The sequence below is a fragment of the Xylocopa sonorina genome, chromosome 5, assembly GCF_050948175.1.
Source record: "Xylocopa sonorina isolate GNS202 chromosome 5, iyXylSono1_principal, whole genome shotgun sequence".
In the NCBI taxonomy this organism is placed as follows: Eukaryota; Metazoa; Arthropoda; class Insecta; order Hymenoptera; family Apidae; genus Xylocopa; species Xylocopa sonorina.
In genome coordinates this window covers 3,193,740-4,230,063 of record NC_135197.1, presented here as the reverse complement: position 1 = coordinate 4,230,063, position 1,036,324 = coordinate 3,193,740, and the positions used below count along the sequence as shown (strand labels likewise).

General features: G+C 42.7%; 15 protein-coding genes and 1 long non-coding RNA gene across 31 annotated transcripts; 10 read left to right on the top strand and 6 right to left on the bottom strand.

The window, feature by feature from the left end:
- Nucleotides 1-11,688: 11,688 nt before the first annotated feature.
- On the bottom strand, nt 11,689-82,047 carry LOC143423536 (putative G-protein coupled receptor No18). Of its 3 annotated transcripts, none has more exons than XM_076894924.1 (7): nt 81,938-82,047; nt 20,045-20,274; nt 19,186-19,323; nt 15,388-15,500; nt 13,672-14,005; nt 12,657-12,957; nt 11,689-11,934 (listed from the first exon to the last, which is right to left on the bottom strand). In XM_076894924.1, the coding sequence occupies exons 2-7, from the start codon at nt 20,198-20,200 to the stop codon at nt 11,759-11,761; spliced, it is 1,218 nt and encodes a 405-aa protein (XP_076751039.1). In that variant the 5' UTR covers nt 20,201-20,274; nt 81,938-82,047; the 3' UTR covers nt 11,689-11,758. The 3 variants fall into 3 exon arrangements, with proteins under 3 accessions (XP_076751039.1, XP_076751041.1, XP_076751040.1); XM_076894926.1 differs by having other exon boundaries at nt 81,930-81,947; XM_076894925.1 differs by lacking the exon at nt 81,938-82,047 and adding an exon at nt 67,336-67,412.
- A 3,400-nt stretch (nt 82,048-85,447) lies between these two features.
- Nucleotides 85,448-86,268, bottom strand: LOC143423807 (peritrophin-1). Its single transcript, XM_076895389.1, has 2 exons — nt 86,142-86,268; nt 85,448-85,782 (listed from the first exon to the last, which is right to left on the bottom strand). Exons 1-2 carry the CDS (start codon nt 86,146-86,148, stop codon nt 85,448-85,450), a joined length of 342 nt encoding a protein of 113 aa, XP_076751504.1. The 5' UTR covers nt 86,149-86,268.
- Nucleotides 86,269-92,110: 5,842 nt separating this feature from the next.
- Gen (XPG-like endonuclease) lies at nt 92,111-94,885 on the bottom strand. Of its 2 annotated transcripts, none has more exons than XM_076895455.1 (6): nt 94,672-94,885; nt 94,318-94,594; nt 93,818-94,104; nt 93,571-93,732; nt 93,315-93,480; nt 92,111-93,234 (listed from the first exon to the last, which is right to left on the bottom strand). In XM_076895455.1, the coding sequence occupies exons 1-6, from the start codon at nt 94,827-94,829 to the stop codon at nt 92,128-92,130; spliced, it is 2,157 nt and encodes a 718-aa protein (XP_076751570.1). In that variant the 5' UTR covers nt 94,830-94,885; the 3' UTR covers nt 92,111-92,127. The 2 variants fall into 2 exon arrangements, with proteins under 2 accessions (XP_076751570.1, XP_076751571.1); XM_076895456.1 differs by having other exon boundaries at nt 94,318-94,574; nt 94,672-94,768.
- A 1,554-nt stretch (nt 94,886-96,439) lies between these two features.
- On the top strand, nt 96,440-99,462 carry LOC143423806 (chitin-binding domain protein cbd-1). Its single transcript, XM_076895388.1, has 2 exons — nt 96,440-96,491; nt 96,809-99,462. Exons 1-2 carry the CDS (start codon nt 96,485-96,487, stop codon nt 99,460-99,462), a joined length of 2,661 nt encoding a protein of 886 aa, XP_076751503.1. The 5' UTR covers nt 96,440-96,484.
- An 848-nt stretch (nt 99,463-100,310) lies between these two features.
- Nucleotides 100,311-119,385, top strand: LOC143424080 (SEC23-interacting protein). Of its 2 annotated transcripts, none has more exons than XM_076895888.1 (9): nt 100,311-100,514; nt 112,737-113,198; nt 113,445-115,114; nt 115,379-115,864; nt 116,159-116,309; nt 116,532-116,968; nt 117,200-117,557; nt 117,677-118,001; nt 118,401-119,385. In XM_076895888.1, exons 1-9 carry the CDS (start codon nt 100,382-100,384, stop codon nt 118,651-118,653), a joined length of 4,275 nt encoding a protein of 1,424 aa, XP_076752003.1. In that variant the 5' UTR covers nt 100,311-100,381; the 3' UTR covers nt 118,654-119,385. The 2 variants fall into 2 exon arrangements, with proteins under 2 accessions (XP_076752003.1, XP_076752002.1); XM_076895887.1 differs by having other exon boundaries at nt 116,132-116,309.
- Nucleotides 101,128-111,739, bottom strand: LOC143423805 (uncharacterized). Its single transcript, XM_076895387.1, has 13 exons — nt 111,471-111,739; nt 111,243-111,331; nt 111,078-111,166; nt 110,865-111,008; nt 110,648-110,777; nt 108,926-109,135; nt 105,050-105,147; nt 104,631-104,921; nt 102,970-103,307; nt 102,303-102,462; nt 101,941-102,067; nt 101,640-101,813; nt 101,128-101,565 (listed from the first exon to the last, which is right to left on the bottom strand). The coding sequence occupies exons 1-13, from the start codon at nt 111,737-111,739 to the stop codon at nt 101,378-101,380; spliced, it is 2,307 nt and encodes a 768-aa protein (XP_076751502.1). The 3' UTR covers nt 101,128-101,377.
- Nucleotides 119,386-156,786: 37,401 nt separating the features above from the next.
- Nucleotides 156,787-166,253, top strand: LOC143423803 (uncharacterized). The gene is made up of 3 exons (XM_076895384.1): nt 156,787-156,870; nt 163,074-164,214; nt 165,166-166,253. The coding sequence occupies exons 1-3, from the start codon at nt 156,856-156,858 to the stop codon at nt 166,251-166,253; spliced, it is 2,244 nt and encodes a 747-aa protein (XP_076751499.1). The 5' UTR covers nt 156,787-156,855.
- Nucleotides 166,254-199,556: 33,303 nt separating this feature from the next.
- On the top strand, nt 199,557-204,255 carry LOC143423459 (peritrophin-1). Its single transcript, XM_076894817.1, has 5 exons — nt 199,557-199,563; nt 200,033-200,281; nt 201,152-201,323; nt 203,288-203,310; nt 203,993-204,255. The coding sequence occupies exons 1-5, from the start codon at nt 199,557-199,559 to the stop codon at nt 204,253-204,255; spliced, it is 714 nt and encodes a 237-aa protein (XP_076750932.1).
- A 68,206-nt stretch (nt 204,256-272,461) lies between these two features.
- On the top strand, nt 272,462-768,893 carry LOC143424087 (uncharacterized). 8 transcript variants are annotated; one of them, XR_013101878.1, is made up of 11 exons: nt 272,462-272,728; nt 479,059-479,116; nt 657,981-658,068; nt 715,321-715,396; nt 721,602-721,704; nt 751,825-752,005; nt 758,393-758,522; nt 760,974-761,215; nt 764,880-765,060; nt 766,411-766,526; nt 768,172-768,893. XR_013101878.1 is itself a non-coding variant. In XM_076895902.1 (10 exons), the coding sequence occupies exons 1-10, from the start codon at nt 272,477-272,479 to the stop codon at nt 768,211-768,213; spliced, it is 1,353 nt and encodes a 450-aa protein (XP_076752017.1). In that variant the 5' UTR covers nt 272,462-272,476; the 3' UTR covers nt 768,214-768,893. The 8 variants fall into 8 exon arrangements, 4 of the variants coding, with proteins under 4 accessions (XP_076752017.1, XP_076752018.1, XP_076752020.1 ...); XR_013101877.1 differs by having other exon boundaries at nt 767,324-768,893; XM_076895902.1 differs by lacking the exon at nt 766,411-766,526.
- A 15,869-nt stretch (nt 768,894-784,762) lies between these two features.
- On the top strand, nt 784,763-787,644 carry Prp3 (pre-mRNA processing factor 3). Its single transcript, XM_076895167.1, has 5 exons — nt 784,763-785,219; nt 785,330-785,541; nt 785,620-786,406; nt 786,503-786,860; nt 787,063-787,644. The coding sequence occupies exons 1-5, from the start codon at nt 785,072-785,074 to the stop codon at nt 787,460-787,462; spliced, it is 1,905 nt and encodes a 634-aa protein (XP_076751282.1). The 5' UTR covers nt 784,763-785,071; the 3' UTR covers nt 787,463-787,644.
- A 329-nt stretch (nt 787,645-787,973) lies between these two features.
- Nucleotides 787,974-796,380, top strand: LOC143423543 (peroxidasin). Of its 3 annotated transcripts, XM_076894934.1 has the most exons (9): nt 787,975-788,618; nt 788,701-789,309; nt 791,891-792,662; nt 792,929-793,356; nt 793,918-794,165; nt 795,351-795,600; nt 795,692-795,810; nt 795,930-796,089; nt 796,174-796,380. In XM_076894934.1, exons 2-9 carry the CDS (start codon nt 789,254-789,256, stop codon nt 796,250-796,252), a joined length of 2,112 nt encoding a protein of 703 aa, XP_076751049.1. In that variant the 5' UTR covers nt 787,975-788,618; nt 788,701-789,253; the 3' UTR covers nt 796,253-796,380. The 3 variants fall into 3 exon arrangements, with proteins under 3 accessions (XP_076751050.1, XP_076751049.1, XP_076751051.1); XM_076894935.1 differs by having other exon boundaries at nt 787,974-788,977; XM_076894936.1 differs by having other exon boundaries at nt 787,975-789,309; nt 791,877-792,662.
- Nucleotides 796,381-808,706: 12,326 nt separating this feature from the next.
- On the top strand, nt 808,707-813,010 carry Hsc70-5 (Heat shock protein 70 cognate 5). Its single transcript, XM_076895891.1, has 11 exons — nt 808,707-808,911; nt 809,344-809,405; nt 809,528-809,673; nt 809,992-810,115; nt 810,263-810,571; nt 810,779-810,941; nt 811,034-811,490; nt 811,681-811,977; nt 812,089-812,276; nt 812,361-812,501; nt 812,582-813,010. Exons 1-11 carry the CDS (start codon nt 808,819-808,821, stop codon nt 812,666-812,668), a joined length of 2,067 nt encoding a protein of 688 aa, XP_076752006.1. The 5' UTR covers nt 808,707-808,818; the 3' UTR covers nt 812,669-813,010.
- An 812-nt stretch (nt 813,011-813,822) lies between these two features.
- On the top strand, nt 813,823-815,968 carry Fnta (farnesyl transferase alpha). Of its 2 annotated transcripts, none has more exons than XM_076895383.1 (5): nt 813,823-814,105; nt 814,371-814,725; nt 814,802-815,002; nt 815,088-815,271; nt 815,534-815,968. In XM_076895383.1, the coding sequence occupies exons 1-5, from the start codon at nt 813,949-813,951 to the stop codon at nt 815,639-815,641; spliced, it is 1,005 nt and encodes a 334-aa protein (XP_076751498.1). In that variant the 5' UTR covers nt 813,823-813,948; the 3' UTR covers nt 815,642-815,968. The 2 variants fall into 2 exon arrangements, with proteins under 2 accessions (XP_076751498.1, XP_076751497.1); XM_076895382.1 differs by having other exon boundaries at nt 814,802-815,011.
- A 9,970-nt stretch (nt 815,969-825,938) lies between these two features.
- Nucleotides 825,939-967,144, bottom strand: LOC143424090 (A-type potassium channel modulatory protein KCNIP1). Of its 2 annotated transcripts, XM_076895911.1 has the most exons (9): nt 967,018-967,144; nt 966,400-966,478; nt 964,585-964,685; nt 964,435-964,506; nt 856,307-856,633; nt 850,387-850,575; nt 843,760-843,833; nt 834,507-834,719; nt 825,939-826,730 (listed from the first exon to the last, which is right to left on the bottom strand). In XM_076895911.1, the coding sequence occupies exons 3-9, from the start codon at nt 964,682-964,684 to the stop codon at nt 826,620-826,622; spliced, it is 1,086 nt and encodes a 361-aa protein (XP_076752026.1). In that variant the 5' UTR covers nt 964,685; nt 966,400-966,478; nt 967,018-967,144; the 3' UTR covers nt 825,939-826,619. The 2 variants fall into 2 exon arrangements, with proteins under 2 accessions (XP_076752026.1, XP_076752027.1); XM_076895912.1 differs by lacking the exons at nt 856,307-856,633; nt 967,018-967,144 and having other exon boundaries at nt 966,400-966,713.
- Nucleotides 860,764-933,153, bottom strand: LOC143424097 (uncharacterized). Its single transcript, XR_013101881.1, has 3 exons — nt 932,899-933,153; nt 861,877-862,173; nt 860,764-860,903 (listed from the first exon to the last, which is right to left on the bottom strand). It is a non-coding gene; the product is annotated as an uncharacterized LOC143424097 (long non-coding RNA).
- Nucleotides 967,145-1,018,087: 50,943 nt separating the features above from the next.
- LOC143423850 (uncharacterized) lies at nt 1,018,088-1,033,907 on the top strand. The gene is made up of 5 exons (XM_076895457.1): nt 1,018,088-1,018,536; nt 1,024,161-1,024,399; nt 1,031,806-1,031,946; nt 1,032,331-1,032,468; nt 1,033,355-1,033,907. Exons 1-5 carry the CDS (start codon nt 1,018,179-1,018,181, stop codon nt 1,033,565-1,033,567), a joined length of 1,089 nt encoding a protein of 362 aa, XP_076751572.1. The 5' UTR covers nt 1,018,088-1,018,178; the 3' UTR covers nt 1,033,568-1,033,907.
- The last annotated feature ends 2,417 nt before the right edge of the window (nt 1,033,908-1,036,324 follow it).

Below are 1,036,324 nucleotides of genomic sequence, written 5' to 3'. Positions count from 1 at the left end.
TGTCTGTTGTTCGATGAAATCCTGGAACTTTGTGATAGGCGTGATTAGATCTCGATTTATCGGACGCGTTGTATAATTGAGTTTACTTTGGTACTGATCTTAGGACACGGATGTTCGTTATTCATACGTGTGACGGATGTCGTGGCAACAGTGAAGTTTAATGTAATTTGTAATTTCGCGAACGTTTACGTTAAAAGAATATCGAATAACGTTCGTGATCCTGGGTTAATCTCTTAACCGAGGTAGAGCAGTTTAACTCGTTACCTAAATGACCAATACCAATTCGATTACCTTAATCTTACCTTAATTTACATGGGATTCCCCAGCGCTTTTTCAACGCTGGTTAGATCCCCATTTTTTATTTCTAATCGACAGACTTCATTTAATCAACAAGTTAATTCTCGGAAGCCCAGTAGTTTCATCCTAGAAACAAAACGAAGAATATTCACGTCACACGTCTGAGAATCGTCAAAGAGATTAATCCTTCCACTGTTAATCAATTCAATACTTATTCACCACACAAAAACCAATCTACGATTCCATAGTACAACCTATTAACTCTATGACGTGTAATAATTCGACAGATGAAACCACTGCGATCCAAAGGAATTAAATAAAACCTACCCCATCTAATCCTCCCCCAAAAACTTGCGCAGGACGAAAATCGATGTCTTATCTTCCCATTTCTCGACGTAACAAATGTTCCCGTCACGAAACAGACCAACAAGATCCGTCGCCAGCAATTGATCAACGTCGATTCCGGAAAGGGGGCGAAACCCACCCCTGCGGCCGCGTCTCCCGTCTGCGACCGCGAATTGACGCGGGCCGCGTGCAAAGGGTGAATTTACATCGGTAATATTGATCGTGCCGAAAGCCGGAGAGGAAGGTTCCACGGGAAATCGTTACCGGCGGGACCCGCGCGCGTCTTCGAGCGGGCTGCGTCTGCGGCGAGCACCCGCGTCCGCGAGTTCCGCGCGGCGAAGAGGAGTCGCGGACGCGGATCGTCGCGACGAGTCACGGACACGTAGGGGGAAGATTGATGGGACGATGTTCTGTACGCTGGCGTTTCACTCCGCTCGAATAGGGAAGAGTGGGACGAGGGAAATGGGCGACGTAAACGGGGAAAAGTGAATAAGAAACTGACGACCGGGAAGGTAATTATCGCTTAAGATTTATCGTTTTTTTGCCGCGTTTGCTCTCGAACGTCGTTATTCATATTCTCAACGTCGTCATTAGTAGGTCTTTTCTGCTGCTTTTGTTCTGCTTCTTTTTTTTTCGCGATATGTCCGTTTATCGAACAACGTTGGTTCCTATGATATTTTCTGTTGATTCATATGACGAATGATAGCGTAGGAGTCGAGGTGGATTTTACGGATGAACGATCGCGACATGACCACCCTCTCGGCATTCTCGCGCGGTGTGAATCGCAGAGGAATTGTAGTGAACGATAAAGGCAGATGCGACACGCGAATTGATAAACGACACAGATAGCAGAGGGTGTGTGGAGGAGTATCGCGACACTTTTTAAAGGGCTTCTAGGGAATCTGTAGTGTGAAACTGGAATGTAGAAAATCGAGTCAATCGTTAAATATATTATATCAAGTAACGATATAGATTATCGTCTCTTTGTAACGTGATTTCTCGACGAATAATAACTTTACTTCATTAACGAGGATAACAGAATTTTAAAAATTATATTCTCTTGAATAGAGAGGGTTTGAGGAGAACAGTTAAAATTGCATTTGTTCTTCGTTGAAATGAATGGAGCGCTTTTCTGGGAAGCAGCATGCTTCATCTGATAACCATCCCCTATAGAATTAGCTGAATCATTATGGTGAAAAATTGCAAAGTGAAACTTTTAAATCGATTATCTAGTTACAATTTTTATTTCACCACGTCGAAGCTTCATTGCAATAAGTCGCTAGATTCATCTGATCTAATACTACTTTTTGCAACGCCCATCACATAATTATTAATTTAAAAGAGAGAGTAGATCTCCGTACGCGAATGATTGAAGTAACTATCGCTATACTATTCATTTGACACAATTTTTTTCTGAAAATACTTAAAAAAAGGGACTATCGCGAAGGTTTTAAGCATAGCAGTTATTCGTAGATGAAGATACACGATATCATCGATCGAACCTCTGTTTCATATCACGATAACGACGACAATTTCTCCAAATTCCTCAAGTTATTGCACAAATGTAAATTAACCGCACAAAATTTTTGTACAACGATCCAACAACCACAGAATTGGAAAAGGATACGCCAAAGACTATTAAAAGAAGTATTCTCTAATTTCTACTCTTCTGGGTGTAAATTGTGTACACAGAAATTGCATTCTGACGTTCCGCCAGCATTGCAATTAACTTTTTCAGGGGTGAAATTCCCAGCTGACGCGACTTACACCCGGAATCCTCGAGTAGTAAAAACTGTACAGTACACTCGGTCCATGAAGAGCTGCAAAAATTCTTAATTCCATACGGTTCGATGCCGACAGCCAAACACCTGCTTGTGCGGTATACAATTTCGTTGAGCGTATTTCTTCAGTTACTTTTACGTTGTACGAGTCAAATAGAGATTTTTTCACTGCCTTTTACAGGGACAATAAATAACGTGTCTACCGCGTCACATTTCGTGGCTGGTTCAGTTAACTCTGGAGAACAGTGGAACGGAGTGAAACGCAAGCGTCGAAGATCGAGTACTCGCGTACGTGTAACATACTTGTATCTACTACTAGCCGTTCAGCTTTGTGCCGTCTCCATAGATTACAAATATAAAGAATACGTATTATAGCTATAGAAGTTCTAGTCGCGTGAGGGACAAGTGGTAGCCGGATGAACGCGAGAGAGCGTGTAGAGAAAGGGGTGGATGTGCACGGATGCGTCTGTACGTGTGCCTCTGTGTGGACGCGAGAAAGTGACTATACATATAAATAATACCAGAGAGATTTTAACTATCGACATTATCATGAAAATCCATATCACGGAAGAGTAAATAGATCACCGATCAATGGGATCGTCGATTTGCGCGTTGACGCGATCAGCAGCGTCGATCAGAAATGAATTGAACTTGGTCGAACGAGGTGCCCTCGCAGGCTGTTCGTCGCGGTGAAACTTGTCGAGTTATCGTTCGAGTGTATTTAAGTAATTGAATCGTTTAGACTTTTCCTTTTCACTAAACATATCAACTGCAGTCTGGTGTAATCAGTGACTCGAAAATCAGAACGAATCGAAACGTTCCAATATTTTTCTATGTAATTTGACGAATAAATATTCGCGACGAGTTTCGTTTTACCAGTTGAGAGCTCGACACGATCGCGATGGACAGCGTCGACGAGGCAGAGGCGACGAAGAAGAGGCATTCGCACTGTTTCTCGTAAATTGATCCTCGCGGACCTAATCTTAGCTACTTTCTCACTTGTACGCTTAAAACGGGATGCACGCCGGTGGCTGGAGCGCGCGAAACGCTGCCGATCGCCAGGAAACGGGAGGGAATTGACCACGAAACGATACCAAAGATAAAGCGCGACGATGAGGCGGTGCGTGCAGCGGGGGTGAGAGTTGCGAAATTGTAAGAGAGCGAGGGAAAAAGTGACAGAGAATGAGAGAATGAATGTCGAGCAGGGAGACGTGGGCGGATGAAGCCGGAAGCCGTTCGCGGCGGGCTGACGGCCGCCATTAGGCTAAACGAGTAGGTAAGAAGTTCCGATTAGTTTGGATTCGGACACACGGAAGCTAGCTAAAACTGCCATGAAGGAAATTACGTTGAGGAATGGACGCGAGTGATACTTGGTCGAAAGTCGACCACTTCCCTGGTGCATTACTTGCATCGAGCAATTAAGAAGAGTATATCATGCGATATTTTCACCGCTCTGTCATCCGTAACTATCAGTTCTCCAAGATGGACGAACGATTCATGGAAACCCTTTTCCTTTTTATATTCATAACTGTATCAGAAGCAAGCAATAAGGTCTTATTTATGTAGTCGATCGAAGAACACATATCTGAGACGAACATATCAGAAATTGACGGTAGTTTGTACTGCGATTGATCAGACTTAAGGAACCTTGTGCGACACGAACATCCAGTTTGCGTTACAGTTATCGATTGTCGAAATGTATTCTGATAATTGAAGAAAAAATTTGTTATTTGATGTGCAAGCTAAATTCTAAGGCAAATTTAGTTATTGTATGGAAATTGGAAAACTGATTGAAATTCTTTTAAGAAACAAATTTCATAGTAGATGGTATTGAGCTATTGAAATGTGACAGGGAAGTGATCCAGTTCCGCATATAAACATGTCATTTTAAGTCCGTGCTTAAAGCAGAAGGATCTGTACTTCGAAATCTTTTTTAAGCATTTCCTCTTGACGGGAGATGCCCGATTAACGCGTCGATCGAGTTTATCGTCGTTTTATCAATTCGAGATGATAAGCAAGACATTTCGTCGCGGGGTTAACGAAAGAAGTAATATTTAAATGAATTGAAAGACTTCGAGTTTCTTAACAGAGTGTCAATCATTCGGATATTCCCAACGAAGGGCTATATTTTCACAAAAATTCCTAAATAGAGAATTCACAGCAAATCTACTCATTCCTTGTAGTATACTTAACAGTCTCGCAAATTCAGAGAAAAATTCGTTACTACGAATTTCGTAATAATTATGTCGTAAAGAGTTTCAGAGCCTCAGACTATTATTCAATGTGATTACTATCGTCTATTACCCAATAGAATCATTTCCTGTACTAGGATCGTGTACCATCTTGTATCACAAGGCATTAAGTATGACTTATCCTGGAATAAATGAATGGCTGTTAAATCAAACATGTTTAAGAATAATATCCGCTTTGTAATAAAAACGTACAGAAATTGCCATAATTTTATTGTACAGGAAGAGTTCGAGAATGATTTAAATACTTTATCGTGAAATATCTCGCATTCTTAATTTTAATAGAGGCTGTTAAAAATACTGGAATGCTACCAGTTGCTTCAATTATAAATGTATCGACAGTTGCTGTGAATTCGAGGTTTGAGAATTTTTCTAACATTCATCCGAATGTACCCTTCGACTTAGATTAGACCAATTTTCTCACGTATTCTGTCCTTGCTATTTATTCGCTATGCGATTGCTTTCGTTTTGAATATTTATCTAGGGTCGAGTTAGGCGAATGCATCGCTGAAAAAATGTTCATTTTAACATTTTTAATACACAAATTTTCAATCGTTATAAGTTCAATTAACAATGCGATTTAAAAATGATTATAATTTAATAACTGATTGAAAAGAAATTTACTGAGACACGTGCATTCGCTTAACCAGATGTATGCGTAGAAAAGACTGTGCGTCTGTAACGAATATTCAATACTAGAGAAATTTCTAAACTATAAAAAGTAAGGAGAACGTTAAAAGTCTTTAGGATAAATTGGTTGCCGCGAATCTAGATAACTTGTTATCGTATGATAATCTAACATGTCTTAGACGATTTAAGAAGGGCAAGAGGCATAAACGTCGATCCGTGAAATCTATCGACGGCCCTTGTAGCGAATCACTTATTAATTGCTGCGGGTGCGACCCTGGTAAAGAGTTTCTTTAAAGTTCCGGATGAACGTGTAGTCGTAGGAAACCGTGGGCAAATTTTGGGCCAGAAAGTACGCGACGCTGATATCGTTTCGTTTGATCGAGTATCAATCGTAATTAGATAATATTAGACAAATTGATGTGAAAATTTCAACAAATTTAAATCGCGCGCTATAAACTCGCGGTGTATGACGGGAATCGATTGGTAATTTATCGACAGGACCAAACGTCGTGTTGATTCGAGAGTTCGCGTCTTTTTATCGATCTTGGTACGCGAACAGAATGAAGATCTGTTCGCGTACGGTGAAATATCTTCTAGGTAAAGAGTAAAATTGTTCCGATCGATCGGAATCGAGTGAATGGTGTCCGAAGCTTGCCGGTAAAAGTGGTTTCTGTAAATTTCGCTTAGTGAGCTGGTGACGAATCCTAATATGTCGGTTGTTGGTTAAGCAACAAAAGTCTGTAAATTGAAATTCATCTTTTATTCATGGAAAAGTGCCGCGCGTGCTGTTTTAAATAGTTGCTTTCTTGCGGACGAAGAAGAATCGTTTAACGACGAACCCTGCTGCACTCGACTATCAATACACACCGTTTCAATTAACATTCATCTAACGATAAACAATTGGAAGTTCTTGTCTCGAATTCATAAAACGAATTAAGCGCGTGCTTTGAAGAATGTCGCGTATTGAAAACGAGCTTGCGAGACGAATTGCAGAAACCTTTTTCCATGTGTTTGATCCTCGAGTGACATGATGCAAAGGCGTTCGTGAAAATGTTTGTATTTGCGTCAACTTGGTGTGAAGTATATGCGTTAACGAAAATTTCTCTTGCGTTTCACGTAACGATAGTACCTCGTGCTATGGATTATCGTTTCTTAACGATTCTTCGCGTCCCCTTTCGTGGTTTCTCGTGGAGGAACGAACGATTATCGATTAACCCTTCGACTACAACAAGCAGACTTTGAGACGCAACAGTCGCACTATATGCTAGGAATTTTCGTTAGGCGTGCATTTCCGTGGAACTGTATTCAAATAATCAAAACGCTGAAATGATATTTTTTAATTTCATTGTATTCTACATTGTTGCATGGCAATCTTTCTAAGCGCCTTTAGCACCTTCAGTGTCGCGAGCATAAGTTTTCCAAGCGCTTAGAGTATCGCAACCGCAAGTTTTCCAAGCGCTTAGAGTATCGCAAGCGTAAGTTTTCCAAGCGTCCATAATACTTCAAGCGCAAGTTTTCGAACAGTAGTAGTCCAAGGGTTAAACAAGAGGAATGATTTGCCGCCATTTTTGTCGCGAAAAGATATTGTTCGTCGGATCCTCGAACAAGATGGAAGATTGTTGTTAATGAGAAACTGGTATGCGTGATTGAAACGAATAACGGTATTGCACTCAGAGTGGAGTAAAAGGGAGCACTTTGACGAGTTGGGGTAACGTCTAACATTCATTTCTTTAAGGGGAAAATATAAGCGGACAATAATGATCCATCGTTTACGAGCGATTATATTTATGCGGAAAAGAATCTTCATCAGGAATCAAGATCATCCACGGTTTACAAAACGTTTCACTCGTGCCATCATTGTATTTATAACACTATCGAATTTACAAAACGATTCCTATCGAAAGGATCGTCACTTTCACTCATTCTCACGGTTCATTTGCGAGCTGAATCCATATAGTCGAAGGGAAGAGAGCCGACACGAACATACTTGTTGAAAATATATTAGGATACTAGCGAGAACAGAATTTTACGTTCGCGAAACTCAATTGCAACGGCGGACCCGATCAATGTACGTCTTTCTAGTTATAAATGTTCCACGATGTCTAACACGAAATCCTCGCGACGCTACCATTTTTAAATGTAATCGAGCGAAACTATCTCGTGTTTGTGAGCGTTTACCCTTTTATCGTAAAAATCACTCATTAACAACGAGCAGACTTTCGGCTGCTGTTACAGTACCGATCATCCCGACTCCGGAAGTGGCGGCGCGGAGTCTGCGTTTCGAATAAAAAAACCATCACTTCGTCGACCATCTAGAGAACTATTCACCGCCATCCGCGTCACTGTTCGCGATTCATTCAACATTTGTACTTAATAACCGGTTGTTCCATGTTCGAACGCTGACCGAACGCGATGTATCGAGTTACGTATATACAGTCACGCGGGCGTAGCAGACCAGATCGTCTCGTTTCGACGACGCTGTTCAAAAGATCGACCGCGAACGAGACGGGAGACGAATGCGAAGGAACGTTACCGATCTTCCTCGATGAACGATAGCCGTCGACGATCGCGCGTACGAGACGGGAACGGTGTTCGCGTTCACAGCATCTTGTGGAGCACGACCTAAATACTATAAGTAACGGGAAACAATACAATAATTTTTCATACTGTTTTTACTTTTTACTACTATGATTACGTGCGACTGTATAATGTTACTCCTACCAATTGTACTATATATCGATCTGCCAGTGGGTGTACGATTCCAGCGCACCTCGAGAAAGAGAGCGTCCATGGGGTGTCGAAAACGGTTTCTGCATCCGTGCGCGGTTGCAGACGATTCGCTAACGTTACGATGCACCATTGCACGCGAGGGGTGGTGGATCGCGAACTGCCCCGTGCGCACGTGGCGTCTGTTGTGTGCCTGCCGATGTAAAGTTCAAAGCGGAACGGTGTAGAGAGAACGAGCCATTGAGAACGAGACTGCGTGCGTGCGAACGTTCAAAGCGATTCGCGATGGACGTGGAACGACTGAGAGAAGCGATCAAGCGTGTATCAGTTGTCGATCGAGCGAGGAACGGAGTCGATCGTGTTCTAGCACGGACGTCCGTTTCCGGCTCGATCGTAGGTCAGTTTCGAACAGGAAATATTCGAGAGAGGAGGAGAGGAAGACGTTTTCGTCTCGCAGCAGCGTTCGACGGACGTTTATCCTTAGAAAATGCGAACCTCGATTCTGTTCACGATTTTCGAACGTCCACCCTGCTGGCTGAGACGAGAGAGATCGCTTCCGCGCGAAGAAAAATGGATTCCTCTCGAGGGAACCAAAAGTCGCCACCCTGCAACGCGTAAAAAGCTTTCAGTGTATAAAATCGTTTGATAAGTTAGACACGGGAGATCCGTTGGCGCGAGAAAAACCGAGGATTCTCCTCGCTGCAATTTGTCCACGTTTTACGAGCCTCGAGTCGTGCGCGACAACGATCGATCGCGAGAGCTCGCGGAACGGGTAGCTGTAATTCAATTGAGTCGTCTTCTAGAAACCTTCGGTCGTTCATTGAAATCGATTTACATATCTCCCTCCCCGAACACACTGCGTACATATCAAAAAATGACGTTTTCATCGAGATGTGCCGCGTTCGTACAAATTAGAAATAGCGCCGCCGTGAACACGTCCGAGCGTAACGTCGAGAGAGAGAGAGAGAGAGAGAAAGAGAGAGAGAAACTCGATGGTTAACACGAGGAAAGCGAGAATCTTGAGAGATACGGAACCGCCAAACGACACGCGAGAGTTCAACCATCGAACGTTTCATCCGACGTCGGCGACGTCACTGCCGAACGAAAGCGTCTGCACGCGAACGTAGATCCCGAGTACAACTCAACGGAAACGCAGAACGTCGTATCGATCGATCGTAATGTTCCACGCGCTGTTCGAGACGCTCCGTCGTAGATCGTAAGCGCGCGCGTGTTGCAACGATTAATATCCAAACGCCATATCAATACATACTTGTCTACGCGTAATCACGTGTAACGAGGACTTAAAGAACGATCAGACCACGGGATGAGAGTGACGCGACGCTCGCGTTTTGAGATTATTTTGTCGATCGCCGATCGCGTATCCTCGACGAGGAGCGGGGCGCCTCTTCGCTCTTCACTCGACGAGACGGACGCGACAACGGTTTCGCTCGTCGCTCCCTCAACGAGATGTAAGAGGAGGATCGAGCGTGAATACGGTGTAACGTTTGCTGCAAGAGGGAGAGAGACTTGGGGTGGGCGCATCGTATGTTTAAACGTTAAACAGGAAGCAATAGACGGCTCCTTGATACGCGTGATCACGGTCGGGATTTGTCAAGGCGATTCGATAGTCATAGCAATTATTGTATAACGATAGTAATACTATATGTCAGATCGATCACGCGATCGAGCAGCCAAGGCGATTAAGAGCGAACTGGGTACTTTGAACCGCTTGGTAATTTCAGTGCTAAAGGAAAAAAAAATGAAAAAACAACAAAGATCACTAATTATATCCATAAATATCCTATATACCTAAAACCAAAAAAAAAAAGATAACCAAAGCATTGTAACCTTCTAGAGGCAAAGAAGAAATAGAGAAATACCTAATCTTGTATGGTTTAGTTCGACCACTGATTTGTCCGTGTGTGTTCGTTATTGAAATATGTTTCTTTAATAAAAAAATGCTTAAAAATCTAAATGCAACTATTCATTGTTCATCTGTGCCATTATGATTGTCACAGAAGAATTACATTTAATGCGATCACTGAGAGTGACGCTCTTTTTGCATGTGTAGTGAAATTAGATCTTCGAACGGTGAAAAGAGCTTGTAATAATTAAGTACATTGAAGATAACTTAAATTGTGATGCGTACCCCTTAGCATGATATCGTCGGAAAGACCGATCCCTTGAAAGCGTAACGCGTGGTTATACCCGACGCTAAAGTTACATGAACGTCTCTGAGTGATTACTTCCGGGAGTAACTTTCCTTCATCAAAATTCTTGAAAAGGTTTCATCTCGTAGATGATATTTGAACTTCTCCGCCTACGACTCGATGTTACCACCAGAACAGCGAGACCGCGTGCTCGCGAAAAGCACGGAGTTTTGATTGCGTTTTTGGACTGCAGTTTCCAACTTCGAATTGGTCTACGCGAAATTCCACATTTGCATGACTAACTTCTAAGTTCCAGATATAAGTTCGCTACTTGAAGGATAATTTATATTTTCATTGCACGCGTACGGCAATCAGACTTCAGTTCAAATTGCTTATTACCATCGAATAATAATTTTAACGATTCATCTGGAAACTCATAGTAAAAGTTTAACGAGACTTCGCACTCGATCGAATCTTTCTTGGCCACTAATACGTACTGCTCGACAGTTACTCGCTCAAACGATGATCCCCGTCCATTGTCATTGCGATTTAAATTTTTTAGAACCGCGTAATATGCTCCCAGTCGTGGCGCGCGCGCGATGATGGAGCGCATCTCTTGCGGCGAGTCGAGTACGAGCTGCTTTTGTGCCAGGTTGGCTAATTAATTCCACGTTGTGCTAATTTGCGACGATAACGGTACGCGCGGCCAGTATCGCGTAATTAGCACCGGAAGACAAAGAAACAGACGGAGGGATGCCGGGGTAAGTGAAACACAGCGGGACGTTATAAAATCCGTATACTTGCGTACTTCCTACATTTACAGATATCTATGCGTCGATAAATACAGACAAGATACTGTTGTGATAAAAGGAAGACTATTTTCTACGGTCGGTTATTATTTTTTATTGTTGGTGGGTTCTACAACGTGGATGAGGATTTTCACCTGCGTATCCAGGTACGCTCTCGTACAACTCAACACGATAGATTCGTGGTATCGCGGTTATTTAGATAAATAAATGTGTTTCTTTCATCTATTACTCGAATAAATAGTCTTCACACTGTTGTATGTATTAAGTGCAACTCGAGCGGTCAGTCATAAATTTGCGAATAAATATATTATTCGGTAGGTTTGTTTATTAAAATATTAGTTTTTCTCTTCTCTCTTACACGACACTCTTTAGGAGGAAAATATGATAGAAATTGAAATCATAGTATTCTTAGAATTAATGAAATAGTTTCTATAATGTGGTATGTAAGGTATGTGAAGCTTTGGTTTAAATTTCAGTTAACTATGTATATATATAGGTTTTCACTACACATATTATAAAACAATAGCTGTAGTTTCACGTAGTGTATTCCGAATAATACAAACATTCACATATTTTATGCATATCGCGAGCGTATATCGTTACTCGTCTCTAAACCGTCAGATACGATTCGTGAGGATGATGTCGCACACTTGGAATAAATTAAGTAGATATGATATCGATGCGAGTCGCGTTTTTTTTAAATAAATCACAGTGATCCTGGTGTTGATCACAACCGAAGGGTATTCGTTTTAATGTTCGTTCCCGGATATTCACGTCCTCGATGTGTCTTTCTTCCAATTACCCGGAGCTGGCAACTTCCGATTGCTACGGTCCATGGTGGTTCTACTTTTGAAGCATTTTCGACACGTCAGTCGCCAGAACGCAAGCCTGAAGTCGGCTGAGTAGAAGGCGTAGATGAATGGATTTATAGCCGAGTTGATCCATCCTAAAATTTAAAAAATTAAATTAACTTAAAGCAAGATTAAGAGATATGATAACGAGAAGTAAGAATGGCAACAATAGAACATTCGCAGTTCAATAATAAAACGTTTACAGTAAGAATAGAATTAATTCTGGACTTTATTATTGAGCATTACTACTGATGCGTGAATATAATCGCTTGATAAATGACAGACATCTTTTTTTTATTGCATAAAAATATTTATACGTCTTCTAGTACACCAATATTTTTAGAAAATCTGTAAAAACATACTAAAAAAAAAAAATATATATTGTTTAACAAAGTATTTCGTAGGTACCAGTAGATTTCAGTAGTAATGGTCAACCATTTCGTCGACTTTCACTGAATCGTACCAGAATTAATCTTTCACTGCAAATAACTCAGCAAATAATCACATCGGGTCAAAAGATGTCTCAACATTACCTAATTCACTCGCTTATCGATGCTCAATCGTTAAAAACGCACATCCTCTTTCATACACGATATTATAATTATATAATCCAATTAGCTCGATAACCGTTCTCCCTTTAGTTCCAATCAATCATGCGATAACGCGATTATCGCGAGTCACGATAATTACGCGATTATTCCACATCGTTTGATCGGTTCGTTGACGAAAATCGATGAATTATAAAACGACAGTCCGTGACACGGGCCAACGCCAAGAGCAGCTTTGATTATCGCGGCGAAGCACCGACGACGCTTACCCAGCCAAGTTAACGCTGGCATCAGGATATCTGGCGGGTCCACAGGCACGAAAGGGGTGGCCAAGTAGAGGATGAAAAACGGTAACCAACACGCTACGAACCCGCCTACGACCACCGCCAAAGTGCCAGCGGTTTTTGTCTCCCTAGCCACTCTGTTGATGCTGCTCTGCTGATGGCTGCGGACGATCCCGGACTTTTTCCTCGAGCTTGGGGGCTCCGCGTCGTCCGAGGCCCTGTCGCAGGTCACAGTGCTGGTCACGCATTCTGTTCTTCGTACCCTGATGCTTTTTGCTCGTTCGATCTGCGGGCAATTCGTGTCGGATAGAATGGGAGTTCGTAAGCTGAGAAAAGAGCGAGCGATTCGTTGAACTGAGAACATGTCGTAGTTTGTTTTATTATTATTATTTTTTTTTTTTTTGATTGATGGCCATTTCTTGACCATTGTAATTTCTAATTTAATTAGTTGAAATATCGAATTTGAAATGATTTATAAATATTTATATACAGGTTTTATGAAAGTAAATAAGACGTAAGAGTTTTGATACTCCTCTCAGGGGTAATGTCGAGTACGTCTGTACTCCTCTGTATTCACGAGTTTCGCATTACCCAGTGGAAAATCTGTCGAACGCCGTCGCTCTAACAGGTTTGTAAGCATTAGTATCAATAGATTCAAATTGCGAATCGATATCTCATTTACACGCGCCCGTCGGTCTTCTCGAGAGAGCTGAACCGCCGCGTTTGCTCCGTTCCTCTAACCAGAGCGTTTTTCGACGTGCTCTAACACTTTTCGAGACCCAACATTCTATCTTAAATGGCACTAATTACATTCCTTCGGACAGAGAAATTACTTAAACCATTCTTCCTCTTAAAATTACATAATCGATACAGTTATCAATAAATTGAATAATAAAACAAACGTGACGACAGATCATAGAATAAGAAAGAAGACTAAGATCGTCAACTTCGAATCCAATCGAGAAACGTAAAGGAATCGCGGTTTGAAAGACGCGCTTACCAAGACGTTCCGACGCGGTTGAACGTTCTCGCTCTCGGTCGCTTCGAGGTTTCTGTGCCGACTGGCAATCACGCAGGATATCCTCCCGTAAACGTAAAGCATCACCAGCAGCGGCAGAAAGAAGGAGCCCATTGCTGAGAATATCACGTACGAGGAGTCCATGTTGTACGAGCATTTTTTACTGTCGCGATTCGTTGCACGTGGAAAGCATCCGAGGAGCGGCGGGCTGGTGATAGCGCCAGCCAATACCCATACAGCGACGATCATCAGGCCGGCCAATCTTTTGCTCCGCCGTCGACGGCTGTATATCAGTGGTTGAGTTACGGCTAGGTATCTTGAATGAAAATTAACATCATTTGCGAGGCACTAAGGAACATCGTTTCTTCGGCTCTCGACCGATCTGATATTTTTAAAGCAGCTAAACATACATTTGTAGGTATTTTGTTCAAAGCAAGGGGAATTAGTGGTTTGATGGTGACTAGGTTTATGATGCGAATGTGACCCATAAAGGGGCTGAAAAACTGAGTCTGAGTGAAACGGTCATAAACCTGGTCACCGCAGTGAAAGCAAGAAAATTCCTATCGCGAGGTGAAGACCCTGATGAGGAAGGGGAGGATATGAGATAAGAAAAGGAATGTAGACTGAAGGTAGAATCAAATTTGAACAGGGATTTGAAAAGTAAGAAGTCATGTAATGATTGAGGCTGAGACTGTGTCTTCTTTTAAACTGTTCAACCCAAATTATACATTTCTTCCAAATATTCTAACACTTGTCTCTTTTAGGAATCCACGCGACTGTCCATCGTGAGTAGCATCGATGCATATATTGGTTCATCAAACAATTAAGAAGAAACAAGAATCATAGTTTCGAGCAAGCAGGAATTTTAAAAATCGCTATAGATTTTATTCAATTCTTATGTAAAATTTCTTTCAATTGTTCTAATTTCTATTTCTCCCTTGTAGGTCTGCAGGAGTGGTCATCAGGAGTGGCATCGATGCACATGCCACTACGCCAAGAAACAAAAATCACAGCTCCAAGCAATCAACAATACTTAAATTTGCTAAACATTTTATTCGACTCTTATCTAAAATTCTTTTAAATTATTCTAATCTCTATTTCTCCCTTGTAGTTGTCCGCAGGAGTGGTCATCAGGAGTGGCATCGATGCATATGCCACTACGCCAAGAAACAAAAATCACAGCTCCAAGCAATCAGCAATTTTTAAATCTGCTAAACATACTATCTGACTCTTATCTAAGGTTTCTTTCAAATGGTCCAGTGGCCTGGGCTCTTATCTAAAATTTCTATTCCTACCCCATAGGTAGGTCATACGATTAGGTCATCAGTGGCATCGATGCGTACTCGCACGCTGATTCGTCGAAGAATTTCTAATTTGCATCGACGCGACTACGTCTAAACGGGTTAAGTATGGATCGATACGAAACGACGGCAACGTGATCGGCCAGTCAATTTGTACCGCGCGGTCGTGTTTCCGGGAAAGTCCTGTGGAAACTTTGAACGACTCCCGTTCGACGACGAACGTGGATCTCCGCGTCGCCGTTAAACCGGGTTAGTAGCCCACCCCTGAATATCGCCGACAGCCTCTGCCGTCGGTGACGGCCACTCTATTCGCGTGCGGTAAAAAAATGTTCGCGGCGGTAATCTCGTTTTCGCCGTTTTACGTGCGACGTGTCGCTGAACGCGTCGAGTTACTCACCTGTCTATGGATATGGCGCATAACGATAGAATGCTGGCAGTACAGAGAAGAACGTCGAGGGAGACCCACGAGTCGCAGAGTACCTCGCCCAACTCCCAGGTACCACCTGTGAGCTTCGTCAAATTCGTTTTATTAGACAGACTCGTTTGAAGTTTCGCGCCCCGCGCGTGGCTGCGGGAAAAAGGGTGGCGTTTTCAGAGCGTGCCATCGCGAAACAGGGTGAAGACTTTCGTTAGCGTTGCGTCCAAACGCGTGCACAGATATCGAAGCTTGGTCTCGTTTTTTAATTTCTAAATGGATGGAGGTGTTCCACGACTGATACAATTGAGCTTAACGGATTGAGGGTAGGTAGGTGAGGGAGTTAGACGGTTTTTAATTTTTCATTATTAAAGGTGTCGAATGTAGTGTTGAGGGGTGGAAAGAATTTCTGCTATTTATCGACGAGGAGGAATTTTTACTCTATATTGTCTCTATATATTTATTATAAAATCTTGCATATTTAATTGTTTGCAAGTGTCCACGCGTAGAGATTTAAGATAAACAGTAAACGATATAATAATATTTATTACTTTGATTCTTCGCGTTTCTTAATAAGTTATTTGACACGAAGAAGCCGTGGAACGTTCCTAATGCTTACATTTTAATTTTCAACGAGATGAACTATTATGCAATATTATGCTAATTCATTTTTTGCTAATTATCAAGTTTAATAACGAACCGTTTCAAGCAGTCTTGTACGAATTTCGTATTCATGGAACGTAATTTACTGCTCATCGAATTTGCTCATTAAGTAACAGAGATTAATGATTAAGCGATTATTAATTACACGGGAGGGAATTTACGATGCAAGAAGGCAGATTAGCGAGATTGTTTTCTGGGAAACACGGAACTGTCCTCTTCTCTTCTCCGATAGTCGACCACGAATTGATATTATTGAAGATTTTCCGACAGCTTATACGCAATTTATCGAGGCAATTTCTCTTTCGATAGATAACTGGAAGTGTACCCAAACATCAGTGCCCGTGAGAAAGATTAACGACCGGCTGTTAAACACTCGTTATCGCGTTCAATTTTTTTTTCTCATTCAACGTGCCTATCTGTTTTCTCCTTTTATCCCCGATATTCTTGCCAATACACTTTCATTATCTAGAAATCGATTTTACTTAAAATATTCTTTTCCTTTTTTTCATTCATTTGCGATCTTTTCATATTTACTTCGCTAATAAAAGACTGTATCGCGCTCGCGTTCGTCTATAGCACTCAGATTAATGCTTTATGTCACGCACCACTATTCAAATCGTAGTACTTTTCATCTTACTTATCCTTTGTAACGCGCAACGCAAAGAAAACGGGAGAAAAGGGAAATGTGGAGCATCGTGTCTACCTGTATTCCTTTTCTGTACGCGGGCTACGTATGTGCGAGTGCATTATGCGCGGATGGCTTGTCTTTTGCCGCGTTCAACCTACTCCGTGTTCTCTAATGCTTTATCCTATTATACGCGAGAATTTACGATGCCTCGAAACGGTGGGCTGACTTTAATTCCCTGACAACCTTTCAATCATCGTTTCGAGAGCTTTTGGCGACAAGAGTTATTGAAACGTGTAATGTTTTTGTGTGTTGCCAATTTGCATTTGAAAAGCTATGCGCGTCCATGTGTTTGAGAAATTAAATGAAGGTTGTATGTATTGAATTTTTTAATGACAATATGTGGCATCTGTAAAGAAGAGCTTTCATACCATGTCGATTCTGGCACTGTATCTGCAAAATAATTTCCCAAATGAATCTTGTAATCACAGAACTAAAGGAATCGACACAACTACCGCGTTCTTTTGTATTTGAATTCACTTGAAAGAAGCAGAGCCAGCTTTTGAAGATGAAGATGGTTTTTCTTTTACTTTGTTCGCGCATTCCACGTTCTGTTTACCTCGACTCACAAAAGCTCAGAAATGTGAAGCATGTTACAAGGAAAAGGATCGAGAGTTGGCACGGAACAGAATTTATCATAAAACGAAAATAATTATTCTATTAAAGTAAAATTTAGCGAATCTTTTTCACAGTTCTCTATAAATATCACAAACGTTACACTGATTATCTTTAATGACTGTATCGTGTTTAATCTACTTCGAAGTCGACAATGTTCAATTACTATTTAAGAACCTTCGTTCATTAATTTAATAATGAAAAATAATAAAGATTCTCTGTTATTTTTTTTTTAGTTCAATTCCGGATAATTGCGCAAGACTTTAATTCGTTTGACGAAGGGTAGGTTGCATATAAATTACTGTTAGCTCAGAAGGGTACTTTCGCGTTTGTCGGCGACGCTTGTTATTTCCAGTGCTATTTCTTATTACGACTGCTACGGTTTAGATTCAGAGAGCAACTTGTGACCAACTCACGCGTTCCTCCAAGGTGTCGTGTCACTTTGTTATTTGAGTTCGCTGAGTAACCGTGAAACCGGGAATTAAATTATTCCACGCTCTCTTCGAGACCAACATGCCTCGAATACTAACCACAGATTCGCCGTGGTGTACATTTCGATGCTGTAAATTAGATACGCCAGCATTTACACGGGTACATTATTTGTTCAGCAAAGTTCATACTGAGATCAATCATCGCATCACGAATATTATTTTTCATGGAATTAATTAACATTTATAAAAGTTACGTTTCTATCGTATCATTCTATTCTCTAATACTGTACGTCTTTTAACTTTAAATTATTGAATGAGAAATATAATTCGTACTATTCGAATTTATTGGTAGATGTCAATTGTACGAACAAGATTGAGGAGAAGAGGCCATTGAGAGAAATATTCCATTCTCTCATAATCCCTCGGATATTTTCTATTATCCCTTACTATCAAAGCACTCCAGCATGTAATCATCGTGAAGTAAGAAAAAGTAATCGTTCCTATTGAAAAGCGTCGGTATTAAGAATCGTCTCCGCAGGATTTGGTTGATCGGATATTTGATTGATTCACCGTATCGAGGAGCGTTCATTATGAACCAACTCAGCTTCAATCTATATGCAAAATTCTTCCTCGCTGCTCGAGGAGAACGAAGGATCAATGTTGGCATTTGTCGCGCAAACTTTAAAGCTGAATAGCCAATATGTCTAGAAATTAAATTGTACATTCGCATGTCGAATACGCGGACTGTAAACCTTTAGAATTATCGAAACAGCTGCTTAATCATTCGAAGACATGGTCCTGTTCGCTTAAAATTTCAAAATGTATTATGTAAATGTAACGTGTAACGTGTTCTGTGCGTCGAATTATTTTTCACGGTACCGCCTTATCACTGAGAAAGAGAGAGGAACTATAACGTGTGTGATCACGTACGAGGCATTGACCATATATAACTGCAATTTTTTCGACTTTTATAGCTAATATCTTCCCCTAATGTTCCCGCTGGCACGATCTCGTGAAATCTTAAATTGTCGATTTATGTAACGATAAAAGGATCCCTGCACGCGAACAGCTTGAACTTTTCTGTGGGAACAGTCGCGAAATGTTGGACGTCCGACGTTCATTGCCCTATCGTTGACTCGTACTACTTAATCTCGCGAGTTCTTCGATTTCTGTCACTGTGCTTTAGACAAATTTATTTCTCCATCGATACTAATCAACTGTAGACTTCACTGATTAATATTACTTCACGCAAATTTATATTTGTATTGTTTATTATAAATATATTTTTTAATTTATGTTTACGCAAAGTTTTTCCATTTCTCTGGGCACACTTGTAATTATCATTTATTTCGTTATTTCTACATATTTTGAAATACTCTTGTATACCTGCAATAATACTGCTGGTGGCATCACGGCCAGGCCAACTAACAAATCCGCTGCGGCCAAACTGGACACGAAACAATTAGTAACGGATCGTAGACGTCTAGTTGTTATCACAGCGGCAATTACTAGAGTGTTGCCCACCTGCAATGCAATAGAAAACGGACACTTTATTGGGTGGGATCTACTAAAGAATGTTTGATTAACATTTGGCTAGCACTTAATTGCCCCATAAGTGCGCAATGGACATGCAAGCGCTACAACTTTGCACGATTTCGCTAAATTGTTAAAAATTATTCCAACAAAAATGTTCCACGCAAAACTTTCGAGTATCTCAGCGACCCTAGGAACCCTTCTGGAATTTAAAATACCAACAGAAAGAAGGCATGGAAGGTTAAATTCCGGGTAAATCACATTCTTTCCAGAATCTTAGTCTCTCCTATTAACCTTAACAATCTGAAGCATTATAAAACTGTGAAACTCCTTTAAAATCTGTGCAACCAAGAAAAAACTTGTTAAATAATATTCACTCGCGTTTCGTGCAATATTTTTTACTCATCAGAGAAGAAATCGACACGACAGTTAATCACCAGTAACTCAACACAGCTAAGAAGTACATAAGCCTCCAAATTTACACTTCTGGCATTAATAAATCAGAAAAGAAATTATTTCAATCGACTAAGACATCAGAGAGAAAGAAGCAACACTCGAAACTCTTCTGGCCGCAGGGAAGATTACTCTGAACTATTCCCACCGACAACACAGATCGCAGAACCAATCCATCTGATCAACCCCGTCGTCTATCACTGAACGGCCTCGAGCGATGCTTCCTTCGTCGAAACCAGCCCTGCTGATTGTTGCTTACGATAGTGACGATGATCAACGTGGTGAACAGCCCCGCCAAAACGAGATCGGTCCAATTGGGCAGGTAGTATTCCGTCTGCGTATCTCGACCGTCCGTCGACACCGTGCGGTTCCATTGATAAACGTCCCCATAGTAATTGCCCGTTTGATTCGCCATGGCGCTTTACCGCCGGTCCATTGACGATGCGTTCTGCTTAGCAATTGGCGCATTTCCGTGCATCATACGGCCACCTGCAAGACAACATTTCCGGGTTGATAAGAAGACCATCAAAACGGAGACCACGAGTAGAGGCACGATACTTTCTTCACGAAAGAATACCAAAAACCGCTTCCGTCAGATTTCATCGACGAAACGATTCGTCCTTTGTCGAGATTGCGGTTGGGGATGAAAAGAACAGTACACGTTCGACGGAAACGTCTGAGAAGCTGCACTTAGACGTTTTACCGATCCTTTTGTATCGAGGGTGAGATTGTATCGATGGACATCGCGATAGGAAGAAATGCGTGTGATTAATCTTCTACGTTTTATTTATTTATTTTTTTCTTCTTTTTGCTTTAGAAGTGAAATAGTTTTACGTTGGTCTTCTGCCATTTCATGGTACCTTTCTCGACTGAGCTATTCTATAGATAGACGAACGAATTGACATTTTAACTGTGAAAGTACAGCGATTTGACTTCTGTCGGTCCCAATGCGGCTGGATAATGCCTCATGTATTCAAAGAACGAAATCTATAAATCGATATCAATTAACCAGCTCGCTACAAAAGCGTTCAACAAGTGGATCTCCATTGTTCGAAAAACTAATGATTACTCTGGTGCCATTCGCAGTTGTCACGGTACGAACGCTGTATGTATTTCAAAGACGAGAAGCATTCAGTTTCGACCGTCGAGCAACCGCGTAACGTGCACATCGGTTAAATCGCACGTACTTTACGCCTTCGTCTAGCCGCGTTACACGAACGCGAGATTCGTCTCTCTGTATCTTCATTCATATTCATGCAGCGTGGCGAGCGTAGACGGGCGAACGAATTTTAGCGACAACAAATTTGAGTCTATAAGCCCTTGACTCTGATCTGCGAGTCAATATCCGGATGTCATACGCGAAATTAATACGATGGATCGGTGGAATAAAATTAAATTAAGCCAACAGGATGTCATTTTATCCTTTTCACTGGCGAACATAGTGCTCTTGAACCAGGCTAACTTATTTGAACAGTTTCTATTTAGTCGTCCAGGTAGAATCGAATGATTTAAAGGAACAGATATGAAGCAATTCGTTAGAAATAAGAGTAGCATGTTATACACAAGTTAAACGACTCTCGAGATAAAGCTTTGGATAGCGTTTCGAGTAATTCGCTCGAAGGAATCATCTCGCGCTCGTGTTGCACGTTTCAATCCCACTGGCACGGAATTAATCGCGAGAGCGGTACGTTCATATTAATTCCTCAGCGTGTTCGATGATTTATTCGAATTTTAATTACGTTCTACGATGCTGTACCCTCGTATGATATTTATGCAGCCAGCCTTACTTGTAACCAAGTATTCGAGTTATTAAAGGCTAGATTTGTGTTCAATTGGAGTATCGTTGATTCGTTATCGGATTTTGAGTCACTCGCGCGTAATGTGATCGGCGTTAAATTATTTTATCGGAAGGGAGGCGATCGAATGATTTTCATCCGCCAGTTCGAGAACGTTACTTCCTTGCGAAACGGTAGAAATTAATGCGTTAATTATACGAAAATCCATTCACGTTTTCCACACGTGGAAGTTTTTATATTTCACGAAGGATTCAAATCAACCGGGATCTAATGGAATTGGCACGTTCGAAACGTGCGCGACATTAATTGTATTTTACATCAATTCACGTTCCATGAAAATATCGAACGTTTACGTTTGATATGTGGAATATAAATGGCTACGCGTATCTATGGGAATAAATTTCCCATCGTTACCGCCGAGGACGAAATAAAATTTCCATCGCGATTGTTATTGACGCGCGCATCGACTGTTAAACGCGATTCGTGACGTTTATGCAAATCTATCTTTTCTTAATGGTAACGCTGATTGTCGTCAATCAGTTATGTAAATAGAGGAAAGGGAACGGAGTAGAAATTAATTCGAAACATCCGTGCTCCTTCTTCTTAATGTATTCTTATTTCGCTTAATTAAATCTCTGATGGGCATCGTTATTCCGATTTTCCAGCGGAGAAATACCATTTCGTTTATTCGTGATGGTTCATTGGAATCAGTTTATTTCAAACGTGCTCATGCGAATCCATTCGAATAATTCACTAAAAATGTAGAAACAAGTTTGACTTAGAGGCGTTACAAAAATTAATCTATCTTCGAAAAATGTGAAACATAATTACATTATTTCTTACATATTGGAATCTTAGGATCGTCTGTAGCAGAGATTCCCAAAACTTTTATCCTGTGACTATCCTATCGATCTTTTCTGTTGTGAGTAGACCTCCTCCTTTCTTAATTTTAATTTTTCAACTACATAAATTTTGTATGTGTTTGGTAGAATTTACTGTAGTGTGAAAAATTTAAAAATAGAAAGATATGTCGAGTTTATATATTGACACTTACTAATTAAAATGACGGAAAATGCAAATCTAGTAATATGTTCACATAAAGTACAATAAATAAACAACAAAATCCATGCTTTTAATGAGAGGAATGAGCTTGATGCTTTGATAACAAAATTTCAATATTTGGCTTCAATTTACTCGTGTTTAACCATAAATCTCTTCCACAAATACTAATGGCTTGTTTATTAACAATTTCTAATTTGGATTATTAATTAACAAAATAATAGGATTCAATAATTAGTATTCAAATTACATATGAAGATGTAAATAATATACGTAAATAAGCTCCACTTTCGTAGGCCATCGCTACATTTCAGACACCCCAAATTCTTTTTTTTCATTGACAATAGACCACTTGTAGGTCGATGTAAACCACTTTGGGATCGACTGGTCTATAACAACACTTTCAATCTCCTTCAAGATCGCGAAAATGCGATAGAAAATTATTACTGACCTGCTTGAAAGCATTTTCTGGAGTTTGATGAAAGAATTGCGCTAAATTCTCTGCCTGAGGCTATTAAAAGTCGCATCGCGGAGACAAAGTGGCAATTAACGCGACTGGAGAGCGTTACTTTGCTCGCGATTAATAACACCTGCGGAAAACATCGAGGTACCAAGAATGCAGCAAGATTTCCGCTCAGCGTGGATCTCGATGGTGTTGCGATAACTTCGGCAAAAAGTCACGCGAACTCGACAGGGTGAAATAGTTTTCGCGTGGTTTCCTTAGATTAGGGCAAAATTCGGCGACACTGAGTGGATCTCGCGGGTCGAACGGGTGGCGAATGTTGGTCGTGGCTTGCAATTAAAATTACCACCCCATGGGCGAGCATAGTTCCACGAAGTGGAGTATATTGGTAACTTCGACACTCTTAAGAACGAAACTTAGCTGATCTTATAAGCGAGACACGACTCGAGGTATGCAGACCAAATAATTGCACTACAAACTTTCCAACAGTGCGCCGTGAAAGCAATAAAGATACGGAAAAAAGATCATCACGAGTTTAATCGTGGGCGGTCATCAACGCTTGGCCACGAAAACACGAGTTAACTCGTGATCGGTCAGCAATGTGTTAACACTGTTAGCACACGAATGAACTTACTGATTCTTATTAGATCGTTCACCTCGCGATGTAAATCGAAGTAGGGGGTAGTTTTTCTGTGAGGATCAGTGCACGTGTGAAATGTGCAATCCTTTAGTTGGTTTCGAGATTGCTAATGAAAGAAGCGAATTTGTCGTTTGCCAAGTAGAGCTCCGTTTATCTGAGTTTGCACGAGAACAAACTGCTCGCGTAACTGCTTAAGTTCATGTAACAGCAGTTGAGTGATTCTATCCACTATGACTTCTCACGAAGTAACGATCCAGAGTAGATTAGGTAAGAGGAGTTTAGTTAACTGAACGTGTACTAAAATCTCGCTTCGTTGAATGGAATTCCACTTGTGTTATTTAATGAATTAATCGGTGATAAAGATATTTCAAGTTCACTGGTTTTTTGTACCGTAAATCCGGGTTTGCAGATGAAGTTGGTAAATCAATTTCCAGTAATTGCGAAGTACAGCGTGATCAGTGATCTGAAAACTTTCGAGTCGATTGCGTTTAGAGATAGACACGCGTTTAATGAATATATGAATATTTCCTTGTTATTTGTTCTTCAGCGTTCCATAGACAAACTATTTTCTACGCTCGAACGCTAATGCAGTCGAAGTAACGCGTTATTCTCTACGACAAGGGTTCTCAACCTTGTACCCACTGGCGCACATGTGCCATTTGTGCCATTTACATACGCGAAATGTTGAAATAATGAAAAAAATTAAATTTTTAAAGTAAAAAAAAAGAGAGAAGTTATGTTATTTTTTAAAATCTAGCTAATGAGAAATTCGCTAAACTGACTACATTGACTATGCTTATTATAATCAAGCCTCCATCGTCGTCTTTGATGCATTAGTAGAGTATGGTATTAATTCTCACCGCGTGCTGTTGCAATCCGATTGCGCCCTCCACTATTTTTTGCAATCTCGACTGCACTCGCGCCACAAAAAATTGAGAACCCCTGCTCTACGACATGGATACATTATCGTATGCAATGGAACTTGCACATTATTCGAGACCCACATATATCCTCGCGCCACGTTCAAGAAAGATACTCTTCGCGATGCGAAGTATCCGCAAATCATTTCGTAACTCATAGATCACGCATTTTTTTACGAGACAATGCTTACACCGACCAATCTCGTCGATGAAAATTATGCGTTTGATATTTTCAGCGCTGACGAAAATATTTTTTGGTATACGATCGATCGTGGAAAGCTTCTTTTCACTTTTTAAGAGTGTTTGATGCAATTTGGACTGGAGCAGACGGGTACACGAGGTGTTAAGCATCGTATCGAAATGTCTGTATGAGCTGGCCAATCGATAGGTGGCAATAAATAAATCTCAACGATACAGTGAATAAAGACAACGATTTCACTCGACGAGTGACCCATTTTCTAGAGTCTGAGGGCGTGAGCTGTCCGTGTGACGCGTTCAAGGGTTGAAGCGATCGTATACGTAATTTTCGTAGTGTAATAGTGTCTTTTACGTGGTCCAATTATTGCATCGATTGCCAACGGTTCCGCACTTCGCGCGAAGCCAGCTTATTGATTTTCGATAATACGTCTTACTCTTTGTCGAAGATATTAGCAGGACTTTGAGTTATATCTTTCCATTCTTACACGTGGACGCGAATAAAATGTGTCCTCGAACACTTCAGAGATGTTGATTCAATGCTGCCAATGAACAACGAACTTAAAATTGTTGCGCTAACGATGTATTTTAAATAAATTGCTAGTTAAATAAGGGAGCCAGTTAAGTAATTCGAACAAAAACCTATCCGTGTTCCGGTGCCATTTTATACCGGGAAACAGGGTTACGAAAAAGATAAATGGTATTTACATCCTTTCTCTTTTGCTCGTAACTTATCCTCCAGAATGCGTTTAAGTCGGGACGAAAACAACATAAATCTAACGCGGTAGATTTAGGTGCCGTTTGTTACGTGTTTCCGATGCATTAAGATCTGTATTTCTCATCAGCGTGAAACAATCTGGGTCACCACAAGTATCGGTATCGATAAAAATGTAAACGTAATCATCTACAACCGTTTCATTTAATAACTAATTGCATTTGACCTAATTTAAATTAAATTTACGGATTAAAATTGATAAAATGATTGAATTAGAAATGCATCGCAACAAGCTACGTATACGTGTCACGAGGCGTACCAAAATTAGGGGACTCGCAGTACTAATGTGTAATATCTAAGAGATAACTGCGAGGGATCTTCCTGCTGCTGATGGTGGGACTTTAAGCCTGCAACGGCATAAATTTCTGCTCGTAATAAAGCTGGAGACATCTGCGGAGAATAATTTGTAGCCTAGCGCGAGACCATCCTGCATTCATCTTCATTTTAACCCTTTTCCTATTTCGATGTGAATAATTTACATCGAAACGAAGGATAAAAGAATATCAGACACGAAAAAGAGAATTATTCTGAAGCTATTACTCAAAAGCGTTTTCCGCGTTGTTAATTTTATATGAAAGATCGTCTAGTTTAATTTCGAAACCATTTTATTTGTCGTTAATCATCGGAACCGGTCAATTCGAAGCTGATATTGTTTCGTCGATGGTTCGCGTTTCGCTGAAACACTTTCAGGATTTTATTTCCTCCTTCTTCAACAGCGACGATTGTGCTCGAATTTATTTAACAAGCAATTCAGATCGTTCCCCTTTTTAGACGGCCGCGCAGATATTCGGTCCCGTTCGCGTACACAAAACGGCGCTCACTTCAATGTAAATAACGTAGATTTGCGATGCGAAGCCGTGATTTGAATTCAACCACTCACGGTGTAGCCGCCGAGTGGTCTAGGAAACGGTGCTCTAACGAAACGGTTTAATTAATTTCACTCGACGACACGAATATGTGGAGAAAAATCAAGCCGATCCGGCTCGTGATCTCTGCTGAATAATGTAAAACAAACAACAAACAAGCGAAATACAGGCGAGATTATTATTAAAAATACATTACTGCGAGCAATAAAAATTCCAATCTACATAAAGGATTTGCTGTTAAAAAATAATCGCTACTAGCGTCACATGTACGTGACGCCTTGATGTTCTTTTCTAAACCCAACGCCAAAAATAAGTAACAGCTGTTCGTTACTAGCTTATGATAATTGTTAATACCAAATCGTGTCATAAAAAATGTTATAAAATAATAAAATAGATACAGGATGTAATTGGTCTACCAGTTTATGGCTTTTCTCTCGATACTCTGATAGTAAAAGGGTTAAAGTAAGTAAATATAAGACGGTAGAAATTAAGAGATGCATCATTTGCATCCACATTGGAACGTTCGTACAGAATATACGCGTGTGAAAAATAAAAGCGAGGGTTACACAATGTTACGCGAGAGGAGCAAATTATTGCCCGTCATATTTTCCCGTCAACTAAAACAAATCGAACGGAGCACTTACGTTCGGCCTTTACATCAACCAGAATGCCTCGAACGTGTCGTTTTCCAATCTTTACGAGCCTTTTCCCGTCCGGCGCGCCGCTGGAAAAGGACAGGGGACGCGGGACCGAAATGGCGGCGCGGTAAAAAGCGTGAACCACTGCGGCGTGAACGCGTTTCCGTGTCATTATGCAGCGAGCGGCGTTATCACGGCGAGTTTTACGCTCGCGATACCGCGTTCGACGAAATTTACCTAGCCTGGGTAGTGTGCGTCTTAAAGACGAAAACGCTTTCCTCGACGTCACTTAATTTCACGCGGCGGCATTACGAGAGACGATTCCGCGGGCCGCGTTATATCGCAATACAGCGTTACGAGCGTGTTCGACAATGGAGAAACCGAGAGGGAAGCGTCGAGGGGTAGCGTAATCCCTCGAAACAATTTATGGCCGCACTCGAGGCTGAAAGTTTCCAGCTATTGAAAGACTGGTTTATCAGCGAGGCTAACGTAATCTATTCGGTTCATGTATCCCCATTGTCTTTCAGAGAATTGCTGAAATCCTGGACAAATACGTAACCCTGAAACACCGCATTGGGTTATGTCAAATCAGTTTATTCGATAGATTTCTTATTTTTTTTTTTTTGTACATTGTATCCGAAGCATTGAGAATTCTGCGGTAATCTTATCTACATAATTACTCAGTCTATCGATTAGAAGTGTGGTATTTAAAAATTAGAGGTATAAGCGAATGGAGGCTTTAGATTAGATTAATGCGTGATAGAGTCGAATGTCTGGTTTAGTGTTAGTCTTAGAGGAGTAATGTGAGTAATGGGAGGAATGATAATTTAGTTATAAAAAAGAAACCGTGCAAAATGTAGGTGAAAGAAAAGAGGATTAGTACTTTTAGGGCCCATCTGTTCGCAGCTGCGACGATTGGGACGATGACTAAGTTTATGATGCGGACGTGACCTATAAAGGGACTGCAAAAACTGAATCCGAGTGAAGCAGTCACCATAAACCTGACCACTGTAGCGAAAACAGGGAAATTTCCGTCGCTGCGGTGAAAATACTGGGAAAGGAGAATAAGAGGCGACTATTTTCGAAAAGTACTCAATTGGCGGAGGAAAAAAACGCCTACAGACTTGAAAAAGAATATAAACTAAAGGCGCGAAAAGGTAAAATCAAATTAGAACAGAGATTTGAAAAGTAAGAAGTCGTGCAACGATCGAGAGGACATTAGAATAGAGCACCTTTTAATTAGCAACTATGCCTTCTTTAAAACTACCATTTTGGTCACCCTGTATGATACATTACTGAACTGAATTGAGAACACCCAACGAGGGCACCCTTTAGCGGGCGTTTCTTTATAATACAAGAGTTAATCGAGCAAATGAATGCTTTTTTGGATCTCAGTTCTCGCGTCCAGAATTTTGCATTTAAATCATTAAACGTGTAATTCTGCGTGATCTCAGAGATGATGACTTTCTGTTGACGATCACTTTTGCTGTAAAAGAGGAGGAAAGAGGGAGAGAGAGAGAGTCCTGACGCGGCGTTGCACCATTAAAGGGGAAACAGTCTCGAAAGAATACATGGCATGGTCGAATTCATCTCCGAGAAGTTTCCCTTTGACTTTATGGTTCCAAGTCAAGTGGTTGTTGAGAGTTTCTGGCTCGGAGCTATCGTAGGTTCGTTTCGGCGTTGTATCGTCGAGGCGAAGCCACAGAAACGGAAGGAATGAAAGAGAGGCGGATTTAACGGAGGTAACCAATTGTTAGGTCGCGATTTCATTCAAAGATTTTATTCAAAGTATCTGAAGTGTCTATACAGAGTGGACCACATCAAACTGGTTTTTTTTTCGATGAGTTCCCCCGCCGGAAATTGTTGAAAGCGTGCACGGATAAATTCTTTTTCAACGATTCACGCGAGGATTAAGCAGAGAAGCTTTTATCTCAAGAGTACGATGACTTTCGTCAGCAAACTCAGATAAGTCTTTTAAAATTGAATAACGTACGTCCAAATAATTTTTTCAAACACTTTTTTTTAAGAAAGAAATTTACGAATAGCTATTTAAGAAGCAGGTACATTTACTACAGTAACACGAAACTGTTTTCAGGCCTGGGAAATCTACATCGCCGCAAACGTCAGAAAATTCGTAGTCGCAAAAAAGGAGTAACACGCCACGAATCTTTTTCCAAGCCAGCTTCGTCCTGGCGACCTACAGAATCGGCCAGCGCGACGCGACCTTCGCTCTCTTTCTTTCTTTTTTATCCCACGATCGATCTTCGGACGTTAATTGTACAGCACGGCTATCTTGCAAAGTATCACTGTTCCTCTGTATCGATGAACGAGAGCCGATACATTCACGCCTACTTCAACCAAAAAATGTTTCTAAGGTAAAGTATCCTTTCCATCAAAGATTTAGAAAAATCTTCTTCTAAGTAATACAAATAATGTGTGCAGCATACGAAAATGCAAATTTTGTAACGAAGCAAGCCTTTCAGATTCCTTTACGTACATTTGCACGAGGCAAATCGATAGGACGTTAATTTTTCGCTGTCATTAATACCATAACGAAGAAGACAAACATCTGTCGTTGGTTCATCGCACAGAAAATCGACTGAATACATCCCTTGGGACTGTAAAGTCCACATACGCTCTCGTGCTTCGTTATCGTGTCGCTGAACGAATTAATATCGAACGATAAATTAATCATTGTTCCTTTGAAATTCATCAAACGAGGTTTTATAATCAAGATGTCTTCTCGTGTTTGCTTAACTAATTTTTCATTGGACACTCAATTGGAAAAATGATGATTTGCATTTAGAAACACTAATAAACGTCTACACAGATGATTGATATTTTAACGAGATGATTACGTTTATCCTAATAGCGTTTCGCAAGTAGCGATGGTTTACGACTATGCAGTTCTGCGAGTTAGTAGCTAGATAACGACGCAATCAATTATCTCGCGAATTCGAAACAAGCCCCATTCTAATTAGGAAGTTAACGTCCCTTTTCTGTGTTCGTGCGAAACTAGTGCACGATAATTAACTTGTCGATAGTAAAAGACGTGGCTAATTCATTCATTGATATTGAAAAGATTTATATTAATTTAATACCACGAATATTATTTAAAAGTTTAATATCTTTTTCAATATATCACACGAACAATTTCTACCTTAAAATTATGTAAAAATAAATCTGCATTTTATTCGCGGCGCCCCCATTACGCATAAAAGCTGACGGGGCGCGAAAAATGCAGAAGTTCATAACAACTACGACGGTTTCTATTCAAGGGTTAATGGTAAAGTTTTGTTCGAGCTGTAATCAAACCGCAACAAGTTCAAAATTCGCAAGTTACAAGAATTCCAGCTCGACTGTGTGAGTTAGAAGAATATTCTTTTCTTTCGCGGCTAATGTATCGCAACACAGAAATTCTATTCCCCCTCGCAGTTTTCTTCCAGGGGAACCTGGCACATAAGTGAAAGCTTCGCAGAAAAAAAAAAGAAATAAATACTTATCGAACGCGTTCTTATTTTACCAGTGTCAATTTTCGAAATATATTTTAACTAATTATTTAAATCGATAATAACATTAACTGTAAAACCAGACGTACGAAATTAATTTCGTGGCGCCATAATCCTTCTCGATTTAATCATTGAACGTAGCAACGAATCGGATAATACTTTCGAGATCGCGGATATTCACCGGAAGTTCGTTTTGAAATGTTTCAGCGCGAAGAAAAATATGTATTTTATGAAAATAGTTAATGGAATAGCTAAAATTCCAGTCGAACTGTTTGAGAACGGTTAATGGAACGTTAAATCTCACTGGGATGAAATAGTGCCGGAAATTTAAGGTTCCATTTACGAGCTGGGAAAAAGGACGCGAACTTTCCAGACTACCTAATATATGCGACACGTAGACGTATTGCGAGCCCTTAATTTAGAAATCAGCGAATCACGAACCCTACTCCTGGCCTAATTTTCGGCTTTCCCACGAGTTTATAATACATCGATCGCCATTAAGAGGGAACTCCGTTCGCTTCAGCTTCCAATTAGACTTCGCGATCTTTCCGCCTCTGGCTAATCGCTATTAATTACGACGCTTTTCATAAAGATAACACTTGCATCGTCCAACTAATCCGAGCGATAAACTTTCATAAATACAGCAACGTTCGTGAAAGGGCCCGGATTACACGTCTGCTTTACTTTGGTAATTACAATCCCTTTCATTAGAGTGTTTATTAGAGTGTTTCGAAAATATGTTTCACACGAACCGCTCACGAATTAATGGATTAAATCGTTTTCCTCAAAAGAAGCCACATTTATAAGAAACACCCTTGAAATTTATACCGCAGGAATTTCTTCATATTTTTCACAAAAATTCTGTACGAATAATTCTTCTCCCTCGGATTAGAAATCACCCAGATTTATGATATAATTTCCTACAAACATTTTCCAAATTTATACCACCGAATTTTCTCGTGTTTCCCACGAAAATCTCGTACGAATAATTCTTATCTCTACCTAGAAATTCCTCTTCTTTCGTTTCACAAAACCGCCACTTTGCTGGTGTTTTGCTTTGGTTCACCCACCCGTAGGTTAATTCTTAGCTGTTGCAGCGTCGAAACGATACGTAACAAGGGGTTGCAGAGAATCCCTCTCGAACGCGCGGAGAAAACAAGCAATCGATGGACAGTAGCCGTTCGAAAATGTATAATTGTCGTGTATAATTCGAACAAGACGATTTCTACCGATGATCTCCAAAGTCGTACGAGCGTAAACACGCGTTCGAACCAAAACAGGGGCGAGTAAGTAGTCGCTCGCGGGCGGTCTTGAGAAACGGTCGTGTTGTTCGGTGCTTTCGATCGACCACGAGCAGTGATAGAGATATTCCTGTCCGCGGTCGTAAATAATCACTGGCCTGTACCAGGGAATGGTTTACGACGTATAAAACACGGCTCGCGGAACTGCGCTGGATGAACGCGCTTCTGTGGCGTAAGACGAACGAGCGTGGGTGAAACTTTCGCCCTGCCTGGGGAAAAAGCCAGGGAAACACGGGAAAGGATACTCGTGTCGCGCAATCGAATAGATTGCAAGCCGATCATACGACGTAAGTTTGGAAATTCTTTTGACATTCTTCCCTGGCGAGTTAGCTTCATCAAATGTGACGAGAAGTTGCAAAAATTGTTGGAGAATTGCTTAACAATCGTGTTTACGGTTTTCGTGTGTTCATTTTCGTTGCGGATATTGCGTTCTGTTTGTTTTATAATTGTTTTATGTGTTCTGGAACTATCATCGGACCGTGAATAGTTTTGTACACAGAAAAATATCCTCTCGAATGCGTGAGCCGAGCTTTTAATCTTTCAAGTCCATTGTACGCTAGGAAATATTGATTTTTGCCTGGTGTGTTTCGCGTGCCTCTGTGGAGTCTGTGAAGTACACCAAAACACACAGCTGAAGAATGACCGGGACTGCGAAATATTGAAATGAACAACAATTAGTTTTACTTGTTTCATCTGAAAGTACTAACTTTATTTCACTGGCGTGAACCGTAGACTTTGAACATTTTGCATGGGAACGAACGCAAACGAGAAGTTACTTCCCCCGCGTAAACGGTTGTACAACTTCTCTGTTCGTTGGGAATTTGTTTGTCGAGCTCCTGCCAATCTGTGTCTTTGAGCGCCGTTGAGATTGCCATCTGAAAGTACACACCTTTGAGTGTTTTCATAAACCTTCCGTAGACTTTGTTAGTTAAGGATAAACTGGGGATGTAAAATGAGACCGTAAATTGATTCCTCCTGCGAGTGATCCGTCGCGTCTTAAACGCGTTCCTTTAACGGCATCGCGAATTCAGAACGCGATGGTACACGTAATCTGACTTAAAATGATAGAAACCGAACGAAACTGCGAACAATTTCCTTCGTGCGACCCGTTAGGAAATGGTAAACGTATCGAACGTTAAAATTGCCCACTCACTGAAGAAACTGCCGTAATTCTTAGGTCTCGAATTCAGCATTACATCGATTGAATCGCAGACTTCGAACGGCGCTGAATTCTCGAAGGAAATCGGTAAGCAGGAATTTACCGCCGCCATTATGAAAATTGTTACGTAAATTCGGGATAAGAAAAAGAACTTTGGACGTCGTCGATAGGCGCGTTCGATCAACCGTCGGTTTATTGGGTTTCCAGATTTTGCTTTCTACGTAAAATGAATTATTCAAGTTGTCGCGCGTAAAAGTTTTGACGATCAACGTGGCAACTCGGTATGGTTCTTTGCTGCGACTCAATTGTGAGGAAAGATTTATTTAAAATTAATCTCTACGGTCAATCATTTTTGGCTATAAATATAATTTACGAGTAATTGAAAGTGTCTCTAAGAAACGATATTAAAAATGTTTACATCCTCGTTAACTGTTCATATATCGATCTGCAAGAATGTCATGATTGCTGCACCCCACATTCAATCTTAAATAAATCAAATATCCATCGTTAATTCTTGAATTAACGTAAAATTAAATATTATCCAATTTTCGTTCCATGTTCTCGTCTTATCAGCGTGTTACGTGCTTCAGTCTTTACATTCAATTTTCTGGAAAACCTTCTGAAACGTTCATCTCGCAACGAAATACGTCAGCTCATAGGGGTGTATATATGCGCCTAGTTCATGGACGAAGTTATACCATTTCATTTTTACACGATGCTTCCTCTACAATGGTACTTTGGGTAGTAAAAATTAGCTGGATAGGATCCAGCGGCAGTTGTTTCCCCGTCGTAAGATATTATTCCTCCACTCTGCGTCACGATACATGTTTCTTATTCGCAACGAGTTATACGTACCTACTATGCTCCACATCATAGTTTCTGGAGCTACGTTAAATTGCTTCCGACAGAGAAACACGGATATATTAATATACCACCACATTTCGCAAGTTCTAAATGAAACTCTCGATCTCCCGCGTCTTTTTCCGTGAAACGTATCAACGAATCAGTGTCGCGGGAACCGATTTGTTCGACGCTCGCTGCTCCTCTCGTTGCCCATTGTCTAATAACGAATGACAATTCACTAAAGTTTCAACGGCAAGCGCTATTGACGTTCAAGTTGTTAGTCCAGTAACGAACAGAGTACAGTTAACGTTTAGCGCCAGAGTTGGGGTTAATTAGTCAGAGAAGCCGTGCAATCTGTTTCGAATGCGCGCGAATTTACATAAAGCAACAATTGTAGCTCGTCGTTCCTCGAAAGCGTCGAAAGCACTCGCGCCTTTTAAATAGATCTATAATTAATTGCGCGCTGAACACGTTGAACGATCGATGCCAATCGTTGCTGCGAAATTGATAAGCTCGCGGGACCAAGAGTCAGTTTGGCTCATAAAATAACGATCGTTCGTTCTTCTTTCGCACTTCGTATTTATTATACGAACGGAAAGCTGACAATGACGCGAGGCTAGTGGAAGTTCCGGAATATTTTCACAGTGGAATGTGTCGTTGTCTGGCGTAACCAGTCGCAACGATCGTCCCTCCATTTGTAACACGGTTGTACGTGGAGACGCGAATGCAATGTCTCATCCGGCGATACTTGCGCTACGCGCTGACTCGAGTCGTTCGTGGCGATTGTTAACAAGTTGACAGCCTTAGAAGCGTTAAATTTGCCAGAGGCGTTACAGAACGTAGTTGCTGCGTGCGCGCGTTTCGATTTCGAACGGCCGTTTCGAATCACAAGCCGGGAAACACTTGGGGGGTTTCTGCTCACTTTCTACGGCTCTCCAAGCCGCTTAGCCGGAAGTTCGTGCGGGGGCGGCGGTTGGTATCGACTCGTTCAACCATTTTGGATTTCGGAACCAGTGTAACGTTGTTCGACGAATTTTCACTCGCGATTTTCAGAGAATTCTGTGCAACGTAAGCGTGAGATTGTTTCGTGCGTTACTGGAAACAGAAGAGTGGTGAAGAGATCATTTTTTAGTGGTGATGGTAGCGGATGAATTGAAAAGTTAAATTTATTATCAAAGACAGCACACCGTTGATCTTTTTAAATTAAACTCGATTTTTAACCGAACTCTAAATTTTATGATAGATATCTGTTTTACATAATAAATGTGAAATGTTCGTCACGATTTTTTTCTAAGTTAAAACTAAATATAGATTTATTTTGCATCCATGTAAAGTAACGTGGGATTCTACTACAGTTACTTAAGGAATATGTATCTGCTTAAAATACAAGATGTCATTATTTTTCTCCAGTCCAAAGAAATCTGGGAACCCCTTCCTCGTTAAGAAAATTAAAGAAGTTGAGACTATTTTCTTTTCTTAATAACGAGGCCCCTATCTTATCTTCAAGAGTATTCTTCATTCTACTAATTGTCTTTAGAGTCACCAGGGATCACAGCCACGCATAATGCCTCTTAAGAAACGTTGAAAATCATTAGACCGTGCACAATGAAGTCAAGAAACCGCGGAGAGTCACTCCAAAAATTGTAAACGCGTCGATCGTGCGGAAAATCCTTGGAATATTTTAATTTTCAGAACTTTTTGCTATAATTTAAATATTTTATTGAAAAATATTAACAATCACTAAAATACAATCAAATTTGTTCGTCAAAGGTCCTTGATTTAAAAGTTCAAACGTAGAACTTATGCAAAATAGTGTCCGCACGAGTCTTCCTGATGTCCGTGCACAGTTAATTTATTCTTATAGCGATAAACCACGAAAGTGAAGCATTTTAAGCTTCCGACGACGTCGTTACGTGCCTCGATTAAGTCAAGGATGCAATAATCTTCTCCGGAAACAATTTGGTAGTAGTCGTGCCAAGGGTCGGCCATTTTGGAGGCCTCCGGCACGTGTGTATGCACGTTCGAGCATTCGATTTTCAGTGAACTCCAACCGTAGCAAATTCTAATACGATCTCCCGGCTTCGTTTGAATATTGTCCCCATCTATAAAGAATATTTGATAGCCTAGAAGGAAATAAACTCACCGGGTGCTAAATTCGGTCGAAGAACTCCCCGCAAAGGTAACGCGGATATTTTTATCGCTGAAATCGAATTTCCCTCGCGCTCGACTCCCTCGATCGAATTGTTCCGTCAATTTCAACTCCGATCCATAAATGCAATTTTCTGGGGTGAAAATATTTTACGCGTAAATGAAAACCATTCGACTTCGAAACGCCAGCTAACGTTTAATTAGCCGGGAAGAGAAACGAAACGCTGTCCCTCTCGATTCGCTTTGTGATTCACGCGGAACAATAAAAGAAATCACTCCCTTTCAGTCGCAAACAAAAGAGGCGCTGTACATTGTCGCGAAAAAGTAATGCGAGGCGGGAAACTCGCTTCTTCGAAAACGGGTCTTTGTCCCGGGTTGATACGTCGCGGAGATATCGCTGTTTAAAGCTAAGCGTAATTTCCAACAGTTTGCCCCTCCTTTTCTTCTCGTTGACATCGCGCAGCTCCCTAAACTCTCAGATACATCGATGCTACGTGCGCCACGTGCGTATTTTCCAGGACGAACGTGGACATATGGGTCGCCATTCTCTTGGGCATTTCAGGACCATCCGCCATACGACGCATCCGGAATCATCGCGCTTTCAAGTGGCACATCTCGAGGATCGGTCGGGCCATCTTCGAACGAAAGATATTCTCCCCTTTGCTCTCTTCCTTTGATTTTCCCGGAGCATCCTTTGCCCTATTTCACCAGTGAAATCCACTTTTGACGTATCGCGATTCTCCTTGCGGATAAACCCGAGAGTTCGTACGCTTTCAAACAAGTTTACGTAGCATTCGGGACGAGAAAGACGCGACTCGATGCGTGTTTAAAGTCCTGATTGTGTTACTCGTTTCGTACGGAACGCTGCCCTCCGCCTGTCGTACACGATTGTACACGCGTTCGCTTCTAAAAAGATTTCATTGCTCGCGTTCTCTACAACCCGCCGCAATGATTTCAGTGGATCTTTCAATTTTTGTTACGCTTAAATTCATTTGGTAAATCTGGCGAAAATTCTGTCTCGAACGAAGTTCACTCTGATACGTACGTCGCATGTAGGAGACAGTGGCTGGCAAGACTAAAGAAAGCGTGGATTTGACATCGAAATATTTCAGAAATATCTCGAAGAATGTACTTGACATTTCGAGCGTTCTATTCGCGCGTGTGAAGACCGTTAAAATAGAGGATTATTTAAACATTCGTGCGCCGCGAAGGAAATCGGTTCTCCGCGATCGATGCGCCGCTAAATCGGGTTCATTTGTGACATTGTATTCGGCGGTTGCTCGAAAATAGGATGACTCAATTATCAACTTTTTGTTCAACCCAGTACGTTTTCTTGACGCGGCACCTTTCACATCGCACCATTCATTTCCAGAGAAAATATTCTTCTTCGTGATCGAATTGATTCTTCTGCGATAACGAGAACGTTTCCAGTTTATTTCTGTGTGAAATAGAAAACGCGACATTGGGATCATGCATAAAGATTTTTTTTGCGCACACATGGTGGGTTTTAATAAAAATCGAGCAACGCATCTGTGTATTATTAAAACGTAGATTTGCTGGCTTTTCTTTCTCCAAAATGTAACTGGTGTGAGAGTATATTAAATATGAGACCATATTTTTCGGCAAAGTAGACACGTTTGATCATAATTCACGGTTTTCTTAGCTTTTTCGCTCACCTGCAGGCAGGATGCCAGTTAAAATGCCAGAAAAATGGAGTTACTCGCGTATGCATGGAGGAATTAAACAACTGAACATCTGTCATCCAACGGGAACGTAGTTCCTTTACTGCGTACGATTTTGAATCGTAGAATGATATCATCCTCCTACTTTATGGCGTCGTAACTGTTCGTTCCCTTATTTCTTCCTAATTTGAATTTAATTATCCATCTCTGTGCATCGCGTCTTAATCGAGACTAATTTTGATTAAGATCCTTATGATATTAATTTCTGCAAAATGATTATTGCTGAAAACATGAAAGTTTTATATTTCTCATTAAATTATCTTATTTTCGTCCACGCAAAAGTAATACATAGCAAATAAATTAGATACACGTTACAAAAATATTGTAAAGTTGCATTTTATTTAAGGAGTACCACAGAAAAATAAATAAATGGATATATTTAAAAGTAACAACTATGGAGATAGAACGTCCTATAAATTTACGTTACAAATCGCAATTTTGAAAGCTTCAAGTGCAAAAGAAGCTTTAAACGGAAATTCTTTTACTAGAATTCGACTCCACCACTTAAATCGTTCATTATCGTGACAAAAAATGGCCACACGGGGCATCTATCCACGTAATATACCAACTTCTAATCAGTCGAAAGGCTAAGGTTCAATTAAATCAGAGCTGGAAACGTTATCTGACTTCGTGCAAGTGTAATCCGATTTTCTATTTTCATCGCGGACCTCGGGATTACTTATGCAAGCTCTGGACCGATGTTGCTACGATGAAATCGATCGCGTACGACTGAGAACAATAGGGACCGGGTTACAATACTGGTATTCCAAGAACATAGGTATTTTTTACCTAAGAACCTACGAACTCTTCTGAAAATATCAATTTCCCAACGAGAAACGGCTAAAGGTACATCTTTAATCCCGAATGCATCTTATTCACGATGTACAGTTTACCGCGCAGACGGAGGGTTGATCGAAACGATATTATTACCCAGGGGAGCATCGCGAGCACGCAACATTATGCTGACGAAGGGAAAGTTAGAGGATCGCAATTTTCATTCGCATTTATTAGACCGAGCGATATGAAAATGCAAATGGACACGCGAGAACGTCCCTCACAGCTGATTCCCCAAGGATTCCCTTGGAATTTACCTTTCCGCGGGACATTTATAGGATGCAATTTCCGGCAAAGCCTGCAATTTTTCCGCGACTCAGACTGTGCCCCCGTTGCCGGTAGCTTAATACGCGTGGAAGATTATTACCAAATGAATTTAGCATTCCTCGTTAAACGGTTTAGCCCGGTCGACACCCGGCACCGGGTCTGAAGGGTGGCGGATATCACCCTCGCTCGTTATTAGTTTTCGAACGTTCGATCTGGCCTATATAACGGAAGGATAGGGACGTCGGTTCAGAAAGTACCGAGCAGGTTAATAAATCGAACATTTAACGATCGCTGGTATTTTAAGGGCCGTGAAATTCTATCTACGTGGGAGTCCAAGATGGTCCTGGCGATCCTGCCTGTCGGTGGACGATGGCGGCGGGACCTGTCTTTATTCTTGAAATGCGATTTCTTCCCTCGAATTCTTTCCTCCTGTCCTCGCGTTTCCTCGTTCGTCTCGTCTTCTTTAATTAAATCGCTCACAGTGACGCGATGGGTTAAAAACGCGCATTGGTCCCCGATGGAACGAAACAGCGAAAGAGGTATAAATCACAGGAGGCAGGGGAAACGAATGAACTCGATCCTGGAAATTGATAAATACGCGTTCGTACACGTCGCTGGCTGTTACACTGGATAATCGAACCGGTCGCTGTGTAACAGCCACGCTCGCATATTGGAACCAGAGGGCTGTTTTCGTGCAAATCGCGTCGTTCGTGCGCGGATTTTGTTCATTTTTCAGAGAATTTTTCAGAGAACTGCGAACAATTCGTGAATATTTCTTAGTAATTTTATTTATGCATAAATACGTCTTATGTTTGGGGATTCTAGAACCATTGATAGAGATATCGAGGTATTTGTAATATAGTTTCAAGGGTGACGCGCGATAAACTGCGAACCCAAGCGTACACGACACAGCCGCGAACACTTTTTACCCAGTAGATATCTCGTGTTACGTTTTTTCGTTTTTATGTCGAAAATAACACCGGCTTCTTTTTTACAACAACCTCCACAGGTTTTCCTACCCCTACACTCGACTTCACGCGTCCATATTTTATCGTGATCGTACAGCAGCTGCGCGAAATGTTCGATGCAGCTAAACAATTTGATCTACATTTTTCTGCACCCATACATTCTCACGTCGTCGCGTGTTCACTTTTTTTAGATAGAATTTAATAATTCCTCGAAAGAAATACGTACCGTATACCGAAAAAAAGCGTCGATGAATACTGCGAAATAAAACAGCGAGATCGAGCGAACCCATACGTAGTCGAGAAGTCGTTCGACAGTCGTACCGCACCGGGTGTGTCATAAATCGCAAATGCAACGAACGAGATGGCGAACGATAAGAAATTCGCCAGCACCGCGTGCACTAGACGCCAGTTTCGAAATTGTCCTCGATGCATAGTTAAACACTTGAAGGGATAACCCGCCCCCGGTGGATTCTCGTTCCGACGAAACGAGGAGCTGTCGCTTCTCGACGTGTCATGCACACTCCCCACATACGGGGGGGACAAAAGGACGAAAAAAGCGGGAACGATGCACGGGGTTCGCCGCAGATTCCCCGATCTCATCCGCGCGACGCCCACGGTGGCTGGTGAAACAACGGAATCGATAAACGATGCATAAAATTCGACAGAAACGACGAGGCGAACGCGGAGATACCGAATACGGTCGCGCTCTGCGATCCTCCCCCGCACGAGGGATCTGAAATCGCAAATCCTCCAGTTCTGGAGCAGCGGCAGGGAGATCGAGGATCATCGATCGCGGCGATGGACGAGAACGGAGCAACCCTATGTGTTGGGCTAAATAGATTTATTTGAAATCTATTTGAAGCGAAACGGATAGCGTGTGCACGTACACGAGCGCTCTGCTGTCTAATAGTTCGGATACATTCGTCGAAGGGAAATATTTTTCAATTTTTACTATCGCTGGAACGGAAATTCTTCGTTTTATGAATATAAAAATGTTGAAGTAACGTTCGTAATAATTGAAATATCTTCTTTTTGGGAAACAGATGCTGACCAAGAACGATAAAGTAATCGTGTTTCAGATGCTTTCGTGCCTTCTGTTTGGATACAATTGATCGTTACGTACTATATTCAAATTTGCGTTTAATAACATATTTTCTCATACATTCTCTCCAACAATTTCGATATACCGCTAGATAACTCGCGGATTAAATATACTGTGGAACGTCGACGTTTCGTTCTCAAGGGACGGTACCAAGATTGTAAACTAAGCTCGCACACTTTCGCGGCCATCAGCCATAAATCTACGACGCCCCCGACTGGGGATGATTGAAATATTGCTGCGAAAATATCGGCTTCAGGGGGAAGTTAAAGCCGTCAAACGCGCGAACGCGGTAAATTTCATCCCTCTGCGCTGCGAGGTTGTTCTGCACGAGCAACAGTACTGTCCGGATGGCAGCGTTTCATTAGAATATCGTTGAACCGGGCACGAGCGTTAGTTATTGCACCCCAAAGGACCCAACAATCTCGGAATGGGTAACATTAACCGGACAGGACAAGGGACTGGGAATGTTCCACGGCAGGAGACGGTTACATAATTCAATGAACCGTGATTAGATGTAAAATTTCTCGCTTGCAAACCCTATTTAATTAACCTATATAATCATTCAATTTATATATTAAGTCTGATTAAATATTAATATTTTCTTTATTTATAAGTCTTCTGAAATTTTTCTTCTTCTTTTTCTCTATGAGGGTGGAATCATAAAATAGTAAAACAGATCTGGAATTTGGACCAGGATACTGAGAGAAACGTATGGAGAGCTTATAGGAAATTTTATTCGAAGATAAACTCCAGGTGAACAGGGATGTGCTTATAAGTTCGAATGGTATTCTAGTTAAGTGACCTCTCTTTCGTTTTTGGGGAGAAATATTGACGGGAACACCTTAGGACGGAAGTAACTTACTGGGCACTTCCCTAATTGCAATCGCTAAAACTTAATTCCCTGAAGATAAGGGAAGATAAGCAAATGTTACAGCCCTTATCGAAGTGTCTTCGAACAATATCGATTCTTGATAAAATAGTCGACATTCTAAGAATATCCACTCTAAACTTAGCGTTCTCCATTATTGTTCTGTTTGAGAAACATTACAAAAATACTAGCAATTTGTACATAAAATACTATAAAAAACTTTGAGGCTTAATCCATTTAATTGTCAATACTATGAAAGTTTAAAGATAAATAAAAAGATATCTCTTATGGGATTAGCAATATTTACCACTAATTGAATACTTTCTCTGTTAACACATACCCTGATAAAAGTATAGCTTCGTAAACTAACAATAAGAGACTGTACTTTTATCAGCATTTTCTGTTTCCCGATATCAGCGGATGAAAAGATTCGATAATCTTTTCTCCGTACGACAAATCGATAAATCTGGAGGGAAATCTTATCGCGTTCATCCAGTCTTATTGTTATTAAACGTATCGTAGGTAATACTGTATACTCGTTACGCAGCTGACTAATCCTGAACACGTTAAACATCCGATTCCCAGTCGTGGTATGGCATTAGACGTAGCCTTTGTTGGCTGCTATCTGTACTTGTAGCGAAACTTCCGACAACCAACTTTGTCGTTGCGTCGTATCGAAGTAGGTATCATTATTGAACCCTGCCGCTAATAACCTCCAACTTCTGACCACGAAACTGCAATTCATACTTTCCGCGACTACCGTGTGCGAATTAACACTTTCTGCATTCGAGGAAGAGCGAATATTTTAGCGCATAGATATCCTTACGCGTCTTAATTTTCCAAATATTGCACCCTATTTGAAACACAAACATCGCATAGATCCAAAAAGCTATCGATGTTCACATTTAAATCATTTTAGTAGAGATGTTTCTGAATGTCTGTTTTTATTAAAGAAGATAATGATTTTATACGCTTCGCTAACACAAATACGAGATACGATGGTCCAATAAGAAAGGATGACAGCAAATCGAGACACTTGGAATTCAATGGCTCCGCGACGCATACGTATTAGTGAGGCGAGTAGATCCATAATCATTGCTCGCGTTTGAATAACGTCCAATAGCATGGGACAATGAATATATTACCACGTGTGTGATATTAGTTAATCAATTGTAACTCGTAGTAGTATAGAATTGTAATCGGCGAATGCACGTATTTTTTCATTACTGGGACGCCAAACGCAGAAGGGTACAATTTCGTTCTTTGTTAACGAAATCCAATTGGTTTGCCGATCGCGTATTTAATTACGACGAGGTATAATTAAAATCGAACGTTTCATTGTTCCAAATTGTACGGAGATGACGAATAATTCTAACGATTGGGGATGCGATAGTTTAAATGAAAGACGAGACGCTAATCGCTATCGATTTCGTTCATCGAGTTGCATCCAGCGGTAAAAAACAGAAGAAGACTGATCTGGAAAATTGGTTATAATGCGATTAACGCGGTGTACGTCGCCAGGAATTAGGTTAAAATGTAAATCACCCATCCGTTGCATTGCTATTCGATGTTTTATCCCGACGGTGTGCAACGTTCCGCCGGCGAATTGAATCTAGAATTAAACTGATGCGTATATTACTTCGTATGTTAATTATACATGCAGCTGTAAGCCGAAAATGTAGATTGGAACTCCGCGCACACCGCGATCGCAAATAATTATTTATTGCCACGTTGAAGCATTAATCGTTCGTCTAAAATCTACGTGCGGGAATGTGTTGAAACATCCATTTTTAAATGTCTTGCGAACGTCTACTATTGAATCTCATCGTAGAACTCTATCAAAACACATCTATCGAACTGCTTATCGATTAATATCAATCTCTAGTTGCACTAAATTAAATGGCTAAGCTCTGAACCATTAATTAGGTAATTAAGTGATTGAACTGAGTCCATTCGGAATATTAAATGGAAAATACTTTTTCGAGTAGGAACAAGATAGCGTTCGAACGTTATAGTTATCAATTTGATTACAGATTAATGTTAATATAAATTAGTACAACTTTAGAATAACGTAAAAATTTTTCATCTCCATTAGATTTCAGGAAGGAGCCTCGGACAATTTTTACCGCTGACAATGGAAGTAATTGTTTCGCAAGGAAATGGAACCTTTTGTATTCTACTTTATACTGCGGTCCGATACACATTTCCCATCCGGCAGGAAGCATAAAAGGATAAATAGAAATATAACTAGTACTACAAATTGCTCGGGGGGCTCCGGATAAAAATGTCCACCGTGTGCTATAAAACGAGAAGTATTGGCACATATTCCGATCCGTTACTCCGGGTTCCTCCTTTTATAACACGGATAACACGAGAATCCGACGTGACCGATAGGGAACCCTTTTAAATAGAAAGTAAATCGATTACTTCCTCGAACAATATTTTTCTGTATCACGAATAAATTTGCACGAAGATGCTCGACGTATCTTTCTGCATCCTCAACCATTTGGGACGACGTTAATTATCTGTTGGCGCAATATCTGGGCACGTGCGTTTAGTACATTGAATTTGGCAGGGATTCGAGAGGAGATGTGGATTTCGCGTATGAAAAAACCACAAGTCTACCTCGTGAGAAAGATTTTGCAATTATTGAATTGAATCTCGACGCGAAAGAAATAGATCGTATGTTAACATTTTGATGAGGCGCCCAGGTCACGCGCCAGCTTCGATTTCCCTGCTAGGAATTTGATAAAAATTCAAACCGTCGCGCGCGCAAAGTAAAATTACCATATTCTGAAAATTATATACCGCGTGAAAAAAAAAAAGAGAACGAACGATACGGTTCGCCGATGCATTTTTATGCGAGGGTAAATAAAAGCGGACGATCGAGGCTTGTGATACGCAAACGTGACTACCGGCGATATCTTGGATTAGAAATCTGCGCGCACTTTTCGGTTCCCCCCGCGTGTGTATTTATGGACGATGGAACTTCCAATTCTGGTTGGGATTTACGGAACCGAAGTCACTTCCTGCTTCTTAATAGAAATCGATGCATCGTAAATCCGCGCGAGCACCGAAGTTAGTTCGAAATTTGAAGCTACGAGTTGATTTCGCAACCGAATTATGCTTCCGTAATGTATGTCGGTGGCGCAGCGTGTGATCGTAGTCATTACACGAAAGAATAATGTATCTCCATTTCAAGTAAAGCAGATATTCGAGCAATTGTCGATATTATACACTGCCAGACTATTGTTTCGTTCTTAGATTTTTAAAGCAATCGTTACAGAAACTTGCGAGAATGGACTAAAAAAATGTATAACTTTAAATGTAACTATTAAATACATTTACATGGATCGGTTAGAACGACACTGCACGTGGTTCCAAAGAAGCGTATCACACGAAAACAACAGCAATCGCGATGGTAAACTTTATCCAACAAGAATCAAGCGAAGGAAACGGAAAGCATCGATCTTGGTCCTGTGTAGTTGGCAAGGGAGCAGTAATCGCCAACGTAATTGGTCACACTGCATGAAGCTGCGTTTACATGCATCGTTGGCAAATGACGTCGCGCTAGACATCACGGATACGCGCGAAACACCAAGGAAATACCAGAGAAATTACAAGCCTCTGAATTGTCTGACGCTTCCACCCTCTGGTCCTCTTCCACTGTGTTATACTATTGTAAATGCAGCACTATATAACTCGACAATCTATTAAAACGAAATTTTAGCGACTCTTCGACTGTCTGAATTTAAAATGTCAGACTTTGATCAACTTAACTGCAGGGATGCATCGTTACAACGCGAAGAACTGTGGATGTTTGCTGTCCAATAGCGAAAATCTAATAGCGTACGGTGGACTTCTATTGTTCAAACGGTTATGCAAACTTGTGCTAACTAAACTGAGACAAACTATTGTAGAGTAAAACTTCAGTGCCCGTTCCTGGCCCCATGTTATCTGAATCTGGCCCGTGCGGCGCACGGCTAACGCGTACGAGTTTGTATCTCGATTGTCGTGCCGAACGTCGAAACTAAATTCACATCCTGTGTGAAAGTGAAAAATTACTATTGCTCGAAGCGCGAGTTTGAACGTTACGAATTATCATGTTCTGTGGGGACTATCGTATACAAATGATAAATAAAGTAGATATCTACGGTGAAAAAAAAAGAACAATACGTTTCCTCTCTACGATCGCTATGCATCAACTGCCATTATTCAACTGCGATCATGATGACGCGGTCACACCTCCATTAATTTACCAAAAACTCTTACAATATCAATCTGTCACGAAAGTAGAATATCGTCGTCCTGTATCACGAACGATCGAAACTCGTGCATTTTATATGAAAAGCTCACGACAAGCTTTGTGTTGTGTGATCAGCCCAACAAATGAGCGGTACGAGGACGTTCGATATGTACAGCACGTGTGTACAAGTGGAGAAAAAGCCAGGTATATGTACTGCTCTTATTATACGAACGAATGAACATTAATAGAAGAGAGAGATAAACCACTGATATTATCGGAAGGATCCAGTTATCCGAATCGAGATTGATTCATCAATACGTGAATGGGGTGTTCCACCCTGCGGCTCGCAATGGCGCACAAACGAGCAACAACGAAGCAAGAATAAGCCACGCTCCACAATTAGAAGCCTCGTTCTAATGGGAACGAAATTTATTTCACTCTGTCCTGGAACATCTTCTGCGAAACATTTGGTACGTACGCGTTAGGGAAGAATCTCGACGAGGAAACGAGGCTAGTCGCTGGCTCGCGAGGGGGAGCTAATGGCGGAGATGCATCTTCCGCTCTGCGGGGGATTACGCGTGAGCCAGGGAAATGTTGCGTTCCGGTCTGGTGGATGCGTGAAGAACAAATTGGAATTGTAAACAGTGGCTGGTCGTGATGCGGAGCAACTGGTTATTGTGATTCATGGAACGTCCAGCGTCAACTGCGCGGCGCAGGTGGATTTAATCTTCGTTTTAATGCGACCCGTGTCCTGCTACGTAAAAAGAGCGCATCCAGGAATTCAACTTCGTGCATCGCGCTCACTAACGATATTCCAGACAATTGCGGTTAGTGAATAGGACCTCCGCGATGAAAACTCTTTTCTGTTTTGACACACGGTGGTTACTGAAAAATTCAAGTGGTGGAGAGTGATATCATAACACGTATATCGAGGCAAATTGTATATTAATTCACAAGATCGGAGAAGTTGGTCGTGTTTAAGTCAAAACCACGCCAGGACAATTATTAACTCGAGCAATTTCATCTTGAATCGATCATAATATGATTAAAACTCGTGAGCGAATAAAGTAATTCTTTCAGTGGCATTTGCAAGCAATTATCAACAGTAAACAGAAACATTCGAATTGTGTGCCGTTGGAATTGTGCTGCATCTTTCAGGTAATCCGAAACAGCTGATTAAACCAGTCCCTTATCAACCAGTGGATGTTAAAGCAAACGCGAGTACATTGCGATAGAGCTTGCATAATTTCCGTTAATGCGCTGTTTGGTTTGGGCCACGCATTACCCCCAGACGTCTATGGCTGTGGTTACGAGTGGGAAAACGAGTTCCAGCGATTTCCCACTACGGAGTCAGCGTTTTCCAGCGACTCGAATTAATTTCTGAATTTTTAACCTCTCCTGGGGGCAAGGAAGTAGGTCTGATTGCTAACGGGGTAGTTGCAAACGCTGAACTTGTATTGTTGTATCGCTGTACGGGACGGTCGAAAGTTTTTAACGCGAGATTCAAAAGCTATCCTTCGTTCTTACGACGATAAGAGAGAATAACAGCGTGAATATTTTTAAATAAAATATATAGAATATTTTTGAGAAAAGCAGTACCAGTGACGGCAATTTGATATGTTCGTAATTAGTTATCATAAGTTTTCGTCGAGCTCTCGAGATCCATTGATGAGATTTTCCATGACCCAAAGTCGATGTAATTTAATTATATTTTGCAGAAGTTTTTCTAAGTTTGATTACAGCCATTGGATAAAATAGCATACAAAACTTGAAATTTGGAAAATATTAGTTCTGATATATATACCAATATTTTTGATCGCGTTGGCAAGTATTTAACGCGTTCAGTTTCTGTTTTCATCACGAAGTACAGCATATTTGTGAGCCCGTTTTTGGCACTTTGAAAATTATGCTGTTTGCACGTATCGACGCATTTCAATGCGTCGAAGGGGAACGATTAATTGTTCCGATCCTGTCGAAAGCTGTCGTTTAAATAATACAGCTACGTTTAATGGGGAACAATCGATGAGAACGTGATATCCGATGTTTTTTGCGTTATTTAAATTTTCATTCGCGCCGTGGCTAAGCATCTGTGATACAATTTCGAGCTTTCCATTATGTACGCTCTCATGAATTTTAATAAACACTATTTTTGGTTGGACGCGCGTCCAGATAGATTTGTGGCGGTTATTGGAAAATTTGAATGTGATCCTAGATAAAGAGGATCTCTATCAAAATTTCATTTATATCATCGTGGCGGACTTTCTCGCGGGCGAGTATTAAATTCTCCTGAAATAGTGAAATTTCAGTGTTGTTATAGTGGAAGTGAAATAAATCGATACAAAATTGGCGAAAATCGGGTCACGGATGAAACTATACCGTAGCAACTCTGCGTTTTGCATGCATGCATCCATTATTTGAAGGGCATAGATCAGTACGAGGAAAACGAAAGGATTCCCGCTGCGATTATCAGCTGATTTTTCGAGCATCAGTCGGCTATTAAAATCAGCATACTTCTGCTAAATATTTTTTGAAATGAACAATGGAAATTAATTAATCCAAAAGTAATGCCCAATTTAGTTTAGGTTGATTATTCGCTTTAAAATAAAATTAATAAAACTTGTGTTTATCAATAAACTCTAACGGGATCCGCTAATTCTATAAAAGCACGCGTGCCTTAATGTGACCGTATAAATTTGCATTTCTAAAAGCTGGGAAACGAGGTGTGCACTTGAGGAAAAAGTCATTTAAGAGTGATCCTTTCAAGCCAAAACGTACAAAAAAGTTCATTTTAGTAGTACACGAAACAATTATACTTGTCATTGTAGTTTCCAATGCGAATTTCAAGATTCAAGGCGAATATGAAATTTCATTCGAACAAACTATTATTCTCGAAGCTGATGAAGAAAAATACGGTGACGAGAAAAAGTAACGCGAAGAAACGAGCTGGAAGTTTTTCAAATTAGTGAGCGATAACGTGACTATTATTCCTTCAATTTTATCGAAGAAAACCAATGACGGAAAACGTGACATATTTTCCTGAAATAGAAAGAAAATACCAGTAACTACGGCTAACTAATGACAGAACAGATGACATGCTTCCTCGAGCGAAAAATTCTACGGTTAGCATACGACGGAAAAAGTGACGTACTTTCCTCAAGAAAGAAACCTAATAAGATGACACGTCCTCCTCAGAAAAAGCCAGCCATTCTTCTTCATTTTTTTGAATCACGTGAAAAATTTCTATATCCTAGTACTTTTATCTTTTCATTAATCAGCAGGACAAAATTCCTACGGTGTGCTATTTTCGAAATCGGCGAGGACTCTTTATCTATTACCTATGCGTAGTATTCGGTCGGTTTGGAATCGCATTCAGCTCGATTGCATTGTGAACTGACATCCACATGCTTGTGCGCTGATGGCTGCATTCAAGGGAGTTATGTGGATAACGCAATCATGATTTGAAGATGTATATAGACTGATTTTCGACCGCCGCGTGGGCATAACTGGCCCAGGGGTTACAGTCGAATTACGATCGTTCTCCCATCGACCGTTTTATTTAAAAATAAAAAAAAGTTCCGATTTTATTTACCCGTCGCTCTATCAAACTATAAAGCGTAAACCGTGTAAAACGGCTGTTCATCCCTCGAACACGTTTTATCCTGTCCTCATAAAAGTTAAATTGAATTCGCTGTTTGAGAAGCATGATTTTTGATCGACGCGTAAAATTAAAATATAAACTCCGTCGCGTCGTTTTTCTTCGCACGCGTTTTATAACCCCGCTTTTACGAAAGTTAAATCGCGTTCGAAATCGTTAACCGTTATCGCGCTGAATAAACGCGGAAAATTGTGGGAAGCATTTTAGGAGAAGTGATTGTGATGTAATTAAATACACAGACTGCGAGAAGTGGATAATATCGTTCTGGTTACCTCGTTGTATACTGTTGAACTTTAATTTAGTTTTTTATACACTACAAGCATAGGTAAACACGTTCTAAAAATTTTAAGCACCAGCTTCTTTAAGGATTCTACGAGCTCGCGGGTGTTCGCGAATCTCATCAGTTTTCAAGGAGAAACACGATGTTATGATGTAAATTAATTTCGTTCTGAGGTCAGTTCACGCACAAATTAACGTTTAAGTCTGACCAAAGCCCGTGTGAAGTTTCCAGTGGCTTTATTTTATCTTTCCCTTCCTGTTTCCCCTTCATCCCTTTTTATTTTCTTTTTATTCATTTCTAATATTATATTTTCCAGCTTACACTCTTTTAATTCACAGTGACTTTAATTACATAAATATAAGAAACACGAAAAAGATAGTTTAAACAGTGAAAATTAAGAGATACCGAATTTAAATGACTGCTGCTATAGTTTGTTCATAATTCATCGCTCTTTTTAACGTCTTGTTTTAACGTGCAACTGTAATAAATCATTTTAAATGTATAGAATGATAGTATAGGTATATGTTTATTTCCACAAAGGTGTGTAAAATACAAAATAATAGTGTACTGAAATTTATGAACACTTTACTCGGTTCTACAAAGAATGTTATTTAATATTCTGCTATTCTGCCATGACAAAACATTCGTAAAACTTTTTACGACCCTCTCCACATTTTTATGGCACAATATTGCAAATTTCTCGCATGGCTAAAACTTTATTGACAAACCACAACCATCGAAAAGTTACCAGCCGTAAAATTGACGAGTTTTTGCATTCCAGTAAACTACTCGAGAGAACACGAGGAAATAAGCACACCTGAATTTCAGACGAAATTTTGGACGAACTCCTGTATTTTTCATGGATTCGCACAAACCTGCTGCATAAAGAGCACAGAATTACAATCGTCATAGCGTCTACGCTCTGGTGAATTCATAGTCGATTAAAAGTTTCCCCTAATGAAACATTTAAAACCTTTTAACGGGATAAATAAATAAATCATTGGGACAGTACAACATGTCGATCTGAAATCCGTAATGCAACGAAAGAATCACGTTTGCAGCATAAAATCCGCTTGCTGTGGTAACCTTAACCGCTTCACGGGGCGATTATACATAATTTACGTGCGATAAATATTTTATAGTCGCGTGGTTACGCTCATTCTCCAAGTTCTCAATATATATACCCCCACGAGATACTCTCACGAGAAGATTCTTCTGTCTCTTCTAATTACCACTGCTCGCAGGACCGAAAAATGAAACCGAAAATCGAGTTTCACGCGTGTCCAACCCATCCAAAAATTAGTTTTTCGTGTCGTTGCCTTTCTCTCCCTTTTTTTTTTAAATTGGTTGCGCAACTTAACGCCCAGTGAACATTTGCATGTAACGTTTTCGCGTCTCGCTGGAATGGACTTGTAACTCCGTTAGCGATTTGATCTCGATGGACTGATAACCGAATACAAACCACGATTTGAACGATAACTTCGAAGCGTTCCATGGATTCGCGGACTGTAGACGAATTTTCAGATTCTAGAAACATGTTAAGAAGTCTGTCAAATGAACAATCTTTCGCAACGTTTAATATCGTAGTTAAGTCCTCCATCAATTGAAAGAAGTTCGCTGGAAAAGCATTCCTGGCTCGTAGCACGCTGTTAATACCGCACCCCTTATACCTCGCTTTACTATGCAGCATAAAACAGGAACTTACCATTCTGGATTATCACCCTCTCGTCCTAAAGTGTCTTCTGCTCTGCAAGCATTACCCCAAATCCGAAGAGAAATGCAAACCGTTCCCTGAAAGCTTCTCCTCAAGACGGTGCATCTGTACACGTAAACATTCGTCAAATTGTACTTGCAGTTAAGTGCGTTTAATCAAGTGTCGATCGCGAACAGACTCTACGTGGCTCCTTCTAAAAGTTCTAATTAATACCACCGTTAAAACGAATCGCTCGAACGGTGAGATTACGATAAAGGTTACGTTCAACGACAACTACAATGGCCGTACGATGGATGCGCTAACAATGCGCCCTCGGGAAACGGTAATATTCCCAGATTAAAACGATAGCAACGAGGTTCCGCATACGAACTGATCAATTTCCATAAAGCGATTCTTCTCTCTCTCCAACTGAGGACACGACGTATGGCACACGCAAAGAGGTCAAGTGGAGACTCGAGCATACGGTAATATCGATACAGGCATTACTCAAAAGGATAAACCGTGCTCGTTACAACAAAAAGTAGAACTGCGCGATCGAAATGACACTCGAGAATGATTAGCGTTGTTTACCTTAAGTGAAAGACATTTTCCAATCGAATGATCAACATCGTCGCCGCTTTCACGATCTGCGTATGAAAGCTCTAAACTTACCCTGGAGAATGCAAGTATCGACGGAACGTCGATCCGTACACCAGCGTCATAACCAGAAGAGAACTGGAGAAAGTGCAGTATCAACACATGGTAGAGGCATTGTATGTAGGTCAGTGTATTCTAGTATACGAGCATGATAAATCAGCCATATGTGGCACAGTAACAAGAAATTGAACAACCACGTTCCATTTTGTGTAACAGAAAAAAATAGATTTAAAAAAAATGCAGTTCTTCTGTTACAACGTCCACGTGTCGATAAACTCATCAATTTCTTCAACACGAGAGATGGTAATTACGTTCAATAAAAAGTATCCATCTCTATGATGCTCTATGAAGGTTTTACACTTTTATGCATCGCCACTGCTCGACCATTATTTGCGATTTAAAAAACGCGCCACGTGAAATGACCGAAAGTTTGCAGATCTTGCCATAACCATGAGTTACGTACTCGATGAAGATCGCTGGAAGCTTAATGGACACGCGATGCTGCCACGAAACATAAATTAAGATCGTATTCTTTGCAGCAACTGTAGGTATGCTGAATTGAGGGTCGTAATTTCAAATAATCGAATTGGATTCGTCATCCTGCAGCAAACGAGATCGAAATAGGAAATATAATATTTGTAAGACCCAAGAACATACTTTCTATCGATCCCTAATTTATGCGACGCGTGCGTGCGTACAAGTTTCGATCCTGATTGCAAACAACGTTGGACGGCTGAACCGTTTTAAAACCGAGGAGTCGAGGAGTGAATTTAATTGGAAAACGCGTCGGGGGAATTTTCCACATCCGAGACCACGCGTTCCTGTTACATCGATTCGAGGCACGTTGCACCAGCGCGCAGCAAACGGAAAAGTTTCCGCGAGGCAGGGCTCGCACAGTCGAACGTGGAATTACACGTCAATAAACCGAGAGCATTCCCGACTAAACAGCGTCAATCGCTCGGATGGAAGAGAATCGCGGTTCAACCTTTAGTCGCCGTCGGACAACATGGAAATCGTTTTGCATCTTTCGTCTCGAGAACGGTGGGGTTGGAACGCAAAGGACGTCTAACCGGTGAGGATTCGCAACAGCCTCGGGGCTCCGCACACGTGGAACAGACGGTATCTACCGTGCGTGTACGAGCATTTACTTTAGAAATGCCTCCAGTGCATACTTGGGAACGTTTTGCTTCGGAACGACTTATTTTTACATTTTCAGTCACGTTTTTTCCGCATTTCAGGGGAATTCGTTCCGTTCGGAAATTCTTTCAGGAATATTTCGAAGTACGATGGTATCTCGGTGTACGAGCTTAATTCCTTCCTGATGTTTGAACTTATACCGAATAGGATGTATACCAAATCAACTTTTTGCCAAAGAATTTAGAAGATTAATTTGTTCTCGTGCAAAAAAAAACTTCTGTTAATAATATACCTACATTAATAACGTATTTAATACGTCAAATATAAATGTAACCTAATGATTGATTCTAAATTAACAAACCAAGTGGAATAAACTTCACTGTTTCCTGTTTTGCGGTTACATATTGTTATATATCCTTGTTTATACGATCAATCAGTTAATAATACATCAACTCCGAATGTAATTGATTATTAATCGAATTTCTTCTCTGGGATAATTATTTAAAAATAACGCAAATAGACGCGAAAAATTTATGTCGCACACTGGACAGAAGTCGTACCGAGTATTTGTCACGTCCAAAGAGGACCTATTGCGAATTGGACGTATTCCAAAGTACATGTATACCGAGGTACCACTGTATATTGCATCCCTTAACGTTACTTTTTTATGTAATGGGAGCCGCTGTCTCCTTCGTTAAATTAATAACGATAGAGATATGATGTAGACCGGACTGTATGTACATGTCGTACATCATTTGATTCCAACTTCATTCTGCAAATCTCCTTTTTGCTCTCGATTTTTTTTTTCTCTTGGCTATTGACGCTCCAAAGGACGTCAATTGGCCCTTTTGCCAACCTATCTTTATACTTGCAATGGTGTTATCTGAATAAAGCAGAAGGATTAGATTTTCGTTCGATAGAAAGTTGACAATTATACTAGCTAATTGCACCAAGACGAAGTCTCGAGTTGTCGTGTGTAAACGTCGAACTCAGTTAACTTTATGTTAGGATTGAGTAACAGAGTATCTTATTTGAGACATTCGAAATAATTTCTATATCGACGTCGGATTTAACGATTGTTTTTCCACAAATTTTCAAGTGGAATTCCGAGGGTGCACGGGACGGGAAAATAGCAGCCATGGCTCGCATTACTGCGGAAATCCGTGGCCTCGGGAATACGCGACTTTAAAGGACAGGCGCGGTTCGAACAAGCGGGCGCACCGTGAACGCTCGAATCATCCGCGAATATCTGTCGGCCATGAGATTTACCGTTCGAGGCTGTCTCGTTTTTCGCGTCGCAGGGCTGCCTGAAATTGCACGGAGGCGTGTTGGAAACAATGCCAGGAAAATTCGCCGCGTTATCCGGATTCCTGGTTAACGGGCGAGTCATACTTTCGCGTTTGAATAATCAATCAAATCGAGAATGAGTAATCAGCCGCATAATGGTAAGAACGGCGTCGCGTGATTGAAAGAGTTCGTATTTGAGCAGGGAGCACACGCCTATCCCTAGTTATGTCGGATCGATGGAGATTGGTCTATTGATTGGTGCCATTCGTGGTAATGATTCGTAATATCACAACGCAGTCGTGAATTTAAATGAAACGAAATATTCCTTGCCTTGATACGAGCAATTTTAATCCTACACTACTTTGGGAATGTAACGTGGTGAATTAAATAATAGATCGTGGTTTAACAATAACGAAATAATTTATTTTAATTGCAAGATATAACAGGAAGAACAACTAGCTGTTATAATCGTGGACGTGTGTAATTCTGGTGCGCTAAATGTAAAAGCTATCTGAAAACACAGAGAGGAATTTTCTCTTTCCCTTCCGTTCTTAACGTCATCCCCTAAATTCGACGAGAAAAGAGGAAAATTCCTAGGAAACGTCTTTCTTAATCTTCGAGGATAAAGAGAAAATTGGCAGCACGAAACGTTTGTTTATTGTCTCCAGTCTCATCGCTTCGAGGGTTAATTGCATACTTCCGCTCTGCGCCAGAGGGTGTAACGCGACTACAGTCGTCGCCATACTACTTGTACTATCTTTAATAAATTACAGCGTTTTGGCCTCGATGCATATGCTATCTTGGCGTTATTTATTAGAAGTTGTTGCCAATTTGTAAATACTCCTTAGTATTTAGTTTAGTTCGAAGCAGCAATAACTTTTTGACACCATGTTACTTGTAGTTTTTCCGGTTGTTAGAGCTTTAACTTCCTCCCTTTGTCGAACTAGCTGATTTCTCAGTTTTTCGGAGCAAAGTGCAGAGTTGACTTGAAACTTCAAGCGTCAAGTGTACAATAAATAGTTACAAAGATTCGGGACATAGTCCTGTTCTTTCTATATAAGAAATGTGATTCTTCGTCTTGGAACGTTTAGTTCAGTCGACACATTGCTGTGCAAAATCAGCCATCTCGAACCATCGATTTTACAAGCTGATAGCTATGAATAAAACCTAACATATAGATTCGAAATTTGTAAGGAAAAATCTGTGCTTTTCGTTTCTTAAGAGTTTCTAAATTTTATTAACTTCTCGTGTAAACATTTACGAGCGCAATGAATTTACTTTTACGCTTTGCTCTTTATTTTCCATTCTCTCGATCGAAGTAATGAAAAATAAAGAGTAAAGCGTAAAAGTAAATTCATTGCACTCGTGCGTGTGTACGAACAACCCCACGGCGGTTTGATTCGTTTCACTTATGCGTGCAAGGCGAATCGGTTGCGTAATTAAGCTCGTAACCCACAGGAATCGTAGTTTTCGTGTAAAGCACTTGAGTTTCGACAAAAATTCCACTCGAACGAGGAGGGAGAAGTAATTTGGCGGTGAATCGGAAAAGCATTTGGCATGAAGAAGCGTAAATTGAGGACACATCATTAATTTCCCCCCGTATGCGGGCAATTTTCTGTGGCCTCTTTTTCTTATTACAGCAACTTTCCTGATAAACCTTAAATTATTACAAAAGATGATTGTCACACTCTATCGAGGCTATGTTTTACAAATTACCCGAGGAGAGTCGTGAAGCTTTTAAAAAAGGATCGCGCGACCGCATTATCACGTTATAAAATTCTATGAATGATGCAGAGGCCAGAGAATTAAAAGGAGTCCCTAAAAATATGAACGTTCCCATTCTCTCAATGGACGTTTGAAAAGTTTAGTGGGGTCAGCTTCGGCTATTTAAAGTATTTAACACTTTATCGATTAAACTTTGGTAACATACTTTGTCCGAAGTAAGCGGAATTTGCTAAGCGAGAATAATTTTCCTTCTGTTAAAATAGTAAACGGTCGAAACGAAGTTAATTGAACCAGTAATCGGCAGAATAAATGTTTAAAGAAATTCCACTTGGTGGAGCGAAACTTGAAAGGTTTCAGACACAAATGCTTTCAGAGCCGTTTTAATACCTTCCGTTCTTTATACAACTGTGCCATTGTCTTTTTTTCCCTCTCTCTCTCTCTCTCTCGTTCTCACGATACCTATTTTCCAGCCTATTAAAATTAAATCAATAACGCAAGGATTCACGTGAAATTCGACTTGATATGCACCCCAAAACATAAAGTTTTCTGGTAATACATGCATAATTAAATATTAATCGTTAATCATTTATTTGATTAAAGCATCGAGAGCAAAATTGTCGAATATCAATCGAAGTACTCGGCCATTAATCCGCAGAATACGATTTAATACCGACATCTCGTTGAATAAGTATAGAATCCATCACACATCTGCGCGTACAACCGTATCGCGATGAATTATCGTCATCGCGGCATCGACGCATTTAACCCCCCAACAGTAACCCTGGTCCCCGTCGACAAACGATCCGGGTGGAATCAGGACGTTAAAATTAGTTATTTCCTTGCCCCGGCTAAATTATACAACGATTTCTTCGTTCAGGCCTTAAATAGAATAATATCCGATGAAAGGATTCTATTTGTACTTTCCAAGTGGCTATGTTTCGCTCTGACGTCCCTGGTCCGTGATCAAGCATTCATGCGCTTTCAATTGAAACGATGCGACTATAAAATTGGCCGGGACCACTGTTGGTCGTAGCTCTGATCGCAGCAGAATTTGAAGCAGGAATACGTTCCCTTAAAATAGGGACAATTTCGAACTGTCGAATGAAATGTTTGCAGTTTTTCTTAAATTATCGATCGGTGCGATCATCGTTTTTGTCCCGATAATCGGTTTGTCGACGGTATCGTGTACCTACGCGGTTGTAAATCACGTTTCTAATGACGAGGCGCGTGCATCACCCTTTTAAAGCTTCCACGCGGCGTAACTAGGAACCGCGATTTATCACCATCGTCGCGATCGTTACGTTTTAAGTTCACGGACGCGCCAACGTGCCGCGATAACTCCCCTCGAATACTTGGGGAATTTATGCTTGGCAAAGCACCGCGCGGCTTGTGTGAAGGGTGGAATATTAATTCCAATCTGGAATGCAAAGTATTGCAATTCGTGTCGAATTGCGAATCAGGTCGCGGGTCGTTATTGTGCATTTATTCGCGATGTCTTCAAGATAAATCTCCGAAATCTGCTCTTTTCAACGCGCGATCGAATGAATTGTAAATATTGTAACACAATAGCAAATTTCAGGTAAAACATTTTAAACAATAGAGGGCTGTTGGCAACGAGATTGAAAAATGTGTCGAAGTGCAAAGTGTTAGAGATATACGCTCAACACTCTTGTAAATTTAAACACATATGTTATATAAAACTATGATAGCAAATGTATTCATTCCAAGTTCAATATTTCTTCACATCTAACACAATCATCCCTCTAAACAATTGCAAAGAGCGAGCGATAAATCGTTCCACGTTAAACAGGAATCCAGTCGATCGGCGAAGCAATCAGTTAAGAAGTCGCCGCGTCTCCAAGCTGCGATGGAACTCAGACCAAGAATTTCGATACGAACAGCAGGGAGCCTCGTTAATTACGGGCGATTAGTCGACGTTAATTGGATTGTCGTTTATTTACGGCTACCTGAACGCGGACGAGGAACGCGTCCAGGAATCGAACGTCGTCGTTTAGTGGAAAACCGTGGTGGAGGGACGCTGACCGCGCTGAGCGATATTAACGAGCCGTGTATTTCCACAAGACGCCAATGCACGATATGCAAACGTCACTGTTGCAACGAAACGAAGAGAAAATTTCAAAATCTAAACAGTTTGGTTAGCTTTTTGCATGTTGACCAAGCTGACACAGCTATGGAATAACCACGTACGCTACGGTTAGTTTTTAAGGTTGATACTGCGTTTAGTTTGGCAAACGCGTCGTCTTCGAATGGTTCTACTCCCCGATGACGAGGACTCTGTACAATTTTTAAAAAGCCTTTTTGCATGTTAGAATTCGAAAACTGAATGGGAACACGCGTAATTATTGGAGTGTATCTCGATCATGAATTATTAAGTTAATCGTTTGAACTCGACGCGTTCTTGGATATTAGCAATAAAAATTATTACTCACATCTGCCGGCAATAGAAAATTTCCATTTTAATAATAAACTTGAGGGAAGGCAATTTTCTGATAAAGTTGCGGTGGAATAAGTTTAATCTGTAATCGCTAATCAATTCCAATGTCCCCTCGAAGGGGACATCCGAGTGATACTAGACTTGCGATGCCTCCTCAGAGGGAGCATCCAAGTAATGTGCTAGACTTGCGATGTCCTCTCAGAGGGAACATCCGAGTGCAAAGAGTTGAACATTGTCAGAGTTGCTACTTTTTCTATAGCGAATGTAGATTTCAAGAGCACCGTGGTTTTTACGGCTAATACAACTGCAAGTGAAACGCTGTTTCGTTTTAAACAGCTCAATGAACGGTACTTACGTTTCTGCGTCTCTCTGCTAAGGGATGTACCATCTTTATCTCAGGAAGCGTGGAGTAGCACAAGAGAAAATCGTATTACGATTTACTCGACTCGGAAGAACGCTTAAATATTTTCTCAGATAACAGCGAAGGAAGTCACCGCCTTACGCGTGAAAATTCGTTGCAATGGAATAGCCATTTTTCTGAAAGCTGAACAGAATCGTTTCTTATTCATCCTGGGAACCATTATTCGTGATAACATTCGCGGAATACGCTTTAGAGATAACTGAAGGATGCATTCCTCTCGTGCAAACATCTTTGTCGGTCGTCTTTCAAAAATGCTTGTACGAAGCGTTTATATCGAATCATTCCAAAATTTGTTGCGAAACTGGACAACCTGTTCCTCCTTTTTACTTCCTCGATCTAACACACAGAGAAACTGCTTAACAATTTATTTAATTATGCAGAGGAAAGGCACCCGAAGTAATGAAGATATATAGTTGCGCGAAATAAAAACAGGGGCGCGTAATTTTATGCGAGGGCGGATTATGTTAAACTAATCCGTCGCCGTGTAATCAGAGGGCAGGGAGATAAAAGAACGGGGTAATTCGTCTGGTTCTAGTTAATGCCGTTCACTAATTTCACGCAACGAGTAGCACACACGCTTCGTACACGTCCTGTGTAATAAATTGAAGGCTTTCGGGGCAGTATGTCACAAATTAGAATGGACGTGAGAACCAACTAAAGAGACCTGGAGTCATCACTTAACTCCTCCTCTCGCTCCTTCAGGACTGTTGATATAGAGTAGCAATTCTTATATTAAAGATAAGGACAAAAGGGTAACTATAAACCTACACTGAAGATCGATGATATACAGTAACAATATGCGTTGCCATCAAACTAGAAAAATTTACAGAGGTGGAGTTAATCTAGCTTTTGAGCGACGCGTATAAATTTTAAAGAGATTTGAAGTATATTATCCTTTAATTTACCGTTTTGGATTTTGCAAATCCCCATCGAATTTGCCTACGAGAGAACAAAAACAAATCGTATATTAAAGTGACTGTAATGTATTTAAAAACAATTCATAATTCATAGGGGAGAATGCAAATACTGTGCATACTGCAAGTGAAACATAAATATGAAGCGAGTCATTTAATGGAAGACAGTGAAAATCTGAATTCAATCGTAAAACGTCTAAAACTTTCCTCTCTCTTCATTTCTCATGGAATATCCACGCGTTTCTGGATTCCTACATAAAATTTCTACATTTAACTAAAATATCAAAACCTCTGGAAGCTAAATAATCAGCGGAGCTTATATTTATTCATACCGCGCTGGCAGCTCTCCTGTAAAAGTACCTGGATCCGGGCATAAGGACACGGCATAAAAATCTAAATCGTATCGCGCTACATGTTGCATTCATTTTGCTTATGTATAAAACATTTTACGCGGATATGAAAAACGCCTCCCTTTTAATTGAAATTTATCAAACACGAAGTGAAATTAAACCGTGTACAAAAAAAGAAGGAAATATTTTGAAACGTAAATAACTTTATTGATTATTAAAATACTTATTAATTCGTTCGTTACCAGCTCTCACATATGTGTGACACATCGATTTGTCATCATATGTGACAGATATTTTTAGTTAATTTGTACAGACAAATTGAAACGCGTTGTATTTTCAATAGAATTAAGTTTTAAAAAAGTACTTGATTTGCAATAATATTAGATTATTTGGACAACCAATTGGACTGTGTTGACAAATGTTTTAAAATTTATCATACAAGATAATATATACATAATATATAAATATACTTAGCTTTGAAAAATTGTATTTATTTAGTTTTTGTATTCGAATCCTATACAGTTCCTTCTAGTGTAATATTAGATTATTATTTACTAAAAGGGCTGTGGTGGACATTTTTCCAATGAGACCTTGGTAACGAACGAGTAAACCAAAGTGGAAGCATTATACAAAATTGTTTTCAAGCACGATACATTCCAAACGAAATGTTTCCAGATGCGCACAATATGGACGCTACAAAATTGTACTCGCGATTAAGTAAACATCGAACGCGCGCGTATAAACAGAGAGTACATAAACTTTAATTACCAGAGACAATATAAAATGTCAGATGGCTATTTTCCATTAGCTCAGCGAAATAAAAGAACAGATTGCATTTGTTCGAGTGGATGGTTGGCCAGCTGCCGATACAATCTTCATTCGTAGAATATCGAGAGCGCAGGGCGGTCAAAGGAAAAGGAACGGCCCACGGTGGAGGTTTCAAAGAGACCGGTATATTCGGCTATTTTCCTTTTCCTTCGTCCATTCGAGTAGTTGGGAAGAAATGGACGAGGCACGGAAAGTGGTCAGCGAGTGTTCCATTCGCGTGGACGTTTCGCGAGGCTACCTGGCAACCGTTTCGCAGACGATATCGATGGGTTATTTCCTGGGAGCCTTTTGTGCCATTTTCTACCGGAGGTAACGCGGTTAACGGATCCGTATCTTCAACGTGGTACAATAAATACCGGCGTAATGCATTTCTGATAGCGACCAGCGAAGCGTCCCAAAGCGTCCTCTGATCAAACACCTTCGCTCTGGAACGCTTTGAATCGGTCGAGGTGTAATTACTGTCATCAAATTTGACAGGATCTGACGAACAATGCCAGCGATAATTAGAAAATTGTAGCAATTCCGCTTTTTATTACGTTTTATACGGATAATGCCACGTGTGACATATATATTTTGAAAAGAATTAATATTAATTCGTGGTGATAAAATTGACTTGGCAGATTTAAGCGAAGAACAGAAATACACAGTGGAATAAATTTACAAGAGAATAGCTAATTACACGGTGACTTGCAATTAGCATCATTCACTTCATGTCGTTCTCTGACATTCCTAACATCTTGTAATATATACAACACACGTTCATAAACTACAAAGTTCCATTGCGCGTCGTCTTAATTGATCAGGACAACTGCTGATTGCTCAGCCTTCGAATTTCACCCTCGCGTCCACGAATCTTGAATTCATACGACGTATACTACGAACGGAGTATAATATATCGCGGTAGTAAATATCCCACCCTTCCCCACTTGACATCGCCCATCGTGCCACGAAAGGGTGGCTGCCACTTCCACTTCAGGAATTTATGCTAATTTTTTTCGAAAATTTATTGCGGGTGACGTAATGAAATCGTACAGGTTGGCACAAGGGTGGTGTGTTCGAAGATGAATAATCTCGAAATAAAAAAAAAAGGGAAGGCAAAATAATTCTTTTCCACTGAAAGCTTGTAATCGAAAGAACGACGTTAAACGCAAGCATTGTATATCTTCGGAATTGTTTAACGAGTCTTTTGTACCATTTGCAGGGATGATTAAACGCTTGCCAATTCTTCCAGTTGAATTACGATCAATTACCTCCGACAACCACCCGCGAGCGGAAGTTTCAACGCGACGCGAGCGCAGTTTTTCCGATCTGGCCGCAAAATATTTACCCACCCCAAAACAGTGACGACTTCGGTTCCATATGGCCTGAGTGAGACATTACCGACAAAACCGGTGCATAGAAAATATATACGGTTTCTGCGGGAGCATTAGACCTGGTAAATTACCCGCAACGAGCAATAACTTCCGGCGACCACGCGTAACAGCCATAAAAACGACCGGGGGTGGAACGGTGGTTTCCGCCGCGAATGAGATTTGTGAAATAACACGCAGAGACCTTCGCTGTCGATCGTTCCCCTCTACGTGATCTAAAATATTGCTTTAACGAATTTTAAGTAATTGTTTTCAGTGATCATTAATAAAAGAACGTGCACGAGTTAAGAATTGTCATAGAATCGATGAACGATAGAAAGAGCAGATATTATGAAGAAGAATTTCGCGTCACATTAGTTGAAAATACTTTTGTAATTATAGTATTAGTGGAATTTAGCTTTTTAACCGTATTTAACAATTAAAAAACAATTTTTTTTCTATATTTGCACTTGAAGGGATATTATTATTTATTGTAACAAATTTTTTGTAATTACTCTACTCAAGAAAGAGTTAAATCTGTGAAAGTAATTTCTGCTGACAAAGGAAATACGAACACATGATTTAAGCGAATTTTACTACAGAACTTTTGGACCCTTTCATTTTAATGTAAATTTACTTCATTTTAAAGTCGTTAAAATTGAAATATTGACGGAAAAGTAATTACTGGCTATGATGCACTCGATAATCGTGCAGTGTAAATTGTGGAAAGGAACAGTAGCTCGCGTAAATTATCATTGCAATATTGTCCACGCTTGCGGGTATCGAAAATTACTATTCGCTACATTAAGTAGTATTAATAGCCCCTCATTTATCTCCACATTAACACGACCATCCCTGATAAATTAGACACGCACAAGTAACCAAATATATATGAACATTACAAAAAGTAAACTGTCTGAACATTTGAGAATTTGACGGGTAGTTGCTATTTTTTCGATTCGAACTATTCTTGCTGGAAAATTTCCTCGTAAAAAATATCCTAGTTTTCCTCGAAACTGCGCTCCGCTCGTTCCTCGTTTAGCATACCCTACAGGAGAATCTCATTCTTGTTTCTTGTTGCATCCCGCTTCCTGTCCCCTAGCAGTCACTCTAGTTTTTTACCTCATTTTTATTGCTAATTACAAACGAGCTGTTTCAGGATTTGGGTCATCCACTTAGCTTCTGCTTGTTAGGACAGAGACGAAGATGCACCATCAGATTCTCGCGGAATTCATCCATTTCCTTCCGCCCCCTCACATTCGTGCATTCCGTTGCGCTGTTTCTAATTACAATTATTCGATCAAAAATACAACTTATAGATTTTTTCAAAATTCTTTGAACGATTCTCCGAACGATTCGTTATTCATTTATTTTTAATTGATATAATATTCGATTGTGCGTTATTTTCAAAGCCATAAGACTTTTTAACGTGCTTCTCCAAATAGAAAAATAATAAATGGAAACTCAAAATCCAAAATTTCAAGCCCAAAAGATATACTTTACTCAGAGGAATATCTTTAATCGTGAAATCAGCGTGATCCAATTTCGACGCGTCGGTTCCATTGTTTTATTTCCAATCACACACGCCTCTCCATTCTTCTCGTTTGATCAAAATTATTCTGGATTCTTAGAAACAGTATATAATCCGTCGATGAAAGGATTTTCAGAGGGAGACTCACAATATACGAGCTCACGAAGAACAGACCGGTGGTATCGTAAGGGTTGAATTAGTCGCGTTTCGAGTGTGGTTCAGAGGGCACAGTGGCGCAGATGTCCGTTCCAGAGACGCGGACGCACCTTCCCGTGCTATCTGGGATTCCGTGGGCGAGCAATTCAACTTTACGACCACCTGGTGCGAATTTCGAAGATACGCGATATAACTGGACTATATACTTTTCGATAAAACGCAGGGGAGTCAAACAACTCTCTGAGCCTTTGTGTAACCTGTTATAAAGAGTGCTGTTGGACACGAAACATTTATCTGTTTCATCTCTCTATGACTGTATTTTGTTTACTTATGATAGGAAGATCGTAATTTGCCATAGTTTTTTATTTTAGATTTTAGGTGAATAAAATTGAGAAATAATGTAGTATGAATGATCTTTAAAATAGTACGATGATACGTGGAGGATAAATTTAGAGGACTTAAACGTGAAGTATAATTTAAAAGTGACAGGATGAAACGAAATGTTGGTAAATGTAGAAGTCCTTTGACTCTGTCTGTATATATGGATGTTACATTTGTGCCAATGCGACTCTTTGGTTAGTTTCCGCTGAAAATAATTCGTGCTGGATGTAATCTTGCATCTCGCAGAGAGAATCCTTTTTTAATCCGGATAAATTTAAAAAGTTAGATTATGTTTGCAGAAAGTTAAATAAAAATAGAGCCTGCTTAATTCTGCTTGTACACGAAAATATTATAATTAAAGCACTGGGACTGCTTGATTAGTTTGCAGGAAATACGTTGTCCCCAATTAGTTTGCGCTTTGTAAGAGAGAAGTCTTTTCGTTTTTTAATCTAAATAAATCTGTTGTTTATACATCGCAGTGTGACGTTTTTTAATTTCGAAATAATAACGAGGCAGAGGCTCGTTTAAACGAATAGAACGAATTTGTTTGCGACTCCGCTCCGGAATTTACTTTATTACTCGGTTACCGTGTGCCAGCAGCTAAATCATAAATGTAGATAAACCTAATGGCTGAGCGCGTGTCTCGTAAAATATATTTTTAATGATGCACGAGGATATTAACAGCGGTTTCATGGTCACCAGTTTTCCATAATAATTTCCTTCACTTTTTACCAACTAATCTTTTTGATCATATTAAAAAACTCTTTGACATCGTACCAACATAATTATACTCCCGTTTCTTTCGGCAAAGTCTCGCAATTTTTTATAAAAACTAACTTTCAACATGAAATTGAGATAGGAAACTGTGATTACAATAACAACTCTTCCATATTCATGAAAAATATTTAAGACGTTCCATTCGCAAAAGAGGGAACTTAATTGAGTCTCGAAGAAATTATTATTAGCATTTTCTTACGTCTCATGCTTCCATTAGTCACAAACAGCGTTAATATAATATTCACAACTTCCGAACTACGGTGCGTTGTACGTCGAAAGTTCGTTTATATTTAGAAAAGCTTCAAAATGTAGGCCACGACCTATCTAGTCTCTCTGTTTGGATATAATCGAAAGAACACGAAGTGCAAACGCGGTTCTCCCATTTTTTGCGCGATCTCGAATCGAATCTGCTATTGCCCCCTTCTCTTTTTCGGCGAGAAAAGAATATTTTTCGTACAGCTTTAAAACGTTTTATTCGGTATTCGCGGAGATACCGTGCTCCTTCGACGCGAACAGATATTTCCAATCAAAACCAGCACTTTTGGAGCAGATATAATTCTACCGTGGAAGTCGGATCGATTTTCTGTGTACGTTGCATTCACTTACCACTGGCGGAACAGACGTACGGCCAGTCGTAAACCCGATGTAAAACGTTAGTCAGTTCCAATATCCCAGTGCTACTTGAGACGAGGGAAACTTATTGCCATATGGGACACCAGTTTTAGGGTCAAGATCCCAAAAATATATCTCGATGCGGTGAGATTGATTATTTTCACAATCTCGAATAAAATTTATTTCATCTTCTGGCAGATAGCATGTTTGAATACTTGAGAGCGTATGTGTTTGTTTGATAATTGAATTTATGAGCCGCATTACATATCTTTTAGTTCAGTGATACCCAACATTTTTCTCTAGCACGGAATATCTACACGAGTTAATATGAAACGCGTAAGCTCGTCATCGGTTATTTTATTAGAAACGAGCAAGATTAATTTTTACTTTTACGTTGCAATATATGAAATAACCCAACATCGTGTTTATAAAAATTGTACGACTTTAATTCCTTTTATATTCGAACGTTTGAACACAGCTGTACGATTTCCAACTAAATCTATGAAACGCTTATGAAGTACTTAAGGAACACCAGTTGGGAACCACTGTTTCAGTGGCTATTGAAAATCTTGTAGAGACTCAGGAAAGTTTGAAGCTTCAGAAAATCAAGAACCAGTAGCAGCTAATAATTCACTGGCACGTAAAGTGAATACTTTAGTCATTACCGCTTGTTTCACGGATGTTCGTTTACTAATTTACATTACAAAATAACGCTATAATTATTCCACTGAAAAATAGCATTTATAATTAAACAAGAATCAATAGCAAGTATACAAGGATGAATAAAAAAAGTTCATAGTCCAGAGCTCTCCCACAGCTTGTCTGACCATGATCTCGCGCGGTTTAATCTACTTACACGGTCGTCGCGAAGCAACGAGACCGTTCAGCGATCCTTCATGCCTGGCCCGCGAACTTTTCAATTCACCCTCGTATAAATATTCACGAGCGATGGTGCGCCTAAATAAGTGCGGCGATAAATAACACTCGTGAAACAGAACGTTACCTTTCATCGCGAAAACCTCCACGCTGCCGTGCTCTTCCACGAGCTCGCAAAATTCTCAGCACACCGTTCGACTTTCATCTCCTTCCCTGGCACGTTCGCGTGCGTCGTTCGTCTCCATCGTTTCTTTTTTTTTTTTCACTGTACCGAATCGAAACGGCAGCTGTGAGAAAATCGCGCGCGTACGAGCATATTATTCGCGATTCGAACGCGAATTTAAGAGCGATCGTATTGCTGGCCGGTTAAACAGAGGCGAAAGAAGCTGGTCTCGTATCCTGACCGTAGTTACGAAGCGACTAGACGCGAAGGCTGCGCGAGAGCACGTAACGGACATTATCGCTTTGCCAAATCCTCGCTAGTCACGTATCCTCTACGAGGCGACAGATAATGCAGCGGACTAAGAATCCTAGCGGGAGTCCCGGTTTCAATGACGCCTCCAATCCGCGTTGGTAACGCTGCGCGGTGCTGCGAGCCGACGATCTACGATTCCGCGACTGAACGTTCATCTGCCACGCGATTTTTTCCCCAGACTGAAGTCGAGCTTTGTGGAAACAGATGCGCCGCTGCGTCGAGCGAATCCGTTGTTTATTTTTAGGAAGTCTGAATGTGAAATTGGCGAACGAATAGCTTCCTGTGATTACGCAAGCGTTGCATAGATCGAAGTTGAGACTGTGAGTATGAGTGAGTATGTGTGTGCGAAAGAGTACGTTCGAATGGCTATTGAGAGTTTGGCGAAACAGACGTACTCATTTTTTTGCATTGGTACTGGAGGAAGCGAGATCTCGTTGTGAAAACAGTAAGAATTTGTTTATTCTTTACATTGGCATGGACTATGTTCAAATTAATATATTTGTTCTCAGAATTACCGACATTTGCTGCGCTCTAATTTTAAATTGATTTATTATAGAAATTTTGAGATTTATTTGAAGTTAGTACGAGTTATACGCGCACTGATTTGTCTTAAATCTTCTGTTAAGAGTAATTCATTATTAGTTTTTCCTTAAGCTGTGACATATATATGTTTGTTAATAGGAGTATCTGAACACGTAACACGTGCTATCACCCGCGAAATGGTCGAAAGTCACGTATTTTCTGGAAAGAATAGATAATACGGTAGATAAACAGAGAATTACCGAGAATTTAATTCTGATAACTTTTACAGCGGTACTAAAATGCATTAGCAATGAGATTTTTAACGTATGATTCTACCACATCTAAAAATACCAGAGAAGCTAAATAAATTTATCTACGTTTCCCAGATTACATTTTTTAATTTCATATCTATTTCTTTCGAAAATAATTGCAGTCCTTCGGTGGAATATTTCACCCTTAACGCTATCCAGTTGCATCGTGGCATAATAATGCAGATTAAAGGTTAAACCAATCCCAGTTTCTGAATGAAGTAACTGGTATTGGTACCAGGGGTGTAATTCCCTAACATGTTTAATTCGGGGCATTATACATGTCCGAGAAAATTTATCAGCGAAACAAACTTATCCTCCAGATGAGAACTCCGATGTACATGTAGATTAAATTTGAAATTAAATGGAATTTCGAAACAACAATTTCGAACGTAACTACGGGAAATGCTAATCGCGGACAGAGCGGAGAAGACGATCGTTACATTCTTCGATTTTCTAAATACGAAACGTTTTATGCGATTCGCGCAAACGATCTCGAGAATTATCGTCGAGAAAGCAGCGCGGATGATACATCTTTTGAATTGACCTGTAAATACCTGACCTTCTCGGAAAGTTGCTTTCAATGTGCTAAGGCAGCTTTTCAAGACATCAAACTGACTCTTAACTTAGCACTCTCCCCCGCGTCTTACCAGTTCCAGCTAGATCGAAGCGTTCTTATGAATGTAGGATCCTTGGCATTCTACGGAACAATAGAAAAATGCTGATTGGAAGCTATAATTTGAGCATTCTGTATGCTTGTTACATTATTGAAACAGACGAAGCAATATTTAAATTGCATTCAGCTAATGATCTACAATGTTTAATCAAATTTCAATACAGGAGTTAACATATAAAGTAACATAAAAGATGCTGTATGAAACTTGATTATCTTCTTAGAAACAGAGATTCAAGTAAAAGTAAGATACGTATGTTTTAACATAAGTTCGCATTATTTAATTCTCTTCTTGATAACGCTACGTAAATTTGATAGCAGTTGATACGTTATTCGAAAGCCAGCTAGACTTAGTATCCCGATTAAAAGCAGCAAGTAGTATAGGTAAGCAACTGTACTGACATTAGTGCTCGTTTCGAGTTTAAGCAGCATTAAATAACAAGCAGTATTAAGTAACACGGTTTGAAGTTCTTTTAATTAGCGTGCAGTTTTCAATGAATTACTCTGCATCGTTCGTATAACACAGCCCCGTATAAGTAGTATAGGTAAGTGGCTGCGCAGACGTTAATACCCACTTCGACTTTACGCGGTATTAGCTAGAACATATGAAGATTAAAATACCTTGAATTAGCACGAAGCTCTCGAGAATTAATTAAATCACAACGTTGCATAAATGTTATACATTCACGTACAAATTTATACATAAAACAGTGTAATGAATACAAAATGTATAAGCTTGCTTAACCCATTGCAGCAAACAACGGCTATAACCGTCCAGTTTTTGGCCATACGCAGTGGAATTACGATTATGGTCACTTTCATTAAACTCTCAACTGTTGTAATCCTCTTTTGTTTATAGCAACAATTTTCTGGCCAACTCGTAAAGCAAATGCCGACTATAGCCTTCGCGATGGCCATAGCCATCGTTTGTTTTGATTGAAAAAAAGAAAAGTATGCAATGAGTTGATCCAATGAATTTGACAAACAAGCAGATGAAAATTTACAAAGAATGAGGACAAGATTTTGGTTTCGTAAGATCTCTGGTACAACGTGAGAGTATTTGCAAAACGTGAATAGGATTTTGTTGCGAATACGAAATGCGATTCGAGTCAAATTTCTTCTGATCCGCGATAATGTTATTGAAGTTACAGTATTTATGTATTATATGTAAAATGACTGATCTTTGTCAAGTAGTACAAATATACGTAGATACATGCATAGTGAACGATTCTGGTGGAAGTATCCAACAGCGTTATCTAAGCACACTGGTGTAGCTTTCGTATCGTGGTATGTTTCCAGAACGGAGCTTCTTATTTCAAACGTATACGATATCCTCTGTAGAACTGCATCCAGTGTACTACACTTCTAACATAAAATCGTTTGAAATATTATGCGTGCTGTTCCCATCTGTACGTGGAATTTTCAAAACTGAACGAGCGAGCAAAACGTAACGGAAAAATATAGAACGAAACGTGCTTATCGTTAGCTCCATCGATGTTCAACGTCATCCGAAACTTTCAGAACATTAAATGTAACTGGGAAAAAAGGAATGCCGCGAAATGAAAGGGCTAAAGCGGAAGTGGTCTTAGAGAATCGGGATATCGGAAAACCAGAAATATACATTATTGAAAAATGGTAATACGTGGGAATTGGAATGCTAGAAAATGAAAATGCTGGTGAACGCTGGCGCGATGAAAGGTATGAAAGTTTAAAAACATTGGGGACCAAGAAAATTGGAACCCCATGGAAAGATGGAGCATAGAATTGTTGAAATAATGAAAACTCGTAGACTACTGTTGCGCAAATATTCAATTAATATATCGGACCATAATTTGTTACTCTTCATACTTAAAGAAGTTACTACGAACCAACGATTTTTAGACGCAAGAGTATGGTTGCTGTTACTAAATTAATCATCAGTGAATAGTCGTACATTTAATAAAGTATGCAGCTGTTAAAGTAGTATTATCCTTTTCAAATCAGACACGAAAGAAGCAAGGTTTTACGAGGGATTTACACTGCTAAGGAAACCTCCGCGAACCACGTTCTGGCAATGCCGAAAAACCGTGCCGGTAGTATCCTCGTAAGCGATAAAAAGTAGAGTAGGATTTGCGCGTCAATCAAACAGGCTTCCGCCGCTATCGTGGCCAGCAATCGCGTAGAATTGTGAGCGTTTCGATCTAGCCAGGAAATCCAAAAGACGCGTTAAAATTTCCGATATCCACGGAACCACATTCCGAACGATATTTTCCCTTTTTTTACACGCGAAGAATTTATTTACACTGCGTGCATTTTACCGATAAAAATCGTGCTTGAAAAAATTGGAACAAATTATTCTTTCCCGACGTTTCAAGTACAAACGAAGAATTTACTCAGCCTTTACAGAAAAAATGTTTATCGCTATATAAACACAAATTTGTGCAGTCATAATTGGCATCGCAATGAGACGTCAAATGGCAATTTCAAGCAATACAACGAAAGTGGTATTGCAATATCGTTACATAAAACGATACCTTTCAATAAAACTGCAATGATATTCGAGACTTCCTCCGCGATGTGCAATAACGTCGCATATTTGATTACGCAGCACACGTTTGAAAGGAACTTAGGGGATCGCGTCGGAAGTTGTGTCTTCGAAACTTCCATGCGGAAATAGCCGCGGCGAGGGATTGGAAGGATCGAGAATTGGTAGAAACGGTAAGAAGTATGCCAATAGAAATATTTCTGACGTTTCATCGTTATCATTCCGTCGATTCCCGGATGGCCTTTGATTTCTCCTTGACCTGAACGGTCGAGTCGGTCAACGTCGCAAAAATTTCTACCCTTCGAATCCGCTACGGTTTCCTGCAAGCGCGTCGAACGAGCTGCGCGTATTTCGCGCTGTGTACCAATCCTCAACTTGCCGACCTCACGTCTCAAATAAAGAAGTCTGATCAACTTTTCTCGCAGAGCGTAGCCTATAGTTCGAAGGCAATATCAATATCGCGATGTTTGATCGGCTTCTCCTGTTTCCTTAACGCAGTTTGTCCCGACGTCCTGAATATTTCCTCGCTATTTAACTTCGATTTGGCGAGGCTTCGCGACGCTCTCATGGCGGACCAATAGCGTACGATGGAATCGTGCGACGAATAAAAATTGTATGAATTTTAACGAATAATGAGATATTATTTTAATGAAATTATATGTATGAAAAGTGCAGGGAAAATGTACAATAATTATAAAATGAATCTGGCAATTTTCTCTGTACGCTTGATTCTTTCTGTATTTTTTGAGGCTGATGAAGATCCTCGTTGCTAAGGAGCAACGGAAATAACGTGTACGTTCGCTCGAAGCGATTAATTATGAGGAATTTCTGCAGTTCGCGAAATAAACGAGCCCAGTCGAGAGGGGATCCAACGGGGGCACGAGGGGCGCTTTAAACCGCGCTTTGTTCGACATCAGAAGACAAAGCTGAATCAAATTTCAAGCGTAACTGGTCGAAATCGTTTCCGAACGACGCGCTGTCTGTTCCTTTGTACAGGCACGATGGAATTTTATGCAGTGCGGACCGCAAACTTTTATCCAGCCGATCGACGCCTGTCCATTTACGGTGCAGTTCATTAGAAGAATGACAATTTCGAGCCAATCGAACATATTCTCGATCGTGTGGAACGTTCGTGCCAACGCGAGACGGACAAATGTTCTGTAAATAAGCTTCTCGCGATTACAATTTCTAGCGAAGGCGTTGCGTTCACTGCAGGATCAATCGGGTATAATTTCAATTGCTCGACCCCCTTATTTCCCTCGTGATATGAATTTCTCAGGATCGTCAGGGATGATATCAAAATAATATCATCACTTTCTCGGCAGAAATTATTCCTGGAACATCGCCAAATTAAACTTGGCGGACGTCCACGAGTCGCGGGGATCGTAATGTTCTAACCGAGACCAATCGCGAAAAATATTAATGTTTAGTCCGCGAGCCTGAAACAGTGCATAAAAATAAGAAAGGATGATGTAAAGTTTCTCGTGTTCCCCTTCGAATACTTAATTAAACACACTGCTTTAAAAAAATCGGAAAGGAATTCATCGTAAAACGAAATCGTATAACGTGGTGAATTGTTAAAAGCGATGGAATGCTTTTATAACAATCTCGCCGCAATGAATTCGAAATCTACACGTACGGTTCCGTGACATGTTTTCTGTTCATTCTTGGGAACGTATCAGCTTTAACGAGCACCATTATGCGTACGGGAAATGAGAACAGCACGGATTAAACGCGAAATACTAGTAAGAATCAAAACATGCTCGTAGGCGAGTATACCACCCTAAATAATCGACCTTTCGACGGGAACAAAAGTGGGTTCGGTGAATCAGTAGTGCAGTGATGGAACAATATACATCTTCTCCATTGCTTATTGTTGGAACAATGTCTCGTTAACCGCGACACGACAACGGGTTCGCAATACGTATTGTGTCGTACTTAGGTTTCCTTCGAGTCGTTAAACGTATTACCGTTCTACGTGTTTCAGCATTGTTTTCCTCGTAATCTCCCACACGTTGCAACCTGATTATTGCAAGACGGAAACGTGGTCGGGGCGATTCGAATCTCAGTCGCCAGCTCGATGCAACCGATAAGAGAATTCTGAAACCGTTCGCGTAACAATCGCGACAGAAATGAAACAAACAATTTACGAGCATGCGCACACGGATCGATGATATCAGAGAGTGATAAACTACCGCTGAACTGCATCCAACTTGTTCGAACCACCTTCGCAGCTTAATAACGCGCGAGGAAAGGCGCAAACGAATCTCTATGCCTTCGAACACGGTGTGAAGCTAAAGTAAAAGCACTTGTTCGGTTTAAAGCTAATCAGATTCTGCGAAGAAACTTGTCGAACGTAATTTAAAGTTTAGATGTAAGTCAGGGACGTAAAAGTGCAATCGCATTATCTACTGCTTCGACTTCCTATGAAAGTTCTCCAGACGTTTTTTAAATCATGAACGCGTCTTCGACAAAAATTTGTATCGATTCGTAGCTGTTCAGAGTATCGATAGGAAATTAAATGTAAATTCATCTTTCTTTATCTCACGTGCATTCGCTCGGAGATGATATCAGAAACACGTCGATATTTTCTTTGAAACTAAACTACACTCGACGAGCACCTGGTTCGCGAATGATATCGAAAAACTTCCGCGTACTAAGAACGTTATCTCAACTATCTTACGTGTTCGATTTATACCTTAAGGTTATTATTTCTTCGACTATACGTGGACGGTACTTCAAAGGAATAAAACCCTCTTAAACCAAGATCGAACGGGAACCGCGTTATCCTCCGTAATATTTCATCGACACGCGATTAATATATTTCCTTCTGCACAGCCATCGTTCGACTGCGCGTGACAACCGTTGTCGCCGGATTTCCTCCAATATTCACATTCGTAACGACGTCTCGCGCGTTCAAAACAGAACTATCAATCAACTGCGCGAAAGTGCATAACAGAAAGTTCGATCGATTCCATAAAAGTCGGATAGCCACGCGGCAGGGAAAACATCCGATAAACACTCGCGGATTGCAACTTGCTCGCCATAATGCGGGACACTTGACATTTCCTTGGAACTGGGACGAAATCAAAGTAAGAGACCGCGGCTCAGTCAAATAAAAGGACAGCCGGAAGTGGCCAAGTCACGGCGGGGCAATATTTCACGGGCTAGACAGCCAGCATTCGGCTCTGTCACGCCCGTTTAATTATTTCTTACCAGACTATTTCGCTGGATGGCTCGCACCGTGACAACCGGGGTGTTATTATATCCTCTATAAAACCCTCGTGTCTCTTTCTGAACTCTGTCGTTGGATCGAGGCGGATGAATCGCACTTTTGGATGACTCGCTAGGAAATATTGATACACCCTGTGCCATGACTTCTTATCTTCTTGGTTCGCTAATAATTGATTTGATTTATTTACTATTCAGTGAAACATGGTAGGATTCTGCAATTGGCCTTAAAAATAAATTTTTTATTATAACGTGTACCTTGAAAAATATTAAGCGCTTCTGGTACGATTTAATCGTGAAACATTGTACACGAAATAATCATAAAAAGAAAACATATTTCATTTTATAATTCGTACATATTGTTAATAGAAATTATATTTTTGATTTGGATAGAACTGTAATTCATTGTGGGATATCTGGCTGGTTAACAAAATTTGGCTACGAGTTGTAGCTAGTAGTTTTAAGATAAGCAATAGATGATAATGATCTGTGATAGATACACAAATAATATTGACAGATTCAATACACTAGAAATATTGAAATAAGTTAATCATTATGCACATTCAACGATAACTTTAGTCTCGTGACGAGTGTGCCTCGTCATTACGCGGTAAGGCACGAAAAACCAATGACAAAGTATGCTCATCATTTTAACGCAAAAGCTTGAACGAAAATACGGAATGTGGTTAAATGACAAATGAAAGTACAAACAAGGAAGGCAGAAGAGATTTAGTGGAACGAACAGTAAAATTTTTGCAAAGTTCGAGAAGCATCGATAAAAGCCGCATGACGGAGAGCGGATACTGCATTAAACGTAAAGTGTAATCAGGTATTACGAATTCCGTACTCGAAAGGAGTTCCCAAGATTGAGACACGTCCCTGAAGTGGGAAAGGATGTTAGCGGATTAGAAAAAGTGGGACAGACGAACCGCTACTTGAACCGGCTCACACGGGGAACGGAGAAAACGATGATAATTGCGTTAGATAGTTGGTGGTTGCTGGCGTGCCAAGCATTACTTTGACCAGCACCTCGCAAGCAGTAGTAAAATTGTTATCCCGGAGTTTCCACACGATTAGGCCACGATTAGAGAAATTACTTTCCCACGGTCCTCCCTTTTATTTGTTGCGAATTTTAGCAGCGCCAGGCTTAATCTTCTTCTGGACGCAACATAATTACCTACAATTATTCTCAATTAACGCTATTCACATAATTTGTTACGTAAATTCAGCCCTCGTGACGCTATCTTGTTCTAACCCTTTTGTGCTATTCGAACGAAACGTGTACAGAAATTGCTAAGGACGGTGCGAGCGAAGCGACTATCGTTTGTCACGATTTAAGTAGTACAATCTACGCTTGGGCAGACGAAGTATCTTTTTCGCGTAGCACTGACAAAATTTAGTCAATTCTGTACTCATTGGATGTTTCGCTAAGAAACTGTTCAATCAACGTTAACTGCAAGTCAAATCGAGGTGTATATCATGTGTACAGGTAGTAATCGATGGTACATAAAGACGGATGGTCCTCCTCGCAAACAGAACTAAATAGACTGCAACGTCCACTGTACGATCGTAACGATATACCGTTCATATATTACATTTACGTCCATGACGTCTTTTCATCTGATCGATATCATTAAAAAGTGTTTGTGGAGCAGCGGTACGATCCAATTTATACCATTCCAGTTCCCAATTCAAGCAGAAACTGGAGAGCCTGAATAAACAGTAGTCCACATTAAATTCGGACCGCTGAATTCATTATTTCACTGTCACTTTTCGCTAATTTCCGCTCGGTTTCCCGTCTCCTTTAGATGTAATCTTGAATAATTTGAAAGTATATTACCCGCAGACGGTGCGATCGCTGGGAAGACTGTGGAAGAGACAAAGGGAGATAAATCGATTCATCCCTCAATCCCAAGTACAAATGATAAAGCCGCGCCACGGTTTCCTTTGTATCCGTGGGCTTAAAGCAACTACCAACGCCTACCGGTTCGACTAGCTATAATTTGTTTAGTTGCCAATCGTGTCTGACAATACCGCCCGCGATCTCATTCGATGGGTTCAGTCGGTTCGACTTGCCAAGGTGTTTGCGACGCTCTCTTACAATCACTGCTGCGTATCATTCGACGAATTTAAACAGAATTTCATTCTCCCGTTCCAAAACTTAATTTTCAAGAACATCTGTTACATTCGTTCGCTCTTAAAGCCATCATTACATGACCAAATGGAATGGAATGAAATTTTCTCAAATTAATAGATTAAGAGAATAGATTTGTCAACTGTACAATTTTATTTGCGTTAATGCTTGTCAAGTTTACGTATATTTTAGAGTGGAACATTTGATTCCATTCGATTTGGTCAAGTAGCGATGGATTTAAGGGCGAACGAATGTAATGAATTGAACTGAGTAAAATTTGACTCTGTCGCCCTAATTCTCCGATCCCGGTTTTCTGGCAACACGATTTATCGCTGGAGTAGAAAGACGCGATTCTTTAATCGTCGACGAAACAGCCACTCGAGAGGGAGCTTTGCCGGCAAGGTCTCAGCCGGACCTACAGGAATAAAGGTGGCTCGGAGGTGAGTAACGACGATGGGATTAAATTGCGAGGAAACAAAGCGAAACGGTGGAATACGCCGTTAAAGGTGGAGTTCGGACGAGTTGGTGCATTCACGGGGTTTACTGAAAACGGGCCGGTTGAATTTTGCACGATTCGGCGAATGGTAATAAATTCTCGCTGATTCTTCCGCTGTCACGGACGAATATCATGCCCAGCCACATTTTGATCCCATTCGTCGCAATTTGTCGATTCCATTCTAACCGAGATGTTTATTACGCCCACCTTGGCGAAGTGACGCGCACTCGTTGAAATTGATTAAGGAATTATCAAGTGTTTCACCAAAGTAACGAAATTTGACGAAGTGAAGAAAATTTCGAGCAAATTGAAACACAGTATCGTTTACATACTTAGCATTCGCGATGTTCAATAATATCATTTATTGAAAGATGGATGTACTTAAACGTGTTTCATGTAATATACGAGAAGTAAAAATTGATTGTGGCACTTGCAGCAATTAAAATATGTTTTCTTAAAAGATTTCAATGAAGATGGAAACTGCACACCTGTACAGAATCGTTCTCACATGTAGGATTGATAGAATATTATCGGAATTCAGTCACGTACTATTCGTCCTAGCATTTAAATGAGATTAACGGTTTACACGTCCCTCGTGTTTTTTCTCTCGTAAGAATTCAGTGTTACAACACTCTAATTAACGCTATAATTAAATGATGCATTCCGACGAAACATTAATTTAATAATGTTACGTAAAATTCGTAAACTATTATTTGTACAAATATTAATTCCTGTCAAGTAGCGTCTATATCCTTTTTACATTTCTCAACGAATGGACGAAGCCATTTGACCAAATTAATATCGAAATAGCAGTGCATTTTCCGACTGGAATTCCAGGTCAATAATCAACAAAAATTACGAACACACTCGTAGCATCCGAGAGTATTATTCCACGTTCGATACTCTGGTTCTGTATCATTGGAGCGCGTAATTAAAGATTCTCGTATGCGAGATCGATGCAAGATTTTGCTCGAATAATCGCGCAACGATACCGCATTAACGCGCTAAATTGCTCTTCATGCGTTCTACCTAATCGACATTGGAACTTATCGGACCGTTTCATGAAACATTCAAGCATTGCTTTCGAAATTTACAATCATGAACGCAATCGTACAGGATATCGATCACAAGGACCTTCTAACGTTATCGATACTCAGCATTGCAATTACTCGAGGGTTTATCAACTGTTCGATACGGACTCATTGTCATTCGTAACGTACATCTAACAATCCCCAATGAAACATTTATTTCCTGAACTAAATTTTCCGTAACTTACAACAGAGATAGATAGAAAAGTTAAATGACAGCTTGATCGATATAAATTATCTCGATTTATAATAAGTCTACGTCGAAACTTTCCAATCTAGTACCAATGCTGTATCAAAACCGTTCGTCGCGAGAACATACTTTCATATCAGCCCGCAATCTCCGCGAGTTCGCGATTGCGTTAAGTGAAATAAGATTGCGATTGGAAAAGTTCAGCAAACGAAGTTAAACGAGCAGCTAATTTGTCCCGATAAAGGACAGCGCTAAATCGCGTCCTAATAAAAAAACGCAGAGAGAAAAGCAGGAGCAGCGAGAAGCAGAGGGAAGCTACTCAGTCCCAATAATTGTTAGTTAAACAGCTTTTCCTGGGAGCAGATTCGAGGCGCAACTTCCGTGTCACGTCGCCCGCGGAGTTACGGTTGTTTCGCGGAAACTTCCAAGAAAATAGGGAGGAAGTTGTTCGCACGCGTGCACATCGGCCGCGTTGAATGTCTCAGCGAAACGTGATTATCACACGCTCTTTTTAAAACGCGGTTAATATCACTCGCGGAAAGTTCCGCGTCGCTGTTAACGCGACTTATAATCATTTCTGTCGACGAACCGCGAGATTTCTGCGCGTTACAGCAAAGGAAAATACAGACGAGAGCAAAGGAGGAGGGACGAAGAAAAAGATAGGAAAAGTATAACCGAGGATCCTTTAATCTTTCGTGAATCTCCTTCCTGGTCCCCAGCAATAAGTATTCATGGCGGATTTAACGAGGCAATTCGAAGTGTCGTTCTCTGGCGCCACGCCAGTGGCACTTGCGTGGAATCGCGTTGATAAAGGAAATCCAGCCGTTATCAAGACGTAGTAATGTCATCGAACGGCGAACACTTTCTCCTAGCGCGATCGCGCCATCGACGTTGAGGACCGTTTCCGGTGCACGGCGTTCGCCTCTGCTGGCGAACCGTTTTTCGACGAATAAGACGAGCGATCCTCGTCGTTACTAACGATACGCGGTAATAGGCGAAATCCTGCGACATCGCGAGTTTTTTCTCGTCTGGTATTGTACCTAGGAAACGTAATCCTTTGGGTCGCTGTTGAACCTCGATGCATTCGCGTTCCGATCGTGCGTTTCCGTTCGCGGGAAATTCCACGTTTTGAAGTCGAAAGGAACGATTTATCTGCGCGTTTATTTAAAAGGACTTTTAATTATCGATTCGTACGTCTTTGTTTGAGACCTGTTAACAATGCGCATATTATTTGATGGAATTAACTCGCCGTTCCAATGTTTCATCGATTCTATCGACATGTTTGAAATATTTCGGCGAGACCTCGCGGATTTGTGCAAATGAGCATCGAATACGAACTGCACGCGAGATATTAATGCTAATTATGCGCGATACGACTCATTTGTAATATAAATCTTATGCACGTTTCAAATATCGGAATACTTGGCATTGCTGAAACATGTATCGTAATAAAAATAATGTAAAGCAGGTATTCTGTACACAAATTATTGACCAGTTTTATAATATCTCTCTATGGTTGTTTTAACGCAATCACCATGAGATCGCGATTATTCTTTTCTTGTAAGAAATAATTTTTCTGGCTCGTCTTCGTCGTTCAAATTCATTTCGCAAGCGAAAAGTAATATTCTAGGATCGATATGATAAAGAAAATCTCGTTTATCACAGAGCGATACGCGCTTCCATTTGCCCATTTGTCGAGCAATAAAGTGGCTACCATTAATTTCATCGGGAACAGAATGATCCGTCGATAGCGTGACGTATCAAAGCCAAACACGAAGCTTGAAACAGACATCTGACTAAATACGGAAACAGCGAAGAATAGCCTGACGCGTCACGCAACTCCCACGTTATTTTCCAGACGTAAATCAGAAAGTTTCATCAATTAACTGTGTAAGTGATTTCGTTATGCCAGCTGCTGTTCCACGCTGGAGAACCGAAGCGAACATCTGCAGAACATCCAGGCGAAACGAACGCGCTCAAAATTATATCGCACCTGGAAGAGCAGAAATGAACGCTTTCTGAGCTACGATTTCGTTACTGGAATGCGTTCAAATGTCGTCGTTGCTTATTAAAATTTCTACGAGAATCGCGCGGACCGAATAGAAACCTTAAACAACAAAAAGCTATTAAAAAAGATCGAAATTATTAACCATTGTTCGAGCATAAATTTCTTATAAGATGTTTTCGCAAACGTGATATAATTGAACGAAACATAATTTTTACGTAAAATTAAATAAAACACCGAGTAACACTTCCTCGTACAAAATATTTTCAGGAGTACCCAGTTTATAAATATGTCATAATTTGGTTCGTGAATTTATCGGACGCTTCGCTACGTACAGATTTAATGCGATCTACAGTGATGCAACAAGTTTCAACATATTTATTTTATTAACTCGGGAATTATTCAAAACATCCATCGCGCGTTGTCTCGCACGTTTTACGTAATGAACTGAAGAGCTGTAAACGAACGATAGTGTATTCAGATCGTTCACCATTCATTATTTGAAGCATTCGTTTGTAGTATTTGTTAGAACTCTCTTAAAAACGATTCTACGTATCGTTTGCACGCCTGACAAACAAATACTTTTACGAATTTAATTTTCTCGAAGGCAGCATTTCGTTTCAAAAGAATTTACTTCTACGTTTTCTCATTTTTTCACTCTGTAAGATCGCGACACGATGTCAGAAGCTGCCTGTGCGACCAAATCCGACAGCACCGCGATGAGCGTCCTCTCACACTTCCTGATACATTCGTCAATGGCTCGCAAGGGGTTAAAACGTATCGATCGCGGATTTACTAGAGCTCGCTCGAGGTGACTGTTGTCGAGCTGTGTACCGCGGACTCCCGACAAAGGTGCCGACATAATACACCATCAGGGGCCGACTTTTTATCCCCAAAGTGGCAGCGGCCCTGTACAAACGGGCCGTGTGCCATGCAACGAAATCCGCGTTCTTGAACATTCATTCTCCCCGAAGTGGAGCGCACATCCATCTCCGTGCTTGGCGTGAGAAAGTAAAAAAGCCAGCCTCCCTTTGATCTTATTCACGAATTCCTTCGTTCGACCGTAGCCTCGCACCTACGTACCTAATTTGCGCCCCTCCGTCTCACCGCGTTCCCAAACCTCGTCGACGGCTCTGTGATTCCTCGCGCGTACACCTGAGCATCGTAGACGCCTCGTTTCCCAGACGAACCTTTCAATCTCGGGGGGCCCTCGGTCACACGCGAACAGCTTGCGACTGGGAACTTCCGTTCGCCAATCCCTTAACGGATCTACGCGTCCGATATCGTCCAAGCGATTACATCGCTCACCATTTCTCTTCTCTCAATCTCCTCTTTCACGATCGACAATTTTATACTCCTCGTACAATCAAAATCGTGTTCACGCGAATCGAAAACTTTCGCTACATTCTCACGTTCGCGACGCTTCCTGCGAGCGTCCTCTCGAAACGTATCGATTTTAATTACCGCATCGTTCGACGTGTCACAATTTTTAAAAAAACCGAACGATCACACACTGGACAAGGAATTTCAGTTTTACTTCACCGTGAATGGACGCGATATTTCAGTGTTACAGGATCCGTGGTAGTCCTTTTTCTTCAGGACCACGGTCACATCGGAGTACATCAACAAGTCCGAATGGTCGCACGCAGGGGGTAGGTTTACCATCCCCTTCGAGGGAGGCGAGCGGTCACGCTGCAGCCGTGTTCTCGGCACGGCGATCGCGCGCGTACTGAAAATCCCAGTAACCACCCCCATCGACCCTCTCCCTCGAACCGCCCCCTGAGTCCTAATACAGACCTCGAACGTGGACGTGTTCGCGCGCTACCGCCCGCCTGTGCGAGCTACGCGGCAGGAACAGTTGCGCGTCCGCGTTCGAGCGGCTTCAAGTCGCGCGGAATTGTCCGCTTATCGTGCGACGAGTCGCCGTTCCGAGGGATAATAGCCGACGGGTGCCGGACGCGTGATTATTATATACGTCCAATTCGATGGATCCCGACCTGGACACCTTTTGAAACGACGCGGAGGGGCCGCGAGGGTGGCTCGTGGCACAGCCATTTTCTATGGCTCGCGGTTACTGGCTGCTGGCTCCACGTCTCGCATATAGATGCGCTTCCGTGAATTAAATACTGCGAGCGTCGCGGAAAGCAATTGTTATTGAGATGTACAATAGACGCGGAATGGCACGCGGCCGATTGTTTCCGAGGACGAGGGCTTTTTTTTATGGGCACAGCGGAGAATCTCGGTTATTCGAATTTATACGTGGCACGTGGCGTTGTTCGGGTAATTCGATGTTTTAGATAATTGAATAACTGTGTCCTCGTGTGACGGAAAATTGTTCCCCTCCGTTTCGAGATGTATCCCCAGCCATTGAATTATAGTACAACTTTTTTAATTTAATTTCATCGAATCGATCGCGCTGCTACTTTGAAAACGTTTCCTCGCTTTTTAGAAAGTGTACCATCAGTTTATTTATATTCGCATGCAAATTGAAGATGCAATCGGTTGAAGAGAAATAAACGAGGGGCTATACGGACCGATTACATTTTTACACGTATCGTTTATTAAGGATGTGTATGCGATATGAATATTTAATGTTTGTACTTATGGTCGTTCGATATGAGCAATTAAACGTACAGATATTACGTGCAGGTATGTATAATTACACCTCCAAAGATTCGAGCTTGAAAATTTGACAGCCAAGTAACGAACGCAAGTTAACCGAACGAAAGCGGTCTAATCATGAACAGCTTCCAGTAACCTCTTCCGGTTTCGAGTGTAATAACACTGCAAAAATGACAGTAAAATTCACTGATATATATTCAGTTTGCATGTTATCGTAAAAAGTCGAAGGGTTCGATCTTCTCGAAATTTCATACATTTGAAGACTGTTGGGAAACGGAGAAAAGTTTCGTGGATGTTTCCAGCTCCTCGAGGAAGTTTCAAACGTCTTCGATTCGGTGGAACTTAAGCGAAACTTTCGAGACGCTTTTAATGGATCGAGGGATCCTTTCCTCATTGCTTCGCCGATGATTAGTCTTTCGATCGGAATGATCTTCTGCAGCGCGAAACTACCCCAAACGAGAATCGATGAGATTCCGTTCGATTTGTATTGATGAGAAAACTGTCGTTCCTTTGATTTTTCCCTGATTTCTCTTCTGTCGAGCTCGTTTCAGGGATTCGGGTTAATTCGACGATGGTTCTCGATCGTATAATTTATTTTCGATACGTTCCGCGATATCACTTCGTTATGCAATTGTGCATGAATTTTCATGGAGACATGCATTGTGATCTCATTCCATTCGCCGTTTTATTAATTTATTTTATTAATCATAGAATTTCGTGCCCTTTTGTACTGGTTTTTTTCTGGAGGAATTCGTTTAAAATTCTCTCGGTTAATTGACGTGGAACGTGGAATTAAAAAAAATTATATTCGTGTAGTGGATATAATCAGAAATAAAAAACGACCACTGTCAAAGTGCATTGTTCTGCAGTGGGCTCGACAATCGATGTGCGATTTCATTTATTTGCTGATGGATCGAATATTCATGCACGAATATTCGAAGCTCAATTTCACACTCGATCTCTACAAACTCAATTCCATTGCCATCAACAATGCCTTGATAATCATATATGTTTCGATCATTTCTTTCTCTGGTTTCCGTTGACTTTTTGCATGATATTTTCATTCTTAGAAATTAAATCTCCACAATGTTTGAGTGTACATTTCGTTCCATTAGATCAAAGAAAATAGACAATCTAATAAATTATTATCAGTAGAAGAGATATAACGTTAAATTATCGTGGTTTAACTGATATCTGACAAAACTCATTCATTAAATTATTAGAAAATGACTAACGTATCTAATAAGAAGTGTTCGCATGCTAGGTCCCTTCTGTGGTCTTATTGTATTATCTAATCTTATTTTCACAGTGAGACTGACAGTGTGAAGAGGTAAAGAGGCTCACAGATAGCAACGTGTCACATAAATGCAATGGATGTTATATCAATCTTTTTAAAGGTGTGGCAATGACATTATTTACTTGAAATACCTCCGTTATCTTGAAAGATATGGAACAATTCTATTTCCAAAAGTAGTACAATACCGAACAAATTACAACAGGATGGGAATAAGTAGTTTGTAAGTGGACTGTCACCTTTGCTTCATTAAATAAACTTCTATGTAATTTTTATTTCTAATTTAACTCAATGGAAATTAAAATACTGCACGAAGAATTATCGCGACACACGATGAGGAAAAGGAATAAAACAAGAGCATGCTACATTTTTCTAGCCCAACACATTCATTGTATACTTAAAATAAATTGTAAAAACACTACAAAAGAAAGATAAGAAACGAAACTCTTGGTGACAGCAAAGCGCAAACCATAAAATTTTCATTTTGTAAACTGTAGGAACAAGTAGAGATGTATTAACGATAGTAGATTTCTAATAAAAGTTACAAATTACTGAACACAGAAAACGAACAGAGTGAAAGGTAAACTGAGAAATGCTTAAATTCAATATAATATAATTATATTACATACGTTAACAATGAAATATCGTATAAACAGTGGATCGTAAGAATTCATTCGCTACGTTGAAGGACTTTCTGACGATTGTCCAGTAACCAATATTTCTTCAGTAGTCAATATTTCTTCAGTAGCCGGTGTTTCTTCTTGTGCCACAGTCGTGGCCACTTCGCAATTAACATTTTCAGGCCAATCGCAGACGTTCAGTTCGGGGTTGAAGTGAAGTCCCTCGCTGCAGTTCAACAGCCACGCTTTGCCCTCGTTGCACGAATAATAAGATCCGCAGTCATCGGGATTTGGAAGTAGGATGACATCTACGCTGTTATGTGGCGGGCATTTAGGTTCGCTGGCGAGGACGAAGGCGACCGAAATTACGGCGAATGCAACCACCAATAGTCCTGAACAAATGATCGTACGATCTTAATTAATATTCACTTCGAAACCTGCTATATGCTACATCACTTTTGCACGAAACAACAAATCTTGCGAAGACTGTTCTCATGTATTTTTAACGTGTTCATGATATTTCCAGAGAAGCTAAAAATAGGCAATTAAATTCTATTGTTAAGTGGCAAGTTCTTTAATATTTAGTTGTATTCATTGACAAGATGTTCCTGTAAAACCGTTTTATTTTCTAATTCGAAACAAAAGAGTGGACAAAATTTATAGAAATATAAATAAATTATGTAAATGAAGTTTAAACGAGAGAAGGTAACGTGACAATTGTAGCTGTACGTTGATATAGATATGAGTTTACCTTTCATGTTGGTTGTGTGAAAGAAAAATACTGAGGTTCACGAAGCACTGTTTACCACGATCCTCTGACTGTGACTTCTTTTTAACTGACCGACTTCTTTCTTTATATATTCTCTGTCTACTTTTTAACGGCTATCACGATGCAGTCGCTTATCCAGCTTAGTAACTCACGATAAGTCTTATTTCGACGAACGGTATCGAACGTTGTTATTACAGTTTATTTTCCTGGCAGTGTGAAAATTGCCAGATTAACATCGTTTTAGTGTAATACCAACGCAAATAGAGAAGTAAAACCTATCATTCTGTGAAATCTAATAATCTAATAGTAAACGTTAGACACGGGAATTCTTTTCTCCGATATCGATGCATTTAACGTGATAAACTTCTCGGAAAATAATTTAATTGTTCTCAGGTGATAGAACATTGTAGGAAACTCTATGTACAGAAAGTAAATATCCTATTCCACATTTTCATAAAGTAGGAACGTTGTCATTACCCTCAAATAGTAATCCATTATTGGGGACGGGTGTGTGAAATAAAAGCTCGATGGTATTCTATTTTTGTAAAAGTCTTTATTGTTAAGACTTCGAAGGATGTTCATACGTTTCGAGAATTCTATGAACAATGAGAACATTGGACGGAAAATCTGGAGTCCTCTGGTTTGAAAAATGACGACGCAAAGTCTGCACGTGTCTTTCTATCAAGTCCTGTGGTATAAACTATTGGAGGATCACTCGAAACGATAGGTTTCCTTCACTGTTTATATCCAGAATTCTCTTTTTAACTCGAGATTCGTTTTTGTTTCTACGTCGACGTGTCGAAAATAGCCTAACATCCATCGCAAAGAAATGTCCCAGTAAAAGATGCAACAGCAATATAAACATCATTCAGCAACATGTCATTTATTTAGATGTACTTGTAAGAAATCGTTTCACGACACATTTCATTCGACATCTAACGAGGATTTCGTGTATAAATTTAATTAGCGTTTCCCCTTTACGGCACCGCAAGCTATCTGGCCAATTACCCTAACACAAACGCATGACGCGACCGTCCGCTGACATATAATCTACTCAGTCAAGTAGATGTAACCACTTCCTATCAGACGGCTGCGCGACGCGTTCGTGTCCGTAAGGCCAGCGCTAAGAGCTCGTTTCTGTCTATATTGCGGCTTGTAAATCCACTCCAATGTGTGTTCAAAGCAAGAATTGTCTATAATTACATAGTCGTTCGTACATACTGTCATTATCCGACTACAATCTGAAGTAAAAAAGTTTCAACGGTGTCAACAAGATTTCGAAACAAGTTTCTTCCTTCATTTACTGTTTTAGTGGAGTCATCTGTAATTATTTAGTAATTATAACAAATTTCACGGTTATGTAACTGTATTTGTAAGGAATATATGTATAGCGATCGAAGTGTGTCATATACATCTTTTTACGCCCTCTCTCTTTTGGGGCCTTGCCTAATCTTTTCGTTGCGGGGCAATCTTAACGTAGATGCATTTAGATTAAACAAGTATCAGATATATTCTGCTCTACCAACGTTACGATAAATGCAAAATTTATTAAGTGACTAAAGTCACCATCAGTGCACAGCGAGCGACTTAAGAAGGCATTATGGTACGAACCTTCGAGTTGAGCGCAAGTCAAATAAAGTATTCTAGCACGTCCATTGCTTACCCATCAATTCAATTTAAATCTATTCTGCCAATTTCTTTTATATTTGTCAACAGTTAGAACAAATTTCTTTTCGTCGCAATTAATTTATTAGAATACAAACTTTTTTTTTGCATAATTTCTGTGCGACGCAGAAACCATCAGACTCACCCTCTGTACAGTAGAGGAAGTAGAGGAAGAGTTAAAATTAAAAGGGGATTAAATCACAACCGGTTGATTAAAATTGGGGAGCGACCTCGATCCGACATTTTTACGTTACGCGATTTTCGGCACTCTTTCCCGTTTTTTTTTTTTTGCTACGAACAGAAGTTTCACTTCTAGTTGCAATTTTGTTGCAATCGTTGAACGTAATCTACCCTTCAAAGAGCCAACGGATAAAGCGGCAGTTCGAATGAAACGCAAGTCGATTGCGATAGGTAATGCTATTAACAATCGCAGCTGCGTATATAACGAACAACCTTTATTTTTTAACAGCGTCGGAAAAATGAGCAATCAGTCCCCTTCTGTTCCCTCGTCCTTTGTTCCTTTACGCGTTGTTCTTAATTAATAAACGCGCGTAGAAACAATCTGATCAGCATCTGTGAAGACGTTTGGGTAGAGATTGTTTTTTACTGATTACTTACTTTGCCCAATCGGGACTTTTAACGTGTATGCAATTCGAAACAATAGGTGTAAGAAAATTTTGTAGTTATTGTCTTGAAAAATACTTTAGAAATTTTATTTTTTTTCTGTACGATTTTTGTTGCAAAACATTTACCGCGTAAAGCAATACCTCTTTGTTAATCTTGAGTAAAGGAGAACAAAATGCAGTCGTTTTACATTCGCTCTTAAAAATGTCCAAAGCAGTTTTCAGTCTCCATGGACGCTTTTACGCGTCCCTGCAAAAATGTATGCATCTATATACGTGTACACACGTTGCATACTCTTGAATACTATCACACTTTGCGAACACAACAGCGAAACGTACTTACAATTAGAGATTTCTTTGAAGATTTGCTAAAAGGTCTGTTAATGAAATTTAACTTTTCCTACGGAAACATTCGTTATTTTTATGTAACCGTGAAATTTCTATATGTTTTAGTCAATCAGTTTTCAGTCTGTTAAATATTCGTCATACATTTAGTACCTTGGTAAAATGAAAGCTAATCAACTTGTTGTGAAACGTATTGTAATCATTTCTGAATCACACTCGTACGTAATATTTTCATTACGAAATGTATTGAGATATCTCGAACGTTTCTAGAAAACATTTCAAATAATGATAAAGATAGAGTTCAACGATAAATTTTACCGAGGAAAGTAAGCATACGACTAGAACGGTTCATTAATTCGTTTATTAATTCTAAAAAATGGAACAGAAATACTTGCTACCCGATATAACTGAGTGAGTGAAGTCATTTCACAGGTAGCTGCAATCACAATGATAAATTAGCAACATTTATCAATACTTCACGAACCGCGTAAAGAAAGCGTTCAGAATTTCCTTTAAAAGATTCTCCTGAAACGTACTTAAATCACAATTATCAACAATTACATATTAATTTGAGATTTTCCAGTTATACGTTTCATTCATCCACACTACTGGCTTTAATGCAAACATTCGTAAGATGTGGAAAGTACTGTCATAAGTACTGTCTTATCAAGTTTCATATTTATGTAACCACGAAAACAGAAAGTTGATTTCATCCGGAAAAGCTACTTCGTTCTCGTTTCTTTCTCAGATAATACAATTCAAAGTCAGAGGTGCATTTTTTTTTTACAACTGATTTTACTTGCAAGCGTCTACCTCAACTTCTCCTCGCGTTATTTTTCAGGACTTCAGAATAACTTATTCTAACTAACGTAAGCCAAAGAGGATACCTTGTTACCAAACCTTGTTTCGTGTCCGTTTTCCTCAGCATCCCCTTTCCTTGCGCGCACTCTCCTCTTGCTCTTCGGTAATTTTGTCCTTTCACTATCCTTTTATTCGGACCCCATCTTCGCTTCAACGCTATTCTGTTCAAGTTTTATCATCTCTTCCGCTTCGTCGCCTTTTGTGATTAAACGCACGATGTGTCTTTCAATGTAATTCACAATCTGATATTGAACTACTTGTATTAATGATTCGCTCAGAAGTTACTTTGACTTCAATTTGTAGGGGATAATATGAAAAAGGAAAGGATATTGTCAGGTGAGTTGGTTGGGCTCAGGGATTCGGAGAAAGGCACTTCAAAGGTAGTACACAGTGTTCTTCTATAAATTCTATATACCTAAGGCTACAGTTATACTCTACTTTCTTCAATATCCTTTTTGAATCTGAATCTCTTCTCCTTTCGCCTACGCTTTTAACTAGATAGTAGGCGTTGACCTTCCTGGCCAATTAGGTGCTTCCAGAAAACGCCTACTCCCTTATCCTCTTATGCTCTCACCCCTTGACGAGAATTTCCCGGCTCTCTGACGATAACCAGGTTTTATGAAGTACTTGCTTCATCCGGACCCCGTCTGGGTCCTTTTCCATCCCAATCGACGCGGCTGCAGAACATGTGGGCCCTAAAACCCCTCATTTCTCTCTTTTTGTTTACAAATTTATACTTTACATATTTGTAAAAGCTGAATGGAGATTGAAGCGAAGAAACGATAAAATCGCGTATCGCGTGTTAACTAGTCAGAAATGAGGAGTATTTATTGATCGGCCGATGCGATGTTTAAGCGAATTCGAATCTATGAAGCGGCTTTAGGATGATTTACAACCATCGGCTAAACCATTGCCGAAGGTTTGCGATACACCAGGCTAATTACATTTGCGTCAAACAGAAACGCGCGTGGGCTAGCACAAACTGCAACATTTCTCATCGCACGCCATGTATGTTTACGTATGAACCGTGGTATCATCACTGTATAGCTCAACAGTACTATATTTTTAATTTGTCATTGTCGGTGTAATCGAAAGACCAAAGATGGTGGTGGGGATGGGCAATTGTTTTGGCTCGGGAGCCAATTCGTGGAACACTTTTTATTGAAGTTGGAAATTTATATATTTACTGTTGCAAAGACAAATTTGAAATTTTTCTGACTGTCTTGGCGAGCAACAAAAAGTTTTTGGTGTCTCGCTATTTGCCTATTCCTGAAATAGGGGAAATTACAAAGAACAATTTGTTCATAATTCCTCCTACATAATTTTACAGAGGTAGAAGTATTAAGGGATGTTTACGAGTGCGAGCCTGACTGTAGTTGATTGACTGGTTGTTATAACTGATGTATTTGGGCGATCGGAAAAACTATAATCGATTTACTGCAAGCGGAGTTCTTTGGCACGGTGAGGGTTAAGGTCGTGTAAAGAAAGTAACACCAAGAGTAACACCCGCTCTCCCGGCTTGTATGCTGCTGCAACACAATCCTGGTATGTGGTGGGTTTTCAGGGGTTATATGCCATTGCAAAAAAATCAAAGTGAAAGAGCCCGACTCCTGGAGAACACGTACCTCCTCGACTATATTTCTCTCGATTGGTTTTGATATCTGAAGGAGTGCGTTTGTAGGAATGTGATAATGTATCTGTTCTGCTGTGAACGTTCGCGTTTGAAGCTGAAGTTCAACTGATTTCTGTGTCACGGAAAAGAAGAGGACCCGAGATTCGGAGAGTGTCTCTTCACCCAATTGGTCCGTGCGCAAACCAATTAGGGGATAGACACAACAACATCGACCTATTCCGTGCATCTCGAATGCATTCCGTATAGGGTAGAATGCATCGGTGAAAGGAGAAAGTGAGGGAGCCATGAGGTATAATCTTTGCTAGTTGTAAGTCCTAAGACCCGACATGGTTAATGTTGCAACTTGCAATCCTAGGGGACTCCTTTTAAGGATTCAGTTTTGGGAATAGAAAGAGGTAATAGGGAATCGAGGTTGCGTGATTGAGGTTTTATGATCTTAGTCATTGGCAGTGAAGAAATAAAATATACTAAAGAATATAACTGTATGAAAGGAAAACAGGGAGACTCAAGGAATACTCCAAGTCCCGTGGTGTGCCACGGAACAATAATTGCCTTTTAATCGAATTTGCACGTATTTTAACTTAGTTTATCTATAAATATTTCATTGAATTTGAAATACATTATATTTATTTGAAGTACACATAACGAAATATAATATTTTGTACATACTATTTGTTTTATATATTTCATATTAGTAACGTTCAATTTTCCTATAAAAATTTATACATAAAAAGTTACAAAATATAAAATATTCTTTATACCTATACGTGATATTTTATGTACATAAATAGTATATTATAGTATTTTAGTGCAATTATAAATTTATTTAATAGTATATACACTACGCAACAAACGAGTTCTTCGTATCGGTGTCGTTCATAAGGGCATCAACCCCAAAAGTAAATCTGTCGCTCGCTTTTGCAGAACTCTTTTTTGATCCTTCCTTTTCTTTACGATTTAATAGTCTTTGAGTAAGAGGAACATAAGATTCGTTTATATTGGCAAATTCGTCAACGGTTTCGTCGCGAACTGAATGATTTATTTCACTTTCGTTCGACTCTATTTGATCAACTGTTACCAAATTTTCGACAACATTTTGACGCAAATTTTCTTTATCTTCGGATGTTTTTATATCTTCTTCGACATTAAGTTGAAAACTTTTTTTACCACAAATGCCGTCGATTATTAATGACATATTTAAGTCGCTGTTATCGCAATCGCTAATAAAATCATCCGGTGAAAGTTCGTGAAACATTCTGTCCAATGTATTGTTCAATTTCGAATCGATATTTTCCAATCGTAACACTTTATCGAACTGAGGACCCTGTTTCATTTTATTTTTGCCCCTTTGACCTTCTCGTGGGCCATTTAACATTTTCGATCTTTTCGGTGTGATACTCATTCTCTCGAAAGATTCCTCCAATGATATAGGATGATTTTTAGAAACAAACTCGTCGATCTTTCTATTGTTCAACGGTACCTTGTCATTCTTCTTTTGACGTCTCTTCTCTGTTTTACGTTTCTCAGTATCTTCAGCACCCGCGTCGTTTGTTGCTTTCTTTTTGGGCTTTCGCTTCTTCGCATTCTTTGCATCTTCAAATGCCTCAATCAACTCTGGATAACATTTACTTACGGCGTCTTGCGATTCGATACTCGTCAACTCGGACAGAATATCTGCATCGTTATCATTATCTTCATTCTCTAACGCTAAATATTCTTTCAGCCTTTCCACTGTAGGATGATCAGTTTCCCAAATAACTTCGTAACTCGCAACAGATCTAATATTTCGAACCTTTTTTATTGCTTTCGGCACGAATAAATCAGGTATCGTTAACCGAGTATCGATAGAAATATTTGGTAAATGTTCGAGTTGCCAACGTGTTACTACGGGAAATATCTTTTCGAATGCATACTGCGGTTCCCAAGATAAATGTCGCTCCATGAATTCCTACCCAATTAATTGATCATTTATAAGTACGAGTGCGACTTAGAGTGACTCAAAAGGGGCAGCATAACACAAAAACTTACTATAAATTTATTCATTTGCGGTTGCCTCCACTGAATATCTAATTTCGTAGGCACTGGATCTTTTCTAATGAGAAATTCATCTATTAATTCTTGACTCGGAAAATCTTCTACGAGAAGCGCCTTCTTTCGTAACGCAATTTCATTTAATATTAATGCTCTCTCTTCTCTGAGAAAATGTACCACAACAGATATTACTATAATTGCTATTAATATTATATACTTATGTATGTTAATTGCGTAATATTGTAAAATGTACCTAAAAGAATCATTACATTTGGTCACTGTACCACAATCTATGCATCCAGATTTTGAATGCTTTTGTACTTTTCCACTATGACCGCAAGATGAACACAAATTAGGATTCGTTAATTCTGTTTCCTTTAGATTCAATGTATTGTCTGTTTTCCAATTTATGATACTGATATAAGAACATAATATATAAATCACACTCCTACATGATGACTACAAAACAAAAGCCTAATAATATAGTTTATACTTTGTACCGGTCAAGGATATCTTCATCTGTAGCAATTTTGAAAAGTTTCATAGCTGCTTCCTTGCCAACCCCATTTAGCCCTTCGTCATAATCACAGCCACATAGTAAAGCTAATGCTATCATTTTATTTCTACCCAGATTCAGTATCCTCTCTATCTTTTCTAAACTGTATTCATCCACAGCGCCACCTGTACCCCCCCGATTTCCTTGAGCGCTTGCACAAAAATTTCTATAAACTACTTTTGCTCCGTACAGAAAGCAATCACTATCTTGGCTTATGCATCCATCAACTAGCTACAAAAATATTTTTTTATTTATATACTGTTTTTACTGTTGTAGTCAAACATACAAGAGGAAACGAAAGAGAGGATCCCAAATTAGACCCACTTATTCATATTGGCATGTGCAACTTAAAGATAAATAATTATATCTTTTAAAAGAATATAGTACCACGTCATCGGCTTCCAAGTGATAAATCAAAAGATATCTGTAAAAGTATGATATTACCCCATCTTCATTTAAATAGGCACACATTGCTTCTGCTTCTCCGTGTCCTTGCACGCATGCTAAGCCCATGTAGAGAAGCATTTCCTTGCATTCGTTCAGAATTCTATTAAACTGTGATCTTCCCCCTTTACGAGCAGTTTTTCTCTCCCGAAATCTGCTACGAATATTGTTCCTTTTCGCTATCGTATTGTGCTTGAGCGTGGGTGCTTTTCCTTCCAGCACGAACACCGGTGATATGCCTTGCATCAGGAGGAATGCTGTACGAAAATACAGATTCCTATAAGAATTATTCAATTTTTATTTACTCGACTCGAAAGAACAGCCAACAAATACAAACGTCGAAATGGTACGAACCTGAGATACATTTTCGGCTGAACGGAATGATCAGCAACCGTTTGGCTATCCACGACCCAACAACTTAAATCGATAGCTATAGTCTTTCCTTGGAGCTCAAACATAGGTCTCCTCTCGCACAGGGGCGATAAAATGTTCCAAAGATCTTTCACACCCATTCTTAACGCTTCAAATTGAAGCTCGTAAACAGTATTCTTCCGTTTCAAGCGTTATCCGTTAAGTTCTGCATCGTGCCACACATGGAAACCATAAGTCCCTATACATCGGAAGTGGACACGTGAAACTATGAATGGGAAGTTCGCGGTCATTGGATAATTTTTACGCGCATTCATACATACTTACGTACTAGAGTACGAAACACGTACGTTTTTACTACATTATGAATGGGAGCTTTCATTGATAAATCGGCATACGTTGTATTTAATAAAAATATCGCAGATATTATAATGTGGAATTGTTTTTAACTCGATACAAGTGATTGACAGTTATGAAATTAATTTTATGTTATAAAATTTTAAAATAATTAAGAAATTATATATATGCATATATATTATTTATCATAAAATATTAAAAATATATGAAATACTTTTGTGAAGTAATATAAAATGATAATGACTATATTAATATTTTGTAAAGCAATAGATCATTAATTATGAATGGAATCCAGTAGAAATCAAAATTGGAATTTGAGGATTTAGATAACAATAATAATAAATTTAATGCCATGATTTTCTTTGAACGAGTTTCGCATTTCTCATGGATGTACGTGTACATATATGCTTATAATATTTTAAATCACACAACCGCACTTCGACTGCTAGGAAATAAATCGATATCATCCACAACAGATTTTTGTTACTTCATAAAAAATTGATAAAAGCAATTATCTCTGATCAATGTACGTGTTATAACAAAACGCTTCAGATTGGAAGATTCCTGTATTATTTTCAATAAATTTTTGATAAGAAAAGATAAATGTGTCATTTACCGTTTTAGTACACGGTCATGCTAAAATAATTACTGTCCAAGGGAAAATAATTATATTTACATGCACCGCAATAATTCAATACTCTTACTAAGAGCATTGAATTATTACCAATTTGTAAATTTATTTTATTTCTCTCACTTTTATTTCTTTTCATAATTATCTCATTTCCATCGCGTTTACAATTATAATCTGGTAATGATTTCTTCCGCATATAATAAGTATTAGTTTAATTGATACTACCTCTCACTCATTCCATCGTTTCTCTTGCTAGAAGTCATAAATTCTTTTTAACTATTTTTTTTTTTTAATATATTGATATTTGCTTCTTCTAAAATGAAAACTGCTTTTCACGGAGCTTGAATACTTTCGTTGTATTACAAGTATTGTTCGTCGATATAGGAAAAAGAAGGAAACAGAGGAGTATATCAAGCAACAAAGTAATGCAAGATAAATATCTCGCACGTCATTCATTTTTTATTGTATAGTGTACGACTAACTTTATACTATTCCATTGACAAATATATTATGGACATGCGCGCACCTTGCATCAAAATCATATTGCTGATAATAATCAACAATTAGTACTATTGCGCTTCCTAGCGCATAAAACATTTTATCGTTAGATTTATCACAACATACTAAGATTGATAACCGTTAGCATTGATAGTTTATTAAAAAATTTATAACAAGTACATATATAAGGCACAGAACTACCGCAAAGGATACAAACGAGTGATAGATATTCAGGAGGGAATAAAGTAATAGACAGTTACATTGACACATTTGGGAATTCAATCCATAGAACTTCTGATTTCCTTGACGAGGATGAAGCGTAAGTCAACATTTGTAATCATTTGGAAACGTTTCAGATGGTTTTCTTAATAATATTTAAGAGCTTTCAAAATGATAAACAGATACAACTTTTATTTCTTATAATTCGGATATATACGTATCGCTTTAAGCTAAGCTATTTTTACGATCGATTTCATGTATATACATTAAAGAATATCCATAATTATTCGAAAATGCGGATCAAATCACTCCATAACATTAGTCGCAGTGAGCTAAAAGAAATTTGCGTACTTCAAATTTAACGCAACTTAACAGGATATATATTGTAACACCAATGAAGATCGAATGATTTTTCAGCATCAATTGTGGTGGCACTTGCCGCTGTACTGGTGGTCTCCGTTTCCGCCAGTGATCCACCTCGATGTCCGGACTTCGATGGAGACGATTTGGTTCTACTTCCAAATCCAGATGACTGCACAAAGTATTATGTTTGCAACGATGGTCATCCAATTGCAATGAATTGCAGCGAAGGACTTATCTTTGATACCAAAAGAAAAGTGTGCACCTGGGGGAATGTAAAAACATGTACAGTTCGACCAGACAACAAACCTTCCACCGCAGGAAGTCCTACGTCCACAGAAGCAACTATTGAGTTGTCCACACCAGACATACCCCGTGTTGCATCCGAGGCCGGAGTCCAGTGTCCACCCCATAACGGAGTAGATGTTACGCTGCTTCCAAATCCGAACGACTGTACGACATTCTACTACTGCGAGGAAGGCGTACCGATCTTAACGAAATGCAGTGCAGGACTTACCTTCAATCCTGTTCGCAAAGTATGCGAGTGGGGAAATTCGCAATGTGCAAATCGTCCTGCAGACTCATCTGCTTCACCACCAACAACTCGTTCACCATCCACATCTCTGCAAACAGAACCATCAAATACTCCAAGACCGGCCCAAAATCAAGTCCACTGCCCGGCACATAACAGAGGTCAAGTCATTCTACTGCCAAACGAGAACGACTGCACGTCGTTCTACTCTTGCAACGAGGGTACGCCAATTTTGATGAAGTGCGGTGAAGGACTCGTCTTCAATCCTCAAGAACAAGCGTGCGATTGGGGAGATGTGCAATGCAGAAATCGCCCTACAGCAGCACCTCGTCCTCCACCACCACCCTCACCTTCGCAACCAGAATCATCAAGTACTCCAAGATCAGCCCAAGGTCAAGTCCACTGCCCGGAACATAACAGAGGTCAAGTCATTCTACTGCCAAACGAGAACGACTGCACGTCGTTCTACTCTTGCAACGAGGGTACGCCAATTTTGATGAAATGCGGTGAAGGACTCGTCTTCAATCCTCAAGAACAAGCGTGCGATTGGGGAGATGTGCAATGCAGAAATCGCCCTACAGCAGCACCTCGTCCACCACCACCACCCTCAGCTTCGCAACCAGAATCATCAAGTGCTCTAAGACCGGCCCAAAATCAAGTCCACTGCCCGGCACATAACAGAGGTCAAGTCATTCTACTGCCAAACGAGAACGACTGCACGTCGTTCTACTCTTGCAACGAGGGTACGCCAATTTTGATGAAGTGCGGTGAAGGACTCGTCTTCAATCCTCAAGAACAAGCGTGCGATTGGGGAGATGTGCAATGCAGAAATCGCCCTACAGCAGCACCTCGTCCTCCACCACCACCCTCACCTTCGAAACCAGAATCATCAAGTACTCCAAGATCAGCCCAAGGTCAAGTCCACTGCCCGGCACATAACAGAGGTCAAGTCATTCTACTGCCAAACGAGAACGACTGCACGTCGTTCTACTCTTGCAACGAGGGTACGCCAATTTTGATGAAATGCGGTGAAGGACTCGTCTTCAATCCTCAAGAACAAGCGTGCGATTGGGGAGATGTGCAATGCAGAAATCGCCCTACAGCAGCACCTCGTCCTCCACCACCACCCTCACCTTCGAAACCAGAATCATCGAGTACTCCAAGATCAGCCCAAGGTCAAGTCCACTGTCCGGAACATAACAGAGGTCAAGTCATTCTACTGCCAAACGAGAACGACTGCACGTCGTTCTACTCTTGCAACGAGGGTACGCCAATTTTGATGAAATGCGGTGAAGGACTCGTCTTCAATCCCCAAGAACAAGTGTGCGATTGGGGAGATGTGCAATGCAGAAATCGCCCTACAGCAGCACCTCGTCCTCCACCACCACCCTCATCTCTACCAACATCCACTCCTCTACCACCCTCATCTCTACCAACATCCACTCCTCTACCAACATCCACTCCTCTACCAACATCCTCTCTACCAACATCCACTCCTCTACCAACATCACCTTCGTTACCTCCACTAACAGAACCATCAAGTACTCCAAGACCGGCCCAAGATCAAGTCAAATGTCCGGCACATAACAGAGGTCGAATCATTCTCCTGCCAAACGAGAACGATTGCAGGTCGTTCTACTTTTGCGTCGAGGGTAGGCCCATTTTGTTAAAATGCATTGCAGGACTCACCTTCGATCCTGACAGAAAAGTGTGCACTTTGAGAAATGTGCGATGCAGAAATCGCTTTGCAGCAGCAATTCCTTCTGCATTACCTTCCACCACACCACCTCCCTCCGCAGGACCTTCAACACCGCAACCAGAAACTACTCCAGGACCATCTGAAGTTCTACCTAAATGTCCACCTCATAATGGACCTGATGTCACTCTCCTTCCAAATCCAGATGACCCAACAACATTCTACTCCTGCGATGAAGGAGTACCAATTTTAATGCACTGCGGTGATGGACTTATCTTTGATCCCACACATAGAGTATGCGAGTACAGCGCAGTAGGAGGGTATAAACATGATGCAGAATCATCTCGACCTACAAGACCACCTCACTCTACTCCTTCACACGATCACGATCATCATCATCATCATCATAATCATACAAGAACTTCCACGGCGGCATCAACCACTTCTACAGCAGCCAGTTCTATAGGAACTGCAGGGCTATAGAGATCCAGGAATTTCAACGAAACTATCGCCTTGTATATAAACGAAATTAATACTTCGAGAACCATTAAGCCTGAAATTTACAAGGTACAAGATTATAAAAACTAATAAAAACAAATGTAATCTAATTCGATACAGCGATTGTTGGTTGCAAGTGAAAATGTAAAGTAACGTATGTAAATATAAATAATAAATACTACATATTCTGCAATTTTAATAAAGGAAAAGCTTTTAAACCTCTATTGTATATCATCATATTATATATCATTTTTATATTTCCCGCTTTAGAGGTAAGCGAGAGAAAGATATATAAGAAAGCTATAAGAAAGAGTGAGACAGATGATATCGTCACTACTCCAGAACCCGTAACGCCGTCTCTGTGAGAAGTGCTCAAACTGGTCGCATATCATTATCGACAGCGAAGTAAATTACTGAAGAACTACTGGCGCCTATTATCTTAATGTATTTATTATAAGAAGCATTATAACAAATGTTAGTAAATCTAGTATCACGTTAAATGGATAAAGCACTATTTCAACTATTCCGTGCAGAATCGGTAATATCGGTAGCGGCACTAAAATGGTACAGGGATTCTAGAGCATCGAATTTTGGTGACACGTTTCTTGCATTTACTAGAATGAAACCAAAAGTGTAGATCCCTACTCTTATTAGATATAACCGCTTAGCGCAGCATTTTGTCTGCGGACTACGAAGTTCCGGTACAAGCATGTTGCCGTGTCTAGTGATATAATTCCACTAGCTTGTAGAAGACTGCGCGCGACCTCTACTTTTATCGCAGACGTGGCGATTCAAGTCCAATGTTCGTAGTCTATGGTAGATTGGCAGTGTTTTGCAATTCGTAGTTTAGTAATCTTTGGATGGCAGTGTTTTCGAGCCGCGTGGTGCCAACGTCACTGTAAACATGAGCGGTGCATCACGTAAAGTGAAAAATCCATTGTTATCAGCGGCTGGTGAAGGGTTTCCGTTCGAAAATTACGCCGAGAATGCACTTTTGGTGCCTATTACGCCTGCCACACCTGCGGTACTCCGCGATGGTGAGTCTGTTAACGAAACACCTGGGTGGGGCTTTCGCAGGCTCATATTTTCACAATCTTGTTGACACGTGACAATGTGTATGGATGACATTTATCGCGAAACTAATCGATATCGCATACGTTTCCATGTTCGTTTTATTTATTTACACTCGCACTGTTATACGAGTCATACATAACCATCATTCTGGCAAACATCTGTGCATGCGTATATTGTTTCTGTCGAATGCGAATCACTGATCTTCCACTTGTGCTCCAGTCTAATTATTTTATTATTGTACTTAATCCACCTGTGTATGTTACAAAATAAATGTAACCGCTTATCAAACCCTTGGCACTTCCTACAAAACATAAGTCTGTGTTGTGTTTAATCTTGTGTGCCGCTATATACAGTGCAGCATATAATTGTAAAATAAAAAGACATCTTTGTTCTCTTGATTCTATCAAGTTAAAAGTCTGTGCACTATTAAAAAATACGTATCGAACGAAACGTAGGCAACTTATAATTATACATATTGTTTTACAATCTGTTTCAATTACTCGTTTCCTCTTTAAGCATTTTAAATAAAATTACTGCAATTGTACGTAGGAACATAACACGAAAAATGATCAACAGTAATTTGTGTGTACTAGGTATTTAGGAGAACGATTTCGCCATAGAAATATAAATGTGTAGAGGCAGTTGTTCCACGAGAACTGGCTCCATTTATAACTCTAGATGGCACTAGATAGAGCGACTTTCTATTGGACGCCCACTGTCGCGCGTTTATTCAAAATGTATTCCATATAAATGCAACTAAATTGTGACCATTAATGGATACAACAAAAATTGGACGTACATCATACATTATGTTTACAATAAAGCGTTAAAAATTAGTCCTTTCTGATTGCGCAGGGGGTCTAGATCCATATCGTTGCGTATAAGGTAAATCGTGACTCTTTCTTCGTCGTACGCAGTATGCGATTAAAATAACGACCAAAACAATTAATAACAATACGAACAACGTTCCCACAGTGATAGTCGCGATTTCTGCTTCTGATAAATTGTTCCATGCTAAAACAAATCACATTTATTAAAGAAAAGAAAAGTAGGAAGAGCATCAAATGATCTAATCACGTAACAATTACCTGTGACATCTATTGTTACGCTGTTGTAATTATCCAGTAAATCAATTGCCGTAATTTTGACCGTCTTATCGCAACAGGTAGCAGAGTAATAAAATGTTAGAGGACTTCGTGTGCCACTAATAAACTCCGTGCGCGGGTAAATATTGTTCGTCGATGTAATGACACGTTTTAAACCTGCAAAATTTGATCACGATACCATATGGATGTACTTTGGGGCGCAAATGAACGCGGTTTCATTGCTACCAGAATGGCAGCAAACTTATTGGGGATTGTAGCCTTTTAAAAATCTCAACTCGAATACCTGAATCGTAGTCCTGAATCTTAATGTCGACGCTCCAACTGGACTTATAGCATTGATCTTTAGCCAACTTCCCAGCGCAATTGTTGTTGAACGAATATTCGACCGTTGGTTTCACATCGTCGGTTAACTGAGCATCGAAACCATTAACAAAAGTTATAACAAAATTGAACGCGAGTAATATGAAAAGGTATATATATATTTATTTATTTGTATTGGTAAAGATATTTGTATCGACACAAATGATATTCAGCGACGAAAGACTTCGATTATTGATTAATAAACTTGAAGATCAATGAAATTACATCGCGATTGTTAGAATCTGGTTAGTCGTCTTCCTAATTTGGATATCTCGCTGCGATTACCTTCGAAAGTGATCCTTGTACGTACAGGTAGACAGATTTTTCCTTAATTTCCGTACCCAAAATGAATAACGTGACTGTGTTAGCCGTGTCTGGTGCAGCATTTTTGGGTACAATCAAATCGATCGCCACGTTGCTCATTTGTCCGGGATAGATCCATGCGCTGCACGTGGTGCATAAATAATGAGTAAATTATGAATAAATTGTTATTGGATCATAAGTATTCGACTACAGTAATTTCGTGACTTACGACGAGAAAATAATTCAGAATAATGTTTATATACATTCTCGTCCGTAAGTATCCGTAGATACTGTACTTATGGATTACAATCATTTATCTGTTTCTAAATAAAAGTAATTTTTATTGAATATGTAGTTATAGTAGGGGATATACAGAGCATATTAAATATGATAAAATCTTGTGATAGTCTCGCGACAACATTTTGTAACGTTTATTTCTTAATTACTCCCCAAATTGATTTTAACATCATCCATAATTGTTTTCTCATACGTAGCTAACAATGAAAAATCAGCAATACAAGCTATTAATTTTGATTTATACATGTCTGCCGTAATTATACTGTTTATTTTGATAAATAAAGCCGTAAGTCGACGAGTGACTGTAATCGAATAAAATATGAACACTTTTGTGATCGCATCAGCAGCTCACTATTGCGGTTGAACATTGTACACACTGAAAGGTGTACTCTTTACTCTGAACGCGTATCTGACTGGCAGAACGCAATTGTTCAATACATCGAACACTACTCTGTGGATCGTTCCCGGTGTGACCAGCAAATTGCTGTCCCTGTTCACTTCAATTAACATCTTTTTCTCCTCGACGTTCTGATTCACGTAGCTTAGCATCTCTTCGGAGAATTGTCGATCGTCCAGAGTTTCGATCATTCTCGTCGATATATTAATGGTCTTATGCGTCGACGCGTCGATCTCAACATCGAAATTCTCGATCGATCCTGTCGGCGATTTCGTGCGATGCCTTCCTTGCTCCTGAATACAGAAAATTGGGCGACGAATGGAGCATCTTCGATGTTCGATTCGTTATACAACGCGTAATCTTTCTCTATGCAAACGTATCATTTTATACAAGCAGAATTGTTCAGAAGTGTTCAGAATTTGTATAAAAGAATCAGTGGTGTTACGCATGATTGTCATTATCATCGATTCGTTGTTAATTGACGTTATAGCGCGCACGAGATATAACGATTATAGCATGCATTAAAACGGAGTAATAACTTTGATCAACACGTGCAAATATACTCGATTAGTATTTGCTTTTGATTAGTTGTAGTATAGTCTATGATCCATGACCCATGAAGGACTTTGTACACGTGGTATTCGTGCGAGAAGGATATTTTCAAAGGCTAAAATGGAAGGAACGAATTAAGAGCAATAAAATCGTGCTAATCTTGCAGGAGAACTGGTTGAAAAATCTGTCTGGTATCTGTGCACCAATGGCAATTAATTAATTCTAGTAGCTAAAGTCCATGTGACTCATGGACTTCTCTCGATTCACATGGTACTTTTTATACGTTCTCTTTTCAATTTAAATAAAATGCTAATTCTTTTAAAATTTTTTTTAAAACGATCTTTGATACAACAACTACTACTATTCTACTGTTCTATTTTATGCATACTCATAGTAAGTGAAATAATATGGAATTTGAACGTTGGATTTTAAAATGTATGCGCAAACGTGAAAAATAGTTTCCGCAAAATTTGTGCTACAAGTCATTGATATTAATTTTCGAACTGTGCTTTATGCCCTGGGAAATGTCGATATTCACGAAAACAAAGATTTTTCAGACATTCTGTTTTCTTCACAAACGAAGAGAAGAATAGAAGAGATGAAAGTACTCTGTTTAAACGTTTGAAGGTTCGGTTGGCGATCAAGAGTAACAAATAAGCGTAATTTCAGACAAGTATTGTGCAATTAAAAGTTATTACGTACAGTACAGTATGCGTTTTCTACGTCTTACGTCTGATGTCAGACTTAAGTATGTTTTAATGTTTCATTGTAATCATTGACTCATGCTTGTCTCACTTACGAGTTAAAGGAACGTAATATCGTTTCGCATATAATTAGTTGCATTAAATCTTTATTTTCGAAGGGCTGAAAGTGAAGCACACGCGTTCATTTCCGAGGTATCTCTATCTTTTCAGTAAACTCCTGTTCACGTTTTTATGTGAATTCATTTCCAATTGGCGAGTGTGAAATTAATTTGTATAGATAGCGCAGCTTTTATGTTAATGACTTTTATAAGGATCGCAGTACTAATTTGATTAATATTGTCAGAAATTTCATTTTCTTACCTCTGCCAATGACACCTTTCCAAACGATTTTTCATTGGAAACGTTCGTTGAAATTGATACAGTTTTATTGGCAGTAGTGAAGGTAATATATTCAACGAAGTTGACAGGCACAACTTCAGTATTAGACGAGACGATTGATGACTTTTCTTCTTTCACTCGGTTATCTCCCTCTGTGTCTTTCGAGTGACGTTTGAATGGCTTTTCACGAATTAACTCGATGTTCTCCGCTAACTCAGCAGTGGCTGGTGCATCCAAATTTTGTTGCTCAATTGCAATTACCTCAGAATCGTTCTGAAAAGATTCGTACATCATTATGTGCCCGTGTAAATCTATTGTTTATTATTTATTATTTAACGTTTTATTTAACGAAGATGCGTTATATAGAAGAATCGAGTCTGAATATTCGATTTTTGCATTACCTTTGCGTCATCGTTATACATTTTGTCACCTAATGCCACATTGTCCTTTATTTGAATGTTCGAATAGTATTTTGCAATTGCCTCGTCGTTGGAGTTTTCTGGAAGAAAACATTTTCTAGCGAGCATGAATATATTCTTCACTCGATATTTTGAAACGGTTATTTAATTATCTCTTTTATCTGATAAACTTTTATTATTAATTATCTCTTATCTAATAAACTCTGTGGGAGTTCAATCATTTGTATTGGCAATCAATCAAGCATAAAATTCATTTGTCAGAGGTAAGTATGTATGTTGAAATTTGTGTTATTGTAAAGTAAACATTCACTATGACGAACTCGTAACTATTATATATACTATATCTGTGTAGTAAACGATTTGAACAACGTAGTAAAATTGAATAATAAAAATTGTGATATCGTGATTTTTACGGCAGCGTTGCAAGCTGCGACCGTTCTAATTTTTTCAAACAATTATCGCGTTGATTTGGAGAGTATGCATTTTTAGTTGCCTATCTAATCGCGCAAACAGTTCGGCCAGTGTAAATATTTTCTTCACATTATTGTCATTGACCTTTTTCGTCATTGGGAATGTTAAACAATCACGTCAATGATTGTAATATGTGTCGACTAAAATTATACTAGAGATAACATATAGAGATACATGGCGAATATAGTGCGTAAAGAAGCAGAAATGTCTAATGAACGGTTTTCAACCGCGCAACAATGTGAGCACGTCTAGAGTTGAACATTTAAAATACACTGCCAATTAGGACATTAAAAGTGACGCGCTATTTTTACACCATTTCTTTCTCAGTTGCACTATGCACGAATTGGAACTATCGAATTGCCAATTGTAAATCTCGTTTCTGTAATGATTAATTAATTGATAGTCACTCGCACCTCAGCTAGATGCTTATTCGTACACGATTATATTGGTATACAAAAACCAGTTGATTCCCTTCAACGACTGAAGGAAATGAGATATATCTTGGACAGCAGAATTAATGTTGTTAATGCACCGTTAATGCCATGAATCTTAGCCAACGAGCATAAGCTGAACGGTATAATATGCTCGACGCCAACAGGTTGACACGTTGATCACGTAGACGAGCACAAAATCGGATGCAAAATGCACGGTCAAGATACATGTCTCGTTAATAATAGAGCACTGCATGTACGGTCCGCCTTATGAACAACGAGCGTGGATTCGTCTTTGCCAGAAAGTGTGTAGTTTCGCATGTGCATCTAAAAGTGAACGCGCGCTGCTCGTTTTAGTTGAGTTAATGTGATTGAACATATGTAATTGAGATGAAAGGTGTACGAATGACATACAAGCTTTAATTTTCTTGCTATACCCCATTTACGCGTCGTTTAGCAAAATTCAATACTGATTCTCAGTAAAATGCACAATTTGCTTTACCCTCGATTCTGTTAGACAAATCGTATTGTTCAAGTAAATCGAACAACGTGAATTCGCCTTGAAGTGTCCGCTAGGCAAAATTAAAAGTCGATGTACATCGTTCGCTTTTAAGCTTGAATTGTATCAATTTCCCTTAAAACTAATCAGAGTCGAGGCAAAGTGTTCGAGCGCGTTTCTACCGTTTAATTCTGTGTCGAATCGTCGAAATCAACCCCCTCGCTCGATCAGAGCGAACAACCGTGCGGTCTCGCCTCGACTCTTCCTAGTTCCGTATCATTTTCGCTCTTGATTGTGCGAGATTCGCAGAAACGATGCAAAAGCAGCGCGAAGAAAAACTCGCGAATCTCTCTCTGCTCTCTTCCGGTATTCCGCGTGCGTCAGCCAAACGCACGAGCCGCCGACCAAAGGGCAGTTAGCTCGTCGGCGTCTATTGCACAACCGTTCGTATCTGCGAGCCAGAAAGCCAGCGGCTCGCTTGGCAGTTGTCAGATGGACGAGGCGTCGCGAGCAACTCTCGGACGTGACAGAACCGTGGAAACGTGCGCGACCTCGCTGTTGCTCGTTGACAGCTCGCGATCCAGTTCTAATCCCCGTCGAACGATGTCACACGTCGTGGTCTACTATCGCCAACCCGTGGCGTAGGCCCCAGAAGTTCCTCTTTAGGTAAGCCCTCGACGATCGTCTCTAATCACCGCACGTTTTATGTAATTGCAGATAGGTCGTTGCGTTTTCGATGATTGATGAGATTTATCTCGTTTAAATATTGACAGTGTACTCGCACAGCGATCTAGATAAGGATTTACATACGAATCTCTGAATTTTAGTGCCAATTCTTTTCTTGTACGATGATACATCAAGATCTTTGTTACGTTGGAAAAATTGAGAATTGTTCTTCTGTAGATTAGCACGGAATTTTTTTTGTACTTAGTAATCAGATGGATAAGCTGTGTAATCAGGCTTCGATTATATTTTGCACAATTTTTTTCTTGTACAAAGATATTGCAACGGAAGTTCGCCAGCATTGAAGTCCACTTGTAAATATGCATATAACTTCGGAAAGAATATTTTCAATGAAAGTTCAGAGATCGCTGTGCATAAGTAGTTTTTTTTTTGAACCACTGTATTTGCTAGTTGATTTTTAATCATTCGTAACGACGAGTTCACTCGTTTCCTCGTCCTCGTAATTCATCTTCAAGGCTAGCTTTACACTAGTTGTACAGCAGTTGGTTCAGTGTAACACCTTTGAAGATGGTTTTGACGTCTCAACCGATTTGTTATTGACTTTGTTTATTACACAAGGGCGTGTGTTGGTGGTAGATACATTCGATTCTCTATAAACGATTGTCGATACACGTCGGATGCATGAATTGTTCCGTATTGTAAACAGCCTCGTTATTATTCGCTCGTCGATGATGACGTTACGCCTACTGTTCGTGGAAAGTATTGCATAATTCACGTTCCGCTTTTTTAGTTTAATATCTATCGAAGAGATACGTTTTTATGCACCGCCCGCTGGGTGTGTGTATTTATATATATTTATTCTTTCATAATCGAAAATTTTCCGTTTAGAACACGCGATACGGTTACATTGATCATTTGTTATTGCGCTGATCGTAATTTATTAACCTTTCTCGAGCAATGAGTGGTTCATTATCTAAATGACGGAGCAGATTTTTCATGGTTTTTATGGCAATTTATAACGAATTTAATTGATCGATTGCGTCCTCTCCTTTCTACATTTATCGGAAGAAGCCGGAAGTTTTCTTTACGGATAACTCTGAGTCTACAGCGTCTTCGTTATTGACAATCTGCAATTGTAAACGTGTTATTGTTACACTTTCGAAACACTTGTTGTTCACGGTTTAGTACGCTGTTATCTAACTTTAATTGCTGCCTTTTCCGTAACGTTACATGAACTTCTTACTTTAAATTCTGTTCATCTTTCTCTTCGCATGTAATTCCATTTTTCCAGCTAAGAAAAGTATTACATTTCTCTTTCGTAAAACAGAAAACATTCACAATTTTATAATAAGACTCCACTCGACACTATTGACAAACTCCTCTGTTTTCATCGAGACGATATCTCCGTTCTCTCCGTCATATCTTTTTATAGGGAAGGAAAAAAGCTGTGTCACGAGTCACGAAATATTTTTCATTAATTTGTTCGCTTCCACGAACATTGAAGAGCGATAAAAGAAATATCATTAAAGAATCAAAATATGCAAATGTACATCGCAACGATGAAACAAAATTAGCATTGACGCATCTTCGTATGGTCCTAAACAGGATCCTCCTGTTACAAGCCACTAAATCCATCAAGTCTTTCGTTCGGTCGATCGCAACAATTTTTCATTAAAAAAAATCACAGGTAAAGAAACAAATACGATTATATAATCCACAGCAAGGAAAAGCAGTTCTTTTATAACATAAATTGTAAATAGGAATTGTACTCACCCTTCAGCCATGGATCAGGAAAGAACAACTTCCTCGCATCGTTCACCCCAACGAAAGCCTCCACGAAGAGGCGATATTTCGAATCGTCCTCCCCTAAGAGCTTCATCCTCCACTCGCCAGATGGAGCGTTTCGCGTGTCGATTCTCACCCCGTCCGCGGCACCCTTGCGCACCCAAGACATCGCAGTTCCGTGGCTGGGCGCTGTTGCGTCTGTTAAGTAGAATAAGCCGATCTACATCGCGCTGTCCTCGCGAGCACCTCGCACGTCCAGACTCGATCATCGTGTGAAAAAAATTCGCGAAACATGCGAGGAACACGACTTCGTCCAACGATTTCGTTCACGAGCATTCTCGTCGCGTTGGAACGTGTGCGCGCGTGATACAGCCAACGGATTGGCGCACCAGAGGGGTGGCTCGGCTCCTCGTTTGATGTAAGACGGCCGTTTGGGGTTGGTGCAATGCAACGAAAGCGGACGGAATCCTCCGAGACGACGAGGCGGTCGATAGACCATGAATGGTAGGGTGTTACGAAGGTTGATCGCGAACTCGCGAGAAATAAGGGGATGAAACGTTGGTCCGTAGATTTCGAGACCAGTTCTTCATGCGGTGAACGGGTGGATTGGTCTCATTTTCTTTTTGTGGAGACTTTTTGCGTTACTTTTGTGTTTCTGGGTAACGAAATGATTTAGGGTAAGTATATTTGGAGATTTGACAGAGTAGGACTTTTGATGATAGACCTTTAATATTGTAGATTTTTCTATATAACTTTCGCTTGTAAAATTTCATTGTTGTTACATTTTTCTCGAAATGAATTGCAATATCGTTTCCATTTGATCGAAGGAATTCCGCGAAGTTATTAATTATTTATATCGTCGTGTCAATGTTTCTGATGGTTTAGGTCGATCAAATGTTTTATTCTCGTCACGACTGTTTTTTTCTCGCTTCGCGTTTGTATGAAACGTTTCATGTACATACAAATGATGATTAGTTATGAATAAGTGCAATCAATCGTGCAATTAATTAAGGAACTCATGTAAAAGTTCATGGTTTTATAACGACAGGGTATACTATTCAGTCTATACATAATTGCAAGCAGAGTATAATAATTACAAAGTTAAAGTTGTTCGTTACTGTTCATAGATGCATAGGGTATAGTAAAGTGGATTAACTAACTTGTTTATTAATTTACACAGTGAACTCGATAAAAAACTGACTATTTAGTTAAATTTTTACGAAATTGTTCAGAAATATTCTATTATTCTGAAAGTACATAGAACATTTTCTTTATGAAAAAGTTGACAAGTATTTTCAAGCTCATCTCTCTGCTCGCAGACTTACTATTCATGGACAAGCATATTAATTCATTGAGACAGCAACGATACAAGTTTCCCTTACAATTATAGCTCGCGCATCACATTTCATTGCCGCAACCGATATTAATTATGTTTCACGCGAAATGGATGCGCTTGTAACCGGACAATGAACACGGACGTGAAATTTGTCAAGTGCTATTAATTCATGCACAAGCCTACGTATCGGGCGTCGGAAATTATTTTTAGCTTAGAACACACGTAGTATTAAAACACGTGGCTCGAGGTGTAATATTCGTACGTAAACCAATTTACTTCCCGTCGATCAATTAATTTAATATTATTTCGACCCACGAATCGCTTTCAGCCAAACGATTTTAAAAGATTCGATCAAATTTTAAAGGGAAACTTACCTACGGGCATCTGAAGTAACACGCTCGAGACGTTCCCATCGATGTCTATGATGATTCGATGGACAGTGTTGTTCACTGTGAATTTCGTTTGCGTTTGTTTGCTCAAGTTGTATTTCTCTGCTATTTTTATCTGCAGAAAGAGAAATACGTCAAGCTTGTCGAATTCAACCAGTTCGCACATGGTTTAGTTGTAAAAAAGGATATTTGTTATAGTTACAGGAATTTTTAGATCAGAGTTGGTGGATTTGTTGAACACGTTCTCATTCTCTTTGCTGTTCTCCATGTTTGAGTGGAATCTTTTTCTCGCGTAGCCAGTGGTGGTTTCTACATCAACGATGTTACAATCCAGGTCAAGGTAAATCTAAAAGTGTACGAAGATCAAGAATGTGTAATGCTCAGACGATAATGCAGGTCGCGTTCAATTCTGTACCTGACAGTTTTGGGGGTTGATATTCGTAGTTCGTGGATTCGACGGTTCTGCGTCTCCTAGTAATTGGGGATGATTTTTTTCTGGATGACCTGACATGTACAATTAATTGTTATACCAATTAGTAGCTACTAATAAACATAAAGTATCATATACACAATCTTTTACCCGTGACATCGACGCCATTAGCTGTCCAAAAGAGATTAATGTACTGAAAGTTATCCCCGTTTTGGTCGACGCTCTTCTCGATGCAGTACCTTTATAACAAATTGCAAGTTTCACTGTAATTTTCTCCGTTGCAGATCTTGACAAATTATAAGCATAACCAATTTTTCAGACAGTCCATATATATCATTCAAGAAAACTTGATCACGTTAACATTCCCAACTATCTCACCTAGAACATTTGTCCGTAGAAAAGAGCACGATTCCCTCATCACTGAGGTCACTAAATTTCCTAAAGAAATTCGCGTTCACTGGACGCTGGTAATCACCCCATTCTTCTCTGAGTTCCACATTCACGGGTTGCCTCAACAGCTTCCAGCTTTCCCTCCAATCATCGCTCGTAGGACTCCCGTCTGACGCAGCCACGAAAACGATCGTACACTTAATCCACGCGAGGCAACGAATCAAGCAAACGAACCAAAAGCACAGCAGTCCTTTCATGATGCCCTCGCGTACGCTTTGAGACACTTCTCGTTCGAAGACTGGTCGTAAAAATGAGGCAGCCGCTTATAAGGTTCCGGGGCGTAGCCGTTTACAAAAGGGTGAGGTGTCCGTCAATTACGGCGGACGATAACGGCGAATGGAAAAGTAAATCTAGGTGGAAACACGCGGGCCGCGTTGCACAATCGCAGGTGTTTGATGAACAGGATGCGAGACGGTGGTATAGAAATCGGTAACGCGAGAGCTGACAGGATGTCGGCGCCAATAGCCAGCCGGTAAGAAAAGATACAGACCACCCACTTGCCTTCGTCGTCGGGGCTTACACTTCATTGTATCCTGTTCAATATTTACTGTTTTGTGAATAATCCAGCCGAGGTTCCGGGCTATTCAGCCGTCGCGGGATCGTGGATAGTTTCGCGCCTAGAGGTGTTGTAACCGCTAAGTTGGGATTCACCTTGCTCTGCTCTTTTACGTGTTTCAGATAGCAGATTTTCAGGAACTTCGGTCGTTTGCTTCGTTGTTCGAGTTATTTTAAGAAATGAGGCACCATAGTGAGTAATGAAAGTATTGGGATGTATGGCTCGATTAATTTCTTCCTTTATTTCTTGTGGATTTATTTCAAATTATTATTTACGTTGGTACACGTGCAGTTTATGTTCAATAAATTGTAAGGTGTCGGATTTCTGTACGATGGATTGTTTAATATCGCTGAGGAGTTTATCGAACGTTAAATGTAGAGGAGAGCCTCTTCTGATGCGTTATTATTCGATATAATTTTAGTACAAGGACGTTTGTGTAAAGTAACATTTTTTCTTCACTGTAAATAATAGAGATTAGGTAGCTTTTATAATATTTTTTTTTTAAATAGTTGATTTAATATCAAAGCTTCCTTCGACTCGTATTCGTTACGTTCCCATTTACAAATAAATTCTTCAAGAAGAATTCCATAACATCATTGCATTTCAACGAACCGTACGAAATTTTCCATTGTTTTCAGATGCTGAATTGGACAACTTCGTAGGACAGGTACCACCTGCCAATTCGCATAACCCAGCTGGACCAGCGACTGCGTCTGACAGTGAATTCACGCCCATATCTCTGATCTCCGAGGAAGCCAAGGCTTCAACGAGCCATTTGACAAAGCAACAAGGCTATCTCACCTCGATTCTATCCTCATTGCCGAATTTGTCTTTGTCGTCGATCACTGGCGACTCCTCGGGTTTCCAGACAAATCAAGGCTTTGAGAAAGTAGCCAGCGTACAAAGTACGAATCCTTATGTGCCTTCACACGACGGTCGCGATTCATTGAGGGACACCTCGCCACCTGTAGTCGCCAATTTCCACGATCCTCGACGCGCGAATTTCTCAGCACCCTCCGAGGTTAACCCCGGAAGTGCCGCGGGTTTGACGGCTCCGCCTCAGTCGGCTGCGCCGCCAGCACCACCCTCGTCTAACAACGGTAAATTATACAAGATTTCTATAAAGATGAAACCACTTCATTGAAATATTTTTTAATCGAAATTGATGTAGTTTTTTTTAATTTTATTATATATCGAGTTCGAATGCAACTTTGCATCTTGAATAATATTTATGTTAGTTGTCGCAGAGAATGACATATTTAGACGATCTTTTTTGTCCTTGTACAACCTTCTACTTTGACAAGTAGATCCTATCAAGTAATGCGTACTTTTTCATTTCCTTTCAGGACACGTTTCATATCGCCTCGGCAACCAGAGACGCCTGAAGTACGCGCCGCCGCCTGACATAACATCCAACACGTCCAAGCCATATTCAACCCCCGTAACTCAACCGCTGTTAACACCGCAAACTGTCATCGCACCACCGACTATATTCAATCCGAACGAATCTGTTACCTCGACTCCAAGTTTCCAGCCTGTCGAGGCGTTGATCTCTACGAATTCACCATCGGTGCAACGTTCCACGCCGGAGTACTTATCCCAGACGAATTCTCTGCAAGAATCCTTCAGGTCTAGTCCAACGGGAGTGGCGACAGGAGTTCCTTACGGTTCCACCGGCACTTCGCGAAGCGTCACACCGCAGAGTCAAAATCCAAGTAACGAGGGGGGTATCCCTATACCTGAGAGGCCAAACATCTCTCTGTCCTGTCGACCGATTTCTTCGCAGCTGCAGGAACCGATCACCCCGCAGAACACTCCTGCTGTCGGTTCTTACTTCGGTTTCGACGCGTACGCGGGTCAACGTGATTTCCCACCTAAGACGATCAATCTAGAAAAAGAAGTAGTTGTAGCAAAGACTTACCCGAATCAGACGAATTCGCTGTCGCCGATTTTAAAAAGCGCGGTGAAAGACAACGCCGAAACGAAACCCACTGTGACCTTCGCCCCGGTTTCCGCGGTTCAAGTCTCGGAGAAGTTGGAGCATCTGCTCGCGGAGCGAAAGGAGGAGTCTCCGGATCTGTCCAGCGACACACCACCGAAAGCTGATGAAATCGCAACAGATAGCCAAACCGTTGCAACTTCCGACGATGTAACATTGAATAGTACTGTGGAAAAGAACGTTTCGTTGGAGCCTGACGTGTTAAACGCGTTTGTTAAACAAGAACCATCAGAGTCAACGCAATCGACGATCGTTTCTGAGGAAGTGGGCGCAACGCGTGATAAGCTCGAGGCATCGCAAAGTCATGGTGTTACAAGCAACGTGCAAGCATCACAATATTATCCAACGCAGTCCTTTGCTTCGAGCGTCAACTTCTTCGCGGCGAAACCGACAGAGCAGAGATCGAGTCTGAACTACCCTCTCGCAACCGCGCCCTCGATGCCCAGCGCCTTGCTTGATCCTCCTCAAAGTTTCCCTCAGCCTGTAAGCGCGTTCTTCGACGTCTCGTCGAGCACTAGTTCGTTCCCGCAGTTTCAGTACAAAGAGAGCACCGCGAAGGCGTCCGTGGACGTAGTCTCGTCGAAGAACGAATTGCAGCAAGTGCCGTTGGGCAGCACGATCAGTGCAAGTTTCGCTGGTCCCGCGTCCAATTCACCGTGGGACGATAGTCGAACCCAGGAGGCTGTGAACGCAGAATGTAACCCGCCGCCACCACCGCTGTTCTTCGATCCCGCGCAATTTCAAAACGAGGTGCCCAAACAGCCGAGCCATCCGCTGTACCAGCCGTACGTTCCCCCCGCGGCGAACACCGCCACGAGTCAGCATTATTTCGCTGGTACCACGCAAACGCACGATCTAACGAGTGGACTCGGCATCGAGTTTCTTAATACGACGCCTGTGATGACAACAGTCCCCGAACCGACTGGTTCGGCTACTTTAAGTCCTGTTCAGATGTCTGTTAATCCGCCGGTTGGACGCGCCAACGCGGACACCGTGCCTCCTAGTTTGCAGAATTTGGTAAGACGCGCTGCTGACATTTCTGTACGATGCTTCGAGAGTTTCTATTCCTTTACTTCTCCAGGCAAATTTAGAGTGTTTTGCCCTGAATGCCAAGCTTTCGTTTTAAGTTTACATTCAATCTGTGACGAATCTCAAACAATTTAAACTTATAACGCGAAGTACGAGATATCTCGTAGTTGACGGTTTTAGTGTGAACTTTAACAATTTATCTCAAACTCAAAATAATCTTCTATACGTAGATCATTTCGTAATCAATTTCAGGCCGCTGGTCCCACAGACAAACGCATGCAGTACAGAGAGGTGTACCACCATTGGTTCTATCGCAAGAAAGTGGAGCACAAAGTGTTATGGCTACCGTTCTCTATGCAAGACAGCTTACAGCTGGAGGAGGTTCACAATTCGACTGAAATCACTCCTGAAACGACGGTCGCGACCGATGGCGGTCGTTACGACGTCGACATTCTACGACGCGAAAGGTCGCCCGTTTATTGGAGCGGCGAACCGACGGAAGTGAGACGGTGCTCGTGGTTCTTCAAGGGACCCACCGAGTCGAGATACGTCCCTTACGACGAAAGCACTGCCGCTAAACTCGAGGAAGAGTACAAACAAGCGTGTCTCGTGAACAACTGGAATCGCAGGATCGACCTGAGCAATGGCGAATACATTATCTTTCACAGTGCCACGGTTCAACACCATTACTTGCCACCGGTTTTGCCGGAAATGGGAACGGCCTGGGGCAACAGCTCGGTAAATCATCCCTTTAATTTAATCATCGGAAGAGATGTTAAACAAAATGATTGTTAACTTGCATGAAATCACGAGGACGGTTTAATTTCTACTGAATTTATTTTTTATCAGATCCGAATGCACTGTCAAATTTTTTGTTCCGCAGAATATGCATTTCTGTATGCAATGTGAATTTCGTGTACTTACGTTGCGTATGTAGGTTATTTTTTTTGTTGGATTGTTTTAAATTATAGTTTTGCTAGAAGCATTAAATCGCAATTTGTACAGGGTTCAGAGGACAGTGCATATTTACAGGGTGCTGGTAGCAAGCCCAGGTTGATTAAAAGGGGCCTTGATGAGTTCCATATCGAAGACGGCGAGCCTGAGAAAGTGGATCATCTGCTATTCGTTGTTCATGGCATTGGGAGCGTTTGCGACCTGAAATTCCGCTCCGTGGAAGAAGTTGGTACGTGATAAAGTATTTTTATGCATATAAACTGTATGCTAATGCTCTTATCTTAAAACGAGCTTTAAGTGACACGAAGCATTATGACACGATGTTCGATCTTATATAAATCGTAACTCCTAATCTTAATCTCATTTGTTCAATTAAATAAGCTCAAACGAGATAGTCTAGAATATGATAGATAAATATGATTTGCGTTAACTCGTAGTTATTTATTTACAGTTGATGAGTTCCGAAGTATATCGTTGCAATTAGTCCAATCGCATTATCGAACAGCCAGCGAGCAAAGGATCGTGAACAGGATAGAAGTATTGCCGATTTCGTGGCACGCGTCGCTTCACTCGGAGGACACTGGGATCGATAAGAAGTTACAGGCAATTACGCTGGAGAGTATACCGAAATTACGACATATCATAAACGGCACGCTGCTCGACATACTTTTCTATACTAGTCCCGTGTATTGCCAAACGATCATGGCAGCGGTTGGAAACGAATTGAACAGGCTGTACTCTCTGTTCAAAGAGAGGAATCCAGATTTCAACGGTGGAATTTATCTGGGCGGCCATTCGTTGGGTAGCTTGATTTTGTTTGACCTTCTATGCCATCAGAAGCCGGAGAACAAGCCGAATGGAGATCAGGCTGATTCCAACGAGGAACAAGTAAGTGGAAGAGTAATATTTTCATAGGAATTATTATGTACGTATTATATATCGCAATGAATCAGTAATTGTGTTATTTATCGTTAATTAATATTCTTGTATCTAGAAACAAGAAATAATAAGTACCATATTAAATACTACGCACTAAATTTTCATTAGAATAATGCTCATAAAATTCTCAATTAACATTAATTTAGCTGGTAACACGTATCCGTTTCTGCTCGAAAACAGGAAGAAACCAGCCCTTCAAAACCGACTGAACGCATACTGAAGCGTCGCCACAGTAAAAAAATTAGCTACGTAATAGGCGCTGCCGGGACAGGCCAGCCTTATATACACTATCCGCAGATACAGTTTCACCCACGTGCCTTTTTCGCTTTCGGTAGCCCTATCGGTATGTTCGTGACAATTCGAGGCATCGATATGCTCGGCGAAGACTTTGAACTGCCGACGTGCCCCGCTTTCTTCAACATATTCCATCCGTTCGACCCTGTGGCGTACAGAGTCGAGGCGCTTATAAACCCAGACGCCCCTAAATATCGACCAAAGTTGATACCACACCACAAAGGACGTAAACGAATGCATTTGGGTAAGCGTTTATTCGTTACCTTCTTTTTTTCTACTATCACAAGCTCTCGTTTAAGTATTCGTATCGCGCTGTTCATTAAAATCGAAACGAATTTCGCAACTTTATCGTGCGCGTTACAGAATTGAAAGATACAATGGCGCGCGTGGGCGCGGATCTGAAGCAGAGGTTGCTCGATTCGGTAAAGAACACGTGGAACTCCGTCTACCAATTGGCAGTGTTCCACAGACCGGATAGTAACACTCTCGAGCGCGAAATTGATAAAGTAGTGGAAGAGCAATTGCAACAAACACCGGTTCCGGAGCCGCAAGCCAACGACGACGGCGGGGCAGAGTTGAAAGTCGGCAAATTGAACGGCGGACGGAGGATAGATTACGTTCTCCAGGAGGCTCCGTTCGAATACATCAACGAGTACATTTTCGCGCTGACGAGCCACGTCTGTTACTGGTTAGTGCAATTTTTATTCTACTTACAATTTGTTACGTCCACCATACTGTCACGAGTGAATTGGTACTTCCATTGTATAAGAAGCATGGATGATCTCTTCAATTAAACAATTAAACAAATAACTATACTTCCTATATATATAATATACATAAATAACGCACGGATCAAATTGAATTGCGAAATTTCAAATCCAGAAGTGCTTCACTTGAGATTTCAAAACAACTTTTGAATTTTTTTGGATACTTTACGGACGATCACGTCCATAAACCTAGTCATGGTCCCAATCGACGTGACAAAATCAAATACGCGGGCCTTAAAACCCCTAAGTCTTTTTTCTTCGCCTACATTATATATTACAATCACATCAAAAGATCTATGAAATTTGTTATTTCTATTTAGGGAGTCCGAAGATACAATACTGTTGGTCTTGAAGGAGATATACAGTTCCGCTGGCATCCAAACGGACGCCCAACATCCACAACAAACGTTAACGATAGAACGAGCGCCACCCTCGCCGTCTATAATCCCACTGTCCACTAGATGCGACGACAAAGCATCCTCGGTGCCTGTTTTAGGAATGGACCCAACCGTTCCCATATCGGAGAAGCTAGTCGGTCCACCGCCCAAGACTGGGTTCGTTAAGAAGTCATGATCGAAAATGAATCGATCAAGCTTCCTCGAAAAGTGTCACAATGTCGGGCGAGACGGTTACGAGGTTCAGAATCTTATTATCGCTACCGATCAGGTTGATGCGGGCGTTGTACCTGACGAGAACGCGAGTTACACACTCTACGAACACTGAGAATCAAATTTTCCCTGTTCCCCAAGAGAGTCACTCTAGATTATCATCGAATTCGCTGTTAGCGTTCGGAAGTATCGCTCGAATTGATTGTTCCTCCGCGTGTTCTCGATTCGTTCAAGGTTCTTGCGGTATTTCGGCCTACGCGGCGAATGTTCAAGCACCCAATCGCCGACAAATCGCATCGCATCTCGCAAAAAAAGGAACGATAACATATATGATCAAAGGATTTAGTTGTTAAGTGGGACGTGGAAGTGATACGTACAAGGTTCAGTCTCTGATTTAATTAAATTAGTATTCACGTCACCTGTTTTCGGTAAGTTTAATGCCTATTACGACGTTTATTTAAAATTTAAGATATATTAAGGTGTGCGGCAAACGGGCAAGCGAACGAACCTGAGAGTTTGTAATACGAAAGGTAGTTAAGCAGATTAATGGTATTGTTTATTGTAAATATATGGTTTATAAATGAATAGAAATTAAATATAGGATATATAAATTTTTTCAAAGCACACTTGCATCGTGAGAGTCGAACTCCGCGTTCTCATTCGTGCAAGAATTTTAATAAAATAACGTATTCTTTTACTCGGCGGAGGTTTCGCAGTCTTTGAACCTTCCCTCTTCCCGATTTTAATTTTCTTACATTCCGCATAACATACATACCTTAGTCCACATTTCAAGTCGACTCCACAGGAGGGAAAATATAAATTTTTAAAAATCGTTACGCTTAGACACGTTTAGTCCGTTTCAGCGAACGCAAACCTGGTAAATGCGAACCTGAAACCCTCGTGCAACGAGAACGACCCTCGCCCCTTTCGCGAAAATCTTGTCACAGCGCTTCTAATCGTCGCACGAATCTTCCATGTTCCCTGGAAACTTCGTCCCGCGGGATCATCGAATGGCGTCAGCTTATCGCGCGAGCAGTCCTCGGTTCGGCTGACATAAAAAAAAAGAAAAAAAATAAAAGAAAAGGGTGGTTTGGCACATGCACGGGTATCACGAAACGCTAATTAATTGCGGCGCAAGTTCGCCGGGGCTCCGTCGCGGGGGCTGCTTTGCATTTTGCGTGCAGGCCCTCGTAAAACTACATGCCTGTCAGCCCGGGCGAATTTCAAGATGATTTATCGCCCCGGCAGAAGCAAGTTTTTCACGATATTTCGTGGCTTTCGCGGAGGCTCTGAAAGACGCGGGGCCAATGCCTTCGCGCATGCAACTGCTTACTTACACGGGGTACCGCTGTTCCTTTTACGCGGCTCGACGCCGCTAATCGGCTCGCGTTCCGTGTCTCTCCCATCTCGGCTCAGCCCGTGGCACAAATGCACACACCCTTTTCTCACCTCCAGGCTCTCGTCCGCTGAATTTTCCTCGCGGACTTCGCGTGAAACCCTTCCAAGCCGGTGAAACCTTAATTACTCGCGCGGCTATGCGCATACGTACGTACCTGCGCTGACAAAAGTGTACGTTGCTGGATTCTCAGTAAGAGCGACTAGATTTAATTTTTATTACTGCGACTTGCGTAATTATCGTTTTGGATTTTGACCATTTGCAGTCAGCTTCTTTCTTAGCAACAGAAAATTTCCATTTCAATGGAAAACTTCTTTTTAGATTTACTGAAGCAGTTTAACCTTCTTAATTACTGAGCAATGCTCATGTCCCTTTGGAAAGGACATCCGAGCGCAAGGGTTTCATTTTTCTAGTACATATGGAGGGTAATTGAATTAAGATTTATTCCCTGGTCGTGCACGCTTCTTTACGACTTTACAACATAAAATTTTAACGCACCAGCCAGTATAACTTTCCTCTTCGGCATGCAGAAGCGAACGTATCGGAAGACAGACGTTTATGCCCCCAGCTGTTGTAGCAGAAACTGAAGTAGGGGTAAGATTTTACAACTAGGCTCAGCGAGAATGATTTATACGTTGGAAAAATACAATGACGTTTACGATATCTAGTCGAGAATTATTTATGGCAGCCTCTTATGTCGAGGTGTGCTTCATCCCCCGCTCCTATTCTTACTTCCTCTTCCTTGGAGATTTCTAGCTATCAGTATCGTGCTTGAAATGGAGTCTCAATTTGTATTGTTGCACGAAGCAAATTTAATTAGCCTGAATTTTTGTACTGTTCTTTCTATCAGTTTATTCTTTTTCTCAGTTACATATGTTATGGAAGAAGGCAAATAGTAAGATAAGAGCCGGACGATTTTAGTTCTTGTCCGTACACGTTGTTGACCCACTTGTATTTGCCGTTATAAAGAGTTACAGATAGCATTATTACACAGATAAAAAGATTATTTCATTGCGTGTCCTATCTGGCAAAGTGGAGAGTAACTTTATCTTTAACGTCAATGACATTCACCACCTACCGCTCTCTATTCTTGCCACGGACATTCTAGAGCAACTAAATACTGTCTTCCTCACCTCAATCGTCTTCAGTAACATTCCTGTAACGTCTGACAAAAATAAACCGAATCTATTATCGATTAGGGAATTTTCTCAATTACACCAGATCCGCGTATACTCAAAAAAGAGTTCAGACAAAGTAACAGCACGTTTTTCGATGGTAATGGTCCATATCTCGAAAGCTCATCTGCTCCTGGTGCATCGATATTAATAATTCTTGGTGCACTCTGAAATTTTGGATTTTTGCCTGCGTCCATTTTCTGACCCACCGCGCCGGATCAGGCACGCGTCTTTCCTGGCACCGGTCCATTTGTCGCTATTTTCTGGAATCGTACACCGCTCCCGGCTTTTCTTTATCAACATTTGGCGATCAAATTCGAGTTTCGAATTAATCTTCGGCTTTTGGCCACCGCGGCCATTTATGACCGCCTTAACGTGGAACAGTATTTGCTGGAATAACGTGCTGACACTGATAACAGGCCCATGAAATTGCCCCTCCTCTTGTATTTCCCGATATAGTTCTCTGCGTTCGGGTTTTTTTTTATTGCTGCTCGTGTTCCATTCGCTCTATCAACGCACAAGTAGAAATTCAATGAGTTTCTTTGGTGCCTTTTTTGTTCAATGATCACTCATTTCATTAGAATACGTACTAACGATAAAATAATTAAATATACAGTTTTCTAGGACGTTTTGCGATGCAATAGGCATGACTCTGTGAATTTTTCACGTAACTGGATTACGTTCTACAGACTGTGAGGTAACATGATAATAATTTACTGGAACGACCATTTTGTAAGTGAGTAATTGACCTCTTCCCTATTCATGTCGCTTCTTTTTATATTAAAGGAACCTAACATGGCGCAACTAATGCGCTACAATTATATGACAACCACAGGTATTACATTTACGTAAATTCCACCACGCGATACTCGAATACTACCATGCAAGTCAAATAATAAGCGTTTTATCCAAATTGCATTGAAATGATCAATTTGAAATGTCTCGATACGAACAAATACTCATCGAGTTCTGCACTTTTAGTACTTAATTTGTTTCATCGTGTTGCACAAAGAATGGAATAAAAGTACTCGCAAAATTGCGACAAACTTTCCACTAAATCCTCCTATTTTTAACGCGCGTCGATCTCTCGCTGAAAGAAGTTGCCATCGAGGGAAACGCGAGGCAACGAGCCGTGGCAACGCGAATCGTTTCGTTCCGCGAGTCCCGTTCTGTCTTAATCCCGCGAAAATCTTCTGGGACCACGGTTTTCCTCGCCGTAACGTTCTCAGAACCGCGGCCACGAAGCGCGTGCGAGCATCGCGCGCGAATGAAAGAGGGACAGGTCGTCTTGAGGGGTAGCCGCGAGAAACAGCGGCCGCCCCAGGAACCTCGACGGGGGTGGTTTCCGCGCTTGTTCTCCTTGATTCTCGTCGCATTTCGCGCGTACGCTTTTATTTCCTCCACCACCGCCATTTTTCATCTCCTCGCCCTCGTTATATATTATTTCCTTTCCATACCGGTGGATTTGCATGAGATGTGCGCGCTTCTTCTCAAGCGCGACTTAACGCATGTGACATCATCCACCTTCGCGTGCGCATCGCGAGTACCTCCTCCTCCACCGTCGCCCTACCGTTTTCACTTCCTTTCTAGTCCGCCACATCGTTCGAATGCGTCGAATACAACGTTGAACCACTTTCCCGCTGATGCAACCCTTGCTTTTACCTTAAACGAAGAATTCAGCGTGGTTGCGCGGAATTCCTCGATGGAGATACATCGTGGCTGCCAGCGGAAAAGTTCTGTCCGATGTTTTCAGTTTATTTTAATCCGTAAAAATCACCCTCTCTCGGATCGTACAATGTTGGAAACGGGTGCGTGAAATAAAAGTCTCTTTGTATTCTTCAAAGCAAATTATTCTTTAATCTAGACACGGAAGGATGTCTGTACGCTTCGAGGGGTATACGAACAGCGAGGACACTCGATGGAAAATCTAGGGTCCTTCTTGTTCGTGTTTCTCTTGCAGGCTCTTAGATATAAACAGTTGGAGGTTCGCTCGAATCAATTTCTTTCACCGTTCATTTCCAGGATTCTATTTTTTAATACAATATTCATTTTTGCTTTTATGTTGACGTGTTAAAATAATTCAACATACCATACAACTACTGTGGGGTTTGAAACTAGTGTCCTGGCCGTTAAGGGGATGCCGGTCATGGCGTTGTCGAGTGACACAATGCAGGCCTATTTGCCTGCATTTTTCCAAAAAAGGCCAAAGTAGTCTTGCTGCTAGTTTTTAAGACATGAATGGGAGGGAGAGAGAGAGAGAGAGAAAGAAGGAAGACGAAGATGATGGTGAATGGTTTGACAAGTAGTATAAAATAGGAGACGTAGCGTAAAGTATAGAATAAAAAATCGCAACGAATTGTGCGTTTAAGGGTAGTAAAAAACAGCGTGTATCTGAATATACACAAGTTAGTCAGCTTAGTTATAGGTTCTATAATAAATATAAAACTTCCAATCCCAATCTACCACCGTATTCTTTATTGGGATAATTTGACTGATGCAATCATGGCGTCGGTGGTAGTATTAAAATAAATGGAACAAGGGCGGCGCGGAATCTGGCGAGCCGTTAAATCCAACCCTTACCACGACCATTCATACGGCATCGTTTACAAACTCTCATGCACATATATGGGTTATTAAAATCGTTATTCAGTAGGGTACTTGCGACACAGTTTCCGCCGCATTGTCGTCGCCCGTGTCGCTATCGCTCTCGACGGTTAATGCGTATCAATATTTTATGCATTTCGCATAAGCAGCGCAGCAGGTATTTGCGTTTATTAGCTATAAACGGGCCGCAGGTGGGGCCCACCCCCTGGCAGGATTTACGGGCTCGCGTTCTTCGGATGAAGATGCGCCTCTAGATGGAACGTAGTTTTGTGCATCGTGGTCGCGATCTTACGGAAAATCGTCGAGGACGTGGACCGTCCCTGTGTTGGTTTCGATACGACCGTACGAGACGGAACGAGCACCCTTCTTTCCGTTCCTCTTGAGATATAAAAACAAAAGTGTATTTCCTTTACGTTCGTACCGCGGTATAACAAGTAGACTGAGAATATTTATTTATAGAAATTGATATTTTAACCTTTTCGCTCTCTTGGCTATATATATGGAGATTCAGCTTTTTTATTAGTATTAACGCTCAGCGACACAAATGTGGACGTTATAGCTTTTTGTGTATTTGTATTGCTTTCCTCATTATTTTTTGCTGCTTCAATTCCTATCGATATAAAATGGATAAATCGTAATAGAACAAAAAATTAAGTAATTTTTTCTTTCAGTATAAAAACTCATCCCTAAAGAAGTTCACACGATACGTTTGTTATAGTAATTTAAACAGGTTTGCGGATTAATCAATATTTTCTTGCGATAGGATAATGTATCGGGAGTAATTGTAAAAAGTTTGCGAAAAAGCTGCTCCGTTGCAATGCGTCGTTACGATATACATACGCTGGGAAGAATAAAGAATTCCGCTTTCGGGAAATCGTAACACAATATACACGCGATACACCGTTCGAGCGCGAACAGTTCCATCAAAAATGCTTGTCATAAAGAATCATGGCTCGCGATAAATCGCTATACCTATAAACGAGTACAATGAATTTTCGTTGATTTATACAAGGAGTTTTTCAGCTCGTAACAATAGAGTGGGTCTTGCAACTACAGGAAGACGCATCGCGTTCCTGTGTTATTCACCTTTCATCTTGTCCGCGTAGCATATATCTTTTGTGCAACGCAAGGCGCAACGATGCGTTCGTAGACATTGTGACGTTACTTTTTTGTTTCGGGTATGAACAGTGCAATTAAAAATATGTAGCGTTTCCGTACAGATACTCTTGTTTTACGGTTTTTACGCTGTAAAATTCTGAAAATCCTTTTCCCAATCGTCGCAGCACTTATTGAAGACAGTCATCGCATATTTACTTTTACCATTTCTTGCACTAACATGTATTATTATATCGTTTCAGTTACTATAGTCTGCATTATACCTGCTATTTTATTACGCGCACAATTTCTTGTTAAATGCAGGATTTGCAAAAGGGGCTCGTGACTGATAATAATCGAAAATACATGGCGCGCGGTCGAATGATGGAGCGCACGCGATATGAAAGATAGGGCAGAAAATTTCGAGAATGCCTTTCGGCGTGTTAACATCACGGCTGGTGAAATTGAAATATTTAACGAAATTTTCGAATATTCCCGTACTTCCGGGTACTCGGCTACGTCGTATTACATGCTGGATTCAAGGATGGCATCCGTGACACGCTAAATACGCGGGATTGCAATTAAACAGACGTCGCACGTATTCGCGTCGTGGCGCAAAGTCCGTTCGTGATTCAAATTAATAGAATATCGTGTCGGTGCTTCAAAGCGCACACCTTGCCCTGCTTAAAGCTATGCAGCGTTTCGGCGGAACGATTTCACGGATAATTGAAGAATAATTAAGAATTCTTTGATCACCTGTAATAGCAATTTTGCGCGCGACTTGATTTTATTAAAATTCTGAATAATTGATAAGATCAAGGTGAACAAGGGGATATCAGTAAAATTGTACGGGATAAATATTTGACAACGTTTCACGCAGTACATCAACAAATATTTTTGATCCTACCAATATAAATTAGTAAAGTATTCTTTCGAGAATAGAAAATCCAGGCGTATTTCTTTAAATTAATTGCCCAAATTCTTTCTTCAAACTTTTTCTTGTCCAATATATATACGCACACGTATTGTTTCGTTTCTGTATTATATTTTTATTCGTTTTATTTTTGCTCCCTGTTTCTTTTCACTTTTTATCTGTTCCTCCCCCCTTTGTATTTTATTATTTCAATTTCGGTATTTCAATTTTCTCTAATTGTGTATTTCCCCTGCCCACCTCTTTCCATTTCTTTCCTCCCCTACACTCCTTTTATTTCCATTGCACTTTCATATTTCTCGGCAACCAGTAAACGCTGTAACAGCGCAACACCAGAAAACATTTCTATTGCACGGGCTGAATTACATTATGGTTATAATTTCATCAGCGATTAAACGAAAGGAACGTGTTGTTCGATCCTCCTGCGTTTAATAACTTCGAAACATGTGTCGAAACATTTGATGCCTCTGAAGTTTATTGGACTTATAATTTCCCAATTGGACGAGATAGACTCGCTCTTGTACAGCTGTTCGATTTTAGCACGCACTAATGTAAGCATTTTCTATTTAAAGACAGAGTTTCTACGGATATCTCTAGTCACATCGCAATGGATACGAATGGCAAATGTTTAAATTATCCTTTTAAAGAAACTGGCAACTGTTCTTGCGTTCTGCTATGACCCACAGGCTGAGTCATGGATCAACCGAGTGGTGCAATGCATTACTCATGCCTTGGATCATCGATCTCGAACGTGTTTAATATATAACAGATGTGGTTCTATTTTAAATACTGGCATACAAACGGCAAAATTCTATTTTCATTTAAAATTTAAATCACGACGAAAGAAGTATTTATCGTTCTAATGTTGCTGGCAAAGATTTGAACGGGGCCAAGTGGAGGGGACGAATTTATGATTTTTATTGTTGAAATAAAAAAATGTTAACAGGGGCAGAACGGCCATAACATTGGTCGTTGCTCGGAATTTCACTCGTCGTGAATTCTCGGCGTATAATTGTGTTTATTTCGCGATGGTTACGCGGTGCTCACGATAGAACGCGTGGCATACAAACGACGTTGAATCGTCGTTAAACAGACGTCGCACGTATCCGTGTCGCGGTGCAAAGTCCGACCGTAATTCGAATTAATAGAAACGGCAGCCGCCTTAAAATTAAAAGCGCCGAGCGCGGCTGGAAAAACATGGCACGTTCGAGCCCGTGATTCTGTAGCCGTGCGACGGAACGAAATTTCGTCAGGTTAATAAGACGTGAATTAATGCGCCGTTCTTGAATTGGAAAAGCTTGGAACAGCCAACCTTTGCCTCTTAACCGATGAATAATACAAAGTTACGCATTACTTCTTGCCTTCAAATACGTCCTTCACGTTTTTGCATTTGCAATCGCAGAATATTGAAAATCATTGCTTAAATTTTTGCTACAATAATTCAATCTGGTGTGTCATATTATTTCATAATAATTATTACAAATAAATGTTGCAAAATATTATAACAGCATCGATTTGCAATGCAACAAACAGTTTCTCTACCTCGCTCTCAAATTTCCCTCTTCGTTCTTCCCTCTTTCCCCGACAATTCTCTGTTCTCGCCTTTCTGCTCTGGAATTCCAAGTAAGAATTTGCTTTCGTAATTCTCCGAGTAACATCTTGTCGAAACATTTATCCCGTTGCGAAACACCCGCCGGCGGAAGTACCGCGCGCCAAGCTACGTAACGTTCGCCCCGCCATTTTTCGAGCTGCGAACGCAACCAGGATCCATCCGTTGGTCCACGGCACTTGTATCGAGAGATCGAACGGAGATAGACGAGATACGCGGGTGGAACCGAAAGAGGAACACGGAAATCTAACCGCGGAATGCAAAGCAGGTGAAAGCGGTCCGCGGTTCATTGTTAATTCTGATTTAAGAGAATACGTCCCGATGTTCCTGCGAATGTCTGCTGAACGAAGTACAGGAGCACTCTCCTCCGATCGGACGTTCTCACGGGATGGTTCTCAGCGACGTTCGCCTATTCACCGCGCGATATCGCGGGGTTAGAACCGAGCAATCAGATTTCTGGATTTCGACGAGTCGGTTGAGAATCAGCGGCGTGATTTTGGCAAATCTCCAACAAGATGAGGCCCGTCCCTTGGTTGCACGCGTTGCTCGAAGGGCGACGACAACCGTGGATCCGCCGTGATTTGACAGCGCGAAAGAAGCAACTGGAAACTGCCGCGAGATAGTACTTCCACCAGGGGAAGTTTCTTTTCCCTTTCTGTCACTAGAGAGTTCGAACTTCGCGTAACGCGATCGAAGATCTTTGCTTTCTTGCTCCTCTTGTTTTTATCGTACGCTCATTGACTGGTAGAAACTAAGCTTTTTCCTTACACTTAACTTCATTACTTTGCATATCTATTTGGTTTGCATGATACACTATTTCTAGACGAAACAAATTACGATTAGAGCACGTATTCTGCGCCTGCTCATCAATTCCTCAAGAGCGCGCATATTATCAGAAAATTCCAAGGTGTCACGATATCATTGGTCCCTACTTAACGCCGCGGATTCTGTTCGTTCTTCTCGACTCGGATGCTGCGAAATATCCCTTGGGAACACTGGAAGCATCCACGCAGCGAGATTAGGGTCGCGCAAGCCGGTCGATCTAATCGACGGCAAGGTGTATCCGCGGAATGCACGGATTTTCAGCTGTACAATTATTCCGGTAATTAACGTTACCCGGTCGTAAGTGTAGCGCGGGGCTTGAAAGGGTCGGGCCCAGCGGAGTTTATTACAAAGATATACGAGCCCCACACCAGCCGCCCCTCGGACGCGTTTTCCGCGCACGGACACGCCATCGGTGCCCGCCTCGAGCATTCGAGCTATTCCCACGGATGATACATGCCCCGAAAACTATATCGGCCGCTTGTAAAACGCGATAAGTTATCGGGGAAACGGCACGATTAACGCGCGCGTCACGGCTTTATTCTGGACGGAAAAATCCATCCTCCCCAGCCGGACGGAGAGTTATTCGACGCGTTTAATTGATCAAAATTTAGTCGCCCCCGCTAGTTCGTTTCATTCCCTTGGCGCGCTCTTTGTTTTCGCAATTACAATCGATCGTATCCGAAGAATATCGCAATTATTACAGCGGCAAATTAATAATTACAGTTTACTCTATAGTAGAATTCGTTAACACGGTCAACAGCCATTTTCAACGCCCTTTACCTTACTACACCTAACAAAGCAATTTCAAATACAAGTTTAACCGTAGCAATAGTAACAAATAACAAGCTGTTACTTTCCTACAATTCCTGTTTCTTTTTTATTCCCATATTCGTGTTTCGTAACAACAGTTAATAACTCGAAAGGCCTCTCTCGCACAGAACGTTCATTCGCTCGCGTCTGAACAGCAATAAAAGATCGAAGGGAGGGAAAGCGGAAAGTGGCTCGTCACCGTAGGCTCGTTACCTAGCAAAGAAGTCGTGGCCGACATCCAGAGGCGCGGTTGAAACGTTTTGTATCGGTATTCCCGTGCCAAAGACTCGCGGATCCGTCGTAGACGACGGGTTGGTTGGCTCGGGACGGGGCGTCGTTACGAGTCGATCAGAGGTGAGACCGCGTTGGGACGGGCTGGCGCGGTATATAAAAAGGATCGAAGAGCTGTTAGTGGGATAGGGCGCGGGGGATGAGCGAGTCAGGTTTAGCGGTCGTCGGAGCGGCTGCTGAACAATAAAACGATAAATCAGAGGAACGGAAAAATAAGGGGCTAAAATAGAAAAAGCTTGTAGAGTAGATTTGGAGACCGGCCAGGGGAACAGTGGCAGTCACTGGGTGACTCTGTGGCCTCTGCGGCTCCCCCTTTCCTGCCCTCCAGCCACCCTGGTTTCTTCCACTTCCTTTGCTCTTCTTACACCTACCTAATGCCGTTCCGCGCGCTACTTTCGCCTCTGTTCCTTTCTTTCTGCTTCCACGGCCCACCCACCCCCGACCCCTTTTATACGTTGACGCTCGTCCCTGCTTTTTTTCCTTGTCGCTGTCCCAACAACCCTTTCCTCGTGCCTGCCGCCAACTTGGTCTACGTGCACAATGCGGCGGTTTGAATTTCAATCCTGGCATTTTTTAATGCTGCGAAAATTTGAAAGCGACTCGAGGACGATTCGACGCTCGAAACTCTGGTCGTACTTGGGTTTTTAGAGTCGAGTGGATTTTGTTGCGTGTTATTCAATCGAACGACACGTGGAATCTCTTCTGCAATCATTTCTATGTGAGAAGCAGGTTCTAGTATGACTGCGCGTGTTTGTTTTTATATACTCGAGGCGATTCCGAGTGTCTCGGAGGCTGTTAATATTAGTAGCGTTTGCGACTGAAGATTGCGAAGCATCAAAGTGACTCCTTTTTTTTTCTGTATGTGTCGTATTTTATTACTTCGTACCCCTTTTTTTCATTCGTCCGTTTTTTATTGTTCCCCGTCTACCAACGGAACTGCCCTCCCTCCGTTTGAAACGGTTATGAGACGAGACGCTCGGAAGCGCGGTCGCACTTTGAGGATTCTTTCTCTTTGCACGGTCCTCGTCCGTTTAATCGTTTCGTTTATGCCATCCGAGGATCTCTTTTGTTTGGATACCTTTGAAAACGACGGATACATATTCTAACGTGTTCGTAACTGGAGGAAGCTTAATTAAATGCTCGGGATAATTATGTTTATCCGCGGCGAATTTTGGAAGCGGCAATTGTGAATAATAAGGACGACGGATTTGAAGCAATTAAATGCTCGGTCGTTAAACGTCACCCGAATTGTGGCGAGGATGCTAAGAAACATTATTTCGAAGCAATAATAACTTGCACGTCCACATTTCTATATTTTTTAAATATCACTGCATATGAAATGACAATTTTTAATTAAGAGCTGAATATTCAGTAATTACCATTTCTGTTTAATACCGGAATGATCGATATAATTATCCATTTCTGTTACTAATTCGACGATCCAAGCTGCGAAAAAATTTCATAAAATATTCACATGCAGGCTCTTTCAATTAGCTCGAGGCACTGGCAGAAATGAAAAAAAATGATCGAACGCCAAGCTGAAACGTAAGAATGGATTCGAATGAATTAAACTGGTTTCGGATCGTTACTCGCCCTCGTCTCGTTCGACCTTTAATGAAATCTCCATATTCGACTAGCATAAAACAGAATGGCGCCTGTACACATACACTCATTATCCCCCTCTCGTGCACACACGTTATTATAACGCATTATCGCCAACTCTAAATCGGTGGAACTCTGTCAAGTTAATTACCGATGAAATTCTTTTGTTACCGAAATCACGTTAAACAAGAGGTTCATTTGAAATTCTATCGCGGCCGGCTACAACGCGGATAATAAAATACAATAATGAGAAGTTTGTTAAACGAATTCGGAGCGCGTGCGGCGATCGGCTGAAATCAGAGCGTCCCCTTTTTTTCCCCCGCGCTCAAACGCAACCCCGCGGGTTAAATTGCAAAGGTCCACCGTTATATTTTTCATTTAATCCGCCTGCTAATGTAACAACGAAGTTAATAACGATGTTCCATTCCATTACAGGGACCGAATACAATTTTCGTCGCTGCCCGTTTCCCGTTAGTAATTAGTAGATTAATTAGAGCGATCGCCAAATAGTGGCGTTCGGGATACGATATAAATTCGGAAGTATAACACGCAATTATATTCCGCTGGTAGAGGGTTAATCAAGCATACAACGGTGGAAACGTGTCAATTACGCGGACGCTCTGTCACCGCGTGTGCCATTCGAGTTTCGTTAATTAACTGGAAAAAATGTCCATTCCTATCGAAATGCGAAGTGCGCTGGCGAACCGACTGTTTCAATTTCATTTCCTCGGAGGAATGCAGATTCGTTCGTTTCATTCGACGAACGTTATTTCTTCGTTTAAAGGTCTGGTAATTACGAAACTTTGTTCCCTTACATTCGTTTCTCCGCGATGTTTTTATATACGATTAGATGCAATTAAATTATTGTCGTATCGTTAATATTAAAGCTATTCGTGTTTTTTTTTTAACTGTTAAGCTCCCGTTCCTCGTATTTTCTCCGTCATTGTGAACGATTAATGCAAATTTTATCGCCAGATACCGCGAGCACGTATCTCGATGCAATAACTCGGCGTGTCGCTGTCGCCTGCAAGCTGCGCGTCCTGACGCGATTAGAATTAATTAATTGCCCACCGTTGATTTTTAATAACATTTGTCAAGAAAGCGTACATGAAGGAGTTTGTTGGATCGTTTCAAACATAGCAGTAACAAAAGTGAACAGTAAAAGAAATCGATTCGAGCGGGTCTCCAACTGTTTACGTCTAAAGACCTGAAAAAAAATATACGCGGACTTTGCATCTTCATTCTTCTTAAGCGCGAGTATCCCAGATTTTCTGTCTGTTTGTATAGCGTCGAGACATTCTTAGAAGCCTAAATATTAAAGACTCTCGTTGCAACAGGATACCATCGAGGTTTTATTCCAACAGGAATAACTATCGCATAATAAAGCACACGTATAATTGATAATTAATAAATTTGCGATAAATAAGTATAATCTACGATCGAAATAAATTTATAATGAACTTCTTTTAACTAGAATACAGTCTTAATAGTTTAACTCTGCATTGTTTCATTTATCTGCGTAATAATAAATGCAAAATGATAATTAAAATACCAGTGTTCTATGTTTCACACGTTCGATCAGAATGTAATAAAAAAAACAAGCGTAGCAGTGTAACCTGCTATACTAAATAATGCCGGAGTAAGCGAGCAGGAAATCGAATGAGACGCGAAAAAGGAGGCCAGAAAGAAAGTTGTGAGGCTAACGTTCGAGAGTCAAGTTTGGGACATCGACTTTCTTCTTCACCAAACAGGTTCCGCTTCTGTCCAAGTACGTTCGAGCCTCGAGGAGTCGATGTTACAAGGAAATCGATGCGCTGTTCACTGCTCTTGAATTTGAAAATGAAATTTTCTTTATAAAGTATTCCGCAGGAACGAATGAAAAAAATTGAAACGATCAAAGAAAGTTGGCAAATAAATCATTATTTTATAATCACTTGATACTCGACGCGGTACACACGTTCCAATTACACATTTTACAATTAGATTTTGCTTCGCGATTCGATAGGAGCGTGAAGAAAGTATTTTCCCTGGACCATTAATATTTAACAGCAATCTTCTATTCATAACGCGATTCGGAGAAACGATTCGGAAATCATTAATTATGTACCTCAGATAACGTTCAGATCGTGTCGCATTGTTTTCTTGGGTAATGCGTGTGAAATACTCCAGTTAATTTGCTGCGAGGAGAAGCAATTAATCGAATGTTCCTGACGTACGTGTAGTGCGATTACATTTTTTAACGCGCATTAGAAAGTGTTGCTTTCATTGAGGTGGCAATTAAGAGTTATCATTGCGACACATAATTGTAGAAACGGTGCAAGAAGTGGTTAATTAAATCGAGCGATTGATGTAAGAATCTGGTGGAGTTTCACGGTTGTATATTTCGCTAAAATCTTGAAAAACCATCGTCGAAATTTGCTCCACTTTCTGGACTTTCACTCGGCGTTGACACTCGACTTTTTGGCTAAGTTTTTCGCGACGAATGACTTTCTCCGCGAAACCGTGCCCGTTTAAAATGTTAATCGGCAGAAGTCTCAGATGAATTTCGTTAAATACGTTCGAAGTTACAGTTAATTATACGCAAACGTTCGCAAAAGGTTATTATTGAAAAATTACCATTTCACGCGGTCTCCCCATTTTACGCGTAGGCGTGTAATCCAACGGGTACCCATCGCACACTCAGAAATTAATGAAAAATATTAATTAGATTTTTAATGAGAAATTAATATGCAACGAAACAACGTCAAAGTTGTTAAATACGGGGGACGCCCAACACTATACTTTAATCTGCCGTAGAAGGCATCAAAGTGTAACAACTTTCGATCTCGTTACTATTGAATGCGGCTCTTGATCGCGTCCGTGAAATTACATTCTGCATGGCATGCCATTAAGGTGTAACGTTCCGCGGAAGTACAACTTATTTACCTGATCGTTCTCCATTTTTAGACCCTATGCGATTCCAATCTCCTTTATAAGGAGAGATATATAAGGGAGATAAAAAAGACGAAGAAACTTATAAAAAATTGTAAGAAACGACAGATTGAACGTACGTACGACAAGTGTATCGCATGGTTCGTTTCAAACTTTTCAAGCAACGTTCGGACACAACTTTGTTACGTGTGTTTCGACTTCTGGACGCGGAGTAATATGAAAAATTGTAACCAGTTGAATTTCCAAACAATCGACGTTCATCGTTATTGAATGAAAGCACCGTGGAAAGTAACGCGTACGTAAAGAAAAAAAAAAGAAAGAAAGACAACAATGGAAATGGAAACATACCCGATTCCGACCACGAAATCCAAACTGACCGAAACGGTCGCCGAGCAAAAATTGTATGAAACTTTTATTAACGAAAACTCGCCGGGCCAACCGGCACTCAAATTCGTTTCGCGTGTAAAAATATATCCGCGACTTGGATAAAATTCGATTTAACTTCACCGACGCGCGGCGGTCGAATGAAAACTTTTTGCAGAAATTGAACCGCTTTGCTCACCGAGCTGATGAAAATACGCACGCGAAACTAATTTACAAATAAAGGAACAATAAATTTCCACATTAAATCCAACTGTCTGTTCGATTATGCTTAGATATTTCAACTAACACGAGGCTCTGCTTAAAATAATCACAACAAACTCTTTGATTAAATTATTAATCACCTACACTCCGCCTCGACATATGAGCCGTAATACATCCTATTGCAAGCTATTACTCCATCTTAGCATAAGAACCGTAATACGCCCTATTGCAAGCTATTATACATTACTGAAACTAAATCGTACGCAAAAATTGCGAATCGATTCGCAAGGACAGGGGACGCGTGCTCGAAAATCGGGACGCGTTAAGGGTGGATCCATCTAAACGGGGATCTTTCGATTTAAAGTCGTTCGCAAAGGTCGAGGCGCGCGAAATGGGTGCATGGGTCCTGATAGGATACACGATACGGGCGCGTAGTTTCGCCTGGTGCGACGCGAGGCCGGGCTTCAGGTTCCCAGAGGAAAGGGGGGACACGAGTCGACATCGAGGAGGGCCTTTTCGCTTTTCCTGGAATTTTATCTGTCTACCAGAAGGGCTGCGCCTGTGCTCGCCGTGTTTCGAAGGGCTTTGGTAGGGGTTGCTGTAATACCTCGCCAGGACCAAGATAAGACAAGACGCGGGGCGGGGGAACGGGTGGAGAGCAGGGAGAGGAGAGTTCGTCCGTCACTGCAGCGAAATTCCGTCCGCAATCTCTGAAGGAATCTTTGGTATCCCAGCAGCCGGCGGGTTCGCGCAACCCTCGTGGGTGGTGCAGGTTTATTCCTCTCTTAGCTGGCAGCCCTCGTGAACTTGGTGAAAGAGGCGCGCGGGCGCGCGAACAAGCGGCGAGCGCGAAAAGGCCAGCTCCGCCGTGTTTGGCGGATGGACAGGAAAGTAAGAAGAGAACGAACGAATGAACGAACGAACGGGCCTCGATGTGTTTCTGGTTGCCACCAAAGTAGAAACGGTGGAGGGAAGACGGAGGTAGGGAATGCCGATTGATAGAGCAATAGTTTCATTTTACGACGAGAAAACGAAGCAGACGAAGCTGGGAACAGCAGAGGGAATTCTTTTCCTCGGTTGTTGCTTATGTCCTCCTTTTTTCTTTGTTACCTTCTTCTCGGTTTCACCATTTCTCTCTGTTTCTCTCTGTCCCTCTCGCACGCTCGTCAGGCTCTCGCGTTCCTCCGTTCATCCTCGCGTTCACCAGATACACCTCTCTCTCCGTTTCGTCGGGTGGTATCCGTCCGCGATCCGACCAGTTGCCTTCCGCGGGACATCTCCTCGTTCTTGACTGACGCGGAAATTAAACGAGCGACCTACATTGCCGAAAATCTGACGTTTAATAAAGAACGATACGATACCCTTCAGGAAGGTACTGGCGCTGGTTGGATTTGAATTAATTCGCCAGGGCTATCGCCCTCCCCGTTACGACCGCGATAAGGGGTGCATACGATACGGACGAGGTTGTGTTCAAGAAAATTAGTTGCGCCTGGTTCGTGACTGTTCGCACTGCGAACTTGTGGCTGTTCCTTTGTTTCCATTTAATGGATTGAAACTCTGCCCGTTGCGAGGAGAGAAGCACTTTTTTCTTGCTTTTTTTTCTTTAAGCGCCCAGCGTGTTTTGTTTTTCGAGGAGGGGATGATAAGGGAGGCACGCGAAGAGGTTGCTGAGATTCTAGATTAGAGGATTTGTGGGAGATTGACGGAGAATAGATACATCTCTGTGTCGCAGGCTTCTCTTGTTTCTTGTTTGCGTTTCACGCGAGAAATCGCGGACTCTTCGCCAGAGTACATTTCTTTGGCAATTCTCAGTTTTGGTTTATTGTCGCAAGAAGTTCATCGTTTGCGAAGTCATGAAAATATCAGGTATTGATTTAATGGCCGAAGTTAAAGTGTTTATGACCGCGATAATCGTTGGTCGTAGTTTTTTTTAGGTATGCAGTTTTTCTGTTACTTTGGAAAATTAAAAAAAATTATTACGATTATAAATGGAAAGAACGAATGTTTCTTCTAATCCTAGGTTTGTTTATAAAATGCATCCACTTAACGGAGTGAAAAGGTAACAATCTCTGGTTTGAGTACTTGTAAAACAGAAATTAGAAAAAGAACAATCTGCTATTAGCGTTTCATTTATCTCCGAATATTCAAATTATTGATCCGGAAATAAGCATCAAAATGTATATGATCGTTCTAAATCTGCAATTCAAATTGATCTATACACTTCAGATTCCGTTTATACGTTTCCATGATTCAACAATTTCATCGCGTATCATAAATTTCGAATTAACGCGCAGAAAATATTAATTACTTTCCGATTTCTTTTCTGTAATCCGTTTACGAATGAAATATTCATCTCCAGTTAAATCGAACTCTTTATCACCTCAATTTCCAAGTACCGCGTCGATTAAATATTGCAATCAAACGAACCACACCGTCGCTGTTAATTCGAACGAATAAAAGTCATTAATCCACAGACCGAATACTACGCGATAAACAATGCAAGGTTGCAATTAACATGCGTGAATTATTTTCACGCAAACTCGCCGGATTTATCGCATAATTTTCTCGTTTTGAACAAACATCAATCCCATGCGTCGTTACATTCATGACTCGATGAAACGTGAAACACGGGTTGCATATTTAAATCAAGATATTATTCCTTTCAGTGGGATTGTCAGTAACTGTGAAACAAAAAAAAAAAAAATATAAAAAGAGAAAGGAAAATGGTAACTTCCGCGCTTTTGAAACGGCGCGATATAAATTAATGGACCTTACGCGGTAACGAGCAAACTTCCGCGACTGGGGGCTCGTTTTATTTGATTAAATAACTTTAAAAGTCGGTATTGCAAGACGACACAGTTTACAATGCTCTCTTCTGAAATATTCATCAGAAAAAAGAAAGGTGGTCCGCGTGCGCGCGCGCGCAACATCAGCAACACCAGCTTTAGAACTTTCTCACTTGTAGCGTCACTGGACGACCAGTACTCTTTTTTTTATACTTCGAGGGTGCTCACCTGTGACATTCAGATTAATGTGTAATGAACTCTGCTTTCTAAAATTGCACCCTTTCGATTGTGAAACAAGTTTTTGGCTGTGCTACGAGAAAAGGAAATGTACGTTTCATGCAAAAAACAATGAAATAATTTCTGCTGTTTAGTACGCACAACTCGATAACTTTCGCCTCAAAGTTATCGTCAATATTCTACTTTAATCACAAGCAGTTTACTTGTTAAATTTATGGCGACGAATAAATTCCAGGTACAAGAGAGAGTATACAGTTGGTGATTCTTAACTTTCCTTTTCAATTCTAAGGTTAGTCATCTGTTTCAGAGAATTCTGCCTGGGCCAATTCAGTCTGGGCAGAACCATATAGGATTTCGCCAGGCATCGCATTTGTCTTATGAGCTTTTGCCATTAGTGCACGCGTAACTTAATGCATTTCCAAAGTAGTTCTTCTCGGAAACGAAGCTTCGAATGCGATTTCTGTTATTCCAGATTCTAATGTCATTTTAGCTTCCAGAGCCGCTTTTTAAAATTTTCCTCAGAGAAAAGCGTTGTATCGTGTATAAAGTTAAACTTATTATCTCGTTGATCATGAACCATGACGTCACTTGAATTACACCAGCGGCGGAGTTCGCGTAATGGGAAAATTAACTCGTCGTTCATTTTCTCCAGGAATCCGATGGGTCGAAGTGTCTGGTCGTATCCCTAACTCCGCAGACACTTTGCATATCTACCATCTCGGAACTAACAATAAGTCACGCTTGACCCCGATACACACGCTAGAAGAGGGAAGAAAACTGGATCGCTTGGCCACGCGAATATAATTATTGGTTCCCTTCACGGGAGTACATCGTTAATTTCTGTAATTTGAATGCAACATAAACTAGAAATAGCTGTTTTACGTTGGATAACGGTAACTGTTTTACGTCTTCATTTTACAACCCTCCAGCTGGCAGGTGTTTCTCAGATGGCTGTTTCGAATTACCTTTGCGTACTGTTCGTAACTATCAAAGTTACTTCTATCAATAACTTCGCGTCATCGAGAGGGAATAGTTCACTCACCAGATATAAATTTTACCAAATATTTTACAACCAGAATTATTCTATTTTATTAACTATTTTTACTAGTAATTGGAAATCATGACTCCAGAATATTTATAAATATGCTTTGTGGAAATAACATCGAAAAAATATAGAAAGTTAACACAAATTCTTCTTTATTACAACCGTTAACTTTTATTGTATTTGAAAACTAGTTATCATTCACTGATTTCCCATTTTGGACGCATACACCTCCAGACCCCGTTTTCACACGAATTTCACGCGTGTCCCACTTTGCGAAACCGATTCGTTCGTACGTACGAATACCGAAAAGTCGCTTACCATTGTAGAACGAGCCTAAATCAGGGAAACTCTCGATAGCATCGTTTCCAATGGCTGACACTATGCTCGTCTCGTGCAAGTGCGATGCACCGTGGCACGGTTACGAACTACACAGCCGATTATTTTATTTATTTTCACGATGAAGTCTGTTCTTCGCGATAAGATGATTGAATTAGACAGATACTTTGGTCGAACGAGAGATCGAACTCTGTGAGAGAGATCACTTTCTCCGAACGTCGCGTCGACTCTTCGTCATCGTGAAATGCCTTCGACTCCTCTCATCGAGCATCGACACGAAGCAATCAACTCTGTGGTTTGGGAATATCGACTTCGTTGTCTCGCCTTTCTTCGATCCTCCTTTGACGAGGCCGTTTAGAAACGCTGGCTTCATTTTTCTTACACTGCTCCTTTGGTTGCGAATCTGGCGATTCGACAAGAAACTGATGATTGTGTATATCACTCTAACATGCCTGTCTAATAATTTGAAAATGAGAAAGGCAGTGGCAGTATATTACAATAAAGGCTTAAACGTGACGCGTGAAACGCACGTTATACGGAAAAATCGTGTGCTAAGCAATGTGAAACCTGACACAGAAACATAGACTTAAATTATACGATAAGAGAATCGAGTCCAAGAAAGAAAATATTTCCAACTATTGACGTCGAAGGCAGTGTTCTTTTAATCAGAGAATTTATGTGACGTTCCAGGATATCGAAGTGAAATTTCTCGAAGCGAGAAGAACTCGTAGAAAATAAATTCTCCCATTGAGTCGTACGTAAAATTTGTAAGCTGAATCTGCCATCCCATTCCATAATCCATGAAAATAAGCGCGAGACGCGCAGCGAACGGACGCGAAGCGCTTACTCCACTTTCGATGGCCGATTGCTTCAGACCACTCTTGATCACTGTTATCATACCGCTGGCGAACGGCGAATAAGCATAAATAAAATGTCGTTACGTAAACACGGATCGTTGAACCGTGTAGAGCACGGACGTGGCCGCGCATTGGCCTCGTCGTTACGGAAACGCGGACCTGATTTCACGCTTCGTGTCGTCTAAGGGAGGGCAGAGAGGAATCTGGACTGTCTGGTTACGATCGGTTAGGCCTTCGACCACGTGCGACAGCTCGACACCTTGGCCTTTCGCCCTTCCATCTCGTTGCGTAGCCGTGACACTGGCAGATCCCATTCGAATTGAATTGCGGAACTTTGATGAGGACCTGTTCGGTTCCTGATCGATCGAGCCTGATCGTGTGACCGTGGGGATTTGTTGGGGGTTATGATACAACAGAGCAATCAGGCAAATGGCAGAAATAATTGCACGAATTTTAAATAAATGTCTTTATCTGTCGTGAAGGCACGTCTTCTTTTAGCTGTATTGTAAATTTCTACTTAGATTAGGTAATAGAAGTGGTAAAGAAATTTGATAAGATTTGATTTCGAATGATGACGAAGAATGAGCAATCCATTAGTTGATGTGAAATATTTGTGAATGTTTTAAAATGACGAATCAGCTGTTCATCATACCTTCAGATCAATATCTCAGTTGCAAAGAACTATCTATCGATTTCCTAGTTTCTTCTAATTGTCTTTAACTAATAAATATCCTACACGTGTACTAGAAAATGGTGCACGAAACAGCCTTTAACACTTTCGTGGAGCCCATTTCAGTTTACGTTAAACGAAAACTGATTTACATGTCTTGGTATTTTTACGATCTCACGACTTTCACCACCGCGTCGGATTTTCGGTGTATCTTGATGTCCTTGAGCTTTTACTCAAGCGTGACCGAGGTTAAAGTAATTCAGTTGCTTAGCTGGTCGGAGAAAACGAAATAGAGTTGAAAAGTCTCTCTTCGACGGTTGTTTTTGCTAATTTTATTTGTTTTGCTTCAAGATTTTGAATTGAAAAATTTCTCGACAATCTTCCGTACAATCAACGCAGCACTGAATTAAAGAACAAAGGAAAGTTGAATTTTTTCAAATAAGAAACCAAAGTTCCAAGAAAATAGATTCTCTCGACTCGCAATTGCGAGGCTACGCAATTCCCTCGAACGACGAAACTTCTCAATCCCGCTTTTCGCAAGCAATATGTCCAAATTTCATCGACGTCCACCGGAATTGTCTCGCGAAATAACATTTCGTATGATTTTGACAGTGGCGAACGCGAGAAGCGTGGGCGTAGAAATTACAGGAAAGAAGTAGGTGACCTCCGTTCGCAAATCTTGCAAAAATGTCCGGAAATCATATTCAAAAGATATTCGAATGTGGGCCACGAGCGAGCCCCAGGGAGTGTGTCAGAATTCTCGTTTCGTAAGTGAATGGCGTCCTTTCCAATAAGAAAGTGGTCCCGATACGAGGTTCTCGTAGTAACGATTCGATTTTTTGGAAATTGATCGTTACTAAACGAGCCTTGATCGAGTCTACTGTATCGTGGTAAATATTGATCGTACCAATAGAAACGAGACCCACGGCGTTTCGCAAGAAGAACAATGCTATATTTTCCTTGGTTGCATAAATCGTTCGCTAATATTTGCTTCCGGAGTTATCTCTCCTCGTTTGGTGAAATGTCGTAACAGGCAAGCGACAAATGGAAACGAATACCCGTTTAACTCGTAACTTTTCGCAGTGAAACTTTAAAGGTTTCATTCAATTCCCGATTAAATTGCAATTTAATTTTCTGATTCAAGAATAACAGACGTAATTCGTATCTTGCCGACAGGGTCGCCATTGAAATTATTCCAACGCAGAAAATTGCTTGAATACCCTAGAAAAATCATCCCTTAAACGCTGTTTGATTCGTACGAAGACAACCCTTGCAGTGCTATCAGGAAATTAATTCTTCCGGCTGCAGAAACAGCGCGAACATTGAATACTGTTGTTGCAATAATGAACTACAGTTAATTTGTATCACCAGCTGTACTATGTTTATTATTATAGTTATAATTAATCTGGCGAAACGGTTAAATACGTTTGGTTTTCGCAGAATTGGCTACCATAGGTACTTAATTGATTACATACAACCATATTGACTCTATGCCTCTATAATCCGAGAGATTTTGGTGAAACAATGCACATTATCTTCGTAATCCAATGATCCTTAATTACTATTACGAATGGCTGCATAATATCGCATTTCTTCGCCGATAATACGCGAATCGAACGTTTAACTTGAACACTTTGTATTTAATAATATATTCTAATACTTTCAATATACGTTACGCGTGTTTAATATACCTAATGCAAAATTTCTATTTCTCTTTTCGAAACTTCTCTAACGAGATCGAAATTTCATTGGACGTTACTAATTCATTTGGCTCACAGTGGCATACTTACATAATAACGTGGGTACGCTGTGAAACGTAGAGCTGTTAAGGAAATTCCGGTCCTACGTACAAGTTGTTTCTTTATATTATCAAATGTTGACTGTAGACACAGTTATCTCAAATATTTGCAGTGAAAGTGGTATAAACGAAGAGGTTCCTAATTTCTAAACGCCTAATGTCGAAAAGAAGTCTTTTTACTAACAAATTCTTCCCCATCAAACTGATATTTCCTTAATTAGTATTATATTTTTAGGAAACGATATTTACGATATACTTTTTTTAAATGTTAATCGTTGTATTCGATTGAAAAAGTATCGGACAGCTGATACCCCGTCTAAGTGTCTGATCATTTTGTACAATTTACTAACAGTAGAAAAGTACACGGAATGTAATATGAAAAATGGTGATGTTTTCCAACACGGACACTTTCTAATGCCATTTTAAATGATTCCACCTTTCACTGCGGTACATCATAACTTAGTTATCATCTAAACACAGCTGTTCAATAAATTTACTGGTTTCGAATGTCAGTAATCCGCGTTCCTATCTAATTATAGACAAGACATCGAAAAATATAAAAGAGATTTTAAATCAACATCTTCATACGTAATCTAACAATATTTCATTTCTACTTTGTTCAATTTTTTTTACTCTCTTTCTCTCTCTCTCTCTCTCTCTCGAAACATACGAGGCGCGAATAAGTTTCGTAATTGGAAGTAACGAAAGGTTCTCAGGTATTTTCGCGACTTACGTCGTCGCGTGGTGACACGTTTGACGCCTGTGCGTCAGAAAATTCAGGAAGTTGTTGCTCATTCGGAAAGAGAATATCTGAATCGAAAGTCGTGGCCCTGTGCGTCATGCAACAGGGAAATTTCTCTTGACACGTGATTCCACGAATGTACTCTCCGATCAATTGTCCGCGACATTGGTATACAGGCGAGCACGTGCGTCACTTGTTAGCAATTTGTTCCGTTCTCATCCGTAGCACGATCAACGTTTACGCGAAAAGAATGCTAATACCTGCTTCGTGTGCGATTATAGATATCTATGTTGCATGAAGCAAGCATCGAAATAAAATGCGCACGAAGGGGTAAGCGCGTCGAAAATGAGCAAAATGGCGAAAGAGTCATCGTTGGTCTGTCAGTGTGTGCGCGACTGATGAACTTAAATTTAAATTCGACTCGATAAGGAATCTTATATAATTTAGTTTCTCACGAAATTACATCTGCGTTTTATTAATGAAATTAAGTAACTTCTGTTCTACCACCTACTATTTGTCCATCGTAATGTGCTCTTATTAATGGTATTTACAAATAGACGTTCGTTTATGTAACGAACGGAAAGAATTTCTTGCAAACAGTTTCACATGCTTGTGTAACTTCCACTGCTTTTTAGATCTTCGAAATGGCGCGACGATTAGCCACTGAATTGTTAAGTCGTTCTCCGACAAAGTATGCGGTTCTTTCTTCAGATCTTTTCTTGCGAGCTGTTACTGTAGTCGAAAGTTACCGTGTAATATATAAAGTGGATAATACGTGAGATCGATCCTTTCACAATTATATAATTACTTATCTCGTAAATTGTTATCTGTCGTGTAAAATGCATGAGAATCGTTTAGGTGACGCCTTTTAACAAATATCATATAGTAAGGACGTCTAAGTGTTAGCTGAACGTCTTTGAAACGCGTTAATCTGACGATCGAACAGCTGATTCATTCGGCTAAGATGGAAATTTAATTGTCCAGCACGGCTCTAAGATATATAGAGCGCCATTTGTCTCACTTTACGTACGCCTCGCGACAAATTGTAAATTGTATACGGAACGAATTCATTTGGACACATCCGCAGTGGCGTGAATGGAGGTAAAGGTTCCTCGTCCCGAGATAACTGCTCGCCGGTTTCTCGTTTTCCTCTTTTTTCGTTCGTCTATTTTCACTTTATCCTTTTACAGTTTTCCGTTCCTCCGCGACGGGACAATTTCATTTAACACCAATCACAGAGCAACTTGTTAGCTTGATTACTGCTAAGCCTCCTTATTTCACGCCTGCCCTCCTTCCTTCCGCGATATTAGCAACCAATTAAATTGCACTTAAACAAAACACTAAAATACGCTTACACAATATTATCCATATTCAAATATTAAATGTAAGTATTTGTCAATTATATTAACTCTTTATCTTCTATTCAATTCCTTACTTCTTTCACTTGATCAAAATTAAAAAATTCTGTAACTCGATAAAAATTACAAACTTTTCCACTCCTGAAATACGTAAATCTTTATCATCTCTGCGCTAGATCCATGGAATACATTATACTTAACAAAGAAACACTTGAAATCGCAAAGTAGATTCGATGCAACGTGAACATCGCGCAAAGACCAGCTTCCGACACCCAATCTCCACCGAAATCTGTTCCCGTTTGGCGCATTTGTCGCGGGGGGTTAGTCAGATCTGGGGATTAGAATCGGGTTTGGATCTCGGTCAGATCTCGAACTTGGCGCAATCCCCGGGGCTTTATGCGTAACGCGTACACGCAGCCGGGTGGGAAATCGTTTCAATTAATCGCGAACAACGCCGGTCGAAACTGGTGGATCGATCGGCGTCGGTTCTGTACGTGACAGTTTGTTCAGCCGAACCTGGCGCACACGGGGCATTCTTATTCAGAGTGCACGTGGCCCGCGCGCGAGGCTTGAACTTAATTACACCGCGATGAGCATTTAGAGCGCAACAGCGAGAGCATTTGTCTCGCGGCTCGCGGGCGTTGACGACAAATTGCGAATTGCATTCGGAACGAATTCATTTGGCCACGTCCGGAATGGCGAGGGACGGAGGTGAAGGTTTCCCATGCCAAGGCAACGCGACTATCTCTACCTTTCTCTCTCTCTCTCTCTATCTCCATCTCTCTGCCTCCTCGTAACCCTGTTTCCCTTCCTCTCTTCTCTCAGAGCCCTCGTTCGTCGTGTTAACGGCCACGCTGACCATCCACCTTCTCTTTCTTCGCCGTTTCCTTCTCGCGCGACGACCCACGCTCGCAATTGCCAGGCGACCGGATTTTCCGGAGAAAGGAACTACTACTGCCGACGACTGGCTTCGTCCACGAACCGGAACGAATCGTCTCGCGCACGCAGAGACCCAGGCCTCGAGCCTCCTCGCCGCGTAATCGCTCGACGATTTACCGATGCGATATTTACCTTAGGCTATACGCGGACCGGTTGAATATACGGTATTAAGTAACGACGAAAAGCTCGGCTCGTCGAGTGCTGACGCACATGACGCATCAGGATGAGGAGGAAAAAGAAAACGGCTTTGAGGAAATTGCACGGGCGCTCTTTAACGCGTGAGACAAGACGAAACTGTCTCAAGACTGACTTTCACGGTATCACAACAGTCGAGACGAAACAGCCTCGGGACAGATTTGTCCGCGCTGCGACGGCATACCTTACACCCAGTTTAGAAAGTGCACGCTCGATCACGCGCTCGAGCCTCTGATCCCCTTCACCCTGGCTCCTCAACTCGCATCATTTTCTTTTCCTATCTTTCACCAGCCGGATCCTGAGGACTGCGCCTCCTCTCCGGGTCGTTCCTACGGGTCGTTGATCACGCGACACAACGTTGATAGGACGACATATTAATGGGTAAGCACTGGCCACGAGGCTACTGGCGAACGAGGCTTCGAGTGTTCTGAGCGATGGAAGAACGAAGGTACCAGCTGGGAGATCAGATCGACTCTGAACTTGATCTTGACTGATGCCAGGGTTCATCGAGCATTGGTTTTTGACTGTCATTATTCGCAGCGCTCTCATTATTTTTCTGATCAGCTTCTCGCGTTGCGAGTACCTCTGTGTATTTTCGAAACACACGTGTTCGCCAGGAACTGAAGAATTTGCGAGCCTCTCGTGCTACTGTCGAGGATTTATTTCGCTTTTGAATGACGTTCTTTAACGACTTCGATGATTCGTAGAACTGTTAGCTTATTACCAGGTGAATATTAATTTATTGACGATTTTTTGTGAGAATGATTAATGGATGATTGTCCAACATTGGCAAAGTAGGAAGTAATATATGGATTTTTTTCCTGTTTTTTGGATCTTTTTAGCTTGATAGCCGTGACCTTTTCCGATTTGATGCGCAATTTGGATAAATATATATGGAATTAATTGAATTTGTAATGAATTATACAGTTTTGAGTGGCTATCGAATACATGTAATTTATTCAGGGAAGGCGGACATTCAGATTCAAAAATATAAGAACTTTATTTAAATATTTAATATTTTGATTAATTATTATAATTTAACCAGCTGCAAAGACGAGAGATTCAGGCCGGCATTTAATGGTAATTTTAGAAGATGTTTAGTACAGCGGTAGTTGATCCGGTTTTACGTGTCATTACCATCGTGTTCGCATTAATGTCAGGACACGGAAATTATTATTTAGCGAACCATATAAGACTGCATCCTCTTTTTTTTCTACGATATTAGCCACAAATGGGCACGTAACGTCAGCTGGTTCACAATAGCCGGCTATAAAGCATAAGAAGCGCGAAGCAAGTTCATGCGACAAGGACGCTTTCACAAGCCTTTAACGGCTGTTTAATGGGCATTCGGAAGTGCCAGAAGAGTTTAACGTCCTCCTTAATTAATCCGAACAAAATTAGACTATTATTTCAACAACGTCAACGTAAATATCCGTTTCGCTTTAAATGGTCCAACGACAAACTTATAATTAATCGCTAATCGATGGACTTCACGAGAAGTGGAACATTCCATGACAAACATTTTTCGCAATAGAATAATCGTAATTAACAATTATTTCGAGGATTATACGGCTGTTAACTTAGTTGTAGAATAAAAAAGTCATTTTATATTCATTCTTACATAATGATTGTCAACACTTTTATGACCAGCCATTAATATCTCGCAACAGGCAACTATCGCGCGAATACAAGCCATTCAGTGTCCTTACAAATACCCAGAATAATAGCCAGCACGACTTCGATTTTACATTCGAAGAGCCACGACCAATTGTGAACGAGAAGTACACGCTCGCGCGCGTGTCTGCTCAGGATGTAAAGGAATGATACATATGTAGAAACGCTCGAACCAGTCGATGAATCCCACGCTTGGAATTCATTTTCCAGAGAAAGTGCAGGTCGCTCGAGCTGAACTTTGAGGTTCAGGTTGCCCACTAAAATGTTGCTTATTAACAATCATGCATTATGAATGATCACCAGAAGAAACGGAAGAAACGAGATAAAGAAAAGTGCATCTATCTTTTATCTTTTATTTATCCTTTCTGGTACTTGCTGTTAGAGATTTAGTCAGACGGTTTCGCAAAACGCGCGAACAGCTATATGGACAACTTCAATATCAGTTATCCTGTGAACGAGGCGATGTTGACTGTCGAAGAAAGTTTTAAGAGCATTGTTAGAAATGTGAGGGATTTTTAAACGGAACGACCAGCTTTCTTTCAGTTTCCTCGACAAAGGCATTTACTGAAACGTTAAAACGTTCATTGTCGCAATAGTCACCGATAAGTATTGGTACCTGTAGGAAACAGAGGCTCTTTGTGTTCCCAAGTAAGGAGTGATTGCGTTCCGTGTGTTTTTAGCGATAAAGCGCCGGATTGATGGAATGGCCGCTTCCCAGAACATCACTTTCGCTTGCGGAAAGTTCCTTGTTCGGGACAGGGGTAAATATTTCCATACGAAAAACCGCGTGTCTATATAATGTCTTTAAACCATTGTCTAACACGCCTATAAAAAAAGGGTAATTACTCTAAAGTATGTAAACCGTGAACGTTCGTCAAGTTTGCTTGAAAGTTCCGGGAAAATATAGCAAGTTAAATATTTGGAAAACATATAAATTTCTTTAATTTTAACGATTTTTGCACGACGAATAATTTATTATATTATTAATTATATTATTTGAATGACAGTCAAGCGTCAGTACTTTTCGTATTGAAGAACATTTTTCTTTTATTGGAGAAAAACGAAAGAAATTTACGAAATATTGCACGTTGTCGATAAATTCCTTTACGATGACACTTTTTTCATATTTCTATAATGCAAACCATTCGAAACTCTAATTTATCCTCCACTAATAAAAATATTAATCGACTTCCGTCGCTGTTCTCCACATCCTGCTCGCGCATCCGGTGACACCCGGATTTCACCAGGTGACTCACCCGGCCGGTATCGTCTCGGTGAAAACTCGGAGGTTCCGCGTTTAAATTGTAAATTTCGATCCACGCCCGGCTTGGCGCGAGCTCGATCGAGGATTCGACCCAAAACCGCGCAAGAATTCGACGATGTAGCCACTTCCTGACCACTGCCGTGGCGGCTGACGTAGCCCGCTTTCGTTTCGCGAACTGCGTAAGAGTCGTCCACTCAGAGGTGAACACACACGTGAACAGGATGTTGCACTGACGTTAATAATTACTTTTTACGCTGGACAAAATATCGTTAAGCGACATTAACATGTCCCTCAAGGTCATGTTCCTCGAAGTTTCCAGGTCACCGAGATTTCATTCAATTTTTCATTTCGTTCAACGCGAATCCGGCTTCGAATCCTTTTTCTCTTAAGTAGCTTGCTCGCGATGCGGAACGGCAACGAAAGTTTCCCAGTCCAGACTCGTAAACGGAGCAGCAATTTACGGCGTTACGTTTTCATTGCCAGCATCAAGATATTACAGGATGCGTGTATTACGTCCGTGAAATCGTTAAGCTGTTCACGCGTCGAGTGATACCGCGAGATCTGTGACGTTAACCGCTTCCGGTGATCGCTGGACGCGTACTAAAACGGTGGCTTCGAAACGGACGTGTCTTAGATTTCTTCTTTCAGATTGGAACTGTTTCGCTCGACGATCGCTCGTTGAGGTAACGTGGAAGCGAAACCGTGGTAACTGACTTTCTTCGACTACTAAATATTAACGAGCGCGAGCGAATGAATGATAACTTGTGCAAGGGATCGGGAGCTTCTTTTAGAAATCGTTGCGGATCGTGGTTGGCATTTATTTATACTTACTTGTCGATCAGTAATTCAATTTTAGCGACGTTCGACTAAATTCCAGGAAGCCAGCGACTTTACATATTCGACAACAAATAATCGCGTTATTCGAGGCCATTCTAAAAAAAGAACGATGGTTGAGAACTTCCATTGGATGCTAATTTTTTACAAGCGGTTCGAACCTTCTTAAAAAAACCTCTGACATCACAGCGAGGACCGTAAGAAGCGATCATTATTCCAATCAAGCCAGATGTGCCGAGCCACGTCGAAACTCGTAGGCAATAAACGCTAATCGCGGCGGGGAAAGCAGAAAATCAGTAGAACGTCGAATTTAAGTGGTACGAGTCAATGGTACGCGGGGCGGTCATTCGCGCGCGAATCAAATTCGTACCGTCTGAGAAGCTTTCGTTGAATAAAAGTGCCTTAACTGGCGGCTACCTGTGAGTAGAACGAAGTAGACGATGGGCAGAGGGGGCAAACCGAGATGATAAACTCCGGTAAAACACGAACGCTGTAAACTTTCTCCGATAATGGCCGACATCAAACCAATTTCGCGCCCGCGTCATTACCCGATATATTGTTGACGACGATGGGGAGAAAAACGTTGGTACCGCGACGTGGAGTTCAATTTTCACCTGTCGATCTGTCGCATTTCGAAAGAGCGAACAATTTTGTTAAATACGCGGAACATTTTATGTTTCAACGCACAAATTAAAAAGAAGAAAAGAAACGGATATAGCAGGGTGCAGACTATCGTTTGCTTATATCTGTTTGGTGTTCGAAATGAATAAAGAAATGGAGAAATAAAAGTAATATCAATATTTTTTAATTATTTACAAGTTTCGTTTATTCGAAGCGTTCATATTTCATCTCTGTCGCGTGCCGTGGGACATGTCTCACCTGCGAATTGTTAAAGCAGAATGGTCGCGTACACGGCATGCAAGATTCTTTTATATTTGTTTCATTTATGACACGAGCGTAAACGGAAGTGAACTACGAGGCTCGGGGGGGGGGGCACTTGGCGCACCGAATTCTCATTGTTGCATTGTGATGCTTTCGAGTGTCTCGTTACATCGCCCGATTATGGAAGCAGCGATGTTACGAAAACTCCCCTCGTTCCTTTTTACGAGGACGAATTTATGGGAGGGAAATACCTCCAGCGACGTATTTCCTTTTCCCAACGTCACAGTAGGTGCCTCTTGCACTTTACTCGTGGCACGTTGCTCGCGTGCGTGCATCTTCCTGAACATGTCAATTCGTATTCCATTTCGCCATTGCATATTCATTGTGCTTTCTTACCTAAGTCGTTTAATGGCACAATTTCGTACACTTATATCCGAATGCCACGATATCCATCCAACGCTATTTATTAGATTTTCAAGTGAACGAAATTTATTAAACTTGTTCTTGGAAAAAGATAACACAAATTGTTTTAAACTTTTGCAGACGCGAGTAGAACACGTTTACCAGACCATTAAGTATTCAACGCGCAAACTGTACAGTAGCTACAACAATAATTGTTTCGCGGAAACTACCCTTCGATGCAAGATGGTGGCCACAATATAAACACCATTCCCGAGCTTTTACGATTCGAAAATATTCGAGTGGAACGTAGATCGATGATTCAGCGAAATAAAAGGAGGGGACGAAAAAAAATAAAAAAAACCAGCGCAACACAAGTCAACAAGACTTGAACGTCCCAGCTGCCCAGGGGTGGTTCTATGTAAAAATTTCCAGCCGACGAATTTTTCCCCCGTGACAATGGTACTCGAGGTTATTTATCGGGCTTTAAAAGCGGTGACAGTTTACAGATACATTTAACGGAAGCCGCATGTAAAGTTTCATCGTCGGCGGGTCTACTTTTAGAGCGACGTAAACCAAACATTAATTCGGTCCAGCCACTCCTGGGCTAGGTGGATGCGAATTGGACCAGCTGTGCTCATACACCTCTAGCCAGATATTTAGCTCATTTAGCAGTGAGATCAGGTGCGATAAGCCAACAGCTTCTGATAAATGACTCGCCTCGATCGGTATTTACCAGATTTTCCGATATTATAATAATTTCCTCCTAATTAATCTGACTGCACTGCGACCCCCTGTGTATTGATTTAGTAAATTACCTGAGACTGCTAATGAGCGATCGCGCCGGTGTCCCTCCTTGATTGAGCATTGTTCAGCGATTACGTCGGACGATATTTAGTGCGACGCAAAATAGAAATTGGAAAGTTTCAGATGGAATACACGAGGAAAAAATTATACATTTAAAATTGAAAAGATTTATAAAAATATCTTCTACCAACGGAATAAATCTGTATCGTACAAAAATATCTGCTACTCGTTCGAATCCTTGAAATAAAATGAAATTAATGCACGGAGATTATAATTAAAAGGACCATTTAAATTTCAAATTTGAAATATTGAAATTACCATCTTATCTTCGATCTGTGGGATAATTCATTTACGATATACCACTCCAAATTCAGAGATATGGCAAACTGATCAATCCTACCAATTTTCAAGCTAATTTCAACTCGACTTTATTTTACTCCGACTCATTACACGCCATGTTGCGTAATGAAAGAAAATCAGAAGAACAGAACCACGATACCGCTTCAGATCATTATTTATTTGCTCGATATACCTAATAATACCCATCACCAACACCCAATACTGTACTCGCACCGTACACGCAACGTACAGGGAGAAAAAAAGGAATATAGGGTGCGTAACTTTCCAACGTTTTTTCGATCTAACCAGTGCACGGTTCACTGATTTCTCCGGCAGCGTGTCACATGGCCGACCTCGAGGAGACGAAAGAAGAAAGTTCCAGCTGGGCGTGCGAGAGATGCTGCCGCACCTGCGCGCATTCCATTCGACGTGACCCTAAAAATTTTTAACGTCCAACCGTACACGTTCAACTTGACCGTGGAGTTGTCCCCATGCGTTCACCTTGGCCCGATCTCTGCGCGACATAGACGTGGAACGTGTGATTGAACGCGTCTCTGCTTACGAGGGCCTTGAACGTGAAAGGGAACGACGCCGTTGATAATCCTGCGTACGTTCGATGGAAATTTCACGGACGAACCGCGATACTTTTTGCGGCCATCGTCCGCTGATGGTCATCTCCCGAGAAAGTGTTCACCAGTTCACGCTTGACGCTCGATTTGGTTTTAATCGCGCGGATGATTTTCGCGGACGTCCTCGCGAGCCCGTCTAATGGCTTATTCGAATTCTCTGGAGCGATACGCGTGCTACGTATCTGGCGGGAGTAAGGGGCACAGTGAAAGTTTGTAACACGTGTTTTCTGATTCATGGCGGAATACTTACCTCTTTGTAAGTACTCGACGGGCTCGATAATAGGTTTTGGACGATCGTAATGCGGGTTGTGGGATGCGCTGCGTTAATTGTATCGTTCGTTGGCGGTCGATTCGTAGGAAACACGGGCAGCCTGGGGGAAATGTAGTTTATCGAGACGAGAACTTCGAAAACTGATCGGTATTTCGCTGGACGAGTAACGAGAACCAAGGAGGCTGGAATTGTGCAATATTTAATATATCGTCAGCTGATCCTTTAAGTATGTACTTGATTTGGCACCATTTTTTTCAGGGCCCATTAACCATCAGCTTCCTGTTCACGTGTAATTATTATGTGACAACGTAGCGAGCGTCGTGAAATTACATACAGGGTTGCGAGAGGGTTTCGAAATCTAGCTGGAGTTATCGATATTTCGTTAACTACCGAGAAACTTACGTAATACGTCTTGAAGAACATTTGTACTGTCGTTTGCGCCTCGGTCGATGACCCCTTTGGTAGGAAAAAGACGAAACTGGGTACAAACCTGTTACAGTCAACTTTTCTTTCCACTGGTGTGTAGGTAGAAATTCATCAAGTTCAGGATACATTCTACTGGTCGTGTTCTAAATGCTCGTTCAATTTATATAAAATTCAGGAAGCCTGAAAACGAACTAAGTAAATATTTTTCTAGAGCTTTCAACACCTCAGAACATTATAAATACTTCAAACAACAATTTATTGCGTTTATTATCGTTTAAAATTTATCACTAATTGATCGTACCTAATATTCATATTATACTAACGTTATCTTTAACCTTATCATTATTTTATAAGTTCCCCGTTCGTCCATTCTTTTTCTCTTACCTGTGAACATACGTTTGAGCCAAAGTGAATAAATAAACACATAAATTCTACGAAACATTCCGCAAATAAAAATATTAAATCCCGTCCCTTATGTTTCACCTCCACATAGGTGTACATCTATATCTATATACATCTCATCCATAATGTATAACGTCCAATAGTACCCGCCGCTATTCGCAAACAGCGCGCCAACAATTACGCATCAATTTCCGGCGGAATCTTCGTTTCATTTCGAATCCGCGAATCGTTGCCATCCAAATAACACCGGAAACAGAAGAGACGCGGTGGGTTTGGTAAATAAAACTAAAGGGTGAGAGAGAGAGAGAAAGAGAGAGAGAGAGAGGGAGAGAGAGAGGGGGAGGCAGATCGCGATTGGGGAAAAATGGCGAGCTCCTGTCTGTCGTTGGACAATTAATTTCAGCGCGTGTCGCGAACCAGTCGCCCCCGATTGGCTTTTTTTTCCCGCGATGCCACGCAGACTTCCGGGTGAAACAATTTTGTTTCGCGGCTCTTTCGTTATTTCGGGTTTCCGCGCGGCCAGAACACGGCCAGCGGATGCATCGTCGACGGCCCGAGCAAAGGGAGACTCGCGAGGGGCGGCACTTTTGCGCTGAATTATTGATGCCAACGTAATGGACCTCAATAGGGCTGCGCAGATATACACACGCCGCTTCATCCAGCATGCAAGCACCCCCGGAAGCTACGCGTCTCTCTTCCCCTTTTTCTGCACACGTACACGCGCCGTCTTTGGGACGTGCGCGGGATATATCGGGGCTGGATTAATTCGACTCTGCTCCTTGATGCTGAAGATCTCTGTCTAAAGAACCGCGAACAAAAGACCGTGAAAAACTATCGAGGAAGTTGAATAGAATCTTAGCAATTTTTTTATACACGGAGAAGTTGGTATTTAATTAAGTAGATTCTAAATATATTTTTAGAGAATAAAGAGTTACGCATTTTTATTACTTTAAAAGTATTTCCAGTACGGGAAAGGAATTTGAATTTTTGAAAAATTCCAGGCAAAATGTTTCAAGTACAGAAGATATAATATTAATATTATACATTCAAAAAGTATAACATTAATGAAAAATAGTTCTATTTACTTTGCGTAGCGCGGTGATGGTATTACAAATAGATTTATCTAATACTTAGTAAATTTTTGTCTCGCGGACAAGTTCGAAGTACTTGTCGTCCACGTTGTTGAACGCAACTCGACAACGAAGCAGAATTGCTCGAATCGCGTGGAAGTACACCAGCGAGGGAAGTTCGACAAATCCACGGATATATACGTACATTCGGAATTCCGTCGGAGGACCTTCGAAACAGAGCCTTCGAGGAGATGCAGTTGCTCGACTAAGGCAGCATCCATACGGCATTTCCGGGACGTTTATACGTATACACGCGTTTCGTTAATTAAGGAAAGCTACGTTACACCCGACTCGCACAAGCTTTGCACAAGCGGAGAGGAAAGCGAGGAAGACCGCGTTACTCGCGGAGCGTTGTCTGTGTACGTACTTTAAGACGGGACCGGAAGCGGAGTCTCCGTACGCGTAACCGAGCGCGTCTCTTACACCAGTTGAATTTCGCTGGTAGCCAAGGTTCGAAGGTCGGCTGCGAGCATTCGGCTGGGACATCGTAAATCGTTCGTAGCAAGGGACTACACGGTGTTCGGTTTGATTTTGACGCACGAAATACCGGCTACCGTTTGTTCGGATTCAGGCTGTGAAACAGGTCGCGTTTCTATTCCATTGTGCAGTTCGTTGATGTGAGAATTACACTGCCATTGTACCATAATTAACTGCTCCAGCGAGACTTCGGCTGGCTAAGATGTTTCTTAGTTGGTGGCTCGTTGTTAACGTGACACTTGCAACGGATCGTTAAACACCCGGGTATTCAAGCGTTAACCTTTCATGAGTTGAATTCTTATGCGAGTTGAAAGTTGCACACTGATACATATATGTATATATAGATACATCTACGTTTTCGAAGCCTTGGCTTTACATACTTATCACAGCGGAGCACTGTACTTTAGTATACGGGTAACGTCGCCACTTCCGGGAGTGACCCGTTGTTTACTTTTTCGATGAAATTGAAAAACTGTGGTTAACTGTAGTTTTGCGTCTGCATAAATAGATTAGATACTGGTAGAAAGTTTGGGAGATCTCTTTTTCATTTGTTACTTCCTTCTTCCGGTGTCGACTATCAAATGTTTCGTCCTCGTTATATATCGACAAATATTTAATACCTGAAATAGGTCTTTTTTAAATAAACGAACCACTGTAAAGTCTATTCTGACTTACAGTGGAATTCCAAAGAATTACGACAATAATAATACGATACAACAGGGATTGCTGCAATCCATATTTTTTACGTCATAGAACGTATTCATACGCGCATGAATGATTCCTCGGTTTTACGCGACAGCGACGAATAAATACTTTTAGTTGCATTTGATTTATCACGCGTGCAACCTCGCGCGTTGCTCTTACGTAAGAAAGTTGCAACCGAAACGTTTTCCCTGACAAACTGTCAAATTCCAACGCCATCGAGAGATGCTAATCGCGATTCGAATCGACCGGCTCTCGCGTCGAAGGATACCAAAAACGAAACGGTAACCGGAAATCCACGTTTGGTCTCTGTTACGCGACGCCGGTCCAGCAGGAAGCGCAGGGCGCGGGAAAGGTCGTCGATATGATTTTACGCGCTCGCGCGAGATCGAGCATGCATCACCTGGTCCAATACTTCCGAGCGCATCTTTCCTCGCCAAGTCGGAGACAGGGTTAGCCTACTTTCTCTAGAAAGAGAATTTTTAAGCGATGTACGAGGGTCTCCCTCTCCCTGCGTCCTCTCATCCCGAACATCGTCATGACTCTCTTCCTCCCACCCTCCTCCCTTTCTCTCATTCTCATCCTCCCCCTTGGCCCCGCTTTCCCGCCCCCCCTCGAGTTTCACCTTGTCTCTGTTCGTTACCTCTCGACTGTGTTCCCGCTCTCTTTCCCCCTTATCGGCCTGTCGTTTCCTCGATTTACTCGACAAGCACGGCAGAGAATTCCTCGGACTAGTACCCCTCTCGGAGTCTATATAAGCGGAGTGCTCGTACGGGACCCAGCATTTTTTGTGTTAGTAGTGACGGAGTCGCGGGTCCTCCTCCGTCAAAGTGGTTGGCTGTCGGGTTGAAGAGTGTTCAGGATGGTGTGCAAGTCGCGACAGGGTAGATCCGCGTCCGATTGAAGCCGAGGAAACGTCTGTTACCTCTACCGCCACCCCCTACATACCCTTCGCTCTTCCTCATTTTAATTCGCTTTCGCTGGTGCGTCGACAAACGAGGGGCAGAGGAGAAGGAGCACGGGGAACGAGAGACGAGACGCGTGTCGAAAACGTCCTGGGAGTGTCGTTTAATTTGTGTGCAGTGCGACCGGAGTATTGCGCGCGCGTCCAACCATGCTTCGAGGCAAGGTAGGTGTTCGTGTAACCCCGCGTTCGTATCATGGCTCACGCTCGAATGTCGCAGGAGGTGCCGTTTTCGTTTGGTCCTTGTGTTCAGTGCTACGACGGCTCGAGCGATTTTTAGTTAAGTCTCTTTAAGAGACGGCACGACGACTTTTTCGACGGTTGACAAACAGTTCCAAGGTGGTCAAGGTGCTCGCCGGTCCGTGGTCGCGGCACGAACTCGCGGCGTTGTTGCAACTGACCGGAAGGACTCGTCCTGAAAACGGTAGCTCTGTCGTGGCTGCAATTTTCTCTGCGGGCGAACTCTGGAAAAGTCGCTGTTTGCTAATCGTTACTATTCGAGGAATTTCTTGACGATTTGTCGCGGTTGTCAGTTCGATGTTCGTCTTCCAATCGATCGAAATGAACGATAGTTAAAAAGAAAAAAACACGAAATTAATTGCATTCCTTGTTTCTGGTATCGATACACTCGAGACTTGTAAGCGTCCTTCCAGTATTTGGCAGCAACACCAGTTTAACCGAAGTGAGAAAGCGTTTTAGAGGTTGGAACGTTATCGCGTGGATCTTGGTATTTAAATCCCGCGCGGGAAAGGGTCGCGCAAACTACGAAAAATGCTCTACAGTGGCAGGGTCGTATCCATTATCGGTAATTGCACAGCGGCGATATTGGGGCAGAGATTAAATAATTGTAGGTCTCTTATCGGTACTTGACAACCGTCCATCCAGCGTTCTAAGGTGGCCGTTGCGGTGCTATTAATCTTCAGGAGTTACTCTCGCTCTCGACAGATGCCAAGCGTGTCGTATAAATATCCGTCATTAACCGCACATATCATTAGCTAATCGCGTTAAAACGAGCGCGGTGCTTGCACGTTTATTCATTTTTATTGACACGTACAATGAAGAAAAAATGGAAGAAAAAATTAACTGCCTCACTTGGAATTCATTGAACGAGGGAACAGCGGCGAATAAAAGTGAAAATACTGAAAGCATAAATCATCATGAACGCGTAAAACGTGAAAGTAAAAAGAAAATTGTCTTGCCACTGAATTAATCGCGGACAATGTTACAGTTCTTTGGCACGCTGTTGCATCAACGTTCTAAGAATAAGCAAACGCGATGAAAGTGATTATAGCCGTTGCTGTTCAATTAAGTCTGAAAATATAGGAAGCAGCGATTGTGGCACGGCGATGCTGTAATCAGCGAATAATTGCGGGCACGAGGACGATAGCAAACTATTAATGTGTAATCAGTACAAAAAATGTCTACGGAAGTGATGAATTTCAAATTTCAATGTTCCATCGTGTACGATGAGATTCGATGCATTTTGATTAATCTTAACGTTCGAATTATTCGTTGATTTAAAATGTTATCCGATAAAATTCATATTTTTCTACGAAGATGCGCGACTAAATCGGTAGAAAACACACGAAAGTATCGAAGGAAAATACAACATATATATAGCAAACGAATAAAATCAATTAAAACAATAATTACTTGAAACGTAGAAGTTTGATAGAATTAAAGACCTTTTGTACGAACTCAATAGCCGGCGGCTGAAAGGTCCAACCATTTACATTCCCTGCCCTCTTAGTTCCACGTCGTACTCGATTAGCATTTCAAGCAGAACCTTGGACCCGATATTTACATACCAAATAACAATAAAAATTTCGTCACCGTGGAGTCGTGGTGCGAATGGGTTTCGAGATAACTCAACTTCGCCGCTACGTAACTTTATTTTACCGAAGTCTGCAAACACGGGACACCGGCAAACTACTTGTTCTGGCCTGCTTAGCTTAATCACCCTAACTCGCGTTTTGAACGTTCGCTAAAAGCGACGCAATACATAGACCAGCGGGACCTCCCGCAAAGCGATCCAGGTAAACGAATTAGGCCATTTCTGCAGTCCCGTGAAGTATGTAAAACATTCAAACTGAATCACGGATGGAGCTTAAAACGTCATTCAAGATGTCGTGGAGAAATACGTGGTAAATTGCTCGCACACTTGATCCCATTCATGCTCGTTCGTATCGTCGAACGTAGGCTAAGGTAATCGCACGCTTTTGCAATCGGTTGGCTCACCACGCGGCAGCTACAAAACAAAAAAGGCGATACAGCCGCGTGTTCCTCGGAGCGGAAATTGAAGCGTGCAACGATCGCACCGCACTTTCGCGATGCCCGCAATTCTTGGTCGTCGTTCTAAGTTCTCGCTTCGATTGTCACCTTTTTCGCTGCCTAAAAGTCGATCGACTCGCCGCGAAATCGAAAGCGTGCGCGCGTGTACCGTGGATGTAGGAAATGGGGTGCAGAACTGCGCGGGAGCGCGCGTTCAGGGAAACGTCAGTGTCCGCGCGTGGGAGCGATCGAAATAAACATCGAATTTTCCGATACGTGGAATCGTATCGCTGGATAAGAAGTGATGCCTTCCACCGCATTACGTGCACTCTGCCTACGTGGTCGGAATATATGACTATGCATGAAGGAGGTGTTTGACCTAGTCACAATCTGCCTACATCGATGCACTCGCCCGGCTGCCTGTCCTGGCTACAGCCTACGTGTAAACTATTGCACACGCGAGTGCATACAGGTCGCGCCTCAATAAGCGGGCGTATCTTTAGGATCGAATCTGTACCAGGCGAAAATAGCGCGGACAGAAGAGTTACAGTGGATTAGTGGGTACACAAAATTTGTACGCATCAAAACGATTGAAATTCCTAATAATAGTTATATAAAAAATTGGATAATGTGTGATAAGATCAAGCAGAGAAATTAAATAAACGATGAGACCTTTATATATGTAAAGATAAAAAGGATTAGTATAATAGTTGGACAAGTAAAAAATCATTGAAGTAAATAAACAAATGTTGATAAATAATTGAATAATTTCAAAATGAGCTGAAGAATGTTTGTGAAATAAATAGAGTAACTGCAGTAAATAGGACGACGTGGATGTAGTATGAGAGGCGAGCCAGTAGAGCAGGGGGGTTATAGTCAGACAGTGCGTAAGTAAATTCTATTGACGGTTTTTTGTGTTATTTTTGTAATTGTTATGGCAGAGTTTGCAATGCAATTTTCGATCGGAGAGGTGTAACAGGCATTCGCTTTTGATTTCGTTACGTGTTTCGTGTTTTCGCGTTTTCCTCGCAGTTGTAACGTAAACTCGTTTTTTTCCTCCACTTGACCTCGTTTTCTAGCATTTAACCGAGTTTTCGCTGCACACGAATTATGCGTTCGTGTTCATAGCGAATGTTCGAAGTGATTATCTCGTATTTATGTGTAATGTCTTCCATGTTCAATTCTTTATCTTCATAATATATTCTACATGAGTATTATTGCAATAAGAATTAGAGTGACATTAGAAATTATAAAAAATTAAGAAAATGATCTTGCTTGATCCGACATTGAAATTATTACGGTTGCTATAAATTATTTGAAGGATGACTTGGTCCAAATTGTAACAGTTCTTAGAATTTCGCCAGCTACACCACGTGGTTTTGAAAGAAACCATTTAGCATAAATACACATACTCATAACGCGAAAAGAAAGTTACAAGCCCAAACGTTTGTGTGACCTTCTTTCATTATTTATGCGCGCCAAATTCGACTCTGGGGCTAGGTCCACATATTGAGATACACCCTGTATGTGCACGAGACACGCAACCCACTAATCTTGTCCCGAAGTATCCTGACTGCGCTCATCAAGCCAACTGTCGGATTAGAGCCATTTCCTGTTGAACATTAACGACTTTTTGCTGAAACATGCTAACACAGATCTGCCGTCATACTGATAATTTGCACGACGACAATTATGCCGCTGCTTGGCGATGTTACGACGATACGATCAACGAATCGTTATCCTATATGTTTTAAATGGATTTATACTGATACTTTCTCGAAATTTGAAAGCAGACATTTTTACATGAATTCTGTTCGTGAAATTTAAGTGGACTATTCTCTCTGCGAGCTAGATGGCAATAGTAATGGACGATAACACGTACGCTAATACTTGCATAGATTCTGAGTACTAAAATTTATCCTCGCATTAAGATCTAGTGTTATGTAGTAGATGTACATAGAAGATGAATGTTTAGCATAGAAGAGAATAGAGAGATATAAAAGTACCCTCGGAGCTCGTCAATCAATACTATTTTTTTTGACAAATGCCCCCAACTCACGCTATCTGTCGTAACAGCGTAACTTATTACCTGTCGCATAGCTAGATATAAATGGATGTAATTCTTTTTTTTTTACGAAGGACAAGCGGAGAAATACAAGTTTTTTTTCATCCAATTCGTACTATTGTTGGTATAAAAAATACATTCAATCGAAAAAGTAAACACGTCAGGATCAATATTTCTGTAAAAATAATATTTGCGTTAGAAGTTGCTGACTGAAAAAGTTATTCTTTCCTGTTTTATTTTTATTATTATGGTCAACAATTTTAATTCTATTTCCGCAATTACCATTCGAATAGTCAGTGATTTTTATTCAATTTTCCTCAATGTTTGTGATGTTTACCCAGTACCTTCACACAATCAATTAAGCAATGAATTCTTGTAGTTTTATACGTCCCTCTATTTGTTTGCAGAGAAAAAAGCAAATAAATCAAACATTCGCAACAATTTTATAGGTGAAAAAGTCTTGTGACGTAAAGGAACGTATAAAAACAGAAATTTATGAAATGAAAAAGAAAACAGTGTCTACCAGAAACGATTATAAAGTTCGACGATAATTTAAAGAATTATGATTGACGCACGTTGCCTGATAAAGAAAATATACGTTTTGCATAAAACAACTGTTGGGAAGATAAAAATGAAGACACTCGAGACAAGGTTCGCGTTCGAATGCCCCTTCACTGATCACTGTGTATTCTTGCGTTGCGCATTTCTCGGATGCACTTGAGAGAAAGTGCGGCATATTATGTTAACCTTGCGACTCGGTCATTGTGCCACTTAAGAATTCCAAGGATGGCTTCTTGATGACATTTACTGCTTCATACTCGTACGCCGCTTCTTGTACCCTATCTAATATCTTTTATGGAAAACAAACTGGTTGTTACGGTAGAAATAGGATGGAGTGAATAGCTGGAATCGTAAAAGAAGCGTGAAACTTCTTTCAGTCGCTTCTGTCCTCGGCTCGAGGGCGTTACGCTGGGCGAAATGTTCTTATGACGTTCTCACGGGAAAAAGTGTCAGTAATTTTTACTTTCACGCAATAAACATAATAGATTATATAGTTACAGTGGCTAGGCTGGTTCAGCTACTTACGAATATTGCTACCACTATGAATAATGATATTAAACGCGAAATGAATTTTTTTGTATAGAAACGAATTAATTCGTATGTTTGATACTGAAATTTTGACTTTCCATTAATTCTGTGCACTAGTTTGGAATTATTTGGTTCCATTGGCAATCGAGAGAGATACAACCGTAGCTTAAGGTGAAAAAGCAATTTCTTCGAGCACAGTATCTGAGGGCACCTTTATAATTAATACTCTTATTCGCAACCGCATGCGTTTATTAATATCTACGGTGAGTAAGTGCAGGTTCACACAATTTTCCCATGCATCGAGATGACTGGCGCGTTCCGTGCCAACCGAGGTTGTAAACTAGCGTAAAGTCTCCCACGGCCTTCAATACGACGCAGACAATGTGCAAGTCGCGAGTAAAATGCGCACATTACGGTATGAGCTACACTTATGCGCCTTGCGAGCTAATTAGAACACGAGAAGGTGCCGGACTAGTTAGCTAAGTCGTAAATTTAGAGATTTCTGTAATTTTGTGTTCGCTTTCGAGCACGATGGGAAGAGACACAAGCAAGTAGAATAAGACGATATCCAGGTGAATATTGTTTAGCTACCGCTGAAATGTTTAATGAATTGGTCGAACGTGTTCTCTAATAGAGTATAGAACAACGTGTCTGATGATTAATAAAATTCATCATCGACTCGGATACTTATTACAATTACTTACGTGTATTCTCTCCATCTTTATTTCTCAGCCACTTTGCACAGAAGATTAAACGGATCAGTTATATTTACGCTCTAGATAAGCCTTGTTATTTAAACGAAGAACGATACTATTATCATTTAATAATCGATTACTGACTTTTCTAACTCAGTTACGCCACATTAAAGAAACGACAATTACTACTACTAATAATAAAAATACGATAAGAGGCAAGCTAAAGACAAGTTCCATTGCGATTTCAGATGACGGTCATACTGCTCTGTGTCCTACTGATCGGGCATCAGGCTCAGGCAGTGGTTAACAAGTCGCAGTCCCAAGGGAACAAGGAAGAAGGGAAACAGAACGAAGTTAAAGCCGACGAAAGGATAAGTAATTCGTACGGCCCCCCTTCGGACGACTATGGACCCCCAATCGGATCAAATATCAAAGGACCAGCACCAGTTTACGGTCCACCGGAACTAGTAGGTGATCACGGACCCACCCCCGTATACCCACCACCGCCGCCAGACGTCCCGCCGCCACCGCCACCCATCTACGGGCAACCATTGCCTGCATATGGACCGCCGCGTAATATTAAACCGCTCCATGGGCCACCAAAACAAAGTTTCGGCCCGCCCTTGTCTCCTCTGCCCGCGAAGCTCAACTTCGGATCGCTGAAGCCTCATTATGGCCCGCCGAAGCAACAGTTCGCGCCACCTTATTCGTTCCCCTCGTTCAGGCCACCGAAACCGCAGTACGGTCCACCGTTCAAGTTCACCACCTCTCTGTCTAATCAGTACATAAGCGTAGGAGCAGCGAACCACGGGCCAGTTAAACCAGCGCACGGGCCAGCCATACCAGTGTCTCTCGATACCTACGGATTGCCGCCGCAAAAACTGGCCGTTCAGTTTACGTCTCAGTCGAGCGACAATTACGGGCCACCGCCGCCCCCGGTGCTCGCGATAACGCCTGAATCCCAATACGGACCACCGGCTGGCGAGCTCTACAGACCACCGCAGCCAATTCCTCCGCCAGGGGTGCCAGCACCCCCGACGCCGCCGGATATTAAGTACGACGGCTGGCAGCCAATCGCGGGACTGTCCAATCAACACGGACAACTTTCGAGCAATTACGAGCCGCCGTTGGAGGAGCATAAGATTCTGCAGAACTCCCACGCGACTTTGCACATCGGCCAATCCGCGAGCACAGCCGCGGACAATTCGAACGTGCCGAACGACTCGTACGGAGTTCCGATTCATAACCCTGAAGCGCAGGACCTGAAGAGCTCGGTGAATTCCGGTTCGAACGAGAACAAGGGACTGCCGCCGCCACCGCTGCCGGAATACGAACCGTTCCACAACGACAGCCCGCCGAAGAAAGCGGAGACTGGCAAAATTGCACAAGGTCAGGTCAGCTTTCAGTACGAAGTGCCGAAAGTAGAGCCGCTTTCCGTCGTGAAAACAGTCGGATTCGAGTTATTGCCCACCGCTCCGCCGTTGGTCTCGGATCTTACCCTGGGATCGTTGCCCGCCTTGAAACTGCCCGTGCTCGATGCAGGGTCCCACTTGCATTTCGGTAACGGGGACTCGCACGCGTTCCACAATTTTGGTAACGACCTGTCGCTGTCGCAGATATCGGTGAACGCGCTGTCGAGTAGCTACGGGGCACCAGCGAGCGGTTCTTTCGGGAAATTGAATTCCATCGAGACGGGAATACCTTTGCCACCGCCTCCTATACTCGACTCGTACAGCGCGCCACCCCTCTCCTCTTACTCGCCTAATGGTCCGTATCCGGCCGCGGACTCCGGTCGGGCGTCGTCGTTCGCTTCTTTCGGATTGCACGGCAATTCGCTTTTTAAGCAAAACATCCATCACCACCGTCCCCACGGCTCGTTCAGACCGCCGCCGCCCCCAACGGGCTCTTTGATCCCGCCTAGAAATCGCGAGCCGATCAAATTCAAGGAGCTGATTCCCAACGGGCTACTGACTAATCTTAACCGCTATCTGCCACCGGCGAGGCACGTCGAGTTAATTAAATCGGCCAAGAATTTCCCGCCGCCCCTGTCGTTCGAGCAGCAATTACCCACTCTTAACGGTCCGATTGCTTTCAACAAACTACCCACCGCCAGCTTGAACTCGCCGATAGCCGCGCCGAACGCGCACTACGGGACGCCGCTCTCCTTTGGCGACTTTAACACCCCGGCGCCGGTCCTGACGTACGGAGCGCCTAACTTCGGACCCGCTTCCTCCTTCGTCTCCACCTCCACTGGGTTCGGGAACAATTTATACGACAGCATCAGTAACACCATAACCACCACGTACGGCACCCCGGTAGTGAATTTACCGCTGTCGACAGGTGGCGGTCACGACTGCGGTTTCCACCAGTCGGACGGCGGCCTGCAGTACAGCTTCGAGGACACCAGAAGCCACGCGGCGAACGCTGGTTCCCACGGGCCGAGTTTTGGCGCCGCGCTCTCCAGCGATCTGAATCACGACTCGATTCTGAAGCTCGAGTCGCTGTCGAACACGCTCGCCGAGCTGGACGTTACACCGTCTGTGAGTCAGTTGAGCCTGCAGCAGTACGAGCAGCCAAAGGCGAACTTGAAAGACAGCTACGGTAGCCCGATTGGTATCACCTATAGCGCGTCAGAGCACACGGATAACGTCTTGTCCAGTAGCGATCAAAGTCACTCGGCGGAATCGACGAACGTGCTCGCAACTGCTCATGCGGTTCAATCTCAACGAGACGCGTTCTCGTCGAGCGCTCGTTACCAACAAGGAAGTAACGCGGCTAGAGCCGAGGCGTTAACTGCGACCTTGACTGAACAAGGATACGGGCAGGCGAAGAACCTTGCCGCGAACGAGGTGGACGCGAGTCAATTCCTGAATAGCCACGAGGGCAGCGAGGCTCTGTCCCTGGCGAAAGGAGTGACCGCGAACGGTGGTGACGGTTTCGAGATTCAGGGCTCGAAGGGGACGTACACGCTGCAAATTCAGCCTGCTGACGGTGGATTAGGCACGGAGAACTCGGACGGCAGCATCAGACACGATCAGGTACTGTCCAACGGGCTGCTGCAGGATATCCTCGCGGCTATCGAGCAGCCAGACCGTGGACAGATCGAGCTTCAGGGCCAGCCTGAGGCGCAGCAGTTGCAGCACGTCTACAGCGATCTGCCGCAGAACGTGGACGTCCCCAAAGGGCACTACATCACCGTGGAGCAGGGGGCGCGAAGTAAGACCATCGACGAATTAGTCGGCGAGAGTAGCGAGAGGAGCGAAGCTGAGGTGAACAACAACGCGAGAAAGGAGGCGATCGCTCTTTTCTACAACAATCAATACGGGGACTCCTCGAGGAAGGAGATAAGGTCGGTGGGGAAAAACGAGAACTCGCAGGCCGTTTCTTCGTCGGATGGAAAGAACGCTGGCAAGCCGAAGTCCCCTTAAATCATCTCGCTTGTCTAGCAAGTACTTTCGTTGATACGTTTGTTGGTAATGTATGATAATTTATGCAACGAACGGACTTTCGTTCTCCTTTCCATTACCGAGTTCAGGTTGACCGTAACGATGCTCGGCTACGGAACGATCTACGTTTTGAATAACGAACATCGTTTCCCACGGAATTTATTGTTTAAAGTCATTATACGGTAAGGATGTACTCTCTAACTACGATATATTTAACGTCCCATTAGCGGTAGTGTGGTTCAGACGAATTTGGCCCTCTGTAACGCTACGTAACTTTAAAGTTACATACTTTATTTATTTTATTTAATATTAGCATCGATGCTATTTTATTCCATTGGCATACCATGACACTGATTACGACAAACATCAAATTATTTCTAACAATCACTGCGTAGTTCCTAGCATTCGGATTAAAAACTGAGAAACCATATCCAATCGATTATACCTAAATTGTTCGATCGTAAGAACCAAACAAATTTGTTATAGAGGGTTGAATCGCTAAAGTTCGATTGCTCCCATGAAATCAGCATATTTAGATCATTCTCGCGACCTCCGCTGATCATCAACCCTTTGCAAGCGGGTCCTCGGGTCACGTCCCAATTCGAGACGCGTCTGGATCAAGGGGACGTGGTCGTGATTTGCGTAACGTCTTCCCCGAAGCTGGGATGGCGAAAGCGTTAATCGTTTCTCGGCTAATATATTGGCGACTGGTTATCAAGCGGAACGGTCGTTTACTCAAGAAATTCTCAATTCCCGTCCCACGAGGAGGCAGGAATCACGTAACGCCAGGCGTCACCTTTTTCCGTGTACCGGCGGACTTCACGTTCACGGAAGCGGATCTTATCGGTGTTTAATTGCGACACAAGCCGAGGACCCAGAGTGTATACACTCGAGGGTTCTGCTGTTCGGGGGAACGGAGTGTCCCGCGCCCTTTCCACTTGAAAACTCTCCACGCGATGGAGAGGTTTCGTGTGAACGAAAGCAAGTAAAAGCGCCGGAGCGATCCTTTCTCAAGATCGACGGGCAATCGTGTCACGGCCATTCCCGCGAGCCAGCGGATCTTAGATCCGACGCTTTCGGAGTTCTCGATGGACGCCTAAGGTGTATCATTTCTTGTTTCGATCAGTCGAGTCGCTTGAATTCATTTGGTACCACTTCCTCACTGTACACTTATTTCAACATTTCTAAACATTCCTCTACTCTTACATTCTAGTATTTCCTTCGATCGCAGAACATAAAATCGCAGTCAGAAAAAGTCGCTGCGAACTGTTACCATTTTAAGCGTTCGCTATTTCAAGTCGTTAATTACGTGGACTCGAACTAACTTCCAGTGACTTGTACGTCCGCGAACTTCAGCTTCCTCGAATCTGATTCAAGCGACTGGACTAATCTCAAGGAGGTGTAACCTTCGACTCGGATCCTTTCATTAGAAATAGCTGGCCATTGAAGGCGAGAGACGCGAGCATCGAGCAACTTTCATCGTTGTCGTCCAACCGCGTGATCGAACGGCCGCCATTCTCCAGCGCGCTTCCGTGTTCTTTTAACCTTCGCCTAGGTGAAAGTTCAGAACCTCGCTGAACGGCGCCAGCGGTAATGATACCCGGCTCTCGCGGGGACCTTGTCCCGAGTGAAACCCATTGCTCGACTCTGCGGGCGTTCAAACGCGATACACACGGTTTTGCATACCTTTGTCACAATAATAGGTAGATATATGCATACATCTAGTCCGTTGTCTCTCGATGAGATACACCGCTACACCGGTTGTACCCGCGCCACGAGGGGTGGCTGAGTTTTTAGGCGACCCGTCTCGCCCGAGCCGTGCTAATCGCATTGAAAATAGAAACACCGTCGCGTCTGCACCGCGTTTTCGAACCTTACCTGAGATGCTATTAACTCGCACCGGAGACACGTCGTTATTACATACCCCGAATTAGAAACGCGACGCGTCGCTTTGAGATTCGACGCGGTGTTCATTTTTGGATGCTCGTCCGACAAAACATTATATGCAAATGTCGAACTTCGGGTTATCCGTGGTGCACAGTTTTGGTACGTATCGCGAACGCGAGGGGAAAATTCGTTTCTCGACCACAATCGGAAAGTTTGGCGAATTTAAAATTTGTATCTCCGTTAATCGTGGAATGGAACTTTGGCAAATTCAGTTCCACAGTTCAAATGGTCCTTTGTGTATACAAAATTTATCAATTTACAAATTCATTTTCCTTGAATAGTTATCCAGATATTCGACGCGTTACGATTTGCATCCCCTAATCTTGAGAACTATTTTCATACCTCGAAAATCAGTGACCGATATTAGCATTCTCTGAACGATTTTCCTCGTATCGTTCGTAATATCCGTAATACGTGCGACTTAATGTTGCTCGGTAGTCTCATTGGACAGAACCAGCTGCAGACCGTCACCATAAGCGGAACCATTTAGAAGCGCAAGCACCCAAAGACTCCGCGAGTCATCGTTCACGTACAGAGGCAGTAAAACTCGGTATCGCCTGACACGATGACAACCGACGCGATCGCGAAACATAAGCTGACGCATAACCGGCCAGATATGTAGGTAATAAAATGTTAACGCGGGTTCGCATGTGCGGTCATCGGCGCTGGTTAAAACCCCGCCGCGTATCGCGCGCGCGCGCGCGCGCGCGCTTTCGCGCGTCTCGCATTCGGAAGTAATCTTAAACTTCCACTTTTATAGTGCTGCCTGGCGAATGGTTATGCATAACTTGGTGTATTGCGGATACGTAAAATAAGTAGAGCGTATATAAGCTTAAGAGAGATGCTCATTGTTAAGAAATACGCAGTGACGACGCTGCCAAGCCATAAAACACGTCAACTCGCTCCTAACTCGTGTTCACCCCTATGTTCTTCATTCCTCTATCTTTTTTTTTCCTTTCTCTTCATTGATTAATTTATTCCTTCGTACTCGCCGCGTCTCTTGCGCACGGTGCAAAACGTTCGCACGAGACACGCGATCGATGTTGTTGGTTGAACATAGCGCGCGTACGACTGTACTATTTTTATATATACACGTAATTATGTATTATGTATGCGTTTCTGATGCGTTAAGTATGTAAATATACGACTTATTTGTAAACCAGCGGAATTACTTTATTAGCAACCCCCTCAGGTCCTCCTTCTGAGGCGACGCAGAATTTCCTGTGCAATTGCGCGTACGACTACGTTCTGAGGTAATTGACGAGATAGTTATCGGTAATATCCAAACAATCCTATACCTATGTGCTCAGTGGGGATCAATAGATATCGAAATCTCGGATTCTCAGTATCAATTTTCAACATCAGCACCTCGTGAATGGATATCAATCCATGTAGTTTCGTATCGGTAGCTGCAGCAATCAAGGAGTTATCGATACCATGAATGCCAGAATACAGTATCCGGCTATTTACAATACACTTGTAACATCATTCATCCCAGTAGTACCCGTTTAACTGCTGCATCCATTACTTCATACTCGTTTCGCGTAAACTGTTACTTTTCAATCTACTTATATCTCTATCCAGGTGAATGATAAAAACACCCACCAAACGAGGGCTCTAAGAATGGCACCATTCCCTATTAGACCTAACGTAAATCGAGCTGCAGCAATCAAGGAGTTATCGATACCATGAATGTCAGAATACAGTATCCGGCTATTTACAATACACTTGTAACATCATTCATCCCATAGTACCTGTCCAACTGCTGCATCCATTACTTCATACTCGTTTCGCGCTAACTATTACTTTTCAATCTTCTTAAATCTCCATTCAGGTGAGATACAAAAATATCCACCAAACGAGGGCTCTAAGAATGGCACCATTCCCTATTAGACCCAACGTAGATCGAGCTGCGAAGTCTCGAAAGCGTTCGTACTAGGAAAACTAGTGGGTACAGTGTATAAGTACGTCGCGGCTCGCCAGTGGGACGTGCAAACGAAGACGTACGAGAGGAATTAGGCATCCGCCGCTAAGTAGGATTACGGTTATGTAAATGAAGCGCTATCGCGGCGGTGTTAGGATAGCGTGGACAGTTAGCGTGTACCCGTGGCGCAGTTCGAAATCGCTTTCCACCGTCCGTCACCTGGCTCCCTTTCGCTTTTCCACCCGTTTCTTTCCCTCCGCGCACCGGTCCCAGCTCGCACGGTTCTCCTCGTTTCCTCCATTATTCCGTTCTCCGCGTAGCCAGCGGACAATGCGATCATAAGGCTTCCACTGCGAACCGAGACCCGGCTAAACTATGGGAATGTTCGCACGTTTTCGGTTATAAAACCGGGCGCGCACGGGCGACGCGAAGATTTCCGCTCGGTTAATTTGCCCCGGAGACGCGTTAATTGTTCGTTCCGCTGATTTCCAGCGTCTTTCGACGCCGCTCGCTTTTGTTCCGCCGTTTCCAGAGGAGCGCGAGCTTAATGGGGAGTCGTGGACCTTCGTTTCGGATTATTGGATACTATTTTGCATCGGTGCATCGGTTTGCTTAACACTAAATTCGCTAAGAAATTAATATATCTCCTGTGTGACTCGTTTTATAATAATTCTTATTCCTTACTGTTACAGAGTGCAATTAATAATCATAGTCTTGTCTGTATTAGAATTCTACAAACTCTACAAATTGCAAATTTTACAACGAGACATCCGTAGAGAGGCACTAAATTAGATCAGCTCATGCATGAAGTTTTCAAATCATTTATACGCGTCTACGTTGCCTAACTGTACGTACGTAAGTACGCTAACGAATGAATCACGTACTTCATCCCTGCCTTCCGAGTCCTGCCAAACGAACTTCGCTCGTTACCAAGTCGAAACGCTTCTGCCAGTCCGCGGATATTCAAGAATTCGAGTAAGTCGTGCGTCATTCCGTGTCGTTTGCAAGGTAAATCCAGTCCTCCCCCCGTTCCGGAGGCTATGATTGCGCGCCTTAATCCAGCCGCTCGTACGTGTCGTACCCGTCGTTCGTTCTTTCCGTAACATTTCTCGAGCCACGGCTTCCTGTCGCCTCGTTACGCAACAAGGATGCACGCGTGTACCGCGTTCCTAGAAAAGAAACCTCGTAACCTCGTAACCTCGGACAAAGGCTCGCGTGTTTAGTCCTCGCGAAGAATTATAAGCCCCTGCGAGCTGGCCAACCGCCTTGTCGAACGAGGTTAACCCCTGAGAAACGGCAAAACGCCGTGAAGACGTCGAAATGAATTCCACCAGCGAACGAGACGACCCGCGAACCTTGCCGATGGGACCGTAACGACTTCCTTCTCGCGTAGCTTTAATCGAGAGCCGTATCAGCGGGTTGTTCGCCAAGGAACGCCGTTGACGAGACAGGATTGCCAGAGATCTCGAAGGAGGGTTTTCACGGCTAGCCAGGGGGGACGCATGCATTTCTCGCGGAGCATGGAAGTGCTTTATTTCCATAGCGCGTCGGTATTCGTGGCGCACAGACGGGCCATACCGATCTCGCGAGGCGCGTCGTTGCCTCCTGGGTGGTATATACGGGATATAAGACGACTCGACGCGCTGCGAACCAGGAGAAGAGAGGGAGAGTCCCGGGCGTATCGTTCGACTGGGTACGGTTCGCGCAGCCCTGCTCGCCCAAGGCGAAATTGTCTTTCTTTTCGGAACGGCGAATAGTCGCTAAAAGTAAAATCTAAGGAAATAAAATAGCCCCACGGGCTGCCTCCGTTCTCCTAAAACCGCTTCGCCGCTATTTCGCCGCGGGTTCCTTCACGCGCGTACGTGTACGTAGCTTCTGAACGCTCGACGTTAACGCGCGCGTACGCTTCCGAGCGGCGAGCGTCCCTTTCAACGCGTTCGACGCTGAGACGTTTCCGAGAGATGTCTGCCAGCATTTGCATATCCGCGTTAAAAACTCTCTGGTGATTTAATATTGCTAAAGAAATAGCGGAAATCATTTTGTGGTACTTGCTATTCTCGCTACCTGAAGTCGCATATTTTCAGAACGTTAGCAAACCTATTTTTTCTCGACGTTCAAACACGATGTATCTGTTATCCGTGTGCGATGTGTTAAAAGGGGAGTAATTTCTGCCCTCTGAAATTTACCACGTGCCGTTAGCGACTCGGTCGACGCGTTGTTCGATCACCCGGAACGGAATCGTCTCGAGTGTTTCAGTTCAGAGCAAGAAATTGTTCCCGCGGGATCGCGCGAACGGTTTGTAATGCATACCTCTTAAGGCATCTCGAACGTTCCGTTTGTCGAGTTTCTTTTATCTTGTCCTCTCGTTTATGCGCGATTCGTTTCTATTACCATTGCGGGAGACGTCATTGAATTTCTTTTTAATGCCAGCAGAACGTCTGACGATCAGACGTTCACGCGGTATAATCGTATTTCGGGATGGCTAGTTGGCTGATTTAGCGTCTCGATTAGATTCGAGATACACCTGAGCTACTCTGTATTGTGAAATTCACTTAAATTTAAATATCTAATTTAATTAGGCCATGAAGGTGATCGCGACTCGAAATGTATATGTTACATCGCGTAGGAAATGTTGCGATAAGAAGACATTGAATTGTAACTGGTGGATTTAGATCGAAACTGGATGTTTTATTGCATCATTGAAGAAGAACCTACTTTGCTTCACGCTAAGAGGAGAAAGGTAAATGAAGACGTTTACCAAGAAGATCTCCACGACCTCGCAGAGAACGCGTGATCCTCGCGAGAAGATTTTTCAAACGAAAAGATAACTGTCTACATAATTCTCTAATTTCTCTCTATCTAAGCGAGGAGAAACAGTGCCACTACCTCTGACCACGATAACGGAATATGAAATGCGTGCCATTAAATGTAGCCTTATCAAGTTAATTATTATTTTCTGCTAATAAAATGATAGGTTTCGTATATCTAATAATATTCGCGGCATGAGCGTGTATAATCTAGTCTAATATATGTTATACTAATTACACTCTGAAAATGTATAAATGTATGATGATTAAGTGACCTGGTTTAGGTTCTATCTGTACGCTATCATTGTCTGCAATACATAATTTGGGCATCCATTCGCATAATTCTGCCACGTTACTGCATCTCTATCAGAGCTATAACAGTTAGACCAGCTGTAAATGTCACTTGCTAGATGATACCGTAATTAACTGTATAATTGAGAAATATTGGAAATTTAAGGATATGACAACTTTAAATGGACACGTACACAATTTCTCATTAAGTTGGCCGAATTAGCGATACACCATTTCATTTGCATAATTAATTTATCGCCGGACGAGCCGTCACCAATGACAGTCGGGAACGATAATATATCGCTGCTTCGCTCGCGAAAACGAGATCCCATTTATAAGTCTCGTATTTTCGCAGCAATTCTGCAATTTCATTCACGTTTATATTTCAAATTAAACAGGTCCTATTAAACGAAGTAAGAATTCTTTTTAACCATCGATCCGTATTTCCTTTCTAACCAAAGAAGCTTCCATAAACTTGCATCTCACGTGTTGCAATTCAAATTATGTCGAATTATTTCTCATATTGTCTTCTTCAGTTATCTTCCCAGTTTTCGATCCAGAAATATCTTATGAAATATACTACAATATTTACATAATTGTTCTGTTCAAAAAGATCGACAGAACAAGCGCCCAACTTTTCAAGTAAAAAACGCGAGCGCACGAATGGCGTCGATAGAAAAATAGTACCCTCGGAAGCCGCGTCTTGGGAGCAGTGAATAATTTCCAGGGCGAGTAAAAAACCGTGGCAGCCACGGTGGTGCTGCGGCTTTGCGCGGCTTTTCAATACCACGCGGAATCTTTCGTTCCATTTCCGCGCGTTTAGCGGCGCGCGCCACCCTTTGCCGGGGTGCGTACACAATCGTTCCCGGAAGATCGCGGGGATTCATGGACGTCGGCCGGAATATTGTTCCGCTTGATCGATCGACGGTTCAACGGGGTTAATCGGAAAATCTTGGTACAAAATCCGGCCCCAAGGGGGAGAACGACTGCCGCGGGACGGCTGGAGTACACGCTGCGTAACAACCGAAGGGAAAAGATGACAGACGACAACGGCGAACGGAGAGGGAAATAGCCGTGGCGAGGCAGAGAAAGTGACGGTACGAAAAAGGGGGTTGACGTTCGAAATGAAAGCAAAGAGGAGAGAAGAGAGGAGGAAACAAAGAGAGGGAAACGGCGAGAGAGAGAGAGAGGGAGAGAGAGGAGGATAGAACGAGTCTAGAAGGAATTCCATAAAAATCGGTGAAATATGCATAGTACCGCGGAACGTGGAGGAGCGTCGCGACGTCGTCGAGTGTCCCAGGGGAAACGGGAATCCCAGCACGAAGAGGAGAACGAATTGCGAGGAGAAGAAAAAGAACGCGTCGGGAGGAAGAACCTCGGGGTGGCGGCGCGGAAGGGGTGTCGGTGAACGGTGAAGGAAGAAGATGCAGTGCGAGCGACTGAAACGAGGCTGAGAGGTGGAGGATTTCGACGGGCGTGGAGGGGGTTGTGGTAGCGTGCAGATAAAGGAAAGAAGGTCGGAGAGCGAACATTTGGAACGTCTTCTCGAACGAAATCTAATTTCGGTCCCACGGCGAAACTAAGCTATTTTCTCCGCAATATGCACGCGCGCGAACGCCTCGCGCGCGAGTCCTCCGCGCCGGTGTTTTCCACCCTTCGCTGTCTTGTCGGGCCTCTTAGCGCGTGGAAAGCTCCAAGCTTTCGCGCTTTTCGTTCCGCGTGGAACCGGATGCTCGATAATGTTTTCGCTGTCATAATCTGTCGTTTGCTAAACAAGCCATCCGGAAATTGTTCGTTCGAGTACGAAGCGACAGAGGAAAGAATTAGTATCGCTTCTTCGATTCGAAAGGGGTTGAAAGAGATTTTGAAGTGAATCGTTCTATTCTGTTTTAAGGGATGCTTTTCCACTGAACGAAGTTAATTCTTCATTGTATGATTTTTAAATCTCATTTTGTAAAATAGTTTTCCTTGTCACTTCATATTTTTCAGAATTAACTTCCTCGCTCTTTAACGATACAGAAGAACGTAGATAATATGTCTTGTAAATTGTTGTCTCGTACGACAACATTTACGTGTCGTTGAAATATAATTAATTAAATTATGTGATCTTACCTTGCAAGTGTTCTCCATTACTGACGAGCTGATTTACATTTGCTTGAATTGCTGAATCGTAGAAGAACCGTTCCGTTTGTAAGACTCTTGTGTAAGTGGTGCAGGAAACCCAACTTGCGTCCAACCTGTTGTACAGTGCTTACGTAGATAACTCTTAGACAAATATACGAGGCAAACTTTGAACGCGTTTGCATTGCCACACGGTGGCAAGTGCTTAGACGAAACTTCGCGCGAGTTGCAATCACCGATGTTTATCGTTCGAATCAATAGAAAGTGTGACGTGAAACGCAGAACTGTTAAAACTCGAGGATAACTTTGTTTCGTTAGGGTGTATAAAATAAGTCCACTTTAAAAGAAATTTAATGCTGCCAAACGGAGCAGAGGTTGGATACGTTTGAAATATGTCCAATATTTAAAATACACACCTTGAATATTCACGTTTCTATATTTGGCTTGGAGAAAACAGTACCTCGAAGCTCGTAATAAACCAGAAAGAAAGAATTACTTTGGAATACTTTAATTCAATGGAACACGCTCTATATACGTCTACGAACCACCTCGGTCGAAATTCTCCTTGAGACTGACTGCTGTAAGCGATCGTCGAGCTACTGCGTCTCGTTCGAAACATCGTTTTCAAACATTCTAGAAGCATTGCTCGAGGATATGAACATAAACATGAACGTTCGTCAATCTATGGTATCGCGTTCCCTACAGTATTTCGTAGACTAATACTATTAGTATTTCCTTATGTACATTTCTCGGTATCACCAAAGCTGAGACTAGAAAATGTATTTATATTAAGATAATTACTTGCGACATTAAAAGCGTGCATTCATTTACAAGTTCCTTTGGCAGTCACAGAAAAACGCTGTATTATTAATATTTAATATTACCTTAGCGACTTAAGTACTTTGAATCCTGTGTATAAAAACAGGCAAAAGCTCTCTCACGCGACGTAGTAATTATAATAATTATGCGTATCTTTAAAAAAAACACAGCATTCCACGACGCATCATTTTTTAAAATTTATACAGATCGCGCAAACGTAATAAAGTTGCGTATCGAACAACTGCGCCCGCCATTCCATTCCGTTTCAATCCAACCGTCACGATTTGCCTACTTCTGGAGCACGGAGACAAAAGTACGAGGAGATGTCACTCCTGTTACCAGCGACTTTCGAGAAGATCCACCATTGTTTGTTTCCAACGTTGTACCGGTTTCCTATCCCGCTTTTCAGTCAGCAGAGAAAGACAAAAATGGGGGCGCGGGGGAGAACAGAGAGGGGGAGGGAGGAAAAAAAAGGAACAAGCGACAAAAGGTTTCTCGAGGCGTTCGTACGGCAGAGTTTCGAAAGTGCCATCGAGAATCGAGGAAAACGACGGAGGAGCCGCGCCGAAATGGGTAAACCAACCGCCGGCTTCATGCGCTGCTGGCCAGCCAGCTAGCACGAGGATTTCTGCTTCTGCCCTCATAATTAAGCCGGCCTCGGTTTTTGATGGCCACTAAAAATGTCGCAGAGGGTCGAATGGTTAAGGAGTCTCGCCAAGGGATGTCGGCTTTGAGCGGTTTTCCACTGTGGATGGAGGAGGGGACGGGGTGGAAGGGTGGTCCCAGTGGCTCACCCTTCGCCTCGACACAGGCAAGAGAAACGGAGAAGGAGAGAGAGAGAGAGAGAAAGAGAGGCAGAGCGATCGAGGCGAAACGGAGAAGGGGGTGCGAACGATAAAGAAGGAGGAAGAGAAACAGAGAACGACGACGGGAGACACCGGGGAGTCATGGGCGATAAAGAGCGAGAAAGATAGGGAGAAAGAGAGTGGAGGATGGAGAGTGGGAGCGATAAAGGGAGCGAGAGAAGAGAGAAGCCCTTATGTTCTGATATTAGCAATAACTAGTCTCGTAAAGTCGACTGTGCGGCAATCCGAGTCACTTTGCGAACCCTTTATACACTCGCAGGCCTCCTCTGGTTCTCGCGAACCGTGAAGAATGCAACACGCCGCGGCGAGGGGGGAACGGTGGAGGGGGGTATATTACGGACGGGGGGTGGTTTGAAATACTGGCGGAGGCAGTGATTTTAATGCGGGCGGTTCCTTAAATTTCGCGTCGCCTTCCCGTCGACGGTCCCGGGGCCTCGGTTCTCCGCCGTGGAGAGCCAGCATCGCCATCCTTGTGGACGCGGCACGGAGCGCAGGATTAAACTGTACCGAGGTAAACCTGTACCAAGGTTCTCTCCCCGGTGTTAATTCGGTTATGCGGGTTAGAACGTCGAGGGTACCGCCGCCGCTGCAGCCCTTTCCGCCGTGAAACGTTTCGAGCGTTTCAGTTAGCTCCACTGGAAAAGTTGTTCTATACCGTGCTCCGCGAGATACCGCTTAAGGGAGACGCGATAATACGCTGGTCCGAGAGAGCCGTAGTTCAAATGAAAGTATAAAATGATTCGGTTTCACTGGGATAAAAGAACCAACTGCGAACCTTTTACAGATGTCCAGTATTAAATGTAATCTGGACATTGAAAGACAGAAAAGTTTTTTATATCATTCCTATCCGCGAATCAAATTTTTATGGTAAAAATACATTGAACCGTGTAAGCTACGTATTAACTACGATTATTCGTATCGTAAGCTGGAGGTGTAACGGTATATTCGTTAAAATAATGGCACTTGAGTCACAGACACGCGATAATTGTAAGCAAACAGAACAGTTGTAAGTGGTCAACGCGGCATTTAACGAAAACGCGGGTTTTAAATTTACAGGAGTAACGAGCGCGCCGGGTATTTACGTTCCGCAAATTTCGTCCAGTACTTAATCGCGATTACTCGAAAGATTTAGTCGAACTCTCGACCGTTTCCAATAACATTTAATCCTTTCGGTTAGGTAATTAAACAAAAGGTAGAGGGAGGCCGGCGAACAGATCGAAGGTCGCCAGGATGGGAACTTTTTGCCGCGCCGCGCCTCTCTGATTTAATAAGTTCATTACCTAATGAACAGGTGTACGAAGCAGAGCCGCCCACCTTTATCCCCGGCTAGCTTGCTCGCATCGGTCACCCTTCGATAATCAATACTTTTAATTACCGCATTTTTATGAATTCGGCTGTAGTTTAGTTTTAATTGGTTATGAAATCGATGATACCGTCGCCCGTATCCAGACCAATTTTCGCGCCTCTAATTAATACACCGGGAACTAATTTATCGGACGTTATTCGCGAACGCCTCTGCGATGCCGTTTATTGCCTTTGTGCTTCCGACACTCGATTTATCGCTAAGATTTTACGCGCTGAAAACGCTCCCAGCCCGCGGAGCAATTGTTCTTTTCAAGTTTTGCGTCCAACTTGAAAACACAGCCCGCGCCGACAATTTCGTGTAATATCGTCCGTAAACTATTTCCAAGGCATCGCTTTGGGAAGAATTTATTATTACATTCGTCACTGCGTTATGCGATTGCGCGAAAGGAGATCAAGCGGACGTAAAACTATTTTAATAAAACAACTGTTCGTTTTTTCCTTTGAAATTGAATGACTTTCCAAAAAATAACCGTACAAATCATTTCGAAAAGCGTACCAATTTGGTGCGACGTTCTTACAAGCTTATAGCGATTCGAAACACTAAAATTCATTTCCCCTAAAATCGTAATACCGAAGTAACGTCGCTGTTGCGGCGAACGAGCGGGACACGGTGCACACCATCGACCGAACACCCTATCGATCCGCCACTTGGCTCGATTTTCAAAACATTATTCATAAAATAGTTCGACTCGTCGCTAGAGAAGCCCGACCCCGGTTAGGGATGAAATATGTGGGATGGGCGCGAACAATTTAAGCCTTTAATCTCTCGAGACAAAGGAGACGAGAAACGCCGGCCGTGGCTTTAGCTTCCTTCTTTCTGGGTCTTTTTCATTCCTTGCCCGTCCACCCTCCCGTGAATTAGTGGAAAGAGATAACAAAGAAAGAATTAAGATTCGTACACACCGGCGTGGCCGTTCGTAGTCGTCGTCGGCTTAATGTATGCACCGCGGAAACGTTTCTCTCTTTTCTTTCTTTTCTTTTTTTAAGTCGCCGGCTTAGTCCTCATCCCTGCTAATGGCCGCTGAAACTCCCTGGGAATTCCTTACCAGCAGCTCGGGTCAGTCATCCGCGCGGATAACGGCGCGAGCGCGTAGTATACACCGCTTCAATTTATCGGAATAGTTCCTGGAGAGGTTTTCCGCCAACTTTTTGCCGACGTCCTCCAACTCTGTCCCGTCGTTTATGATCGATACGTTTGACGGAACAAGCATGTAGCAATCAAAGGTACGAGGCAGAGACACGGCCACCGGATTTTAATTAAACGAGCCTTTACCGATCGAACCGGGCGGACAAACGCTGGGTAAAGTATGTATTACGAATAGTTTACGGGAGCTATGTGATTATGCGCGCTTCCATTATCAATTTCGTTAAAAAGTTGTTGGATATATTATTACGCGGACAGTTTAATTTGCAATACTGCTACTAGCCAGTTTAATGGAAATCTTTATTCGACCTCTGAAGTGTGGAATTTCTAAATATCAAGCTATCCATAAAGTAATGGAAAAATAAACGAATCGAACGAACTGTCTCCGCTTACGACGCTATGGAAATTAATCTAGTAAACAATATTTCCGAGTGATTTCCATGACTGAATACAGCGAACGTGTCGAAATATTTCGTACTCGCCGCAGAAGCAGCAACGATCTCGCAGCCGCTTTGACGCGTAGCGCGGCGCGCTGTCGTGTCGACGGCCGATCATGCACGGGGATATACTACTAGCCGGAGCGTTAATCGCGCTACAGAGAACGCGAGGATTTTGATTGCTTCGCTTTCGCGTCATGCTCTGGCGAAACGGTTTCTCTCTTCTCCGCGTCGATCTAATCTCGAAGGTGCCATTCCTCCCTCTCTCTCACCCTCTCTCACTCTCACTCGCGCCCTCCATCCTTTCGGTTACCATTCCGTCGTCTCGCTTCCTCTTGCTCGACGCGCGCGGCTGTTCACTCCTTTCTCATTCTACCGCCTCGCGTGTCCCTCTTTCCGGGAAGCGTTAATTAACCCGCGCGAGCCGGCATCAAATAAATTTCGGTTAGAACGTGAGAAGCAACAAATCTGAGTCAGGTGGTGTCAACTACGGCGAATGCAAGCCACCTCTTACTTGAGTTACTTCAGCGCCAGGCTTTTGTGGCTGGTACCGGGTATTATGGCGTGACACCCACACACGCGCGCCCTCGTAGACGCGTACAACCGCGCGGCGAAGGCGTACAGAGCTATACTCGTATACACCCGCGTGTACGCGCGTATATAGTTATGTGTATATAGAAAATGAGAGAGGAACGGAAAGGGTGGTAGGGGCAGGCGAGAAAGAAAGTATTATGCGAGAGAATGAGGGAGTTGATGCGGGAGAGGCTGGGAGACAGGGGCGGAAGAAAAGGGCCTGAAGGGGGTCGTAGCTACCAACAGCGTCACCGCATCTCCCGCGCGTCCTAATTAGAGAAATTTAAATTCATAGCCACCCCATGGCGCTGAACTTACCCCTGGCTCACTCTCCCTCTCTCTTGTTCTTCCGTCAACCCCCTTCACTTTTCGTCTCCTCGCTGGTTTCACCTTCTTTCTCTCTCTCTCCATCGTTACCCCGCGTCCATCGCCCTCTCTCTTTTCACTTCGCCCCTGCCAGTCCTTTCAACCCGCCACCCGCCACCTTCCCTTTCGTACGACCGTCTTTCCGGCTTTTATCCTGCGTCCAAGCCCGAAGCGCGACGCACATTCCTTAACTAAAGCAATTACGAATCGCCTCCCTCGTGACTCGGCCGACTTACGCCGAAAGATAACGTCATTTTCCATCAGCCTTCTTTAGCAGCTCACTGCCTTCTTAGAGGCCCTTTCGTTCCCCGTTTGTCGATCTAACCGCGCGTTTAAGCCTGCGAGAACGTAAACGACCAGACGCCTCTCACGTTGGATAACGATTCGTCGCGTCTCTATGCGATGGAAAATCGAACGAATTAATGATTAGTCTTGATCAGAATCTTTATGTTTTTTTTTTTCTATGTCTTCCCTAAGAGCATAAAGCTTCGCGAGAATGCAGCAGTTTAAGATTCGGTACAATTGTTCGCGACGTTTTAATTATGAAAGGCCAAATCGCATTAGCACCCCCGTGTCGTCTGTATTCCTCATGCATATCTGCAGTGAGTACGTTGAACTGCGCGTAGACTCGCGCGATGTTGAGCGATAGAAGACGATACGATACGTGTACACGGGCACGAGGCTGGGAAAGGAACGTTTAAGTTGGCGAGGCAATAATTCAGACAGCTCCTGATTCTACTTTCCATTACATTTACCTTACGGTTCTACGCTTTAGCGAATTTTATTCTTTATTCCTGGCCGTCACAAGTTGCTAGAACGCGCAGACAAGATATATAGTGAAGAAGACAAATAGTTCGACTTTTAAAGTCAAATACATATTTCATCGTATATGAAATCCGCTTCCAGGAGAGGAGAATATTACAGTATACTGATTTCTCATACACCGGCTACAACAGCTTCGACGAAATAGATACGCGATTGCCGTAATAAACGATAATTTACTGACGAATTGATATCACGATCATTTTTTTTCTGGTCTAATTTCAAAACAACCACCAACGAATAACATCCGTGCAGTTGAGAAAAATGGTCGTGATTTATCTCGCGCCGTTTCGTACGGCTGAGAGACACGATATGTACATTAGCAGCGATATGTAGAGCTCCTATACAATGAGAGCGGCGAGTACACAGAGCAACCTTCCTTTAAGCAGTCGTACAAGGGCTTAAGTTGTCGAATTCCCTGTATCCTTAGTCAATCTACCAGCGATGAATTAACGACGAGAGGTGGGAATAGGGCGAATGAACTGGGTAGTTCGGGACGGAAATTCGTAGGGTAAGCCCCTGGGTGATCTCTAGAGTGGTCACTAATACTCCCTAAGAACGCCTAGTGGAAGCTGTGGAACGTTGTTCCCCATCGGTTCGTACTCTGCCTACCAACACTGAATGCATTCCTTCTTGATTAGGATCCCTTCCAAGGGCCGATTTGCTCGCATTTAGAGACCCGGCTGATTCTATTGGCCAGGCGGTATCAATTGACTACGATCTAAGAACCTCTATTTAATGCCAGCTATTTAAACTTCGCGTCACTTCATCGCGCGAAATAATCAGGATGTCGTTGACGTTGAGCTTTTTTTTTATAATTTTTTGTAGATTTAGTTAAATTACTTTGGTTGAATAAGATTGAATAGTTTTTCGTGATATCTCGATCGAGTGAAAGTAATTAAGGGCGTACGAAGAAATTGAACAGTTAATCTTAACGAAGAGAAAAGTAGGTGACCGTTTATTGTAAGCGAACGCTGACGAAAAGTATTATCGCTCGTCGCTGTTCCATTGAACGTCGCGCGCGGAAAGTCACATGCAATCCAACCATTTCCTGACGAAAGCGAGTCATTTGTATGTCCAAGTTTTTAACTGGAAAGCTCTTTTCGCGGACTGAAATTTTTCAATTTAGTATTCTCTTTCACGGCGTTTCAACGTATCGTGAAAAGTTTGCCTCTGTCCAGGGACATATTTCTGCCCGAGGGTAGCTTTTTGCGAGCGCACCAACTAAAAGCTGGTATAAATCATAGGGTAACTGGACGGTCATTTACAAAGGAGACCTTCGAAGTCTCAGAATTGCCTTGGACCATATAAAGCGAGCAACTTTTGCTGAATTAGCCGAAATCTGATAAACAAAATCTTTTAGATTTCGCACAACGTCGTATGGCATGAAAGTATTCTATTATACGTAATATCAGCACAAATAATCTAGCTTCAAATGCTTTCGCTTATCTCACTTTCATTATCTAAATCAAGAAGTATCATACTGCCTCTTATCGATATATAAAAACTTATATCAATTATGTACGTGATTTGTTTACACGTTTATCCTTTCATTTCAACGTATTAAATACATAATCTCTTAATCCCCGAACGACAAGATATTTACATAACAAATGAAAACGTTGCACGAGATCAAATAAATCTTTCCATATCATACATGCGCGTTAAAAAATGTACACTTTCATAACCAGCTGGAAATTCAACAGATCTGCATCGCACCCAATATTAACCAAGCGTATTAATCCAGGCTCGTTAACGCTGTATCCAATCGCATTCACCCGTCTAGCCAATCAACCATAGTGCCCTTCGATCTCCGCCTTCGTGATCAGTTATCAGTCTGATCAAAGCGCGGCGCGATCTCCTCGCGAATCTCGCTCAAAGGCGAGCATCATACACACGGAAGCATCCACCGCATAGTTCTTCTTCTCCTCGATTATGTAAATCCGTGAGTCTAAGCGAGCACGTACAGTTCAACAGCCGGGGTATTCTTTGTCCAAGCTCGTAAATAGACGCAGCGCACGACACATACTCGAACGGCGTCAGAGGCGCGTGGCACTTCCGGCGAACCGCGACTAGCTGGTACCGGTGTCTGTCTAGGGTTCTCAGGGACGAAGTTTCGAGGGAGCTAGGCGCCAGCATCGTTGCCGCTGGTTAATTTGCATCCCTTAATGAGTCGCTCACGTAACGCCCTTATCTTTACACCCTGCCCCGTGCCCCCTTCCGTAACTCGCCGCCATCCTGCCACCGGGCCACCCTCCTTTCGGATGAAACCAGTCGATCGTCTTTCCTTCTTCCACTGTTTTCTTGTCATTCTGCCTTGTTATTTCTAAGTTGCGCCGCCTCTCCGTCGTTCGTTTCTTTCGGTGGATCGCCCGACTGCGTGACGTCTCTCACCCCTTCGCCGTGGCTGAACCCTCGATCGTTCTTCTCCCCGGAGGGTGGAACAGTTTCTCACCGCGTAAGAACACAGAGCGCTGGCCACGGGCAATAGGCATCCGGTATTCATTCGAGATCGTGCGACGAGGGTGGCTTCGCGTGTCGCTGACTTTTCTTACGTACTCGAGGCGGTTCATTGAATTATTTTTGTCGAGCAAGAGGTCGTTTTGGGTGGTTGTTGGTGGACATCGAGTGGGGTTACTGGGAAACGGAGTTTTTCTTTAGTGTTTGATATATTTATGTTGCCTCTCGCCTTTTCCATGTACGATGCTATTAATTTTAATTCTATTCGTGTTCGTTTTAGACGAGTTTCACGGTTTTACAATAAGCGGAGAAAGTCGAGGTTAAAATGTATATGCGAATCGAAGTGTCTATGAAACGTGTATCTTTAGAGAACAGTCTCAACATTTCAAATAACGTGGAGTTACAAACGGTTCCTGATTTTTATCGCCCTAACAGTGTCGTAGGGAAAACGATCCCTCTCTTTATCGAGCGCCCTTCTCCTCCGCGCAAGAAACAATTTTCTTCTCCCTGATCCCCCTTTCGGCTCACCCTATCTCGACGAATTGGAATCTTGTCGATAGTCAAGACGATTGTCGCGCGTTATAAACGTCAACCCCCGTCGACGAGTTACAGTACAGCGTAAAGGTGTTATGTAAAGCTGATTAATTTGACTTTTTAATTTTGCATGAACCTTTCTCATTCGTTATTTTCTTGAAACCTATCGAAGCAACGCTTTATTATATTATCACGATCACCAGCAGCTCTTTAAATCTCTTTCAACACAGCTCTCCAAAACTCTTACGTCGAAAGATCGCTGGCTACTAGTAAATATCGTCTCCTCGAACTTCTCTCGCAAGGAATGAAAATTCTCAGGGCTAATCAGCGTCGAGTAACTTCTGAAACACGCGGTACGCGGCACCGCGTTGTGCCCAGGTCCTGCTGTAGCAAACAGGCTGCCGCCCTTTTCCTGCCCAGTTATCCTTGGTCGGGTGGCTCGGAAAACGCGACCCGACGCGACGCGACGCATCTGTTGCCAAATTATTTTGCCCACGGGCCCGTGAAAAATTCCCCGCCGCCCCACCCTGACAGCCGCCCACACCCTCACGACTGCTATTATTGTTCCGTTGCGCGTGAGAATCTAGTTATTTGCTCATTTCATTGTTCCTCCGCCGCGGTCCGGCTGGAAAATAGGCGGGCGACGACGGTCTCTCTGCTAACCTGCGCCCCGGGAATGGTCCCTCGAAAGTATCCCGCTGATCGGTCGACATTAAACGGAGGGGCGGCGGGAACTCGCGTATTTCGACGAGCGCCAGGTTAAATGGCCGCGGGATCAAAAGAATATCGAGCGTTGATCGCTTTTCATCGACTTTCATAACGTTCGTCCGTTGGGACGTTGTATGATTGCCTGTTCGCCGCGCGTAGAAATATTTCTGCGCGCGGACGGGGATGCGTTGCGTGTTTCAAACAAAAGGCTTTCAGAGTTCAACCCTTCGTATTCGTTACGTGACTCGAAAGCTGCGCACCTGTCCGTTATTAGTATTTCTTTTCAATCTTATTCGGATCGTTCGTCATTAGATCGCGTTATCGATGTATCGTTTCATCGTGGCAGAATAAAATGGTCCATCTCGCAGCACGCGCTGATACATTTTCATCTTTCGCAAACGAATACTCGTACCATTTCCCTCGAATCGTATCCCAAACAAATGTAAATCATCGGAGAAATCGTCGGATTACCAGACGCTCGTGCAAGACACACTTTGCGCGGTGGAACGAGAGCATAAATCACGGACACTTATTAGCGGAACGACATCGGACCCCGTGCTCGCCTGGCAGTGCTCGCCGTAAACGCGAACGCTCTCCTTACAGGTAAACGCGCGGTGCGAAGCGGCGGGGGCAAAGGTCGTCGAGGCTGGCACAATAAAAAGGAACGGGGTCTGAAATTTTGAGGCTCGAAAAGACACTCACGCGTAATCTCTGCCTAATATGTAAAACGTACGACGGTAATTTCGCGAATTCAGTGAAACATCGGCGATGGCATGGCTCGCGCGGCCATAATCGGCCCGGGGAACGCTTACGTGCCACGGCTACCGAGGCAACATTATGGAAATAGGTCATCCGCGATGCAAATGGAGAAACTCGATGAGCGCGCCTCAGGTTTGCGGAAGCGGGTCGGTTAGGTGCGGCCCCGTGACGTTGCCAGGCGTCGCGTGCAAGGGGGTTAAGCGATTTCAGTAGATCGTTTCATAAGGTTCTCCTGGGCTAAGGACGGATGCTGTTGTCCGATTATTGGGAATTAATGTAAATAGAAGCCTGGCTGGATCGCGTAAGCCCGATTAAGCGACGCACGCGGCAACTCGACGGCCGGAAACTTGACTCACCTCCTGGGCGAAGGTGGAGAGGGTGCACCCGTTCGCAGGCATCCTGCTTAGGAACGCTCGCAAACTCGCCTCTGTGTACCCCTTGTCTCCGTTTCTGCCTGGCGTTCTCTCCGACCTAACCCACGCCATTACGAGCGATCGTGCATCGCATGTAGACGCCCTTCGAACAGTTCTAGTTACACGGTGTATCGGCGGAACATGCCTCGAAGGATCGGAAATGACCCTTCCTTAATGCTTTCTTAGCCTCGTACCACGAACTCGAGTAAATTCCTATTGCGTTGTCCCCGGGATCAGAGCGGTCGTTAACTGCAACGTTCCAAGCGAGCCTCGTGAACGGGATGCTGTTAAAAAGTTTACCGAATGGTGATTTCGTGTGCTGTGTACGAGCGTCCCGTGGCGTTAAACGGGCCATCGTCGAAACGGATGTCGGTTACGTTTAAGGCTTGATATTGCGCGTTGAATTTGTCCTCGAGTACAGTTTCTCATTGATTTTCCAGGATGCCTACGTTCCAAGGGACGCGGACTAATGTTTCGTTGAACGCTGATAGGTCGAATCAGGAACACCAGTGATTCGTTTATCGAATTCGTTGACCAAGTAACTTTCTACGATTCGACCTTGTTCCACGGCTGATGTTACGCTCAAAGAACGCCGTGGCTGCACTGTTGCTAACTGTTGCACGACATGCAGTGCGTCAAAGCGCTTTTCAAGGTAGCACGTACGTTTTCATTTGACGACCTACAATGGAACGAACCTGCATTCGAGGTAACGTTAAATGGCACATTCAATTTTCGGCACAACCGTGTTTCGAGCCGATGATTCGCCTGGAAGTACGCGTTTCTGTTTAAACGGAAATGCGTTGCCCGCGACACAATGACTGGTAGCGAAAATTCTAAATAAAGGCATTCTATTCGTACTAATGTGGAATGTAACTGGAAGTATGCTGTATTACGAAGAAGAACGTATTCGACGTTCCTCAGATGGAGTTCTTTGCCGCGATAATCGAAGCTACGAAATGTATTTCAACTTTGTATGTACCACGGATATTAGACGCTGACGTTATGTTACGAAAATTGATTTCGCGCAATATATCCCAAGAATCTGGTTCATTAATCTGTGTAGTATCTGGTTAGTAATCTGGTCCATTTATTAGGAAGCCGAAACGTCTTTACCACTGCGTCCATATTGTAGCGCGCGTGGAACGAAGAAACGAGCGTTTGAATTGAATAAGGTGTGGGCGGTTTGTAATAGCGAAGATGTAATTGTGAAAATGGGATGCGATTGTGGAGAGCGGTTTGCTAAATATTCTCGAATATTCAATAAACTTTATACGCTAGAAAGTGCGAGCGTGTATGCGAATATCTGGGAAAACAATGGAATACATGGAAATCTAGATGATAAAATCGAGAATGGCCGATGAGTGTATGTATAAAACGATATGCTTGCAAAGCGCTGAGTTAGTTTAAGAAGCGAAACGAACAATGTAATATCTTTAAATAAAATTAGCTTCAAAATCAATTTCAACCATTCTTCGGCAATAAATAATTTCAATTCTGACTGACAAGCACCAAACAATAGTCAGCGACGACAGAAATGACAGCCACCTCCGACAGTTTCCCGCGTCGTTCGCCAGAGCGTTCGCAGGCGGAGGACTAACGAAGGGGATAGATCACGCGTTTAACATACTCCCAGTGAAAGAGCCCCGGTAGAGGCGCGCCGCAGCCAGAAGGTTCTGACCCGTGAAAGTTTCTGAATAGTCGAGCGAAGAGTGAAAGGGTTCGAGCGCGCGATGAAGAGCGTCGGGCGAAGGAGTCCAGGTTTCGGATGTCGGCGGCCCCTGGAGGACGCGGTGCTCTTTGGAACGACTTGGAAAGCGTGATAAATAATATCCCGTGCCCATTGCGCCGAGCCGTGCACGGGAGCAAAGGGGCCCAGTAATTAAATGGAATTATTTAGTGTTATGAAAGGATGCGGTAATAGGAGTAACAGCCGCGATACCGGCCAACCAGGCTACGACGACCCCTCCTTCGGTGTTCTCGAGGATATGGAAAGGGTCTCGCGGTAGGGAAAGGGCGAAACGACGGAATTAACCGGCGTGGGATAAAGAGGGAAAGCGACAAAGGTCGAGCGAGCTTCTCGAGCGGGAAGAAAGGGGTTGGACGGGGGCTGGAACGGTGTGCATGCCGTAAGGGTCGACCGCAATGAATAGTTCATTTCTCTTTGAAACTTTGTTGGAGTACACGCCGGTGATGATTAGCGGAGACGACGGTGAAATTTGCCAAGTGACCGAGAAGGGCGAGGCGCGAGAGTAATTCGCAAACTGGCCTTGAAAATCGGGTAAATACCGCCGAGTTGACGACCTCGGCTGAGACCTCCTTAATATTCCGGATCCCGAGGAGCCGAAGAAATTCCGCTGCTCGTGTTTGCGTGCGTTAAATCCCATTTCACGTGGTTCCTTCGGATTTCCAGTGCTCTGCCTTTCTTTTGTTAGAGTGGAAGACCGATGAAATGGTTTAATCCATCGAAATATTACATTTTTTTTTTTTTCTTATTCGGAGACGTTCCCTTCTATATTCGTTGGGGTGGAAAGTTTGTTTGAAAACGCAGTGTCGACACGTGGAACACGTGTGGTAAACGTCACATCGGCGATGTGCCGCTTTATCAAGTCCCTACTTTATATCGTCCGCGCCAGCGCAGCGGTACATCGCTAGTAGTATCTTCTGCACTGGTCAGCCAATATCTGACATATTGGTAACGGTACTGGTATTCCTTATTTTCTCTTGTTCATTTCAGTCCTTTCCTTTCTGGATGTTACAATACACGTATATATATTATTCTTAATGTTAATAACAAAAAATTTCTTTAAATTTATATTAATTCTATAAGCGTATTTTAATTATCGTTTTAATTCTTTGTGCAAAAGTGATTAATTATAAAGGCACAAAGATATTTGGTACACAAAGTTACACCAAAAAGAAGTCGAAGCAAACTATACTTTGGCAGTTTCTATTATTCTCTTACGCTTACTGCTCGACCTCTGTTCTGCTCGCACGTTTAACGGGCTGAAGTAGCTCGAAAATAATAAAACCCCATATTTCAACGAAACTCCCATCGCTGAAGCAGCTATGCAAATTTCAAGAGGGACCTCTCCCCCACTCAGGATCGTAAGAGCGCACAGATCTGCTACTGACGTTTTTAATTATTCAGTAAAAACCTGAACGTCGATATAGATAGTTCGAGGTACTCGTACCTACATTATGTCACCTTTCAACATTCAGCTCATTAATCACCGCGATTTCTAGCATCGATGGAGAAAAATTTCCATCGCAGAGTTTTTATAAACTGGCTTCTTTTCGAGGTAAGAATTTTCAACATGTATTTTCTATTCGTTCATTTATTTTCTCGCAGATTGTCGGTGCATAGTGTACCGTGCACTTGTGGATGCGACTTCGTGACACACGATCCTTTATAAATATAAGATGACCTGTTAGAGATCTTATGGTACCGCGGTCAGACATTTTTACCACCGTCCGGACTTTTTGCTCGCCAAGGATTGTTCCAGACCAGACGGGTCAATCCAAATTTCCGTGAGGCCTGGTCGTGCTTGGAATGAAGGAAGGTTCTTCTACAATTTTCAAGCAATAACACTGTAGAAACATGTGTGCACTACTACATGATGAATCTACAATTCGGAGGATACTGAAAAATGTTCGGTCGTTAAATGAAAACGTCGATCGAATTGATATGTAATTCCCTATAAGCTATAGTAATTTATAACATATAAGAAAATACAGTTGAAAAATACAAAGCTTTCAAACAATGTGTCGTTTCAAATTTCTCGAAATTACGAAAATTAATGCACAGGAGAATTTGTTTCGATTCTAGATTTTCCACCGACGAGCGTAAAAAATAACGAATAGGAAAAAAGCGAGAAGCGCGCAGTCTGAGCAATGTGTCTCAAGAGGAAAATTAGGGTTCGACTTGTTGTTCGATTAACCATTTTCTCCGACTTCCTGGATCGCCATTCTCTATTTGGTTCCTCGCCCTGTATTGTGGCAATTACCGGCGTGCTGGGAAGCAATGCAGTTAACCAAACAAAAGGCCGTTATAGCCACCCTCGATATCTACACCTCTGCTTCCTGTTCTCGTTTATTTCGTCCCACCCTTTCGTCTCTCCTTTCACCACCGTCAGATATTTCGGTTGATTCTTGTTTTGTACTCTTCAAGAGAATGGTATCAGCGGCCATTGTCTGTGATTACGGCGATTTACTGTAAAAGCCATAAAAGGACAATAAAATCATCCTCTGCATATTCGATGCGGCGTATCTAGATAGCTGTACGTTTGTTCGAGTTTATGGCACGCTCTTTCGACGGTTGATAAGCATGGAACGGAATAACACGAGAGGATTCCAGTCAAAGAGATTGTGTTAAATACGATAAAGGATTTTTTCAAATTATTCCTCGGACATTTATATAGCCGCTTATCAATTAATTACCCCACATGCTCTCTCCCTTGTTCTTCAAGTTACAAGAAATTGAAATCTCACATAGCATTAAAAACTACACGTATATCACAACTGACTTTCTTTCGCAGCAGACGTCTACCAATTCTCGTAAGCCATTGTACCCGCTCGCAGCACCAGCAGGTAACTAATCCGCGTTACATCCCTCAACCGTAACCGGGCGAACTCACAAGGGCCGGCCAATTTCAGTCGGTCGATGGCCTGTTAGCTGACAGGAAATCGGCATCCAGGTTCAAAGAAAAAAGTAAAGAGGAACAAAAAGCGGCATGCGTCGATACGCTATCTCGAAGAACAAAAGCGTGTACGTATACACGACGACGCTAATCTCGTTGCGAACTCTTCAACTATCCCCGAATCGCTCGCGGCGCTCACGAAGATACGCTCGTTAACGGAGCCGAACTCGATCAGCGGAGCGTGGGATCATTCTGAAAAAAGAGCGAGCTAGAGAGAAAGAGAGAAAGAGAGAGAGAGAGAGAGAGAGAGAGAGGGAGAGGCAGCTGGTTGGAGGGAGTTTGGGTAGGAAGAAAACAAAGGAGAGGATCGGTCGAGGCAACGGGGCAGGAAAAACGTTGCAAATTGATTAACCGGCTGATCCGCGGAAATGAAAGCGAACACAGGGCCAGGGAATACAATGGCCGCGGAGGTGGGCACGGATCGCGTATCAAGTGGACTCGAGACACTCGAGGGTTAAATGGATCGGCCCGTATGAAGCCGTGCCGGGGTTACCGCGGCGAGTTGTACGAAGGGAGAGCTCCAGACGCGGCGGTCAAAGCGACGCGACGCCCGCTTATCTCGCTGGTTATTCAATTATGACAATTCGCTGGTAGGAGGGAGTACCTGTACGTTCCATGCACACAGCTCACTTTGTGCCGGTTGCGGAGGCCGTTTCGGAATAAATTCAGCACTCAAGAAGGTCTGCGATTGCCGTATGTGCTGCGCGTGAATCGGTGTGGAAAAGGTGAATGGGGCCTAGTGCGGTGGTTTCGTCCCCGCTGCTTGAGAAAGGACAACACGACGGTGAGCGTCCTTTTTGCGCCACCGTTCTCGCTCTCGCGCGCCCACTCTGACCTCGTCCGTTTCTCCCTCTGTCCAACCCCGCTCCCTCTATCTCTCAATTATTCTCTATTTCGCTCCTCGCCCCCATTTTTCCCTCCGCGCCTTCTCTATTTCCCTGCCTCGCTCTATTTCCCTTGTCTTCCCGTCTTCATCCTCCCCTCTGTTTCTCTCTCTTCCTCCTGGCTTTTCTGCAATCCACGCACATACACGTGGCGCACACAGAGCCGGGCCCTCGATATGCAAAATCGCTGAATACGGCCGTAAAACGCAGGCGGCGTGTACGCCAATATGGCGAGAGCGTGGCCGCCACGCTTTTCTCCCGTTCCTTTTACTACGCGTATCGCCGAGCACAGGGGCTGAATCGAGATATTAACGTTAACGTGCGAGCCTATAATGTTCTGCGAAGCCCTCGCCGCCGCCTCTGTCGCGTTACGGGCCACCAGCGCCCGGTGACCACTTCCGTTTCGTCGACGGCTGCCACTGCCACGACGATCCTACCTAAATTAGAGCAAGCTGCGTATCACTTTTTCTGTTCGATATCCTTCGCTTGACAAATTGTCGTTCGATCGTTCAGGTGTCGCGAGTGGCAGATGAAATTATGCTTGAAAGAAAGAAAAAGTGAATTTCTTTCTGGAGAACAGATCAACCCTGTCAATTTGGACGATTGGGTGGAAGATCGGTGATGATAGTTGAAATCGAAGATTAATTACTTGCAATCGTTTTTTGAGTAGAATCGATTCAAATCAAAAGCTATTAGAATTCTATTGCCTACGAATTAGAGGGGACTCGATTTCGATCAGTGCTAACTTACTTTATCTGTGCCGTTGATAGATCTTCAACGAGATTAAATTCCACTCTTCCAATAATTATGTTCAAATTTATAACAGATTCAGCGCGAAATGTAGATACATTCGATTGTTATAAAATTGGTATCGCGCGTTCTTGGAAGATTCGTTAATAGTACTTGAGCAAGTTCGAACGGTGCGAGTGATCGGAGTTATAAATATTGTTGTAGGTTCGTAAGTGGCGTAATACAATTTAAGAACGATCGAACGTGCAATTGCTCGTCGAAGAAATGCTGTTTGCATTCAACGAGTACGAATAACGAATAGCGTAAACTTTTTCCCCCGAACGACCGAGCCACCCTCGCTCGAGAACGACTCGCGTTGTCTCCAGGAGAGTTTCCAGCCATCGATTCGCATCGCGGACGAATAATTCAAGTGGGAGAGTAGGGACGACTCATTTCTCGAGGTGAACTTAATTTCCGCGTCGTTGCGAACGATCTGCCCTAAAACTCGAAAGAGATCGGCGTTCGCGAATGATCGAATTCAAATTATGGACATCTCGATGAAAGGGGGTTGAGACTGGTTAGGGACCAGATTCTGCTCTTCGATCACCGCTCTTTCCGTCTTACCAATTTCATTTAGATCAATTGAATAACTTCAATTCTCAAACGTTTCGAATGAAGTTACACTTGATTCTTTCAACTCTTCATTAATTCAAAATACATTTGCAACCGTGCGAACTCTTTCTGTTCTTTTGAAGTCGATAAAAGTATCCACTGTGCGCGATAACTGACGTTAAGACCAGAAAAATGATTAGAAATTGGCGTTGATTTAGTTTATCTACTATTCGAAGTCAGGTTCCTCAAGTATAATCGATTGAAAATCACGTAACTTGATTTGCAGAGACCAGGAACCTCGAATTTAAGTTACCCGCGCAAAACGACTCGCAGCCATGAACGTAAAGTAAAGTCACTTGAATTCGAGCAGCGATCTAAACTGAGACTCGAAAGTCGAAAGAGACGATCGAGGATCGTAGAACGATCGAATTGAGATTATGGGCGTCGTGAAGGAAAGCAAATGGGCGGGGGTTGGCGGCTGGTTAGGGGTCAGATTCGGTTCCCTCGATCGGCGCTACCAGACGCGTAACGAAGCGAATTCTTTTCTCGTTACTCGGTACATCTCGTTACGGGCGGCGGGACGCGCGGATGCGCCGTGATTTCCCGCGATCAAGAATTCCTCGCGTGCTTGCGAACAATAAAGTGTGATTAAATTCGAATTTCAAATGCCACGGAGATCTGCCGGGGCGCTTGAAGAAGTTGCCACTCTCTTCTCTCTCTCTCTTCCGCCTTACGCCCGGTTCTTCCATCCGTTCGGATCCCCGTTTGACCGCCGTGCCCGTCGATTCCTTCCCGTTGTAATCGCATTACTCGCCGGCGAATAATTCCGATTAAAACACGGCACGCTGGATTCCGCGCCACGCTCCGGCGAGCCCCGCGTATAATTTCAGATTACGCGTAAATAGTCGATGAGCCTCTAAATTTATCCCCGTTAATTGTTCGAACGAATTGAAAGATCGATAGGTGTCGTTTTAATCGTAAAACCTAAATACATTCCAATATCGGCGTAAACCATTTGTTCGTGCGATTCGTTAAAATTGTTCGCTTCAATTAATCATCTTAATCGGGTATATGTATTTTCAATAAAGCTTGCAATCTGCGATTTCATTTAGGTCCCATTAGGTAATAATATATAAATAAATCGCACTTTATAGACGGTTCGGATAACCACAAGGAAATAATTGCTCGGTAAACAGGTCAATGTCGGATACCATGGCGAATTTAACCGTGACCAAGATAAAGAACCGTTGATAAGACAATGACAGATTAAATTTCCTACACGTGTATTTTACTATCGCTAGATCATTCTGTTTGAAATATACATCTACGTCGCTCATGACCGCACATATTTCCACCACTTAATCACCCGAGGTCATCGAATTATTGAAAACTGAAGGCACGTGGTAATTCCATTAGAGCAGCAATTTATCGCAAACGATCTTAATCGAGGTCGATGGAATAAGGACAACACCTTGCTGAAATTACGTAAATATTTGTGTTATCTTGTGAATACTTCAACTAATATCAGCTAAGTACCGTACGAACTACGGTGTGGGTATTATATAAAAACAGAATTGTGGGGGGGGGGGGGGGGGAATAATTTGGAATTGTATTACGTGATGTAACTCTGGTAAAGTGAAATTCCTTATACAAGAGAAGCATTCACCTTTTACAATTACTTTTTTATATAACTGATACAAAAGAATGCGTTGTTGATTTATTCGCCTCTTATGGCTGTTTCATTACGCATCCTGCATTTGTTAATTCCTCCACAAATATTCGTCGATTTTAGATAAAACAAAATTCATGTTTCACCCAAAATACGATGCCATCTTCTCTTTCAGCTGGAAGCAGCAACCATCTTGTCTGACACTCACTGGGACGCTCCACCAGAAGAATCGAATGGAAGTCGCATCACGGAACCAAAATAGCGCGCCGTTATTCATTAATACCATTTTATTTCTATTTCAAAGATCGCGAGAAATTCAACGAAATCGTTCAGAGTGTACGCGGGTGGTAAAAATATCCGGCGCGCGCGATGGTCGATGGAAAACGCGTGTTAAACTCGCGTTTTATGACATCGAAAAGGATTTCCAGGTCGCGTACAGACCATGAAATCTCAGCTCGCGCCTACGTTCCATCGGGTCCAGGATTGAACGCATTCTATCGCGTCGTTTCATCCGCGAGGCTCTCGCTTCCCACCGACTTTCCTTGAAGCCCGTTCGAAAAAGGGAATCGATATCGTTGCGCGTTGGATCTTATTGCCGTTGCCAAAAGCCACGAGTCACGCGGGCTGCCCGCGGTGCGTCGCGAGAGGGTGCGCGGAAAAGCGAAGGGTGCGTGCCCCCGTTCAGGAGAAACAGAGAGGCGAAACGGGGAACCTGAGGCGAGTCCGTTGTGTGGAAGCGTTGGCACACACGTTTGTACGGTGGGTTTCTCGACAATAGGCATTGTGCACCCGCCATAACCAGGAGCCGAACGCGACAGCACCACGCCAGCATTGTCCGAATGTCAGCCAAAGTTCCTTCTCTCTCTCTCTTGCTCTCGCTCTTTCTCTTTCTCTCTCCTATTAACCCCCATGCCCTCGACCGTTCTCTTTGCTTCACGCATATGTGTACAGTTTCTTAAAAGCTCGCCGTTTCCACTTTCTTTCATTTTTCAGATATTTATATTTATATAGGCGCCCGTAAGTTATGAGTACGAGGACACTCGTAACAGCAGGTCGGCTGGTTATGATGAATATGTACGAATGTATATAATAAATTGAATAAATTAAAGGAAAATGTTTAAGAAATTTTCAGCGACTCTGGATCTGTTCGATATGTCTATCTTGTTCCTCCTCTTCTTCGTTTCTATTTTTTGGGGAGCTCGAATAGATACGGTTTTGTCGAACTTGATAGTGAATTGAGATGAATGATAATTAAATCAACTAATTTAATACTAGAAGCACTCTTTAGTATGCAACCATTGAAATGTCGCGTTAGAAGCTATTGTTAGAACGAGTTGGACTGTCTGCAGCCAATCAATCTGTCCATGTTATAAATATTTAATGTTAATAATATATTAAAAGTGAATGTGTGATTCATCGATGTATTTGTATGAATACTAGCGATACCTTTTTCAATTACGTGGAAACGTCGAATAAAAACATCGTAAACCTATAATTTTATAAATATTTCCGCAAGTAAATCACCGCGTAAGGCCTTGCGAGCAATATCCGGTATTAATTTATCGAGCCGACAGAATTCGTAAGAGATTGAATCGCGAATGTACCGAACAACATTTTATCTGGCAGTAGAGCACAGTGCTAGTAACGCTAATGGAGTTTATCATAGTTTGGTCGATAAGAAAACAGGGCGCGATGTAAGGCCGTACATCGCCGATCTACGCAGACAACGACAATTAATCGGTCGATCGAGTATGTAAAGCGAATCTGAAATTTGGTCAGATAAGTTGAATCCACGGTAATACTCAGATTAGATACTTGGTGCGTTATTTCCTTTAACGAAGACAATATGAACTGTAAGGCAACTGCTTTAATTGGTACAACTACTTAGCTAGAAATTACTATAGCTCATTTAAATTGTTCCGTGCGAAACTAAGGAGTATAGGTCAATCATTAATCGTACCATCCTTTCTTACTTCGTAATGTGTAAAACATTATTCGTTTGCATCGATGAAGTAGTAACACAATTTATATGTTAGCCGTCTCTTGAAAGATTGAAGTGAAGTAAACGTTTCTTGAGAATCGATAACCAGAGACGTGAGTTATGTCATTATTATCGTATCGAACATTGTTACTTCACAATTCACTCTTCGAATTTATTTAATCATTCTGAACCTATAATATATATATACACTCTTTCACCACTGCAATACCTTCTTGAAAGTAATTGTTTACTAATCAATTGTTGCTCTAATCAAATATTAGCTGCACTAATTGGATCGGTCAGGACTTTTCCAGCCTTCTTTTCCACAGCATTTGCAATCCCGTGATCTACATGCACTCCGAAAACCCGCAGTTCCCACACTACTCAGACGATATAGACAAGAACAACTCAAAGGTCAGACACCCGTGCAACTGCAGTACTTCGACTGCAACTTTGAGCTACCTGCGTCTATGGCATGTCCTGATGGCCTCCAGTTCAACGAGGAGAAACAAGTCTGCGACTACAAGTGGCGAGTGAAATGCCATCCTCATCCTAAGTGTCCAAAGAAACGTGGCTACTGAACGGATTTTTAATCATTTTTCCTTAATTTTGAGACAATCGATATAATGATTAGGTTTAATGTTAACAATACTGTACGAATAACTCTGTATATAAACATTCTGACTTGTCACCATTTATGTATATGTTAAGTGATACGCAGAAATTGAGGAAACGAATGTTCTCTAACAATAAAGCTATTTGAAGAGAGAAATGGAAATAAATTACCCTATTTTATATCGCATATGCTTTCCTTTACTATTCCAGCTTTTCTTTCCTTATCCGTTGTTAGGTTCGAGAATGATATTGAATTTGTGATCGAAATCTCTATCAAGATTAAATTGAAGTCTTGTCGGACAGTGGTTGAAAACGTAAAAATAAACTTTTACATTTAGAATATAAATAAAGTTAAATCTATTTTTAATCGATCGATTAATAAGAAGTATGAAACGATTATATAGTATTGCTGTTCTTTCTATACGAGCAATCAAATTTTCTGTGGCGATAATTGTACTGCCGACAATTATGCTTTACACGATGTAACAAAGTAATACAAATTGTCCTGTGGAATTAAATCGTTTTTATTACTTATTTTATTTAATTAAAAATTAAAAACTTAGTTTTTGAGAAACCATTTATATCAACTTATCGAATCTTGTTGATATATCGACGTTATACTTTTGTCTGTTCTAAGAAAAATGAAATGTTTCCGTTGCGTCACGATTTCTCCAATTTTTTCGCTATACTTTGACAATACGAAATAACTGAATGTTCGAACAAATAAGTGGAGGACATTGGATCACCGTTGCATGTCCATAAAAATCTGAAGAACATTCTGCAATGTTCAGTTGTTGATCACTCTGTCGTAATCCTAAAAAAATCAGCTAGTTTATCACGTTAATCAGGTCTTTAAACTCGAAGGACACTTTGTAGAAAAATCGAAGTTCCGCTATCGAAAAGCAATTATATCCATAAATGTTCACCAATTCATTGTACTAATTAGTTGATACAAATATTTCTTTTTATTTTACTCTTCTGCCTTCGTTTGTCCAGCTGTCACCAGCTGTATAAAATTAATTAATGTTAGGTACATACATTCCCTTTTTATTTATTTCAATTAAGGGAGCATAAGGCACACCTCAATTTCATATGAAATGAATCTTCGCACTTTGACTTGTCGCTAGCGCGTGCACAAAGCGAATCATTTGAACAAAAAATTATAAGAATAGAAAAGACAATGGGAATGTATTGCATAAACACCTCCCATGCGAGTAGAATAATATGCAAATCGATGGAATAAAGTTGTATGGAAATTACAATTAAATCTATGACACCCTGCAAGTGACTCTCTTTATTTTCTCTAATAGATGCTCACGTACAGCGTCATTAATATCTCAAGCTCGGTGCGGCGCTCTGAACGAACTGCGCGTTCATGCTGACAAATGCTCTTAAAAGATTTCGCAACATACAAAATTATGAAACTATTTCCGGGAACCGGTTACAAACTGTACGATGGCTCGTGTTCAGTGTCTCGGATTATTTTCTTGAAATAATCGAATTCCAGATTGTATCGATCTCGTAACAAAGGTAACACGTTCCTACACTAATGGCGTATATCGTAGTTCGGTTGATAAGGATATTCGGCGCAAAGTTATTTGGTATGTCACAGATGTACGCCGATAATGGAAATTAATCAGTCGAATGAGTATATAAAGCCATCGAATTGGCGGAGACAAATTAAATTTACAGTATATTACGTAGTGAGAACACTTGGTGTGTATTACCTTCATAAAGTCAAAATGAAAGGTAAGCTAATTGCCTTGGTTGGCGAGAACTACTTCGCGGTTTGAAAGTGGAGGTAGCAACTGATCGAAACTCGTATTACTTGTTTAATTAAACAATGACAAAATTCATAGTTAATCGTTCATTGAACTACTGACGAGTAAAGGGGTTGATTCTTAAGAACTGCTAGGGCAAAGTTGTATCGCTTTCCTTTTTATTTTACTGTCAATATCTAACATGTACTCTGAACGCAAAGAACGTAGAACCGTTCGTTTTCGTTATTAATTATAGAAACATGACACAAACCTTTTAAAATTACTCGAGACAGTGTAAAATTGAAACAATTGCTTCATTCGAAAATAGCCTTCCTTTCTTGATATCACTATTTCTCTCGAAGTTGAGATTGATCTCGTTGAAATATTTATCAAAGAAAAAAAATAAGGATCGAACAGCATACACGAAATTAATTGGTCTGTTATAATATTTTCACCAGCCTTGTTTTTCATCGTATTCGCGGCCTTCGTGGTCTACGTGTACTCCGACAACATATTGAAGCCACAGTGTCCAGACGAAATAAATGACAAAAACATGATGGTTAGACATCCGTGCAACTGCAGTACCTACTTCGTTTGCACCGTGGATCCGCCAATTCCTATGGAGTGCCCTTCAGGCCTCCAGTTCAACCAGGAGAAGCAGGTCTGCGACTTCAAGTGGCGAGTGAAATGCCATCCTCGTCCCGAGTGTCCCCCATACCAAATTTGAGCAGCGAATTTGAGACGAAGCAACACCTCGGGTCAACGTTTGTAACATCGTTCCGATAATTGTGAATTGCAAATCTGTCATTCTTGTCACATTGCACCCTTTAGTTCGATATAAGAGAAATCTATAGGAACTTCAGAACAAAATTTGTTGAAGCAACAGGAAAATCGTATGTTTCGAACCATCGGCACCTGCCAACGAGCACAACGGAGTTTTATCCAACTATTTAACGCTTTTATAATTACACAGAATATTATGTACATGCACAAATAAATACGTTATATTTAAAGATTTACTTCGTATTTACTCTCCTGTGTTTATTCCATGGAAATTTGAATATAGACGTTGATTTCGAGGTGGAGAGAATTCTCTTCGTGTTAAGACGAAGTTCCCTTTATTGTACAAGTGTAAAAAGTGCAAACGAAATAAACATTAAGATTTAGTATATATCCTTTCTTACTTCGTAATGTATACACACTATTCGTTTACATCGATGAAACAGTAACGCAATTTATGTAGCCGTATCATGAAAGAATGAAGTGAAATAAACGTTTTTTGAGTATCGATAACCTGATAAGTGAATTATGCCATTATTATCGTATCTAACATTGTTACTTCACAACTAGCACTTTGAATTTATTTAACCATACTAAAGCTATATCACATGTACATTCTCTCACCACTGCAATACATTTTTAAAAGTAATCGTTTATTAATCAATTGTTGCTTTAATCAAATATTACATGGACTAGTTGGATCGGTTACGACTTTTCCAACTCCCTTTTTCGCTGCATTCGCGATCCTAGTGATCTATAACTTGTGATCGATAACCCTCTGTCGCCACACTGGCCAGACGATGTAGACGAGAACAACTCAAAGGTCAGACACCCGTGCAACTGCAGCACTTACTTCGACTGCAACTTCGAGCCACCTGCGCCTATGGCATGTCCTGGTGGCCTCCAGTTCAATGAGCAGAAACAAGTCTGCAACTACAAGTGGCGAGTGAAATGCGAACCTCATCCTGAGTATCCAAAAAAGCCTGGCTACTGAACGGCTTTTTAATCATTTTTCTCTAAATCTGGGACAATCGATATAATGATTAAGTTTAATCTTAACAATACCACTCGAATAACTCTGTACGTAAATATTCTAACCTGTCGCTATTTATGTATATGTTAAGTGATACGCAGAAATTGAGGTAACGAATGTTCTCTAACAATAAAGCTATTTGAAGAGAGAAATGGAAATAAATTACTCTATTTTACATCGCATATGCCTTCTTTTACTATTTCAGTTTTCCTTTCCTCATCCGTTGTTAGGTTCGAGAATGATATTGAATTTGCGATCGAAATTTCTATCAATATTAAATTGAAGTCTTGTCGGGCAGTGGTAGAGAACGTAAAAATAAACATTTACATTTAGAATATAAATAAAATTAAGTCTGTTCTTAATCGATCGATTAATAAGAAGTATGAAACGATTATTTAGTATTACTGTTCTTTTTATACGAGCAATCAAATTTTCTGTAGCGATAATTGTACTACCAATAACACGTTGTAACAAAGCAATAAAATTTTTCCTGTTGAATTAAATTGTTTGGCAGCGTCTTTTATGCAATCGAATAAAAATTAAAAACTTGGTTTCTGAGAAACCATTTATATCAACTTATCGAATCTTAATCACGTATCGACGTTATATTTCTGTCCGTTTTAAGAAAAATTAAATGTTTTTGTTTCGTCACGGTTTCTCCAACTTTTTCACAATAATTTGACAATACGAAATAACTGAAAGTTCGAACACATAAGAGGAACATTGGATCACCGTTGCATGTTCATAAAAATCTGAAGAACATTCTGCGATCTTCTGTTGTTGCCCACTCTATCTTAATCCTAAGGAAATCAGCTACCAGTTGTAGGCAGAGAAGTGAAAAGGGCGATGAGGAGGTTAGGGCCCACATGTTCGACAGCCGCGTCGAGTGAGACGATGACGGGTTTTATGGTTGGGACTCGACCTGCAGAAAAGTGACCCAGACGGGGTCCGGATAGAATATGAGTACCGTAAAACCTGGTCATCGTCGAAAAGCCGGGAAAGTCTCACCAAGTGGGGAGCACCTTGACGGAAATGTAGGAGTAGGCGTTTTGAGAAGACCTAATTGGTGGAAAACGTCAACGCCTACTGCCTAGAATAACCTTAAAAGCCTAGACACGAGAGGCAATCAAACCAGAGTTTTTGTAATAGAGCTAGAGAAGGTTAAGCGAGCCAAAGCGTTAGAAATTATCTTTTTTGAATTGTCTATCTCCGAATCCCAATGCCCAAGATAGTTCCTCCTACACAGTCTGATTTTAAACTCGATGGACACTTCGTAGAAAAATTGAAGTTTCGTTGTCGAAAAGCAATTACAGCCATAAATGTTCACCAATTCATTATACTAATTAAATGATACAAATATTTCTTTTTATTTTACTTTTCTGCCTTCGTTTGTCCAGCTGTCACCAGCTATATAAAATTAATTAATGTTAGGTATATACATTCCCTTTTTATTTATTTCAATTAAGGGAGCGCACCACAATTTTATATGAAATAGATCTTCGCATTTCAACTTGTCGCTAACGCATGCACAGAGCGAATCACTTAAACAAAAAATTATAAGGATAGAAAAGATAGTGGAAATGCATTGCATAAATATATGGCATGCAAGTAGAATAATATGCAAATTGATGAAATAAAGCTATATGGAAATTACAATTAAATCTATGACACCCTGCAAATGACTCTCTTCATTTTCTCTAATAGATGCTCACGTAAAGCGTTATTAATATCTCAAGCTCGGTGCGGTGCTCTAAACGAACTACAGGTTCATGCTGCCAATGTTCTTAAAAGATTTCGCAACATTCAAAATTATGAAACTATTTCTGAGAACGGGTTATAAACTGTACGAAAGCTCTTGTTTAGTGTCTCGGATTATTTTCTTGAAATAATCGAATTTCAGATTGTATCGATCTCGGAACAAAGGTAACACGCTCCTACATTAATGGCGTATATCGTGGTTGATAAGGATATTCGGCGCAAAGTTATTTTGTATGTCACAGATGTATGCAGATAATGGCAATTAATCAGTCGAATGAGTATATAAAGCCGTCGAATTGGCGCAGACAAATTAAATTTGCAGTATATTACGTAGTGTGAACACTTAGTGTGTACTATATTTGTAAAGACAAAATGAAAGGTAAGCTAATTGTCTTGGTCAGCGAGAAATACTTCGCGGTTTGAAAGTGGAGGTAGCAACAGATCGAAACTCGTATTACTCGTTTAATTAAGCAATGACAAAATTCATAGTTAATCGTTCCTTGTACTACTGACGCGTAGAGAGACGCTGATTCTTAAGAATTGGTAGCGCAGAGTTGCATCGCTATTGGAGCAAATGGAGTAGTTGGATTTTTCTTTCTGTTCTTTTCTTTTTATTTTACTGTCAATATCTATCTTGTACTCTCAACGCAAGGAGCACAGCATCGTACGTTTTCGTTATTAATTATAGAAACATTGCTACCTTTCAAAATGACTCGAGACTTGATTCTTGATATCACTGTTTCTCTCTAACTTGAGATTGATTTCGTTGCAATATTTATCAAAGAAAAAATATAAGGACCGAACATCATACACGAAATTAATTGGTATGTTATAATATTTTCATCAGCCTTGTGTTTCATCATATTCGCGGCCCTCGTGGTCTACGTGTACTCCGACAACGTACTGAGGCCACGGTGTCCAGACGACTTAAACGAGACCAATATGATGGTTAGACATCCATGCAACTGCAGTACCTACTTCGTTTGCACCGTGGATCCGCCAATCCCTATGGAGTGCCCTGCAGGCCTCCAGTTTAACCAGGAGAAGCAGGTCTGCGACTACAAGTGGCGAGTGAAATGCCACCCTCGTCCCGAATGTCCCCTGTCCTAAATTTGAGGAACGAATTTGAGAAGAAGTATCACCCCGGGTCAACGTTTGTAACATCGTTTCGATAATTGTGAATTGGGAATTGCAAATCTGTCATTCTTGCCGTGTAAAGTACAGAATTCGTTAAAACAACAGGAAAATCGTTTCTTTCGGACCATCGGCACATGCCAATGTGTGCAACGTTGATTTAGCCAATTATTTAATGCTTTTATAATTACACGGGATACTATGTACATGCACAAATAAATACATTACATTTAAATATTTACTTCGTATTTACTCTCCTGTGTTTATTCCATGGAAATTTGAACATAGGCGGTAATTTCGAGGTGGAGAGAATTCTCTTCATGTTAAGACGAAGTTCCGTTTATTGTACAAGTGTAAAGAGTGCAGACAAAATAAACATTAAAGTTTAGAATATATCTGGAGCTTACATTGTTCGTAACCGATCACCCGAAAAGAATCCCCAGTCAAATTCTAATCAGCACATCTTCAAATACGCAGTTTCGTTTGTAGCGATAAGAATGGGCGAAAATTTTCCACGGAATAACAAAACATTTATCTTTTATGACGCATACTCTGGATTATAACGTAACAGGTAGAACAAAAGACTATCTACAAATTAATCGCAGGTAAATTCGATCTTAATGGTTAATGTTAATGAGTCATCCAGCCTAAGTGACCATTTTTATAACAGTTCGAAAATGTTTAATGTATACACACATTACAAGTGGCTGCCATAACAACTCCTGTTCCCTGCCGCGTCTCGCGTAAAATCTGAACGAAAATGCCGATCTCGGAACAACGAAATAAAAATATTCGAATCCTTTCTTGCTCGTTCGAACGACACGTTCCTATACACTAGCTTCTGTCCCGGTTTTTCGTCGGATTCGCCGGTACCGTTCGCATAAATCAATTTCGCAGCAGGCGCGTCGCAACTCTCTCTCTCTCTCTTTCCCTCCGTCGCGCAGTCACAGCTATTAATCATAACGAATCGTCCAGAGGGTCGCAACCCGTTTCCAAGCTGAAACTGCACCGGGTCACACCGCGGCACTCATTTATTCGCGCCTGCGAGAGAGTGTAGCCGAGGACTTTACAATTCAATCTGTTTCGCCTGCTCGTCTATATCGGGCCCGTTCGCCTTTTCATGAATAAGTCGGGGCTGTTTCTCCGCGGGCGAGCAGAGGAACGGTTCCCCGATCCGACATTATCGCCGGGCGATCGATGGGAAAACTGGGCGAAACTGGGCTGAGCCAGGTAGAGAAGATGAAGACGCGATCGGGGCGGCTGCGAGACGATGAGGAGCAGATGAAAAGGGGGCTTACAAGAGGACCTTCGAATTCTCCGAGGGATTGGCCGTGTATCGTGTGCAAAACAGGAGGACGACGGTGCGCCAGTCGAGAGGGCGAACGCCGCTGAAGGCGGGCAACGGTGAAAGGGAGACGAGGCGAGAGAGAAAAAGAGATTTCATCAGCAGCAGCGACACTTAAATTCCCTATTTCGTTTCGCGTTCAATGCCGGCTACGGAGTTTGTCGCGTTCCTTGTGTGTACACCAGGCCGAGCTTCCCGTCCGTCAGTTAATGTCGTATTCTCGATGTAAAAAGGAGAACGAGAAAGGCCAGAGGGAGAGACGGGGAAGGAGAACGACGGAAGGAACGACGATGGCGGCCGAACGGATCGAGACTTCTTATCGGTGCGAGTCAGCTACCGGTTACCAGCTTCGTGTACACTCCTTTTCCTTCGAACCGCTCCTTCTCTCGCTCTTTCTCGTCCTTTCTCTCTCCTTCGCGATTTCCCGCGGTCCTTTCGCCGCTCTTCGCCATTACTCGACGAAATGTATCCGGCCTTGAAGCACGGCACGGGAAATGTTAATGGAATCTATTCTGTGTCGAATTGGAAACCGATTGGACACCCCCGTTGTCATAAGCTGTGGAATAACCGTGCTGCGCCTGGGTGTCTCAAACATCCACGGAATTTTCTACTCTAATTCGTTGTTGGTTGACGATCGTCGATCTTCATCGAAACATCTTGTCCAGCATTGGGCGCTTAAACGTTCACGCGAGTTTTGGATCAACAGTATCGTTCTTCGTGTAATTTCCAATAGAGCTACTCGTTGATCAGACTCTTCTGCAGCTGATCGAGAATAGAAAGCGGGGCGCAAAGATGTTCCCTGCGAATCACGCTGACCGCAAACTCCATTCGTCCCGAAAGCCAAACGCGCGCTCGTTCCTTCCATTAAACACCGTCGCTCGCGACGCAACGTGGCGGCACGCCACCTCGTGACGCAGCTTCCCCGTTATTCCGCCTCGCATTTGCATCGCAACGACATGAAAAATGCCTCGCGAGGCGGCCAGGCTCGTTTAATCCCGTTGCTCGTTTCGCCACGCGCTCCAAGTTGTTGCGCCCCCGGTTGTTACCTGCAAATCCTTCCAAGTTCCTCCTCCCCGTTCGCCAGCACCCTCTTTCAACCTCCTCGCGGCCGCTGCTCGCTTTGTTCGCGGTAATACGAACGAGGCTCGAAATGCACGATCGGATGGTTAATTTATGCTGTCTGTCTTGCAGGTACGTTCCGTCAAGCCGGTGGCCGCGACAGGAGGCGAGATCGAATTAATAGCCGGGCATTTTTCCAACGGAGAAACTGCACGAGTAAACGCGTCGAGGAGGAGAAGAAGAAATTGAGGGGGTGAGAAGTAGGGGCGGGTTCGCCGATTATTAAAACGCTGAAATGGCGTGCGAAGGAACAGCGAAGGCCTCAGTTTGCACGAGACAAGCTCACGCTTGACTCGGACTGTACGTGATTGCAGTTTCGTTGCGTGTCTCCTTTGGACTCGAATATTTATTACACGGCTAGTGCGATTCGCATACTGGTAAATTATTGGTTTCTAATCTCTTGGCCACCTCGTTTCTTCTATTCGCCCCATTAATCTATTCGTTAAAGGGATGTTTTTGTCCTGCGTTTTGTGACCGATATGTTACCACGATTCTATGACGCGATGATTATTGGAGTTTTAAATATTATATTAAAAGTGATTCAAATTTTACTGTTTATAACGTGGTTTATCGTAGGTGCTACTGATGAGGTAGATATTTCCACGCGAGTTTAATGTTTAATAAATTAGTGAGCAAATACACGCAAACGAGTAAATAATTGATGATAACTGTTATTATTAGTCTTATGATGTTATGAGTTCATCGAGTTGACACGCATTGCTTGTCCAATTGCACAGTGTAAACGTGCCCAAAATTCTGCTTCGAGTTTCCATTAACACTCGATTATTATTCGATACAATCAACCTGAATACTTCTAAACAATCACGACGCAAGCGTGTATCATTATCGTCTAATTTTACAGCTCGCACAATTCGAAAGCTCGCACTTCTTTCCTGCGAAACTGTGCTCGCCGTAAGAATTCGAATCCGTTGCTTCGAATTCCGCACGCCGCGGTGATTCGCGTGATTCGATCGCGAAATCGTTTCAACGAAACTCTGTCCCCGGAAATCGTATTCATTCTCTAGAGTCCCTCAAACGTAAATCCCTACGTTTGGATTCATCCTAAAAAGTTTGCGGGGAATCGGGTTGTACTTCGCCGCGTAGCGCGGATATTTTTCAAAGAGCGACGAGTGGGGGCGCAGAAGAATGGTCGCGACGACGACGAATCGACGAAAATCTTTCCATCGCCCGGCGAAATTGGGGATGAGGGCGAAGAGGCTGCGATGTAGTCGCTGGTTATTCTCTGGCGTCCCCGAGGAAATCAAATTATCAGCAGAACCGTGGCCAACCGGCGCACGTACTCGTACGATGTAACGAAGAGAGCAGGTGGTTCGCTGATATTGATATCGCTGGTCCCGCTTCTGAGTCCAACGGACACCCCGTAGACGTACCGGACAGTCGTCCACGAAGGGCAATTACTCTACTAAATATTCACCAGTTCATTACGGGCCGAGTTGGACGTTTTACTCCTCCTCTATGCCTACCCGCGTTCTCTTCTCGTCCACTGTTTCTCTGTCCCGTCTTCCTTTCTCCGTCATTCGTCTTTGTTACCTTACTTGGTTATTTCCAAACGCTGAATTCTGCTGATTTTCTATGTTAAATTCATTGAGTCTGCAGGTGTTTATTAGTGATTCTCGGATAGAGAGATTTTATCGTGTTCGATTTTTTGGATACTTGATTACTGATAGAACTCGAGGTCTCGCGGTTCTACGCTGAATGCGTAGAGCGATGGGATTCTGCGAAGTCGTAGTCGAGTAAGCTCTGAGATTGCTGGGATTAAATGTAGACTTACGAAACTACGATATCGGGGATTAGTGTACAACGATGTTCGAAGGAAGGAAATTGTCGAAAATTTGATGCATTGAGTAGCTAGTGGCATGAGTTCTTGCATGGAAATGTCCTCTTTGTTGTGCACTTCTCTATTCTGAATATCGTCAACCGTTTAAGTCTTTCTGGATAAATACAAATTTTCGTCGCTTAGAATCTTTATCAAATGAATTCCAAATTTACATTTAAATCCATGAGCAAGTCGAAAACGTAGTGCGTCCGGTTTTGGTCAAAACTGAAATGCGTATTCTAGCTGTGATCTGAAAGTTGGTGAAACATGACGTATTCGTACCATGTAGCTCCGACATAAAATACGCGAGATAGCAATTTAGATAGTAGGTCATTTGCTTCATCATTTTTCGCAACAGAACAAACTTTCAAATTAGAACCACCACACGTGCTTATTACATTTCCTACGTGATCACAAACGTAGCCTTAACAATTAAGAATGAGCGAACGATTCAATTAAATCGGACATTCCTCGTGTCCCTTCGCGAGATCAAAACGAATACAAACTTTCGAAACACTCGCAATCGAAACGAGCGTGGGAGTACGTTCGATTTCTGATACACATTATCCTTTTTTCTGTGGCGATTGGAGCGTGCAAAGTTCAAACGTGGTCGAACGACAGCGGTTTGTGACAGCGGTTTTTCATTAATTTTTTTATTTTTTCCCTCCCTCATTTTACGGCTTATAAATGCTCCGCTTGACCGAAAACAATTTTCGTCGCGGTGGAGCGAGCTCGAAACCGGCCAGTTTAGAAATGCTCTCAGCGGCGCGGCCACTTCTAGCCGAGCAGCCGGGCAACGCGAGTTTTAATTACTCGCCATTGGACCACCCTCTGGTTTCGGTCACCTAACGCGATGAACTTCGCAAATAACTGAATCCGCGTAATTCTGGACCGTGTTTCGCGCTGCATTACGCTCCTCGACGATCTGCCGGATTTCGAGGATAACCAGTCGATTTGTTTATCCGTTTTCACCGACAAATTCCTCCCGTGAAATCTCAAATTCGACAAGTTCGGCTAATATTCGCGTTTTTCTGTAAATCGCTGCAACGAATCTCTGCTATGCAGTGTCACAGTGCGTTGTTTAATCGTGTTCAGTGTAAGTAGACACAGGTACACTTGATACGTTTGTTCGTTCTGATGTAGAATTCCAGAGCTTGTACATTCTAGCGGCTAATTGCTTCCAGTTGAACGTGACTTTCGAAAACTTTTGCTGTAATTGTTTCAGCTCTGATTATTAGAATTGTTTTCATATGTAACGTAACTACGTTCTGTTTCTTGGTGCTTAGGGAGCTCTGCTGCACCTTGTACCGCTAAATGAATTTCGTCTGCCAAAAAAGTGAACGCTCTTCTGGTTTATCAAGAAACTGCTTCAATTATCTCGAGGAATAAAGCTGCCAACAATACGCGTTATTTGATCGATGAAAAATGTATTTTCTCGGTGCGGAGAAAATTTTGATAACGCCACTTCTTATCCCCAATTGTCGTCAAAGTAAAGATTTATGTAACGTTCCTTATCGTTACTGTCACAACGTTGGTAACGCGTGTAGGAACGTGTGTAAGAATGATCGATCAAGATAAACTCAGGAACGTTCCTCATTCATTCTTAATTCGATTGATATGTACCTGTAAACGAGTACGATATGTACATTGTTTTTTCCTCGAAACTCTAAAATCGTTAACAAGCAATTTTATCAAATACGTATTTTTCATTAACGATTTAAAAGTATTATTAAAAACGCGTCATTTTTATGTATCTGTAGGCGTCACTTTACTCTCGATCAGATTTATTGTCAGACACCATTGTAACGTCAAGTACTTCCTGTGAAACGAAACAAAAAAAGTCCATCAATACGTAAATTTCCTAGTATTCGATATCTACAGTCTAAAACCGACACTTGACGTTCAGATTAGAATGTCTCAGGCTACGCAATTTTTCATAATTGCAATTAATAATCGTGGCGACGCGAGGACTATGCACCGTCATCAGAAATCGTTCACGAGTACGCCACAGCTGACACAGTGCGCGCGCGAGCGTGCGTTGCAAAGGTGAAAAAAGGAGTCGTCCCAGTGATTTTGCCAAACGACGGGAGAAACAAACAAACAAACGAACCGAAACGGAACTCTGACACGTTGCATTTCGCTGAAAGTTCTCGATTTCGGTACAGAGGGAACGACGGCGCAACGGTTATGTATTACTACGCGCAAGGCCAAAGTCGACGATGACACATCGGGGATTGATTTCTGGCATATCGCGTTTTACGTGGATTTTCGAGAGGATCACACGTCAGCTATCCAATTCGACGAGGTCCCCGATTAAAATTCGATCGGTTATCATCGGTATGTCGCGCGATATCCCCGGCAGAGTTTTATGTACGGCGGCGATAACAATCCTCTGGATTATTGAAACCCACGCATCGATTGATCGACAGCCACGATATCAGGAATTGCTCTGTCCTACACTTGCAACCGGGCCTCGACACCGCGTTCGCCGTTTCCCTGCGAGTCCCTCGAAGCCTCCGCCTCGTAGTCATTTGGCTGGCTGAGAATCAATTCGATGAATATGCTGCTTTTTTGTCCACCAGTCGACATTACAATTAGCAACGAATCTCGATGGACTCGTGTCATTTTTCACTTGGACTTTGTCCATAGTTCTCCATCATAATTAAAAAAAAGGAACATTTCTATTTCATTGAAACATGAATTATTTAGATTTGATATCTTACATAATATGTACGTGTTGTTGAGTCATTCGGTGATATCGTAATACTTATTGGAACTAATCAGTTCTTATCGCGACAACCGATAAAGTTTGTCACTAAATCATGTAAAAACAACGGAGATATTGTTCATTCGGAATACAGAAGTGTTTAATATCATTCGAAAGTTGAACATTCTGGAAATGTCAGCATAACCAGTAGTAAATTAAATCTGTACGCGTCATAATCCGTACGACGCGTAAGCTTCGATAATACCTTTTGTCACAGCGTGCGATGACCAAACGGTACCATTTGATAATTTTTATTTCACCGATAAGATTCGATTACGAGCAGAAGGCTGTGCTTCATTATTTTCATGATAAACATCTTAAAAGCATACAGAGCCGATACGTAGAAAATAATTTCAGCATGAAAATGAAAATTGTGAAATATTATTGAGTTTATACGCTCGAGACGGTGACACACTGGTCTTGCTACTGTTTAAGTAAATAGAGACTCTTCAGTCAGACGTCATCAGTCACGCGATTGTATCAGAAAAGTAGCGTAAGTACAAATACCTTTAAATAAACAATCATATTATGCATTAAAAGAAGAAACGTATTCTCATTTTCAAAGGAACACAGATGCATGTACGAGGAAAAAATATTGTCCACTTGAAACTTATATAAAACTTGTTACGTTATTTCCGAGACGAAGCTATCGCCATTTCTGTGCACGACTACAAAGAAGTCAACCGAATAAACAAGGAAGAAGTGCGCGATATATCAAAGAGTATTCCGCAGCTGAGTTACCATTTATCGGAGCGAATTTCACCGGGATCAGAATCGAATGCTCCGGCATCTTCACGTAGCCATTCGTAGAATTCACGTAGAATCCGTGCCTCATAATCCTATCGACGACTTTATGAAGATATCGCGCAGATGCAAAAGAAGAAGGCAGCAGCGTAGCCGGTTGTAAAGGGTAGCTGGGTGAAAAACCGAGTCCTCTCTTTCCGCCTCTATCTCCCCCCCGCGCGAAGTCGATCTGGATTTACGATATTGGTTGCAACACCACCTGAACCCGGAGCCCCGGTCCGACCCTGCTCTAAACCATCTCCAACCGGTTACCTTGCCCCGTAAGCACGTTAGATCGGCTTCCTTTATTTATTTCCACGTCTTGTACTTTCCCTCTCCGCGTCTCGCGCCGCGTCTCACCGACCCCGCGAGTGGACTTGTCGGAATAAGTTACGAGTGTCCTTTATAACATCGTTGCATTACTCATAGACGGAAAATGGTATCCACCGAGCCACGCTAGCGTCAATAAATTCCGAGGATTGCTAGAGCCCCCGTTTTGCCCGCGAAACGGTTAGCCATCCCGTCTCGCGGTTATCGATCGCAACGATTGGACGAGGAGTCTCGCTCGTCAATACTTGCCCGTTCCAATGACGCTGCACGAGCAAATGAACGAGGATAGACAAGTTGCGTGGCAATTGAGGACAGGTGCGTGTTTTATCGATACGACGCGCGAGATTCTCAGGTACAGATGCCAACGCCACGGGCAAGCGTGCGCGCTTCCGCGTCGGCGTACCTCCTCGCAGTGGCTCGCTCGTATTTCTATAACGGGGAAAATTTTCAATGGGTGAATTTATGTACCAGCAGATAGGGAGGACAATATAAATGAGATTTTAAGTATACGTATCGCGGGCTTGTTGTCGTCGGGCGCGTGCGCGACGGCAGGCGCCGCGCTCTCCCTTTTAAGCATATTTTCTATTTTCCACGACGAAAGGGACGCGATAAATAATCGACGCATAAATCTCGTCGCGTGGCACGGACGTATTCGATCGTTTAAAATGAGAGGAGGGCAGCCGCGCTATTATTTTCACAGCGCACACTCAGGCGACGGATTTCCTCGGGAAAATTCACGGCGTGCCTTTCTTTCCGAAACTCGAAAACTTCCACCCCCTCCACCCCCACCCCTGGTCGTTATGAATATTTAACGGTGGAAACGACTTTCCGTTCGCCGATAATCGACTATCAACCACGCGACCGAACTTCCCGCGTCTTCCTTCCTCCTGCCTTATTATTCAGCCGATTTCAATTCGACGCGATCCAATTAATGCTCGATAGAAACGGACTCGAGCGATTTCTGTTCGAGAGATGGTTCCAGACGTTGTATCCTTCGAGAGCTAACCTTTTGTTGCCGATGAGCACGATACAATCTGGAAATTTATGCGAGCAAATATTTTGGGAGCTCAAATAAATGATCGAAGAGCAGGAAATAGAGAGAGGGAAGCGTTGAAACGCGAAAAAGTGCTCGAAAGGGCAAACATTCGCGGCCGCGAAATCGCGAACGACGAACGCCGCGAGCGTACGCGTCGACGCCGGAGAAATGAATAAGTGCGAGCAATTTTTAAATTAAACTCTCTCATTCCGCGTAAAAAAGGGCGGTCGCTGTGGAGAGGGGGATGGGAAATCGGGCGACGGTCGAGAGGCGAGCCGGTGTGAATTTCATTAAAAGTGGTGAACGGCGAACGTGGCCGCCCGCTGCCTCGGTCCACGCTGCGGAATGAATGAATTTATAGTTTTTAATATTTGTTCATTGCCCTGTCCTGTCGACGAGAGGAGCTGCGCACGTGGGAACACCTCCAAGAACCGACGGTGGACGTGAACGCGTTGTTTGCTAAAAGCTATTATCCGACTTGTCGGTTAAGGGTGTGACGCTTCTTAAGGGTGTACGTTGGACCAGCTCCTCGACGTATTCAGAGGATTCTGTGGACGTAAAAAAATGCAATTTGTCGTGCAATATAACTACCGTGTCACGTATGTAACGTGGCGACACATTTGTTGCACATGGAAATATTTTTTGACAATCAAATATAAATTTTAATGATTTTCTTCACTTCATAGCTACGTATGTCTTTTCGTTAAATTATTTACTTGTTCAACGGTGTACTTCGAGCGCTGTGTAGTTTCATTTTTAAGTTTTACATGCGTTCCATGTTTCCTTCTTATCGACGATAGTTTTTCATCCATTTTTCACCCATATTAAATAACCATGCATTCCGCTGGATTAGATCTTGGAACATGTATTATACGTATCGTTTCGGACATCTACTCCATCAGACTATAATATTCTACGTCGTCCTACATCGAAGCCACACACTCGCGTCATATTTTTTCTTAAAAAGCATCGAGTATTCGAAGGATAGAATTTTATACGGTATTGTCGTTACGATTGATTGCTATAAATTTGAACGGTCGATTTCAATGCCTCTCGATCGTTAGAATTATCGAGCACGCGCGAGTATCAGCAACGATCCTGGATCACGGCACGCATTAACGATGATTCCGCGATCAGGCGGCCGAAAGATTTATCTTACGACGTACAATATTGATGGCACTTGAATACGAAAAATATAAAGGCCATTTGCGAGCGTGCTAATACGTTAAATTGTACTCCCGTTAAAAGCGGCCCGAGCCGCGAAAACGTAATGGTTGCTTTCAGTAGCTGCATTTCATATGCGATGTTCAATTGCCAAAAATAATACATAATGTACACGCGTTGCTTCAACACACGACGGTCATAATAAATTAAGAGGCTTTCAGCAGCCGCGCCTATTAGCAGCAACGGGAAAACAAAATGATACGCGAATATAATTCAATACGTATGCAAACCGGGCATATTCCCTGTATTACAGTGCGCGGCCTGGACGTGAAAACATGGAAAATCGCGGGAATGTATCGCATAACACATGCAAACATATTTATGTCACTGTCGCGTTGCAATTTGTTATCCGACACAATGCGCCGTTGGGAGCAAATTGCAGCCACGGCGAGACTCGTGTACCTAAAAATACAGACTCGAATAGATCTAATATCGATGCTTAGTTCGATGATACACTGTACGTAAAAGTAAGATCCGGCAGACTTAATATTCCTTCTACTTTTTCCAGAAACTCTCGATCAAGAAACGTTAAACAAAGGTACAAGTATGTTCGGTTAAAAAATGTTATCAGCAGCGAAATAATATCTCGAACCATTTCGTTAAAACTTTCTTACCCTCTCGTGAAAGCCACAAATACATGGTCGACACTTCACCCGTTCAACGACCGGCCATCGTCAGGAGCGGACGCTGGAACAAGGCTATCGTTCCAGCGATGTCAGGGGTAGCTGATGCAAGGCCAAGTGTTAAAGGACGTTGAGGAGCGACGAAGGGACGGCGGGCTGGAGGGCGCGGAGTGGGTGATTTTCGAGGGCCCAGCAGAGAACGTAGCGTTGGTAATGTCGATGAATAGAGAGGTAATGAATCGTAGTGGACACCAACACGGAAGAGGCGAGGCAATTCTAGGCGTTTGGCTGGCCCTCTTTCCTGAAAAATATATATGTGTACGTATATATACACGTACACATATTAAATGCGCATATATAGACGCCTGTTCCTCTCTTTCTCTTTCCTCGTTCACTGTCCCTTTCTTCCCAACGGAGGACCTCAACCCAGCTAATATCCGTACCACGCGCGATAGCCGCGGTAAGTGAAAATTGAGTACATAGCTATTCATATTAAATCCTCTGAAATCTACCCTCTTATTCAGGCCTATGTTGGCATTCATGTTGGTACCAGACACCGGTAACTGACCACCCATACGACTCTGCGTTCCACGTTCCCAGTATTCTTCTTGTTTCTCTTTATTTATGCCGCCCCTATACTCGGTTACCTGGCGAGCTCCGCGTGTCCGTAAGATATCGCGCCCCGTCCTGCCAGAACCACCACCGGGCAAAATTAAGACTTTGCGCCCCGGATATGGTTAGATATAAAGAACGTATTGCCTTTGGAAGGGGAGTTCGAGGGATTCTCGACTGTATTCTTTAAGGAAAATTTTCTATACCAGACAGTGGTATTCTATCGTTACTCCATCCTAAGAAGAGAGCAAGTCAAATTCTCACTGATGAATTCTCGTCATTGTACAATAGAAACAGTCGCATGGAGCATGGTTCGACAAACTTTCATTTTTATTAATCAAGAAGCCTGAACTTGGTACGCGAATGGATCGCGAGGATCCCATAATCGCGTGAGCGGCTCTCGATCTCTTAGCCTCTCAATTTCTACCGATGTTTGCTTATCCCCGTGCGGATATATTAAAATTTTTCCTTCGTGCGAGCTGGCTACGCGAGGCTGTGTCGTCGGGTGCCGCGCGATCGATCGAATTCGGGATTACGAGTACGAGGGAAATCACTTTGCAACGAGGCGGTCGGAAGAGAAACGCCTCGAGCAACCTTCCAGAAATAACCGAATCATTTAGATTTCGTGGATCCAGGCAATGGCCCGGGGGGTGGCGAGCGCTGGGCGAGGCTGTTGCAAGGGTGGAGGACGGAATGTGGCGTGGATCGAGGAACGAGGGACGATGGTGGTCGCACAGTGGAAAAGGCGGCGACACTTTTATCGATACTGGCGGCCCTGAAGCGGCTACGAACCGGCCTCTTTCGCCGTCTTTACCCTGCCAAGATATACAAACAGCTATGTACATACGTACACAGTTACTGCGGGTGATCGCGACTCTTTGGTGAAGCCGATAGAGAGGATACAAGCAGCCAGCGATCCGCTTTTGAATAATGAAACGCTGGATCGGAATTAAAGCGCAGCATAAAGTGTGTAATAGGTAGACAAGCGCAAGAAATTATGGGGCAGACGCAATGTGTCCAGTGACTCGCAAATGATTTTCTTTTTCTCTTAAGAAAAATTCTATCGTTGATTTGCAATAATTATACGTTTGGTTAACTTCAGATGCATAGATACGAACATTTTATAAACGCGTGTCTGGTTTTTGGGAACTGTAACGAAACGTGACACGTTTACCATGAAACAGAATCAATAAATTTATCACATCTGACCAGTCGTAATTTATGGATCTGATAGTGCTTTCCGTAACAAGCACTACACCGTTTGTGTGTCAAAACGTAGCGAGTTGACAAGCCTGAAACGGAATATCCTTCAGATTAGCGTGGCCATAAAACGGTGAAGTCTGTTTAGCATCAATCATACAGTCGCGTACAACGATAAAAGTAGTAAGCAATAAATCGTGACAGTTGATCGAAGAGATAGAGGGGGTGAAACTCTAAACTAGTTTACGCTCGAAACGGGGAACGAAGCACGCTGTTACGCCACGAGTCAAGGCCTCGCGTTCGTTTCAGCCCCCAATATTTGCGTGTCCTCGAAAGGAAACGAAACCGTCGCCTTCTTTGGAATCAATCGAATTGTTAATTGAAAGCGGGACTCCGATTCATCGACCGCGCGAAAACGAGAGTAAGCGTGCGAGTATCCAGAGGTTCGCAAAGACCAGCGCGCGGCCGCCGCGGACAACGCGCCCCTATTTGCATACTTCAATGGCGGTGGGTTGAATGGCAGACTCGCAAGAGACCCATTTTAGATACAGTCCATAACGCAGCATTCAAACGGCACCGTCGCCGTTTTTCATTACTCCCCTTTGCGCGTTGCATCGGCCTGGCCGTAGCCTGGCGAAAGGTTATGCAGGGCGCGCCGCGCGGAGCATCCGCGGGAGTAACACGCCGTTGTAAAAACCCCATAAAAGCCCGTTTCCTGAGGGGCAATACCGGCCAGGCTCGAGGCTCATATCCGTGGCTTAACCATCATCAGATATTACGTATTTTCATAATATTTTACACCCCGCTGGCGCGCATCGCACAGTCACCGGATACATTGTCGTTCGGGTATCGCCGCGCGGAGATTTTTCATGGGACCCCAGCGATGAATGAGGCGGTGCACACCGGCGGACGACACACTGAATATTCAGATAGTCACCGTTCCCTCCGCCCACCCTCTCGCTACCTGACGCCATCTTTTTTCAGTTTTTTTTTTCATTTTTTCTCTCGAACGATTTTTAAGAATTACACCGGCGCATTGTGTCGACGACGAATGGCGATGAAGAAGCGCGACAGGCGGCTCTCACGCGTGCGTTTAGGCGAATATTTTTGTTTCGTTTAGAGAGAGACTTCAATTTCGCTGTGCCTGTTCTCATTTTCATCAAGCTTCGAGCTACTATCGGCGCTAACGAGCGTCGCAACGCGGCGCGGTATAAAATGGCCGAGTTTACTTTAAAATATGAGACGTTTTGTGCTACCAGCGAGGTTTTTCCTCGAGTTCCGCGTCCGCGGCGGAGGGACGCGCGGTTTTGCATTGAGAGAAATGAAAACAGAGGGGGTTTCATTTATTTATTCGGTTTGTCACTCTTGACGAGACGCTCGCCTCCGCGTCTGTGGCTTTTATTGACACTTGTAGGATGTCCATGCAAAGTGATCTCTGTTTGAGAATCTCTCAATACCGTATTTCCATATAAGCATCCCCAGTCTAACCGCCATCGTTTGTAATATAAAACTCTGGATTCTAAAGAGCTACTAGTCAGATAAAATTTCTATGCGGAACAGATAGCTGTTGCTGCTCTTCATAATACGCGAATGCTATTGAATTATGCAATGATCTGTCTACGGTTACATTTACATTCGCATGTTTAAATATTACAGAGATACTGTTGTTGATACGTGAAATGCAACATTCGTCATGTTTCAGGAGTCGCTTATACTTTCTACTATTTTTTATTAATCATACGATGCACCGCACTTGCTGCGCAAAATGCTACGTGAAAATTCAGGCTTAGTGCTCGAAGCACTTTTCTCTATTTTCTTTGAAACATTAAATGTTTTATATCATAAATAGCAGTCAGTACTCGAACGGAAGTATAATACGTGGAAATGTATTGAAACATTATAGATAGCAAAGTCAAAGTATTTTATCACGATTTAATGGAATCGTACGAATCTCGTGCTGGCGTTATGTTGTAAAATTCGAATTGACTGCGCTCACTGTGTTGCTACACGTTTGTATCCGTACGCTATTTACCTTTGAGGTTCACATTTCAGAACGTAAATAAGTTTACGCGCGGGGGAATTTATTAACTTTACGTCACACATCGGAGCGGCTACATAAAAGCTTACACGATCACCTGCTACACTTTTATCGTTTGCATTAAGGACAGCGTAGAAGCTCTTAACGGCGGCCCGCTTTATGTTATCATGGACGCGTTCAGGCTGCGAGGAAATATTTAATATATAAAAACGCGCACGAAGGCGTATGCAAATTTAATGGAAACACACCTTTCGACCGATTTATAATGGATTAATTCTGTAAATTAATCGACGTCCTTTGGTGGCGGCGTTTAAACGCCGCCGCCAAAGGACGAACAATTTTTCTCGCTGAAATCTATGATAAAAGGTATAATGAATATTAAGGATAACTTAGGAGTAACTAAAGTGGGTACTTGGAGAAAATAAGTCGGGAATAAACTCTCGAGTACTCTGGTTCGGTAGGGATCTTTAACCGTTAATCTTTTGTGCTTTTACGCAACAGAAGTTGAACGTTTACATCTGGTTTGTCAGAGAATTTGAATTTGAACGCAATGCTAGAGGCGACGAAAGTGGAGAAAATGAAACAATTGAACTCGATTTCAAATTAACGTATTCCTTGACAAAGAATTAAAATGATAAATTTTGGACTCATTTTTTTACAGTTAAAGAGGAAGACGATAAGACACATATCGTGGGATCATCTGGTACTCTACACTGTTTTCCATTTGTCCCCTGGGAATAATAACATGGACGCAAAACTAAGTGGCTAGTCGTCTATTTGAATATTCATTGACAACATTAACAACAGCAATACGTCTGCTTTCGTACAAACTGTTATTCATCATAATAATAAACCGGCGCCAGGAATAACGCAACAGAAAATATGACCGCGATCATTTGGCCGGGTTTAATCAGTGCGCTTAATTAGATAACCAATTCGGTTGATTAATCAATTTAATCCGTTGACCTGTTTAGTTCATTAACCGGTTTCGCGAGTTAACCGGTTGAGCCGATTAACCACGTTGGCTAACTTGGACGATACGTTTTAATTAACAAAGTTTTGTGACAGTTTTAGTACAGATAATCCAGCATCGATCCTCCCAGCGATACCAGACCATATTTCACGATATAAACGCTCGCCCCTACGCTGCTTATGCACAACTGACAGACATTAAATTTTGATTGAAGACAGCGCGCATCTTATATTCTACAAGAAACAAACCGCAAGAATCTACCATGGAACCCATCGTTTCACAAATCCTTGCGATTCTCTGATCCTTGAACAAACCGTTCCGCTTTAAACTGTCACGCTCGTCTGCGACTGTTTTACTTACCCTGGCAATGTCAAGCGTGAGATAAAAACCGAACCAGAGGAACCGTGAGAGATCGACGTCGATTCATCGACTTGAAACGAGCTATATAAGGCGCGAGATAGTTCGAGGCGATGGTGGATGGAGATCAAGCCGGCTGGTAGTCATAAACGACGTGAATCGGAAGAAAAACTGCTAAACGAAAATGCCCGCGCCGGAAGATCGGCCTGGCCGATCTAATGGGGAAAAATAATGGATTCTCGGCAGTAAAGATCGGCTGGCCAGATCGGTCGAGTCCGCTCCCACCCTCTTGGCGATCTTACCACCCGCCAGACCAGCGACTCTCGCTCGTCTGGGGAAAATGGTACGTTTCACACCGGCGGAATGAAATCGGGACCTACATTTTGCTAACGCGTGCCACCGTGATAAAACTTCCCGCTCGAGCCCCTCTGATTGGAGATATATTTTTAACCTACGCGATCTCTCTCGCGGGGGTGGCGAACGTGCACGCCGAACTTTCGTCCGGAGAGTTTCCGATTCAATTTACCGCCGCCGTCCTGACGATTCGATTGAGTTGTTTCGCAACGGCCAACGACGGTTGATTGAAACAAATACGAAGAAGTCCCCGTGGGAAGGTGGATATTTTTTTCGAGCCAAGTCGCGGGGTATGACTATTTCATGTTGTTCAAGCTAAACTGTTAACTATCGTGGAACGTAAACGCGAGTATCTTTCGCACGCACTGCGTAACGAATTATAAAAGTACTTCTGAAGTCACTCTTATTGCAAGTCCAAAAAAGTTCACCCTCGAAAGGACGTATTATTAAAACATCAAAGAGAAGCCTTCGCTGCTATGCATCCTCGTGCACGTCGCTGTAATTCAATCCTATCAGCGATTAGCAAATCGCTAAGTGCAGAATAATTTCAGCCTCGCATGATGGTAAAACTGCCGAAAATTGAAAACACGATGAAGATTACCGCGGCGCGGGGCCCGGGTTCCTGTTCCGTTCCGTGAGGGGAAGTACCGAAAATTTCCAAGGCACCGTTCAAATTGTCCGTACGGGATTATCGAGGCTTCCTGCCGGCTAATTGATTGTTCGTAAAATTTTATGCAAAACCCGGCCCGGTGGCGGGCGCATACGGCGAAAATTTACCGTCCCCGAGCACGCCAAGTTTCTTTCTGCGAGCTGCGTGAATTTCTCCAGGGTGCACGTACCGCGCCTTTTAATGACGAACAGTGGACTGTTCGCAGGTACCGCTGCATGTTGTTATCTCGGCAGGGAGGGCTGGAAAGAGAGGGGGTGATGGAAGGACCGGGTTAGACGGGAATAAAAAATCGGGGAAAAATATATACGTATTTAACTGCGGTACACCGGGCGCGCGAAACTTTCTTCTCTGTTCTCGAACCTCCGTGGAATGTTGCATCGCGTGACGCAGTCCGGGACGGAATTTTATTCTGAAATTTTCGTGTCCTCTGAGGTTGCTTTTAAAGCTTGCGGCTTGTGCCCGTATGAAACTCGAACGGGTTTCGCCCGGCCGCGCGCCGCCAACCCCTGTTACGGCTCTATATTTAAAAGCGTTTCCCTTGTGTTATGCATTTCGTATGCTTCGCCGCTCTCTTGTTCCCTACGTTCCGTGTGATTTCGCCGCTGTTTAACTGTTGATCGCAGTTTAAATTCCTGGCGAAGGTATTCGCCGCGTCGTTACCCGCGAACGGGGGGTGGCCCCTGAAGAATTTATGCGAACGGCGATTAATTGTACGCGGTTACCGTTACGGCTCGAATTGGTACACACGGGCGATGTTCGAAACTCTTGGAGATCCGTTTACCATTGCTGTTCGTTTATCCGCGTGTAATTAATATTTTCGAACTTCCGGAAACACAGCCGCGAGCGGCGAACCGCGCGCACGCTGCCCATCCAAGTTGTAAAACGAGCGAGCTCGTAACGGTTTCACCTTTTCTTTTCATTTCGATGTCTACGGGCAACGCTCCTTCGAGCTTCAACTCCCGTACGAATATTTTTCACATCGCGTGGTACCATTCCCGGTCGAGCGAGCGCTAATGTCTCGTACCCGCGACCCTCCTGAAATCACGCTAACGTCGTGCATTCCGGGACGGTACTTTAGCTTATGACACCCCTCTCCCCGTTACCGCGGCGGTAATAACCCGAAACCGGGTTCTCCGTGCGCGTGGAAGAAAAAAGAGGCAGCCGTCCTGTTAAAATGGAATAACACTGAAAATCCCAGGAGGCGGTTGGCAACCGCGAACCGGCAACAAAAGGCACGAACACCGGTCGGAGGGTAGAATTAACGGTGCAACACATGCGTGCATGTTCAATCCCAGCTGGTGCTGGAACCAGCGGCAGCGGCAGTACCATAAGTACACAGGAGGCCGCGATCCGAAGAGGAAGGAGGGTCGTAGAGAAGCGAGGAAATCTAGGCAGGAGAGGATGCCTATAGAGAGTCGAGGCTGGTAGGAGGAGAAGGATGTCAGGGGTTGGAGGGAAACGGTAGTAGCGTGCAGTCTATCAGAGATTAGCGGGTCGATCCATTAGGGAGTGATTTAGCTCGACGGTCCCCGAACGCAACGGTGCCGCACACTATTCACGCAGGGCATCCAGCCCGTGTCGCGTCGGTGCACACACTCGCGAGTTCCTGCCTGGACGCATGTGGGGCATCCGTATCGAAGTAGTCGAGCGCAACAACTATCTCGATCCTTATCGGTGGGCAGCGCTCGTGCGCGGCCAGGAGAAAGGAGAGTCAGCTGAGAAGCGTGGCCAGCGGTTGGCCAGCGGTTACCAGCGAGCATAATCAACCGAAATGAAGTACGCGCGCCCTGGGGCCGCGTTCCTCGAGGACGTACGTGCGTAGCTGCAGCCCCGTTCTCTCGACCACCCTTAACAGCGTTCTCCCAGGATGAATTCCGTGTAGGAGGCGCGTCCGCCCTTTCCTCCCGATCGTTGTACGAGCTGCTCTGGCTGGGACTTAACGGCCAACCGGGAGCGCGAACAGAACGGTGGATGATCGAGGGTGAACGGGTGGAGCGGAGAAGGTTCCCGGCGAAGGTCCCAGGGGCGCGATGCGTCGTGCCTAATTACAATGTCCAGCGCTTCCCTCTGTCCAAATACAAACAGCGGGGCTAATGCGCTGCCGCCGTCAGTGAAATGCAGGCAGCACTGGATCGCACCTTGCAACGCTCTGTCAATATCTGTCGATGTTGTCTCGATCGTCGTTCCACCCCTCGTCGCGTTGACGAAGGACTCGCGGAATATAAAATTGAAAATGTATTTAGCATGCATCGGTTGGGTTACTGATCAGCGAGTAGGATGACACGGGTCATCGATTAACGACGCTGGTCTCGGTTGCTACGAGATTTGTTTCGAGGATGCTGGGGTACTATCGATTAAGTAACAGCTTGACGAATTGTTCGCGAGGAAAGTCGGGTAAATTAGTCGGTGAAGCGGGAAAATTTGATTTCGAGTAGAAGGTGGAGTGTATACGATGACTGGGTGAATCAGTTGGGATTCAGAGGCGGATGATTAGTTATTAAATTGATTTTGGTTAAAACATTGTGGTGGAAATTGAGTGGTATTGTTCTTGTTATTTAAGGAAGAAGAAGTATAGATGTACTAAACGCGTTACTTCATCTGGTTTACGAATTCCTTTACGTTTTATCAAATTAAAAAGGAAATTAAATACGGTTTATTTTAACTTATTAATATCGTGGAAATTTGATACCGTGGAAACGTATATAGCATTGTGCGTACATATTTTTTAACACTATCGCGAATAAATTATAAGTTTCGCTGATTTTATTCTCGTGCAATTATTTTCGCGATAAAGAACAAGCTCATAAACAATTAAACATTTATGATTACTGTTTCGCGTTGTCAAACCGTCTCGCATAGTTGCAGGATGCCAAACGAGCATTTCAAATAGCGATTAAACATGTATACACGCCGTTAGGAAATGCCATTTTCATATTTTGACGAATTTATCTAACGTATGGCGTCAAAGCGACAACCTGTTATATAATTAATGATTTAAAAGCATCCGGCTTTGTATGTGTCGTGCAATTATAGTAATAGCAACAAACAATATTGTTACCAACTAGATACTTGTAACATATTATTTTCTACATTAATCTGGATCATAACGAAATTAATTTATCTCAATTTGTAGGAAAGAGGTCTTTCATATTATGATTTCTAGTAGGCATTCATCCTTATTAACCCTTTGCGATCGACGACTTTTTCGGTTGGACAGCGCTGCAACTCGAGACAACTTCGCGTGTAAATGAATTTATAGAAGAATTAACATACGAAAATGTTATATTTTTAAATATTATCTGTGTTTACATTCTGAAAAAGATAATTATCGAAGATCAAGTTCTATAGTGGTATTTGGTGCGATATTATACAAAACACTCACCAGGGCATTCTGAATTGCCAGGATCTTGTGGGTCCTCGCTGCTACTTCCGGATTCACTGTCTATTACACTAATTTTTCTATTTCTCACACCCGATACACTTGCTCTACCGCCAATTCAATCATGATTAATTCAAAATCAAATTTACCTTAAAATTTGAAAACGAGTGGTGTAAAATTGCGCGACAAATGTGCTCGCTACGATCGTCGAAATTGTACTAACGCTAGACACATCGTATTCAGGACTACAGTCGTAGAGGAATTTGACGTCACAATGTCACTTTCCAACCGAAAACATAAACAGCCTAAGGGACCTATTCACGAACCAATACTTCGCATCTATCAACTGGAGATAACGAAATTCAGTATAAATACAGCTGCTCGAGTTGTCACACGAAACATCGTAGCGAGTGAGAGTCGCCATTCGAGCGCAAAGAGTTAGGTAAGAATCGTAATATTAGATAAGGCTGTAACATCGATGATATATAAAATTTTATTACGTAACCCATTGCACTCTTTAGTCGAATGTAACTCAGTATTAGCAAAGAGAAAAAATGAATTGTTTACAAGTAGTAATCAAGAAACAGTCCTTTGAAATCAACTTTAAATAAAACACTTAGAATAGCAGAGAGTTGTTGGGAAGAAGATTGCAAAATAATTCACAGTGCAAAGGGTTGATCATTGAAACGAAAAGTCTCAATGTTTTAAGAATGCCTGAACGAAGGAAACGATCTAGGGAAGATGGCAAGGGGCGTAATAAAAGAAGGGGATGTAATTTTCTATCGTGTTTTAGCCACGCGCGATAAAGCTGAGCCACGGCATCGCAGCGGGTGGGCCGCGTTTTCGAAATGCAAACCAATTTTCGCCAGCGAGATTAATGGACGGTACGAACGAGCGGCGCTAAATATCACATATTTTCCGGATAATGTGCAACGCTCATAAATAATAACGGGGTTGCCGAGTAGTTTTCACGTAAAAACCGACCACCGTCGAAAGGGATGCTAAATAGCGTTCATTTAAAAATCCCTACCGTCCGCTAAGCGTATCCCAATTTCGCTGGTCGATTTCCAATCTCGCGCGTTTAGAGCTCATAGAAAATCGCCGTGTTTTCAAATCGGCTGGCGTACTTGTTCGACGGGAAACAAGCGAACGACGGACAAAACGCTGATAATTCGCGGTGTGACGACGAGTGGAGCTAGGGCTGGTTGTTTAAAACGAAAACACGACGATATTCAAACAAAAGTTGAAGCACGATAACCGAAACGGGATTGATGGAATGGCATGTAACGTTTACTCGTGCAACGGAAAACTGTTTTTACGGCGTGTTTGTTAATTAACGTCGCGCGACGAGTGAAAAATGCCGGACACTGTGAAACGCGTTGCCTCGGTATGCTGTAAGTGGGAGAGAGGAAAGATAGGGAGAAAATAGAGGGAAAAACGTTGCGTTCTGGGCCTGCTGTAGACTTTTCAGCAAGGCTACCTAGCAGATCCTTCTTTAACCAATTAACTGTGGCGCCTTCGTTTGAGAGTGCGCACTGTTTTATGTCGCCAGAATCGAACCAATGGTCACTAACATATAGCCATGACGAGTATACTCGTCAAATACATTTAACTGGTTAAACATAGAGGATGTTAGAGATAGGTTTGGAAATCGTATATAAGGAAACGGAGAAGGAATTGTGCACTTGTCGGAAACCGTGGGTGTTGCTGTCGCTCTAGTGGCGGGGGTTGGAGGACTGCCACAAATGCAATGAGTTGAAAAAAAAAGTATAAAAGTGCATTAGCGATTACATTCGAAATATTTGTGTCTTGAACGACTCGTTATGATTAATAGCTGTGTCTGTGCGAGGGAGGGAGAGAGAGAGTTGCGACGCGTCTGCTGCGAAATTGATTTACGCGAACGGTACCAGCGAACCCGACGAAAAACCGGGACAGAAGCTAGTGCATAGGAATGTGTCGTTCGAACGAGCAAGAAAGGATTCCAATTCTTTTATTTCGTTGTTCCGAGATCGGCATTTTCGTTCGTATTTTACACGAGAAGTGGCAGAGAGCAGAGCTGTTACAGCAGCCACTTGTGATCTGTGTACATTAATTTAAGTATCGACAATCTTGCATCACAGAAATCGCAAAGTAAAAGAGCACAATTCCACGTGACTCAGCATTTTTGATCGAACACTGAATTTCGCGCACTCGAAAAGTGGAACAATAAAATAACTGGAATCCCTCGCTAAGCTACGCCCAAACATTCAGCTCTCGCTCGAGTTAGAATACATTTCTACATCGCTTGCGACCAGTAAATCAATAAGAGCCCCGGGATTAGATTAAAGGAATTGAAAACTGAGTGGAGCTCATTAGGAAAGTTAGCAGTAATTCTCGATCTCGCGCTAACTCCTCAAATTGGACGTCCGGGCTTCGTCCCGGTGTTCGTTCGACCTGTCGCTGCCCTCTGCGCTACCGTTTCGCGCTAACTGCTTCCAAGACGAGTCACTGAAGCGAAGTACCGACCGCGCGATTCAGACAGTACTCCAAATCGATCGTTCTTCCCCTTTCATTGAATTTTTCACCCATCCAAATTGTACGCACGATTTTCTACAACAGTTTTCATTTTATTTAGACAGGACACCGTGCAAATGCGTTTGGGAGCTACGTGCGACTCCTTCTATGATCACGAGTCGTTCGTCCCTAGCTGAAACAGACATTTTAGTATTTCTACTGTCCACGCGCAGCGGCTATTGAGATTACATAGCTAACGAGGCGAGGAGATGGCCAATTACCGAAAGCAATTACCAGGGAGCAATTAACGTGGAAGTTACAATAAGTAATTAACGCCCTTGCGACTGGCTACTTGTAATTAACTTACGCCCAGCTGCGTTTTTTCATTATTACGTATTTTTCGACGCAAATCTATGGCCGGTTCCTGGCACGGGGCTGCGACTGCGCTCCGCGCTCCTGGCAAATGGAGCCACGGGTTTCAAATTCTTCCCTCTTTCCGACAGCTTCGCCAAACGCATTAGATGTCGTAATGCTTCGATGGCAGGAAGAAACGAACGATTTGAATAATGGTAGTTCGATTTTAATCGAACCTTTGCGAATTATCAAATCGTTTAAGTTTCAAACCAAACAATAGCAACGGCAAAATTTATCGTTATCGCACCGCGTTCCCTTTCTTCTTTCGTCGGTTCTAAAAGACATCCTTTAACATTTCATAGCAGTTTTATCGTTTCTAAAAACAAAGGAAACCTGCAACGATGGGAAATATATCTGCATCTTGTAACAATGGTCCTCGGGCCGTGAATGTTAATAAAATTTACAGCATCCCTTTACCGCTTTTCTCTTGACGCTCACCAAGAGCGATAAAGCGTTATATTACGTTGCTCCGTGATAGACGCAGGGCTGCGGCATTGTTAAAGGGTTGCGGATGAACGTCACATATCATGGACTGCACACGCGTGTCCATATTTATATGAACGCGATATGCATCCCTCCGGTGAATAAGCTTCGCGTGATAAGCTTTACGATGTTCATTCTGGGGGAGCAGTCGCCTTGCCTCGGTAACGATGGAAGACGTTTCATATCGCTAGTTTCATGTTCTAGGCCTTGAAAGGAATCTCTGTTGTTCCCATCGAATTTAAGTCCAAATGAATTATTCAAATTTCTTTTTGTTCCATAATGTATTCGTGAAACGGAACGTGAAATTCCACTTATGAAAACGAACTGTTTAAATTAATAGGAATTTGCAATTGAATTTAAGTTTCAACATCTACAGCGATAATCAATTGAAGGTATAGAGAAAGAAGAACGAGCAGGAAGTACTCGGTACAACCTAGAAACAACAGGATCTCGAATTGTTACAGTCGAGAAGTGATTGCTACGCATTCGTCGAGTTCGCCGACCACGTAGCCGCATCCGTGGCTTTAACAGCCCTCGACCAAAGACTTTTCTTGGGCAAGGTAAGTCCGGAGTTATCTCTCACTTTCCGCGAACGCCTCCTCATCCACCGCAACCGTTTATCTTGATCTCTTATCGAGTTTACAGCTGCTTTATCGTTGCTTCTCGACAGTAGCGTCCCTCCCAATCCACTCGTCGTCGTTTTCCTCTTTTTTTTCCCCGTTTCCCCATCGCTGAGCTGTTTGTTTCAATTCCTTCCCGATACCGGAACGGCGACGCGACACGGCGAGGCGACGGCGCGCAACCGTGCCGTTTCCACATGGTTGGTTAATACCACCGTGGCACGTCATAAGCCGTATGGCGCGACAGAAACCGCGTCGACGCGGGATAGGATAAGTTTGCCCGGATTTCGAGACCTTACCCAGTCCCGCGGCAAAACCCCGCGCGTTCCTTCGGTCCTAGCGCCATCCCAATTCCTCGCGTACGGTTAAAGTTCGCTCGTTGACGGTCACAAGCCGTGTTCGCGGTGCACGTCGTGGGGTTGCGGGTGAATCAGCAGTGGCAACCAGGCAACGGGCGTAGCAGGGTGTATAGTTTAGAAGAGAAGGACAGATCGGATGCCGCGGAGAGAAGTGGCACGGTTCAGGGGGGTGGCGAATACCGTGGTGGTACTCAAGGGGTCTTGGCAGAGGTTGAGAGAAGGTATTGGGATCCAGCTGGAATAGCTAATGCCCGAATATGTCATAGTTTGGTGGGATGCGGTCAGAATTATACATGCTTCGAGATATACGCGCGAGTTACTCCATTCTCCTTCATTGCTCTACTCCGCGCGTACCCACCAGCTGCTTCCTTTCTTCTCTGATTCTTGCCCCGTCCCATTCGCGCAACCCCCGTCGAGTCTACCTGCCCCCGGCACCTATCCTACACGGCCAACACCATCCATCTCCTCCGTCGCTCTCCGCCCGCGCCACCCATCTCGCCCTCTATCGCCATCTCGTTTTGGTTCACGTTGCGAGGCCTCAATTTCGTGTACCACCACCATCAGCCAGCCACCAATTCACCATCCTGCCGCGACGTATATCGCGGACCCGTAACGCGTAGAGTTACTCGGTTAGTTTAGATTCGCTCAAGCAAGTTTTGATGTCGTGCTCGCCTACTCCCCTCAGCCCCTGCCAGCCAACCCTTCTTCTTGAGGGCCCCCACGGTCGAATCTCTGTCAGCCGTGCCTCGTCTACTTCTAGCCACCGAATCTCCTTCGGGAACCTGGCTGCTACCCTCCGCGGCAACCATCCCGCACCGACTACCTCGCAGCCGCCCGCCTTCCGACCGTCTCGCCCCGTTTCGTCTCGCTTCCCGCGTTTCAGACAGCCCCCCTACGCCGGAATATCCGAGTTCGCTACTACCGTCGACACATTACTAATGCCGAACTGGTCGTAATAGATTGGACGCCTGGAACTTGGATACGCCAACTAATGTGCCGGGCCAACCCCTTTCACTCGTCACCTCATCCACCGCATTCGCACCCCGTTCCCGCTCGGATCTCCCGCCCCGGTATTTTAGACGGCGGTGCATTCAGATTGAGCGCATTGTGATTTCATCGTGCGTTTTAAGTAGTTCCATGGATAATTGCGAACATTCAGCGTTGAACAAACGTGATGCAGGGGATAGTATAAATTTGTACAGATATAAAAGCGTTGTTTACATTTTTATACCATGGTTTGAGAAATTCACCGTCCAGTCATATGCCATTGTTAACACTAGAAACGTCATAATCAATTCTCGCGAGTCACTCGAGAAGAGTAGAGGCACAGTGTCGAGTCCAGAAATCGAAGAGGAAAGAAAAGGGATTTGTTACGCGCGAGGTGATGCCTATTCCGCAATGCGGTTCTAAGCGTGCAGCTGAACGGCGCGATCGCTAAGGAAAATGCGCTGGCATTTCGCTATGTAACGAGGGGAATTAACCCCAAGTTTAAGCGCGATACAGCCGCCGACTTTACTTTACTTACCTAGCCGTGTCCCATACCACCGGACCATCTCGGTTCCGACCACCGAGGAAGTGGTTCGCTCACCCCTTTCTGCGCGTTTTCCTCCATTTCTCTCTCTTTCTCTCTCTCTCTCCTTCTTCTCTGTCACTCTCCGTAGTCTCGCCACGACGCGTCGCTCGTTAGTTCGTGGAATTACGCGGAGCGATCGTGCGTCGCGGGTAGCTACAGGGTGAAAGATTATTAATAGGAACAAGAAACAACCCGATCGCGTCGTTTCTCGATTTGCATTCACCACTGTCGTCGTTCCATCGGGACGCGCTTGCCCCCGCCCCTGTTCCGGACATCGTGACAAAGTCAATGGAGGAACAATGCCCAGGGACCGCTGTTGCTTCGTGACAACGTTGTTATCTTGTTACCCTTTATAGGATGCGTCACTTGCCGCGCTGTTTCCGCGTTATTGTCGATGATGACTGATAGCGGGGCCATGAATTACGCGGCGAGCAACCGGGCGTTTGTCTTCCCCCGCTAAGGAGATCGCCTGATACGGGAATCGATCCCTGTTGCATACGAAACAGCCTACGGATTTATCGCCCCGTGATGCGTGCGTGCACCTACGCGTACGTTAGGGTGAAACGCGTGGCCTGCGCGCGCCAATTAGCCTCGTTGTCGGTGGTGCGATCTGGATGTCGTTTTGCGTTCGATCATGTGGCTTAAAGGAACTCTGGCAAGTGATTCGTTTCACTATGATTTCTGCCGCTTCTCGATTTACATTTCCATTGATTATCGAGTTGTTCGTCGAATTTTCATCCCCCTTGAATTTACTTTAATCCCTCTTTTCGAATCCCCCTGAAAATTCGTATTGAATACATGTTTTATTAAATAATTAAATATAGATACGATAACGGGTTCAATAGTTAAAAGGGGGAACAAATATTTGCGATAGTTATTCTACTTGAACGGTGGTGAATGTTAAAAAAAAGGAACATAGTCTAACAGCAATATGTCGGGAGCGTTTATACGTTATTTGCGGAAGAGTACAAATCCACTTAAGATGATTGTACCCGTGTTGTGTACCGTACAAGCACCAGTCTGGAAACGCATATTACTTAACGTAACAGTTCTATTAACCGAATGCTGCGCGAGATGCATCGATAGCTATTCGGCACACTGATAGTACAATGCTACTATTGAAATTAAATGACGGACAGATGGATTGGCAATTCCATTTCCAGGCATTGTGGCGATGGATGCGTTTGATAAGGAAAGCGGAACGTCGACGTGCTCGCAACATTGTGTTTTATGACGTATAAAAATGTTTTTATGCTAAATAAAAGCGGGGGTTACTCCGGCAGGAAAAAGAGCCTGTTTCCAGGCGTAATAAAGAATACAAGCGGACAGAGAAACGAAACATAAAAGGAGAGGTATCCTTAAAATATAAAAAAAAAGTAATATCGCCGTTTCGCAGATCGCAGCAGCTGTGCCTTTTTGCTATTAATCCGTCTCGAATTATAATCAGTTCCAGTTCATCATTCTTCTTCGATTGAAACGAAGTCGTATCTTCGATCCGCAGAGACGAATTGTATTGTAGTTCGCTTTCGAATGTAAACAACGATGAAACAGCAAAGGTAAACAAATACTAACGTTATTTTATTACACAACTGTCGCAAACGATTGGGATACCGTAAGCAAACAACCAACGTGGGTGAGCAACTAATCGGTTAGTCAAATTGCCAGTCGCACGGATAAACACGACCGTGTTGGCGGTTGCTCGTCTGAATTTCTAAACGCCAGCAGATTTGACTGGTACAATTTCTTTGAATAAATCAATGCATCCCAAGCAGATGGTACGCAATCTTTTCAAACGCAGTTTGAAAAACATAACCATTCAAGTAGAAATAATTTCGTGGATGAAAAATTTTCGATTCCACCGTCTTTCAGTGGTTACGCGAAACGTCCAAGTATTCGCCAACTGCAAGGACGAGCGAATCCTCTCGGTGCCCTTTCTCCTCGACTCGCTACGCCGCGAAAGGGTTAAGACACGGGCGACACACTCGTTCGAACTTACTTTCGCATTAATGCGGGGCAACACCGTGAAATTACCTACATCCGAGAGGTATCTCGCGTGGTACCCTCCTTTGTCCGTGTAGCCGCCACAGCCGCGGTCCTCCACGATTTTCAAACCGCCCCGCTGGATCGAATTAACAAACTGCATCCGCCGCTCGAGACGCGTCCCGCCGCTCACTGCTACAGATTGATCGCGCCGAGTTTCCGCCGAGTTTCGAGCGTTAATGCGACTCATCGTTCTTCTTCGTGTCCCGTTCTTAGGAAGAAATTTGTTCTACTCCGCGGCGTCTGCCTCGGATTCCCTCGCCGGGTGATATCCTCCTTTGGTCACGGCGGACGGCTCGCGGCGTCGGCTGCGAAGAACCCTGCTCCTGGTGATGAATTAGTCGTTAATAGAGGTCTTGATTAAAATCGCTCCCGACGTGAGTTTGTTCTGTGTCTTCCCTCGCTCGTTTCGCGCTCTCGTTACGTGTAATGCATTCCTTTTTCGATTGAATCGAGGTAAGACGGACTGTTTTCCATGGGTTTCGTTCTTCAAGCGATTTTTAATTCGATTTTATGCGTGGAAAGAGTAATATTGTGCTTGACGAAGGTGGTAGATTTTTTTGTTTTTTGTGTTATTCGCTCTGTCTACGATTGACGATGTATAATATGAATGCAATTATTTGTAGTAAAATGTAAGGTGTGACTGATTTTATTGCGACTGGGTATGTGTGGAAACGTAAGATGTAATTGTGAATAGTTGAGAATATTGCAAATTGTACGTATAAGAATATGTGTGTGCGTGTATACGAGTGCCTGGAGGAATAAAAGAATGAATGGTAATCCGTACAAAAGAGACGAGAATTTTGACGAAATTTGACGATTATTGTGACTACTATGAAGAGTAATTTAAGAAAAGTAACTGAGTAGAACCTTTGCTACTACTCAGCGATACGATTCTCATTTCCACTTCATTGAACCCTATGATCTCCGTCCTGGCATGATGTAATAAACTTCACGAATCGAAGGCGAAGACAATCCCTCGATCGAGAAACGCGAGACAGGACGTCAGCCTAAACACACGGAACCGTGACGCGTTCGAGACGGGAGGCGCGCGGATCAGAGGGCGGACGCGCCCTGTAACCGCGCGGAAGATACGTCAACGTATGAATATCGGAAAGCAGAAGATACGATTCGCAGAAACGGAAATCAGTTGGGAGCAGCAAGTTACGATTGAGATTTAAGTTATTGACAAGCTACTTTGGCGAACCTCCGGCGAGATCTGCTTGGTTTATCCCGGAGGCCCACTGCCTTTTGATTTCCCCGAGGACCGAACCCTTGAGAAACCATTCTTCTGCCCACAATGACTCCCTGGCCCCGCGGCACTTCATCTCCATTGCGAGGGCACTCGCGTTCGCCACCGCCGGCTACGTGTCACGGCCACCGTGCGACCACTTTCCGCGTTCCTCCAAATTCTCCACACTTTTCGAATAATCGCGGGAACCCATTCAACGCTTGACGCTCCGTTGCTTAACTCTTGTCGCTTCCTGATACGTTGAAGCGTATTCACAGATTCGCATTTCGTATATTTTTTTCTGTTACCTCTTTAATAGCGTCCATCGAATATTGAGACGCGATAATAACTTTTGTCTTAATTGTTCGATTACGTTCACGAAGAAACGTGCCTTCAGTGAGAGACGTCAATGGAAGTTGTACATTTCCGACACGACTATCGCCGATTTCTCGACCCAATCGATACTTGATTCGCTTATGACAGTATAGGAGTGTTTAGCATAATTTGAACACCGTGTTTTTAACTTTAATGTGCAGTATAACTATATTTCTAGCTATTAACACGATTTGAGGTTTACAAGGGTGTAGACTTGTGTAATGTATGGTGTTACTTGTGTTAAGAGCGGAAGACTTGCGAAGGATTACTGATAGATGAGGAAAAACGAAAACTTGAGGTAGCTGTGCGCAGTATTTGGAACAAGCGGATTCATCGATTGATAACTTATAGTGAAGGTGTAAGGGCTGTCGCTATTAATTGTTTGAAAAACTAAAACCGTCTTCAAACTGAACAATAATTTATTTTAATTTTGCTCAAAATAAAACTTAAAGTCATCGTTTTTAGGCTCTCACAGTTAAGAGACATAGAAAATGTCTAGTAATACTCGCGGTAGCATTGATTTCGCGAAATTCACCCCGCACACGAGGCAGCTCGAAGAACTATGCCACCCGCGTCACATCGAGACAACCCATTAAAATACTTGCAACGTGACGATCGTCCGAATCGAACTCGTACGATTCAGCCACGATAGCAATAATAACGACAGTAATAAGATCACGAACCGCAATTGCCGCAATAATGACATTGGGATTGGTACGCCGCTGGACTTGCCTCCCTAATAAAACAGAAGTTGTTGCAATCCCGCCGTTTATGGCCGGATAGCACGCGAGCACTTCGCTTCCTATTGTAAATATTAGCTGGTACTTGTCCCGCGGAGAGATCGGAAAGGTCCTTCCAGCGTTGATCTAGTTACGCGATTATTCGTTACACCGCCGTGCATGCCGTACAGAGCCCGATCGTTTGCTTCTTACTTTCAATCAACTTTTCCACGGCGGTAATTGCAGACGGCGACTGTACGGCACGAAACAGATTCGCGAACAAACGTATGCCAACCTGTTTTCATGGCAGACGTAGACGTCAATGGATTGATCTTGATCGCTGCTTTCGTTTTTTAATTGGACACTGCGTTCTGTATGAATATTTATTGGACTTTGGGAACAATGGCAATTTAATATCATGACGAAACTAGAATATATCTTAGAATATGTGAAGGAATGTTAAGGATACGATTGGTGAAATGTCCTGATAGTTTTTTTTAGAAATTGCAATTACTAAATACGAAGTGAGCATTAGTTTCTTTAATTAAAACGATTGGAACTGTGCAGATCAGTACGCTAAAGGTCTTTCTTGTAGAAGAAAGTTACTAAAAATGCAGTTTTAAGCGGGAAATGGACGCGATCGGTATCCGTGGAGCCTATTTCCTCCTCCTGTTTCCTGTTCTTCCAAACAAGTTCTCTTAACTGTCTCCAAACAGGCAGAAGAAAAAAAAGGAATGAGCAGAAGGAGAAGCAAAAAAAAAAAAGAAAGAGGCCAGGAAAAGGTAGGAAAATGCAAATGAACGGCGTTAAAGTCTTTTCTAACGTGACCGATTTAATTAAAATGCAAACACGCGCGCCAGTCGTCAGTTGGGCCGTTTCGCCGTCGCGAAACTGCTACTCCGTAAGCGAAATAAAAGGACGATCGTTTCTAACGATCGCAAACGATAGCGACCGACACTTTATATTCCATTCGATCCCTATTCGACGAGCGCCCGCCCCGAACCTACGCGTTTGTAAACCTTGCCCCGCGATTCGTCCAATTACTTGACTTCGACTTCAATTACTCGAATTCAGCCGTACCGAAAGCACTTCATTTCAATCGATTTCAAGTATCCTTTCGAGTTTCAAGTCGAAGTTCCCTCAACTGTCCACCATCTTCGAGTACAGTCCAAATTCTGCCTTATCATCCGAGCAGTTGAAACTTTCGAGCGCGTAGCGAACTTCGAATCCGTACGAACTCGAAGAGCCAAACAGCGTCACTCGAGATACTCCCTCCTGGTTGTCCCATAAAAATCGCCACTGTAAAAATCAGAATGCCAACGAGAGTGCACGCGTAGCGCGTCCTCGTTCGCGGTATTCATTTGTAAGTCCGCATCGAACTTGATCCCATTCGCAACCGGCGATGGAACGACCGTGAGATCCAGGCAGGAGAGACGCGAACGAATCGACGGAACGAAACGACGGGCGGCAACGCGAACGGTGGACATTTCGCCCATTTTCCTCGTACCTCCCTCCATCGCTCGACACGTAGTATATTTTATCGCATTACTGGCATTGTTGCATCAGTTCCCCGGCTATACCCCCGGTGGTGACCACTCTCCGCGTGTATCCCACCCCCGTCGGGCAACGCTTTCGCCCGTTCGCTCGTCCGTTCCCCTTTCCCGCTCCGCTCGAACACCATTCCACGAGGATTAAATATTGACTGCGATTCTGATTTATAGTAATTGCCGGAGGGAACAGGGACAGCGAGAAAGAGAGAGAGAGAGAAAGCGTGAGAGAGAGAGAGGTAGAGAGAGGGAGAGAGAAAGAGGGATGGAACGATCGAACCGACGCGCGAGCGGGAAAAGGGGTGGGTGGGTTGGTGGGTAAAAGAGGGCGAACGGACGGGTGTGAGGGACACTGGACTGGTTTTCGGTGGTGGGCGACGAGGGCTGAAGGGGGGCGTCGGAGGTGGAGGAAAGCCATTCCCGTGCCGCTTTCCCTCGCTGACAGATGCATTTGCCAAAGCGTTGCGGACGTTTCTGGCTCGTTCTACGTCGTCACGCGGCTTGTCGTTATTATAGCGCATTTTTATTTAGCGACTGTTACCCGTCCGCCGCCGCGCGAAATTCCTCTGCGATGCTATCGGTCGGAATGATCGAGGAATTTATCTCCGGGCACCTTCGTCCGTGAATAACAGTAAATCAGGCGTCGTACGGTTTTTTTTTCCGGGGGCGCAATCGAGCTTCCTGTTTCGCTGCAACTTTTTACGCCGGACCGACTTTCGTTGTTCTCCGATTTGTCGATCCGCGATTCGGAAATTGTAAATTAATTCTGTAGCTAAATGGGTCGTCAGTTATTATCTTTAATTTCAACCCTTCAACTAGTATCGGAGCCCAAAGGCGCTTAGAAAACTGGCGCTTGTGATACTAAGCACCTAAATTGCAATGTAACAGTGTAGAATACAAAGAAATTAATAATATTCTTGCAATCTTTTGATTATCTGGATATAATTTTTAAAATAGTGCACATCTAACGCAAAGTATTATATGACTGGTGCGTCTCAAAGTGTGCGCGCAGTCAAAGGGTCGAAACGTTACTAGCAGGTATAATATAAACTGTTATTAATACCATTAACAAAGCATTCGCTTACTAAACGAGTCAATGAATTGTACACGAAACGAATAGTAACATCGATTCGCAATCTCACACCGCCGAAAAATGTCCAGCACCCAAACGAACGCTCGTCCCAGAACAGTTTCGTTCAGATTTTCGAGCGATTATTTTTCTGCATATCCGCTCGCGTGCGACTGCAGCGATTAATTATCTGTTAATTGCTACTAATTAAGGGAAATAATGAGATACCGGTATGGTGGAGGCTGGAAGTCGAGTGACCCGACGGGTGGCGTAAAAGGGTAAGCAAACCCAGGTGGAGAAGTATGGGGGGGGGGGGGGGGTGGAGGCAGGAGGAGAAACGGAAACTGGTCACCGGCTACCAGTTGAGGAGGGTGATTTAGTGAGGGAACAGCAGGCGGCGCCCGATTATTTTTGGTTTTAGCCGTGGTGGCCATTATTTTTGGTCTGGCCGCCCGCCGCAACTTGGACTCTGCTCGGCCAGAAATTTAGTGTGACCGAGTTGAAAATCGCGCAAAAAGCACGGCTGCACGGGGCGAAAACTGCGACGTGGACGTGTGACGGACGAACCGTGGATTCACGCGTGACACCGTTCAAAGACGCACTCGACGCGGCACGATTGGCACCCTGCGATTCGTCGAATGGCGTCGGCGCATTTGCTGCCACGTTAGGGATGAAACGCGTGCTATTAAGAACGGTGAATCGTCGCGAACAGGGTTTGAATTATAAGTTGTCTTTGGAAATTCAGTACTTTGGAAATTTGTGCAATTTTATGTTACATTTTTATATTACATATGAAATTAGGAAGGCACTCGGATGTGATTTAGTTTCGAGATTTCAATGTTCGGCTCTATACAGTGGTCAAGAGATATAAATATCGCAATAATTCTCTCTCTCAACGTCCATTCGTGTTTCCCGACCGAACAAGATCCATCATAATTACCATTCTCGCCTAAAGCGTATCTCTTCCGCTTTTTCAGGGTGCGCACCCCGTCAGAAGAAAGGAGATACCCCGAGTAGGGGCGAGCAGGATTACGTTTCGAAGCTGATAACTTATGAAGCTGAATGACAGACGGATATCAGTGCTGTAGAGTAGAAGAGGAGACTTACCGGCAGTTTGAGAAAAATGAAATAAATGATGGAGGTGCTGCCCCTCTGCCTGCTACCCGTTCGGCCCGTCAGACGTTTTTATTAATTCCTCTCAGATACAATTAGTTGGTCTATTCGTCAGACGCGTTTCATTAAGTTCCCCGTCCCACCTTCCTTTTACCAACTCTTTACCCCTTTTCTCGCCTGTCGTCCGCCTTATCCTCCCTTCAGCGGGGCGGAAACGGAACGGGCAACTGCTGCGAAAGAAATTCGCCCCGTTTTCGTAACTTCTGGAGACGATACGAACATGCACCGCGCTCAACGATTAATTTCGTAATGGTTCGAGCCGTCGAAAACGATATTTCTGGTATTATATTATGCAGTTTTGTTTCAGAGACGCGTGAGACGCATGTGCAGAAAATTTTGCGTTGACTCTAAAATTTAATTCTAAAACTCTAACTCTAAACTTTAATTAAGGTTCTGATTAACTTATATCTATTGTTGGAGTATTTTATCATTGCCTTCGAATATATCTTCCATCTATCTCGTATTCTTCTCTTACGCATCGTACATGCTATTATTATTAAACATTTATCACTGTCAAGCCATATTCATTCATAGACTTCTACAAATACACTCTCACCGTTATCGTATAATTAATTGCTTCCAAGATAGTTAAAATTAGACATAACATTTATGGTACTCCATTTGTTAGTAATATTTCAAAACCTCTACCGTACATTCAAAATGTTATTTTTGAAGTTTTACAGTACCCTGTACGAAGTACATAAATTACGACGTAACGTGCAAACAATTACACTTTTCATATGGATCATTAATATCAATTTAACATTGTCGCACGTTTACTACTTTTCCATACGAACAAACATTCAGTACCAACGTGGAACTGGAAAAGTCGTTACTTCTTTTCGTCTCGTTAAGGCACGACGCGGCTATATGAATGGAAATCTATTACGGAAATAATGGACGATTTTCACGATGGGGAACGGTTACGTTTTCGCGAACTTCGGAGATTGCCAGGCATTGGCAAGTGACCGTTTAGCTCGCGGCGCCGGGAATTACATGCACCTCGATTCGTTCGATTTAAATTATCAGGTGCTTCGCGGCTCGGCGAGCAAATTCTATACTACCCGCGCCGGGGGAGTGAGAAGGAAAATATTGAGGCATGGACTAATCGAGGGAAAGAGTAAAAACACGTCTAGTGGAGAGGAGGATAGAGCTAAAACACGGCGAAGGACGGTGCGAGGAGGAGAGCGAAGGGAAAAAAGAGACGAGAAATCGAAGAACAGGGGGAGAGGGAATTTGCGTTGGCTGAAGGGAAAAATTGAGAGCAAAGTAAAGCGAAATAAGAGAAATTCGAAGCTGTCGGCTTTAGAATTTCGATGATTGGAAAATTCAGTGTTTTCCGCTGATCATGGTATCCTGGAGCGTTAACACGTCCTTCTTCTAAATTTGAAAATTTCTATTTCAATCGTTTCAGTGTTTACTATTTTCGCCAATTTTAAAATATTTGAAATTAAATTCGAGCAACAACTGATTACAGAAACTATTGGATAATCATTAAAAAGTTACGTTAAAAAAAACACGATCGTATAGATCGTCTAATCGTGAGCGCAAAATCTACTTCCCTTAAAAAAGAAATAAGCATACGGCCAGATATTTGTCTAGCTCCCACTTATAGTCGAATCGAGTAAAACAATTTCGCAAGTGTATGAATCGTTTTTCCGTTTTCTGAATTCACTTTTGAAAGCGTTCAGTGCCCTCGCCAGAGCGGCCCTCGCGTAGAATCGCGTTGCAGTGGCCAAGTAGTCGACGAGCGTACAGGTCAGACGCGTCGCGCTCCTGAGGAGTGGTAATCCAGCCGTTTGTTCAGCCGTGGACAAAGAGCGGTGCGCAGCGAGCAGTGGAGAACGGAACAAACGGAGAATCGGAGGACGAACGAAACACAGAGACAGTTAGCGAATGAAAGAAAAAAAAGGGGGGAAAAAGCGGGATGCTCGATGGATAAAAAACGAGGAGAGAGAGGATAAAGAACGAGTGCGTCGGGTGAAGTTGGAAACGGAACAGAACCGTGCATCAACACGGTGGAGGAAGAGCAGATGGCCGGCGCGCGTTGTGGAAATGTCTCTAGCGGAAATTAAATAAAAGAGAATCGAATGAACTGTAACCAAAATTGTATTCGCCTGATGGAAAACAAAGAGCTGACTACGGCTGGAGAATGGCCGATGGCGCGAGGAGCAGGATAAAAAGGGACGTGGACTGGCGAAAAGGACGAGAAGAGGAGACGCGTAGTCGCACGAAGGACAAGGTAAAGCGAGGTATCGGCAACGGAACGGAAGATAAAGATACGAAGCCCAGAAAATTGCAGCAAGAGCGAGGGAAAGAAAGTTAAACAGTCGCGGGAAAACGAGAGCAAAGAGAAGTACCGCATGAAAAAGAGTTAAAAGAATAGCGTAGAGGTAAACAAAAAATAAGACGAAGAGTTAGGCGAGACGGAGGGAAAAAAGTGGGCTGCAAAGTCACGCGAAAAGGTTTGCGGAATAGAAGGTAGGTCCGCGAGCAGTGGACCGGAAGTTCGAACGTAGGAAGGACAAAGTGCGATGTACGTCGCGGACGGAGAGGCGAAGGGAGAGGGTTTAAAGAGAGGGAGTTTGAGTCTCGTTTCACGGCCGGCGGGAGGGTGCGGGAAGAAAGTGGCGGGACGCCGGGGGAAATGGAGGAATTGCAGGAGAGGAAGTCGACTGTGGGCCGGGGTGGCGACCGGAGAAATACGTATCCAGTTAGTTTTACACTGTGGCTCCAATTGATTCGAAATCGATTGTCGTTCGAACGATTCTCAATTGATCGATTACGGAGGGTGGCCCGCAAAGAGGGCTAGAGCTCTAGCCCCACGGCACCCTTCGCGCCGTCGAGCCGCGCGCCCGCCGTAGAGAAAGAGACGGAGCGAGAGCGAGAGAGAAAGTTCCGCCTCGAGGAGGACTTACTCTAAGCCAACGCCAATTGCATCCCGTTTTTTACGCTCGCTTGTTTCGACATGCCTTTACGGTCGCCCAATTGTACGGCCCTTCGCCCTTCCAGCCCCGCGATGTTACCTTAATTTTTTCGCCGTCTTGCTCGAATTTCTCCTACCCGATTTTACGCTACCCCTGCCCGTACCTTTCCCCAATTTACGCTGCCGCCCCCGGCTTGTTTGCTCGACGCATTGCGATCACGGTGCATCGATCGGTTATCCTGTACCCTTCGCGATTTTATCGACGTGGTTACGGATTGCTCGATCAAAGGACGCTCGAACAGTGTCGATTGCGAATGCGGGAAAAACGTTTATTTCTTCATCCAGTCTATATTACATTTGCTTATGGTACGATATGAACGTATACTTATTTCCTACAGCGGTAGAAAATATCTTAAGTCGAGTTGAATGAAATTTAATTGCCTTAAATAGCGTTACATTTCCGTTTCACAGTTAATACCTCTGGTTATCAATCAAACGCTCAAACTCATTTCTTTAATGCACCTAGAACGCGCGACGTTTCTCGTATCATTTCCTCCTAACCGGAACATTAATTTTTTTACTCGCGACAGTAACATCGTGCTACATTTTCACATTCACTTACTCCTTCATTCTCTCGCGAAACGTATTACATTTCAGAATTAAATTGCTACGAATGCCTCGTCTGTTCTTCCTCCCGAGAGAAGCGTTGCTAAAATTTTTGCGACATCGCGATGTTAATAAATTGTAACGGCGTCGATACAATTTTTTCGCTCTCTCTCTCTCTCTCTCAATTATGCGCGTGCACTTGTACTTTCGCAAGAGAGGCTTTGAATAATTTTAATTACCATTCCGACGGAATTAAGTATCTCGAAAACATATTTAATCCCCTCTCGGTAGGTTTAGCTGGCAATAAGTCAAGTGAAATCTGAAACCAGAAAATCAATCACTTCCAGTTTACCCCGGTCAATCTACGCCAATCCGCTGTCAACCTTAATCAATTCAATCTTCCTTAGTTTCAACTGATGACAAATAACACTTTCATCGAGTTACAACTTCAATTCGAGCACTACATACCCAAACAGACAGCACATTCATACATTTATCCTTTTTGGACCACGTCTGAAAATTACCAGCATATAAAACGTTAAAATTAGAAAACTGTAATTTTTTTAACTTGTCGACTTCACAACGATTTGATTGTAATTAACACCAGGCGACGACTGGTTGGCTTGAATTTCAGTCGATGCGCTATTATCGGATGTTTATTACAGAGATCGCAACAGGAAGCACAGGTTGGAGCCGCAAGCCGTCCTCGTCATTAAACGCGCACGGCCTGCCCCGTTGCGATCCATGTTAATTAAATCAGTTGACGTGCACATCGGCAGTCGAACGGTGCACGCGGACCAAGCTTCGTGCCCATCGCTGCGTACCGCAAGTTCAAACCTGCCGAAACTTTGTCGCGTCTAGAGATCGACGATTAATTCGTCCTTTGTGACGGTCAAACTGAACCTCTGAACGCTTGAAAACATTTCGCTAACCGGTTATTAATTCGGAATTGTTTGCCAGTGGAATGTTTCCCTCGGATATTTCTGCTTCGACGAAAAAAGGCTGCGCGCGATGATGATTAAAGGCAAACGAGATTCAAAGCTATTTAAACGATTTTTTTAAATATTCGTATACGAATTGATATTCGATAATTGCAAATACTTGAACTGCTCCGATGAACGAGTACGATATCTCGTTGATCTCATTTCGGTAAGGATACTTTGACTACCTCCCTGCGAAATTCAAACACTTTTTTACAGGAAGATTTCATTTCGCGATATCCAAATACCGTAAGAGAAACTGGTCGAGTACGTGGGCATGGCAAATCCTTTCCTTCGGCGTGTAACGTATCGATAATCCTCCACGGTTCAATAATTCAATCGTCCCGAGGAGCGGCCGACACAAATCATTTCCCTTTCCCTTTCGATCCCCCCGATAACTCTGTCAATAATAATCACATTCACGCTCCTCCTCCATTCACCGCGAACAATCTCTCTGGCTGGGTTGAAATCGAGGCTCGTAAAACTGCTCCGCGACGAATCAATTAAGCAGGGGCCGAGGTAGGAGAGTAGGGGCTGCTTAAGGACACCCGTTGGTGGGCCTGGGCGTGGAACACAGTAGTTGAGCAAGGTTTTTCGTTACCATAGTACTACAACTATAGTAAGGAGTAAAATAGTGTAGCTCCTTCAAGATCCAGAACAATATTAATCGGATCTGTGTAGTCTTATTTCAGTTCCTCTATCCTCAAGCAGAGCAGCAGGACTTAAACAATTCGCATGCCTGAACTCTTTACTTTTATTCAAACAACGCATTTAATTAAAATTCGATATGGCGAACTGTAGTTATTGGGCTTAGGATTGGGATGTAGTCTGCAAATAAAATGTTGTTCAAGAGCTGGTCCATGGAATGTATAAGTTTAAGAATCCTCAAGAAGCAGAGTATTGACCAGTCCAGTAGATCGCGTCTTGGAAGCGCGATAGGACGAGGTGGCCTTGAGCAAAGTGAACCGGTGCCGTGCGCTATAGCCCCGCAGTCTTGCAAGACAACACGTAGAGAACAAAGGATAAAAGCGCGGAAAGGGCGCCGGTGGAGTTGGAAGGGGCTCGCTCCGGCCCGGAAATAATGAAAGGGTGTTTATCCAGAATTACGTCCAACCCCCGGTGGTACCCCCATAGTCCATCGTTCGTTCATTCAGACAAATTAGCCCGGCGGCGGCCCTTTGTAGTTTCGCGATTCAAAGCGCGTGTTACTCTTACCAGCGCGTATTCGTGTTGGCAGAGCTCTTCAACACTTCATTTAGACGGGACGCGCTGGTTCACCGAAAGAATATAAAAGGTCTCCCCGCCCTTTCTTTTTTTTCTCTTCTTTTTTCGACAGCCCTCGCTCATCGACGCGGCTCGTGGCTCTCCAGATTTTTGGATTCTTCCTTCTTTATTGTCGCTCCTCTTTTCGTTGACGACTCCACGACATTTCGAAGATCTGTGTCCTAAAAGTAATCGAGAGCTTGATAAGAAAGGAGGTGTGTATATATGTACAACGAAGGGAGGTACTTCCGTTTCGAACATCGTAGGCATGTTGATGATCGTGATGAGATATTTATCGAAGCGTTTGGTCCGATTTAATTAGCATTCGAAAACAGAATGCTTAATATCTATTGCGACGTGAGGTGGAATCGAATTCGACGCACAGTCGGGAACTGCGTTTACCGCTATTAATAATTACTTCTAATCAGTCAAACCAATCACTGTCAAACGGAATCAATAAACTACTTGATTTAATACATAGATAATTATATGATCAGAGTGTTAGCGAGTGTTATCGCGCGTACTACATAAGCATCGAGTTTACTAGGCAATAGTAAATAACTAAATGAATTAACAAACTCGTAAACTAATTTCCAAATGTAGGTAAATAATTGATACCTTTCTCTGCATTTGATTAGCAAAATATGTCATCCGTTTTAAATATTAAACAGGTCACAAAAGCCTCTAAGTTTCATAAAGTTCGACACATAGTGCGAAGTTATAAAAATTATAGTGAATGACTATTCAAAGGATATTGTTAAGGACCGTTGTTGGTCGTAAGCGATGGTCCCAAGCGCGAACGAACCTTCTCCGATCGTCCATCGCGGAAAGTAAAGGATGAACCGTATATTTTCACGTCTGAATTCGGTGTAAAGTGAACTGTAGGGCATTTAGCGGATAATATGAACGCGACAGCTGGAATAAAGTTACTTTATAGCGTCATTTAGTAACAGCTGGCAGCAGTGACAATAGTATTATTTCTGCGCATCTGAAATATGACGCGTATTTAAGGTAATCTCGATAAAGGGAAAAAAGGAACTCCCGACTGCGATGATGTTACTTAAGCACGACGAGTAACTGCTCCGTATAAATTTCTATTCGGGAATTTCACAAGCGTTGCCTTCCTGGCTGATATCTCGCGAAGTTGTTCAGTGATATTCCAGTAAACATCATAAAGCCGCGCATTCAATAAAGCGTTACACGTCGATCCATTAATCACGAGGATTAAAAGGAAATTAATTATATTTGATGCACCTCGAATGGATCGTGATGATAAACGATGGGCAAGAAAGAAGGAGTATAACTCGAAAAATGCGTGAGAACCGAAGAAAAATCAAAGTCAACGCGAAGACGCGATTTAGTTCCTAAAAAGCATTTAAAAGTGTATTATGTAGCTGATAGATATCGTTAAACGTAACGGTGAACGAGTAGAACTCAACAGAAATAAGATCCTCTTTTTGGCGAAACGAATACTTCTGACGGAGGAAGCGGAGAATTAAACATGACCGGAGGAAAGTTCTCTCCAGAACTGTGCAGTTTAAAATTACGACAGGATGAAGTTACAGGTACTCAGGGAAACGTTGAAAAAATTTTCGCTCGACTTTTGACGCAGCTCGACGAGCACCCTGCGCGCACACCTATTCTCAAGAGTGGATTTCTCCTCTAAATAATTCTTTAGAACGAAAACCCTCCTGTTATCGATTTCTGGTATTAATTCAACTTAAGAGCTACTTTGCCAAGAGCGAAAAAGGTTAGAGTATCCTTTTGGCGAGCCACTTCGTCCCCAATAATTTTCGTGGATAATAATAATTCGCGGTTTGACTCGAAAGAAGGTAAAAATCGCTCGCTTCTCGCAACTGCATCTATAGACGCGGATCCTTGAAATTTAGAGCCCTGACATTATCAAAGTTTAAAGAACCTGGAAACCTAAAGAGCTTAAGAAAAGTTAAAAGAATGGCAACTTGGACGAACTTAATTCCAACACAAAAAATTAACATCTTCGATAAAAATGAACTTCATCAGTGGCATATTAAACATATATTCTTCGGAAATGCGAAAAAATTTAAACAGTGATAATCCACTGCTGAGTATCTTAACTCTCGCCACGTCGAGATTCGTTCGGGAAAATAGTCACGGCGGCCTCCGCGGATTCGTCAAGATTAACCTGCGAGGGCTGATTGGAATTCTGTTAGACGCGAATCGACAGCTCGTTTAAAACGAACACGAACCCATCCGGCTGAGACGAGGTGTCTCTCCTCGGCTCGTCTCCATCCACCGTTCGTTGCCACGGCGTGCTCACGACGAGACAGGTTAAATATTCAGTTCCGGCAGGTTAAAGATTCGAGGAGGGTGCGCGCCGATGTCGCCCGCCTCGCGTTACGTCACGTATAAAGGAACACGAAAATCCGTCCTCCGTGAATTACACCGACATCCTGCCCCATCCGTTATCCGAGCCACCCCCGCGTTTCCCGGTAATTAACTATCAATTCGTTGGATCGTTGCTCGGGAGGACCGGTTATATTTTCGACCTGCTTCCGGACGTCTTCCAGCCGCGTCCGCTTTGACCATTTGTTTTAGCGCAGAGTATAGCGCGGTCCTGCATCGTCCACTAACTTATTTCCCCGTGCATCGACAGATATTGGTTGGAATGTCCCTTAAAGCGAGGTGTATTATTTTCGTTCGTCGTACTCGATGCGTGGCGTCGATGAACGTTGCGCTCGTAGACGCGCGGTGTTTTTTAGTATTCCTTTTTTTATACCAAATTTAATATAAACATTATTGCGTTGCGTTCTATTATTCTCACGGAACAACGTCGCATTCCACCGTTCGTCGATGGCAAAATTGAATGTTCGCGAAAATGACGTGTAATCCTTTCATCTTCTAAAGCTTTCAATTCATACGTCGATTTGTCAGCGTGAAAATCAATTCCACCGCCTCTCTCATTTTTCAGGGGCGGGAGGGAGATAAAATAATTTTTTTCTGTTTTCCCTTTGCTAAAAGGAAAAAAGGAACGGGGGATTGTGTAAATATTCGTGGAAATAAAAATCGCATATTTATCTTGGCGAATGGAGAGACGGTTTTTATTATCGACGCGGCGTGATGACGAATTCCATTAAAATGTCGTACACATGTACGCCCCGCCAAAACAAACGATTATTGAATTAATCAGTTAAACGAGGATCATCGATGCCCGCGTTGTGATTCCCGATGATTCGCAGCGGAGCCACGTTTTTTTTTTTCATCGACGCCCGTCTTTATGCGTACACCAGCGACAATTGGCACGCCGGACAGGGCTCGAGCGTTTTAATTTTTAATCTCCATTTAAGGTAATTCCATTAACGGGCTGATTGTATTGGCGCGCTTAGGATTCGAACATTTTCGTTCTCGTGACCCATTACCGGATTCGCATTTAAAACGGCCGGCACGTCGGCACCGTTAAATAAAACAAACGCACACGCGACACGATCCGATTACATTCGGGGTCATAATGGTTTGCAAACCCGAAACGAGCGCGCACTCGTCTGCAATTTTTCATAATATATGCATAAAGATAATTTCAAATTTTATTTCCATTTTGAACCTATGCAAATACGATTTTCCATTAACGTCTCGTCAACTCGATTTAGTTTGTAAATACAATAAGCTAGTAATGATGCAAGAATCTGAAATAACAGTTGAGACAGACATTACGTACTTTATGTATAATTGAATAGAACACGAAATAAATAAATTTTGCAAGCCAGTGAACTGTGGATATTATAATTATTACTGTCGAGAATAAAATGGCCAGCGTTCGTGAAACGTTCGAAGTACCTACGTTCTTTGCAAAGACACGAACAAAGTGAAGATCCAGAAGACGGCAGCCCCCCTTGAACGCACCGAAAAATCTGGATGATTTGTGCGAGGCATCTGCATTTTAATTACTCTGAATAATTCCCCGCATAATCTTAATCCCGCGAACCCGGCGAAGTTGCAGCCAGTTCTTCGCCTGGTCCCCGATCCCCCTTTTCGCTCTCTATTCCGAATTCATGGCGGTCAATTTGACTAATCGTGATTACCGCGGAATTATTATGAGCCGGATGTTAGAATTCAGACGAATCCCGAATTTCCGCCCGAAGTTTCGTCGAGCGTCACCGTAATGAGATTGTAATCGCATTTATGATTTGCGGCTGTGCTCGCGCGCCGCCTTATGGGCGAATGTTCAAAATATCATGTCGTAAATATTAATGCGGGACCGGTCTATGAATATACAGGCCGGTTCACTTAACCGCGTTACCGAAAGTTTTCGGGAGTGTGGGTATTCATGCAGCGACGAAAATGTTTTTCGTAATCATTTTACGACATTGTAACTTTTACAGTAAACGCAGCGAGATGAATTCGCGCGTAAAATTGTATTTGTACGTGCAAGCGTACGCGTAAGTGTGTAAAAGCAATAGAGCGTGCGATGAGAGAGTCGAGTAAGTAGTAACGGATTGTCTTTGCTCAGACGCGCTGTCCGATCGATTCTGCAGAAACTGTGACTTTATATAATCGTTTGCATCGATAGCATTTTGGGTAATAGTTTAGAGCTTGTTTCAAGATTATTAGAATTAATTTTGGTTAATTAAAATTATTATGAGATACGTATAAAATGTTATTATAGTGTAAGAGAATTAAATAGATTTGCGTAAAGTAAAATGATCCTGAAATTCTAACACGTTTAGCAATCTAAGAAAAATTTGATTGTAAAGTTAGTTACTATACAATACAAATTTCGAATATCTGTACACGGTTAGAGGAACGAAACGAGAAATTCGAGCACTGTTTAAATCAACAATATAAATCTGCCTTCACCTTTTTCCTTACGGTTCAACTCTCACGGGCGGCATAACGTTTCTTTCTCCTCCGTTTTTTTCTTTTTTTCTTTTTGTTTATCAACCAGCTGCATTTATCATAGTCGAGAGGATGGATGAGCCCTGAGGGCAGAACCCTAGGCGGCGTCACGTTATTTTTACCCTTGGCTGAATATTTGTCTCTATCCAACGAAGAAAGGGTTGGTAAGCGTATCGCGCGGTAGAAGGGTGTCAGAGCCGCTTATTAAAAAAATCCCCTTTGGTCTTGAACACAGCCCGGGCTTTTGTCCCGTTCGCCTTCTTTCCGTGACAATGCGCAATCATTAAGGCTCTGCCGCGGAAACACCGTTAAGAAAACGATCAAATTGCAAACCCATAAAACTGCAAGGCGCCCAGGCCACGCGGTCGGACGTGCTCGAATCGCTGATGAGGCGATAGAAATAATTCTAACGCCCGGCCGGATGTGTATTACCAGTTACACTAATGTGTTTTTACATCCACGCGGGAATAGCGGCCCGCCGGGAAACGGAATTTATGCTAATCGCAGTGATTTTAAGTTGCGATTTCTATAACTTCCGCGATCCATATGCACGAATTATCATTAAGCCCCGTTTAATAGTTACTGTAATGTATACGATCGTTAAACAGCGGCTGCGGATTTCGGTTTAATTTTCCGTTGCCGGCCTGCTAAATACTGAAACGCGAATTTACAATTAGTTGTTAATGCCCGCTTTGTTCCATAAGAAACGTCCACCACCGTCCGCGACACGCAGATACGGGAAATTGAAACAATGATTAATTTATTGGAATGCCGAAAATCACGGGACACATTTTGCTATCGCAATTAGGCCAGAATTTAAGCCCCGTTCTGCGAATTAAGTGGACACGTTTAACGTATCGATTGAATATTTTTCGAAGGTATAATATATTGGAAATAATTAAGGACACTGAGTTGATATGTATTAGAAATTTTTAAAATTGCAATTAGATATATCAGTAATATTTAAAACAAACAGTACGCTCGTAATTAATTTCACCAGCTTATTATTTTTCTTCAACCTCCTAGGCCTTTATAAATTCCAACTGCACCCAGTAATCCAACGTGCGCTTAATTCTCTCGGGGGAAACTTAAGCCGAAAGATAAACTTAAATAAAGATGTCAGCCTCAAAATTCTTCTTACCAAATGAAACTACTTATCACCTACTCCGCAGAAAAGGGAACTTGGCCCGTAACTTCGCAGACACGGGAAACGTACAACCTTCCACCACGCGCGAGGAATCTCGAACGCCGGTATGCGACTCATTTGCACTGCTATAACACGAGACACAGCTTTACGAAGAACGATCTCTTTTCCCGATCCGACATCATTTGCGAACCCCCTTGGAATCCCCTAAAACTTTAACCTACCCCTTGCCAGTTTCACAATTCTGACGTTTACTGCCACGAAACGTTCACCGCGAATGGTCTCCTCTTTTAAATCGAAGCCAAACCCCGGACAGAGAATTACTCGGACTAACCCTCGTTCGATCGTGCACGAGGATCGGGGGCAAAAGCGAGGGGTCGAGCAGCAACCCATAAGAACAGCCGCACGGTGGCCAACTGGCTCTCTCGATGCACGGCCAAGTCCAAGAAAGCCATTACTCGAAAGACGACGGGGCTTGCTTAGCCTCGGCTGGTGCTCGCCTCGGTGACCTCGATGGCTTCTCCTCTCGAAGCTTAATCCCGGGAGACCCGGCTGGGCCGTAGCACCGAAAGAAGGGTATGGGGAGACAGGTATAATAGTTGACGGTAGGTGTGTCCCGCGAAGTGGGACCTACCTATTAAGGAACGCGGCGGCGGTGGCGGCGGTGCGGGCGAGGACGCTGTTCGGTCTAAAACTTGTACCCACCTAGACGGCGGAACTTTGTGTGAAATGCGCCTGGAGCACATCCTGCCGCGTCTCCTTCATCCTGTCTTCCATATTAACGCCCGTACCACCCACCGCTGTGTCTTCTATACAGATTCCCTTTCTTCCCACCCCGCGGTGGCACCCGACGAGCTGCCTGTGCACGCGGCGAGAGCTCGCTGCTCGCTAAGAGTCTTGCTCGCGTTTACCTTGCTTCTCGTCGGGACGAGACGCTCGATTTATCGGGTATTTCTAACCAGCTACGTCTGTTAAGTATACGGTGTAGATGGAACGGTTGAAATTTTAGCTGGTTTCTATTTGTTCTTTTTTAAAATTTGTTTGACTTTTGTTTTGGTCTTTCTTTAGAAGTGTTTCTTTGGAAGTGAGTCTGGTATTAAAAGAGGTAAGGTAGATTTGGTGAAGATCTGACGAGGAAAGAGAGGCCTCGTATCGCTGCTTCTGGCAGATGTTCCTTTCCCTGTGAGGCTAACGAGAACAGCGGATACAACGACGCGGAAAACGGCACTTGACGTCGCAACGTCACTCGTGCTCGCCTCGTACGTACCGTGGCAAAGCACCATGACCACGGTTAATTGGATTAAGAAACTGGGAATTCCGAGTGTATTTGGTATGCCGACCGCGGAGGACAGTCGGTTGGACGGCAGCCTAATTTCCGTAGACCGAATACTCGGCGATAGCGGCGGCCGTATCCGGTTGGGCGAGTGATGTTTGCCGAAATCAAGCAATCAGCCCTAGCTCACGCTGGCCCGTGCAAGAGATTATTTCTGGCAAGCGTCCGCAAAAATTAAACTGTCCACTCTTTCTCCACGACAGCTGGTATCCCGTTTCCTCCTCTCTGTCGCGCGTCCCGCACCTGATCCACTCGGTCACTCTATCCCTCTCTCTGCTCAATTGGAGGTAGAGACCAAAGGAGAGTCCACGAGCCACTTTGCTCGACCGAGTTACCCAACAGTTTGTGTCGCTGATGGAATAATGGTCCATTTGGGATGCACGTGCTGTTTCAGTATCCGCCTAAACCCGTCGCGCCGCAGTTCTACCCGCGCGTATTTACATGTTTCGAACAATTAATATTTATGCCCGCCGCATTGCTTCCTCTGCCTCTACGGTGCTCTTTCAACGTCCGCCTCTTCTGACCTACGCGACGGACTTTCACACCGCGGTGAATTCGTTTCGGTTTCACCAGGGTGTTCAAACTTTTGCCAATTTTAAAGCGTTTCGCTAATTCTTTTTGCACCAAATTTGTTCAATAAAAGTATCGGTTAATTTGAACATTATCTGCATTTTGGGGGAACGCTTGCTAGAAAGTTTTGCTAATCTTTTGAAATACTAAAATTGAGAAATAACAGAGCAGTTTCGATTATATCGCAGAGGATCTGGCTGTAACTTTAGATGTCACTAGAATGCAGATGTAGAGAATAGAAAAATACGCTTTGTAGCTCAAAGTAGAGCAACATAGGGTAAAGCACGCTTTACGACGCCGTGTAGCATGTAACACGGTTCCACCGAAACTAAATGCTTCGGGAGAACGAAGTTACCTAGTGTCACGTCATTATGTCATTACACTGTGCTCTGTACACGAATGCTTGTACGAAAATGAACAACGAGTACGCGTTTACCGATTCATCAAGAACAACGAAGAAATACAAGACTGATAGATTAACAGAAATTCGTCAACTCTATCACGGGACAAATCGAACAAGTTGTGTAATGATTAGTATAAAAAAAATCTCCTGTACTTTATAATAATTTTGATGTACAATTAAAATGCGAATAGTAGGGGATGTTTACGAAACTCTCGCGTTGAATGCATGCAACTTCAAGGCGAGGAAAAAGTTCTCAATCTAAAGAGCTCTTCGAGACGAGGGTCGAAGGGTAACTGGCGAATGCTTTGACGCGACTCGCAACATTTCAATGCAAATAAAGGGATCACTCGAGAGCGAAACAACTTGAAAAACGTACATATTCCAACGAGCAGTTTAATTTTCAACGAATTTGGAGAAAAGTGAGAACTAGTCACGAACCACGTGAAACAAGCGCGTCACAGAATTCTCATCCACCTAAATGGCGACTACAAGTAAAACACAGCGTCGCGAGCTTACGCAAGGGAGGCTCGAGCTTGGTTGAATGGGCAACGCTATAAAACAAGGGGCTGGTACCCGCGAGAGGGGGCGAAATTTTCATATTGAAAAAGAGCAGCGTAAGATAGAATCCAGGAGCGTGGCGCGAGCACGGCGGGGCGGCGTTCTTATACGATCCGGTGGCCGTAAATACTTCAGCCCTGACGCGAGCAATATTAGAGGTGCAAAAGCTATACGTACCGGCATCATCCGTCCACTCGACGAGCGCACGCGCCCCTGCAACAACCCGGCTGGATCCACGCCGTCGAGATTTATGTCGCTTACCTCCGCGGGCGTACGGCGCGGAAGGGCGCGAACGTTCGCCGGTGAAAATCATTTACCCGAGCATCGATTTCCTCCGGCGGCGTCCTACGGCGCGCACCTGCCATACGGACTTTAACGATTCATTTGCAACACTCGCCACGGTCATCTCGACGCCGTTCCACCGACGAGGACGGGTCGAACGAAACGGCCGAGACGAGAGCGGGATTCGCGGAACTCCGTAGGTGGCCGTCGTTCCCCTCGAATACGACCGTGCCCGGTTATTAGAGGAACGGGCAACGGGTTTTTACTTCTTCCCGTCCCTTGATTCCTCCTGCTCGACTTCCGTGACCCAAGCGCCATGCAGAAACGGACTCTACGGAGATTTACGGACGGGACTACGGAGACAAGCTGCAGAGATTACTCCGTTCTCTTCCTTCCTTTTTTCTCCCCCCTACTTTCCTCTCGTTTCCTTTTTTCTTCTCCTTTCTTTCTTTTTTTTCTTTTTTTTTTTATTCAGACGGCCACTTTCCACCGTGAATTATCGTCCTTCCAGGCGCGTACCGATTGCGTTTTAAATTCCTCGACAAGGCACACCGGGGCGATCGGAAAGTTCGAGCTACGGAATGACTCGCCCGTTCCCGCGCCGCGTTTCTTCGGGACTTCGTTTTTATGGGACGCGGTCTTTGCGCTGGTTTTACCGCCACTGATTGGAAGTCGTATCGATGCTGTTTAACTGCTCCGGGCTGTGCAAATAAAGACCAGAAACGTTCGTCGATATTTAGACCTCCCGTTTCCGTTTTTCTCTTCCTTTTTTTTAATATGACTGCTGCAGGTGGCGTTATTCGATAGTTTCGATTCGTTGAGGCTTTTAGTTGTTGTCTTAAATCTATTGTTGCATCGAGTGATACATTATCCTGCATTAAATCGACCACAGATATTCACGTCTGAGGGTCTCTATCGTCGCGATTACTAAAAAAGAAATTAAAAAATTATCGTAACGCGTGTAATCACCGCTGCGACACACTCTCGACGAATGTCGGCGCGTTTCGTCGCGCAAAACCGACGCGACGCAGCGTCTCTCCCTCGCGAACATGTTCCACCGTCTGCACCCTTGGCCGTTCGCTTCATTAATTCGCGCTAACGATTTAGTTCGCCTCCTCGGTTAGACGCGAAGAGGCTCGCTGCCCGCTGCCATTAATTATTCATTCGTTAACGGCGTATCCTTCAGCCGGCGGAAATAAATTATGAACAAATAGCGGTACATTTCCACCGTGGCCCTCCGTCTGCGTGACGTCGATAAAGCCTCTTTATCCCGCCGCGCGGGTCCTGTTTTTCCCTGGCTTACGCGCCGCCACTCGACCGTGCGCACCGGTTACCACGGTTAAAACGACAAATCGTATTTACCTTCTACACGGCAAACATCACCGCAGCGGTAAATATCCATTAATTGAAACGCGCTGCGCAAACAGCACGCAAATTGATTCTACAATGGCGAACAATATATTAATATCGACTGGGCTGGGTTGGGGAAGGAAGCTCCGGGCGAACGGTTGTCCTTGTATCGTTCGATTCGTACATTTCAATAGCCAGGAAAGAGTTCGCCCGTCCTTTGGAAGAGTTTTTATAAATAATATACGAAGTCGACGATGGACAGAAGAATCGTTCGTCAGTGTGCGTTAATTGTACTGTACGAAGCTGCAGCGGAGAATCTGTAGCATTTTCTTTGAGTTCTTTTCTGTAGATTCAATTAGTTCGGCGAAGAAAGCGGGTTGGATGTAGTTTCGGAGACAAAATATTTTATTCGATAGAGAATTTAATTGTTGGTTTCTCCGACAACTGTTTTTCTACGTTGTACACGCGGAGGTGCAACGCTGGTGTATTCTTAAATAGAAAAACTTTGTTCGTCGTTTCGCTGTAAAAGCAGACTTTTCTACGGTTTTTGTGAGAAAATTAGTGAATTTTACGTTCTAATCTGCTGAACTGTAGAAGCGAATTGGTACGTTCAAGTCATAGTTTAATTTTCTACGAACAAATTTGATAATGTTCTACGCAGCACTCGAAGATGTTTCGAACAGCGACAATATGAGATTGAAATTGTTCGTTTTATCGAGTACAATTAACTGGTAGCTGGTTTGCAGATACACGATTAATCAGAAAACGAATTGTTACGCAACATTAATTGATATAACGCTATAGATGAGTAACGATACGTCGATAGGCAATTTTGGTCTGACTTTATAGTCCGGAGTAATTTAGAATTCCGCAGTAATATTTTAAATGGTATCTATGACTATGCTTGACGGTACGCGGTTAGTCCACATGGGACATCCCAATACAGGAAGAATAATCAGTTTGTGCTGCGCCATTCGAGCCCGAAGTTATATATTATTGCCAAGATAACGTAGCAATGGAGTGTTTATTTAACCCGTATCGCAATTTAGATCCTGATCAGCCGATAAATCTTATATTGCATATCAATATACGGGGATATCGATATCACTTTCGCGGCTCGACCTACTTTTTTACTATCTCGCAACCGATTTGAGCGCGAAATCCGCAGCGTTCGACCCTGACTCCCCATTGGTATTAACATTGATTTGTTATTTCCACGTCTAACGCAAACATTAACAAACTAAAGCTCTAAATTATTCCAAATAGAAATTATCAATCCGAATTTTCATTCTTTACGCTACGATTCTATCTTGCGAACGATTAAATGCAACTCAGCCACCGCCATTGCGTCGCAGTAATCCTAAAACAGTTCCTTTCGGTCAGCTATCCGAATCCTAAGCTACTCGACCCGTTACACGTGTGTACCGTTAACGAGTGAATTCACGATCCGTGTAACGGCTAGCTATGAATTACAATATCTGGGCGTCGATCAAACGATCGCCGTGGAATCGGTGCCGGTACGGTGCGGTTCGTTTCACGAGTCATTTGTTCGAGGACGAGCGCTTTGTACACCGCAGGATTCGCATAATGCGCGTGGCAGGATGTCGTTTAGGCGAATGGCTCTATTTACCCATCTGCCGTGACAGTGGCAGGGGCCATCATCGTCTCGGTGAAAAACAGAGGAAGCGCGCTCGCCTGCGGAGAACCGAAGGGAAAGCGTCATCGTCGAGGAAAAGAGAGAGAGAGAGAGAGGAGAAACGGAAAGAAGCGGGGAAAATGGAAGAAGAAACGGAATGGATCAACGAGAGATAGGTAGGGTTGGAGGAGAAAAAAATAGACACCCACGAAGAGGTAGTTAACTTGATTAATCGCATATTTATATATCAGCCCACTTAACCGAGCCGGTAGCTTTCTTCTTAAGCCCCGTACCCGCTTCCTCTTAGAGGCCAACCCTTGCGCGCTACTCCGACGTAGAGCTCCGCCTTGTCTTAACGTTGAAATAATGCAGGCGAAATAAGGTCGGCTAAAATGTTTAGAGAACTAAGCGCGGCACCGAGCCTTAAATCACCGTCCGACGACGTCGACTGTCTCCCCTGCTCTTCTTTTTCCCTCCGACCCTATCCTCCTCTCCTCTTCCGTTCTTCTGTCGTTTTTTTCCTCTTCTCCTCCGCAGTTCTTCCCGCATTTTTTCCCTCGCTTTTCTCGTCTCTCACTTTTCGCCTCGTTCCACCATTTTTCCCTTTCGAGCTGCTCGCACTCTCCCCTCCTTTTATTTCCTCGCCCGCCCCGTTTCGCTTCTTTCTCTCTTCACTTTGCATCCCCGCCGCACTTGCCCCCCTTTTTATCTCTCTCCGAGCCTCTTTCAACTCGGACATCCGCCTCATACCACTTTCTGGCTTCTTCCGTGACGAAAGCTCTGAAGTTTTAAAAAGCACGCCGAGCGTGGACCGCCCTGTGGCTGGTTCGTGAGGTATTAGCGGCTGGATACGAAAATTAATTAAGGTCCTTTAGGGGTGGTTCCGCGACGCGGCCATCGCCGACACGGAGCTTCTCGTCTTCCTTGATCGTCTGCCAACGCGTTCGCTGATCGTCGTCTTCGAATTTTAACGGGGTAAAGCTGATAAGCGATCGTCGTTGATTTGGGAAATTATCTTTTCATTCGCAGAGGAACAATTTTATTGTTGCGATTCTAGCAGGTTTTAGTAGGTTTCGTAGACGTTCCGTCATCCGTTTCAACTGACGAATAGTTATTACTGCGACGGGTTGGTCAAAAGCGGGGAGCTGTATGTTAGTGAGAGTGAATTTTGAACGGAATTAGCTTTTATTATAATCCACCCTCGGTGTCATCAATTTTGAATGCATGAAATTGAAACAACAAAGCAGGCACAATATACAAAACTCATGAATCGATATAGGAGCGTCTGTGATTACGGTACGCAATTTTGTTGGCAGGTGAAGTTGGGTAAGAAATATTCAAATAGGCTGTTTAATATTCAACGATAATTTACAAGTAAATTGTAGATTTATTTTACAGTCTTTCATAAGCATTTTTTTTTACACATATATCAATGCATTTAAATTAGTCATTTTTAGTTTGGACCGCTGCCACGGTCATGCATGAATCGGCTAACAAAGGGCAAGGGTGGAGTGCATAATAATTAGAAATTAAATAAATAATTTCTTTGATTGCTACTCATCTAGTACTGAATACATCGCACTGGAAACAAACCAATTTCTACGTATTCCTTGAAACGTCACCGAAGGAAAGTAACAATTGTGATGCACACGCGTGTCGTCCTTCTGACAAACTGTTGCGGTTCGTTGGACAAATTAGTGCGGTTTCGCTGCTAAACCACCTACGGTGCAAGCATGCGCGTAAATTATATCGCAGCGGATGCGACGCGTCACGCACAGGTATCACTGTTATTAATCTATCGAATGTGGAAATTGAAAGTGTTACTGCCAGAAAGTCAAATGATCGCAAATCTAAAGAAATTTCGAAAACATCTGTTTCAGTTAAACACGCTTCAACTAATCTCAGAATTCTGCAAATTACACGATTACAGTAATAACATTTATCAATCCACGCTCTATCTTTTTTAAAAATGTTTTAAACCCTTTCACAGATCACGTGTCAGTATTATTCTATGCCAACACTGTAGCGAAAGTATTTAAAATGAATGCAAAAGAATCACCTGCCACGAAACATTAGAGTAACCTTTCCTCGCCATCTGAGCGACGTACAAGTCGGCGCAACAAAACCGCAACAAAACCGGTCGCAAGCAAGAAAAGTGAGGAGCAGGGTCAGCGGAAGGGGCACGGCGAAAGGGTGAGGAGTTGCGCGACGACAAGGTCGAAGGATACCGCGTGGAATCCTAAACGATTCGTTTGCCATCCGATTCTCCAACCCCGGCCCTTCGTCTGTTCTAGAATCCACGCTAAGCGACGCGTGCCGTGCCGCAATCCGGTCTACCTTCGTCCCCGCGCCTCGCCTCGTGGAATCCCTTTCCCTCGGATATCCCCCAGAGCTCCAAGAAGCACGATGATTCCGTTCGTCTTGAAACGGTCTTCCTAATCTTCTCTGGAATCTCCTTTTCCAGCGCAGTTCCCGCCTTCGCCTCGACACAGAACGGCGAGCCCTGAAAAGGCGGCGCTGCTCCAACCTTCGCCCACCCTCTTCGTTTGTCCGTCACCTCCGTCGTTCGCGGTTTCGTCCCGACGTGTATCGTCCGATTTTGAGGCGCGTCGATAATGTAATCTGTTCGAAAGAGACCCGATGTCCGTTCGACTGGCGAGACCCTCGAAGCGGTGACACTGGCTGGGGCATTGTCGAGGGGATGAAACGCGTGTTTGATCCTCGAAATGCTTCTACGTGTGAGGAATGTGTGGATTTCTGGGCGAATGAATGCCCATTTCGCGAGCTTAGAATGAGCGGGTACTTTTTTTCCGTGATTTACGATTCGTAATGTTGTGTAACGTTTAAAAAGAGTTTCTCAGGCTTTGGTAGTGCGGCTGAATAGTCGAGCATCTCTTTTGCAACGCCCTGTTCTCGAGAGTTACGAAACACAATGATTTCTTTGATGTAGAAATCTTGCCTCGCAATATCGCGGCGGCTCTGCGTGCCTGAAGGTGTAAGAATCTCGTTTCATTCATCTTGGAAACGAGCTTCTTATTCGACAAAGAATTCTACACTGTTCGACGTACGAAGAAATAAAAAAAAAGACAGTATTTTATTTATGAATATTTTGATTCGTGCATTTTTAATTCAGTCGTAAGATGCGTAACAGTATAAAAAATTGATCTTCCAAGTGACACGATTGTTTGAAGTAGCTCGAAGGCAATAAATCGTTTATCAGAAGCTACTTCTCGTATTTTTTTCTCGCAAAGTTTCCGATGCGTATTCTTTCAAAATCGCGCGCTGTAATACACGGAAAACGCATTGTTTGCACGCCGACGTAATATCGACGTTCTATAAATTTTCCGCGAAACGGAACGGTTTTCGAACGGGCGAAAAGTTAGCACGAAGCAAAAGAGTGCCAGGCGGCGCTATGGATTATCGATATTCAGCCGTGGAATGGCCACAATTTCGAATTATTAATTACGCTTCTGTCTCCGTGCCCGGTTAATGGTAATGAATCCCCCGTTCGTGAATTTTGTATATAAATTATGAACGAGCTGGCAATATTCGACGTTGAACGCGGCCGTGTAGCACGTACACACGGGCGTAAAGACTCCGACAAATGCTGTTCAAACAAACGCGCGGTGGCGGCGGGCGCGAACCCCGCTGGGGGCCTGCCGTATAATTTTTGCCCACAAAGAGGATTTCGGTGCTTTGTTTAAAAAAGGACCGTCGAAATTGATTTACGCCGTTGTTTCGCCCGATTTACAATATCGGCGTCGGGGCGGACAAGCGTCCCGGCGATCAAAAATAAATCTATTCGGGGCGGGATCGATCGTGGCCGCCGGACGGTTAATTGGCAATTACATTGAAACAAATTATTCAAGTCGTAACATTTTCGTGGGTCCCCGATGGCTAATATCCGGGTAATGGAACGAGGTGTCTCCGTCTCAGCCGGCTGCGGGAAGGGACGGAGATGGAAGATAGGTCAAAGTAGGGGTGAACAGCCGAAGAAGGAGTGGTCGAGAAGTGTGAAGTTATTCCGACGAAGGGCAATTGATAAGAGGGAACGGAATGATTGAGATATAAATTCATGCCCCGACAAGCTGAGGAATTAATATTTCTAATTCATGGCTCGACCGTTGGGAATTAATTCGACGCAAACAGCCGACGAAAGCGAGCACCGTGGCGAATTAGGGGATGAATCAATTTTCAATTATTTTCCGCCACGTTTGCGTACGTCGGACAATTTCAATACTCTATTTCTACTGTAGACGTTCTACTACTTGTAGATTTTTTCAATACAAATTTAGAGATAGGTATTGTTATAAATATTTACGAATGAAACATTAAATATTGTACTTAATTTAGTGTTTCTTATTTTAAAAGTGCGATGAGAAATATAGATCCTAGCAAGTGGGAACGATGGCGTTCAGTGTACGCTATGTCTGACTACATACGACCCACTATCACTTGATCTACTGGGCGTCAGCGCTTCATTCAACTTACATTTTAATAAATGCAACTACATTCAACAGTTGTTTCCAACAGTTTGAAAACTACAAGCTGAGAACAAATGCTTGGCATACCATATTAAGCTCGTCTACACACGAACCTAATAAAAGGAATTAATTAAAATCTCCATCGTCAACATTTCATCTAGAAATACTTACGTATTACACTTTTTTTTAACCGATACTCATTTCACAGAATTACACCAGCTCGTGCAACCTTTCGAAGGCTCTCTACGGATGAAATCGGTCGGAATTCCAACGCGTAGAAACGGCGTACGACGAGAAGAGAACGAACGCACGTGGCACGAATCCACGGGACTCACGAATCGCGGGGCTCGCTCTTTCGAACGGGAAACGTCACGGAGGCGGCGAAACGAAGCGATTGCCGTGGGTCTACTTGACTTAATTTTCATTCAGAGCATTCCGCGACGGCAGGAATTTCGAGCCATTAAGCACTCGCTATCTTTCGCCCGGGTTCGCCGTGCGTAACGCGAAGGGCGAGCCTATAACCGCGGACTACGCGGTAGTTAGACTACACGCAGTCGAGCCCCGCGTTTTAAACGAGGCTTCCTCCACCGCTGGCTCAGGACGGTCTTCACCCCCTCCTGGTTCGTCCCGCACCCACCCTTGTGTCAGAATTATTCCGTATAATTATATTCGTTTCGGAACGACACCCTCGGGGCTCGAAATTGAAATTGAGCTTTCTTGCGATCGCGGGGAGGAGGACCTTACGACGAGAGACGAAGACGAGCAGACTTCCAGAGGGTGGTTAGAGGGTGCATTCGAGGGAGATGGAACGTGTAAGCGCGCGTGTGGCGGAGACAGAGAAAGAGAGACGGCGGTGTGCCTCGTGTCTACGAGTTGCAGGCTGGCTACGGTTTTCTGTAGCCGCGAGCCAAGCTTCCGTTCTTTGCCCTTGGTTCCTGTTTTTCCGCTTGCCCTGCCCCAAAATCCGCACGTCTTAATCTTCCCTGGAATTTCGCCGCGCTCCCTCCGACTATGCAAAGGACCACGATTGGGGACGGGCTCGTTCGTCACGGTATTCCCGCGCACCAGGAAGCGAGACGTCTACATTATCCCTGGCTCTGCCCGACCCTATCTGTCAATCGGTCGGTTATGCTTTTCTTTGGATCCCCCTCTGTTGATTAGGGTGACACCACCGTCGAGAATACTCATTTCACTATCCCGCGAGACGACTCGTGCTTTGATATTGGGACTTGCTGGCGGTGTCGAGTACTGTTGATTGAAATATTAGCAGGCTTAGTTGCGATTGTTCGTATTCTTCATATTCTTGTATTTGTCGATTCAACGGAGACTAAAGATGTACTTTAAAAATGGATGAGGAATCGTGAATATGTTGAAACAACGCGGTTTAACAAGCTGTAATGCTGCAGGATACCAAGCGCGATTACGTATCGATCAAACTCCTAATTATAATCGTTTATTAACATAATATATTGCGCGAGTATTGCCGCAACGATTTATTTATTATAATATATTAAAGTAGCATTACCGAAACAAATCGCGGTGTAATTATTCATGTCCGTTGATCTAACTGTAGCAGCGATTTATCGTGCAAGCTACTCGTGAATTTGCGGACTAATTACATATTTGTTGTACGTCTACTTGGACGAAGTGGCATTACTGCAGAACCGATATCGTAAAAGTTGTATTGTGAATGAAATCGAATGGAGAGACGTCGCGTATCGGCAAATTATTTTTATTCTGGAAATTTTGTCATTTAAATCGAAAGGGTAACGCATCGACGGCACTTGTCACGGTGCTCTCTTTTCATCTTCACACGAATCAATTTTCACGGGGCAGAATTCAGCGCAGGTTTTTCCATCCGACCGGCAATCGGCCCGTCCCAAATGCAGTTTCCCGCTGATCAGCAGAAATTACCATAGGTAATTTATGTCGGCGTATAAATAACATGTTTACCGTTATAATTTATGCCCGTTGCAACGCATCCTATCGACGCGCGCGGCGTACAAATTTGAGAGTGGTAAGTGATCGAAGCGCGTTCCGCGCCCGTAATCCAAAAAGCCCGTTAGCGTTTTCGATCACGGCGTTTTTGCTCCCCCCCAGCAGCCGTGGCCGATGTGAAATTTGTGTTAATCGAGGCACGCCTTTACGGTGATACGCGTCAACTTTACCCGCTGAAAATTACTGATAAATTACGTCAATTATTAATACGTTTATTCCCTACGAAATTTCAAGATAATAATGTTTCAAATTCCGTTTAAATTTATGCGCGTCAATTTTCAAGAAAGTGGAAAAACCACTTTATTTTTTACAACTTTTCTCTTGTCGTTAACGAATATGATAAGTGCGTTCTGTTCCAAATGTCGAACAAAAGAGGGAATTACTTCACCGGCACGAATACACGTAATCTTATTTCTAATATATCACGACGAGAATAGCATTTAATGCTTTCGTGACAACTATTTTTAGCGTTTGCTTAAATAGTACACGAGCATTATAATTTGACCATTTTGTGCCTCGAACGGCCATGTGGTTTTAAATCATGCAACCAGACGCGTAGGCGCGTAAAGTGCGCTGCTCTAAATTACCCTCGATTCGTGGAGAGGAAAAGGGTAAACGTTGTATCAAAAATTTATTTAACGAACTGCCATCAACTATTATTATCTCGCTAAAACCATGACTCCATTATTGAATCATATTTCTCCCGTTTTTTCGCTCGACCGTTATATTGAATAAATAAAAATATGATTCTTGTAACAAAAAAAAAATGAATGAAATATAAGTTGCAATCAGCTGAATGCTTCCTGTACACATTTTCCGACGAAACTGAAATAGTACAACAGAGTTGGAAAATGATGCAGAAGTTATACACCCATCTTATTCGTACTTCTTCATTACCGCACTACTAATCATTGACCTGTACTACTGGCACGAACCAAGGAGTTCCTAATATTCACACGAACCGTCTTAACAAATGCAAACAAATTTCACCCATTAACAGCTCGCTTTCACAAACTATCAAAATATACATTACACACGACGAACACAAAGCACGACACCGTTATCATGCATGAACGTCAATCCAGAACTTATCGTAACACTTCGTTCCAACTGTAATCACGCGAACTGCGTGGTTCAGAGAGTCAGCTAATACTCAGAGCGGAACGTTGCGCGTTTTACATCGAAAGCTTTTAAGGTCGTTAACGAGACGTCTCTGTTTCGCTCGCTGGTAACAGTTCCCGTCCCGCGTCTCGTCGAGAGTGTTACAGTCAGTTTCAATTTCTGCGTGACTCCACGAGCAGCCGATCGAGTCGACGTCGAGGGCGACGGTCGCGGATGGCGTGCAACGCGCTGCAAGAGCCGCTGGTCGCCGGTTCTGAAATTGCCAGCCTCGCAGCCTGCCGCGAAAATCGCGTCGACTCGCGTTTACGCGCAATCGATGCGCTCGCCTAGCCGCAGCCCGGCGTAACGACAACCGGACGTTGCACGCGCGTGTCCACGGACGAACTCGCGAGAGGAGCAAGACAGAGAACGTGGTACGCGAACGGAAGGAGCGAAGAGGAGAGAAAGAGTGAAAAAGGGCGCTAGGGGGTGAGAGGGAAAGACGGAATAGGGGGTGGAAGGACACGTGAACCGAGCCCTCTGTCACGTACGAGTATGAGTGGGATAGGTCCGTACGATATGCAGCCATTTGCATACATATAGGGTCATTATAAATATACCTATTCCCTATATCCCTGTCTCTCCATCGTCCGGCCCATCAGGAGCAGAGGCGCTCGCAAACTGTCCGATGGCCCCGCTTATCCGTTATTGCGCTCGTCGCCTTCGCAGTCGCCACCTCCGCGGGTTCAGCCTGTTTTCGAGTCTCAGCGGACGTTTCGAGCTTTCGAACGAGCCTTCTCGTTTCCTCTTTTTTTTTTGTTCTTTCTCTTCTTTTCTATCGCAGGGATCGAAACGACTCGTATGCACACCGGTATACGTAGCAGCGGTTCGAACGGTGGGATTAGATGGGAAACGCTAAACGGAATGCTCGCGTCGCGTTGCTGCTAATACTCCCGGGCAAATAGCTTGAGGAGGATCTTTTATAGAGTTGAGATTAGATATTTCATTTCGAGATAAGCCTCGTTTTTGTCGGTGTTGCGCTGGTTTTACTGCCGCCCAGCTGAGAATGCCCCGCTAGTTCCGGTAGTTGCGAAGGTGTGGAATAACAGAGGAAACGGAGAACGGGCGCGATCAAAGGCGAACGGGTGTTAGCGAAATGGGAGGGAAAGCGGACTTCTTTATTCTTGTTTCGGCGTAAGAGTAGATTCCACGGCTTATATAGACGGCGAGGGAGAAATAAAATTTCTTCTTTGAATAGAAAATTATCCACTCGGTGGGTAGAATGTTAGCGACGTAATAATTAGGTATTTCATCCCTTCTCGCGTTGAGACCAGTAGAATGAAATTTTAAAAGCCTATGAATATCGTTATCGTGTTTATTTAACACACAGCACAGTTACCATTGGAAACACCTCGCAACAATTCCCGAAGAACGCGTCCAACGTAGTCACGATCACCACTCGTCAAACCCTGCAACAATTCCAATCAAAGTGTATCCAATGTCAGGATACTCACGGAAGCGGCGAAAGCAACGCGTCAAATATTTACGAGACGTCGATAGACCTTCCTGGTGCGAGTGAGACGGGTGTACGATCGCGGCGGTGAACGAGCAGTTTTCCAGTCTCCAGTGGGAATAAATAAGAATCATTAAAGGGCTTGAATGACATCGCGGAGGCGGCGACGAGCTGAGACGAGCGGCGACGCGCGGCGACAAGTGACGGTAACGACGCGCAGCGTTTCGAGTGACGTGTGAAAGGTTTCTTAATGGCGCGTCTATTTCCACCCGGCGCCTTTTTCGGCGGATGGACCGGGCGTGAAAAATACCCCCGAAGTCGGACGAGGGCCACGATCCTCGAACGTACCGCCAGCCACGTTCTATTAACATATTCCCCAGTAACGAGTGGTGTACTCTTTTCTACGATGCGGGGACGGCGAACAGGGAACAGGCCGCTATAAATGGCACCGCTGATGGGTTTGCGAGGAGCGTCAACGCTCGCGGGCCACGGTTAGGGGTAGGTGCGCATTACAAATGCTAATGGGAAGCGCATAGTAGATGTTCCGCATAGAATACATTACCCGTCTCGTTCCTCAGTCATTAGCCGTGAAAATACGAAATTTACCGGACGCAAAGTGCTCCCCGTGCCTGTCGTGCCTGCTGCTCGCGGTCTGTCCTGCGGGGTAACATCGACGACCCGTCGAAACCCAGAGACGCGGAGCCGTTAAACAGCACCGTGACGTTTTCTTCTGCTTCTCGCGGTTTTATTGCGCGTGGGGTGCGAAAGGAAGGCAGAGGGTAAGACAAGATTGTTGCGTGTGGTAGGCGAGTGGAGTTGTTGCCGTAAAGAGTGGAGGAGGCAGTCGTCATTTAGGGATGAATAATGAAGAGTGTGTGCTGTAAGTAGAGAATAGTTGGAAGTATTGCGGAAATTGGTGAGGGATTAATGTTTTAACGGCGTGTTTGGTATAGGTGCTGTGTTCGTTGACCGATCAGTTATTAGTTTAATAGTTTCGTTGAATATTCTGTTACTGGAAGAATATAGCTAATCGGTGATCAGTAATTGTCAATTGCAATACTATGAATTTTGATAATACGATATAATTTTAGCGGTGCGTGTAATTTAATCCTGGAATTACATTAAATGTCAAACGGCAAATAAAATCAGTATAGAACTCGTTATTCCTTCATTGGTATCACGATTAATACGAGTAAATCGGTCCACTTTCGAAGGTATCAATTTAACAGAGGTGATCGAGGTGGGGCATAATTAATAAATTCGTAGCTTTCCGCCGGCATGATTGAAAATACGAAACGTTCAAATCACAGAGCGTGTATGGGTGCCAGTGAATGGTCGGGCGTCGATGATTGCTTGATGGTCGATTGACGAGAATTCATCGAGGATTTAATTACAGGGATGCGCGTGATTTCTTCCACGACAATAACCGCGAGCAATTTTTAATTAACACACCCGACAAAGTGGACAAAAATGACGGGTGCCGATCGATGCCTCGGCAACCGCAGGCCTTTGGTTATTCCAGCCTCGTAGTCAACTAACGAAGATGGGGCAGAACAAATTAATTTGCTCCGTCGAAAAGTAAAGGATCGTTCCCCTTTTTATTTTACGCTTTGTTCATCGAAACGATTGGAATTAAAAATTTCTAGATACCCTGCAGCTGTGTATAGTTGGAATTGTTAATCTCCTGGCAAGCTTCCTGTTGTTAAAGCAAAAATGATTTCGAATCTATATAAAGGTATTGCAAAGTATCGGGACTGTAAATTGGAATACTATGCCAAAGAAGTCGTACAATATTTCTTTGGTATCCAAAATATAATATACATTTTTGATACAACATTTCGATGTACACTTCTGACTTAGTACAAATTTTAATTGCATAACGAAGCAAGAGCACACACCCTCGCGATTATTTATACCCAGTCCCTGTCCCGTTAAAATGATCGCCTCTCGGTTAAACAAGTAAAAATGGAAACAAGCAACTTTAATCAAGCATTCCGCTCGTTTCCGCGTTATTAACGGAAACCCGTCGAATTGCTATTAACGAGCCATAGATGGTCGATAATTTGTAGGAAATTTATTAGGCGAAAATCATAGGGAGCGGCAAGGAAAGGAAAGGACGAGGAGGAAGGAAAAAAAAAAATTAATAATTAAAAGCCGGTGCGGGTGAAACAATACCGAGAGCAGTAGCACGAACAGCCGTTTCCAAGGCCCGAGCCAGGGCGCTATGCGCGCCCTCGGTCTCCCAAACGTCCGATCTACCCTCTCTTCCACCACCTCGGGGGAACGAAGGAACGAGCCTGGCTCCCACCCGCCAACCAACCCCACTCGCCCCACCAGCCTGACGGGCCACCCCTCCAGTTACCACCGCCGCCGCTGCCGCCGCCGTCGTCGCCACCACCGCGATACATTGCGATACACGGTTCTTGTCTCCACGCTACCTACCTACGTGCAGGTCACAGCGCTCCAACGAATCCATAACTCGGCTACGCACTAGGCCACCGGTGCGGAATCTCACCCCGGTCGTGGAGCGTTTCTACCCGTCTCGTCCATCGTTCCGTCTGCGTCTCGGCCGTCGCCTGGATCATCCCCCCTTCAGCGAAGCCACGCTCGCTCGCCTTCGTCCTCGCGCCGACCGCAACCCCCGGTTGATCGTAAACACAACAAGCGGCAGGACGACGCACGCGTACCAACAGCCACGCTCACGGACCGGTTCGTTTTTGCCCCGTTCGACGCCGCGATCTCGATCCAACGGGATCATTTCCCAACGGGAGGAGGAACCGTTCTTCGACGGGCCGCGAGTGTCGATCCAGCTGGTTTAACCTGTTCGTTCGCGACGATTGTGAATGGTGTTACCGTGCGCGTATACGAGTGTACCATCCGGGTGTACGATACACGGAGGAGAGGAGCCGGTCGGGGCACGTGCGTCCGTCTGAAATCGCGAGATTCCGCCCCGCTGTCCGTCGGCTGGATGTTACGTTCGCTCGAGATCGGTCTCGCGAACCTTCTATCGCTCCTCGCGGAGACGGAATCGATAGACGATTGCACTGTTGTTCCTCGTGCTGAATGCGATAGTTGATAACTCTCGTTAACGATTTGCGCGTCGAGTCGCACACGGTCCCCGGAGCGTGGGTATAATTGTAAGTGGTTAGACGAAATTGGGAAGAGATTAGGCGATCGACGCGTGCAATTGGATGTTGATCGGTGTGCTTCGTGGTTGGATAATCGACGGATCCTCTGTGCGAATCGGGAGAAGAATTATCCTTGATTGGAGTGGTTCAAGTGAAATAACGTCCGCAAGTAGCGAAGACAATACCGCACTGATTTGATCGACAGGATAGTCGCCTACTCTTCCCACTGATCGCTCCTCGTCACCAAGATTCCGTTCGTTTTTACTGCATCGTAAACTCTCCGGACGTATCGTCCTGTCGCCGGTTCTACACCCGTTTAGATCCATCTGTCGACTAGATCATCGTCACGAGGAACTTCACCCGGGAGGAGCCAGTTGAGACGTAAATTAAAAAAACAGCAGCGATACTTGTGATACTTTCGTGAAGTTGCAACCGTTCGATGCGACGCGTGAAAAATACAACGAGCAAATAATCGAAAGATTGCGTGCATAGCGAGCGAAAGAGAAGAGAAGAAGGCTACCGGGTCCCGCGAAAGAGATATCGACGCCCAGAAGAAAGATCCAGCCCGCGACTGATGCGGCAATGCTCCAGAGGAAAGTAGTCGAACTCAAGGTAGTACGAGCCACGTGAAACTGGTCGGTATTTTGCCGGGCCGTGCCGCTCGTAGAGGCTCGAAACCCCCTGGTTTCCCGCGCACAGCACGAGTCGAGCACACACAACCACCCCGACCAACCAACCAACGAGTCTACCCACCGCCACCAGCCCCTACACACAACAACCCAACGAAGCATCCCCCACTCTGAATCGCACAACAGCCTGAGCGGAAGTGCTAGTCAGTCGGCGAGCGACCTTCCAACATTACGGGTTAGGTTCCCTCTTTTTCCACCCGTCGTGTCTTCGTCCTCGTTCAGAGGAACGCGAGGACGTGCTGCCTGATTACGCACGGTACACGAAGGGGAATAAGGACACGATACAAGAGGAGAGAACGTCTCGATAGAGATTATTGGGTTCGTTTCCTTAGAGCGAGAGGCCGCGATCCCTTTTTGCACCTTTCCACGACGCACGAGACGGCGATGACGACGAGCGTCCTCGGTTACTGATACGATACGTCGGTGCGAGGGTACAACGTGCAACGGACGAGGGTCTCGAGAGGTAGCGGGGACTACGAAGATACGATAATGCCATTCTGATCGTTGGTGACACATTGTTCCGTTCGCAAGGTGCGCTGTCGCGGACGTAGTGCGGTTTCGTCAGGATAGAACGTCGCGTACCGGGGCGACAACGTTCGCGCGATACGTTCCCGATCGTTCGACACGCGGGCGTAATATATCTGGTGAAAGCAAGAAGATAGAAACAGTGTTCCTAGTTTGAATCCGCGGACTGGGAAGCGGCATCGTCGACAGTGGAAGTGCTGAGCGAGCGGTACGGGTTTCTACTTTTACAAAGCTGGTTAAAAATACGCCGATTTAACAGGAAACGCTTATTAATAGCCGCGGGCGAACGGTGGTTTTCGACAGGCGCCGGTTACCGCGTGGAAGAAACAAGAGGGCAATCAATTGTGTACTTGTTGAACCGGCAAACCCGGCATCGCGTCTTTAATATTTGATACCGGCTCGCGTCTGTGACTCGTCCCACCGTATTGCACGAGAAACTTTCTGCCACCGATACAGGATTGTTAACGTCGACCAGCGGTAAACTTGTCGCGAAGGAAACGTTAACATTCTCTCTCTCTCTCTTTCTCCCTCTCTCTTTGTCTCTCTATCTCTCTCTCTCTCCCCCTCTCTCTCTCTCACACACCACTTGTATTTGTACCGGCAATACGAGGGATCGAGGACGTGCGAAGCTACTCACAAGTCGGACCACGTGGTTATGAGTGTGCATCGACCACGCCGAGAGTTTTCGACGCCTATCGAGGAAGACAATTAACCAGCGCGTTCCCATACACGAAAAAGACTGACTATAGCGATTTGTACTTATACACCCGCCTCTACCGATTTCTAACTTTGTACAAGAAACGTGTCAACGAAGTTCGAGGATTCGTGCGAGCATATTTATACAACGATAGCCAGCCACATCTGTTAAACGTGCAGGCCCGTACGAAGGGTTCGGTGATTTTGATCGTTCCGTTCGCAAGGACCTCGCCTCGACATTTTAATAACGAGGACAGTAGCCACGAGAGTGAGAAGCATCCGCGGTCGAAGTGAAGCGGCTGAAGAATCTAACGAGCGATCCGACAACGGTCGAAGGAACCTGAACGTGTCGAGGAAGATCAGCGACGATTAAAAGATCGCTCGAAGTCGGTCACCCCGGGTGAAGGTGCAGAGTAGCAAGATCCCGCCCGCAGGAGATTGTGAACTTAAACAGAGCCAGGTGGAAGTGGTCCAGTCCGGGTCAACGATCGGCGTCAGTAGGTCGTATCAGACCCCGCAACAAGGAGGGTGGGTGCAGTGGTGCAGTGGTTGCAGAAGGGCCAGCGAGGTTGGGGTGGCCTCGTCTACAGGCGCCTTAGCACCGAGCGCACCGGGCCCCGGGGCTGCGGTGGTGGGTTGCCTGGTTGGGGTGTACCCGTGTTCTCCCTCCTCCACGGGGCCCAGGGGCCCCCTAACTCATCACCTCCAGGCTATCCCGAGTCAGCAACAACCGATTGGTTGCCGTGCCTGTTGCTGTGTGCATAGCAATCACCAGCCAGCTTCGGTCCAGCTTACCAGTCAGCGGGGCGGCCTATCGCTGAGGGTAGCGAGGGTGGCGTCCACCACCTCCGTCCGAGCCGCCCCCTACGCCCACCCCCAGCACCAGGGGCTGGGGCAGGAGTGCAGGTAATAATAAATTCCTAAACATACATTCGTAGCTTCACTTCGACACGTATAGTACTACTCTACTACTACTACTATCACTACTATCCCTACTACTACTACTACTACTACTACTACTACTACTACTACCAGTACCACTAGCATTACTACTTCTACCTGTACTACTACTACTACTACTACTACTACTACTACTACTATTACTAGTACTACTGCTACTATTACTACTACCACTACCGCTACATCTGCTCCTACTCTGCTCGTCGTCGTCGTCGGCAGTGTTCGAGAGAAAATAATAATAGAAGCAAAAAAAAAAAAAAAAACAAACAAACAAAAGTACAATATAATAAAAAAGAGTACACGTAGTAGCACGTCGAAGTAACAAACACGGTTGATGGAGTAGAAACGAGTTATCCAAAACCAAAAACGCACGAAAAAGGTGTAGGGAGGAGACGGGGGCATTGGGTGGAGGTGGTGCGCACATCCTCGGCAGCCCGATGCTGTTCGTCCCGTTCACGGTGCCCACCTTCCCCGCGACGCATCATCAGACGACCCACTCTGCGCATCAGACGCATCATCAACAGCTGCAGGCCGCTACCCAGAATCCGGTCCAGCAGCCGCAACAGCTCACCCAGCTCAATCAGCTGAGCCACCTGAATCACCAAGGCATTGTACCGGCGACAACCAACCAGCCGACCATACACAGCACCAGCTGTTCGCCGCAGCAACAAGCAACGACACCGAACAAGGTAAAAGAACAATGTCACATCACTTTTTAATGCCCCTCTATTGGACACGTGATTGGGTCCGTACCCAACGCCGCTGCGGCAGCGTCGAGAGAACTTACGCGTACGGGTTTTTCCTCGGGGAACCGTGCCACGAACGCTATTGGGATTTGTAGGTCGTTTCTTCGTTCAAGAAGTGGACGATCGTACAGTTGAATTCTCATTCGAGATCAAATAAACGTTGCTTTATTTGATAACATCCCTTCTGTGGTAAAAATTTCACCGTTCCGGTATATGGCTCGCATTATGGCAGTACCACTTGAAGATGCAGCTGATAAAAATCGCAATCACATTAAATGCGTGTCCAAGGAACGAATTTCCGTGAAATTCCCCTTTTTATGCGCACTGCCGCAATATTTGAGCGGTTGTTGGGAATATGCGTGGACGTTGGAAGTCGCCATGCCTAAACTTCGTGCAAAGTATTTTGTAAAATACTCGTTGTACAGGAATGGTTTCCATTGTGCCGTTGGCATGGCGCCTCGGTGGTTTGATCGTCACGTTACACTAGAAGTTAATTACGGTTTATGAACTGTTTCGATATCACATTTATCACGGTTGTTTACCATTAGTGACAGGTTTAATTACGGCGATATGCTAAAAACGTACCGCACAATGCAGCGAAACGTTCGATGGATTTTCGTTTCGGTGCCCGGCGGAATATCGCACGCAACAATCCTCCAATCCATCATTGCTGATCGTGACAGTTAAAAAATAATGTGCGTGTCTCAATAGTCAGGACAGAGCCGTTTATCATCGAGTTACCAGAATTCCAGTTCGCTGATTTACATATCAGCGATTCAATTCGAGCCATTCAGTTAAACGTAAAATCGGAACTGACCAACTATAAATAAAATAACAATTCACTGCTCGTGTGATCTACTCTGTGCCTACACCGTTGCATTAGCCGAACTTTTCTACGCGCATTTATGGAAAATCTATGAACAATACGTATTTAGACACAAGTTGTGTTCTTATAATCGAAACATTATTCGTATATACCAGAAATTGTACAAAATTATAATTACTGTATTCGTAATTTAATACTCCTATTCAAAAGTTCCGCTACTTCGCACTTAAAACACCCCATAATTCCAATTTCAATGTTTCTTATCATTCACTGTGTTTTCATTAACGAAGTCAATACGAATTTGTTTCATTCTCAAAACATAACAACGTATGCCTCACTACAGACGCTCTTCATATTTGCATCCACATCCATGTACATCGTGTACACTTTATAGTTGTTCGCAAATTTTCCTTTCAAATGCATAAGCATACGCAGACTAAAATTATGACTCGTATACACCGCTTTGGATACTTCTCGTATTTTTTAATACTTCAATTACTCGAATAAGAACGCACAAGAACTCGCAGCTCGGCAATAGCTGACCAGCGCGAACCAATCACAGGACATCAGATCCTGCGTAGCATCGCATGGCCATCTGATCGTTAGCATGATCTCAGTGACGCGTCGCGGCAATATAAAGAACGTAATAACTCTTAATCGATGCCTATCGATGTACGCACACTCATCGTCAACCTCAACGACGACCAGCGTCTCCGCCGTGGCGCTCTTTGTTCTCCCTCAGCGTCCCTCGGTATCGCGCGGAGGAGCGTCGTATCGTTTCCTTCGTTCTTCTCGCCCGCGTTCCCTCGACGCGCTTTTATTATCCTGGCCGGGGTTCAAGTCAATTTTCTTTAGCGAGCCATAACTCGCGGGGTCGCTCTTCGGCTAGCGTCGTCGAGACACGCAGTTAGCGCGGCTCGCTACCGTTGCCAGCCAGCGAGAACTTCCTCTAATTCTTAGAGTCTGCCAGTCCGCGGGTGGCGTCTCTTTCTTCTTCCGCCGCGGCACACCAGAAGCCTCGCGACACTTTGCGCGTTGGCGCCGGCTCATCGATGGCCAGAAACCGGCATTTTACGTTCCGTTGCGAGTTATCAATTATTTAACGGGTCCTGCCCGCGGTGGCCCTCGACAGAGAGCCACGGGTCAATTGATCGCTCCATCTTTGTTCGAGAACCAGGCTAAATTAGGACGAACAAGTACGATCGAGTGTTTTCGCGGGTTGGAAAATTATTTACACGTGGAGTTCTATGGACACGACGGTGTGGAAGGGTTCCCGATGATTTCTAGAGGGAATTCATTATCGTTCCCGGATCTGGGGATCTGTTCCGTTTGAAACGAGGAGAACGATTCGTTCCAAAGGACTGAGGGCTTTATCACTTTGAGAGCATCTTGGTTATCGCGCGCTCCCAAAGGACGCGCCTTTAAACAATCGTAGAAACAAGTTCAAGGTGTTTAGCTTAGCTACAAGTTTCGTGTAACAAACCGATCTTAGAACGCGTCTACCCGTAGACGATATTAATATAAATTGTTTCGTGTATACCCAGGCGTACAGTTTACACGTGTAGCGTACGATACTGTGGTGTGCGTCAGGTATGCGGAGTTACGTGCACCCTGTATGAAGTATCTTCCAAGTATCTAACTCCACATGTAGCAGTAACAATGTAAAACGATTGCTCCCGTAACACCTCTCTTTAATATAAAAATTAGAAACCATCGATTGCTCGATCGAGTACACATCGCGATGACGATACGATGGTGGAGTAATAAAACGGTAATAAACTTATGGCGTAGTAACGAAGCATCGAAATAGTGCAATACATTCGATGAAATAAAATGGGGTCATAAAGATATGGACACGCACAACTTCGATTCTAGTTAGTTCAAATTACTCTCGCAAGTCGTCGAAGTGAACGAAACTTTCGGCTGCGTTTCCCTCCGACCGTACACCAATTGAGCCGGAAACACGGGACCAGCGCCGATTGTCAAGCGTGACTAACGCAAACAGGAGTAAACCTTTAAGACAAGGTGCAGTTTTCGTCCAATAAGGGGGGGGGGGGGATGAGAAGTTTGTAGGTGGGTGCTCCGCGGAAGAATGAAGAAGCGATAAAGAAGAGAGGCGGCGCGAGCAGGAGCGAGGGAATAGCAGAAATTCTAAAGCAAGGGAAATAGCTGGTAGAACGGCGGAGGTCCGCGTGGAAGGAGCAGGAAGACTTTGAGAGTTGTTCGCGTAACTTTATTAATTAAAGGCCGTTAGTCCTTGTTGCTCGATACATCTTATATACCTACCACGATCGTGGTTCTCCCATACAAAGAAGAACGGAAGCGTCTCGTCGTTCTTCATCTGCTCTGTCTTCGACGTTCTTACCCGCGCATATCGATCATCGTCAATGTCCACGACGGTAGTTTCCGATACGATCGTGGCCTCGCGTTATTGCCCCTCGATGGATCCTCCATTATTGTATTTAGCACGGCCACTTCGGATGCCTCCTACATCAGGGCACTGTCGAATCACTTTAAACAAGCTGTAACGATACAACCTTCAACCCAACGGTGTTCCATATCTTTTCATTTAACGATACATATTTAACAATGTCACCAGCTATTTCTTCATTAATCCTTGAATAAAAATTACTCCAATAGCTTGATAATGGGAGGTTCTCCTACGGTATTCACGCGCCTCACGTTCCTCAGAGCTACCGTTCCATCGTAGTCGCGAGGCGAAATTCAAACATAACTCGTAGCTGAAAAAACAGTACCCCGTTCCCTTGCTCTAGACGAGAACGAAGCTGGTGAAAGCCGTGGGCGTCGGTGGCGGCGCGCTCCGTTCGCGACTGCCGCGTGACCGTTGTTCGCGAGCAGTCTCCTAGAGGGGTGGAATTATTGCGGTTCGCCGGCCCGTTACGCGTCCCTTTTCTTCCTGGCCGCGTGCATTCTCTCCGGGGGCGTCTATTAACGTCGTCGCCGGCGAAAAACAGTACGCGAAAAAGTAATTACGACGAGGACCAGGGCCGGGGCCATGTAACCAACGGGAGAGAGGAGAGCGGCGGCCGCGACAAAGGACAACCGGTTAACGCTCGCCATAATTAGGAAATTGCTTCGCGCATGGTAAAAATGTATCGCGGGCGAAGAAAGCGCAGAAGGAACTCATTATGGGGAGCGATGCTTTGGGAGGGGAAGGGGGTGGAAGGAACGGGGTGGCAGAGGCGAGGACGGTCGGGAAGAGGCGAAGAGGTGGTAGAAGGACGACGATGGAAGGAAAGTTGGCTAGGCAGAGGTGGTCGGGGGTGGTTGGGACGGCGGTGGCGAGTGGGACGGGTAGTTGCGTAGCCGTTTTTAAGGGAAAGCGACGCGGAGGTTGCTCACGGTGGAAAGGAGCGAGGCGCGCGAGGGGAAGATCAAAGCACTGGAGATGATTTCATTACGACACGCCACTCGTCTACTACGTTGAAATATCAAAAGAGTGGCGGTGCCTCGTACAAGTACGGCAGTCGTCGGCTCGCGGCACCGGCTCGGGCGCGTGGAAGTTTTCTGCACAATGCTTTTCTTGTCAGGCCCGCGAAGAGAAAGGAAAGCCGGTCGGCTGTCGCGGGAAAGGAGCAGGACGGAGCGAAGGGAGAAACCCGCCGCACCGAAAGTAACCCTCGCCGTTTTGATTCCCGAGCCCTGCGCCTCCTCCACCTTCTTATTTTCCCTTTGCCCCGAGGGGAGGAATATTATTAGCTCAAGCTGCTGCCTATTGTCGAAATAAGTTCAACCGAGATATCAGATAAAGATACGCGAGACTAGCGCATCGGATTCGTCCGGTGCTTGCGGAATCCAGTTCTACGGGACGAGATCGTTCTGTGTCGCTTGGTCCTTCCGATGCATTCGGTGTGACTGCTTGCTCTGTGGTGGATGCTGACAGCGGCGCGAGGTAGAACGTTTATGGGACATCGAGAACCGTGATTTTTAGAGTCGCTCGTATCGTGGTTGTTGCGTATAGTAAATATTTTTTATTAATATTTATTTGTAAAAGGAGACTTGCTAGTTAAATTACAGCGTTGCATCTTGCTTGTCTTGATTCGTCCTCTTTTTGTATATTATTCTCGTTTCCATTAGTATTCGGTATCAATTAAAATTTTGTATAAAATGTTAGTTTGGAATTTATATAGTTTCTAGCAAGATAATAACTTTGATGCAATGAATTTTTAAATCGTAAATCCGAGTAAATCTGTGCAGTCAAGTTTGTTGAAACATTAATCAATTTACCAAAAAGTGGAATAATTCCGGCTTTTTTCCCACCGTTGCACTTTAATCATGAGCAATCAACATCGTAATTACGCAAGTTTAACAACACGTTTCGCTTTTAGTATTTCTGCTTTAGTACCACGTTTCAAGCTTCTTTTCTTAACGATGCTACACAGCTTCCTATTTAGACCACCCCAGTTAAGTAATTTCATTCACGATAATAGCGTTAAGGGCAATCTCAATTATTTTTCTACTTTTACAAAGTAAAAAATGGTATTTGTGAGAACAATATTCTAATGATTGAATTAAAAGCAAGAAGGCACAAGCCTCGCGATAAAATAAAACAAAATTACCGCGTAAAAAGCCTGCCGCATTTTTCGCATTAAGGATTGATTACTCCATTCTAATTTTCGATTATAGTCCAACATCTATTTTCGATCATTCCTTGAAAGAACTATATTTACTATCACAAACTTTGTCAAGTAAAACTATCAAATTGGATAATAATACACAGTTCACAGAATCGCATTGTACATAAATTTTCTGCGAATTTGATAAGAATCTGAAAATTGTGCGTCGTTGTCGTTCGACAAAGTTAACCACGTAATTAAGGGTGCGTTTCGACGCAAATAAGACACACACTCAGGAGCCACGTCCCGAAAAGGCGAGGTTAGAATATTTAATTTAATTATCAGCTGAAATAAACGGAATATAAGAACCTGAATTACATTAAATATTCCGGGCGTGCCGCGTGGAAGACCGGCCGGAAAAATATATATCCCCTCTCGCAGTAATTCCAGCCTTCCACACGGTACGGAGACGTACAGCGGCGGAATCGCGAAGGATTCTGAAGCAAACGTGGAAAGTTGTTACTAACTGGAAATATGATACTCGGGCATTGCCGAGAAGTGTACTATCGCCAGCCACGAACTCTACATATTACTCAACTTTCGAAGTTCCGGCTGTAGCGGTACCAACTGATAGCAGTTTAGAAAATAATCAGCCGAGCTGCGAGAGTTCTCTTCCTTTTTTCTTTTTTTTCTCTCTCTCCTTTTTTTTCGCGTGGGTGTGCGTACGTACGTACGTATGCACGTACGCGCGACTGCGTGACTAATCGCCTCTTCTTGGTGGAGCTCGTTAAACCCTTTGATCGACGAGCAAATTTTTCAGCCCTTCTGCCCTTTTCATATCCCCCCCTAGCCCCGTATTTCCGGCTCCTGTCCTACGCGATCGTTTATCGTTCGCGTCCTCCGCTTCGTCGGTTAACAATGAGCAAACGCGGAGAATTAAGGTGGTCGTTTAACAACGCGGCGCGTGAACAGCATTGGATCGTTGCACGAAGGCGGGATGGAAGACTTCCGGTTTAATCGTGGCTATGAAAGACTGTTGCTTTTTGCTTGTTGCTTTCTAAAGCACAATTTGCGAGCCCCGTAGCAAATTAGAGCATAATCGCGAACTTGTCAATTCACCTTCGTATACACACCATTGTATCAATCGTCCACTTTGAAAATGATATTGAGCTCAGTTTGAGAAATTCGCATACAAGACATTGACTAAGGAAGACACTGATATCGTACACACATGCGATGGACATGGCTTTCAATACAATTACCACGAGGTTCCAATCATTTGAACTCGATCCGAGGCAGCATTCGATGACCCACGAACTGGTCAGTAACTAAAACGAAATCCCCACAAAAAAGCCAGTCGTCGAGTCCCTGTAATGGATGCGATGCGACATAGGCCATAATAAAATTTTACAAATGAGCGTGGACCGAAACGGTGGCTTACCAAGAACGACGAGGGGTGGGGGGATCAGGAACGAAGAAAAAAAAAGGCGGATAGCAAAAGCGAGAACAAAAAAGGACACTCCGAACACAGCTACACGGCGGTGCTATTGTTAGTGTCTGCTCGTCTTCCACCTCCATCATTTCCTCCTCCACCTCTTCCTGCCTGCGTCTCCGGGCACCGTCGTGCTGCACTCGTACCGCAGATACAAACAAACAGCGGGTCATACAGGCGAAGTAACAAATGCCGGACATTTACATTTAGCAGCGAGGGTGGCCTTCTCTCTCCGTCTCTCCTGGCCCCGCCGGTTTTTCCACCCTCTTTCTCCTTAACGCCATTCCCGCGCCGTTCGGCTCGTTTGTTCCTCCGTTACATTCGCTCTCTTTTCGCGTTCCTTCCTCCCCTTCCCGCGGCCGTTCTCGCTTCCTATCCGCTTCTGCTTTTGTTTTTATCCCGCTCTGCCCCCCCCCCCCCGCGCCCCTCATTTCTGTCCCTCGCGGGTCCGCTCGCGTTCGACCAACGAAGCTGCGCGTGTGTGCAGGCCGCATTATGTACCGCGGCGGTTCCGTACAGTCCACAGTTAGCACAGCGTGCCGGCCTTCCTGGCACTTGCAAATTTTCCGCTTTTAAATGTTAATTTCTGTGTAATCGATGGTACTCGCTGGGCCGAGCTGCCAGCGCGCTCCGGCTGATACCCTCCTCCGCCATTTCTGTCCATCGGGGTCTCGCCGTCGTGGAACACACCGGACGCGGTTGCCCTTATTAAGCGACCAATCGATGGAATTAAAAATCCCTCGATGCACTTCGTTACGTAATGAAAATTCATCGAGTACACGTTCACCGATTCTAAGAGCTTTACGATGGATTTTTAGCAATGACGTATTCGTGCTTCATGAACTTGTAAAACTATTTAGCTTGAAGAACAGAATGCGACGGATTTGTCTCGTTCTGATTCTCGTCTTCTAGATTCCGCAGTTGATCTTTAAAATATTTCCCAACAGTGGCCAGTCGGATCGTGTGCATAAATTCTCTGATGCATTATGCACCATAGCTGTTTAATTACATCCATTTCGCTGGTCGTACAGCTCCTGGCGACCACAACAGCACACGCGGACGTATAATTCGGATGATACAATTTTCTGTATAATATTAACAGCCGTATCGTAAACACCCGGCCGAATTGTGACCAGTATCGATAAATATATCTATCGGCAATAATTGCCGCGGTGAAACGAGTATCGCACGGCTGATCTCTCTGTCGTTACGCATTCGCGAGCGCGATGGCGCGGGTTAAGTTCGAATAGCTACTTGCGTAATTGTTAATCGAATCAGCATTATAAGTGGAAACGCGACAGAAAATTGATACGGTACGACGTATGGAATAAGCCGGCGGGTATGCAAAACAGAGTTCTAGCCAACACTGACAGCCGACCTCCGCTCATCCAACGAATTACAGATGCGCGCCACCGTTGGTCTGGTAACTACGAGTGTCCAATTACTTCTTGTTAACCGTCCGATTGTCGTCCATCGCCATGCAGTGATACTTCTATCTCGAAATAAGCCGCGCTGCGGGCCAGTCACCGCCGCCGACATTCTGCTTAATATAATTACAAAGTATCGATCCTATCCGGTACTAGGCGGCGAGGGAGAGTACAGGACGAAGGACTGCTAAACGTTTTAACTAATGTCATTACCCAATCCTGAAACGTGCGTCCCATCCGTTACTCTTGCTGCGCTTCCCTCTCCTCCTTTTTTCTTTCTATTCGTGACCAGAATTTGTACTTCCGGCTCCTGAATCGCGGTAGAAGAGAATCTTATTTGGGATGTTCGCTCGAGCGATAATTGTTGGTTCTAATGCGAGTGTGCATACGCTTGAGCGTGAACATTCAATTTCGTACGAAGAAATAAAAAAAAAACTAGGAAGAAGCACAATCAAATGTTTCTGGACCTTAATTGCACGTGGTTTTTCGCGCGAGAAACTTTCTTCGCGTCGTCGAGGAATTCGTTGCTCCAGTGCAGCATCCATCGATGCACGCAGTCCTTGCAGCCATCGAAACGATCGGACTTCGCTCATCGACATCGCAGTTCGTAAAGCAACGATGGAAGTTGAAAACAAAGTGGCAGTACGAAATAAGGCGGCATAAAGCACGGCGAAGCTGTAGGGGGAGGGAGGCGGTGGTACGAAGGGGTAGCACTCGGGCAACACGCGAGGATAAGAGGGTTGGGTAGAGACGGACGGACTCGTTATGCACGAAACGCATTACTTTTATCTCGAGCAAGCCGAGAGTGGCGCCGAATTGCAATCAATTTTTTGTCTTTCTTTCTCAGCCCCACTCATCGCTCACCCTCCTTCCCATCGGCGTTCTCCTTCGCCACCCTCGGCCGCCGCGCTCTCTCCTTCTCTCTCTCATTTTATCCGCAGTCCACTCAGTTCCATTCCTTTTGGTTCCGTTCTGAACTGATCCGTGCCTGGCCTGGCCTGGCCTGGCCTGGCCTGGCCTCGCCTGGGCCGTGTTTCGTTCGTTCGTTCGCTCATTCGTTCAGGATGGTTGGCTGGCGTTACCCCGTGCAACCGGAATTTGCATCCCGAATCCCACTATTTGCATTTCAATTCCACGAGACTCTCGCCACCGCCGCTGCCACCGCCGCTGCCAAACGGCGGCTACAAACATAAATACGAATTCAAGGGTCCACGAATGGCTGTATCTCGCATAACTTCCCGAACGATTCTGTGTATCCTGATTAGGTCCGGTTACCGCGGACTGTGCCATTTCCTGCTCTACTTACGCGCGCCGCCCGGATTTTCCAGTTTCAGAAACGGAACCGGAATCGAATCGCTTTGTTTTTCATCCCCTTCTCCCCTGGACTCACGTTAAAAGGATGCTGTGAAACATTTGTAACATCGCCTTACGATTTCTATGCGATCTGTAGTTTTCACAACGCGTCGTTGCGACACGGTGAACACATTAATGCTTGCAACTAATTCATACCTGCATTGCATTTGGAACGTGCATGCAAATATGTATTTGCATCTTTGTTTTTTCAATTTGTGGTAGAAATAGAATAGTTACAATGACACGGCTGAAACATGTGCATTAAGAGGGATGATACTCTGAAAGTTTAGCAAAAATTGTACGATCTATAGTATTGTTATATGTAAATATAGCATGTATTTGCTTGTCTTCGTTTACATTTTAGTTAATAAAACATTTCTTCAAAAATTACTCGCTTTCTATGTACAATAAACACATATGTCCACTGTATACGTTTACATACGTCGCTATGTCAATATACACATACGTATGATTGTTATATGCTCAATACATAGCATGTATTACATAGTAATCAATTAATCGTACGCCAATAATCTAAATCACCCTTTCAAAGTGTGATAATTTAATTATTATTACTGCTTATTACGGTATTGTATCAATAATTAAATCAGCAGCTTATTTCTGATCAGCGGTAATTATTTCGCTAAGCAGTCTATTAAACCATACGTGAAAATAACCTTGTTTACGGCATTATGTAATCTTATTAAGGTATTGAATTTGCTCATAAATGTGGCTCGACGTGTCTACATTAATATGACAAATTCTGATAAACCGATTCTCCCAATCATTATATACGATTAGATCAAGTGTCTACATCCTCTGCTCTAGTGTCACAGTATCGTGACGGCCCTTTGACACTCCCAAAGGTGCACATTTCCTTCGACGTTTCTATACATACAATTTCCTGACCTAAGCAACTGAAACAGCGCGCTTATAACGTGGAATTTTGTGGCCACCACCTGGTCTCCACATGAGCAATGCTCTCTCCAAAGATGTAGAAGATTTTAAGGTGCAGTAAGTCTTTCGTATAATAGTGTAATAAGTCCTTAATAGAACAATTTGCGCCAGTTCGAAGCGCACTATTTTGCTTACTGTAGAGTAAGAGAGGAAAGATAGAAGGGCTGCTAGTGGATTTGTAGCGACCTTCTGACACTCGCTACTACAGGAACAACAATACACGCAGATTGCCGAAAGTTCACATTTCCTTCTCCATTTCAATATATACCACTTCTTGATCTGTCCCTAACATCCCCGCGACTAAGGTAGGGCCTGATAGATAGCCCTACTGATGAGTCCACTAGTAGGCCCAGGACGAAACGTCCTTCCACCTTTCCTCTTTCATTCGCAGCAAAACCGAAGCAACGCGCTTCAGACTCATCAATAAAGCTACTTAGCAGACCTTGCCTTGCGCGGGGATGTTAGGAACAAGCTAGGAAATTGTATATATAGAAACGGCGAAGGAAATGTGCACTTTCGAGAAATCATGGGGGTTGCTATCCCTTTCTGATAGCGAGTGTCGCGGGACCGCCACATATTCGTTCGAAATCTGTGTTAATTATTGCTCTCGTAACAATTCACAAGGATCAATCGAATAATAAAGAAGACGACAAATGAATTTTTAACGCCTGTTCTATACCCTCCAAGGATTATACTGTTCATCTTGATGGTGTTACTCAAACTGTCTATTGGCCGGAAAGTTTAATGGACACAATCCTGCTCAGGGTGCAACGAAAAGGAGTGATCTCGATATTACGACGCTACTCTCGTTCTCGTAATACTTTCGCGGAATTTATGTCTTATTTCCGGTCCGGTGCATCACCATCTCGCAGGAAGTTTCGCATTTTGCGAGGGGCATAATCCCCCTTCCGGCTGATCCGAAATTCCGCGCGAACACGCTCTCCTCGCACCCGGTTGGACACAATGGAACAGCGTCCGCTGAAACTGTCGGCCCCGCCGCGGCAAAAACGTTAATGCGACGTCTTCCCCAACGTGTGCGCCTCGAAGTACATCCGGTGATTTATCTACGCTGATACACGATAGTGGCCGCGTACACCGCATCAGTGTAACTAACCCCTTCACTCTGGAGAGCCCCTAAGGCGATGCTCTCTTCGACGCTCACGCTCGGATCGATCACATGTGCAACTCCTCTCCCTCCCTCTCTCTCTCTCTCTCTCTCACTTCATCAACCCGTTCGCGTCCCGTTGCTCTCTCTTTCACGTGCATCAAGTTGGTCGATCATGATCGTCAAAGGGTCGCTCACTCGTAATCAGTCGTGCGAGGGCTCACGCACGTCCTATCGCGACTATCGGGGTCGTTAACCCCCCACCCTCGAGCCGCTTCAACCCTCCGCCGACCGCCGCCTCCTTCACCATCGCCTCCTCGACCTCCTACACCTCTTCCGCCGCCTCCTCTCATCCGCCTTCGCCCAACGGTGCACGATCTCTCTGCAACAACATGCAGACCCCTCGTTCAGAGGCGTTGCCTGTTCTGAAACCCCGTTTCACGGGCAGCTGGATCCCAGGTGAGACGTGAACGGCCGCGCGAGGAAATACAGGGACTCAGCAGGAAGGAAAATAAGGCATCGTATCGTGCGGCAGGTATCCGTGCGCGTCGAATCACCATTCTGGACTTTGAATCATGACGCTTGCCTTCTTCTCGGCTACGTGCCGTAAGCCGCACCCTCCCCTTTTTGATCTTTCAGAACGGTCGTTCATCCGATGCAGCAATGATTAGAAAGGGTGGATCGCAGCGTCCATTACGAGCGTCGAAGGCGCGCGTAACGAAGTATGAATTATTTATATTTATATTTACATAGCCGCGTCTATATCTAAGAACAGATTTTGCATCGCGTTTCGCATTGCTGACTCGTAGTTTCGAATTCGAACAGGCGTTCGTAGAAAACCATCGAATCGTCGGATTTGTAACGAGTCGAAGAATGTGTTTGGATGATAGTATAAAAATTAATAGCTTGCGAAATTGTGGACGGCCAGTTTAGTATATCTTCTGCCGCCTCGAACTAGAGAACCCGTGAATGCTCGTCGGGCTAGAAAGGGACGTTATGGGTGTTGTTAAAATAGGTCAGAGAGTTTCTACGAGCGTGGTATAATTACGATGGCAATCAAAGTTTATCGTAGTTATCGGTCAATAATTAACCACATTATTGCTGGGTCATCAAATTCGGCTATCGCGAGCCATTAATAGCTCGCCAATTTAGGTCTAGCTGCAAATTTTCTGTTATCTGTGTAATATGGAGTTTAATTTGCTATTTGTTTCGTACTATCCCCGTCGGGCGTTTGTTACCGCGTTATTTTCGTGCCTTAATGATAGTTATAAATAGAGATGATTATGTGGAACGGGCGTTTAGCGGGCAGACGCGATACGAAATGGAAAATTGTATGAATAAACGATGACAGAGGACTGGGAACGTAGTTAATACAGTTGGATAGTGGTCGTTGCCTCTATACAATTTTTATTTCACTATTCCACTTTGATAAACAGTCGATGCTACTGTTTTTCCATTCTGCTCCAATTGGTAGCAATAAAATTTCAAAATTTCTGCTCGAAATCAACTGACCACATGGAACACTAATATTGAATATATTCCGTCGAATGTTGCAAAAAGGAAAAAAAATAGTATTTTACTCTTGCGACTTTGTCAGGCGCGTTCGATTTTGTCAAAGGGTTATTTAAGAGCCAACGAATGGAAATACACTGATTGCAGACACAGTCAGTGACGTAACACCTTTTTGTTCTTTATCGAATCGTTGTCAGGATAGAAATTTGACGGGTAAAATGGAAATCGAATGGGAGATAAAACGAGATGAACCGGGCGTAGAATAAAAGATATCGTGCAAAAGCGTTAATGTGAAAGACGAAGGCATTAAAGTTAAAACTGATACTAGGGGAAAAAGTTGAAAGCTCAGTTTTAAAATGTGAACGGGAAGATATTTTTCATTTGAACATTATTTTTCATGTAATTATCTTTGTACAGAGAGTAGGCAAAGAAATAACAGTAAATCGATAAATCAATAGTGAGTACTTTAATTCACGTTTGAACTATAATATCGTTTAAATAACAAATAAGAAAAATTTAGAAAATGAAATGAAATATCTGAGAAAACCTGTCAAGGAACACCCACCTATTATTTACCTTTGAAAGGTGAAAACTTTCTTTGAGAAGAGGTTGGAACTTTTTTATATAATAACGCGCTTCCATCGATACTATAAAAATTACTTCCACAAAACACCTTAAAAAACTTGCAACGTACATCGAGGAAAGAACGGAAGGCGTTTAGCATCGAAAGCATCTCGTGTGTCGAACGCGTAACTGGATTTCGCATACGATAGCATTAGCAATTTCCGGCGGACGTCACTGGTGCATTATCGCGAAGGAGCAGGTGTACACGATCGAAAGAGAATTGCATTCTTGATCGTACGCGTCGATTGAACGCGAAATCCTTGACATATCGGTTACACCGAAATTGGTAGATCAATGATCGCTGTTAATCACGAAGGTTACGCGGCTCTCGTTACTAATCAATGTAATGGAGCACGACGAGCATCTGGCATAACAACGACGATGCCATGGACCACTGTAATTGCTTTGGCTTGTTGCTTATATATGTACATATATAGAATGCGCCACTGGTACCAGAGACACGTTATTATTGTAAACATGGCCACGGCTGTCCGGATTGGGAAACAAAGAGGGTTTGGTCAGAGGGTATCCGTTTCGCCTCCACCTGGTCTCCTTTACGGATCTGCTATCCGCTGGGCGTCTTTGGCCATCTGAATTTGCATTTCATATGTACGGATCGTTCAACACAACGGGATGAAACGAACCAATTGAGCAACGAGCAAAAGGATTACTCTTGCAAGAATTTTTTTATACCACACATACGATTCAGAAAAATTGGAAGAATTTAAAAATAAGCGTTCAAACGTATAATACTGATTAATGTTATGGTTGTATAAAAAATAGTAGTAATTATTTCGATTGCCTTGCAAATTGGCAAGATGGTCACGCCAACTCGTCCCATAGAATTGAAAGAATCTCTCGATTCGTTTCTAGAAGTATACGGAATCCTGTGAACGAGAAATTTGCTCGCGCGAACCCCTAAAAAAGGGTCGTAGGGCGAGAAAAGAACAAACGTATCGCGAGATCTCTCATTGGCTTCCTTCACCTCTGCCCTTTTGCAGCACGAATCGGCGGCGGTGTCATTAAAACCGGAGCAAAGTGAATGGCAAACAGGGATTTGCGCGTGTTTGAAAATATTTAAAACTTCTCCCGGCAAAGTTTAATTAGGACACGTTCCTCTGAAGTTGGCTGAATTATGCTTGTACAGCGCTTAGCAAATATTACAGTGTACAATCCCTTCATAAATATTCCAGAGCCGCGATAAACCGGCATGTAAGCTCCTTCGATCAAACTTAATCCAACGGCGGACCACAAATTACCCCGGCATTAATTAATTCGCACGCACACCCCGTGGAAAAAGAAAAGGTGGCGGCGGCTGGAGAAGGGGTTCGCTCGCCATTAGAGAAACGCACCGTCAATAAAAAGTATTTTAATCGTACGCGTCAAGTCGCGGGAGCCGTGGCGATGTGACGATCGCACGCGATCCACCGCGCGGCTTCGAACGCGAAAGTAGCGATCGTCGAGCGTACGTCGGACAGCGGAGCGTTCGAGCAATCGAGTTTCCTTCGACGCGGCTCGACCGTTCGCGAGTTCACGCGCGACACGGCTACCCTTTGCCAGCGAGATATATTTCCTGGTTTGCGAGAGGATCCGATGTCTCCTACGGGACTGGACTGTAACACACCTGCTTGCTCCCAAGATGGTCCTAACAACAATACCGGCTGGAAACTGGCCCGCCCAAACCCCCTCGCTTCGGATGGCTGGCGTTGCGAGCCGGTAAACTACCCATAGAAACGCTAAACTCGGATAAATCACAGCCAGGCGCTGTGAAGAGAGACTCGGCGCGCGCGTTCATTAAAAAATTGATCCGTCCGTTCGCCATTGAATCGGGCAACGGCGGCCGGGAGCAGCAGCTGGGCTGCGTGACGGGGCGTACGCCATGGGAATTCCATCGAACGCGGCCGTAATTGGAAACTGATTTGTATTCCGAGCTTTAAGATAATCACACGTTGCAATAGGTGCTCACGCGGCAGCTTCTAATTAATTGCCGACCCTCCCCCCTCCCCTCTCTGCGCGCGCGCGTATCATCTGTAATTGTTTATACCATCCTTGCTTTAATTATTAATTAGGGCGGACAGGTCGTCGAGTAAGTATCGTTTAATTGGATACGTCCATGCCTGACGTGATCCACCCCGCGGGTGCGAGTCTTGCAGAATTCTGTGTACTAGAGTAAACCAATTAATAGCCGATGTTGGCTAGGATTTTTGTGAACCAGCTCTCGCCTAACGTGCAGGCGAAACGTGGCTGAATCAGCAGAGAACGGATGTATTTAGGTTATCGCGTAGCCGAACGTGTATCGCGTGTACCACTGTACGTGATACGCGTACTCTGATGCATTTAAGGGAAACTTAGATATTAACGTTAGAGTAGCTCTTTCAATAATTCGTTTCTAAATATTCGAAACGATTTTGATTCTTAATCAGCCACGAAGAGCGCGTATCTCGTTTCTACATGAACTCCGTCATCGGACGACGGACGACGGACGGCAGCGGTGTCGAAATCACACTTTTCCAGGCGTCATTTCAGCAAGTAACCTGCAACAACCCGATAATAGCCAGGCGGAGATCCGAATTTATTCCGTCAGCGCCCAGTTGGCTTTTAGCGTTCAATGATAATAGGATAATCGATGAAACTGTCACCTCTGTACAAGAGGCGCACCGATAGCCGGGATTCTGGTGTATTTCAGCGAGACAAACCGAAGCCACAGTACGCAGCGTTAAATAATTGCTTGGTATCCGTTCGATTCTCGAGGGTGATTCGAATGGCGGGATTGTCGATGGACCGGGGTGAAGCGAGGCTGCTCGAAATGGAAAACCACGAAAAAAAAAGGAAAAAAAATTGAAGCAACAAAGAGACCGTGCAGAGGACCGGTCGGTTGGGCGAGAGAGGCGGCGAAACGGGAAAGAGATCGACGCGGACGTAACTGCGGCGCGATAGAGCGAGAGGGGTCGAAGGGTGGACGGAGCGCGGGCTGGACCGCCGGCGAGATCGGCGATAAACGAATCAACGATCGTCAGCCACAGGCTGACCGCCGACCGCGCCCCGACGCTCAGCGCCAACGAGAAATTGAAAATGGAAATGTTTAATTGCCCGAAAACACGATGCCGCTCTCCACCGCGTCGTTTTATATTTTTCGCCACTTCCACGGTGTCGCCCGCCGCTCACCGTTTGTGTGTTTTACCGAAGGACCCGCTTGTTTATTACGGGGGTTACCGTTTTGCCGCGGCACCCTCGACAGGATCGCGTTCCTCGCCGTTATAATTCCGACACTGTTTGCTTAACGATAAACGTTTCGAGTATACTTCGATAAGGCAAAAATTCCGATACCCGTTTACTTTCGAGGAGAGGCAAATTTGAGTAGGAAATTTCATTCACACCTAAAGCATAATAATCGTAATGTTGGATTATTTCAACGTTTCAACGGAGAAACTATAATGAGCCTTGTGTTAGGAAATAGAATCCAGTATATGAACTGTGAAAGAGATCTATCGGTTCGAGTAGGGTTACTGTTTATGCTTAAGGGCCTGAAAGAAAAACACATCCAGACTTTGCGTTGTCATTTTTTACTTTAAGAGGGAGAACTCCAAATTTTCTATGCAGTGTCCTCGCGTTTAGTCGAGCTTTCAAAGCGAGCAGACGTACTTTCAATCTTTATAAATAAAGTTAAAGAGTAGGAAAGAATATTGGACGGTTTTCATTTATTTTTACCCACAACCGATATGTAATGTTGCTTATAATTTTCTAAAATTTATACGTGTAAATATCGTAGAGACACGCGCGTAGAGACACGGAAGAATCAGTGTTTCCAAATCGCTTCCCCTCGTTCCGATCCAAGAGGGCAGTCATTAATCAATCCCGAGGGCGGCTTAAGTATCCGTTGCGCGTTTTATATCCCGTTCCCGTGCTGCCAATTTCTACAAGTTGAACCGAGAATTTATCCGTTCTATCATTCACGGATAATAGATGGTGAACAGTGGCCCGTTGCATCGTGATAAATAGGATGCAAGGTTGGCCGAGGGGAATCGATCGAAGTCGACAGGTGAGATGGAAGGTATCCCGAGGAATCGCCATAGACACCGGAATGTGACGAAGGCTGGATAAATCCGGAAAATCTTATTATTTCCTTCCGGAAGGACGGAACGGCCTCGAGGAGCGGAGGTACCGGAGGCTGGCGTCGATCCTATCCAACCCCCCGCGCCGTTGGATTTCTCCCTTCGCACTAAAGCGTGCCACGAGTGCCACGTTCCAGCGAATACCATTCGAGTTAATTAACCGCCGCGGGAAAGCTCGTGTTCCCCCGCAGTTTACCTGCGCGTATTTGCATGTAAAAGTCCATATCGCGAAACGCGAGGTCGTTGGAACTTTTCTGTATAGACGGGAAAAGAAATCCGTGGACGGGTGGGCTCGATATCTGGCTCGTTACTTCGAATTAAATTATCGCGCCGGTTCTGCGGTCTGCGGTTACGTGAATTTCGATTCCGTGTCGTTCGTTTGACTACTGTTGCGGATTAGTTTTCAGAGGGAGATGGGTGGCGGTTTTAATCGTAATACGCGCTGGGCATCCAGTTAAGAACGAGACGAGACCGAGAGCGACTGTTCCGCTGGCGTCTTGCGTTTAACAAGACGTCGCGATCGTTTGAATTGCAAAGCGCCACGGCGAACTGGGTGAAACCGGGCGAGATTTTTAAACGCGAATGCTTTTTAGCGGATTCGTTTCAAATTCACACTTAGGGAGCATTGTTCAGGCCAGGGACAGAAACTGACGGCATTATGTTCTTTATCTACAAGTTTACATTCGCAAGGAAGCCGTGTTTTGAAACAGTGTTTGCACAGCCCACGTTGGGCAATGTATGCACGGGTAGCTGAAACGTAGCTTGAAACGTAACGTTACTAGGCACCTTTGTCGAGCCTGGCCTGTGAAGCCTCCCGGTGCCTCGTTATCTTTTTATCTGGTACTCGTCCCGCCCTTCTGGAAAAAGGGGGACGAGGAGGGGAAGAAGGAAGGGACGAGTCAGGCGGGCGCACATGAGACACCCACATTAATTATTTTTCTTCGTCCTTTTATTTTTCCCGGTCTCGCGCGACCCTCACCCGTGCCCGCCATTTTGCGAGACGTCACTGACCGCAGGTACCCGTATAGCTGAAAATGCACCAAGTTTTTTCCCTTGGACGAATCGCTCGGCTTTGTCGAAATATCCAAAAAATTCATCGCCATCCTCTCCGCTTTATATCAAATATTTAAATAACTCGTGCATTTTGCAGTTTAAACGACTGTTAAAATTTTTGCAATTTCAGACAGCATTAAAAGCAACGCTTGCAAGTTTCGTTCACTTTACCGTGGATAATTCAACGAATTTACATTCAACGATCAAACTACTAATCATAATTGACAAACATACGTTTGCTAATAATGTTATCAATAAGGTAATATTCGAAAATCGATGCGAGTGTAACGCGATACGATCGGCAAACACTGGTGGAATTATTTTACGCAACGGTGTTTATTACAGCCAAACAAACTAAAACAATTACGTGAAATCACTTCCGCGAGAACGGGGGGGTACGCGAAGAAAATATGAACAGGAACGTTCAACAGCGGCTCCGCGTACTTTGACGGCAAACAATTAACCGTAATCCAATGATTATCCTCGGGCAAGTGGCATAAACGGCAATATCGCGTCGCAAGGTGACCCGCGACAAAGGCGTCTTCGAGTTCGATGGCACCCTCCGCTCGTGCACCCTCCGCGTTCAAGAAGCGCATTCTGCAACGTGTCTTCAATTTTACCTAATAAAATGGAAGCTAGCGCCTTGTTAAGCCACCCTTTGGCGCTTGCTAGTAAATTAATGAGCTCACTGCAACACTACACCGTGCAAACCCTTATACCGTCCCGACCGCCCCTGTGCTCCACGCCGCCGACGCCACCCCGCCGCCCACCCCTCCTTTACCGCCGTTGCCAGTCTACTCGCTCTACTCTCGAAACCAGCATTAAATCATACATCAGCGCACGATGTGGCGGTTGACGGGGAGAAACGGGCCTGGAGAAGAGTAAAACGGGAAACGTTAGCAAACGAAGAGAGAGAGAGAGAAAGAGGAGGAAAGAGGGATGGCAGAAGGGGTGGGTGTCGCGTATCCTAGTAACCATCATTCGGATGAGAAGCCAGAGTTTGATAGAGGTTAGAAGAAACCGTTGCCAGGCAAATATTTTGAGGAAATTGTGATCGTTCCGCGGGGTACGTTCTATCGAATTTATATTCTCGCGTGTAGATAGTAATCCTGATACTATATTGTATTGAAAATTTTGAAAATTTTAGTGCTACCAGCAGAAAGATAACTCGACGCGTCCTCAATAATCTTTCTTCACCCGCGACTCTGAATTATATGATTCGATTCTTGAAAGGAATGTTTGAAATCGATGAAAATTTGGAGAATTGTGCTAGATAATTTATTAACTGGTGACTTTTCTAGTCAGTCGACTGCTTGAGTCTGCGAGAGAAAATTTTGTTTTTACGCTCTTACGACATTGCGATGATTAAGATCGCGAACAACTGAGATCACGGATCATCGATATTTGGTTAATCGAGGTTCCAACAGGAATATGTTATTATTGTAACGCACTGGAAGACGCCAAGACCACGAGTCGTTGTTGTGGAAGTTCATAAACTCGTATGACAACTACGCGATATGATCATTCAGGATTATATGGTACACGGCACGGTGCGTAGCATAGTCGTCTCTTGTAACATGACTCGAGGGTGGAAGTTTGATTATTAGTAGGTTCGTGATAAACGGGTCAGGAAATTCATAGTAAGAACTTTGCTGTTAGTTCGGAACCAATCTGGCCTGTTTCAATCACTTTCGAATTTCACAAGCGAGTGTATAATAAACACTGTTTTCAAGCTATTTTCACGTAGCACGTAATAAACGCGAATACGACACGTCGTATGTTTTCATACTGCTCGCGTATTTGAGATATATTTTAGATAAAACTTATTCCTATTCGTAATGGATGATCGATAAGGAATAACTTTTACAATTCTGCAATTAATTTCCGTTAAATGAAAGTGTACGTACAGCACGGCGTTGCATGAAATAAAAATAAACGAATCGGATGAAATCAATATTCGAAATTAATTGGTTCTGAATAAGAATTATTTATCATTTCGTAACGTATTAAATTGCTGAAGCACATGTCGAGTGTCAACGTTCCCAATGAAACTTCGTTAGGCAATTAAACTAATTATGTGCTGCACTTTAAATTTAATTCATAACTCCACTCCACATTAAATGCGCGCTTAATTCATGAGAACCGAATGTGTAACATTCATCGGCCAGTTACAGCACTCGTATTAATTACTTCTGGCCACTTAGAATTTACAAAAACAATTTGCCGCGCGTTTTCGAATTCATACTCGACGAACCTTGCTTTGTCAGGGTTCGTAATACACACCACTAAACAATTTGCCTCGTTTCCCGTTTCTTCTATTTTTGTAATAGATTTTTTGTAATATATTCGAATAATAATAACTGCGTTCCCATCGTGGAACGATATTGAAATATCGACGTCACGTTCTGCGCGCAACTTTCGTTTAAAACATCGAACAGCGTTAACGCGCATTAAAAATTCAAATCGTATTTCACAGCGAAAATACCGAAAGCATGCTCCGCGGGAAATTTATGTATGAGCAATTTAAAAGAAAAATACAGTAAACCGTTCGGCTGTCGTTTTTATTTAAACAACCCTGCATTAATCATTTTTAATTTTTAAAATCGCCCCGCAAAATATATATCGTTAACAGCGCGTTGTAAAATTTATCGTGACAACAATATTCATTGCTAAGCGTGCTTGCGAGTGTAAACAAGCCAAATAATAATATTCGTCTAGTGTTTGCCAGATTTTATGTATACTCTACTGACAAAAAAAATGTAATTTAATTTTCACGAGCTTTTAAATGCACGTGCATGCGTATAAAATAAAATTGAGTTACATTTACTTTTTTCAAACTGGCACTTTAACAGGGGGAAAGCATTCTATTTGCATGTTTATTATTTAAAAATAAAGATAAATGGAAGTAATTGTTACTGTGTAATAAAAGATCCGCTCGTATGTCGAAATCAACGACAATTCATCCCGAATTTCTACCCCCTCTGCATCGTAATTCCATTTAACTGCGAATGCACGTTGCTCATTGCTTATTGGGATACAGTTTAAGTCGTCTGACGGCCGCTACGCGCAGATTAAGTCTTAAACACGTGGAAATCTAGTCGAGAGCATGCGAGGGGGAAAAAGGGTTAACGCGGTGCCCGGAAGAAGGTCCGAGTGTGGTCAGCTCGTGTAATCCCCCTTTAAAACCGACAAGAATTAACTTCAGCGCATCGCAAATTCGCACCGCATTTTGCGGCTATTATGAATTTAAGCACTCTCTGCTCAGCGGGGTGTAAGGGATTCTGAAATGAACTCGTACGGTCGGGGAGAATGGCCCCAGTCGGATGACAATACGAAACTTTGTTCAACAAATGGATAAAAACAAAAAGTGTAGAAAATAAATGGTAACCTTTAAGGGATAATGGAATTTAAAACAAATTATAAATTTCTTTTTTTTAACTATTCCCTCAATTTATCGTATTTTAAATTAGAAATTATATACTACGAGAAACTGAAATATAAAACGGGACGTTCTTTCCATCACTCAACACATACACATAGAATATATTTAATTGCACTTTATAAATATATCGTGTGCCATTGGTGTACTCTCGATCACGAGAGAAACGAAGGTATCCGGATAAAAAATGGACGACGTTTATTAGGAGGAACAATACGTAAGATCTCTCCGTTTAGTAGACCCCGAGGAAAAGGGCAATGAAGTTATAATATGGTTTTCCGCGAGTCTGATTCTGGCGAGGACAGGCTGGCTCTGCTCTCTTCCGTCTACAGGCCGGAACTGGCCTTCTAACCTCGTTAGCACACCCATCTTTCGTGCCACGAACGAGCGAGGTTCGCCGATTTCATTACCAAAATGCCCCGCCCGGAAGTAATCAATTATTTCGAGTCAACGGCTAGACTCGTGGCCGTGTCTCGCACGCGTGGATCTTTCTATTCCATCGCGTTCCACGTCGTTCATACACACGTACCGTATGAAATCTCGGTCGATAGCACTTAAGGGATTATAGTTTTCGAATTTTTGTCCCACGTTAGATAATGTACTCCGCTCAAAAGTTTCAAGACACATAATGCACTCAGCAAAAGTTAATTACTTTGCGGAGACCACGAACGTTCAGACCAGTGGACGGACTATGTTGAAGGAAAATCACGTGTACAGCGATAGAATTAACTGATATTTGGAAAATTATTCTTTCTTATAGCGAACGCGTGGTTTCGTACAAAATTATTACTCGTCGAATTGATTACAATGAGAGTTTTGTTTCTATAGCCGCGTGAATCATTGGTTGTTGCTATTGTCACTGATACATGACGCGTGCGATTTAATTGTTTATTGGTGTTCCACGATTTCTTTCGTCGTCTGTTATCTTTATTGTTTAATAGCCCTGGAGTCTCTGGCATTGCAAAATAATTTCAGCTTATTTATGGTAGCGTTTAAAAGTTGGAGCATTCAACTGATCGTGACGAGTATTCTTTGGTACGGTAGCTCGACAGCGGCCACCCTACACTCGCAGCCCTTGCGGCATGTCGCTCCGCAAGTTCGCGACGCTTTCGTGACTCGCATGCGAGTTACTAGTTATCGTCGAGATTATATCATCCCCCCCACCTCCCCCCAGTGAACACGGTATGCCATATTGACCGTTCGTTGCTTATTAGTGTCGTTCCTTCATCATCGACCAGGCACGTTACGCGTTTCGAAACAATGCTCGGTTATACGCTGCAATAATTCTGCGGGAAGTTTGGGTAAAGTAGAACATCCTGGCTTTCGAATCACCCAAATTCCTTAATAAGGAATTACTGAACGCCGTTATTAAAAATTCGAGACGTCGAATCATAAAACATGATCCGTATTGCCTTAAGAGAAAAAACAGAAGAACAATCGTTGCTGACGTTCACATTCGTGCGTCGCTGTCATTCATATTCAGCTCGAATTCATTGAAATAAAAAGCTCGCGAGATTTCCATCGCTAATCCCATACAACAACAGTGTCTTCGTTTCAGCGGGGGATTCGTACATCCCACAAGTGGTCCAGCAACGTTCGAACCGTGGCACGCCGACGTGACGCGGCGTCGCAGCCGTGTTCACATCAAATTTAATTATTCCGGAGACGATCACACGCGGTAATTCGCGACGCGCACGGCATTCGTCCCACGCCGCTCCCGCCACCCTCAATTTTCCATTTGCCCCCCAGAATCGGCGTCAAAGCCTATCGTTTGCAGTGTGACGTTCGCGACACCGAGACGTCTCTCCACTCTGCACAGAGACGAGAACTGAGTTTAACGAAATGAAAATGCGCATCTGATTGCTTCCAGATCGATTAGCAATAGCAAAGTGCACACGCTTTCGTTACCATTACCGAACCTAGATCCATCCTCGACGATCAATCTCAGAATATCGCTGTACACTTTCTCCTCCTCCACTCGATACACCTTCCGCGACCCTACACCCACGAAGCCACGAGCAGCCCCTTCTATCTCCCACGGAAATCTGTCAATTAATTAACGAAAATCACGTTGTAACCAAACGAACAAGACGTCGTTCTCGACGCGCGTGTTCCGGTTAGAACCACGGGGATTCGTTCGCGGGCGACCGTCTACCGCTTCATCCCCCGGTTGTAACGCTCACGGCGCAACCCACCCCCTCTAGGTGTGCGGCTGCGAACGTGTTCAGCCTGGCCGCGAATTACCGGATATCTTAATGAGTGCCGTAATTAATACGGACGCCAGATTGGAGGGACGTCGTGCAGGACGCGGAAGGAGCGGTACAGAGAGGGGGTGGGGGCTGGTAGGGCGACCAGATAGCGCTTAAACCGGAACGTACGGGCTTTGTCACGGACGTGTACAAGATAACCGTATATCTGCGCTGTGAAATGCAAACCGAGCCGACGACCACCGTCGGACACCCCGCTGCGCTATCCCGGAATGGGATTGCGGTAGATCGGCGCCGACGAGCCGCTCGTCTACGCGCGACCCTTTCCAACGTACACGACGATACCTATTCGACGGGGCCCCACCACGTTCCACCTTGCCGTTGAATGCTGCCGCGCGTCGTGCACCGCCGGGACACGGCAATTACCCGCCGCGTGATTAGAACGTTAAGAAGTTCCAAGTTCCGGGGGACGTGAATCGGCGAGCCTGGACGGAGGGTGGCTCCGAAAGGTGTTTACGTGGCCAACCGGGACGTTTACGCCGCGAGGAATTTAGTGCCCTTGTGAAATGGGTATCGCCAGAGGAATCGACGTTTATGCTAATATTAATCATTTCAAGGAATCTTGTTTTCTTGCGGCGTGGAGTTCTCGAGAGAATCGTGAGTGTTGTATTTTAATTTGATTCGATAAAAATATACAGTTAGGAACGAAATTACGCTTGAAGAACAAAAAGACCTACTACAGGTTACTTAGACGGAAACTGCAATGGGAATCTGGGGAAATGAATAGGAGCGGGATGAAAAAATAAAGGGGGAAACACTGCTCGACGAAATTAATTTAGCTTGACGGGGAACAAATTCTTGAAAATGCTCGTCGACCGGCTGCTTAAATAGCCGGATATTCATAGATCGTTGCAACGCGAAACGGGGCCGCTGTGGTTCTCGTCGTTTATTTTCCATCGTAATCACTTTCATCGAAAATGCGGCGAGTTGGAGTGCGAAAAGTTTTATGTTGCCCCTAACACGAGGCAATCCAGCCCCGATCCCCGTTGCCTTCCAATGCCGGCCGTCTAATAAATATTAACAAGAACCGCGACGACGAGATGGTAATCCGCAAAAGTTTTTCTTTGCGGATGGACTGCCAAGGAGATGTAACATGGCGCTGCGGGCGAGCGCCGGGGGCGGAGGCACGAGAAAGGGTAGGGAGGCCGCATGGAGTAGTTGAGCAAAGTGAAGAAGGACGCGGAGATAATTCAGACAAGGGGGAGTACAATGAAAATTTGACAATGTAAATTATCCTGTTATTCTTCTTCTTTTATTATCTTGCTTCCGTCTTCACGGTACCTATCCGCGAAACTTGCCGCTGGGAACTTTTCAAACACTATTCCACTCCCGGCTGAGTGAAAAGGAAACTGTTGCCAGCGGTTGTAATATCTGTTGCGCACGCAAAGGGAAAAATTCTCGCAATTAACACGTATCTCGCGAGGATCCGTTCGCTTCGAATGGTTATTTCGATGATACAAGTAATTAGGGGAATTAAGGTCGGGTATAGCGAGCCGCGATAAGATGTGTAACACAAGATTGTAATCAATTCGCCGGATTTTCCTCGTTGCGTAAAGCTTGCGCGATTAGACTTGTAATTTACGTTCGAGAAATTTAGTACACCGTACTAATTTGTAAGTTGTGTAACCTCCCTCAGGGAGGGTTTGTAACGTCATATCCCTAACGGCAAGGTACACAGAGCGAACTTAAGCCGAAAATACACAGTTCACTTTGGTTTAACAATGCCGCTGACAGACATACGTTATAATTTACACCAGTGTAATTTGGCTGAACAAATTAACCGAATTGTGTCATACACCGTTCACTCTGCCTTCAATTTCCTTGAATTTGCGGTTAGCGAGCCCAAGTGACTCGTCGTCTTGGCTTTAAATTGTTGAGAATTGAGAAAAGCCAATGAAAAGAGTCGTAATCCTGTTGAACGACAATGTCTCGATACTGTTTTCTATCGCTTCAAGTTTTTACGAACTAACTCAGCCGCAGTTCTACGCCCGTCACCTCCGTCTTGCCCGACCGGTAGTCGCACGCGGAAATGGAATTTCCTTTGTGGAATTGCGGAAAAATTGATTCGTTTAAAACGGCCATTGTACCCAGCCGGATGTGACAATCGAGGGCCGCTTGGCCCCGGAGTCGGCTGGCCGAAAATCGGTGCTTTCGATACGCGTAGGTCGCTGGGGAAAGAGCAACGCGGGACAGGGCTATTCTAAGGGCTCGAGATTACAAGCCATTGTTCCCGCGCCACCCTTTGTCTCAAGCCTACCCTTCCACGGCCGACCTCGACCACCTTTTTCGCCCCGCCCGCCTATCTCGTCCTTCTTTGTATTTTTAATTCGCAACTTTGTAACCAGCCGCTGCCCCCGCGACAGCCAGCCGCCCCCTCTCGACTCTCTTTCCCTTCCGCCTTCGTCAAAAATCTCGCCTGCCGACCGTCCCTTCTTCTTTCAGCCGACCCTAACCTGCCGTTTTCACCGACCAACCCCTCGGATCCAATCCAATGGCGTTCTCGTCGTCGACCTTCGTCAACGATTATTTCTCCCGAGGAAATCTGGCCCTCGACGGGTTTCGGCCAGGGGATCGTTTTTGCATTTATCCGCCCGCCGGAATAACGTTGATCCGGGAGTTTACATTGGCCGCGAATTTACCGATGTAATTTTAAAGCGATTCCAACCGTGGCTGCGGCGGGGTATCACGTTTCGCGTCTCGTTAAAGGAGGATTGTTAAACCGAGTGGTACCATTGTTTCTCGTTATAATGATAAGCGACCATTATTTGTTAATTAAATGGCACGACGAGGTAACGATAAGAATTTATTCAATAATTTATTTGACAACGATGACGTATTTTCAATTTTCCGCGGTATATCGCGATATTTAATTGGAGATTGGGTTCTACTTAAATATTGTTTAATTAATTCTGAGCTGCGCCGAGGGGTATAAAGATTCTGCGAGCGCGTATAACGATTCAGATATTGTCTCTTGCGAACTGTGAAATGACAACTCAGTTGCGAAGTTGCTGAACGGCAGCTGAAATTATTTTACCGACTGATAAGTTATATTACTGACTTACCTGATAAAAATGTTGAAGTTACGAATAAGCTTTGATAGCGTGCAAGGTATCCAATAATCTTCAGAAGGATCCGCTTCACATGGTTATCCACCCTTTTTATTACAAGGATCCTAACAACCTAGACACACAATTTCGAATTATCTTATTTATACGAACACCGTGGCGCGTTTCAATTTAAATATACTTGTAATCCCGCAACAAGCTTAAATCCCCGCGAAGCAACGACAGCCCCCTCTGCCTTCGACGCGGCGAGAGGTCCGTTTCCGTTGAAACCGAGCTCGCGCGGACGTTGCGAAGGGTGGCAGACAGCGTTGGCCAGAATATCGCGAAATCCGCTGCATAATTATAAGACCATAATACCGAAGGAACGAGTTTACACGGTAGACGGGATTTCTGTAGTTCGCTAAAGAACGGCGAAAACCCATTATAGATAACGAGAGGCAGAAAGAGACAATGTCGCGTGGGTAGGGGATGGCACGAAGTGAAATCGAGGTGCCGGTGTACGAAAGGGTCCGATACGCCTCCTCCAAGGATTTGCGAAACGATTCCCTGCTACGACTTTGAAGTCGTTCACTGCCACGAGAGAGTGTAACAGAGAGACAGAGAGAGAGAGACAGAGGGGACGCAGAGGAGGATAAGAAAAGGGAGAGTCGTCGCTTGCATCTCCCCGGCCATCGCCGCCAGTAAAATGACGTCTCCGAAGGAGGAAAGTAGAGTGGATATCCGGCGTGCTCCGTGCAATTGGAAACTTTTAGTAAATGTAAACCGTTTCGTGCTCGAGTAGATACAATCCGGTGCTAACCCAGTATCCGCTACCCGCGACTCTCTTCAACCCCCTCTCTCAAAGTCTCTCTCGTTTCCTCGCTCGTTTTTTTTCTTACGTATCCACGCGGGACCGGAACGACATCAACCGGCTGCATGTAGAGAATTCGCGTGGGTTCACTGGATCTGGAACTTGCGTTGCTCGCTCGTCGATGAACCTTCCGTTGGTCGGTGAACGCGCGAGGGTGGATCGCGGATACGAGAACGAGAAAGATTTTGTTGAAAAAATAAAAGCAGCAGGAAATGTAAAGTACGACGCTTAGAAATTCGTGGACGGTTGGGGAGAGCGAGGATAGAGGAGAGAGGGAGGAAGAATTGGCGATCGTCTGGGTGCAATTCGCCCCCGCCGCGTTCGCTTGGTCCAGGCCTCGATAGTCCGATTAAAACCGACTCTAAAATCCCGTCTCACCCTGCCGTACCTATTGCGCTCGCTGCTATTCCGTTTTATTGTTCGAGCCACCATATGCATAGCAATAACTATGTCCGCCCCCTCCTATGATACCCGAATCGCTCCGGCGTTTCGCCACGTTTCAACCTTACTTACCCCTCGCCGTTGCTGACTTCATATAACCCTCGAATTTCCATACTTTCCACCGAGACGCCTCGCGGTTTCTTTCGTTTCCCTCGTTCTCGAACCCCTTATTCTCGATCAGTTTACGATTCGCCACTTTTATTTTGTATTCTCGTTCCTCGGATATTTTACATTCTGATTTCTTCCAACGTGGAATCGAAAGTTATCGAACTTTTGGGTTAACTACAGATGAACGTTTTCGTTGCGAGTACCGTAATTTTAGTGTAAATCATATGTACGTGGTTTCAATTAATACTATAATAACATTTATGCGGAATAATATAAACACACAAAGGCATAATTATCCTGTTGATGAACAATGCATTCCTTAATAAACTCTAAAATGTATCAGCCACGTTATGTTAGTATACTAAACGCAAAATATGAAATTGGTTCCCTAATTCGGTCCAAGTTCATTTACTTCAATGTTCTCGTTCCAGACACGCGTCGGTCTTTTTCTTTCCACGAACCAGCGATCAGTTTCCGTTTCGATGGCTTATGCACAACGATCATGCCTAATACTAGTTCATTTATTTCCTTCTTTTTATTTACGGAAACATCCAACTCCCAAATGTATTTAAATGTATCCACTGCGAATATTATTGCCTGATACACAAAACGTGCTCGAGAGTCTTCTCTGTAAGACACTTCTCCGCGATTACAGCATCGCAGTAGTGCAAGGCAGCGAACATTCAGCTGGCGAAAGATCCAACAAATACATCCTCGACCCTGCATCGTGTTCCACGAAACGCGCACTCCGCTTTCTCCTCGAATCGTCTTCGATCGTGCGCGAAGCGCAACAACAAGTAGAGAGGCGGCGGCTCGAGCAGGAAACGTAGATGGCCACGGAACGGTCCCACGGTGCCTCGCACCGCCAACTACCAGCCGCGCTATCGCGGGGCGAAGAAGCCAGATTGAAAGCGATTAAGACCAGGCGGTGGGCGGCAGCCAGCATAGCTGTGCGTGCGTGCAAACGCAGCATAGTAGGTCACAGTGACGTTAAAGGGTTATCAAATAGCCGTGGTGTAAAGCGTTTCGGCGGGAAAGGGCGGCGAGCGATCCCGATCCGCGTCGTATTGGCATACCGATGCTTACAGGGTGGGCCCGTGAACACGTGTACCCGTGCTGCACCGCAGCCTAGCTGTCTGACAGTTTGGCATGCTGCCTTCCGCCGCCATCGGCCGCCGCCTACGCCATCGCCCGGTATCAGGGACGCTGCGTACCGTCCTGTTGTCGTCGTGTCGACACCGTCGACATCGCCGGCACGTTACCACGCGCCTCTGTGTATGTGTATGCACACGCATCGGCGTTTAATGCCGCGGCAAATCGGTCAACCGGTGACACAGAACTAGCTTGGGCGATTGCTGCTGTGCTCGTTGTAAGTATAGCTGGTGGAAGCTGGTGTGTAGAACGGTCGTAAAATCTGATCCGAGTCACGAACCAACTCAGGTTTCGATCGCTATAAAATATCAGGGATCCATTCGATGAGATACATCGAACGTATCGTGGCGCAGCGAGGGGTGAACGCGACGATCGCGTTAATTCCGCGCGTAATGAAATCGCGTTCGAGGTAGAAACGATGAACACTTCCACGTGGTTCGAGCGCGGGCCAGAAGCGAAATCCAACGATCCGGTTTAAGAATTTTCGCGCGCGTGACACCAGGCTTAAACGGCCGACGTGAGAAGGAGGCAGCCGCTCTAGCCGAGATTCGAGAGCCGCGATACTGTCCCGCGGGCGGGGGTTCCTATGGGAAAATTATCCCAACCCCTGGCGACGCCGCTTTCGATATCACAAACCGCATGATATCTCCATAGCGGCGGATCGCGAGGACGATTTCGCCTATTTGCAATAACAGTTCGCCGGGCGAGGAACGAGAGCGCGACGTGTCGACGATCGCCAATGGCGGGGACCGGAAACGCGAGCCGGCGTCCTCAACGGCGGGACGTGATCCGCGGCTCGTACAACCTTTATTTCGCGGCCGAATGGAAATTAGATCGCCGTTTACGTACGAGACGTGTAAATCGATAGCGACCGCCACCCACACGTTGGTTGGATTTAAATAATGCAGCCGCGAGCGCGCGGGCAACAACGCCGCGGTACCAACGCCGGTGGAATTTCGCGAGCCGTTCGCGCGATAAATTCTCGTTCGCGGACGTGGAAAATAGGGTCTCTTTCGGGACGGCGGTAGGTAGCGCGAAAGCGCGGGGTAAGAAGATCGTTGCGGGAGATGGCGGATATTGGGAGAGATTGCCGTATTGGCGGCACGTAAGTGATTTATGTTGCTTTAAAGCGCGCTGACTGTTCCGATAGCGTGCTCGAGTCTGCGTTTCGAGTGGCTCGCGGATGTTTATGGAAATTCGTATGTTTGTAAACGCAGCTGAAGAAATGGAACGCCTGCGAGCCATGATGTTCCGGCTTCTTTTAAATCCGTGATGCTCGAGCTTTCTATAAACGATTATTTTTATTCTATAATCTTCTAAATGAATACGATGAACCTTATGAATCATGATCAGAAGGTTACGGATTTTAATATCGAGCGACATCGGAATTTCTTCGGAGCTCCCGACGAAACATATTTACGAAGAACACCGGGAGCAATTAAAGTCCACCGTTCCCGTAAATTAACAAGTTTAGAAAACTCCTGAACGAGATGAAACTCGCGAAAGCCTCGGCATAAATTTCACAATTAGACAACATAATCGCGTTTAAACGAGCGATATCCGAACGGGAGCCACGAAGACATTTATTCACCGGGGCACTACGCTTAATTTGTCGGCGAAGAAGAAACGGGCTAATTGGATTACACCGTTGCGCTCGGGGCAGCGTTTTTATGACATTCGGCCGGGATGAAGAATGCAAAAGGGAACGATGTACGTAGCTACGTCGGTCGAAGTAAAAACGAGGGTGGAAAAGGAAGCCTAGGGGTGTGGGAGAGGGGCGGACGAGAAGTAAATCCAGCGTAGCGTGCCACCACCGACATCCCCGGAGCTACATGGCCCGTGGTGGTCAACGTACCATAACATTATATCTATCCTGTGTCTAGTCTATAGCCACTATTTCTTTCGGACATGTGACTGGAAACCACCCCTTAGGTATCACCGCCAGCGCAAGGGCGATGTGTGCTCGACTTAGCCTGATCTTATTTTCCTCCCCGAGACACAACGGTAATTTCATACATGAAATCATATTTCCGAAGTCTCCCGACGTCGCGGGACGCCCTGGCGTCCGTCTCGACTATTTTTTTCTCTTTCCACCCCCGCCCGATGGACAGCGTGGCTTTCACGTTTGGAATCGTTTCAAGTAACAATCACCGGGACGACGTAACGAGAATAATTATTTACGTGGAATTGAGTGAACAATAGGTAAACTATGATTGCGTTTTGATACAAAATAAAATGTTCCAGTTGAACAATTTTTAGGAGTACCGATTACGTGTAAATTGTATAAAGTATCTTACGCGATTCTGCGATCTTGTCAACGGCAAAGGAACACTGTTTCGTCTTGAATCGTTTGCCTCGTACCTCCGTTTGTACGAGTTAACGTTGATTATTTCTGCTCGAAGACGGACGGAAAGTGAAACGGGAGCAACGCGAGCGGATCCCGGCTCTCCAGCTTCGTTTCCAACAATTATACTTACGCTCGTCGTTTTTTCGATCCCCCGTTGGGGGCTCGAACGACATCGCGATTGTGCAGACGTCTCGTTTCGTCTCAGGGGCGAGGTATTTTTGTTCGACGGGTGTGCACAGCGGCGGCCGTAGACAGGTAAAGCGGAAGCGTAGCAGAAGTACCTGAGAAAGTGGAGGATTTGCGTAACCGGAGAGCGAGAAAGAGAGCAGGCAGAGCTTATCAAGAGCTTTAAGTTTTGCTCACAGAAGCAGCGGAGCACGGGTAGCGCGGTCTCTCGCTTAATCCCGTATTGTAAACTAGGCAACATACAACGGGCAAGTTTTCTACCTTGTGCCACTCATCTTCTATACTTGTTATTTCCTTTCCCTGCACCTCGAGCGCTCCGCCACCCGCTATCTCTCTCCGCGAGGGTGAAAGACAACACGGGTTAATCTATCCTCTGGGAATAACTCGAAACATCGAACAAAAGCTTCCGTTCTTTCACCATTTCCACCTCTGTCTCCTCTCCTCTCGCCACGGTCGCTCTTTGAACGTCGCTCAACTATGTCGCGCATAATCTTAACCCTTTGCGCAATCAACAATTTGTCCGCTTTTTGAAAGCCGTTTTTATTTCACGTTGCGTAAGTGTTTCGGTGAAATTCACTTGGGTTTTGGCGGGGAGATGCGAGGTATGAAAACGCGAGCTAACTTTGCGCGACGCGTGATCCTTGGTTGCAAAACGGGAATGCTTGTTTCTCAATTTGACGTAATTTTGGTGAGATGGACCCTGTGTTACGAGAAGTAACGCACATGATTGTTTTAAGGAGCCAAATAATTTTATACTGCTTCCTTGTACTGCTTTGTTCGAATTTTTGCATCGTGTCATGCCTCACAACATTGTGTTATACAAGAAAAATGCTCTTGTTCGATTTGCAGCAAAAATGGAACAAGAAATGTGGTGAATGGAGTCTCGAAACAAGATTTTTACGAAATTCTTATCATTCAGACATCGCAATAAAATGAATGTAAAACTGTGAATACGAGGTCCGATTTCCTGAACGTCAAATGGAGGAAAATGACAGGGCACTAAAGCGTAGACACACTTTTTGAGGATAAAATTGCGAATTTCAACGCACAAGCGAGTTGTATTCGTCTCCTTTCTTGAGTGCCACTTTACAAATGATTCAATTTACTGTGAATTTCGTCTTAATTGAACTCAAAGCTTGTCATTAATTTCGCGAACGCCTTTATCGCGTTGCGAACCCGTGAACTAGTAAATTACTACTGTAAGAAGAATAATTTACGAAATAATTGTACACTCCCGAGGTCGGTAATTATTAACAGTAAAACCACTTTGGAAAATAAGTTATTTCGCTGAATTAATAACTGCAGTGGCAAGAAATTTCTTTCATCCAAGCACAGTATTAAAAATAAGCTAATCTTATTACATTTTCCATTCACTGGAGTTAGTAAAAGAAGCAGTACAAAAATCAAACTAATTTATCTTCATTTCACTGTACCGCTTGTGCTAGTCGATTGCATTATTTAAAGACCAAACGAAGTTAGTGATTACACTCCTTTTCAAGCGATAGTCCTCCATTTTGAACGAACCCTTAAATTTTCGAGGTCCCGTTAAATCACGACTTCGCGACTTCGCATTCCGTCCACGTGTCGCGTTTCACGTAGTTTCGCGTAAAGCTAGCCGCGCGTATATTCGTCAGCGCGAGATGCGAGCACACGCGAATCGTTTCAATTCCGTGTGGTACATAAATTGCCAGGCAAAGTATCAGCCCTCTCCACCGCAGTCACTCTGCTTTCATACTTGAGCGGGATCCTCAGCGATCCCAGTTAAATGGTCCGTTCTGTAAGAGAGCTCACTTGTGGCATGTTAAGCGTACGCCTGTTGGATTTCTTGCTTATCGCGCAATAAATGTATACAACTCGAAAAAAGGCCGGCTTACCTCCCCTATGGATAGCGGTGATGGAAGGAGATGAGCGGCCAGGTAGATGCTCGCCGCTCTGCCGCCGCTACTTTCATACATTTATTTATGAACCGCTATGAATAAATGGATGCTGGCCCTCCTGCCGGGGCTTAGTGTTTCAGAAAGCTGATATCGTGTTGTTCTTACACGGCCGTGCCGAATATAATGGTTGTTCGGGGAGTACCTTGTCAAATCGATTAGCTCATTTCTCGGTGTCTGCTTCCATTGCATCGTGTTTTCGACAACGCCTCCACAAACGGGATGAAAGAACGTAATAATTACGTGAGAACTTCAAACGAATTGAAGCCAGAGAATCATCTTACGAAAATCGTAACGGAACCATATATATCCCTCGACGCATTAATCGATCGAGATGGTCCGCAGTTATTTATCCGCGACGCGGCACGTCGTTAAGTGGGCGATAGCCTTCGCCCTCTCTGGGATCCGAGGGGCGGTAGGAAATACGGGGTCAAAGGGGCCGGAAGACACGAAGAATTCGAAGGAACAGCGTTCATCGAAGGAAATTCGCTCGTCGCCGCTTTTCCGGCTCGCCTGCCCTGAAAAACGGTATCCCTCCCGACCCTGCGCCACTTTGAATCGCGCCCACGAACCAGCGTGAAGTTCAGGCGTGTCGGAGCGAAAGAACGATCCCTGTGCGAGCGCGCGGAGGCAGCCGGCTGCTGGGCGAGGGAGACGAGGACGGGCGCAAAGGGCGCGCGGAGGGATGGGCATGTAATTAACGAGTATTCTCAATAAGACGGGACGAGGGGAGGGTGAGAGGGGTCGAAGAGCCGAAGGAGAAAGCTCTGGGCTCCGAACGCCTCGCGCGTTCACCTGTTAAATAAAATACATTTAAATGCCAGCGGCACGTTGCCGCGCGTGAGAACTATTGACTCCTAGCCCCTGCTGCCTCTAACCACCCCTTCGACCCCCTGTTTCGTTCAGCCCCGCGTAGCCTTATACGAGGCAGCTTAATGAGCGTCGCTCGCGTCTCGTTGGAAACCATCCTGCTTCTAGATCTTCCTTTTATTTAGGCTCTCTCCACTAGCTTCTCCCTTTTTCTTCCTCTCTCTACCTCCCTTCCGTTCTCCAACTTTCTTCCACCCTTTCGTTGCACCATCTTCGTTGCTCCCCGTTTCTGTCGAAATGTAACGACGGAAGCGGGACGTTCCGCGGAAAGGTGTCGTTGAAAAATGCATAAACGTTCGAGGAAACGGGGACGAAGCCCGGTGTTATTAATAGCTGCGGTAAGTCATGTTCTGGCGACTGTTTGCTAAGCTGGCTCGTTGTATCAACAGGTATCGAGGATACGGGCTCGATTCGATGGGCTTTGTACCTCGCAAGAGGCTGCCGAGAGTTTGTCGATATTGTCGAATCGTTTGATGAAAGTACGCGCAGCGAGTCTCGATGGAAAGTTTTTAAAACGTGGAAAATAGCTGCTGTTTCTCCGCGTTTTTATGCGACGCTACGAAATATCCGTGTATATATTGTGAATATTTGAACGTCGATTACGTCCAAGTTGGAAGACAACGAAGCTGATCGTCTCGTCTTCGCGATAAAGTAAACGAGCGGACAGAAGCAGCATCTCGAACCGACACAGCCAATCAGCATTACAATCACGTAACACCTTCGCTCGAGTTGGAGTGTCATCGACGTGGCCTCTCCTCCTGGTCAGCGGTCATCTTATTTTCTTTCGTTTTATTTGATTTATCCTCTATCTCCGGGTTCCATTTACGACAGACCACCGCGCCGCCGTCAACGTCATCGTAGAGCAGTTGTTCTCTACGGTTCGTTCCATTTCGTTTCGCCCCGTTCACCATCGGGAGCTTCTACTCATTCCGCGTCGCCATCTGGAAAATGGATATTATTATACCGGATGCGCTCCCCGTGCCCTGCGGATACATCCGATAAATATCAACAGCGAAGTGCCCCCACGGCCATACCGCAGACAGACGCGGTCGCCTTTTATGCGATGGCAGATTCCGAGCTCGTAAAGACGCGTCTATGGGCCACGCTAATGTAATGAACACGTGATATCGCGAGGAAGCTAATGCGATGTTAATGATCTACCGTCCTACGGATTGCTTGATAATTGCTTTCTGTTTAATTCGATTAGAGGATGGATGCTTTGCTTCGCTCTGTGTTCGCGTTTCGTTTCACTGATTTTTTTTAACACTGATTTGTAAGGAGTTTCTGATCAATTTCAAGTTAAACATTTTTGCTCTATACGATTTGTTGTTGTCGTTCTTTAAATGTTACACTGGTACGCGATTAATATTGTTTAAGTCGTAAAGATCGTCCAAGTATTTTTCATGTTGCAATGCGAGGATGAAAATTGCATTCGATTTGCGATTAAAAGGGTAGACAACTGTTTACGAAATTACAAATATAAATGCCAATCGAGTAGCTATCACTGCGATATTTGTAGTTGCAGATAGAACTCTGTTGGCGTTTAATGCCTACTGGATATGTGGTGGAGAAAACGTGCGACTTGGTGAAATCGGGAACTGAAACTTCATTTCAATCAGTCGGTGGCGAGTAATAAAAGCTGTTGATAGAGAAAGGGATATAATATACGGAAAGTGAGCTTTACTTTAAGAGAAAAATGTTCGTCGTACGGTCGACAGTAAAACGTAATAAGTTGGCGTATCGTAAATATAGACAACCCTTCATAAACTGAAATGAGAATCGTCAGGATTTATATTCATGCCGCGATTGAACTTTCTCAGGGTATTACTTTCATGATTTTGCGGGATTAGCTTTCGGAATATTGGCTGCTCAATTCTTCCAAATCGACGGTAGGAAAGTATTAAACAAGTTCACTGTACTCTTATTGTTAACCAATCAACTTTTCAATTCGAAATTATGGAATCATGACAAATACGTTGCACTGAAACGTTGATTCAATTAAAAGTAAGATTAATGAATATAATAACAAAAAAAATTGATTTTTAGAACTCAATTACGAACGCGCGAGAAGCAAATCTTTGTATCATCCGTGATTCATAATTTCACGAACACAACTGAAAGAATGGAACGCACGCAGAAGCTTCTTTCGCCCTCTAAATATTAGAATACTACCTCATAAGCCTTACTCGTACATGTCCACTTTACTTCGGATATTTTGCATGTTTTTGCATATTATGTGCACTCTACTTTTTTGCATATTTAAATTTCCCATGAATGCGTAAACATCCGCAGTCTGCTCTAACAAGGACGCGAGATCATCCGAGCTTTACATAACAAATAGAGATTCAAATAAACGCGCTGAACATATTTTATAAAAAAAAAACAGCATCAAAAAAAAAAAAAAACATAAGAATTGAAGAAGATAAGGAAGTTCCAAGCAGTCGAAAAGCTTCTCGTCGCCCGATTATGATCAACGTCGCGAAACAGTCTGTGTGTATAGAAAACGAGTTTGAGCCAGCGCCAAAGGGGATGAGCGAGCCGACAACCCTTTACATTTTAATTACGCCCGTCTTAAAAGCCAATAAAGTCCTCGGTAGAATAGCGACGTTCGTCAGGCTGGCTCAACCTCGGCGCACCATGGCGATACCATGGATCCGGTATTGCACGAGCGATGGCCTCCTACGAGGGTGACGCTGAGAACCATCGCGGAGGCCAGCCGTCTGCCTCTCAGACATCTTCGAGCAAAGCTTATCCGTCCATTTAGCTTCTCGTGCACACACGCATCGCCCCGCACAATATCCCTTTATCAGTGATACGCTCCGTTTCTGAGCCTCCTTTCGCGCTCTCCTCCATTCCCAGCTTTCGTATTCAAAAGGTGAAGTTTTTACGCCCAGGACGCTCGTGTCTGTCACCCCCTTTGCGACAAAGTTGCCGCCCTGGGATATTCGAGAGTTGTCGAGCGGAACCATAGTTCGATTGCTGGTTCTGATCGTCGGCCAGTGTTGGAAGAAATCGTTTACGTGTATTTGTTTTACGCGTACACACTACTTGATTTCTGAGAGATACTACTGAATACTGTTTGAGGGCTGAGATATATAGTTTTATACTACTTAACCCTTTGAGCTCGATCACTTTTTCGGTTGAGCGGTGCTGAAACTCGAGAATTCAAGTTCTGTAGTTGCATTTGGTGTAATAATTTACAAAACACTTACCAAGGCATTCTGAATTGCCAGAATCTTGTGGGTCATTGCTGCCACTTCCGGATTCACTGTCTATTACTTTAATTTTTCTATTTCTCACACCCGATACTACATCATTATCATCGTCACTATTTACACTTGCTCTACCGCCAATTTTATCGTGGATAAATAAGTTTCTGATCAGATCAAAATCAAACTCGCGTTAAAACTTTCAAACGAGTGGCGCAAAACGTCGCGATACGCGTGCTCGCTACGATCGTCGAAGCTGTACTAACGCTAGACAGGTATTCAATGTCAAGATCACGGTCGTAGAGGAATTTTATCTTAATCCCCATTTGACATCACAATGTCACTTTCCAACCGGAAATATAAACAGCCTAAGCGACCTGTTCCCAAACCAATACTTCGCTTCTATCAACTGGAGATAACGAAATTCAGCATAAACAGAGACTGTCGCCTCTCGTGTTGCCACGCGAAACATCCTGGCGAGTGAGAGTCGCCATTTGAACGCAAAAGGTTAAACAAATATGAAAATGTGACGTTGTATATCAACAAGCGATAAAATTATTTTGTATGCACTATGACGTATGTAAATGAAAAAATTAGTGAATTATAAGTCAAAACTTGTTTTGTCTGTACGCGATTAATCTTGCATGGAATTGCTTTGATCAATTTCGTGTCGTTGTGTGACAGAGATACGTATGGAGATCTTTACATTTGCGGATCCTAAGTATTTTATTCCCGAAATCCTACAACTCCCATCGAACGGTGTTCCGCGGGTACGTAATCAGCGAACATTGTTCGCGTTTAATAAATTAGGCCAGCGAGCATCGGTGGTATAATTGGTCGTTTCTCGCGCGGTACACGTTCAAGGTTCGCTTTGATGACAGCGCGTTTCAGAATCGACACCTCAGGGTTTCTCATCGAACTAAGTTTCATTGTCGGTGACGTATGCTTCCCCGTTTAGGAGGACAAGTTTCGGAGATGGCTTCCTCGAGAGCCAGCGGCACGAAACTCCCGCGGCGCAAAGTCTGGCTCCGAGTTAGATTAAGCCGTGGCCAGTAAGCCACCTTCAGAAATTGCTCGTTGCCCTTCGGATTTCATTAGCGTTCCAGGCGAATCTCATATTCCGCAAAGTGCTTTTCCAGAAATTTGCGGTCCCGCGGACCTCTAACTCGCGCAGAATGAGAGCCGTTTCTTTCCGCCCGCGACTGTTCCGTGACGAAGGGGAAAAAAAATTGTCATTTTTTTAATCGAACGTCCCAGCATTGAAACGCGTCTCCAATCAAGTTAATGTTCTTTCAGCCGCTTCTGATCGAACGTAGCGAGTGGAAATTCAATTTCTGAGAAATGCTACTGAAATGTTTCGAACTGATTTTCTTTTACTCTCTTTACGAGTTTAACAGGCACAAAGTAAGTACCGCACGAATCTATTAAGTCCTCTGCGGTTTAATAATATATTTTACGGTTCGATGGAAACGAAACCGATTACCAGCGATTCGGTTGGCATTTTCGATTGAACGCGATGCTATAATTAAAAAGAAAGGAAACACGCGTAATAATATGAAAAACGTAAGGAATGGTACAACTAATTTTACGTTCGACTATGCCCAATTAAATTTCGGTAATTAAGCGAATGGCGAAAAGTTATTAGCGATCGTAAAAACAAAGTGAAGCTTAAAACGCAACCGTGCATGAGATACCTTAAATATCGTACGATGAAATTAAACCGAATTTCATAAACAATTTATGAAACAATAAAATTTAAACGCTTCGCCAATAGGAAATATGTATATATTACGGAGCGATGTTAAAATTTCGTGCACACTTCCAAGCGAATTGGATAATAAACAGAAACGTTCGTTTCGTGTTTCTCATTATCCGTACGGAAAATAGGCTGTTAAGTCCGAGCTAATAATTTCGAATGTCACGCGAGCTTCCGTTTAGCAACGGAATTCTTGTAACACCGTTCCACAACGAGATCCCCGTAACACCCTCGTCGAGTAGGAAGATGAGAAACATCAAACGTTTAAAGACCTTTGATGTTCAATTGCCTGTCAGGCATGAATGCTATTGGACGAGAGCGTCCCTTCGAGTTGAGCGCGAATTTCGTCGATCAGGGCACGATTAATAGCACCAAATTGGAGGCGCCTACGTTTTGTGCAATAGGACAAGTCGCTCGGATGATACGTGCGGGAAACGTGGTGCTTTCAAAGCGTTTCGTGGATGTTTAAATCGCCTATCCGCTTCGTTAACCCTCCATGGTTCATAAATGATTTTCATTACGTTCTGGTAATACGCTATTTAACTATTACGCCTGTATTGTATCAAAATGTGTACCTGTTACTGAAAGTAACAGTGCAAACGGCATTACGATTGGCATTAATTTCGTATCTTTGAATAATTATTCGATCCGTTAACTATTTGAGTTGAGTTTGATCACCGAATTGCGATCGATCAGAATTATTTGTAGTAAAATAAAAATGACAGAGCAAGCTGCTTCATTATGAAGCTCGATCCTTCATTATGAATGTGTGTATCGAATTTATCTTCCTTTGAAACATCGCTAAGTTCATGAATGCTGACGTTCTCACGCACACAGTGCTGCGCCGCGGAGAATCCGATTATCGAAAATCGGGCTTCGGAAACCGAGGAAGCGGAAATATAGCAAAATTAGCTGCTTACCGGGTCTCCTCGTCTCCTCCCCCGTTCCAACAATTCCTATCCATAGTACGAATTACGTGCTTCCCTCTGTATCAACGTTAAAATCAAAATTACTGTCTTCAAATAAGAGAAATCCCGCAAATATTATTCGTCAACTATGATGAATCTCTTAGAAAAAGTAAACGCCTGCTCGAGTTATACATATTTCGTAAAAATAACTCCACATTCTGCGATTCTTTTTCTACTGAACCTTATTCTCTCTCCCTCTATAATTTAGAAAGGGTTAATTCGAAGAGCCACAGCCAATAACGAGCGACACGGAACAGTATCGAAATCTGTTCACGATCTCGTCCCTACGGTTAATTTCGCGAAGTCGAGCGCCGCGCTGTACCCGCGGAAGACTGCTCGGTTAAAGGGGGTGGTCTCGCGAGCGACGACAGGACAGAATTACCATTGTCGGTAAATGGATTAGCCGGACAGATATTACGAGCGTAGGGGCTCTTTGATGAGCGCCAGTTCGTTTATCGTTAATTTACAATGGTACCTCGCGCCCCTACCTCTTTCGCCCAGAACGCCCTCCGACACATCGGAGTGCCAACCCAACCCGCTCAACCGGTCCCTACCCCCCTCTGAATCGCGCGCGGAATATAACCGGAAATCCCACCGCCCTGCCCTACCCCCTCCCCTTTCCGTCGGCTTGGCCACCAATTATTGCATTGGTAATCGATTGGATTATCAAAGTTTTGATAACGCATCGAGCTCTTCCGGCCGCGCGGCTCGCCACCCCCTCCGACCATCGGCCACCCTACATCCTATCACTCCCCCGGTCTACCTCCACACCCTTGGTTACCATCCCACCGTGCTCCACGCCATAGCAAATTATTTGCTCCGACGAAGCATGAATTCCAACCGTAATTACATTTCGCCTGATATTCAATTAGAACTACCGGCTCAACCGGCGCGGCTATCAGGCACGGGGAAAAAACGAACGGCCGATTGAAAGCAGTCAGGTAAAGGAAACCATACGCGAGCGTCGCTGGGTGTCATCCTACTGGCGGAAAGCGGGGTATTCGATCGTCGAGACTGGAGATTCGAGGGTCCGCGATCGTCGTCACCGTTTACGGTTTGTAACAGCTTCTTTCGCGACACAGGTTAGCGGGATCTTTGGAGATGCTGAGATCGTGACTGGTCTGGTCAGATCAGGATGGTTAACGGCTTTTCTCGAGACATTAGATTGCGGAATCTCGTCCGGAAGTTGAGGAATCGTGATCTGAATATCGTGAATAGTAGTAGCATAAAATTGCATTCACTTGTGTTGTGTAAAATTGTTTATTTGACGAGAGGTTGAAGAATGTTGTAATTAGAAATTTAATTTATATGCGTTTTGTTTCTATTCGCACCTACAAGTGCGAGGGATGAGTGTATTTACACTAATCGACGCGTATCGATTTTATTACAATTGAAGGAAGCACTAGTATAGTTTTCGATTACGTTTCACCACTTATCTTTATGTGGAGCAATGAAAGCTTGCAAAGAAAAGGATTACCTTTCTGTACAGTTCATCTTCTTTTTCATTCCTTTAACTCACGTAACCTTCCGTGATAACACATGATATAGAGCGTGCTTGAATTTGAGGATCTCGCGTGTGTACGGCGAGCGTCAGCAAACAATGGTGGTTTTATTTCAATATCTCAGGTGCCTTTCATCGCGAAACCGTTTTCTACTAAAATTGCCTGGAAGATAAACTAAGCCTCGACCAAGTTGAAAATACTGAAACATTTCTTTGCCCTACGTTTACTGTACAATTCGAAGCTAAAAATTCATGGCATTTAGCGATAAAAAAAAAAGTTTCCACCTTCCTTATTCCACATTGAACCAATTTCACCATGGCCTTTGAAGGAATTGCAGCGATTCGAGTCCTTCTAATTAAAGAAAAAAGGGAAAAAGAGAATATCAGGCACGCGCGGGGTCCGCTGAATTTATAAGGGTTGCTAGACTCCGAAGGAAAAGTCCGGTCGTTCAGTGCGCTCGCTTTGTTCGAAACCAATCGATGTTCCACGGGCAACAGAACTGCGATACCACAAATTGTCGTATCGCTAGCGCGCGCCTACTCTAAAACCAACCGGCAGCTCTATAAAATAATCGATCACCCCACGCCACCCCCGCGGGGCCGCGGTTCGGAATGACTCCCTGCGAAGAGCTCGGAACGATAGGCGTAACGAAATTGTGGCCGAGCGGCGCTGTAACGGCGGATAAGTAACAGGCGGTGTCATCAATAAATATCACGTGCCGCGTAGTTCTATCTTGGCGCTAAGTTGATCACTTCCGGTAAAGATCGCAGCGTGTCGCAACGCGGCAACCATAAATCCTGTATCCAGGACGACGGGCATCTGGTTCCACGACCGTTTTTCACCAGACACGGAGTATCCCGTACGTGTACACGCGGGCCGCACTTCGTGGACAGATTACCGTGGCGCTAGGCGGCAGTCACACGCCACGGGTGCCTCCCGTGGGAGTTTAATTTGCAGTAATGGGCGCATCCTCGCACGAGCGAAAGATTAAAAGCACCCACCGCCACGGCGGAGGCCACCCACATGCCCGCCGCCACCCCTCGCTCGCCCTCGTCAGCCGCACCATCTTCCCGACTCGCCGACCAAATGGCTGTTCGCCCCCGTGGCCCGTCAGAAAGGAACCAGTTCAGATACCATTTAGCGCTTTCTACGCTTTAACCTCGCCGTTTCTCCCGCCTCTCCTTATTCCTCCGCGAGCCAGCCTGCTCTCGTTTCTCTCTTGATTAAATGCGAAATTCCACTCAGTTCTTTCGCGTTCATCAGTTCGAGTTTCAACCCCCTTCGTGCCTCTGCCTTTTCCTTGCCTGGTCTCTTCTTATTCTTCGACAAGGAGTTATCCTCCGTGCAGACACGTACACATCCCTCTGCTCGACGATTCCCGCTCCGTTCACGTAGCTGCGCCAACCCCTGTTCTTCGAGCGTTCCTACCGGGGCTGGGACTGGGGGATGCGCGGCTACGCGGATATTGCCCCGCGTTACGGCCGCGAAAGGCGTTTACATCGCGCGGATATTTGTTTAACGCTAATTGGAAAATGCTTCGGCCTCCTCGCTCTTCTCGCGCTTCGTCTGCCGCTCTCTCGCGTTCCGAGTGCGGTAACTGGTTAACTGAAAGTGCTGCGCGTACACCTATGCCCGCCGCCTCGCGGCTCTCTCCTGTCGCGCTCGTTTCGCTGATTCGCTTCGATTTTTCGTCTTCCGTGCTGTGGTTCGACATCCTGTCGGGTTTCTTCGTTGCTCGCTTAGACGAAGTTGATGATGATCAAACGTGTTGAACGTTCGAGCGGATTGAACTTACTACGCTGCATTGTAATTGATCATTATTTATTGTAGACGATTACTTTATTTGTAAAGTTGTAGAGTTGTAAAGTTGAAAACTACAATTCCATTTGAGATGTAAAAATATTTAAAAATGATATACAACACATGACTTTACTTATTTTCGCTATACTATAAATTATTCTACCCATCTAGTGTAAGATAGTAGTAGAATACTGTTACTAATCTGGTCTGACTAGTAATTGACTTGTGTCACTTGAAGCGGAAGAAACATTGAACGTCGATACTGGAGCATTATACGTTATTCATTTTGCAAGCTAAGATACTCCTGCTATGCAGTTGGAACAGTTCATTCAATATAATTATGTCGCTGAGATTCTATTCCGAAAATAGTGATCGCCTTCTCGCGATTACTTAATAATACTCCTCTATCTTACTATCTGTTATTAATTCGATTATATCATAATTTTCCTAAGGAGACTAAACAATTCAATCTTTATACATCATCAAATTCATAACATTTTAACGATTCATTTATCCATATACTAGATCTATAGACTAGAAATAAATAGTACCAATATCACTGAATTTGTTCGCGCATCGAAATCAACGAGCAAACTATATAATCGTGCAATACAGTATCTACGATATATCTGTATTTAAATAATGGAATTTCAACACTCCCTAGATTTTCTCCGACGCGAGATTCCAAACAATATTCAGGGACTATAATTCAGCGCGCGGCAACATTTCACCGTCGCGACGGTAGCCCCCGACGAAACTTGAATCGCCTCGGTATCGATAGTAATATTCTTGGTGAAAAACGAGTCTCGCCGAAGAACAAGCCGTAGCTGGCGGTTTCATTTTTTATCTCTGTTATCGAGCCGCGGCTCTCTCGTAACGGCAATGATTTGTAATCTGCCCTTTCCAATCACGCCACCCAGCCCCGGCTCTCCAAAGATACCGTATCGCGGTGGCCGGGCTCGTCAATGAGAAGATAGAAAAAGCGTAGAGAGAAAAGCGTTCCTTTATGCGCCGCGGAGCTGTGTTCCGCGGTGTTCACTGATGCGGCTGCAAAATGGTGGTTTCGCTTCCATGCTTTTGACGTACGATGATTCATCGTTCCCGTGCCATTTGTCTCAATGCAGTCTCATTTCCCGACGTCTCGCGAGACGCCAATTCCAATTGCGAGATGCATCCGAGCCCTTTGAGACGGGCAAAAGTGAGCCAAGTATGCGTGCGCATGCTTCCTCCCCGTCCTTTGTTCATCCACGGTCGTCAAAACAGATCGAAATTAAGCCGTCTATCGGGAATACGACGAGATCGACGCGTTGTTTCTAAAGCGAATCATTTTTCTTCCCGTCGATTAATTTCAACATTCCTCGACTTCCACTCCGTCCTATTCTCATTCAAATAGGCGTATCCAAGTATTCAGCCTCGATATTACGATCTACAATTACGAACGACGTACGATGTGTGTATATATAGGCAATGGTTGTTGCGAAAAATTTGGCAGCTCTCAAGTTCCAAGTTAACCGCTCTAGAATGAAGAGCCATTTGCCCTCCTCGTAACGCGTTAAATTACGAGCCGAGCGTTACGCGGGTTTAATTATTAATTCACAGCCATCCGTGAAAATCGTGGCTGAGATAGGAGGGTTAAATGCTGTAAATATTACAACGGGACGGTGAAAGAGAGGGAAGAAAGAGAGAGATTTCATGGGAAACAATCGAGATTCACTTCCTTCGTCCGGGGTTCATACGTGTCGGTGGGTGGGATACGGACTTTACCGGAACCGAGGCGAAATCTTCGTCTGCGGGATAAATTACAGTACGGCGTAGTAAAGTGTACTAACCAGAGACTAAAGAGAATTATATACCACGACGGGCGCGGTACACTTTACTGGGTCGTTATTGCGCGTTCCTCTCCTCCGGTTTTGTTGCCCGAGCAGCTCGCGCACTTAAACGCACAGCGGTAAACAAAACGTAAATGCGGCGGCCGCGTTCCGCGGGATTTTGTTAATTCGAATACTCATTTTTACCGGCGCCGCTGGCTCCTCGTTCCCTCGAACGCGCCCGCCCCGGAGGATCGCGCTTTAGTGCACGTTAAACAAATTGTCGTTCGAATGCTTTGAAAGGAAATTACCGTCACGTTTATTCCGAAACAATTCCGCGTCGCTCCTCGCGGAACGGGATAATCTACAAAGGGGAGCAATTTCATAACGCAGATATAAATAAACGACGCGGTCAAAGTGCAGCTAATTAAATATGCCAAGTAAACTTTTGTCACTGGCTGAAGGAAGCTCGCGACTATTCCGTTCCAATAACGTGTTCGATCACTTTTCCGCGAAATGTTCCGCTCCCAATTACGTCAGAGCATTCTAATTGTTACGCGAATGAGATATAAAATTATTGAAAAATACATTCAGCTAATTGAAGACACAAAGGTAATTGAGGTAAATATTCATTTCTGTTGTATTATCACTCGAACAATGAGTTTCATGATTCGAACGACTAATCACGTTTAATCGGTGTAATTAGCTGAACAGGTTGCGTTACATTATCGACAAGTCAATTATGCATTCAATAGGCAAGCGAATTTCGCTATCGTCGCAATTATTTTCTATGCTAATCGTTGTTTATTTAAAAGAGCCTCGAGAGCTGTCCCCTACGATTCCACTGTGCAGGTGTCAATTTAAAGTGATCCGCGCGTGGAACAAGCAAACCCTAATGACGATGACACGGTTGAAATGAACTCCGAAGGAATCACCTTTTATAGCGGGTTGGGCATCACAAACGGCCGCGTATAACCACCGCTGGTCACTGTCAATTTGTTTGCGCTTATTCTCGAACGGGGGATGACGCCGGTCCAACGACGAGTGCACACGAACAACGAGCCCATTTAATCGAGTGATTTATTCAGGACATGATCATTAATAGAAGAACATTACTCTCGCGTCAGGAATCAATAGACGGCCGGCTGAAACCCGGCTGTACAGCGGGGATGGCGGCCCGACAAAGAGGAGTTCGACGAGAGAAAGGATAGGAGGAGGGTTTCGGTCGAAAAAGAGAGGGAACGCGGCGATTGAAGGTAGAAAGAGGGAACGAGATCGAAACGGGAGAACGGCGACGAACAGGAGAGCGAAACGGTGGAATCGCGCGGAGAGAGGAGAGGAGAGAGCGCGGGAAATCGGTGTGCGTTTCTGCGAAACACAACCGCCGTCCACCCACCCTTCCTTGTTTCGCCCTTTATCTCTCGTAACTTTTTGCTCTACCCTATCCCATTCCCCTCTGTACCTCTCCATCTCTCTCTCTTCCCCTCTCTCTCTCTCTCTCTTTCTCTCTCTTTCTCTCTGTGTACGTGTATACGCGCCGCGTCTCTGGTAGCCGCATCTCGTCTCGCGTAAACGCTAAACGACTCAACTAAATCATGGGGACAAAACCGAAACAAACCGAAATAAATTGCACAGGTAATGCATTCAGGCTGCAAATGATTATTCCAGATCCGTCGGGTTCAGCCTGCCTGCGGTTCTCCGCAAACCGCCGTGCTTGCCGTTCACCGGCTACACCCTTCACTCCACCCGCTAAACCGCCTCCCGCTGTTCTCCACCACGCAGCCTCGCGTGTCCATTTCTACGCGCGGAACTGTCTCTCCCCGGCCACCCTATTTGATCTCGTCGCGCGGAACATAATTAGCTCCGTGACAAGCCGCTTGGGTATTCGATGCTGCGGGATATCTGACCGTGGTGCAATTTTTCGCGCCAGAATTTGTCACCTGGCTGCTTCCCGGTCGGGAGTAGATGAAATCGTAATGTACGCGGATATATATACGCGAACACCATTGAAATCTTGGTGCTTGGAGAAGCGGTACGCTACTGTGAACCACGTGGAAGCGAAGCTGAATGAATCTAAATCAACATTCTCCAATTTCAATCGGCAACTGTCGAAGACACGTTAGACACGTAGAACGTTGTTGACTTCTATAATAGCGATTTTCTTCGTCGTTAAATCGCTTTCGTGAAATCGAGAGTGTTCGAGGACGTCGCGGGTATCCCACGCGAGAATTCGACCCACGTAATTTCCCACTGAACCCGGGTATTCTCGATCAAACAGCGGCGCCTCGCGACGAGGTGTCACAGGGGGTAATACGACTTGTCAGCCTATATTGGCTTGTAACACATATTGTTACGAGCGGGGCGGCCTCTTAAGGCGGGCGTTATACATCCGGGGGACGCGCACATACCGCAACGAAGAGAGACATGTGACAGCCGGGCTCGGTGCAGCGACAAGATTAAGGAGCAGGGTATTTACCTCGACAAGGTGACAGGTTCTGGGACGGAGTCGAAGTAACGGGACAGCTCTGCGTGAAGATTTATGATTGTTACGCTGCAGGGCACCGAGTGGTGGAATGTAATAGTCAGACCGTTGCCTCCCCGTAGGGACCAGAGGCGACACACGGTCCAAGCGGACGAGGGTTAGTCCGCAGCTTCGAAGGTTGCCGTAACACGGGTCTAATAGCTCGTTTGATCCGCTCCTGTTCCACGCAGCCGGCTGCTCTCTCGCCTCGCGCCTCTCGCTCCCCATCTTGTTTTATCACTGCTTCACTCCACCCGGTCGTTGCAGATCCTCCCCGGTCATAAGAAACGTCGTTAAAGGAACCAGGTCCTGTCGATGGGCCGCCTATTATGATTGTTGACGCGGTTTCCGCCGGCCCTGGACTAATTCAATCACGCGTTTCGTTGATTGGACGTTCTGCTTTCGAATTGATGCTTCGGGATTTTTTACATTAACACGTTCGCGTCAGGCTATTTGTCACAAACTTTTTATATAAATCGGGATACTTTAGTGATCCTTGTGTATTGAAACTGCGATAATTAGTTTTGTAATTAATGTATTTTATTGAATAACGAGAATTCTCGGTGTCCAATGCGAATGTGTTATTATAAATGATACTGTCTTAGTAAACTTCATTGGTGGATCCTGTTTTGTGTATTTGATACCGACAGGGTTGATAGTGAATGAAATTCTTATTATAAGTTCGTCGCAAAGCTTCTTAAATTCAAAGACTTACTGATCGATAGGAGAGCGTTCTATATTTTACCAATTACATCGATAATTAGTATCGATGCTAATGAACTTCGGTGTCAGTTGCGTACACGACTGAAAGCAGATTTAATCGATACGCAAGAAGCATAGAACCAACTATTTCGTGAACGCATACCACTTGCCAGATCTATCACGACTACGAGTATATTACAGGAACATCGGTAACAACTAGAAAGAGGCGGAGTAACGGATAAGTGACGTCGAAGGATCGAAACGGAAAATAAACGTCCGACAGTGGTGCGGGGTAGGCTCTTCCTTTATCCGAGGCAATTCATTCTTCCGAGACGGGCAAATGTTGAAACGCAGTAACGCCTAATAATGTAAACTCCAGATAAATGAATGGGTGAAGGTAAGACCCTTGTCGTCCTCCGGGCGACGGGCGGACGGTTCGACTCGCGGGGGGTTGGTTCGCGGAAGAGCGTCAGCCGAAGTCGTGAAGGGAGAGCCCGCCGAATCGTGGCAAAGGAAAGGAAACGAGAGTGAAACAGAGAGAGAGAGAGAGAGAGAGAGAGAGAGAGAGGAGGCGAGCCACAGGCGGCCTGGTATGGGGAATAAGAGGATGGTCCTTAAAAGTTCGAGAAGAGCGGCTCTCTACTGGCGGCAGCCAGCGCGGGAGTTGTTATCTAATTTTACTCTCAACGCTTCTTCGATTTATTCGCTAACTTCTCGGCGCATTACAATATGCTGCTAACGGAGGCCGGATCGTCCTCCGCGTCCGTCCTGATCCAGCTTTCACCCTCTTCCGCTCGCCACCCTATCTCTTAGTCGGTGTTCGACTAAGAACTCCTCCGGAGCCCTGGCTATATACATACTTGCACACCGCCCTCCCCACCGTTTTCGTTTGATTTCGCCAAACACTTTCTTGTTTCCTCGTGACGAGCTGATCAACTGTTTCTTTAACCTCTTCAACGCTTTGATTTCGCCGCGATATTCTTACGCGGGGGTGCGTTTGACATTATTAATATTGGGATAGAGTTGGTCGTTAGACTTTCAGCTAATTTTACGTGCTCTCTAAGGTGTACCTATTAATAAAACATTTCATTCTTTCTTTATAGTCGATCATAAATTAATAAGTTTTGAGTGGAAACTTAAGATCTCTTAGTTTTGTTGCAGAGTAGAAATACAAGAATATCGCTCATTTAAAAAAGTAAGAGCTATTGTAGTAAATCAGTGGAAAGTTAATTCATTCTCCTATCATTATGGCTCGTAGTACATATTAGCTTCGTTCCTCCGTGTCCCACAAACTGAAATCGTAAACGGTAACGCAATCGTATGTGCACGCATGCTCGAAACGTTTCCGTCGACGTTGCCCGGAAGTTGAAGTAAGTTGCGCAAACTTTCGCGTAGTTGATCACGAGTGAAGTGGCCCCGTTTGTGATCCCGCGGCCGCATACCGAACGTAACGGCGGCAACATTCTTGAAAGCTGCTCGTTTGAGAGCGTTTAACTGGAAGAGAGACAGATAGAAAGGCGGAGGGGTGAGCTGTGAACAATACCGGAAGAACTGTAGACCGATCGGGTCCTCAAAGGGCAAGAAAAGCCCGGCTCGCCGCACACAATCGGTCTTTGCATCGGATACAATTGTCCGACTTGTTCCACGGACGGCCGCGTCTTTTCGACTCCACGCCGGTGGAATCGCGCTTGTAAACTATTTTAATTACGGCTTTGTTACCGTCCAGTCTCGCCGGAACTTCCACGAGGAACCGAACTATCCCGAAATTTTTTACCGCCTCCCTAGTTTGCTCCAAGAGCGGAACGAACTTTCAGGGACCTCGATAGACGACCAAACGAGAAAGAAACTCTTTGACGTGGGTGAGGACATGATCGAACGCGAAGAAAAATCGAGAACTATGCTGTTTCAAGAGTGGACAGAATCATTTTGATCATCGCGTCGATTTAATAAGAAATTAAAGGTTTAAAACATTTCCGTGTTTACAACTCTCATCTTTATAAAACGATGTCCACTCTTCTCGCTAATTTCACTTTCTTCTTTAAATTCTCTGGCAGATATTCTATACAACTGGATACCTTAAATCGCCAAACAAAAAGCTATGACATGACGCCAGTACCACGTACATCACTATACAAAGCACGAAAGCCGATCCCACAAATCAAAGCCCGTTCGACCACGGACATACTTCACGTGCCGTTCGAAACCGAGGAGCACGCAGAATTTCGAAAATTTACACAGTTCCATCGCGCCTTCCTAAACTGTGCTGCGAACTTGGCGAACTTGCGGCAGAGCGAGAAATAAAGGGTGCGAGGGGGCGAGAAGTGGCGTCACTGCGAATCTGAGAGTGGCCAGCGGGAAAACGTGCCACGTGGGAAACGCGAATTTATTCGGGAACGATGGACGGGTCGGGCGTAGACGAAATCGAAATGGGTGGGATAGGTGGGCGCCGGTAACCGTTTGAAATTTTCAGGAAAATTACAACCGAAATTCTTCCACACTCCACGGTTACACGCGTAACGTTCATCGAGTTCACTCCAGCGCGGAGGGTTGTTACACTTGATCAAAGCCGACGTGTACAGTTACGTGCATTCGATCCCTCGCCCCCGTTCCCGCCTCTTACCACCCCCGTGCGCAGTTCCGCGCCTCTGTCGTACGAGCGCGCTTCACCCGCGCTATTTGCATATTACCGGCGTGCGGCGTGCCGGCAACAGGCCATCGAAATACCGCCCGCCGCTCCTTCACCCTCTGCCCTTTACGCGACTGTTACCCCCTTCCGGCCCTCTATCGCCGGCCAAACGAGAGAAAACGCCGTTCCTCCTGTTCTCTCCGACAAAAATTTCAATACACCGCACCCAGCCCCGCTCTACTTCGCCGCGCGCCGCTCGTCATATAATGCAATCGCGAAATTGTGGAACACGGTTCTGAAATATGATCGAAACGCATTTTAGAGCCGCCTGGCTCGGGTGCGCGCAGAAATACGCGAGCGTGTCGTGGAAATTTAACCTTTCAAGGATCAATGTCGCCTTAATGCAGTAAAGGGACGAAGGTAACGTTTACCCGAATTGTTGAATCACATCTGACTGATTTATGTAACTTATGAAACTTTCTGGTGCATAAATTAACGTAGAACGTACACCTTCGAAAGTAAATGCAAGCCTAAGGTTTGGTAAAAGCAAACTACACCACGGTACTTCTTCAAACATCCCTCTCATGTTCGCATTTTTCATTCAATTGTACTTTATCGTGCGACGTTACTCGCACAAATAAGTAGTTCAAAAATTATATTCCACCAACAATGAACATTGTAAAACCCAGGCGTGAACAAGAAAGATTTCTGTCCCATCATTTGGAAGAATATAACGAGCAACCATACGTGTTAAAAATAATTGCTCAACAATTCAAAGAATGTCGTTGCTTCAGCTCTACATATTCCACTGTTCGGTACAAGAATCTTTCCAGTCCACCTCGGTCGTAATCTCAAATAACTCTGTCCAATTCTACACGTATCGAACGAAACAATAATCTCGTATCGTGTAATACCTAAAGCATCGAATCCCTGTTCGGCATTCAAGTCACGATCCCTCGCGAGCGAAACAGCGACAAACGAATCCGTCCGTCGTGGACGAGTCAGTGCCGCGTCCTTCATCGATACAAAACTTTAACCGTTCCCATAATCAAATATCGCAAACTTGATCCCCCGTTCCACCGTCGAACCCGTCCTCCTTTTATTTCTTTCCCCCTGTTTCCAGCGCTCAGCTCGAACGAAGCTGTACTCGTTTGTGACGAGCCCTGTCCGACCCGTTGCCATCCACGCCGCAGGCTCTACGACGCCCGACGCTCTGTGGGAGGGGCGCGGGATGAAGTTTCGAAGTTAAAAATTGTTTAAATTGTCGGTTAACAGTTAGCCGCCGGGGCTAATGAAACGTGGAGCCACGGCTATCAAGTCCCGGCTACACCCACCGCCTTTAACGGTGTGCACCAGCCCTCTGACCTCGTCGGTCGATGTATACGCGAACACACGGACCGTGGCGGGAACTTTGCAATCACTTTCCGACCGTGGACGTGCCGTGAAGATAGTTTCGTCCTCGCCTATCCCGCGCTTCTCCTTGTTTTTTTACTCACGAAACTGCGCGTAAACCATTCTTTCAATTTGGTAGCTGTTCGTGCGATACTTAATTGTTGTACGTTAAATCGAAAGAAACGAGGGGATTTTAATTTTGTCTGTAGAAAATTGATTATTTCTGGGGGATCGAGTCGGTGGTAAGTTTGAGAGGGTTTACGGTACTCGTCGCGATTGAACGAATCGGAAGAACAAGGAATTGGAAGGATGCGTAGGTAGGTATGTGCATCGTACGTGGCACGCAGGAGAGTGTATACGCGTGTATAGGGAGGAGCGAGCCACTCTCGGGAATCGAGTCACGAATACCGCGTTGAAACAACCGGAGCGTCCCTAGGCATCCTGGAATCCGGGATTCGCGGATAATCCTACCACGCTTCGATCTTGGCGCGATGTTAAACGGCGCTGCAGAGAAAGAAAGCAGTTGCCGAGCTGAATAGATAGAGACAAAGCGTCGGGACGTACGGGGACGATGTAAGTCATGGGGACGTTATTCTGGGTACTCATTCGGCAAAAAGGCATTTTTAAGAGTGAAACGTGGTACGAGGCTTTATATGTTACAGTTCGACTTCTTTGTGTCGGTATTTTCATGTCTTAGTTGTAATGTGTATGAATGTCTGACGAAGCGTGACTCGTACTACTGAAATCTAATAATCAGTAGAAGTAGTCAGTTGTTTGGGAGCCATTGACGGCTAACATCTATTTTCATGCTATTTTTTAGAGTCCTTCGTATACCACTTTACGTGAAAGATTGTTTTAGAGTGTTTTATAGTTGTTATTGCTACAGGATTTAAACTGTAAAGCTAAATATTACTATGAATTCTAATTTCTTAATATTATTTTATATTCTCTGTGCATTAAAAAATAGTATTTTATCTTCTCTCTATGTATTTAAAATCGTCTGTCTAAGTTTACAGCTTACTAAAATTTCTACTGTCCGCGAACGTGTTAATAATTATTTACAAGAGCAACGTAACGGTTAATTAAATAGTAATATTTAATTATTACTATTATTTCTATTTCCTGGAACGAATACCGGGCTCTAAATCGTGTAATCGTACAGACCCAGACGGTTGTACAATTTCGTTCAATTATTAAACGTAACAAAATTACAGTCCCTGAACTTTAATGCGCAGCACATGTTCAGCTTCCACCCTAACTTATAAATCATACCGGAACCCCGGAGTTTTTAACCTTTTCTTCGCATTCCATAATGAGCGAGGGGAAGTAGGAAGCGAATCATAAAACATGACCCTACAATTAACCGATTCCTTGATTACCCATTCCGTTTTCGAGTCGGTAGGTCTTATTTTCAGCCAGAAGCTAATTTACTCCTCATTAACCGTTAATGTTATCAAATAATCGATCCGTTTCGCGAAAAGTTCAGCGGTCTCTTAATTATTTTACAGCAGCAGCTCACTTCGAATAACTTTAACTATACACGGAAGCAGTATCATATATTAAACAAATTCACAGTATCACTAATTAATATTACTATTGGTTCTCAAAATATAACAACTATTAACGTACAACAAATTCATTGCAATATACCGCTACAAGAACGACTAAAATAAATCCAGTTAAACATTTATTGTCAATTCTAAATATCTGAAACCACGAACCACCCCGAAACCACCCCAACACAAAAAGTATTCAACGTACGAACAAAAAAATCCTCCTCGAACGCAACTGAAGAACCAAAATTCCTTTCGTCAAACTGCTCACAGCGGTTCTGCCAATAACCGGTGACACTCATCGGCCACATTTCCCTCAACGTCTTCCGCGTAATCGGCTGAAACACGGTAATGCCGGCTGACGAACGTTTGAGGCGCGGCACCGGGCTCGCCCCGGCGGAAGAGTAATATTGTCACGAATATTACGGAGGCAGTGGAAACACACGTTCCCTGTCTCGATGGTCACGATCGCTCGAGTGTTTAGTCTAGTGTCCCCGTCTGTTGTGACAATCCATCCGCGCGCAAGCACAAAGACAGGCACGCACGATCGCGCGTACACACGATCGTAGATGATGGGACTGGAGCACGTAGCGGCCGGGGCCACCGCGACGCGGAATCGGCCCTCGCATCCCTCGCACGGCTCGTGTGTGGGTGGACGGAAGCGACGCCGGTTGCGAGAGTTAGGAGAGGAGACGTACACAGCAGGAGAGGCGACGTGCGTGTTCGGGATTACGGCGATCAATGCGGTAAGCCCTGTTTGTTTTGCGCTGGACCCAACCCACACCCGTGCAAACATCCATCGCCACGTTGTTCCGAAATCAGCCATCTGTAGATTTCATTCATCGTTATGGCTCTCCGTTTGCTACGGAGGCGGGAGCGAGTCGGGCGACGTTGTCTGGCTGGCTGGGAGTCCTCCTTTTTCCAACGGAAGGCTTTGCGACACGTGGACGTGGAGCCACCGCGAGGGGTCTGTGCTTTCGTTTCTCGTAGGTAGGGGCGACTCGATTACGAGGAGCGTGTCGAGGGTGGAAATTTTAGTACCTTTGGCTGTGAATTTTTCCAAGTATATAATTTTCCAATTAACGATACGCGTCCAATACGTTGATCGTCGTAGAGGGGAAGTAAAGATGCGTTAGTTTTTTGGGAAACCTACGTGGGTGAGGTAGAGTAATGTTCGTTCAGAATAATATAAGAAAATAATTTATTTTAACAAATAATAAATAACAAATTTTGTATAGATCAAAGTATGGACGCTATGCTGCTCGAAACGTAACTACTAACTAACTAACTCCTAAGGGCTCGCTTCTCTCACATTATATCTGTTTTTCGCCCTTTCATTTCGGTGTCGAAAAGGAGAGGGCACGTTCGCAGAAAACGTCCTTAACCCTCGAAGATGAAGAGAAAGTTTGGAGTCAAGCATATGTTTAATGTCTCCAGTCTCTTCGTTTCGAGGGTTAAGTATTTTCTTCCACCCTGCGCCACGGGGTGCAAAGACGACTACGGTGGTCGCCACACTTTGATTAATTAAATTGAATTCGAGGAAAACAATCGACGCTTCTGTTTCGCGGAATATAATAAAATAGCGTCGTGCAGCCCATCGTCGGATAATTCGATCCCATTCTTCGAAGCTCTGAACGACAGCGGTCGGGTTTATGGAGTCGAATTCATCGGGCATCCGGATATTTAGAGTCGAACGGTAAAGCTGAAATCGATAGAGCGATTATATATCAACGAACGCACTCACGGTGTCTGGGCGTTCGGAAATGGGGCGCCATTGAAATTATAATTACACGTAATTCAGATCGAGGGACGTGGGGGCGCGTTTTGATTTTTCAATTTCGCCAGCGCGTCCGTCAAGCACCGTTGCATTCCGCACGATAGCCCGACCGAACCGAGCTTCCTCGTCAACCGACTACACACGAGCGTGCTCCCAACGCCCACGCGTGTATCCCACCGGTGCTAATGGAAAATCATGGAAGAAGTAAAACGCGAACTCGTTTCGTCTCGTTTGCCGTTTCAGCGCGCCATGTCGGCAGCCGGAAAAATGTTCGAACTCCAAAAGTTTGATCTTGACTCGAAATTATTATATTTATTGAACTATAATCGCGTTATTTGGTACTGAAATATGTTAAGTAAATGTACTATTATCGTATAATTAATGGAGCAATCTGTCGTTATTTTATTCTGACTGTAGTAGTAGATCGCTCTATACTAAAGAGGGATTACATTTCGTCCAATTTTAGTTTCTAGGAAACTTTGAGATGATTCTTTAACCTCGAAATGTAAGTTGCACTTGACTCGGATACAATTAAACGGAAAAATTGTATCGAGCAATTATTGCACGGAAAGTAAGTAGGTCTATTCTAAAGCGACAGAACGCAACGTACGCTCGTTGCATGTACTTCAGTAGATTAAGGTAAAGCATTAGTCAGCCGTGCAGCGAACTAGCTATGTGAATTCGAGCGCGCACTTCAATCGTGACCTGAATTACCAACCGAAAAATAACACAGACCGAACTAGAGTATCTTTGCTGTACACGTACACTAACTAGATAGTAACAACTCTTTCGAGAAAATTCTTTATCTCAGCCAGAAACGTACGTATTTCCTGTCTGAACGCGGATACTCAACGTCGAATACTCCACTCATTGATCCTCCACATTTCTGTAACCAGAATATCTACGATCGTACGTAGTTCCCGTGAAACTAACTCGCGGTTACGTTTCTCAACTCGTAATCGAACTCGAGAGCGAGATTACGTCGCCCACGGTCCGCGGATATTAAAAGTCGAAGCCAGAACGGTACGCGAAGCACGAAAATGCTTTGGCGTGGACCGGAAGTCGCCCGTATCGACGAGCCTGGTCCCGGTTACGGTCACCTCCGCGCCGCCTTTTATTCTCATCGTATCGTTGACTTTTATAGGGAAAGTTTCGCGCGACCGCGCGTGGGAGCCAGCCCAAGCCTGTAACTGCGACAGCCAGTGACAGACGCGAGCGAAGCCAAGTGGACCAAGATCGAGTGGTATCGGGGTGGATGCGGGGGCGCGGTTTGGCTGGCGAAAGAAATCTGGCGAATACGACGGGAACGTTTACGGGAGATTGGACTTTGCAAAGAAACCTTAGCTCGTCTTGTGCCCCGCGTTTCCTTACGGTCCCGTCCGACTGTCCGGTTGTTTCATCGCAACGGGGTTACGATTCAGCCGTGTCTGCGTCTATAGATGGGTGTACGCGGAGCGGAGCTGCTCTCGTTACCATGTATCGACTCGAAATCGTATCACTCGAATTCCGTACGTGACCACATACGTGTACCCGACAAGGTGATCCTGCAGAAATAGGCTACCTATTTCCTCCCGGTACGTACGGGGGAATATCGTGGATAATGTATGGGCGATTTGAAGGGGAAGACGCGACGTACCGTTGAATTTGTTCCCGCTTATCAGCGTTACCTCCAAGTTATCGCGGGTTTCTACGTGGCTTTGCAGCGCAGGTATATACGATTCTAGTGTAATTGGTTAAAATAGTATATGTTTAAGAAATGTGCGTAGAAATTGTTTTGGCACACAGAGTTGTAGACACGCGTAAATAGGACAGTGAACGATTCAGAGTAACGAATTGAGTCTCGCTGATCTAAGTAAATTTCTTTTTATTTAACACCCTATAAATCATCGAGGAATAAATAAACCGGCTGGATCGCGTTCGTGCGTACATTAACCACTCTCTAATCCACTTCTGAGACATATGATTAACGCCAAAACGGCTCCGTAATGACAGCCAACTATCCACACGGGGCATTAACCGACAAACGAGACTAATTACGCGTAACAGCATTCATCAAGGCGTTGATTCCCCAAATTAAACCCAGCCGTGCCCAGGCCCGTCCATGAATGAGCTATTCCCGCGTGTATACCTGCCATGTTTAGAATTAAGTCTAGACGGTGTATACTTGATACCCGTGGGGGGGATGCAAAAAAAAAAAAATAGGGGGAGAGGGGAAAGGAAACGGCGCCTCTCGTGGAGGAGCTTCCAGTCACTTCCCTTTGCCGTTTCGAAAACGGAACGCGAGGTTAAATCATGAGGGCGTCCAATGGACCGGAAGGGTGGAAGGGAGAACGAGAAAGAGAAGCGCGATCCCCATCCAGCCATCGTCTCAACCACTCGACCCTACTTATTTCAATAGCTTCTCTCTCTTGCCTCTCGTTTGAATAAACTACGTCTACTGCACGCGTGTACCCTTTCGCGGGCAGACGTCAGGGCCGGTGTGTGCGTTCGCGTACAAAATTCGCGCGCTCGAAAGCGGGGAGGGGAAAAAGGGAAGCAGAAAAACGGAATAGCGCCAATGTCTCTCTTGGCACGAGTTCCTTGTTACGCGGCACCGATACTCCATCATGGGGCGCGTCAGCCGGAACAACAGCGCGAGCTTTCGCGCAGTTTACATTTGTTATGAACTGGCGGTGTAGGTAGCGGGCCGGGCGCGCGCGCGACCGGCATGAAAAATCGAACGTTTTAATTTCTCTGCCCGCGGTTGATTACCGTGGCGCGGGCGCGAGCCACGCCGCGGATATACGCGGTAAACGGCCGCCCCGACGCTTTATGAATGGCGTTCCTGATAACGTTTGCGGTTAAAACTGAAATAATACCTACGCGGGCCACCGCTATTGTTTCGCGAAGTTTCGCGATCGCGACCGTCGATACCGGGGAATGGACACGGGGAATAAAAACGATAAACTTGGTAAAAATCGCGAGCGACGCCTTCGTTATTAATCGACGCCCGTGCGAGCCGCGTCTCGTTTTGATGACGAGCCCAGAGGCCGCGGTATAAATCATGCTCGAGGCCCTGGAAGCTCATTGAGCGCAGCGTTCTACGTTTACCAGAGATTTTTCATCCTTGTCTCAGGTGTCATCTACATGGATATACCCACGTATCAGAAAGAGTTCTTTCAATCCATCTTCCTCGCTAACTACTTCGATCTAATGATGTAATAAATTTTACTCCCGCTGGAAATAGTCCGACAAGCTACGTCGGAGTTTCCTTTTTCAATTCTTCTTTCCGAGAGAAATGGAGGGAATATTAAGAATTTTATCAGCCGTGTACAACGTGCTTAAAAGAAAAAAATTCAAACAAACAAGCACGTAAGTCATCAGCCACGACGTATCGCGTAAAAAGAGGCTCGTTTCCAAGCGCTGGGAACAGAGAAACCAACAACAATACGTCCGCTTTACGGAGTGCATTTTCGTAACCTCAGCAGTCTATATTTCGCGATGCCTCCCATCTCCGGCAGCCTTTCTTTCCCTCCCGCGAATATGCCTGTTCGTCGACGACCGTGTGCCGGGTATTAGTCGACCGGAATTGGGGTGCGAAATTCTCGAAGTCTGGCTCTGAAGTATTTATGAAGGTGTACCCACCTTTCGTGCTTCTCATTCTTCGTCATCACTACCCCATCCCTCGCACCCTTGTTTCGCGCTCGTTCTTTTTCCCTCGACCGTTTTTCATCTCCGCCGTCTCCCTCCCGTCTTTTTCCTCCCGCCTTCCCTCGTGCGCTCCCGCGCCCTCGCTCCGTCCGACTGTTCGCCCTCTTCTTCCTACCAGCCGGCACCCTCTTTTATCTGGCCGCCGTTAGGTATACACCTACCTCCAGCCATCTGCTCGTATCGCGAAAAACCAAGAGAGTTAATCCGGGGTCTCCATCCGCGGGACTCGCGCAAAAAACCGGAGCAAGGTGCGCACCCCCTTTCTTCCGACGACTCTGCACCGTACGAGCAGTCAGGGTGGTTGCACGGGTCGCAGCACTGGGCTCGCGGCTAATCTCTATCCGATATCTTTGGTTCGCGGTCGCTCTGATCGATGAAAGCGGCGCGATCGCGTTCAGCTGCTGTTAACGTTATCCACGTCGTACCGAAAACATCGACGCGGGGTTTGTCGGGTGTGGGGATGATTGCGCCCGGAGGCAGGGCGATCGAGTTCCACTGGCGAAGACGAAGACGATGGAGAGAGAAGGATCGCGCTCGCGGTCGGGGAATAAACGTAATGCACGTCAGCGTGTAAGTGGCGGTCGTAGCCTGGTAGGCATTTTTAATGGCCGTGCTCGGCTCGTTAATAATTCTATAGGATTATGCGTTCAACGACACCCTGAAATCGGATTAGCGGGATCGTGTTTTTCTCCCGTACGCGCGGGCTTAATCGCGTCGTTCTTCATTCTTCGCGTTGTTATTCGCCAGGCTAATCCTGTACGCGTTAACGACGTGACTTCTTTCGGTGTACCATCCCGCGCGAGCCCCTGTAATTCTTCCGGTGCTCGTGCAATATGTACCTGTAGAGGTTCCTCGCGTAAATATCGCACCCCTCTTCAACTGCTCGCGTCCGTTCGTGTCGCTACGTTTAACTATATTAAAAAAATAATTTCTAGGACAAACGACACGATACGTGCTTGTTTAACATAAATAGAATTCGTTCTTGTGATCCCTCCACCAGGAAAGATATACGCGAAATTGCAATTAAATGACGTAACACTCAAGGATAGGAAAGATATCCGGCACAATGGTTGTTCCCGATAGCGTGTGTACGCGCGATGGATGAAAGGGATGACAAGAACAGAGACGGGAGTGGAAACAGGCGAAAAGGGAGGAAGAATGAAAGGAGGAATACAGGCCAGTAGCCATCTCTCAAACTTACGTAGCTGCACATCCGGTGTATATTTTGCTGGATGTTTTCATATACACTGATGTGAACGGGGGAAGGGGAAAGAAGAGGCCGCACTCCGTCGCTGTAAAACAGAGCATTATTATCCTTCTAGTCCATTACCCAGGACACTACGGGGGCCGGGAAACCGGCTGGAAGAGGACGCTGTACAGCAAAAACCAAAAACCCGGGCAACTACGGGCAAGGGCCATTGACTCCGACACTACCGCCTTTCAACCTTCGACGTGATTTATCTCCGGATTCCTAGTTTTCGACTTCCATCTCTCGTTCGGATGCTTCGATCGCTGCGCCCGCCCTTCTCGCCCCTTCTGTTTCGTTATGCCCGCGTCTCGGTTCTTCCTGCGATTTTAATATCTCCCACAGCGTTCTGTCGATAACGAATCCATACGTTACGTGTGTTAAACGCCTGTTCGCCAATGAACCATGCCTCTTAGACGATTTATCTGCGTTTCGTGCAGGATAGCGAACCCAGGGAGCTTCCATTTTATTTTATTAACGATGGAAGATCCTGAACGCGTGTCCGAGTAATTTGGATAACGATGAAACTTGACGACGTTTGTTATAAATTTGTAATTTTTATATAAGTGACACGAAGTGACTCAAGCGACTGTTGTTTAATGGCAGTCGAGTCGAAATGTGTTAATGAATTTTTCGAACGGCTGTCGTTTGTCGTGTTTTGAATTAAACGTGAAAATTAATTCAATTAAATCGATAGCCTGTTTTCCGCGTTATTGCTACAGTGTTGGCAGGTGAATATTACTAATAACGGGCGTAAACGTGTATTCCGTTAATATCTAGGAGATTTTTACTTACAGCGGACGAATTAAAACGGTATTTCATCATAAATCAATAAAGAGCGCTTCGTTTGCATAACATTTTCGCTAATACCTCTGCGTAATTTACATCGGTGATCGATTACGCCGCGGTGCTAAGAACGCGTTTGTGTGCGTTTCATTAATAAATCACAAGTGGCGGAAATTTTTGCATGCAAGGCAACGACGTAAATTAAAAATAAATACGCAATCAAGGTGGGCGTAATGTCTGTTGCATGGAACTAATGAGGACGGCCGTTCATTTACATTGAATCAATAATCAAGAAATTATATCTGCATACAAATGTTCACACATGTGACGCTGTTATTTTTGTGAGATCGCCGCAAAAACGCGCAGGGGCGCGCGAGCGTGCAGCTTAAAACGAATTTCATGGATTGAATTTAGAAGCGTTTTAACCTTCTGAACTTTGCCTTCATATAACATTTTATACGCGACTCGGGAAATTTTTAATCGAAAATTCTAATTCGCCAATTTTATTACTTTTATCTTTCATGCTTATGCGGATTTTATATGTATGGTATTACCAGTAATTTTAATTAATAATTATATATCCCAAATAAAGAGAAAAAATAATTAAAAATTTTAACGTAATGGCTAATAGACAGCATTTTAAGATTAATTCTGAAATATTTCATTTAAATCGTCTATTTTGACATGTCTCGTCAAGAACGTTAAACAACCAACGCTGGATCGTCAGATATTTCGCTACAAATACCTAAAAGGTTAATTAAAAACTGTTAACCTTTAAAGAATGGAATAGTGCAAATCTTCTATTTACTTAAAATCGTAGTCAATTAAATCTATCAACTTCTACCCAACAACCTTTAAAACCCCGACGATTACGAAAGGGTTAAACAGTGAAATTCAACGAGCATCGGGACGACGCCGTTAAATCTCCGCGAAAGTTTACCACACTCTGACAACTGCTTCGAAAATCCTCGAAAAAACCATTTCCCCTTTTACCTTGATCCCATCAAGCCGAAATACCTACGAGCTACACCCGCGCTCGCTCTACCGTGGAAACTTTTCCCGGCTCCCGCGGCACACGTATCCATCGCTGAAATATCTCGAAAAGTCTACCCTCCGGCAGCCGGGCAACATAATATCAGTCTCGCCAGAATCTAAGCATATTTAAGCCACCGTTGGAGGAAGAAATATATAGGAACGCTCGACGAGAGGGTGGTAGGGTTGACGGTGAAACGCGGGGACGGGGTGGGTCGGGCGAGCGGATGGAAGTGCAGGGGTGACTGCATACCCACTTTTTTATACAGCCGCGTCGAGAAAGGTTATGAACACGAAGTTAGAGGCATATGAATAAAGTGGCCAAGTTTTTGCCGCTCTATATCACTGGGTAATATTCGCGGGTCGGTTTAAAGCATTATACCTATATATACATATGTATACATACATATATATATATACGTATATGTACGGTACGGTTGATGTAACCGGCTAATGCTCCAAGTTCTTTCTTCGCGGCGCGGCAGGAACATTTGATCGCGTTTGAGTAATTACGTACCGGCAGGCGATGAGTGACGCCGGTTTTGGCTGGGTCTAACTTCTTTCGTTTTCGACGGTAGTCTCGAATCCGTGTATTTTTCCCTCTCGCGGCTAATGGCGGTGAAATTCGACCTTTCAGACGTGTGTACGCGAACGGTACGTAGCAAAGTTTTCTTGCCGGTTTTGCGTGCCGGTTACCACGCTTCGAACCGCGAGCGGGTATAGGCCAGTGAAATTGCGGGAAAATAGAGCGGCGAGGGGGGCGCGACGCGAACAAGTTTTGGCAGTTTCAAGGCGATAGGGTGCTCCCGCTTCGAATATTCTTTGCGATAATTGATCACCCGCGATAAGACAGTTTGTTGCGAACGGTGAACTTATATTCATCGTTCATCCTTCTGGATACTTTAAGGGGTAAGTTTTAAGTTTTCGGAACTTCCGCTTCGAGGGGGCGCTCTGAATTTCCCGTGTACATTGTTCTTGGGTAACAACGGTAGTTTCAATGATACATAAAATAAAAAGTTGCGAAAATTCTGTAATGCTTGCCCATTAAAATTCACGCAGCTCTGTGAAACGCTGTTCACGAAATGTTATATCCAACATTCAAACCAGCTCCCGTGGAAACTACAACGGGCCACATACTGGAACGATAATTCCATAAACTCGAAGAACCGAAACGTCGACTAATGTTGGCAGAAATCGAAAGAGCTATCGCGCCACGGTTCACCACGGGGCGAACCGAGTGAAATCCGGGTGAATTAGAGTGGTCCTAATTAAACCAGCGATAAAGTCGTGCAAAGAAGGATTCCGGTGTTTGTCCCCGCGGGAGGCGGTTAACTGCGCGGTGGGACGCGTACGCGTGGGTGGACATACATTACAGGGCCCCGTACGAATGATTCGATTCGACGCGCAATTAATCAGATTGCGATTTGCGTAGGTACACGCGCGCGTCCCACGGGGGTGTCCTCGCTTCGCGTACCCTCGCATCCGCGGGCAAACAACGCTGGCGCGGCTGGCTTCGCGTTCGCGCCAGCTAGACGTGGCCCCTGTTCGCCGCGTCCTCCGCGTCCTCGCAGCGACCTCTTTCTCCCCTTTGCAGCCACTTCCTCCCGGTTCCGCCGTTTTATTATTCGCGAAGCCTAATCAAGAAGAGTAAACGCGGCGAGCGAGAAACGCGCAGGAAGCTGTTCAACTCGGGGGATCGAAAGAAGCGGAGGACAGAGACACGCGATAGCGGGAGGGCCTTGCGCTATATAGGGGTGAGCTAGAAACGAATCGATGCATTACCCAGAACAGTCGTTCAGTCGTTGACTGAGAATGAAGAAAAAGACGAGGAGCAGGGTGGGAGAGAGAGAGGGAGAGCAATGAATTGACACTTGGACGAAGACGGATGAAGAGAGCCAGATTGAAGGCAGGGGATTGCCGGGGGGTGGAGAGAATCGATAAAAAGAAAACGCGAGAGGAACGAATGCTTATGTATAACTCGCGCCGGTATTGCGCGTGTACGGTCGGTGTTTTAAGCGTGTACCAGCGACCGGGAAAAAGGTAAAAAGGAATGCTCCCGGTGGATGGAGGAGCGGCGGAAAGCTGCGGCGAGGGACGAAGAAAAATGGCAGGGTACACCGTCCCGGTATATGGTAGGGTAGTTAGCCAATCGCGCTGCACTGCTACACCGGATGAATATCAATGAGGGAAAAGCCACCCATCGCGTTTTACAATTTTCTTCCGCTTGTGTCTGAGGAATAGAGGACACGCCGGAAACACGGCCAGAGAAAGAGAGGAAGAGAGAGAGAGAGAGAGGCGAGCCGCGCCACGATCGTTTGTTTACGCAAGGGCTGATTGAAAACGCGGTCTCATCGCGCAATCCGGTTAGGGACTTACATGGAACTTGAAGGCAAAATCGTCGGGAGATTTCTTTATTACGCCTGGGAATAACGGCACGTGGGGCCTCGATAATTTATATTTGCCGGGGTAATTCGATGAAAGGCACTGATCAGTTCAAGTGCGTGATTCGATGGCAGAACTGTCGACGATTGAAATAGTATTTTCGTTCTAAAGATATGGAAATTAATGGCGGTGGAGTGAATACTATAACGTAACGGAAACACACATTCATCTTTACCTCTTTACGATTCACAGTGGTAGGTAGTAATACGTTTCCTGTTTGCATTCGTATCGCCTTGGCGTGTTACAATATATTATTTTTATAATAATTCTATAGTCCGGGTTTTAATCATTGAACATCGAGAGATAATATGATACATGTTTTAAACGGATATCCATTGTATCAAATTTGTGGGATCGGTCGATAACCTTTAATATTTCTCGTCGAATATAAAGTTCAAACACATTACCCCTATCCGTCCATGGAAAAACCCGTCTACGGCAACGTGTTTGTTAACTAAAATAGGAAAGGTTGCGCGTGATACCAGCGTGGCCGTCTCGTTTGTTAACGAAGTCATTTGTATAAAATACAACGCGAAATTCCTCGCGCGGAGGCCATTCATCGGAGTTCGATATGAAACAGAATTGAATATGACGGTGAGTTTTTGCACGTGCGTGACTCCTCATTTCATTAAAATTCGCTCGATGAAACCAGCGCTGTTTTACGTACGTAGAAACAAAATAGCCAGATTAATAGCTGTCGCTGCATTGTTGCGCGCTGAAAGAGGCAACCAAGCCAACAAAAAAAAGAGGGATATAAAAAAATAAAAGAGAAGGATGGAACCTGGCGGGGATAAAAGCAGAGGGAGCAAAACGTACAGTCCGATGCGAAACATCGACGATAACCAGCGTACGTGCTCTGTTGTCTAACGAAATCTTATCTTTATTGTTTCCTGTACTGCATTTGCGCTCCAGTTTCTTAGACATTTGCGAATTGGTCGGGAGCGCCATTTTAGCGCGAGTTTATTAACCCCGACAGATATCTCACGCCCTTTGTATCTTTGATTGCGATATCGTAGAAAATACAAACAATTCTACATGTACGTAGAAAAGTGTTATTAGAGAAAGCAACTGCGTTCCTGAAACAATTGAATAATTAATATCATTATTTTCAAGCTGATGATTTGAAATATAAAAATTCCAAATACTTTTTAACTTAAATGCTACCGATCAATGTGGTTCAAGTAATATTTATCGTTCTAATTCTAGCAACTTTTCCAATACTATTCGCGAGGTGTCTCTTCGCATTAGAAAGGTTATATTCGGGAAAAACGTTGAAAAAGATATCTGATATCGCTCCAAATTCAAGACACGATAGAAAAGAGGATTAACTGTTATTTACCTCCCCGTGAAATATAATACAGGCCAGCATGTATCGACATCCAATACGCTACAAACCAGAAAACTGTTAAATGAATATTTTGTGTACGAACGCCATGGTGGAAAAACAGTTTGGACACATTTTTCGCTTTCCACAAAAGAGCTGAAAACGTTTTTTGGAGATGGAAGGGCTTCCCATTGACTCTGAGGCTATCAAAACCGTGTTTGGCTTTCGGATAAATTACATTACGCAACCAGAGCAGAAATAACGCAAGCTGGCATGCGTTATTTGCATTTTCGCGGGAGTAAAAAACTGTCGCGCTCGGTAGCATGGAGTTCCATTTAGTCGGTGAAGTTGAAGAGGCATTGCACTTTTGCTTGTTTCTACTACTGAACTTCAGTAGCGTGACTGCGGCCATTTCTGACTTTGTCGATTCAATTACATCTTTTTTTTTTTACGCTGAACACTTGTTGAAAGGACCGCCATAAACGGGGGTGGGGGCGAAATATTTTCTGTACGACACGGCGCAGCTATTGCCAAACAGGCGGAGGAGCTCGATGCAAATTTAAACAGGCGATTCTGCTTCCTATTTTTTTTTTCTTTTCGAAAAACGATGAAGATTAAATGCGCGCGTAAATGTACAGGTTGATTCCATTAATCTTTCGCTTACTCTATTTTAGTTTCTACGCTACAGCTTCTCTCCCTTGGAGGTGCTTATTTTCAAAGGAACTAACGGATGGGAGAGTTAAGAGGAAGCTGAAAGGTGAACGAAGAGTAATAGATGGCTGAACGGAGAATATGCTATAAAGAGATTGAGAAAATGAAAAATGATGCTAAACGGGAAAAACAGACGAACGGGAATTGAAAGATAAGCGACTCGATGTTCGAGGGATCGCTGGTTGATTGCAATAATCTTTTGGCGTCTCGATGTAAATTGGAACACTTGCAATTATTTGCTCATCACAACAACACTACCTCACCTACTCTTTGTCATGTTTGTGTTTAATAAATTCTAAACAAATCGAAATAGAATCTACACAATAATAAGAATAAAATTGTGACTAGTTCAACATAAATGCTAAAATTTTGTTAACTATTTATAATATCAGACAACCGTAAGTAATTAATCAAGCAACCACAAAGCGATTACTCGATAATTGTTTACTGACTGCCGATGCGTTGAATGGACCTATACTTCTGACACTTATTAAATGTAATCCTTGAAAACGCTCCTCGCCGTTTTATTATTTAAAACGCGATACGACAACGCGTCACGCGTCTAGTCGGAATAGCGTGCCGCTATCATTATGTGCACTTACTGGCTAAATCTGCGGCGCATTAAATGAATTTACGCTACAGCAGAGTCCTTGCAATTGCGTACACATAGATGGCATTACAAGAACCCCCCCGGTTGTGCGCTCTCTCAATGAAGTACTGTTGCATAAGCGGCACTCGTGCTCCTTTCCCAACGCGAAATGTTGTATTACACGTGTTCGCGAACGGGAGCTGAATAAATCTCGAGCCTCTGTTAGTTTTATTTCTATTGACACGGTAAATACACTCGCGAACGATAGGACGTCGTTTATTCCGATTTTTGCCTCGCCTTGTTTCGACGGCTGTTTGTAAAAAGTATCGCGTTCAAAGGCGCGAGATACTTAGTCCGCCATTGTTTATTACGTGTTAGCGACATTGGTCCACCGTGTCGACGGTTTATTGCGGATAGCAAATTGTTTCTAATCCTATTCATTAAATTCTGATCAAATACTTCGTTAGAGAGAACATGAAATACCGCAGAAGAAATATATGAATTCCAGGATATCATAGGTTTTTCAAACTGAATTTCTGCCTTTCGTATCTCAGCAAAGTAGAAAGAGCATTAAAGATAGGAAAAATAAATGTAGCAGAATCATATGTCTCAAGTGAGTACTTATTGAGATATTCGTTACGTTAGTTTTACTTCGGATGGTTCGAATAATTGACCAATACTACTTGCAGAGATATATCATGATTATTTGACAAACGACACAGATGCACTTCTTAGGGCCTACAGATATTCTAGGAATATGAACAGGTTAGACAGGATATATAAAACTGTGAATGTGCTATTTATTGAAGCAATTAGATGGCAGTTTCAGTAGTATAGGTCAACGATTTAAGTGTTTCTAAATAAAACTTCAAATACAATATCTTAATAAGTTTGAAATGTATTTTAATGCTTATTTACTTTGCTTTTAATGTTTTAATGTCCAAAGAAACATAGGATTTTTTATTAAAAAATTCAAAAGAAAACTAACTGACTAAGAATCAGTACGCAACACGATTTTAGTTCACCTTTCGCGACGATAATGCATACCATTGGAATAAAAAAAGCTATAGAAACATCAGATCAAATTCCTTAATCTCTCCCTTGGGAAAGTATGAAACTGCCTGTCTGAGAGGGAAGGCGATGAATCGCATTATTGCGAAAAGCCAGATCACGTCGATTTATTTCAACAGATCGAAGCGGAAGACTGGAATTATTACACGAAACGTTTACCATAATCGAAAATCCGATATACAACATATCATATTTATATATCTGTAATACAACGCTTTCGATTTTTATTTACCTAATTAATAAAATAGATTAAATTTAGTGGAAACAACATTGTTGCTACTAACAAGTTACCAAAATTAATTAACAAGATACACACGACGTTCCACTAATTTCAATAACGTAGCATTTTAACGAACCTAATCATCCTTAAGCAACATCGCTGCCTTTCTATTCAACATTAAGCGAAACCCATCCTGCTACGCAGCCAGATCGCCATCACCTACATAGTATCGATTTTATCTGACCAAAACCCCAGCCAAGATCCCAGCCGCCTCCGGAATCGATTAACCCGAGATCGTTCTCTGTATCGTTACCGATTTCACGGTCGTCCCATTTCCGTTGGTTCGACGCGATACAGAGCGCAACGAGCGAGTAACCTTCCGAGTCGGCGGAGGAATCGCAAACACGTCTGGAATCAAGCCATAACTTAAAACGAGGAAACCACCGGAGGCAGGCCAGAGGTACAATGAAATAAGATGTGTCGCGAGTGCTTCTTTATCCACGGTGATCCCGCTTCACGGAGCTTATCTTTGCATTTGCGAAGGCGTATGCGAGCACACATGCCCAGCTATTCTTCGCCCGCAAGGAGCAGCCTGCTCGCGCGCGCGCTCATGTGCATGTGCCGGTGCGCGCGCGGATGAAGCACGAAGGGCGGTAAACTAAATCAAAGAATTTCACGGATTTACCGACATGCAATCCCCCAGGTTACCACGAGCGCCACGGTCCCCGCAAGTAACCTCCCGTGGAATATTTCTCGGAACGCGGCAGTTCTCTCTTCCTGCCGGAAGACCGCTTCGCGCGGAAAAAACCTCTCCCCCGGGTATTACCGATCTTTCGACCTCGTTCCTTCGTCGCCTCGTAACTCTCCCGCCGCTTGTTATCGTTCCTTATCTCGGTCAACTTTAAACGGCCGTACACAGGAGTTATCGCGCCTTCCAGTAAACGGTGTTTCACCACCTTTGATCGACGAAGGTGCTGCGAATCGTTACTGCCGCGCGCGGAGAAATTCAACGTTTACGAGTACGCGATGGCGTTGAAATTTTCTGCCGCTCTCCCTCGATACGGAAATATTTTGTCTCGAAATATCGACGATATGAAATAGTAGAAACGAAATGGATTTGACCGAGTAATGTTATATCGAACTAAGTGTTCGCGTGATAGGGACACTTTCTGTGTGTACTTACTGCGATACCTTACCCATATAATTCACCATTTTCACGGGTGAATCACTCGTCGGTTCTTCGTCAACGCGTCCATGCTCCGACCTTTTGACGTTCAATCTAAAAGAGCTGCTTCGATCGCATCCATTTTGTTAATTACGAACGGTTACAATATTATCTGAAACACAGGGGATGTATTTATACATTAGAGTGATTGGACAAAGAAGCGTTCTTGTGAAATTGCCAAGAATGCTGTCAATAACATTTGTTGTTTACCGAAAATCAATACCGCGCTATGTACATGGCTGGTTGCACGTACGAAATCTGCTCCTCCACGGGAAACGCTACTCTAACTCATTGAATTCCTTGATACGTGTGCACGCGGTGAGCACGAGGATTCGGCACGGTGATAATTTATAAAGCGGATATTTTATCGCGTGCGATGCGAGCTTGCGGAGCGATGAATTTTTGATAAAATACCTTAACACGTATCTGTCTGAGTGATAAATGAAATCGTCTTTGAATGCACCGCAATTCCCATGCTACAATTCGTCGCGCCATATTTACGATTGAAACCCACCTAAATAACGATACTTTGCTCGACCAATTTCCGAAGAGAATTTAAAATAAAACACAATAACGTTACGAGATATCTCGTCTGCGACGCAGTCGGATCAATTCGATCGATCGAATCAACGGAGCATTCGCCTGCTACGTGACGAAAAAGACGGCGGAGACCCTCGTGGCACGGGGGCGAGATGCTAAGCCGTAAGGGAGGCAGCGGCGTAATGAAATTTGATAAAGTTATGCCGCGTGGCTTTGTCGTTCCCATAAAGAAATATACGATACGGCGTGGGTGGACGCGGTAAACGAGAGCCGGATCCTGGACGAGAGTGGAGCGGGGAACGACTTCGAGGACTCGCGAGGAGCAGGCAGCATCGCTAGACGACGTCGACGACGAAGACGCGAGGGAGGAAGCGGACCAGCGATTTACGCTTTACGCTCGACGTCCTGGGTGGGAGCAGCTCGACGCTTTATGCGTTTCTCGTTCGCTGGTTCCTCGTTTGCGCCTTTATATCGTCGGCGTGGCATGCGCCGCGAGGCAACCCCGTAAATGCATAACACCTACTGCGCGCCGCATAGTCCTGCGAAACGCCGCGACACCGCGTTGCGCCGCTTCGAAATAAAGTTGTCGTCTTCGGTAGCCGCATCGCGCCGCGGCGCGCTCCTCGTCCTTGTTCTTGTTCTCGTTCCGGTTGCTACGCAATCGTGGATCGATCGACGGTGAAATAACACTCGCCGCGTTTTAGACGCTCTGTTTAATGGCCATTGAAAGTTCCGATGACGGTGACGGTTTCGATGGTCCGTCGGAGAGACGCTCGATCTGCCGACGAATTTCTGCGACGCGTCGCTGATCATCTGAATGACACTGGCCGGTATTGTCCAGAACTTTGGTAATTCGTCAAACATGGATCTTCGATGGAATTTTCGAATACATTTAAGCTGCGTGCCATGAACTAATTGCAGACCATGTTTGAAGGCTAACTGTCTATCATAGCGATGACTTATAATTTGCTCTCTCTGAAGGATCAGATACAGGCTGAGATTTGTGTCGCGGTGCAAGAGACACGTGATGCGTGCATTTTGATTCGATTTACGAGGTGCATTACGCGCATCTCGACGTTACAACTGGTCTCAACATCAGCATTAGTCCCAGTATCGAATTGAAACTGGCGTCGATGATAATACCAGCGTACACGGAGAACAGAGAGAGAGAGAGAGAGAGACGATACCATAAAACGTGGCCAGAGAAGAAGCGAAGACGTGGAAAGCCAACGATGAGGCGGGAAACTAGCAGGGGGCAGGATGGAAAGAATAACAGCAGAGAGTGGAGACTGAGAATAGGAAGGCAAGGAGAATGCCATATACAATTCGTATATACAAACCTCGCGAGACATTTAGGATGCACATCCGGTTGGAAAGACGGCCGACCGTCGACTTCCGGCGCAGCAGGGAGCTGACTTTCGCGTTACTATTGTGTGCCAACTCGCACAAAGATTCTCTCCCTTCCAATCTAGTTGTCTTTTTCTCTCTGTTTCTCTTTCTCTCTCTCTTGCTCTCTCTGTTGCTGTCATTCCCGCAGTCACCACCCCTTTTCCCACGGCGTTGCTTCCGCCCGTTTCTTACGCGAATTTTAGTTCGTCGCCTTTGTAACGCTCGTGTTCATCGACAATTTAATTTCTTCGTAATCTGCGCTTAAACAAAGGAATTCGCATGGAAACTCGCTGGAAAATTGTACCTACGAGTGATTGTGACGTTAAAAGCAATTCAACGTTTCCAGTTTCTACTTACACGTTAAATTGCTGTTCATTGTGTTACACGCTGCTACGTAGCGCTTTATTATAATTAACTGGTACGAAGTTTTTAAAACGAAGCAATAAATTGGTGGTACTTTAATTTGCTATTTGGAACGTCGTTGGATAACCACGTGCCTGTTCTTGCTTGCGACGACAGTTAATGCGTTTGGTATCGCGACTTTCTTATAATTGGGATAAAAATATCTAGGACATAAGTGGACCACACGATATAGAATCCAACTGCGATTACTACTTGTCAGCAACCCAATATTCTATTTCGCAACGTGCCATTTTCTAACCTTGTCTCACATTTTTTTCTACCGCCCAGGAACCTCAAATTTCATGCTACGTCGGAGGCGTCAAGTAACGTGTTGCTACAGTCACCGGTTAATTGCGGCCTATAATTTATTAGCAACTTTTTATCACGGCAATTTTTCATTGAGCGACTTATTATTACTTAGCGGCGCACGATAAATTACCTTCTCGCGCGATAAACTTTCCCTCTCCTCTCCTCCTCTATTTCTCGTTCTCCCTTTCTCGCTGCACACCCCTGCCAACTTGGAAATCTCCACCATCACTTTTACCGTTGAACGAAAAACTCGCGTCAACGATTACGGACGCCGGCAAGCATAGACGGCGGCCATTGTCTCGGGACAAAGGCGAATTAACGCTTCCATTTTAGTAAATTTGATAATCGATTCGGCCGATGATTCGAGCGATGCCTCGCTGAGCGTCCGACTCGCGACCAATTTCTGCGTATTCCCGGATCAATCCGATGGGCAGCCGTATTTTACCCTTCTCCCGAGTTTCAAACCAATTCGCTTCTTCTTCCCTTTCTTCCTCCCTTCTTTGTCAATTAGAATATTGACGATTTATCGCCAGAGATTTTAACAGGCAACGGGTCTCAGTCACCTCTGTCTGATGTTCTTCGACACGTACGGGATGTTCGTCTTCTAATTATACGCAAGATTCTTCCGATTTGAGAAATATTAGAAAAATATTTTTTTGTGGTTAATCCACAGGAGTAACTTGAATTTTCTTAAAGTGCTATCTCGTATATTCGTATGGGAACTAAAAGAATATAAAAATTCAAGTAAATCGATACGAAGCATGACAAATTTAAAATTGCAACGAAAATTTTAGTTTCAGTGATTCCAATTATTGATCATCACTACTGATGCAGAAATATAAACACTCGATAATCGACAAACAGTTTTTCTAATGTCTCACAACTGCTGCAGTGTATCTCCAAACATTAAAAATACACTGGAAAGTACTTGGATCAGTAGTAATAGTCAATAATTGAGGACACTGAAGCTTCAAATAGATATTGCACGCAGCACATCGTAATAGAAGTCACAATTTTCGCCTCGACTCGTTCCCTCCCTTGTTCCCTCTCCTCTTGTTCCACCTCTTTTTTGCCAATTAGAATATTAACGATTTATCGCCGGGGATTTTGGCAGGCATTACGTGACTCGGTCATCCCTGGCTGACGCTGCCCGGCGTATATACGATAAACTTTTTGCTTAAAAAGTCCCTGCCCGTTTAAGATATTCTGGTCTGGTACAGAGCTGGGGCCTGGCTAAAACATTCGGGAATAAGAGACGGGGGTAGACCACTCTCCTGATATCCCCCGGGATGAGACGTTACATTTCTCCGAGCCGAACGCGCCCTTATCTTCCTGCAGTCGCCGCCTATTTTAAAGGACCACCCTGCCCACCGTGTTCCTCGTCTACCGCAACTCCGGGGAACGTAGGCCTTGGTCTTCCTTGTGCCTCCTGTATTTTAAGATATTATAATATGCATGCCGGCGACGCGGAGCTTGAAAATTGTATTTTCCGGCTGAACTCGCTTGGCTCGGGACAAAATATGCAAATCTCGAACGATGCTAGATTTGCAAATCGTTTTGCAAATAACGATGCGTTATAAGTAATTGGGACAAATTTGCAGACAAGGAACTAACTATACATGTGTATATATTTAGAGGATGTATAATATATTGGCACCGATGGAAGCATGAAAATGGAATGACGATAACAGCGCGAACCATCCATTAAGGATATCACTTTTACACCTAACCTAGCAGGTAATGCCATTGCACGGACATTGTTCGACCGTGCATAACGAGGAACAATCGAAACTAATGACAAAGTAAATCAACTCAAACAAAACATCAGTTTCACAACTACTACAATTAATCGCGTCGCCGTCCGATCGCTCCTCGCCGGATATTTCCCAAGTAATTCTAATAACTCCGAGCGGGTGTAGTCGCGCCCGTGGGAACACGTACCCTGACAATCCTCAAACAACCGCAGCCGGTGCGGAAAGGCAAACAGCGAACTCAAACGAATTACTCCAAGTTGCCCGGGCGTATTTAAAATTCCGCCGTCTTACCACCTCGGCTGGCTCGCGCGAACCGCCGTCCAACGAGACACCCCTGCCGCGGGGGGTTGGCGCGAGGGTTACCCGTTCCCAAAGTCCACCGGGAAATTTTTGCGCGAACTCCGTCGTCCCCTGCAAACATACACCGTGTGTCCCGCACTACCAATATTTGGCACATACATATTCCGCTAGGAAGGACCAGGCGGAACAGTTACGAAACGGCTGGCGGTGGAAGGGGCGACGCGCGTGTACGAGGCGGTGGCCACGGGGCCAGGGTCGAGGATTGTAATCGCCAAGGTGTACTTCGTGCTACCCGTCCCTCTCGCCACCCTCCCACGCCTCTTTGGACGGCGGTGTGTAGCTTTCGTGTGGCGATACCGTATCTCGAAGTTCAATGTTTGCTCAGCTTGATTCATACCCCTTGGTCCACTCATCCCTATTATCCTCCGCTCTCCACGCTGCCCCTCCCTCCACCCGCGGGCTTGTCTCCGCTCGCAACTCTCTCGCAAAAGCCTCGACGTCGTCGTCGTCGTCGTCGTCGTCGTCTCCTTTCGCTCTCTTTGCACGTATACATATGCCCGTGTACACAATGAGTTGCCAAGCGGACGCGTGGGCGCAGGGCGGGCTGAGTTTCGGTGATGTCGTTTCGGGGGACGCTGTGTGTTCGAACGTTGTTCAGTGGACGAAGGGATGCGAGGGAATTTTGTGGTTCAGTCTGGTGGAAGTGCTGGACAATTTGAAGTATTGGGTTTTATTATTGTAATGTGTTGGTGGAGTAAGAGTTGGCGCAAACTGATGTATCGATGAAATTAAGGAAGAGGTGTATTTCCTGGTACGAGTGTCTGGATCTTCGAAATGCGAGGGGATGTACGTTTGTGTGATCTGCCATGTGATTGAAAGCCTGTATCAATAGTACAGATCGATAATTCGAATATCTTGTAATACATTGATTTTTAATATTTTAATACAGACAGATTTTAGACTTGTAAAGTGTCTTGTAAATATTTAAATGGAGAGTGTTAAATTAAGTTCGATTAATCTGTAGAAAGTGACATGGAAGACATTCGTTTGGACGTAAAGTGGTAATTATGAGCCGACGATCTCTGAAGTGGCGATCGAGTAGATGAGAATAACAGAACGGGGATTTCCCTTTAAATACCCGTTGCTTCACTCTGACACCTCCCATTTATCGCGCCTCCGCTCCCTGGACTCTTCAGTCATTGATCGTGTTTACATGGCTATTAGGGAATATCCCTTTTCGTTTGTCTGAATTCACTGAAATATTCGATTTACCCGAGCAGGCACTCGAATTAAAGTCAACGAGCAACAGCATAGAAAAGCTCATAATCTGAGGACGCCGTGACATCTGTGAACAGCCATTAAATAGCAATTACTTATAAATCGTCTAAATTAATTGTCATATCAAAGAAAATCTGAATTTTTCATTATCTATCCCTTGATATTTCCAAACTTGTACAGTTCTGAGGAACGTCGAACGTGGTTAAAGTATCGCCAATTATAAATATACCATGGATGCAAAGAAAATACAACTTCTAACACATCAATTATAAATATATCACTTCACAGCTACCTGATACTAATCTTTCAAGAGAACATATTCAATAGTTGTTACTCATCTGTACCACTCAACTTACTTTCAGACGCAAGAAAAAGCGAGTCGATGGCTGCACGCTAATCTAAATTATAGTACAATTTAGCCCGGAGACAGCGCGTAAGCTCGCAGCGTTACGTGACTCCAAACGCAACAAGCTTAGCAACGCATGCCTAATGTCTCGGAAAACGGAGGCCGTACGAACGTTCCATGCACGCGCGTAAGTTCCGGGGCGTAATCCAGCTTCGAATTCCCGGGCAGTCGCGGCGCCCCAAGAGAAGCGTAAATTGCGAAGCGCGCTGGAACAAGAACTTACCGTACAGGGTAATAAGAAAATTTGAGGACGGTGCACGGGGCCATTTGTCATTGTCAGCTTGACCTCGAATGGCGCGGGGCCGGCTGCGGTGTGCTGCGTCGTTGTGTTTCTCTGCTTTTAACAATATTGTACATCACGTGTTCCCGTATTCTCTTTTCACCCTCCTCCCCCGGTTCTTTTGTCGGTCGTTCTGCCCAGGCTCCAGCTACTCGCTCAGTCACTCGAGTCACTCGACGATATGTCTTCATGTTGTAAGAAGCAGCCAGTCACTGACCATCTCTAACGTAACACGAAGGGTCCTCTAACACGAACGCTTTCAGCTCGGAATACGTGTTACGCTAAGCGAACTGTTCGTCAACAATTATTTTGCGTAACTTAATTTGTATGAAATTCTGTTGCAGGTAAGTGTTGGCGAGCGACATTCCGGATTCGCCAAATTGTATGTAATATAAAAAAGTCCTACGTGTTTGTTGTGAATCTAGCTTGAGCTTTACTGTATAAAATATCAGCACGTGATTAATTTATTGCGCATGTTGTTGTAGTCCTATATGATCTTTATTAAACAATTTTTTTATTTCTTCTATAAATGAATTAAATATTAAACATTTTTTCTTAGTCGTGTCAATGGCGTTTTAAAAATTAGAAAGCTTGGAGAAAAATCTCCATTACAGAATATATATGCTACAATGTTATATCTGGGAAATCGAAATTCCAGCGCTGACTGAAATACCCGTTCAGCGCAAAATTAATTTCGCAATCACGCCGGCTATTCACCAGTGTCCATTATCAAGCCCACGTTACGTAACAGATGTTTTCGAGTTACAATAAAGGCAGTGATTCAATTCTGATCTTACATACACCGATCCCATTTGACAACGGCCAGCGCCCGATAATAGAACGTAACCGCGTACAGTGGCAGGATCAGCACGGTAAGGGTGAAAACCAAACCCTTGCGCACCTGCTCGTACCCATGTTCGATTAGCGATGAATTATCCACCATGAAACTCCTTTACTCGTGACTCTACCTGTTGGTTCGTATCACGATCGTTCGCATCATCAGATTGCGATTCAGAAATTCTGCGATTCATTAAACGGTAATTAGTGCGACAGTAGCGATCTGAATGCGTCAATCGCGCGAAACTAAAAATATTCTCGTAGCCGGAAATAGGACGCCTCGTTTGCCATAAACTGAGATGCACTTTTTAAGTTCTTCAATTTACTCGACAGCACGTTGCACTGAAATTACTTTTAATCACTCGTGTCAGCCGCAGCGCTTCGAGCAGCCTCGTAGATCCAATTCATTCTGAATTTACTGTGTCTTGCATTGGACACGTGATCGATGGTTACAAATTCCCTTCGAAAAAAACTAAGCAACGCGTGTACATTATTTTATCGGGGAAAAAAGCCTCCCATCGTTTAAAGTCGTCTACCGTGGAATTGAACTCATTTTTTTCGATCGTTAAACATCGCCCGTATCGACATATAAAAATTACCATTCCACAAAGTAAACAGTGATACATATAAAACCTCTGAAACGTACATATTTACTTTCCACCTTTAAACGTATAAAATATATAATTTGATAGCATTTTCGCTCGATACCTTTCGCAGCCACTGCGCGTACGGAAATACGATCGCGCGTAGTCCTGACAGTCGTCGACGGAGCCGTAACTGCTTCCATAAATGGAGGGAAATGCGCGATAAACACAAGACGGTCAATTACACCGCATAAAGAAACGGTTGTAACGTAACGCATCGGCGTTCAGAAAGCGGGCAGCAGCGTTGGGGTTGGAACGGATATAGGGGAAGGGGACGCGAAATACGTGATGTAGATGTTAAGCTGGTCGGCCCAGGCATCGTGCCGAGGGTTATATCACGGGTGGCTCGTTTATAACACGGCCGGTTATGGAACGGACAATATCTTTATCTTTACGAGGCCCTAATGTTTTTAATTTCACGACGGATTATCGTAAACGAAACAAGCCGTGGGTGGAGCCGGGAACCGGGCCACGGTTAGACGGCTCGTTCTATGCCACTTTGTTAACGGGGTGCACGTAAACCTCGCCTTTATAACGTAACCGCCAGTTAAATATCAACCGTTTCATGATAAACGACGACGACGACGACGACGACGACCAGAACGCAACCAGAAACTTCCTCTTCTTGGCCGTTCCGCGGCGTGGCCTATGCTAATCTGGCCGTGGCCCGGCGTGCACCCCTTCTGTAATTTCGTAAGCGACAAATTGGCCGGCCGGGCGCAACATCGATCGCGCCCCGTGGTCACGCTGACAGAAAACCAGCGGCGTCGGAATTTAGAACGGACAGCCGTCTGGCAGAAGTGCTCGATCATACGGGGCACCGCAAGAAATTTCTTCGCTGCCCGATGACTGGATAACGAGATCGAGGATTACTTGTCGTCGGTAAAAGTGTTCAAAGCATCGACGTTCATTCTCTTTCATATTTTGCTGCACTCGAACCTGCGTTATATATTGACGCGCACTATAGCAGGAATTTTATTCCCTTACAATTATTAATTTCATGTCTGAAGCTATAAATACTAACGTAAGACGGTATTCCAAATGTTTCCGATTTTAAATGAAATTCCCTAGTCCTGAAATAAAATACGAAGGTTCTTGTATCATAATGGACCAGTGAATCCAATTATTTTTAAATGAAGATCGAAACGAATATTAAGTTTCCAATTATTGATTCTGAAAATATCTCGTTCCAGTAGATTCTTATTTTTACCAGCTCGTTCCCTCTTTTTGTTTATCTCTCCTTTTTTTTTGCTTTTATACATATGTATGCGCACGTGGTAGAAAATGAAATCGATTTTTTACCCTATTTGGTGTGAAATAAATTCGCGAGCGCACAGCGTCCTAACTTGCTACGATTTATAACGGCAAGACACATTGCTGCTCTTTTTCTACGCGAGAACATGGTAAATTCTAGGTGGCCAAGTCACACAGCACATGAGCCACTGCAAAAACAAACAAATGGCCGTTTATTATCCTTACTGTACAAAGGCTAGGCTAACGTATCGCCGGCCATACATTCCCGGCCCCAAGTAAACATAGTAGCGCCGTTATGTATAAAACACGTTTTTAAATACTCTAAGCTTTGATTCTAACATTTATCCCGTTCGTTTACTTAGCTTATCCCGTTTGACAGATCGTTCGTTTGAATGGCTTCCAGTTTTAAGAGGATTATTTTCTGTTTATCTAATTATATCATGCTGCGAATTTCGGTCCACACAGATGGAATATCAATAAAATATTTCCATTTATACTCATAATATTTATAAAAATTAATGCATAATAATCACAATTAGAAGGTACAGTCAACACTCCCATAACGCGGTACTTGTATGACACAGTTTTCATACAACGCAGAGCTAAAATTGCGACAGCCCTCCCAATTTTATATACATACTAAACTGTATCTTGTCTTTTACATTTATAACATTTCACTTCATAACCGTGTGCATCACACATTAGTGCTCTGAGAATGCAACTCTCATATAACGCTAAACGAACAGAACTGATTTATATTTCAGTTACTTCTGAGTTTCTTCTAGCACGGTTTACGTGAAACACAGCACGAATTAATGACATTACAGAAGACTTGACTGTAGTACGCGTTTTCTATTTTGGCGCAATTATTTAAAGCACCCCAATTAAGATCTTCCCTCATAACATTAATCTCGAGGGTGGAAAAAAATAAGTAACCACGACAAAAGTAATTATCTCGTATCAAACGCGACAATTCCCCGTCGATCCTGTATCTGAATTAAACAATTCGCGCATGTCTGGGCAAGCCCGGATGACGCAGTAATTCTCTTTGTTAGAAAGCATGACGGGAATTCGAAGAACCTGTCGCGACAAGGCTTGCATATTAAACTTCGCGTTACAGTACCGAAATCGCCGTTAATTGGGTTACCAGCGGAATCACTAGACACGCCTGTCATACTAATTACCGTAAGATTGCTAGGTACGCGTCACGCGACTAGAAGTAATTCTTTAACTGCCAGCAGAGCGCGTTCGGTTTTTACTTTCAGCGTCTCCGCACCCCCTACCGTCCTCTCGCGTAATTTTCACCGTCGGAAATTCTCGGCTGCCTTCTCGCGGCGGAGAACCAGCGGCTAAGCAGATTTCTAAAAACTGCTTCAACCGAGAAGATCCCTCGGACCATTCACGAGCGTCCGTTCCTCTTTCCCGGGGTGAAATTTCAAAACCGACACGGAGAACTGAATTTGTTGTGGCGTTCCGCGAGGTACGCTCGCTTTAAATCGTCCGACGCCTTTATGCCCTTCAGTCAACGGTCAGATAAGCACGGCTCAGCAACCAGAGATTCGGTTGCCTCTCTCTGTACGTGGCACCCGCAGAACCAGCTGGTCCCGTTTCAAACCGGCTTCCATGCCAAATCTCCTTTGCACAGGTGAATAACAAGTTCGCGGCCTCCGCCGCCATCCCACTCGCACGAAATAAGCGTATTGAGATCGTGCCCGCAACTCGTGCACCTCGCAGTTTCTATCGGAGGGTAACGTAAGCCTCTTTTCCGTTCTCTTACACGTGGCGGAGGACACGCGACAATTTCCCGGACTGCTTGCGCGGTTGCGTTTCTTGAAAACGGTGGAGCTGTGCGACGTAGCTTTTGTCGCTCCGTTTCGTTTGGCGTCCGTCTCGACGCGGCGTTTCCGTCCAGAGCCGCGTTTGAAGATCTCCGGGGTGTCTTCAAAGAGGTCCGCGAAATAATCGAGGCAAGGGGATAAAGAATTGTGAGCCACGGTTGTTTCAAACTGGGTCAACTAACGGATCTTTAAATCTGTCTGTCTTCAATGGAAGAACATCGTTATGCTTTACAGGATTGTCTAATTTCGTTTTAAGTAATGATCTCTATGGCGATTTTCTGGAATTATGTTTACCGTCATTTATTTATTTGCTGAGTTGTTCATCGAGCGAAGAACCAAAAAAAATAAATAAATAAGTATTCAGATGTAACAGATCTAAAATGAGTATTTATTGAAGATATTGCTTTAGAAATAGGTTTATATATTCGACTGTTACTACTGAAATCGGTACGATATTTATGATACGGTTATGTAATCACTTTGCAAGCATGTACACATATTTTCTAGTATATTTACAGACATATTGTAAGGACGCTGATATATTAGAAACTATAAGTTGTTCATTAAACGGTTAAATATCTGTATCAGTAGTAAGGGTCAATAATTCGCGCTTTTATGAAGGAAAACTTTATTTCAAGTGCTTTAATGAATATAATCAATGTTCATTATGTACTTACTATGGTGTAACAGTTATTTATTCAGCTATGAATCCTGTTATCATTAATGAAAATATGTATAGAATGTTCCACTGAAAGAGTTCAAGGTAACGCGCGTTAACCTTGAACGATACCTTTCTTCGCGTCGTTGCAAAGTACCGAGAACGTGTTTTACAATTCCCAGGGAGCAGTACGTTAAAACAACCGAGGCTGGTTCTTAATCTTCGCGAGATACTGGCTGAAAGAATGGACGAACGTGGAGGAAAAAGGGAACAAGTGCCGCGGCGCAAGGATTTCGCGAGTAACACTGGCCCAAGGGCAACGGGGAAAGAGAGCGCGAGGGATGGAAGGAGAGGGACGGGGTCGACTACCTCGTGAAATAACAATTCGGTTTCGATCGCGGGGAGTCTGGAAATTTTCATCTCCGCCTGGAAGCGCGAGACGGCTGGTAGGAAAGGGCAGATCTACGCTCGTCGTAGAGTCAGAGTCACGAGGGCGAGAGTGAAAGGCGGAGGAGGATAGATCGAAGGCTGGCTGGCGAAGGTGAGATGAGCCATAGAGGGACGCGAGAGCGGGAAAAGGAGAGCGAAGGGAGCACGGATCGTAGGGGGTGTCGGTGCAGAGGTGGTAAGGAAGAGACCAGGGGATGAAACTGGCGAACGAGAGGAGCGGATCGGGTTGGCTAGCGAGAAGAAGAGAGCGAAGGGTTTAAAATAATAGTAGAACACAGAGGCTGAGTCGGTCGCGCGAGGAGAGTGAGGAGAGGGCTCCGCCCCGCGAAATATGGCGAGCTTCGCCAGGACGTGATTGGGTGACGGGAGGACCTCGAAGCTTGCAAGCCAAGACATTGGTGCCCCCTTTTCGCGTAGCTACCCCCTTTTTAACCACCCTCAGGCGCTCATCGGTACCCTCTTACTACGGTTGAGCCTCTTGCACTTTCTCCCTCGCTTTATCTCGCTCCTATGTCCCTGGCCTTCCGCGCTCCCTCGCGGCTAGGCCCGCTAAAGCATCCTTGCCCATTGTCTCGGCTACGCGAACGATCAACCTTCGATATTCTTTAACACACGTTTATCGCCACGTGCTGCGGTAATTCAGCTGTTCTCCGCTCGAAGGACGCGTAGCTAGCGATCGTTCCACGTGTATGACGAAACATTAAATGGAATCGCAACGTTGCTGCGTTGCACAATTTTTCTGTAGACTTCACAACAATACTCTAACTCTTAGCAACCAAAATAAATCGCTTGACTGCCATTCATTTACTTTTACCAATCTATCTATTTCATTTTCAAAGAATTGCCGACAAAACGACCGTTCGTTGACGCTAAAAAGTATCCTGTCAGTTAAATCGCATCCCCGACGGTGTATCGTTCCTCGCCGTCGTATTAACAGAGTCGCTCGGTCAACTCCAGTATGCTAATCAATCTCATACGCCACGAAACGTCCTTATCGAGTGCTCGTCCCCGGCCGGTTCGATGTCCCCTTTTGTATGCGGAAATCGTACACGCCCGCGAGAGGCGAAATTCGGTTCAGGCCCGAGGTGGTCAGCAGAACGAGTTTCCGGTCTGGAGAACCGATAATCTCGGTTGCGCCGTACCCGGGCATGGAGTTGTCAATCAGGGTTGACGGTGCCCCCCGCTGGAACGTCCTGCCCGTCGACGGATACATACGAGGTCCGGACACGGCACGACATCCGCAGTATTCATGCGATCTATCTGATCGTCTTCCCGTTCACGGCCGCCCCACCGATCAGGCCGGATGCGCGTTGCGCCTCGCCGTTGCATTAGCGACTGTTCCGCTCTATTAGACTGCACCGCCGTTCTGACGCGCGGAGGTAACTTCTATGGTCGCGCAAGGCATGATAAATAGAATTCGGTCGTATTTAGAGACTGCCCGCGCGTTGCGCGTCAAACGAGAAGAACGCCTGATATTCTCGCGTTAATTTTGAGGCCCTCGACAGACGCTGAGTTGAAATTATGCGCGCCAAGTTGGAAACAAATATCGGTTGTATTGTTGGTAGGATCGTGTATCGAAACGAAGTACGCGTGGCGCCTTGGCATGAAGGAATTGTGGGAGATTGATTACAACGCGATGAAAAAGTCTAGACTTTCCAGATGATAATTAAAGTTAATTGGTCCGACTAGGAATGAAATGTTTTTCATTTTATCGTCCGCACGACTCAGAGTCGAATGAAAAATGCTGTACTGGTATGAAATATTTTTTATCAAACTTTTTTTTACCAGTGCAGCGACTGCGACACCAATTTCAACGCAACTTTTAATTTCGACGCTACAATTATCCGTCGCAGATCGAAAACCGCTTCGCAAGACAATGTAAAGTGTTAATTGGGTTGCATTGTTAACGGGCCTCAAATGGCGAGTTAAAACAAAATAATAAACGACGATGAAGCAATAAAAACGGCTCACGGGTCAATTGGCAATTATGTCGGATATACGTATATTCGTTCACTGACCTGTGCCGAGAGTTCATCGTTTCGAAAATGCAACCCCTACAAAACGCGTCGCGCGTACCAATTATTTCTCGTCTTATCGCGTATCAAATTTCAATGAAACGTTCTCGAAAACAAGAACAGAAAAGTATATTTAAACGCGGGGACTTGACAATTTCCGTCGATCAAATTTAAGCGTCCGTCGAATTTCCCACGAACGCATTACCTAATATTTAACAATTTTCCGCAACGTTTCGCACGATACAACTAACTTAACGCGTATGTACACGTTTCTCTGTGCACGTCGAATCGAACGGCATGCGTCTGTAAAATTCCTTTGATGGTACGCGAACGCGCACGATCGAGCAGGCATTTCGCGAGAATCTCGAGCGTGTTCCGCGCGTTTCGCACCCTCCTTTCCCGCGGTCTCGGAAAACCGTGCGGGGGGCGAGCGTGGCTCGAATTAGCGTGAGATTTCGAGGCGGGTTCCCGATGGTAATTGGAAGCGGCCGTTTTTGCCGTTTCGTTTCGCGATCAGAGCGGGTGGGGTTGTTCACCGGTAGAGACGGGTACAGCAGGGGCGATAGGCACTTGTTTGCGGAGGGGTAGCGGATAGATTAATCATCTGTTAAGCTTGGGCAAGACGTGTTCGCGTCGGTGGTTATTCCGGCTTAATCCGGCATGCTCACCCCTTTATAACACCGAGACTTCCCCCCTTCTTTGGTATCATCCCCCGTGACTGTTGCGGAAGAGGCGCAACCCGAGAGCTTCTCGTTGCGACAAGTTACGCCTACTTCGGTGCTGCCGGGATTACGCAATTCCGCAATCTCACGCTTTTGTCTCCTTAATCTTGTTCGGATGGTACGCTGGTTCTTTTTGTTGGACGGTGCCGAGATTACGGATACGGAAATTCCTCCGCGTTGTTTTAATAAATCGCTACCGCCGCGTATAAATCGGGCGAATTTACTCGGATCTATCCGATTTGAATGGAAATATCTCGCGAGTAAGAATAACAGGCGAAACAAAATCGCCAGTGATGCACGGGGAGTAGATTACGAATTTTTTGATAGATTTAATCGGAGACTTTTGTTATTAAATAATGTGTCGCAGGTATAAACTACATTTAATATCGCAGTAGCTGTGAAAACGAATATGCTCGTTCATAATTTTTTCCCGTATCCTGATGCAATTCATATTTCACATGTGTGTCGATGTCCTAATAAATTACTCGATCACAAAAATATATGAAAAACGGATGAAATTGCAATCCAGAACAAAAATTGTAATAAAATCTGTCCTGATCCGCGTATTAAGGGATTTAATTAAATTCCATCGAAAGTTTCGCGAAAATTTCGCGAACACGTTCCAATGCGGATCTATTTCACCGACTACACGTTATATCATTCCACCGTTATCTCAATTTCTAGCAACAGCCCCGTTGAAACGGTAATGTCGCTCCATCAATTTCAATCTACATCTAGATGCAGGTAGAACGTAGACGCGTATTATTTGTCAGAACGCTCCAGTTCAAACAGCTGTTCCGTGCCACCGAAAACTTCCAAACTATAATGACGCGTAAAAGGGCGGTCGAGAAGAAAGCGTCGCGAGGTCCGAGGGGTTGTTAGAAGCTCGCGGATGGGGTTCGCATGGGCAAACCATGACCTAAGCCATGAGCGACTCGGTTCGCGAGACTACTACGCTTCGACCAACCCCTCGCACCCTTATTCTCGCAGTCGAGATTGGCGATTTACGCTATTTCGTGTAATACCCACGACCCGCTCCTCCTCTCCACCCCTCTACGTACGAACTCGCATCGATTTGGCGGTATGAACATGAGTGCCGATCGTATCGCTATAATCGTGATCTCTGAACCAAGTTAGACCGGCTCGCAGGCATGTACGATTTTTTTCCTCACATGGAGATCCGAGATTACGCGGTGCGCTCAGTTTCTAAAATTATATTCTAAATTACTTTGAAATTGTTTGCTGGAGGCCTGGTTCGGACTTCTTTTGCACGGCTATTCGGGACTTGTACCGAGATTCGAGATTAACTTTCGCTTGCGGTTTCCATTTACTGTTGAACTGTACACGAGTAGGTGGGAGAAAACATTTTTTTGTACCGGTGCTAGTTTGACGTCCAAGTTCCCTCGGTTGTTCAGTTAATATTATACGTGAGTGTGTTAGGTGGCACGCATAAAAAATGGTAATATCTTACAATATCCTTGATCTTATTTTCATGTTGTATTAATTTTATGGATTTGCAAAATAAAATAATGAGCAGGTACCTCTAGCTTTGCACGGTATATATTATATACGATATACAAGTTTAATTTGAAATTCGCGAGCGGTTTGGTGAAATGAAATTGTTATAAATTTAATTTATTAGGAGAACAGGTCTGAGCTCGGTATATGGAGAATTCAATTTTCAATATTTATGACTCCCTCTGTGACAGTTCCTCCACTCGGTGATAATTTCTGAATTCTTTAGTTGAAATTCTGCATTCGCCCCACTTTCGCGCACCCCCACCCCACACCCCCGTGCAGCAAACTTTGTTCAATCCCCGCAAAAGTGATAATGTAATCAAAACTCGACGCGGCGAGGTGACAAAATATCCGAATAACTTCTTTGCCGTTAAGTCGAAGCTTCGTGGGAATTATAGAATGATTTGCATATTAAACGGTAATTGCAAATCGGGCGGAACTTGCCGGAAACGAAACGTCCGAGGGGCGTAGCCCGTTGTTCGTGCGTTTTATAGATGAATCGCTTCGACGCCGGGAGACGAAATAATGGCAATCCCGAGGAGAAGATAAAAGCCGAAAAGGGGCAGAGGAAAATTTCATATCGTCGACCCCAACGGCTTTCGCGTAACGTCGTAGACGCGATGCAGGACGCACCTGAGCGCGTCCCTTCCTCGCTCGTTCTCTCCTCTCTGAGTGGTTCAGGAAAAAAAGCTGTCGCTCGAGAAATTTAAGATGCTTTCAAAAAAGCGACGTTCTCGCATAATGAAATACCCATTTATTTATGCTCCCCCCCCCCCTTCTCCCGAAAATGATGCTTTCAAGGACCGTGGTATTTCTACGTAGAAACGTACATTTCGTCGAACATCTTCAACTGAGAGCAAGAAAGGAAGAAGAGCGAGAAAACGTCCACCTTCAGAAAATAATTTGATTTGACACATCTTATAAGAACATCGAGCACGTTTTAATATCGTAATATCAGAATAAAATATAGTCCTGTTTGGATTTAGTTTATTCCACGAACTGACTAGACTTAGGAGTGGCTGACCTAATTTCGTCTGAACTACTCGCGTGTGATTTCGAATGTTAACGTTCTATAGTACAAACTTCTTCATAAACATGAAAAAGAGAGAGAGCGAAACTTACGCTAATTACGTATAAGTAAACATTTACATTGACGAAAGAATGTTTCAAAGGAAATAATTACAAAGTACGCGCGGAGAACGGTTCGAACGCGAAAACGAACAGTTTCAGTAAACTTGGCGAGTTTACCGGGAACATTTCAAAGGAAGCAGTTGTACGCGACGTTGAACGATGTATGCACGTACGCGCGTCCGCGTCGCTCAAACTAAACGTCATATCAATAGGCGAAGCTTTAAACGCATCGAACGCACGTTCCTATGTACATTAACAGCAAAATCAATAAAGCAAAAATCAAGCCCCGGTGTTGATTCTGGTTGCACTGATTTCACCTCGTCGTTAGTCGGCTGTTTCGTACCGCCGGTTCAGCCACCCTTCTTGTTCGTGCCCTCCTCGTCCCCTGCGCATTACACGAGAAAGATGTACGAGGGGAATATCGACAGCCACTGTCCACTGGAAATTGTCCCTGTACCTTTACCAAGGACCGACCAGAGGAAGCCCTATAATTGACCGACGCCCCGTCGATTCAATAAAAAAAATTGCGATGGTGCGCAGTTTTATGAAAAACGGCGTCGCCGTAGATTGGTTCAAATGACAATGCCGCGGAGCATGATCGTTTCAGCATTCCACGGTGGTTAGAATCCACTCGATACGGATTATTTATAGCGCCACCCTCTCGTACTGTAATTTATTCTACAATTCGATCATTCGAACGATCAAACACACTTTTTTAAGTTCCAAGGTGGAAAATTTGCGTTAAACGAGCTTGGATCGTTGAAACTTTGATCGGTTAATCAAATGAACGTTAAATATTTGCGTATGCACAAGTGAACGTATATAACATAGATACTCGTGTTTGTCGTAGTAGTTAAGCTGATTATGAAAATACGAAGTATTTACTTTATGTAAATTCGAATACGTTGCAATGAATTTTGTACCAGCAGTGTTATAATGATTTTCCAATGCAAGGAATACATATAATGAATTGTCGATGATATAATTATCCATCTTCGTAAATATAATTAAATATAATAATTATGATACTGTTTTCCGATATATTGCCTTCAAATATGATGTTTGTATATCGTATTGAAGTTGTGTAAATGGATTGAAAGTAATTACAAATGCACATATTTGATAAACGAAACAAATTGTGAAAATTTCATTAAAATCCTCTGCGACAAAGATTTGCATATTTTAGTATGATATTTGAAAGAGCATTAAAAACTGAACAAATGTGCATTTGGATATAATAAATAAAAAATTAGTATTTACTGAAATATTTATTATGAAAGTTCTAATTCAGAAGTCTCGGATTGTTGATCTATACTATTGAGCTCGATATTAATAATATAATCTTTAGACAAATTATATGTCTATACATTCTAATGTACTTCTAGAGACATTGTAGGTGTGTTGACATAGTAAAAAATGTAACAACACTGATAGAGTGAAGAATATGTACGTCATAAGCGATTAGATACCTAAATCAGTAGTACAAGTCAACGATTCGAACCGTGAGAAATAAAATTCGCATTATAACTATCTCAATAAATATGTACGTTACATGTATTATGTTCCAACAATTATTTACTCAGTTTTATATTCATTTAATCGTCACAAAGAAATATGGGGTGTACAATTTAAAAAAAAAAATTCAAGATGATCCTCCAATAGCATTTTAATACAGAAACGAACACTTGCTACTATTATGTGTTTCATCATTAAACGCATACATTAAACGCAGAAAGTATTTTTTTCGGTTCAACAGTATCTCGTCGATCGGACACCCGCCATCTAATTTATATTTTCGATCAATAAGCTCGTAATAACGAGCGCAAGAATCGATGGAGTTTGTTATCTTTCGTCACGCATGCATCGCGCGGGGTTTACATAGGTACGCGGTCTATAGTGAAAGCGGCTACTTTCTACACGATGAAATGTTAAAGCCAACCGAAGCGTTGGACCCCCATGAATAACAAATGCACAATCTCTAGTCTCTACTGGCACCTTGGCCCCTTACTTGGCGACGGCCTGAGAAGTTTCCCAACCCTCCCACGGCGAACCTGGAAAACTTTTAACTGGATACATTACCTGCTTGACTACCGCCGGCTTTCCTTTTTTATCGCGAGGGAGGCTTTTAAACTCCTACGGTGCCTCGCCGCGGCCCCGCCGTTATTAGAGATTTCATGGTGAAACCGGGGGAAAATATAATGAATAATTGTCGTGACCGTCGCCGTTAGGGCTTTTGTTCCAACGAGGGCCTGTAATTTCTCGATTCCTCCCGATGCTCGATTTGTAAAACGGTCTCGCTGAATTGGGCGGCTCGGGGAACGGCTCGATTCTATTATAAATACGAATAAATTGAGTTTCAAGTTGATCCGTCTGCGTTTAGCAACCGTGTAACACATGCTCGTCATTTTAACTCAATTATATTTAGTGATAAAATAGTGAGAAATCGATTTTACGAAAGAACATCTTACACACGAATATCAGTCGCTACGTTTCTTTACGTATTCTTTATGTATATCTTATGAGAGAGAAGAAAGTTTCGGTTGTAAGAAAACATTGTTACGTGCATTTCGTACGCGTGTCAGATGTAAACGACAGCAGCGTGCTTGTCTCAGGATGACATCGTAATTAGTATGTTAAACAGAACAATTTCATTCTTCCAGGGGCAGGAAAACCAGTTTTCAACTGTTTCTGTAAAACTGTCATTTCTTGTCAGTACTTGGTAACTTTCTTCCGGTGAATCCGTTCATCCCGGTATACTTGTGTCAACTTTTATACAAATGAATAAAATTAGTCCCTTATGGAAGTTAAATTACTTCAAGAAAAGTCTCTTCCGAAAGGGAGGGAATTTACAATATGTAAGTACAACAGCGTCATTTTACTCGCGTTTAATCTCGCATTTAGAAGCTGTAATTTTCCACGCGCCACACAGTACCGAATCACGCGGTACATATTTCTTATCGAGCAGTAAAATACTTAACGCGTTAAGGAATGCCCAAGGGATCCACATTTCGCTCGTACCTGTCATTTTTCCAACTCGTGTAATTTGCTCGAGGAATTAATAGCGCGAAAAAGGAAATCCGGTAGCTTCCTCTTCCTGGCGCGTTCTCCGATAATTAATTCACTTCTTTCCCACCGTCAGCATCCCCCTCCTAACTCGCGTTGCCTATTAATTCCGAAATAGTATCGCCGTACAAACAACGTTATTGCCTTCCGTTTAAACAAAGATCCGCTCGCGAGGTTGATTCTTGGTCCCGAAGGTTTTCGAAGGCCGGTTACGCGACTCGCATAATCCCATCCGGCTAGAGGGCGTTAATGCGCGGCTTTAATCAGCACTGGAGGCTATTATAGTCTACGCTGGGAATGTATTTATCGCGACGAGGAGGCTAGAAGAGGGCTGGCGAAAGATTATATTTTTATGTACCGAGGCAAATGAATCTTCCTGATTATGAGTCGCGCGATCCTACCTGGGCCGACCGTGGCTTCGCTCTTGGTCCCGCTTCGACTCCGCCTAACCCCCTCCTACCTTCATCTAAGAACTCGTGCAAATATTGGTTTTGTCTAGTGGCCCTGCGATTTGCATAATTAAATCTCGACGGAGAAAGTGGGAGGGGGTTTGGTGCCGGTGTGGCAAAACGAGAGAGAGAGAGAGGGAGAGAGGACGAAAGGAGGGTGAACCAGAGGATGAGGGGCGGCGAGACGGGGTAGCTGGAGCAAAACTCGTGACCGGTCGGTGGATGCGAAAATAGGAATAATTAAAACTCGGCCAGCTTATTTACCGGGGCTCCCCGAGTACCAGCCAGGCCCCGCGCGCCACGGAGATTTATTAAGGGCCGCTGACTGTATACACACCGCGCGCGACGAGAACTGCACGGTTTTTCTAAGCGATCAGATTAATGAGGCTATTACGGATCTCGCGGAATGAGAGATTTAGCGGGTGCATCCTCGCAGAATAAGTCGTACATCGCGCGTGGTTAATGAAAATTTATCGACGCACCAGGCTGCGTAATTCGGGTATCAAGAGCCTCGAGAGGGAAACGCTGCGAGGGTGGCGAACTGGTTCGATGTGTGCGCGTTGCTTCCAAACTTTCGACGACGTTAATCCTATGCAATTTTGCGGATCTGCGACACCGTTGCTTCTACAGAAATATTTTACAGCGATTTCCTATGCTCGTAGGGGAGGGAAATCAGTTGCTTTTTCCCAATCGATTACGGTTACAAATATATTTCGTGCTTCTGGCGTGTAATATTGCACGAAACTGATGGGAACCGGGTAGATATTTTTAAAAAATATTCTCGAATGCAGCAAAATATAGAATTTTTACGAATACATTCACTCTGCAATATTTTCCTAATTTTTTTCAGGTTCCGCGTATCTGGTAAAAATAAGTTTTCTTATCCACGTGTTTGTTTAACGGAACCAAACGGTATGCGTATCTTTCTGGTACACGTAACATCAAGTTTAGTCGCGCACGGTTATTTACATCGGCCCGGCTTGCATCGATAATATTTGTACCGAGAATTTTCAGCACAAACGGAACGGGATGCAATTTTCTGAATGCGTGAAAATATTTTCCGGTCCGGCACAGAGTTCGTAGCCTAGGGGCAGATGCAGAAAAAAGGTTGCAAGCAAAAAATGAAAGCTTCGGCTGCCTGTGCAGAAATTCTTTTTAAAACGTTTCTCGTGCGGCCCTTTGAAAGAAAGTGACCCACCCTTAATCCTATTACGATACAAATCCTATTAGAATCTACTGGTTAATTCCCTTTTTGCGCAAGTAATGTTTGCAACGTAACGATGTTTGCATTTGATCATAAGAATATTACGCGGAACGTTACGAGTATTGGTAAAAACGTACGTTGTCCGGTTTTTAAATTTCCCCGAAATTTTCCTCCCTCTGTTTTTTAATGGTCTGACATTTAAAAACAACCATATTTGCTATTATACGGATATAGTTTACGATTTTAGATAGCACGAATTTAGTCTCCAACGAAAATAATAATTTTTATACTCCAAACCGTAAAAATACTTATCTTATTACACCTTTTAACCTACTATTTGTAACTGTTGCAAGAGAACTTGTAACTTTCGAGTAGAACTTAAGAGGCTTATATTTTCTCCGTAATAATTCCGATTTATACGCTGCAGAAGAATGGCGGCTTTGCACGAATTGGGCCAGAAGAATTAAAAGTTACTTGCGCTACGTATCTGTAAAAGTGCGTGTAAAGATTTCGACTTTTGCGCAGAACAGAACGCGAACAATCCCTTCAATTCTACATACGTACACTTCTAACAAAAATGATGAAAATCCCGCAAACTATAAATGATAGTCGCTAGAACGCTGACTAAACTTTCAGCAAACTATTACGTCCAGATGTTCGCATCCACTCTGGAAACTTGGAACATCAAAAGCAAACATTGATCTTGGCGTCCGCAGAATGCACATAAATATCAAACGTTCCACGCTAATCGAATTAATGTCTAACAAGCTGGCGTTAATCCGCCGCGACGTCAAACCGAGCAGAGGGAAGTTCAAAAATTGATACTTCATTGAACGCTCGAGAGCCCGCGCACTCGAACTCTCGACGAGTTAATTATCGATTTAACAGGTAACGGTGCACGAGATTTCAAAGAAAATGGATCACACGAAACGACCGTGGGACGGGCACGTGTGCGAGAGTGCGTGTTCAGGGACCGGACGAGTTTCACGGAACAGCCAGTCTCTTTTCCAGGCCGTTTCAGACCATTATGGTAAATGGCGCATTAATGTTGCAGCTTGATCAGAGATAGACAAGCAAGCGGTCGCTTAACGCGTCGTACCGTGTATCCGCGCGACGCTCGCCGGCGTCTATTACATTAAATATTTCTTGGCCTCTCGCTTCGGCGGACTTTGTTTCCGGACGAAAATATTTGCTCGATGCAGCGATCTGTGCAGCTCGCGAAGCATCGAACGGAACACTTGGAACGTCGTTGAGCATACATTCACACTTGATCATTTCGCGAATACTTGTAACCTAGTATTTCAAATCAGATCGCACTTAAATATCTACGTTAATTAACAAAAAGTTTAACCATTAGATATTCTTCTTTTCTCGCGAATAAATTTTACTGTAAAATTACGCAAAATTGATCCACGAATTAAGATTTGTCGAGGAACTGTTTTACCAACGAAAGAATTAGTATACGCGTGCGACACTCTTTGCAGAAGTAGGCGCAACACCTTAGAATCGCATTAGCGCACCGCGGGCCCACATTTTCAGCGACTAATCGGCCGTGAAACAGCCGCGGAACGGTTACGATTCAATTGAATCACGGGGAGACTCGGCCAATTGCAAATGAGTTAGTAGACGGCGAAGAACGAACGGGTTCAGCCGTTGCATCGCTGGGAACGTTATGCATCCGCTAACATTATTCTCTTTCGTAACTCACGGCTGGATTTGCCCGCGGCGGCCGCTTGCCGCGCGGCGGAAAATTTATTGCCGACTACCTATCCGGCTGGTAGGCGCATAAGAACCGCGAAGCGGCGTGTAATTAGCAGCCTAGGAATCTCGCCACTTTACGCCGTCTACGGATCTTAATTGCGCTCGCACGTGCCACGGACGAGCATTATTTTTCTGTAATTATATAGGAATAGCGGGCGGTTGTATCGTCTGAAACTCGACGGTTCTCGCATCGGCCGTGCTAAAAGCTCGCTGCTTCGGGCCCATTTAACGCTTCGAACTACTTGGAAACGTTCCCTCCTTCGCGTTTGACGACCAAGTTGATGCGTTCCCGACAGATTACATTTTATCGCAACTAGGAACAATATCACTTTCCGCGGCGCTGGATTAAAAATATCGTTGCGATCAGACGTTCCTTGGTCATTTAAAAAAATTAATTACTAATAACTGTTTAAATTGCAACTACCGTAGCAATTGGTAAGACGTCTGCTTCGTGACAGTTCTCACTATTAATCCTTATCGTATCTTCGCCTGTATTAATTGGTCATGGTACTACATATACTCGGTGCTCATAACAATATTTAATATAAAATAGCTAATGAACAACTTGATGTCCATTATTTAATTATAGTATTATTACTCTACGAAAAGTAAACATCCACTTTTACGTCAACGTAGAAACACAAATGAATCTTGCATTAGGAAATAAAATCCTGGATATAAGCAGTGAAATGAACCTATCGGTTCAAGTAGGTCTCTATCCGTTTATATCTGAGGGCCTGAAAGACAAACACGTGCAAACTTTGCATCACCATTTTTCTTAAGCGAAAGGACACCAAATTTTCTGTCGAGTATCCTAATTGTTCATATAGTTCTCGTAGCGTACAGTCATCCTTCTGAGTCTAAGAGTGAAGAATTTCGCTTTGAGGAATATTAAGAAACTTTTATTTCGCGCGTCCGTTTCCGACACACTCAACGTCTGACACCGTTGTTAAATCAGCGCAACGTAATAGCGAATTGACTAGAACGGGAAATGAATTTCCATCGTGTGTAGAGGGGGAACCGGGTACGCGAAAATATTGCGTGAGCACGCGTGTGCGTGACATTTCACTCGCAAATGCCTGGCACTTTAAACGACGCGTAGGAGGTTTGTAAAACAACGGAGGGATTAAACACTTGACTGAGAGCATCATTCCGGCGGGTGGGAGGCACGATGAGTGATGATACACGCTTCCCTAAAATTGCTAGCCGAAGAGAGGGACAGCCGAGCATCGGGCCGCGTTCCCCCCACGGGTTTTGCGGATGATAGATATTGTGAATGACGCTGAGAGCGAGCAGTAATTGTTACATCGCATGTCTGATCGCGAAAACTGTGGGACGGGGAAGTAGAAGAGAAGTGAATCGCCTAGGATTGATTTATTGCCGGTGAAGTGCATGTAAAACGCACTTCGACCACCTTCTGCGTTCTACACGCGAACGATGCTCGATATCTATCATTATTTTATACGCTTGATTGCGACGCGACGCTTCACGTCGGAACTGCGTTGCGTTATTTTGAAGGTCCTGCAACATCTGATTTACTGACATTTCTCATTTGAAAAAAAGAGGTTTCGATCTACGCTGACATAAACGCGTTGCGTATTAAATCGAATATCAAATCGTCGGATAGGGTAATTTGTAGAATTTTATGAAGAATATTTATTTAAGCATGGAGGAGGATGAGGATCAGTATCGTCTAAAAATGTAACACTTTCGTGGAGGACGCCTTGGTAATTGGACGTCGACGTTGGCTGTCCCTTGAATATTTCGGAAATCGATGGACAGGTGTAGGGGGAGGGGAGAGGGGTGCGCGTCGTTTTATTTGTAAATGCGAAAGGACCACGAGCTCGGTCGCCAGGAGCAGAGAACAGGTCTCGTTAGTTACATTAAGGCGTACATGTGCGCGTGATTGCGATACGATATATCTCGTCCATGCCGATGGTTAACGATAATTGGAAACATCCCTTGGCCATCGCCGTATCGATTTTACCGGCACGATTGAGGAAATGGGCGTGGGAAGAGTTAAGGACTAAAATTATCCTTTCGGTCGTTCCTTGGCCCATTGTCATTTCCATCGCCTGCCCGCCTAAGACTTTTCTGTAATTGCCAATTACGCTAACTGCGGATTACGGATGTCGAGTGGACTAGTCGAATTAAACAGTTCCGTCGGCTGCGCGTATTAACACCGCCGCGTACCGCTCTGTGTACATTGTTGAAATTGGACACTGGCAAATTGCTGCGCTGTAAATGACGATCGTCCGTGGATTTTCATTCTCCGATGATTCGACTTATTTGCAAGATTAAATTCGAAATTATACCCCGCCTGTAAATCGTAATAATCACAGGAGGTGGATTCAGGCATGGCGCGATATTTTAATGACACCTGAATGCTACGGTAGACCGTATCTGTAGCTATTTCGTAAAAAAAGTAAAATGCAATTTAACTGATTGATTAAGAGTGACGTCGAACGATGATATTTACTGATATCGAAGAGAGTAAATGCAACTTACAATATTTTCTATAAATTTATTGTATTCACACCTTCTATAAATATTTAATATTATAAGTATTTATTTAAATACTTGCGATAGAAATGTCTGCATAAATCGAGACGATCCATCTGCTATATCTATTTTTCCGTTCATACGAGTCAACTATCGGATTCTATAAATCATCCTACGCTAATAGGAAATAATCCGGTCGCAATAACTACGGGGTTAACGAGTTGAAATAGTTGAAACGGGTATACGGAAAACGAGAGCGCCGTTACCACCGTCAATTCAATCGAAATCTGTCCGATAAGCAGAGTCCCTCGCTGTGTACACGTGCGTGCGTATCAATACTTAATTCCCTCAAAGCAAGCAAATTGTTCGTCGCATGCGAGCATAACTTCTAAACAGCCGGTAAAACTCCGGCGAAATCGCATTGTAACTGCTAATTCGTGCTAATTCCGAGGGAAAATAGAGGAACGAGGTAGTTCATTTTATCATCGATTCGACGTCTAACTTTTCCAACGCCGGCAACTCCTACCTACTATATTCCATTAATTTTCCCCTCTCGATGGTACATTTACGCGAACGTCTATTGGGTTGCGCTCATTAGGTCTATGCATCGAGCTGGCTCAAGAGTTAGCAAACTCGCAAACTCTTTTCAAACGATGGAACGAAAATACCCTCGCCAATTTTCCCACAACAATTGTTTTCATTTCGAGGAGACAAAAATACATGGCCAATAAATGGATGATACGAGGGAGCAGAATTTTTTCCAAGTGCCAACGATTCTCAACTTTTCAATTGCGCGCTAAATATGCCGGTGATCGTTATCCCCATTTCTCGCCAACCCGTGACATCGATCGCGGCGTGTCCCGACTGGAAAAAGCTGAACGAAGCGAACCTCGATTATTCCCACTCCCCTCTCTCCCCGTCGCCATTTCTCTCTACTCTTTTTTACAATAAGATCATCGAGACAAAATTCTTTCCATTTCGGGTGACTCGCTCGGAGAGCGTTTACGCGAGGATTTAATAGGCGCGCGCGAAAAGGGTGAATTTGGAAGGTCGGAGGATGGATACCACAGGGGAACAGTGAGGTTAGATTAAACTCGTGTAGGAACGGCGCCTCCCGGGATGGCCGGAGCTTAAACAGTTTTAATCTATGCCTAGGAACCTCACGTGAAAACAAATCGCGGCCTTATCACCACCTGTGAGGTAGATAACAACTTTTCCCTCCGTCACCCTCTGCCCCCACGCTCCCGCATCACCCGTTCCTCTTTTATTCCTTGATTTTCCTCCCGCGTATCACCCTGGTCTCTCCAAACCCCGATGCTCCCTGCAGACCCCTTTCTTTCCGACTCATTTACGCCTGTCTCTCTCGTCTCTGTGCTCGCTTCTATACACCCTCGCCCCTTGAATTCCGCCTCTTTTCGTGTTTCCATTCTCTCTCTGGCCCTCTCTGGCTCTCTCGCTCCGCCGTTACCCACCCAGCGCAACTTTCTTTCTCCCTTTCTCCTCGATTCTATCTTTTGTTTCCGGCCTCCCTTGACCTCTCCCGTCCTGCCTCCCTCTCGTCCCGAGTCCCTTTCGCCTACGTGTTCTGTCCTCGCCTCTCGGTTGCTGCTCGCATCAACTACGAACGAGCGGCCATACGGATGCGCCGATTAAACTTTCGAAAACTGTTCGCATGAATAGCCGAAGCGGTTCCCGCACACATGTGCCGCCGCTGAGTACTGACAATTAACACGCTGGAAATAGAGAAACGCCCGGGCCCGGCCGGCAGCGACGGGTTTCCTTTTCGCGACGCATCCGCGCGCGGACGACAGAGAAGGGGGACGCGCGTAGGTGGTGCAGCCGCCCTTCGCTCGACGAAATAGGATTCTAGGACGACTCGATGCAACTATCGTACCGCGCAAGCCACCAAGGCGGCTTTCATGGAACGAAACTTACCGAGTTTGTTGTTTCACGGAGGACCGCCGTATACAGATTGATTCCGTCGCGCGGTTCCGCGTTGTTCTCGTTAAACTTTCGTAGATACCTAGTTGCTCGGTAATTGTGGGGAATTGTGTCCTGAGTCGCGGCAAGCATTCGCCTGGAACAAGGAGAATTTATATTTTTTGTCATTATTGGCAAGTTTACTCGTGTAGCGGTCGCAGTTCATAATTTCTGTGACCATTGTATCGTCATTCTCTGCTGCAGTGAATCACCTGATTGTACGTCGTAAATAAATACAAAGTACAAACGTGCTATTAATACGTTCGATCGAACGTTTCAATTCGTACACGATAAGCTCATTTCACCCTTTTCACCCCTCTCCGAGCCAAACAACCGTCGTCCCCTTTCCTTAGCCTTAACAACGCATAGAAGTGTAATCACAGTTGCAGTCACAAGACCTTCTAACATGGCTTCAATCAAGGGGAACGCAATCATCGTTGTTGTTGATAGCCTGTAATATTCTGCATTCTGCAACGTCACCCATAAAACCTTCCAACGTCGTACACGACCGTCCGTGTAACAGACGACCGAGATGTTTCGCGTGATCACTGACCACAAGGAATATTCTTCTCCTTTTTTTTACGATATTGGACGCTGTTCTGTTACGTACTCCTTGAAATGGACCATAAAGTGGCATAGAAACTGAGGCCTTAATAAAACGGCGACCCCCATAGTCTCCCGTCATACGTGATTTTCCTTTACCACCATCCCCTGACCCCTCCCGAAACTGTGTTGGGAATATTGGCGCGAGTGATGAAAGAAGAAGCCGTATGATCCTCGTCTGTGCTTGCGAGAAATTCAGTGGAAGCCTGACAGCACATTGGCCGTGCGAATGACACCGTTCAGTGGTTTTACGTGCCCAAATATTTGCTCTGCGTATCCGTTCGATATTTAAACGACGTTAATTGTAAACACTCCACTCGGCTCTTTAACTTTAATTCACGCATTTAAACGAAGGGAAACGATCCTTTAATTATTGTGAGACGCGTCCACGGCACAAAAGCCGATGAAACACTCAAGAGAATTTGAATGAACCCTCGAGTTGATAATTAAAAATGCTCTCTCATTCCGAAGCGATTCTCAATGAAGGCTTCTTCTCGCCTCTGATTCGAGTTTTTGAACAGACTCAGCGTTTCTCCGCTTGCTCTTTCGCATAAACAGCTTATTAAAGAAGATCCGGCAATAAAGAGTCCACCGACCACCCCGATATCCTTCGATGGACCGTTGAAACCCCCTCCTTTCATCGAGACAGTATCTTCCGCAGTGTACCACGGTAACCGAAGCGCGGCAACTTATTCGCGCGGCAGCCCAGCCGGATCAGCCAATAAATCGAGGCCGAAAGAGGAAATTCATTAACCCACAACGATAAATAACCGGGCACGTTGCCACGAATGGCTCTCGCGAAACAATAGTTATAGTATATTTATGCAAAGTTTCCAGGTGCTCAGGTGGACCGTGGGTGGTTCGTCGAGGGGGTGAGTTCGGGGCGACCGAGGACGACGGACGAGGTGGAAAGGTAGAATGGGTGCCATTGTGTTTCCATCGTGCTATTATAAAGCTCAGACTCTTCCTTGGGGTATACAGAGTATACTTTCACCCTCTTCTCCCCTCTCTTTTCCCTTACGTTCTGCTCATCCTTTCTTTCTTCTTTCTTCCACGACCCCGCGAGGCTATGTTACTACAGCGACGCTTGTGCGTACGTACGATGGGGTAGAATTGAAATAAAGAGTGGAAGACGCGGATGAGACAAGAATCGAGGTAAGGAGAGAATCACTGGGTGGGAAAAGCCGCGACGAATTTTGAAATAAAATGCCAATGCAATGGGAGAGGGTGAAAGGGTTAATCGAACGACAATGAGTAATGCAACGATTCCACTTACGTGGGACGGTAAAACGAGGTCTGGAGCGGGTGTGTTTGCGTAAAAATATCCGACGTACGCTTTATCGCGGCCAGGAAGATTTAAAGCGCAACGAATCGATTCCGCTTGGAAAAATGTTTCCCGTGAAATATGGTTCCCTGTGAAAAGAAGGGTTGAAGCGATATTATATTTGAGACGCGCGTGAACCAATAACATTCATTACCGTCCAAACTCAGCTGTTTCTTTAACTTTGTATCGCGAATGTATTAAATAATTTCAGAGTATACGTGATTGGACAATTAGCAAATACTGTCGTCATTAACGTCTTCGTAATGTAATACATAAAATACGATTAAAATATAATGTCCAATATAATTGAAGCGCTCGTTTTACGCGACATCCGAGCATGAAACGGAAACGGAGCAAAATATCTCGAAGGAAACAGTACTAAAATAGACGAACCGACCATTATAACCGCGTCCCGCGTTTCACTGCCAAGCAACATGAATAATTTAAGCTGCGCCGAAAGAAACTGGCGGGCACACAAAGACAGCGCGAGTATCAAGGTTCAGAGACTGGACTTAGCCGAGGGCGCGGATCGGGAAAGGGGGTAGCGAAGCGACGACGAGGTTGTACGGTAGGACGATTTCATTCGCGAGCAAAATGGTGTCCGGTGGAGAAACTCCAAAGTGTTCGTGCAAGAACCGCACCGATCCGCTCTGCCAGTGTCAAGTTTCCAAATTTCCGGCCGTTACAAGGTATACGTCGGGAGAAGTGCGCCAGCAGTGCAAAGAGAGGGACGGCGAGTCAAGAGCAAAAGGGGGCAAGTTTCTGTTTGACTCCGGACTCCCCAGCCCTTTCTCACTTTTACCATCTTCCTTCCCTCGATTCTCTTCTCGTTTCCCCTTTCTTCGTCATTGTACGAGAATATCACCGTCCCTCCCTTTCCTCTTCTCTGGTGGTATCATCCATCTTTCTCCGTTGCGCGTTATCTTCTTCCGTCTTTGTTTCTACATGCGCATCAATCATGCCCTCTTCGTCTTCCCTTGTCTTTCTTGTCCTCGCGACTAGGAGCTGTTTCAGCTGACGCATTCGCCCTTCGCGATCCCAACAGGGTGTTAACGGTCCACTTCGACTTTGGATCCACGGGAAATTAGCCGAAACTCCCTTAGGACAAGCGCCAGCTCGGGACGAGATTTCTTCTGTACACATCGCGCTTCCTTCGAGTAACTGGAGATCGGGGCGGAACGAGTGTAGATAAGGCTTTCATTTAGCTTGGTTCAAATTCTGCGACGAACAGGATTTTGGGAACGTAACCGAGCAGTCAGTCACGTGGAAATGTTCTTAATGTCTAGGTGGAACTTTATTGTTCGGAGGAGAGAAGATGTATATTTTGAAATTTCATTCTAACGTTATTGGAATCATTCCAGTGTTTCGTACGTGTTTAATGGAAATCAGATTAATTTACAAATTACTGTTCGTTAATGGCTAAATAAATTACAAATCGAGAGAGTAGATGTTCGATGCGTTGTCTTGGAAATTCTCAATCGCATAAAGCTTTGCAGAACTTTGGAATACCTTAAATATTATTCAAATCTTCCAAGTATTGGAAACCTTAAAAGTTTCGAAGACTTCGGAAGTTCTTACGAAGTCTTAAAAGTCACGAGGGCTCTTGAAACTTGATACAAAATTGAAATTTTTACGTGTGTCTATACTGTTCGCGTTGCATATGTTTTTGTACGAGCCAGAGTTCACTTTTGTATACTTTTTGTAAATAATAAATTGGCCCAAAAATTTGTCTGCATATAAATTCATCTAACGCAACACAGTTCATTTAATGCATTAACCGTTGACTTGTACTACTTGTACTTTCTCACCAAGAGAGAAAGAACTAAATATCGAGTAGAGGAAATGGAATTATAAATTTTGTATACATATATAAATGAAAGTTAATGGTTTGATATAATTGATTCTACTGTAATTACAAATAATCTCTGTGTATTTATATTATATAATAAAAATTTCGTTTCGAAATTAATTGCCCTGTTAAAAGTTTCTAAACGAACAGTTATTTTGCTTTCCATTTATATTTAGAAGTGTGGATAACTTGGGCCGATGAAAATTATGAAACTTGAAAATATTATCTGAGCGTTAAAACTTTTAAAGTTGGCGAAACTTACGAGTTTCGAAACTTCGAAAACTGCCCAACTTTTAATTACGAACTATTGACAGCTGCGGAACGTTCAGTTACTTTGATCCCACGTTATTCCCGAAATTAGGAACGTACATCGAATATACCGTAAGAGATTAATAAAGTAAATAAATAAAATATAAACCGGTACATAAATTTATTATTTTCCACCGTAGCAAGCCCATATCGTATTGATAGAATAACAGAGCGTAAGACGATACGGATCCTGGAAATATGGAAACCACATTTCCGGTTTAAGACGATGCTTCAAGTAAGAATAGAAGGGTCTGTGAACTCCCCGCGGAATCCTGGCACGAGATACTGCCGTTGCAGCTGAACACAATATATTGTGTCCTACGTGCCAAAGCACTTAAATCAGAATTACTTCCAGCAAATTAATAATGTAAACGCCGTGAATCGTGAAAGTCATTTGTCACGTATCGATTAAATTCCAATGCTATTCCAATTTTTTGGAAACTATCTTCTCAACTATTTATTAAATTTTGCAACCTATAAAATAACAATTGAATTGTCTTATTAAGATATATAAATAATCTACTTCCTTTTGCTACTCTGCAATAACAATAACACTCCAACCTCTGATGTAAAGAATTTAAACAAATTTCCGTTAACATTCATTCGCACAAAAGAAGAAAACTCCGCAATCACGTTTAACAAAACGCGATGGCTCACAGTATCAAACCAAATTCCGTTTCGACTGCCTAGAGCAACGCTCCTCGGGGACAAAAGTTTTCAGATCGAAACACAAAGCGCGACAGGGAAATAATAGAAAAGACGAGAGGAGGAAGCGTTCAGGAAATGCCATTTCAAGCTACGCCTGGCACAATACCTTCGAAGATACTACGAATCCGGCGTTGCTCGATTTTTTTCGCTCAGATTCACCTCCCTCCCCCATTCTTTCGCGTCCCTTTGCACACAACCGAGGCGACGGTTTCGCTATCCGAGACTCGGTCAAGATTAGAAGGGACAGAGGGGAAGATTAAGCGGCGCGGGACTCGCTTGGTGATCTGGAACAGGTGAAAATACACTCGAACGAGGAATGCTCGCGGTATCGTTGCTCCTATCATCCCGCTGTCGCCTCGCATCAGCGCGGCGGGTTCGTACGCGTGTACGTGGCAATTTACAGACGTACGTACACGCGCGTGAGCGACGCTATCTAAATCGGAATCTGGAAATCAATGTCTCGTCGCCGTTCAAAGGGTTCCGCGCGCCACGCTCCGCCGAGGATGAACCGGCTCTCGGATCTCTTGGAACATCGAAATTAAAAGTGCGTCTTTTGGGACCACCGTGTGGATTCCCTTTGAGCGTTAACGTTACGCCAACCGACTGGCGGGCACGGGATTTCCGTGATAGTTTCGTTTACAATTTTCTATTCGCTCGTTTCACGGCGATTCGATCGCTCTTTTTCCTTGATGTCTGGAATTTTATTAAAAATATAATATAATATAGTCGTGATTTTGCTGATTTTGGATTCGTGACGAAAGTACGAAGCTTCCAGTTTTTTGATTCTCATATATCTTCGCGAGAATAACTTGATACTTGTTTAATTTGAGAAACTGTATAAAAGAAGATTTGTGGATTGATAATTGTTATTTATTTTAGTGGAATAAGGGAGATTTGAAACGCTATTTTATTCTTTTCAATCTTCCGATCTTTCAATTTTGTTAGTTCCATTTATTTCCACGGAAATCGCGTTCCATTTCGAACGAAATCCCAGACGTCGAGGGAAAAAAGTGATCAATTTGGCGTGGAATGCCCCTATTACGTGTTCCTCGCTCGGTCGATGCGTCCTATTGAACCTCCCCGGTTTAACCGCAAAGTTTCCGAAACTTTTTAATAATAATACGTGCACTTGCCGTGATTGATTGCTCGATAGAACAGTTTCAGTGATTTACCGCCAAGATGCGCGTAACTTTGTTAGTTCACCGGTAATTAGCGAGTCGAGCTCGGGAAAGGAGATAAAAGGTTCTTCATACTTGACGATTGTTCGCAATTAGTACCATAAGCGTAAAGGAAACAGAATTGCATCGATTTTTTGCTATTTGCTATTTTGCTTTATCAACTGTTTATAATGTTTCCACTAATCAATATCAACTTCTTACCAAGTTTTAAGTATCATCATCGAATCTGCCAGAGACGCGGTTCTCATTTCACCAATTTCTCTAACCACCCTGAAGAAAACAATCTCTCGTCGATCGAGCACACAGTCAAAAATACATTCCATTCCCCTCTCGCGTCCGACAAGACCTGAAACACACGCGCCTTAACCTAACGCGTCAAATTTACATATCTTCGTATCCCCAGAGCGGAGCCGCGCGCGGCAGCGTTTCGACGTCCGATACAAATCCCTTAAACGCCGCCGTTACCTTTATCCCTGGCCGTAAAATTTTACTCGGAACGATGCGATCGAAGCCACGGACACGAGAAAATCCGGCATCAACTAACAATCGTACGTAGCAGAAAAATCGGCGGCGCGTACGATAAGAAGGGGTGAGGCACCCCAGAGCACCGGGTCCGCGAATGGCGCACGATCTCGCGCCGTTTCCCAGCGTGGTTTTTGGCGAGCGGCGCGGGTGTAGTCGGAAGTTAAAGGGGATATGACCGTGGAACATAATGAATATATTTGCATATCGGAGCCGTTACCGAACCGTTACTGGTACAAGGTATATACACCGGGAGTACAAGTCTGTCCGACTGCCAAATATGCATGCATCTCGCCCGGGGGTCAAACCGTCCGCAACGCTTCAAACCAAGCGGCTATGCATATAACGCTCGGAAGAGAGAATTGTCGATTAGTTTGCAAACTAGGGACGTGGCATTCCGTGGCGCGCGCGTCCACGTCGCGTCCGTCTATCCAGCCGAGCGTGGAATTTCGCGCTTAGCTCTGTCGTGCGCCCACCCGGTCAAGCAACCGGTTCCCCGATGTATGTGGGTCAGGCTGCGCGACCGCGTGTGTGCACGCGTCCGAAATAAAAACACGGTCCCGACGTGCACGTATTGCTCACTGGAAATGGAACGCGCGTTCCGTGCACACGAAGCAGTTGCACCGTCCATGGAGGAGAGGTTATTTTCGAACGAGGCTTCAAGCTTTGACACGTGAACGCTTGCGAAGTAGGCGACGCTGGGCGCGCCGCGCGCCGCTCGCGTTCGCGCGTGCGAGACGAACGAGGCGAATGCGGGATTTATGGAAATTACGGGGACGATTAAGCTCCGCGTTTAACTAACGACGATGCCTGTTTTGTTGCCTTGTTCTTCGTCGGCTCGCTTTTATCGTTGTTCCACTGTTTACAGGGATCTTAAATGTCCGCGTTACGTCGCGATCGAACGAGTTACCAGAGGGTGTTAATAGCCAGTAATGTTGCACCTAATCGCGTACGAGGCAGCTGTTACGTAACTGTTATATCAGTGTAGAATTATCTGTGCGTTGTGCCATCAAGCTTCCGAATGTCATCGTGGAACAAGTAGTACGAGTAAAGTAAGGCTTCGACGTGTAAGAACGGATGAATTTTTACAATTGAAAGTTGTACCAATAAGTTTAGTACAAGGAATTATTTATGATTCTTATAGAAATGACTAAGGTATATCGCACTTGTCTGAAAGTTTGACATGCATACTACCAGTCACAATTTCAAAACCATTCCCTTAATAAAAATGTTTTGTTCCTCTTCTGAATTTCGAATAATATGCACGCATGACAGATCCCTTTCAGAAAATTAAGTAGTCGATCAAATTAATTCATGATTGAAAGCTTTTAATATATCTCCACGAGAATTTTACCGTTTTCAAGCGCTCTGTCTTTTGTACGTACTGGTACAATAGCACGAGCGACGTGCATGCAATAATCCTATTGAAGCAGTACGTACTGCCATACGTAAGATATTTTTAATTCTCAAACGTTTCTGAAATTTGAAGTTTTAATTCAAATCACTATTGAAAGGGATAAATGGTATATAAAAGTGTATATCAAACATTTCAGACATTAACAGGACAATATAAAAGAAATAAGATCCTTCTATAAAAATTAAATTAGGATAGACAAGATTCAGCAGAAATTCTACATCGCTATCGAAAGTGTCACGCATGGTCGTCGCTTTATCAAGTAGCTACGAATGCAACGTTACCACGCGGAAATCATCAGCGTTTTATTAACTCGACACCCGGCGCAATTTTCCTTTCACCCCTTACCTTAACCAAGGGTGATACTCGCCAAGGGTAACGCCGCACGGAGCGTCGACGATATTCACAATGGACGTGTCTAGCGTTAGGTAATGGGTAACGGAGCCCTTTCGGACTTTAAAAGTTCGATAATTGCCGAGGACACGTCTGCCGGTAAAATCGGGCCGACCGCAGCCTTTGTGGTCTAGTCCCTTCTCGTTCTTCGTTCTCGGCTCTCCCATTCTCTCGTTGACGGCCCTCGGTCGCCTGTAAAAGTCAGCATATTTCAGCTTCCCGCGAGCCTCGTCTCGCCGAGGTTGACCGAGAATCGTGGAACGGGCGAGAGAGACGGTGAAAGGGAGACGGGGATAATGAAAGGAAAAACGAGGAAACCGAACGGGGTGGAGGAGAATGTGACGCAGCGAGACAGGCCAAGAGCAATGAAGCGATTCGGTGGACGCAGACAGCGCGGTCGACGCGGGGCGCAAAAGAGCCCGTGCATGGAAAAACTTCCAAGAGGGGAAAATGGAGATTTAGGCCGCGGTCACACGAGCGTTGGACGCAGACGATCAACGACATCTTTCACGGGCATTATTGTCGCAATTGCATCCACGATCGTTTCATTATTTATTGCTGACAGACCATATCAACTTCCGTTTATAAAGCACTAGGGACACATGAAAGACACAAAAGAAGAAGATATTTGATTCATCATTCAATCAAGTTCCTTTTCATTCGATTTTGGACTCGAAAATTACCCTTTAAAGTTACTTTCAGACGTCGCTAAATATTCAGTAAATACAAATGTCGACAAGAGAAACACCGTTCTATTATAAATGGAAAAAGCAATGTTCACTGTCGATTGCTATTCTTAAATACAACGTTCACGAAATGTGTCGTCGATCATCGTTACTTGAACGCAAAGACACGTGTGACCACGGCCTAATGTAGACAAAAAAGAATTCGCTCCACGGAAATTCGGGGCCCGCGAGTTCGATTGCCGTTTACCGAGCAGGATCGGAGAAACAAACGAAAACCGCTGTCGGTGCGATTCATCCAGCGGAGGGTGAAACAGGGGTTGAATGGCAACCGGTGGCGCGGCACCGCCAAGCGAAATTAAAACTCTAATTCGACCGGACAATATCCAATTACGAGGACTCGCATGGATATTAATTTTCTAGCTTTTATTCCTATTTATCTTGCTCGGACGTGTACGCGATTTGCAGCGCCGGGTGATATTTGATCAGTGCTGAAATTTGACGCAGCGATTCCGATATTAACCCTCTATAACTGGAATTTTATTTGCCCGCGAGAAGAAACGTCATACCTGATTGCAATTTGTCGCATTAATGAGAAAACTGCAAGTCGAGCGTTGTCACATATAGATTTTGTTCATATCATTACGAAGGTACAGTGATATAAAAAATATAGTAATCAAGGGGTGATTAAAAAATTTAGAATAAAGTGGAGTTTTCCAGTCGCGATGTTTTACAAAAAATCAGAAAAAATGATAAATTCTTTGAAAATTATATTCATTTCTAATTCAAAGCTTCCTTTATCAGGCATACGTGAAGGATATAGATTGAAGGAAAGGATCTTTTGCGGTGGATTTCCAACGATCCTTTCCGTCAGAAACGTTAAGTCAGGATATTTTCCTTTGACAAAACGCGCCTTCATTGGCCCCTTATTCGTGACTGTTCGTCTATGAAATGCCTTCAATCGAATCAACGTGCAATCACCTAAATTCCTCGAGAATTTAATCAGAACGTGAGCTCTCTGTCCGCCGAGCGTTCCATCGCTCTCTCTTTCTCTCCCCTTTGCTCTCTTTTCGTCTTTCACCCTGGCTGCCGGTCCGTCTCTCTTTCTTCCTCCGCTAGTTTGCGGACAATAATTCTGCCGCGCGTGTTGGTTCTCTGGTCACGCGCGTGGACTTCCAGTGGCTTCTTACAAGTTCAACGGACAAGTTTGGCTCTTTCGTCTTTCGATATTTAGGTTTCAGCCCTTGCAGACCGTAAAAAACTACCGTCTACTCCTACGTATCGGACATTTTACGCTCCCCAGTTTTACGTCCCCAGTTTGTTCCAGTTTCTTAGAAAACAATGGCGAAAATGAATAGCTCGATTCAATGTGTTTCCCGATTGCCATTCGAAATTCGTCGCTATTCATCTCTCCTTCGCGCCAACGGCTAAGAGATTACGAGCGCCCGGAGAAATTCATTTAAAAAATGGTATCGCAATTATTTTCGCACGCTCTCGCGTGTCTGCACGCCGTGGAATTCAAGCGACATCTGTCGAAGTAATTGAAAAACCGTTTATCCGCGAAATCGATGAAATAAACGTGCGAATAACTGGAGGGGAAAAAAATATGTCGTTTAATCGAGGCGGTTTTAAATACCACGCGAAATAAAATTGTCCACGGAATGGTACGTGTTTTTGCAAAATGTGTTTTCGAAAAATGTTCCGAATCGAGGGGTAAACACTAGAACAGAATCAATCGCATTCGAGGCAACGCTCGAAACCTGGTTTCCGCCGCAGCTGTTGAAACATTCGCGAACTTGAAAGCAAATACAAGCCGACGGTGGTGCACGATTCGAATGGTCCTGAAGGATCGAGTGTTAAAGTGGTAAATAAGTATCGATGTCTACACGATTGTATATATGTATCTGCTGCATCTTTTAGTCGCTCGTCTTGTATTTTCCCTTTGCACCTTTTATTGATTTCGTTCGCTTTATAAATTTCGTGAAAACGTTGCTTTCACCAATACTCGTGACATGTAAGTATTAGTTAGAGACGTCGGAAAACTTTTCTACACGAAGACAGTCAAATGTTGCAAAAACAGTTGAAAGTACGTTTAATAATGACTTTAAAAACTTTCATTGACTTTATCTCATTTAAATGTCAGTTGAAAGTTTAACGCCGCTTACTCAGCTTAAGTGATACGCATTCAAGTTCACACTAATGTACATGAATGTTAATTTAAGCGATATAAATAGCAGTTGTATATATTATAAATTATTCCAAAGACACGATCAGAGCGAGAAATTAAAATAATTGCATAATTCTTTCGGAATCTCTTCAATTTAATATTTTAATATTCATAATTAAACTGCACGATGTCCCCTCTCTATTTCCCGTGAAATTAAATCTCTTACAGCTCTTTTATACTTCTTTCGCTGGGACATATATTAAAGTAATTACAGTGGATATCTCGCATAACTATAATCTCCAGTCGCAATCGTTCAGGACTCTTTATACTTAATCCAGCACAAAACTGTGCAAAAATTGTAACACGTAAACTCTGTAAACGGATCATTTTCTACTTGCCATAAATATATCACCCGATCTGAGATAGCATCAACGATACTTCGTAACAAGATTCCGTACCATAACATTGCCCCAACATAAATCTACCTTTCTTAGTTAAACTGAACGTCAGTAGTGAACAAAAACAAGGGAATTGTAGCTACAAACAATAGAATTCTGGTGCTGCGTTCGACGGTCGCGTTAACGCGACAGCCTCGGTGTACGTGTCCCTTCGATTCCGTAGATTCGATCAATTTTACAAAAAAAAGAGGCAGAAGCGGTAGGTGTCGGGCCACTCGGGGAAAAGAGATGTAGATGCAGGCAAATAAAGCTGTAGCAAAAAAGAGAGCGCGACGGAAGAAAGAAGGAGAGAGGGCGAGAGGGGGGTTGCTCGATGGGCAATAGGAGGGTTGGGGGCTTGGGTGGAGGAACCGAGGGAGACGCGCTTGTTTTGGAATAAACAGATAGCACCGATCGCGGTCTGAATACCAAATAGTTCATGGTTCGCTTTTCCACGGGAACACGGAAAATGTTATCCCTCTCTTATGGCTGGCTTCCGAACGTATTCGTGCAGCGACGCGTATACGTCGTCGTAACACCAGTACCAGAAGGCTCGGGCGCGGCACGAGCGGAACGAGCGTAGATATCTATCCGCCACTTTTCTCTATTGCAAGAGACAAGGGACACTAAAAGTTAACCCCCGCCGAACGGGGCCCACCACCCTTCTGGCAATCTATAGGTAAGATATCCGGCTCGATGTACAAGCGAAAACTGCATTCCAAGTTCCTGCTCCCCCATCAGGGAGCGTCCCTTCTCTACCTCCGCTTCGTACGCTTCTTTCCCGCTGCCTGTTTTCTTTATACCACGGCCATCCCTGCACCCGTACCTTTCCGCGTCGTTTCCACGACGGTTCTCCTCTTTCTTGCGTTCATTTCCTTGAGACCAGCCTCTACCCCTCCGCTATATCGCCCTCGCGTTTCGTGTGTGTATACCTGCTGGCTGGTTGGTACCATTGGGCGCAGAGCCGGAGGGGTGGGTGCAGCGAGGGGCATCGGTGTCGCGAAGATACGAGAAGTCACTTTTCGTGGACTCTCGCATGCCACGCTCCCCCAGGGGCCCCAGGGTTGTTACAACTTTTCCCTCGGTCTGCGAGGAAATATAAAAATGCACCTGAGACCTCGATAACGCGCGGCCGTGATAGGAGGAATAAGAGGGAGCCGTAGGGACGCCGTGGGGCGGTCCGTCCCGCGTTCTCCAACGCGTCAGATCGTAACTGCATCGTTAATAAAGTTCGTACGGGTGCGAGTTTTATAGATTTTGATTTACGCGCCGCCTCCGGATGTTCTGCCACGTCATAATGGGGCAATTTCAAGTTGAACGGTATAAAGCGGCTGCGTTTTATCAAACGCCCGTCTATTTTGTATCGCAAGCTGGAATCAAATTTCTCGTTCCCTTAGAGAGAGGGAGAGAACCGTTCAACGTGACTAGTCATGTACACATATATACCCTTGCGAGCTTATGAATTAAAGGATTGCACATATAATTGCAATTCTTGGTTTCCTTGAAAAACAACTAAACTTGAATTGTTTAAATAAAATATTCTATATTTTATAATATAAAATATAGATATAAATATAGAAATATAGATAAAAATCATGTCTACAAACATTAACGTACATTAGAGCTAAAATGAATATATATCGAGATATTCTTAGTGATAGTTTTATTTCAAACGGTACGAATTATTGACTTATACTACTGACGCAGTATCTCATCGTTTAACAACTATGTTGATATACATTTTTTACTGTACCGTCATACTCTACAGACATATTAAAGAAACATTCCTCTATTTAAAAATGTTTAAATGTCATTTGCGAAACCATTAGATGCTAGAGCCAGTAGTATAAGTCAATAATTCAGACCTTTTGCAGCAAAACTTTCTTCTTAAGTATCTCTGTAAGTACTAACTTTAGACCTATTATGTTGTAATATTTATCTATTCGATTTTCGATGTTCTTTCAATTACCACAAACAAATATACGATCATCAAAATATTTGATATCTTCATACATTGTTAAATGCAAATTTGGCTTTCATGACTTTCTGCTATTCTGTTGAGGAATTATGTACCCAGTTAGAGGTGAAGCTTCATAAGCGTCGAAACATTAGTTCATCGTTCGAGAAAGCGAGAAACACAGATTATCCACGAATAAATTGAATACTTCGTAACAGACCAGAGCGAGATACGATACTTGATATCGCGGATATCGCCCGGCGACTATCACTTCGCTCTGTTCGCCCGATTTTCGACGTCCCGCGAGACAAGCTTTATTATTCGCAAACAGCGTACTGTTCCGGCTTCCTAATTTGCAATAATTCTAAATTATCCCATTCCGTAGCCGGAGACAGGCGAAAGACGGAAACGTAGCAAAAGAAGAGAGAAAGAAAAATGCTCACGGAGAACGGGTCTTTTTATTACCCTATTAATCCCAACTAGCGCCTTATTTTTAAATTAACATTTTTATCTCCCGAGAAAACAAGCTTCTCTCCCGTCTTCCACTCGTCCATCCCGTCCTCTCGTTCAGAACCCTCGTCCCTCGCCCTGCCCTTTGTCTTCCCGCGATCCTCTTTCGCTCCCTCTCCCCCACCCTTACGCTCTCCGTTCTCCATCCGCTGGAAACCTCATTTTACCATCTTTATCTCCAACAGCTCACATAAAACACAGGATTATGGGGCTGAATTCTATTATCGTGGGCAGCTAGCGAATCGGAACCGGTAAAAGAGCAGCTTTCAAAGTATCATTAAGTATGCCTGGGAAGCTCGCGTCTCCGGGCTTCGTTCGCCTTTGATACACGAGAAAACAACGGCTCCACGGATTTCTTTCTGTTTTACGGCCCAAAAATGTAAATTCGATGCACAGACAATAGTGTGCACATGCATAACGCATCTAGGCACTAGGGGATTCGCATAGTCGGAGGGAATTAACGAGGAAACGAACTTTCTAATGTATAAAGCAAACGAACCGTGCATCGCGACATTTTGCGATATACAGTGGGTATTTGGCACAAAATTTTCCGTCTAGATCGATGTATGCAGGAAGAGAAAATGTACAAGTCGTTGTGTCCATTAATTATGAATATTATTTGTTCTTTGTGGAAAATAATTCGTTTCACTTCTTCCTGTACGAACACAGATATACACGAGGAAGGGTGCGAGCATGCGATGCTAGTTCTCATCGCGTTTCAAACGTTTTAAGCGGTGTCGCTGTTTTTTTAACTGTTTATTATATCCAGGCCATTGTTAATGAAGACGTAAAGCCTCGTTTTAATAGCGTTTCACGCGAATTTACGTTGTAGGGCGCAAGTTTCGCGAACGTTGAATCAGTTTATGCGAACGAGCAACCTCCTTTTGTGAGTAATGGTACTTGAGCTAAGTTTAAGTTTAGTGCCTTAACAATGAGATTCAAAGAGACTCTTAAAGCCGATGAGTAATAAAAGAGAGAAGCAGATAATACTGAAGAAACCCGGATGATCATTCTCCCGCGTAAAGTGTCTTATTTTTATAGAATAATAAAGGCGGTAGATTTTCTTAAACGTTCGGCGACTCTTAAAAAAGAACGGTCGACTTTGTGTTTCGCCATTACTTCCTGGTGAAACCTGTAGCGTAAACACGAAACGTACAAACTTTCTCTATGAATCAACGTTTAATGTTCACCATCTATGTATTGTATATATATCTTCCACCAACTATTATATTTTATTCTCACGGTATTAAATTTTTGTAATCATGCAAGAGTAGATATTATTCACGTTCAACAAACAGACGAGTACGACATGACAACATGCCAAACGAATGTCTACTACATCTCGACGATCAGCTCTTCCTATTTATTCGAGCTGATAATGTACGATCGTGACACGCGTATTCTCAAACCGTCCCTTCAAAGCGCGTCTACGTATGCGCAAGAGTTATGAATATCTGCTGGCACAAGTTTAAAAGGTTAAGTCGTGAAATCGGCACGTCGAATTGAATTTTTTCCACGCGGTAGCTCTCGCGAAGGGGACGCTCGAATCGAGCGAGAAAGTATCGCTGCTTCCATCACAGAGAAAGAAGCAATTTTCCACGGTCCCGTCGCGCACTTCGGATATCCGCGTGTCGATACGCGTGCTCGATTCTCAACTACAGGGCCGAGGATCCACGTCCTCTGTAATTTCGACGAATTTTCTTCCGCCACGGGGCATTAGGAAACGCAACGCTTTCGCAAGGAAGATCACACGCAACGCGAGACGAACGAAAACGCGCGTACATAAGAAACAAGTCCGCGCGAGTCGTTCACTCTTATCACTGAGAATGCTCCTAGGAATCTAAGATCTTCCCCAGGAGATTATCTAGCGAACGAGCCAAGTTTCAGCCGCTTTAATATATGACAGTAGCGTGAAATAGGCGGTGCTAATGCTATCAGCTATTGACACAGCCGACAGACCGGCCTGGGGTTGAGGTTCCCTGCGCTGTTACCTTCGAGGGGTTGACTACTATAACTGAATTGATTCTAGATAGTCCCAGACAAATCCCCGACGCCCTTGCCCATCCGTACAGTGTTATTCTTACACAGTGGCGCCGAAAAGCTGCCATAGAATTCATTTCGACTCTCGTCTTCTTCAAACATAATATCTCGCCCTGTGCAAACGTGTCCGCTCGGCCGGAGGAAGAATATTCATTTGCGAATGCGAGCTCGATCCCGTCGGAATCGGTCGAACCTCTGTTTTTCTTGCTTTCCGTTTTGTTTCGTTAGATCGGGAACGAACGAGTCACCGTTGGCTCGATAACAGGAGAGCGGCGCTTGATTAGAAATTTATTTTTCTCGGTTCTGCGATATTAAACTTGAACAGAAACGTATCGACATTGTTCGTTATTTAGGTTGAGTTAGACGGGTGGACGGAGGAAGGTTATTCTCGAGAATTACGCCATTGGCTTGCGGTTTGACCTCGAAATATAGCCAAGCGAAGAATGGTCAGGACCACGTCACGTGTGTAGGCGTGTACGCTCTTCCAAGTGTTGATATTACACTGTTCCCTCGAATACCTTCGCGAAGGTATATTTCATTTTTTATTATATCTATGATACTCTTATAATTCCGTCCGAAATCATCCTTGGGGAAATAAATGAGATCCTGACAAGTATTAGATATAACATTGGTGTAAAAATATAGATTCTCGCGAGGGATGTTCCCAGGGAAATGGTTATTTCGAAATATTATACAACAGGATTGTCAGATAAAGGTTTCTTTCGTTTATCGATTGTTTAATAGCAATGTATATGCAGAAATCAATTTTGGGAACTGAAATTCAAATAATAGGAAACTTTTGTTACCCAGTCCTTCAACAGATCAACCGAAACTTTATTCAGAAAAATTGCAACAAGTTAATCCTAATCCTTCCTGACGCAATCCCAATTCGACTTTTATCGTAGATATTCAATCGAATGAAAAGGATTTGTTAAAAGTTTCGTCTCGAAATTAAAAAGGGATTACAATCGGTAGCACTAAGAAAAGTTTGGCAACTGCACACTGCGAATGGAAATCCGTGAAACTTCGAAGAACAATTTCTTCTAATAAGACTCTTCGCTACTCCAACGAATAATTACGGTAATTCTGATCGAAGTCAAATAGAAACGATCGAACAACCAATATTACATACACGAAACCGCGACAGAGTGAAACATACGCGTCACTTAAAGCACCACAATAAACGAAACCGTTAATAAAAGTAAAAAACCAACGCGTGAACGGTGAAGGAGAAAAAAGTTAGACCAAAGCAGTCGTAGCCACAACGTTTGAAACACCTTGAACGCGGCAGCATCCTGATCGAACCGACTGTGTGGGTCCCGGTAAATATTGACGGTGCATAATCGAACGTGTCAATGGCAGTTGGGGGGTGGGTGAAAATGTTCAGGCACGAACATAAACGGGAAGAAAGAAAAGAGAGGGTGAACATACGAAATTATACGAGAGGGAAGAGAGTGGTATGTGTGTGTGTGTGTGGAGGCAAAACAGAGGAAAGGTTCGAGGGGGTGCAGAGGGGCCGGAGGAACCCAAGGGTGGAGGTACAGAGCGAACGAGGGTAAGGGTGTGCAGGTGGATTAAATTTGCGCGAGTATGTCGTACACCATGAATATGGAGGACCTCGTTACTATACGTACCATTCTAGCGTATAGTATACTTGCAGTATGCACATACTAGAGACAAGAGACGCCGGCGTGTCCCTTCTTTCTGGCTGTCCCTGTCCCGCTTTCATATCACCCGCGTTGGCTCTCTCAGTCATGCAAATACATACACGCATACATATTTCGTCTCTCCGGGCCTCTCTTCCCTCCCACACCAAGCCGCTGTTGGTTTTATCGTTTAACACGGAGTTACCGTAAATTTCGCCGGGAGAATCCTAGCCCGGCTGATAGTTAGCTCGGTCGAATGTTAATCCTAATGCTACGACCACGAGAATGTATCGTCGTATCTCAAGGCAGAAGCCACCACCTTCGCTCGTTCCGTGTCTTGGATCTTCTCGCAGCGAGATTTGTTGTCTTGTTCTGAACATTGTTTGCGTAACAGATACGATACCCCAAGTATAATAGATCCTTCGAACAGATCGTTCGATAAATTCCATTCCATCCTGTTTCCGTCTATGCCTTTTGATGCACAGATGCGTGGACGACGTGAAAGTTGTTCATCGATTGTTCAATGCTGTTGCGTGTCTCATATTTTTTCATAGGTCATTCTAATATTTTTATTGCTAATAACTTGTGATGACTTGTAATAAATAACTTAGGATAAACTTACAATAACTTGTAGTAAAGGGTTGCTACATCTATTTGTATTTAAAATGTATCTTCTCGTGTGTACTTGACAGTGTCAGCTATTACAGCTACGAAATTCAATTATTTTAAAAGAATACTTACCGAGCTTTATTCTTTGGCGCTGTCAAAGAGTTACGAAGAGCAAAGCTAACCAGTGAAGGAAAAAATTGTAACGTAAAAATTTCCAAATGGCCGTTCACGTCATAAAAGTCGAGATCCTTTCATTCGTTTTAAACGAATCACACATTTTTTTTCGCTGCATTTTAGAGAAGATCAAACGACCGTAGTAATATCAAACAAAACCGGCTTTTATCGATATTTAATTTAAAAAACATGCTTGAAACGTGTCGAGAGACAATTTTCGCGTACAACTGTTTCGGACATGGAACGCGTTCGCGCGATTGAAAAAATTGTATCGCTTAATGGGTTTCGTTTTTTAGATTTTACGTGCTAACTATTCAGGTGTACAAACATACCAACAAATATATCACTCGTGTATGCTGCCATCGTATTTTGCATTGATCTCTGAACAAGAGAATCGATCGCAATCGACGTGCAACGATATGAACGTTTTACTTCAATTTCGCTACAATATTTTTCAACAGACAATCAGAAATATCTAAAACACCAAATCCAGATTCTCTGTAACTACGAATTATATATATACATATTGAAGTAAATAATAATTTCATTTAGAATTCTATTTGAATCGCATGCACCAAAAGCATTTCGCCGCGTCCAAGTAACTTCTTGCAAGCTATCAGTGTCGCGCAGGGCAATATCGTTACTTGACTCGAGGGTGAAGTTCGCGGCGTTTCGATCTCGCCATTAGAAGGATAATTTCTTCCCGGGTAGGGTGTTCAGCCGTTGGCGATGCGAGCGAAACGATCGGTCGAACGAGACCAAGCCGGACTAAATAGGTGGGATGGAGTTTAATTTCGTCAACTGGCGAGGTACGAAAGAGTCGTTTAACTAGTAACAGGCTGAGGCGCGAGCGACGGGGGAAGTGGGAGAGGACGGTGAGAAGGAAATTCGCGGGCTACCAAGAGACACGGCAAAAGGGTGGAGGATTTGAATGGGAAAGAGGGATGGCGCGAGAAACGCGGTGCAGAGGCTTGGATGGCAGCGGTAACAATTTGCTGGGCATGTTGAGATGATCCTAAAGTTGGCCCGAGGCGAGCCAATAATTGCAAACAATTATCGTACATCTCGAGCTGGCTTCGCACCGCTCCGCTAGGTCTACTCACGGGGCTACGCTGGGAAAACAATTGTCCCCACGGCGCCATAAGACAGCTTCTATCTCCGCCTGGCAATAGCTCCACCGAGTTTAGGTAAATGATGATAGTTGCCAGGGAAATTTACTGGCGTAATTTTTCGAAAGCTCCGGACCCTTTTCTTTTCGTCTTCCATCCCACGGGCTCACCCTCCGCCTCTCGCTTCAGCCCTCTCTCACTTTCTCTCACTCCCTATCCCTCTCTATCGGTCGCTGGTAGCAGGGTAAATGATTTCAAAGTAAATTGCTGTGTGGAGAAGGTTAGACCCGGCTCCGCCTCCCCTGGCAATCTAGCCTTTGATTCTTTCAACGTGAAACACGTCCCCACAGTTAAGATACAACGCACGATCCATCTGAACATCGGCGAAACGAAATACGGTGAGCATTTCGAGTAGCTCTCGAAGAAACGAACGCGGAGATCTTATCCTAGGTACAGGGTTGAAATAACACCGACCTGATGTAAAGCTAACAAAGCTGCGGGCACGATGTCGGCTCCGCTGTCGAACGTTCCTCTGTTTTCTCGTTTTTCCCGGCTTTTTAGATTGTTCGCCGCCTTCCTACCGTTTCAGTGCACCATCAAATATTGCTCGCACTTTTTCAACCGGAAACCTTCCATCGATGTAGCACTTTTTATTGGAGGATACCCGAGCAATAATGGCCGCGAACGAAAGCGTTGTTGCTCTAGTATCGATTATGCAAAGGGACCCCCTTTCATACTGTACGCCTTAATTTCATTTTTCCTCGCGTTTTGCAATTCCGCAAAATTGCGGGCTTCCCGTTCTTTTCATTCGTACCGATCGATCGATCGATCGTATTTTCCACTTTAAGTAATCGTATCGCTACGTCACGTTTAGGATGGAAAATGAAAATAAGAAATAGTCTATGCAACGACACGAATTATCAGTGAACGCAGATATCGAATTTAAAAAACAGATGAATTCTTTAATGAATGGATGAGTCTGATGTAATTTATTACCGAATTCTTGTATGATTCTATATAGACTACAACAATTTTTACAACAACTTTGCATTCGTCTTTCTTTATCTCAAACGAGGAAAACGATGTTTAGATATTATTCCTGATAAATTTGGTGCGATAGATCCCGACAGGTCCTTTTTGCTCCTTTTCTTCTGAACGCTCTGATACTTTGATGCCACTGAATAATGCACAAAACACTTTAAAGCACCTACTTGGCAAAATTGATCGCACTGTTCCCCGTAGTTCACTTATTCCTTTTGATAAATCCGCAGACTTTTTGCCGAGGATTTTACGGCTGTTCGAGACCGATATGAGCGGATCTCTCTTTTTCTAATCCCGTTTCCGTTCCCCCTTTCGCGTGTCCCGACCGTGTCTGTCGTCACTCTTTCTGTCTGTCCCGCTAACGGCGGGGACACGCGGTAGCAAATAACGCGTGATTGATTTCGCAAAAACCATACCCTCGAATAGGATCGACGGTGGTCGGTACAAATTGAAAAATAAGTTACACGTGTCCGCTCAAACGTTCCCGCCTACACCCGTCTATTTCCTCGTGTCGAGAGTTCGAGAATGGGAGCCTCGTGGCGTGTTCTATCTATCGCAACGCAGGAACCAACACGAAGAAATATTGATTTTTATACGTATAACGGGCTGGGGATGTGTCTGATTGTTATTCAAGGAGCAAAGAATTGATGCTTGGTGATTAGAATCAATTCTGAACTCTAATAAACTAAAGAAAAACCAGAAGACTTTAACTATGAGGTAAAGGATACAAGTTAAATAATTGTAGATGGTAAAAAATCGTAACCTTTTAAATACGAGTATTTATTAACCCCTAATGCATTTTGGCACGCATGTAACGCATTATGCAATCACCAATATTTTTCTCTCACTTATTTTAAATAAATGCTCCCTTAGAATGCGAAACGAAAACCTTCCCCATTTTTTTAGATTTATTGCAACATGCATTCTTTTCCCAACGCTGCCATTTTGATCATAACTCTACACCCCCTCTGACTTGATTAAATCGATAAAAACTATGGGAACGCGCGTACGTACATTTATTACAAGAACGTACGCTGTACGTTCTATCGAGGTAAATTAATTCTTATTGTGTTACTTGTTACGCGATCCCCCGCTGTTTTGCATTCGACACGACAACTACTCGCTTTCGTACACATCGAACTTTCCGTTAAAGTAAATAAATTTCCTATGCGATTCGTGCGCCGCAGTTGAAGCGTAATGCTTCAGATTTCACTGAGAAATTTAAACCGGACTTGAGTACACTTCGCTTACTTTATGTAAGCGCAGCGCATGTATGTATATGTATTCATCATTCGTTATTACACAATAATAGGCAGTACCTGAAGCCACCTACTATCTCTGTTATCGATTTCCCATTTACTTCTCCACGCTAGGTATAATGATATAATTTTTTGTTCCAATTCCTTTGCGATGCGTTTCATTATACCTTTGTCAGTTTTTTAAAAATATAGTATGACATTAGTATCTGAAGTTACCGTGGAAGGTATTAATTCAACGAAATGCACAATAGGATGAAGTTCAATAGAAGATCGAATAATCTTTTATTGTTACTGGTCACGTTAAATTAAGCTATGAGAAAAAAAAGAGAGAGAAGAAGAGAAAGAGCTTACTTTATTACAACATTTTTATTATTTAAATTATGTATTAGAAGAGTTGGAATCTCTAGTTAGTCTAGGTCATTGTTCAAGTCCCAGCGTTGACGTTTGTACGTGAAAAAAGTGTTAAATAATGATAGAAGTTAGCATAATTTATTGTCCTGCTAAAGGGAGTATTTACAGGGAACAATCGATTAATTATTCGTGGCACCTTCGTATTAAATTTCCTTACATAATTAGCTGTTTACTTAAACTCTAAAAAGTGTCGTTAAACCGTTCCGTCGTATCTGCTTAAAGAAAACCAGGGATCACAATATATCGCGCTCTAGTCTACCAGCGAAGAAGCGGGCAATTAATTAATTATAAATAACGAGCAACGGCGTTTAGCTCGCCAAGAGACTGGTCTCTTCAAGATCGAGTAATTTCATAGGATGACGAGTACCTTTCCTTGCCAATTAATGGATGATTAATTGCCAGGATGACACTATAGATTTTACCGCAGCCTCCTCCTCTGTGTTATTACAAGCCACTCTTTACCCACGCTGATGTTTTCACGAGATAATATATTCAACCTCTGACGTATCGAAAATGCTAATTACTAAATCTGCTGTACCTGGCAAACAATCTTAAACAGTTCCCGCGCGTCTTTCTCTTTTGTCCATGTTGCGTATACGAATGGAATTTCTGACAGGGACGTAACTTCCGGCGTTGCCTGAGGACTGAAAACTTCTAACAAGATACGCGAAATTAAAATAACACTGAAATTTAATCAGATGTAATATTGAGAATAGTAAAATTTCTCAAAATTTAATCATTGAAATTGAAATATTCGAATCCACGCGCGGCAATACCATCGATTTAACGTATTCGAGCATCTTCAACTTTCCAGTAGAAGGGATGCAATTTTTGCTCGACACACGATATCGAAATCCTTTCGTTCCGCGGTGTCGCTATCCCAAGAATTCGATTGTTAAAGCGCGGCGTTACGCGCACGAACCGTGCCGGTGTGCATGACCACGGCGGTTCACCTCCGCGATTCGTTCGTTTCCGGTGATTGCGCAGTGATTGCGACGTCACTCACAAAATCAGTCGGTCCGGGCTCGGCAAATTAACGCAATTTCCAAAACAAACGGGCTTTACCTACGCCACGCGCTTAGAGTGTGCTCGACACATATCGCGTGTACGCCACACGCGGGTGTATACACACACGGTTTAATTGCGAGCACCGCTGCGAACACCACTCGTTTATTACATCCGGAAAAACAGGAAGAAAGTCACAGCGGAATCTGGCGTGCGTTGTTTCGGCGAACGACAGAGCGTTTTCTCTAATCTTACGCAACTGACTGTTTCAGTGACGTGAACTGACCTAGAAGTTCGAACGTTCGATGGAAAAAGGGGAGAACGGTGTCGCGCTGTGAAAAATGGTACCAACCGGAGATGCAAGGACGACTTGAAAAGACTGAATTCTAATTTCTAGAAATAGAAACGTGTCTCGTGCGAATTTAAATAATTATCAAGTAGACTTTTCTTAATTGTTGTTAATTATTTCTGGATTATTATTTAATTATTATTTTCATCTTTTCACTGGAGTATCGTCACGCATTATTCAATTTATATTTCACGTTTCGATGAGCATATTTGCATTTCAGAAACTTCAAAGCTTCGACAGCACAAGTAATTCGATGTTCGATATTTCAAGATATACAATATTGTTTTATAAAACTCGAGCTCGTATTTGTGCTCGCGAATATTTCCTTTTAAAGTGAAGTATCATTTTTTTTTTCGACGGTACGCTGTTAGCCACTTTAAATTGCGGGCCTCACACTTTTGCCCGACCACCCCAATACCCTACCCCTCGAATCCACCGCCCGAGGCTTTCCTACCCTACATTTCAATCAGTGCTCTTGACAGGCCCTCCTTCAACTTGATGTAAGAACCACTTTTCCTCTTGGCAAATTAATTGCCAAATTAACCGTGAGAAATTAATCTTCGCCTAATCGAAACTGAGCGTAACGTAAAACTTCCGAGCAACCGTGGTATACGAATTTTTTAAATCGCGGTTATCGTGTAATCAGTTGTGTATGACCGCGTGTTGTTCGTCGTTTTCAATTATCATTGTTAAGCACGCGAGAAAGCTGGGGGGTAGAACTTCTTGGAAGAGACGCGTGATATAAATATTCGAAGGCTTTGCGATAACCAAAATACGAGGCAAACACGCCTGAGGTGGTCGCGTCCAGTTCGCGGAAATAGCAAATATTATTGCACGTCAGTTGACGTCACCGGACATGTCGCACCAAAAATATTGCAAAATATCGAGGTTATTTCAATTTCTTGTTAAAATATAGAACGACTGAACGTGTCCCAAAATTAACAGGTAGTTAAGTTATTTAAGGAAATTATTAATAATTCTGTCTTAATCTATTGTACTTACATCTTAGTATTATCAGCAAATTATCGTGTCGAAACATCCAACGCTTATATTACATACAAATTATATACGATGAATATCACTTGTCACGTATTCTTTATTATGAAAATCAGAAAGGGGATAATAATAATTTATTCAGACGCTTACCTGTGTTTTACAGTGAATGAAATATTATTGAATGTCCATGAAAGTTTCATATTTCATCCATTATTGCTTTCCAATCGCAATATCCATGGCCTGTGTCAAATTGTTCATGCTTTCGTTACACACTTGCAATAGTAGTAATAATCTATAAAGAACAAAATGAAACAGAAACAAACATTAATCCAAGAAAATCCAACGGTAAATACAATACAGGAACAAAACAAATTACATTAAAGTCATACAAATCGTATAATATTGTTACGTCAATAATTATTACATATTCAACATCAATTTAATTTATTACGATAAAATAGTAGTCAATAAATGATTACAAGGATGTATATTAATGAAACGAAATTATAACAATATGACATACCTGTAAAAATCAATGAGATGGCAGTAGAAATGCTGCGCAGTCGATAAGCAAGGTGACGTCTCGTGACACAAGCAACACGTCTAATCAACACGTCGTTCGACAACGTACTAACGTCCCGCGTAACCGAACTCAACCTTCCCCACTACTCCTAAATCATTCGTGTAACTTCGTATGACAAATCGTACATTTACGTTTTCCTTTTAATTTAATGAAATTTGCGTCCATTTTAACATAATATTTCGTAATATTACACTCTTTCTATATATTTAAAGTCATATGTGTATTTATAATTATAATGATACGTTTAATAGCAATTAATAGTAATGTATTTTCAGTATATAACAGAACAATTATTTTACATTATTATATACATATTGCTTTATTTTTACTTAATATTATAAATATATTATTTTTAATTGTATTATTTTAAAACCATACATGAATGTATTATTAATAATAATATATTTAGTAGTAGTTAATGGTAATGTATTTTCAGTATAGAACAAAACTATCATTTTATATTATTATATACCTATTGTTATTCTTTATATTATTACCTTATACTTAACATTGTATAAAGCAACAGTTGTTTCACCTATCAAATAGTTAGGAATTTATTTTCTTCGACAACGATAACGAATATCAGAGGAACTCCTCAGAAAAGGAATCGGTATTTATACCAGAAGCAACGATCTGATCTCGTCCAGAAGATTTAATTGCGTTACTGCACTTTATGTATGTTACATGAGCAACGTGCCTGATCAACATGGCATTCGACAACGTTGAAAGGTTCTCGAATTCAAGTTCAACAAAATTGGATAAATCATTTTCTAGAATAATTTTTATGCAATGCACAACACACTGGAATATTACGTGTTCATAAGAAAAATAAGACAAATGGATACACTGTTTTGAAGATGGACGAGATACTAAGCATCTCCACCCTTACAACTTTCCAAGTTATAGGAGTATTCTATCAATAAATTCATCGATGAAACAAATTCTAAATTTTCGCTTTTACGTTTATCTCTCTTCTCATCGCGCGATGTCGTCTGCGCAAGAAAGAACGAATCTACTAAATAAATGGAGCACAATGTGCGCGGAAGAGCGCGGTGCTCGAACTCAAAAAGCAAATCGAAGAATCGCTGCGCGTCTGGATGCTGGATGAATAGGGACAGAGAGAGAAACGGGGGCGGAAGAAGAGAGCGAGGGTGGTCTTCCTAGGTTAAGCTAGACAGGAAATAGTCGAAAGAAAGGGAGGAACAAAGAAACAACGAAACTCCGCGGGTCACTCGTCCGACTTTGCGAAATAAAAACTCGCTTTACGGGCAGCTTTTATTGCAGCCTTGACGTTTCTTTTGTATCCCTTTCGTAGCGCGCTACAGTGCCTTTCAATCGGTTCAACGAATACATAGTTTACCAATGGCCTCCACGGGAATACCGCGCTTCCCTTTTTCCTCGCGATTGTCTGTCCTCTTATTTTCAGCCCGCGCTACGTCTGTCTTTATACCTGACCGCCGGTTCCCCTTTTTTTTATTTCGCGAATCGGTGTGTTTCACGGCGGTTCTTGAACGAAACCAACCCCCCGCGACTCTTTGATTCACCAAGCTTTCTTAATCCGTCGCACGGAAGTAACTCGAATTCGAGAACCGTTTGAAGCAATTAAATCCCCTGGAAGCGATCAGATCGCTGCTTCTGGGGTAAATACCGACTTGTTTTCTGAGGAGCTCTTCTCGTACTCGTTATCGTTGTCGAAAGAAATAAATTCTTAACTATTTGATAGGTGAAACAACTGTTGCTTTATGCAATGTTAAGTATAAGGTAATAATGTAAAGAATAATAATATGTATATAATAATGAAATATACTTGTTTTATTAGATACTGAAAATATATTACTATTAATTGCTATTAAACATATCATTATAATTACTAAATACACATATGACTTTAAATATATGCCAAGAATATAATATTAGGGAATATTATGTTAAAATGGGCGCAAATTTCATTAAATTAAAAGGAAAACGTAAATGTACGATTTGTCATACGAAGTTATACGAATGATTTAGTGGGGAAGGTTAAGTTCGGGTACGCGGGACATTAGTACGTTGTCGAACGACGTGTTGATTAGACGTGTTGCTTGTGTCGCGAGACGTCACCTTGCTTATCGACTGTGTAGCATTTCGACTGCTATCCCATTGATTTTTACAGGTGTGTGTTATACTGTTACAACTGTGTTCCATTAATATATATTCTCATAATCATTTATTGATTACTATTTTATCGTAATATAATTACTGACGTAACAATATGATATGGTTTGTGTGATTGTAATGTAATGTGTTAAACTCTGGAAAATTATTCCGAATTCGAATCACCATGCATAGCTGCAAAGTTACTGCGACAATGCTACGATTGAGCATTTCCTAGCTTATACGTGAACGATTATTGAAAGTTATAATAATGACGTCGCTTCCGGGTTTGTGCGAAGTTTCCGTAACAACGATTAGCGAAAGTTCGAGCAAGAACAGCGTCGCGACGCCTCCTCGGGCATCGTGCTGGCGGAATCAACGATAAAGACGATTATTGACTTATTCCGCTGAATGCCTGACAGGTCGTGATCATAGGTAATGCTTTTGACGTGCAAATACGATGCGAAGTTACGCTGAATTGTCTCGAGACGAACTATTTATTGTTCCACTGTGCATACAATACCAGCGCTGCGAATTGAAGCCTCTCCCTGTTAAGCTTCATTCATAAACAGCTCACTATTGTATTTTTCGTACAAGTATCGTTTTCCAAAATGCGCAAAATCGAAAAAATATTGTAAATCAGCTTCTAGTTATTAACTGCCCGTTGCTTCAGTGTTGAACGTAATTAACATTTTCACTTCAGACCACGAGGGAATTTAACTCCGAATATTCGCGAAGCGTAGAAAATTGTATGACAAACCTTGCAACCCGATCTCATTTTTACCTCCTCGTTTCCATTTCCACGTGGCTCGTCCAGAGTGCCGTCACGAAGTCCATCCACATCCTACGACGCACTCCACGGACGTACGCATCGCTGTTTTGTGAAACAGAAATACTTGGACAATGTAGCGTATACATCTTCGACGAAACTTAACACCCGATTCCTCTTCAGTTCTCGACCGTCCTACCCCACTGTGCTCGCCGCGAAATCTCTCAAATCCTTCGACAATGATACCCGTTTACGATCGTTCGGCTGCTGAATAATTTTTGTAAATTGGCCCCATATGTATGAAAGTCCAACCCTCTCGAATTCACAACTAGAGGGTTGAAGCTCGAACGCTTATACATTTTTCCCCTTCCTTTTTTTCCTGCTCAAGGCCACCGTTTCTACACCCGTCCCCAGGAGTCGTCTCGGTTCACGGTCTCGCTTCTTCTCGCTGTCTACCCCACACGGGGGTGCTCTAACCTCACCTCGCGCACGCCATTTCAGGAGCGGAATTTTAAAACCGCCCCGCAGAAATAAAACAGCTTTATGGCCACCGTAAGCTCCGGAGCGGCTGGTTGCTTTCCAAAAATATAATGTCTTCACGGTGTGTCCGCTTCTCGATATACGCCCGCCTGTCACGTTTACGATGCATCCCGGGTATTAACGTAATATTTTCCTTATAGCCCCGAAGATTGGATGCGTACAACTGGAATTAAAGGATTCCGTTTTATTTCATCCAGAAATTGTTTACTTTAACACGGGTAATACGTTTTTACGAGGATTTTGTTTTTTACGATTGAACTGCCTACTCGATCATAAGCTGTTGTTAATAATTCGTACAGAGCAAGGGTTAACACATTGCACGTGGCTTTGATATTTCCACGTTTTTGAACGTGCAGTAGACAAATCCAATTTTTTTCGCATGCTAGTTAACTCGATAATTTCAGAATATTATTGTTTATCATATAACTGAGATCACAGTCCCTCGCCTCCAACGTTTGATTTTTCTGGACTGCGGATCACAGTCTCCAGCTTGCAATGCATTGGAAAGGTTGGAATGAATCGAGCGAATGAGAATGACTGGACATATTGAATTTCCACGATTCGATCGAATTTTTGGAATGTTTAAGTGGCGTTGAATATGAGAACTCATGCGAATAAACATAAGTTATTCACCCCAGGCGAGCACGGCTCTATCGCCTCGTTGATATCCTTGCGCAAACACGAAGACACGCGATACCGTATGACCGGGAAAGCGCGCCGGAAATGGGAATACCTTGTGACGCTTCCTTCTGAATTTCGATGATGCTTTCTATCATCATATACTATCTACAGGAATCGTTCCACGAGACAAATAGACGAAAATATATGTCGAATGAAAATGGGAACAGCTATGATTCCCTTCTACCCGTATAAATGTATCCGTTGAAATAAATGTGTCGAGTAGCTACGTGCATGCAAAGCTTCGAACTGCGAACGTTACGTTTCACATTTCACATTTGAACGAAAGTCATCCATGCTTTTTCATCCAGTTCTACATAATTTCCTCTCGAACGAAACATTGACCGATTTATTATAGAGACAACATAAAATGATTTAATTTCATAGAAAATTCTTTTCGCAAGTACAGAAAACGAAATCAATTCCTATTTAAATTTCATTTCTCCAGTTCTGTTTATGAAAACATAAACTTGTCAAATGTCTACAGTTCACTCGACGCTATTCCCCGTTATCACCTGACTGATGGCGAACGCTCACACGTACGTAGGTTCGATACGTGTTGCGGTGGTGTCTTAAAACTCGTAATGGTTGATGCAACAGTACGGTCAGAATTGATGGCCACTTTATGGTTAGATTTTAAACAAAATACGAAACCCGTAAAGCGATGGTCGTTAAGCACGCTTGGCATCCTACGTCCACAGACCGCTCACCCTTCGCGCCTCTCCATTCGATCCTTCTGGTCATCCTGCGGTGAACGAACGATCCGATACCAGGCCGACCCTTAAAAGCCCACTCCATCAAAAGGGTAGCTTTTATACCTTCTATATTTACGAGGGATGTTTCTTCTTCCGCCGCCGGCTTCCTCGCGATAAGAGTTACAGTCTCTGCTATATCGACCTGTCTTCTACCTGCGACCGCCCGGGTCTCTCGTGAAATCGAAAAGAATTCGTGGACCCGCAGCGTATTGTGCCTCGTGGATCTTTAATACTCGGACAACCGCCAAGAAATACGATGGAATCATCGTTTGTCATTGTAATTATTCTTTCATCGAGTAGTGAATTCATTTTAATCAAAGTCACACTAAAAACGGTGCACATCCACGAGCCAGCATTTATCGAAACAATCAGAGCACTACGAACACGATGAAGAGGTACAATCCAGTGTTTCTTGGGCTACTTCTATCTCTGGCCGCTTTCGCATAAACTGGTTTCGCATACTTGAATACAATTGCGGCGCGAGAAACAGAAAGGCTCTGTTATCGCTAACAGTGCCGTGAACATGGACAACAGTAAACGGAGCGAGAGTAAATATTTGCAACTAACGGGCGAATACTTCGTACATACCGTCATAAAACATGCACGGACGAGTGAATTGCAGCGTGTTCGGGAGAGCGTTAGAAAATCATGCTGGAATTTCGCCGTGTCTACAATAAGCGAATCTATTAACTAATGAAACCCCGGTTTCTATGGCGCTTAAGTAAACAACGAACACTAATTTATTTCCATCGCCACTTGCCAATTTAACCAAGATAGAAATAATAGAAGTACGCACGAGTAATTTGAACACCTTTGTACGTGGTTAAGTTTATCTTTGCGTGCAGTGATTCGTTCGATTTGTAGACATTACAATCATATAAAATATCCTGAAAATACGAACGTCCATCGATGTCACGGTAGACTGTGAAAAAATCAGGCACATCATTCTGTCGCGTTTCTCTTAATTACGATCAATCTCGAAAGTAACGTACGACGTTTCATAAATACTATTTTAAAGGTAATAACTATTAATTCGTAGAGAAAGGCAGCGATAGCAAAAGTCGTAGGAATTATTGCTTTTCACGAAGATTTATTTCATACGTCCTGCCCATTCCTCCGCCAGAAATCATTCTCTGTATCGCCTCATAAATCCCGTGCTCCAACCTGTATTTAAACAAAATATCGTCCATCGTTCGGTAGCCGTATCAAAAGAAGAATCGCGGTGTTTCGCACGTGGGTTCCTCGAATGGTATCAAACTCGATACGCGGGGCCATAAATTTTTTTCCTCTCTCTTCTTTCTCGCATGGTTAGCTCGTTCGCGCTCATTGACTGCATGATTATGCAGTGAACTCGTGCCGGTTCGAAGGTCCGCATATTTTTATGCGCACCGCCGGTCGCTCCCGGTCGGAGACGCCGTGAAGGGTGGTCTGCATAAAGAAGGGAAAAGAAAAAGTGCTCGAAAAATATATCCGCCGCGCGCACACGTACGTATATACGCGTGCAGACTCGCGCGAGTACCACGCGAGACACGCAGTTGTGTATTACCTTCGTTACCCGCATTAACATAACCGTCGAAGCAGAAAGCTGGCGAGCGAGCGAGCGGGGCGTTCGCTCGTGCCGCGCCAAGAATCGATCGCGGCACGAAATATGCAAACCAAATTGCATTACACCGCTCTGAGCTTTGATCGCGATCCACGATCTCTCTCGCTCGCTCTCCCCGTCGAGCACTTAATAATAAAATAGTGCGCAAACATCAGGTGTACGAGCGCGTGTTCGCATGCCCCCGCGTCGAGTCGTCGCGTTGCGTCTGTTAAGTCGAAAGAGAGACACGAGGATAGTCTTCGATATGCTTTACTCGTGATGGTCGTTACTCGTATTTCCCTTGGCAAACTGAAAACGAAACGTAATATTCTTTGGCGAGCTGTGATCTAGAACATTTATGCGTATACAGCTTGGAGAAGCAAAAAGAGCTACAAGAAAGTTATTTATACGTTACTTGTCAATTGTTTCGTGACCTGATTCTGAACGCGGAGATCAATCACGTCGAACGTACGCGAAGCGATCTATGAAACCTACACACGATACACAAAAATATGCAAACACGTGCGTTGCAAGATACGCGTTACAGAACCCCGTAATCTTACAAAATCATTATTCACGCGAGCATCTTCCAACAGTGCACGAAATGAATAACGCTACCGCAGATTTCCGCGGTGATTGGTTCTGTAAAATGTGTTAGCGGTATCGAAGGTGCAATAAAATAAAAAAAAAGAAAAAAAAGAAAAATGAAAATCATGAAGCGAGCATGTGTGGGTGGAAATAACGTAAAAGCCTAATGTTGCATGAACGCGATAAGCCGCGTCACCTGCGGCGTGTACACATCGCGTCGAAAGGGGTGCATGCGCCGATCGCTGTAGCGGTCCGCTCTGTATCAAGGGGCCACCATTCATCCGGTCGTTGTAAATAAATAACAACCGATAGATAGGAGGGGCGATGCACGAAGGAACAGTGGAAGTTCGGTTGGTCGGAAGCAGGGTTGGAGCTGCGACGGCGATGGGTTCGAGGATGGCGGTGGGCAACGGGGCAAGGGCGACTCTCGAGACGTAGGAAATGGTCGTTTCGTCTACAGGACAGAGGGGAAGCGGCACGCATTTCTCTCCGGAAGCCCGACGACAAATCGCTTTGACGTGGCTGTCGGTCGGAAAATTTCGCTCCTTCTGAGGTTACCGCTCTGGGAACACGCGATCGCTCATTGCACGCCGCGCCAGATTTCTGTCACGTCCATTTGTTCAGAGGCTGCCCGGAGGGCTCTCCAGGGCGGATCAGGACCCGTTCGAGCGCGCATCGACGTCGTTTCGATGTGTTTACTGTTTAAACGAATTAATACCGGCACAGTTTACGGGTTATTAATTCGCGGTCGACGCGTTTAATTTAGTAGCGTCCCGCGGGAACGGGAATTGGTTAGACCCGTTACGGAACGCCGCGGTAGATAACGAAGAAACAATCGGGGTGAAACGGTGGTTAAACTGCATTAGAATGCGAGTTCTGCGGGCTCTTCGACGAGTTAGAAAGAGGATTCAATGTTTCACGTAGAAAATTTGAAACGATGGAAATACGGGGGACATTCGATGGTATAATATATTGAAACTGTACTGCGATACGTGTATTATTCATAGTTAAGTAAATGAAAGAGCACGAGCATTTGTATACTGTACAAACAGTCAGTTACCGAAACGGAATATCGTGGCAGTGGAGTACTCGCTTTAAAATATGCTTATCGTATACAGGTTACCCTTATTAGCGAAGTTGATTTTTACTGCCTGGCCTGTTTGTCTCTGAACGCGGACAAATTTTTCAGAGGCCCCGCAACTCTTCCAAAGTCATCTGATTCGGTTCTTTTTCCGCCGGATTATTCCGCGGATTTGCATGAAAATGAAATTTTCATAGATGGGTGAAATTAATGAATTTTAATAAGGGACTCTGTCCCTCGCGCCCGCTCGTCCTTTTTCTCCTGTTCACCGTATCGTCGTCACCCCATTATCGTCAGATAAATTAAATGCGCTGACGCTGCCAAAAAGTACTTCGATTTTTGCTTCACTTATTTTCCCGCCACCCTTTAAGATTACTTACGTTGTTATATCCTCCCCGACCTCGCCGTTCCTTCTCCTGTTTCTTCCATTCCACTTTTCTTCTTTCCGACTCGTTCAGTTCATTTAAGATTCATCAGGCCGCTGAACAGAACGGAGTGCTGACATTTGTATGCGAACGATATCGACGTCTTGTTGGGATATGGGCGCGAGTGAAAATGATTGAATAGGTAGCAATAAATATTCTATAAGCTACCGTTAATAGTCGATCGATCAGTCCGTTAGCAGTAACTCAATAGTTTGCGCAACTTTGCTATCTGCCTTCGAAGAACTTATTCTCCTTTCATCAATTATTTAACTGACTTCTTAATCGCGTTCCGACTATTATTACTCGATCTCATTACTTATTATTCTATCTCACAAATAGAACAGCGTAATGCATATAATTCATTCGAAGAAAAATTATTCAACTAAAACAAAAATTCCAAATTCATTTCCAGCATTGAAATTTCTCGGTTCAATGCGGGGGAATAGTTACCGTAGAAGTTGTAGAATCAATCCCTGCCATCGCAACGTGTAAAGCCTGCCTCGTATATCCCGAGAGGTGGCTTCCAATGATCTAATCACGAGTAATCTGTTTCCAGGTAAGACGTTCCGGAGACCGTATAAATCGTCGACTCACGATGACTTCCGACGATCCAAGGCAGCAAGGTAGGCGCCGCGTTATTCTATAAATATCTTAGACTATCCCGGGGCTCAATCTGACCCTTCTCAATTCGTCAACGAACCGACGAAGTCGCTCGCCGCATCCCCTGCCTCCTCTTGGCCCGATGAATAGGGTGATGTATAAGGGGATCCTGTCGAGAAAGAGAGCGAGAAGGGGCGAGGGCGTAAAGAAGGATGGGCCCGCGAGCCAAGGATAGGGAGTCGGCTTGGCGTAGGAGGAGGAAAGGAGAGGTGAGAGAGGGCGCGAGAGCGGGAGCGAGAGTTTATAAGTTGGTAATTTGAGGCACGGGGCACGTACGCGGATCCAGATCTTTGCGGCGCCGAAATAAATCAGCCACCTACGACCCGTGCTCCTTTTCCTTCGTCTCCGCCGCGACTTCCTCTATACCGACCCCTAACTCTCCTTTTCTTTCGCGTTCAGCCGCGCCGTTCTACACCAAACGACCCCAACCCGGCGTTCGCGCAAGCCCGCGGTTATTTATTCGAGAATTACCGTCGCTTATAATAAGCCCCTCTTTATTCCGCCGCGGCCTGGCAGCCGTGGCACTCACGGCGGAACAGATTTTCCAGTGATTTAATGGAGCCTGCGTGAAAATACAGACCGTACACACGGCCCTTTGCCCCCTTTGCCGTCGCTGGAAAAAAAAAGCGATTACGGTCGGATATATCGATCCTGCGCCTGGATGGATCTCCTACGGGTTGCTCCTCGTTTTGTTACTTAGCAAACGTTGCCTCGTTTAAACTAGGCGGAGTCTCCTATCCCCGAGCGTGTCGTTCATCTATCCGCTGAAAAACTACCGAGAAACGAGATTCCAAATTTTTCATTCTCCTTTTTTAGCTTTGAAATCGAAGTTCAGAGGTGAGATCGTTGGTTTTCGTTTAGTTGAGATCGACGAGTGAAAAATTGTACTCGGTTTACGTCGGTTTGATATTCGAAAGCGAGCTATAATGAAGTTTCAAGAATTCGAGAGTAACGATGTATCCATGTGAATTGGTTACATTATTTTTGGAGCTTTGAAGAAATGGTTGAATAGAGAAGTTACGAATTAATTAATGTAAATAGTTTTTAATCAATCATAGATACTACGCAGTGGAAAATTGAAATGGATTAAGTTGCAGATAATTAATTAGATTATAGATGTGTAGAAATAATGCTTGAACAAGCTTTTAATCAATTGATCGGTGCTATACCTGTAGTCGTATTTAATAATGTTATACTTGTTCACTGTGTTCTCCGTACTGGGGTCTGGACGAGTATGAGTAAATATAGGAAACTATCTCTGATAGGAACGAAGGTTACTGTGCGCGCGCAGTGGAACCCACCCTCTGGAGGTGTGGTCATTCCATTCCCTCTCTATCAAATGTTTATAGAATTTTCGCGTAATCAAAAAGTCTACCAGTTGAAAGACTGTCATAGCGTAAATCGAAAACACGTCAGTGTAGAATTCGAAATATATTTGTAGATTCCCTTTTCGAATTAAGAAAGCCAGATATCACTTTTACAAGTCTTCGAAACGAGATCCCAGTTTTAATCTTCTCGTGGGGCGGAACGGAATACGTTGATTAGGGTATACGTAATATAAGGATTATTAAACACGTACCATTTTTATTACGCGCACAATACGAAGAAAGAATTATTTTTGAAAAATACATCCATGCAAAAGATCCGCGCACATTGAACGAAAGAATCGGAGAACAACGAACGGATCAAGCATCGACAGTGATGACGAAGTACGAAACGTCAAAGTGGAATAGAAACGCGGCGGATTGAAGGGCAGAGAGACAGAACGGACAACACTTTTGCCGGTATCGCGGCGGACGTACGTGATCGCGCATTGAATCTCATTGGTGATAGCCGCGAGTGGCGGGTAATATATCCAGTGCAGTCAAGCCCCTTCCTTCTACACCCCCAGGCCCTCACCCACCCCCTCCCGTAACATCGAACCCCGTCCCACGCAATCCAACCGTCCAGTGTCCCCGGTGTGCGGCCATTGTGCGGAGCTTTGTTCGAACGGTGACGGGGTCACATTAATCTGTCTCTCACCCCTCTCAGCATACCACGTACGTTATACGATGCGCACCGACATACTCCCCATAGGTGCACCCTATCATTCCCCTTTACAGTCCCGTCAGCCCGCGCCGTGAAAAGTCGATCGATCCAGAGCGATCCACCGATCGATTGATACCCGTTGTGTGATGGGCAGCCATTTTATATGGCCAGTCAATCTCTAATTTAAGGTGCACCGCTCTATGAGCAGGTCTATCTTTACTCTGTTCCCAGACACTTTTCTCTTTCGCACGCGACTTCATACTTCTCTTCTAGATACGAGAAAATGGAGAAAAAATTAAAATTGGTTCCAGATAAAGGTATTCGATGCGCGCTACGTAATGTTTAGGGTACTCTTAATCTTGATCTAGGAGCGGGAGGAGTTATATCATCGGTTCTAGCTGATACCTTAAGCAACTACCGCGAACACAGGAGGGTCAGTTTCCGGTTATGGCTCTCACGGGATCCCATTGTCCATTCTCCGGTTTCAACGCTCTCAGGATTCGCGATTTTGCCTTTGGCGCACAAACGCGCCCCTCTTCCTGGGGGACGCCTACATTTCGCGCGAGTAACAATGAAAGCATTGATTTGACAGCGATTCGATGGTGGTGCTCGAGGACACGTACTTAGCCAGAGCGGTTTCTTCGTTATTTTATTGGTTTTATGGGTTCGAGAAGTACGGGTACCATAATGTATATGTTACTAAATTGAATATAATATTATTTCATTCAAATAGTTTCACGTTTGATTGATATTGTTCGTGCATGTGGAACGATATTTAGGGTTTTTATTGTAAACCTGAACAGAGCCGGTCTAGTACAGTTTTGCTATAGATTTTGAATGATAACAATTATGTAGCCTTTCACGCCATACAGAATTTACTCTTTCGAAGAAGTTATCCTATGATTACAATTTAAGTTTCGAGCAACTATACGTAAAGTAAAGTTTGAGACTTCGATGCATGTAGACACTGCAAAGTGGAACACAGAGGACATCGCGTAAAGACGATGTAAAACTTTCATGCGATTTTTACTACGCACATAATATTAACGGATATTGAGTAATTCAAATGATTTTGAATGATTAAAACCTCAGTTCTATTTACATAGAAATCAAAGTTCGCGCAATATTTTATTAACACGAATATGAATCAAAGTGAACAGTCATAGACAACTTTATGAATTCTATACAGTTTAAATAAGCTAAGTAATTTATTTGGTACATGTGTATACTTTCACAAGAAAAATAAAAATTTCAGAAATTTATCTATTTGGTTCAAATTTAACATGCATGAAAATAGAAATATAGTAACATTAGTTGGAATGTTTATGAGTTAATTCAAGGAAATTATTTTAAGCACAAAACCGTTTAAACATTCAACACGTTCTCTACAACTATTTATGCGTCTTCAATTCCAGAAAAAATCTTGTCCGCATAATTCCCCAGATCTTTACAGAAAAAGTAGACAAAGCATCAATTTTACCCCCTTCTAAATTTTGTTTACTACAAAAGTGTAATAAATTTATCTCCGACCACGCATCGAACGGCTATAAATGAACGTCCTAACAGTAAACAGGTTGCTATCTCAAAACGGTGCATAACTCCATCGCGTACACGTACTTCTCGTACTCGTGAATGAACCGAATTCGTGAATGAGTGTAACTATGTAAAGAAGCCATCGATATAGGCCACTACGTCTTAGCAGCTACAAACACTTGGTCAGCACGTTCGTATCGGTGGTGGAGAATCGAAACGGAACACTTACTAGTTGGTCGGAAATGACGTCTGTTAACGGTTAAAGTGTACGTGTTGCGAATAGAGTCGAAAGAGTCACCCCGTCGCGACGAAATGATTCGCTGGCTGTTACATTGTTTCAAGGCTCGATACAGGGTTGATAGAAGGGGGTGCGTGCGCATTCCTATTTCGAGTTTCGAGACTTTAGTCGTTGTATCGTAGCTGTATCGATTCACCCCCACCGGCTGTTCGGTACCGATGGTGGGGAAACAGGCAGTTAACCCATTCTGCACGAGGCGAATTATATTTTTTTAAATCCAAGAGTAGCTTTGTAATTGCAAATGAACATTGAGGATTTCTTATTTCTCGTGAAGATTTCGATAATCGTTTATTGACTGCGCTCGCCAGTTTTCAGAGTTTAAATATAATTTTTTACTAACGAAAATTGTAACAAATAGCGGTAAAGAAATAATTCCTAACATTTTAATCGATACGAAATGTATTATTGCATTTTCTTAGTGATATTGAGTAACGTAGAATATTTTCAATCTACTCTTTCTTAGCTGCTTGCTTTCATAATTTATGTTACGTTTAAGAGTAAAATTTCATATAAATATGAAAAATCACATTTAAAATGTACATTTATATAATTTAAAAAAATATGCATGATATCTCGTTTACAAGAAATTCGACGATCGTTCCGTTCGCTGAAGTTTAAGTTTCGACGAGTGTAACATGGGCTTGTACAGTGCACCCCCACTTCGTTCCTCGGCACCCCCACCGTGACCACCGTAAAATCACCCCTAAAACCCCTCTGACGAAGGAATAACATTCGTAGTTCGAGATACGTCCGCGGGATGACGCCAGCATTCGCTTTTTCACGGTGGAATCCGGCGTCGCGACGCCCCTACGTTGATAAGGTGGAGAACGTTCGGGGGTGGTTGGTAAGTTTCGAAGTTTTCGCGCGGTCTCGCCCTCCGCTATCCGGCGGTGAATCTTTGGAAAGATTGAACGCGGGGGCAGAGAAGGAGAGAGAGAGAGAGAGAGAGAGAGAGAGAAAAAGAGGACGACAGCAAGGGGTGAGCGTAGAGGACACATGGAGAGGGTGGCATGCGTACAGTTGCGGAGCGACAGAAAAAGAGAGTGCCAGGAAGGGAAGGAGGGTAGGCGAGAAAAAGTAATCCTCACGCTACGTACGGTAGTACAGTAATTTTCAGAGCAGTCGTGCTCGGCTTGCTTGCAGGCAGGGTAAGCGTGACTGGAGGCGATACCATCGAGAGATCCCGTCGAGCGGATAAGCAGCCGCCAGCTAGGCCGTTTTATTTTCTAGTTTAAAATGTAAAATAACGGGAATTTCGCAAATTACAGCGGCGTGCGTTATTTGTACAAAGTAATGCGGCGAGCGTGCACCCTGTCCCTTCTTTCCGTCTTCTTTCGCTCTTTCGGTCCTCGCGGCCCACCTCCGCTCCGCCCGGCGAGTCCTAACGTTTCGCTTTCGGAATTCCTGCCGGCCGGGGCACGCTATCATTATTTTTAGGAGTGGAATTAATGCGCCGGCTCGGATTCTAGTACGAGTCAGCACGGAAACGGAACGGTTCTTACGACGCGGGTAGAAGTTCGCCAAATTACGACCCAATCTTCTCGTTTTCGGTCATGCGAATAAATCATGCTTCATTTACGCGAGCTTATCCGGCTGGCCGATCTGTATGTACGAAAAAATGTCTCGCGCGGGGTTTCTTCTCTAGCACGGCGAGTCTGCCGTTACTTTCCACGCAATCCATATCCACGAGCGGCGACGAAGTCGTGATTTAAGGGCCATCGCCACGGTGTTTGCGGTTCGAAATGATCTACGGTGCCACGAAGTAAATAATTCCGAAATTAACGGCCGTGGTTAGATGCAACGTTAGGCAAGCGTAAGGTTTTAAAGGAGAATTTAATATCAGAGTAACCAGATCTGACTTCATCGTGGGTCTCCTGGATCGGTTTACAGCCTTTTGATAACGGGACACCGCGAAACTATTGCACCCCTAACTGCTCTTCCCTGGCATCATATCGTGTCATTGCATACGCTTCAAGTTCAACGCAGGTAAAATCGATGCGATGCCTTTAAAACGAACCGACACCGGCCGTTTTATGTTTAATTGATCGATGTTCGGTACTTGTGTTTTATTGATCGATGTTCGGTACTTGTGAAAATTGTTTGGAGAAGAGTACCATGTTTTTTTTTACAATCCACTTTGGCACGATGTATTTCGTTGATCAATAAGTAATTGAAGCATTCCTGATTTATGTTCAATTTTTATTTATGAAAAATGTAGAGAAAATGCAACGAATGTTGTGTTCCGCGTAAATGGAATTCAAATTCCTGTGTCATTGAATAACTCGTTTAATCCTGGGTTATTTTGAAGTATTTTCTCCAATACCATTCAAAACTGTCAATTTGTATGTACTATTGAAAACTGTTACAGTTTCAGGGTATAATTTTAAGTGTGTAATGTGAAGTTTGAATATCCATTGACCACTACTACTTAGAATCACTGAATCTCTTTACATTTGAAGTGTACTCTCTAAAGAATTATTTCATTACGATAAACAAATTTTTATATAAATATCATAAATTCAGATAGCCCAGAATAAAAGGGTATTCATGTTATTACGAAAGGTTCTATAATTAATATCTATCTGCTAACGTTTACACAAAAAGTGATGGAAATATCGATACGAGATACGTCTGTGAATGACTGCCTATTTCCCCTTCGTGCCTCGATTTTACCTCATTCTCTGACTGTACAATTCATGTTTCAACATCTACCGTAATATGCATAGTCGTTTCAATACCGAACGAAGTCCATCATTTCGACACGTTGGTTGTGTTAAAAACGCGTGGTGCGAAAATGCGGGAAAAAAAAGAACGTTTCTTACCTTTACACGTGTCCCATTGAACGTCAACGACTTTCACCGGTTTGGTTAGCTGGTATCAAAATCAATACCAGCGGAAGACCGTGGGCTCCGTGAAAATAAACATCAATAGCGGTGGCTGCGCAGCCTAACTCGCAAAATATCGACGGCGTTGTGTAATTTTTCACAAAGGGCCCCCTCAAACATTTCCGTCTCGTCGACAGCGACTGGCCAGCGGGTGTTTACGGTGCGCCACCGGTCTCAAAATGCACTCGACGTGCAGCTCTATGACAATCAAAGCCCGTGGACAGGGTCGAGCTGACGGTAGCTTGGGAAATTCAGGTCCGCGGAATATTTTACGCGTTTTCCTCCCTCCTCCGTTCGTCGCGCGTGCGATAGAGCATCGGTCACGCCGCGTAAGGGACCGATGACGTGCGTTCGCGAAACGTGGAACCGTGCGAACGTTCAATTGGCAAACTCACGAGATGTTGGGCGAACCTGCGCGAAGCACGCGATACGCTGTCCCCGGTGTTTCGCCTGGAGAACCAGTTAGAGGAACGACGAGGACTGCTCGCGTTCCTATTTGCAATGATACGGTTCATTTTTCAAGGGTCTGCGTGTTACGTATAGATTTGTCAACAGTTGGATATTACGTTTGATGTTATCGCCTACGTATTTCTGTATGTCTACATATACTCCCGTGACGGTCCTCCAACACTCTAGAGGGGTGGCAATCTTAACGCACACAATTTAGTTTCCCGAAAGTACTCGTTTCCGCCTCCGTTTCCATGTAATAGAATTTCCAATCTGTCTCTAACATCCGCGCGTCTAACGCGCGACTCCGCCATTTTGGTAGCCTCACTGCTGAGTTCACTAGTAGGCTCAGAATGAAACGTCCTTCTGGATCTTTTTCTGTCGCGTCTTACCACGCGGAAGCATTCAAATGCTGCTGCGCAAACTATTATTCTTTGGTCTTCACTCTTACCCTTCGAAACTACTAGAAACATCGCAAGATTGGTTCGAATTTAACGATGGGTATATTTCTAAACGTCAAAATTGTACAGAATTTTACCTACGAAATTTTAACAATTTTACATACAAAAATTGAGGAATGAATTAACTTTATAACCTTGTCAACACTTGTAGAATGAATTTTAAACCGATTGGAAAATCGAAGGAATCTTTATTTCTAAGCAGATTCACTGTTCACGCACCAGAGAGACGATGTCCTGTTCAGAAACGGTCGAGTTTCGTTCATTCCTTCAGCCGTTCCGTCTCGTTATCACTTTTCGCGACCGTCAGAACAATTTCACGCATTCGATTCAGCACTCCCGAACCCTTTCGCCGATATCGATTGCGAGGAGACACTCGAGCACCATTCCTTTCCGTTAAAGCTAGTTCCTTAATCGGATTAACGTACAAATATTCGTTGGCTCGGTAGGGGTGACAAAGAGCGCGTCGGGCGCTTTCCACCGCCTCGCGACGATGCAATTTCGCGCCACGGTTCCGCTTCCGCGTATTAAACCCGCAACCAAGGCGTTCCGCCGCGGCGAATTATTGCGAACGAGATATTGCGGGAAGAATCGCGGCGCATCACGTTACCATCTAAATAAGATTCCGAAGAATAGAATAGTTCGGCGGGGGTTGTCACGTTTGTGCGTTGGTGTTCGCGTTGACACGGACAACCGTGTGTGTCGCAAAACGTGGCTGAAAGAGAGGGAGAGAGAGAGAGAGGAAGGCGTAAACGAGAGACGTTATATCATGATTTTTATTGGAGATTCGAGGCAACGCTCACGCGACGCATGATATCACTCTGATAATCTCATATTCGTCATATTCTCGTCACGCTACCGCGGTACGATTTAAACGGCTTCTAGAGGACAGTATCTTGGCTTATCGTGGAATAACTCTGGAACATTGTTGATTTAAACGCGTGGAACGAAAATGTTTAACGAAATACCACGGTGAGAAACACGGGGAGATTTATTTGTACGATTATTAGGGCATATGTACGTATGTTTGCGATGTTGGTTCGTCTGGGAACAGCCAGCTCGGGTATTTTGATCTACGAGACAAACGTGAATTTTAAAACGGATTTCAGAATTGCTGAACAGTGTGGACGGATGTTCTCACGTATACATTAGAATTAAATCTTTTTCATCGTCTTCTAAGTATCTTGCATACGCTACCACCGAACGTGATTTTACAATAATGTCACTACTGTACCAGAGTTCCTCTTAGCCGATGTTTTATTAACTTAATCCGATTAAAAAATTCAACGCTGGAAATACTCATCCCGTGCATACTTTATCGCCGTGTACAGGAAAGTAACACGAATATATAAACTGTCTGCAACATTTTACGATCTAAATGATATACATAAATTTAACATTCCTTCACTTGTAACAGCAGTTTTATCGTAAACACGTAATGAAATATTTATACTCGAACAAGCCTGCGAAATCCCTTCAGATAGGTGCTCTTTTGGTCGACGAATATTTTCTGGAATTAATAGAATGAGATCTAGATTTTTAACGCGAACGAATTCTCGATATTTGACGGCAGTGATGTTTATCGCTTCATTGTCTAATTTTAATTCGCGCCTGAACGTGTTTAAAATGTTGTTTTACGTGCATATGTTACTCGCGGCGCAGTGATACTTCGGTGAAATTTAGTGGCGGATCGTGCATGCGCAAAGTCCCGCGCGGCAAGGTGATATTATTTTTTCGCCCCGCTCGCCACACATGCGAATCAACCATCTGACCCACGTATACGACGGAATTTTCGGGAATTGTCGCCGGAGAAAAAGGAGCACGTACGCGGCTTTAATGGCCCCCAACAAGAAGGAAATGCTCTTTTTGCGGAACGTTTCCACGGGACAGCAGATATGAGGCAGATAAATCTGGCACGGTGGTGTTTAACGCACGCCGCAAAGATGGATCGCGAACTAACGTTTCCGTGGCACGTACGAAAAGCATTACGAAGTATTTAGATTCTAAATGCTATCATGCACGTGCTTTATATATAAACAAGTAATGTAAAAGAATATTTGGTACTCGCTATAGTTATAGAAACGAGTGCGCGTAATCATTTCGCAGTGAACCACGTTGAACAAAATTAGAATCTTCTAATAAAGTAAAGACGAGTAAATTCTGTACGTGTAGATTCAATTAAATTTATTCCCATTGATACTAAATTTCTCAATAGAATTTAACTCGCGTTGATATTACAAACTAGAGCTTAAAGGGTTAAACATTGATTATCGCGCCAGAACTACGTTTATCTCTCGTATAATCGATAGAAAACGGATCTAATTCCGAAGAGCAAGACTATGGGACCGTAAACGATCCGTCTGTATAAGGAAATGGATAAATGATGGCGGTTACGTCACGGCAGAGGGCCGACTTCGTCACGTTAGCCGGAACGGATGTAACGCCAGCGCGATAGGGATGGAATATAGTAGGGTTACATAGCTATTTGCCGAGGGCAAGAAACGACGAGATGGAGAAGGATATGAGAGCTTAACTTTGCCTCCTTATTTCCCAACAGACTTGCTTGCTCTGCCCTCTGCCCTCGCCCACCTCGCGAACATTCCTCTTCTTGCATCCCGACCATGGTCTCTAACGCGCCCGCTCGCGCAGCCCATCGTGCTCTATGATTTACAACCAGCGATGCTCATCTTGTAAACAGAGACGCTCGCGAGTCACCCTTTCTACGCCGCATCGCCGCGTTCCTTCCCTTCCTTCCGACCTCGTGCCTCGCGAAATTCATCCTGGCTCGTTTTCGCGCTATGCTAAACGCCCGCGGAAGGGTCTGGCTTCGCGACAGACGAAGGGATCGTTCAACGTTGGATCTTTGAGTCTCTCGTCGCATCGTTGAGATCTCGTCGCGTTCGCCTTGTCAAAAAAAGTATTTCAATTGTTAATCGAATTGCTGACATATGCTTCTGACATGCCTCAAAAATAAACAATTGATACCAGAGAATCACGTATTTCTTAATGCCATCGACGCAACGCGTCGTTCTCTGTAAAATACCCGATCGATTTACGGTTCACCCTGCGTATTCTCCAAACGTCACCGGAACGAGGTAACAATGCGCGTCGCGCGTGTGCAAGTCGATACGATTCGCAACAACCGAACAATCTTTCCGATAACAATTATTAATTATCCCAGCGCGTGGTTGCGCGCACGAATCCCGCTTATTTATTTATCGAAGAATTTCATTAGAACCATTTGGGGGCGCAATCAATTACGCCCCGATAGGGTAATATTCTGTAATTAGTGAGCACGCGTAGGGTGGTCAACGAAGTTAGCTAAACAGATAACTTTAATTGGTGGGCGTTACTTCCTCGCGAATTATCTCGTCGATGAATTCGTTAATATTTATGCGTACAGGCGAAAAAAAGAAATGGTACGTTGTCTTTACCACGCTATCGACGGGAACGTCGAAACTAACAGTCCGCTTCGATGCAACAGCGTCGCTAATGCATTCCGTGCGATTAAACAGGCGTATCTGCGTAGAAAAAGATTTAACATTTAAATGTATGCATTGCCTCCGCCACGGCGAAAGGCGCTCGACGGAAAAGTAGTATTTTAGTTGAGAGCACATAGGGCGCCACGCCACTAGTTGCTAAGTGCAAATAGTCAGCGACGGGGGCGGGCTCGGAGGTCCCAGACTTATTTCACGGTAGAACGAAGGCAGGATACTTCGGGACGGTGGGAATTCCAAATTCAGATCTGGGAATTCTTCCCGCGAATCCATTGCCGAGTGACCTCCACCTTCGTCCCTCCCTTAAACCCTCCGTGTTGTCAAGTGCGCGTTTAAACGTCGCCCGCCATCTGTCCGTCCGCGGTTCTAATGAATACAAATCGTGTTTGAAGTCCAGCCTGGCTGCAAATTAAACTGTTCAGTTATTCCATAAATAGTTCGTTCAATTCGTTTCACACCAGGAATGTTTCATTCACCGTGGGCGATGCAGCAAGTGCGGCGCCACGGCCGTTTCAGCGCGAACGGTAAATTTAGTTCCCCGCTGGCCAGTTATTTGGATTCCATCGTCTTCCTATTGACAGAAATAATATTGTTGTTCGTTATAATGCTATTTAGAACTGTTGTTAATTGCGACGAGCATCGCGCTTCCGTCGTCTCCGCGTTCCGATCTTTTGTCCGTGTCGCTTTTTAAATAACTATCTCTGCGCAGTGAATCTTTCATGGTACTAAAATTGTTATCGAGAGGAGGTCATTGGCTTGTCGTATTTGAAGAATATTTAAAATATCAAGCTTAATGCAATTTTACAAGTACGTCTTCTATATGTTGCTAATTAGCAACGTTGTGACTTGAGTATTAAAAGAATGCTGTTGATCGTTTGATGTTGGTTTCAAGCATAAATTGGACCACTAAGCACGCGCGTTAAATAAAATTGGTGATTCACGGTATTTGAAATTGAGAACGGGTGAAAACATCAGGCACGACAGGATACAGTCGAAGGGCTGCACGATCGCTCGATCCACCAGTTATAGGAAAGCCTTGACTGGTCGACAAAGCGTAACTGCACTCTCAAAAGGATGCCTCCGGTGCGCGTATAATACCTGGACACATCCACGCGGCACGTGTATGCACCCACCACACTCGCCCCGCTCGAGCGGATCGATTCCTCCTGCCACTTCTCTCGTTCGTCTATTCTTTTTTCGTCCAATTATATTTTTCACACGCCTCATCTCTATCGGCGCGCCGATAATAATTATCCGCTCGCAGGTCTGGGCAACGTATCGCTGGAACAACCAAAGGCAATATCAATTCCAGCCGTGAATACGCCGTAGGAATGGAATAACGCAATATTCTTCGAACATCCTCCGCGGCTTCCAGAACAGAATATTTAGAACGTTGCAAAATTAATTCTCGTTCGTAATTGTACGCTACGAATTGCGTTCTCATCCCCAACATTCTGTACGACGATAATCCGTCGCAACTAATTTTTGTGTCGCGTACAATTTCACGAAGGGATTTCAATTTTATCTGTTACAGAAAATTCGTGTAGCTGATCGATTTTACTTGTAACGGAGTTGAAGTAAATTGGAGTTGTAGTAACTCGCGAATTTGATGTATTAAGAAATGAAACATTAAATCGCAATGATTCGTAAGAAGCATCGCGCCAAACACTCCCTCGAAATCTTTTAATGAACAAGCTCGCGTCCGTCGGCATGCAATTTTAATTACTCGTGGTCTGAAATAATTGAGAGCGCTCTGTAATCGCATGACATACTCCGACCGTGCGTTCCACTTGTCTCAGGCTTGTAATTGATTCACAGAACAAGCAGATGATACAAGGAACAAAAGAGGAACTAATCGATCACACCGGCCGGACATTTAATCCACCATTTTAGAACAGCACGACAGCTATGCTCGTTTCTCATTGCCGTTTTGCAGAGCGGCTGGCAAAAAGTTTATAGTCCTGCACTAAACTAACGTACATGCGCGCAGTGTCGAGGGTGCAGGTTCGAAACGTGGTTTTACCTCCTGCGATATTTAAAAACAGCCAAAAGTATGATACACGCTATCTCCGCGATCTTTCGATGCAATCTTCATCGATGTATACATATAATCTAGGAATAATACAAATAAATAAAAACACTCGATCAACGCGCGATAACTCGAACGAACAATTCCAGCAATACCAGACGCGATTCCTGTCTAATTAAAATAATTCGATCTTTAATCGACACGGGACAGCCTTCTCAATTATCCCTCCAACTAATCCAAGGGTCGCGTGATTCGACGCAACTTTTCATTCATCAATTTCAGTCGTTCCAATGCGTATCATACGATGCATTTATCAACCCCGAAAAGTTACCGAACAAGTTATCGTCCGATCGAGCGTCGGGACGTGTGACGTGACGCAATTAGTTTTTGACCCTCGATATGCATCGTCTGGATGCCGCGGACGAAGACGAAAGAAAAGAGAAACGAATCGATCTAAATAGCCGACAGCGGGACGTTTAATCTACCATTTTAGCCCGGTACGACAGGTCCGCTCGTTTCTCAATGCCATTTTGCAGACAGTGACAAAAACTTTATAGCGCGGCGCTAAACCATGGCACGTAGATGCAAAGGTGAGGGTGGTAGGTGCGAACGAAGGAGATTACATTCGCGGGTGAAACGCGGCGCACCCCACGGGCTAGAGACATTTTCCCGTTTATTTAGAAAGTTGGATATCAATGGACGGAGCACCGCGTAATTCCACATCGCGGTTGTTTTCTTGTTTCAACCCCCCCATTTCCCATACAAAGATACGAGGAGATATTCATTTGTTAGAGATACTTGCTGGCGCTCGACTGCTTTCCATGACTATTTCAAAAATTAGATATGCATCAGATAATTGTAGGGGAAAGCAAAAAAAATGGAGGAAGGATGCTTCAATAGAATTTTTATATATTTTGGGAAACAAATGATAAATACTTTTGCTAAATAATAGTATAGAAATTATGTGCTGATAAAATATTGTCCATCAGGAAATAAAAAGAAATTGTGAATAATGCACTGTTTAATAATATAAAGTCTAAGAATGAAACATTCGTAAACATTTTAATACGGATATGAAATAAGAACATTTGCATCTGCAAAATTATGTGAGATATATATTAAATAATTATTACTCCTTTGCCTGATCATCAGTTCGAAAGATGCAATTTTATATTTCACTCTTTAACAATAAAGATTTACAATAAAATGTTTGCCCAGACTAAAAGTACAGTGTATTTCCGAAACACTTGAACGCGCGACTCGCCATAATCTCGATCGTATATCCGAAACGATCGATGCCGTTGCCTCGTGCTATAAATTTCAATTCCATTCTCATAAAGCTTTAACTCACTTCACACTCGGCGATCATAAATATTTGTGTACCAAAAGGAAGGCGACTAAATAGATTTCGCCGTGCGGCTAAGACGCGTAGCCAAAGCCAGAAAAGTCGGCCAACGGAAATCCCAAGGAACCGCGTCGATTTAGAAGTTATCGTTGATTCGGCGAAATAAAAGAAACAGTTTCGACGGCCGTCGAAACTTTTCATTCGCCATAAGACCCTATACGTAACAGGCTGCCGCTTTCGCGCGATATAAACGTGGCGCACGATACACCGATACCTTGATATACAGGGTGTTCTGCTACAGGTGGACGTGTAGAACGGTGGTGATTCTGCGGGCAGAACTAGGGTACAAATCAATAGTAACAAACTGCGATTAAAGCTTTCCTTTTTCGTAAAAGATTATTGCGAAAATTCGTTGAATAAAATTCTGTCAGTAGTATGAGTCAACGATAGCGCTGACGCGAAGTTGTTACCGCGCAACCATTGACTTTCATCACTTAATCATCTATTATTATGTAGAAATAATTTCAAAATTTGAAATTGAGGTACTTGTTACATTACAATTTTGAAATAAGCGTTATCAAATGCATTACGAGCCTTCAACTAGAAAGCATGCTCTCTTTCCTCACTAGATATTCAGATATCCTACAAAAGATGTTCTTATTTATTAAAATATCAAAACGTTAAATTATTATGCATCCTCAGAACTTATTTACGTTCCTTCTGATAACTGAAATGATTTCGAGCCGTCAGTTATCGTCGAATGTCTGCATGTACCACTCGTTCATTCAGACATCCCCTCGAGCCACACGCAAGTCATGCATCTATCATCAATCATACAAAAGAAAACTAGCTAATTGTCTCTGACGATCCTAAAAATACGCTCTCCTTAACAAGTGCATGTATAATACGCAGATTTTTCAAACCGTTCGCCTTGAGAACGACACCTTTCGAACGTAATTTTATCATTTCCGATTTTTATCCTACTTTAGTTTCAAGACCCTCATCCCTTGCATTTATGCCCACCTGTAGCCGAACACCCTGTATATATTTTCCTGGCTAGCTGCCGTTAGTCCCGAGGCAGCGATACTCGGACGAACGAACGAACCAACGAGCGGAGGGCGTTAAACGGAACCATTACCCCAACCCGGCCGCCATTATTGCTCATTTATCGGTGAAAGCCCGGTAAAACTATTGGCCATAGGCTCGCCGTGACACGGCGTTCTCTCTCCACTCGTTCTTTTTAACAGTTCCTGGCTATCGCCGTTAAAAGAACATCTTTCTTTCTTCCACTTCCGCAACGTCGCCTCTTTCGCGCCACGCCGATAATTACGTAATTGCGTATTGCCACCTTTCTTCGTAGCCGTTTCATTACATAAACACCTCGTATACAGTGACAAGGAGAAATGGTGATTCTTACGAGGGCTCAGAAACCTGTGTTTCTCTATAGCGTTCAATTCTTTAATCATTATACGAGATATTAACCATTACAACAAAAGTCAACGCGGATTATGTTTCAACAGGTAGTTTACAAACATTATCGAACCTAATGTTTTGATGATTATTCAATTTGATCGATTTGATATACGATTGCGTAATACTGAACGTTCATATTGTGCTATTGATTGTGCAAATAGTTAGAGAATATCATGATGTCAATATTACGGGCAGTTGCGTTACGCACAGCGCATTGTATAATTCATAGTGGTCTGCGCGTTGGGAAGATGTTAAGTAATATCGTAATTATTATCAGTTAACAATAGTGTTTCGAAATAAAATTAATCCAGGCCTGTAGTCGGTAGACGTGGTCAAAGCGGAGACGTTTCAATCGCGTCGGATTAAATCCGCGGGATTCAATTTACCCGGAGAACCCGGATAGATGTACATAATTATTTTGAAAACGGTGGAACGGTGGGAACCTTTAACGGGAAGAAATTGCGGTACAACTTTCCCTATAAAACGGTCGGTGTTTTCCTTCTCTTTTTCCCCGCCGGCCGTAAATGGGTTTTCGAGTTTCGTTTGAGGAGTTTCGAGTGTTCGAGAGGTGACGCGATTTCCTCGTTCGGTGCCTTTCAGAGCCATTCAAACGCAACCTGTAGCACCAAAACCGATTTCACGATCGGAACTTTCGAAAGTTCGCACTTGTAAGCACGGCCAAACGGGATTACAGGAGTTCACCAGTATTTCCGTTTTGCGAATACGACAGAGGCTGTGTAACGCCGGGATTGCGTGTTACGCTCGACACGCCGCGATGAACGGTCGGATACGCGTAAACTTGCCCCTACCATTCTACCCTCTCTTTCATTGGGCACACCCTTGCGTGGACAATGTCTCTGACAATTGAACTTTCGTTAACGAGTGCGCCCAACGCTGTCCGTTAATGCGAAAAAATATCATTCTGCACCCCGAAATACGTTAATCCTCGTGCATTTCGATCAAGATTTGTATTGCGCGACGAATTTGTGATAAAATATGCCCCTGAGTTTTGGTTGATATTTAATCAAGACGAAACGCCATAGTAGAGTAGTTATTTGTAGGTTTTAGGTTTTTAAAAATACGAGAAATCGCCTTGAACAACAATTCTATTTAGATTAGATTTTTAGCTAGGATTTATGGTCGGCCGTTAGATGTTCCCTCCTTTGAGCAATAGAATTTTATAACCGCATAGTTTTGCGGTGAAACATTAATTACTTTTATAACCTCTCGGCAGCGGTGTACGGGGTGTAGTGAATTTTAAATACATTCTCGAATCGTAAAGCACTTTTACCGTTAGCCATAAACATTTACGTAAGATACGTTAAAGTTTAGCGTCTGTACATACGTGTCTATATATTTTGTACCTGACTCGAATTACTGTGTGGACAGGTACACGATATATCACTGAACGTAGCATATAGATACGTCTCGTATGTACAGGCCGTGGTTAATGTACTGTGTGAACATTATGCCTATACATATATCGTTCTAGGTTGCATAGTGCAGCCAGTCTAAAGCAATGCTCATGGATATTTATTTAGTAATAAACGTCGGCTGAACTTTTGCGCGTCACGGTACCAGTTGAAACTGTTCACGTTTAATCGAGCAATTAAATGAAATCGTTAAATTACCTGCGAAATCGGTACAAGTCGATACGTTGCTCAAGCGGTTTTATTTAGAACCACCGAATCGCTTGTCGTTTCGCATCGTGTATAAAGTTTTCTTTAAAAAAAAATTTCAAATAATTTTCAAATAATAATAACAGACGACACATCTTAACTAGTCGCGTGAAATAACGCTTGGTACGTTCGATGCGCGAGAAAAATCGCGCTTCGTACTAATAAAGATCGTTGGCGAAGCGGCTCGTTCGTAATCTGAACGTGTGGAGCTGCTTTTTTACGTTCTCGATGGAGAATCGCGCGCAATTGTAGACGTCGATACCATTAAGCGAGACAAGAAGTGACAATCCCGTCGGCGATCATCCGAGTTCGTCGGACAATGAATCGCGGATCACCGTGATTGGATATCGACACCCTGGGGAACGCGGCACCTGTCAGATGCATAAGTCACACGGTACCTCTGACAACGTTAATAGATGCAACCTCCTTGCAGTCACGTCATTCGAAAATTAATTACAGTTGGCCGCGGGGTCGTAAAGAACAAGGACTGAATAATTAACGTAACCGTTGCATCGCGCCCCGAGCTAATTATAGGCCCCTCCTTTTCTATTCGCCTGATTAGCATATTCGTTAATTATCGGGCCTACGTACCGGTGTGTACATACTTACATAGGGAGCCTGACGCTCGTGAGCTTGCGTGCGCTAATATTTGCCCGGTCGTGCGTGTCGCTGATCGTACGAGTATGTTAGTATATTTGTGCCAGGCTACAATCTCCCTCAAGATGGCGTAAACTACCGCATAGCTAAGTTCTCTCGTTTATACGGGGGATGGCAATATCGTGCGATGTTTCGAGTCATTTTTTTCCAATTTTATTACGACTATTTAATTACGCCCTGCGTCGTGTAATTTGGTTACACGGTCAGCGAGAAATCGTTTCCGGTACCAGTGGAAATCTGTTTTATCAGAACGCAGATCGTTCGAAAGGCTCGTTCAATTCCTCCAAATCAGAGTTTTTTCATATAAAAATGGAACTGGCGAATTATTTGAGCGCGCCACACTCGGATACTTTCTCTGTTCGGTTTTCACCGACGAGCGCACGTTTACTAGGCCAGAAGAGCTAATTTTTAACGATTTCGCTCGTTAAGCCGCTCCTACTCACGAGTCGCATAAAAAATACTCGCGACCGAACTGAACGCGGCCGATGAATATTAATACGAGCGTTAATTCACATATTTCGTCATTAAAATTGTAATGCTCGCTGCCCGGTGTCGTAACAACTGCACGGGCGTATAAAATTGAACGCGCGACCGCTGGCTCGCATTACATGTAGATGCGCGAGATATTAATTTCCGGACGTGTAGACACGATGAATCCATTAAAGAATTTTTCTTTTTTTTTTTTTTTTTTCATTTTACCCACGGTCGATACTTTTCGATTAACTTCACGTGAAATGGAAGCCCCGGGGCCAGCTAATGGTTTCTCCCTCTGCCGCGGCATAAACTCGCGGGGAGGGGAAAAAAAGGGGGAAAAAAAAGAAGGAAAAAAACGTACGCGATGGCTAACTTGCAGTGACTGCTCGAATATGGGCTCTCGTCGGAGTGCCCGGGGAAAAATTAGGGTCCAGCATGGACAGCGTAGCGGACGATTAGTCGGGGTGTAATTGCGCGTAAATAAAACGTAGCTTCTTTCTGGTTAACCGATCTCCTAGCCAATCTTCCGGCTTGTCTTGCTTATCAGCCGCGATAAAAACCCGCTGGGTTAATTTTCTCGGCATCTTTTTTTGCAACACCGTGTCCCGCTTGCGGGTTAAATGGATGGCGTTTTTTTTGCTTATTTCGCTAATTTCTTGCGCATCTTCTTGTAGTGGTAAACATATATCGAAGTAACGTTAAAGAAATTTCATTCGATGCAAACGAATGATCTCGTTTAATGGTACTTAAGGAATACGAGTAAAAGTCTCGCTGTTTTTGAAATAGAAAAATTTCTACCTAAATATAGTCGATTTCATAGAGTCAAATGACTAGTTCTTTAATTCAGAATAGTAAGATTCGTTCATTTCTCCCTTCGTTGTCCTTAATATTCGGTATATTTAACTGTTAGAATCATCATCCCTTACAATTCTGTACGAAAGTAGTCGGACGCGAAACCGAAATTCTGTCTTTGAAACATTTATCCGCGTTCCAGAGTTTCCGGCAGTCCCTCGCTATACGAATATATAAACTCATTATTCCGTCTCTATTTTCCACATGACGCGTCTGCCACGCGTTGTACACTATTACGAGGAGGAGCAGGGTGGCGGGCAAAAAATTGTCATCCATCCGTGTATCTGTCGTTCTATTAATATCCGAAACTGCGTTTATTCTCATTACAAGGGGGTTGGGTGCATTTGTCACGGTCGTGATACTGGCACTAGACTAGCGGCGCGCGACGCGTGTGTAACTTCTGTCATTATTCCGAGATTTACGGACGACTCGTTCGCAAAGTGATCTGTGGCGTATTTGCGTGAAAAACAACGCGTCGAATAAAACCACCGGCACCCGGCGGACAGCTACTCGTTCGCGAATGCTAACAAATTCGATTGTCCGGCTAATGGAAATGCATGCGAGTTTTAACAATATACTGTTTAACGTTAATGCCACGTTAACAACGGCGTGAGGATAATTCACCGGTGACAAACAAAAGCAGGTTCCGCCGGCGGTATCCGCGATCTCCATTCGTCCGGGTAATGATTATCGGAGATATTTAATTACTCAACAGATTCGAGGCGGAGACTAATGTGCAACATGGCCGGCTCGTGTGACGTACACGATATCGCGATGCATTCATCTTGTATTTATGCTGAATGGATCGTCCGGTTGGGACTGGGTCGCGCGACGCCAGAGGAACGGCACACACGTACACAGTGTTTCCGGTTCGAGCGCGTTCAGCCAACGTTGTGTTTCTGCACAGTTGGAGAGGAAGAGTGAAGACATTCTCGTATAGCGGTGATGTTTCTGTAACAGATTCTCACAAAGGAACCGGAGAATCGATAATAATATCAAGTCGATAGAGATATTGAAAATTAATTGGCAACGCGATTCGCGGCGATCGATACGTTTGACACGATTCGAATGATAATGCGGTTTTAATTAGTCCTTTAAATTCGTCCGCGGTTTTTCTATTAGTTTTTACATTTGCATAACACAATTTCGAACGGGAGCCGAGGGAAAGGCGAGTGTGGTTTTAGAGAGCGACGCGGCAATTGCGTAGGACCGGGATGTAATTCCAATTTCACGCAGTAATCAGGCGCGACGAGTAATTGCTTTAATCCTGTCGATAATTTGTTCGTATAATTAGTTCGAGTGTTGCCGTAGCTTTGAGCCTGGATCGATCAACTTTTCACTGCCTCTTCCCATCGGACGTCCTGTGCAATCGACGTCCGTCAGAGACAGTTCTTTATCAACGTCGCGCGACCCGCCCGTCGGTCTGACTAGTTTTGACGTTTACTACTTCGGATCACCGTCACACGACTCATTCTCCAGGACGTCCATCGTGCAAGGGTCAATGCTAAGCATTCTTAGTTTGTTTCTCCATTTCTGAAACAACCAAATTGATTTATATTCAGCTTAACAGCGTCGTCTTAATTATTGTTATTTATAATCTAGTGTACGAGTGATAGAGTAGCTAATTACATTATTTGACACGTCGACGCAAATGACGTCTATAGCCGTCAGATCCTTGGCGATATGTAGGCTAATGACTGCTATAGTCGACGTGCATATTTTAATCAATAAAAAAAGAACAGCGTTAGTACGAGGTGTACTAACATATATACTGATTGAGTAACACATCTAGAAAAAAAGTGATAGCATGCCAGACAGCGTATTAGTTGTTTTTTTGAGCAAGAGACGATTATAGCTGTCGAAAGTTTTTTGAGAAAAACTGTGGCGAAATGTGATAATTTTCACTTCCAAACATACAATTTACACCCGATTTCATCTGGCAGTCATGAACAATCGAAAAAAAAGTGTTTCTGAAGGCGATTGTAAAGTCAAAAATGTGCGTCAACGTGTTAAGTAACTCAGATTATCATTTCTCGTAACTGATGATAGTCTACTTTCATTTTTATATTAGAGAGATATAAAAAAGCAATTGGAGAATCGTTCTTTTTCAATGGAATGTTTAATCCTGATAATTATATGAGAATTCTGATTCAGATATAGGATTCCTTTTAAATTCTCTGCACAGAAACGAAGAAAAGGTATCAATAACGATGTCGAAGTAATATGAGATATCGAAATAGAAAAGGATGCGAAGAAGAATATGGAAGTTCTGCACGTTCGGCTTAAATTGTACAAAGCAACCGTGGAAGCTGATGTATCTATAAATTCTGGCGCCAGTAATACGCGTCACTTTCAGATACGATATAACTACAACCTTCTGATTTCAGAGTTAAATCGTAAGCTCGTACATCATAGTCGCGTTCCGTCCTCCTCCCGCCTATTCTCCGTCTCTTCTTCGGAAGGGTTCCTGTCCGATAATTCTCTCGCTGACAGCGATTAACGAAGTTGCGCTCGAAATCCTTTTCCCTTCGAGAAACACGAATCACGATCCTATCTATGAAACAACGTTATTTACAGCGTGTATACATATATATGTAACTAATATCAACTTGCTATAAATCCCGAGCTTGGAAGAAGTTATACCTGTGACCGCTTGGATACCACCTTCCCTTTGATAATTAAAGATCTTTAATCTGTGGGCGAGTTACGGTTGCGAACTTTTGATGCGTGTTAAGCGTATTTCACAGTTCTGACGATTTTTCATATTTCTATACAATATCGTGTACATATAATTATTTTATTCGACGCGATTTTGAAAATATTTGGTTGTCGATGTTAAGTTTCAGTTAGAAACTTTCTTCGTAGCCAGTGGAGGGGCGATAAAATAAAAGGCAGCCAGCAAGTGACGTAGTTAAGTTGTTGGCGAACGGAAAAGAACAAAAGATTCGCGTTTACGACGTACGATGGTGGGTCATTTGTTTCTACTTATGTTTTGTCCGCAACGAGTATCTCAGAGTGTAACACAATCGTTACGTGGAACGTGTTGATACCGAAACTGCTTCATTAACATTATATCGTTGCGTGGCGGTTATGGCTGTTTTAACGATCGACTTACGCCTAATACATATCAGTTACGTCGACTTTAATGCCGCGGCCAACGACTTATTTCGTCGCAACGAGCTAACGAGTTCGGAAACGATTATTTCGCGAAACCGACAAGTAGGTTAAGTCGAGAACAATTATTTCTCAGGGACGACACCGCCATTAAAAACGGGTCGCGATATTTCGCACGGAAATTATTTTGGCAAACTGCATTTTTTTCGCCCACTTCCGTCTCAACCCTTTTTATTCATCAGTTCGCGCCACTGGCGCGGTCGAAGGTATTTCAATTTGCGTGGAGAAATTATTTCGCGTTATCCAATTTGGAGAATAAAGAATTTCGACCCGTGACATAACGCAAAACCAGCGTTAGTCTGGTGGAACGTAATGCGAACGCGTTGTAACAAAATATATTACGATGTAAATATAAATTTACTTATATTTTAGCGCGATGTTAATCTTATTAGCATTCTAATGAACGCGTTTTATTTCGCAAAATGTTTGCCCACTATGGAACCTTTATTCATAATTATACAATAAACAAATTAAATTAACGATCTTGCATAATTAAAACGTGTCCAGCATTACACTCAATGCTAAAGAAGTTGCATCATAATGAAAGTATAAGCCCCCAAGGGCTTGAAGCTCATTTAATGAAATTCATACGTTATTATCATCGGCGGTACAGATTGTTGCATGTAATTTTAATTCTGGTTAACGACGATCGATACGAATTGTATACACATTTCTGCTTCTCTTTCGTACAGTAGTACGCGTAAATATATTCTTTGTATATTGTATGCTGAATGCAGAAAATGAATAGTTGAGTAGAGTCAAAGGATATTAGTGTTGTCATTAATGTAAAGGTGGTAGAGATATTTTAACCCCTTTATTATCATTTACGCAACTTCTCCTAGAACTCCTCTTACTGAAGTTTCGCTTTATTAATTAATTATCAAGTAAAACACCAGTAAAGTTAGTAATCCCTTGAAAATTTTAGTACATTACACGTGGATGCATTTTACGCAAAGCATGAAATTCTAATTCCGCAAAATGGAAGGCAGCAAAAGCAGCAACGCAGTTATCACTCGGGGCTATCGAGTAAAAGCGGTAACCCTTTGGCAAAAATGGTAATACGGCTGGATATTCAACATTGTAAAACAGTTTAAACATCCAATTAATAAAGACAACTATATACCTTAACCCTCGTAAATCTACATACCATAAAAAGACAATCTAAGTGTGGCACTGAAGTCGTAAGAAAATAGACGTTGAGCGTTATTTAAAATCAGGGGAGGCGGACAAAGTCTCCCTCTCGCAACCGCGATTACACCCTCCACTTTATTTTCCATAAGACATCGCATCACGGAATAAAGAATACACGGCACGCGAGGCGATAACCCGGCTCTTCCATTCACCCCAATTCCCTCGCATCAATCTAAAATATGATAGCCAACGGAAGCACCGTGACGGCCGCGATCAAAGTCGATCCGGCTGAAAACCTCGCCACCTTCAGCATCCAGCTGAGCTCCCGTTACCCTCGCACCCTCGCGCATTCCCGTCCGCGCCAGGAACGTCCGTGCGATCGTTCATGGCCGCGTCTCAACCCCTGCCGCGCACATATTTGTTTCTTCCCCGCGAGTCTTTCACCGCGGACACGGCCCTACGGAATTATTAATCAAATCAAGCAATAAGCGGCGCCGCGTATAAATAACGATAACAGCCGAGGGCTCGTTACCCAGCGAGAACAGTGCTCGCGCACGATCCCGTCGTGGTTCCACTCCCGTTTCCGCTCGCCCAACCCCCGCCGCGCGCGTCCCATTTCTCCGCGTTCTCTCGTGGTCGGTCCCAGCCGACGCGATATCACCGGTTGTAGGCGCTACGGCCGCGGTGATTTGTCGCAGCCGGATATGAGAGCGGCGAATGCCCCTTTCGGACGCAATATTATTTTAAACGATGATATAGGAGGGGCGCGTGGTGCCGCAGAAACCGCGCGCGCGTCTCCCAGCGTTTCTCCACGTACAGGGCGTTACGCGCGAAATGAAAATCGGCGCACGTGTACGTACGTGGGTTGGTCGCGCTCCGTCCGTTCGTACCAACCACGCGTGGGTGCGCACGGCTCGGCGAACCACGCCAAATCGGGCCACGCTCCACGCTCCTGTAGCTTTTGCGGCTCGCGCCACGCTGAATTCCGGCCGCGTTCGCTTCCAACGAGGATCGGGCCGCTTCGAACCGCGGCTGCCATCGCCAGACCGAGACGCGACGATTTTTATGAAACTTCGCGGACGGATAGGGTATCGAGAAACACTGGACACGCGGATTTCTGATGTTCTCGCGCATTCTATGGAGCGACGCATCCTTTTCAATTGTTTTTCTTACGTTTCGACAAAAATTCATTCAATTCCTGCTAGTGTTGTTTTACAAAAGTTTGTTAAGTGCATCTCGGGCGTTGAGATCTTTGGTTAATCTTGGATCCAATTTTGAAACGTCCCATGAGGGTCAGCTGTGCTATGACGCAAGTTAATTGCTTGTAATTAGCGAACATGTGCAGGTTATCAATAGTTGAGCATTGACAAACTGCAGAGTACGAACGTGGGGTTTAGTTCTGGATATTGATCGTGCATCGTGATTTAGTAAAAATTGTGTTATTAATAAAGTTCAGTAATCTGATTTAATTGCGAAATAAGCATAAGCGTATAATTAATTATCTGTCTTAACATGCGACTACGTCACGTATATACGGTGCACAGTAGTTAATACGTATCCGGTGGATGGTTCAATGAAAGGTCGTGAGTGACACGAAACGATACACAGTTAGCTACCGGTGCATATACAAGTTTCTTTTGATCCAGTCAACGTTGCGTCGAATTCTGACCGCGTTCACTGAAACGAGAGTCACAGTGTCCTGTTTTCCCTTCGAATTTGAATTCCATCGACGGAAAGTTCGATTACAAAGCATGCCTCCCGCACCGTTTCCAGCCGACCCCCTTCTACTTACCCTGTGACTTTCCTAGCAACGACAGCACCGATAGGGCAAGTGGAATAAGTCAGTAATGCACGAGCCAACACAATTTCTTCTCCTTTCGCGCGAGCCAAAAACTGCGAATCGTGGTCACGGGGAAGATAAGTGGATGTCAAATTGATTTTCAATCTTTAGTTATATTTAGGAAGAGATCGTAGTATACTGAACGAGAGATCGTGACCTAACAACGAACAATGATTTATTTAACAATGAAATATAACGATGCGAAAACAGACTGTGATACCAACATGGACGTGGGTCATGTAAGGAGGCTGGTAGAGACTGTGCTCTCGCTTTCACTCTTCGCTTCGAGGGTATTATCAGATAATTAATATACTAATTCAATTGCAAGCAACATATTAAAAGTGATTGTATGCTACTTGCTTTCGATATTATCGCATTTCTTGTTAATCATACATACATCTGTCGCCAATGAGAGTTAAATATGAAACACAGTAATCCGGGAAAGCAAAAAAAAAAAAATGAATCTATTCTGATACTCCAAGTGTTGCCATAAATTCGCGTCGACAAAATTAGGGACGAGTTCGAAAACGCTCGCGTTTACTTAGTGCAACGTCTGATGCGGCCTCCGAGGAGGTTCCACTGACATGCTAGCAGCATCTTTTCTGAACTATCGCCGCGTTCGAAATTATCGGGTTGGCAGCAATTCAACAGAAATGTATTATTAAGAGGCTGCGCTTGGCTGGCTACCAGGAGCGCAATTTCCAAAAAGAGAAGTCCGCCGGTGCTTCCGGCGCTGGAGCTTCCTTCAAGGACTCCGCTAGGTTTTAATAGCCTCGTAGGAACAAGCGATGGTAATCGTGGATCGAATTTGAATAAGTGACACACGTTCGATTAGACGCATTCTTTCCTTGTGCAAGATTCATCGGGTCGTTACTTCCCGATTTTTGGTGTGATTTGTAACCAATTCTACCGAACCCACCGAAGCTTCCTGGTTTTAATAAATACTCTTCTGGTAGTATGATTTCTATCCTTAAGCACACTTGTCCTCGAGTAGTTTGTATCGACCATTATAAAAGATTTAAGTACTTAAAGCGGCAGTCGAAGATAGAGATTCCTTCCTCTTCGTAGTTGACTGAACGCAATTAATCTTTTGTTATAATCAGTCCTTTCTATGGATAAAAATTGATGCCTACCCGTAGAGATTATAAATATATAAAAGTTTAATTAATTATTCAGCAATTAAATAAATCCAAGACCTTTGAAAAAGAACAGAAAACTTTTAATTCACCAAAAGTGAGAGATAACCGTATGTTCGCGTTTAAACTAATTTCCAACGAATAAAAATACTTGGCCAGATCGCTTCTCGTAATTAAATTGTAAAGATAGCAGGAGGGCAACGAAAATAGAATAATACACGCTCGCATTACGGTATTCATCAGTGCTTAATAACCGCGGTAAATAAAACATTAAGAACGATGTTGCTGGTGAAAAATAAAGAACGAAGGAAGGAGAGATCCAGGGCAAATTTAACGAATAAAACGTACTCGCGGAAAACGCTTCCCTTCTCTGAAAACGGCCTCTGTTGGCGCATACACACACATACACGTTGAACTTACACGTAGAGGGACACACCGCTGGGAGAGCTATACATTAAATTGCATCCCTGTTCACCAACAAACTGCCCCAAACTGGCTGGCCGCCGACCGGAAGTTTTAACCGGAAGCAGCCAGATGAACGCTGCGCGCGTGACTTACCTCGAATCACGCCAAATTGACTTTCTATCTAGCCACGCCGCGGGTCTGACGTATCTTCTGCAACAAGAATATCGCTAAGCCAGAGGGAAAGACTGGCTGGATGAGAGGGACAGACAACAGTGTACGTTGTATCGCGGCCGTACGTGACGAAACCCGAGGGTGCGCTTTAATAAGGGAACGTGATTTCCGATACGAGCACCCCGAGAAACATATGATGCTCTGTTGTTTGCGGTGTCCCGCGGTGGATCATCTCGGATTATTAATTCCTTAGCTATTAAGCAGCGTGCGCGATCGAAGGCGACGAGCACGCGAATCCATCTGCAACAGCGACTCTTAACAAGCGAACTGTGTGTTACACGGATTTCTGGATAGCTGATGTTTAAGAGGTGATTTTAATACATTTAGATACATCGCACATGTACGGTCTCCTTGTACGTAATATAATTATCGCGAGGAAATCTCTTAATACCTCTTTTTCCCTTTACACGCGGTATGCGCATGTTATTCAATTTACAGCGAGCTCGAATTAACTCTGTTGCTGGTGCAGATTAATACAATGCAAAAGAGTTTCGAGGTAACGCGTGTGCATACTAATTAACTGCTTCGGGGTGTGTGTTACATGGGGGAAGGTTGAATGGAAGATATCCCGAGACTGATTACAATTTCAGTGTTCCGTTAAGCAGACGCGTACGGCTAGAGGCTTCTGTTATTGATAAAACGTTAGTTCATTAATTCTTAGGTAATTTTATGCGATGAAATCGTCTAGGATACAATGTACCGTGTAATGGTTCTTTTGAAAAACGAATAATCGTAGTCGCTTAACCGTTTCATAATGTAGTAAAACGTACTGAAATATTATGTATTTCATTTTTCTTTCGTTGATAATCGAAGGTAATTTTAAAGACGTCACTATTTCCTGGCATTACATTTAACATACACAGTATCAAATTTTTATCACGAAATGGGAGGTGCCGTTAGAAAACAGGAAATTTAATAAACTCGATTCTCTGACTATGCATGCGCATGGCGAGATACACACAATCGTGTAATACTACCAGGCACAGTAGAACTCCGCTGATTGAAACGAAATTTTCGCGAATGCTCGATGAACTGAATCTCCTGCCGGACTGTTATTACCTGATCTACTGTAGAGCGTTGCGAACTGATGTAGTTATGCATGTATAAACTGCATGTCTCCCGACGCAACGGTTCCAGATGAACGAAGTTCTACGCTCTGTCCTATAACTTATAATTAAATTGTCTGCTTTGTACGATATGAATAATGAAGCGGAAGTATTTCGATATTGAAACGGAGGGATATGGAATTCTGTGAAAGAAAAGGAGCAAGATTTTTTAATAACCGTAAAATTAGATATTTCTCGTTCATAGAAGTTGTGTTACACATCGCAGTATGAAACAAAGCACGCTAGTACACAAGGAATTAAGAGTGGAACTCGAAATTAAATTCGAATCCTCGCTACGACTTTCACCACCGTACGTATACATTTTATTAATTACAAATCGCAGCGTTGATAACACGGCATGCACGTGCGCAACATTCGGAATGGTTCTAATCATGGTAAAAGGTCCCACGGGATTATAATCGTCCGCGTTTCTTTAACGCGCGCCGTTAAAGGGGGTGAAAAAGGAGGAGAGGCAGTTCAAAGGGCGTCACTTTGCGTTTTACCCCGCTTTATATTCGCTACTTCGCTACGTGATGTATTTACAACGCTTAGCTTCTTACTCCCACGATTGTGCCCGTGATATCGCGAGCACGATGTACTTAACGAAACAAGAAAAAGCGGTTTACCGTCACCGCCGCTGCGACTTTTTACCGCCCCTCTCTCTGTCTTGTTCCCATTGGACACCGCGTTTCTTCGTCCCCTATTTTTCGAGGCCACGTTTTCAGCGCCCCCGGTGTGGCTTCCGGCATTATGCGGAGTAACGAAATTAAGCCGTGCGTACTCGAATACGAGCGGTTCTGAACTACCCGCAAGGCACTTCCACGCGGAGCATATATGCACGGACAACGTTCTCGAAACAGTAGTTTCGGTTTTTCCCCGGCGCGCGTATAAAATAAATTTCACGTGCTACGTGCGCTGAGGTCCCGGTGAAAGAGTCTCCAATTTTTGGGGATAAAATATACGTCGAGCACGAAGGGGAAAGACAACGCGCGTTTCTATCGTTTCGTACCTTCGTTCGTTTCAAACCGCGCGAACGTAATGTTTGTAGGAGTATAAACCAGCATCCATCATTGAGTACGCGAAACGATTGATACACTTGCGACGTTTTTGTTACCCGATACTGCTGGTACGCGCGTCTATCGCCTCGAAGAAATCGAGTCAGCTGAAATCGTGCTTGCGTATTTAAATAACGTATAAGATTAACGCGACGTTAAATTTCAAATTGTACGATTACGCGGTGAATAATCTCGCAATATTGAAAACGAGGCGCGCGTATAACGGAGAGAAGATTTCGCGATGAAACAAAATTAATACGCCAAAAGTGTAATTAATATGTAAATCAGGCTGGTATTTATACCGCATTGTTTGTTCTAGAACGGGATTAAGAGATATTCATTTGTCCGAACTGATTGATGATTAAGTAGAAACAAGATAGCATCGGCCGTCTGGATTTCGCAGGCATCGAGAAAATAACGAGGGAGACCGAAACATTATCGTCGTAGCGAGGAGAGTTGCTCGGAGAACCGACGTAGGCGGGACGCGAGGGGGGTGAATCGTTAATTTGCCTCGCAAATGAGCCCGGGCAGGGCTAATTATTATCCGTAATGCAAACAGGGGCGCGTTTTTATTCGACGGCCGCTAAACATCGATTGATAGCCGACGTACGCGACGCGTGTTTGTACTTATGAGAACGAGCCGGGCAGTCGGGTGTGCACGCGGACGGGATAGGCAGGTATCCGCATTTTGTACATCACCCGGCGCGTATTGGCGTATGCAAAGCTTCCAATGTTTGACTAGCCGGAAGCTTTTGATTTATACGCGCGTCCAATAAAATACAGGCTTAACTTTAATGCCTCGTATCCGGCTGCACGCGCGCTCACACCGTACGTACGCGCGCGTATTTACGTCCCTCGTGTGCGCATCGTCGTGCACCCCTCGTACACGAGATCGTCCCGGGTACGTACGAACACCCAGCCAGAACAAACGGATATAGAGGTAGGCAATCTACGTAGACAGACTGCTGCCCGTCCGTGGAGCTAGCAACTTCCCGGGCGCGCACAATATAGAACTGCCATCGCCGATACTGTTTACCAAGTTTACGGACCCTGGCTTCGATACGTACGCGTGAAAAATGACCCTCGTAATCGGGATACCGGCTGCTTTCGAAGCGACCCTTCGATCGCTTTCCACGCGATGCGATCCGTCAATAGGACACGTCGGGAAATATAACGATATTGCGTTTAACGGGCGCAGATATTGCCAACCCCCGCGCGTTCTTTCCCTCGCGGGTGTGTGCGTGCGCGAGGCAGTATTGACAAATACGTCCTGTTACGGGAATAAGATAATGGAATTTCAAGTAGCAACGGAACAACGGGAAGGAATTGCTCGATTATCTCTTGTTACCTTACCGTTACGTTATTTGTTTAGCGGTTCGGATAAAATGGAACGTGGAATCTTGGGTTGTCAACTGTGTGGTCTTTGCACTCTCTGGTAAATGTGGTTCGTGGATTACTACCTTTGTCGCGTGTACAACTGGACGCACGCTAGTTATATCGTTTTTAATAATTGTTGACGCCAAATGTCTAACTTTTGTTTTTTGGTACTTGCTATTATGATGGGGTTTATTATTTATGATAGTCTCGTGTCGATGTGTTAATTCGCGTCGTGCAACATTTCTTCAACTCGCGCGCTTGAAACTTTCATCAGTTTCCTTGCAAGGCGGTATCGTGACTGAAGTAAATTATATCATTAAACAAACGGCTCTCCCGTTAATTGTATATCACTTTCACGGAAAGCTACACTTCGTCGTACATTATTTAACGGTGTATATTAAGGCTGTGTAACTACACTATTTAATTACTTGAAGCTGAGAACCCTTGCTAGTTTTAGTACGTACGAATAATTTAATTTCTGACTCTCTGACTTTAATTTCTCTCTCGGAACTTATAACATATTTCAGCAGTACGTGCTTCTAATAGCACAATTAACATACGTGCATCTTGAACGTACATATTCTTAATATTGTGGAGTGTTAACTGTTTTCTGTAATTAATTTTCCTGTCAAACGACAGGATACAATGACGTTTCTTTATTTTAATATTAAGAATTGCGAAAAAAAAGGGATAAATTACTTTTGACTGAATAGTCAAAGATTGGCGTGCATGGAGAAAAGTTAGAGAGTATATAGTGTGATTATTTTAAAGCAAGAGTACGTGCTGCTTCAATAAATAACGTTTTTAGTCCAATATCCCACACTCTTAACGTTAAACATCGTTCACTCGAAGCTCTAGCGAAAGCTCGAGAATTGTTACGAGAAACTTACCGATTTTCATTTCTCACCACATCCGCACCATGCGTTTAACCTCGAGCATTCAGAAGGTCCGCGTATCACAATCGTTTCCATCACGAGGGTGTTTGAAAAGGGGGCTTGCCGAAGGAAAGAATACGCGCGCGTTGATAAAACCGCGGGTTGACTAACTTGAAATATGTTTGCCGCGAAATAAACGTGAAATATTCCCGCGGCCGGGCAATACAAAATACAGAAACAAAGCGGAATTAATTATACGGTTGCAGTTGAACGCCGTTTCCGGTTGTTCCCGAAACCGAAAACAGAAAGAAGGCAACGAGCCGCGGAATGCCCGCGCGTACCCGTGGAAACAGTTGAAAAATTAATTGAAAATTTCCGCGGCGGTTGCGCCGGAATAAACAGGGGAAATGTAACGCGGATGGCGATACGTATGCAACGGCCGCGCTCGTCCAACGGGAGAGAAGAAAAAGGCTGTTTCGATTTTGCGGCTAACGATTCGATGGAAGGTTTTGATTTTCGTCAGGTACGTACGTCCGACGGGGGTGGCCGAATTCGTTCGGGAGAACCGATTGATTTCCGGGCTTAGGCAGGCACGTGAGTTAAATACGTATCGGGCTTTGCCTCTAGCACTCTTAACATTGCCTGGCCCACCTCGATTTTTTTCTTTTTTTTCTTTTTTTCATTCGATCAATTTCGACTAACGATCTTCCGCCCCTTGCCAGGGGAACCAGCGTCTCGCGAGGATCCTTGACAGAGGAGCACCGTGTTCCACCAGCTGCTAATCTTCCGCTCGTTCATTAATTGCCAATCCGTGCTCGATTTTGTTCTCTGCTTTTGTTACACCAACGAGAGGTTCGTTGGTGACCACGTTGGACATCGATTCTGTTCGTTCGAATGGGAAATATTTAATGCGCGAGTTGCGGAATTGAATAATGTGGTACGTAAGTATTTTTCGTGGCTGTTGGAGATTTAATACGCACGATTGTTACGTTTTCTTTGGACGATCTTAGTTAAGATAGGTAGTTCGAGGATGATTGCGGTTGGCACGGTTTAGTACGAGAAAAGTTGCCGCACTACGTCATAAGCGCAAATTGTACCGTATAAAAACGGATGTTCTCGAAGTTTACGCTTCAGAATTTCTCATCAGAATGTATGCTCCCCTTAGTTACGCGGAACTCATTCCTCTTCATACGGAAGATGGTGAAACTTTCGGCGAAGACGCAATGTTTGTTTAGTTAGCTCGTAATTACCCGTGCCGGAACAGTGCAAAATATGCTCCCTTCTGAGAGAACATTTTCTAACGCGAACGCACACAGATTTCCACTCTGTTGTACACGGTTGAAAGGAAGAATTTCGAGCAACGACCTGATCAAACGACGCGACGATATCTTCGCTTTCGTTCGTCGTCACAGTACATAATTACAAATTTATAAATGAAAGTCAAACACAAACGATAAGCGAAATAATATTTTTCGTTCTCGCGAAACAGATGCTGAATGAAATTTAATTTCTGAAAATCTGTCACGACGTACATATTAATGCGCAGAGCATTACTTCTCGCGAAAATCGATAGCAATTTACGACGCGTAAGCAGATGTCACGTTCGCGTACGAAACGTCCGGTGTCCACGGTATTGTCGGTGAAAACAGTAATTAAACGGGAATGGCAGTCGTTCGGAATTATTCTCATCTCGTTTCGCCTTTGTCGGAATACGAACGCGTTGTCGTTCGAAAGTCCGTTCTAATCGCTGCGGAAACTTGTCGAATATCGTCCAAACGAGGGGTCCTCTGGTGGAACTTTTTTCGCGCAGGGGCTGTGTCTTACGTGCAGCTAAAATAATTGATCCTAATGGAGCCGAGTGTAAGCAGGTGCCGCGAGAGCCAATTAAACGACGGAACTTGCTCCAAGTCTTACGGCGAGATTCTGAAATTCTAAAACGAGCAACTTCCCCCGTTTAATGGAATCTATGGACAAGTCAGAGAATACACCGGGGGGTATCTTATTATCTCGCGTCGGCGATCTGTTCCTCTTTAGAACGTTTTCCTTCTTATATAGGTTATTATTTCTATGGTCGATGGTAGGCGGTGCTGGCGATGCCTCTGGCTAAAATCGTCTCATACACGGCATCTCGTTATCTCATACAACGTGTCTCATTATAATTTTCCCAGGAAATTACCCTGCGAAATGTTCGTTACCGGAAAACATGCCACAAACGAATACTCACTGTTAGTCCCTTTCTAGACGGAACATCGAACGATCGGCGAGATTCTGTTCCGTAGACAATTAGATCTTTGAGACCAGCTTCGTTTTTCTATAATTAAATTGCGCTACGTTTCCTCTTATACATTTCAAATACGTGCACCAAAGTTATAAAATTTCTTTATATAATAAAAATCATTTTATGATGACTCTTAAGGAGAACAGCCAGTCGTGACAGTAGTGGAACTTTAGTTTCGCCTCGCGTTAAATCTGTATACGTACATATCGAGGATCGAGCGACTTATGGACGAAAGTATGCGCGTCCCGTGTGACACAGATTTATCTAACGCGAGACGCGTAGCTCCTGTAGGATACGAGGGTCCGCAGTACCCATAAAGTAAACAGGAACAGTTCGAAATAACAGTTCCAAGGTATTTCAGCGGGACGAGCGAGGCAGGGGTGGTAGGTTCAAGTCGGGAATCAAGGCGGAGGACTAACTTACAAGGTCGGCGCTCGTGTATCTCCTTAACGAGAAGAGGAGACTCCGGCGAGGGTAGAGAACTCCGCGCCAAAGTACAACTCGTTGAGAAGCGCAGATTAAAATGAAACATTCTCGAAAACTCTCCTCCGCGTGTTTGCCTCGCCGAATGTTTAATCGTTTCGCGAGTTCGTATTGTCTTGTTAGAGTCAGCGTTTCAGGACGTTGCTTCCCTCGAAGAATTAAAGCCGATTTATTAGCCGGAGTTACTTCGCAGGTTAACGTTACGCTGTGATAAACGGGATTTGTACCAGCCAATTTAGATTTGCATCGCTTCCATTTCGCTCGAGTTGCTCTCGCTTATGATGCGCCCAAGTATTTCCACGACTCTGTTCCGATCGTTCGTCGTTGCGGGTCTGCGCGCGAATTTCTGAAACTCCCGCGATTTGTCATCGCGCGATCGTCGAGTGGTGAGAGTCCGCGGGACCCTCGAAGAAAAGAACAGGACGAACATTCTCTGAGATACCGTGCTCGCAGTCGCAATCGGCTATCGGCTAAATTCTAGTCACGAATCGTCGTTCCGTTCATTTGTAAATATCGTTATTTTTCCGTCGGTTGATGGTATGCAAACAGACGGCGGGCGGGTATCTAATTAGCAGGTTGGAAAATTTAAGGAAATGAAAAGACAACAGAATCTTGAAAGATCCGTGTTCCGTATTCGGAATTAACCTGGCACACTCCGCGCCTCTTTAAATCCAATTAAATGAAACGTCCGCCTAATTGTTTTGCGTCCCACCTCGCATACACATTCCCCCGTGGGAATGTGGAAATTTCGATGCGCCAGAAAGTGCAACAGAATGATTATTTTATACGCACGATGTGTACGTATCTCGTTTCAAATCGAACGACTCATCTAATTGATTCGAACGAAAACAAGTAGAACGATTTCTAAATGACGAGACGAAGAGGAACGGCGGTCATCTGATACGCGAATCTTTCCAACAGCCTGGACGATATTCATTAATGAATATTTAAGCGAGATGAAGGTTGTTGAACTTTCTTATACGCAGTTAATATGCGTAGATTACCGGTGAATGCACGAACGATCGATATGTGTGCCCTGCATACATGTCTTAGCCCCGTGTAAATATACCTGCAATACATATGTGATGTTTATATACTTGTCACATGAAATGTACACGCGTGAGCACTTGGCGAACCTCAGCCGTACACACGCAAACAAGCACACAGATTCCATGCGATATTAACAATGCAACGTGTGCCGCGATCACGCGCAGAATGTATGAACTGCGATTTAACAACTGCCAGAAAGGTTATCCCGTCCTATCGGAGGAATCGCTTTAGTTATTTCCGGTTAAACGGTACCGGTATGTAGACGTCCACCGCGACGTCACGGGCCCCTCGAATACCACGTCGCTGGACTCGCTGTCAGGTGATAGCTGAAATGGGGACGTAAGTGAAAAAGGAACGATTATGAGAGGGTGGAAACGTTCGAGGAATGCAAAGTAGCGCTACTTAAATCTTGAAAACACATTCATGCGTGAACAATGATGGAGTATGTGTTTTATTTCAATGTAAAGTCTAAGGAATCGAACAAATAGCAAAGGGTAAAGTGTAAACCTCTTTCACTTCATATGCATTACAAGCTTTTCTTTTTTTCGAATAGCAATTTTTTCAGTAATTGATTAGATCAAACAAGACTTCAATCATCGATTTATAGAACATCTAGGTACCTAGTACGAGTACCGTGAGAAGTAGAGTTAAATCGGGCCTCTGAATTAAACGTAGGCATAATTTTTCAAATTTTTCGAAAAGCACATCCCTTTACTCCGTTTCTCTTCGTTATCGTATTCTGTACGGACGAAATCTCGACACTCAAGGATTTATAGGGCTGGAAGATTGCAGAGGCTTGGGCGACGCGGGTATTCGTGAATATTCATAAAGAAAGAAGGAGAGTATAATGGGTGGAAAACCGGGAGGCACGGTGGCAAGTTCGCGGCCGTGATCGAATGAAACTTGAAAGTCAACAGATCTGTCACTGATTCATAATGCGCTTGATTAGAAACAATGACCGCGACTGACAGGGCCCACCAGCTCGAAAAGAAATATGACCGGGCTCAATATAGATCTCAGAACGCGGAAAAGGTTGACGGGAAGAATTACACGTCTCTCCTTCGTCTAGACGTTCAATTAAATACCTCGTTTCATCAATCCTCGACAGCAGGGACGTAAATTGAAACGGAGCACCGAGAAACGGAATTTCTCTAAAGGGAAGCTCAATTCTTTCCACGATCGATCGTTGTCTGAAGATGAGTCAAGTGAATTAACGTGTCGTAACGTTACGCGTATGACTTACGAGCTGGGTGATTTTGTAAATTCTTATCTTAAAATTATTGTTCGTTATTGTTAGAGAAGATTGGAGACGAGTGGATAAGATGAGAAATCACAGGAATGATTGACGTTTCAGTTATAACGCCAGGTACGTGCTTCTGCATATTTCACGCTTCTAATTTTCTCGGGGAATACAGTGGCATTATAAATTCCGCTATGAACGCAAAAAGCACGCTTGAAATAACATTAACGACTGTTGCGCGGGGAAAAAAAGAATTGTTTGCGCGAGATAAACAATACGTAGTCAGCGCGGATTACTCGACGTTTTTCAAACGCTGATACCGTACGGCCATCGAACTTTTATCATAATACTTGTCAGATAAAAATTCATTTGTCTTTATCAACGTATTTAAACTTTTAGTACGTTTCGTTAAAGTTTCTCCGTCACAGTTAGTTTCAAAAATAACTTCCCCTATAACAGTAATCGTTTGTAATCTACTAAGAATGTTCTTTTTTTCCTTTCTGCAATTTTAATTATTCCATAATTATAATTCACGTTTAGTCTTCGAACGTTACGATGAAACATTGATTGCCTGATAATAACGACAGTTCCATTCCCTTCTCTCGAACGTATTCGACCGCAACGCTTCTGTTAGCGTAGCAGTGCAGAGTTGTACCATAAATCAGACTTTTGCCTGAGCGTGAGAATAGCCCGACAGCCGAAGACTTGGCGTGATTTACTCTTATTAAAGCGTTACTTGTATACTTATTGGTATATTCCGGTCATTACTTGAAATCGTTCGTCGAGACACGTCTGAAAACTTGGAAGGTTTTTAATTTGCTGGCCGTCACAAGCGGCTTACGGTTGGCGAAGTCATAGACACTGACTACTGAACTTTTACGCCACGCGCAACTCCGCCCTGCTAGCGTTCGGTGCGTTGTAAAATTTTCTGGAACAGTATATAAAGAATAGCTGAAACGACAATACTTTCCGTTAAAACAATTTTAATATAAATTTCAGTACGATTAAAATCGAACAGCTGTAAAATAGCGATTCTGAACGGAGAAGAGCTCGACTGAAACGAGTACCCGCGCGTGCATTGAATTTCGTTTCGTGTAAATAATAGAAATTATCGATTTATTACGGCCTCGGTTAATGCAGCTAATGGAAAATATACGGAAACTCGTAAATTTGAAATTAATATGTGGCCTGAGCCTGTTTCAATAACCTAAAATACGGATTGAAAATTGATGTTCTCGCGATTATGGTGGTCATTCGTTAATAGACGTCAAAATCGCTGTTACAGTTGATAACATATTCTCGTACCGCTGCATAAAGTATATTATGTAAATGGCAGCGGCTCTCGTGTGTACAGATAACAACATTATTAACCAGCGCTGTTATCAACTTCGGTAATAGCGTACGGCCTACAACAATGCTTTGCTGGTAACCACTGCATTGTGCGAAAACATGGATATACACATTAGGTGTGAACAAAGACAGAGCCACGAGTAAATGAAAGTATAACGAATAGGTACAGGGCACCAGAGGGAACGTTACAATTAAATAAACTCATTACAAGTACATTAATTTTTGAATATACCTCAGTTGATACGAAAGAATCCAAAATTCGTTAAAAAATTTAATCAAATCAACCGTTAATCTTTACATTACATAAATTAATATCATTTTCTGTTTCTAAAGTATTATTTCTTTTCATTGTATTCGTTTTTGTTCTCAATATTTACTTCACGCACCTCATCACTACATTTAGCAATCAATCGATACTAAATTTCCACTAATCAGAGTACACGTAGGAAGTATGCGTGTCACGTAACAGGTTTCATTGACAATCCACTGATCTTCCTAACGTGTGTCAAATAAATTTCAAAGCCTATGGCATGAAGTGCTTCCCGTATTGTTGCTTGCTGATTATTTATCTCTCGTTCCATTACATCACTATAAATTATCTTTAAAAGAATCATCTAAAAATCGTTCAAATCAGTCACTACGCTATAAACATTATAAAGTACAACGTACAAAATCACAAATCTTATAGACATTAATTTTTCCCAAACATAAGAATGTTTATTTTCGAGAAAGGAAATTCGCGTGTATCCAACCTAAAATACAAGATCAGCAAAAGCACACGTACATTCGAGGATTGGAATTATTGGCTATGAACGCAAGTAACCACAAAGGAGGCTGTCGAAAGACAAACAAGCTTCTGTAAACTCGCCGGATAGGAACAGAAAACAATACGATATTTTTATAAAGGTCGCGCAGTTATTCCGAGTCGGGGACTAAAAAAATAATCCGATTATTATAAATCGCCCTGTAGATTGTAAAGTTACGGTTCCGTCCGCGCGTGTACCCACAGATGTTCTATATATAAAATGAGCATATCGCTGCCGGGGTTGCGGAGGAAACATCAAACGGATATACCGGCAAACGCCGCGTCAGTCATACGCGGTGAATCCGATATTTTATTTTATTCTAGTAGCCTTCTGATCCGTCATTTTTCTTTAACGTCCCTTCCTTGGCCCCTATCAACCCCTCGAGGCTTAAGTCCTGCCATTCGTTTCGCTTACCTACGTCCAACGGAAACGCGCCAAGCCGTTCCTCCTTTACGTTTTATACTCTGCTCCGTCAAAATCGACAACCGATCGCCGTGTTTTTATTGTCCCTTCGATCTGGCCGCGAATACAAAGGAGATTTCATTTCAAAAAAGGGATATTCTTGCGGTACGGCTGAGAAGTATTTACTGCTGAGAGCTCCTCGGTCTGAGCTACTAATGCGGCAAGGAAACAGAAGGTTGTTGTCCAATTCAATTGAACAGAAAATGTTTTTTTTCAGCTGGATCAATGGAAGCTTATTTAAGGGAATTATATTGTTAACTTTAAATTCGTCTAAATGTAATGGAATAGACTTTCCAAAGTACAAGTAGCGTCCAGATTTGACGTAATATTAGGTCTGATTTTATTATCGATTTTCAGGTTGCATATGCTTGCGACAACCCTGGCGACGTTGATTCCTTTTCTTCGTTATTGAATAAAATTGCGAAACATAATAGCAATTCACTGATACGCGTTCATTAACTATGGATTAAAAGTCTCCATTAACGTTTTTATTGTTACGAGCATGTATTAAGACACAGAGAATGACGCATACTAGCGAAAGAACCAATACGAGGACTAATTAAACGTTTTCACATCGAATCGCTCCTTACTAAGATAAACGAATGTAAAGTGCGCAACGAGATCAAACATCGTATCGCGCTACGCCTTTATTTATCGTTAAAATTACAATTCTTAACGCAGACTTTACCAAAGAGTTCACTTAATTTTAAACTGCGATCAAATGTTCTGGCGTTAAATTAGTTAAACACTCGATACGGATATTGAATTACGGCATTGGTTTTTGCAGATCGGAGGTAATATAGAATTGCAAATAAAATGACTGGCTGGTATCCCTGTGTTTGAATCATTGGAGAACTTTAGCTTGGAAAAACTCATATGTTTTAATGCCATGCTCGAGAAGAATAAAAATAATTTCTCTCTTGTAGAACAATTCTCGCAGTGTCGTTCTCGAGTCGTCGCGATTGCACGGAATTCATTATAATACATATTGAACAAAACAAAATGGTACAGTTGTCAAAGGTACAATTTCTGAGACAATTTTGCGATGTTGGTATCTAGCAATATTGTTCTGAAATTATTTACGGCGCACAAAAAGTTCCGCCAGCAGAATAGATGCAATTTTTATGTAAAATTGTAAACGTAAATTTGATCGTGCAATACCTTCATTGCAGCATCAGAGTAGTCGCTTATGGACGCATGCTCATGGGTGAAATTATTACCAATAAATCATCACGATACCGCGGCCGTACTCTTATTGTTTGTGCACCCGCAAGCTGCAGCGATTGAGAAATGAATTGTTGTTCAATAGTGCAAAACGCAAGGAAAAAACGACACCAGCTGCCACTCGTCGATGATTTATGCCCCGATAAATTATTTCTCCCCCTTGAACATAAACAGTACGCGGCTGTTCGACGTGATAACGTTTGACGTACCGGCGCTGTTGCTTTACGAGGATGTTACTTAAAGAATCGAGAACGTATTACATCGAATGGTATAAATCAGCGTTCAGTAAACATTGCTCACTCTTCCTGTATAAATCACGAATATATAGAAGAAAAAAAGAAAAGTATAGAAATCTACATAAAAAAAAAGAAAAAAATAGAAACCTACATAAACGTCTGTATTATCCAAGCTTATATATCACTGAATGATATCAGGTTCCTTTCGAAGCACTGTTAATATCTTTATATCGCGAGGAGATGTGGCTCGTTATTCTAGAAGATCGGTCCAGTGCAATCTGCATCCATTTCGGGCCATCAAGCGTGCCCTTGCCGGGCGAAGCGGAAGCGGCAGGAAAAAAGCGCGGCGAGGAAGCTCGCGTCGGTATTCGAGAAAGTATTAGAAACGCGAGGGATATCAACCTCTAGCGTGCGAGCGGGCTTTGATCGTCCACGAGTCATTCGGATGCGAATTGCTCGGAACTACGTAATTTCGCGAGAGATCGGAACCTTCCAAGTAGTATATGCCCGGGACTTCGTCTCTGTCCCGCGCGACTGGCCGTCCCGTTAACCGTGCGCCCCTACCACTGCCGCATCCCCTTGGCTCCCATTTAACTCCCCCGTGGCCTGCGTATTTGCGCAACTTTTTAAATTTCCGGTCGCGGATTGCCTCCGCGGCTCCGCGCAATCCGGACCCCTCGTTTTCTTTTTTCCTCTCCCTCTCTCTTTCTCTGTTTTTTCACATGGAACAATAAAGCGGACGCGCGCGCGAGCGCGCGCTGTTTCCACGCGATACGATACGACGCGATACAATACGATACGATGGAACATGACGCGATACGATACGCTATACGAGCCTTCGACACCGCGCGTCTACCCGGATGTCCATTTCTCATCGCGAATTAGCGAAAATTTCTCGCTCGCGTTTCTCTGATCACCGATACGCCGCGATATCACCGCGTCCCGCCTATACTTGACTCATCGACTGTAACGTTTTTTGCTCGTCAAATTGCTGTTTGCGCTTCTACCTTGCGCTGACGTTCCTCGCTTTGTCGATGTAGACTCTGTATTTGCCGAGATTTATTTGAGCCTCTGCGCGGATCTGATTACAAGAGCAGCAAAGCTTTTGCAGTAATTTGAAAAAGGAGTAGATCGAAGAAAGGGAATAGAAAAGTAGACAAAAATGACGATCTGTTTTCTTTTTAACGCCAAATGGAAACAGGAATCGTATAGAATCAGAATATAAATGTTGTCCTCCAATTTCAGCGCGTTGCTGTTAGCACACAGAAATAACAGGATTTTTCTAAAACTGAAAATTCCCCGTTTGAAATGTTCTCTTCACATATACTTTACGAAGCTTTTCAACATCGTAGGCATACTTAAAGTTCGTCAACTTCCTTTTCGAAACGTCTCATCGTAAATCATTTCTTTGCGAAGTCAAAACACAGACACGAGACGCTGGTTCGCATAGCAATATTCCGCAACGTGCTTTCATCTCAGCAATGGATAATTTCGCGCACTCCCGTAGCCAAGCTCATCAACCGGTCAAATAATACAAAAATCTTCAGCTTACGCCGCTAATACCGTGCAACCGGCAAAGGGAATTCTTTCTGCGCGACTACGCGCGTCTTCCATGGGAAGTCAGTCTTATTCCGCATTCAGCCGGTCGCATTTGCGCGGGTCGAGTAACCGGGAAGAGGAAAAACCGGCAAGGAAGAGAATTCTGAAAATAATTTCGTGGCCGCGAAAAACACGGCGAGCCGGGAACGTTAAAGGCAAACCGTGAAGCCAGTGGAAGCCAGGGGATGCTTTCTCTCCGCGGCTTGGCTTCAGCATCGCGCCTCGCGCACGGGGTTTTACAATCGTGTACTATGCTAATCCCGAAACATTACGCCCGGTATAAAACACAAAACTCACTCACTCATTTGCCGTCTTCCTCGGTTCCTCACCGACTGGTCGACCATTATCGCGCCTTCTACCCCTTTCGTGCCCGCAATACGAATGGCGCGAGAATCTTCCACCTCTCGGTCAGGAAAATCTCCAAAAATTCCTTTGCGCGCCTCCTCTTTTCGCGTATGATAAAATAGTTTGTTTCTTCCACTGCTCTCCATGGAACCGCTCTCAACAAACGGAATTAATTATGAATATCGTTAAATGTAAATGACGAACAACTGTCTGTGACATCGACGGTTCCGTTATTGTGAAATGGAGAATTTTATAGGAAACATCGACGAATTATTTATGGCAACTGGAGTAGTTTGCTGCAAAAAATGGCACTTATCCCAGTCCAAGCTTTACTACATAAAATGGCACTTATCCCAGTCGAAGCTTTATCAAACGAAGATGCTTTTTTGCGCTACGCGGGAAAGAGGACTATGCTCGCCTGAAAATTTAAGCAGGCGTAGTATCAGAATGTAGAGTGGGACCTTTATACGCGCCATACGATTCGTATTAACTTAAATACCTTTTAGGTAAAACGGTTCTTTCGATGGTACTCGTACGATGTTATTCGCGACAGCTGAGCGTGACTGACAAAAGCCACTTTGGCTCTACTTAAAATCTGCTCCGATCATTATTCTTCCGAGCAATTTTCATTTCCATCCCCCGCTTCGGGGATCCCTTTGTGCCACAAATTTCGCGAATACTTAAAATCGTTCTCTCGCGTAGCGATCGCGGAGAAAAATGATCGCAGAAAACAGACATTAATTCGAGACACGCCTCGCGTCGTGGCACGCGTGCACCGACTTTACGACTCGTGTTACTTTGAGTTATTACAAGCCCACGCCCCTCCTAACGAAATTCATTAACCGCATTACTGAACGCGATTAATCACCAAAGCAGCCAACGCGCGTAATCGCTCTAATCTTCTACCGGGCGATTAATAAATTGTTCAGTTTTACATGACGCCGGTGCTCGCGTGACTCTTCGTTTCCGGCGATGCGCGTCGGGTTCGAGGCCGGCGAAAAACATCGACGAGGCAGCCGACAAGCGGGTTGGTGTCAGTTATTATAATTTCATTTCGGTAATTGTACGGTTCACGCACGCGCGTCCCAAAATTAATTAAATTAATGCAAGTATGTGGCGAGCGTTACTTTACATTCCGGTCGCGGTACGTGCGCGAGGTTTCCCAGCCCGTGGATAACCGGCTAGATAAGTACGTAAGAGTGAGGCTACGGTGTGCTAATTGGGTTAAGTGCCCTACCGGGCGATGCGGGCAACAAATAAGAACATTATAAAGCCCAAATGGACTGGATGGAACAACTGTCCTCGCGCGCGTCGCGCTGTGCTTTTTGGTTTCGTCCGACACGGTTTACACGCTTTTTGTTCATGCAACCGCGATAAACGCCTGGCCATGGGTGCCAGGAATTCTGTTGCTTCCGTTCTCGCCGTACTTGATACTCCGAAGGTATTTCTGCGGCCACGTCACGTGAGAATATGCTGATGTTTTTGCTACCGCGTTTAATTGAATGGATCTCTTTAATGTTTTGCGAATGGACAGAAACTAGTGTAATTCGTTATCGAAACGATATAAGGTTGTCTCGTACAGCGTGTTAATTGATGCGTAAAAGAAAGTATGCACTTTGCGGTACAGAAGTGTTGCATTCGTTGTGTAATCTTTTTTTTTATATTTTTCTAATACGAGATGATAGATGCTTTTATATATTGTTATCTTGATGTTGCTTTAGAGATTTGTATTCGATAGAGGCGTATAGTTTCGAAAAATAATCCATTCCCATCACGCTAATTGTATTCGTCGTGTAGATTTCGTATAGATTTTTTTTTATATTTTTCAAATACGAGATGATAAATGCTTTTATATATTGTTATCTTGATGTTGCTTTAGAGATTTGTATTCGATAGAGGCGAACAGTTTCGAAGGATAATCCATTCCCATCACCCTAATTGCACTCGTCGTGTAGATTTAAAACTGTACGAAATAAATTTGCAAGCATTACGTCGCCCCCATCTTTATCGATTTAAGCGAAGCTCGAGTCCTTAATGGAAAGCCTGATAAAAATCGCGTTAAGTTAAAGCGGAATTTGCTCCGACTTAATCGGTAGCACAAGAAAGGAAGGGAAGAGTGGATTGAGATAATAGGCAGTAGTTTCAGCATACTCGCTACATCCTATCGCCACATCCTAACAATCAGTTCGTTTTAATGGGAATTTCACCAGTTCTCGTACGTAGCAAAAGTAAATATATTTGCAAAGGAAATGTAACGAACAGTTGATTACGTGCACGAAACGCGCGAATACGATGACAATTTCTTATGGTTGAAAATATATAGCGGCATGAAAAATTTCCACGGGAAAAGTACAGTTTGCCATCGACGATACGCACGTAAATTCTGTAATACGTACATACGTGTACGTTACTTACAGTCGCATAAATTTCCATACAACGATGTTTGTACAGCTTGCGTAGTCGAGAAAAACCGCGATAATTTCAAGTGGCTGGGTTACACCCTTAGGGTGTTAACTGCGATAAATAGTAAAAAGCAGCTTATTACTCTGAACAGGTACAGATTGCCACTGATTATGGGAGCAGGTGTGGTATTACGATGGAACTTATATGCACGTCTGTCATTGTACGATGATTTACGTAAAAATAATTTATGAGCCTCCACGTTCTATAACTTATTTCACTATAATTCTATTGGCTTGGGGGGCGATATTTTTCCCATTATCACGTATCGCGAAATACATTAGGTACAGTTAACATATGCGTATAGAAGTTGCATACGCCTGGCCATAACCTGATCGTTCTACTTCGAATTACGATTCTATTTCCGAAGAGATACGTCTGACTATAACATGACCATGCTACTTTCACTACTTCGTTCCAATTTTGTGTCTTCTATTTTCGTTTGACACAGTTGCGTGTCAAGTACTTTACATACCAATCAAACAATTAATTAAAATGACAATTGACCAATGTCAATAACTGCTAATAATAATTTATTAGCGTAAAATTTTGGTTTTATTCACCATCAAGGGCTGGAAAATAGAAACTTTTCCACGCAACGTTTACACCATTTTCATCGCAACGTCGGATTAGATAACGAATTGATTCGCGGTTATTACTCCCTAGAAATGCATGATTTAAGCGCGACTGTACCTACGAGTACGCTCCGTGCCTTTAAATAATACATGCTCGCCTGCACGTCTCTTTTCCCCCCACCCTTCTTTTTTTTTCATTTAGAAACGTTTATCACGCGGGAGGTAACACCGCGGCGTGTACACGAGGGCTTAGTTAAGAGCGGCATATTCTCGCCCGTATCACGTGCAACGATTAAAACATTCCCGATAAAGCGGCGTTTAAATGGGAAAATTATACTTCTTGTCGGCGCAATTTGCAATATTCCCTGAGTCTGGCCTATATAACGTTGACGCGTTTAATAATAGGACGTCGTTTTACCATTACTTCCTCAACGGAAGAGCCAATCGGTGGCCGTCGAAGGTGCATGCCGCGGTAGAATTCAGAATGTGTATTAATATAATTCCTTAAAAATAGACGAGAGTATTGTGCGCTACGTTGAAGACCAAAATCGTTATCCTAGCTGCACCAAGCTGTGTATGTACTGGAAATGTCTGGCAACACGATGAACTCGTGGTATTAACAGCTTCTGACGACGGGGATGAAAGCATCGGCGTTTTAGATCTTCTAATGGCGAGTCACGAGATCTCAAACAGTTCTGTCGTAGATGAATTACTGACTTTCCTCGAGCTGCTCGTCCAACTTTTTAAAGAGACGAAGAGACTGGTATGCCCCAGATTTATTCGCTGTCAGTTGTTAAGAAATACTTCATCTCTAGAAATTCCAAATGAAACGCCTCGAAAATGTAGCAAGTATTTCGAGTATGTACATTTTTATTTTTATGTAGAATTACGAATGTGTGCCTCTTTTACACTGAACACAATCGAGACTTATTATCCCAAGGTAATTCAAATATAAACAAATATGCAAACACGTACACTTGGAATACCACATTTTACCCATTGAACGCGTATATCCACATCAGCATCAGACTTGACAGTTACATGTTATTACTTAACAACGATAGAACCCATTCGAAACCTCTTAAACCGAACAAACTCCCACATAGTCTCAGCCAAAATGCAAATCACGCACAAAATGCAACTACGACTGCTCTCGTACATTCGATCGTAAAAAGTTAAAACGCGATCGGGGACCCTTTTCCACTGCGTGCGAAATGCACTCGCCTGCTCGTAAAACCCGAACCAAACCGAGGTCGAGTGAATTTGGCAAAATAACGTTTCGCGAAGTTAAGACGTCCTGGTATCAACGGTGGAAATAGGTGGAGAACGATAGGGTAGCTCCTTGACTTAGTCCCACTCTCTCTCTCCCTCTCTCTCCCTCTCTTTCTAAGATATATGAAATCGTACACCTCGACTGGTTACCTTAATGCGACTCGTCTGCGACTGGAATCGTTTCTGAGAGACGAGTGCCAACTGCTATTAGAAGTTTGATTCGAAACGCTGGGCGGATCCTCCGACCTGTCGCATTATACGTGTTATTATACCTCCACTCGAGCTTCTTTAAATGTTCCGAAGTTCTCCGTAGTAATTTTCCAACGATGGCTCGCCGAGAATTCTCCGTCATCCGATAGGTCGGGGGAAAAAGGATCGTTTCGGGGCGGTCGGAGGGTGGGCGGCGCTCGATGCGATGCTGATACGTTTGATAGGAATAATTCAATTCTCGTAGCCCATCTTCCAGGACATTTCTATGCAAAACGAGTCTTGGCAGAGAGATCTTCATCCTCGATTATGAATTAACGTCTGGAACGAACCGTTTCGAAGTACTCCTGTTCGATGCACGGCAAAACAAAGGAATCGAAACACGGGAATAGAGTCTTTGTGCATGAGTGGTGGTGTTCTTGGGTACTTTTCGCGAGCTCCGTACCCGCTTATGGTTCGAGAGATGCTGATTTTCGTGCGCACTGGTTTAGGAAAACATTTCGATTCGTACGTTCGCGAATTGTTATTCGTCAAATTCTTCTGTCGGTAGCAACAATTGAACGTTGCAATAATTACGAGTTCCGAAAACGTGAATGGTTAAAAGTAATGCGAATAAAACTAGGAATGAAAATTTTAAGAGCACTTCGTATCTTCGTATTTTGCGAGCATCATCCATAAAACGTATGGTAATGTTAGGTTGCCGAACTAAATACGCGAACAGCAAAGAATGTTACGTATTCATAGTTATGAATACGAACGTTTAGTCGAACGAGCAGAAAGTAAATTTTCCGAACGATAAAATAAACATTCCAAGCAGAGTGAGTTAACAATGCTCGCTTCAATATCAACTTTAAATTATTTATTATTATTATTATACTAGTAGACTGCAACGCAAACATCGGGATAGTCCGTGGAATAGTTTCTACATTGTTCCAACGGAAGAAAATATATTCACAACTTTCTACTTTTAATGAATCCTGCGATGAATCGATATAAAATTTTACTTCAGTCCCGATTACCCTTAATACTCGTACATATAAACAAATTTCAAATGAACAGAGGTCCACTTACATCTAAATTAAAAAGGGAAAAAGGAAGAACTTATAAAATCACAGCTGGCCTGGACGCGCAGGTGAGATGACCGCTCCAGTCCTACCCGTTCCTTTCCAGGCTTAATTGAATTAGCGTGAACGCACTCGACGTAAAGCGAATTAGCCGACGCTAATCGAATACACTTTTATAATTGATTTAAATAATTCGCTCGTCTAAATTAATTGGATCGGGGAACTCGGTTATCCTCAGCGGGTAACGAAGTCCCGATCCGTTTCTTTCGCGACTGACTCCCGAACTACTTGAAACTTTCGTGTCCACGGGTCATACGGGAGAACGGACCTCGCCCCGCGTTACTTTTATAGCATATTTAACGAGCGGAAGAAACGGCGGCGGGCTCGCGCGCCATCCTTAACCCCCGAGTGGAAAGTTTCCTTCGATGACCGCGGGCACGTGCGCGGAATTTGATTAGCCGTTGATTTTAGAAACTAGAAAACCCGTGCCACGACGGTTTATTAGCGTCGTTTGGCCCGCGACACTGTCCCGGCTGCTCTTTCATTAGAAATTAATGACCGGACCCGCCGCCGGCCTGCGCGTCCTCCCCGCGCGGCCCCGCGCGGCGACGAAATTTAGAAGGCCACGGCAAAAGTTCCCCGCGTCGTTGAATAAAATATACGCCGGGACGTAGCCGGTGCCCCGCGCACGAATTGCCGGTGAATCAAAATTAAGCTGCCCGCGGCCTCGCCCCGCTCTGCTCCTGGGAAGGGATCAACTGCGACAGCGAGGAGGAATTAAGGGCGACAGGGGGAAATAACTGGCCGGAGATTAGGCCAAAGGGACGAATAGAATTCCGGAATTGTCGATTAGGTCTGGGAGTAGCCGTTCTTCTTCGCAAGGTGGATCGAGGTCGTGTCATGGCCGAATTTCTTTTCCGTGTTGGGAGATCCGCCATTGTCTTCGCTCGTTCCGAATCTTCTGCCTCTTGGGACGCGAATTAAGTACCGATGAGATGCTTCTTCATGAATCGATCGATGCTCTGGTTTCCTACGAAGATGATGTAAAATTACGATTAACATTATTCGTGACGATTGAATTAATTAATTTTGTTAGAACGAGAAATAGATTTGGGACGAAGATGTTCGTTCCTCGATATCGTTTGAGTAACATTCACGGATGTCTAGTTGGACATTGTTAATATTTTGCGAAGCACAGTAATAAAAACGACCGGATGGAGTGAAATATTCAGGGACGAAAACCTCTGCGAGCGTTTTAACAATTGCTTTTATCCATTTTCTGGCAATTTCCTGCGATTTCGCCTCGTGCGCCTTTCCTCGGATTTCTTTTCAAAATGGCGAGTAAATTGCGGACGAAGCTCAGAGCGCATAAAAGAAGAAACAGCGGAAAAACGAGGAGGCCGTGCGGTCTGCTGGTAAAACAAGAAGCGCGAGGAATTTGGCATGCCCGGGGGTGGGTGGTGGCGAGGGTGGCAGAAGAATGTCCAAAGCGCAGGCAAGATTACACAGGGCATTCGCTCGGCTGCTTGTTTACTCGCCAGTACCTTACATTATTGACAAGCTTGATTATCTTAAGCATACTTTGCGGTGTCGGAAGCTAAAATCTCACCCCCAGGAGGAAACGGCCGGGCTTGCCTCGAGCCAGTAGGACTGCTAATATATTTATTAAGAACCTCCGGTAGAACCTACTAGCTACCAACTCGCAACGAATCCTCAATTCCCTCCCACCCTTTCCCCCGCCCTCTGCTTCGTCTATTCTTTTCCCTTCGCGCACTTAAACCGATATCAACCCCCGCCGTTCCCTCGGGTGAAACATCGTCCACCGTAGCGTTATAGATATTACGAGCGCTCGAATTGTTATTGCCATTGAACACCGGCGGGTCGAATATCCGATACGAACTGCAGCTTTAGGAGGTTAGCACATTTCTAGCTGGCCACGTAAAAATACATCCTTGTCACACCGCGTTCTCGTCCCGTGCTTCCTTTTTGATACAATCGCGATCATCTCGCGAATGTTTCCAATGTCCTCTGTCGCGTATTGTAAACTGTTCGTTACTTTATGAACGATGTTTCCGATACGGTACAGTAACATTTGAAGGAATACATATTACAATTTTAAAAATAAAATTAAAACCTCATTGGCTTCTTATAATGGCCAGTTTGTTCTAACGAGCCTCAATGTTGCCAGAAGAAAATGATAAACTTTGTAAATTCTCTAGAAAAACTATTCAAAAGAAATTGTGGGTCAATGCACGACACGATTCACGCAATGTACCTCTTGACGGCTGTCAGCTGTACATCATCGTCGTTGCCCGCGTCCAAGCGGGGAAGACCGATTGGTCGAGGCAGTTACTCGATGCGTCGCGGGCACGTGAAGTGGTGCACACGACACCGGCGCTAAGGGGTGGTGGGTCGGCTCGCCTGCCTGCTGGTTCTCGTGCAGGCGAAATCTTCGACGACGGGGAAAAACCTGGCTGGTATTGTGACCCAAATTGCGCGAGGGCCTTCGTGCCTTGCCAGGCTACGTTGCGGAGGAATCCACGGCCGCGAGGGTGAAGGAGGGTGGAACGTCGGTGGCGAAGAACGAGCGTGGACAGGGGGTGGAGGGTCGCGTAACGGGGACAGGTGAGGAGCGAGACTTAGACAGAGAGGGAGAACGAGCTTTCGCGAAAGCTTTGGCTAGCTCCGCCCCTCGCCAATGGCAAGGCGCAAGGGTTCGCTTGTCTTCCGACGCGCTGGCCAATATCAAACTAGCCCGGACGCGCAGCCTCCAAGGTGGACCAATCGGGGGGGTGCCGCGGAAAAACGCGCTTTCGCGCTGCCACGCTGCCAGCCAAAACTTCCGGGCGATGCGCCGCGGGAACAGCCGTGCGAGCCTCGGCTCTCGACGCGCGTTAAAAGGCCTTTGTTCCTGTTGCACGTGCACGCTGCTTCTTGTTTCCCTTTTCCGATCGATCCGGCCATCCGCGGCCGGCCTGTCGCGCCCCTTTCCTCGCGCTCCACACCCCCTCGCCCCTACGCGTTTTTATTTTCATCCACCGTCTCTCCATTCTGGGCCAGCTTCCGCTTGCTTTTTCCTCGTCTCTTTGATAACCGACGATGAACTCGTCGGCACGAGTGAATGGAAATAATACAGCGTGGCGAGCGAGCGCGCGCGACGATCGCCTTTGCTCGTTTCACGCACCGATTTCTCTACGCGCACCCTTTTCTTCAGACTGCTATTTTAAAGGCGACGATCGCCACTGCGATTGGTATCGTATTGTAGTTACTATCTGCTTTCTCGTTTAAAGAAAATGTTGGTTGATATCTCTTTGTTATATGTTATTTTCTTTCTCTAAAGTTCCAAGTTAGACTTAATATTGTACAGAGCGCAATAATATTAATGAAAATGAATCTCCTGTTTGAGTTTAACATTTATGCTTTAGGAGAAATGGAATTCTACTCGCGATTTTATCAAAAATAAATTTATACCTTCTTTCTGAACGGTATAGTCTACGTTGGGTCTCCTTATAGTTTATTTTAAAACTATCTCCACGACAAATACGACCTGCGCGGTACCCAATGTTTGACTTCCGACCAATATTCAATTTCGTACGTTAGCCACGTTCAATTCTTTTCAGAACGAGTTTCTGATCAACGAACGTTATTCAGTCGACGGCGCCCTTAAGAGGATAGAGAGTCTCCCGGATGTCGAAGTAACGATTGAAAGATGTATTGCTATCGATCGGGCCGGACGGCGAGGGTAGGGAATTAATTTTTTGAACTGTCACGCAAGAGCGAACCGGCAAATTACTTTTCATCGATGGACAAAACGAACGCTCTTGATACACGTTACAAAATTCGCTTCACAGATGGAATACTTTCAGGAAATAACCGACCGTCGCCCCGTGGCTCCTTTTTGCCTCGACGAGTTTTCCGTAACTCTGATTACAGAGCGAGGCATCCAATTTCATGGGGCGTTATTTATGTTTGTTTCTTTTATGAGTGATTTCATTTGCGGAAGACGCGTTACAGAAGAGTAAGCAAACGCACCCGCGGACCCATACCGTGGGCCCCGTCGCGCGAATTAACATTTCAACCCGCCCGCCCGGAACAAATATTTTAGCACCGCGAACATTTTAAATTCTCCATAACATCGAAACGTTCCTTGAGAACCACCATTTAAATGTGGAGAGTATGGACCCCTTGCGTATTAAAATCTTTATTCTGGTAGCTACACGTTAACGTTCGATCGAGAATGTTCAGTTTCTTTAGCAGTTTAAGCAGTTTTCCGTGGCTCGAAGGGTTAATGACCAAATATTTATGGACAACGGTGGGAATATTTTTATCTTTACGACTGAGCCAGTTCAGAAATTGAATTATGCGAAAGGAATTTTTGTTCAACATTACCCGTTATTATTCCTCTTCGTACGGGCATCACACTTTGATTATCGACGTAATTAATAGCACGTACGTTTTACCGTATTCAAGTTCACTCGCTACAAAGCAATTTCTGCATTAATTTGTAAAATTTCAATCGTGCGAACCAGAGACGAATCATACGTACAGATTCAATTACACTTTTGCGCTGCTTGTGTCCACGTTGGAGAAAGGAAACATTTTTTAAGCAACGAAGCATGATTAAATAAAAGTATTCCATATTTTAACGGTACAATAAAGTACACCGCGACTCTCGTCCCGATAAAGCACACAATCTCACGGCTTTGTGGCGGATGTTCCTTTTGCGAATAAAGCGGCTAATATTCTTGCGTTTCACGAACGCAAACGACGTAAAGCGCAAGGGATTAAGAACAAGCAATTCCTGGTTAAACGTTTCTGTCCTGTAGTCGTTTCATAGGAGACAAAAGCGCAAAGGATTGAAAAGAAATTCGATTGTTCACGTTCCGCATACACTCGATAGATTACAACCAATAGACTGCGCGATGTGTTTTATTTTAATTTTCAGTCGGCGTGATTATCGTTTCGATCCATTCGCGCGCGAAATCACGACCACTGTGCCGTTCGAACAACAACGGGGAACGTTATCACCGCGTACATAAAATATTTCTTCTTCGCCACGTACCCTTTGGCATCTGTCGTCTCTGGCTGGCTCGCGTTTACCGAAGGCAAAGGAACGCGGAACCACTAGAAAAACTTATAGACACAGAGCAGGAGTAGCTTCGGGGTTAGAGGGCGCGTGTTCGAGACAGCAGACGACGGTAGGGACAAACGAAAGTACTGGCAAGGAGTCCGAGCGGCGGACAATGTTCCCTCTAGTGGAAGATGTATGTGCGCGGTCAGACGTCTCGAAGTAACGTCGACGATTACCGCCTCTTTTCCCTCTTTTGTCCCGTGGATCCCTTTTCGTTTCAATTTCACGATTCCCTCGCAAGTCGTGGCGCTCCTCGCTTCTATACAGATCGCTTCTGGTTGACGTTCGATCGGTATGGCGATCTTCAAAGGCGTACGATCCTCGAAAGGAGTCGTTAAAAGTTTCCCATGAATACATGGATGTTTCTTTCGATAATGATAAATATAAAAGATATTCAATTTAAACAACAATCGTTATAATAATAATTTTTGAAGCTGTGATGTAGGATATTCACTTCTGGTACCATTCACTGTTCTTGAAGCAACGTGTCGAAGATCACAGGTGCGATCTGCACTTAAGAGGACGCGCACGGAAGCGAAGAACGCGAGAGGAACGAAGAAAAGCAGAACAAGATACGCAACTCATATGCAGCTATCTTTATTGCTAGTATAAGCCGTATAAATTGATAGTCCACACTGTTTCACCGGATTCGCCGAGTCGGCGCTATTTAATGCAGCACCCCTTCTCGCATACTGTCGCAATAATGTTCGAGGCATCGTAAAAACGATATCTTTCATAAACTCCAACGAAGGTACCGCCGATTGACGACTTTTATACAAGCAATGCGCACGGCTGACATAATGCTGGCAGGAATTTGAAAAATTCCAACGGTCCCCGCGCTCGATTTTCCATGAAACACCGATACTAAACGGCTGGCCGAGATTTTTATTTTCATCGCGTTTCGGTAAAGTGTTCCGATCGGGATGTAAATTTACGAGGGTCTTAAATTCAATTTTCTTTTTTTTTTTTTTTGCCCACGCGCAACGATCGCAACACACACGCGGGCACGGCCGCGTCCGATCGTTTTATCTACTTCACCGTGAACTATGCATATGCATAGCCGTTGCACTCGACTTCGAACATTTTTCAATGCTGCTTCTCTAACCCACCGATAATATTTCAAACGCGCGGCAAGAGATTAGATAGCGGATGGTTTTCCTTGGTAATTAGTTTGTTTCGAATCGGGTCGGCGAGGAGCGAGCGTCGTGGCAGTCTGAGTCAAATAATTTCGCAGCTCGGTGTAAACAGAAGCAAGTTTAACGAGGACTGATAAAATTCTTGCCTCCAGACGGTTTAATTTTGGCTAACGAGAAGGTTATACGCGCATGAGGAAATGAGTAATGAAAATGTATATGCTTTGTACGCGTATATTCATACTATCTGTCCCTTATATTATAAGTTTATAGATTTTAATAAAAAGAGCGGGGCTAAAAAATTCTTACCCGGCAAAGTAATCTTCGTTGCTTATACAAATTCTGTGTCTCGTATTAAATACAAAATTTATATCCCCCGTGCCTGGTTCGTTGTTATTAAAATTTAATACGCGTCTTTACTGCCGCGATACATTCTTAACACCGTGTTTGGAAGAATTCGGACACGAATGTCAAGAAATGCGTGTCGTTAACAACTTCGACTAGACAAGCTTCGACTGGATAAAAGCTCGAGCAAATGGTCTCACGTGAATCACGTTGCGACGAGTACTTTCAACGTTTTCAACTTCCAACGAGGGTGTAACAAATATTAAAAATTGCCAGGTGGAAAACGACTGGATTCGCCTGGATACGAACGGAAGAAGCAAGACAAGTCACATATTCCAAGACCGCTCTCATAAGTCTGACAAATATTATCCGGCGTAGGGTTCCTCCGTCTGGTGCCTTTGTCTGGGTAGCAGCGTGCATAGAAAGCGTTATCCTGGTTTTCGGTGTAAAAGAAACGGCTCGGTATCATGATGCAGAGTGCATGGCGGAAAAGTATCCCCGGCGAGGAACGAGCGTGGAAGTCTTCATGTTTCGTTGAAATCTCTTATTAAAACAGGACAACGGGATAAGGAGGACGAGGCACGCGAAAGTACGAGGCCGCAGGAATAAGGTGAATAGGAGGAAGCGCCGGGGACGTGGTCTAGGTGATGCGGAAGTACGACGTGTTTTTATCATTTAATTTCGCAGACAAAGACCAGGGTGCGGGGCTCTCGTTCGCGGAGGTCAAAACCTAAAAGGAAGCTGCCGTTCCTTCCCGGGACATTATCTTCTTCATTTGCCTCCTCTAGTTAAGAAACATCCCGTGGGATTAGAGATAGACTTCTTTTGTTTCGAGCACAAAGAGCTTGCTCCGGCTCGGATTATCGGGTAGTTCTTTCCACGTTCTTTGTGCTGCTAGCTACGAAGGATTTAGTTGAATTTCCTAAATAAATAGCCATGCAAATGCCCCCTGATAATTAATGGGGACGGGGCTTCTTGCTTCGATTATTAGGATTCGCAATTTGCGCGACGGGGAAATTTCAGCTCGTTAAATCTTGTAATATATCGTTTCAATTATTAACTAGTTATTTAGCGTTTTAATTAAATGCTTCCATACCTGCGAATAGATTGAACAATTATTCCACTTAATGAAAACTACATTAAATACTTCATTAAATTATTCTGTTCACAAAATTGCGAAGATTGCAAAGTATTACATCGCATACGGTAATAATGGTCCCAAAAATTTTTCGCGATAGACCGAAATCAAATTTACATTCTCAGGAAAAGATTGCACCCACGTTGAAACCGCTTCGTATAATAAAATCTCCTGTATCACTCCGGTGTGCGAACGCGGCTTCTCCCCTGGCGAGTTTACATGTAAAGGAACTCCAGCTATATATTTCCCGCGACACGGGGGGTAACCGTAACGTTCGAAATTTTGTTGAAACGCGAAACACGTCCAAACGTGGCCAATTTCTACGTTTGAACCATTAGAACGAATGTTCTTGCACTTTCCAACGTGTTTTATTATCCTCCACGCGCGACCGCCCTTCGCGAGGGTAGCCGCGATCGTCCTATCGAATTATCCATCCGTGAGAAAACGCGACGGACAGTCTTTCGAAACTGCGAAAGGACACGAGCTTTAATCCGTAACTCCGTAAGAGTCTTTTTTCGAAACGGCGCTTCACGGCTGCTGTCATTCGCACACGCGTACTCGGCGGGGCAGGTTATACTGAAAGTTTTATGAAAAATGGTGGAGGGCCAGAGGGATTCAGAGGGAATAGCGGAAGAAGAAAGAACGCGGGGGTTACGAGAAGGAAAGGGGTAGGTAGGAGAACGCGAGAGGGCGGCTAGAAAAGGGACAGCAGGCGGCGGGGGTGTCGGGCGTGGAGGGATGGATCGGCAGAGCCTCCTCTGGTTTCTCGCGGATTGCTAGAGAGCGAGATTGACGTGAATATCCGCTCTCTGCTCAATAAAACACGCGAAACAAAAAGCCATCGTAAAACATCGGTTTAAACTTTCATGCGAGTCTGCCCAGATGCTTCCCTTGCTTTTCTTCCCTGCCGCCGCATCTCCTATCCTCTCAGCAACGCTCCCAGCACCCACCCGTAGACTTTGCCATGGAAATTTTTCCGCCGGGAAGAATGGTCGGGCCTAGAACAGCCGCAGAGGCTACACTTTGTGCCCGTGGAACGTTCTACGGAAGCATTAAACGGGAATGTACGAGACCGTGGCACGTGTTGGACGAAGTAAAGTTATTATAGGAAATCGTATCTTCGCAGAACGAAACGCGGGTTATTGACTGACTTCTGATGCATCGTGGTGTTCGACCGGATCGTGCGGAAGGTACTTCTGATGTTTTTACGAGCCCTTGGTATCTCGCTTGTCTGCGATATACGGAACTTGCATTCTGTCGGAATAATTTTAAGTTGTTCTACTGAATTCGCTGAAAAGATCAAGAGCTTCTACACCTGATCAAAAATTCCGATCAAGTGTATCGTATCATTCTAGTTGTTATCTAACTGACGTCATTTAATATTTTTTAATGTAGTCTAGTTAGTTTTCAATTGTTAAGTTAACAAAAATTTGAATAGATTCTAAATATGAATTAAAATCATCGAAAGTTAAATGAACAAACTCGCGGATACGTAGAGTTGGTATCAAAGTCTCGATGTGTTGGCCCGATTAATTTTCGAATCAATTCCTTGACAACATCATATACCTGTCTCATATGGAAAGAAAGTAATGTGGTTAGATCGAATGAATCGTATAAAAGCTATTTTCGACGCGTTGCGCGTTGATGGCTCTCCGCTTGTCACTGAGAATCGCAATCTGGTTAAAGAAATTTGAAATCGTTCTACCAGATTTGCGGGGAATCGTTTGATCAAGTTTATCGCATTATAGATCGCGTTTCAATATATATCCTTCTTTGCAGAGAAATTAATAGGTTATTTTATGGATCAATACCATTCGTTTCGCTCGTCTTTATCGCGAAACAGCGAATTGCTTTTCGTCGAATCGTCGTGATTAAAAATTCTTGTACTCTTCGAAATATGTCTCGATTCTGAAATCATGAAATCGCTGACGCAAGCGCAGTCTATAACAGAGTAATCTGGGAGAAGCGCGAGGGGCAGAGGAGAAAGATTTTCATGGACTTCGCGGGGAAAAACGCGTCGACACTTTGCGCTTGCCTTCGAACTGAAAGAATGTAATTACCCGAAGGATCAAAGTCAGAGAAACAACGTCCGTGACCCGTACGCGTCGGCCTCCCGCTCTTCTCAGCGACTGCCGTTCGTTCCTTTCGTCGTCGCCTTTCGACGCGGAATTTAAATATCGACGGAAGTATTCACCGTTTGACTTCGGTAGCTCCAGTATTCGCCACCTTTCCTACTCGGTGCTGCCAGTCAAAGAAAGACAACTCGACGCCAAAGCACCCTTTCCTCTCGTCGCCGTTGAGCGACGATGGGGGCGAGCAGAAAGGGAAAACAGACGGTCCACAGAAACAAAGGAAGTTATCTACCGTCAGAGTCCTCGACGTTTCCTGTTGGCTTCCTGCTTTAAACGACTGTCAACTCTTTCGGGAGCAGTTGTACAATTTTTCCGCCAACCCAATTGCCTCGCGATTGTTGTGCGCTTCTGTGTACGAAAAACTGCCACCACCGGTGTCAATTTACCCGGAAGCTTGACGATTTTTAAATAATCGCCAAATTTTCACGATGTTCTTACACCAGTGAGATGTAAACGCATACGATGCAACTACTGCTTTCTAAGCAAATCAACAGTCACCTCAAACAAGTTTCGAATCTTCAAAAATAATACTCCCACTGTACTGGCACTAACTGAGGACGAGATATAAACGCGCATTAACCAGTCTACTTATGACAGCTTTCAGCAGAGACGTTTCAAGAGCCATTCGAGGCGCGCCCGAATGCGCGCCGCGTCTGAAACTTCTGTTTTTTAAATCAAGACGGGAACGGGGTAGTTTCGCGTCGCGCATAATGCGCCTCGCAATTAAACCGTGACCCGCGTTTTATTATGCGAAATAATCAGGGTAACAAGTTTAACGCGCCCTGGGGATCCGCGGAGTAGTCACGCGGATAACGTCGACGAAAGCTTAATGTCTCTTAACGGCGTCGCAATACGGTTATTAACCATCCGGCTTTATAACCGTACGTTCGAGTGCATTTATATTCGTTCGTCCGTATTGTGCTCGCGCAATTATGCCTCGTATTGGTGGCGTATAATTCCGCATGGGAACGCGGTGGCCTCCGATAAAATTCATATCGATCACAGGATGCCTCCGTCGAGAGTTGAAGCTTGCCTCGCGCTCGAAGCTTCGTGAACGATACGTGCGAAGGGATTAAGAATCCGTTAAGTTCAATTGGACGCGACATCGAAAGAACTAGGAACGGCACTTTGCTCGACAAACTACTTTGTCCGTTTCCTGGACATTACCTTCCCTTAAATTGTTGTTATTTCCTGGCACCCCTCGTTGGTTCTATTTCACTCTTACTCTTGCGGTAAATCAGCTCTCAAACTTTTCCATTAATTTTGTTTCGTGGAACGCTAGAAGTGTCTGTTGTATCAATCGAATGTAGGATTGATGCATTAATTTTAGATGATTAGATAATTTGGTAAATTGATAAATTTCTGCGCAAGTGCACGCTGTTTTTGTAGAAGAGAAAATAAATTCATTTATAAATGAAAATATGGAGTAAGGTACCAAGGAAGTATGTCAAGTTTTACTTTTGTAATGATACTTTGGCTCTGACGATTTCCTTTTCCCTCTGATATTCCTTATCCATTTGTAGCTGACCAACGCGATGAAACATTGATGCAGGTTGTGCGATAAAATATGTAACAAAGAGCAGCCCGTTGGTTGAATCTTGTAAACGCCACAAACGCAACAGCGTGCCTCGCGTTCAATCGGATTCTGCTTTCAGGATTTCCCTCAACTATTTATAGCTATTCAACCCTTCAGTTATTTATACCCATTTGCCATTCTTCACCGCCTGGTATTTAACGGGACAACGATCGATTTCAATCTCGTCCCGATGATACGTCGCAACGAGACCCGAATAGGTCTCGATGCGGCAAGTCACACGCGATACGATCCTTCTCTTGATTAGTTCGCCGCGGTGATAACAATCGTTCTTAAATACAAGCGGTATTGCCTCGTTACGTACAGGTCATCCCCACCGTTGCCTTTCCCCGTCGCGATTGTAAAAGACGAAGCACGCGATAGCTGCGACTATAAATTTCGATCGATATATCGACATCTCGTGGCTCGAAACGACGCGAATGCTGCGAGTGAACGTTCTCGTGAACGTTGAAAAAAAGTGATGAAATGGTTGGTCGAAGATGTTGAACAAATAATTATGAAGCGCGCTGCTTAGCATAGAACTATGTACATGTAAGAAGCCTGCTAGTGAACTCATCAGCAAGGCTACCAAAATGGCGGAGTCGCGCCAGACTCGCGAGACATTAGGGATAGATCGAAAAGTCTACTATATGGAAACCATGTTATCTATATTAAGGTTGCTGTCTCTTTAGCGACGAATATTGAAGGAACGCCGCAATTATAAAAAATTAATCGTATTTATACACTCGTGCACGTACTCGTGCACCACATTTGATGTAGTTAGCTAGGAGTAAACTCGTTCACAAGGGCGCAACAAGGTGTAGACGCACTTGTCGGTCGACAAGAGAAAGAAGAGGCAGGGGCCACGCGTTTAGAATGCTTCGAGAGATGAGGAGCCACTTGAAGGGGGACGCATTCCGTAGGGCTGGTGCTTACGAGAAGAGGCTCGTAGCTAAAGCGCGCCCGAGCTTTCTCACTTAACCTTAGCGCACGGATACGTGGCTCCCGCGAGGAATGCGTGCAGCATCGCTCGTCGCCCGTCTCCGCTGTGGCCGAACTGCGTTTCACGCGGCTCACCGACGGCGATGCTGCCGCTGAAAAATTCTCAGTCGAAGAAAGAACGACCCCACTTCAGATCCTCCGTACACGCGTCCGCGTACACAACCGGCCGCATTCTCTTAGCCCGTTCCCCGTTTTTCAGCCACCCTCGCCAGCCTTTTGTCACCCGGTCTCGTTTTACTCCCTTTTGAGCTACACGAGCTAACTGTTGCGCGTCTCTTTTGTAATTAAATCTGCTGGAAACAACGTCGCGTTTTCAACCGGCCGGCTCGCCATTCACCTGCGTTCGACGATCTTCCTTCTCGCCACTCTTCGCTCTTGGCTTTTCCACTCGGAGAGCCGAATCGAGCAATCGATCGCGAGGAAGTCGTTAAAAAATCTGATGGACTGTTTTCAAACAGACAGCTGACAATTGTATTCTGTTTGTAGTTGTGCGCACCCCTTAAGAGAATGGAGCTGTCGCAGAGATTGAAAATGATCGAAATTATCGTTATTTAGTTTGAGAATTCGTAGCTTCGATTTTCTTTACAGTGCTTCGCAGCGAGCAAATGAAGATTTAGAGGGTTGGTCCACTTCTCTGCTCGTGCTTTTGTTCTAAATTCACGAGCACCACGATCGTTTTTGTTTTTGCGCGCGTCCTTTTTGGCGGCCTCCGCGTATTTCCAAATTTTGGACATAGTGTATCGACGCGGTCTGATCGGGAGAACGATTGAGGAACAATTTACATAAACCAGTTTCTTTACTTGTGATTTACTTTTTAGGTCAACCCCATTTCGGCCGCATCATTTTACGGTGGAACATTGTACCGAATAGAATATTCAAATTCCACAATTGGTTCATCCAGTCGACCCTCTCGCCCTCTCTCCCCTTTTTTTTTTGCTTTGAATTTCGTTTTTCGTTACAAATTTTCTTTTTCATCTTCGTTTTTCATAAGAGAAAAATTCTCGTTCCTGGCACGAGACCTACGCCATTCTATTTAGCCACTTACTTTGTAACAATATGGAATTTTAAATAGCCGCAGAGTTAAATTTTCCCGTAACACGTAGAATACCACGGGCTTAAACGTAGAGCGAAGAAAAAGAAGAAAAAAGTACTTGCTGCCATTCTGTAGTAAATTAAAAAATTTATTCTATTCATTAATTTTAACCCTCGAAATGATACCAATGCGATCACTTGTAAGTAGATACAGCCAGGCAGTTTGCCTGATTGGCCAGCGGACACAAAAAGTCCAGACAGTGTCCGACTGAACGGCGGCTGTAGCTTAACCCACTTGCAAGTAGTCAAGTCAACGTATAGCGCGACAACTGTCTCCGACGCATATTCCAAACGTTTTTCTACTTATGCACACCGTACAAATTAAAAGATACAATTAATCTCGTTCTTTCTTACCAAGATTCTAATACCTTGCAAGCTCCTCTTAGAAATAAAGTCACTATATGCCTCACGGTTGGCTGCATCGTTGTCATTTTCCAACAGCAATCATACTGGATCCTATTATATATTCGAATGCAAGGTTGTATATAGATAGATGTTCAACGTGCGTACGATAGTCCGGCGGAAACGATTTATGAGGATCGATGCTATATTATTAAAGCGATGGTTGATACGAGGCACATGGGATGCATATTTGGCGGCGACCCGGCTTGTGTATCCGTAAGAAGTGGCTTTCGACCCTTCGAGCGGATTCTGTAACCCATTGGAGAAACAAGGAGGCGATAATTCACGATTCCCTTTGTTCGAACAATACGATCGACTCTACGAAACTGGAAATAAAACAAATACTGTAAATTATTATTTAATTAGCACTTCGTCAAATTGAAATGTATGCTGTTCACTGTACTTTCGACAAACTCTAGGACTTTGTATGAAATGCAAGTAACGTTCGTCAATTCTTGCATTTTATTTCGAACCGTGCATCTCCATTAATACACAGCTACAGTGTACTATACCCACGAAATCTGAGCCAAAAATGGCCCCTGGCGAATTCCCCTCGCAGAATATATTCGCTTCGTCAACGGGCACTCCGCCCCCGCTAATTTTGCGCGTCCTCTGCCGGTGACCGAAAATCGGGGACAGTAAAAATGCAAAACGCGAATCTGCACACGCAAATAGCGTGACCGCGAGCGTAAATTCCTGCAGCGTTGCGCCTCCGCAGGCTCGAGGATCGTTGAAGTGAATCTCGCCGCCACTCTTCGGACAGCTCGATCGACCGGACCAAAACGACCGTTCGACGGCTCCTGATTTTCTTTGTCCGAGCACGGTTGATAAAGCACGTCGTCCGCGGACGAAGGAACAAACCGAGGCCACTTCGCCGCTCGTCGCCGCGCTGGGTTACGACGGCTCGACCGGATGGCGAGCGCGGTTCTGCACGCCGCCGGTGATACATAATAAGATACGAGCAGGGGGCATGCGGCACGATCGTATATCATCGGCCACCGCGGTGCGGCCAAGTATTCCGCCGGTACTGGGTGCACCACGTGGGTGCCGCCACCAAGCTTGGCAGTCGAGTAATTCTGATGAAATTCTCGTACGATAATGTTACAGAACGATCGTACAATACATTTTTCAATGATTACATAAAAAGTTTGTATGATTTTTTTTATATGATGTAGGAATGTTCGAGGGTTTGGTCGTCAAGATGAGGAGAGGGCAGTTTAAAGAAGACTGTTTCTGCTTAAAGTTTATTTCATGCTAACACTCCTCTGATAGTCATACACTTTTTACTTTTTTTTATGTAATTCTAGCGTTTTGTATATACAGTTTTTGGGTTGATGACGAGTTGATAGACGTTTCCTTCTTCTGCCAATTAGGCGTTTTCTAAAAACACTCGCTTTCTACTCTCTCTCTCTTTCTAAGCAGGGTGTTATCACCTTGTGACAGGTGACAAGGTTTATGGTGACTATTTTACTTGGACTCAGTTCTTTCGCTTTATGGAAGCTCGCGTCTGCATCGTAAACCTAGTAATGGTTAAAATCGATGCGGCTATCGAACATGTGGGCCTTAACACCCTCAAGTCCTTTCTTTACACCTACAGTGACAACGTTAATATGTAACAATGTTTGCTTTAAAATTCGCTACGTCGATATACCAATAATAACGTAATGGTAATTTTTTTCTCACTCGGGTAGCGAAAAGAAAAACTGCAGTAAAAAGCAATTCCGTTAATTGCGAAAGATTCCCCGTCGATTTGAAAGCAGTAACGGTGCAGAATTCCCCGTCAGCAAAGTAATTCGAGCGGGAAGACACAGAAACGGTCGTTCCCAAAGGAAATTCCCTTTGTTTAGACGCGGTGGCCAATGTGTTAAAGGTTTTGAGAACTCGTAGACTGCTAACGCTTTCTTTTCCTTCCACTTTTCTCGTTCTCGTTCGCCGGGAATCGCTTAAACTGCTGCCTCGTGTGCGCTCGCACACGGGCATACTCGTACACGTACGCGCACACGTGTACCGGTTGCCTGGGATTTCGAACCAGTTTTCCCAACTTTTTGAACAAGAATGGAAAGTTGCACGGTGTACGCAAGCGACGGGTAAATGGTTTGGTCAATGAATAAATAGTGGAACCCGGGAAAAGTTGACGCAAGGAAACATTTTCCCTTTTTCCCCCCTCCCTCTCCTTTTTTCTCCGCGCGCAGTGCAAACTGTCGGGAATTGTATCGAGGTTAGACACTGAATCGATCGTAATTGCATGAAACGGTATAAAATTGGTTTTAAGAGCGGGGCGTAGAAAGTTTTAAACGATACGCCGATCGTAAAAGAGTGACGGAAACTGTTTAATAGATTCCTCGAGGTAACAGTGGTCATGCATTGTGTCTATCTTTCAACTAATCACCAACGTGAAATGGAAGGGTAGTTTCTAAAATTGGACAGAGTTCGTCGAATGTTGCAAACTTTTCTTTGTTCTTTCTTTTTTTTTCTTTAATCAAGGTCGCATTCGATACGCTATGTAATTGCTGGTCGATTAAATAATTTCATATCGCGTTTCGTGATACATTTACGAACGAAATTCAATATATCGGGTAAAAGTTGTACATATATTCGAGGAACGACGTACGCGGTTTCTTTAGAGCTCAAGCTCAATACTCCGCAAAAATTTATATGACGCATTAAACTATGGAACGCTTTATTGATGCAGTAAAATGTATTATGAGGAAGGATCGTTCGTGCTTAGTTAGCAGAAATTTTTTTATGCCGTAGTCAATAACTCACTGACTTAGAATAATATAGGTCAGCAGCTTGAAACAGAAAGGCCTCTATCATTTGCAACTGGTCTATCTTAAGAATCAAGGAGAAAAATTGCGAAATTTATGTACCCGTGCCTTGTACACAGCTGGAATTGGCGAATGAAAGAAATCACCCAGCCATTCTCACGCGATATACAAATACTTGAAACTCGGTCTTTATTAGCATAACAAATACAATTAGAAGTGGCAGGTGAAATGGTACAGTCTGATTCTCCCGGTCTAACTTTTACTTAAAATACATGTACCACCGTTGCCTATGTAAATTTTAATGGCAACAACAATTTGCATTTAGCGTAATATCAATTTTAATACTAGTCCGCAACAATTTTTTCCTCTAAGGAAAATTTATTCATCTGTTTCGCGCTAATGTAGCGTTGTTTTAACCATTTGTGAGTTGTTTAAAAAGATTAATAATTCATTTAGAAAGAAAATATAGATATAATTTAAATTTCTAATATATCCTGGAACAAATTCTAATGCAACGTGCTATGAAAATTAATGGCACACTGCTTCATCCCTAAGATAGAGAAATACGAATATAATTCTCTAATAATTATGAACACAACACCACCAATAGCACGTCAAAATTAATATTTCGCAAATTTCCAGTAAAAGAAAGTGCACTATAAATTTTGTTATTGATAACTTTTACAAAACGTACTAACACGTCAACGGCTACTCGAAAATCAAAATTAAATGACGAATTATTACGTCAATGGGTCCTCGATAATGACAATTGAATTGCTACGTCAACGACTACAAAATTTTCAACTTAAAAGACACACTAACACGTCATCAGCCAGCAACGTGTTAAATATTTTCTATTTCTCTATCCGTTCTCGTCTGCGATACGGAGTAGTAAAAACTTCCGTTTTCACAATTTCTTTTCAGCAAGAAAAACCGAACAGCCCCGATTCCTCGTACAGATTGAACGTAACCGTAGTCAGGCGGTAATCTATGAGAAAATCGGTGGGAAGTATCGTCACGAGGGCGCAGCGCAGATAGCCAAGGAAAGTGGGTGGTTGCACGGCATCGCGAGGAAAGTAACCCCGGTGTCTCGTAAATTCCTTAGGATAGCATTTACGTGACTTATTACCGCGGCAGGCGAGAAACGTCGGTGCTGCGGCGACTAATGGCGCCATGTGGTTGGGAAATAAGAAGACACAAGTAAGAAAACGTGGAACCGAGCGAGGGTGCGCGCCGGGGGGACGCGCGCTGTCGACCAGGCCCGTAATGCCGGACGACAACGAACGAAGCGGCCTCCCTTCGTCATGTGAAAGTCCGAGACGACCGTGCGCCATTAAATGTACTTATATAAGATAGCAGCCGATGGCCAGGCTGGCCGCGTATCAATCACGGTAATAGGACAATAAATATCTGACCGACAGCCGGCCAGTTAAGGTCAAAAGTGCACCGGTTTGCAATTTCTGCCCGACTTCCTGCCGCGGTCCCCGTCTGCCCACTAACTCAACCCTTCTCGCCACCGCAATATGCGATCGGTTACCTATCGACTGCCTAAGTCCCGCATTAAACTGCCACGCCGGGGACCACGCCGTTTCTACGATCGAGGGCGCGATGCACTTTACGGGGTGTTCGCTGCCCGTCCGCACTCGGTTGGCCAACGAGAACTCGGGTACGTGGGATCTCTTGTGAGATTATTTTCATGCTCTCTCGTAACAGGCTATATGGTTTAGGGGGGGAGCTTTCGTTTTATATCGTGTGAATATCGTGAGATTCGAGTAATTCAGGCTGCTTGTTCGCGAGTGTTGCCATTTCGAGAGGGTGACGCGATGAATTAAGTAAGTGTCGCGGTTTAACGATAACGAAATAATTTATTTCGACGACTAGGTGTAAAGAAGAAAAGAACTAGATAATGTATGATAGCGAATGTGTGTACTGCAGGTGTGTTAGGCGAAAACTATCGGAAAACTAACTTTCGCTTTTTAATTTCACCCCCTGAACATGAAAGATTGTCTTCTGTTTCTTTGCCTCGAGGGTTAAGTTCGCATTTTCACCCTGCGCCACAGGGTACGACACGACCAACGATAGTCGCCACACCATTGTCCACGTCGAAAGGCAATTTTCCGAACGCGAGCGGATCGGTACACGCGGCATAAATAGAACGAGGTGGTCCCGCATTAACTTGGAAAAACTATGGCGTATAAACTTGCCGGTGTGTAAACTATAAAAAAAAAGGGGGTCTGGGCCGGTGGACGACCTCGCAGCCACAGGACTAACTATTAAAAGTTGCAAATTGCTGCAGACACACTGCGGGGGCCCCGACGTTACCGTGGCGGCCGTCCTGGGCACTCCTCCGCGTTCTATCCCCTAACTTACTTTACCAGGCCAGACTTACTCCCTCCCTTACGCAGTCACTCGCTTACTTACTTATTCCTAGCCCTGATATTCCTTATCCCTGCCTCTCTTTCCGCGCTGCAGTTTCCTTCGCGCAACATTACTTGTCCCGTGTACCTTGCCTCCCGCATCTGGTGCAGCCAGTCCACGCGGCAACTCCCGGAAAGAGGTGATGCAGGTAAAGCAGGTAGACCAAAGTTTCGGATAACGGAACAACTCTACGCGCCCGTGCCGCCGTATTATTTCCCCGCATTTATTAAGCGGCGGAACTTTTGAAACGGGCCGCCAGGCGAACGGAAACCAGCCGGCTTGGCCGCGGCGCGATTATGACCCAGCGGCGCTACCCGTATCCGGCCGTTCATCCGATTATCGACTCGTAATAATTTCCAACGGACGGCGAAATGAAATATTCATTCGACGGTATCGACGAGAACCGATATAGAAATATTGCAGTTACCGCTCGGCAGCGTTTATCTTTGCGTCGATAACACTGGTCAACAAATTTCGCGCGGTAATTTGTAGCGTTTCTGATTTTACTTTTTGCATCCGGTCGCGTTCATCGAGGCTGAACGTAGCGGAGCTGCGAGCTATTTTCTTCTAATTTTGGTAGAACCGTAGCTTGTACTATTGCTTTTCTGTTATTGTCGATCTTTATGTTACACTTCGATGAGAATATCGAAATAGTGGCGAATAGAAGAATAAATTTTTGCGTTGCGAAGGGATTTATGCGTCTGTCACCGTTTTTCCAGCTATCTTAACGAAGGAACGCGAAGTATGTAATTAAGATACGGTTTAGGAATTTTCGACATCAAGTTCTCTGCGATGTACTTCCACGTAGAATGCAGTGAGAAGTTGTTCGTTATTTTTCTCTTGTTACAAGAATATGAATTTACAGCGAGCATAAAATACCATTCTCCCTGGCAATGTTTCGTAGAACAGAATGTCATGCTTTTGAATTAATTAAAATCAAAAGTCGCATATTAAAGAAAAAAGAAATGGAAATGGTGAAAAGTGAGGCATTTACGGTATCGTTTTTCCCACCGCAAGAACACTGCGATACTTTTGCGTGAATTCAACACATCCATTTTCTTGGGGCACAATTTACATTTTCTTGTTCTGGTTACGAATGCTTATTGCAACAAACGGCATGCAAAATATTTACAGAACTTTTGCATTAGGGTTAGAGGCAGGAGCTCCGTAATAAAAGGAACTTTTGCGCTTTTTCTTTTATATTCGGTTTGAATCATGCTCGCACGATAATGGTGACACGTCGCTACACTTGTTATAATAAAAATTAATGCGCGTAATGCGTTACTTTTCGTTTCAACCTGTTAGAACACGTGCAACAATCGTTTAAATATTTTGCAAGTTACCCAGAAATATTCCCAACAGTTCACGCAACTATAATATGCATAATTAATTCGTAGTTGAAACTTCAATCGATATTTGCATGTTCCACGCATTCATGCAACAGAAATTGAGAAGAAATAATATCTAATAATGATTATAAATCAATTTTACGAACATTATAAATTTTATGTTGCAACAATATTCAGTTACTACACGAAGATCTACCTTTCGAGCATTGTTCAAACATTAAAATTGTACGCGAAAATGTCAACATGGTCCAATTTTTTCTCGAATAATTAGCACACTTTTCAAATTGATAAAAGTGACTAATTTTGCCTGAATAATCTCAAACTAATGAGAAGTATCAATTAAACGAACCAGCTGTCTTCAAATTCAAGAACTTCCCATTCTCGAACCTTGACTTGAAATTTCTGCTTTCAAGCGACTCACAACAACTACAATCAAGTATAATGAAACAACTATAATCAAGTTCCATTGCAAACGTCAGCCATGTGATATACCCCGATATACGACGCCACGCATCAATCATCGTTCCAACAGTTATTTCTACAGTTTTTTTTAATTGCGAGCCAACATCGCGTTTTAATAGCTAGTGAAGCGAATGAAACGCGCATGATTGCTCGTACGTGTTGCCACAGTAAACAGGATCAACTGCGTTTGTTCCGTTGGTTATTCGCGGTTCTTCATTTCCGTTCGCGAATCTAAATGTACAAACTGTTCCGCAAGTCGCGCGGCATTGCCGATCGAACAAAGTATCTCATCGGCGTAAACGCTTTATCGGACGGAGTATTTTGCCCGCGTACGCGCGTTTCGCTCGCAATTCGGTTCAATTATTGTTTAATTAACACCAGCTCGTGGTTTTATATGGATGTAGCGGCAAAAATTACATCGGCAGATTGGTGATTCCAAAGCGTCATTGGGGTGCTCGTGAAGGTACGTGTGCTTTCCAGAACGAATTGGGTCATCGAGATTAACGATATCGAAGAAATTTGTACTTATTTCCATCGCGCTAAACAACTGCCTCGGGGCCAGTATTATTAATTGTCGAGAAAATACGCGTTGACCTGTAAAGAAAATTCGAAAAAAGCTTCATTACACTTCATGCTTCAAATTACTCTTATATCATTAAGTCAAATCGCATTCAGTCTGCACGTTTATACTCGCGGATGAGAAGAGCAGAGGGCTTTCAGAAGAGAAAATCGTCGCTACGAACAATAACATCTATTACCATATTAATCGAACTTTGATAATAGCCGTCCGTTTAAAAAGGAGGAAAGAATTCATAGCAATTGATAAGAATATCGACGAAGAACCAACCGAATAATAAACTGCCCGTTTAACCAGTACAGAATACCCAGTGCAATAGAAAGATAACAAGTTAAAGCTAAATATATTGCACCTCGATTAAGGCGAACGCGTTAAAGCTTTTACGATGTACACGATTCGTCCAATAATAAATTAGGTTCCAACCCTCGATGGAACACGCGATCGCTGATTAAACGTACGAAAAAGAGTAGCTGCGCGATCGCGCGGACAGGTAAGAAAATGAGAAGTAACGATTCAATATCAGCCTGGTCGCACCGGTTGCGTGTACCGAATTAACGCTACTGATACGGTCAACGACGTATCCGTCCGGTACGGATGACACCATTCTTCCATTAAGTCGGTCTACAATGGCAGCGTATAGCAAGGTTTTACGATATCACTGGTTCGACCGGTAGTCTTACTCCGCCTCGCGTATACATCGCCTTTAATATTCCTCTGGATTAATTACCGGTAGGAATGCCAGTCATAAATTCTAGCCAGTCTATCGCAGGCATGCACTTCGCTTAACGTTAAGGCTTCGAGATCTCGTCTTTCGAGTTGATAGAGAATAATTACCCATGCTTGTTAATAATTTACGCCTGTAACCGGTATTCCCGCGAGTACGTGTAAACGCGTGTAACGTAGGGTCGCGCGCGCGTGCTTGCAAGTGGCTGGAGACTCGCTTTGGTGAACAAGTTAATCGAGCACTTGAGCAGTTTATGTTAAGTGTAATGTAAGCGTGTAATATTTAGGAATTTACTGAAACCAGCTAAGAAGATTGTTGTTCATTGGCGACAGGATTCGAGCTGTCGTTTGTTTGGTGTAAATTGAGGGTAACGAATGACCGATAGACGACTTGAATGTCTAATTTAAGAGAGAACAGTAATATGCTTCATCCCTTTATTGGTTTCGCGCTCTTGCTGTTTATTTTTCGTACATATTTTTGGCGTTTTTAATATTTGCGATGCGTGGTCTGTCCGTGCTAAACAGTGTAGACGTTATTACGCTCAAATGAACCTAGGTTTCTTGAATGTTTCAGGAGATGAAAGTTAACTGGGCCACGTCTCCGGGAAACCAACCAAAACAGGATACCAGCAGTGAGTAATACACAATTTATATTTTTATTCTGCATACAGTTCGTCCTAAGAAGAAAATGTCGCTGGATTGTGATGCTACGTGATTAAATAATATTTTTTAAAATATCGAGAAAGATTAGCGGCGCGTTGCAAAAAAAGCATAACGAAAAGAGAGCATTTAAATTGAAACGTGCTAATATTGCTCATTATTTAAGCTTCGTAATTGTTTGCATCGCGATATTACAGAACAACGGATAACGTTAATAAATTATTACGCGTTACGAAATTATTATTCCAAGAGCTTTCAGAAGGTACTGAATACTTAATTAGCTTTCATATACCGCACGAAAACGCGTAAATTTTACTGGTTCAAAATTGTTTGTGCCGGCTAGCAGAACGTTGGATAAAATTTGACGTTGATGAATCGATCAATAGATAAACCGATTAAATTAAATAAAAAGATTCGATCGATACGCATTAATTAAATGTTTGGATACAACTATCTTCTACTAGAAAGTATATTGCATGGCAAGTACGCAACTGTGTAAGTGTGCTGGTATGTAACTTTAAGATACAATGCCACTTTCGAAGACGAGGCACCTTCTTATTTATTGATTAAACAGCTGAACCGGGGAGCCAACCTGAGGCACAATTGTAACGGAGATAATTTCGTTTTAAGAATTCCATTACGCGAAATAAATATTTGCCCGGCTATAAAATATTTTATCAACCAATTGGCCTATAGCCAGTATAAAGAGGCTCGATTTATCGTGCCTTGTGTGCGTCATGATATTGAATTCATCGAGACACGTTTTGTCGAATGTACGATTCACGTATTCCGATTTTAGTATTATCGTTTCAGCATCAATAATTTATACCACGATTGTACGATGTCCCATCTCATCACTTAACACGATAATACATGTTAAACAATTGTTAGAAATAGGCGTGCATCGAAATCGTTTATCCGCAGTATCAATTATTCTTCAGAACAAAATTTTTGCGACAGAATGCAAAGTAATCACTGTATATGCAAAGCACAGTGGTATTGTCGTACAATATTTCCCAATGACGTCCCTCCATTCGTTTCTACGCTTCATTTTATAACAACAAATATTCGTAGTCGTATAAGAATGCTATTATTTGTTATGAAAACGTTGAAACGAACGTAACGACAGAAAAGTGTCGCGAAAACTCGTCCGATACTTTCAGTAAGAACCGTAAATCAGTCGACAATGTAACCATTTCGGAAGACATGCTTCTTGATTTCTCCTGAACAGTGATTTAAGGCTTCCGTTATCAGCCGGAGTACGGCAGGGCAGGTATTCATGAACAGGGGAAATTACTGGCGCAGAACTTGAAGTAACAGTTACGTGTATTCGTACTATAATTTCTGCGCATAAGGGCTGTCCGGTACAGTGGCGGTTAGGCATTAAACGTACGTCACTTGGTAAGCTCTTTCGCTCTCTGTTTCCCTATCTTCGTAGAACCGCAGACCAGTAAACCGGTCGTAAGTACTTCCTTTCCAGGGATTTTCGTTGTTCGTGCTTAAGGAAAAAAAAAGAGGAAGAAGAAGAGAAATTAAATATGATTCCACGTTATCCGAACGCGCGATATCTTTTGGTAAGAATCGCTTCCGGAAATCGCCATCTGGAGCAACGTTCTACCGTCCCGCGCGTTTCATTAGGCGATAAAAAATTCGAGGATTCGAAAACTGCGACCGCAACTACACCAGCGTTGTACGTACTTGATCCCATCGCTATGTCAGAAGCTTCCGGGTTACCATTGCGCCACCGCGTTCTCCACCCTGCTCTTCCCGAATTCTGTTCAACGCTGATGTCTCGTTTAATTTCCGTGTTTTGTACACGTAGAAAAGATGGGAAAAATTTCATTATACCGCAAGTACTTTCAATTAACCGGAGAAATTTATTATAATTAAATAGACGCCGACATTCCATTTGGCTAATTACGTTTGCCGGGCCCGGTAAAAGTATTTGCTTATCACGGCGGATAATTTGTGCGAGAGCATGTGCTAATAACGTCGAACGACACACGTGTCAACCTCCGTGGGTAGGACGGGGCAAATGTTTAAAAACTGAAATGAATTCTCAAAGTAACTTTGATATTTCAGAACTCGAATGGAAATCGGCGTTTTATATTCGCGAGTATTTTTCCAGCGAATGTAATATCAATTTTGAAACGTATCCCTTATTATGAATAAATACGGAGAGTTTACAGAGCTGAAGAAAATTAGGTTTCACGTTACAAGATCGTTCTAATTTAGTTAACGTTGTACGCATAACTTCCTTTGTGAAAATTGAAAATGCACTTTGATATTGGAGTATATAATAATAAATTAAAATTTACCAGATGAAAGCTAGTTCGCACAAAAATTCAGATAATCCAAGGTATTGATTAAAATTGTGCATCGTACGTTGCGATATCTCTACAATTATTTGACAAGAGTACACCAAAGCTAATCAGAAAAGACAAAATTACTTGCAAATAGAATCTGGCTAAAATGATCGAATTATTAAACATCGCCATCCGATGATCGCATAAATAACTCCGAGCGACAACCCTTGCCTTACCTGTCCTGTCTAGAGTACCTGCGAGGACGCCCAAAGGGTGAACACGTGTGTCTCTCCGCTATTATATATGTACACCGAGCGACGAATGCGTATGCGCGTTTGAAATTCAGTGAGGGGCGGCGGCAATATTTAACTCAGTCTGAAATTCCTCTTTTTATAGACTTGTAAAACCGTGACAGGCACATGGGACCCGGTCCCGCATCCCCTGCCCCGATCCTTCACCCATATCGTTCTCCCGTCTCCATCTCCCTTGTTACCCTCTCCCTCTACGCCGACCGTGCAGCTCGCCCCATCTGAAACGGTTAGACGGTGTTCCAGTATCTCTCGCCGTTCTTCCGACCAGCTTTTCCATTGCCGTCCCGCCAACCATCCTCCCATACTTCTCCGCGATCCTCCTTCGCCCCTGCGCAACCCCCTCGGCGATCACCCCTTTCGTGGCAGCCGCCTGCACCTCCCCGCGGACAAATGCAAAACTAAAACGCGCCACCCCTCTGTTCTCTGTGTAAATATAGCCGTGCGGAACTGCCGCACGGTCGTTGAACGGGGTGAGCACACTTTTTTCCGTATCCACCCCCTACCCCGAAACCACCGTCGTTTTCCACCCGTACGCGATCCCCTCGCCGTCCATGGAGAGAGTAGATAGCTCTGGTACGCCACATCCGAGACGAGGAGGAACACCAAGGCGGCGAAGGCACGCGGTTGTTTCACTTTTTCGTAAGGGGATGTATCTGTACAGGGAAGCACCAATTGTTCCGTACACCTGCGCATCCGACGGCTACGTCGACCGTCGCGTGTCCGCAGAGTCGACCAGGCGTATATTACGCGAGCTGGTCTTATAATTTATTGTTAGAGTTTGTTTGCGAAGCGGTGAATGTGGGTACGTTTGGTATTGCGCTGCGCGAGGAATGGATCTTTGAAGCGATTCGCTGTAAGGCGGTATAGGCGATCGTTTTGGTTTTTTATAATTGGACGATAAAGGTTAATGTTCAGGTTAAAGCGTCTCCGTTTTCGTAATATGTTAATGTTCCTCGGAATAATATTAGCTACTTTTAACACGTTCATTTTCATGTTCGTCTCGCTCAACAGTTTTTTAATTCGCAGGGGAATAAATTTTCAATGTAACATTAAAGAGAGCAGAAACGTACGCGCGCTATTAAAAACTCCTTTATGCCTTCCTCTGAATAGAAAAGTTTTTAACGGCAGGGAAACGCGAGTGGGCTTGAAACGACACAAGAGATTAGAAGTTGTTTCGTAATCGTTATCACACCACGGGAAACTGGAAGCGAGAAATACTGAAGGACCTTCGTCAGGAATCTAGGTAACACGTTGACGCGGACAGATTACTCGTTGACAGATGATACACCCGCGCAAGCTTCGAGCTGTAAATTTTAGAACCACTGCCGTTTACGTACGGACATAATGTATGCTCGGGGAATTCGCCACGCACACGAATATTATCTAAAGTTGATGGTATGCACCACGTATATGGAATGGTAGGACCATGACCGCGAGTCATGAAATGGTAGGACGTAATAAGAGGAGATTTTGGTAGTTACGTTCGAGAAACAAGAAATCTTTCGGACTTTTACGGTCTCAAATGAGACATAAAAGAACAGAAGTTTTATGGAGCTTCGTAACGCGTAATTGGAATTTTTGCTGAGAGCGATGGGATATAAATACGTAAAGTTATTGTCAATAACCACTCGCACAGTTCGATTAGTTCAGAAAATTTGATTAACATTAATATTCACATACATAATATTATTATTTCAATCATTTCTCGTTTCAAATGTATTACCTTCTTACAACCCCTTTAACAACGATACATAGTGTTGCCTCCACTTTTCAAATTCGTTCTCCGTTCGCTATTCAAAATACATACAAATGTATTATTTCACCAGCAAAAGAATCCAATGGACAAGAAATCCTGACGATTCTCTGTGTACGTCGAATTGGAACAGAAACATTTCATCGTACCGCGCGACAAAAACCTGCGAGACACTCCTTAACGTACACCGTCGAAGTACAATATTATTACATCTGTTTGAAAAGACGAACGCCCGGGAGGAAATTCGCCTGAAAAAAGTGGAGAATTTGCGTTCCACTTTCCACGTACGATCACGGTTGCCCGATTGTTACGGAAGAATAAAAAGAGAACGGGACTCGCTACGAGGGTAGTTGCAGAGAATGATGGGCGTGTGGAGGAGGGTGGAACGGAACGAAACGGAGGAAGAGGACGGTAGCGAGAGGGAGAGGAAAAGAAAGCGGATTGAAAGGTCGTGGTGTAGAGCCGGATTGAGCTTGGCTGGTAGACTGCGTAATCGCGCATCGTTTTTCCTGCATTATGAATCGCGCCGGGGGATAATCGTGGCAGTATTTACGGGGCTTTTCGGCACAAAGGGGTTACACTGCGAGTCCCACTACCGTATTCCGTTTATCTCTGGCAAAGCGTTTACCGTTAGACCATAAGCCGCACACCTTTGCTGTTTATATGCATTACTGGAGCTGTTATCATTATTAACAAAACACGAGCTGTCTTTCTCGCGTCTCTCATTTTCAGCCACGCGCCAACCCCCTCGCGTCTCACCTGCTCCGACTCGTCTCGCGCCCTTTTCGTTTCCCGCGGCTTCCAACTTTTCCACGCCTTTGGCCGTTACGCGCGTGCATACGCGTCTTGTCACGCGCTCGCTCGTTCGCGGCTTTTTTTCGCCTCCTCGCTCGTCGCGGCACTTAAATTTAACGACTCACGAAAGAGGAGAAAATTTCGCGAGTCGTGTTTCTTTATTAATGCACGCGTACGCGGGGATGATGTGAAGGTTCGCGCTGCGAAGCGACCTGTCCGCGCTCCTTCTCATCGCGAGCATAAATATTTTTCGCTAATTCGCGTCATTAGTTTTTGCGCTCGTGTAATTTGTATGCTTTTTTCCCTTCTTTATCCTCCGTTTTCTCGTTTCTTCTCTCTCATTTCCCTTCCTTTTTTTCTCTTGTTTCGAGCTTCCTTCTGAAACCGTCACGTTTAATACGGTCGTTTTAAATTAGTTCATGTCGTTTAAATACGACATATAACGAATGTTCTAACTTAATGTTAAAGAAATACATTACTATGTATGTAATCATTAATTCAATAAAGAAAATAGCAAATTGTGACGGCCCTCCGACTCTCGCCACTAGAGGGATAGCACGGCCTACAGTTTCCTGAAAGTACCCGATGACCTATCCTTTCCAATATATAGGAATTCTGACCTGTCCCTAATATCCCAGCGTCTAAGGCAAGGCCTGCTAGGTAGCTTTACTGATGAGTCCACTAGCAGGCCCAGGACGAAACGTTCTTCCCCTCTATTTTCCTTCCTTCTTTCCTCTCCTATTCTGCAGCAAACCGAAGCAAGTCCGCTTCAAACTAAAAATCGAAAATCAATATTTCACCATCAATAATACAATAATCCCCTACGTTACTCATAAAAAAAAAATCGCTCACCAGTAAACGAACTCTGCCTTCAGCGAAATAAATCACAATTTATATACACAACAGTTTTAATCACTGCTGGACAGCGCTTTCGTACTTATCTTTATCAAAATTACTAGCCTTCGAACAAAAATCGGACGTAAGAAAGGACCATTAATCGGATCGACGAATCGGATTCCGTCCGGAGATCCCTCGAGTTGTAAACGCGCGAGAGAGGAGCGCAGGTGTGCAGTGGTATTCGCGTTCAATGGAACACCGGTAGCGTTTAACTGACGACACGACGATCGGCTCGATGGACCGTGGAGGATAGGATCAGGCGCGGCGTACAAGTGCGTCGCGCGTTCTCTTTGTCCTCGACGATGTACCGAAACCGAGGCTCGCGCCCACGTCCCGGTAACGTCCTGGCCGACACCCGTGGTGTATCGTTGCCATCGTCGGACGAAAGCGCTGCGGATGGCATTTGCGGGTAGCGGCACGGCTGACGAGGGAATCGGGTAAACCTCCGCGCGCAGGGTGTACTGCGAGATCGGACCGCGCGCTGGCCTGCCCGTCATATACGTTGCCGTCGGCTAATAGACACGAGGATACGCGCGGCTTTACCCTCCAAGCTTATGCCACTTATCTCTCGAACACCGACGCGCTCGATTTTGTCGCGTCGAGATCCGCCGCCAGAGATTACACCGGCCGCAATTTATCGCCTGAATTTGTTAGTCGAACCTGCCCGCGTCCCGGCTCGTTCATTGTCGAATAGAAAATTTCGCGCGCTACTCGGCTGTGTGTACGCGCGGGGCCGTATCCCATTTTCCCAGCCCAGCACGTCCCGCTCGTTCGCGGTGGCCCGGATTGAACGGCTGTGATTTTTCGACCGACCGAAACCGAGCGTGGCTAACGCTAGATTGGATAGAGACGCCGAAAGCGTCGGGGCAAATATTGTTTTTTAATATTGTCCAAGTGTCAGCCGACTTTCGGCCGGGAAATGAATAACGCGCGACTGCTCGCGACCACGTCCCCGGGAAATGGCAAGCGCGTGGAATTGTCAAGAATTTGCGACTTTTGCAGGTTATACGGTCTCTGCTGTTCAAGGTAGTTGAGAGTAGGATACGTTTGCGGTGGTCGAAGCGTGGAACGTTGACGAGCGTTTTTTTTTTTAATGAGACACCCTGTATATTCACATTCAAAGTGGAAATCGAAAGAGCATTAACAATCGAGCATATAATCGTTCAAGCATAATGGGTCTAAATGCAGCATTCATTGACATACTTACGAAAAACTTTATACTTGAAAAGACTGAAATTATTGACCTATACTACTGACATTGGCTATTTGAAGACGTCGTAGACATTCTGATACACTGGAAATCTTGTCCATGCATGTTTAGATATATTATAAGATCAATCGCAATGTAAACACGTGTATATATAGCTTGTTAAATGATTACTCCTGTGAAACAAATACTTCTGTCAGTAGTAATAGTCAATCATATCTGAATCGTCTCAAATAAAACTTTGATTCTAAATATCTCAAGAAGTATATATTCTTGACCCATCATGCCTTAATACTTAATTACTCAATTTTTAATGCCCTTTCAATATCCGTAAAAAATGTAAAGCTTTCCGCTCAAAAAGTTCAAGGAGCCCTTGAGTTCTTCACGAGAAAGGATATTTTTGCAAAGTTTTTGATTATCGTTACATACAATATAAATAAATATTGTTTCATAAATTTTTGCTATAACGAATATTATCTCAACAAAGTACACCTGTGTGTCATTTAATCCCCGGAGGGGCTGGCTACATTGTTGGTAAAACATTAGAAAGTTCTTAGCGGACGCAGATTACGCCCACGAAAGCCTCGTATAGCGTAACCTCGCGCAATTAGTATATTGCTTATAATACATTCAGCGTACGTGATTACACGTGCAGAAGGAAATCGTCGCGCGGCTCGCGCGTATACGAATGCCCAGGTAATTACAGGTGGGAGAAGACACGAGCAGTGATTATTACGTTTTCCTATCAGCCCGTACGGACGGAACAATCAGATCCCCGTGCAATTTTTATCGTGGCCCGTTACAAAGGAAATCTGCGCGGGAAAAAAATTCGTTATTCTCACGGACTCGGACGGCTTTAAGGATTATCTTCACGTGCGGCCATCGGCGTCCCTCTGATGGAAGGGTACGCGCTTTAATCAAGTTAATGCAACCGCGTGCCACCTCGATGCGCTCGAAATACGCGTCCACACACACGTCCGCCCGATGTGTGCACGTGTCCGTGAACAGCGGCCAGGGTGACTTTTATGAACGTTACACGGTTTGGAAACGGTGCCACCGCGTGCCAACCGGAAGCCCGAACCACGGCTGGCCGCTTCTTACCGGCACGTTTTTCGCAGATTGGTTCGAAGGAAAATGCAATTTTGCCCGCCATTTTTCGACGTTTTCTGGGGAGAGATGTGCTCTGCCCGATTATCGAACTATTACAAATCCCTCAATTTTGACAGATAAAGCGTTTTTTGCACTTTAAAACGCATAAAATGGAATGAAAATAATAATTAATAAATCTCGAGTCAGATTATAGAAAAGAAGTTTAGAAGCAATTATATGCTACAATTCTTCGTTTCAAGCAAACGAGTTAACATCTCGAAATCGTACCTAACGACCGAAAGATAATGAAAGATTAAAAAATACACACACCCACTTTGTCACCATAGTCCAATTAAACGACAATTTTCCAAAGGCTGGGCAAGCTCGTTACAGGCAACAATTTGCGATGCCGCTAACTGGTCCTCGAGATTGAGAAATTGTCCCCGTCCCTGTCGTTAATAAAGAACACGGTGGGAACAAGGAGCGAAACCTCCCGCCGTTGTTGGCCGACGCTTGGCGCGGGTTAAAAAGCGCGGAAGAATTGGCAGGGAAGATGAACAGCGGCCGGACTTGCCCAGTGACCGAGCATTACTATGTTAAGAGTTCTCGTGAGAGAAACCCAGGGGCTGTTGCGCGGTATATCCCCACCGAGGGGAGGCAGCATCCCTCGGATAAGACTGCGATATTGAACGGTGAGAATCACTGCAATCCCCGGTGTGCGATAACTCAGGTAGCGTGAATAAGCTGACCTCTCTTTGCTGGTGCATACCGTCATTTATGCAACAACACGGCGACCCAACTCTTTCTCGCTCGCACGCACACGGGACGCGTACCCGGTACGTGTGTCCTACATGGCCGGCGATTTAACATCCTATCGTTTCACGGTACTCGTTAAACGCGCAGCGGATGCGCGAGCTCCGGTGGTGATGGTGCACGTTCTGATTCCACGCGAACGTTTCTGTCCGCTTTCGCGAATACTCGTCCGCATCGGAACAAGTGCCTCTTTTTTTTTTAGGGGGTAGAGGGAGAGACGCTGCGTTCAGACAGGACGCTGCTCCCCGTCATTTCGCATTTCCGCGTGATGGATTGCGACGAAACTCGATTGTCGCTTCCTCCCGTGTGCTACCGGTTCTGAATTATGCAGTGGGCCCGGTTTAAGTCTACACGCGTTACCTTCTCGATTATTGGAACTGGGGATTATTGTTCCCGTGGATGTTTATTTGACTCGATAGAGATGGACCAATCGAATGTTTCCGTTTCTTGTGTAAAGTAGTGTTCGTAGGAATTTTAATATCGTGGTAGTTTGTTTATTTAGATTTAAGTGGAGGTAGGCATTTCTGTTGTAAAATTGTTACGGATTTTAAGAGCGTTCAACAATGCGTACGAAATGCTTGCATGTGAATGGGTGAAGGACGTATTATATTGCAGTAACATTTATGAGTATTCATGGTTGAACGTTTCGCAATTAATGATTACTCGAAACGGGGTAACAAGAGTACTTTAAAGGCTTCAAAATTTTGAGAGCCATTTCTGGCAAAGAGTTTAATTCGCAGAAGATATTACCTTAAAACAAATTTGGAAATCGACAGCAAACAAGCAAAATTCACGAAAGCTGTTAAAGGGAAGACTTTTCTGAACACTTTTAATTGAATTTGCGCAAAAAGTCAATTGCCACAGTTGAAACTGTGTTTCAAAACCACGATTGGATCGCAGCTAAACTACAGTCGCCATACGCGAACAATAATTAGTAATTAAGCTTTTCTTCGTGTTACAAGCTGTCCACTTCGCCTGACATCAGGTCCAAATGCTTAGTTGCTTCGAGATTCTTCAACTTCACGCGTACTTTGATCGAATGCGATCTCAGCCAGTTTAAAAAGCGTCGAGGGAACGATGCACGCAACTTTTATGAATAAAAACCTTTACCGCGGGGGCTCGACGGTGGGTGCTCGCTGGAAAGAGTGACGATCGCAGAACGAAACACAGCGTTAACGAAGAAATAAATTACGTCAACGCGAGGGGTGTATCTACCTCGTTGGGTAGCCGGCTGAACAAGTAATTTTGTAAATGCGAGAAACTTACCTGGAGAAGCCTTATCCGACCTGAAAGGGAAATTATTTCGACGCCACGACACACGCCGGAGGGAGAAAACGGCGAGAGTGGCGCGGGTAGAGAGCTTGGGAACGATATGAAAAACCAAGTTTACGGCGGTTGTAAAGATTATACCGCAAAGAGTGGCTGACATACGCGGACATATTCCACTTTTTCCTTCCTCTTCTTTTAGTCACTCTTGTTTAATATTTTCATTCTGTTGTAGTTGGTAATGAGTCGCGATTGCAACACATGTTTCGCCTTAACAGATTGGTAGGAATTTACCTGTTGTTTATTACGCGACTGAATTATTCAGCTGTACTTTCTTAGCACTTTGACTGTGGAATAACAGATAAATCGTGGCATGAGCCGTTATCTGCTAAAATGTGTAATGAATTATTCGTTGAACTTGAATAAAGATAATCCAATGTAGGGGAGGATAAATTGGGTTTATCGTTATAATATATATTAACGAATGATAGCAACAAGTTAGTGGAATTGAATCGAAATCGTCAAATTCCGATTAATTTCATTACATATCTATATGCTTTCGTACCATTTTATGTAATAGAAAATAATATGAGCTTTATTTCGTTTTATTTCGAAACAGCGTAAGTGTTAAATTCATCCCGATTTTCCCGATACCTGTGGGAAGCCATCCTCCTTCCATTCAATCGTTCAGTTTTTCCTGAACTTCTATTTCACGAGCGAGTTTGTGCTTGAACAACATACGTTTCCGTGTACGAAATGCTCGAAACTATTCGAGCGTTGTCAAGTGCAATTTGAGCGAGAAAATCCGTTACCGCAAAATGTGGACTTGAATCCGCCGTGGAATCTGCGTGCATATATACAGAATTTTCTAATGTTCCTCCTCGTACTTTGATGCGATCGTTTGAAACATTTGCTGGCGGATTCGAACGCGGCCAGTTTACGATGGCTCGCGCGTTTCAACGGAAACCGCGCAGGAGTTTGAAATAAACTGGTACCGGGCACACCATAAGCCACTCTCCACGTGGCCACCGCCATTTCCGGACGCGAACCTGTGTATTAACGGGACGCGACTGCTTTACGTACCAGAGGTGATGGGAAAGAATTTAACAGAAATTTGCATCGAACTCGCTGCGGCCCAGTAAATATGCAAATTCCACCGAACATCGGGCGTGACTAGTTTTTTGCGGACGCGAGGAGAGGAAAAAAAAAGGGGAACGCGGTTGAAGACGATGAGTATTGTCCGCTGGAAAAATGACGTTACGCGGGACACAGGGTGACGTTCGAAAGCGTTGGAACGGTTTCGATTTGGTAGTTTTTGCTGCATCGATCGTATTTGCAATATGATTGCATGCAAGCTTTATTTTTCGTTTGTAGGGACGAGTAAGAAGTGTTCGGATATCTGAGGGATTCGGAGATAGTGTTTAAAAAATGAAATGGTACAGTCTCTAGATTTAAAGTAAAATAGCTTTACAATATCTTATAATTTCTCATGTCTAACTCTGATCTTTTACTTTTCAATACTTCTTAATGCTTTCCAATCCTAATTAACTCTCATCTCGACAGTTGGTAGGCGTTTTTCGTCCTTACCAATTCCGCATTTGTAGCAAAAAATACCCGCCTTTCGACTTTCCTTTTTCCGAGATGGAGATTCCCTTGCATTCGTTACGATGACACGATTTATCGTGACCACTTCTCTAGATTTGGTTTTTTCGGTCACTGCAGGAGAGGTCACGTCCCCTCATAAATCTCGTCACTATCCCATTCAACGTGGCTGTCAAATATGTGTACCCTAAACTTATAAATCCTCGCCTTTCGCCTACACGTTGTCCCGCAAAAGTAATCAGATCATACTTATATTAGAAATTCGTTTCATATTCTGCCTCTACAAATGAAAAGTAACCACATCGTATAAATATGTACAAATTTCAAACTTTTCTTCTATAATTTCATAACATATTTTTATAGTACTAATTTCCAACCCTCGAACCTGTTTGTGCAAATCGAATATCGAATACAATTACGCGCGTAACGCTTTAGAAGAAGAATTGCAGCTACCGTCGTAAATTCTTCTCCGATAATTGTTGCGCGGTGGAACTTACCAGTAAATCCGATCGAACCGTGAGATTGCGAGGAAATGTGGACTGAAAGTACCTAATATCTCCAATCTCACAAACGCCACCAGTAGTGTGAACTCCGCAAGTATGCAGCTCTCTTGCAGGGCTTCGTTACCGCAAGATCCATTTAACTACATTGTCTTAAGCCACCAGGCAAAGGCACCTGCCAGCGTACTTAACGCGTGTTCCACTCACCAACACTGTCAACATAATTCTTGGCTTATCGTAACTGCTGATCTAGCAGTCACATGTTACACGATACTGCGTCGATGCGCGGTAATTGTCGCCGGAATAAAGTGGTGAGTTACGGGTTGAAGCGATGCAACTGCCGTAGTCTAGGCCAGTTGTCGCTCATTTTCCGGTAATTATACACTAATGAGGCCTCCAAGCTCGACCCGTTTTACCCCCCGCGAAGTACAACTCCGCTGCCTGAGTAAAGAAACAAACGACCAAAGCGACTGAGTTGGATCGCGTTCTCTGATCTCGTCCAAAGTAAAGCGGTCTCGTGTTGCTTTATGAAATCAGCGTGCAAAAATTATTCGTTAAACGTGTTATCCTGTACACTTCGTGTATCCTTTATTTCATATGTTTCCACGTTCGACGGATTAATCGCAAGTCAAGTTGAATGGCAATATTGTTAATCAGATTGTTAAATGGAAGAGTAAGTCGTTATTTTCACTGACTGTAAAGATCACTCTTTTTAACCTCGTTAGATATTTCAGAATGCATTAAATGTTTAAGCGGCGTCTGAAATTACAATGGAAAGTGGATGAATTGGAGCGTATTTTTACGTTCCAGTAATCAAATTTTTTTCCACAATCGGTTGGTTCAATCTAAGATCACCGAGGAACTCGAAGGTATTGATCTTCGCGTGTAGTTTTATTATACCTGTCCACGCTACTATAGCTGAAGGAACTGATAACGCACGCGAGAACTGTTTAGTTCTCGATGCGCGTTAAAAGAATGAACGAAATTGGAATGCGCTCGTATAAATTCCAATAGAGATGATTACAACGCTGTGCAACATCCAGTTTTACGCTATAAACAAGCTTGGCGCGCTGTTGGACAAAATCAACATGCAAATTGAGCCAACGCACTCGTACGTATGCATTGAACTTTTTGCAAATTTTATGCGCCGCAATTAAGTGATTTCGCTAATAAAAACTGGCGACTCCGCGCGGTAATCGATATTCACGTGCCGTCGCGTCGACAGCCACAGTGTACGCGTGTACACGAAGGGAATTTAACGAGGCTGCACGCACGGCGCAAAGGCAGCCGCGAAACCCGATTAACCAAAGATTCAACCCCCGTATGATTAATCGGGACCGCGTCTTGACGCTCTCGCGTTTAATTGATTACACTTCTTCGAGCGATTCTTAATTGATCGCCGTTCGCAAAATGGAGTTGCTCGCTTCGCGGAAATATAAATCACGCGGAAAAGCTATGAGAAACGGGAATTTCAATTCCGTCACGGAAGTAGAAAATATGGATCGTTGAAACATTTTCAAGAATCTGAGGAACGATGATTTGTTAATATTGCTTCTTTCTCTTAGCTATTTTAACGTACATTTATATTAGTGTCAACAATTTCTAACAGAAGTGCGATACGTTGGTTTTCTTTGATTTCATTCAGTTCTAAAGTAACTTCTCCCTTTCTCTCCGTCTCCAATGCGCTCAGTTAAAAGCGAAATTTATTATTATTAAGTCTCAATCCTTCGAGCGTGTTTCGAAGTACCGTTCTCCTTGGAAATTTTCCTAAAAGGAACCAAGTTGTCCCCGACAGCTTTGCTATTCAGCGAAAGACACTCTAGACGACAGTATACATCCATAATCGGCAATGAAAGAGCGCGAGGGCTGTATTTTCATTCCCTATAAACTCCAGGTGGAAATGGGCAGACCGATAATAAAGAGTTTAGGTAGAGCTTGAAGGTGACTTGTGGAGGGCTGTTCGCTGGATGGAGTACGAAATTGCCATGCATGGTAATACGATGTCTTCTTTATTCGCGGGAGTCTACAAAGAAGCACGGGAGCGCGCCCGTGCACCCTCTACTTCACGCGAACGTATCGCTCTAATAACTTAACGTCGAACTTTCCCAAGCTCCCGCCTCGCGAGTTCACTCTCGATTTTGGTAAGCGCGCGAATCGTTCGAAATTTTAACGACGACGCCTGGCTCTCGTATCTCCCGCATCTGATTAGAGGCGCGTAGGTGTAAAAGCGGTAAAAATACTGGGAGAGATTAAGAAACTTCGCAAGCGTAGCGGAGTCTGATATTTCTAACGTTTATAAAGTTTCACGACGCCGTGAGGGCCTGGAAAGTGATAAAGAGTTCCTGTATCGTTAACTCGCTCCTGAAGGACGAGTTACGCTTTTCCCGGGTGGGATACAAAATTAGCCTGCATCAGAATGTACGGCCGCTTTTTCGAGGAAACTATGCACCAGGGTGGATACGTGTAGTTATGGTAGACGCTCGTGGACACAGAAAAAATGTGAAGGGAATAATTGGACCAGGAACATAAGTTTAACGCAACATCACGTTTGATTTTTTGATACGATAGCTTTAAACGAAACTATTTTCACGTATATTTATAGCAGTGAGAAAGAGTGAAGCTCTAGATTTTTGGTATTTATATATACCCGAAGAATGGTATTAAATATGCAGAAGTACAGGAATCCACTTCGAGGAGAAACTGTGTTCCGCGGAAGTTTGAAAGGGCTAAGTAATTACGAAATTTTTAATATAACTTTAATTTAACTTGCGGAGCGCGCTCCTCAAAAATTCCATCTAAGAATAAGAATCCTTGCACCCGCGTTGTGTTTAAAACTTACCAATCATTAATTGGAAATGTTTAAAAATACAAGTAGAAAAGTAGACTACGGTAAATGGCGGTCGAAGAAATTATTAAGCACGCAATCAGTGCTGCGATCGTACACGTGCATCTGATATCGAACGCGTCACATGCAGAGCTCGCGAGCCCAAAGTAAATCCCAGAATGAATCATAACTTCTCTGTAACGAAGAAACAGAATTGCGGCTGTAATTACTGAGAATTGAACATTGATAGAGTCCAATAGAATAAGTTCTCAGACGCTTAACAAATCCCAAGGGCGTCTTCTTCTTAACGCAACTCCGTTCGCAACGAATATTAGCTCGAAGCCATCGTAACCACTGGGAACGTTCTACGAAAAGATGCGGGTACACCACGGGTTATGGGTTGTCGAAAGCTACTATCGGCAACACGGTAAGGCCATCGTATCGCGATATTGGGCAGGTAACCAACGAAAGAGCCCCTGCACGGGAGACCGTTGGGAGCCATTAGATCGTCAAGACCCTTAAATTAGCAACGACGTAACGACGATGGCCGAGCCGGATAGGCGGAAGGAGGACGGCGGAAGTGGCGCAATTTCGCGCACGGACGAATCGAGTGCGCCTCCGCCGCAATGCTGCCGCATGGTTCGATATCGAAAAAATATAAACCCCGCGGATATGCAAATGCGTCCCGGGCCGGCATCCTGTACGCGTTGCTGGTTTTCGGTTCTCGCGGACGACCCGCGATGGCGGCAACTTTTCTCGCGCGGCCGCTGGACGGCTCGAACGAATGGACGCATTTTTCTGGACGCGAGTGCCCCATAACTCGCCCGCCCGCGCGGTAAAAGGTAACGCTCAAGAGCAGAGCCCCGAAACCTATCTCTGCAAATTGCTTGGGCCACGCTGGATACTTTGTTTTTAGAACTTTCCCATGCAACGTCGATACGTATGCATCGGTTTACTTAACGGCCGTGTATTTACAGGGAGATCGCTCTAGAGGCCAGAAATTCTTCACGTACCAGCGTCTGTTAACATTTTCATCGTTATTGTCCAGGCGGATTTGTATGATTTAATCGATCATGATTATCGAGACGATTGTACGATATTACGATTCCAATGACAGAGGAATCAGAACACTTATCGATATCGTTGTACCTCATGGCTAAATAGTTCGTCTCGACTAGCCATATCTCTGGAATTGGTCCCATCGGCAGCGAGCATTAACGTCAGCGGTAATTTACGTAAAGCTGGTTTCATTAGCGCGCAGCAACACTCGTCCGGGGGCGTTCGTTGCGCACCTTTCGACGGCGTTCTCCAAGCGTTTCGTTAGCTAGCCGCTTGTTCGCTCGCCAACGTAAGGCGGTCCTCGTCATGGACCACGGCGCGGCGCAGTAAAGTGTATCTCGTCGACGATAATTACCCGTGCATAGGTCCGCGCAGTGGAAACGGAACGGCGGGAAGTAGAGGGTGGCGGTCGTATTCAGACACGCGTCGCTTCCATATGCCGCCTAACAGCGCGCGTTGCCCCTGGCCGTAGCTTGCCGGGGAGCTCCGTTTATTAAATTCATTTATCTTCCATGAAAATCATGTTTGTAACGCGTACCTCTCTAATTGGACGCATTAAAAATAATTTTCCGCGGGCGCGCGCGTTAACACGCGGCCGCATCCACACTCGCGTACCACCTGCCCGATCGCTCTGCCCTCGGCCAGTCTTACCCTCGTCCGCAACCCTGCGCGTCCATGAGCGCGCGTCAGCCACCGGATGCGTGGACAGGACCGTGTACACGAATGCTGTCCCGCGGCTAATGTATCCTCTCGTCGGGGATCTTCGCGTTTCTCTGCCTCTGCGAGAGAGAACGGCAGAGTACAAGCCACGGCAGCGATTATGCACGCTTAGGCGCCTGTGCGCCGCTCGTCCCGTGTACGTATTTAGATACGTTAGCTACATCCGGATGATACGTATTTATGACGGGACGTGTGCTGGCTGGCTGGATGTGCGCAACTAAATACCGGTGGTTGGGTCGAACGGATTATTTGCATAGCAAATAGCGAGACGCGGCTCTAAGTGGGAACACCAGCCACGTGCGCGACTAATCTCGTCCTTTTGAATTCCTCCATCCGCGTCTGCAGAGGCATCGCTCGTCGTGCGCCGTTCGTCGGCGATGTCAGATGCGAACGAAGAAGCTGCCGTCGGATTCTTTCCGCCGTGACGCAACCACCGTTTGCTCGCACCCACGTTTCGTGGTATTTAAGTATTCCAGACGTGCGTGGGTGCATAGGGTGCTCACTGTGTCAATCTTTGTTAGCGTAATCACTGTTTGCTTTATTTCTTCCTATAAAGGGTGGATTATATCGGGTTCTGACTGACGTTTTTATTTATTGAATCAGGCAGGGAAATAATTGTTTGTGCGGTAGATGATCTGAATATGATTGTGAACAAAGCGTGACACGAGAAGTAGCGCAAAGGGCTGTTTTCTTTGGATTTTTTAAGAACTTGGAGGATATAAAAGAGTACATGTAGCATATGTATCATAGGTGCATCGAAATGTATGGATATTCTCTGTTAAATGTCCCTCACTTTTAGTTTACAATTGTATTTTAAATATGTATAAATTGTATTTTAAATAAAATTGTATTTATGCAGCTGGAACAAATATACATGTTTGACATACATTTCTTTAGTAGGAAATGCAACAGGTTGGTAGATACTTAAAATATGTAACTATAAAGTGCATTTCAAGCAGCACTTGTCGCACCACCAAAGAAACTTTGTTGCACAGCTCTTTAAATAAACTTGCTATTTCACACTTTTTTCTTCACTTTTCTCAATTTATAGTAGATCCAAGTTACTGTTACGAAAAATCATTTCTCGATGATCTGTTCTTCTTTTAATTTCGCCTAGCAATCCTTTTCGAATATGTTTGTAATGATTCGAAGGGTCTAAATCGAACGAAGAATGTTACTCAGCGAAACGCAACGGTGGTTTCAGCTAGAATTTGTTTTCGTGTCTCGAAATTTACAATGAATTATAATGCGTCGGTTTAATGGAATTACGGCATTTTGAAATTTTCCGGTCGCGTCGACAACGTGCGGTGGCTCGGGGAGCAAGCATACAGAGCAAGGGCAAACAAAAATATGCAACGCGGGATGCAGAAATTTGCAACACAGATATAGGCGAAACCTTTTAAAGGCGCGTAGCCTGGCATGGATGGTAAATCGTGAGTGATAACGGGTTACTAATGCACGTCATTTCAAGTGCTCGCGATACGATAGCTTTTAAATAATGTTCGACCGGGAAAATCGTGCCAAATGGTGAATGCGAATTATCGTAACACGCATAGAGTGGACAAAGTGCGAGCAGAAAAGCGCGTAATGGTTATAATTCCCAGCTAAATTCAATTGCAGGTATTACCCCGTCGTTTATGCGATTTTCAATTCTAGGAAGGTTTCTGCGCCGCCACGTGAATCCTGTTGTACTAGAACTTCGCGGAGATGACGCTTAATGAAAAAGGAAGCCATTGAAAATGATGCGTCGGAATAACAAAGTGAAAATATATTTAGCTATTTACAAATTTAGGATATTATTCATTTCACTTTGCTGTTCAATAATTTAATCTCGCTGCCTGTTATGTCCACGCGTACTGTTTTCCTCTATGTCGAGTGCAGATTTAATGATTCATGCGCTGGAGGTATACTCCTGTATTGGTTTAATTCTCCTCATGTGCTATACATGTAGTAAAGTGTAGCTCCAATCCTAACGGTTAATGGAATTATTGAGCTATAACAAAATATTTCGCATCAAACGCAGATTGTACTATTATACTGCGAAACAATAAATCGTACAATGATCAAATGATTTGTATCAAGCGTATAAATAGTACTACACGGTAACGCGGACAGGTATCAGAGATTAATGCACTAATTAATATATTCTTATTTCGATGCACGTGTCATTTGAATAGAGGGGTATTTAACAACGAGCCATAACGCTGTTAATTCTACTTTCATAAAATATTCGGTTGTCAAATTTCATGAAATCAACAATCAAATTTTGTATTTGCTTTTAGTTTACAAAACAATGGTACACGCTGTATGGCAGAATAAAATAATGGTGCTCACCACAAAATAGAGGCAAATGGAATAAAAGGGGCCAAACGGCAATGTTGTATAATAAAATTTTGAGGTAGCGTTGTCTAAAAAAATACAGAAAATCCTAATCAAAATGCATATGTTACAAGTTAGCATCCGATATGCAAGAGCCTCTCTGGTTGGCTTCGTGCGCAACGTTCATATTTGCCTGCGATATGCGAACCTTTTAAGCTCTCTTTGTTCATTGATCGAACTGTATTGCATCTGCAATGAATTTAGTTGTCGGAAAGCCGTTAACACGTGCATATATCTAGACTACCGGCTGCAATAGAATGCGAACCTCGAAGCGAGCGGACTCCCAATGTCCGTCTAATAATACTAACCCACGTCGATCGGTGATTTTATCCGAATCTAATCCGTTGGACAACACTCTAAAATGCTATTAAATTATATCGCTACTCTCGATTTAATTGCTGCGACTAATATTCCTCTACAATACTACAAGACCAATAAAATAAACCGTAAAACAAATTTCAAATATAAAAAAATTGATTATTCCTAGTTCTCCAGGTCTGTAGACAAATTAAATCCACCCTTTCTGGAACCCTGCAAAGCGCACAACGCATTTCAATCCCGTCAACATTCAATCATAAATACTTCTCGTACATCAACCCCTAAAAAAAATAGAAAAACTGGCAGACGTAGAATGTTGCCTAAGGCAGATCAACGTTAGCATTAAAGGATTCGAAGCGTTACGTCTCGCAAAGGAGGAAAAAAGATAGGAGAAAAAGGCAACGACGGAAACGGGATGAGATACGGGTGGAAAAAGTGGAGTAGCTTTTAGCCCGGCTCGTATCGTCCGACTCGAATTTGGCAGATTCTGAAATTCGCCCGAATAGTTTCGGATTTTAATAGGGGGAATAGTGGCCGGCGTATGCGGAGAAATGCCGGCTCGCTCGGCCGGGGTGAAAGGTGGGGCAGAGGGTGAAAAGCAGATGGGCAGGGAAGATATAGACGTGGAAAGACCGAGTGAGACCAAGAGGCGGGAGGAAGTAGATAGGGCCATCCTGACACGGCAGCCGTTTGCGCTCGTCGCACGGTATTTAGAGCTTTAATGCGAGCAGACTGAAATGCAGACCGGACTCGTGTACACGAGGTCGATGGAGTGAGCCGGGTAATGAATAGGGTGTTAGTGAAACACGATGTAACTGCTAACGTTGAAGCGGCCACGCGGCTGTATAACGCGTGGATATCCCGGCTAAAGGATGGCCACGCTTAGCTGCACTTGTATTGTGCCCGGTGACGTCAACACGTATCGCCTAATAGTCGTTTCAACGGAGAAACCGTTCGATTCGTTCTTTTTTTCCCCTCTTTTTTCCCTCCCCTTTTTTCGCTCCTCTCGATTTTACGTGTGTCTGGTGCACGATGCAAAATTGAAAGTAGAATGGGTACGCCGCGGTAGAAACCGGAGAGGCGGACGTGTATGGAGTATAAAATTGGGTAATTGAAACCGAAGCGTTCGATCGGCGTAATTGTACTCTCGGGTGTAAGAAAAGGGACTTTAGCGCCGAAATAAGTTTCGCTGAGAAACTGTTCTCTGTGCATGCGCTACCAATTTAAATATTTTTTATCCGTGGTTTGAAACAACCCCTGTGGGATATACATATCGAAGCTATTGCGATAAGGTTCGTGCAGCAGGATTAATTAATAGTATTATTTTATTCGATCAATCTGTTGATTTGAAAAATACTTGTACAACTATAGCAGCATTAAATGAAGATGAGATTATTCATTCGCGCGTGGTTTGGAAAAGAATTTCATAAATACTGTTCAAAGGGGAGCTTGTGAACGCGCCGATGAAAGGCCCCGCTGTTGCATCGGGGTTAATGGAAAACTTCGCATAACAGTTTCTACGTGTGCCAGTGAAACAACATAAATATAAACCTCGAAAGCTAGGCGGCCATTAAATAACACTGCGTGTATCTGATTGCTCGAAACGCGCGATACCTGAGTGGCTCGGCTGGATGTTTTGTTTCGCGGGCAAAAACCGAAACAAATGGTAATTTTTTTCGCCGGCGTACACGAAACTTTGTTTTTCTTCAGTTATTATTTATCAAGGCATATTTGTGCCGCGGCCCCCGCGCATACGCGATTTTTCTGCCCCTGTGTATTACAAGCGCGCGCAACCCGTAGAACACATTGCTCTTGTCTTATCGCGTATGCACGATGCCTGGGCCTCTGTGGCGTGGCGGTTCTCGACAAAGGCGGTATAAATTATTCAAGAATCGGAGCAGCTCGATGAGCTTATGTAACCGGCTCCCGCGGAATCTCTAAATCCACCAGGAAAGATTATAGTTACACGACCGAACGATCTTGATAATTGCTGGCCACCCTTCCTCGCGATCGTGCACGCGCGGCTGGCTGCTGTCCGAAACTGTTAAATCGACGATTCGCGAGACGAATGCATTTCGAACGAACGTAACTCTGCGAAATTGCAAAAGCTTCGATTCTGCCCACTCGCACACACGCGCATCGTTTTATCCCCGATAGAATACACGGTGAACAACGCGAGGGAAAGTGAGAACTATGGGGTTAAGTTCAAAAAGTTTCCTCAAACGGAACCGAAGACGGTTAGTCTAGTTGAAAGGCGCATGGAAGAAGAAAAACGGCGTTCGTGAAAAGAGGACGCGGGTCGGAAACACCGACGATAGCTTGTCGGCGACGAGGTGGACGGGGTTTCTTGCTTCCGTGGACAGCGGCGGCCGCGGCTGCGATGGGGGTGGGCGAGAAAAATGGAGAACGACTTTTCGAGCGCGAACCCTAGGCACGGAAAAATTTGTCGTGGTTTCTCCTACGCTGGCGTAAAAAGCTATGATAATAGAAGCGTAAAGAGGGTCCGGGGTTATTTCATAATTACAGACTGTACTTAGACGAGCGTGCATTACGCCCGCTACCCTTTTCCCACCCTCTCCCTTTCTCTCCGCCCGCCTGTACGCGCATATATTCGTATTACGGTATTAAGGGCAGTGGCTTGTTCGTAGCTGGGGCGAAATCCGGGGAGCGAAGCACTTTCTTCTATTCTTTTGTGGTGCCTACGTTCCTTTTCACCGGCACCGTTACGCCCATTAGCGGGTTATGGGATTTTTTCTTAATTAAACATACAACGGGGTCTTGTAACGTTATCCGGGCTCCTTTACCGGCGTCGCCACCCCTCCTTACCGTCCCCGCCCAGCTCTTCGTTGTTCCTCAGAACCACCTCGTTTGTTTTTCATTCTTTAATCTGCCGTGATCTTACCGGCCAACGGGAAAACTTCCCTTTCAGTCAGGCGCCTTTAATTAACCTTTAACAACCGGTAAATATTCCTTCTTACAGTCGATGCATATTCAATGGATATTTCGAGCGTGTATTATTGAACGAAATGATTGCAAGGTTCGATCAATATGGAGTAGCGATAATGAGATGTAACGACGTCGAGGAAGATTTTAGAAATCCGTGCTTAGAAATGAAATGGGTATGGCTGGAATTAAAGACGTTAACGTTAGCTTCGCTAATCAAGGAGGAAACTTTGCTTTCACCCAGACACTGTTAATTAACGCTTAACAACCGGGGAATACTTTTTGTGTAATTAGTACAATACACCGAATAGAATTTTTTAACAGCTACCGTGGGCTCAAAGGAACAGTTATCAAGTTTTGTATCTCGCGCAAAAACGGAGAGTTACATGATTACGAACTGAAACGATGTTACAAGAGATTTTCGTGCTGGAAGTCGAGTTTCAGGTTGATTTAAAAACATCAGAGTCGTGCGTTAATCCTTTCATGCTGGGATTCTTCGTTCATCCCAGTAACGAAACCAACGTTGAACAATTTAAACCGATGCTTCCAAGCTTGAGAAGAACGCGGAACATCAGAGACTTCTGAACCTCTCCTCGAATATCCTTGGAATTACCATGTAATTACTCATTATTAGGTCAGTCGACACTGCTTGATGCATAGGGGCAAACAGTGCCTTCGCCGCTATAGATCACGTCAAACGTCACCGCGTGTCACGAACGAGTTCCTCTGACGGTGTAGTCGATCTCTCAAGTTCCTTGATTTGATGTATGCGTATTCCTCTCGACTACCGTTCGCTCTCGCTGCCCCTTTTCCACGTATAATCTCTCACCGTACTTGATGACGTTTGCAGCAGGGGTTGCTTCTACCTCTAGTCGGTGGCCGCAGTTCACCCCTGCGCGCGAGTGTTCCTATAAACGGCTGGTATCGTGTGTACAGACCACGGGGGTAGCGTGTACACTGGGAGGCCGATGCGTACACACGTCCACTCGTATACCAACATCTTGACTGGTTGAACACATCGTATGCACTTTGCGACGATCTCGCGAACCAGTCAAGGATATTCCGCCTCCTCTGCGATACTTCCACCCCTCGCGATCTTTCTCTTTCACTTTCCCTTTGCTTCGACCGACTTACTGGTCCTTGCATCTTCTTCGTCACTTTTTCATCCTTACGGCTCTTCTTCCTCGATTGTTTAGAGGAGAATTGGTCGGCAATATCCATGAGCGTGTAGGAAAGTTTGGAGTAGCTCCGTTGTCCGGTATTCTTCCCAGGAGGTTTGAAATTTCTTCTGCGACGCTGTTGAACGTCCGTTCCTCTTTCGAAGCGTCGAGGTGCTTCTAAGATTACTAAAGGTTACGTTAACGAATATATTTCGTTAGTGATTCGACGTTTTGGGTGCGAATGTTTGGGCTTTCTGTGCAATGAAGTATCCTGCTCTTCGAATTTCTTGAAACAAATCGTAATTAAATTACGAAGGGGTAAAATTCAATGGTTTATAGATCGCTGCTCTCTGTTTGCTACCACCCTGAATACTTGTTAATTTAAAGAGAGACGCGTACCTCGGAAGAGCAAGAATTTTTAATTGTAAAGCTGAGAATAAATTTGAAAAGCCTGAGGTAGACGTTCGATAAGAAGTTCGAGCCACGCTCAGGTGAATATCGATTTTAATTTGCAACTGCAGCATAGTTCATCCTGACCCTAAACGTATCGAATGTCCAGTAACTCACAGACAAGAATGCGCCTCCCCTGGCACAGTTCGCAGTACGGTGTACACGATAGATACCGCAAAGTATAACCATTAATCAAGCAATTTCAATCTTCCGGCCGTCCCGTCTTCGCCACTCCGCAGAATTTCTCGTTGCATCGTTCTTGACCGTTTCGGATAGCTTGATAACTTCCACGGCGTTCCCGTTTTCGCCCCGCGGCCACCAGGCAACGCGATCGCACGGAGGCCAACACTCGTATTAAATCGAATACCAACACTCATTAAACTCGCACCTTTCCCTCGTCACGAGCCACTCGCTCGCTCGATCGATCGACCACGAGAGAGGTTAAAGAGGTTCAAGTACGCTTTGAAAATCGATGCCACCTAGGACGGCAGAGGCTAAACCGGTATGAACGGGGCTCTCCCGCTTATTAAGCGATCCGGTTTTGGAGATTTTCTCCAGGAATTGGAATCGAGCCGCGCCACGAAAGGCAAACTGGCTTATAAATGGGACCGTTAATCAGAGCTCGTGCTGTTATGCCCTTCGATACGATGCGAATCGATGGAGCGGAACGAATTTGTTCATACCGCGGACTGACATGGAAATCGCGCTGATCGTCGGTTCATTTCGAGCTTGGTAATTCGCCTGGTTAATCTGGAAAACGTAAATATTATAAATAGCAGTATTTTCCATACATTTCAAGCAAGCATTTTTCCATCGAGTCGCTTCTCGTACGAAGAAAAATGTTATAATAATCAGATTGATATAGTGGTTATTAATTAGTCAATGGAAAGAATTTATTTGTATGATTCCAATAAATATTCTGACAATAGATATTGTTATTCGCTAGTGCCAGTTTTATAAAATATCGAACAAAAGTATTCGATATTCAGTCTATCAAGGGGCCTGCACGGGTTATCAAGTGTGTTCGATAGGCGTTCGTGGTTGTTCGGCCAAATATCGCTTTGATCATTTCACAACATTAAGCGCGGTATAATTCGACTGGTAATTTAATTCTCCGCTTTGTTGTAGCGCGCATTAATTAACTGACAAATTTATCTCTAATCGCAATACGGTGGTGCCGAGTGTTACGGCTGTTTACAAATTCGCAATACAGAGCGCGAGGCGCGTACACGCGAACGGACCCCGGGTAATGCAATTCTCTAAACGTTATCCCACAGGGCTCGAAATAGATACGTAGCTACTCGAGAAAATTGCTGCAAATGGAAACCAGCAATTGTCTGCTTGACCGTAAGACCATGAAAATGTCTTTCGCGGAAATTTCCAGACGGAATAACCACCGCGATGACGTTTCAATTACCGTTCCGGGCGAACGAATATTCGAGCATCACCATTCCAAACATTTTCTTCAATATTTTCTATTAATATCGAACATTGGAGGAAATTTTTTCGTTTATTCGAAAAGATGAAACGTATCGCGATAGTGTACACGTTCAATTTATTTTGGCCTGCTAAACGAAAAATTGGAGAGAATTAAAACTCTGATGCTAATGGCAAAAAAAAAAGACGAATGACCATGTAACAACTTGCAATTTTTATCTCGGAACTCAGGAAGTTCCAGCACCTTCGAAGGGAAGGAAAAATATAGCACGACACGGATAATCTTGAACTTTAAGGGCAATTCTCTGGACGGATCATTGAGCAATTCAAACAGAGGGACGGAGTTAAAGTGAGCGACGCGAATCTGATGCAAAGTTCTAACTGTCGTCTTGCTCGTTCAAGAGTTACCGCTCCAACTATTTCCCCAGCGCCATAGAAAAATCAAGCACCACCTCGGGTTAATGAGAGACACGCGAGCTGTTCCCAGTCACATTTCTATTTCTTATCTCGCAAGAGAAGGAAAATCAATGTGGCGGTTTATGAGAACGGACCACATAAATTTCGTTCCTTCGTTATCAAATTTTATCGAAGCTCCTCCCTATTCATTTCCCCTCGTACAAGATTTAATGTAAAATCCCTCGAAAGAAACGTTATAAATTTTCCAAAATATCAAAATGGTACTGCTCATCCAAGCCAGACCATTAATCCAGTATCGTAGTTACTAACGAATCGATAAACGTTTGAAATGATCGAGAAAGATCAACGACTGACGCGGATTCCAGAGGAATCGAATTCACGGCTAACTACATTTCACGTGGACAGTCTTATAACGAGCTCGTTGATACGAGGAAAACATCTGCGCGCGATGCAACGACGATTTCTCTCGCTCGTGACGTCCGAAAAGCCTTGACTGACGTCGCAGCGATGTGACAATTATCTTTGACATAAATTTCATTCCGCGACGCCGCCGCCGCGATGCATTTATCTCGCAGCAGGTGTCCACGAATGCGAATCAGGGGGATCCGCTGCGAATCCGTCCGGGTGCCGTTAAAACTGCGCGAATGAGTGATCGCGCGTATCGCGTCGCGCGCGTTTTAAGGACGTCGATACGACACGCGGCCCCGTCGAAAAAATGCTTAGCTCGTTACACCGGTTGTTCGGGCATGACTGATAAGAGATAAGCCTCTTACGCGCGCGTGCCAGCCGGATAATTTACCGTCGTCAAAAAAAAAAGTGCATTTAATCAAACGCGCCGGACGTATCGTTCGCTGCGCTCATTCGCGAGATTCCCATCGATCACCGCCGCGAACCGACTGCGAGGTCTTGCTGGATTTACTTAATTTATTTCTTCCGATTGAACGCACATGCGCTTCGACGCGCGACTCATCGTGCACGCTGAGTGCTCTGAATCGCGTCGCGGTCAGGGATCGAATTATGGAACCGTTAAAACGTTACTGCCGCCATGCGTTTCGATTTCTATCGGTCTCGCGGGTTCTTCTTACCGAAAACGAATTTGTCGAGCGTAAGAGAAATACTTTAGAGAACTATCCTACCGTGCAAGCGTTCCATCTCGTACCAGATTCGACGTTCGAAGCGCTAGATGCCGCGTTATCTCGCGGATAACAATAAAAAGCGAAAAATAACGCCGGTGTGAACGGTCTGCGTAACGCGAGCGAGTGAAATTTAATTGCGTGGAAACTGCAGCGTCGAGCTGTTGCTAGACGCAGGTACGCCACGGGGGTAGAACGGCGGAGGTTGACGCCACGCAACCCTGGCAGTTTCATAGGGGTTTACTTGAGTCAACCGGGCAATTAGCATACGCAGTTACACGTAGCTAGGCGAGAGGGTAAGTAAGAGTGAGAAATAGCGGCAGGGAGGAGCGGGAACGTTTCGTGGGAAGGAGAGATCGCGAAGGAGAGGCTTGCGACGCGTTAGAACGGCGGAAAGGGGCACGCAGCCTGTTTGTTCATTTGTCGCGGGATAATCTCTTCGTACACATCGCATAAAGATGTTACACGCGCCGCTGTCGCCGGCGTTACTTTCTATCCCCGTTTACAACTGTTGCTCGTAAATAAGGAGCGGATATTAATTCGAAAAATCCACAGCTTAGGTGCCTTGACGGGGTGCATCTTGACGGGAATTGTCTCTAACGAGAACATTGTTATTCTTTAAACGCCCTGCTCTCTTCTTTACGCTATTTCATTATGAGATTGGTATTACGAGCGCGCGTTACAATGGACGCGGGATAACGTTCTTTGAAGACGAAACGGTGCGCTTTGCTTCGAGGCGCGATGCGTTTAGCGTGAATATCGAAGAAGCTTTCCAGGCACTAGTATTAGAGATATTCGTTTAGTTGTTTTTAATCGTTCAGGTTTTGAGAAATAATTTTTTCGAAATGAAATACAAAGTGTAATAAAGACTCTGCCTTTCGAAGTGACAGAAATAGAAGAAAAGGGATGATAAGCTAGAGAATATCCAGCAAACCTATGCTTGCTTCAAATGGAAAATATATGATACACTTTTCTTCAACAATATTAATTCAATGAAATAAAAATACGATTCGAGAACAATGAAAATTTGTTCTTTCCCTGTGCTTTGTGCCATAAAATCTGTCTGGTTAAGCGAGCACTTACTGTACAATTCGTTCCGATATAATCCCTCCAACGGTAAACATAAACCAGCACTCGCAAGGCGATAAATATAAAGATTGATATATTATACAAGCGTGCAAGTAAAATTAGCAGAAATTCCGTATGAATTATTATTAAAGCTTAATAAATATTAGTTAAAAAAAAAAAAAATGCTTCCAGCAATTCGTTATGACGCTTGAATACATGTTTAGGCGGAGCAAATAAAATCTTAGTGCGCTCAGCACGGAATGGGGCGACGAAAAAAAAAGAAAGTCAGCGGTAATTAAGTAGTTAAAATTCCTGCGGCAAGATACCCGCGACCACGCCACCATGAATCACGCTTAACATCATCGGAAGGCTCTACAATGAAATTTAAGTAAGTCGTAACGCGCGAGATAGAATTAAGTATTCCGAACACAAAGGAGGCCAGAGTGGTACATGGTTCGATTCAACTTCACGCCACGCGTATACATCGTTATACATCATAGAGCGCGCGGCGCGACGGGCAGGGGGTGAAAAGGGTTGCAGGAACGAGCTAGTCGGCTGGTTGCGTTTCATATTCATTACATCGGTAGCTATTTGTCACAGACTGGTATCGCGCTGAAATACTGGCCGAGATAGCCGAGGTCCCCTGTTGCATTGTTAAAATGTCCCAAGAAAAAAAAAGGGGGAAAAGGAAAAGGAGAGGAGAAAAACTCCGCCTCCCAAGTCGGAGGGTGTGAAGAGAAAAAAGTCCAGCACCGGCCACGTCCTCACGGGCCCTCTCATCGGTCATGTGTCTATTATTGCCGTTCGCTCGAGCCAGACGCCGTCGACCGTGCGAAATGAATTTCAGCTAATAAGAATAACCGCCGGTTCCATCGTCGCGGAATTCCAACGCGCCCGGTTCGTTACCGGCTCGAGCGTGACGACCGAGGGCTCGTTAACGGGGCTTGTAACAGATTTGTTCACGGATGATCGATAACTTTTCATCCTCGCCCCGCCCTCCCGTCCACGCCGTGCGCTCTCAACCGTGGTTTTTGTCCTCGAGACGCGAACGCGGTAAACAGTGAAACGATTTCATCCGCGGTTACGAATTTCGTCGGGTGCATAACGACACGCCCGGCAATTAATCGTCGGGACAAGCGGCGCTCGATCCCGCTAATTGACGCGCTCAGTTTTACTGTCTATCGACAACAGCGCGATTTAATGACCTCGATATCGTTCCCGTTAAAAAGAAATCACGAATGACGCGCGATCAAATTGTTGCGGCGGCTAATCAAGGGCTGCGCTGCAATTGGAACGACGACACTCTGCTCGAATCGATACCCCATCTGATTATTTAATAGCAGTTCCATCGACGGGTTCCTTATTCTTTCTTCTTCTGCTTTTCGTTAAGGTAATTACGGAAAATTAATCGATTGATTTCAGTCAACGCCTCGATAGATTTAATTAGACGTATTTTATATCGATTCATGCATTTTCCGGTACTAACCGGGTTCAACCGGGTAGCACGCAGCGAGTACTACGATTAACTAATCGCAGCTGCTGACGAAATTCCTTTGAAACTCGTTTCACTTCCCTTCCCCAATAGGAGTATAAGAATAACTGATGTTGACACTTTCGAGAGATTAACAAGCTTGATTTATATTCATACATTCATCAATTACATACATATCTAGACCTCACGTGAGTCTAGATATTCTAAGGAGATATTTACATGCACGGAAGGAGGAAAGTATAGGCTTTGGGGCCGTGCATATGCGATCGCGAAACATTCTCTTTAACGTGCGATTGCCAGCCAGTTACTTAGTACATATTTATTTCACGACCAATTTGCATATTCTAATGGTTCGCCAACATATTAAACTAAATTTCTGGGATTCTAATGAACACATATTCTATGCACTACATCGAACATTAAAAATAATTAGTAAAAAAAAGTTTTACTCGATATACCATCCGATCGAAGGAAAAGTTGATTATAAAAATGATTAGACAAATTTCAAACATTTTCATTCTGTGCACAGCCGTCTATTTTCTTTCTATCTTGGTGCTTCGCTGAGTGACGAAGCTTCTTCGCTCTAAAAAAAATACATCTGAAAATACACTTTGGCGTTGCTTACACAACGTTCCGCTGACCTTAAAAGAATCAAACCAAATAACTCTTGAATACTTGCGCCTAACAAAGTTACACGCATTACCTCCAGTACACGCACCGTTTAATTACACTTTAAGTGAACAAAATAATATATTCCAACCATCGCCACGTATAAAGTTCCTCATTGTGCATCTAAGATAAAGAGTAACGTACAGCATACCAGGGGCGCCATTTAAAACCGAGGGGTTAATCTGAACGGTGGCGAGGGTATCGCCGACGATTTTCACGCTCGTAGAAAAGTCGCGCATAAATAAGTCGGGAATCGGGCGAGATCGCGGACGTCGCGTCGAAAACCGCGCGTCGCTCGTAGGGAAGCGAAAGATAAATTCGCGGCACTTTTTTTACGACGTTGGCACGCCACGCGTTAGTTAATAAAACGCGATACAGACGCCTGGCGTCGGCGGGAATCGTGCAAACGCAGATGCACACGCGCGCGATGCATTGTTTCAAGAGGAGGCGGCGGAGGGAGGGACGAAAAGAAAAAGTAGCGAACGGATGGAAAGGAGCGGACCGCGAGACCGAGGGAATAAGTAGAAGCGCGGCGAGGGCGTGAAAGCGCGAGGACGAGGGGGATAGAGAGTCGAGGGAGGTGGGGGAGAAAAAAAAAAATAATTTGGAAAACCGCGAACACACGATGCACTGGTATCTGCAGGGAACCACGCGCACTATGTCACGCGCTCTGGTTTGGGGTGATGGGAAGCGAGGGGTGGCCGCGCGGGAGGGAGCGGCGCGGCTACTCTGGCGGGCGAGTGGGTGTTAAACGCAACATTTTTCAGCAGATAAGTCACGTATGTTTAATTATGTATATTACTGCCTGCGGGGCTGAAAACCAGAGCACGACTGCCGCCATCGCCGCACGCAGCACCCTCTTACCCCCGCGGTTCAACCCCGCGTCTGACCGCCGCGCCGCTCCCTCCGCCGAAAGCGGGGCCGACGCGGAACCCGTTCGCGGCTGTATTTTATTTTAATTATTAATTCCTCGTGTGCGTGCCCCATAGCAATTAGGCGGAGCTGCAGGAATGCCAAATTCCATGCTAGCCGAGACAGTCGAGCGCGCTGTTCCATCACCGCGCACGGTATTGTCCACTTGCCGTGTCGCGGAATCGCGTTACCCGATCCTTATAATCCCCTTTCTACTCCCGAGAATTAAATATGGGCAGGTTGGTTCAATTTAATTGAGAGCCAGGCGAATAATTAGTATTTAATCGTGGGTGTCGCAACCATGTGCTTTATAACACAGTTTTATAAGCACTGTTATAATTACGTGTTAATTACAGATAGTTTTGATGATTTATAGCCTTACTCTTCTTGGATGATCGAAACAATTACTTAGGAAGGTTAAACAAGCGAGATAAGAAAGAAAATTCCTATTTTGGTGAAATTTATTTAGAATCGTGAACGCGAAGGGGAGAGAATGTTCGGTGGTGAGTTAAGTTCACCAAGCGGGTGGACAGATAATATCAGCAGACGTGCCCGCTCGAGGTTTAACCTAGGCTCGATCCGCGTACAAGAAAGAAAGACAGAGAATCGGCGCTTCCACTTGAGCCTGGTTGAAGCGTAATTACTCCGTTGCTCATTAACATTGAAGTATCGCGCGCATAAAAGCCATTTAGCCGCCGTAGTCTATCAACGAGACAGTTTAAAAACTCTGCCGGCAAATTATCGCGATACGTTCTTGTCGGATACGCGTGCTCTATTTTCCACGCTGAAGAAACGCGTACCCCCTGCACTGGCAACGTTGCTCGTTGAGAACTAAACAAATTGATAGCTTCTATTTTATTTATTTTAGTTACTCAACGTATGTACGTTATTATGGTCGAAATTATTGCAGATCTTTATGCAAAAGTTGTTGGATGACACTGAACTTAATGAAACGCGTACGTTCCCCTTTTCATTGCTATTTCAGAAGATTTCAGGTACTTCAACATAATTTTTTTTAATGAAACTATATATTTTTATTATTGCCGGTGTAGAATAGTAGGCATTTCAAGAGGTGTATAATAATGGATGCGAAACATATGCTGTTGGCAGATATCACGTTTGTTTAATGTCACAGTTAAACTACTGCAATGAAATTAATTAAATATGTAAATGAGAAATGTTTTAAATGGCAAGTAGAAATGTAGAAATAATTTTGCAAGATTAATTAAGAGAGATCTTATATGTCAAACACGTAATATTATAAATCCTTTTCATAATGTACATCTCCTAAATCTTTGCCGTCTTTCCGCAGCATATATATTTGAAGCACAGAAATATTTTAATATCTAAAACCCTTTAAATTAAAACGTACTGCTTTTAATTTTGAGAAGATTGGCTATCTTCTTGTATTCGCTGCAAAGAAAAATTATATCTCAACTTGCAGTTGTACATATTTTTAGAATAAAGTCAATACATAAACCATCGGATATTGTTGCTTTGTAACTTACATTATTTAGCATTTTTAAGTCGCACCTAATTGAAAAATTACGACAACAAATTTCATTATTATAAAAATTTTTATTGAAACTGCTCACATCTATTGTATTTTACCGATTCGGTACCAAAAAGTATCAACAAGTTGTTAATATTAAATCCGGATTTGCATGACCGCTGCTAATCACACGATACAAAGCATAATTTCGTCGAAACGGAAATTATTCACGCGTTCCACTGAATTGGTAGGTATCAGCAGGACAGATTTAATCTGATTCGAAAAACAATTCGCGCAACATCGTGCGCCCTACAGAGGGTGAGATACAGGGAGAGGAAGAGAGAGTGAGATGAAGAGAACGCGCGCACGCTCAAGCTTCATTATTAAATAGCGCAGCCGTTCGCGAACTCGTGATTATCAGATTTCCTGGGCTATCTGCCCGACATGAATTGCAGCGAACGCGAAGACCGTATTATTAAGAACTTTCTTCTTCTGTTGCGGCCTTCTGAAGGGTTGAACTTTTCCAGGGGAAAATTTTGGAGAATGGCAATTAGCTTGCCTCAGCTACGGTTCTCGGGATTTCTTTGCACCTGGCCTTAATAACCGACGCAAGGAGAGGGGGATAGGGTAGCAAAAAGTGGGAAAGGGGTGGAGAAAGCAGAGAAGGACAGTACGTAAAATAAAATAATAATCTGACAACAGGCGCGCCATCGTCGACGGCGGCGACACGCTTCGATGGTGCTTTCGGCTGTTGTCTCTCTGCTTTTAATAATTAATATCATTACACACGCTCGAACGGTCAGAAACGAAGCGCCTCACCGTGCACGTTATCTTCGGTAGCCGGCTGTTTATGATTGTTTAGCATGGGTCGTGCGCGGTGGCATAGGTGAATAACACGAGTACGTGCATATGCACGCATCCGAAATTCGCGTGTACCGCCGGCAACGAAACGAGCAGCAGGCAAAAACGATCACCTTTTAAGCTGGTTGGTTTCGTCTCTTCGTGTTTCTATCCGTGGGATATTGGGAATTGCATATTTAACTACCAGCGGTTTGAATATATTTGCATACGCAATGTGGTAGAGGTGTTTAGGATTGTTTCATATGCGAAAATTAAAATGTTTGTTATTAGATGGATAATGCTATCATCGCGATAATCTCGCGAACCCTTTTCTATAATCGAAACTCTGTGTTCAGTTTTACTCATATAAAAACGAGTGATCGCATAATAAAAAGTTAAAGAGTTTCTAAATTTAATGTAGTACACGTTGCTCAAATCAAGAAGCGTCACTTTCTTTCTCATCCGTCCTTACAGATTCCCTTACAAATCACTTATAGATTCATACGCCACATGTCTCCAAAAAAAAATAATATAAACGTTCGCGCTTTTGCAAAATGAATAAATGCGGTTAAACGTTCCGCCATTCCCGTTCGGTATTCGCAAATAAAACCACCGTTACGCGAACAGTAAATGGCGAACCATCAGCCGCGATACCATTTTTTTGTTGTTTTCTCTCTTTTTTTTTACATTCGCGCCGACGGAATGAATTTAAATGAGCGGAATTATTTCGATGCGCAATGTATTTTTGTTTTCACGAATTACAGGGCTTATGTGGGCCGCGTAGCACCCTCGACAGCGAACATTTTTCATAAACCGATCCCCCCTTGCTGTTTCCGTTCCGTGGCGCTCACGTACCGGCCATTCGAATTAATCCTGATTCCCAGGAATCACGAAGTCCTTTTTAAAATTCAGTGATACGCGTTCGTATCGAACGGGTAACGACGGAAACCGGCTCGTGGCCGGCCAGCTCGCCGTTAGCCCTCTTACCGGGGTTAATTTATACCTGATACGACATACGCAATGCGTACGACGCCGCTTTGAAGTAACAACGAGGCCGATGTTGGGAGTCGACCGAGGCACACGAACAGGTGAAACGCAGCCGCTTAATTGTAATTCAAACGCGTTATCGCGAATCGTACGGATTGCCAGAGAGCGTGGAGTAATTAAAAATTTAAATAAAACCCTCGATAAGGGAAATGATCAATCACGAGCGTGTTGTAGTCACCGCGGACCCGGTTCGTCCACCCCGCCGCTGTGACGCGTGCAAACGCGAACCGAGGACTGGTGTATAATCCTATCGCGTATTCCCACGTGCCATGGCATAAATACGGAAAGGCTCGAACGTGAAAGCCTAGTTTTACAACGGCCGCGCGAGGCCTCGTCCGTTTGACGAGTTAATAGCTACAGCTTCGTTCAGAAAGGACGAATAAAAGCCAGCGCACCCAAGCGCCCTGTAATTATGCGGTATATACACTGATAATCGGGAAAGTTCGTCCAATTTATGATTTCCTGCCGGTTACTCGACGACATTAGGGTCGTTCGTCTCGACTCGAACTACTTGCTGATTGTTCTCCATGAGTTCCTTCGTTTCTTGCGATTTATTTGTTTTTTAGTTTCGTCAGGACTTGTTCACGGACGAAACCTGCGGAGACTGTGGACGGCATATAGGCGACTTGTTTGAGAAAATTTTACAGAGTTTTTTAAAGCAGCCACGAACATAGAGTAGAAGACTTTCTACGAACAATCTACGGAACTCCGCGAATTTCCCGCGGTCGAACAGTCCACGGAGTATCCGCAGATTCCACAGACTTTGCGCGCGGAGAAATTGTCCGCGCGCCGACGAGTTTGTAAGTCTGGATACGTCTTTAAAGTAGTGGATAAACGAATTCGAACACAAACCTGTTCCTCCTTGTCTGTCGTCCCGGCGATGTTACGAAAGTTTCGCCCTACAAATTGTCCACTCTTACGACTAACCCCAGCTCCTTACGCTTCGTGTATGTTGAGGACTTAATGTGTGCGTGATGTCGGTTCGGAAAGTTCTCGCATCGCGACAAGTTTCGAGACAAAAGTAGCGCATAATTTTCGTGGAACGTCGTCTAACGTAAAAACGACGTATCTATGTACTTAAAAAAAAAAACTTGTTTCGTCCTTACAATTAATCTTGAAGAACAAAATTTATACTATGAGTAGATTGCACGTGTTTCCACCCTATAGATGTATCGAGATTCTCTCTGTAAAGGATTGAAGCGTGAAGGCACAGAATGAAATAGGTCCGCCGGCAATTCTGTCGTGAAGATATCTCGGCGAGAATCAGAGAAAAAGCGAAGGCATTGACAAGCGGCGGTGGAAAGAAAGCCGAAGAACGATAAGTTATTTCATTCACGGATATCCCATAAAATCACAGTAACCAGAGGTCGGTGTCGCGTATTTAATAATGCAGAGCGCCGGATGTTCCGAGCTTGGCATCGAATCCGTGGAAAGAGACAGACTAAAGGGGTGGAGGAGGGGGAGGGAGTGGTGTGGAGAGAATAAGCGGTAAACGAGAAAGACAGACAGCGAAAGAGAGAGAGAGAGAGAGAGAGAGTGGGTGGTTTGTTGCTGGGGGAGACCAAGTTAAATATTTCACAACGCATTTCCGCCGTTGTGCCCTGGGGGTGGTTAGGGTGGGACCAAAGAGCGGCGGAGGTGGAGGAGGGACAGGAAAATGTATACTACAATTTCGCGCGACAGATTTGCTGGTTGGATGTGGATTTTCAAATGTACAAGTGTTTTCCGGAGATTTCGAGTTTCATAATTGATAAAACGCTGGGAGAGCTTTTGTGGACTGGCTGACGAACGCACTGCTGCGGCAGGATGTATTTGCTGTTCGTGGAACGACGCGTTCGATGTTTTCTTTTTTTTTTTTTTTTCATTTTAAATCAATATTCCTGGAAAATGGTTCCCGATTCCTCAATTTTACTAAAATTACATCGTATTCCGATATTCAGAAGTAATTTAAATATTACACGTGAATGGCTAATAAAATGGTACATTAAGTTAATCTTTATACAGTCTCTATAATTGAATATGACACGACAAACGGTAGACATTTTTCAATCTTACTCGATACTAATTCACGTAGCTTCCACCCCCCTGTAATCAGCCCGTCACTTAGCGTGCTTTCCCAGAAAATATATCAGGCTGCGCAATACTTAGAGCCCTAGAACCACCGACCCTACCGACTATCGTTCGCCGTGCAATCATTAATGTAATGCCCCTTAACCTTACGAACGGTTAGATGGATCGCGTCGGGGGTGCTTTGTTGCGCTATGGCTCGTAATAAACGCGATCCGTTAACCGGCAGTCGCTCACGTGCACGAATAACTTTATAGATCTCGTCGCAAAGCCGTTACAGACTCATCGTTGGTACTTTATATACTCGATCCATACCTCGCACGCTATCCGCTTCGATAGTACGGACCGACGAAAAGGATCAGCATGATCGCACGATTCTTTGCTTCATCCCCCTTCGAACGTGGACATCCTTTACGTGACGCCTGGTTATCTTGTTGGACTACGCGTTTTTGTTTTATTTATTTCATAGTACTCACCCCCTAAGAAAACGCTTTACCTACTTGCAAATAAAATTTAAGGGTATCCATTATTTAATTCGGTATTTTTAATAATATAGAAATTATAATGAAAATATTGATTAATTTAAATTCGCGAAACTGAATAATTTCACGTTTTCTATCATTTTTGTTAATACATTACGTTTCTCTTCTCTTGACTTCCTTCCCTTTTAGTTCGTTTTAAAGTCGATATTGCTGGAATACTTGCGTTCCCCATTTAAATTTCACGTTAAATTCGTTACGACGTCTGGTCATATTTTTAATCCCCTTTCAAGTCCGTTACATTGCCATAATAATGAAAATGATAACGAAGGTAATGCACCTGGCAGGAATGACAGAAAATATTCGCGGTTACTATATTTCCAACTTTCAGAACGACTTCAGCTGTTTAATTTAATACGAGCGGTTTTATGTTAAATTTTACGAGTGCAGTCTCTTAATGATAAACAGAGTTACGTCCAATCTCGTGGCATCAAATTCAACGTTCCCCTCCCTCCGCCACCGCTCGCCCTTCCCGCAACCCCCGCGGCTGTATCGAACTAAACTTCCGAAAGTAATTTAAAATCGCAAACGTAAAATTAAATATTTAATCGTAACTTCTACGCGGGACATGCGATGCTCCCATCGCAACGGACACGTAGCTGGCCAATTTTTCTTCGCTCCCAACCTGGCGAGCGGCGACCGCCGCTGCCCGTTAATTCGTCGCGAAGTTTACGCGACGCGCGTCGCACTTTTCCATTCGAAACGTCAGACGGATCGCAATCAAATTTTCCCGCAGTGAATTACGAAGCGGTTAAATAACGCGGCCGGCGAGCGTATAATTTGATTTATAATCGCCGATTCCGCGCGGCGATTGTAAAAGAGAGATTCATCATAAGCGTTAAGTTACGTTCCACCGTCCCAGTAAATTACGCCCCATCGTGACGCGCCTGTTTCACTTTTGCCGCCGTTCGACCGCGCCGCTCGGCCCTTTCATCGGCCGGTTATCGGTCGTTGTTCATTTGCTTAAACAAACAGCACTCAACTCGCGCGCTTTAATATCGACTAATTAATTCGAATCCGACGGAAGTGGCTTGCTGCACCGCGGCGCACCGGATACGTGGCTATCCTGATGTTCCCGATGATATTAAAAACGCCCACGCCCACTGGTCACTCTTATGACATTACACGGGCGAACTAAACGCGCGACAGAACTTTATTTATTAAAACGAAATTTTCACCAGCGTCCAATTAACTGAACCACTCTGTAACTTTTATACTGTACGACAGAATGAACGATCGTTGACTGTGAGAGTCCATAATTAATATTATGAACGAAAATAGTGACAATTATTTGTACCATTAGTATTGCCCTTCTGTGTATGTACTTCGGACACTTTGTTGTTCACGTTTAGGAAGACGTTATTCAAACTGTTGCGTGCGTATAAAATATTGCTGAACGCGGAATACGCATCGTGGGCGTTAGGACGATGCAGAGGACGAAATTCATTTACATTGTTACGCTATATCATATTCGTATCTTGATATAGCTTTGGTATTATCAAAGTTTACTACGCAATTATGGAATTGAAATGATGTACGATAGAAGTTCCAAAAATGTGACCAGTCAAAGTATCGAGGTATCAACCTATGCAAGGCCTTGTTGCAAATTTTTATATCCACTATTTAAGTAATTTATTATTTCATGTCTACATTTTGAAGACAGTAGTGATAGTAACGAGTCGTGAGATTGTCACAATATATGTAGAAATAAGGATTGAACATAATAAGTAGTAAAAATCAATCATTTCTGAACCCAGTGTACTAATAATTCAAGTCTTTTAGTATCCAATCAATTGTTGTCTATGTATTACCTTTATAAAGTTGAATATATTACTGTCTAATTTCATGTATAATACACGCCAGATATGCAAAATTATGATAATTTCGATAGATATCGACTTCAATAGAAGGGAACGTAATCATAGGAGCAAGAAACTAAACCTTCGACAACTTTCTTCGAATTTCTCCTTAAATATGAGACGGCCGCCATTATACCGTCCATTATTCAAATCGTTGTGTGCGTGTAAAATATTGCGCGACGGGGTATCCGCATAGTGGGCGTCAGAACGAAGGAAAGAACGAAAATCAATTTTCATGGGAGGCTGTTGGTGTCTCCCGCGGCCGGGGCACGTTATTTCGGTATGATCGAAATATACAACTGGCTGGCTTCTTTTCTTCTGGCTGCGGCACAGGTCGCGACGGTCCAACCGGGAGCGATCGATAAATCCCCAGAAAACGAAGAGGTTGGTCATATGAAAAATCTGGAAATCCACTTTGTTATTTATGCGTCCGCTTGCTCGCCAAGATGCAGGGATACTTGTGCATGTGGGACAAGATTATCATTTTTCCTCGGTAGAATCCCGGCGAGGCTGCTATTACTTTTGGAGTTTCCCCCCTTCGGATGTTCCGCCTTCCTTCGACCCGATTCAACGTCGCGAAAGCGAAAAGAACTGCTGCATTCTTTTTAGGCGCTATAACTGCACCGCTGTTTTTACGTTCCCGGCATTCTGAAATTCCTAATAAGCTAAGAAGCAAATTGACAATTCACAACTTTTGCGGGCCTTTACTTTACTCTCTATTTTATTTCAGAGCTTCGTAATTCTTTAACGCAAATATTAGTCCTTTAAATAAAAGATAGTTATCAATTTACACACTACGGACAATATATTTTTAATTTCGCAACTAAATTCATGGGACCAACGTAATTCAGCGGGTTTTTCCCTCCAGTTAACGGCACATCCTGAAAGCCAAAAGAAGACCCCATTAGCGCATCATCCACCAAAAATGAGCCCCCTCGTCCTTCTCCCTCCGACTGAGCCTTCATTTGAAGCCTGTTAATCGTAACGTGAAATTGAATTTTTCATAATAGCTTTGAGAATCTGGTAAACCGCGTGATACACTGTCCGCGGGCTACTTTACGGTAGGAAGTGCCTCCAGAGTGTACGATAGTTCGGGATCAGAGGGGTCGTCGCGCTATTTCCATTAGTCCTGAGCCTCTGGCATTAGCTTTAACCATTAATGAGGCGCGCTAACCCACACACGGCCGGCTACACGCGCGTGGCGGATATGTTTTGTCGCCCGGGTCAGCCTTATGTGACAAGCCAAAACGTACAGTTTATCTCGACCCTCCGCTTGCCCTCCATATTTACCCCAAAGCTGGCCGTATCCTTCCGTCCACGGTTGCTGAATTAACAAGTAATACGCTACACGTATGAATACGCTCGCGCTTATGCGACCTCAGCAGAATCGCGTATACCGGATAACGTTGGCAGGAAATGATTTGCCACGCTAATGCAATCGCGCCCGTGTCCGCGCCCTTCGACTATTATGCCTGCCTGTAAATAGAGGCATCCGGTTCCGATGAAAATCCTGAAAAATTAAACGTCGATTAAACGAGGGATGTATTGCTTGGGTAGAAAGGTACGAAATGTGCAACGTACTTGAGAATTGACTTATTGACACCTGAATGTAACATGGTTTTTAGAAATTAAAGAAATATCGTATCAAGATGGCAATAAAATGTTAATATTTAAATAGAATTCGTGCGGTTTAATATTCAGCTAGCGATACGTTCGAGTGTACTATATTAAGACGGAAACTAATTTGAATAAAACTGAAACCTTTCGTTTCACCATCGTATGAATACCGAATACGTGATTGATATAATGAAGCGAACTATTTTCGCGAAACAAATGTACGATTTTAAATCGGGGCCACCGATTTCAACCATGCGATAATTACTCATTGTCCATGTACTTCGAGATTCTCGATACTTGGAACATTAACTGCACAGTGAGATACTCATAAATTTCGCGTGAATTTGAATTGGTCAATCAGCAAGTGCACTTTTACTGAATAGAAATTTCATTCAACTGGTATATTGGTACAGTGGATATATAATTGAAGCAAAAAAATATTCTATTTATGGACGGTTGAAAATGCCAGTCACAGGTTCAGCTATTGTATAGATCAGAAAGGATAGTCGATAATTAGTGGCATATATCGCTGCTTGCCATTACTAAGCGTAACGCAATGAATAAGCAAATGTTTTCAGTCAGAAACTGTGTTCTTCTAATTCCTCGCGGTAGTAGTTTAATTTATTTTATCCTTATTGTTTCAAGCAAATTGTTTTGGCGAAATTCTTGAGTGCAGCGCTTAACACTTCAGGCTGAATTACAATGCAAAATTCCAGAAAATGTTGCAGTTTCTGTGGTCTCGGTGACTACCGGTGGCCGAAGCGAAGAATTAAAATATGGTCGACAAATATTCATCGAACTAAAGTTTAAAAAAGTTGGAATACATCTCATTGAAAAAAACCCTTGCCTATTGATCTTTCAAAATTTTTTTTTTGGGAAATACGTTCGAGTGCTATGAATTGAAACAAAAAGTTAAAAAACGAAAAGATTTTTCACGTTTTTCCTTTTTCCTTGCTGGCTAACTGCACGGCATAAAAAAACGCGTTACAACTATGAAATTCAAATATTGATGAATGGAATACAAATATACATTCTAGACGTATAAAATCAAATTTAAATATTGTACTATTCAACTGTCTATCGTTGGACCGAGGAAAACTTGTCGTTCGAAATATCGCTGAACTATTTAATAAAAGACACATTAAAACATTATACTCAATCAACTTACTCGTGAATTATAACTAATCAAATATTAGATACGCCGAAATACCAAATTTGAACTAGACAAACAACGAGCGCATTAGAAATCTGCGTACGCAAAATGGTTCAGTTTCGAAACAGTGACGCAGCAAAATCGCAAGGACCGAGGGGGAGCGTCTGTTTAAAAAATGTGGGAATATGCCGCAGAAAATGTCGGTCGACGACCGTCGCTACCCGATCGTTTCCGGCAGTCATTATTCCATCAGATGCGGGAAGGAAAGGGTGAGGGCACAATGGGGGTTATCAAAAAATGGGAAAACGAGAATGATTTTTGTGCGGTTTACGTGGAAATTCGAGCCACGGCCCGGGGGGTTGAAACCTGAGAGTCGATTCGACGGGCACGCTCGCGGGGATCCTTTTTCGAATTCGAATTTATTCGGAAATAACACCGGCCCCGTACGGCGCAAACAATAAGCCCGGGAGCGCTTTGAACGGGCGCTGCGCTACGCGGAAATTCCGCGCACACCGCAGTGCAGGGATGGACGCGCGCGCGTGCACGATGGCGTGCGAGCCGGCGCGTGTGGATATTTCCCGAAATGCGTATCTCTTATTCAAATTGCATGGAAAATTCGGTACGTCCGGCCCGGCACAATTTATGGACAGGCCGCACTTTGCGGCGTGTCACGGCCGCTACCCTGGACCATTGGTAGCTGTAATTGGGATTTATGGATGCGCGCACCCCTTTATGGTGGCCATGGTACCAGCACCATATATACGTGCGCGCGTATACTTGTATTATATATATATAGATACATATATATTTATATACGTGTATACGTATTTGTTTCGGCGCGCGTAAATAAAGTGAATGCCACTGGAGGGAGGGAAATGTGTAAAAAGAGAGGGTGGTAGAGTGAATGATGTAAAGGGAAGCGGAATGCGTAGAGGAGAGAGAGAGAGAGAGATAGATAGATAGATGGGACGAGGAAGGGTAAGGATCGAGGGAAAGAGAAATCGTACACAACGGAGCACTTGCTGTTGCTCCAACTCGAGCTTCCCACGATCGGCATCCATTTTAACCCCACATACGCATTGCGCTGTCAGGCATATAATCGATTTATTGTCTATGATTCCTTGCTTGTTGCTTCCTTTTCTTTTCGCGCGATCACTCCTGCGACGGCAATCATTTAACCGTGAATGTTTATATATTTATAGAAATCTTAAGTATGCGAATGAACGAAAAATGTATGTACCTTGTAAAATACAGAAAAAACGCGTGTCAAATATCGTTTGAAGTATTCGCAACGGTGCGCAAAAGCGCGTATTAACGCGACCAGGGTATATAGCTGATCATCGAGGCATCGGCTGCGAGCATTTCGGTTTCGTTTCTCCGAGCACGGCTGAAAGGGTACGAAATAACATTGTCCGGGAGCGCGCAGCAATGCCCGTGGGTTATAAAGTTTGCGGTGGCACGGGGCTCGTGTTCGTCTCGCGCGACCCTTCGTACGCTTTCGAGGCATTAGGCTTCCGCCGTTCTGTCCGTGCGGCTCGCCCCGGCACGGGATATAGCTATGTTTGATTTAGCACGGAATGTGGCCTGCGGCTAGTGCCACCCAACCTCTTCCAAATTACGTTTACATAAATGACTAACAGTTACCAACAAGCCGAGGATACAACAAACAAACGGCCGGCTGACCGTAGCAGAGCTACGGCTGGTTTACCGTTGGCCTAAGTAAAAACTCGTTAATTAATTAACCTCTCCCTTTCTGGGCGCCGGCTTTGTGTGGAAGCACACAGAGACGACGCGGAGAAATCGGGCGCTGCCCAACGCGCGGCCGCCAACGAAGGCGCGTTGAGGCACCAGCGTCCTGCTAAACTCCCGGGATGTCCAGGCTCAAGAGGCCGTCGGCATGTTGCGGTAACCTGAGCTGGTGGCTAGAGCTACTACTCTCTCCTCCGCGTCTGAAGTCGTGCCGGTTGTTCCGACGTATATGCACTGCCCCTTCGGCCAATCCTGGGCTGGTTACCCCGCTTTTCATCCCCCCGATATCCTTAAGCCCGCAGTCAGCATATACATTACGGTTCTCTCTCTAAGCAAAACATACCTGCCAGCGTTTGCCCTTAGATTCGACTTTGCCGGTGAGCACCCGTTTCACCGTTGTTACGGGAATTATGCGGTGGACTGTCAAAAGCCGCGCAAACTTCCGCCGCGTCGAGAGTTCGCTGCGAATTGGTATCGCAACGTTACCTGCCGGCGAGTGCGTGGCTCGCCAATGAAATTCAGATCCGTGCACTTAACATTACGAGGTTTGTCTGCTACGTGTGTCCGATCGTGTTTCATCGCCAGATTTAGTTACATCGTTCTTCGCTACTCTTCCTTCCTTTGATTATCGTTTTTCTATATTTTACTTTTTCATATATTTATATTACGACCTATTTTCTATTTTTTCGTGAAGTTTGTAGAAGCATCTTGTGCCGAAAGTATAAAGCAGACGTTGTACAGTTAAATATATTGCAATTAATAAATGTAGTGAAACGGACGTGGATCATGCTTTATAGTTATTGAACGAAAAGAAAATTTCTAAGTAGTATAGGTCGAGCATATCGGTTTTAAGTGTATCATTAGCCTTGTGCTAGAAGCAATTCCGATTTCTTCAATAATCAACCTATTTCTTATCAATTATTTAAAGTTGTAGACTATATTATTTAATTATACGTAAGTTAATTATACTATACGTGTAATTAATTATACTATACGTGTAAAATTAGGAATATCTTCAGAAACGTCGGCTCTACCACGTAACAGCCTCGTATCCTCAGCGAAGTAATTTCTCGACAACCTTTCGAACAAAATTGAACCATGTTTAAAGGTAAACAGGTATTCATGATGGAATATTTTTCTCTCCACCCTTATCACGTGGAACGCCCGGGGATGGTTTCCCCGCAACGTTTACGTTAGCATCATCTGACCGTTTATATTTATCGAAATAACGCGTACCAGGCTACATTATCTTATATGCGTAAAACAATTCTGCCGGGCGATACATTATGCAAATCGTGTAGACTGGGGAATTCCAAATATTTCTCGAATCATACGAGCGGGTTTACGTTGCATCAATTAAGTACAAAAGCCCGTTGAGTAAAATACGCGATGCACCTTCGATACGCTTAAAAAACGGTCGATACACACCCTAGAGGCATGCTCTGACCACGAAACGAACAATAGAAACACTGTGGCTCGTCGTACGGTTGACACGCTGTACAAATAGAACTCATCGTTTGGTCGTACTACTAATACCTGGTCACGCAACTGGACGACAGTCATTTTAGCGTCGAAATACAACGTTCCGTGGGATCGTTTGTACGGTAGCCATTCTGAAATCCACTCAATTTACATTCATAACCATCCCTGAATCCCGTTACGTCAAGCTCGCGTGGTCGTCGTGTCGGCTGTCTTAAATAGGGCTCCGCGTCAAAGGAAAAATTAACACCGGAGAAAAGTGAAAGGAAGCGAAACGGGCTGTTTCGACGTGACGACTGCAGCCCCGTGCTGGAAGCGGATGGTACGAAGGAGAACGGGCACGAGGCGCCGGGGTGCGCCGGGAAGGGGTGGCATTCAACGGAAGACAGAACGAGAGCGAGGGGGAGAGAGAGAAAGAAACGACGTGGTTGTAAAGAGAGCAGAAGAGACGGAGGAGGGTATTCTCTATAACGTGGCTAGCAGTCCGCGTTTGCGTTGACCCTCAAGGCTTTCGAGAAACGAAGCGCGTAATTACACGCCCAAGGGCGAGCGCAGTTCCAAGCAACCCTCTAACTCACTCCCCAACTCCCTTCGCTGAGCGACCCTACTCTCGCGCGTTCTACCGCTGGCCTTTCGCTCCCTATACCCACTCCTCCATATTCCGCGTCGTTCTGAATAAACAATCTGGCGAACTGACGGATGGACGGCCCTCTGTAACCGTATACACGCATATACCGGGTGTTCGACAACCAGAATATTTCTAACTCCACGTGAACTTAAGTTAGACCAAAATTAGGAATTACAGAATTGTAATAAAAGTTTTGTTTCCTAACAAATTCATTTCGAGAATTAACTATGGACATGTGCTTTATAGTAGATTGATAGTCGCGACTCGTTACATGTGATTAGTTAACTGCGAGTAAACAGCCTGAAGAACAAGAGTCGAAGGAAAAGTCAGGATCTTAATTAAGAAGTTTCATATGCATTGAATGCAACCACTTGTATATTTAACTTCTTGTTGGTATAATTATCAAGATTCTATAGCAATAGTCCATTGTCAATGCTATAAGCGATGAAAATCCGATACTACTGCGTGAAATCATCTATGTTGGGTTTATAATAGACTCATACTACTAGATAAACCTTCAATGTTATTTTCCTCGAAAACAAAACCTCAAATTCAATTTTTTTATTTTTCATTTCTGTTTTATTTTGGACTATAGAAACACTCCCCAATTTTTCTATTCCCTATTAGTAACCATAACTGTTGTTAACTAATACATACATACATACTTAACAAACTTCAATGAGTAACCTGTTCTTCTCGCTCTTAAACGACTCCAAAGTGTCAATAAACCGATACTCACGACGTTTGCATCATTATAGTGTAGAATGGCTCCTTAAAGATTCATTCACAGACGAGTGGACAGCCAGTGCTTGCAAAGAATGACGCCGCGGGAATTTTTATCCGCGTTACGGCGCTCGGCGTCGGAGAGAAAGGGGTGAAATTTAGGGAACAAAAAGGGAGAAAACGCGCGTAGTCAGGCGCCGTCGCCGCTACCACCGCGAACACTTCGTAATTTTAGGGTTCCCCGGGAGCTCGCGCGGGATGTTGAACTTGTTGCAGCAGTTTTTAATTATCGGAAGTAACACGCGGTCGAGGCAGCGCGCATACGAGCAGGCATTTTACGGGGCGAAATTGTTGCAGCGTTGCTCATTGTTCCGCCAGCCAGAAAGTAACCCTCCCTGTTCTGTTTTTTATTCACCTAGCCAGTTGCCCCGCCGCGATGCGAAACAGTGTTTCTGGGTAATGAAATTAGGTGGTGCGCCTTTCAGGGTGGAATTGAAGCGGGAAGGGAAGACAGCCACGTCAAATCGTGGCCATGTTTCCTCGTTGAATGTTTCGAATAGTTTCAGCGTCCGAGGAACCTGCCTGTTGGTTGCGAGGCTGCTGTTCATGTCGAAGCAGGCGAATTTGTGTTCGAATTTGTCACGTTGAAGCGGCTGCGCTGCTTCGGTTTGCTGTACTGTAAAGATGGAGGAAGAAAGAAGGAAGGAGAAGAGAGGGGAAGAACGTTTCGTCCTGGGCCTGCTAGTGGACTCATCAGTAAGGCTACCTAGCGGGCCCTGCCTTAGACGCTGGGATATTAGGGACAGTTCAAAACTTCTATATATTGGAAAGGATGTGTCATCGGGTACTTTCAGGAAAGTGTAAACGTTGCTGTCCCTCTAGTGGCGAGTGCCGCCACAACGTTATGTGTCTCGTACGTTACATCGCAGATCATATATGAAATTCTTTTGCTTTTTTATTTAACTGTATAAAATTTAACTAGTTGATACGTATGAATTTCTGGAAGAATTTTGAGTGCCAAGCAAAAATTGAACATTCGTTCGAACCTGATGTTACTTAATTTTTACGTTAACAGAAGCTGCTTGCAACTTTTTAGTCGCTACTTGTTGGTGTTAATCAATTTAACATATTGACAAATAAATAGATGCTAATTAGACATTATTCGGTGAGTAATTCAATTTCTAGATTTTTACGAAATACCCAACATTGGGTAATCGTTATGAAAGAGAGAAACGCGCTGGACGGCAGGGAAGTTGAACTATTTGAAAAAGTCTGTCTACGGTCCGTTCGCTGCTTTTAACAGGTCCTCGATATCCCGTCGTGCTTTGAATAAACAGTTGAATAGACAGAGCCCGGCACGGCCGTATATACGCTCCACTAAAAGTCACCAAGGTGAAAAAACATGGCGTGTACGTAATCGACGATCGTGAAGTGTAACTATAAAAGCTGCAAACAGCCTTTTTTATTTCCATTTCCGTAGTACCACGCATTAACCTGTCAGAAGAATATATAAAATAACGAACGTCGAATGGCGAGAGTTTCAATGTCCCCTGTTCCGTATTGTCGAAACGTTTTAACAAGAGATTATAATGAAAAAGCTGAATGTGCCAACATTTATTTTTATACGATTCACCTGGCTGTATCTTCTGAAATTATACGTGAAGTGTCTCGTTGAACGAGCGTACGTCTCTGCAAGTAGTTACTATCTACGAATTCAGACGTCTGTTGAAATAGGTGTTTCAGTTACGATTATCTTAATAAATGTTCGGTTTTGATCTCTTAGAGTACTTATCTATTTCAGTAGTCTTGTAATTGTTGTAGAAAAAAGTAAGCTTTCTATTTGAAAAACTAGTCTTCAATTTCTATGTAAGGCAACCATTATTTTTTTGTATTTTCTATAAAAACCGTTTGTAGTTTCTACAATTAGCTCTAAAGTCATCTCTAGACGTGAAAGGATAATCGGCGTAGTTTGTGCGCTTGCTTCGTACGTTGAATTTAGTACCAAACTGTTTCAAGAACAACGGGAAATTACGTTACTATGGTCATATCTTAACTGAAGTCCATTGTTCTAAACTGTTCCAGCGTTGTAGAGTCTAAAGGTTACTGTTACTGACATGGTCCAACCACAGACTGCATAAGCAACAGGCGTATAATTATTGTTGCGATGCGAAACAACAGTTAAGTTAAATGAGCTTTGTTTACGTGGTATGTGCGTACGTGTAAATAAATTTGATAGGATCTCTTACGATTTTAATGAAAGCCGTACGCTTTGCGTTACTTTACACAAACATTTTAATTGAAAGTGAGCACGCGTGGCGATGGAAGTGTTTGCCCGTGCAATTCTCTGTTTTCAGATCCTCTTTTTAACGTTAAATTTCGTAGTGAAACGCGTAATTTCGTAAGAATAAAATTTCCGTTTTATCTAAATGAACGCTTTAACCTTTGGATTTCAACTTTCCTGCACGATTACCACGTTAAATTATTTTATCGTACCAACAAACGCGGCGCAATCTGGGAAATAGTTTAATTTCTCGTTCCGCGAAACGCGTAGAAAACATTCGTTTAAGAGCAATGTATCATTTTTGGACTAAAATTATGAATAACTCGGACAAGGTATCTCGGGAACGATTGAAACTTTGCAGTCATTCTTTAAATTTTTCCCGTTAACGTTTCACGTCTACGCAAAATGAACTGCTACGTTAGCAATCTTCAGGGAGCTGAACCGGCCGCAGCTTGAAATTTCTGATACTTCGAGTGATCTCGATGCTTTACATTCCTCGACTTCTTCCTTCTCTCGGTTCCTCTGCACGTCACATATTTCCCATTGTTTCGCGGATAAAGTCACGTTTAACGTTTAAATATTTTTTCAGACGAGAAATCTCTACTTTGATTCATTGTTCTATTTTATTATTCTGCAAATGATAGCCAATCATAATTCTATTTTGCGTTAGCAAACAAATTTTTATAACAAACATCTTTCTATGATTGCCACATCGCTTAATGTAATCCCACTAAATACTGAACCGCATCAATTCTCAGGCTGGTAATTTTTCATCTTACTATTATTTTTCTTATTTTTGAATCGTCTATTTTGAATTTATGATGGTATAACGACACCGTAGCAATCCTAGTCTAAACGAGCTGATACTCGTAACAGCGACGAGGCGGAAACGACCGCGTTGCCTCGTTTTAATACCCGATAAGCTGCTTACTATAGATCCGAAAGGAGATCTCCGATGGTGCTGTATCACGGGCAATATGTTAACCGTTAGGTGCTCGCTTTTATTATCTTCCGTTTATGGCGCGAGAAAATGAAATTTTCCGTGAGACGCCAGCGATTCGTCTTGTGGGATTAAAAAGCCCTTTAATTTCCCTAGCGGGAGCTCCGGACCGATGCCGCGGCTCGCAACCACCCTTTTTCTTCAATAACAAACCCTCCCCGGCATCAACGTTCGAGGAGGCTGGCACGCCAGCTACCCGCGATGCGCACCTCGCTCAGAGCACGTAGATGGCCGCGTTACTTTTTCGAAAGCCAGGCTAATGCGCTCGAATTAAACAGAATCCCCGATGAAGACACACCACCGTGAGCCAGCCAGGCCTGTCCTCTGACATGCTAATCACCGAAACGCCAGCTTCTTTACAAACTTTTTTCCTTCCCCGCTCACGGCTATGAATTATGCACGCGCTACGTCACTGCTCGTTTCTTCGGATCACCGACGGCTCAAATATATATGAGCGACCCGGCTGGCTAGGTGCCTTCTGTAAATTCGTAATTAGAGACCGGCAGCTTTTTTCCCCACCCGACTATCCGCCCCTGTTTGTCAGCTCTTGAATATGTATTTCTTGCGGCGTAAGTGATGTTGGTTCTACCGTATGAAATATCAATTTTCCTTTTGAATAAATACAGACGACCGATTATTCCATTAGGTGTTAACGTAGACGCGAGCGCAACGTTCCATTCATTTACACGTTTATTGTCATTGTCGGTTGGTAAACTTTGTTTTTCTGTTTGTCTCGAGCACGTTTTTCGCCGCCATCGCACCATGCATTTACACGTCAAGCAAATGGTCGTTAATAGCGTGCACTATATTTTCCATTCAACCGAGAGGAGTTTCACGTTTGCGAGATAACTCGCGATTGTCCTCTTTGATACCATCCGACGTCGTTTCATCGAAGTTTCTTGCCGAGGGCATAAAAAGAAACGTCGAATCTTCCGGTCCTCCGACTCCTCAAAGAAAAAGAAAGAAGACAAGGGGTAACAGAATAATTCCGACGGTTCGGTAGGCGAGGTTTTCCGCGTCGATTAGCAACGAGACAACGAAGAGGCTAAGGTTGGGAAACGGGAGCAGCAGGAACACCGACGCCATTCACTACACCCTCTCGGACTTCCCCCGTTAATTAATAAAGTAGCCGCGTAAACTAACAGTTTTACTGCGGAACCGACAAACTTAATACAAGAGAAACAGCTTTTGTTCGTACGCGGCAGTGTAACGAAGTCGCCTGCAGAGGCCAGGCACCGAGGCACCGGCCAGATTACTCGTTGCATACTTAAAACCTTAACAACCGGGCGCTTTGAGAAAATGCTGGACCTTTCGTCGGTACTGCTACCGCTGTGAATCGCGGGCGCGAGCCTCCTCCGCCTGTTCGTCCTACTTCGAAAATTTTTCGTCTTGCCAAACGAAAAGAAAGAAGAGTGAAGTGGAGAAGACAGAGGGGCGGGGGGAGAAATAAAAAGGGAAGCGGGATGGGGAGTGGACGGAAACGAAGGAAAGAGTGTGAGGTATGGACGCGGGTACCGAAGGAGTTCGGTTACTACTTGAATGCGCGCTTTTTACCGATGCACCCGTTACCAGTTTGTAAAGTAGACGTCGAACTCGCTGGGAAGTTCGAGGGGCCACGCTCTTTATTCATGCGTCATTTTAGATTCGTTTGAACGACGCGGACCGATAACCGGGGGAGAAGATGTTTCTTTATTATGTAGAAATTATTGATCCCGTCGCTGTGCGCTTTAAGTGCGCAATAAAATAAAGTTTCGCGTTTAAAGGTAAGGACGAGAGGTGTTCCCCGCGGTCTCGGTTTTAATGAATTCCTGATAGCGAGGCCTCCAGCGTCGAGTGGAAGAGGACGAGGATCATTTCGAAACGGTTTCAGCAGTCGCGGGTCGGATAGATTTTGGTACGTCTGTTTAGTTGAAGTGATAAACTTTTTCGGCTGTTTTATTATTTCTTATTACATTCATATCTAATGGATCTGGTTACATTGTTCTATTGGCGGAAATATTTTATTAAAATTGTTCGCGAGACTTCGAAAGCTGACGTACTCCATTCTTATTGAATACGAGTACCGTTTGCGTTTAATATGGTTCAACGTATAAAATATCGTATGTTTGTTTTATTAGCTTCAATTCAATTATTCTCAATTTCCGTTACGAGATACGTGTAAATGAATTTAAATCAATTTCTACCCAGTATTGATTCTTGATATGCAAATTGCGACGATTTAGTCATTAAATTTCATTTAATTATTGATATAAACATTAATCCTACAGACGGATGTAATTTTACTTTCAAGGTGTAATCAGAGCGTAAATTTTCACGTCGACAAACACGAATCGCACGCACACGTTTAAACACGATAGAAACGGAATGTCGACTAACCGAGAGATGATTGAACACAGTAAGACGCTACAATCGGAATAGCTAATTCGTATGCTGTGTCAAAATGGTAATCCGTGATATTGTCCAATAACATTTTTTACAATTATCTTATAGGAAAATCCGCGTGTATGAACATAAATGAAAAACTTGCTGTTTTAAGTTATACTGAAAGAATAGCACGAGAATAGCACAATAAACTCTGTTTAACTTAAAAGAAAAGAAAAACCAGACGGAAAGAATGAATAGAAGGAAAGAAGTGTTTAACTCGGCCTATTGTCTGGCCGCAGCGGTTAGATTTACGAGCCGACTCGCCGTCCGCTTGCACGGCCAGCACTTACGAGATCTCGCCGCAAGAATGCTGCTACGGCGTCCTTTCCTACCCTCCTAAATATCATTAGGCCGCGTTACGTAGCGGCGGTATCGGCGTGCCAACGAGCGCGCCAAGCTGCTGCTGATGCCACCACCCAGCTTGTTTTTCGGCCCGCTTTCATTACACGTGCCGTGGCTGCTCTCGCGATTAAACCACTGAGTTATGCGCGCGTGCGTTTTTACCCTGGGTCAGCCGTTGCCGTCACTCGGTCATCGCGCCTCTTCTCCCCCGTTTTTTTTACCCTTCTCCTTCTTCTTTTTCCCCGTTTTCCTTTTTTCCGGCTTTTTTTCCTTTTTTTTTTCATTTCACCGCGCACACTATTTATTTTCGTTCCCACGCCACGGGATACCGAAATCCCCGGAAAATACCGTGCGATACGTGCCGCGATGAAATCGAATTTCGCGGCGCGAGCGCCGCTGGTTTAAGGGTGACAGATTTCCCATTGATTCTCCGCTTTCACCGTTGTTTGTCTATTGTTACCGATTTATTCGAGACGGTTAACGAATTTTAAGCAGTACGATGCCCGATCAAGCCGAATTTCGTTACGAGTACCTCTCATTTATTTTATTTTTTCTTGGGCGATATCCGAAGGACCATGTTGTAATTTTTCAATTGAAAATACATTTATACTCAAAAGATTCTGCGAATGGTTCTACAAAAAGTTGAATTACCATAAAAGTAGCGCTTTGTTAAAAAGTAAACGTACCTCTAAATGATAATTAAAATCGAAGGAAACAAAAAAGTATTTATTTATAATTAAATTGTAAATGCATATCCTACGTATATGTATTTAAATCCGTCATTAATAGAAATTTAACTGTTAGTCGAGGAATATATACGTATAATCACGCGTATTAATAAAGAATTGATCCGTAAACTCTTATGACGATCGACCAGCAATTTCCGTGACAACGATAGCCGTGCTCATTGTAACGAGAATACTGTCGTGCTCGGCCGTTACACGCATAAAGCGTGATCGAATTAATAAAATACGGACATATCGAACGATTAATAACACGATTTTATACAGCAAATGGCTATGATCGTTTCGAAATGCAAAAAAAAGGAGACTAATTATTACTTCAATAATAATCTCAGAGCGAGCTGAATCGTTCAGCAGTACTCAATAATTATATCATCCCACGTAGCAATTTGTTAAATGTATTTATCACATAGCTCGATTCTGGGTTGCATAAAGTCGAAGGAATCGACTGCAACACTTTTTAAATTCCAAAGGAAGGTTTTACTTATGAAGTACATGGTATGTAGTCTAGTATGAAGTGTAGAATTCTGACTTATGAATATAAAAACTGGTCTAGCCTGCCAAGCCTGGTGTTTAAGAAATTTTTGTAAGAAGCTTAGCAACGAATAGTTTCATAAGTTGAAGGGAATAGCCATGGACCAAGGATGAAACATAGGTCCAAAGTGGCACAAGGGTTAAGTAATATTTCGAGTATATGTCTGTTTGAGATGAATCGGTATTTACAAAGTATACTGACGATAACTATGACTCATGAAACAGTAAGGTGGCATCCAACACAAAAACTAATCCCAGCGCTAGAGGTTCGAGTCACCCAGCGGAGTCGCAGGTTCGACGGGATGTTCGCGTGTGTACCACCCAATGTACCACCCGATAGCATTATTCATCCCCAGGGCGTGTTTGACCGAGCGTACTCGGACGAGGCGCTCCTCGCAACCGTTCTTGGTTGTTTCGAAAGGTTTCGCCGACCCTCGAACGACGAGCGCGTACTCGCGAACACCGGCTGCCTGCGTTCAATTATTAACCGTTCTTTTGCGGATGAATTATTCGAGAGCAGCGACCGGAGACCGATCGCCTGGAAGAAGTTCGCGCCCTCCCGAAAAACCGCGGCAGGCAGAGCGATACGATAGGATGGAGACGTGGAATACGAATGCAACGGGGGTTGGTTAGTACAGGTGTGTAAAGCGCGATAGGAATCGGCGTTCTGGAGATGAGGCCGTGAGAAAATAGGACTCTCGACGATATTGGCATCGCGGACGCGCGTCGAAAGAGGGCGAGAGGGAAGGAACAGGGGCGGGAGACAGAGGAACGGAAGTATTAAGGAGGGAAATGGAAGAAGGGTGCTCGAGCGGCGAATGGCGCGCGCGGAGTCTGCAGCTGCAGCGAGGCCCGGCAAGAATATTACTCGGAAACTATCGGTAAAATATCGTCGGGAAGAGAATAACAAGGAACGAGCGGGAAAAAAGCACGCAGCAGGTGGGGCAAGTTTTTCGAACGCGGAAAGAAAAATACCGCGGCGGCGTATCGGGGATGGCGAACCAGAGGAGAGGGAGGGATGTGCGCGCGGTGCGCGACGATTGTGGGTTAAGGGTGATGGCGAAGGGGATGCTGCGGGCGGCGGCAGGTTGCGAGGTTGATATACAAGTTTCGACGACGCGTTCTTATTTTCTAAGCAAACACGCGAGCGTACCGGTCGTTCCCTTCGGCTACGGGTTTATTTCGAGGACTCGTATAAGTGCGCGTGCACGAATCGCCGTGCGAGCGAAGGTCGGTATCGCGGCCTGTACGGCTGGCTGGCTGGCTGTTTGTTTGTTCGCGGTAGAATAGGTACGGACCGGCCGCGGGAAAGTTTTTCGCTATTGGAATTCGAAAACGGGTGTATCGAGGGGGGGCCCAATAATGAATTGTCAACAGATAATGCGGAAAAGCGACTTTTCCATTTCGCTATACCCGCAAGTTGTTCCCCTCCCCGTTTGTCCCGCGTACAACTCTTTTAAAACGCCCCTCGGGATCGCGTTCGATGGACTTTTGTCCGGTAACCGCCACGGCCCGCCGCCAGGGAGAGAGAAAGAGAAATACATTTTCACGACTTAGAAAAATATCCCGCTTTTATATCTCGCTCCGTTACGTCCCACTCCTTAATCGTGCTTTTCGTTTCGAAGAAAATAAATCATACCGCTGTTTACGCTGCTTGGTGTGCATTTTTCTCTGTACAATTCAAGGCTGGAAGCACGTGGCCCGAGGTATGATGGGAGCTTTATTTTGTGGATTTTGTAAATGCTTCGCGGATGCTGTGTTCGTGTCGATGGAGTTATAAATAGATTCGTTTCGTATGTCAAAGGACATGGCAATTAGTTGCATGAATATTTATTCCCTCGACCCTTTGAGTGGTGTTAACGGACACACGTGTGCGACGCAAACGTTCAATCCGCGTCTATGAATCCATGCATCACGCATTCGTTGCAATATCGTTACTAAAAAATTCATGATTTTTTTTAGAGAACTGATGAGACTGAATTAAGTTCGGAATTTCTTCACTTTGATCTATATATTTCGCTATTAGAACGAGCTGCATGCTCGTTTCTTTCCTGAGGCCGTTCGAAATGTATATCAGCGGCAATCGATCGAATGGAACTTCTCATCTTCCAAGTGGTTTAGAATTTCAAGAGCAGAAACATACGGGATAATACACTCGGAACTGAAAAGTCATGTTCCAGCTGATATTTTAGAGTGGTATCGAGTGGCGGCACAAATAAAATAGTGCTGTTGAAAAGCCTGCGCAGGAAGTGGTAACACGGAAATGGATAGTAACATCAAGAAAGCCAAAAAGTAACATCCAACGTTGAATTGCCGAATTATTTATTCAATTATATTGTTTCAAGATATACCTTCTCCAATGAAAATGAAATTTTGCACTTTCAACGAGAGTTCGATTGAATTAAAAAATAAAAAGAAGTGGATGAAGGAGAGAATTTGTAGACTATTTGCATACAAGTTATAGCATACTAGAATTTCGAAGGAAAAAGGGTCGGTGATTATTACACGAGAACGTTAGAGAGATCGATGCTTGGTAAGAAGGGTGGCCCGAAATGGGCGTCCCTTAACATTGCAAACGCGATATTCAAATACTCGTGTGAAATGGAATAAATACATTTACAAGTTCTTCTTTCGTAAAAACATCGCAGAGATTCGAGTTTTTCATATCTCAGAATATTTCAGGCGAAGTTAAACATTCAGTTGTATCTACTTTTCGTTTGAAATTTCAAAAATACCAAACTAGGCAATTCGAAACAAAACTTATCTTAGCATACGTTTTCATAACTTATTGAGAAATTTCAGAAATTTGGATAGGATGGACAGGGACATTTGAAGGATGTACAGTGTACATCGCACATTTAACGACAGAAAATACAACCCTGTAACAGGTAGCGAAGGCTTCATGTCACTAACGATGACATACTTTGAGCTTCGAGTATTCACTTATACTTATCTCTGTGTCACTGTATCTGTTACGCTGTAGTTCCAGGAGAAATTAAACGAAAACGCGTATATGAAATGTATCTGCGAGCAATCTTCGTGAAAAGCGTAGCTAACTCACGCAGCTAATGGGAGGTGACGTCACAATGGAAAACGGAGCACGCGTGTTCGTGCATGCGAGATAAAGAAAGGATCAAGGCTGAGGGCTGAGAGTAAAAAGTTGCAAACTGCAACAGCCCGTGACACACAATGGCTTGGAAACAGAGAGGAACTTACGCAGAGATCAGAAATAAACCCCACTGCAGCGCTAGCGGGCGCATTGCGCAAAACCCCCTTGCCCAGTCTCTTCTCTAACTCCCTCTCTCTCTTTCTTTCCCTCTACCCGGTTCTGTCCCCTCCTCGACCTCTCTCTTGCACTTCGCCAGCGGTTACCACTATCGCTCCCTTTCGCCTACTGCACCCCCGTGTCTCTGCGCCCGGCCTGTACCACTTGCACCCCACCACTGTTTACCACGTACGATCAAACCTCTCCCATGCCTCCCGTTTGCCTATTCGAAACCTTCCACTTTCCCTCTCTATCTCTCGGTGTCGCACTTTCATTGGTTTCACCAATTTCACGTCTTCCTTTTTTCCCTTCATTTTTCCCCTATGTATCTTTCTCTCCTTTCTCGACGATTTTGCATTGTACATCTGTGGACTTTCCTCCTTTCGTTCGTGTCATTGTTAAGTACACGTTGTTAAGTATACGTGCACTTTGAGTATTGCACTTGGTGCCGTCTGATAGCTCGAAGTTCCAGCTAATGATATGAGAGCGATTGACTGAATTTAGGTGGATGACTGACTCCAGCACTGAGATGGTTCACTGAATACTGCACCTTAATTTGAATTTAGTTTAGTTAACTAGAGAACTAATTGGTAAAATCTGTCCTCTGTGTTTCGAATACTTCGTCCTGATGTTTTATTCTACGAGTCTTTTAATTTAATACATCGCAGTCTACACTTTGGTCACTCATATCAAGTAGGAAGCACGTTACGTTCGAAACTATAAATAATTGTGGTGCCTGCGTTGTTCCAAACAGTTATTAATGTAAAATCCAGTTCCAACGCAATCGTGAGGATATTAGATGTAGCGTTAAAATATTGAAAGAAAGCGTAGAATGCAGATCCGTCTCTTTGTTTCTTATGAAAATGATATCGAGCACACGACTCTCTCAAGCGTTGACTCCATTAATATAAATTATAATGCTCTCCGGAGATAAACCCTGCTCGAGGTACACATATAAAATAAGGTTTGCCATTAAGAAACCGGGGATTTGCTCTCGTACAGAATGTACTTCACGTATTCTTCGTGCTCATGGGTATTTTGATACCATCCCTCGGTTGGCGTCACGTTTCCACCTTGCAAAAACTCAATTTACACTGAGCGACTTGCAGGTTACTCGATTGTTTCTTTAAACTGCAACAACTATACAAAATCAGATATTCTCGTGGTTTACTATTATATCATATAGGAACGTTACAGAAATTTGAAGCAACAAAGCTGTGTTTCTTGATATTTGCAATTCAATAGAATAATTTTGATCGACTGCATGTTACGATGATATTGCGCGCAGCATTTTGGCTCGTTCCCATTGTAAATTGAACAACCATTTTCCTTCCGCGTGATTCGAAAAAAAGTAGGATCACGCGCAGCAGCTTTCTAGTTACAAAGTGATATCGTAGTTCGTTTAATACAACCTCGTCGCATCCTACGCGTGCGATCACCGTTCGCACTGTAACCGTATACTGTTGTAGTATTTTGATGGAAAATTTACTTTCAGTAACATCGCATCTCTCACAGTGCACGATGACCGGAAATAGAGATGCAAGTTTCACGGCTGACTCTGTTTGCTCCATTTGTTCGACCGCGACACGTGCTGCACTTTCGCAGTGACCAATTTTAAACGAATTTTTAAGTGAACTTTGCTAAAAAATCATTGATGTTGTTCGGCATTTACTAAAGATATACACCATCCACGACACGTACGTATAAATGCTTCCAATAGTTGGCGAAAAAAGAATTACTTGTACGAGACAGAGAACGATCTCCTTGCTTCTGACCATCTTTGACGCGTACTATTGATTGCTACAAATAGAACGAAACTAACAAATTGGTATTTCTACCCAATTCAACTCTTGCGTTCTGCACAATTTTAAAGTTGTTAAAAACAATCCATACAATTTTGTTTACTTCCATTACTATAATTATTGATGTTGGATGGGGATTGGAAGTTTTACGAAATGGTGTCAAACTGCAGATAGATTTAAAATTGTTTATTCTCTATGCTACGTCTTCTACCATGACTTCCTATCTTTCACTGCTCGTAGAACCATTTCCAATCACCCTCGTCCTTATTCTTTTTATCTCTCTCTCTTTCTTTTTGTCATTCATATCTCAAAAACTAACGACACGACTACTTTGGTCCTTTTGGACGAAAGCAGGCAAATAGGCCTGCATCGTGTCACTCGACGACGCTATAAACCCGCTATAAACCACCCTCTTAGACTTTGAACCTCACATTAATGCAAATAAAATTTACACACGTAGCAATACACAGAAATGGTAGCGCAACGAAAGAAATCATTTCTTAGAATTGTCAAACGTAAATAAAAAGGGGGAACACATCGCAGCGAGCGTACGTCCGATTATCTTCCCGCTGAAAATGTAAACGCCCATCGTAAATCGCCGCGATTTCGGCGGGGCATCGGGAATTGGCCGCGCGTTCGTTCCAAAGAGGCAGATACCGCGCGAATAACCGTGCGGCCAAGATTGACCGTCGCAATAATCGCCGAGGCCCGCCGTTTTCAGCTAATTTCACCGCTATCTTCGCCAGTCGATGTATGATCGTCTGCGCGGCGGGCTGGTGTGCGAGCATTCGTTAGCATAAAGGAACCACGGCCAACCCCTGACCCGTATCGCGACATTATCGGCCCTCTGGCGCGGTCGTTAACGCGGTAACTGTAATTGAACTGCTACAGAGACACAGCCAGTGACTCTCATTTCCGTCCGCTACTTTCGCGCCCTTCTAATCCTCTCACGGCTACGCTCCCACGGGCCCGGAGGAATTGCGAATTCGAAGGAACTGTTAGCCAGCGATGTTAGAAGAACGATGGTACTCACCCTTACGACTAATCGAGGGATTAAAGGTGGGGCGAATCGAAGACCAATGAACACGCGCAATTTTCCTTAAATACCTCGAGAATAATCCGCAGTTTGTTTCGGTAACGAGGCACTTACGTGTGTTCATTAATAGAAGTCTGTATCCAATGATGCCAGACAATTTTCCACCTCCGTTTTCCATATTCGTGACGTTGGTCCCTGGACGATCATTTTTACTGAAACTTGACATCATCGAATGAAATCTTGCCTTTTACATTTCACCCCGCTATTAATGCACAGAGTGGCTCGATATTTATGATATAATTGGAAAGAGATCGATTTGTTGTAAAATAAATGAAATGAGAATTGTAGAATAAAGTTTTTGTTCAGGTATCACTGTCCTGGTTCTACATTAGTGATATATTCACTTGGTATGTGCTATAGTTTTCAGGACGTCCATTTATATCAACTATCAAATGTAATTAAACTGAGACAATAGCCGCGTAGACTACGACGATAGTCCGCGTTGCCATTACCGCGTTGCGGGGTGATATAAGATGGAAGCATGCGTTATATCCGGAACAATGGCGGAGATAAAGAAATCGATTTATCAGGAATATTGGGTAGCATAAAGCAAACGATGTAACTCGTAATAATTGATTAAGGGCGCTGATGGAGTTTTTGATGCCGGTGCGGCGAAATGGGTTCCAGATTTATATCTGACGTCGTCTTGAGAAACCAGCGAGCTGAGCAGAATCCGTGAGTATCGTTACACGTTGTTTAAAAGATGCACGAATCTCGTCAATCTTCTCCAAGCGATTCCGTAAACTTAGCTTCGGTAAGTTGGAGTACAGAATTGCATCGTTTCGAATCGTGGAATGCAAAATAAATTTGTGATAGATATGAACACGCACAGCACCTCTCAAACACGTAACTTTCAATGTTGTAAAAGATACATCTGACATTCTACGGTGAAATTTTGCGTTTCGCATATGAAGCGAAGTTGCTTCGATGCTGTAGAATGAAGGAGGAAAGAAGGAAGGAAAAGAGAGGGAAGAACGTTTCGTCCTGGGCCTGCTGGTGGACTCATCAATAAGGCTACCTAGCAGACCCTGCCTTAGACACATATTAGAGGTAGGTAGGGATATTAGAGACAAGTCAGAAGTTATATATATTGGAACAGATAGGTAATTATGTACTATCGTGAAACTATAATTGGTACTGTCCCTCTAGTGACGAAATTCGGGTAGCCGCCACATATACGAATAGAATCTATGAAGAAATAAAATATTATTCTCGAATGAAATTTATTTCTCGCAACAATTAGTAATCTTTTATTAAATTACGACATTGTTAAAAGTTGCGCATTTCAAATTCACAATAGCGAAGGATGAAAACGTGGGACGTCATAGAACCGTGGAAAGTTATTATAGAGGACGCGCTAAGAGAAATGATTCAAGCGGCCCTGCTAGTGATTCGAATGTACAGACAAGCCGAATTTATTGTCCGAAAAATAAAGTACGAACGTGTTCCTATGATTGCGAGGACTTCAGAGATTCATTCGCCGCGAGATAAATTTTAATGCGCGCCCAGCTACGGCGGCAGAATTGTTTATCTCTGCGCAGAAACAGGCGACGGAATATTAAAAAGAAATACAAAGCGATGGCGAATATAGTTGATTCGGATACGCACATTTTTTTTATCCACGCTCCCTCTTAAAAGACTCTGTTTATTTTGAGTATAATTTATAAACACGAACGGGGAATACAAAGCGCCGTGCTGACTACAAAGGTAATACGAATTTCTACTTTGATATGTGAAATTCAGCTTTTTAGGGAGGAATGTTTTCCGTGCGCGAGATGATACATGTTTTTCCGTTTTCGTCTGTAAATAGCGCCAGTTACAATTTCTGATTAAAGCATAATAAGTGGTGGAAATTGCCCTCGCCCGCGTTTCCGCTCTGCCTGTTTCAAAATAACGAAGTTAATTAACGAGAATTTCACGGGAAAAGTCGATTCAATTTTTTATTATCGCCGAAGTTTCGCAAAGTTTGCGGCAAAAAATGACAATCACTGAATAAAACATGTGGAGAATCTTGTAAGTAAGAAGCCTGTAACCTCGCTCTCTTCATTATGAACAAACTTTTCGTAAATGACTTTTAATTAGCTAACACGTGGCGCGTAGCTAATGCATATTAAATTAAGTCTCGCTACTGAAATGAAAGGGATACTAAAAGCACGATAAATAAGTATTAAGACGCGATATGTTTGAAAGAAGTAGGTATCGAGCTGTTCACAGCAAGAGTTTCGTTTCTCGTGGAAATCGTTGACCACTACTACTGATTCCTATTTATAATTTATAATTAAATATATCCAGACTTGAAAAATAACACGAGTACGCGTTTTTCGGCATCAATATCTATAGAATATCTCTACAAGTAGATTAAAAAATATCTATATGTCGTCTATTAAGTGATTGCATAACTGTATCAGTAGTAACAGTCAATAATTGAAATCCACTGAAGCAAAACTTCTACTAATTATTTAATTTAATTATATTTATTAATTTTCGCAAGGAAATATAGGGTGTCCCACATAAAGAAATTAAGATCTTAAATTCGTTATGGAACAAAATATTTTCGAATTATTTTATCATCCATTATCATTCGTTAAAATTCTATCGAATCGTAATTTCAAGATTAGCATCGAAGTCCGAGAAATGCTCAGGAAAGTTTATGTTCATTCAATTAAGACCGCTTTATTGAAGTAAAGAGGGTAATTTCCTTTTAGAAATAAGTTTCCGCTGTCATCTCAATTCTTCTGTTCGAAGGCATAAGTTACAGAGGTAGAGTCCACTACTTTCTCTGTATAACAGGGTCGTGAATTGTTCCTGGAAACAGTGAGAGGTACTCGACAGTTTCTAATTTTTTCCCCAGTACTAACTTTCCAGTCTTTAAGCCGTTCTCGTTTAACCCCTTCACTTAACATCCTTGTACATTATTGCTTACGTTATTCTCTTCCACCTTTACATCTTTCCGCGTAGTTCTTTTCTTTTGCTCGTTATTCAGCTTGTATCTCTTAAACTTTATTACCTAAAATATTCTCTTTACCCTCGCGACTGGAAAAAAGGACGCTCCCTCGACGAGTATGAATTTAAAATTGTATAGTTAAACGCGTTCCGCAGCTGAAATATTTTCCCGTCAGTTACATTGTTGATGAGACTTTCAGCCTGCAATGTTTTTTTTTTTAAATCAAACATTGTACACTTTTCGTATCCATCCGGATATTTTTACGCGACAAATTGACGGATACAATAAAAGTTAAATGATTCGAGTAATGCACAATAGTGGACGTAGCCATAAATAAGTCTAACTACGTTGAATGAAAACTGGTAATAGCTAACTGAACAGAAAAATAACTTTTCACTATATTTGTTGAGAAATATTATCTTGAACCTCGTATTTTCCCCGCTTTGTTGTTCGTTTATTAAACAGAATGCCTTCATTTTTCATAGATATTCGAGCGGATATTTTTTTGAGCACAGTACATATCGGTGTTGCGTGGGGGCCAGCTGATAGCGCGTAAAATAAATAATGAAAACGTAAATATAACATAAAATGTCATTCCGCACGGGCCGCACGAATTCATTGCCCAACGTTTGCTATGTAAATATTGACTGCGCCGGTATAGAAACAGGAATGTTCATTGCCCGGTTACGCCTCGGGTTACTCTCATACTTCCGTTCCGAATGATTCATTTACAGATTTCACCGTAATTTATACCATGCGATCCTATACCGCGGCCCATTCGCCATTTTATGCGATACTAGACACTTCGTTATCGCTGGACTCGTTTTTTCGGATCGAGCAGCAGAATTCGCGCCAAAACGAACGTCCCTATCGCGAGTCTCGCGCGAGAAACAATTAGAAACGTAAAGTGCTGCTCTATAAATTACACCCACGCATTTACATTTTCAACAGCAAAAAAAAAAATATATATATATACACATAAAACATACACTTTAATCCACGTCTTTATATTTCACATATCGTGGAGCCTGGATAAATCGAATCACAGCGAGGTCCGAAATTTATGAAACCAACGCGTCAACCGGCCCTTCGTTTTATTACGAGCAACGTGAAAACCTCGCGAGGAAAGCGTATCCCGTTGCATATGCAGGTGATGCACCGGGCACCAGTGGACTCGACGAAAAACAACGGTCGTCGCTTTTCCATTAATTCACGGTTAACGGCACCCTGCGGAGGGAGCGCGCTGGCGGTAGCGAACGGGGGTGGCGCGGGATGGGGATGTACGGTCGGGCCGTGAAAAGGGCGAGCCCGGAAAAGCCGTGGAAAGGCATCCTTCGCGTACTGGCATACGTTGCAACGTATCCGAGCAGGTATAGGGCGGGCAATATACGTGCTTAATGGTCGCTGGCTCGCGAATAGCTCGAGGAAACTTCTCGAAATATCACTCCGCCGGTCCCTAAACCAACCGACGCAATGGCCGGTATTCCTGTTGGAAGCGGAATAATATCAGCTGTAGGGGTAGCGTAGCAATTTCATTACCGTAACCACCGGGTAGCCAGGCATTCGTGTGCAACCGACAATGCTCCGCGCGTTTATGGAAGGGACAGAGCCTATACGTGAGATTACACGACTGTTCAAGTAGAGCGGGCCGCGTTGTTGTTAATTCACCGGAGAGCCAGAAACTTCGGTTGGCTGTAGGGAACCGCACCGGCGAGCGGACCGTATCGAAGTGCCTCCTGGATGAGCCGACGCGGCAGTAGTGGCTGAGGGGTGGCGGTACGTTCCCGCGTCGTACGTCGACGAGCGCTGTTTCAGGACCCTCCTGGGACGTAGGCCGGTGGGACGCGTGTCCCGATCGGTGAACGATGGACGTTCAAGGATCCGATCGTTCCCGAAAACCCGAGTGCTTCGATCGATTGCACGTTTATTAAAATCCGTACCGACGCAGGTGGATGTATTCAATCGAACGGTACAAAACGCCTTTTTCGCGTGGGACGTTCACGTAGTACGATCGTGGTGCTTTCAACTCTTTCGAGATGCAATAAAAGAAACATCGCCACGCTACATCTGTCGCGTGTAATTACGGATGCTCGAGGCATCAAGTGGCGCCAGTAATTCGTGAACAGGTTAAAACGCGAGCACAATCCCGGGTAATTTTCATTAGGCGCCAGCGAGCGGGGGTGAGATATCCCACGGATCATTTGTAGTAATTTCAGAGAGGCGAGTGAACGTTGAATATAAGAGGGGTGGGGCACGGGACATGGGGACGGTAATGAAAGAAAAGTGCGCGACTTTAATTAGGTTCACCGGGGCCAGGAGCGAGCCCAGAGTTGACAAACTACCTCCATCCACCGGTGTCTTTCTCCGTGTCCCCGTTCCGTTAACTTAAGGGGAGCAGAGTGTTGTTTCCGAGAGCCACCGTGGAATGGCATAACATCGACCCCCATCGTCTTCTAGCGAGGCCTGGCCTCTCTTATTTAGCCGGAACTTTTCTAGGAAGAAAAGGCAGTAAATTGCGTAACGCTACCCCGAAATTGCCAGTTCCTCCGCTTTGTCCCGGCGTTTTCTTTCATCTTTGAACAGAACGCAGCGAACGGCTGGAACGGCGTAAGCGCGATTTCTACGGGTGATTATACCGACGCGGGACGAAAGGCACGAACGCGTAAATATTAATCCGTTCGACGTTGGATCCTCGAATCTCATATATCCGCTTTAAATATTCCAATTCGAGATGGGGCTGACTTTGACGCGATGAAACAACGACGTGTCTTCCACAAAGAGAATTTAGTGGGAGTTCGTTCCTTGGAACGAGATTTCAGTGATTTCCTTCTTAATTGAATCTTCTGACGCAGACGAAGCAATTTCAAAAATTTCGATTAGGTGAAAGAACACATTTATCTATTCCGAATGCAATGGTTTCGCAGTGTCAATTAACAGGCAGCTTAGATCTTCAATGAATGACCAATTTTACAAAATATTTGTCGCTGTTGATCAAATTTCTATCTAAATGACGCGCGGTGGTCAAATTGAAATCATTAATCGAGACCAACGTCGTTTCGAGGTTAACGGTCCACGGACGCGACGTTACATTGAATACACGGTCGAAAAGTGGATCTGAAATGACTATTTAGCAAAGTAACGTTAACAACGGCGGGGGTTGTCAGTTAATCATTGCGGTGGTTCGGTTGGCGCTGCTACAACCGCGCCGGGGCACGATTGTACCATTGACAACGTTGCAAATCGATATTCAAATGCGATACAAGAACGTTAAGGGAACACGCATACGGTGTAAATAATTCGAGCGAGCGGGAAGTGCGCGATCAAATGAGTCCGTATGAATATTAAAGATCCATTGGATTTGCACGCGGATCACTTTTGTAAGCGATGTCTGACATTTCAGTCAAACTGAAATACGCCGCGGCCTGTTGTAAAGATAAGGGGGATGCAAGTCATCGTTCCGCGGCGAGTTAGAAATTTTCATAAATTCATGCCTCCTTGCCCTCCCATTGAACTTTCAGAAGCTTGCGGCTACCAGCTCGAACTATTGACCTCGTTACCGAAACTTTTCAATCAACATTCTCGTTCTTGAAATTTAATATAAGCTAATTATTACCGTGCTCCATAAATCATCGTCAACATCGAGCCATCGTGCGGCTGATTTCGCTACTCGCCCACCAGCGCCCACCCCTGTACTTAACGCTCGAAAGAAGCTGAACTTCTCGCCGAAATAATAAGTGTCCCTTAACTTCGCGTTGAATCGCGAAATAACGCGCGACCCGAAATTCAAGAATGGCGGTGTACACGTCGCGAAATAGTAGAAGTCACCGGGAAACTTGGCCGGAAAGTTGGTGCCCGGATAATTGTTATTATCGCGTAGCCAGCTTAATTAGAAGCATCGGAACGATAGAGGGCGGGGCTGAAGGGGCGGCGGTACGTAGAGTAAATCTTAAGAATTCTCGTGCACGGACTCGGCCAGTCATCGTACACACCGGCTGCCGGAAGCCTGTACACGGGGCCCAGGTATGGAGATATATTTTCAGACTCGGCGAAACTCTCGTTGCAAATCGTGCGGCACGAACTTGGAAAACTTGCTGATGCCCCCTGCCCGCCGACCCCATCCCGCACGGGAGTCTAACTTCGTTAAGACAAACGTTTCGAACGGAGAACTCTCTTTCCCTCTCTCTCTCTCTCTCTCGTTTTGCACGACAAAGCTTGGCCGCGTGACGTCGGTGGGAGCGAGGGTCAACTTGGGTAGTTAGAGAGAGAGAGAGAGGGAGAGAGAGAGAGAGAGGAAGATGGTTAGCGGTACGGAAAGCTCACAAAGAAAGTGGAAAAACTTCGACACTTAAATGTTGAACATCGCTGGGACGGAAGGCCCTCCGGCGATTAATAACATTTATGATGAAAGAGACTCGCCAACATTTTAAGAGAAAATGAATTCTCGTTACGTACGTACTTTTGAAACGGGTTCCCCCTCGGCTCGTTTTTCCTAGCCGTTTCCCTCCTGCCGAGGGACGACGGACGTCACGCTGGGATACGATAAGAACTCGCTTCTATTTATCCTGCGAAATCAATTCTTCGAGTTGTTTTTGTAACGGAATGAAAATATAACGAGACGTTCCGCCGCGATAGATCGTTACACAATGGGAAATTACGTGGCGATCTTCGATCAATTTCGCGGGATAAAAAGGTAGCAGAGATCCATCTCGAGGATGATTTCCGATCGGCGAATGGGGGATACGAGAAAATCAGATCTTAGATTCGAGGACTGTTTATTTTCAATTTTATGAGCGGAACACGCGCGTCTTCGTGGTGTAGCGCGTTGCAAGAATTCGTGCGACCGGAAGCGACAAAACATATGGCGCTCTTTATGAAAATAAATGGCCCGCGACCCTTCATTCTAAATTCAATTCAATTGTTTCGAATAATGCGCTGCTCCGCTTTCATCCGCGAGATTGAGTTAAGCGTTACATAAACCGTGATTGAAATGAAATTGTTTTATAAACGTTGGCAAATTGTCGTTTCGAGGCTCGCTCCAGAGTACAAATTACGCTGAACTCTGTTGTTGCTCTAGCTAACTTCAAGGCACTTTGGAAATACCGTTTAATTAGAATCTTTTAATAGTCCTTTACGGAAGACAATCTGTCCTATTGTAGATAGAAAGCTCTCTTTCTCTCTCTCTCTCTCTCTCTCTCTCTCTCTCTCTCTCACTCTCTTTCTCCCTCTCTTTCTCTCTATCTCTCTCTTAAATACATTACATGAAAAAAAAAATTAAATTTTCATCAAACATAAAACAGTCATTTTACAGCACTCGACGATAATAATCAAACATTGGTCAACTGTGTTTTAATCATTCCAGTGTACAAATTGAATGGCAAATTTATTTAATTAAATGTGTATGTGGCAAACGTATATTACGATCTGTCATTTTGCAACATTTACATGGTAATAATTGTTACATAACGTACTTAGTGGACATGTTTTAATAATATCATTATACAAATTAAACGGTGAATTAATTAAATTAATTCTATACTTATTATTTGCATAAATCGCGTCGACATCTGAAAATGAAATAGCCTCCGCCAACGAATTGCGCAGAGGTTTATATTATAACGCTTAACGATCTGTCAGAGATAAGAAAAAACACGGAATGGAAATATCCGGTTATAGTATCCCGCTTGGCATTCTGCTCCTTTCCTCTTCTCTGACCTGAAAGTCCCCAGGCGTCCCCGGAAAATATTTCATGTTCAGTTAATTAGCGTAAGACAAACAGGCGAAAGTTACGGCTTCAATGCGAGGGCACCGTGCTTCTTTTCTACTTTCCGCCCTCTCTCTTTTACCCCTCATTCACTGTCACTACCAGACAAATAACGGTGGCCAGACATTTAATTTTCCGTTGAGCAATACGTCTCGTATCCAGATGAACTCGCGTTACATCAATATCTGTCACGGATCGATTACAATCGTTTATTATTATTTTATTCGATAAAATAGTTCATCAACTCGTTCCTGAAATCGAAATTGTAGTATACAAGCGTTAAATTATAGTATTTATTGCTGTAGTAGCGAAAATCTGTCGCGGTCTGACATATTGCAAATTGTATCACTGAAATCTTACATTTTTCAGCGTGAAAGCTGTGAAAACAATTCTTGATAAAAATTTTTCATAAAATTACATTGACACGAATTATACAAACACGTGTACAATCTTCAAGCTTATTCCATTTCAATTCTAAACTAAAATTCCGAGTGTCAAGATATTTATATGCAGTAGAAACAGGAAAAACTTGTTATAGAAAATAAATTATAAAAATTAGTCCACGATTTTCCACAGTTTCATACGGCAAATCGATGCTCAATTCTTACGAAACGATTCATATGAAGACGATTACACCATTCGAGCGGGGGATTTATTCAAAATTATACCAGAGCCCCAACCGTAGAGACACAGTGCCGTTAATACGATAGAAACAAACGCTGCCATGGGAATCGTGATTCAGGCTGGAAATGGATCGCCGTCGCGCGTCGTTGATTAACCGATTAACCATCCGACGCTAATAAACCAATAACATTAAATCAGCCGGCGTTTGCGCGGCAATAAAACGAACATCACAGCGGCGCGGGTGATGGCGTAAAGGGTGGTGCGGTGGTGGGAGAGGGTGGTGATTTTCTCAGGGACGGTCCGAAGGAACCGTAAAGGAAATCAAGATGGTCTTGCCGAGGGCAATCTAGCCTGGTTCCAGAGCCGCGATCCCGCGGCAACCGGGTCGAAACTCCTAGTCTAATGTTTCATCTCGGTACGGGCTTGGAAATTACCGCGCGGCGCCCGAAGATGTGATCGCAGCCAAGAGCTATCCGTGCGCTCCATTATCATGCAGATATACACGCGTAACAATTCGGGAAGATGTACCAACGCAGATGTATCCGCCGCCCTCCCAAACCACCCCTCGCGGCCTCGCCACTTTCCTTACTTCTCGCAGCAACCGTTCTGGACCGTAGATTGAGTTCAAAGAGATACGCGATGGTTTGTACAGAGTGAGAGTAGGAGAGAGAGAGATAGAGAATGATACCAGTGAATGGAAGGATGACTAGGTAAATAGATAGACAGATAAAGAGGAGAGGAACAATGGAGAGACAGAGACGAGGAGAAGGTGGCTGGAAGGGATGAAGAGGAAAGCAGAGGGAGCCAGATAAGAGAAATAGAGAAGAAGAGTGACTTATAACCAATGGAATGTAACACGAGCGGGTAACGAACAATGAATAATCATAGAAATGGAAACTCGCGATCAAAGGCCACCGATCGGAGATATTCGGAAAGCGTTCGGAACGAGGATCGAGAGAAAGATGGGATGGGGGTTGAAAGCAACAACGGGCGCGAAGGATCGCGAGGGCGACCGAACGCAATGGCCGGGGAATTCCATAAATAAGTTGATAGAGTTCTATCGGGTGCGCGACGCTCGCGCGGTCACGAATTAGTACGTCAGAGGCAGGGTGTACGCGATTGGGCCGATATCTAGCCGTACAATGGTTAGTAAAGCAAACGTAAAGCCGAATTGCCGACCGCACGAGTACGGTAGACCACAGTAGCATAATAACCGAGAGTAATGCGTGAATTATTGACTGCTTCCTATCTTCCTACCACCGACTCAGCCGCGTCGGAACGCGTGCACGCGCGCCACCGTCCCCGCTCGCGTACACGCGTCCACGCTTTCCGTATTAAATGGTTTCGTACACGTAGATTAGCTGCGTAGCCCGCGAACGCGAGCCGTACGTCACGCACCGCACCGTGGTTCCACGGCTGGTTGCCAGTGTACACGTGTACCAGCGCACGCGGGCCGCGAGCGCAGCGTGTTTTACGCGCGCGTACCGCCGACCTCGCGCGCGTAAAACACGGGAACTGGTCGCAGCGGCGTGAATCGTGTTATCGCGGTCGTTCGGCGAACGGATACGACTGCGAGCTTGCGCGAGGCTAGCTCGGACGAATCGGAAGCTACGACGCGACGCGCGTACCCTACACCTTCGAGAACAACCGGCTGCGACGGGAAAAATTGAATCGCGGAACCTTCGCGCCAGAAATAAGCAATTCCCACGATATTTCTCGCGCGTAATTTCCATACGATCCCGCTTGATATGCAAAACGAAGCCAGCTGGAATTATAATTTTATATCGCTATGCTAGGAATGTTTTATGGCGAGTTCGCGGAAAATCGGTGCGCCGCTGGATATTTCCAATTATTCAGAAGTAGCAGCGAGCGAGGCAGGGGGGATCGCAAGATGGACTCTATTGATACAATATAAGTTAGCACTGGACCATGAGTGCTCGTGCGTACGGGAAATTTAAATATGCAAACAAGCACGGAGCGCGCATAATGTGGCGAAGTGTAGAAAAGATTCGAAGTACGTGTGCGAAGTACGCATTATGATTTCTAAGGAGTGGAGGAAATCTTAGAGTTGCAAAATTTGTAAGACTGTCCGTTTGCATAAACGTGTACGGTCTAATTGCTACAGGTAACACTTTAGGCAGTAGAAGTTGGGTTTACAACATTTACAATTTAGATATTAGCAGGCATGAGAATTCCAGAAATGTAGAATCTAAGCTAACGTCTTGATTCGCGAGTGAAAATTATCTTACATAGTCTGAATGAAAATTTCAACCATTCCACAGGAATATATTTATTAGACAGCTCTCAAAAGAATCGCACGATCACGAAGTTACGATTCCTTAAATTTTTTTGCTTCTAAATTTAAATATTTGAAACTGTTCAACCAACAGCTGAGTACACGTTGAAAGCGTTCTAATAACAAAGCGCGCGTACACATAAGTTGGGGCTGTGCGTGGTGGTGCGCCATAACCCAAATAGAAATCCATAATTTGAAATGACGCAACACAAGATCTATTGAACAGACAAATGCATTTCCAGCGTTGCGAATTTCGACGCTGTCTGACAGGCCTTCGAGGGATTTATTAAATTGTACTTCTCTAAACAAGACCTCTGTTATTTCTACCAATTGGATGTACAGGACGTTCCATACACGCAATTTATAGCATTTAAGAATATAAAATAACGTATTCAAATCCATTTACAACATTTCTGTCAAATCTGATTTTATATTAAGCTTGCACATTAAATTTCAAATTCTAAATTAATATCGTTACGGGATAAACAGGAGTAGTTAATTCCATTTAAATGCTATACACACGTTTGTTACGTTATAGTAATACGATTAATGAGATTCATATTTAATATGTTACTTTAGTAATTACTGATAAATATTTGTATAATATTCTATGGATCAAAATGCACGATGAATGATATGCGTACACGTATGATAAACATTTCTGCTTAATCGTACGGTTAAAATTAGGAAATGCTATAATTGAGATAATGTAAGTTAGAACATAAACATTATTATCAAACTACCTATTATTTTTTGTTTCTTCTATTTTCTTCAGAAGTTAAATTTATATATTGTTTTATTGATATTGTTATTGTTAATGTTATTTATTATTATTTTATCAATTGCTTAGCTAGCATTATTCCGAATAATGTTTAAATACACGCATATTATAATGATTTCGTATATCTCCTTGTTCGAAATAATTCGAGTGTTCGGATTATTGAACATTGATTGAAATTAATGGAAATGCGTTAATCCATCCCAGAGAAGAATAAGCGTTTGAGTTTTACCAGGGATTGCAGTTATATCTGCGTAATTTTAAAATCAACGTCAAGACTTTCTCGCGTTCAAAGTACTTTCATGTAAATTCAAAATTTCCATATCAATAAACGCGGTATTGCTCCTTTCCATACATTATGTGTTGATTCATACGTGTATAATTATCGCAGACATTTTATCAGCGTTCATTTAAATAATTTTGTAATGAAAGGGGGGAATTAAAACAATTTGAACAATTTAAATGTCGGGGCGAAATTAAGATCGCATAATTCAGATAAAGTATACATCAAGGAATTTGTTTAGCTCATTAGCATAATAGAATTTCAATAAACTAACCCCTGTAAAGCGTTTCAGACCGCTTTTACTAGGAAAAAAAACGTAATCTGATCGCCTTAATTAATTCAATCATTAATAAACCAAAATGTTGGTTATTTTTTTCAAACATTTTCTTCCTACACCAATCTACTTTAAAATCATGATTGTAAATTCAAAAATAGAAAAATTTTTAAACGTTTGTCGCCCCTGCTTTTCACATTCGAAAACAATCCTCGGAGTGAAATGATAAATGGAGGAATTCCTTTCGATTAATTGCAAGGAGAAGATGAAAATGCAAATGAATTTTCTATTCACTGCTTCGCTAATAAATCACGGGAAATTCTAAGTGAAGCAAAGTGTAAGTTATGACTCTTAAATACTGCACAACTCCGGCTTATGCAGTATGTATGCGAATAAGGTCGTGCGTCACTTCTGATCTTTCGTTGGAAACTCAGCAACTCGCACGCACGTGAACCAAGTTATCACAGCTACTTAGGAGATGAGCAACTATATCTCGTATTTTCCCCTTGAACATTTTCTGCCGTGGCAAACTTCTGATGAGTATTTACAACGCGAAGAGTCATTTCGCTGGGCAGTAATAAATCCAGGAAGTGCCAAAAATAACTCGTTCGATATTGCGTTCGAGTGAGGAAATTTTTTACTCGCGAACGGAATTCGCGTTTGGTCCGTCTGTTATTTGATAATATGTCTTTCCATACAGGGGACAAATTTATTATTACTACGCTTCGATAAAATTAAACATGCACATGTTGGTTTCTCAGCAAATTTAGTGAATAAATAATTTTAAATTAAATATAGGTAACAAACGTGGGATATAAATATGACAAAGTCGACTTCATTTTAATATAATATGGGACCGAAACATTTCCCTGCGAAATATTGAAAAATGTATAACTTTGAAATTTATGGAAAAAGTCTTCATTAAAATCTCTGCGTCTCATATTCATAATTTCATTTGTCACAAAAAGCCCATTACTTCTACATTAAATTAATTGAAACGCTGAAATGAAGAAACATATGACTAGCACATCCCCGGACAACTGTTAATTATTGTGAATTTAGTTTGCATTACAAAATAGGCGGCACACGATGACAAAGCGCGCGCTCCGCCTGCGGCTTCTCCCTTTAACCCTTCGAGCAGAAAATATAAAAACTTTGTATAAATCCAAACATACACCATCGAAATCATATGTGAACAAATGTAATTCGAAAATAATTCCGTGTTTCATGATCTCTAATGACGAGTATCTCAATTTTTACGACAGAATATTGCAAAATGTACTGCTTTTTACTTCGCTACTTTGAAAATTAAAATCACATATGAATTGTACGAGCACGTGCACTAAGTATATTTTATTTTCTGTGCATTGCTAACTGGCACAGACTAAATGTTACTTGACGTCGATACAAAAAAAATAAGTATCCAAGCTGGTGAATAGTTACAGAAGTCAAACATTACGATTCGCGTTGAAACAGAAAACTTCTAAAGTAATTGTAGAAATAATTATTGTAATCGGGTAACCCAGGATTTTCCGGGACATTTATCGCATAGTTCATTACCCCCATCCATAAGCAAGTTGTCAAATATACCCTCCGCGGAGAGCTCATCGTTTTCCCGGGCGCAACAGAAAAGTGTAATTTAATGGTCGGCCATAAATTCTTATATACATCATCGCGGGTTGTATAGTCACGCGGACATGCTGTCCCGTTAGTCTTGCGCTTGACATATGTGTATGCGCGATAGAGGCATGAACTTCCTATACCCGGGCACGAGGCGGGTTTGCAGCCGATGTCGCCTATCAGCTCGATGGAGGAGTCATCGATCAAACCTAAGCGAGCGTGGTAACGACGGTGGAAACTTGGGAGACAATATCCTGGTTCGAGGTGGATAACTCGTTAAAGGAGCACGCTAATGGGCAGAGCATCTGGCTACTGGGTAATTGGCCAAAGATTCACTGTCTGGCTCCGTTTACTGTTATAGATATGAATTCCACCCTTTGACGCGAGCAAACGAAACGCGCGCGTTGATGTAACAGAGTCCTGCCCCGCTCGCCTGTTGTACAGGGTGTAGCAGAGAACGTTGCCAACGTATACGGGCTTCTTCCGTAATTCTGACGCTTGGAATTTTCATTGCTTGTGAAGAAAATGATGTAGATGATTACTGTTTGATTTGACGTTCGTATATTGCACGACGTGAGGGTAGAACGATTTTTCATGTGAACGAGGCACGCATGTTAAAGATGTGTTTTTAATTAGGATAGTTTTGCAGCAAAAAGTATTGAGTTACTCGTCCTATATAAACCATATTTCAATAGGATTTACACGTTCTATTAAATATCCTTAAAGATTACTTAAAATTTCAATCCCATATTTTAAACATTTGTTGAAAGTACATGTACAAAGAAGATAGTATTCCTGGATTAAAAAACTGTGAATATGTAAATGGCCTACTTCTCGAACTATTAGAATATTCATGGAACTCCTGGAGAAATTGTATTCCGAACAAGGTTCAATTGAAATATTTTTCTTTTCACAAGAACAACGATAAAAAGGTATGGAGTTTCATCACCTTTCGCGAATCTCCGAAATTGAATTAAATGAAATACACTTAAACGTATATAGAGACCAAACTATGCTAACCTCTTCCATGTTTGCAATTTGAAAAGCCCTAAAATATTGCGATACACAGCGAAGAAACTGGACGCACATCTCGTGGCTGACTAGAACCTGTCCCGACTCCTTGCGATACTGACGCACAGCCACTTGGACGTAGCATCTGAGGCGGTCGCGGCACAAGGGAGGGATAACTTGGATGAAAAGACGCGGCGGATGGATGTTAGATCCTATCCTCCGGAGGAGACGTGGAACGGGGCTTGTGTTACTCGGGATAGAAAGAGGGAGGATAAGAGGATGAAAGGGAGAAAGAGAGAAGGACAGGGATGGAGTTCAAGCTCTTAATTAGCTACAATTACCGCAACATAGCAATGTCGAGCGAATCGCCCGAGGCTCATCCGGCGTCCTCCCATTTACTTCCATCTGTGTACCGTTACCCCAGCCTCTTCCTTTCCATCTTCCTCGGCGTCCTCGGCGTCTCGCGGAACCTTGCGATTCCCTTCCAACCGGTGCCCCTTTTCGGAACCCCATCTTCAGACTATTCCCCTTAACAGAGCCAATCCGCCAACGAACTTAAACTTACATACGAGAAATGAAATTCGTCGCGGTTATCATCCTCTTTCACCAGTCGATACTTGTGCGCGAAGATTTTTCTCTTCTTTTCTCGATTTCTCAGATTCTGTTCTTTAAATTGGAATCGAGAATTGCGAAGCGCGAAGCAGTGCTGTGAACAGATGCTTTAAAATGATATATAGTGGCTACTGAAAGTGTCGATACAAATTTAGCGTAACCTAATTAATGAGAAACGTGGAAGTAGATATCAGGATATGCCAACTCCTCTTGCGACGATTCTATATAGGAATTAAAAGTTCGTCTCGCCTACTTTCCTCTTTTATCTCTTGATATTCACCGAGTAACTGAGTAACGATTGCGCGTCGAGAATATTTACTTTCATCCCCTTTCACGCGCTCTCTATTCTCCCTATTGAGCTAAAGATGGCAAGGCTACGAAGCGATTGTGATCGTAAGAATAGAGGCGTTGTAGCGTATTTGTGGCGTGGAGTTCCGTTCGCTGTTACCAACACTGCCAGGGCCGTTCGTATCCTCTGTTGTTCGGTATTTTAGTTGGATAATGAGGAATCTTATCCGATATAATGGTCGAACCTACCGTATCGATGTACTACGTAGGAAACTTTTATTGTTCAGCCTGAAAGTTTTCGCCGCTGCGCGGTCGCAAGCCTTGTAGTTTCTCATCCTTTGACGACAGCTGCACTCGCTATCGTTGTTCTCGTGTTTCCCGCGCCACCGTCTATGAACGCATAATTCAATTAACCACAACGAAACGCGCGCAACGGGACGTGAAAATAAGCGGGTTCTTTACGGTGCCTCGTCAAATATGATAATGTCGCGTGAAATCGTTACGGATTCCGTTCGATTCGATCCAGGTTTTAATTCTGGACGTATCGGAGATTAATTATGATCCCGCGTTAATATGTGCCGGGCTGATTTACGATTTCGCGCGGAGAAGTTACGCGGCGGCGCGTCAACGTTCGATATTTATGCGCGCTGCACGTGAAACGGTATGTTTATGGGTTTCTGCGTCGATATTTTATTTCGCTTTGAAATAATCTATAAAATATTTTATCGCTCGTTAGTCAATGGCAGGTTTAAAGTACTCCGTTTTTAATTTGGAACAGTAGTAGTAGTAACGTATTTTAAAATGGCTTAAATAACGATCCGTTCTGCGTCCCCCCTTTTAATTTATGCCATTCTTCGTGTTCGGAATAAAAATATCCGATGTTTGCATTAAAAGCATGACAAATTTGTTTAATAAAACAACAACAACTCCTGCGCTTTGGGAGAAACAGATTGAAACAATTGAATAATTAATCAAGAGGATGATAAGCTTTTTTTTTATTTTATCAAGAATTCAACTGTTCCAAAAAATTGTTTTTACTCAGCACTTTATTTCTACGAAATATTTAGCAAGCAAGAGATTACATTATCTCTTCCAATAATATTCATTTAATCTGTGTCGCGTATTAAAACATAAGGATCGAACAAGTAATTATCTTGAAAGACTACAGAGACGACATCCAGGAATTGATTCACCCCCGGTTGTATTAGAAATAAGTAATAAAATAATGAAATGAACTGATTAACCCTGTTCGCAATCTGATTGCCCTCGATTCTAACTGACTAGAAACTTGATTGGTTTTGGTTCTGAGTAGAAGCTTGATTGCCTTTGGTACGAACCGAACCTGATTGATCACTGATCGCTATCCGATAACTTCTAGCTGATTCCTGGTTGACTACTATCTATTGATTAAGAAATTCCTGTCCTGCTGTATCACACCCTCGATTCCATTGTACTATCAGCATAATTTACATTGACTCGGTACAGTTCAAATACATATATTAATTTCCCCTGTATTTCAATTACAAAAGCCAGCATTAAAATCTGCAAACGAATCAGCCCACCGTTCATTCTCATAATTGTTAGAACAATTTCAGAAATTGCTATATTGCACAATATATACATTCATTTAATTATCGAAACACAATTAAACAGAATCGATCTCAGTTGCACCACGACAAATTGATTTCCAATTCGAGTCCCAATGAAACCTTAATCAAACGTCAAATTTCTTCGAGCAAGCTTTCCAACGACACAAAGAGCGTATTCTCGAGCAGACGGAAAAGCGGCACGTTACGTCGCGACGCGTAGCTTCGTCGAGGGCTGAAGAAAAGAGGCGGACGAGCCCCGAGCAGTGGTAAAAACCGAGCGAAGAAGCGTGTCACGGTGAACATGAAGAGTGGCGGATTGTATTTTGGCAGGACGTTGCCAATGGCACACGGATCGAACGTCGGTCCCGTGTGTACACCGTTCGCCACGTGTGTACCGGTTCCGCGTCTCGGTTTGTCCCCGCCTACCCATCGTGTCGACAACTGCTACGCCCACGATCACAAACGGAATTATTTATGAGTTTGAACATGAGCCAGAGCCTCTCTTCCGCAAGCCACTAAGACGCTCGACGACGGCAGTCGCATTCTCCGAATATCGGAGGGGATAAGACGCGGCGGGACCAACGGTGATCTCGCCACATCCCGGAATTTCATCATGATTCGGCTTAAATTAAAGATGCAGAACGATGCGCGGCGTGCTCGCATTGCGACCACGTTTAGAGGTGGATCCGCGTAAACGTTCCTGCGGTAGCTTTTAGTTAACGCTCCTCTGATGTCTGTTTGTCCGTGCCGGGGAAATTATTGCTACGTGTGCACCCGTCGTTTTGTTTGCACGGCACGGTCGTTTGCTTCGAGCGGCACGACGCCGGGATAAATTCATACAGAGGCTGGAGAACCTGCTGCACCGTGTTCGATTTCGATCGGTTATTGTTACTGACCCCCTTTAGCCTAATTATCCTGACCGATGCGCGAAAACTGGGAGGCATCGATATAGTGTCGTGTTCAAAATTAACTATACGCGCAGCTCCGTTCATTTCGATACATTTTCCAGAACGAAAGAAACATTTGTTGGAATATTGCGATTGAGGAAACGTTAAGTTACTAATGTTAAATATCGTGGAATAGAGTATCGGATCATTTGGTTTGCAAATACTGACTGAGAGGAGGGTCGTCGTACGCGATGGTAGCGTATAATTAAGTGGAAATGAAAAATAATATAATACGATGCGTATTAAAAAGGAATTAGCGTGGAATAAATTTTATGCAGATCTTACGGATCGGTGCGATGCAATCATTGAAATTTCAAAAGCATCGGGCAGCGTATTTAAAGCGGGACCGGTTTTAATTTTTGACAAACAGAATTACCAGTTAACTTCGCATGGGAATTTACAAATCATAAAGCTCGCAATTACGCGCCGCGAGGAGACGCGCACTCGCATCGGTGTGCAAATAAATTTGCAAGTAAATATTCCATTATCCGTCTAACAATTGACCGAGCCTTACATTTAAATAATCGCGCGGCAAATATTTACTCCCAGTTTAATTGTACGGTGTGCCCGGTGTTTTCATTTGGCTACGCCATTACGAAATCGTGCAGGTAAAACTGATGAAGTCCCTCGTATATGGTTATCGATTATTGTTTAAATTAACGACAGCACGGAAATTTCGATGAGAGCAGAATAATATTGATAACCACACCTGTCGACATTTCATTAAACGTGAACTCACGAAACAAGGATTAATCCACGGTATCTGTTACGTATTACGAAAATAAGGTACGCTCTTATAAAAACATTGGCAGTGTGGAATGAACAAGTACGTCATTTAAAATACTGGAATGGCCTTCTTTTTGGTAGATCTATTCAATCCTTTCAAAGTGTATTCTGATCGTCATAAGTACATCAATTAGAAATTAATCTACATTCATTCTTAACTATCGTTTGTTTATTACAGCAATAAGACAACACTAAATCTGCCATTTTCGAGCTATATCGAATGTAAAAAGAACATCCCTCAAGGATTCATAGCATTGCGTAAATGATATCTAGCGAAAAATTACGATTTCCACGTAATGTCCACGATCGTTGGCCATCGTGTTTTAATATATCACGCCGGAAGTGTTTGTTATTTTCAAAATTCCACGACGCGCACGCGATACCTCCCTCGACGTTACCGCGTGTAATCTAATTTTTAAACAAATCGTAGATCCGAGTTCCAACCGTTGCCAGTTCCTATTCCATTCCACGAACGCCAGGTTCGTGCGAGTAGTTTTGTAAATCACGCTAAGTAATGATGGCTAGGGATATTTTCGTTTCTCAGGTCGTGTAACGCGGCGGTTCTTTCCGGAAATGTTACTCGTTAAGCGGATTTCGCCTGGCGGGGTTAAAGGAAGGGAGGAAAAAAATAACGTGCGGCGTGCAATAAAATAGGGACGATTAATTATACGTAAATACATTGCAACGACGCCGGGAATAAACTCGCGTGTTACAGAAGACCATTCTGTTTTACGTATTCCGCTTCGCTTAGTTTAGTAGGACCGGGCCATAAATAAATTGCATTAAATTAAGTTTAAAACCGAGCTCCATTAGCAGTTACATCCGGAAAAATTAATAATTATTTCGATGAACCATTTACGGAGTACCGTGATTGCAATTATACGGTCGTACGGAAAGTTTGTTAGATATTTATAAATAACAGCTCATGTTTTTTGGAAAATCACAAACTGAATCGTGGTTGATAAAAACTTCTTTATTTAAAATGTCCACGTCCCCCTTTTTGCCGACAGACTGCAAATATGATTGTTAAGATTGGAAACACTATTCCTCACGTGTGGATTTTCATTATTTTTTTTAATTTTCAATTTTCCTCTTCAGTTTCCTTTTCAAAAACAGTCAGGCGAACTGTAATTCTGATGGTAGATGAAAGCTGAAATGTTTCTAGAGCCTTTCAAGTAACTCTGATTGTATATTCATATAGTTTTCATTTTTATAATTATTTTATGCGCGTATTCAGGTTTACGTTGCATAAATTAAATAATATATGATTATAAATGTGTAACGACATTGTGCGATTAAATCACTTGAAACTTTGATATGTATTTCGAGTAATTTTGGCATCAAAACACAACATGAAATAAAATCGAAGTGTTCCAAGAACACGAGCGTCCGAAATGTAATTTCGTTCCATTGAATTACAGAGAACGTTTTCCGTAGCTTCTTTCCTTGCCCTGCATCAATGTTACCGAAAACAGGGGTAAAATCCTTTCGGTATTCGAACGGAGGGTAGCATTGCAATCACCCTAGTTCGATCTCCCACCAGCGAGCGGCGCCACTTAATGGATAAGTAGATACAGACAGTATTGGGTCAAACGTACAGCTCTTCACTACGGCATACAAACTATTGGATTTGTTTTGCCAATGTAAATAAAGTCTTCGAACAAATTTTACATGACTTGTATAATTTAAGATCCACATGTTTATTATAATAATTACACGTCTTCGTTTGCAAGCAACGTATTTTTTCCCCTCAATACGATAAATATGGACCAATAGCCTCCAAGTTTAAATAAATCAATATCAAATTTTGAAAAAGTATGGTATTTTACATTTACATGTTTAATCGCATGTATTATTAAAGAAAAGGTGATTTGGCATATTAAACCTTGCAGATGCAAAAATGTAGCTCCCATAGTTATGCGGTTGATTTATTTACTTATTAAAATCGTCAGAAAATCGTAGATGGAAAATTTTTAGTTTGAAATATAAATAATTCGAAAAATGTAGATATTTCGAGTTGAGGGAATATAAAATACAAATAATGCTAATGCTTTGTTTGTTTGAAAGCACAAATTTGCAGAATACATCCATCTATAATATTTAATGGACAAAATTGTATACATACGCGTTGAAAGCAAACATGTAGCTTGTTTAAATATTCGTTAGCTGAAAATAATGAAACACAATGATGAAATTTTATTTCCAGAATTATTCCTCTTGTGTATATTTTACAATTATTGTACGACTACCTCCTAAAACCGATCAAACGTCAGGCCACAGTAGTATAACACAAAATTATAGGTCAAAAGTGCATCTCAAATTCATATTATAATAAAATAATTATATTACAATATACGCAGGTGTCTTCGTTTTCTTTTCGTTTTACGTTACTCCTAAAATTCAACGAATAATAGCACAGAAGAAAGCTTCGAGAAAATAATTCCAATTTTTATTCCCCCATATAAAGTATACTGAAAAATTTTGTACTGTTCCAGTAACCTCCTCAACTAATTTCATTTATTCCGTGTACGCAAACTTTTGTGTGTAAACACCGTATACCAGTGGTTTAAATAAACGCAAAGGAATCCGGCGTATTATCCTAGTATACGATTGTAAGTAAAAACATTTTGCTTCGGGAGGGGCTGTGGACTCCCTTTGAAGGTAAATTTATTCTGGTAACAATACCTTCGGTCGAAAGTTCCTGAAGAATATTGAAGATTCAACGATAAGGTATCTCTCACACAAAGGCAAACAGCTACAGATACTGGGAACAAGTATACTCGGCGCCCTTAAGGGCAAATTGCTCGAGGTTCCGACAGTAGATTTCACCACAGATCTGTGAAACCAGGCTCCTGCTGTCTTTATACACGAAACTTCCGCCACTGGTTCAGAAAATTTTCGCCGGTCCTATCACTTGCGCGGCAAACTTATTAGACTGTATGGTTTATGAGACAGTTGGTGCTTAATTGCTTTCCAAGAGGGTATACATAGATCTTGGTTATCTTTCCATTTGGAGAAAAACTGAGGGTGTTATTTAAATTTACAAAAGAATTAATCGAAATTTGTCTGTGTTAATGGATAACGTGTAACGAGAACGGACACTTTGGAAACGGTTTCTGGTTTTTCGTAGGGCATCCAAGGATATTTCAGGTTTTATCCATGGAATATATGATATTTTTATAGAATTTTATGTTGTATTATTGAAGTGGGTAGATAAGTATTGAATCATACCAAGAAATGTGTCTGCATTTCTAAAAACGTCACTTAGATACCAATATCAGTGGTATAACTCAACGATTCTAACTACTTGAAATAAAGCTTCTATTGTAAATATCTCAGTGAAATCTTATTTCACACATATAACGCCTTAGTGCCTATTAACGCAACATTTATCCCCCTTTGTCTCGTTAATTAATTTATTTTAATTAAACTTCAATTAAGAGCTTGTATCAAAAACTTCGAATTATTTTTTGGAGAGAGTACTGCCCATACGTCGACCAACGATGCAACGTTTTCTCGCAATCTTATTTGTAACATAGCACAGTTTTACAAATATAGTAGACATTTATTGAAAAGGAAAATAACGTGACGATAGCGCATATTTTAATTCCTTTTCTCTGACCGAGACGCTTCGCAAACTATCCTAAAGTAGTGCTCGATAACCATCAGGCATGGAAATAGGGCTGCCAATCGCCGAAAATTCAAACATCTGTAGGACATTCCAAGTGAAGTGAATATTTCCACGACATAATGCGAAGTGTTTGCGCAGCAGATGGCACTAGGCGAATATGTTTCCTTCGAAGTCAAAACGCGCCTGGTAGGCCGAAACTTTCGCGTACAGTTGTATCGATAATCGTCGAAGTATGTTCTGCTTTCATTTGCTACAGTACTGATTATTCCAGATCGATAAAATATAGAAATGATAGTATATAAGAAAGAAAATAACAAATACCTTTGATATGTTTTATACTAAACAATGGATTTAATCAACCTACAATGCTAAATTATTATTAACAAATCAACCACTTTCCATTGCCATTATTTACTACGACATCAAATTACCGCCTATAATAATAGAATGTGGTGCAGCTATAAAATAAACATATTACACATTGAATTTACTGGCCGTATCAATAGCAAACGTAAGTTACTGATGCATTAATTAGCGATTTATTAGGGCATTTACGATTCTCATGATAATAAATCTGTGCAAAACTCGACTAATGTATCAGATTCATTGATGCAATATGATTTAACTACTATGCGATTAAAACTAATCTATAGCTCCGATTCTTAAGTACAGGGTTCTCAACTATCCAGGGTAAGAAAAATCAATGTTGTGAGGTGAGCAACCACCCCCTCTAAGAGCTTAAAAACTAACATGTTAACTCATTTCTTATTACGCACGAATTACAAATCAATATACATTTTAAGATTATCTGTGCAACGATTAAATTCAAAATATATCAATCTTGAACAATCACGAAAAATAAAACCCAATAGCTGTCTTTACGATGTCCATTTGCAAAAAAATCTGTGAAACATCCTCCGCAACAAGACTCTACGAAACATAAAAATCAATTCGATACACGATTCTATCCAACGTCCTCGACGGTGCATTTAAAGCAGCGATTTCGTTCGACGCGATAAAGAGAAATTAAAATAAACACCGACTGGAGATTGATACATCACAGCTACGAGGCCCAGGGAAAATTCAAACAGCCGCGACGACAGTGTTCCGTGCACGGTATTCATCGAAAGAGGTGAGACAGAAAGGAAGAAAGAGAGAAAGAAAGAAAGAAGAGGAGGAAAAACAAAATAGAACGTAAACGAGCGTGAAACGAGGAAAAAAAGAAGGGGGGTGGGGGGTAGAGCGTGAATAATTCGAAAGGACGAGAGCGCAATGGTGCATAGGCGGGCGCGTATCGAGCAACCCTTTCAGCTTGGCGGCGAGCGAGCGACTGCTGGCTCGCGTCTTAACTCGTGCGATTCCGCGGACGCTCGGGAACGCCGGCGCCTCTGGGCGTCGCGACGGCGGGCGTCCAGGGCTGGCAGGCTGGCAGGCAGGCAAAGGCAGGCGTCCCTTCGCGCTCTCCCCGCCAGACGAGTTCCGACTCTACGCTCGGCCGGACGTGACGTAACGCGCACAGCGTGGAGAGCGTAGAGAACCGTCGTCGCCGTTGTTTCAGTCGTCGTCGACGTAGCCGTCGTCGTTCGCCGTTCCTGTACCGGAACCCTCTCTCTCTCACGCCTCACGTACACGCCACGCACACACGGGGACACGTAGACAGGGTAGCGCGCGCGCGTTGCGTTCACACAACCACACACGTTACGTTTTCCCACACTCACCCTCTTTCTGTTCCCGCGACACGGACACCTGGTGCTCGCCGTGCACGCTGTGACTCCTCAGCGGTCCCGCGGACCCAGTGACGTATCCCTGATCGCAGATCGCTCGAGTGACGAACGTAGCTCTCGCGTATCAACGAGCCACGCACGCAGCACCGCGTGCGCTCGACGCACGCTACTGCGTAACAGTGTCTACGTTCGAGGAACGGACAGGGGAACTAGCTACGAGCGAAGTGCAAGTGAGCCAAGCAAGAGGACCGTCGGGGACGAGTGGAAAAAAGGAAACTTCTGTGAGTGAGACGCAGCCGCTTGGAATCGAGAGGGACGAGTTTTGGTGGTAGTTCGTCGCGGGGTAGATCGAGAAAAAAGGAAAGGGGCATCGGGATCACGTGCGACGCTGGTTCGTGCCACGGTGCGCTCGTTTACGTCGCGGTGCATCGAAGTGGCTGCGATCAGAATCGCGAGAACAAATCGCGCGGACAACATACGAACGAGAGAGGGTTTCGTTGTTTTGGTTCGAGATTAAACTCGTGTCGCGATACGTATATATACACACACGTATAACGCGTGGTGGAAGGCAGAACGGGCAACCGGGACGAGAGGCCCGCGAGGAAAGTTTCGGAGGAAGTAAACTCGGGAGAGTAGGGAACGGGATCATCCCCGAGGAGAAGCAAATGTCAAGAGATATCGGGTGGTTGGAGGTGGGTCGCGAGGCGGTGTAAAGTAATGTCGCGGGGGAGAAGAGCAGCCGCGATCCTGGTGTGACGTCGCGATAAATAGATCGCAGATGGTGTAATATGCAGTGACTTCTCGATCCGATCGACGAGAGCCGACAGCGTGCCAGTCAGTTTACCGCGTTGCTGATCGAGTGATGCCACGCACGGGGGACGTAAACGTCACCGATTGATCCACACCGTTAGCTGCGATCGGTGTCATCCCTTCGATCCGCGCGGCGCACGTTTTCAATCACGCGACCGTCCCGCCTGCCCGACGGTTTTGCCACCGCGAGATCGAACGGCGAGCGAGAAGAACAGTAGGCGCCCCGAGTGAGTAAAAGCAGGGTGCGAGCCGCGGTGCGAGCATCGCGGAGAATTCGCTGTGGGTGCCGCGTACGAGCAGCCCTTCTCGGTCACGTGACGGATCGCCGGTTAAAGAGAGTTCGCCACGGCGAAACAGGAACGACGCGAAGATGCTGACTATGTCGACCTTGATGATGCCCACCACGATGACCACCATGACGAATCCCGGCCCTATACCGGCGCACAGCATGCCGCAGAAGATAGAACCGCCTAAGCTGACCGCAGCAGCTACGCTCGCCCATACGGCAACAGCCGGCAACAAATCAGGTACCGCTTTATGTACTACAGATTTATGGCTTCGCACTATCATTCCGGCGAGGCTCTAAGATAAATTTAACCGGTACATTGTGCCGCCCGGTATGCTCCGTTGCTCCCGTCAATCTGTGAACGAAATATATATATATACATGTATATATACACCCGAGTTCAAAAGTATCGGGACCGCTTGCCGTTTTTTCAATGAATCCTTCTTGCACGACGTAGGTTGCAATTGCAACGGACAGATTTTAGTGCCAGATTACGTATATGCGATGGGCGAAGAACGTAACTTGGTCGTTTTAATTATTTCCGTTACCACTCGATGAGTTCAGCCTTTATTCTGTATCTTGGTTTAGAAGGGCTTGTAGACCGATTGTACTGTACCTCTCACGGGCCATTTTTCTGTTCTAAGTTATCACTAGTTTAATTCCGTAATTTTACTTTCCGCTGACACGCTAAATTCTTTGAAGACATTTTTTCGCTATCATAGTTTTTATATTAAGCGAAATAATGTCTTGCACCGCTTGGCCAATTTGTTTATTGGGACTTTCGGAAAGAATTTGAATTTTTCGAGGATTCTTGAAGGAGTTACCTCGCGAAAAGTAGATTGCAATTAGTCTGTAGAAATTTCTAAATTAAAGTAGATGAAGAATGCCCAGAAAAATTATTTTAATGCCTAGTTGTAATGGAAATAATTAACCTGGTCAAATTATGCTGCCTATATTCAGTGTACTCTAACAGTACCAAATTGTACGTAGCAATATTTTAATCAAGAAAAATCATGCATTTTTGTCTAATTTTTGTAGCTGTATAAGAAAATTGAACGAAATTTATGATTTACATTACAACTTTCTTCAAACATTTATGACACATGAACAAGTGTCTTTCAATACTTTTGAACGAGATTGTACATCGCAGAACTTAGAACGGCTTCTCGACTAGTACTCCTTACAGTTTTCTCTTTCTCAAAACCGCTTAAACCCCATCGATCATGTTATTTTATTCGAACGAAAAGAATCGTGCGTTGGTTAACGTTTCAACGTAGAAACCGAAGTAATAATTCTGAATCGCGATTCTCGCTTCGTCGCAACACCATTGTCCATTACTTGTAGCGAACAATTCACAAAGGAATTCGTTGCGACCAGCGATAAATTTGTACCAATTTTTGTTCTTACCGTTCCCTTCAAGTATACTCACGTTCCGTACGATCGCGCAAAACAAGAAGGAAGTGAATTAATTTCGCAGCCTACGAAGTTTCCCAGACGTCATGCTCGCGACACAGCATGAACTTCTGTCGACACGTCGCCGGCAGGCAAAAACCCGCTAAATAAGCCGCCGCGTTCTCTAATCGCCTTTATTTATCTCGATACGCCGCCCTCGCCGCCTCCCTCGCGCCTCGTCGCCTTTATCGCGGCCGAAGGTATCGCACGAAAGGGTTCAGCGATTTTTATTCCGTTTTTATTTCATACATACCATTCTGATACTTTTGCCCGCGAAACTACCGCAATTCTGTGTTCCAATTCCGGCGTCCATAAAAGAAGTGCTAACTTCTTGTACGGGGTGCGCGACGAGGGTGGCGCGGAGGACCCGTGGGTGGAGGGTGGGCAAGGCCGGCTGATCTGGATGTGACCCGCATAGAAATTGGAATATACGCTCTGGCTTTCTAAGATGCTCGCGGAAAGTAATAACGTTGATCGCCCGGGAATTAATTGCTCCCATTACGGGCGTCGACTTTTCTCGATTAGCGTTCGTGACCGCACGTTCCTCGCGCGACTTCCCGTACCCTACCGCGTCGATGGGGATCCAGCCAACGGCCGGCGAAGCAATTATCCGACGGTAATTACCGGCTAATAAACATTTACCGTGTAGCCCCGGCGAAACGTTATAGGTCAATTAAAAATTTATAACTCCGTCGGTCGGCTTGACAAAGCAACGGAAGAAACGGCGACGGGGCGGGAGGGTCGGAACGGAAAAGGGAGGAAAAAAGAGAAAAAAACGAAGAGTTTGGCAGTCGGCCAGGACTTTGTAGTCGCTACTCGAACGACATCCCCTGCCAGAATCTTTCTTCGTCCCGGGCGAAATCCCTCCCGACGTCGGGTGCTTTAACGTTGCGTATCGCCGCGTTCTATCGTGTGTAAGTGGCCTTTATTCCGCGAACCCGGTATCGCTGGTTGCACTCCTCGTTTCGATACGCCACCGCGGGGCTCGTTGCTTCTCCGACCCCGTATTCCGCCACCGACGACGAGACGTTCAATGGCTCGTTGCGGAAAAATGATTTCGTTGGGAATCGCGTATCTCTCGTCCTCCCTCGTCGTTGTTCCCGGGTAAACCGAAACCGTCGAGTGGCCCCGCGTATAGACAGAAGAGGGCCCCATAACCGCGCGTACTTAGCACGTACGAACTGTACCTGGGATTACAATGAGAACGGTTGTTACCAGCATACTGCCGCGGCTGATACGTACCGTTCGCAACGCGTCGCCCTGTCTCGCTACGAAGCCCATCGGCGCGCTCTTATCGGATAGACGGTTTCGAACTTCGAGACGGTCCTTTAGGAAGTTGGAATTCGAAAACCGCTCTCGTAGCCGCTGCGCACTCTCAAGTAGCGCGCCTTGTTCCTCTCTGGTACCTTCCGCCCTTTTTACCCCCGTCCACGCAGCCGCTCCAATTTTACTGTTATCGGTGTAAGTCGAGCACGACAATTTCATCCGCGTGATCGAGGCTAGGCTCTGATTACAAATTGCTCCCGCATTGATTTTCCATCGTCAAATTCGACTCGTCGCTCGCGTTACGTCGATTATTCGGAATTGCTCGTTATACTTCGTTATGGTGTTTTTTTTTTTTTTTTTTAAATTTTCTCTCCTTTTTTTTAAGGAGAGTGATAATTGGCACATCTGTTATACGATAGAAAATCAACGAAGCTTGCTGATGTTTCGTGCTCTATAGTATAGGTTTTTAATGGAAATATTTGTTTATAAAGAGGTAACGGGAATACGCGAATTGAAAGCTTTTATTTTTTGCACGCGAGCGGAATCAATCTATATATGTACGGGCATTTTATCGAAATAATAATTCCATCGTGATAGCACGCAGTCAGTATCGCGCGTATTGCCAGTTACAAGACATTAACTTGTCAATTAGTTCTGATTTTATTAGAAAATTGATCCGAATTTTGACGCTACTGGTTCTACAATAAAAATACACAAAACGAGTCGCTCGTTTGTGTAAATTCCAACGATAACCAAATCAAGACACATTGAATTGACTCGATCATACACAACATTCCAAACAAAACTATATTCATTTATCAGTAATAAACGTAGGTTCTCTTTCAACTGATATCTCTTTTTTTTAATGCAAAGTTAAATTATCGCTGTCACGGAAAGTAATCCTTACGGTTCATCAGTCGCGCAAGATAGGGGTTGGTTCGTACGAACAGATAACGACATCACACAGATCAACGATAACGTCGGATGAACGTGTGATAACGTCACCGTTTTGATCGAAGTCACGCGTCTCAGCACTCGTGGCCGTGAAATCGCTGTAACGAACTCTAAGAAGTCTAACGCTCGGTTAATTTGGTCATGTACGATGTTTCGTTAGTCGAATGGGCGGAAGATATCCGCGAAGCAATTTCCAGCCATTCACTGTCACTGTCGACTGTTATCCAGGATACTTTAGAGTCACTTGAAGATCGTGGCCCGAGAGCAGCTTCGATATTGTTGCAACGGGTAGAGAGAATTATCGTTTACTTGACGTGATATACAGTGAGCGTATAAAAACGGAACCGAGAGGGATCGGGCACTTTGTCGTGGCACGATATATTTGGACCTGGATTTGCAGTAAGAGGATATTCAATGGTTTCCTGTAAATTTACTTTCCTATAAACGCGGGTTTGTTTACGTTTTTGAGAGCAAAGACATTAAACGATCGCTGCGTCCCCGTAATCTTGCAAGATTTACTTGGGCTGGGTTCGACAGGTTTTGTTGGAAATATAGGGGTTGAAATTCTGGTACAGCAGTTTCTCTTGCGAATCGTTTAGGAAGTTGGACAATTCTAAATTGTTAAGAAGCATAAATGTCTTGTTCGCTTACTCTGCTTTTGGTAAAAGCAGAAATAAATGAGCATACCTTAATATTTGCTATCGTAGTACAAAAATAAAGTAGGTTTCTGCCATTATTCATACTGCTACTTAATACTGTTGTTTTTCATTCAGTTCAAGCAACAACGATGACTACGTACTTTAAAAATCATAAATTATTCTTAGAATATTAACTTCAAACATATCCTCTGACTGAGACAATAAATCTTTCAAGTATTATTAAAATATAAGAAAGAAAGTACATATCAAAGCATAACTAAAATATTTCTCGCTAGGTCAAACAAATCGAACGAAAGTCACAAAATAAATAATTGTATTAATAAATTTCAGTCAGTTACGATAAAAAAAAAAAAGATAGGAACAAAATCCAATATCAGCCGTCGCGATAATCTGCAGGGCAAACAGAAGCAATACAATTTGAACGACAGATCGGACACCCGTTACGAACGTTAACGCGTCGTCGTTGATGGTAAAGCGAAACAGCGAGAAGAAAAAAAAGACCGGTGAAAAAAGGGAGGGGACTGAAAAAGAGACAGGAGAAATCGACATAATGCGTGACACGCCGGCATTCGAAAGTGTGTTTATCCACGTATATGTAATCCAGAGCGCGGAATACGTGGAGCTGCCAATAGGGCAATCCGTAGCGGTGCACACTTAGCACGTACTAACTGTAGTTACCGTTACATCGCGGGTGTACGTGTCGTGGGAGCGTAACAAGGGCGCAAGTCCCGGCATCGCGCCACTTCGCCACGTATACTACCTGCGTGGCATGCACGTTAGCTACGCAGGCAACTGGATGTATGGAATTTATCGAAGACCGCCAGACGTCACGGCATTTGGCCCCGTATCGGACTTCTACGTGAATCAATCCCGTTAATTACTTAAGGATTAAACACCGCCCCTCCCGCGTGCTGTCCGACGTCGTCGAAACACGCGTCCGCCTCGTGCCACACTTTTTCCCCACCCTTTTCCACCTCGCTTCTTTTTTTCCGCCCTCCTCGTCGACGCTCGTGCACGTTCGAGCGCTTCGAGGCACACTTATCCGTGCGACGCACGCAACGCACCCCGGATACGTCGAACCACCCTTGGAGCCGGAATTGTTGCCCCCGCGGATGCGTAAAGGGTGCCCGTTTCACGGCCAAACGACTCGTTTGGGATAACGAAGAGATCTTGACGGCACGGAACTACGCCGCTCTGACGAGATGGAACGTTCAATTATTTACAACTGGCGAGGGATGGCCGGGTATCGCGGAGAATGGGGCGCGCGGCGAGGGCGCGCGAGGGTGCCAGCGCGGCTCTGATAAGAAAATTAATTCTGTTTACTGGCGTTTTATAGGGAGAACTAGCGAAAGTGTAAAGGATTCGCCTGCGAAATTATTCCCTTTAGGTGGGTCGGAAATTTCGTTACAGCTCCCGCGTTCCTACGTACAGCTTCAACTTGGGTTTGTTACGCAGGCACGGGAACTTTCCGCGTGCACGATTTTTATTATTCAAAGCGTTCTTTTACGAGACGGCCTGTATTCTGACTGCCTCGATCCGGTCGTTCGTGCGCTGAAATTCGGTCAATCGAGAATTAAATGTTCTCGAAAGATTATCCAATGCATCAAATTTTGTTAAAATTAATTTTGAATGTATTTTGCTCGAATCAATATGGCGTACTCTAATTAAAGCGTATCAACGTATTCTTTTTACAACGTCCAGACGATTTCTCAAATTACCTCCGATGCTCTCAGGTACATAAATCCGCACGTACAGTGACGACACGAGCAAAGAGTAAGTGCTCGTAAACTTGTTTGCCTGCTCGATATACTGTAACAGCGGGGAGCTTCCATTAGTACACGAAATTCGTTTAAACGCAATTAAAGAAGAGATCGTAATTCAGAAATTGAATTGAGGAAAAGGCTGCGAGCTTTTTTCGCCGCGTTCGAGTGGCGGTCATTGCACGCTCGCCACAGAATACGCGTTTTCCGGAAAATATTGGAAAAGTTCGATCGGGAACGAGGGCTTATGCGACACTGTTGAATTTCAACGCTACACTCTGCGAATTTACTTTACGGTTGTAGCGTCTCGTTCACTTGAGCGCAAAGAGTACTTGATAAAAAAAAGATCTCCATCCTGCAAGTGTGCAATATCTGCGTAAGGACGAGGGTATAATCATGGTGTGGCGGCACTCGCCACTAGAGGGACAGCACCATTTACACTTTCCTGAAAGTACCCGATGACCCATCGTTTCCAATATATAGAAGTTCTGAACTGTCCCTAATATCGCAGCGTCTAAGGCAGGGCCTGCTAGGAAGCCTTACTGATGAGTCCACTAGCAGGCCCAGGACGAAACGTTCTTCCCCCCTCTTTTCCTTCCTTCTTTCTTCCTACATCTTTACAGCACAGCAAAAACCGAAGCAGCGCGGCCGCTTCAATGGTATAATGATCGAGGTATAATAATATAAAAAATGATAGTAGACCAAGATAAAATAGCGAAGGGGTAGCAAGAAATAGTGCTGAGAAGCGTAAGCGAAGTCAAAGAACATCGGCCAGGAATGACAACGGATATTATAATTTACCGAATATCATTACTCGGTCTTAAAAGAGCCGCTTGAAATTATCGATCCTCTAAACCCCTTGAAATTTATGAACGAGCCGCATTAACGATCCCGACCAAAGTATCACTATCTATGGCTCTTAAACTCCGCAGCGAGATTAACGAGCAACAAAGTTCGTACCAATCGCTCGAAGAACAGAGAGCTCGAGAAATCCTCGTTCTCCCTTGGTCCCATCGCGATCCATCAACGAGACGGTACACCGTTGCCGAACGCGTTCCTCGCGCGCGTCCCCGGGACGGGGCCGCTTTGAAAAATCTGACGGGTCGCGAGGGGGCGTGGGAACGAAAGCGTACGAACGAACGAACGAACGAACTAGGCGGCAGCAGCAATTTTCGAAGATAGAACAGAAGTCGACAATGGATGCCGCCGATGGGAAAGAGGCCGACGGCGAAAGCGGAGGCGATGGATGGCTTTAGCTTCGGTTTCCTGACGAGGTTACCGAAGTTTCGTCCGCAGATTCAATTTTAGTTGGCGCGCCAGGCCGCGCCACCGCCATCCGCGCCGCTGAATACCACGTAGGTGCCTCGCCGTGGAAGGGGTGGTAACCAGCCAGTCTTTCTATATTCACCGTTTCATCCCCCCAGCTCCAACAGCCACCCAGCCGTCGCCGGTCGCTTGCCAACGGGCTGCTTCGAGGCCACTTTATTCGCCTCCGCGCTTAAATTTTCGCGTTTCCCGCGCCTTCCAAATGATTGCGGCTTGTGCGTCGATCTTTCGCCCCGGTAGTCACCGGGGTGCCGCGAGGATTTATCGCCGCGATTCTTCACCCAGCGCGAGCTCGTTCGTTCGAGCTGTTCGAGAATGTATTTCAGCTCGATCGTTAATTGCGACAGCTACTACTGCACTTGGAGATATATCAATTATTTCGATCACAATATTTTCAACGCGAGGAGTAAACTATATTGTTCGCGTACTTTAGGTTTAAATCAGTTTTATACGCACGCGTATATGAAAAGATTGTAATTTGAACGACTGTTTGGAAAATAGTTGAGCCGTTTTACTTTACATCATTGAACGCTAGTCGCATACGTTCATCCTTACGTTTATTATTAATTCAGATATTTCGCAATGACCGTGTACAATCTATATGTTGGGAAGTAAATAGTGGTGGTCTAAATGATTAAGAAGGTATGGCATTGGCCAGGATGGCAGAGAGAAAAAATGGCCTTGCGGGTTATCACGATGATATCTAAAAATATCGCGGTCGCATACGGCCGAGCTCTATAGCCATAAGTGATTGTCAATACTCGCATGCCGCAAAGGACAATCTTTAGCGTGACTGATGGTACACCGAAATTTTCATAAATTTCAGTAAAATTTTTAATTTACATATGTAACACCAATGAAACTATTCTACATGTTTACTTTTAATCCCTTTCATTTGCATTTCATTCCGCGTAGCGAGGTAAAAATTCCCTCCTCCGCGAGAAGAAAAGTAAATTACGACGAAAGTGAAACGAGGATGCGGATAGAGTTTATAAGAATTTAAATGAGAGAAACGTTGGCGAAGTTCCTGGAGTCATTCCGAGAGACATGACGTTACTATAAGCGCGAAGTAGGTGTGCTCGCAGTAAACCTTTGAATCTTAAAACAATCATAAAACCGTTCCTCCGTAGCTATCACCAACAACGAGCGTTTAAAACGCAACACGCTTCGACGTTGTTTTCGCAATTGCGAAAAACATCGAAAGGGTCCCGAGCAAACACTTTCAAATGTTTTCAATTTGTCCCTACCTATAGGATCCCGTTCTAACAATAGCAAACAAAATGTAAATATCGGCGTAGTATCGCGCGCGCGCGCAAAAAAAAAAAGAAAAAACAAAAAAAGGGCAGCGCAAGAGGAAACAAACCAAAGTAAACAGCATATGACATCGAAACGGGTCCGGATTCGTCGGACCAATCGCAGGAATCGCGACAAATTCACCCTGGCCGGGCGTCGTGGTTGAAAAAGTAAAACCGATTTGCAGCTAATTAACGACATATAGCCGGCGTTTCCGCGAGCGTCGCAAACGAATTGTAATCTCCCTGCAAAATTGATTATCCGAGCGGGTTCCATAGAGACGAGCGGGCGTATACAACCCGCTGTACATACCGTGGGTATGTATGTACCCGGAGTAGTCACTTCGGGAACAACATTTACCGAGCGGCGTAACGACTGATCCGTCTATTCCCAGTGGCAACGAAAACTCGTAAAACGGTACTTGGAAATTCGCTGCGCCAAGTTAAACTTGATGGAGACGAAGGGGTATGGCTAGCACGGTCGGTGCGCCGGTGTTGCAGGCGGTCGTTGCTGGTGTTGCTGCTCGGCCGGTCGTATTGGTCCACCTATAGCGCGGACCCAGAGGACCGGAATGGCTGTGCGGCGGAGAGTGGTATGGAGCGTAGAGCGGCGGGCTGCCTCGTCGTATCCAGGCGAAAACCCGTAGCCACTGGCTGTCGTGGCCGAAGAAGTGACCCGGGAGAGAATGGAAAACCCTGTATAACCGCGGTGAAACGATATTGTTTTGGCTGAGAACGAGCCCTTGGTCGATGCTTAGAGAGCATTTCTCCGGTAAAAACCGAACGGGGTGGACGGTGGAAATATCAAACAGTCGCGCACGTACACATCGAGCTCTCGCAGTCGCTGTTCGAATACGGTGCATATGGCGCAATGCCGGGGCATTCAGCGAGCGGAAAGAAATGAAGGGACAGGGGGACGAGGGTGCGGATATCGTCACGAGACGAAGGACGAGGATGTTCAACGACGGACAGAAATATTCGACGATACCTCGGGATGGGTGGTTGGTACGGTTCGTGGGGATGTTGAGACGGGTGGCGAACCGGGCGACGCCAAGATACGTTACGAGGGAACGAGAAGGCATCGCGGAAGTGGACGACGCGCAAGAATCGTGATCCTCCTCGAGTTCCGCTCTCCGTGGCTCCATGCCTCGATCCGCTTTTACGGGAGCTACGTTTCGTGGATTACACGTGGAAAACCGCATGGATTTGCGTGCAGTTGGCCGGCTGCCTCGACTACCGGGGCAAAATCTGACCCCCTTCTTCGGGGACGGATAAATCTAAAATTTGGCATGAGAAAGACCCTCGACCGTGATAGACGATACGCGAGAAAAAAGTCCCACGGTTCGGACGCGAACGACGACAGACAGTCGATCCTTCTCTCTCGTTTCCGGGGGAAAATACTCCCGGTGAAGAGGGGCGCGCTCGTGAATTCATCGTTTTCTTCGCTTCGATCCCAGATAATGGAACCCTCTCGCGCGCATTGTGGAGTACGATTCTATGGGAACGATGAATCGCATGTTCAAGCACGAAACACTCGAATCCTGTATTCTAATATACCGATCGAATGACCGCGAAACGATCCTGCAAAATTTACTGGGCGTAATATATATATAGAGAGAAGTTTTTCCGAACGTCGAATTCTTTTCGCGCGTTTAGAACGGACGAAGAAAATCAGATAACGACAGACGGCGATCGGTTAGGAAAAATTTTTCAAGGACTAAAAGGTATAACACAATATACATATAAAGCTTGCAGGAATTATTTTCAAAATATTAATAGGTAAATAAAAAAAAATGAAGCTTCCAATCGATCCATTTACATATATGCAAAGACTTTAAGTACAATAGAAATAATTAGATCCTGTAATTTATGGAAAAAATATCTCTCAAATTCTAAAGCTGTGAGCTTCAATGTTGCAAGGCTAAGAGTGCATTAACGTGGTAATCAGATTCTTAACGGTGAGGTCACATAAGGGTTTCTCTTCTGTTTAACTCTGTGAATGGATCGAGTCAAGTGAGAAACGTTGAATAGGAAAAGGCATATTATTCCTCTCACTCTTTTTCATCCTTTACTCTCTCCCTTTTTCCTCCCCTTTATTGTATTTCTTCCTTACTGTCATTGATTTACCTCAACGCGAGCGCAAAAAAAAAAATGAAATTACACAATGTAATAAGAAATTGTCATGAATGAACTTTCGCAATATTGCTTTCACGTGATACCACAATTTTAAATCAACTATCGCGCATTAAATTGTGCAAACGGTCATAAGAAAGAACAACAGTGAAACGTCATTTGAAATCCATTATTTTTCAGTCTGAAAACACGAGCAAAGCCTTCCCGCTGTGTATAAATTTAAATTGAAACTACTCCACGGAAAAAGGCAAACAGTTACCATAGAATTTTCCAATTCTACTTTACATTTCCATACCGAGAATTCTAACTTCGCAGCGTTCGCTATTTACGATCTGCAGCTTCAACAAATCTTGCAGAATTCTACTCGATTTCATCTACCTGTGTCTACGATTTAAAAAGAAAAAACCCTTAATTCATACAAACTGCGATCAAGATAAGAAAATCTCTAAAATCTAAGCTCGTTTTACAAATATCACCATCGTTCTCTTTTTCTTCTTACAAGGATCGTAAAAGAGCAAACACGATAATCGTTAATGCATCCCTTTATCGATTGTGACACAATATCAATAAATAAATGAAGACAAGAAATAACTATAAGTTTCATAAATAGAAATTACAACAAAGTTTGAGAGCTATATTTAATATAATTAGTAAACAAAATTTGCCACAATTAGCAATCGAGCAACCGTTCTTTAAAATAAATTTCAAAAAAAGCACTTTAACCCTTTGCGCTCGATGACTTTTTCGATCGGGTGGCGCAGCAACTCGAGACAATTTCGCGCGTAAATGAATTTATAGAAGAATTAACATACGAAAGTGTTATATATTGATATATTATCTGTGTTTACATTTTGAAAAAGATAATTATCGAAGTTCAAGTTCTGTAGTGGCGTTTGGTGTGATATTTAAACAAAACACTTACCAGAACATTTCGAGTTGCCAGGATCTTGTGGGTCATCGCTGCTACTTCCGGATTCACTGTCTATTACACTAATTTTTCTATTTCTCACACCCGATACGTCATTATTGTTTACACTTGCTCGAAATTAAAAACGAGTGGTGGAAAATTTCGCGATACGTGTGCTCGCTGCGACCGTCGAAACTGTACTAACGCTAGACACATCGTATTCAGAACTACAGTCGTAGAGGAATTTTACGTCACAATGTCACTTTCCAACCGAAGACATAAACAGCCCAGGGGGCTTATTCACGAACCAATACTTCGCATCTATCAACTGGAGATAACGAAATTCAGCGTAAATACAGCCGCTCGAGTTGCCACGCGAAACATCGTGGCGAGTGAGAGTCGCCATTCGAGCGCGAAGGATTAAACAGCAGGAAGTTGTTGGCAACAAAATTGTCGAACAATCGCAATAGCGCAAAGTGTTAAATCTCTATGAATTTGACTCGTCGATGTTCCAGAAGAACCATAACTGTAGATTAAATCGCAGCTTATGTTTTCGTGGGGCTGGCGGTGGCTGCCTTAGCGAGTAGCAAGTGTCAAACCGGTATAGTCTGATGTCAGCTGTTTGGTCGGTTGACTGACTGACTGACGAGGTGGTTGACACGGTACCGGTTGGCTAGCTGACAAGAGCACACCCTCGTACATCTACCTATAAAGTAGCAGCTGTAAGCCGGATACGGAAGTCGTGTCTGTCCCGTGCTGGGTCTGGTTCTCGCGTTTCGAGATGCACAATTTACTGTAAATTGTTTCGTTCAACGAGCCATTAAAAGCAGCCATTAGACAGCGCGACGAACGTAATTACAACGATCATATACTAACGAGGGGTTGATTTATCAGGAATCGCGGTAATACCGTTGAATCCGTGGCATTTTTATCAATTTTTCAAAACAGATACGTGACAGGATTAACGGAAGAGATCGGTGATTGGATAATTACACGTAACGCGGTTGGCACGATTTTATAGATTTTTATTTCGATACCGATCACGTTAATTACCGATGTAGATTATTGGTCTGGCATCCGCGAGACAGGATAACTAATTCGCGCGCGGCACGGGAATTTATCATCGACGATTTGTTCCCTGTTAATTTTATCGCGAATCGGTAAAGATTTGCGTGTGTAATAGGATTCGTTATACTCTACTTAATTGAAAACATTAATTTTAATTATTGCCCGGGTTCATTAAACCGTGCGGCCATTAATCGGCGTGTCAGCCCCGAAAACGTTCGATTCGTAATCGCGTTGTAATCGGAAACAAGCGTTTAATACCGCTCGCAGCGGCGGCCCGAATTGATTCGCCTCTCCGTTCCGTCGAGCTCCGCCAGCCGTCCGTCCCTTCGTCTGAAACTTCGCCCGTCTACATTATTTTCAGACTTTTCAAAGGTTTTATACATAGAACGAATTTCTATTACGGGCTCGAGGATTACTTGTACCGTGAAATTCGCCTTAATCAGATCGTCGCGTGGCGCGGGAGGGTCGTTTGAAAAGACAAGCGGCGAACGTCGTTCTTCTCTCCAGACACGTTGTCCCTACGTTCGAATTTGCGGTCATTAGGCACGTTCACGTGGCCGTTATTTTTTTCTCCTTTTTTTTTTAATGCCTCGTTACCGGCAATACTTTTTCTCTTCTTTGAACAAAATAACCCTTAATAGAAAGGATTCTCTCGGCGGATACATTCGAATCCCCGCACCATCTACGATACGGTTTCCATCGTGGTATTCGAGACTGATTAACGATCGATGAGAAACGTTGCAGTTCAGGGAACTTTCGCTCCACCCCCGCGGTATCGTTTGATATTCTAATATAAAAGTTTCCCCGACCTTTTGCATCAGTCAGCTTATTAGCGGATAAGTGAATACGGCGTGCGATAGATCGCGTCCCGTCGAGTTTGTGTACTTTTTTATCGCGTTAAAGTTCCATCATTTTCCCGGGCAACCGCCTCGGCGCTTATTAACGTAACACCTTCTTTCGGAAACTCGTGTATCGCCGTGGCAGATATCGGGGCTGGAACACGGACGGGATCGCAACAGGCGACGGATATTGCATTCGCTGTGGCAACAGCCAAAGTGGTTGCTCGCATTAAGTGCGTTTCACGCTTGCGGATTTAAGAGAGCAGCCAGAGGTAGGCTGATCAATATGCTAATATTTTGATGCTTCCACTCCGCTTGGCGAATTGAATTACGCTCGACGAACGAAGATAGATGGAGAACGCTAGGAGAGGGCTGATGGAGGAGGGTGGAAGAAGAAAAGGGCAAATGGGATGAGATAGAACAGTTCTGCGTTTGAAGACGGGGTATTACGCAAAATACCGGCTCTAGCCGAGGGCGCATGCTCGTGATCAACGCGAGAACTCGTAAAATGAATTCGTATGCATCATTCTTACTGATATCGCGATGAAACCCGCCACGTTCAACTGGCAAGCCGTGCAGGATGGAGGAACGGTTGTTATTGTGCTATCTTGTTCCCTCGAATCTACCGGTACTCCTTTCAATGCAATTCCACCAACTAATAACTCTCATGCCTTCAATCACTATTATAAATACAGTACTAAGAATGCTTAGCTGTGAAAAAATTAAATCACCATGGAGTCACAATAGTTATTGGTATACACCAACTAAAACAACCGGTATTTAAACGAAACGATGCTTTCAAAGCTTTCCCTCTCTATTCCTCGTTATTGCATCCTGTAGTACTACGAAAGGGGTGAGTTTTCATAACAGCCGCGAATCGCAGTAATTATTAGAGTTAAATACACCAAGAATTAGTCCAACGCGGTAATGTTTATACACATTAAAGCATTAATAATTATCCAACTCGCTGGCTGGGCTTTAAAACATTTCAAATGGCTCCGTGGAATAAAGCCGTCGCTCAACGTACGAGTGTCTTTTATATCGCACGCCTAGAGTCTCCCGCATCGGGAACGCGGCGCACTCTCGTATCACTGAAATTAATAGCAACAAGCTTTTAAGGTCGTTCCGATGGATTTAATAGCGTCGAATTTCCTCGAGTGAAAGCGCCCTTGCATCTTTAACAACGCGTCCCGAATGCGAGGCGGGGTATTTTTTTATTTTTTTCTCCCCCGCGTCCAGGCGAAATGGATGGTTTTTATCTGATCCACGTATTCAGCGTAAATGGGCGACCACGGTCTGTCGAATCCCCGATAGGTTAACGAGGAAAGTTTGTTTGCGTATTTATTACTCTCCCCGGGAAAGGATGCTATCTTAATACTACGTCATGCGGACCCTGCCGCGTGAAACGTAACACTTCACCCTCCTCCTGTACAGCTACAACAATCTCACACCCCTGCCACACTTTTTCGTTACGACTCTATAGAGAAACTTCGTTTAACTCTGCACCCTTATTCCGCCCAGCCACGATCCAAAGGGACGATACTTAAATCCGTCTAGTTCGATAACGAATCGTCATCCCTTCGAAGGGTAGCGCGATACGTTCGCAATGTGCGCCAAAGGTGAAAAGTTTGAATTTTATTTTTAAACGCGCTCTGATATTTACTTTTTCCACGGTTCGAATTTAAAGTCCTTCGAGATATCTGCTTGAAGGTCCTGCTACTCGAAGGCCCAGCGACAAAGGGCTCGCGTGCCTCTATTCATAAGAACGAGTTTCGCGTCACCCAGTTATTAGATCGGCTTCCCATGTTCCGAACGTGGTAATAATGTAACTGGATGCCACGGATAATTTCGATAGGAATTTACTTATCGGAAAAGGGCCGCTGGAGCGCGGCGGTAGTTAAGTCGGAGAAAGGGAAAGGAAACCGGAGAAGACGAAGGGACTGAAACGAGGGACGCCGATGGCGTGTCGCCTTCCTATCCAGATATCTTCTGGTTTCTATAAAGTTGCGGAACGACACCCTGAAAGATAATTCTTACTCCAGAAGATTCTGTCACCACTTGTTTCCTTCTTCCCTTCGATTAAGGTTCCCCTCTGGCGTCAGTGACAATTTTTTCAAATTCTTAATGCGCATCTCTACGCAATTTTCCAATTCTCTCTCCTGTTATTATTGCCTTATTACATCTTTGGAATTCTTACTATAAATTCTTCGTTATGGTTATTGTAAATACTTATTTTATTTTGGTATAGTAGATGTAGTTTACCGAGGTTTCTTTATTAGCTTGAAAATTGCCAGATTTCCATTTCACGTACTTTGCATAGTGCATTTTGCATATTCAAACTTCTCCGAATAATTAAAGCAAGCTTTTCTTGGAAACATAAAGAGAGCAACAAACAGATTCAAATATTACAAAGTTAGGAAAGAGGTATGTTTCGCAACAACTTTTAACTTGATAAAATGAACCATGTAATTCTCCCGCGTCGATGTAAATTACGCGAAATTAAAAGCCTTTCAAATCAGTAGGTTCTTTAATCTCGAACACGCAACATATTGTGGATAGACACGTAATCGTCGGCATTCTCGTTTCTCTTTTTCCCTTTTTTTTTTCTTCTCCTTCCCTTCTACCCAATTCCCTCAAACAAGCGAGCGCAAGAATCGGGTAACACGAGCGGAATGGAACAGAATCGACAACGATCAGCGTGGTTTCTCAAGCACAAGTAACGTGCAAGTAATTGGAAATTGCGCCTCGGCAAAAATCGAACCTCGGCGTTTCAGTGTAACGAGGGAGCGTGCACGGTCGGTTCACCGTTGCACGATAAAAAGGCGAGCGGCGCGGTTAAAAAATCATTCCGAGGGGGAACCAAACTGATAATTTCAACTCGGTTGTTTCGCGGCGTTGCGGACCGCCGCGATTCGAACGTGTCATTTCTGTCCACTGGCTCGTACACATTCTACAAAGTGCTTAGCGTAGAACGATCGTCCCCGCCGTTCTACGGCCGCCGATTGGATTTCTAGTTAGATCTCGTTGACCTAATTGGTTACGACCGTACAAGTGTTACATTGTGTCGATTGTCCAACGGACAGTCGAAGGTACTTCCGACCTTCCACCTTATTCTCCTTCCAGGAACTTCATTTTTGCCCATGGAGATTGCGAACCGAGCCAAGCGGAACGTGTCAACATTAATAAGCGTGTGTCTGAGTAATTAAGTTGGGATCTCAGAGATGAGCAGTGCGCAGGTAGCTTGTTATTACTTTGGGTTATCCTCGAAAAGCCACGCGAGTGCCCGCGGAGCCGCAAAGCTGAACCCTTTTTAAAGATCTCGAGCTGTCCACGCGGCGAGGGATTACAGGGCCGTTAGACTCTAAAGTCTCCAGTCGAGGCGATAGGGATCTCGTCTGGGCGAAGGCGTCACCTTCGTCAGGCCACCGTTTATATCTGGGGATCGCTGGGAAAGACCGCGGTCGATTTCGGGAAATCTAAAAATGCCGTCTCGAATTGGGCGCAGCACCGGAGCCGGCGTATACGTGCGACGCGGTGCGATCGTACCGAGTAGATTGCGGGGGCGAGGTCAGGAAGCGAAGCTAATCAGATTTACGAGAAGGGACATATCATGATCGCCTTTGCGACAATTAGTCACCGTCACCCCCTTTCCAGTCGACGCGGGCCCGCGCGGCTGCCCAGTAATGGAAAAGAGGCGAAACCGTCGTAAAAACCGGACTCGAATCGGATATCGCCTAACCCCCTATTGCGAGGCGCCCGTTTTCGAGTTCCAGCGGACGCCACGCCCCAATTTAATACTGATTAACCGGCGACCGCGGCGAGAAACGAAGATTGCCAGGCACAATTCGCGGATACTTTGACACGAGGACGTTAGAGAACAGTTTCGCCGCTACCTCGTTATCGTACGCTGCGACGTGGATGATTCGAGGCGCGAAATCGAGTACGAAGGTCAACGCGCTGGCGGAGAATAAGAATTTCCGTTTTTTGCCGCGGGGAAACAGAAAAGTCTCGGGCGAGGATCGAGGCGTTGTAAGTGACGTTTTCGTTTAAAACTTTCATCCATTCGGCTCCCATTGGTGACAAATCGATTTCCAGGCGTCCCGTATGACTCGCCTCGAGTCAGACAAATACCCACTTTCCATTCGTACCAGTAGATATAGATTTATCGCGTTCCGATAAATATTATCGGAAACAATAGAGAACTAGGGTACGGTGCCTACGTAGATACGTTCGGGATATCGGAACGTATCGGCGTCAAAAGTCTCATAAGCTGGCCACAATTGATCATTCAACGTCGGCTCGCGAGACCACTGTAAATTGCGGTTTAATTGGCTGCGCGCTAAGGGTGGTAATAGGCGTTCCGATCGAATCGTGGGAAAAATAGAGAAAGAAGGGGGGAGAAGAAGGAAAAAAAGAACGACACCGCATTCTCTTTCAATTAACGTCATGCAAAAACGAACGGCGCATTAACAAATCCACCGACTTCAATGGGTAATCATTTTATTTTTCCAAGGGGAAGAAGACCCGGAGCTTTGGCATTTACGCGTGCGCTCGCTGGCAAACCTCTCGGCCGAGCTACCCGCATTTTACGAACCGCCGTTCACCATAGACGGATGAATTCCCATGCGTTTTTGCCCTGACCAACTCGAACGAACGAACCAGCTATCCAGCAGCTCCGGAATGGTGGGCGATGGTCGAAGTGGGAGCAGGGCGGTAGGATAGTGAGCCGGGATCGATGGAGATAATGCCCATTACCCTTAATACGAACTCGCTCTTCTTCCATCTCTTCCTCCCTTCACCTTTAACCCCCCTCGCCGGTCGCCCCTTCGCCAGAGCCATTCCATTCTCGTGGCTCTTCGCAATCTGTAACCGATGCTTTTTATCGTCCCCGCTGACTCGATTCGAGAACTCCGCGTTCCCGTCGTTATCATCATTGATCAAAATTTTCAAATCCCGCGTCGAGCGCGGTGACTCGTATAAAGAGCCTGTTCTCGAGTTGGATCGCATCGCCACGATCGCGCGACGACCGATACGTTTCAACGCCGCGTAGACGATTCTCGTTCTTGAGCTTGTTACACGCGCTTCGACGGGCACTTTAGATCTGTTTACAGGAGCTCGTGTACGAAAGAAGTGTTCTACACGTGATTCCACAGATTTATGCAAATGTGACCTAACGAGTGATCTGTTAAGTTCTTGACAAAGTTTTCAGCGAGATTCATTCTTCTGTGTGGCGAGAAACTTCTTCAAGAAATTTTTTCCAAGCCTCTACTTCATTTAAGACGATTACGCAAAAACAGGAAAAAAAACCCGATGGCGCATCAGTGGAATTTAAAAATGAAAGATCGTTCGTTATCGTGTCATTCCAACACATTGGTTGCTCGCTGCGAGATCGCTCTGAATTGAATCTAATTAATCGATAGGTTGAACCTTAACGAGGCATGAACAACCCCGGTGAAGGAGTGCATATTTTAATTTTAAGCGATGCACTTTGAGCAGTGCGCGCTGGGTCGCCACGAGTCTCGGGGCACGTCCCAACGTTCGATCGGTTAACCGTTGCTTACTTAATGTACATCATTCTGTTTGAACGAATTTACTTTCCCGGCGATCGCATTACGGGGCAATTTTTCGCGAACGCGCGATCACCGGCCCGGAAGAGATTCATTGTTCCGCGGGGTGAGAACGGTAGCTATAGCAGGTGTACCAGCACTTATTTGAAGTGGGAGCCGCAACGAGCTTTCCGTGGAGGGCTACTCTCTTGTGACTCCTCGCGAGACAAGTACTTCGTTACTGATTTAATTGCTTTGCTTACCTTTAGAAAACGCAGCCGGCGCTCTACGGCTGGTAACAAAACAAATCGAGCCTGGATGCTATGTACGTGTAATGTACGCGCGAGTGTATATAAATATATAGACACGGGGTGGGGTATAAGTTGTGTGTAGGCGCGCGAACCTGTTGAGTGTGTTCGCGTTGGTGGTGAGGCGGCTGGTACGTACACGCGCGTAAGTCTGCGAATGAAGTTTCTCGAGGAAATACACGCGAGACACCTGTGTGCTCGCGAGGAATGTAACACGAACACAACGGGGAGCACACGTTCGAACGAGAACCTCGGCTGATAACACCTGTCCGCGCCAGTGCACGCGCGCCTCCAACCCCGTGGAAAAACTTTGGAAAAGGCTGGTGCAATTATACGCGTGTAATCGAAGCGACGGGCCCGCGTTTCGCCGTCGAACATCTGGGACAAATTTTCCCGTCCCCGATCGTCTCTTGATAAAGCGCGGGGTGTTCTCCAACTAAAGTCTTCCTTCGGGAGTGAATGAAAGAAATAAAAGATGTGGAAGAAGGAATTGAATTTTAAAAGAAAACTTTAGTTTAAATACTACTTTAAACTCTTGCCATTGAACGAATGCTCAAGTTCGAGTTTGGTTGCTCTCAAACATTTACTTAAAACCGACCTTCGCTCGTTTATTTTCTTAATTAGAGTTCTATTAATGTTTACTTAATCAATTATACCAGAGGAAACACATTAATTGAAGTGGTTATATTTACGCGATTCGTTTACGGGATTATTTGGTTGATTAAAGTCCAGGCCGAAGCCGTGGATCGTGATGCATAAGGGGCTTGTTACATATTACGGTTACGTTTATGTGTAATGTAGGCACGTACATATGTAAATAGAACATTCTGTGCGGTAAGCTGCAAAGGATGGTCGGACTCATTGGGCTGGAATAATCGCGTTTGAAGTATTAACACGAGTATGTTAATACGTGATTGCCTTTTAATCACTGTGATGCATATATCTATTTTAGGATCCTTGAGACGGTATTGGAAAGACTAATTCGAATTTCGAAACGGGAATTAAGGTTACCATATTTTCATTATACAAACATAATTCAATTGTAAAATTCATCAGCATTAGAACTTATGAAACGAAGATTTAACATCGAATTATTAACGATTAAACGTTACCAAAAAATAATAATTGTAACAGTGAGATAAAAATCTGATAGGTAATATGAATAAAATTTAGACTTTTTTTTGCTAATACGTTCCAGTTTTTCATGTAATAAACTTGATCGAAAAGCATGAATAAGTAAGAAATAATGACGGCACGGAAATTCAACAATTACGTTACACTTTCGGTCTGGCCTGCAAATAAATGAACGTACCAACGCCGTTAATCTGCGGTTTCATAGTCTTTCCAACAATCGTTTGGCAATTAAGTGCACCATAACGGAAGTGATTCTGAAACTTCAGAGATGCTGAACTGATACCGACTCCGGATAACGGATATTAAGGATTGTTTTATAGCCGGACTCCTCTATGGAGCATGTAAATGAGTCGCGCAGCTTAAATCGTTGGCCAGTATCGTAAGAAACAAATTTAAACTTTTCCAAGCGTGGCTTCGTTCGGCTCTACGTTCCTCTTCGAAGATAATTAACATGTGGATAATGTCAATTTTTTACATCCGATGCTTAGAAATTTGGTTTGTTCAAATTTCTTGCTACAATAACATCTTCAGACGAATACTAGTGGCAATGCAGTCCCAAAATTTGTACAAACATGCTGTATGACTTGTCTTTGATGCAACGAACAAGTTTCATTACGAATTTTACAGTTTACCATATTTCTATTATTTTCAATGTTTCTCTGTTCTAAAATCTTTTATCATCCTAAATGAATCTTGTCATCTAAAAATACACGATTAAATTTAATTTCAATTTTGTTCAATCGATCGTAGCGTTCAACTAAAGTGAACCACTGCGTTTTCACCCTTATTTCACCCACAACTTCCGCCTTTCGTTTTTCCGTGAACGTAGATTCACGTTTTCGCTCGTCCCAGTGTCGTTCTTCGGGTGTCAAAGGGTTCGTTGCCACAGAATAAATGCGTATTTCGATCTTACGTCTAAATTGCACCCGTGGATTACGTTATCAACTGGTTGCCGGTGTGCATTAAAATTAGCGGCGTAACGTAGTCGAGTGACATGCTACGGAGTAACAATATCTGTCGCGGGAGTACATGTGTTTGTACTCGACTGTGGTATTCGTTTACGTTCTGACAATTTCAAACTAGCGTTTATAACGTCTCCAGTTCCGATTAATCCTTTAGTCATCGTACAGAGTATCACGCGCTTATTAAAACTAAGGATCTTATAGATAATCTGCCAAAAATGTGTAACCATGTTCAACCCTTTCCTAGCGCATCGTGGTCTGTCTACCAGAGCCTCGATACTAGCACCAATATCGTGGGATAATTGGAACAAGAACGTAGTTTATTAAACGTAAGAAGATTATGTAATGAAGCTGCTTTTCGTACATGCCAATCTTCAAATTCTTTGATGAGCAAAAGAACTTCGTCCTCTTTTTTCTCATAATTTTTAATATTAAAACAAAGCAGCGTCGTGCGACAAGAAAGCTTAAATCTACGTTCACACCTAACAGCAATTTAAACTAAAGTTTAATACTTTGCGATATTGACTTTCGTCACTCAAACTTCTTCAATTTATTCTAAATTCAACATTCACAGCAAAATCTTCCGTATGATTTAAACATACGGATGTCACTACCCTGACAGATGTCGATATAACATTTAAGTGCTGTAATAAAAAGCAGTGCATCAATCGGGGGTTACATTAAGATTCTGAGCGATTGCAGAGTTCGGTTATTTGATGCACCAGATTCTTGACGTCTCCACTTTTATTTTACTACATTACTCATGACCTGGTCGCGTTGCTTACGCCAGAAACTAAACTGCGAGCATAGTTAAACTTAGTGGTCAACGTATATAGATCCGTAGAATCTAGAACTCTAACCATACTAGGTCACACCTATATTCCTCCACTCACTTTCATACTTTTCGACATAACCGTCACGTCACACCGTCGCATTTTTGCGTCACCATCGCGGTTCAGTTCGTTTAACGAGAGCGTTTAAGTGTCGTTTACAACGTGTTTATGAACGTACAGTTAACATAGCGCAACATTTTTTTCAACAATAGGGAACACGAGCCATTCGGATAGATATCGTGAACCGCTGTCTCTCATTTTGTTATCTTTAAATTAACCACATAATTGCATCGCGGTTCACGTTTCTCTATGAAGACGAAACAACGATCGCTCGCGTACGCTCGCATACGCCCGCACGGAACGATACGGAAGACCTCAAAACGCGGCGCTCTCCGCACAACAATAGAACGAATAAACTAATTAGCGAACGCACACACGGCCGTCTACGAAAGTGCAACGCTGTCGGTTGTTTTGCAATGCAACGGCTATTACTCTTGTTTGCTCTTTCATGCGTTCACGCCTACTGTTGCGTCCATCTACGGGCACCGCAATTGCAGGACGGTGCTGGCGACATTTCCATTTTCAATTAATCCTCTGATGACCGCGTAAAATATTTTCCCAATTGAAAATTAGATATTCCGATTGTTATCTTTCTCGCGCGCGACCGCGTCGGCTGCTGACGATCGTCTGTCTAGTTCGTTGCAATTTTGCCGCCAGTGCACCGCAATCATTCAGAGTCACTGTTACAATATATTCACTTTAGAAAGAGAGAGAAAGTTTCTTCTAATCGCGTTTACAAAATTTTACTATTATAATTAGATCCACGCGATGAAAGATAAGCGTAAGACTGTATATATTTATTCTTTTATTTTATAAATAAAGAGCTTAAATTTCATTTGATCAGCAAATTTCCACGAACGTTGATTGCAATCTTGACTCGCTAATAAACCATTTAATAACGTGGTCCGTGGCATTCATAATACGGGATATAAGTCCGATTTACGGTGCGTTTACAAAATCAACCCCTCCGCACGGCGGTAGTTCGCTACCCTGTAACAATGTTTCTGGCAGTCCCGGTTCGTTTGCTCGCGCCATTGCACGGCCATACCTGGTCCCCATTAATCCGCGTTCCCAGTGATTTTCAAGCGGCGGCAATGTCATCTCCATTTTCAATTAATCCTTCGATGACAACGATGAAATATTCCGCCGCTCGGGGTTTACCCAATTTTCCATGGTTACCATCGAACGGTGGCCGCGAGCGGGACTCCTCGAAAAAGTTTATGAAAAGTACATCGGAAAGTTTGAAGAATAGATTTAACTTTCCTAATGGAATTCGAATTCATTTGCATAATTCGTTATTTTATCCGTCCATTCGTCCCCTTTTTGCACCTTATCGAACAGATTTGGAGCGGTGCTTCACCACCGGTGAACCAATACCGGGAGATTTACGCTCTGATCGCATTCAGGGGTGCCGGGAGCCTTCACGGCTTCCTCGGCCCATGAAATATTACGATCCATTTATGTTTGCTCGGTCAAATTACTTTGCTTTCGTAATGCGTGTTACGGTTTCCCATTTTTACCCGTATCTGTTCCCGCGTTAACAGCGAAACCTGGCATATACGATTTCACGCGGCCATCTGTATCATTAATTAGACTCGTTCCTTTAACAGTGATTTCTGCGTCGGGTGTTTTACAAAGTTGTTCGAAAACCTGGCACATTTCCATTCCTTTGACACGAGTAGACTCTTGGGAATATATTTTAATTCAGAGTGGTTCTAGATTTTTAGTCCATTTCAAGAAGTGTGTTGAAGAATATTTCGTATATCGGACGACTTAGTATTAGCTGATTAATATAAACAGTGCTGAGATAGCTAGATGCAAATACCAGCAGGATCGTTAATTGAACAGTCGAAAATTCGACACGCGTATTCGATTAACGAGGTGCTCATAAGGTGCGCGTTTAATTACAAAAGCAGCGTCCCGCAGCGAATTAATCGTTAATTCCCCAGCCGAGTCGCATTAATGTGTCATTTATAAGCAAATTCGCGAAATCGTTATTCATCGCGCGACCGGCGTTTCGGCGATCTTTTCCGCGCGGCGTTTCTTGCTAAGTTAACAGAACGTCCGGAGCCAAACAGAAAGAGTAATTAACAACGTACACGCAATTAACTACTTTCAATATTACCCGAGGAAAGAATAGCCGCTCGTTCTCCGATTGAAACCTAACAACGCCGGGGAATTAAATATTCAACCGCAATCCACGGTCTGTTTGGAACATTAGTGTTATGATACGGTCAAATGACTTGATGGCAATAACGATCGATGCATATCCCGTTCACCGTGCATGATTATCTGTCGTTCTGCATTAATACGCGCGCAGATCGTTCTCGATACAGCGCGTATCCACGAGTTTCGTACGGCGGTTAATACGCGTATGAAATATTTGAAAACAGTTCGTTTATATGCTAAACCGATTGCCCACGAAGTAAGAATTCATTTTGCGAAAGGAACAATATGAAAACACGTGTAGATATAAAGTTTCGATGGAAAGCAACTTGCAAATTACTGGGCAATTTCGTGTAATAAATTTCGCGTGAAATTTTGTTAACATCTTTCTATTTTTATCGTCCCATTTGGCTATCGTTCGGCTATCGTGCAAATAGTGTTAGACAACGAATACGAGATGATTGGAAAGGATTCTGGTTGTACAAATCTGACCTAATTACCAAACTGATCGTGTGTAACGAACGCATATTTTATAACGTATTCGACCATTTTCTATGAATAGATGTCTACGGTTTACGTAAACTGGTAATTAATAGGAAGCCTGAAAAGTTTAAATACTAGGTACGAACGTTTCGTTATTCAAGACACGTCTCAAGTAAAGCCGGAGAGTCACATTAATTAACCACAACCGATATTCGAAGGAAAGCTGAAAGAGGAGCGCACAAATACACTCCGTATGCGCACGAGTCTTTAATATTATCGCTAATTAAGTATTCAGGTTACACGCAGGATACGACTCATTGTCAGAAATTGTATATTGACGATGAAAACACTGGCGATAAGAATATTCACCTGTACTGATTAGCATAAGAGAATGATAAATAACGTGTATTTTACACGCTTCGAGATTTTCACATGTTGTATACCCCTTACAAATTAAAATTTTGCATAAGCGCAAGAACACATGAATCTACAATGATCAATTGCAACATTTCCAGATTCACAAAGAACGATTATTTCCACTTCATATGAAACGAACCAGACTTTCACGCATATATCGTATCGTCTGTCAATATTCGCTGGAAATGGATACATGAAATAAAAATTTCTTTGTATTCTTGGAAGAAAATTATTTTTTATTCTAAAATTCAGAAGAATATCTGTACGTTTCGAGATCTGTACGAACCATGAGGACACTCGACAGAAAATCTAAAGACCTATCGCTTAAAAAGAAAATGGTAACGCAAAGTCTGCACGTGTCTTTCCTTCAAACCTTTAGTTCCTCTCACTGTTCCTATACAGAATTCAATTTCCTAACGACAAGATTCATTTTTGAATTACGTTGACTTGTCGAAACGATCCACTAATAATTGCACACAAGTACACAAACCACGTGTACATCAAGATGCCAATGAACGATACACAAAGCACCAAAGAACCAACAAATAACGTAAGATAGTAGTAAGAAAGTAAATCAGTTGACGCAGGAGGCAGCCCGCGACAACGCGAATTAAACATTCAACTCTCACCCCTGGACAGGGGTGGACGCGCCATATTAGCGTTCTAACGTGGCGGTCAAATGTTACGCGACGGAAACGGCAACGTGCACCGCGCACTGGCCATGGGCTCACGTTCGCCAGCGCAGATGCGAGAGCGTGTGTACGTGGCATTGTGTCGACTGTTAAGCATTTGATACGGCCGCCTTCCTGTCGCGCGTCCATTGTCGTCGTCCCGTCCGCGACGTAACCGAGCCAGCAGGCTTCACGGTGTACGTGAATCACCAAGCGATACGATATGACGATGCTCGCCACTCCGCGACAGCGTTTCCCAAACTAATTTACCCGGCTGCACGCTTTCTATTATATAGCCGCTAGAGTCCTCGAAGGCAGGGGACGCTCGAAATCCGCGGCGCCGCCATTTCGTTTCATCGAATTCCGTGGCCACCGTTGATGGACGTTCCCAACGGCGCGAACGTTCGCTCGTTCGAACGTGCGTGAATTAAGTGAACAGAATTAACGCGGCAATTGTTCAGAGCTATCGCTGCTTGGTTTCGCTCGGTAGGATTTCATCTGGTTTGCTGGTTTTAATAAAGTGATACGTCGCTTCGGGTTCACGCTTTTTCTGAAACGTTCTCGCCAGGCAAAATTAAGGATGGCTGCTTGCATCGCGTTATTGGAATGTCGAATTCATGCGTCTTATTCAGATTTTGCTGTTGAGAAAGGAAGAATGGTCGTGAAATTCGCACAAGGTTGCGTAGTGGAGTACGTCTAGTTTGCTGGTTTCAGTCTCTTATATGCAATTCTAGATACTGTTATCGGTAACGATACATTAAATATTCGTTAGAATGTGTTTACGATAAGTAAATTGTGTCCCCACCTAAGTACTTAGAAGCTTATGTAATCGTTACCTTTAGTAACTTATGTCGAGCTGTGAACTTCGTGACAGAAGTAAACTATTGCGAGTTATGATGAAAAGCTACTGTTCCCTTCGAGTGCCTGAAAACAATGCAATTATCTGCGAACGACTGGCCATTCTGTGGTAAAAATCGCGACAATACTTTCGTTTCACTGGAAGCATTATTGACGCTAAAACTATTGGATAAAATTGTATTCGTCCAGCAGAATTGATTTATACCATTGTAGAGGAAGGTTGTGGTGCAGAATGGCAGCTATATAATTTAATAAATGTATAGCTGAATTTAAATGTGTTGTGTTTCGATTTTCCTCTAAAATCGGCACGAATTTTCCGAACAATTCAATAGTTTCGACGCGTTCTCGGTCAAATATATTAATATGATATACGATCGACAAAAATACTCTCCAAATGGTAAACACTGCCGTATATATGTCCACCAGTTTGACGTAGTCGGTATTTACACACACCTGTACGTATATACACACAACGCACAATGTCAACCACTGTCGTATGCTTTACAGCAACGCGAGAATGTGTTTGCACACGGTTCTTCTTTAAGGTCGGTGGTCGAACGCTCTTCAGTCCAGCTTCGGCCGCCTTAGCAATGGCTACGTTATTCGGACATTTCTCGCGGCACCGTTTCCGTGGCGCGAGTGCTACACTTTCTCATCCACCGCAGTGTAACCTTCACGGTTCGCGTCGATAGATAATCGATTGATTTCAGTGATAACATTACACGCCTTGCCGCGTCCCTTCTCGACGACACGCGCGCGTATACTCCTCTATCGGAGCCGATAATCGATCGCTTCAAGATCCTTCGAAAATAATAAAATTGTGCAAGTGCGACGAGAAGTGTGCGGATGTATCATCCGAGTGAAATGTGAGCGTCGCGTGGATTCGTCGAATCAGCTGATTTTCATAACGCGTCGTAATCTTCTCTGAATCAAACGCAATAGATGAGCGTTCACCTGAGAAGCTGAGAATGGTGTTAGCGCAGAAAGTGAAAAATTTCTGTTACTTCGTGGAATATCTGGAAGTATTCCTCTTTAATGGTAATTCGTGACGAGAAATTTTTGGTTTTGCATAAACCTTGGCCACTGACGGTCACGGTAAACGTATCGCTGTTAAACGTCCGTCGTGTCGCGACCACGCCGTTCGTTCGTGATACAAATTGACTGGTACAGGGTTATAGGTTGATTTCATTCGCTATAGACGTACAATTCGCAATACCATTTCGATTTTTGCCGCCGCTCCACGCCGGAATATTAATCTTCGTACGTCGCGCGGTTTTTATGTTGTTGCAATTTGACGTGAAAAGCATTGTAGTTTTCTTCGGGAATTTCTTTTGGCTCGCTCTCTTACGGTACGTTAACCGCTCTTTCAGCAGCGTCGGGGGATCGATGTTTTTAACCGAATTCTTTGCAACCGCGTATCGCTCGCTCGGGAAACCCACGCGTTTACTATTCAACGGTATCGCCGGGCATTAATATAAGAACGAACAATACCGCGGGTTTTAATTCTTCGGGAAGAATGATGAACGCCGGTGGGACAATCAAAATACGCGTATAACGAAATCTGAGCGGGAATGAATTTAACGGTTGACGCGTGAAATAACTGGGAACATAGAGCGCACAAAGGAATGATGTATGTGACGGCATTATGAAAATTGAATGACTTGGAAGAAATTCATTTTGACAACGCGACTCTTCTTTTTTTCCCTTTTTTTAAAAAAAAAAAAAAAAACGTAATTCTTAACCGCGCTTTTGTTACGTTTCATCGTGCGCGATAAAAAGGGCGCGTACTAGATATGTCGCCGCTAACAAAATGATGGAATCTCTTTCGTTTCCACAAAAAGGCATTTCGAAATTATTACTCGTAATCTCTGTCGTACTAATTTGAACGTAGCGCATAACAATTCCTAAAAATATGCTAATTGAGTAAACTAGTGTTTACATAAATTCTATTGTATTAGATGTGCGTTACAATAGTATGACGAGTAGTATATCTATTGGTAATTACATTGCACACACGATATCTACTTTATTAATATTAACGTGAATTAATCGCGCGCGCGTACGTATGCGTGTGTACGTGTATGAACAAGTGCGCGGTTGAACAATATGTATGCAAATATTTCGTCTCACTTGTTGCATTTTTGATGACGCATTCACTTCGGTGCCGTATCCGAGCTCCTTTCACGGTTCACACCGTTCGCGGCTCGAAATGGCATGTAATCGATTCCGGTGATAATTATACGCGTCGATAGTTGGAGCATGACCACGTGACGTTCATTGTTTCTCAGCGTGATGATTTCTGACGGCGGTGGCCGATAACATCGGGCAGGGACGCGGGGAGGGTGCTGAGCGCAGGGCGTACAAGGGAGGAACATAGTGTGAAATGCAATCGGACAATGAGACTGTCAATTATTGAAAACGCGATCGAGACCGATGGAACAGAGGCAAAAGCCTCCGTGGTATTCGTTTCGCGTTGGAAAACAAATTTCACTTGCTAGTTCCGAGTTACGTCGTTTCCAAACGATGTCCGCTACGAGCGTGATTTACTTTTCGCGTCCGAATGTAGCGTGCTTCTTTGGAACAGCGTAAATCAATTCCGAAATGCAAAATTTCAATTACAAATTATTTTGTTTAACCGTAGAGTTCGAAGGTATTTCAGTGTCTCGCGGTTTCAAATTTTAATCAACTCAGACTATATAAAACGTGCATATACTTACAGAAACAGCAAACCGCACTCTTCTTCCGCATCTCCCCCTCTCGTCACTCGGTTGGTTTTAATTGGAATCAGAATTGCACGAAAGCTCCCCCGCGTCTAGTACACACACTGCACGCAGAGAAACAAAAGGACGCGCGACAAACTAACGGCGTAACAGTTTCGCGGAAAGTTTCCACGAACGATCGCGATCGTCCACTAGTGGAACGAGCGCAAAGAAAAGGCGGGAGAGTCGGGTCCGTTCGCGTTTTCTCGAGACTTTTAAGTTCATTTCCCCGAAACTACGAAAACCGTTTAAAGTACGAAAACCCTAAAACCATCGAACCGTAAAGGAACGACGGCGTAATCAAATGGAGACCACGTAAGCGGTCGGCGATCGTTTTTATCTATCCGAGTTTGCGGCATGCAATCAACGAGGCGCCCGTTGACTCGTGACGCTTCCGTTCCAGGCTTCCGGCCCGTGGAACCGCACCGTTTCCGTTCGACCGGCCCATCCCACCGATCCGACCGGTTCGCCGTCGCCGTATATCGTGGGGCTCCGTGTCCGAGGAGCACTATCGAAATCAGTGCCAGCGTCTCGTCACCGTGAAACACCCGAACGTCATACTCTCTCTCGATTCGACCCCGTGGCCACCCCCTACCGCCGCCACGCCCCACGCGCACCCCCGGGGGATAATTGAGTCGAGTGATTTTCGTTGTTGTTGCCGCGGAGGCAACGAGGCGCCCCGTCTGCCTCGTTCTCCGTCGATCGAGGATCGAACGCGTCTAATGTACGTGCCAGAAACGAGGTTACGCGCGATTTTCGGGCCAATCTACGCGCACCAGACGATCTGGCTGCCTCCGAAATTGATCAGCTAACAAGTCCTCGGGAATCGTGCGCGACGTTCAATTAGTGCTGGTGTAGAAAATCTCTGTACGTGCGCGCTGCGGACGATTGTTGTGTGTGCAGTGACCCGTCCCGTTTTCGTTGCCTCGCGCGATCCTTTTTGTGCGAATGGATGCGAAACGATAGGGAGGAAGCGTCGCGTCTGTATCGGGGACCGTCTTCGGGCTCGACGATTCCCGATCGTTTAATAAGCCTCTTTCAAGTTATTCATCGATGAAAGTTCTTCTCGAAGGGTTGGAAGTTGAGACGGCCGAGGGAAATGCATTATTCCACGGTGGCCACGATTTTTATCGCGAAACTTTCGATTGACGGGCAGATACTTTCTCTATTCTTTGAATGAATCGTGTACCGATCTTAATCGGTCTCTCGGCTAAATCGACTGCTGCTGAAAGGCGTAATGCTGGGTATTATCGGTGTTATTGAAAACCGTGTAATGGCGCCGATTATCTTTTTAAGGGATGTCAATTTTGCGTGCCTTCGTTCGACATAATTTATGGATACCAATTACAAGTAGAGCATTATTTGTAGGAAGAAAATGTCGCGACACATTTGGGATGGAGATTTATAAAAATTGAACTGCAACGAACGGTGACGAACTTGTAAATAATATTAACAACAATGGGAACAAAGTTACACCCTCTTAACTACCAATAATCGATACTATTTTTCATTCATACTCGCATCATAAAGCGCACGAAAGAAAGGACGCTGAATGCAAATGCGAATAATAAGTCCGATTTTATCTAATCCCCGTTTACCCGATGCACGGGAGCGCGAAGAAAAGGCAGAAACCGACAATAGGATCTCGCGGAACCGTGAGATACGATAATAGAACATCAACGACAGCGTCGTCGCGTTTTCGAAGTAATTCGAATCGATTCTCAAGCGACGCACGCCGTCCACCGTTTCGATAATAGCGACATTAGAAACAGGCCGTTATTCCCCACTCGAATCGTGCCGGCTGATATTTCGCGTTCCTCCAGTTGGATGACCGCGCGACGCTGGAGCAGCACCCACGCGCTCGCAGGGATAGCCGTACGGCAAACACAAGCGTTATGCGCGTTTCTCCAGTGTTAGCCGAGCGCACGAGGGAAGCGAGCAGCCGGTTGTATCGTTGAATGTACACCCAAAGTTTCGAACACACGATGGCTCGTCGGTGCTCTAATCTGGCCGGAGGTCAAGCTGGATAATCAGTGTCGATCATCACCGTGCGGGGAAAGTAGTAATCCAGCTGAACCGACGCCGGAACCACACGAGAGCTGACACCCCCAGCCTGGATACATGTGCGTGTGTGCGCGCGCGTCGCGGCACGTTGGACGCGAAAATGTCGGTGGTTCCGGGTAAGAATAAATTGAAAATGGGCAGTGCGGGCCGATACTACAGCGCCTATCTCATCTACGACGTGGCGAACTCTTGCCTGGCCGCGTTGCACGCCAAGATGCCTTCTCCGGTTGTCGTCACGCGAACCAACCCTCCGTCTCCTGTACACGTCCAGAACCCCCGTAAGTTTTTCTTCGCTTTGTTTTCTATTTTCCGCGCCCCAACTCTGCAACGTATCCCCCTCGAGCTCTATCGGCGAGCTGCTTCGCGTCTCGGCGGTTGGCCGATCGTTACCCATTTTAGAGCGCTCTGCTGTTGCGCTGCGATTATTAGCGGAATCGCATCGGAACGATACGCTAGCGCCACTGACTGGTCGCTCCGAGATAAAGAACGGGTTGTTTCGTTTCGTGTTATGACAACGGCTTAAGATAGAGTTTGCGTCTTGCTTTCCTGTTCGATCGGGCAAGACTGATGCAAGGCACGGGGAACGATAATATTTGCGAAGTTGATCCTGTGAAAGCACGAGCGGGAGTTTGTTTTTCTGAGCTTATTCAAAAAATTGCAACAATATTGGATACATCGTATAACGTTGGTAAATAATAAATAATTATAGCAAACACGACTGTTTTATCGTGCCGTTAGTTTTCTTTTTATCGCGTTAATCTTTCCAACCTTTACCATAAACATTCAGGGCAATATCTATAAGATTAAAAATTTAAATATACGTTCTCCAGTGTTTACGAAGACTAGTGGAACGCTGTAGTAAAGGCTAATGCGCGTCACTTCTTTATAGCACTATAACCGCAGGCTGTATCAGGACGTAGCTTCCTGTATGGATGGACTATCAAATACAGAGGAAGGAGTGATAAGAGTATAACAAGTTAGATACGAGAAATAAGCGATACTATGCATGTAGGTCAATTTGAAATTTAAATACTAGGTTGTCGCAATGATTGACTCTAATTTTATAAGTATAGTAATTTTAATAAAGCTAAGAGCAAGAAAGTAGGAGAAAGTGACTGAATTTTGTCTTTCGCTTTTTTAATCGTTACAACAAATACTTAGACGTCACGAGACATTCAATTCTTCATTATAATTAATTAGAGAAATTAATATCTATCTTAAATTACAACTTTATAACAGTACCAAAATATTATTACATTTATCGCGAATTCACGTTCCATCCGATATTCGTTCCTTCCATGTTATATTCAACATTTCTGAAGCGCATCCTCTATAGAAAAGCTCCCTAACAATAACTACCCTCGTTCCAAGTAAAGTAACCTTATCTTCAACCAGTTAACCGCTGATTAATTAAATTTAATCAAACGTAATAATATACTTGTTGGAGATCTCACGAAACCTTCTGGAAAGGGTATCTTCCCCGGCAATTCTTTCGCAAGTTAGCTGGCTGCTCTCGACGGGCATCTCCCTTTTGTTCCGTGGCCGGCGGCGCGAGGTAAAGAGGTAAGAAGGCATAGGTGCCGGTTCAGGAAAGGGTGGAAACACCCTATGAGACGGGATAGCGTGTCTGTTTTGATTTATAAGAATTCGCCACGAACCCCTAACCTACCTTCCTAAGTCTGGCCTCACCCCGTTCCCTCTTCTAGATCGAGCTAGATCAACCCCCTCTACCACCACCCCCCTAGCCGTTGCACCTATCTCGCGCGTGAATAATAGGCAGGTGCCCAACTACCCGTCTTTCCGTTAACCTCGCCTCGTCCTTCACGCCTTCTTCTTCTTTTTCTTTATCCTCCCTCTTTTGCCACTGTCTCCCGCGACGATGCACCGATCATTCTTCTCCGCGGACGACGGACGAGCCTCGCTTCGTTGTCGGTCAACTAAACTATCTATCAACCGGGCTTCTCTGCGTACGAACACCGCCGTAAAGTATTACGGAACCGCGAATGATTTTCTTTGCCGCGGCCACGCGCACTGTTGCTTGGGCTGCGCGCGATGCATTGTTGCAACGAAATTATTGCACGCGAGAAACGGTGGTAAGGTACGAACAGTCGATGCATTCTAATAGAGATGAGTTCAGTTTTATTTAAGATTCGAGAGTTTCAAACATTTGTAATATTAGTAACAGTATTCAATTCTTGAACCATAGTGAATAAGTAGATGTATGCTTCTCGCGAATTAAATTTTTGGTCGTAACAATTTTTGAAGAAAGATGAAGCCCATAAATACAATTTGATATTATTTAATAAGATATTGGTTCCAATAAAATTAAACAAAAGCCATATATTGTTCGCGTCGTATAGTTATAATCAAATATTCGAACCTCACTTACTGTCACTGTTCACCTGAATCAGACTATAACTGTGTGCATAAGTGAAAGAATAAAGCTTTACAGAAAATTAAACACGCTTACGTCACGTTGGAATAACAAAGGGTCCCATTTATATTCTATTAACCATTAAATATAGTTTTCCTAGTGGATTTTACTTATGGTATTGTTTAACAATCCTATTCATTCGTATTCGTATGCGCAGAGGATATTTCTAGTTTACCATTCACGTATCAATTTATGAATTCAGTTATACAACTATTTTCATCTCTTCATTACTCGTTCTTGCAAACATACCACGGCTCTTTATATTCATCAAAAATATCCTGAAAGTTCTTTATATAGACGCACTTGTATTCATAAGGTAGGAATTGCAAGGCTGAACGTTGCGTCCACTTCTACTTAGGTCTCCACCACGCGCTGCAAGTAACGCTTTGGAATACATCGAGCTGTATCCCTCGCAATAGAAAATATCAAAACTGTGCGATTTTGTTTGTTTAAACGAAATTTTAATTACATACCAATTGTTTATATTTCTATCATCTTTTCCAAGACCCATCGCAAACGTATCGATGTCATATCCCGCGATAAAGGGAGTGTTTCAGATCGATATTCCAAGCATACCAAGAGCACTATTTGAATTTCAAGAAGAGCAAAGATTAGATTTGTCGGTGCAAAGAATCTTCTCTCTTTTCCTTTGTACGTCGGCCTTGTTCTCTCCGCTCGTATATCTGGTGATCGTGTATCGACCGTCTCTCCCGTGGGCAAAGGACGAGCTTGATCTCGTCATTGGTCAACGGGACAATCTATCAACCTGTTTGTGCCTGAACAAGAACCGCTACAAAACATTAGCGAGTCACGAAAGATTTTGCATTGGCGTTTCGCAAGAGTGTACATATATCTGGAGACGTATCATCAATCTTTTTACTTTAATGCGCGCCAGTCAGACTATCTCTCTGTTATGGCTCAGTTGGAACCTGTTATTCGGGAGACGGGTCGTGTTAATTCGTGGGTATCGTCGTGATCGTACCGTTTCACTTTCGTTCGCGTCGCAATTGCACATTTCCGAGTGACAAATTCGAGACGTGCAATTTTTCACAGTACAAGAAGCGTCAGGTTGGGAATTCTTCGTCGCCGAGGAAGGAAATTGGAAAGCAACGGAACGTTATAGTTTAATCTTTTCACATCTATTTCACGGTAGAAATGTCTATGCGTGGGTTTTCGGGTTCTTTGAAAGTCCAACTTGCATTTCCCTCCCTCGCAATAGGGAACAATATATATGCACTTTATTTCCGCCTAGCGAAAGCATTCGAATTGCATTGAACGCGTATCGAAACGCGTTGGAAGCATGTCACGACAGAAGATTTCTTTCTAATATTATTGATACGTACAAGGTAATTGTTTAGTATGTAATCTAGTTTAATACAACTACGAAAGTTCTAATAGTAGGAATTTCATACAGAATTAAATAATCAAACACATGTAGGATCATCTTTTGGCCTTCTTCTGTAATCGCTAACAACTAACATCAGAAACAATCGGCGATGATAAAAAAAAAGCATTTGCAGCCATTCCACAATGGATAAATACCGTTATTGGTCTTCGGTGACAAGCAATGAAAAGTCTAGAAACTTTTTCGATATACACTTGTCGACCTACTTGTTCTCTGAATAAGAGCTTTCATGGTGACGTACTGCAGTCGCATAATGCAGCTGTCTTAGTCTACACAATTACTGATGCTTTTTAAAAAAAAAGGAGAACTACTTGCTCCTTCTAACAGTAACGCATTAAAATGTCTGCGCTGTTAAAAGAATGCGCGATGATAAAATCTTTTAGCAATACTTTAAATAGAAATTAAAAATAATTTTTACCGCTCTCCCTGATGAGAGGGTGCTGCACACGTGGTCAGTTAAATTGTAGAATTTATTTTACGAAATTACTTTCCTTATTATTACAACCTATTCATTAACTAAGAATACTTGAAACGTAAAAAAGTTAGGTAGAAATTTAACAGAGGAGATTTCGTCCGTTTCACGCTCCACGCATCTCCGAATTCACGGTGAATTAATTTCACCTTTCAGCGTAACATTGTAAATTGTTTCATTCGTACAGCACGAAAGCGATTACCTCTGAAAAGTTTCAATTTGCTGTCTGGAGTATGTGAAAAAACCTCAAGTCTCCGTTCCTCTCATCCGAGAATACATTTAAATGTAGGGGTTATTTTATTTTTACCGACGAAATTATTCTCCGTTTTAAAAACAGAAAAATGTACATAATCGAATTCAATAGAGTCCACGACCCTCCTGTTTCAAACACAATTCAACAGAGATTATAGACTAAAATCATACGAGAGAACCCGTTTAATACTTGCTGCGATCGTGCGTTGGCAAAAAAAGGGGGCCTTTTCAACCACACGTTGAAAGCAGCGGGCAATCGTGGCAAAGTAATAGAGGCGAAACATCGTACGCTCTCCATACCGAGGACGCTGATGTCGTTCCAACGAAATCGAGAGAAAAGTGACGCATCGCGGGATTCAGTAATGAAGCTGAAAAACTTTGAACGCACTCGAAACGGCTACCGGTGCGCAGTAAAGCGAATTAATATGTTCTCGTTATTAGCGGACGTGTTCCGACGCAACTCGTAAAAATTTTAATCCGCCAGTTAAGCCGTGATTGAAAGTTCTATCAGGGACGAGGATTGCGCTTTGAGCACGTGAAAATCGTACGGGTCGCGGCGGCTCATAAACGGCGAAACAATTCCTCGAGCTGTGTCGAGTGCGTGTACGTGGACGGGGCGGTCTGCACGGTGGCGAAATACGCGTGGTATAACCAGCTTTCGTGCGCGTTAAAATTTAGATAAAATCAGCAGCTTTTATGGTTGGTAGATTTTTTCGTCGATCCGGCCGGTGTAAATGCGATGGTGGTTATACGAAACGCGCCGCGCACGCCGGGGATAAATAAAGAATTAATAACAGAAAATGCCTCTCGCTGGGAACGGCCGCGTGCGTGCGCGCGAGATCTTAATTTAAACGAACGGTAAATTCCCGATTGCGCGGGAATCCGATATTACGTAGAATCGGGTCCTTAGCCGGTTCGTAACGGCGGCTCGAATTATTGCCTTTATCTTAATTAAAACGGAAAGAGGTCCGTGAGCCGTGCGGCCCGCTCGTAAAGCGTCTTGCTTTGATTGCAGAAACAATACCTTCCTAACCTCGCTGCATAATCCATCTATCGCTTTCCTAGTATATATATATATCTCTCTCACCATTGCGTTTTCCTCTCTTACGTGTTTTATAAAATCTTCCATACAACATTTTAATCCTTTTTTAAAGTTTGTCTCGTTGCTTTCAATTGTCACCTCTGGTTCACTGCAGAATCATAGATGAAGCGTTTCGATTTATTTGTTATTGTATTAAACTATAATTCGCGACAATATTCTACATTATTCGTCGATCGTTTACGCTTCTCGCGTACTCTCAATAACGCGGCAAAAACGATCTGATTATTTCTCAGAGATCAGAAGCGACGCGCGGTTTTTATTGGTCGATCGCCACCCTCGGACATAAAACAATCGCGCGAGAAAGCGGGGAAATAAAAGATTCGAACGGAAATATGTTATCGTCCGCGGTAGGTTATGTAGGTGCCAGGTCTCAACGGTAATCGCGTACTCGATATTTCGCGCGATCGTATTATCAAGTACCCTCGGCGGGTTTCGATTTTCATTATAAATCAGCCGGGGCCGTTCAATTTCCTTCGACGAGGGGGGGATAGAGGGGGATGAAAAATATGGAAATGCAAAGTATTCATTATTGAAGTTTCAATATCCACCTGCTAAAGTGTTGCACTTTGTTCGAGCCAGTCTCTCGATTTAATCGCGCCCCGAGCTGTACATTTTAAAATAACAATCCAATTCCGGGGCCACGAAAATTTTATACCCATACTCTCAGATATTTGTGGGGTCAGGCTGGTATTACTCCCTGGGGCGCGCCGCGGCGCGGTCCTCCCCTACGTGAAATTGTTTCGCGCGAACCGTTCGCGAGAAATACAACAGTCACTCCCGAAAAATCGGCCCGTTACTCTAACGATAAGATAAAGGTGGACGGGCTCGCAATAACTTCCTTCCGTTATTGCGTCTCGCGTACGAACGCTCGCGAACGCGCTCGACGAACGCGCGGCGATTATCTCCGTGGTGAACTATCAGGAAGCGTTGCTGGCGAACCTCGAATACATTTCGACCAGTTGGATTTCCCAGGATTCCTCCATTTCGGCAAAAATGGATATTTCAGCCTCGAAAAGTGTCGGTCCGGATATTATCAAACGCGGGCGCGCTGTAATCAAATTCGCGTTTTATTCTCTGAACCAGAGGGAAGTCACGTTCGCATCACAAAGACCATCCACGTAACAGGTCATCTTGCACGCGTCGGAGTTAGTGATTCGGTTTCGATCGATACGCTCGGTAAATTTCTCGGGCTGGTATCGAAATTTCGTGACGTAACGACGCCCCGTTGGGTACCCTGTGTGTGTAACGGCGTACGGAAAGCACCGAGCCGAAATGTATTCACAGCGTGGCCGCACATGTCCGACGTATCGTTGCGAAAGCCTGTGCCGCTGTTTGTGCCCGTCGTAGGCTCCCAGTCAAACGTGGCCCGCTTATAAGCTTCCTCCTTGGCATACGGGAAAGCGGGACGCGGCGTGCGGAGGAGGAGAGGCTATCCGTTCGCAACAGTAACGAGAAGTCGATGCTCGTTTCTCAACGAATGGAGCTCCGCTTTGATATAATGGCGGATCGTAACGGCGGTTTTATGAGATGAAAAATTAAGCCCCTAACTGGTCGCGTCCGGCAGGCGCGGGGTTCTGCGTTCCAATCCCTCAAAAATTGGCCTCGAAGACGGTGACTCCGAAAAACCGGTCGTGTATCGGGCCAGAAAATCAATATCGTTCAGAGATGTTCTATCTAGCGTAAGCAACGGAACGTTTCAGCATGCCAAGTGGAATGTTACGTCCCGCGTATTGATTGACGCCGGGAAAATAGGAACTGTACGAAATTCGGCTCGGTTATTGGGGGACCCACGGACTATTCAATTACGGGAATTTCGTAGTTCGCTGCGCGAGCGAGCTCGCATACCACCGCCATGGTTTTATGTAACTATTATTGCACCTGTTCGTTCGACTGTTCCGCGGCTGTTTGCGTGGAAACGTTTGCCGTTTGTGCGATCGCACGGCGAGCCCCGTGCGTTAAACGCCTCTAAATTTAATAAGCCCGCCCGAGAAATAGGCTCCCGACGAAATCTCTCGAGGAACTGTGATTAACCGGATTTTTTTTTTTTTTTTAGTGCCGGTGGTATTAAGGTCGCGGTTAATACCACTGTATAGGTTAAGCCTTTATGCACCTCTAATTTCCCTCGAATTTCCATTACTTACAGTCGTTGGAAAATTCCTTGCGCCACGATCTTCCCGCTTTTATCGAAAATGTTTGTTCCTTAATTAACCAACGGAACGTCCGCATATTTTCAATTTTCGTTTAACATCCGCGGCTCGAATCTGCCTATTGATAAAGCGACAGTCCAACCCGCGAAACATCCGCGGATAAACAATTTTCATTCGCGGATTACCTTTGATCCCATCTGCGTTCGAGTTCGAACGGGACGAACGGAAGAGGGGACGGGTATTTTCCATTATAAAATAACGCAACGCTCTCGCAAGAAGTTAATCTTATTTCTGGTACAACTTTCCTCGCGGCCAGACGTATTCACGGCGAACACGCGCGCATAAAAATACCGGGTTCCCAGCAGGCAGCTTAGCAATGTACTCACATGGATTAAGCGGAACCTTTTTACATTATCCGACTACCGTCAGAAACATCCGTCGTTCCTTTTTTCCCCCTTTTTTGTTTCGCCCCCGCCTCTGATCCAACATCCACCTCCACCCTTTCCGTCATTTCACGTTAACCCTCCCCCAGCGACGGTACACAGCGCGTTCATCCCTTCTTTACCGCGGTCTGAGCGTCTTATGGTCCGCTGCGTCTTGCAGATTCGTTTCCACGGCTTAGCCGTCCCCGGCCGGGTACGCCGGCCTGTCGCTTAATTACCACCCGTTTAAGGTCTTAATTGTTAATTTAGCGCGTTACGTTATTCTTCGCGGCGCTCGTTAAAGGTGAAAACGCGGCTCGGTTACGTCGCCAGGCGGGGAAATGAGATTTCTCTCGAGAACCGCGGGAACGGAAACGGGAAAAACAAGGACGGCCGGGCCGGACGGGGAAAAATGGTGGAGGAGCGTACTTTAACGCGACTATGCCGTTAATGGAACGTTGTAAAATGTATACGAGAGAGTGGTGTAAGAGCGGCGAGGTCGGGGAGACGCGGGGTGGCCCGACGGTGGGAAGCGAGAGAAGTATAGCTGTGGTTCTACGATAAGAATGGTCGTGAGATAACAAGTTTACTGCCAGATGTTAACAAGTGTCGCGTTTCGAGTACTTTTGGCGAATAGCCTCGGCTGTCGCCCGAAAACGCGCGGTAACCCGCGAAAAGTGGCGTCAATGAGAGAAAATACTTAACGCACGGTGCCAAGAAGAAGCGATCGCCCTCCTTGACGAGTTCTAACTCTTGATCGAGGGAGCTTCCGTTTCCTCGATGGTATATCAAAACGAAGTGCAAACTGCGAGCATAAATTCGTCTCGCTGTCGAACGAAATTCTGTGCAAGTATTTTTCAATTAAAATCTTCATCCAATTATTCTAATACTTTAATATGTGAATAATCATACCGTAACGTTTGCAGTACGATTATTCATATATTAAAGTATTAGAATAATTGGATGAAGATTTACACTTTAAACTGTAAACTCAGTTTACAGTGCAAACTAATGAGACTAATGATTGTCCTTAGAATCTCACAAAACATACAGTTCATTCTAACTTTGCATACAAAGGAAACAGTTTAAGACAAGCTGAAACATGGAAAATAATTGAATACTATGTTCTGGCTAAGAAGTACAGACTCATCCAGAGCTCAATTCCTTGCCTTATTAATTATTTGACCTTAAAGGCACACCTCTTGAATCGGTGCGCAATAGAGCATAACTTTTGCTAGCCACAGGCTATCGAATTTTCTCGCACGATTTGCCAGAGATTTGATATACGTGTCTCAAAGAGTAATTCACGTTCCTACCTGTGACTGCGCGTCGGTGGTCAAGGTCCCCATTCTCGTTAGGCCAGGCGGTGGTATTTTCCCTATATATTTCAGGGTCGTGCGAAAAGTGGAAGCCCTCTTATGCTGTCTCCTTCTCCATCGCGTCCCTTCGCCGATGGTTCTACCCTCCTCGGTCTCTTCCCATTGCGAAACCCACACGAGAATATTTTGGTCACGTAGCAGCCATCGTTCTCTCTCAAATGCCGGAGCTTCCAAGCTCCGCGCTCAGTGCACCTTACTGAGTGATATTTTGCCATTTAATCCTCTCTCTCCCTTGGTGTCCAACGCTGCTCCAGGCCCCCCTTCTCTCTTCCTCCGCGCACGGTCTCCGTAATTTCCCGGGAAAGACACCCTCGACTGTTATCCATGGCCTGCTAACACGTCCTCCGCCGTGTCACCACTAACTCTCAGCGCCACGATCTTATAGACAGATCTGGCAGTTCCGTGGGGGGAGAGCCGGGTGCACGTAGAAGAGAGCGTAATCCAAGCGAAGCCAATATGGCGTCCGACGAGCTAAGGCGTATTACCTATTTGTCACGCTTTTATAGAAAATTTCAACTCGATATCTGCCACACTTTGTCAGTCGAACAAAATCAATTACTTGGACAGATAATTTTTAGTAACGCGATCTCAAGTTTCTGATGCTTTCTTCGCTGTGTCTTGCTGGCTTGATTCGAGTGACGGTTGCCGAATCAAGATCTACGGAACTGTCTCCACGCTTCCGCTCGACAGGGTATCCACCTTGCCCTTCCGTGAGGTTGGAAAGGTACATTGGTCCCGTAGCAGGGCATCGAACTCCCAATCCTCCCCTCGAATCCCGACGGCGTAACAACGGCTTGTTCTGCGGGTTACACGAATGACCCAACGACGATTTTTCTTCCCTGGATTCTGTCCTTTCCCTCGATCTCTTCTCGTTCACCCTTTTTCTCTTCGCTCCATCTCTCTCATCATCTCCTCTATCTTCCTCTATCTCTCTGTCTCTCTCTCTCTCTCTCTCTCTCTCTCTCTACCCTCGTGCATTCGACTCTCCGGTCTTTCTGCCTCTTTCTTTCCGCCGTTTCCTTTCGTTCTACTTTCCTGCTCTCATCTTGCCAGGCGTGTTCTCTTTCTTCCACCATTGTTGTCTACCTCCATTGTCATTCGTCGCACGAGCGGCTCGGCCGATAGCGCGAAACGGATTAACCCGTCTTTGTCGATGATACCAAGAAAGAACGGGGCCCTCTTCTTCGTCCATCGGAGCTGTGCAATTAACGTCAAACGCCCTCTCGTACGTTCGGCTCCCTTTTATGCTTTTGAATCGAAGACGGCCGAATTAGAGGTTCGCCTGGATATAATTTCGGAGTTATTAACGTTGATGGCGATGTTGAATTTGTGATATCGGGCCGGGCGTAATTTCAAGTTTATCTCATCCGGGGTAGAGATCTGGATCGGGACGGGGTGGACGTGTCGCCGCCGGTTCTTCGTTGTGTTTAACGTTTTAACAGATAGGAGCGAGACAGCTTTATTGAAAGCGTCGACAAGAGGAGCGGACTTGAATTATTCCCCTGGCTATTTGTTCATGGCAACGTTGGATTTAGTGCTCGGATTCTCATGAATCTTCTCATTATTTCTATAAAATTAATGCTACTGACCATTCAAAAATATTTGAACAGCTGTCATTTTAATCACGAAAGAGATCCCACCCCTACCCCCTCCGCCCCTGAAATTGTCATCTCGGCTCGAAATGAAATGATCCAATCCGTTAGATGTAGCGAAAGGTAACAAGTTTTCAACACAATAACGTTTGCGTTACACGCGAGTAAATACGAGCGTTTCGTTGAATAATAATTAGCATTGCAGTTCGCAATCAGAATTTATTCCGTCGCCAGGGGAACGTTTGCAATATTTTAACCGTCGCAAAAACGTAGCGCTCCGACGAAGGTATGATTGAAACACAAAGGGATTTAAAATGCCCACAGGTTGAAGCATAATTATATCGCGCGCACAGTATCAGGGAAAAGAATCCGCGTAGACGCGTAAAGCGATAAATGCGGCACGAAATTATCAATTACTCGCGGGTGAAATTCCGTTGCTGCCCGCCAGCCTTTGTCAGCGTTAATTTATGCTCAAAAACACATCGCGTCCGTTTTTAAACGGGACATTAATCGGCTGAAAGAAGGAAACTAGCGGTATTTGTTTCGATTGAGACGCATTTATAATATCGATACGAGAAATCTCCATTCTTTGAACAAAATATTCTAGACGCATGGCAATTCGATCGCATCGAAATTCATTTCGTAACGAACACGAACTGTTAACCCTCTTTTAGAATTCAATTTTTCCGAATACACCCTCTGCGAAGTGCAAGCGTCTGAAATTTCCAGAATGTTTTTCCATTCGCAAAAAAATCTTCAACTATATCCGCTTCTACTTAGAAACTAATAGCGGGATTTATAAACGGTGATAAAACAATAGGTCGCGACCATGGATCGCTAACACCGGCGAGGAATTCTCGGCTCGCGTTGTTACCCGAAACGCGTTAAGCCTTGGAGAAAATTAAAGAGAGCTTCCGTGGAAATTACGAGGGACACGTAAACCAGGCCATTCCGGGTTACGTCAAAATTGCACACCGTTTGGAACGAGTGGTATCGGGGTAAATGTTTATGCTCAGACAGTTTCAATTTGGTAGCCGCGACGGAATCTCCGTGTGAACCTTAATGCGATCCTTCTTCGACACCGCCGTCGGGGGTCCGTTAAATCGAAATTAAGACCCGAAATGAGGCGCGAGCTTTGACGAAACTCGAATTACCAGCGAAGCGAAGTCGATCGTTCGGTTTGATGTTACCTCGAGTAAAACTGAGCAACGTGTCGTTTATGAAGTAAATATTCGAGAATTTCTCGTTCGCTCTCTTGCTCAAATTGTTACTATTTCAGTTCCTTAATTAACTTCCTGAAAAAAAAAAGAAAAATATTATTTCTCGTCACGAGTCCATCTTGCTCTAATTTGCGTCACGATTTTCTCTGCGACGTGTACATTTGATACGTGCTCGGCGCTCGTAGCGAAGATACGAGGAAGAAAAGTTTCGAGGGATAGGGGAAGGGAGCGAGATAGAAGTTCCTTCGTTATGCAGCAGGTTTAAGTCTAGATTATGACAAAAAGAAATAGAGATCAGCAGCGTGGATAAAGATAGTTAAACAGGTTTTACTGACAATGGAGGCAGCGTAAGTAGGTCAGAGAATAATGGTAAGGTGGAGTAATGGTCTTGTTAAGTGAAACTGCAGGATGTAAGCATGCATTTCCGTTTGCGAGGGCCGTTTGGTCTCATCTCGATTGCGCTCCGATATAGGTTGGACATATTTCGCGTATTTTATATCGAGCACCTAAAAGCCGTCGAATCGGTAACCCAACCCGCTTTAACCAACTTCAGAAAGACACAAACGGCTGCGGAATTTTAAAACCAAAACCAGATACGCGTCGCTCGTCAGAACTGATACCCGCCTTATACTTGGAGCCAGCCAGTCGCTCTTTAAATTCTATATTAGCCGGTGCCGCTATAGAAACGAGAAAGGAACAGGCTGACGATCGTGCCACGTCCACCCTACCTATAATCCAGAACTTTGCTCCTTTTATTTCGCCGAGATAGATAAACGGCGTTTCGTGTCTCTTGGAATAACCGTCCGCGATACTGCGGCATGAAATTGGACGACACTGTCACAAGAATCGCATTAGTCGTCGGCCCGTAGCGTGCTGGAAAGTGCACACACAAGCTAATTACAGGACGACACGAATGCCTCTAATTACTTTTATTCCAATTCCAACGAAATTTGTTGGAGCGGGAATCCCCCGGTGGCCGTGTGTACACACGGATTCCACGCTGCGTATATAGAACGAGCGCACACATAGGCCCTAGGTGTGGAAATAGCCACGGTCGTGATCGTGTCTACGCGCGACGCGCGTCTACCATCCCCCTTGACGCGTCGGTGTATAAATGCGCGGGGGCTGTTTGCACGCGCGCGTCTCTCGTTGCTGCGCTCGGCACTGCCGGATCGCTATTAAAATCCGCGATCGAGGATAATCCGCAAATTGACCGAAATCTCGATGACAAAGCGTCGGTAGTCCCGGTCAGCGGTTTCACAGGTTCGCGAGGGGACCGCGATACACGCCCGTGTACACGGCGCGGCCGCTCGAGGCTCGATGGACGAAATAAAGGTCGATTTCCATCGATCGCCAGCGAGAGAGGGCTGGCCCGTGCGGAGGGTGGTTGGCTCTATCTGATTTCACCTCGGCGGGCTCATTCGCGCTCTTCGACCGTGCGAAACCGTTTATTCTTTCGCTACACGCGCGCCACGCTTTTTCGATAATGATTTTTCGCTGTTGTTTGGGAAATTGACGCTTGTTTTCACTTGGACGCGCTGAGCGCGATACTTTCATGGCCCCGCTGGGACGATGTCGCGTCGAGGGATCTCTAGTGCCTCCTTAGTTTCATTAATTATTCCTCTAATGAAATATGTTATTTTTTGTACGCGCGACATTTATATTGATCATTTAGATGTGAAGTAAATGAATATTATCAGGAGCTTCTGCACATCTGAATCAGTAGATAACAGTTTAATGGAATTGTAGCGACTAGCGACGGGGTACAGTAGAAGATCTTCCGCTACAAACATTTACCACGGTTTATGGGATGCAATTGAATTATTTTTGTGATACCATTTTAAGCTTTTAACATTTTGTTCAGCATGATACAACGAACTTTTCCCAATGACCTCAGTAACAGATGCGGACGCCATAAATCGAAGATTTTCGAACCATTACCGAAATTTCGCCCACATACGATTATCAAAGAAAGAATTAAATTTGAAAAAATTGAACGACAACGTTACCAGGTTTTGCACGATTGAACGTAAAATAGTTCGTGTACCGTCGTAATAATTAAAGCAACGTGCTTCGAGCAGTAACCACTCAATGAGGCGAACGAAACTGTGATGCAAAGTAGCCTGTCATAATGAACGCAGAATATTAATCAGCACTTAAGCGTTGAGAGTGGCAACTGGTATGGAGAAACGAGGAAAGAAAAGCTTCTTAAGAAAGGTTAATTCGTTAATTCATAGCGGTGCCAATTAAATTTTTATAGTATCGCGAGGCTTTCAACGTCTGCAATATGGATTTGACAAATATTGATTAAACCTGATACACGTTCTTCGATACAGTATCGAAGAGTTGTACAAAATGCATTGGAAACTGTGAAAATGACAGTGAAAATATTAATTCAATCGAATGGTAATTCCTCCAGTTATTACAGAACAAATGTCAGTATATATAACCAAAGTATTCGTGCTAATCCTTCTAGATGTTATTTCTTAGAAAATCAGTAAAGTTACGTTGAAGCATTCGCGTGTACGCCTGGGTACACTTTTATCTTTCAAGGATACAGCAAAAACAATTAATATTAATCCAGAGATCGCTGTTTTAAAAAAATCACCGGCTGATAAAGGAAACCAGAGCCATTACTTACCAGATACGCTGATATGAAAAGTGGAAAGCAGAGAAACACCTGAACTGCGTTAGTCCGCGGTCAAAGATATACAACTTACTGTTTCGCGATTTCATCACTCGAAATCGTCACATTGTTCAATGTGTCCAGCGGATTTTGAAGCTGGCGGGCGTCCAGCGCGACGAGTGAGTTAACGACGGGGGAACGAAATTTCATAGCATTTGGAATTATTAGAAGGCGCGGAGCACCGCGCGGCTATCGATCGCGCGTTTTATCCAGCGTATCCTGTTATTCCTTTTGCCGCGCAGTTAAACGCCAGAACGAGGGATCTAGATTTCTGATGGCACCGCGATAGAACCGCGCGCATGAACATTCACGGTTGGAAATCGTGTAGTCGAAGCGAAATCGATATTTCACTTCATTTCGCCCCATTATTCTTTCTTTCGCCGGCAATTAGACGTTTAGAGATTTTTCGTTGAAAGATTAAGGCGTGAATTCCGCGCGACGCGGTCGCCGCTTCGGCAATGGTAAACACCGCGGCTGTATTGTTCCCTCGTCGGCGCAAATATCATTAATATCAATAATAACGCCGCTCGTTAGTCAGTAATTCTAGCTTGTCAATTTGTAATTTGACGGATCCGGGGCAAGCGAAATTATGCATGTTCCGCAGGCTTTCATCGAATCAGTGAATCATTCAACGTGTGTTGGCTTTCCGACTCTCGTTGAAGAGTTCTAACGTTTCCACAGATTTTTAATGAAACCTTTTCATAGACCCTCGAGACGTTACAATATCGATATTACGCTTTATTTTAATTCCACCAAAAATATCGTTATTAAATAGAGTAGAATTGTAAGATAATGCGATTAACGTTAAGTTCGATGAGAAAATTTGATGCACTAAAGAAACAGCTGTCTATCGGTCGTTCGAGAATGCTTAGAAAGGGCTGCGCGGATAAAGGACTCGATCTGCTCTAACTTGTACCAATTATAAGTTGCGAACTGCAAACGGTCACAACTTAGAAACTCTCCGTTATACCACGTTCCACTTGATTAAGGGCCGTCTATTATACCGCGAAGAATAGCGCTGCGCGTCGTTCTCCTTTTTCCAAAAATTTTTACTGAAAACTCGTAACGAACGAAATTAGATTTCACCCAGTTTTCATCGTGCTAACGAGTAACGAATCTTATGTCGCTGACAATACCTTGAATGAAACCATTCTACCTCGCACTGTTCCCACCCGTTATTGTGCGGTGATTCGTGTATGAATCAATTTTTTGAAACCAGGTTAATTATCGGACTGCCCTTTACTTTAATATTAATGACAAATCGTAAGAGGAAACGTCTCGTTGGATGAGAAATTGTTGAAACTCCAAGAGAAGTGTGTGAAGAGAAAGCCAATAAAATATAAATCAGACAGAGAAATAAATGTTATCAACAGATTAGTAAGGTATGAAAATAAGCATGAAATATTTCATACAATTTCTTGTTAAGAAAGATGCAAAAGTATTTGACTTTTGCATTTCACGGTTCAAATTTCCTCTCGCTGCGACATTTCAGTTTCTGGTCTCCGTTGGTCTTCTGGTTTGAGTGCTTCAGTTCGACGACAGAAGTCGTTCACCTTTTTGAAGCCACGGAGGATAACTTAAACGAAACTGCGGTATTCATAGAACACTGGAGAAACTGATGTCCGCGGAAAATTGCTTTACTCTTCAGGGACGACAATCTCATCCGACTTGCTGATACGCGATCTAGTCGTCCTCGCGGATCGACGGTATCAATCTATTTTTACTATTAGATAATTCAACGTCACGACTTGGGCATCCGTCTCGAGGAGAGGTCTCTTCGAATAGAGTGTCGGTTCCAAATGACGATTCCATTCCACTCAGCCATTACTTCGGATACCCTCCAAGCAAATTTCCATCAATCTGCCGAGGTTTTAATGAACGCGATAATAAAATAATAAGAAGATCGAACGTCCGCGTGAAAATATCGCGAAGAAATAAACTCTTATTAATAACTCGAACGAAGCGAATTAATACGACGCGCTTGAGAATTCGTGGCGCATTGATCTCGCAACGACGTCACATTTGACAACTCATTACCGTAACTGGTGTTCAAGTTTAAATTAACAACACGACAGGCCGCGGAGGTTAACGACGTTAAATTTCACATGACCAAGCCGCTTGTAATTTCATTACGAATCCTTTGTCTTCCTAATAGAATGAATTCCTTCCACGTAGCCGGCATATAATCTTGTAACGCGAGAACACGGTTCGCCAGCCACAAATCATTTTAACCAATAATTCAGTCGCCGGCGAAATTATCGATGAACCGGGCTGGCTCGAAGGACGTCGAAGAAAAATGCGAGCGGAGGCCCACGGTTCGCGCGCCACGTCCACGGTTGGAGAGATCGGCCCTCGCCCGTCCGGGGAAGTTTTTGCAAGTCTGCGTAAGTCTACTTTGGCCCCGGTCAAAGGGAAAAGCACGCGCGCTTGCCTCTACAGTTTTTCATCACGAGTTCAAAGGAGATATTATAGATAGCACGGAGAGAGAATGAAGATACTCTATTCCTCTCGTTGCCCGCCGCGCGGCGTTACATCGCCTTCATCCGGCGAACTTTCTTCTTTTCCGCTGGATGCCGAGCAAAGAGGCTCGAAAAGAACGCGAAACCGTAAAGCTCGGCCGTCTAACTGGCTTACAGGCCTGATAATTCGAGCCTGGCTAACCTCGTAACAAACCCGTAACTACTCGATCCATAAATCGGCGAGACGGCGGCAAAACGCGCGGGTCGAACGAGAAGTTGAGAGTAATAGATAGCAAGGGGGCTAGATCTCCCGCGGAATACCAAATGAGCGCGAATAGAAGGCCTCTCCGAGTCACATGTTCCACTACCCAAGTGTTTCAACTCTCGACCTTTAATATTCCTCTAACCTACCCCCATCCGCGATCCTTCCTGCTTCCTTTCTTCTCTGATTCGCCCACCACTCGTTCTACGGAATCGTCCCACTGTGCCAGCGTGCTTCGTCTTATTCTTCTTCTTCTTCTTCTTCTTATTCTTCTTATTCTTCTTCTACTTTTTCTTTTTCTCCCTCTACTTCTTCCTTCGTTTCTCCTTCTTTCTCTATAGGGTGGCGCGGCAAAGTCTTTCCACCAATATTCTCAGACTACCCAATTTTACGTGAGACCTGCTAGGAATAACTGAATTCGATTCGTTCGAGTGGCCGAAAGTGGCAACGGGAGAAAGCGCGGGATCGTTACGACCCTATTGATTCTTTTTCCTGGATACGTTCGACGATCGTTTCGCGTGATTTCAAATAGGCATAAGGCCGCGTTCAAGGCCTCCGTGAAACAGAGTTATCTGTGTAATTTATAGGGACGTGTCGGCTGGAATCTTTCTTCGGAACGTCCGATCTACCGGCTGATTTTTTTGGGGAATTAAATGAAAATTATGGCACTTCCTATACCGTCGTTTTATACGGCTATTGTACATTTTCAGAGAAAAGAGAATGTTAATTATTGGAAATTAATTGGACCTCTGTTGTCGAGGGACTGTTACGTGCGAATAAATTAACGAGCGTGTCAAGGTGTTCGTACGAAATTGTACGGCTCATTTTTTACTGCTTTCCGTGCACCAACGGCAGGGTTATATCGCAAGCAAAATGGTTGCAATCGTGAAGAGCACCGAGTCGTGTCTAGCACGACGTTCACAGTTTTGCAAACATATAGGAGCGAGCACGCGACCCTTTTTTTTTACGACTTCCAGAAACGAGTACGTCGAAACACCTTACGTAGAAAACGCCAATTAATTTACGACGCAAACGAAACTGATGTTTGCGTTAAAGTTCCTAAAATTCGTTCGTTAAAAGCGGAAAGTTAAATTAAAAACTCGAAGTCGGCGGTTCAGTCTCTCAGCATATGCGGCCAGTATTTGCTTTTATATTTTATTCCGCGCGCCTCGCGCACTCCGTGTTGCTCTCGCGTCTCGTGTATATTAACATTTCTGTTCCTTTGGAGAAAATCATATCGTTGGTCGTAATTGAATATAAAATCAGTCGCTGACGGCCCGCGTTCGAACACACCGAGGAGTCGTTCATCCGCGCGTTTCGACCATTGTTTCGCGCCGCGTCGTTGCTCGGGTGTTATTTACCAGAAGCAATCGACGAGATTTCTTTTCCAGCTCGAGGAGATAAAAGCTTATCGAGCTCGCGGAGACAGTTTCGGTGGAACGTTAAGAACTTGGGAACTAATAGCCGCGGTGGTTTAACGGAAGGGCCAAATAAACGAACAAAGTCGCGAAAACTTTCGAACGGTTGTCAAAGTTCCCTGCGAACTCATCCGGTGAACAGGGTACGTTATGTCTAATTGAGGGACAGGAAGTAACGATTGCGGTGGGTAACCTTGAACTCGACGCGATCTCTTCTTTCTCGTTTTCCTCTCTGTCGCAGCGGTGAGAATTTCGATTCAAAGCTATCCTGGTTAAAATTAGAAAATCTATTCTATTGCCTCAGAATAATTAAACAAATTTTACAAACCATTCTACGTACATATAATAAACTCTGAAAATGATAGAAAATACAAAAGACACCAGTACGATGTGTCACTCTTCGAAAGGAAGGTAACGGGCTGAGAAAAAGTGCGGGCGACGCATAAAATATTCATTCGGCAGCGCAATAAAGTAGCATGTGTCAAAGGGTTGAAAGTACTGGCCCAGTTATACCCGCGACGTCGAGTCTGTCGATAGTGAACCACGATTGTGACCGCGTGGACGTTGATTACGACAACGAAGCGAAGTTAGATCGCGCGGCGTGACAGAGGCGCTGCCAAATAAAAACCAGCTTCGCTCCTGGCGCGTCGGTGGTTAACACGTACACCAACGAGGGGGGTGGTGGTTCACACGTTCACAAAGAGGGCGGGCATCGGCGGACGCATTCGACGCACCGGATGTGCTCGGTGTGCCCGTTTCATAAATTCTCGTTCCCGTAATTTGACTCAGTGCATTTCATCCCCTTTATTACATCGTTGGTCCAGAAGCACCGCCGCCGTAGATTCGTGAAATTTTTCCTGACATAATGACTTTCCGCGAAATACGTCGTTCCCGGCGAATGCCACGAGAATTGCGCGGTGACAGCGCGGCCGAACAAAGCGGCGAAACTATTATATTTTGTGTTTCGCGCAACGAATGCCGGTGGCCTATAAAACTGCTGGAATTCGCGATCCCGGTTTTATAGCGCTTCAAGGCGATCGAATATTTTCGATCCTTTGTCGGCCACGGAGTTTCAGGCATAATTGCGATTTCGGAATTCACCGCGATCGTTTCCATTAATTCCCGATTTTTATAACTCGTAAATATTGTTTCTTCTCACTCCTTCAAATACAATGTATTTTTAACCGCGTTATTTTCATACTTCGGTATCGAGATATTTTTGTTTTCGATACTCCAGATTTTACTGTTTCGTGAAATGCTAAAAGTTCTATATATCTTCCTGGGATACATTTCAAGTGAGGACAAGTAAGTTTCTCTTAGAAAGTTTCAAGACATTCTGAATGATCTGAAATTATTTATGTATACATATTTTATTTTTACAGAATATTAGCGGGGTAAACAGAATATTGCGAATTTTCACGCGAAACGAAACGTAGTTATTTTTTCTCCTCCTCTAAAAAAGAAACAGAAAATTTTCCATCCCTCTGCTATTATATATTTAATTATTCCAAAAGAAGGGATGATTTTAACGGCAGTTGGAAAATACAGGGGAAAAATAAAACTTAATTTTACGCCATTTGTTCGGGGACGGTAGGGGGTGCGGTAGGAAGCAGAAAGGGTTGGGCGTGGAGGGAGCAAAAGTGTCGTACAGACCATCAGGCGACGCATTGGACGCACCAGTCGTACTCGCGTAGCCGTTTCATAAATTCTCGTTTGTGTAATTTGACTCACTACATTTTCAGCCCCCTTTATTACATCGTCCGCGCAGAAGTCGCGGTCGCACAGATTCGCGGTAAATTTTCCGCGAGGCAATGACTTCCGACAAATAACGCCGTATTTTCTGGTTACAACAAAAACCAAACAACCGCTGACAGCCGTTCAAGCCACGCCTCGTACGATACACTTCATTCCGGATTTATTCGGCTGTGATTCAACGACAGATTACGTCCGACAATTCCGTTAATAGGGGATGAAATCAAGGGACGGAGTTAATTTCAATGCGAAGAACACTTCGTTGATTTATAACAAGCGATGTATTTGCAAATGCACGGGAAGATGCTTGGATTACGCGGGTCGAATTGCTCGGGAACGTGCTTATAAGTCTTTCGAAGTTTGAGGTCATCGAAATCCATAAAAGTAATACTCGATAATCCTTCCGGGAAAACGATAAGCGCATACAGGAAAAAAGAAGTCGGGAATGTCTGAGTTAAAGCGCTCATGAAAAGTTCGAATCTACTTGGCGAATGTTCGATCATACTTCAAAATACTACTTACATTTTTCCGTTCAGGGCCATCTCGTTCATGTCCGAGTCTACTTAAAAGTATTGGACCCGTTCTGCGAAGCGTTCGCGAGCTGTTCGGGACTTCGTTCAGATTCGAACTTACCAACCGCAAATATACTCGATTCTACCTCTGGGAACGGCCCATTTTTCTTCGATCAGCTACCAGAGTGGAACAGATTCCGCGTTTACTAATCCGAAAACAATGCAATAATGAAACCCAAATATTTTTAAGCTCCGTTATCGGCGGTAAGTCAACACGTGTGCACTGTTACGCGCTCGGAGATGAGCGCAACGTGCATAGTAAATGGATCGACCAATATTTGCGGGCTTTTGGCAAACAATCAAACAAACAGACGGAACCTGTACGCCATGTTCGAACTAAATGTTAGTTAGCGCAAGTCAGGTGTGTGTTATTTCCATTAGTAGCGGCCGTGATTGTGTGGCTGTAACGTGCGCCATCCCTTGTTAGACTCTGAGTACACACTGCCCCCGATGTATACTTAAGGTTCAGAACATTTATATGTGTGTACAGACGATGTGTGCGCGACTTCAGCCCGCGCGACGAGTTCCTCGACGCTCTTTTGCGCCGCCTAATTGTAAATGTCTCCAAATATCGTTGACCCCATTTACGTTTCCGGGGCAAACGCGTTGACCAGCCCTGCGAGGTTAGTTCCTCGGCGCTCGTACATCACCGCGCCGTGAAAACCGTACGCCGTACCAAGGGCTGGGCCTCGGAAAACTTGGTCATGCGAGTAATACGCCGTCTTGCTCGTGATAAAATCATGAATGTGCAAATTCACTTTTACACTCCTGAAGAACCGAGCTGCCTGTATTTTTTTACCCCCTAACTACACGCCACTTCAATGGAACCGAGTTTCCTAGTCCGACGTAAGTTCAAAGTTGAAGTTACGTTCTGCTCGAGAAATATCCAACACACTCGAGATCCACGAGGGCGTAAATAGAGTCGTATCTCTTCTCTGATCGACGATTCGAATTAATAACAGAAGTAAAACCTTCTTGAGCCACGCGAATCATTTACGCCAACTCGAACAGGCACCGCTGAAACCCTAAAACGTGATCCACGGAAAGACGTATCACCCTCGACCCCCGCGATTATCTCTCCAATTAATTACCGGACCGCATAATTTCATAAGACTCATAAACATGCTCGTGGTACGTGATTGATTCGTGTCAGCGGCGTCATTCGCGGACGAGTCACGGACCACGCACCGTTGGTGCTCGAACATCAATCACTCGTCGCTCTGCAAGATTCAGAACGGAGCACGCGCGCGCGCGCGCGCACGTATGCGAAAAAATACCACGGTGGGCAACGATACGTATATTACGCGGCCGGACAGTTGACGAGTTAATCTCGGTAACGCGGGGACACGCGCGTTCTTCCGAAACGAGTTCACCTTTTCCCGGTCCACCTCCCCTCCAGAAACGAAAAAAAAAACAAAAACGAAAAAAGAATAGAAGCGATACGAACACCAGTGGCCGAATACCGTAATTCAACCGTGGTACGTAGTATTTTCCTTCGACGCGGTGAAATCCATCGGACAGATTGAATCGTTGCGGACAAAACCGGGCGCGCGTTCGTATAGGTATAGCCGGCGTCTACCTGGTAGCGACTTTGATAAAGTTACCGGCCGTCGTCGGAGAATAGGGCGCATGCACGCTGCGGGGTTTGGTGTGACGAAGGGAGGAGTTAGGGAAGCGCCACCGGTGGCAAATGTCCTTCGCGCGAGAAAGTTTATACCGTGGCGATGCAGCCACGCGGCGGATGGATTTTCAGCACAATACCGCCGCAGGAAAGTCAGAAACCGGACGGAGAGAGAGAGAGAGAGAGAGAGAGAGAGAGAGAGAGAGAGAGAGAGAGAGAGAGAGAGAGAGAGAGAGAGAGAGAGAGAGAGGGATGAAATGTGGGCGGAGAGAAAGAGAGCGATGGTGAGGAAAAAAGGCGAGAGACGACCGCGGCCGCTGGTCCCCGTTTTACGTATTTACAGGGAGGGTATACACTCACGCGTACAAGCCGCATAACTCACCGTCTGGTGACCCATATCCAACTAATTTTCAGATAATTAATATTTCAGTCGCGGCTTTGTTACGCGCGAGTTAATTTCGATTTGGCCACGTTTCAGTTTCCTGCAGTCCTCTGCTACCGCCCATTCCATGCCGCGTGAACCGCCCACCCTCCCGCGTTACCACTTTTACCCTCGCGTCCTCTCCCGCCCTCCCATTCTCGCCCTCTCCCTCTTTCCACCGTCTGATCGTCTTTCTCTCGCCTCCACCACGTTGCGAGACCGACCCTATCCTCGTGGACAGTCTCTCTTTCTAATTCTGGCTCGCCTCCCTCTAGCGGACTACCCTTTCACCTCGGTTGAGCCGTTTCACGTGAAAAGCGCCGACCAGCCAACCGTGCGCATTCGTACGCGAAGTGCGTGCATAATTTATTTTCACCGTGCTTTACCTTCGCGTATCCGCCGCTGAAACGAACGACCTGGAACCGTCGCCCGGGGCCAAACGATTTCAAATTCACCTATCGGAATTGCGTGTCACTTGTTGTGCTTTCGTTACGGCACCGCGATGAGGAACGAATAACAATTCGCGTCTTACCGAGCACGGGGGCCGGATTTATCGCGGTGTTCGATCACTGAATTGTTGCGTTCCGCCCCGGTGCCTGCTACCGAAATACGAATTAGGAGATCGTAACTAGACTGCCGATGGATGGATTTCACGACCTCTGGCTACTTTGTTTGAGGGGCTCGATACATTTGCTCGGAGTAAAACCGATTGCTTCGTTAGGACTTGTCGAAGGAACTGTGTATACCTTATTTGTGGCTCGATGATACTTGCACCCTTTGCACTTGACTCCTTTCCGGTCGGTAGCAATAGAGACTATTACCAGTAATATAGTATAAAGCAATAGAGACAATTGCTAACGTCTATCAGCAATATTCTATCAGAAAATTTCTCAAAAAGTTACGGTGGAATAAGTTTGACACTTCTGACGCCCTCTCAGAGGAGATATCCAAGTATAAAGGGTTAAATTGGCAAGGTTTTATGAAATGATGCACGTGGAAATATTGATTTGCAAACTAAATTGATTAAATACCAGCGGTTTGTTTATTTTACAATGTAATATGCACTTCGCGTGTTTTCAATTACTCACTTTGGTAAACAGTTACTTCCTGTAACAAAAACGACTACTTTTGATCATTTATTTCCATATTTCAGGGATACTCCACCGATACGCATTTGTCATAATCGGTAATTTACATATCTTAAGCAATTTACATGTTAAGCAAAGCGTAACTTTGCGCTTTCCATTTCTGAGGCAGTACATTTCTTTTCATAAGAACTAATAGAAAAAATTAGATTTTTTATTTTACGAAGTAAAATATTGCGCGTGCGAGTAGTGCAATTAATGTTGCGCTAAATGACACTTTGCGAGTTGAAAAAAAATGGAGGAAATCCATTAACTCATGTTACTTGCGTATACGCACACGTTAAAAACATACTGCTTACCAGTAATCGTACAACGAGCAACATTTCCATGCATTATTCCACGCGCAATGGCCAGGTGAAACATTAATTGTGCATCGGCTACAACATCGAACCGATATGCGAATGGTATATTTATACTCCAACCAATATTTTGGCTCGATTAATTGAGACACATGTTGAACCGCTACAAATCAACTCATTAACGTTTCATGATATCGCGTAGATTGCTCGCGGTAAAGCAGCTTGCGTAGATTCAGCCGATTTAAACGCGTTTACAGCCCTATTTCACCTTTATTGAAAAATCGTGCATAAAATTCAATGGAAATCGGAAAAACAGATTGAAAGTGTGCAAAGTATCCTGTGCGTACGATTAAATTAATGCGATCATTTTTGTCTTAATACTTGGTACTTCTGTTCTTCAAAATGTTAGAAATCTCTATCACCTCTAACAAGTAAAATAATATATTAATTTTATACTCAAATTACTCAGAAATTATTCGCACTTGATAAACTCTCTATTTCGAAAGATATTTTTCATTTACTAAAGGAACCAGAAGGAACGAGAGAAGTCGTGCATATTTTGCAAATAAATGGTTTGATACATTTCAATTTTACCAGTAAAACTGAGCGGTACGAATAATAATAGAACGAGTCCACGGTTTTTTAATGAAACGGAAGCCACGTTTGCCTTAGCAAAATATTCAGAGAATAGATCGCCACAAGTGAGACTGTACTCGTTGGGGGTTGATGGTTCAGGATTGGATTGGGAGTCTTCGCGTCACCAGGAAATGGCGACCGTTTCCTCTTCGTGGCCCACCCACCGCTCCTCTTCCCGCTGAGGGTTTAACTATGCAGTGTCTCTCAATCTATCGCAATACTTTCCTCTCTAAATGAGGAGTAATGTTGCCAGCTTCGAAAAGAAATCTCTTCGATGGTTTCCCCCTTTTCCTTAAAATATTTCTCCCTGACCCATAAATTTCTCCTGTAAAGTAACCTAACCATTTATATTGTCCTCCTGCTTCTACGAGAATAACAGTTTTAAAACGACGCATTTCTGTAATTTACAAAGGATTCGATTAAACAGCACTGTAAATAAAATTTAAAATATATATGTATGCCTTATAAATCACATCGGATACACGAATTCTTCTATCGAAAGTATCGAATAGCGTATTTCGGTTAAGTCACAATTACGAAACGGTTACGCGCGATGATACACGTTCATTGGCGTGGAAAACAAACAATTAATTCTTCTCTGAACCATCGCGATAAATAAAGGGAATAATCACGGTTCCAACCGATCGGTTAATTAAAATGATAACGAGGCACGTACACGCGTCATTCAGCGAGACATCCCTAAAATATATATATATACATTTGAAAAAAAATGTACTCTTTCTACCCCATCGGTGCAGAGAAAAAGCGATCCCATGAGGTCAAATAATGCAACTTTACCCGGCGATGTAGAACGGTTTTCTGGTACGACGATGCCGAGCAGCTCGGTAGAAAATGGAAAGCAGCAGCGGAGAGGCTGTAAAACATACAAATCCCCGGAAACAGACGTGCGCACATGTCATCCAGCCAGTACGTAGAATTGAACGTGCATGCACGGGCACACTGTATCCATGGTTTAGATATTGGCTTCCGCCGGCCGAGCCAGCCCGATATCGCGCATATCGACTCGCAGTTTCTCAGATCATTACACCCTGGCCGAGGCTCGCCAGCTCGAAGGACGGATTTCCCGTTAAATCATGCAACGACCGCCGCCGCCGCCCATCGCCGCGTTATTCCCTTTCTGATTTTTCCGTGTCGCCGCACGGTCACGCCGCAGGTGCCGGGCAAAGGAAAGCGGCGGGTAAAAAAGGGGGGTTGGAAACGGGGCGAGCCAAGCCCCGGGTCTGACTGTACGTGTCGGTGAATTTAAACGTCTGCTTAAGCCGCTTCCCTGCATTCGGATCATCGTGCCGGTCGTACAAACCCGCGCGGCCACGCTCGTCGGTGTTCCCGGTTGGCCGACGTCTGCGTGCACGCCGGCGAGCGTGCTCGCATTGTTTTTCGATTCGTGTGTACAGATGGCCTGCAATAGCTGGAATCGATTGCAGTTTCGCCTCGTACGAAGGAACCGTGCCACCCCCTGTTCAGGGTTAGACAGCGTCCTGGGAACTTTTACGCGTTCACGCGGGACGCATCGCCAATGCGAGATCGGGTTTGTCCTGTTATATTTGTTTCTTCCCGGGACGCCATCAAAATGTAATGCAGAGTTGCGATCAGAGCGGAAATTTTACGCCGCGACGGTTTTTACTATCGTTTTCTGTGAGAACGGTTAGATTTATTTGAAATTAAAGACGAAATAGGTAATTGAGGAACTCGGATATGTGATTGGAGGAAATGATAGATGTTGTCGGTGGAAATTCGTTGTTGCTGTACGTATGAGTGTCGAGTTTAGAACTCGAGTTGTTGCTGACTTATTTGCGATAAATGTCGATACGATAACGTCGACCAATTTAGAAAATGAATAATTAATTCCTCGTCGAAACTTCACGATAAACGTGGACAACGATCGCGGTTCCGTGGTCAATCAATTAAAATGATTTATGACGAACACGTGCGTCGCCCATAAACTGAGTCGTCGGGGGTTAAAATAAAATTTAGTGCTCACACACGGCTGTTTCGAAGGAAATTTCAGCGAACGCAAGAGTTGCTACGACTAACCTGCAATTTAAATTACCCACTAATTTTACACTAAAATGAAATAATCGCATCTAATCAAATTTTCTCTCACAAAGATGACCAAGATGCCTCGTTCTGCACGGAAACCGACGAGTGATCTCAGGAATGGATCCCGATATCACTTCGTCACGAATTTCTACCGTTTAACCAAGACGCCACCGCTGAAAATGTAATTAAGTATCTCGTTGCGAAGTCAGAGTTCCCAGCGACAAGGAAAATATTCCGTTGTATCGATTTCCCTGAACCGGCATGCAAACAGTCACGAAGTACAGAGATGGGGGGGGGGGGGGTCGTTCTATTTTAATTCCCTCCGCTTCTCCGCGGGCATTGTTTCTCGCGGATGCTATAAAACACAACTTCGGGGCTTTCATTGAAACATATCACCGATTGTGGTAAAAGGAGACTCCGGGCTCGGTAGTCGTTACCGCGAAAGAAACGGGCGGGAAGGGAGACGGGTCGAGCCGGGGGGAGTAAGATTGGATTCCGCGTTCGGCTCGAATACGTACTGGTTAGAAGAAAATCGTGAGCCACCGTTCCGTCTTACTCAGCAGACATCTCGAGCGCTCGGTTCGAGGAGGATACGTTTGTAGGTATCACCGTGGCAGGGTTGCGAGGGTAGTAGCTGGGTATTATCAAGAAAGGAGACCGATCGAAACCTTTCGAATCGAATTTTGAAGAAACGGTCGAACTGCCTTCCGAACGGGCCGAAGATCGTGCGCCATGACAAACACTGGACGAGGCGGGGAATAACGCTCGAGTCTTCTCGCGAAATCTCTACGCGAGAGGAGTTCGAGCTCTTCTTCGTTTAAAAATCAATGAAAAACGAGGCTTTGTATCGTCGCAGGAGAAAGTGGCAAAGGAAGAGGAGAATAATGAAAGAGAGCTATGGTGTATAGAAATTTCGCACAAAGAAGGGACCGAGGGATGTACAGAGGGAATATTCCTCGCGGGGGTGGAAGTATGAAAATGAGTATTACCGTAAAAATTCCGTTTGAAGGAAGTTTATAGAAACGGGCAAAGTGACTCTTCGATCGAGGGCCGTGCAAACACGAAGTGCAAAGATTCCGCGCGGCATGGCAGAGCGAGAGAAGAAGAGCCGAGGCGCATCGTTGGTTAGACAAGAAGATCGAAATAGAGGGTGGGCGAGCAGACAGAGGAGAAGCGGAGCTATCAGTGTCTCGGGAGCAATATCGTAATTAACCATAGTCGATGAATGCGAAATCCCAGGGCCGAGCAGCGGCGAGAGATCGAGAGCAAAGATCGACCAGTCGTGAAAGTAGGAAGAAGGGGCGGAAGGAAGGAACGTTCGACGGGCCGGTGATAGAAGGGGCGAGAGGTTAGGCAGGTAAGGCGAGGGCGAGGTAAGGCAAGGAAGGGAAGGACTTGAGTTTGCACAAATCAGGCTAACTTAGCTTTAGCGCCGATTCCAGAAGAGCACACCGCGCGCGTCTGGAACAGCCAATACCCGTCCTGTACGAGGGGTGTGCTGCCTGCGGAGACTGACTTTGCTGGCTGCCGCGCGGCTCGCTCGCTCGCTCGCTCTCCTCGCTGGTCCCCAATAAGCCGAAAGATCGGAGCAAATATTGGCGGCCGCGCAAAAGTAGGGCGGGGGATTGCGAGAACGACGACGGACGCAAAAAAACGTCGCTGGTAAGATAAGGAAAAAAGTTAGGGGCGGTGGGAGTGGGGCCCCGAATCGCTTAGCTCGTATTACGAGCAACGAAGAACAGGCGGTAAGAAGGTCGGGATCGGTGGAAAAAGGGCGGGACCGAAGAAGAAGATGGGATGTCGGTGACGAGAAAGAAGTTGAGGCAGCCCTGAAGGAAACCACCGAGATGGCTGGCGCTGGAGGCCTCTCCTGGGATGAGGGGAGGCCGGAAAAAGAGAAAGGACTGGTGCCCGGTTCCGGGGCAAGAAAGAACCGAAACGGGACGGCGAACCGGGAGCAGAAGAAATAGAGATCGAAAACGGACGAGAGCTGCAGCGAGGCGGACAAACGGGTAGGCAGGGGCGAAGGCGTCGAGTGCGCTTATTTGTCTTGACACGAATTTATTTTCCCGTCCGAGGAAACTCGGGATGACGCGGGCATCCCTTGCGACCGTCCCATGGGATAGTTATTCCACTTTGTTATGTCAGTGGGTGACGCGGTGACGAAGAGTACCTATCAACTGGATCCCGACACTGGACGAGTCTCAATCTTACCCTATTGTTTTACGACCGCGAGTCATACTCGTGGCTGACGTGGATTATGGTCCAACTGAAATAAAAACATACTCTGATCGCGATGAAATCTAGTTTCCACGCTGGTTTTAAAACGTTTATTCGATCTACCAGTGATCGAGCTGTACGATAAGTCGGACTAATCAAGAATTCGCGTAATTACTCGCGAATATTCGTCAGTGGAATTATTTCACGTGTCTGGATAATAAATATCCAGCTCTAAAAATAGTATTTATTATCGGATTATTTATTCTACCGTTTTTCCGAAATTTCACATGCTATGAAATATGAGACTTCTTCATTTCCACATTTATACGATATCATTTGTAGAGCGGATAAATAGGATCGCGTCATTTTTTATATTATAACGGGAGAGATGAACTGTCTTTGACAAAAGTAGCACTATTTCAAACCAACTACGTAGAGATAACCTCCTCCTTCCTCGCGGCATTCACGTGCCGGCAATATTTCCCTGACGACGAAAACGAGCATTTTAGTTTTTCGAATGACGCAAGATAACTCGCGTTTCCCGTCGCGATATCGAAACTCCCGATTATTCACCGATAGTTAACGTATCGATGGTTAAAATAACAAGTCGCGGTCGTACAATATCATTTCTCATCATTCTCTTCCGCAAGATTTCGCGTCAGGCAAGCACGGGGAACGGGTATGGGTGCAAACACTCACTCGAGTCACGCCTAGCGTACAACGTTTAAACGATCTCGCCGCGAACAAATATAAGATCCAAACCAGGTCAGATTGTCAACAAACACGGGGCATCCGCTATAATCGTGACGTTCGCTCGACTGGATCAACCGCAGTACGCTTATGTTAGCCACGGTCTCGGTTCGAATGCCAGGAAAGCGGGAGTCCATCGTTTTACATCGATCGAACGAGGGAGGCTCGTCTGGATTCGATAGAGTATAATCCAGGATGCCCCGCAGTGTCGGCTTAATTAAAGCTCTCGCGCTCGTGACTCCTCTCTCTCTCCCTCTCTCTGGCTGGGCCTGGACACGTGAATTCGTGGGGCGGCGGCGGCGGTGGGCGCGCGGTTTCTCTCGTCGACGAGTACAAGGTGAAACGAGAGCGGTACGTTATACGCGGGGGTTGAATTGAGTCTGGTTAGAAGATGGCACGGAAGTAACTAACTCTGCTCGCAACGACGCGGCATGAAACGAGGGAACGTGGCAGCCCGGGAGACCCGCCGGGACGGGTTGAAGATCGAGGGAACAAGGCACGATGGAACAGAGCGAACGAGCGAAGAAGGTCTCCCGCTCGGATGGAATATGTGGGACCATCTAGCATGCGGCTCACGTGCCTCTAACTGCCACGGTGTGTCTGTTCTCCGCCCTGGCGAGCATCGCGAGCTATACTTTAGCCAGCCAGCCAGCCAGCCAGGCTACGTTAACCTACGAACGGCCGATCGCACGGACGCCTATACGTACCGCCAGCCGTCCTTCAAGGCTATCCTTCGCGTACTTCATCTATCGGGCATCTCCACCCTTTCCTGGGAGAACCGTCTGTCTAACAACTGGGCCGGTAAACACGCGACGAGCCAGGAATCCGAAAACCAACCGAGAACTCGAGCGGCCCGTGCTGGTTTCTCTGGTATAGATAAAAGTCGCATTTAAGACGGGATACGGAACCGGAGTGCGGCTTAATCCTTCAATTAAATCTTTGTTGTACTTTCAGATGCGGTTCCGTGTAGTTCGTGACGGAATTGACGGTCCCCCGTGCTGCGAGTTTCACGGCCGCGAATCGAACGGTGTTGCGATTCTTCTTGGAACTCGTTACAGCCACATTGCTGATTAATAATTGCGGCCTTTTAATATACGCTAATTCTTTCGTTGATATTTATATATTTAATAATTGAAAGCTTTTCGTTCGGATTCGATAAATCATTCGTCGGGTTCATTTCGGTTATTCTCGACTTTTGGCAAGTTTTTTCTTTGTTTTTTAGTTGAGTGTGTAATACTAAAGTAGATATTCATTTTGCACGGAATATATATTCAATCAATTTCCCTTCGGCCACCGCCTTTAATAGAATTACCCGGGTGACCAGTATTTTCGACGATTAATTGCACGAAAGTTTAATCGTGCGGTGATGCAAAGTAGTTTGAAAGTAATTATACCGGTACACCTTTCCGATAATACCTCGTTAAGTAGAAAAACTTTACCCCGGGATGTGTCTCGTTATTTCTGGCTGAGAAACGATTCCCGTCCCAGCTTGAGCGGCACAGTCGCCTGGCCGCTACTTTTACCCTGCCCCGATACTTTGCGGAAGCGAGGCGTGCGTGAACTCGAGCGCCGAGGAGAGAGAAAAAGTTCGCAATTATCATATTCAACGGTGCGTGCATAGATATGCATCGGCGGTATATTAAACAATGACATTTTTTCAACCAATTACTATGTTAATTATGAGATCTACGGATGGCGTACGAGTCACGGAGACTCTAAGCGAACCTACGGAAAAAGGGCTGACCTGTTTTCAGATTTTATGAATCCGACTGAAGGATTTGTGCCTCGACTTGCGTAATTCCTATGCGTACCCCTGAAAAAGGGGATTTAAACCGCCGTCTTACGACATCTCGTTTCGCGTAGCCCCGGCTGGCTCGTTTTAATTGTAACAAGCGGGTTCCGTCAGACCAATTGCGCGAACTCACAAACGTCTCGCACGAGAAAACAGAGTGCGCGCTGATTCTTTTCAAGCCGCAAGATTTTTATGTTCCTGCCGGTGCAATACTGTTTTCCTCACGAGAGTATACGTTTCCTTTGGTTATTACGTTAAGCAGTTACTTCGACAATGTTATCAGTTATTCGAACGAAATTGTACACGGGGAACGTGCTCAACAGGTAATAAATAATGTCCGTGATAAAGTGAAGCTTATACAGCGGAATAATTATCAGTGATTATGCAAATTGTTGGGCAAAGAGAAGAAGACGTAAAACGTTCGCATGAAAGTAGCTGTAAAATATTTACACGGGTTTGCAATTATTCTATTTTCTCGAAATTGTTTGTGTTCTATTTATCTGTTATATATTAAATATTAATTATAATTTTAACGAAAATACTCGTTTAGACGGGAACGTTTTAGCGGTGAAGAGAATGAAATTTTCATCTTTTTTTTATGAAGCTGTCGACTCTTCACCTTTACAGCTGGGTACAAACAATTTGCATACTCGAAAGGTTGGTTAGAAAAACGATGAGAGTCCACTCTTTGTTGTCTATAAAAAAACGCAAAACGGAGTTTTGTATCTCTTGCAAACATTACTTCTAGCCAGTAGCCATCATTTTTATGGTAATTTTGAAAGACTAATATTCTTCGGTGCTATTTATCTTTGAGTTATGAATGATAATACTATATTCTGACTAACTCTTTCTACCTTTACGTTCCTTATTTTCTGATAGTTTAAAAATCAATTTCAAATGTTCGAACATCTTGCGTATATCCACGTTAATATGTCACTTATCAATAATTATTAAAGTAGTATTAATACAACTACTTAGTAACCATTCGCGAAGTTTAAATTTACCAGACGAGTCGCTTAAAGCTGAGAACACTTAGAGCTTGAAATATTTAACGCATCGAAAAATATTTCATGCAAAAATAAGAAGATCGCAATTTGTCGTAAACGCATAATATCGAATTAAAATATACTCGTAATTAAATCACCCCGCACAAAGTTTCAAGGGGGCTGAACACGTTCGACGGGGTGTAATTGCACCCCGTTTAAAGATCACTCTGTGGAGCGTGTTTACCGCGTACGTCGGATTCATCGGAAGATAATCAGTCGGCGGAATCGTCGCGGTTGAAATCACGATAAGAGGAAGCCCCGCAAAGTACACCAGAGTCTTATAACGCTTGCATTGATCGGCCCACCCAGCCTACCGCCAGGTTTACAGGGAAATCGCATTAAGTTTAGCCGCGACGCGATTCATAATTCCATTATTAACCCCCGTGAAAGCGGGACGGCGATGGATCGCTTTGTTCGCTCTTGTTCCTAACGCCTCGCCTCAGATTCGTTCAGTTACTCGAACTCAAATCGTTTCTGAATCGAAATAACGCGGAGCCACGAAAATGATTCTGATTCGAAATATCTTCAAACTTGAAATTGGATCACTCGAACACGCAGAAATCGACTAATCTAAATGAGGCTTACGTTCGAATCAAGAGTCATCAGATATAGGCGAGGAAAAGAAGCACGAAAGGCTGCAGCTGGGAAGCCGATAGATCGCAAAATCCTCGTTAACTTCCGTATTCCTCTCGCACGCCTGTAAAGGGTTTAACTCGGCCCGGTGAATTATAATTTCGCCCCGACATGGAAGGTTTTATGGTTAATCAATTACCGTAATAAAGCATCGAGACGTTGAATCGACGGCGCAGGGGGACGCGAGGAGCGACAAGGATACAGAGTGGAAAATCGATAGAGGAGACAAACCTTTCTTTTTATCGTTAAGCCTAGATTCGCAATGTCGGCTGCTGGGTGACCCCGTTACCTCTAAAACGTGCCTTTTAGAGGCAGAGGTAAAATATCCAAACGGAATGGTATCTACTTTCGAGCTTATCATTTTTCCCTCGTCCTCATGTTTGTGCCATTTATTTTGCATAATTATTGTTACTCTATCCTTTAAATCGTCAGGTTATTGCGGACATATTAATATTCTAGATTAACGAACACTTGTGCATCAAATGTTCATTTATAGCCACGAAGAGAACAATTTGAGTAAAACGTTTAATAACTGCAGTGTCAATAATATCGTATAAAAAAAACCGTGTTCCGCTGAGGTACCAATTGCGTACTAACATTTGTTCCCTTCTTGTTTGATTAATAGTCAATATTTATTTTGTTATATGTTCTGGCAAATAACTGCTAGATGTTTGAACGAATAATTGCACACCACAGAAAAAATATGTACGCCACTACGCGAACGGATAAAATACAGAGGGTAATGATTTCGTATTACGCGATTATAACGTCCTCGATGTCGTTTCGTCCGTTTCATGCATCCAATCGCGACATGCAAAAGTTGTGTTATTTAGAGCCCAGTTTCACCGTTCCAGTAAATACTCGAACGATGTCCGGGCGAAACAGACTGGCCGAATTGTACGTACGAATAAATTTTTAAGTACTCGTACAGCGTAGGGTACACGTCGTGAAAGGTAACGTTTTAATTTTTCGAGTAAATTTTTTACTCGCGATTTGAATATTTTAAACGGCACGTACGCAGCGCTTGAAAATTTTCGCCCCCGGGCTCCGGCGGGAAACGCGGACCCGTTGAGGCGGACGGAAGGACGGCGGAGGGGGGGAAATTAACAGAATGGAATGGAACATCAAATTCGCGGTAATACAGTAAGTATACGTTGCGTGTTCCTCTCTGAAATTTCGCTTCTCGTTGCCAGCCGCTCTGACAGAAAATGAATTTCAAACATTTCCACGGTTTATATTACTCAACAATTTCGGCGGGCCATGGCCTACCCTCCCCCTACCCTCCCTTGGTTAAGTCAACGCCGAGCGCATTTATATTTGTCAGGACATCGCGAAACGGACATCCACATCGCAGGGCCGTTCACCGGGCCACGGGAATTCTGGGCGGTGAACGCCGTTTCGAAAGCGTGCCACGTGAAACGCTCGTTCATCGCGTGGCTGATGCGCGCGTAAGCTCGCGGAAGCGCGGAAAAGCGTGTATACAGGGAACTCTGTAAATGAAGGCACCAGGTAGGCGAACGGTGGTATACGTAACCGCTTTGCCTGCCTTCCACGCTTCTTTTCTCCTTCTGCTCTTTTGTCTTTTTTTTCGTCCACCTCTCCACTTGCTTCTCCCCGCTCACTCTCTCTCTCTCTCTCTCTCTCTCTCTCCCTACCCAGTTCTCTCTGTTCCTTTCCGTCTCTCCTTAGTAAATCCATCAATTTGAAATGCAGACAGGAAGCTGGCTTGACTGGCAGAAGGGTGAAAGCGGCAACCGCTGTAGCAAAAGAAGAGATAGGGGAGGGTTAACGCGATGGTAGCAGGTAGGAAAGAAGGGTAGGAGGGCACCAGCAGGCATCCGGGCAACCAGGCAGGCAAGTCTTCGCTATAGAATGCATTGAATCGCACCGAAATAAAAACAGCCTTTTGAATGTTTTATATACAAGACTGCACCCGACCACAGTTCCACCCCTCTTTTTCTGCCGCCCACGTGCGCAATCCCCTTTGCGTTATCAAACTCCCCAACCTTATACCGGCGAGGCTTCCGTCTACCTCGAACTCCGCTCGTTACCCTACTCTCTCGCCCTCGGCCACCCCAGCAGCCCCCATCGCCACCCTTCCGCCGCCACCCTTCGCCCCGTCCGGCCGTCCGCCACCGCGAGCCTCGCCCGCCGCCACCCACAGTGTGCCCTCTTTTCCATTCGTTCCTTTGCGCCGCCGTTCATTTTTTTCCGCGAATGCACGCTTTGCAACAGTGCATCGTGCCAGATTGAGCACACTTGTGCGTGCTTTTAGAGCCCCGGCACTGAAAGAAAAAGGAACGCCGGATCGTTTGAAATGTTTATAGGCCTCCCTTTCGCGATCCTCCACCTTTCTCGCACCGCGGCCGCGCCGCGCCGCGCCGCTCCGAACGATGCGCCAGCTCGCAAATTAATTGACAATGCGCCGCGAACGAAACAACATTTCCGCCGCGCGATCCACCGCCCCATCTTTCATCGCCGCGGAGTTACGAGATTAGAGATTTCCGCGTTCACGCCTCGAAGGTTCTCTAACTCTTTCGGAGGAATTCCGCACCTGAAAACGGCCTTGCTCTAGATTCGCTGGGAAGTTGCGCGGATAAATATCGCCGCCTCTTGCTGCCATTTCGTTCGCTTGTTTCAGGTTCAAACGATGTTGTAATGATAATTGCGTGTTTCAAGGATTTCTTCTGGGCACAGCCTTTTTCGTGTATTCGATAATGAATTTGATTATGATTCCTCTGTGGTTTACTCTCGAGCGATAATTATAATGGAACTTCCGTCGGGCACTGCGCATTACATTGGACATTCTGCCATAATAAATCATTCAACGGTGCAACGTTGCGTTACGTCAATTCTGATTAAAGTGGCTTAAATGAAAAGGAGTCGGCCGGCCGTTCGTTACGTTTCAAAGTGAATTGCCAGATTTATTTTTACTTCATTTCAAACACTTTGAAAGGGGTTAACGAAAACCCCCGTGACTTCATTTATTCCGCCGAATTTTTCCATTGAACCGAGCTAACGAGCAATTAACCCCGGCTAAAGGATGGAACAAAAAAAGCATAAGCACGCGCAAGTTAATCCGCCGTCAAGCGCGATTCGTAACGAAGCCGTCATTTATGGCCGAAACGAGTTCGCCGGTTGAAAAGTCCGGAAACATTGACCGCGTTAATCTTCCACCACGAACAAGCACATCCATTTCCGGCCTTCTCATCTCGTCGGACGGCAATGCGAAATTCCTTCAAGACGCTAATGGAAGGCGGTCGAAGGGAAAAAAAGAAAAATATCGCGCGGAAAGCCCAGCTCACGGATCGGGTCTTTTAATTGCTCTGTACGCTCGCGGTGGGCCGATATGAAAGCGGTTGGGCCACTTGAAGACTGTAAATACCCCTCCGTCCCAGCGCTGTGAAACTAAGGGCCGAGGCACGAGGAAGCCGGGGAGATAGGTTATGTACACTGACAGAACCAATGGCGCAAACGTTTAAACTTGCATTATTTACTTTAAATTTCATTCACCACCGCTGGAGGTAGTTCCCTTTCTCGCTGTTTACACCAGCTACACGAGCAGGTGCCTCTGTCCTATTCCCTTTATCCCTGCGCCCTTTACCATAAACGTCCTCGGTCCCTTATTCTCGCGCTCCAGCCAGTTACGTCGCATCCCCTCGCACCGGTCGGCCCGTGGAAAGTTCCACATTGTGCAGTTTGTCAGGAACCTTCGTAGATTAGGTTGGCAGGTGCACCAGCAACCACGGCAACGCGGGTTAGCTCGGCATACGATTAATGGAAAACGACATAAGCTCTACTGATTCCGGCGCACCAGCTGCTAATGACCATGAACACAAGTCACAAAGCTGTGAAACGTTCGTTTCACTCATTAGCGACGCAACTATACAGGGGCTAGGGATCCTCGCGCGTTACAGAGGTAGAGAGGATTCGAAACTACCCGAAGACGAAATTTTGCGACGATTTATTCGACGATTGCGCAAACACCGTTTCGAAAAGTGACGACCAGGAAATAACGTCGACTTCGTTACGTTCGTTCTAATGGCTTTTGAACGCATCCATTGCCTTGGATGCGTCAGCATACCTGCCATTTAAGCCGGTGGAGGCTCCGTTTAATTGTAATCAATTTATTTTGAATTTTTCTATACATTTAATGCGATAATTACTTCCACTTAATTGTACATTTAATATCAAGGGTGCGGTATGTTCTTCAAATAAAACTTCACAAGAGTTTATTTCGCGATCATATATGCAAACTTAATATTTTGTTGAAATTTTCTGAATTCTCTGTGAAATTACTAACCAATTACTGCTGCGCTAATGATAAGTAACGAAGAGTCATGAACCATCGAGTATCGTAGTGCGAATAAAAAGCTCACGATTTTCAGTCCGTCCAGTAGGCTAAATTTTCAACACCCCTTAATTATCCAATAATTAGTGCGAAGTATCGTGCGGGACTCGAATGTTAATTTCACCAGTCCTTTATCTACGACGAATCAATAGCGCCTGAATCACCTCGAATTTACTCAATTGAAACGCCACCGTCTCCGCCGCGTTCTCAATTAAAATATTATCCGATTTATATCAAACTGATACGTATTAACCAACGAACGAGATTACTTCACCCGTTTCGTTCCACAAAAATAATTTAACGTATCACTGTTGTGAGAAAGCTGACGAACATTCACACGTATCCAAAAAAATGATTGGTTTCATGCGTTTTTCCAGATAAATACGAATTTTGTACAGAGTTTGCGCTACGGTTTTTACTGGCAACGAGGCTCAATTATTTCGCTTTTCATCATTAGCGTGACGTCATATTTGATCCACAGTTTCGAGCATATTTTCAAGAACGAGGATTCTCAATTTTCGCTCGAAACGAGTGAAAGTAAAGTACGAAATTAAGTCGTGCCGGTTAGATTGCCCTGACGCTAAGTACTACTTGCCAACGAGCCTTCGCTGTCTCATCACCCACGCGAATATTGAAATATTAGTACTCGAGGCTTTGTGGACTTAACCTATTCGCGGACAACTGGAAATTTTCGAGAGCTCTTGAAAACGTACTTGCAGTTATCCGCGTCACTTGTAGAATAGTCGCTGCGTGGTACCTTAGCTTTTTTTCAAAAACTATTATTTACACAGCCACGGTCGTCCCGCGTTCAATGTACATAATAAACATAGTAATTTGAATTGAATTTTCGATGGTGTAGGATATTTATTAATTGGAAACAAGTTCTTTACAACTGACACGTTATGATAAAAACGGACGATGAACAACTGACTGGTCGTTTTAAAACGAACACTGTCGCTTACATTCTAAAATATTCCGTACATAATATTTGAAACTTAAATTATTGATTGACTGAAAGAAAGATAATTTCACTCCATCCTTTAATGGCAATACAATTTTGATGGTAACTCGATAATTACAGGCGCTTTACCCACCAAAGGGTTAAGCAGGTTTCAGAAATGCTTTCCAGTATCTCGAATATCCAGCCTAATTCAATCCGAACAATGGAGCAATCAAAATTGGCCGAACAAGAGAGGCCTTCGTGAAACGAGTTTGATCTCATTGTTCCACACGCTCGAAAATAAAAAATGAAGCATCGGTCTTCCCCTAATACGAACGTGCATGCAGCTCGAACACTAGATTCACCAGCCTCGCAGCGGAGTACATAATAGTGCGTATCACTGAAAACGCGAGCGTTATAGGAAGGGCATTCACTGGCATACAACACAATACGGCATGCTAGCCAATTATAGATATCCCACGGTCAAACTTCTGACGCTTATGTAACTAGTTCGACGTTACTCGACACATGTAACGTTACGACGGCGCCATTAACAAGAATGTATACAACGACGACGTCGATAGACGGTGATTTTGCGTGCCGTCGTTCGAGGAAAGTGAAACTTCGAGCTTACAATTTCGTAACACTTGGACCATGGTGCGATTGAGGGTAGAAAATTCGCGAAACAACTTTGCGATGCATTAATTAGAAGTGAACGATCCAGTATATGTAAACCATTTCGCAGCAAAGGACAGCGAGTCATCGATCTCGAACAACATGATCGATACACTCGAAGTAACGCAACAATAAAAGCGTCATACAACGATATCGCTCGATTGGCAAACTTGAGTGGTTTACTTGAACGAAGCCAAAAGTTTCGCTCGTCCCCTTCGTGCCGGTGTGGCGTTCCCGTCAACGGACCTACCCTTGTTCCTTGGCGTTCGCGCCTTACTGCCGCCGGTGGTTAGTTTTCGGATATGGGTAATAGTAATTCGTTTCAGTTTCGGCGCGCTAGCCCGGTGGGGTGGGTTCTTAAATCATCGGATAATTACTTTGGTAATTAATTACAACTCTGTTGGGCCGTGGACCCGCCGCCAGCCCCGCGCGGCAGTAGTAAAGTAAGGGGTAGAGAAGCGTGCTCCACTAATAAACGAGCCGTCGACGCGCCCCCTCGCCCTTCTCGCCCGACGGTTCACCGTCCAACCCACTTTCCATTATTCTTCCTATTATAAATCACTCATCAACTTTTTTTCGCTCCTGCCCCACCCTCCATTGCCCGTATTCCTACCGCTACCCGGTTCGCCCGCAAGAAGAGGAAAGCTGCGCCCGGTGTCGCTCAAAAATCCACGCTCGCCTCTCTCTCTCTCTCTCTCTCTTCTTTTTCTTTCTTTTCCTCTGTCACGGACGAGGAAAGGAAACGGTCGTTTTTCCGTTGCCACCGCAATAATTATACCGTTCAATCGACCAAATGGGATTGCCCGGTCTTCTTTTTAGATTCGACGCCGTCCCGAGAAGTAATGTTTCAGTGTTTAATTAAATTCGAAACACTTTCTGTTCGTCGTTGTTTCACGCTAAATTCCGTGGCGAATAAATGGTAAATCATTCTTTCGATGCGCGTTGGAATAGCTGTTCTAGATTCACTCGGGGGTAAACGAAGGGTAACTAGAGAAGCAAAATCGGGGTACGCGATTAGGAATAACTGGGACCAGTAAACCTTGGCGACTAATCATTTCTACGCGTTATCTTTTCATGCGCCGCGCACTTTAGCCAGATTTATAGACCTACTCGACGTTATTTGACTGCCGGGTCATACACCCCGGCAACGTTGACCAGGCTGCCCATCGGAGATGTTGGCAGGGTTATAAACAGCTCACCTGCGCCACTCTAGCAGCGCCGTCCATAAATCTAAACGGTCGGCCACGTCTGATGAGTGAAATATGATCTGTAAGAGGAATCGTCCGGATCTGTCAATCGGACGTGCCCCCCTCCCCGTGATCGCAAAATTCGTTCACTCGCGAAACGGTAACCGGTTCGCGAAAAAATGAAACGAAACGAAAAAAAAAGACGAGCCATTAGCCATGGGTTTCGAGCGAGCGAATTTACTCAGCGAAATTAGCCGGAGCTATCCCAGCTGCGGGGGCATTCTCGTTGCGCCATTCCGCTCGCGAAATACTTTCATACGGGCACGAAAAGAGCCGAGGCAATTCATTAAGGGTAGCAAGAAAACGGTGGACTCTTTAATCAGTCACCAGGGGTATCCCATCGAGCTGATACGATCCGGGCCGTTTGCGAAGTCTTATTCACCGCAACGCAACGCGGCGCAGCGCTAAGGCACACCCCAGCGCGATGGCGCGTAGCTCGACGACGGTGGCGCGAGTGCCAGGGGAAGTTCTTTGGTAGATCATGACAACTTAGAGTCAAGCGCGCCGGGATAGAACGGGCGGCGGCGGGGAGGGATGTTTATAAGATACGACTCAATCCAGGAAGTTGCGGAGATGTCTGGATGCGGAAACTAACGTTCGCATAAGTTCCTGGGACGGTCGTCCATTAGTTAATTGTAGTTTCCGGATCAGTATTCTGGCAGGCATCGCGTGTTTCCACGGTGGATTGCTAAAGCGAGAACGGCTTAAGAGCGCGCGCCCGCCGCCTCAGGAAGTGGGAGTGTAGAACGGGATCGCGTACGTACACAGAGGGTGGGCTGGCTGGGTGACGTCGTACGGGGTCTAAGGGTAAGGGAGTTTGACAAACCCAACGGCGGTAGGTACCTAGCCTGCTGATCAATGCAAGCAATCAGTCTTGTTCCGCCTGCCTCGACATGACAGCGTACCCATCTTCCGAATACCCGGCCCCGCTCTTTGTTCTCAATTTCACCCTCCTCTTATCGGTAAGCCAACCGGTACCCCGCCCACCCCCTGTAGCCCGCCGCCCCTCTCCCCGTCCACCCCCTTTTCGACCGTTACGCAAACTTTTCTGATCGTTCCAGTTATCGGGTTTTGGAGGGAGAAAAGTGTCCGAGTCTCGCGCGAAAACTCCTCTCTCCTGTCTGCTGTTATCGCCCCTCGAAAGAATTACGCGATCGCGTGTACGTGGGTATCAAAAGGAGAGTAACGCCGATTTATTTTATCGAAGATTGTCACGGCCTGCAACGGGTAACGTTCAAGTCTAAGCGATGCTTCGTGTTTCCCGTTGTAAACAATTTATTGTTGCCGATTCGCGCGGATCGGTGCGTTTGAATATTCATATTTGGATCGCGTTCGACGGGAAAGGGATCGGTCCTAAAAACTACAAAATTCGAGATACGAGAATGATCGTATTTTCGTCGAATAAGAATTAACGGATTTGATGACGTTGTTCTCTTGAATAATCGCGATCGATGCGATCGTTCTCATTGTTTTCAATTAAATTCCTATACGCGGATTCGCACCGTTGGATCCGCAAAAATATTCCATCCCGCACGTATCCACCGTATCGAGAAACAATCACGTACACGCATACAGATATTTCTGTAAACGCCGCGAAATCCGCTGGCTTAAGGTTCGAGGGGAGGTGGTATGGGTTAAAGGTGGCAGTGCCACGATCGTACGTACGAAAAAGGTCGTCACCCTTGAAATACCGGGAAACACACCCCTCGCCGTGACGCGCGAACCAGCGAAGCAACAATGATTTCCCATCCGCGACGGATAAATTGTTAATCGATTTATCCGAGCACAACGTCGAATAGACGAGCAGCGAAATTCGAAGTCCGTTCGCCGTCGATCGGGTGCGGTCTGGTTTCGAGTACGAGACGCGTGTCGGAGTACTCACGCCAACGGGGATAGCGCTCTCTTCAAGGTGATAATGTTGCAAATTTATATTCCGAAGGCGATCGAGCAAAGCTGCTGAATGTGCACTCTTGGCCGCGACTGGCCTGCCCTTCCCAGAACGCCACTCCCATCCCACCCTTAAACCACTTCCGCCGGGTCTTTTTCCCTCCGTTCTACCGCTGCTCCTTCTCGACTTTCCTACCTTTTGTGGACGTCACACCGTTCGACGGCACTCGAGCCTCTTGCGTCAATCACCAATTGACAATCAATTTTTCATACTACTCCTGTTTCATCCCCCCTCTCCCCCTTCCATCCAAGTTCCGCGTCGATCTTCCTCCTTTCAACCGCCAATGGAACTAGTGAATCGGCGATAACTTCGGAGACAACTTCGTTTCCACGGTGAAATTCAATTGAATTTGTAACGCGGATGTCTCTCTTTCTTTCACCGAGATTAATCACCGTCCGCGAGTGAAACGTTATTTCGAGCGAGATGATACTTTTGTCTCGATGGATTTGGTACCCGACGTCGTTTCAGGGATACAGTTCGCGATGGGGTGGTAGAGTATAGATCGCGAGCGTGTAACGTTACGAATACTTCGATTGCACTTTCAACAAGTTAGGAGAAATGTGTTTCATAAGAATTTCAGGAAAATTTCGTCCCTGAGAAAATTTCTACGGACAGATATAAAATTCCAATTTATTATACGGTCTTTTAATAGGGATTTCAAATTACACGCTCGCTGACCAACTTTTCCAAACGTTTTGTAAATGCGATTTATAAAATTGCCATTTGAATTTTCAATTTAAATGACGGTGTAATTGCGAGCGTTTTTCGAATGTACTCGCAGCGTCACGTGAAAATTAATAATTTTTCCTTTTTTGGATGGTATAAAACGGTACGCCCGTCGAGTGTGTCCGACTTCTTTAACGTGTTAGCCGATAACGGGAAACGTTTGTTTTTCTTCCCTTTTTTTTTTTGTTTTTTTAATCATATTTTCACAGTAAAGACCAGATTTTCAGCGACAAATTTAATAAACCGCTTTTATCTACGCCACGAATGCTTTGCGGTGTTCGGGTTTAAATGAAATATTCACTTCGGATCTGATCGCGAAATCCGGGGTCCGCGTAATTCGCCATGGGAAACGTTTAATCGCTTGTTCGATTACGACCAGGTATTCCGTATAAATATTGGCATTATTTAGAAAACACGAGTAATTAATAAAAACGTTATAAAATGTTTTAATCGCGTCGACGAGAGCACTTGAAATTGTTATCTAATATTTTTAAACGCGATACACTCAACAAATATGTCGGAAAATATTAATCATTTTAAATGGTTTATCGATATCGCTTTGATATCTGTTTAACGCGATAAATTAATGTTTTCGGTTGGATATACGTCTGGTCGTGTACAGCGACGAGTGTTCTTTTAGTTAAAACGAGGCCATCAACGTAATGGACATTTAATCACGCGAACGCGCGGTAAAATTTTCTTCCCGGGAAGTGTCGTAAATGTGTCGTAATTAGGAAACTTCGAATTGGTTTTCGGTCATCTCGCTGCATCGCGTAGAAGATTTAGAAACGACGCGGCGCGGATAACAGCGTGGACGGCAACTTTTCTTCCTAATGTTATTCCATTAACATAGACGTCCTCTACAAACGGAATCGAATCCCGTTCCTTTATACTTTAAACTATCCTTGCATTCGTAATCGCACGCAATTTCGAAATCCAAATACATCAGTTTTCCATTCGCGTTGCTTCCCTCGTATCTTGAAGCGTAAAACGCTATTTCCTTGAAATTTCTATTAACCAAGAGAAACGTACGATACGCGCGACGGGGCCATTTTTATTTTCCGAAATAAATGACAATTATTAAAACGCACAAAGAGGAATATCGAACGTAACGATAATTCAGAACGAAGGTACAATCACAACGGCGTTCTCCATTTACCGCGTATCTACGTACGACGTATTTAAACGCAATTTCTGTCCCATCTTCCTTCCGTTCTATTTGCACGCTATTTAAGCCAACCCCCCCGGCGACATGCGCGGCGCAAAAAGGCTCCCTTTCCAATGCTCACAGTAGACGTCGATGTATCCGCACGACGACGTCCCGCTAAGCGGCGCCCGCAAAAGCTGTCGTCGGTGGTTTCCAGGAGTTTTTACACCGGGCTAGATCGATAGGAACGCCTGGACGAGTGTCGAAGAGGCGATCGGGAGAACGGGCGCTAGGTGGGAGTTGGATAGTTGACGGGGCAGGTTGGGGGTTGAATAGGTTGAGAAGTGGTGGACGCCACTTTGTGCTGCATCGACATGAATTTGTATCCCTCCGAACCTGGTCACCGTTCTCACTTTTCTTTCTCCCGCTGCTGTATATTCCATTCGACACGATGCCCCTCCATTTCTCCTCCTCTTTCTTCCGCCGCCTTTACCAGGCCACGCTCCCGCTGGATCATACCCCCTTTTTCCCCTCGAAACGATTCCAGTTCGTACCAACTTGTCGACATGTAAAAATATATCACGTTTCCCGGGAGCTGGTGCTGTTGTCGGTGTCTTAGCGATGGGATCGGGTATATAGCAAGTGGATTCGAATCAGATTAGAGGCTTTGAACGATTCATGAATATTTCAAAGGAGAGATATAATACTTTTAAGTAATGTAGTAAACATGGACGAGAGACAGGTTCGAGCTTTTTATGAATACTTTGAACACCGGTCTTAATGTTTATCTGCTTATATTTTTTGTTTCAAAACTTTATTTTTGCTCGAAAGAAAACTTAACGCTATACACTCTGCGCCGTTTCCGCATTTACGATATTCAACTGACACGAAACACTTCTCTCCTTTTTAATTAATGAAGTTACTTTTATGTTGAAATAGAAGAGTTGGATTTACAAGTATACTTCGTCGAATTTGATCCCATCTCGAACGACTGTACATAAATTAAAACCCCAGGGCAGTATCAAATATTAAGAGAATTTCTTTCCTTCGAAATCAAATAAAATATGTCATCGATTCGGCAGTTGTCTTCTTACATCGAATTTGGACAACTAGTCTTAGGGTTAGGAGAAGATTAGTGCTTTCAGCGTTTCAATATCTATTGGAGAGAAACCGCGTTCCTTACGTGCCAATATTGGATCGGTCGGTCGAGGAATGGGGGACAAGTACGTATGCCTGTGTGCGTAGCGGTGATTGCTTTAAGTAGTAAAATCCGCGTTAAGCCGCCGTCTGGCTTAACGCGTAACTTGCTTTACCTTCGTTCCGTTAACTTTCTATTAATCTCGATTGTGATTTGGTGAACGTTGGATAAATACATACACACTTCGCGCTATTGTCCTTAAAGATGATACATTGCAATAACATTTAATAATAGTACCAAGCAGTACAAGCCATTCTCACTCGAGGGAACATCAAAGATCTTTAAGAAACGACAGAACAGACTACGTTCTTTCCGCAAAGTAGCGAATCCGATATGACTATGTATTAAAATGAGAAAATAACAAGGTATTTAATAATCAAGCGAACCGATAAATATTTCAGGACTCGATCGGAGGAGGAAGTCTTTTCCTCGGAATTCAGCGAAACTGGTAAACCGACGTAATTCCCAAGAAACATCCGTTCTTGTTAACAGACACCGGCGCGAATCAGCAAGTACGATCAGTTTTACAATTCGATCGGGCGGGCTTTCGCTTAACGATATTCATATCACGGGAAAGTGCTTGCGGCGCAAAAAGCCGACTGCGACGTGACACTCGCTGAACCCTGTAATCGCGATCCTCTTTTCGATCATCGTAAAAAGAGCATTTCCCCTTTCTGCCTCCTCTATCACTTCCCCTGAACTCCTCCAACTGACAGCCTTCCGCCTACCATCGGTTAAACCCGACCCAAGGGTGGCCACGCAGTGGTCGATACTCAACATCGGCTCGGTCACTCGCAAACATTTGCTATGTAATTGACCAGATTTCGCTCGAGTAAAGGATCAAAGTTAACACTAAAGTTAATACTTTACACGTGTATATATAGGCGATGTTTACATCGCCCACTTATTAGGCTGGACAGCTCCTCGGAGCTCAGTCGAAAGCCATTCTGATGGCAAATAAGGCTGCATGTTCAATTACTCGAGGATTACCGAACGAAGTGGGTTCCACCCGATCCATCGATGTTTTAATCCGTCCGCTGCTTAAAACTGTTCGTATTCGCTCTGCAAAACTGGGTAAACGCTATTTCCTGATAGTTCACGTTATAAAGACTTGACCACGTAACTTCTCTTCGAAATCTTATTATCAAATAAACACCACATACGATAAAAATCCGACGCGACTCAGAAATTAACGAAACTGACACTACACATTATCACATCCAACGTTAAATATCTTTCGTAACGTTGAGCAAAAATTATCCAATCAACCCCGCGGAAACTAGATTCGACCAACGTAGGAGAGCACGTCCGTTTCGCGAAAAGGATTATATCCCGTCCACGGAATGGCAATAAACCGTCAGGTCCGCAGAGGACACGTATCAACCGACGAAATAAAAGCAAAAGGACGATAAAGCCGAGCTGACGCGTATTTGACGCCAGGTACGACTCGAAAATTAATATCTCGCCGTCCGAATATCTTCCGGCGGGCGTAGCTGGCAGCGGCCAACGAGATCAGCCTCGTTCGCGGCGAACTTTCTCTATTAAAGCCGGGCGTAAATATGTACCACGGTTAATCACGTTCCCAGGGAAGTTTCGCCGGTAACGACAACCCGTTCTATCGGTTTGTCACTCGTCGACGACGGCGACCATCGCTTGGCCCGTCGGCTGATGCCTCGCAAGCCCTGCTACACCCGATGGATGGGAACGGTATCCATAATGTGGCGAGCTTAGCACGATCGCCGCGCACCAGGATCGTCCCCGGTACAATCGGGCAGATTGAGGCTTAGAGGAACGGCAAACAGCATCAATTTGGCATTGCGCCACCACGCACGCTGATGGATACACGATAGGTGTGTACACATCCCATCGGCGCGTGCACGGATCCTTACGCACACCCACTTCAGACGCCCGCGCGGCACGGACCATTTAATTAAGCCGATTCGAGGTCCGCTCGCGTTCCCCGTGCTCACGGCGACGTGTAACGGGAGGCTCGTGACGTGGTTTCATTGATACTTGAACACTTGGACGTGGAACATTTTCATTAGCCTCGCGTCGACCCTTTTCTACGGTTACAATCTCTGACAGTGGCGGAAAAGGTGGTTTTTGTTAGGTAGAATTGTTTGTTGCTGGATAGGGCAAAAGTAGGCGAGCCAAGGATTTTGATCTAGGATTAGTGGTGCCATTATTTTGTATCTAACGATGGTTCCTTTATTATCCCCTGTGCAGAGGGTGAGTTTAATCTGTTCGTTTTGGATAATTAAAAATAGCTTAATTTAACTTTAACTTGATAATAGAATCGTTTAATCTTTCGCTAGCGACTGCAAAGTTATCGAACAGAGTACCATATACGTAATAAGATATGTCGTATTCGTTTTTTTCGTTCCTCGTCGTAACTACCATAATTTACTTTAAGAGCATTATTTAGAGCCAGCGTTCCCGTTGTGCTATTTACCCGCACAATAGAGCAATTATGAGACCGAAAATGTGGGCCACCGGCAATAATGGCAAAGGAGCCCCGCTCGTGATCGATAACGCGTTTCAGGAAATGTGCAAACGAAATTTAGTAGTATCAGCGGCAATTTGTATCCGATGCTATTGTGCATACGTGTTGTACATTGACTGGGACGGAGCTCGAACTAGGCATTAACTAACGGTGCGACATTACCGAACTACTTAATTAAATCGCTACCGCGTATGAATGCGCCGTTGCAGGGGGACAAACGTCGACGCCTACGCGTAACGTATCCCCGATTGATCGGATGGCCTCCATTGTTTCAAGGTGTTCCGTGATTCATGACGGTCTTACCAGGACGCGACGGTGCGCGTCGTCGTTTTCAAGCGGAATAAAAACACTTTTAAACGCGGACGCGTCGATGTTTCGCGTTATTTAAAAGAACCGAGGGGGTTGAAATCGCGGCGAGGAGAGAATACGTACTTTGAAAAAATGGATTTCACGATTTATTACGCGTTTCTGGAGGGAAATAGAACGATAAAGCAATTTATCCGGTTCACGGTTCATTGTTTCCTGTCTTCGCAATTATACGTGTTTAACTGAATTGGCGATCGGTCATTTCTGACAACGCGCTGTATCGCGCTTACGGAAATTCATGGCTAAAATTGAATACTCGTAATGGAAATTCGCAGATTACTCTTGCCCCGCGCGTATGGATCACGCGTTCTAACTATATAGCGCAGGGTATGTACACAATACGAAACTGGCATTAGTCAAACGTAGCTTCAAATGCGTTTAGAGCTATTCCATTAAATAGATTCTATACAAACGTTACCAAATAGAACTAAATAGAGTCACGATCATCTGGGTAGTGTTTCATGATTACATTAATATCCAACAATCATTGTTTGTTATCGTTATCCAGAAACAATACGGAAACCGATGACAGAATCAATACCATTAGAGTGACTTTCTGTACAAATTAAGCGTTGCGTCGAATTTACTCTTACAACTCATTCGAAAGTGAAGATAGCAGTAAATGAAATGCAGGAAACAAAAATCAGGAAGTCTTTTATATCGTATGACGAATATTAACGCCGTACGTACAGCTCGCAGGAAATTGCACAGGAAATTACGTCTTTCCTGTGGATACATCCCGAACGATGTAAACGACACTATTTCTCTCTGCTCAGTTGATAGTTAATCCTTTGAAACTATACACGCGAATAACGTATTTTTACCACGAGTATTTGCAATAAATTACTCAGTCTCTTATTGCCCAAATATTATACGTAACAGATAACTTATTCCTAAGCGACAGACACGAGTCGCGCTTAATCGACTCGTGACATAACAGGGACGCGTAACGAAGGATTTATTTTTACAACACAATCTGCTTAAAATATATGGTATATAAATTACACGCCTCGAGCAGGCCGCTTTCATCGATTCGATTCTTACGTCAGACGTCCTATAAGGATTATTAGCAAAAGAAAAAGAAAGGAGCGGTAACAAAGAGAGAAGAAATGCCGATGGCATCGCGAAGGCACTTTTGCCTACGTAACTATCGGCATCCGTCTTCGCGATTAGATGCGGTTCCGTGATAGACGGCAGCCAGCAATGAACATGATCGGCGAAGGACCGCCTCCAGAATATCGAGGAAAATCGGAGGATGAACGTAGCAACGGCAATTCCGGCGTTATCTACGCTCGTCTAGGGACAATGCATCATGCATCGCGTTGCCGTTGCGCGGCCGCGTCGTAGGAGCCACCGCCTGCCAGTATACCATCGGCCATAGCGCGGTTTGAGCTATGCATTGGCCAATATGTCGATCATCCCCTAAATCACGACGATTTACAGTTGAACCCGACCGCGCTATCGATGCCGTGGCTCGACGTCTATATCTAACCTGCGCTCTTTCGTTTGTCACTGCGCTGACGAAATAGAAATCGTCGCGTGAGGAAATGGCCAACATCGTCCCCTCGCTTCGTCCCCTTTGCCACGACGCGATCGAGCAACAGTTCGCGCGTGTTTCGTCTCGTTAACGAGAAAGTGGGAACGGAGTGGCGATTGTTAGCATCGAAGAAACGAAAGGGTAATCAAGCTGGCTACGTTTAAACGGCGAGGCTTTCGTAGTGTTTCGTGCACGCGTTCTACAATTTTCGAGAGGCCAGGAATCCATCGAAAGTGATTTGTATCGGACCCCCCGACTGGAGGAACAATACGGCGAGCCGCGCGATAAATCACCGAAATATTTTAGTATTTGTCAATGATTTATCGAACGAGCCGATCGTAAAATCGTCGGTTCGCGGGGGAGAATTATTTGGCCGTTCGCGTGGCGCGAAAATGGAAGCGCGTCACGCGATCCATTCTCGTTTTAAAAATCGCGGCTGGTCGGTAGATCGATGGTGATCGGATCGACAATCGGGCGCGGATGAACCGTTCGCGTCCAATAATTGAAATTTGTTGATCCCCTGTAACAAAATCGGAAATTCCCTCGCCAGGAGCTGATTACACGGCCGCGCCCATTTCCATGGGCAGAGACAATTTTTCGTCCCAGAAACAAGCGTTCGCAGCAGCGTTCCACGCGAGGTACGTTCTTGCCGGCAGAACGATCAATTTATCACAAAGTGCTTCCATTATGCGTTCCACAATACACTTTCGATTCCGTGGCATTGTTATGGACGGGCCAGAACGAATCGTGGGACCAGCCACCGGTGGCTGAATGCGTCGTGAAAAGGCGCCCTCCATTCCAAACAAGCAGGTTAATTGAAGTAGCGCATCAATCGTTAATTCGTTCCGAAACGTCATTAATTAAGAAGTTGATTATCGTTCGTCACGATCTCGCACGTGGCGAGTTATCAGGTTCCTCCTGTTATTTACCATTTTCTTGCCAGTGTTTTACACCGGATGGCTGGTCAATTGTAATCAAATCGATAAGTAAAGGGTATCATGGAAATTTTTCTTTTAATAGGTGAACACTTCCATACGAGTTCGATAACGTTTTCCTTTAAGACATTTAATATAAAGAAACACGGAGAAATATCTAAGATAACGAGTAACGCTGAAGCGACGAACATCACGATTCATTTTCCTTGATAAGCCTCGCAGTATCCACGGCGATATCCAATATCGCTCGTAGAGAAATTCTATCGGCAGAAACCATTGACTAAGTGTCCCAACGGGAGTCAATCCGGTTCAGGCCCCGCAGAAAAATCGGATAACTGTTTATCACCGGCCGCGAGAAGTCGAACAAGAATCACGATGAGAAAATGGAAGCGTGGGATCGCTGGTGAATACAAATGTGAGAATTAAGCGCTGATTGGCAGCAATTTGTTCGATTTTCCGCGTTCGTATATGTGTGTGTATGTGATTGGTTATTTAAATTTTAAATCGGTTCTCCAGATCCTATCTCGATCTGGTTCGGAATATATCGCGAGAAAAGTGATCTTTCAAAAGTGAATTATTGACGTTCGATTTATTTGCAAAGAGGTTGTATCTTGTTTCTAAAACAATGATCTTAATCATTTATAATTTGAATTGCAGGACTGTCACGTCAATTAGATCACTGTATTAATGGCCATCTAGAAGAAGTAGAGCCAGTGATCATAATAAAACTCTGACATTATTTTAAATCGGTGTAGTAATTACTATTACGGAATCGGTGTCGGCACTCTTTTAACTTGACAAATGACGCACTAAGTAGGTCACCGACGCATCGGCACGTATGTGTGCACAGTGTCATCGTTTAATTTCATTAGGATACGGCGGAAATCCATTTAGAAAATTGTGCGTGTCAGAAAACAGGGGTAATGCACAGAGACGAGCGTGGATGACAAACACATCTTATCGCGAAACACGCAATGATAACCGTAATTCAGTCGGACCATAATTAGTATAGATAATAAACGTGTGCTGCGTAATCATGCATATATCGTCGGCAATGGGGCTCTAAAAATAGCCTTTGTTCGTGCGAAAATGATCTAAATGATAAAACTTCTAACGCGATACGATATATGCTTTCACCGTTTTTCGCGTATCAGTAAAACTTCCATATTAATTTTATTCGAGGGCGTGACTCGCCTTTCAGTTTCTGGTTAATACCTTGCCTGATGACATTGTCGAACGTATTAAAAATTGTATATTAGCATTGGACATGCATGGATGCAATTATATACTAAATAATACTTAACTTTGTAGGAATGTTATCCTGGAGAAATAATTTCCACGTCCACTAATATATATGAATATTTCATTAAATTAACAGTCGCTATTATTTATCTATTTATCACTAGTTGATCTGCACTCTCTCGCTGCTCCTAACTGAACTCGTTCGCTCCGAAGGTTCACCTTGTTCCCCATGCATCCATTCTTTAAACGCTCACGGTCACCTCCACGCCAGCCTTATCATTTTCAGTCATATAACTCTGTCACCAGGTTCTGTCGTTCAGTTTTAAACACTCTTGCTTCGCACCTCGACTTCTCAAATCCGATCGCAAGCAGTCACTCTATTTATTTCCTTCTAAACATCATATCGCCCTAAGTTTCCACGCATGGCCAGTCCCACGCAATAAAACCATTCACACTCTACAATTTCTTCCATCCTTCACTCTTAATCAATTTCCTAGACTAATATATAAAATAAATACGACCTAGATGCGTCCTCATACCCATCTGAGGCCGAATAACTAGCAAGCATTCATTGAACTCGATACAAACATCTCTTATACGAAGAAAAGTGGCCCAAAGAAAAAAATTTCTAAAAGAATAATTCATTTTAAACAAACTTTTCATTTCCCTGGCCCTATCAATGCCTCTAACCTTACACTCCCCCTGCATTTCTTAGATTTTACCAACTACTGGCTGCGTTTTCTTAAGTCTCACATTTCGGTTGAAACACAATTCTCAATCTTCTATATATTAACCCCTCGACGAGCATTGTTTAAAAAAATTCTTTGCGATTATAAAGTCGTACACACCGAAAAGAAACAGGTCAGAGGGACACAGGGGATGGTCGCGTGTCAGCTGCGTGGTGACCTATATACCCCGTCGTGGAACGTAAGCCGAACTCGCAGGCTTATGGGTAGCACGTGTGCACCGATGCACCGGGAGGTCTGGAAGCGACCAACCAGACCGAGATTCAATTCTCTTCACCCCGCTAGGTTTTCGCCGCGCGGAGAATTAATAGAGGTCCCTCCTCTGGTACCGGTGGCCTCCATCCACCCCCCCGTTTGTAGCGCGACTTGCTCCTACGACGACGGCGTGCGTGGCAGGACCGACCGAGCCCGCCTTTAAATCAACGTTTCACCGTCGCCACTGCGAAATTAAGGAAATCCCTGATCTACGAGCCGTCCGCGTTTCGATTCTTGATCTATGGCGCCGCGCGCGGACTTTTGTCCGCCCTTACTCGCATTGTCCTGCTTCAATGGGTCCGATCTCCATCCCCTGCCGCTCGCGGATGGAATCGCGCGCGGAATCCATTCTTGCCCTCCCCTACCGCGTATAGAAACGTCTCGTACGTTCCAGCCGCGTTCGTATTATACCAATCGTGCCGATATCGTGCCCGCGACCAAGAAAGTCCGCGATGAAATTGCCAGTTTATCTTGCGAACTGACTGCCACGCTGCGCTGCCCCGATGCGCTGTATATCAACGGAGATTTGTATACGCTCGATTGTGGTCCGGGCCAATGCTGCCCGGTCGAATAGTAAAAAGTTGAAACGCGATGGAATCCACTCGTCTCCTGTGTTTTTTTTTTCTTTTTTTTCTTCTCGTTCTTTTTACAACGCAGTTTTTAAACGTAAGAAAACTGGCGATCGGTCGAGATTTATTTTCAATCGAACGGCGAACAGCGAACAATGCGAAGAGGCTCTTAGCTCGGTGCCGTCATAAACGTTGCATACGTGTACATAAGCATCGTACGCAGCCGTTATCGTAACGTGACTACAGTAGCCTTATTTCAGAAGCGTGTTCGCGCTTTTCGTCGGCGATATCCAGCGATCGTAACGATCAGCGAGATAATAATGACGTTTATGCTCGACGCCGACGTTGCCATCGCTGCAGCGAACGTCGATGACGGTGACAGTAATAAAGCCGTGCCACAATTCCGTCCTCGAACGAGAATCATTGCGCTGTCGTATAGGTTGGGGTGTAAAATGTTGGCAAATGGAAATAAAGGCTTCGCGGTAATAATAGACGATCACCGTTCCTGCTACTTTATTGAAAATCCTGTTGTCCTTTTAAGCGATGGTATGATTGAACTATGAATTTTTAACTAAGCTATGAATTTAAGTATTCAAAAAATTAACAATTTACAGTGCATGGAATATTAAAAAAAAATACTGAAATATAAATATAAAGCGAAGTACTTGTTAGAATATTTAAAAACTGAAACAAATATCTGTTGGAATTTTACTCTTTCGATTGTATTCATAAAACTTTAAATTCACGTAAAAATAATCAAGTCTATTCAGTTATAATATTTGCATGAACGGTAGTAACAACCGAAGTAACGTTCGAGTCATGGAATATCCACTACTCTGGCGAGAATAAATTGAATGCGAATCATTTTATTAAGTCATGTTGCGGTGAAAATGTTGCAGACCAGGTATATATAGAGTAAAATGCGAGGCGAAAAATATTTCCAGTGTCCACTTTATTGTGGCGCTGCGCGCTTCCGCTTTGGACGTTACCCTCTATCTCTGCATATTACGCGCGTTCCGTCCTTTTCTTGCGCGAAAATGTCAAATGTTTCATAAACGCATAAACATCATCCGCCGTTTAGTCGGGACTTTTTGACGTGGTCGTCGAATTTTTTCTGACCAGGTGACTGTGAAACGTCAACGGACCCGTTCAAGTCTTGCTTCCGCCGCGATACTTTTTCCACCCGCGCGGCTAGTGGCGTGTTTAAAACTGCCTCTGGAAAGTGGCGTTCCACTGTTTTTATCGCGATGTAAAAGCCCGGAGAGTACCATCGTGCCTCGCAACGACGGTTAAATTAAAAATGTATCGCCGATGCGATGAACACGGTGCTTTCGAATTTATCAAAATTGAAACTTCGATTCGGTCGGGCAAATGGAAAAACTGAAGAGGCATCATTTCGAGTTAGCCGATTTCCTACGCTTAAAAATGGTTGTTTGTGTTGTAACGTTTAACTGAATTAATTAATACGAGAAATATCAAACAAAAACATGAATAGCTGGAAAGCGCGTGGTATTAAAAATTCTTGAAAATCGCAGGATATATTGGAAAAGTAAAATGTCCGTTATACGAATCAATCGCATTTGAGGCTAATGTCGACGGTAAATATTTCTACGAGCAGATAGCTAATAGAAAATTCAATATCGTCCCGGTGCGGTTCTATATCCACCTTAGCGCTGGCCTCTTCGTATAAATGTGACAATAAATAGTCACGGAACACCAAATAGTGCGGCAGGGATCGTTGAAAACGCACGCCGCTGTATTTTATCTCCACCGTCTACGTTCCTCCATTTATTCCCGTGTCGACATGACTGAAGCATATCAGAAAATGATATAAACACGAACACGGCAAACCTGCTGGAGTAGAAGCTGCCACGTTTCCAGTAATAATTTAGTGGGTATATTGTCTAGAAACTCCCCAGTGGCTGGAAATCTTGTAAAGAATGTTCAAGTGCGATCATTTGTACACCGAAATGATTTATGCACGTTCGCCGGACGGGAACGTTTTGCGCATCAATAACGAAAAACGGAACAACCCTTGGCAATTTGTAAACAACGATCGAAACAAATTCGCTCTGTAAACTGTACCCACTGCTTTCAACCCTTTTAATCTCGTTCAAAATTCTCACCCGCCACTTCTATTTCTATTTTAAATCACGAAAGATGCATCGAACCTAGAGGACACGAACCGTTCACAGACTCGAATGTAAGTCAAGAAGATCGACGAAAGAAAAAAAGAAATAGAAAATGAGGAAAAGCAGCAATCTTTCGAACAATCAGAGGATATCAACGATCTCGCAGTACGAAGCTGGGAACGAAGCCATCCTCGGAATAAACTTTTGTCAATTTCCTGCTGATTTCCTAATAGTCCCGAAGATCCCGTCGCGATGCGATGGTGTCGGCAGCTGAACGCGGGAGCGGGTAAGATGACGAGAAGGCTCGGACTAATTCACGAGAATGGGCCGCTGTGTGTGCCCACCGGAACCTCCGACCGGTGAAGATAGACCATCAAACCGATTGTAATCAGACCACCCTCCGTTCCCAGCGTTCTTGCGAGCGCACACGCGTACACGGACAGACACCTACGTCCTCTCTCTCCACTGGCTCCGGCCGGAATATCCCGGGTTCGTGGGTAACTGACACTCTCCCGTGCCTGGGACCTCCTATAGCTGTAACTCGATTTTCGACTACTCATCTTGACCCAGTCGTCCCCGAATAACCCGCGGGAGGTGATGAAATGAGTAAAAGATAGCGGCGGGGTAGCAGAAGGAACAAAGGCGGAAGGAGATTGCCGAGGAGAGAATGTTTACCGAGCCGACTTTCCATTTACGTTCCAGCCGCCGTTCGAGCAAGAACGAAAGATTGTCTCGATGCCGTCCGTTTTGTCTTATCACGTATGCAGATCGATAGCCAATTTAGCCGCGGAAGAGGTTCGTTCTCTCGCTCTCACCCTCTTTCTCTCTCGCGCGCGCTCCCTCTCGTTACGAAACAACGAGAATCGAATCGAGCTAACCAACCGGATGATCGAGTCGCCTCTTTTGATCGAGTTTGAAATTCGTGTGTTCAACTGCCACGGTCGCGGCAAAGGCACCCTCCGCGGACAGGCGGCGCCGGTGTGGCTGCGGCTCGCAGAGGGTTGGAAAAGGAAAAAAAATGCAAATAGGGTCAACAAACCGGGCGCGTCAATAGTAGAAACGGGGAGGGGGGGAGACGTACCTTAAAACTGTGGAGCAAAGTGGAGCAATTAGGGATAGAGTAAACGAACCAGATTTCGCGGCGGCGAAATGCATATTCAGCGAACTCCCGGGGAACAACCGGGACGCTGTACTAAATCGACGGTTTTACTGCGTCTTTCCTGCTTGCCGGGGCAAATATTATTTATTGCCTTAGAAAATTTCCATAACTTCACATTAAAGATTCCCATAACTCCGTCGAACGGGCGTGGGAGGCCACCCCCTGATCTGGTCTGAGTCAGCGCTGAGCACGGCCGCGCTTAATACGCGTGTATCTACTTGCGGCGTGTCGCTGTTAGGTACGTACGCGCCGTTTAGCCGGCAGTCACATTGCAGCCCCCCGGGCTAGCGCAAATTATCGTCGACTGTCGTCAACCGACCGACAAAATAATGTTTGCGCTTGCGTTGCCAGCAGCGAGACTAGCAACCACAAACAGAGCAGTCTTTGCATCTTTGTGTGCGTTCAATTCGCGACGCGCGTCTGAAATTTCTCTGCTCACGGATCGATAGTTTCAGTTTTTCCACTTCTCGCTTTAAAAATAAACTAAAAATTCGGTTGATATATTTGGGAATGAAATAGATATTTTTGAGGTATTTCTAGATTGACATGAAAATGGTACAGTCAACCCTCTTATAACACTCTATAAGAAACTCAGAAGTAAGTATAGATAAATTCGATTCGTTCTGCGTTATACTAAAATTGCATTCGCGAAGCACCAAGTTGTGATGCATACGGTTGTAAAATGAATTTTTAAATACAAAATATGAGATATAGTTTAATACACATATAAAGTTAGGAGAGCTGTCGCAATTTTAGCACAGCGTTTTATTAGAACCGTATTATAAGATTGTCGAGTTATAGGAGGGATGACTGTATAAGCATTGTTATACGAATAGTGAAAATTTAAATTGGCGATTACGGATGGCTAACGATAGTTCAACGTGACTGCTGCTTCGTTCCAACTTCTACCCGAATTTCGTTCCCGATAACGTATTCATGTTCACGGGACATCGCATACGGCCTCGATTATTTGTATCGCCGGTTACCAGGGGCCGTTTAACGGCCATTGTCACCTAATTTAATATCGAGCGTTGTCGATTAATTTCATTCGTCGCCGCAACTCGCGCGATCACATTTCTGTTGTAACGCCGCGATACGAGCGGCGAGCTTATTTGAAAATCAATTTTACATTCCCCCGATGTTGGTAAATTTAAGTGGAGAAACGTGTTTGTCTAGGATATTAATTGTTCGTTCGCAGCGGTGTTTCGATTAACCGAGAGCCGGATATATTCGAAACGCGAGCGAGCGCCTTTTCACCTCCCGGTACAACGCTTTATTTACTCGGCTTTTTTATGATGTTTATCGTCGGATCTCAATTTACTCGAGTAAGCTTATTCATTGCTTTTTCGGTTGTGTAAACATAACCAGAACCGACTGCTTGTTTTACTTGCCCCAAATTGAAGAATTATTCCTATACGATTTCGCCGTTCACTGAATATTTCCGGTTCTTATTTTCGATGTAAAGTTTACGTTTTTTGCCTAAGTAGAATAGAAATTAAGAATGACAGTTATTGAAACGCGTAAGTTGCGGAAAAAGTGCGTTCTTTTAATACAATCTTCACAGTAATGTTCATCGCGTTCGATACGCTTCTAATAACTTTACTATAATACCAACGAAAGTTCCCAGCTATACAGTTTAACCAACTGAAATTTATTTATTTCTAAAAACATCTTACTTGAAAAAATGATTTCTGATCCGATTTTAAATATTAGCAGCGGTAGTTGGAGTTTGCTTAACAAATAACCGCGACCCCGTAAGGAAAACAGCCCGCGAGCCTTAATGAAACGATATTTTTACACGGCGCAATCTCAACCGTTGACTTCCCGCCGGCGATTTTGGTTCCAATTGAATTTTCCAGCCGTAATAGCGTTCCCGTCGCGGGGTTGCATAACAAAGCGAGACCGCCGCGGCCGCGTTATTAGAATACACAGGATATTATCTAATGTATCTAGCGGGACTAGCCACGCTAAATTACTCGTGCAATTTTAATCGGAACAATGAGAGCGTGCCTACTCCCGCGTCCAATTTCGCTCCCCGCGCGTCCGCCGCTCGGGCGACTCCGCGACGCGAAGACTGCGTCGCATATTTAAACGCAGGGCTAAACAATGGCGCGCTTCTGATTTTCTAATTTAAAATTATTCGCCAGCTGCCGGGGCTCGCCTGTATCCGGCGTAAATTAATTTCGGCTATCGCGAGTTGTCGCGCGGATTTATCGAGCCGCAAATTTATGCGATTTTGCGCGCATCGAGGACGAAGCGAAGGATGTACAGGTTGTTCTCATCGAATAAATTGTTGCCAAGTAATTACGGAGAAATTTTCCGATTATCTTCTGCAATTGGATCGGCAATCGGATTCAATTTTGTCACTGTTTACCACGAATTTAGCGAAATGTACATTAACGTTATCGTGTGATATTGGATTGATTTTTATACCGTTTGATTATTATTAGATACAATCTTTTGCGATTCTTCGCAATTCGAGTATAAAATAGAATTGAACGTTAGTATTTTATTGCTAGTGTTTAGATAATACTCTTTTTTTTAGAATGTATTCTAACGTTTGAACGTATATCTTTTCCAGAACACTACCACATATTCGTAGGAGATCTGAGCCCGGAGATCGAGACGCAAACCTTGAGGGAAGCCTTCGCTCCTTTCGGCGAAATCTCGTAAGTCCTCTTAATCTCGCTCATTAAAGACGACTTACCGTCCTCTTCGTGGTGTACGAGTGATAATGCAGCGATATAATGTGAACGGTGATCTTTCGCGCATGCAACGTTAATTAACCGTATTGCGGTTCAGAAACGTTTGCATTCTCCACGTTGCCTTATCATCTGCGACACGAAAAATTCGCGCAACTTTATTCTCGAACTCGAATTTCTTACGACGCTACCGTTTCGCGAAACATTTATCTAACGAACGCGATACGATTCGAATGTTAATCGTATGTAATTAATGTCGTTTTGAATATTGCACAGGGAAAAGGAAAAAGCGATGGCGATATGCCCGGCTCGTATGCAGCCCCCGGATACATAAAAGGAATAAAATCGCGCAAGCTTCGATGTCACGTATATTTTTAATTTATTATTGCTACGTGAGATACTCTTTTTCCGCGCGCACGCACGTGGCTATTTAAATATTCACCGCGTTTTCATTCGTGAAATCGCATTTCCCAAAGTGTGTATTTTATTATCGCTCCTCTGTGAAACGTATTTCGTCGCGACGCGAGGATTCCGTGCCTGAATCGTAAATGGCATTAACCGTTTGCCCGATGTTTTAACATCGAAATGGCAGACGCATATTAAATGGAACTCGCGCATAAAAACGCTCATCGAGGGTGAGGGGGTGCGGCTGTGTCACGATTTTCTGTTATCGAATGAAATCCCGCGGTCGAGCACTCGACGACGAGCCGCGTTGCTCGATATTTTCAACACGGTTCTGCAATTTTTCTATTTCTCTGATATGTACACTCTTAGATTCATAAAATGGATCCGGAGTCATTAATCAATTGGCAAGGGCGTAGAAAAATTCGATACAAATCCGATAGACCGAACGAGAACCAATAAGAAACGAAACATACAGTAAAATAACTAGAACTAGGTTTGAAAGAGAACTACAAAAAACAAATAGAAAAAAAGAAGCTGGTTACCTCTAGTAATGCATCTATATCTCTATATACACGTACTCGAGTGTTCGGTCGTTGAACGTGGTTTTTCATACGCGCGGTGTCTACGAAACGTCAAAAGCAGAGTAACGAAAAAGTGGAAGAAGAAAAAAGGTAAATAAAAAAAAGTATCCCCGAACAGCGATGGTTGTTTAAACCCTGACATTTGCTGGTACTCTTAATCTCCGAAAATCCCCGGCGTATACCCGGGGAAAGCATTCGTTTGACAGAAAAATCCACCGGCAAGTTCCAAGATCGCGTACTTCGATCCGGAACCCCGGAACTTAGGGGTGACGTTCGCGTTTCGACGGGCGAAACAGCTGAAAGTAGTGGGTAGGTGCAGTTCGCGTCGCTTGGCGCAAGGAGACGGCAGAAAAATGGGGCCCTCCGGAAAAATCGATTCAAACTCTCTCCACCGAGTACCTAAGCCGCGCTTTAAAAAGCTAGTGAAAAATTGCCAGCGGTTTCCCTCTTTTATTTTGTTTTCCCGCGTCGCCCCGTGCCACCCGCCTCTCGCAACCCCATCCACCGCCAAACCGCCACCGTACGACCCCCACCACCGCCGCGACCGCCTTGCCCTCTTTCTATGCACCCTCCGCGACTTCTCCTTTTTCTCTGCGCCCCGTCGCCAGGCTCTTCCTTGACCGGCCTGCGCTAGAAACGCTTTTCTTCTTATTGCGTTCGCTGGTGTGTGCTACGAACACCTCAAATTAATTGCGCGCCTTAGCCGTTGGGAATTTTGCGAACCTCGATATATTTTCTGGGAACGATACCTTTCTAATACGATTAGAATCCATCCGCACCCTTTACCCTGAGAGAGAATTTATCACCCCGCGATTCGTGGAAGTAATTGAAATTTAGTCGGTGGTACGGGCAAGAGTTCGCGAACGCTGTGGAAAATCGCGCGCCTCGTCGACCGTTTACGTAGCGGTATTTGTATATTGGGTTAATTAATAGTGTCATTAATGGACTTTCCGTGAGTGTTAATTTCAGCAATTTGCACGAGTTAAATTCTATCAATTTAATTGAGCGCGGTAATTGAGTTTCGAACTTGTTGGACATTCCGCTGTTTTTAGACCTCCTTCATCTATTTATAGTTTATTTCTGGAACCTCGAAATCCCATTTCGCTGCGAAAGTATCCCAATTGTATGTTAATTGATCGATTTCAAGAATAGATAATTACAGAAATTCGGTACCTCCGCTTCGATCATTTTTTAATTGAATTATTCAGTGCAATTTACTTCGAAGCGAACATCAGCGAAGAATATTTTATTTAGCGGAAACATTTTTATTTGTTCACAGATTAATCGTTATAATTTTCCGGACGAATCAACGATACGTTTGATACAGTACAGACAAATAGCCCGTCCAGTACAGACATATTTCACTTACACCAACTCCTCCTAAACTTCTCTTTCCGGACTAAAAACTCTCTAATTACTCTTAAGAACTCTCGTACCCCTGCAGACTCGCATATGAACCCCAACTGCAACAAACAAGTAACACCTGTTTGTCAGCCACCATTAACTCCCAAACACCACGCTGGGGTTACATTAACTCAGATCCTTTGGAAAATTCTTTTTTTTTCTCCAAGCACCGTCAAAGTACACTACAAGTTTCAGTATTATTCTCATACACAGTATGCATTTTTGTTTCCCCGTCACCTACAATATTAATTGAATGAAGCATTCAAAAATGGCTGCGTTGGACGTCGAAAATGAACGATAAAAAATGCGCTAGTTAAAATCTAACGATGCGCATTGCCCGATGTTTGGTTCTATCCTCGAAGCTTCCACTTTTCAAACGTCACGGTTACGGCTCGGTGAAGAACTTCGGCTGGTACAATGGCTGACAATGACATTCGGGGTTTTCGCCTCGACGGTGGTTCCCTCAGATTTTTCCCCGCTTGTTTACGTACGTCACGTTAAAAGGTACACACGCGAAGCCGTGGAGCGAGCGCGGGCAAATAAGCGCGCGAACGTGACCGGAAAATGGATTGTAACGAGGGATCGCGGGCCATAGTGGACAGGATTGTAAATTAGAGGCGGAAAGTTTGCGAAAAGAATGAAGCGGCGAAAGTACGGAAACGGGGAATGAGAATAACCGTTGGGGGACGTCGCTTCGTCGTTCACCGTTACGTATCGCACGATCGAATGCCATTTTACGCTCGTTCTACGGTTGGTACCATTGCGAAAATTAGCGACGGTGTGTCCAATTAATATTGTCACGCTGCCAAGAAAGTTATATCTCTGTTTACGCGACAATACTTGCTGTTGCCACGATAGCAAGTTAAACACTCGCGCAACGCCTTCCACTTGTTATTCGATTAAATAAAACCGATTCCACATAATTACTTTGCATCAATACCGTCCAAGATTAATGCGTGTATGTAGAATGTGTCATCATAAAAGAATTAAATAATCCTATGTTCTTTCGTTTCCAATTTTATAAGCAAAATAACATCCCCTTAAAGGCTATGGGCGTCTAAGTACGTTCGAGCGTCGATATAGAAGTTAGGAGAAATAAAACCGCAGCAGTCCGGTATAGATGCACAGGAAGATTAACGTTGAAAGAAAAGCGTGCAGTTAAACCGCCTTTCAATTACCAGGTACACGTATATACCCATTAGGATCGAGAGCTGCCGCTATAGAGGCGTAGGGCGGCGATAGAGCCGGGAGCTCGATATTTCCTCCACGGACCGTGTACTTTGAGCAATCCGGTACAGCGTTAGGTCGTTAATATCGCAGCTTGATCTCAGCCGGAGAACCAAAGCTCGCTTTTGGGTTTAAATGGCGGCTAAGTAAGCTCTGCGCACCCTACTCTCTCGCTCTTCACTCTTAACCACCCTTCGCCGTAACGCGCGCCGACTAATACGTATAACTGCGCCTTGCGGTTACCACCGCCACCTATTCGTAGACAAATACTAAAAGCAGACATTTCGAATATCACTTTTTTTCACTCTCGTCCGCACTTTTGGCTCGGCTGTCGCGGTAAGCTGTAAACGTGCAGGCGCTGTGACATTCTGCGGACGTTTCAAGAAACGTCTGTCCCGGATAGTTCAGATATTCGTCAATCGTAATGAACTCGCACAGTCTGTGAAGAGTCTGCACGTTCTCGACTCATTTCCCTCGTGGGATACTTGTTTGCACACAGAAAAATCTTCCAATTACAAAGTTACATATTCTAAATTCTATCATTTTTAGGATCGCACTGTGTAACATTTTATCAAATTATACTATGACCATTCGTCGTTCCTATTTCACTTGTCCAAGCGATAAACCAGCGGTCAGCCGTCGGTTTTCCTCTCATGAGCGAAGGGGAACGTGGCTAGACCGAGTTAACTTACAATACACCTAGGCGTCGTTAACGTCAGCCACTCTTACGTTACTCTCAGCTTCCTTCTAGCCGATAGCTGGCTGGCACCGTTTTAGTTCGCGAAGTCTGCCAGGTAGATAACACGTACGTACGTGTTACGCGGGAAAACAGACAGCGCGGCAAGGAACGCGTGACGTCGATAGGAGTCTCGCGAGGTCGTCGAAAGTATAACGAGCAGCGGTCGACGTGTCCCTCGGCGGCAAGCTACACGTTGCCCTCTGCGAGATTTCGTTATTAATATTTAACTGCGCCGGAAAGATTAAAAAGTTTCAGGAATTTTAATATAGCCACCCTCGGGGAGTCGTTTCCGTACGGAGGCCGTTGCCAGATGCATACAGCTGGGTTTGCCCGCGGTGCCGCGAGCTAATCTACGTGCGCGCCACCACCGTGGCGAACGTTCGCGGGGGCGACGCGCTGCTAAATGGCGACGTGACTGTCTGGATGCTGATGTCTCGCTTTAGAATAAAAAATTATGAATAAGAAAGTGCATGCACGTTGGATTGTTTCAATATGTCGACGTAGAAACAAAACTGAATCTCGAGTTGAAAAATAGAATCTCGGATATAAACTGTGAACGGAACTTATCGGTTCGAGCGAGCCTCCGACTGTTTATACCTATTTTAGTTTATGAAAGAAAAGCAAGTGCAAACTTTGCCTCGTCCTTTTCTTAGGCCTCCACGTCTAAGAATAAAGAATTCTGTTTTGAAGAGTTCTAGAAAACTTTTACTCTCAACAATGCACTTCATTTTGTTTTATCATAGATCCGTAGCTACCTGAACTCTACGTTGCATCGCAGTTGCTTTAATAGCTGGCTAGTCGAGGGTGCAAAAGTAAAGCTCCATCTTGGAAATCCATGCTTTTTTACAACATGCACAGAAGCGGCTCGCAAGTATTTGAGAATCAATCAGCGCAGAATTTTAACGATCCTCGTTATCAATCTCGCAACAGCCGCGTTGTTGGACTGGTTCAACCACCATCGATGGACGGATTCGCGGTGTAGGTTGCTCGTCGTTCGTTAACGCTCGATTGAACGCGAAGCCCCCTTACCCAGGCCGCGAGTATATCGTCGCGAAAGTTCTCGAGCCGATCGCAAGGTCGAATCAGACATCCGGCTACCGAAGTTATCCCCCGGTGGTATCGGGACCGTACATTACTGGCTGTTGTCGAAAATGCACGGTCTGTTTCGATGCGTCGCCGCTGTCGTTACGAACCGGTAGTTTCTGATGAAACTTTTCCTTTGATGCCCGTTTTATTGCCATTTGCATCCAACTTGCTCGCCCCGGCCACCGTTGGTAATGTTTGCCCGTGCTCATTCATCGCGGGCTAGTTGTTGTTGATAAGGTAATAATGTTTCTTCGCTGCGAAGAAGCGCAGGGTTGTTAAATCTTGGGTAGATACTGTGCGCGACTGAAATTCTGGGAGCTTGCTCCTGGGCTGGATTATGTTGATCGATAAATTCATTCGGACGATAAGCTTCAACCCCCTAGAACTGAAACGTTGTCATAACCTTGCTTATGGACGAAACAAGTGCAATTGATTTCACTTCTTTTTCGAACTTGAAATTCAGAAATTAATGACTGTCAGGTACGTCCTTGTTGATGTTAGTGTTGAGCTGTGTCGATAGTATAATACGTCAAAGTCAGGATTTGAGGTCTGTCAATATCAATCCGTCAATGTCGATGCGATATTAGTTTCGATTATTTAATTATAGAATCTAGTTACAGTTGATTATTCCTGACACGGACAGTTAAGTTGATAAATCTGTACAATTTTAAGCAGTTTAAATTAGTGTTCACCCCTTCACCCTTCCTCTCTCTTCCTCTCTCCTGGCAGGGTCGAGCTTATTGCTCGAAATCTAATCGCCAGTAGAAGCAAACATTTGATTTCCGCGCGATTATCCTAGCCATGTAACTGATTTCCCATTACGGCTTTGTACAATCATTTAGCTATTAATAATCGATTAAATAACTAACAAAGGACTCGTGTTTGCCCTTAAATTGTAATTACCTGGATCATGATATCAAGGGAGAGCAAAAATTTATCCCTTGTGCTAATGTCGCTAATTAACTGCTACAGATATTTCATTAGCTCCGTATCATTTATATTATTTCAAAAATCTGACCGTCCACGCTTGACATTTAAATTCTAAAATAGTTGATTCAATTTTTCGCGCGTCACAACACCCGGAAGGAATTAAAGATCCAAATCCCTCTGTAAATAATGTTTCAATACCATCCCCTATTCTTCGAATCTCTTTCTTCAGCCATTTCTTTCTCGAACTTGAAACACTTCCTCCCTTCGCATTCCCCTCCTCCCTCTTTTTTTTTCTTTTTTTACATCGAACCACTCCCGGCGACAGCAGCGAAATTTATGCATGTACGACGATGGAATAATATTTTTATTCTCCTATCGACCCTCGGCGCGCTCCAGAAATAACACGGTAGTAACGCGGGAAACGCTTTTCAAATGTTCTCCTTAAAATCGCACCGAATACAGCTGCTATTTCTTGGCAGAGGCATAAAGAAAGTGGGCTGGCGGGGGTGGACGTGAAGTGGCGGCGGTACCACTGCGAACAGATAGGGAAAAAGCGAGGGTGGGAGGGGGGAGAAAAAGAAAAAAATGGTAGTACGACTGCTTCACTTCGCAGATCGTCGTCGTTGCAGAAGGGCGTGTAAAGAGGTGACAGAGCTACGCGACGAGGGGCACCCGGCGGGGGTGGGCGGAACGGAAGAAGGAAAGGGCGGTTGGGAAAAGTTGACAACCTCCAAAAGTTTCGACACCCCGTAGAGAAAGCTACGGCTCGATTAGTTTGCAAACGACCGTACTTTTGCTCAAGATCTTTATCCGTAAAAGTACGAACAACTTTGTTGGGTGCTATCGGCTAGATAGAGCTAAGGGATACGACTGGTTCAATTGTAATGTCCGGACATAATAATTCAGCTTTCACTGTCTCCTTGTATTATTCTTTTTTCTCCGCGCTCATTCCACCGTTCTCTCATTTCCTTCTTTCTTTCTCCTTCTTTTTTTTTCTTCTTTTTTTTTTTGGTACCTCACTCCTCGGTCTTTTTCTTATTCTCCAATCGTGGCGCACAATTGATGAGCAGCGTCCGTGATAGGTTCACCGATCGAAGTTTTTTAATTGCACCGATACAGCCTGGACTTTTTCAATCCTCGTGACTGTCGACGAGTATATGTTTTATCGTTTTAATTGAGCTATTTTACCGCCATTGTCCGGCGGACGATCGCTTCGGGGCTGAATCACTTTTTCCAGACTTAGTTGCATTATGCAGCCGCGGTGGTGGAAATAACACGCGATGCGAATTATATTCGATTTGCTAAAATTCGACTGTGTTGATAACCCCGTGTTCGATGGTACAGTGGTAGTATTGTTACTGACAGAGTTCAGTCGGTGTTCATTCAATTTGGCGCGGTCTATCCCGACGCGATTAATAGGATTTCCAATTATATGTAGCATTGAAAACGTTATCACTAAATAATTATACCTGTTGTTTCTAATACAATTTAAATTATACAAAAGATTAACAAACCTTGGAAAAACAGTAGGCAAACATTTTTAATAAAATATTCGTTTGTTTAACGGGAGCTTAATTTGTTTAGAATTATAACGAGCTGCCAAATTGTCGTCTGCTATTAAAAACAATCCGATATTAATGGTGCTAATGATCCCTGAAATTCGGTATCCCCTGTAAAACTCTAAACTCTTACTCTGTCCTCTAAATTTCCTATAATTTCCCTTGAAATCCGATGGCCCCAGTTTTCTTCGTTTGCCAGTGCACATGTCAGCCCCTGTACGGGAACCAAACCCTAAAGTGGACGAAGGATCAAAGCAAAATCCAACGAAATAGCTTACCCCACCGGATATCGAGTTTCGAGGGTGGAAGAGAATTATTACTTACGGAGCTCCCGCTTGCCGCGTACTTACTTACCCTCTTATTGGCTATCCCAAGGCATTCCAGTATTTCTCATACCGACCGAACTGCTATTTACTTGTCAACACATTTTATTCCGTTCCGTGAAATAATACCAATCTTAAACAATAACTGCTATTATAAATCGTGTCTTACGAGCACGTTTCAATTTTTCACTTATTGAAAAATTGTGTATAAACATAACTCGAGAGATTACGATTTCTGTGTTTGATAATTGCAATGATTTTCTATGAATTCAGTGTATTCCACTTGTTTTCAATTGATAAGAAATTGTTGAAATATTGTCTAAATTAGTATTTTTATGAATCAAGTTACGCACACAACGTGGTGCTCTTCAAAATTAATGAAGAATAATCATTCTAAAGAGTGAACAGAAAAAACAACTAAACGAGACAGATAATCGCGTAATTAGCTATGAAATTTGAACAAATTGTCTAATATTTCGCGAGCAGATTATTTCAGGCGTGCAGCAATGTTTGTAGGTCCACGCAGATCTGTACACTCCTCGGAGTGTTGCGAATGTGCGGTCACTTGATTTATTGCCCCTTAAGATTATCACTCCTTCTCGTACCAAGAGCTATCCACCGTCTTCACCCTCGAACCGGCTGGCTCTTAGAGCTTCTGCTACTTCTCTCGGTGGTTTGAGACTTCCTGCCACGGTTTGCGAAGTGAATCTACGGTCCAGAGTTCTGGTTAGGGGGTTGAAATTCATAGATCAGTCACAATCCGACGAGGATACTACGCGATGCTCTATTCGACCGATTACGCGAATACTTTTCCACTCGACCGTGAAATTCACTTTTCAATTGCGCGTGTCAATCTCAAAACTTCGATCTACGATACGAAACAAACGTATAGACGGATCACCGCGCGTTACACGAAGATGGGTCCATTAAAAGCTCTGCCCAGAAGCCTACGCCGCGAAATAACAAATAACCACGGTCAGCACAATTAATATCCAGCCAACCCCGGCAGCAGGAACGGGAACGGTGATCCCATTTTTCTCGTAACGTTCATGGAACGGCATATGTTGAGCCGCAACGCTGCCTCGTCGCCGCGTAAGGGGTAATAGAGGGCGGTCGTAGAGGGTGATATTCCGTGAAATGATTCAAGGAAGTCGGCGAATAATGCGCCTCGGTGGTTCGGCGGTAGGCACTTAAAATCCGGAGACTGGAGTCCTTTGCCTCCGGTCTCTGAACGTCCGGGGGATTCCGCCGCCCCCTACCAAAAGATCCCTGGCGCTGCTGGAGGAAAGAGGGCGAGGGGTTTATACTAGTAATAGTAGCCGGTCGCCAGCGCCCGAATCTACCGAACGAGCGGTGCACTCGGACTTGAGACGTTGTCAGGGTTTAAATCTTGCCTCTCTTGCCTCCCAGCGCCCTGCATCACCGCCCAACCCTGGCTTCGGTACGAGGCGGCCACCCCGCGTTGCTCTCTGCTTCTACTTCTCTACCCCACGGCCGTCTCTCGACAAACTGACCCCGTAAACTTAGCCCCACCCCGGCTATCTCTTCAACCCTCTACACCCCGTGCAGTGCCGCACGGCCTCCCTCTTTCTTCCTCCACCTTGGTCTCCGCGGGCCGTCCTGCTCGCTCTTCTCGTCCACCCTCTCGTCTGTCCTCCCTGTCAGCCCCCCGCGCGCGCTGCCGCTGTCTCGTTCCGACCGACGCCGCTAAGCCACGACCACCGCCGCCTCGTTCCCTCGGCAAATAGTCAAAGAGAATTCGGTCCAACGAAGCAGTGACATAGTTATGACCGGCTTTAACGTACCTACGTGCCGCATTCGTAATTGTCTCGTTTGTCCCGCGTAGGTGCTCCCAAGTTTATCGCCGGGACCGGCATACTACGCGTTGGGATAGGTTGATAAGCGAAGACTAAGTATTCGCCCGGGGTAGGCTCGCGTGCGTACTCAGCCATGCGTCCTGCGCCTTCGCTCGGGTAATTGACACGTCTCTTCCTCCTGGAGCTGCGTTAACGGTTACGTCTAGTTTACGAGTAACGTCGCGCGAACGAGACGTCGAATCGTCGTCGTTTCGTAGCGATGCTCGCGGAACTCTCGTCGAACGACGCGGTGAAATTGTTCGCCGTTCGAATTCTGAACAGCTCGCCGCGATCGTTCGTTGTTTTGATATCGTATCGAGGTTGAACGTACCGTAATCCGTTCTCGTAGGTATTTTATAGAATTCGTGGAACGTGAGCACACGTTATTCGCTATGTGCGACGGGTGGACTGTTCCGGTAGGAAGTTTTCAGGATGTTTGACGGCGGGCGAACTGGCCAGGCATGTCTGAGGTAGGGTTTGGTAGGTAGGTCAACGAGTATGAAATTTCAATGAGGCAGCTACTCTCCGTCACCACGGAAGAATCCCTCGGCGCGCGTATACTCCGCCGGGGCTGAAATTATGCTTAGAGTCTGAAATATCGAGCGACCGGGGAAGGGCGTACGAGTTTTACTAGCGGCGGAAGAGAAACAGAGACGGGGCGGTAAAAGGAAAAATGGAGGACAGAAAGATCTGGTGAGAGAGGCCGCATCGTGCATTCTCTTTGTAAACCCCGCTAAGGATCTCCGGCTACTCCTTGCCCCGTGCAGATACTAAGAGGTAGATAGGACCGTGGAGCATCCAAAAACAGCCCACGTACGAGTCCCGCTTTGAAGCTCGATATCTTGTTTGCCAGAAGTCGAACCCCGGCGAAATCAATGTTACGCGCAATTCTTGTCTCGAAGCTTTTAGTTTTACTATTTCCTCTCTCCCGTTTCCTCTTCCCTCGTTCTTCCCTCCCCCCCACCCCCCTTAAACCATCTAATTTGTTTCCCGTTCACGAAACCCCGCTGAACGGACGCATTAAATTGCATTTTTAGAGGCGCTCGCGATATAACTCTCTCTATTTTTTGTAGCGCCTCTAGCACGACTTCTTGCACTAATCTACTGGGATTAGTGCTCGTATTCGTGGATCCAAGTATTTTGCAGAGGAATAAGTTTCAAAGAACACGCTAATTTTCAGTGCGGTTTTCTTCTATTGGAATACAATTTCTTTTTACCTGCAATGATATTCATAAGAAAGAAATCTACCAAAAATCGACTCTCTTCACGTCAATCTCGTTCCGAACAATGCAGTCTTGTACGCGTGCCCATGGGGTCGACGAAACTTAACGCGGGAGTAGGCTGAACAGTTGAGGAGGGAAATTTGAAGTTGCGACGGACAATGAGTGCTTAATTAATAATGGAGGAACGTAGAAAAGCCGGGACGGGCGGACAAAGCCGAAAATTAGGAATAGAGTGGGGGAACAGGGGCACTTCGCTCGTCAAGTTAGAAAAGTGCACGCTTATAACGCAAACTCTTCCGCGAGGTAGGCTTCCCGTGCACTTTCTTCCCTTCTATCCCTCTTCTCCGTTTCACCTGGCCGCGCTGCACCTTGCCGGTTCCGCTTGCAACCCTTCCGCGACTTCCTCTCCAGTTCCTGCGGCCTCTCTTGCTCCAGGTGTATGTTATTCCTGACTTTTACCGTAGCACCGTTCGCGTAGCTACGGTTAGACAGCGTAGAGAAGAATACAGTAGAGAAAGTTGGAATAAGAAGGTCGAGGAAGATGGTATTCTACCACGTCGGGGTCGTCTACCACGTCGAGACTCTTCGCCCCGCCATTCCGTGCCTCGAGAGGGTAGGAAGCGAGGGAAAGAAGCGACCTCGAAGTGGAAGCGTGTCGACGCTCGGTCCGGGCACTTGTTGTCCGACTAAAACATTCAGGCCACTCGACAGGCACAATGATATGTGTCCGCCCTTTTCTCTAGCTCGGGCTCCTTTGGCTCCCAGTCTAGCGGGGATAGCCCCAATGGTTACCAACGCTCCTCGAGCTACTTCCAATTCGGCTCAGTTTGCCGAATTCAGGATATCCTACGACCCGGAAAAGCATTGAGTTCGTTGCCGCGGGTCCTTCGTATGTACATTTCGAAACTTCCGCCGTGTCTATCCACGGTGTTAGCGTATTTATTAGAGATGGGACCAAGTCCAATATGTACCCACGGATCCCAGTCAATTCTCAATACAAAAGTTTCGCTTCGCGGGATTGGTATGACTGCCGCCAATGAAAAGTGACGCTCGGTTTTATGTCTTTCGAGAGCGCTCGGATCGCGCGAAACTGGTTTTCAATTTCGGGGCGAGCGCTCGCAGTTTCGTTCGAATTCGTCAAATCATTCGTGAAAAGTAGCCAGAAACGGTTTGCACTTGTCGGGTTCAGATTCGATTCCATTCGAAAGAATCGCTGGTCTGGTTTTCGAAATGTTTGCTATCCGTATTCGAGCAGTTGTTCGGTAAAATTTGAGTCTGTCCGTAAAGTGTACTTGAACCCATCGCTAGTATTTATACAGGCGACAGGATGAATCGCGCCAGTTGCGTCCGCGGTTTGCGCATTACTGGCAGATGCAATCAGGAACAGTTCACTAATTCCAGTCGACGTATCGGCAGCGATTTGTTGGATCCCGGAACTTGGTAATCAGCATCGTTTCCATGAGTAACGTCGTTCGATCGGTCGTAATCTCGTTCGGTCGCATTGTGCGCTGCTTCGAGCGGTTCTTTATCCGCCGAGGGTGAGGACCGATTTCTTCTCCTCACGGTCGATCGGTTATAGGAATTGACGAGACCCAGCGCCGAGCACCGCGAAAAATTGATGCAGTTTATAAACACGCCAGAATGGATTATGCGAACGGTGAACGGCTCGACGAGGCTCTCCAACGTGGGCTGTTATTTATCGAAGGGTGACTGTACGATGGGGTGGCTGTGCGATCGAACGTATAACGAGATTCGCCCTGTACCGAATGTCTGAAATTAATTGAACGATTTACCCGAGTAATTCCGTCTTCCGTATCATCTCGAATTTGAAAATTGCCTGGCAATTTCAAAGAAGCGTACGATGTTCCAGGGTTGAAAAAATTCGCGGATACACGAGTGGAGGCGGTTGCTATCGCTGGAACGCGCGTAACGCGCGTCGTTCCGCGATACATCCGCGAAAGGAGGCCGTGCAATAAACAGATGATCCGTCGATATACATACTTTCAATCGTAATTACAACGTAGAACGGGGGCGAAAGAAAGGGGGCGGTAGGGCGAGCCAGCCGAAGCCAAGCAGGACGCGATGTTCAATTGGCAACTTTTTTCATTAGTGCATCGAAACCGAAGCGAAAACGGAACGAAGGGAAGCGAGGCTAGGCTAGGCTGGGCTAGGCTAGGCTAGGCGCGCGGCTCGCCGCGTCCGTGGCTCGTCGAGAAAGAAGTACGCAGAGGTACGGACGGCACCGGGGGGCTCTTGCTCGGACGTTAGCGGCGGTGCTTGGCCAGCTGGCTCGGACAAAGAGGGACCGCGGAAAGGGATGCGGAATGAGCGCACGAGCCCAGAGAAACAGATAAAGGCTGCCGGACGGCGGGTCGGGTATTCACGATCGGGCGCAACACGTAAAACGATGCAGCCCCAGAAACGGCGGCCTTTCTATGAAAGTGCCTTTCCCCGCTTCACCAATAACGCACACCTACCCCCGTTGCAACTGTAGCGAGGCAGGAACGGGCAGCAGCTACGGGAGGACTGGTGCACGGTAGATCGAGCGGCTACCAGCAAAGGGACAGAGAGAAACCCCTGTGCAGGGGTGACTGGAGCCGGCTGTGTGCACGTCCACTGCTCGAGACGAGATGGAAGGAGGAACGAGCGACGGGAGGGGTGGTCGAGCCACGGGTGAGAGCTCTTTGAATACAACCGCGATTCGTGTCGGTTCGTTGGTCGACCGAGGCTAGCTCGAGGGGCCGGCGCGGGGCAAAGGGACGGAATTGGTACGAATATTTAAATGCCGAAGGGATCTGAAAAGACTCTTCTTGGATCTGGTTCCTGCCTCACCTCCTGTCCACTACGAAGAGACTCGAACGTAGAGCGATTGCAACTAGAACCACGAAAAAATCAGTTGAGATAAGGAGGTCGAGGATCTGGTAAGGGATCGAGATGGGTGAGGGTAGAACGTGGGGGGTGGAAGAGGAACGTGTGTACATTTCGTGAATGAGTCTGCGGACGCGAGTGTCTGCGGTCAAAGCCGCGGAAGAAGCCAGGATATTAAGGACAGACCTATTCGCGTGAACTTCTACGAGTTCCGTGATTCCCGTCGAGAATGGTCCGCGAATTTTTTTTCCACAGAATATTCCACTCACTTCGCTGCTTCATGGTCAATTTCCTACCCTCGACGTGGACAAACGTTACATTGAGAGAGCAAAGTGGGCGTAATAAGTCGGCTGATGGTTCACGGGGTATTTGACGTCGGGACGATGAAGCGAGGAGCCTCTGATAATTTTCAGGAGAACTTTGAAGTTTCGACGGAAAACCTTTAAACGTTGAATTTGTATATTCGTATCAATTTAGACGGAAGGATGTATCACCAGTGTATTTTATCGGAATCATTCTCGTTTCGATGAATTGATCAAGTTATTCTTCATTAACGTTCCGAGGATCAAACTTTCTCCACAAGTTGCCGCAAGTTTCAGAATCTAAAATCCATTGTGATTTACAGCACGAACGCGTGATTAAGCGGCGTGCAGATTTATCGAGGAAGCTTAACGTTCCTCGAGTCATTTTTAATTTAATTCGAGGGAAAGTTTCTGACAAAATAACCCATTAATTGCTACAGCCACTTTAGTCACCTCGTATATTTATTAACGGCTGAAGAACGTTCATTTGCATCAGCATACATTAAAATTAAACTCCAAAACGTATGATTAGCGTAAAGGAATAATTCATCATGCACCTATCTTGATTCTGCAACGGTAGTGAAATATGTCTCGTTCCAGTTTTAAACTGGCACTTTCGTTTCACTCGACATCATCGTATTTCCTAATCGTATCTTCAAAGTTCATTATCGTTCTGTTATCAACGATCGATAAATACGAGCATGTAGCGTTGTTGGACATGAAATTGTGCAATGTTTGTTAATCCACTTTCTGCCTCTACAACGCGAACGACGTTGAAGTATTTTTTACCGAAGCGTTCAGCTTAGGTTTTTTTAAACGCCCTGAAATCGATTAAAAATCGATATAGCCTCTAGAGCGCCATTCATTCGGCGTGTTGTTTAACCATAACGCCCCTATAATTCCCTAGAGCTCCATAGAAATGTGCTTTATTATCGGGAAAGTGTTGCGGGAGCCGTGTGTGCTGTTGATAATATGACGGAGGAACGGTTTGCAAACGTTATAGAATCGATGGTTATTTTTCAGAGTACGTAGCTTTGTTAATACAGCTATCTCGTTATTAATACCCACCGTTGTTCAACTACTCCGAATAATTAAGTTACAGGATCGATACTCGCGCTTTGTTTTCACCAGCTCTCGCCGAGACAAAACACCTATCTACGTTCCTCGGTGGAATTTATACATTCAATTAATTTCGATGCTATTTGAAGCTCCGATAAAACGTCTGTACAAATATTTGAGCCAGATTGTTTTTTTTTCACATCGACTAATAATACAATTTATAACTATCCTATGGCGTTCGAAACTATTTAACATTTAATTACACGACTTTTTTTCTGTAGGAATTTTTTAATATTCAACTTCAAGATGAAAAGACTCCTGTTTCAATAGAAACAAAAATTTTGAAGAACATTTAATTATACAAATTTGTATTATGATAAATTATGTCGCGCGTGTTTACACATTTTAATACGTAATACATTTAAGTGCATCCAATCAGTAAAACAATTATGTGTCATCATCATCGTTAGTGTGGGCGTACACGTAATTCTCCTGAAATGATTGAATATTATTTATTTAACAGGAGAGAAATTAAAGTATACTCCCTTTACAAGTTAATGAAACATATTGATAAACCTCCTATCATTTACATGGTACACGTAATTAACAGAAGTACTTAGCCTCGAAACTTTGGATTTCATTTTAACCCCTCAAAATGAATTGGGATAATAAAAAAAAATTACATCATACACACCTATACGTGTTCCACATATTTCCAAAACTTTCATTATATCTTAAATTTTCAATTTCGACACCTTCCCTTGTTAATCATCCCCTAAAATCTAAATCAAAGAATCGCCAGGCGCGCACGAGCCCCTGAACTCCAACAAATTCTCCAAAGGGAAGATTCATTTAAAAAATAAAAAAAATGAGTCCTCTATTTGCGTGCAGACGTATGATTCAGAAGACACACGGCGATGCCGCATGAATAACCAGACGCGCATCGAGACTGTCCGTCTTTTCAGGGCGGGTCGGGTAAGATCAGGGTGCGCCATTAGAAGGGTAAAGCGGGCAGAAGGGTCGAGGTTGATATAAACTCATATTTTGGTCACTCCGTCGAGCTTTAATAAAGAAGGGCTCCCTCTCGGCAGGACGCAGCCCGATGAGAGTCGGTGTACCGTGAATCGTGCCCGCTATATAGTCGCCCCCCGTTACCTGTCAGCGAACTCCAACGTTGCACATCCCTTTGGTGTATGCGCGTGGAAGTACGGCCGCGTACGTGCGCGACACATAAAACTGTGGCACGAGCGAGCTAGCGGCCAGGACGGTGATGCGGAGGCGGATAGGATAAGGTAAAGAAAGAACCTGGGTCGAGAGAGGATACAGAGCGTGGCGCGGTGACGAGGCGCGATGGTACCAGCCGGAGGGTGGAAGTCATAACCGTTGGATGGCTCACGGGCCAAGAGAAGGCTCGCGAGACCGTCGCTATATTAGTTTACACAGTTTGAAAAATCTCGTCACCGCCGTGTCACAACTCGTCGCGACGAGTGTGTCAGTTCCTCGTTGCGTAAGACACAGGATCGTGTAACGACATTGGATAACGGAAAACGATCGAAATTAGAAGTGATCCGGCTATTTTGAGACACTCTGGATCTCGTCGCGTCGCGTCGTCGCTCGTCAACTAGTCCTCCTCCCACGCCCTTCTCCGTCCCAACCCAACGGGGTTCTTTTTGCTCGAACTCTTGCCTGCCTCCGTAGCCATCCAGCGGTACGCTTCAGCCTATACTGTTATTTGCATACGGCCCGCATGAATATGGATGCGGACGCGGTGTGGATACTCGTCGGGCAGCGTTGCGCGGCGAAATTTCGGGTTGGGTCTTCATCGGAATTTCGGGTCGTAAACGTTCCTACGTATTATACGCGGCGCGGGTACGTGGATCGCGCGGTGGGTTGTGACACCCTCGGCCGTGCACCACCGGAAGGACGCGGCGCCACGCCGCGTTTAACAACCCCCATCCTCCCTACCGCGCTTTCTTTCATCGTTCAGTTGCGATTACTGCAACTTTCATGCAACGGATGGCCGATAATTGAAGGCACACCGCGCTCTATAGACGTCGTGAATGATGCATGCCGTGGAACGCGGACGTTCCCGCGTAAAAGAAACACTGGTAGCGTCGTTGTTGCCTCTCGTTTAATCGTTTGGATATCAACGCGACTCAATTTCGTGATTGTTACTCGGTTATTTTTCTTTCTCTCCAATGTCTTATTCGTGCATAAATTGAGAAACATTGATGGATATTTTATTATAATACGTATCGAATTTATATCGAATCCGATCTTATCGGAAAAGCAACGTGGAATACATAAATTTGTTCCAGTTACGGTTGATAATGTAATATTCTGGTACTGTGTATTTTGGGTGTAGAAAAATGTACGACCTGTCAGGGAGACGTCATTTAAAGCCACCAGAATAACACTGACCAGATTTTTTCAGGAATTCACTAGATGAATAATCAGCTATTATTTTATTTTTACACGTTATAAATATGTTTCACGTTCAACGCACGAAGCTTCGTAATTCATAAACTTACACGATTCATAGGTTCGACGAAACAGAATCGCTGCAACGAGCAACGAAACAACTGGTCACCGTAAAACTCTCCCGGTCCGTAAGTGGTAAAGGAAATCCCCAGGAATTTTGAACGGCGTTAATCGGCGTGCCACGAAACGCAACTTGTTATTCATACGCGACGTAATTGGGAACGTTGAAGGAATTATAAGATTATCTCCGGCTCGGTGCCGTTTAACGTACGATATATACATCTGGGAACGCATTCCTCCGGGTATGTAGGTACATGCCGCATACATATGCATTCGCAGTCGCTTATATCTCGATGTCGTTTCGATATCATCGTACCAGCGAATGCACGGGCATACACGCGCGTCTACGCGAACGCTCGCGGAGAGTTTCGTTCGCGATCGTGCATTCTGTTACGAAATATTGGCTGTATACGATGCGTACACTCGAATACGCGCGTGCAATTTTTATTCTATTTGTTCGTACGTGGAAATGTTTAGGGGTTGGGCGGAAGTTTGCTCGGAAGGGATTGTCCTTCGAATCGCGGTGGAAAGAATGGCCGTAGGGGTGAAAGGGGCGGGGGCGGAGCGATATACGCGGCACGATCGAACGCGAGTTACGTGACTGTGGCCGCTAGATTACTTCGCGAGTGTGTAATGCCGGCTGCTAAAGTCTGAATCGGCCGCATAAATAAGGGAATCTACGCTGATTCATAATTCATTCTCGCTTAGGTCGTCAGAGATATAACAGCGATTTCACTCGGTAGCGCAAGCGGCACCGGGCAAAAGAAACGGCGCTCGGCAAATAATACATTCGACGCGGTTCACGCGCGATCGTCCACCGTGAATGGGACGCGAATCGGTTTAATCGCTCGTTGGAACAATTTTGCTGGCTTGCGCGAAGAAAAAAGATCGTAATTAAGTTCGCACTTCTATTTTTCTCTCCACAAATGTTACGATGTGTGACAGAAATTTTTCAGATCGTTTCTTTGCGTTTTTATTGCAGACATTAAAAGTCCAGAGATATACATTTAATATGTACTATTTCGACCGAATTGTAGAAATTAATAATTGCCAAGTCGTAGATCACATAAACGGTGACAAACAAATGAAAGAAATTTTAAATATTAGCCTTTGGATATATAATTTCTCCAGGCATATGGAAGCTGCGTTACACAGACTTAATTACGCTGTTAAATACTTGTTACACGTCACTTTCGCATTCAGAAACTCGTTAAAATGTAAAACCGGGGGCGGCGTTATGAGAAAGGTGGTTAAAACGGCGATAATTTAAGTGGCTCACTGGACATCGACGAGGAAGACGTAGACGTAACCGTTAATGAACTTTTGCAGAACATTTCTCCGCGTCTGAGGCGCCTGGAAATGTGCGGAAAAATGTTTATCAATCCCGTTGTGCAAAACGAGCCGAATTGCACGAAATATATCGCGTGCAAAACGTCCTCGAGTCGGCGATAACGAGGCGTTAAGCTTCATCAAAATTAATGCGAGGCAAGAGATCGTGGCTCTCTCGTTAAGTCTTCTCATTAAAAATAATTTGACATTAATAAGACCAACTTCTATAAATAAAACCGTGTTCTGAGCAAATGCAGCCTGAAGTACAATTGAAGTTACAAATTTCTGAAGACACCGTTCTGTTTACGTGGTGGACAACATTTTTGTAGCAATCCGAACGACAAAATAAAATCTCACTTTAACCAACGAGATAATTAGTTAACGCAGAAGATGCTTTGTTTCCGCGTCTTTAATCGCATTTATAAAAATACAAATTTCCGTAAAGAATTGCGCGGAACAATTGACATTTTAGGTGATAAATCTTACGCTTGACAGTATTTTCCTACTAAACCTTTTAAGTAGCACGTATTGTCGTAATTATATTTAGATAAGCGCGTAATACGTTAAATTTAATTAAAGCAGAATACACACGGTAAGCAACAGAATTAATTTAAACGTTCGTTCAGCTTTAATTGTTTGGGCGTATCTATGCTTCGTAGACAAACTCCAAGCGGCTCTTCCGCGAGGCGCATAAACAGGTAGCCGTATATAAAATTAGATAAAACAGTAGCTTGATGAGATAGTATTCGCTTAATAAGTCATAGCTAACCGAGCCGAGAAGGGACGAGGTATATCCATCCCTTCTCGTGATGAAAATAAATCTCACGCGTGAATTAAATACACCGTGGAAAGGGTGAAAATGAAAAAGGGGGAAAAAGAGTGACAGATTAATTTATTCTGCTCTCGTAGGAATTAAACATGCCGTACATATACCGGGCGCCACTCATATATGGCCTCGGGCGATATATTTTTATAAATAGAAAATCCATTAATTCATTACACTGACGTGTATTTGAAACAAACTTCCAGAGGAATATAGAGCGCGCCGCCATTTTCAAGATTCGAATAATGATGTAGCGTTCGACAATAATTTCATCGGCGGAATGTTTCTAAAAATATGTGTGCACTGCTCGTCAAATTTATGGCGCATTTAATATGCGTCCCTCGATGGAAATCGACACAGTGACAGCAAGCGAACATTTTTTATGCACGCTGATCTTTCGAATAATACTTGCTTCTACCGTTTAGTTTCTGTAGATAAATAAGAAGATATATCTTTTGTTGTAATATACATTGTATGATATTCTATAATCTATTAACTAATGTCGAAATTATTTCATTCCATGCTTCAAAAGATAATAGCAACAATGAGAGCATTAAGAGTCCTTTTCGCGTATAAAATCAAGTTTATAGTAACTTTAATACACTGGTGATAATATGATTATCCAATTACACAGTGGATATGAAAACTAGTATGTAGCATGGTATAAGAAATGTTGGCACGTACCCATGTTTCGCAATATTTTGGAAGCGATTTTGTATTACCGGATTCCGCGTTTCGTTTCACTAAATTTGTAGAGTCACACGGAAGTGCTGTCAGACGATAAAAAACTTAATATAATTACGTAAATGCTTAACCAAGTGTAGTGTTCCAAATACTTTTTAGAACCGCTGCAGTTAAGTAGCTACACCGTCACTGGTGTATAAAAACTGATGCTCGTTTCGATTTCCCAGCGAAGGCACCCTTTCTCAGAAATGGCACTTGAAAGATCCGCGTTCGAGGCTCCGTTGAAACGCGTACGAGGCCCCATTAGAGAAACAAAACCCATCTATCTATGCCAATATCTATCGCCAAGCACGTTTATCATTCATCTACCAGAAGCCAATGTGGAACGATGCGTTTGTTTGCCTGCAACTGCACGATGCAACCGCGCGAGAGAAGCAGCTTTTAATTATATTTAATGAGATACAGACACCTGTAGTCATCGTTGGAGACGCGATGAAACGAGAATCATGCGATGCAGTTATTGACACGGTTTGGACAAATGGCAATTAGCGTACACACATGTATCCCCCGCTAAGTGTGAATTTGCTGGACGAAGCAACATTAGCGCGATCGATCACCGTTAAGCGTATTACACGTGCATTCAGGGCTAAATATATCCACGCTTTCATCCCATAATATGAATGCGTAAAGTATTACTTCGATAGTTGATAACTTTATAGCGAATAAAAAAAAAAATAAATAATTAATAAGGGAGAATATGGTAGCCTGTGGTTATTAACTATTAGCTGAAACATACCCTTGAGTCCATAATTACGAATTAACGCGTATAGGTTTCATTTTTACTCTACTTTATTCAAATTCCATCGCGTAATTACTTATTGTTACATTACTCTGTGAGGAAGTATTAATGAACAGAAAACTACGGGGAAATAAAATTTCTAATAGAAGCGTTTTTCGAAAAAAAATCGCGTTGATAGAAGCAAACTGAGTTGGTAAAACTATTTGAACTTTTCGTCTATATTAACAACTGTTACACGCTAACAAAAGCTGTTTTCCAATATGACGATGATGGTATGAATACGTGTTGTGGCTGGGTTTTCACAATTCGTGAAATGCGGATAAAAGTCGCCATCTCGATACATAGATGTATGCTGTAAGCACGAGCCAAACTTCTGAAACTTCTTGAGCACATATTGCGCGAACCTGCAACGTGCTTTCGTGGGAAATGGCTGTTCATCAACGATAAGACGTGTGAGCACAGTACGTAACACATGGAACAGTTCTGAATGAATATGTCCTAGATCTTTGAAATTAGCGCAAATTTCATCGATGGCCAGTGAATCCTATTCATTGTCCTCTTTTCTAATTCTCCTAAATCTATCTCTACTTATGCGCTGGAAAATAAAATCACCACGTGCCCTCAAATACACTTATCTTTTGCATCATAATTTTATATGTACAGGATCACAACTCGAAATAGAAATATTAATTTATCAGCGAATCTATATTCCAATTTAGACGTCTTTGAAAAAAACAGCAACAGAGATTTCTCCAAACCCCACGCGCAGGAATCACAAGTCTGCATCGCGAGTTCTAATCAACCTACATCACCGCAAACCCTCGCATCACTTTTAGCCTCGGTCGCTGATTCCATTCCGTTGCACTCCTCAATCTAATTCACTCGATTCGAATGGACCGACCGAGCGAAAAGCGCAAAAAGACGCGGAGGTGGTAAGCTCGCGTAACACAGCTATCCGAGGCAACATTAAATCATTACGAGATAAACGTTTTCATTCCGTTTAAAGGGTGCGGAGGCCCGCTCGAACGCAACGAAGGAATCAGGAGCAACGGGAATTTATAGTCTCGCGGCAGTTACGCTTAACAAGGTGACCATCGTGATTGCGATCGCGAAACGCTCGGTTATCCCGTTCCCAACCCACCCCCGCGAATCGTTCTTTCTCGCCACGGGGTATCGACATATAGCCGAGGCGTCCGATACCCATGTAACAATTAGAATTGCGGGTGAGTTTGGGGTTGACCGCGACAAAGCGTGCACCAGCGAAGTATCGAGCCGTGTATTTCACGGTCCCACCCTCGCCCTCGCCTCGCTCAGCCCCGTTTGGTACCCCCTTCTGTCCCGCGCCCGGCTCCTCTGCTATTCAGTCGCACACGCGCGACTAACCAGCCACACCTACGCGCGCACGCCTCGCAACGGTGAGCACAGGCACGATTGCAAGGGACCGAACCGGTTCCCCATACCCCCAGCTACCCCCTGCTCTTTCCAGAACAGACAGTTTGCACAGCCACGGTTATATCTATGCTACGTCGATCGTCCGTTTCAGGCTGATCTACACCCGAACGCGTACATACCCACCTCGAAACCAATACCGATCCCGGTGCCGGAACGAGCCCCGTTCTCTGCCCGGGGAACAGATTGGCCGCCGCTCTGTTCCCGCCGTTACGAATACACGAAAACACTCGGACGGTTTTCGGGATCGAAGGATCTACGAGCAGGGCAAACGGCACGCCGAACGCGCCGCTGTTGATTGAACCATTCCGACTGGAGTCACGCCTCTTGAACCTTTGATAAAAACCAGCGAAAGGGTTCGGTTTGCGCCGTTTAAGGGAAGTCGTGGTTTCAACGCGCGGTCTTTTTCCTTTTTTATTTCTTTTTTTTTTTTTTTGGTTGCATTGCCACGTAGCTTTTAATTCTGTCAAGTTTTCCAGCTGTGGCGAAACCCTTCGTCGAAGCTGCGCGCGATGGAAAGAGTATACGAGAGCGTACGGGGTTGAAACGGTTTCATTTTCGAACGTGTCCTTTTTTTATTGGTTTGAGGATTTAATGTCGACTTTGTGTTGGGACTGACGTTGGATGGTTCGTGTTTTTTGCTAATGGCGTTGCATACAACTGATGAGGTTTACTATTTCTAGCCTCTTTAAAGTAACAATTCCGTAGGGTATTAAAATACGGATACATAAATTTTGGGGTATATCGAGGCGACGAAGATCCGTGAACATATACCGGCGATGCGAATCATCGGATGTTATATGGTAATCGCGAAGGGTGGTTAAAGTCTAAAGTGAATTTTGGAAAGAACGCCGATTCCTCGAGTACGATTTCCATACGCCTCCTTTGACCCGTGGCAACGGTATAAATTGGCGGTCGACGCAAGCCGGGCGTATATCAAAAATTACCCCATGCACAGGCGACTACACGGAGAGGCGCGCGCACGTACACACGTGAAAGCGCTCTGCATGAAACCGCACTCCGCGCCACTTAACTTATAACCCATTCCAGCAGGACGCTCCATTTGCCAACGTTTCTTCCAGAGCAGTCGGCATTGATTTTTGATAAGTCAATCGCTTCGTTCCCCGTTCCATCGAGTCCGTGCTATTTCTCACAATGGAATATTCTTACTCGCACTCTGCGATCCTGAGGCACCGTGCAGCGATGGGATCACGTACACGGATTGCCAGTACCTTTGAATCTGAGCGGGGAACTTTCGACATTTGATAAATATTTCGAAAAAGAGGAGCGATACTTTTTAGTTAATTCGAGTCTGGATGGGACAGGTTGGAAAGTTTTTTTTTTTGACGCTTGAAAATACTTGTTAAAATTCAACTGTTTCAGTGGTATGTTATTTGAAGATATTCTCTGGATTATTCGTGTCGTAATTTTACTGTGAAAACTCACGAACCAAGTTAATTGTATCGTGAAGTTTCATTATTAATATACTAGTGAACAGATGCTTGATGAATTTTCAAAGCCGTCGTCCTTGTTGTTCTCAAAATTGAAAATTATTTCAGCTTGTATAATAGAACAGCTTCTTAAAATGTCTCACAAGAATAATTGAACATCCTGTGTACTCTACTTGAATTCTATTACGAATCGATGCTTCCTGTTTCCTCGATAAAGATTTCGAATATCTTTCTTCCGTTTGATATACACTGATCCCGCTCTTACCTATAAGTATATTTTCAAACCCCACGGGTATCCATCTTGGGACACGAAATTGGCTCATATAATCCGAGCGCCTACTTTGCAAACACATCACGAGGGCGCATTAAACCAGACATCGCCTCTAACTACAAATCGAGTGTCAAAGGGAAATGACGGATAGCGAATAGCAGCTACGTTATCCACCGATTTGTAACAGATCCGTCAGAAATTATTTCCCTACTTCGATTCCCCAGCCGCGCGTCGGCTAACGACATGCAGGCGCTACAAGTTCCACGAGCAACGAGTTTTCGGTGGCAGATTTAGTAACGGCGTTCGAACGAACGCGAATCTCCAGAGAGCAAAGCCACCATTCGTAGCCTCTCGCGACCCTCGATTCTGGTTTGTTTCAATAAACCGTACCTATCGTCTGTTAAGAGTTACCCTCTTGCCTTTGCGCTCCTGGCTACCATAGACGCCATCCACCCTTGGCAGCGTTTCCAATCTTCCTCGCGACATTTATGCCTCTCCGGAACGAATAGTTGGGGCGTCGTGTAAACACATGCTTGATTTGCCAAAAAAAAAGAGGGCCCTTGGCCTCGTTCGCGATATTACAGGGCCGGGAGATTTACTTTGGCCGAAGGGTGAAGCCTCCTTGCCTCCGGGATTTTCGTCCCCAAAAAGGCCTTCGCCTCTTCGATGAACATCAATTTTTCGAACGTACCGTGTGTTCCACACGCATGTGAATGAGATTTGTGAATTCTATCTACCTTTTGAATTAATCCTTTGTGTGTTATATACCCGTACATAGATTTGCGAGCAACCATTCGATGTGTAGTTCTAGTGTTGTTCGATGGAAGACAAATCTCGGTGCTGGAAATAAATTTGTATTCAGAGAAATGTCTCTAAGTAATAAATAAATGTTTATTCTCTCACGGTTTCACTTTGCAATTTAATCTTCAGATAATTTCAGACAAAATCGATATACCTCTACTATCGAGAGGAAAATGTTATTCGATCAAACTGCCTCTGCTTGTTGGAATAACTGAACGGTATATAACGCTGAAATGGTTAACGATTTCAAACCACGTGTCGTCGTCTGACGATAAAACTTGCAACACGAGGAGAACCTTATTCGATAAACACGACAGTAACGAATCTCGAATAGAGCACCCTGAATTAAACTTCGATCGTATTGCGACAAGAACGAGAGCCGCCGAAAATTCCATATCCCCTTTATTGATTCTCGCTTATAATGGAATTCAATCCGTACCGCTGCCATCGCAATTCACCGGACGCACGAGCGTCAGAGGAGCTCGACGAAGAATAGCAGAAATCTTAATCTTTCGGAGATCCTCGCAAAGGAAAAGAAAAAAAAAGGAAAACAAGAGAAAAAAAAATAGGGAGGGAAAAAAAAGAGAAGAAAGGGGAGAGCCCGCGGACTCTTCTCCTTCCCCCTCGCGCTGCTTGATCCCTCTGGAGGACTCGTATAAAAGAGGATGAATCGTTTGGTGGGGCTCCATTTTTCCTGGCTGACTCGGATTAAAAATCTATTATTTATGCACTGCCTGTGTCTCACCAACGTTCCCCGGCTACGGCCGAATTCCTCCCTAAATTGTTCAACGGCGCACGGTTCTGTTTACAGTTACCCTCGTTTGGGTACGGCCGCGCGTTAGCGTGTCTTCGTCGCATAAAAAACTAAGCAGCTTCTTAAGTCACGATATGGTCGGAAGTCCTGCACGTCCGGCCAAAAGAAGTTCACGCTTTCGTTAATGTTAACACCCCGGCCGGGCGAGCCGTTACGGCTTGGCTCGAAACACACGAACGTTTAACGAGGAACGGCCGTGAAGCGTTCGAATCGAGTTAGGAAACAGACATTGTTAATACTCCACGAAGAGGAGGGGTGTTTGTCGTTGGAACCGGCGAAAACGAGATCGCTGATACCACCTATCCTATTACGGTTCTCCACGGTCTACTTCGACGCGTTGCGGGCAATTATTAATTGCAACGTTCAACCGTGTATTAATTGAATTAATACGCAATAGCTGAAAGACTACACACTGCATATATGAAATTTTTTTTTTTCTATATTCGTTAACCTTTTCTGTGTCGATTGCATTTATTAATTGGAATTTTGAAATATCCATTTCTGAAATTATTAAACACCAATGGACGGTACAAAAGCAACGGAAATCCGGGGGGAAAGTAATTTTCACGCGTCCGTTCGATAATCGAAGAAATAGTTGAAGGGTGAACGAAGTTATAGGGTCGATGTACCGGCACAAGTCTCCGATCTTAGCGAGTAATAGAGCGCAATATCGCGAGCGTGAAGCGCTTTCAAGGCTTTGAAGCGCGAGGGTGGCAGCTTGGTCACCGACACCGGACCCAGGCTATTGGCCTTTACCGATGCCTGTATCACCGGGGCTAAGAGTTTGTAACCTCCCCCGGAGTTATCAACTCCGCGGAGTACGGTTGAGAAACTTGACGAACCCAGCGCACAGGTTACCACGCTCTATGTAGGTTGAAGTGTAAATCAGCCTCGAACGGAGTGACGCTTTCCATCCACCGTCCCCCCCTACCTTCTATCTTCGTATCATGCTCGATCTCCTCAGTCTCCTCGACTCTCTTGCATCCCCTATCGACTCATACCCGGCGCGCATCCCCTTTGTCCCCCTGCGGCTTCCTTCTGCCAACTATTTCGACGATGTCGAAACAACCTGACGAAATTCCCTCCCTTATCCCCGAGCCCGAGCCCCGATCTCGCCACCAGCCATGCCTCTCGTTCGTCCCCTCTTATACCTTCGTCGAACCATGATAGCACTCAAGTAACCGGTTCCAGCTCGCGTTGAGACAGGAACAATGGCGGTCGAGGAGCGACGTAGAAAGAAAATAATGGGGGCGACGGAAGAACCGGCGCGAGAGAGAAAAATAAAGGGAGGCCGGAACGAGCGAGCCAGGGATGGAAGGAGTCGAGAGGGCGGGGGTGAGAGAGAGAGAGAGCGGGAGGACGAATGCACCAGGGTGGATAGAACTAGCCGTGCTCACCCCAACACCAGGGCCGTGGCCCTCCGCGGTTCGAATGAGTTCCGCTCTTCTTCCTTCCGGTCGACAAATTGAAATCGTCAGACCGGGAAAACTCCACCGAAATCCACGTTCGTGAGGAAGGCGCCAGGCGGCAAGAGTGGAAGAAGAATCGGGTGAACGGGCGAGGAATACAGGAGGAAGACACGAACGCAAACAGCGAGAGGATCGGTGGATGGAACGAGAGGGCGAACGATGAAAGGGGTAGAGAGCTAGAAGGCAAGCTGGACGGCAGAGACAAAGGGACGAGGAAAGAAGGACGGGGATGAATTCCGCTGATCGAGACGGAGACAGACTCGTTCTACGAGAGGGAGATGAGAGAGAGAGAGAGAGAGAGAGAGATGGAGAGATTGTGTGCGTACCTGGTTCCAGCGTGCCTCGTAACCAACGACGTAGCCTTACAGGACAATATTTCACCCAGTAATTATCTTAGCGTGCAACGCGATAGTGCGAGGCGGCTGTCGGTATTAATGCCCACTGATAATGTACCAATACTGTCCTAATGTCCCGTGCCGGGAGACTTGAGTAATAGACAGCTCGAATGCACTGTACAATGCACCGACCATTCCTAAGATATTCAACAGAGTGGATTACGACCTTCTATTAGCGGTGGGCTGCGGTCATTCTACCCTTCGATTGATGACGGGGAACGTACACGCTCGTTAGATTTTCGATTGGCTTTCCCGTGATAGACGATACGACTAATTAGCAAACCGTTTGCGTCTACCGGATTAAGCTTAAGGGTTTATTAACGTCTTCGTTCCCTTTGACGCGAGGATGCTGTCGAAGGCAGAACAATACAGAAAACCCTATCGAATGAAATAGTTGAACGGAATACTTGAAAAATTTTGTAGAAAAAAACGATTGTGTCAAAATTACAACTGTTACAAGTGCGACGAAAGTTTTACTTTTTCTATTCTCTTGGTCCTCCTGAAAATCTTCGACTGTCGGAGTTTGTTCGATTGAAACTTCAACTTGAAGCAGAGTACTGAAATTTTACTCTTCCTTTTGAATTCTTTCGTTAAATCGTATTCGAAGCTTTCGTTACAATAGCTCGGTTTTAATGAGAAAATGACGCTCTGTTCGTTTAAATTCTTTACTTATTTGTAACGCATCCAACGATTCGCGCGTGTCCTCTTTTAATTTGAAATTCAGCGACACGGTTTTGATATTCATGACAGGAATGGTTCGATTCGAAGGGAAAGTAATAAAATTCGCAAAAATGTTATAGCTCATAAAAGTCACGCGGGAATAGCGGCGAAGTTACGTATTTACGATTCCCTTATTGCATACCCCGAATAAACTTGAAATGTATATCGATAAATATATGCCATTTCGTTTGATGCAAACGTTGAAATTTTCACGGTTTTATTATAATTAATTTTTGTGGAAATATTAGATGTACGACCTATCTACCAAAACATTTTAATAACGGCCTGACAACGCGTTACTTGACCCGCGTTACAAAATAAATCATTCATAATTGTTGTTAATATATTACATTATATTAACAAATACAAAAGATAGTGATCCACGCGAATAAAAAAACTCCCCGTGCTACAAGAACGTTGTCAAGCATCCTGGTTTTTGCTAAACAAAAGTTGAATCCGTTCGGGGTTGAAATTTCATACATGGAAAAACAACGGTTTATAATCAGGAAATTGCGATACTTCATCAAACTAATGGCGAGTCTCGCCCAAACGAATGAGCGTGTTTAATGGACATGCATAAAGTAGATTTAATAATGCGGTTGCTCATTTATCAGCGTAATGACGACGAAAGAAATTTAATGCGGAAATCGCAAGTATTTTTAACAACCAGTCCAACGGATCTCCATTGTTATGTATTACCTTTATGATTAGCTAGCATCGTTCAAACTTATTTAACAAACGCACCTCGACAATCGAGAATAGTCAAATTTATATTAACAACGAAAGCTCAATTCTTGCATCGAGATATTGGACAATTTTTAAGTATCCATTTCTTCGAGCATGACGATTGGGCGAAGAGGTTGTGAAAAAAAAATTAAATACGAAGTCAAGCACTTCAAATTATAAATTCTCTTTAATCCAGAGTTTTTAAAATGCCAACAAAGAACAGAGCGTCTGTCATAGACGTAAGTGTAGACGCGGAAAAGGACGATACCCCGTCGCATAATGGGAATCATTACGGATGTCTCAATTAGCAGCAATGTTGATTCGAATAATTATGAACAGTAGCGGGTAGGTTCGCACGTGAATGGCCACTTTTCGCAAAGTCAAAGCGTCTTTCTGCGCCGGCGGTTCGTCGCGGAAATGATATTTGAGCGGCGTTCATAAGGCACAAAGCTAACGAGAACGCAATTGGCGCTCTCGCGCGCGCTTGCACCCTTATAAGTACACTGCATACGAGGCACGCGAGAGTTGTGAATGATGAAGTAGAGAAAGGAGAAAGGAGAATGGGCAAGGGAAGTTGCGGGTAGGTGAGAGAGAACGAACAGCTCGCACCGTCGCGTAAATCTGAACTGGCGGAGGGGGTGCTGGCCACGGCTTGTACGCGGGTTGTCCGTGGCCAAACAATGTCTGTCCGAAACAGCCGCGATTTCTCTTATCGCGCATTCAAACGCTAAATAATGGCGCAACTTCTCCTTGGTCAACACCGACAACTCGGCTAGCCGCTCGGCCGACCAGTATGCGACCACCACTATTGCAGACCCCATGAACAGTGAGCAGAATTTCATGCCCGTTCATCCCGTTCCGCCCTCACCCGCCGACACCAACGTTTTCCTCATTGGTACGTGAAACTTGGTGTACACGATTGGTCGAACCGCGGAAAATTTTACGCTACTCACCCGACTGACGCGTTACACCAATGCCTGTGACCAACCCCTAACAAGACGCGAGCTTCATCCGTCAGAATTTTCTGCAGATCCGGAGGAAAGTCTGTTCGATTTTAATACCCGAACGCGTTAACCTTCGAGCACAGGAAATAGAAGCATAAAATAGTGACCTTTGGAGTGGACGTTTCGAGCAAAACAGAGCTGACTTTATTGCCAGTTTTATATTGTCATTTTAATTAAGCATATGGTAACCATACGTTCATAATAATATCTAGAAGCTGTTACTTTCGGGTCAAGGTTTTGATGTTATTCTTTTGCTACGTAAATTTATGAGACGTTCACATTTCTACTTTCGAATTCTTAGTGTCATTGCTTTATTGTTCAAATCAAGGCGATTCTTGGATTTATTACTTAGTTAAATCACGCGGAGTTCCCATATACATCATCTAAGGGTGCACTCAGTACCTACGGATAAACAATAGTTCGGAGACAGTCAGTTTTCCATTTCTTCTGTTCTTTTCACATTCAATCAATTTTGATGTCCGTTTCCCTCACCAAAATTCGTAATATTGCAGTAGACGAATCCGCTCGTTCTAGCAGAGTAAGGCGCACCCATCAAACGTTTCGTGTTTGATGGGAAACCACGCAGTAGATTAGAATTCAACGAACAACATAAGTACACACATTGTATTTGATATGACTCAGCTATCTCTTTATTAAATTAACTTTATTAAATTAGGAAAGCATCGTTCACGGCCAGCGTCAGCAACGAGCACGATACGCGACGTTATAAAGTGAATTTTCTGATGACACATGGAACACCCTGTATATAACGCGGCAGTGATAAAGCGGTCAATCATAAGGCAGTCGACAGCTTATGATAGGGCTGCTTTCTGAATGAACTCGTTCGCGTTTCATGAGAAAAACTCATAGTCCTTAATTGGCCGGCGGATTCGAGCATGCGAAACAATGTAACGTGCACGGCCGCGATACAGGTGAGCGGGAGCGTTCGAATGTGTAATTTTGCAATTACATTCAATTTTAGATAACGAAAAATTAGAACCGGTGAAAAGGATATTGCGATCTTTTTCCTGGTTATCTGGCGCTGACTAATCTGACCTCCAATTACTGCTAACTCGAACGGAAAAATTATGAGAAGCATGGAATTAGTGTGCCACGCTGCACACTGTTCGCAAGCTCGTACAAAGTTCGACACGAGAAACGTGTACTCTCGACGATGATATCAAAACTATTTCAGACTATTTTCAGTAGAAATGGAAAACGACTTTCGCGTATCGTACGATTAAAATCAACGTCCTTTCATACGTGTCACGGAAACGATTAATTGAACGCAAAGGTTACAACAGCCGAAATAATGGAATTACACCGCGATTGTTTACGCGAACAATAAAGCATTACGATGAACTTGTAACCAGTGTAATGTCTGTACCGCGATGTGTAACACAGTTTGGTCTACATTGCCCTATTGAATGCGATCAAGTTAGTTACCACTACAAGCGTTTCGGGACAATTGCCTTTTCGAACTTAATCGTCTAGTGAGAAGTGTTTCATTTGTTTCATTCACAAAAACCCATTCATTATTGCATCAGAGTGTTGTGCTTTCTAATCGAATCACTCGTTCTTTGCATTTATGAAAAAAGGAATGATTGTTATTAAATTGTTCATGAATGTTATTAAAATGCATACACGTTTTCTGAGAATGCATAACAGCTTCATAAATATGTACGCGTTCGTATATACAATGTAGGTAGAGCGTTTGTCGAGCGATTGTTAAGATGTCTGTTTCAGTAGTACAAGTCAATAATTCAGATTATCTCAGCTGAAACGCTGAATGAAATATCTTAACAGGTATTCACTTTACATCAAGTACATCTTAATATTTATTTACTTAGTGTCTGCCGTTCTTTTCATTTCCAGAAAGATATGTAGAGTGTCTGGTTAAAAAATTCTCAAAAGAAATCTTGAATTTACTACTTTTGAAATGTTTATCATCATCATATGTTATGTCCCCACTTTTGGTTCGTAACTTTTCCTTTTATACAATTCTCTCTATTACATTTCTTCTTTTTGAAGGTTCAACTGTTTTTACAATACTTTCACAAATTATCGTTTTAAAAGCAACGCTATCGAGCGTGAATAGCAGACGGTTCGTGCAGTAAATAACATTAGTGCGAGTGAATATAATAATTCGCGACGCATGCGAGAACACGGTGCGCAGATTCAACGGGAGAAGTCATTTTCACATCATATAATATCAAGCTATAGAACAGTAATCAGAGAGGTAGGCACGGAAAGTGAGACAGTGATAGGTAGTGATAGTGGTTAGCGGACATCCGTTGAACACATATTTGGTCAGGGATCAGAGAGAATAATCCCGGGGATTACCCCTGGTTTTCACCTCCAATCGTACCCCCATCATTGCCTACGTTCGAACCGTCCGCTCATCCGATTGGAATATCGACCACGGATTTAAACGCCTTTCTGTCGAATTTCCAAATCTGCGGATCGACTTTGGTCTCCGCTCAAACACCGGCCACGGTGCAATAAGTACCAGTACTTTCGCACGTGCAAATATTATGAACAACCACCGAACGTGACAATGCCCGTGCCTCTATCCGATAATTTCTATTTGATTGAAGTCCCTAATAATGAAATATTGGTCGGTGCGATGAAGTTCTGCCGAAAAGGGTGTTTCGAAATTGTTTCGAGCCTAAAATACACGTCAATTTATTCGTTAACACGTGTACGCAATCAGTCGATCGAACGTTAAACAATTCTAGTCTCGATGAATACGAAAGCAAGTATTTTATTCGCTTCGCTAAGAAATTTCTTTAATTTATATTATGTCTGCGCAAATCAGTTTATTCGTTCCTCGATGTCATGGTCGCTAAATTTTCACGAAAAAAATAAATAAAAGTGGAACAGCCCGGTAAAAGCCAGCGGCCAAAATCTATGAGCATTTACATTGTTTACCTCGTTAAAAAGACCGAAGCTAGAATCAGTGTTCCGTCTACTAGCAAACTGTACTCTTCCAGTTTGAAACAAGTCGAGTATTCTACAAGTGCTCCGCCGCATTCTACCAGCAGGCCGGCGATATTCTTCACCGCTGCCCCGTCAAGAACAAGAAATACTTTCCAACTCGTCACGAAGTTTTCCCACAGCTGCAACTGTTAACTCTTTACAAAAATATAGAGCGAGCCGCGTAATTGGGCCGAGCCGCATCTTTTATTTGGCCGTGGGCAAGAGAAAAGGACCCGAATGCCAGGACAAAGTTTATTTTTCTTTGACCTTATCTTCCTTTCTAAACGCGGTCACAAAGAGACCCGTTCTCTTCTCCCCTCTTTCAAACTGTACCAGTTTCCGTTCACTCGAATTGATTCCCAAAGAAAATCTCTCGCGATACGTTCGACAGGGAAAAGAACGTAAAATTTGCAAAATAGACGAACACATTTTGTACGATCTTTTGTTAAACGAAACAAAGTCACTCGATGACACGAAACGAAGAAAAAACGCGATACGAAAGACAGACATGGAGAAAAGGGAGAGATAAACAGGAAGATATCGTGCACGAATATAAGTGTAATCAATTCCCTGATCCCCGGGGAGACCACGAGGCAACGGAACGAGGCACCGCGACAGACGAACGTTGGCTGGGGTACGACGATAAAACGAGAAGAGTCGTTCGGAGGGTGGGAAACCCTGGACGAAGGCACCGGCGAAAAGGACGTGGTTCGAGACAGAACGCTGGGACCGATGATCACGACACCGTGCCGGCGACGATCAATCGAGCGACGTCGTTTAATTCGTAAAGAGTACGATTTGAAGGGCTGCTAAAGCCACCGTCGGGTACCACCGTCTTTCGATGCTTTGATCGTGGAAAATGGCCGGTAGCCGGACCGGTTAGCCGGATCGGTAAAGAAGGGGCGGCGGGACCCTCCGGCTCGGTGAGGGAGAACAGGGCAGGAAGGTCGAGTTGCACGATGCACGCTATAGAGAGAGGAAAAGACCCGGGTCGATACCTGTTGATACTTCGTTCAAATAAAAGTCAACTTGTACGGTGAGTGGTTTAAAAGTCGCACACACATACAGGGACACATTGACGGACGCGACACACGGCCGTATCGAGGCTCTCACGTACACGGCTCGGTGGCCAGGCTGACGTGGTGTTTCCTACCGACGTCCTCTTTCGCGGAGTTTCTTCTAGGACGGCGGTATAACTCGAGAGGACGAGGAAGAGCGGAGGGTAGTCAAAAAAGAGGATGACTCTCGAGTACACGGGGAAGTTGAGGGAACTTTCGTGGATACTGCCGGTGGGAACGTCTGTTCCTTCTGGCGTTTTATTATTTTAACGCTTCCGATACGAGAGCCGCGGCCTTTTTCCCTCCCCGTCCCGCTCGGCTGCGCGGTTTTGTTTTTCAAATGGAGACCCTTGTCGCGATCACGGCACTCGTCGACGTGGGCAAACGCCCCGATTACGCTGTTGTACCTTCGAATCGAGTTACTGGCCGTTGCTACCGATCTGGAGTTTCGACTTTTTTTCTTTTTTTTTTTATTCGATGGAATGGAACTTTTGTATCGGAGTTGATTTGCATATAAAGTAAATTAAAATATATGTGCAACGTATGGATGTATTTCAAGTAAAAAGTGGGGTCCAGGATTTGTAATAATAGTTTTATCGTGAATTCTTGCGTTTCTCTGTTTCAGTGGTTATTATTCAAGTTGGACGGTATGAAAGACGCAACGTATACCGTTAAAAACGGGATTCCACAATTTTCTTGTAAACTCTGTCATCCTGTAGTTATTATTAGAGCAGGGGAAATTTAATTTTCATCAAAATAAATTCTTATCGCGTTACATTAATATAATATCATTGTCACGTTGTTTTACAAAACGTTAATTAATACATTAGAAAGGCTGAACAATGAATTCCGGCACAACAAAGCATCGCAGCTTTGATTTTCAGCTGCGAATAAGGTATCCCCCATCGAATTTCTAATTAACTGTACGAAGTTTGTTCGCTTTGAAATACACCCGGCGGACTTAATACCGAAGAAATTCATAAGAAGCTTTAACTTGATCCACTTCCCCGGCTTTTATTTCTTTGAGTAAAGGATTGACTCAACCAGCAGGTTTAAAGTTAAATACTTTACATTTCTTTTAATAACATCCTCCTTCGTAAAATTTACTTATCTCAATTTATCGCTGCCACGCAAACTCTCGTCAGTCCCGTTTTTCTTTTTTTTCTTTTTCCTCCAACCCCCGCGAACTGAACCGCTCGGAGGAAGAGCGGAGGAGGAAGAGTCGAGGCAAGGAAAGCGTAGCTCCGATTAAGTCAACCGAACGAAATTCGTATTCGATATTCTTTGATCGCCTCCCGTGATAGAGATCTAGGGCTTGCCTTTGGTCACGGATGGATATAGAACCGTGCTGATATACGAAGAATTAAAATGCAACCAACCTTCTTCCCCTCCCCCTCCTGCCCCCGTGTCCGTCCTCCGCTATTATTTTCTACGGCATTCACCATCTTGGATATTAAAACTGCAAAACAATCGCGATGCCGAGATGAATAGACTGCGTTCAAGCAACGGACTTGATGGTCCGGACATTTTAGAATACATGAACTCTCTCACAACCGAAAAGTCGTTAGTCCCGTGGAAGGCGCGCCTTACGAGAATCGTGTCTCGCGGAGAGAGAAAAAAGAAAAAAAAAGAAGAAAGGAAAGGCGATATTAATTTTGACGGAGTATGACGAATAGTCGCCGTGTGTTCGTCGCTCGGAAATTCCAAGGGAAAATGGTGCCTCGGATACTTTCAACGCGAGAGGGAAGCGAAGTTGAATATAATAAATTCGAATTTGAATTTGATACATTTTCCCATGGAAATACTCGGTTTCATGATCATGCCTTTTTATCATAGTTCTCGAAGAATATTCGTTTATTTGAAATGAAATTTTTTTTACGTGGAAAGGTTGATATAATCGATGGACTTTTTGAATAATTCGATCGGCAATCTGTGTGACTGGTTTGTGACAAAAATATGAACCAATTAACTACAGGCTTGCAGCGTAGACTACTCTTAGGAATATTTGCAGTAAGCATACAATGTGAGTACGTGCGCTTTCCAAGTTCCACGATTAATTAAGATTAGTTTCAAAATACTAGCTCAAGCAAATGTCATCCATTCTGCTAATAAATTATTACTTTATTCAGAGAATACGAAGATACGTACGAACGGAGTATCACTTAACGCAATTAATTATTCCAGCACAGTTCTACACTTCAAGCCCTACGATTTAAAACTTTTCGTGTAGCACGGTAGTTTAACCGTTAAAGAAATTACAGCGATAACGTATCGATCATTCCAATTTCAAGCCCACGGTAGTATACCGCGAGAAACGAGACCCTTGAAGGGAATAGCTTTCGTTCAGAAACGTTCGCGACGGTTCGCGGAGATTTTTGGCAGAAAAGTCCAAATAAATTCCGCGTGTAACAAACGCGGAAAACAAACCGAGCCGACAAACATCGCAAAACGTGAATACATATGTCTCGATTTTGATGGCGAACGTTGAAACGCGGGGCCATTGTAACTTTCGAAATTTCAGGGCATACGGTCCAAGTGCGATGGTAGATATCTTATCGATCGGTGATGTATGGAAGTTTGACATGGAAATTTTACCGCATACTTTGAACGATAATGATTGAAGTTTCGTTAAAACTTTTGCACGCGGAAAAATTTGTTGGTCGGACTGACTGCCGTTGATCTACCGTTCGAAAATGTAAATCCCCCATTGTTTGGAAGCGCCCTGTCCGACCGGGAAGGGAAAGAAAAATTTCAATTGTTTGCGGACTGTTGCATTTGAATTTCACCGGGACGTATAGCGGAAAAAATATCAAATTCGTAAGATATCTCATTATTTTTGTGAAAAGATTCATTTATATATTGAATAAGCTTCGTTTAAAAATTTGGTAGAAAAGTCTGTTTCAGTATCGTAAAAATTTATACTGCACTCCACATGTGAACGTTGTTCGTTCAAAATGTCTAAAAATTTGTTTAAGTTACCTTGGATAGAACTATGGATCTACAATAATTCAACATTCGTTCTCCCATTTCTTTAAAAAACCCACTATAGGATGACATCTCGATTACAAACCACAGACATAGATTAATCGAACAACATCCAATCGAAACCCAACGCGAAATCATTAAACACACGTCGAGTCGCGGAAACACCTTTACACGAGGCATCGTAAAACTCTTGCGAGATCCGTTCGAAGTATCTCAACGAACGCGCCGGAAGTCAAAGCATTATCCATCAGCGCAACGACATGAAACTGTTTCACCGCGCAAAGAAAAAAGAAAGCCCGTGGAACCGTCCAATGGATGAATACGGAGCACAATGTCGTTGGCTTCGTTTCCAATGTTGGAATGTGACATAATAAAGAGACAGTTTGTTCCACGATGGATATCGACGCTCGACAATCGCGGAAGACGCGTGCGAAGAGTAATCTCGATGGAGAGGAACGGTTCGGCTGTGGTCCCGGATCGAGAGGGGGCGGCGGCATTCAGCCGGTTCGCGGCATCCTCATTAAAAATAATCAATATTACAATATTAACAAATGCCCCTCGCGGCCTCGGCAATTGCCCGTCACCGTCGTCGTCGTCGTCGTCGCGGCTTCGCCATTCCCATTTTCCTCGTTCACCTCTTAAAAATCAATACACCCGGCCAGCCGGCACACACCGCATCGTCGGAATTATAGAAGGCATTTTTAAATGCGCCACGTCAGCTCCCAGATGGGTACCCGCGAGCGCGTACAATATTATTTGTTTGGCGACTGTACTTTTTAAATGAACGAACCGCCGCCGAGCCGTGCCCGGAAAATATGGAATAACTGGTCGCGAACGAGCGCGGGAAACAGCACGGCGATACGAATTGAAACGTTCGCCTCTTTTCCCCCTTTTTTTTTCGAGTTTTACCGCCGCTATTAGGTTTCGCCGTGGCTCGAGGAATCGTTTGAACGGTGCGACTTTTGAACGGGGAAATATATTCGAATAAATAAGGGAACGCATTATGGTACGCCCCGATGCGACGTTAAGAAATCGTCGTGGCCGCGTAATATTTTTGCAGATTTTTCAATTGCTATTTGAACCGCAGGTTGTTGCGAGGCTCGCGGAGAAACCGTATTGAAATAACAGTCGAGCTGTAGTCGCGGATTTAAGGTAACAAAACGAAGATGGATCGCAATCCTGCTATCATTGCTACCTAATGCAAATATATACGCGTTCGCGAGGCAAATTTTACGAAGGCTCTCGACTCTTACGGACTGTTGATCCGTCTTGGAACGTTGAACGGTGGAATATATCGTGGAAATAAAACGGCTGGATAGCTGCGCGCGGTTTTATCGCCGCGATGGCGGCGCATTATGCGTTCAATTATATCGACGGTTATACGTCGGAAAAAATTCACGGATTCGACGGGAGGGGGGGTTGCACGGAAATCCAATTTCCTACCGCGGCCGGGAATCTCGGCGTCCGTTGCAATCGTTTCCTAAAATGTACTTTACGCTGGTCGTAAAAAAAATGGAAGCGGAAAATTTTCATCCCTTCGGCGAACTTTCCGATTCGATCGTCGTACTCTCGCGGATCCACTTAACCGAGGCCAGCTGAGTTGCAGGTGAAATTCCGAGTTGAACAAAACAGAATCGAACCATTCGGAACGGATCTCCGCTCGAGAAAGCCTTCGTTAGCGACTCTTAATTACTCCCGGCTGGTCAAAGTCCACAATTTCTTCTCATCCTTTTCTAAAACGCGCGTAAAATGCCCCCGGATAAATCGTAAACTAATATCTCCAAACATTTCTAAAAAACGTACGATCCAAGAACGAATCACGACCGGAAACAATAACCCAAAGCCGTCACTCCGAGAATATCCCCGTCGTCTCGCGTCGATTTAAGCCTGGTCGGCAATTAATAAAAGCTTGCATCGGCTGGCTCATTAATCGTTATTAGCCTGGTCCCTCGGAGGGTGGTCCTCGCGGCGGTTACAGCGCCGTCTATTTCGAGTGGGAATTGTCCGTCCGTGTGACTGGTGGGAAATAAAAAGGAATCGCGCATAAATTAATTCGCTGACTCGGTCGAGGACGGTCCGCGCGCGGTCGGACGAGAGGAGTCGCGTTAACCGGCGAGGGCCAAGCGAAGAAGGAAGGAAGGAAGGAAGGAAGGAAAGGGGTAGAGAGCTGACGCGGCCGGTGAAGCGGGCGGAGTTGGCTCGTTCGTCGCGAGAGGAGGGTCGGTTTCGTCGGTGGTAGGTTGGACGTCGAAAACGGTTCCAGCTCCGAGTGGAAAGAGGCGCGGCGGCGGTGCCGGGAGCGAATCTGGTGGGTTGGCGGCAGGCCATAAACCTTTCCCCGCGTAATCTGGATAGCTTTATAGATTTCTAATAAAATAACGCATTAAATCAGCCGCGGCCCGACTGATTGGCCCGCCGTGGTAACCGTGGGATCGGGCTCTACACCGGAGTGACGCGCACCTATTGCAATCGAACCGACATTTATTATTCCGGGCGAACGGCCACTAAATGTTAGATGATCCGCAGCGCAAACAGAGTGGGCGCGTGTAAAGTGCAGACCGCGTACCCGGCAAGAATCAAGAGTTTTCCGAGTTTGCTTTAACTGCCCCGCGCCGCCACGGTCCTCCGAGAGATCGGTCGGCGATCATTTTTTTTTACGTCTCGAAAACCGCTGCATTCGCTCGCTGCTCGTTGGCTCGTGTGTCGGGTCAATTATTGTGCGGTGTATTAAGTAAATTGGATGCGCTAAACGGGCACGGATAATATCGATGAAACTGGATAATTTATAGGACGGCTTATATTTCGTAGAAATAGTCTAAAATTCGTGATTCCCAGTCGTATTACGAACAGGACCAAGGTGAATTTTTTTTCAGTTGTAATTGAACTAACTACGTCGCAGCCTTTCTAATTGTGCGTTCTTTCGTGTCATGAACGGTGGCGGGTTATTCGTGACAAACATCGTCCTTGAGATTTCTCTAAATTGATATATATACTTTTACGTACGTAAATTGCTTTGTTTTGCTCGGGACACGTAGCTCTCTCGTTATCGGAAGGTTTTATTGTAAAATCTCATGTAAGCGAAATCTAGTCTCAACTTTTTCGATTATCTGCAACGAATTTTGTTAAATTAACGAAAGAACGGAGAACGATATTTTATTTCGGTAGAAAATAATTTTCAACTTCAGCATCGAAGATCGACGCTGTTACAACCCTGCGCGCTGATATCGCAAAACGCTATGTACGCTCGCGAAATCATGCGCATTCGAATCCTGTTTTCGCATATGTATCGCGTACGTTGCATTCCATGCGGGATATTCACTTTGAATGATGTAAAGGCAGGAAGTGAATTCTCCAATGAACAGCTAAACCAGGATGCATGTAGTATAAACTTCATTGGTTTAGGATTATGTTGTTTCCAATACGCATCAGTTGAACAACGTTTCGGTGATCGTTTCGAAACTTTAATCTGGTACAATTTGCATAGCACTGACACCGCATCGCTCAGTTTCGAGCACGGGAAATTAACGAACGTTAACCTGCACGTTGTTTCGCTTGTTTACGAGAATCATATCGGTTCCTGTAATATTTCTAAACGGATTTCCGGTTAAATTAATCACTCCTACCTACGTTCGACGCGCGCGCATTTTTCCAACGTAACAACCAGACAAACGCAGCGAAATTAATTAAATAAATTGGCCATACGGACGAAAGTCTAATTATAACTAAATTCAGACCAGCAACTCAACTTAAAAATTTCCACCATGCGCGTTCGTGTACAGAATACCGTCCGATGCTTTGAGAGTTTTTATATATTTAATTACGAAACCCACCTATCTCCGCTGTGCTGTTAATGCCCAAGTAAAATGTATTCGTTCCCAAGTATACGTAATTAATAAACAAAGTTACGCTTAATCTGTGAATGAAATGTACAAGTCTGGGTAAACTTTTTAAAATTCTAGTTCTCTCTCGCGCGTATACATGTTCGCGTCGTTTGCAAAAATTTGGTAACATGCATACAATAAACAGAAGTATTAAAATTTGTTAACCATCGATCCATGTTTCATACTCGCGAGGGTATATAAGGCTAGACGAGCATTAATCATAATTCATGACACGATAATTATGTCACTATCGCTCGCTACTATAAGAAAACAATTCTATTGTTAACATGCTCGTACTTAGCAATGAAATTATTCAGTTCTCTCGCGAGACTCAAAGTGTTATACACGATTATCGCGTTATCTACGCTCGATACTATTGTTAAACAGCATAAAGAAATTATTTTATCTTCCGTTGTACAACTGTGAATACTCGCGATACCATTTGGTTGACGGCAGAAGGAACATCGAAACACGCGTGCAGGTTCGCGCGGCTGTTTACAGATTACAGGAAGAGGCAGGTCGTCAAATAGAAAGCGAATAAGGCGGGTCGCGCGGCTGGCCGATCGAGCGGAATAAATTCTTGTATCAAGATTCGAATAAATGCATTCGAAGCCGCGAGCAAACTTCCATCGCGCGGGGGATGCGTGCCTCACCAATACCACCGCTTGTATCCGCCCGTTTCCTCGTTGTATCTTACTCGGCGAGTCCTCCAAGCCAGCCGCGTTCCTCTCGCTGGATCTCGAATAAAATATCCTCGAGGAATTTCGAGCGAGCGTACACCGCACACGCCGGGAGTTTTCCGCAAACGCGCGCCCGCTGAAACGTCGACCAATACTCCGCGGAGTCCGCGTTGGTATTCGATGCATTTTGGTAAGCACTTGGACGAGATCCGTGATTCGCACTCGCTGGCCACTCGAAATCGCACGCGTGTTGTTCGACACGAATTATTTCGATGAACGTGTACTCGTTGTAGTAATTACTTTTTAACATTGCTGACGATGAGGCGTTCAGAATTAAAGATAAAATAAATTTACTCTTAGAGTTTTACGGGTCGCGTAAGAACTTTTTTAGAGCAAACTTAACCACGCTTCGAGACTCGTTTCGATGTAAGTGAAGAATTAGAAATTTCTATCGATATTTTTCTGATATCCTCAATGTTCGCCACAGCGCCGTAGATTTGATAAGAAACGCTCAAAACGGTAGCTTTCTATCGCGAGTACGGGAATTCCGGGAAACAAATTGATCCTAAATCAAGTGTCACGTGAAATGCAAACGTGTCACAAGAAGATTAAAACGATTGTACGGCTGAGAACGTGGAGGGCTATTTTTCAGGGTGAAATTTACGTAAGAATCTTTAGATAACCATCTCCGGCGAGATTTACTAGCCCCTTATGCTGAATTTGTTAGGCGCACGAGGAAATGCATATACCGCGCGTTCCGAATCCGCCGATCGATCTGATCCCGATGTTGGCCAACGGGATTTTGAAATTTGTAAAACGAACAAATAGAAAGTTTCGAGCACTTTTATTCTGCAAATATTTGTAAGGCTTTGAAACTTTTTCCGCTTCATAGAGTCGGACCAGCCTTTTTACTTTCGTGCTTCAATTGATTTCCTTTCCTGCCGTGCCTTCTTTAGGGAACTCGCCAAACTCTCCTTCAAAAAGGACGCAGAGATTTGCAATTTCGCTCGATATGTTCCCCTATTGCTAAATGATTTATTAAGCTAGAATAAAATCGTTTCTTAATCTCGTCGTTCCGTTTATATCACCAAAACATCGTCATAAGCTGGTAATTAACTACCAATCAGCAGTTATTTAACTCGATCTCCTCGATACGTACAAAATGCTGAACCAGTGTCTTATATATTTATTCTAATTTTGTAAGAAAATACTCAAATATAATGACGACAAGCGAAACAGATGACCCTACAAGCAAAAATATCGAAATTACATTGGAAACTGTATTCAAAGAAGATGATTCCGGAAACCTGTCGAGTAGACGCGCGCAGTAGTAAAAACCAATAGCAAGTGCGACGCGGCTGTTCTCTCTACCCGCGTAGAATTTCTGTCACGCATCGCATTGCCAACAAGATTCCAGCTTTACCATTCACATATATAGTACATTTTCATAATCGTTCTTAAACATTTCTTAACATTTCTCTATCGATGCTTGTCAAATATCTAGGATTAAAATTTTTTACTCTTCTTCCCAACATTCGATTTAACCAGTTAACTGCGGAATTTAGTTTTAGAAATTGCCTACAAAGCACGTAATTAAAATCGAGCAATGACGAAAACACGCGTCGAGCGCAGAGAAATACTCCTATTATACGTTTCACGAAAAAAGTAAAACGAGGAAGGCTTTTACATTTTTATTTGACAAGAAATTCATAATTATGCTCGCCAATCGCAACAAAATAAAGTTTTGGTTCGACGTGTATACACGTCGGACGCAGTTAACTGGTTAAACAAAGAACAACGTTGCGAATGAAGTCGGAACGAGTTTGATGTGGTACCAAAAGAAACGTTCGTCGCGTTATCAGAGAGTCCAGTTGCCTAGCTCTTTATCTTTAAGTCATTTCCACTTGTCAATGTCGGGAAAGATTCTCGATTCACCCGGACGCGTTCTCGCTCGATCTAGCACAATTTCAGTTGACGTAACTTCAAAGCCGTTTAATCCTCTTAACGAAGCCATACAGAGGGACAAGCTACACGGTCTCTCTGCCACTCTCTCTCTCTCTCTCTCTCTCTCTCTCTCTCTCTCTTCTTCCGCCATTGCGCTCAGCATCTTAACCCTTCGTTATTTTGGCTCCTACCGAAGTTAACCTCAAGAAAGGAGATTGTAAGTTCCGCGTGTATGGACCATCAACCGCACCTCGATAGATGCAAACTTTCTCGAACTATGGCCGATTCGCTGTTAACTCCGGCTGGGAACTTGTTTTACCCGCCTAGAAAGCCAGTGTAACGTCTTCGAAGAAATAACGAGCTTCGTCTTCCGGCTAACTGATAAAAGTTGAAACCGGAGCCAATGCGTAACTTTCGCCGGCAAGGATCTCCATTCCGTAGTTATGGACGTCAAGGCGTTGAATTCCAGTTACGCAACATCGGCAATTGTTCCGCTAATTGCTGTTTTATCGATATTTCGTTAGTTCGGTTTACCAACATGGATTCGTACGTACTCGTTTCGGAAATGATACGAATCAAATTGTAAACGTTACAGCGCGACGAAGATGTGGCGACCACCGTAGTCGCCTTTGCACCCCGTGGCGCAGGGCGGAAGAAAATACTTAACCCTCGAAGCGAAGAGACTGGAGACATTAAACATATGCTTAACTCTAAACCTTCTCTTCGTCTTCGAGGGTTAAGGAACGTTAAGGGCGAACGTGTCCCCTCTTTTTCGACACCCTCATGACATGAGAAAGCGAAAAACAGATATAATGCGAGGGAAAGGAGTCCTCGAGAGTTAGTTAGTAGTTGCGTTGCGAGCAGCATAGCGTCGAGACCTTGATTTGTTATTTATTACTTGTTAAAATAAATTATTTTGTTACGTATTTCCGAACGAACATCACTCTACCTCGCCCACGTAGATTTCCCAAAAAGAGTTCGATTCCGTTAACGTAATCGTTTGCAACGTCGACGTCGAGAAACGCGATACCCAGGCGGAATATTTATGATAGTTATTCGAGCGACGCAAATAAGTGACGCCGATAAAAAGCCTCGGTGTCATTATCAGGCTTCCCGTAAATTATAATTTCGGCGGCGCACGTACACACACGGTGACGAGGGGGAAATTCGTTTTAGTCGCGTGGCCGCAATGTTGCCGGGGCAAAAACACAAAGCAAATTACAATACACGCGTGACGGAATAAAAACGTGGAGTAATGTATGCTAACAATATTCGTCGAACGTGCAACACGGCGAGATCGGGAAAAAATGTAACAACGCGCGTTCGTTATCACGGTTAAACCGATGGGACGGGGAAAAAAGTAAAGTCCTCTAGGTGAGAGGGATATTATAATAGAACGCGTTTCAACCTTGCCATATGCTTCTTCGTACCGCGATCGTCATCGTCCAATACCATTCTATATTCGCACAACCTCGACGATTCTATACGAATCGAAATGACAAAAACTAAATACTCTGTTAACATTCCATTAATCAAATTCGAATACATTAAATTTGCTATCTATTCGATAGCATTTCGCGCGACAACAAACGCTTCTTGCAACAAAAATTAAATCTGAATCCTGATTGAAAGACGTCTCCAGATGACACTTATCGTATTTCCGTCGCAATCCAAAAATATAGACTAGGAAAATTAAAGAAACAAAAGTAGGAGACAGTGCCGTATGAAAATTCGATCTAAATATCCTGCGTAATTTTCGTTGCACGGTACGTTGTCACGTAAATTTGCCACGTAAATTGTACCACGACCAGTTAGCGACTAAATAAATGAAGAACTAAATAAAAGAGCGCAAGGTATTCGCAGTTTCGGTAATTAGATCGTTTTATCGGCGAACGCAAGAACGTTGCTGAACATCCAGCCCCCCCATCTTGACGTAATCCAACAGGCGCCGTTCAAAAGTCATAAAACAGCGATGCAATTACCAGGAGAAAATCGGGAAACGGTCGAAAATGGAAGCGGCGCGTAGCGCGGCTGGGGTGCGGAAGGTGAGGGCGCGGGTGGGTACGGCGGCTGATAGGACCGGGATGGAATAGAGATTCTTTCCATGCCTCAAAACAGAAGTACTACACCGGCTAATAGCCTCGTTCGAGTGCTGCTGCGAGCGCTACCGGGCGTATATACGTCACCCGTTGATAGCGATACGTTCGTAAAACGAGCGTCAGTAAAACCCATCACTAACTCACATGACACACATCCGTGCGGCGATCTCAGTTTTTTCGGCTCTGTTCTCGCGCGTCGCTGATAAAATACGAGCGAACTGAAAGGGTAAATGGTGTTCAAACGAAATCGGGTTCGCCGCTTTTGTTTGCGTCATCGTTGCGCTTTAAAACATCTTTCACGGCTCGATCAACGTACGTCGATCGAGTGCAGAGATACGCAGAAATTCCGTTATTAATTAATCTACCACGGATAATTCAGATTTTCATATATCATTTCATCTGTTGCTAACACTTTTCGTTTTTCCGCGGTGTATAGTTTGTACGGTGCACGCGCAACGCCAACGAAACGCGAGCAAAACTTCATCGACTTCTTCGTTCGTTGTTGCTCCCAACTGCTCATTAATTATCGGTTTCTGATTTAAACAGTGATATAGTTTACCGTGTTTTTGGCTCGGCAAATACGGCGTTGGTTTTGCACACCGTAAAGCTTACGTTATAAATTAATAAGTTTGCCAGAACAACGATGCATTTCATTAATTTTATACCGCGCAAAAATTCGCTAAGGAGACCTTGCGCTTCCCGTTACGTTGGATAATAATTTCAGCGAACGAATAAATATTTCACGTCTTTCCAAATAAATAAAGTTAAATTGTCCATTTTCAAAGAATCGAATTTACGCGATGCACTTTATCCGTGAAATTCACGGGAACGATTCCCTGAAATTAAACACGGCGTACCGGAAATGAGATTTATTCGTAACGCGCTCTCAAGGAATTCGGGGAACGATAATTGTCGCCTAAACAACAGCATGGATTCCATTATGCGTGAAGAATGTACAAGAGGCGACGGAAATACGGGACCGGAAGCTTAGACGCGATGAAATGCGAGACCGTAAAAAATTACAAGCTGTTTGTATCCCGGTTAGATCGCGTTGCTTTTTAAAATTCTACTCTAATTAATTTGCCCATTCATTTGTCCGTGTTATTCCGATTTTCTCTGCCGTCCGTATTCTCGCGCGAAAAGCTTTCCTTCTCCAACTGGAGGACAAAAGAGCTGGTTGCGTTGACCAGTGTATCGCGATGTAACACCATGCGTGTGATACACACGCATACATCGCCCTCCTCACCTGTTTTCGAGGGACATTTTTCAACGAAGCAGAATAAGGAAAGAAGAATATAATAAAAGATATATTACTGTGAGCAAAAATATGACAGTCGAAATAATTTCAATCAAATTATAAGGAAAACGATCAAGCTCCAATAATGAAATTATACATTGATGCGACGAGTAAAATGTTGTTCTATTTTACAATACTGGTTAATGACTAATAAGTAAATTGGAATACTAACTAGATCAATTTTAAATGAAGACCAATAACAGATGCAGAAAGAAGAAGTTGATTACGAACGAAGACGGCTGACCAAGCAGCGCGCCTGGCTGAATCTACTTACGATTAACTGAATCGCTGCGCGCTGCAATCTTCGTCGGAGTCTATGTCCACAATGTTCGAGTTTCAGTAAATTCAAAAAATGGATACCAAAGTGAAAAGATCACGGAATACGTGGGCATATTTTCTCTACAACTTTTCTACAGGAAAAATCACTTTACAGGGACGACGAAGAATTAATTCAAGAAAAACAGAATCTCCTCTACCTTGGTAATCGCTGACACGGTTCTCCTCGAGTGGAAAGGGTAGAATTTGTCCCTTTCGAGGGGCGAGGGGTAAAAATACGGTAAATGTTTCCTCAGCTCATCGAACGGCAATAATTCACCGGTAAGCCCGGGCGGTACTCGAGGAACGACAATGCGAGTCGCGTCGTATCGTAAACATTACACGCGTATCACGCACCGGTGCAGAGAAGGCGCATAAATTCCCGATACTTGGCTTGCCGCCCGAACGAATTCGGCGCCGACGAAGTTCGGAAAATAGCGCGAGCCATAATCAGCAGCGCGTTATCGTCCGCCACGGTTTACGGATTCGGGACCGGCGGTTACCCTTTGTGCCGGGTGCCCGCGCACGGACAGTCCGCCGGCAATAAATATGTTATTAAAATTACCATAATCCCGCGTCCCACGGCGGGGTAAAACAGCGCATTTTGCAGTTAATTTTCCAGTTATCTAGGTAATAATCTCGGCACCGGCCTCTGGACCCGGTTAACCCTTTGGTTATAGAGGTGAGCCAGGCGAGAACGGGGGATGGGCGCGATAGGGGCGAAAGGTAAATCGGTGAGCAGGGATAAAAAGGGGCTTTATAATGGTCGACGCCGCGTTTCTACAATGCCATTCGCGTCACGTTATTGACTGCAAGTCGAGTATCGTTCAACGTTTTATTGTTTTCGCGTTAATTTCATTATACGCCAGACTTTATTAACGGCCATCCATTTGCACGTTCGATCGCGTACGACGGCGCCGCGGTATTCCCGTTCCATATGCACGCGTGCGCCGCTCGAATAAAAATTAAAATCGAACCGCCAAGTCGCGGTGCAATTCGAGTTCGATATCGAATTCATCGAATTCGAGAACTTCTTGGTGTTTACGAGTGATTTCGACACGGTTTAAATTGGTCGGACGACTAACTTTTTTTTGGTTTTATTAGTCGAAAGCGGTGAGCAAGCTTGCGATAATCGGTACCGGTTTGTCACGGTCTCGCGATCGAAAGCGATTTCAAAGTGCTCGGAAAGTCAAATTTAAGAAGGCGTAAGAAGTAAATTATGCCGCGCAAAGCTCCGGTGTTGTACTTGCGCCCAAAGTAAATAGGATAATTACAGTTACCGAGAAGTTAAATAAGACGAACCTACTGTAGAGGGTTGCACAGTAATTATGTAGCAATGTATTATCCTACTAGCGCAACCCTCAGTTACAAGCCTATTTCTTGCTCCCGCTACTTCGAAATGACGATTACACACCGTCTTATTGAATTAAACGTTCAGTTAATTCCCCTTAATTACAAACTCCTTTCTCGTGATAAATTGACAACAATAAAATATCCAAAAAATGTTAACGCGTCTGATAAAATACAAGTAGTTTCGCTTCAGAAGCTTCTCGAATGCGAGCGATTAATATCAATTGATAAAACAATATCCTACTCCCGACTGATAACAGCGACACTTACGCTTAATACTCCAAAGTGTCGAAACTGTCTGTCTGAAAGAGTGCAATCACGTTCCCCACCCACACGTTCTCGCGCAATTATTCAAACTTTACTCAACAGAATTCGTAGCACTCGAACATACACGGTTTCGCGCGTAGAGGAATCTCAAGTAATCCACGTTAGCTGATTTCAGTCACGCGTGCGCCACGGCCGAAATTATTCGCATCACGATCCGGCAAATTTCATAAGCACCATAAATCAACCCCCGCCTCTGATTTCGCTCGACTATTTCGATCCCGCGGCTCGACGGAGTCCAAATCCTGACGAATTAAGCGGAAAGCTATGACTCGCGACGAGCGCGGAAAAAAGAAAAAACGACAGAAATCGATGCGACTTGGTCGTGTACAGGGTGTCTCGCCTCAAATAGGTCACCCAAATATCTCAATTCGTCAACTGCGACGAAACGGACGAAACGTCTCGCGCGCAATTTCCGCGGCACCAAAAGAAGCATGCACCCACTGCGAGGAATATATTCCTATCTCATCGGATCTTTCTCTTCGAGCCATTCGAAATGACGATATACGTGAAAATTCATTTGAATCCGTTCGTTAGGACGTCTGAAAGTAACCCCTATTGTATAGAATAATATAGTAATACGAGTAGTCTAAGAGTCGCGCAATACCCACGGCATTGTGTTCCAGACCAAACACTCTGTATACCGTACGGAGCATTAATAAGCGGTTTAGAACGACGAGAATACGTGCGATCGTACGCGAACGTTTCCACGACGACCAGTTTCATTTACCGCGATTTCGAAATCGAGGCCCACTCTAGAGTCATCGAGAGTCCCCGGGTAGCACTGGGAACACACGACTGTGTCTCAACGCCATCCACCCGTTCGCGAAGCCAGCCAACGAGGCAACGAGGAACCGTGGGGGCCAACCTATCCCACCGACAATTAGTTCGCGCGCTCGGCATTGAGTGCACTTAGTGAAAAGTAAGCAAACTTCCACCCCCCAGCCGCGCCCCCGCCGCGCGCCCTTTCGTTTTCATCCGATACCGGAATAGTTTCTACCGACAGCACGATAACTCCGACGTCTACCTCTACGTTGGCTTGTTTCAAGGGCTACCGAGATATCGAACATACCCGCTCTCTTTTTCTCTTTCTACGTCCGCGTCGCTTTCCACCGCGTTCGCCCGCGTACTCGTCGACTGGTGCTCGGTATATGTTCACCAATTTGCGTGTTATTCGCTGGTGTCGCGTGCTCGATGCTTCTGCTGATCCATCGACGAGCTGTACATCTCCGTTCAAAAGTTTCCGACCTGCTTACGATTTTACTATGCGAACCATTACGAATTAGGAAATATTAATCGTTATCGTGTACCTTTTGTCTTTGAGAAATGCATCAATTTTGTTGGAAATATTGTTATTTAAGTCGAAAGAGTTGCAAGGAACTTGATTATGAATTTCGATAACTCCTGTCGCTTCTATAGTAGACGATCTTCCACACAGAAAATATGGAACAAATATTTTTTCAAAGGCACATTCCTCCAAAGTTTCTCATTGAAATGTCAATTGTCAATTAACACGCAAAAAAAAATACAATTTCACAGTTGAAAAAAGACTGTCACGCGATACAATATCGCGATTAAAAAGGGAGTGATCGCAATTGATACGACCACTGGTCAATTATCTAAATAAATCGCTTTGATGGAAACGTGCAGCGCGGAACAGCACAGTGTCGCGAAAAGGTACAGGCGCGCAAGACGGGTGACGATAACGATCGAGCCGAACAAGCAGAGTGACACCCAGCCCGAGTGATTAGCGGGTAGATTGATGAAGCTCGAGCAGCGAGCATTCATATCTCGCGGCTCCGCCAGCCCCGTGGAACGGTTTCCCTCTTCCGAAAGTGATACCCTCCGCCGTCTGGTTCCGTTCGATTCTTACCTGCGCTCGACGATAAGGAGACGAGAATCCCGCGGCGCAAAAATTTTCACGCTGACGCGTCCCTTCCTTTTTATTATCGGTAATTAATGAGTTCGAGTACGATGACTGGGGCGAGAAAAACCAGCTCTGTAGCGCCTGGATTGCCGTCGTGGTGGGTGAAAAAGCATCGGGGGTTATGACGGTCAACGCATACGAAAGTTTCGCGGGTTTAGAGAAGCAGGCTGATAAAAAGGGGAGAAGATTTTGTTGGTTCTTGTCACCTGGTATTCATGGACGCGTCGCTTTTTCGGGGGGCGAAGAAATCCCGTATCCGATCGGCGAGTTTTCGTTATCCGAGCGTAAAAGAGTTTTTGGACGATACAAGTGACCTAATTGTTGCGATCCATTTAATACGCGTCGCGACCAGCAGCCTTTAAATAATACGTTGGCCGTCGAAAGTGTAGACGAAAAGAATCTGACACGAACGAATGAATTATCTTATATTTTTAATAGGTATTCTAGGTGTGCGCGTCACGCGCGCTTGATACATTGCGCAACATTTCATGCATCTTGCGTATAGGAACGCGAAGACACGTGACAGTGCAGAAGCAAAAAACAAGCGAAATCAGCATGAATCATTGGTGAAGGTTCACAAAAATGGCGTGAAACAGTTTCTCGACAGCGGAGGAGGGTTTTCGCGGTCCGTTCCGGATCGAAACGCCAGCAATAAATAAAACTCGCCGCGGGTAGCGCGACAGCCCGGCAGAATAAAGACTCGCCCGAATTGATTGGACGAAAGACAAGCCAAGCTTCCGTACGAGCGGAAGCGGCCGTCTACGAGGTGGAATTTGAATGATCGCCGTCAGGACGCGCTTCTATTCTGACGTCCATCGCGCGTTCATCCAGCTAGCTGGCAATAAATCCAAACTAATTCTTTATCCTATCTGGTCCTTTGTCGGCCAGGCGACGGAGCTTCCGGCCATTGTCGTGGCTATATCATCCGACCGTAGAGTGTCGGCGAACGTGTTCGGAGGGTGGACACGGAGGGGTGGTAGAGGACGTAGCAACGCGGGGACAACCCTCGATGGAAGTTGAATTAAATTTCGAGATTTATCGCGTCAATAACCGTGCATTAATTTACGATTTTTAGCGGTGAAAACGTAAATCCACGAGGTCGCGACGATTGTTTCGTTCCGTTTGGATGTGCAAAGAGAGAGAGAAAGAGAGAACGGACGACGAGCAGCAGAATAGGAACGAAAAGAGGAAACGAAAGGGGACCGATCGGTATGCGCAAAGGGGTGAGACGTGACACGTCGATGGGGTAGAACGGGGAGAAAGGTAGTCGGTCGGAAGGGTGGAGGGTGGATTGAAACGCGCAATGAGAACGCGGAGCGAGGGGCGCCGGAGGGGTGGTTCTCGCGGCTGCTATATCGAATGCCGAAGAACGAAGGGTGGGAGGGCCGAAGTGTGGGCAACGACATATGCGACTGGCGTGCTCTACATCTAACTTATATTGACTATTACTCATGCTCGTATACTGTGACATTCGCCAGGCATTCACTGAAAAGTCCCCGGGAAACAATGCCGCGATTCGGACCGCTCGAAACGAACCGCTCCGTTTGTTCTGTTATTTAGAAGAAATGCTTGATAAGTTGCGCGGCCACTCTCGGTGTTTTTACGCGACACCCGCGAGCAAAATTGATTCCAACGATGTTTTGCATTCGCGCGAGTAATAAGTACGTAGACCAATCTGGGCTTCGAATTTTCGATAATCATAGTAACTTGGGAATGAAATATTAGACTTTGGAATTTCATTAGGGAAATTAATCGGGATGTAATAACCGAAATGATTTGACAGAGAGACGTCTAATACTATTTACTTCTGGGCTGGCAGAGTGGGCTAAAAATGGATGCCGCGCTCTCTTTCATTATTACGTGAAAACGAGGACCATTAAGGGCTGATTAAATACTGACTCCGACGTTGAAAAGCAATTTAAGCGAGTATAAGTATTTAGAGCGGCGCAGAGAGAAAGTAAATGGCATAACTCCGGTGGAAGGCCGGGTTTACAGTTCACCGCAACTTTGTTTGGCTTCTTGCGCAACACAGCAGTTTTTGGCGAAAATTTACTCCGAACTGCTGCTTATTCGGTCTCGCCGTACTTGACCTTCTTAATTCGGTTTATTGCACCGCGTTATGCTTGGCGAGAATAGCATAAAATGAAATTAAGGGAGGCTCACACGCTACGGTATACACGCGTACAATTATCTTCCATTCCATTAGAGATTAAAGTTCGGGTCTTGACACGAAATAGAGCTTATTTGATGAATTACGCGCCCCTAAAGTACTTGGAAATCTCGTTTCGGAGCAACGCTTCATTTTTGAATCCATCTTAGCTGTTCGAACTAATTTCTCAACTCTCTCGAGTTCATTTTCTACTTTTCGAAGATCGAAATATCATTCGTTTCTTCCGATTCTTTGATTAGTGTTAATTGTCACCGATTCAAGTAGATACGTGTACTCGCTAGTTATTTCGTTCTATCGCGTTCGAATTTTATCTACCGGTCGCTTTAAACGATTAGTTGCTCCAGCAACTGAAGAAATTGCTGCGAAACAAGTAAAACTGAAAAGGCTGCATATAACAGAGACAAGGAAAATAAACGGGAACGGTAAACTGACGTACTGCTGCTCCCTGAATCACGTAATCTTGCTTACCTTCACTTTCATCTCTTTTTACGGCTCTCTGTCCTTTCGCAGAGCAGTCTTTCAGCCCTTCTTCGTTTTGACTCTTATTCCCTTTACCAATTCCTCTTCTCTTTTTCATTCCCCCGCGTTCCTCGGATCCTGATATCCACTGCTGCCTTTCACGATTTCATTCAGTCGCGTTATGGAAAATGTTCTTTGCCAAACCTAACGGCTTGCTTTTACCTCTCCGATGTAAAGGCTGCGTCATTTTTAATTTGTATTCACCGAACGGTGCTAATTAGATTGTTTGTTATATACATTTAAAAACGTGTTGCTTTATGTACTTAAATATGCAATTATACACAAAGTTGCGGGGTAACGTTTATTACTATTTATTTGGTTTTTAACTCCGAGCATTTCGGTGCACATCTTTTCGAGCGAATCGATTTCCTCCGATCCTTTGAATGTATTTACAACGAAAATGATAGTTCTCTGATAATACGTATTCATTCCACGCTCCACGCTCGCAGTTCTTTTATTTAACCAACGTTATTATCTTCCCTCCCTTGCTGCGCATTTTCTTGCAATATCGCGTGAAATATGAGGACGGGAGGAAGCAATTAGCAACATTCGCTTCTGCCTGAAATTTTCTTGCTACGAGATCTCCAACGAAAGTGTGAATAAAATGAATCGCTGGTACGCGCGAATAGAAGTGTAAAAAGTGCATTATATCCCTTAAATTCTTCGGCCCCTTTGCTAAAGGTTCATTCACCAGGTTACTGGCATTCCTTTTTATTGCTGTTATTACATTTAGCGCCTTCTTAAATGGACTTAAAGCGCGTTATTGCTGGTATTTTAAATCGCATTCGTGCAGCCAAGGAAACAGAAAAAAAAATCCGAGGCTTGGATTTAACGCTGCGCCTTCTATTCTTCGTGATTTCGTAGAGAACATATTTCGAAGAATAACCGAACTTCGATCAAAAATTATGCATACCGTGGTACAAAATTTATTGTCCTTAAATGCGCTTATAAATGTTATCCGTAGCAGCGACACGATTTACAAAAAACTTAAATATCAAACAAATCCATTACTTCTTCTCGTATCTTTGATTTCGAGCGATATTGAAAATATTTCACTAACGTCCAATATAATTTCCCCGTATCGAGCACACATTTCGTGCGCGATATTGAAAAAATAAAACCGAGCAAAGTGAAATACGGAATATTACCGCATCTACTTCGCTCGCGTTCAATCTATATCCGATTATTAATTCTTTCGATACGCGGACAGAATTAAAAAAAACAACATATATATAAAAACACACGCATATGTATTTCTAAATCAAGAATTAATAGAAACTGTGATTCCCAATCTGATAAAACGCAGGATTTCAATTTCTACAAAAATACCGGATTAAAAATATTAATGATTCGTCGAGTGAATCTAAATTGTAGATAAATCAAAACGCAAATCGCACGGTATGGGAGAGGGGGGAGTATCATCGAAAATATTCATGTTTCATAAATTTATAGGGAACATTATCCACGAAATACGTGATAAATATCGATGTATCTTCGTATTGATAACCAGATCGAGGTACGCGCACCACCCGTAGCGTGGATGCCCGTAAAAGCTAGACCTCTCGGTGTCGGTATTCTCCGGTATTCCCCGGTGGTAGCAAATTTAAACGGAAGGCAGGAAACGGGACGAGAAATTAGGCGGAGCCATAACCGGGAATTTTATTCGAACCGCATGCCAGACTCCATCGGCCGAAAGAATATTTTATTTTAAATCGCGATAGAGAGGGTGGAGAGAGACAGAGAGAGAGAGAGAGAGAGAGAGAGAGAGAGAGAGGAGAAGGGAAGCAGCAGCAACCCCGTTGCCTCCGAGTATTCCTAATTTCGTCTAACAGGCATCGCTGGAATCTTAATTATGAGGAAGAATTTGGAGGCATCCGGCCGACTGGGTTCGAACTCGCTCGACAATGTTGTTGGCAGCAGCCTTCCGAGGGTTAACGCGGACAGCTTCGAAATTCGTAGCCGCGGGAAATAAATTAAACAATCGATCGGTAGAAAAGGTGACAGTGTGAAAATAGTATGCGATAAGAAACGATTAGAGAGCTGTAAATGTGGATTTGCAAGCGATAATTGTCACAAACAGTCGGATCAAGTAATATGGATATTAACGATTGAACGATTTAATAGTGCTAATGAGGGTGTTGGAAATTTGTCGATATTTTTAGAACCTCCATTCTGTCTGAGCCAGACAGACCATTCGTGAGAGTATTATTAAATCGTGATCATAGACAACATGGATTTTATTTCGGGAAATTTTGAAAAACCGTTACGTCTACGCCAATTGATGGGTGAAAGAAGTGGGCCGTAATTAAGGTCTCGTTAAGTTTGAAGAAGAACTGTAATACTCTCGCTCCTCTGGTGAAAGATAAAATAGAATGATGTAGAATTGCCAAATGTCACAAAATTTCGATTTATTATGTCGAAAGGAAACACCAAAAGAGATGAAACGAATTGCTCGATTCAATGTAACTTTTATTATATTATCTACCACTAATAAATACTCGTTTAATTAAGTTTTTATATTCTTTCTTCAAACTGTATTAAATTTGACACAATCCACTGTAATTTATATTATTATAATTTAGCCTAAAAAAGAAAACGCTTAAAATTGTTAACCACAAACGTACAGCCCTTACAATTTAAAAGGAAGGATGAAACGTTATTTTCATTCCACTATCGCAATGTTACTATTAAAGATTCAATTAAAATTTCGAAAGATGAAAGGCTGACTATGGAGATGAACCTTTGAAAGAAAGAAATTTTTCTCTCCCTTTATCGCGAGCAACTTTCAAGCATCCCTGTCGGGCTTTTGTACCAAGAATTCGTACCTAACAAATGAATTTGTTTATGTTGCAGAGATTGCAGAGTCGTGAGAGATCCGCAAACGCTTAAATCCAAGGGATATGGGTTCGTTTCCTTTGTTAAAAAGGCGGTAAGTTACAAACAAAATTAATTCTCTCTTCTGTTACACGGCGCGACGTAATTTCCGAAAATGAGTAGTACCAAACAGACATTGTGGCTAAGATAATGGTTTCTATTCAAAGTGAGCCTTAGCTGCAACGAGAGCTTATTTTCTTCGTTCTTTTTTTTCCAGCAAATTATCTACGCTCGAAATATATCGATAAATCAATCGCACGAACAACGAAAATTTTAATTATCATCGACGAACAGTTTCATTACCGTTCACGACGAAAATCTTTTCGAAATGCTGCAATTAAAATCATCTCCATTGCTTACTGGAAAACTTTTCCATTAAAGTAATCGATCACGCTTCGCATAGCATCGCTTAATTCCACTACAACTGCTTCCTACTCTACTCTCCTTAGCTGATATGTTAAAGTATTTTACGTTTCGTATATTTTTTTATCGATTCAAAGATGAAAGATAGAACGCCTAGCGTCTGTCTAATTTATTTATGTCTCGCGAATAGTTCCGCTACCTTTACTGGATTTCCATGAAAAACGTTAATTAGACGAATGATGCCTAGCTATTGTGTGCCCTGTGAAAAATCATTAAACAAGAGTTGTGCAATTGGACTACATAAGGCAATCCGTTTGAAGAACCGCGTTACGATCCCCTCTATTCGGAACACAGTTATATCACGCAATACAAAACGTAACGTCGAAAGTTTTAATCCAATTACATCCGCAAAACGGAACGGCTTTCAACTCCTGTAATTAACAGGAAAACGCAATGCGTTTAATTACGCCAATAACGGTTTATTTCATGCGCGATGAAATGCAGCGGAAGCCATTGGGTGCAATGGAAATGTACAAGGGATCCCACCGGCGGCAATTCACATTCGTAAGATGAAAACGATTCCCCGTCGCTGGTGAACTGCCTCGTACTTAATCAAAATGTTTATTCGCGCCTCGTGAACGCGAAAGTTCGCCAAGGGGTGAAAAGTTCCGCGAGGATAGCATATTTCAGTCGCGAGTTTACACGCGCCCTATAACCTACGACGACGTAATTATACGGAAACGAACGATCGGCGACACCGTTCGTATCGGTCTTTGGCCAATTGCAATTCACGCCGCGACGTTCAGGAAGAAAATGAAACGATTTAAAAATAGCTATCGAAGCGAACGTCCATTCCCAGACAGCTTTTTGACGCCTCTCGGGGTTCAGTATAGAATTTTTGAAAATGATGAGAGACACAATAGAAAACTCGTATCATTAAATACTTATTATAAGTAAGTGGAGCAATATTGAAACAAACATCTAAGTTTAACTCTTAACTTTCCTTGGCTACTTTTTTCCGATTCCTTGCTCCTGGCAGAAAAGTTTACTGCACAAAATGAAGTAATCAAATTTGACCGAAACTTCTGCGTAGCATGTTTTATTCAACGACCTGCTTATTGAATCATCTAAAATTACAACGTAATTCGCGTTTCGCTAATAAAGAGTGAAGCAAGAGATTCGTTCGAATCTGTCATCGGTATCGCGATCTGTATCCCCAAAAATCGTAGTAATCTCGTCGATCCGCGCGTTCTCAGCGACTGCGACAACCACAACTCCCCAGGTTCGCGCGACAATTTTAAAACAGCCACGCTACGTGACCGGTCTCCAAGCACGACCCCCTCAGTCTCACCCAACAATTCCGAAACAAGATATCCCCGTTGATTAAATAACGAGGAGGAGCGCGGACGCGTGACGCTTTACAATATCATTTTTCGAAAGCTTGGGCGTAGAACGTCGGGACTTTCGGCTCGTGACCCGCGAAAATCCGGGGCGTAAATCACGGCGAAGTTAGACGTACGACTGCGAGTAAAAGAAGCCTTTCGCCCGTTTATGGCGGGGTTATTCGTCGGGGCGGCTGCCCCGAAGGTACGGACGCTCTCGTTTCCCCTCTGTTTTAATGTTCTATCGATCTGGACCACCGCGCCGGCACCTGCCTCACACCCACGGTATTACTATTGCCGAAGTATAAATTTCCCGGGTGTCTCCGTTAACCTCGAGGAACACGCGAAAATTTCACCGTTCTCCCACCCGCCGGCAACGGCACTCGGGTGAACCCTCCTTCGACCCCATATCGCCACTATATCCTTCGACCGCCGGATACACGTACCTAAATCGCGGGCCCTGATCATCGGCCGCCCCGACGCCCACCGCTCACCCTCTTAAGATGTACGAGGAAACGCGAATTCCCGGGATTCTCGTTTCGCCGCGACCTCGACTACTTGTTACTCGTGGATCGCTGCGTTTAATGAGCACCGAACCGTGTAACACGCATTCGAGTTCGGTGAGCAGCGTTGACGAGAGTGCTTGCCAGCCTGGCACGAATTTTTCGGCCGATGCGCGAAGAATGAAACTCGCGGCGACGAAATAAGAAGCGTTCGCCGCTTGTGAGGGAAGTTGTCGTTGGTCGGTCGGTAAGCGGGTATAATTTTCGAGTGCGTTGATCGAGGGGCTGATTTGAATTCGAGGGAAACGCATGGAGCGAGTAATCCCGAGTTCGTCGCGCAAGTATCGGTAGTTGATCGTCGGTTGATATTAATTCGCTCTGTATGATCGTGGTAATTTGCGGAACGTCGTTAAATAATTCTCATTGAGAATTCCTGCCACGTTGTTCCAACTTTTACGGCCCCGCCGCCGCGATCGATAAATTGAACGTTATTACTTTTTGCGCGGCGAGACACGTCGCTACCTTAATAATAATTCTAACGGCAACGATTAATGACACGAAATTAAAGTCCAACTTGGAGCGGTTACGTTTCCATTACGTCAATTAGGGGGACATATTTTGTGCTTCCACTTGAGAAATTAACGGCCCGGAGATTAATGGGAAACGGAAACTTATTTTATGCTTCATAATGTCGGAGAGTGAAAAAATTTACCGCTCGAGTGTTGACCCGCTTCGATGTGCAATTAATGGAAAATCTAATTACACATTTTGCAACGAATATATTTTCTACGCGTACATTTTTTTTTTAGATATTTCGAGAAAAATTCTCGAACGTTCGGAATCTTCTTACGTACGATGGCGGACAAGTTTACGTAGGAATCGAAAACGTCGAGCAACGAAGGTATATTACATGAGCGCCGCTTACAAAATTCGTTTCGACGCTACAAGCCAGCTACCCAAAGATTCGCCGTGAGACGAGCGATAAGACGAAGGGATCGATAAATCCGTCGGCAATAAATCAAAAAATCGGGGGTAGAAAAAAAAAAGAGACGCCTTCATAACGTTCCCCCGATAAAATCCCAGCTGGAATAAGGTCGGAAGTGTACCAGTAGGGGATATACGGAAGGAGGGGCAAAAAATTCATTTCATATTCTTAATTTCCACGTGGCTGTTGATTCCAAAATTTCCCGGCATCGACATAATATTCCCATAAAATATCCGATCGATGCACCCTCGGTTGGTGTTCGAAACGCGGCCACTCGATCGATGAGCGAAACCCGACGTTGGAGGACGAAAAAAGGGGGCGAAAGGAGAAGAAAAAAAAGAAAAAAGAAAAAAGGAAAATCGGACGGCCACGCTCGGTCGTCCCCGCGAAAAGTGGCGTCTGCACGGTTCGCTCGGGCCACGTAATCCGACGCCGCGTGCCATATGGATGCCATGACTTAGTAATGGGTGTATAGCGGGTGGGTGTCGCGCGGCGGAGTCACGGATACGGCCTATAGGCCCGTACAGTCTTTGACCGTGCAAGCAATTCGATTCGATATGTGCTTAGACAGCTCGAACTAGGCAGGTACCGGCGTACGAGGTCGGTAGGGCGGCGTGTGTGTCGTATAAACTGGTCCGATCACGGAAAGTGGAAAGGAAAGGGGGTCGGGTAGGCGAAGGTGGGCTCAGCCGTGGCTGCTCGTCCACGGGGTTAGGAATCGGGGGCTAGGTGACGGCGAAGTTATCGACCGTACAGTTTAGAATCGGCTGTTAGAGGCGAGCATTCGGTCTGCCTGTCTATATCTAGGCTAACCGTACGCGAACCCATGGCGTCATATCGGGAATGGAAATTCGAATCGGAAATACTTTATCCCGCACGGAGGGAGCCGAGGGTTGGGCAACGATGTCGCGGGATAAGGAGCCACTACGAAGAGCAGAGAGGTTTGGTTGAAGATGACGGTGATGCCGATGGGGTATGATGCTAAGTTCCTTGGCGTAGACGAGAAAGAGAGAGAGAGAGAGCCGTACGGAAGGTAACGGTTGGGGAAACGAGGCAAAAGGCGGACCCAAGAGTCCTCGAAGTGGCGCAAATGGCGGTAAGAGGGGGAGGGGGGCCAGGATGCAGGAGGCAGGAGGTAAGGGAAACACCCCCGTCTTCGTACGCTACTCTCGAAGAGCTTTTCGAACAGTCAACCTTTTGGGATAGAGAGGAGATTCCTCGCGACGGAGGAATATTTTTAGGTTTCCTATCCGTCCTTCCTCGCATCAGCCGTCCGACTGCCACCGGCACGCTGTCACGGACGCCCGCGTTTACGTTGGATTCGCCCGGCTGTGTGCGCCCCAACCGATGTCGTCCTCTCTGTTATTCCACCATCCATTTCACCGCCACGGCCGCCTTACTACCGAATAACGGCTCCCACACCTTGCCTCTTCCCGCCTCTCCTTTTCCCAGCCACCACGGTTCCCCCTTATTTTTCATACGGATCCCGTAATGGACTTATGGATAGACGGATGCGAGTGGCTGTTTTGTTACCCTCCCGCAGGGCAAACTGCATCCCCCAGTATAGCGGCGCTAGTGCTATCGGCACGCGACACAGTCTAGCGGCTGTTCCCTCTCGAGGAGGACGAGTTTGTACGTTCGCTCGAGAATTGAACGGCGAAATGGTGACGGGCGGGGCGAGGGGTGTCGGGGATTTCTGGCTCGCTGTGAAACGTAACGTGGATTTCGAGGAATCAGGGGAAAATACGGTGTAGATCGGGTAGGATTTCGTGCCGCGTATTATGTTGACCAGCTTCGAGAAATGTTTCACGCGAAACGAGCCACTAGATCGCTCTAAGTTTCGAACACCTTTTGCGATATATTTCACGTAACTTGATCGGTATTGCAGTTGCAAATAGTGGATGTTATAATTGTCATTAGAACGACTATCTCATGCGTAACATCCTGATTTACTTGGACAGACACTTTATGGTCTGTGCTCCATCTTCTTACGGTATAATAAAATAATAGAAAGTTTAATAATTGCATTACGTGTTACACGATTTACGATACAAAATTCCTCAAATCGTATCGGACAACCTGCTCGAATCTCTCCAATAGCAAACAACGAAAGGGTTAAACGTAGCAATTCAGCTAAAATACTCACTGCACTTAGTTTACGCTATGAATTTGAATGCACGTAAACAGCCATAGCATTTCAAAACAGATCAATTCCATTCGATATGAAGACATGTGTGCCGAAACAACACAAATCTTCATACGGGAGTAGTTATATATCTACAAGTGTCTGCAGTACAGTAGCATCGAAACGCTATCGATAGGAATAAGAACAAAAATATGAATTTAGAATACGGGACAATCGTCATACGATAACCCATTTCCAGCAATTCGACGCATAGATGCGCGGGTACATTTAGCGTAAGTAATATATAGGCGCATACGTATTTATTATGCCTGTACCAGCCGGAGTGCCGTAATAGACCACTTTTCTCAATCCACTCGAGCTATGCTTCTCAAACCAGAGCAGTAGTAAATAAAAGTTACGGCCACCATCTTGTGTACTGCGAGTTACGGCCCCTAGCTGTTGGTCGTAACGTTCCACCTTTTTGTTTATTCCACTTCCCGATCTCTTTTTTAACGCGGGATAACACATCTGGGTACTTCGTGACTTCTCTTTTATACGCCGTCCTACCATTCGGTACACATTCGAGCGGAACGTAATCGCCGAGGTATCATAATGCGTATTTACTACGCGCATGTGATAAAATAGGCTACAAACTGGCGCGACACTTCCATTCGTAACGCGGGACGGATGTAATTATTGAATTTAGCGACGTCAAAAGTGAGAACGAACGACTGATAAATAATTGAACTTAACTTTGAATCGCGTTCGCTTCGCGAACACTCGCCTGGAACGATCGTATGCAGTAGCGAGAGCTATTATCGCTGCTTCCCAATCTGACTTTAAGCACCGTCTATAGCGAGATTCTCCAGTTTCGAGATACAATTTTGCTTGTACCGTTTCAGGAAGCGGAAAGTGCCATCGGTGCCATGAATGGACAATGGCTCGGCAGCAGGAGTATTCGAACGAATTGGGCGACTCGCAAACCTCCTGCACCAAAATCCGAAGGTGAGTACCGACATACATCTGCCTCTTTCAGATCTTTATTGTACACAACAGTGGTGCATGATTGCCGTTCCAATAAACGAATCACATAATCGAGGATAGTGGAGAGAATAGGTACCCGTACATCTCGGATAGCCGATACATGCCGATTCAGAAACAGGAAAGACGATATCGTAGACAAGTATCCCTCCCTTTCGACGACCATGACACGTATAGGAGTAAAGATGTCATTACCAACGTGCGAAAATAAAGTATTGATTCTATATTCAGAAAATCTATGTTCCGATTATGGAACAAATCAAGTAGAGTTTCACGTTCAATGCAACAACATAAAATTTTGTGCTTATTCTTCATCTATGTATTCAGATTCCACCCTATCGTAATTGTCTTTCAGTAAGGAACACACTTCAATGAACACGTTCAACGATAAATTCATTTAAGACAATAATGCATGAAATTTCTTTCTACAAACCTCATGAAATGTTTTTTGCAAAGTTGAACGATATTTTAATTAATCACTTGTTACGATTTGCCTAGAATGATAGAATGAAATGATCCAACAAGTCTGGAGAACAAAATAATGTTACTACTGCACGAATGTAAGGGTTGTGTCAAAATAATGACAAAGAATAAATGTGCATCCAGAGCATCCCTCTGGATGCACAGCCATTAGTAGCCGCCCTCATCTATGACAATTAGTCGGGTCTCTTCGACGCCTCGCCTCTTCCTTCGGGCGTGATGCCCAATACTTAAACCACCTCGAAGCTTAAATCTATGCGCGATCTTTCTTGAACGAAAACCAAAAAATGACTCGTTGAACCGAGAATATAAATCGCAGAAGCTGACGAGCAAGGATTACGAGAAGCATCGTGTGCCACGATTTTCTAAATTCTAACGGTGGTGAAAAAAAAAATCAAGAAAAATGTATAGCTAGGCGAGGGAAATTAAATATCGCGGGTCAGACTTTCACGATCGTAGAATTTTCGTCGACGCAGGCAGAATTCGATTAGGTCCAGCCGGCTGGTCCGACAGAGAAGCCTTTTTCGCTCAAAACGATTTCACCACGAACGATTGCTCCGCAAAGGTGGCGGTGTGACGCTCGGGTCCATTCGAGTGTTTGTTAATCGATACCGCGACACGGTTTTCGAGGGCATTTTTTCTTCCGCGGAACGAGAGAAAGGGAGAGTCACGATGAACGGGAACACCCGGCCAGTCCTAAATGGCATAACCGCGTCCATTTTCATTTTTCACGCCGTCGTTGCACGCCATCCTGTTCAACCCTTTGGCGCACAGTAGTTTTAAAATGGTTCTCGTGAAATGCAGTCAAACCTTACCATTTCTATTCCACAAACGGAATAATATCGAGTTAAAATATAACACTTTATGTGTGAAAAGCGTTTCAGAAGTTATCTTAAAGAAATATATAACTTTCGAGGAACACCAAGCTAAACGTTAGTAAAGGTCATTTATTATTACCGTTCCTAACGCACGCTTGTACAAAAAGAACAAAATTAGAGAAAAATGGAAATCCCATGAATAACATTGGCAGACGCTGAAATTCCATAGCAATTAAGCAATAAACGTAAATAGCAGAATTAACAAACGCATCACTTACATCGCACTTACATCATCCACCGTTTCAACTCCTCGATCGGTTCGAAGCGCGCGCGCACAAGGGGTTAACACGGTACTTAGAATCCTCGCAAGTTTCTTGCGCGAAACGATAAAGCTCTTTTTTACCGCGTTCTAATCTAAAAATGGTGATGACCGGTTCCCGTGGCAAAGAGACCTCGATTCCGCGAATCACCGTGGCCGGTCGGTGGGGAATGTGGGTCAACGGGCGATTTACACGTTCAGCGTTGCCCTAATCGTCATTAGCCTGATAATTAGCACCGTTAAAGGCGGTAGGAGCCCCGACGAAAGTATAAAGCTCCGAGCCCCGGGATAGTAAGAATCCAATTGAAGTTATGAACTAAACGCATAATGAGCTCGGAGGTAGCACTCCGAGACCCGAGTAAGTATTATTATATTATCATAAGCGGCTCTTCGTCGTCGACCCAGGGACTCCATCGTCCGGCATGACAGCCACCCCCCATCGCCCCCGGCTGGGACTAACTAATTTCATTCCGCAAGTCTTTAATTAGTATTCGTCGCGGGCCGTCCAAACTTTTTCACTAGACGAGCTACGGCTCGCGAAACTCGTCCTACCGAGACCGTTCACCCGTATTTGCATAGGCCAAATTCACGGGGAACGCTTTCTTGCCGGCCACCTTCGAGCGTTTAATATTCTTGGTCAGGAGGCGCCTCTAAATTTCGCATCAGGAAAAATGATTATTCGCTAATGAAATTTCGCCCCCCTCGCGCGTTCCATATAACGCACGCAGGCCAACCCGGGAAGCCTCTCAGCTCTCTGTCTCGCCACCCTACTTTCCGCTTAACGAGTATCAACGCCGCGTCAGGCGCGTATAACTGTCGACCGTGAGTATTCGGATACTTTGATCGATTTTTAGTAACCAGTGTCACTGGGGTGTGAATACAGTTTGTCGTTAAAAGGACCGTTTTCATTCGATTTGTAATTTAGACGTGAACTACATATAAATGTAATACACGTGGTAGTTCCATTAAATGATTACCACCCCTTAAACACGAATCGAGACGCTTCCTTCTTCACTTAATTTAACTTTATTCCTTTATTGCGTCCTTGAAATGCAATGGTCTCATTTCACCGATAAAAATTTCTTGTTTTAAGCACCAGAATCAAAAATCCCCTTTATAAATGGCCTCAACAGCGAAAAGCGCGACGCGTTCTTATCGTAAAGCTTCTCAATTACCTCTACCCGACGCCATCAATTTTAATATTAATGCTGGTTTAAGAACGTTCGAGGAATCGAGTCGTAGGCTGCTCAGCCGTTTAAAATGTCCGCTAAAGTGTATACAACCCTCGCTTTTAACAGCAGACAGAAATAATTTAGGAGCCGTTGTAACGACGCCCGTTTTAGTATGCGCTATTCGAGACAGGAATAAAACGAAAGCACAAACGCGATTCTATTCAATCCGCATTCGCGAAAATCGTTTACCTCTTTTACTCTCGATGGAGACGTTATAGCCGTTATTTCGAGCGTATGGGGTGCAGTATTAAAAATTGTAATTAACTTCTCAAATTATCTTGATAATATCGCGGGAATTATTTTTATGTAAATCCTATATGGGGCAGTAATGGTGATCCGAATATTGAATTAGGACTTCAGCAGATACTCTGCACAGTGAATTGTGAAAATTAAAGATTACAGCAGTAGAAAATTGCTGATCGTTAATCGTAAGCTCTTTATAAATTATCATTAACGAATAATTGGGATTCTTCCCTTGGAAACATTATTCTGCTCTTCAAAATCAGAGTCGTACAATTTAATTCTGGTACGTGTATCACCACGTATGCATACGAAGGTTGCATCAGAGTAGTTCTTTCAGTAATGTCGGAAAACAGTCTGCGGATAGTTTCTAATTTTCGGAAATATTTGCAGCGTATTCGTCGTCCTTGCTACAATTATCGCCAGCGGAATCTGAAAAAACGTAGAGCCCCGAAATATGGGGCCAAGGTCGGCCGTAGCTGGGAGCGCCATGTCGTTTCAACCGAAAGCATTTGAAATCTTGTTGGCGATCTTTCGGGTTCCAACAAAACTCTTAAGGTCCGTGCGAGCAACTTGGCACTGGCGAAAGAACTTCTTGCATAATGTCAATGACCAATCATTTTCACGCGATATGGTTATACTCCAGTTTCCGTCTGCTTCCTTTACTGCTGACGATTTTTATTGACTGCATTGTTGCAAGCAAAAATGTCGCTGGTACGTAATACCGTTCCAGCATTGACACCGATGCGTTCAGATTGCGATGCGGAATCGCGCGAGTAAACACGATTAAACCGGGAAATTTGTCCAGTCGATCGCGAACTCGAAGACATCTTCGTCGAGACATTCTTGCTCACTTTTTCATATTGATTTAGTTCCAGCAGCGTCGGTTTTCTTCTGCGTGGAACGCCATTTCTCACTTCTCCCAACGTCTCTTATCGCGAGGCACATTTATTCATTTATCGAGCCGTACTTTTCTCTCTGAGAGTGAAAAAGTTTAACGCGTGACCGGCATGAGGACATTCAAAATTATCTAATCTGGTTCGTATCTGATTCGACCATAATTTCCATTCGCTCCGTCCAAAACCGCCATCTAACAAATTCCATCTAGAAACACTTCGTCACAACGTTTAGTGAACATTCAAATGAAACTGTATAAATCGCTCTGCGATGATAAACCGAATAACGTACAAAAAAAAAATTGTGTAATAATATCAGAATGTTATATAACAGTAGAAACGATCTACTGGCAGGTCGCGAGCGTAATTAATATTAATATTCGTGGAATATTTTGTTCGTTTGATCAATGGCACTTTCGCAACGGGAACGCTGGCAAACGGTAACAGAAAATAACGCAAGACGCAGCCTTTTGTAAATCGTCGCTGCGTTATTCATGCGTGAAACAGTCGTCGTTAATAGGCTTGATTAAATTACACGGTAATTGAGAGCAATGGTCGTTGACGTTTCAACGGTGCACGGTCATTAATCGTATTAATTAAAACTTATCAATAAACGAACGGTAGAACGAACGGTAGAACGAACGGAACGTCGAGGCCTTTTACAGAAACGGCTCTCGCTGGGCAGGTTCGGTTTATATGCAATTTATTATTTATCCGTGATCCTATTCGGAGACGTCGCCAGCTTAAGGCTCGTTACTCCGTAACAATAAGAATACTCGAGACAGTAAATAGTCCCAATATAATGCATGCGCTCGAATGGCGTACTTGAATTGCGAGGTGGGTGCTTTTAATGGAACAGCCCCTCCGCCCAGACAATACGAAATTACGTCCCCGTGGCTTGTACGCGAAGAATTTCACGTTTTTCTGATGGGGAAAGAAAAGGCGAACGAGGAACGCAACGATACGAATGGAAGGTTATTCCGCGATGCCACGTGAATTTCAAGGTAATTGCTTACTGTGCTCCGCGAACGAACCGAGGCACGTGAAAACGCTCGCGACCATTTGTTCAATGGAGTCATAATTTCATAGCATATGGTAACGTTTCTTAGAAATTAAACAGCATTTTCATCGGAAAATTTCCTCCGTTCTCGATCGTTTAATTCCATGGAAAATTCCGTGATCGAAGTCTCGAAGCTGATGAAAAATTATTTCTCAATGAAAGACTGTTGAAAACGGATGCGTCAAGTAAAACCTCGATGGTATCCTATTGCAAAGAGTTTTGATTATACAGGTTTCTAGAGATACCTCGACGCTACGAAAGCTGTAAGAACACCGAGGACAGTCGACAGAAAATCTGGAGTCTTCTCGCTTCGAAAAATGACGAAGCAAAGTCTGCATGTGCTTTTCTTTCAGACCCTCTACATTTATAAACAATTATCTTATAAACAATTGGTAGCCCACTCGAATCGATAGGTCTTTTTCACCATTTACATGCATAATTCTATTTCTTAACACAAGATGTGACACGTTGAAACAATCCAACAGAAAATACACACGTACGCACGTGTGTATTCGACGAATCAAACGAGTAAAGAGCGATGAAGCGAAATCAGTGATAAAAATCGAGTTTAAACTCAACCTGGTCTCGCAGCAAGCATCGAGTGATCAATTTCAATCGCGATGGCCGGGCAATCAATTAATATGAACGACTGGATCGCAAAAAGTTCCGCTGGGAGGGGCGGGGAGGGTGGATAAATCGAGACGTCTCCCGAAAGTTTTCGCAGCGAAGTTTCGCAAACGAGTCCGGTAATTTGCACGCGAGGGAAAGAAGCGCGATACCTTGAGAAATATCCAGCGCGGAGACGCATCGGACGCGTTCAGGAAAAACAGAAGAAGTCCCGGAGCGCAAGTTTATCGACTATCGTTTTGCCCGGGTGAACTGCGCGCGGGAGCCCGCACGACTCCCGTACTTTTCTGCTCCCTCGCTACGGGGCCGAAGAGAATTCCACCGATTGCGGCAGCCCTCATCTACAAATCCAAAATACGACGCGGCATAACCACCGCTCATCTGCATACCTTCGTGTAATAGGAAGACGTTCCCGGGACCGCGTTTACCCTCGCATTATGCATACCGCGACGAAATCGCTGCTAAGAACTTCTCCGAGCAAATACGGAAACGCGTTCAGAAGGGAAAGAGTTAATATCGACACGTGATTACGGTGAGATTGCATTAAATCCATTACAGCTTGCGCATCTTGCGGTTTATTCAACGGTTGCACCGTGCAAACTTGCGAGTCTGTTAATACACAAAATGCTTGTGTAAACTTTTAATCTCCATTCAAGCTTTTTTAACAAACAATTCGTATCGAGCTTAAGTTTTCTACTGAAAAGCGTCGATTATAGAGATACACTGTTTTTTAAGTGTCACTTAAATCAGCTCGTCACGGATGTGTACTTGCGTGAGAGGTTCAATAAACTCGGTTAATGATACCGTCTACAGGCGCGTGTATCGAGCAGTACGCGATAAGAATACAGATAAGGGAATCGTAACGAGGAATTCTCGGTCGCAATGATACTGAAAAGAAACGAGGAAGGAGTTTGAGGACAGCATGGTCGGCGCAAACCAGCGTTTAATCTAAGAGAGTCCCGAAGTTCGTCAGCAACTGGGTCAATATTTGATGGCCCCTGCAATTAGATAATTTTGCGGTCAGGCAAAAATACGATCGCTGGCGTGTGAAAGAGACCAAGTTGAGCTTCGGTTAATGTCGAAAGTTTGTATCGCCGTCGACTCTGAATCGTTCGTAACCAAACCATGACTGCTGTCGATTTCGCATCGTTACTCTTTAAAAGAATCAACGGCCGCTCTTTCGTTTCTCGACTTTTAATCTCCCAAACGAAACTTATCACCGAGATATAAAGTTGAGGCTTGTCGTGTCGCATTAAAAGCTTTGGCGAGTAAGGAACGCTCGAAGACTTCCTTTAAATAAAACGCTCTATACAGCTTATTTGTTTCTCGATTACTTTCGCGATCATTACCGCCGCCTGCAATTTGATAGTTACGTATATCTTTAAATTTTGAATAGTTTTTATACAACGCGTAATTACAGCTTTTCGAATTAATAACGATGTAACGAACGTAAAATAATTCGTGCATAGCATATTCGAAAAACGACGCTACAGTGCTTTAATTATAATTAAATATCCGTGTTTAATTATTTCGGTGATTCTTGTACAGTCATAATGGGTATAATGATTAAAAGTCTGCATAATTTAACGATCGCAGCAACCTGAATTTGAAAGAAAACTTCACAGCCGAGTTAAATCGAACAGAAAGAATTAGAGTGCAATGTGTAATATACCGAATTGTAATTTATATTCCATTACGCCTGCCATTATACGGTACGACGTACCATAAATATATTAAATCTTGAAATTCCGGATAATAAATGTTAATTTTCAATTAGATACGAAATACGAAATAAAGGAGAGCCAGCCACGCGAAATGAACAGCCGCATGAAATTTGTTCCATTACAATTAATACGCATTACTAATATAATATTCATCGCCCCGAGTACTTTTCAACAAAAAGCAATTACGTGGCTCTGTAATATCCCGAAACTCGAATAATGCCGGATTAGGATGCTAAGTGCATTTGACAAATCGATATACTCGACACGGCGAGCTATAATAGCGTAATAATAGAATACACGATATCATCAACCATATCAAACACAATTAAGTTAATAATTATTTCAGCCGTACCATCACGATGTAGCGTTCCGGATGTCTACGTGACATTACAATAACTAGGAACCGGTCTGCACTTTGTGTACTGATAATAACTATAAGTCGCTAAGAATATAACAGAAATAGAAAAATGAATTATCATACAAGACCCAATTTATCTATCAACCTATACGAGCTTAGAAATATAAATTTTACGATATACCATAGATGGAGCTGAGAAAATTCTCGCGAATAGACCACCATCGAACGACGGAATCGTGGCCAGAAAAATTGATCGGGGTGGACGAAAAATTGGCTGCTATATAAGAAAGGAAGACGCAAAGGCATTACGAAAGGGGAGCAGAAAGAACAGTAGCGTCGTAAACGAACGGGGGAGGGGAAAAAGGAACCAATGAATTTCATCTTTATAGGCCGTAAATAACAACACATAATTAACCTGCCTTCGTTCGACTCGTAGTCCGTTCCGTCAGCAAATCGCGTGGCCGGTCGTACGGTTACCCAGCCAGGGGTGGACGGTCTATAAAATCCCGGCTGTAAACCTTCCATACACGGAACTATCCAAGGAAATTAACTCCAATTCATCTGACCAATTTTCCCCGGCCGTGCACGGCTAATAATGCGTGGAACCTGGCGTAGACGTACACACGCGAATGGATTTGCGAACGCAGGCTTAACGCAACATTAACGCACCGGAAGAGCCAGTCCATCAACGGTGACGTAGAGCCGACGTGGCGGCATTGAATAAACGGGGACGGTCCGTTTCCCGGTAGGGTTAAGTGTCGAGCCGTGTTGGAAATTGGCGGCATGCTTCCCGGCACTAAAGTGCGCAAGAGCTCGCGCGTGTACAAGCCAAGGCATACGTCTCGACGACGAACTCCCCCCCGTTGCCGTGGTATCGTGTGCGTGCGACCGACTCGTAGGTAACCGTGCCATCGTTAAAGGGAACGAGACACCAGGATCCATCGCCCCCTTCGTACCGTCCTTCATCCTTCTGATTTCCCTCGAACCGCGCGCTCCTCCCTTTAAATCGTCGAATTAAATCCACCCGCGCTTTTCGTGCCACGGTTAAATTATCGCGATGCCGGAGAGAGAGGCGCGCGCGCGCGCGCTCGCACTTCTCGAACCAATTCTTCTCGAGGCACTCGTTGGGACTAATGGCATTTGGCGAAATGATCACGGGACAGGACTAATAATAAATTAAATAAGGGGAACGGAAAACGGTTAAATGGACCGTTGCTTTCGCCGTTCGCCCCGGCAATCTTTTCTCCTCGCCCGGTCCGCGCGCGGAATCTGTATTTACGCGGGCGAACTCTCTTTTATCACAGTCGAAACTTCAACACGATACTATGCATCGAGCTTCTATTACAAGGCAGTTGTCGACGCTTTTCTCACGATCGACGCCGGAACCGAGTTCGGACGGAATCCGAGAAGTTGGTGACTACTTAGAAAGTGCTCGAGTACGCTCAATATTAAATTACGCACCGTTCTTGAACTTTCCTGCTAAATGGAAACTTTGAATATTTAGTCCCGCTAAGAATATTTGGTTAGTACCGTACTTGGTACACGTTGGAACCAACTTCGTCAAAAATTCTACTTTTTTTATAATAGACGAAATGTCTTCTAATCTTTCGCAGGGAAAACGCATCAACCCCTCTTCGTCGAGAAGTGAAATATTTACAAACGCGAGTGTATGATCGCAAATAATCGTAGAATCGAAGCTCACGCGGTAATAAGAAAAGAATCCTCACCTTTAAAATCGTTTTTATTTCCCGTCAATGCGCGTTACCCTCGTTGAGACATCGTCGTTTATATCGAAGCGTAATTTCAATCGTTCCATTATCCCTTTCTCGCTCGCACAATCGAACCCACCCACTCGCACGTCCTAGCTGACCTATCCCAAGCTTGACACCTGTGCGACGATCATTGAGAGAAGCTGAGTCAGCGGGTTCTTCTTTTTTCTTCTCTTTTTTTTCTCACTATTGCCACCCTCGCGCTACGTGTGTATTTCTAGGAAGAAAAAAAGTGGGTCACGGCGTTTCCAAGAATTTCAGTCGCCATTCAGCATCCCTTACATTTTAAACGCTACACTTTGAAGTCGTACATCTCGGGAACCGATAGAGATATCAACTTGAAGCGAATTGTGTCTTCGAGCGAATGCTCTTCTTTTGTCCTCCAAGTGGATTTACTTTGGAAATTTCCCGGTTCTTCCTACGGGCAATTTACTTTACAAAGCTAACGTTGAATTGTTGATACGTCGGAGGATGTTTCGATTTCGATCAATTATCGTTACTTTATCAATTAGAGAAGCTCCTCAGGTGGATGTCTCTCTGTTTACGTAGCGACTGTTATAACACAAGAACGGAGAAACTTTGCTTTATAAAGCAAACATGAATTTGAACGAGGGAAACGTTTCGAACATTAATTCGATGTAATTAAAATGTAATTAAAAATAATCAAACAATTCGAAGCGATCGCTACTTGGCATTATACATTAACAACATTAGTATGATATTTATCCACCAAATTCTGTCTCTGTCAAAACAGTTTAATTTCGATTGAAATTTCCCAACGGGCTCAACGGGGCCGTCCTTATTATTTGAACACCCCATTTAAAAACCATAATCGACAAGAAAGAAAATAGATCGAATCGTAACTTAAAAAAAGAAAAGAAATCGACACCCACACGGATCAATACCGAAAACACGAGGGAAAAACAGATCGGCTGCGTGTTTACCAGAAAAATGACTTCGACCCCAGGCAACGTTCAAGGCAACGATTCAGTTTAAAGCCACTCCGGCGTCGATACTTCCCTTTGTGCTCGTCGCAGTTAATACCACTCGTCATAATATCGGGGCGGCGCGCGGGGTTTCCGTTCCACGGGAGCGTCGAGACGCGATCTCAAAAGCGCACGCACGCTAAATCGTAAACAACCGGTGATAATTACTTTTATAGCCCAAGGGGCGAGAGCGAAGTGCTCTTTTCTCTAGCTCAACAGGCGCGTTGTACGCCGGGTGTACCTACGGCGAGCGTACATCGGCGGTGGTGCACACGCACGCGGCCGCACACCGACCACCCGGTGGATGAAATACCCGCGGTGCTCGGATGAAACGTCAACAAACGAAACGGCCTACCAACAACAGAGGAGCAAGCGCGGCCCTCCCCGGCCAGAGAAACCCCCGTGCCCTCTTCCCATTGTCCCTCCAGCTTTCCATTCCTCCGTCTCTCTCTTTCACCCTCGCCCCGTTCACTCGCCAACAATTCACCCTCGCTCTGGGGGGTGAGCCGAGGTTTCTGCTTGTTGCGCGGATGGCTGGCCAGTTGGTTGTTTCGACGAGAATTTTTGATTGGTTGCCCGTATCACAACAGCCCGCGGCCAGGCGTACATCGAAACGGCATGAATAGTAAATTGCTCGGAACTGCTACGGAACGGGAAGTCTGCATCCCTTAGGAAATGACCCACGGGCTGCGATCGTTCGCGTGCACGCGTCGAGCCTCTGTCGCCGCGTTTCAGCCAGAGTCGCAAAAATGATCGCTTAAACGGAACCGTTTCGACTTCCACCAGCATCCCCTCTTCGGTGAATCGTGCCCTCGCGACGCGGATACGCGAGAATGATCGGTGTCCTGCGAGGATGGTTCGCGTGCTGGTGTATCACGGCAGAGGCAGCGGCGGGCCAGCGGAATTGACTTCGATAGACCGGTTCGAGCTGGGATTAACCGTCGAGCGCGAGTTACGCGTGGCACAGGACCGTGGCCGGTGTTTGCTCGAAAGACTGCGATGAAATTTCCGCGGGCGCGCTCGCCATAACGCGATTGCCTCGACGCGCTCGCGAACCGTCCGCTCAAAGCGCGTCTGTATCACTTGAAATTTTCCGCCCTCCCCTCGCCACCGATGCCCATTTTCACCGGCGATAAATAAATTCGGGCCGCAAACAAAGCGCTCTAATTTATGGCCGGGCCAATATTTGTTCTGCTCGTTTATACCTCGTTTCGTATAAATTTCACGGCGTATATAAACCAGGGAATCGAAGGATGGAATAATGTATTCATCCGTGCAAACAGTCCGTGTTTGCGGTTTAATTTAAAGAGATATGCTTCTCGACCGAAATCGTCGTGTTTAGAGTGGTTGGACGCGGTAGTTTTCGCTACGAACGGTGAGATACATTTATTTCGACGATAATCACGTTACCACCGTGAAATACTATAAGTGGACTCCTACCGTTTATCTGCTCGCGGGAATTTTAACCGCGCGTAAAAATAGAGGATGCACGCGGTTTGCACGGGTACTGTACGAGCGTAGCGTTCGGAGAAACTTGCGCAAGAATTAGCAATCCAACGTACGCGAGAGGACAAGCCAGCGAGACAGTGGTGCACGCGAAAGTTGCTTAACGATACCAGCCCGTGAAACCGTATCGGGAGCGAGAATTTCAATCTCTCCTCGAAATTGATGAAAATTGGCTCTCAATGATGCCTCGAGCTGGAACGTCAACAGAGGCTCCGATTCAGACTCGCTTAAGACGAGTGCGACTATAGAACCGGTTCGCGAAGCATCGATCTCGCAGCCACCTTGACGAGCATATATTCCAGCGCGAACTTCCCCGCCAAAGTAGCAATCTAACTTATCTCATTAAGATAATACAATAAGGTAGTACAGTTCGCGCGGCCGTACGATCGACAGAAATTGTTAGCCGCAATTTAAACGAATGAGAAGAGCGGAGGCAAACTATTACCGTCGCGCGTCAGATCTTCTCCCGACCCTCTATCTCCCGGTTCGAACCGGGTAGGAAGTTGCAATTCCTTTCTGCTCCAGTATCTCACCGGGTCAGTTTGACTTCCTGACTCGGTAATGCGGCGAGATGTAAAACTTTCGGACGGAATACGAAATCCGCGCGTGATTCGAATTAAGGGAGCCGGGAGGACAGCTCGTTCGTTCCACTAGTTTGACGCGAAGCCAGCCACGGTCTACGGTCGGGGCCGGGCCGGAAAAATGCGACGTTCCCACGGAAAGTTGCTGGGACGCGGAGCGAACGACGTCGCGCCTCGCTGGTGGGTAACTCGCGTTGCCAAATTGAAGAGAATTGGTGGCATTGTTATTTACAATTGCACCAGGGACGAAAGGTGAACGGGACGGGGGTGGGAATAGGGGGTGGTGGGTCGAGCTTAGCCCAGCTTTAAATCCTTGACTGGTTGTTAGCTCTTCCTGTGTGCTTCGAGGCGTCCTTTGCCCAAAGCATGCGCATCCAAAGAGCGTGAAATGCGAAAGGTATCGCGGAAGATAGGAGGAGGCACGCAGGTGCGCCGATCGATAAACCGTTAAAGCAACGGGCACGCTCGATGAAGTTTCATACTCCTCAGCCTCTCGTCGTCCGTCGAATTATATACCGGCGAAGAATGGTTCCTAAATGATTTACGTTTCAGGTACTGCGCGGCGTTATTTCACCGCGCGTCCGTGTTCCGTCCCCGAAAACTTTTGCCAGCTGCTCCCGCGGGCGTAAATCGTCCGCGACCTTTTTCCCTACCGCTCCACTCGTAAAGTCGGTAATTACACGTATAATGGAGTTACCGAAAAAGTAGCTCCTTCCCGAGTATCTCGTGCTTACCGTTATTATTATGGATATTGCAACTTACAATGCAGCTAACAATAAACGATGAACGAGATATTTTAGAAACGCGGACGTGAAAAGTTTCAGTTGGCCCCCGGATGGCATTACGCGCTGAATACGCCGGTGGTTCCTCGCGAATAAATTACGGGCCCGGGACATTCCCTGTTTTATCCGAACCCGTAATTTTGTTATGGCTGAAAACACTTTTTGCCGGCTCTCCGGCGTTCCTCGGCATTCCCCGAGTGTTGCCAGTGACAATATTTTCTCCGTCGGTTCGATCGACTGTGAAATGTGTCCACGGTCGCCTAACGTCGCGTTAAGACGAGTAACATCGAGTTAACTTGAGCAAATTCGCGTCAACGTTTCTCTCCCTTTCTTCCGACGACTTCTGCGATTGCTCGAAATGAACGCGCAGCGGTTTTTCCCAGCGGGAAAGCGCGTCGATCTTTACTAAACAAGAATGTAATGTTAATTCGCGACCACGATGGTCGCGCTATCGATTCCTCGGGAATTGGACTCAGACCGCTGCCAAAATAAATGGCTCGATCCTTATCCACGCCCCGCTATTGATTCCTTCCCGTTCGATGACAGTGAACAATTTACCTCCTTGGAACAAGCTTTCTTGACCGTAGAGATTAAAAATGGGCGTAATATTATAGAAGCATTTGTTCCCGTAACAATCCTCCCCGGCGATAAATTCTTCCTAATTGGTTTATTGATCGGATTCGGACAGTGGCAGCATCCCAAAGTGACCAATTACACGGTAAATTTTCCAGCGGTGGTAGAAACCGTAGGCGGGAGGACGCATTTGGTGACCTCTTTCGAAGGTGGCGATACTTCGAAACCTGACCTGTACAGGTAGTTACCAACGGTCCCCTAGGTATTGTTGGGGAGAAGTGCTTGCGCTAGAGATGTATTTCGCACCAGAGACAATGTATCCCAGCCATGTATCTTCCCGGTACAACCTTCCTGGACTACGGCTAAACAGTGGGTCGTTACAAGATCCATTCGTCCATTAAAACATCCGGCCGGTCCTTTTTTCAAACACCAATTGAAACCCATTCCTCCTCTTATGGTACGTTGAAACGTAGCCCGGTCAGTCGCGGAGCACGGGTAGCAGCGTAAACGGTGGAGATTGAATTAAAGCTTTCCGAAAGAAAGACGCGAGAGCGTGTATTATGTTACACGAGAATTTATGAAATCAGGAAATAATTAAATCAATGAGAGCCGCTTGCAACGAACGAAGCTTCGAACAGCGCGGCGATTACGTCAGGAGTAACGCAAATTTAATTTACTTTTAATGCCACGCGAAATGTCACCAGTGATTTCACGGGGACAAATTATTCTCCCTTATAACCGCGCGCGCTTCATATTTCTCCTGTTCCCCTTACGAAAATTAATTCGATATTACATTACGTCCGCTGGTATTCGTTTCGACGTCCAGCTTCGATACTGGACGCATCGACGAAAATTGCAGACGGAAAGCATGGACACGACTGTAATTCGCGAGAAATTAATTTAACGCGTGGGACAAATATTCGCGGCAATAGTTTACGCGAAACACTTTTATAATCGCTGGAAAAAATCTATTGGAAATTTCTTCATTTCAGAACTGATTAAAGGTAAATTGCATTTCATCGGACGCAGAAACAGCCTTTGATTTAAATTCAACTTTGATTTCCTCGACTCCCCCCTCCCCCGGCAAAGCGAGGTAAAGTTTCGAGACGCCGTTGCACCAGTCGAGTCCCGATTTTCGATTTTTCGGCGGGGAGGGACCGTTCCCTCCTCGGAACCGCCGATTCGATTAGTCGGATGCACGTAGCCGTTAAAAGAAGAATTCGTGGAGAAACGACGGCTCGGCAGCGGTAATCAGTAAGCGGGAGCAAATTGACATTGGCGGGTTAAAATTAGATTCCCGGTGGCGAAGATCGATCGAGTTTGCTCGGGGGGAGACGTGCGCGCACTGCTGTCCGGCTCGATCCCAAAAACTTTGACGATTATACAAATCGTGCCGATAAACCGGCACTCCGTTCGCCCGCAATTTCGCAGCCGGATTTCCGATGTAAATCGGCGCTCGTTTGTCCCCGCGGGGACGTCCACCTACTTCGATTCGACCGATCGGGGTCGTACATCATTTCCAGGGGGTCGCGAACGCACCGCCAGCCGGCCCGCGCGCCCCTTTTTTGCGCCACGGAGAAACCGAGAATTATTATTGCAAATAAGCTCTGATATATCGTCTGGCCGGCTGAGGGAGCCGAAGGAGGAGGAAACGGAAAAATATACCGCGGGAAACAATGTTGAAACGATAAACTTCGTTACTGGCCGCTCGGTTATCGCGAGTCGTTGAGAAACGCTTTAATTTACTGTGCTCGGTTGAGGATGCGCGCGTATGGAAATGTTCGATTCGAAAGTTACGTATCGTTTACGTAAGGCGTGCGATATCGCTCGTGATTTATGTCCAATCGGTGCTTCTAAGCGAGCAATATAATTCTGCACCAGGGTAGGTATTATTATATTAAGTTGCCAATCTATAATTTTAGTTACTTAGTATGGTGATAGCTTTTGATCGATTAGTGTTGTAGAAGGTGCTTTTCGAACATTGCAACTTCTTACCTAATGTACTCTCGTACGTAATAATTGCTGCGTTAATTTCATCACGCTTATTAGGCGATCACTTTGAATTCTGGTTTTGATTTAGAAATTCAATTTCCCTCCAAAGGAAAAGACGCGAGACTGGCTCGCGCTTTATCTGAGAAAATTAAACGATATTTTTCCGTGTCAACTTTTTCATCTTTAACTTTACCGTGTTTTCGAGTACGCATAAAATCATCGTAATTTCGCGAGGGTTTAATCGCGACGCGGAGAGAGTGAGCGATGGTCGCAGGTAGGAAAACGGCGATCGTCGTTAGACGCAACACAGACGCGAATGCCTGCAAAGATGGATAAGCAAAGAGAGAACGAAGGGAAAGAGTCTGGAAGCTGAAAGGTGGAAGTACGTTCGTGGTGGTAACTGGATGGCTGCGGACAGAATCACCGCTACAGCCACGGTAACCCACCCCTATGTCGTCGGTCGAGCAATCACAGCTATCAGCACCTTCGTATTAGAACGAACCTCCCCGCAATAATACGCTTTTCCCGCACGGAATGTCCTTTTTTCGAGTGTTTCCCGGTATCGCTACCTCGGATAAATTACTTTCCCTGGATACAACAACTGGATGAAACTGCGACCGTATGTTCCCGCGATTAGAAGACATTCGCGTCCCGAACGGACGACTTCTCGATAAACGGGGAACGAATTTGTCGCCCCGGCTCGTTTAAACTTGAGCAATCCGGCGAAGTTTGATTATTTAGAAGAGATCGTGAAAGTTCGTTTTTACGCGTGACGGGCGGCCGTTTATTTTTCTCGAATTTATGGAAAAACTGATAATTAGGTCAGCTGCGATTGTAAAAATTTTAAGAGAACTCGGGGCGAATTTAAGACCTCCGACAAATTTAAATTAGTTCCGCGATTACTTTCGACGGTAATGCCCGATATCGCGTACGAGATTGCCTTGTGGAACGTAATATCGTTCTTTTTCGAAAAGCAATTTCTTTTATTACACATACATAGACGTACACACGCGGGTAGATCCATCAAACTTGGAATAGATTCACCGCTCGGACACACCTGCACTTTACACCCCAGGAACTGAAACCACCACCCTCCCACCTTCGACGATCCCTCAACGTTTCACCCAGACAACACAGATTTGACGTACCATTTCCTAGTTAGTTGGTCCTTTAAGGGTGGCGAGTGGCTATAGCGTAAAGGGGGATGAACGTTCGACGAGAGCGGCGACGGTGCCAAGAGCAAGACGCGTCCGTACGAACGAAAGAGAAACGGGCGCGTGTGTAAAACCCCGGCATATAATTAGCCTGGGATACGAAATGAAATTCCTGAGGGTTGCGTCCGGCTGAGAACACAGCGAGCCGGCTCGTGTGGGAGGCTGGTCCGGGTGGAGATGCCGAACGCGTTACCGTAGGGGTCGAGGACGGAAGGGGTGGTTTTGGAGGTGGTGGGCTGCAGCCGGTCGGGGTAAGCGGCGGTGCCTGTAGGGGCTGGCCAGGGGTTGCAGAGATGCGGATCGAAGGTAATATAGGCACATACGCGAAAGGCGAACGAAGGTGCAGAGAGAGGATTGGTTTTCCCGTTTCGATAAAGCGGCGGGAGGCCATTTCGTCGTCGAGTGCGGAACGCTGTTGAACACCCCCGTGGCTCTTTAAGCGTTTGGATCGGTTTCTCTTGCTCTCTCTATCTCCGTTCCTCACGATGCGTCGTCCCGTCTCTGTCCTACCAGCGCCTTCTACCCGTGCCACTTCGCTTTCCTTTTCCTCGTGTATGCCTCTGGGTGCTCACCTTCTCTCGGTGTTATGCATGAAACTTCTCCTCTGTCGCTGTGTGTCTAGAGCACATACACCGGTGTCTGCCTCCTCCTCGAACACGTTTACGGACTTGCGCCTATCAATATTTGACAGTTTAGTGTATACACGTTTCTCCGCATTTCAGTTACGTAATTATGTGTTTATGTGGCTCCTCTTCTTCTTCCACTTCTTCGTCCTTTGCAAATGTTTTTACACGCTCGCCATCCTGTCGGTCTACGTGCGCAACTCGTGAACGAACTCGGCAGAGACGAACACGGCAGATGTAGTAAAAATACTGAGATCATTTGCAGAGATGTGTATTTAAAAACTTCCATCATTGAATATACTATTGGCTGAAAGAACGTAGAAAGATTCGAAATAAATAGCATGCTGCAATCGAATAAAATGTCAGGGGGTTAATTTGTCGAGATTAGGTAATCAGGCTCTCAGTCAATTCCCAATGGAACGAAAGTGGTGGGTTAGAGCTCTATCTACACCTATTAGCGATGCATCCGTTCAGGGACAGTTCCGTGTCACTTCAATGATAATTTCGCGTCGTATGATAGATCGGATAGTTTGGTGATAAATGGATCGACGTGGACACGTTTGCACACAAGAAAACGGTGGTGAACGATGGTTCCGTATTGACGGAACTTTATGGAATCAAACGAACGCGTCACTGATACGTGTCAAATGGATCTTAATTTCTTTGCATCGGCATATCACCGTATTTGTCGTACGATTCGTCGATTTCGACGGACAAAAGAAACGATCGATGTATTAATTCGAATCAGTCGCTGGTAGAAGCAGTAACTAGTGAATTAAAGAGAGAAAGAGAGAGAGAGGGAGAGAGAGAGAGAGAACGGTTCAATACACACAAACACGTATTGGACGCCTTTATCGGGGCCACTAATCTATTAAGGCAAGTCGGAGAAGGGCGAAAGCTCGAATTTATGCCGCGACTACAAATCTTGGCTTGGCCCCGACGCGCAGAGAAGGGAGTTGAAAACCACGTAGAACGGAGAACGCCGGGTACGAAGCAGCGAGGCTAGACCCCGGCTCTACGAGCCTCCTTGAGTTCCAGATTCTACGGTAATCGATTGCTAGACGAAAACACCTCTATTAGAAATCCACAATCGTCTTAGCGGCCCCCCGAGCTCTCGTCGGGCGTGCAAGTAAATCTTGGTTAATGGTCTATGCTTGTAACGCCGCCGGCAGCAACAACAATTAACCTACCTGAAAGAACAAATAACAGCCTCTCCGAAGATAACCGAAACAACTCGAGATACCTATCGAGGGACCAGCCAGCGCATACACTATCCTCGGTTTAACCGCGATATTAAACGCGCGGTGTTAATCGGACGACGAATTCGAAAACTAACCAACCCTGTAACGCTAAAGCGAATCAGCGAGCAAACAAGAATTGGCGGACGTTCGACGCGGCAGTAAACGCTTGCCCCGTGACAATTAATTAACCGAATACCCGCGAGGAAAGTGAGAGACGCGGTCGTACACGCTCGCGATTGAATTACCGTTCCCTCTTTTTACGCCTCGCGCGGCGTCCGGTAACAAAGCCAAAGGTTAAGAGCGGCCATAAATTTTCTCTTCAGGTTCGTTTATCCGCGGTGGAAAATTCTCGCGCGCGTCCTCCCGTATCTTCGAGGCGGCGGGCGAACGACGAGGCGCCGGATAAGATCGCGCCGCGAGGAGGAGAGGCGGTTGGCGTGCGGACGATAATCACGGTAGCGGCCAGCTCGAGTACGAAACAACACTCATAAATAATAGCCGGGGCAACCCTTCCGCGTGCGTTCGGATGCAGCGGCGGGGAGTTCGGTTTCGAGGCGAGGCTCTCCCGCGGAACGAAACCGCCTATCCCGAGATTAGACTAGAAACTTTAACGGCCACGGTTACTCAGCCTTCTTGGTGAAGTACGGTAGGCGTGGTTTAGCCACCTGGTTTATTAATCCTGATATTGTCCCCGCGGGTTGCACGCGTCCGTGTTTATTATCGGTGAACGCTCGGGGGTGTGCAGGTTTCGCGCTCGCGAAGACAGACTGATTTCCAAATTTCGGCTATTAAATGATTGCCTGCTCGCGTCGAGGGTTATTAAATGTGGTCGTTGGTTGGGAAACGTGCGTACACGGAAGTTTCGCCTCGACTTTGGGCGGAGGAATTAGCTACGCGTACCTGAGAAACGAACAGCCTGAGCGATGATTCGTTTGGAGTTGAGGAGAAGAAGAAATTGATAATTATATTTCTATTTTTCAAAGGAGATGTCTGGATTAATATCTAGGGATTGTAGAAAAACTTGGGGCCGCTTCGTGAAACGAAGATATTGTCTTAACGTGAAATTTTTCAACTGGGGGTTGTAACGTTAGTTATAAATTACATTCGACCTCGTAGCACGTTAATGCGCTGCTCTGCTATCCGTAAAACGATGTATCGTGCTATTTATAGTATAATCTGAAGAGATAGAAGGAACTGGCCCGGAAATACTCTGGTTTTTTGTCATTATGAGTGGATCCATTAAATTGTCGTTAGTGCTCGAACAGTGCAAGGATGTACAAACCGCAGTCGCAGTTGTAAGCGAGAAGAATAATGCGAGGAAAAAAAAAGAAGAGGTCCATTCAAAGACGGGGTTCATTTATAGAGGGGAACTCACGATCGAATCAATCTTCCTCTTTATTATTTTTCATATGGTTCTTCTGACCCGAGAGATACGTGCACTTTGAATAGTATTTTAACGCTTCCTGGGTGTAGTAAGTAATAAAATTGTATATATGTGTGTTAAACATATTGTAACATGTTAATTTATAGTTTCAGAGAGGTTTCGTTATAATCCGCAGCTACCAATTAAAAAGAAAAACAAAAATCCTCCCCGCGGACTACAGTTTACCCGGCGCCTTGACGCTGAAATGCTGAAAAACAAGTTTATTATAACATCGAGATTAAAACGCAGAGCACAATTCTTAATTAAATTTATAACTTTAAAATCCACTTAAAATTTGCTTTCCCAAACAACGATTTCAATAAGAGGCTTAAGAACTTTTCCAACTTGCAACTTTTATTCAACAAATTAATTAAATTTTAATAGAGTTTCCCCTGTATTCAACGTTAATTCTTTAATCGGCTAGGATAATCCCGTGTTCCGTCTATTCGTTCGGCATCGGTGAAACATCGTTGCGAGAACACGTAACGTTGAAAGAGCACTCGGGAGAACGGGAACCCTGTTGAAAATATGATCGACGAAGAGCCGCGATCGCGTTAGAACAGTTACGATATACGTTCTATATAGGGCCCGTCGACGCACATCGCTTCTTTTCGTACGTGTCGTTTTAACACGGATATTTTGCAGGAGGGTGATACAGGAGGAGTTAAGGCCAGTAAGCAAAGAAAAGAGAAAGAGAGAAAGATGAGAGAGAGGGAGTGAGGGCTTAGACGAGTGTGTAAGTGTACCAAAACTCAAAGCAAGCTAGCTACGAACGTTATCTAATTTACCCTTTTACTACAAGATATGTTTCGTACTTCTTTTCTTACTTCTTATCTCTTTTTTAATATCATTACTTGTACTTCTTCTAACTTTTCGAATACCTTGATATATTACATTATCTTATCTCTGTTGTATACTTATTATTATTACTATAATTATATTATATACATTCTCTCTTAACTTTCCATTTTTTCACTCTTCGTACTTTCTTCTTATACGTTATTTGCGTGGAGAAAAATATGCAACGGCACCGCCACCCGTTGTCGCAGCCATATGATATTACGATAAACCAACCGGAAGGTGAAGGAGACCAAGGGGTTGATCTGCTGCTCCTGGCGTCGGACGAAATCGTTTCACCGTTGATTTAAAGTAATATCATATCGCTACTATTTTTCTCCGTGTACATACAGCTGTTCTCTCTTTCGTCCTTATTATTATTATTATTATTATTATTATTATTATTATTATTATCATTTTTTTCTTTTTGTCTTGCTGAAAAATCATCGACACTTTTTGCGTAAGATCGTCGCATCGAGAAATATCGCGGTCTCGTTTCCGAGACAGATTCCAATTGCGTTTCAACGTCACGAGCGAGCGAACTGCTGTTTACTATTTAGCTAGAAGTATTGTATCGGATTGGTAGTCTCGTTTTGAACATCCTAATCAGGGTAATGAAAGGAGGACCAGAGCCAGTCGCGAAAGTGTACACGGCACCTTGCAAACGTCAAACGTTTCGAGTCTGTATGCTTTTATGACAGGCTAGACGAGCCTTTATTAACGTATGGTATATCAATAAAGCCTATTGGCGCAGTCTGCAATTTTCTACTCCATTTAACACAAGCGACATCGTTAGATTTTCTTCGAAATATCATCTGTACACGCGAACGAAATGTTTGATCGTATTAGCTGAAAATGACCGCAAAGATAAAAGCGGAACGCACGGTGGAAATATAACGGAAAATAATAAAACCGCAGGCGTACGCGGTAGCAATAACTCTTATTTTGCAATTAGCGCGCTTAACGTAGAAACGCGAGCGCGTCATTCGCGCTATTAAACCAGAAAATTGCATATTGCTACGACGAGGTAAATTTACGAACTTACGTTAATTGGATGATTTTTGTTGATCGTCGCCGGTACTATACGTTTCTAAAGCGACGAGCTCCCTTTTTTTCACCACCCTGCACATGCATATACGCGTGTACACGTGTACCGTCTGCATACGATAGAACGTAGTGTGTGCGTGTACGTGTACGTATTTAGCGAGGTTGTTCGAGTTTCGTTCAGAGTAATTTTCTGTGTCGTAACGTTTTATAATACAACAACGTTTTATAATACAATGTACACATTGGCTTCCGTATGCATGCTCGTCTGTTTACCCTTGTTTGAGAGATATCCCGACACGAGGACATTCGAAATTATGCAACAGAACCACGTGAAACGATAAGCAAAGCCACGGGATAAACGCCGTGAGAAGATGAGCGGGGGAAAATAAACAGTCGCAAGGAGAGAGAGAGAGAGAGAGGGAGAGAAAGAGAGAGACAAAGTAGTTGTATAAATTGAGAAAGGTAAAAGAACGGCCAAGAGAAGAAAAGAATTTACGCTGAATCTTTCTTCACTTTTCTCCCTTCACTTTTAACATTCGCTTTCTCCTTTGGTTTTTCGATACTTACTTTCACACCTTTGCTGTTCTACTAGTTAAGTTTCAGTTGGAAAACGAAAACGTGTGCTTCGCATTAAGTAACAGATAACTAATTAACAATATAAAGTATTTAACGCGACATTTATCAATTTCGCATATCTATCGTACTGTTTCGTGTCCATACGTTGTTTGTCATTTTCTCTTTACACTCGCGTGCACATATCTACGTGCACGTTGTTGCGTGAAATTATGGTTACTGAATCTCGTCTTGAGTGATTCCTAATTTTAATACTATTCCACTCCTAGTGATTAACTTTAGTCTAGTTTTACCTGGTCTTGGTGCTATGTGATGTGCTAGTGTAAAATAATGAAGTAGTTAAATATTACTTTAAATAGGACTCGTGTTGATTTCTCTTTCATTTACATTAAGAAGAAAGGAATTTATTTAACGATTAAGAAAATAATTCTGATAGGTAGACATGTATTCGTATCTTCATATAAATGCATGAATATTTATTATAATTATAATATAAACAGAAGGATAATGTTTCTAGTAAATAGTTATAACTGCGGTCAATTTGTCGCTTTGATTGCAAACTTGCCAGAAGTAGATCCTTTGATATAATAAAATAGAATCGGTGAAAAATGTACGTAACCGTGAATAACGCTACTAGATTCAATGATTCCATAGAGCGGGCCGCGACTCCGTAACGTCTTACGATTTAAATTCGCTGCATTTACCACAGAGGTAATTAAACGCACAAAACGTTGGTCACGAAGATAAGAAAGTATCCACCAACAGCGGTGTTCCGGTTTACGTCTTACATTTATCTCGCCCCCCTGCCCACCGCCAAAAAAGAAATTCATCTATTGCTAGATATAACGACTCCACTTGCCTCCTAATAATCGCGTTCCGCGAGCGTCATTGTCATCGCGAAGTAGAGCCGTTATCACAGACAATGACATAAGCGGTTGTTCAGTACCGCGAAACGGATAACAATTACGGCGCAACGATTGCCAAGCGGCGGTGATACAGCGAGAAGGAGGAGGAGGAGGAGGAAGAGTAAGAAAGACGCGAGGGTAGGAGGTGCGGAACGGGCGCGGCTGAAAAGGGGTGAGGGGTCGACGAGGGGACGAGGGAAAGAGAGCAGAAAGGCAATTTTTATCTTTCCATACCGGTCGATAGAACGCTTTAACAGGCCAGCGGAAAGTTATAAATACAGCGTCAGCCTGGGAACTAATTATTCAAATATCTGTGGACGGCCGGCAGTAAAGAAAGGGGAAGACAGACAGAGGGTGGGCCGATGTCCACTTAAAGGCTGCTAGCATGAATTTACTCCTAAGGAATATTGGCGAGCGAAAAGGGTAGCCAGTGCCAACGAAACTTCAAGTATCTACGTTATTTAAGGGGGTACGAGAGATACGTACATTCGAGTTCCATCGTTGACCACTAGAGATTCCATTCGCCATAAAATGGAGAAAAGTGGAAACTTCCTTCCCCCTGGTAAGAGAGAATGAAAGGAGATATTGCGAAAGTCCAACACATCGTCGTCCCTACCCGTTTTCTCCTTTCTCACTTTCCCGTTCTCCACCCCCACCCTCGCTCGCCACCCGTTTCCTCATCCTTTCCCCTTTCATCCTTTTTTATCGTCCTCCTTTCCGTTCTCCACGCCGGCGTTTCCCTTTTCTATTTGACCTCGGAACTCCGGGACGCTACCAGTTCACAGGAGCTTGCCTCGGTCAAGGGAAAATTTCGAGTTTGCCCCTCGAATCTCTTGTTGATCTTTCATCTGTTCGCTGCTGTATATACCGATCGGAACATCGGGCTGGCCAGCAAGTTGCCGACGGTTCAGCCGAGTGAAAAGTTCTTAGATCCGTGCGATAAATCCAGTTAACCGATCGCCAACTTGTTTTATCAGGCTTTGCTCTTCGAAATATACCTATGGGCGGCAATGGCATAGGAATTCCACTATTTCATTACAAACACTTTCAACAGTGTCTCAAATAATCTTCTTCGTTAAACACCTTACGTTGTTGATGTTATAAAAAAATTTCGCGCAAATATTAAAGAAACACACGCGGTTCGATCATTGATCTAATCCGTCTCGTGCCCTTGGCATTTGCTCCATTGCCGATGCGTAGTTACAGCACAGGCAATAAAGTACCCGAAGCGTAGCAAGGAGTAGATAAAAATATTGTACGATAAGAGTTATATGGATTAAATTGTGGCAGCGTCCACATGCACCTTGCCCTTTTGTGCTAGGCTATAGACCAGTCCCAAATATATATTCAATTCATCTATACCAATTGTCATAGTAACAATAACCCATTCGTTATACAATTTGCTAACATAAAAAAATACAACACCAAGACATTGTTACCAGTGATTATAAAACTGTGCAATGTATCAAAATCCACCCTGCAGTCTCTCTTTACGATCGGAACAGGACCAGCTAGCAAATTGTCGCGTACCGAAGCGAGTAAAAAAGTTCGTAGACCGTTAACCGATCGACAAGTTTCTCGCGGATCAGATAAGAATAAAGTTTCGCAGGGGCAGGGCAAGATCTTTCGCCGTTGCTCGAACGTGTAGAGGTTCGATTTAGCCCGCGCTCCTGTAATCAGCTGCCTAATGAGCCGAGCCGCGGGGGCTACAGGCTCACCCCGTAATGGCGAGCAGGACTACGCCGGCAATGTCCAAGCCACGGCCCATAAATCACGGAACACCTTCGCCGCGACACTGGCGAATCGAGTGGTCCGGTAAATATAGACCTATAGATAGATTTCCTTAAGCGAGATATATATCCCCTTTTGATACTTAGCCAAGCGCGCCCTCCCGCGTCCTCGCAAACGCGGAATATAGGTCACTTATTGAAAGATGCTACCACGGGGGAAATGACGCAGGAAATTTCCCCGTTATGAGGTGTCACTTACTTTCACTATTGAATTTCCATGACTGCTTTTCGAGAATGCCCGGCCTGAAAACTGGCCAAAGGGAAACCCGGCGGACCCGGCGCCGGTGCGGCTTTTATAACGCGGCTACGTGCTGCCAGATATTAGCACGTATTCACGTGTCTTCGCGTGTCCCGGATTATAATTCACGTTTGATTCATTGGTTTTTAAGCGTTATAAAATTATTGAACGAAAAATTGTTAAACTGCCGATCTATGGTAATAAATATTGCTACGAGTGTTAAGTTCAATTAAAAAATATAGTATCTCGTTATTTAAAACGGATGACATGTGAGAAGCATTAGAGTGTAGAATGAAATTGGATCGTATAAAGATTGAATTTAATTGTAGAAATCTAACGAGGATATTGTATATTGTAGCAGCAACGGTATATTGAAAATCACTCGAAACTGGTTAAACGAGCAACGTGATTAAGCACGGATCAAATTTTTGATCGCCAAGCGTTACTCTTGCTACCTCGGGAAGCTTCTCTCGAACGGACTGATCTCATCTCCATGATCTTTTCTTATAAACCTAATTTTCATTCACAAAGTCCTGCCACTGTGAAAGCTTCATCATAGAATGGATCTACAGTAACTCCTGAATTTATCAGCCTACTATCCTTTAGAGCTTCCGTGGCAATTTTTCGAACAGATCATCCGATATGGATTTCGATTTTTCGAACATCCATCCCACGTAGGACGGGCGAAGTATGCCCGATAAGATCGGTTGGCTTTCCTTCCTATTAACTTGGAAATTGCAGCTTCGCGATAAAACGATATAGCCCCCCATTTAATTGATGCTTCTGATTCTGGGGAACACGTAAGAAACTGCATCTCCGATCTATTTAAAAGAGGAGAAGGGATTCACGTAAATTCCTTTCAACTGCGCACGACACTATCTCGGACAGTCATAACGTTCACCCTTCCCAAACTATCGAGTTAACAATTGCTTCTCTAACTGTGCGATTCCACGAAATAAACACGTGCTCCGAGCTAGCTGATCGATGAAAAAGAAAATAAACGGTTAATTTCTCCGCGGTGTCCACGGAACACGATGCCTGAACAATTGCCGTACAGTGAGCATCGATCGCGAGAATATGGCTCGAGGCCTCGTAAAGGGGAAACAATGATTTCACGAACACAAGAGAAAAATCGATGTTATGGTAGAGCTACGTAAGCATTTTAGCGGAAAGAAAATTTTTTTAAAGCGAAACGATAACGCAAGGTTCGAGGGGGGTGGGTGGAGGGTGGCGGGGGCACAACATTCCAAGAATACCGAGAATAACGTTCAGGGTGCAATAAAGAGATAATGCCGAGCTTTCAGAAACGAAGAGAACGTCCCCCTGCGAAGTTCTTAACGGGACGTTCCGACGTCCTGAGAACCTTCTATCCTCGAACGAGGCAATTACAGGCCGTGGTTTACCGGTCGCGTTTACACCCGTAGCCCGGTGCCTTAGTATAGGCTAAGCCCCCGTGCGATCGTAAACTTAGCTAACGGGGTTCAACCTCTTTGGCATTGCCGTTCGATATCTCGAACAGCTAGCCTGCTGCACCGAGTTCCGCGTCGTCAAACCTGTGACCCCTTTACCGGTATCGGCGAAGCTAAGAAGACGGTGTAGGAGTAGGCACGTCGATCACTTTTCTCATGAAAATCAGTTTCAAGAATCGATCTGGATCGAAAGCATCCAGTTTCAATCTCGGTTTCAGAAAATATCAACGTGTGGATCTATTGAACACGCGTGAGGTTATTAATGGTTGCGGTAGTGGATAGATTGAAGGTTATATATTTTAATAATGGGTAAAACATTATTATACTTTTAAAAACTTATGGATCAGTAAGAGGGATATGTGCATTATTGCAAAAGAATCGATTTAGGACCGGCTCTCGTAGGAGGAAGTAGAATAGGGAGAGCAGAAACAGACATCTGTCGCATTTAAGTAGTAACGCTCAACGATTTCTCAGACCAAGAGGTGAATTTTCGATTTAGAGATTGAATATTTAAAAATGGAGTTGTTATCGTTAATTTTTGTAGTTATTACTACGAATTGGTTGGGAATAGATTACAATAGTGATATTGCAAAAAATGGAAGAGAAAGATTCAGTACGTTTTTACTAAGTTATGAGATGTAATTTAAATGGACTATTTATAAAATGATATGAGAATTTATGAAATCGAAATATTATTTGAAACACATAAATAACAACGATATCAAACTTATAATATTTATGTTGTTATGTAAAATGTAGCTATCGTCTAACAGCAATTACATAGTCCTTTCGTCGTTGGTTCTTGCATAATATATTACAGGATAATTGTAATTGCGAAACGTATAAATAAAATTTGAAGAACGGAGCAATTAATTATTTCACGAAAAGCAGTCTGTTCTGCAGTACAAATGTTTATAAATATTCACGCACACAGTTTTTCGAAATTAAGCATCGCATGCATATTGTATACCAGTTCAATTTACGATTTTTAATTTCGCACTAAATGACAACACTGTTGCAGAATTACGGTTGTCAAAGCACTGATATAAACAACGCTTCTACAAATGTCCCCGTAGAGTCGATGAAAGATAATGACGCAAAAGAAAATTAACAGCAATATTTGAATTATAATATCGATCCGACTGTAACGGTGTTTGAGTTGCAGTAAAAACTTGAAACATGTAAAAAGCTACCACACTTCTTCGGTGAAAGTACGAGTTTCGAAGAACCTTCGTTAATGCTAAGCTTTGTTTCTAACAAACTAGCCTTTATGGAATACTTTTCCCTTCTTTACGAGTTTCTGTATGAGATAAGTAGAACAGCCTAATTAGAAAAATGTGGCTGTATAAATGAATTCTCTTCTCATTCTCTTCTTTTTAAACATGATACAAAGTTAATAATTATTTACACAGATGCATGTGATCTTAAACATCAATTTTAAAAATAAATATTAATAGCAGTAATATTGTATGAAATCTGCGCGGAATGAATTCTGAACAGAAATTATTCATCTATTAAAACATATGACATTCCCTGATTTGTATTGTTAGAAACTAATTACCATTTATTTCTGGTTTTTACTGTAACAGTTTGTATGTAACATTTCAACTGCGTGTTCCTCGTATATTTTTGTTATTATTACTACAATATTAACAAATAAAATTAATATGGAATTACTTAATTCCTCTCGTGATTCTTTAATCGGCTAATTTGTTTTCAAGTAGGTCGTAGATGCATGTGTTCCATTGAAATATGTCATCACCGTAGAAAATCCCTAATATTAGCCATCCATATCAGAATAGGGGCATACTTCAAAAATGTAAATCACGTTCGTCATTAACTTGAATGTATCAACTCCATGTAATTTTCCATTAAAAAAAAGAAAATAATGGAAATGTTGAAAAATATCCATTATTTAATTATGACCTTAATGAATTAAAATAAAATATGATTCATGTTCTGAGAAGCACATAGAATGAAAAATTCTTAATACTTTGCTAGGTTTCTATCAAGTTGGCCTTCCTACACAAATTACTTAATTGCTCGCATGTTAAGTAATTAATATATTGTTTAACTTGAACAGTATTTCCCACACATCTGACGAAGATTATTAATGATCAAACTATAAACTGACTTGCAAAGATGAAACAGTTAACGATTCTGACTGATTCAACGAAAAGCGAACATACGGTTCACCGTTTAACGATTCTGTAAAAATAGAAACTGGAAATCGAAAAGTGGATATGAGCCTCTTTCTGATAAAATTTCATAATGGCCTTCGCAACTTCACACATAATTTATTTTGGCTTCAACGAAAATTTGCAATTTTCTCCGCACTATTAATCATCGTGGTACAGCAAAGTTCACGAAGGCACATCACAGCAAAGTTCTAACTTAACATCGTAGGACTAGTGAATTTCATGAGAAAATGTAAATTGCAAATTTGGCAATGCTAACGACTTTTTCGATATACCTACACAAAATAATTTTTTTTTCTCATTCCATTTAATTATCTTCTTCGATATTCCGTTTCATTGTCCCAAAAAATCATTTTTCAATTTAGTTGACAAATATTTTAGCGTACAAACAAATTTCAAATAGATAGAAAATTTTTAACAAATATCTGTACATATGTTTACGTTTAATCATTCATTTTTGAAGATGCCAATATACGAAATGTACATAGAATAAGATAAGATATATTTTATTCTGTAAGATTCTATATAGGAGAAAACAAATTTGATATCAATAATTGACATTCCTAATTATTTCTGTTTGCAGCAAACGCGAAACCATTGACTTTCGATGAAGTGTACAACCAAAGCAGTCCGACCAACTGCACAGTGTACTGTGGTGGACTGACCAATGGTCTAACGGAAGAATTGATGCAAAAAACATTCTCACCTTTCGGATCCATTCAAGAAATTCGTGTATTCAAGGACAAGGGTTACGCTTTTATCAGGTAAACCTTTCAAATTTTCTATTCCATTTTAACGTTTCAACTAGACCCTCTACATATGAAACATAATCCTCGAATTAGACTTACTTAAACTTCGAAAGAGTTTAAATGAAAGGAAAATAGCTTTTCGTAAATGTTCCTTCTGTTTCAAAACTGTAGAAGAGAATTCAATTTCCTATAATACAATAATAATGCCACTGTTCTTCCTCGCAACGAACTTGTTCAATGATTTAACAAATTATTTCTGGAAATTGCTGGTCCATCAAATTACACAAAGAGACAGACAAACGCGACGTGTTTTTCTTCTGTGGAAACTTATTAATTTCGAAAGTTTGCACGCACGTAAGTGCACGGGGAGACGATCTCTCGATTCTCGACGTCCCTCAAGACAATGCCGCATAGTTGTCGAAACGTCGCTGCGATATACGTCGCGTGTAATATCTCAGCGAGATGTCACTCTAACTGGAAGTCCCAGAGGTGGTACGCCGCAGTCGGAGATCATCGCGCGGAAGAAAGCGAGCAGAACGGGAGTTAAACTGATCGATTGAAAAAGTTTCGCACATAGACCAGAAGAGAGTTTGGAAAAATGAATTCTTCACGCTCGAGTAGGATTTCCTCTCCACGGACAGCAACTTTTGAAAGTGGCCAGCCTAATTGCTAGACGTATTAAAGACGTGTTGCGAGCGTCACAACCTCGATAAGATATTTTATCTTCGCTTAGATGACGTCCTAAAGATTTCGCGATATTAAAACGTAAAATAGTGGACAGGAAATTTTAGCGAAAGGAGGTACAAGTTTATGGAAAGACATTTAGTAAAACTAGAAAACAACGTGATGCAATTTTCATAACTTCAAATCAAAGTGTTTGCCGAATTAAATGAGGCTGACAATGTTTGTTTTCATTGCAAGAAGATGGCATACAGAATTTGTAGCTAAAATTGTGCATCCAATAAGAGAAAAATATTTTCCAAATGACCGAGACGAGAAGGAAAACGATAAATTTCGCAAGCAACCAACGACACGGGGAGCGTGAAATTTAATTAAGCATACTTAACGTCACTTTAACGCGATTCTGGAAAGTCTCAATTCGGACCAAATGTTTCCTTCTGCCAAATTCCGGTTGGCAAACCGTCTGAAATCGGAAAGCAAGAGGAAGGACGCGTCAGTTTGTTGAAGTTCGCTGAAAGCACTGACAACATCATGATGTCTTTAACCGAACTTTTGGCATCTGACAGGGACGCAATGATGCTTTCAGAATTGATGGCTGATCCCGGAACGCGGCCAAAATCACTCGCGTGTTCTATCGACGCTCGGGAACGTCGATGCGCCACGGTTTAGGAGTAAAATAACCATGACTCCGCGATTTCAGAGACCACGCACCATCCAGGACCTATCTCGTTTGCCTCGAGACAAATTGCGAATATTACGATAAAGAGCCATCGTCCCGTATTTCGCGCGTCATTAGTTCCAGCTTTCCATTCAAATTCCGACGCACCAATAAAAATAATCCCTTCTCTCAGTGGTAATAGTCACTCACAGTTGGATTATTCATTTTTCACTCTCCATCAGTTCGATCGTCATTGTATAATTGCATTTATTTAGCTTTATATCTACATCATTAGCTACTCGATGACATCGAATGCGGCATTAGTAAATGTAGTTCAATTAAAAGCTATTATTCTAGCGGAAGTATGTGCGCGTTTGGTTCTTTCGCGATACAAATTTTAATTGCAAGGCAAAATATTGAAAAATTAAAATAAATACATTTGAATTATTCTATCGATAATAAAAAAAAAGAGGAATCCAACGAAAATGGCTTTCTCCCAAGCAATGCGCAAGTTAAAACTACAATTTACACACTGTACGTAATTTCGTTCACGATATATTTGCAGTGCCCTTCACTGCTTTTCTAATTACTGTTTTCCAATTTACTATTGTTATCGCGACCACTCGATTTTAATAACAGTTGTACCAATCATGTTATCCTCGTGTACGTCTACAAAAATGGTAACTGCTACGTGTTACCGGTACAACAAAAAAAAAGAGAGCGAGAGAGAAAAAAAATAGAAAATAATTTCATCATCGTTCCACTCCAGTTTTAAATGACAATCTAACGAAAAGATCGAAATCATCAATTTACCAGTAATTTACACGTTTCGATAACATTCACGTGCTATTAATACGAATCGATCAAAACGTGCTGATATTTACGAGCAATGGTGTGTACGCGTATATATCTGCGACCCGCTTCCATCGGTGTACCGTAATAGGTTGCCATTTACAAGCTTCGTAATTTTTTCTACTTCCCCGCGCATCGCCATATAAATACACGCACGTACATATATACGGTTACGCGGGGGATACAATACGTGTTCCAATAATTGAATTCTATTGTCGAGAGAAATAGAGGCTATCGAATAACTCGGATGACTCGAAGAATCGCTTCTGATTCACGACTAATGCCTTCGCAGCCAATATTATTCTCCGATCGGTTTCGCTAATCATATTTACCGTCTTTCTCCTCGTCCCCCGTCTCCTTTCGCTCCCTTTGTCGAGCGTACCGCGTCTATCACACACGCATACCGTACCCGCCAGCCAATCGCACCTTCCAAAGTTCACGTGCTACGTTATCGCAATGCAGCCCAGGTATGCATCGTCACGCAATAAACCTGTAAATGTCCGTTTCGCGATTAACCATCATTACGGTTCTACGCGGCGATAATTCGCGCGAGGGATAAACGAGTTGCACGGGAACAACGAAGCTGGAGAAATCGGAGGAGCATTTTTCTCTCCGGACCGTCTGCGCACGATGTATACGCGGAATTGCTCTCTGCTTCTGCTGCTGTAAATTCAACGTCTTCCGAGTGAAATTCATGTTTGTACCATTTGCTGAATTAGCTTCGATATCTGATAGAACAAATTGCCTTTTAACTACGTGCTTTTAAACGGTGAGAATTATCGAAAAGTGAGATAATTGAAACTCGACGCGAACCTTTCTACCACTGAAATTCGCTGGAAGAAAAATTGACGCGGTTCAATTCGGCCGAATCTACCGCGTTATTCAACCAAATTGAACCGGGTATTTCCAGCGCTAGAGCGAACACCCTGTATACCCATCAGTATCTCTTAAAGGCTATCCCGGAGACAGCTGTATAAGTTTCAGCGAGCCAGGTTGGAACAAACTACGTACAGCGAGCCCGTGAGAGGGTAGGTTCGAAACGAGCAATGGCTACAGAAGAAAGGGGCGGAATAAGGGGACGAAAAACTCTTTCCCAGCAGCAGCAGCAGCAGCTTCCCCCTCCCCCCCCCCCTCCTCCCCGCCCCCCTTGACCCGTCGCCACGGTTCGACCTGCAGCAACGTTTCTCGCGCACATTCTATGCTATTCAGCATCATTCTTCTTTCTTCTAGTCCCAACGGTAGCAACCCCTGTTACCCAGCCGGTATCCCTCGGTGTGTCTGCTGCAGTTCCGCCACCCGTGGACAATGTCCGTCGTTCGGATATCTTCCGTCTAATTGCTCTTCCTTCTTCCATTCTTCTATAGTCAGGAACTACGGAAACGAATATCTCGGGATGACGTATGCACTTACTCCCTGGATACACTGTATAGACCGTGACAGTGTTGGCAGGATGTAGGAGAGAGGCGGAGAGAAACGGGAGCGGGGCGGGGGGGAAAAGGAGGGTTGGGGAGTAAGAGAGGGAGAAAGAGATCCTTTCTTCTCGGTGAAAAGAAAGAATCTTATCTACTGCTGGTTATCGGACGGGCTTTAGACTTCGGCGCGAGAACGAGGCGAGATGGCAGAAAAGGGGTCGGTTGCTGACGATGACCATCCTTCGTCGTGCTTGAAGACGTGGATAGAGAGCGAACTTCTGGACGCCGGACCCTATTGTGCAGTCCCGGATCGAGGATGTTAAGAGTGACCTAATCTCCCGATAAATTCGATGATTTTTCGCCGGTCCTTCCGAGCAGCCCGGGTGTCGTATTCGTCAATCGACGGTCGAACTCTCGTGAGATGCTCGGGCGACGAAAATTGATCGAATTTTGTTGGGGGACGTGCTCGGAATTGACAGCCGATAGCTGATATACGTTTTAAAGTAACTGGATACGCGGGCTGGGGCCATTCAAAGTGCTACGATCCGCTATTCGAATACTTTCAATTTCATATGAAATATTAACCCGCCCACCGCCGCGGTGTTTTGCATTTTATTTTTAGTCGCATCTGTTCTGAACACGGTATTTCGTTCGACCGACCGCGCGGAGTATTAAATAATTATAATTGCGATCCGTTGAAAGTTAACGGTGATTCTGATCTTTCTTTGTGTTCTTCGGTTATTGATAAAATTATTAATTCAATATTATTTTACTTTACATCGCGCTGCACTGAAAGGAAATCAAACTGTGCGCATCCATAACTGAAGTATCTCTTGGAGGGTTCTTGTTACAGACGACACATTTTACATTTACAGATCTTCTTTTGAGAAACGATATCTACGTTTCCTTGCTTACTGGTGTATGTTTAAAATAATTGAAAAAAATTAAAATGTATCGCTCAACACAATTCAACGTGCAGCAATCATGATATACGAAGAATGAAATGTAACTCGAAGGATGTCGTACAAACGGAATTATAAACTAAAGGTATAACAAGTATATCCCTCGCAATTACGCCAACGACAAAGATTTCGTTCTAAATGACAAGTTAATTTACCGTGGGATCGTTAGTACAGATTACTCCATTTGAATAATTAAGAACACGCTCCATCATTAACCGGTCGAAATTGTACCGTTGGCTGCAGAAGGAGCCTCGATGTCCAATACTCGCCCAAACATTAATAACCATAAATGAAATATCATTCGGAATAAATGCAACGAAATTCTTAGAGAAAGATCCAATTATTTTTTCCACGCTCCACAAACGGAATACTCCTATCGCAAATTTCATTAAAAGAGAAAAATGGAATGCTCCTTTTCCGCGAAGGCCGGCCCAACAGTCGCGACGTCAGAGAACGCGATCCCATCTCTTTCATTAACGAGAGGAAACCGTATTCGGAATCCTGCAAGGCAGGCATCCGCGCGTAAGATTATCTTTATAATGCCCCTAAAAACGACGTGTTTATGCCCAGCCACGCGGCGTAACGTACCCCGTCCAGCAGCCGGTTACATAGACGACATTTACGAGGACATACCAGCCCCCCGAATCTTGGCCGGATGCCAAATGGCAAGCCTTAACCTCGCCTGGTAATTGAAGGGCCATGATAAATAAAGGGTGTACGCCCGTTGTCGAGTGTTCGGCAACGCGAGATCCGGTCTCCGTAACTGGTCCGCAACCCCTTTGATTTTACGCGTCCGCGCGACGTGTAACAAATAAATGAACCCCCGGCGTCAACCAAGAGAAAGACAAAGCCGACTCGCTACGGGGACGGTGGGCGTAGGGCACGCGGTTAACCCGGTCGTTATCGACCAAAATGATAATATCACACGGCGAGGGGATGGTCGGAGGGAGTGGACCCGGTCGGTGTTTGTTCACATGCTCGATACACTTTGAACGCTCTCCAAACTGTATGAAATTCAAAGTAGCGCGCTACCTGTATACGCGTACCGTGAAACTACGATTTAACATGGAATCTCTAGATAGACGGTATAATCTGGATTCGGCGGGATTCACAATTATCGTGGTTATTCGTGCGCACGGCGGAACTCGCATAGATTAAACTGCAGGAGCCGCTGAGAACGGTACTAGCCGGCAGTTTCGTTAAAGCTACGATAATAAGGTCCCCGTGTAACCGGCGGAAAACAAAAAACCAAAAAAAAAAAAAGAATGTCGGCCGGATCGCGCTGCATATTTTTCCGCCGACTCCTCGCCGAGCTTGTGTGCGCCGCGTGTTTGCAAATTCCATCCGCCCTCGGTGAATACGAGCGGCGGGGCGAGTGCGTGTGAAATGAATTTTTAATGCGCCCACCCCTCCCCCCTCCTTGCTTCTGGAGAATGATGCTTCTTAAAAAAGCACTCAGCCTCATTTTTTCTACGCAGCTGGCTCGTCTTTGACTATTGTAACGACGAGGAATTTATGGCGTCGTTTCAGCGAGGGTACAACGCGTTCCGAGTGTAAGACGTCAGACGGATTCCTTTTTCTCGTGAATTTCGACCTGAAATCGTAAACTTGCCCAAAGCATAACGATAAATGCGTCGCAGAATTTCGAATATATCACCATGGTCGGCAATGAGCAGAAATTAATTCGAAGTGTCGAGGATAAAAAGATACGAACCCTCTCTTCGGCAGATAATTCACGATAACTAAGTTTATTCGGTCCTAAAATCGTCGAACGCGCGGTTGGTCGACAACGGAACGCTGAAGGCTAATCTGAGATTCGTGGCTGTTTGTATTCCAGGTTTTCTACCAAAGAATCGGCGACACACGCTATTGTGGCTGTACACAACACCGACATCAATGGTCAAACGGTGAAATGCAGCTGGGGCAAGGAGAGCGGAGATCCGAACAATGCTCAACAAACTGGACAGGTAAACGTTCGCTCTTTTATTGACCTCTCGCGGAAAGAGAAAGCGATGAAATTCGCGGCACGATTCGGAAATAAAATAAAAATTTGAAACGGCGCTTAAAATAAAATTCTAAATAAAATGTTGAATATCCAGTTTCATCGGTCACGGGGGAAATGTCGATGGTACTTGAGAGCTAAGCAGGAAAAAGTAGCAAAGTTTCACGTAAAAACAGTTCGAAAATATGAAATTGGTCTGATTCGAAATACGTGCGAGTGCTTGCCTTTCGTCGCGATTAAAAATACGATGAAAGCGTAGAATCGTCGATGCGATCTATTTTTATATTAGCATTCGATGAAACGCTAAAAGTTATTTCACAAGCGAAATATTTCATCGAGCTTGTTATACTTTCAGTACGTTCGCGTTCACCCTCTTTATTCCCGCATATTTATTTGAATTTGTTACGATATGTATGTATAAGTACTCTCCATGAAACGCTCTCATTAAGATTCAAATCGAATATATCGTACATTATACGAATTAAATTTTGAACGAAATGGATAACAATACAGTAAAATGTAGATTTGCAAAACTTATTATGAATTGAAACAGGAAACGTCATACGAGCACAAAGTACAAAACATAGAAAGTTAATCCATAAAGTTAAATCCTGTGTAAATGGGATAATAAGAGAAGTAATTGTAACACGAATGATATGAATTTGAGAGGAACGTTTATCGACGAGTTCGTGTTCGAACTACGTTTTAACGCCGCGGTATGTGCCAGAGATCCTAGCAATTAGTACCAAGTCCACTTTGAACTAAAACTGATCGTGAGTTAAGTTTGAATTAGGGATTGAGATATCTTGGCAAATGCATTATCGCATAAGTCTGTTCGATCGTATCGTATATATCTCCTACGTAAGCGTTCCAATTGAAACTAAATAAGAGGGAAATATGATTTCTAGGCGAACGATCTCTTAAATAAATCGCACGATTTCTATTCTCATCATTCGAATTATACCACTAGAGAAAATAACGCAATTCAAATAAATAAAATTCTGGTTAATATGGTCTGATTAATCCAACAAACGCCTAAAGTAAAATTTAACACGTTCCAAAAGATCAAATCCTCCATTTTATCCCTCGCAAGTTTCATCTAAATATCGCATCAAACAATACTCTTAAACATAACTAACAGTCGTTTCTGACTGTTCTCGGCCACCATCGTTAACGACACTATTAACGATTATAAATACAATACCAATACCTCCGAGAGGCAATTTGCCCGTATCAAAGGTAGCGGGAGCACGCGTGTCATTATCCGGGAATAAATCGCGGAAAAAAACAGGCTCCTACGAGGTATTGGAAAAAGGAAATAGTTACGGTATTCGATTGCCAGTTCCATCCGGTGGAGGCTTTGCGTTCGGTGCATGACCGGTTGGTACGAGCCCAGTGAAGGAGTAAAAACGGAAGTAGGAGGAGGGCTGGGACAGGGAATCGGGCAAGATTCCGGTCTATTCACGGGCCTCGCTCTAAAGTGTGTCTGTCGGGTCTCTTAGCAATTAGCGCCGGTAGGACGAGTAAGTACGTCCGATCTGGGAATGGTAGCCGAAGTACCGCCCCCTTCTCCCTCGCGCCCACCCCAGTAGTACTTCCGTCCATCCATCCGCTGCTACTCGGCCCGTGACATCGCTCTAATTGATCCCTATTCCCATAACGCGCTTCTCCCACGAGCACCGGGATATCGCATTACTACGTATATACCTCATCGTGCCACCGTTTCGTACTCGACGCAGTTCGACTGCTTTCGTGTTCGATCCTCCTTCTTAACCCCGGCAAATTAGCCGGCAATCGCCGCTCTGGGCAATCTGGTTCTTCAATTTTCGGCCCGCTGGCTCGTATTTTTATTGCAGACCAAATCTACGCCGATACTATTTGATTGCCAGATAACGCGATAATCGATAGAACAACGAGAGACAGTTTTATGGTCCACGTATTATATAGAATTCGTAAACGAAAATACCGTCAGAATTAGTTTGTTGACTATTTCATGCGTTGATTTTTTCCGCGTTAACACATTCGCCATGGATTATTCTACTTGAGTTACTTAAGTATTTACATAGCATCGATTAAATTAAAAGCATGTAACCCACGCGTTTATGCCAAATCAAAACCTCTATCAAAATAGTCGCGAGTGTGTCGAGACGATTTTCCAAAAAATCGTCTAACAAATGGAGAGCCTCGAGAATCGAAATTCGCAAGACGAAGCGAAGATTCGAAGAACCGCGGCGCATTGGAGCAGAGGTACCGGGGTCCGTTGGCGGCACGGCAATTTAGCGGGACTTACGAGACGTTAGCGGGACCTTTTAGCGAGCAGTATTACCATCCTTAACCCTATCGACATCGTTAAGCATAAAAATCCACGCGATGCCCTGTACTCGTTTCTATTTCATTGATCTCTGTGCTCTTCCAGGCGTTATCGTCGGCGACGTACCCATACTACGCGGCGGCAGCAGCTGCCGCCGCGGCGGCGGCAGGCGTCGCGGGTGTCGGAGGCGTCGGTGGCGTCGGCGGTGCCGGGCAGCTCGGATACTGGTATCCGCCCCAATCTTACCCCACGACAGCGACGCAGATGCAGGCCGGTGGTTTCCTTCAAGGGATGCAGGGATACACTTACGGACAATTCGCCGGATATCAACAGGCGCAGTACATGGGGTAAGCTATTTACTTCCCTGCCAGTGGCCAGAGTAATTCCTTGCGATCGAGGGCGGCCCCGATGGAAGAATGGTAGCGAAGCATTTTTCCAAGAATTCGACGAATTCATCCACCAAAGAGAAACTTTGTTTTACACTAACGCTTCTGGAATTAAAAATTTAGCACCACTGTTCGATTAAATACTGCACAGTGGTTTCAGGAATAAAGTTGACTCGCTATGGTACTTTTTCAACTCAATGTCGCGTGACGTACAGTCATGTCTATTCTCGTGCGATGAATTCTAAAGAGCTTTCAATATCTTTTAACGTTCCGTCGATGCAAAACGGCTAATAATGTATTTAAGATCACGTGAAATTGGCATCGTTAGTAGCAATTTAATTAATCAAACGAATGATAGAAGTTTAAGGAAGAAGAATTGGATTAAGGAGTCATTAATAACACAGAGCGCGCTTTTCTCCTTTTGCGAGCAAGCTCCTCGTTACATCGAATGACTTAAATACCAACGTTCGACTAGAATTGCTCCACTTTTCTTTAACAGTGGTATAAAAGTCGTTAAAATTTATGAATCCACGATCACTATAATTTCGTATAATACCAGGATAAAGAACGAGAACGTTTCTCTTTACACTTGGATAACTTCTTGTAACTTATCTAAGGACAGCGGTAGTAACGTGTGATTTAAACGAGCAATTTTAATATTACTTCAACGCTTTTAAACGGAAAAGTATATTAACCAGTGTAATATGATATGAATGCGATAAAAAGCTTTTATGCCATGTTAGTCGAGATCTGTTTAAATTTCTACAGTAATCCGCTTGTCAGTTCTTGTCTCATCATTGATCTTAATCAATTAGGCGAAGTAGTGGGTAGCTAACACCAGTAAACGTAAACAAAGCTCAGTAGGTCAAGTCGGTTCTTATAACATCCTAACTTGAGGCGATGGCTGAACTTAATGCTCGCCGTTAATGTTCATGACACAATGACTATAAATGACCGATGAAAATATCACATTAGTATACATCATTGAATTTGACCTGGAAATCCGCGACAGATACGTGTGACACCTAAAACAGACCTCAATAATTCTATTTCACAGCTAAATAATTCCACTTTTCTAATAATTCATTGCTAAGAAAAAGGTACAAAATTTTGAAAACTTGTTACATTTTATATCTTCTGTTATCCGTTGTAAACACGTAAATAAAATATACAATTACACAAAATTATTTAATTTTCAACATATAAAATTTAGCTTTTCCACTCTCATTCGAATTGGACACTCGACAGAGCATAAACTTTACAATCCGCTGCTTAGAATTGATGTAATTTCTGTATAAACAGCGCGGGAAGATCATTCTTGTGTCTGTGTCTAGTTGTATTTGTCGCAAGTATCCATTGGCTTCGTTTCTGTTACCTTTTCTCTCACAAAGCGCCATGCTCGATCGTAACGTGCTATTCGAAACGAAACCGTGTAGCTTTGTTGACACGACTTAAGAGACGTCAATCCTTTTGATCGCAGCGAACAAGCGTGGACGAAATTTAACGACACACCACTTGATTTTCTATCTCGATTCGAGCTGGCGAGGTCACCGCGCTTCTCGTTCGTCTTTCAGCAATTTCAATACACCCCGTGGGGAATATTCTGTATTACTGATTTTTATGTACAATCAAAAATGTAAGCCGAATTTACATTACGCCGCGAGCCGTGTAACGTTGAATAACGAATATTGCATACGTAATGTTATAGATTTCGCAGCTACAGCCGATTATATTAGAGCAAGACCTCCGGAAATGATCGCGATAAAACGGTGAATAAATTTAATTGAAAACTTGACGATGTCGTAAAATAGTAAACGCAGCTCGGCTTTAAACTGTAACCTGCGAATGTGTGGAGCACAAAAGAGCGCAACTTTTAAGGATCACATGGTATAAAGGCCTTGGTAATTTCTGGGATAGAATATCTTTCGAAGCTTTTACGACCTATGAAATGACGCCCTTAAAGTGGGTATCCGAATGCGTCTCGAGTATTCTCAGGACTGTAAAGTAGAAATGGTACACGCTCGAAATAAACTAAAGCTCTCAATTGTGCGCGCGTCGTACGGTGAAGGGCTGGAACTGTCATTTTACACTCCCTATGAGATTTAAACGGCACGGAAGGCCAAGGGAACCGAGTCAGACGTATATTACTTTTAAATATTTCCGGGCATTTGTTATCCTGACAAATCGATAGATCTTGAACAGAATACGCAGACGTATTTTAAAATAGACGCCGATAAATATGATAAGATTGCTCTATCTACCTCGAAAAACAGGAAGTAACTTCGTTTTGTTCTTCTGTACAAAATGGCCAATTGATAAGCTACTATCGAACGAATTAATTGTAAAAAATAATCAAAATTAGATGCACGAGAACATTTCGTTACGTGACAGATTTATCCACTCGTGTCTTCAATTATTCGCGCTTTTATCGAGTATTGAGCTTTTCGCGTTGGTGTACATGTATATCGTTTAATTGACGGTACCTAATCGCATCGAGTTCACCTTAATTCCAAATCACCGCGTCGACTCAATACACCTACAAATTTCCATATCCTTTAGCGAATTTAACCACATTCGAATTTCAATTTGCACCAGACTTGCCTCGCGTTTGGTATAGCAAGTACGAGATCAGTTTATTTATGTTCCAAATTACGTCACATGCATTCGACAGTATAATCACGATTAACGCATAACAGAATGTTATAAATCAACAATGCTATAAATCAATTTCATCAGGTTTGAAGTTTTACGAACGTAGAACGTATCGCTGGGACTCACAGATTTGTGAATGTAAAAAATATGAAACCAGGTCGCTGTTATCAAAACATGAATATATTAACCCAGGAAATGTTAGTTTCCGATCGATGAACAAGACATAAAACTTTACCGTAACGTTGGAATTTTATTCGTTAAACTTTTATAGGATGCCTAACCGGTCGGATTATTAAACGAAATAGCGAACGGTATATACAAGGGCGCACTCTTAACGCAGACATCAAATCGAATTTGTGCATTTGCCGATCGCGCAATTTTTAAAGATTACGTCGGCAAGAACGAACGAACGAACGCGGGCGGGGGTTGCTTCCTGGCAAGCAGAATATCTTTCAGCGTTCTTACGATCCGTGAAACGACACCCTTAAAGAGCGCACCCGAATGCTTTCCGAGCATTACCAGGATTGTAAACCAGTAATGTAACACATCCTAGATAACCTAAAGTTTTCAGTCGCGTGCATCATACGATAAACGTTCGAAACCCTCGTGTAACGATACATGCATATATTCATAAATCCGGAATATGCGATTTTATGTTTAAACTGTTCCGCATAGAATATAAAACGTTTCCGTTACGACGCCTCTAAACATCGCTGTAAAATAGTTAATAAATCGTTGAAGGTTTCCAACGAACGTGCGAGCGATTCGAGCGACTGCGATTTTTCCATTAAAATGAAAAATTATCGAGGCCACTGTGCAATTATCAGAGACCAAGAGAAAGATTGTTCCTCGACGCGCGACTGTAAAGAACAAGAGACAAAGGAGCTTTGAAGTGTTCGCGATAATTAAGAAACACTCGAACGCTGTTATTCGTTCGCGCCAACGTTAAATATATAATTTTGTATAAATACAGAATGGGAATGGGTGTCCACGCTGCTGGAACGGCAGCAGGCTGGGGCCAGGGATTACCTGGGGGACCACAGTTACCGCCGCACCATGCCACGACGGTCACGGCACCCCCAGGGGTGCAAGCCGCGCCCCCACCACCACCACCCCCGGCACAAATGATGGCCTACCCGATGCAACAGTTCCAGGTAACCATTACTTTTCTTTCTCTATCTCTTCCCCCCATTACTAACCCCATGCATACTTTGTTACACGTATCCGTCCTTTACTTGAGCTACGTACGTACGCGTACTTGCGTCTCGCTTTTACGTGTCCCTGCATCGAGTGTCGTCCTTTTGATCCATTCGTTGGGAAATCGTCGAGCACGCATTCCAACTGCATCGTTCGAAACGTGCTGGAACAATTGATATATTTCCCGTGCCACGCGAAAGTCTTTTCCTCTCACCCGTTCGAAGAGGGAGGTCTCTTCTTATTTAAATTTCAGACTCTTTCGAAACACTGAAACAGTCTATATCGTCTGAAGAAAGATGATCGTAATTGGCTGCAAATAATATGAAAACTTGACGCGCGTATTCGTTTCGATTCGTTGAATTCAGATAGCTCTAAACGAATGGACCAAATTGCAGTGATACGTGTGCAAATCCCGGTCTTGGCTTTTATGTACAGTTATTTTATTAAGATGATTGAATGATGTTGTTGATTGCGAAAATTTGTGTTACGAGTGGCTTCTGTTATAGGATTTTTGATTCCATTGTGTCGATGATCGTGACAGGTGAAATTCTGTTGCGTTTTTTTATTTCGTTTGCTTCCAATATCGTTGTGTTTCATAATCGATGTCACACCTTCCTACTGTAACCTTTTTTTGCTATTTATTTATTTCGCAGGCTTTTGCGACCAATGCTTGCATGGTTATCGTCATTTAAGGCTTCCCACTACGAATGTTGTCCAATCCAACGTTTCGTCAGTACTGTAATTAACTTCTTCAAGTAATTACAGACAAGAAAATGTTATTTGATCAAATTTTTTAACTAAACGATTAGTATTTATCCTAATTGATAATAACTGTTTTGTAACATAGATACACTTGGAACGTGTAACAAATAATCATGTGCATGTGACAGTTCCAGCGTATCGCTTAATCCCTGAAGAAACTAGTTGCGATGCTGGCGAAATGCCGGGATAATATTCATAGTGGACACAGCTTATAACAGACGGCCTTAAATAGCGATACTATGTTCAGATTTCCCATCAATTATCTTATTATTCATCAGCTGCATTTAATTATGTTTTGCTTCGAACCAATTATGTGACATATGCACTTGTGATCATTTATTCGTGAATGTTACTATAATTAACAATAGCGTAGTGGAATATTAATTTTCCAAACTGATTGTTAATAGAATAATAAACTAGTTTATATTCACGGTGACGAGTTCTGTAATTTTTAATGAAATTAGATACCATATGATGGAGATTACTTTATTTTAAACGTTTCGTGAAGATTGAAAATGCTTATACTGTATTTTCTCTAATTTCAGTATATGTTTGAAGAAATAAGGGAGCCTAACGATACATATTCGAGATGAGCGAATATTAGAGAAAAAGTGTTATAAAACCTATCAAGATCCTGCACAAGCCTAGTGCTTTCAGCGCAGTAAATATTTTTTGTATTTTAATTAATATACACTGCGAGTTCTTTTATTACCATTTAATTAAAAAAGTTTTCTCTATTGTATACATTTTCTGTCTATTAAGCATAGATTTTGGTATAACTATGTTTCTGAAATATGTTTGCATCTAGTAGGAAAACAATTCATTTAATTAAATAATAGAAATTATCATGTAGAACTTTGACATAAAGAATATTAATTTAATGTGAAATACCCTACTGATTTTTGATGATACATAAGTGACTTAAATGCTTCATAATGCTGGATTGTTATAAAAATCATTTATTTTAAGAAACACTAATATTTATTTATTAGCAAATTTTGTCAAAAGAAAAACTAAAACGTCCATGCTAAATGCAAACATCATAGTTATATTATACGTACAACACATTAAGCACTACAATCACCATCATACTTTTTGCATGCCGCTTAAAGTAATGCACGAATACTCGTTGCGATCTAAAAGGCTGAAATACACGCTTGTTCGACTTGATTTGTCTAAAATCGAGTATCTCACCAGATTTTTCAAATTTCATATTGCATATAAACGCAACTGCAAAATGTAGAGAATATAAAGTGCGAATATACGTGAAGCTTCAATACAATTGATTATTAAAATTGTAGATATAAGGTTACAACCGGTGTAGCTAAAAATTTTGTTCGAAATCGGCGAAGACTGAGAGGATTCGATGGCAAAATTGTTATTCGAAGCGTTGGCAACTAGGAGAGATACTCGAAATCATTCGAAGGATTATTTTTATTTACATATTTCGATTCGCAGGCACAGTGATCGCTACCACTATCATCGCACGGCCTGGCTTATCCTTACTTTCAAATATCACTTTGCATCAAGGAAACTGCATCTACGACCTGGCTCAACCTCGTATTCAACCAGAAAAATGTCGTTGGAGAACGTATTTATAGAATGGGTATCATCGTTGCGTATGAAATAGCAACCGAATGGAAGAGACGCAAGAAACAAAACCGAGAGAGCGAACGAAAGTCTCGTTCGAGCGACAGTAGCACCGTCGCTGATATTTCCATTGGTATTGCTCTGAAAATCTAACCGTAGAACAATAGTTAATTGATCGAACACCACCAATTAAATAGTCTGAAAACCAAAAACAGGCAAAAAAAAAAAAAAAATGAAAAGAGAAAACGTTTACACCACACTGATACATTCCTCTGAGCGTTCGTTGTCAATCGAAGCCAAGCAACACAGTTCGTAGGGTGAATATACTACTCTAATCAATTGCTCACACTTTTACAAACGTTAAACAAAAAGAGAGGAAAAGAAAACGATTGAGGTTGAGTCACGGTAAAGGTAGATTCAGATCGACCAGTCTTCGTGTGTTGGAATGTGAGGAATGTGTGCGCGCGAATCAAGGAGAGACAGAGAGACAAGAGATAAAATGATTTTTTTAGAACTAAAAGGGAAGTAAGAGAGAGAAATGAAATGAGAGAGCGTAGCGTAGCGTGTGCGAGTAGAGCGTGAAAGGGTGAGAGGGCGGAGCGAAAGGGTGAAAGTTGTCGAGAATATTTTCTATTATTTTCTTGAAATTCGGACCAAAGACTTAACAAAGCGTTTGTGTGTTCAAATGGTAAAGTGTGTTCTTGGTTGCGGTCCAGCTAGCGGATGAGGACTGGCTGACGCCTAGCCTTCTAGTGTGATGGTAAGCAAGTACACCCCACCGACAGGAACAACAACTTCTACAGCAACAACAGTTACCACCACCACCACCATTATCACCACTACCACAACTACCGACAACAACAACAAAATTTCCGTCACCATCGACGCCACCGCGACAGCAAAAGCAACAAAAATCATGCCGCTTCCGGCTTAAACGAAAACATAAAGCAGAGGGCAGATATTGCCAGGCATAGTTAACGATTTCGCTTTTATTAAACAGAGCAACGGGAAAGGAAAGGCAAAGAGGGATAAGTCTATATAAAAAAAAAACAAAAACAAAAAAAAACGTTTCTTAACGAAAGCAAAAAAAATATTAAAAAAAAGAAAAAAAGAAAACACACACACACACACAATGATAAAGACAAAGAGAAGAGAATACTTCCCAATTTCCCCGAGGAATAAGAAAACAATTTTCACGTCCAATATGTAACCGGCAACCTTTCGCTAGAAGGGAAAGAGTACTAACCGGTATACAAAACCGGTAAGCAAAATCGGAGGTATCCTCTCGTCCAGTCTGTAGGATAACGTAGCGTCTCTCTCGGCTTGAATTAATAGATAGCGTTGCCGTCACGGTAGTGTCAAAAGCTTCAGTAATGAAACACGAATTCCGGGATACGCGGACCACCATGTGATCATCAAAGACAGTTTGTAGCGTAAACAGCCAATATTTTGTGTGCCCGCGCATCGTCCACAAAGGACCGGTCACGGAAGAGGCGAAACGAGTCGACGCGCGTTCAACGAGCTCGTGATTTGCACTTTCCGCCGTTTAATCGAAGCTGAACTCCTTTATCTCGAGAGAAACAGAGAGAACAAGGGCGAGAGAGCGAACGGGAGGGAGAGAAAGCGTGAGAGAATGATTGAGAAAGAACGAGGGGGAGAAAGAAAGGACAGGACGCCGCCAGTTACCGGCCCGTAACCCGGATTCATTATTTTTGTAGTTTTGGGCTTAACAGTGAAAATTAATATGAGTCGAAGACGCGAAAAAACGAGAACAGGGGGGAGAAGTGTGAAAGCATTGCCCTGGAGAGTGCGAAGCGGCAAAAGTAATCGTGGTGTATAAAAAGTGATAAATAAGAGAGATCGATAAACACGTGCACGCTCGTGAAGATTATATATATATATATAAAGTAAATTTAACGAGAGTAAAAAGAAAAAAAATGGTTATATATATATATATATTAAACGAAATTCAACAATTAGCTAGTTAGGTAGGTATGTTATAATAAAAAAAGTTACTTGAGGGCGATTCGAAATTCGGCGGCAAGGCGGAAACAGACCTTCAGAGATTCGACGATTCCGCGTTCCTGTGTGGCGAGCCGTAAAGGGGAAAAAATAATAATAAATAAACAAACAAACAAACAACGTACCTTACGTATACACAACCACTCGACTATCGTGAACCACGGAACTGAATGATCCCACGTGTCTTGATCCATTTTCCGCCACTGCGAGGACTTCATACTTCGGTTATTATATTTATTATCCAGACTCGAGGCCAAAAAGACAAATCATAAGCGAAGTCTTCGCAGACTAGTCGAAGAGCCGTTTTTATTATTCGACTTGATCCTTTTCGACACGGCACTTAGACAGTTGGATATTTTTATAAAAGATCAGCCGTACGGCGCCGATGTAGGCGTCGATCGATGCTGTCGCCGCGTTCGTCTCGTGATTAAAATGAAAATAGTAATAAAGATACAAAAGAAAAAAGAAAAAAACGCATAAAAAAAAAGAAGAAAAGCACTGCGGTTCGGACAACGCGTCATCTGGCGATCGATCGACGCCGATCAATCGCGTCGAGTCTACCGTGGTTTTTAACTTATACCTTAGATTTTTATATAATACGAATACCATAGAACCAAAAAAAAAGAGGGAAATCTCGACTTTAAGACGCTTAAGCAATAAATCATTAAGCTTAGGAAAGAGAAGAAACAAGCCGTTTATCCCTGCGTCTCTCTATTGTAACTCGCTCTCGGCTATTCAGCTTGCGAGCCACGAATTCGTAACAACGAACGGTATATAAATCCGAGAGAAGGTGGGGCCACGACGTGAGTTTTAACGTGAGATCGACGATGAGATAGGAATGAATCGATTACGGTCTGTCCGACGTCCCGAATTTCGACTTGGCCAAATCTAATGAAAAGCAAAAGGATAAGAAAAAAAAAGTGAAAGAGTGGGAGAGGGAGAGAAAGAAAGAGAAGAAGCGAAATCGAAACAAGTGTAAGTAACGAGATAAAGAAACCAAAAAAAAATTAAAAAAAAATTAAAAAAAACGTGTAACGCATGTATGGGATAACGCTCGCGCGTACAAAACGAGAGAATGTCAAAAGAAAGAGAGAGCGTGAGACAGAGAGAACGATAGTGAGCAAACGGGAGAGTCTGCGAGAGCAATGAGAATTATAGCACAAGCGAGAGACGAGAGAAAAGAAATTAAACAATTCGTAGATAGACACATTGCACAAACAGCACGAAAGTTAGATTAGAGATGCGTCGAGTTCCTTCCTCGCGAATGCGTATCCTGTCCTCCGATTGAATCTTTCCAAAGGATTGTCTCTCTCTCTGTGTATTTCCGTCGAGTATCGAGAAACAAATCCCTGAACCCTTTAAACCGTTGCCGGTAGCGTGTCGCGATGAGTCGGCGGAAGCAAATCGTCGGAGGGGGACGCCGGGGGTTGGTTTTACGGACGAAGAAAAAAATGAACGCGGACGACGTCGACGACGGTTTAACAAGTATAACGAGGACGAAAGTAATCCCATCTGATTTGCCTATCTATGATCCCGCTTTAGACCTTCGTAACCCGTCTCTATTCTTACTACACGGTTCGTCTCTTTCGGTTTCAAGCACGATCCGGATCGGCCTCGTATCGCACTTCCTCTACGTCCCGTCGTTCGACTGCTCGAAATCGCCCTTTGATACCCGCTGCCCCACCCTCTTTCAATAATGAAACTGTCTCATCATACGAGCGCGCCGTCGCCGGGTGAAAAATCCTCGTGGGTTTCGTTGCGATACGATGAGACTCATAGGATTTACGACGAGTGAACCGAACACCAGCGGATAGAGAGGAAGCGGAAGAAATAGAAACGTGCAGGAAAAAGACGATGAAAGGGGACGAGCAAGAATAAAGGGAGGAAGAGAGGGGGCCGCGAAAGGGGTGGACGAACTTTGTTATTAATCAAAAAACAGAAAAGAAAAAAGAAAAGAAAGGAACAGACGGATCGTGCTTTAAACGAATCAAAAGTGTTCCCAACGTTTTCGAATCAAAAAACCCGATGATCAAAGAACGATACAGGGACGTTTAGAAGACGATGAAGTTGCAACCGGGACGCGAGAGCATCGAATATTACGAGAGAACGACGAAATCAAACCCAGACCTGGGACAACGTAGCATTTAGGAATAATCGGTAAACATACTAATTTCCCCGAACGATTCGGTACGTAGTACGTGGATATGGATATAAAAGGTGTGCCTTCAGTCCATCTCGCGGACCACAAATATTTCGTGCCATTAATTCCTCGTAAACTAATAATTGTTCTATTCGGCGGGTGAAAACGAGAAAACGTTCCCATGCCAGAAACATATAAACGTAAGTATATAAATTTGCTGGTTACGTGTAATTCGATAATCTCTTAGTGTCTTCCCAGCGCGAAAAGAAACACATCTCGACAGAATTTCAAGTTCGAACGTATTGTAGCAAAGTGTTTGTTGAATATTAAAGTCGTACGACGTTGATTTGTCATCGATATTGTTACATTATTTCACTTGTTGGACACCGGTATATTTGTTAACGCTTATTTTCGAGGAAAAGAGAAGCAAATCGTTCGCCCACTGTTAACATTTCTAGTTCCTAATTAACAATTTATGTCGTTGATACGAAGTCGATGCAATGTTTCCATTTGGTATGTTCGTTCGTATCGATACGTTAATATGAGAAATATACAAGTGAATCAAAAACAAAAAAGCACAAAAAAAGAACAAAAAAACGTTGTACAATGGAGACATTTTTATCGTGTACCTAAAGCATAAGAATTGTGGCCCAAGATATAAAGAAACTAACACCAAACATATTTCACTCTATCTCCGTCGGTTGTTTTATAATTGATAAACACGAGAGACGTAATTACCCGTTTGTAAAACGTTCCACGAGAATACAACGAATTAACGAGAAAATTTCCGTGACGCGTCGTTAACGCGTGCGTACGCGAGCACCATTGGCAATTCGAAACAGTAACGAGTTCCGTTTCACTGTGTATCTAATCGTAGTAAAATGCGCAGCCTAAAGGACACGGGTACCGATCGCGAGGAAGAAACGAAAGAATTATAAATAAATATATACATACATATAAATACAAGAAATATATATTGTATATATATTATATATACGTGAGTACATGCATATATATAATATACATATGTAATCGACGTGCAGCGGCGACGAAAGCTGTTATTTTGAATCGTCGTGAACGAAATGGAAAAAAAGGAGAAAAGAGCGCTGTGCGTGAGATAAGTAGCTTTTAAGCGACGACGTAACAACATAAGTGAAAACAAAATATCGTGTACATTATTAGTTAGGTGAACAAACAAACAAACAAAAAAAATAAAAATATAGGTTATTTTTCTGAAAAGTGGAACGAGCGCGAGGAGGAGGCGGAGGAGGGTGGAACGGCGGCGCGCGAAACGGTTGGCTAAGGGTTGGGATGTACGGCGTAAATCGTAGCGTGAATTTAAGGGAGGCGGGACGCGTAGCGTCGCGTTAAAAAGAAAGTCGATTAAAGGGGGAAAGGAGAAAATCAAATCATACGTCTGGTACACTCTACTCTTACGTCCTCCGGCCGTATGATCGCTCCCCTTGCCGGAAAAGTTCGCTTCTCAGCTCGATTCCACTTTCAAACGGTGAGAAAGAGAGAAAGAGAGCGAAAGGGAGTAAGAGAGATAGAGAGAAAGAAGGGTCCCTCACTCTTTCAAAGAATCAGCGGGGATCCTCGTCCTGTAAAAAGTATTTGAAGAATGGCGCCTTAAGCGTTAAGGCGTGTATAGAATTAACCGATAGTCTCGAGTACGTTGTCTAGGTAATAAAGTGAATGGAGCTAGCCGTGTAAAAGAAAGGAAAGAGGGAAGCGGCGCTGCATCAAAGGGGAAACCAAAAATGTAGTATAAAGTGATAAGTAGATAATTAACGTAATCTAATTAGTAGAAGATAGCACGGGGTTTTGGAAAGTAACCGACACGATGCGAAAGAGATACCGAAGTCGTGGAGACACGTGTATAAAAATTTAGGCAAAACGAACGAAACAAAGAGAGAGAGAGAGAATGATGCGAACAAAAAGAGAGGATGAGAGCGAGAAAGAGAGAAGAGGAGAAAACGAGCGCGCGCAAGAGTGATACGTTTAATATAAAATGGTAAAATCCATTTATGGTACCTAAGTCATGTGCGTAATCGCGCCTAAAAAAAAATTAAATAAAATGGAATACAAAGTGACACGAGTACACCCACACATCTACACGTGAATGTACGTACGCCCGCACAAACACACGTACACGTATGTAAATACACAGAAACAGGCGAAACCACACTGCTACACGACAGCGTACGTATAGAGCGTAGCGGCGAGAAACTTAACAACCCTAGGCGTAGTAATCTAGTCTAGCTTGATGATCGCTAGGTTAACAAATAAGAAGAGAAAAAAAAAACGTTCGCGAACGGAAAAAAAATGAATAGTGCAATAACTATAATCCGCAGGTCACATTCAGAGCACCGTCACACGACACACGTTACTTACACACGTATACACACATGGTACGCGTAAAACACGGGGGTGGCATAAAACACGGAAACAAAGATATGTAAGAAACGAGCTGCGGCTGCTGCCTCCATCCTTCGCCCGTGCTCTCGAGACGCACCTAGAATTCTACACCCCTATAACGTGTCCGATATTTCGCGATTCTCGTCGTTTCAAGAATTTTTACCGTCGTGTCGTTTAAGCTTCAGCAAGCTGGCATACCAGCCGCCTAGCCGTTATCGAATCACGACATTCTCGCGTTACCACGACCTAGTTCAACCCCCCAATTCTTTTTCTTTTTTTTTCGTCCGACCCCTCACCCCTCCATTCTTCTTTCACATTTACTGGCATCTTCGACTTTCTTTCATTACCGCGTATCACGTCTTTGTGACATTCTTTTGTCCTACTTGTCCTTTCTTCCCCCGTTTTGTCTTCTGGGTTTCCTTACGTCCTTCCCAGCCGAACGGCCGAAATTGCTCCACAAATGATTTCCAACACAGAAAGATTCCTCTCGCGGCGACTTTACCAAGTATGATAGCTGACAATCATTCAAGAAACATACATTTAGAGACTTATACGTGTTCCTTTCGTCGAGGACTAAGTAAAAAAAAAAGAAAAAAAGGAGAAAAATGATAAAATGAAACGATTAAACCGAGTTCCAGTATGCTTTCAGCGCGACATCGTACGTGACAGTGGATTAAAGGGGTTTTATCGGCGATCGGCGACGAAGGAAATAGGAAACGCCATCGAGTCCGGTTTTCATCGAACCTGTATCAGCCCATTACACGCGTTTGCTTCTAACTAATATACAACGAAACACTGTTTCAATGCGACGAAAGCGTGACATACGCATAAAAGCACATACAAAACATATCATTGCGTTGTTTAGCGAAACCTGTGACTCCGCGTTAGGAACAGTAGAATATTAAACGACAGATACAACGTTGTTTAGTAGAGATCCAGTGACGTAAGTTACAGTATTCACCGTTTAGGACGACTTTTGTTCTTAATGTGGTAGGAGTTTCTCGTTTGTTCTTTAGTACGATAGAGTTAGACGGTTTAAATCGTACTGGTTGTCCGAATATCTCCTATTGTTTCGTAGAGGTTTCACGTAACTATCAAAATTGAAATTCGTAACATGATTGACGTACACTTTCCTATACAGAGTCCGTAGAAACTATTTCGTTTCTTAGATGATGTAGGAGAATCTTATTTTTACGTAGAATTTATCCTTTCTCGCAATTTATCGACCGTTCCTTCGACCATACGCAGACGAATGGGCTCTGCGTATACCTATCTTACCGTCCTATAAAATAATATTGTTTAAGAGTAGTTACATTTGTTTAAAAATGTTACTCTGACGCGACGCATCGCCGAGGAACACCGCGGCGTACACGGAAGAGTAATTAAACGACCGATTAAACGTTGTACATATTTCAGAGTCGTTCCGCGTACGTAGGAAGAGTCTAGAGGAGTTTACGATATAGGGAAATTATAGATAGCTGCCAGGTATAGATAACTGTACGTTTAGCCGCAGTTGCTGTTTCCATGTAACATCCCGCAGTGGAGTATCTTATCTGTCCTTCGTGTACAAAGACAAGATTTCACGCTTGTACAAATTGAAGACGACTAAACGAACGGATGAACAAAATTATGTATCTATATAGCTGTTTGCGCTTGTCTAATGTTGTACAAAATAACGTCGTATCGGAATAATGAAACAACGGAAGGCAAACGTGGGTGTTTGTGTCGACGTACGAGTGTAACTTGGATGTATCGTCGTTGATAATTTTCGACGACGAGATAGATCGTTCCGCGTAGAACCTGCAGGGAGACACGATGCTTTCGCGAGGGCACGTGAGCGCGCAAGCATTTCTGCTTTTCCTATCGACAACGTGGCTTCCTTTTCGTTTCAATTTCAACGCCAAGAGATAACGTAGGGAAACGGTACAAACGCGGTAAAAGCGATTCGGGTGTTTAAGAGAGGGTCAGATGTACGAAATGGTAAACGCAAACGTAGTTAGTCTCGATGTAACCAGACGTCGTTCGCTTAGATTCGATCGCCACACGCAACGTCATCTCGTCAGTTTGGAAGCTAGCATAAGGGTAGGAAGGCAGCAGTCAAGCCACTTGGAAATACCGATGCAGAGTACCGTAAAAAGAAAAAAAAATTACAGTTTAGCGTAAAAAAAAAACACAAGAATGTTTAAGAAATGATGCACACAGCGAAAGAAAGCAAAAGTAGGAGCCGTAAGCGAGTAGTCACCGAGCATACCTTAAAGTAACATACCTATGTATATGATCATATAAATATATATATTACAACAAAAAAAAGACTACAAAAAACCAACACGCGCATCTATATGTGTATACATACATACATCTATATGTATATGTATATATACACACACGTATAATACAAAAAAAATATGTATATTATATATACATACTAGATATAAATGTGTAAGAGGATAACATTAGCCGACAACTAGAGATTATATCGAGTATAAGCTTAGAATCGTGAGGAGAAGAGGAATGGGCGGAAATGGAGTCGCGTCGCCGTTTAACGCCGTACTCCGCGATATACTGTGTTAAATACCCCTTAGCTGTAAGAGAACTTAAAAACCATTGAATCGTGTCTCGTGAAAGAAGCAAAGACGAGAAAAAACAGAAAAAAACAAATGTTATGGCTAGCCTGCCGGACCCCCTGAGCCCTCGAAATATGAATAGATACGTTTGTTGCATATAGAGTGATATAGAGGCACGTAACCAAGTTACGAGAGAGCGAAAGGGGAGGAGAAACATAGAGAGAAAGAGATAAAATGCACGACAAAAAAGAAAAAAAAAAGAAACAAAAAACCAAAAAGAACAACGGGTGTGTGTATCAATATTAATCGAATGAGCGAACACATGAACGAAAGAGAATGTGTGCGAGAGAAAGAAAGCGTGAGCGAAAGGAATTTACGCGCCTCGGTGGAAAAAAATACGGGAGGTTCTTCGGAGGGACGAAACGCAAGTTAAATAATTACGATAATTACGATCACGTCCGATTCATACAGAGATTACGACGTTCCTTTATTGTTTCGTAGTTTTTCGTACGACCGACGTGCGCGTCACGGGGTCCATTATTAGTTGACGGACCCCTTCCCACACCCACCCTAACCCGCCGGCGTGGTATGCGGCATATCACTTACGACCGTACGCTAAGGAGTAAGGTGCCTTTTTTCACTTCACATCGTGTGTATGTATTTCGGGGTCAACGCAAAACGAGAACAAACGGAGTAAACCAAAGAAACAAGAGAAACAGGAACAAAAAAGGGGGAGAGAGCGTAGGGTGAGAATCCAACGTAAAATTATGTAATATCACGTAGTAGAAACGGCACGACGGAACTAAAAAAAAAAGGGAGGGGACCGGTGTGACATCCATCCATCATGCGTCGTCCGACATATTTACACGGTCGCGGAGATCCCTTTACGAACTCTTAATTGCGAACCGTTAAATTGTACGAGCAATGATGTAATCTGGGAGATTCGAGATACATTTCCGCGATTCGGTATTTAAATGGCCCGCGGGGTCCCATGGCAGCCTCGTTGCATACACTTAAGCTTAGGAGATATGCAGTCGCCGGACACAGCTCGAGGAACAACAGCCGGGCATAAACGTTGTATAATGTGCGTGTAATTTGTAACAACGTGACAGAGATGATACGCGATATTGTATCGGGTGCGCGTGCGCCCACATAGGCCAACACACACACACACACACACACACACACACACACACATACACGGACACTCATGAGGAGACACGACGAACAGATACATATACACACACGTATACGCGTAAAACATTGGAACACATGTATACAGAGAGGCAGATAGTCACATAGAAAGGGATGACACAAACGAACACTTCACACACACGAATCACAGGTAACATTTACCTAGTAATAGATAGTACACGTGCACGTGCACATAGAGAAAAAAAATTGGAATGGGGTATACCTCCAAAAGACAATTCTCAAAAGAAATAACAATGGAAACGCGAGACGCCCTGGGACGTGCGTGAAAAAAAAACGTGTATGATATTATGTATACATAACATAGCATATAAAGTATATTATAAATAATGATGAATATAAATAAAAAATATATATATATATAAATACTATGAAGAAGTAAACAAAGTATAAATATGAAGGAAGTATATAAACGAGAATATAGGATAAAACACGCTTAGGCTTAAGAGTATAAGATATTATTATGATGATGTATGGTTGGTTTATAATGTAAAATATATTATAGAAAATGTATTTTGTTATTTTTATTCCAGACCCGTCCCAAAAAATGTTCTCGTTATATTCTTGAAAAGTGTCATGTCGTTTCCTATAATTCTTTTAAATCTAAGCACAGACGTTTTTTTGTATTAAATTAATGAAAGTATTATATTGTGTTAATTACTACGTTGAACCAAATAAATATTTATTAAAACCAAATCAAAACTTTACGTATGTGTCACTGTCCAATATATTTAGATAATTTAAAATTTATTAATAATATTCTTTTCCCATTAATTGTTTTTTAATAATATGATGATGATCATATGTGTTTTGTAATGCTTACACAGATTGTTAATGCTTGCAAGTGTTTGTAAAGTACTAACCATCATTTGTACAATCTCGAGAATAAAATTTAGACCTTCAAAATGATATATGATCTAACGTTTATAATTTACGCGTTTAACTATTTATATAAATTTACTACAAAATATCTTAATCTTTCCCCGCCATGAGGAACATAAAGCAAACTGATACACGTGAATGAACGATAAATTATGCCTTTAATCAGCTTCATGATTTTATTTTCTCTGCGTATCTTCATGAACTTTCGTAATCAAGATTTCCACGATGGCCATGAATGTATAATAATATATTACCATTTGATATGAATCTAAAACAGATATGGCTAGCTTATTCGGACACTAAGAATACCGTAGATTACATGCTGATTATGCGAGCGACACGAACAAGTACAATGACTGGAAGATTAACGATACAGCCTATTGTAAGCATAAGTTTCGTCTGACATTATCAAGCATATCATCCTGGAGAGTGGTGCCCATGGTTTACAATTTTCCTTTAACGTATCACGACAATTGAGATCTCTTTCATCAAGTCGTTAATAATAAGACCGGATTACGCAGAGATATGATATCTAAACAGTTAATTTTTATCTTGCAATTAAAATATTTGTATACCTCTTTACTTATTGAAGCGGTCATGAAATATTAAATGCTAACATTTATAAAATAAAAAAATTAATTGAACAATACAATGCCTTCTGATTCTCTATGACTGACTGTTGCCAATTGTTCACCACTAACTGTTCCTGGTTCCCTACCTTCGTTGTCTGTTTCATTACTAACCATCTCTGACACTCTACGCCTACGGCTTGCATCTGATTCTACGCATCTACAGACTGCCTCCTCCTCTACTGCTACTGTCTGTCTCTGATCCTGCATCTACTGTCTGTTTCTTATTCAGTAGCTCTATTGTCTGTATCCGATTTTCTGCATCTACTGATTGTTATCGAGTCCACTCGCTCAGGATTGATATTTAATTACAAACGAAGTTAGTATAAATATAATTACGAATCAAGTGTCAAGTTTCATGGTAACTTTCGCTTACTTATTGCGCGTACAATTAACGGCGTAAATGTGACACAAACGTATCTACTGCTAATGAACACGTATAGAATATTCAGCTGCGCAGACTTTAATCTGCTACCTTCAATTAGCATTGAACTAGTAATTTCTGTACCCAACGTTCCTACATATGAACCCCTATCTCGATTTCACTTTATTGAATTAGCTGGAAAACGTCTGAATGCGTCTGCAACATTCAATGTTGGCAATTAATATGGATTTTCGCATATTAATTGACCACTATAGACTAGCAAGAAGCTTTTTAAAAAATATTTCTAACGCGTAGAAGCATAACGACACTGTGCCAGTAATTTTTCAGGTTAATTATCGTTTAGTAAGTATTATTAAATACATATTCGCACATATGAGAGACGAAGCGTTACGCGCTACAAGGGCACGATGGTACGTTAATTAAAACGAAATCATCCTCCCGCGTTCGTCATTATAATCCTATTTATATAGATACACGAAACATCTGAAACTGCACAGCACGGTTTTACTTTCACCGGCTGTAACGACGTTTTGAAATAGATACGATGCATCTAACCAGTGAATTCGGATCGCGGATGAAGAAACACCCCGGGGTAATTAGTATCGCCAGCGTCGCACCGACGCATCATCGCGAAATTGAAAACGAATGAACAAACCGGTGACCCGTCGCCGTCATAGGAGAATTGTGCCAAGAGACGGGAATATCCACGCGAATCGACTGTCTCGTTGCCGAGTCACTCGTACACAAGCTTGTTTGGCCGTGAACGTACACGGGATGGATATAGGCACGTTTAATTGCGAGATAGGGGTGCGGTGCCCGGTTATGTTAGCGAAACTGACGAGCACACGAACATGACGACCGAGAAAGCTTCTACCCCCAGTTAATTTGTAAAGTGTTATCATTTTTAGAAGTAAGAATTTCATGGAAAATCCTGTTCGATTAATGTCAGTCGAAAATGTTGGAAATTACGTGAAAAATTACGTATTTCTGGATTTTAAAAGTAAATTATACGTATGAAGCTAAATAACAAAATATGAAGTTCTAATCTTGTAACGATATAAAATTATTAAACCACTTTTAAACGATAATTATTTTATCGTAATTATTCATGATCTTAAATAGATTAACTTTAAAAAGATAAAATACTTACAATACATATATAGCATATAGAAAGTATTATAAACGTTTACCATAATCTACACGGCCCACGTCTGAGCAATTTTCTTTGAACGAAAAACCAGTTTACAATTTTATTAGGCACCTTCGACACACAATTAACTCTGACTGACATTTACTTTACATCGCTTGCTTAGATTGTGTAAGCATTACCACGCATTACGAAATCGAGGTAGCATTCAATCATCCTCGTTGACATACTTATTATCGCTTTTGGCGATAATCGCTCAGGAAGTTTTCACCTGTGGAGGAGGTTTGTTATTAGAATGATCTGACTAAGTTCGTAGGATGTTCACTTTTCTCTTTTATTTCTGGAGCGACTGCACTCGTTTCGTTCTCGAGATCAACTGTGTCTTTTCTGGTTCTCTCGTGTGCAGCCGCGTTTGTACAAATTCTTTCCGGTGCATGATTGGCTAAGTCGGTGCTTCGACCTTAGCCAATCATGTATTTGTTTATCTAGGTGCCGCCTCTTCTTGCGCCCTTAGCGCGTTTACTTGGAAGGGCGGCAGCAGGTATAGTGGGGGCATTTTGTTATTTTAACATTTGGCAATGTAGCGGGGTTTCCGCTGGGTCTGGTTCCTCTCACGTCAAGGCTGTAGCCTCTTGACCGTAGGCCTAGACCCTTTTTGGAAACCCTCGATTTATGGAGTCCGCGTGTGTTACTGAGGTCGTCGACTAAGATTTACAACTAACATGTGGAGAAAGTTCGCTAAGGACGTCTTCTCAAAAGTAACTTATTTGTGCGCATACCATAAATCGTTCTAGCTGCTTGTAGCGAAAAAGGTCTTCTATTATACCTCGATGCTAGCCGCTACACACCGTTTAATCAACAAATGAGAAACGAACAATTTCAAACATAATTCCTGCTTATCGAATAAATAACAATCCAGCCCCACAGTCTACATAGGATCTTCGAGAGTGGAAGCTTATCTAGTTCAACCCTCCCTTTCTATCGTTCACTTGATAAAGTTCCTCGAGGTCTCCTTTATCTCCGGAAACGATAACATTTGTACTTCAGTAGCGAGCAAGTTGTACAAAACTGTACGTTACTCATAACGAGGTTCTCGCAAATACAAATTGTTATATGAATATGTACCCATGGGGAAGCAGGTTCACCTATACAGCCAGATAAACAGGTACGTATATGTATATCGAATACCCAGCGGACGACAGAACGTACAAGAGAATAGCGTAGTATAAAGCATAAACTACAATTAGCGGTAATCCGCGTGACACGGGCATGGCACCCTTTGCGCATATTAAAGCATTAGCTGCCGAGTCATACGAGCGAGCCGTACATCATTTCGGGACGTGGCCACGTCTGCCGGTAAAATCGTTAAATTTACGAAGAAACACGACTGACCCGATACGTTCTGACTGAATATTAGTGGGATGGCTAGCGATGCACACACGCTGGTATGCGTGGACAGTGGGCACGGTATAGCGTGCCGGACGCATCGATATTCCCGTCGCACACCACGGAAACGTGCGCTTTTCCAGTAGTCAACGACGAAAAAAGAGAAAAAGGGGTGGAGGTGGAAGAAGGACCAAAAAAAAGCCAGTTACCGGAGATAAATTACAAATGAAATTCGATGGGAAAGCTTTCTCGGTATGCACGTCCCATGGAATGGGACGTAATTGGTAATTTTGGTTTTAATCTTGTCTTGCGTTCGACGAAGGATTAACGACTTTGCGTGGAGCTGCGAAGCTTTCGGATTATCGCATCGATCAGCCTGCAGGAGAAAATTGAAGAGGAAGAACAAGAGGAGCGAATTTGATGGTGCTGATGAAATTGCGTGTACACGAAGTTAATCGCGCGAAACGCATATACGTGATCGTATGGAGAGGTATTAGAGTGTATCATCTGTAGAATTCGTACAGTGGAACGAATATTTAAAAAGAAAAAATCATTTATTATTCAATGTTATTCTGTCCAAGAATTTAACGTATCGAATGCGTGCACTAAAATGGTTTTCCGCTCATAAGAAAAAATTTAATTATTTTGTAATCAGAATAACTTTCTTACAGCCATATTTATATCTTGATGCATTCTAACTATATTTCACTGCAATCAGTAAAACAGGTTTTAAGCTAATCTTTTCAATCATAAAATTTTAACAAGATTTTGTAGTAAACTTAATTGAAAGGTAACTAACTTCAACGCTTAATGAGAAATTAACGAACTTTGAGTGTCATAAATACAGTAATCGATACTTGAAGCGTACAACAGTCTACGCGAAAGATATTTCTATTGATTGCAAAAAACTGCATAGCTTTCGATTGAAGTTGCCAATCCGCTTTATACAGTTCCAGCCAGGTAAGCTTTCTTAAGGCTATTTAAAGGGATTTAATCAATGCATTTCTCTTTGAAGAGAACTCGATTTCTCTGAGTGCTTGTCCACGTTGCGTCCGGAGTTTTTTGCAAAATTCGCGGTCGACAATGGTCCAAAATAACATTTAGGGGTATTCCAATTTCTTCGTTTCAATTAACAGAAAAGTTTAGAGCAACAGCTTCGAATGAAACAAATGTGGTCCCTAGAATTGGCCTCATCGGTCACCAGGGAAGCGTGGAACAGCATAGTTCCCTCTACCATTCTCATTTGCGGTTGTCGGTCCACTGCTACTTCTCTAGCCCCCACAACTATTTTCGTCCCTTACACCTTCATATATTTCTCCCTAACAAGTTTACGTGATACCGTAGGTCTTATTGAACTCGCCTATGGCTTAACATGATTTACAGCTAGCTTTTCTAAAACGTAATACCATCTCATTTATTTTCCAAATGCTACGAGAGATTGGTATTATATTAAGATTGCGGATAAACCGACAGAATGTTCTGATTAGTGCAGTGTTTGAATCATGGATAAATGATTGAATGGAATGTAGAATACATGCATCTATAACTGGAAAAATTTAACGATATTTATGGATTTCCATCATTGGTTTCGTTCGAAGTTACTACCACAGAACTTTACGTATATCTAAATTCTCTCATTACGTACGGATGACCTCTCAGGAATTTCGATCGTACTCCACAGCAACAGATGTTCAGTATTTAAAGAGTTACTTTCAGAAGTTTGCGCAAAACACTTATCTGTTTGAAAAGATTTCATATATGGTAATATAATTACTGCACATCACATTATTACTAATTTCGCAAAGAAACTAGAAGAACTTAATTGCTCTTCAAATACAGATATTTCTTTCTCTTCTTCACCTTTTTTTTAGTAACAAGTATAATATGCACGATTAAATACTTTCTACTGGATTTTTTAATGTCAGTAGATAGTGTTTAGTCTTGTTTTTTATTAAAGAGTGTAATGTTCTTATTTTGTCCAACTATAAACTTTCTTTTCTTATGCAAATTATATTCTAACAATCTTTTTCTTGTGCGCATTTTTTCTTTCCTCTCTCATACTTTTCTCATTGAAGACTCATTCCGTGTATTCTCTTTGCACACATTTAACACTTAATATCTTTGCATACGTTACTCTTTTTTTTAACTAAGTCTTAATTCTTTTTCTTAACTCTTTTCTACATCTTCATTAACCCTTTCTTCCCCCTATTAGTCGCCTCTTACGACAAGCAGGGGATACTGTGGGTGTATTCTAATCCCCACCGCACAGGGATAAGTATTTTGTATGAAAAAGTCTTTTTGAGAATATAAAATGATTGATTGAAAAATGTAAATTAGGTACTACGTCATAGATAGATATCGATAAATATATTAAAAATATTTTAATTTCGTGAAACAAGCCAATTCTGTTCCTTTTAAATTTAAATACCATGCCAACCTATCCAGGGATATTTCTCTGTAGGTATATTTTCTATACAGGGAAATTAATAGAGAAGTTGGCATTACCACTTTGACATGAATCTAGTAAATAACTAAACGAACCTGAATAACAATTACGGTGTTGCAATGTGATGATTTAGAGTATGTTTGCCGATTATTGTTAATTTCAAAACAAATATTGTTCCAAAAGTATATACCATGGCAATTATTTCTGACGCAACTGCATTCTCGGTATTTTTCGGAATACAAAATAATCATTCCTAGAGAGAAGTGTAATTGAAATGCGATACTTAACCTTACAATTTGTAGAGGTTATGTTGTGAAGTAAATGATTTTGTACTAAGTTGACGAATATTTGAAACGCTTAATTCTTTACAACAGACCTAGAAAAAATGTCGTATTTAACGAGAAAAGAAATTGACGAAATGAAACCGCAAATTGAAAAGGCGGTTCACAAGTTTCTTGGTTTCGGGGAACCATCTATTGTCACCACGGCTGTCAATTGTATCACTTCAGGTTATGATAAACGAAAAACTGCAGGTTTGTAATTATTATCAGTGTCAAGTTATAACTGTGTAATATCTAACTGCAGATTTATTATTTCTGTAAAAAATGATTAATGTATTTTTATAATTTTCCGAATTCTGTAGATAAATTGTCTGCTTTATTGGAAGATAAGAAAGCTTCGAAATTAACTGAAAAAATATTTGCAATATATGATGATGCCAAAGCAGCACAAAAAAGTAAAAAACGAAACCATGCGGAAGATAAGGACAAAGACAGAGAGGCGAAAAAACCCAGATATAGGGATGATGAAGTCAAAAATGAAAAGACAACGGAAGCGCAGCTATCTGCGGATAAGGTACCTTATATATGAAGATATGTTTAAAATTGCAAATGTACATATTGTATTAATTACACGTCTATTAATTTTTTACAGATAAGACAAATGATGGCCAATGCGCAAAGAGAAATTGAAGAAAGAAAGAGAGCGCTGAAAGCTATAAAGCAGGAAGAGGTTGCACCGGTGAAACCTCTTCTGAAAGCACGAGAGTCATTACCAACAGTAGGAAGCATGTACAATCAAGGTCTCTTGAGTAAAACAGATTCTGACAAAGCACGAAAAATTGCTGCTTTACAAGCTCAAATTAGAAGTAAACTAAGTTCAGGTTTACTTGGTAATGTCAGCGTTCCTGACAAGCCAACCCCACTAATCTTGGACGAATCTGGCAGAACTGTAGATATAACAGGCAAAGAGGTTCAACTTACACAAGTAGTGCCAACATTGAAAGCTAACATAAGAGCAAAAAAACGCGAAGAATTTAAAGCTCAGCTACAAGAATCGAAAGGTCCGGAAGAAATTCAAGATACACATTTCTTTGATACCAGAATAGGCGTAAAACCAGCGGTGCGTGGCAAACGAACACTAAAATTTCATGAACCTGGAAAATTTCAACAACTAGCAGAAAGAATTCGTATGAAAGCGCAGTTAGAAAAGTTACAGAATGAGATTAGTCAAATTGCCAGAAAAACTGGTATAAGTTCAGCGACTAAGCTGGCACTGATAGCACCAAAAACTGAAGCTCTTAGCGAAGATGTGCCTAACGTAGAATGGTGGGATTCTGTTATATTAACAGGAGGATATCCGAATGAAGATGAAGCTACAACTATTAAAAATTCCACTATCACTAATCTTGTAGAGCATCCTACGCAAATGCGACCTCCAAGTACGTATTTATTTTAAATACATTTACTAGACTATAACATCTGAAATGTCCGTTTGAACGTTTGCTAACTATCATTTTACTTTCTTTTCATATCAGCTGATCCCCTAAAACCAATATATATGCCTGTATTTTTGACGAAAAAAGAACGTAAGAAATTACGTAGGCAAAATAGACGGGAAGCATGGAAGGAAGAGCAAGAAAAAATACGATTAGGTTTGGAACCACCACCGGAACCAAAATTGCGAATCTCGAATCTTATGCGAGTATTAGGCACAGAAGCCGTACATGATCCTACGAAAATAGAAGCTCATGTTCGACAACAAATGGCTAAGAGACTAAAAGCGCACGAAGATGCTAACGCAGCTCGGAGGCTTACTGCCGATCAACGGCGCGAAAAGAAAGCTCGAAAACTTAAAGAAGACACCACACTCGGTGTACATGTAGCTGTTTACAGGTATAGTTAAAAATATATAGATAAATAAATTATTTTTACATTGCACGTGCAAATTTTCAGGAATTTAATGGTCAATTTGACTTCTTAATGGTACATTGTGCCAGTATTCAATAATTGAAGTTATTATATTCGGCTCAATACCGGATACAAAAAAATACCAAATAATTGTGATTTGATAATAATCTATATCGTTATTTTTCAGAATACGCGATCTCTTAAACAACGCCTCGAAGAAATTCAAAGTAGAAACAAATGCGAAACAACTCTATCTTACAGGGTGCGTAATGCTTTTCCGAGACTGCAACGTTGTTGTTGTAGAGGGAGGAGCAAAACAGTTAAGTAAATACAAACGATTAATGATGCATCGGATTAAATGGGAGGAAGACATTGTAAAAGATAATGATGGGAACGATGTACCGAACAAATGCGTTCTTGTGTGGGAAGGTACTAGCAAACAGCGTCATTTCGGAGAGATCAAATTCAAAGTTTGCCCGATCGAGAAAATGGCTCGAGAGCACTTTAAAAAGCACCAAGTTGAACATTACTGGGACTTAGCTTACAGCGGGGCAGTGCTTGATAACACAGATGATATTCATTCTTAAAAGAAGGTACTGTAATATTCGAGCAATAAGTGCGTAACATGTTGATACGGACGCGATCATAGATAATTTCAATACATTTTAAATAATTAATTATTATGAAAGCAAACAAATAGCAGAAAGTGAAAAATGTAAACGATGGCACGTAGAGCGAAAATAAAGTGCTCAAGGCCTCTCTAACGATATACAGTTTTATTTTTAAGTAGTTGTAGAAACCCTGGATCCAAAATATAAATGTTTAATTTACAAAATTAATGTATGGTTTATGAATCGCATGTATCGATATTCACCTCAAGATCACATTTTTTATTAAATCAATCTCATTTGGATAAATTTTATTACTTGCCACTGAGGTAGTAAAAGTGAATACAAAGATGATATATTTGAATCCAACTAGAAAATACCATTATAGATGTACATTTAATACAATTAATCCAAAAATTTATCCTACGTATCAACTTTAGGTGTCTTCTACTGAAGATTTTCAAACTAGATAAGAAATGTGATCCTGTTATTGAATTTCGATGACTACCTTTAGATAATTGGCATTAATTGTTTATTGAAATCTTCCAGACAATTATGCAATTAACCATCACGCAAGTAATTCTACTAAAATCGTTTCATTCTCCAGACTTTGATTTCAGTTCGTCTCCCCACGCGTGACATAAATAATCGCCCGAGACGCGTAATACCTTTATATGCGGATTGCCGCATCAAGATCGTGGGCGTACATACGGACGCATGTAACTGACGCAGTAAATCATTCGCGACATCGCGTCGTCTTCAAGAATCTTAATCTATAGTCAACATTACGGTCAAGCCTGCGAGTGTCAATTAGCATAGCGCAATGGTACCAAGATGGTAGACACCGGAATACGCTACAGAATAGTGGTTCTTAACCCGTGCTCTGCCCCCTCTCCTTCTAGGGATCTGCGATGCCCCCATTGCGCATATACTTCGAATTCAAAAACTCGTTGAAACTTACAAGAAGTTCTTATTTCTGGCAAGATTTTGAAGCGATTCGAATGTTCACGGTATTCGGTAACTTCGAATGGTTTCCGAACCAAGGTTGATACGTGCAGCACTATTCACGTAGAGGATCCTAGATAGGAACGAAGAAGTTTGCGCGAACGCACTCCACTGCAAGCACATGAAACCGGTAAAATTTCCAGACTAGGCCGCATGAAACCATAATAAAAGGAGACTTTCTCTTTACCTGTACGACCTGTATGTAACTTCAGGTTTCCAAATTTGTCTAACGTAATAAAAAACACTTAAAGCGAGGATACGCAAAAGTAACATGTCGAAAAGGGGGCCGCAGCGCGCGAAAGGTTAAGAAACACTGCTATAAAGGAGCACGCAACATGTGTGTACGAAAGTACGAATGCACTTTCGGAGCCTTGAAACTGTACGTCCAACCGCGACTACCGATAAACGTAGTCTATGAAAGGTGAACCTTGGTCTTGTTCATAATACCAATCCGACTGCAGCGACGATGCACTTTTACCGTATCTTTAAGTAAGTGTTATACGTCTGCTCACAGCGTATATTGTTGACACCCTATATTAGCGTGATCCTTACTTGAGGCCCCACTCTTTAAACCGATTGGATGGACGTACTGCGCGAAGTTTTACTTTCGTTCGAGGATCGGTCTCAGTTCAGGTTTGCCCCTTCGTGTCTTGCGCTTAACTGTTGGCGCGGCTCTTGCGAAATTTTACTACGCAAATGAATTTTATCGTGTATTAATATAGATAGGATCAACGGCTACGGTACGGGGACGGTAGTTCTGGAAAAATGTCCGTGTGCGTGAAACAAAGACCGATCAACGGTATATTTGCCTTCCTATCGCGGTGAGTGTTTCCGCTTTCATTTTGCGAGATAACCGAGATCATGACCCTTACGGTACTCTGCGATTTTTCTGGCATTCGAACCGTTACCTCTTCTAAGAACGTAACACGTTTGACGTATTTTAACGTTCAAATACTATCTTGCGGTTTTTCAGTTACATTTTAAATTTAATATATAGAAATCACGAATGGCTATTATCCTTGAAATCTTATCGTTGCAACCTAACGTTCAATTATTATAAATTAAAGTATTCTGTAAAAGGATAAAAATTAACAAAAAAAATGAAAAAAAAAGTGCTAAGATCTTAGTTTCTACTTTATCTGTCAGTCAGTAGATGTGACGATGTGAAAGTTTCATAGTAACACGTGCATTAACAAAACAAACATGTTGGGTAAAATCACTTTATGCAGTGGCCTATTTTTGTGATAAAAAAGACGCAGCACTTCTTTTTGAAAAGTGTTACGAACTAATGCATATTGTGTGTGACTGAGAAATCTTCTACACTATTTTGTCATTTTGCTATAAATTTAATTGTATATTGTAGCACTGTGAAAATAAGACCGTGAGCTTAAAATGATCTTTAATGCGAATTGTAGAATTTTGGTAAATTACTTTTGTTGCGAAGCTGATTAATATTTCGCGGACGTAAATAAACTTTTCGAATAATATTTCGAAAGTTCCTCCTTCCATTTAACAATGTAATAACTGTTACTCTGAGTGTGCAGCAAATTAACATTTGTAAATAGTTTTATTAAGGAAGACTGTAAATGTATGTGCAGAGAAATGTGTATTTTCTATAAAATACAATGTAAAATGGACGTTTAATTAGAAACGTTACTAACCCGAAACTCTTTTCCGTGGAATAAAAGAAAGTTTCTGCAAGGTGTATGTTATGGAGCATGCGTTTCTAAAAGATAATATTCTTAATCACTTGTTTTGTAATCTAATTTTTAAAATTGCATGTATCATCAATGCAATGTATCATTGTATACTGTGCTTGTGCTACTATTTTTTACGTAAAATTGCATTTCACTTAGAAAGGAACAGGTGAAACGAATGCTAAAGCAATCATCAAAAGATCGAGATATAATAAGAATGATTGGAAGAATCAAAACAACTTCCTCCGAATTAATTTTCTATATAGCGGGTAGAGAGTGAAAATTTTTAGAAATCTCTTTTCAGCAATAGCGAATCACGTTCCCAGGTAATGATTTCCATCAATTCATACGAGTACTAATCATGGGAGCAGAGGAGATTACGTAAGAAAATCACAAAAGAACCAGGAAGGAGCTTAAATGTCAAGCAGCTAGTCCTCTTTGGTCTCCACTTAAGGTCGGACGAATTCATTCTGTCTATATATCGCAATCGACATGACCAAAAAGAAATTAATTGCATAACCAATTAAAAAAAATTGCCTCCAGGATGTAAACGGACGATGTAAACGGCATCCGATGAATGAATTTAACGCGATAAATGGAACAACCAATAATAACTAGAACGGAATAAGGCGAAATGCCATCCTCTATACAAGGTCTTCGTGGTTCATTGCAATTCTGCTAATGAATGTTAAAGCAAGTCACGTGAACCATTTCGTATTTGTAGACTCTTCTTTCTACTTTTCATTTCTTCTTTTTTTTTGTTTTGTTGACCAGAAGACTAATTTATGAAGAAATCATGCAAATTCTTTTCGTATCTCGTGACTTTATTTCGTGAAAAGTTACCAATGTAGTTTCACCAGATACACCCCGTTTCATTTGCAATGCGGATGTAGGAACGCCGAGAACTTATAATCCGAAAGCGCCCAACCCTATAATTGTGTTTTTAATGGTTGATCCTATCGCGTCATTGTCAAGTTAGGTAATAAGGTAACCATTGAATTTACATGACAATTATTAGGTAACGTCAAGGTATACTACTGTATGTATAATAGAAGTTAGAGACGATTTCTCACGAGTTCACCTCATGTGGAAGGTGTAACGTTACCCTGGTGTTTTCACCAACTACATGTGTTCTCACAGTGTTAATGCTCAAGGGTTTCATACTGTCCTCAAGTTTCCAATTATTGTCGTGGCTAAATAGACAGTTTCTATACAGTAAAAACGGGAAAATCGTTCTACTTTAAGTAGAAAAAAAACAGTATTTTGTAACACTATTCAGTGGTCACTATAAAATACCGATAAATGTGTACTGTAACAATAACTGTATTCCTTGTAACAAGAAATACGCCATTCCTTTCTGTTCTCACGATCTTGGGAATAAAGTTGTTTCATACAAGCATTATTACTTCCAACTTTATTACAGATAATTGATGACGACCCTTTCTCACAAGATTACTCTTGAAGGAACTAGAATTGCTGGAGGAATTTGCATTTGCTATTGAGCAAGCGTTCTCTGTTCTCACAGAGCTTTACTTCTTTCAAAGGTCTATCGCACTGTGTTATTGGGTTTCCTATATGCGGATATATGGTTTAGTAAAAACTCGCTGACTGTCGTAAGAGCAGCGGGAAAAATGTTCAATTGCACCATTTGCAGCTTTACGCAGGGACAAGCTTATATTTCCTATCTTTAGATTCCGATTCGCAGATTCCTTGCCATATTCGTGCTCGTCGAAAGTACGATACTACCGTCAAACATGTTGGTGGATCTGGGTAGGCGTACAAACATCTCGATGGAGAAATACGATCAAGCGGAACGGGAGATCCTGAACACGCACACGCACTTAAATTACGGCTCACCGTCGTGGTTCCTTGGCGCGTCACACGAAATGACCGAGCACGCCCAGAATCTCTCACGGAAAGCACTACGGATCGAAACGATGGCCGTGATGCTAGTGGAAGCTCTAAACATGTCGTCGAAAGAAGCGACCTCCGTGTTACCGTCCGTAGCCGCCATCAATTGCCCCGGTTCCCCTACGTTTCTGCAAGTGATGGACGCCTGCAAGAGGATCGATCCCCGGTACAGAACGCACAGTGGAAGATGCAACAACGCCGTGCATCCGACTTGGGGTGCGGCTTTAGAAGCTTACGTGCGATTTCTGTCACCCGAATACGTCGACGGGGTCTCATTGCCACGCACGGATTTACCCAGCGCCAGGGACGTTTCTCTGAGAGTGCATTCCGGCGGATCGGACGTTAAACATCCGTACATCATGGCGCTGACCGCGCTCTTTGGACAATTCCTCGTCCACGATCTCGCGCACACACCAAAGATGGTATTACCCGATGGCGCAAAATTGAAATGTTGCGACGTGGAGTACGAACACTTTCATCCGGAATGCTTTCCGATCCGTGCCGATAATCCAGTCGGTTGCATGGAGTATTCGAGATCAGCACCACACCCTGGAAATTCGCTTCAGGTAAACTAGAAATATCGCGTGCGAAACGAATCCCCTCGGAGAGTAATTGCGAAACCGTAAACTATAGTTTCCTTAGATTAGTGTCTGAATTGATCAATGAATTACAAACGATAATCGCACGATAGTTGTACGTTTTCAAGGGATGCAAACGATGTAGAACAAGAAATTTGTCGATTTCGTCCCCTTAAATAAGACAGCTTCGTCGAATAATGCAAAATATCTGACGCGATGCTTGACAAATAGTGCATAAGTATTTTTCGATGTAGGGGTGCAAATTGGGTGCCAGACAGCAGATCAACCAAGCGTCGTCCTACTTGGATCTTTCTCCCCTTTATGGAAGTTCCGAAGACGTAGCGAAAGCTCTGCGATCCGGCAAGGGCGGTTTGCTTAATACGCAAAGGAAGAACCTCCCCATGCCATCGCCGAAGTACGAAAGTTGCAGAAGCGCGAACAAAGCTTTCCCGTGTTTTCTTAGCGGGGATTCGCGGGTAAACGAGAACCCCGGCCTCACTCTAATGCACGTACTTTTTCTACGCGAGCATAACCGAGTCGCAACAGCGCTGGGACAACTGAATCCTCATTGGGACGACGAGAGACTCTACCAGGAAGCAAGAAGGATCGTTATCGCGGAAATGGAGCATATAACTTATAACGAGTTTCTACCCGTTGTTCTCGGTGAAACAACTCTCGACAAGTACGTGTACTTTCTTTCGGTTCATAATTAATTTAACGCATTAACAGGTTTTACTCGTTCGACCAGACGAGAACTATGAAAATTTTCTCCAGTTTTCTTGTTCAACCAATTTGCTGAAGCGGACAACTGTATTTTTTAATTTTAATTTAATTTCCCTATTACGCCGTGTATTACCTCCTTTTCTTGCTATATCTACTACCATAGAAGCATTGAATAATCAGGTAGTTTCTGATTATCAGATTAAAACGAAAAGCAGAAGTCAATTAATCCCAGCTAAATTCTTGCATAATTAAAATATATGCCTGCAGAAAAATTCCTCTGAATGCTATGCATTCTACTTAGCATGTTATTAGCGAACTGGTTTCACCAATAACTCATGAAATATCTTATCAACAAATATACAACTTGGCGATACTTAATAGTGTATATATTATAGGTTCATGAATAATGAGTCATCTTGAAGTATTCTGACGCTATTATACGAGGGTGTATATATTATTCATATACGCACGTACACTCGTGTGTTCACTAAAATTATTTCATGTTACGGTACGTTAATAGATATCAATTACGCTTAACTCACCGAGGCTACTTTCGTGGCTATAATACTCGAACGGATGCGACACTTTCGAACGCTGCCGCGTCTGCTGGACTCTTCTTCATTGCCACGTTGACCCCAAAAACCCTCGACCTAGTTGACTCGCGATCGGCGTTAAAGTCTGGAGAAAGGTCCTTATTATCGGCCTTCTATGCTCCGCAAGAGTTCTATGAAGCTGGTGCTATTGATCGCCTGATCGCAGGTGCTACAGGTCAGTTGAAATTACATGTATAATTTTGACGAGAAATATCCCGAAACAAACGTACGCTACGTGAGGTCAAAAATATCCGAACGTAGTTTCGTTACGAAATTGCAGATGTAATCGTATCTGCAATGTGTATTACATCATGTATGGTAAAGTGTTATGATGAAATTAAATTGGTTATTGAAATCTCCTATGCAATAATATAATTGAGGCATCTGTAGTTGAGAAAGGATATAGTACCATTTTGTTATTTCAAATGATTTTTACCTTCAAATTGTATCATTCCTATATCAAATGAGTTAGATAAAAACAAATTCTTCTCAATTGATAAAAAGAAACTCATGATTAATTTAAATGATATCTAAATAAGCTGCAAGTAACCTTACAGCTACAAGATGACATAAGTGACCAAAGTTTTCGGATATTTTTTAATAGTAGTGTATATTTCATAGGATTTAATTGTTGCTAGGTGTGCGATGGGTAATGGTACCTGGCATAGTAACAAAAAAAAAACAAACGATTAGCAAAGTTTTAATGGATTTCTACTTTTAAAGGGGATTTCATGTTTCGTTAATATTTGTTCCATCGGTTCGAACAAAAGAAATATTTACGATTAGTGGCATTAAAAACTAAAATGTCATTAGTTCAAGTAAATTATTTCACTTAGAGTTATTTGTTGTAAGAATCACATGTGCCGACGTTGCTTTAAATGGCAAAGTTTTTAACGCAACCTTTTGAAGCGTATAGCAGTTACAGAACGTGATAGACTACATTGCGTGAGTCTTACAGATCTTTAGATTCGAAGATTGATAAGTATAAAACCATATAGTAACATTTCTCTGAGGTAATTCATTACGCAAAATCCAGCAAATGTAATCGTAGATTGCGATAAGAAAGGAGAATGAAACCAGTTTAAGAACTTTTGACATTTACCTCATTTTTAAAAAAATGATAGAATAATGTATATGTAGAAATGGAAATTAATAGGTTGATTTATAATATTCTTTCAATATTTATTTATTCTTTTCACTATACGATGTGTAAATGTTTGGAAGAAAAGTGCCTTATTAAAAGTGCACGTGGGATTTAGATACAATTTTCTTAAGTATTGCTACGAACTGCCAACACATTGTCCCATGAGAACTTGGTCTTAATGACGATCTAGGATGCAAGATTTAATTTCCGCGACAGCGGGACATTCTAGGAAGCCTTTGCCACCTGGACTGAACGAAATCCTTTTGGAACGATACTTCCACGATGGGAAAAGCAACGACATCGCAGTGGATTATGCCGCGCAAGTTATACAACAAGGAAGGGATCACGGTCTACCACCTTATGTCAGGTGGCGATCTTTTTGTAATTTACCGCACATTGTCGCATTCGATGATCTTAGAGGAGCAATGACCAAAGATACAATAGAAAGACTTCGAAAAGTCTATAAGTAAGGGAATATAAAATATGTAACAAATATTGAATAATATTCTATTAAAAACTAGATCTTTTGTAATTAATAAAAATTATGTTACTTGCAGGAACGTACAGGATATCGATTTAGTCACAGGATTACTTTCGGAGGCGCCTCTAGCTGATTCTGTCTTGGGACCAACATTTCTCTGCTTGTTGGGCCAAACTTTTCAAAATATCCGTTTCGGTAAGCGATCTCGCAGTTACCCTAGTTGAAAAAAGAAAAATATGAATGTAATGTTGTGCCATGTTTGTCGTTAATTTTACTAATTAAGGTATCTTAAATTTCAAACATTATTCATGTAGGTGATAGGTACTGGTACGAAAATGCAAACAGTCCAGGATCATTTGTATTAAGTCAATTAGAAGAAATTCGAAAGGTAACAATGGCGCAAATCTTATGCTACAACGGTGAAAGACTATATTGGATGCAACCTAGAGCATTTTTGTTGAGAGATCGCTTTTTGTAAGTTGTCATTCATTATACTATCATAAGTTACTATTTATTATTAGTAAAAAAAGAAATATAATAGATAATTTCAATTTTCAGGAACGAAATGATAAATTGTACGATACACACAAACGGATCACCAAATTTTTTACATTGGAAAGAAAAAAATAATTCATAATACCTTTGTTATTTGTCATTGTATATAACAAATACCATTCTAGTTGTTATTAATAGAAAACACTACCGTTTATGTTAATCAATATTGTTCCTTATCACTGAAAAATTAAAACCATAATAATTATAAGATATTTAATGTTATACAAATCACATATTTTTTCATGTTTACTAAAGTTAAGTTATCAAGTTTATCTCACGCGCCATTAACAGTTTAGAAAGAGATTTACTTAATTTTTTACGCCAATCTGTTCTAAAATTATGTTGATAAAATTTATTTACAAATTACGAGCTTAATAGAGGTACAGATCAATATAATATGGATATAAATCGTCAATCTACTAACAATCTGAACGTGACAATCTGAGACTGATTGTTTGCAAGGTATTTGCCTAGATAACACACGGCAAAATGGTATCGACACGGTACCAGCACTGTATTGCCATTTGCGAGAAGTATCAGCAGATTCGTAGCCATCTATGATCGGATTCGTTAGCTAAAATACCGGCACTCGTTATTATAATATACGTTATACTGATACTAAAACATTGAACTAATTATGCTACGGAAACAATAAATGTATAATAAATAATTTAATGTGTAGTAAATTGTATAAATATATTTGATATTATATTTATTATATGTTATTTATTTGATATTATCAAAGATTAAATTAAAGGAAGCTACATAATATCTAACGAATCATAAAAGATTTATCAGAAAATAAATGTAAAAATAATTCTATACAATCATTATGAACAATATTATTTAAAATCTTCTATCATTCTACTACCTATAAAATTGTTTCTAAAAATTACTATTTTAGATCAATTTAAACCAAATAAACTTATGGCAGTCATTAACTACGACTACTTATTACATAATTTTTATTATTCATTACATAATTTTCTGCTGTAACAAGAAAATTAATTTTGTTAACTTGCGACTTTCAAGGGGGTGGGAGGTTGATGATAGTGGGGACGAGTGTATATAAGCAGTGTGAGGGTATGGAGTGTCTTTTGGCCATTTGGACACCGTAGCGAGAAGGTTAGGATGAGGATGGGGTTGGTCACTACTGGTGGCTAGCTGTGGAGGAGCCAAGGGTAGTGGATACTAGTGGATGATTGTGGACGATTGTGAATGATGGTGGATGATGGTGGACGGTGATAACGACTTTGCATGCCAATTGGTGACTGAACAAATTAAACATTTAACTATTCGGTAGTGGAAGAAGAAACAAAAAATATAATGCAATTAGAAGTGCATTATTGGGTCCCTGCGTAGTCACCTCCACGGGGTGGGCCTGGGCCCTTGGTAACGTTTTCGAGTGGCCGGTCTCTCGGAAACGATATCAAGCTAAGGACTACGTGCGTAGATTTAAATAAATTGCAATTCAGTAGAAATTTTCCAAGTCCTTTCCAGGATTTTGAAACTTTCAATTGGATATAATTAGTTATGTTATAGTATAAGTTAAGTTAAGTCTAGGTTCTCGCCGCTGGGTCGCTGCTGGATCGCCGAAAGACTTTAGTTACAAATTGTTTTACTTGATTTATGCGTATGTAATTCTCCTATTCTTTTACTCACCATTATAATAAAATTGTAAAGGAATACATTTTCTTATCTGAAGTGAAAAATAGCCACTTCTCCAATCCGTTACCGTTCATCTATCAAAATAGAACAAACTGTTCTCACGTAAATCGGTTCGCGTTTAGTCAGTGCTGATGAAAATGCATTATGCACTCGTTTGAGCATTCTTATTTTCTACTGCGTGAAATCGCTTCACGTAGTTTCTTTTTTCTTCATTCGCTCGAAATTCCGTCTTCCATTGTCACGCAGTGAGACAGTCGGAACTCAATCAAACTGATGTGGTTTTTCGGAGCCCATCGAGATTTCACAGCCTTGGTCGATTGGTACGCTCGGGTATTCGACCAGAGTATAGGCTTAGCACAGTGGACGCACTCGTGGGTGTTGTCGCGCGCTATCAACAACTCAGTGCCCAAAGGACTAGAACTTGTGATCTGATCAGTAACTATATCAAAACGTAATGTATAAAATATCATAGACCATTAACATTTAAGTTCGAATGAATCATTACCGACGGTTTCGTGTGGAAAATTTATCTACTATAATTAGGTTTACGAAGGTTTATTCTAAATCAATTTAAATAAAACTAACCTATGGCAGCCATTGGCTTCTAATTATTTACTATATAATTCTTAATTGTATCGTATCGATATATGATGCAATTAATAATTATATATTAAATAAATAGAACCCGGGTCTCACCACGTGGAGGTTGCTGCGAACAGAGACCCACCCTAGCCGCGACCCATCCACCCTCCTTTTATAGAAGATATTATTAAACAAAACCTCCTTTCAATGTACATTTACAACAAGTTCGATGTTTGATCCCTATGCAAACGCACAATGGAAGGAGTTTCATAATGAATTTTCACAAGAAAGAATGATTACAAATGGAAGGAAACACAAATACCCTGGCTAGTCAATAATTGATTTTAATTTCAAACCGATCAACCTAACTAGGAAAATCTATCAACTTAAAAGAAGTGATTCCTACCTATCAATAGGTCTGCAAAATGTTTCACCCTACGTATACAAGGATCTAAGAGAACACAGTACATGAAGTACCTTGTATTCGTGAACTGGAAGTGTTTGCAAAAGCAAAGAACAGAAAAGAAGCTCTGAAGCAACGAAGGAAGTATACAATAGAAGATTTTGCGATCGAATTTACAAGATGCGAGACAACGAGATATAAGTGACTACAAACGACGACAGAATTGAAAGCACTGGAACATTTAAAGCAGCACTGGAAACACTGGAACACCTAAAATAAAGCTGGAAACACTGGAATATCTAGAACAGCGATGTACAACATGTAAAATCATAGCACAGATTAATAGATTACGCAAGAAATATATCCAAAAAGAGATACAATACATATAAATATAAAGTAAGTATAATTAAAAATACACGTAATAATAATAATAATAAAATAATAAATAACACAAGGAACGCTGCAATATCTAAAACAGGAATGTACAACAAGCAAAATAGTAACATACAGATTAACAAATTTCACAAAAATATATATCCAAGAACAGAAGCACAGACACACACATTCGCAAATAAAAAATGACATAGAAGAATATAATCGTAATTGAAAATATAGATACCATTTATATAAAAGTAATACTTATTCATATCAATTAGTATTATACATGTTTGATCAAACCTTCATTTTCGGAGCATCATTTAAATATACATAGTACATTATCATACCTCCATGATATAGTTTCGTCTTGATGTTATATTAGTTTAATCAAATGGACGTCGGCTTTGCAAAGCTACAAGCTACAACAAACTTATACAATGGATTAGTAATACTGTACAAAAAATTTGACGAAAAAACAGTATAAATCCGATATAGAAAAACATCATTTTATCGAAATAGCATAATGAAAATCATGTATGTAACATGTAATAAAAATAATACGTTTGGCTATAATGTACATTAGTAATAGAATAAAAATTTTCATTCCATTCTCTCTCTTTTCTAATTACTTTTCGTTCAATTAATTAAATTTCGATTCGCTTGTGAAGAATCGTTTCAAATGTAAAATATTACCAATTTAATAATACTTTTTAAAAGTATCGTTAAACTATACCAAGTTCATTGTACAGGTAACAACATTCTAATATAATTTGCGAGTTTTAATGCTTATGCATTTTCATACACAAAACATATAATGGAACACTTAAATATCAATCAGAAATCAACATTAAATGAAAGGTTGTAAAGACAAGAGAGTATCTATTCATAAAAAATAACTATATTAATTATTTTGTAATATTTTATGACAAACGCTCGATCAGTAGAGATATGAAATAGAGAATTGAAGAGACGAAACCAATTCATCGTCTCTCGTTATTATAGTTATTAAATATTGTAAATGAAGTATTCTTTCTTTCCCGTACCGTCAATTTATTAAACGTGAAACAAAGAATACCACAAAATCAATCGCGGTAAACGTTTCAATATACTTGGAATAATAATTTATTGAAACACAAACTGGAAAAATTAATCGCGACAGCACTCTTCATAATTCGTAACACTAATTCGCGGGGTGTGTCAAGAAAAAGCAATGCGCGAGCAGCCATCTCAGGGCGCTTTACTTAATTCGCAACACTAATTTATACACCCATCATTTAAGTACGCAACACTAATAAAAGAGATTTTTAAACAGTGATCTGCATAAGTGCAATGTCACCACGGTGCAATGTAGCCCTATGACTACTGTGGTGGCTGTATATGCAAGATCACATTTCTACAGCACAAGTAGAAGAATTTATAGATGCGATATCGCATCTTAATGCGACGTAGCTCCTTTGGCTACGGTGGTGATTCTGCACAGGATAACGTTCCCACAGAATAGGTGGAAGGTTTAGGCACTTCATTAATCGCAACACTATCATGAGAAACGCGTTATTAACTATCGCAACACTAAATGGAATTAAAAACTTAACAATTGAAAACTATTATTTGTACAAGAAGCAACAAGATGCGATTACTCGTGATACATGTAAATCGAACATTATAAAATTAATTAAAAACTATTAGTTCACATTAAAATAGCAAATATAATTTAACATTATTCGCGAAACAAATGTTAGCAAATAATAATAATTATATATTCAGCAAACAATCGCGATCTCATAGTTCGCAACGCTAAAAGAACAATCACGATTATCATTTTTACGCAACTCTAATTTAAAACGCGATGTATTAATTAATACGCAACTCTAATAAAGTTCGCGACCTGGATTAGTATGTAACTCTAGTAAAAATCGCGATTTGGATTTATTCGCAACTCTAAATGGAACCGTAATTAATTATTCGCAACGCTACAATTGAAACCGCGGTTTGCCCAGCATTCGATGAGCCAGCATTCTGCTGACTAGATTATACTACTACACAAATATGAGCATAGTGACAAAGTAGTAACAAGCAATGACTTTGCATCGAGAGGGTTGCCTGCCTCTGAATGCATAGTCATTAGTAGTTGCCCTCTTCTCCGGGCCTCTTCGGCATATAGCCTCTTCTTTCTTCGGGCATGAAGCCCAGGACCCTGAAACTTATATCTAAGCTCGAGATTCCCTAATCACAAACCAACAAATGACTCAAAAAATAAATCAAAACATGAAACGAGAGACTTCTAAACACACGCAAGACGAGCAACGGTTTAAAAAATCGTTGTCCGTGCAAACGTGCTAAATCTCGAGCAGAAAACGATCGTTTCGTGCAAATCGCGACCGCGACCGCGGGGCGATTCGAAAAATCGATCGAGTAAAGCCAGTGGCGAACGGCATCCCCCGTTCACGCTAGCTATACCGTCGATCATTCAAATCTAATTTCCTGAAACAGGTTGAACCACGCGAGAAACGCGCCTGCCCGATCGGAGACTGTGGTCAACCTGCCCGGCCCTACCTACTTATTATTAGCAGACAAACATACCAGAAGTAAACTACCTACCTACCTAGCCCTATATTTAAAAATGGCAAAAGATTCACACCAACACATTCATTCACCCCCGAAAATTCTCATTCAAACACTCGGGCGCAAAAATCCTACACTAGAGAGAACGCCCCGGGACGCCTCCGACACCCGAGCTTGGCATACAACCTCGCACACTCTAAGGGTACGTACCAGTGCTGTAATCAGCTGACGAAACTAGCGACCATTGCGTACAACGCCAGTAAAGCGTTTTTATCTACATTTGAATATTTTATGTGAAATTTGAAACGTCGAACAAATCTATATTTTTCATAAAACACGGAAGTTCTATTAGTGATACAAATATTATTGTAATTGGTACTTCTGTCGTGATTCGGAATAAATTTAGTACCATTTGTAAGTAATAGTTAATTGTTTCTATGGAAACGACGCACTTCCACGGCCTAATCACACACACACAACGTAGAAGATACGTCGTGCACGATGCACTAGCACGTCAGCCGCGAAAAAGACATTTCATTAGTTATTATACAATCATCGTGCCCATCGCCTTTTCCCCACCCAAGTAGCACCTGGGCACGTGAATGGGGTCCTGGCAATGAACACGGAAAGGGTTAAATCTGAAAATCCTGATCTAAATTATAATGATTAGCGCTTTATGAAAAGTTATTCATTGATAGTTATTACGCTGCACAGAGTTTTAACAATTTAACAAACGTACTCAACCGCTATAGCCACCAGCGTGGTTGACGCATTTTCGCGTCCGCGAAAATGGTTAACGTGACCAGAATGTCATCGAGTAACATTCCAGACACGGCCTCCCTTGAGACAGGAATTGAGATACGCTCAATTAGCGCGCCGCGAACCCCTAAGCGAGATTCGAAGCTACCAATACCCTTGGTGAGGGTGGCGGGCTCCCCCGTCTGCCCTTCGGAATAGCCGAGGGCCTTACGGACGGGGCAGGGCGCCCGTACTGGGACGTTATAGCGAAAACGAACAAACTAACCAGACACGAAGCTAGAAATGCTCTATGCAGTGGAGTAACTAACTATCAAATATTAAATACTGATTGAGAAATGAGAAAGAAGCTTGACAGTTCATTATAATATTATAATGCATAGAATAGAATTAAGAGCGCGGCGCAACGCGAACAAAGTGAAAGATTTTTCACCCTTAAGAATGATCGACATCCTTTGGGATGTAACCCTTGCTTCGAAGCGCACTCACCCCCCATGAGATCTTAAAAAGGAGCAAAGCAAATCCATAAGAGGTTACTACTACAGCCACCAGTACCAGTTGACGTATTTTCACGTCCGCGAAATGTTTAACGTGACCAGGTGCCTACGATGACACCCAGGCACGACCTCTCCTTGAGGCAGGGATTGGGATACGCCCAATCAGCCGGCAGTGAACCCAGTGCAGTAATCTGAGTACGCAGTCCACCACTACCGATGCCCTCGGTGGGGGTGGCGGACTACCCCGTCTGCCCGTCGGAATAACCGGGGGCCTTACGCAACGGGGCAGAGGCCAATACTGGGACGCTATAGTGGTAACACCACACTACTCGACAATGAACTCAACTTCATTTATTTATTGTCAAGAATAATTAAATTTAAATTCAAAGTTATATTTCAAATTCAAGTTAAATCTTAAATTAAAAGTAAATTTAAAGTTAAAGTTAAACTTTAAATTACAATTAAATTTAAAATCAAAGTTAAATTCGAAATTAAAATTAAATTTAAAATCAATTATTTCATATTCCGTACATTATAATGATAGAAGGAATTGGAAAGTGTCTCTCTCATTGTCTCGAACAATATTCAATTTAACTATAGAATAGTATCTAATTTTATAAGAAATGTACCATTTTCGAGCGATCTCATCATCAAAGCAATCATTCTAAAGTATGAAAATAATATTCAAGTTCAATGCTTTGATTTCAAAATCTACTCGACGCAAAATATCTTCTTGCACATGTAATATGACATAGTTTCGGCAATCAGACTTTAATTACAACGAAAGCTATACTATATATTTGTAATTTATTCCATATATATGATATTTATCATAAATATATATGATTTATTCTATACATTCAATTTGCAATAAATACAAACTCAATAGTTCCTATCATATTGAATCCATTAAATAGTAAATATTATCTATCATTGTATTAATAATGATGCATTTGGTCCACATTATTGCACACTAATTATAATTATTGCAGAAACGAAGTCGGAGGGTATCCGACTTCACCACTATGTACTGCTATGACAAAGCAGTTTTTATATATATTACTTATTTGTCCATAAAATATGTTATTACTACATATACGTAGATGTATATAATTATTAATATTCATAAGAATATTGCACTTTTATATATATTCATATCTAATATAACTATTATAATATTCATACTTATTTATTTAATAATTATCAAGTATTACTACTTATTATATTATGACATTCTAAACCGCGAAGTGCAAGAAGACCTAGCCTGATCTAATAAATAACACACGTAAAATAAATGTTACTACTCATGAATATATATCCATTGTATATCCATGGTCACTATGCTCATCAAATAAATTCTATGTAATTACAACCAGTCACTCGTGCCGATTTGGACCTTTCGTCTTACGACATGATTGAGTGACCAGAGGAACTTGAAAGCATGCGACTCACCGACCGTAGATCGATGATGCTGCTGATGTCTGGAAGAAGTCATCAGAGATGCTTATGATGTCTGGAGGAAGTCATCGGAGATGCTGCTGCCGCTACTTCAATGAAATCGTCGAAGATATGGCAAATGCCTGAGAAAAGTCATATTATGAGTTAAATTTCACGTTACCACACAATGAATCAGTTAAGAAAAAATATTAAGAAATGTTGTTTACCTCTAGGAGGACATCATGAACGTTGTCGTCAGAGTAAAAGTGGTAGATGAATCCATCGTAGAAGTAGCTGAAAATCCTAAACAGAAACCATATTATTATAATTTGGCCTTTTAAAGTTCTTGTTAATATTTTCAATTATTAATTTACTTCATTGCGATTAACTTTGTAATTGCTTACAATAAATTAACAACAATTATGTTAATTTAATAATTGAAATTTTTAAGATTAAAAATTTAACAAATTTGAAATTGTAAGTGAAGTACAAAAGATACTTACATTTTTGGCTTTTAAAGCATAGCTACGTCCTTTAGGTAGACAGCAATGAGACTAATACCGAGGCATCACATATTAAAAAAAAAATTAAGAATAAAAAATATATAAATAAAAGACTATTATACTATTGCCATTTTACGAAACAAACACTGACTCTACTCTTTCGCGTATGATTATTGTCAAAAAAATGAACGTAACTATAATTAGAGCAGTTGTGCTCTAAAAAATACTAAAACTATTTATCGCAACAAACACTGATTCTACCGACCGCATTGCGCGCGGTCACTAAAATTTTCTGAAAGAAAAACATTGTTAGAGGGAGAACAAAGGATAAATAAAAACAACACACAAGTTATTTCCGTATTATTCTTCATCTTTTCCTGATCGAGCGTTTGTTCAATAGAATATTACTTTGTTTTTAAATTATTCAACTATGCAAAAAAAGTGTATGTAAATAAATAAATAAATAAATAAATATATATATATATATATATATATATATATTTATTATAAGGTTTGAATATACTATAAAATATATCCAAATATTATAAACTATTTATGAACACATTAGGAATTCATAATTGATCTATAAAAATTCTATTATAATTATTTGGTATTAGAATTTAAAGCATATTTAATATTCCCAATTAATGAGCTATGCTATATGTTATAAGTATTCTAAATTACTTGCGAGAATAATCATTAAACAAAAAAATCATTACTTGTTACATACATCATGTTCATCATGAATTATATATTAAATATCACCAAATAATCCACGAAAAGGTAATATAAATTTATACATTACGTTGAACGTTCTTACAGTCTTTGGGTCACATGTCATAAAAGACATCATTCACTGTTGTTGTACTATTGATTATGATATTCGTTACTTATTATATTCTGTAAACAACATTCAAATCTGTAACAGAACGAAACAAAACAATTAGAATAAATATACAACGGTAAAATTAGTTATATTAACATTTTATGATAAACGAGTTCGTAAATCATATTTTAAAAGTTCAAACAAAGTCTATGGACTACTACGAACAATGAAACGCATAATGAAAGAAAAAGCAAAAGAAAAATTCAAAGATACATTCATATTTATAATGATAACATTCAATAAATAATTACTGAAGTATGCAATGATTAAACAAAGTTTATAATAGAACAAAAGTGTAATAGAATAGTAATTAAAAATACTACGCAGTCGATAAGCAAGCTTGTGAACGTACCTCGAAAGCAGAAACGTGTCTCGAAAAGTTTTATCGGCAGCAGAGGACGACACGTCTTACCAGCCATAGAGGACGACACGAACTGACTGCTGGTGCGACTCACCGCATGCCCCACAGGCGTCCGAGCGAAACCGAAGACGTCCGAGCGAGGTCGAAGGCGCTCGACGTATTTTCTCAACTACGCTGTTACGTCTATTCCATGGCCTTGGTATTTCGCTACTGCGTCAACTGTAAACAAATCAGCTAATTGAAAATCTACTACAAAAGGCACGTCTCGAAAATACAAGTTCCAGGAAAATTCTCCTGCATATTTTTCTCAGAAATGTACGCACTGTTGTGTTATGATATACATTCCCCTAGATAATTTGTACAGGAAAATTTGTATACATATTTACACATATATTTGTATATGTATCTACGTCTAGAACACATATAACATATATAATATTTCACTCTACATATTGTTTTATTATCTATACGATGTTAATTGCAAATATGATAATACATGTACTGAACGATATTGCAGTATGTACTACAATACTCGAATTATTGTCGTAAAGAAGATTTTATTGCAATAAATCTCTTTCTTTTGAGGCAAAATTCCACTATCGGAAGAAAGGAATATTATTCGAAGAAAAGAATATTATATCTATATGGTGTTAATTGCACATATTGCAGTACATTATGTACTGAAATACTTGAATTCTTGTCGTAAGAACGAAATAATTGCAATAAATCTCTCTTTTTCAAAGCGAAATTCATCTATCGGAAAGAAGGAATATTTCAACTTACATTTCTCCCCATTTCGTTAGAAATTTATATCGCAAATTATCACAACACGTTCTCGAAGCTGTATTTTCACACTTTTTTAATAATTCAACTATTCGAACACGTTTCATCTAACTTAAAAATGTGAAAATTGGGAAAGGACGAAAAAAGACGCTATCGACACGGAAGCTTAGACTAGTCTAAAAGAGCTTTGAAAGATTGAACGTGATTGGTCGAAAATGTCTAATCCATTATGGCTACCATAAGGACTATTGTAAATTAACGAAATAAAATTATTTTTCTTATTCAAAGAAAAATAATCGATTATATAAGAAAATATTATGGTTAGATCAAAATGTAATAATATAGCAAGATTTCAATAATTTTAGCCATTAAAAATGAAATATTACGTACTATAAAATGATATATAGTTTAGCAAGAGCATGGCAGGAGGTGCGAAAAAGATCGTGTGAAGACGAGAAAGAAGAAGTCAACAATTTTGAAGAAGTTGAAACTATTTGGAGGAAACTATTATATAATTCAACAATCATATTTGTCTAAATCATTTTACGAATTGATAATATGTGAAAGAAAAAAACGATTTAAATTATGATAAAATAATAATTGCTCTGTTGAAAAATGTTCATACAATCTGAACATTAAAGCCAGCATAGACTTTCAAATGAAATATACAATATTTAATTATGTTGATGTAATAAAATATTTCTATTTAGAAATATCAAAGCTCTAATTGTTAAAAACTTAATTCAACTTATAATTAGTACGTTTTTATTTCTGTCTATATATTTAATATACAGATATATAATATAATATAATATAATAATTATATTATTACGATTATGTACTTACTTCAGTATAAAGAAAAGAAATGTTAACATTTTCTACGATATCAAAATCTAACCATCGTCAATAGGAAGATATATCTTCCTATTCATGTTTCGAACACATATTACATTTATTGTTATATAAGATATACTTTAATCTCTGCTTTACGATTAATAATAGTAGAAGAATTGACTAAGTCCAGTAACTTGTTATGTTACAATTATAAAGTTTCAATTGTATTATCTGTATTCACATTACCTGCGTTACAATAATACTAACAACTGATCGTGCCTGTTTTAAGGTCCGGAAGTAATGGGGCGTGATATTTTGATACACAACTCTAGTTGTTGAACGACTAGAATTTTTGATTTATAACAAAACGACAGAGACTGCATCCTACTATAATTATACATAATGTAAATTAAAATATGTATAAGTAATTTAGTCGTTTGACCTAAATTGTTTAATAACATATTCTATTGCTGTTTATACTTCTATTATAGTACGGATGTAATATTTGTCTTTCCGTCTTTCTGAGAGGCGCTAAGAAAAACAGCATTCCTTTCTATGAGACGAAGTTCTGTGGTCCTGCTTCTACATACACATGCTCCTTGGTTATCTTGTCACTAATTAAATCGATTGAATGTGGTAACTGCCATAAAACTTCGTCTCATAGATGGAAATGCCGTTTCTCATAGCGTATCTCGAGAGAAGAGAGTAGGATGGATAAGTATCATGTTGGACCATATAGAATATTCGGGACGATTCTCGGGTAACAAAGAGCAGGATGGCTATGCAATACGCTGATTGGCGTATTCGCTGGAAACTGAGTTCTTGTTGGTCAATTTTATTTCGGGTATTGGCCGCCAGAGCAGAAACTCTTCTACTATACGCGTGGTTTGCGCATTACAAGTCTCTGTGAAGGTTGCATCACTACACGTGAAGTTGGGGTCTCCGCGTCTCTTCCTAAGTTTTTCATAAATTATAACGATAAAACGTAGAAAATCACAATGCTGACCGCTGCAAGGTTGTTAACGCGTAGCTGTAGCAATATAACATGCGATATTGCCAGGAAACAACAATTCAGCACAATTCTTAAAAATGTAAGTTCTGATGGCGATTTACGGCACGCCGTTTTCAGTCTCGCTTGCCGAACGTATAGTCGTCGTTTATAGTTTGTACAATATTAATACCGAGCACTATATAACCAAAGATTAAGCATATAATTATGCATTTATATATTTCTTTCGAAATACAATGTATGTCTATATATATTTTTTCATCAATATTTAAGAATTGCCGATTTCGTAGCCGGCACGTGATCAATTTTTAACTTAGGTTTTTTATATATATATTTGTACTGTTTTTGTAAAATAACGTAACATTATTACTATTTATTACGTGCATATTCATTATATGTTGTACATATATATATATATATAGTTAGTATTCACATTCTTTTACAACATTATCATTTATTACTGAGGATTTTTTTAACGTAACATTCAGAATGCATGTGGATAATTCTTTTTCAGGCTGCAGCTCCCACATTCAATATACCCCAACGGTTTACAGATCTGCATCAATACCGACACAAGTAAATGAAAACTGTTATGATTTAATTACTTTTTATACCTTGATCCACAATTAATGATATAATATTAATTATATTTTTGCGTACAATCAATCTGAAATCATATTATTCATCTATTTTCTTAGATCTGATGGTGTTAAGGGTGCTGTGATTGGTATTGATCTTGGAACAACATTTTCATGTGTAGCAGTTATGGAAGGGAAACAAGCTAAAGTAATAGAAAATGCAGAAGGATCACGAACGACTCCTTCTTATGTAGCGTTTACTAAAGGTTGGAGAACTACCTTGACATATAATTATAAAATTTTGCCCTAAGTTACTTTTTCTTCCGCTATTAATGATAATGAAACCATGAATATACGAAGCAGATTCTTCGGCACTAAACCATAATAAAAGAGTTGAAACTGAATGCAGTATATTGATGTCAACTTAAATGTTGATATTTTTCACTAATTTACTTTTCTTTATAGTATAATACAAAGATAATTTATACGTTCAAATGTTAAATTTTAAAATATATTTAATTAGTGATATTGTTCTAAAGTATTCATTCCAACGGAAACAGAATAAAAAGCTTGTTAATTTATAGAAGGAGAACGTTTGGTTGGTATGCCAGCTAAACGCCAAGCAGTTACAAATTCGGCAAACACATTCTATGCTACGAAACGATTAATTGGACGGAAATTTGAAGATCCTGAAGTAAAAAAGGATATGTACGTACTTTATGTACATAACTGAATCATTCAAAAATTAAGTTGATACACTCCACGAATGTTTGATACATTCTATAAAGTTAAATGCTAATCGTATACTTTCGTAATTAATTTAAGACATGTGATGAAAATAGCCTGTAATTTTAGGAAAACTGTTTCTTACAAAATTGTTCGGGCTTCTAATGGAGATGCATGGGTACAAGGAGGCGATGGTAAAATGTATTCCCCTAGTCAAATTGGTGCATTCGTACTCATAAAAATGAAGGAAACGGCAGAGTCATATTTAAGTACATCAGTAAGAAATGCTGTAATTACTGTCCCTGCATATTTTAATGATTCGCAAAGACAAGCTACTAAGGATGCTGGACAGATTGCTGGACTTAATGTGCTTAGAGTAATTAATGAACCAACAGCAGCTGCGCTTGCATATGGCATGGACAAAACAGAAGATAAAATGTAAGAATTTCAATATTATAATGTAAATCTATTTGTTTATGAAGTATATTGCAAAAGCAGATGAAAGCAGAAGAATGATGTTATTATTTTTCGTCTCTTAGAAGTATATTACATGCTGAAAATATTTACTGACTAACTTAGTAATATTTAGATTACAGCAAACAAAAGAAAAACGTATCTTAAACATATAATATATTTTTTTTTTAGTATCGCAGTGTATGATTTAGGAGGTGGTACATTTGATATTTCAATTCTGGAAATTCAAAAAGGAGTCTTTGAAGTTAAATCCACAAATGGCGATACCTTCTTGGGAGGAGAAGACTTTGACAACGCATTGGTTAATTACCTTGTATCAGAATTTAAAAAGGATGTGTGTATATTAAAATCACTTTTACTATTCTCAATTCACTAAATGAATTATGTTGTACATATTACGATATTTAAACATCTTTTCTTTTGTAGCAAGGTATAGATGTGGCTAAGGATGCAATGGCTATGCAACGACTCAAAGAAGCAGCAGAAAAGGCTAAAATTGAATTATCCAGTTCTTTACAAACCGATATAAATTTACCCTACTTAACTATGGATTCCAGTGGACCGAAACATTTGAACCTTAAGCTTTCGAGAAGTAAATTTGAGAACCTTGTTGCAGATTTAATTAAACGTACCATTCAACCGTGTCAAAAAGCACTTTCTGATGCGGAAGTATCAAAGTCTGATATTGGTGAAGTATTATTGGTTGGTGGTATGACCAGAGTGCCTAAAGTACAACAAACTGTGCAAGAAATTTTCGGTCGGCAACCATCGAAAGCAGTAAATCCTGATGAAGCTGTAGCGGTTGGCGCTGCAGTTCAAGGTGGTGTGCTCGCGGGAGATGTAACGGACGTTCTACTTTTGGATGTTACACCTCTATCACTTGGTATTATTATCGTTCATTTACATATTTAATTAAAATTACTGAACTATGATGTTTGCAAGAACTAATCTTCTCTCTGATAAAAATGAAGAACCTAATCTACTGAGTTACGATGATTGATGACATAAATATTTCGATCTTTGAAGTACGCTTAGGAGCAAGTTTGAAATCTTCAGTGATGGTATTTTTTTAGGAATCGAAACATTGGGTGGTGTTTTCACAAGACTAATTTCTCGAAATACAACTATCCCTACCAAGAAAAGTCAAGTATTTTCCACAGCTAGTGACGGTCAAACTCAAGTAGAAATTAAGGTACACCAAGGTGAAAGAGAAATGGCTACCGATAATAAGCTTCTTGGACAATTTACTCTTGTTGGAATTCCACCTGCACCCAGAGGAGTGCCACAAATAGAAGTCACATTCGATATTGACGCCAATGGCATAGTTCATGTATCTGCTAGGGACAAGGGAACCGGAAAAGAACAACAAAGTATGTAAACGCGTATCATTTTTTTTTAACTAATACGCATGCGCTTACTGATATCTCTTCTATTTTAATGTGTGTATATTTATAGATTTAATTTTGTATTTTTATTTTCAGTTGTTATTCAGTCGAGTGGCGGTCTTAGCAAAGATGAAATTGAAAATATGGTGAAAAATGCTGAGCAATATGCCAAGCAAGATAAAGTTAAAAAGGAAAGAGTCGAAGCTGTAAATCAAGCGGAAGGAATTATTCACGATACAGAATCTAAATTACAAGAATTTAAGGCACAGTTACCACAAGACGAAGTAAGTTTATGTACATGTAATATATTACTAGACGATATGTATGTTAATTTAATTAATTCCATATTGTTTAATATTTATTTACAGTGTGATAAACTCAGAGAATTGGTTGCAAAAATGCGAGAAACATTGGCTAAGAAAGATGACGTCGAACCAGAAGAGATCAAAAGACAAACAAACGAATTGCAACAAGCTAGTCTCAAATTATTTGAGACGGCATATAAGAAGGTGCGTGAGTTAATGAATTTTTGAACTGAAAACATTCACATATTTTAATGCAAGTATTTATTTATGAAACTTACGTATAGATGGCCGCCGAACGAGAAGGACAAAGCCAAAGTCAGCAACAGCAGCAACAAGAGGATGGACCTGAAAAGAAAGAAGAGAAGAATTAATTACATTCAAATAAAATACATGATATAAGTTAGAGAAAAAATTAATTGTGTATACACAGTTGTACAATATGGAGTTTTGAGTTTACCTTACTAGCATAAGCGCGTGGTAAACGCCATCCAGTAAGAAATGATGAAATTAGTACAACGTTATTTCCTGTTGGACGACCGCCATCACGCATTTATGTTAATATGACAGAATCAAAACACCCACTTGTATTTATGTTTCATATGTTTATATTATGATATAACCATGTTATTAAAATTTTTTATTCGAAACGCTGAATTTTTAGAACACAATCTCAATATTTTCGCTGTGTTATTTAATAAATTTATTTAAAGTAACATTATATGTAGGTATATATAAGATATCCTCTTATGAAATTGTATAAACTGATTTATTAATTAAGACAAATAGTTATTAATGTTCTACCATTAATTATAATTTCTTGACAATTATACTTACGAGAAATTAATAAATATTGTCTCTGTTTACTATTTCTTAGCACTTTCAAATAATTAAGAGAACTTGGTCACAATACTTTAAAATAGGTTAAGGGAGAACATCGATACTTATAAATTACGGACTATTCAATCAACGTATTCGAACTTTTGTTATATTTTAAATTAAACTTCGTATATATAAGAGTAAAATAAATTTATTTTCTTACGTAGATAAAAATTTCAAACATTTTAGAAATATCAGTTCGAAAGTGTACAAACTGTATAAACAAAGGCAAACTATTAAATAATATAGAAAATGTTTGTAATGTTAATACAATAGTGTACAAAACATCTATACTTTGAAATGTTATTATTTTCTGTAGTTAAATTATGCGATTTTCTAATATGACAATACAGTTAAAGTTTCAAATGTAAAAATATGAAAATAAACTGAAATTTATATGGAACAATTTGAAATACGTTACAGGGTTTTCCTAGTAAAGTTACAATCTCTACATACATCGAGATAAACCATCAATAATTATGTTACAGTTAACAAGTACATAATTTAAGACAAATTTTTACTTACATAAATATAAAAATTATAAAACATTTAAGAATGTAGAAACGATATGATATGAAAGAATTTGAACGTTTCAGCACAAGGTTGTTTTGCTTGACGAGGACATCTATACTATGGTCTGGCAAACAATTTCATCGTCTGACGAATAGAATGGGGGGTTTAACAGGTTTAAAAAGATAAAACTGGAATAGATATCGAGTTGTTGAAATACATTTTATCATTTTTATTGTTTAACGATATTTCGTGAAAATAAAAAATGACGGAGAGCTTCGATGAGGGATCAAACGGCGAAGATAATTCCGAGGAATTATGCTGGGTACTGTATAAGGATCGTGAGGAATGGAGAGACGTGATTCCTGTACCTCAGGAAGACGGTCCCCATCCTATTGTCTCAATCGCTTATTCTGAAAAATGTAAGTATTTTATCCCTTGTTTCTGTCCATTCTGTCACAAAATGGTAACACGATTCTTGCTACTGTCTTATTTCTTGATTATGGAACATAACCTCGTACATTTAACCTCATCTCATTGCATGCAATTAATTAACTTGCAGAGTTAAATAATGAAATAACATTTACGTTAAACATTTTTTACTTCATTGTTATTTGATGATGTTAGAAAGATAATTTATTATCATTATTGTTTCTATTTATACAAAGTTTTTATTATCGTTTCAAGTTAGAGACACGTACGACTACTTCAGAGCTATCCTAAAATCTGGAGAGAAATCAGAGCGTGCGCTAGCTTTAACAGAGGACTGCATCTGGCTTAATCCGGCAAATTATACTGTATGGCAGTACAGAAGAGAAATACTTAAAGCTCTTGGGAAAGAGTTACGAGATGAATTAAAATCCACCAATAAACTAATAGAATGTAATTCAAAAAATTATCAAGTTTGGCATCACAGAAAAGTTATTGTCGAGTGGTTGCAAGATGCCAGTGGTGAATTAGAATTTACGGAAAATATTTTAAAAAAGGATGCAAAGAATTATCATGTGTGGGAACATCGTCAGTGGTGCATAAGAACATTTAAGTCAGTATTATATCTAATTCATTTTTAGAATATCAATATATCTTAGAACTATTAATTTATTTACTAAACATTTCAGTTTGTTTGATAAAGAGTTGGAATATACAGAATACTTATTAGATAATGATATTCGCAACAATTCTGCTTGGAATCAGCGTTACTTTGTAATTAGCAACACAACCAAATTTGAACCAAGCATAATCGACAGAGAAATCGATTATGCTTTGGAGAAAATAGAATTAGTTAAAGGCAACGAAAGCGCATGGAATTACCTTCGAGGGTACTGTTGGTGATCATTTTTTATGCAATTTATGCTTATTCATTTTTCAATGTAATTAACATATAATTTATATATTGTATTCCAGTATTTTGATGCAAGATAGCAATGGTTTGGGGTACAATGAAAAAGTAAGAAGAAAGTGCGAGGAATTGTACCATGCTGGTTGTCGTACCAGTCATTTACTTGCATGTATCATAGATATTTGCCAGGAGAGACCAATCTCAGATGAATCATCAGATTCAATATTTCATATTAATAATGCTCTTAAGGTATTGTATTCCTTTGTTATCTTAATCTAGGTTGTTGCATATGAAATGTGCCATTTTATATTGCTTCAAATTCCTCTGTCCTTAACTAATGAAAGGCAGAATGAACTATTAATCATATTAAACATATCTATCATATCTTGATTAATGAATGTTCTAACAAAGATATGTTAGCTAAGGATTTCATAAACAATTTAGTCATTCATTTGCAACAATTTAATATTTATGATTAAGTAGTATTATTTATAAGTATATTTAACTTTAGCTGTGTAAAGAATTATCTGAGAAACATGATACAATAAGAAGGAGATATTGGGATTTTGTTGGTCAGCAATTATTGGAAAAATTGAAGTCAGAGTCTATAACTATGTAGTTTAACCTACATTTTTATAAGAACCATAAAAACTTAATTAATATATTATAATCTTTATACTTGAAAAAACCTATGTATCATATGGTTGAAATGGCAATGAATTTATCCATATAAAATATATTCATAAAATTTGATATTGCATTTTAGTCAATATTCTTAACTAATAAATCACTTTACAAACAAAAGGTTAACAACTGAAGAAATTTTATAAGATGTATACAAAAAATTCATAGTACTTTATGCAGCATTTTTAAGTGTAATAAAAAAGGTAAATTTAATTGTATAATTATGGATGGGTAAAATAAAATGGTGAAGAGTTTTACAAGGTATACTTCTCCCTGACACTTGTACCTTGTCCTTGGCAGATAAACTGCTGCAATAGAAATAGATAAACCAACGAACATCGACTATCTATTTTACTTGCAAAATAGTTACATTATTTCAGGTATAGCATATGGTAACTAGATTATGGTATTAATTATATCAATATAAAGGTTTTCACGTAACTAAAATAATTATGTACGCAGCGTTTCAAACGACGATTTTACCACTAACATTTTTTTCGTACATCTTAGAAGCAAATTCATTTTAATAAACGTAAACAAATTTCTTCACAAAAGCTTTTTAAATATCAGATCATATCATACGAAGAGCCCATTTGAACGTTCCCTTAGTGTGTATTAAACTTAAAAACAATTCTCTATTTCAATATTTTATATTATAAAAATTAAATATGAGTTATGCCTTTGTTTTATTCCATTTTTAATTTAAAATATTTACTCTGATACATGTGGGCAATAGTTTAAAAGATTAATTATTTTTAAACTAGGAGAAAATAGGAAAAATGTAGGTTTTATTTATGTGAAATTAAGAAGTCGAACACGTCACGTGAAAATTAGGATTAAATATATTATAATTTGATGGAAAATATGTGTCCGCTAAAGTGGCACATATTTTGGTTGATAATTTCATATGTGACTATAATATGTATTGCAATACTAATGACCATCCCTTTAAGGCAGTATTAAATTTTCTAATGAGAAAAGTGAATTTCGTTACAAACAAATGCTGGCAGTGGCCGCAATTCTTAAACCAAAAAGTTATAGGCAAATTTTGTACTAAGTTATGTTTGCAAACATTTGACAACATAAAAGAAACATAATAAATATCCTTATACATAATCAAACGAAGTTATAGATAGTGACTTTTCAGTTACTTTTTTAAGGAAAAATTAATGATATTATGTGTCATTTTAATACATAAATGAAATAAAACTTTATTCGTAAATAATAAGTACTATCTATATTAAGTACTAATAATAAGTACTAAATATAAATAAGTACTAAAAATAGAAAAATAATAATTCATGATCTTCCTTTAACGTTCAGATTTTGATAAATACGTCAGACATTTAAAATCAAAACTCGCCAAGTCCGATTGACTTCGTCGTATGCAAAATAATAGTAACAACAGTGAATTGCACAAAATGAATTGCCAAAAGAAGAAAATGGAATTGGTGGGTATTGATTCCAGCCGCCTTGTGTAATATTGTAAGTTTTTAATAGAATAATCGATATTACACATGACACAAATTTTGTTTTAACGATATGTGTAAACAACAAAGTAACATTACTTTTTTCATTTTTTTAAAGTGCCAAGACACGCGAAAGGATGTATTATTACATATACCGTATCGACCAAAGTTTTCCAGGAACATATATGTTTAACGCGAGAAAAGTAACAATCGATGTTCTCATTTCGATGAAAAAGATTTGTTAGTAGCTTAACAGAATCTCTTTTATGCAACAAAACATGTCTCCGATGCACGATGCTTGTAGACTGGGCATCTTCTCTTTAAGGTTCTCTATCCTAACATTTAACAATCAACATTCAAACGAATAGTCCGATTACATGCTTGTACCGATCGGAAACAAGTCTTCTTCCACGAGAACAAATTGAAAAATATTAAATTCGCCAGCGTATAGATTCTTCTGATCTTCGAAGGGCCAGGTGGTAATAATTTTTATTAGACTTTGCTAATGGTGTTTTATTCGTCTTTTGGATCCGCTACCATAAGGTAGAAATTAAATGGCATCAAATAATGTATTTTAATTTTCTAAAATTCAATTTGAAAGATATAAAAGAATGTAACGTCCACAGAAGTAAAATTTTATTTCTTACGTTTTGGAAGATAATAAAGAGATTCATTTTCACTATTTTCCTCCCTGGCTCTTCATTTAAGCTTTGCTTGATCTAGAATTGAAAGAAGAGAATGCTCGCGCAAAGGAGATCGTTTTCACCGGTACATTAAAGCTACGAGATATATACGTAGTTTTACCACGGATATATTACATATACACTTTGCTTTACACCGAAAATATACCATCATACGAATATTTTTCCCACTCTCTCTCTCTCTCTTTTATTTTTATTTTTTTTCTTTGTTTAAATTCCTCCACATTTAACATGTCGTATAAGTATTTTCTTTTGTAAACTTGCTGTGATTAGCGCACGGTGCCTGAAAACTCGCATGTTGCCTTACAATGAATTTCCAAATAACTGTGGAATACTTTGTCCAATGTACATACACACACGTAAGTTACGTTGAAAGGATGAGTTACACAATTTTACAGAATAGAGCACTTCGAGCGGATCGCTCTTACTTTGTTTTAGTTCGTTTAAATTTTATGACTCGTGAGTAAATTGTTGCGTTGCGGTGAGAAGTATTTAACCCTTCGAATTGTATTTGCATTCCGTACCATTTTATCAGAGATAGTACAGGCGTCCGTTGTACATTTATTTTTAGGTTGAATCTCTCGTATCTCAAATGGACGTAATCTGGACGCCTTGTAGACGGTGAAGATTTTCTAGAAACGTCTTAAGGGCTTAAATTTGAGAGGTCTTTAGGGCATCCATCTTATACTCCCCAAGAATGTTTAAAAGATGTCTGAAAAGCGTTTCCAGGTGTCGCCAGGACGACTATTTCGTGAATCTTTAATGTATCAGAGATGAACGTCTTCAGAGATGTATACAAGGCGCCTGTATGTTGCCCGGAAGACGCATTTAAGACATCCTGTTTTGCAATACACATAAGACGTTCTCGTGCTAACTGTTGTTGTTACTAATCGAAGTTTCGATGTTAGTTCAATTTTTAAGTAACAAGTAGCAGAATCTATTGTTACCATTGAGTCTAACTTCCACTGGTTTTGAAATAAAAAGCATACCAATTGAATTTAGGTGCTGAGAATAGCGAAATCTTTGAAGAAATATTATATTTGTTCGTGTTAAAGATTGTGTTAAAGATTGAAACACCGAGGTATCGAAATCAATTGTACATTCCACAGAGGATCGATAAAACGGAATTTACACGCGAATGAAAGAACATTTCTTCTGGTACGGTTTTTCGTGCGCCGTGTAACACAGTCAGACTACTATTTTTGTTCATTTTGCTTTTAGTCCTCAATTAATATTCTCCTTAATGAATACGTAATCTATACGATTGGACCATCTGTCAGCCAGTACAAGCACAGCCTGACCATAATCTTCCACTGTTTCTATTTAATAGTTCTCCTTAAATATTGATATCGCGTCCGTGAACGGCTCGATGACCCCTTTTGAACGTCTTCTATCGCCCCGGGTCGCCTCTTCATCTTTTTTTCTGTTTTTTTTTTTCTGGGACATCGAGCCGTTTGCACGGATCAATTCCCTTTCAGCTCCTCTGTCCAGCAGTTACGACACTACTAGTCTATTTAGTAGATACCACCGAAAATATTCTCGACAAAGATGCGACTAACTATCGAGAAGGAGATAGATTTCGTATAGAGAAGATAGATCGTTGAATCCTATTCGGATACAATTGTGCCTATACGTTAAAATAGAGGAGATATTACATGCTTTTTGTACCCCTCGCCGATCCCTTTATCGTTTAAAATCGAGCAATCGAGAAAGCTTTCGTTCTACTTGTTACCGTTCAATTTTCGAACGAGCTGATTTCGTTTCACATCGAATTCTCAATGTTTTCCAAAATTGCAACGTATCTTTTGTACCTTGACTTGTTTTGAAAAGGTTTTAAAGCAACGATTAGTCACGTGTGCAGGTCAATATTTTCATCGTATAGTACGATCGCTGTTCCGAGGCTGACCGTTCATTTAATATAATGAAAATCATATTTAATATTCCACATAGATTTTTAAATTGTTCTCTATCATTGCACGTATATTCATATATACATTTTTTTTAATATTCGTCAAGGAATTAATTCAATTAATGGGATATTTCGAAAGTTTCACGAATCAATTCGAAACACGTTAAACACACATATTTCAGAAATATTTAAATCCTTCGAAAACATCTCTGAAAATGTTTAGCAGCAGCTTTGCAGCATAGTTTGCAACGATTCGAAGACCGTTCGCGTAGTTCGAAGATCAAGATCGGAGTGCGATAGACAGTTTTAAATGGTTCTCCGATTCTCGAAGATTGGTGTTGTTCGCGTTAACGAAGACCTTCTATTTTCTCGTCTACTTCCCCGTGTAATTAGCGTAGTATAGAATGAAAATCGTGAAACGCTTGAGCGATGCGTGAAAAAACGACTCCAATCCAGAGATCGTTCCGAATCGGTGCTTTATTGTCTACATCGATGAACAGAAGAAAAACGCCCCCGGTGTTTTCCCTGAATCGCGCTTTTAGAAAATACGAATTCTGGTCCTTAGGAAAAAATGCCAGTAAAATTCTGTATTTGCTAAATTGGCTGGGAAAGGAAGATTTTTACTAGTCGATCGTTTTATTCGTTACGTATAGTAGAACTTCGTTCATACGTTGTTGCAACAATGATTGAATCGTAATTTGAGCGACAAGAAATTGAGTCGATACAATAATTTGCAAGAATAATTATTCTACTTATACCAATAACTCGATAACAGCGAATTTAAATGGAACACGACTAAACGGACATTTTCTATATTACGACCGATATGTAAAATGAAACAGCTCAAGCATAAGTTCTCGAAATTTTTAGACTTGTTTCGAATTCGTATAAATAATTGAAGTGGTAAATCAGAGGTAACACAAATAGAACTCGAACAAATTAAGTTCTACTGTATCGTGTTCTTCGCGTGTATCTACCTTGTACGATGCAAATTTTAACCCCTTTGCGAGCTATTCACGAATGTATATACATATCTGCAGGTGAGAAAAAGTTCAGTTCGAGATCTGTAATGGTGGGTTTCATGATATCAAATTAGAGTTACATAATTCATCTAATCAGCTATTTGTCATATAACTCGATGGTTGGATGAATAAATACGTTTACTTCGATTCCTATCAGAAATTTTAGGCTTTTCAGTTATGTATCGCACAGTTATCACCACATTTCATTTCAGTGTAAAAAATTATCTACTTCGTTTTCTGAGAAAAATTGTCTCGCGCGGTTTGCAAGCATTACAACTATCCTCAATTTCGATTAATGCACAGATATGGCTTGAAATCGTTCAGCCCCTAGCGAGTTATTCAACCCCTGAATTAGTTGTAGTGGTACTTGCGAAGCATCGAGACAATTTCTTTAAAAGGACACGGTTTACATCTGAAAATCTTGATAGTGATATCCGTGAAGTTCTATTTAATGGTATTTGAAGAATTTCTACGAAGAAAGCCGCAAAGGGTTAAAGGTAACAGTTCGCCAATTCAATTTGAAGTCGATACGAGCTCCTTTCTACATAATTCCTCGCGTGAATGCTTCTTACTTTTCGTGCGCGTTACCTCGTTCTCCAGGCATTCTAAGAGACACGTCAAATACGTATACGATAATTTCGGCTAACGACCAATAATGATACAGTAATTGCTGACTATCGGTCAAGTTTCTCTAATCGTAGATACAAGATCTTACAGACGCAAGGCTCTAGACACGTTATAGGTAAGATAAGACAATTCAGTGTTTCTGATAATGTACTTGTGTGTGTATGTGTATGTGCGTGTGTGTGTGCACGTGCATCTGTGCGAACGTATGTGCGTGTTCGTGTGCACTGATTTACGCTTGTTGATTAAGTATAAGATAGAACTAATATAGTATAGTGGAATTCACATATTTATAACTATAATTAGTATTATTATGTTTTTAAGGGTATTTGCTTGAATTATAAAATTGTAAACAGTATTTTGACATCTCTTTTAACAAATTAAATTAAATAACTTTGTCAGAAATTAGTAAAATTGAGACAGAGGTGATGGGAACAAGTTTGCCGATTAAAATAAAAGTAGATGAATGTGATCATGTTGAACGTAAAGAACTATTGATCTCACTAAATATTTTTCATTCTTTAGTGTGAGAAAATATGAATAACGTATTAGAAAAGCAATAGACCCTAGACGCAATCATGTACACCTCTTCATTAAAGAACGAAATTCATAAAAACTTTACTATGGAACAGATAATCAATTAAGAAATTCATACAGATATTTAATCAAGCAAATACCTCTTTTTAAATCATCTGATTATCTAATCATAATTTATTGTTGAAATATTCCGCCGATGAAATTATATAAAATAAAAAATAATAATCACCAAGTTATAAACAGAATGTAAAACTGAAAAATGTAAAAATCCATTATGATATTAGACCTATCGTATTCCCAATCAACGATGTGGACGTGAGATATTTTACGTTCTCTCTGACATTTAGATCTAACATTCGGTTGATGTTGAAAATATCTAGATAACATAATTACATCCGTTTCTTTTGTCCTTTTCTATACTTACATCGGTAACTTCAAAGACATGCGGTAGTGATCGAGTTGATACGAGGCAACGCTTTGACATGCTTGCCTCACTTCTTTATTTTTTTTTTTTTTATACGTAATTCTTATCTTCTAAGTGTAGGCGCTGCTAAAAATCGGAGAAATCTCTATTCCGGTATCTCGTCGTGCCTAGATCTATTCCCGTGTCCTTTCGCTAGTTTCTTCACTTTAAGTATACCTTACTTTCTTTTTTTTTTCATTTATAGCCACTATTTTTATTTTTATACATCGTGCAATTTTTCGTGTTGCTGCTAATAGTACATACATACACTTAAGGAACTCAGAATTGGACCGCATTTTGCAAAGAGGAACCAGTCGGAATGAAACTGAGAGGGAAATGGCTTTAAATTAGCAATTTTTTATTCGATTAAACAAGATTTCCCGGTGGAATGAACAAGTGCTAGTAGATCAATCTTTAAATTTGTCATCGATTCTAAGTATAGTTCAGTACGGTGTTTCGTACCAATTTCTCAAATCTTTCTCGTGCGACCTTACAACTCCACGTTAACGCTAAAACTACCAGAAGTGTCCGAACGATGAATTCTTAATTCTTTTTGAAGATTCCCTTATCTTTTTGTAAAAATATATATAAAGAATGCTTTATAGTTTACTTTGTTTCTTTTCGAACGAATTTGTATACTTTAATCGTTGTAAGTTCCATTATTAAGAACCACAGGCTTAACATAATTTTCCTAGTATAATTATCATTGAATCAAATTCTTACGCGAAATAAAATTTGAAATTTTAACACTTCGTATAGAATAATACGAAATAATTTCCGCAAGTGGATCGCCTCTTCATCGATCATAATTGAAACTTCAGATTGATAAATATTTTTTACATTATACGAAAGGTAAGGAATTCTCGAAACAAATTGGTCCTTTTTTCATCGTGCAATAACACATTCTCAATAAAACAGAATCGTATCCAGAGTTGCCTCCAATTTTGCCAGTTCCTTTCTGCAAAACGGTGTTCAATTTATATAACCGAAGGTTGATTCGAAACAAGCTATGGTTTCGCGACTGCCGGAACATCTTCTGGTAATTCACATACGACGGAAAGGAAAATTTGACAAGCGGCCTCTCGGAATGATTCTACTTTGGTTACAACGTCTTCCTCCTTCCTCTGTTAGGGCGCGTCCAATTCTACGGTAGACTCGAGATATTCGATGCATCGCGCGCGAGCCTCGTCCCGTTCGATTCAATTACCGTTCTTATTTACAGTTAATCAGAAGTAGGCAGTGATGGAAAATGATTAAATATATATTTCGCTCGGGAATCGTCATCGCCCGTCGCGGACGCTTTGGTCCAGTCATCGCAAAACGTTAGTAATTGCAATAAAATTCGGTATCGTGGGTTCCTGATCGAAGATCTTTTTAATGGGAAATCAACAGACTGTTCCCGCGTTTTCTTTCTTCTATTTTGTTCGTTCTTCTCGCTTTTTTTTGTTTTGTTTTTTATTTTTCGTTTTCGTCCTTCATGCTCCTCCCTCATTTCTTCCCCTCTCTTCCCCTTCTATTCGTCGCCTCTGCTTCGTTCTCACTGTTTAGCAGCACGCAGTCTTTACGAGCTAAATTCTTACCACGATTAATAATTTCACTTACCTGTCACAAAAATAAATACTTTTATTATATATCGCTTAATCTACTCGCTTACGTACTAGAAACAACGAGTCCCGCTCAACATGGCCAGCTGCTCTAGCGGGTTTTACGATATCTCTTTTATACTTTCTACATCTCGCGTTTATTATTCTTCTCCCGTGTTTTTTTTTCTCTTGTCCTTCTCAACCTTTCTCGCTATTCGACTCTTTCTTAGTAATTTTTTAGCTTCGTTTAGGCGAGCGCAAAAGTTCTATCGGAGTCGTTCGCGATTGTGCAGCTTCACGTTTTGCAAATTAATGCGATCGAAGAGCATTTATCTGTTTATGGAGTAATGGTAATTGGTTGCAGCTTCTTACTTTCACCTGAAAACTGGAAGTTAGTCATTGTCATTAAGAGATTATTTAATATCGGCACGATAAAAATAATGTATAATAGTCTATTCTAAAATCGCAACAAAACATTCTTTTATTTAATTTATTATAAAGTTTTTCGGATATGCAAGAGGCACATCAAACGGGCTATCCATAAATTATAGGATTAATTAAACGGTGGACAGTGAGAAAAGGTAAATCGAAAATGAAGAATAATATTTTTCGTTCGGAACCTCGCGCTTGAGAAAATGGAGTCTGAAAATTGATGAGTGACGAATTTTTAATCTCGATTTCCTTATAAACGAGGCGTCGAATGACTGAATGGTATTATTTTACGTTTTCAACTTATTTTTGCATGAACTATGATCATGTGTTAGCAGTTCTGGGATACTCTAGAAAATATAAAATAATTAAATGAAGATGCCGAGTAATGATCGCACTCTCCTTAGTATTTAAAATTGATAGAACTTCTGAACTCACCTAATACTTCGACACACTGATCCTCGATTTAATTATCATTAAAAATCGTACTCGAGAATCTACTTCTACCCGTTTTAACCAGCGACGCTCAGTGGTGCACTCCGCGCCGAATACGCGACCTATCTCCGCTCGCTATAATGTCTCGTTGTGCAACTGAAAATCTATCGGTGGCTCGCAGTTGCTTCGAAGTGGACGAATAAAAATGTAGAACCGTTTTATCGTTCGCAAGCGTCCCCAAACGTTAATTAAATTCGTGATCCTCGCGTATCTGCGTAATTAGGAAGTCGAACGTACGCCTCTGTAATCGAATAACGGTGGTATCGAAACGAGGGAACAATAAGAAAGCCTTTTAACGGTAACAAACAAGGGAAAGCAACGATCGTTTCGAGAATACTAATACGCCAGTCAGAAATAGCCTCTTCTGGATCTTGTTGCACTCGAAAACAGCGTTAATCTTCGCGTGAATGGGCTGTTCCAATTAAATATAAATTCCAAACGCGACGTCCCCAACGCGACAAACAATAGCCTTGTGAAAAAATATGGCTGTCGTAGAAAACTAGACTACGTCGTTATCGTAAATCGTTAAGAATTCACGTTACGATATAAAACACGAGTTGAAGTGAAAATGTTGCTTCTTTCTGTACCTTTGTCGAAATGCATCGTTATTTAAAATAAATAACACAGGAATAAATGTAAGTTTTTAAGCCGAGCTCGATTATTCTCACAGAAATCACTTTGTTCGGATCTAGATGTGTATGTGTGCTCCGCGTCTCACCCCTATAGAACTATACTTTGGCACGAACAATGCCACGTACAATTTACGTCGAGTCTCAATGGCACGCTTATTCCTTTACGTTTGGAACTACTTTGCACAAATTTTCTTCTCCTCCCTTTTAAGACGCACTGTGCTACACGAATTACGACCCGTTTCCTTACGTTAAACGCCAACCTCCACGGTATTAAAGTAAGTTTTATTTATCTCGTTCCTCCGTCGTTACGAATACCATATTCCCCTCGCTAACTGCACCCTCCCCCGCTCCTTCTGAATCTTCTGAATCTGCGTATTCGTTCATCGTTCGCAGCTCGCGTTCCATAAAAACGAACTACCCGGAAACAACTCGCGACAGTTTCCGTTTCGTGGCTACTAACAATCATGTAATATCGTTCTTCTGCGTGTTTGGTAGTTATTTATTATTATTATTATTATTAATGTTTTTTTTTTGTTTTTCTTATACTTTGCTTAATCATCTTTCATCTAATCCTCTTCTCGCCTAGCGATATACGCATACTGGTTAACTAGAACTACGAATCTCGAAAGGACAATCTCTATCCTTAGGACCGTTTCGCGCGATCCCCGTTCTAGAGGGTTCTGTTCCCGTGCGGCTACGGCGTTTAAACACCCTCGACAACAGCGACGCTCCGATGCGCCGTTTTTTTTCTCCTATCCGACGCGACTGTATCCTCTCGACCGTGTTTATTTGAACAAGTTACAGGCGAAGAAAAAAAGAAAAGAAAATAAAGGAAAAGGAAGATCTATACGCCGTTTCTCATCGAGACGCTTCGATCCCGGGACTTCGCACACGGTAAAACGCGTCCGTCGCTCGAGATCTTTGCGCATACACCTTGAGGAACGTTAGTTCCCCGTGGTCCAGGAGGTTAGGTACAACGTTGAGCGATTTATCCCCAAATCGACAGAATCTCTTCAGGTCCATGGCGTGTATCGTGGTCGCGCCGGGTGTCAGAAGGCCGTGTCGAGAGCTGCCATGCTCGTCGAGATGTCCGGGTCCGCGCGACACGCCTCTAAAAACTCGGACAACGTTACCACGCCGTCCCTGTTGCCGTCCATCTTCTGCAACAGTCATGAACATTTATGCCCCTTTCGAGTTATTTTTAAAATTGTACATGGTAGAACGATAATCATCGTACCATGTATTATTATTTAACAAGTAATTGATTAACTACTAATTGTATATTAACTGTTATAAATATAGATATTCCCATGTTATAATATTTCTCGTCAGACGTTATGTAGATTTGAACAACCCGCCTGATTGTTCAACTGTTTGTGTAAAGTAATTGTGAAGATTGATCGTTTTATTATGGGACACCCTATATTTCTTTGAGGAAATGACAAGAGCATTCAAAATTAAATAAATAAGTATTAAGATATAAAGGGTCTTAAATGAATATTTATCGAGATATTTGAAATCAAAGTTTTACTTTGGAAGAGTCTAATTATTGACCTTTACTACTGGAGAATACCTGTAATCGTACAACAAACTACGAATATACATTTTTTAGCGTACACTATAATAAACTGCCCTAGTTTTTAAATATATCTACATTCTAAAAGTCAACTAAAAAATGTATGTAGATCATTTACCAAGCGATTAAACGACCATTTCAGTAGTATAAGTCAATAATTCAAACCCTTTACTCATTTCTTCCAATTAATGTGTTCCACTTTCAAATATTACTAAAAGCAATATCTTTTTAAGGAACAATATATACTTTTAGACCACTAAATGTCTACTTTAGTCATAGCAGTATACAATTAGTGCATAACGCTTAACATTGATAATTAAAAATATTTCATTCACGACCGATGCGAATGGAGAACTCTCTAAAATTACATATACGTTTTAATAGCTATAGTCTAATTATTACGCATCAGTGATCGCGTATAATTACAGAAACGTACCCAGACGATATTACGATTCATGAATAGGCATTTAAACCTGGCCTACTACTATCCTTTCATTATCGATGGCTAATTATAGCGAACTCATTCACGTAAATCTGTCGACTCGAATCCCTTTAGACAGATAATATGGTCAAAAGTCGATCATTACTGTTCCTATTATACGCAGTGGTATATGAAAATTTAGCTCGGTGTTGCGCGATGGCGAATCTATCGACGAGAGGCGCGAACTAGAAAATCATCGCTATCTATCGCCCACGCTCGACGGGGGCGAAACTCATAGCGATTCGACGAAGGGAACGGGGATTCATCGGCTTGTTCCGTTGCTCCGGATTAATTGAAATCGCGTTTAACAACAAGCAACAGTCCATCATCGAAGCTGAACAATTCCATTTGCACCAACGATGGTTACCGGATTCCTGTGCAAGATTTCATCGCGATTGACCTGGAGAAATTACAGGATTTCGTGCGTCCATTCGAATTTGATCTCGCGAAGCAAACGCGATTTATTCCTATTTGTTTTTAATAGAATATTATCCTGTATCAATGTTTGCAAGAACGTTTCTCGCACTTCGATGCGTTAATGCGTCTAAAATACACGTTCTTTCGTGGAACGACCTAAAAGTTTCGCTAATTACGAATATCGAGGATTCTGACCGAATGAATTGGAAGTTTCGCGCAAGTAGTAAGTGTTGGGTAGTTTTGGTTGAAAGCAAAGTTCAAACTAGGTACGCTTGTACTCCGCGGTCGGAACGCCGGCACTCATTAGTATTCCAGCAGAGATGGCCGTAGACAAAAGGATTGTATCTGCAAAGGTCGTGTGTAATTCGAGAGCTCTGTTTCGCTAACTAGAGAAATCGAATGCCACAGCATACCAGTTTACTATCAATCGATACCCACGTTTCGTTTAGACAGAATTATTTTTCCTCGGAATGGAGGTGATGAGGGCGCCGTAAACTGTGTTTGTTAATTGGATTCTGGCCTTCGGACATTTATATCGTTTACAAAACAAGATTGCTACCAACAATTCTACCTTATCTTTTTCTTAAATCTTATTCTACTTCCTTGCGTAACTTATTATCATACCATTGTCCTGATGTCAGAGATAAGAAGTACAGTGACTACTACGTATTGTAAAATATAAAACAGATAGGAGATAAAATACGGTAGTCGTCGATATAAAATTTAAACAATTTTTTTCACCGCTATAACTGACCGTTTTATATTTATTCGCGCACCATCAAAGTTGCTCGACCCTGTTTTTAAATATCGAGCGAGCTGCATGTTTGGCTGAGCATAGAGCGCACTCGAAAGTTGGGCAGGTGGTTTTCGAAAACAATGGAATGGATTTCACCCGTGGTCTACGAGTTACATATATGTAAATGTACAGATTGCACGTTTTTAATTAAAATCTGCACGGTATAGCGAACTACATATGTGCGGCGAAGCACGCATCAATTGCATCTGCTTTCTTGCTGATTAATTAGCATCGATTGAACCCACCTTCTCCCGGCGTGTCGTCGCCATCCATTCAACCCGTTTGTCGTGCACAAGAAAAGAGAGAACGCAGCGAAGGGGTGCCAGGTGTCAAAGTTTCAAAACGAATCTCGTTTGCTGATTCGTTATTAAAATCGTCTTTTTATTTCTTAGCATCCCTTTGCACGCGCGTGTGGTCCTCACTGAAGGAACTTGGAGGAGTCGATGAACGATATTGTAAGGTAATTTGCGATGTATCGTATGCAACGAGTTGATTAATTTACGTAGCGCCGTGTATAATGGGAATTACAAAATAATGCTGTTAATGTAGTGCGAGTAATGAATTAAGCTGTGAGATGGAAAAGTGATGCAATTACATCGTCTCTTGTTATATTACTACTAAGACCGAGTTATGGAAATTCGCGGTACGTGATAGAATTTAAATGTTAATTCTAAGTAATTAATATTGTGTGGGAACAGTTAGTGCAGATAGAGAATGAGAAACGGCAGATGTAGAAAGTCGGAGATAGACAGTAGATGTAACCGTGGAAAATTGTACGTTACATCTTTGAATGTAAATTCTGTCATCCTACTTTATGTTCGTGCTTACTTCCGCTATAGATGTAACGAGTGATGTATCTTTTAAAGAAGTTTTAATGAAATGTAAATTTAGTTTTCGCTTTTACGTCAAGTAATACGTATTTAGTATTATAAATACACAACTTGTTGGCATTTTTAGAGTGCACAGATTGCGATTGAAGTTAGGAAATGCATTAATGCATGTAGCGTAAAGTTGAAGCATATTTTATGGAAAGAGAAAAGAAGAGGGGCACGTCTCGTTCATCTTTCGCACAGAGGAGGCAGTTAAATCGTAAACTTTAACGCAACTTCCCAAGGAAAAGCTTGTGTCAGCTTTAATGAACGTGGCTGCTTCTCTGATGTGTTTCATTTTGAAAATTATTTTACAAAAATTCTTCTGTACTGTTTTATCATTGAATTTGAACGTCTTGTCATTTTAAAAGGGACAACGATACTTTACAGCCTGATTTAGGTCTGAAATAAATTCTAATTTTTCGACAACCTTTGACTCAACGTGTATCTGGTTACGTTTCACATTTAATTGCAAATTTTACGCGTATCGATGCAAAGAGAATGATATATCAAATAATGCTGGATCATGACTTTAATAATTTCCTGGAAATACAAATGTCGACGGTAACGTCCCATAACCTCCCTTGTCCCATTTCTTCAAAGTTTCTGTAACGTCTGGAGAATATTACACATTCGAACTTTATTAGATTTCGCGTATCACTGAATTTTACATCCGATTTATTTCGTTATCCATTCATCACTTTAAAAATGTAATCACGAATGTTCCACGTGAAATTAGTATTCGTACTCTACGAACATCGCAGCTGAGATATTCTCGGAGTGGTATTGAATTTTTGTCCGAATTCCGTGTCTCTTTGTCGCCTCTTCTCTTTCATTTGGTCGTATTCTTTCTCAGGTTGTTTGCCTGATAATTAGCACATACCGAGGAAACGAGGGCGTTGGTGTAATGCATTCGTTTTGCGAACAGGGTGGTACGAGGTGCTCGCTAAAAGGTCGTTTAGGTCGCGAAAAAGTCGTTCCCTTCTGCGGTCGTGTCTTTCTTGCAGCCCCTTCGTCGTTGTCCTACATCGATTAATTCGCAGCTGTGTACGCTAACGTTTGCAAAACGACCCCGCCAAGTTATGATAAATGACGACTCGTTGCCACGGTTTCGGAACGTTAGTTGATCCATCTTCCTGGATTAATTTGGGTGAGTCCCGAGAAATATATTTTATCAACATGTGATTTGATTTACCTCTCAGTATTAATTACACGGCAAATAATTACGTATTTCGATTTATTTCTCGTTAATCAAATATATCGAGTATTCAACTCCCTATAAAAAGTGACCAAATTGTATTTAAAGCCTTTATATTTGGATTTTTACTTAAAGTCCTGCGTATACTCGATTTTTTCTAATTTATATTTATTTCATTCGGTTATAAATAAATTTTAGATATTTCAATCGAGTGATTATCTTGTGTCGCGCGCTTTCAACGAAACGTTTTAGCTTCCCATTTGAAGTACGATTTAAAGTTGTCCACGATATTTACGAAGAAGTATATAAGTACAATAGATCATTCGAACACGTTGGACTATAGTGTACTGGTATTGGATACCACCAGAAAGGAGTAATCGATACGAGCGAAATATCAGTCGCTTCGAAGCTTGTATTTCTCTTTTGTATTGTAAAAGGACAAACTTTTAAATTGGCAATTCCGCGTTCCCATCGTCTGCTTATATCTGCGTTTGACGAAAACGCGATAATCTATACCCCTTTGTAGGTCACAAAACGTATAAAAGCACGACGCTAATACGTAGCGACGTTCCCAACGTTCACGTATCGCGGATTTAATGAAAAGTCAACAGCACTATTTAAAGTAGCTAAGAATATGACGTGAACGAAGAAATTACGTACATTTTTTACGCGTTGCCTCTTTTTCCATTTAAAATACATGTACGTAAGAGAAAATTTCTGTAACGAATATCAACACAGTCCTAGGGGAAGTAATTTCAATACTATTTTGTATCTCAATAACGTCAAGCTTAAAATGGTCCGATATTTCCCACTGAAAACGGGGATCTTTGAGAATTTTGGACGGGTACGTTTGAATCGTAGCTACTCTCACAGTTTCCTCGCTATCTGCGCTTCGGGCTTTGTTTGTTGGTCCCCTTGGCTCTTTGTGCATATATGTACGCGCATGCATATGCGAACGCGAAAGCCAGCAACCGTAAACAAGCCGTTTAGCCTTGGATTTCGCGGCAGCTTCGCCAATGCGTCTACGTTACCACCCTTCCTTTCGGTGAAAGTTTAACATTCGTCGTTTGCAAATTTGACCAGGCGAGCGGAGAACGCGGCCGAATACGAAGATTGGGAACAGTCCGCGGGATCGGTTGATTACCCCGCAAATGACCGAAATGTTTTGCCGTCAAACCGTCCTGGTATTTCGTTCGCTCAGTTCGCGCAGTTCAGTGGCGAGCTGGAAAAGTGGGTTAAGTCGAAAAGGGTAATTTTTCAGAGAAGACACAAAGGTAAATAACTCGTCCTCGGCTTTCTTCAAAGCTTCTTACTTCTTTGCATTAATTATAAATGAAAATTAAGCAATTCTCGTTGGTTAAAAATTGAAGATGCGAAAGAAACTTTGCTGGTTCACCGATCCCTTCATGACAGGTGAATGTTATTAATTTCCGTCAAAAGAAAAGCGATCGAATTTACGCGTGACGCAATTTTCCACAAATTTCCTCTCGTTAAATCCTCCTAAAATAGTACCTTTTCCAATAAACGATATGGAGTTATTTTATCAACTCTCAATTTTATCTTTCCGTGTCGGCCCTTTCGGGGGTTGAAACGGGGGGAAACAGTTCGAATCTAATACGCTTTAAGACGGAGGATAACAGGGGCTCGGCTCTGGCGAATCGAAGGTATGAAATGTTCGCACAAATTGTTCCGCTGAAACGAATCCTGTCGCCTTTTATTCGATCTAGGCGAAAGGTAGCAGAGAAACAGAGAGAGAGAGGTAGAGAGAGAACGAGTGGGAAGGACTGGTACGAGTACATCATTTCAGACATTGTCATTCGCGGCTAACAATGTGACAGCCGCTAAAAAGAATGGCTTTTTCTTGCATCATTGTAGTCTACTGGGCCCTTTACCAGAAGCCACTCGTTTTCCTCCGTCAAAGTGAACGAACAAGCTTGTCAAAGACCAGTGGAAACTTTCTGTCTATTGTTAGGTTCTGCGACGAAAGATCATCGAGTAGCTCTTCGATTTTCCACCCGTCGTTACTCGATAGCCCTTCAACGGAACAAACTAATTGACAGTTACACGGGCCAACTTGCTCTGCGTGTATTGTTCACTCGTATCTCTCGCGATAGGAATGATATTCTCCGCGCTCTTTGTAGTACACGCGGGGTATGTTACTCTGCTGCTCAATTATCGTGACAATTCATTTCTCGAAGCAATTGTCCACCTTCTTCTAGTTACACTTACCCACGAAAATTTTATTAGACATTCTCGCATTATTTTGGCGAGATACATTTTTCGATGCGAAACAATCCTAATGCGCGGATGAAATCCACAAGTTATTCTTGTGAGCTTTGTAGGTCGATTTCGTATTGCGTGGGATAGCAGATGTAGAAGGAAGTATCTGGAAAGTAGAACGTAACGTGTAAAGTGGATGCAAGGGATGAACGTAATCACCAGAAAAGGAAAGATGAGAAATGGGAAAGATGGCACGGGAAGCGGGATTTGTGGTACGGAAATATGGGAAATGGTATATTGAATGCGGTCAGAGGGATAGGATACAAGATATGGAATCTGGGATATTGGACACGCGAAGGAGGATATGGAAAGTAGAAAGTAACGTGTCACAGCAATACGTGAGGGATGAACGTATATATCGGAAAGATGTTGTGTAAATTTGTATACGTAATGGTAACGTAGGATATAGGACGTTAAAGGTGGTATACGATGCAAGAGAAAGGATGTATAAAGTGGAGAATGTAAGAGACGCTCGTAACCATCAGGAAATGAAATATGAAGAGTGAGGTGCAAGGGTTGTAAGAATTGTGGCTCTGGAGTCATTGCATGCGTCACACATCCAGTGACGATGTGACGAATGTGACAGGAGTTGCATCATTTTGTCGATTCGATTAATCACGTAATTAATTTTAAAAACGATAACGCAAGAAAATATCCACAAATTAAATAAACATTCTTGTACTTTTGGAATTTTAGATATGTTTAAATCTAGATTTATCTCTATGTTAATGAGTTAGCAATTTATATTTTGGTATAAGTGGTAAAAAATTTACACGTACAATAATGTAGCATTGTAGTTTTAAGAAGGTAATAAAAAGGAAAAGAATCGATGACGAACGAAATCTAAAAGCAACGGACGGGTGGTCGTGTAACCAATGTTTTAAAGAGTTTGTTGGAAGGGAAAAACTTTTTCCAACTATAAGGGAAGGCTTTCCTCACCTAAGGACAGCGTTATTGTACATAATTCATTGTTAGGTTGTACACGTATCTCTTAATCCCAATAAATTTCATTTTGCCATCAATTACTGTAATAATTCCACAATGTTCCAGTTGCGATATTTTCATGTTGTTCTCAGACAGTGCCCATCTGGTGCTTTGCCAGATGGTCCTCCGAGCGAATAATATGCATTCGTTGTTCCTAGCACAGTGGTAACATCACATGGATGGAATTATCGGAGCGCTATGGTAGAAACGGATAAAATTGCGGACTGTGTCCTACATGTTGCGACAGAGTTCGACGCGATGCCTTCGTGAACATACGACAGCCTTTTAAGAGTATTAAATCACCGCATCGTTGCATAATAAACTCGGATTCATACCTGAAACATACGGTCCACTTTCTCGCGTACACCCTGGTGGTCTAAATTCGGATCAGCAAATTTGCCCATCAGCTCGTATACAGCCGTGACGATGTCCGTCATTTCTTCTCTCGTGATACAACCGTCGCCGTTTATATCGTAAAGCGAGAACGTCCAGCGCAATTTCTCGTCGATGGAACCACGAGACAGTATGCTGAGACCAGTGACGAAGTCCTGCAACATTGGAATAAGATCGGTCATTTTGATACCTGATATGCTATCTAGAATATCGATCACGATGTCGTGGGATAATTTGAATAAAAGCATAGTTTGTTAAATACAGAAGGATTATGTAATGAAGAAGTCACGCTATGCATTCTCACATTACTCACTACCGCTCTAACTACTTTCCATGTACGTTAATCTTCAACTGTTCGTTCTTTCGGTCAAAAGAAATTCATCCCCTTTTTTCTCGTGATTCTTAATATTAAATCTCTTTGATCGACAAGAAACTTTAAATCCACATTTCTCATTTACACCTAACAATAATCTAGACCACCAGCGGGCAACCTATGACACACGAGTTACCAAAATTACCCATTTGAAAATTTCAAGTGATCTATGCGAGTTCTGAAAATAATATATAACGTAATAAATCAAAAAATTAAAAAAACATAAATATAACTGTTTACCTAAACTTTGAGATAATATAAATAATAAAATTTACATCTTGATATATAATAAATTTAAAATCTTGGTAATGATATATTAAATATATTTATTAGCTAAAAAGATACAAAAGAAGAAAAATGAACAATACGTGTCTAGTGACCTGAAATGTCTTCTTAAAACTCATATTTTGATTAATTTTGGCTTACAACGAAAAAAGGTAGTCAACCTTTGACCTAGACTAAAGTTTAACACTCCACAATATTTTATGGAATTGTCCCTTGCCAATTTCTTGCCACGGTGTCGACCAACCCTTTCACGATATATGCTCTTGCTTGCAATAAAAATCCTAGGAAGGACGATCTTAGCAAGTCGTAATAGTTAATGACTTTTGGAATATTTATGTTCAAGCAATTAAACTTCCTTGAGTTAGAAAACTCCATATCCTCCAAATGGCCAGAATGTTAAGTAGAACTTTCTTCGTAAAAGTAACGCTGACCTGTGTGAGGCACTACGAGTGTCAGAGTAGGAGTATCCGCGGGGTAAGGGCGGAGTGAAAAGCCCTTTTTGGCTTTTTGCCTGTTTTTAGTTTTAAGAGTCAATTGTAAGCTGCTTGGCAAGAGCGAAAGGTCTACACGGTTCCAAAAGCTATTTTGTTAAATAGATATACGTTTGTCACGGTGTCGTTCGTTTTTCTTTTTTCCAAACGTGATAAATATGAATAATTTAGAACCGAAGAATTTGTCATTTGCGTCTGCAAAAATTTCAGTGGCAGCAAGATTTAGAAATGATTTCGTTTCTCGCCATCGTTTCTCTTTAGAACATCGCATGACAAGCATCTGCGTGTCGCAATCCTGCTCTCAAGGGGTGAAAATGAACGTGCCCGGAAATATATTTAAGCGACGGATGCTACACCCAGGGGTCTACTTCGCTGAGCTTCATTTTTCTTCACGCGAGAGGATAATTAAAGCTGAATCAAAGGGCGCACGCGAGGTGCTCATTTTAATCGCGCGATAATTGACTGTCCAACGGATAGCGACAGATAATATATAACCTCGTGGGTAATAAACTTTGAGAGCTGGTTTCACGTTGGCAGTTTTCAGTCGATTTTTTCGCTGCACAACAATTGATATTGATTTCAATTTCCCACTGTCACAAGTTTTGCTCGTTGTACTAACAAATAGCATTTCTTTTTTTTTTTATTAGGCGAGGATTTAACGTCCCATCGATTATTAGGTTGTTGGTGAAGGCTTGATAAGCGATGAAGATCGACCTGTATTTCGATCATTTGAATATATATAAATTTTTAAATATTACCTAAAATATTCAAAGAATATAATTATTCTTCGCATATAGTGATGTATAAGAACAGTGCACGAGTTTATGACATATTTTAGGTTCAGTAGTTTATATCTTCTGCAAACGTAGAGCCTGTGTAAAGTTTAATACTTGGTTCTGGGAATTGCTATAGTCAGCCAGTAATACCTTCTTGATTAAATATTTAGGTACAATTTGGAGCGACCTGATTCTCAGTTTCTTTCTGTCCAAATTGTGATATTAGGCACAGCGAATTTGTACAATTTTCATGGATAACGAAACAAATTTAGCTAAAGTCGGTTTCTTTTTTTGAAACGCTTATACGAAATACTCGAAATTAGCTCGCTTAAATATTATAACAACCACATGTAAGTATTACATCCTTTTTCCAAAGTAGGCAATCTCACAAACGTTTCGAAACAATCCGACTAGATTGGAATATACCCGCTCGATCCCATCGCTAGCGTTAACAGGTTGCGATTTGGAGAACGGTTCTCCAGCCGAAAGCGTACGCACGAACAGACACGTTTCCGGGCGGCTCGAGGAGCATAAGACGCGCGTGTTGCGCGTGCAAGTGGATCGCTCGACGATCGAACAGCGAGGGAACTATTTCCAATCGCGATGTAACAATTATTATGGAAATTCCAGCGGAACTTTGAACGGCGGCGGTAGAACCGCCAGGTCTGCAGTAGCTTTCGTCTACGCTCCATTGTGCCGACCGTTCGTGCTTGAATTTACGCCGGAAGAGAATGATTGCAGTGACGCTGCGGCTCCGTTTCCGTGCGCTCTACATGCGCCAGCACGCCGTTTCGAGCATGCTCGCCGAGAAAAGTGAATATTAACGCTACATTGCGTTTTATAATAGACGAAGCACTTCCCGCTTCCAGTGAAGTTTAAATTATGTCAAAAGAGTTCCGTTCGGCATCAAAAGCTCGCCTTCCTTTTCAAAAGAAGTAGCGAGTATTCTGTGACTTCCAGTTTTATGTTCGATACATTTCGTACAATCAGAAGGTTTCGATTGTGTTACTATTCTAATTTAACGTTAAACTTTCGCGATAACTTGATGAAAATCCAGTTTTCAACTGAAATAGGATTGCAAATTCTAATTTAATTAAAACGTTCAACATTTATCTACGTGTAATATTAATAACGTTATCCATTATCTCGTAGAAAAGCATACAACGTCGTACCGTAATAATTTCATATTTTGCGAGTCAGTCGTCTCCATACCGTGCTGCATATGTACATTAGCGACAATTAAGATCTTATCTTCCTAAGGTTCTGATTCTTATCTTTCTAAAAATTACCATTTTATTCCATCTTTTATAGAGAGATAAAGAGTTTCATAGCCCCTTTACTGGGCGACAATTTTCGTCTCGAAACGAATTTGTCCCCTTTAATAAATCATTCTTGTAAAACGGTTTAAAGAGACAAGTGCGGTTACGTGCCGTGATTAGAGGGCCTGGAATGGTTCTTTCTCCCCTCGGGTCGAGGGGATGTCGGATCAGAGCGGACAATGTTAAAAATTGTTTACAACCACGAAGCATGTGTTCGCGTTGGTGTCGTCATCGTATCAAACAGAGGAAATGTAGAACGGGGACAGGGAACGGAGGTTTTGAAAAATGCCACAAGTTTTATATAGGGGACACTATACGGTCAGTCGAAAATTTGATAATACCAGCAAATGCTCGTGTTGCAGCGCGCGGTTAAAGGACGGCAATTTACTTCCCTTGCGAGTGACGCTGAAAATGGAGGGAATAGAGTACGTATTTAAATGCACGCCAAAATCATATTTAAAGAACTGAAGAATGCGAGAGATAGAACGAGAATCGCGAATGTTATATATATTTCACCAGACGGACATTTATAAAAAATACCTGCGAGTCATTATTTCAATTGGTTCTAACTTACGTATTTAAATTATAAGAGATACTAAGTAGCAATCGAATTCTTGGGGTCTTCGTGACCCACTTCTTTCAAGAAAAATACTCGCGACGATAGTGATAGCGGAAAAGGAGAACGCTGACTCGGTGTCTTCCGTTGGTGTGAGAAGAGTTACAGTTATGCCAAAACTGGGGCTTAATCATTGGAAACGTAGAAGTGAGAAATGGTCATAAAACTGTAAGAAATGGCAAGAATCATTGTACTAGAATTGATGGTTAAGCAAGACGTAGGTGTGCTAGAATACTTGTTCTCAACCAAAAGGATCGTACAGTAATACTTTCGTAGACCGTTCATATTAGCCTCGAGGATACCCATCTGAATGCTTAAACAAGAGCCTAGAAAAGGGCCGCAAAAAAACGAACATTTTAAATATTTCTATTTTCTAGTGACGCTAAAAAATATTAGAAGTTTGTATTAAAGCAATTACAAGCCAATCAGGATGCAGTATTTCATAAAATGGTGACAATTTCCGTAATTAATTCCAAAATTAAGTAATATGAATGAACAAATTGTTGTAATAAAGTTATTAAATTTGTATAAACGGTAGAATTGAATAACTATATCGTGGCGAGTGAAGTAAAAGGCTTTGTTTGTACAAAGGGACTGTAACAAGCTTGACGAATGGTGGCGTATCCAGGATGTCGCGTACAATTCCGGTACAAGTTACAAAGCCTGAAATAAATCAGTAACGAGGGCACTTAATCTTACTTACGGCGACTAAAGTTTCGTGGACCTTTCGTTCTGCTTGTTTGCGCGTCGTGCTTAGTTTTACATTTTCCGCTAAGCATTTCAGGTACCCCCAATAAATCTTCAATTAACTAATCCACATCTAAATGGCCGCTGATCGTTAACTCGCAATCTCATCGTTACAATCTGGCGTTTTGGAAGTGTTCATCCCTTTTTCTCGGGTTCGTAGTTCTTCAGTGAATAATCTCGACCGATGCGAGGTAATTTAGATAAGGAAGCACAATATTTCAATGATAACTGTAAGATAAGTAATTTAGATAGCAGTCTTGTCAGAGATCACCTTTAAGTTACATGATATAAGTTAACGCGATTTAAATGGAACAGTTTAAAGCAACACGAAAGTTCACGGCGAAACAAAGTGCGATCGTTACACAGGACACGGCTGTAACGACGGGCACAGACAAGATTTTAATCTCTGGAAATATCATAAACGAGAATCCACGTAATTATCACACATTGTGCAGCGTAAAATGAGATCAGACTCCAATTACGAACAGATTTCGTTCAAATATTGCCAATTATAATCGCGTTGTATTAGTCCTGAAACGTGAAAAATAAAATTTGAATAGAAATTTGTTTCGTCGCTTGAATATCGTAACGCGTGTATCCCACTCGAAATACCTTGAATATTTTTGCATGTTACGCGGTATTACGTATGTCAGTGTATGTTTCCCTCTCTTTTTTGCAAATGTAAATATTCTATGAATGCATAACTGTGATAGTGCATAATAATTTGAGGACATGGACGAGGGTAAAATGTCAGCAGCCCCTATTTCGCTTGCGAATAAACTGCTTTCACACACCAAGACAAACGAAGCAATTTGTCGCGTGCTTTATTTGATGGCGCGGCGTGCTCGAGCTTGCAATAATGGCTTCGACATCTTCCAGCGGACGGGGCGTAATTGAAAACTGCAGAAAGAATTAATAATAACGCAACACGAGCCGCCCCGTGTGCAACGTCACGGCCGAAAGCACTTTCGAGTTCATGTTCACGGGACAAATTGGATTAGCGCACGCTTCAATTATGGCGAATCGAGTTACGACGCCGTTTTTTTCGTTCGAAACCAATCGATGGGGCGGGGTGCACCCTGCTTTGCTTCAGCTGGTTGATGATACTCGATGCTCGAATTACGATTGTTTCGAACATTTGGCATTCAAAGTCTTGCTTATTACCGCTGAAATTAATTATTCTGAAAAAGAATTCGTTTCGAAATGGTATTCCTAAAAATGTGATACCTCAGGATAGAATGGTAGGAGTTAAGAATTTTTGAATTTTAAATTAAAGTTTTATTAAGAGTACTTTTGAAATAACGAGAAAGATTGATTCTCTGGAATTAAATGCTTTTAGCAAGTAATATTTCAAGGACGATTTTTCATTTAAAAAAATAATGAACACTCGCATGGATATCTTTAATATCGGACGTTAATCTCTAATTTGAACGATGCTATTTGGAGAAATGTGTAGGCAAATAACCCGGTGGCGTAAGTAAGCATTATAACGGCGAAGTAGGAATGCCTTGTTCACAGATATAGGGTACGCGTTTACACCAGTCCCAATCGCAAACAGGGACGCTCGCCGGAATAAATAGCGATTGTTGATTTAGGTCTTGGTGATTATGCCAACGGCAATGCACCGTCGAGCACGATTTCGATCGGGTTTAAAGGACGGAATGCATTGAGACGGACGTGTCCGATGCAATTGTGAATATTTCCACGTAATCTATGGCAAACTGTGACTTAAATCCGTTGGACAAACACTAAACTTGTTCCACTTGGGAACACGTACGAAGCGTATTTGTTTTCACTTATACGTCTACATCTAATTATTTTATACGTAAATGTATAATTTTTTATAGATATCTAACTACAGAATTCACTGTAATTATACACAGCATAGATATGACGGTAATTATAACATGTCTGTCCTCCTTTTTAATGAGGATTTTACGTGTACTAATTAAGGCTACTTCTTTTTAGTTTATGAGTGAGATGTGTAAAGCTGCATTGTTGGAAATTAATAACGCGTTCATTTTGTAATTTAAAGATTTTTTAGATATTATTCTGTGTATTTTGCAATACACAAAACTTCACGGATTATCATTTATCATCTATTTATGACGGACGTATGTATGTTGAAGAATAATCATCCCTCTCAATAATTATCTACGGTATTCACGGTTTCTCTGCAATAAATGTGCAAAAATGAGAATAATATAAATGAAAGAAGCGTATTGCACAGAATTTCACGTATATAATTTTATATATTACACGAAATTTTATCGTATGTAACTGAAATCGGACGAATGATTGTCCTGATTACGTGTCACAATTTTATATCTACGTACGATTTAGTTTTAGAAAAAAAGGACTTGTTCCACGTTGTATATGAGCTGATGAGACACTAGTTTTCTGAAGAGAGAAAATTTCCCAACAAAGTGTCCCTAAACAATCTCTATACGTATAATCGAGAAAGCCTTCCCTGCCTCACGGATATCTACTCAGGAACAAGTTAGTTCGTATGTGTGTCTGCATGTTAAAAAATGCGCACACAACATAAATCAGGGCATGGTAACAAGGTTCAGAGTTTCTGAGATAATGCGATTAACCTGAAAATTGGCGAGCATCTTCTTCGCGCGAAGAGGACGGCGAGTCTCGCGTGCGAGGGTAGAAAGAGAGCGGCAAGTGCGAAGATGGAGGAGTCTTGTCGGCGTGACATGAAAATGGCTCTACGGAAAGTATCGCTCCGTAAAGAAGCGGCGGTAATCTTCTCACGTTTGTAGATTTTAGGGTGAGCTTGTAATGCGATTGACCTTGATTCAGGCTCGTGTCGTCTCACAAGTGTTTCTGGAGCAACGATTGCCGACGTTCGAGGCGATACACGCATGCAGTCAACGACTAAGACTGCTTGTTATTCCAGATATTTCCAGAAGAAACTCGCGCTCGATCTTTCTTACATAGATCCTCCAATTTGATGAAAAATTTCTTTCTACTCGTCCGTGTAGAGATTTCGTGTAAATGAATCTCCAACTGTACGTGTGCGAAGATGAAAGGAGGATCGTTAAAACGACGCGACCGAAAGCTGCCACTTGGTGGTGCAAGATTTCCCGCGTATTACGCATAGTTGAGTAACCCAACCGTGCGCGGTCGAGGTGTGCAGAAGGGTGCGCGAGGACATACGAGGCTGCTGTTGTCGCTCGAGAAAAGAAAAAAACGAGTCCTATTTCGTAGTTGACGTACATTGTTCCGCAAACAGGACTGGCAAGGGTGAATCTGATAGAAAGACTTAATTAAACGGGGTCAAAGGAGCCCGTAGAGACTTTATCGCGTTGGGAAGAAAAGAAAGCGAAGGATCTGGAAAGGGTATGTTTGCTGGCGCGGAAAGAGCGAGGCACGGTTAGTGTGTGATCTCGAGGCAGCTCAGCGGGGGTTAATTACACAAAGTACGTTTTCAGCCAGAAGCCACCAGAGATAATTGCGTTACCCCGTAATTATCGCCTGGCGACTTCTTCCGTTTTCTTGTTTCACGATTGACGGAATGGTAGAACGTGGGTGGGCGGCGCGCCTCATATCGATCCGCAAATTAACCGCGAATCAGCGATTGATTGGCCCCGACTATTGATTGGAAAACTTAGTTAGATCTATGCTGCTCGTTATTGCCGTCCTACCTGGCAATTAGCGTTAATCTCCGCCAGATATTTGTTTCAACCATACTCGCCGATTGAACCGTGCGAATTACTAATTGTCCAAGGGTCGTACTGATTAGCATGTTAAATATTAAGGGGACGCGTTCAGACCATCGCTTCGATCATCGACGTACGAACAGCGTTTCACTGTTGATTGTTTAGTTGGTATTTTTGGGGGGACAGATGTAATATTGCAAACTCTTTTTATCTCGTATGTGGTAATTGGATTGAAAGGGGGTTGATTTTTCTTTCGTGGGAAACAGAGCTAGATTTTTCGTCGATCGTCGATAATTCGCTGCTCTTATTTGCACAGCCTTCCAATACGTTTTAATTAATGGTGGTTTCTAGGCAGTGAATTTCATTCGATTTCAAAGCAAATTCTTCGATGTTTCCATTTGATTCGCAATTCATCGATAATCCAAAACGCTTTTATACATCGTTAAACACAATTTTTACTTTCAATATATCCGACTGATTTTTGTACACGTTTTTCGAAATTTTTCAACGCCAGGTCCAAGTTTAATCTTGAACGAAGCACTAAGTAATTAAACTGCACAATTGAAGCGGAAATTAATATGTATTCATACCACACACGTGCACAATTTATTTATGCTACTTGATATTTATTCGTATTTCTCAACTTTATGAATTTTCAACTATGAACTTTAATTGAGCCGTTTTAAATATTTTTTTCATTTTTCGTATCGTATTTTTATTCACAGCTACCTTCTAGCTGCATGATGGTTGGACATTTTAAATGAATAGTATCCAATATGTTTTTAACAGTGTAGTTAGTGTTTATAGTTTCCTCTGAGACAGATGAATGAATAAGATAAGTAGCATATCTAATTTTAAAATAGCGTTATATTTTAATAAGCACTAAGTAGAGTAATATAATAGAGTTCAATACTCACTTCGAAACTGAGAATGCCGCTATGATCCTGGTCTAAGGTGTTGAAAACGTAATGCGCGTACTGGCTAGTATTAGCTGAAAGACGAAACAAAAATGGTAATTTTAGTAATATTTCTTTAATCTTTGTACATTTTTAAAAGTATGTAACAAAACAAATTATTATACATATGTGTCACGCGTGTAGAATATTTTATTTCAATCAACCTTTCTTTATTTCTGTTTGGAAAAATATAATTTTGTATAAATTCTACGATTTCGTAGTAATCTTGCCACTATAATGTTGTATCTAGAAAATACGAGGATATCCTTGATAAACGTTTAAATTTTTTAGATAGCAAGCATTCGATGACGTTCCATTTGGGTCCTGGAATCCTTTTTAAGCTGACTCGAAAGCTGAAACTCAGCTAAGAATCTTCTATCACTCCAGAGGGAATGTTGCAGATTTAAAGCGTAGATTTATCCACGAAATTATTTAACGTAAATGTTGCTTTATTTCTCTCGTGCTATATACGTCTCGTTTGCGATGACTTCGCAAGAGGGGACGGTTATCTTGTCAAGCATGGTAAATTGCCTCGTCATAGATATTTAAGGTGCAGTTTAGATAAGAATTCTTGTTTCGCGAAGCACTCACTTTGGAGGAAATAATGTTACTTTTAACTGGAGGAATATCGAATTTAAATGCTGAGAGATTAGTTAGTAATTCCTTTTTTAGATGGAAATCCATTTAGAACTTCAGTGAAGCAGATTATCCGAAAATTAGCAATATTTTATGGATACTTTTAAATATTTCTGTCCAAGTAGAACGTATTGCTTATTTTAGAAAAGATATATGTCAAACTGCTCTCATGAATTAACTTTATTTTCGACAATTTATTTTGCAAAATGTTGCATCACGAGTTTATTCGAGAAAAATATTTGTAAAGCGATGTCTATAATTCTCGAAAGCTGATAATTACTATAATTAATTATTACATGTACAATTCTTTCGATAGAAAGTCTATAAAATAAAAATGTGACAATTTAAAGGAATTTTCCAAAATAAGTTACTGGTATTTAATAGAGGTTTCATATCGCAGGAGACTTTCTCACATCGTGCAAGGTTAAGGAATGCCAATCTCGTCGTCGACCCTGTTTCTGCTTAAGCAGAAATCTCAGAGGTACCCTTTCAATTCAAATGATTCGTCTAGAAATTAGTACTCGCTCCTTCCAGCGAATTATCACTTTGGGACTCTCGTGCCAGCATAGAGGGGGTAAAGCAGATTAACTCGTCAAAGTTGTCGAGCTTGTACGAAATAGACTCCTAGGGATAATGGGTTTTCTGTTACCCGTTGGTAAAAGTCAGAAGTTAGTCTTGTTTTCTGAGCAGAAAACGGAACTGAATTTAATTTCGAGATAATCAATCGTTCATGCGTTCAATACTTGAAAGCAATTATATGTTTATAAATGTTTATTATTTTTCGACGTTCGTACTTTAGGTGTTGCAAAAATGAACTTCTTCCGAATGTGATATAAACGAATCGTTTGTTTCGAATATTAGATTCTATTTCTCTCGATTATATACCATTGTATTTGTAATCACTTTTATTAAAAATAATTTGCTTTCACTCGGATCCAACCATCTGAATTTAGTATACATTCAATCAAAGTTGAACCTATTTACGTAGGAATTTTGAACGTATCAAGCCGACGATGGTGCGCGAATTTCTACACAGTTTGCCGAGACTCTGCAAACAAACGATATTAAACTAAAAGCAATTATTGAACCAGGTATCTGCAAGATATAGCGATCATAAAATTCATGAATTCCGTTCATGTTCTTACACTGAACGAGTGGACGATCGTTTTTACAAACGCGTATAGACAAAGTATCGTGTACGATTATTGTTGAGGAATTAAAGTTCGTGATAAACAAATCGAGAGCTCCTCATCGTTTTTTAACCGTTTCATTTGTACGTTAGATAAGCTTCGTGAAGATGGTGGAAATTTCTGAAACGTTCCTCGGTGTAACGGGAACTCGACTGCAGGAACGTTTACGTTTGAGGGCAGGGTGGTAATATTTTCACGACGAAAGACTGTCTTGAGACCGAATTCTTCGAGGGCAAACTGAAATGTATATTCTGGCTTCCTTTGGAAATTTTTGTTTGCCTGGCGTAGGTAGAAGTTAGACGAGTTTCAAATTATTAGGTCGATGCTTGAGGTAAAATTAACAGATTTCGTTTAAATATTAACAGACCTTATGAACTTTAAGTAACACTTAATGGATATAAAGATAATTTAATGTATTGCGGATATTTTCGGAATTAACACATTTGTGGAACACGTGCTTGCTAAAATATTCGTATTTCTATTGTAAATTGTACTAATAAAATGTTCTCACACATCCACGATTTAAAAATGTTACATATTTTTAATCTCTATAAAAAATATTCATTCGATCCAATAAATCCGTATTTCGTTCATTCCAAAGAAATTACACAACCACCTTAATACTGTAGCAACGAATATTTTTCCAGTGATGTAAAAATTTTAAGAACAAACTCGAATTCTTGTGGAAGGAATTGGAAGGTTTCATATTGTTTCTCAGCGAATGGAAATAGATATCTATTGAATACTAACAATAACTTTTCTCGCTCGTACTCCATCTGATCTCGCGTGGTCTGTTCTTTAGAACTTCAGAATGAGCTTCCTGTTTACAATGGAAGAAGCTGAAGAAACCGTATTACAAGTTGTATTACACCGTATGAAAACTAGAAATGGAAAGGCTGTTACAATGTGCTGTTGTACATGGACGTTACCGTCCATAATTTTTTATCCACAAACATTTACACGACCTACTTAAATTACAACATATAAAATTATAAATTGGAAGTTAAAACAATTTAAATGAACGTTAAATATTGTCCAACGACTTATCGTCGGAACAAACATCGATAGCATTTAAATAGAATTTATAAAAAACCAGAAATTTATATTTTATTCATGGATGTTATATGTTACACAAATAAATGTTCGAACACGGTCATAAATTTCTACGTTGCATGTAAGCTATGGGATTGAAACGTTGCACTGTGCACACGTACGGTGTTACATTACTTTCTGTGCGAACAAAGGCCATGGTAAAACGGTTTGTTCAGCCAAATGGGTGTTATCGCATTGTCGTTATTCATCTCTTCGACTTTCGACCATCGATCCGAATCCCAGAACGTTCTCTTACCATCGAATGCTTCCTCGGTTAGTTTCGGAAATATAAATTTCATTTCGTTCCATGGGACTCGTTCAAATGTCACGGAAAAGTTTCGTTTATCTTCCCGTGACGCTGCAGGGATTTCGGATAAGTACAAACATGTTTCTCTTTGATAAGAAGTTGGTACATAGACGCTTGCGACCGATCCTGTTTGAGTCTACGTGTTTGTCAACTTTTATAGATTCACGTGTGTATTTTTAATAAATTGTTTAAGTACATATTATGATTTTAGAAGAGGAATAGTGTATTCTTCTCTGTGAGTGCTGTATATAATTTTGAGACGAATCGCAACCAAATTTTTTGTTGTTTAGCGTTACATTTCGTTATCGTAACGAATTCTGAACACGTACCGGTATAATTTTACAAATATATTAGTCAGTAGCTTTTTGTTTTCCACGTATGCTCGAGAACCACGCCGATCTAATTTGCGTAAAAATTACTCCCATACGTTCTATCTGCGTATCAAATTTAGTTGCGTACCAAACGTGTTGCTTTTGTGTTGTAACGAGGCTATCTGAGACTAGAATTTTTATTTATTAGTCATTATTTTACGCGACGTACAAAGAATGTACCATCATTGTTACCTTCGACTATATAATAATAAATTATATCTTTCGACTACATAATAATAAATGGCACGTTTATACGATACTGTAATTATACGCACGACACGTTTAGCGATAACAACAGCAATATTTATTAGTTCTCATCGCATTGTAACACTTCATACGAAGAAATTGTGTACTGTTAAACGCGTTTTGAAATAGCAATGGATTCGTAATGCCCACGAACAGTTTCAATTCTGTTTGACGTTATTATCGCGATTATGCGTGAAACTAATAGCCGACAGCCAATAAATTGCAAGCAATGCTAGGGGTAAAGCTGTTACACGCGAAGCGGTACAGCTGTTGCACACGCAACAGTAAAACATGCACGTATGGAACGGTGAATTTTATTCACTGAACGATTACCGTTGAGAGCAACGAGAAATTGTGCCTTTTACACGAACGACGCCACTTGTCACTAGGCTCGTTGTAATTTCATTGAAATTACGTTAATGCGCAGATTAGTTGATATTATCGGATCGCGTGGGGGCGAGGTGAAAGATTGGAGAACGTGTCTTTCGATGGAAACAGTTTTTCCACGATTTCACGGTTCGTCGCTCGTAAATTCTCCTCCGTTCTTTCTCTTACGTCGAATGGCAAACAAATCGCGATATCGATACGACATTCGACTCGTAGCCGTAAAACCTACCGCGAAGAGAAATTGTCACTGTCAGGAAATCGAGGGTCTTCAATGCATATTTGCTGTTGCGTGCAAAAGTAATTTTATTTGCGTCTATTCTTTGCCAATAAACATCGATCAAATTCAGTGATAATTTCGATAATAACGAAATGTAGTAACGTAAAGGAACGAATTTTCTTCTATTTAAATTTCAAATTCTGCTTGCCTCGCGGAAAAATGCAATTTGTGTCGTCCATTTTCCGTTTCTCTCAACTTGTAACGCGCTGCGTTTTTTCTTCCGTCACTGCTATTTTTATTCTACATACATCAACTGTTTTGTGTAGCAAATTTATAGCTCCAGGGATTTATCAGAGATTTTCTTTTTGCGGACCGTTTTTTGTGCACATCTTACGCGACAGTCACTTTTTGCACAATTTGATTTAAAGGGTAGATTCTCGCGGGATTTACGCGAACACTAAAAGCTAATTGGTGTTGTGACCATTCCAGTAGAGCGTTGCTTATAGAAATTTGTACTTGACACTACGCTTACGTTTAACCTCTTTTTAGGAACCTTCAAGCATAAAATACATACATTGTTTCTTCCAATTCTCTGCATGTACTATGCACGAATAATTACTAACTTGTTAATCTCTAATTTTCTGTTTTCTCATATTCTTAGAGTTGAAAACGTGTCTCACAATTTAACGAATGTTTCTTTATACTTTAGTACACCTTGAGAACTACAATAAGGATAAGAAAAGTTACTGCAGATTCGACAGCTTTGTGTGTCTCGCAGAATCCTGCAACGGACTCGTTAATAATTCGCCGTTTAAATAAAAGGAAAAACACCCTCGTAGCGATCAAAGCACGTCTCTAGAGGTTCGGGTCGTTCATTTTTCAAACACTACAAAAGCATCAATCTGTCGTGTGTACGTAACTGTACAAATTGGTCCAATGCGGAGCGAAACAGGGATACACTGGTACAATCGAATATCCTTCGCGCGGCGGTGAATTTTAAAGTAAGCTTTTCACGAGTTCCGCTGGTGCCTTGAAAAAAGCATAAAAACATTCGGAATCGATAGAGAACTATCCATCGGCGAATATCGATATCGTTTATGCAGGTGGATAAAAGGGAATGCCGAAGCGGGCGCCGATTTTGATGCGAGAGTTTGTTACCATGGTAACTATGCATCTGCGTTCAACGAAATACCATGGGGCTATTTACTCTATTCGATTGTGCTTTGCCTTCTATTTTTCTTTCCCCAGTAGCTACACGCATACATATATGTGTTCTCTATTGTTTATGCTTTTCGAACGAAACTTCGCGTTACCGCGAAACAAAGAGAATTTAAATGTGAATGCATGGGCGGGGGTGCCTCGGATAAACAGAAAGGAATACCGCTCTCACGCTTTTTAAATTCGAACCTATCGTTAAGACGCTCGTCCTTTGTTAGTTTATTGCTAGGCCACGTTCGCTGTTTTCTGCCGCTGAATAAATAAACATGGAATTTGTAGTACCTTGCGTGAAAGTGGTTGTTTTGTTTCGCTGTAATCGCTGGAAAACTGACGAAATAAAAGTAAAAACTTGGGAAAAAAGAAGAGAAGTGAATAATGCAAGAAAAGACTAGCGTCCTTTTCTTTCTTTCTTTCTTTCTTTATATCCTCCAAGTTCAATTTTGAGACCAATATTACTTAGCACATAGTAACTTCGAACTACCGGTGGAGCATACCGAGAGCTATAAAATGGCACCATTATCGAGAAATTTACCAGAAACGGACGCTCAGCTTTTCTCTGTCCGCACCATATTCATTTTATACTTATTATTTTCGTCGAGACTAACTCTTGCGACACATGCTGCACTTAATTCGTTCATAAATCAATTGATATTATTTCAACTGAAGTCGTATATACTCTTCCTGAAGTATTAAAGGTACTTTTGACCTCATACATTTATATAACTTGTCCGTGGTATTAATTTTTACATCTATTTCTTCATTTACCACTGTTTCACTAATTCTAAATTACGCTTAAAAAAGTCAAAAACAGAAGAGAGACAGAACAAGCGAATTTATACGTCTAATCGAACAGATTTCCCTGTATTTGTCGTTAATTAAAATGGCAATAATATTTTTCCCGATATTATACTATAATACACCTACCTCCTTGCGGAAAGAACTGCGAGTAGATGCACTTGAAAGTTTCCTCTCTGACGACTCCCGTGGGACATTCTGCCTTGAAACCACGATATATTCTCTTCAGCTCTGCCTCCGTGAATCTCGTGGCCCGACAAAGACTCGCCAGAGAATCGGGTCTGTATCTTGGTGTCTGTTCCTCCTCGTACTCGGAGTCTGAAAAATGAAAATCAAAGATTTCTCTGTCAACGCATTAAATAACATACATATAATTATACATTTCATCGTAATCGCCATTAAATGCACGTGAGACATTTCACATCGTTAGTAATTTCTATACTTTTGCTACTCTATCCCTCGTTAGGCTACCGTCTGCGCGTCATGTCCGCCATATTGTATAATATACCACTAATTTACTGAACTTGTATCAGCTACAATGCAGAATCACCGCATTGATTTACAGTAGCAGTAGTTACGAAATATAGACTCACCTAAGCTGTCCGAGATATTATCTATATACAGCTACGTCTCTGGCACTACGTCTGACCCCATACGATGCATTACTACTAGTTGCCACAGTAGTAGCGCAGTACTGTAAAGGATCCCAGGGTGATCTCAATGCAAATCAATTGAAATTAATACTTCTCGTGGGTATACACGCTATAAAATATCGGGGATATGTAATTTCCATGTAATTATTATTAATGATACATAAATTTTAATTTAAATGTCGATAATAGCGAGCACGTTTTAACTTGAATTTAGATTCATGTTATATTCGTCGCGTACACGCGCGTGTGTTTTCGCATGGGAACTAAAACCAGCAAGAAGTACATATTTTATCCAACTCTCTCAATCGAACTGTTTATTTAAAGTGCGACTCTGAATTGCTACGTCCATGATAAACGTGTGATACGTGCACGGGGAACCGCAATTTCGCCAAAATAAACTTTGCATAAATTTGAATTCCGTGCTACGGATATATTGCTATTCCATGTGGATCTTACATGCTCGATCGTTGTACTACGAATTTCCTGCAGCTTTCATACCTAAACGTTTCTAAATGTTTCCTCTAATACGTATTGTTTTAGCGTCCATTAAACTGTAGCAGCAGTAGAAGAATAATATATTTCCTTCTCTTCCGGTCATGATCTGCGCATTACTCTATGAAAAGCAAATGAAACATTACATTCGTTGGTAAGCTTCTTTCACGGAGAGTAGAAAATAGTGATACGGCTGTGAAATATATCTTGTTCAAATTGTAAAACAACGACACGAAAGAATGTTGGTGTGTAATTGAAATTCTTATGATGTGCGGAGGATCAGCTGTCATAAAAGGATTTGATTACAGGGATTCTTTACTATCTTTACTATCTTTACGATCCATGTGGATCTATCACGTTGCACGCGTGAGATTTACGATGGTAATACGAGTCCCCTTTCAAGGGTGAGTTATTTCATTTTTCTGCAGTCATACATACACGCATACTCCTCTATTTTATATACTACTTTCTTTTCAATTAATTTTTAATTAATAATTAAAAATAAAAGTAACATATTAGTTCTATTAACTCAACGTGATTCGTATATATTACAATTTACAACAATTGTATGATTGTCAAGGAGAATGATAGGTCGAGCAATCTAAAAGTACGTCTCGTTGTCACAACTAGAACGATATCGAATGATGCAGAAGGAAGACGCTACGAGATATGAAAAATACAGGAGAAGAAGGGTTAGATTTGTCGATATTCGTGTTTCATTCGCGTTTCGAATATTGGAACTTTGCTAGGGATGAGACGCATTCACTGCACAACATATTGTCTTTCCCACAACAATAATCTATCGCAGCCCGCGTTCGTGATCAGAAAGCACATCGGATCCACCTTCTACATCGTGATCAGAAAACGGAGCCATCTAACTCCAGTTTCCACCGACGCGTCTACCAGCCTGAGTATATCAGCCTGTAATGGTGCTAATACGTGTCCCGTATCATGACGCATCTGTTTTTCTTCCAATCATGACGCGTGAAATTCGAAACGCGTGGAACATATTTTTATTTCTAATAATCCAATTACGAACATCTGCATGCAAATTCAGAATTGTATAAATACCCCTGAGAAAGTAGTATTGCTACACTATTTTTTGTTCTACAGTGTAAGTATTGAAACGAGAATATATAGAAAATATTTTTATCGATTATTTTACTATTGATTGCTATGAAAAGTTTTTGTAAAATATGAAATGAAGCCAAATATCGCGAACTGATACTGTGCAATTGAAGTAGATTCCAAAGCGTTGTTCGTGTTTCTGGCCACGTCATCATTCAAGAAACGTCGCTTCTACCGATTTCTCTAAAAGATTCGTCACGCTTCGCACTTCAGCATTCACCCTTTGCTCTTAAACCCATCTGCCAATATATATCTTTTTCAGTTCACGTACACGTAGCAAAGGGCAGAGTTCATTAGTTAAGACGAATGGTTTCTCTGTACCTAGAAGGGGTGGTAACCAATCTACCATCCCTTCGTTATGATTCCACCTTCTTTCAGGCACGTAATATTGCGGAGCTCTTTTAATAACAAGAGTACTTGACAAGAAATCAATTTATTTTTAATACTTTGCTTTGCAGGCTTTTAATTACATTACTAATTAAATAAAAATTAAATAAATAATTATTTATTAAAATATATAATGAATTTAAAGTGGCTAAATTATTATATATATTATTAATATTAATAGTATTATTAATATTAGCAGTTTTTTTCAAGAGGATTGTGGATTTGTTCCTTTTTACAGGAAAATTTTTCACTGTAAATGAACAAACGTTTCATGCGAAATTCTCTGTACACGCGTCAGTACAGTTATAACACTTTCGTTCGAACCGTTTAAAATGACAGGTAATTAACATTCGACCGTCTATATTTCTTGGTGGGCTGCAACAAAGCGATCCGAGCCATGTGCAACCGACACGCGTGGACGATGCACCGATCATGACTAACGTGCGCTCGTACGTTTAAATGAATTTTCCGCGAGTGGCGTGCAACCCATTGTCAGGTTGTTTCGATGCGCGCCGACGTATGCTTTTATTCGTTTCGATTAAACGAGGCGTTGAATTTCAGCCCGGTAAATGGTTTCGAGAATTCAGTTACCTTTCATGCGAACGGGAGGCGATGGCTTGTGAGCAACGCTGAAGAAATTTATTGGAAACTGTTCCTTCGGCCGGAAATACTGACCCATTTTTCATACACCGTTATAACATAATTTTACCTTTATTATAAAATGACTACGCGTTTAAGCGCAATCAATTTTTCAGATGGGTGTTAATATAATCATATTTGCGAGTCAAAATCATATTTCGAAATCAAATCATATTTGCGAGTTAAAGTCGTATTTCGAAATCAAATCATATTTGACGAAGCACTATTTCGCTTATTCTTGTCTGACATGGTCGTCGAAGGGAATGCTGGAAATAAAAATAACTCTACAAACGTATCTCACAGTAATATTTGACGTTCGAATAATCGTCGTAGATCATTTCTGAGATCTTTGTTCCTTTTTTGCGTGCCACCGCGTAATATCTGTTGCCCTTTGCTTTTAAATACGCTGCTCGTAAATCGGCCCGGGGAAACGTAAGATTCAGATGATGCTACGTAACGTTTCTATGAATTTTCATGAAGTGTACTCGTGCGTCTAAGATTATAGTGCTATGATAAGAACGCGTATAACTGTTGCAACGTGCTCTAATTGTTACCAATGTTGACCGCTGGAATTTTAAGCGGAATTTTTGACATATCTATGCCACAATAACTAACAACTACATGCCTTACAAGGTCCCAAACAAATTACTTCTACACATTCTATCTTTATATTTCAACGAGCAACAGAAGCTACCCTGTACAATTTTTCTCTCGAATGAACAATTTTTTCAGTATAGTGGAATATCGTAAAAACTTGTTAAATTTATTCTTGCGATATTAACTGCTCGACCGGAGGTACTGGGATCAAAAATTAAGGAAGAACCGCGTTCTTCTCCATTCTTTCTATCAGACAAATAAGTAGTTCGAGTCACGCGTTTTCAATTGACTCCTATAAGGTTCGCTATCATCGTGGCAACGTCTAAGAGGATTTCCAGGTAGCGAGCTGAATTTTTTATCAATTTTACTCGAGCGACGGTGGGTGGAGCAAAAAACGCGGGCAATGATAGTCACTCAGCGAGGCATCGGGGTAAGAAGGTCGATTGGGGGTAAGTCGAACACAATAACCCTTGAAACACGTAAAACAGTGGCGAACGTGCGTGTAGCCGCACAGGCGGAAGCATGTACGAGCCATGCAACATAGATGGCTGGGTAAAGAACGTGAACAACTCCGACGACCTCTCGCAAGGGAAGCTCTAGAGAGACCTCGCACGTTTCAGGAAAATGTGTTCCAACCACTTCATGACGTACGATTCAAGCATCCGGTGGAGTACGCGATCAGTTGCCGCGGACTTTGCGAAACGTATTTGCATTTTCAAACGTAATCTGCTTAATCCGAGGATGTAACTTTTATTCCACCAACTTGGACGTAGTTCCAGTACAGAGATTTAATACGTTTCGCTGTTTGCTTTTAAACTTCTTCTAATGTAATTCTTTTATTCTTAACTTTTGGATGTTATTTATACGGTTTAGTAGATTTTTATTCAATTTACGGGACTGTTTATAAAACAAAATTAGAAGAAACTGGAAGATATCAATCTTATTTATCTTTTGCTTTGCATAGTAAAAGGTTATATGAATATATTAATATTTTTTATAGCTTTCACTATAGTATCTGCACGCTGCGAAGGTAAATTAATTATTGTTTTGTATTTCATCTCACTTTGTAATTTCGGTTTAATCGCTTTCAGGGGAACAATGGGTTACCGCTCGAGGTATCAAGATAGAAAGCTTTAGTTTGAAAACGGTGTTCCCAAAGTGCCGGCAGATACTAAACCGCATTTTCCGGTTCTCATCAATTTCAAGTTGGTGGTCCATGATCCGTGGCATTAGCGCATGCAACTGAAATATACGACAATCGGAAACCCCGCCCGAGCGCATCGTTAGATCTTTGATGAAAGCTGGCTTAGCTATATCCTGTCGAAACGTTCCGAGCCCCGTACTAAATCCACATAATTCACGCCGCGTTTAAACTTTCGAACAGCGTTAACCGTTCAAAAGTTCGAACTGGGAAAATTTCAAGAACGTTCCGCGTACGGGACGCTGCAAGCGGAGCGTACGGGGAGGACCAAAAAATATCTGACGCGTAGGTTGCAAAGGAAGAAAGACGAAAGCGATAGCCAAGTTTAGACGCTGTAATGAGCGGAGTACGGATCGATACTGGATAGATGAAAGGAAGAGAAATGCAACCCGCGCGGAATCGAGGAAGATGTGTTGCAAGGTACCAGAGAAATATGTGAGGGGATTATAGGAACGGGGAAAACAGATACAGAGTTGACGATGAAATAGGGAAGAGAAGATCTAAAATAAATACTGCGGGTCGTGGCGAGAGGGAAGATCGAGTACGGACCAAATGGAGAGAGAAACGAATCCTGCAAGAGGAATGGACGCAAGCACCGTACATAAAACAAATAATCAGAGTTAACGAAATAAAATCGACATCTGAAATTTCATTTGGGTTCAGATTACGAAATACCATACTCCCCGTTTAACAACTCAAGATGCTGAAATTCCAAAGAAGAAACAGACACCGCGTTACGACATAAACTCATTTGTACATAAGAATTCGTGCGACACATTTGAAATGCAAAAGTGTTCCTTTCCGCGGCAGAACTTGGAAACGGAGCGAAACTCGAGTTATACCTCCGAGTTTACCGGCGTAGACGCGGATGCGTCTACAAAATCAATTCGTCATGCAAGAGACTCGAGCAGGTGCTACGTGTAATACTTTGAACGATAAACTGGCGAAATACCTAGAGCAAACTTGACGCCGGTCCAGGCCTGTCGAACGTAATTGATCAGCCTCCTGTAGAGGGGCCTCGGTGGTCTCTTGGTCGAGGTGCCCTCCTCTTCGTCTCCTGGCTCGCTTTCCAAGGTGCCCGGCGGTGGTCCCACGCCCGTTAGTGTCCCAACCTGGTTCCTCTCGCCAAGGATGTTCACCACCTCTCGTAGCTCAGGCGCTACGCCCTGCAGTCCTGAAGCGTAACTCGCGGGGACGACGCCTGAACCGAATAGGTTCGCGCCGCCCCCGCGACCTCTGCCACGGCCACGGCTCCCTCGACCCCAGGCGGTACCGGTACCTTCGAGATTTTATGCGGGGTTAACGCGTATACGCGAACACGATTCCGGCGGATATCGACGTTCTGCATGGACTCGACTCGGGGTGCACGGTGTATGGGAATACATAAGCGGCGAATCAGGCTCGCGATTTACCTAAAATCAGGCAACTCCGGTTTCCAGCGAAACTTTCGCCGCGTATATAACGCAGTATGTACTGGGAAGTTGAACGCAACTAGGCGACTGTGTTTTGTGTTGTACGTTCTATCATTAGATTAGTGCTGTACTTGTACCTCTCGAAAGCAATTATCGCATTTATAATTATTTTCCATTTTTATAGAATTTCGACGCTTCTCTGGTATAGTCAGGTGTATAACTGCACGATCCCACGACTCTTCCGTTTTTTAAATAACTCTTTTTAACCCTTCCGCTTCTTTAGACCGGGGCAATTTCAGTCGCCCCCAACGGCAGATGCTCACCTCGCAAGCGTGCAAGCGCGAAGGGGTTAATCAACTCGGATCGAATCATTTATCACGCGTCCTTAAACGTCCCCATTATACGTATTAGCGATTCCTCGAGATTTATGGAAAGGTTCACGACAAAATTCTCATTATCAGACTTCGCTATCGAGTCGACGAGCGACGTCTCATAAGTTCCCGGGTGTTCGAGAACACTATCAGAAGGAAAGCTGTACTTTGTGCCCCTGTTACGCGTAGTTACAGTACCGTATTATTACTCTGGCCGGTAGTTTTCTCGGTCCCCTTTGTACGGGTTATTTTCCAGAGTTTATCACACAGTTGGCTCGAAGCTGAAGGGACAGCGTTTACGTTCGAACGTGTATCTTGGTGTCTCGCACGCAACAACGGTCTCGTAACTGGTCCGAGAGAGGCGAGTCTGAGATCGTGCAGTTTCACGGCACCGACGTAACCTCTATCAAAACCTTCGGCTACAGGTATTTACCTAGCCTCCGGTGCGGAACAACGCGGAGATTAGGGGTACACGAGCCCTCGCAGGATATTGGCGTTTCAGATAAATCGCGCGCCGGGATCGCTGGGCGGTGTCGCATGAAAACAGCTGAATTTTTAACGAGAACACGGGACTAGCGTTAAACCGCGGGACTTACGATTAGCTTCAATTTCGGGATCCCGCGAAACCGGCGCTAAAACATTCACGATGATGAAAAAGTTCAATTAGCGAGAATCCGTGGGTTATCGATCGGCACCCTCCGGCTGTTTCACCGTTCCTAGTCGTAGTTTCGAGAGTAATTAAATGTTTTAAACGCTCCCAACGGTTGCGGTAGCTTCGCGTAATAATGCTATTCGTTGCGTTTTACGGTCGATGCTCTTTTTCGTCGTTGCTTACTCGATCGATATTCACGGCGGTAGATATTTGCGAATCCCATGAATGAATCAACGTTTGCACGTGGAGAACGAGGGAGTTGTAACTATGAAAATTGAAGGTTTTTAGTTAATAAGGATCGAACGTGTTCGTATGTTACAAGAGAATCTTGTATAAATCGTGAAAGCACAATGTAAAACTGTATCGTCATTGATAACATATTATTCCAAGTAATCTGTGTCAATCGTATCGTACGGCTAATTTACGAGCGTAATCCACTGCGAGTAATGCATTAGTTTCATTATTCCATCACAAAGATTTATTGTGACGCCTGCTTCAACGGTGCATCCGAAAATCGAGATAAATTTATCGCAACGCTATTCGAGTCGGTGGATACTTGCTCGCGTTACTCAAGAAGCGGCGTAATGAACATAATGAACACACCTGCACACCCGGGCGAGCGACTGGTTTGTAATAAACTCCGAATAATTAGAAACGGTAGTTATAGATACAAATTGCGCGCTCGAACGATAACAACGAGTCGGACACATTCGTACATCGAATAAGCTGTAATTGTATACTGCTAATTAAACGATGATGCGACGATGACGGTAACAGGATCGAAATTAACTTTGGAACGCGAGAATGCATTAGAAGGCATTATTTCTTTAATCGGATAAATTACTCGATGACTTGGCAATTTCTTCTTTGAAATTCTGTCGAATGGAATTGATCGCAAATTATCGACTGTCGGTGTTGAACGAAGATCGAATGATATCTGTGAATGTATATGGTCTGGCTTGATGATTCGAGGTACCGAGCATAGCTATGCGTTTGCTGCGTCTTTGATGACATAAATCCTCTAATCACGATCGGGAGTATTCACCATAAGTGTCAGATATGGACAAGCGGAATGACCAGAATGACCCAGATATCCGGTGACGTGGAATAAGATGTTATGGGTTCCTCTGGAGGCGTGTCGCGTCACTGAATACGACGAGTATTAAACTCATTGTACGATATAACGTATTATGTTCTCCAATTTGGAATTTATTACGGTGGATGCTTCCACGATCTCGTTAAAACTAAATAATCGTTTGTTTCATAATTATCAAACGCGTTATCAAGGATGCGAGAAATTTAATTATATATATTATATTATAACTGTAGGATAACTGTACGGTTTATCTAGTGGATTAGTTTAATAATAATATTAATAGTTTAATTTAATGTCTAATATAAATTAATGTCGTACGATTATTTTGTAAGGAAAGAGAGATATGTAGCCGAATTGTTGAAACAGTGTTCCGACGTATTCCGAATGCATTGACCCATAATTAGGTTACGTTTTATATTGTGCTTTTCCGTATGCCAAGGCTGACCAAAACGGGTCAAATCTACTGAGAGATTGTACGGGGTACTAAGCCTTTGCTAGCGAAGACAAGTCTGATACATTTAACGTGACACGTTAGATAAGATGCAGTCAACTAGGCGCAACGTGTCCCTCCTTATCTACTACGTGCTTCGCTTAACACGATAAGTCTGTGACAACCATGTTAAGCTTTTAAAACTAACATTTTCATTCAAGTTTCACATATTGTTTAGGTAAATACAAGATTTTATCATTTTTGTTTTTCCTCTCTCTGCGATCTCCTGTCAAAATTCGTGACAAGGTAGTGCGAACAATAGTTGTGCCATTCAAATATGTATGAAATGTGACGTATAAAATATTGCATGCGTTATTCGTATCCACCCCTCGTGTATTTCGATCGATATATGGATCCAATGTTCTCGTTTACGTTATCCTAACAATAAGTAAAAGCTTAAAGAACTTAATATCGTGCATACATGTCGCTGCTTGTCCCATGTAATCTCCAGTATTTTTATTAAAATACGTAAAAGGTATATTCTTACATAATACTGCATTCAATCGTTTCGAAATTGGCAAAGCATTTGTGACTATTTTTTTCCATTAGCATAAGAGATGATGTTTTTGCTGGTCGAATAATATCGAGAATGAATTTGCATGAATTTTCAAATGAGAATGAAATTTTATTTTATTTGAACAATAATCTACTAGCGATTTGAACACCTACTGGTAATGTGTTTCTAAAAGAACATATTTTTATACCTTTGGAGCTATTTATTCTTAACCTGTACTTTATTCAGTAGTAAGTAGTGCATATGTAATGAAATAATATTTTTGCTTAATAAGTTAATAATGTACCTATTTACATCATGTTCGTGTTATACCTTCTTGGCAAGTAATCAGGCACTCCAGTTTACCGCAGAAAATTGTTCAGCTGTCTTGTTATTACACAGCCCCCTCATTACATATCTTTCAAATATTTGGCAGACTTCTTGATTATATTAAGAGAAGCTTCCAAGTCAGTGAATTCATAAGAAAAATTAATTATCTATATAAATTCCCTCTAAAATTTCTCGATAATAATAAAAGAGTTAACTTGAACACAAAATGAAGTTAAATTATCCCTGCGAGGAAATGAAAAAAACCCGTCGAAGCGATTCATTACATCCGACTGTCAGTTTTCATCTTCGCCTGAAATGAAATTCACCCCTCTCCAGAACGGTAGATTATTGCTCAGATAAAAATTCGTGAGAACAACATTCATTCTTTTCGTCCTGGCGGTGAAGAAGATACCTTGACGCTTTTTATAGGAGGGGAGCCCCACCACAGGGCCACAACCCCCCGCGCTCCCCGCGACAGAGGAGCTGATGGTGGCAAGGCAGGGAGCACCCCGACCGCCACCTCCGCGGCGTTCCAAGTCACGGCGTCTGCACCCACCTCCGCCCCCTCCGCCACCGCCACCCCCGGCGGACAACACCACGACGGGCCCAGGGGTACGTTTACGTGCCCCTTCTCGCGCGGAGCCCCTTTTCTCGGAGGAGGGCCCCGCGATCTCCTGACGCCGTAGTCGCAGGCTTCTTCGAGCCCTGCAAACCAATTCGTTCACGTTCTCCATGTCTCCGTTTCTCTATTTGTTGTTACTTGTGATTCATGATACAGGGGTTCGCGGAAGATATCGATTCTCGACAAAGGACTGAAAATTAGTAACTTCGCACGCGACTTTCGCACATAAATTATAAGTCGTCGCAGTTGTAAATTGAACTTCTCGGTACTATTTCCCTCTGTATCGAGATTAATCGTACGTTACGTATTCGATATCGATCGATCGAGTACATTCGCGGGATGTCAGTGAATTTTCTTGCTTCTCTGTAGTTTACAGCGCGTAGCAACGCGTTCTCTGGACCGATACACTCGAGCTCGGAATTTACGGCAGAACCCCGGCTATTTACGAGGATTGCGATTTAAAACGACTCTTTCTACGCATATCTCTTTTACACCCGCCGAACGCGCAGGGCAAATCTAGTTTTTATCAGCTTGTTTCAAAACAGCCCACTTTATTAAATTTTTGTTTCCACCCTTCTCTCTCCCGTGCTAATATCCACGTACATCTCTATTAAAACTGCCCCCTCGCGTTCCAAATGAAAAATGTCCGCTCGCGAACAGCCTCGCGGAATATTAAATCACGATTCCTCCATGGCGGAACGTGCAGTTAATCTTCAAACGCGTTCGTGTTCCAAAAAACAAGGTTAAAGGTTTCAGCAACTGTCGCGATTTTTCCGCAGTTTCGTTAAAGCTAAAGCGCGATCGAATTCGATCGTTCGTCAAGAGTTAATTGCCAGAATTCCCAACCTGATGCGACTCGAATAAACAGACGACAAACGAAGGGAAGATAATTTGATTTATAGGCAGGTAAGCTTCGGCAGAGCTGGTCGGCGCGCAATTGGTTCGGTAAAAGGTAAAACCGGTCCACTTTTAATTCTCATTACGAACAGAATGGAACTTCCCGTGAAATTAGGACGCGGAGGAAATGGAATTTTTGCGACGCGGCAACGTGCTCACCCTTTCTCGCGCACAACCACGTTGTTTCCTCTCTTCAGAGATGGAGTGCCTAAATTAACCCTTCGGATATTAGCTCCGCTGATCGGGTGCCCGGAACCCACGATGCGTTAATTGATTAGATGCACATGCGTCAATCCCGATCGGAACACGCGGCGTCCCGTTCGCACAGCGCGGTGCTCCTTCGATCCTTTTACGATTTAAGCCGATGCGGAGGGATCCTTAGTGTTGTCATAATGCGCACGCTCGGCGGTTATGAACGGTTAGTGTGTCTTCGCGTGCATTTCGCCTTGTTAGTATCTGAAACCAGCAAAGAGAAGCATGTATGTTAGTTGTGCCAACGAGAAATAATCGAATTATCGATAGTTTATTTAGGTTTAACTTAAACGACGCGACGCTCTTCGTCTACGGAAATAAAAAGTAGAAAAGGATAAGGTAGCACGGCAAGGGTGCACGGCTTTGCGGAGATTAACTTGCGTAAAATACTGCTTTAAGTAGGATGTAGACTGTAAATTTACCGCACTTTGCGGAAGATAAGTAGGGAAACGTGTTAACACAGGTGTCGGCTTGTGGGGGTGTAAATGTACCCTTGTGGTGTCTCGGGTTTCTAAAGGCGGGAAATAGAATTTTAGGGTCATCTGATACCACCTCTATATTTACAATGGCAAATTACGCCACGTTCCTCTGCAAAGACAACTGAATATATTTTAATTACGATAATACTGTTGTATATCTAACAACGACTTAACGTTCCTACTTTATTATCGTTTCATATGGTATACAATATAATATTTAATAAACGCGACAAGTTTCTAGTTGCCTTATACAATTTAATAACGTGTAAAAATCGTTACTCTAATCAGTCGATACGTCCTCGTTAACTCGCGAAGAATAATTGGGTCAAGAATATGGGACGTTCGCTTGACTACGTACGAACGCAACAAATTACAGGAAGACGTAACCACTAATTGGCAGGTTGCAAGACTAACAAGATTCTGCCCGGCGGGATCCTGAATGCATGTTCTTTGCCCGCGATGATGGCGCACGGTTTATGTCCAAACGATAAAGCCGGGGTCAGAGCGCTCGTAAAAGTACCACTAGGGGGGGAGATCTTCGAGATCACTTGGCATAGAGCACCCTGTGCACTGTGCACTTTGTAGCTATACTCTGCCTCTTATTCCCGATTCCGGCTGAGAGCTGGACGGTTGAAGGAGCGAGAGTACAGAACAGGACGGATACCCTATCTTTTAGAGAATTCATCGGGGCGAAATGAAAATCGTGCGGGTGTATCTGGGCCGCAACTGAGCGGTCATCAACAGTAAATAGCTAGCCGACTGTAATATTCGCTCCAGGGGAATCAATTATATTTCCCCAATCGCCGGTATCGATGGAATATATCGGAAGCGGATCCAAAGGTTAAAATACTTGTGTACGTTACCACGTGCACCACCAATGGCTATCGGTTGATGTTGCAATTTTACCGATGAATCGCGTCGATGGAGAAACGAATTTCGTTGATTAAGAAGAATTTTTTATTGTATCATTAACGTTATTTCTGTAATTATATTTTGTACGACGTACAGTGTACGATGTACATTGTATATTGTACTGCTACTATATCTATCTGCTACTATATATTGTATATTGTACATTGTATATTGTACTGTACTTTTATCACGTAATTGATTTGGTTTTTTGTTGAAGATGAAGTCGACAATTACTTCTCTGGTCTTTGTATAACCATGTAAACATTAATAGTAGAAGGAAGAGTTTATAGAACATTATTATGCCATTCTAATGATGTCACGAAACGATACGATCTGAATTTGAAATAAGTTCCACAGGTATTTCGCAATTATTCGAAGAACCACAGCCGATGGTATCGAAATAACTTCAGCTTATCGCGAAACTATTACTCGCATTACAAGCATCCCAGCTACAATTCCCGGCAGCGTTCCCGAACGCGGTGAAGAAGTATCGAAGTGAAAAGAACTCCGGCGAGTTTGCAAGTCCAAGTATTTCCACGAGTTCCGAAGAATTCAGCAAAAAGTGGAAACGGTCGGAGAATACCTGGCCAGAGAAGAGGAATACGAACTGTTCATGAATATTCCATCAAAGGGATTCCAATCATAAATACGAAAGAGACGAGGGGTAGCTCGCAACCCCGGCTGCTTCCGTATCGGCGCGTATACGTTCAAATTTATGTGTGTCAAACGACCGTTTAAATGTTCCATTACAGTTTTCCTCTCATTATCCGCGCGCACGTCGCGTAAACAACGCGCAACGAACAAATAGATAGAACGTTCATTTTTTTATATATATATATATACGTATCATTCGTACATAGCGATTAACAAGTTTGGAACCTGTGAGCAGCGATAAATTTATCAGGAATTTAACGTTCCAATAAATTCTTCGAAACGATAATTAATCATGCTCAACTTGTTTTCACTGTGTTATATCGAGGGAAATATTTTTCATTCGTTTTAGGAAGCAAATAGATATAAATGTTTGGTAACGAGGCCACTGAAACGTATTTTTAGGTATAACGATGGTGGGATGAATGGCTGCAAATATTATCTGAGAGGCTCTGAGGAGAAGTGGTACCAATAGGTGCTCTTGGATGGTATCTCTTGTAGTTCTCTTAAATTGAATGGTTCAAACGCATTGAAGAATTAAACAATATTTCTTGATTCAGACATTTTTAATAATTGTACTGTAACGAAGCGAGGTAAGATATCCGATAAATGTTAGCTACGAAATCGACAATTTTTCGTGGATCTCTGCCAGGCTACGTGACTAAATTCCGTTCTTCGATCTTATTTCCAGCCATCAGAGAACTCGTTAATGATGAAGGTTTGGCACGTAATTACTGCAACTTGTTCAATAAGAAACGAATATCTGCCAATTCTGGTAACATCTTCGACTTCTCATAAACCAATGATACCTGATCCCAAACTTATTGTAGAGTTCGTACACCCATACGAGCAGTAACGTCCATTTTTGGTCGACATTTATAATTTACATTGACCGATTTCTGGATTTGACCGCTACATAAACGTTTAATCGGTCAGCTCGAACGATAAAGATCGTAGAAATTAAAGTGCTGCCAAAAAATTCGATTTTCATAGATGCCCCCGTGCGAGTCGATATTCCATATACAGTGAATTCCAGCGATGGGTGTAGCAACGGCGTCCACGTACGAAATATGTGACCGACCGTGACAGTCTCATGTAAGGTTTATTCTTTTTCCACGAGAACCCATTCCCAACCACTCGAAACGACCATCTCTTCATATTATCAGCTTCCACCCTGAATTTCACTGCACGGCCATCGCGATGGGCCACTTTTCTTTTCTACCAGTCTTCCTCCCGGATTCTCAGATGGTTTCCAATGTAGGTCTCTTCCGATGGTGTTGTCGGCGATCGAGGAAACGATCAAAAAAAAAAAAAAAAGAGGAAAAGGGAGCAGCTGCGGTGATATCGCGAAAAGAGCGAGGACGATAAAGAAAATGGAGGGCAATGAATTTCGGAATGTTGCGCCTGGAGAAAGGAAGTGGCTGTGGTACGACACGATCGTGCGGTCATTGAGCTAGATGTCAAATAAGTATGAAGCAGTAGCCGTACAGCAATGGCGAGAATTTTTTCTTTTTTTCTTGGAAATAATCATAAATGTAATTATATGAACGTATTTAATTTTTCGTTGAAATTCTTTGGCGAATAATTTTATGATCTTCGTATACGGTTTTATGATTGATTGAGCCTGCATATTTAACTCTTTTTTTTTTGTGCAATCATGTAACAATGTCCACAGGATACATTGTAATTGTGTGTAGGTAATTCTTCAAGCTTCCTATATATGTATGCGTAATCACTGAAATCCGCATGTAAATTAATGAACACAGTAAATAATTAGAGTGCGGAGAATACCTTCCTGATTTAATGTTCCGCTTTTGCATTGTAATTATTTATATTCATAGCCATGAATTTTAACAAGATGCAATTTGCCGAGATAATTTCAAGCACGAAGTGAATTACGAAGGTAGATAGCCGAGCGTAGAAGCATCCCTGTTCACATTTCGAAATCGGTACCTATCTTCCGATACTGTTGAAATTCCAGGAAAGAAATGATGTTAACGTGAAAACGATAAAGGCGATATCGACAAATTTTCATTACCAGTTATATTATCATTTAATTTCCGCTTTACGTCAAAATAACTTTATACCAAAATTGTTGCAAAGGAAATAAAATACCCGCTGCAAATATTAATCACAGTTACCTTTACGTCCTCAGATTTTTAAGTCCATAGTTACTGAGAATAACGCAATCCGAAATACACATTTTTCAAATTCTCGCCTCTCTCCAAGACTGTAATCCCCTCCTATGTTATTCGCGTTTCCTCTTTTTTCGTAAGCCGATCTCGTATTACTTCTAGATCCACCAGCCATCCATCTTTTCCCCACGATACCATCGGCTCGAACTGGAGGAATGCGTTATCACGAATATTGCCAGCGATACCAGCACCTCCCCGCCCCCATTACTTATTCACCTCGCAATCGTATCACGGTATCGCTTCGTGCAACCCTCGTGACTCATGTTCTCACTGTAAGTCTGGCTTTAAACTTCCGAGATTTATGTACGCGCCGCGAACGAACTCGACCCTGGACGGGACCAGGGAGTGAACTTGTCGCCGATGGAGGTCGTCCGAACGAAGACACGTCGCACGCCTCCAACAAATCTTCCAATCTGCCGGCAGCCTCTGCAGGAATGTCTCACCGTCGGATAGGCCGTACCGCGGGGTAGCTGCGGGCTATAATTTTCGTCAGAAGGGTGAAGAAGACAGAGATACCGCGCCCGCGTGGACCTTAGACATTTACCCCTCGGCCGATTTACATAACAGATACTTTACGTGCACGTAACTTATATCGTGCTGCATTTCGTCCAACTCGAAGCTGACCGATTTAACGCGCATAAATTAACCAGCCCCTAACGACCGAACGGAATCGTCTTGAGGCGTGCATGCATATGCACGCTGCGGGCTGGGGTTGTTCGCGCGAAACACACTGCGCCACCCCCTCAGGCTAATCGAGTTCGCTCGCGAGGAATCCTCGAGGAATGGGCGCTCCGGCAGCCTTCGAACGTCGCGCGGCGGTGCCAAAATCGTAAAAGTGCGAAGTCGAGAATCGAACTTTTGCTCCCGCTGGATATTTATGCAGTCTCGCATGCGTGTTATGATACTAAATTATTCAACACTTTCAGGGGAGATTTCCTGGTTCAAAATTAAGGGAAAATGCATTCGTTTCGAGAGGATCGTATATGTACGTAAATTATTTTTATTGCAGCGAACGTCTTTGTGACACGACCCGGATTTCACAAATTGTGCATTTTTGCAAGGTATTCTTTAAGTAAGAGGGCAAATGATTCAATTGTTAATACGAAGCGTCGTCCCAGGATGGTGACATTTAATTAAAGATTAATTACTCCAAATACGTTTCAAATTAATTAGATCCACGTTCCGAATCGAGTAGCAAGTTTTAGTTATAATCTCGCGACGCAACGCTCCGCGCAGGAGTGGTTCTTTTTTACCTCGATAATAAAGGAACAATATCAAAATTAAATTCCGTGACCTGAAAACCCCAAATAGCCGGGCGTGAGTGATGAACACCGACTGAGTAACCGCGCTATACTTATCGATCACGTTTTTAAAGTTTCGGACCACAGCGTCGTTCTATATTACCCCTCGCGCGGCGTCATCCCCTATCTGTGCATTATTTACCTTAGAACGCGCGAAATACAGTTAATATATGCGTCACCGCCTAATGCGTTTCGGAATAATAGTATGCAACAGTGTTTGGGTGGTGTTGTAGAGATTAGATCTTCTGGTATGCGAGAAATGGGAGAATCTGACAACGTTCAATTATCACGCGGCAAGATGGACACATTTTCCATCTATTGCGTTTTATCGTTTTAGCGTTTTCCATCCATGTACGCGTTTTATCGTAACAAATATCGAGACATTCGTCGATTCGTGACTCGATACAGATAAAATTGAAATCGATCGTTTCGACAACTCGTGCTCCTCTACAAACACAAATATGTACGATGTAAATTCCATTAGCTACGAGACCGATCAATTGTGCTCTACGGTATCGATCATATTTTATTCGACGATTGAAGGAACTTCCTTCTGACCTATAAATGGGGCTACGAAATGGCGGAAAGTTTTCATTTCATTGGAATCCAATTTACCCTCCGCTGAAATCCAATCGGGCGTTCGGCTTCGAACAGTTCGACGTAAGAGTAGGCAGAATCGACTAGACCAGTTAAAACGCAAGTCGGTGGCGGACGAGTAATCTTTGATATCGGCCTCGGCTTAAAGCGTACGTAGACGTGCAGGCTTTCCTTCGAGGGAATAGTGAATACACAAAGCTGTGCAAAGCTACATAAAGCTTAGCTAAGCTTCTGCATTGTCCTATTGTCCTTTGACGGCCCCTCCACCCGTATGTATGTTACCTTATGGGAAACTCGCTTTCGTCAACTCGCCAACAACCTGTCCACGTACGTTGAACGTTTCCGCGAGTAAACATCAGAGATTGTTCTAAATCGTAATCGCCGTTATGAAGTTGCCGTATGAATTGCACCAGTCGTTTGGAACAGGGGAGATGCTTGTGAAGCTTCGGTTGTTCGGTCTGCTGGTCGTTGTGGGAGTTTTTTAGTCACAGCTTTAACATTTTCACATTTATTTCATATATCGTATCGTCTCGATTTATTAGGATCAAAATAGGAATTTTCCTGCCTACGAGCTAATTTTGATGCTAATGTTACGCAGCAAGGAAGAATTGGATGCGATAGATCCTCGTTGGCACGGTTTATTACATGGTCGTAAAGAAGGTTATTTTTCAGATTAAGATCCCGGCTTTCTGCTCGCATGTATCAGAGTATCCGCATCCTGGCGTAAGAAGCAAGTGTAATCTCGTTAGAGTTTGCAGAAAGTCGATGCAAGATAGTTAAAAGAAATTTTGATTAAGTAAGAAGAAAGGCGCTTGGTAACAATAAACAAGTGTTATTGCATTTTTTGCCGTTTATAAATTGTTATTTGATGTGTTACTTGATTAAATATACATAATGTTTCACGGAAATACATTAAATTTTCTATCGTTTTATTAATTTTTACGAATCCAATTTCACGAAGCGCAGTACAAACGCAATAAGCTAGTTTATCCAAGCAAATCTGCTCAATTGTTCTCGATACGGTTATGTCCCAATGATCATGTGAATTGTGCGATTATTTCATAGATAAAAATACCATTCAGAAGCGATTAAATGTGAACGACGCTAAACCGATGACTAACACTTTTTTTTACGATATATGTTGCGCTTTCGTATTGCAAGTTGAACGTTCCTGTTATCTATTCGTCTGCAGCTTGTGTTTTAATGTGAAACTATTTATGGTATATTTGAAATTGGTTTCTCACCATAAAACTGCAGAAGCAGTAAAAGCTTATTCACCACAGTATGCATATTTAATACCATTTTAACTGGTTCGGATATTTTTATTCCCGACACCGTATGCACGTGAAAATTCGCGTACGTAGCTGTTTAGAGAAGTTTAGAGAGTTTAGAGAATCTGTATGGCCCGAAAATGTACCATGGAACTGATCACTGTGTATTGCCAGGCTGTAGTCGAACAGCGTAACGATAAGGCTATGCTATAGATAATAATTACTGTTGCGTTGGTATTGGAAACCTAATACTGTTGTGCACCAAACGAAATTACGGTCTTGCGAAACTGTGAATTCTTTTGGTGGTTCAATGCAGCGAAAAATATTTTTTAAATCGTTCTACTTCGTATTATTTCAAGCATTTGCATCTGTGAAAGGGAATGCGTTGCAAATATTAATAAAAATTATTGAAGCGCTTTGTAGAGCCGTATATATGTAAAAAAGGAGAGAAGGAAAAGGGAGGGAGGAACGTTTCGACCTGGATCTGCTAGTGAATTCATCACTAGCAGAAGGGGTACCAAAATGGCGGAGTCGCGCTTTAAACGCTGGGATGACAAAGGGATAGGTCAGAAATTCTATTATATGGAAACGGAGGTGATTACTTTCGGGAAACTGTATTGTGTTTGCTTAGGTTGCTGCTCATCCAGTGGCGAGTATTGGAGGACCGCCTCAGTGTTAAGTATAAATGGTACAAATAATTGATTTTATTTAAGATTGTAAAAATTCGAATGATAATTTTACTGCTATTCTATATTAATATTGTTAATATAATGTTGTTAAATATAACATACATGTTGCTTAATACTAATATCAGGATCCGGTCAAGGCTATTTTCCCCCTTGTTCTTTTACTTAGTCGAGTGAAGGGAAAGGTTGCTTTGAGCATTACGTACTCGTCGTCCTGACTTTTAACTACTCTACTGCCGTGTATTATTTATTATAGTTAACATTAATTATATTATGCCCTTCTCTTGTATATTGCTCAGATTAATATATTCTTTCACATATCATATTTGATTTTGAAATATGTTTTACACGTGTTTCTCGTTTAAACTTAGATAGTAGAGGGGAATGATTAATCATGGATGTGGCTGACAAAAATGGCTAGAAGGACACAGTGTAAAAACTGAATCTCGCATGTAAATGTTTGAATAGCGCATATGGAAATAATAGATGAAAGTAAAGAGTTTTTCGGTTTGATTTGCTGGAGCTTTTGCTAGCGAATATAAAGCAGAACGAGAGTATCGCGAATACGAAAACTTCTAGACAGACTACTAAAGAACAGCAGACATCTTCTATGAACACAAACGATGTTGAAGTGGATTTTGCCATAATAATAAAGTCGATTATGTATGCGTTGCATTTACCGACTTTAGTTCACTAAGAAAATCCTTTACTCACATGAATAATTCACGAAACAATTAATTAAAACAAATTAATTCTATAATTCCGTTGGGTGAGTGTAACACATAAACTACTGTAATCTCACTTCGAATGTCCCTTCAATTAATTACAAATTACCTTTTTTCTCTGAAATGGCACTCCTGTTTCCAAAAACAGATGACTGATTATTTCAACATGTCAACGTAGAAATAAAAATGAATCTTGTATTAAGAAGTAGAATTCTGTATATAAACAATAAAAGAAATCTATCGGTTCTAGCGATTCTCTAACTGTTTATTTATACCTAAAGGCTTGAAAGAGAGACATGTGCAGACTTTGTCGTCATTTTCTTTTAAACGGGAAAGGAACCCAAATTTTTCTATCGAGTATTCTTTTAGTTCATAGAGCTCCAGAAGCGTGTAGACATGCTTCCACTCTTCGAATAAAGAATAATTTACTTTGAAGTGTACAAAGAACCTTTTATTTCACGTACCTATTTCCAACAAAAGCAGAAAGAAATGGATTCAATAGAATCTTCAGTAATTCAGAGTTCCTTGGGTGACCGAAGGCGTGACACCGTTTGACATACTATTTGATATCCTATTCCCTTCACGCTATAACTTGATATTGGCCGGTTCACCGCTATTACGCGGTTCGGCTATTAGGGCCTTCGCCCTCGATTATTCTCCGGCCCGTTACAATTTCGATTCCCGTCTCCAACGCCACTATCGATCCTCTCTCAAGCAGGAAACATGGTCACCCGATTACCTGCCCGTCACGGCTCGCGCTTTTCAGACGGCCCCGTTGCACATTAACGACTAACATAAAGAGACAATTTCCTCCGTTGTCCAAGTCTGTATCCCGTGCTTCGCAATGCAGAAGAACTGACGCGCGCCGGATGCTTCTATTCCATTATACCTTCTGCATGACCGACATTTCTACGCGCGGCTGGGAATTTGCGAAGCTCTAAGTGACCCACGTAGACGATCCTTCAGGATATATACGTTTCCTGTGCGTCGTGTTGTATTATATTTCAACGTGTCAGCGTGGAAGCAAAAATGAATCTCGTGTTAAGAAGTAGAATCCTGGGAACGGACAGTGAAAGAAATGGATTCGAGCGGGCCTCTAAATTATGCCAAAGGGCAAAGCGAGAGGACCCCAGATTTTCTGTCGAACTCCTGTATTCTGAAAAACACCGTTGGTTTAGTTGTCGTAGCGAATAGATGTTCCTCCAAGCCTGACTAATAAAGACCCTTTCTTTTAAAACAATACCATCGAGATTTCGTGTCTCGAATTCATTTCTAATAAATCGTATAATACAAGGACGAGAAATTGTGTTGTTTAAATTGCGATTTTATATTGCTATCAATTGTGGAGTTTTAGGGCGGACGAAATATCGTTTATGATTACTGAAATCGTAACGTTTAGTATAAGCAGGTATATATTTCAATGAGAAATGCAGTTTTTTAAATTAAACGAGAATTGAATTTGTGAGCAAGAGAGTATCGATGTAGAAGAGATGCGAAATTGGGATATTTTTTGAAATATTTTTAATTAAAATTTTACTTTGATATAATATAATAAGATGACAAAGGACACGCATAGCTTTCCTAATACATTAAATTCTTTGTACGATGGATATTCGTACACAAGTAAAATTTTTAATTAAACCAAGCTATGCTTCTTTCTTGAACAATCTACATAATTATAATTAATGTTAATACCGTAGTCGGTAAGGAGGTATCAACTTGACCTGAATTAAAAAGAAGATATTGTATACTTATGGCCCATCGAAACTCATTAAATTTAACCTCACTTCTTTCATCATGTAACTGTAAAAGGCTATTGCTTGCAAAATAAATTATTCGGGAAATGTAAATTTGATTGCTTTTCAACCACCCCTATACGTCATTCAAATGTGAATAACAATTGTTCATGATTCAATTTGAACAAGTCGTGTCAATTTAAGAAACAGTGTGACATATATATATTTGTGATGGATCGCGAATCTTTGTTTTATTACAAAACGAAATGAGGGAAGTATTGTACAGATTTCATGGAAACTGTAATAAAGGTGTACGAAACAGCGTCGTAAATCATTACGGTGACAGTTGGCATTTTGTATATATTTTTTTCAACCCATAACCAACTTGATTCATTACATTCTCTTTGGACAAAAATCGTTGCTAAAATAATTATTCTGCAAAAAAATAAAAAAACTGTCAGATAGCGTGAAACCAAAAATTGCGCCCGCGAAGGATAGAGGTACACGAACCAGCACTCTGCATGATGAATAGCCGTACGAGGTATGAGTTAATGTTGCAAGAAATTCCTTCACCAGCCACTGTCCGTGGGGGTTGATAAATATGCTATGCAAAGGCGTCTAACGACAGAAACCACAGCTATTTCCCTTCGTGTGGCTTCCTTCGCAAAAGCTTCAACACTTCTCCTTACTTGCTGCTAAACGATGAAACGTGTTCATTTCGCCCTTAATGCGTTTTCGTTCGAACAATAAAATTCGTGCCCTCGTTTCACTCGTTCAAAGCTTAAATTACCGCTGCTGCTTTTTATCCAAGCTGATTATATAACCTTTTTATCATACGATTTTTTAATTAATCTTTCAAATTGAAATTTTTTCGAGTGCCTGCGCGTTCATGTGTCTGTGCGTACGCATGTAACAGTGGAATTTTGTAAAAATTTATTCGAAATTATGGCAAGGAACCTAATATTGTGGGATAATGAAATTATGCTTCTGTGGTTAATCAGTAATTTAATGAGTTTCTGGATTGAATGTTTTAAAACATTGCGTCAGTTGTTGAGTATAACTTCTTAATTGGTAAAAGTTTGTAAAGAACTATTTATTGATTTTTTAAATTTCTTGTATGTTGTGTTTTAATTTAGGAAGAAACTGTAGACAGTTAATAGCGAAGAGAAGGAATTATAATATTTACATAGCATAATTTAAAACTCGTGAATTTATTTCGAAAGAATGAAAATAATTGAGATAAATCTGAAAATAAAAGGATCGAATGTTCTTGGGTGCATCGCTACGTGAATTTTTCAGCATTAATCGTGTAAGCGCGTTCACAATGTGTGTACTGCGAACCATGATCTTGACTTTAATCGGATCAATCGTTATTTTCACGAGATGGTATCAAGTAGCCCGTAAAATCACGTCGGAACCCGATTATGCGGTAATTAACGTCTGACATAGTTTGAACTAATCGCATTTGTGCCTGAGGGATCATTCAGCTTGATCTTCGTATTTTAATATCTCGTCCCCCATTTTTGAAACCAGCCAAACGGATATTTTATACGAGAAATTTCCCACTTTACCGTGCTTCAGTCATTAAAAAATGATTATGTCCAACTTTCATGGAACCAAAATGCGAGAATCTCCGCGATCACTAATGAGCCGCTCGATATTCTATCTGACCAGTCGGAGGGTTCCATAATTTTCCCATTCAAAATTTGCCATGTTTTCTCCAGCAATTTCGAATAAAAATTTCTACGATTGTTCGACCTAATTTAAAGCTGCGGCTGTCAATAATACAGGTAACGAAATTTGAAAGAAAGTAAACTTAGAACCTGTTGTAACACAGTTGCAATATCTGTAGATGTAATAAGCATGTCAATGCAAGTTTGAGAAAATGAATACTGTGCCTTTCCTAAGCTCTAACTCAGAAATGTGAATTCTCAAAAATTGAGATTCACCACTACCATTTCATTTTACATCGATTACCATTGTAAGCTTACACAACTGACAAAAAGATTAAATTTCTGCAGAATTCGTTCATACTGCCCGATTTAAGCGTTCTAAATATAACGCGCAACAACCGAGGCTATGTTTCTATAAAATATCTTCCAGCAAGGAATGTGAAGGTGGAGTTGCAAGTGGACAGAGTATAAATAATGGAACCGCCGCGTTGTTGCTCGTTGGGCGAAGCTTTGGCAGGATCATAGCCGTGTCTCTTCGCGTTATAGGTCGCGGAGCCATCGGGCAACAGGTAGAATAATGCATTACTTACGTGACTGGTAACCTGCGACCTGGCCATGCCAAAATCGCTGGCTGCGCGTCGTTACCGAACCGTGGCCCTCGTTAAGCCTGCGGCCCTAGCCGTGGAATCGATGCCAACAACGCGATACAAGATAGCCGGTGGAACGATAATGGCGATAGCTACGTTATCATCGCGATAATCGGCTAACCGATTGGGTGCTGGTAATTAAACTCGTGAAGCTACTGCACGCAACACGTGTTCTTTTCTCGAGTGCTCGTTAAAACTGAGCTATTTCCTGTTTCCATTTATTGGAAGCGTGCGTATAGGCAGAGCTGTAAGACTGTTGCGCCAGCGGCACGAACCTGTTAATCGATTAATGCTGGAAATTCGTCGCGTTAATGGACGTAACGCGTGTAAACGGAATAACATTCGAGATAAGCCTGGTAGTTATTTCGAGGTAAAATATGTTAATTTATTTCTGTAAAGAATTCCGTTGGCTTACGAGGGCTAAACCGTATTTAAAATTGTGGGATGTTCTTGCTCCGATCTGTTGCTGAAGTATTACATGTGCGCGCGATAAAGTTATGCAAATTACGCGTCGAGTTAAATTGATTGAAAAGTTTCAACGTTTAAAGTTTAATTTCGAAACTGCCGTTAATAGCGATGCTGCGCAGAGAAGTTTCTAATTGATGAAAACCAGAGCTGTTTAACATTCATATGGAAGAGCAAATAAATGCGGACATTGGAAACAGAAGGATTGTAAACAGAAGCAATCGGTCGCGTCGGTCCGATGCGATAACGGTAAAACGAATTTGCGAGAATAAATCGCCTAGGAAGCTACAATTGTCAGAAGAGTAGTGATAAATGGCGGGGCGAACACTTATCGTTCTAAATAAATATCTGCATCGAAGTCCATTTCCTTCGATGAATATTTATTTTTGATATTGATCGATTTTCTCATCTCGTGACATTTTCAACGCTTCTTGTTTTTTTTTTTTTTTCTTATTATCTTAGCCGACCATTCGAAAATTGATTTATCGAAAACGATTTGCATTTTTATTGTCCGGGGTAATGAATTCTGCCATTACCATTTCGAAATGAAACAGTAATCTCCATTTTTTAGTGGCCGCGGTATAAACGTATAATTGCGAACACCGACTACACGAATGGCAATGGTGTACCAAGGCATTCCCTGAATAGAATCACCGTATTTATAATATTTATAGTCCACGATGTCGAACAAACGAACGCAGTAAAACCCCATTATTCAAACGCATCGGAGGACAGGAAGTTAGCGTAATTGGATCGTTCGTACAATAAAAGTTCTACTCGTCTATCCTCTACCAGCCATAACTTTTTCTACAAATAATCAGAGTTCGCGTAGGAATAATTGGATTTCACTGTGCACTCAAAAGTATTAAGACACATATTTTCGTCATTTACAAGAATTTGTATCACAAGATACGAGTTATTATCGTTAAAAAGTTCACGATAACGCTATTAAATTTCTTAATAAATAATTGCAATTGATTGTGTTTTGAATGCTACACAGTCGCGTGTGCGATATATCGACCAGTTTTTCTGCGTAAAACCAATCAAAGCCAAACAAAGTGAATAGATCAAGAGTTTAGCGTTTTAGCGCGCTGCGTCTGACACGTTTCAGCCAATTGCACTACAATTCAGCTACACATAAACGTATTTTTCTGTTTGTTTCCACCGAAACGAGTGTTATTCCACTTCTCTTTGTTAGCCAGGTTTGTACCGATATCGCGGATTAAAGTATTTAAATACATCGGTGCTTTCACTTTTGTTGCTTGCACTATGACGCCTTTTGTATAAATCTTTCGTAAAAAAAGAAGGAAACTAATTGTTTCAACTGTACAACGTAGTAATTATTTTTTTATCTTCTGTACACTGAAATGTATGCAATATAAAGGCGTTTTGAGTATTTCTTATTTTGTTTGTGACGATATAAATATTCAACAAAAAAAGAGAAATCGGTAATCATTGGATGATTACAAATTGGGCATTACATTTTTGCGTCTACATATTTTTTAGAAATAAGCGCTACAACTGAATCCATCTTCATATTTTCAACACCTGAGTACTCTCATTTCAATTCATACAGTCTTCTTGCTCATCAGTTCGTCCCACTTTTTTGGTGGTTTACAATCGTAGGATGTGAACAGTGTGTGCGTGTATGTATGAGAGGGAGAGAGAACAAGAGAAAAATACAATTTTCCTCGGCTAAGCGAAACAGATCCTACCCCTGTCCCTATTTTTCATTCCCAATCGTAAATGTAAGAAGGTAAGAAAGGTGCTTGAGTTGTATGGCGCATCTGAACTCGTCTCTGAAAAAAATTGGCGTATGGTATTCACAAATTTGGCTACCCCTGAGTTGGACAAATAGATAACATAAAATATACGTATAAATGGAAATTGTATCAGGTTACTGGCAGCTCGAATTCATTAATCAAATCCGTAAAACCAGTAAAAAACAGTGAAAGAAATAATCGATTATTTTGAGAGCACAGAAAAATATAATTAACAAACCTATCTCATTTTTCGATATTTTTATTATTTGAGAAAATTGATTTTATCGAACGGTTATAACGTGTGTACAAACAGTAACAAGTGATTCTGGCCTTATTGGCCTCAGTCGTGCAAATACCTGACGCGACCGTCTAATTGGAAATGGCTCTATCTACTGCGCAACCGTCCTATTGGAAATGTCTTTATCTACTGTGTGGTCGGCCAATTAGATACAGCTGAACCTGCCGCCATCATTTCTCATTGGACCGCCGCTGTCTCTCGTGGTTTGCGTTAGTGAAACTCGAAGGGCCAGAATCACTGCTCGCGTTTGTAAACACATAATCAAACACGAAGCAGATATTCCGAAAGCTTTCGAGACAAAGATATTACTTCTATTAATCGCCTTAATTATACAAGCGTTCGATTCAAACGAAATTGTTAATGGTCGGAATCTTTGTTCACGATGTAGAGTTAGCTTTTTTCCGTTTCAGTGGAGATACACAGCTTAACGAGTAGCACACACGACACTGTACGCGCAGAGAAACTTTTTCATCATTCGTCTCTGATGTAAAAATTTTTTCATCGATGTCGATACTTTAACTAGTTCACGATGATGAAGGCATTAATCGATATCAATCAATTGCAATCGTGACATCTCATTTCATCCCATAGTTTGACGATTTTGTAAGTGAATTTCAATAACTTTATGGCGAAATGGACACTACTTCATTGTAAAAATTATTAAATATAAATATAGAAAATAATAAAATTATTTGGTAAACTAACAATTTTTTATTAATTATAAACGTATAGAGAATTTATTAAATGATTTTTCACAGTACTTAAATCAGCAAGTACGTTCGATTGTTTAAAGTTCCCGAGATAGGTGTCTTCTTTCTGTTGACAATAATTTGCAGCAATTCGAAAAGATGACCGTCATTTCCTATGAATCGAAAAGCTTCCCTAAATTCACGTGTCCCACTTTGGCATCATGCCTGCGGCCAAACGTCTTAAAAGTTGGCTTCCTTCCTTCTTTAAATCGAGCATCATATGTATTCAGCCTTGTATTATGATGAACTGTAGCAGTTCGATGTAAGTAAACAACATGCAACAGCAATCACGTTTGATGACTTATTTTTATATCATTTATTTGCTCGCATGCGACTGAATCAGATCCCATAGCAAAAAACAGAATAATTCTTTCATTCACAGTATTTAAAATAGAGATTCCTCCATAAAAAGTAGAAAATAAAAATGTTATTACTTCATTCAATATACTTAATCAATTCGTTGAATCTGAATGCTGTTTTACATTTTATTTGCATAGCGAATAAAAAGAAAACAAATTTTCTGGGTATATCTCAAACAATCGTATTTTTACAACGCTACTCTCGACTCGTGAATATTTACAATGGCTGACCAAACAAAAGGATTCAGATACCATGTCATTCAAAACAGAAGCGGAATTTACGATGCGATAAAAAAAAAGACAAGCGAGAAGCTGCTCCCATAAGTAATAACAAAATCAGGTGACCCAGTTCGGCATGAAATGTAACCCAGTATCTTAAACTACGATATAGCAATGCTTTCTGAACGTATTCTGGTTCCCACCGATTTCCTTATTTTCGGGTATCATCAGCGCGTCGCTTCAAATTCAAGTTGACGCTCAGCTGGGAAACAAAGGGGGATGAAACTTGTGTGTATGACGCTCGAACCGTGTAGTACGGATCAGGGTGATAAAGGAACTTCGGATCGTAAGAATGCTCGTGGAAACTTTTGGCATTCTCGAGAAAATCAGAGTTCCTAACGAGTGCCGCGCAGTCCACTGTCATTCCCGACAGAATGTAGGTCAAACCGATTGGCACTTTTCCAGCCAACAAGCTGGACTTGTGGACCTACCTTGTTCAAGTGCTGACGATCGTGATTTCCCTTTCGCCAAAGACGTGAGCGTAATACTTTAAATCGCCGTTCACCATTCTTATCGCCGTGCATATGGAAGAACCGCCGACTCTCACCTTTCCGTCCATTGTTCGTTCGACTGTTCCTTCGACTTAAAAAGTAGACATGAAGTATAGAAAGCTTTGGCTCCATCGTCTAATAGATGACTAAAGGTTTTGTCGATTTAATTTTATAAATGGTATAACTCATATTTAAATATTCAAAAATTAATTTATTAAGTCGCTTAATTGACGTGAAGACTGCTGATGAAGACGTGGCAAGTGTCAGAATAAAATGATTTACCGCAATTGATAATCCATGCTCGTGAATTTAATTTATTATTTATATTAAGGGGCGAAAATTGTCGGACTAATAACGAATATGAAAAATACTAAACGCGAACATATAATGAATAGAGGTGCATGTACTGAAAATTGGGTGGATGCCAAAGTTAGATTGCTTTGTAACCATTTTTCATGCCTTTCGGCTTTTAATTTTTCTGCTAAAAGATACGCAGTGTGATCTTTACTGCGGTGTTATATATTCAATGTGACAAACGCGTGCTGATTCACTCGTGAAAGTATCCGTTTCTTCTTGGTTCAATGGCGAATTTAAAAAAGTTGTTTCAATTTTTGCAAAATGTTAAAGTTTGATAGTACACAAAGTTTAAATGCTGCTCAACACTTTCTGTCTGATGACAAATATATGAGCGAGAACTCAAAAATCTTTTACTTCCCGACCCCGCTAAATGGATGCAAATTGTATGGAGGGTTAACTAAGTCGCATGAGTTGATCCCTGTAAATCCCAACCGTAAGATTGCATCTCGGTTAAATTCCAGACGTTTCAAGCTCTACGTGAAATTATCTCGATCAAACGTTAATCTCACTAAATTTTCGTAATTTAATTTACGTAATTTCATCTGCATTTGTAATATTCATTTTTTAAATACTGCATTCGTATATTTATACACAAACAAACTGGTGGTAGAGGGTTCTCCTCTTACGAGACTGTCTAAAATTTCTTGCGCCCCAACGGATCAGCCAAAAAAATATATCAAAACCCTCGCAATGGTTATCGAGGAAACGGTTTTGAAAATTCCATCTGGCACACCTCGTACATTTCAATCGAGCGCACCAAGGCACACCGAAAGTTTCCATTCTAATCTCGGCGGAAGCCAATTTGGACTCGAAATTCTTTTTTCCAAGCACAATGTAATCGCGACCGTCCGCTTGGTATCTGTCACATTCATCAACGAATGACACGGGCCGCCGTTCGACGAATACTTCGCTGGGCCGAACAGAAACGGAAGCCCTGGTAATTTGATGCGCGTGTTGAAAAAAAAAAGGAAAAAAGAAAAAAAAATAGAGCCTCGGGGTACGTGTCGTCCCGCGTGACAGAGAAATTGGGACCGCTTTGATCGAGTGTCGGTGGGCGTGTTGGGTGCACGAAAAAAAAAAAGAGGAACGGAGCCCTTTCGCGCGGGGGTCGCGAACAAAAGGAGAAAGTTGCGGTAAATATCCGTGACAGATAGGCAATTTAAGTTTCACGACGCGGATCCAGATAAGCGTCCACGTTGATAGGGTGGACCAGAATTCATTTGTCAACCTCTACAATACGCTGTCAAAGCGCAAAACGGCCCTACCGGTTACCGTCTCCCGAATTGTCATCATTATGATGAATTACGAGCTTCCATTCTGGTCCTCGCCACCCATTTTTTTATTCCTCGTTGCTTTCTCTTTAGGTCCCCCGGCCTGTTCTCTCATCGCGCTAGTCGCGAGAGACTTCCAAGATTTTTCGTCAACAATTTTCGGGTGCACCGTATGAATATTTATTATTCCACGCCGAAGAATCAACTTTCAAATGAGGCGGCCACGATTTAATGAAAATTCATAGATCCGACGGAGTCGGATATTGGAATATACGATTGAATTTTGCGCGGAAATATTTTTATACAGATCGAAGGGGTAAATATAACCCAGCGTTGAAATAAATGGCTTCATTTTTGGAGTATTTGGATCCGAGCAAGCAACGCCATGTAGTACGATGCAATGCTTCGGTGGATGTTTAATGAAACATAAAACTTTAACGAGTTGTATATAAAATGTTCTCTAATATTGTATAAATAATGAAAGTAATATATCTAGATAGAAATCTACTTTCTAATCAGAAAGTTTCTAAAATGGGAAAATTTGTAATTTCTGCAGCCATTAAATTTACTACCCTTTAAAAAAATCTTATCAGAGTTCATATGACACACTAATAGTAACCCGTATTTAGTAGGGATGCCTCATTTACAGCTCATTTTATGGCTCATTACTTGCGTTCCAGCTGACTGCTTACTAATCAGAGATTTTCTAATTGGTCAGATAAGCAATTAAAAAAGTGGGAAAGGGAGAGAGAAAGAGAGTGACTTATTGATGTCGCTAGGATATATTTTATAGTTTTTATATTTCCAAAAAGAACATAACAGTTATTAAGAATAATAACTATTATAAATAAACAAATGATTAAATACTACATATTTAATCTAACAGACAATTATTTATACTTTTCCAATAAATTCACGCGTAGTTAGACAAAACTTGAACCACGTTCCATGATTACCACATCGATTAATCATCCCCGGCGTGTAATACAAAGCAAAATGAAAAGTCCTCGAAGCTATTTCCCACAGGCACGACAACATTTCCCATAAGCTCGAGAACGCTCCTTGCATCTCCGAGCAATGAAGCTCCCGGGAATTCTCCGACAGAGAAGAAAAAGGGTGCTATCCACCAAGTCGACGGAAGCGCTAGAATAATACCTGTTGTTTCTTTTGGTAGCGGCCTTCGTGCGTTATCCGCCTCTATTTTACTCGAGCGTTGCATTTGGGGGACGCGGCACTTCCTCGATTCGTAAGGATCAATTCAATCTCCCCGATAGCGGCTATGCGAAAAAGAAACTCGCGCGTCCCTCTTTCATCCCTTTCTCCCGCGGGAGACGAGAAGTCTCGCGTGAACACACGGTGACCCCTTTCGCGGGCACAAAGGCCATCGTTGAAACGCACCCGTCGAGAGGGTCCGGCCGGTCGCGCAAAAAAAGTTCCTTACACGCATACGGGCAGGTCAATTACGTTTCACGCCAATTTAAACTCCCCGTGAAAATTCCCACGCAAGCTTTGTTTAATTGCGTACAGCCGCGGCGTGCAAAGGGACCGACGATTTAACTTCCAAACCGACGACTCGTTCGTCACCACGCCTGCTTCGAGCAGTTACGAATTCATTATGGATCGCGATTTAAAGGGTTGCGTGTAATTCTTGACCATTTGCGCTGTTTGGGGACACGTTTCAGAGGAATTTTAATTGGGGTAAGAGGGGAAACAGAAAGATTGTTCTTACTCTTTTGCTTTCAATTGTTTCTGATTTATGCCGGTTTTGAGTTATACGTGTTGGAGCCCTCGAACTTTAAACTGTGTTAACGTTTCATTTTAAGGAGTGTATGGAATTGCAAAATTCCTACGGGGAGTAGAATGTACTGCTTTAAAAAAATAAGAGTTGTAAGAGTACGGTATGTAAATGAATACGTTTGTGGAAAATTTGAATGCTGGTGTTATTTTTGTTTTAAAGTAAAAGATTGTAGTTTGTTCCGTGAAATAAAAGCGAAATTATGTTACAGAGGTAACGTGCCTTTATTTTATGGGTTGACAGCCACTTTTATATATCCAGTTCGAGCTCCATATCATCCATAACGGGAGAAATATGGCTTAAAGTTATCGCCTTACAAGTTAGTATATATCAATATTATTACTTCTGGAAAAAACGGGTCAGATAAAAATTGTATGCTTTGAAACATAACCTGTGATAAATTGGAGGAAATTTTCTTTCCTTAGATTCGTACCAGCGATGCAAAAATGGTTCGCTCCATTTCTTTATGACATACATTTGATTTGTTATATATATTTGCGTTTATTTATTGCGTTATATTATTTTCTGCTAACTAATTTTCGAATAGTCAATTAACATTAAAAATCTTACCCTTCAGATTGTTTATCAGGCTTGACTAATGACAAATTCACCTTGCGCTTCTCCTCCTGGGACATTTAATTTCCTGAATCTTCCTTAAGCTAGGTAACACTACAGACTAATTAAACAATTTTGCGAACAGAAACCGAAACCATTCCACTCGCTCGGAGTCTGTTACAAAAGAGACAAAAATCAGCGATCTAATTAAACTTTCGTTGGTATTAAAATCAAGTCCCCATTGCCATTCAAGTTAAATACAATAGCTTGAAATTTACAATTTTTCAACAACTTTTAGGTAATATTTTTACTGTGGCTTGGTTTGGATTTTGCTAAAATGATTTTGTCTCGAATTGTTCGTCATATTAAAGTTTTCAATATACTGTAACATTCAAGTACGATTATGCAAACGTTGCCCTATACTACATATTTCTCCAGCATTTTTCTATAACGTAATCCAATTTAATAACTTGTCCGTTGGCCACAATTAGATCAGAAGCTTACGGTGCAATCATTACGAGTTTATGTCACTTCGATCAGACATTTTGTCGCGAGCGTTAAAACCGCAAATTGACGTGCAATTGCAGGCACATCACGTACAAAGGAGTGATAAGAGAGGCGTAGCACGGATTTCCAATAAGAGTAATATAAAAGTACGTATTCTTCGATCCAGAAGCTCTCTCTTTCTCTCCCTATAAACCGATTCGCGAAGAAAAATAAACATTCACGCAGAAGTATTCCTGAAAATCTTCCTAAGGAATGTACGTAAACAGAGAATGCATTTCAGATGCATCTTGTAGGGATGCGCTTAACCAGAAAAGGTATGCAAATGCTAGATACAAACAACGTCAAAAGGAATGTTCCGAAATGCTTTCAATGTATCTGGTATTTAGAACAATGGAAACTTCATCATTTTTAACATCTCCTGTTGGTTTGCATCTGCCGCTTCTATTTATATACAGTTGCTCACACAAAGATCTACGTGTGCATTCTTTATATGCTTGATATTTGGGAAAAATCAGGATTTTAGGCATTGAATAAATAATAGAATTCATTTCTTTAAAATGTGTTAAAGAAATGTAAAAAAGAAAATAATAAACATTATGTCCTTTCATTATTGTTAAAGTGACTATAAAAAAGATGGTGTGGGGATGATTGAAGGGAGTATTGGGCGTCCAAGGGATTCGAAGATAGCAGCTAAAAATAAAATGTTAGTTTCTCGAATTGAAAGCATTAGATATGTTTACAAGATGTACAAACACCTCGACTTCTCTCTTTTTCATAGCCATTAGTTCAACGAAGAAAATGAATAATTATTGTATTTCAAAATTAGAATGTTTCAAATTGAAATATCAAATGTGTTTGCACGTCACTTGCAGAGTATAACTCTGACGAAATTTTCGAATATTCATTTTGCTAAATTTTGCTAACAACTGATTTATAGTAGAAATAAGGCTTCTATATAATTTAAATTATACGGTAGAATATAAATTTAACTGTACCAAATTTTTATCAGAATTCAAGCACGTTCATTATCTTCTGCTAATCAACGTCAGGTATAGAAATCGTTTTATAGTCCTTTGTTACTCTCTTATTCAACGTTATATCGTTTTACAGCGTTATTAGCCTCTTATCCAACGTTAATAACAACAAACATAATTATTATAAACAGTAGTTCCCTAAAACTACACGCTTTTGTATTAATAAATACCAATAATATGGATTAAATTTACCGAAACTTTCAAGGACGACTGTTTCAATGTTTCAAATAATTTGTTAAAGAAATTGAGGTTGTTGAAAGAAGGGAACTTTCCCCTGCAAAATGGGTTTTGTTTCGTGTCGATATCTCTTCTCGTTATCGAGATATCGTCACGTAAAGACGCAGGTAATTTCTAATAGTTTTCTATTGTCGTCCTTCTCACGCACTCGGAAGTCTCGCTCGCACATTCTTCACTGACCTATCCCAAGCGGATCAGCTGTTCGCTGGCCAATGACATAACGGGTTTTTTACTATTACTATCTCGCGTACGCATTTCTAGGTAAAGAAGTGGGTCACGGCGATTCCAAGAATTCCGGTCGTCATTCATAACTTCGTGCGTCAAGAGCGGCTAATCTTTAAATGCCTATATCTCCGGAACCATTCGAGATATCGAGACGAAACAAAAAGCGTTATAATCGAGACACATTCTGCTATCATCTCAGCTGTTATTTGTAAGAAAATTTGTAAGCCTTCATAACCTATTTCTCAAAGAACGTTTACGTTACTGTTGGATTATTTCCACATCTCAACGGAGGAACAAAAATGGATCCTGTATTAGGAAATAGAGTCCAGTATATACACTGTGAAATAAATCTATCGGTTCGAGTAGAGTCCCCGGCTGTTTATACATGGGGGCCTGAAAGAAAAACACATGCAGACTTTGCATCCTCAATTTTCTTTAAGAGGGAGAACCCCAAATTTCCTATACGGTGTCTTCACAATTAGTAGAGCCTTCGAAGCGTGCGAACGTTCCATTCAAGCCTTAAAAATAAAGTTAAACAGTTTTTCATTTATTATTACCCATTTCCAATAATTATATTGATAACTATTGCTAGCATTAAGAAGAAATGATTAAAACTTTTTCAGAAATATTTTTGTACAGAGATGATCGAAGAGGTGTTGCGCGTTCAAGGGATTCGGAGATAGCGGTTAAGAATGAAAATGTTAGCTCCGTTCGGTCATAAATCGCGCCACTATACCACTCGACGTAACTGTCGATATGTAGATCCTAAACTCTTAAATATTTATTGCTCGCCTACAATAGAGATCGCCTATTATATCCTCGGTTGACTTGCTCCTCCTATGGTGTGGCTTCCTGATAAATTTACGTCAAGCAATCAGGATTACGTATCCTATTCTGTTTACGAATTAATACCCCTGATTCTACAATAGTATGTATATACGTATAGTATGCACGTCAATCGGATAGTATTACTGCAGATATGTTTGTTTAATCATTACAGAATACCTCGTTTACAATACTAATTCTACAGCTGCAAGCGGTATATATTTGACTGTAATTATTGAAGTTTAATTGCAAAAGTTATAACTTCGTTACAAAATTGATGTAACGAGAAATGTTTATAGTAAAAAAACTTGTTACTTGTTGTTTAAATTAAATTCCGCAAAAAAGGTATAAAAATTGATGAATATACTACGAATATGTGGATGTCTGATTGATAGCGTATCATGCTAATAGTTTACATGATTTTTCAGCCGTCTATGATGACGCAACAAAAAGTAATCATTAACCAAAATTCATCTATATTAAGTACACAATAAGTAGCCGTAACAAAAATTTCAGAAATTAAATTTTTTTCTAATGTGTTCGAATCATTGACTTCTACTACTGGCATAAGCATCTGATTGTTTAACGAACAGTAAATATATATTTTTTCTATATATTTCCGGTGTTTAAAGGTGTTACAGAGATATTGAATACAGAAAAATGTAGAGATGTCTTTTCTTAAATGATTCGAGGCCTCTGTCAGTAGTAATGGTCAATGATTCGTGCCTCTCAAACGAAACTTTCGCTTTAATCAGTTTTGAACGCATTTTTAATTACTGCCAAGAAATGGAATGTAATCGACAAATACATGTAGCTTGTTTGTATAAAGTATTCACCGTGTTTTGCTCAAGTAAACAGTTCAATATCGACTGATGCAGGTTCCAAATTGAAAAACGGAGTAAATTTCTTTACGTCTACTTCGGTTCATTTTTACCTACGTTACGACTTCGACAGGGGTTGCACGTGCACATATATGTAAGTACACGTGAGAGCTACAAACTGTCCACTTTATGTTTCACTCGTTTCATCAATTTGATATTCTCAGGACGATTGTGCTACATTTCCAGTTTTACTACTAGCTAATCCAATTTCTTGAACATTAAGAGATTTGAAAGCCGAATTGGAAATATATTATGTAACTGTAATACATTCCACTCTGAAGTTTCCAACACTGAGTTTGAAGTAGATTTGATTAGCTTACAGTATTTTTCAAGCATCCATATGAACTGAAACAATCGATTTTACAAATATTGTGTATCATACAGGAAATTTATATACGTACTCTATTAACATGAAGCATAACGATGTATACTAAATCTATACATTTTTAATTTTAATGTTCATGTGAAAGATATAATCCTCGTAATTATTGGAACCTTTCCATTTATGTATGAATTCGAGTAATTTAAAATCGTGAATATTTAACTTCCAATCTTTTCGGTTCATCGTTCGTTCCAATAGGCAGATAGAGAGAGTTTATAATTTAGCCGCAATTAATTCCCAAATAAATTATTTCATTCGTCAATGGTCCGAAATTATCCGATCCCACAGTGTCCCTATAAATAAAATGGAATTTAAATTAGATCCTAGAGAATTTAGATTCAGAATCATCTGAATCACCCCGATGAGTCGATAGAATAGTGTCTAAAGCGAGGGCACATTCCTCAGTTTGTCAATCGAGTACTGATTGCGAAACTACGTTGAAACAAGCTCACGAATTGCACCCCATTCACACGTTGATCGAGTATTACTTCGGAAGTCTGCACGAAATCCGAAGAAACGTGCACCAACGTGATTAACAAGCCAAACCAACGTTCCTGAATTTCAGCAGTTTCCATAACCTGACCTGATCGACGGCCAGCCTACTGGGGAATAGAATCACAACAGGATGGTAGCAACTTTAACGAGAGATGGATAACATTTCGATTGAACGTTTACCAGCACGATCAGTGCGATCCGTTTTCGATCTTTTCAAATAGCTGAAACTACATTCTCATTTGCAAACGCTATTCTTTCATGAAGAGACTTGATTGATGTCAATTTCTCGTACTGTGTAAGCATCACCAACATTTTGTCATCTCATAATCTTAGTTTGTCACCATCGCTCATATGTCATCATACTTTCACTCCTTTTGCTCATGCTGGACTTCTCACCTTTCAACCCTCTTCTCAACCCTCCTATACCGTCATGGATCAAAGTTTAGTTCACCTAAACCTTTAAATATCCCTACTTTATCCATATTTCTCCTTGTAATTTCCGTTTAAAAGAATAAAGTATTGTTTTCCATGAAATGTCAATCCTTAATTACCTTGATCTACGTGCTACCGAGCTACGTGACTACGTGCTACGTGAACCGAGCATCAGAATTTGATCTCACCAAGCTAAAGTTGAAAGGCTTCAAATTTCATCTATCATATAATTTTACTTACTACATTTAAATACAATTATAGTAACAGCCTAATTTCAAATGTAATTGTCACAATGCTTTCACGGTCTACGGTGCGTCCTTAGGTTCCTTCTAGGAGTTCGACAATTAGACGAATAAAAATTTATCGAGGTCCATTATACGTTCGACTTGGCAATTTAACATCCATAAAAAGGCATTTGGCCTGAGAGGTTAACCATGGCAACAGGTGGTACATCCTTATGACCCTTACCCATCCGCGTGGACGTCTTACAGCTTCCTTTTAACCCTTCAGCATCATCCGTATTCACGGATGAGTAGAGCCAGTTGGCGGAAAGGTAAGGGTGTAACAGTCAATTACCGAAGACTTCTGTTATTCTCGACTCCCTCCAGCGGAAACATTAAATCACCATTTTTGGAACCCTCCCGGAATTATTATCCCCCTCCAGATGTTACCAACGTTTCAGTCTCGTACACGCAACAGCGTAACAGCGCTCCAATGTGTGCGTTCAGAGAATTTCAAAATTATTTATTAATCGGTAAACTGTTATTTCCAACGAATTTCTACAGCCATTAACAAACATTAATAACATTCCTCTACGCAGCATCGATTATAAACAAAATGGGGAAAAAATTCAAAAATAGAATAAACTAAGGAATTAATCAGACAGACACGAGCCAAAATATGTCAGCAGCTGAGAGCCTTTCGAACCGATCTTGCCAGCTATTGTTCGATTGATTTCGATGCTTGTCTGGCGTATTTCGTTTGAAAAATTCAGCCGGACCACCGAAATCAGAGTGCAGCCTCTAGCAAAGCGATCCGTGAGCGTAACATCGGCAGACCCATTCGAATATGTGAATAGCTACGTTGATGATCCTTGCCTGCACGTTGACGACGTATTGCCGGAATGTAGGTGGCAATTGCAGCCCCTAAACCAATGTTCCGCGTCAATTTACTCGAGTTACGCCGATATATCCTGTCGTGATAGATGACGCACGACCCGGTCCGTTTCTGTGCCGATTGATACCGCGGCCACTGTACTTGTCCTCTGCCCGCTACTCAATTACATCTCGCTACTTGTCCCATCGATCCAAGTAACGCTGCGCCACGTAGCGATCGCCGCGGTTCACCGGGACAATGGAGCTCCGCGTATATTTGCCGTGCACGTGAAACCGATCCGTGGCTCTTTCCCGCCACGGTCGCATCGCCACCCTTCTCGCTCGTCCCAATTGTTTGCTCGTCACTCGCGATTCCATTTCGTTCAAGTGCGTTTAGAGATTTCGAGTGGCCACAGCCAGGCTAAACCGATGTCCGTTGGACAGACGGATCTCATCCGGAGAAACTATTTCCATTCTTTCGCGGCACGATCGGATCGCCCTTCGAACGGTGCTTCCTCGAGCCGCGTTCGCCCTTGCCAAGAGCGAGGTGATCCAATTCTCCGCCAATGGCGTACAGGATTACCTTCTGCTGCTCGTTCCGACGTTTCTTCTATCGATGTATGCCAGCACTTGATCGGTGGATTTTCAGCGAGAATTGGAGAGGCTTCTTCGAATCGATCCGTTCGATTCATGTGTACGAAATACTCGCTTCTTTTATTTAAATCGAAGGGTTGTAAGCAGTTTGTGAAATAATTGTATTGGCGTTTGGTGGTATGTTGTTTGTAAAATTTTTGTATTATGATAAATAAAAAGATCATGAAGAAAGAAAGGAGTCTACAGTACGATGCACAACTGCGTTGGAATTAATAACCTTGGTAGCACGAAATGAATTATTTGTCAACTCTTATTACCAATAATTTATGACCGAGGGAACACAGATCATTATCAATTAGAATTACTAATGAACGTAATAATTAAAACGGGAACGGCAACGTTACTAATGAATTATTTCTTATTTGTTCCAACGAGTGGTTGGTTGCATTCGAGTTTCCTCGTTAGGTAATAATTTTTAACTCGACCGATCGAGTTAAATATTCATTTTTGCATTCACCCACTCGTTCCATTATTCGTACTGTTACATTTAATTCGATACACCTAATTGTTCGTGTAACGGTAAAACTGTTAATTGAAGTAAAATTGGCTTGAATATTTTTACCGCTGCTTTAATTAATTTCAAATCCAATCTCTCCTTTATTTTTCGCCCGTCAAGTAGCTTCAACCAGTAAATTACGATCTCGCACACCTTCGAGAAATAGCAGAAATGCCTTTCACGAACTGTCGGAACAATTAGGACAACAAAGCGTAGGTTCTTAGCCGGAATTACAAAGCAGACGCAGTTACACGTTGTTAGTATCCGTTTTTCTGGGTTAAGCAAAAATTTAGCGACAAAGGAAAGTTTTGCGTTTGTTTAGCCAAAGGTTTTCAATTCATTCGCGAACAATGTAAGATGAAATACTATTGTTGCACCGAACCACTCGTTCCTCTTTAAAATCTTTAATGCATCTGTCACGTTGAATTTAATCCTACGTTCTCAACGTTACTAACCCCGCGTTTTACGTATACAGTGCCAAACTTCATGTCCAATTTTTATACAGCGATATTGATTAAAATTATATTTTAAATTTCCAATCTTGTCCCGCTATCGGATTTATTTGATAAGAAAAATTGAATTCGGTCAGAGAAATACGTACATCTCTCTCGAATGGCAAGTGTCTTTGTAAAATCCTTTATAGGCAACCAATGCTTGGATAACGAGCTTGTACGGCATGGAAAAAATTGGACGCGAAGTAGGTTCTTGTCGGTGGTGATAAAAGAAGGTCGCATAATTAAACGTTTATTCTCGCAGGGTCGTAAAAAGTCCCGTGAAAATTACGATTTAAATCTCATCTTCCTGGATTCTTAATTAAAAGTTCAAAGCTGGTCCCTTTCGCTTTATCAGCTCCGGCTGGCTAAATCGTTGGTTGCCGGTACAGTTTCATATTTTCCGGTAGTTCCAAAGTGCGCGACACAACTTCTCGAGTAGCCGGCTGCATGCCAAGAGGCTTCACACATTCCGCAGACACGATATTTGCCACGCGGCGGGTAACCACGTTATTACCAGAGGGTTAATACTCCAAGCGTCGACGTTTATAAAACTTTCACCGTTCCAGGTAGCTGCGAAATTTTGCAGCCGAAGAATATTTAAGCCCGTCCATCGTTAAAATTTCGTCCCGTCAAAATTTTCGACGTCCATACCCCCTGCTTATTTAGGGGCCAACGAAGTTCGGCGAGCGTTTCGAACTTACTGCTAAACTTTCCGGACAAGTGAATCTTTTCTATGGCTCTACGGTTCCCTTATAATTTATTCGTATCTCAGAAACGGAACTCTGTTTCTTTTATGTCCGCATTTACGTACCTCTGTTCCGAATTGTTTAATGTTGCAGAAGGTTTCCAAGACTGAGAGTACTTCAGGACGTTCTGAAATTTTCTATAAATATTCGCCTCTTAACGTACCCTTGCGATACTTTACGTATGTTTCGTCGTTTCGTCCCTCGAACAGATATGGATAGCCATCTGAAACTACTCTTTTTTTCGTGTAACTGCTTGGAGGTACGTATAGAAACGCGCGATAAAAATGTTAGTCCTCGTGACGAACCAATGCGGAGTATATTATTCATTGCTTTCCCCTGTTATAAAACTGTTACGTGGTTTTCATAAAAATTGTCGAAAGAACGTGACTTTTCCCCGCTCGGACAGAATTGAAAATCGATAAAGTGAAAGAGTTATCGCAAGTACATAGTCGGAGTGAATTCGATCACCATCAACTGGAATCTGATATTATACGGAATGTTACAGCTGTTTATTTTTAACCTTAGAATAAAGTGTCTTGCGAGTAAATATATTTCTTCAAAGCATTTATAATATGTCAGCTGTTTGGAAGCATCATTTGTTTGCTTGGTTAATGAAGCGTTTGGGAAGAAATTTTTCATGAAATAAAATTGGCTGTCGAAAATACATCTCGAAAAACACCGTGAATAGAACGTGCCTCTAGAATTTACATGTCATACGCGTAACAACGTATGCGTTTATGACAGACACGCCATTAACGTGCTATCGATTTTATACAATACAAAAATACAGCACAACACGTCCGCGATATTTCTCTGTAATTCCTCTATAAATCTCAGAATCATATTTTTTACAAACAAATATTAATTTAAATTTGTAAATAAAGAATTTAATATACTTAATAAAATACTGTATTTTAATGCATTTAGTTTGACTTTAATTAAATAATATTAGTTATTTACTAATTATAGGTTTATTATTTTAGATTTAATCCTAATTTCGGCTTTGAAAATAAGTAATTTTGCGGCGAGCACAGTGGATCTCTTTTCAGTCGACGCATAATGTGATTAATGTCATGAGTTGCCGAAATCCTAGTAGCGATCGCCATCACATTTAGCACACAATTAGTCATAGGTCTATAAATGATCCAAGTTACCGAAAATCGAGCATTGTTCCTATCCGTTCGAGATGACTATTAAATTACATAATGTTTGTTTTAATAGCTGAAGTTTTAGTTTAATAGCTAATAAAATAACTAAACGAAAGTTTCAGAATTTCTGAAAACGATAAAAAAAGAAGAAGAATAGATTTATGTGGTATTTTTCGAGGAAGTTTTCTCACACATCACGTTACATACGCGGATAAAATGACTGCAATCTAGTTTTGTATTGCGTTAACAAAAAACTAGCCGAGGTAGCAGCAAATTATACGCGCACGTATTTAAAGCCGTATTTTCCATACTAATACTTCCATTATCGTGCGTTCGTTCGGAATATAATTTGATGTGGGAGCGCGTTCCCTTCCCCTATAACTTCGATCCCTTATAATATACTACGCGAAGCTAAGCTTTTCATCGCTGAATTACTAAAAGCTTTCCCAGCTTCGCATCAATCCCCTACGATCCCGCGCCGAAAATATCAATCAATTTCGCAAGATTCTAAAAAATAACAATTAACAAGCCCGGCGAAATAAATCGAAAATCCGTGTATCCGATACCAATTGTTACTGTTATTCATTTCGAAACCTCGACTGAACGGCAGGATCGAGTTCAGATCGTACTCTGGATTCGTTGCTTTTGGTCTCTCTTTTCCTTTTTATGGTGTATCATCTCCTTGCCAATTGGACAGAGCGCAAATTAGAGGCAGCCCCTCCCGTATTTGCCCTTTTGAGAGCCGGGCGCGTCGTGTAATTTCGGTGGGAGTTTGTTGTTCCGCGATTTCCGCTCGCGTTCTCACGCGAATACATTACACGGGTGAATAAACGGAGAGCACCCGTCCGTGAGTCTCGCAATTTTGAATTTCCGAGTGATATCGTGCGATGAATATAACATCGGGTCGCGGCGATTGGTCACATATTTTAAAAGTCACTGAACATTGTTCGTTAAAGTACGATAGGAACGCTCGCGTTGACATGTACTGGCTAGCTCGAGCTACATGGATGGCTTAATGCACAAATTCTACCCTTGTTTTTTGTTACATTTATCTTATACGGCTGTGCGAACAATGTTTGATCGTGCTTTTTTTTGATGTTACAGTCCGACGTTTTGTCGTATAAATTTTGTTCGTACCAAAGAAAATGTAATATTTATATGTTTCAGTGTATTTATAATTAAATGATTTGGAGTTAATTACTTTGTTTGTTTCACGAAGTGGTGGTTCCTCAGATTGGTCATCCGACTCATATTATTAATGATTGGCGATCGTTGCGTTGATAATATGAACCATTAATTTATGTTGAAGCTCAATGCTAGGCACATTTCGATTGATTAGATATTTCAAATACTGTTAGAAATAAGACAAAGGTTGTGCACTAGATCAGTGTCGATACATTTCATTAATTAATTGGTAATTGATCACTAATTTGAACAGTGGAATTGAAACTATTCTCTTTAAAGTATCGTATATTGGTTCAGTATAGCTATGTGAATTAATTTCATTGTCGTTTGAAATAATTTTGTTAAAATAATCTACGTTAAAATGCATCAATTTCACAATATTTTAATTAAAACTATTGATTCGAAATTTTAAACGTATATCTACACGTTTGATAGGATTCGTATAGCAGTCGCCTGTATTCCAATAAAAGATATCAGAATTCTTTTCGCGGATAGTATGGATTATGCGATGCCACGGTATATTTACAAAGTTTCGCTTCGCTTTTTCAGTAAATACGAGGCGGAAACTCACTTTAATATTCGTATGAAAATTTTAGAAAGTTCAAGCGCGCGTTAATAATTTCATTTAGAATTTAATTCAACATCGTGAAGCATCGTGGCATGTTTCTGTAGTTGGAAACTACGGTGAAGGAAAAGTAAATAAAAAAAAAAAAAGAAAAAAGAAAAAGAAGAAAATTCTCTTCTGACTTCGCTTAGCGGGCAAGAAATCTAGTTATAAGGTAAAACGAGGCTAAAGTGTTCGAATATCCGACAACATCCGCGAGTGCTCCATCAAAATGTCCATAAAGACGTTTTCCAATTATTCAAAGGGTTAGAACTGTACTCGACGGTCCGCCGGGGCTTTCCAGACTCTTCGAAAGCGCTCGTCACTTTACATTCACGCGTAACTCCAACGAATCACCGGTCAGAGACGTTCCATTGAGGGACATCGTGGACTTTAACGACGAGCAGTTTCAATTAATTTTCAGTATAATGAAAAGCATCCATCACGGGGATATCCGCGTTCCGCGGACCCCTCGGTTCTGTTGGTAACCTCGCAGCACCGCGCGGACTCAATTGGATCGTGCCGCATTCTGTTTGCGCCCGGCTTAGCCGAAAACGAAGTCGTTCCAGCAATTAGAGCGATGTGTTCTCAGGAATTCAGACTCGCGTTCGCCATCCTCGATAACGATCCACGATACGTGCCGCGGTACTTAGCTTTTGGCGCATGTCACGCGTCGGCGGTTGTGGTATAAAATAGTTTCGATGTAGTCGCGTTTCATCGACCGAATGCCAGACAGCGTGTCCACGCTTCGTGCACTTCTCGCGAGTGTTTCCTAATCGTTTAATTACGGCAATAATTACTTGGACATCGCGTTGTACACGTGGTAGTTGTAAATATTATGATATGAATTTTCTGTGACTGAGTGTTGTTGATTCACCACGTCTGCTGGTCGTCAATAAACCTCTGCTTCTACTAACTGTTTCCAGTTGTCCGCCTCTACTGGCTGTTTCTGATCTTACGCATACGTCCGTGAAGTTGTTAGTACTAGAAACTCTATAACTCTAGAAGCACTCACGAGTGTTAGCTTTTCACTCTCTCTCTCTCTCTCTCTCTCTCCCGCTTTCTCTCTGTGGTTTACACGTCACTGCTCCAAAAAGTAACCAGAGAATCATCCAACTAAATTCAAGTTTAAATTCAAATAAATGTGCAAACACTTCAACCGAGAGTTTACTGCCTGACAATGTTTAGAATTCTAAGATACAGTGTTCTCGCTGTCGTAACAAATGCTCTAATCTCAACAACTCATCGTTTGCATAACTTATGTCGCTAAACAAAATATTCTTTTGTCAAACAGATTGCTATTTAAATAACTGCTATTTAAATAATTGCAATTTAAACAATCGTTTATATCGTTCATGTTTACTTGCGTTAGAGTAATGGGAAAGCGTGATTAAAAATATTATTAGAACGGTTTAGATATATTATACAATACGGTTTATTTTAGAATTTAGTGCGAGCGTACCCATTTATCATGGTATTCCCAATGTTACACGGTAGATACACCAATTTATTTCGAAGCCAACTAATGCTTTGAACTGCTCGCGTGATTTGTGTCTACACATCCCCTATAAATAACCAAATGTTCAATACAATCGCTGTTATGACACATTTCGACACACGCTGATACGTATCTGTGATCCCGCGCATCACTTTGTCGATAAATCAATTTAATCGCGCGACAGTTCGTTAGAATTAAATTTGCGGCAAAGTTTTTAGCGGTAACGCGCAGCTTATTCATTAACGTTACGTTAAAGTACGTTAATGCACGCAATTTCTCTCCAAAACTATTTATTACAAACGGTAAAACGTGCCTCCGCAAAATCTCCAGGAGATATTGAAAAATGTAAGAGCGTCCATTGCGATGTTAAAACGTCTGTAATAAGAAAATTCAGTTCAATATTTCCCGCGAGAGTTTTTATGTTACAGCCTATAAATTCTATCTACCATCGCAATCACTTCAGGACAAAGTAATGCTATCGCGGCATATTGAATCTTACAAAGTCGTAAAAAAAATCTTTCGCTGCGAAAAGTATTTACGGTTAAAGTGCAATCAACGCGCTAGAAAGTTTTACAAGAGCGGATAAACGATAAGCGAACGCAATCATAAAAATCGTAATGAATTCGAGTGCAACACTTTATTAATTTCAGGCCAGTGAATTCTTACACAAAGTTTAAGCACGCCGATTAGAATGGCGGTACGTATGACTTTTGAAATTAGAAATCTTACACAAGAAGTTTCACTTTCTTCACGGGTTAAAGTGGCATTAACTTTGTAATTCGTGTTCTGAATAGCTTTAGAATTCATGCTTGCTCTTTTATTCTCTCTTCTTACGACGCGATAAAAAATGCAGTACGTATGTACGACTTTTTGTTCGAGTTCAGTGCCTGTGTAAAAGTATTCTTGCGATTTCACCTGAAAATTAGTAGCACGCTTAACAATGGCATTATTCCATTCAAAAAAATAATATGATGGTTAAAGAGATATCGCGATGTAAAATGTCTAGTTTTACGAAACGCTTTTCAATTTCTATAAATCGCACGTACACAGATCGTTACCACCCCAACGCAAGACAGAAGCCACCATACTGTTCAGCATTTTGAAAGAAGAACTCGAGCGACAATCTCGCGAGTCTGACAGGCTTCAATGTTTCCTCCTTTTTCGTTTCGCTTTCATCCCTTCCCAGGCATCAGGATAGACCGAAGAAAAAACAATCAGGTCCCTTGCGATGTTCAAAGAACTCATTTTCACCGGTTCCACGCCCGCCCAGAGCCGCGTGCTCGTTTGCAAGCCGAGCAAATCAAAGGGATTTCTATTTCGATGGAAACAACTAAATAAAATCCGGGTTCCGCGGCTGAAAAGTGAGGATGAGGCTAAAGCAGACCTCTTTCCCCTTGTGGCGGCTGTTGCGGATTACTCCCGATTTGTTCCCGATGTGTAGCCTGCTGTGATGGAAACGATCTCGATAAATCTCGCGAAATGAAATCCAAACTTCAACGCGGTCCAGACTCGCCGGGGATTTTCGGTGTCCAGCGGAACGAAAGCTCGTGGTTTCTCTGGGAATTGGAAGGGGGCCTAGATTCATCGAAACTTCGCTCTTCCTATACATTTACACGCAACTTCCTATTATTTTGGTACACGATTCCGATCATCCGTACAAATAACGATGCCGCGCTTCGTTAAAAACGCACGATTTATTATATTTCATGCTACCATTGTTATTATTTTTCAGCTGAAAATGCTCGATTAAAGAGTGCGCAGAGAAACCGTGTTTCGACCGACAAATCGATGAAATTAAAAATAGAGCGTTCGTCGATAAACGTCTTCCGTTCCACGCGCTTTCTTTCCGTAACAAAGTGAATTTACACCACCCCCCGCCAGTTACACGAGACTCAGCAGCCTCGGCTGTTAATTTACACGTTTCCTGTTATCACGTAACGCAGTGGGAATAGCCGAGCTTTATTCGTTAGCGGAATATTAAAAGCTCCGCTCGCGTCCGATCGATATTACATCCGTATCCTAGCTTCGTTCTTTTCCCTCCGCGAATTAAAGCCAATAACAGAAGAGAACTCGCAGTTATCCGGCTGCTCATCTTTCTCCGTTAAAAGTTTATTGACCTTGCCAGATTCTATTTTCAGTCTTTTCATTTCCTCGACAAACCGACGTTACTCGCCCCGTTCTCTCTCCTCTTCTCGTTTTTTTCTTTCTCCAACCCCCGACTCTGGCGTCGAACAGCTCTCTCTCTCTCTCTCTCTAACCCGCGCAATTTTTCAACGCGCCTCCTGTTACCGGGGCTCAGTTACGGAGACCCAAGCCTGGCTTTTCATTGCGATACGGGCTCTTCCCCTCGGCCAAACAAATAAGGGTAAAGAACAGAGAGGGATTCGTTCCATTTTCGAACCGATATTCATACATCTTCCGAGGGAACGGGTTGTTCGATGTGTAAATTGTCAAAGGCAATCCACGGGCCAAAGGATTTCCCTTTCTTTAATGGCCTCGACGGGACCGTGGCTCTTGCCGGTCGCACGGAAAGCTGCAGGGCGAAATAATCGTTTCAATTGTAGTAACTTGAGCTCGTTCTCGTGAAAAATGAAAGGGCTCGACGGGAAACAATGGGGACAACGGCTCTCTCGTTCTATGAGTAATACCGTTCAGCCTTTTCCTCGATTCTAATCTACGGTACTGGAATTATACGAAGACGTTATTCTGCCATCTTTAGCTGAAAGTTTCTCATTTCGAACTTCACGCGCGAGAGTACATTTCTTTGGTACTAATAATAAAAGACTACCCTCGCTGGGTAACCTGTTTGATGTTTGAGCGGCCCAATAAATATTTTCAGTGTTGCGTACGTGCGGGTATCTGGATTCAAAGAAGTTTTGGGTCTTATACGTTTACCAACAGTCTAGTCAGTCTCTCCAAAGTTTCGAGAAAATGAAGTGTATATTTAAAAACCAAGCCTTTTGATTGCACCAGTGTATCAATATTAAAACAATAAATGGTTCTCGATCTTGTTCGATTAAGAAATTCGCGCGTCAGTCGAGAATCCTTTTTTACGAGGAAATATTGTAAACGCTTCATTTTATTTTTTTACTGCGCTAGTTTTTTTTTTAAGCAAGACTGCATGTGCGCGTATTTTATCCGATTTTGCGACCAACATTAATCCTTTGCTGCCAACGTATCTCGAGGGATATACAATGTATATTTTGCCCATTATCTTTTTTTTACATGCACGAATCTCCGTTGATCTCCGTTGATTTACTGCCAGCGTTTAAAAAATATGTATTACTTTCACAAATGCTATCAAACTACGCGTCGTTAGTTATTAGGTTCCGTTTCTGTATTCGCGATTAAAGTGCGCGTCATACGTTTGGAGGATTGTCGGGCGAACGTCGATAACTTCGAAGATTTCCAAGGATTAGTAAAGAATTGAATAAATTCTATGAAAGCATTTTTATGCGTCGTCACAAAGATATTTCGACAGCGATATATTTGTAATTTCCATGTATATCGCCTTTGTGTAATGAGCGGGAACCAGGATATTTGGCGAATAATATGTTCTAACTGTTTCCTAACACTGTGACCGTGTAATTCTGTTCGTACACACCCTGTCAAGAAGTTATAGTAGTATATCTCACTTGAAATGCGCAGCGCCAAGTTTTCTCCTTTACATTGTCCTGAAAGTTCTTTGAGTTCAGTTCTGTCTGGCAACAAATTTACTATACGTCATTTGTTATCGAGCAAAGAAACGTCGAGAGCTTAAAGTGCTAATTAAGATTTCGCCGTAGAAAAGGTCGAAAGCCTCTGAAATAGAGGATACTCATCCGCATCGTAAACTTGAAATACTCTTACGTCCTAAACACCAAGGTTTGGTGAGTAATTGAATAAGCTCTATAAAAGCGTTTCTACGAGTCATCACAATGTGATTTTCACAGCGATTGTAATTTCTATGTCCATTATTCTGTGCCACGAAAGTAATAATATTCAAGAATATAATTTACACCGCTGTATTGTAGTTTACTATAACAAGAGTCAAAGAGCAGTGTTCATCTTTTACATACCAGTTGCTTAAATGCCAGCAAACTTCTGGTCTCTGACTCGTCCTTCCAGCTGCTTTTGTGATCCACATCGACGCGAAAAATGGCTGAGAATAAACTTCTTTACGGTCACAAAGGTCGAAGTCGAATTTTCAGACACACTAGCCGGTTGAACCGATCACAAAGGGACGATACGATTTATCTCGGTTGTCGCACCCTTGGCAATGGCTTATCGTCGACAACGCCCGTCCGTGCGCGTGCGATTTTCTGTACAAATACACGGCGAAACCAACGTCTACGTCTCGAAATCTCAGCGACCCGATAAATGTCGCGCGTCTTCGGTATTCCGGAGGACGCGTTCGCGCGACACGGGGATCGGTGTTATCGGCACGCGAGGCGAACCACGACTGACCTGCCTGATACGTGCTACGTAAATCCATGCTTACCTCGATTCACGTATCGGGGTCAAGTTGAAGTACAACAAAAGTGTTTTCTGTTTAGATCCGCTAACGGAAATGTAAACGTGACGTACAAACCCTGCCGGCGTGCTCGTCTTTCCTCGGCGATTTTCGTTCATCCCTCGAAATATATAATCGCCATATTTCTTTTTCTTTTTAAATTTGTACGCATTCCTTTTTCACAGTGTTTTCACATTATTTACGCGCATACGTTGAATATCAATTGCTCGCGTATTTTAATAATAATTGTCGAAGCTAAAAGTAGAATGCAGAAAACGAGAAGAATTTTGGAAAATTGGTTCGTGCGAAATATGATTTGTAATGATTTAATACGATCTTGTTTGCGACGAGTCGAGAACGTTAAAAATAAGGATGATTTATTCGAGTTCTATTGTAACAGAGGACCATTTATATACTTTTCTTGTGGTGTATGGCAGACTTTGGACAATATAACTGGTTATAGATTAACTGAAGAGGACGGCGACACCCCCGAATTCTCCACGTAGTAGTTCGTCTTGTTTCCGACCACTCGACCACCCTCTTGACTCTAGAGTTTAACCTCCAAGATGTTCCATTTTTGCTCAATTACTTTATTCCTTACAAACGCTCCACTTTCTTGCAGACTACTGGTTATTCAAATCGAAAACGAACGTGTCGATTTTAAATCTGACGAATTGGAATTGATATTAATTAATCGAATCGAAATATATTTATTATCGCACGGTGATGATTGAAATTTTAATAGGATGCGTTTTTCGATGCGCCATTTCGTGAATTATTTAGAGACTATTTCGATCGACTCGTCTTTTCAAAATTTCCAGTTTTATGACACGCATATCGTATAAACCGTAGAAAAGAAGAACCATCGTAACTCGATTTTTGTAAGATTGAGATCAAAGCTCGCCAGTGGTGAAAGCTACCTTAGTTACCCGGAATAATTTAAAAGTTCCAGAGAGAATTAAATGGTATTTTCGCGCAATATTTATCAAACGCGACTCTTTTAAGTTACAAAAATAGTTCGCACATTGAAATTAATTAAGAGGACAGCAATTATTTGCTCAACGTCGATTTAGATTAATCGAAAAAGCGGGATATTCTTTTCTATGCTAGTGAAACAAAGTAAATAAAAAAATCTCAACGAACCGTAAATTTTGCACCCTCGTATCCCCAATTAAATAATTGAAACGAAAGCTTTTTCACTAAAACTGCCAACAGAATGCATATTGTTTGGTGTAAAGGAGCAACGTTAAAATATTGTTACTCGTCTAACAATCAGGGCGAACATTTATACTTCCTGTTACGCGGAATAATTTAAAAGTTCCCGAGAGAATTAAATGCTATTTTCGCGCAATATTTATCAAACGCGACTGTTTTAAATTACAAAACAGTAAGCAAGCTTAGTAATGGAGATTATTTCCCATAAAACGCACACACAGAGCTATTTAATGGAGTCCCGGTACAAAGCATTTGAAATTGCAGCATCGCATCGGCAAAGACATTTCTCCCATCTCAGGCTATTTCTAAGAAAGAAGATCGCTTTTTGTGCCGTTGGCAATTTCAAAAGCTTTAGCTGAAACTCCTCGGAAGGAGGTATTGCGCCCACTACGCTGGATATTGTCCCCAGATCAATGAAGTTGTGTCTTCTTGTAACGTGATGCGAAAAACGATGCACGCTTCGTCTTTCAAATGATCAATTTACTTATCGTGTGAACTCGAAAGTAATCTTCCAAACATTTGAATACAAGTAGCTATTGTCAGTAATAAAAAAAAAAAAAAAAATGAGAATCCCTTGCGAAGATAAATGATAAATGAAAAGGAAGTCACTAACACAGAAATTTTTAAATGCATTCTACTAAAAAACACACGACTCGCTTGTAACATCCCTCGTACAGATACACCCTCAATCAGTTATCGTCCATGTTTCGCTACGATATTCGCCACTTCTATAAACGGAGCCGTTTTAAAAGTAAAATCAATCTTTCAAGTAATTACTGGACAATTATGCGAACGGCAGTCTTTAACGTAAACAATTCGGTCCTCTAGCAATCGATAAGAAGTATCTCGATACGTCGACGAAACGCGAGCTTCCGCATCAGCTCGAAAGGTTTCTGAACGGTGAATAGAGCCAGCTGAAAGGACACTCGATAACGAATCGATCGACCCTATCGCTTTGCCGATGATGATTTTATTCATGCCCAATAGCATGGTGACCGGTTAAGTGGTATTCGAAGACACGGGCCGCGGATGAACGCTCTTCAAAGGGACGAACAACCGAAGAAAGGATGGAGGGTAGGAAGAGCAAGTAGCGGCGGATCGCTGACTGGTTGAAAAATTAATGGGTCGAGTGTCGCGGTGGGCTCGATAACGGGTAGAGGGAAAGGTGGCCAGGAGAGGGGCAGCTCGAAAGGGATGAGCTGCCGATGGTTTGGCTCTCGGTTGTCGTTATTGAATGGGTTCGTTTAAATAAATTTCCCTAGCGAGCGGCCAGCCGAGGCATTCGTTATTTTTCACCGAACTGTCCTCGTGAAATGCAGCTCCACGCCACAATCGGATATTGGCGGCTAAGCTACTATTTATCTCCGAACTTCTTCCGTATATCTCACCCTTGCGCTCGACCAACGCGTGAGATTGAGCGATCAATTCACCAACAGCGAAACGCCGCCGCTATCAATTCGCGGCCGTTGAAATAACAAACCCATCTTTCTGTGTATTGTTAAATGACCCGTGCGAAACTTTCAACGACGACGCCCGACGACGCCCGAACGCGTTAATAATTTCTATTGAAAACGGGCGTCTCTGTCGTTTCGTTATTTTCCACGAACGTGGCTCTCGCTTCCGATCGAGCTTACAATCCCGATGTCCATGATATTCGCTTCTCGAGGGAGGGAGAAAAATTCTCAGACAAACAGAAGTAGCCACGAGGTGTTGATCTGGAACACGATCCGATTACATTTTACATTCAATGCATGAACATTCATAATTTATCGAGTTGCACGTTCGTGGTTATAACGTAAGGGGGATGATACGACTTGGTTGCCAAACGTTCGCGTACTAGGCGGTGCATTTGCATTCTACTCGTCCGTATAAACCGCAGGCTCTAATATTTTACCATATCTTAATTCGTGGATGTTTACGACTTCATTGTCATAAAAATGCATGACTTGTCTTTCAGCCGTGGTATAATAAATTTTTGCAACGCTTTACACCATCCTTACACCTCCTTACGATATTATACAACGATGTTAATTGTACATTCAGTCGCGTCTTTGCTTCCTCTCCTTAACCTCGGTGATAAAACTGATTACGTGGAAGCATATGCATGAACCGCGTAGGTACGTACACAGTATGCGTACAGGAGGAAGCATTGTCCTTGGCGGATCTAGTTTTGCCAGCAGCAAAATGTGCGTCCACTGTGTAACAAGTCCCTTGTTTACGCCCCGGATGTGCACACACGAACACCTTTGTTAGCATTCCGCTATAACATTAGCTCTTAATTTAACCGGACAGTAGTTCCAACTTGACGACCCTGACGCGTTAGCAAAATTACGGTAAAAGCGAACCGTCGCTTCCAGCGATCCTTTATCGTTCATTTCGCGAAGGATAACAGCGGTATCTCGTTTTGGCCAGTTTTAATTGTACGTTTCGTTTGACGCTCGAGATCGTTAAAATATTAGTAGAGAAATTTCGATGAAGCGATGCGGAAATTTAGGTTGAATTCGGTGTCCCGCTGTCACGGTTCGAGCAAGAATTTCGCCTTTCACCCGCGACGCGAACCGAGGCGAGTAAGACGATTCGGGGGATTCATCATTTACCGATTAATTTGACGGAAAATTGAGAGAATATTTCAAAAGGTAATATTCATGAAGCGACGATAGGGTAGAAATCGTTTGAATGATCGTTCGAGCATCCAACCGTCGTGTGAAAGAGCTAGTACTATTAAAGTCTCAGGAAGGAAGCGGCGCTTTATCTAGATGGGATATCGATTAACTTTAATGCAAGTGTCTTCAATAATAGCCGAGGAGAAAGATGGAAGCGAGACGCGATTGACTGTTAATGAGGTTAATTGAAACGCGCAAAATCAATCCGATGCGAAAGTTATCGTTCACCTTAACGAACAAGTTCAGCTTTGCGACGCGGGAAACGATAAATAGAACGTCGAGAATTTACCATCGGTTTCTGTATTTGGTAGAAATCCGAAATTTTCCACGAGAAACGATCACAACTGGGACTGTCACGTCAAACCTCGTGGTAAACAGGAAATTTCATTTTGAATATTTTAGACCTTCAAACGCATAGTATGCGAGGCAAAAGCGAAATTATAAGGGTGCGGTGATGCATGAAACTTGTCAGACCATGCCCGGCAGATCCTTAGAGATGCATAGAATTCTTTAATGAAAACGTGGAAACGTTTCTATGCATATAAGAGTGTCCGTGACAAAGACTGGTTACGTGTCATCCGCAGAAACTCCTCGCGTATTCTATCATTTTGCTCCCCCTTTATGAAGCTTTTGTTAAACGATCGGATCAACATAGTAAAACGAGAAGGGCTCTCCTGCTCGTCGCTTACGATCCTGCCGCGTTTGATCATTCCATTTTGTGACAATTTCCTCATTTTCAAATTTTCATCTATTACATAAAACCGTAAATACGTTATTCGTGCATATCAAATGTCTGTTTTAGGATTGTGGAATTTGGGTTATCAAATAAATGGTATTTATCTCAGATAACAGCTTAAATTCCATGTCAGACCAGATACGACACTCCAGAAGCCATCTTCTAATTACACAGTTACGTATCACAGTAAATCCTGAAGAGCTTCTAGCTTCCAGTACCAGATCTACGTAAAAGTGGACGAATTATCCCCATTATTTTGACTCAGTGAAACATGTAACGTAACGTGATAGCTACTCCTTTCTTTCCAGCATTTATATTTATATTTACTTAATTTATAATAAAATTTATATATTTAGCTACTTCTTATCGCAATTCTTTTCTACAATCTCACAATTTATATTTTCGTCATTTTTCTATAACTACGAAAACGCTTCGCGAGCCTAAAAATTCATTCATCGCTAAAACATTAATTATCCATCAGCTCTGAAATGTTCTTTCCTTCCATCAGTCTATCAATCATGCCACATTAACGAGCCAATACACGTCAGCACTGTTGGACGTTCGAAGGCGTTTTAAAATCGCCGTTAATTTTTCCCGCTTTATCCAACGCCCACGATGAATACGCGTACATGGGCGTGTTACAATTAGTGATTTTAACCGGTGGAATCGTCCTGGGCCATCTGGCATAGCACCTGAGGAACAGCCGAGCGTTCCGGATCACCTTGTATCCGAATTGCGCAAGGGTGCCTGAGACAGATCGATCATTCTGGATCGATGGTTTCACGGATCACGTGACGGCTTTCTCATTGTTGTGCGTCGAAGCCAAAAGCTAGGTTGATTGATGATATTGCGCGAGCGCGGGCCAGCGAGACGAGCCGGTAGTTTGCAAGACAATGACCGGTTCTTCTCTTCGGCAACCCCCTCGTGGGCCGTGGCGGACGCCGCGCCGCGAGGGTGGCGCAAAGGCGACGACCTCCGACCCGTTCCCACTCTCATATTCGTTGACAGTTGCATGAATAAAATATGGACGCGACGCTGGGAGCTGCATTAGCGTTCGAGTCGCTACACATTCAACGGCTGTATCCCCTATCTGTTGCCATTTCGCAAACAATTTCCAGCGAGCGCATCGCCGCTCTGCTTGCCGAGCCAACAAACAGGTGCAGTTAAGCGTCGGTCGGAGGCGTATGCAGATATAGAGATGGGGAGAGGCTAATGGTACACCCTCTTTGACGTCCGAAAAAGATTGCGGGAAGCGACAATTGAAGCTGAAATTTCCCTTGCGTCCAGAGACCGGTTTGATTGATGGTAAGTAGAACAAGCAGTGATAAGTCAGACATCGTTCTAGAGCACCGTCGCGTGTGTTAAGGATGTTGTGCGGTATAATGTAAAAAGGACCTCGTTACTCGAATCTATTATTCCATTTTGTTATGGTGTCAGTCGATTCAATATTAATTCTATTATATTTTCCAGATAATAATTAAAACAGGAGTCGAGAATTTTAAATAATCAAGTTGTATACTTGTTTTATGATGGAAAATGTGTAATACTTTGGACATTTACAGTTTTTATTATTTTTTACCTATTAAGAAAGGAAAGATTCAAGTTTTTCACTCGCATTATTAAAATGAACGTTACGAAAATTCCACTGCAGCGTAATTCAACGTCAGCAGATAAAAGTTGAAGTAGCTCCATCTTACTCGGCATAAAAAGTAAGTAAATGAAATTAAAAAGCGATCCATCCTCGAAGTAAATTTGATGGCGTGACTGGCAGATTCGTTATCCCAGTGCACCCTTCACTGTTTTTCGGTTGCTCGATTTTCTTTTTTTCTTTCCTTCTCTTCTTTTTTCCTTTCTTTTTTTTTTTTTTTGAAACGTCTGCGAGGTCTTAGGAGCGCTTTTCTTCCCGTCCGTTTCCCTCGGCCTTTCCAATCCCTCGATCTCCGTGCGCCCGGTCTTATTCCCTACCATTTTGCGCTCGCTCGAGCGCGCCCTAAGTTCGCGTATCTCCAGGATTCCACAACAGCGGTTGGTTATCACATTGACGTTTCTCTAGCATTCCACTTGAAATTCTCTAGTTTCCTATTTCCACGGATACCCATTTCTGTTGAAATGAAAAGGGGGATAGGAGACGAAAGACTGAGCGGAAATACAAATGCTTAGCTTATTTTCCTCCTTCTCGCCACGCTTGTCAGTGAATTATAATTAAACTCGCTTTCCGCTTCTTCCACGAACTTGATGTATACTTTTATTAAAGCATCAACTCATTTTTCAATCATTTCTTTGTACAACTGTTGTCTTAATGAATCTTAATTCAACGAAATCAAAAAGCTTAACAAATTCCACCAACACGCCTAGCCTAAATATTTGCACGCTGTATACACGAAGATTGCTTTAATTCCTTTCGTGTTAGTAAAGACGCGTGGCGGCGGTTTTACCCAAAGTACCGCAAGTTCTTACCACAGTTTCTATCAAAGCTTCATCTTTCTTGCGCATCGCATGATACTTTAAGTAAAACCGCAACCGCGGGAATGAATCAACGCGACCTAGCGTACACAAGCATGCAGCCAACAAAAACATCTAACGAAGGAAAAAATATTAGCACCGTGGACCCGATTATTTAATGGTATATCGTTCGAGGAAAATTTACCAGTAGTACAAGTCTATAATTAACGCCCAACAGTGAGGAAAATAGACTTTACGTGCTTTTATTTATAGATTCTATTTTTAAAGGCACACAAATATCGAATCGAAATGATAATTTGTGAAACTTGTACACGCACGCGTTCCGAGTCTAGTATTTCGTGGTTCGATGCAAAACTGTTACGAAAGACAATTACGTTACTGACAGAGATAGCAATAGCGTACCTATAACACTGCGCGTTAACCTAATTCGCGTTTCCTATTGATATGACTTCATAAAGCATACCGTATTAAGGATCTGGTGTGGTGCCAGCATTTCCCCGTCGTTTAAAAAGTTCTGAATACCGACTCTAAAAGCAAATAGCTACAAATAGGAGTCGGCCCTTTGATCAGATCAAATTTCCAATCTTCCACGAGATTTTAATATTTCTGATAGTTCGATCCGAGTTTAGATAGAAATACGGTTTTTAAGAATCGTTTAAGCGTATTTTGAAATAAGAATCGGACACGCATTCGAACGTCTCCACTTGCCAACATAATTTCCGGTTTCTAACAGCGTTTCAAAATGGAGCTCTAAAAATTTTCCATAGGAAATTGCGTATTTCCCATACGACATACTTAATAACGGCTTGCGAATATTCTCTCGTGGTAACATCGCATCCCTTGTATTAGTTTGAAAAGCGCACGTCAAAACTTGTCAGATATGCCAATAGCAAGATGAACTCACGTTGCTGTTTGACATGATACTTCTGCGCAACGATGCGTGCTCCTTGGAATATATATACACCGTATCGAGTGATTCGTGCACTTCGTATTGGTGAAATGACAGCAAATATTTTCTTTACCCGTTCGATATTAATGTGAAATTGCTAATCAATGTTCGACGTATCGTTCTATTAACTGATTTCAATGTGGATATGTCAATAATCATTTATATGAATATTGAATTTTTATTTCTTCACCTGCTTAATGAAGGTGGTCAAAATTATTTCTTCAACTACTTAACGAAGGTAGTCAAAAGTATTTCTTTAACTTACTTAATGAAGGTAGACAAAACTTATCTTATTCTTCAGATAGAAATAAATGGTAATCAGCTACTCACCTGAAACAGAAAAATGTGAGTAATTAATAAGATATATAATTTTCAGTATATTTAGACTATTATGTCAATAGAATCATTATAATATAGTGTAATGTCAAATATAATATACAAGTGCATAACGTAATATTAATGATAGTATCATAAATTAGACGTCAAATAATTTTATTAAGTTTTTCATTTGAGTGATTGTTACAACGCTGTCATTGCGATCCTAGTTCATGTTTCACGCAGAGCACCCTTATATCTGCCAAATAGCTACATTATCCGCTGGTTTCCGGAATAACCAGCGATCTGAGGACCATAGTTACGACATAAAAGAGCACGTGAATAGGCATGCACGCGTCTGCTTGATATATTTTCTCTCATACAAAACGAGCGTCCCTTCCATTCGACTGTCTGGCACTGATATTCCTTGGAAAAAGGAAACAGCCAAAGAGTACGGTCACATTATAAGGTATTTCTATACGGCCACGATAACAGAATACGGTGATAGGAGTTGGCACAAAAACTAGATGCTTTTATATCACATTCCCTTGAACTAAACATATGTCGATTCGTTCGGAACGTCTAATTATATTTTCAATAGGAGATGAACATCCCTACGAGAAGCTAACGTAACGAATACGGATGAAATTATAGACGATTCGTGTACCATATTGTTATTAGCCACTTGACTTATATTTGAGAGCGACGCGAAGTAAACCGGAAACTGAAATTTCTCGCTGTCCGCTTTTAAGGGATCAAATGAAAAGTTTCTTTGACTGGAAACTTCTGTACGCCACTGCGTTTGCGGGCAAAAGACACAACAAGGCAGACTACTGGTGGCGTTCCGTGCAAGACTGTTTTAATTATTCTCCATAGAATTTGCAAAGTCAGTTGTTGACACTAACATTGTTTTCAAGGCGGTAGGTATGGAATTTGTGAAAGTACGGAACATTAATTGTACCAAACAAGGCTCCTTCATATCAGTCAATCTATCATAACCATTGTATGCAATATTGTAAGACTTACAATAAAATAACTAATAAGTATTCATGTTGTTATTGTAATTTAAAATCGAATGCCATAAGACGAAAATGGTATTAAGTTACACATAAAGGCGTAACGTTGACATTTTTACAATAATTATACCAATAGTTAAAGAATGTAACAACTAAGAGATGTCACGGTCGAAGTTGAGAATGTGAAAAAAGAGAGTTCTGTTACATTTGAAAATTTGCCACGTTTTTGTGTAGACGGAAGATTCAAAGGTACACACGAGAACCAACGTTTTCGCAGAGATATACAACTTAATTAATTCTAAAATGGGCTTTATTCGGCGCGTACAAGCGTAGTACGCAAACAGTAAACCCTGCAGGCGAATTCTATCCTATCAACACGGCAAAACTGAGCCGAGCGTACTTTACGTTCTTCCGCAAATCTATTCCCTCCCTTCGTTCTGCTCGACCTTTCGTTCCCATGCAAGAGTATCACGTGAGAATATTCACGCTGTGAACGTTTCAGCCGAAACGTCGTTCCTTTTTTGCCGGAAATAAATTTTTCTCGAATTTATACGTACATATTTTTCTTGTTCTTCCCCGATATGTTTTTCGACATCCCTTCCGTTCGCGAACGCGTTTCCATCGAGCATGCACGTGACAGTCCCTTCCTACGTTAAATTTGAATTACATAAGGCAACATTTCAATCTTTCATACGTTTTCCATGCACGACACGAAATAAGAAAACGCAATTCTTTTCTGGCGTTAGTCGTAGCATTTAGCATGCATTGTAGTACGTTTTACTTCCTATTGCAATATGTATATAGTTGTTATTTTTCAACGTAAATTCTCTTAGAAGCGGAATAAATTCTAAAAGCAAACGTTGTGACATGAAATATTGAAATTAATGGAATATTACTGATACGATTTCAAAGAGATATTATAATTGCTGCACAATTATAACATACACATTAGTACAGATGAAACACTCGAGTAATATGGTAATTATACAGTTACAAAATGAAATGCGTGAGACAGTTTATTTGCGAACATTGCTTTACGTTTTCGTCTTTGTGCAATCAGAATTATGAAGCGTAGACTTAGTCAAAAAGAATAACATGAGGGTGCACGTACTTCGCAAGTACTTTGTACGTACTTCTCCTTTTAATTTCGAGTTAATTAGCGAACTGTATGGGTACTACTCAGACCTTGCGAGGCTCGTTTAAGCAATTTTATTTACTAGCTTATTTTCACGTTAATCAAGATTGCTACGAAGTGTACTAAATGTCGGTACTGGTTGTAGCAAATAGATTTTCCAGCAACCTGCTCGGAAACGGTCCTCTGATAATACGTTTTCGTCTCGTGCAATTAATTTCCTTTGATAATTGTAATTGAGCGCAACGAACGCAATAAATTAGAGCTGTGTAAACGTTTTATATACTTCCAAGTTGATACTGATATGCCTGCCACGAAGGACCAACCGTGACTCCTGCGAGTCCTTTAAATGTTGAATTTCGACAGCGCACATCTATGATTTAATAGGAATATTACTTTATCATACTCTGATTTCAATTCGAGACATATTTCGCGTCTCGTTCTGAACGTTTTCAATAATTTCCGCCTCGTCGAAATCCTCCCCATTTATCGCGTGCTTTCGCACCCTAATTCCAGTCGTCGACGACGAAAAAAGGGTGCGTTTACGATCAGCCTCGACGAGCAAGGTTAAAAGCGTCGTTTCCGCATGTGGAACCTACGATTAATTAGCAGATTCAACGGGCAAGATTTTAATACCCGTTTCCACGCACGAAGTGTCGTCATAGCGGTAAACGCCATTACAGACCAGAGCCATTATGTTTCCGGCTCGTTGGCTTAGGAACGAAAGTGCGGAATTAGGATCTAAAATCTATTGAAATTCGAAGCATCTCTGCCCACTATCCGCTGGTACGAAGTGTATCCCACGTATTTAACGAGAAACAATTAGCTCGTAATGAGACAACCGTGAAATGCCAATATACTCTCTCTCCCTCTCTCTCTTTCTTTCTTTTTATAAAGATGTATATATACTTTGGTTAGATTTGGTTAGGCAATTTAATCCCTTTTCTTTTCAGTTTTACGAAGTAAAATTACCAAAAACACTCGAATCGTAAACCGCATCCCTAACTTATATGTGTATGCAGAACCAAAGATTTGTTTGCCCGAACAGAATTAGCAGAAATGAATTATCGCGGGAACTACGGTAGGCTATAAAATATGGTCGAAGTTTTAATAACTTTTCCCGCGGAACTCGAGCGATATATTTCAGGTGTGTGCGAAATAATATTTAACTAGAGAATGAACCTGGAAAATCATTTTTAACGAACACACTTGATTAACGTTTACGGTGGCCGTTAATTATTTACAGATAGACCGGCCCGCCATTCGTCACTCACGCTGCGAGCCTTTTAAAAATTCTTCCGCGACCAATTAAAATGAATAGTTACCCGCATAACTCTTGAAATACTTCTGATACCGAGGCCCTTCGCGCATTCAGCCACGCAATTATCCCCGCGGATAAAACGTCGACGTTTATTAGGTGCGCACATGTGCGTCTCCGGCGGGAACGCGCAAAAAAAAGATGGCCGGCGGTCGATAGCCCAAAGAAAACTCGGAGGAAGCTAAACCGACAGGACGCGATTCATTATTGTCGTCCGTTCTTGTCGCTTCGCCAACCAGCCACTTAATTTTCATTCGCGCGTTTTGCCGGCAACGGGGCTATCATAACGCGGGGATATGATAACATTTTTCCACCGCCATCTCCGCCGCGAGCGGTGATGAATGGTCCCGTTCGTCCGATAGTCATCTTACAGCGAGCTAGTTTGTTTCCATCCAGACGCGTCTCAGCCTCGAGACGTTCCCGTCTTCCCGGCTTAAAAAGAGGAGAGAAACGCAAATGCTGGAACGTCCATCAACGTTCTCGCCGCGAACCGCGATTCTTCGGATACTTTCGCCCTTCTTACTCGTTACGTTATTAGCGCGTGCACCAATGTATTTCGCGCAATTATCTTCCGCTTCAACGATGACGAATGGATAACGGTGGATAGCTGTACGCGCGCACGTCCATCCATTATTTTAAATTTCACGATCTTCTTATCTACCGTGCTTTATTATTACCATTTCGCGCACTAATGGCTGCGCCGAAAAGTTCCTTGGGTTTTCTTTTTCTAAGGAAATTTAAAGGCAAGCTTCGCGGAAGCTTTTTTTCACCAACGACCTTCTGCTGTTCGTTACGCGACTTGGTTCCGGAAGGGTTTGTCTCCGCGGGTTTTATACACCTTCGGAATTTCGAATTTCATTCGGTGAGATTTCCTGCGCGAAAATCGTAAAATAAAAATTGGTTCACTGTGTTATTCGTGGTGTTCTCGTTGTATACGTATCTTGTTTTTTTCTAGTTTGCTTTACGTTTTTAGAATTTCAAAGTAGTTCTTCAAAAATGTTGCACTAGTAAAAGTATACGCACCAGCTGATGTATAATTTTAATATTGCAAAATTTCTTTGAATATGAATTTCTTTGAATTAATCGCGGACGAATGCTGCGCCATTACAATTAAATTTACTGCTGTATTAGTTATAGGAGACGCATTTTACAGACGGTTTTATTCCGTACAGCTAAATCGCCTGCGAGAGAATTTTCGTTTCAGATTTTTCCCGTGCAAACGGTCCACTTTAAAGTCGTTAACAGCTTCGACGTACAATTCCTAGAACCCTCGAAAAATCGATCATCAATATATACTGGACAAAACCAATCGTGCTCGTGCTTAAAATATAATCCCTATTCTTTGCTGATTTCTACGTGAACGATTATTTCGTTCTTTTTTTGTCCCTTTTTCTGTGTCACGCATCTACAAAATGGAATAGGTACCAGCAATTCAGTATGTCGAGAGCTTTGTACGTGTACAGATTTTAAAATACTCTACACGATCAACGCTGCTAAATTTTAAATAATTCGTTACGCTGTTACTCGTTTCCAGAAATTATATTACTCGCCAATTTCAAATTGTTTCGATTGAATTTTACTCCTATTTTTGATTCCGTGCTTTCATTATTTAGCGCAGAAATTGTTCTAATGCAACAAAATACAGAAAGTATTGATAAAACTTTTAAATAAATTTTGCAACATTTAAATGTCATATTACCGAAAGTGAAGAATTAAAAGTTTGAACAGAACGGTTGTAATATATTTTTCATTTAAGCTTCGAAAAAATAGCACGTAAGAATACTCGATAAAATCTTGAAAAACATTCCGCCTAAAATAATGACCTTTTAGCGACAGCGAAAAAAAAGAATCAACTGAAATTGTCACTTGAAGAAGATTTGAATTTATCCTGGAAATGAAACGCCTCCGGCGTCATTCGTTAATTCCGAAAATTCACGAACTGGGCGGACGTAAAAGCCAACCCAAATATTCCTATACACGTTCTCTTGATTTTTATTCTCCCGAATTTCCAGGCCGTGCACGCAATTTATGCCGCAGTTACCCTTAAACTGAAGTTTCGTTAATTCAGTTTCCCAATTTTCATTCAGGACGCGCATAAAATTTTACAAAGTATCGTCACTCTTGTACAACTGTGAAGAATATCTTTCACAAATTAAAGCTCGATTAAGTAAGATACAAAAACAAGTTTAACAAATGATAACCCGAAATATTTCTACTTCTGACCTACTTTTAAACGTCCAAATGTATTATTAGTAAGTATCATAAATAATTTCAACGATCCTTATCTCATTTCTCATTAATCAAACCGAATCCAGCCACTCTGATCAGAATAAGTCAAATGCAAATACATTATTCGTGAGCGCCATAAATAATTCGAAAAATCCTTATTCCATTCCTCATTAATCGTCCCGAATCCGGCCACGTCGATTAAAATAAGTCGGCTACAAATCATTGTATCAATCATGTTGCTGAAAATTGTCGTACCGTGAAAATGTGCGTATCGCGCAAATTTGCTATGCAAATTTGACGCAATAAATACTTGAAGCATTGTGCACACCTGCACGCGCACACCGTCGTGCACGGTATTATACCGTGGTCCATGCAAATTAATCGATCTGCAGTTGATCAATCTTGCGTATCGAACGATCGTGTCAATTAAAGAAAATTTATCGTGGATCCGTTGAGCGACGTCGAGGCGACACCTCGGGCGAGCTTAAACTCCCCTTAAACTCGATAAATAGGCTGATCGGTTCGAAAGTCCCGCGAGACTGGTGCTCGATACATACGTTCGTTCTCGTAAATAATTCTGAGCATCCACGGCACGTCACCTATACTGTGCGAAGTTCGGTTTCGCGGTTGAGCTAAGCAGATCGTAGGTGTACCGAGTATTGGCTTTTAAGGGGCGGATATAGTTGTCGAAACGCATGATAATAGGTTCATATTACTGTTTCCATCTGCTTTTTTCTCACGCTGATAGTTAGTTAATTTATTGCACAAGAATTGATATTACATTTTCCAATAGATAGAGAACCAATTATACGTGTAAATTATATTTTGTATAGTCAATTGAATTTGTAATTTTACCATGTTGAATGTAATTTATTTATAATGTAATTTGTTTATTTAAATAATAGTGCTGGCTATGTATTCGTCTCACGTGTATAAGTGCATTTTTCGAAACAGATTTTAGGAATGAAAAAATTAATATATCACATATTTCGCGACGAAATAATGACACTACTGTTTCAGTGAAATGGTTAGTCGAATGCTACATACATTCGTGCACGTATCATATAACACATATACATCAAAAGGAAAATCCTAGTAAGCTGGAAAATAGTAGAGAGGATTTTGTCAGTAGCCAAATAGTTTGCTGCAATATAATCTGTGGTTTATTCGAAAATTTCTAAAATAAAACGCCACAAGTCAACTTTAAAATATTACATGTCGTACCGTTTGAGCTTCCCATGTAACTCTTGTAAACTGTGTACGTAGTACAAAACCTAGGATATCGATATCTATAAGGTCGTATCCTATGATATGTATCTTAGGATATTGTTATCTATAATTAACGAAATGAAATTCGCGAGGAAAATTTGAAGGTACTTTTATTTAAAAATTTATAAAGAATTCGCGTTATTCGGTTCGAAAAGCTTCATAAATAAACGGGAACGCGATTGAATAGCGTCTGATATAAGTAAATCGATGAATTTCAATTAAAATAATCTGTTCGGTTACATTCTTCGTGAGTTGATATTGAAAATTGGGATTTAAAACGTAAAAGGCATGCTGCAAGTGATAATACATAATGCGTTTCAGATAAATGACGCGCCATTGTTTTAAAGCAGTATTTATGGTTTCACATAATTGGAAATATTTTGCGGAAGCGTCTACGCCGTGGAATTAATTTATCATTTGCTGGCTTTAAACAAAAGTAATTCATTTGATCGGTTCAAAGTATGCGCTAACAATTGCTTATGTTGCCAATGCGTTAACTATCGAATTCTAAAAATAATTTAAAAGGAAGAGAATTTATTTGAGACGTATACACGTATACTGTTCAGAATTTTATAAATCGTTTCCTCTAAAATCCTTAAAGAGGCAGGCAAAACCTTTTATTCGCGTCTCGAAGTGCACTGTAATCTTTTACGTGACTTGCATGACACTTTACTCCAGGGAGATGGCTTCCGTATATATGTTTTTTACTTCTACAAATGGAACATTAAATTCATACATTATCAAGCACAAAAAAATAATTCTTATACTCGATGAACACATTTTTATTTTCTAATTACTTCACCCCTACAATTAAAGCTTGCTTGTTAATTTTTTATCGCATCGAGTTCGCAACGACATCAAACATTCAGCTAGCAACCTGTGTATGACATAAGCACACTTTAATCATTAGAAAAGTAAAATCTAATTAAGTAATCTCGTTCGCAGCCAATTAAGTCCGAAATGAGTAAAAACTGTACTTCTCAAACTAAGCACGGTAAACGTTTTTACTCCAACGATTCTACATACACGATTGTACCAAGAGGTAACGTCGCCAGAACGCTGAAGACACTTCGATGAAACCGTTCCTCTTTTCAATCCGTCGCCTCGTAATCGTCGCGTAGAATTTCTATTTACTCCCATTTGCCATTCAACCTAATTCCTTTCGTATACAATTCCGCTTTATGAGCCAGTTAATTGTCTAAGGGTACAGAAGCAGCTTGAAGATCCCCCGTACATTGAACGGCGCACGCACGATTAACGGGCGGGGCATTGCTCGAGAAATGCTTTCATTACGTGTAGGAAGCGCGAGTCGAAAATTGTTGTGGAAGTTCGCGGCGTGGGGAAAATGCGGCCGCGTGATACCTGTATCAAACCACGCGGAATGTCACGTATTTAAGATGCCTAACAGTCTTCGTTCCTAATCTCTTTACGATAGAAGGGCGCGCGCTGATAGCGCGCTACCGGGGCTACGTAAATGCGAGGCATGAATCAATTTAGACCGCGAGTACCTAAGTTCCAGCGCCTATCGGAAGTAATTCGTGGTAATTATGCTAACGTCGATTTAACAACTCTAATAAACATTTATTCAACGAGCAATTCGGCTAACTGCCGTTGGATACTCGTAATCATTGAAATTGATGGTATCGGATTTTATTCCGCGAAATAGCAAATTTCACTTTGACCTGCGATTACGTGCTATCATTGAACGCAAATGCGCATATGGAGAGGCTAATACCGTTCGCACTTTGGTAACTGCAGACAGATCGAGCTTAAACGTGTCCCACTCGAAATTTGATATTTTTAACGTACCCCCTTTATCCCCTTAAGTCCGTCGATTGTTAAGGAAGAATGTCTTGTCTGATTTATGGGACAGTCGGAGATAAATGGTGTTACCAGACACGAGGTTCTTAATTTCATGAGCTAAAGTGAATTGAGTACGCACGGTGGAATTGTTAGTCTTCGTAATTCCCGTTTTTATGGGGATTGATACCAGAAAATTCGTCGCGCGCTAATTAGTGTAACGCTAAAATGTTCATTAATGAACCGTGCAATTTTATTATTAAACGAACACTGGAAATACTTGGATATTGGTATTATAACAAAAATATAGGAGGCGTAGTCATTTATAATTAAATTTAGTTCAATTTAGTACGATAAATACTATTTTTTAATAAATGTGTCAGATGTTACGTACAAAGGTGGGCTTGTAATATAAAATACACATGTTGATGCAACACGCAGCATTGAATAAAATAAACATGCATGTACGTTCGTAAACACAGAGCAAACAATGATTATCTGCCAACAATTTTCGAATTACAACGTATTCTGCGAACGGATGCGCGAAGTGCGTATTTTCACAGTTAATAATCGACTACCCGCTGCTAGCGCAAATAAAACACTTATATTCTAGAAATAATCATTTAACTTGAATCAAGCACGCAGTATGCATTCTGCTAACGACTAGCTGGCAAAAATCGTACATTTATAGCTGAAGTGATGTAATTTATCAATTATGTATCTAAACATATAATTTCAAACGAAACAGTAAAATAGAGTTCTTATCGTTATTAACATTTGAAACCGTTGTACCTTTGCAAAGATTGTACAAGATTTAATAATTATCGTCACGATTTCGTGTATATTATACAATTTTATGTGATCATACCTTGATTAATGTAATCGCAGTAATTTTAGAAAATTCTTTCTATTCCCTGGCACGTTATCGTGACGTCAAATTCTAATTTGTTAGACTTAATCTTGTTTGCGTCATACTATCGATTGTAATCAAGCGCAATGCCAGTGTAAACTCTCTTTATGCTCTGTACGTTCGGTTTAACGAAATATAACGCGGAATTTCTGACGACGAGAGAGCGGAATATAAGATAAAACGCGCGACACGGTTCGCTCGCGTTTATTTTTCCAATTAAAATTAGCACGCGTATTAAACGCCACTTTACAATACCCGAAGTTCCCGTAATTATCCAAATTTTACGGTCAGACGCCGGGCACTCACTCGAAAGCTGCCATCGAACAAGAGTAATTATGCGATCCATCATTATTTCGGCGGAGAGTATCGGGGAATGGCGAGGAATGCTAAAACGCGATGCAATTGATTTATGTGTCAGTCCGAAGTGCTGGCTGAAAAAAAATGCCCCGACTGCCCCAATTCGCTTGGAATCAAGACACGCGACGGTCCATTAGGGATCATGAATGTACAATCCTGTTGCAAAAGACTCTCAATTAAGCTACCTAAGCATATACCATGTTACTTTGCAAATTAATTGAAGAGCAATTGCTTTAACGAATTGAAACGTACTTAATCCCAGAATTATAAATTAAGCTAACAGATTTATTAATATAAAATAACCAATATTTTTCATAATCTTCTTATTCCTTCCCCATGGTGGTAGCTTCATTTAACAGACTAACAAGTAGATTCTAAATATAATATATCCAAAAGTATCGATGTACCAAGAAATTGTTAACTAATTATTTAACAGAAAACGGCGACCGCGAGGTCGATTTAAAAAGTTCGCTTGCAGAGCTTCAGAGACTGACCCATCATTGAGGCATCGCGCGTAAGAGAATTCGCGAGCCCCTAAAGCGTCCGCGTTCGCTCGTATCGCCATGCGGAGGCAACAAATATCGCTCCACGGATTTGGGAAACGTGCGCGGCTGCTGATTTCCATAGTTCGGAATTTCTGCTGATGTTAAACCGAAACATATTTCTCAAGCTTATGAGAAGTTTCGCGTTATCCCGTTGCCCGTGTATCCGCCTATTCCTCCTCCCGACAGCGATTCCTTATCTGCGTAATACCAACCGGAAGGATGCAGGAAACTTGTATCCAGCTGTTTACCTTGCGCAACACCTTCACCGAGAGCAGCCAGCATCCCTCAAACTGGCTATTGCCAACGGCACGCGTGTGCACGTGAAAATTACGTTCGCCATTAGAAAACAATCTGGGAAAAAGGAGAAAAGCTTGCGGACAATGATGACGCTTGGCCACCCACCCCCTGGAGATTTGAAATTTGTTAACGTGGGGGTGTCAGACATGTGTAAAATCTCTAAAAACTCCTAACAGTTCAAAAGTCTGTTATTCCAAGAGTCTTGAAATGTTGAATGAAATTTTTTGAATTACTTTTAGTATACGTGAAAAGTAATTATGATTTATTTAGAAAAATCATAGAGATTAACAATAAGTAAATGGGCATTGTTCAATGGCAATATAGCTCGCGATGTGCAAGTCCTTTACTCTTTCTAGGGAGCGGAAGACTATCTTTTTTTGAAAATATTCTCTGCTATATTCTCTTTCTACCATTACGCGTTCATCGCACGCTCTAACGAATTGCCCGAGAAAGTACTTGGTAAAAGGTACTGGCGTACTATTTCGTCAAACTTTCCCTTTTATGTCCTTCTTACAAAAATAGAAATGAAATCGCATTTCAAATGCTATGCACTTTATGTACAAAAAATTTGTAATTTGAGAGCAGTTTGGGCGTACTGTTTTACGTGACAAATTACAGAATGTTTCTCGTGTTGACCTCCTAACAGAGAATACAAGTTAATATAATTCTCACCGATTAAATAGAAGCTTAATTTACTATTTTACACTTTTGTTTCAGTTATGACTTCTGCTTTCTGAAGAATGTTGGAATGGATGTTAGCCCGCGATCCCTGTGCTCAACGAAGAACAAGATCGTGTACATAGCAAGTGTTCCTCCCTCGTTTCATTTAGCGCTGATTGTACTATTCTTCAACTTATTACACAGTACTAAATTCTTTAACGAAACTATTCTAAACGCTTGTACGTCGCTGCTTCTAAACCCTTCTAGCCCTCGTCAGTAACGTAACAACCACCTGTTTAGCCACTAACGTTGTGCATTTTGGAAACACGCAAGGAATGCCAGTGCTCTGATCATAAGCGAAATGTATGTCACTCGTATATTCTACAATTTTCATTGAAAATACCTTGGGGAAAGAAGGTTAACGAATGGCAGGCAAGCATGGAAGAAATGTAAGAGCGTGAAATTTTCATTGATTCAAGGCAGTGCAAACAAGTCGTCGAGGTGTGTCTCATTGCGAAAGAATCGAAGTACGAAGACAAGATAGGAAAACATTTGGAAATTTATCGTGAACGATGAAAATTCTAAATGCACATCGTTCCTGCGGAATATCGAACAATTCCCTTCGCAGCGTACGTTTTCATTTCTGGAATTCATTGGCAAGTCCGACGTACTGCGCTCAACATACATAAGACGGACTTCGAGTGCTGCCGCGCAGCTACACCTTTTGTATACGAAATCATGTGAAAGATCGCGCGCAATCGATCACGTTTCGAATCACTCGATTGGACGTAGAAAGTAAGGTCAGGAGAAATTCAAATCGACTTACACTTCTACCGATGTGCCGTTTCTACTAGTTACTTCTGGCCCCTCTGGTATTCGAATTAAAAGTATCGCTGAATGATAGTTAAACTGATTCGATCGAATTGTACTATGGAAAATAGAGTTTAATGTTAATTGTAAAAATGGTGCGGGCATTAAAATGCATGTACGTAAAGCAGAAAATTGTTAAATATTGCTATTTGTTTTGTATGTAGAATACAATGGAGCATTATGATTACGAAGCTCGCATGGTTCATCGGCGTCCATATTACACGTATTGCGCAAGCATGTCCAAATTCCGGGTAGCGTAAAGATGAATCGTTCAAATATCTATCGATCTGATCATTCCACAATGGTCCACATGCATGCATACTGCATAATTAGCTCTCTGACATTTCAATACCAGCTCTAACATACTCGCTATTTTTAAGTGTTGCTGATATTTTCAGGTACTCCGTTCCTTTTTTAATTGAAGTGACGAGATCAGTAAAAGTTCACGGAAATTCAATAATCTGCATACACTCGCTTCACGTCACACGTTCTATATAATTCTTTGCGCGGCATTAAGTAGGAAAATAATCAGATACGATTTTCAGGATAGCTGCATGAAGATCAGAAATAGGAAAAATCTAATTAAAGGAAAATAAGCGGAAAAAGTACACGAGAGAAAGGAATAAAAACTCCATTGGTATCCCCAGTTCCTATTTTTCCTTCTTACTTAGCTTATTTTCTTTTCTAAGGCAACTACGAGCTCCGTGTCCTGTTTCCACTGCATCCACTACAATCTCCTTTAACCCTCTATTGCCTTGTGTAATCTTGGAATTTACATATCAGTTAAATCGATTCTCATTACACGTGGTTTCTAATTTAAGAAAAATTGTTAAAATCCTGCGGAGGGAAATAAAAAGTTTTATGAGATGTGCATTGTGTGTATATATATATATATGTTTACTACTATCCAATACGACTTTAAAGTCGCCCACCATCCACCCAGCAGTTTACGATGAAAAACATGTTGAAATCATCGGAATCGGCAAGGAGATGAAAGGTTTGACGTCTTAACGACGGTGTCGATAATTCGTTAGCAATTTGTATACCCACGCTTCTACTGTCGTGCCGTAGGATCAATATCTCGTGTACGATTCTGCTAAGTTTTGTAAATTCCGTAATTGATTTGCCTGACTAATTAATCGGGGCTCGTTTCGGATTCGATCAAATTAATTACGTAGGGAAACTTGAAGAAATTCGGAATTCGTCTCCAGAATACTTAATGTTAAATTTATTTAACCTGTATTGGAAAACATATTCTTAGCGATTATTTTAAAATTATAAAAATATATGCAACCATTTAGTTCGCAATACTTGATATAGAAAATACGTATTTTCCATGTGCATAGTGTAGGAAATGGTAAAATAATTATAATATCATAGAATCGATGGCTAAGCAAAACGTGGACATGCTAGAATTTTTCTTTTCATCTCGAGGGATCGTACAATAATGCTTTCTTAGACCGTTCGTATTAGCCTCGAGGACGTCCCCAACGCTATGGGCCATCCGAATGTTTAGGCAAGGCCCCAGAGAGAGGCAATGCCATAAAAAATGCAATTGGCTCTCTTAGCCTTTCATGTACCCTGCCATCCGATGATTTCTTACAATACTGAATCCAACTAAATATATTAATAACAGACAAGAGTAATAATAACGTTATCAACATTACTGTACAAAACGAATCTCGTGTAGTAGCTTGAGGCTTTTCCATAGTACTTCACGTGTCACGTAAACGTATATATACGCGTCACACGAGGCATTCAATATCGAAGATAAGTATGCAACGTATTGGGGGTGAAGCATTTTTCCACAACATTTTCCTGGGAGAAAGCCCAGAACGATACGATATTAAAGGGAAAGTACGCGTCGCACGGCGGCCCTATTCAGCTAACGATGAATTTATGTGAAAATTCTTCCACGCGTTGTATCAGCCGGCTTATATCTCGCCGCTGTTTCACCGATTAATGATATATCGTCGCGAATTTTCATGCAAATCCGCGATGCCCAGCCGTGAATGGTAACCGGGTCCGGTTCCCAGGTCGAGAATCAATGGGCATTAATTGAAATAGAGGGAAGAAAAGCAGCCGGGGCAAGATCCACGACCGCTGCTGCATTATGCAACGCGACAAAGACTCAGAGAATATTGAGATGGGGTGGTCGGTGTGATAGGCGTATCTCTGGCCGTAGCATTCGGCTCAAAGGCGAGCAGGAAGTGAACGTCGCCGGTTCTTTGGGGATCGTGGGATTCGGTCGTGTCTCCAGGGCGACCACCTTCGATGGACAGTTTTGCCCCCCTTGTTTCTGGAAAACAAGCTCGTAAATACGTCCTGGGAGCTGGCTTTCTGTGGCAACGGTCAATTGACGGTCTTAATATCCTTCTGGGAGCTACGGCAGCGATAATGATATTCTGTTTCGTTTCCACCCTGCCCTTCTAATATGATTTCACCCTGGCAGTTCAACGAATCTTACCTCTGACAAGTATTAGGTCCCTGATCGAATTTAGGCGACTCGCTTCGAACGCTATTCTCGTTCGCCCCGTGCCAACGCGAATATTGCGATCACGATGGCGCTAAGTTTATACCTAACCGAATAAAGATGTTACCATTGTACTAATTTCCGTTAGAATACGCCGAGTTAATCTCGTGGAACCAGCGTCCCGCTAGACGTGCGATTGTCGTTTCGTTTAACTGAATTCGAGATTTGACTGAGGGCTGTCGAACATTTGGTGTAGATGCATGAGAGGTTGCTCAGAGTTAGCGATACTTTGGAATACTCTGATTTTTTTTGGTCAGTTATGAGTCAAGTAATACGACGATTAGCATTGAGGCCACGCAATCGAAGTTATTATATGGACTTTGGTACACACTTGTTAATAATGATGTATTAAAAATTTAATTCGGTATGTTTTGTTGTGTAGAGAATTTATACGAAATAACTGTACTTATTAAACTATTCAGATTTGCACGTAAAGTACACTCGAAGATAAAACCAGTGCAGAGTACACTCAAAAATAATAATTCATTATTGTTTTAATAACGTTGCGCGTTATTACCACTTGTTGAAGGGCAATAAATTCGAACGAAACGACCTACTGATGTTACGTTAATTGGAATCATAATAATAATGGGAGAGATAGAACTAGCAGTGTATATGCAAATCCGGTGGCAATTACATCGAGTAACGATGAAACCACGTAAGTTGGTATCTCGGATAGCAGTAACTCGAACGTTCAAAGTCAATCTGTTTGGCACTTTGTGAGCTTTAGAACCTCTTCCGTAAGTTAAACTGCAACTAAACCGTACCTTTATCATACGATTGCCTCTAAATTAATGAAATGAGCTCGAGCAAGATTTAGATTCTTGTCAGTTGCCTGTGAAATTATTTCCAATAAAATATCGCTGCTTTCTGCCAAATATTATGTCATCGAATGAAACATTCACTGATTTGCGTACTGAATATCAAATTTCTAATGTGATTATCAATATTGCATTTGCGACATTGTAAATTTCATAACTGCACGTTTCTCTCTCGTTTCAATTCTGTTTTGGAAAATAAGTATGAGGTGTATAAGAGGAAAATTAACACAGTTGGAAGACAGAAATTTTGCAGGGAAGGTAAAATAAACTTTTGGCGTACAAACACGCCAGATATTTTTCTACTGTTTTCAGAGGAAATGTTCGTCCGTTGCATTTCTCTTAGATTATTGAAATAATTTCTAAATGAACGATACATGAAAAGAAGACACTCAACTTTCACTTACTTCTAAACTGTTCCCTTCTTCCCTCGTGCAACTTAATAAAAAATCATTGTACCTTTTACTTATAAGAAAAGTAAAAGAGTAAAGTTACGTTACATGTTTCATAGAGCCGCCTACCCCACCATCCCTCACAATTGCTCGTCGTCGTATCAAAAATCAGAACTACCCTCCCACTTGGCCTTTATTTTACGGAAAGAAAGCAGTCCGCCGAGCGAACGATTCATTCGAAGGAGAAAAAACTACGCGTCGAAGGAACTTTTATCAACGTCTATTTAAATCCTAGGAAATTCGTGCTACGGAAACGGAATCGTGTCTCGCTCTGCAACGCTAGTCTCTCGGATAACGATTCTTTCTTCCTTCTAAATTAGAACCACCGTTCGTCGATTGTTCCCACTCCTTTGTTTATATGCGTTCAAGCTACCAGCGGCCAAACAAAAGGCAGCAAACGATGCGTACCGTTATTTCACGAAGGAGGACAAATCTTGCCTTCGAGGAGCTAATTGAGCAGGGGATGCAGAAAGAAAAAAATAATTGGCGATACGCTGGGAGATCGTTCAGCTTTTATAATGAACAATGGTCGAGATAAACGGCACAGGGGAATAGATACGCGCAGTTCGCTTCAACTTTTCCGTGTAAAATGTACACCACGCGCGCGTATTTAACCCTCGCAATTTCCGAATAAGCACGCGGAATTTAATCGAAACTGCGCGTATGGCCGGTTAATGAAAAGCACTTCAGAACGCGGGAATCGATTCAATCTGCAAACGATGTACATAGAACCGGTTTCATTAACGCAAGATTAATGAACTGGCCGGCTTACATAACGTAATTACATCGCGCATCCTGAGGGTAGGGAAAAAGAAAAAAAGGGGGCGTTCCAAATCGAAGTACGTTCTCGCGCGTTTTCGTTGATCACGGTTTGGGTCGCTGTTTTACTTTTATCCGAGCCGAGTGAATTGTAATGGAAGGAAATTTGAAGCAACACGAGAGCCGGGAGTAATTTTCTTCCGCCATCCGCCTTTTGCGAGTTTATAAAGCAAACACGCTGAAACGAGGGTCAACAATGAATGGGACAATGATTGAACTGATTTCACCGCACGAGGAAAGATAATAAGAGCAGGAGGAAGAGTTTAGATGGAGCAGGATGATGATTCGCGAGAGGAAATCAATTTTTGCCGATTTTAATCGTCTCAAGTGAATAATCTGTGTTAAAAATAGTTTGTATATTAAGTGTGTCGCTACTTAGATAAGACGAAAATGTAAACGAGTGACAAACTTCGATTTTAACGACGTTGCATTAGGAGATAAGTTAACTTTGTCAACAGTGTTAACATTTGAACGCGTATAATTAATAGTTATACAGTTAGTTACGAATTACTTAAAGGGAAGTCGATGAACTCGTTACTGGAGTACTCTAATACGTATTTCAACTTCTTGTTGCTCAATAAAGTTCGAGTAGTAAGAAACAGCTACCGTCCGATCAAAATAGTGTACTTAAATAAATGTAATATATAACGTATATTCAAAATGTATCGTACCATTTAAAAGAATCTTCAACGAGGATACAGAAACTGAACGATTATTAAAAAATGTTATCCTTCAAAGTAATTCTAAAAGTCTAAACGAAGACCAGATGAATGAAAAATTAATTAGTGGTTAATCGTGTAACATTCAGTAACTCTATCCAAAGATATCATTAATTTTTACGAGGGCAGACGGATCGCCAAGCGATCAGTCGGTTGCTTTGATCTTGCTATTAAAAATTAAGCTCACGACTACAGAGTTCGCGACCCCATTCCAATTCTCTTTACTAAATATCGATCCGTGTCAAGAGTAAACGGCGAAGATAGCGGTTGCAACGGTATGTCTCGAACGCCGAGCTCGTTCCAAGGGAACCCATCGAAAATCCACCGAGTTGCTAAACTTCCAAACCGCCGCCTCTTTTTAAGGAACTTTCGCGTCCAGCAAATCAGCGAAAACCAAGTGCTTCTTTTGGATCATGTCGATAACGAACAAAGGGTGTTGAGTGGCAGCGAACGAAAGACGAAATGCGTCGAATTTTCAATTTTCTTGAACAGAACGTACAAGGAAAACGTTTCCTGTATATTTGAAACGTAGGAATTTAATTAAATCCAAAATATACGAACAGCTGCCACAAAAATGTCCTTTAATATTTAGAAATATTTGAAACCGCGATAAAAAGGATTGAAATAAATTCGCGTATAAAAGAAACAGAACGCTGCTTGCGTTTCCTCCGTCTGTTATTTATAGCGACATCAGCCGCTTGCGTTCCTGGCGACACAGAAAGCGGTGGAGAAAAAGCTGTACGCACTCGCTGTTTGCTTCGTTAGTTATCAAATATTATGAAACTCGTAAATCAAACGTTTTCATATTCCCTCGTTCCCAATAAACCATCAAGAATCGCAATGCACGTTACGTAAGTATACACGTCTCGTATTTCTTTGCCCCGCTACAATAATATCATCACAGATCCGATACCTGAAAGAGAAACTTTCAATTCCACATTTCAACGATTATTCAAACGTGGACGACCGCACTACGCTAATCGCGTGCCCGTGCTATCCGACAAAGAGGATCTCGTGAACCTTCAAGAAGCAATTACGCCGCCATCAAATCTAATTGACGCCAACGCGGAACTTTTTCAATAATTTCACGCGACAAGCGCGTCGATAATTTCCACTTAAGATTCCCGCGGAACGACGAACGCCCTGGTTCCACCCTGCGCGTCGCGGCGTCGAATGTGGCGCGAGTCGATTCGACCCATCGAACCCTGCTGAAACAGCTGCCACGGGGCTACGGTTCCTCCTCGAAAGTCACTCCCGCGGCTGTCGGAAGAACAGGGGGCGGCGGGTCGCCCCTGGAAATTTTCTTTCCGCGTTGATTCACCGGAATGAAGACTTTGTGCGGGAAAAGTCCACGGGACCAAGTTAGATGAATCAAGCTCCGCCGCTGGGTCCTCTGGAAACCGTTGGGGGTGAGAGCGGTGGAAAGTTGCTAACTTCGCCCGGGAATCCAATATCAGAGACGGACGTTTACAGGATTGGAAAGTAATGTTTGTACGTCGTTCTGTCGGGTAACTTCGAGGGCAAGAATCGCGGCGTTCACCAGCCCTTGTAACCGGAGTCAGACTCGCTTGTTAGTTTCTCTTTTTTCGTCCGAGCCGACGTTTCAACCGGCGCGCACATCGCGACAACGATCCGACCGTTTCGTTACGCGGCGCGCGCGTGATTTTTATTGGAGAGGACAATGGACGCCGAGGTGTGCCTGAAATTGATTTAGAAACGATTCGAATGAACTTTATATTTTTTTTGTTTTTAAGTATTTCTTGTTGAATATGTAGATATATGGATTCGATACTTTGGAAATGGATAGGGATGACATAAGAGACGTATTGATTATGCATTCTACTCGTAAAATCGAGTAACGGGTCTAGTGTGCATTGGTGAAACGGAATAGGAGGTCACGGATTGCTCGGTTCCATAAATGACGAAATATCCCAATTAGTAAATGGATTTTGATCGATAAATACCACTTTGCTTGATCGCAACGATGCAACTCTATCGTATATCTACATATTCCGAATGCTTTAATATTTCTGAAGGAAATTTCGCGCGAAACAGAAATAATAACGACGTACAATTCTCTCCGTAAATATAATTCCCTGCGAACGTGACGATACGCTCTGAAAAAGTTTTTAAACTGTTTGTCACGGTCCGAATTAATTAATTACTAATTTGTTAATTACCTTTGTCCAAGCCACTTGACGATGCGCCCGTAATCATGTCAGCTATTTTAATAACGTGCTTAACGAGCCTGAAAATTTATGTTTTAAACCAACCGCCTTGATAAACGAAGCTGTGCATGTTCGCGACGTCCAAAATGCACTTACTTCGAAAGGTATTATAAATGGGAATACTTTCTCAATTCATAGCTGTTCGAGTGTACTGTAGAAATATTCGAGCGACGAATACTTTCACGTGGTACGATTATTTGTTGCTTTTTGCACGGGTATAGGATTAACAAACGACTGCAAAAATCGTGCAGACAGAGTGGACACACTGGTACGTGCCACTTACTTCTAGAAACGAAATCGCTGGAATCGATGAAGCGATATCTAAATGGAACACGCACACCAAACAACCAATTTCATTCGATTTGTAAATATTCCCTATGATTTACCATATTCCTCGGCAATAAACGTCTCTGTACGAGTTTTCGCGTTCCATAATCTGAATTCAATTCGTTATTCCTGCTGACAGCGCGCGTTTCAGAGAAGTAGCGAGAGGACTCGATAACTTCTTTAATTAATGGTTATTGTACACGTTTCTGCTCGTTTGTTTCCGCTCTTCCCCTCGCAGTGTTTCCTTACTTTCGCTTTGTGGCATTACCTAATTACTCTTGTTATTTTGAATACACCGATGCAGCATTATGTTATTCTACACTAATTAGCGACAAGCGCGCGCGGAAGATCGCCAACGGCGAAACGGAACGAGGTATCGAAGCGACGCAACGCGTGACATGGTTTTTTCATTATCGATATCTTCGCGTTAATTAAAACGTACGTCAGCATTAATATACAAGCTAATTATAAACCATAAACCATGCAGGAACACATTATCAACGATATAGACTGAAGCCTGTCTTTAAATAAACTCGACGTACATACTCCCCATGTTTATACGATTTAAAATTGATGGTATCGATGCAAATCCATTATTCTCCAATGATAGAAGTACACAGCTGGACTAACCCACACAAACAACTAGTAGATCGAAATCACAGGCATTCGAATCGTTCGAGATACGACTTACACTCGATAAACATCTCCGATTCGTCGAAATTGCAACTGAAAAAATCGCGACGCCAAATTAGTCTAGTTTAGCCGAGATCGGTAACAGTGAACGGAGTAATTAATACCTGGAAGGACAGACCGTAGGTGTTCCCAAGGCGCTGTAAATTTCGACGGGCCTTCAGGAATGCTGCTAAACACGAAATTACCAGGGAACTTCACGCAGACGCGTCTCGAGTGATAAAATTAAGATGATCGTGCGACGCGACGCCGGGAGATTTTAATTACGCGACCCTTCAAGATCGCGTCCGAAGGCGGAAGCGAGAAAATCAAAAGAACGGTAATTGAGATTCACCGCGTGCACGGACCTACCCCCATATTTAACCACGCGTCCACATTTCTTCGCGGCCACCACCCCGCGCCAGTATCGGAAACCGTTTTTCTGCTTAATGGCGTTCATCCTTATCTCCGCGCACGATTTTGCGGAAAAACTTTCGACCTATCTTCGACACGATCAACCACAACGACGATATACGATTCCGATCGTTACGCGCCAGCCGGAAATGCTCTTTTCACCGGCCGACTTGATTATAGAATAATGGAAACGACAATTGGAGGGATTCGCTTGGGACTTGGAATTGTTATTGATACCAAGAAGGATTTGTTATCCCCTCCGTGAGCTACGTCCGTGGAAGTGTTTGCTTTCCATCCAGGGAAACAATGGTAGATTTATATTCGACGCGAGCGATGGAGCCATGCGATTGCTCGGTAAAGAAAATTATTTCGATTTCAAACACTGTGGTTAACGGAAGATAGGAAATTATAATATGTATGAGATCTATGCGTACGATGAACGGCGGTTAAACAGCTTTCCCGCTTTGTTTTTGAAACATTTATGTATTTACTGTGTACCTAGTAGTTTACTATATTTAAATATTGTATTGTTCGTAATTATAAAATTCAATTCTTAAATTGAAAGGAGATATTAACATAGCGTTGTGCAATTTTGAATGTAGATATAAAGACTATGTATATATGCTACGTAAACTGGTCGTTTCAGTATTTAATAATGCATATTTGTGGTTAACAATAATAATATTAATAATCATAGAGAGAGAGAGAGAGAGAGAGAGAGAGAGAGAGAGAGAGAAAGAGAGAGAGAGAGAGAGGAAGTGAGAGAGAGAGAGAGAGAGGAAGTGAGAGAGAGAGAGAGAGAGTTATATATATATATATATATATATATATATATATATATATATATATATATATATATATATATATATATATATATATAAAACAAACGTATTCGACACTAAAGTCCAACTATCCACGCATTATGGGTGTTGTTCACAACTCCCACGCGTTTATTAATAACCAACCCTTACTGAATGAGCCCCGTGTATGCGATTGAATTTCTTTTTAAAGCACATTATTGCACCAAATTAACTAACATTGGAGAGTAGAGTATCGTCGAACATTGAACTGCGTAATTTGTGTTCACATTTTTGGCACTTGGATCGTTGGTTTTCACTTCCAGAACTATACATGCATGCGTTTCACAAAGTGTACATAGTATGCTAATTACTGTTAAATTGTACGGGTTTCACTTTTACGGAATTCACGTAATCGCGGATTATTGTTGTAATCACGGTTCGAAATCTCCGTTTCGCTTGGTACACCAAATTCGACACACCTCGTGTAATTCGCGAAACATTAACGATAAATCATCTAATCCCGTGCGGGAGATTGATTCGTGCACACGTAAAGTAGGTAAAAAGTTCGCAACTGGATTACGGAGGCACGAAACTTGTTCCTCAACTTCTTCACTACCATAACCCGCGTCCCTTTATTGGATGAACGAAGCTTCGCGTCCTTTCCACGTACGCAACATTAAACACTCCTGGTTACACCCGTTTAATATTCGACAACAATTCCAACAACTCCAGCACGTCGAAATTCCTAAACTTCGCGACGAACGCAACATGCATCTGCAGACGATAAAATTATTTGTGAAATTAAAAGCGTCAGTTGAATTAATTAAGAAAAAAGAGAGAGATAGAGAGAAGAAAAATTCTTATAAAGTAACAAGGACGTATCGCGTAAATCTGTTCGATGTTCAAGCCGGAGAGTTATGCTTTGCGTGAAATAATGTTAAATACCACATTGCGCTCGAGACGGAAAATAGCTTTGGCGTATCCTGGCTTTGATGCGCGTCTCTCTAAATAACGAAGAATATTCGATACGCGCGGGTAAATTCAACGTTTAATGAAATTCAAAGGGGCGGCATTCACCACTGTCTCATGTGATTTCACCTACTTCCTATGGAGCTGACAAGTCGGGGGCTGGTTTTAATGAAAAGCGGCAGGCTGTCGCGTATCCCTGTCCGGCCCGGTTAAAAGGGTGCCGAAGGCAGCGATCGAGCTGACGGTTCAGCTAAAAATTCTATTGTCCGGCTATCTCCGTTTCAGGATTCCCGTGGTGCTCCGTAACGGTGGTTTCGCGGATCCGTAGCAATTACGGGAACAACGCTCGCGGCCGCTGGTAACTTCCAGGGACAAAGGACACCTACCGTGGCTTTCATTAACCAAATGGAGCCGGAGAACGTGGTATCGAATGTGCGGTCGCGATCGACGACGATCCAAAGAAAACGCGAGAACGCCAGGTCGTGAATCAGATAAACGAGGAGCAGCCAGCAGCCTCTACGATCACCACGCACGGGAATTTCAACCCTTAACATCGCGTTCGTCGAACGAGACGGAAGAAAAGGGGAATATTAACGGAAGTAACGATTTTGTCGGGGGAACGTAGAGTCGCCTGGACGAGCGTGGTGAGCGATTTAATGGTAAACGACCCGCCACTGTGCCCTGACGGCGTCGAGCGTTTCGATCGACGTGGCCAGAAGGAAGAGAAAGTTTGAAAGTAAAGAGGGTACTCACCAAGGAGGACCGCGTGTGTCCGCGTGACGTCGAGTACAAAGAAAATGAAATGGGACACGCGACGGCAGGGAAATTTCCAGGCGGCGAGACGCGCGTGGCAGCCACTCGGAGGACTCGAAAGCCGCAAGCGAGAACGGAGAGAAGAAAAGGGAAACGGAAAGTTCGGAATTCTCAACGATGAGAAGTGTGCGCGTGATTGCGTGTCGGGGCGCGGACTGAACGACTGGGAGAGCACGGTCGCCTCTGGTTGTCCCACCCCACGCTCTCCTCAAACCATCCCCCACTCCACCATCCCGCCATGAAGCTCCAAAGCTCCCCACAACCCCACACCCTCGACAGTTCCAGTACCGTTCGTCGTCAGCGCCAACGCCCTTGCGCACTGGGAACGTCTACGAAGCGTGGCCCCGCCGGTCCTTCGCCACTCGACACCTTCTATTCTACCTTGCACCTTCCTTTCTCACTTTCCCCCTTTAATTATTACCCCGCCCCTCCCCAGCCCGTTCAATGGCAAAAAAACGCATTAACCTGAGATAATTGACCGTTAAACGGCGCACAACCAGGCTCTTCTCGGCTCTTGTTTACCTCTCCTCTATGGAGTGCGAACGAAACCGCGTAAGAGGATTGCTCCTTTGCTCCTTAGCTACTGTTTCGCGTTCCGTCGCCTCTTTCCCTTCTCCGCTCGTCTGCTACTGGCTAAGATCGACAAATTTCCATGTTCATCCGAGCTTGCAATTTTTTAACAGCTCCCAGTTTCCATGCGCACGGAATAGTGTCTTGCGATTGTTTTATACCAGAAAATTATAAAACGATTCAAGGACGCTTGTAGTATTTGCAGTATATTTATTGCAAACATGAACCATCAGTTTTACCGGCGTAATCGTGAAACTTCCCCCTTGCTATAAATACTACGTGTTATTTTAAACACTTCGGTTCAACATGTGCTGCGGGTACAAAAGTATTGATAAACTATTGCGTGTGTTTTAACATTTACATACTTGGTTATTATAAAGTTTCAAGTGTTAATAAAGTTGAATAAATCTCAGTCGTATGAAATTTCCTACTGTCTGATAATAATTCCAAGTAATTAACCACGTGAAGTAAAAATTTATTTAAATTAAAAGAATGTTTTCGATCCAACTGTGCCGGAACATTTTTCTGGACCCTAATGCAATTTCATCTCTCCTCCTGCGAGCGTTAACGAAATTGAATCGCTCTAACAGGAATTGGTAATATATTCCTGTCAAACGCCATTCACCGAATTTCCCTATTCAAGAATATACGATAGATATACGTAGATAGCCTTTAGTATAAAAAGTTTCGGGTCTGTGAATTTGTGGAAAGCCCAATTTGAATCTATCCGGACGATCTCTCAGCCCCCGGAGTTTCTAGACACATATATTGCACTTGCTTTCTTCGCCGCGTATCTATCTTTTATCCGGCGTTACATCAACCTTCATCACGGCACGTCACTTTCATTCTCGATCTGGCTCTCATGGATCCTGAACTCCGACGAAGCGTTATAGAGCTGCACGTACCTAACTTGCATGCACAGGCCCCTTTTTCAGCGGCCATTAGCTTCTCTTCTAAGCAGGCAAAAAGTTAAATATTTCAAAGATATGTATTATACATTTATAATTATTATTTTCTTTCGCAAATATTTGTTATTACTTTTATATATGAAATGAAAAGAGTGGAATTTGTAATCTAGAAGTATCATATCTCAAGTACAATTACGAATATTACTTAGCACTCTTTTTGTTCAAACTAATCGTAAGATATAATATTCGAAGAACTTTAACAGCGTATGCGAAGAACGTAATATGCGTACGATCATACCCAAACCAGCCCATTAGCATCACATAAATTTTCGAACGTTCCTCCAACCATCGTTTCGCATTTGGAAATTACTCATAGCTCGAACGTGATTCCGCAATTCTCACAGGCGGAGCTAGTTCAGCGTTTAAGAATGTTTCCCCTCGAATGTTTGATCAAGCCTCGAGATTACTCGAAAGGTCCTATTGGGCCGATGCATCTCGGAGGACAAGCAGAGGATTCGAGTTCCATCCATGCTGGAATTGCCCGCGGTTAGAGTGCTATCAGTGATTTGAAGTTAGCGAAGTGTCGAAAATCGACGAAGAAAATGATAGCCTACGATAAAGATAGAGAGGAGATAGGCCGGAATTCTGCGGTTCGACGAGCAAGAAAGGAGCAGAACGAGTTAAAAGCGTCTCTCGTTACAATCGAAGACCGCGAATAAAACAAACGATACGATTTTAAATAAAATATTCAACGCGTATTAAACGTTACGATCATTACCGATTCGTTTCCCTTTTTCCTTAACGTATAGAAATTGAAATATTGCAATCTTTTTGCAATAAGAATAATTTCAACCACGTTCGTTATTTTAAAATAAAACGAATAATCCAGGCGAACGAAGTTGTTCATCAAATTGAACATTTCAATCGATATCATTAGCAACATTCAATTTATGGCGTGAAGGATTCCACTCAGACTCGATGCTTTCTCGTATCCACTCCGAAACTAACGTTAAGCCAGCTTATCGATACAATTGAACTAGATTTACTATGGGCAGCGAGTCAGTACTCCCAAGGTGATTACCAGATGCGAATTTTAGGCTAGCCGACGTTAATCGCCTTTGCGATAATTCATGTAAAACGAAGGGAAAAATATTTTCTCCCCCGGCATTCCTCGCGATGCAAATGGATATTGAAAACGACAGGTGCGGAGCAGAATTTTAATCTCAACACGTTTTACACATTTAAGAACTTACGCCGCGGCCATAAATTTACTGGAAGACAGACTTTACGTAGATATGAATCGAAATTTGTTACCACTGCCAATTTCATTTTAAACGCTGACAATTTCTCGAGCCGTGTACTTCGTTCGAAGATATTTTTTTCTTCGTGCGATTGATAAGGGTGATGCGAGGCATTTCAGTCTATTCAAATTCGTTCGATTCAATCTAGGGGAAAAGCTATACCATTTTCGTGCGTATTAACATATAAAGAGTCTAAATCTCCTGGCCCTTAGCTGTTTTCCCGATACAAGGGGCTCGCAAGGTGCTTCGTAATGAAAATTGCAAAGAAATATCTACGAAATAGCATCGTTTTTAGTAATCTGTCGTGTTGCAAAATTTAAATTAGAACAGCTCCGTTGTTACTTTAAATCCTGTTTTAAATGTCTTCGTTTGCATAACTCGTTCGAATCTCGTCGCTACGTACAGGGGATATTTAACAACTTCAATTTGCAAAAGTCAATTCTAATTAGTATCGTTTCTACAGCTGCATTACTTTTAGTCGACCAGGTCAAACCAGATTACGTGCGTAGATCCCGTTTTGGTCTTAAAGGGTTGAAACGTAGAGCGAAATAAAATTTTCTGTGCCATTTGAAAGTGCACAGGCATCGCTTGTACGGGGAAAAATCTAAAATTCAGCGAGTTTATCACCCTGCCCGGTCATTTATCATATATCGCTTGATTTAGTAAAATCTCGGTACCGCTGGTTAATTAGAAGCCTCGAAGATTTAGGAGTGCCCATTGAATATTTCATGTGTCAGTTAAACATAATGTAGCTGCGCCGTTAAACTCGTTCAGAAGCATTTACATACATTTCCATACAATCTACTCGCGGGGGACATACTTTTTTTTCATTATCATGTCATTTACTCCCTTAATCAAGGAGATAGGGATCGCGCGATTCCAAGAACAAGTACAACGCCAAAATAAAACTCGAACTGCGATAGTTCGTTAATTTAAAAAGTTCCTAAGCTAATCTACGATAGAATTATGGTACGAGATTTTAGCAAGCGGCAGCAATCCGGCGAACTTCCCCCAAAACATGGTACTTTATTAGGTTTCGTTACCTCTGCGCGAAACACGCGCAGCCTGACTACGAAAAATCCTCCGGCAAGAACAGGTGGACGCGATCGATCAATGATGCTGTGCTGGCACTATAAAAGCCCTTATATAAATAAAGAAACGTCGCGAACAGGTCGGCCACCTCGTGAGATATCCGAAAGACAAAGGCTGATGACTGGCTAGACGTATTGATTCGCTATTCTTAGATCGGTGACGACGTGGATATTTATTTGAAGAAGTAAGCGTCGCTACCTTCGCGATTCTCTCGCATCCGCCTCCCGTCTCCACCGACGCGGAGAGAACAGGTGAGTGCACTCGCGAAGCTGCTTGCGTTTCATTGTACGAGGCGCGCGGACGGTTCACTCGAACGTTGGTGCACGCGTGTGCGTGCGCACGGAAGCGGTGCACTTTGCATCGACGACCCGGTCGAAACAAATTTCAACAAAATGCAGCTGACCCGTTGCTCGACGCCGACCGTTTCGCTCCGCGTCCCAAGCAAATGGTCCAGAACGAATCCGAGGCAATCCAGGCAACGGACACCAAGAGTAATTCGTACTTTCGAGCGTCGAAAGGTCTCTTTAACGATCCGCGCTTGTCTTGCGTGATGACCTGCGGAGAATGTCTGGACATTTGCGACTCGCGCGAAGTCTGAACGCGAGGGGTGGCTTCGCGAGAGTGTACGAGCTTCGTGTTAAAAATGGAGAAACGTTGCGCTCTGCTCGGCTGTTCTATTGTGTTCCGGTTATATCATAACGCGGATGTACCTCTATACGTGCTTGTACATCTTTAATGCGCCGTAAGGGCGCGGAATGCAGCCCCACGCAGGGTGCAGAGGGCCGCGCGTTCTTCTGAACTCGATAAATCTTTTCACCTGCTACGGTTAAACGGGGTGAATGCGTTACGAGTGTAGACAGCGAGGGAGACGAAACGTTTGTTACGGTCTGCGGTTGACTGACATTGTTCAGGCTTGTTCAATTTGCACGAGCTGCGACCGGTGTAACTGAAAACTCGTAGGACCACCTCGTTAAAGAGGAACCCGCTGTGCAACGTTCGCGTCTTTATTAGCGCTCGACACCGAACTCTTTCGGTATCGTCCAGGCATGCACGCTATTTTCTGCGTCAATAATGGAATTTCGAATTGATAATTCGTGATATTGCGACACGCTAGATTCGCGATGGTTGCAGCGTGTTTCGAATAAAAAAGGTGAGCTTGTCAGTGAAGGGATTAAACGACGGATCTATTTGAATATCTAACTACGTGATAACTAGATTTGATGGCTCTCGAATACGTGAAGTTTAGTGCTTCCGTGTAACGATGACTGGTTTGGATCTGACGCGAAGTCAGGTTTAGTTTGGGTAGAGTCGTGTTTTGACAATTAGCCAATCAACGTGTCTAAAGAACAGTGACAAACGAGAAGCTGTACGAATTTTATACAGATTTCCTCCAGACTGTACGAACACCTGGCTGTTAAAAACGGATGTAGCACTTGAAAATTTCTTGTTTATTGCACGCATTTGTATCACTTTAACGAGCAATTTTATCTAAATCTTAGAGCCAGTATGCACTTTTATGTATGCAGGCAGCTAAAAAAAATCCGGAACTCAAAAATAGCTTCTTGTTACGAGCATACCATAAACCATGCCTGCAGAGACGTAATAACGTCAAAATGAGACATGAAAATTCTTGATGTAACGTTGTTCTGGTACAAGTTTGATCGTTGAACACCTAAAAAGGATTTCGCGCATCTTTTTGTCCAACAAATTCCTTTTTCTATGCATGATAAAAAACAGGAATTTATGGCATTCGACTTAATTTAAATTTCATTCTGTTAGAAGCAATTTTCTTTTTGATAATCCGGTCAACGACTAAGTGGAATATTGTTCCGTATAATCCGGAGATCTCATTACTAAATACCGCTGAAAGTTCTTTAAAGTCTAATGATAGTTAATCGAAGCTGCTCCCTATGTTGATACCTTCGCCCAATTAGAAACGTAACAAGCCATAGCCATTCTCTAATTAGTCAAAGAGGATCCGCCAAAGAGAATCTCTTACCGTAGCTACGCTTATTCGTGCGGCCGTGTGGTTAGAAGATTCAATTATTCAATAATTGGGACTAATTATAAGTTTACGTTTGAAGTGTACATTAATAATGTACAAGCTCTCCAACATACATAACCGAGAACGTACGATTATAATTATAAATAAATAAGAATCTCTAAACTCATTTCAAAACCCTGTAAAATGTAAAGATCAAATATTCTCATTTCATATCGAATTAAAATTATTCTAATCCTGTTTTAAAATGTGAAAAACAGAAACATACCTACGAGTGTGTTAAAATATTTGAAAAACAGAACAACTGTTGGACAAGAAGTTTCAGCTAAGAGAAACAGAGATACGTTCTCAGAAACTAGCGGAAGTACTAGACTGGTGATTGTGAAAATCTTTTTCTTGAATAAAGAACAATGGGTTCGATAATCTTGGACAACCGGTTAAGTGTTCCACTGAAACTTCCACGAGGAATAAGGACATTTCCACGGCGGGCTCTTTTAATCATATCTAGGTCAAACAATGGCGAACTTTCGACGTGATGCTCGCTGATCGTAGGAATACTCCCGTGATCCACGAAAATTGTGTTTGCCTTGTATTCCGAGTGAAGCTGAAGTATTGTAATTGAAACTACCATTCAAACGTTTTTGCTTGTCACACAGAATAATTTTAATAACTACAAGTCTCTATACCTCTGTTATAAATTAAGCCTTATTGCAATACTGAATTTGCAATATTTACCAATTCATTCTGTACTTAAATAATTAATAGAAATACCATCTTCGAGATAATTTATTTACGATATGTTTTCTCCCACTTTCCAAGCAACAACAAGTGACTCGAACGTCTACTTACAGGAATGCAATTACAATTTGTGGACGCACTGATGCACCGACAAGAAAAAGGCGCGTTTCATTACATATTCGTCGCGTCTTCAATTATTCGGTCCAGTTCTTGGGGTCGCTCTGTATAGACAATGAATTATTTGCACGTACGAAGTTAAAGAGAGCGCCGGCTAGGAAGTAAATTAGGAAAGCATCTTTGATGAGAAATTCGAAGAATAAATTGCAAAGTAAAGTAATTTAAACCGGTACGAAGTAATTTATCAAGTCGAATGGAACGTAAACTCGGGGGAATAAACGGGGCTGTTTGAGGTTTTCGAACATAACTGTGTCCACGAGAGAAACGTAATTAATAATATAATATTCCCCGCTTAATCGCACGAGCAATATCTTCGCCGATGAAAATATGAAGGCGACATATAAATATCAGTGTTAACCAGAGTCTGATCGTTGCGCACACTGATTAAAAATTAATTTTTAATTATGACGACATAAGTGAAACAGTACTCTAGACACATAATGAAAATCTCTGCCGCCTTCCAGGATAAAAATAGGATGCAGTTCTCGCTTGCACGTTATACGGATATTAAAATAGTGTTTTATAATGCTTCGCTATCGCAATCTCTTCTTCGTGCTTTCGCGTGGCTCTGGCAGGATTAGCAAGATCTTTGTTAATCTAACAAGTGAAACTCAAGGCAACGAAATCCATGCATTAAGATACAGTGCATACTATTCTACTTATTTCTGGTTTGTTACTCACAATATCAACGGAATACAAAAAAATTCAATTTCAATTCTAGCTTCCTTGAACTAATTCTATACACTTCGTTCCCTTCATTTCTTTCGCATGTTTGCTTTTAATTAGTTTAACTCGACTTTTCCCATTCGGTTTTGAATTAACTTGGTATTGGCTTAATGGAATATTTAAATAATGCCTGGGTGTATGTGCGTGCGACATCAGATTGCTAGCAATATTCACTTCGTCGACGAGTTCGCCACTTGCAAACATATCGCGATACCCCTTGTATAATTATCGCTTTAATATTATGTTTAAAGGCGAACAAAAAGAAATATCAGCGGGGACGATGAAAATTGCAATTCAGAATTACTTTCAGACAGTCGATCGCATTAAGGAACGCACTTGACGATAAGATTGCCTTAAAGCAGATGCACTCAGACGTGTCTCTGGCAAAGAGAGAAATCACTCTATATATTTCTTCTTTAGTCGAACCTTGTACGATCCACGGCACACACGTATACAATTGTGCTCCATACGTACTTCCGCAGGGAATAAATGCACCTCGCAGACGAACGGAACCGTGTTTTTTCTTTTCTGATGGAGCCGAGGTAAAATAAATTCTTCGCCAGCGCAACGCATTTATTGCGAAATTTCTGCTTCGAGTTCTACTTAAGCAGATAATTTCCACTTGCGAGCAGCATCAGCTAATTGATAACTCTTCGGTTTTAACGGAACTACGGGAATTTAAAGCATCGATAACGTTAGAAACGGAAAAATGTTGTTGCGTTAATTTGGGTTAATTCCCAAATGAAACAAGACTCGATAGTTATTTTATTCCTATTTGTTCGCAATATATTTGACGAAACAAATTGTCGATCCAATATTGAGGTACACTTGCACCCTCTTAACGTGAATTAGGGCAGCTATAAACAGAACGGCTGTCCAAAATATAAAAATAAATACCTAATATTCTCCGATGCTCCACATATGCAAGACTTGATCAAAATTTCAGCTTATAAATTTCGACGACATTAACAATGGATAACATTGTTGTTAATCATGATGATCTATCTTTTCAACATTTTTACTCCGTGTACGTCGACTGCATTTGTGCGGTTCGACTTTAATGGGACAGCACTCTGAATGTAAAAAGATCCAGGACCATTAATTTTCTAGATAAATGTGCCCACAATCTGTTGTCATTAAGTTCACTCCAACGAATTGGAAGAGGTTCGATAAGCTACAGCTAAATGACATTCCCGCAAGAAGCTACCTGCACTAAAAGTGGTCGTATTTCTATAAGACATCCTTGTGTAGAAGTATTGGAAGTATAAAGGGTATGTATATAAAAAAAATGATCAGATCGATAGATGAACAAAGTCTCGCTTCAGCTTAAAGAACTGATGAAAAATAAATGTTAATTAGACTTATGGTACGATCTACCAGGAATTATGAATATTCCCCAATAAGATCGACAAAAGCTCGCAGGCTTGCTTTGCGTAAGTGAGGTCAAGTAGAGAGCTCCTTTTTAATATACCGAACTAAAGGAGATTACAAGGCCAGGTAGATTATCGTACATCCTTGAAGGATAACGGTCGATATAATATTTCGACTAAAGGAACAGACGTAGTAAAAATAATAGAACGAAGAATAAAAATCAAATTTAAAATCACGTAGGTGTTACTAATAATCGAATGTTATAAAAGCATCTAAATTTCTCATCAAAATTTGTACAATTAACAATCACTCCACGATGTGAAAGCATATCATGTGTAAAAATAGTTATTGTCTCATTAAATCGTTTTTTACTCAGAAATATGTATCAAATCAGCGAGTAATATTATCGATTGACATCTACTGTAGCATTAATTTCGAATTGTCGAATATGTTCGCGTAACATATCATACGAGTGAAATGTAAAAAGTGATTTTTCACTTTCGACCAACAGCGTGCATTTCTTTTGCACGCCAGCGAAACTTTTCATGTCCCTCGGCATCTCAAGAGCATAAAATCTTATCGTTGTATCCTTGCAAGACCATGGCTCGCGAACTGCTTTTTTCCAGCCGCTCCGTTTGCTCATTAGATCCTTCTTACCTTCGGGTCGTACAAGGTGAAAAAAGGGGATCCGTGCTTTTGTACCGGGGAAGGAAGACTTTAAGGAATACCTGGCAGATGAGCTAACTAGTCGCGGGGCTTTAATGAAACCAAGGGAACGGCGTTCAAAAGTCTCGGAATTCAATTTCGATCTTTTATTGCGACTACCAAATTATCATTAAGGAATAGGGGCAGACGATAAAACATCCAGGAATAAATTAATCCCTCTCGTTTCACTGCGCAATAAAATACACGAGTGTAATTCAGGCACTGATTCATTCTATAAATAAAATATCGTGCTGCGTACCATACGTTTTAAAAATGTTAATGATGCAGTAAAATAAAATCCAGTATCTCAACAGATATAACCGGACGACATAAATTTACTGCCATTAAATTAAAATTACAATTTACGCAAATACGTATGGAATAGCTAATCACAATGTTAATGATTGCAAAAATAATTGTAAAATACAGCGGTAGAGTAATACCATTACGATTATTTAAATTACTGATCTTATATCGATCAAGTAATATTTTAACTTCCACGCTAACAAGCTTTTTAATTATCTAGTTTGAAAGATTCCAGGCGAGAGGGTGGCAAAGGTGACTATTAATCATCCGTTCGATGCTGATTTATACGCTTCGGATTACAGTGTCCGGATATTTATAAGCGATTGTATACTCTGAATACCTGCTACAATCATTTCAATAGAATGGCTTCCGATTAGGACGCCTCGCGCGCTCGGTGTTAACACAGACCGAATCGGACAGAACCCACTTGTACATCAAAGTGAACGTCGTGATTGGTCCGTATTTGTCGATAGGGACACGAGAAAATCGTGTCTCGTTCGATGCCCGATCGAACTATATGCTCAAACGAGTAAGCACCCTCGTCAAATAGGGCAAAAGCGCAACCCTTTTGATGAGAATTCTAGGATAAAATTCTCGGCTAATGAGCAACAGATGAACGGTTCCACAGGCGCGATCAAAATATTACCAACACCGTGAAATATCGAGAAATTATTCATGGCGAACGGTCGACATTGACGATCGAGATTGGAATATTGTTGTCAAATGAGGTTCGTCGGTATCGTAAATGGCGCGCGGACCAGCTGACAATCGATGCTCGATGAAGCGCGATTCGGACCGCGTATCGCTGATGTAAAAACGTTGTAAGCAGGTTTCCGGGGTGGCTGGTCCCGGGCTCTTTCCCTGCGTTCGTCGCATTATTCGAAATGCACACACTTCCCCGGCTAAAAGGACCCTTTTCCCCCTGGTGTATCCTGTCCACGTTAGACCGGACACACCATCCCCGATCGAACACCAATCCTGTTGTCCGTCGCGATTCGTATGCTACACGGATTTTCGGGAACACCACGACCGAATGGCTCACGAAAAATAGTCGAGCGTTCTCTAAAAAAGGATTACTATGATTCCGCGCATTACCATACGGTACTGTACAACCGTGCGTCGCGTGCATCGAATAAAATTCCGAACGGTTCGTCTCGTGGCCGTACTTGAAGGATTTTCTGTTAGAACGATCCTGCAGGTCGATAGCCTTTAACCCTTAAGTATGGAGCAGTGTGTGTACTTTTCAATTGCAATCCGTGACGTAAATCGCTACGGTAAATGTTTACGTCTTACATTATTATAGGTGTGATAATTGAACTTTTGCGATGAATTACGCGAGAAATAGTAAACCTTGAAGCGAAGTATTGCCTCTAACGATTCTTCTCGAGAATCACGCTCTATCCCAGTTTTCCAGCGTTGATTATGAATGGCTTGCATCACGAGAACGGAAGATGATAGATGCGTTCACTTTGAACCGCGTCCCAGCGAGCTTGCAAATTTCCTTAGGGTTTTGATACGTATCTATGTATTCCGCAGCGGTTGCTACAGATTGTAATTCGACCCTATCCGGCAACGTCCTGGATTATGTATATGCGATTAAACGATTATTTTACTGGCAATTACAGTCTGAAAGCGAGCAATATCATGTCAGATTGGAACATGCCCGACCGTACTAATAACGGAAGCACCGCATTCTAGATTCGTTTACTCGCCGTCTCTATTTGCCAGGGAATATTTAATTGCATTTAATTGCGCATCCGTTTGCAACGTAACTAAACAGTGCAACTTGCGTGAATTTTCATTATCGTCAAACTTGTACGAAAAATATGAAAAAATTCACAAATCAATCTAAATAAACGATTGAATTCATTTAGAAAATTAGTGCTTTTTTTAAAATTCAAAACAGTTCAACGAAGTTCCGATTATAATTTCATGATCGATGCTCCCTGAAAGCTTCGTTAAAGCATACGTTCTGTATTATCGAAAAACGAAGGCGCTCTATTCACGAATTCACATTTCGGTTACATCAAAACAGGGACAATAATAAGGGAATACTATCGCTTGAATTATTAACTCGTTGTTTCGGACAACCCACGTGTAAGAGGATTTCCTCGGTACGCTTTGAAGCTTATTTACGTCATAAGCGGTCCTCGTAGAAATTCGAAGCAAGGCACGATCGATGAAAGTCCTGAACGGCGCAAATGTGCCAAAGAATGGTACTAACCGGTACAGAGGACGTGTCAGGTATCTGTCTCGGACAGCCACCAGAGTCCTCCGGCTTCTTAGCTATCAACCGTGCTAATTAACTCCTTGTTCCTTCGAATCTCGGCTTCCCTTAACTGTCTGAGAAGATCGTGCACGCTGCAAACGAGAAAAGCGTTACCAGCGAATCAAACAACATGCTAATTGCACATTGCGTAACTTTCAGTCAACAATTTAATTGTAATTTTAGTCTTTCAACCTTGCAACGAGCATCCTCAAGCTATTTTGAAAAATAAACCAAGCGTTCAGAGTTAAGATATAGATATTGCTCCTTAACAGCATACGTTTGATATTACCTTTGTTTAGTTTGGAATATTTAATCATTTTTATTTACTCAGAACGCAATATTATTCAGGTTAAGTAACTTCACAACAATTACATATTGTCAGTGCAATTGAAATCACTTCGTCAAACAAACATACAGCCTCTCCGAGCCACATGCACATCTAAATTGAATTCTCAACTGTGTCTCTGGAATGTATAATACCGGCAGAATTAATTATTTATTCCACGAAATTGGAAATCTACGGAAACTACGGAATCCTTGAAATCAATCGCGTAAAGTTGTTCGAAAGATACAAGATCATTTTAAATACTATTCATTTCCACGTAGATATTTGTAGATTATACGTCGAAAGGAGTTTTATTAGACATGCAATGGTGGCTTTCAGCACGTCCTTTAATTACGACACGCTTGTAACTCCGTCACGTACAAATTATTATTTCATCATTAAATCTTCTTTTATCACCAACCTAAATAAAAACTTTGACACTTCTGCCAATATATTCCTTTACGCTATTGTCACATTCCCGATATGTCGCAATTCTTTAATGGAATATATACTTATAACCGAAACGTGAATCGGCAGAAAAGAGTTTCGTGCCTGCTGACGCGATATAATCGCTCGTGTCAATTTCATATAACACCGTTGTTAACTTTATTTCAACGAAAAGCCATTCGAACTTCCTTACAGGACAAACATACGCATCAGCTAAAAAAGTACGCAGTGTTAAATAATTATTCAAACGATCTGACGAAGAGATTTGTAATTAAAATTTCTTTTTCAACATCACACCATTATCTTTCCCTACTTTGGGATTTATTAAATTCAATGGTCGATTAATTAACCCAGAATAGTGCATCATTGGTAAAAATGATAGGAAACGAACAGAGCAACAGTGCGTCGTTTCCGATCGCATTTTAAAATAGGTTTTTACGGCTCGAAGAAGAAAGTGCGACAAGCGATCCGAATCGTATTACCCCGAATAAACGGGAGATGTCAAGTTCAAGGAAGATCACGAAGTTATTCAAGGGTTGAACCCTCTCCGCTGCCGTGGACGGGCCTCGTTTCTGCACATGTACACCGAATGACTGTCCCCGTTTTTGTGACAGCCGCGAAGATTAATATCTCCGCTGGTGCTATTAATATCGTTAAGTTGAGAAGAGGGTGCTCGCGGGGAGGCTTTAACTTCGTAATTTATCGGACGGACTGTCGGGATCCGCGCTTCTTTTCTGGTTTTCATATTATCATACGAGAGTGGAGGTGAGCTGGAAAGGAAGTCGTTCGAACTTCGAGAAAATTGTCTGCGCGAGCACTGCCGGGAGTATACAGACAGAATAAACGGAGGAAATCTCTTTTTTCTCAAGGCGTCAGTCTATGCGCGTAATATAACCGGAGTAAATAATTTCCCTTATGTACGAATATCCTTTCTCGAGGTAAAAGATATTGGACAGAATTTTTATTCCACACTCGAAAGAGACAAACGATATTATGTTGTTATTAAATAATTTCTTGTGAACGATATATCGAATCAACATATAAATAAAAAATATGTTTTCTCTGTTTTTTATCAGAAGGAAGTCTTTACTAAAAAGTTTTCCTAAAACTTTACGCTATTTACTGAAAATAAATTATACGAATTAAAAATATTCAAAAACTAATTAACCATAGCGTATCACCCACTGTGCAATTTAATCAGTTAAAAATTCGTTACTCGATTAACGATATTAAAAAAGTTTGTTCTCAGGCAAAGTTTTGAAGTTCATTAAAGTAAAAGCCTTAATGATAGAGGCAACTCTAAAAAGACTAACGATTGCTGCCAACGATACTCGTTTAGCAGAGGTTCGGATAGGTATTGAAACCTAGAAGATTGGCTCCGCATAAACTGACGGTAACTGAACTACTTCCAGCACTCGAGCAGGTTGAACGATCATCTGTTACTTCGAGGTAGTGCTGATCACAGAAAAAGAGTTATATGGAACAAACTTGATCACTGACTGGAGAAATAGAGGGTGTCCGTAAATGATTGATACAATCGTCGATAGCTGCGATTATTCTCAATTGTCTTTTGACATTCTACTAAACACTAACTTAACAATATCCTTTTACGTACAAAAGCTTTCCTTCGCAGGAAACGCGATTTTTTGCCAATTTTAAGAGTTTACAGTGTACAAAAGTAGACAATGCAACCACACATCGTCGAGTTTTGTATGTCTTGCTATTTCTTTGTATTTTACCAGCTGAAATGTATCGATCATTCGAGAGACACGCTATATAATGTGAGAAAGAAGAAGGATTACATCTACTTTAAAAACAGACGCCGCACGTCTAACGTTGGTGTTTAAATTGTAGCGCTATACGATATACTATTAAGGAATGATCGTTGTTGTTAAATAATAAAATCTTGTATTATAATGGTATTCAGTTATGCGCCGCTGTGATAACGCTGATGCATCGGTCACAAAAGTATAACGTTTACGACAAAAACGTGATTTTTCGCCGCTACTGCGATTAACCCAATTTCCCGGCTTGCGGCCAGAAAGCAGTCAAAACGGCGATTGAAATTCGAGGTCTCGTCCCGCGCTTTCAGCGCGTTTGACGTATCGAAAATGTATGAGGACGACAGATTTCGAAAGGACGTAAACGAGACGTTTGTGGTCCCGATTTCCCAATTTAAGCGCGCGTGCACCGTTCCTCCGCAGCGTAGCCGCATATCCCATGCAGAAAGCTCATGTGCAGAACGTATGCAAAATTCAGAGCGCCGTGCCATCCAAAAAATCCTTATCGGCATTTTCCTTCCCGCGGCACCAGCCACCACCACCACCTAGTGGATCACCTTGCCAGGAAAAATTATAATATTCCGTCAACCGTTTTATTCCTTTTTAAAAGACAAATTTCGCGAAATCATCGAATCGCCAGGAAATTTTGCAATTGCATTTTCATTTTCTGTGCTCCCGTGCTGTTCTGAAATAAATTTTAACTTAACGTTAACAGACTCCTTTTATAATTTTTATATTATTACTTGTTACTTGAATTATCCATTCTCAGAAACAGCTATAGGAAATAGAAGAAAGAGTTCATCAATTTAATATGCTTGAAGGTACTCAAATAGAATTGTATATTAATTTTAATATATTTTGAGATAGGTTTAGTAGTAAATTTGGTTTCACCAATATCGCTTCAAATGTCTTAGAATATCATATCTTGTTATTACGATTGTACAATTACTAATTTAAATAGATTTTGTTCTATTTCAAAAGAGCAAGGCACTTCCATTTCACTATAATTTAATGCACGCGAGTAATTTTATTAAGAGCCTTGTTAAAAACATTTTTTCGAATAACGAACAATTTGAAAGATAATCGCGAGGGTTGGTGCAGGCACACCCTGTGCATGGCCAAAATGACATGTAAAGAAGATGCAAAGTATACGGAATACAAAACATATTGAAATGTAAATGCATTTTTCCTGTAAGCACAAAACGAAGGGGGATCAGTATCAAGGTAAGTATTTATAAAAGAAGAAAATCGAATTGCATGAAAATTTAAATAGTAAGAAAGGTATACTTGAATGTTTACACCTGTTTCATGATACGGTTGACTATTTCCCGGAATTGTAAAAAAGTACAACGTAAATGCAGTTATCACACTTTTACTCGATGGAAGTTAACTGTATCCCTACATCTTTACTGCCCTTTTTATTTCTTGAAACGGATTCCATGGGCTTTTTATCGAAGTTTTACCATTTATATCTCCAGCGCTGAAAGTGCTTGGTTACGTCCCATATACTTGTACAAAAAACTACACTCATACTCCACTTCTACGATTGGGTGCAATTTTTAATTATACACATGGTGATTTTTAATATCGCAGCTTAAAAGTATGGCAATAGAACAGTAGCTCACAAAGTTGTACAAAAATTTGAAGAATATAATTTAATTTGATTTAAAAGAATTAATAATTGTCTTAAATAAATAGTATAATTCCATACACGCAGACGCGACCTACTGGCGCAGCAGTAAAATAGAGAAACGATGAGCAAGTTCGAGTAAAATTTGGAAAAATATACAATTTGCGTACGTGACTTCCAAGTCACGCAGAATTTCAGGGGGTTAAGCGCAAAAATATCATGGCGCGAGCAAATATATCTCGGTTGAAAAAGGCACGTGACATACGTTGTCCATCGGGCGGTTGTCTTCCCACCGCCTCGTATAACGAGAGATAAACGATCCCCGCAGCAAAACGTCTGATGTTTTTCGCGATGATTTCTACTGTCAAGAAGATGTATCGCCGTGTGTCGTCCTTTACTCAACGGACTAACCAATACATTTCCAACAACCACCGTACACGAGTCGTGCTTTCTTCGAGGTGAGGCAGTAAAGCACGAAGAAGCGAAGCTAATTACATTTTTGTTAGTTCAAGCGAACGTAGTAAAAGTACTTTGGAAGATGAATAAGAAGGTATTATAATTTATTAAAAGCATTAAACAGATGAGGAACAAGAAGCTTTAACTGAAGTTAACTTTGAATTATCTTCTTCAGATCCGATTTTAAATCTCAATCTATGTATAGTCTACAACAGAAGATATTTTAAATCGAAATTGGAAGCTTTCCGAGTAGCTTGTATTTCAATCTTCTGTGTTCCTCTAAGGAATTGAATAAACATGGACAGCTTTTTGCAGGCCTGTAGGAGTCGTAGAGTTAACGCGTTGGTAGCTGTTTACGACGCCAGCATGTCACGTCACATTTCATGTCAAACTGCCGTGAAAAAAGAGCGAACAGTATTTACAATATAAAATAAATTCGCAATGTTACAGAATTATAAAAAATTCAATTTTACGTGAAACGTGTCAGTTTCATCGCTTTAAAATTTGCGGATTTTTCATAGGCAAGCTAAATATTTGTCAGATTTAGTATAAATGAACTGATCCTAAAATATATCTATACCAATGGAAAATTTAATAACTCACCGTGTATTTTCGATAAGATCGAAGTATATCGTTTACGTAGCTCCAGCTTTTATCCGCCCCTAGAATTTTATTTTATATTTCGAAAACGTAAACTTTCCCCATGGAGTTCATTTATATTACTTAGAAGAACGTAAAATACAATTTTAAAAACGTTCTGTGCAGACGCATCGCAGATGTATATTTAATTACAATTGTTATTTGTCACGACTAACAAAACAAAAACAAATTACTAACAGCAAATGTCTCGAAAAAAGACGACAAACGAGTACTATAAAAGTGGGTCAACAAATTTTCTTTCAAAAATTATTTCCACGGAAAACAAAGCGAAAAGTAATGCCTGTGCGAGTGACAGAATTACACGAATAGCTGAACAGAAGGACTAAGCTTCGCTAGCATCTTCGTATGTCGAATATAACGATGAACAATTGGAATATCCCGGAGGGCTGCTTAGATTTCCTGAAAACTCTCTGGGGGCTCGTTTCCCGGATAGAGAGAGGAAAAAATGGAGACTACCCCTTATTATCTGTCCTCTCGCCGTGGCTCCGCTTGGTAGTCAGGGAATATCGATAGCAGGTATCCCGTGGGCTAAACCGTTCGTATATTCGGGAATACGGGGGTGGAGGTTTCTTCAGAGGAGCTAAACGTCGGCCATGGACGTCGAACCTAACGTAAATCATCCATCTGAAGTCGAAAGTACTAATAAGGAGAACAGGCGATACTCTGAAAGGTGTACGAAGAAAGAAACAAAGGGGATGATAACGCAGCAACGTTGGCGTCAGCAAGTATGCCGTGGCCAACGAGGGATGCGAGAGGTTTACTGTTGCTAGGCAACCTGTTGCCACGGGCACCCGCCACACCACCATCGGAGGACCCAGTGGACTGCGTTCTTGCGTACAGGACGAGTGAAATGAAGGGAGGATAAGAGATAAGGTTTGGAATCAGTAGGTCGGTATATCTACTTTTATTCGAGGGTGGCTAACGACTATTCCAATATTTTGCTATTCGTTTCAAATTTTGCACTACTTTTTTTCTGTAAACATGAGACTATTTAGTCGATTCCTTGATATGTTGCAAATATGTAAAGGGTTGAGCATCTTTTGACAGTGAACGTAAGTTGGTTTCCTGTACAATTGTATGACGTTAGATTTTACTTTCTCAGTCTTACTTTCTGATAAGTCTTAAAAGGGAAACGTTAACCCTTTGCGCTCGACGAGTACTTTTTCGGTCGGGCGGCGCTGCAACTCGAGACGATTTAGCGCGTAAATGAATTTATATAAAAATTAACATACGAAAGTGTTATATTTTGACGTATTATCTGTGTTTAAATTTTGAAATATAATTAGTGCAATTCAAGTTCTGTAATTGCGTTTCGTATGATATTTTACGAAACACTTACCAAAGCATTCTGAATTGGCAGAATCTTGTGCGTCATCGCTGCTACTTTCGGATTCACTGTATATTTCTCACACCTGATCACTGTTTACACTTGCTCTACCATCAATTTCATCGCGGATAGATAAGTTTCTGATCAATTCAAAATCAAACTCGCCTTGAAACTTTAAAACTAGTGGTGCAAAACTTCGCGATACGTGTGCTTGCTACGACCGTCGAAACTGTACTAACGCTAGACACATCGTATTCAGGACTACAATCGTAGAGGAATTTTATCTTAATCCCTACTTTACGTTACAATGTCACTTTCCAATCGAAGACATAAACAGCCTAAGGGGCCTATTTCCAAACCAATACGTCGCTTCTATCAACTTGGAGATAACGAAATTCAGCATAAACAGAGACTGTTGTCGCTCGAGTTGCCACGCGAAACATCGTGGCCAGTGAGAGTCATCATTCGAGCGCAAAAGGTTAGTCCTATTCTTCTATATTAGCGCACATATTTTGTAACGTATTACATTTAAGTGATTAACTGGTAATTGTTAGAAGTCATTAATTTTTTTATTTCTTAACGCGAATAGATTTATAAATTATACAACTTGAAATTATTGTTCCATTTACGTATTATATAATTTTGAAATCAGTGATCGCACAATATAAATGTGTAATTAAATTTAATACGATAGAAAATTATAATAACGATACATTTTGTAAAACGATACAAATGTAATACGTCAACTACGTATATGTATATTCAAAGCACACTTTTACTCTCAATTTCACTTTCGATATCATTGCGTATTATTCACCCTCGTATTGCTCGATTGCATGATAACATTAATTCTGCCCACTAAGTGGCTTTATGGAGTCCTATTAAAGGAATATATCTGACTCCAAATATCACGCCATGTGTAACACTTAATAAAACCTCTAATAGCACAATCGACCAAACGTCGTGCAAACTAAAAGCTCGTAAGCAAATTTATTCGTGGTAGCCATTGTGCCACTAAAGCAATATATTATTCTTCACGTAAGTATCCTTAAATCCCATAAAATATGTTACGTTTAGTAATAGTTCTTTAATTCAGTTTTACTGTACCACAGGAATAGTGGAACAAATATACTTTGTTTAAAATTAGAGTACGTTTTCTATAATACCATAAATAGTAAAAAAATATATAAGAATTGTATTTTATAGGCGAGGTAGTGCATTATAAGACGTCATACTTTCTATGTTAAATAAGTGTGCATGTCTGTCTCTAATCACTAAAGTCTAGATGCGTCTACGAAACTCAGTAGCAGAACTCAGTAGTAGAGCTCAATGATATGTCAGCCATAATGTACCATGGATGTATGGAGCTATAATATCTATATGTACGTATGGAAAATAATAATGAAATGATAAAATACTATTTTAATTAAATTCAAGGTAAAATTGTTAAATAATATGATGTTACAAATATTTAATGTGTCATTCACAAAGGTGAATGACATAGGTTCGTGTATTAGTCTTTCTCTCCATGCAATTCTGTAATAATTTGAAAACCAATAATGTGAAAGTGCTCTAAAATTGAATTTAATGATACATATACCAAATTTTATGATTGCCGTTAAAAATTAAATATCAATTTACTACTACTTTGCTGAACGATGATAAAGTATGAAATATTGTACTGAAAGTGCAGCTTCTCATAAAGATATTTAATTAGAAATTGTCTGACAGACATATTGCATAGTTACGACCTATACAGATAGTTTTAAAGGCAACTTCACACAGATTTCGCCTGTCGAAAGTTGTGCCTGAGTTGTGCTACTCCACGAGTAGCGCAAGTAGACTCATACACTTTTGCACCACTGTCGATTACTTGTAGTTTCTACCCACAGCTTCCATTTATGAACTGCTACAGGCGTTTACCGTTTCGTGCTATAGAAATTGCGATTCCAATGAATTATCGATAAACTTAATCTGATACAGAAAATTCTTAATAAATCTGTAACTTACATTCGCATTTACGTACAATTTGTTTATTATTTAACTATTCTGCATATAATAATTTACCTCGTTTTCGAAGAAAAAAGTTACTATACTAAATATAAAATTTTAATTACATTTTCTCTTCGAGCTTATTAAAACTTGCGCTCTGTCTTCCGCTTTGTGAAAGAAAATTTATTAAACAAAGCGAGCAACGGATATTAAAGCGGAAGCCTTTGTGTTTAAGTCACTGTGTTTAAATTATTTTACCAACCGCTTTGTCAAATGCAAAATAGGAATGAAAAATGATACACCTATTAAATATTTTATTTAAATTATACAAACTGGAACGCGCGTAAAAATATAATCGTGTCAACGCGAAGTTGGAGTTGTTTCATCAAAAATTAATGGCTTCAATACTTCCTATATAATGCGATCGCATTATGTGTAAAAATGAGAAGAGAACAACAAATTCCAGGGACGCCTCATAAACCTCAAATTAAACGCAAGGGACCATTCTCCGCGAACTCGTTTCACCCGTTGATTTCGCCGCTCAGCCAATTTGCATTCCAAATTTTTTTACTAAGATATCCCTCCCCTCTGAAACGCTGATAATTCACAAAGATAAAACGCTGGAACATTCCAATTAACTCGCGACCATATTGATAAACGATATCCCAGCGGGAATATTTTTACTCTTCAATTATTTTAAGCAACCAGTATTGAAAAATAGAACAAACCACTTACATGGCAACAAACGAAAATATATTTCATCCTCCGCTTCCAATTATAAGAACTGACGACCAGAGAGGAATAACCTTAATTGTTTCCCAGATTTTCAATAGCCATTACATAACATTTATCTGTCCAGGCTAAAGAAGATAGTACGCTACGATCGTTCACAGTTTTTAAACCAATCGAACGTGTTTCCAGCTTTCGATGACGTTCAATCGAAATGCATGATCGTGGAATAATGTATAAGCCACATGCATAATCTAATCACAGCTTAGTCGACAATGTAGATTATGTATGTACATAACTTATTGTTGTAAGGCCAAGGATTCGAATATGAGAAACGTTTTGATGATTCAACGCACGTGTATGCACATACTATTCTCAATTTTTACGCGTTAATTAATTTCCACGTATTACGACAATTTTTTATATACATTAATAATCATTTCTATAACGTATGATTATTTGTATAACTCTTAGAAGAATTTTACGTTTAAGATGTGTGTCCTATTTCGAAAATACATAAGTTTTGCATGCTCATCAACTGGCACTTCACCCCACGGACAGAGCAATGGGTACGTTAAGTTTGCTCGCGAAGTTATAAATGTCCGTTCCCTATATCTCCCCGGGATCGTGAAACGGCTATACGTACGTCTGACAGAAAGTTTTATCCTCAAGTGTGATACTTTGAAAGTCAACCCCCTGGTGGGCGCGCGATGTCCACACACGGAAATCGGTGTTGATACTGAATTAAGTGTACGTACCTGTTGGAAAAGTCCTTTCCCGGGGATTGTACTCGAGGGTGAAAAAATTACACGATCGCATAAAAGGAACTTTTCAACCTTGCCTTACATTTTCTTATTTTAACCTTTTTTCAATCTTTTTTGTTGCTGCTTCGTTAATATTACGCGCGAGTGGTTGATGCAATTGTTTAAGTAATAATAGACGAAAGATATTTTGATATAGAATAACGCAATATGTAACCTTATGTAATTCGCGTTAATTCGAAGTGGTAGATGCGGGTATTTCGAAGATAACGTTAAATCACGGTTCAGAAACAAGGAGGATTCAGGGACCACAGTTGGTAGAATGTTTAGCAAACAATCAAGGATAGTCAACAATCTCGTCACGTTCGCTTATGGATTTGGATCTGGTTAACCAATTCGATGGACGCGTAACCAGGAACTCGTTCCATCCGGCACGATATGCAGTCGTACGCTGTCCATTACACAGATAAAATTGTATCTCTTGCGGTTATGCGCACGATGTTTCATCAATCTCTTCCATTAATACAGGCTATAACGAGCGTACAACTCGAGCTGGTGTTACATAAAACGTAAAATGTGATGGGTTGTCCGTGTTCATTCTTTCTAGGTCGGAACAAAAAGTATTTAGGGAAGCCATTTTAATCATTGATATTGATAACGCACATTTTCTGGATGTTATGCAATTTTCTAAAATTCGGAATATTTCTGCTTCCAATAATGCCCTTTTTTCAATCGTAAAAAGGTATGTTCGTTGGGTTTCGTATTTCGAAATAAATACTAACGTCACTGCAAAATATTTCAGCCAGCATCACTTCCGTCCGGCGACTCCTACGATTATTCATTACAGTTCCGCGTTTCGTTATTTTGCTTCCAAATTTTTTCGCGAATACCTGGAATATTTACGAATTCCTAGTAAATTTGTTCCCGTTTAATTGTTATTTCCCTGCACTCTACTAATTCCTCGCTATAACATTAATCGAAAACAACGTTCAAACAGTCTTTGTTATTAAATTATTTTTTTCCAGGGCTATTGGAGTTTTTAAGTGTTCCACGTAATATTGCGCAGAACTTAATTTCTATGAGTTTCAACATTTCGAGGTGATTCTTTGTAAAGCGGAATTCTGCAAATTAATTCGCTACTCGTGCTGGTTAAACAGAGCGCGGAAAACAGTGGTTGATCTCGAACAAACGAGTACACCGCGAAACGAGTGTACGCAGTGTTCGCGTTGGTTTGGACATTCGTCGGACGCTTCCTTGTCGTCATCAAACACGACTAATTAACCTAACATGAAAGTGAATTATTTTTTTGTGGTGAAATGAATTTTACAAATTCCTTATGTATGATTAATGCATTGTACAAATACGTGAAATATAAATATGTTCCTCTCAGAAAAGTAATCGATGCTGAAAAGAAAATTTTTATAGAAAAAACTGTTATATATCTATGTTCCATCTAGTACAGGAAAGAGAACTAATTACTAATAAACTCTTTTAATTGTTAAATTATCAAAAAGTACAGGAATTCGTTTCTGCAATCTAGAACTTGCGTGCTAGGATTTCTTTCAAACTCCATAACCGATATTCGCGTTAATTTTGTATTTCTTATTTCTAAATTACTTTCGATTTCATGCAAATCATAATAAAACGAATATAAAACAAACATAGCAAACGAAAAAAAAACGCTCGATATTCCCCGAAATACCAATCAATTTTAGAGAACCAAATGGCAGAATGTTAAAGGAGAATATCAATAAACGACACAGTTACTTGTCATTCAGGTTCGCTAGTCCGATCGCGGTACAACTACACACGTATATAAACAAATTCCATTTCCTCGGTTTCAATCAATCAAAATTCGTTATTTGCTTTCCATCAGTTCCAAGTTGCGACTCTCCCCGATTCCTCGAAAAGTTAAAAGCTTCGTAGGAATAAACAGTGAACGCGAGCGCGAGGGATGGGAAGGGGCGTATCGACGCAGGTTCGAACGGGTTGATTGTCAGCCGTCGGTTCCATCGCGCGACGTTCAGATCGCGCATGAAAAGTTTCGCCTGAAAGGGGGACGTAAAAAGGAAACGCGGCGGAGGATATATAATGTTTACCCCGTCGGGGTGAGAACAAAATTTCGTTCGCGACGCGTGCAATAATCGTTCCGGGCAGTCGGGCAGATGCGTCGAAGCACGGTCGAAATTAGAAAAAAGGACCACGGAAAATCGACTTCCATTCGTGCCGCAGATTATTGCGAATAACGTGGCGGTTCCCACGATTTCCCGCGGCCCGATTAAACGACGTTCCGCGACGACGACGTCGTTATCGGCATCCGAATTACCAGGCATAAAGAACGAATGGGGGGGTTTGCAGAGGGGCAAGAAAGACAAATGGCAAGGAGATCAAATATTTTTATGATACCTGCGCTTCTCACGGAATTTTTTTATTGCTACTCGAACGCCCGATTTATGGGTGTAATCATGATGCATTTAAATCTGCGCAGTCTTCAAGTGGTAATTGCAGATAAAAGGATTAGGTTAATAAATATGACAATTTTTTAGGTGCTGAAGAGGAATACCTAGTGTACGTTTTTAACGCTTGATGTCTTCGATTAATTAAAATGGAATTGTTTGAGAGTTCGATAGATTCAGATGTGTAGAAGGAGATAGAAAGGGCGTATAAAAAATATAAAATAAACGAGAACGTAATGATTTTCGTAGCGAAAACTATAATTGTCGTCTTTGAATATTTTATTTGGAATAAATACTGTTCCCATGTAACAAACAGGACTAGAGAAAAGGGCGATGTACGTCTTACAAAGATTTCAGTCAATAAACTGCAAAAGGGTTCAGAATCTCTCAAGCACGAAACAGTCCGTGTACAGGGTAAATATAATCAATGCTTTCACCCTTGAGATGCATCCTTGTAACGACGAGAGCGAAGACAAAAAACAAGTAGCGGTGAGAAAGGAATTATTTAGAACGAGGGTGTGCAAACTGGAAAATCAAACCCGTCTTTCCAGCTGCATTATTAAATAGCAATGTCCTGATGGAAGTTTGCTCCGTACATATTTCACTAGTCCATAAAACTTCATTCCTTGAGAAAGATCGCCACCGAAAAATATCGTTTTATCGCACTTTTTATAGTCGCGAGGCAAGTCGCTGAAATAAAAAATCAGCAAGGAAGTATTAATCAGGTAACTGCCTCGACGGTCTACAACACACAATGCTCTTAAATCGATGATGCGCGTACCACATTGTTAACAGTATCTCGCGTATATTTACGACGAACAACCACATCCGCTTCTCATTTACGATCAGGACATCACCTTTGGGATAAAAGCTCCAATCTTCCTGTACACCTCGGGAAATGCCATGAAACCGCCCCTGTCTTCGAGTGCAACGAGGACCACGTGGGAAACGATTGGTCCAGAGCAGCGCGAGACAAGTATATGGCCATAAAATTGAGTCTACGTCCGCATGCAACGAATGTGTCGAATATAACCAGCAGCCGCGACAGATGCATTATTGGTTCGAGGACGTGGAACCTGACGGGAACTCGATACTGGACACGCACGTACATACCTACCCCTCCCGCTGGTTTCATCTCATTACTTTCGTAATTCGACGTATCTACGATTTCCATACAAATTTTTTCCTCCGGCAATATTGGTAACACGAAGACGCATAAATTGGAGCCCCTGCGAGGGCGGGAAGTGTATGAAATTAATTAAAATTTTTTCGACGCGCTACAGCCAACCGTGATCGAAATTTCTACGTAATTTCATAAATGATTCTCGCGAGATAACTTTGTGGAATTTTATTCCATTCGTTGGGTAATAATTCGACAATCGTGAATTTTAATTAAAATCGAGATTCGGTTTATATCGTTTTATAGCTAAATCATTTGTTATACTTTGATCGAAGCGCGACCTACAGTATAGCTGTTGTAGAAATGTAAATGTCAACGCGAAGGGAATAATTTTCGTGTAATAAACGCTCTTCTCTTTCTCCTGTTATTCCTGCCTTTTTTATTTAACGAGTGTCTCCAGCTGCATCCCCGTCCAATGAAGGGAAAAGAGGGAATGGGACAATTAACAAGGCCTGGAATTATAAAGCAAGGATTGCGGATGACTCGTGCCATCTTACAACAATTGAAAGGGGAGGAACGTTGCGCGGAAGGGAGTAATTACTGCTCTTGTTAAAATTACTGCTGCAAGAGAAAACGTTTAATCGCAAAAGCATCAATGTTCCACTTCCCATTTACGAGATAATCGTTAGTCAAGAGACAATTTACTATTTATTTAGTTTCCTGTTCTTTTAAAAGTTAATGAACGCAAGACAAACGCATTTTACGAAATTAATTATCACTTTGCACGTAAATAATTAAACTCTCATGTATTTGAATGGATATAACGAGTGCTGAGGAACTAAATAAAATTAGTTTGTCAACACTTTTTTTACTCCAAATACAGCGTAGATTTCGAAACGGAAACTGTAAAAATTCTCAACATTAACCTGTCAGCTCTGACGACTGGCAGTTATCTAAATTTCCTTTTCCTCCTTTTCATCCCCATCGCTACGAGTAAATACTAAATTTCGAACGTGCATCGACGCATCGTCGATTTTCCCGATGGCCCTCGTGCTACAATTTTTTGGCAACACGCGAGAGCTAGCGACCATCAACGTGGGATGCGCACGTGAAAATTTCGCAAATGCAGTCAACTTTCGTGGTTTTCGTTTTTCTTCCTTCTTTTTTTTTTTCTTCCATCGCGCTTTTTCCTACGTCAGGGAACAATGACTGGGCGGAAACTACACGGGTACAATCCATTGTAGTCGATTCAACCGACAATTTCCGCAGACGTGGCGCACAATGTCTTTCCACGCATTCGTCGCCTGCGCGTGAGTTTTATTTCTATGGAAGAATCGCTCTCGTGCAACCGATCAAAGTGCGTATAAGCGTTGCGATAAACGACTTCGACAGCGTTCGATACACTTGCACGGCTATACAAAAGCCATCTGTTTCCAAATTGAAAGTAATCGTTTGGTTCAATGCTTTCTTATTCAATCGATGTATCTATAAAAAAAGAAAATGTGACGTGTAATCGTGATTAATTTATTTGTATTCAAAGTGGCATTTTCGCGCATCTTGCCACGCGGCGATAGTTTCGGTTCTTTAAAATATATCGAAACAACAACCGATAGAACTCGTTCCCAACTTCGGAACGTAGCTTTGGACAAGAGGGTTGTGATCGTTATCCAAAGTGGAACAATATGAAACGATGCTTGAAACTTGGCGGAACATTCTGCTCTCACCGGCTAACCGAAATCAGGGCGGTCAGTCGACTTTGATAATAAACCACTTAAGACTTCGGGTGACGTACACCCATATTTAATGGAGATACTACAGGAAGTTTAAGTTTGTTCAGCGGTTCAGTTCATCGTCACACGGAAGAAATAGCGAGAGTGCGGCGCAACGAACTTCCGGAGTCTCGCGAATAAATTCCCAGCGAATTGTCAGGAAACGGGTAACCGAATTAATCTCGATCATCTCTAGAACACGTCGCAGAAAAAGAGAAATATGACTCATCGTTACGAATGTTCGTCGAAAAAAAAAAGGGGGGGGAAAGGTACGTTTCGATCGTTCTCGTTTGTTCTGCAAATTGGAAAGCGTTCGCCGATGGTGTACGAATTTTTGTTTCGCGAGGAAGAAAGAACGAGGCGATAACTTCTTGCCGGAAGTGCATGGCGATCGCGTTGGTGGAGCGCGTAATAAAGTGACGGCACTGACGGCACGGAGGACGTCGGTAACACGGTCGAATTAACATTCTCCAGCTGACACTGCGTTAATTGCGAAAGTTTTCTTGGACGATGAAAGTGATAAAGTGGCCGACCGAAGCCAGGGCCGCGTAAGGGCCGTGCAACACGAAGATCGTTGCCGAGAACGATAGAACTTTTTCACGTTGCGAATAAAAGTGGATCGAGGTTCGGTAGCATAGGACACTGGAGATTAAGGAACGTCTAGGGTACACGCTTTGAAGTATGATAGAGGTCAGTACCTACACCCTGGGGAATGTCTGTAATTTATCTGCCAGCATGTTCTTTCTACTGCCGAAGAAGCTATTTTACTTTTATAGAATTCCCTTCGTGTTCGATAAAAACACCAAGTAACATCGAACATGTTCTGCCCGAGTAAATTATACTTATCCTACAATTATGTATTTCACCATTACCATATCACCATTAAAATAAGATGAAGAATTTTTAAAATTGAACTGCTAATTATCAAAGTATCGATCAGTTGAAGCTGTTATTTTGCGATAAGAAATGTTAATTTGAATTACAACACTGTTTATCAGCGAGGGTTGTACACGGATATTCGTTTAAGCTATGCTGGAAGGTTCGTCACAAGCGTCGAAATACATTTTACTTAATTGACCTAATTGGAAATGGAATTTGCCAGTGGTATATCTACAAAGGTATTATAACTTTGAGATGCTAGTGAAAAATGGTGTTTAAATATGGCGAATGACACGGTGCATTTCAAAGGATGTCTGAATATCATTACCACTCGGGGTGAATTGATTCTCCCGAGGCTTGACTGCTCAACTAAATTTAGTGTAACTGAGGTCAAAGCTCCCCAGAAGAGACGTGCATGAACTACATTCAAAACTTGTTAATCTTTCAAGCCTGGCAACTGTTACCTATATTCGAATGGAACTGCCACATCAAAGATGGCCCGTTTACATTTTTATCGTTTGCTAATGTATTCCTATAACTGTAACTTTAATAAAACGGACCAAAATTGTAAATATATTACATTCAAATAATTTTAAGACAGCTGAGTTGATTAATCGGAACTTGATGTCGTATCAACCATGTTGTAATGAGAATTACGATGATTTCACGCAATTTAAATGTCACTCATCAAATTAACATCTTCCACTGTCGTTAAAAAAAAATAAAAACAGGTCCAATAAACGTCAGGATACAGAATTACAAACTGATTCACGGTTGTCGTGTTGGTTGTTTAGCGATAATTGGATTCAACATCCCAATTTGAACCTTCAAGGAATTTGTGCCCGATCCGAGCCCTTCAGGTTCGTTAATTCCCTTTCAGTTAGTTAAACGTGTATAGTACTTTCGCAAACATATGTATATACAAAATATACACACACTTATACATACAGACACGCGTGGCATTTTGAACAGAGCTGTCTCAGTTGAAAACACTTTTAATGAGTCGATCAATATTCGTACATACAATGAAATCAGCCCCGAACTCTTCAGTTTTAAGCTTACTGAAGATCCATTTGCATACATGGAGCGTTACTTCCATGCTTGTTAACCTCCTTTCTTCGTAGCATGAAATAAGCCAAGAAGATGTACTTCGCGAAGCAATATGCTGAGGGCCATTACATAATGTATTAATATTTTTTGCACCATATAGGTATTGCTTTCAGAATAGGGTTATCCTATAGCGTTATCTTTTTGCAATTCTTCTTTATTAGAATATTTGTGAGATCGTTTGATTCGACGTTTGGGAAATTATTTTAAAAAATCGACCGTATCTTTGAAAGAAAATCAAAGTAACGTACGTATTCCTTAAATGTGACAAAGATAATATCTCTGGTTTTCTGACAGGCGAGAAATATAGTCAAGCTTTCGTCTTAAGGAGCAAAAATTATTTAAATAATAGCGAATAATTATCGAAACGGGAAATTTACCATCTATAACTTTTATAATATATTATATTATCAGAACGTAGTATTTGTGAGAATTTATTTAGTTTCAATATCTGCTGAACACATTTAGGATATACTGCAGTACTTTGTCCTTACAGTTCGCCTTGAAGAGTTGCAAATTGGACCATTTATCCCTTATCGGAAACGCAGTTAATTATCATGATGTCATATAAACTTATCGATTACTCTTACTTAGCCCAAATCGAGGCCGTAGTTACTTAAGATATATCTGTCGAATTGTAGACAAATGTGCTCGTTATAATACGCGTTCGTTCTCTTTAGCGATAGCAGTAATTTGCATAGAACGCCGATATTATTAATTCAGCGAAATCCTCTCAATTTCTTATACTGTATTTTTCCTGAATATTTAATCGTTAAAAACGCTACTAAATTTAATTTCAATGAATACATCAACGTAAAACCGAACCGTGAATATTATTTGCGATAATTACAGTACTTATTAAACCTAATTTCATAAGCAAATACGTATCTATAATATAACTTCACACGTAATAATGTTTGCATAATATGTACAAATTATTCAAAAGCAAATTAGATGCAATTAGATCGTAATGTACTTAACATTTGCTTATTCGATGCAATTATATTCAGTCTTTCTTAATAATCGATATTAACAGCTCTTTATCGTAAAGATTTTCCTTTATCAATAATTGGTAAGATAGAAATCGTATAATAATAATAATAATCGATATTCTTACCTACAGTTGGATACTAAAATAATGCAGATAAGATCACAAATGAATTATAGATTTGTATTCTTCCCTGTTTTTATTTAGACATGTGTCTTACGTGTTTTAACATAAATTATGTGCAGGATAAACTATTAGCAAAGAAAATATGTCGAATAAATCTGTCAGCTAGTATATTTTCATGACCTGAATTCCAATAGAGCGATTTGTTAGAATTTTTAAATTACTCATCACGTTACCAACTAAACGTAGAATCATATAGCAGCGCTCACAAAGTTTCTGGTGTTGGTAACGTCGTGAGTGACACGAAAATGGTAAGTGGATTTTTAAATTCTAAAAGTTTAAACCGCGAAAATGAATTCAATGATAACTTTATTGTACACCACAACTGTGATCCATTCTGTACGTCTATGTTAATACAAATAAAATATAAAAAAAAAAAGAAGGAAGCAATAGAATCCTGAATTCTACTTATGTATTCATCTTCATTGCTTTAGACTCCAATAATATAGACGAATATAATTTTTTCCAAGAAAAAGTATTTACGTATGTTCTATATTAAATATTACATTCTGTATCGTATATTTCTATCTTGATTACGAATTCTGTTAATTAATTAAATGAATCAAATCGTGTCTTACCTTGCATAGAAAAAGAAGAATCATAAAGATAAAGTGCTGTTATTCATGTGAATTGATTGAATTGGTTAAATGAGATTACTTATTTAATCAAACATTTCATTTGCAGTGCAATAAATAACTTACACAAAAAATGGTCCACGTATTCCTTCGAGCTCTTGTACTCTTCATTAACTTCATCTTTAATTTTGCGCCAAACTGGAATAAATGATGATCTAAATAGAATTATTATTGTCTAGTAGCAAATTTAGTGCATTAATTTACCAATTTACTCACCATTTCTGATAAATTTTCCAATATTCGATTTACCAGATATTTTACCATCCATAAGTGGTTTAGACTTTTGTTCCTCGATTGAGTTTACATCCCCCTCCATCCTTAACAGGAATTATCGATTCGTTATCAGACAGTGCATATATTTTAAAAAGATAACGCGCGCATCAAACTAATTTTTAGAACACAATTGATTGTGATTTATATTAAAACCAATAAAAACCGGATATCAATTATATTCCTTTTTCAGCATTTCAATCTTTCCGATTACATAAAACTCTAATTTTAGACGAAACTCACGCAGAATACTCTATGCGTCAATTTTGTTGACACTATTGTTAACATTGTCATATCATTTACGTTCAGAATGAAAAAAATGCTTACTGAAGAAGAAAAAAACACATGGAATCATTATCGATCGGAGAACTCGCTAATCATCCTAAATGTTAAAGTAAATACAAACAACATGCTCAGATTCGTCGCATCCCATTAAAATCTTGCGATTTCCGTAATATATTCTCCATGCCATTTCCGTACAACTCTCTTTATCGATGACACAAATTTTTAAGAAACGAAAAGCATGCATTTCAGACCTTTGCTAAGAATAGTTTTCGTACAGTGTATTCTTATTATTTTAACCTGAGAATTTTCCGTATATCTTCCGCTTCATACGAAACTATTAAGCTAACCATTAAATATTTACATTACAATCTAAATATTTATTTTGCTATCTTGCAAAAGAAACGATTCAAATTACGACAGTAATTTCTCCAACCTGGATGCATTTCTCGTGAACGGGGGGAAGTATGTAAAATAATGCAGCAGAACACGCTTAAACGCGCGAATCAGCACGGCGTGACCAACAAAGTGGCATAATAAATTGTTTCTAATAGAATTTGGATGTATTTCAAGAATGTAATACGAATCGTACACTCGTTTGTAAAATTATCAGCGTCTCGTTTGTGCGCGGCTGACCTAGTTATAACGTGTAACACATACTTATCTCTTGTACATCCTAACTGGTTACATAAACGACATTTTATTGTGCAATATTGTGCAGTCAGGAAGATGCAATACTCTTGTTAATGTTTACGTTCAAATGGAGCTTACACGGCACACGATTAATACGAGCGCGAAGTTTCTTTTGTCGTACAAGATAATAATGTAATGATGATATTAGCAAATACGTGTGTTAAAGCCGCCATGATAAAGTGTTATAAAATTCGTGTGAGTCATTCCGTGCTTCTTATAAACAACTGCTTTATCTATTTGGGAGCAATGTTGATTCATTAAGTCAACAATAGCGTAAAAGACTCCTACAACTTTGGCTCACTAATTTTCCAGGAATGTATTGAGATTCTATTGATAGTATAGATGAGAAATAAAGTAACGAAAAATTGTGTTCGTTCTTTCTTACTAATTTCAAAAGTATGTTCTATAATGAATTTTTAATTCACTCAACGGTACACGTGCACTAATTAAAAGATGTGCTAGTTATCAAGAAACAAATATATAAATGGTTCTCACACGAAGTAAGATAATCTTACAAGGATCTTATAAGGATACTTGATCTTGACAAAATGTGTCTCACATTTACATCGTATTTTATCGACAAAAGTGCAATTTGGTAATTTCACGAGATGTACACGACTTTAATTAAATAATGGGATCACAGTTAGAACATTCTTGTACCATTCGAGATTAGATATAGCGAGAACCACAGAGGGTTGTTGTTGTTTAAAACAATCAGTTGTAAAATTCAATTTGGTGTTATTAACGACTAAGAAATAAACGTGACACGTGAACAAGAAAACTTACGTTTTCAGCACGACTGTCACGCGGTTCCGAGCCGCAGTTCCTTCAAGGACTTCAACGGAATTAATATTTCTCAATCACTCTATTCATCAAAATTGAAATGCAGTGCGCAATTCACATTAAATCAACACCGTTGTTCATCGAATTTTCATCTTACGTATACACTCATCCTTCGATTTACACGACACTCCTCACACGCGGTTTCTGTTTAACACGGTAAATAATCCGTCCGTTTTCGCAGTACCGTTTATACGTGCACTCAGTTTCGCGTGATCTCATTTTACGCTCAAATTTATGAAAATACAATCTCTATACAAAGCTCACTGGTAAATCATTATACGATACAGTCTGTTCGACGACAAAGGCAGCAACTTCGAACCATTTAAAAAAACAATTTACTGTTTTACAATGTAGCACCAATAGCGATAACGAACAACAAGTTTTCATTACCATTGGCACTCGAGATAAATGCTTTCACGCTACGCATGAGCCAGCTTCGTATACGTTTTTCGTGGGTAGTCTTCGTTTACGTAAATTTCAGTGCTGTAGAATAGGAGAAAAGAAGATCCACGTGCGACGAGCAAATCGAGAGATGAGTGTAATTCCAAAAACGAAAGGTACGTCGATGCAAACTCGCGTGTGCTGCAAACTGCGAACAGAAGAACGTCCGAATGCCCGCGAACCGCGAACGCGGCAATGATTCGCGAATGCCAAACTGCAAACTAAAATCTGGGTATCTCTGGTGGTTGTAGGATAACGAAAGGCTATTCGCGGGCCAGTTTGAAGTGGTTGGCTGAATAGCGGGCGGAAGAAGGAACTTTGGCTGGCTGCCAATTCCACCCACGCGATCTTGCTTTTTTCTACGTAAAACAAGTGGATTTTTAGTGCGATCCAGGAATATGCACGCTGTCGATTTTGACAACTGTAGCGTGACTCGGCGAACGGTTTAGGCTCGCGTTAGAACATTGTAATCCGGTTGATGGAAATAGGAAATGGATCGCATACATTATGGAACACCGCAACCTGTTGCTTCATAAATTTCAGGCACTTGGACAACGGACGCTGAAAAAATTATATTTACCTGTTGATCTGCCAAGTTGGCAGCACGCAGTGTCACTTGCTGGTGCCACGAGAGCGGAGAAATATTTATGAAACTTGACCTTCATTTCGATCGCATTGGGACGATGAAACGCATTCATCTTTTTTTTCTAATTTTTTAACAATATAACATGATTTAACAAACAATTAAATTTATCTACGTTCTGTACAAATATCTCCATTCGAAACCCAAATAACAACAAGTGTATTCTCATCGCACCACATTATTCCACATACAATAACTGCAATTTCCTACTCAAAATGGTAGTTCACGCGCTCATCCTAAAACCCACCCTTAAAATGCATACAGTATGCACTCGAATCCGCATCGAAGGATAGACAGGTGCGTGGTAATTGGCGATAGAAGGAGAAATAACGTAAAACGCGATCGAATGGATACGCAAGGGTCAGAGTTAGCCGTAGGAGCGGAACGGTGCGCGCGTCGGGGCATCGAGAGACGCGGAAAAGACACGGGGTGCGTGGAGGCCGCCGGCGACGTGTAACTGTACAGGCCTCGCGGCCCGTGGCCCCTGGTGGCTCCGTTTGACGGAAGACGGCGAATTCCAGATAGTAACTGTCGGCCGTCGGGATGATCGGTTAGCCTAGAAGGAAGGCGTTTAATACCCTTTTAGCTGAAGCGGGCCCGGTCGAGGCGAGTACCGCGCGAGCGTACAAGAAAGCGATGAGGCACAGTTAGCCCGGCCTCTACTAAGAAATTTATACGACGACGGCCACCGAGCAATTGCGACAGCCACCCCGCCGCGAGTTCGTTTATCGGATGCTGCGCTAATTGGACCACCGGCCGATGCCGATGGGCCGTCGCTCGTGATTAAGCGTCCGCGGACGCCGCGGCGTTTTCGCCCATCCCAGCCGCTACACGGCCGATCGCCGTTTCTTTTCGACGGTTCTTACCGCGGCCACGGTGCCCGCTGTAATTCGACAGGCTTCTCCGCCGGGCGAGACGCGAAACGCTTCCTCATCCGGGGAATTTATGGCCGGATTCGTTGAGCATACCTATGGTCGACGGGCGAGCCTCATGGGAATAAGGGATCGTCGCGCGAAACGTACGCCCGCGTTCTTCGCGGCGATCCCTATTGTTGCGTGGACGCCTATTTAGCGGTCAACTGGAATGGAGAAATCTGATTGAACATCAACGAGTTAATGATAGCTTGTACGATCTTAATCCTTAGTCCTACGTCGAGGTGGACTCGATATTTTAATTTATCAAATGAATGGTTAATATGCTTTTGACCGCTTTTGAGAAGATCTTTTGAGTGTAAAGGGTCAATGAGTTACAAACTACAGGTGAGGGATGTTATATATTTCAGCGTTCAGAAACCTAGAATCTTATTGGAAACATCGTTATGTTAGTAAATGATTTTACTATAGCAATTTTCATGTCTAACATTGGTCCTTACAATTTGCCTACTTTATTATGCGAGCTTTGCGATAAATCCTGATTAATGATTAACAGGACCCAGTTCTTAGCGCATCGACAAGTACCACCTTATTCTATTTATTCAAAGGTGCTTGAAAGAATACAGTCAGCCTAGGTGCACCTAGAAATCGAAGCGCATCTGGCCAGAAATTTGGCGCGGAAGCTTTTCGAGCGCCAAATCGTTGCAGAGAGGCAGGAAAGCTGCGACCGCGTGAGTTCGTTCGCATCGTGGTGGTGCGACAGAATAACTGTCCTGCTCGCATTCTATAGAGGAGGCACGAGCACGTCCCACCAGGTGAAATATTATACAGACGTTAGACGGGAAAAATGGGCGTCGTGACGGGCGGCCGTTTGTGTTAGCCCCGTGAGGTAGTTGTAAAATATTTAGGAGTCATCCCGCCCAGTTGCGAGGCTACGGCCAGGCACAATGGGCCCGTGATCTTTTCCATGGGCACTCCACCGTCCCACAATGACGGGCCGTGTTGCTCGAAAGGTTTGTCAGGATCCGAGCTGTCCTCGGGGCCGCGCAAGCTGCCTCTGTTTCTTTCGCTACGCTTCGACTTTCTATATCGCTGTCGAACGGGTAAATGGCTAATTTTAACGTGGCCCCGTGCAACAGAACCAAACGAGACGAGCTCCGCGGCAATGCGTTAACGAGACATCGAGCCCCAAATAGAAACTTCATGTCGCGGTTTGCGTCAAGTTGCGGAGAATGCGACTGCATCGGTGACGCAGCTGGACGCGAGCTGATTTCTGCCGCGAAAATAAATCTGTGCGAATCGTAGGTATGCCACGATGTAAGAATTCTATGCAATGAATTTGTTTCTGCGTAGGGAATCGATCTGTGTCCGGTTGTATCATCGCCACGGTTGTACTTTAGTCGTGCACGCCTTCGAGTTGTTTGTCCATTTATAGTGCGTTGCATCTTCTCGTCCAAGTTGATTTCGTGCTAAAATTTTATTCGATGATATATCTTTATTTCATACAGATCTCTGTCGCTTGTATAGTTACTAAAGTAAATATAAGTCTGTCATATTTGTAGTCGACAATTTGTCTATGGTACAGACTTTATTTCGTACAATTTAATCGAATATTTCAGGAACTGTTCGCATGAGCTGTAAGGAGGAAAGTGCGAAATAATCGCCCAGCAGCTGAAACTTCGAGTACCAGGTGATCCGAATAGTATGGCAAAACGAGCACGTGTTCCATGGTGAACATTGGAGAATTGGTCTCGTGTAGAGACCGCAATTTCGAGCTATTCGAGTGTCCCACCTTTCTGTCTTCCACAGCTGTGGCAGAATTACACGGTTACAAAAAGTTGACACGATCCATTCACGTTTGGAAGTTGACATTGTGCATTCTTTTCACTTCTGAAGCAGTCAGTAAGCAATAAAGAGAACTAAGAAATGTGTTTTGAAAATATATACAATTCGAAATAGACTATGTATAAAATATAAAACAATATTAATATCGATAATCGTTGTCAGAAGGCAACGACTCGCTTGAGATGATAAAAAATCATGCGAATGATTTACAAGTCGGTTGTTATAAGTTCACGAGTACATAGATCGGCGAGGATCGCGAGAAAGGAATGCCGATGCAGGCGGCTACGGTTGACGAGGGCATTAAATAGAGGAAAAGGGGAGCGTCGGGAAGAAGGAGAACTCACATTGTAAATTAATGCCGGGGCTCTTTAGCTAAATTAATTGCGCCAATGGTAATTACACTTAGAACGCGCCGGGTTCGTTCGCATCCTGCTTTAAACGGTGCTCTAGCACTTCTTCTATGAGCGTTTTCTTGCGTTCGCCCATTCGCCTCCTCCCATTTTGTTCCCAAGCCGTCCACGGTGCCTCTCTTGTACGACGGCGAGGGGCCGTGTGCCAACCTGTTCGACGATAGCCACAGCCTCCATTGACTCTCCGTACAAGCGTGAAACACGTGTTCGCACACGCACAAATATAATTAGTTGGACATTTTTGCGGAGACCGAAGCGATACAATGTTCGTCCGCCTCGTTCTTTCACTCCGCGACACGCATACCGCAATTGTATTTGCCGCCGTTGGCACTATTCAAGAGAATCAAACGTGTTCTGGTTTTGTCTACGGTCTCCGGTAGTCCTTAATGCGATCAACCAAGTCCGCGCCGGTTGATACGTCATTCAGCTTTCCCGGAACGAGAAACGTGAAGCTGAATTCGAAATTCGCGCGAAAGATTTCCACCGTCCAAGCCTTTTCTCTGCGGTGCGTTGACCTTCTTTCCTTTCTTTCTTTCTCCTTTCCTTCTTTCCAACTGAGAACACATTTCATTCTTCAAACAGCTTTGTTTACACTCCCTGCGCGAATATGCATCAAAATCTCTATACGACCCAAAATCATCCCCTGTTTAGTTAAAACGTTGCACATAAATATTGCGATACGTCGTCGAGTAATTGATCACGAGCGATAAAAACGAGATCGTAATCTCAAATCGTTATACATTCTTGCATCTGTAGACAGTCGCGAGTAACTGAAATACGGGGCAAATACGACGCCGCCATGTCGATCGTGGCCCCCGTTCGGGTGGAACAAAGTGGTCGCACACGACGATCCCGAACGCTCGTAACAATGCTCATTTTCGCCGGCGAATTACACAAAGTTACAGGAGGAAGGTACACAATGTTCGTCCTGGGAGAAAAGGGAGCCCTGCCAGGCGAGCGAGACGGGCGAGCACAATGAGAAAGAAGTAAAGAGGAAGAAGGAGAAGAGGGTGGGGGGGGGGGGGGGGGTGGACGTATCGAGGCAGGAATAGCGGTAGCAAGAGAGGAGCGAGCCGAAGGAGGACGAGACGAAACTTGACGCGGAGAGTCAGTTTCTCAAGGTGCGCTCCCTGAGAGTATCGGTGGATGCAGGAAGAGGGCAACGCTGCGAAGACAGCGACAAAATGGTAGACGAAGCGAGCGGCGAGGGGGCGGCGGAGGGGACGAGAGGAGGGTCTGTGTAGGTAGAAATACAGGGAAAGAAAGGAGGAAAGAAAGGGAGAAAGAAGGACGAAGAGAAAGAAAGAGGGTCGAGAAGGAAAGGGCGATAGGTTGCTGGCAGAGGAGGGAAGAGGAGGACCGCGTTTGTCGGACATACCTTGGGGCCACCCTGGCGTCTAATTGCGTGTAATGCACTCCCGACTTGCCAGGCCTCGAGTTGCCGCCAGAGAAGAGCCGAGCGAAAAACTCGGGTCGCGCAACGGCAAAACCATGGCGATCGCGAGGACGCGGTGCTATGTCCGGCACGCTCGGACCCACACGACGAAGATGACCGGGACACGAGGTGCTGCTCGACGAGGACGGCGAAGACCACGTTCCCCAGGACGTCGATCTCCACGTGCACGGGAATATCGTGTCTTTTCCGCCTGGCCCATCGGAATGTCACCACCACCTCCTAACTGCTAAAATGAAGACGTGTTCTTTGCCGGGTTCGAACCACCTGAAAATATGATTCTCAACCGCGGACATCGACGCTCGACGTTCGATTAAACAGTTAGCGATTACCTTTTTTCGATTTCAGGTTCGCTCGTAGCCACCGAAATGGCCACGGAAAAATGCGAGGACACCACGCTCGAGGCTAATATCGGCGATCGATGAACGCAGACGGTACAAATGGAGCTACAAACGTAAACGAGACAACATTATTAAACATGTAAACGCTGCTTAGCATGTGGCCGTGCAAGTCACGCCAGCCACTTATCCGAGACAATTTCATCCACTTTCATAGCAGGGCGTTCGTTCTCTCCACAAATCAGCTGTTCTTGAGTCGAAAACCGAGTTTAAAAGGGATCGTTTCGTCTGTGAAAGCCGGCGTCCTTTAATCGCTGGAGATGATCTGCCCGAGGTCTTCCGAAGAACCAGTGGTAAGTCGTCCGGTTCGAGCGAGACAACTGCGACGGCGATCATTTAGCGTAGCTAAGATCTGTCGGTGGAGGTTTTTTGTCGCGACAGCTTATTATGAATAATGATTTATATCTCTGGCCTGGCCAGGGTGTTTCCTCTGCCCCTCTGTGTTCGAGCGGACCGAGCCGCGCCACAGGGTCGAAACGAAGACAGACCTAACGGGGTCGCGACGGTGCGACGGAGACCAGCCGAGGGGTTAATAACGGTCGCGTGTTGTAATACCTGCCATTATCCACAAACCGACCGCCTAACAAGCTACCTGCTAATAATACACGAGACGGCGCGGCACACACGATCACGTGCGTGATCATTTTACTTGGTTCCCCACGAATTTTTGTCATTGCGATACCTAATCACTTTTACGATACCTCGCACTGATCGATACAGAAGGTGATGCAGCGGCGATTAAAACTGGCGGGCAAGAAACGCGGCTCACTGGGTAAGGGATGCGCAATGTACCAAGAGATATCGATACGCGAACGATAGCGAGGGGTACGATACGATCGAGTTCGAGAAATGAGATTATCGTGTCGTACAGAGTAAACTATGAAGCACTTGAGAAATACATCGATAAAGAAATGATATGAAAATAGGGATTTTAATACTGTAATAGGATTTTATTTTAGATTTTTTTTTTTTAATGAAAATTGAACAATGCTACATAAGAATTTATTATATACAATAACAGTGTTGGTGGGTTATATATTAATGAATATATCGTATTTACGGTAAATATAATAACTGAAAGTTATACAGACAATTCCGATACTTCATCTGCGACGTTCCGACATTCGCTGGAGCTGTTCTTCGAATCGACGCTTATTAGAGAAAACGAAGGTAAAGCAAATCAGTTTCGTTGACGTAAGAAAGCGAGTAGGCGGCAGGGTTCGTACAAAAGGTAGCCGGCAAAAGTCAATTAGTAACAGAATAATTGTATCCGCTCGAATGGATCGCAGTTGATCTCTCGTTGCGTCGCCTTCCCTTGCACAACTCGACTACGCCTGCCATCCGCCTTGCGAAAGAATCGGCTGAATAAAGAGAAGAAGGTGGAAAAAGGAACAGCTTTTACGAGTCGCGAAATGACAGGGCGCAAGTAAGATCATCGACTTCCGACTGGCGGTTTTCCGTCGCCCACCGATCCTTTTCTTTCTTACCCTCGAGGATAGAATGGTCCCTTCGCGCGCAATTTGCTACCACTCGTAATTGTCGAAGAAATTTAATTTAGTTAGACAGAAAAATGTGTACCAATGATTTTTGCAAGACATAAAAATCCTTCACAATTAAAAAATTACAAACATACTATAAAACTCGGATCATTTCGTCTGCCACTTAATTACAAATTTTCAACAATGTTGTAAATTAGCAATCGATCTTCAAAATGTCACATTTTATATATCCATTTTACTCAATTTTACGTTAATTGCAAATAAAAATAAATTTACACAAAGTTATATAAGAAACGTGCAAAAAGCATGAGAATAAATATCGCACCTCGAAGTGGGGATTGCAATTCGATACAATCTACAAGAAGTTTTCAAGTTTAAAGAATTCAGCATTAAAAGGGTGGTAATAAGCCAGCTGTCGATCTTTCCCTCCCGATGGAAGAGAAACGCTTCTGGTTGGATGTTTCTCAATGGTCTCGTAGCGAGTACGGGTTGTCTTCATTTATGCGTGTACACGACGGATCCGATTGCTGGTCGGATGCAATTACGGATCGGGGCCGGACCGAGAAAAACGCCCAGTGCATCGCTTGCCAATTACTGGAAGGGAAGGCAAAGGAGGCTCCAATTTGCTGCTAACTTCTCTCGACGAAGGGCGGAAGCGACACGGAAAGGTGTGGCAGCACTTGTCGATCGCGAATCGCACGGAACGCCGTCCGCGAATATGAGATTCTGATCACGTTAGATTTATCAAAAGGCAATTCAGACTGATGATTTCAGATTGCCTAAGTATTCAAATAAATCTTTGTTTAAGAAACGGATACGAATTTTACAAAAAACGTAGCAATTTTTATTTATTTTCTACGCGAATTCAATTGGGGGGTGGAAATCCATCTCTTTTTGTTTTGAGGCATTAAATAACTAATATTAATAATTCTAAATTGATATTACGATAAATTGGTACTATTTCTACACACAAAATTATTGCTTTTTAAAGTAGAAGTAGATTTGACAATTAATTGTATATATTTCACGCAACCAGTTGCTTAAATCAACTCCTTTTTGCACCGCATCGGGGAATAGCTGGTAATAAATTAATTTATTCCTAACAAATAGTTAACTATATAATAAATGGTATGAATAATCAAGTAGCATTGTGCTACGGTGGAAAATAATGCGTATCTTCCGCCATGCATGTACTTGATGGCGCAAAACGGGATCGATCGATAAAACGGCGAAACTGATGCTAAAGATAAACACGCGAAGTGCAAATGTCAGTAATAACGTGTAAATCAATATGAGGAAACACTACGTGCTCTGAACTTCACGCGAGAAGCACTATAATGAAAGTACACCTGGCAAGCCTCTTACAGTTTCACAAGGCACAAACATTTTACAACTTCTCTAATCACGATATTTGTATATCAATTATAGTCAACGTACACACATATATCATAGCATAACAATGATCTGTGTTCAGAATATCGTACTCGCTAAGCACAATCCAGAATCGCACTGTCAACAGTACAGCCACAGCAATCGCTAAAGAAGCCCATCAAAGTCGTACATCTTGAAATAAACTAATGCTATTCACGTGTCGAAACTACAATACTCCCTCCGTAAATATTTCTTGCTAAAACCGTAGAAATTTCAGATAACTTAACAAGAATCACGGAGATCTCAATGTGCGATAGAAGAAAATTTCGGCAAAAGAACCGATAATCGCGCGTCTGCCTCCGATCGAAAGTAGCCCCTTAGCAATTACAATTATTTCCGTACGACACGCTATGTAAGTAGTCGCGGTGATACATTCGTTGGAGCGATTCGCTGGCATACAGATCACTCGTTTCGAGGACGCGGAGTCGTAATGAAAGAACGTGTGGGTGTCGAGCCTCGGGCCAGCGGAGAGTCGAACGGGTAATCGAAAATGCGTTGCGAGTGCCACGCCGGCGGTCTTTGTCGGCGAGCCTGCACGGGCAAATGCAAAAGGCATGAATGCAGCTGAAACGGCACGAGCCTGGCGCGAAAGGCGTACGGTAGAGAGCGACGTCTGCTGACGCAGTCCGGGGCTTCCTCTTTGGCCAGACTTCCTGTCGGAAACGATCGTCGCGATTCTCGCGCGCCAACCGTTCGCTCCGACCTTACGATTACATTCCCGATCGGCTCCAGCGATTGGGATCCAATGCCACCCATTTCGCCTGATTTTCGCGTTACGTACCGAGTATATACGATTCGCGGATAATCCACGATGATCACGAGTAAACATTATATTATTCGTTCGATCGGTTTTCGATGTTTGCGGATTATTCAAAATGCGAATAATCTACTGTGATTATTATAATAATATAATCGTGTCGAGGGATTTAGAAGTTTTATCAAGAATTTCATTCAATCACCTTCGCGCAGAATCGAATTCATGCATGCTATATGCATATAAGGAGCTCATTTGAAATTATAAGCGAATTGCTAATGATTAAACGTATGATCGGAACACTAGTTCGACACACGATTTTTGACTGACGCAATGTATAATAAAAATTGTTTCAGCGCTATTCTTTGAAGTATTTGCGTTCGATATAGTTGTTCGAAGTTAGTCTAGCGAATGTCTTTCATATTGAAGAGGTTATTTCATTCAACCAGACGCACTGTGCTGCTTGAGAACCCAAAATAAAGCGTATAGTAACAAGCGCGTCAATGAATGAATCCCGTGGAATGTCATTGAGAAATATACCGCGCGTAATGTGATATCAATTGCCTCGTCGTTCCGCCTACGCGTTATGCGTTTCGTTTCAATAGTGTCAAGATAACAGCTGATATGTTAAACAAATTAGTGGAATCTCTGTTATGTAAATTGCATTGACGTTTCAACGGCGTAACGAACGTTACGTTTAATAAACATATCGGTGATTCGTGTACGAATACGCGAATTGGTTTCAATTATATGAAACGGTTGATTCTTTCGCCTCCATAGTTTTGGTATTCCGACAATCCGATGTGATGCACGAATCGCTGTAGGTGGTCGAAGATGGAGGTGTGGGAGCCCGTTTCACGATGCCGAAAATCGCGACATCTTCGACACCGCATCGACATCCGGAGGAAGGCGTCTCAGTTGCGCATATTAATTATGCTACTTGTCGATGCTAATTAATTCTCCTAATTAACTAGGCGACGCAGAAGCGCGCCGTTAGCGCCTTTCGTTTATATACCTATAATGTGATACACTGGCTGCTTTTGCATATTTCTTTGCGTCACACCGGCCTCTGATGTCACGGAGCTTTGTTTCGATCGTTATATAAATTGATCGGATCGCGTCGTACACGAGCAATCATCTGGACACGCACACGGTTTTCCATCGAATTTCGAACGAATATTAATTTCGGACTAACGTGTCTCGCGAGGAATTAAATTTCGTCAGGAATCATCGTGCGTTTTTATGTACGATCAATGAGATTTTCTTTTGTCAATCTTGACATTGATAGAACGATGTTTAAACGTATAAATTTATTGAAAACTATTAATTGACGTTGAATTGACGTCGCTTTACTTACAATAATTGATATATTTTTGCTTATTATATGCATTCCACACTTTTTGTACAATTCAATCTCCGCATGTACTTAAATGCATAAACATCCGCAGGCTACTAACAACGTGCATAAAATATGTGGCATGAAATACGTGAGACACATTTGCGTGACTATTTTGCGTCAGAGGGAACCGCAAGGAGGGGTAAGTTCGCGTCCCCTCGACGGCCACTTCCGTCATTCTTTCCACAGTGTCAAAAAACCGAGAAAAATATCTGTATCACGGTCCGTTTCGTCGATGGACGAGATTTTTCCTGAGACTCGCCGTCGTTGAAACGACAAATTGCCCATCTTGTAGTACAAGCCTCCTCCGGCTGGCCGATGGAGTACAAGACTTCTGAATGCAGAGAACGGAGGGCAGAACCATCCCTTCCAACGTTCCGTGGATTCTTGCCGGACAGATTTAGTGGAGGGAGAGACGATCGCCGAGTGGGAAACCGGCGAGTCATCGGAGGGGAAGCGGATTGACTTATGTACGAGTGATTCTTGCACAAGCGGTATTGCAACCGGCGGAAACCTCTCGCAAAAGGATTTACGGGCATTACTTTCATTCTTCCTCTAAAGATTTCGTCCAGCCGGATTTGTAAGGGGTCGTGTGGCTCTCACCGCGAAACACGAACGACAGCTACCTGTTTCCATTTCTGACCGGATTTAATTAACGTGCTGCGAGGCCCTCGCCTCGGCATCTTTAGATGTCGTTTCAATACTGACACTCTTCGGTTAGAGTGACATTTTGAAATCGACATGCTTGGCGTGGCTGTGGTAAAGATATTTCGTAGCTGTTTGTCGGCACTGTCGAATATTTAAACAATTGTGGTTAGTTATTTTGACGTAATAGAATGAGCATGGTATTTCTGTTTATAGCAGCGAAGATAAATTAATTTATATCTTATAAAGGGGTTCGATCTTGAATCTTAATATGTGTCATTTAATATTATGGAACAAACTTTTTTTATATGTAAAATATGTTAAACGATAGAGCTGCATATAAATTGGAATAAAGGGGTGGTTTTACTAACCGGACGATTAAATAGAATAATTGATATATCTATTTACCCATAAAATAATTAAATAATTTTAAAACAAAACAGTAAACACATTGCATGAATTAACATGTATACACAAATAAATAAATTTTAGTTACTAAATATGTTGCAGTTATTGTAGTAGCTAAAGCTTATTTAAAAAATACAACGATGCCTACGACCGCGCGTAATGTAGAGTGGTACCAAAATGGCGCGCACCAAGAGATGCCGTTTAAAATTATACGACGCGTCTGTTTAAACTTATGAATACATTGTGCGAATCAAGTTAGATGAATACAGTGAAATATTAAATTTCGTAAGATGGATGAAGTCGATGGTCAGAGATCTGAAAACTCGAGCACAACATTGAGGTTGTGAGACAGACTACTCACTGACTACCGACAGGGTCGACGCCCGGCGAAGGCCGCTAACGACGCCTAATCTTTTCCAAGAAGTTGTCACAACTCGCCGCTCTTCTGGTATCGAGCCACGTTCAGGATCAACTTAAGCTTCCCGATGTACTGTACTTGGAGTTGTCCGATAGACGGATGTCGGCTATTAACGCTACTTTCGAACGCGACGAATGTGTCGATTTCATTCTTTTCATCGGGGAAAGTATACAAATTTGCAGGAAGGAAAACTTCGTATCCGATATCGACCTAATAATTGATCTGATTACTGCAATTCCAAGGCAAATGTAACTGCTATTTGTAATGTTGTGTGCAGTGGGATGATTATTATTTATTGCTTAACAATCATTACTTCGAGATAATTTACATTATTGTAAAATAGATAATTTATGCAATATTTAATGTTACATAATGTTATGCTGCTTACATATAATTTATGAATACGTATTAATTACATTATGTTCATTTCTCGTCAATGAAATGAGGCAGAAAGCTGTACATAAAAAATTAATTCTACATCCAACTCTAAAAATATTAGAAAAAATAAACAATAGAATTTTAAAAATTCCGTCTAACCATTTAGAAGAAATGTGAGAGTCTGGAACGCGGCAGTAGAAAAAGTAAAAGTATACAGTAAGTGGTACGTAAGTACGTCAGGGTGGCAGTAGAATATGTAATAAGTAGTATGTGACAAGCGAAAGGTGACAATAGAAAAAGTAAGAAGTAGCTCTCATTTATAATACATGGTATGAGATACGAATTAGAATTGATAATTTGTTGAACAATACCATAAATATTGATATAAAATGTTCAAAACAATTTTCTTCTTCGACTATCAACAAAGTCCTTCTTCTCTGCTCCCATCCTAGCGTTCAACTAAACGGCTTCCTTAAGACAGCTATCAAAATATCTACCGATCTCTCGGTTCTTTGTTGCCTCAGATGGGCCGCCATTTTGCCGCGATGTTGCAATAATAATGGCTACCAGTTGCATTTCCAGCATAAGCCAGCGACTGGAAAAATATCGGCTGCGCTCCGAAGGATTCATAGTCCTCCAACGACCGTACTGAGTCTCCGTTTACTCGACACTGTCTTGGAATACATTCAACGCGCAACTTATTACGGCACAGGTTATTACAACTGTAAATGTCCAGACGTTACTCTTCTAATGTTTTTGGATTAATCGTTTGTAGTGGCTCGATATGAATCGAGTCGCGTTGCACAAATGAAATATCCGACACTCTCTCGAGGAAAGGATAATGTAAGCTCGAGCGGTTAGGACAATTTCAAATCAGTCTTGCCAGCATCCTGGTCCAGGTACCGATCTGTCGGAGGCTGATGGGGCGTGGCGCCAGCTGATGCGAGTTCTGCTATTGGCTCGCACCTGTTAAACCATTCACTGCCGCAATTACTCTTTCTACTACACCCATATCGTAGCCTTATCGATCGCCTCGTAATCGAATCGAAAGATCGGATAATACCGGTTTTACCATCACCAAGTGGTTTGAGGAATTTCCATGATACGATAACGTGATACTGAAAACCGTTCGTCTCTTCGAAACGAACACACCTTTTTTATTATCAGAAAATGATAATATATTATTCTTTCCTCCTCTACAAATTTTACTTTTCGATTTTCAATGATTGATAATTGTTGCTGTAGGTGTACGTACGCTCTGCTGTCTTATCTTGGACCTTGACCAAGCATAAGCTATCATGCTTACAACATCGTCGAATTCTCTCATGAATTGAATCCATCCACGTATGTATATATGCGTACGTATAAGTACTCACGATCCCAGTGAAAATACCTGCGCGCAACTGTGTAGAAAGAGCATGATTAAATTAATATCAAGACACGTTCACTTGTTTCAGTTCAACGCTTATTTGACTTTCAAAAGAATTCGTTCCGCGTAACCAGTATGAGAATGAAATCGTGGAAGGCATAACCTGATTCCAGGTAAAATGCCGCCAATTCCGGCAGATCATGAAAATTCAAAGGTATCGCTTCCAGGGAACGAGTTACGAGACAGCCTGGTAGTTTTTCCACGAACCAGCTCAACTGAAAGGATCAATGACAAACCTGCTTTTCAATTATTACAGCAAACTTCAGGAGCGTGAACGAAACGCTTTGAGATATCCGATTGGAATTACTATATAAATAGGGAAACTACCATCTGCGATTGCTATTAGTCGTAGTTTATAATTTACACATGCTGGATGTTCGTTGGACACTTGCGCGTCAGAATCTTCCACATTATGAAAATCGTGATAATGAAATTAGTAAATGCACAATCTATTTTGTAATATAGAATATAATTTTTTTCATCGTATTTGTAAGAGTGTGTATCACTTGTACTACTTGTTATAGTAATACAATAATTATATTGCAGAAAACAGCAAGTAAGTGGTCTTTAAAAACAGTTAGAAATCTGCTCGTTAATTGTTAAGAATAATTTTATTTCGTGCTATGTTTGAGAATGCGCTTCTTGTTTTTATCTACTAACGTGATTGCTTCGATAAGAAGTAACGATACGAACTGTTATCTTCAATATTGAACGTAGATGATTAGACGGTTTAACATCTACGCATTTGATAACCATGCGGGATTTTCCTAAATGAAAAGTTCAAGCAGCGATTCCCAGATACAATCGTTGTAACTACTATTTTTACTACGTTTGTTTGCATAAGTTTGCACGCGTCTAATGTAAATTCTCGCATTAATGTCTATTATGTTTATTCAAGAAAGAATTTTTAACGCCGGACGTTGATTTTCAAGCGTGAAAACATTCAACTAAAATTGCAGTTAAACTGCAGAATCATTACGTTATATCTGAAAGATGTAGCATGTACATTTTTATACAGATATTTATGATAAATAAATTCGAGTAATTTAACTTGAATCAATATGACAGAAGGCATACTTTATTTATCAAACACTGATCAGATTGTGCGTGTCAAAAATATATTTTCAATGCAACATAAACTATTTTCAATTAATCATTGCTATATTGTTTGATTTAAAACTGTTTCATTCATTGCAGCAAAGTGTTGGTGGTAGCCTGGTTGAATCGCCTGCCGGACTATTGTTCCTTAATCTACTGTGCCCGCCACTCCAGCCAGCCAAAGAAGAATCAGTCAAACTATTAGTTATATCACACGAATCGGTCTATATACTCAACAAATTTACTACATCGTGTATTTAATGTGTTCCATTAATTTTTAGTCGATTATATATAAAGTGCGGGAATTATTTTCAGCCACTCCATTCTATCTACGAATTCTTCGGTATTATAGGTTTCTATTAATAAATGGACGCACTGTTTGACGTAACCATTTAATTTTAGATGAACTCGTAGAACTCAGGAAATGTACGAAGGTAAACGATCTATTCGATGATCTGATTTATCAATAGAATCCATTTCTCACTTTTCTTTCACATTTCTTCCGTTAATTATTATCCACGACGTAGAATCGCTGAAAGAAGAATAAAAAAAAACCCATAACATGCCGTGCTAATTAACTCGAAAATTCATGATTAATTTAATTATATACTCTGATTTTAGAAGATATCATCTAGACGAATAAAACGTTCGGTATTAATATTAAGCGCATCTAGATAATTTCTCCAGAGAAAAATGCATCTGTGCGTGATTATCTGCATGTTTTCTTTTTAAGATATCTCTGTGCAATTAAATAGAATATTTGAAGAATCATTTATACTGTACGAGGCAATTTCCTTGATAAATGTTTTTAGCATGGTTAATAAGTAGACAGCGCTTAACGATCGTTATGTAAGTCTCAGCTTCATTTCTACTTGTAATTAATACAAAGATAAGGAATACCAATAATATATTTAATATATATATATATATATATATATATATATATATATATATATATATATATATATGTATTATATATATATATATTAAGTGTATTACGTTTAGAAGAATTATTTTGCGAAAAAAGTATACAATTTAATATACAATTTGTAATATAAATTACATGTGAAAATATTATGTACATATTGTATAATTTATGATTCACAATTTCTAATAATAGCGAATTTGAATATATATTAAGTAAAATATCGTTACCTATGACATTTTAAATGACATTTTAAATGAACACGGGTAACTGTTTCTCGTACATTTTTTTGCATTAATAACAATTTCTATAAGTGGTTTTGACGACGCTATAAATAATAGGCGGAAAAAATCTTAAAATTTTTTGTCATCCGTTGCACTTTGGTTATTTATATATTCAATAGGCGATATTTCACTTATTTTTAACATGCCATCAATTTAAATTATCCAGACACAATAATTCACAATAATTACCTATTAGTTACAATAATTACTTCTGTTCACGGGTTACCGCTAATACCGCAGACACTCCAGCAAATACATTTCACAATTATACAATACATACCTCATTGCGTAAGTATACACATACATATTTCACGTGTTACCAACTTTATACCAAACCTACCTTAATTTGCAAGAAAACAAATCAAACGATGTATCATTTACACACAAAGTTCGCGTACAAAGTTCACCTATGCGTTTCAATAGCGTATGCAATTCTAATTCATCGACTCGTAACAACAATTGAAATGCATGACAAAAATCCTACAAAAACATAAGGGCCACCACCCCAAATGTTCACGGGGGGTGAAAAAAAAAAAAAAAAAACGCTCGAAAGCCACCAATCGACGAACCGACGATCCAAGGGGAAGGGGCCCCGATTTGTTCTAAACGGTTTTCGCCCGCGAAAGGTGCACGCCCGGTTTACAACATAATGCATACGCCCGCGCACTAATTTCAATGCAAATAAAGGTCGCCAACGAGAGAGCGCAGACGCCCCACTCTCACGCGATTCCGAACACGCTCGTAGCCACATATCTACGTAGAGACGCGGAGGAGGCCAACTTATATAGACCGATATGCACGACCGCCTTGTTCATTCCGCGAACTCACACGCCGACGGCTCGTTTCAACCGCCGTTCGCGAGGCCAGCCGCTGTTATCTATTTTCCTGAATTTTCCAGGGTACCGGATACCGGGTGTCGCGATACGCGATATACGGTGGCGCGTATCGGCTTGTCGTTGCTCTCTCCGCGGATATTTGTGAGATAGGACTCGACGCCGATGTGACCGGCCATTTAACCGGCTTAGTGTGTCGTTCGCGCTTCTGGCACCGTTATACCGTCCTTGAAAAGATACCAGCCTCGCGGGAAGCATCTAGACGCCGGCCGAGGTGGAAGCCGCAGTACGCGCGCGATCGTCAGATTCCATTGATCCGATCGGCCGTTGGACCTTTCGTCCAAAGAGAGAGAAGCGCCGGAGGAAGTCGGTTTGGACACGCTCACCAGCTCGCCTGGCCTTCCCTGGATTTCGCCACGACGAATTCCTGCTGCCATCCTCCGCGAACGGAGCACAGGTAAGTTTTAATCTTACACGCGAGATTCTGATAGTCCGTGGAATTGTGAACGTTCGATTATATCATTGCGCGACGAGGCATCGGACTCTTACCATAACCTCTTTTACTTTGGAATTTTCCTGTCTGCTCGAGGGCGGAGAGCGCGTATTAGAGTCGCAAAGTTTGTGTAAATTTGACTGGTAGCACGTGAATTTAATGCTAATCTATAAAATGGAAGATAGGGGAGTACCGTAACGTCGCGATAGCGCCCGTTATTTTTGGGACCGTTCGGTTTTTCAGAAGAGAAATATACCGCGAGTTTATATCTCGTTATAAGTGTAAGAAGTAACGATGAATGGTTCCCTGTAGGCGGATCGCTTTTAAGCCCTGGCTATAATTATTTTCTAGCGTGTTTAGGAACGTGCACGTACCCGGTTCACTCCAAATGAGCACGCAATAGATATTAATAGTCCGTTCCTCGTTATCGAAATTCCTGAACTAGAAAATCGTCGAACATCACGGTTTCATTCTTCGTAGGCAGCAGTCGTGTAATTATTATTTCTACGTGGACAACGTAGTTGCACCGGTGCGATGGTATTATGTAAGAGAAAGTCCTTGACAGCCGTCCGTAAATAACCTGAACTTCCCTCTACGGATGCCGCGTTACGTACCGTAAAATCGAATTTATCAGTTACCTCTATCGAACCAACAACTTCTGCCGCGATAAGCCATTATTCAAATCAACAGACCATCGATCGTCTAATAACACGGTTTTCGTAATACCTCGCCAACAGGTACCGCGTACAGAGTCTCCTGTAACACGTGACGCAAAAGCGCCGCGTCTGTTCGCGCACGAAGGATGCGTAGTTGTGAATACAAACACATTTTATATTCTCAGAATTTAACATCAAAATTGCAATCGCCAGTTTAATACCGAAATTCTGGTACTTGCAACGATTTCGAAGGTGGTCTAAAATTTCCTCGACAGATATACGATTGAAATTCCTCGAATGTAAATCATAGTTAGCGGTGAAGCAAACTCAGATAGACGTGGTTGTAAAATTCGAATGGAGTTTTCTAAGTTATTCTTTGGTATTCTGCAAGTGGCTTCGCGCGTGTTCGCCATTGTCGTCGTGGAGCCATTTATTGTGCTAATAAAAATGGCCTAAATACCGACGATGCAATTAAAAGTACGGCTCTGTTTTTTGCGCCGCTTTTATAATGTTTTTACTGTAAATGCATACGCGTGCTGCATCGTGGAGTGATATTTGTGGATAACAGTTGTGCTGGTGTATATCACAGGTTTCAGAACTATGAAGTTATAGCTTGTGCAATTACCGATCTATGAACAGTTGTGATAAAACCAGCCTGCTGAATAGTGGTTTGACATAAACGGGGCGTTTTTTATCTCTGTAATGATATATATTAAACACAAATTATCCACTTAACTGCTTCACAACAGTTTATGATACAAAGTGTAAAATTCTATTAGAAACTAACATCTTAATATAATGATTACAACTCTCGCTTACACTTCTTCTTATTGTTACAAACATAAGCAGTATAACTTGTGTTAAAATGACACTCACAAACTACTCTTTTAAATCATTGGCCAATATTTTCGCTTTCTAATTAACTTTTTGCCATTAAACTCTGATTACACGCTAATGACTCCATTCGATATTCACTGAATGTTGTCTATTGCATTAACTCGTGATTGTTGTTCAAATTAAGATGTCTTCTATTATATCGGTTAAAAACAATCATTTAAATCTGAGTGTATATCATAAAATAATTCATCAGATTCTTTTAATAAAATGCAAAACATCGTTCACGAAAACTACTTAACGAGGGTGTTTCAGTGTTCCTTTAATACTTCTGCGAGATTATGATGTTTAGTGACGAGGTATATACGTGGATATCCATTGATGACAGAAGCCTTAAATAAGAAAGTTTTCATACGTACACAGCGTTGCGTAATATCGTTACAGAAATGTCAAAGAACCGAGAGAATAGTCTTCAAGTAAGATTCTTTTTACGTGGTATGAAACCTTTTACGTAATGCACACATAACAAACGTCCTCACGTAATACTGATACGGTGTTATTGAACAAATTCTGGAAAAGTAACGTCCTTGCTGCTTTTGTTTCATTGATGAACTTTTATCGCCCAAGCGTTAATTTTACGCTTAAAAACGGAGCAACGCTTCGATTCGATCCACTCGAAGAGATTAACGTAATTAGCTTGGTTTAACGGGCTTAAAACTTCAACGATTATTATATTTTTACAGCCGTAATAAATATTCCAACGAATTATCTCGACGTTCCATCGAAATTGATGCAATCAGCGTGATTGCTAAAATTGGCACAAACTCCTTTGGAGGTCGACGCGAAGACTGAAATCGATAAGTCGTGGTTGACGTAGTTACGCTAGTTGTGTCAGTAGTTAAACTGCACTTTAATCTCAGTTTTAGTACAGCTGAGCAGCGAAAAATACCCTCTCGAATTCGTGCAATATGTAGTTTTGCAACGTGTAGTGTAGTGCAATGTTAGTGGTGAATATTATTATCTACTTCACGTGACAAGTGCATATGATGTATTGATTGCGTTTCTGCGATTTTCTGCTCATTTAAAGAGGTAAGGGAAAGAGCTTTCGAGATATTCGTTGAGCAACTGAACTTAATTGCTTTCAAGAATCCAAATTGTGCGTGGTTTAATGAGTTATAATAATGAAAGTGGATGGTAAAGGAAAAGTAAAATCTGAGGATGTTAGTGAAACGTATGACAGACGTTTCCATTGAAATTGGGGATGAAAGTAAATAGATGCTAGTTTAGGGTGCATATGAAATTGTAAATGTGTATTGTGTGTGTTCTAAACAATCTACAACGATTAATCTTGTATCCTGAACACTCTTAAGAAATTATACAAATTTTACATTTCCACATTGTACACAGCCCATTCACTATTCCACTTCATTCACGATTTAATACTTTTTCCAAAGTGAACACGCGTATCAAGTACTGAAAAATGAAGAAAAATAGACCAGTCCCTTGTCATTCGTTTCCAGTATTTACGTTCTATTTTAGAATTGTGGTTATTGAAAGAACGAAACAATTTGTTTGCCAACAGAATCCAGATAGCTGTGAATATTACGTATATCTCACAGGAAAGAGATAATTGAATGTATTTAATTTTTAAGTTGTACGAACATCTGTAAACACGGAATCATTTAAAGTACACACACGTTAGGTGCACACATAATCCCGTGGTATTTTTTCCACAGTCGATAGAGAAGAATCAGTCAATCGGTAAAGAAGTTCACTATATCTCAAATCCGTGGACTATCATTTATGCTAATATGCCTACCTTCTGACATAGTATTTGAATCACTATTTCTGTGTAGGCGTGCAAGCAGGTTAATCGTTTCTTCTACAGATGTCTCCATACATGCGATTGATCGTCGCGCATCTTTTCACTTTTAAATTCAAATTTTGAATTATGGAATGAACACGCATGAAAAATCAATTGATATCTGATATCACATTTGCTTAATCATGAACAGTAGAAATCAGTTAAACCAAAAATAATAGCTGTACTGTGAAAATTACAAATGTTAAACAAAATATTGCGTTCGATTAAACAATTTCTGTTTGACTAAATAATAATCTCTATACATACGAATAATTTATATATTTATATTCCTTTTATACTTATAAGCTAATTATGTATAACGTTAACCATTATGTATGTAATAACATATGGCATACAATTCGCGCGTAAAGAATAACGTAGCACGTGCACATAGACCGGAACATTCGGGTATATAAAAAAATAACAGTATACTAAAAAGTACTGGGCGTTTCGCGTTGAAATTCGAACCAGTATTCATATTTTGTTCACGGAGATGTAATGCGAGAAATAAAGGGGGACATTAAGGAAACTAACCATCGCGTAAACTTGTACGACAAGTTTCGTTCACACGACACTGACAACCTTTCATTCAAGTTCAGCGTACATAGAGACAGAAATATCTAGATAGCCCAATAGTCTTTGCGGTTTATTTTTCGATACGAGCAAGCGGATCCTCTGTTCCTTTTTTTTTATTTCACCATAAAGACAAAGTTAGGATAAACATATTCTCGTTTTGTATAAACATCCTTGCCTCGTAATGTTCACGCTGTTATTTTTATCACAACTGAGTTATTACCTACCAACTTATGCTATAAGATATTTAAATTCCGGCTAGTTATGAATTCTACGTTTTTCACGTGTTTCCACCGTCGATTTATCTCGTGACTCATTCTTCGTAATAGTGACTCACATGTGGAACATAATCGTATGGAAGCGTACCATAAATCTGCTTCAACCTAGGCTAATTCGTGAACATTCTTTGCTTCGCGTTCTTGCATCCATTTCTAAAGCAGTTGCAGCACATTTATGAACCGTATTGTAACTTTGTTCACTTTCCATTCCCAGCTTTATTTCTCTCCTCGAATCTATACTGTGACAAAGCGATATAAATTCATAATTACATAACACCGTCGCATTGCAAATACTGACCATACCAACTACGAGAGATATGTGCCGTGTCACTATTTGCATTCTATCAAATGCATCGTACAGTATAATTCTCAACACACGCTTAATCCTTCATATCGTACGATAAGTCACAACTGAACTATTTCCAGTACAACCCGCGCGTTTCTCCCTCCAAAGCGGACCCACACCTACCTCGAACCACACGTATCTCTCGTAGATTTTACCTCGTCCCTCCAAAATCACTACCCCTCATCGCGTTCATCGATTTCAAACGATGAAAATTACATCAGCCGCAAATCTCATCTATCGTTAGAAACCAATAAAAAAAGCCACGTGACCCCCTATTAATCGACCAGCTCGACGATGAGTCAGTCAACTAGATGACAAAGTGAAAAACAGAAGGAGGCAAGCGTTCACCCCCCGTTACTCCGATAATTCGATGGCGACGGTGATCGGGTTTTTGCGAACGGCCAATGAATGATTAATAATTGCTCGACGTAGAGGTTCGAAGGGTAACTTTCTAAAGAGCTGGCTATCGTCGTGGCAAGGGAAAGGGACCGCGGCGAAACGGATCCACGGATACCTGGTAACCACCACGAACACCGTAGCGCCCTCGCGCTAACGTAACGAATCAAGCGGCTGACACTCATGGTCAGCAGGCCAAGGTCAGCGGTCTTTGCCGGCGTAGTCATATGGGAAGACAGGGAGAGAAAAGGAGACGGGTCGGAGCGCGCGGGAGACGGAGTTATGCGGCGCACACAAACGCGGGACACGCGTCGTGTGCACGTATGTGCGATACGGTGGGGCACGGGACTGAAGGGACTGACGGGCGCGCGCAATCGCGGCCTTAAACTTTTCGCACGCACGATTCCTCCGCGTGTCACTGACCACAATGTTGCGCGCCGCACCGCCTCGATACCACCGCGTCGAGCAGCGTCGAGCCGCGTCGAGCCGCGCCAAGCCGGTACGCACGCCGGACGAGCGCGCTCGCCCACGTGTGCGAGCCTGCTCCGCCGCGCTCGTGTCGCGAGTCGATAATGCGCGCTCCGCCTATCAATGATATTCGGCTGATCCTTGCTGCACGCAGCCTTTCCTTCGATCGGAAGTGAGAAACCTGTGTGCTGCGATAGGTCCGCGAGCGTCGTTCAATTTAGAGTTTATTTGGAAAATTCGCTGCCGACTGAGGCCGAAAATCGCTGTCTTGCGATTTATTTGGTACAGAACCGATGGTCTTGGTGGTACCGCGAGGTTTTGCCAGGTTTTTAGTAGAGGATTTGACTTGGACGAGAATCCTGATGTGCGATAGGTTTGCTATGTTGCAGAATCAGGCTTGAATCGAGACGAATTTTGCATTTCGAAATGTCTTTAACTTTAGGCGATAGTGAAAATTTTCCTACGTCACAGGCTAACAAAATATTCCATACGGTATGAGGAAGCTTAATTACGTAAACGGGTGAATAATGCCGTAGGATTACACGTCTGCGTGTTCATCCGTACACGTGAACGTCTGGGAGGAAACTTTCGCGAGCCGACACACGCTCGCCGATGAAAAATCGTACTCGATCGTATATGGAAATTTTTTCTAAACCACGGTAACGGATTAAACGTAGACACTTTGGCGTTGCATTTATTTTATCGTTGAAATAATGCTTCGACGTGAACAATGCAACATTAATGAATAGCAAATCGTGAATCAGTATTCGTACTCATCGTTCAAAGAATATCTATACGTTGTCAGCAAAGTGTCCAAAGTCCAGGCAATATGTGCATTCAGGGACAATAATTTTTAATCCATTATTTTCTATGTTATCTATAATTTGGATTATTATTGAATTTTATGCTTCATTAATAACACAAGTATCGGAGTTACAGGCGCGAATCACCTGTGTGCCACACTGGGTCTATGTTATGAATATTTGTGTATACTTAGTAGTTATATATTCGCGTAAAAGGTATACGTAAATAGAAAAGTTTGTGGAACTAATATACGAAAGATTATTGCTGGTCACTTGACACATTTTTATTGTTTCACATGGTCGTTTGTATAATGAGGAGCATGGAGTTTCACGGCTCTACGATAAGTAGATCAAGCCGCACAAGATCATGGTCAGACAAGCTACGGAAGTATCCACTGTGCGCATAGGCTACAAACTTGAAGATCTATGCTTACAGGAGTATACAATTTAATAGATAGTATTTAAAATTAATATTATTTAATTGGCATTAGAAGCATTGCATGGTACTCTTTCATATTTTCTTACGCTAGTTCAGCACACAGAATCGCAGCAAAATTGTTCCTCGGTATAGCGCGTAAAATAGTAATTACTCCATTCCGAACCAATTAAATTTTATGAACTAATCGTAAAAATACGTTAGTTTTTGCGTCTATATTTTTCCATCGTGCTGATTCGTGCAACGACAAGGATGCTGGCTGCAGACATTTTTCTGACATGAACGAGGGACTTCTCCGTTGGCGAAGGCCAATGTTACCTACAAATTCATAGTACCAAGTACTATGACGTTTCGAAACGTGACTTTGACATCATCGAAATTTCCGCGTGGACAAGGGAAACGTAGATCCGATCGAGAATTCTCAGAGGCGTGTCTCTTCTAGATCAGGATCGGGAGTTACGTGGTTTTCCATTGATAGATGGAGGATACTTCCATGAATTTCCATTCATAGGACACTACATTTTCAGAATGGAATTCTTAGTACGTTACGTGTGAAGATGTAACGGATGCTTGAACAAAAGCCACGCACCTGTTGCCACTATTTATGTTCGAACTATTTTTTCTACATGACCGCATACAAGCAATTAGAAAAATTAAAAATATTCAAATCGTTCGTATCGAAATTTCGAATTATTCCGAGCTATCGACTAATGCGTCGCATCCCTTATTTGGCGACGTTCTTTTTCAACAAATTTATGTTCGATAATTGCTATCACATATAATTAGGAAATGATATTAACTGATTGTTAACTTTCCCTGTAGAATCGAGAACCATCCGTTCGATTGGTTTTAGTATGTGCGAGAAAAGTTCGCTCAGTATGTCAATTTGGAAACCAATGATTCATATTGGCCTTCTTGCGTTGTACTTTCACTCGTTCGCAACTGTCTCCACTTTCTCGTTGGAAGGTATGTTGCAGTGATTCTTCCAAACGGTGTTACTTACAAGAAACGACTCGTGGTGACGTCATGGCATTTTTCTGATGCGCGTCGAAACATTTCACTCGAATCCTGGAGAAAATCTGGAAAATTTACTAACGTCAACGAGTAGCATCTTCTCTCAGGCTATGCAAAGATTTTTAATTCACGTTTAGTTGCAAACGGTGGAAATTTCCAAACAACGTTCCCTTTTTCCTTTAGAATGTTCCGTGGTACGTAAAAATCCCAGTTTCAATCTTAATTCTGGGAAGGGAATCGTCGAGGTAAAAATAGCTTTATTTTTAAAGGTGATTTTAAACTATTATGGAATTTAAGTAGGACAGGTATCAAGTACAAGCGAATATGTTTTCAATAAATTATGGTATTCAAGTTCCAAAGCCACTTAGTTATACATACGTTAAAGGGATCACAGTATTAAACACATCTAAGAACAGTCATAAGATAATATGCATCCAGCATACAAGATTTTATTCAACTCTACACCACTACTTTGATTTTACAACGATCTTTGGATCACTCCTCCGACTATCGTCATAGCTATCATTGAAATGCTGTAGCAGTAACGCAACCAGAAATAAACTATTAATTTTAACAGGAAAAGATTAACTTAATCTCTCTTCATTGTTATGTTTGTGAAAAAGCAGAGGCTGAATGCTAAACGTAAGATACGATCGTGGACTTGGATCGATTTCCGTGGTATTCGTTGGAGGATCTAAAAATCGATCGACCGACCTAACGGTTGGAATTACCGGCGCGATTCGTTGTGCAACCTTTTGACGTCACTGGGTCGTTACACTTGCTCCGCGACTGACTCATACACGTCGCATTGCGAGCCGTGTCCATCGTGCCGTCTTCCATCGCGTTGCAGGAATATCACGGGAAACGCTTCCTGTAGGGTCACTCCACGCGAAATCCGACAGTTTCGCCGAGTCATTCTGAATTTTTATGGCCCCCCCGAGTACGCTGCGATTTTCAGGGACATCTAAACGCGTTCCAAAAGGATCTCCGGAAAATTCCCAATTTTTCCAGCTGTTTCTTTAATAGATTGTGGTCTAAGTCTCTTAAACTGTGGAACTGAAGAGAGTCGGCATTTGGATGATTACTTGTACGCATTGACCGATACTACTTGCTCAGACCGCTGTAAAGTCAACGATTGCAAACATTCAGAAGATCTTGCAAGGTTTAAATATCGTTAGTGGCTATACCTGTTTCTAATAAATTAGAATGATTTGTGTTTCGTTTCAATAGGCACGGCCAATAGCGAATAATTTTGATAATTGCAGCGCTAGTGTCATACTGAAATAAAATTGAAATTGCATACTCACTTTACGTATTAACTTTAAAATTATCATACGTTAAGGAACAATGAATAATATGATAATTCTGATCGCTTGTACCGTCATAGTTGCAAAATAGTTAGTCACTTGGCTTATCTACCTCACATTTTAATTTCAAAATATTTCATTTTACCTTTTCTTATAAAGTTTCAATACAAACACACTCACACTTTATCACGCCATATCTTTACAAAACATCACGGCACGTTAAACTAATATCGATGTAAATGTCTCCTAACATACTCATCGTTATACAATACTTCCAATTACTTACGTCATACGTGATCAATTATATTTGTATGAATCTCAAGTACATTTCTACGCGAAATTATCAGAATGATGCTTGTATTTACAATGAAATGCGAGATACAAAAAGATAAACAATTACGCTGAAAAAACACGCTTACTAATAACACACACGCGACAAACGCGAGATAACTTCAGGAAGAGCGGAGTATTAAGGAAGAGTCAACAAAAGATACGTCAACAAAGTCCATAAGAGGATACAATATCGCATAATTGATCACGAACGTAATGGCGATTACGTTCGTCGTATAATCGTCATTGATACAGCGTGTCTTCCCGCTCGGGTCAGATATTCCGAGATCGATCAAACGAAACGGAAACCGAAGATTGGTGAACGTCCAAGACATAGCGGTCCTTCTCGTCGCCGCTGTTAGAAAAGAGAAAAGGGGTCAGTACCGTGAGATAACGTGCGCCACGACACGAACGCCGTTAACGTAATAATTTATCCAACATATTATTCAACTCTCGTGCGTAGGCGCGCACACCCGTGTAGTCGGACTCGTCTGTGCACGGACGCGCGTTTCGTTCACAGCGAAAAGCACGGGGGATTTACCGTGGCGGACGTTTACTTGCACTTGAGCTGACTGGAAGATTCTCGCAGCACCTGCACTTTGTACGACATTGCACAGTCATACCGGAAAATTATGCATCCACGATAGAGGAAACGTACACTCGAGATATGTGGCATGTTCGGCAGATACTGTCATCGTTTCGAACAAGGTTTATAAATTCACTTTTCGATCATTCTCGCGGTTGACGCGGAACAGCCTTGCGGTTAGTGTCTTCTGATGCATCGGTACTTTTATGCTACCGACAGGCCGCAAAATCCGGTCGATTTCAATGCACGATCGGGTAATGTTTACATTGGTGGGATCTTTTTAGCAGGTGGTTCGTGCTTTTCGTAGGTTGGTCCAGTTTATACTCCTTCCGATGATGCAAGACAGCAATGATTTTATGTATTATTTCATATGAAATACGCATTTTCAAGATACCAATATCGTAATTGCAAGCACTTTATACTTGTTTAAAGCCACGTGTTTGTAGATACAATTTATTTGGACCATATCTGAGTTCTTGTTCCGCTTTATTATCGATTTGCTTAAATTAATATTTAATTATACACATGTACAGCGCAAAGCTTAGATATTGGAGAACCGATAATCGTTGAGCACGTGTGTAATTCGTTTGATATTGCGTTTGACTGAATCGCCGATGGAAATGAGCAATTTCAGTTGCAACAGAATATTCTTCCTCGATTGCATGATTGTTTGCCCATTAAAAGACTTGGAATACATATTCCATTTACGCGTGTATCACACTTGTCTGCGGTAATTTCTTTTCTAAACTTCGCAAACCAGCCGGCTGCGAATCGTAGTTGAATAGTCTCCTATGTATACAAACACTTAACGTGTTGTTACAAATGATTTATTCAAGCCAGTGCAGTAAATGCAACAAGTCGTTAATTCTTCAATAACAACATAAGAATGAAGAATGTAGAGATGTTAACTGTATTTTTAAATCGCGACGACGCTATTAATGTATGCATTTTGTAAATACATTCGATAGACGAAATTACCAGTTTGAATAACACATGAATTTTGTTAAACAATGACTCGTGGTGCCAGAGATGGCTAATGCAATCTGCGCATCGAAGTTTGCAATCATTTGGTATCGTCACGCTGTCGATAAACGCAAAGTGTACCGCAAACGAATAGTCACTGCGAAAGTTATTGCTTCTATAAGAAACGCAAGCATTTGGGTTACCGTATGCGCGACACCTGATGCAACACAGGCAAACGATTTAATAGACGTGGTCCCGATCGAGTCTTCGATTCAACGCGCAAACCATTTTCACGCGGAATCGTTAACGTCGTACAATCAATTTTTCGCATCGAATATGGTCTTATTAAGGATAGGATGTTCCCTGAAGTGAATCTTGGCATATTATTATACACGAGAGACGACAGGTAGCGAGAGGAGGGACCATTTGGGTGCTCGAAACGTGAACATAATAAGCATTCACCTGATGAGCGAAGGTGCACAGTGAAACAGGTCAGAACCTGCACGGACGTGCGTAAGAACGAACGAGAAACCAAACCCGGTATTCCAAAGTAGGTCGATCGTATAGTGAGAGCGTCCTCGTAGGTCGATCATGTAATTCCAAACTTTTGCTCTCCAAAGTGACGTTACTCTTAAATGTAGAATTATGCTGTCATATAAATCAAGCGAAATAATTGCCACAACTAGTTTGTTAACATTGGAAGCATAAATTAATCAAGAAAATCACGTTCGAAATCTGCCTTTTCCACCGGTAATATAATCAGAATTAATTCTCGCCTATCCGGTATGATTCCATGTCTTTCTTTCGTTAGACATTAATTTTCACTGGCGTATCCACGTAAGTAAATGTAATGTAATGTAACGTCCATTTATAAGCCGTAATCGCTTCGTTCAATGGATAATCATACGCGGTACGGTTCAGTTTAAGAGGAAAATGATCTGGTTACTGAGAAACTCTGGTCGACTCCTCGGGGTCGCGTAATGACTCAGCAATCGCGTTGGGGTTTACCTACGGCCTCCTTCGGACCGTGAAACTATTATCCGCGTAAACTCGTCGCTTCTATCCTGAATCGTTTTTGCACTTATTTGATTGTAAACTGGCTCTACGCGTTCCGATCCACGCGTTTCTTCCCGCGCCTCTTAAAAACATGCGCGCAAACAGTAAATACGACCATTACGATTCGAACGATTCAATCCACGAGTGTATTGCCGATCGCCGACTCGCGTCAAGTATCAGAAATGAAATGCATTATGGAAACTGATTGATCCTGGGTCGCGTTTAAGGACTATCCGTAATCGTTCCTAACAGCCGTAATTACAGTTCTCACGCGGCGAACGATAATGTGCGAGGTTTTTTTACTTCGCGTTTTTGTAATCACCAACGCGATCTTTAAACAGCGCGAGCGTAAAACCTCTTCGATAATTGATGAAAACAAGAGACTTTGGGGAATCACGCATACATTTCAGTAACCATTTGCATTCGCCGATGAATTGCTGCAGATGCATTAGGAAAATATATCTCTACAAATCTAATATATACATTGTATTAAACGTATATATTATATTCTAATGTATACATTATATTATAGATAATATACACATTATACTCGTATCTGATCGTACACGAGGCACCCGTCCCTTCCGCTAATGCACCGGATACCGCCATTTCGCCATACGCGAGCGTCCGCGCTTCTTTCTGCGGAGGTGCGTTTCCATGCATCTCGCTAAGCTAGATTAAAACAGTACCCAGACACTCGTAAGCATTAGGCAATTCTTTTAACATTTATTTTCCACAAAAAGCTAATTTCGGGGAACGTGGAGAGAAGAGACGGGGATTTACATATTGCAAGCCTCCTTCGGGCGTATAACACGACCGTGCTCACGTTCGCGGCGGCGTTTATGGTCGTACGAAGAAAAAAAAAGGAAAAAATGATACAGGTATGCTAATTCGCCACGCGAACCAGTAATATTGAAGTCGGAATCGTCACGCGTCACTGACCGGTCCGAAACGGTCCGGCACGGGACCCGTGGATGTTAGAACGGCGATAATTCTCGTTGACACGGGACGTCGTCGCCGAGTGTGAGAATCCCGTCCACGAAATCGTGCCCCACGTCCCTTCGGGGTGAACAGATTCCTGACCCGCGAAAACATCGCGGCTAGGGGTCATTAAATATTCTCGCGACGTAGGCAACGCCGTGCGGGAAAAATCCTTGCGCCTTTTTTCCCCCCAGGTTTTACCTTCAGCCGGAATGACTGTTCGCCCAGAAATTATTGCAACTTCGTATCGGGTATGTTGTAACGTTTTAACGACAGGATGCAACCTCGATCGGGAATCGAAGGTGAGTTTCCTCGAAGGCGAATACCGATCGAACGGAGCTCCGTCGTTTCGTTGTCTCCCTGCGAGACTAATTAGCGTTCATCTGGTCGACCGTTTTCGCGTCTCTTTTCAAATATTACACATCTTGGGAAAATTAAATTGTAGAGATTCGATGGTTTCATTTTGTTCCGCATATTTGACGATAATTCGTTGCGAAATTATTGGCATACCGCGTTACCAGTTTAAACTTCTAGTTTAGGTTGGCGTGTCAATTAAAGTTTTTATTCGCAGTTATATTTAGCAGAGATCATTCTAAACACACTTGAATTGTATTTGTAAAATAGGCAGCGATTTATGTAGCCTGCAAACCTTGTTGCGATCTTTGTGTGCAGAATGTGAAATCATTTGTAGGATTTGTGCTTCACATAAATCATATAACGCGCCAAGAAGTTGTGCCTTAATGCACTTTCAATTTCTAAAATAAATGTAATCGGTATTTGTAACGTTTAGAGTATTATATATTTTTTTTCTTTTGGAGCAACTGTTCGTTCCTTTAAATCGATGAAACTTTCGAATTGCCGTTACGATCGCAGAAGTTGCAGAAGATTGGAGAAATTAGCGTCAGGCTACAGCTCGCACCGAACTAAAATTGTGAAGGACACGAAACGTTTGTAACGGGACCTGATCTTGCGCAATAGCCCGAAACGAGAGCCGATCGTGACTAAACGTATACCAAGCGTGGGTCCAACATGTGAACATTCCTCTCGACTACGGAATTCACTCGCAATGTTTCAGAGCATACCAACCGGAATCCGTTGTATGAATAGCGACGCTCAGCGTTTCGATTTTCGGAACCGATCGCAAACTTCTATGACAATACATTCTCATCTATTACAACTTTATTATCTACAATCGACTTTTGTCTTCTTCTTCGCCTGTGACGTACGATCAAATCCTTAGAAACGTTACTTGCACTAATTGTGGTTATTCCTTTGACGAAATCGTTTGGAGACTTAACGTAATCCAGCTTCGCGTGTTAACGCAAGATCAACAATCTTAGCATAACTGTTGCGTCAAGAACGAATCTACAGTATGGAAGATTCATAAACTTTAAAGTTTATTCTTCTGAAGAACGTTGCGTTGTATATTCTTTTTTAAATAATAAATTCTCGATATAATTTGTAAAAAAAGGTAATCAGGCGCTCTGTTTTAGACATAACAGCTTACGCAATAAGATGCTGTTTCCGTAATTAAGATAATCAATGAACGTTGTGACGAAGCGGAAAGGATATTTAAATTCTTCCACGACGTGATTCATTACGTCTAACATTCATATCTGTCTATCGTCCCACTAGTTCGTGTTAAAGGTAGAAACTGGCCGAAGTATTCCGAAAAGTTGACGAACACTTATACGAAAAAGCGCGACCTCGAAACCGCAACCGTCTGGATTGGAATCCAACCTACTCTCGACGCGATTGAGGTCAGAAAAGCGTTCCTTCCGCGAGTAAGGTTCGTCGATTCCGCAAGACCTTCGGTTTCCGCGTCCGAGACATTGCTCCGAGATGAATGAAGCATTCCCGGAATCGGGCAGCTGGTGAATCAACTATAGAAAGCTCACGGATGCGTCCGTTACGTCTTACGTTCGTGAACCAAACCCGAAAATATTCCGCCGCTACGTGCACGCTTAACCGAAAACCCAATAAGCACATCCGCCGGAAATGCCGAGCATTATTATCTCGGTCGCGAGTACTTTTACGGAAAGAAACCGACTGGTTGTGATACATTTCTGACGGTTACGTCAAACGGTTACGTTATCAGGTAATAAAGTTGGCTAACATAGATTTTCATCGCTTTTCCATGTCTACGAAGGCTGCGAACGAAAATAGAACTCATTGAATGTTGTCATATATCGCGGGGAAGTGAGTTTTGCAAAGTTCAGAGTACTTCTCAATGAGGGCTAAGAAGAGTTAAAACGAGAAGCGTATTTGTCGTTACACGTTACTTTATCTCGAGTTGTTTCTGAGTTTCGCTTGTTGTCAGACCACGCACACTTGTTTTCAGAGGAGTGGCTCTCTGACAGGCGTTTGCGCGTAAAAATTCGAGATTAATGAAGCGGAGTCGCGGTGTTTCTCCGCGAGGCCTTCGTACGTCCGCCGAAGACATTAAGAATGAATAAGGGTGCGCGTGAGCCAGGAACAAAGTATCAATGACACGCAGACGCGTACAGTTTGCTCGCAATCAGAGTTATTGCAATGAGTAGCGAACAGATGGTCGTACGTAAGGTGATATTCATTGAGGAAGAATATTGTGACAGGCCGATACCGTAATGGCCTCGCGGATTAAATGGTTTCCTCTTACGTTTCGATACATCTCTAAACGATAGACAATTAGTAAAATTCTATCAGATCTGAAAAATCGCTTGGCACATTTCTGTTCATATCAATGCTATATTTTATTCAGTCATTCCAATCGTCCACGTCTACGTGATAACATAAAAATCAAAGATACAACGAAAAATGAATTTGTCGTATTTCCTCGACGATTAAAAAACAATTAAAACAGTCTCTGCTGATACGCGAAACATTCAGACAATGGAGGCTAGCTGATTTCTGTACCGTGCTCTCCGATTGATACCACCACGGATGAATGAACGCGGTCATGAATGAACGAACGATACCCGAGGGACGTGTTGACGGTGGCGCAATCGCGCAAGGCCTATTGGCAATCTTATCGGAGGGAACGGCTGGCCATGCGGTCCCCGCGGAGGGGTGAAGGGTGGAGGACAGAAAGCAGGAAGAAAGGCGGGTAGAAGGGAGGGAAAGTGGAAGGAACGTGGGGTAATCTCGAACGGAATGTGTGGCACGATGCCACCGAGGTGGTTCCGCGCACAGGTGCACCACCCTGTGAGAGGGTAACACGATATCGTGCGATCTTTCGATCTTCTTACGAACGCCCGCCATTACGACCGTGAAGGGTGCAGCTAGCGTACCCGATGAATCACCCGCAGGGAATGATCTTCGCGGATACCGATGAGTGTACGGAAGCCAACGTGTGTGCGTGGTCCTCTTGAACCGTTTCAGAGATCGCGCTGCGCGCGATTCGCGGGTTGCTAAGTGAAACTGTCCACGATACGGTGGAATAGAAAAGTTGACTGACACGATAAAAATGTATTAACGGTTTCGTTGCGCAAATTTCATCCATCCCCTCGCCAGGAGACGATACAACACCGCTTCCGATAAATCACGGATTGTGCAAGATGCCTGGAATTGGAAAAATATCAATCACGTCAGCTGTTTAATTATATCGTACCAATTCTGTGTCGCAAGAAAGATTTCGAGCTCGCTTAAGATATTTACATACGTATCGGAAATATATATATATTGTGTTACCACGCGAAGGAGCGCGGTTGTACGAGCGATCGGTACATCGAACGCGCGATTGAATACCAAAACCGGCCGCTCCGAGAAGACCGGGTTTTCTCGGTATGCAGCGTCAGGGAAACGCAAACGATACATGATTTACAAATGCCAGTCGCACGGCTGTCCGAGCCGGAGCACGGGCTGCATGCGCTCTGCTGAAATACTGGGTGATTACTAGGAAACGAGCGCAACAGGTGCCGCGATGTCTACACTGGGAATCTTTTGTAATCTTATCTCGACACCTCAACCCCCGGGCTTCGTGCTCATTTCTTTTAATTGCTGTGCAGAGTGGTTCGCACGACGAAAACCACACACCTGCAACGCGATCTACGTCAAATATCTTTCATTCGTTTTTCGCGAATATCACACGCTAGCGTGGAGTATCCATGTCTATAATCGCAGATGTGGGGACTTTACTCGGTGCGTTTGTACATTGACCATCGAGAGTTCATCTATAGGAAAATGATTCAAAACGTGCAATTAAAGAACAATACCTGCATACTCGAAGGATGACTACCTCATTTTCTCATCCGCGAAGCGTTTATTACCGCAACAGCGAATCCGACACGGAGAGGAACCAGGAAAACGCAGCATAAACATAGGGATGTCCCAGGTCTTTAACGTGTAACGATTATTACATAAAACTTAAAAATATCATAGAGCGTTCGAGACGGATATGATACAACCGGAACGTATTTCACTTTCTTGAAGCGATGCTTTACCGTTCTATCATGTTATGATTATGGTATTATCTTTTATCGTTCCTTTAAATATCAAAAGATTAACTGTTCCTTCTCGTTTTGTGTTACAGAGTGGGCTTAAGGGACGAAGGATTCGCTAAGGACAAGGTAAGTCAAAAATACATACTGTATAATTAATTAACACGCACTTGGTTTAAATTAAAAGATTCGGTGCACAGAAGGCAGTAGGGAAGTCGGTTTTACTCAGATTTTAAGGAAAAGGGAATGTAAATATCTGGTCTGGCGCCACGGCTATTCGCGATCTACATGAAAACCTAACGGTGACTAACATTGCATCTTGTTACCAAATAACGGAACATCCTTTAGGGAAAAATTCAGGGACTGGTTCACAGAAACAAGAGAAACGCACGATGACAAAGCTTTCGTGAAGTTACGTGGTAATTCGAGTACGTGGACTTAGTCATTGCAAGTGGGATAAAAAAATTTTGCACCTACGCGATTCTTGAAACCGAAAGCATTGAACTCGTACACCGAATGACATGCAGAGACAGTACTCGTTGCATGTTAGATGAGTGACTTGGTATTTCCGAACGATGATTCCTCTTTCAAATAGTAGATGCGTATATTTAGTTCAAACGACATCAAATTGGTGTAAACGTGTCCTATTTGTTGTAACTTTAATTTGTCGTTTTTAATCAGATAAAAAATATCGATCATTCGTTTTCAACAGAATACGCGTCAATCGACTACTTGTAGTCACTAATTTGGAAAATTCGAATGTTTTTGAAGCACTCTTTGCGTCTGACAGTGGAATAATTGATCGCAATTGGACCCTCGTGTAGCACGAATTAGTCAGTGCGCACAAACAATTAAGCTACGTTTGTTCTGCGTAAGATTTTCAGTTCATGTCACTGCAATATCAATTTCCCAAAGGCGTCTGTGATTTTCATTCCCAATCTGCTTCGTTCCAACCTCGTTCAGTGTAGCGTCGCTAATATCATTGACGTCAAAGTCTAAGAGAAATCATTTACGTGTCAGCGTCATTTAACGCGGTTGAAGTAACCCTAATATATTCTCGTCGCGATGTTCTTAATGAATTCAGATACTGGGAAAAAAGCAAAAATATCATCGATGCTGCATACATGACGTTTAGCCTCAATTACTACGTGCGTCTGGAATCTTTGACGGCAAGAACAAGACGCGCGCTACGAATCAAGCTGCACGTAACAAAATTGCGCGTTATCCGTTCGTAGAAAAAAATTTCGGATGATTGAAATTCAGATGACTCGAATTCGAGAATTTCGATTACTTTAAACTAAAGCGGTTAAATTTAGTATAGGTCAAATCGCGTGACGCGTGTACATATAAACGTTTCACGTTAATGTAAAATGCTGCAAACGCGATTTGCTTCTTTTCCCCTTTGAGCAAATAATGATAGATGGGATACTTAAAAATTCATTAGTGAAGCTGAATTACGCGGTGTTTACATGCCATTTGAGATCGTATTTTAATTCAAGTAATCGAGAATGTGCGCTCTTGCGATCGTGCTGATTCATTGTATTTTTTTGCATTCATCAACAGTCTAAGTAGGAACAGAATCGCTACTGTTGTTTGTAATTTTTCAATTGCGATACGTAGCCATTCGTGTGCCGATACACGGAGTTTCGTGATTCTCCAGCGATCATCTAAATCGATTCGATTGCGCGAGGGAATCGTGGTCGAACAAGCTACGGAAATGCTCACTTGGGGCGTAAACGTACCAATTCACCCTCTCGTACAAGTTCGTAATCAAAATATCCATGTAATTTGAAATTCAATATATTATGTAAAAACTGAATCGATCGCAATACATTTAACTTCACCGCGATTGCCATTACAACAGACTAACGCTATATAAATCCGCTCCAACTTCTCGATTTGAACTCGTAACGCTTACGTGGTCACGTATCTCCGCGCGTATCTTACAGCAATCTCCTTTTCTCACAAGAACACCTCATGAAGCATTGTAAGAGTAATGTGCTTTTCCAAGTTAAGAATTGGCTATTTTTAGTTCGAGGAAGCCCCTTCGTAGTGACGTACATAATGTAACATCTGCGAGGAAAGAAACATCGTTATACGGAAGCGGACGCGCGATCAAATTAAAAGATGTAGCTCGGAAATTTCTTTCCTGGAATAAATTTTTGAAAATAAGGATATCGTCTAGACAGCACCGAGTTTCATTCCCATTGACCCTTTGTAACAGCGACGGCGGGTCAATGCTGCTTGTTAGACCGCGTGAATAATTATATTCCAACCATTTTTAGATACGATTTATTCCGCGATGCACGAACTGTCGTCTGGAATTTGTGTCTAGCCTATAACAATCTGAATAATCAAATAAATTGATCTTCTTAACCAAATATATTTCCAATATATTTGAATAAATATTGATATTAACATTATATAGGAATAAATATTTTTTAAGAGCAAATCACATATTAATTGTACGATTATATAATCTGAGACATTTATTTTTGTGCTATTTGCTTATCTTTGCTATTGCTAGTTTAATATCTTCATTAAGGAATCAGTTTTATAAACTTTCTAAATATAAAACGACAATTATAGCAGCCGCATATATTTCGAAGACTACACACGTAACCTTCGATAGACGGATATAGATAAAAGTGATCGATAGAACTAATTAACGAGATCAATATCTACCACAAAATCGACTGCAGCTACTTTATTTCTAAAGAAGCGAACTCTGTGACACAATTGGAAAATCCTGGCCAACTCTTTTCCTAGCGCATTGTACTTCTAACACACTCATCAAGAATAGAATCGTTTCTTGCGATCGATCGCGGAGCGATTTGAGATACAGAAGAATGGCTAGTAGGAGTTTCCGTGTGTGTCATTGTGCTCCGGTGATTTCTAGACCACGTTATAAATCCTCCGTATCAAACAGCTATGACTAAAAAAGCATATCGGATCGTACGCGTGTTTTATAGCTGTTCGATATATCCTTTTACACTTTCCTGGCAAGCACCATTAAATTAGCCATAAAAATCACGATCATTCCCAACAACACCTTACACACTACAATATTCACAAAGTGAAATCCTTATTAAAAAAAATCCCATTTCGTCCTGTCTATAAGAACATAAATCTTTGCGTAAACGATCCACAGATGCAACACGACGCAATGAATATCTCCAACCCTCCAAGTTACTTAAAAAAATCGATAGGTGAAAATAATCCGCGACTCTGATAGACGATTATCTTCGAAGCTGTGCATTTTCTCGGTGGAGAACGCGGCAGCCTCGATCGCAGGTGAATGCATGCCAGCCATTGCAAGAGCGAAATGGAGCGGCAGTCGAGTGTTTCGCGGGCATACCAGCTGGATGAGCGGTCGAGGTGGGTGCGGTAGCGAGCGATCGCGATCGCTCGGCCGCGGATCGGCCTTTTGGTGACAGAACGTATCGGCAATTATGCGAAGCCAAGCCCGTCAAGCGGGATGAGCTAACGCTCTAGCAGTCGTCTCGCTGCTCGCTTTCCCTGCTCTTCTCTTCTCTTCTCTTCTCTTCACTTCGCGGCACCGTGGTCAGCCGCTAAAAATAATAGCAGACAGACACGGCCAGACGTACCGAAGGCGAGCGTGAATCAAACCTCGCGGAGGAAGTAGAGGCTCGCTGGCCCGTTCCTTTGCCGCGTTTTCTGCTCCTTCTCGCAGCTTCGACCAACTGCGGCCTGTCCATTCCGATCGCTGGCGCACTTCATCGCTGGACCAACGCGGCCAAACCGACGCGCTACTTGAGATCCGTAAAAATAGCTCGCCACCGAACGATAGGGTGCGCGTATCGTTTCGTTTCGTTTCCTTTCTCTGGTGGCGTTAAAAGAAACGCCACCGCGAGACGGTGTTCGATATTGTTTCGACGTTGTAACGATGCCGTAACACCGATTACATCGAAACGTCCAGCGTTTAATAGTTTATCGCGCGGTATTATTTTCAATTTAATCTTCGTCGGGACAGCTGGCTATTAAAACAAACCTTGCATCATCGTGCATCCGAAACAGCGATTTATTACTACAGTTGATTACGTTAACAGCTTCAGTCATACTCTGATGTAACAACGTTCAATGTCTTTCGATATAATTAAGAAGGATTATTCGCGTTAGTGTGTTGCTCATGGTTTCAACGTTCTCCTTATTAATCGGCGAGATACAGCACATTGTAGACAGCCGACGAAGGACGTAAATATTTAAGAAAAGAAATATATTGAATGATCATTTCTTGTTGGACTCGTGGGATTGTTGTAAACGGTATCGCGTAATGGCCGTGTTGCAAAATATCCGGTCTACCAGTTCCGCTTATCGGTACGTATAAACCACAATTTAAACATCGTACGAACGATCGTGGGGTATCTAAAGTTACATTTTAAGCTCGGACAAATGGACTGTAACAACTGACCGATAAAGCGCGAACCGTTCAAGGACGTGTTTCCGGTTTTCACTGTTCTACCACCTAAAATTAACCGCGCCGATTCGAAACGGCCGCGTCGATCATCGCGCGGTTTTATACCCGTGACACTAGCCGCGCGATATTTACATACAGACACCTCTCTCGATGACTCGTGTGATTCTCTAATCTAACGATTCCACGAAACGTCGCTAGAATTCTTATATTCCGTGATTTAACATCAGATCCATCGATCTGGAGAACGTTACCCATTCTAATCACCGTTGCGTTAAGTAACACCAGAATCGTTCGTTTAGAGACATTTGGAGTCGGCGAGTGTAAGGTCAGTGAATTGTGAGAGTGAAGAGACATTGATACATTCATTACTTTAATCAAATTTGTTTAATTCGTCCATTTATATGGCACACTATCGAGTGATTCTACATGTTACATCGAGTAGACATATTGTAGCTACTAACACACGAATAAACTCGTCGAGAGCATAGTGAAACAGGTTATTGGAAGCATTAAATATTGCAACACGTGTGGAATCGTTTGTATTTCCGTTGTAATTTCTAATTGTAGTTTTTGTCGAATATCTTCGCGAGCATCGGATACGGGGAGGGTAGCCACGCGTCGTCGATATAGAAGGGTGTAGGGGCGCAGAGGGTCGATGTGGTTCGCGAGGAGCGCGATTTTCTGGTGGCAGAGCCCAGCTGATCGGCTCGTGCCGCGAGAAAAGACACGACAGTGCGTGTCAGAGCGTGCGATCGTGCAAACGACATTCACGGTCGGATAACGTACGTCGGGTGAAATGCTCGAACGTGATCGCGACGTGAATGTTCCATGGCGTGGGACTCGTCATCTGAGGATCTACGCTGCAACGTACCGAGGAATGCCGCCTGTGAGTCTCATAAAACAGCGATGATTTCTACCCCAAAATTTCCCAAGCGCGATTAAACGAATACTTTTCGAAGCTGTTAAAATGGGTGAAATATCGATGCTTGATATTTTCGTGGGTGGGAAATAGTAGAAGACTGTTTTAGGTAATCAGCTGTTTGTTGTTTGAGTCCCTACTGATCAGGAATGTCGACAGAGAACGAGTTCTTTAACAAAAAATTTAATAATCGATTCGTTTCTATTTCAATTAAATGCTGCAGATCTAATTGTATTTAATTTAGTTTCTCCTGATGTACCGTGTTTGTAATTTTTGGAGGTAAACAAACAAGATGGCATTCGTTCATACTTATACAGTAAAACCTGTTGTTGTGCCACTTTTTTCGTGCGATTTATTTTTATGCGGTATATGAATCTCAGCAACGTTGACACCAGTTTAATGTTTCCTATCAATGTACATATACGTGTTGTAGACGAACTCTGATTATGTGGTCTCCTTGACGACGATATATCTGGACTTCGCGATGCTTTGTTCATTATGGTACCAAAAAACAAATCAATTGAAATCCTATCTTCAAACGACGAAAGCGATTTTGGACCAATTCGTCACAAGAAGATGCGCGTTTTGGATTATGACGAGTAGCAGCGAACTATTTAATGTAATTTGAAAACTTCTCCATGTATATGTACAATGAAGAATTAAATGTTTTTACAATTTTCCCAAGTATAATTTAATTATTTAATTTGGTTGAAAGCATTCTCTCATCTATTTTGTAAATAATTGATGTGTTTTTAAAGTGCGACTTTTTTTATGAGGTCCCTGCCTGCCGCATAAAAAAAATTTTAGGTAGTATATGGTATAAAGTTGTTTTTTATATGCAAGTATTAGTAAAATTTCCAAATATTTTTTTGTACGATTTCTTTTATGTGGTCCCTATCCACCGCACAAAAACAGGATTTACTGTATACATTTGTATTAAAATTATACTTTGCAGGATTTGTGATAATCCTTTCTGAAAAAAATATAAATGAATCATTGAAATATCAGATTTATTGAAATTCGTTAGCTAATAATATACAAATGTCCTATAATAGCACTTCGGTTTAAGAGGCATATGTACATTGGAAAAAAGGCAGGCACGTTTGTTTAACTTGTACGATACACAGCAATGGAGCAATATTGGTTCCGCCATAAATCATTTCGATCGTTAGCGAATTCGCACTGCAGTCAACAGGTATTTCTCGTGTAATCAATGATGTAGTATTGTTTGACTAGAAATCATGAAAATGGTTTGTATTTGTATTCGTTGGTGAATTTATTACCACTGACAAGTGCTATCTTGTCCTCGTTTCTATTTACTAATTATGAAATGTACCGCGAGTTCAAAACAACATATACAAGACGCATTCATTAATATGTACATCATTATAATATATCGTGAAAACATTCATTACAACACACGATAATACAATAAAACAACGATGTTGTTATACAATAATCCTCCATATAACGTTACTTTTGAATTACTTAACATTTATTTATGAAGCGATGCAAATTAAATTTTTTTAAACATACCTTTAAATCAGACCGGTTTAAAAAAATATATGTATACAATACAAGAATAGCATTGTTATTGTATTTCATTTCAATCTGTAATTCAGATCAGACAAGAATAGAAAATAGGAGAGACCGACAAGACTGGATAGAGAGAAATAGGAAAAATGAAAGCGATAATTAAAAACGGAAGCTGTAAAGCAATATTTCTGCAATGGTGGTCAATTACGATGAAATGTTTAAACACGATTCCAGCAACACGATTCTACTCATTTCCACCGAACTGTCACTGTTACTCTTTTGTTTACCTTCTTTCGCATCGTCGCATGCTCATTGATATGCGCGTGTGTGCCAGTCTCTTCGATTTCCTATCTTCGCAATTCGCCGTGACCGGTGTTATCGCGAAAAATTACCGATCCCCTCGAATGTGAATCAATCCTCGTGACATTTCGTGTCCCACGCCGATCCGTATGGCGAGTAATTTCTCGAAGCGACGCGGAAAACATTCGCTGACACGAACGCGCTGATAAATGAACGTTGATTTCACGGCTCAGAAAATTCTTAAGTCACAGCCGCCTCGATGCTGACCTCTCTCCCTTGCACCGGTAAGCATGTTCCGTTTCTTTCTTCCACCGACACTTCTGAACTGCGCCTCTCTTAAACCGCTATGAAGTCGTAGTGTGAAATTAGATAAACAATAGACGAACGAAACCAGTCCTTCTCGCGAATTCCTTGCAAAGAGAGCAGATTTCAAGTAGGTGAAATAATTGCAAACACAAAACTTCTTCACCTTCTTCTGAACATTTGAATCTTTTGAAAAATTAAACAGATAACGAAATTAAAGTATATTGTAGAATTTTGCGATACAGTACATTAAATACCCTTAAAAAGAAGTATGTCACGACCTAGCACAAGTGCCCAGCTGTGCACGATTAATTAACAGTGACACAAATAAGGATCGACGTCCATCCAAATGCACAGTCGCTTGGGCCGAATCGCACGATCTCAGAAGCAACTGTAATCGCGTGAAATCGTTTATTAACGTCTACTCCCGTACGAAAGTGGATCACTGAAAATCGTACAGCGGCATTGAATCGTTTGTGCGCTGCTGCCCGTGCGCGATCGACCCGCTATCTGTTTCTTTGGGTTTCATGCGGCCGTTATACCCCGGGTATTGAATATTGCGCCAGGCAACGAGAGTGGTTCTGGGTGGTCCTTGTGCGGCCGAAATGTTAAGCAGAAAGGGCAAAACGGACAGCAAGACGGTCACAGTAAAGAGCGAGATAAAGAAAGAGAGAAAACGCGGAGGTCCCTATTGGGTTCTCCGCGTGCCTTTCGTACCCCTGGAATGTGGCCGATGTCTCTATCCGCTTCTTGCAACGGTCGCGATCGCGGGGACCACACGAATCGATAATTGCCTCTTTCGAAAAATTGCTCCCGCCTTTTCCACTTGGGCCACGGTTAAACGCCGTTTTTCTGCCCGATGCGCCTGTACGCGTCCCGAATTCGCCCGCGTAATACGGAGCGCGAAATCGTGACCGGCCGCAGAATCGGCCGTTCGAATGTTGCTCACCCTCTCCGCCATCGGGATGTTCCGGCCCCGGTGGGACCAACGAACTCCGTTCTCGTTACGCGATCAAATTAGTCGGACTTGTAGAACGGCGCACCCTTCGCATCTGCATTTTGCTTCCTCCATTTATTTTTCTATCGCATTCATTTTATTATCTCATTCAGTTCATGCACTGTTTCGCTTGGACTTATGTCATGCGTCTCTCCGTACTCTCATTTCGAAGCTTGAATATTTGATACCAACAGGTCCCTTTCTATTAATGTCTCTGTTTTGACTATCTCGTGGTATGCCAATTAGAAAATTGATTAAGGTAGACTAGACCCGTCGTGTTTCCTTTCCTGCGACCTTCGCGATTGAAAAAGTTATACGATCGAGGCGAACGCACGGACGGTTTTTTGTTTCGCGCCAATTTCCCGTATCGTTTCATAACAGTTCATTAAACCGATGTAATATTTCACTTAACGTTCGACGCTCGAGATGCACGATTCCGACTATTCCCTTTCGTTTCCATCGAAGGGATTATCGGTTATAATGACAGGCATTACGCGATGATGGACGATGACTCGCGTAACAGCGTAATACGAAATTAGGCTAATTTGCATAGCAAACCAGCGAGCGGTTCGAGCAAAAGATGAATTCGTCACGCGCGGCACGGTTACCCAGGCGTGGTACTCTCAGCTTTCGGTAGAAAACGCGGCCATTTCCCGCGAAACAATAATGGCGTTGACTCATTAATCAACCGGCTCGAGCTGCTGCGCTCTCGTTTTTTCGGTTCCGTTCCCTTCCTCCTTTTTTCTCTTTTTTTATTCTCTTTTTTTCTGGCGGTTCAGCGCCACGAGGATACGTGCGTTTTCCGCGTAACATCGACTAGTCACCACTTGACCTCAACGTGGCGCGTATTTGAACCGGAAGCAAAATCCTGCATGCAAATAATCAACGATCTGGATGCTGTCGTCGTGACGCACGCGATTAATTTCTCGCTGCGACGATGACAGATTTGTAAAATACGTTCTTACGTAGTTACTAAGTTTAGTTTCCCGCGGTTCGACTTGGAACATCTTTCGTATCTCTGATTGGACGTGTAAGTTACGTCAGTGGATCGTAGAGAATGCTAGTGCGGCGCGAGTTCGGTGAGGACTTTGCAGCGCGAAAGCAACTTTTCTCAATTTCTGGTTGCTAAATTAGAAACGAACTATAAGTTTCAAGTAAAGTGAGATGTCAATGAGAATAAAAATATCTGATGTTAAAGGTAATCGTCGTTGAGTGATCGACAGGGAAGCGAACGTGGAACGTTGGAGATGGTATTGGCAAAAAGAATCGCCATTAGAATTTCGCAAGCCTCAGAGAACAACCTGGGCAAATATTTTTCGCGCAATTAATCGAACGTGCTTAAAACGGAAGCAAATAATGAAAAGTCAAGCTTCTATATTAGCTTAGTAGTTCTGTGGCGCTGTGTTTGCGCTAATCACGCACTTCTGCGTTTCCTCCGCGATATTCAAATCGCTGCCGCGGCACATCCACGGTTTTCCGTTATCGCCGCGAAAGCCACGATGTTGATGCGATATTGTGCATTATGTATACAGAGAATCACGTGTATGTAGCACGTAACGCCGGATCTCTAACGAACCTACTAAAAAAACTCGTGAGGACGGTCACGTACGGTAACTGGTTGAATTAAAATGCGGCTCCTCGCAGAATGTGTCACTGGCGGTGCTCATACCTGTTTATTAATTAATCATGAAAGATGGTAATAAGCTCCCGAATAACAAACTGATAAACGGTGCCGACAATTACTAATTCAGAACTTTATTTCCTGACAAATACAGTTCCCACACACGCTACGTTTTCTAATCATTTCGTTTTATTTGCTAGATTTCTGTTTGTTCAACAGACATATTTTTATTTGAGTAGTAGACAGGCAAACGGTATTTTATTTTATTTTACGGTTGTTTAATTATGTCATATACATGTCTTATTTTAGTCCGTTCCTCTTGTTTCTGTTAGCTTTTTCTACATTCATTAATTTTTCTCCGCTCATAATTTGCTATACATTACATTACATTATTTACAAACTTATTCTTATTTTGCGTCTTTCGTAACCGTGCACCTTTTCCTCGGTTAAACTTGGACCTTTAATAACCAATTAAGAATTTTTTCCATCTATCCACGTTATCGTCGCAATGCGCACGATGCTGCTATTGCACATTACGTAGACGGAACGTCACGTCGATCAGTCACTGGACATCGCTTCTCTATTTCTTCAATTCGCATTGTCCGACCGCTCGATCCTCAACGCGGATTAATTGGTATGCAAATGCTAAAACAAATACAGCGTAACCGTCCGTCTGTATTGGTGAAAAAAAAAAATCTCCACAACAACAAACAATTCCTCGCGGAAGTTTTTTTTTTCTCTTTTTCTTCCAAATCCACGTGACACGTTCGCCAGACAATAACAAACTTCACGTGATCGATTCCGTCCGTACGATTAAACGAGCCTATACAGAGTCACGTATCGTCGTGTGTCGCGTTCTTATAAAATTATGGCGCGGAAAAGATATCGCGCGAGAGTTCCCCGCCGCGTGCAGGATCTTCTGTACTTGAAATTCTGATCTGAAATGGCGAGGGTCGAGGTAAACCGCCGCTGGCCATGCATTATCGAGGTCGCGCGTGGACGTACCCACGCCACTCGACAAAGGTGTACGTCTATTGAGGATGCTTCGAATTGGCACGCGTACTTCCCCAGCTGATGACCCGTATAATCCTGTAGAAGAGTTAAGTAACAGTAGAAAGCACTGGACGATCGACCGATGCCAGATCCGGCTGAATTGTCGAAACTCTTCCCCTCCTTTCACGCGTAACTGTCCATTTGACGTTCAACCCTTTTACGACACCCCCCAATCGGGGTTAATCGGCGCGGTTTGACCGACCGGATTAGCGCGAAAGGGTTGCTCCCATTGCACCGTAATCGGATAAGACAAGTGTCGTTAATGTACCCGTTATTGAGGCCCCAGCAAAGCCCTGATGTCAAAGTAGTACACGGTGTACAGATTTTTCGGACCTATAACCTGGTAATCGTCGAGCATTCGAGGCTCGATGTTTGTGAAAGTAATGCGAAGTGAAAGGGCTAACGGGGAAAAGAGCGTGTTTCTGTAAATGCACTACTGACGCGTACATCTATTAAATTTTAATAATTACTTTTTGCACATAAAATATTAATAAAATTATATCTACGTTTCTATTTTTAATATCTGTAATTTATATGCGAGGGATTCCGTTTTCAATTGTTCGCTTAGTTGGAGGTATTTCAAGCAAGATAGCGATGGCAATCGAAAGATGTGAAAGTGATCTTCATTTGCCTACAGCAAATAGTTTCTCCACACATTTGGACTTGCACGTTGCTTTGCATGGATGCGATCGTTAATCGAACTAAAAATCTCTTCGCACGTTGCAACTTGAACTCAGAATCTTCCGAGCGAAGTGGCTTCTTCTTTTCGTGGCCCATCACCTTTCATTATCTGATCTGGTCGAATTGGTGTCGGACTGTAGTGGCGCTAGGCAGGATAGCTTATCAGCTCGTTATATAACAGTCTGCATCAATGTATCGGGGTAGCCGTACGTTAGTCATACCCATGGTATTTCTCGAATAGCGTTACTTCTGCACTTGACCGCGAAAATCGAACGTGACGTAGGCGGCGTAGACTTCTGGTTTCGTAGACGCGAAACACTTTCGCAAGTATTGGCAACGAAGGCGCAATCATTACGAAAATCGCAACGTCATTCGCTTAGCTAGTCTCCACCATGATGTCAATGGCAACGAAAGTGGAGGGAAGTTACGGGAAGCGCGGTTAACCTTGATTCGAAATTCTTACCATCTACTTTCAGGATCGGCGTTACTTAATTCCATTTCGTTTTATTTGCGCTTTGTTTTTATTTCGTCGTGTGTCCCCGAGACGTTCGATCTGCTTGTGACGTCACGCCGATGTGCTGAGCACACTTTGCGTTACCTGGAATAATTCGTGGTACCGAAACCTATAAACCGTTACTCCGATTGTTCACGCTCGTAACGTGGTTTCCAAAGTGGGTGTAATGAAAATCGCTTAGTCAGGTGTAAACCCTTTCCCTGCTATTGATCTTCTGCCATAGCATGTAAGTACGTTAATCGGCCGGCTTGTCGGGTAATTTCGATCTGCGTATATTCTGTTTTTATCGAGCAGAGAACAAATTCAGTGAGTCATTAACCATACATTTTTAAGGGTTCTTCTTGAGTTTCGTTAATTTCTGCTTTAGAAATATCGATTGCTTCAATTTTTTCATGAATATTATGTAACTTTTTTTGCGAGTCCCTCAATTAAAATTGATTAATTTCTGTAGGTACATAAAAGCAACGGAAATATTGTACCATCCTCTATGTTAGCTAAATTGTATAAATAATTGACATAGATAAATGAAAGTATTACGTGAAACTTTCTTTCTCTCTCTCGATAGGTGATATATCCTCGCAATAATTTCCTATAAAAATAGTGTAATTATCGCGAACCTGCTCTCCTGCTGATAAGGGGCATGACGCGCTGGTGGTGTAGCAGAAAAATTCTAAGAAAACTGTACTAGAGAAATGTCATCGCCTCTTGATTCACACACCTCCGTTCTACCGAGAAAGGACGTCTGCTTCCGTTCGAAAGTGTAACAACGCCGGACATTAACGATGTAGCAGCTCCAAGTTCCGTACCGATATGATATCGGTTTTACGCAGGATTACGAGCTACAAATAAGGAAATTAAGGAGGCAGCATGTAATCGTTGACTTTAAATGCGAGGAAAAAGAGGACGCGGTCGTAAATTTTAAACGGAGCATAGACGAAGCGATACCAGACGTCCAACGAACGAGCACGCGGCTAATTGATCGACAAATTGAGATCGATCAATAGTAATTGAATTTCGTATGCAAACAGGCGGAAGCAAATGGATCGTCGACTGTTGAGATGATCGATTGTGAATTAACTTGAGGCAGGTCGAATCGAGGAAAAACTTTATTATCAGGAACGTTCGCGGAACGTGCTAATAATAGATAAGCAGAGACATGTAAAACCATGTAAATGAGTCATTGGGTAGTGATAAACCTGCTCCGTTGCGTCTACTTGCGGCAGGAGGAAAGGATATTCCGCTAAAAGAATCGACGTAACTCGCTCATTGTCATTGTCATCTTCATCGAGCGTTCGCTCGACGGTGCTCGTCATTATCACCAATCTCGGTTGCAATTAATCCATGCTGTTGCGGGGACGTCGAGATATCGTGATTATTACTATTATCGTCATCTTCTCTATTATTAGCGTTGCTCGACGTTATGTCTGTACGGCGAGGCGAGCGTGTGCACACCGACAGACGCGTACACGCGTGCCAGCTCGTTCTGACGTGGTCGAAAAGTCACCAGCCGCTTATTAATTGTACGCTCAAGAGGGAACGAGAGGGAGATTACAGACGCGGAGGCTGCTCCTCTTCCTCGCGGATGCTGCGTACAAAATTCAAGACGCCGCGAACGAGCTTCACAGCGGACGATGATTATGCGTTTACTACGATAGATTAAATAACAGAGAGCCCGCCCATGCGTCGTGCGCGGTAATGACGCACATGGCGAACGGGGACGGGATGTCCCCGCGGAAACGTTGCCCGCGGATTTATTCGCAAAAACACATTAAGGCACACGGAGCCGATCGCTCGCGGAGGAAACGAGCCGACTAACGACGCGTCTCCCGACTTGGTAGCGCGGAAAAAGAGCTCGCGTGCCGACGACGGGACTCTCGTGTGCAGCTGCGAGAGGACCGAGGAGCCGCGGCGTACCGCGGCGATACCGGACGAAGCGGGCGTAGAGAGCGATTCTCTCGCGTATCGCGTATCGTGTCCATTCGCGATGAAGTACGAGAGCAGGTATCTTAGACGAAATCGTGGACGAACGTGTTTTTTGGAATCGTGGTCGCGAAGAGGAGGACGCCGAGGGATCCAGTGGCAGATGGTATCGCGGTACACCTGTGACGCGGGCACGGTCGGAGTAGCCGCGAAACGTGCTGGGCGTAGCGGCGGTGCTTCCACGGAGGTGATCGTGAGGCAAAGACGAGATCGTTTGGTTTAGGTGGCCGGCTTCTACGAGGAGGAAAGTGGGGACAAACCGATAGAGGGCGTACAGTGGGAATAGCCGGTCGCTCGCTGGGAGTTATGAATGAGTCGTGGAGTCCACGAGCGTCGGTTGGTGGGGGAGGCGGCAGTGGTGAGCGTGAAGCTCGCCGGGGGAGGGATGGGGGGCGGCAGAGCGTGGCGGAGGCGGAGGAGCAAAAGGAAAAGGAGTACGGAGGAAGAGAAAGAGGAATAGAAAAGGAGCAAGGTGTAACGAGGGAAGAGGGCGAGAGGGATATTTCGAACGGGCGAGAAAAAGAGAAAGGCGGTAGGGATGGCTGGTAGGGGGGGAGGGGGGGTGGGGGTTGTGTGTGGGGGGGGGGGGTTCAGGCATGTAACGAGGGGGAGGGCGTGCGATCAAGAAAGAACGAAGATGCGTAATAGTGGGAGTACTTAGAATTGACTGAAAGCGGGGTAGGGCCACGTGCTCCGGTGGCTTCGCAATCGTATATAGGCACCGGCCGACCGAGTGGCCACTACCATACCACTGATAGTCGTACACTCGGGCCGCACGAGATAAAAGAGGAAAAGAACGGACGCCGAACGGTGAGGTAGAAGGAAAAGAGTAAAGAAAGAAAGAGGAAAGGAGCGCACGAAAGAGAATACAATAGATAGAGAGGAAACGGGCAAGAGAAACGACGACCTACCGACAACCAAGCAAGCCAGACAGACAGAAGTGCACCTTCCACTCCCCTTACGCAGGTTCACTCCTACTATAACGACGAACGAAGAGCCTGCCTCTGCTCACTCGCCTACCTATAGCTGGTTTCTCCTTCTCTGTTTCTATACCTACCTACCTACCTTCTCTGCGCCGTGGTTAACTCGACCAGAGGCGAGAGGTGATACACAGGCGATACACTCAGCCGGACGAGGGCGACGAAGACCTCAGTCACCTCCTGACATTCGGTATGGTACGACCTTACCCCACTGGCGCGCGACTAAGAAGGTATCGCCGAAAGGAGGGTTGAGAACGATCCGTGTCGATCCGAGGCTCGGGAGCAACGAGGACACCCGGTGAAAGGGATAATCACCGGACAAGAGACACGGACCCGGGAAAACTGAGGGGACCGCGATAAACGAAAGAAAAGAAAGGTGTACACTGGTGGTAGCCGCCTCGCTAGCCGCTGAGAAACCGCCACCGCAACGGACCACCCTTAACGGGCCTCTACCTCGACAACCACCTCTCGCCGTTCTTTTTCCTTTTCGCGTTAAACCCCCCCGCCATATCCCCTTAACCACCCCCTCCCCCCACGCACACACCCCCACCCCACCTTCTTCCATCTTCCAGCCTCCCTCTGAGATCAACTCTCGTAACCCCCTTCTCCCCCTCGTATAAGAATCAGTGCGTCGCGTGTGTCGGGACCAGTGCTAAACGGATTGTGATTCTGTGCGGACTGTTTTTCAACTGTTATCAGACTGCCCGGTAGCCAGAGGAGAGGCCAACCAGGGAGAGAGAGTGCGGTGGACGCGTTCCCGTATTATTCCCGTCCCGTTATTCGCTCTTTCGAATATCAATCGTATTTGTATATCGTATCGTACCTCGTCCTCGCGATTCGCATCTATCGGCTACGTAAATAAACGCTCGATGACAGGGTACCACTGACCCGCGCCTTCACGCAGCCAGTACCGTATAGACGTCGGTCCGGAGAGACACGCGAGGATAGATACGTCTCTCGCTTGCTCCTTGGCTGCCACGCGCCACCACCGCGAGTGTGTCTCCGTGCGACGAGAGAGTGATCAAGTGCTATGCGAACATGTCGATCGAGGAGGATACCATGATCGAACGCGATCAACGGATGTCGATGGAGGCCATCCTAGTCCGTGACCAAAGGACCACTTCGCACAGAGTTCTCGACCACCGTAGTACCGTCTCCGGCACCTCGGCCAATTGCCTGCTGACCGGTCCCGCTCCGAACTCCGGCAAGATGACAGCCACCGCGAAACGGTGTAACACCGTTGTCAACGCGAACCAGCGATACGCAACGGTGATCGCGCCCAGAATAGAAAGAAACGATCGCAAGAAGAGACAATTACCATGTGATTCGTGCCTCGTACCTGCTTCTTACGACGATCGAGGGATACGCGCATCCGTCACTGTGACCACGTGGCTGAGTAAGTCCAACTACTCACTACAGAACCCGATGATGTTACAGTACCAACGATTGCCAACAAAACATGCGCGGTAACTGTTGCTTCTTTACCTTCACATTTTTCATCCAAGTGCCATTCGCGTTCAAGAATTCCCATCGGCCGGCGACGTCTACCTAGACGCGGCGATACGGTTTTTCCTTCGTTTGGTTGCGCGCAATGTTTAAGGCGATCCGTTGGAACAGCTGTCAACTCGATCCTCGCTAAGAGGATTTAACCTAGGATTAAATTAACGCAGGTACCGATATTAATCGTTTCACGAGGGCATGTCACCGCCAAGTGATTCGCTAACGTTAACCAAACTTCTGTCCGTCTAAATTCGTGGCTATCGAGAGATCGCACGAATTCAAGATCTTGCAGCGTGCTCCGCGCTGCGGCTTTATCTCGACAGAATGTTTGTTGTCAAAGTAAAAATTGCATCCTTCCGCTCGCAATGAGTTCTCCGAATTGATACATTCGAAGATACGCTCCCCGTTCATTCCTGCGATTATATTTGCATACATTTTTCTCTATAATCCTGTTTGTATCGCTTGCCATGAAATCAGCTAGCCGATGCGCAACAGTTGATACCGTTTCTAAGTTTCCTTTCGTGTACGTCTTAATGGAGAAAGTAAGTCAAAGTGGGAACCCAATCGACGTTAGAAACTTTACCGTTCGTTACTTATTTGAAACGGTCAAATTAACGACCCGCGATGTCTGTATCGATTCTAATTACCGCGGTCCACCGTCTAAATCCCGCGGTCCCGGTCTCGAATCGTCGTATAACGAATTACGCTTAACAGAAAAACGTCTATCGTTATAGGTGTCATTCATTAGCGGTTTACGTCTCTGCTCGTTCGATGTGCAATGTACATCAACACGGTTGATGCTGACTCACGTAAAATCAATGCTTTCTTACGTAATGATCGTTCAGCATCTTTCGCCGGGGCTCCGGCGTTGTCTTCTTCGTTTCGCTCGACGCTTTTACTTTTGTTCGTTCAACTGCGAACGTGTCGAGTTCGCGACGATGAAAGGGACCAACTGCCACTGGCTCGAGTTCGAATTCCGTTCTTGGCTCTCGCGTAATTCATCGCGTTAATTGTGTTCCGACGATCGGAGGAACTGGAGGAATTGTCGCGTGAGAAGGACTTTCACGGCGCGGATCGCTTGTCGCGGCTCGTTCAGATTCTGGACTCTAATTAGGTACCGTTATCCATCGAGAACATTCTTAATGATTAACAGCGACCCGTACGATCGATGGACGTCACAGAACTCGAGTTTCGAGATGAAGGAATCGCGAAAATTGAAGATAACCCACGCGTCCCGCTGAAACTCGAACGTAGCAGGTGTCTCGTAAACGTGATCGTACAATGTTTCCCGCCGATCCTTTGTCCCTATTGGCATTCTCTTTCGCGGTTTGACGTCACTTTAGAACAAGTCGATGAACGACTTGTGACATTAGTCATCCTCCCTGTAACGGTCCTTCTTATCGACTCTCCTCCGTTCGCTCGCTTGCACCAGCGTAATCCACTTGCACGCGGTGTCTCCTCTTGCATTCGTAAAGTTTCTTTGTCGACTCGCCTTAGCCTGGCTTTAAAAATGGAAAACAGATGCGTCCGCTGAACGGCGCGTCTTTGAAGTGAGCGAAATCGGTGAAAAATGCGGAGATGAAAGTCGATTCCAGTAGCGCGGTGTGCGCGCGCTCGGCACACCCACCTGTTGAACGCTCGCGAGGCCACGGAGGGTCCCGACCGGTACCGCGCAGGTTTCACAAAATTTCTATGCGTCACGCGGTCCAGTTTTCGCTCGGTATTGGCTCAGCATCGGTGACATCCGGTAGAAAATGGAATAGTTAGTCACAGTTAGTCACTTCCGTCAGGTGTTTGTGCAGATATTGACGTTGTTTGCTCGCGCTATCAATCCACGTAACGTTCGTCGCTGATTTCGAATTAAAGGAAAATCGATCGAAGAAATTAAAGAGGCTCGAGCACCGTCGAAACGAAATCGTCGGGTCGGTCGACGAGGACCAAATCGGCGCATGAATTCGCGGAGCATCGCGCAAAGACGGCGCGTAGACGGTGATGCAAAGTGTGTTGTCAGCCAAGAAGTAGGAAGAATAGACGGAAAAGGGCGTGTAATAAATCGGCGAACGTACGCACTCGCCGCGCATCGCGACCTACCGCAACGCGCTCCGGTCCGGGCATGGACACGATCTGGATGATAAGGGGGTGGCGGGACGGGCGTAATGGGGTATAATTGTCGCGAGCAATGCGAGGACAGTGCGTCATTACCGCATTTTTCACCATCTTCTTGCCGGCCAACAGCAGAGGACCCGAGATGCGCGGTTGCACCGGCTTTGCGCGCCTTACTTTTTTCCACGTAGCCGCGGGTTCTCAGGAATTTCGTTGGAACGCCGAGCGTCGTCGTTGAGGTAGGTCCTAGCTGTACCGTCTACACCACCAGTCCAGGCCACACGGGGCGAAAGTACAAAAGATGCGAGTGACGACCGTTAGATGACCGCCTACCGAATATCCGCGGTAAATCGCGCGGTTCGCCGAACGATTCCTCCGCGACCGATGCTCGCGAACGACCGAATCGTTTTACGTTCGATCTTGGAAACGTTGGTACTTGTAACTTTGTTTGAAGGATCGTATTCGATGTCTTCTAGGGCTTTGCGTTCGCGACGCTCATTGAGAAATGCTATTTTACGCACCACCGTCAAAAGGGGTGGCTTTCTTCTGACACCCAAGTTGTTGGTATACCACTAAATCGGTAAAGATAACAAATTTCCTGTATTTTCCTTTCGAAATTATTCCAGTTTTAAATATCTGTGCACGATGCTCGTGTATCGTTAGGAATCGATTTGCGATTGGTAATTTAATTTAGCGTAAAAAATAAATAAACAAATTGGTAGTCACATTCGATACGAAGCAATGGCTGTGTTCGCGATATGGGTATAGGCTTCTGTACGAAGCAAATCGGATGATGCATTCCAGCTGGCAAGGTTGCACGTTACGAGCCACAGGTGGCTCTTTCGGTTTCTTACAGCTTAAGAATGCGAACTTGCTCGAAAGAGCGCCTATCATCGTAATTCCCCTCTCGGACAAATTTGGCCGGTAGCTGAGGACATATCGTATGGCAATTAACTTTCAGCGGGGCAAAAACGTGGCGCAATTAAAGAAACCGGAGAAAGTACACGATGCGTATACGAGCGACAAGTAAGGAAATATAATCGTAGACGCTGAGATCATTTACCTGGATCATGGGAACTTCTGGTACGATAAAAATACTTGCCGCATTATTGAATAGACGCTTTTTCCAAAGTACACGGGTTCTTTGCGCGTGTTAACGGAAAATCCTGCCCTAACGATATCGTTTCCACGCTGCCGTTAGAATCTAATTGCGGCTTTTATCCGTCTTAATCGTCGTTCCACCGGGTTGTCCGTTTTTTCCCCGTTTCGCGGATGAAATTCGTCGAAACGTGGAAACGTTCGCGCTCCGTTTCGCCGTGTCCGCGTCCCGTACAGTTAGCGGAACTGGACGGAACGTTCTCATAAATTAAGACACTTAATCACCCCCTGGAGGTGGGTCGTTCGACGTCGCGCATCCCAAGCGAAACTGTTCCTCCCCGTTTACTCGTCCTAGGATAGATTTCAGTTGGTGCGCTCGGCGTGTATCGCGTTCGCCAACCGTACGCACCGCGATAGAGCGGCAAAAATTAATCGAAGAGCATGCGCGTCCGCTTATCGTCAGGCTCACGTGGCGATCCGACTGCGTGCGGGCAAATTCACGTGACTTCCATCGAAACTTCCTGCTGGCCGCATATATTCATACGTACGGTGTGTGACTTATCTGTTTTCCGTCGAATTCCGACGCAATCTGTCCCGATTAAATCCGCTGGCGCGTGCCTGACGGTCTCTATCCGCTCGCGCATTTCTGCCCGCCTCGAATTACTCAGAATCTGAACGCGGGCCGCGGTCGCACGGGAATCCGGCTAGGAAGGGATCGGCCATCCGCGCAATTACCCAGCTGGGTAGGAAGAAAAGATAACCACCGTTAGACGGTGCAGAGGACGACGGTGCGCCGTGTGTTTTCATGGTTACTTCGGGGCGCAAACTTCCCCGCGGCAAATTACTCTCTCGCCGAGAGACGCGAAACGCACTTAAGAGCCGCTTATTAATATGCGTTAAGTGTCCGAGGTGTCTCCCTCGGCCTGTCCCCTCCCCCTTCGCCACCACCTTTTTCGCTCCATCTTTCTTTCTCCCGAGCCCGTCCGCTTATCTTCCTCGTTGCGTCCAGCCGAGAACGCGTCCGTCATGCGCGTTGCATCACGCACGTTGCTGCACATTAAAATTAAATTCGTTAGCGCCCGCACAACATACCTACATTTTCTAGTCCTTGACGCGACCGTTACCCGGTGTCCGCGGTTTTTATCCAAATTCGCTAGGCTGACGTCCGAAATCAACGGCGGCGGATCGGTCCGGTTTCGAAACGGCCTCGGTCGCGCCTGTTCGATCGACACTTGGCGACGCTTAGAATTCCATTGATGGAAACCTGTTAGACGCATTCTGGTGTACCCGCGATTGACGGCTGCATGTTAATACCCGGCTTCGTTAGAAATCAAGTACAAGGTGTTCGGTTGGAAACGGGCATGGAAGAACGCGGTGGATGCTCGGGACGAAAAGAGTGGGAATCGTACGGCGGTGGACTGCGGTGGTTATACCATCCACCGAATGCGTATACGCGACTGCTGATGGTTTGTCGTCGTACCGGTGCACGTGATCCCAGGCCCCTCATCAAGGGTCGTAACTCGTGAAATAATGCGACGACGAATTCGCGTGGATGTAATTCGACGAGCGGTGATCCCGAAACTGCCGGATGATCATAAGACGGCCTCGATCGAAATCTACCATTTAGGCGCTTACTATCGACGAGGGGGAGCATCCGGGGTTTTTTCGGGGCGGATGGCGGAGGGCACGGGGGCCGGTGGGGCTTCACGGTTCCGGAAGCTGCACGGTTCTCCTTTCTCTCTCTCCTCTCTCTCACGTCAAATCGCTGATTACACACGCTGACCGCTGCGCTCGTTCTTATCTACCTCTTAATACGCGGACGATTCCGTTAATAACGTACCGCGGCAGTTAGCCGTGAATTGGAAATAAGTGGCAACGGCCAGTCGAAATGCCGCCGCGGCGGTACCGGATCGAAATTTAACCGAACCGCCCCTGTCGACGCTTCGGTTCTACTCGCACGATTCCTGTCTACCGTGCGAGTTACAGATCGCACTAAAAGAGAATGGCCGCGGAACGCGACGCCGCGCAGACCACGACGCGTAAAGTGGCATGCACGATTTCCTCTTCGTGCTGGATTCCAGACGTTTAACCGATTATTAGTTACCCCCTGCGCCTGCAGTTTACGTCCGCCCAAAGACTATTCGACCGGCTCGGCCGTCGTACCGACGATTACTTCTTCGCTGTCAATGCGTTCGATCGAAGGTAGCATCGAGAGGCTCGTCGTCTCGAAAATCAACGCTCGCCTCGCCGCCTCGACTCTCTATTCGCCCTCTCTATATTCCATGTTGTTCATTTCGACGTGTTCAATTTTGCTTCCAGGGTTAGGCAGTCTTCTGGTCACTCTGCTCGTGGTCTCGGTGCACGCCGCTCCGACGATGACTCTCGAGGACAGGCGACTCAGCTCGACCCCGAAATGGGTGAATCCCTGTGGCCTCGCCGCTGAAGACTTCACCGGTGACCTGGACGTGGTGCAGCTGACAGACTCCCAGCTGTTGCGTCAAGTCGTCGTTCAAGCGAAAACGGCCAGCATACACGCGGAGCTTTTTCGCGAGGATTTCGTGAGTACACTTGCCAACCGGATAGAGTTTCTCTTTCGTTTCTCTCTCGTTTCGTCCCCGCGTTCGTCGAGCGATCTCTCGACTATCGCGTTCATCCAACCGGGGATCAATTTTTGGAGGCCGTGATCGTCCGTCTTGGCTCGTCGCGCGATCTAGTCCGCGCGTGGTATCGTCGATCGGAGACGAAGATTAAGTTCATCAATGGTTCAATAATTACCGACGTGACTTCTGGTGGGGATCAGACGGGGAAAGGGGACATCGAGCGGAAGGCAGTTATGGCAGTACTTCCGGTCGTACGGACGTTGATCGTAGAGTCGCACAGACCTTCGAAAGAGATCTCGGACTTACGAATCGTCTTTTGTACCCGCTCGAGAATACGCTGTCCGATTCGATATTTTAGGCTGCCTTGTTCCCGTTCGTAATTCACTTTGTCGTACCGTTTTATTTATGACGCGCGTAGTTTTCGTTAAACGAAGGCGAATTAAATATGTATAATACATGTACGGAGAAATTGAAAGTGAGCCATGCTTGTGCTATAATTGGGAACGAAAACGAAATGTTCGAAATAACTTCTTCAAGTTGTTTGGCTTTCGAATTTATTCGTAAACTATTAGCGCTTACGTGATAATTCTTACAATTATTGCGTTGATTGAAAATGAAAAGAAATATCGTTTATTATAATTAAATTAGATATGGTACTCGTTTAGAGACGTTCAGACCACGAGCCAAATAATTTTCTCATTTCAATTTGAGACACGTATTTGTTTTCATTCGTAGGCAGAAGTTTCAAATATTTCATTCGTTTCGAAAAATAACCTAGCCTCGTTACGTAATTAATCAACGGCGGCTAGGAACTCACGACTCGAATGCTTGAACATAACATTTGCCGCGGAATGGATTGGAAAGTGGTCGCAAAAAAATTACTCCGATTCTCTCGTATTGACAGTTACGCGCCATTTTTATTACTCGTAATTGCACATTGGAAACACATAACGTTATAATCATCGGATATAATACCGCGCGACTCGAACAGAAGAAACACTGTTCGATTTCAGTTCTGCTGGCCGTAACCAAAATGTTCCATCCAACACTTTTCAATCCCAACGACTGCTTAAAAATATCCGTAGCGCCGCGTTCGCTTGCTTTCTCACCGTCCATGGAAAACGGGGAGTAGTCGTGCATGCTTTCCATTTCCAGAGGCGGTCTACCATTTTTGGTTTATCTCCTCGAGATGCGCTAAAATGTTCGACGGAACAATTAAGCCAGGACAGGGGCACCGGTTACATGGCTATCGAACGTCCGTCAGTTCGCGCAGCGGCAGGTAGCCCGTCCGCCATCGTTGTTTTTTGCGAATATCATCAAACGCGTGTAAGCGATCTTGGGGTAAAAAGAAATAGATTCGTGCGACCGTGCACGGAGATCCTTTCGTTTCGAAAGAATCTTCCCAGCCGATCGTGCTTTATTATCTCTAACCAAGGACAATAAATCACGGGCCGGGTTCGGCCTCTCGTTGCTCAAGGTTCCTCTTCTGAAACGATCCGAAAAAAGAGACGTGGAAACCGCAGGATCGAAGGTACGGTTACACACGCGAAACTTTACTCTCGTTTTCTTCTATTTCTTCTCTTTCTTCTCTTTTACCCTGGTTTAAGATAGATTAAGCTCGTCCCCCTTAGTTATGCATCGTGCACACGTGTCGGGAAGACCACGGGGTCCGTGCAAAGTGCGCGGCGTCCGCCAAATCCTTGGACTCACCTGACTCATCCTTGACGGCCGCTTTACGCGCTTCCTGTTCCTCCGTTGCGACAGGACTGCACCGCACAGTCTCAGTTACACTCGGCTCTTTGAGGAACCGTTGTACCTTGCCGATGTCGGTATTCGATACTGCGGTATCGTTGCTAATCCTAGAATAGCGTCGATCGCACGATAATCCTGAAGCGAATCGCGCAAACAGCATTTCTAACGATTTATTATTCGAGAAAGCAGCTCGTTCAGTTATCTTCGTATCATTGAATTTCGTACTCCCTTGGCTGAACTATTCGCGCTCCGAACGACGACGAAGTTTTCATCTCGAAACGGAAAAGTTCGACGGGAGTCCAACCCGCGATCGCGTACGACGAAAGGCCTCATTCTACGCTTATGCTGCCAATATTTGCCTACGCGGAGCGAGTATACGGCCAAGGGAATTAGCATTCATCGCGTGCGAGCATAAAGGGTATTTGTGTGTCTCCCCGTACGTATAGGGCTCGTTCCGCCCTGTGGCCCCGCCAAAGTCACCGTTACATCATCGTTCGACGATACTCGATACCGATGTTTTCTAAGTCAGCGCATAATCCGATATCGTTCCGTTCGCGAGCAGTCTTTCCCTTTCTCTCTGGCCCCCGTTGGGCCCCTTTTCAGGCCTTCCTTTACTCCCCCGTTCACGACACGGTCGTCGAGTCGCGGCGTTTAGGAAGAAACGTGCTCGATCATACGGAATTACCTATTCCTGTTCGCTCGCCGTTGCTCAGCTTTCACGAACCCGTGGTTTCTACGGTAGGGGGTCCTCCGAGGGCGTCCCTGTTGATACCAATTCTTGGCGACGCACTGTCTGCTGGTCCAGTGACGTCACGCTCTGGCTCTCGTTATCGTTGGAACCTCGATGGACGCTTCGCTTCGCAGAGAAAGCGTTGATTTCGTCGAGGATACTTGGAAGCGAGGAAGTGTCGTGAGACTGATTCGCGTGATCCGAGATAAAGCTTCGATCCGCGGGTCCACTGTGTGCGAACCTGTTCCCTTGTATTTGATAATGGCTATTGCTATTTGTTGGCACAACGCACGTTAAATATAAATCTATTCCTGTTTTTTTTTGTATTCGTTTCTTGTAGTCTTATGTTCGTCTAATGTGGTATTTAAAGTAAATAATATTTTTTCCTCCATAATAATTTGATAAGAGAATAACTTAATTAAACAAACTTACGCTGTATTCTTTACAAACTGTTGACTTTTAACGACTTCCGTCTAGCTATCGGAACGATCTCGAATGAAATTACGGAAGAATGTGAAAAATATGTTTAACGACAACGCGGATAATGGAGTGATAAATTTATTCTGAACGCTGTTAGAAAATAATCGTTTCAATTTTCAATATCTCCGAGCGTTGCATTTGAAACGCGAAAGCAAAGTTCCCTGGTAAACATGTGGATTTGTGTGACACGTCCTTGTAAGACGCCCGTGGACAAGTGTGCGTGATTACATATCCGATATTCTCTTCTTCGTAGATAGGAAGTCCGACGTCTACGAGTCGCGTATATGCGCGCCGGTACGTGAAGGAATCGGATAAAATATCGGAAGCGGAGGATTCCAATAAATCAGAATCGGAAGCTGCCCCTCCCCGCCAAGGATGGGGCATCTATACACCACACCGGCACTCCGCCTGCATACTAAAGCGCAGACCGGATATACAACCCGCCAGTGCATTTACTCACCTCGATACATTCAGTACGCACTACGACACGTATTTTCTGCTACTCGGCTGGCTCGGTGTTCATTCAACGATGACATATTTTTCAAATACGCCACCATCATCACCAGTTTCACTTTTACGGTTACCGTCAATACACGGTCGTGTACTACAAATAATTGACATTTCTCTAAATCAGCTCGTTCCACAACTCGCCAGTGAGGGAAGAGTACTGTTATATCTGGCTGCTCGGCATCGAGGCGCGATAATTCATTAATTTTGCTATTTAATTAACATCGCGAAGTCGCGGGTGAGCCTATGCGTACGGAGATCGTTAGTGTTCGAAATGGATCGTTTCCTATACTCTCATTTAAGATGAATCGTCCCCAAATATTTATTATTTAAACAGCCACGCGTGTGCGAGTATAATTTACAGAGACTTAAACCAAGGTACGAGAGTGTTTCCTCAATTTTTGGTTAAATTTCGATTCTAACGAGGATGGCGAGAAAAAAAGTATACCTTAAAAAAAAAGAGGAAAGATAGTTATATGGTATAACTAGAGGCTGTAGTTTCACGTTCGTCCGAGAACAAAGTGAAATTGGTAAATTCGCTGAGGGAATAGGAAGTGGTATTTAATTGAGCGGAAAAGGTGCACCGAAACGGCGGGATTTCCATTCGCGTAAAGGCGTTCTTTTTGTGCCTCGTGGGAGTCGCGGGGCACGGCGAGCCATTCGATCGGTTCGAGGCCGTCGCACCGAAATTTTATAACTTCTAATAAGCGGTGGAGCGGTGAAGCCGCGCTAGAAGAAAGACCGAGAGACTAATTGATTTTGACGGGTCCTCGAGAGTGCCGCGGTGGTAGCGCAGGATAGAGAGAGAGACGATGCCTACTCTCGCCAGCCTACTTCCTGTCAGTTTTCAGCCCGGTTTTACGATTATTCCTGCCTCGGTGTGGCCGAGGAGACTTTTACGAGGCACAAAAGACCCGCGTCTCAGATTTGCTCGCCGCCAGTGGTTGTTAGCGACAATTCCTTTCATTCTTCGCCGTTTCTTCTCCCGTTTCTATCCGTTCTACCGCTAAAACATCGTGGAACGGGCACCGCCACGAGAAACCCACGCGTTTCACCTGACCTGTCGACGTCCGCGACCCGCCGCCTTTTCGAAATCGATCAAACACGACCTTCCACCAGGCCTCTCCGCTTATCTTTCGCGCCTCGAAGGTGAAGGTGCTGCCAACGGTCATCGATAAACTATCGATACTCGCTCGATAGCTATCGGATGTATCGGTAACGTCGTTGAGATAAAACGGAAACGCGCGACCGAACTGGAATGCAACAATGTTCTTCGATAATCTCGTGTGTAGTTTATTTATAAACACGCAGATTGTCATCAGTACAGTTTCTCGCAACAAAGTGATTGTATCATAGACAATTCTCGGAACTGATAGCTTCTTATATCCTTTTAGAGCCTTTACATATTGGACTACTCGAATTTGGTCATGGCATAGATATCATAATGTCTCTTTTACAATAATGCCTCGAGATAAGTCGAATCTATCGACGACATAATAATTAACGGGATCTCTGCTCGACGTGGAAAAGTAATCGGTAATTAACGATCTTCGGCATCGGAGTAAACAAGTAATAAAAGGAGCCGTGGTTTGTTCGGAGCACTCTAATTCGGGTGGGAATGGGAGGGCAGGGAGGTCAATTGAGAAACGAACGTGTAACGATACGTTTTAACGTATTTATTACGGGAACCGTTCGCGTAAAATAATCATAAAATTATTTAATTGGCCATCGGAACCCCGAGCTCATGAGGCCGCCGCGGTTATATCCGAGGGTTCCCCGACAGCCGATGTAATCCGTGCCGGTGATAATGGCGGCTCGTGACGCAATCGGTGCCCGTTCGGTTTTAATCGTCGTGTTTAACGTTTCCAAATACAAAGTCTCTATTTTGAAAGGTGTCCGTATCGTCTTTGGAAGGTTTCGTAACGATTTGGGCGTGGAAAAGGATCGATTACCGATCGGGAAGATCGACGTAGCTCGAGACACGCCACGGGGCTCGGGATGCTGTCTCGTGAGAATCTTCTCCACTACGCATAGAGTTTGCTTCGCCTCTCGTTTCTTCTTTTTTCCTCGAGTTCTACTCAGAAATATTTATTTATTCAAATTAAATCTTAAATCAAAAAAAATCAAAAATTCTTTTAAGGATATCAAACGCTAGGGGTAAACAATTTATGGAGCGAATTGTTCGAGGCAGCCGCGTAGCTCCGAGGAATGTTGTTTGCTGGTCGATGCATTATCGCGGTCTGCGGGTCGTGAGAATAGTATCGCGTGATGATTATTTCCATTCCTGGGCCAGATAAGGGCCTTGATAGCCGCGTTATCGTTCCGCGGGCCAGCTGGTCCGGGATGCGAGGTCGAAGACACGTTCATTGATATAGGTGCTTATGCGAATGCGAAGCTGATCGAGCGATACGTATTTAAAGTAGCCTTTCCGACGCACAAAGTATCGCTGGTGCAATCGTTATTAACGATACATTCTGTCGGTGGGGTTGATTATTTATTTTCCGAGTAAAACGGTCAATACCTCTGTATTCGGCCGTTCAATTAACAGTATACCATGATCGTTCGTAATTCGCTTTGAAATTACCACGAGCATTGTCAAAAAAATTACAAATTAGATTTACTTTTCACTCCCGATTACGACTGACAATTTTCACGCGATCGTTTGCGAAACGAGAAACGAACATAGCCGCGGAACAGCAGTTTCGACGCGTGCCAGCGCGACCTTGCGACCGTGTTAGATCCTTTTATATCGGAACGCGCGGCGCTTGAAGTTTCGCGGAACGCAGCCTCTAATGGAGCATCCCGAATCCGCGGTGACGAGCTGGCGAGGGCACCTCGGTTACCAGCAAGCTCGTTACTCGCCTCGACCCGCTGGTTCGCACCCAGCAGCTAGCCAGTGATTCATAATCGGCTTCGAACGACGGAGGCCTAAGCCAGCGCGGTTCACCGCGTCTGCCCTGGCGCCCGAACCTTCCCAGTAATTTCTGGGTAACGATCCGCAGCATTCGCAAGGCCGTGCCACCTTGGTATTCCCGAAAAGTCAGCGAGCACGGGACAGGCGCGTGCTCCGTTAACCCGGTGACGGGACTCGCGAACGGCTGCCAAGGGTCTTACTCATCCGTCACCGTGGCCTGTCGCGCGTGTTCCCATCGTACCAGGAACGGGGGATATCGGGAGCCTGATCGTGGACGAGCCGCTGTTGCCCGTTTAATCGGTGACTAAACCCGGCAACCTGTTATTCAACCATACTGCTCCCGCAATGAAGGAGTAGAACGCTAAAATTTTCGCGTACAGCCCGGCCAGGCCTCCGCGTCCCGCACACCTCGCAAAATAAAGACATTTAGCGTTTCATGGCCGATCATTGCTACCTTTCACGTGCGAATACGGGTTGTTTGCGCGTATCATAACGATTAGCCTCCCCTTCGAGCGGCCTCCCTTCGTTAGAGAATTTGTTGTGTCCGCCTCGTCTTGCGTGCTGCTTCTCTACGCGCGTATCTTTTCCTCGTTTTCGATCAATTATCGGCTACGCGCATGATGGGGTAGCGAGCGGAGAGAGCCGCGAGTTAAGTTCAATTTGATTCGCTGTGTGCAATTTAGCCGTTCAGTCCCGAACCGGGGTTAATTTGCATAATTTTTCTTTAGGAGAGATAATAAAAAGTTGGGATCACGACGGACGACGAGGTAGTTAGCGTGTAGCTTTATGGGAGGAGGTCCAGTTTGAATCGTTGTGCTTACATTGTGACGTGGAATTACTTTTTGCTTTTTGGGGATGAAACGAGGACGGACTCGAGTCGATTAAATAATTATTGCTCATTTGATACGTTAGTCTGTAAATTTCGATCTCGGTTGAATGTTACTTTAATTACACGTGGAACTTTCTTTTGTGATTTTACAGGCCCAACGAATGTTCAACACCGACGTAGCCGAGCTACAGTCGACATTTAAAGACACCCATTACGATTGGCTTCCTGGGCCGAAGGAAATTCCCAAGCAATTAGGAGAACAATTGGATCAAGAATACCTTGACAGATTAGATGTACGTATGAACAATGGTTACTGGTTTCTTTCCTTCTCCTTGCGAACACCGAAGATGAAAACTGAAAGTAATTCATCGAACGTGTCGCATTAATCTTTACGTGGTTTGCTGTTGTTTGGTATGTGATTAATAGCCGTTAGCGCGCAAACACGAGTCCCGCGAAGCGTCGAAATGAAATATACGGTCACTTTTATGGAAATGATTATGCTAATCATTTTACTGTCGCGTGGCGCATAATTACTCAGCACACTTGACTTTTACGCGAAGGAAAAAAATTCGTATCGTTCGATCTTATCGCGTTATATGGTGCGATTATGCAATATAAGTACAAAGTTTATATTTCATAGCTTTGCATAGGTTAAAAATGATTTGTTTAATTCACAGCTTGATACAGCCCTCATCAATGCGTACGAGTATATGCAGAAGTATGCAGTGGGCCTCGAACAGATAGTTTGGGATCAAGAGGACCTTCAACTCGACTTCCGCACCGAATTTAAGGACACCGACAACAAGCTACGAACGGTTCGTGTACATTTCAATTCTAACTCGTAATCCTCGGTATCCTCTAATCTCAGTTACGATATCTCGTTTCGCGTTCTCTTTGCTCGCGAGATGGAAAGAAAAGATTATTGGACAGCTTTCACAATGGTGGTGTCCGACTCACTGAAACGCTATTAGCCTGATTCACGTAACCCTCGATGGGCGCTGAGAATGGGGAAAGAGAAGAGGGGAAAGGAATGAGAGAAGCGCGTTTCTTCGTCCTGGGACTTGCTGGTGAACTCGTCAGCGAGGCCACCTAGCAGGCCCGAGCCTTAAACGCGGGGATGGTCGAGTCAGGTCAGAACTGTCGGACGAAATCAGAAGCTGAGGGAATCGCTTTTGTGCCGCGAGTGGAAGAGGACCGCCACACTTCCATTGTCGCGAAACGCAATAAAAAAAGAAAAACACAGTTCGGTTTTACGAGTTTCACGTGAAACTACCGCAGCTAAATATTCGAGCCGCGAGGTGAAAAAGTTTATAGGTTTATCGTCCATTTAACCGATCTGGGCCGTTACTTGGTCAAGTCAACTTCCACAGAATGCTCCTGATCTCTCGCGGTAGTGTTCATTTTTTTTTTTATTGATTTAACGTTCAGAGAACGGAGACTCGCATATCTATATACATGTGTATGTGAAAAAGAGATACTGTTAAGGTTGTCCAATCATTTTTTACCGTCGCTTGCTTTCCATTTTTCAATGTCTGTCTGGTTTGATAAATCCAAAGGTGTCTCAATCCTGGAGTGAAACAACTTATCAAAATTGTAGGATATCGCTTGGAATGGTTTTGAATAAATTTAACATGAAAATTGTTCGCGTTTTCGATCACGCACGAAACGTCAATCGTAACGTTAGGAACTGTAAATTTGCAGGTCCTATGCGAGCTGCAAGTGGCACTGGTGGAGCGTCAACTGTCGCCTCGGCCAGACGTGACGCGCGACATCATGAAGTCTGAATTCCGCACAATGTCGTCATCAGAGACGTACAGGAACCTTCGCGACTGGCTAATCTTCCGGGACTACATGAACGGGCTCGAATACGTGGTGCAGGTGTTCGAACATTTACTACGCGGTTTGAACTCCTGAGGATGGCAAGGCGGAAGCCGACGAAGGGCTACCAGGCGACGACTCGGCCATCTCAGGAGATCGGAACAGCCCAGTCTGGATGGCCAGCTCTCATCATGAGGTTGGAGACGTACGCGAGCGACAGGGGAAGAAACCCAGGCGTGCTCTGCCAAGCAAGCCACCGGGTTCCTAACCCGTCTCGGTTCCAGCGAGACGCGTCTCCACGATCGGCAATAGGCCTATCTGTCGGCCGCGGATCGGCCGAGAAGCTGTGTCATCGTTGAAACCGACGGATATCCCGTATTGTCGGAAAATGCGCGCGTGTATCTGGGTCGAGCCTGTTCAATGCTAACCGCAACGGCTTCGACGCGGAGGGTCGACGATAATCGCCACCGAGCATCGTCGATTAACCGTACACCGGCGTTCTCGATACTCGCTAACATTCGTTCCAGTGGGAAAACCGAGGGAAGAGATAAGGAGCAGGAGGCAACGCAGAGTCGTACGATGAGTAGTCCATTGGCTTTCGCCGCCGTAGTTGACGATCGTGTGCGGAACACGTCCAACTTCCCACACGGACGTTCCACGCTGGCACGCGTTCTCTAACGCTTGTTGAAATACGTGTCCAAAGTGTAACGTGCAAGAGATAGTCGTCGGGTAGAAGAAGACAGTGTAACGAAATCAGGAAGATCGGCAGCCAATTTCCGAGCGACTTCTTACCTTTCGTTGAGATTCATCATCGAACAAATTTGTTGTATTCTAGTTTCTTCTTCTTTGTGATTTCTTTCACGTCGTTTGGTACAGCTGCTCCGTTCATCTTCGTTTAATAATACTCTCGCGTCTCTTCAGCCTCACCATTTTACACCATCGTACTTCACCCGCTAAATTATTATTTAACCGAACGTATGCATTTTAATACTTTATCACTGGACTCGGTCCCCTTACTTTTATTTCATTCAACGACAGCCAATTTTACTTAACGAAATCGGTGAAGTATTCGAAACGGAAGGATTCGATCGACGAATTGTATCGTTTATGGGCGACCATCGACGATCGTTTCGTCCCGATCCAACTCCTCTTTCGAATAGTTTTCCCTTTGTGTGAACGGAGTTGGTCTCGCTTGCATCTCGAAGGTTCAATAGCAGCCGTACCAACAAGTGTTGTACTGTGGCGTTTTCCGTCCGGTAAACGTGAAAAGGAACGGAGTAAGACGTGAAAGAAGTTCCGCCTAAAAGGGAGAAAAAAGGATTCAAAGGGAATCCGTCTAAACGAGCTTGTGGTATTATATCCTAAGTATACAAGAAAACACAGTATTCGCGCTTTAACTTAGACCATTTTACGTCGAGCGAGAACGAAAGTAGAGGAAAATTTCAGTGCGCGTAGCTAAGTCGCGTGGTAGAACACGCGATCAAAGGACATGCACGATTGACGTCGTCCAGAGACGTCAAGTTGGAAGAAAGAATAATATTCTCTCGCCGAGCCATCCCCCCCCCCCCCCCTCAGCCCCCCGCCCCTTCCACTCTTAATCCTACATAATAATTTATTGACTAACTGTAATATTATTATATTCGTATTTATTCAGATTATTTATTTTATTTTTGTAAAGATTTTACATGTCCGATTTTAACTGTATTTAAAGTGTCTAGTTGAGCTTAAAATTACCTAGAGTGTAAGAGAGAAAGAGAAATACAGAGGGATATACGAGCCGTTCGTTTGCGCTGAAGCGATTACCTCCGCGAGCACGTCGAGCACGTCGAAAGAAAATCGATGAAATTATAATACAAAGATCGCTGTAATTCGGAGTTAAAATAAAATCGGCAGAAAAATTGGAAACGCGAAGTATATCTTTTTGGGCTGTGAGCGGCTCATATATCGATCGATTAATTATTATTATTATATATTATTATTATTATTAATATTAGTGGAATTTGAATAGTATCGTAGGGGAAGAAGAAGGAAACGCATCGACGCGGCCGACGCCATTTTACGTTACGCGCCGCGCTGCTGCTGCGACTCCCTTCGCTTTTGACGTACCTTTGCGCGGTATGAAAATAGAAATTCGCTAAGGAAACGATCAGCAACGTGTCCGTTCCTCCCGTACATTTCAATTCGTCGCGATAATTTATTCGACCGCGCACAGCGGTACGTATCTCCAATTAATTTTAAAACCATTTTTCCACCCGACGTCTGTCCAATCGATGACGTTTTAGAGAAACCTTTTTTCCTTCTTTTTTCTTTTCCATTTCTTTTCTTCTCATTTTTTTTTACATTTATACACAGCGTGTTCGGCTCTTCCGTTTTCGATTTAGCGGCGTACGAGACTGCCGTAGGCTGAACGAAACGCACTCCTCGACGAACCGAAAGTATCCCGTTTTTATTAATCGCCAACCAATTTTACCTCTTTCAGCTGAACAATTTTAATCACCGATCGAACTCGTTTATTTTCTACTACCGGTGTTCTTTTCATTTGTATAACTTTACCCCTTTTCGATCTTGCACATTTTTTACGAACTTTCGAGTCAAGGAGATGGCGTCGCGTGAAGAAACGCTTCGCGTTCGAAGGCGGTCGACTTCACAGAACTTTTTCTCGTACTTACAATCTGTCGTCCCGCAAGGGGAGAATGACGGGCCGCGTACCGTCGCAATTAAACGATTCCCATGTCATCGGCGGCCTATAAGCTTACCACAAATAGTCGGTACAGCGTGCGTTAAGACAAGCACGCGCGATTATCCGAGTCCACGCACACGCACGTATTATACGAAACGCACTATCGAACTCCA

Excerpts from the sequence above, each read along its gene's own strand:
- Gen (XM_076895455.1), bottom strand. The coding sequence starts at position 94,829 with ATGGGTGTGAAAGATCTTTGGAACATTTTATCGCCCCTGTGCGAGAGG. Across the intron at positions 93,733-93,817 it reads GATGAAGATATCCTTGACCG|TATCATAAATTGGAAAACAG; the intron begins GTACAAAGTATA and ends TTCTTATATCAG. Across the intron at positions 93,481-93,570 it reads AAATGTAATGATTCTTTTAG|AGAAGAGAGAGCATTAATAT; the intron begins GTACATTTTACA and ends ACATTTTCTCAG.
- LOC143423459 (XM_076894817.1), top strand. Across the intron at positions 200,282-201,151 it reads ATGCCATCCTCGTCCCGAGT|ACGATGTAGACGAGAACAAC; the intron begins GTCCCCCATACC and ends CACACTGGCCAG. Across the intron at positions 203,311-203,992 it reads GTATCGATCTCGGAACAAAG|CCTTGTGTTTCATCATATTC; the intron begins GTAACACGCTCC and ends TATTTTCATCAG.
- LOC143423536 (XM_076894924.1), bottom strand. The coding sequence starts at position 20,200 with ATGGCGAATCAAACGGGCAATTACTATGGGGACGTTTATCAATGGAAC. Across the intron at positions 15,501-19,185 it reads CACCAGCAGTATTATTGCAG|CTCACAGGTGGTACCTGGGA; the intron begins GTATACAAGAGT and ends AATTTGACGAAG. Across the intron at positions 14,006-15,387 it reads TGCGCCATATCCATAGACAG|ATACCTAGCCGTAACTCAAC; the intron begins GTGAGTAACTCG and ends TTTTCATTCAAG.
- LOC143424090 (XM_076895911.1), bottom strand. The coding sequence starts at position 964,684 with ATGGAGGGGGATGTAAACTCAATCGAGGAACAAAAGTCTAAACCACTT. Across the intron at positions 850,576-856,306 it reads CGGCGTCAAGTTTGCTCTAG|ACTCCGAGTACGAGGAGGAA; the intron begins GTATTTCGCCAG and ends TTCATTTTTCAG. Across the intron at positions 826,731-834,506 it reads AAGTGGACCGTATGTTTCAG|AAGATGGACGGCAACAGGGA; the intron begins GTATGAATCCGA and ends TGACTGTTGCAG.
- Hsc70-5 (XM_076895891.1), top strand. The coding sequence starts at position 808,819 with ATGCTGACCGCTGCAAGGTTGTTAACGCGTAGCTGTAGCAATATAACA. Across the intron at positions 811,491-811,680 it reads TGTTACACCTCTATCACTTG|GAATCGAAACATTGGGTGGT; the intron begins GTATTATTATCG and ends GTATTTTTTTAG. Across the intron at positions 811,978-812,088 it reads AACCGGAAAAGAACAACAAA|TTGTTATTCAGTCGAGTGGC; the intron begins GTATGTAAACGC and ends TTTTATTTTCAG.
- LOC143423850 (XM_076895457.1), top strand. The coding sequence starts at position 1,018,179 with ATGTCGATCGAGGAGGATACCATGATCGAACGCGATCAACGGATGTCG. Across the intron at positions 1,031,947-1,032,330 it reads AATACCTTGACAGATTAGAT|CTTGATACAGCCCTCATCAA; the intron begins GTACGTATGAAC and ends TTTAATTCACAG. Across the intron at positions 1,032,469-1,033,354 it reads CCGACAACAAGCTACGAACG|GTCCTATGCGAGCTGCAAGT; the intron begins GTTCGTGTACAT and ends GTAAATTTGCAG.
- Prp3 (XM_076895167.1), top strand. The coding sequence starts at position 785,072 with ATGTCGTATTTAACGAGAAAAGAAATTGACGAAATGAAACCGCAAATT. Across the intron at positions 785,542-785,619 it reads CGCAGCTATCTGCGGATAAG|ATAAGACAAATGATGGCCAA; the intron begins GTACCTTATATA and ends AATTTTTTACAG. Across the intron at positions 786,861-787,062 it reads GTACATGTAGCTGTTTACAG|AATACGCGATCTCTTAAACA; the intron begins GTATAGTTAAAA and ends GTTATTTTTCAG.
- LOC143424080 (XM_076895887.1), top strand. The coding sequence starts at position 100,382 with ATGAGCGGTGCATCACGTAAAGTGAAAAATCCATTGTTATCAGCGGCT. Across the intron at positions 100,515-112,736 it reads ACCTGCGGTACTCCGCGATG|ATGCTGAATTGGACAACTTC; the intron begins GTGAGTCTGTTA and ends CATTGTTTTCAG. Across the intron at positions 116,310-116,531 it reads CCGCTCCGTGGAAGAAGTTG|TTGATGAGTTCCGAAGTATA; the intron begins GTACGTGATAAA and ends ATTTATTTACAG.
- LOC143423805 (XM_076895387.1), bottom strand. The coding sequence starts at position 111,739 with ATGAAAGGACTGCTGTGCTTTTGGTTCGTTTGCTTGATTCGTTGCCTC. Across the intron at positions 110,778-110,864 it reads ACTCTGATCTAAAAATTCCT|ATAAAAATAGCAGAGAAATA; the intron begins GTAACTATAACA and ends CTCTTTCTGCAG. Across the intron at positions 103,308-104,630 it reads GAAAGGTGTCATTGGCAGAG|GAGCAAGGAAGGCATCGCAC; the intron begins GTAAGAAAATGA and ends TTCTGTATTCAG.
- Fnta (XM_076895382.1), top strand. The coding sequence starts at position 813,949 with ATGACGGAGAGCTTCGATGAGGGATCAAACGGCGAAGATAATTCCGAG. Across the intron at positions 814,106-814,370 it reads AATCGCTTATTCTGAAAAAT|TTAGAGACACGTACGACTAC; the intron begins GTAAGTATTTTA and ends TATCGTTTCAAG. Across the intron at positions 815,012-815,087 it reads TACCTTCGAGGGTACTGTTG|TATTTTGATGCAAGATAGCA; the intron begins GTGATCATTTTT and ends ATTGTATTCCAG.
- LOC143423543 (XM_076894934.1), top strand. The coding sequence starts at position 789,254 with ATGTCCGTGTGCGTGAAACAAAGACCGATCAACGGTATATTTGCCTTC. Across the intron at positions 792,663-792,928 it reads ACCCTGGAAATTCGCTTCAG|GGGTGCAAATTGGGTGCCAG; the intron begins GTAAACTAGAAA and ends TTTTCGATGTAG. Across the intron at positions 796,090-796,173 it reads TTGTTGAGAGATCGCTTTTT|GAACGAAATGATAAATTGTA; the intron begins GTAAGTTGTCAT and ends TTCAATTTTCAG.
- LOC143424087 (XM_076895902.1), top strand. The coding sequence starts at position 272,477 with ATGCTGTTCGTCCCGTTCACGGTGCCCACCTTCCCCGCGACGCATCAT. Across the intron at positions 272,729-479,058 it reads AAGCAACGACACCGAACAAG|GAGATGAAAGTTAACTGGGC; the intron begins GTAAAAGAACAA and ends TGAATGTTTCAG. Across the intron at positions 658,069-715,320 it reads GCTCCTTTCGGCGAAATCTC|AGATTGCAGAGTCGTGAGAG; the intron begins GTAAGTCCTCTT and ends TTTATGTTGCAG.
- LOC143423803 (XM_076895384.1), top strand. Across the intron at positions 164,215-165,165 it reads GACTGGCAAAATTGCACAAG|GTGGCGGTCACGACTGCGGT; the intron begins GTCAGGTCAGCT and ends CGCTGTCGACAG.